Raw genomic sequence first — 1,153,433 nt, forward strand, 5'->3', positions numbered from 1 at the left:
ATTCCTTTAAAAGTTCTTATTTATTTTAAGAGACCTTTGTTTCTTTATTGTACAAGGTGGGCAAGAATCACCCTTCTGTGCAGTTTTTCCTCTATACATTAAAAGCAACTTAACACATCAGTCAGTCTTGAAATCACTTGGAAAGTAGCGATTGTCTCAGTATCTCCATCAGCAATTTGGAGCATCTGATTTGGAGCATCCATATTTCCTACTGACAGAGCTGAAAGGGACATTACAAATAGCATCCCCTGCTTCCAGCCTCTAGCAAAGGCTCACCTCCCAAAACACTGAATATATTCAGAGAACTCCTGGGGAGGAGGAGGTTTTCATCGCCTCTTCTAGGTTCTTCTGGCTGGTCTAGGAATTAAATGAGACAGATTAACAGAAGAAAAATCACACAAAAGTTTAATAACATGCATACATAGAAGAGACCCAGGAGAACTGGGTAATTCTCCAAAGTGGCTGAAACTCTCACCTTAAATACCAACTTCAGATAAAGACAAAAGAAGATGTTGAGGAGAGTGGTTTGGGACTTCAAAGGGGAGGAAGGCTATTCATACGGAGATGAAAAAGCACATTTGGTAAACAAATATTTACTGTGTCATGAAGCGACAATGTGACATAGGAATTTTAACAAACTTTGCTGGGTTCCTCTCTGTCTACATACCTTGTTCTTACTGTAGTGATCTAGGGTGATAGCTCCCTTCCTGAAATAGTCATCTATCTATACCCTTTAGAAGTGACCAGAGCAGTAAGCTTTTATACCTTTTAGACAAAGAAATAATGCATTTGTGAAGAATTGACAAGACAAAGGGGTTTGGGCTCAGAGTAGTAAATGGTGAAGTAACTAGGTTTGTTTATACAATCTTCTAGGCCCTAAATTCCCCATCTCCAGTGATAAGAATGTCAATCTTCCTGGTACAGGGAGGATGCCTTTCACGTAGGAGATTTAGCTCCTGCTTTCAGGAGGACAAAAAAGGACCAGAGTATCCTTCTTGCACCAGCTGTTTCCTGAGTATGTTTAATTCAAAATAATCAGTACGCTAAAGAGACATATTTGGGGGTGACGTATTCCTCATCCCTTCACCAAAATACAGGGAATGGTGTCCAGTCACATATGCTGGAGCTTGTGTTTTGCAACTACATGAGGAAAGAAAAAGTTTTGCTTGGCAGAGGGGGGCCGAGGGAGACGGGGTGAAGGCTCAAGGGTCTGGAATGAGCTCTGTCTCCGCTGGATCTTTGGACTAGGTTGGGTGCTTTTCCATAGAGAGCAGATCAGAGGGAGAAGCTGAAGAACAGAATGCAATCCTGCTGCCCAGAGGCAACATCCTTGACATAGAAATGGCCTTATCTTTATAGAGGAGGAAAAAGAATTTTTTATGTTTTTCCATAAACGTGGCATATTTAAAATTTCCTGGGGGTGGTATATTCTGCTACCCTTCATCATTATGGTCTATAACAGCAGTGAGGTCACGCTAGGATACTTTAAGGGCAGTAGAAACAAACAAATGGGAGTGGGAGAGGAAGAATACCGAAGACCTCAATCATGAAAGGAATTGGCAAGCTGGTTTTTCGGCTCAGGTGACACATTCCTCTGGGGACTCTCAGAAATAACTGGGGAACATTTGCAGCTTTTGAAGCTGAGACCCTGCTTCTACGCTGTTGGAAGTTAGCAAGTCAATGAACATCTGGGTTACAACTGGCAACCCTCTCCCATTCTAGCATACAAAGCACAAGGTATAGAGAGCTACAACTCAACATTGTCATGTTCTGACCTGAAAAAGAATTTAGGCTACTCCAGAAATGGAAAACTCTCCAGCCCCTCCGACCCCACTCCCACACTCACCTCCACACACAGGCACACACATCTAATCTTGTATAATTTAGAAGCAGCATCCAAGGCTGCATGGTCAGTTTGCACCACCCCACTCCACAATCACACAATCACCCCCAATCTGTACTCCCACCAGAGCACAAAGCACACTTGCTCTTTTGAAATATTTGGTTTCTGCTACAAAGTTCAACCTGTTCTTCATGGTCTCCTATTTCCTGCAGGGAGGAAAATCTTTCACCACCCAAAATCTCAGTTTGTTTTTAGCACCCTCCAAAGCCCAGATTTTATCCCTTACCATTGCCACCTCTTCTTCTCTTTGTGTCCTTCCATCATCTTTCTTTTTTCTTAATAAAAAAAATTTTTTTATTGAAGTATAGCTGATTTATGTTTCAGGTGTACAGCAAACAGCAAAGTAATTCAGTTATATACATGTGTGTGTATATATACACATTTTCAGATTCTTTTCTATTATAAGTTATTTCAAGATATTGAATATAGTTCCCTGTGCTATTCTTGTGTCCATCATGTTTGCTATTCTTGTTATTTTTGTAGGTTCTTGTTTATCTATTTTATACATAGTAGTTTGTATCTGTTAATCCCATATTCTTAATTTATACCTCCCCTTCTTCCCCTTACTTTGTTTTCTATACCTGTGAGTCTGTTTCTCTTTTGTGAATAAGTTCATTTGTATCATTTTTTTAAGATTCCATATAAGCGATATCATATGATATTTGTATTTCTTTGCCTGACTTACCCATCTTCTTTCTACACCGCACCCACCTCCCTGCTGGAAAGTGACTAGCAACCTACTTTCTCTAAGAACAAAAGGCTTCTTTGCATTTAATCCCCCAGAGGATTGACATTTGAATAAGGGACAATCCTCCAACCAAAGGAAATTAATTACACCTGAGGAAGTTGGGGACTTCAATAAAAGGTCCTGAAAAGTTTTTATGGAGAGTGGGGACTTGCTGTAAATCCTAATGAGACAGGAGGGAAGGGGGCAGGGCACAGCCATTCAAGAAATTACACAGCAATTAACACCAAAATGGTGGAAGATTCAACTCCCATTTAGCCTTGAGGATTAAGATGGCAGGAGGTCTGACTTCTAGTAGACCTTGAGCTTCATTATATGCTAATTGTAACATATTAGCGTGATCAATAACATGCCCACAGGCACCATGACAGTCCCAAGGCTAACTGCAAAAGGCCAAAGAGTGGGCAGAGGCCAATTCCTGGGAATCCCAGCCCCTTCCCCAGAGTAGTTGAAATGGTCCCACCTGTAGGTGTGTGAAGCTACCCAGCCCATAAAAACTGGTACCACCACGACTTGTGGCCGCCTCTCTCAATCCATCCTCTTCAGAGAAGGCCTGCACTCTGTCTATGGAGTGTGCACCTACTTCTCCTTTAGCCTGAGCACCCAACCCCCACACCTTGTGGCCTTTCTCTTGCTTTGTGAAACAGCCTTCACTCTATGCAGCATGTATCTCTCTAAATAAATCTACCTTTACTCAACTGTGGCTCGCTCTTGAATTCTTTCCTGTGCAAAGCCAAGGACCCATATCTGGTGGGGCACGTCCCTCCTCATGCCCTACATCTGTTTTTCCTGCATCACTACCACTTAAAAATTGCATGCTTTAGGGTAGAGTAGGGTCCTTCATTGAGGCAAAGCCTTGAGACTTCCAATCCACACACCCTACTCTCTTTCCCTGCATCTTTTTCTTGAATTTCATTTCCTTATAAATCTTTCTCAAGTTTTTCAGGAAGGGAAGCATTTTCCAATGACAACAATAAAATCTAGATTCTGCTGATCCTAGTTGTTTTCTAGGCAAAGGGAGTAAAAAACATACCTCATGTAAGATGGAGAGACAACTGATCTTGGCTAGGGAAGTTTCCTTGTCACTTTCATCTAGTGATTAATTTATATCTTCAGTAGCAATACATTCTAGGGTTCCTTTCCTCTGAAGAATTTGATATGCTCTTATTGGTCTAAAATTTGAAATAACATAAAGGTTCTTTTGATAATCAGTGAAAAACTGTCTTAATATGGTCTTGAAACAAGACCAAAATGGCCAGGAAAAGGCCATCCGTGGAAAAGGGATTGTTCTTGGTCTAGTTTGCAGTAATGAGGACAGGACCTTGGTGGGTGAGCCTAAATTATGCTGTTTTGTTATTCAGAAGCAGTGGGATGGAGATGGATCCACAGGAATTGTACGTTCGTAAATAGAAGTAGGTTAAAGTAATTAATCCTATGTCTTGCAGCTCCAACATTTTCTCCCTTAAGAGAAATTACCCAGGGTCCAAGGCAGCTAACAGCAAGGTACAGTGATAAAGCGGTCGAGTTGTCTCTGACTTGGGACCTGTTATTTGTTTCAATGCATGTTAGTCTGTCATGTGCAAAGCACATGCTTTAAGCCAAAGAGCAAGTGTAAATTTGCTGTAACCTCATCTCCTTGCCAGTCACAGATATGGAAAATGCTTTCAGAAACATAAAGTCACATTTTTAAAAGCAACTCACTGGAACTATTCAAGAAGCAATTAGATGCCATCCTGGGGGGAAGAAAGCTTCAATAAAATGAGTGGGTGATTTCTCTTAGCATTTCTGATATTTCTAGTTTCATGCTTAATGAAACGGAAGCATGAGAAAGCAGCTCTGCCTGCTACTGTTTTTTTTCTGGGGTAACTTTGAAGTCATTTTTTAAAAATTTCAATGTTATTTAGGCTCCTGGAAAAATAACTGCATTTAGGAGTCTTACCCTTATCATGTTCATCCTGGAACTAAGGTCTTCATCCATTCATACAACAGAAAACCCCAACATTCATAAAACCATCTTCATAAATTCATTCACAGAATAACAATAAAAAAGATGAATCTGCGGTCTTAAAGCTTCACCAGCCTGAGAATATGTGTATTCCTTTAAAACAAGCATAGAGGACTTACTACGTGCTAGGCATGGTGCGAAGCATCACACCTAAATTAACTCACTAAATACCCAAAACCTTCAGCCAGAGGAGCTTAGATATTCCCACTGTAAGTCTGAGGCAACTAAGGCTCACAGAGGTTAAGTAGTTTGCCCCATTAAGTGGTGAAGCTGCTCCAAAGTGGTTCCAAAGCCCAGGAAGTCCCGTGTATTCATCCCGGTACGCAGCTTCCCCTGTACATGGCATGCTTCTAAGGCACATCAGTAAAGGCATCTGCCAGTCTGTGAGCATCAGCATTAAAACTCCTGGTCTGACACTGATTAGAAAGCGCCCCAGGCATGTGTGGAAGAGCAGAGTTGAAATATACTGTGCCTGGAAGACACCGAGTCCCTTGCTGGTTCAGCAACAGATTGGAAACCCAGGGGCTGTTAGTTCTCAAAGCTTTGTGTGAGCACAGATGTGACCTTGATCTCACTAATGAACCATGCAGACCTCAGTCTTCTCATCCATGACTTGGAAATGGAGACTCTGAATACTTCCAAACATACCCAGGTGACAGGAAATTTCAAGAACCTTAGGCTCTTATACTTGATGTACAACACACGGTTCTATATGGAGTTAAGGCTATGCTCTATGCAGAAACATGGACAAAAGACCTATTCTCCTTTAGGGGAAAAAAAAAAAGCTATTTACGAAATATTTCCTCTGCTAATAAATGTCACGTTGATGGATATGGCTAAATAGAGCACTGAAGGAATGGAAAGGCCTGCCATTTCCAGGAATAAACTTTTTGAATTTTGTTTCTCGACTTAGTCAAGGTAAGACAGTTTTAATAAATATGGAGCTAATAACATAGTATTATTTTGAGCTTATGACTTGTTAAGCTTATTTTTTATAATGATTAATGATGTATCATTTTAAAAAGCTTGGGTGATTCATCAACAGAGCAGCATGCCTTTAAAACAGGTGTTCTGGGAATTTAGAACCTCTGTAATGCAAAGCTTTTTGAGTCTCTAATTTGGGAATTTCCAAATTACCCTCAAATAGGAATAGAAACCAGGAAAGTTGGGGATATCTACTCTTTGTTCTCCACATTACTTCCATCTTCACAGGATCTTAATCAATTCAGCTATAACAAAATGTAAACTACAAGTAGAGTCCAATTTCAAAGGAGATCGGGCAACATTTTCTAAAAAAGGTTGTGTAGCTTTCATACCAGTATTTTTCTTTCAAGTATTTTGTCCCTGCTGTCATCTTAAAGGATTAAAAAGAAGAAGAAGAAGAAGGAGAGTAGCAAAGCTGTGCCCGCTCCAGAGCTCAGATGTTTTTAAAAATGTGGACTGCTTCCCTGGAATTATTTTTCAGAAGGAAGGGTATAAACTTTACTTTAGATAGAAAACATAAGGTGATGTGACAAAGACCAAGGAGGAAAAAAAGAAGCTGGTAATTACCCACTGAATTCCACTCCTCTGAACTCATGAAATCATCATTTGATGGAAAGATAATGATCATGACTGTACTTTTGTTTCATGGTATTTTTAGCTTATCTGAAAAGAAAGTCAACATGAGCGACCAACAAGAAGTGCTTAAATTATGATATACCTATATGATAGAAGATGCTACAGCCATTATAACAAAGCTTTTAGTAGAATATTTAATAACAGAGATTGTTTATAACATAAATGAGTAAAAATAGCAGAATACAAAGTATATGAAGAGTGTGAACTCAATTTAAAATATATAGCTAGAAAAAAAGAAACAGTAATGTTAACAAGGGTGTCTGGCAGTGGTTTTATTTGATCCCTTATACTTTTCTGTATTTCTCAAATATCCTACAATGAACATATATTTGCTTCCCTACTAGAAAACAAATAAGCATTTTTAAAGTCTTAAAATTCAAAATTTCCACTTACTTTCAGATAAGTAACATATGTTGACTTATTTTTATCATTTATTTCTATTTTTCTAGAGCCAAAACAAGTTACTGTGACATAAGGCCAAGAGAGACAGAATTTTACTTTTTATACTCCTTCTATCTCTCTCTCTCTCTGTCAAGGTATATGCCCATATTCTTCCAAGTTCTGTAAGCCCAAGCTGGAGAGCTCTCATTTTACACTATGTTTAGCTTTCCTCTGTAAAGAAACTCGTCATGTTTGTAATTACCAAATGTTAATGTTTTATAATGATTCGTTTATTCATCTATTCACGCAACATTGTCTTATTGAGGAGCACAGCCATAACCTTGGTGTAGGTGTAGGGGTTAGTTAGAAGGAGGAAAAACTAAAGACGGGAGACCAGTTAGACATGGAAAGACACATGCCTAAAACAGGTTGGTTAGCATTAGAATGTGAAGGAAGAAAGTCAGAAGATATCCTGAGAGTATAAAAAATGGAATTTGATGACCTTCCGAGGGTACTTATGCCTAATATGTATGAGATAGTGTGCTAATAAAGGCCGTACCACGGTAAACAAGACACCTTCTCCTCGTTCCTCAAACCTCCAACCGAACCTCACTCTCTCCACCTCACTGTCAACTGATGTCCTGGGAAAACAGAAGTAATGAAAAGAAAACTTAATCAAAATTCCACCTCCAAATCTATACTTCTCTACTCTCTATGCCATATATTCTGTCTTTCTTCCTGTTAAAATGGAAGACCTACTCACCCCTTCATGTATGGCCTGAATCTCATCCCCTGTTATCTCCTCAAGGACCTCACTCTTATAGTTGCCCAGCTATTCTGCATCCTCCAAATCTCCCTCTCTAATGGATCATTCTAATCAAAACACAAATGTTCTGTTATTCTTTCATCTTAAATAAACATTCCCTTGAGCGCAACTATCTCTTGAGCCATCACCCTGTTTCTGCTGAAATTAAGATTCTAAGAGCAGGTATATTGTCACATAGTTATATGATTTTGTAAAATTTATTAAGAAACAAATTATTCTCATGTGGAGAAACAAAACTGAGAAGAAGCTTTGGAAACTTTCTGTAAAACAAGCAAAAATTTACAGACTCCTGATTTGGCTGAATATGAAAGGTACCCCTTTTGTCATCTTTAAACTTATTTATTAAAGCACAGAGAGAAAATTCAGATAAAAATTAATGAAACATGTAGCAAAAGTGATAAAGATGAGTGGTGAAATCAATAGAAATTATTCTGACATTGAGAAGTGAATTGAAACATTTTTTCCAGATTATGCGAAAAGCAGTAAGTCATTAAGAGGAAGAGAGAAATTTTGAATAGATGTAATGAATAGGCTCTTGGATTGTTTAAGAGTTCAAATAGTGAAGAGAAGTGAATCATATGAATATATCGGGAAAAGATTAAATTTCTTGCTGATTTGATACAAAATACTGACATTGATGAAGATAACATAAAATGCATAACAATGCTACTTACAATGAGCACATTGATGCAAAACTGGTTAATGAGTGTCATCAATTCAAATAGTATTTAATATTAGTCACTGCACCAAAAAAAATTGAAATACTCTGAAATCTTCCAGCTCATAAATTAAAGAAACTTGATAGAAGTTTCTCAAATTCGACAAAAATCCTAAAACTCTATATGATATTACTGATAATATGTTGGGAAGGTGAAATTACAAGAGTTATCAATTAAAAAAAATTGATCAACCATGATAAAGATGATTGACTTCTTCTCAAAGAGTTTGCCGACAAAAACTATAGGGGAAAAAAGATAGTATAACAGTGTACCAGACAGTTAATTAGTAAGAGTATGATGTTATTTGCCTGGATTTGTGTCATGTTTGTGGAAATAGATGATTCATTGTGATACCTTTTCTCATTCTGTAATAACTGTTACTGTCAATTGCTGCAATAACAAATTAGCCCAAAACTTCAACAATAACACATGTATTATTCCACATCTGTAAGTCAAGAACTCAAAGTGTCTTACCTTGGTAGTTGTCATTCAGGGTCTTTTATGAGGCTGCAGTTAAGATGTCAGCTGGGACTGCACTTAGGTGAGGGTTTGACTGGTGACAGTGTTGCTAAACCTCCCATTCCTGTATAATGAGGATCCCCTTTCCTCCAGTTTCCAACATTTTCCACTTTCCTTTAAGCCCTAGCCCTCATCTGAAGTCTCCTTAAAGCTCATCAGGATGCTATGAACGGTCTCATCAATATTCCTTAGGTTTAACATAACACCTCATCAAAATCCTTCTACTTCCTACTTACTGCCTAGTTTCAAAGATTCTCTATATTTTAAGTTTTTATTATGGCAGCACTCCACTCTTGGCACCAAAATCTGTATTAAGTATCTTTTCTTGCATAACCAATTAGCCCCAAACTTAGCGTCTTCAAATATTAAGCATTTATTACCCTATGGGTCAGGAATTCAGGAATGGCTTAGCTGGGTGGTCCTGGCTCAGAGTCTTTTGTGACATTGCAGTTAAGCTGTTAAGGAGGCGGTTGAGATCACGGGGGACCATCTTGGAAGCAGAACACAACACGTGCAAAAAAAATATTTGCCTTCACATCTTATTTTTATTTGTAATTTTATTTTCATTACATGCACAATTTGCTTTTTCCACCACAACTGGATCTCCAATAACTCAGACCAAAACTCTTGGCTTCTCTCATTGTCTCTGTTAGGACATTCTGTTAGGTCTACCTTCAAAAAAAAATCCCCAGTTCAGTCACATATCACAACCTCCACTGTTACCATGCTTCTTCAAATGAGAATCATTGCTCACTGAGATTTACTGCAAGAGTCTTTTCATTGGCCTTTCTGCTTGTATCTTTGTCTCCTTATTGTCTATTGGTAAAAGGCAAAGTGATAATATAAAATAATAGCCATGTCATGTTACTACTTTTCTCAAATCCTCCAATGACTTCCTGTCTTACCCTCAAACAAAAGCCACCATCCTTACATGTTCTATAAGGCCCTACCGGGTCTGGACCCTGTCTGCTCTGACTTCCTGCTCACTGTGCTCCAGCTACAATGGTTTCCATGCTGTTCCTACGTCGAAAACTTTGTCTTTTCTGTTCTTCTGCCTGAATACTCTTTTCCCAAATACACCTCTTTTTAAATAAATAAACACATTACATTACATTACATTTTACTCTCTAAAATATAATTTTGATTGCCTCTTACCCTCCACTATAATGTAAGCTCTCTGAGGGCAGGAGCTTTGTTTTGTACATGGTAATATTCCTAGCACGTAGAACAAGGCCTAACACATGCTAGATGTTCAATCAACCTTTACTGAATGAATGAATAGATAAAGGAATGAATTGAGTAATTGAATTTTTGGACAGGTCACACTAGAGCTAGGATTGTGCCATGTCAATATGGTCAAAAGGAAAAAGGATACAAGAAAACAATGATATGATTGTCTGCGTTAAATGCTGTAGAAAGAAGAAAATGAGGCTGGGAAAAAGAAAGGCCAAATTTGGTGCTTAGAAGATTATTGATAGAAGAGTTGTCATGCAGTTGTGGAAGCAGAAATCATTGCCAGAAGTTAATGAGGGAGGTAGGGAAGCATAGATGCTGTGAATATCCTTTTGAGGAAGAGGATAATGAAAAAAGAAAGGGAAGCAGAGGAAGGGAGATAAGAAAGGAAGGAGGGAGGAAGGAGAGAGAAAGGGAGGGATAAAGAGAGAGGGAGAGAGAAAGAGAGAGAACCCATTGAAGTGGTTAAGATCTTAGGCTTTGGAGTCAGTTATTCATTCAAATCCCAGCTCCACCACTAAATACTTGCACAATTTGGGGCAAGCTGCTTAAACTCAAGTGCCTCAGTTTTCTGTCGATTGAGGCTAATATTACCTACCTCATAAGGCAGATGTGAGGATTAAATGAAATAACTCATGTAAAGGGTTGGGCTTGATTCACCTTCTTGAACACAGTGGGAGCTTAGTAAGTGCTACCTTAAGAATAAGTAATTTTATAAAGTCACAGGGTTGAGAAAGGGAGTTTGGGTGGGTTTTTTTCGAATATGGGAAGTCTTGATCATGCTTAAAAGCCAAGAGGAATAAGTTAGCAGAGGGAAGAGACTGAACATTTCAGGTGAAACAAAAGCAGGCAAGCATCGGTAGTCCTGAAAAGAATGGGATTGAATGAGAAGAGCTTCTTTCTGACATTGAAAAAGGTAAGGACAATTGAATGGATGACATGGGGAAATTTAAGAGAAGAGAGAGAGCTGACTTGTATTTAATAAAATGGAAGAAATCAAGGCATCTGTTGAAAGGATGAAAATGTGGGGTTTAAAGCTGTCCAATGTACTGCCTCATTCTTCCAAGTGTGCCTTCCCTTTTTAAAGGCTCAAGCACCATTTTGACACGAATCTATTCACTTTTCCACTTTCTCCAGTACAATCAGACATTGTCTTATGCCTGTCTTTGTCAGAGAGGGAACATTGGAAGTTTCTTTTAAAAAGACGATGTTCATGACTCAGTAGATTAGATATATATACAAAGTGTAAATTGCTCAGACTGCATCTCAAAAATAATTTAAAGAGGTTTCTGTATCTTTCATACTAGGTTGTTGATAAATATATAAAAAATGGATGGGTAAATCATTGGGCATTGTACTGCATCAACATGGTGATTGCATGGCAAACGTTTTCTATTTTTCTGTTTGCTAAAGCTAGCTGATCTAGTGTTTAGTTGGTGTTGTTTGTTCGCTGTTAAGGAACGGGGTTTCTTCTGGATTGAGACTGGGAGATGATCAAGAGCAGACGGTACCTGGTGGGCTGCTCAAATCTACAGTAGGGTAGTCACACTGAAATAATCACATTGAATAGAGCTGCCGCTCTACCACAGTAGCAGTGAAGGTGGGTTAAAAAAAGAAACAACAACAGCTTTCAGATCTTAGTGCTTGTTGGTGACATTACTCCAAGGTTGTCAAGCTCTACTTGTAGCTTTGAATAAATTGAGGGAAATAGGAGAGGATGAAGGGGAGAAATGGTGGGTCAGCCCTCAGATTTGAAAATGTTTTTTTTGGTCCGAAAATATCATCATCATCAAGAACAACAAACATTTGTTGAGTACTTAGTACTTGAGAGTGGTTCTAAGGTCAGAGGAATGATTTTTTTTAAATGTCACTGCTTAGTGTTAGGAGATTTATCGAAAGAAAAAGAACACATCAGTTGGAAATTACTTGCACGGCTTTTAAAAAGACAAATGGGTTATCTAAATCATCCCCTCGTGTGTCTTCTAAATTCTAAGAAGCCCAGAAAATGTTATTAATTTAATGTGGAATATGTATTGTATTTTTTCACACCTTCGATTTAGATAGGATCACGATAGCTGCACTGTTTCCATGATAATACATGCTTTTGAAAATATGTAGAGGACAGAAACATTTACATCATTGCTTAAAGCTATCCCTTTTTTGCTATTGATTCCTTAATGAAATTACTGAACCTCAATAATAATCCCTGTGGAAATTTTAATTCATTTTATGATAGTTTTTAGAAACACACAGTGTAACAAGTGCTAAGGATTGGGTATTTTTTTTCAGTTTCAGAATTTGTCTCTCCCTTGAATCCATACCTTCAAGTTACTTAGCAGCCTGAGTGTCTTGATTGGAATCAGCTGAAGAATCATGCCCTTCCCCCTGCCCCTGCCCCTGCCCCTGCCCCCGCCTTAGGCAGAGAAGGGTCAAGTCCTAAAGAAGTACACACTTGTTAAAAGCTCAGGTACTTAGAGACTTGCTTTGGAAACTTGTTGCAGAGAGAATCTCAGAGAGAGAGGCGTGATGCAGGAAAGAAAAAGGGCTAGGAGGGAGGTTATGTTCCAAAGAAATGGCTTTTTAAAAGGAAGGGGACTCCAGGATGTTCCAGGAAGAGACTATTCTGAAACTTTGAAGAAGCTGTTCATCCTTCTGAATTTCAACAGACTGCTGAGAAAGTAAGTACCAATATTAAACTGGAGTCTCAAGACAACCTTGAGTGGCCTCACAAGCACCCCTGAACGTGCTCTGTATGGTGAAGTGGCCCCAAGTATATATGTTACAAGATAACGTGAAAATAGAGTATCTGACTTGTATTTCAGTTTTGCTTCCTTTTTCTCGGCTCTGTATTTTAGTGTAGTTTTATTTATTTACTTGGGGTTTATAAAGTGAATTAAAGAGAACTAGCATAACCAAGTCACCAAAAGCTTCAGCAAAGAGAAATAAATATTAGGTAGGAGTAGAAATTGGTACAACCTTCCTAAAGGGAATTCACATTGAATTTCATGGCCCCTAAAAACATTTGTAGCCTTTGACTCAGTAATTGAATTTCATGGCCCCTAAAAACATTTGTAGCCTTTGACTCAGTAATTCCACTTCAGGAAATCTTAAGGAAATAATCAAATGTGCATAAGATTTTTGTTTTGTCTGTTTTTTCAAATTTAAGTAATTATTTATTTGAATTAAGTTAGTCTTTTTGTCGTAAGGTTTTATGCAGAAGATTAATCTAGAAGACTAACAATCTTCTCTCTCCCCTCCTGCTTTCCATGATAGATGATTCAGAAATGACAGAAAAACATCATAGTAGAAATCACCTGGGATTCCACTGCCCAGAGACAATCACTCTAATTACACTCTTTATTGTTATTTTCTTCCAAACTGTGTTGTTAGGTTTCTATCCGAGGCCACCATTACAAATTATTACAAACTTAGTGGCTTGAAACAACACAAATGTATTATTTTACCATTCTCTAGTCAGATGCAGGTCTTACTGGGCTAAAAAAACAAACAAACAAAAAAATCAAGGTGTCTGCAGCACAGCATTCCTTTCCTTTTCAAGCTTCCGGAAGCCACCCACATTCCTTGGCTAATGGACTTCAAAGCCAGCAGTGTTATCTCTCTCTGCCTTTCCTCCATAGATACAGTGCCCTCTGACCACAGCTGGGAAAGATTCTGGGCTCTGAAACACCAACATGATTAGGTTGAGCCCATTCAAATCATCCAGGATACTCTCCCCATTGCAAGGCCCTTAAACATAATCACACGTGCAGAGTTCTTTTTGCCATGCGAGGGAACATACTCACAGGTTTTAGGAATTCAGGCATGGGCCTCTTTGGTGGGGAGGAGGGTATTATTCTGCCTACTACACAAACGTTTTCATGTATATTCAAAACTGTATATTTTCTAAAATTGGAAACATAAAGAATTTTGTATCATGAATTCCTTCTACTTATGTTTTGAGGTTTTCTCCATGTCACTAAATATTTTTTTTTAAATATGACTTTTTAAACACTAAATGCTAATTGACTGTAATGTATTTAGCCATTTCTTTGCTGTTGAACCTGTAGGTTATTTTCAACATTTCTGAAAACCTAATTCAGCACTGTTTATGAACATCTTCTACATAAATCTTTGTGGATAATTCTAATTACACTTAGGATAAATTCTTAGCAGTGGAATTCTTTAATGAAATATTTTAGGAGGACATGTCTTGAGAGAGTCATATTCATCTTTCAATAAATGTCTGAACACCTGACAGTTTTACTTGTGCCTGCTGTCTTCATCTTCACTAATTCTGCCTGGGTTCATCTCACCATTTCTGGAAAGAATAATTACAATATCTTCATGACAAATTTCTTTCTCTCTAGTTTTGTCATATTTCAGCCTGTTCTCAAGATAGCTATAAGAGGGGTCCTTCTGAAATTCGTAGATATGAACTATGAAATCATTCTGTATTGCCTACAGGATAAAATCCAAGGGTCTCAGACTGGCATCAAACTATGATTTGTTTCCTACTATTCCTCTGGTTTTATTTCCTACTCTTACTTCACCCCCTACAATTCACACTCTTACCACATTTGCTGTTTCTTGCATTTGTGCCTTCGTTCATGCTATCATCTTTCCTTGGTATGTCCTTTTTTGTCTAACTCGTTCGTAATCCTTTGAGATTTAGCTCAAATATAATTTCCTCCAGAAAGGCTGACCAGCAGTGGTTCCTTACCCACTCCCATATCCTGAACCTCTCAAGGCTCCATAATATCCTCTGCATATCACTATCACTGCACTGAGTATATTTTCTCTGTCAATATTTCATTTCATAATGATAAATGGTTTAATCCACAAGGAAAATATAATCATTCTAAAAGTGCATGGTCTAGCAACATGGACTCAAAATATATAAAGCAAAAATTTGTCATTTACTATTATAAAATGACTCTATGTTAAGAACGCTTTTTATGGCAGAGGGGGCTTAAGATCTATTCTGTCTATACTAGATTGCTTATTTACTAGTTAAACAGAATAAGTTTTTCCATCATCATACTTTCCAACTTTCTGTATCCTTATGTATTCAGTGTATATCTTAAGTCAATATGTAGTTGGATTTTGTTTTTCTCTCTAGCCTAACAATCTTTTCTTTTAATTGGATCATTTAGTCCATTTATATTTGTCATACTTACTGATATGGTTTATATCTACCACCATATTTTGCACTTTCTGTTCCAACTATTCTGTGTCCCCTTTTCCATTCTTTCTTGCTATTTTATTATTTTAAAGTATTATTCTTTTTTCCTTTAAATATTTTGGTAGTTATAAGACAATTTTTAGGGGTTAACTAGACATTAAAACACACATCCTTATATTACCCACCTCCCAGACAATAAAAAGACCTTAAAGCACTTTAACTCCACTGACCTACTCCTGCTTTATATGCTATTTTGTCATGTATTTTAATTCTATATATTATTAAATCCTTGACATTTAAATTATTTATTTATTTATTTAATACTGCCTATGTTTGTTTATATTTATCCAGATGTTTACTAATACCTTTGCTCCTTTTGCTCTTCATTTCTTCTTTCAACTCTGACCTGCCATCTAGGACCATTTTCCTTCTTCACTGAAATAATTGAAATACACTCCAGTATTACCTTTATCGTGGGTCCGTTTGTGACAAACCAACTCAGACTTTTTGTCTGAAATTTTGTTTTGCCTTCATTATTAAAGGATTTTTCTAAACCAAGTATAGAAATGATTGACAGTTAAGTTTTCATCACAAGAAAGACTTCATTCTGGTCTCCTGATTCCCATTACTGCCTTTGAGTAGTCAAATAACCATCTATTGTTCCTTAAAAATAATCTCTTTTTTTTCTGACGGACTAATGACTAGTTTGCATTTTCTACAATTTTATTATTTTGTGTCTAGGCATAGATTTATTTTCACTCATTTCTTTTGAGATTTGTTTGGACTCGAATCTGTGGATTGACTTCTTTTATTATTTCTAGAACATTCTCAGTCAAGGTCTTTTCTAATATTCCCTCTGCCCTCTTATTTCTCCCTATACTTTGGGGATTTCAGTTAAACATATGATAGAGCTTCCTACTGTACCGTCTAGGTTTTTAACTTCTCCCTCTTTTTATTTTGGGAATCTCTAGGAGCATAATGTATAGTTTTATCAGCTATAACTAATCTGTTCATCAAGTTCCAAAATTCAGGTATTTTATTTTTTATTTGCATAATTTCTATTTATTTCTTAGACCTGTCTCAAGTAAACTTGAAAGTATATTCACTACTCAAGTTTTTTTATTAACTTTGTGTTGAAATATAATATATAAACAGAAAGTAGAGAGATTATAAGTATACAAGTGGATGAACTTTCAGACTCAGCACACATGTAATCAGGTTCCAGATGAAGAAATAGAGCATTATCAGAATTCCAGAAGCTCCCTCACGCACACCCATGACACTTTCTAGACACTATTACCAAGGGAACCACTCTCCTGATTTATCACAGCATAGATGGTTTTGAATGTTTTTGTAGTTATACAGAATGTATGCATTTGTATCTAGTTTCTTTCATGCAACATTTTATGTATAAGATTCATCTATATTGTTTCATATAGTTGTAGATTGTTCTTTCTCCTACTCTACAATATTCAATTATGTGAGCATACTGAAATTCCTTTACCTATTCTACATTTTGGTATTTAGGAAGCTTCTGTTTGGGGGCTGGTGAGCATATGAACACAGTTTGTTGGTTATTAACCTAGGAGAGGAATTGCTATGTCATAGGGCGTGTATGTAAGTTAGCATAAAGAGATACTGCCAAACCATTTTCTGAGGTGATTGTACCCATTTCACTCCCATCAGCAATGAATGAGAACTCCATTTGCTCTACACTTTGTCAACACTTGTTATTTTCTATCTTTCTCATTTTAGACATTTTGGTCGGTGGACTTGCACATTTTTATATTTATTATCCTCAGTGTAATTCTATAGTTGCAGCTATAGGTTTTCTTAGTTGATTAAATACAGATCTGCCTCAACTTACCATAGGGTTACATCCTAATAAACCCATCATAGGCTGAAAATACTAAGTCGAAAGTGCATTCAAGACACCTAACTTACTGAACATCACAGTTTAGCGTAGCCTGCCTTAAATGAGCTTAGAACACTTATGTTAGCCTCCAGTTGGGCAAAATCATCTAACACAAAGTTGGTTTTATAATAGAATGTTGAATATCTCATGTAGTTTATTCAACACTCTACTGAAAGTGAAAAACAGAATGGCTGTATGGGTACAGAGTGGTTGTAAGTGTATCTGTTGTTTACCCCGTGATCACATGGCTGACTGGGAGCTGAAGCTCCCTGCTGCTGCCCCGCTTCATGAGAGTGTATCATACCATATATTGCTAGCCTGGGGAAAGATTAAAATATAAAATTTGAAGTACAGTTTCTACTGAATGTGTATTGCTTTTGCACAATTGTAAAGGCAAAAAATCATAAGTCCAACCACCGTAAGTTAGGGACCATCTGTGGTTATTAAGGAAAGTGGGTTTTTGGGGTTTTTTGGTTTGTTTCAATTATAACTGTATCCTTTTCTTTAAACTGTTGTTATATTTTAGTTTTAGCACATTGTGATCAAATGATATGGTCTTTATTATCTCTGCTTTTTGGAATTTGTTTTCTTTTCGAATCTAATGTGCGATCAGTTTTATAAATGTAAAAAGGATAGTTGAAAGTAATATATATTCTCTGTAGTGTTTTAAGTCTGTTATGACAGCCTGATTAATATTTAAATCATTTATTGTTCTTTCTACTTAATCTGTCTAAGACAGAAAGGGCGGATTAAAGATTTCCACTTCAATTGTGTTTCTCTCATTTTCTTGGAAGCAGCACATGTAGTGCAGCGGCTCTCAAATTTTAGCATGCATGAGAATCAACTGGAGGACTTGTTAAGATGCAAATTTCAGAGCTGGAGAATATATCTGAGGTGATGCCTGGAGTTTGCATTTTTAGTCAGCATTCTGATGCGGGTAACGCAAGGACTCACCTTTCAGATACAGTAAGGTAGTGTCTTAGCGAGTAATAAGGACCTGGGTCCAAATCCCTGTTGTGCCCTTAACAGTGCGAACCTTGAACAAGTCATTGAATCTTTCTGTGCTCAGTTTTTTCATCTGTAAAATGAGAATAATAACCATTGCTACCACATGTTGTTCTGAGCGTTAAATTAGCTCAGGCACATGAAAATGGTAGTATAGCACCTGGCCACATTGTTCATTACTATATAAGGCCATTCATTGACCATGTTCTATTTTGTCAGTGCAAAATGACCCCACCTCATTTATTGAATTCTACTTTGATTATTATTAATCACCACTTATACATTTTATTACATTTTTCTATTATATTTTTGCTCATTTAAAAAATATTTTTAACTTCTAAGGCACTTTAGATATCTTTCATAAGTTGCAGATAGTCTTGTTTTTCTTTTGTTAATTCAATCTGAATCTATTAATGGACTTAACTCATTTATATTTACTTTATCTTCTATAAGCTCCTTTTGCTTTAATATTTTTGTATTTTTATGCTGTTTTGTTTTATATACTATATTTTTCTTTGCTTTTTTGTTTCAATATTTGGAAGAAATTAACCATCTTTTTAATTTACCTTTGTGTTTAAAGAGTTGTACCTATATTTCTCTTACAAATGTTAGGGATGAAATGATATTTTTCGATTTCTTCCCTTCTGACACTATCACTATTGTAAATAGAGTAGTGTTTTACATAGCTGGATGTTCATAAGACTTATTTTTAAACTTCGACTTTTAAAAGTTTCAATCAGGAAATGTCTGGTCTTGCTTGCCTCATTTATTTTGTATTATATTGATCTTCTTCCACTCAAAGTTTCCTTCTAAACTTTGGATTTTCATTTTATTTGATCTGGTCTTCGTGTGATTGGACAGTTTTGATCTCCTCGATCAGTTCTTCCTATCTTCTTACCTTTTTTTTTTTTTTTTTTTTCTCATTCTGGAATAAAAAAAAGTCTTTTAGGGCTTGACTCTGAACACTAAACAGCATCGTCTCCTCCAATATTATTTCCATATGCCCTACTGGACTCAAAAGACATTTTTCAACCCTCACAAAATACATCATTTATCTCTGATTGAAATAAAAATAAAATAAAGTGGAGCTAATTAAACCACAATAAACACTGACTCCAACAAATAAGTCCTAAATAGACTGAGCTATGGTGTTTATAAGAATGAAGTTCTAAATGTCATAAGCTTGCCTTGTCTTTCTATCCCTCGTCTGCCTGTTTGGTGGAAGAATTCTTTTTATATGGATGCTCTGAGCTTAGTGTGTGTTGCCAGAAGAAATCAGACCCACAAGACTTTGCTTCTGCCTACCTCTCCAGCTTTAGCTTGTTCTACTCCATAGCCTTGTCATACTGAATTTCTTTCACCCTATCAAATACTCTCAGTCAGGATACTTCTGACTTTAGGTAACAGAAACACTGACTCAAAGTAGCTCAGGTAATGAGACTATTAACTCAACACTAGAGGTCCAAAAGTGTGGTAGGCTCTAGATAGAAATCAATAGTTAGTTATTATTATGAAACACTTCAATTTATTTTAGTTTTGTGCTAAGCTCTCCACAGTTTGGCTTCATGTTAAGGCTGGTTGACCTCTGTGTAGCAAGGGGATTGCCAGTGGAATTAAGGGCTACAAGCTTTTCTCGATCACATCCAGTAGGAAAGAGAGTGGAAAATCTCTCCTTGAAGCACAGGCCAGGTCTTTCCCTTTAAGTTTTATTGGTCTAAACAAATAAGAGTCGCCAAGGAAATGCCACACACTAGTTTAAACTAATAAAACTCTCCTGAATAGCCAGAGATGGATTTGGATACCTGAACAACACTGAAATCACATTCAGAGTAAGAAAAGGGCAAATGGGTGTTGAAGAGTCAGTGAAGAGTGTCTACCATGGATGTTACCTTCTTTCTCAGATCCTGATCTTTGCCCACAGTGTTTCCTCTGCCTACAATACTTTTTGCCTCTCTCTTTACTTAGCTTCCTTTTACTTATCTTTCAGCTCTCATTTTTCCCCATTTTTATTGAGATATAATTGAGATACAGCACTGTATAAGTTTAAGTTATACAGTATATTAATTTAACTTCCATATAGTGTAAAATGATTACTATAAGTTTAGTTAACATCCATCATCTCATATAGATATAAAATTTTAAAAAAAGAAAAAATGGTTTTTCTTCTTGTGATGAGAACTCTTAGGATTTACTCTCTTTAACAACTTTCATATATACCATATAGCAGTGTTAACTATAGTCATCATAGTATATACTACACTGCCAGGACTTCTTTCTCTTATAACTGGAAGTTTGTACTTTTTGACTGCCTTCATCCAGTTCCCCTACCATCCCACCACCCCTACTTCTGGTAACCCACAAGCCTGATCTCTTTTTCTATGAGTTTGCTTTTTACTTCTTCCTCTTTTTTTTTTTTTTCTTTTTTAGATTCCACATATGAGATCATGCAGCATTTGTCATTCTCTGACTGTTTCACTTAGCATAATGCCTTCAAGTTCCATCCATGTTGTCACAAATGACAGGATTTCTTCATTTTTAATGGCTGAACAATATTCCATTGAATATATATACTACAACTTCTTTAGCCATTCATCCATTGATGGACACTTTGGTTGTTTCTATGTCTTGGATATTGTAAATAATGCTGTGAACATGGTGGGGCAGATATCTTTTGATATCTTCCCAGAAGTGGAATTGCTAGACCATATGATAGCCCTATTTTTAATTTTATTTTTGAGGAACCCTCATACTGTTTTCTATAGTAGCCACACCAATTCACATCCCCACCAACAGTGCATAAGAGTTCTTTTTTCTCCACATCTTTGCCAACATTTGTTATTTCTTGTCTTTTTGATAATAGCCATTTAACAGATGTGAGGTAATATCTCACTGTGGTTTTCATTTTCATTTCCCTGATGAGTAGTGATGTTGAACATCTTTTCCTGTGCCTATTGGCCATGTGTATGTCTTTGGGAAAATGTTTATTCCAGTCCTCTGCCCACTTTTTAATCAGGTTATTTGTTTTCTTGAAATTGAGTTGCGTGAGTTCTTTATATATTTTGGATATCAACTCCTTATTGGATATCTTCTCCCCATTCAGTTGGTTGCCTTTTTGTTTTGATCATTTCGTTTGCTGTGCAGAAGCTTTTCAGTTTGATGTAGTCTGACTTGTTTATTTTTCATTTTGGTGCTTGTGCTTGTAGGTATCATATCCCAAAAAATCATTGCCAAGACTCATGTCAAGGAGCTTTTTTCCTATCTTTTTTTCTAGGAGTTTTATATTTTTCAGTCTTAGATTTCAGTCTTTAATCTATTTTGAGTTAATTTTTGTGAGTGGTGTAAGATAGAGATTTCATTCTTTTACATGTAAATATCCAGTTTTCTCAGCACCGTTTATTAAAGGGACTGTTTTTTTCTCCATTAAGTATTCTTGACTCGCTTGTCAAATATTAGTGACTCAGCTCTCATCTTAAATGTAATTTCCATGCGAACTGCATTATAGAATTTGAGGCGTATGTAGATTTTGTAGCTTAAGTGCGATTTTGTGGATAGGGTAAAGATAACTGAACAAGTTTAGAAATATTTGTTCCTAGAACATATCTCAGGGTAGAGGAGGACTGTACCATATGGCCTTATAGGCTGTGTGCTGCAATTGAATGACACCCCCCTGACTAGAGCCAGGGGATCAGCAAACTATGGCCAGTGGACCAAATCCAGCCACCGCCTCCTTTGGTAAACAAAGTTTTATTCAAGCACAACCACATTTATTGATGTATGGCCTACAACCAAAAATATTTACTATGTGTCCCTTTATAGAAAGAAAAAATACCATTCTCTGACTTGGACAACATAGAGGCCCTGTCTTTAGGCTTTGTCTTGCCAAGAGTTGCTATATGTGGGGAACGGACTTGAGACGGACTACCCTCACTGTAAACAATAGGAATGTGACAGGGTTCTTTTACCCCTTTCACTTGTACTTTGTGAGCACGTAGACCAGTGACCATCATCTCTATAACAATTGGGAAAAGAGGGTGTGGCTGGGACAGGAGTCTGGAGAAACACCCATGAGATTGACAAAGATGAGTGGCTCACACTTGTTAGATTCCTCATACCATGCTGTCATCGGCAGTTGTAAGTCACTGTAGGAAACTGGGATAAATGGGAAGTCTATACATCCGTCAAGGTTCATGCTGCTTTATCTTCTGTGTTATGCTGTAGTCTCTGAATAGATGGGTTTCTATATCTGTTGTCCTTAAACAAACTTAGCATCCTTTTATACACATGTATCCATCAATCACATTACTGGGCTATAGTGTAAGCTCAGATGTGTCAATCTGTACTGCTGGCTGAGGGTCTTATGGGGATGTAAGGTATGAAGGTATTTACTTAAAAATTTGCACCTGATTTCTAAATGGTGAACTTGTAAGACAAGGACCATATCTTACACTACTTTCACCTAGAAGAAGATTAAATGCTGGGCTGCTCAATAAATGCTTGTGAATGTAGAATAAAAATAACATGGTCTAGCTGGGCAGTCTAGCAAGATTGAATGTTTTGGTTAATTCATTGTTTTAAGAAGGAAAAACTTCAGAACACTTCCTACTACCTGCAATTTTATGTGTTCTCTTATATAGAGATGTAAGTGAAATAGTAATAAACCCAAAATAAGTGCAACTACAATGGTGTATTTGCTGTTAAAAGCACACATAAGGACTATTATGGTAGACTATATCCTTGATCTGTAGTCATAGCCATATTCATAAAAGGCTCGGGACGTAAGCATGCTTGAGCTGCCCCAAACTAACAAGGCAGCTCTGCACTCTATTTCTTGGAAATGGCTTGTGGAAAAAAAAAAAAAAAAAGTCAGAGCCTGTCAATTTCAGAAAGCCCAAAGTCCAATTACTCAGAAAGATGAGGCCTTTTTATAAAGTCAGAAATGCTTAGAACCAAAGGTGAATTGTGATTCCAGCCTACAAGACGGGTTCATGAAAGGTAGTAAAGCTAGCATAATGCCAACCATGTCCTGAATATGGAGCCCTAGCTCTACCTTGGTTCCTAGCTCATTTGCAAAAGGCATGAGGCCAAAAGATGAATCCAATAATTCTTCCTAGCATGTGCTAGACACTGTTTAAAGCACTATAAGTATGCCATTGAATAATATGAGCAAGGTCTACTCCCTCAGGGAGTTTGTATTCTATTGGGGAAAGACATGTAAGTAATCAGATTCAGTGCAGTATAATGATCATATAATAAATGATAAAGTACTGGGTGCTGTGAGAGCACAGATGAAGAATGCTGAAACAACAATGAAGGAACAAGCAAGACCTGCCTGAGAAATTATACTAATACCTCATATATGGGTTGCAGTTGACTCAGCAGGGAGGGAAGTAGAGAGTTGGTGAGAGTAGTGATGAAGAACATCCCAAGGAAAGGGAACAACAAATGCAAAGATACTGAGGTGGAAACCACTGGGGAGGGGGGAAGAATTGGAATTTTAGATGGAATAAATGATTTTCTAGAAAAATGTATATTTACCAAAAATAATTCAAGAAGTATCCTGACTGACATAAGATTAGGCTTAAGGGGTAGGTAGAGGTGACATCAGGAACAGTTTTGTTGATTGTGCTAAAAATTTTGAACCATGTTAATGATTTTAGAGCAATGAGAAGTCACAGAAGGATTTTGAACAGGATAATAGCATGATCAGATTTATGGTTTCTTAAAGAATATCACCAATTTTTGTATAGAAGCCCAGGAATAGAGATAGAGCAAAGGTAGTTTGTCCAAGTGGGATACAGTCCACTTCTTTCCTTCCCCATGCTTCCATCTGCAGGGAGCAGCGGGTAGTGTAATAACTGCTACCTCTGATAAGTCAGTTCATGATGTATTTGATCCTTTGGATTAGTCAGGCAAGGCTGTTAGGCTTCAGTTACAAACAACCCCCAAAGCTCCATGACTTAAGTTTGTTTTTTGGCTTATGATAGATTTTCATCTTGAGTCAATTGGTAGACTCTGCTCCATGTCATCCTCATTCTAGGATTCAAGCTGACAGAGAAGTCATGATCTAGAGTGTTACTCACTGCTGGGGCCTTCACTTGGGGTTACATAAGTCAGAGCAGACTAGCTCCTAGAGCTTCCACCTAGAAGTGATGCATATCACTTCTCACAGTGAGGAGTTACGAAGTAGGCCTACAATATGATTCAAAAGAGGAGAATAAAATCAGTACAATCAGAAGACAACCTATAGAATGAGAAAAAATATTTTCAGATCACATGTCTGATGAGTCTAGTATCCAGAATACATAAAGAACTCTTAAATCTCAACAACAAAAAAGAACCCAACTAAGAAATAGCCAAAGGACTTCAGTAGACACATTTCCAAGGAAGACGTAGATATGGCCAACAAAAACATGAAAAGATGCTCAATATCGTTAGTCATTAGGGAATGCAAATCAAACCACAATGAGTTACTACTTCACACCCACTAAGATGGCTTAAACTTAAAAACAAAAACAAAAATGGAAAATTACTAGTATTGGTGAGGATGTGGAGAAATTGGAACCCTCATAACATTGCTGGTGGGGATGTAAAATTGTTCTGCTACTGTGTTTCCTCAAAAAGTTAAACATAAAATTACCTCATCACCCAGAAATTCCACTCTGAGGTTTATACTCCAAAGAATTGAAAACAGGTACTCAAATACATGCAAACATGTTTTCACAGGAACACTGTTCATAGTAGCCAAAAGGTAGAAACAACCAAGTATCCAACAAATGATGAATATAAAAATAAATTCTGGTGTATATATATATATATATATATATATATATATATAATGAAATATTATTTAGCCATAAAAAGGAATGAAGTAGTAATACAGGCTGCAATGTGGATGAACCTTGAAAACATGCTAAGTGAAAGAAGCCAGACACAAAAGAGGTCACACATTGTATGTTTCCATTTATATGTATTATTCCATTTATATGCAATATCCAGGACAAGTAAATCCTTAAGAGACAGAAAGCCGATTGGTTGTTGCCAGGAGCTAGGGGATGGGGGAAGGAGGGATAATGGCTTAATGGATATGGGGCTTCCTTTCAACGTGATGAAAATGTTTTCGAACTAGATAGAGGTCATGGTTGCACAACACTGGAATGTACTAAATGCCGCTGAATTATTCACTTTAAAATGATTAATTTTGTGTTACATAAATTTCCCCTCAATAAAAATAAAATTATGACAAGAACTGATGACTACCACAGCTCTCTTTAAAAGTCTGTCATGAAGGAGCTTACAGGATATTCTAAAATATTTAAGGTACCAAAATGCATTTTAGAATATAATGTGATTCTTTGGGAACTGTTTTCTTATAACTGAAGTCCCCATCTTCCTTTGTAGTTCTTTTCCCTCCTATGACAACATCAGATATTTTCCTCCATATTTACGTATTTTCACTTTCTCTCCACAAAGGTCATAATCAGCAAGAAACTTTGACCAAATATCTACTCCCTGAAGATCATTAGGTTTTCCCTTGTCCCTTTGTACACAGAGGATCTGGCATGGTGGGCATCTGCATATTTAAGAGCCAAAGCTGTCAGAGTGTTATAATTGTTCATGAAGAACCGGCTTTAAGCAGGGGTCAAAATGATCCAAATCCTCAGATCTGGCTCAGAGTGCTTGTTCTGTGTTTTTTTAATGACATGTTGGCCAGCCCTGAAAAGAATCCATCAGAGGAGCTAAGAAATAAAGGTTAGGTATGCCTGCTAAAGAAAGGAGGACCGGCACCATTATCGTCTCAGGCTTCAGAGTTCTTGCTGTTCAGACCTTAATATGCTTGCTGATCAAGAGCATATTGATAAAAGTCTGATCACTCAAGGTCACTTTCTGCCCAGAGGTGGTTTGGTGGTGTGGTCAAGTCATGAAATTCAAATTTTTTTATTTGCAAAATAAAATGAAAGATATTTAAATTGTTAGAGCTGGTCAAAATAATTTGTCTAATGGTTCCGCAACCAGTCACTGTCCTTTGTAATCTAAGTTGACACTGCCGACAATGGTCTTTCCTCTATCAGATTTTTCTACCTCAGCAAGTGATACTCGGAGAATCACTCCAGGGGTATGGCTGGCGCGATACCAGCCCTTTCATCTTTGACAAGCCTCATGTAAAGCGTGATGGGTTTCTGAGAGCAACTGGGTCCAAATGGGTGTAGATAAAGCAATGGGTGATGATTTCTTTTCATTGCAGGACACTAACAGCATGGGGACAGATGGGAACAGGCTATGATATCAAAAAAGGGGAGGAAGTGAAGAGATAGAAAAAAGGCTAGTCTGAAGAAATTTTTGAAATTTTGAAAATTCTGAAATGGGATTAAAAATCATGTTTCCAGTTCTTACTGGCTGTATGATCTTGCACACTTTACCTTTCAGTGCCTCAGTTTCTTCATCTATAAAATAGAGTTAATAACCATACCTACCTCATTGGGTTGTCATGAGGAATAAATGAAATCAATTCACGTGAAATGTTTAGAACAGTGATTCTCAAACTTCTGTGGGCATGAGAATCACCTGAAGAGGCTTGTTAAAACACCATGCTGGCTCCCACCCTCTGACTTTGATTCAGTAGTTCTGGGATGGAGCTCGAGATGGTGCCTTTCTAACAAGTTCGCAGATGATTCTGACGCCAGCGGTCTGGGGGACCACACTTTGCAAACCATTGCGTTAGAATGATGCTTGGCGTGTGGTAAGTTAGGAATTACTGTTTTATAAAATTACAACTCCTATTTATTAAGCATTTACTATTTGCCAGGCACTGTGGAGATTATTTTATGTGTTATTGCCTCACTTAAGCATCGCCACAACTCTCTTAGGAGGTGCTGTGACCAGTAAATGATCACAGAAGAAGAATGAACACTTGAAGTGGCTGGGGAAATTGACCGAGGCCCCACAGCTTATAAGTGGCAGAGACGCAAATTAACTCAGCCTGTCTGACTCCAGAGATGATGCGGGTGACCGCTGGAATCTGGTACTGCTTTCCATTTCAGTAGTGCCTTGACCCTGCCCCAGGTCCTTTTGTACTGTTCTCTTTGGCACCAAGGGACCACTCTCTTTGCCAGGCTCTGCTAAACTACAGGTTCAAAATGTCTCTGTTAATTCTTCCCCATTATCTCCACTCTTCTCCACCTGTTAGCCCCAGTCAAGCAGCATTTGCCCAGTAATCACAACCTAGGTCTGGAATGTGCCCCAACACAAATATTTCCTCTTTTCTATTTTTCATCAATACCTAGCTTAGGTGTCATCTTTAGAAACCCCTTCCTGATCAGCTCTCTCTCCCTCCCCTTCTCTTTACCCCTTTCTCACTCCCTCTTCCCCCAAACTCTCTCTCCCTTGATGTCTCTCCCCCTCCCCTTTGCTCCTTCTCTCTTTCTCTCCCCATCTCTCTCTCTCAACCCAAAAAAAAGCTGATTGCCCTCTTTCCTGAGAATGTAGTATTGGGTAAGAGCAGAGGACTGGATTTGAATTCTTAATTTACTTCTGCTCCTTACAAGCTGTATGACCTTGAGCAAGTTACTTAACCTCTCTGGGCTTCGGTCACATCATCTGGAAAATGGTGATCATGATAGTGCCTACCTCAGGATTGTTGTGAGGATCGAATGATTTATCTATATAAAATGCTTAACATAGCTTAGAGGATATATACTGCAATATACAAAAAAATACTCAATAGCCTTTCTTAATTTTTTTTTTGTATTTTTATTACTTCCAAAAGGACTCCAGATCTGGTAGACTGGAGAGGTCAGTATCATTGTTCTTTCAGGGGATTTCTCTTGTTCTTTTAATTGGGAATAGTTCCTCTGCTTCTTTTTACTTCTATTTCTCTGACTCTGTGAATTCAGGAATAATAGTTATCTACTCTGGTCTTGAAGGGCTGTTTTTATGTGGCAGCGTCCCTGTGTAGCCTGCAGGGAAAAAAAAAAAAGACCCTCAAAACATTAGCTATGATTTTTTCATAGTGTCTTCATAATATAGTCCATACCTAAAGTCTAGACCCAACGTTATCACCTTATCACACTGTATTATAACCATCTGTTTCCTTACTCATGCCCTTTGCTGGGCTAGGAGCTCCCTGCTGTAACCCATTGCTTGAGTTTGTGGTCTAGGTCATCAGTCTGGGTTCACTGCTCGCTGGACCCCGTTCCTTTCACTCCAGGCCACGTACTTCTAACAGCTCTCTTGGCACAGTACGATTCTCTGGAGACTGTAAAGGGGCGGTTTGGGGTTTTTTTTTTTCCTTTTAGTTATCTAATGATTCTCACAGTGTGGTCTTCGGATGAGCAGCATTGGCATCACCTGGGAACTTGTTAGATCAGGAACTCTGGGAGAGGGGCCCAGCAATCTGTGTGTTCACAAGCCCTGGGCTGAAGTTGGAGAACTGTTCTCCCACACCTGGCTTAAGAAATGTCTGATTTCCTAGGGGTCTAGCTGCTTTCTTTTTTTTTTTTTTTTCCCCGCAAGGCATATTGTTTTTGAGATTTTTTTCCAGGGACAAACTCCAGCAATATCACAGTGAAATAGGCATTACTGGACTTGGAATTCATATCAGGGTTATAAGGAGAAAAAACCATGGGTCTCAATATTGTATGTAATATTCTTAAACTCACTGAGGGTCGGGCAAGCTGAAAGTTTCTAAATCTATGCAATTCCTAGGAGGAAAATATTTTTAACCATCCTTATCGCAATTAATAAAGCATCAAAAGACTTAAGGAAAACAAGGCTCTCTCGACAACAACAAAAAACCCTTTATGCTAAGCTAAGACAATTTCCCATTGATTTCAAGATATCTCTTAATCACATATTTAACTCCTCTATTGAATTGCACTGCCTATTTATGTGTACAGGCAATTACTGACAACTGTAGAGAATTTTAACTCCTTGAGAGGGTTCCAGAGGCAAATCCTTAGTGAAAAAACAAAAGTGGCAACTTTATCAAAATACTGTCGACTTCATTTCCACACTGCTATGTATTCAGTTGTCTCTCGAGCTCCTCAAAACCACTGCAGCAGGCTTTGTTTGCCAAGATCTGAGCAAGAGTCTGGGCTGGTGAGGCTACAAAGCCTCACTTTGGGGGCTACTTCAGAGAATACTGGGTGGGGAGTTAGGGCACCTGGATTCTAGCCCAGGCCCTTCTGTGCACTAGCGATGCGACCTTGAGCAAATCACATCCCGTCTCTGCTGCATTTCCTCGTCTATAAAATACAGAGCTTTAGACTGGGTGATATTTAAAACATACTGCTTCTCTGGAGTTTCCAGATGGCCGGAAGGTCAAGATTTAGAGTTAAAGTGATAGTAAAAACTGAGCTCACCTTCCTGTAAATGGAACTGTGGGAACATGACTCTAAATGGGTCTTGCCAAGGGCTGCGTGGAAGCCACTGGAGATCAGCATAGATGTTATGAGACTGATGGGAAGACGGATGCTTCCCAAGCTCTGCCTCCTTCCCAAGTGCAGGCTGAATAAATACCAGACCCAGGGCCTCTGAGAGTCACCCTTTCTGTTAAGAACCATCCAAGCTCATGCTGTTTAATTTTTAACCCCCTTCCAATAAACTCTGATCATCTCTAGATGCTTCACACTCTTGAACATCTGTTTTCAGTGTTCGTGACTGGGTAGCCAGGGGTTCTGAAAGCAGCATGACACCCGGGGGTCCATCTGGAGTTACATAGGACTTCCTGAGGAGATTCTCTCTTCACTCTTCAGGCCATTCTTCCTTGGAGACTCCTTCCATCTCAAAGGCTTAGGCAGTGTGGGGATTCACTGGTGTGTGTCATTGAAGCAGGTGGCAGAATGACGCGCTTTTTTTTTTTTTGTTTTTCCCCCATATATTTTGGTGAACTGCAAAACATTCCTCAGAGCCTCTTAGGTATCTAAGAGTCACCCAGAAAATATCTTTAAATGTGGAGAACTTTTTTTGAGGGGGGAGTAATTAGGTTATTTTTTTAATGGAGGTACTGGGGGTTGAACCCCAAACCTCGTGCATGCTAAGCACCTCCTCTACCACTAAGCTATACCCTCCCCGCTGAAGGTGGAGAACTTTTAAATCATTGAGTGTTTAAAGTGAAGCCTTATATTTTTCAAGTATTAACCTACATGTCGTCCTTATAACATCCATTCTTAACAAGATTTTCAGAAACAATGACCAAAGTAGAAGAGAGCCCCTGATTTACTCCCAAGAAAAGAACTAGTGATAATTAACCCCTTCTCTGCAAAGCTGCAGATTCAAAAGCTTTGTGGTGATAAAGCTAGGCTAGAGACAGGTCAAAAATTGCAATTTGCTGCCCACGGCAACACTAATTGACTCATTCTGTAGAATTTTCTCATGCTACTGTTAACCTCTAAATGTTTGGGTCCACCACTATAAGTCTGATGCCTTCTGATTTTGCCTGCCTGATTTTGGATCATTACCCTTGCTTTACCGTTAGCTTTCATGTTTAAATTCCAAGGATTTTTTTTTTTAAGCTAGTAAATACTAAAACAGCTTCAAGATGAACATAAGCATCTGAGTGCCCCGGGATCTGGCAGTTAGACAAACAAATGCAGCCTAAGCAGATGTTTGAACAGCCAGGGGAGGCCTTAGGCAGAACAGAGCACTCTGACTGCAGGAGATGCTGGCGGAGCCCAGAGACCGTCATTCCCTAGCTTGTAAGGAGCCTAATCCCCCAACATCATGCCTCCAGCTCGGGAAGTTTTACTTCAGGCCTCAAAGTACGTTCCAGGAGCTACGCCTCTCTTCTCCCAAACCTCCGCCCGAAATGCCCCATCCCCCGGGAGACTTACGGCAAGAAAACCAAATGGGGAAGCACAGCATCAAAGCAACAGAAATGAAATCTCCAACGTTCTAAAAACACTTTTAACATAAGAGTTAACATTTGTAGAGCACTTGCAATTTGCCGGCCCCCGCGCCCAGGGCTTTACCGGGATGATCTGATTTAATCCCCGCAGCAGTGGAGGAGGGGAGGCGCTCTTATTACCTCCTGTCTGAGCAACAAGGAAAATCGGGCTGAGGGAAGTGAGGGGTCTTGCCCGTGGTCCCAGAGGTAATAAAGGACCGAACTAGAATTCGGAGTCAGGCTGACACCAGAGCCCATGTTCCTAACCCCTACACTACGCTGGGTATAGCGTGTGGGGGATGTCGTTGCGAGGACCATTTGTAGGATGGTTCCTGCTGACGACTGTCCCAGGCGTGCCACGCAGCGGGTCAGCTGCCGGCACACAGCGACTGCGCGTGGCACTCCAGCCCGGGGCCCAAATGTCTGTCACTATCTCTAGAATAGAGCTTTGCTGGGAGAGGTCACTCTGCCAGGCACCACTCTGCAGATTAAAAACCATCACAGTCAAAAATTGGCCTGACAGGACCACCAGGTAGAAGAAATAAGGAAGGGGAACAGCAAAGGCCTGGAAGATTTGAGGGGAGCCTGAGGGTCCTTGGAGGTAGAGAAGAAATAGCTTCTACAGCTTGTTCAACAAAGGCACCTCGTGAAAGTCTCATTTGAAAAAAATCCAGCCAACTCACCAACGAGCAGGTGAATAAGAGGTTGCTAGCAAGTATACAAAACCATAAAAAACAAAAAACAAAACAAAACCAAAAAACCCTGCTTTTCCTGCATAGTCGCATCCTCAGTGGCTGTTCTCGCTGATTCTATCCTGGCATGCCAAGATTGCTTCAGCGCCTGCCCTTTGAAACACAATTATCCTCCACAGAGGAGTCCAGAGACTCTGGGTCAGGGAGAGGTCCACAGGTCACCAAGCTATTCTCCTGGCCAAGAGAGCGGTGTAAACAGAAGAGCCTTCCAGGAGCTTGAAGAAAATGCATCAGGAGGGAGGAGTGGGTCAAATGGGAAAAAGCTGCGGAGAACCCAAGGTGACAGTGGCTCCCCAAGAAGGCCCCATGTCTTTTCCTTGCATTCCGTATAACACACTGAACTTTGTCCCATGAGCGTTAAAATCCAGGTTATTTTAGTTATAAGCACACGCATTAGCAGTCAGTGGCGTGATGCAACTGCATTTTTATCTGTTGCACCTGTTTTGGGCCTCCTGGAGTGTTTCCCCGCCACCACTCCACCCCACCCCACGTCCCTCAGTTGTTATGTCTGGAGAATGCAGGCAACAAAGCCCATGTCTCTGGGATCATCCTGGCTCCCTGCCTTGGATGCTACGCTCCGTTCATCCAGTTGGTGAGGTCCTGCTCTGAGCCAGGCTCTAGAATAAGGCACCACCAAGGCTACAGAAGATCCTTAGACACAGACTTCAGCCTCAAAGAGGAAAGAGAGCTGTAAAGAAATGTTTCCCAAATTTGAATTTTCCCCAGCCGCAGGAACTACAAATACAGATGAAGCCACTTAATGGCAATGACCTGGTTCTCTGCATCTTACTCCCACCTGCTGATGGAGGAACTGCAGGCTCTGTGCCAGTAATGTTAGCGTGTTAGCAAAAAGGCACTTGTGAGTTTGTACTTAGAGTCCAGTCCCTGCTCTCCGTGGGGCCTGGACAGGAGCTAAATGGGGACTTGAACTAGGCGCTTGCTCCAGAAGGCACACAGTAGATGAAGGACGCAAACTTGGTTCTGTTTGATTTCAGGACCTGAAATCGTAATAACTATCCAGTTACTATCCTCCCGCACTTTGAGTTTTGCTTGTTTGGGAATGGGAGCTTTCCAGTGGAAATTATTTTGTCCCTGCATTTACACATTCCAAACTTGAGTTAGGAGTGTGGGTATAGGGGACACTGGAGAAGGCAATAAGAAAAGATTAAAGCCCCATGCCCCTACAAAGCCAAGTTTACAATATCTCTCAGCTGTAGAAACTGAGAACTGGGCTTTTTACAAAGCGCTTCCCCATTCTGGGGGTAGAGAGTTTCCAGCATTTGCTGGCAGGGAACACTGGGCTGGTAAGCGGAGCTACAAGCTACTGAGTACACAGCACACTGCAGCCTGCTCTCCACCTTTATTTTTAGATTCTTTTCTGTGTAATAGTGGGAGCTGAGGCTGCCCTGCTTGGAATATGTTCTGCCCTATTTTTCACTCCTAAGACTATGGTTTCAAATTCACCTAATTACTTCCCTATGCAGCACTAAATCACAGTGGCTTCAAAATGGAGATGACCCAGTGAGTTTAATTATTCCCTAATGTGCCTCGCTGTGGCAAAGGTGTGTTTACGACATAAATAACCATTCTCTAGGACAGCAAGGGTTTTTGTTTGTTTTTACTTTGTTTTGTTTTATAAAGACTATAAGATTTATCTGGGTTTTAAACCTTGAGTGGCATCTTTTCCAAGTAATGGTACACTACAACAAAACTGTTCACAGTAACTCATTCACAATCTTTCTCCCTGTCTATTTTAAAGAAAGAGACCAAGTCCGATTTTTAGGGAATTTGCATCAGCTATCACCCCAATGATTCTTTTTTTCATGGAAATCATTGATATGCTGATAAGCATTTGGTGCTATTTATTGAGTGGTTAAGTTAAAACATAGCAACACATGTGTTAAAGTAAGAGCAAGACAAATGAAAGTATAAGAAAGGAAAGTTTGTTGGCCTTTTATCCTTTGACTCATGTCTATTGGAAAATCACAATTTTATTTCTCTTTGAGTCTTCAATTTCCCTTTGATTTTTTTCCTCCTAAAGCAGAAAGCAGTATGGCTCGAAAGAGAAGATTCTCAATTCTTTCTAAAACAGGGTGGCCTTCTCTCAATTATCAGGTATTATTTCTACCCCACATTTGGAAATGAATCCAGAGATAAAAAGATTTTTTGCTTTGTGTTTTTGTTAACAACAGACAGACTTCCTGGAAGGGCTTTATGTACCTGTTTCACGGGGAAATGGAACCGGTTGCTCTGAGATTGCTCTGAGTTCTGATGCAGGATTAGACTTTAGTACACGTTTTAGTTAGACCCCACTTAACTCTACACTGCCAAGAGCATGACGAAGAGACTCTAGGGGTCTGGTCCCTGGAAGGAGGATATCGACATTCAAGAGGAATTTGTTCATTTCAGTTTTCATTTGTCTAACCTTTCATCCTTGAGAAAATCTGTAATCTACTCATACCAAAATATAGCAGAGCAAAAGTTATGTTGAATTGAATCCATTTAAGATCCTGGAGTCCACTGAAACCAAAGATAGAACTGGAGTCAGGAGAAGGAAGGGGCAGCTTACAGTAGATGACATTCATTTGTGCTGCCCTCTCTGAGCCACACATCACAGGGCTTGGCTACCTCTGCCACATTATACCTCTTCCACTAAGATGCCAGAATTCCCCATCCCTGACAAAGGCGATGAAGGGGATGCTATGAGACTGTGGGTTCCTACATAGATTAAGAATTTTTACCAGATCAGTTAGAGCCATGGAATAGCATGGTCCTGCAAATGGAGACCTGAGTTCTACGTCAAGATTTGTTCATCTCCAACCTGGGGACTTCTGAGCCTCGGCTTCCTCATCCTTAAAATGAGAAAGCTGGATAAAAGACTGTCTCTGTGGTAGCCTTCAGCTCTAGCATTCTATAATATTTCCCTGCCTCTCCTCTTCCTCCTTTGATTTAAAGCAAACCACTGAGCCCAGGGGACTGTCTCATTCAATGCCTTTGCCAAAACATCTGGGATACATGAGGCATTGGGGCCAGACCCATCTTTATTTCCTAGGCAATGAACCACTATCCTCTCCCAAACTCTATGTAAATGTATCTATCATCTAGGGTCCAGGACTGTCAGCCATGTTAGGTCATTCTTCCATTCTGCTTTATCTTCTTTTCTGCTTTTTTCTTTTTTTAGCTAGGTAATGGTTGTTATGCTTTCTTTTCTCGTATACCTTCAATTCAAGGGTTTTTTAAAAAAATTTCGGGGGGTGGTAATTAGGTTTATTTATTGATTTTTGAATGGAAGTGCCAGGACCTCATCCATGCTAAACACATGCTCTACCCCTGAGCTATACCCTTGCCCTCTAATTCAACAAGTATTAAATACTTGCCAAGTTCCCATTACTGGACTAGAGATCATGGTGGGTTGAAGATATATATATACACACACACACACGCATATGGGAGAGATGAGATTTACACAGGAAATAGTTGTATATAGGCCACCATTTGTAAGTAGACTACATACAAGATAATCAAATGTCATATTATGTAATGGAAGCTGTATGAGCCGTGGGCCATCAACAAGCAGAGAGGGGGTTGTAATGATTTAAGGAAGACTTCATCAAGGAAATAGGGTTATAATTGGCTCTTAAATGATGGGTAGGATCTGAATAGGTGGAAAAGTGGGAAGGCCTTACAGGATGGCATTGCAATCTGAGAAAAGGTAATGTATTAAATTAAGGTTCTTTTGGTTTCAGGCAATAGAAACCACCCAGAGCTCTGCTATTCAAATGTCACCCTGAAACCAATGACATTGACATCATCTGGAAAACTGTTGGCAACAAAGCATCTTGGCCTGCACCATAGGACTACTAAATGAGAATATGCAATTTAACAAGATCGTCAGGTGAGTCATGTGTGCATTAAACTTTGCCTAACATGAGAGTAGGGTAACTGGTCTCAGTTTTGAATGTATTGTTAGTGTCAAAAACCCAGAAATAGCTAAATTAAAACCACTAAATCAATAAGGTGTATCTAGTAAGAATTTATGATACATGTAAGAATAGTTTGTGAACTGGGAGCTTTCAAAGACTGGTATGAAGCTCAGGGGCATGAAATTACAGGATGGCTCATAAAGTGAAAAAGAGGAAGTTGTTTATTCTTTATGATGATTGATTATTACATTGGCAGTTTCCAGATAGCAGGGGATTGGTTAAAAGTGATTCTCTCATACCATTTTTAGGAAGATGACTTAAGTTTCTTTTATGATTGTCAGAGGCATTTACAAGAAATAACCTAGGTTTCACTTATGTTTGTGAAATAAGATAGACTTAGTTTTGCTCATGGGGCTTAGATGGTTTGTCAGCTCAGGGAATTCTCAAGTCTGGTCTCTATTTTGCATTTAATTTTAACATTGGGATCACCTGGGGAACTTTGGGGAAAGAAATACTGAGTCTCATGCCCATTGATCTGAAGCTGGCTTAAAGACTGAGCAGTGAAGGGGTGAGTTTATTAAAGTGTCGCTAGAATGCTTCTTGGAATTAGTAAGAACCAACTCAAGGAGACCAGGAACTAAGGTAGCTACAGAGAAATATGAGGTGTATTTCATGATTCTTCCTTCCAGAGCAGTGCTTCTCAATTTTAATATCTATCACTAAACCAATCAACTTTGGACAGCAGAAGATTGAGGGAAAAATCTGAATGAGGCAGTTTCCCTACAAATTCTCTACTACAACCACCAGGGCACAAATGAGCATGGAACATGCAATTAGATGCGAACACACAGGAGTTGGTGCCTCCTTTCAGTTGAAAGCTTCTTGGCTTAGATAACTATGATCATGTTCATATGTAATCTGTAGGGTTCAGGGACAACAAGTAAGAGGCCCAATAGAGAGCCAAAGGGTACTCCAGTCACAAGACGTCTGCCTGTGCCCTAATCACTCATGAAGACATTAACCAGAAAACACAAAGAACATTCCTCTCCCAACATGTAAAGTCATAGCATAGGAACTAGCTTCGGGGGGAGAGGGGGCACAGATCTGGCAGATTCCTGCCCCAAGGCCCCTCAGACACCTGGCTATTGCCCTTTAAAGATAACAACAACAACAAATTCCTTTTCTAATACATACCTGCCTTAGTTGAGAGAATGATCATCTATACAATGCCTGGAAGCCTGGCCACCAGGATCAGTCACAACCCCCTACCAAGATCCCTGGTCCTACCCTTTCACGACCCCCTCCCTTCTCTGTTACCTTGACACCAACCAATCACAGAACTGTGCACAACTGATCATGCTCTCTGCAACCCTCTTTGTGTCTGATGCCACATAAGCACAAGGAGTTAAAGGTTACCATCCCTCATAAAAGACGTCAGCAACCGACCATCAGTGCACACACAGGCACCTCTCACCTGTGTGGCCCGCTGTTGCCTGTAGCAGCGTATCTAATAAACTTTTCTTTCACATATCTTTACTTCTAGTAAATTCTTTTACTGCCCACTGTACCCGCCTGCCTTGGCCGACGGCATAATCTTGTTGCTTTTTTGTTTTGAAGGTGTGGAAATAATTTCCCTTCTCCTCTAGGTTCTTTGGTTGGTCTAATAATTAAATTGATATAAGAGAAATTAGCAGGAGAAAAACAAGCAACTTTGGTATGTGCAGGAGCCCCATAAAAATATGAGCCCCAAGGAGCAGCCTGGCAATTGAGGCTTATATAACATCCTGAGCTAAGGAAAGGCGTAAGGTCCTGGGGATACAAAGGGGAGGAAAGCCATTCACAGGAAGGCAGGGAAGATGTTCAGAAAACAAAGCTTACCCTGTTATGCAGATAAGTTTCTTGGCTCTCTTCCCTATACTGGCCCCCTTTTTAATGTAAATTTAGGCAATTGAGGGAGAGGTAAAGAGCTTTTCTTGAATTAGCTGGATTTTGTTCGCCTTTAGCTCCAAGTAACCCTCAAGCCAAAGAGACATATTTTAGGGTAGCAAAATTTGCTCCTCTTCAGTTTCACTTGTTTCCTTATAGATATTTTGTAAATGGTTAATTTTTTTAGAATGTCTAGCAGTACAAAACAATGTACAATAAAAAGCCAGTCTGCTTTCCACCCTAGCCTGCAGCCTTTCAGGTTTCCTACACAGGGACCACCACAGGTAAGTCTCTCACACTTGTACCTTTGCAGAGACCATAGTTTCTAGCACTGAGTTTGATGCAACAAGCCCATGCCATTTGGAGAGTTTTCATAATCACATTATTATGGAGAGACTTTCCAGGACATTAATTGTTTGTTAGCCATTTGAAATGGCAACAAGTAGATCAAATTAACATCATATTACCACCTTACCCTTGTATCGCAGGACTTCAAATTTTACAAAGCACTTTTGTATGCATTATCTCATTTGATCTTCGTATTGATTCCGTGAACTTCTGCAAGGCAGGTATTTTCCCCTAATTAAGCAGTTTCTAAGGTTCAGAGAGGTTATGATTTCTCCCATAAATTACCTTTTTCACAAAAAAAAAAAAAAAGAAATGAAAAAACTTCTCAAGATGCTTTGCACATTTCATGGGTAAAATTGAAGTACAGTCAAATGTTTCTTTTTTAACACTTCTCTTAGGAGCCCTCTTGCCCCTGAGTGTAAAATTCTACTTGGGTTACCCACTAGGGTAGGGTATCTGACCCCCTTCACCAATTAAAACATTCTCTAGGTTTTCCCAGGCCCAGCTATTCAATTAACTAACCAAGCACAGATAATGATGGCAATACCTTGTCGTTAACTAAGAATTTCCAGTTAATCATATGGCTTCCTGTTCAGGCAAGCATTCGTTCATCCCACAAATATTCCATCCTTCTCTTTGTCAGACACTGCTCTGGACACTGGGGACACAGTGGTACCCAAGACAGGCAAACCCCCTACTCTCCTGGAGCTTACATTCTACTGAGGGAAGAGAGACAAAGAAGAAAACAAATAAATACAAATTTTAGCGGATCATGAGTGCTATAAAGAAAGAAAACAAATCGAGGGGTGATAATACAGGGAATTGTTACCAAACGCAAGTTCATGGGCCTGATGCACAGTGAGGCCAAATAAACTGAAACATTGGAGTCTGGAGTACAGAAAGGTTTATTTCAGGGCCGAGCAAGAAGGACGGGTGACTCAAGCTCAAAATCCCTGAAGTCCCCAGTGGATTTCGGGGAGAAGGTTTTATAGACAAAATTTGATATGAGGGCTGCAAGACTTTCTTCTGATTGGTTGGGGGTGAGGTAACAGGGTGCTGCTCTAGGAATCTTGTGCTCAGCCCATCCTCCACCTGGGTAGGGGCCTTAGTTCCTGCAGAAGAACTCAAGGATGTTATGTATATTCCCTGAGGAGGAACCAGAACCCTGCTTTAATCACTGCACTATGGTTTCTTGGCTGTTCCTCCCTTGTTTCTGCATTCCCCTACCTCCCTGGCTAGCAACTGTTTGAATCTGCCCTTTGGAATCACAGAATGTCAAGGATGCTGAAGCCTTTATCTTAGACTTGTTGTTTATTTTATATGTAGTAGTATCTGCAAATCTCAAACTCCCAATTTATCCCTTCCCACCTCCTTTTCCCCTGGTAACCATAAGTTTGTTTTCTATGTCTGTGAGTCTGTTTCTGTTTTGTAGAGGAGTTCATTAGTGTTGTCTTTTTTCATTTTTTAGATTCCGCATATAAGTGATATTATGTGATATTTTTCTTTCTCTTTCTGGCTTACTTCACTTAGAATGACAGTCTCCAAGTCCATCCATGCTGCTGCAAATGGCATTATTTTATTCTTTTTTATGGCTGAGTGGTATTCCATCGTAGAAATATACCACAACTTCTTTATCCAGTCATATGTTGATGGACATTTAGGTTGCTTCCGTGTCTTGGCTACTGTATATAGTGCTGCTATGAACATTGGGGTGCATGTATGTTTTCAAATTAGAGTTTCCTCCAGATATATGCCCAGGATTGGGATTGCTGGATCATAGGGTAAGTCTATTTTCTGTTTTTTAAGTAATCTCCATATTGTTTTCCATAATGGTTTCACCAAACTACATTCCCACTCCCGCCAGTAGTGTAAGAGGGTTCCCTTTTCTCCATACCCTCTCCAACATTGTTTATGAACTTTTTAATGATGGCCGTTAAGACTGATGTGAGATGATACCTCATTGTAGTTTTGATCTGCATTTCTGTGATAATTAGTGATGTTGGGTGCTCACTAGTTTAGATTAGCGGAATCAGGAAGACTCTCTGATAAGGTAACCTTTGAGCTTAGAATTGAATTCTAGTCCTGGAGCTGTGCGATTTACTGGCTGTGTGAACCTCAGGTGAGTTAGTTAACTTCTTTAAGTATTACAGCTGATCTTTGAACAACACAAAGGGTTAAACTGCCCATAACTTATAGTTGGCCATCGGTATCTGCCCACTTCTTCACATCTGCAGATTCAACCAGCGACAGATGTTGTAGAACTGTAGTATTTCCTCTTGAAAAATATCTGAGTATGAGTGGACCTACACAGTTCAAACCTGACTTACACAAAGATCAACTGTAGTATATTCCTCTGTAGAACATGGGTTATATATCGTAGTATAATAATGATATATACATCATGGTGTCATTTTGAGGATTTAGATGAGTTAATATACGGAGCAAATTACTCACAAAGTTTACTACGTAAGTAAGCGCCCAACGAAGATTAGTGTGGTTATCCATGATTTCACTTTGTCCTTGCAAATAACCTATTACATTGTGTTCAGGAAATTGAGACTTAGAGAGGTGAAATGATAATGGGTCCCTCCACGTGATGGTAACTTGCCCAGATTGTCCATTTGCAGTTAAATAGAGAGTTATACCAGCAATGCTGTCTTTGAGATACCTTGGCAGGCTGAGGACCAGGGAGAGTTGGGGACAGCCAACCATTTTACGCTGTTCAAATCAGAACAGGGCTAGCTCTACCATTCTCAGACTTCTAGAGGAGTGTGAAGCAATCATTTAAATAGTCTCTAGAAAGAAAGCGTTATAGGGGATCAGTGATACTAAATCAGTAGGTATAAAGCATCTTTGTTAGGTTAGTTGAACGTGTGCACCATCACTTGCTCCTGAATAATAAGCAATACTCATTCATTAAAATGAATACTCTCCTGTAAGACTCTAACCTATTTTTTGCTTAGCCCAGTGCATTTTTAATCTAATAGAGTTAGAAAAATTAATTCGCAAGTGCTCAAATCATTACATTTTTATGTTCAATGGTGTCTGATATATAGAATCTATAAAACTTGTGTTATTACAAACTGATAGGTTGTGATGGTGCATAATAAAGTTAAACCAACATTCACAGGAACGATTCACAACCCTAGGATGAAAAGAGCAAACTTTTTAGTGAAATGATCTGCTTTAAAGGGAATGTTAAACGTGTCTTCCTGTGCCCACCAAAGAGTCAATCACAACATTCCTACCAGGATTCTTAGAATGTAGAATCCCCTTCAGGGCAGAATCTGGGGTCCTACTTTCACCCAAGTCTTTAGCAAAATGAACAGGAAGAGGCCTGACTCCCCATCACAAGTAAGATCAGAGGCCAGTGGACAGATGGCTTTGAATTAGACTCAACAACAAAGATAGTTTCTTTTTGTTGTTCCAGTCAGTAGCTAACACACAGTTGTGCTGAGAAGCCAGAGCTGGTGTCATGAATGCAGAATGTGCAAATGATGGCCTGCTGAACGAGGAGGCACAAGCCACCACACGGGGGCGGCAGGGAGCTCCCTCAGCATCCTACCTCCCACTTTGGGGAAGTGAAACCCATGGGTCCTTTTGCTTGAAGGTGCAGTTCCCATCAAGACACCCACAGAAAGGAAGTCGAATCACAAGATTTATTATTACTTACAGATCTGGGGTTGGGGGGAGGGGCGCTGGCGGTGCAGTGAGCCGAGGGAAGGGCAGTCCTCCGTCCCAGGTCACAGGCCAGCAGGAGACAGAGAACAGGGCAGTCAGCAGCTGCTACAAGGCGGCTGGGGCAGAGCTCACTAACTTGGCTGGCTTGGCTTTAAGTGTGGTTATTTTGAACGGTGTCCAGGGGAAAGCAAAGTGGAAACTTATGGCGGGCTTCCTAAACTCAAGTCCTTATCTAAATATCGAGACTCTGGGTATGAGTACAGTTATCATACTGTAAAACGCTTGGTTGGCAACTCAGAAAAGCAAAGGTGTTTTTTTCTCAAAAGTGCTCTTTCTCATCACAATAGTGTTAACTATGTGCCAGCCTTCATTGGGGGCATTCTAACATGGATTAACTAATTTAATTCTCACCATTATGTGCAATATCCTTATCTTACAAGGGTACATACTATGTTTCAGTTTTGTTAGGGCTGCCATAACAAAATACCACAGAATGGGGGGCTTAAACAACAGAAATTAATTTTCCTGAAGTTCCGGAGACTGGAAGTCCAAGTTCAGGGTGCTGGCTGAGTTGGTTTCCTCTTGCTGCCTCTCCTCTGTGCATGTGCACACCTGGTGTTTCTTCCTCTTCTTACAAGGACACCAGTCATATTGGATTCGAGCCCCACCCTAATGGCTTCATTTTAACTCAGTCACCTCTTTAAAGATCTTATCTCCAAATAAGGTTACATTCTGAGGTACTAGGGGCTAGGACCTCAACATAGGAATTTTGGGAGAAGGGGGAGGCAATTCAGCCCATAACATACTATTATGATCTTTGCTCTAAAAATGAGGAAACTGAGGCACTAGGGGATTCTTGTCCCAGGCAACACACTAGTATGTGGCAACGCTGAAAACTGAACCCAAGCAATTTGGCTCCTGAGCTAGCAAGCTTTTACTCACTACCGAAGAGTGAGTACCTTGTGTGACAGGGAGGTGCGGTTCCCTGCCCTCTCCTTGAAGGTACCCCTTAATAGACTGGTTTCTCTGCACAATTTCTCATTATACGGAGGCAAACCTATGGCAGTTATTACTAACTGAATTTTATTGCTTTTTTGAATTGGGGAGAAGGGGAGGGCAGGAGAATATTTGTTTACCCAAAAAAAACGCCTGCATTGACTGAGCATTCCCTAGAAAAGGGTATCTCTGAGGGACAGCCCCGTATTTCTTCCATCATTATGTTTCTGTCTGGGATGCAACAAGTTCTGCGAAGAACAGAGCCAGGGAACTTTGGCTTCTCTCCCAGGTTTCCAATGTCAGGTCTCCTAACAGCTCTCAGTGGCTGGGTATGCCCTGCATTGGTCTCACTTTCTGTTCTCAGTGAATGAGATGAAGGGAAAAGGTGAGGACCAGCCTTATCAGAGCAGACGGTAAAGGTGGCCTGCACCTGCAAAATTCTCTCCAGATCACACGGTGGAGGTCGGACTTTTGAATAGGTCACATCCCGCCTTGCATGTTCACAGTTCCTTAAGCTGATTGTTATTGACTCTGTCTGCCTCCCTCCTTTCTGAACTGTTTTTAACAGAATCTTTTTCTTTGTGGAAGCAGAAAGTTGAAGAGCAGTGTAGCTCCCAGGAGGAAATTTGCATGTGCTGTAACTGCAGAAGTCTGCTTTATGCAGGTGCTATTCCAGCCCTGATGAGGTGGTTTTGAGAAATATTATCCAGTGGCTTCCAAGGGCCACAGTATTCCAGGTTTGTGGGATAAATCCATGATCGTTAAGTGCTTTGGAAAACAGTCTTTCAGCTTTCTAAATGTCACACCTGAAAAGATTTTAAAATAGCAAAGTTTCCAAATGTTGACTTTTGGGGACAAAGACGTCAAGAAATTAAGTAATTACACTTAATAAAATCTACCTATAGGTTAACTTCAGAACTGACTCTTTTCTGGGTTATGCTTCTCCCCCTGCCATTGACAAGAAATGACCTTGCCAATCTATTCTTGAATTTTCAAGCTGAAAAAATACCAGAGATTACTTACCAGCCCCTTCATTAAGCATGGTGGAACCATTTAACCAGCTTCAGGGTCCCAGAGATGGCTTTTCTTGTTCACTGCTCTAGAGCCTAGCACCATGTTTGGCCTATGATAGGTATTCAATAAGTAGTTTTAAATGGGGAAATGATTAGGGACTCCCATGGCTGAAAAAGACCTTAAAAAAAAGGCCATATGATTAATTTCCCTGACTTTATAAAAGCCATGTTAAATCCTCTACAAAATACACATTTATTCTGTTGCTGACGGCTATCAAAGGAAGAAATTTCACAACCTCAGTAGTAAAATACTCGAAACACTAATGACATTCTCTGATCAGAAATCTCTCTCTGATAGTCTCTATTCCTCCTTTGCACTGTTCCCAAGTTGATTCTTTGAAAGCCGACGTTCAGTTGCCCCTCATCTCTTACTGTAGCCTGAATAATCTTTACCATTTGGGCTTTTTAGTCATCTCCTTAGTTCTCATTAGGACCTCTAAGTTTTTCTTGTCCCTCTTCAGAACTAAAAAGTACTCTGAATAGACAGAGGCCAAATATTTAAATGATTCCAAAAATGTGAATAGGATTTAGATCAAATCTATTTCAAAAGCAAATACACACAAACACAATAAGGAAAAGCTTTTCCCCTTTATTTTAACAGTGCTGTCCTATAGCAAGCTGGGTTTGGCAAGTAGAGGAGAGTCGAGAAGAGAGGGGTTTTTTTGTTTTTTTTTTTTTAATGTTTTCCTTCATTTTCCCACATGAATTTTTTTTTCAGTCTCCCTTACGGTCTGTGCAATTCTCTAGGGGACTGCTATTTCAAATGCATTGTCGTGCCTGTTAGCTGAACTGCAAATTGTCACCTCTCTCTCTCTCTCTCTCAGGATTACTACTGCCTAGTAAGACTGAAAAAAATATCAAGAAAATCATTTCTAATTACTGGAGTCCTAAAGCTGACCAGACACAAGGCAAATCCAACCTTATGTCTCACCGCAGTGGCAGAGCCTCAAAGTGACCAGCTGCTTTCTTGATTAGCAACAGTAGCTGATTTTTAAGAATAGGATATGGTTTCCCAGAACAGGATTGCAGATTGTAGGTGTTGTAGAGGAGATGATAAAGGAAGTTTTAGATCTTAATGATAAATCATCATAGGGTTTTGGTTATTTATATGGCTTGAATGCATCAGAAAATTGAATTTTTATTATGTTTTTTAATACCTTTAATTTCTAAGCCTCAATCCATTTCTATGGGGGAAAATGTTGCATACAGCACAGCTTGCTAGCTGCTGCCCACACTGAGAAGGCAGTGGACACACAGCCTGTTAGTCCTGGGTAGTTTCTTGGCACCCTTGTTCTTTTGAAAACATTATTTCTGCTGTTTCCCTAGCTCCAGAGAATAACGTCAAGTGCAAATGAAAATAGGTGTAGTCCTGTGAAGCTACAAAAATGTTAAGAAACTGGTTTTCCACTCTTGTTTTCTTGTCCATATTATACATGCACAAAGATTAAAGAGTCACATAATGCAACACGGTTCTGTAATAATCAAATAATAATTCTATAATGTAATTCTATAATATATGAAAACCACTGGTCCCTCGACCTTCCCTTTATCCTATATCTTGCTCCTTGCAGATAACTTTCATTTAATTTGTGGAGGGGTGGTTGCAGTTTAATGCCATTAATCTAATCCAGTAGAAATATTAGAGCCACATATCCACCTATGTCCATTATAAATGTTCTAGTAGCAACATTTAAAAACTATGAAAAGTTAAAATATTTCACTTAACCCAATATGTCCAAAATATTATCTTTGAAGAGGTTATTCAATCTGAAAAAACTAATTAGATATTTTCCATTCTTTTTTCTTCCATACTAAGCTTTTGAAATCCGGATTATGATTTACAGTTACAGCACATCTCTATTTGGATCTCTATTTAAATTTTCATTGGAAATATTCAATCTGTGTTTAGATTCCCTATAGTTTGAAGAAGGAAATTCACATACCAAGTTGTTCCAGACACACTTAAAAGCTTTCCAATAACCGAAGTGAGTATAAGAGCTTTAAATTTTAATTGGTTAAAATTAAATCAGTTTAAAAATCCCGTTCCTCAGTTGGCATAGCCATACCTCAGGTCCTCCATAGTCACACGTGGGTAGTGCCTATTGTATTGGACATTACAGGTCTAAATAGTATGATTATGTTGTTTCTTTGTTTTTAGTTTTTGATATAATCTACTAACATCTCACTGTTGAAAATAAGATTTAACACTTCTATCATCCCCAACTTCACACAGACATATAAGTATATTCTATTCCTATCCTCCCTTCTTTCCCTAATCATCACATCATTCGATTAAATTTTTAAAAATTTATAGTTGTTAATTGTCTTTCTTTTTTTTCCGTAGCTTTCTATATATGTATTCTTTCCCACATAAAACTTCCTTTAATACATTCGGATACAACAATTATTCTATCAATTTCATGTTCTTGACAGAAGCATCTCCTATAGCTTTTAGAGTGGAGGTGCCAAGTCTGCCTGTCATCATCGTGCTGGGAATTCCCTTTGCCTCTCTTCTAAGTTGAAGCCCATGTGACTTTTATTACCAGCCTTCCTCCTGCTTGGTTTACTCCTCCATTTGGTAGAAGATATGCCCTAGTTACTTTTCTGGAAGTGTGTGTATGGGAAAGAGAATTTATTTTTAGCTTGGTTGTATATGGCATTCTAGGTTGAAAATACTTTCCTTGTCACATTTTGAAGGGTTTTTTTCCTACTGCCTTCTAGTTTCCAATTTTGTAATTGAGAAATTTTTTGCCATTCTGAATCCAGTTCATTCTCTCTGAAAGCATGTAAGATCTTCTCTTTGTCCTAAGTATCCTGAAATTTCATAGTGATGTGCTTTGGCAGTGGGCTCCTTCAATCTGTAGATTGATGTCTTTTGGGAGTAGGAATTTTTATTGAATTATTTCTTTGATTTTCTTCACTGTATTTTCTCTGTTCTTTTTCTGAAACTTCTTAATATTATAATGTTGGACTTCCTATCATGACCGTCTAATTCCATTTCTTTTCTCGCCCTTTTTTACCACTTTGCCTTTTCACTCTATATCCTAAAAGATTTCCAATGACTTTGTCTTTAAAGCATTCTATGCTTTGAGTGTTTTTATTTCTGCTATATTTTTAAATTTCTGAGGTATCTTTCTTATTCTCTGAATGGTGTATGTTTAAGTGTGTGTCTAAAGCTTATTATTGTTTCATGGATTTTTTTAATATCATATATCTCACTGCATAGTCTGTTTCTCCCCAGTTCCTTATGTTCAAGTTTTTTATATGTGTTTTTTTGTTGTTTTGGTCTCTGTCATTCATATGAGACGTTCTTCAAATGTCTGGTCATCCTTTGCTATCTGCTCGTATTGACGAATGAAAAAACAGAAAAGCCAATTATCAACTCTGAGCCTGCGTGTATCACTGTAGGGTATTCTGGTCAAGTCACTTCTTTGGGGAACCCTTCATTTCAGTATTTATGGGTCTTTCCTTTTATGCTGTTTATATTCACCAAAAAGCACTTCAGTTTTGCTGCCTGGATGATGACATTATGAGAGCTGAGTGGGGAGAGAGCCCTGAGGGTGTGAATATTCATTTACTGCTTCTGTTTTCAGTACAGTCCCCAATCCTCAGCTATGACTGGTGACTCCTGCCCAGACTCTCTGTTTCACCCCCTACAGAGAATAAATTCCTCATCTTCTGTCCAAGGTATAGGAAAACTGGCTCTCCAGTGCATGGAGAGGAAAAGGGGATTTAATTAGATCTAATTGTTTCTTAATGTAAAGTTTGAGAATGTGAATTGAATTGTTTCTCTTTCCCCCATTGGCAGTTTAATATTAGGCTTTCTTGGGGTTTCTGGATCACGTATTGCTTATCCATTAGTTTTCCAGCTTCCAAAAACTTTCTGCTATGGTCACCTTCCATGTTTACTTTTGATTGTCAGTTTAGGCCTTTTAAAATACCCCTTTAGTTTTTAGGAGAAATCAGACACTAATAAATATATTTTTAATCTGCCATCTTTAATTTGAAATCCTACTTGCCATTCTTTTGTGTTTTTTGGAAACATTGTTGACCTTTCTGGCACAAATAGTGTATGAAACCCTCCCTTCTCTGAATCACTAACCTATTTTTCTCTTTTGTGAAAAATTTCTGCAAATCCCAAGCTGCCATGGTAACATCTACCATCCCATCCTTGGAGTGGTGATGCAGAGTGAGGCAGTAATTCCTGGATAAGAAAAGGTGGCCAAACCCTCGGTGTAACAAGTGACACTAGACAGAATGAAGTGGTTCTCAAATTGCATTGAGTTGTGATAGTTTAAAAGAAAAAAAAAACGTTTTAGGTTGGGGAACGCAACAACAAATACTAATGTTGCTCTAATTGCATTCTTTGAAGTAAGCTCTTTTAATTTACTTGTATCTTACATAATTTTCAAAATGTCATCAACAAGCTCTACCTTAATAACTCTCAAGTCCTGCGCCAGCACTTAGGGACTATGATGGTAGAGCCGATCTTTTTTCTTTTGCTTACCTGCTTTAGACTGAGGAAGGAATGAATCTGTTAAGAGCCCGACATGTCTTTGCATCTTCCCCCATTTGTCTCCTATAATTCCAAATCGGTTTGTTTCTAAAGCTGTAGAATTTTCATTTTCTCATTTTACACTGCTCTATTTGATGCCTTACCCATAAACTCTACTTTTAGGTCGCCAGTGCAGACTATAACACATTAAAATGAGTCCAGTGTGTTATTTGCCGCTCTACCTTGATATTATGGATGCTAGGCTGATTGCTTCAGTAAAGAGTATAATTAAACACCAGGCTGAGCCCCACCTTCTTACATACTACCTAAAATTCCAGGTGAAAAAGATGAACTAGTACTGCCACTGTTTGCCTGAAATTATTGGAGGTGTCAAAAATTATCTAGGGGAGAGTGTGGTGCTGTCTAAGAGCTCCAGAAATCAACCATATGATGCCCAATATGTCTTACAAGAGGAGGGAAAGCTTTAACCTCAGGTGTAAGTAAACTATTTTCTCTGGAATGTCTAGAAAGCATCTGCAGTCATAGTGGTCGATTTTGAAAGAAATCATGAAAGCTACCCTAACCCTAGATGTACAATACTGTGCTCATTTCCAGAATTGTTAGTCCATGTAAGACTCGGAGAATTCACAACAATAATATTTCCAACACAATTCATTGTGCATTTGGTACCCATTGGCTATTCTATTTTGCTGTCTATTTCAGGGTCAGCAACAGGTGTGACTTGGGTGTTATGTTAATGGACCTACAAAAGGCATTGGTTCCTATAAGTGAGCTGATATGTAGGTAAACTTTCAAAAGTTTAATCACGTGTCCAATTTTATTCCCACTTCTAGGTAGTCATATCAAGTGATGGAGGTTGGAAGTTGGTAGTGGTGGGGATGCTGAGGTGTACATTTGCTGAAACTATTCTGACTAGATTCTTGAATTCTGTTATCTTCTTTTCAGCAATAGCCTAAGTTGACATTCAAGATTTCAATTCAGGAGATTGAGACAGATAGGAATATGTTCTATCTGTGATAATTTTTTTAAAAATACTTTGAAAAACTTGAATATAACACCCCACACTGTAATACTTTTTGGTAATAAAAACAAAAGAACTGAGATTTCCAAAGGCTGATGACTGAAAAACTGTGGTTCAGGCAGGAAGTTCTGTAGCAGTTGCTTAGTTGGATTTCCCAAGTTTCACTTTGCTTTGGTCTGACCTCCAGAACCCCAAAGGCAAAGAACTCCAGTAACAAGGCCTAGGTAACACCTGTCACGCTGCTAAATGACTCACTCTGAAAGTCATGGGTACACTTTCTTTATCACCATAGTATCATCTCTTGCAGAACTACCTGTGAAAAACAGGTAAATTGTCTGTGTGGCTTCTCATACCAGCATTATTCATAATAGCCAAGGGGTGAAAACAACCTATTATCCATTAATGAATTAATGGGTAAAAAATGTGGTATATCCATACAATGGAATATTATTCATCCTTGAAAAGGAAGGGAGTTCTGACACATCCTATAACATGGATGAAAAAGACAAATCTAGTATTATTCCACTTAGATTAGGGACCTAGAGCAGAAAATTCATAGAGACAGAAAGTAAATGGTAGTTGCCAAGGGCTGGGGAGAGAGGAGGGTGGGGAGTTGTTGTTTAATGGGTACAGAATTTCAGTGTGGGATGATGAAAAAGTTCTGGAGATGGATGGTGGTGATGGTTGCACAACAATATAAATATAATGTCACTCAACTTGTATACTTAAAAATGGTTAATGTGGTAAATTTTACATATATTTTACCACGAAAATAATTTAAAATTCCATTACAATTTTAAAAAATGAAAAAAAAATATCTGAGTGGTAAAAGCCATGGCTTTGGGATAAACTCTCTGAAATTTCCATGTGTTCAGATCAGTACAAAAAGAGATGCACATCACACCATCATGCTGGTCACTGTGTTACACCACACTGAAAAATGGTCTTTGTAACAAATGCCACATCAGGAAAGAGGGTCATTTTACATAAATTGCCTATACAAGATACACCCAAAAATGCCCCCCCCAAAATGTGCCAATAAGCTAAGGCTCCAGAAACCTTTGATTTACCCCAAACAAAACTTTCCACGGCCAAATCTAGAGTCTTGAATGCGCTACTATACATTAAAGGTTCTGATTCTTCTGATTCACCTTTGGGGAATCTTTATAATAATATCTGCTCTCTGTCATGGAAAACTGTAGGGGAAGTACACTGCATGAGGTTTGTGACATGAAGAAGGCTGTGCCCGAGAAAGCATTGTAAATAACCAACAGGATGTGTTTGGGTGAGTTCTGTTGTAACAAAAAGTAGGCAGCACTTAGCACAGAGCCTGGTGGGTGCTAATTGCTCAAGAAATAACAGAATGATGCTTTGTGATGATGATAATGATATTGATGATGGTTATATTTCATATAATCCAACCATATGATTTGGACATATTATGATGTAATCAATATTTTTCATACTAATCTATTTTTTAATTAATTTATTTTTATTTAAAATTTTTGTTGGCAGGGAGGTAATTAGGTTTATCTATCTTTTTTTTTTTTTGGAGGTACTGCAGATTGAACCTAGGACCTCATGCATGCTAAGTATGTGCTCTACCACTAAGCTATACCCTCCTCCATCAATCTATTTTTTTTAATGCAGGAATGCTCTGTTTTATGTATGAAATACTGGCCTTTTCAAAATTCAGTTTTGGAAACATTATTCTGGCCACTCTCTCAACTAAACTGCTAAAAGCAGTATGCTGAATAGCTAAAAGCAAAATCAGGGACCTTTTGTATAAATCAGGGGCTCTGTAGTTTGTTTTGGTCTTTTTTTATTGTAGTATAGCTGATTTACAAAGTTGTGTTAGTTTCAAGGGACCTGTAGTTTTAATCAAAGCAGTTAAATAGTCTATTAAAGAGATGGAAATATTACCATATCTTATAAATTCTAACACATATATATTTGCATTTTTAAAAGCATCTCCAGTTGGAATGTATCATATAATACATGGTACATTTCTCCCTTCTTTTCCCATCCGAAGAGAGAGAGAGAATAAATGTTACTGAGGAAGTATGGCAAATAACATTGTGGAGAAGACACGCTGTGGCTCCAAATAACAAGACGCCTTTCTCTTCTTATTCTTTGGGTAGGTTTAGGGGAAAGAAGCAGGGCATTTATAAGGCAGAAAGACAGAAGGAACTTATTTCAAACTAACCAGGCAAGGTGAATTGGCTGCCTAATAAAGACAGAGTGCCTGAGAGAGAAGTACCTTGGTCATTTTGACCTCCATTTTGGCCTCCTGGTGGTTGAGGTCAAACCCATAGAATAGCTTTTTGTCTATAACCTATAATTCAGAATGATATCATAAAATTCAAGATTAGTAAAACTGACACCAAATTGTACGTAGGCATATATTCCTTTAAAAAGACAAAACTGAAACAGAAGAAAATCTTAAAAGCCAAATGATCTCCCTATAGGTTTAAATAAAGTTTTTTTTGTTATTAAAAAAAAAGCTTTTTTTTTTTTTTTTTTTTTTCTCCAGTGGATGACGGGAGTCGTGTGCTAATCTCTGCCCTAAATAACACACGTTTAGAGTTTGTGCCTTATTGCTTGGACTATATGGCTGTGCCATACTACCGCCACCTGGTGGCAGCATACCTAAATTGACACTTTGCAAGGTTTTTTTGGGGGTTTTTTTTTCCGTTTTAACGCTGTGAATATTCCCTTGAAGGGCAAGACTGCTAAACTAGAAATATGAAGGACAGAAAATAGCACGCATATTCATCCAGGCACTTAGAGCCCATTTGTGGGCACTTACTAGTCCACCTCCCTATAGAACTACTCTATTGTGACTCCCTTTCTGCCATTTTACTGGTACATGTATTTTCTTGGTTGCTAATTTGAGATACTTTGGCCTTGGCACGTGTATTGAATCCTATTTTTTTTTCAAGTGCTATATAGATTGCCAAGTGTTGGAGATGAGTTTGTGGGCTTTGTGACTGTGGCTCATGAATGCTTTGATTAACTTGTTAATGAGACAGGTGGAATCTCATTACATGAAAGTTTGTCCTGATGAAAAAAATCTTGAGTATATGATAATGAGGTTGCACAAACAGGGCTTGTCGGGGGCAATATGATGAGATCTGTGAAACTTCTCTTTGGTACCCTGCCTTCTTCCCCCTTTGTCAGTACCTCCGATCTTTTGTAGCAGCCTGCTCTCTCCAGGGACCTGTTCTGGTTCTCTTCTCCCTGTCCAGCATAGAGCTGCTCACCCACACCTCCCCTAGAGCCTGCCCAGGGCTTCTCTTGCCGCCTTTCCCTAAGCCCCACAATCAAATTGAAATTGATCTGTCCCGTATCTTCTCTCAAGCTTTTCAGGATCCTTAATGCAGGGGTTTCCAACCTTCTCTCCCCTGCGATGCGTGTGTCTGATGACATTCACATACATGCCACGGCTTCCACAACATGCCAGGATTTCTACAATTCCTTCGGTACAGTCTGCACTCTTGCCCACTCAATAAAGCACGTCCGAGTGGGAAGAAGTAGAAGTGGTGATATTATGGGACTATCCTAGAATGTGCTCTATTTTTTATTTTACTTTTGAAATCTTTTACATTTCAGAATTTTTTAATCCACTGTATTATGACATTTCACAACTGACTGTGGCCCACCAGTATGTCAGGACACTTCAATGCACTCTGCTGCTCATGGTCTGACGTGATATGTCAACCATTTTATCTGAGGATCAAACATTTGCTAAAACATGTTGAGCTAGCTTCCCTTTATTCTCCAAAATAAGTATGGTAACGTGAGAAGGAAGAGAGTAACATTTTCATAGATTATTAGGAGAGATGTTTGGACCTGAGAAGGTCTTTTCCTAACTTTTAAATAGTATCAGGTAGTCAGCGTTTCACTCTTCCTATGCACAGCATCATCATCCATTTGTACTTTCCTCAGTCTTGGCTTAGTAGACACCTAGTAGATTAATTACCCAGCATACCTTTTGACTGAACCCTGTTTGATCTCTATGATTGTAGCAGAAGCTGTCAGAGTTAGAAATTGCAGCCCCAGCCCCTAGAGGAATTCTATTTATCCATCTCGCCAATAAGATAGTGAGATAGGGAAAGCACAATTAATAGATTACAGATGGAAAGCTCAGTAGCACATCCATCCTAACTAGCAGTGGTACTCACTGCCTCCTACAGTCATGTCAGGGTCATTGACAAACAAGCAAGCAGACACCAAAAACATCGGAAGATCAAAACCTCAAAGCAGAGAGGGTGAGAACCTGCATTATTCTTACCAGCTGTATTTTTTTTTCCTTAAAATAAATCTAGCCTTTCTTTAAAATAAATAAATCTGGCCTTTCTTTAGAGCAGCATCATTTTATTTAGTGCTCTCTGTATCCACTGCTCCCATATGTGAAACCGGGTGGTAATGAGCCAGATAATGGATTTGGTGGTGAAATTGTTTTGGTTACTCAATGGTTGTCAGACTGCAGTGATGTATAATTGCAAAGAATACGCTTAGAGACGATTGAAGGGAAGGAAAAGGAAGAAGAGAAAAATCAATTTAGATATAATGGCTTATCCTGCTAATTTACTAACTGACTTAATATTTACCGTAAGTTCCTCTGATACTCATGCCCCTTACAAAACAATTGACTCAGATAGCAAATTGCCTACGCAGTTCATTGCCATCCCTCTTTGCAGGATACCACGTAACATGCACTATAGAACCTGAGGAAGGTGTCGGGCTGGAGAAATATTGACGATGGACTCTGTGGGTGAAACTGTGGCTTTGCTATAGGCGATGTTGAGGGATTCTTAAAAGAACATCTATGCAATCTTCTAACTTTAGGAAGAAAAAAAAAAAAAGCATTTCTTCCTGATACTTTAGCAACTAAATTGCAGTTACCTACTCTAACCTTAGCACTCAGAGAAAGGTACTTCATCCACTAATTTCCAGGACAGCAATCTAATGTTACCTGTTTGACTCGGCATATTCGAGTAGTATATGTAAGCTATACTCAGTATTTTAATTACTTTTCCCAACTACATGTGAGAAGAACTTCTACAGTCTAGGAGAATATATTGATTTTCTCTAGGGTCCCAGAATGTGGAAGCTGTAATTTGCCAAATGGCACCCTTGTGGTCTGTAAGTTGATGCAGCTTCTCCAATTGTCTAACTCCCCCCCACGCCCCACCCCCCGAGGAGGAGTGGAAGCCCTTGGAGAATCTGGCTCATTAACAGTAAGATATGTGAGGTTCACTCAATGTGGAGCAGAAGTAAAATATGGCTCTTTTGGAGGCCATTTGAGATTTTGTCTCCAACAATCCCTTTTCACGACTCTGAGAGACTGTTGAGTCCAGGAAGAAAGCACCTTGGGAGTGAAAGCGTGTACAGCAAATACTAAGGAACACTAAGTTAGTCCTGCATGACGTGGAGATTTCAAGTGCAATGGTTCTAGTTAAAATTGATTTCTTCCAGAAAATAAGGATTGGTTCCACCCAAAATAGTATGTAATGGAAAAATGCCCTGACTTAACAACTGTATGTTTAAGTGACAAATATACTCATCCACAAAGTCTGATGTTTGTGGCCATTTCATTATAATTGTCATTACTTTACTGAATTAGCATAGTTTGAAGGAAAATCTGGCTAGAAAACACATGCCCTGGCTCTGATATCATACAGTTACCATATTCCAAAGCTAGCATGATTTTCAGCTTCATTTATTTCTTTAGAACATCTTTGGAAACAAGTAATTAGCCTTGAATGACAGAAATAGGGGAAACCCTCTGTTTGCCATCCCCACCATCGTCTCAACTGCCAGAGAGCTCCAGGTAATTGTGTTTATCGAGGTGACATTCACGTAGCATAAAATTGACCATTTTAAAGTGTAAAATTAAGTTGCCTTTAGTACATTCACACTGTTATATGACTATCACGTCTATTTAGTTCCAAAACTTGTTCATCCCTCTAAAAGGAGACTCAATACACATTAAGCAGTAATTCTCCATTCCCCTCTCCCTCCAGCCCATGGCAACCAAATCTGTGTTCTGACTCCGTGGATTTATCTATTCTGGGTATGTCACATAAATGGAATTATACCATATGTGGTCTTTTGTAACTGGCTTCTTGCACTCAGCATAATGTTTTCAAGGTTCATCCACAGTGTAGCCTGTGTCAGTACTTCAGTCCTTTTGATGGCTGTACAATTCTTTTTTTATTATTATTATTGTATAGTCAGTTTACAATGTTGTGTCAATTTCTGGTGTACAGCGTAATGTTTCAGTCATACGTATATATACATATATTCCTTTTCATATTCTTTTCATTATAGGTTACTATAAGATATTGAATATAGTTCCCTGTGCTATACAGAAAAAACTTGTTGTTTATGTATTTTATATATAGTGGCTAGTATCTGCAAATCTCAAACTCCCAATTTATCTCTCCCCACCCCCTTCCCCCTGGTAACCATAAGTTTGTTTTCTCTGTCTGTGAGTCTGTTTCTGTTTTGTAAATAAGTTTATTTATGTCATTTTTTAAGATTCTACATTTAAGTGATATCATACGGTATTTTTCTTTCTCTTTCTGGCTTACTTAGTATGATGCTCCCCAGATCCATCCATGTTGTTGTAAAAGGCATTATTTTATTCTTTTTTATGGCTGAGTGGTATTTCATTGTAGAAATATACAATAGCTTCTTTATTCAGTCATCTGTTGATGGACATTTAGGTTGTTTCCATGTCTTGGCTATTGTAAATAGTGCTGCTATGAACTGCATGTGTCTTTTTAAATTAGTTTCCTCCAGATATGTGCCCAGGAGTGGGATAGTTGGATCATACAGTTTTAACTTTTTAAGGAGCTTCCGTATTGTTCTCCATAGTGGCTGCACCAAACTGCATTCCCACCAACAGGGCAGGAGAGTTCCCTTTTCTTATGGCTGTACAATTCTCCATTGTATCTTTCTTTATCCATTCAGCTATTGGGCATTTGGATTCTTTCCACCTTTTGACTATTGACAACATAACTGCTATGAACATGGGTGTACAAGCATTTGTTTTCAATTCCTTTGGGTATATAGGAGTGTAATTGCTGGGTCATATGGTATTTCCATGTTTAATGTTTTGAGCAACCACCAAATGTTTTCCATAGTGGCAGAACCATTTTACATTCCTACCACCAATGTATAAGGGTTCCAGTTTCTCCACATCCTCATCAGCACTTTTTAAATTTTTTTTTAATTCTAGCCATCCTGGTCAGTGTGAAATGGTATCTCATTGTGGTCTGCATTTCTTTAACCACTAATGATACACTGAGTGCTTATGAGCCACTTCCATATCTTCTTTGGAGAAATATCTTTTCAAGTCCTTTGTTCATTTTTTTTAATGAGTTCTTGTCTCTTTGTTGTTGAGTTGTAAGAACTCTTTATATCTTCTGAATACTAGACCTCTATCAGATGTATGAGCTTCAAGTAATTTGGAAATGTACTGAGCCAGCTGTAATATTACACATTCCTAGTGACAGCTAGTAGTAATCTTCCATGGAAATTCCTGGACCTTCCTCAAAAAAAGAATGAAGTCTAGACCCATGACTTGGCCTTATGTACAGAAAGAGCTAAGTGAAAAAAATAATTTAGCACTCATGTCTCAAAATCTAATAAACATCTGCAGTGGGAGGCAGGTGGAATTCCATGTTTGCCATTTCAATTAAAAAGCAAATGTCTGACTCTCCTTTTGCCCTGGATACAATGGAACATGTTTGGGGCATGAATTGAATTTTTCTTACCTTAGAAGATTAGTGCAGTGTAACAAGCTAGAGGAAAGGCATTTTCTCATTCATAAGAGAAATGGTTGAAGGAACTAGAAATGTCTAGCCTAAAGAGCAAAAAACTCAGGGGATATGATAGCTGTCTACAAATATTTTAAGGGCTGTCATGTGGAAGAGCAATTAGAATTGTTTTACACATCCCCAAAGGGCGAAACTAAGACCAATGGGTGGAAAAACTTCAGGAAGACAGATTTTCAATTCTATTAAAAGATGAAACATTTTAATAGCCAAGGTGATCCAAGGCTGGGATGGGCTACCGTGGCAGGAATTGGGCTTCACATCCCTGGATGCAGGAATGCAGAGCTCTTGAGTCCGACAGACTGGTTAGAGCCTCAGCTCTGCTGTACACACTAGCTGCATGACCTGGGGCATGACTCAGTTTCTTCAGGCCTCAATTTTCTCATATATAAAATGGGGCTAATAGTGGCTACCTTATAGGAATGCTATGATGACTAAATGTTCATGTACTCATGGAGTGCCAAGGTAAGTAAAATCAATAGCTCTGTTTTCACGGTGCTTTTCTTTCTTTCTTCTCCTCTTTCTTTTCTTCCTTCTTTCCCTCCCTCTTCCTCTCCCTCCCCACCCCCATTCTTTCCTCTCTTCCCTTCTGATCTACATGCTCAGAGTTAATTTTTTCTGTGTCAAATATACATATAGGGTAGCTCTTTTCTAGTGTGATAGTTGTGAGGTGTTCAAGCAGTAGGTAGATAACTCCTCGTCAGAGATGCTGTTAAGGAACTCAGTATCGGGTAGTAAATGGGACTAAATTGTCCCATCCCCACTTTCCATGTACACTGTGTCAGTTAGAGTCAGATGGATAAGCCAGAGCATCTTAATTGTTCATTCCCCTTCCACTTCCCTTTCCTTCCTAAACTATTTGGTCCTAAAATCATTTGAAGGGTCCAGGCAAGGGAGTCCATACTTTGAGGGACAAAGACAGCTAAGGGGGCCTAGAAATGGGTGTTGAAGGCAAAATGGGGGGAGAGAATCCACACATATCGGTGACCAAGTGAGAGGTGCCAGACCAAAAGTAGAGTGAAGAGGGTACCCTGTAGATGGACAGCCCAGGAAGAGGTAGACCAGGGAAGAGTGTCAGAACCTTAGCCAGCATGGCAGATGACCTGGTAAGGTCTATGGGAACATAAGCAGGATTAGAAAGAATCCACAATGGGAAGAGTGACAGCTGTGTAGCATGGAGTTCAGAGCCCAAGTGGGACAAGAATATTTACTCAGGGGAGGATGCAACACCAACAATGGGAAATTAGAACATGTAGGAGGATTTATCAAGTCATAAAATACATTAAGAATAACAGGAGTACGGTTTCTCACTATCTGAGAAAAGTTAAAGTACATAAGAGGAAAAAACTAGAATAAACCCTGTGGTGTTGGATTGGAATTAGAGTTATTGATACTTATTGATACTCATAGTTATCAATATACATAATTAGGTAAAATTAAATATAGATGTTAACTTGTGTGTATATGTATGTATAGTATAGACTACCTATGTCCCCTAGTTCTGTTCATGGAGAGGATCTTGGAACAGTGACAACAAGTACATCTATCACTCAGTTCTTGATTCATCAATACCCTTCTCCACTAAAAGGAACAATGACTCTTTGGAGGAATGGATGATTTGGAGGCTAGAACATGGAAAATACAAAGTGATCATAGAATACCATGTGCTATAAAGTAGGAGGGTGCTCAAAGAATAATGAGGAGATGCTAAAGGACAGAGGAGCCAAATTGAATGAATCTCCCACTGGACAAATCTGGGACAATGTAAGCATGAAAGTAAATACTGAATTTATGGATGACATGATCCTATATGTAGAAAATGCCAATGAACCCATGAAAAAACTTCTAGGACTAATAACAAATTCAACAATATTGCAGAATACAAGATCAACACACCAAAAATAATTGTTTTTCTATACAATAGCAGTGAATGATCCAAAAAGGAATTTTAAAGAACAATTCTATTTACAATAATGTCCAAAAGAATAAACTACCTAGGAATAAATTTAGCCAAATAAGGGCAAGACTTGCACACTGAAAACTATATGACATAGTTGAAAGTAATTAAAGAAGGTATGAATAAATGGAAATGTATTTTATGTCCATAGATTGGAAAATTTAATATTGTTAAGATGGCAGTATTCCTCAAAGCAAACTATAGATTGACTGTGTTCCCTATCAAATATCCAAAGGGCTTTCTTTTTTTTTTTTTTTTTTTTTTTTTGCAGAAATGGAAAAGCCTATCTTAAAATTTATATGGAATTACAATAGCCAAAACACACAAAAATGTAAAAGGAGAACAAAGTGAGAGGACTCATACCTCCCAATTTCAAAACTTACTGCAAACCTACAGTAATCAAAATACTGTGGTGCTGGCACTGTGATAGATATATAGACCAATAGAATAGAGCTGAGAGTCCAGCAATAAAACAAAACCTTTCTGGCCAATTGATTTTCAACAAGGGTACCAAGACCATTCTGTGGAGGAAATGATACTCTTTTCAAGAAATGATGCTGGGACAACTTGATATCTACACATAAAGGAATGAAGTTGAACCCCTACCTCATACCACATAAAACCCAAAATGGATCAACCACCTAAATAAGGAACCAAAACTATAAAACTCTTAGAAGTAAACATAAGGGTAAATCTTCATGATTTTGTTTTTGATAATGGAATCTTAGATATAAAACCAAAGGCATGAACAACAAAATGGAAAACAGATAAGATGGAATTCATCAAAGTTAAGAACATTTTGTATTAAAGAACATTATCAAGAAAGTGAAAGGACAGTCTACAGAAGGGGGAAAATATTTGCAAATCATATATCTGATAAAGGTCTATTATTCAGAATATATAAAGAATTCTCACAGAGTTCTCTTACAGAATATGTAAAGAATTAAATCCTCAAAGAGACAACCCAATTTGAAAATAGGTAAAGGACTTTAATAGACATTTCTGTAAAGAAGTTATTCAGATAGTCAACAAGGATATGAAAAGATGCTCAATATCATTAGTCATTAGGGAAATGCAAATCAAAACATCAAAACCTCAATGAGATATCACTTTATACCCACTAGGATGGCTAGAATCAAAACAATAGAAAATAACCAGTGTTGGTGAGGATATGGAGAAATTTGGAACCCTTATACATTGCTAGTGAGAATGGAAAATGGTTCAGCCACTGTGAAAAACAAAACAGGACTTTGGGGATCATGGAAATGTTTTGGAACTAGATAGAAGTAGTGGTAACACAACGTTATGAAGGTACTAAATTCCACTGAATTGTTGACTTTAAAATAGTCAAATTTATGTTATGTGAATTTCACGTCAATAAAAATTATTGATAATAATGGATTATTATCCACTCAGTAAAATAGGAAGTCCTGAGCCTGTGATGACAGAAATTTAAAAACTGAATAAATTGAAAGTTTGATAAGAAATAGATTTCTACATGGCTTCAATGTACCTTCTCATAAAATAATAATATGGTCATTCAAGGTGCTTACATTAGGGGAAAGTGGGTGATGGATACATAAGGCTTGCCATATTATGTATTTGCTATAAATCTAAAATAACTTTAAAATAAAGTTTCCAAATATGCTAAAGGGGAAAAGATTAAATTTACAGCAGGGAAGCCTGGCAGATATTAACTTAATCAAGTTATCAAAGTGAACACCACCAATAATGGAAGAATTAGAAATTACATGACATGTGATAGGACACAGTGAGAGGAATGCAGCATCACTTCTGGGATATTCCTGCCAAAGGTCTATAGCCTGATCCTCGTTAGGACAAAACATTGGGCAACCCAGGTTGAGGGAGCAATTACAAAATAACCAGCTGTAATCTTTGATAGTGTCAAGGTCAAGAAAGTCAAAGTCAAACTAAGAAAACTTCCAGGCTCAAGGCAGGGAAAGAGTCAGGACAACTAAATGCGATGCTATATTTGAAAACTGGACCCTCTTGCTCTAGAAGACATTATTGGGACAACTGGCAAAACTCAAATGGGCTCTTAGGAAGCTGTTGGGGAGGAAGAAATTTTCTTCTACCCTTCTAGGTTCTACTGGCTGGTCTAAGAATTAAATTGCGTCGACTGGATGAACAGGAGAAAATCAAAGTTTAATAGCATGCATACATAGGAGAGACCCCGAAAAACTGAGTAACTCACCAAAATGGCCAAAACCCGCACCTTAAATACTATCCTCAGCTTAAGACAAAAGAGGATGGAGAGAGTCAGTTGTGGGAGGTGACCAGGGAAAGCCCAGTGAACAGAAGGTGATTGTGATTCAGATTTAAGTCATTGCCTCTTCCTTTGAGATTTGGTTGGCCACCTCTTCCTGGTACTGGGAGGGGAGACATCTTTACAAATGGAGATTTCCCTTAGAAATGTAAATGTTTCTAACAAAAGGGCAAATCCTACTTGGTTTTCAAAGCCCTTCCCATGTCTGCTGTTTCTTAGGAAATAACCAACTTAAAACAATCAATATACCAAAGAGGCATATTTTAGGGTGGCAAATTCTGCTCCCCTACAAAGTGACAGTAGTAATGAACATCCAGATTTGTGTGGTAATACTGTGGTTACGTAGGAGAATGTCCTTATTTGTAGGAAATATGCACTAAACTATTATTATGGGGTGATGAGGCATCAACCTACTCTTAAATGGTTCAAGGCAAAAACATTATTTATACTGTCATTATAATTTTTCTGTAAGTTTGAGGATACTAAAAACAAACAGCAAGAAACCTTAGGTCAGTTTACTGAGGGTGCCATTCTTTGAGTGCATGCAATGTCCTTCTGTACCATCTAACATGTGAGAGTGACAGTCCTGGCTGTGGCTTGAAAAGACCAGTTGTATCTTTTATCCTACTCTTTGTTTTCTTGGGATAAGTTACCCATGACAAAGCTCATACCAGGGGAGGGGGAGTGGTTGAAGGGAGAAGCTGGGGAAGCATGGAAATGTTTTGGAACTTGATAGAAGTAGTGGTTACATAACGCTCTGCCAAGGGAATTGTTACTGGATCAATCTTGGGTCCACTCGCCCATGCACAGTAAAGCCAATCACTGACACCGGGTTGTAGGTGCAGTGTTTATTGTAAGATGCCACACAAGGAGTCTGGGACAGGTAGCACTCAAAAAGCCCAGTCTCCCCATGGGTTTCAGCAAAGCATTTTTAAAGGCCGGGTGAGGCAAGGAGTCCCAGGGTATGTGATCAGCTGGTGCACAGTCCTCTGATTGGTTGATGGTGGGGTAACTGGTGGTGTCACAGGGGTTGACATTATCAATCTTCAGGCTCTAGTCGGCCTGGGGGCTATGCGCTCATGGTCATCAAGTAATTAAGTCTGCCACTTGGTGGATGTTTGGCACCTGTAAAACAACTCAGGAAATGTGCGTCAGATACTGTAAACTAGGTACTTCAGAGAGGCGCTAAAGCAGAGAACACAGGAGAGTGGTCTGTCCCGGGAAGGCCCCATAGGGTCCTGCTAGGGTCCTGCTAGGATCCTGCTGGGTTACAGAAGGAGCTACATGGAAAAGTGTGGCATAGCTCTCCGACCCTGGCTTTGAAGAGGGAGATGATTGGGAGCTAGTGCTGACCACAGCAGCTACCCTTCTTGCCTTCTCCAGCCACTGGCTGGATGAGTGCCCCTTTGAGGACAGGTGATTGCCCCTTCGATGACTGTCCACTTTGAGGACAGCTCTGTTTAACAGCACTTAATTAATGTGTTGGCTCAACTAGTACCTGGCCATCTTACTAGCAAATCCATCCATATTCAGGGCCCTCAGCCTGTTCAGAGTAGACTCACTCTCTTTTTAGTTGAGAAAGAGGGAGCTTAGCTTTATAGTCAACACTGTCAGAATCTTTTATTAGGACATGGGGTAAGAGCAGGGGACTTTTCACTCTGAAAGGTAACAGAGCCTCATTTCTTAGCATAATGACCAGGGAGCATAAAACAGTCCAGGAGCCACAACATAAAAGTAATGTCTATCAAGTGTGCAGTTAGGCATTACCTAAATATAATAAACTGCAGGCAACAGCATCCACCCAGCCACACACGGTCAGATTACTCCCTTATCCTTTTATATTACAGTATGACAAAACCACTTTCAGAGAGAAATTGGGGCTTCTTCACAGTACTTGTGAAGTTATTACAAGCTTAGCCCCAGCCACATGGGCTGAATCTACAAATACAGACTCTTTAAAATAAAACCACATTTTAAACTCTGCCTTTTGGCTTGAGAAACAATCCATGCAGTTGCTGGTGGCACACATTGGTTCCAGTTCCCATCAGTTTTTGGAGCCGTATTTTGTTTCTCATACTATATTAAGAAGCTTTGGGAAAGGTATCCTGTAGAGGGAGAACATGGCACCCACTAAAATCTTTCCCGGTTAAAATGCTGGTCCAGGGTTGGCCAGGAGAGAGGAGGAGGACACAAATTGTTTCTATGAAAATGACCCTTTGGGTGTGGGTCATTACACCACCCTAGCACAATCACTCACATGTACGCTGCTCAGATGAGTATGGCTTGGTCCTTAAAGCACCCTTCTTGTAGTAGAACTGAGCACTCACATTCCCTGTTTAAGAGGAAGTTCTGCATCTTAACAACTAGGGCATTGCAAATCACTGATTGCTTAAAAAGAGAGAGAGAGAGAGAGAAATAAGGCATCAGTAAAAACAAGAGCATGTCATTGGTCTGGAGAACCAGAAGCCAGGTTGATGGGAATGTGGGCAATTGACATATTTCCTGGTGAAGCCTTGGTCCAAGAAGGAGAGTCTTCAAACTACAGTCTCCAGGCCAAAGCCAGCTTGCTGTGGGTTTTTGTATTTTATATTGTATTGGAACACCACCAGGCCATTCTTTTACTTACTGTCTATGGCTTCTTTTGCACTTTAATCACAGAGTGAAGTAGTTGCCTGTGCAGACAATCTGGTCCTCAAAGACCGAAATATTTACCATCTGGCCCTTGACAGAGAAAGTGAGCTGACCTCTGCCCTAGACACCTCTGGCACATAGCACAGCTCTTCAAATGCCACTCTGGGTCTCTGTCAGTCATCTCCTCCTTGCCTGTATAACTTCTTTAGGGAACCTGACTCAGACACTGGTGGGAAGTGTAGCTCACATGGCTCTACCTGTGTGATCACAGCTAATAGGGCCCAGGCTAGAAACCGGGCCCAATGGCCCATGAAAATTGGCAAGAGAAGCAGTTCTACCTGGTTTCTGTGAAGTTGAAGCCAGAGTTACTATTATGGCCAATCAAATGTATGTGCAAGTTTATGAGAAGAGCGAAAGGAGCTGTAAACTTTGCAGTGAAGTTTCTGTCTGCAGAAAGGAAATTGGGAACTGACAGGCAGCGCATGTGATGGACTCAAGGCTGCAAAGAGACAGACAGAAACAGGCCATCTGTCTCAGTACTTTCTAGGACCCAAGTGATCTGGCTGTATTTCCTGTCATTTGGGGCCTGTGAGATTTCCTGTAGTTTTTAACTTAAATCCCTTTTGCCTAAACTAGTCTGAGTGTGTTTATTGTTTTAATAAATAATTGACCCTAGACAAAAATACAGGGAGGTATAATATTTACTGAGTGACCATTATGTCACAAACATTGTTCTAGATGCTCTAAATTCAGTTGTGAAAGATATAAACGAAAACTTCTTCCCTCATAGAGTTTATATTTTAGTGGTGTGTGTATTTTGCTCAGGTTTCTTGCCTTTCTTTTTCATCATTCCCATTTGAAAGGAGGAGACAAAATAGTACCCATCTCACTCAGGTTATCAAATGAAAAAACGAAAATAATTTAGTAACTAGTTTGATGTCCTTTAATTCAAGAGAAAACAATCCATGGATTGGAGGAATACAGTGCCTCAGAAGCAGTGGGGCACTCTTCCCAAGGAATCTGGGGCAAGAATGAGTTTTACAGAGCATTAGAAGAGGCCTCCCTGAAATAGGACATGATTGACTAGGAGGTAAGAATTTCCTTACAAGGCTAGCAAGTCCTATTGTTACAGGAAAATGGGCATGAGAGGATGGTCATGTCCTAGATCTCGAGCAAGTTCCTGGGACGTGCCCCAAGTGAGCATCCTTGGCTTTGCACAAGAAAGAATTTGAGAGTGAGCCATAGTAAAGTGAAAGTAGATTTATGCAAGGAGGTACACACTCCATAGACAGAGTGCCGACAGTCTCAGAAGGCAAGAGGCTCCAAGGTGTGGGGGTGGTTAGTTTTTATGGGCTGGGTAATTTCATATGCTAACAAGTGGGAGGATTATTCCAGCTATTTGAGGGAAGGAGATTTCCAGGAACTGGGCCACCACCCACTTTTGGGCCTTTTATGGTCAGCCTCAGAACTGTCATGGCACCTGTGAGTATGTCACTTACCATGGTAATGTATTACAATGAGCCTATAATACGGCCCAAGGTCTACTGGAAGTCAAATCTTCCACCATCTTGGGTCAAGTTGGTTCTAACCAGTATTTGTCCTATCGTCAATGGCTGTGTGAGTCTTTTAATGGTTGTGCCCTGCCTCCTTCCCTCCTGTCTCACTATTTTCTAGGGTAAGTCAGCTAAAGCTGAGTTGAAGGATTGTGATCAGTATTATATTTCCTTGATTGTGAGGGGTTTCCTGTAAGTGGAATCTGACTTCGGTTTGGTTTGTGACATGGGCCAGGCTACTGGGGTGGCCTCCATTTTGTGGGTCCCGATATACAAATTAACTTTACCAGGGTCCATTTGATGATTAAATGGAATATATATGTGTATAAGTAAGGCATATTAGAGTCCCTGACACTAAGTATGTATGTGCAATAAATGGTGGTGGTGATGGAAAAGAAACAAAGGCTAGAACCAAAAGAAGGCTTGTGAAGGAGGGCAAACATAGACAGATATTGGGACCAGGACTGCAGAAGTATAGAATCCTTTGTATCTTTGACTTTTGTAATCCAGAAAGTAATTGTCATTCATCACTATCCATGTCCCCAGCAATAATCTGCCTTCCTACCCTTGTTAGGATTCCTTTATGAGTTTTCTTACCCTCCCCAAGGCATGAGGAGAGGAAGAGGGAGCTAGTTTAAGTAACTTAGTTACTTTCTGACTTTGACAGTGGGTAGTTGTGTTTTGGGCCCCAAATATCCCCTGATGATTTCTACCTGCCCAACAGTACAAGCCTTATTATAGGCAACCTCATAACTATTTACAGAAAGAAATGCCAAACAGATGGACCAGAACTGGTTCTAAATAAAATAAGCTTATTTTGAAAAAAAAAAAAAAATACAACCCTATAAACAGTCTTCATTTTAAGAATTATCTTTAATATATTAGTAGTTTGCAGAATTGATAGAAGTTGTAGGCAACCACCTAGACCAAAGTGGTCTGCATCAGAATCCTGCAGGAAATGAGGGTCCATTTCAAAAGTAGATTTCTGGGCTCCCCATACCCGTATCCATTGAATCAGATTCTCTGTTGATGGGACCTAGGAATCTGCAATTACAGCAAGCTTCCCTGATGACTGTTAAGCTTGCTGGGCTTGAGCATCATCCAGCTGAAATGCCACTGTCAAAGATTCTTTGGTTTGGGGCTTTGGCCCTAAATTGTGACTATTTCTAGAAAACCTAAGACATTGAGATGTGCATGTAAGGAGTTAATTTGTATCCAGCTGTCCAACATCACAATTCACAGAAAGCATGACTGAAATGGGGAGAGAAGGAGGTATCACAAGGGGGAGGAGGGGGGGAGAGCACTACTTTACAGTTTTCCCACAAGTCTTCTCTTCCTCCACATAATAGAGAGGCTGTATGTGGAGGCTCTTGGATATGAGAAGTCATTCCAGCAGAAGTTGCTCTTGAGCTTGGGTTGTGCCTACCTGATAGGCACGCCTGCTACGGAGGGAAGATGATGCTAATCTTTGCCATTTATATTCATTGGAGAGGAAGAAAACTACTCTACACTTCTAAGTTCTTCTGGCTAGTTGAAAATTAAATTGATGTGAGACAGATTAACAGGAGAAAATTGAATTTATTTTCGTATGTATGGGAACCCCACATACATGAGGGGGTCAGAGACCACACAGACAGGAGAGGGTCAAAGACAGAATGGGAAAATGAGATATATAGGCCATCCTGAGCCAAGGAGCAGGATGGGGGCCTGGGGCTTCCAAGGATAGGAGGGCCATTCACAGGACAGTAAAAAGAAGAGCAGATGTTTGGTGATTAGATGTTTGCTCTGCCATACAGATGGGGACACTTAGGTCAACTTGATCTCTGGGAATAACTTTCTCTGGGAAAAATCCTCAACTGAAATTCTTCTAGGTCGCTGAGGGGCAGCAGTTTCTCTTGAGCCCACAAGGTCTCTATTGCCTTTAGCTCAAAATAATCCATGTGCCAAATTGGCACATCTTGGGGAGGCCTGTTGTGAACCCCTACAGTAAGTGAAAAGGGGACCTTTCTAGATAGGGCTGGTCCATCTTGCTCTCAGTTATGTGCACGGGGAGGGGGCGTGGGGACCTGCCTGCTCTCCTCTGCAGGCATTTCTCGGGATGGAAGCAGGGTTCCACCATGGACAGCTCAAAGCTGTTTCTTCCTGAGACTGAATGGTGATCATTACTGAAAAATCCTGACCCAATTATTGTCCCTCTCTTTCCTATTGCTGAATTAAAAGAAAAAAAAATCATTAGGTTTGTGGGGAGCAAGCTTCCTTTCTTGTTAAATGCTATAAAGCCAAGCCTTGTGGGCAGCTCTGGCTGATTATCAGGATTTTCAAATTGACTCTTCTACTCCCTAGAAGGAACTTAATTCCGTATCTAATTTTAATCTGCATCCCATGGTCAGGCGTGTTGTGTTAAATCATTTGTTAACATTTAAAGAGGGGGCGCTGATTTTATTGATCCTTCTTGTGTAAATTGGCCAAAGTGATCAATTTTGGGTTGTAAACTTTTGATGTCTAAATGCATTACCTTAATACCATTTAAACACAGTCAATCGTCAACCCCATTAACCCATAGTGTACAGTCTGAACTGGGAATTCAACAGTTCCACAATGGTGACACGAGGAGGGGAGTTTAGCAATTTGCACACAGAGTAGATCGGCTGTTCTTTCGCAGGCGATGTCCCGTGTGTGCCGCTGAAATAGGCAGCCGTGGGGTCTTTGGCATGGCCAGATTGTGGTGCTGAGAATCCACTCTTCCTCCCTCTTCCCATCCTGATTGCAATCATGGGAGAATGAGCAGAGTTGTATTGTCAGCATTCGAGCCATCAGTATACAGGTAAGGAAGAATTAATAGTGGCGTCTGCTGTTGCAAACCAACAAGAGATAAACACAAAGACAAGATGTTGTCAGTGTGAAGCTGCTGACTGACACACAGAGGCTAAGGGCACAATGATTTCCATGGCCCAGGAGATGGTTCATGGACACAGGGCTGCTTTGACCTACTGGCAACAAAATCACCGACAAATAATCCCCTTCCAAAGGGCTTCCTCTGCCCTTTGATCATGCGATAGATTCCTCCTATCAGGAAGGAACTTGTTTAAATACTGTATCAGTTAGGACTAGGTACAGCTGTGAATGGCAGAAACCCCAAATTAACAGCAGTTTAGACACACAAGATTTAATCTTCCCATATGAGAAATCTAAAGGTCGACAATCCATGGTGCAGTTGGTAGTTCCCTGAAGTTAACAAGACATGGGCTTCTCCCAGCTTTTAGCTCCATCATCCCTAGGATATGTCTCTCAGGCTTCTAACCCAAGATGATTGCTTAAACTCTGGCTCTCGTGTCACCTTTCCAGGGAGCAGAAGGGAAAGAGAGGGCAGAGGGAAATGTACCATTTTCCCTTAAGGACCCTTTCTGGAAGCCGCACATGAAATTTTCATTGACACACCAATGGCCAGATCTTAGCCATGTGACTGTACTGAGGCACAAGGGAGGTTGGGGGATGTAGTGTTAAGCATGTGTCCTGCTAAAACTAAAAATTCTCTTACAAATAGAGAGAATAGATATTGAAGGTCAACTAGCAATCTCTATCTGAGTGCTGTGTATGTTGCAGATGGGGAGAGAATAATTAAATCAAGCTTTTAAAAAATTTCCCCCTGCTATCATATATCAACAACTCTCCATTTCCTCTCATCTTGACCAATATGAAATGTTCATGGCAACCTAAACAAAATGGAAAAGCATCCAGAAAGATCCAAGAGACGGGGAAGGGGCATATGTAATGTCAGCATTTCTGCCCCCAGTGATTTCGAAGCATTTTGTTTCACTTGATCATATTATGTGACACAGTCTACGTATCAGCTCTGTCCTCATTTTTACTCTGCTAAGCTAAGAATGTGATAGGGCAGGGGGCAGTGCATTTGCAACTCTCATTAAAACACACTAGTTGAACCGTTAGTCTTTTTGAATAAAGATGACTCACATGTGATTTTGGATACTCCAGAAGGTACCTTCCTACCTATCTACCTACCTACTCACCTATTTATCATACCTGCCACTTCAGGTGTCCCAGTGGTCCCTGAGAAGTCTTGTGGAAGCTTGAAGCCTCAAGGTGTCCCTAAACCATGTGCCCTGGGGTTAAACATAGTCCTTTTCCTAGGAATCCTTTCTTAGGAACTGAGAATTCCTATTTGTTTGGAGAACTTTGTCACACACACCTTCAAAAATGAAAAAGTCTTGAGTAAGGATGATTCTCAGCCTGTAGATGAACCACACCTAATGATTCATCCGGGGCAGGCTTTGCACAACTCTCTCCTATACGCTTCTTGACTGTCTCTATGACTGTCCATTCATGTGTGCTGAGGGAATGCAAATTTAAGTTTCACAGGAGCCTAAGCAAAATATAATTGAGAAGGTAACTTTCCCTAAAATAATATACAAGGTAAAATAGAAATGATTTCAAAATTATCAGTGTCACATCCATTGATGTGGATAATCAAGAAATGACGATAGTAAAGCAGCATTATTTGGGGCCCTGGTAATTCAGAATTTGTGATTAAGTTTCTACCCACTTCCTGTTCAAAAGACCATTGCACTGCCTCTGAATGAATGGTTAGTTAAGCAACGTAATAGTGTAAACAAGACTGCAAAGGGGCATGTTTCACCGAGGACGGATCGATCTCTTTTTAAGGGCTTTAGACACGTTCATTATTTGCATGCAAATGAGTGCTAGTCATTCCAAATGAGTCTTATCTTGTCATTAAAACTCTTAGCACATGACTTCATTTGGAAACACTTTGTTACCAGTTAGTTTGTTATTAGGTGTTATTGCAAATTATAAAACTTCGTCTAATTTTTAAATATGTAATTTAGACCCTTCACAAATTGAGATTAAGCTTCCCTGTATTTGGCCTGTATCACTGAAGTCTCCCTGTATGCATGAAGATGTATTTAGCTATCCGTAGGCTGAAACTGACCCATTTACAGATTAGCAACTATTTCTGCAAATGGGCCAACTAGCCCTGCCCCCATGCAGAAAAACATTCAGGATAATTGAAAACTACCTGAAATATTTACAAGCTTTGAACAAGCTCAGTGGAGGCACTGGTCAGACATTCAGACTTTAATTCTAGTCCAATTACACCAAGTCACAGCCAACGATCTCAAATGATTACAATGACACTGAATGTTTTTCTTTGTTTTTATAGATCTGATCAGCCCAGGCCCAAATCTGAGTAATTAGATTTGTTTAATACACCTAAAACCAACAAAATATCATTTATCATACATTTAATATCAATGGCTTTTTGATAAAGTAGATCATGTAATCCAGCTAGTTGCTTTATTATTAATTAAGTCCCAAGACTTAGTCCCTGGGCTTAGCAAATATGCTCACTGGGGAAGCAGTATTTCATTTAATTAAAAGCATAAGACAACATAGCTCAGACTCCAGTTTTTCTACCTTAAGGGTTCTATTAGTCAGCGTCCTCTCTCATAAAATGGGAACTACATTTCCTACCTCTAAAGTAAGGGCTTAGAACAGTGCCTGGGAAATATCATTATTATAGCTGTCATTGTGATTAGTGATAATATTCACTGAATTGATGTAGCAAGGTAGCAGAACTGAACAACTTTATAGGGGACAACCAAAGTCCCCATTGGCTGTTAGTTACAACAAGCTTAGCCAGTGAGGTTCCCAGTCATCGGCCATTGGCCATTCATTGCACAGAGTTTAAACCTCTGTTAATCTTTCTATGCACTGACGCTACTTGAAAACCCATTATGAACTGTGTGTGAGTGTAACTGAAAAGGTCACTGTGGGATCAATAGTACCTTGCAAACTAAGCACATGTGAAGTCTGCCCTCTGATTAGTGAGTGTGGCCACTCTCCAAATTGCCTGCCACCTAGATTCTCCAACATATTGCATACAGGTCAGAAATTCTTAGGCTCATGGCATTTCACTGATTTTGAAGACAGACTCATAGATCACAGTTGCCCAACAGAAAAGCTATAGAGAGCATCAGTTGAGTAGAACGAAATAATAAAATGGGTCTGTCTCCTCGGTCAGCTAAGCTTGTTCTTTGTGGTCTCTAACTGAATGGCAAGCCTTTCAAAAAGCAGATTTTTTTCCTCCTCAGCATCTTAATCTAACTGCATGAACTCTTCGCCAATCTCTATCCCTTCAAAAGTATTCATCAGTACATTACCCACAGGACCAGACCCAGGTGCATTCTTTGAGGATTTCAAAGAATGAGATCAGTCCTGGCTCAGACTCTAGCCATACAAATGAAGAGGTACAATTTGTCAGGTGAGAAAGAGTAGAAGAACCGGAAGCTTCACTAGCTGTTGTCAATGTCTGTGAGTTGTTAGGTGTGTCTTGAGGGATTGGATGAAAATCAGAGTTAAAGTACTGATATTGGATATGATTTCATTTTTCCAAAGAGAGTGAAATCAAAGTGATCCTTCTAGTGACATCACTTTCATTTACTTACATTCCATTCATGATTTCCTGAGTAGCAGCTAAAAGGGTAGAGTTACATGTAGAAAACAGGGTATTGCGTTTAACTCTAGGCACAAAGGTTTGTCACTGGACAGCAACAGTATCTTGTATGTTGCAACTGGAAAACAAAGGTGGGTAACCATTGGCTCAGAGTCGAGTCTAAGGCATCTGCTGTAACCAGGATTTGTCTTGCTCAGAGCTCCCTTATTTTATTGTATTTTCTCCCTCCCCACCCCCCCACCCTCAAAGCCATCCCAGCCCCTTCAGGTCTAGAAACCCAGCATCTGGACTCTACTTTTAGGGTTTATTTGTTACTAATCAGAGCATAAAAAATATCATTTTTTAATTCTTCTTTTCTGTGTAGAGCCCTGCATTTTTGGAATCCACAATGAGATGCGGAGATGAATTCACATTTGCACCACAGCTTACATCATGTTGCGGTAAGGAGAACTGGGGACTGAAAATATAAAAGTTTATCCTCTGTAAATGGTGAAGCCCAGTCACAGACATGTAGACTGACCTATCCCCTAAGGTCATGTTAGCACTGTGTAAAAACAGGGAAGTCAAGCTACAGGGGTCTTAGTTTTTCCTCTTTTGAGATGGGTTAGATAACAGTGACTTCCCTTTTTATTGATGGATTGGGAGGGCCATTAAATTAGCACTTCTTCGAGGGGGTTAAATAAATACTAAGCAGTAGTGTAAACAAATTTCACTTAAAACTATGAATAATGGAATCTGTGCTTCATTTATCATGTCTGGCAATGCAAATATATCAGAGGAAGCCAGTCACTTTCTCCGCTTTCATGGAAAATTTGCAATTCAGAAATCATTCTCTGGGTTCTTTGTGCCTTCCTGCTCAATCTATCATTGAATGCTGAAATTGGTACTGGCTTGGTGGTTCTGTGTCTGTTCCCCCAGCAATCTGCTAGGAACTAATGGTAAAGAAAAAGGTACTCTATGAAAGAGTGTGGATCTGAGGTTGAGAAATAGAAGTTAGGCTGGAAAAGGTAAAGGGATGTATGCTGTGAGTTCAGTCTGGTAATGCAACTAAGGAAGCCTACAGTGGCAACTTCTAGGTCTAAATAAACCCCAAGGTAATGTTTGTTCTGCTTTTCAAACTACACACTTAATCTTCCATCTTTGTATGCCTCGTCTAAGGCTCTGGTACCCATGCACTAATCACAAACCCAGCTTACAGCTTTTCCCTTTGGGGGATGCTCTGTTCCTCATGCTTGAATATCATGGTCGGATGGTTGCATTGCAGGATGAGAAAGCACTCTTAAATGAAGGGGTAGATCAGCATCACAAATTCCTTTGCAAAACACTTGGGCCCACACAGTTTTGGTTGGATCTGCCCATCTTATCAATGTTATGCCCACATGGCCTCTCCAGGTGGCTGGTTTGGGCTTCTTCACAGAGTGAGTCTCAGAGTAGGCAAACTTCTTACGTGTGGGCTAGCTTCCCCTAGGGCAAGGGTTCCAGGAGACAGGAAGTGGAGATTGCCATTTTTTAAAAGCCCAAGCCTAGAAAGCGGTACGTATTCTATTGTTATATTCTATTATTCAGAAAAGTCATCCAGGCCACTCAGTTTCAACAGAAGGAGAAATAGATCCCACCTCTTGATGAAAGGAGTTTCAAAGAATCTGAGACCATTTTTATTAGCCACAAGATCCAAATTCATTTTTTTCACATGTGGATAACCAGTTGACCTACTAAAACCCATGGGGGGGTCACTACCAACAAATGACCACTTTAAACTTAACTTTCAGGGAAGATTTTTTTCGCCTTACCATCTAACACCAAGTTTGGAGATAGGTGATTTTCTTTAAAATCCCTTAGTGTGTGAGGAAGAGTATCTTTATTTCCAGTTCACCTCTGTACTGAGAACAGAGCTTTTCAGAATTCTAGTTTCATATGCGAGCAGGGTTCTTATAGTAGATTTCCCATCTGGTTGATTCTGGTCTTTATCTCTAGTCGCCCACACCCCACAAGGTCATAAAAAGCTGAAAGCTCAAATGCACGGCTTTGTTAATGTCCTCCAGGCAAGAGCAAGCTTACTTCTCTGAGTTCCTATTTTTGTTTTTGTTTTGCCTCCTCTGCATATCCCTTACTTTCTTGAAAACTCATTTAGGCATTAAATACACACACACACACACACACACACACACATATATATATAGCATTGTTGAGCAAAATCAGAAATTAATGAACGCTAGCTTTATGGAAATCAAAAGGAGTAGAGGAAATGAGAGAACAGCCTTGGAAACTCTGCTCCAGGAGTGTGGAAATCAGCGGATGCTGTCATTGCTTCCTTAATCACTGCAATACATTGATTTGTTTTGTTTTGCTTTGCATTGAAAGTGAGATTTCTATAGCTCACCCCAGGGGAACTAAGCGATGGAAAGATAGAACGGACTCACACTTTCTAGGTCAATAGTGAGCCATAAGTAAATCAGTACTATTTTGTTGACTTTATAAATAGTATTCTCCTAACAAGGAAATCCTTAAATTGAGTAACGTTTCTTGAACCGCATTTGTTTTACAATCATCATTATGAGGTAGATGTGAAGATTTGAACCTCGAGAAAGAAATAGATGAGAAATCATGGCAATTCAAAATGGTGGTGTTCTGTATTATATTTGTTGTTGTTGTTCTGTGTGTTTGTTTTTCTTGGGGACATTTTTATGTGTCCTAAAAAGAAAATCATTATATTCTATGCTTTAAGCAAGTAAAGTTTTAAAACAAAACTCTGGGTCTTCTCCCTTGCCTAAACCTGGGATTAGATAATATAGTATAGCAGTTGCTATGATCTGAATGTGTCCCCTCAAAATTCATATATTGAAATCCTAACCGCCCCACCAAGGTGATAGTATTGGATGTGAAGCCTTTGGGAGATGACTAAGTCATGAGGGCTCTCATGACTTTCTATAAGCGCATAAGATTGATGTCCCAGAGGCCCCAGAGAACTCTCTTGCCCCTTCCACCATGTGAGGACACAGAGAGAAGGTACCATCTGTGAACCAGGAAGCGGGCCCACACCAGGCACCAAATCTGCCAGCACCTTGACCTCGGACTTCCCAGCTTCTAGAACTGTGAGAAATAAATTTCTCATGTTTATAAGCTACCCAGTCTCTGGTATTTGGTAATAGAAGGCCCGAACAGACTAAGTAGTAAAGAAGAAGCTCTCTGATGTTACTTGCTCACTCTCCCATTTCCTAGAGAGAGAATCTAGGTCAAGTCACTTCATCCTTCAACTTCAGTTACCTCATCTGCAAATGTGGATACATGAAGGTTAAATGAGATAACACGTGTCAGATACAGGCTTAGCCTTGACACTTACTTGCCTGGCTCATAAGCATATAAATGTTAGTTATAGTTTTTGTTGCTCTTATAATAGTTGTTAACATGAAATGAGTCCCAGGAATGATGGTTTAAGATCAACGTGTTTGTTATATGTACTACTTGATGGCTAATAGGAAGAAAATCAATATTTTTTTACATATTGGGATGACTATTTGACATTAGTTAGTGTAAAACAATTGCACCAAAATGGCTGTGGCAAATTTCCTGCATCTTTCATTAAGGACTGTAAGAAGTCCTTTACGTCTGAAAAGGAAGTAGTCTTGTTCTATGAATAGTGTTTGTGAACAGGAAAAGTTTCAATTAACCAAGCTTTCCTTACTGTACTTCATCTAAGATTGAACAGCAATGTCCCCTATTGCAGGGCAAGGCAATAGGAATTAAAGGATATGTTTAAGATATGTTTAACATTGTTTGGTGTATTTTTTTCCTTGATCAAGAGAGTGCTGACTGAGCTGGCATCTTCAGAATGCAGTTGGACTCACAGTTTTATTTATTAAGGATATACTGATGGCCCCCATAATTTAGATGTAATGGTTAAACAATTACCTTTTGCATTTGAACTGAAAAAAGAAGAAAGTCATTTAATTGCTAGTAATTTTTCCTCATTATACAAAAGCTCTTAACTTCTTGGTAACATAATAATAATAGCCAGATAAAAGAGTGGTTTGGCAAACAATAGCTCATTTTGCTCCTTAAAAGCTAAACTATAAACCCCAAATGGCCTCATATAGCATATAAGCCATAGGGCTAAAAAATGTATATTTTCCAAAAGGGATCTTGGTATGAGTTGAGGATTGGGGAGCTCGCTCTCCTATTCCATTGTGTCTTTGTAATACTGTGGTCGACTACAGCAGCACAAATCTATGCACTGATTTAGTCCTCCTTGTCTTGTATGCGTCCCCCTTTTCAGACTTGTACGTTCACCCCCATCCATGATCTCCTTACCATATTCTTGGAAGTGACTTGTTGTGATGACAGATTTGGGTGAATCATCCCGTCTTTCTGCATGAAAGAGAAAGAAGGACATACGATATGCCTTAGTCTTTTTCTGTGGTTTGATTCCCAACTGCTCCCAAGCAGCTCACAGAGGACTAACGTGGGTTTGATTAGAGAAATCTGGAATATCAGGAAGGTCACAGAATTTCTGGCAGCTTCCTTGTAAATTAAATCCAAGTAATTTATTCATGTTGGTATCTATGTCAATTGTGGAGAGACAGAGTGAAAGAAAACATAGTCTGAACGGTGATTTGGAAAACAGAAATGCTTGGGCATTGCTCCCAGCCTTCGTGTCAACTACCTCTGTAGCCTGGGTGTGCATCCCAGAAGGGCACTCTGAGGATTAATTAGTTTCTTAAATGCTTTTGAACGTGAAAATGTGCTAAGTAAACATATGACAGATTGAACTCACCAGAGGGAGAGACCTGAATTGGGGAGAGGGGGAGTGGAACATAGTTATAGAATGATAGATTATTGAATGTTCATTTTGACTTTAGAACAATGGAAAGAAAATATCCTTAAGGAGTACACAGCTTTATATAAGCTGAAGGAGGGGGAGAAGAGGGCCAAAAAATCATCAGAAGCGAATAGAGTGACTCGGCCTCCAATCTCTAGTTACTGGTTATTGGTTACAGTATTCTATTCGCTTCTGATGATTTTTTGGCCCTCTTCTCCCCCTCCTTCAGCTTATATAAAGCTGTGTACTCCTTAAGGATATTTTCTTTCCATTGTTCTAAAGTCAAAATGAACATTCAATAATCTTTCAAGAAAGGAAATAGGACACTGATCTTAGGAGACAGAGAAACATTGTGGTACGGAAAGCAAGAGACAAGACTGGATAATTAGATGGGCTTGTCCCAGAGGAAATAAGTCCAGGGAAAGAGGAGGTGGGTAATATTCATGTTGTAGGTAGACGGACAGTATAATACCAAATCAGGGTTGTTGATCCAAAACATAGGAGCAAAGACATGATATAGTTAAAACTGCAGGGAATGATTGAAAGTGAGATCGAAAATGTACAGCTGTAAGATGCTAAGCTAGCCATAAAATGCTGCTTATCGAGTTGAAAAAAAAAAAAAAGGACACGGTGAAATGCTGAGGAGGTAGACAGTGAGACAACATAATGTGGTCCAAAATGCAGTTTTAGTCAGGTATTAGAATATGAAAGAAGAGAGCAATGGAACAATAACAGAAAGAAAGAAAGAGGTCCTGAAAATTAGACTGTACTGAGGGTGAGGGGCAGGACATTACAGGAAGAGATTTACAGTGTAGTAAGACTGAGTGTGTGTCTGAGACATGCGTGCTATCCAGGATTTCCGTAAAGAAGGAGTTCAGAAGCAGGAATAGAACTATTCATATATATGGTTGGCTCACTGAACCCAGTATCTCGTCCCCATCATTACCTGAGATGTTCAGTTTGCATTTGCTTCTGCAGAATGAATGTGTACACTCTGCTATCCTATGAGCCTGTCCTCCAAGAAAATAACAGTCATTCCTTGCATTCCCAATTAAGATGTTTGAATGCCATCATTCCCAGTATTTTCTTTCAAGGCAGTAATTCCTTCTAGCAAATTTTACTAGTACTGTCACCAGTCCAGACATTTGGGAAATCTACTTCTTTGACAGCAATCACTGAACTCTAGCTTGACATTTTTTGCCTGCAATTTTACAGTTAAATCCTTGTTCTGAGCTTTTTCTTTGCTTATCTTGATTTCATACAAAGTTGGACCCTAAAACGCTTACAGAGCATTTCTTGAAACCCAGATTACAAAATTATTGGTGATTTAGCTAGTTACCCCTTCTGAATTGGCTAGATAAAAGCCATAAACCTTAATTACATAATAAAGTTCCCTTCTAAATATCAAAATCCCTAAGAGAGCAATCATTTGCAGTATCCAGACCAAGATTTTGTATGCAAGATCACCAAGTATCCCCTGTGGGTTTGGGGCACAGACTGTTACTGCTTCATGGCTGCGTTGCCAGCTCAGTTTGGCGTGCTTAATCCTCCGCCTGCCCTGTTTTATGTCACCCGAGCTGATTGAGCCACAAAAGATAGAGGAGCCTTGGTTTGGAATAAAGTTGCCTCTTTAAGTCCTTCAAGTGTTTAATCCTAGACAAGGGCAGTTGCCCAATCCATGGGTTACCTCAAGCAGCCACTCAAGACTGGCCCATCACTTCTTGCAACAACTTGCTTGATACGTGGGGTTTTTTCTATTATTACTATTATTACTGTCCCCACTAACTTTTTCAATATAAAAGTTAATAAATACTCACTGCAAAAAATTAAATGTATGGAAAACCACAAAGAGAAAAACAGAGGCAAAGGCCTTGAAGAGAGATTTCTCCAAAGAAGGTAGACAGATGAGCAACAAGTATATGAAAAGATGCTCCACGTCACTGATCATCTGGAAGATGTGAATCCAAACTATAATGAGGCCTCACCTCATACCCATTAGGATAACCACTATTAAAAAAAAAAGAGGAAATAATAAGTGTTGGTGAGGATGTTGAAAAATTGGAACCCCTGTATACTGTTGGTGGGAATGTAAACAGCACAGTGCTATGGAAAATAGTATGGCATTTCCTCAAAAATTAAAAACAGAATTACCATATGGCAATCCCATTTCTTGGTATTTATCCAGAAGAATTGAAAGCAGGATCTTGAAGAGATATTTGCACACACATGTTCATTGAGCCTCAATTACAATGGTCAAGAGATAGAAGCAACCCAAATGTCTATCAGTGTATGAATTAATAAAGAAAATGTGGTATATCCACACAACAGACTACTATTCAGTCTTAAAAAGGGATATCCTATCCCATGCTACAGCATGGATGAACCTTGAGAACATTATACTAAGTGAAATACTTCAGTGACAAAAAGACAAATACTATATGGTTTCACTTATATGAGATACCTAAAGGAGTCAAACTCATACAAACAGAAAATAAAATGGTGGTGACCAGGGGCTGGGAGGACGGGGGAAATGTGGAGTTGCTATTCTGTGAATATAGAGCTTTGGTTTTGCAAAATGAAAAAGTTCTAGAGGGCTGTGAATGTAGTTGACACTACTGAACTGTACACTTAAAAATGGTTATGAGCATAAATTTTATGTTGTTTTTAAAGTGACAGTTAAAAATGTTTAAAGGAAAAACAAAAAGGCAGCAGCAGCAATAGCTTGAAAAGCACTTGTGCACTGGGACTCATGAACATGCTGAGCCTGGAACAGCACCATAATGTGAAGGATATTCGACCACATCTCAGCAGACACTTAACCAGCCGCCAGCCAGCCAACCAGTCACCAGCCAAGCCCGCAGCCAATCACAGACACATGCACGGGCCACAGCAAAGACCTGTGGAGCCTGACCCAGATCTGCGGACCATCCAGATAAAAACAGCCCAAATTGTTGGCCTGCACATTTTGGAGCTAAATAAATCATTGTTATTTTGGGGGGAAATTTTTAAATAAAATAGAAATCATTCAACATTCTTCCATTTAGAGGGAACCACTTATGAATTTATATAAATTGTGTGTATGTATTTATGCACATAATAGTATTCTATCAGGTGCTTACATTTTTATTTCTTTAATCTCAATGCCTTGTTTTAGGGCATTTAGTTTATTTTCAATACTGTGATATTGAGAATAGCACTGAGATGAACACTTTGTGGATATATTTTGTGCACAGCCAGGATTATTGTCTTTAGGAAAATAATCTTAGACATTGGATATCTGGGCGAATGCTATATAAATTAAATTACTCAGGTGTCTGAAAAGCATTCATTAAATCCTTTTAAAATGTGAGAGGTGGAGTTTCTTTTTATATCTGGTCATGAAGTCACACTTTTTAAAAAATCTAGCATTGTTTAACTGTAAAAATCATTTGATTAGCTACTTTGGGTGAGCAGACAAAGCAAGAAATCTATAGGCAATGAAAACATATTAGCGGGTAAATTCTTATGACAGTTGAGAGGCGCACAAATGCAACCCAAATAGAAAAGAAAAAAACAAATTATTGCTGCGGTTATGTTGTCTGCCTGGTCTATAAAATGTAGCAGTTTTTCAGTGCCTACGGTGAAATGCAGCACACATTTGAGTGAGAAACCAGGCACGAAGAGCTTTGTGTGTTAATAATGCTGTGAGAGCCACTAAATTGTTTCTTTATAAATGTCCCCCAAACACTGAGTTCTAGCCACACCCTTGAAGACATAATATTAAGATGTATGTATTGTTCATCTTCATCTATTTTAAATGCCAGCCAATCTGTGAATGGTTCATATCAGAAGGCTGTTCAGCTGAAGACTGTCATTAAAATGGCATGAATCAACATTCTTTTTATTAAGTAGAACTTCATTCTAGCTAAATATTTTAGACCTCAAGCAAAGGAAAGCCTTGTCCTTTTCAACTAGAAAGTAAATAGATGTGTAGTCCCTCCTATTCCCTGCAATGTATGTATGACCTGGTTCTTAGATATGCACGTGGATGGGGAAAAAGAGCAATATTTCCTTAGGCAGACTATTTAGCTTATGCCCAACAGGAGTATAAACTAGGACATTCGGGTAATGTTCAACAACTGGTGACTTTCTGGGTGATGTGGGTGAAGAATGTTGCAAATGCCTCCCAAACACTGGTCAAATTTGTGACCAAGAGGAGGCCATGTGAACAGAGGATGTCACCTGCCAGATCAGTCAACAAAGGATATTGTGGCCATCAAGCCAGCAGCCACGGCAGCTGTGCCCCTTGAGCAGATTCACGATGGAGAAAAACAGGATACTGGCCCCAGATTGTTCACATGCATATCCAAGGAATGATTTCAGTGAGCCCAGACTCTTGCATCCTCCCAGACATAGAAAAGCTCTAAATTCCTTAACTTGAGATGTCTGGTTTTCAACAGTAATCTTTTGATGCTCCGACTACCTGGTCTTTGTTGCAAAGACTCCTCTATATCCTCATTGGAGCAGTCCCTCAGAGTGATCTGAGAGGCTGCCTTCAGGACTTAAGTCCTCAGAAAGTCCACTGAATAAAACATAATTCTCAATTTTTAAGTTATGCATTTTTTTCTAGTCAACAGTGACTAATATTTGGGGGGCATTCTTATAAGTACAGAAGGCTGAGTTGCCATTAATAATGTATTTAATGGAGTTTTGACATTTCTTGGCAATGCTCTGCACATATTCCTTGGAGAATTAGCAGAACCTTGGATCAGTGTGTAGGCCATCGATGACTAGCCCTCTAGCTCCATCTCTGGGCCTCCGATCTTACATGGGCTGCTTAGGAAGAAGCTATTTCTACAAAGTTAGGGAGGCTTGGTCGTAAATGACACCATTCTCACACACTAATGCTTCTCTTTCTAACTCCTGGAGTCTGTATGTGTGTTGTGGAAGGTCAGTGTGTGCAACTGAAGAGAATCCCCAGTATCATAACAATTGGGGTCAACAGTCACACTGAACCCCAAGGTAACTGTGTCCACTGCTGCTCCATGAACCTCATTCACAAAGCAAATAGTGAGAATAAATCTTACAAAGTTCTAACAATGGAGCCAAGTCAGTGTGAAATTGAGCATTGAGAACAAGTTTAAGAAGATGCTGGCGTTGTATTTTGGTAATTGTTAAAATAACTTTATTTCTTTTGGCGGTGGCCACGGGGATCGGCAACCTGCTCCTTTCCCCCACCTCCCATCTTGAAATGCAAACAAAGGCTTGTTAATGTAGTGCTTTTAGGAGGGGTTTGATTCTTGGAAGAATAGGAGTTTACTTGTTCTCTTTCATTTGCAAAGCATCACATGACTTTTGCAGACAGCACAGATGAGAGAAATGATTTGAATGCCCATTTGGCCTGGCCCTGACACACACACTTACATACACATACACACGGCTTCTTACCGGCAATAGATTCTAATAAACATGGCTTCCTCCCACTTTAGAAAAAAAATTTATGCGATATTTATAGTTTTAGCATTTATACCTAAAATATGGTATTTAGCAAGACACAAAAACCCCTCTTCCTCTCTCATGCTGTCTCTCTCTTTCTCTCTCACACACACACACGCACACACACCACTTTTGGAAATAAGAGAACCATAAGAAACATGAAAGTTTCCCTGGTGTATAAGGTACAAATTGTATACTTAGGGTATTTTAAATCTAAGATCTATGATTGAATTCTATCTCCCCCACCCCAAAAATGTGGATTACGTGTTTTCTCTTTAACCAAAGACTTATCTTTGAATTTCTCACTTGAGGAATATAGGGCCTGAATATCCCTGAGATAGCTTATTTGTAGATACAGAAAATAGAGTGAGATTATGGGCAAGGAAATCTTTCAAGTACATAAATGGAAAATGAAAGTAAGATAGCATGGTAATTAACACAGATGAAAATAGTTCATATTCTTCCCTAGATTTCTTGTGGGTGATAAATTGCCTTAGCTGGAAACTATATTTTCAAGTTGTAAATCTTCATATGACTAACGACTTCACTATATCTTGCAATGAAATTAGAGAACAAATATTAAGATGTAGTTTTTATTTATCTGTAAGATTATAATACCAGAGCAACAGCGTGAGCCTGTACATGAAATTATGGCCACAAGTTATTACTTGATGGCCATTTTCCCCAATTAAATGATATGGGTAACAGTAGGAAGATAGAAATGCAAGATAAATAAAGTTCATAGACTCCATCTTGTCAAGAGGTTAAAAGATTTCTATTGAAGAGACCAGTTTATGTTGGGAATATTTATCATAATTTGAATCTCTTTTGTGTATTATAAATTCAGTTGACTGAAAAGGAAGATCAGAGCTATCTCACAAACATCTTTCAAGAGTGCATTTGCCATACCTTAATTGGTATGTTTATTGTAGAATATTTTTATAAGTGGATATCTCTGGCTTCCAACATGTGCTTCAGCTGACTATTAAACTGGCAAACAGGACAACAGAAAAATCACGATTCTGTTACCTTCCCTGGGCATCCAGTGTGAGTTGCTTCCTCAGTCTAAAGATTGCTGGGAGGGATTTAGCTAAGAACTTAGAACGGCCCTCAAACATGTCCATGAATTTCCGGGTACTATTCACATATTTTCTTAAAGCTGCCTCCATAGGTGAGAATCAACCCAATTCCAGGAGAGGTGAGAAAAGACTGGCTTTGATCTATAGCTCAGCAGTTGTTAAATCTTGAGTCTAATGGCATAAGCCACATCATGATGTGAAAGAAGTACTTGGAATCGAAGAGCACTGATAATTTATAGAAAATACAAAAAGTGTGACTCTTTAAATTCTTGGAATTTAACCAGAGTCTGAATGCCCACCCATCCAGGATGCTGTGAGGGAGATTTCTATGTTGGGTGTATGCAGCTTCTTCTATTATTTTTTTAATTGAAGCATTGTCCATTTACAATGTTGTGTTAGTTTCTGGTGTACAGCATAGTGATTCAATTATACATATTCCTTTTTATGTTCTTTTTCATTATAGGCTATTACAAGGTATTGATGAGAGTTCCCTGTGCTTTACAGTAGGGCCTAGTTGTTTATTTTACATACAGTAGTTAGTAGCTGTAAATCCCGAACTCCTCCCCTTTTCCCCCAATAATCATAAGCTTGTTTGTTTTCTATGTCTATGAGTCTGTTTCTGTTTTGTAAATAAGTTCATTTGTATCATTTCTTTATATTCCCCATATACGTGATACCATATGGTATTTTTCTTGCTCTTTCTGGCTTACTTCACTTAGTATAACAATCTCCAGGTCCATCCATGTTGCTGCAAATGGCATTATTCCATTCTTTTTCGTTTTTATTTTCTTTTTTATTTTCATTCTTTTTATTCCATTGTGTGTGTGTGTGTGTGTGTGTGTGTGTGTGTCTGTGTGTATGTATATACATATGTATACTACATCTTCATTATCCAGTCATCTGTCAATGGACATTTAATTTGTTTCCATGTCTTGGCTATTGTAAATTGTGCTGCTATGAACATTGGGATGCATATATCTTCTCAAATTAGAGTTTTCTCTGGATATATGTCCAGGAGTGGGATTGCTGGATCATATGGTAAGTCTATTTTTGTTTTTTGAAGAACATCCATGCTGTTCTCCATAGTGGCTGCATGAACTTACATTCCCAACAGTATAGGAGGGTTCCCTTTTCTCCACACTCTCTCCAGCATTTACCATTTGTGGACTTTTTAATGATGGCCATTCTGACCAGTGTGAGGTGATACCTCATTGTAGTTTTGATTTGCATTTCTCTGATAATTAGCGATATTGACATTCCAACTTTCTGATTCTATGACTTGGAGGTAGAATTATTAAATACAAATATTTGGGGCATAGTCTCATCCTGGTGATTTTAGTAGTGTTCTCACATAGATACCTGTGCAAAGTAGAAGATGCTCCTTTTGGTATGGTGACAAAGTGTAGCCCAGAGCTCTATAATAAAACACCCGGGTAAACAACCTGAGAGTAAATGTCCATCAATTGCCCATTTGTTCATCACTTTAATTCATATTCTATTAAAAATGAGCCTGGCAAGTTCCGGTGATGAAAGAGTGGCTTATATCAACTAAAACTCCCATAGTGAACAATTAAAACTCTGGAAAAAAACATAAAAATTACTGTTATTTGAAGGAACTGGAGAGTAAACAAAGCCTTCAGAAACTAGGGTTCTTTGACGCTTGAAGAAAAGAAATTACACTGTTTGAGGACCACCTTCATACATCTTTTCCCCTGAGACTAGTTCCTATCCTGAGCATCATGGAGGTAGAGGGGAGTTTATCAGCAGATATGCAAGCTCTACCCATGTCTGGTTCCTTCCTTTCCAGAATTTCCTCCCTCAAGTTCCAATCACTATAGCAGCCACAAACTCTGTTCTAACACAGGAGACAGAAATGTTTTGAGGTCAAGGGCCAGATAGTAAATAATTAAGACTTTACAGCACAACCTCTGTTGCATATTCTTCTTTGTTTTCCATAAGCTTTTATAAATGTAAAAACCATTCTTAGTTCCCATTTTTACATAGAGGGCCCAAAAAAACAGGCCAGATTTGGCCAAGAGGCAGTAGTTTGCCTATCCTTGATATAATACCTCGAGCAAATAATACTGCAGCATCTAATATACATGTACTTGGGTTTCCAGAAGGAGAGGCAAGAATAGAGCAAAACAGCATTTGAAGACATAATCCTGAAAATTTTCCAAATTTGGTGAAAAGCATCAATGAACCAGTCTAAGAAGCTTAGTGAACCCCTAAGAAGTATAAATACGAAAGACAAAAAAAAAGACTCTTCACAATCAAATTTCCCCAAAACAAAGATACATAGAACATCTTGAAAATAACTCCTTTTACACTATTAATTCTAAGTAGACTGTGAAATATTATGGGTGCATATCATAATTAATGGAACACACACTAAACAATAATGCAAAGAGTCAAATTTTAAAAGCTGTAAGAGGAATTTAAATGGAAAACTTAAAAAAAAAAACTAACTTGAAAGAAGACAGGAATGGATGAAGAGAGAAACAAAGAATAAATGGGACAAGTAGAAAGCAAACTGAAAAGCAAAATAGTAGACTTGAACCCAACCATATCAATAAACTATTTTACATATAAGTAGGCTAATCGCTCCAGCTGAAAAACAGAGATTTAAAGACTGTTTTTTTTTATGTTACCTCATCTATGCTATGACAGGAATTGTATTTTGATATTATGACACAGATAGGTTGAAAATAAAAGTGTAGAAAAATGTATATGGTACAAACAATAACCCTAAGAAAGCTTGTATGTCTGTGTTATTATTAGACTAAGGAGACTTCAAGACAGGGAGTATAACCTGAGATAAAGAGGGGAGTTTCATACTATAAAAGGGTTAATGTATGAGGAAGACATGACAATCAGATTTGTTTGTGTAGCTAATAATATTGCTTCAGCAAAAACTGACAAAATTGAAGACAGAAATAAATTCACAAAGGACTGTGCATATGCTCATAAAAGACCTAAGAAAATCCTCAGCTTTCACCTCTGTCTGACTTTCAGCCTCTGCACAAACAGGAAGTGAAGGATAAGACAGAGTTGTAAAATTGCCTGGCTGTATTGAGGGTATATTCCAACAAACACACACACAAACAGTGCCTATCTGCAAAGATTGGGAAATTTTTTTAGTTCCAGCCTTTAAAGAAATTTCTGTACAATCACTGGCTGACTATTAAGCTGAAAGACCAGAGACATCGGTGGCCATATACAACAAAAAATACAGACTTTACAAAATTAGTTCAGAAAAGTTTCTAACAAACAAGCAACTACTACTACAATAAGCAGCACCAACAATCCCTGAGGAGGGAGGATCTAATTTTCAGAATTGCCACATTATAATTTTCAAATTGTCCAGTTTTCAACAGCAAAAAATTATGAGATAAACAAAAAAACAAGAAAGTATAGCCAATACATAGGGGGAAAAGCAATCAATAGAAACTGTCCTTGAGGAGCCTAGATATAGGACTTACTAGACAAAGACTTTAACTATTTTAGATATGTTTATAGAACTAAAGGAAACAACACACAAAAAAATCTGAAAGAAACTGTGAGAACAATATCTCATGAAATAGATAATCTCAGTGAAGAGATAGAAATTATAAAGAGAAACAAATAGAACTTTGGGGGTTAAAAAGTATAACAACTGAAATGAAAAATTCACTAGAGGCACTCACTAGCAGATATAAGCTGACACATGAATTCAATTGAGATTATTTAGTCTGAGGAACAAAGAGGGAAAAAATGAAGAAAAATGAAATAAAAAGAGCCTAAGACAATTGTAGGAGAGAAAGAAAGGGGCAAAAAGAATCTTTGAAGAAATAATGGCTGAAAACTTCCCCAATTTGATGAAAAACATTAATCTACACATCCAAAAAGGTCAATGAACTCCAAGTAAGATAAACTCAATGATATCCACAGCAAAACACATTATAATAAAACTGTCAAAAGGCAAAGCCTGAGAGAGAATTTTGAAAGCAACATGAGGAAAACAACTTATCACATACAAGGGTTCCTGAATAAGATTAACAGCTGAATTCTCATGAGAAGCTATGGAGGCCAGAAACAGTGGATGGCATATTCAAAGTGCTGAAAGAGATAAACAATTGTCAACTAAGCATTCTCTTCAGTTAAACTATCTTTGTAAAGATAAACCAGAAAAACTGAGAGAGTTTGTTGCTAGTAGACATGCCCTCAAAGAAGTGCTAAAGGAAATCATTCAGTCTAAAATAAGAGAATAATAAGAGTAACTTGAATCTACATGAAGAAATAAAGAACACTGGTAAAGGTAACTACATAAGTTAGTATAAGTCAATCTTAATGGTGTTTTTAATTTTTTATTCCTCTTTTTTGTTATTTAAAAGACAACTGTGTAAAACAATCATTGTAAATCTACGTTGATGGGAGCAGAAGTAAAAGATGTGAATTGTAACAATAACAACATAAAGGGGAGGACTGAGCTATATAGGAGCAAAGTTTTTGTATCTTATTGAAATCAAGTTGGTAGTAATCCTAACTAAATTGTTATAAATTGTTCATTGCAATTCTCAGAGATTACTAGGAAAACAATATTCATAATAGCCTAATGTGGAATCAACCCAAATGTCCATCAGTTGATGAACAGATGAACAAATTGTTGTATTCATACAGTGGAATACTACCCAGCAATTAAAAAAGAACAGTGAATGCATGGAACAACGAACGCGGTGAAACTTATGAACATCACGTTGACCCAAAGAAGCCAGACATAAAAGAATACCCACCATATGACTCACTTTACATGAAGTTCTTGAACTGACAAAACTCATCTATGATGATAGAAATCAAAACAGCTGTTTTCAAAGTGGCATAGAAATAGGACTAGAAGGAGGCACAAGAGCACTTTCTGAGATGATGGAAATGTTCTTGCTCTTGATTGAGGGGGTGGTTACATGAGTGTATAAGTTTATCAAGCATCATTGGCTTGTCCACTTAAGGTCTGTGCATTTTACTGAATATAAATTTTCCCCCAATTAAAATAAAAATATAGTATATCTTGTGGTTTATGAAATCAGTATTTTTAGCCAACTTCATCTAAATATAACACCAAAATCTGTAATGTAGTACTAGGGAGAATACTTTTCATCACTTTATCAGTGAAGAAACAAATTTTTTAAAAATACTTTAATCATGGATTTTAAAAAATGGGTCAGGTCATTTATTCGAGGAGCAAATAATGTTTCTCCTTGCAAAGACCACTTCCCTCAAAAAACAAAATTTGCTATGTGTATAAACTTCTTTGTAAAGATATGTAGCCTCCTTGCAAAGTCCACCATTCCTCCTCCCCAAATAAAACCATGTATTTTGTGTTTGTAAAATTTTAGGTAATACTTATATGGGGGTGTTCAACTATGTCTCTGCTAGGTTTCCAAAGGGTTCGTGCTCTTTGTGGAAGTACTGCTACTTAGTAGATGGTTTCTTTTAAGGGAGAAATACCAATCAAGATAGCTTTGCATCAGTAGCTGCTAAGAGTTCATTTCAGAATCCTCCCACATTATGAAATTCTGTCCAAAGGACAAGGAAGGGATTTTGGCTGGTGCATTTGCTTCCTTGTCTTTAGTTTATACAGAGTTGGGTCATTTGTATGGTAAAACCATGCCATTTGCTCAGCAGGGAACATCACTTTGCTTTCTCCAGGAGGGTCTTCATTCTATTACCTAAAAGTGGTAGGTGCATATTTTTGTTGATGTTTTTTATAAAATCTTTTAAAAAATATTTTTTAAGTAGAGGGATTCCCAAAAGGTTTAAGTGTTGTCAAACACCCATTACTCAAATTCCATTCACCAACATCTCTTTAAGTGAAAAGTCTTATTTTGAGACATCTTAATAAGTAGGCATCATTCATTCCATAAATTCTGAGCACCAACTGTATGCAGAGTCTGAGATGGGGAGAGGAACTGCCATGCCTCCAGCCCTCAGAGTCTCACACTCTGGTAATGAGATTTTTTTTTTTAACTCATGAGTATTGGGTTGGACCATATGATAGTGCCCTTTAAAAACAAATTTTTTTAATTGAAGTATAGTTGATACACAATATTGTTTTGGTTTCTGGTGTACAACATAGTGATTCACATATACTTTTTTTTCATATTCTTTTTCATTATAGGTTATTACAAGATACTGAATATAGTTCCCTGTGCTATACAGTAGGCCCTTGTTGTTTATCTCTTTTATGTATAGTAGTTTGTACCTGCTAACCCCAAACTCCAATTTATCGTTCCCCACTTTTCCCCTTTGGGAACCATAAGTTTGTTTTCTATATCTGTGAGTCTCCTTCTGTTTTGTAAATAAGTTCATTTGTGTCATTTTTTTAGATTCCACACATAAGTGGTATCATATGATATTTGTCCTTTCCCTGTCTGACTTACTTCACTTAGTATGATAATCTTTAGGTTCATCCATGTTGCAGATATTGCCATTTTTTTGTAGGTCAAAAATAGTAGATTAACGGTGATTTCATAGGATCAACTTAACGCAATCTGAAGGGGAAGTGTTCTGTCCAATGCAGTCCAGATGAAAGGAGAGATTGCTTTCAATTGGGGTTGTAAAGGGATAGGAAAGAGAAGAGAGGGAAGTTGCTGCCTTTCTGTGACTCATTTCTTTGTTCTCTTTGTGGTCATCACAAAAATTTATCACCTACCAATCGAGATTAAACAGTTCATTTGTGCTTCAAAGGGGAAATGTAAAAATAAGAGGAATGATATATAAAGAAAACATTGGTGTAGAGCCACTCACCATCTGAGCCTGTGAGTAAGGCATTGTGTGATACTGATATGTCTCTAGTTAGAGTGCTTACTACACAGGGTGGGATGTGAGATGCTCTGCATCTGAAAACTGGGGGTGTTTGTCAGGCAGGATGCATAGAGCTCTTGGAATTGTAAACAAGAGTGTTTGTGTGTTTGGACTGGGATATGACATGCATTTTTCATGGGTGGTGATGCAGGTGACATGGGGAAAGGGTTTACAGTATTCATCAGATTCTCAAAAGGTCTAGAACTGAAAATAACTTAAGTACCATAAAGGTATATACACACAGACTTTGAACGTGAATTAGTATACTTGGAGGGAGACTGTGATCAGCGCCATGCAGTCCAGAGAAGGAAAAAGGTGACTTTCAGTGAAACGTATCAGTGGAAGATTGGGGAGGGAAGTTTGGCACCCAAGGTTAGGAGATTTTATACAATGGGTTTGGTGAGATATAATGAAGTCTAGAACCATCGCAGCATCAGAGAGGATGGAGGGGTGGGGGCAGTGCAAGAGCTGCAAAGATGAAATTAGCAAGATTTGTCAGTTGATTAACTAAGGGGCCAAGAGAGATGGAGGATTTGAAGTTGATGTTAACTTTTAAGCCTGGGTGAATGGGAGGATCAATTTCATGCTTAAAGAAATCTTAAAGTGTCAAATGTTTCTTTGTAAAAAGCATGCTCTGTTTTCTTCTCCTTTTTAAAAAATACTGGATTGACACTTTACCTTTTTAACTCTTTATAGTGGAAAATTTCAAACCTACAAAAGTAGAGATCATGGTATACTGAACTCCTTTGTCCCCATCACCCAACTTCAACAATTATCAATATCAAAAGGCAGATTTCTGGTTTAGCAACAACATAGCCTAAAATTAAATTCTCTAATAGCTTAATTCTCCATGGATAGAGTTTCTTCTATGATTCCCTAAAAGTGTATATAAAATTGTGTGTGTGTGTGTGCACTCTCCTTTGGAGATCCACATGGAGAAAGGGTCCATAGCTTCTGAGAGGTTCTATGACACAACCCCATCCCATGCCTTTGCCCCACTCTCCAACTTCATAGGAAGTCCTGATCATTTAAAAAGAGAATTTGTGTAAGACGTGATCTCTGGAAGCTCGGATACAGGTTAAGCATTACTCTTGAAGAATTATCCTGATTCTTTAAGTCTAGAGTATTAAGGAGCTAGGACAGCAAGTAAGTACATTCTCATTTGGGGCCAGGGAGGTCTGGAACATAGAATTATGGCCACAGAAGATCTGTCTAGGTGGGTGTGGCCTAGAGACCTCCCTGTGAGCATTGGTTGCTTAGGTATGTACTGAAGTTGTAAGAAGTTAGAGGAGGAAGCTTAACAAAGAAATGGGTGTTAATTATAGACAGAGTCTTCATTTATTCATTTAGCAAGTATTTATGGACTGTCTACTATGTACCAGGCACTGTGCTAGGCCCCAGAGGTACAGAAACAATTTCTATTTTTGTGAAACTTACATTCTAGTTGGAAATAGAGATCTCATCCAAATTATCATAAAGACAAGCATGTAATTAGAAAATATGGTAAATGGTAAAAATGAAAAGCACAAGGAATAGCACAAATACCCAGTGCTGGAGATGAGTATGAAACTGTATCTACACCCTAAATCATGGCCACAGCAGGAACTACAATTTTAAAATTAGCTGATGCTCAGATCATGAGGAAAATCAGAGTGCAGGAGGAAATTTGAGGGGAGGTAGGCAGAGGAGACCCCGTGGAGGTATTGAAAGCCATAGTAAGAAGTTTTATCTTTGAAAACTATGGGAAACTTTTAAAGTTTTTAGCACAGATTCTGGAAGGAGGGAAAGTGAATTGACATGATGAGATCTGCGTTTAGAAAAGATGACTCTACCTGGTATGTGAATATCAGATTTCGAGAGGGGGCACAAGTGCATAGTGAGTGACCAGTAGTCACTCACTACCAATAGTAGGCTATTGTAGTTGAGGTGAGAGATGGTGAGAGATGATGACTTCTGTTGGGGCGGTGGTGATGAAGATGGAGTGAATTGGATAGTGTGGGGTACTTTAGTCCACTAAGCCTTTTTGACACAACCCAGTGCAATGGAAGGGAAGAGCCTCACTCTGCATGTATGTTAGGTAAAATAGAGTTTCCTAGTTGTTCAGGTGTTCAATGAGGGTTAAAACTCTGGGACATGCCAAGAGCTACATAGTAAGTAGCTAAGTCAGGCTTTGAGCACAGATACAGGCTCAGGTTATATATCGTACAAGATAATAACCACTGATTAATTCTTTAAAAACAGTTGATCAAGTGAAGTCTTAGCCTCAGTCAGTCAACATAAGATATTGACTGTGCACTATGTCGAAAACAGAACTAGCCCACATAAGTAGCCTCTAGCGTACAAAGAAATAAGCACCACCTCGATATGTACAATCCACTCAATGAATACATTTTAAATATCGAACAGACTCTATTGAACCTAGAATTTGGCTCTGCAAAATTGCCAAGGGCAATTCTCAGAGTGGATACGTGAAGTCTGCTTGATAGGGCAATTTTTAACTATCAGATTGGAGATGTGGGGGGAAGTCAATTGTCTTAGGTGTAAGTAACATAAGCTTAATGATTCTTTCTCCTAAGCTAAGAAAGTAGCAAGTCTGTTGATTTGTCTTTTGGTTCATCTTCTGCAATGGTGGGGTTGTTCCTCCCCTCTCTTTTAGGACATATATATGACTGCCATTAATAAAGGGGTAGAGACCCTTTAAGACTAGGCTAGCTGAATAAGAGAATCCAAAAAATGCCATCCTCTGAAGGCTTTTAGTTTCTGGAGGAAGTTTGTGTACAATTTGTCTCATAAGCCTCAGTTTACAGTAGCCTTCTGACTGGCCTGGCTCTTCCTGCTCTGCCTGCTCTCCAGAATCTCTGGCACCTTGAATGGGCTAGCTGACAGCCATCTCGCTTACCTCTCAGGTCACCACCCAACTGCCTGTCTTCCATCTCCATCCTTTCCTGAATCTTGCCAGCCTTCGATTCATGGCCTGCCATCTTTCCCCCTGCCCATTTCTGGGTTGACGTCAAGCTTCTTAATGGCCTATTGGCCTTCAGGTGACATTGTTGGAAATCCTTGGAAGAACACTCTCAAGCAGTGGTTCTCCATCATTGGCTGTGTCAGAATCACTTAGCAAATGGAGACTCCAGGGTCTGATTTTGTATTAGACGCTCTGGATAGTGATTCCCAGTTGTGTGCATTTTTTAGAAAGCCTCCCAGGTGTTTTGGAAGCAGTGGACCACTGTTTTGCGATCCCTCAAGTTTTTGACTTCTACTCAGAAGTTTCAGATTCTCAGTGGAGGATGGGTCAGCATGTTGCCCTTTATGCTCCTTTTAAGAAAGAATTTATAATTTCCTCAGCGTGATACTGAATTTGCATAATACTAGCAACTCCAGTTGATACAGAAAACACATTATTTTCATTCACGATAATAACTACCATTCATTGAGTTCCTAAGAGTGTTCATCACTATGCTGAGTGTTTTTCACAGTTTTTAAAACCTAATCTTTTCTTTAAAATCTCAAGAGGATTTACATTAATCACATAAGAAAAATGGCACTCAGAGGAGTGAGGCAACTTGTCCAGGAGGAAGTAGCCAAGTTAGGATTTGAACCCAGGACTCTGTGATGGCAACATTCATGCTCGTAGCCACATGGCCATCATCTCATACTAAACAGGTGACAGAACTGAGAACAAAATGAAGTTCTCCCTCCTCTTCTGGGTTCTTGGGAGCTTACTGTAAGGTGCTCCAGAGTGTGGGCCAGACATCCCGGCTGTGGTTGTTGGGGGAGTTAGAGCAGATAAGACCTATACTAGCTGGCTGTAAAAAAGGATTTGATCTCACTGGCGAGTCTTATGAAATTGTCGTGATCATAAACCTGAGGCAAAATCATAAGTGGTTTGTACATCCTGGTTCTGTTTATTTCCGCCAAACAATTCCAGTTAAAGTCTCAGCCACTTCCTCTGTTTTGCTGCGATGCTGTTTACTCACTGTGAAACCCCCAGATGACCGGAGATGTCCAACGCTGCAGGTGAGTCTGCTGGTGGTCCCTTGCTGCCAGTATCTTCCTGACCACTCTAACTCTTGATGTCTCCTCCCCCTTGGTGAGCAGGACTCTGTGTTCACTAGCACAGCCAGATGCTTTTGTTCAGAGCCAGGAGTGGAATAAACACAAAAAGGACCCTCTCCTTTATCACTGGTAAGCTCCTGTAATCAAGGCAAAGAGCTCTGCTGGTCACAAGAAGTTGATAGATCTGTGGCAGGGTTCTAAGGACTGGACAAGAAACAAAAGGATTTTGGAACAAATGGGACTCCTGTTGAGTTATTAACATTTGTATCCCAGGTTCTATTTCTGCTACATTCACCAGGGACAAGTAACACGCTAGCTTTGATCCTGCTATTCAAAAGGAAGCTCTAAGGTGATGTAGCACAAAGATTGCCCGGTACAAAAATCCTGTTGGAACGCAGGACATTCTTAATTGTTCCAAGATGCCTCATAATTACAATGCACTTCTTTTTTAAATGCAAAACTGTATTTTAAAAATAACTTGTATATAACATTTGCACCAAATACTTGTAAAATTTGGATTTTTGTATTTCCTTTCTCATTGTGCATATACTACATTTCATCTTAAACTGTGCTACACAGTATTATAATCCTGATAAAGCACGTAATGAACACTTTGCAGTCAGTAGAAAGGATTTACCCCTTTCTGATTATTTACGGAACTCAGATTATAGTATGATGCTTCCTGAACCATCACATCTGACTGTCAGGGGTAAAAGCTACAACACACACAGCTAATGGAGATGCTGCGGTCAGATGGACCGTTCAGCCATATAACAGCCCCGTGCAAAGATTAGAGGCCCCTTCTTCGCCACCTTCTGAAACGTCTCCTTGGTCCAGTTTGCACAAGTAGAGAGATACTGAAATAATTTGACACTGGTAAAATGTTTGTCAACTAACGAAGTGACAAGTGAGGCATAAGTGAGTTTTCTTCATCACATCTAGAGACACAAAAGTGGGAGGGGCAATTCTGAGTTAATCTTTCAGGAGAGCCCAGATACAGAGGCTGGTAAGTTCCAAGCTGCCTCTTTTCACAGTGCGGCTGCTGGGAAAGATGGGACTTGTTATATCTAGTTGCCCCTCTCAAGAAACAGATCTCTGGTTGTCCTCTTCCTGCCATCTGAGTGTATAGATGGACATTACTTTGCAAACTGAGTCAGTCTTTAAAAAAAACAAAAAACAAAAAAAGTCCTATAAAGGCAGTACCCTGCAACCTTGCCTTTTATTTGGTCTGTATTTAAAACGGAGTCCTCCTGAAGCGAGTCAGGGCTTTCTAGAATCATTTGCCTAATTAGCTCTTTTAAACTTACTCTTAACTGAAGAGAAGACAGGATACAAGTACCAAAACTCATGTTTTGTCGAGTGTCGGCCTAGGTACCATAAGCAGAATTCTATGACAATTAGTTTCTAGTGTTGATTGCCCGACTGTCCAGTCAAACACCAATTCTTCCACCGTTTGTAAATTTCTGACAGGAGAAATTGAAGCTGGCAAGGCAAACATTTCCAGCCTGTCTTTGGACAAAAGCATGCCTCTTGTGAGGTGGTTTCCTCCTTTTCTCCTCAGGTTTGCGCACAGCACAATGTTGGTTTTGAGGGTGGAATCCACCAGAAAAATCAGCAGCTGGGCTAAAGAAGCAGTATTTAGAACACCACACCCATTCCGCAAGACAGAGCTGTAATCGAAGCAAAACAGTACATTATCACTGGCAATGAAATTTGCTCACAAACCTGGCTTCCTCAGTGTTTCCACTCCCAGCTATCTTTTTCCTCCCATCTCCCTTCCTTTGTTCTCTTCTGTTGACTCCTTCGAGCTGCAGTAAATCATGTTGTGAAATAAGAGGAGTTTGAATAGCGAAAGCATGAAGATTTCAGATTCTGCAGCATAACAATGAACTGCCTTATGTTCAAATTCAAGCTTGTTAGTAAGGCTCACAAATATTATCATCTCCTGCGGTGGCAATTTCCTATCCATCCAGGAAAGTGGTTTTTGCTACCAGAGTCAACATCAGCCATGCCTTGTGAGCTGCAGGTGGGGTCTCTTTGCCACAGTTCCCCATTTTGCACTGCTCAACGCCCAGTTCATACTGGTATGCAAGGTTGTCAGCATCTGTGATGGATTGCACAGTGGTGTCATGTTGATCGCATGATGAAAAAGGTAGCTCAAAAGTGCTTTTTGTTCCCCACTTTGGAGAGGCAAGGCTGTTTAAAGGAAGAGGGCCAATGCCCAGGCACAAGCCTGCCGGGCCCATCAGCTGTGTGCAATGCAGCAATGCAATGGCTGCTCTGAAAGGGAGGCAAGGAGGCAGGTGGGAGGCCTTTCCAGCTAATCGTAACTTTTCAACAGCCTGCCTTATTCAGTAGCCTGATAGCTGCCACTTATTTCCAGTAGCTATGCTCCGGTTCAACCCTGGGAGTTTAGGATGAGTAGAGTTAGAGCTTGCATGGTCCATTTAGTGGGGATGAAACACTTGGAAGATGATGGGAAATTTATTTGGAAGTTACCAAACAAAGGAACTGCTGTCTTTGCGTACCATCAGTCTCCTCCCTGGCGCATCTCCCCTCCTCTCTACCTAGAGTGGCTTAGAGTCTTGGAAAAAGCCAGAGAAGAAATACATTATCCCCGTTCCTAACAAAGAGGGAGGAGCAGACCAGATGAGGAATCTTTTAGGGGGTAAACTGTCCATGCTTGGAATGAAATGGGAAACAATTTTTGTTTCTTTTTTTTTTTTTTTTACTATGAAAGTTCCTAAGAGAAAAATGGTTGAGCAATTTGAGTATATGGAAAAGGTTAACATGAAGCAAGTAGATTTTTTTTTCAGTTGATTATCAGAATTGAACTCTAAACCTCTGAAAGCCCAGAATTTGGCACATTTCAAATCTTTATTGAGGGCTAATTGCTATGCTGAGTTAGGATAGAGATGAAGAAAAATGTCTTAAAATTGACAGAGATCAGAGAAGAAATAATATGCTGATGAGAAACATGTTGGCATTCTCCTAACTCAAAAATAGTTTTCTAACTGGAGTTTTGACAGGGAAAGCTAACCTCTGCCGGGCTCTGGAATGGAAGTAGATACTTTGATTTCTAATCACTGACTCTGACCTTGAATGTAGGTTGACTGTGAATTCCTACTCTTGGGAGGAATGAAACCGAAGGTAATATAGGAATAAAAGCAAAAATGTGTTTTCATTTTTCCGAAAAAACTTGATTACTAACCACAGGAATAAGGCATTTGAATGGTTTACCCTCCCAGAAGGAGAAAGGAGATGGCTAGGCATAGCTCTAAAACAATTGTGCAGCAAGCGTCCCATGGGAGAGATGAGGAAGGCGTTTCAGGACTGACTTGCTTCTGGGAAATTAAGGACAAAGACTCTTGAATTTTAAAATGTGCCCAAGTCCCTTTCCTTCCTGTGTTGCCCTAAGATTCATTTCCCCAGGAGAAAGACTTTGCAGTCACTATGAATTCCATGTCATAGTCAATGAGTGAAAATCCAAATATTTACTTTGACTCCAGAGGCACTCAGCAGCAGTAACAGCAAAATTTTTCTCTGGAGTCTATTTCCTCCTCTTGATACCATTTGACTGTTCTCCCTTCTCAGCCAAAGTCCTCAGAAGAGTGGTCTACTGGAGATTTACCATCTCCATGGGCCTGCCTCCCAGTTACTTCCCAACACATTACATTCTGGTTTTCCTTCCAACTCCTACAACCCTACCTCCAACACTACCACCCAACCACCATGATTCCTTTGAGGATGTCCTAAGCATGGTAGCCGGTGGCCTGTAATGGAATAAAATCCCAAGTGTTCCTTTTAGTCTTGTTCTGTCTTGTTTGTCCTCCCATCCACATTTGACATTTGACCTTCCTGCTTCAAATTCCCTCTTCTGTTGGTTTCTGTGACACAGCCCTCTGCTTTATTTCTCCTTATCTGACCCCTCCCTCTCAGACATTTTGGACACTTCTCTTCTGCCCAGGTCTTAAAGGCAGGTCTTCCTAAATGCTATCTTCTAGGCCTTATGCTTTTTTAAAATTTCTTTTTAATTGAAATATAGTCAGTTACAATGTGTCAATTTCTAGTGTATAGCATAAAGTCCCAGTCATACATACATATATACATATATTCGTTTTCGTATTCTTTTTCATTAAATGTTATTACAAGATATTGAATATAGCTCCCTGTGCTATACAGATGAAATTTGCTTTTTTACATATTTTTATATAATAGTTAATATTTGCAAATCTCGAATTCCCAAATTTATCTATTCCCACCCCTTTCCCCAAAGTAACCATAAGATTGTTTACTATATCTTTAAGTCTGTTTCTGTTTTGTAGATGAGTTCATTAGTATCTTCTCTTTTCTTATTTTAGATTCCACATATGAGTAATATCACATGGTATTTTGCTTTCTTTTTCTGGCTTACTTCACTTAGAATGACGATCTCCAAGTTCATCCATGTTGCTGCAAATGACATTCTTTCATTCTTTTCTATGGCTGAGTAGTATTAAAACACACAGACACACACACACACTATGTCTTCTTTATCCACTCATCTGTTGATGGACATTTAGGTTGTTTCCATGTCTTGGCTATCATATATAGTACCACTATGAACATTGGGGTACATGTGTCTTTTCAAATTAGAGTTTCCTCTGGATATGTGCCCAGGAATGGGACTGCTAGATCATATGCTGAGTCTATTCTTAGTCTTTTGAGGAATCTCCATACTGTTTTCCATAATGGCTGCACCAAACTACATTCCCACCAACAGTGTAGGAGGGTTCCCTTTTCTCCACAGCCTCTCCAACATTTATCGTTTGTGGACTTTTGAATGACAGCCATTCTGACTGGTGTGAGGTGATACCTCATTGTAGTTTTGATTTGCATTTCTCTGATAATTAGTGATATTGAGCATTTTTCATGTGCTTGTTGACCATTTGTATGTCTTCACTGAAGAATTGCTTATTTAGGTCTTCTGCCTATTTTTCGACTGGGTTGTTTGTTTTAGGCCTTATACTTTTTTACTCTACATGCTCCTCATGGCCTACGTCATATACTCACCTGCCCTCACAAATATAACTTCACCCCGACCCCTCTTTTGTGCTGTGACTCCCTATATCTGACTATCTAATTGGCATCTCCACTTGGATATCTAGTCAAGAATTGTAAACCTGCAGGAGGAAGTCTGCTTTGGATCAGAGATACAAATTAATTGTAATGATCATTCGGGCTACCCAAGGGCATTTGAAAATGCTACGGCCACATGGTCGCAAGACTCTGCTTCAGAATCAAGGACAGCAGAGCAAGGAGGCAGGCGATAGAAGTAGATCATGAGTCAGAGAATAAGGGCGCTGGGGAGGGCCTCTGTAACGGGGTGAGGACAGCAGCTGTAGCAGTGGCAGAGAAATCAATGATAAGCTCAATAATCATCAAAAACAAGAATCGCAGATGCTAATGTCATTGCAGTAGGAACTATAAGCCACTAGGAGCCTTTGGAAAAGGGCTACTAATTTGGGGGACTGCTTGCATTTGCCTAGAATGAAAATTTTGTTTTTGTGACAGGGAGACCGTAGGAGACTCTTTGCAGTTAAAATTCTTTTTTTTTTTTTTTATTGAAGTATAGTTGATTTACAATGTTGTGTTAGTTTCTGGTGTACAGCATAGTGATTCAGGTATACATAGCTATTCTGTTTCATATTCTTTTTCATTATAGTTTATTCTAAGCTATTGAATATAATTCCCTGTGCTATACAGTAGGTCCTTGTTTATCTATTCTGTATACAGTAGTTTGTATCTGTTAAACCCAAACTCCCAATTTATCTCCCCTCCTTTCCCCTTTGGTAACCGTAAGTTTGTTTTCTATGTCTGTGAGTGCCTTTCTGTTTTGTAAGTAAGTTCATTTGTGTCATCTTTTTAGATTCTACATATAAGTGATATATGATATTTGTCTTTGTCTGACTTACTTCACTTAGTATGATAATCTCTAGGTCCATCCATGTTGCTGCAAATGGCATTCTTTCATTCTTTTATGTGGCTGAGTAGTATTCCATTGTGCATGTATGTGTGTGTGTGTGTGTGTGTGTGTGTGTATACCACAACTTCTTTATCTAATCATCTATTGATGGACATTTAGGTTGCTTCCATGTTTTGCTATTGTAAATAGTGGGTGATAGCTGGCATATACATGAGAGGTCAAAGAAAATATCTGAAAAGATGCAGTTAAAGTTCTTAATTCCATTCCCCATGCACAAAAAGAGTGATGATTTCCTCTGAGGAAAATGGGAAAGCCCTCCTTGCTTGCCTATTCTTTTTTTTTTTCATTGAGCTCTCACGTATATGCCAGCTATCACCCATTCCTTTCCCATCCTAGGTTTATGTCTATTGTTAATACAAGCTTTTCAAAGAGAAATCACCTAGTACCTTTCCCCAGACACAGTGATTCCTCAACTGCTTACTTTCTAAACTCTAAATGAAAAAAAAAAAAAAAACGGAAAAAAAAAACCCTCCAGGTTGCAAAATAGATGCTGAAAATGGTAAAGATACAAAAGAGAAGTCAAACTTGGCACCTACACATTTCTGACTGAGCAGCATACTTTCCCTCTATCTGAAGATATTTGATTTTGGAGCAACAAAGTTCTAGAGAATTCAAAACAGCATATTGAGCATGTGTAATGCCATATTGTCTTCTGTACCTTTACAAAGACATGCTGAGATGTGTTCCTTTGAATGTTCACACATGTGGTTATTTGAATGTATGATTCAAAAGAAAGAGGAAAAAGAAACAGAAGGGAAAAGACCTTGAGGTGATATTAAGCCCCGTGAAACAAAATTGATCTCCCTGTACCGCATTTCTTCCAGGAAGCCAGTGTGCTCGACAGCATCGCCCAGAGCAGAAGCCAAATCACCTACACTTAATGGCTGGGCTCTTCAGGTGCAGAGGGCCTTCCAAGAGTTCCATAAAAAGAAGGAAATGAATTCAAATGATAACAAAAGCTTGGGAGGGGGACACACTGTAGTCCTGGAGAATTGCGGTGCCTGCCATTTAAGATTCTACTTTTAGATCCAGTTCAAGAAAATAGGCTGCCTTATTTTTCAATGCTGTATTATGAGTCTACCCTTAACTCTTAAATATATTAACGATGTATCTGCCTACTTTTAGCACGATAATCAATATCTCCTCTGAAAGCAGCCATTCATATGTAGCACGTGTCATCAAGAATGAGCAAATGTGGTGGTGTTCATTTCCTCCTCATTCAGATCCCCCACAGCCATGAGCTAGGCTTCTGAGAAAGTGTATGCATATTGGCTGTTTTCTTTCACTGCGCTGCCATGTGAGAGCAGCACTGAAAATCCTGCAGTATGGGTGACTGTAACTATTTCTGTAATCTGGATCTGCAGCTCTTTCTCCGTGCCTTCTCTGCTTTCTCTGTCTTCTCAGGACCTCTCTTCATCACTGAAAGGATGTGCGTGTGAGTGTGTGTGTGTGTGTTTTCTTTCTCCTCCTAACAGCTATCTATTTCTGATTTATTCTGAAACTTTCCCTTAGACTGTGTAGCTGCTGCAGCCTTACTCTGGCTCTCTTAGTCTCTTGTCTACTAGCCTCTATGCATTTATCTTTTTTCTGTCTCTCTCCTTTGAGGACTCAAGGATAACTCACCTTCCTCTGCAAAGCCTTCATGACTCATCCGCCCTACTCCTTTCTGAACCCCTCCTCCCTCTGCTCATCTCCCTTATAGCCCTTTCACGTTGGACTGTAACCTGCAGTGAGAAGGGACAGTATGGTTAACCAGGTCTGCCCTTGGAGCCAGTCATATGTAATATCTAATGTGGTTGAAGAGTACTGGAAGGGGACTCCTGATTGAAATGACTTCCACTCCAATACTTCAATACTCATAATTTTACTGTTGGAGCCTAGACCTATTGTTACTAAAATGAGAAGGAAGGCATGCTTCTCTCTGTCCGTGGTCTCAATCAATGGATCTAAACCAATGGTCCATGCAACGGCATAATAGTTTCTCAGGTAACTTGTTGGGTAGAGGCATATACCTTTCCCTGAGTAGACCCATCCCCTGCTCCCTGACACTGCACTTGTATGTTAGAATGATGTGCCTTAAACTTTGCTATGTATCAAAATTCCCTGGGGAAGCTTGTTAAAAATACAAATGCCTAGATTCTACCCCAGAATCAAACTTGGGGTGGGGGATGCTGGGTATTTGTATTTTTAACAAGCTCTCCAGGGCATTCTGATGCACAGTCAAGGTTGAAAATCAATCATTAGAGAAGAATTTCTGTAGGTTAAACATTGATCTCCTCCTGGACCTCATTTAAAGTAAAAATACTTCTGGAAGAGCAGCACAGTGAGAAACCCGTGCTTTGGTTTGAGTGAGTTTACCATGGGGGTCTTCGAGGCATGAAGGAAAGCCAGAATGTGTTTCGTACACACTGTGTTCCATATGGTATGGCTGCTCGGAGAACCCTCCTTTCGTATGGCCTTGTGGGTAATGCTCCTTCTGCTAGAGCAAGAGCAACACTCCTCAATGTTCTTCCCATGCTTACTTTCATCCCATGGGTAGGGCTGCCAGATAAATACAGGATGCCCTATTAAATCTGAATTTGAGATAAACAAATTTGAATTTCAGATAATGTTGGGGGCATTAGTATGCCCTAAACACTGCATGGGACATACTTACACTAAAACTGGTTCATTGTGTATCTGAAATTCAACTGTAACTGTGTGTTCTGTATTTTCATATGCTAAGTCTGACAATCCTACCCATGAAAGGAGGACTGAATTATCTGAATAGATCCATTGGCTGTGTTTTGCAATCAGGGGTAAGAGGGCATTCTGGGTAAGTTTGTCTGTTCTGCAGACCTGTACTCTTCTTCAGGTAAACCATCTCAAAGGTTAAAGGTAGAGAGGAGAGAACCACTAAGACCATTTGGCTGCATGTCAAAATTATATTCTTGAGTTCAGCATTGTCAGTAATAAAGCCAATATTTTTAATCTTCATTTTCCCTAAGCCTATGTCTTATTTCTCAGTTGGCTTTGAAATCAGATATTAATTATTTCCTCCCCTGACAACCACAACCGTTATCTTATTTACTTTGATCTTAACATTCCCTCTGTGAGGTAGGTGCTGTAATCCACATTTTACAGTTAGAAAATGATGGGGCACTGAACTAGGCAGTGGAAGGAACAAAATTCAGATTTCCCAACACATGATTTGGCCTCAGGCATTTGACCGGGGTAGATATTTTCATCCCGTTAAAGTGAAACTGACATCTGAGTCTGTGTTTGATTTGGCTATTTATAATATACTAGCCTTGAATCATGAGAAAAGCAAAAACCCTTCAGTGCTAATGGTGCCTTTATCCAGTTTGACAAAAAAAAAAGTGAAGTATTGTCCTTTAACTCTCATCCTACGCTTTATGAATGCACAAGTAACTTTTTATAAACAACAAGGCCATTGACCAAGATAAAAAGCAGCATGCCTAAGGGAAAACAATTCTCTCTCTTCAGGTATCAATTAGAAACGTTTATTAGTGATATTCGATTGACAGTTCACATTTGTTTCCAAGAAAAGAGGATGAATCCTCTTTAGACTAGAATGCTTAAAAGGCTGCAGGTAGGATGTAGCGCTTCACAGTAATTGCTCAAGACAAGTGACCTTTGGATCTAGTATTAGTCAGTTTCGGGAAGTGAAAGAGAACATAGGCAGAAGACCTGTTCAAAACCCATCTTTAGATTTAGTCAATGGCCCTTTATTTTAAGCCATGAATATATGCATAAGTATTAGCTTTCTAAATAAATTAAGGGAAGATAGGAATAAGCAGTCACTTGAAAAATGATTGCGTGTTGTCTCTTGAATGTGGATCTGAATATGAGTCTATAGATCTATGTCTGGGTCTTTGAGTGAGAATACTGTTGTGTGTGTTTGGATGTTTCTGTACATACGTGCTATGTTTGCAGCTTGTGAGCTCTCTCTCTCCCCTTATCTATTATGTCACAAATAAAACAGAGAGTCGGGTAGAGCACATAGTAGAGTGCATGCTCAGCATACTTGAGGTCCTGTGTTCAATCTGCAGTACCTCCATCAAAAAAAAAAAAAATCTGCTACCAGGCCTCCCCAGCTGGAGTCACTAATGCAAGGGATCTGCAGGTTCAGTCCAGCTAAGTTATTAAGCTAGCCCTGAGCAGGGCAGAAAGTGTCGGATATTAGAAGGTTTTAGCCATACTCATTGGTAAGGGCTAAACTTAGCACTGTTGCCCTAGAACCATTATCTCTCGTCCCAGCCATGACCCTTGGATGTCTGTGTGCTGCTTCCCTACCCCCACCTTTCAGATCAGACCCCTCTATTCTCAATTCCTCCTGAACCAAACCCAAGGTCATCATTCCTCCCTGGATTTTCAATTATTGTCTTCAGAAGCAAGCCCTGTACCCTGCTCTTCCATTATTCTTTCTTTCTTTATCATCTTCTTCATTTTCTGTGTATTGAATTCTCTTTTAGTTCTTACCAGATGATCATTTCGCAATACCAGGCCTGTTGATGCTCATAGCAGAAAATTCTCACTTTCTCTGCCCACAGTTGGGCAAATGTTAGCCCTTACAGTACATGAGCTTTTTGCCTCAACTACAGAAAGCTCACTCGTTACAGCTCTGTTGCTCGAGCTATCATACAAATCCATGTGATGCAAACGTTCTGGCTTGCATAGTCCCTGATGTAGCGTTTGCTACTGTAAGAGGGCTTCTATTTGTCTGCTGTTGTTTTAAGCAGGAATAAGAATATCTTCTTGGCTAGGGAAAATTTTTCTCTGTTCTTCAAATGACCTTTTGTGGGTTGCTTCTAGCCTTTCCATAGGCTTAGGGGACCCAAGCCATAGTTTTTCTTCACCACTACATATACAGTATGAGTCTTGGGCAAATTGTGGAATATCTTTCTGTAGTGCCTTCCACCCTCCTTCCTGGATAATAATAGTCATGAAGGTAATTAATGTCTATAATGTTCCTCCGACTCAGCCACCCTGCTAAGTTCTCCATTCACATCATCTCATTTAAGCCTCAGCCCAATCTTAAAATATAGAATTGAAGTTCAGGGGCACAGAGACCCTGTCTGGCTCATTATCTGTGATATCCCTACAGCCCCTACAGATCCTAGCACATAGAAGTTCTACAAATTTGTTGAATGAACAAATGAAATAGGTTTTATTATTACCCCCTGTTTTACAAATGAACAAAATGAGGCTCATGGAAGTTAAGTGACTATCCCAATCTCACATAACGAGTAAATGGTAGAGCCAGGACTCTGGTAGATTTATCTCACTCCAAAACCTGTGTTCTTAGCCACTATGCCATATTCTGTCCCTTTGCAGTAAACCCGTTTGCACCCATTGGGTTCTCACCAGCCCCATGACCTCCACTAGAGACTCCCCGTTGGGTTATCTACCTGAAGCAATGCCCATGCATCCTTTGTGGCATTAAAGGGATCTGCATACAGTGGGATAATATTCAGCCATAAAAAATGAAATAATGCCAAATTTGCAGCAGCATGGATGGACCTAGAGATTATCATATTAAGTAAAGTAAGTCAGACAGAGAAAGACATAAATGCTATCACTTATATGTGGAATCTAAAAAAAATTTTTAATGATACAAATGAACCTATTTACAAACCAGAAATAGACTCACAAATTATGGTTACCAAAGGGGAAAGGGGTCTGGGGAGAGGGATAAATTAAGAATTTGAGATTAACAAATACACACTATTATATATAAAATAAACAATAAGGACTCACTGTATAGCACAGGGAACTATATTCAATATCTTGTAATAACCTATAATGGAAAAGAATCTGAAAAAGTGTGTGTGTCTGTGTATGTATATGTGTGTGTGTGTGTGTGTGTGTGTGTATTTGACTGAATCACTTTGCTGTACACCTGAAACTAATACAACATTGTAAACCAACTATACTTCGATTAAAAAAAAAAAAATGGGATCTGCATCATGAATGCCATCATCCCTGTCAACTCACTTATGCTAAGGAGCTCTTAGATTAGTGTTCCCATTTGAACCTTCAGGTTTCAGTCCAGTCACTTAAAGAGGTAAATAGGAGTAGTGGTCCCAGTCAATATGGCAAACCACTGAGAAATATTTCTAGTCCAGGACATTCCAATAGGACATTTTGAATCACAACACACAGGTGTCCTGGTGTTTAGGGACATTGTGAGGCACAATCACTCTTTGACTACATTTAGCACGTTGGTATAAAAATGTGGTGAATGAACCCCTTAGTGGTGTGAGTAAGGTAAGAGGTAATTTACTTACATTTAATTTCACATTTTTAAAAAATTATCACACGTGACAGGACACCACGCAGGATTCTGTCCGGGGTTGAGGAGGATCGTGGTACAGAGTCAGATCAGGCAAGTCCCCTACCCTTCATAAACTTACAGTGTAGTTTTAGTTAAGGCAATTTAAGAGTGAAATCAATTCCATAATACATGAGCTGTCACAAGGCTGTCTGTGATTAACTTCCAAATGAGTAGTCCAGTCAATGAAGGCTGAGCTCAAAGGCATGAGACTTCAGTGTGGACTGGGAAGGCTTCATTGCTTAGTTGACGTCTCAGAAAGTTGCTCTCTTGCCCCCTGATATCTGGCCTGTTATTTGCAAAGCACTTACCATTCAAATATTATCCTTTCCAAGTGGTCTTCAGACTATTTCTTGATTCAAGAGGGAAAAAAAAAGAATATTTCTTTATTCAAAGCATTGCTGTGTCTCTGTGACAGAGCAATGGAGTCACCATCTGCTAATGACATCTCTCGAGATTCTATTTCTCTATTGAAAGGAGAATCAAATGCATCTGTTGCCATCTTTGTGGCTCAGGATCACCTGTTACAAATACAGATTCCTGGGCCCAGTTTCAAACCCACTGAATCAGAGTCCCAGTAATTAGTATTTGAAAAAAAATATCTACTTGCATTTTGAAATATTTATGGATGAAATGTGCTTCAAAACAATCCAAGGATTGGTTGGATGAGATATAAATGAAACAAGATTGACTATGGGTGGTTAAATGTGGAAGCTTGGTGATGAGCATCTGGGAGTTCTTTTTGATATTCTCTCTTTTTTTAATGTTCTTCAAGTTTTTGTAACAAAAAGTTTAATAAAACTAAAAGCAAAACAGTCTATATTTGTCAAAGGCCTCCCAGGTAACTCAGATGCAGCTGGTTTACAGACTGGTATTGGGAGTCTTTAGACAAGATTGTCTCTCAAAGCTTTTCCAGATAAGACATACTGTTTTTGTACAAAGAGGAGGACCTGGAATAGGGCAAATCAGGAAGTTCCTTCTTGATTAGGGATATATGTAAGTTTTTCTGGGGATAAATTTAGATGTAACCATCAAAGGTGGAGGCAGACACATGAAAAAAAAAATACTGGCTATTATTTTGCATAGAATTAAAGCCCAGGACAGAAAGGATTTTTTTTTTTTTTTGCGGGAGGGATTGAAAAATAGAAGTCTTTCCAATCAAAGTAATCAGTAAGTAAATAGCCCAAGGGCTCCTTTAGGACAGTCATCATGATTCCAATAAGAAACGAAGAATGATGATGCTAATAGGTTGAAACATCTTTCTGAATACATCTACATCGGCCATTTGAAGCCCATACCTCACTCATAAGGCAAAGGAGGAGGCTGGATGAGATGATTTAGGGGAGGTATTTCTAACGTTCATATTCTAGGACCCAGGGGGTTATGCTAGGATGGCAGTTTTTCTCATTCTCATTTTACAAGTGTGGCCATAGAGGTTCCAAGAACTTGAATCACAGTTTCTTTTAAGCTGCTTTGATACCTTAGATTAGTTGAACTAACTGGCATTTAGAAAGCCTTAGAACAGGTTTCACCAGTCTGGACACTTCATAATATACAGAAATTTTGCTGGGATAGAGGATGTACAGTTTGAAAAATTGGCATCAGACTTTAGACTTTGATTAATAAAGGTACAGCTTCTTTGTCTTAGAATAATAACTGCTAGAAGTTTGAGTATTGGGTTCTATCCCAAGATGTAAGGGGAATGTTGGCACTGTCCCCAAACTTTGGACAGATCTAACAGAGGCATATAAATGAAACAAGATTGACTATGGGTGGTACATTTAATAAGATATGAACATACAAAGGATGGTTAAAGACTTCTTTTGAGAAAAAGTGTTTCCTATTTGAAGGGTTAAGAGTTAAGTGTAGTCTTGGGTGTGGGTTTCCTTCAACAGGGCTTTAAATGACGACAGGGAGCTATTCTTCAACTAATTCCTAGGAGTGTCATTTTGTCAATCAAATACTTTACACATATCAACCAGGAAATTTACCCATCATCTCACAGAATCATTACCAGCCTTTTCTACACATAAGTCAACATCATCATGTTGATGCAGTTGATAGCAGCAAGTCTGAAGAAGTACATTATCGCACCTATGAATTAACGTTTCGATTAATTGAGGACTAAAGCTTTTCTGATATGATATAAAGTTGATCTTGCAAATATCATTACATTGGGAATGAGGAGACCTGTGTTCTTATCTCAGTTCAGCCTGTTTGATCTATATTGACAACTGGACTTCAAAAAATGTTCAAAGTTGATCTATGTGTTAGACAAAGTCAAGTTACGAAGAATAGTGATGTCCTCGGTGTATCTTAGTTAATGAATGTTTATTATAAATAAATGAGCCACACATGCCTTCTAAAGAATTTGACCATAATTTGTCATACAATAGTAAGCTCTCCTCTCACAAGGATTATTCTGTTACTCCATCTTCTACTGCTCTGCTGTGAGGTTAGCTCAGCTGTTCTCTCTCTGCTTCTACTTCTCCCACTACTGACCAATGGACTGAGAAACTGAAAATCCCCATGAATAAGGATCTGGTTAGGGTTCTTATGCCAGTGCCCCCCAGGGGCCACTGGTAAGCCCATAAATACTGCCTTTGGGTCTACCGTTGATTCACAGTCTAGTTATCTGTAGTAAAGTAGCTAGGTCATGTTATAACTCATCATCTGATCTCACTTACTACCTCATTTTTGGAAAATTTTCATGCATGCTTTCAGTGGAGATTGGGGGAAAAAGAATAGGCAAGGAATAATTACATCTAGTGGACACTTTCCAAACATTTCACAAATGAATTTTTAGCAAACAGGGAGATTATTTTCTACAGCAGATGGTTTTATTGAGAAACTTAAAGTTATATATTGAACAATAACTTTGAGTATCATGAAGGAAGGAAATTTTCTAATAGGCTTCCCAGAAATAAGTGTAGAGGATGAGCTGAGATTACCTGGAAACAACAGCACTTTGAGAGAATATTTCCTTCTTAATTTTTCAAATTAGCCCTACTTTTCAGTTGGCTTTTATTTCATGTGCGCCATTTGCCTGTTTGAACTGAAAAGGAAAAGACATAATACACACACATAGCACACTCATTTGAAAAAAAAAATCATTATATTTAAAATGGCTTTGCAAATCCTGCAGAAATCTACCCAAGTTACTCAGGATCCACAGATCCCACCAATAGCATCTCAGATATTAAAGAATATCCCTTATTGCATCAGTTGAAAGGACAGTTAAAATAGTCATAATTGCAAAAAAAAAAAATCCAAATAGAATATTCAAGTAGATAAGAGTAATTGTGAGGCCAATCACTTTTATGCTCTTCCTGTGTCATGCCTCTTCTCAGGTGGACTACAGGGACAGCACGTGACATTAGAATGTTTGGAGAGTTATGACCAATTAGAACATCATTCAAATTGTCCAGTTGCTCTGTAGTTAAGATTTTCACTGACAGAAACATTCACATGTTATGCCTCCAGCCAGAGTCACAGGATTCTATGTACAGTTTGCCTACACTGGGAGGTAAGGCAATCTACTGACTCAATCTGAGTTTTAAACAATCTAGGTCTTTAATTTCCCTCTAGCCCAAATGTCCTGAATTTTTTTGGTTCTATGATTTTGCTGGTTGATTCATAAGCTTAGAGACAAGGAATTAATTTATTTCAATTCTTGGACCTGGATTTAAGCTGAAACTTTCCAAGTTGTTAAGGTAGCTCTTCTGTCCAACACTGGCTCCACTCTTGTGTGAAATTCTGAACGGCATCTGGTGCTAAGAAATGACACATAACACACTACACTAGCCATCCATTCGCCATCACCATCATCAGCAATTTCTTGTTACTGCTCCTCCTTCATTTCACTTCAAGAACTATAATCAGATGCAGAAAGAGTGGGATGGATAACTTAATTGAAGTACCATTTTTAAGTGTTTAGCGTAGAGAGGATTTGCTGGTTCAGGTGACAATAGCTAACAAGATTTGACTATGCTGAACTGCGACTTAACAACTTGACCAGGGATTCCATCGTCACCTTCCGATGCCTGGGGCAGCTTCTAGGACCAACCTATTTAGTGCAGAAGCCAATAGGCAGGAGTGTTCAGTGTCGTGCCTGTCTGGTCCCCTTGGCTGAGGGAGCTGGCCTAAAGCTTAAGGATTAAGTGGGTAGGTTTTGAATCCTATTACCTTGATTGAGATCTTCCCTCTAAGAGAGTCTGAACTCACCACTCATGCACTCCTACACACAGAGTCAGGCTAGTGTTAGATTTGGGAGGAAAGTAGAAAAGTCTGGAGTGTCGTGGTCTGCTCTGGAAGAAACAGAAAGGATTCATCCTGTCCATTGACTTAAGTATTAAGTGCTTATTCTGTATGCTAGTCACTATGCCAGATACTGGGGATGCAGTGATATGCTTTGGGCCCTCAGGGAGCTTACCATCTAAAAGACGAGACTGGCTGGAATCAAACAATTACACAAATGGTATTGATTGTATAATCACAAACTGAGACAAGTATTCTTAGGGAAAGAAACGTGAGTCTCTGAAAGGATCTAGCAAAGGAAACTGCCCTACAGCCTGGAGCTCAGGAGGTTTCCCTGTGGTAGAGACATTCGAGCCAAGGTCCAAAAGATGAGGAGGGGTTAACTAAGCTTGTGTCTGTGTCTGAGGTGGGGAGGGGATGTGGGGAAGAACATTCCATTCCATGGAAGGGCATATGCACAGACTCTGTAGCAGGAGGAAATGGGGTCTGCTCCCGGAACTGAAAGAATGAAGGAAAGCTGGCATGTCTGAAGCATACAGAGCAAGGGGAGAGGCAAACAAGATGAGGCTGCAGAATTAGGCAGGGCCAGACTATGCAGAGCCTTGGAGACCCTGAGAAAGAGTTTGGTCTCTATCCTAAGATCAACGGGAAACCATCAAAAGATTTTATTTAGGGAAGTGGTACAACCCGAATTTGATTTTGTAAAGATGATGTGGGTGTCTAGGTGGGGAATGGACTGTTGAGCAGGAAGCGTGGAAGTGGGGAGACCAGGTAGGAGACTAATCAAGGGATGTGCAGTCAATGAATAAATCAGCAAGGAATTACCCAGTACATCTCTAAATATGCATGGCTAGCTCTACTCATCATCTTGAAGGGAGATTCATCTTCAGCCTCCCACCTCTCTTTTTGGCAGCCCGGCTTCTGTCCAATTATCAAAAATTCCAATTTAATGGAGCTGAGTTATTAAGGTGTTACTTTATTAAAGGTATTAGCATTGAAGGAAATCTGGAGAAAGAATCGATTCAAGTGCTGTTAACTAGTGTTTTTGTATAGAACACCATTTCTCAATCTGTGATCCAGAAGAAAAAAAAAAAAGTTAATGCCACAGAGTCTCCTGGGGGTTGGAGGAGTGGGGAAGGGGAGGCTTTATGAAAAATCAAATTCCTGGGCCCTACCCCAGACCACAAAATCAGAATTTTGTTGTGGATCTCAAGAAAGGACAGCCTTAATGGGGTCCCCAGGTATTTCTAAAAACATTAAAGTTTGAGAACTACTACATACGGAGGCTAATTTGGAGACAGAGTTTGAACAAGGCAGATGCCTGTGATAGAAGAAAGGAGGAGGCATTCCAGGTTCAGGGCAGTCCTGAGAAAATGTCAAGAGGTAGAATCAGCCAGTTGAGTGCAAGGAAAGAGAAGAGTAAGTAGGCAGCCTTTGCCAGGGTGCGGAAGCTTTGTTGGGAGGCGTGAGAAATCACCTTTAGTGGAAAAGGGGAAGAGTGGGGACAACATGCCTAAGAGAGCAGTCTGGTCAAGCCTGAAATACACTCCATGAATCAATTTCTGTAATCCCAGAATCACCAGATGAGGGGCCTGTGGGACCGCAAACTTGCAATTTCCCTCTCCCATGAAATGGAGGGAACGTTAATACCACCTATGGGTCACATAGCAACAATTGGCAGCCTTACTGAGTTTGTACTATGTGCCAGGCATTCTGCGAAGTCTTTTAAAGGCATTGCATCATTTCATCCTCACAGCATCCCTATGAGGTAGATACTATAATTGTCCCCATTCTATAGATGAAGAAACCAAAGCACAGAGAGGTAAAATAACTTGTTTAAGGTCACATAACTGGTAAGTGGCTAAACCAGAATTCTAATCCAATTCTGCCTCTTGAGAGTGCACCTTTAGTTACAGTGCTGGGTTACTCACCTCAGTTCTAGCTTAGCCCACAAGGGTTCATAGTCCTCTAAATAAGGGTGCATTCGTTGTTTTGGACATGATAATCATTACGCACAATGGAGGCTTGGCCCTAGGGGTCCAAAGATAATGCAGGCCATAAGAAGGCTTGGCTAAGTCCTGGATAAGCCCCCAATCTCATGCAGTGCTCCCCACATCTCACTGCATAGATTGATGATGATCCACAATGAGGTAAGTGTAGCTGTGTTGAAAGTTAGCATCTGGAAACCTTGGACACCTTACAGCCATTTTACAGAGTAGTTTTACATCTGTTTATGCTAGCCAGAAAAATGGAGACTTTTATTTTGTATACCTTTTTTCCGTTATATTTTTTCAAGTCATTTTTACTATGTTTTATGAAAGTATCTGTAGACTGAAAATTAAAAACCAATCAAAACAAAAAGCCTGGTTCTTCACTCCAGATGGTTTGGGACACACAGGTCTGGTGGATTTGAAAGAAATGTAAACAACTAATAATATTAAGGTATTTTCACGTTCAGGTGTGGGTGGTAGGCTGACCAGTGGAGCTGATCTGAACCTTTATTTTGACGTGGCAGCCTCTTCCACGTTACAGAATCAGCCCCCTTGAGGATTATTATGACAGATTATAATGTGAAACTGGCCCTTTTTTAGTAGACATGAATTCTTAGAGGTCATGCATTCAATTCTGGGCAATTACTGTCAGTTTAAACATTCAAGATGAAAGAAGAAAGTGTATAATTAATCAAGCAGAGGCACACAGAACCCAAGCAGTAAAGATTCGACGGGATAATAGACAGAACAGGGGGACTAGGGAAAGGAACCCTTGTCATTTTCATCAATGCTATTCCCAGAGTCGTATGTTAAAGAATCTTAAACACTTCCAATTTGTACTTTCGCTAAAAACAGAGCAAGACACAGGGGGAAATGATGCAGTAGCATTGAATAAGTTCTCTTCTGGCACTGTTGATTCGTTCATTCACTCAACAAACATTTAATATGTGCCTATTATGAACCTGTCACTCTGCTTGGCACTTACAGACACAAGGATCAACCAGATTTACATCCCTATCCTCAAGGAGGTCACAGTCTAGTAGGACAAACATGGGAACAGTTATAATAAAATTTGATAAGTAATACTAGAGCACTGATTCTCAGGGGCCTATATCTTTCAGAATCACAGTGGGGAGAGAGAGTTTGAAAGATCATATCAATAGTCTATCACCTTACATGTAGCAGAGGGAAAAATATTGGTTTCTTAAAACAGAAAATAAAGATCAGTAAAAGTTTGGTTGCTGGGATGGGTAAGATGATGGTTATCCAAATGAGGAGTCTGGCCTTTCACCTGGGTGTGAATGTGCAGATCAGTGTCTTTGTCCAGGAGCAGGAAAGAGGGGAGGGGCGGTAGAGCATTCAAGATGGTTCTCGAAAAGGAGCATAGATTTCAAAAGTCAAGAAATGTTTTTGAATTTAGGTATAAAGAAAGACTATGGGGACTTTGGGGGCTAAAATACTACCTGGGGTTGGAGGGAAGGAGACATACAGAAATGAAGCCTTTGGGGTAGAAACATTCAGTAAGGAGTCAAGGTGTAAGAAACAAGAAGCGAACGAGGCAGGGGAAGGAGCCCTGATGGCCCCCTTCTGAAGCACACGGCTCTTCCCCTACCTCCTCGGCAGTTACCGACAGCAACAGTGGTGCTGAGAGCCACTTCCTTTGAGGCATTTGAGATACAGCGCCCTCAGAGCTCTCAGAGCTAGAAGCCCTGGCTTTCAAACTCTCCTCTTTCATAGACAGGGCACGATCACCTCCATAGATCTCACAGAACTGTTGTAAGGCTCAAAGAAGATGCTCAACGTAAAAGCATTTTGTGAACTCTTAGAGAGTATGTGCTTGGATGTTGACTCCCCCAGTCCCCCCAAGTCCCCGCGAGGTTATCAGAAGGCCCTAAAAGTAAGTGACATCATCGATGTAGAAGGCACTAAAGCCCCTCAGAAGGAAGTTAGCATATGGAAATATTAATAATCATGCTCTGCGTCTGCTTCTTTCTGATAATTCCTTTGTTTCCAGGCTTGACACCAAGCCCACGCACCATGCCTTCTACTGTTAAGAGTGGGCCACGATGCCATTTTGTTAGCTGCCAAGCGCTGTTTCAATTCAAAAGCAATGGTTTTGTTCCATTTTACTTACTTCATTGCTTCTTGCCTAAATCTGGAGACACTTACACAAGTGTCACGTGCATCCAATGATCATCATTTATTGTTTGAGGCCATATATCTGATATCAGATCATGATGAGCTATTGATCATGTGTGGCAAAGCCCTTCAGGAAACATTGAGATTCGAATCACTGGTGGAGCAGAAGGCGACTGAGGGCAAAATATGAAGACTATAGTTTTTCCAAAAGTGGAATGACGGGAGGATAGCTCTCAGCCCAATGTCTCAGAATGCTTGTAGTCCCTTACAGCACAATTCCACTCTTCTGACTTGAAGAGCACCTGTCACTGGGGTCTCCTCCTCTTGATCAGGGGCTCAGACCTGAGCCAGACAAAAAGCAAAACCAGGCCTAGCCCAGCCACTCCCATCAAGGAGGGAAGTGGGCAACCCCAAGGCAGGCAAGGGTGGGCAGTGGGGTGCAGTGGATACTAGGAGCAAAAGGAATTATTTCACATCACCTTAAATACCACTGCTCTTTCTACTCTGGGTGAATCCATAGCAGCCAGCAGGATTGTTCTGAACCATAACCAGGAAGTCAGCAAAGTGACCTCTGTGGAACCCTCTCCCCACCCTGAGCCCTCTCCTGGCCATCCCCACTGCCCAGGCTCCAACCAGTTCCCTCCTCTCCTTCCTATTCCCTTGTCCTGTGTCCTGTTCTTGAGTGTTTTCCCCAATTAAGTTCTGGTCTGCTCAATTTATTAGAGCTAAGAAATTAATAGCTGCTAATGACTTTGCTTCTGAACACGGGCTTTCTGTCTTCAAGCAAAGAAGTAAGTGGAGCAGCAATTAGGTGCTTGGAGGTAGAGGGACGATCTGCTTCCAGATCTCTCCTCGTCTGTCGTTGGGTAATGCGGGTGATAGGCTGGCTCTATAGGGCAGAATGTCCACTGTGATTCCGAGGGACAGTACAGAGCATGTTGATGTATTTTGCCTTAACCTCAGACCGAGAGAACTGAGTTAGAGACTACAATTCAATATACCAAGATTAAAGCAATTATTGTAAATTAGCTTAATCATTCCTCCATATGCCTTCAGAGGCAGGGTTTCTTTCTTTCTTTTCCTTTTATCCTACTGTCACTACCAAATAAATGGAGGCTTGTAAATACAGATAAACTTAATTTTTAAAGGATTATCTGTACTCAGGGGTTCCAATGCTTTTAATTAAAAATGTCCTCATTATATAGGAAAGTGTGTGTGTTGTGGCGGCGCGAGGCACCAGGAGAGCACGAATGAAATACGGAAAGGAGATGATGGCAAACACATAGCTGTCTTCTCATTTCACCCACGCATATTTTAATCTAAAGATAGCAAGATCTACTCTTAGCATGGCCTCAGACCGACTCTGGAGTTCCCCAAGCCCACAGAACAGGGAGCAGCTGAAATGATTCCCTCCCTTTCATGCCATAGATTTGAGGCTTGTGTTTCTGGAACATTCCAGCAAGAAATCGCTAAGGGAGTACTCCAGAAGATGGAGAGCAGTGCTTATCAAGCTTTAATGTGCGCACAGACCACCTGAGAATGGGTTAAAATGCAGACTGTGATTCAGTAGTCTAGGGTGATGCCCAGGAGGCTGCGCTTCTAACGAGCATGGAGCTGGATGCTACTTGCCCAAGAAGCCCATTTTGAGTAGTGAGGAACATTCTAGATACACAGTCCAGATCCCGACCCCTCTTTGGCTAGTCACAGTGCAAGTGTGAAGAGGTTCAGTGGACAAGTAGCTCAGTTCAGTCTGGACCAGATGAAGGGCAGAGGAAATGAAAGGGAGGCGGATATGAGGCTGACCACACTCATGCTCCCCAGAGGTTCATAAAGAGGGGTTTCAAGCAATCCATGCCAGAAAGGCGGTTGCTTTCTCAAGGGAGGAAACAGGCCTAGTGGTAAAGAACATGTGTTCTGGAGTCGTATTCCCTGGGTTCAAGTTCCACTTGTGTCACTTTCTGCTAGACATCTTGATCACGCCGCCTTACCTCCCTGAACTGGAGTTTTACTCTTCCATAAAATTTGCATAATAGAACCCATTTCAGGCTGGGCATGAGGATTCAGTGAAATAGAGAACATAAAGCCTTAGAACAGCCTGCTAGAGAGTGCTGAATAAAGGGTAACTATTGTCACCCTTTCCATCTTTGAGCTGATCGCATTTAAGTACCACTGGGCTTTATTGAAGTGTCAGCCAGCCACGGCAGTGCCACAGCTACTTTTGATGTGCCTCTCAGAGCAGCTTCAATTGTTGGAGACTTAAGGAAAGGTGGTGATTTCGGATTTAAATAAATGGGATTCTAGACAAAAGCATGAAAATAGGAAGAAAAACTTCCTGGCAGGAACTATGCTTGTTTTGTGCTTTGACCCTTGTCACTGCTTCTGCCGACAACTTCTCTGGCTTGAGAATCACTTGAATAAAGAGAGAATGATTTAAAAATAAAATGGATTAGTGGAACAAACTGTCTTCTGTTTTTGAAAAACAAAGAAAAGAAAAGAAAAGAAAGAAAGGAAATGTAGAATCTGGGCAATTATCATCCAGCCTGCGGCAGGACAGGCCCAAGGGAGGGGAAGGGAAGGGAAGGGAGAAAGAAGGCCTGAAGAGAGACATTTCCAAGTCCATCGACAACAGACAGAGCATCACTGAGTTGTACGTATTGTCCTGGGATAAATGAGGGCATTAGACATAACCCCTGGGCTATGGTCTAGTTGGGAAGGTACTGGGATAAGATACACGCACGTAGGCATGGGTGGAGAGCCATGCACACCAACCTGTGGCAGAGCTCCAGTGAGGACACCTGTTGGTTAATGCAAAGGGTGTCCCTGGGGAATCAAGATTAGTCTGAAAGGGAAGTTGGGGTCTGACTGAACGTCCTTGAATGTGAAATGTAGTCTGTGGGCAGTTGGAAGTTAATGATGTTTTGAGATGGGTGGGGTACCATATGCAAAAGATCATTTTAGGAAGCTTAATCTGGTAACAGTTTGAGCAATTCATTTTAACACACTCTTACTGAGTATTATGTACAGAGTCCAAGCAGAGCTGTGCAAGCATACAGAAAAAAAAAAGACAAAATCTCTATCCTCTGAGAACTAAAAGCCTTGTCAGGGAGACAGATATAATTTATGTATGAATATGGAATTATTTTCAAGAAATAGTATAAGGTACAAAAAGGTAAGATACAGAACAGTACATTTAAAACATACTCCCATTTGTAAAGAAAGAGTAGGAAGAAGCCACATATGTTTACAAGTGTACTTGTATACATATAAGATTTATCTGCAAGGGTACACAAAAGTCTAATAACACCGGTTGCTTCCAGGGGAGGGAATTAGGATGGCTAGTTGGTGGCGGGGGGAGTGTCATTGTATGCATACTCTTTGGCACCCTCTGAGTTTTGAAACAAATAAATTATGTTACCTACTTACATTTAATTTCACATTTTTAAAAAATTTTATTCATTTTTTGGGAGGGAGGTAATTAGATTTTTATTCACTTATTTTTAATGGAGGTACTGGGGATTGAACCCAGGACCCTGTGCATGCTAGGCATGCACTCTACCACTGAGCTATACCCTCACCCCCTAAAAATATATAATAAGATAATGTGTACGGTAGTATGGGAGGGAAAAGATGGATTCCAGTTGAGAAAATCTGGGAAGATTTCTGAGAGCCCGTGGGCTATGAAACTGGATCTTTTGGAAAGGTTGCATTTCCAGAGGTAATGGTTTGAGTGGGAGGTATTTCAAGCAGAGGAAAGAGCTTGCCTTGGGTGGGGGCTAGATCTGTGCTGTTCAATACCGTAGCCACCAGCCGCATGTGACTCTTGAGCACTTGAAATGTGCTCTTGGGTTTTTGAAGACGTAATATGAAAAAAGAATGTAAAGTTTTTCATTGATAATTTTTATATTGATGACATATTAAAAGGTTAATATTTTGGATAGAGTGGGTGAAATTAGATATATGAAAATTAATGTCACTTGTGTCTATCTACTTTTTAAAACCGTAGCTGCTAGATCATTTGAAATGACATCTGGGGCACGCATTAGATGTCCTACTGAACAATGCTGATTTAGATAGTGCAGATTTTCAGTGTTGAATGAGGTCAGTAAGGTTGCCGCAGGGCGTATACGGATAAGAGTGGGAGGGAAGTTTTTTTTAAAAAAAGTGGGCCAGGCCAGTTTGTGCAGGGCACTGTCTACTCAGCTAAAAATTTGGACTTTAATTTTATATTCAGGGCTTGGAGTGTGGGAATCAGACAATCAAACGGCTGCTTTGGACAGAGCTGAAAGTATAAGTGGGAAAAGCGGCTATGACAGCAACCGAGGAGTCAGGTGCTAGGGTCTGGGCTTGGGTGGTAGCTTTGAAATCCGAAAGAGATCGATGTACACTCTCTTATGAAGGGAGAATTGATAGAACTGAACAGAGGTGTGATGTCAGGGACAACATGAAATTTTGCATCCCTGGTGATTAGAAGCCTGTCAGTGCCAGTGATAAACAGAATGAAACCTAGAGAGGGAGCTGGTTGGGAATTGGGAGAGAAGATGATTTTGACTTTGGACATGGTGAGCTGGAAGTGGCTGGCTAAAATGTAGGAGTGAGGGTATGAGAGAACAGATTTGGGGGGTCTTAGCTGAGGCGATTGAGGCAGTCAGATAATTATAATAATGATTACTTTTTGTATGGCATTATAATACACACTGCTCTCACGTGGATTATTTTACATAATCCTTACAGTAGTCTGGGGCTCAAAATGTTTAAGTTACTTTTACAAGCTCACAAGGCTAGTTAGTGGTCAAGGTGGCATGCTCAAACTAGCTTTCTATCACTTTTCTATCACTGGGCTTGAAATGAAATGCTGGGGAAAATGTAGAGCAAATCTAAGGCTGTAGATGATACAATTTCAGTTCCCCCAAGCTGCTACTTAAATTCAGGGTCAGACTCAACCCTGGGAAAACTATGTTAGGTTCTCTTCAGTTGTTTTTAACATCCTTTTTAGAGATAAGGAATCCGGGACCCTGGGAAGTTAAGTAAAATGTCAAAAATGTCTGTTAGGAAGAGGGATAGGTGGACCTCAGACAAGGGCTCTGGTAGATTGTATAACTGTTTCCAGGTATCACTGTTTCCTTCCTGGTACAGAGTGCATCTCTGCCTCCTGCCCAGAGCCCTGCCAGACTGATGAGGGCTAGGTCATAGGACTTGCTTTGGCCCATGGTGTGTGGGCAAAAGTAACTTCCACCTGCTACGATCAGAAGCTTTAACAGCTATGACATGGTTCGGCCTTTTTTGCTTTCTTCCCTCTGCCATAAGAATGGCATGTCCCAAAGAAAGGCTGCTGCTTCAGCTGAGATCCTGGAATAAAGGAGGCATACGAAACAGAGCTGCAGATGACCTGTAGCCACTGCAGGACCCTTTGCTGTGGTAACTGAGTTTGAGGGATCGTTTGTAACCATAGTACAACCTTGCCTAAGCTGACTGATGCACTACCCCATTTCGTGTGCTTTATTGCCATTACATTAACTCTACACACATGCTCGCTTTTCACCTGGTTAACTTCTTATCCTTTTGGTCTCCAATTAAATGTCCCTTCTTCAGAGAGGCTTTTCTTAACCACAGTCTAATTTAGGCCCCCCTCCCCACCAGACACACATACACCATTATTTTCTTCTAGAGCATCTGGATTCTTTCCTTCTTAGGCACTTAATGCAATTGTTGTCATATATAGATTTGTTTCCCATTGGCCTGTTCCACTTGACTGTAAGCTCCTGAAGACCTAGATCACATCTATTTTTGCTCACTATTATTTAGTGCCTGTCACACAGTAGTTGCTCAGTGGCTATTTGTGGAATAAGTGATAAAAACATGAAAAGCTTGTTACCATGGTTGTTGGATCATAAACCAAAAAGGTAGGGGAATGCTGTGACTAGGGCAGACAAGGCTCATAAAGAAATTCCTGGGTGCAAGGAGCAACTATCCTTTTTACTTTTCTATCCTTCTCTTTCAAGGAAACTTTGAAAGCAGTGGCACTTCAAAACCCTTCAAAACAGTTTCCCTTGCCAACAGACTTCTGTGGCCTGGTGGCTTCCTGCCTAATGCCAAGGAAGCCTGCAGAAGCCCACAGACAGACTAGAAGGGCTCCTTTGAAAGAAAAGAGGACCATTGCCATAGAATGCTTAGTTCTGTGGAGTAAAAGAGTCAGCTGACCTTCCCCTTCTGAGGGGTTGATGCAATTTAGTGAGAAGTGGAAAGGACAGGAAGAGAAAGAGACAATTGGGAAATAAAAATCATGGGCTGGGGTAGTGGAAGCTTCTTTGGTCCAAACCAAAGAAAAAAATCAGGCCCACTTCTGCTCAGTTTCATCTGCCAAAAGACCACTTAAGAGGTGGCTCTGGACTGTGTCACACCAAGCTGGCAATCAAGAGGATGAGGGCTTTGTGCAAAATTGCCAGCCTCTTCATAACAGGGACATATACCCATGCTCAGGTGGTAGAGGGGAGGAGGGGAAGGAGCAACAGTTCTGTATTTTAGATTATGAAGTCTCTTATATAGAGAAACCCACAGGGTCCCACAGCTTGAGACGTTGAAACATGCAGTGAAGCCTGAGGTCGAGGCTACAGTGTCAGTGGGTACAGTCAATGACCCTTTCCTCGGGGGATGCCCATTCAGCCAGTGACCCTAAATTCCCTGCCTTCAGTGACTCCAGAACACACAGCCAGGGTAGATTCCTTAGACAGGGCAGGAGAGGTGAAGCTTATGCGGATATACTGCACTTTTAAAAAGTAAAATAAATGTAATAAAAAGCAGGCAGCATAATTGCCATGACTTATACCCCATGACATTTGATAATAACAAGGTTGGTACATTACAAATAAGTTCCACATTTACAACTCTGCCTTGATATTTACACTTATTAAATTGTTTAGGGAGGTGGTTCCTGGATGCTGGAGGCCCATATATAAAACATATTAGCATAATTGGAGTACAGCCAAATCCCTCAGTGTACATTGCAGATACTTGTTAAAAGCTTGACCTTGGAGGAAAAACCTTCCTCCCCATCTTCAATCAGTCATCAGCTCCTGAAAGTACTCCTCTGAAATCAACTTCCAGTGATGCACAGTTCGGGGAGCTTGTCCTCAATGCTGACCTTAGGCAGGCCCTCCACTCCCAGGACAGTGATGAAAGCTGTGTTCTCACCTGGATGAGGAAATTAGCTATGATTTTCCATTACCTGTACCAAACATTCCTTTTCATTTGTTTAATTCACTGAGAGTTGACACTACACATTAATTCATTGAGCAATTGCTTTGTGTAAAGGCCCAGAGATGAATGAGACAGGCATTGCCATCAAGAAACTTACACTTTAGTCAAGGACACAGACAACTAACTCTAGAAGAAGGCAGAATGAAATAAGGGCCTTAATAGGAGAATGAACAAATTGCGGCAGGAGCATAGATAGCACAATTTATTTTAATGAGGAAAGGAAAATTTAGGAAGGCTTCAGAAAGGCGGCATTGGTCCTTGAAGGATTAATCGGAGAAAAAGGGTGAAGTTGGGCGGTGAGGTCATACGAGTTAGAGTAAACTGCATGTATGTAAAATGACATGGAGGTATATACATGTTTGGGGATGTAATCATATGTTTGCTGGTTTATCACTGACAAGCCCCAATGATCAGTCCAGCACTCTGCATGGCTGGAGTGACGGCAGAGGGGCTTGAAAGTTACATTTGAGTCTGCTCCTGGAAACTCTGGCGCCATACTAGTTTTGGTAATTAAGGGGAACAATCAAAATTTTTAAGCGGATCAAGAAAGGCATTTTAGGAAGCAGTCTCTAGCGTTGTGAAGGGTGGGTTGAAGAGATAAGAGACCGTAAATAGGGATACCACCTTCTGTGCCTGATATTAGGGGAGAGGGAATAATACAAAGATGCTTCTGGTATTTCTAGCCTTGGAGACTGGGAAAAGCGTAGTGCCCGTAATGAGATGGGTAACCTGCAGAGAAGGATCAGCTTGCTGGAGAAGAACATATTTGGTAGGGAATATTACTGAGTTTAGTGTGTGAGCTATCCTTCACAGAGGGAAGGTGGTCCTGGGGTTCCAGTAAGATCTTGATCATCTGCTCTTCGGAAATTGTCAAAGCCATGGATACGGCTAAGATGACCCTGATGGTGGGGAGAATATGAATGAACGCTGGCGACACTACCTATATTCAGGGGTCATGCAAAGACAACCACTAATAAACAGGAATGAAGAACTTTCCAAATGGTGGGAGAAAGGTGTACTTTGTGCAAGACTGGGAGAAAGTAAGCAGGATGAGGATGAAGAGGAGTTCATAGGATTTGGCAATGAAGTGATCAGCGATAGCCTGGAAGGGGAGAGAGTCACAGGAAGGTTGCTGTTGCTTAATCAGATAGAGGAGACTTGAGGATGCTTAGAGACTGAGAGGAAATGAGATGATGGAATAATGGATGTGAAAAGTGAAAAGTCCTTTCAAAAGTACAAAGCACCACACAATACAAGGTCACCGCAAGTCAGCTTTTCATCCCAGATGCTCTGGAGTCAGAAGGTCATTGACATCTAACAGATGCTTTGATTTTTATCATTATACTGAGTTCTGCTAAAGGGGGCTTTATTCCTGACCCCTTTCACCCCCCCACCGAGCACCACGGTAAATGCTACCAGTTGTTTAGCCAGGTGAAATACTCATTATTTGATTTTTGTCAGCAAGTCTAGGCCACTCTGCTATTATATGTCATAGGTTTCCAAGAACTGTTCAAGGAGAACATTCATATAGTATTTGGTTATTTTCAATGCAATTCTCATTGTGATATTCAGGTTTTTGTAGAAAAACAAAGGGCCAATAACACAAGGTATCTGTGGGGTGGAGGTAAAATGGAGCAGATTCACAAACCAGGTCCCCTGCTGAAACAAAAGAATAGTAGCTAAAATAAAGCCATACGGTGTCGCATGTGCCCAGCAGTTGAATGTATTGAGAAGGGAAACCTTATGGTTCTTTGATTAGAAAGGTATTCAGTATAAAGGCAATAGGCCTGGGTAGACTTTAAAAATCTGAGAAATCCCTGAGAAGATAGAAAAACAGGAGAATTTGCTGTTCTTTTAGAGAAAAATAATTGTTCAAACACCTCTTAAATGTACGGCTTCAAATATTAACCAGACACTTAAGAAGTCTTAGCTATGAACTGATTAAAGCTTGTCCCATAAATTAGACTTCATCCAAATGCCTTTCTTTCCTGTCCTTACGAGACCAAAACTAAATCAGTACTTTTTAACGTCCACTCAATCTTTGTCAGTTTTTCATTTTTTTGAACAGCCATTCAGTGTTTTGACTTTCAGTCTTATTGAAAAGAAAAGAGAAGGGTTGGGAAAAAGGAAGAGAAAGGTAAAAAGAAGGAAAGAAAAAGAACACAGCCTAAAGAGCTTACCCTTTCCCTTAGTACCATAGTCGCTATAATGTCACTAAATAAGTCCTTGTGCAGAATCACGTTCTCCTGCCTACTCTGTGTCTCCATGACTTGATGCTTCTTGAATATAAGGCTTGTACGAGCCATTCAACAATACAGATGAATAACAGGATCACAATCGAGTGTTGGAGCTGCTGCTGTGCTTATCCAGGGTATCACTGCAAAGATGAGCTCTTCTTTTTATGTTGTTTATTTTTATTTTTTAACGGAGGTACCGGGGATTGAACCCAGGACCTCAGCATGCTAAGCACGCACTCTACCTCTGAGAGCTCTACTGAGCTCTACCTAACCACCTGCCGCCGGCTCTTCTCGTGTTCAGTTTTTCTGTTGAACATAGCTCATCAGTCACTCAGGCCTGCAAGCTTGGTGTCAGATTTGAACCCCTCCTCCTCATACCATCCACATCTAATTGATTGCCAGTTCTTTAGATGCTACTTGGATCTGTCCCACTGATGCTACCTACTATTGGCCCTCATTAATTATCAAAGGCATTATTGCAGGAAAAAAATTATTATTGCAGTGGCCTCCAATAAAGTCAGCCTCCTGTGACCTCTCCCCTCTGTCCTACACACAGCTTCCTGCATCTTCTTCCTGAAGTGCTGCATGTCGTTTCTTTCCTCAGAATCTCTCAGTATTTCCCAGCGTTTATAAAATCAAGCCCAAACCACACAACCAATGCTGCCTTTCATGGACCTTACATTCTAGTCCAACTGAATTGTTCCATATTCCTTGCATATGCATATCAAAGTTTGTGCTTGTGCTCATGCCTTCCCTCCGTCCTCAGAAAGACGTTAAGTTCCTGAGAAGTTATGAGAATGACGGACCACAGCTGTCTGGTTCACTTTGTATTCTCAGGCCCTAGCGTTGGGTTGGCACACACAGTAGGTGCTCATTAAATTCTGACTGAATAAAAGCTTTACGTGTCTAAATCTACTTACGCTTTAAATTGCATTTCAAATGCACTGGTGCCAAAAAGTCTATCCTGATTCTTGCTTTCTATCTCAGTACCTACCTCACCTCACCTCTTTAAAACTAAGTGAATTTTTTTCTGAATTCCCTGCGGCCTTCTCTGTACCACTGTTATGACATTGATCACTCTTTCCACCTTGAATTGCGATTCTTTTTGTACATGTCCCACTTCCCAGTGGACTGTTAGATCCTTGAAGGCAGGAGCTAGGTTGAATTCATAATTGTGTCCTGAAAAGTATGTCCATTGAATGGGCACTCAATGATTAGAATGGCCATACTGGGGCCTTTAGCAAAGTGGAGAAGTTGAAGGCTGCTGCTGCTTCTTTCTAATAATATGGTAAGAGCTCTTGTGCTTTGCTCATACACATCAAAAGGTGAACATACTGTCCGGACCTCAGCCAAAATATAGGTAAAAATACTGGCTGAACCTCAGTTAGTCAAGATATAAGGTCATCATGGCTAAAGTCTGAACTCTGGCTAATCTCCAAGAACTAGGAACAAAGTCATGATTCGTACAATTCATAAATTTGCAAGTTGTTTTTCCCTGCAATGGATACTAACTGTAATAATATTTTATTTGTGGACTGGGAGTCTAGACATCTAAATAAATTCAGTCTGTAAATGGGATCTTTGGCTATAGCTTTCTTATTACTATAAATCAAAACTGTGCACCATATTATATGCATTGCATATATATCAATTTCCAGATTTCCACTTTCCTTTGAGCTCTTGGCATCAAGCTCGAATTCCCCTAGTTGCAGAGACTAAGGTTTTCAGACTCTCTACTAAAGAGTTTGCTTACTTGGGTATCTGGGGGAGAAAAAGCCAATGTAATTGATTTTTGGAGCGAACTATTCCAAGGGAAACAGTAGTGTTGTGGGGTACTTGGGACCATGTTATTTACAGACCTGGTTATTACTTTTTCCATCTTCAGGTCAGCCCACCTCTGATGAGACTTCTTTTGAAAGCCCTCCAGAGAATAATTATCTACAGTCCTTTATTATTAATTCTAGACTTTTACCCCTCTGAGCATTTGAAGCATATTTTTGTTCATTCTATAATCAAGGTTAAAAAAAACAAAAACAAAAAAAACCCCAAAAAACCTTTTCTGTAGAAAGTTTCTCTGGAGAATGTAAATCACCTTTCTGACATTTCTAGACTCTTAAGTGGTGCAAACATCTCTCCACTACTCTGGCAAGAAGTGCTAAAGAATACTTAAAGAAAATCTTATGATTCCCACAGGTATGTGTGTCTTTGAATATATCCCATGATTTCCACCCAGCCACGTCCTTATAGAAATACTTTTGTACTTCTGTTAAGTTGAAGCGTCTCCTTCTAGAATGTTCTTACATCCCGTCTTTATACTTCAGTTTGTGCCCTTTCACTCATCCTTAATATTAATTGTCATAGGCAGCACAACATTTAATTTAATCTCAACTTTATTGAATAAGTAAGTATGCATGACAGATAAATTGCAAGTCATTCTTGGTCCTGCAAAGAGACAGGTGTTTATTCCGAGGCAAAATGAGAACATGAGTCCACAGTTCTGCTGCTACTGAAATACTTCTTCTGAGTGTCTTGGTATGGGCACAGCCTCCCTCAGTATCCATTCAAACAAGCTCTGCTGTCATCTCTCCTTTCAGCTGAGGGATTTACAATATCTAAAATAAACTTGTGAAGAAACTTTCTGTATCAGAGGTAGTTCTATACCTACATTATTAATCAGAGAAGACGTTTGGTCAAAGACTCCATAAAAGGGGCAGAAGAGATACACCAGAGCTCAGAACTGGAACCAATTATTTTTTCAAGCTAATTGGCCATAGTAACAAAAGTATCAACTGAATTTTAGAATAGCCTGTTCAGCCATTTAACATCAAAGCATGCAGTAGCCTGTGCATACAATAGCTTTTAGAGACAACCTTGAATTTGGCTTGAGCACCAAGGATGCATTTTAAAAAGTGAAAAGTACATTTATGTGCAATGACTAGTGTAGTGAGCTGACTGGTGGCTCCCCAAAGATACGTCCATGTCCTAATTCTCAGAACCTGTGACGTTACCTTATTCGGAAAAAGGGTCTTCACAGATGTAATTAAAGTTAAGGATCTTGAGATGAGGAAATTATCATGGATAAACTGGTGGGCCTTAAATGCCTTCACAAGTGTTTTTTAAGAGGGGGGAGAGGTAGATTAGATATACAGAGGGAAAAGTGACGTGAAGACAGAGCAGAGAGAGATTTGGCCACAAGCCAAGGAATGATGACAGTCACAAGAAACTGGGAGAGGCAAGGAACAGGTTTTCTCTGATAGCCTTCAGAGGGAGTGCAGCCCTGCCAAGACCTCAGTTTAGGACTTCTGGCCTCCTAAACAGTAGGAGAATAAATTTCTGTTGTTTTAAGCCACCATATTTGGAGTAATCTGTTCCAGCCACCACAGGAACAAAATACAGATTTTGGTATCAGGCAGTCAGGTACTGCTATTAAAAAGACCTAAAAATGTGGAAGTGGCTTTGGAATTAGATAATGTGTAGAGGTTGGAAGAATTCTGATGACTATGATAGAAAAAGTATAGAGCCTTTAACAGACCGTTGGTAAGAATATGAATGCTAAGGGCGTTTCTTGTGAGTGCTCAAAAGGAACTGAGGTAAAGTTTATTGGAAACTAGAGGAAAGGTGATCCTCGTTATAAAGCGGCGTAAAGCTTATTCAAATTGTTTCCAACAGTTGTGTGGAAAGTAGAATCTGTAAGCAATGAATTTGGATATTTAGTGGTGGAAATTTGAGAGCAAAGCATTGGAGGGATGGCCTAGTTTTTTTTTTTTTTTTTTCTTGACCTCATAGTAAAATAGAAGAGGAAAGAGATAAATTAAAGAAAGAACTATTAAGCAGAAAGGAAGCAGCACTTGATGATTCAGGAAATTCTGAGACTATTCAGATTGGAAAAAAAAAAAAGCTAAAATGAGGAGAGTCACTGTTAGGATAGTGTGCTCTAGAGATAAAGTCAAGTCTGGACAACCTTTGGCCAGTGTGGAAGCGACTAGGCATTTACTCAGTGATCCATTCAACCATCACAACAGACACCAGGAATAGAAATAGGGTTATCTGGCAAAGATCTGTGAGGACTCTCTTGTCTCACTATTGAATCAATGTGATATATACATGGGGAGCCCACAAAGTTTTTGAGAAGGTTATACCCAGCAGAAACAGTTCCAGCTTGGCCTGAAAGGGGCAGAGACAGGACAAAATGAGAGAAGGTTGTCAGACTACCAAAATTTTTCAGGCAGGAAACAGGATGATAAAGCTACAGACAGGCGCTACCCTTCAATAGAAAGGATCAACCCAAGGGCAGAGCTGCAGGTTCAGAGGCAGAGACTCCATCCATGGGCCAAGAGGCCAGAGCTGCAGGCCTAAAGGGTGCAGCCCTGAGACAAGGAGGATTATTGTCAGGCCTTGAAACCTAAGGGGGTTCTGCTGGGCTGAATTCTGAAAATCGGCAGGACAGGTGAATCCTTTGCTCCATTTTCTCCTTTTTGTAATCGGAATGTCTGTAACTGTTATCATATGCCTGTCCCACCATTGTATTTTGCAAGCAAATAATTTGTTGTCTTGTTTCATTGATTCACAGATGGAAAGGAATTTTGCCCCAGGGTTTTCACTTATCCTTGACTTAGATGATTAAGATGATGAAATTCAGGACTTTTGAACTGAGGAGATTTGGATGAGATTTTAAACTTAGGGATGAGACTGTTGGAAATGTTGGGATAGGGTGAATATATTTTGCATGTGGGACAGACATACATTTGGCGGGGTCCAGTGGGCTAAAGGTCACCTCCAAAAAGATACATCCACATCCTAATCGCAAGAACCTGTGAATGATACTTTACTTTATTTGAAAAAATGGTCTTACAGATGTCATTAAGCTTAGGGTCTTGACATGAAAGGATCCTGGATTATCTAGGTGGGCCCTAAATTCCAACAGAAGCGTCCTTATGAGAGAGGCATAGGGAAATTAGACACACAGAAGGGAAGGGGATGAGAAGACGGAGCAGAGACAGATGTGGTTATAACCCAAAGAATGCCAACAGCCACCAGCAGCTGGAAGAGGCAAGGGAAGATTTTCTCTAGAGCCTCTGGAGGGAGCATGACCCTTGATTTTGGACATCTGATCACCACAATCACAAGGGAATGACTTTCTAATGTGTTTAAGTCCCCAAGTGTGTGGTAATTTGTTACAGCAGCCAAAGGAAACTCATACAACTTGTAAACAGTTTTTAAAAACATTCTGAAGAAAATCTGCATTAAATTGGTGCTTCTCACATGTGGCAGTGATAAACCCAACAAAAGACTTTAGTAGCATTTGGTTCTATAATAAAAATGTCACCATGTACCTTTTTTTTTTTTTTTGATGATAATTTTCAATCTAAAACAAAACTGCCAACGGCTGGAGCAGGACCATTATAAATCTGGGAATCAAACCCTTTAATTCAGTTATCAGAACTTTGTAAAAGACCCTGAAAGGTCTCATAATGTTTGTGAAAAGCATGTGGGATTACTGTAAATACAAATATATAATTTATCCATAATAGTACTTCTTTATTTTTCCACAAACTAAAAAATAAGGCAAGTTCACATCTGGAAAAGGTGATACGCATCAGTATTTCTACCCTGACCAGCTTGATAATATGGTGTGGCAAATGCCCCTAAATGTAAGTCAGGGTTAGTATTTCAAAATATCATTTTCTAGCACAAGACTCAAAGAAGCCATACCATGAAGATTTCAGAAAAGACTTTGTGAAGATAAAAATCCATAAAGAATTTACATAAATTAGTAGAACCTAAAGCTTTGTTGCTGTTATTGTTAAAAAACAGTGTGTGAAATTGATACATCCCTTGAACTTGTTTGTGTGTTTGTGTGTGTGTGTGCGCGCTAAATGTGTGTGTCTTAAGATAGGATAAAAGTGTAAAATCTCAGATCCTGTTACTCTTTTTGATTTCTCTATTGTAGTAGCTTCAGAGCTTTGTGAAGGATTGAGAGCCAAGTGAGAATGCACTGGAGGAAAAGGCGGCAGTTCGAGTCACTATACATGTATATAAAGGAAACTGTGAGCTATCGGTCACTTGTTTACATTATCTCAGGTGGTGACTTGCCAAGCTAGTCGTTTGTTCCTTCTGAATGTCTATAATGTGCTCTGGAGGAGTAGAAATGGGATTTTCTATATAAGAACTATACATATAAGAAATTGTTTACAATCATCACAGTCACCTGCATGGATTAGTCTTAAAATTGCACTCCAGAGAAGTTATACGACATTATTTCAATGCATATTGAAAAATCACAGACCAGTTAAGTACAACTTTTCCTCCCTCATCTATTTAAGAAAAATGGAGAGCCTGTGTTTTCCTCCCAGAGTTGTTTTGGCAGCATCATTTTAATTTGTTAATATAAAGTAAGTATGATGATGATTGAGAAGTTCACTTAGTCACTGGGAATGTGGAATCACTGTAGCAGGAGATATAAATATATACACATATATACAGATACATACATGTAATTTCTTTTTCTTCTTCAGACCATCATGGCAGAATTGGAAAGGGGAGTAGGAAGGCAGATAAAACAATTGACCTTTCAGACAGTTTTCTGCTGCCTCCTGCAGAGAGAAATCTTTTTCCTCTCAGGTCTCCTAGAACTCTATTCCTTTCCTTCAAGGGGGTCGTGTGAGAAAGAAGCAATAGAGAGAAGAAATAAACCATGGAGGATACGAATCAATATTGACCTTTAAAAATCTAAATAAAGGGAATAGAATTTGCAGGTTCATCCCTATCAGAAACATTAAGATGTCAGGTTTTTCTCAAAAATAGCCATATAAAGTATTTGTAGAAAGTAGATCTATGTGCATAATTAGAAAATACCTCTTTAAATAAAGTTTCAATCACTTTCTCTAACTGCCTCTGTTAAACTTTGGTTTATTTTTAGCAGTGATAAGTGCCTGCAATATCACGCTGAAACTCTAGATTAATGATAAGTTTAATTTCAGCCAAAGCAGATGAATCCATCAACTTTCACTTGAGATAAGATTCTAAAGAACGTGATGGGGGTGAAGCAGTACTTTTTCTGAGTTTCCAAAATGGCTTCTCTTACAGAGTGTGCAGGATCAGCGTCTCTCCAGACTGTTAACACACACATTTTCACTGGCCTTTTCCTTTTCTATGTAACAGGAATAAGAAGCAGACATGGACTAATTTCTTTCTGTCCTTTACGTTCTCTTTTCTTCCTTTTTTTGGTGGGGGGTGGGAGAAGGTGACTTCAAATTTGAGTAACACTATACATTTCTGACAGGCTGAATGGTTTTGAAAGCCTGAGACCTCTTCTATTTCTTACACTTTCCATCATCACCGTCAGGCCACACACAATAACTAATAACGCACATCTTTACACTAAAATGGAACACACGTTTTAGAATCCTGATAATTGTGTTCATGTTAGTATAGCTGTGGGAGGAGTCTTGCAATAGCTTTACAAATGCATGCTATTTCACCCAGCCTAGCTTGATATTTGCAGAAATGCACTTATTTCCTCTCCATCCCTTGAGCACATGTTTTGTTCTTTGTTCTTCTCAAAGTGTATGATTTTGTTTACTTAAATATCTTCATGTTCTTTGGCATCAGGCATCACTTAGATGAGATAGCTCCATTGTGGCGAGAGCGTGACCTTTCCAAAGGTACTCGTCTGTTATCTGTAAGACAAAGAGAAAAAGAACCAAAAACATGGTGAGCTTCAGATCCCAGCTATTACACAATGTCAGGTTTTCAAACAGTCCTGAAAACTCATTTCAAATGAATATGTAAATAAGTAACAAGGAGCCAAGATCTGAGGAGTTCACGCTGCAGCTCCCAGGCTGAGTTCAAGAGTTTGCAATCAGCATTAAATGACTTTTCTTGGTAAGTGAAGTCAGAGTGATAAAAGAAATGGAAGAATTCTCTCAAGCACAGTCCCCTTGGAAATAGCAGGCGACAACAGAACTCCTTGGTAAAGATGTTAAATTGAAAGGATCTGTGTGCAGTGCCTTTTGTTGGAAAGCACTTCAATTCCCCATGAGTTTTCAATCTGTATATTGGCTACCTCTAGAGGACACCAGTGTGGGCAGAGCAAAACAGAGTTTTTATTTTTTACAATGATTGCAGTATGTGGCAATCAAACCAGCTACCAAGTCTTTGCCTGAGTGTATGATGTAAACAAATTCAATACATTATATAGTCATTATGGGAATGAATAATGAATAGATCCCATTCCCCTCGCCCGTCACAGGAAAAATAATCACTGTAGAGAGAACTGTTGGCACAAAGCTTGGAAAGCAAAGTTTAAAAGCTTTGAAAGTTGCTGAAAATAGTTTTAGCTTTAATAGGAAAAAGGTTTACGGCTCTACATTGTGATGATCACTACTATGTTATTATCACCTCTGTTTTATGCTCAGCTTAAATGCAGTTGATGTGGGTGAAAATCCCTTTCTGTCAAAGGCATAATATACTTAGAGTCTCTATTTAGAATGAGACCAGGTCCCTAGAAATAATGACAACCACCAGCACTTACATAAATGCTAACACTTTACACTCGTTAATTTGCTAATTCACACAACATCCCCGGGAGGTAAGCCCATTTCATTCTATCCTATTATCTCTGCTTTAGTGATGAAGGTTACACAGCAAATCAGTGGTATGATGGGGGCTTATAATGCAAAGTTAATGCCTAAATGTCAGGCCTGCTTTATTCAAAGGTAGATGTTGGGGCCTCCCAAGCTCCTACTCATTTCCTCCCTAAGATGGTGATACCCAAGGAACACATCCTGCCTGTCCCACTGGGAGGATGGACTGTGACAAATGCTGAGGTTTTGCCATGGGACCTTACTCATCTGTGCTAGTGTTTCTAGACTGATTCCCGGTAGTCTGGTCAGTACACAGAGCAAAGGTAACTGGCCTCTGTGATCTTGGCCTCATTTAACACCACAGTATGCATGCACTGAGCCAACCAGCTTACAGTGCTTATAATAAGCTTTAAGGCTTAAAGTGCCTTATAATGTAATAATATCACTGAGAGGTGAGAAAGAGACATTTTCTTTATTCAGAGATATATCCGAGTGATTGATTATTTGGGCATCTTTTTAAAGATACCATTTTAAAAAATCCATTACTTAGTTTGTGATATGCATCAAAATTCGGCTAAAAATGTGAAGATGACATTCCTAGATAAAGGACATATTACTTAGATGTCACTGGGTTGCATACAGGTTGGTTTGGGACTTTTTAGAAAACATTTATAAATGAGATTATGATAGTTACCATTGCATTGCTAGCATTTAAGTATTCAGTGTTAAAGCTTTCAGATGTGAGAATGATGGTACCATTCACAGAGGGCTATCCCAGCTGAAAAAAAGGCTTGTGCCTTGATGGTCCTACACGCTAAGGTCAGCTTGCATCCACACTCACTCCAGGAATGCTATTGGTACCTCCTACCATCACTCATTGCCCACTGGATTCAAGGGAAGTATCACACACAGAAACAGGGCCCAAATCCAGCTCTTGGCATACACAAGAGAATTTTTCTACATTTCCTCCCTTTTCTCCTTCTCTCCCTCCCCTCTTTCTCTTAAAAAATGTTTATTACTTAATTAGTTCCTATGTTCATGAGATAGTTATACGAATAAGCAATTCTGTAAAGGTCACGACTTGTATTTTTGAAATGTCAACCTACAACCTCGTTTATGAGAAAAATGCCATTAGAAACAATGGCAGCAATGACTGATCTGGATTTTTTGTGATTCATTTACTATTCTCTGCATTTGTGTCAAAACTATTTTAGGTACAAAATACAAAATACATATTTATACTTCAGACTTGTATGGATCAGGCCAGAAGTGCAATTGAAAAGATAATATATGTATATATTATATGACTATATATGAAAATAAATATTCATCTCTCATCACATTCTAATAGCTTGCAATCTAATGATAGCAACTTTTCATCCTTGAATTCATGCCTTCTTTGAGGCAGAAACTGAGAATCATTGAATGTTTAAAAATACAATTTCTGTATTTGTATTAAATGCGGATGGGTAAAAATCAGTGGTCTGATCCTTGTAAGGTCAGGACACAGTTGGCATCAAATTTATAAGAAAAGAGCAAATACTAGATATTGCTGCTGTCAGAGGTGATGGAGTAATTTTTTAAAAATTTTTATTGAAGTATAGTTGATTTACAATGTTAGTTTCAGGTGTACAGCAAAGTGATTCAGTTATCCATATCCATACATATATATTTTCTCTTTTCAGATTCTTTTCCATTATGTTATTATAAGAAATTGAATATAGTCCCCTGTGCTATACAGTAGGTCCTTGTTTTTTTATCTAGTTTATAGATAGTAATGTGTGTCTGTTAATCCCCACCCCCCTAATTTATCCCTCCTTGCCCTTTCCCCTTTGGTGACCATTGTTTGTTTTCTATGCCTGTGCATCTTTTTCTGTTTTGTAAATAAGTTCATTTGTATCATTTTTTTTTTCAGATTCCACATATACGTGATATCATATGATATTTGTCTTTCTCTGTCTGACTTACTTCACTGAATATGATAATCTCTAGGTGGTGATGGAGTAATTTGGGTGATTGTGAGACTGACTGCATTTCCTATTTGGAAACATAGGTGGAGGAGGCAGGTGCCCAGGTGATATGATTTGAGAGCTCCAGGAGACCCGACTGAAGCAGATGCACTTTTCTAAACAGTCTTATTCTCCCAACACTACTGATACTAGAATAGTTTAGCTGGAAAAAAAAAAAATCTGAGTCTCTCCTCCAAAAAGTCAATAGTTTAAAATATATGTTTCCCTGAGATAATGTGGAGGGCTTTGTTAACAAGTAGTAGCTTCCCTTTCCAATCTGCCTTGTTGTGTTTTTGGAAATTAAAGAGAAGAAGATGGGGGGAGGCATCCATCTTTGTGTGTCTACTTGTTGGAGATATTGTGCAATGAGATACAGGAAAATATATTTCATTAGAGGTTGAGGGAACATGATTTGTCATAATCTTCCTCTTTTTCCATTTTCTGAATGCATGAGGTAACACGGTGAATAAGAAAGCCCAGAGAGTCTAATATATCCTCATGGTCTAAGAAAGTCTGAGATGTCACTCCCAAGTTGTAACCTCCAAATCCACTACAGTTGGGCATACATACCCTAACAGGCTCTTTTTGGTCACTGAAGGCTTGTCTTAGAAATGTACCCCATGTGAAGGTGAAATGATTCTGGTATTAAAGACAGTGACCTGGTCATAGTGTGAAATTGAAGACAGGGACATAGTTACATGAAAATGTGCAGTTTTTGGAGGAAGGCGGGGGGGGGGGGGAGGTCCAAACCTAAAACAACATGCCAATCTGTCACAAAAAAAGAGAATAGAAATACATGGTCCAGCTTTAACATGCTTCTGCACATTCTGACTATCAGGTTAACCAGCTCAAGCCACTGCAAGGCTTTCCCCACTGTCATAAGAGCAAGAAGATTTATGCTTTTTCCTAGCATAAATTGATTTGGCATTCATCTCAAAACCTTCCCAACTGAGTCCTGCAGTGAATAGATTAAACCTGTTATTGTATTGCTCTAAAATTCATTCATGCAATCATTTATTCAGCAACTACGTACAAAGCACATCATCCATGAAATACCTGAATGTCACAAAATTTCAGATCCAGAGCTAAATCTACATCGCTAATTTCCTTCCAACTGAAAACTTTGTCAAGTGAAGTAACTGAGGAATAAGCATATCATAGATAAAGCTTACAGAATATGTGATGTGAGCTAGACTGAAGGACTCAAGCCTGTTGTATGTAGCCTGGGAATGTTCAATTCCTCCTCTAACAAAGTAAGTGTACGCCAAGAACACGGGGCTGTATGTTGTATATTGCATGAGTAGGCCAAGTTGTCATTGCAAAACTGTGATAAAAAGACCATGTCCATTATTCATTTCCCCCCAGGTTAGGTATCCATCTGTTGTCTATGGAAGAACGGCTTCCTTCCTGGTGCTTCACAGGCACGTTAGATGTAGCAACGTTGACCTAACACACAGCAGCTATACCCTCCCAGCAGGGTAACATAAAATAAGTGTGCCTGGCATATACAGCACATTGTGCTACAAAATATCCCATTTTGATGCAAATGAGCTGGCTAGAAAACAAAGTAAAAGAAACCTTCTGTAATTTACTCTGAGCTTTCTTTTCTCCAAAGCTCTTCAAAAATGATGGTGTGGAAGATTGACCTTCAATGGATAGACATTGTTTCCAGCAAAAAGAGGAAGACAGAGGACTAGGTTTGTGCAGCTCAGGCTAAGAAAACCAAGGAAACTTTAGATTGCTTTTGGAAATGTCTATTGCGTAGCTATTTGCATTCCAAACACTGATGAAAGAAAGATAATTTTAGACTGTTATACTGAAATCATCTCATATGAACTTACAACTTTTTTCCCTTCTGTCCCATGATTCCAAATTGTTTTGTTTTTCTGTGCTTTTGGGGACCTTGAGTTGATAGTTTCTCACTCACTAGAAGTGACTGGAAGGAAGGTGGCAACTGAATTAGACCTGGGCTTAATCTCTTGGTGGAGGACAGTGTATTGCTCAGTTAGTTGACCAGATTCATTCTCTTCACTTACCAGAATAGTATCTTCAAAAAAAAAAAAAAAAAAAGAAAAGTGAGCTATAGGTGCAATTTGGTGTTCTACTTTTTCATTTAACATTTTATTGTAGAAATTTTCCATGTCATTAAACTTCTGAAACATGATATTGAAAACATGCTTTTTAATGGCTATGCACTCTTCTTTTTATATTATATAAATAGACCACAATTTGGTTAACCATTTCTCTACAGCTGGACATTTAGGTTGCTCATTGTTTTTTCTATTGTAAAAAGCCTTGCAGTGAACATCCATATAGTTTATATCTTATTATATACATCATATGTAGAAGTGGCATTGTTAAGTATGCAAAATTAAGTCCAAATTGTATTCCAGAATAGTGGTATTAATTTATATCCAATTGGCAGTAAGTGTATGAATTTGTCTTATCTCACTGTCGGGTATTAATCTTTTAAAAAATGCTAATATGAAAAGTGACTAATGGCATCTGATTCGCTTTTTGCCTTTTTCCAAACCCTAGTGAAGTGGAAATGTTCATGTTATTATCCATTTATATTTCTTCCTTTAAATGCTGGTCGTGTCCCTTGTGCATTAATCTATTAGGGTTTTAGGTTTTGGTTTTTGCTTTTATTTTCAACTCTACATATTAAAGATAGTAACTAATTGAAATATTTATTAGAAATATTTTCCTTAGTTTGTTGATTGCCTGTTCATTTGGTTTGTGTTGTGGGCTTTTAGGAACATATGGTTTCATTTTTATTATTTTTATGTAGCTACATTGATCAGTCTTTTCACTGTGATCTGTTTCTTTTTTTTTTTTATTGTAGTTAATTTACAATGTTGTGTTAGTTTCTGGTGTACAGCAAAGTGATTCAGATACATATATATATCCTTTTTTTAAAGCTTAGGACGTCTTTAGCCAGAGACATTTGATAAACAGCTTCTTGTTCTTTAAGGTTTGACTTTTTCTAACATTTATTTAAATGATGTAGAATTAATTTTGTTGTACAACATCAGGTAAGTTTCCACAGTGCTTTTTTTTTTTCCTTGCAAAGAGGAAATGGGTTGTTATGGAACCATTTGTTGAATAATCATGAATTTCTACCCTGATTTATGATACCTCTTTATCTTATATTAAATTATCTGTACTAGGGTACATTTCTGTTCCATTGACTTAAGTATTTTTCCAACTATTCTTTTTACCAATGATTTCTGATTTCATTATTTTAGTCTCATAATATATTTTAATTCCCGGTGGAGATAATCCTCCATAAATTATATTTTCATTTTCAACATGTATTTTTAGGGCACATTTTAGAAGGCAACATCATGCTATAACCACAAAACATCTTGAAAACAATACAACTTGACAAACAAACTCAATGGGTACTGACTAGGCTACACTAGTAAGGCTAGGCAGATGTCTGTGTGTTGATTATCAATGAGTCAAGTGAACCTAAAGTCTGTTTTTAGGAGTTCTCAGGTTCCTCGTTTTCTTAAAGATATAACAAGCCTCTTTCCCTGTCTTCCGATCACTTTTTTCCTGCTGGTTGACCACTTTTGTTTTGGAAATACAGCAGAGGCCAGCACTAAGGAAAAGAGAGCATCACCCATTGTACTTTGAGATTTTAGAATACACTTACTATTTTTGCCTTGTCAAAGTTTTGAATAATTGGACCTAAATATATAGTTCTGTTGTTGATAAAGTCTAGTGCCTCTGGTTTGTAAACCTTATTTTCTCATGTTTTACAATGTTTTACAAATTTAGTTTCCACTAGATACCACAGGTTTTAAAGTATATCACATGATTTTATTCCAACAGAATTGTATACATAAGGTGCTGTGCAAAAATGCATGCCTAGAAGCCAGTCAATTACCTCTACTTAATTAAACACTTCTAACCCTATTCTAATCTCAATGACGTTGTAATGTTCTTACAACTAGAAACAGGCCATGTTATGTAATCTATAGCCTTCATTACAGGCAAATAAATCAATGCAAAGAAAACAGAAACCCAGATCACCATGGTAGTTCAGAAGAGATGAAAGTTATTTTAACGAGGATGGTAATGGAAAGCAATAATGTTCAAGTAGTTCAGAGGCTACTGTGACTATAGACACACAACTTCCATTAACCGTAATTGGAGTTAAGCACATGTAATGATAACAAAATAGACCCCTAAGTATCTTTCCAATTGGAAAATAAGCAAACGTGTTCCAGGAAACAGCGTGCTTTTGTGTGGAAAGTACAGTATCCTAATTGAGATGCACAAATTATTTTCACATGGATATTGCTGAGGGTATGATGGTGTTTTTCCTATGCTTAGGGATGTGGATCTGTTAGAGGTAACATCTGTACAAAGAATGCCTTTCCTTTTCTCTTAATGCTCAGCATTTGTTATGTTATTAAAGGAAAAGTCTCAATAGTTGCAATGGATTTATTAATTCAGTAGCTTGTTATCAGCATGAAACTCTGCTGTGCTAGGAGAAAAACAAATTATATTTTACAAAACTGCAGTAGTGAGATTAAATCACTTTTCTATATTTCACTTTCTTCTTATCCTCCCTGCCAGGTACTAACTCTACTCTCTATCTCTATTATGAGCCTCATATTTTGTAAACTATCAAGTCTCATAGTAATATAAAGGTACATTATCAAACAAACTCAATTATAGCAACTTTAGGAAGATTGAAATATGTGATAAAAAGAAAACTGCACAGTACAATAATATTATTACTTCAAGGCATTAAAAACTTAATCCATAGTCAGCTACAAATGTAGAAAATATGCAATACTTACCTTTATCATAAACATTTTCATAAAATGTACAACCTCTTGGGATTTTTAAATGACTGACTAGTATTTGCCTAATTGATAACTTGAGTGTTTCAAGGGGTTTTAGAAAGTATGGTACAGAAAAAATAAAATCAGTATATTCAGTATTTCAACTGCCACAGGCCTTGCTATTGATTATCTTTGGACTCAATGTCAAAGCTAGTGAATAGATTTTTTTTTTTTCAAATGTCCTTGGTTTTGTTTATTAGCCAAGCATTATGTGTACTTCTTTACTGGGAAATGCACTTGTTACCTAAGACAAATTTTCTCTGGGGCTGAAAGTCTAATGATGATGCCTGCATATCTGGAAAACATGGGGACGGACGACAAAGAAAAATGTGAATAATGTTAGAAAATAATAGTCAGAAAAGCTCCCAAGTATATCGTATATGAGAAACTTACATGGAAGAGCAAATGCTACCTGCTACTGAGCAACCACACAAACTGTAACAGTGCCGCTCGGCTGTCCATCACAGGGTATTACACACGGTGGTTTCTCAAAAACTGTCTTTTGATTAAGCAATCATCCAATCATTAGCAGTGAATCAGGAACTGGGTCTGCAGTTCCCCTTCCACTACACTGCGTACACACAGGGAATATAATTTGCCATTAATGTAGGGAAAGGAAAGAAAACACTTCCCTCCCTTCCTTTCATCCACCCACAAATTTTTAAATAAATAAACTGAATAAACTATCTGCAGAGTAACATAATAGGCACCCTGATAAGTTATTAGGGAGGAAAGGATACATGTATAAACTATAACGAAACTAACTATATGTCTCTTATAGCGTCTCTTAAAGTCAAAGTGCATTGGAGGTTCAGTGAAGAAAAAAATCATATCCCTTGAGTGCAGGAGTTGGGGGTCAGGGAAAAATTCATCCCAATTAGTCCTTAAAAGATAAGTGGGATTTCAAGAAGAATAAATAGAAATACAGTAGTTAAGTTTTGATTAGAAAAAGTGAGTTCCAGTTCCTTACATGGCTGACTGTTTAATTACCACATTTTTCCTATGTGGGGGGCATGAAAAGCAACGGATGTATAAAAGGAGAAGCAGAATCTCTATACATGTTTAACCTTTTTTTCTAGGAAAAGGAGAAAAATAATAATGAAAGGAAATGCATGGAACTGGTCAGACTCGAAGTGATAGCTGTTTCCATAAACCTGTGATGTTTATTTTACTGACATTAAAAAAAACAATCCTGAATGATTTGCAGAGAAGACAGCAGTCCTGTTTCAAAACAAGCAAACAAAAAAATCTGGGCTGGGAGAGGAGGGAGGAAACCAAAACGCCCGGAGGAAACGAGGTGCTCTAGAATCGTCTGGTTAGGTTCTGTTGTTGATCAAGGCAAACATAGATTGCTGCGACCTGGGCCAAGAGTAGTTGGCAAGATGAGAGCCTGAGCAACCATTTGGGTTGATGCAGATACACTAGCTGTTAAATGACAAGGCAGATACAGGGTCAATTCATTCCTACCACCTGTCATCTCTGTGCCTTTCTACTCCACGTGCGACATAGAGCCCTATGACTAAGAATGTTCGGCTTCAGCCATTTTCTCTGACTTTGATCACATGATGGAAATCCTCTGTCATTTCCTGTGGCAGTTGTTTGCGATCTGCCTGAGCTTTGTTGCCGATATTCTGACCTAGAATATGTTTACCCGTCATCTGCTTTTGTGTCTAAATCACTCTAAGACTATATAGCTATTCTTTTTGTTTTTTTTTAACATGTGCAACCTCTCTCTCTGGTCTGGGCTACCTACTTCCTGCTGATGAGGGCAGTTTGAGAATAGTCAGCCCGGCTCCCTGGCTCCTGCAGCCCTGGGTCCTCTGGGGTTATGTAAACTCGCTGGCTTCTCAGCAAGGCAGAAATGGTAGGCTCTTCCCCTGCATGATGCTGCCGTTTCCCAAAGGACAGGCTCACAGAAATATCCCACCGGCTATGATTCTGAGGAGGGATGCTATTAAGCTACAACTTACAACATGCAAGACTATAAACAGGTGATTTCCATTAGCAGCGTTCCCCACGCTAGCCTGTGCTTAATTACTTAACCAGTTGTATGGACAAAAGCAACCTGTATGGTTAATATCCCAGACACTTTAGCAGCTGCCAGTGCCATTGTTTGAAAATATAAACGGTCCCTTAAGGTAGAAGCCAGTCAGCAGTTGTTTTAAATACGAGCAATTAGGACTGAGTTAAAACACAGCCTCTCAATGTCATATTCATAACTGACAGAAGCGCCTTTGTAATTTTAGTTTCTAAGGCAATCTATGCCCAACCCGAGTGCTGGCTGGGCCTTTAGATGATAAAAAATGACTACTAACTAGCAATTCAGCCCTCATACAAGAAGTCTCAAAGAACCTCTCCTGATACTTAAGTCTATTGGAATAAAGCCAGTCCTCACATTATCAGGCAAATGTATAAATATGGATGGCTGTACATCGATGTTCTTTGCTACATTGTTTATTCTAGTGCAAATGGTAAAAAGTCTGTCCATCATGGGATTAGGAAAAGAGGATGGGACTCACATGCATGAGGATATAATGCAGCAATTCTAAATTCTCATATGGATCTGTATGTGCTTGACAGAAAGAGGTCCACATTACAAAGTGAAAAGGCAAGTTACAAAAGAGTATATATCATATTCTTATTTTGAAAAAATATATAGCATTTTTAGAAGTTTGGAAGGCTATCCACCAATAAAAACAGTGCTTATCTCTGAATGGTGGGATCATGGTATTTTTCTTTTATATTTTTTCATGTTTTAATTTTTGGCATTGAGCATGATTAACTTGGTAAACTAGGAAAACAACCTAGGCAGGCTGTAAAAGTTTCAGCCTTCAGATAAAAAGGACACACTGTTCTCAATTTAAAGAGCAGTTTAGGATTCAATCATCTGCATTAATTCACTGTTGATTATACCATCACTAAGTACATGATGATGAAAGGGAAAAAAGGTACCATTCTCTACCCTGTTTAAAAAAGGGCCACAGAACGTTCCCTGGTCAGAAAGTAATGGCTTTCAAGTAGACTAGTTTTAGAGCACAAGTAAATTTGTCTTCCTATACTGTTGTCGTTTATAAAAGTATTTCATGAATCTTAGATTCTAAATTCTAAAAGTTCTAGTCTTGAGAAGGAAAGGTAGACATTGCCTCTCCCAAAAGATGGGTAAAAATTCAGTGATAAGGAGGTATGTCATGACGTCATCCGGAGAGTTTGACTTCAATGGTAAAAACCAAATGAGACTCAAAAGTTGCTTTGTAGCAACGTTACTTACAAATGACAAATTGAAAATAAAGTCTGTCCTTTGATGGTGGAAAATACTGACCCATTTTCAACAAGACTTGCATACTGGGTTATTCTTCCTGATGAACGCAGGTGCTGTGGGATTGGAGAGGAGAGTCTTGGCACAAAGCATTACTATTCTTTTTCTCACCACCATTTGTACCAGTGCAACAAATGATGATGGAATAAAGTAAAGCTAACTGGTATATGTAGTCTTTCAACTTATTAACGTAGATGACTAGACAGTTTTTCTAATAAAATGGGCCACCCTCATATATATGTATTTCTAAAATGATTCTTCTTAAACATGTTTCCTCATCTGCAAAATAAGGATAATAACAGTACTTACATTGTAGGGTGTTAACAGAATTAAATGAGATAATTTAGCACCTGGCCCGTATTAATCTTTTGATAGAAACACACACACACACACAGAATCAGTCCACAGTCCTCCAGCAAAAAGTGGTTTCTACCTCTAATGGTTCTTCACAATTTTGTATTACAAAGGTCTCAGTGTATGACCATATGGGTTCAAATCTTTGTTCTATTACTTAATAACAATGTTTTCCTTAACTTATTTTGCCCTTGTGAACGTGAAAATAATATTTAAAGACTTACCTAATATGATAGTTACAAGAACCAAACAGGGCAATAACATTAAAGGACCAGAATGGTACCTGACAGAGTAAAAGCTTAACATTGTTTATATTTGATATTATAAGGCTCATATTCCAAAGACTTCAGCATCAAGATCTTATTATACTTTTTAAAGTCTATAGACAGCCTCATTATGGAGACTTTGGGGACAATGTGAAAGATGCAAACAGATGTTTATAAAAGTCTTTTTCAGATGAGCTTATAAAAACAAAGCCTAAGAAAGATCAGTTAGGAAATGAGAATTTATCAAGGTTCTGACTTTTTATTTATTTCACAAGTCGTCATGAGTGAGGGTATTTTTTATGCCCTTGGGATGCAATGAAAATCTTTTATAGCGATTTATTTATTTTTCTTATTGTCATCCAGTGAGTATAGAAATGTTGCCAGGCTGCTTTCTATTACTTCTCTGCTTTAGGATTCCAGTTGTCTGGACAGATTTGTCCCCTAGGGTAGGAAGAGATTATTTCTAGAGATTCTAGCCTGGCTTGAATGATGCCTCTAGTAAAGCCAGTCACTCACTTTTTTTTTCCCTAAGACAGAAGATTTACCAGGCAACCTGCTGACCTTTAATTTGGTTTCCTGAGTTGACCTATTCACTGGAAAGAGAACGCCTTGCCATCATGATCGGGGTCTCTTCCCATGTCCAGTATATTTTCCTTCTGTCCCCAAACCAGCCTGCAATTTATTTCAGGTATCCTTTCTCCAAACTGACCATGTTCCTCTCATAGTGCCAGAGAGAAATAAGCCAGTCTCTTCTTTCAAGGCAGGTACTGTATATTGATTGTGGCCTTTTGGTTTAAAACAGCCTGATGAGATGTGTTAGGACTTCTTCTGTAGTCTGCTACACAGTACTCAGTGAGTCAGTTTTAGAGCCTAAATTATATTACATCCCCTGACACAAAACAAAGTCTCAGACCTTTCCCTCAAATATTCTCACTTAAATGAAGGTAGCATATAAAGATAATTAGGGACAAGGGCTTAATTTCCAGACTATACACACAGCTCATACAGCTAAATGTAAGAAAATAACTAACTACCAAATCAAAAAATGGGCAGAAGATCTAAAGAGACATTTCTCTGAAGAAGACACACAGAGGCCAACAGGCACATCACATGAAAAGGTGTTTAATGTTGCTAATAGAGAAATGTAGCTCAAAACTACAATGAGTTATCACCTCACACTGGTCAAAATGGCTACCACCAAAAAGTCTATAAATAAATGCTGGAAAGAGCGTGGGAAAAAGAGAACCCTCCTATACTGTTGATGGGAACGTAAACTGGTGCAGCCACTATGGAGAACAGTATAGAGGTACCTTAAAAGCCTAAAAATAGACTTACCATATGATCCAGCAATCCCACTCCTGGCATATATCCAGAGAAAACTATAATTTGAGAAGATATATGCACCCCAATGTTTATAGCAGTACTATTTATAATAGCCAGACATGGAAACAACCTAAATGCCCATCGACAGATGACTGAATAAAGAAGACATGCTGTGTGTGTGTGTATATATGTACACACACACACACACACACCCACAGAATGGAATAGTATTCAGCCATAAAAGGAATGAAATAGAATTGAATCAATATGGTGGAGTAGTAGGACCATGAACTCGCCTCTCCTGGCAACAACAACAAAACCACAGCTGACTTCTGAACAGCCATCAAGAAAAAAAACTGGTGCCTAGCAAAAAAGATCTGCTTCAACTGGAAACACTGAGACAGAACCACAGCAGGAAAGTAGGAGGGGTGCACTCAAGATATAGTCGGGCCCCATACCCCCTGAGTGGGCAATCCACAAGCTGAAGAGCAATGAAGTCACAGAGGCGCTCCCACAGAGTGAGAGTTCTGAGCCCCACGTCAAGCTCCCCAGACCAGGGTTCCAGCAGTGGGGGGAGGAGACCCCAGGACATCTGGTTTTGAAGGCCAGTGGGGCTTAACTTCAGGAGCCCCACACGACTGGGAGAGACAGAGACTTAACTCTCTTGGGAGGTGTGTGTGGGATCTCGTGTGCACCAGGACCAGGGGCAGAGACAGTGATTGCATAGGAACCTGGGCCAGACTTGCTTACTGGTTTTGGAAGGTCTCCTGGGGACACAGGGGACTGCTGCAGCTCACCCAGGGGACATAGAAGCTGGTGGCAGACATTCCGGCAGTGTGCATCTATATGAGCTTCCCCAGAGGCTGACATCTTAATTGGATCAATAACTCCAAGACCTAGCCCCACTCTACAGCCTGAAAGGAAGCCTCAGGCCAAACAGCATACTGGGTGGGAACACAGCCCCACCCATCAGCAGACTTCCTAAGCCACAAGTGTCTCTAGACACAGCCCTACCCACCAGAGGTCCAGGCCAAGCTTCACCCAGCAGTGGGCAGGCACAACCCCTCCTGCCAGGAAACCTACATAAGCCTCTAGCCCAGCCTCATCCACCAGGGGGCAGATACCAGAAATAAGAAAACAGTAGCCCCAAGCCTGTGGAAAGAATCCACAGAGGCCAGACTCTACACTGGGACCAGCTCAATCCTGGCCCTGGGTGACAAGAGAGGAGTGTACTGCTAGGATGCATAGGACGTCTCCCACAGAGGGCCACTTCTCCAAGGTCGAGAATCATAACTAGCCCATCTAAAAACACAAAGAAAAAGACAGACAAAATGAGGTGGCAGAGGAATATCCTCCAGGACAAGGCACAAGATAAAATCACAGAAGAAGAAATAAGTGATGAGGAAATAGGCAATTTATCTGAGAAAGAGTTTAGAATGATGATGGTGAAGATGTTCAGAGAACTCAAGAGAAGTATAAATGCACAGAGTGAAGTTTTTAGCAAAGAGCTGGAAAATACAAAGAATACCCAAACAGAGTTGAAGAATAAAATCACTGAAATGAATAACACACTAGAAGCAACGAAGAATAGACTAAACAAGGCAGAAGAATGGATTAGTGAGCTAGAGGACAGAATAGTGGAAATCACCATTGCAGAACAGAAAAAAGAAAAAAAGAATGAAAACAAATGAGGATAGTTTAAGAGAACTCTGGGACAACATGAAGTGCACTAATATTCATATTATAGGGGTCCCAGAAAATGAAGAACGGGAGGAAGGACCTGAGAAAATTTTTGAAGAGATACTAACTGAAAACTTCCCTAACTTGGGAAAGGACACACTCACCCAAGTCCAGGAAGCTCAGAGAGTCCCACACAGGATCAACCCAAACAGCAATATGCCAACACACACACTAATCAAATTCACTAAAATTAAGGATAAAGAAAAAATATTAAAATCAGCAAGACAAAAGCAACAAATAACACACGAGGGAACTCCCATAAGGTTATCAGCTGATTTTCAGCAGAAACTCTTCAGGCCAGAAGGGAGTGGCATGATATATTTAAAGTGCTGAAAGGGAAAAACCTACAGCCAAGAATACTCTATCCAGCAAGGCTCTCATTTAGACTTGATGGAGAAATCTGAAGTTTCACAGATAAACAAAAGCTAAAGGAATTCAGCACTTCCAAACCAGCTTTACAAGAAATATTTATTAAAGAAACTTCTCTAGTCATCAAAGTACAAGAAAAGAGAACAAAAGAAGAGGAAAAAAAAAAAGACCTACAAAAACAAACTCAAAACAATTAACAAAATGGCAGTAAGAACACACCTATCTATAATTACCTTAAATGTAAATGGATTAAATGCTCCAACCAAAAGACATAGACTGGCTGAATGGATACAAAAACAAGACTCATATATATGCTGTCTACAAGAGACTCACTTCAGAGCTAGAAACACATGCAGGTTGAAAGTAAGGGGATGGAAAAAGATATTCCATGAAAACGGAAACCAGAAGAAAGTTGGAGTAGCAATGCTTACATCAGACAAAATAGATTTTAAAATAAAGACTGTTAAAAGAGACAAAGAAGGGCACTACATAATGCTTAAGGGATCAATCCAAGAGAGGATATAACAATTGTAAATACATATGCACCCAATGTAGGAGCACCTCAGTATATGAGGCAACTTTTAACAGACATAATAGGGGAAATTGACAATAACACAATAATAGTGGGAGACCTTAACACCCCACTTACACCAATGGACAGATCACCCCAACAGAAAATCAATAAGGAAATACAGGCCCTAAATAACACATTAGACTAGATGGACCTAATTGATATCTATTGAGCATTCTACCCCAAAACAACAGAATACACATTCTTGTCAGGTGCACATGGAACTTTCTCCAGAATCGACCACATGCTAGCCCACAAAGCTAGCCTCAGCAAATTTAAGAAAACTGAAATCGTACCAAGCATCTTTTCAGACCACAATGCTATTAGATTAGAAATCAACTACAAGAAAAAAACTGCCAAAACCGGAAACACTTGGAGACTGAACAATATGCTACTACACAATCAGTTGATCACGGAAGAAATCAAAAAATACTTTGAGACAAATGAAAACGAAAACACAACAATCCAAAACCTCTGGAACACAGCAAAAGCAGTTCTCAGAGGGAAGTTTATAGTGACACAAGCATACCTTAGGAAACAAGAAAAATCTCAAGTAAACAACCTAACTTTACACCTAAAGCAGCTGGAGAAAGAAGAACAAACAAACCCCAAAGTTAGGAGAATAAAAGAAATCATAAAGATTAGAACAGAAATAAATGAAATAGAGACTGAAAAAACAACAGAAAAGATCAATGAAATAAAAGCTGATTCTTTGAAAAGATAAAATTGATAAGCCTTTAGTCAGACTCTTCAAGAAAAAAAAAGGGAGCAGGCCCAAATTAACAAAATCAGAAATGAAAAAGGAGATGTTACAACTGACACCACAGAAATACAAGGGATCATAAGAGGATACTATGAGCAGCTATATGCCAACAAAAATAACAACGCAGAAGAAATGGACAATTTCTTAGAAAGGTACAATTTGCCAAGACTAAACCAGGAAGAAATAGACAATATGACCAATTACCAGTACTGAAATTGAATCAGTAATTAAAAACCTGCCAACAAACAAAAGTCCAGGACCAGATGGCTTCACAGGTGAATTCTACCAAACATTTAGAGAAGAGTTAACACCTATCCTTTTGAAACTATTTCAAAAAAATTGCAGAGGAAGGAACACTTTCAAACTCATTCTATGAGGTCATAATCACCCTGATACCAAAACCAGACAAGGATAACAACAACAACAATAAATTATAGGCCAATATCACTTATGAATATAGATGCAAAAATCCTCAATAAGATACTAGCAAATTGACCCCAACAATGCATTAAAAGGATCATACACCATGATCGAGTCGGATTTATCCCAGGGATGCAGGGATTTTTCAATATACACAAATCAATCAACGTGTTACACCACATTAACAAACTGAAGAATAAAAACCAGATGATACTCTCAGTAGACGCAGAAAAAACTTTTTATAACATTCCACACCCATTTATGATCAAAACTCTCCAGAAAGTGGGCATAGATGGAATATACCTCAACATAATAAAGGCCATATATGACAAACCTATAGCTAACATCATACTTAATGGGGAAAAGCTGAAAGCATTCCCTCTAAGATCAGGAACAAGACAAGGATGCCCACTCTCGCCACTTTTATCCAACATAGTATTGGAAGTCTTAGCCATAGCAATCAGAGGAGAAAAAGAAATAAAAGGAATCCAAATTGGAAATGAAGAAGTAAAACTGTCACTGTTTGCCGATGACATGATACTACATATAGAAAACCCTAAAGAAGTAACCAGAAAACTACTAGAACTTATCAATGAATATGGTAAAGTTGTAGGATACAAAATTAACATACAGAAATCAGTTGCATTTCTATACACTAACAATGAAATAGCAGAAAGGGAAATTAAGGAAATGATACCATTTACCATCATGCCAAAAAAGAATAAAATATCTAGGAATAAACTTACCCAAGGGGGCAAAAGACCTGTAGGCCGAAAACTATACCACACTGATGAAGGAAATTGAAGACAACATAAACAAATGGAAAGATATACTGTGTTTGTGGATTGGAAAAATCAATACTGTTAAATTGGCCATACTGCCCAAGGCAATTTACAGATTCAATGCAATCCCTATCAAGTTACCAACGACATTCTTCACAGGGCTGGAACAAAAAAAGTTAAAATTTGTATGGAAACACAAAAGACCTCAAATAGCCAAAACAATCTGGAAAAAGAGGAATGGAGCTAGGGGAATCATGCTTCCTGACTTCAGACTATACTACAAAGCTACAGTAATCAAAACAGTATGGTACCGGCACAAAAACAGGCACAGAGATCAACGGAACAGGATAGAAAGTCCAGAAATAAACCCACACACGTATGGTCAATTTATGACAAAGGAGGCAAGAATATACAATGGAGAAAAGCAAGTCTCTTCAATAAATGGTGCTGGGAAAACTGGACAGCTACCTGTAAAAGACTGAAATTAGAACATTCTCTAACACCATGTACAAAAATAAACTCAAAATGGATTAAGACCTACATGTAAGACCAGATACTATAAAACTCCTAGAGGAAAACATAGGCAGAACACTCACGGACATATATTACAGCAATATATTTTTTGAACCAGCTCCTGGAGTATTGGAAATAAAAGCAAAAGCAGAAATAAACAAATGGGATCTAATTAAACTTAAAAGCTTCTGCACAGCTAAGGATACCATCAACAAAACAAAAAGACAACTTACAGAATGGGAGAAAATATTTGCAAATGATGTGACTGACAAGGGACTAATTTCCAAGATATACAAACAGCTCATATACCTTAACATCAAAGAAACAATCAACCCAATCCAAAAATGGGCACAAGACCTAAACAATCAATTCTCCAATGAAGACATGCAAATGGACAACAGGCACATGAAAAAATGCTCAGCACTGCTAATTGTCAGAGAAATGCAGATCAAAACTACAATGAGATATCACCTCACACCAGCCAGAATGGCCATCATTGCAAGTCTACAAATAATAGAGGCTGGAGAGGGTGTGGAGAAAAGGGAACCCTCCTACACTGTTGGTGGGAGTGTAGATTGGTGCAGCCACTATGGAGGACAGTATGGAGGTTCCTTAAAAAACTGAAAATAGACTTACCACATGATCCAGCAATCCTACTCCTGGGCATATATCCAGAGAAAAATAAAATTCAGAAAGACACACAGGCACCCCAATGTTCATAGCAGCACTATTTATGATAGCCATGACATGGAAACAATCCAAATGTCCATCAGCAGATGACTGGATAAAGAAGATGTGGTACATATATAAAATGGAACACTACTCAGCCACAAAAAAGAATAAAATAATGCCATTTGCAGCAATATGGATGGACCTGAAGATTGTCATTCTAAGTGAAGTAGGCCAGAAAGAGAAGGAAAAATGCCATATGACATCATTTATATGAAGAATCTAAAAAATAACAATAATGACATAAATGAACTATTATTTTGATTTCTTGAATATGTGTAAGCACAATTAACTGTCCTTTATGATTGGATTACCACATTCTGTTGATTCTTATTGTGTAGTTGGCTTTATTCCTTTGATAACTATGTAAATTTAAAAAGTTAAAGATCTAATCTGTTCTTAGAAACAATAATTAGTACATACATGTAAACTAAAAAAAAGTACAGTATACTGTATATATGTATTTACATGCAATATAATGTGTATATGCAAAAAAAATAAAAGGAATGAAATAATGCCATTTGCAGCAACATGGGTGGACCTGGAGATTATCATACTAAGTGAAATAAGCCAGAAAGCAAAAGAAAAATACCATATGATATCATATGAAACAAATGAACTTATTTACAAACAGAAACAGACATAGAAACAAACTTATGGTTACCAAAGGGGGAAAAGGATAAATTAGAAGTTTGGGATTAACATATAAAATAGATAAACAACAAGGGCCTACTGTATAGCACAGGGAACTATATTTAATATTTTGTAATAACCTATAATGAAAAAGAATCTGAAAAAGAATATGTGTATATATATATATATATATATATATATATATATATACACACACACACATATGTATAACTGAATCACTTTGCTGTACACCTGAAACTGACACAGCACTGTAAGTCAACTATACTTCCATTAAAAAAAAAAGATAATTAGAATACAGCTATACTGAGTATTATGATTAGAGGTATACTCTTCAGGAGCACAGAAAAGGAATATTTAGCCAAGCTTTAGGGGAAGCATCTCTGGGAACGCTTTCTAGAGAAGGCAATGTTCTAGTTGATTTTTAAAAGATGAGGCTGAATTAGCCAAGAGGAAAAGTATATTTCAGATAAAGGAGACACTGTAAGGAAAAGGAGAAAAGACATGAGGAAAAAATGTGTGGCAGGAGGTACTACAAGTAAATCTGTGTTGATTAAAAGCAAGGGACTAGATTCTGAGGCTAGAGAAGTAACATCTAGATTAAAGGCTTTTGGACTTTAGATGTGCAGTGGGGAGTGAAATTGTTAAGATCAATCAATTTAGTGATCATATAGTAAAGAGGCTTAAAGGAGACCAGACAAGAATTAGGGAAGAACTGGATATGGAGGATAGAGAAACAGTTCAAGATAACTCTAAAATTTCTAGCTTATACATTTGGAAGAATGGTGGTTTTGTCAACTAAGATAGGGTATATAAGAGGAGGAGTTGCCTTCAAGGAGAAGATGAGGAGTTCAGCTGAGGATTTTTCAAGTTGGCAAAGCCTTTGAGACATCCAGGTGGAGCTGTCCAGTAGGAAGTTAAATATTACAAGACTGAGGTTCAAGCAGAGAGGTCTGGAAAGAGTATGAGAGACTTGGGAGACTTCTCCTATAGATGATAAATGAAGCCATCACTCAGGAAAGTATGTAGAGTAAGAAATGCAGTTGGCTGATGATCAGTTCCTGGGAAACCCTGATATTGAAGAGATGAACATAGGAAGAAGAGTCCTTGAAGGAAGCGGACAGCAAGCGATCAGAGAGCTACAGGATGAAACATTAGGGCACATATTATGGAATCCAAGGGAGTGGTCTTCCCAAAGACACCTTCCTCCCCAGCTCAAAAGGCTGCAATGGATTTAAAACAAGACTAAGTTGACTCAACGCTAATTTGAAGTGGTGGGGAAAAAAAAAGATAAAACAGCAATAAAAGTGGTAACAAGTTAACTTCCAAAAGGACTTGGGAGAGCTGGTAGAGTCAAATTCACTGCAAGATAAGGCATCTGAAGATAAAGGTGAACCGTAGCTCGGGGAGATTAGACTGTATGTGTAATAAATGTGGCTCTAAAATTTGTGGCAGCTAAAATAGTAAAGGAGAAATTTATGGATTACATACTTTGTTTTGTTTTTTTTATACAGACCCCACTCTATCCAATCAGATTTCCCTCTATTCTCTGTTACGCACCCTTGAATCTAGTTAGGTTGGTTCCGTGAACACACCTATACAGATTCCAGATTTATCTTCTGTGCCCACCTTTGCCTTCTCCCTCCGTTCTTTTAAAGTCTACCCATCCTTCAGTGCCTGCTTCAAATCCCACCTCCTTGACCTCTCTGGCCTTCCTTGATCTTTCTCTCCTCTGGACTCCAAGAGCCCAAACTTTATACCACACAATTCAACAATTCAGCTTTTACTTTTCACCAGTTTCACAGTTTTCACTATCAATTAATATATTGCCTTTCCAAGGTAATTCCACGATAGCCGAGCATGCATCTCTTCCATCTCTTCATTAGCCTTCTCAATACTAAATCGCCATTTACTGTACATCTGTTGGTTCTTTCTCTGAACAAACTTCTCTGAGGCTTTATAGACATAAATTTGCCATTGGTTCCCATAGACACATATTTGTAAGGGCTGGGAAATAGTTTACAAACTCTACCTTATCTTTTCAATCCTTTCTTTTGCTATGGATCTAATTGGGAATGTTTGAAGTTGGTTCTGGACAGAGCTCTGTGTTTCCAGGAGAACTGAGGGAAGAGGCTAATATGTATGGTTAGATTGTGCACTCATACAGAAAAAGGCATTAACAGCTCTGACAGCTCCAACGCTGACCACATACAAACAGACGACTTGAAGGGAAAGCTGCTTCCTTCGAAGACTTTCTTCTAACCACCCACATTACAGTCTCATTCTGAAGCTCTATTTTATCCTATTCTGAGCACTAGTCACAAAATACAACAACCATAAATATCAGAATTTCAAGACCAAGGCAAAGCTGAATGTACTGCTTCTAAAAGAGTCAGATCTGTCACGATTATTTAACAACCTTTTGAAAGATTGTCCAGTAGCGAATACTTTCTTATAGATTAAGTAGATCAGGTAGAAAAATATAATTTCTATAAGTATAAAATGTTACACTGTATAAATAAATTCATTCTTTTCTTTTCTCTAGTCATAGAAATAGAGTGAGATTCTATTAAACATACAGGGCATGTTATGAATAGGCCTATTCTGAATCAATATCACATTCCTGCCTCAGGGATGAAAATTTTTTTCCTTCAATTTTTATTTCCCTTGACCTCTCTGTAATACTTGGTGCTGTTGACAAGTGTTTGTTCCATGAAAACCTCTCCTTTCTTGGCTTTCCTATTACCACTCTTTCTTAATTTTCAAATCACCTCTTTGCCTGATGCTTCTCTGTTTCTTTCATAAGCTACCATTCTTTCCCTTGTCCCTTATACGTTAGTAATTTCAGGGTTTTATCCTTGCCTTTCCACGTATTACTCTATATATGGTCCATGAGCTACCCACCATGGGTATATTCACCCACTTGCAAAACTCTACTCTCCTCTACCTCCTCTATGCTAATAGATTTCAATTCTACATTTCCTAGGCTCCAGCTTCAATCACCTTCTAAACTTTTCTCCTGATTGTTCCAAAGCTACCTCACACTCAGTATCCAAACTGATTTCTTTTCTTCGATACGATCTTCTCTCCTTTCACGTTTCTTTATTTTGATGAACGGGGCCATGATATGGGTTGAATTGGGTCCCCTCCCCTCCGAAATTCTTATCTTGAAGTCCTAACCCCCATTACTGCAGAATGTGGCCTTCTTTGGAGAGAGGGTCAATACAGAGGCAATCAAGTTAAAATGAAGCCATTGGGATGGGCTCTAATCCAATATGACTGGTGTTCTTATTAAAGAGGAGACATTTCGAGACAGACACAGATGGAGAACGCCATGTGAAGATGAGGATAGAGATCAGAGTGATGTGTCTAACAAGCCAAAGGCCACAGATGGCCAGCAAACCCCCAGGAGCTAAGAGAGCAGCCAGGAACATATCGTTCCCTAGCACTGGCAGGGGGAGCACGGCCTCGCTGACACCTTGACTTTGGACTTCCAGCCTCCGGAACCACAAGACAATACATTTGGTTGTTTAAGCCACTCACTCTGGGGCACTGTGTTACATACACCAAATCATAGAAATAAAACCAAAGCCCAAAGCCTTGCCCTAGGCTCTTCCCCTTTTTTCACCCTCATATCCCACTGCTTAACAAGTTCAGTCACTTCTAACTCCTGAATCATTCTTGGACCTATTTCTTCTTCCTCATCATCTCCACAGCCACTGTTCTAGTGCAGGCCTTCTTCCATTGCCGACAGGCTCTTAGAATAGATCCTCATTGAATCTCTGCTGCCTCGAGCCTCACCCCTAGTCAATCAACCTTCCATGTTGCCTGGAGATTGTAGAAAAGCTGGAATGGCTTCTCATCACCCATGCAATAAAAAGTCAAACTCCTTAGTATCCAAGGCCCTCTCTTGAAAAGGCATTTCCCCAGCTTCTTGTACCTCTGCTTTAGCAATGTGGAACTGCTTGCTAATCCCTGAATACATGGTGCTCTCCTGTTGCCTCTGTAAACGCTGTTCTTTTTCTTGAAACGTGCTTCTCTTGCTTTTTCTCTTCCTGCCTGAGAAAATCCTACTCATTTGTTAAGATTCAGCTCAAGTTCATACTGTGACTGTCCCTGTGTCATCTGTCTCCCCCACTTTACTAGGAGCTCGGGAAAGGCAGGAACAGCCATTTGCATCTGTCTCCTTGGTGCCTAGAATATAACAGGAACCCCAGAAATGATTTTTTGAATAATTACACACATAAATATGTTCTTTTGTTTATCCACAGAGAAAGTGAAACTATTTTAGAGCATAACATTCAGGAGTAAGTGTGTGTGTGTGTGTGTGTGTGTGTGTGTGTGTGTGTGTGTGTGTGAATACTATTCTTTTGGTAAGTTAATTCAGCTTTGATTGCCTTTTTTTGGTAAAGAGCCCTGGCCATATCTCTTTTTCATAGTTGTTCAGGATATACTGCACATCTTTTAATTTTCCTGTGTGCTCTGAAGTCTCCAGTGAGAGAATTCTCTTGAAGATCTGTAAGTTCAGCGGTCATTAGAGGACAGAATTAAATTCATCTTTCTGCTCTTTAGATCTTAAAAAAAAATCTTTTTTAGGTCTGTCAACTCTCCTTAGATATCTTGTAGGAGAATCAAAAGCAGTCAATTTGCTGCTACAGTCACATAGTGACATAGAAGAAATGAAAGACTGCATTACTACAAAATGCCTAATTGCTCCTTTCTAGTTTAATAACCAAACTCATGCTTGATATTATTTTCTCTTATGAAGGGAAAGGGTTAAGCGATCCTCATCTCTACTAGGTTGCATGGGTTATTTAACAAAACTGCCCCCACCCCCACCCCATCCAGTGAGTTCGGTCATCTCATATTATTGTTCGCACATGGCAAATCCTTGAGCGTCCTGCTGTTGTCCTGAGATGGCAAGAAAACCATTCCCAGTTACACACATCTCCCTTCTCCTCCTCCGTGGGTAGGGATCGGGCACCAACATACACACACAGAGCTGAGTTAACACATAACAAAAAACATATTGCCCCATAATATTCAGTGCTTTCTTGTGAAAAAAAAATAGCAAGTCCCTTTGGACCACAGCATTGAAAGCGTTCCACTAAACCTTTAATGGAATTTGCTCAATGGGACTGTGCATACAGGTGTAGAACAATTATTAGATTTGATATCTGAATGAGCTCAGGTTCCCATTAGAGCCTGACTGCTTCAATGACCCCATTATTTTGCTTCCACTGCTCCCAGAACTGATCAACTTAATTATTCTGACTAACGAAACATTTAGGACATGAATTTCTGATTTGTTTTAAACCATAGGGGACGTCTAAAAGTGCTTCACTTAAAAAAAAAAAATCACAATACAGAAGAAATGACTCTGAGGCTATGGTAGATGCTTGGAAGTAGGGCAGAGCCAAGATCCATGCTGGGCACACAGATACTGCCTTTCCTGGACCAGTTATGGCTGAGCAATTTTGCTCTTGCCTGGAATTTCACTCAAACCAGAAAGCATGACTTTGGTGATGGGCTTAGGGGCATGGAAGCGGCAGAAGGTAAATCTTGCACTTCCTGCCAGAATACATTCAGTTCCTTCAAACAGTTAACGTTCAGAAGGGTAAATCACACACTTTGCAGAGCAAGCCAATTACAGAGATTCTCTGGCAAGGAGAAGAAGGAACGAGAAAAGTCAGAAAAGAGAAGTAAACTTTCAAGTTGATGTGTAAGGAATATGGCCTTTTATATGTGGAAAGTTAAGGTCAAATTATATTTCTTAATAAAAAGTGTATCACCTTTGAAGTATCAGATTTTGACATTAACTTTAGCCACAGTGGTATATTAGCAATAGTATGTACCTAGGAAAGAAAAAGATACACTACTTTGATACAGAAATTTAGTGATTCTGATAAGTCCAAGTTGCTTCGTAAGTGCCATCCTTAAGAGAAACTCTAGCACGACCCATTCTTTCATTTTATGTTAATGACTATTAAAAAGTTACATGTTTACCTACGGGAAACTGGGGTGGGCATAAAAGTATTACCGGTCTCTAAAATTTTACAGATGCCAGTTTATTTCCCATCAGCGAATGCATTTATCCTTAAAAAGAATGAAAGTGACATCAAAATGCTTCCCTTTGCCCCTTGCCTCCTTTCACTAATGATATGTAACGGCTGCTGAGCCTGCACTAAACGTGTTTGTGTCTGGTCATATTCCCATCATCTTACAATCCAATCGGATTCCTTTGAAAAAAAAAAAAGAAAGAAAGAAAGAAAGAAAAGACAAGAAGAAAAAAGTCACAGGAGATGAGCCCAAGTGCCTGCTTCAAGGCATTCCCTGACATGAGCCTTCACTTCGTCCTTCTGCCGCAAGTGCCTGATTTGACAAAGCACACAGCAAGTCAGCAGACAAGGCTCGTCACCTCATCTCCAAAACTGGCTGACAGGAGTCAATAATGATTCTTTCACACGCTACAATCTAACAATCTGAGATGAAAGTCTGAGGGGAAACTTCCTAGCTATTCCTTACAATATTTTATTAAAGAGGGGTATATAAATGCATTTGCCTCCATGGGGCTCGTCTCCTCTGGATCAACTCAATCCGTTTTAACAGTTGGCAGTTTCAATAACAGAAGTTACGGGCTGCCATGCACAGACGCTTTGCATACCACATGAAAGCAAAGGATTCAGAGACGGAAGCAAAAATGGAGAGGAGAGAAAAAAAAAAAGCAGCCTCTCTTCTATAAAAGAATTTCTTTAATAACAGCAGCTGGGAAAATTTTCTCTGAGCTCGTGTCCTTCTCCTACTGTTTTATATAAAGCGGCTACCATACTTTTCTTCCCAGGCTACCTCTCCTGACAGACTGTCAAAAGCAAACAACTTTCCCCCTTATATTGCAATAATCATCTTCTGTATTTTTAATGCACTCAAAACAAATTTTCTGATGATAATATCCCAGTGACAGTATTCCCAATGTAAAATGATATATTTTAAATATGATAATCATAAAGGCAGCCTATCCATAATTACTATTTTTAGGTTAAATAAAATATCAACATTGTTTATTCATGTTTAGGTTAACGTTTGCAATTCAGCTCTTTGCAATATTTAAGTGTAATTGAATAAGTTACGGGAAAAAATGTTTTTAAAAGCACAAACTTTCAGACTGGTTCTTTCTTGAGTGGGTTTGTCATCCTTCCTGCCCACCCATGACCTTCTTCATATAACATTAAAGAAGAACTTGACGTTCACTGGAAAAGCCCATTATTAACTGTTAGCTATGCCTCTGTGCCCACCAACAGTGACTCAATTTTGAACTTGTACTTAATGATTATTTAGAAAGAATGTCTATTTTTATACAACGTGATTTATACAAAGGATTAATAGCTACAACATAATACAGGAGCTTCTGACACATTCAGACTGTAAATTGGTTAGCGGGGAAGAAGGGGGGGGATCAGATTCTGTCACTGCACCTTGATACATATAAATTAACTACATCTAAACTTGTGCGTATAAACTTTGGGAGCAGCGATGATGTCTGTATTTTTAAATGCCAGCTTTCTATAGGCTAGGTCTCAGGGTTTCCCCTTAGGAGAAACAGCTCAGAAAAATAAGTAGTTAACAAATACCTAAGTACATACATAAAGTGTCTTCATGAGAAATAGCTCCAGTCTTATTTTGTAGTAAGCTCCCCCTTTTAAAACTCCCCGGCTTTAAGTTGCTCTAGAGGGGAGGTTAGCTGATATTTTGTCAGAAATGGTTACCTCCCCTAAGCACCTCCAGCTCCTGTAGCATTTTCTGATGCACCATTATATTATCCACTCTGGGGTTTGGTACAGTTTACTCCCTCTTAGTCTATCCTTTACCAGGAGAGTGAAAACCAGTCACTGTTTACCCATGAGGACTAATTGTCCCTGTACCTTCTCTTTTCTTAGGCTAAACATTTCCAAACACATGTATGTATCTACCTTTCATCACAGAATCAAGGAAAAAGGAGTTTTTGATACGTCAGTTCTCAATTCATGCAGGTCAATGAAGTAATTTTTTTTTTAAGATAATCAATTTTTAAAAGCGCTTCATGAACTTGTATAGTAGTTTGCACATAATCAACAGAACACAGAATTTTAGAACTGGAAGGGAATTTATGGATTAAGTGAAGTCTAACCCTTCTTTTTACAGGTGATGAAACTGGCTTCCAGAGAAGAGAATCAACTTGTCATAAATACTCTGCACAATGAAGATATGAAACCAAGAGGCTTAAAGCGAGGAATGGGATGTAAGGTAATGAACCATGTAATCATAGTTGTTCTTTCATTTATTGGATAATAGATGATTATGCTTTTACAAAATATATATTCATGAAGAAAGATAGCAATAAAATGACAGACCACTGTCTTCTGATGATCCTGTACTACAAGTAAGTAGGGAGTAACAATACGCTTAAAATTCTAATATTAAAACACAACATTCAGTCACTAAGCTCTTTGGTAAGGAGAAGTTCACTGGATCATATATATATTAATCCTATAATCCTATCAATAGATTAAAGATTATAGGATCCTATCTATAGATAGGATTATAGGATTTATATATATATGATTTTATATATATATATATATATATACACACACACATACATATATACATATATATTTTTTCTCTAATCTGATTTAATGGGCCTAAAACATTTTTATATCATGCACTGTCCACAAAGTCCTTAAATTACATATTTATACGAAGACCTTAAAAAACACAGTTTTCTGGGCTAGCGCCTTGGTGAGATGCATTTTGGGATGGTCGGATGGCTATGATATACATACATACACACACAAACCTATGTCAGTGTAGCTATAAATATGTATATATTTGATGTTTGGCCCCACACCTTTATTAAAGAGGCATTAGACTTCGACACTTCAGGCATTAAGACTGAAAAATTCAAAGCTCTTCTAGTTGCAAATGTAAGTTAGAAAAGTCACCGCACTGCCCTCTCTGGTGATTTCATCACGTTCCCCATTGTTGATGGAAGGGGCTGACAGCTGCTGGTATCACGTCAATGGTCAGTGCCTAATTCAAAGCCAACTGTCAGGTGAACAACTTAAATGAGCACTCAGTTTCATAAAGTCTCCGTTTCCAATGTTCTCTGGAATTGGAATGAACTGTACATTGTCAATAGAGGTATTTAGACCTGGCCTACAAAGCAATACTTTTTTGCGTGCATCCTTTATGCCACTTACTACTGGGTATCTGTTCTAAAATGCTAGAAAATGCTGTTCCTTGTACTGACTTCAACTCACATTCTTTTTCTGAACAATGACCTCCTCCATGAAGGTTTCTGACTCCTGTGAGTCACAAACACAGTGTGACTAGAGCCAAAGGAGATGAATGTTTGTGTATACATGGTTCATGGGTGTGAATCTCATTAAATTAAAGCCACATTGCTTATTTTGGAACATATTTACCTCCGAAACTCTTCCTTTTCTTCTGCTAAACGAGACAGTTTTTCAGTTCTTCTTTCTAAATGATAATGATTCATACCACCAGCCCCTCCTGCCCCCACCTTAAAATAATAGTTATCATCTGGTACATATTTCCGATCTCAATAATATTCCATCAGTCACATAGGAGCTAGCACTGTAATCATCCCAGTGCAGTCTTTATGTTATATGATGAGTCAGAAAACATTCTCATAGTTAATATACTTTATTGTACCAGTCAGCCTTTGATATTTCTATTTAGTCCTTGTAGTTTGTTATTTATGATTCTCCACAGCTTACTTTAAGATCTTCCTTGTTTGCATTATGTGTTGTATTATGCCATGCTGCATTAATTTCCTGTTGTAATTGGTCAGCATGCCAACATCATGAACCCCTTTAAATAAAGCTTCAAAATCTTTTATCAGCTCCTAAGTTTTACTTAATTGAAGTCATTAAAGTAGTAGAGAAATTCTGCGGTATATGTTTGGATTCCACTTAAAGTACTGGTAGAATTTTGAATTGCTTTGTATCAAGTTTCCCAAATGTCCTTATAAAGAAATTTTATAGCAACAGTATACATTTTTTATAAGCGAGGAAAAGCAGCATACTTCTTTCTTTCTTTGTTTTTTGGAAGATTTTTCTTAAAAATATGCTGCTTTCTAAAAATTTATGTTATATGTTTAAAACTATACTATGGGCCCATAACACACAGTGTACCTTTTTTTTGTTGTTGGAAACCAGCCACTTAAAAGGTTCCACAGCAAAAAAGAAAGAGCACTGTCCTAGGCTCTGAAGAGAAATGCCTACTGAACTGGTGTCTAGCTTTGGTTATGCAAGAAGAGGGTTAATACTTCAGACGTCACACGGTTACCAACAAGATCAAGTCAGCTCTTATGTGTAGAGTTCCAGGCAGTGATGACACATTGTAGGCATTCAATTCACCCTGTGCGTCAGCTACATATAAACCTGAATCTTAGCTATGTGTGCTTAAAAAGCACATCTCAATGTATCGACCTTGGGCAGGGTTAAAAAAAAATATCAACTAACAGGTAGAGTTCAAGAATGAGCTACTGAGTATTGAGAGGAAGGTCGTGGGAATAAGCGGTAACAAGCTTACACTTTCTGTATTTATTTTGGGGGCAAGGAATTCATATCGAGGAAGAACTTAAAATGCAGATTGTCAGGATTTACAAGGAGAAGATTTCCTCTTTTCCCGTTACTATAATAGACAGTGATCAAAAAATGTCTCATCAGACTTATGACAGATAACGAAGGGAACTACAACTTTAATTACGTCCTCGATTTATAGATAATGTTGTAACATCTCAAACAATGAACATCAAATTTTACCACAATCTATTGGCAAAGATGTATGTATGTGTTATGGGTTTCAGGGGTGTGATGGGAAATCACTTTTCATTTCATTCTTTTCAAATTAGAATGCACTTAAATAGCTGTTCCAGAAAGAAAATGCACATGAACATTAAACTACTTATGTTCCTTTAAATTCTTTTCCAATATGTGTCAACATGCACGCATTATTATAGATATAATCAGTGTTTATATATACTCTCTTGTGATCTAATGCTTTCATTTAGCATTGTTTCATGTACACATTTCCGGGAGTTGTCACACAATGGCACTGCCCTCAGGCTGTACCCATTTCTCTACAGCTCCTCCAACACCTCGCTTTGTGCACAGACATCCCAGTAGATATATGTTGCTACCTTACTGTTATTTTAATTTGAATTTCTTTACTTGCTGATGAAAATTGTGTTTTTCCAGGCGATAATTTATTGTGTATTTTTTTTTTTACATGTCAACTTTCTCTCCACCTTTTCTTTTCTATGTGAGCTCCCTCGTGAACCATGTCTATGGGACCCTCCCACAGTTATTCCAGTATCAACATTACCAAATTGGTTATTACTTCACTAAACCTGTACAACTGAATGGTATCATTATATACCTAATTGTCATCCATCTTCCTACACTTTGAAACACGATACCCAAATGGTCTCCAAATCCTCTAATAAATCTCTATGTTGTTTCCCGGTCTAATCTCTCTCTCAGACTACTTCGGTCTCCTCACAGTTATTTTTAGACATCAACCTAGAAAAATAACAAATACAAACCCGATCGCAGAACTCAGTCTCCAGTTAATAAATCTTTCATTGCTTACAGGAGAAAAACAAACTTTTTGAGCATAGCCTGGACGGCTTTTGCAATCTAGCCTAATCTCATTTATAGCCCAACCTCATTTCCCCACTGTTTGCATAAAGTCTACATTACGCCTAAATGTTATATCTAAACAGACTACTCATTGTTCCTGAATACCCTTCTTGCTTTTCTTCAACCATCCATCCCTTTGCTCATGTCATTTTGACCCCCTATCAGGCTCAGGCCCCCTTTCTCCCTTTTCTACTCCAAATGCGTAGGACTATCTGACACGTCCTTGAAGTTTCATCTCAAATACGCCTGACCTCCTAAAGCCTTTTCTGATATTCCTCAACTGGATATGGCTTCTCCTGTCTGTGACTCCCCAGAGCAGTTTATATATAGTTTTTTTTTATTTTCCTGGGTAAGAATTATTTGTATATTTGTTTTATCCCCTTGTAATAGCTGGTAAGCTGCTGAGAACAGGGGCTGCAACTCACATCTTTCTCTCTGCAAATGCTTTGTACATAGTAGGAGTTCAGTACAGTTTTTCTTGAACTGAACGTTTTTCAATGTCTGTAAATTCCTATAACAGCAAGAACTTTGTCTCCTACATGGTTGGATCATCCACGCACACAACATAAATATGGAATGACTGAAAATAAGAATTATGAATGCTTTCAAAGTCATATAATTGGGTAAAAATTAAGAAAATGGGGCTGGGTGGGTATAGGTCAATGGTAAAATGCAGGCTTAGCATGCACAAGGTCCTAGGTTCAATCCCCAAAACCTCCATTAAAAAAAAGTTAAAAAAAATAATGAAAAGGAATATGGAGATTGTCATTCTAAGTGAAGTAAGCCAGAAAGAGAAAGAAAAATACCATATGCTATCACTTATATGTGGAATCTAAAAGAAAAAAAAATGATAAATGAACTTATTTACAAAACAGAAACAGATTCACAGACATAGAAAATAAACTTATGGTTACCAGGGGGGAGGAGGATGGGAAAGGATAAACTGGGAGTTTGAGATTGGCAGATACTAACTACTATATATAAAATAGACAAACAAGTTATACTCTATAGCACAGGGAATTATATTCAATATCTTGTAGTAACTTATGGTGAAAAAGAATGTGAAAATGAATATACGTATGTTCACGTATGACTGGGGCATTGTGCTGTACACCAGAAATTGACACAACATTGTAAACTGACTATACTTCAATTAAAAATAAATTTAAAAAATACAAAAAAGTATACTCCTATCCTCCTAAATTTAAGGCACGCCTCTGCCCTCCCAGTTATGTCTCAGAAGAAAAGGAAGCTGTCTTATATTGAAGTCCTTACAAATTCTTTAATTATAAGGAGTCTTATCTAAATTATTTTTTAATGTTAAAGTACTCTTTGGAGAACACACATTAGTCTGAGACAACCACAATTAATTTGAGTTTTAGGTGATTATAGAGGTAAATTTACAGAATGGGGGGGGTGGAGACAACAAAATGTAACACAGATCTAAGAATTATTTACAGGGTATGTCCTCACAGTATTAAGTGTTGGATACCCCGGTTTAAAAAAAAAGGCTTTGAAAGATCATCTAAAATTGCAATGCAGTAAATACCTAGAGAAGATAAAAAATATACATATTTTGAATGAATGGAAGAATCAACTGACCTATTGTTATGCAAATGGATATTTGTGACTTGGGATAAAAATGACTGGAATGCTATCAGACACCGATTAAAATGCAGCATCTCTAACTAACAACTTGGACATAAATGGGACGTGTTCCAGAAAACTGTTAGGTGACCCAAACAGTGTTTCTCGTGCTTAAACACTGATGTCAGAGATACGTGTCAAGAATTTGAACAAAATTGGTTTACAAAATGAGACAGTGGGGGGAAAAGCAATTTTCCTACATGAAGATATTATTTTACACCATATGCAATTTGAATACATCTGTACAATTAAATACATTTCGTCTCATAATGAGACACTAGTATTTAATCTACACTTTTTAGAGGCTGTCTATATTCAAAATGGTCAAAAACTTAAAAAAAAATCCTATTGGGAAAATGGGGGCGCACACCTTATCTATCATATTTGTTACGAGCTTTTGACTCCAGGGTGGTACACATGGCTCATTTGGGCCACAATAATAGTAAAGAGCTGCCACTTAGCATTTACTGGGTGTCGTATTTTGTTAAGTGACTTGCATATATTATATGTCAATGATTCTTCAAACACTCGTATAGGATAGGCATTAGGGAGCCGTTTTACAAATGAGGAGCGTGTGCTTCCAAGAAATTAAAAAGCTTGCTCAAGATCATGCAGTTAAAGCACAGGGAACTATATTCAATTTCTTGCAATAACATATAATGGAAAAGAAAAAATATATATGTATGCATATGTATAACTGAATTACTTTGCTGTACACCTGAAACTAACATTATAAATTGACTACACTTTAATAAAAAAATTTTTAAAAAAAGGTCACTCAGTTAATAAGTAGTGGACATTCGTGGAGTTTCAAAGTCCGTATCCTGAGCCACCACGTTGTATGGCCTCCTCAGGTACTGACCCTGAATTTCTAGGTCCGTGACTTTGACAGAATGGGGCTTTATATAAACAAAGGTGAAGTGAAATGTAGGACCAGAACAAGAATTTTTGTAATCCATAAATGCATTACCACCTTCAACACTAACCCTTTTAATCCATTTTTTAATCTTTATTATATTTTTAAACTACAAACCTGAAGAATACCATACTCACGATCTGTTTAACCTCACAATTCTATTTCTGGTGAGATTTGCCAAGGGATGCTCTGGAGAAAGGAATGGTTTGTGCCCCTTTGCTTCTCTAACCTTCTCTTGGCTAACCATGAGTCCACAGTGCAAGAATTGACCTGAATTCCTTGACATTTTTAATATGCTAGTTCGCTACAGCTTCTGGGGTAACTTGTTCCACCAGTCACGTACAGTACTTCTTCCCCATCGTTTGCCTCTGTCATGTTTCAAGGCTGTTCCTTAGTTCCAATATTCCTGGCTATGGTAAACAGGGCTGCACATATCCTCTCCAATCATGATTCCATTTGATGGACTCTGAGCAGAGCCTCACTCAACTATTATATTTTCCAACAGACAAGCCCTAATTATTTTAGCCTTTCCTAACAGGGAATCCTCACCATTTGCCAGTTCATTACAAATGCCTTCTCTGGCCTGATGCAGCAGCAGACGGTTTTAAAAAAGGAGCAGCCCCCGGAATGACTTGCAGTCTTTCATCAAGTCTGGAGGACCCTCATCTCCTAAGGAAGGAGACCGTCTTTTGTTTGGATGCCAATCTCTTTCCAGATGCTGACCAGCAGATGTTGACCTTGGTGGCTAGAGCACCTTTCTGAGCTAATTCTCTTCAGGGGACAGCTACCAGTCACTCTTGGATCTCTTTTTCAAGATTGGAATGGAGAACCCGGAGCCTGCCAGTCTGTGAATGCAGCCTGTCTTATTTCACCTTCATCGTCCCCCACCCCCCCCAAATACATTTTACCCACACGGAAGTTCATCTGCCACTTCTCTGCCCACTCAGGAGCCTCAGGAGAGCTTCCTGTAGCTTCCCCCAGGCAGCCTGGCATTTCACTCTCCGTGAACTCAGAACAGCTGAGTGTCAACTGCAAACTCTCCTCCTTCAGTTTCCTTCAGTTTTTGCTGGAATAAACGACTTCCTCGAAGTAATTAAAGTGATCATGTTTGAAACTGAAGGAGAAATAGTAAGCGTAAAATTATCCTCCAATTAAACAAAAGTGCTCCACACAGGGATAGTTGGGTGTGTGTGTTTTTTTTTTTTTCTCTTCATTTCACCCTTCTTCCCAGTGATGATGAAAAGTAGATAGTAATAGAAGCCTAGATTTAGACATGCTACTGTCCTCACATCTCTGAAGGCATAAAAGCGAAAGATTATTCTGCCAAATATCCTAAAATGCATTTACTTTCATTGTCATTAATCCTTCCAATTGGTCCCCCCCAGGATGGTTTGTAATTCTATATGCCTCTTACATATTTAAAAAGCTTAATGTTTATCATTACTTCATTTTGAAAACTTTTATTTCCTACTCTACGAAGCTTTATTAATTTTTATAATACTCCCTCTTCAGATTGTAAAATAAATAAAACAGATTTCTAGTCTTCTCAGCTATGCCTCAACGGTATGAGGGTTTGTTATGAATTAAAAAAAAAATCAAGTAGCAGAGCTCTAATTTTCCTGTAGACATTTCAACAGAAAATAATGAAGACAAGATTTTAAAATTCTGTTGTAGTTAATTTAGTATGTGAAGAAATAGAATTCTAAGACTTGGTTTGGTTTTGTTTTGTTTTGTATTGTTTTTGATCAATACAAAATTAACTTGCACAATCCAAATATACTTACATCTATGTGAACATATACCACAGAGCAGTGGTGGTGGAGGAGGGAATCATAATCTAGGTGTTTCTCTTGACTACGAAATAGACAAGCATGAATTGAACAATTACAGAGTTGCTTTCATATCTACCTTAGTCTTAAATTTTGTCCTGAACACAGGCTGCTTTGTCAATTAAAGTTCCTGAATGATCTACCGAAATCTTATGTTAGAAGTGGACATAGCATGATATAGTGAAAGGAGCACAGAATTTGCACTCAGAGGTCCTCAGCTTAAATTTTGCTCAGCCTCATTCAAGCCACGAAACTAGTCATAAGTCACTAAATCTTTCTAATCCTCAGTCCCCTCACCTACAAAGTGAGGAGGTTAGCCTTATCTTACTATGATCACATGTTTCTTGTGAGGATCAAATAACATACTGCAAAATGTTTAGGAGTTGTTAATAAGCAATAACTTATCAGGTAATCATAAAGTTTTTTATTAAAATTGGCTTTGTTAACTGCAAGGCCTATCTAAAAATAGACCCTCTTGCAAATGGGCCACTTTGTAGCTTCTCTACTGTTGGCTCTCTATTTAATACAATGATCCCTTGAAAAATACTCATGGCTTTATGGCTGTGTTCATAAAAAAGGAAAAAAAAATCTACGTATTTTTCCATGCCTTCTTAATAAGCACAGAAGAAAGAGCCTTGTTGTTTTTATTTTATCATTTTCTTTTTAGTTCAGATTCTTCAGCAGAAGCCACTCTGATTATGTGTAAAACCAAGATATCAAATGACACTGTCATGATGTGGAAATGTCTGCAAAGTCCAATGGGAAGACTTAGCAAATGTCAGCATACCTCTAAGGCAAGGCAGATCCTCAGGATGGATAATGATTCAAGACTTTAGTACAAGTACAAGATACAGCAGGGTGCTGGGGAAAGGCCTGCTGGAGGCTCAAAGGTCAAGCAGCCCAAGTTTAATGCCGAGGAAAGTAAAAGGTCACTTAGCATTGTGATTAGCGATGCTGAATGGGTGGAGGGTGATGTAACAGACATAGTCAACTAACACTTCCATTTCAGGAGGTGTCAGAACGGATATTTTCATCCATTCCCCTTCCTTTCTGACAAATAATTACTTAGAAAAGCCAACAACTGAAAACACATCCGAGGTGGCAGTCGACTGTTCAGTAGTTAGTTATCTACTGTGGTTGAGTTGCATTTAAAAGGCATTATGGGGCGGGGGAGGGTATAGCTCAAGTGGTAGAGCACACGCTTAGCATGCACAAGGTCCTGGGTTCAATCCCCAGTACCTCCTCTAGAAAACAAATAAATAAATAAACCTAATTACCCACACCCAAATAAAATAAAAGGCATTATAGCAAAGGATAACTTACAGACTTTAAGGGAAGAGAAATTATCTCTACACATCTGTTTAGAATGGTCCAACTGGTATGTCTTATCACTGGCAATTCAATTCTCTGTTTTTCTTTTCAAGCAAAACAAATACCTGCCTCAAGACAATACCGAAACCTGGAAGAGGAACTGATCCAAGTAGATGATACTAAATCAAAGCACACACATCATTAGATATGGCAGTCGTATAGCGATAAGCACTAATAGGAGGTGGCAAGAGTTCCCCCAGTAACACTACCCCAATACTACCACCACCACCACAAAATTCCCGGAAGTAAAAAAATCAAAGGTTTCTCCCTCCTCATCGGCATTAAACAAGTTTAAAGAATGCTGAGATATATTGTAATGTGTCAAAGTTGGCCCTACACATTTGTAATACAAAGGACTCGTTGCAGTGGTTAACAGCATAAAATCCTTGTTAGGGAGGATAATGGTCCAGTCTAGGGTATCAAGTATAATTGGAGTTGGACCTAAGGGTTTTTCATATGGCATCCACCCACAGGGTCTCAAGAAGAAAGTGAGACCAAAATAAGATATTTGAAAAAGAGAATATAATATTTTCATCTCATTTTTAATCTAGGCAGAGCATTAAAGGATTTACCCTCAGAGCTAGCTGGCTATTTGTGTGTATACTGTAGGAGCCTCCTAGGGTTCATACAGGTTAGGACTGTAAGCTATTCAAGGATTTTTGTTTTCCTATACCTTTGTTATCTTTAACACCGAACAAGGGACCTGCCACAAAACTTGCGGCAAATAAAAGTATGTTGAATTAAACTTATAGAAACATTGCTCTCGTGGGCCTTAGAGTCTTGTATGTATAAGATGGAAAAAAATAAGTAACAAGCGAGTGAAAATAGATGCTAGCAATATAGATGAGAGACACTCATTTTCGTGTCTGTATTTCTGGCATCTAGTGTTGTCCCTGGCATGTGGGGGACCCTCAGGAAATACTGAGCTATCAGTATGTCACATAGAAAAGGTGAAATGTGTTGTGGATCTCAAGAGGCCGGTAGAACTTGAAGAGGTTTGCCCCAACCCTTTTTAGCAGCAGTTTCTAATGGAACTGGAGAGGGCCGTCCCTCCTCTAGCCCCAGGCAAATTTATAGTAGTCTCTTCTTTCTTAAAGAATGACCTCTTCTTGATCTTTTTGGGATAGACATGACATGAGATCTATCCCAATTTCCTGATAGGCCAGGATTGTATAAATCAGAGTTGGAAGCTGGACCAGAGGACAAATCCCAGTGAGTACCTATCTTGCAGGAGAAGAGCGCTGCTTTTTACTTTAAACCTTCATGGTTTCATATCATTTAAGTATGTATTTTGTTGGTTAAATTTTGACTTTGTTCTTGATGATTTTAATTTAGTAGATATTTACTGCATCTACCATGCACATGGAAACAAAAAGTGAGTCCCTAAAACAGAGATGTAGTACCACAGTTTGGATTATTTTAGCATATTTTCAAAAGTTTTGAATGCCTCGATTTAAGGTAAATCATGTGAGCTGTTATGACTATTTTTAGGGATTTCCCCCCAGTATCTGTCCTTTCTTATATTTCTAGATCAGTTCAACTCAAGAACACCCTGAAGTGGCAAAGAGAGTTATTTAAAACGTATTATTCACAACAACTTATTGCTGCAAATCAGAATCATCTCAATATGGCACAGGGAAAAATCAGATGTAATTTTGATGCTGAATTGGACATAACACAGGAGCTGTATCATCCCCAATTTTATACTTTTTAGTTTGAAGCAGTCAGTCTTCCTGACCTCACAGTAAATAAATGTTCTACCTTTGAACATACACATTTATTCAACTAAAATACCATTCTTACCGCTTAGCTATCTGGGTTAGATGTAAGATTTTATTTGGAAAAGTTTTCTCTGCATAACAGAAAAAGTGTTTGAAAACCACTGCGCTAGTCTCTTCCTCCAAATTGCTCCCAGAGGTGGCTTTCTAAAACCCAAATTTGATCATGGCACTCTTCTGTTTAAAACCTGTCAGTGGATGCTACGCCATATAAAAGTTCAAACTCCTTTTAGCAGAACCCTTCTTGGCTGCTGTCCAACTCCCAGCCTCATCTCTCACCTTGCCTCTTCACATCTGTACCACAAGCCATAGGCTTTTTTTTTTTTTTTTTTTTGGAGCCATATACTTTTTGTTTTTTTCGTTTTCATATTCTTTTTTTTTTGCTCAAGTTTTTTGGTTTTATTTTATTCTTTTGAACTTTTAAAAATTGAAGTAGAGTCAGTTTACAATGATGTTTCAATTTCTGGTGTACAGCATAATGTTTCAGTCCTCCATATACATACATATATTCCTTTTCGTATTCTTTTTTTTATTATAGGTTACTACAAGTTATTGAATATAGATCCCTGTGCTATACAGTATGTCCTGTTGTTTATCTATTTTATATATAGTAGTGAGTATCTGCAAATCTCGAACTCCCAATTCATCCCTTCTCACCCCCTGCCCCCGGTAACGAGCCATATACTTTTAATTTCTTGCAGCATAGCCTTCATGTCTCCCAGCTTTTTAAAGAGCTATGCTCTAAACCTAGGATACTGACTACCCAGACTGGCCTCCTTGTCTACTAGGAAAACCACTTTTTTATCCTTCAAAGTTCAACCTAAACATCAAACCTTCCCAGATTGCCTGCTTCCCTTCTCCCACTAAGAGTCGGGTCTTTCTTCCATTGCCTTCACCCAGCAACCTGGACACACCATTATCCAACTCAACAAATTTTAATGTGATTGTTTCCACCTTCTCCTTCCCAACTAGACTGTCAATTATATAAGGAGAGGGATATGTCCTGCCATATCATTGAATCCTTGCTACTTAGGACAAAATCTGGCTCAAATGTTAAGCAATATGATACTTAAATAAATAAAAAGTGACTAACTCAGAATTCATCAGTTGCCCAGGGACTAGGGTTGATGTTTACTTTTGTTTAGCAAACTCCTTCCCCATAGATAATCTAAAATTAATAGTATAAATAAGATTATAAGGAGAATATTTAAAATGCTTAAGAGAACAAACTTTTCAAATCCCCTCAAGTACTTTATAAGCATTAATTTGCATACAATTGATATGCTAATTACAATTTAGCCATATTTGTTCATTAAAACTGGGTCCTTAAGGACCTCTACTACTAGGCAGTGGTTTGAATGACTGAATCTTGTTAACTTAGTTGAAGCTCCTGCACGTACTAGAGATAAATAAACATGCATTTCTTTAAAATTATTCCATAATTCAAATAATTTCCACTAAATCAAAATAGCCTTTCCGATTTTGCAAGATGCTTTATTAACTACTGCTTCACATCATTTTGTGATACTACTTAAATCCATTCACTGTTACTTAAAGGATTAAAAAATAGCCACAATGGCACAGCACGAGACAAAGCCATGTGTGCAGGTAGTTTGTTTGGGAGGTGATCCCAAAGGGCAGGAGACAGTGAAAGGAGGAGTGAAACAGGAGCGAGAGCCAATACAAGGACAGGCTGGGTTGGCCAGTGCTGCAGGCAACTGGGCTCATTCTTTCGGGACGCATAAGGAGTATCTTAGAAGTGTCTAGCCAGGAAATAAAGGGGGAGAGGGGAATACCCACAATGGTATTGGTAGAGGCTTCCTACTATGTATTACGAAACCCAAATTCTTTGGCATGAGATGGACCTTACCATCTACGACCTGTTCCTTCTTTCCTATGTAGTCCCCCTGTGTATCCCACCACTCCCTACAACGAATCCTACAGTCCAGTTGTACAAACTTCTTGCCTTTCTTGAAGGATGCTGGGTCTTTTCATGACATCAAATTTTTATACATATTGTTGCTTTTTTCTGGAACGCCCTTTGCATACTCATAACTGTGAATCCACCCATAAACTCCAATATCCTATGCCTCGAAAGATAGTTCCATAATAAAGCTTTTTTGGTCATCTAAGACAATGTTAGTCACCCATTTCTCTGTCCCAACAGCATTTTGTTGAGACATCTGTTATTTATGACAGTATATTATAGTTACATATTTATGTCTACCCTCATCTAAATGAGGTCTTAGAGTGCAGAGACTGCATGCTATTCATCCCCAGCATCTAGCATGGTATCTGGTACAAAGAAGGCACCTGTTGTGGGCTGAACTGTATCCTCCCAAAAGATAAGATGCAGTCCTAACCTGTGGTAGCTGTGAATGTGACCTTATTTGGAAATAAGTTATTTGCAGATGTAATCAAATTAAGATGAAGTCATGCTGGATTAGGGTGTGCTTTAAAGTCAATGACTGGTGTCCTTATTAGGAGAGAGAGGTTTGGCCACACAGAGACACAGAGGACATGCAGAGGGAAGACGTCATGTGACAACAAAGGCAGAAACTGGAGCGATGCAACTGCCAGCCAAGGAATGACAAGGCTTGCTGGCAATGACCAGAATGCTAGCAGTGGGATACAAGACAGATTATCCCCTCAGAGCCCCCTAAAGGAACCAGCCCTGCTGACACCTTGATTTTGAACTTGGAGCCTCTAGAACTGTGAAGGAATAAACTGGAGCTGTAAGTCACCCAGTTTGTGGTACTATATTATGGCAGCCCTACGAAACTAATACAGCACTCAATACATGTTTATTGAATAAATAAATAAATGGATGATCAGTGACTTAGAGGAGATCCTTTTGCTCAGTAGAGGATCTATGTCCAATGAATTCTCCAAAGCATTTATCCTTCTCTGCCAGCTATGAATCTCAGGAAGCATATGGAGATCCCCTTTACAACTTCCACACATGTTTAATTCCGAGATGATTGTGGCTGGAGGGAAGGGAACAGACATAAAACCTAAGGAAAATTGACTGTTCCTCTCTACTCTTATGTCCCCTGGGAATAGAGCAGAGATCTCAAAGCCACAGCTGAGATATTCAGGATTGTGATTCACCCAATGTCATTACTTCTCTGTTGTGGGATATTCCCTTTGAAGGTTTAGCTGATGCTTTAAAATGGGCCATAGAGTGCTGGAATCCTCAGGTGAATATTCTCGAGTCTGTGGTAGAATGGTAGAGAAATGAGGATTGTTGTTACTACTGCTATTGCTTACAAAACCTATTGTAGGGTGAGTTGACAACAAAAATTACAGTAATGCACACAGTGGAGCCACATATAAAACCAGGTGAGATGTTACTTCTCTAACCATTTCATTAACATGGCCTTTGCTGTACAAACATAACCATTCTCTACAGTCATATAAAACTTTATTGTTAATGAAACACTCTGACTTATTTACAATAAAAATAAAATCAGCTCTTATTCATTTTTTTCATTAAAAAATTCCCTTTCTACCTTCTTATCTTTTTCATATTCTGACACTGATTTCCAAATTTTTTATCTGAAGTCCTTTTCTTCATTTCTGTTTCTAATTTTAATAAAGCTTTCTCCCATTCACCCTATGTACTACTACAGACCATCAGATTCCTTATAATGATGTCTTTGTAAAATTATTTCAACTCTCACCTTTGTAGCTAGCTCTTCTCTCCCTCACGTAAAAACTGTAGAGTGAAGTAAAACACAAAATTTAAGGTAAGGGAAGACTGCATCTCATAAAGGTGGCCATATAACTGCTTTTCTGAAGAATGGAGATCTGGTTTGCAGCCAATGGGCAAGCAACTATTTCTTTGTTGGCACTAGAGCTATCATCATCAAGAAGTATTAGAATTCTAGCCATAGCAATCAGGCAAGAAAAAGAAATAAAAGGGATCCAAATTGGAAAAGAAGAGGTAAAATTGTCACTATATGCAGATGACATGATGCTATATATAGAAAACCCTACAAGCTCCACACAAAAACTGCTAGAGCTGATAAAAGAATTTGGCAAGGTAGTAGGCTACAAGATTAACATACAGAAATCAGTTGCATTTCTTTATACTAACAATGAAATATCAGAAAAAGAGAGTAAAGAAATAATTTCTTTTAAATTTGCATCCAAAACAATAAAATACTTAGGAGTAAATCTGCCAAAAAGGTGAAAAACTTATACATAGAGAACTACAAAACACTGATTAAGGAAATTAAAGATGACTTAAAGAAATGGAAAGATATCCCATGCTCCTGGGTTGGAAGAATCAATACTGTTAAAACGGCCATACTGCCCAAGGCAATCTACAGATTTAATGTGATCCCTATCAAATTACCCAGACATTTTTTCACAGAACTAGAACAAATGATCCTAAAATTTACATAGAATCAGAAAAGACTCAGAATTGTCAAAGCAATATTGAAGAAAAAGAATGAAGCTGGAGGAATAACCCTGTCAGACTTCAGACAATACTACAGAGCTACAGTAATCAAAACAGCATGGTATTGACATTAAAAACAGCAATATGAATCAATGGAACAGAATATAGAGCTCAGAAATAAACGCACAGACCTACAGTCAATTAATCTTTCACACAGGAGGCAAGAATATACAATGGAGAAAAGACAATCTCTTCAGCATGTGGTGTTGGGAAAACTGGAGAGCAACATGTAAATCAATGAAGTTAGAATACTCCCTCACACCATATACAAAGATAAACTCAAAATGACTTAAAGTCTTAAATAAAAAACAAGACACTATAACCCTCCTAGAAGAAAACATAGGCAAAACATTCTCTGACAGAAATCTCAGCAATCTTCTCCTAGGGCAGTCTACCCAGGCAATAGAAATAAAAGCAAAAATGAACAAATGAGACCAAATTAAACTTAATAAGCTTTTGCACAGCAAAAGAAACCATAAGCAAAACAAAAAGACAACCTAAAGGATGGGAGAAAATATTTGCAAAAGACATGACTGATAAAGGTTTAATTTCCAGAATATATAAACAACTCATACAACTTAACAACAACAATAACAACAAAAACCCCACAAACAACCCAATCCAAAAATGGGCAGAAGACTTAAACAAGCAATTCTCCAATGAAGACATACAAATGGCCAAGAGGCACATGAAAAAATGCCCAATATTGCTAATCATCAGAGAAATGCAAATCAAAACTACAATGAGATATTACCGCATACCAGTCAGAATGGCCATCATTAAAAAGTCCACAAACAATTAAAGCTGGAGAGGGTGTGGAGAAAGGGGAACTCTCATACGTTGCTGGTGGGAAGGTAGTTTGGTGCAGCCATTATGGAAAACAGTATGGAGGTTCCTCAAAAAACTAAAAATAGACTTACTAAATGATCCAGCAATCCCACTCCTGAGGATATATCCAGAAGGAACTCTAATTTGAAAAGATATATGCATCCCAGTGCTCATAGCAGCACTGTATACAATAGCCAAGACATGGAAGCAACCTAAATGTCCATCGACAGATGACTGGATAAAGAAGTTGTAGTATATTTACACAATGGAATACTACTCAGAGATAAAAAATAATTAAATAATGCCATTTGCAGCTACATGGATGGACCTGGAGATCATCGTTCTAAGTGAAGTAAGACAGAAAGAGAAAGAAAAATACCATATGCTATCACTCATGTGGAATCTAAAAAAAACAAAAAACTAAAAAGAGGACACTAATGAACTCCTCCAGAAAACAGAAAGAGACTCTCAGATATAGTAAACAATCTTATGGTTACTGGGGGAAAGAAGGTGGGAAGGGATAAATTTGGGAGTTTGAGATTTGCAAATGTTAGCCACTATATATAAAAATAGATTAAAAAAAATTTCTTCTGTATAGCACAGGGAACTATATTCAATATCTTGTGGTAACCTTTAATGAAAAAGAATATGAAAATGAATATATGTATATATATGCATGACTGGGATATTATGCTGTACACCAGAAATAGACACATGGTAACCGACTATACTTCAATTAAAAAAAAAAGAAGTATTAGAACTCAATGAGACCCATATTCTCCCTCTCTTCCAGGGACCGGTTTAAGCCAAAACAGACAGAGATGAGTAATGACAGAGTGTAAGCCCAGAAAAGAGACATATACTAATGATGCAGACACTAGAAACACAGATTGTAAAACAGCAAAGAAACACATGCCAAATGTCCCACCAGTCTGTTTTTTTTTTTTAAACCTCTTCAGAAAGGGCTTGGCTGAAACCAATTTCTAATATGCTGTCTGCTGACAACCCCAGCACAAATCCTGAGGATATACAGCTGCCTTGCTGGGAGATCTCTACTAGGTTTATTGTGGCTCTTGGTCTGGAAGACTTGTGTGGAACAAACTAATCTTGGGGCCACTGTTTTAAATAGCTAGGAGATGCTAGATATTATTTGATTTATGTCGCATGTACTTAGCGTAAGTACTCCCACTTACTTTGTGCCAGGAACTATCTTAAGCATGTTACAAATACACATTTACTTAACTTCAGAACGCTATAAAGTAGATCATCTGATTATCTCCAGATTAGAGATGAGGAAAATGTGGCACAGAGAAGTCAAACACCTTGCCCAAGTCAGACAACTATTTAGGTATAGAGCTAGGATTCCACTCCGGGTATAGCCTCTTCTCCATAGTCTGTGCACTAACCATTGTTCCTCCTGCCTTTTGGCAATTTCTTGAACTTTCTGGACTAATGTGGTTCTTTAGCCTTTCTCAGTTCCTTGGATTATGAATTCCTTTCAGGATCCCATCACATTTCATGATTTCCTCAGTGTTTAAGGTGTGAGGAAGCTTCTAGCAGGTCCTGTAGGACTGTCTGAGAGAGGGATATAGTCTTCATCTTCTGAGAGCTTAAAAATGAGTCTATCAGCAAGGCCACATGTAGACCGAAGAAAACCTTAAGGACATTTACAAAGCTTTATCTGTATCAAGAGACTGCTCAAGTACAGAGAGGAGCGGAAGGACAGGGTCTGGATTCTGGGCCACAATGCCTCTATAGGTGAGAAGTAGTGTCTGAGGCAGCCCCTAGACATGCTGCTACGGACCCTATATGTCTGCTGATAGAAAGGTGTACCATTTGAGACCGATCTCGCCAGCTGACTATGTCTCTGCTAGTTTTCACCATCAGAGGAGGACTAGCCGTTAACTGAGCTACGTACACTCTAGTAGTATACCATAGGGAGGCTGGACAATATGAAGATGAATGATAACATTTATACATATTGTGTATGTGGATACATTATATATATACCAGTAGAAATATACATAGGCACATATATATACACATCCACTAGTATACAACTAGAAATTGTTGAGAATTTACTCTATGCCAGGCTCTCTGCTGAATGCTTTATGTCAATTATTCTGTTCATCATCACATAAAGCCTGTAATATAGGTATCATTATTTGCCCCCTTTGACAGATGAGAAAACTGAGGCACAAAGAAGTACAGTCAGTTACTAAGTGGGAATTGTCAGGACACAAACCCAGGCTGCTGGCACCACAGCCATATAATCTACTGTATATCATTTGAGTTAAGCCTTATGCTTTATCATACTTTCCTAAAACTCTCTTACCTTTACATTTTCCCAGCCATTTTTTTTGACCTCCTCATTACATAAAGTCTTTTTTTTTTAATTGAAGTACAGTCAGTTACCATGTCAGTTTCTGGTGTACAGCACAATGTCCTAGTTATGCATACACATACATATATTTGTTTTCATATTCTTTTTCATTAAAGGTTATTATAAGATATTGAATATAGCTCCTTGTCCTATAACAGAAGACATTTTTAAAATCTATTTTTACATAAAGTCTTTTAAAGTTAACCAGAGAATAGACTCGAGGATTCCTTGAAATGTCAAAAGTTGAAATTCGGAGTTTCAGCACTGGCCACCCTAGACTTGAATATTTTATCCTTTTAGGATTTCTATTTCAGGTTTAAACAACTGCTGTATATATAATATCCCCTGTAAAAAGTCCACTGTATTTGGAATTAAGGGACCCTTAGAAGTTGAAGGCAATAAAATTTATCATTACCATGCCAAAAAAAAAAAATTCTTTATAAACACAGAGTATGGTAAAAATGCCTGGTTTATTGGCTGATCTGTGATATGTGAACAACATCCAATTCTCTATTATGTTTAACAAGGAAAAAAATCAAATGCTATGAAACTGCTGTGAATATTTAATTATCTTAATTGGGATGTATTTCGAAGCAATACATTTTACATCCTTGGCACATGGTGCTAAGCTGATACATGTGCAAGGAAATCGTACAATCAAAATTAAAATATATTCAGTGCACAAAACAGTAGTAAGAATACCACAAATCCAGGTTCGTTATTTTAGAAATAAACGTAGTGTTATGAGCTGAATTGTGTCCTTCCAAATTCCTGTGTTGAAGCCCTAACCTCTAGTACCACAGAATGTGACTGTATGTGGAGAGAGGGTCTTTAATGAAGTAACTATATTAAAATGGGGCTGTTAGCGTGGACCCTAATCCAGTGTGACTGGTGTCCTCATAAGAATAGAAAATCAAGACACAGACAACACAGACAAAGGAACAACCACTTGAGGACACAGCAAGATGGCAGCCATCTATGAGCCAAAGAGACAGGCCACAGAAGAAACCAAACCTGCCAATACCTTGACCTTGGACTTCTAACTCCACAACTGTGAGGAAATAAATTTCTGTTGCTTAAGCTACCCAGTCTGTGGTATTTGTTATGGAAACCGTAGTAAATTAATATACTTAGTAATGATAAAGAAGTCAACAACTATTACTAGTTCTTCAAAATTCTATGATTCAGAAGTTCTTTTGGGGCAGTTGTTCAGATAGGAGCACATATATTGCTTTTCCATATTGAGTTGTATTATCACTAAAACAAATGGACTCTAGTCATCCTGAGAGTTTCTTTTCTCTTTACTTTATCTTATGGGAAAGAAATTTATACTTTCCAAAAGAAAATCATCAAGAGTAAAATTGATTAGATGCTATATTTTGAGGTGATGGTTCCAGAGCATAATAACCTATTCCTTAGAGTAGGTATTCTCAAATATCATGTAGCGCTGAACATTATAATTCTATCCATTTGGAAGTCCACTATTTAACTGAGGCTGTATTAATTGCTGATTCAACTTATTATCTGTCTTTCCAGTGCTGACTTCCTGATTTTTCATGTACACTTTTCACATTCTTTTCTCTAGAAATGTACAAACAAAATAACTTAGTAGGGTTAAGATATCTATCTTTTTCATTTCTATGGAATTCGGCATATAGTAGAAGCTCAATACATTCACATCAATAAATGAATGAAAATTTTTCCCCCTTAAGTGATTTAGTAAATTCCTATCCTCAGAATTACTGAGTTTATAGCTTGGGAGAAAATGCAAAGATCATCTAGTCCAACAACCTCGTTTCACGCAAGGGGAGACTGCTGATGCCTAGAAAGCCTTGGGCCATATCAAGGTCACACAACTGTGGACTAAAATCAGATTTCTGTAAGTGTTAGTAAGTCTAAGTCTATGTTCCTACCATGATCATTAGCTGAGTCAGTGCTACTTTCACAAATCATGAGTCAGAAATGTTTCATACACAACTATGAACCATTTGATTCATTTTGCAGACTTCATGCTATAATTTGTTGGCTTTTACCTTCACAATGCCATTTCTAGAGAATGGGGAGAAGGATAATAGGGCTTTAAAAAAAAGTTTTAGGAAGAAAGTTATATGTAGAATAACCAGGATGGCAGACTCTATGCCTTGGGAATAAATAACCAGAGTGAGAAGTCTACCTAGGACATTTTAAAAATAGCCATTGGATTAAACAAATCATGGAGAGAAAAATTAAAAAAAAGAAAATAACCTGCCATGACATGTATGTTTTACTGAATCATAACAATGCAAATACTAGTTTCAAAATTTATACAATCAGACAATAACCAGGAAGTGTCACTGATATCGCCACAACCTCAAAACCAACCTTGGGCTGCCTAGATTGGTGTTACCAGGCAAAATCGAAAAGTACGTGGCCTTCTCCCTATTTTGTGGCCTTCCCTGACACTTAGTGGGTGTACAGGGCCCTCTTGCTGCTCATAATTCCCTAGTATAGGGGACAAAAAAGAGGCCCTCTCACCAAATACCCCTTGCTCTGTATTACTTCTCCCATTCTCCCTGTTCCTCAATAAAATATTCTCTTCACTCACAATCCAGAAAGTAGTCAGAGTGGGATAATTAATATGAGGTGTGAAATACTGAAAGCAACAGATACTCTCATTTATATTTTACAGGAAGATCTTGTTTAACTAAATGCAGTCTGAACTGGCAGAGAATATGTAGAAAATCTTTTTGGGGAGATAAATCTTCCCAACGCCCCTTATCTCTCTCTCTTTAGAAGAAACATTCGTAGAATTTTACATGCCACTTATTTTTCTTTTCTAGACTTTTGGCTCAGAGTTAGGTGGTGGTGTCATATGCATGCTAGTGGGAGACGGTTGTGAAGTAGAATGTAAGAAACAAAAGTACACAACAAGCAGCAAACCAGGACATGGAAACAACCTAAATGTCCATTGCCAGATGAGTGGATAAAGAAGGTGTGGTGTATATAAACACAATGGAATACTACTCAGCCATAAAAAAGAATAATGCCATTTGCAGCAACATGGATGGACCTGGAGACTGTCATTCTAAGTGAAGTAAACCAGAAAGAGAAGGAAAAATACCATATGGTATCAGTTATATGTGGACTTTAAAAAAAAAATGAGACAAATGAACTTTTTTTTACAAAACAGAAACATACTCACAGACATAGAAAAGAAACTTATGGTTACCTGGGGGGAAAGGGGTTGGGGAGGGATACATTGGGAGTTTAGGATTCATAGATACAAACTACTATATATAAAATAGGTAAACAACAAGGCCCTACTGTAAAGCACAGGGAGCTACATTCAATATCTTGTAATGGCCCATAATGAAAAAGAATATAAAAAAATACATATGTATAAATGAATCACTACACTACAAACTAGAAATTAATAAAAAAGATATGAAAAGAATGTATATATATGAATAAATGAATTACTACACTATAAATCAGAAATTAATATAACATTATAAATTGACTATAATTCCATTTTAAAAAATAAAAATAAATAAATAAAAGCCTATGGGAGAAATATTGCTCAACCCAGAATAAACAAGCAACTGTCTGAAATCTGTATATGGGAGATAGATTTTTCCTTAGCTTATTATATAATACTCACATAATACTGCTTTTTGAAATGGCCATTCTATGTTTAAATTAAAATTTAGTTTGAGTGTTTTTCTTTGACTTTCAAAAATAAGCCTTTATTTGAAAACATACTTAAGCATTATTTTGAGTTTTTCTTCTTAGAGGAAATTAAAAAGGAAAATATGGATATGTACTTCAGAGAGATATCCCATAACTTAAAATAACCATAATATTTCTGAAAAGTACAGGTAAATTCGTTTACAGAATGTAGATTTGATGTTTCCTCATGATTAGATTCAGGTTACGCATTTTGGGCATGGGAACTGTTCTAGATTAAAATGGGTTAAGAAGACATTATAACTAAATGCAACATGTGATCCTGGATTTTCTTCTTTTGCTATAAAGGATATTAGTGAGAGAACTGATGAACTTTGAAGAAAGTCTACCCTTGAGATAGGATTTTATCAGTGTTAACTTACTGATGTTGATACATTTATTGTTACAAAAAAGGATGTTTTAATTTTAGGAAAATATATATTTAAGTATTTAGGCTGGTAAAGGAGCCTCATACTGCAATTTATTCTCAAACATTCAGAAAAAAAATAATGCATGTGTGCAAGTGTGTGTATAAAAAGAGAAAAAATGATAGAGCAAATGTGATAAAATATTAATATTGGGGAATCTTGGGAAAGGCTATATCAAAATCCTTGGGCTATTTTTGTATTCTTTGTGACTTTTCTGTAAGCCTAAAATTATTTCAAAATTAAATTAAGAAGCTATAGGGTATTTTGAATGTGTTTATGCACATTTTAGATTATTTCCACATTTACATATATACTTAGGCAAGAAGACCTGAAAAACAAATTTTAACCTGAAACTAATTTCTAAGATCCACTTTACAGGAAATTAAACCCAAATACTAAAGACATTTAGCAAGCCAGCTTATCTACAAACTGAATCATAGTAAAGTGAATAAAAGCAAACAAATTGAATAAAAAGCAAGTTAAAAATCACAAAATATGGTAAAAATATTTTTAAATTAGTTTCTTTTTCTTTTAAAATTTAGATAAAATATTTTCCCAGCACTTGGGAAAATCTCTACCTGTCATTTTATAAATGGGCAGGTTTCTCAATAAGGGCTTTAATGTACAAATTAACTCAGCAAAATTCTAAAATAGAGTCTTTTTAAAAGTAACAAACATATGAATTCACTTTATTTCAGTGGCAGGTATGTTAGTGCCTTGCTTGGACATGTTTCAAGTTCTTACTGTGACAAGAAAAAACTTTGAAAGCAACATAAAAGTTTAGAGTCATCTTGGTCAATTAATTAAATCAAACCATGGGCCAGAAAACCAAGTTACACGAGTCTTTTCACAGATTTTTTTTTTCTTTTCACAGTGTCATCTTGCACAGAGCATACAAGCAAAATTATATATGACATATATAAAAGCATTCACAAAAAATAAGCAAAATATTACACTTTGCTTTAAAGGCATTGTCAACTTTGGATAGAAGTGAGCTTGTATTTAATCCCTAATACCCACATCATTGTACATTCAATTAAATTAGGTTAGAAAACTGGGCCATATCATTGAATAGTGGTGCCTTTTCATGATTAAGAAAAGCAACATGGCTTAGAGAGCCCTTCTGTCATGTCATTCATTCTAGCCAAAGGCCATCCCTGTTCTTTAGAGCATACTCAAAAAGGAGGCACAAAAAATGAGAACTCATAACAAAGTACCTCAAAGAGAGTCATGGATAGGGAGTTATAATGTGGTGGGCAGGTTGTATGTCCAAGTAATCAGGAAAGAAGACTGCAAGAAATTCTCCAGATTAAAAATGACCTTAAAATCAGGTATTCATCACAAATTGTGTGTTGGGGGAGATGGTAGGGGGGCTGGGAGCGACAGAGAGAATATGAATAAATGAATGACCAGGGAGTTTGGCTTTGGACCGTACAAAGCATTCTGGCATCCTCAGGTCTGGTCTTTTCCCTAGAAGAGAGTGGTTTCAGTTGTCAGGTATTAGAGAGAGCTTAGACCTATCACAGGGGTCACTGGAGAATTTCCATCACCACGGTTGAGCCCAGACCAGCTCCCAAGAACTGATGCTAAAGTCACTGCAACTAAGGTCTAGTCAACCTAACCAGAGAAAGCTTCCATGGTCTAAGTGGAGTTTGAGCTAGGAAAGTAATGGATCTGCACTAGACAGAAGACAAGTTCTTGTCAAGTCTTACCATCGTTCTGAGAGGTGATACCACCGATCCCTAGCAAGAGTAGGGGAAGCAGGGAGCAAGGATGAAGCATCCACGGGCATTCAGCTTTTTCTGACTGGTGTCCTCACAGTCTGACTTCATTGCTTCATGTGAGGTATCATGACAGTCATGAACTTAATCCATGCCTGTATTCAAATGCTTTAGCACAGCAAGGAGTTGCAAACAGAATTTACTTGGAGTTGCGTCTGCTACTATTTCCTCTTGACTTACATGAAAAAAGTTAACTTCCAGCAGACTGCTGCCTGGTTGAAAAAAAGTGAAAGTGAGTGGCACACACGAGGTCATACCATACAGATAGAAATACACTCTCTACCTTATTGCTTCACCGAGAACGTGATTGTAATTTTTGCGCTGCCCAGTGGATGGACACTTCTATCGGCAGCCTTATGACAGCTAAATGTACTGCTAGATGGGATATGATGCAACTTGGGTTAGAAAAAAAGAGTGATTGGAAGGGGGAAAAAACCCACAAGGTTTCAAGCCTATTTATCAATGTCTCTCAACCTTTTGTAATTTTAATGAACTTTCAATCCGAGGTCATTTACAGACGTGTAGCTGAAACTAAAAATTAAGAGCTATATTTTATTAGTTTAGTGTAAGTTAACATCTCTATGGCAGTGATAGGGCAGTTTGCTTTTAGAAACTGAGGTGTGATTCCAATAAGTGTTAATATCAGGATTTAACAATAAAATTCATTGGGGGGGGGAGGGAGAAGAGAGGGCCTTTGTTTGTATAATAAACACTATTTAAATCTCATGAAAATCAATTTCTGTGTTATTGTACTGAATTTTCCTTTGATTTCCAGAAGATCACTTTTTACACTCAGCTCTACGGATTGTCCATTTATTAAGTCTCATTCAAATTTGAGAAACCTCTCAAAGTGAATGAAAATAGATTCCTCCCTCCCCTCACTGAGAAAGAACTATACCCTTCCATTTTAACTCAGTTTAAAAGGGGAGAAAATATTAAAAAGGAAAGAACAGCTTCTGAATTCAATTGATTCTCTTTCTCCTATTAAGACTTAGTTGAAAATTGGATATCCAATTTACCACCGAGAGGGTATTCAAATATTTCTGTTCAATCCCTCATTGCTTCTAAATTCACTCAAAGGCAAGATTATTAATTCCTCCTGACAGAAAATCAAGATTTAATGAGCAGCTGACAGCCCTTAGGAATTACTGGGGAAATTTAATGCAATAGTTTTGACTAAATAATGTGCTTTTACATATATAAGAAACACATTACGCAGAGTAACGAACATACAGTAAATGTTCGTTTAGCAGTTAAATTTTGGACAAGTGATTCATTTTACGGGAATATATATTTTTATCAAACTTCCAAGGGAAAAAAATAAAAAGCTACCTCACCTCCTACATTGTTACCCAGACTATATATTTCGGCAGCTGGCCACAAAATTTTCTCGCATTCATTTTTAATTCAACTAAACAGCTCTTCTGCCTCTTGCTAAGTGCTAGGTACTGGAGGAGATAGGGTAAAACAGTGTGCCTACTTTCAGGACTTCAAATCTAGGCTGTGGTGGAGACCAGACACAGAGACAACTGTAACACAAAGGAGAATTAAATGCAATGGCAGAGGGGGAAGGGAAATAGCACTGGATTTGGGGGTGAGCAGGTGGGGGTGGTGTGTGTGTTCAGGTGGCAAGTCTCCACGAAGGAATTTGTATTTTTTGTTTGTTTTTGGGGGGGAGCTGTTTATTTGTTGGGGAAGATGATTAGGTTTACTTATTTATTTATTTTTTAATGGAGGTACTGGGGACTGAACCCAGGACCTCGTGCATGCTAAGCATGTGCTCTACCACTGAGCTATACCCTCCCCACCAGGAATTTGTATTTGAATGGGCCTTGAAGAATGGATATGGTGACAATGAGGGGGGAAGCCATAGAGGTAGGAAAGGTCAGGTATAGTCAGAGAAAAGGGAATCATTCAGTTAGGCTGGAGTAAAAGGTAGATGATGAGAGAATAGTGGGAAACACAGGCAGAAGTCTACTGAAGCCACACCATGGAAGGCCTTGAATACCAAGTTGAGTCCCTAATTAAGTGTTCAGTTCAGCATGCCAACTGGATTCTAAGTACCTCAGGCACAAAGACTGTTCCAGTGTGTCTCTTCTGTTTCCATAGCAGCCAGGGGCAGCAAGCTGGGATACAGAGTAGGTCTGCAATACACACTCAAGAAAGCGAATGGGTTGTAAAATTGTTTTTTAATGGACTTTTTCCCTTTTCCTTTTCTTCAGCCTTCTTTTTAAACTTCCTTTTAAAGTAGACTTTAAATTGCCTTCCTCAGATGAAAACATGAATAGAATGTTAGCCCAATGATTCAGACAAGCATTAGAGTCGCACCTAAAAGAATCGGCCCCTGCTGGAGCTCAGGTAGTCTGCAGAGTCTGGTGCCCCTTGAACCCAAACTGTTAAAGTAATATCTTGTGGTACATTTTATAGGAAAGCTGACTTCCAGTCAGTAAAAATGACATGCCCTAAGTGATTTTTATATAGGATTTTAGCTTTCAGAAAGCTTCCGTAGGGAAATAACATCAAAACTAAAATTGGTGTGGAAAAATGGAGATGCAGAAACACTGCATCCTGTGCATTGATTTTATTTCTGGTCCCCTCTCTCCTCAGAGGGACACTCTACAGCAAACTGAAAAGAAGCTAGTAACAACCCATTTGTAAATTTCATTTTGTTTACTGTAATGACAATTGAATCGCTTTGGTTTTAGATACTCTACATAATGGCTAACTATTGCATTAAATAATATTCATTTAAGTATATATATATTATTGATTTAATATTCTACTAGCTTTCATTTCATGGGAAGAGGATGTTTTATAGGCTTGGAGTGCAATTTAAATAAGCCTTACTAGTGTTCCCATTCACTTCCAACTATAATTTCATGTGATACAATACTATTTGAATCTCTGGGACAGTAGAGGGGTGATAATTGAAGGAGTTTGATATGAAGGGTACTTCTTGTGTTTCTGATGAATAAATGTACCATGAATTAATCTTTTTTTCTATCAAGGGTCAACAATTATTATAAAGAATCAATTTACATCTAAGGTTGCTGATAGATCTGAGAGTGATAGAAAAACCCTAGTGCCTGACACCAACTGGTGCTCAATGTTTATTGCAGAAGTAAAATATAAATATTCCCATTACTACTATCTTTCAATAGATTCAAGAATAATACATGTAGAGACATTTAAAACATGCTAAACAGAGGCTCTACAAGGAGTAATTTAAAATGGTAGCCATAAAACATGATACATCGCTTTGCTGTACACGAAACTAACACTGTAAATCGACTACACTTCAATAAAATTAAGAATTAAAAAACAAATCAAAAAATGATTCCACTTAAGAACACCCTAAACTTGGCCATGATTTCTTTCCTAGTCCTTCAAATTCTGTGATAGATTAAATACGAACACATATCACATACAGCTTCTCGCATTTAGAGGTAGAATGTCTTCCCCACCCCTTTCATCTTGGCTGGCTTTGTGACCTGCTGTGACGAACAGAATGCAGTGTAAGCAACATTGTGCGACTTCTGACCCAGGCCTCACGAGACTGTGTAGCGCCATTCTTGACCTCTTGAAACACTGCACTGGCCACGTAAAAAGTCTGCACTTCTTCCTGGAGAGGCCACGAGGTTGGAAATGCTGGGCTGACAGTCCCAATTAACAACGGGGCATGTGAGCGAGTTCACCCTGGACCATCTGGACCCAGCAGAGTGTCCACAATACTAGAGTCGCATGAGTGACCTTAGGCGAGACTAGCAGGGGAACTGCCCAGCTGAGACCTGTTCAAATTACAGCATCATGAATAACTGTTTTCAGCTCTCAATTTGAGATGGTTTGTTACACAGCAATTTACAATAGCTACCTTCCAATAATAATACACATCATTTCTTGAGCCCTTTATTCTTTCTACTCTATCTTGCTTGCTTGCTCTTGTCATTTTTCATCTTGATCTCAGCCTACTTATTCAGTATTTCTTGGCTTTTAAAAATGTCTCCTCCTGGTCATTTTCTCCACTATATACTGGTTATGTTTTTGCTACTGAGTTTAGCATATATGTTTATAGGACCAATAAGCAGAATCTTGTGTTCCAGAATATAGAAGGATGCAACCACCACTCACAGCCCTGTCACGTAAGGGGATTATGTCTCCCTTGGACGTGCTGTCACAGCTCTGCAAAACTGTGTGAAAAGGTAACAGGTTAAACTGTCAATTTGGAATCTAAAACACCATTAGGAAAGATCCACTGAGAAGTCCTATTGCTTCACATTTAGCAGATAATAGTGAATCACCTTTTTCTGAGCTGATACCCAGAGAATTGCCTTTGATAGACCCAAATCAGAATGTGAGATTAAATGACCAAACCCATGCCTGTATTTACTTACATTTAATACAAGCCACATCTCCCGAATATATCTGAATTCTCTAAACCAACAACTTAGCCTGAAAATCTGGGCCTGTAGCATCCGATACTAGTTGAATTCTCATATAAACCTCAGCTAACGTCTTGCCCTACCCTTACCTATCCCTCTGCCTGAAGCCTGAAAAACTTACTGAGGGCCTTCTGTCTGGGAGGCTGGCATAACTGGTTACCATATGATGATGTTAAAAATTAATAATGCCGTGGCAGCAGCACCAAGACACCTAGCAATCTGCTTAATCTCCTGCCTTTCTGAAAAAAAGAGCATATTCTGAATCAGCTCTCATCTGATTCTGCTGAAGCATTTGGACCCACACTGTGCTTCCAAGCAGGCTGACATGCCAAAACCATCAGAAAAACTGACCATCCCCTCTTTCTTCATCACATTCTAGGAGATTTCACCATCCCCCTTTGCAATATTCTTTCATATTCCTTCTAGAGTAAAACAATGCTTTCAAGTCCATGATCCTACTTGGTAATTTAAACAAGATATCTTTAATTTCTCCTAAGACGAGATAGAAAAACAGCCTCTCTTTAGAATTCCAGAACCACATCAATCTTTGTTTTTGTGATTATGTTGCTCTTCTGCCCTCCTGGCCAGGGCATATAATGGAAAGAAAATTCTTGAAAGCAAACAGTGAAGCCAAATTTGTCCTGGCACGTGCACCCATGCACGCACACACACACACACGTATGAACACCAGAAATATGAACAATCACTCTGGATTTTTCCTCCCCTTACCAGCTCAAGTGTATCATGTCACAGCAATGTAGAAATATTTGCATCCCCTTGGGATATGGCAGGAATGGATCAAGTCCCCCAAACCTTTTTTAGACCATTATATCTTCCTGTTGAGTAGTCTGTTCCACTTTTCATTGCATGTGATAGACAGACCATGTTGACCAGAAAGATGACTTGAGAGAATGAAAGTTTGCTTTCCTCTGTGAGATGAATTTACCCACCCTTCCACCAGCCTCGGTTACAATATCACAGTACTTCTTTGCGACCTCATAATGATTCCTGTAGTATCTATAAAAATCATTTCATCCCAATTTTAAAAATGCTAAATGCAAATGCTGCAGTGAAAAAAGTGTTGAGTACCCTAGTAAGTATCTAAGTGGATTGGGACCCTCATGAAATGTAATTAACTCTCTTCTCTTCTCCTTATCCTCTTCACTTGAATTTTCTTTAATTTCCTTCACTTCAGAAACAGAATTCTAGTTTGGCATTTAATATGTGGGAGGAAATATCGTGGTCAATTGGGGAGTCAGGTGACCCATGAGGAATGGGCAATTTTTACTATGCCCATAAGTCGTAAGTGGTGGGTAGTTTTTCTTACGTCCCTCTCTTTCACTTTCCTTCTCTCTCTGTCTCCTGAGAGCTCAAGAGAATTCTATGAACATATCCTCTGTAGAACATTCAACGTAATTGCATGAACAATTACTAGAAAAGCTACAGAATTATTACAAATAAAAAAATTTAAGTATCTGCAACTGATGATTAGCAAAGGCACTGCTAAACACTGTTTGGCTTCTCGACTATCTTCACAGCTAATTGTTATTTGTTAAGCACTTGCCTTCACAGCTTTAAAATTCTGTAGTACCTACTGTTTTACACATGATGGATTTGTATCTTCTAATCAGTTGCATAATGATGATCAATTCCCTATTAATAACTTGGTGATATTAAGTTATTTAAGATTTTCCTTGTATTCTTAATTTACAACCTTGTTTTTAAAAGCAGGCAAAACAATTACATAGGATTTTAAGTCCTTTAAACCGTTCTAAAGTTACGTATGACTTCACTTAACCCTGGCAAGATGCTAATTACCAGAAAATTCTACTGTCGATTTTGCAAATCAATGAGAAACCGTTAACAGCTGGTTTGCATTTGTGCAGAGGGGTAAATTATACAATATTTTCTCTAAACTCCTGTGACAGTGTCCATTTCTACTTGACATTTCCCACCTGTAGAACTCTTCTTTTTTTAATTAAACGCACACACAACCTTGGGGTGGGAGTGGGAAACAGGACAAAGATAAATGAAACAATAGAAAACTGTGTCCATTCATCTAAGCCTTTAAAAAATGTACAGATTTTTCACTCAGAGCTTATCAATGACTCATTGCAGTTCATATGTTTGTCTCCTCTGGATCCTAAATTGAGCAATTTGGGGCAAACAGTTGCTAACGCCAGTAGCGTACTGAGTATGACAAAGGTAAAAGACACTGCTTGTCATTTACGGATCTTTCACTGCTAGAGCAGATGGATAATCATAGGCCAATCGCTTCAATTAATGCCTCTGGAAAGCAAAATACTTTGTATCCAGTGGCATTTCTTTGCTCATTTTTCTCATCAGTAAATTCAGCATAAACCTAAATAATCTATAATGAAGTAAACATGTAACCCACTTCTTAATGAATGGGTACTATATGCTTATAGTATGATGGGGACAGTGTATGAGGGATAAATTTGTGTATATTTTTCTCTATTTTGTTTTCTCATTCTCCAAGGTGCTACCCAGTAGAACAGGGTCTCAAGATTGAATTAAGTGAAGTTACAAAAAATAAAGTTACATTTCTTATGCACCTAAATTTGTGGATTTCAGACTCAACCCTATTTTATATATATTTATATACATATTTACACACATGCATATATATGTATATGAAGTCTAATATTTCTGAGCTCTTTTAAAATTGAATGCCAAAATTAAAGGAAAAAAAAAGATGATATGTCAAAAGAAGTTTATATACATCTGTCCATACCAAAGGAGTCTTAAATGCAATTGCCAGGTCCTCTGTCTCTTCTTTGCAGGCTACTGCTTTAAATCTAAATTATTCTGCTTTCAGAAAATGACATATGCCGATGTCTGGCTCAGACCTAATGAAACTCAAGTGAATTCCAACTATGAACCTGTAAATTCTTCCAGGATTTGGCTTTTAAAAAACCCAATACATTTGAAGGTCAATATCAAGAAAGGAGAGGAAGGACTACATTGTTTTAAGTCAGAATTTAGTCACCCCTTTTACCCTTTAGAGAACCTTGGACCTTGTGCAGAGACCTCTCTGGAAGATCTACTCTAATCATAATTGAAAATCTGCCTACATTTTTTCAGGCTACACTGCCTCACTGCCATGATTACAGCTAAGGCACCACAGAGAGTGGGACGGATCAGACTCATTCCGACTGCTGACAAGTATTTTTGTCCATGGGTAGATTTGGGGGGTAACCTTTTAATATTCAGCTATTTAATCCTTTTGATTAGGTTACAAAACCAGTTGCTGTAATACAGTGAGCAAGATGTTATCTGCTTTTCTCTCTTCTAAGTACATTTAACATTCAGAAAATGAAAATGGTCAGTCGATTATGAATGCAAACAAAACAAAAAGCAAAAACTAAAGACAGACTGATTAAATACAGTTTAAAGTAATCTTGTAGAACCAAGGCACTGTAAGTGCAGTCTTAGTGGAGGCTTGAATCTATGCATAGGTGCAACTGTCTTTATTCCGGGTTTTAGAGATAGATCTACTTAGACAGAAATCAACCACAAAGGAAAAGTCAATTTAGTTTATCTTCACTTTTGATTTTATTTGAGAGAGAGTTTTTGGCTAGCGCAGCACCCTTTTCAATTTGTTTCTGTATAATGTGCAGCAGATACACTTGATTAATGAACTGATTAGTAACTTCTTTAATTATTTTCCAGTAGGTTTTTTTCCCCGCATTATCAAAGCTGCAACAAACCCTTTAAGTTACTGTTCTCTAACTATGGTATTCCAAAAACTTTAAAAACAAATTTGTTTTCCTAGAGAGGATAAACAGAAAATATGAGCGATGTCTAATTTCAAAATAGGATCCTAAGACGTCTCTTACATGGAAATCCTGTATCTTTCATTTCTCTAAGAGCTTTAAATGTCAAGGGATCCTAAAGATATTCGTGAATGAGCACTTTACACACAGCCCAAACAACTAGAATTATTAGCAGGGGGAAATACTTTTACAATAAATATAATAGGTAAGTTATACAAAGAAATATGGAGAATATTCTGGATGTTATTAATAAGCCAGTCATCTTTAAGCCATATTATGTCCAGAAATGAAATATTTGATAATTTAGCACAAAGAAAGGGCAGGCTAGATACTGGATGTGACCTACTACATTAGTTACCTAATGCCACCTAACAAATTACCCCAAAATTCAGTGGCTTAAAAATAAACAGTTCTTATCTCACAGTTTGTATATGTTGAGAATCTAGGCTTAGTTTAGGTGGTGCCTCTGGCACAAGGTCTTTTCTGTGGTTGCAGTCAAGCCATTGGCCAGGGTTTTGATTTTATCTGAAGGCCCAACCAAGGTGAAAGATTGAGGCAGGATAGTCTTCCAAGTTCCCTCACAAAGTTGCTAGTAGCCATGGACTCCCGAACATGTGAGCCTCTCCTTAGAACGCCTGAGTGTCCTCCCAACATGGCAGCTGGTAACCCATGAGAGGGCCAGAGAGAGCGCACACAAGATGGAAGCCAGGTCTTTTTGTAACCTAATCTCAAAAGTGACATCCCATCAGTTTTTCCATATTCTATTGTTAGAAGCAAGTCACTAGGCCCAGCTCACACTCAAACGGTATGAATACCTAAAGGCGGGGATCATGAGGGACCATCTAAGAGGCTATTCACCAGACATTCTAAACTGTTGAAATTAATCAAACAAATCTACTTACATAAACTTGAACCTTATTATTGCTTCACCTAAGTGGTCTCTCTCCCTTCCATCTAGCCTTCATGTAATTGCCCAATAGATCATTCAAATATCGGATGTGATTCTGAAATTCTATTGCTCAAGAACCTTTAATGGTTCCCCACTGCATGCAAAATGCTGTTCAAACTCCCCAGTCATCTATTCGGTCTCCTATGATATGACTTCTTACTCTAGTCGTCCTAGACTACTTGTAAACACTGAACACTTTCCCACCTCAGTCTCTCTGTCTGAAATGCCTCCACCCCACACTTACTTCCTCTCCTCCTATTCTACTTTTCCCTGTCAAAGTTTAACCCATTCATTTAGGACCCAATTCCAATACTTTTTCTGCCATGGATGCTTCCAAGAGGTCCCTAGTAAAATTCAATCCTTCCTTCCTCCATATTTCCATACAACTTAGTTTTTACCTGTATTATAGAATTATCCACATGTACCATATTAAAATTATTTGCCTCTATATTTGTCTGCTCTGATAAACTGTATGCCCCTTGAAGACAGGGATTATGGTTTATTAAGCTTTATTTTTCAAACTTTACATAACCTAGCACTGTGCCTTGCTTACAATTCAGCAGTAAATAAATATATTTCAGACTCAATCACTTGTGTATAAATTTGTGTAGTTTTTGTGTAATGCAGGTCTCTATTGGATCTCACTCAATCTGATGAGATATTCTTTGGCAACAGTATTTTATGAGGTTTCACGGTCTATGATTCCCAATCCAATATTTAAACATACTTGAAAAGAGTGCAACTGGGCTGCTGGATTTACAGAGGCAGAGGGTGTGAAGCCAAAATGCCTTTGAAGGAAGAGGTAAATGAGCCAGTGCAGAAATTCTACAGATAGGTATTTCGAGTGTGGGATATTTGAAGGCCTTGGTAATTTAATACACTCTAGTACAAATACGAAATGGCGATTTGTCTTTTAGGATATTTGTCATACCTCCAATATTCTATTTGAAAAATAGCTGATCCAAATGTTGGGGATAATTTCCATGCAGTTATAATGTGTTAAGATCAGACCAATAGCAATTTCTTAAAAATTAAAAAGCTGACTCATAATATTTTCATTCTAAAGAGCCAGAAGCGCTCATGTAGCTTCATATGGTCAATAATACATCTGAATAATTTGCTAACTGGGGTTCTTATTCATGGCAAAATTTATATTGAGTATTCAAGGTAAAAACTGGTATTAAGTTTTTAATAGAGATTGATTTTGTCTTTGTCCATAAAATGCCACATATTATAATAGTTGAGCCTGAATTTCCACTGATACATTTTAATACTTATACTCTTTACAATTCACTTATATGCATTTTCCTCTCGACATAATTCCTCATTTACTAAAGTCCTTGAAATTCTTAGAATTCCTTGGTATTACAAGTGGTTTATTTGTATGGCAGCTCCATGAAGTGTAAAGCAATCATCTCATTTAGACAGTGCCTTCCCTAAGGATGCATAAAAGATTAGAATGAACACTCTATTCTCTGTTGTTTGTATACGTTATGTTCACCTATATTACCATGTATGGGAACCACAGTCTTTTAATCATTTTCTACTGTTTTCATGTTTTCTGTAACATATAGTACTTGAAATATTGATTAATATTAATATATCAATAAATCTCAAATTATATTTGGATACTTTCTTATTTTAAAAAATAGATGACAGATAGTGACCTTGAGCATTTATTCTTTATCAAATATAAAAAATGTTATGGTATTTTATATTTTCAGGAACATTCTGATTTTAGAATTTCTAACTTTACATCTCATATGAAACATAATATTCCCAAGGCATCTCATTTTTAAGATAAATTATTTAAAAATAATTTTAGATTTGCAGAAAAACTGCAAAGATACTACAGAGTTCCCATATACCTTATGCCCACTTCCCCTATTATGATTATCTTCATTAGTGTGCAACTTTGCCACAACTAAGGAATCAACATTGATACATTATCATTAGGTCAAATTCATACTTTATTCTGACTTCCTTACTTTTTACTTAATGTCCTTCTTCTGTCACAGAGTCTCCTCCAGGATATCACATCACATTTAGTTATGATATCTCTTTGGGCTCCTCTAGACTGTGACAGTTTCTCAGACTTTCCTTATTTTTGACAACCTTAGTTTTCAGGAGTAATGGTCAACTATTTTGTAGGGTTGTCCCTCATTTTGGGTTTGTCTGGTATTTTCCTCATGATTAGACTGACGCTGTATGTTTATGGGAAGAGGACCACAGTGGTAAAAGGCCATTTTTATCACATGAAGGGAACATATCATCTACATGTCTTATCACTAATGACACTGACCTTGATCACCTGGCTGAGGTAGCCAATGAACCTAATTTCTGTAATTTTTATTTATCCAAAACATATCAGAGACTTAAGTAGGTAACTAGAAAGTTGTTAGGTAAACAATTCTTTTCACCTCTTTTAATTTATTTATGTATATACTAAGTAGTTAGGGTTCATGAGGATGTTGAATTATTTTTTTTCATTAAAATATTTAAATTATTCGCTATTTATGGGGAATGCTAAATAGAAAAGATTACATTTTTAAATTAAAAATGTTTAAAAATTAAAATTAGGGTTGTTACACTGACCAGAAATTGCCTTTTATAAATTCACTATATATAAAAACACCAGTTAGTAACTATGATACAAACATTTTATAATATAATATTGATATAGTACAACTTTCATCTCTTTTATCATGATGCCTGAAAAACCTCATCTCTAATTCTAGAAAATGGCCAATATACTTTTAAAATAAATGATATACATAATTTATAAGAATAGGTATGAATGAAAACCAAATTTAAAATTTAAGTACTCCCAACCACAAAGGATTTAGGTAATGTGGAAGGGCAGAAGGAAGAACAGAAATACATAAATTAGACAAAACATGAATAAATGGATGAGGTGACAATATGTTATAGACATAGGAAAGCAAAGGCCGAAAAGTTCAAAAGTAGATTAAAAAATTCAAGAAAAATCAAGGTATTTGGAAACTATAGAATTCTGCCATTAAATCAATTAAAATACTCTCATTTTTTCAAGAAGCACTGAAATCATGTTTATATTTACCTGGTGTATTGTTTTAGGAGAGTTTATTGTATAACTTGTTAGAGAGCATTTATATATTTATCTTGATTCTAGAGCAAAAATCATTTGATTTTAATTTCTGCTCATTTTTATTGAATTAGATTGAATAGACTACTCTGTAATTCCATAGAGAATAATTTCCTTTATTAGAACATTGTTGAAGGAAATCAATTGGATTCTTTTGAAAATTACCAAAAAATATTATTGTGGGTTTTTTTTTTTTTCTATTCCAAAAGAAATTAACACAAGATGACTTGCAACCATTGTGGTAAAGATTGGTTCAGGCAAGAATCATCAATAGTTGTTAAATCTACAGAGGAAGTTTGATGTAGAGCAATATATTTACATGGTTTTAAAGTGTCTCCCACAGATTGCTTATTAGTTCGAACAAGGAAAATAGTACCTATTAAGTGGAGACACCAGCCAACACATCGACTAGGTGATCAAAATGACAATCACCAACGAGGGCCAGAAAGACACTGTGCGCCTCCAGATGTGAAACCCTAAGGAGGAGATACTTGGCTTATGTAATATTCTGAATGGAAGTGCCTAACCTGAATCTAATCATCAGAGAAATCCAAACTGAGGAATGGTCCATAAAACAACTGACCAGTGTTCTTCATATTAAAAAAAATGATGCAATGTCATGAGGAACTGGTCCACAGTAAAGGAGACTAAAAAGACAAGACAACTAAATGCAAGGTAGGGTCCTGAAATGGAGGGGAAAATGCTATAAAAGAAATCATTGGGACAATCGACACAATTGGAATACAGACTATGGACTGTTAATTAGATGAAAGTATTATAGTAATGATTAATCTCCTGAATTTGATAATTATACTGTGGTTACCTAAGAGAATAATCTTGTTAGGAAACTGTCACTGAACTCTTAAGGAGTAAAGGGGCATGACAAAAGAAAGGTGGCCAAATGTTTGAAATCGTGAATCTGTTAAAGGGTATACAGGCGTTTTCAATACTGCTCTTGCAACTCTTCTGTCCATTTGAAATTACTGCAAATAAAAATTAGAATAAAAGGATGTTTGGAGAACCCAATCCAGACGGCTTGTCTGCTAAGATAAAAACTGACTGATTACATATTAAATACAGCAGACAAAAACCCACTTGGCCATGTCACTCGCAAGTCGCTGGGCTAGCTCACTCTGCAGTTAGTCAGCTGCCTTGTCTTCAGGACAGTCACACAGTCTATGGAAAGGGTCTTCCTCCTGACGAGGAGGAATTCATGTCTTAAGATAGATTTTAATTTTATGCTAAGGGAGGGGAAGGAATATTTATCAGTTTGTTTCTACAGTATGTTAGTGATTTTTACTTTACTTATGATAAATTGATACCTTTCTTCAAACGGGAGCACAAGAGAAAAACAGTGCAGAGTTAAAGCTGACAGTACTTTTGGATTTGGGTTGACTTTAGGGATTACGTTAACCTATTTCTCTCGGCTGTTCTTCATATTCGCCCGCTGGCAGAACCACTTCCTTTGTTTCGAACTGCCCCCTTGCCCAGTGTGGGGGGAAAGTCCTCTTTCTGGGAATGGTACTGGGCCACAATTTAAGATGGAATCAGATTTACTGACACCTAAGATTTGGCTTAGACTAGAACGCAGAATGAAATGCGGAAGTTTTACAGCTCACCAAACTGCCTCTGCATTCACCCAAGAAAAAAACGTTCCAAAGTGTTCAAGCGAGCTTTTCAGAAATATTACAGTTGTAAAATCTGTGACACCAGTAATAGTTGTGCCAAGAATGAGTTTTATTTTTGTAAGTTGTTTACCTGTGCCAATGTTTAAGTGTACTTCTGTGCAAAAAGATGCGGATAATAGTCCTCTTTATAGAAAAATCAATGCGCCCAAATAGTCATAAAATATAACACTGTGTACATGTACATGCATTATGCAAGTACAAATAGATCTACATGGGCCAGATGTGAGCTAATCATTCTGGAAGTTCTGTTTAGGTATATAATATTAACAAATGCTGAAAGGGCTTTTTTCCTCCGAGTGAAGCCATACATTTCACGTTACTCCTAGCAAATTATATCTGACATGTAATTTTAAAATGAAGTTACTCTAATCTAAAGTAATAGTGCGACAACACGGATAAGCACTGAAGCCTTTCCTGAGACAAAATGGATTTTAAAATTCCAGAAACTTTTAGTTACAAGTAATTAGAAATGCAATTTAGAACACTTAAAATGTATTTCTTTCAATGGTTAATTACATTAGAACAGCTATTGTTCCAAATGGTGATGGACTAATAAATGGTAATAATCTCCTCTCTACAAATTGGACTGCAATGTTTTAATAAACACTCTGTATGACCAGAGAAGCCTATTCTTCCAACTCTGAAAATTTGCTTCAGTAAAGTACTCTGTTGGCGTATATGTGGATACATATAGATACATGCACAAAACAGACAAATATTATGTGTATATATGAACATACACATTTAATTATAGTCTTGTAAAACAGATGGACTCTAAGAGGCATTTTCATTGTAGTGCATGCTATGTCTGGACAAATTCAGGGAGTAGAAAGGATTGTACTAAAATACACATCACTTCTAAAAATCATCTCAGATTTATGATGGCATGGCTTGGGTCCAGGTAGGTCTCTTTGAACAGAGGCTCCCTCCGCTTAATCTACAAAAGTTATCACTATTTCCTCTATTAGAAACAAAGAAACGAAGGAAAGGAAACAGAAAGAAAGAAATGGGAAGGAGGAGAAAGGAGACAATGGAGAAAGGATCTGAAACAGAAGTGGAAAAGGAAAGACATGGAAACGTGCAGGAGTAGAAGAGGGGAAGGGAGAGCAATCACCCTGCTCTTGAAAGTGTGAAAACTCACTTCCACAGGTACACTGACCACAGGAAAAAGGACCATCAGTAGGAAAATGAACAACCTAAGGTCGTGGTCACAACCAATTCTGCCACCCTACAGATAATGTGAATTATTTCATTTTTAAAATCAAGGTCAAAAGCAAATAGGTAGTATTGTAAATCAACTATAGTTCAATTTTTTTTAAAAAAAAAGATGCTAAAATAAAGCAAATAGATGGTGATGAGAACATGATCATGAATTTGGGATGATTTTTAATGAAATCTTAATGAACATTTATTTTATATTTCTGGAGATTATTTTTCTACTCATACAGTTAGTACCCAACACCCCCTCCATAAGCACTCCTTACTTCCTGCCCCCCCCACCCTGTTTCAGTCATTGACCCCACATATCTCATTTAGGATAAAACCAATTCAAATAATGCCACCTCAGAAATGATAAATAATAGTGTCATGCATCCTTTTCTCTGGCCACAACCTCCTATGTTTCCAGCTTTTTCACACAGTGACTCCTGCTGTACCCATTCTTCAGTTTAAAAGGCATTTCTTATCTCTGGACCCCTCTACTTTGTTTTTAGCTTTATGTCCCTTCATGTCCTAACTTCTTTCCATCTTTAACCTAGAGCCCAGAGATATCCATTGTTTTGTTGCATTTATCAGCGACTGGCTAACCCAACAACCATTGCCAATTACACTGTCCCTCACCTTTAGAAGTGAAAAAACTAAATATCCACTTCACCAGCATCTTTTGCAGCGAGACACGTAACACAGTCATTGCCAATGAAATGACAGTGAAAGTTTTCCTGATAAAAGCAAACGATAGAGCTGGCATTTGCCCCTTCCCCCACTCTATCCTGCCCTAACTGCAGACAGAACTCCTGAAGCTGTGAGATCTATCTTGTGTCCATGGAGGAAAGGTGAAAAGAATGGGATTCTAGCCCTAACACGCTCGAGCCACTGAACCAAGGGGAAAAGCCACCTCCTTCCAGTCTTGTTATATGAAACTAATAAATGCTTATTTGTTTAAACCACTCTAAGTTGGGTGAGATGTTACTTCCAACCAAAAGGACTCTTATCTTCTCTCTGATTCCTCAATTCCCTGATTCGCTCTACTTCTCTTAAACTTTACTGACAAAACTCCAACTCTGAATCAACCTAACAGTCTTATGATTCCTATATTTCTACCTAAATTGATAAATATCACTAGAGAAAATTACAGAGACACATAGATTGATGTCAGTATAATCTCATGGACCATAACTTTAAGCCCATAATGCCTTCTATGTTTGCAGTCACCTTCCCTACTCACTTCAAATCTATGACCTTATCACCACCAGGACTTCTATACCCGTCACTCCCACCAAAACTGTTTGCATCCAAGGTCACCCTCAAACTACTTATAAAATCCGAAGGATGCCTCAATACTTATCCTCTTTGTTACTACATCCAAAGGACCTCTCTGCAGCATCAGTGAGTATCAACTACTCCCTCCTTCCTGAAACAGTCTTCACTAATGTTAATGACACTCTCCTATCTCCCTGACTATTCTTTAATTATTTAAAATGGATTCCAGTTCCCTGGTGAAAGTCTCCAGGTTGGCATCTATTTTCTTGAACATATTAATCACAGTAACCTTTTAATCATAGTAATTTTAAAGTCTATGAGAATGTCACTATCTATATCATCTGTAGTTCTATATCTATTGTCTGATTTTCCCCTTGGTCCAGTTTCATCATATGCCTGTTCATCTTTGATTGAATACAGGTATTTTGTTTGAAAAAATTCTTCAGAGAGGATTCACTCTATCATTTGTAGGCAGCTAGAGTAGAGGCAGATCACCTTAATCTAATCAAGGAGCGACATGACTAGACGTCGAGGTGCAGGTTCAGCCTACCTCTAGTTCACCCCCATTCCTAGAGGATGGGTTCTTTGGGAGTTCCAACTGAAATCCTGAGGTGTTTCCTGGGGTCGCTCCTCCTTGGAAGGTCATCAACATGAATTGTTGTTTCCTCAGGAACTGTGAGATGGGGAAAAACTCCAACCTGTTTTACAGCCATTTTTTTTGCTCGACATCATTAGGCTTTCTCAAGCCATGCACAGCTTACACATTTGACAAATGGCTAGAAGGAAAAACTAATGAGTGCCAAGCTCACTTCTTTGCCCATCTCTTCTCTTCAAGATTTTGACCCCTCAAGAGCTGACTGCATTGACAGGAAATACACATGGCTAACTTCTCCGTGGTTTTCCTCACTCAGTATTTTAATGTAAGCCCTAGCTGCCTTGGCAGCTCTCCCATGCCTTCAAATAGAATTCTTGTCTTTCACATGGCTTCTATAGATGTTCTTAGTAGAGCCCTGTTCAGGCTCAAGTTACTCCATCATTGTCAGAAGTGGACATCCTTCTTTGGCAATTTTTGTTTTCAGTCTCCTCTCTAGGTCCTTGCCATGGCATTGAGTCTTAAATATGATTTCTTCTGCTAGCAACATTTGCCTCTCATCTTTTCTTTCTACTGTTTTACTCCTATCCATCTTTTAGGTATCAGCTTAGAATGCTCTGGGAAGTATTTGCTAATGGCCAAAGTCTGAGTCAGATGACATTTCCATACATGCCCTTAATACTCTAATACCTTCCATGTTAGCACTTAACACAATTCATTATCATTTCCTATTTACTTCTGTCTACCTGACCCCCGCGTGAAGGCAGAGACAATATCATGCTTACCACTGTATTTCCAGTACATTTTCAACTGGAACTCCATGCACTCAGCACATAGCCCAATAAATATTTGTTGAATGAATATCTGGCAATCACCAGGTGAGTGGCACAGAGAATCTATGGCTCAATGTCCTTCTTCCATCACCTTTCTTCCCTCTCTTCAGGGTAATCATGCTGTGAGGAGTTCCTCACCTCCTTGCCCTTACTGACAGCTCAATTAATGCAATTCTGGGAAATCTATCACACCTGTATTCCTTGAACAAAGGCACGCTACCCCATGGTTCCCTACTGGTATGGAGCCGCATGCCAGGAAAAATCAATGTGAATAAAAAACATGATGGAAAAACAATGTACATAGTTATTGAATTCTCTCCAAAGACACCAAAGGAGGATTCTCTTTATAACGTGAAACAAAACTGAAAAAAAATTTTCCGTATCTTTCTCTGACTCAACCTTTCACAGGTCAAAGCAGCACATTCCCAGCATTTCTGTGTCCATTCTAAGATCTATCCTATATAACGGGGGAAAAAAAAGCCAATAAATAGTTTTCTCCCAACCTTAGCTTGTGCAAGCTCTGTAGATAACTCTTCCCTCCCTGTTTTACCTCTTTATAGTGTGCCTCAGCTTAGCCGAACATATTTCAACTCTTCTGTTTCTTTACATATATATGAAAGATGGCCCGAGAACTGACTAAAGAAGCAGGAACTCCTTTTCCTTTGGATGGTGGTGCTTATGGATTGCTAAAGCATGTAAGTTATTTTTTTTACTCCTTTATATTTTATATCTGTATATGTCTCCTTTTTCCAAGAATTTCCTCTGGCACCATATTTCCACCCTCCCCCCCTTACTTTGTTTTGACCTCTAGCCATTAACTGACCTTAATCATAGTATAGTAGTCCCACTATAAAAACCCTATAACTGCAAAAAAAAAAAAAAAAAAAAAAAAAAAAAGAAGCAGAAGTTCACAAATTTTAAAATTCATTTAGGCTTCATAAAGAACACGTGTCACTTAAAGTCTTTAAAAATGCTCGGGACTCCTATTCTGAGACTTTATACCATTCCAATCTATGTTTTCATCCTCTTATAATTAAACTTGTTTTTCCTCAAGTAACACCATTTAGGCCAAAAATAGAAAATTCTCTGATTCAATGGTAGTCCTTTTAAGACTATATCACAAAAATGTGTGCTACTGTTCACTGCAAATGTATAGGATTTTGTTGACATGATTGGTATCCTGGGGGAGCCCAACCACCATTTATAATATTGCTTCTGTGGGAATATGCTTTCTGGGTTCCAAACAACTGACATCCAAACAAAGTTTTCCCACTTGAGTAATCAGCATTCAAACAATAATATGCCCTACATCTGTCTACAAGCCATTTGTAAGAAGGGTACTGCCTGTATTTGAAAAACACATGCTGGTACGTTGTTCTTAATCAGGGGGAAAAGAATTAGGATGATGAGGTTTCACGCCTGAGTTTTTCTTCCAAGTTTTCAATTATATTTTTCCCTTCTATCAGATGAGACTCACGTAAATCCTAAAGAAAATTCTGTCAGTACAACAGATGCTCTATTTTTAATCCTTGTAGAATAATTTTATACATGTAAAACACCAGCTAAGCATTCAGGTTACAGAAACCTCTCAGTAATTACAGAAATCAGTTTTTCAGAACCAAGTAGACATACTGGGACAGATGCTTCGTTTTCAAAATTTTGTCTACTGAATTAAAATTTTTCTTTCACTAGCAATAGACCCAATCAACATACTACTTTTGAATGGCATTGCCTACTGTCAGGAATTAGCCTTGGAACAACAGAGGAGGAAATGGTCAATGGCTATTTCCAGGATTAGAAGTTATAAAGCCAGGAGCAACTGAAGAATTGGGTAATGAGTGAATTAGGAGTGCTCTTGAGTACAGTACTAAAATGGCCGATGGCAGAGTCATGGTTGGGTGGGGAGCGAAATGAGACCAAGAGGGAATGAGACAAAGGCTTCTAGAACACCACAAAGTTGACTCCCAGGATTTGAACCTAGGTGGCTGGGCTCATTATTGTTAGAAATGGAGAAGGTAGAACGAGTGACATGCTTTCGGGGGGAAACAGACTCAGCACTGGGCTGCGATGGATACGAAAGATGGGACAAAATTCAATGCCTGTTCTTAGCTTTTTGTTAACAAGATGACAAATGGAAATGACGGCACTGGTCTTTGTTTTGCATTCCTTCTTCTCAAGTGGCCTGATTACAAAACTTTCCATTCCCATGGATTCAATAAGAGGAGATTCTATTTTAAGACCTCAAGAGCAGTGGCATTTTACCCTTCCGTTTGATGGGTCACTTTAGGACAGCCATTCAAATCCCTCATGTTCAGTGTCACAATCATCTGTAGAAAGCAACCTCTGCATGACTGCTTCAAAGACATTTGTGGAGGCTACGATCTGCTCAGGGGAAGAAAAGCTTTCTCAGAGAAAACCACACACTCCTGCTTGAGGTCATTTTTGTTAGGAAGCAGGTCTGACAAGGCTCCACTGATACTAACTCAACCTGCCATGCTAGGGCACGGTCATCTAAAGATGACGAGAAATTTCTTTGGACAGTCAAAATTGTAAAGTGATGGCCAGAGGCCTGGTTTGCTGACATTGATCAAGGTCAGATTTATGTATCTGAAGTAGGAATGAAGAAGCATTTTTCATTTATAGCAGTCATGCAAATTAGGTCTACAGTCAAGGGGGCTTACACGGAATCAAGCCAGGGGCAAAAGAGCTTCTGTCAAACCATTCCAGAGCTCTAGCGATTTATCTAGGCCCAGATACCGTCTGTAACATCAGTGTCAAAAAGGCCAAGGCAGATGAAACTGCAGTGAAAAACAAGATGGTATGTGAGCTGGGAGATTAGAGCCCTTCCATGTTTTTATTTTTCCTCATCAATTAATAAGACTGACCTTTAAAGTAAAAAGAATATAATTTCATATTCTTTGATATCTTAATATTTCACCTCAAAGCCACCCTCTGCTGGCCTGTTTGTTCTTTTGTTCATTCATCGATTCATTTATTCAAATATTTCTGAAGGGCCCATTAAGTTCCGAGTGACATGCTTAATGCTGGATCTACACACATGAACTAGACATTGTTCCCCCAGAGAGCTCATGGTCTAACAGGAAAGACAGGCAGGTAAAGAAATCAGCATGGAGTGGTGTGGGAGTTTGGTGAGGGCAATGTGCTAAAAGCATCAGGAGAGAGCTGAGGAGATATATGCAGCCCCCTCTGGTTGGAGGACCAAACTGAGTTTTAAAGGATAAGCATGTGTAAAACAAGTGAAAAGAATAAGGAAGCTGGATGGACCTAGAGATGATCATACTAAGTGAAGTAATTCAGACAAAGGCAAATATGATACCACTTACATGTGGAATCTAAAAAAATGAGACAAATGAACTTATTTACAAAACAGAAACAGACTCACAGACACAGAAAACAAACTATGGTTACCAGAGGGGAAAAGAGGTTGGGAGGGATACATTGGGAGTTTGAGATTTGCAGATCCTAACTACTATATATAAAATAAACAACAAGGTCCTACTGTATAGCACAGGGAACTATATTCAATAGCCTGTAATAACCTATAACGAATAAGAATATACATATATATGTATAACTGAATCACTATGCTGTACACCAGAAACTAACACTATCTTGTAAATCAACTATATACTTCAATTAAAAAAAAAAAGAAGGAAGGCGGGTCGAGGCAGAGGGACACAGAGAGCAAACTTACAAAAGGATGGGTGGGTGAGAGCGTGGATAAGACAGGAAGCTGGGATACCATTTCGAAGATTGTTGCATCAGCTTGGCAAAGGGTGGTGAGAGATGGAAACAGGGCAGCGGAAGTTAAGATGGCGCAGGTGACTCATTCAAGAGATATTTAGGAAGGAAAAGAGGCAGGATATAGAGATCACGAGATGTGGAGACTTAGAGAAAAGGAGGAGTCAAGGGTCACGTCCCGTTCCTAGCCAGAGTGACTGGCTGGATGGTGGGGCTGCCTACAAAGAATCAAAAAAGGAAAAGATTTTAGAGGAAAAAGTGAAGAGTCTGATGTGTTGAACTGAAGGTGCCTGTGGAACATCTGGGTAGAACTGTCCAGTAGGCATTTGGTGACATAAGTCTGAAGTTCCAGGATGGACTGTGGGAACCATCTGTATGACAGATAGATCAAAACACGAGAGTGAGTACAGTCACACCGAGAAGGTCTCACGTAGAGTGAGAAGGAACAGGGGTTGAGTGTGGAACCTTGGTCAACAAGAGCATTTAATGTGTAAGGAGAAAAAGAAACACCAATGGAAGGAGGAGAAACAAAGTATCGGAACACTCAGGGGAACGGTGGTGTCACAGAGATAACACTGAAGTACAGTTCTGTGAAGAAATCCACAAACAACCATGAAAATGGTGAAGATGCTGAAGTTTCTTCCTGGAGTTGGGTTCTAACACAGTTACAGCAAGGGTACGGTATCCTCATTGTCTTCGTGTCCTTCTGGGCTAGTGCCTTGCTTACTGTTCTCAGTGAGTATTTATTGAATGACCTAATGAATGAATGTCTGTTAAGGTGAAGACTGTATATTGTTAAGTACAATAGAAAGGCACATGGACATGGAAAAGCACTTAAGCCATTTTTATTATGGCACCTGGGGTATTCTCTCGTTGATAATCAAATGGCAAATGAAGATAATGGTAACTCTCCAGTCTGGGGCAGACTGTTCAGGGAGAGGAGAATATTCATCACAGCACTTAAAATGGGCACGCTGTATAGTCCCGGTATACGAATTGATTCAACAAACATCGAGCAACTACTATAAATATTTACCAGACACTATTCTAGGCACTGGGGAGTCTTTGCATAACTAGAGAAGTCCAAACTTTCTTCTCCTATGGAGTTTACATGTCGGTGGGGGAAGAAGAGACAGACAATAAACAAATAAGTAGATGGCACATACAGATGCTAAGAAGAAAAAGGAAGCAGTAGGGTAAGGGGGAACTAGGAGGCAGGTATGAGTTTACACTTAAATCTAGTTATTTCTTATTTCTAATATGTGATTAGAAACTTTATGGAAAACAATATGGAAAATAAAAGATCAACAATATGGAACCAAATTATTGGGGGGGGGGAGTCTAACACTAGCAATAGTTCAAAATATTTTTAAGTAACTTAGAAAATAGAAATGAAATAGGTCCTAAAAAGTTGCCCAAAGGAAGTAATAGCTTCTATCTATTTCAAAGAATATTTTTAAGGGGCAGGTCTGGTTTTGAAACTGCTCCGAATTTTCTGGAATGAGTTCTTCCCTCAGATCTTCTTCTTTTTTTCCAAATATTGCCCCAAAAGGAGGGGGGCGTGTGGGTAACTAAAATTATGTCAAGACACAGCTTCTACAAAGTGAACCCGGGGAGTTGTGGAAGCAAAGGGAATACTTTCCCTTGGCAGGCTGTATTATTATCAGGACTGGCATCCTTTGGCTAATTGGAATTCCAAAGGACAAAGATAACCACTTAAATAAAATAGGATTATGAACTGGAATTGATATGAATGAGATGTCCAGTTCGTTTAATCTTGGTCATTATCTCAGGCTGGTATTTGAGGTTACTTAGGATTCTTTCAAATGCATTTCTATACATGTTAGGAAGGGAGTGCATTCTAGGTAGGAAATCAGGGGCAAAGGAATCTCCCATCAATCTTTTCGCCAATATTTGGTCTCAAAAATAGGATGGGGGTCAGGGGTAGTATGGAGGTGCACAGGAACTTAAAGAGGAAAACATTCACATTTTCCACTAATTTGATTTCAAAGTTTATAGGCAATGAAAAAACCAAAGTCTGATAACATGACATCCTCTTGGCCTCTAGGCTAAAATGAATTGCCACTGTTTGTGAAAGCACCCGGAGGGGGAGGTTTTACTCAACTAGCTGCCCTTTTTCTGGGATCTCCAGAGGCATGAAAGGCCACCATCTTAAGTAATAAAGCAAACAAGCCCTGCCTGAATCTGTTATGTAAAGAGAGCAAACGCCTTCCATTCTTGGCTGGTGCTCACCCCCTTCACTTTCCTGCATGGAATGTTCTGTTCAGGACTGGTGCTGGGGAACAGGCAGGCCCCTAGGGAGGCCCTCAAGTGAAGTCAAATGGTGAGCAATCAGAATCTTCATCCAGTCCCTTAAATAGAGAAAGGAGCAGTCACGGGCAGGAAGGAAACAGATTTACTGTTTGTGGTTAACATGGTGATGCTCCTTCTTCCAGTAGAAACGAGAGCACACAGAATATTAATCATGAACGTAAGGGCCAAAAAGCCAGGGTTCCATTTGCCTAAAAGGCATATTGTGCCTCAATTATCAGTTAAACCCAGTTCCTGGTTTCACGTCTCTGCAACACAGAATTAGGCTAATTAAAGTGCTAATGAGAGCAGTCATGATTTTTAACCAAATGGACCTCAAATTATGAACTATATAGTTCAGAAGTATTTGTTGACTCAAATGGATGGATCAAAGGCTCATTAATCTGTTCAATAAACAATTTCATCATGAAACTTAAAAACTGAGAGTCGACAGGATAATCAGGGATGTAAGTTCCCTATGGAGAGGGAAAAGATTGTAGGAGGCTTGGGTTTGTCACATGTGGGGATGCAATGGCCATGTGACTGCATACGTAATCCTGTGACTCTATGTTGAATAGTCACCAGAGTGCATGAGTTGTAGTGTCAACTGTGAACCTGCACAAGTCCTTAACTTTTATGTCAAAGGAACAAGTTGGTAAACATACTTTAAGATCATGCCCATCTTCCACTTTCTATGATTCTAGGACTTCTATGCAAATAACTTCTTTTTTTAAATTTTTTTTTCTTTTTGGTTGGGAGAGGTAATCAGGTCTATTTATTTATTACTTTATTTTAATGGCAGTACTGGGGATGGAACCCAGGACCTCATGCATGCTAGGCACGCACTCCACCACTGAGCTACACCCTCCTTCCCTGCAAATAACTTCTATTGCCAGATATGTAAATAGTTATAAATCACAAACTCCCGCTGTGAAGTCTGTTAGGTTAAATAGTTCTAGGGTTAACATTTCCTGTACATTTGAAATTGTTCATAATTTGAAAAGAGGGAGAGGAACAAAGTTGCTACTTGATAAATGCTTGCAAGTAAAATTAAGATTTTATAACTTCTTAGAAATAAATGAATTTTTTCCTGCCCCAGAACTCTCACTAGTCACATACCTTTGAAGGTGAGGAAAGGCAAGGGATGTGTATAAGGGGAAAGGGGAGTGAGGAGTGGGAAGAGGACTTATTCCAAAAGAAATATTGTTTTCTGCAACATCTTGCAAAGGTATTCCACAAATGCAATGATATCTAATTGTGCTTCGTTAAGTGAACACAGTCAAAGGGAAAAAGGAAGTGGTCTGCTGATGAAGCTAATGACGATGGAGAACGTTTTGGTACCATCTTTAGAGATGATTTCTTTCTAGTTTGTATCTCAAACTGCTATCGAAGACAGTGGTGTTCTTTGTCTACCATTTTAAAATGTCTTTGCTTTGTCATAATGAGAGCTATGAAATACATCATGTTATTCTTTCTGGCTTGGCTTCTGAGAAGCTTGCAGCTAAATTTAATGCTCAATAACAGTAACTATCCTTAATTTAGGTATTTGGAATTACTGTCTAAAATGTTCCTTTTAAGTTTTAATCTTATTTTAATGACCATTTGTTGTGAACTACGTGAAATCCTTCTGGGAAGCAGGTGAGGGATAAATGTATTAATGCATATAGAAAAGAAAAGAAAGAAGAAAGAAGGAAGAAAGGAAGGCTTGCCAGCCAATTTAGATGGGAGGAGGAAGGCTGAATAACTAGCCCTTCTAGTAAGTAAATCTGGGATAATAACTCGACAAAATGGACCAAATATAGTTAGTTATCCAGTTAGGATGCAATCAACATGTATCCACATTCTATCTGGAGGGGGAAAACATTTCTATATGTGGAAATTAGAGTATATTTTTAAATCATGGCCTGAAAAAAATTCATTAGAAATAAATCAGCTTTGAGTAATTAATTCCATAAAAGCACTGTTATTTGTGGGGAGAGGCAGAACTGTGAACTAGATGTGGAACCCTGAGACCAACCTAGAATGCAAAATTCAATGCCTTCAGCCATCACTGGGAATTACACAGAGCAACAGGAAGTTTAAAGGAAAACAAGATAAAACATTTTTGAAAATGCAACATTTGGAAACTCTTTGAAGTCGTACAATTTTAACAGTTCCCCTAAAAACACAGAGTTTCTACATACATCAAAAATCCTTTTTATTTCAATTGGAAAAGACTACAAAAAAAAAAAAAGAAGCTCTAAGGATACCAAGATTAAAGTAAAAAAATAATATTCTTGTTACTCAGATTGAGTAGGTGAATTTCTTCATTCACTTTTAGAATGGAACACTGGGGATAAGGGAAGGACGATTGTGTAGAAAGAGGAAAAACAATCTACGGGCTGCAGAAAAATGAATAACAAATAAGCCATTTGACAGAGATTGACAGATGGATATCGGGGTCACCATCTAAACAGTAACCTCTGCTGAAAATTAGTCATTCTTATCAATCATATTCATAAGTATACTTCATCTTCTTAGGTTCACAGAGGGCTATGCACAGACTACACTCCTTTAAACATTTAAAAAACATTTTAAAGGCATCTAAGCATTTTAAAAGAAAAAACAGAACATCTATCTGGTGAATGATATGTGGCAATAACTGTCTTCTAACCTGTTCCTGCAGGTGACTTATGATATATTTGTTGCAGAAAAGTTATCCATAAATTTGATTTTTTTTCTTATAGTTTCATAGTTTTCAAAGTACAGGTCTTTTGCCTCTCTAGGTAGGTTTATTCCTAGGTATTTTATTCTTTTTGATGTGATGGTAAATGAGATTGTTTCTTTGATTTCTTTTTCTGGCATTTTGTTTCTAGTGTATAGAAACGCAACAGATTTCTGTATATCAATTTTGTATCCTGCAACTTTACTGTGTTCATTGGTGAGTTCTAGTAGTTTTCTGGTAGCCTCTTTAGGGTTTTCTGTATATAGTATCATGTCAGCTGCAGTGACAGCTTTATTTCTTCTTTTCCAATTCGGATTCCTTTTATTTCTTTTTCTTCTCTGATTGCTGTGGCTAGGACTTCCAAAACTATGTTGAATAAAAGTGGTGAGAGTGGGCATCCTTGTCTTGTTCCTGATCTTAGAGGAAATACTTTCAGCTTTTCACCACTGAGTATGATGTTAGCTGTGGGTTTGTCATATATGGCCTTTATTATGTTGAGGTATGTTTCCTCTGTGTCCACTCATAAAACAGAGATGTTTTAAATGCAATCAGGGAAATAACTAACTAAAGTTAACCCTACAGTGAGTCTCTTTTTAAGGTAAGAGATCCCTGAAGGGGGGGGGGGGGAGAATCACCTTCTTACCTTACGACTTTTGCAAAATAATATTTTCATTTATTGAGTTGGCTTAAATAGAGGCACATCTGTATACTACTGTGGGCTAAAAATGAAGTAGCCTGGCCTGGCTTTGTGCATCAGGAATTGCAGCCATTAAAATGCACTGTTCAGAATGTTCAATTCTTTTTATAGGTATCAGGTAATATATAGCCAACTCTCAATTATCTAGTCTAATGGAGAGGAACAGAGGCATGGGTAATTTAAAATAGCAAATAATCTAGAAATTATTTATGTAGATTTGGAAAGCCATTTTAAATCCAAAATTACCTTTGAGGTATGAGTCACTACTCAGGAAGATTAGAAACTGAGGTGGCATTGGGAATCCTGAGGGCTGAAGAAACTTCCTGGATTCTCAAGGCTTTATTATTCTTAGTTCTAGAAGTGGAGGCAATAGAAGGCCTTCAGTTACTGTGCTCAGCTAGAGAGAAAAGCTTAAGAATAGGAAGGGCAGGAAGGATCCTTGAGGCTGAAGCCAGAAATTCCTTCGAAAATCCTGCATTTTCTCATTTGGGAGTGTCCTAGTTCATTCAAGGACTGAAGCTGCACTCAATGATGCTCTAATACATAGACTCTAATCCATTGTGAAATTCATGGCTGGAGAAACCAGCCAGATGAAGTGGACACTATTGAGAGAAAACTAGAAGGAAATAATTAACAAGGACTTAAAAACGATTGGAAGGAATTTGTTTTAAAACATTTGCCAGCAGGGACTAATAAATTGTCCAGCTGTTCTGGGGATTCTTCCCCATTCTGATTTTTCATGCACAGTCCTAAGCTATTCTGTTATCTCCTCCAGTTTTAGAACTGCATGTAAAGAAGCTACTGACTTTAGATCTACAGGAGAAATAAATATCAAAATCAAGAATTCACAGTTAGCATAGGTTTAGCTCATACTGCCAGTTCTGCTTACCTGAAATAAAATAGAGGAGAATAAAAAATAAAAAAATAAATAAATATTAAAATAAATTTTAAAATTGCCTCCTGGGCACTCAGAATCCATGCCAGGGGGGAGGGTATAGCTCAAGTGGTAGAGTGCATGCTTAGCATACACAACGTCCTGGGTTCAATCCCCAGTACCTCCTCTACAAATAAAATAAATAAGTAAACCTAATTACCTCTTCCCTCCCTCCAAAAAAAAAAAAAAAAAAAAAAAAAAGGAATCCATGCCAGGTTATACGGTGGTGAGCAGGTCTTCACATCCACTGAAAGTTTAGGAAGAACTTCACAGCTTTCTGGCTCTAAGACTTCTACTCATTTGATTGGCCATAAAAGATAGCATTTCTGGTGCCAGAGCCAGCAGGAACTGGCCCACCATTGGAGTGCCATTCATTTTCAGAGCTACTTGATTTTGCAGGTGAGCAGTTCTAGCTCCAGAGAGTTCCACTGCTATGGCTAACATCTTGCTTACCCTGTAACAGACCTCTATTCTGGGGTCTGCAGAATATCAGCATTGGGCATCTTAACTCAGCTTTTGGCTCTATATAACATTATTATTCTGGTTCTGACATCTGCCGTATGTCCAACCTTGGAAAAATTACATTTTTGCCTGTAGGGTTTCCTTTAATAAAAACAGGGCTAGAAGAGGAATATAAGAATGGTGTTTGTAAATAGATTTTTAAAAATTATAAATGCTATTGGTCCCTGAAAAACTAAGAATATGTCTGACCAGAGCTTCAGCTGCTCACATTTTTACTAGCAATATATTTTAATAACAACTTGTAAAAATGCTACGGTTCCCCCCTCCAACGAAAAGAATCCTTACATATATATATATTTTAAATCTGGGGAAAACTATCATCACTTTATCCAGAAAGATGTCCTTTTCTCCCCCCTCCCTTTTTGTCCTGTCAACGAATCTCAACCTTACAGATGAAAGATACATAAATTATACATCATTGCCCTGCTTCATGAAAATTGTGAGAGAGATGGTTTGAATTGCTCATTTTTATTATTTTATTGATAAGAAAAAACCAAGAATCAAGATTCAAGACTGTTGGGGTTTTTAAGTAATTTTTTTCTACAAACCATGGAACAAATGTTTATAAAATGAGAACAGAATTAGACTTCCTACCTGACCACAATGAATGGGCTCAAATGTGGAGTTTACTGAGTTCAAATGCTCTGCAAGAATTTTTTCCATGTTACTGTAAACTAGCACAGTGAAATGTGTTTGGGGACTCGGGTAGAAGCAGGGTTGAAACAACATAAAAAATTAATCCAAAAGATGTGGAATTGCTTCTAATTCTGGGTTATTATGAATGAGCGAAAAGGAAGACAAAAGAAAAAAAAAATCAAGGAGTGAGAAATTCAAAGGGAAATAGCAAAAATTTAATCAGAAAATTAGCTGAGAAGAGATAACGTAATATTTCTAAGATTAACGAACCACCCTGCCTCTTCTGTGAAACCTTCTTGGAATATTTCAAACTGCAGTAATCTTGTCCTTCTCTGAGGTCCTATTACCATAGAGGTTTTTTGGTTTTTTTTTTTCCCCACTAACAATGTGAACACATAATATGATAATGAATTGAGATAGTTTTAGAAAATTTAGGATATACAAGTACCTATAGAGCAACAATTTAGTACACTTTTTAAAGGAATTTTTTTACTTTAATTTTTAATTTTTATTTTGAGGGGGGGTAATTAGGTATTTACTTACTTATTTATTTATTTATTCATTCATTCTTTTGGAGGTACTGGGCATTGAACCCAGGACCTCACACATGCTAAGCATGCACTCTACCACTGAGCTATACCCTCCCCCCTTGTATACGTTTATTGTTGCATTTAATTGTTTTATTTTTGTAAGTTTGATTCCCCAAGGAAAGGGACAATGCTTTCTACTTTTATAGGTCCTGTAATACAAAGCTAATAATATTTCCTCAAATACTATTGCTTGAATACCTTCATGGACTGAGAGGTTATTTTATATGCACGAGTCTGATCCCTCAGAAGTAGGGTTCAATGATCTAGAACCTTTCCAGAATGGGAAGTCCCTTCTGTTTTGCTGCATCAGGAAAACAGATTCTAACTGGTATTATCGAAGACTGCTTTGCACAGAGACAAGTCCTGTGCCAAAAGTGAATTTAACAAATGTGGCCCTTCTATCATTACCCAGCATTCTAGCCCCTCTCAAAGGGGCGTTTAAGCTCTGTAAATTATCAACTCTGCCAGGTAGGAGATATCTGCATTTAGAGAACAAACCCATGGTTTCCTATGTTTGCTACTTCATAATGTATTGACTTCATATGCATTAAGCATAGATATGAAGAGGGTGGGCGTGGGCTGGAGGTGGGTTGCTGTAGGTGCAATTAAAGAGATGGAACATGAAGGTTTGCTGGCATAACTGTCTGCTTTACAGTATTCCTAACAATGCAAATTAGGCAGGTCTATTGAAAATTTTATCCATTCTCTATGCTAGATATGTAATCTCATTAGTCTTGACAAAGGTCAAGAAACTGAAAGTAAATCAGTACATACAGTAGTATGCTTCAATTTCCTTCATTTATAATTAAGAGTCTCCATTACTGCATTTTAAAGTCTCATTTTGTCAACTCTAAATCTATGCAAGGAATGAGGAATGAGCAATTCCTTAATAAAGCAAAGTATTTAGATGAACAGTAGCACAGCATCTAAGAGGAAGTGTGTAGGATGCTAGGATTAAGTACCATACAGATTAAAGGGCTGAGGGAAATAAAGATTGAAAGAAAAGGTCATGTGATTTTTCTTTTTAGATCTGGTACCTCATCTACTTCTAATTTTGAAGGTAGAAAAGGCAAAGGAGGAGAGTACAGGAAATTACTTGGTGGTAGTGATGGTTTGAGGTGGGGATCGGTGGGTGTTACATCAGGTAACTGATTAGGTGGGGGTGCTGGGATGGAGAAGTGGCGCTAAATGGAACACTGGCCACTTAGGGGCTGGAATAGGCAATTACATAATCCTCTTCACCACCACTGTAACCTGTCGGCTCTACCAATCCCACCCTTTCCATTGCTGGTCTCCTTTCACTGGCCCCTTCATCCCTTCCACCCTCCCCTCAGCATTCTTCAACTCATCCCCAGTATCCAACCATCAGTTTCTAAGGGCTGTACGCTCTGCTGGAGAATTAGTGGCATCCATGGCCTGACTTTATAAAAAGTTGCCCTAATATTAGTCAACTCTGAGTCTCAAGCAAAAGACTATCTTTTCTAATGTGGAGTAAAATGCTTTCATCTGAATTCCCATTCCCCAACATCACAAACTTAGAGAATTCAAAAATGGAGACTCCCCAGAAGACAGACTCATTGTTTTAACTGTCACGTATACAGAATGATCTCTTATGAAACATCGACCATTTTAGAAAACTTTCAGAATCAAATATAATTATGATTACCTCTCATAAGGAGGCTAGATAATCAGGACCTCATCAGGAATAAAAGATACAGTAAGATAGGAGACCATTGTCTTAAGTATCAGAATAAAATGTCTTTGACAAGTAAGTAATGTTTCAATATTTTTATCTAGAAACTCTAGGAAAAGATTCGTAATATAAAGATTTTAAAATATATATTTAATCACATTCTATAGAACGTTTGTCTCTATTATGTGATATTGGAGGACAGAGTCCATGTATGCCTCATTCATTCATTTCACAAATATTCCTTGAGTACATACTATTTGTAAGTAGTGTGGCAGTAACAAAGATAGGTTCCTATTCTGTGTAAAATAGAAGTATAAATAGAATTTAGTCTCCCTGAAAGTGGAGATTTTTGGTCTGCTTTGTTCATCATTGTAACCCCAACATCTAGAACAAGGGCCAGCCACCTTTTCCTTCTAAAGAGCCAGAAAGGAAATATGTAAGGTTTTGCTGGCCACACATGTCCTCTATCCCATATTTTTCTTTGTTTTTATGACACTTTGAAAATGGGTCATAAAATGTAAGAGTGTAAAAAACATTCTTAACTCACGCCAGTCCTGTGGGCTGGATCTGTCCCACTAACTATAGCTTGCCAACCCTGGTCTAGATCATTGCTCTGCACTGGGAAGAACACATTGAGTAGCTGTTAAAAAAACGAATGAATATATTCAGTGGGAGACAAGCAATGGAGAAGAAACAAAATAGCATGGTTAATGCCCTCTAAGAGTGAATGGCTAAGGAAAGAAGATAACTGGACAGAAGTATATCCAGAACTAATGACAGTCAGGGAGGGAAGACTCAGAGGAGGAAAGCTGGAATGACCAAAGACGATGACATCTGAGCTGATCGTGGACAGGACTTTTAACGAAAAAGAGTTCTAACGGGTTCTAGGTGGAAATCGGTTCCTATAACTTGAATTAGGGAAGCAATTTTGGAACTCATGGATGAATATATGCAGTTATTTCTGCACCTCTGAGAATGCATAAACCAAGAATTACACCACACACGGAGGTTACAACTGTATTTCCTTCTAGTTCGCCATATGCAAAAAAAAAAAATGCCATTGGATATCCAGAAACATTATGGTGAAAAATTTCTTTTTTGGATGAGGGTGATGAATTCCATGATCTACTTTTGGTAACAGACAAATGCCACCGCTATGAAGTGAACAAAGCATCACAGCTAAAATAAATCTTGCCAGGCTGGCCGCTAACCATAATCAAAGCAGGACATTCCATAACGTGAGAGACAGTTAGCAAATATAGAGAGCCACACCAACTCAACAATCCACTTAGAGTCTGATTAACTAGGAAGGACAGTGACAAACCAGAGACCTTGTTAGTGAAACTGCACATTAGTGTTTATATACAAATTATTTGACATTTTCAATTTGTGAGTACAGGTGTGGAGTTGGCTTTAAACTGTTGTTCATTTAGGTTATAACAGGTGTGGGAGATTTTTTTTAAAGCCCACAGGTTCCTGAAAAGAGAAGTTTGAATGTTCTAGGATTGATGAGTTAAGAAAAAAACAAAACAAAAAAAGCCCTAGCTCATTTGCTGCATTCTGCTTCAGTGATCACTATGGCAGAATTGACCTTTCTTTATTAAGCACTGCATATGTTCATTCTTTACAGGGCATCCGAATGCTTCCAAAGGCAGTGAGGCTACTGGCTCCATTACTGCACACCCCAGGATGCTCATTTACACAGAGGAGGTCGTTCAGTTCTTGTTTTCCCTCAATCCAAGGCTAATCTGCACGATCTAGGGCATTTGTAGTCCTCCTCAGCTGGTTCCTTGCATCCAGTTGTCTTTGCTAATGTTGCTTCTGAGTCTCAGGTTTTTCTCCCTAAATTACATGATGATGGATGCCCTTTGCCTGGTCACTTCTCCCTGTTGAAAGTCACCGTTGTCAGCAGCATAGCCTAACATGACTAGTGTCATACCCCATAACTATGATGATTCCAAAGCAGACATGACACAGACAAGAAAAAGCGTCATCAGCCACAGAAGGGGAGGCCTGCCCTGCAATGCAGGCATCACAGCCTCTTTAACTGCAACACATAACTAGGACTTTCAAAGACATCATTGTCCATCAATGTTTGTGCTGATAATGGTGACCATTTTGTACTTGATCCTCTAGAGTTCCAATTAGGAAAGACAATATATGAAAAGAGTTTCCTGGCATTTGACTAAGTGAATCACAACTCTGACCTAAGTTTTATTACAGCCATGTGATACATTTTATACTATGTCAATGTGTCTATTAGCAATTCACCCTTAGAGACCCACTTAACAATCTGGTTTACGTTGTGAGAAAGACTGTGGCAGTCTCAAACTCATCCTTGGGGAACACTAATCCTTGAAAAACTTCAAATTAGTGTATTTCTTTCTATTACTAAATCTTCCTGGATTTTAACAGAAATGCAATGATTTCTCCTCTGTTACTTGACATCACTTCTGACATGGAAACCGACCAAGTAATAGTCAATTACATTGACTGCTGTCACTGTGCATGTGCAAGAAATAGGAAGTGCAGGACATGCTTCACAACGGCAGCTCCAGTGAGCAATGACTTATTTATCACGGACATTCGTATGGATGCTAGAAAACGGATCCAGGATGCTTGCCTGGCAGCTGACTTACATGAAAAGGACATTTGAGAGCCAATGAAAACATTATAATCTTCCTTTACTACCACATCAAAAGACTTGTAAAGAAGCAGAAGGTAAAATAATCTAGTTAAATGATGTGTAGTTTCAAAACATCATTGGAATGAGATGGGCGACAGTTGGGTAGGGCAGGCTTACACTGTGACAGGATATGTCTTCCACATTTCATCAAAAAAGTAAGAAATTGGAAACAAAAAAAAAATCTAAGAAAGAAAAGATCTGGAAAGACAAGGAGGACAACACAGGATCTTTCTCATTCCAGTAAAATCTCTACTATGTGGCTTAGCTATGTTATGAAATGCTGTGATGAACTTAAGATGATTTCCTGGATAATTACCAGAGATATTATCATAAACATATTCCCCATTTTCTAAGAATTTGAATATAAAATACAGTTAACAATGAAAGTAGGCTGAACATAATAGAAATGGTTTTTTGATGATTCAAAAGGTACTTTGGGGCATTATAATGCCTCAGGGTCATCATTACATACATCAGTCATCACCACTCAGCAGCTGTACAAAGTGTGCTGGGTAACAGAGTTCTGCAGTTTAATATGTGGGTACCTAACATAGCTGACTCTATTTATTTTGAGAAAGAAAAATGTTGAAGCAAATTCAATGCATAAAATTAGACCCATGGCATTTTAGCCTGTTTTTCCATGAAAATAAGGGCTAATGGATAATTATTTCAATCTTCTTTGTGATTTTTTTTTTTCATTCTTGCCATTGGCTTTCTCTGAATTTTCTCTCTGGGCTGTGCTGGCTCCCTCCTTCCTTTTAACCTTTTTTTTTTTTTTTTTTTTTTGCCCTGTCTTCCAATTTCTTTATTGATCTCATGAGCATTCTGTCCAGGGCTTCTTTTCCTCATTCAGGGGATTTCATTAAAGTCAGGGGAGGATGGGGAAAGAGCTTAACGAAAGGCTTGTCAGTGTGGAGGTTCCTAACAAAACTAAAAATAGAGTTACCATATGATTCAGCAATCCCACTCCTGGACATATATCCAGAGGGAACTCTAATTCAAAAAAGATACATGAACCCCAATGTTCATAGCAGCACTATTTACAATAGACAAGACATGGAAACAGCCTAAATGTCCATCAGTAGATGACTGGATAAAGAAGGTGGGGTATACATATATATACAATGGAATACTACTCAGTCATAAAAAGAATAAAATAATGCCATTTGCAGCAACATGGATGGACCTGGAGATCGTTCCTCTAAGTGAAGTAAGCCAGAAAGAGAAAGAAAAATACCATATGATATCACTTATACATGGAATCTAAAAAACTGACACAAATGAACTTATTTACAAAACAGAAATAGACTCACAGACACGGGAAATAAACTTATGGTTACCGAAGGGGGAAGGAGGGGAGGGATAAATTAGGAGTTTGGGATTAGCAGATAAACATTACTATGTATAAAACAGATAAACAACAAGGTACTACCATATAGCACAGGGAACTATACTCAATATCTTGTAATAACCTATAATAAAAAAGAATCTGAAAAAGAATATATATATGGGTGTGTTTGTGTGTTTGTGTGTGTGTATAACTAAATCATTTTGCTGTACACCTGAAATACTGGAAATCAACTACATTTCAACTTAAAAAAAAAAGAAAGAAAAAGGTTTGTGTTTGCCTCTTCTGGAAAGACTGGACTGAGAATCAATAGAGCTAAGTTCTAGTCTCCATGGTCATGAATTCACTGTGTGACCTGGAATAGATGACTTCGCCCTCTCTGGACCTAGTTTTCCTCTTCTGGAAAATTAGAGACTTGGACAGATGATCTCTCAGAGCACTTCTGTCACTATAAATCCCCATCTATAATTATTGTATCCGCAGGCACAGAGAATGACGCTTCTGCAGGGCAGTTCAAATACACGGAGACTTTGAGTGTATGCCTCAGTCCGTGAGTAGATCTGTTTAGTCCATACGATGTCAACCCATTGTGAATTCCTTCGCTGTTGGCCCTCTGGAATTTCTACTCAGTGTGCAGTTTCTCAAGGAAAGGAATCATTTCTTATTCCTCTCAGTGTCCCCGTGTACTTAGCAGCAGTTATTAAAATGTTCCTTCTACTTTGTGTTTCCTCATTGCACAGCATTTTCTGTCCATAAATGTTTATACTATAAAAGTTTATCATATTTAACTTAAACTATTCAATGTCTGTGGTTTCTGCCTACTTAGTTACTGATGATATCCCGTTCTTTGGAATGTAACATTTTCCTATAAAATGGTAGGAGTAATGCGAACAACACTATTTGCAGAAAGAGACTGGGTGGACTCATAAGGGAATCAGTGTTCACCTCCTAAATGATTCACTGAAACTTACTGTAAGGGCTCCATACTGCTGTACACTGCTTGTGTTACCAGAATTTCAGTTCCTACCTGAAATTGTGACTTTCAGAGTAAAAGGCTTAAATTGAAAAGCCATGACTTTTGGAAACACATTTGAAAAGGCAGCTCCAGAATGAGAAGAAAAGAAAAAAAAATATATATGTATAACTGAATCACAGTGCTGTACATCAGAAATCAACACAACATGGTAAATCGACTATACTTCAATTAAAAAAAAAAAAGAACTCATGTCCAAGAAAGAAAAAAAGAAAAGGCAGCTACAGAAAAAAAAAAAAAAAGGTTTAAATAACATGTTTATGTTGCTCAGAATCCAGAAGGAAGCCTAAAGTGGAATAATAAAAATTACTGTCACAACTTACACTTATCATCAATACACTTATCATCAATAATGGATTCTAGTAAGGGAACTCTATTAAAAGAAGTTCTCAGATTCATACACTGATCTTGCCAAAATAGGAAAAGAACATCTGTCAACTCATCAGAGATCTCAAATTAAAATACTGGTATTTGTTTGGACCACTCTGTATAGGAAGTATGCTTTCTTTGCATCTTAAATTTTACATTTATAACATTTAATGATGATTAATCGTAAAGGACACATGTAAGACTATAATGCAGCTAAATGATGCATTTGTAATTCATGTGAAACATCATAATTAGTTCTCCAAGGGTTCATCAATATATTATTCCACTAAACAGAATACTTGAAAGTCCCTCTTGAGTTTTAAATGCAACATGAAGCCTTTATTTTAAGCATGGCTTCCTCTGTGTAATATTCTCATAATTATTTTCCAGCAACAAGAAATATTAGGTTGATTATTTTTATTCTAGCTGTTAGCCCCTCATGCTGCGAAGCAAGTAACTTCATGAATTCATTTATTTCAACACAAAACTGACATATTTTGGGAGCTATGTTTAAAACAAGAAAAAGAAGAAAAAATCTAAGTTCAAAAATCTTAACAAGAGGTGAAAAGTTGAACTAAAATAATTCTTTTGAAAGCCCACATTTATTAAAAGCCAGAAGATATTTCTACCACCACCCCCCAAAAAAATTTTCTATCACAACCATGTATAAACAAGTAGAAGTTAGTTTTAAGTAAAAAATTTGATTCATGAAAATCAATTACCACCTTTCAATATTCAGCAACATTTTAGTATATACTAAGAAGAAAAACAAAAGGCCATCTTCTTCATTTTGATACATGTCTCTATGTACCAGACAAACTCCTTAACATAAACTTTTCTTTTAAGAACAGTATCAGTGTATGTTGGTCACACTTTTAGGTATGAGTTAATGCTAGTCCTACAACTGACACATCTCATGAAAGTTCCGCTTTTTCTTACAACTACTGTGGGCTAATTATCTCTAGAAACTCTAAAACTTGGAAAAATACACAGTACTTTTGAAAAGAAGCTGGATGAGGTCACTTAATGCCTTTTCCTTCTAATCTTCCAGGTAATCAGATTTTCAGCCACTGTTCTCAGTTTATTTAGAAAATCCACGACCCCAAAGACAAAATTCGTCTTTGCCCACTGGCGTGTCAATATGCCTTGCTCTCTAGGAGAACCCAAATTAGCAGGCATGAAGCCATGGGGAAGCAGTCACTTAAGTACTGCCTAAAGGACAGATGGGACCTTTATTCCTGATGCTGGATTTGGGGAGGGGACTCTGTAGGGGAGTGTCTGCTAGATCAGTTTCAGACAACAGCAGCCTGCCGCATTTCCTGCACATTAGCTGTTTTCTCTATTGAGGAGTAGAAAATAGAAGACTGGAATAAAAACCAAAGGAAAGGAAGGAATGGAAGACTGGATGCAAGAGGACCTGGCATATGTGCAGGAATGGAAGGGGAAGGCTGAAGAGGACATGTCCCAGGATCCCAAGAGGGTGCCTACAAAGACTAAGACTTAACTTCTGTCACCAAAGGACCAACACAGGTCATTTAACTCACCTGGAGGGTATTATGCTAAGTGACATAAGCCAGACAGAGAGAGACAAATAGTATAAGATATCACTTACATGTGGAATCTAAAAAATACAACAAACCAGTGGATATAACGAAAAAGAAGCAGACTCACAGATGTAGACAGCAAACTAGTAGTTACCAGTGGGGAGAGGCAAGGAGGGAGGGGCAAGAAAGGAGCAGGGGATTAAGAGGGACAAATATTGGGTATGAAATAAGCTACAAGGATATATTGTACAACACAGGGAATATAGCCAACACTGTATACTAACTATAAATGGAGTATGACCTTTACAAATTGTGAATCACTATATTGTACACCTGTAACTTATAATATTGTACAGCAACTATACTTCAATTAAAAAAAAAAAACCCAGCATTTATCTGTTTAGAAGGTGGGTTGGAAATTGGGCAGAGATGAAAACAGGTATGAGAGGGAGACTTTTCACTTTATACATTTTTTTACTTAATTTTTGCAACATGTGAGTAATTATTTTCAAAGATGTTGAATAAAGAATTCTGTGATTCATACTAACTACTATATATAAAGTAGACAAGTAACAAGGTCCTACTGTATAGCACAGGGAACTCTATTCAATATCTTGTAGTCACCTATAATGAAAAAGATTATGAAAAGGAATATATGTATGTACATGTATGACTGAAGCATTATGCTGTACATCAGAAACGGACACAACATTGGAAACTGACTCTACTTCAATAAAAAGGAATATAGACAAGAAAAAAAAAGCCAACTCACTGAGTAAAAAAAAGAATAAAATTTTGCCATTTGCAACAATAAGAACAAAAAAAGAATTCTGTGATTGGTTAAAAAAAAAAGTCACTTGGAAATTGTTTAACACGTTAACCCTTGAACAACATAGGAGTGAATCTGAATATAAATTATTGTCAGCCCACAGATTCAACCAACCACGGACCATGTAATAATACCATAGTATTTACTATTGAAAAATATCTGCTTATAAGTGGACCCATCCTGTTCAAGGGTCAACTGTACTTCATCCTATTCTGCCCCCCAAAATATCAACTGAATATTCGCTGTGGAATCCAAGTGTATTATAGACACTGTTACCCTAGTCTTGAATATGTACAACAAATGGTATTAAAATAATGAAAAGAAAGGTACTATGTAAAAGAAAGAGGTTTTTTGGTTTTTTACCATTAAAGCTAGCTCATTCTTAGGATGTACAAAATTCAGGTTCAGCAGGCTGGCCCTTCAAGTGTGCTCAATATTGGAGACTTGAATTCCTTCCCCCAGAGTATAACAGAGTCTAGTTTAGTCTCAAAAACCAAAGTGCCCCCCCTTATGAAATTCCCCTTAGGAAGTGTCTAGGGCAGTGACACATACAACTAGGCACTTCGCTACCCTCCTGAGCCAACTTGTTCTGGTTCACAGTTTCAAAGGCGCCCCGTTGGGGTTGGACTGGGACCACAGGAGTCTTGAAGCGTATAGGACAAGATGAGTTATCTAAGGCGCTGAGGTCTTCAAAGGTGAAAGGGCCCCAAGAAACCAACCTGAAAATCACAGTAACTGTGAAAACAATACTGTAATGGCTGTGGAACCTCTGAGCAGTACCCAGAGATTCAGCAAGAGACAGTTCTCAGAGCCCTTTATTTTATCCAGCATTTTTACCCAACCCTCTTTTTCGCACAAGGCATATAGCAACCTCCAGTCAAACGAATGTTCAGTGGAAACCCGCTGGGGAATGTGATCCTAACCCAGTAGCTGTCTCCCATCATCTCGTATCTACAGACCTGGAGCAAAGCTGTCTCTGAAAGCTGGGGTGATCACCTGGGAGTAGTCTCCTCTGGAAATGGCCCAGTTGGCAGGAGAGCAAGGGGAGTTTGGAAAGAACTTTCTTCCATGTCAATCACAGTAATGGGGGACTTTGCTCTACTAACACAGTAGAGAATCAAAGATAGCGAGGTTGATTCAAAATTATGATTCAAGCTATATTACCCTACTAATCCAACAGCTAGAGATTATTCATTAATGTATCACAATTGTAAGTTTAACTCTCCCTGGCCATGCTGTTTCAGTCGTATTTTAGTCACCATTTGTTTTATTAAATGACCCTATTTCCAGAGATGTAGTTAACCTACATGTAATAAAGAAAGAGGTGTTTGGGAGACAAAAGAAACAGCTGAACTGAGTACAGGCAGGGATTTAACACCCAGACCTCCTGATCTATCCAAGTCATTTAAGCCAATATGGGAACGTGCTCCTCTCTCCGCTCAGATCTACCTTCTGATGTTTGTCAGATTCCTGACCCAAATCACACTCTGGACCAGTGACTGGCCTTCTTCTCACTTGCAGACAGATACCCGGCTGTTTGTCCTCCCGACACTGCCTTCTGGTTGCCCAGATTTGTGATCCGACCCCTAGCCTTCAGGATTTACCCCACTCTATGTATGGATCAATCCTTAGGGACTTTCTCTGGGGGCTCACATGACCCATTTCATTCCTATGACGATTTCAGATACACGACAGATACCATCTTTCACCTTTTCTAAAGTGTACATTTTTTTCAAGTAACACCTTTGAGACCAGGGTGTGTCTAATAACCAATGGTGTGCTGTGGTTGAATTGGCAGCATTTTTCTTTCTTTCTTAACGGTACATAAAGTAATGTGTATCTTACAGTTGATATCATCTTAGATTCAATGATAAGAGTAAACATGTAGCACCTCAAGTCCCTTGATGGGATGGCTCAATATACAGAATATTCTAGCCACGATGCTTCTAGGTTGCACTGCCCTCTTCTGAGATAACTTTAGAGTCCCCTTCTAAAGAGGTACCTTATATATGGGCCACCATGCATTGTATCCTATGACCCTAATCACAGTAGATTAGATAGCAGGTAAGTGCCAAAGAAAAATGTCCATCGACTACCAGGAAAGCTCTTTTCCAGCAAGAACCCTCTGTTCAGAACCAAACCAACCGAATCTTTCTTGGGGGAGTTTAATGAGACACATGCAGAAAGGGATATAGATGGCAGGCAGCAGCAGAAGCTAAGAGCGAGATGTTCAGCAAAAGCGACAAGGCAGTAGAAGCCATGAATAAGCAGACCCCTCGATGTCAAAGGAGACCAGAGAGTCCCTTCCTTGTGTGGGAGTACAAAGAAGAATCAGAATGGAGTACTGAGTCACTCTCACAGCAAAGCGTGAGAGCAGACAGATTAGTAAGCACAAGTGGAGTTAGGCACAACAGACATCTGCTCCAAAAGGAAGACTACCAGCAGAGTGGTCACTGTGTCACCAGAGCTGCTGTCAACCTGCCAGAGCCACTGTTGTCACTGTGACATTCTCGTTTTGACAAGGCAGGGCTGGGCGACTGCAGTGTTATTTTTTCCCCAGGTTTTCTGAACACTCTGCCACGCCCCTGTTCCCTGCAACTGAAAAAGCTCTTTATACAATATTAAACAACTGCAAGAAAGCAACAGACAAAATGCAGAGAGAATGTGGTAAGGAATGTGGTTAAGAGTTACAAAGTGGTTGAGCCAGAGAAAGGAAGGGAGGTAGGTTAGCTCGGAGGAGCTCAAAAAAATTGCAGGGGGTGGGGAGGGGCAGGACAGAGGTAGAGGGCCACCTCCATTCTGCCTCTTCTTTTTAGCTTCCCAAGGAACATCATTATACATCCCAGTATCTTCTCAGTGATAGTATCTTATTGGGTCTTGGCCAAATCCTAAAATTTGGCTTTCATTCTGCACCCCCAGCCCCCACCCCAAGCAGTAACACTCAGCTCGCCTCCCTTCCTCAAATTACCTTGGACTAATCAAACTCGGGCTTCTTTCTGGCCAACAGATCTAACAATATTCCCGCCATTATCTGTTTGTTTGCTTTTTGGCAGCAAAGAAATTTTAATTTGCTTTGTTTGGAAAAGTGGAGGTACTGGGGATTGAACCCAGGACCTCACACATGCTATGCATGTGCACTACCACTGAGCTATACCTCCCACCTCTCAAAACTGTTTGAATGAATTGGTTAAGCCAGCATTCATCAGGGCATTGTCTTCCTGTCCTACATACCTTAAATGGGCCCAAGCTCTTCAGATTGAGGGCTGAAAGAAACTACAGCTCAAAGTTGTATTCTTCTCTTTAGTTTGGAATTTTTTAATATGAAAAAGTATCAGTTTTAAAATTTCATGTATGGAATATGAAATTATGAGAATTATTTTCTTTCTAAGAGAAAACTATCAATCAAAAACTTCTCCTAATTCAGGGTCACAAGGAACTGCCTCCCCATGGAATGTACCAATTTGTATAAGGGTGTTTTAACAGAACTACTTTCATTCACTGTATTACCTCCTGTGAAGATTGCAAACTAAAACATGGTTATGTTTGCTTTTCTTTTCTTTTTAACATTTGAACAAATTTAAGACTTGAAATGGTAGTAATTCAAATCCAATTTGTTATTCTTAATCTTTGTAAAGGTGCAATTTTATTTCTGTCTTTAGTATCTGAATTCTAGCAATAACCTTCTGGGATAGTTTCTGCCCCTGAAATTCAATGCTTTTCTTGCACTTCTTTGGTTTTGAAAAGACCAGAGCTTGTTTCATTTGGGCATCTTTGTTGCTTTTTCTATGGTTTGACAAAATGGAGTGAGCTTTAATTCTCTTACATTTTGGCTACCTAATAGGCAATGATTTCCTATCGTAACAGAATGACATTGTCCAGGATTGGTCATCACCATGCAGAGTACTGTGTAAAGGAAGGGATAAAAATCAATCACAACAGTCATCTGGCTCAGATATACATTTATCACCAGGACAAGAAAGGGCTCAAACTGTATATTTAACATGTGACAGCATTCCTCTGAAAACATGCCTTCAAAGACTTTTATCACCTCCCTCTTTCATCATCTTGAATACATGTTTAGTCACCTTCTAAGATCACACTTTCCATCAAATTCATTAATAAAAGTGAACTGTGGGAATTCCTGTCTCTTATCCTTTAGACTGGTGGCCTATGAGGAATATTTGGTTTTAAATTAGGTCTCAAACAGCCTGCAGGGATCCCATCGGGTACACGGGTACCACGCTTAAACACTTTTTTGCTTTAACAGATGCCAGAGTGGACGGGGAATTCCAGATGGCCTTTTGTAATCTACTCATTCAAGGGGAAATATGTAGATCAACCTGCATTAAACTGCATTACTCAACTGAGTAAAGGAAACTGCCCATTTAAATAAGAGTCTGTTGTTTCTGGGGGGTGGGGAGGTAAGTGACCGCCTACTGACACCGGGCTAGGCACAGATGTACTATCTGAATGGGCTGGGCTAACTAGTATGTGGATATATGTCACCAGAAGTATAAACTCAAGTCCTGTAAATAATTTGCAGGCAATGCTTAGAATGGCCACAAGCAATGTACCACAGAATGGTTAGGTTTTCCCTCAGCTTGGATAATTTTATAAGCCAGTTGCAACATATATACTGGTTAGGTAACAGATAAGCTATAGGTTGAATTTGGCTTCATTTTGTTCTAGCTTTCTCATTTTTTCTAGCTTTAGAGTCCAAAAAGGACCCAGGGAACCCTGGTGCAAAGAAGGGCATATTCCAACCAAGCGTTACTCTCTTGCTCTAGAGTTTCTTCGGAGGATATAGTTTTAGGCAACTAAAACTATAGCTGTACTGTAAGTTCCATGCTATTTTTCAACAGTCAAAAGGATTCACTTGCTTTAGTCAAAGGGTATATAACATTGCAGCAAAGTAATTGTCAAAGACGTCGCCGCTTCCATCAACTTTTTGCTTTCAATTACTCAGAGTACCTCATGTGTTATCTTTTTTAAGAAAAGAGGCACAAATTAGATGCAGTTTATTTTTCTTGAAAAGAATGCTGACCTCTATTCAGAGTCTGCTAATGGCATTATTTCTCCTCTTTCTGCACATGCAGAGGAAGGGAGGGGAGGGGTACTGGGGGAAGGGAGTGTTATAAAGACCTTTTTGTAGAAGTGTTTTTTGCACCTTCAATTACCTCATGGCAGGTGCAATGACCACTCTGTGCTCTCCTGAGGACAAAAGTGGCAATTTGTACTTACAAATACATAACCATATCAGTAAAAATGAGGCCGTGCTGAAAATCTGCCCCGAGATGTTTAAAGGACACTGAGTTTTGACTCAAATTTACACATAAGTCAATGCCAAATGACAAATTTCAAGCTTCACAAGTTCAGACATTGATCAGGGAATTGGAGCTTCAAAGCCATAAAGCTGAAAGCTTTTGGACCAAGGAATATTCAACAAGAGCTGTGTAAAAATGCATCAATGAAATTTGGTCACCTCGAGCAAAATCAGCAAGGCACAACAAGGATTTGATAAATGAAGAATTCTCATTTCCTCTATTCTTCGAACTTCCCTGGAAAATGAGAATGCAATCACCGTCAAAACTGATAAATACATTTTACAAATGGGCATTTAGTCCATTTGAAAAGGTATGAAGTAATTCCTTACTTCTGTATAGACCTTAACAGTTTACAAATGGTTCGTACATACATTACCACATCTCTTTCTCACTTCAAGGCTCTGAGGAAGGACAGATATGATTTATCCTCATCTTATACGTGGCGGCGCTGGGGGTAAGAGGTTTGTCCAAAGTAGCAGAGTTTTATGGACTGCATGTTTGTGTCCCCACTTCCATAAATTCATATGCTGAAGACTAATCCCCAATGTGATGGTTTTTAGAGGTGGGGCCTTTGGGATGTAATGAGGTCATAAGGGTGGAGCCCTCATGAAAGGGATTAGTGTCCTTCCAGGAAGAAACATGACAGAGATCATTTCTCCTTCTGTCTCTCTGTCAGTCATGTGTGAACACAGCAAGAAGGCTGGCAGTCTACAAGGCAGGAAGTGAGGCCTCACCAGCACAGGATCTGTGACACTTTGATCTTCTTGGACTTCCCAGCCCCCGGAACTGTGAGAAATCAATGATTGCTGAAGCTACCAAGTTTACTTTTTTTTTTTTTTTTTTTTGCTATAGCAGCTGGAACTAAGATGCAGAGCCTGGAAGCACTGCATTAGATATGGAAAAAAAATCCAGTGATCTTTTCTTTATTCCAGGCTACGAGGACAAAGATTCTCCCTATTTAGACCTGATCATATTTGACTGTCTGTGGGTTGTGAGATGGGTGGTGCTGCTGGTCACACTGTGAACTGCTTTTGGTGTTTATGGTATCACACTGATGTTCTAGGCATTTCCCCCCTCAATAAGTTCAGTACCTCAATGCTCTTTAATTACACATTCATATATGAATAATGTATATAACTAGTTGCCTACATACAGTTAATATTATTAAGGATATTCTACTTTGTGAGAATAAGCATGTGCCATTATTTTAGTCTAAGATAGTTTTGTCTCCCTATTCAGTAACATCAACTGATGCGTATGATTAATCTTATAAACTCCTTAAGGCATGAAAAAGTATCGTATAGGTTAATATAATATTGAAGTAAAACCTAACATTTACTTTAAACGGAGGCAGTATGAACAAGCCATAGGAAAGAATTTATTTCTAAATCATAAAAGATAAACAATGTCAACAATATGGACTATATTTTGTTATTAGAATAACCAGCTACTGTGCTAAGTGTTTTATAGTAATGATCACATTTGATCCTTAGAACTCTATCAGGTAAGCATTGTTAAGTACATTTGATGGGTGAGAAAACTGGGTTTCCGAGAGCCTAGGCAATTTACCAAGCTTGACCCAACTAGTAAGGGTGAAAATTGGATCAGAATCCAGTTTATCTGATTAAACTCTGCTCTTTAACCATTACATCCCTAGTGTTCAAACTTCAGTAGTACGCAGAATGACCGGGGGCACTTGTTAAAATGTGACTCCCTTGTTAAAATATACTGTGATTCAGTAGATCTGAGGTGGGGTCAGCGAATCTAAATTGTAATAAGCTCCCAGGTAAGTCTCCTGCCAGTTTTGTTTTTTTTTTAACAGACTTTGAGAAACACTATCATCCATTATTCTGACATAGCTAACATTGCTTTCTCCGTATTAATTTCACATGTGTCTTTTTTTAAAACAAGTCATATATTTGAGGTTGTTTTTCTTTTTCTAGAACTCATAATGCTCACTGTCTTACTGTCATTGAGAAACTCACTAGGAGAACAGAAATTGTGATGTGATGTGAAGTGAGGGTATTGATATTTGCATAACGGCTGCATATGTATGAAACAGGGTTAGTCTGATTCAATGAGGCCAGACAACGACAGGCTTTCTCTGTAGGTTTAAGTAAAGGCAGGTAGATCAGTAAGTAGAAGAGAGAAAGGAAAAATGAAGAGTGGGCAGAAAAGAGAACAGGAACACAGGGAAGGATTGAGCGACTTTTGAACATAAATAACTCCATTTCTCTCAAAAGACAAACAGGTTCTGATTAAAATTTGTGTTTTGACAGCCGTGTCTTTTATCTGCTTTTGTTTAGGTCCTTAAATTGATGACAGGGCACACAATCCAACTGGCAGTTGTGATTAAGAGGTCAGGCAGTGAATTCAGTACTTTAAGAAAAAAAAAAATCTCTCTCCCTCTCTTTCTTGTCCCCTCTTCAGCTGGGGCTTTCGTCTCCTAACTTATTCATATCAGCAGGAAGCAATGGCTGAACACCACCCTCCACACACAGATCTACAGACCAGCTTCATTATTACCTTTTGCTTCATGGAAATAAATGCAATGACGTTTAGATAATCCAGGCACATATATAGCTTTTCAGTCTCAATGATTGTTGTCTTTTTCTCCTTCTCAACTATTAATCTAGTATGAAAAGCTTAAAAAATTAAAAGGCTTTTTAGAAAAGGAATCACTTTTGTCCCTGTACAAAAGAACAGCAAAAAAGGTACTCCCAAGGACAGAGTCTGTTAAAAATCAGATTATTTCCACCACGCTCTCCTATTATTCACCTGTCAGTAAAATATGTCCTCTCATTGTCTCGGTTTGAATGCCTATTTTTATCTGACTGGAGCTATATGGTCATTTTTGTATTTATTACTAAGTTCTTTAGGTTTCCTCCCCATTCTCCTCTCCCCCACCCAGAGCATGTTTTTCTGTTCTTAAAAACTGGGCCACATGCCTCTAAGGAGAAAGTAGTGCATTATTTCATTCCCACCTTTTCTTCTTTTTTGGCATCTCTGAGGCCTGCTATGCCCAGAAGTGCTTCCACTCAAGCTGGACCATCAAATCAATTATCACAGCAGTCTGCTTTCTAAATATGAATGGCAATGAATGACAACAGGCAAGGCAAACTTTCAGCTTTGATTTGTCATTGGTAATGTAAAGCTTCTTTTTTTCCCCCTTGTCCCCTCCCTTCCTCCTTTTCTATCTCTCTCAGTTTCTCTTGGTCATTCTGTCCCTCTCCATCTCTCCCTGTCTCATCGAGGTTTGAGAGGGTCCAGCCTTTTGGCCAAATTCTACCCCCCTGCGGTCTGCAGCTGCATTGTCTCAAATCTTCCAATACAAGCTTCATCTTTGTGAGTCAAAGTCACAAGAGAAAAATGGTACTGGGAGCCATTATTGCTCAAAAATCTCTTCCTGCTAACCTCTGAGCCTGATTGTTACTGCATCGGAAGAAGCACAACAATGCTGCATCCTTATTCATTCGGGCTGTTTAAAATTCTCGCCTGCTCCAGTGTTTGAAGCTTCAATTGTTTTGTGCTTAATGTTGCTCATTTCATATCAAGTTTTCAGTTATGTGAAATACTTTAATTTTTAAAATGTTATTATATCCTAGCTGTTTAAAAAGATTGAAGATGCCATAAAGAGAGACTGGTTTAAGCAAACTATAACTAGCTTCCCTTATGCTTTATGTGATCATTAATCCATCATTTTGGTGGAGAGGTCTGCAATTCCAAGTATACTACAGTGCTTTACTTTCTTTTCTGAAACTGGAAGCAATTCTTTTCATTGGCCAACGATGCCACACTTTTACCAATTATACTGTAAATATTGCTTTTAAAAATAAGTTCAAAGCAATGACACAAGTTGAAAAAAAAAAAGGCAAGAGAATTAATTATGCCCTCTACTGTTAATCAGAAATTCTGTTGCCAGAGTCTTAGAATAGAGAGTGCCTTGATTTGGTTAAATAATGATGAGTTGCGTAAGGCTATTCCTAGAACAGTTCGTTGTTGAATTAAGTTGTAGATTCTGTCATAATAAGTCCACCATAATTGAAAAACACTCATCACAATCTATTTTATGACGCACATACACTGCTCTTTGTATACTGAAAAATAGGGTAGTTGATGGTGCCTTCAGATGAACTCTGAGCTATACATAGTGGGAGCATGGATGAGGTTTTCACAGGTAGAGTACAGGAAACAGGTTATTACAAATTGGACCAGTAAAGAGCTTAAATTGATTTACTCATGTTCATTCTTTGAAAAATTATTTTTGAGCTCAAAGATCTTTAGTATCTAACTGTTTAAACGGTTAACTAAAAGTGGACCAAGAAAACTCCATAAAGTAGAAAAAGGTATATCAATAAATGGATGAGAACTCTAAGGCACAGTCTTTCTGCTGCTTTCCCTTAGGCTTGGGGATATGAAATCCTGGGTCAAAGGTGGCTCTGAAGGGACCAGGAATCACTTATAACACATAGGATTTTAGTTCAGGCTGAAGAGAGTTTTTATATCATAGTTCCTAATCTTTTGAGGCATTCTGAGTTCCTCCAAAAGACATCTTCATGGTCAATTTCCACCAGCTTTATAATGACATCCTAGGCCGAGGGTAAATGTCTTACAGTGGTTGCAATCTATGACTGGTCCAGTCTGGAACTGTAGCCCTTGCAAACTCTTCCTAGACTAGTGTCCAGACCTTCTGTATTAGTTCCTAGGGCTGCTGGAATGAATTACCACAAACGGAATAGCTTCAAACAACAGACATGCATTCTCTCATTGCTCTGGAGGGTAGAAGTATGAAATAAGGTGCTGGCAGGGTGGGGTCTCTCTAGGAGCTCTGAGGGAGGACCTATTTCAGAGCTCTCTCTCCTAGTTTCTGCAGGTTGTCATCAATCTTTGGCATTCCTTAATTTGTAGCTGCATCCTTCCCATCTCTGCTTTCATCATCACCTGGCATCCTCCCTGTGGCTCTCCGTGTCCCTGTGTCTCCACACGGCCTTCCTATAAGGACACCAGGCATTGGATTTAGGGCTCACACTAATTTAGTACAACCTCACCTTAACTTCATTACATATGCAAAGACCCTATTTTCAAATAAGATCCTGTTCACAGGTACCAGAGGGTTAGGACATCAACATATCTTTTTTTGGGAGGACCCAATTCAACCTACAACCCTTTCAAAGCCAATTATTAAAGTATTATTCCTCTAAATGGGATTACCTAATCCCATCCCAATGATTCATTTACTATAATTTCTTTTTCTTTTGCAACATGCAAGTTCATATGACATCTACACCTAACAAATAACCTGACTTTCAATTAAAATGGAATGTCTAATTTCTAAACCAGTTTAGTACATATTAGAGCTGTCTTCAAAATCTATTTCTCCACTTCACGTAGTGGGAACAAGGTAGTGAACTCAAAGTTACATTAGGCCCTGTGGGGAGATAAAAAATGATAAAAAAAAAAAAATTGGCTCCTACTCTCATATAGTTTACAGCCTTGAGGTTTCACTGCATAGAATGTTCGCAATGTAAGGGTTCATAAAGATCATCTCTTCTAAACCACTCATTTTATAGATGAGGCCTTGGAGGCCCAGAGAGGTTAACTAACTTGCCCAGGGCTCGCAAAGTTAATTGGGGAAATAGAACATGCAAAGGAAACAAATGAAGGGCACACTTTTAAAGAAACCTCGCCACGGCTTGTATTTTGCCTCCACATATGAGGTAGACACTGAATGTTGATGACGTGCCATAGAGAGAGAGATCGAAGCTTAGCAGTTGAACATAATTCTGAAGTTGATGCCAAGGCTCTCCCTCCTTTCCTCTGCCCTGAGCTCTCTGCCCTTCGAGAAAGCAAAATGACTTTCTGACCTTTCTTTTCCTGGGGTACAGGTGTCCCTCAAGGTTCAGTTGTCTGGGGAAGCAATACTTTTCCAGTAGGGAGGGGAGACATGCTTTCGTGGCTGTGGGGTTCTGCCTGGTGTAATTCTCTGATGACCACAAACTTAATCAGTGAGAAGTGGCCCCCCAGGAGGTTGCAGGCTGTAGGGAAGAACTGAGGAATGATAGATCTGCCACAGAGCAGAGAACTCTGATATATGGTTCACTCTTTCCTGCTTCAAACAGGAAATATGCAGTATTACTCATTTTGAAGGGAAAAAAAAGGTGTGGCCTACTTCAAATATGACTGCTGGGATGTTTGCAAGTCACTGTACAAGTGAAGGCTCTTCTTTCTTTTCTCCTTTTACAGAAACAGTTTGATATTTAAAAAAAAAAAAAAAAGACCACCCGGAATGGAATTAAAAATAAACCAATCCCTAGAGTTAAAGAACAGGGAGGTCCCATGGCATTCTTATCACAACCTAACTGAAGATTTAACAAATCAAGAAAAAACTGGGGGAAAAGATCAGAGAAAATTATAGGAAGGAAGCAAGAATTTGCTTATCTTGTTATTTTTTAACCTGCATTAAATCATCATCAAATGAGCCTAGTTTCTCTGAATGGAACTAGCATTTCATCTAACTTGCCTAATACAGGGACAAGCTTGCTTCCTGCCCATAAAACGTATAGGATTTAAAATTAAAGGCGAAAAGCATCACTTTCCAAGCCTACTATTTTCGGATGTATTGAAAAATTAACTATGTTTCCACTAATTTATTCAATATTTCATTCCAAATATTCTTTACATAATTACGTTTCTTAGAGCTAACTCTAAGAACTGCAATTTCAAATTAGGTGATTTCAAGTACACCTATATGCCTGGATGTGAATTAACTCAAATTTTAGCATCATCAGCTTGAAAACAGAGCTGCAGAAAAACTAAATAATGTGTTCTAGATTGCCATAAACAAATTTACATAACCAGAGATTCAAAGACATAGGAGAATGTCATGTTTTCTTTGGCATTATGAAAAAAGAATAAAATTTGACAAATGCATTATAATTACCATCTCCATGAGCATGTAACCATGGAACAGAATTTTTGGCTTTACTAGCAACAAGCATTACGAATCAAATGCTGTAAGTGTATGCACATCATGCTTCTTGGGGGACAGTTACACAATTGTGATGATACCAAAAGATTAATTCTCATGAAATGTTTCTCCTCATAAGGAAGTTCTGATGCATATGCTAACTTTGGAAAACTCCACAAATGAGTGACTAACTCGAAGAGTCACTCTGCCACGTTATCACTGACTTACCCCTAGAGAGCTGAGTTTTTGTCGTTTATGATGTAAATGAGATGAGGAGCCTTTTAGTATTCTTTCATTAGAAATCTCATGAAGATTTGTAATTGGAAAAGTACCCATTACCTAGGCATTAAATCTAAATTCTGTAATAGTCCCTACACCTTACTTCAGTGGTCAAACACACACACACAAATCAATGTGAGATTTCAATCAGGCATTTCTAGGAAAATATCATTTCACATGATAGTTGAAGTCAAAATGTCCTTCAATTTGTAATTATTTAATTCACCTTCTGAACACTATAGAGATGATTCACAAAGCATAACTTTTTCTTTCTAACACAATGGATTATTTAATCTAAAAAGGATATGTGTTTTTAAAAGTACTACTCATTCAATTAAAAATAATTATTTCTACAGCCCAGGGTGTTTTTTTGAAGTCATATCTCATAGTGCAAGTTCTGTACAAAAGCACTCTTTAAGCTCGCAAATATTGGTGGAATTTTAGAATTTCAGTCCTCAGATCCAGGAGCCATACAATTTAATTAAGATTAGGCAAGAGGCAGGCATGGGCTGTCCAGGATGGTGACAAAAAGGAACTTGAGCTCAGAGTGTTTACACTCTGTTATTTCATTTCTATCACAAGCCCAAGCTGAACTTTGCCAGTTTATGCAAATCTCTGGCTGAAGGGAGTGGGTGATGTGTAAACATACACTTTTACAATACTAATGTGTTACACCACTATTTCTCTTGACTCCATGGGAAAAGTACAGCTACTCTTTTTTAACCAAATCAAAACACTATAGTAAGTTACAGGTATATACTTCATGACTTAAACCAAACTTTCAACATGGCTTTCTTAATCTTTATGTTCATGTGATATGGCTTATCTCTAAATGGACTGAAATCGATGAGAAACTGTGGACATTTCATTTCGAATGAAAACCTTAGATGACAGGAAATTTCTCTGAAGTACACAAAGAAACGCAGCCATTGAGCTGAATTTTACATGTAATATGGCGCACGTAGGTGGATTTCTAACGTCTTCCTGATGACTCATGTAGAGTGCTTTATTGTTTTTAATGGGTCATGTTGTTCACTTTGAAATACGAATGCTATTTTGTGATCACTTCAGGAAGCCCCACCACCTTTCCCTAAATTACTGAGAGTTGCAGCTTGACAACTGTATTTATTTAGCTAGCATGATAATTCGAATCTAAAACTTTCATTTCAAGATTCCACATCACCAATATAGGTCTAACAATAAGCCATTTTCTTGGTAAATAACTGACTGATGGTTCATTCTTAACATGCTTGGAGAAACACATTAATAAGATAACCCAGGCCTTTTTTCCTTCTTTACTATCTACAGATGATCTCTATTTTAGATGACTCTAAGTGGCTAAACACGAATAAAAAGGAACACCTTTCTGGCTCATTAAGGCAATTGCTCAAGCTGTCATTAGCATTACCTCTCTGAAAATGCAGTACAGGATGCAGTAGGCCTTGTCTGCTGCAGAAACTAATGGCACAGAGCTACCTTCTGACAGCAGGACGAAATTTACATACTTTACATATTCAGTGAGTAAAGAATAATTTACATTAATCAACCAGGCTATGTTTGGGGGGTTCCCCCCTCCTCCATTTGAAATATACCTATTCACAGTGTAGGCCTAGTCACCCATAACTGCATACTAAATGAATTAATTGTGCCAAAGCAAAAAAGGGCCTTTTCTACTTATTTAACCCTACCCGGTTTCTATAGGGCAATTGTAAATTATGCCTCAGAAGGTAAATAGCAAGTCAGGCCCGAAAAGAGGAGATGCTCTGGTTTTCATCCTCAGACCTGCTAGGCTGACCACCCGGAAGATAAAGCTGAAGCCAGGATTATGCCACAAAAGCTGAGAAACCACAGATTTTTATCACTAAATCAAGCCTGCTGGGTTTCAACTCTGTATACTTTAATGATTTCATATTTAATTAAAAGAACTAGATGAAAACAAAGGTGGAAGGGTGGGGGCTCTGGCAAAGGAGAATCAGAATCAGGGAGTGGTTGGGGACGAGGAGACTTCATTTTCACAAAGCAGATTTCTCATTTCTAATAAAGCAAGGTTTACATATAGAGGTGAGTCCAGGAATCACTGGGCTGCACGATACTAGAGGTTATCTGGTCCACCCCAGGAAGATAATTGTCTACCCTGTTCCTAAGAATCTCCACACAAAGAGGTTCTGCATGTGTTGAGAAGGTTTCAAACTGCTAAGGGCACAATGTCAATTGATCAGAGATAGAGAAAATAAGAATTGTTGTACTTTATCAAGGAAAAGACGAGAATGATCTGTGCTCCAGAAGCTGCTTTTATTATTATTATTTTGAAATTTAAGGTAAGATAACATAATTACTAGTCCTTTCAGAGTATCTTGGTTCATAATGGAAAAGTCATAAGATATTGAAATATCTAATAATTGCAATAAGTACTCAAAGATAGCCAGTTCCAGCGCTTGGCAAACTTTCTCCATAAAGGACCAGGTAGGAGGTATTTTAGGCTGTGTGAGCCATAGGGTCGCTGTCAGAGCGGCTCAGCTCTGCTGTTGTAGCCCCACGGCAGCCACAGATAATACACAAATGAATGAACGTGGCTGTGTTTCAGAAAACTTTATCATGGAAAGTTGAATTTCACACAATTTTCATGTCACAAAATATACTCCTTCTTGTGGGGTTTTAAACCATTCTAAAATGTAAAAATCATTCTTAGATTTGGCCTGTAGGTCAAAGTTTGTCATCTCCTGGTCTAGTCTATATTTAAATCATTCTGGAGGAGAGAGAAAAGAGTGTAAAACATGGCCACATTTCATCATGGTTGGAGAAGCAAGGATAAAAACATTATAAGACTGGCAAATAACATAATATAGGGCTAAAGTGTCTGGAACAGCCCATGGGAGCTACAAAAATGGGGTTGTGGGAGACAGGACTCTGTGATAGTCAGAATAGGACTCGTGTATCTGTTAGAGCATGCAGACAGCTAGATATGAGCAGAGAAAGGGGGACACAGGCCAAATGGCAGGAACTGGGCAAAAAGGAGGGGCATGAGCCAAATGCAGGAAATCCTACATCATGTAAATAACTGGGGTCCCTGGTCAGAGAAAGAAAAGCAGGAAACTCTGGGCTGATAAGCAGCCACACATTTTGGGGTAACAAGTGGTCTGGAAGCTGACAGAGAAAGGTGGGAAAAGGCAGGAATCTCCAGCGTCCAAATATAACCTTTTGCTCATTATACCCTCATTTCAAAAACATTAACCTTGCAGATTAGAAGTACCCATCACGCATGGATGCCATGACACTTCTGATCCAGACTAAATAAGGACAAAAATCCCTCCTCCCTTTGGGAAGGTGGAGTTGGGATGAAAATCAGGGAATATGACCCCAAACCCTTCCCTCCCCAATGAATATTCAGCCCATTCATTTTTACACCTTATGTAACCAACTTGCCAAAGAAACTCAGGACAGCTGCTCACCTGAGCCTACCTGCTCTCCCCTTGAGAGTGCACTGTCTATCCCTTAATGATTCCCTACTTTACTTTCTTAACCTCTGCATCCATTCTCTGAATTCCTTCCGTGATGAGACAAGAACCTAATCACTGACAACGTATCTACTAAATTGTACCAGGAAGAACTGTTTGGATCAATATAGATGGAAAAGAGAAGGAAAGATAACTCTAGGTGAGAGAAATAATATGATCCAAAATAGAGAAAGGTGAATTATCAGGATACATTTGTGGAAAAGTAGGAGAAAGCCCTATCTAAGCAGTATCAGTTGGAGAAATTCATTCATTCATTCAGTGGATATTTACTGATCACATCTGTGTCAAGCATTATGCTAAATATTAGAGATACTGTGATGATCAAGACACAACTCCTACCCCTCCAATTGCTTGTGGTCTTGTTAGATGGACACAGAAGAAATTACAATACAAGGTGGGGATACGGGATAGGACTCTTAAACTGAAGAGTCAAGCTGTCTGAAAACAACTCTGACACTTTAAAAAATTATATCAATTCTCAAAACTTCATTCATTTACATTTAAGGTAGAGATCTGTGATTTAAACCATAAAGGGAATCCAAACGCAAAATAAAAATCTCTTTGTGACCAAACCAAGGCCTGATCATTTAAATGTTCACATGTAACTGCCTCTCCTAGAGAAATGGCAAGATCACAGAAACTTCCTATGACTAATTTCTAGGGACACTTTGAAGATTATAATTTTAAGAGGGATTATTATTTTATTGGCTCAATTCACTGGAACCGGACATTGCGTTGGCTCTGACGACGTAAGCCTTTTCAGCAGTGCGGTCAATTACTGTGGAAAAGCCTGAAGTCGTTTTCACCAGAGATCTTTAAGAAAAGGATTTATAGCTACCTGCCTGAGATGGCTCAGGATCAATAATGCCCAGAGCACAGCATGAGTTTTCAACTCTATGATTTGAAAACTCTTAAAAGTATTCCAATGAATATTTCCACAAATTAATCACTCATTCTCTAAAAAATGTAGTGGTGTTACTAGTCTTATTCGAGGCCAGAACTAAAACTTCAGCTACAAGTGTTCCTAGGAGTATGACCGAAGAAAATCTGAGCGATCTCATAAATCTTTTGCATGAGTCCCCAAGTGAAAGGCAACATTGCAAGGAAATAGCAGAGAGTGTGGTTTGGGATTAGACAAACTGGTGTTCAGATTCTGATTCAACTGCTCACTAGCTGTAACCTTGGCCAAGCTACTTAACTTCTCTAATCCTCCATCCCTTCTCCTGTAAACTTGGGAAAATAAAATCTAACATTCAGAAATGTTGTGAAGATGTAGGGTTACACATAGCACCTAACCCAGAGCTTGTTTTGCCATTTGCTTATCTTTAAAAGTCATGTTGCACAATCACCCAATCTTGTTTAAAACAGCACTCAGGCCGTTTATGTAACTGACCTTAGATTAGCCCTTGTCATGCAAGAATGATTTACCATCGCAGAAAAGACTTAAAAAAAAAAAAAAAAACCAAAAAAAAACCTCTTTGAAACAGGCCAAAAAAATTTTTTTAAAAAGTGCTATACTGCCCCCAGAACACTGAATAAGGTAAAACTGTGAACAGTACATTTATAAGATTGGCCCAGGATAAAAATTAGATTATAGATTATATACAAACCACATTTTATTTCATTGGTTATTATGCGGTTCATGATGAATGTGTTACACAATAAAGGAATGAACTGGTTATTGCCAGCATTCCGTCCTGAGCTGCATTCTTGCTTCTTTCTTTGGAAAGAAAAGTAGTAAGTTAATGGATAGATGCTGCTTTCTATGATACGGATGTCCTTCACTATGAGAATCTATTGAATTCGGCAATGAATACGTATTCATGAATGTGCACGCTTCTCAAAACAGGGATTTAGACAGTCTACTCCATTAAACATAAGTTTATTTTTCTTCCAGGTGTCAGCCAGGGAATCAACACTGTGGTCAGTGGCCTTTTCATGATGTTTGTCCTAATGGATGCCACCTGGAAATAAAATCAACTTATGTTTAATGGAACAGATTTTCTAATCTCCATTCCGAGGAGGGTATTGTTTCAGGAAGATGTAATTAATTCTAAATATTAGAATGAAAACATAGATTCAGAAATATCACCCTAGCTTAATTTGGTGCTGATTAAAATGAGAGTTAAGCAAAAACTATACAGTTTGCATTTTATGATATATTCACATTATATTGATGATGCTAATAAGCAGAGCCTGCATGCCATCATCCACTTGTCATTTTCTTAGTTGAACTGTTTATTCTGCTAATCCTTCCAGGGTTTCTTGCATATCTGATGAGGTCAACTGTGTCACCCATCAGTCTGTTTGAGTTAGAATAGGTATACACGACGGATTACCTTTGTGTTGATTTAGTGATCAAAAGTCTCAGTATTCCGATCATCTAAACGGTTAATAAATTTTCACTGATGTGTTCATGTTAAATAAAATGTGCACAAAAAACCTAATAAACTGCATATCAAACTGCATATTCTTGGTTTCCTTTACAAGTAAAGATTCATTAAAAAAAAAAAAGTCCTTTGAAGGATTCCACTCATGCTCAACCAAGAGATATACAAAAGTCAAACTTAAATGACACAGGCTCACTAAATATACAACAATACACATTTGACAATATGGAAGAAATACAAGAAATAATTTTGCCAAATTTTGTTAGACTAAAAAGGGATGGAGAATCAGGTGGTAAGGGCCATATATATGCTAGATTCACACAGTAGTTTCTCTCTTGGGTATTCAGTTAAGACCAACTGACATCTGAGCACCTTCTACGTGTCTGTCCCTGTGCTAAGATACAGCAGCTAATGGATATAACACAAGTCCCTATCTCCTTCCAGTCCTGTGTACTTTGGGAACCATTCTATTCTGTTTGCTCCAGGTGACAATGATCATTACAAAGAGGACAGTAGTCGTCATGCTCATAAGTGACCGTGGCCAGAGGCTGACATTTGGAACATCATAATGGTCTACTAGTCTACTCCCTGGCGTGGATAATGTGACGGCAGTGGGATACAATGTGGAAAACTCCTGAGTGGGAAAGTTTTGCTTCTATCTATTACTTTAAAAAAAAAAAAAAAAGTATTCTCCTGCCAGCTTGGTCTGATTGACAGCTCTTACAGACTAACCTAATGAACCTTCAGCTTGGGAGCCTTCACACATTCCCTGATAAGCAATGAACTCAAGTTTTCCTGTAGGCATCATCTCTTAAGCCCCAGCGATCTAACTAGAGTGGCGTGGCCTCCAAATACCACCATCAACAATTATTGAAGGCCAACCCCAGCAGGAATGTAGTCAAGCTAATTTTTCGGCTTTTATAGTCCCTCTGCAAATCAGCCCAAATCACACTGTTCCAGGTTTAGATTAAGCATCTAATTATGTATCCCTATAGAAAATACATGGTCTCTGCTAGAATTTTCCAAAGGGGTAAATTATGTTATATGAAATCACCAGGCAGATACAAGGAATATGCAAATTATCTGCTTATTCCCCTACAGACTATAAAGTATATTTTAGTTATTTTAAAGTTTTAAGAAATCCACCAGTTATCTTACAATTATTTTATTTTTCTGTATCTTCCTTGGCCATTAGAGGCAACTTATAAATGGGAAGATGAGACGCAAGCCAGGACAGGAATGAGTCAGGACTGCGATGAACACCAAAAATACGTCCTGTACAAAGGGAGTCCCTGGGTCACGTTTAGGATTTTTCTATGCTGTATATCCTACGTCTTAAAGTATAATTCCACAGGAAAAGTGTGCAAACCAACCAGTCTATCAGACAGAAGGAAAACAGTGCATTGGTTTCAAATCTTTGTGTAACAACAACAAAAAGGAATTAGTCTACTATTAGTTTTCTAGAAATAACAAGTGACTTACTGTGGAATGGAGTGAGGATCACGGAACTTTAGAGTATGGGAGAGGTGATTAACCTTTCAAACTTCTGAAACCACTTTTGTGTGGAACTTTTCATATCAATTATTCTTAAATTAAGTAAATTTATTGCTCTTAATCTTAGATAAAGGGTGTGTTCATGAGAGTATACTGCTTAGACAGAATTCTAATTTTAGCTTTAAAATTATCTTTCATTCCTCTCAGAAATTAGAATGACTCATCTAGACAGACTCATTTTGAAAAAAGAGAGAAATGAAGACATTTTAAACTACAGGAAAAGAGAAAGAAATATATACAACACTTTTCTCAAATCACTTTTTTACATAAAGCATATTTAACCCAATGATTTTGAACCTGTCAGCAGAAATACAAACATACCTGCACACACACAGACAGACACACACACACATTCAAGCTATCATGATAAGACAGTGTCTAAACACCAACATGAAACTAGGTGAGCACCAACACACTGGATAAGTCTATTTTGCTGAACTTCAGCTATCCCCTCTGGGGCTTCTGCTTGTACTTACAGCATTTACTTTGCATAACTATGGAAAAATACACAACAACAATAAACAAGGATTAATTAAATTGGCTGTTTCAGGAGGAGATCCCTGGCAAGGTGATCTTTTCCTTTTTCGAAAAGTTCTAAATTCATCTAGCTAGTTTCCTGTGTGTACGAAGCACTTCAATCTATATTTTTTCTATGTGGGCAGATGGAAAGCATACTGATCATGGTCAGGGTAGTTGAAGTAAATGGGAGATAGAATTCTTTTTTTTTTTTTAACACTTCAGTAAGGAGTCCAAATTCTTTTGCAAGTCTCATAACTGGCTAACCACAGATTGAAATGGGCATCTGTATTTGGTATACTTCCTGATAATTTTGATACTGTAAGTCATGTGAATAATTTTTCAAATAACATACATGTGTTGATAAATTAGATCTATCCTCATCAATGCACTGCTTTGAGAATTACAGAATCAAGCAATGATTGTGTGAGACGTTTGTGAAGTGCCTCTTTAGGATATATTTAGAGTCAGCCTTACAGTCTTGAATAGTCTCGATGACAGCAAATCTTTGATCTTTTATAGTAGGTTTGAGTTTTAGAAAACAGATGAGTATTTCAGAGCCAAATAGAATAAGATGGGTAATTAAGCTGAGTAATACTAATGTTTGGTTAAAAACTAGGTGCAACTCTAAAGAAATGATACTGAATTTCTTCTTTAGCTCAAATCATGGCATTCGAAGAACATTTATTGAGATAAATAAATTCTTGTTGGTCTGGTAATAAAATCAATATATTCATTAAAATATATAAATATACGTGTGTGTGAGCGCACGTGTGCGGAAGAATTCTAAAGCTAGACAGGATCGTTCATTTTACAGGTAGGCAAATGGAGACCCAGCACCTCATATTCTCCTAGTAAAGTACCCAGTATATAGAAAAGTGCTTATTAAATGGTAAAATATTATCTATGTAGCCAAAACAATGATCTGCGGAGAAATACACAGTATGTTTGAAAACAGTGTTAAGAGTGCTAGGATTCTGGGTACAGCAAGCACCAGCCCATTTACCTGCCTTTCCTACAATTCCTTCTCGAAGAATCTGCTCTTCCATACAGTCCCTGCAAGAAGCAGCAATCCTACGCAGCCTGTGCAACCCTTATCCCTGCCCTGGTTGATTGTACACAGGTTGGACACCTGACCCAAGGGGAACAACTCCATAGCCTAGGTTGGGCCAGTTAGATTCTGTCATAAGAATTTGCACTCAAAGAGACCAGTGTCACACAAAGACAGGCACTTTCAGAAAGGGTCATGCTGTATCACAGCCGTGGTGGTCATGTTCAAATGAAGGAAACCAATGAAGAAAAAGAGGAGATAGAGATGAGAGAGACCATGGAAGGACAGAGAAAGCGACTTAGATTTCTAACTTGCCAGTTTTGGTTCCAGTCCGAGGCACATTATGGTTTCACTGTCCTCTCCTGCCTGTCAAGAAGGTCACCTATAATATCCTTGAATAAATCCCCCTTCACTCAAGCTAGCTTGAGTAGATTTCTCTTCCTGATCACTAAGCAAGCCCAAAGACGATGTGTTATTGGGCTGCTATTCCCCCTTTTAGCTTTTTAATTAAAAAAAAAATTAGAAAAATAATTGGTAAACCATTCAAGGCATGGCCAAATGCCCAAAAAGATTAAGTGATCCCCTCCAAGTCACTAACACAGTGGCACGTCAAGGACTAGAAACCAGATCTCCTAACTCAGCACATGGCCCCTACCAGTAGAGTATGTCAGTTCAGAGCATAGATCCTGGAGCTACATGACCGTGGGAATGTTACTTAACTTCTCCTTGCCTCAGTCCCCCTCTATAAAAGGGGGTATAATAACAGTACTTAACCTATCCAATAGGGCTGTTGTAAGAATTAAATTAGGTGTCATATGACACAAGTAGTCATCACTGATTGAACCTGGGTAGGAACCATCCCAGGCTCCAGTACAGAAAACATAGGAGGGGCTGGGCATGCCAAATGACATTCCTCACACAGAAATGTTGAATTGGGACCCATGAATCTTTGTCAGGGGGTAGAAGGGGCAGTTAGACCAGGGTAAGCCAAATCTCCCTATAAGCATAGGATAAGCAAAGAACATCCCCTCCCCCCCCAAAAGAGGCCCAAGAACTCGTGCTGTGCAGGACCCGAGCACCACCTTGAATGTAGACCAAAAATCCCATTTCCTAGTTTCTAGGTCTAGATATACAATATTTCCTGTCCTCCGTTCCCTTGAACCTCTCTCTATTTCTTCAATAAATACTCAGTTTAAATAGCTTTTCGTTTCTTATAATCAAAAGAGACATGATTAAGTCAAATACTCATTAATATTACCTTACCTTTCTAGTAGGAACATTAAAAGTAATTACACATACAGGGCGGAGGCGGTCGGGGATGGCCCATATGCTCCCCATCTCAAACATGTTTTTCTAGCATTCTCATACTGTTTTCCAGCATCGTCAACACAATGGTCTCATTTCTCTCTTTCTGGGTAAAAGTGCTTTATCACCATCTTATCACCAAGAACTAAATGGCACAGGTCTTAAGAATGAGTAATTAATTATCCCCTATCCATTTAGAGTCATTGGATTCATTTTGTTTAACATGATAGATAATAGTTTAAGCCTACATTTTTCCAATTAAAATGTAACAATGTTCCTTACGGAGGTCCTTTACCCTTAGAAGGCTAACCAAACTCTAGAGCATGTTCCATAATTAGCACCCGGAAAATAATTTTGAAAACAGCAAAACAGCAACCTGAGCACAAACCAGAAGAAAAACAAGACGACTGCAAATTATAAACAACTTCAGATGATTTATAGGGAGAGAATTCTAAAAAGCTTCCTTAATGTCAGGATATAAACAGTTTTTAGTGCTATTTAGTTAAATGATAATTATAAAATTCATTGAACTGAATGAGAATTAGGATTGTCAGACAAATGCTCGTAAGGGGTTAATTAATTCCTATGAACCGCACAGCTCAGCTGAAAATGGGCTCATTATTCTAAACCACCAACTTTGTTTCTTAGTCGTGTCCTCCTCTCTCCATCAGATTAACCCTGTTACACCCCTACTCCCAGTAGCAAATGTCAGGAGACAGACATATTTAAAAGGAAATGTGAGCTGAAGGCATTTTACAAGGGTACATTTGGGGGTACAAAGATGTCTGCTGGAACACTGAAAATGGAAGGATCATTTATTAGTACACTATGGTTCATAACATCCCAAAGGGTTCAATATTTTCATTACGCACACAAACATATACCCCTCCTCCTGCTTTTCAAATGCCTCATTACAGCTAAGCCTGGAGCTTTTTTCTTAAAAAGCTTTCCTCTGAAATTATTAATAATTTGAAGTTCCCTACAGGCCAAGAGTATTATTACAGCCCAAATGCATCAATATGTATATGTACTTATACACTCTCTCTTATGCTATTTTAAATAACAAAGTATTTAGTGGGAACAGTGAAGAATTTATAAGCTATATACAGAAAAGCCTAGAGGAAGATGGCAATATCCCAGGCTCTAAGGAAACGGCTTGTGAAGCTTATTAGGTGGGTGTAGGAGACTGTAATAGGATTATGAGTTTTGGTTTAGCCTGTCCATCATTTCAAAATCCCCATAACTAAAGGGAATATCTTCATAGGGGTCTGAGTTTAATATTGAAGCTGCTTTATTTAATTCTTCCTATTTTATAATGCTGACTGCTAATTAGTTCCATCCACTTTCTTCAGGCTTGTCAATAAGGCAACTTGGAAGCCAAGAACCTGCTGAATTATGGATTAACCAGTTCTGTAACAGCATGTTCAAGCAACCTAGTTAGCTACCCTAAAGCATCATGTTATTATGGGCACAGGAAAGCATAAAATACTCTTTTGTTATCTTCTGCTTAAAAGCAGAAAACTACCTCCCTGTAAGTAAACTGTTTATTTGGGATGTGTTAATGAACCTCTTGGACGTGTAAACTAAAATAAATAACATTTACTTTCATGTGTGTGAAACATAGCCTACTAAATTCACAACATCCACAATATCTGCTCCAGAAAATGACAGACTCATCTTAAAAAAAATTTTTGGAACATACAAGCAAATTTTAAAGGCAGAAAAGATTGAGAGATTGAACCTGACTGGAATAAGTTCCCTCATCTACCTCTCACTTTTATTGAACCTGCATCCTAACCTCCCTGAGCCTTCACATCACTTTCCCACTTTTGGCATTTCGATCGCCTCCTGTCCTCGGCAGCTGGACTTCAGAATCAGTCCCTCAAGGTCATAAATTCTGGAGTTAGAAAGGATGTTAGCGTTAAACTGATGTAGCTCTCTCATTTCAGGAGGAAATTAACTGAAATCCAAAGGTTAAGGGACTTATTCGAGGGTCATACAAGCTAGGGGATCGTAGTGCTACAAAAGGAACCCAAGTCTCCTGATTCCCCATTCAATGCTCCTTCATGTCTACTTACCATCATAGCTGTCCCACTCTACTGTGTTCGAACTTGCTGGCCTCGCCAGACCAGACTGCTGAACTCCCTGCCAATGACCTGTGATCCCCCTCCCCAGATACTCATTTCCTTAGCCTCAAGGAATTGAGCTATGATCCAATACAGACAAAATTCGACTTGGCTGTGTCTCCTGTGTGCTCCCTGGCTTACTCCTCAAATGTCTCCAAACTCACCTTGGGTCCACAGGCTTCCAATTCTACCTTCCTCTCCTCATTCCTATAGGATGACCTTGATTTCTACCTTGTTGTCAGAAAGAGTCTGTCTCCAAAGACTTTCATCATATGCCTTCGCATAGACATCAGTTACATTCTATCTTGTCCATCTTTGTGATAGAAACAGCTCTACTTTCCCATGCCTCTGAAAGGTTAACGCCCTGATGTTTATTCCCTTCCTCCTGAGCACCTTCCATCTCTCCCTCTCCCTTAACTGCTTCCATTTCTTCCAACCCAAAGTACTAAAAATAATTGATAATAATGAATAATGCAGTAATAACAACTAGCTAATATATACAAAGTGCTTATTGTAAGTACTAATTCACTTAATCTTTGTAATAACCTATAAGGTAGGTATTACTATTATGCTCGTTTTACAGATAAGGAAACTGAAATACAGAGATAACCTGTAACTTGCCCAAGATACACAACTAGGAAGTAGCAGTGCCAAGACTTGAATCCAGATGGCTTAGCTCCAGACTCTGGGCTCCGAACCATCACACTGCCTCTGTAAGATACATCTTATCTATACCATCACTTATTACCTCTATTAAGTTGGGCAACTTATAGAAAATCTCGGACACTCAGCTTCCTTATAAGTAAAATGAGAATACTATTGCTGATCTTATAGGATTGATATGAGGATTAAGTGAACTGGAGGATATATGTAATCCACCATGTCTGGCATACATGAGGCATTCAGTAGCTAACAGTTAATTTGATAATGATGATAACAATCATGATAATAACCAAGCCTAGCTTTTATCAATTAAAACATTCAGGGACAACTCTCACAGAGGGAGACAAGCTTTATTATGTGTTTAAGAAACGGGGAGTGAGGGTGTAGCTCAGTGGTAGAGCACGTGCTTAGTAGGAATGAGGAATGAAAGAAAGAAAAGAAAGAAAAGAAGGAAGGAAGGAAGGAAGGAAGGAAGGAAGAAAGGAAGGAAGGAAGGAAGGAAGGAAGGAAGGAAGGAAGGAAGGAAGGAAAGAAAGAAAGAAAGAAAGAAAGAAAGAAAGAAAGAAAGAAAGAAAGAAAGAAAGAAAGAGAAAGAAAGAAAGAAAGAAAGAAAGAAAGAAAGAAAGAAAGAAAGAAAGAAAGAAAGGAAGAAAGAAATGCTTACCAAAGACTGTTCTAAGCACTTGACCAGTATTAACTTATTCAGTCCTCAAAACAACCACAAGGTGAATCATACTATCATTTCCATTTTATATAAAGAGAAAACTAAGACAAAGAGGCAATTAAGTTCTCCAAGATCACAAAGCTAGTAAGGAGCAGAACCAAGATTTGGACCCAAGCAGTCTAACTCCAGAGTCTATGTGAGGCAGGCTCTCAACATAATGGTTTGTTGTAGAAGAGTAAACTTGAGATACCCATGTCATGGGAGAATAACATAGACGTATACAGTCACAGTAAGTATATAAAGGTATCATCTAGTGTAGCTCCCCAAACTTGTTAACTCAAGAGAATTATCTGGAGATTACAAAAACAAAAACAGAATCCTGGACCCCATTCCAAACCTACTAAGTCAGACTCTGGAACAGAGACCAGTAGAAGTTAATAGTGGAGCACAGAAGAATCATGGAGGAAGCTTTTTCAAAATCCCCATGCCTAGGACCCATCCCTGGAGATTCTGCTTCAGCATATCCATAGTGGTTCCCAGACCTCACTTGTTACCTTTAGGGGATGCCAGGGAGCCAACAAATCATTTTGAAAACTGGTTTAAAAAAAAGGGAAAGAATCAAGCATTTATCCTGCCTTTTCTGTACAAAATACATTTCAATGTAACCAAATAGCTGATGAGGGGACATTTCTCTTTACAGAAGTATTCCAAACAGTAAAAAACAGGGAATGATAGAATATCACTCTTGTGAATTAATGGATCTAGACAATGATTATCAATGGCTGCCAACATAGTAAGAGCCAACAGCCATCATATGCTCCATTATAAATTGACACACCAAAGACTATAAGGATATCTTGCCAAAAATAAGGAACCTGAGTCTGATCAAGCTTTTATATCTAAGTTTATAGGAAATGTATGGAGTGGGTGGCAGGTCACAGGCAAAGATATATGTAAATGACACTACTGGGATGCAATAAGCAAAATATAAACTCTATCAGACAAATGACCTGGTTGCTTCAACAATAACAACAAAAAATTATAATTAAAAAAAAAAAGAGGGATGGAGAGGAGTAGTAGCTAGCCTCCAAGATGCTCCCCCAATCATCCCCACCTTTTGGTGTTCATGCTCTGGTGCATTTCTCTCCCACATTGTTTCTAGGTTGGTCGGTGTGACTAACAGAATATTATGGAAGTGCTATTAGGTCATTTCCAAGACTAGGACATAGAAATAGCATGGCTTCCTCTTTTCTCTTTCCCTTTCACTCATTCTTGGAGAAGCCAGCTGACATGTTGTGAAGAGACTCAAGAGGCCCGACAGAGAGGCCCACATCATGAAGACGTGAGCTTGAAAGTAGATTCTCTGGCCTCAGTCAAGCCCACAGACTGTTGCAGCCCTGGCCAACATCCTGACTGCCACTTCATGAGAAACAGTGAGACAGAATCACTCAGCTAAGCAGCTCTCAAATTCCTGACACACAGACACTTTGAGATAATAAATATTTGTTATTTTAAACCATTAAGTTTTGAGGGTAGTTTGTTATATAGTAACTGATAATTAATTGATAGCTAATACAAGAGGGATCTCATAGTTTTAAAGAGACTTAAGAGAACAAGAATAATAAATAGACCTTATTTAGATCCTGGTTCAAACTGAGGGAGGGAGAAAAAGTCGCAATCAAGGAAACATGAAAACTGGGTATTTGTTATTAAGAAAACTTTTTTGGATAAGGAATGATAATATTATTTGGTTATGTTAAAAAATAATCCTTTTATTTGGTGGATACATATAGAAATGTTTACAGATAAAAATTTTAAAAAGTAATGTCTAGCATTTGCTTGAAAATATCCGAGGGTGGGAGTATCGATAGGACAAGACTGACTGGGAATTGATCACTGTTGAAGCTGGGTACGGAGCTTATTATATTATCCTAGTTTGTACATATTTGACAATTTTAAAGTAAAGAGTAAAACGGAAAAAAAGCACTGACTGACCATCAAGACCCCACATCACATGAAACAATTCCAACTAAACCACCCAATTAGGAAACGCAAGTTCCCAATAATTATATAAAGTTCACTGCTGGGTGCCAGTGCCTGCAAATCCATACCTTGTACATACATACACATGAGGGAGGTAAGAGGAATGAGATGAAAAGCACAATGTGGGTTCTGAGGAAAGGGATCTATGGGAAATTGAGGGAACTTGGAAGAGAAGATCATTTACTATGATTGGTGTGTGTGAGCTTCAGTTTGTCACATTGGGTACAGTACAGCAAATCTGGAACCACCACCAAGGCATATGATTCAGTGAAAAATGAATAAGGAGAATGGTAGGCAGTAATGAAGACTCCATTAATGCTACAAGCATAGTGCATACATAAAAGGTGAAGTTAATATTTGAGATTCTTCCACAAGGGCAATGAATTCCTTTCTAGTATGTATGTATGTATGTATGTATGTATGTATGTATGTATGTATGTATGTATGTATTTTTGGTTATTGTTTGATTTTTATCTTTAAGGGGAGAGGATTGAATAACAACTGTGCTTCAATGGTAACACGAGTACCAGGGAGATATGATTCTAAATACTATATTCTTTACGTTGTGTATGTTTTTCTCAGGAAATTTTCCAAATACCTTGAATAATTTATAATTTGATTTTAATACTTTGCAATAGTTTGGAAATAATGTAAATACTTCTTCTCTTACTTTGTGAAAGTCTGAAAATGCAAGGGTCAACCAGCAAAGGCAACATCAAACAGTAAAATCCTCACATTTGAGAAAAGATGATATATTTTAACATCTAACTGGGCCATTTACAAAAGAATAAAGACAATCACTTAAACATTTGTTTCTGTGGTCATCTGAGAATAATGCCTCAATAAATAGTTATGGACACTTAGGAGAAGAAGCTTAGATATAAATACTACTGCATAATTGAATAGGACAACTAGCTGTAAAGGAATTTCATTTTAAAAGAGAAAAACCTAAAATGAGATCTCAGCTATCCAGAAACTTTAGAGCATGAGTTGGTCTGGATAGCTGAGGGTTTATAAATTTTAAATAGTAGCATTTTTTATCTTAGCTATTTTGTACAGAAATGTTTTGAAGATGTATTATACACTTTGCTGCCTTCATAAAGGGAATCTACTAAAAATACGTCCTTGCTTATTCACATAATTATCACGAACATCAAATACTGTGTTGTGCTCTAAATCCACCAAGGTCCCCAGGGTATAACTTGAGATGTGTCTATTTGTTTCTTTAAATATACCAGAATTACTCCCATGTTTAAACTTCTTTTTCATCCTAAAAATTCCTGTTTAAATTATTATTTGATTGATTCTAATGATATAATGAGCACATGGTCAGCAAAGAATATTCTGAAAAACAGAAAATAAAAATCACCCATAATACCATGACATAGCCACAAAGACTGATAATATTTTGATGTGTTTCATTCTGATGCTTTTTAGAAAGTATATACATATATTTTACTTGGCCGATATAAATTATAACATGTTGTATCCTGTGCTTTTGCTTTGTAAGATGTTACCTGCTTTGATAATTAGTTCATCTCCTTTACTGAAGTCAGCATATTAGCTATCGTTTCTTATTGTTGCCAGTGGGTCTGAACATATCCGGCTCTCTCCCAATACTACTATGCTGTTTCCCAATTGCTTTGTAGGGGAGGTATGAAAAAACCAGAAAATCAAATTTGGTAGGACTGTGTCTAATAGAGGAATAAATAGATTTGAGCAAGGCACTGGGAAGACTCTTCAGATGAAAGTCCCTGTGCTATTGTTTAGGGACTTGATCATATTCCTCTTGCCTATTCAGAGATATTTTTGTTTTTGCTTACTTCCGGGCTTATGGCCATATTTCGAAGAGATAGATGGCATTTCTAGGTAGGCATGATTGCTAGAACAGCTGAATTTCAGAGAAGCGATGTGTTACTGTACTGCGATGCCAATGCATACCATAAATCGAATGCATGAATCTGACCTAGCAGCTCTCTGGTACACAACTACACAGACAAGAAAGGACCCCACTTAAATTCATTCTTGCTGAATAAGCAGCAGCAATCAACATTCTCTCTCTTTAGAAGAATGAACTGCTTACACATCTGTGTTCCTACGTCACCAGGTATTCACTTCTATATTAAATGATATTGTATTACACTAGGTGGAAGCAAATAAAATTAACACTTTTGTAGGTCAAAAATTGACAGTTTCATATGGCTCAACCTAATGGTTAATTTCATGTGTCTCTCCTTCCCACACTAGATAGTAAATGTCCTTGGGGGAAAGTTCACTTCTGTGCCCTAAAGTTCTGGCGATAATAAATACTGAAAAAAATTTTTTAAAGACTGTTCAAACATAGGTCTAGATTTAGATTCTCTCTCTCTCTCTCTCTCTCTCTCTGTCTCTCTCTCTGTCTCTCACTCTCTCTCTCTCTCTCTTTACTTATCTATCTAGAATCAGCAGTTAAAGATTTTATACTGACTTGACCCAGGTAAATGATGCTTTGTACCTGGTAAGTAATAAAGAATTCTCATTTCACTTCACTTACTTCCTTTTTTGGTTAAAGATAATGTGGTAGATCTTCTATTAGCTCATTTTTATGTCTACTGCCTGGAGCTGTTCTTCTCATAAGCCGTATTTGCCCACAGCTTTACTGAGATATAACTGACCTATAACCTGATGTAAGCTTGAGGTGTACAATATGATGATTTGATATATGTTGTGAAATAATCCATCACCTCGCATAGCTATCTTTTTGTTGTTCTTGTTAACACTTAGGATTTACTCCCTTACCGACTTTCAATTATACAATACAGTATTGTTAACTATAGTCTCCATGCTGTACATCAGATCCCCAGAACTTATTTCATCTTCTAACTGAAAGTTTATACTCTTCGACTAACAACTCCTCACTTCCCATACTCCCCAGTTCCTGGCAATCACCAATCTACACTTTATTTCTATGAGTTTGCCTTTTTATATTCCACATATAAGTGAGATCATACAGTATTTGTCTTTCTCTGTCTGACTTATTTCACTTAGCATAATGCTCTCCATTTGGTCTGCAGTGTTATTCAAGTCCACTATTTCCTTAGTGATTTTCTGTCTGGATGATCTATCAATGTTTAAAGTGGGGTACTGAAGCCCCCTACTAATACTGTATTACTGTGTATTTCTCCCTTTAGTTCTGTTAATATTTGCTTTAAATTTTTAGGTGCTCCAATGTTAGGTGCATATATATTCATAACTGTTATATCCCCTTGATGAATTGACCCTTTTGTCACTATATAGTGATCTTCTTTGTCTCTTGTGACTGATTTTGACTATAAATCTATTTTATCAGATATAACTATAGCCAGTCCAGCAATCTTTTGGTTAGCTCTTATTTGCATGGAGTATCTTTTTGCATTCCTTCACCTTCAGGCTGTGTGTGTCCTTAAAGCTAAAGTGAGTCTCATAGGTAGCATATTATTGGAGATATACATATATACATATTTCTATCCATGCAGCCACTCTGTGTCTTTGGACTGAAGAATTTAACCTATTTATGTTTAAAGTAATTATTAATAGGTAAGGAGTTACTATTGCCATTTTATTATTATGTTCTGACTGCTTTCCTTTCTCCTTCTCTTGCTGTCTTCCTTTGTGATTTATTTTTAGAGTGGTATGATTAATTCTTTTCTCTTTACCTTTTGTGTATCTACTATAGGTAGCTACCATAAGGCTTATACAAAAAAATCTTATAGATATAACAGCACATTTAAAACTGGTAACAACTTACCTTTAAATGCGTACAAAAACTCTACAATTTTACTTCTACTCCCCCCATATTCTATGCTATTGATGGCACCCGTTACATCTTTTTATACCGTGTACCCACTAACAAATTATTATAGCTATAGTTATTTTTAATATTAAGTCTCACTTCGTTTATGCATTGTTTTACTGATTTGTTTAGTTATTTATCTGTATTCCTTGAATCTCATCAAGTTTCTTTAGAATAATTATTTTGAACCCTTTGTCAGGCAATACTAGATCTCCATTTCTTTGAGGTCAGTTACTGGAGCTTTAATTTGTTTCCTTTGGTGATGTCATATTTGCCTGATTCTTCATGATCCATGTAGCCTTGTATTGGTGTCTGTACATCTGAAGGAGCAAACACTCCTTCCAGTCTTTACAGACTGGTTTCAGCAGGTAAATACCTCCTCCTGTTGGTTTTCCAGGCTAATGAGATTAGCTCCAGAATTACAGTCAAAATATGTTGGAGCTGGGTCACAAGGCGGGTGCTGGTGGCAGTAGGACCCAGGCCATATGGGGCTGTAGCTGAGTCCTCTAGGGTCTAGAGCTATTTCTGGGTTTGTAGCTGGGACCACAGTTAGAGTGAGTGAGGTACCTAGATGAAAGTCTGCCTTCTTAAAATAGCTGTCCTTGGTCTCATACTCAACCGGCCTTTCACAATCTGCTACCTGGATTCCAAGCTCCTACAAAGGCACTTTTATCTGTGGATGGCTGCCAAATTCTTGTTGCTGAGGGAATTCATGTGCAGGGGACCTCCTATTCCACCATCTTGCTGACATCACTCCCCCACATTTACTTTCTGAACCTTTTTTAGCATAGAGGTGTGCTTATTTATAAGTACATGTACTATATGTAGAAAAATGTGTGCTACAGCATTATGAATAGGAGCAAGAGATAGAAACAAATTCAATGTTCAATTTAAGGGATTCAGGGCGTGAATTATCATATATCCATATACTATTATAATATGCAACCATTAAAAAAGGTGCATTATAAAGAGATTCATTAATATATGAAAATGCTTACAAATTTCAGTGAAGAAGTAGGAGACACAACTGTGTATAAAGTATAATATGAATAATGTAAAATATGCATAGAAATACAAGATAGAAAGAAACCAAAATGTTACTGGTAGTTGCTTCTGAATATTGAGACTATAGATGATATTTTTCTTTATCTTTATATACTATATGTTTCCCAATTTTCTTAAAAGAACATATATTATCTTTCACAATATAAAACATTTTAATAGAGAAAAAATATGTGATGATAACCTATTTAAAATTATTTGGTCAAGGAAAGAGGAAAGGCAAGAGAGAAATATAACAGATAAATTAAAATAGATCATACATGTATTTAGATAATTTTCTCATTCATTCAACAAATCTTTATTAAGGACATACTATGCCTCAGGAACATAAATAATCTTAGCCATTCTTTTTTACATCGGTGACAGAATACTTCAGAAGTCTAATTCCATTGTATTTTGTGTTTTATCTTTTTGAAAAAGGAACCAAACCATATTATTTTAGTCAGAAGGTTCCAGAATACTAGCAAAGGGGCACTGAGCAATTTGTAACTCTATAAATGACCTTCATGTGGCATAGTTCCTTTTCACAGTCATATTATTTACCATCAAAATCAAATATAAAAGAGCACGACCTCTAGAGAATAAGCGTTTTAAATAAGAATAATATTTGAGTATGAGAATGTACCCACAGTCATTTCTCACGATGGCCAAATTCTGGATGACTGTAGCAGGAAACCCTAGTATCACTTTTTACAGCCTGCTGAATTTGGCATCTGAAGCCAACCCCTGGACACTGATAGCTTCTATTCATAGGTGTCGTGAAAGCAAGCGGAAAGCAAAAATACGAATATTATGTTTCTGCTTCTGACAGAGCTGTAATGGTGATGGCCCCTCTGGTCATGAGACTTAGATATACATTTGTCTCCAGAATTAACAACATGAAAATCTTTATGGCGATATTATTATAAGTTTCAACAAGTTGTATCACTTAGATACATATTTGACTCTATTGGTTTCTTCTTTTAAGAAAGGGATATTACTTTCACAGTCCATTTATACCTAAAATGTTTGAAGCTTCAATCTATCAAAGCAAAATATCAGTGCCATGTATTTAAATTTTTTCCGTAGATTGAAAACTAATTGGAGAAAAAAAAATGACTATCTTAACTCCTGGAGTTGCTTATACTTGATCCAGAATAATTTTTCTTTCAAAAATTTTATTGCACTAGAATAGCTTAGCCAGGAAAAGAAAACTTTTTCTATATAATAGATGTAGCCACAAAAAAATAAGTCTAAGGTTGAACTATGAAGGCCGGGGTGCAGGCAATATTTCCATTGCTTTATAAGTTCTAATAGTAGAAACATTAGATTTCATTATACTTATTTAGAATCTAGACTATGGAGAGATGGATTCTTTAAAATAAGATTTGTTCTAATTGTTCCATGTAGAAACTATCAGACTTACCCTATATTGAAAGGGTCTGAGAAGCAACACAACTGGAAGTTCAATATAGAATATTTACTGCTATTAATTAAAAACCTCAGAAATTCTGGTTTACATTTTCATTGTTCATTACCTTAATCAATTATAGATATAAATGAAACCAGTAACATTTCACCTATTTTCATAGTAATGGCCGAACAATCATAATAAAACTTATCTGGCATCACACTTTCTTAACCATCAAATTACTACTCAAACTGTACCAAAAAGCCCCAGTTTCTGAGATGAATACTTAAGATCTCGTCACACCAAATAACGCTTCTCTTTTTAAATATGGTAACAGCTTTGTAGCTGAGCACTACATTTCCTCACAGCCTTGAACTATTCAAGAAGAGGCAGGCAAAATAAAGGTACAAGTTGGATCACACAGCTACTGTAAAAATCTTGGATTTCCCTAACACTAATGGGAAGCTGCTGATGGAAATGGTATTGACTGAATCTAGTAATGATAATCATCGTTAAACACTTTAAAGGTTTGTTCCAGTTTGAAAGAAATACACTTTAAGAGTTTCCCAAATTTTTCACATCTACCATCTCATCCTATCTTCAGTCACTGTAGGAAATAAGCAAAGTATCCTTATTAGTGATAAATTTATGGATTTATCTATTAAAGTATGGAAATTGTGCTTTCAGTAGGAAGAGTCCCCCAATTTCAGTGTCAAAACTTCCTGTTTTAAGCAAACTCACAGATACAGAGAATAAACTAGTGGTTACCAGTGGTGGAGGAGGGTGGGCAATATACAGCTGGGGGTAGGAAGAGGTACAAACTACTGGGTGTAAGACAGGCTCACGGATGTATTGTACAACAAGGGGAATATAGCCAATATTTTGTAATAACGGTCAATGGAAAGGAATCTTTAAAATTGTATAAAAATTTAAAAAACTAAGGAAACCTCTTCTTTATTGTGGGAGGAAGTGAGTAGATTAGCAATGGCAGATTTTTCTGAGAGGCTTTAACTTTCTGTTTTTAAATTACAAAATTTCCCTTCCTTCAAAAAAAAAAAAAAAAGAAAGAAAAGGTAGACCATTTTAAAGGAGGCTTATCCTGTGACTTAAATGGCTGTCACTCGAATGGGCGGCACGACTTAATGAATGGTCCTAATCACATTAATATTCTATACCACCACAGAAAAGCATAGCATGGAGATATGTTAATAAAAGATACAGGCTGCAGTTGTAGCATTTCAGTAAATCGCGGGACATAAGAGCTCCCAGATGGAAAGAGATGAAAAAAGACAGTGCAGGTGAGGGACCAGGGCAGAAGTTGTGGGGGGTGGGGTGGGGGCTGCAGAATGAGAAAGTCTCAGACATAAAACAGCCCAAGGAGAGAGTGGAAAAAATGCTAGAGCGGTACCTAGTTCTTACCAGACACCAGAGAAGCGACATACGTATATGTATACATACAACACAGTTCGTTTTATCAAGTCTGACTTTCAAAGAGGCTTTTAGAATTAAAATCCATCTTCCCCAGCCACACATATTTTAAAAGAAACTAACCAAGCTTAGAACTAAGCCATTTTGTCAAGGGTGTTGGAGGCTAAAAATTGCATACATACTAATTAATGATATGCACAGATGCCCCTTAGGTTTGATCCATTGTAAAAACTGAGCTATATAATATGATTTTATAATATCTTGGAGGAGTTTTACTTCTTGATATCTATGTGCAAATTTCATCAACATTAAGGTGCAGATTTATATTTGCTCAAAAATGGATGTATATATCTAAGGTTTATCAACGTAAATGGGTCCTCTAGCCACTATTTCTTTCCAGGCAATGTAGGATTTGAAGAATAGCATAAAGGTCTTTTTTTTTTAAAAAGCCTAATGTTTATTTACTACCCTTCATCTAGATGCCACAGCACTCGAGAAACTTGAACTGATATTCGCACAATACATAATAATCACTTGATCCACTAAAAAAAAAAAAAAAAAGCAGCTGCTTTGTAGGCTTAACCATGCAACATAATGCTGAGAACAGAACGTGATAAATACCATAGCCAATTGAAATTGTATAAGCAATTTTAGTAAGTAGAATGTAAGACATACAGCATCATTCAGCGCTGAGTATTTTCATAAGCAGTGGTGAGAGAGTCTAACCCAGGGCATAATGGGTCCCTCTAAAGGGCACCATGGGGCGGTGGGGGACTCATTCAGATATTGGTCCCCTCATCCTTTGTTCCTTTGATGACAGCTCTCACTCCTTGCTTGTCATTTGAGTGGGGATTTAGTCAGATGAGATTCTCTGGGATTATAATAGGAATTGTTTTGTTAAAAGCCTGGTAACCAATTGAAAATCCTACCTTCCCCCACACTCCCCAACAATCCTCGTTTTCAACGATCATCAGTTGTTTTACAAGACAAAATACATTTCTATTGTGTAAAGTTGCTTACATGCTAGTTAGCCAGGACCTATTATTTAGTTTTATTATTTTAATTACAAAAATCATAAAATAAAATGTATATGCAATAAAAAGAGATTAGGCAACAAATACCTGGTTTTCAAAGTGCCTGGGGACTGTTTACGGAGTGGTTTGGCCTGACATGATGACTAAAACCAGATTTGAATGCTCTTATAAATAGGCAGAGGCTTTCCTTACATAACCCATATTTATATTTATCAATAAAAGCTGAGACTTAAGGCTTGCTGTAATAACTTTGTGGAGAAAGCAGGGCAAATTTATTATCTGTGATCCCTTCTTTCTCTCTCCCTATTACATCTGGGACAACTCTGGAGTACTTAGGTGATATGACTAAATCTTATTAGTGCAGGGCTTTTCTATTTTAAGCATAAATCTGGCATTTAAAAATCCCAAAGTAAAAACTTAACAGAGAAAATGTCAGGAAATTAAGCAAATTAAAAGATACTGTCAATAGCACGCAGTACTGTCAAAGGACTAATAACCCCAGTTAAATAGTATCACGAATGGGTAGTACGTTTTTGAAAAGCAGATACCAAGGCAAGAGAGACATTTAATGTCGAAGCATAAAAGCTATTTAGAGCACAATAGCTATCACACGAAGCCATCAGTCCTTTGATTATTATTTTATCATTTGTACAGTTGACACATACGGGTACAAATAGCAGTAAAAAAAATCTATGAGGTTTTTAAAGTACCAGCTTGCACCAGTGCTAACCATGAATCATAACCAGTGCAAGCGTAAGACTCATTTCCCACTTAACGCATTTGTATGTTTCAAAACTCGCTTATTTAGGAAAACATAAACTACCAAAATTGTTAATGATACATAGCCTTTTCAAAGCAGGCTTATTTCTTTTTAGTTCAAAACTTTATTTCCCCTTCCATGAATGTGGAAGAGGCAGGTAGTCAGGAATATAAATTACTCATGTGAATTCTGTTTCAATTAGCCTAAGAAGAATCATAAATGCGAGAAAAAAAGAATTTTTAAGTTTGTTAGTATAGAAAGAAAAACATTTTTACCATAACAAAATATTAATTCCCGTGTTCTTCTGATGCAGAAGCTTGACATTATTAAAGGAGTTAGAAGAGTAGAACACTTTGCAGTACATATTGAATTTCTCACTTTAATAATGAAGATGTGATACTGTGTAATCTAAAATTAATTGAAAGCCAGTGAAAAAGAAGTAATATTCTGCTACCTCTGTTTTGTTCTCTCCTATCCAAATTTAACAAGTGGTAGCAGCTTTCAGGACAACATGCACAAAAGCCTCAAATTAGATGCCAAAGTTGAATAAGTCAAGTCTGCCTCCCCCTTCTATTATTTGAATGGGCTTTCACTAATTTGTTTGATAACCTTTTTTTATTATTATTTTTAGAAAATTCTTATCTTCCCAATAAGACTGAGAACTCTGTAAATTGAACTTCACAAGCAGTGACCATTTCGTAAATCGTATGATAATTCAAATTGAAAACAAAATGACAAGTGGATGGGAAAGGAAAGTGGAGGAATCATGTAAAAGAAATGCTTTGGAGGAAGGAGGGTAAACAAGGCCACCCTTAGCAAAGTCCTTGCATTCTCGGCCCAAATGCAAGTCAAGTAAGAGCTTCGCATTTGGCAGCAATGTTGTCCTATGAACAAAGCACATGAAAAATGTCCTAGTGGCTTGCTTTCATCTTACCTGCATATCTGACGTTTCACGGCCTGTGGAGATGTTCCCTGTATTATATACATAGGTAACGCACTATGTGTCACCTCTAAAGATCGCGTTATGAAGACTATTCAGAGAGCTCTCGCTCTGTGTTATTTGTCTACCAGGAAAGATGGGTATGTAAGTATTCATTTATACTCTTATCCAGTCCCCATTTATTCCTACAAGCTGCATGATCAACTGATGGGAAATAAACAATGTGCTTTAAAAACATGACTGAAGCCTTCACATCATTCAGAAGAGGGAAATTCCAGGAATAAAAGAGCTGGGATCTACCTTAAAGCAGGAACTTCCCTGCAGAGAGAAACAGAAAGAAATGAAGGCACGTAATACCACTGCAGCTGCAATATTTCTGAAGTAGGACGCTCAGAAAAGGGCACAAGCTCTTCATGTTTCCAGAAACATTATGTTTAATTCCTCTGCGAAAGATTTAGCAGCTTAGTGGAAAGCAGCAACACACGGGGGCAGGGACGGGGGACCACCGTGAAAGAAGAGTCAGCCCTGCAAGGAAATTTGCTTAAACGAATATCAGAATGAAAATATTTCAGAAATGGTTGCCTCTGATAATCTCATCCTAAGGCTGGAATAAAAGGTCATAGCTAATTGGTACAAAAGCAGCTTTGGATGCAGTTAGGAAGTGAAATTCTGTGATGAATTCTACCCAAACACTACCAATTTTTTTTTAATTGACATCTAATTTTTTAAAAAAAATTTAAAATTGTATTATTTTTTGTAGGGGGAGGTGATTAGGTTTACTTACTTACTTATTTTTAGAGGAGGTACTGGGGATTGAACCCATGATCTTGTGTATGCTAAGCATGCGCTCTACCACTTGAGCTATGCCCTCCCCCCAAGTCACTACCATTTTTACCTTCAATTATGACAGAACAGGTACCACATGTTATAGAGCCCAAAAAAGAAGCCACAAGAAGGCATACTTCAAAATTGAGTTTCTTTTCCATTTTTCAAAAAATGTTTGCCTGATTTAACATTTACAGCCAAATCAACTAGGGTAACAAACCTTATTTGATGGTCAAGAATGGAAGTTCAGTAGTAGTTTGGTAAATTACACATAATGCGTAAGAAACATGTTTTTGCATGATTTGGCAAAACAATCACGATTGATAAAAAGTGCTACTTTCCAAGGGCCACACTCGGGTTTAGGTAAACAGATTAAGCACACACACTGCAGTCTCACTTTTATTGTAGTTAGTTTCCAAGTTTAAAAAAAAAAAAAAGTCACGGTGAATACAGCTCAGTGGCAGAGTGCCTGCTTAGCATGCATGAGGTCCTGGGTTCAATCCCCAGTACCACCAAAAAAAAAAAAAAAAAAAAAAAAAAAAAAAAAAAAAAAAGTGAATGAACAGAGGTGTATGTTTTCAAAATATTAGAGAAAAAATTAACATATCAATTAGCTTATAAGAAAAGTACCTTTTAAGAAAGTTTTGTTTAACATCTCTTAATAATAAAGGACTCCTTACAGTAGAGCTTAATTATGACCTGTTCCAGTAAAATACAGTATTTTATTTGAATAAATTTAGAGACAAAAAGCAAAAAAATAACTAAACTTGCCAACTACTTATTAAAATCCTAAACTTCTTCCTTTACACTGAACACATTCAAAGCTGTTAAGCTGTAAATAACTGTGCCTTGTGGTTTGAGGAATTTTTTTTTTTTCATTACAGGTTACTACAAGCCACTGAACATAGTTCCCTGTGCTATTAGTAGGACCTTGTTGTTTATCTATTCTGTACATAGTAGTTTGTATCTGCCTTTCAAACTCCCAATTTATCCTTCCTCACTCCCCTTCCCCCAGTAACCATGTTTGTTTTCTGTGTCTATGAGTCTCTTTCTGTTTTGTAAATAAGTTCGTTTGTGTCATTTTTTTAGATTCCACATGTAAGTGAGATCATGTGATATGTGTCTTTCTCTGACTTATTTCACTTAGTATGATAATCTCTAGGTCTATTCATGCAAATGGCATTATTTCATTCCTTTCTATGACTGAGTAGTATTTCATTATATATACATATACCACATTTTCTTTATCCAGTCATCTGTTGATGGACATTTAGGTTGCTTCCATGTTTGGCTGCTGTAAATAATGCTGCTATGAACACTGGGGTGAATGTTATCTTTTCAAATTAGAGTTTTCTCTGGATATATGTCCAAGAGAGGGATTGCTGGATCATATGGTAAGTCTATTTTTAGTTTTTTAAGGAGCCTCTGTATATACTGTTCTCCATAGTGGCTGCACCAATTTACATTCCCACCAACAGTGTTGGTCTGAGAAATTTTTATGAGATGGTATTTTCGTTTTTTTTTTTTTTAAGAATGTATACTTTTTGAGAGCAAAAATATCATGTAGTCATTTCACAACTGTCTGTACTAATTGATGAAATAATTAATGTAGCAATCCAAAAGGTTTATCAGCTCCTTGCTACTTTACTAGCAGGAGCACTTATCAGTTTCAGCAGTGATGACATTGTAATTCCACAAAGTCTGAGAGCCAAGAGTCCATCCAGGAACTTTTCCCTGCCCCTCTGAAACGGCCTTCATTGCCCCCGTCCCTGTCACCAAGATTGGGAACAATTTTTCATAAAGTAAGAGAGGGTTTATTTGGAGCAGTAAGTCTTGTCAGTGGTATTTGGTTTGGGATAGAATGCTAAGATTTAAGAGAAGTAACATAGACTTCAAACGATGCTGACACAATTATATTTCCCCATTCCCTATCCCCTAGGTTTTCTTTTCCACAGTGGAGTATCAGACTGGGACAATGGAGGTGGGAAACAGTATCGTGAGGGAGAGAAATTGATAAAACTGGATTCTTCTGAAGCAGCAGAATGGGAAGGGAGGAAAGTAGTGTACAAGGGCCCCAGGACCACAGAGCGTGGTAAGTAGGAAACAAGTTAAGAAACTGGAAGCAGAAGGATAATCCATAATGCAAAGAATCTGTGCGGACAGCATTTAACTCGACCATAATCCTTTTTCAGTGCTTTGCATCTTCCTCTGCCAGGAAGTTTCAGTTCTAAATGAGCCATGCAAACTGATCGATACTATTTATGGCAACTCCAAGAAAAAAAAATTTAAACTGCTAGATGTGAGACTTTTCTTCCCATGTGTCCTTCCCAATCTGATACCACCTGAATTTGACGTTTAAAATATTCCGTAACAATTTCCTAGAACGTTCATTATGTTGGAACTTCATTTCTGAATTTATTTTCTATCCCGGGACCATTACCCCTGTCAATGAGGATGGTCATTCCTCCTGGTGCCTTTGTGTTGTGGGTTTTTAGGACTATTGACTGAACTTGTTTTAATGCTCTCTACATGTGCATGAGAGTTCATTTAAGTCTGGACCTGAAAATGAAATCGACATATAAGAAAAGGTTTTGAAAAAGTCCTTTTTCTTTTCAGTTCAAGAATGTTTATGTTTGATTGCAATTCTCTGTAGATACCACAATTAAGTGAATATTATACACAATATTATATTATTATACAATTATTATACAATTATACAATATTATACACAAAGCACAGTCATTTCTCACGATCTCTGTCACGTAAAAGAGTACTGATAAAGACGACTGAGATGACATCACTAATGTAACTAAAATAAACACTGGGTTATCCACACAAAGACATACTGCTTACTCCTCTTGGTACAAATTTCCCTTCGTAGGTTAACTCCAGATATTTGAAGATAATCTGTCAGTTTATTAGGAAACAAAATAAACATGTGTACCTTTGATTAACAGCTATAAAGCTGCTAAAAGTCTAACAGGAATTATAACCATGCAATAAAGATGAAATCCAGGCATAACAGTATTAACTTTCCAAACAACAATATGAAAATCAAATCCTTGTTTGTGTGTTTCTTCATTTCTTTGTGTCCAGGATACACACTGACTTTCTGAAACCACTGCAGAGTTGTGAATAATGTATGAAATAAAAAAAAAAATCCCTGTTCATTGTCCAGAGAGTACTGTATTGCTTGCTGTATACTGTATCTATGCAAGACAAACAATAGAACAGACCAGCAAACCCAGAAATCTTGAGCTAAAGCCTCCCCAAATGGAAAGGGAAAATACCACCCTGGATTCTAGAAGTCCCTGAAACAAACAGCTCAAATCCTTAGGATACTCTGACACATTAGATAAAAACCTTTAAACTTCAGAAAGATCTGTCCTCCCGAGTAAATCTGTGAGAAAACTGGAAAAACAATTAAGTAGTTAATGTTGTTCTAAAGAGATTCACTGACTCCTGTCCATTTCCCCTGTCTTAGAGAATGTATTTGCAAAGACTGATGAGCAGATCTGTAAAACTTAAAACAAAAGGCTGTTGTCACTTTACTTCTCCTGTATTTTCTCTAGGACAATTTAGGAATTTTTCCCTCTAAGTAGTAGGAATAGAACAAACTGATCTGAGTTGAGAATGACAAAGAGGCAGCAGTCAAATGCAAGTACAGTGGACGGAAGAATAAGAGTAATGGCATATAGTTATATATTTTGTTTTTTATAAAAACTCGGCATTTTTCTTCACTTGTCAAGCCTAAACCTTACTGAGTAGAAAGGTCATATGAAGGTAACATACACAGGACATTTGAGTTTGCCCATAAAATAAACTCAGCTTTAATGGAATTCCATTTACAGTGATGTAGAATGGAATTTCTATTTCTTTCCTCCTCCAAATTTTCAACTTGAGAGATAGCTTTAGGTACAATCTATTGAAAAGGATTTCATGTAGATTCAGTATTTTTTTTTTGATAATTGTGTAGTATTCAACAGGCAGTTGTCAAGAGCATATACCATACTTAGTTACGTGCTAGGTGCTAAAAATAAATCACAACCTTTTAATAGCAAAATACAGTTATAAACTGGAACCTTGTAGTATTTTAACACTCTGTGTCATCGATATCCTTTAGAGTTGACCTTGAGTATAACCTTTGCTTCCTGGAATATGTGAAGCACAGTACTAGGTTCAAGGTATCTGGGCTCATATTTTTGCAAATGCAACAAATAAAAATGAATAATAGGAGAACCTGAATCTCAAAAGGGTATTACAGAGCATTAGATACTCACTGCCCTCTTCCTTCCTTCTCCTCTACTCCTCTCATTTTAATGCACACAAGGAAAGAAATTACCAGGAGTAAGGTTCAAATGGTAATACACCAGAGAGGTGTGTCCAAAGGTTTCATAAAAATTGGGAGATGGGTAGTGAGTACATTCATTTCTAGGTGAATCTAGCTGCCTTTGGCCCCTGGGGCAGCAGATGGAATTCAGCTGGACAGGAAGCAGCGTTTATAAATTCTTATCCCCGTTTAGGCAAATTCTCAATAATATACTCCCGAGCCCATAGGAGGGAAATACGTCTATCATCACAATCACCAATTAGAACAATTATTTCCCTGTAGTTTTGAAAGCAAGTCGTTCTCTAGAAAATTTAAGATACTTCTGACAGTCTGATAAATACCTTGTCATTTAATATAGTTACAAATGCACAGAGTGTCTGCTCAAATTAGAGCAGTGTCATGCACCTGATATATAGGGTCCCAACCATTTATTCCTGAACTGAAGGTTTGTAAATAAGCAGGTGCTTGTGTGAGCTTAGCTATCAACATTAGCATGTCTGTGAATTTTTGACATGGAATTAAAACTACCGAGAGAAATTTACCGCTGCATGATAATTGCTTGTCCTACCTTATCCCATATTCCGGTATCTAAAGGAAGCCTGCTAAATTCATATTCTCATTAAAAAAAAGCAACCAAAATTGACCTTGTCTCCTACTGGCTTGCAGAGATCACCAATGCAGAAATCTGCAGCAGAGCTGATGATATTGTGTAGAACAGACAAGCAAAAGTGATTGAAATTTCTATAGAGAACATATCAGGGCTTGCCTAGAACAATTTTGCATATAAATAGGGCATAAATGGTCTGTGTTCAATTTGTTCTCCAGTTGTCAAAGAATCAAGGATAGACTACATAGCAATCTTCTGTTTCTAGCCTCCCTCATGCAAACCTAGATCTTATTAATCAATACATGTATATGTCTGCGTGAAAGTAAAATTAAATTTCCATAAGTGAAAAAAAAACAAACACAAATTACGTGACGAATGCAAGTACACACTTCATCATAAGAGTCACATGAAGTGATGACAAAGAAAGACACTCAATTAAGTGGCCTTAAAAATTAATAGCACTTTAGAACTCAAAGCATCAGCCTCATTCTCACCTCCCTCCACACACACTCTCCTCAAAGTGTTTTTGCTAAGGTCACCAATGAATTCTTAATAGCTAAATCCACTGGATCCTTTCCAATCCTTATTTTATTGGTCCTCCTGGCTACATCTGATACTATTTAGCACTTTCTCCTTGAAAAGCTCTATTCCATCGGTCTCTGTGATACCACACTAACTTTTTTTCTCCACTCCTCCATCACCCACCCCTTCATGTGCTCTTTTATGCACTTTGGCTTTTAAGCTCGTCCCAGAAATTGGTGGCTTTCCACTTTTGTGGCATATGAAAATTGCCTGAATAACTTAAAATACACTATTTGGATCTGATTGCTTCAGGGAGGAACTGGATGTGGGTATTTCTTAGAAATCCCTCACCGTGATTCCATGTGTAGCCAGGGCTGAGAACCAGGACCACAAATGTTTGCTTTCTCCAGGGTTCTCCCTGCACCCGCTGCTCTTCTCCTCTCCCAGATGATCTTACCCTCTCTCGTATTCTGAACTGTCACCTGAACATTGATCAATTCACCAAAATTCCTACTGTGTCCCCTCAAGTTAATTGCCAGCAGTAATTGAGCTAACACTGCCGAGCACACTAAGTGGCTGGCCTCAGGATTATTTGATCCTTTATGTCCCCTTCCTCGCCTCCACCTCCGCTTCTACCCAGTGAAGGATGAATAGTAGTTTGTCTGGAGAACAAAGATAATCTGGAGATATCTGGAGAAAGCTATCCTTCTCCCCATTTGAAGGATGAATAGCAGTTTGTCTGGAGAACAGGGCGGGGGATGATGGAAAATACATGCCATGCAGTTGTGGAAGGGGACAGTGGCAATGATGAAAAGTTTCTTTCAGCCAAGACATCTCAAAAATATCTTTCCTTCACCCCCAATCTGTTTCATTACTGAATAGCTATAGGTAACTGAGACCGTGTCAGAGAATGCTCTCTCTCTATGAGCGACAAATGTCCTTCATTTAATTTATGCAAATGGAACTCTGCATTGGATGGCTATGAACCCCATACACACAACAGACGAGAAAGTACTTTGTTAACTGTAAGGCACCAAACTTGCTAAAGCATTTTAACTACATCACATAGTATATGCTCAATAATTACAATTGAATTAAGAGGGGACAATGTCATGTGTTGGGAAGTAAAACCAAGCATAGTAATTCATGATTGGCAACTCCAGTCAAGACCGAGGAATGTATCTAGAGTTTCCTGTCAGAATCTCTAGAAGAGACACAACTTACCTTTCATTCTCTAACTACCTTTCTTTCTTCAAGCCCCAGCACTCAAGGTACAAAAGATAGTCTTCATTCTTTAATCCATCAACTCCTCACTCCTGGCCCTCACTGTTCTCCCGAAACTGCTCGGGAAGATGACAGCTGTTACCGGCTGGTTGACAAACCCACTGGTTTATTTTCAGTCGTCACTTTACTTACTTAACTTTCTGCAGGACGTGACCTTGCTGACTTTCTCCAATCGGACATTCTCTCTACCCTCAGTCTTCTAGGCATCGCTTTTGGCTGCTTCCTTTCCTCCCTTTCTATTTTCTTTTCCCTCAGTGTCCTTTGTTGATTCCTCTATTTGTCTCTTCAATACTGTAATGCACTATTCTTGGCCTTTACCTCTCATGGGGCATAGTCTTCCTGGGTGAGCCCAAGGTTTCTATAGCCATATATACGCAGCTGTCCCCCAAATCGGTTATCTCCAGCCTCAACCCCTCTTGCTTTTGTGTGTGTGTGTGTAATGATGTACTCCTCTACTTTAGGGAGGAACTGGATGTGGGTATTTCCCCTTGTACTTAAGAGTTTGATTTTTTGCCTCCATTAAATGTCATGGTTTCTCGTCTCCTATCTGTTCTCAAATGGTAAATTATACCTTCTCATTTATACTGTTATCTTGCTGGTCCATAAAACTAGGATCATGTGTCCTCTGAGTTCCTTCTGTTTTTCCACATTTAGTTTTCTTGGTTGCCCTGTGTGGTTCTAAAACCAAATTATATTTATTCTGTTTCCCAGTTTCATTTCTTCATAACGCTTCTCGTGTGTGTGTGTGATTAATGTTTAGAACTATATATCAAAATCTAGTCATACCCAAAATGGCTAAGTTAGATTTCTATCTATTGCTGAGAAGCCAGTTTATATTTACTTATGTTGGGCAAAAAATGAAGACATAGAGTTGGTCAAAGGAGGAGAAACATGGTCTCAGTTATCTATAGCTATTCAGTAATGAAACAGATGTGGCGTGGGGGTATTTATGTGTTAAGTGTGGTTGTCACTCCTATAAGGTTTTTTCTTTCTGTGTTTCTTTTTCTTCTAAAGCTTACCTTTGCTCTTATAATGACAAAGTCAGGAATACTGATGGGCAATGCTTTACAAAGTTGATTTTAAACATATGGAACTTATTACCGTAAGTGCTAACAAAGGCTGCAACAGAGAGGGTCCAGGAAGATTTAGCAAAATTCACAGAAGATAGATCCATACTAGGTTATTAAGGAAAACTGAGATGCTCCTTTCACCCACTGAACTTCTAGAAAGCACAGTCCACATTCTAGGGAACGCAACGGCCAGAGGCGAGGGGGTGGGGGGAGTTACTCTATGTCCGGAGCTGCACAAGCACACAGCTCCTATCTCATGACAGCACATATAAGGCTGCATTACATTCTTATCACGTGGATTATATTCATATTCATGTCTTCCCAAATGGTCTGTGAGCTCCTTGAGGCAAGTGTCCTGTTTGGGGTTGCATCCTCAGTACCTAACCTAGCAAAGGACACTCAGGGGGCATTCAATAGAACTGTTTAATTGTTGAATGGATATTATCCATCCCTATAGCCTCGTCAGCTACTTGCTGCTTAGTTTCTGCATTCTGGCTCTCAGTTCCATTCCACTACTGGAAAGATGCTCTTAAGAGTTACCAGGATGCTCCCAAATGGCAAATCATGGGTCTTGATCCTTTTGGATTTCACGGTACCATATGTGACTGGCGAAAATGCCCACCTTTTCTGCCTACCTTTGCTTTTAGAACGATAATGTCTTGATTCTTCCCACTCCTACACAACTAACTGTTCCTTGTCTATCTTCTCTGCTAGTTCTACTTTTAGCCCCTAAGGGGAGGCATTTTCAAGGTTCTGGTTTTAGATCTCTTTTCTCTTAATAATCCCTCTAATAATCTCTTCCATTTCCAAACTGTAACCAGAAATCTCACAGACTCAACCATCTTCCAATGCAATCTATACTTGTATTTCCAAGAAACTTCTAGACATCCTGACTGCAATGCTCTGCAACCACTTTTAGTTTCACTTGCCCCAAACTGAATTTGTCTTCTATCACCATTCCTTTTCCTGATCTTAATAGTTTTTTTTCTCATAACCCAACTGTCCTCCCAGCTAATCAAAGTCAAAACCCTAGGATTCTCTTTGAATCTTGGTTACTCCTCTTCCCCTAAATGATCTCCTTTGATTAAGAATATGACAGTTGACATTCTAAGTGAAGTAAGCCAGAAAGAGAAAGAAAAATACCATATGAAATCACTCATATGAGGAATCTTAAAAAAAAAAAAAAAGAAATATAAAACAGAAACAGACTCATAGACATAGAATACAAACTTGTGGTTGCCAAGGGGGTGGGGGGTGGGAAGGGACAGATTGGGATTTCAAAATGCAGAATAGATAAACAAGATTATACTGTGTAGCACAGGGAAATATATACAAGATTTTGTGGTAGCTCTTAGAGGAAAAAAAAGTGACAATGAATATATATATACATGTTCATGTATAACTGAAAAATTGTGCTCTACACTGGAATTTGACACAACATTGTAAAATGACTATTATTCAATAAAAAATGTAAAATAGAAAAAAAGAATATGATGGTTGAATCCTAATTCATCATCCACACACCTAGAGATTAAATGTCTTAATATATAGCTTTGATCATGTTCCTCCACTGCTTAAAAACCTTCACTATATCCCCATTGCCTAAAGAAACATATGCTAACACCTCAGTCTCTTATTCAAGCACTCTATGCTGTGGCACCAACCTACTTTTCCAGCACTATCTCCATAATTTTATACTTTATACAATCTGTTTTCTTACTAGCTATACTACGGGCCATTCTCCCAAAATGCTTTGGACTTTCGAAACTCCAAATGATGTTTCATTTGACTAAAATGTCCACTATCCCCACCTCCAATTACTACTGTTGAAACCCATACTCATCCTTCAAAGCCTTTTTCTCCATGACTTTTCTCTGACACACGAATAAGGCATGAGATTTCCCTCCTCAGAACTCACATAGTATGTTATTAATACCTCTTGTATATTATCTCTTATCGTCTGCCTTATCCTGTAGTCTTTCTCTATTTTTTATCTTTCCTGTAAGACACAAGTGTCTTATAACTAAGGAAATCTTACCTTTATTATTTCTGCATCTTTCATTATGTCTAGCATAGTACTTTTCACAGAAAAGATGTCCAATAAACAAATGAATGATTAGGGGCGCATTTCCTAATTTCTGAGTTTGACAGTAGCAAAGCCGTAACCTGGGTTCATACCCAGCCCGTCGGCACCTGCACAGCCAACAGTGGCTACTTACTACCCGTGCACATTCTGACTGGCTGGAGCCCGCATGATACCAGGTACTACTGTTTCCAATATAACTGCTGATAAGATAGCCTCCCTTAGAATAGCTTTTGGTGCCCTTAACTGAAACAATGTACTCAGCTTGAATGGGCTGGAGGCAATCTTTGGGAGCTCCTTCTGAATTAACTAATGTGGGTTCTTTGTGGGGAGGGAACATCGATTCACAGGGGAAGATTCGCAATTCAGGCAACTAATCATCGCATTTATTAACATTTTGATTTTCTAATGAAGAATTTAGACTCTTATCTCACTGTGTTTAACTATGGAGTGGAAAACACTGCAACTAGAAGCACAATTGGAGTGAAGACGGAGAAGATGGCGGAGTAGAAGGACGCTCGCAGGTCACCCTCTCCCACAAATACACCAAGACCCACATCTACAGACCCACTCAGCCAACCAGAGCACCTGTGGAACTCCGGCAGAACATCGCCCTCTTCAAAAGATAAAGACGCCAAAAATCTGGTAGGAGAAAAGGAAAAAAGAAAGAACAAAAGGCAAAGCAGCGCTGGACAGGTCCCACGGGGAGGGAGCGGCAAAAGAGGACTGGCGCTCACTCACTGGGTCTCCCCTCTCCAACTGAGAGGCCAGAGGGACGGAGGGGGAGCCTCCGAGGCTCGGATCTGTACCGAGCAGCCCTTGACTAACAGAACTAAGTTAAACGGGCACAGAGCGTCCCCACGACACCCAGCCTGAGACGCCGGCCGGCAGCGGCGGGCAGGGCCAGGCTGCCCAAGCCGGGCGGAGGACGGAAGTGGCTGCACGGAGGCAGCCCCGGGGGAACGCAAGGGGCTGCGCGCGTGGCTGTGGGTGCACAGGGCAGAACATCCTGGGCCCTCCATAAAACAGCAAGGTTGATGTGCTCTTGGGGGAAGGGTGCACACCCCCATCTCTGAAAACCCGCGGAAAGTTTTCGGGGGAAGAGAGGCGGGGCTCAGGCACAGCCGCCATATCCTCCGCTCTGAGCACACAGGCGGGGGCGGGGGCGAAACCTGCATCCTCACCGAAGGGCTTAGCAGCCACAAAGGCCAGACTGAGACTGGCCTGCAGCCCGGGGCACATAGGATCCTTCCATCCTGGTCCCTCAGAGAACTTGCTCCACAAAGACAAACAAGGAGCTGGGTTTTGGCTCGGAGCAGGGACAGGGCTGTCCCTCGGTCTTCCCGGAGCCCACCCGCGGAGCGCCGACCAGGGCGGCGCGCGCAGCCGCACAGAGCAGCGGAGCTACCGGCGGCGCAGGTAGAGGGAGAGCGCCCCCCCCCCCCCGCCTTTCGGGCAGGAACACAGCCCCTGACCGAGGTGCTGGGAGGGGGCATGACCCGCCCTCCTACCCGGCCAGTCTGCAACATCTGACTGCGGCATCCGGAGGGGCAGGGACCCGCCCGCCCACAGCAAAGAGCTGCATCTGACCCAGTGTTGGGAGGAGGCGCGATCAGCTTGCCGACAGGTGCTGGGAGCAAAACAGAAGAGGGCGCCAACGGAGGGCCTCTGAAAACAGCAAGCTGAGCTTCCAAAACAGGACGAAGACAGAAAGACTTCACATTAAAAGCACACAGACTCCAGGAGAGCACCGACAACCCCCCCCCCTTTTTTTTTAAATCTGTTTTTACCTTTTCTATTTTCTATTACTCTCTTAATTTTTACTTCTTAATTCATTTCTATTTCTCTTGGGTTTTGATGTCCTGCTATTGATTAGACACAGGTTTCAAATACATCTATTCATCTCCCCCCCCCCTTTTTTTGTAAAGGTTTTAAAAGGACGTCTCAACCCGATTAATACTCTGCTTCAACTCACTCTTCTATTATTCATTATACACTGTTTTCAAACCCTCTTTCTCCCTTCTTTTAAAATTCTTTCTCTCTTATTTTTTTTTTCCTAAGTTCTATTCCTAAATAGGCATCAGATAGATAAAATCCTTAAGGACCAAAATAAACAACTGATACTCCATAAACCACAGTGCCAAAGAGGTATGAGCAAGATGAAGAAGCAGAAAAACCTTTCCCAATTAAAAGAACAAAAGAAATCCCCTGAAAGAAAGATCAACGAAATAGACATCGATAGCCTACTAGATGAAGATTTCAAAAAAGGAGTGATCAAATTGCTGAAGGAATTAAAAGAGAGAGTGTTTAGAGATATAAAATATGTCAAAAATGAAATTGAAGCTATAAAGAAGAGCCAAGTAGAATGGGTAAACTCATTGACAGAGATGAGGAATGATCTAATAGCTGTGCAAAGCCGACTAGATAATGCAGAGGAACGAATTAGTGATCTAGAAGACAGGGCAATAGAAAGCACCCATTCAGAAGAACTACAAGAGAAGCAAATAAAAAATAATGAAAATAGCATAAGGGACCTATGGGATAATATAAAGCGTCCCAATCTTCGCATAATAGGGGTCCCAGAAGGAGAAGAAAGATCAAAGGGGACTGAAAAGGTTTTTTGAAGAAATCATGACTGAAAACTTCCCAAACTTAAAGAAGGCATCAGATATCCAAGTACAGGAAGCTCAGAGGGTCCCAAACAGGAAGAACCCAAATAGACCCACACCAAGACATATCATAATCAAGATGGCCAGAGTCAAGGATAAAGAAATGATTCTAAAGGCAGCAAGAGAAAAGCAAAGAGTAAGTTACAAGGGAACCCCCATAAGGCTCTCAGCTGATTTCTCTACACAAGCACTACAGGCCAGAAGGGAGTGGCAAGATATATTCAAAGCCCTGAATGAAAAAAAGATGCAGCCTAGGATCCTTTATCCAGCAAGGCTATCCTTGAGGATAGAAGGAGAAATAAAGAGTTTCACAGACAAAAAAAAGCTGCAGGAGTTTAGCAACACTAAACCCATGCTAAAAGAAATATTGAAAGGGCTATTCTAAATAGAAAAGCAGCAGGATGCTACAGAAATGAGAAACACACAACTGGAAAGGTGATAACTCATGAATTACAAATAAAGTAAACATGAAATTATAGAAGAAGACATACAAATCACTGAGAGTGGGAGAGGGAGGCAGGGAAATATAGAATATTTCTTTCTTTCTTTTTTAAATTTTTTTAACAGTAGGATGGGTTTGAGATCATGTTACTATCAGTTTAATAAAAACAGTTATAGTAATGGGTTGACAGATTTACAAAAAAGGGTAACCACAAGCCAGAAATTTACAAAGGAGTCACAAAAATTAAATAAAATCCATGATAATACAAAGGAAAATTACCAAACCACAAAAGGAAGAAGAAAGGAACAAAGAGGATATACCAATTCAACTGCAAAGATAAGTTCAAAATGGCAATAAACACACATCTATCATTAATTACTGTAAATGTTAATGGACTAAATGCTCCAGTCAAAAGACACAGAGTGGCAGACTGGATAATAAAGCAAGAACCTTCAATATGCTGCATACAAGAGACCCACTTTAGGGAGAAGGACACATATAGATTGAGAGTGAAAGGATGGAAAAGGATATTCCATGCAAATGGAAAAGCCAAAAAAGCAGGTGTTGCAGTACTGATTTCAGACAAAATAGACTTTAAAACAAAGGCCATAAAGAAACATAAAGAAGGACATTTTATAATGATTAAAGGAGTGATACAAGATGAGGATATTACACTCGTTAATATATATGCACCCAATATAGGAGCACCTAAGTACATACAAGAATTACTAACAGAGATAAAGGGGGATATTGATGGGAATACAATCATAGTTGGAGATTTTAACACTGCATTAACATCACTAGACAGATCTTCCAGACAGAAAATAAACAAGGCAACAGAGAAATTAAATACTACAACTGAAAAACTAGATCTGGTGGATATTTTCAGAGCATTACACCCCCAAAAAATAGGATATACATTCTTTTCAAGTGCACATGGAACATTTTCCAGGATCGATCATGTACTTGGGCACAAAAGAAACCTCAACAATTTTAAGAAGATAGAAATTATCTCAAGCATCTTTACTGACCACAATGCCATGAAACTGGAAATCAACAACAGAGAAACAAAGGAGAAAAAAAGGAAAGCATGGAGATTAAACAATATGTTATTGAAAAAGCAATGGATCAATGAGGAAATCAAAGCTGAAATTAAAAAATACCTTGAGACAAATGATAATGAAAGCACAACCACTCAAAACCTATGGGACACAGCAAAGGCAGTGCTAAGAGGGAAGTTTATAGCGATACAGGCCTTCCTCAAAAAAGAAGAACAATCCCAAATAAACAATTTAACCCACCACCTGAATGAATTAGAAAAAGAAGAACAAAAAGCCCCAAAAAGCAGCAGAAGGAAGGAAATAATAAAGATCAGAGAGGAATTAAATACAATAGAGATTAACAAGACCATAGAAAAAATCAACCAAACAAAAAGCTGGTTTTTTGAAAAAGTAAATAAAATCGACAAACCTCTGGCCAAACTCACAAAGAAGAAAAAAGAGAGAGCACAAATTAGCAAAATAAGAAAGGAAAATGGAGAAATTACAACAAACAAAATAGAAATACAGAATATCATATGAGAATATTATGAAAAACTATATGGAACCAAACTGGATAACCTAGAGGAGATGGACAAGTTTCTGGAAACATACTGTCCACCAAAACTGAATCAAGAAGAATCTGAACACTTGAACAATCCGATCACTAGAAAGGAAATAGAAATAGCAATTAAAAACCTCCCTACAAATAAAAGTCCAGGACCGGACGGCTTCACCAGGGAATTCTACCAAAGATACAAAGAAGAACTCATACCAGTCCTCTCAAACTCTTCCAGACGATTGAAAAGGAGGGAATACTCCCAAACTCATTCTATGAAGCCACCATCACCCTGATACCAAAACCAGGCAAAGACACTATAAAAAAAGAGAATTATAGGCCAATATCACTGATGAACATAGATGCCAAAATCCTCACCAAAATTTTAGCAAATAGAATCCAACAACACATAAAAAAGATTATACATCATGACCAAGTGGGGTTCATCCCAGGGACACAAGGCTGGTTCAACATACGCAAATCAATCAGTGTAATACATCACATCAACAAGAGAAAGGACAAAAACCACATGATCATCTCAATCGATGCAGAAAAAGCATTTGATAAAATTCAACACCCATTTATGATAAAAACTCTCACCAAAGTGGGTATAGAGGGAACATATCTCAACATAATAAAAGCTATATATGACAAACCTACAGCCAGCATAGTATTCAACGGTGAAAAACTCAAAAGCTTCCCACTAAAATCTGGGACAAGACAAGGATGCCCACTATCACCACTCCTATTCAACATAGTCCTGGAAGTCCTAGCCACAGCAGTCAGGCAAGAGAAAGAAATCAAAGGGATCCAAATTGGAAAAGAAGAGGTAAAAGTGTCATTATATGCTGACGACATGTTACTATATATAGAAAACCTTAAAAGGTCCACACAAAAGCTACTAGAGCTGATTGAAGAATTCAGCAAGGTAGCAGGTTACAAAATTAACGTTCAAAAATCAGTTGCATTTCTTTACACTAACGATAAATCAACAGAAGAAGAAAGTAAAGAAACAATCCCCTTTAAAATAGCACCCAAAAGTAATAAATATCTGGGAATAAATCTAACCAAGGAGGTGAAAGAATTATACACAGAAAACTATAAACCATTGATGAAGGAAATTAAAGAAGACTTTAAAAAATGGAAAGATATTCCATGCTCTTGGATTGGAAGAATCAATATTGTTAAAATGGTCACACTGCCCAAGGCAATGTACAGATTTAATGCAATCCCTATCCAATTACCCAGGACATATTTCACAGAACTTGAACAAATCATAATAAAATTCATATGGAACCATCAAAGACCTAGAATGGCCAAAGCATTACTGAAGAGAAAGACAGAGGCTGGAGGAATAACTCTCCCAGACTTCAGACAATACTATAGAGCTACAGTCATCAAGACAGCATGGTATTGGTACCAAAACAGACATATAGACCAATGGAACAGAATAGAGAGCCCAGAAATGAACCCACAAACTTTTGGTCAACTCATCTTTGACAAAGGAGGCAAGAATATACATTGGAATAAAGACAGTCTCTTCAGCAAATGGTGTTGGGAAAACTGGACAGCAGCATGTAAAACAATGAAGCTAGAACACTCCCTTACACCATATACAAAAATCAACTCAAAATGGATTAAAGACTTAAACATAAGACAAGATACAATAAACCTCCTAGAGGAAAACTGGCAAAACATTATCTGGCATGCATTTAAAAAATTTTCTCCTAGAAGAAGTAAAAGCAAGAATAAACAAATGGGACCTAATGAAACTTACAAGCTTCTGCACAGCAAAGGAAACCAGAAATAAAACAAGAAGAAAACCTACGGAATGGGAGAAAATTTTTGCAAGTGAAACCGACAAAGGCTTGATCTCCAGAATATATAAGCAGCTCATACGACTCAATAAGAAAAAAATAAACAACCCAATCCAAAAATGGGCAGAAGACCTAAACAAGCAATTCTCCAAGGAAGACATACAAGTGACCATAAAGCACATGAAAAAATGCTCCATATCACTAATTATCAGAGAAATGCAAATCAAAACTACAATGAGGTATCACCTCACACCAGTCAGAATGGCCGTCATTCAAAAATCCACAAATGACAAATGTTGGAGAGGCTGTGGAGAAAGGGGAACCCTCCTACACTGCTGGTGGGAATGCAGTTTGGTGCAGCCACTATGGTAAACAGTGTGGAGATTCCTCAAAAGACTAGGAATAGACTTACCATATGACCCAGGAATCCCACTCCTGGGCTTGTATCCAGAAGGAAATCTACTTCAGGATGACACCTGCACCCCAATGTTCATAGCAGCACTATGTACAATAGCCAAGACATGGAAACAGCCTAAATGTCCATCAACAGGTGACTGGATAAAGAAGAGGTGGTATATTTATACAATGGAATACTACTCAGCCATAAAAACCGACAACATAATGCCATTTGCAGCAACATGGATGCTCCTGGAGAATGTCATTCTAAGTGAAGTAAGCCAGAAAGAGAAAGAAAAATACCATATGAGATCGCTCATATGTGGAATCTAAAAAACAAAAACAAAAACAAACAAACAAACAAAAACAAAGCGTAAATAAAGGACAGAAATAGACTCACAGACAGAGAATACAGACTTGTGGTTACCAGTGGGGTGGAGGGTGGGAAGGGAAAGACTGGGATTTCAAAATTGTAGAATAGACTACACTGTATAGCACAGGGAAATATACACAAAATGTTATGATAACTCACAGAGAAAAAAACGTGACAATGAGTGTGTATACGTCCATGAATAACTGAAAAATTGTGCTGAACACTGGAATTTGACACAACATTGTAAAATGATTATAAATCAATAAAAAATGTTAAGAAAAAAAAGAAGCACAATCGTAGAGCTACGTATTCTACATGCCATAGTTGCCACCTGTAAGCAATGATAATGGGGTTGGCGAGTGGCGCAGTACATCTTTGCTGTTTGCGGTTGACTCTGATTTCAGATTGTTTGGCTATTTCCTCTAATTTTACTTTTCTTGGGAAAAAAAGCTTTCTTTATAATTTGTTTTTTCTGCTTTTATCTCATCATGGTGAAGTAGAGGTTTGGGAACAGGAACAAGGATGCTGAGGTTGAAGAGGGAAAGTGTGGCAAGAGAAAGTCAATGGGATCTTGGAAAGGGACCAAATAAGGTGCCTGAGAAAGTGAAAACAAAAGGGGACCGGCAATAAAAGATGATTCAGCTAAGAAAGGCAGAAACAGGAAGGAAATCAGGAAAAGCCCTGGCTTCTGCTGCTTTTAGAAAGAGGGAAGCAGACGGGAGAGCTTCTGTGCCTGCCTTCCCCTCACCCCCCCTTTCAAGCTCTTCTACTGATGTTCGAGATGCTTTACCAATCCTTGCCACAGTCTGTCTTCTAGTTTTTTCTTACCGCTGGACATTTGCATTGGCTGCTGTCACCTGGAATGACTGCCAGGGCTAAATGAGCTGATATTTTTGCCCTTATGTGTTCATGGAGGCCCTCCAACTACAAATCAAAAGAGATCCCAATTTAGAGCATTTGGAATCAGCACTGGAAAATGATGCCATTTATGAATATATTGTTGGTTTCACAGTTGACAACACTATATTCCCTTGAGTACCAAACTTACAGAAACCCCATGGAATGATCTCTCTCTTGGTACAGTCTTTCGAGAGTCAGTGTGAGGTGTGAGACTAATCAGACAGGGGCCTTACCAAATGTCTTTTTAAAATAAACAGCCTAGAAAGATGATGGCAGTTCTTTTATGGTACAGAATAACATGCTTTTACTTATCAGCTGCTGAACAGAGAACTGAATTGATAGAATAATTATTTCAGTTTGCTTTTCACTGACTATCAATGCTCTGATGGTTCAAGAAAGAGCAGGGAAGGTTTCTATTTTCCTTAAAAGGTGGAAGGGGCCTCTGATAACATGGTTGAACATTCTCATTTTACAGATCAAGACTGAGATTAGACGGATTGGCTGCCTCATAGTTACAGATGAGTAGTGCTCCTAACATTCTGCAATACAGCATCACCTTAAAAAGTTAATGTGAACATATAAATATAGGTTTTAATTTTCTTTCCCCTAGTCTACTCTTTCTGGAGGCCATCTCCAATGTCTTCGTACATATAATGCAGTCCAGAACACTTTTCTCCTCTCCACCAAATCTAACCTTCAGACGAATCTACCCAACAAGATTCACTCAAATGTGAAAAAGATGAAGATTATTTACATTATCTTTCGCCATGAACTGCACCACTGCCAAAAGCTTTCCTGGACAATTCTGTACTGGTCTTCCATTTCTTTCACTGGTTTATTGGAGTACAATGGTTTTGAGAAGTACCAATTTCCATTTTAATGAAATGTGATCGCTTCTATTCCAAACACAGAATATTTCTGAATTATAGGCTATTCAAGGCAAATCTTATTAATCTAAATTAAGTAGAGTACTCATATTTACTCTTAATTTTCATTTTTTTCATTTACTTCTCCACATAGCTCTACAGCCCATGATGAGAACTTTTATAATCAACACACCTTATTTCTCCCTCTACTTCAAGAAGGATAGGAACTAAAAAGATAAGAATTTCCTTAAAGGAGGTGGATAGCTCAGCTTACTTGGATGATTCTGGGAGGGGCCACTATTCACTTCAGCCATAGGGCATGGACAGAAAAGATGGACGACTTTCTGGTTCCACTTGAGTGAGGGGTTTGTTTTGCTTCTTTTACGTTTTTTCTCTCCCTGAGATCAATTTTCATACTGTGGTTTTGTTACTAATCAATGACACACAAAAAAGGGGTTCCAATGCTTTAGGACTTTTGGGGACCTTGGATTATCTGTGCCTCTCCTCTCTTTAGTAACCTGGAGAATGGAGAACAGATGGTACTGCAATGCCAAAATGGCCTCTGGAAAGGAGCATCACCTTAGTTTCCTTACCTGTAAGCAGCTCACACACCATCCTGAGGGCCAATTACTTGTAATGATTTAATTACACATATGGTTTTAAACCACCTTCTACCCAAACCACATGCTCATAAAGTAACAATTAAAAATATTTAATATTAAACACAGCAGGAATCCTTGTTTCTAATTTTTTTTTTGCAAAGTCTACAGTTATTTGAAGCTACTTTTACCAAGTTGAAACTTGTGATCACGTAGATATAGAAGCCTTCTGAGACTTCACACATGAACTGAGATCAACTGTTAAAAAAAAATCATTGCGAGGAAGGTTTGGGGTTTTGTTTTGCTGTTGTTGTTGTTTTTGGTACTTGACGCTGAACATTTACATTTTATAATACCATGTGAGCTGGAGTGGGTTTTACCTGGATTCCTCGGAATCCGCTTTCTGCGATCTCGGAACGCTGCACCTGATTGCAGGGCTTCTAGAAGATTATCCATCACGCCAGTCTCATCACCCTCTGGAGGAAGGGAGAAATCGGAATTAATCTTGGAGCAATTAAAGTTAAACTACGGGAAAATAAAGGGAAAAACTCCTGTCAGATTTACATAATACCCCTAAATTAAAGACATATATCTGTTTTAACAAAATGGATCCTGTCAGTTTCTGGCACCGCAGACTACTTTGCTTATTACGCACCATTAAGCAAAATTCATGCCAATCCCACTGTTCTTTCAACTTAAAGACCTTGTCTTTTGTATTATTGATGACACGCTCAGTATGCAAATAAACAGTAGCTGATCAGCTACTGCTGCCTTCCTGTTAAGATTCTTCTAAGATATTCCTCAGCAAGAAACCACTGACCCGGCTTAATGCAATCAATGCACAGGGCGTGATTTGATGAAGCGGAGTTACACAAGGTTAAATACTGATTGTATTAATACCTTCAGCATTCAACCATCATCTGCGATTATCTTAAAAGACACTATTTGCAAAACACATTTGCATTCAATTCGTACCTAATCCATATCCTTTACCCATTTTGAAATGCTGACATTGTAGAAGGAAAAGGTGACCACATCATCTGAAAGGCCACATTTTACATCTGAGAGACATTCACCAGAGTCTCATCACCCCTTTTAGAATGCGGTTGTGTTTCTAAGCTGTTCCTATGGGAAGGAACCATTAAGAATCCAGGAATGGAGTATTCAAAAAATGTTCATGGAAATTCCTAATGGAAATGGAATGAAAACATTTCATCCTACTCTTACCTTTGACAATTCTGGCCATCAAAAACACTTTTAAGATCTGTTAGAGCAAGGGGTCCATTGCCAGAAACTCTCTACTATGCTGTGAACAACCCACTGTGAGCTGAGGGCCCTCTTCTCAACTGGCCTCACTGATGAAAAGGACGCTCACCAGGTGGTGAATAGAGTGGTAGCTAAGTGTGCGGGTCTGCAATAGAGACCATTTGTAGGCAGGAGGATTAAGAGAAGAAAAAGGGATGAACGAGAGAGAGAAATTGTTTCTGATGTTATTCCAAAGCAAAATTAAAATCCTACTTTGTGTAAAGAATTGACTGTGGGGTATCAGATGACAGGAAAAAATATTCTCTTATGGGGCAAGAATAAGCTATAATCTTTGATTATGCTCTTCATTTGACATGAGATTTCTTCAATGTTACAATCATTTATTCTCTTGAAATGAATTCTTTAGGAAAGGATTTTGAATTAAAAATAAAAAGGAAACACAGAGGTTCTCAGGTAGACAATTTGGTGAAAACAGGAAGTAGAACCGCCAGTGACTAAACAGGGAAAGAGGATTGTGCACTTTTAGGAACATTAAGGCTGCAGACTCATGTGAACTATCATCACCTGCCCTTTACAATAGAAAGAAAAGAGGAACTGAAAGAAGTTTGGCATGGCTAGAATGTATCTGGGAGAATTAAATTTTACGCAGTAGGCACTTTACATTGGTTGTATCTTTTAATCCTCCCAGTGACATATTGAAGCAGGCATTATCTTATTTTTTCAGCTGGGGATACTGAAACTTTAAGCATCTTGCTCCAGATCACACAGCTGGCATGTGGAGGGGCCCAGGCAGAAACCCAGATCAATCTTTGCAAGACAGCTAGAAGAAGCTGAAATGGACTAGGCATGTGGTGGCCAGATGATGAAACATCATAATGGTATTGTTAAAAAAGAGATGATGGGCCCAAAAGGGAGTCACCTGTGCTATGACTCACATCACCAAATGGAGACTTAATACCTAACCTAACCGCAGTTTCAGCCTCTCCCAGGAATGTCATTTTAACCACTTGGTCTAGAATTTTCTGGTCAATACTAGTAAGGAAATCTGCCGGATAGACTCCCCGCTGTCCCACAAAAGAAGGTGATCTTGATTGAACAATCCACTCTTTGCTAGAATAACTTCCTTGTCTACCTCCTTCTGCCTATAAAAATCTTCCATTTTGTATAGCTCTTTGGAGCTCCTATTTGCTAGATGAGATGTTCCCTCATTCATGATTCACTGAATAAAGTCAATTAGGTTTTTAAAGTGTACTCAGTTGAATTTTGTTTTTTAACACTATGATATGGGCTTGAGCACTATCTTATAAGACAACACTCTCCAATAGATATATAATGCAGGCCACAAATGGAGCCACAGAAATAATTTTAAGTTTTCTAGTAGCCATAGTCAAAAACTAAAAAAAGAAACAGGTGAAATTAATTTGAATATGCAATAAATAACTCAACAGATACAAAAAATTATGTATCTTGCATTCTTTTTAACAGATCAAGTCTTAGAAATCTAACATGTTTTTATTTCGGCATATTTCACTTCAGATTAGCTACATTTCAAGCGCTCAATAGCTATATGTGGCTCGTGGCTATTGTATTGGGCAGCACAGCTGTAAGCAATATAGGAAGTGACTTGATGAGGTTTATACTTAGAAAGACTTGTTAGACAGCACTATGGAGGATTACATGACAGAAGGCAGGGAGATGTTTAGGAGTGTAGGATAACCATCTAAGAGACAAAAGACTGAACTAAAGGGTTAGCAGAGTGAATAGAGAAGATGGGTATTTTAAAGGTATTAATAGTAAACCTGGCTAGAAGGGTGAGATCAGGGGGCAGGGAAGGGGTCTAGATGACAGGGGATAACCAGGCTTGAAATTTTTTATTTTTATTTTTTGAGGAATATGTAAGTAGAGAAATCCAGTAAGAAGTTGGAAATATGAATCTGGAACCAAGAAGTGAAGTCTGGGTTGGAGCTAAGGATTAGAGTTCTGTTGGAAGATGGGTGAGGTTAGCCTGAGATAATCATGTATGAGAAGGAAGGGGACAGGATACAATTCCTGAGGATCCCAGTTTTTAATAGGCAGTCAGGAGAAGCAGAAGTGCAAAGAAGACACAGAAGGAATTTTTAGAGCTATAGAAGTATAACCAGAAGAGAACTACAATACAACTGAATTTCATGTATCCTTATAAAAAGTTATTACAAAGACAATGTAAGAAAGATGAATATATGTATAGAAGTGAAGAGAACAGAATACCAAACAGTATGTATTTATGATTTTACATAAATAATATGCAAACATGAAAAAATTTTATAGCATAACGACATTATGGATGCCATGTCATTAAAATTCTTTAATGCTATCATTGTTTATAGACTAAAAAGATGGAAAGAACAAATATGACATAAAGTAGAGAGGAATGAAAAAATAAATCTCTGCTTAATTTAATGGTTGCCATCTGACAACACTTATCAAAATATTATGCTAGATCACTCATAGGAATAGAAAACATACCATAGTTACCAAAGGGGAAAGCAGGGGGAGGAATAAATTAGTAGTTTGGGATTAGCAAGATATACAATTACTATATATAAAATAGATAAACAACAAGGACCTACTGTATAGCATAGGAACTATATTCACTATCTTATAATAATATATAATGGAAAAGAATTTGAAAAAGAATATATATATATGCATGTGTATGTGTGCATGTGTGTGTGTATGTATATATATATATATATATATACATACACACACACATATATACATATACACATATTTATATTTATATTTGGTCAGTGATTGAATCATGTGAGGTTGATAGTTCACATAGAATCTCCCAGTTCACAGAACCATTAATTCTTACTTACATGTGATTAGCAGTGAGTAGTTGTTTTGATTTTTAAAAATTTTTTGGTCTATGAGATGAAACTCAGGGGAAAAACATCTTTTATGTGTTTTTTTTCATTGAAAAGGAAAATAGCTTTATTGAATTACATAGAAAAATGTGTTTTCTTACAACTTACAATTACCTATTTTCCTGAGTGAAAGAATATCAAGGAGAAATTTGGTAATGCTTTTTAGCCACTAAAGTGGTAATATACAGGCATGTCTGAGAAATAACAATTCAGAGGCAACTTTCTAATCTTTCATCCTGAAATTAGATCACAGGTAGTATTAAGGAGCTAGAAGGGCTGCATGCAGTCCAGTGGGCTCTGTGGAAGCTACTTATCTTTGTGTAGAATGAAAGGCATAGAGTGTACTTTCTATTTCACGTTTCCAACAGAGTTGGTCATTCAGTGGATGGTGAATGCTCACTGATTTCAATTTTCAGCATCAGTGCTTACCTGTGTTGTTGTGTTGACTTAATTTACCCAGAAGTGTCTGGAGATGCAACAGATTAAAATGAGCACTAAGTAAATTAATTATCTCTACTACACCTTTATGCAAGACTATTCCTCGATGGCTAGCGTAAACTTATTGAGAGGGAATTCTCTATGGTTTATCATATCTGTGCATATTTTGTGGGCACAGGCATTGATGACCTTTGTTCTGGATTATCTTTTCCAGGATGTTTCTTCTAGTGAACAGCCTTGAAGATACAGTGTCTCCCTCCAGAGCAGATAGTAGGTTTGTTTCCATTGAAGACAAATTTTATCTCCCTCTAGGGCAGATGTCAGATAGGTTTGCTTTTAGTCCATTATAAAAGATTTGGGTTCTCTAAGCCTGGGTTTCCCAGCTGTGACACAAACCCACTGTGTGTGTAGCAACTGCCTGGGCCCACCCTGGTGTCACCCTGTGGGAGTTGGAGGGCAAGGGAAAGCAATTCGAGCATAAAGCTCACACTGCTTGCTGTGCTGTGAATAACAGTTCTTTGTCTCTGATCCAGGAATCTTGTGTCTTCTGCCAGCATCCCTGAAATTGTGGCAGACTGACTTGTTAGCATGCAAGTAGAGTAAAATCTGTGACCCGTCACGGTTTTTTAAAATACTCTGCAGTCTCCTCCCTTTTTATCAAACATTATTAATGAGGAGACTCCTTATTCCTCTAGGAACCTAAACACCTAGTGCTTTGGACTATCACCTTAACTAAGACCCAATTCTAGTTCATTATTCCTCAAAAATGACTATAGAAAAGCCAATACTATAAAAATCATTTCCTAAGATCCTAACAGCCTGGGCATAATGGCTTCTATATTCACTACTAGAGTCTCCTTAAATTCTCAATTGTATAATTAAGGCTTTCTGGAAAAGTTGAGCTGCTTGAAGTTGAAGAAGTCATCATCAATCAACCAATAAAAATGACCCAAAAGTCAATAAAGTGACCCAAAAGAAGCAAAAGGCTTCCTAATGAGGGTAGGACTCTACCATGTGAAATATTACTTATGTAGATTTAATAATTAAAAAAGTAAAACCATGTCCTCAAAGAGTTGGGGAAGACTCACGGAAGAATTAGGGCTTAAGTCAAGCCTGCGAAAAAAAATCACGTTAAAAGGTGAATAATGACCAGTTTAAAGGGACTAAAGTCTAGGTTTATTAACTCCTTGTGTAAATGCATATGCTTACTTGCTCACGTTCTCTCTGTATATGTATGTGCATGTGTGTGTATAAATTGACAAATACTGTAATGCACAGAACTTGTGTACAGGTTGATAAAATGTGACAAGTGCCTATACCCACGTAACCACCACCACGATGAAGATATTGAATGTTTCTATCACCCCCAGAAAGTTCCCTCTTGCTCCCACCACTCAGAGGCAACCTCTGCTCTGATTTCTATCACCATATATTAGTTTTGCCTGTTTATACGTTAAGAGGGTAAAACGTGTTGAGGTGGTTTTGAATCAGTGTAGCTACCTGAAATCAAACATGCATGGTGTACATGATAAACCATGAGGAAAGCAACATCCGTGCAATATTCTAAATGGCTTGGGATATCAAAGGAAGAAGGCTGAATATGATTAAAGGGCTTCTAAAGAGCCATTGGTAGATCTTCAGCAAGATATGACGTGATAGAGATGACACTGAAGATCAGCCTCTCGGTATTATGCAAAATGGACCAGAGTGGAAGAGAAATTATACAAAGACTACAATTGAATTTGCAGTGACAAATATTATTCTGCATATAATGCTGGGCAAAGTAGAATGGTCAATTTTGGCATTATTGGTAAAAGACTGAATAGAACAGTAAAATTGGTTTTGTGAGCAAGGTCATACGCAGTAGTAAATGGTAGCTGACAGCATAAGAAGGCAGTGAGAAGTGGAGTGCAAGAAAAACCAGTGTTAGATTCGATCTTTTTCACACTATCTATTTTGGCCAGATTAAGACCATGCTGCAAGACGTATGGATATATAGATGACACAAAATTAGAAGACTGCTCACTTATCAAAAAAGAAGGAAACAAAATTCCTTCTCTGGGATCTTAAAAAAAAATAAAGGTCTGGGGCTGACAAATCGCTCTCATAATTCAACACGGTAAGAGGTAAGACATGACAAAAATCTGAGCAACTTGGATTGCAGTCCACAAGCATCTAGAAAGCCTCTACCTGATGGGAGGTTTTTGTTAGTTTGCAGTTTAATTGGAAGTGAGTGAAGAATGGAGATAATGGTGACTTGGAAAACCAACAGATGGTAACTAAGATAACAGTCTATGAAGTTATTTATGGCCCGGAAAAGTGTTTAAGAGAATCCAGATATTATTCCATAGAGATTAAAAGAGAGCATAAATAGAATGCATAAAGTTCTAAGGGAAATAATGAAGGCAGATGCTCCTGTTCAAAAGAAGGAAACTTTCAAGAAAGAAAAGAGGACACAGGAGCTTCGAAGAAATTACCAGAAACCACAGGATGAGCTAGGAGCAGAGTAGTAATTACATTATGCAGCAGCTAAAGATTTGTAAAACAAAACAGAAAAACACTACACTCCCAGGTTGAGGCCTTGCACACAGTGGTATGCACCAAAACGCAAAATTAATTTCAGAGCAATTACAGTGAAAACGATAGGGGAAAATGTTGGTTAGAGACTTCATTCATTCCGTTAGCTCATCCCCTTGCCCGAATAGATAACAGTTTCCTATAGCGAAGGAAAACATCAGATTCAAATAAACTTCATAGTGAATACTACTCTTCCTTACTGATTTTAATTTAAGCTTCATGTGGTAGGTACATTTTGTCATGGAATAAATATTGGATTCTGGTTCACAAGCTAAATGGATATTCCACTCCAAAGTGATGAGGTGATTTCTCTGCGCATATCTCCATGGTAGGTGCTACCTAAAAGTTTGTCGGGATAACTAAATTGGCAAGTTAACTTTCCCTGACATATGTGCACTTTAAAGAGCTGCTTGTGAACACACTTACACACTTGAATGGATTTCTACTAGTAATTTCAGTGAAGGAACTTTTTTCCGGCCAGAGGCACCTTTTGTCTTGCCTACGGTAAGACAGCTTGACAGTAAATGGTAGTTAAAAAGTAATGTTTATACGTATTCATTTTTTCCCAGTTACCTCGATGCTAGAAGATTGGGAGAAGAAAATTACACATTCTATAAATAAGCAAATACCCAATAAACCTGAATGTTAACGCTTACCAGAAAACCACTGTTGATGCCTCTGGTAAAATATCTCACATTTGATATTTTAAATAATTAATATTTCAAAGAGACCTTTGAAATACTCTGTCTTATCAGAATTAATCATCTACTCAGGGCAGGGAACACCTGGGAAGGGAGAACTAAGCAAAAACAAACTTGGAAAAAGAAGAAGAGATTTAACTCGATTCAAAACCATCCACCAGAGTAAATCTCAGTTACTTTCTGAAAAGATAAAACAAAGATGTTTTTGGAGGTAGGAATATTTGTAATATCTGCCATTTATTGAGCGCTTACTATATGTCAGGCCCTGTTCTGAGGGATTTTCATTGGATCCCCACACCAACGTATTTTTCAGATAACAAAACTAAGGCATATTTAGGTGAAGGAACGTGCTCAAGGTCCCATAGTTGGGAGCTAACGGAACCAGTATTAGAACCTGGGGAGCATGTCTCTAGAGCAAACAATAGCCCCAGCGGTCAAATCTAGCCTACCACCTGTTTTTGTACAACCCACATAATTAGAATGGTTTTCATATATTAATTTCTTTTTAAATCAAAAGAAGAAGAATCTTTTGTGTTACACAGAAATTTCCTCACATTCAAATTTCAGTCCATAACTTTTATTGGGAAACACAGCCATGCTCACTCATGATGTATTGGTCCATGGCTGCTTTCAAGTTACAACAGCAGAGTTGATTAGTTGAGACCACGACCTTTTCATCCTTGAGGCCTAAGATACTATCTGGCCCTTTACAGAACAAAGTTTGCTGACCCCTGCTCCAGAGCACACCCGGTCAACATCGACATCATGCTATTGGACCTCACAATCTGCCTCTGAGGTGCTGGTGGATCTTGGCAACCTCTGAGTCAGTAAAACAAGGGCTCACCATGGGTGGAAGGTGGGAAAGAAGACGAGCAGTCAATGTCAACCTACTTGAAATCAAGATCCTTCCATTTAGAGGGCCAAAGCCAAGAAAGAGGAGTGTTCATGACGGGCTATTTCTTAGGAAACAGACTAGCCTACAGATGGCTGTCCTTGGGTCAAGACTCAACCTCTGGCCCAGTCTGAAGGTAGGGGAGGACTGCATGGCACAAATCATGGTCAGCATTGCTTATGATGCTGCCTATTGTCACTTGCCTCAGAAAAGGAGCTGAAGGCATGCACTTCTGATATGCATTATCATAACTCAATAGTGTAATTTACATTGATGTTTCAAAATGGGAGAGCGAAGGATTTACCTTTAAGCTTTGAGCTAAATCCCTCAATAATTCCTTAAGAGGAGTTCAATAATCTGCTCCAGGAGAGAGCCAGTCTGACTGAGCATGGCTGGATTCTTTCTCAGTCAACTAGAATGGGATTTGTACTTCTAGCAATCTCGCTCCTGCCTCCTGATGGAATTGAAACAAGTTGCTGAAAAATAATTATTTAGAAAGCAGAACAAAGTGTCACTGGCCAGTCCGTGGCCTTTCTTTCTTGGACTCTGGGAAGTGATCTCAGTTTCAAGGTTTCTAGTTCTCTTCTATGATGGAGATGCATTAATTCACCATCCCACTATTTACTCTCATTCCCATTTCCAAGCCCAAATCATCAGCTACCCCCGAACAATGTTATTTCTAAAATTTCCTATCATCTCAGACTCAGTGGGTCTCAGACTGATTTAATCACCCACAGATTTCCCCACGTAATCAAACCCCTAATGACGTCTTACCCCAATCTTCTCATTTTTGATTATCCCTCAGGCTGAGAACCTTTGAATGGTCTCTAGTATTTTTTCCTCATCTCCAAAGCCAAGCAGTGGCTAAGCTGCACCACTTCTTCACAGGTAATACAGAGGTTCCTCCCTAAGTCTAACTAACATTTATCCCTTAACCTGAATTACTGCTACATGAACCAACTTGGTGAATTCTGTTTCTAGTCTCTCCTATTACTGATACTAAACTGTAACTTTCATCACGTTATCCTCTTTTCCAAGTTTCATGTTCATCACGTCCAATCTAAACTCCAGTGGCCCCATTAATTATTTCCAGATTTTTCTTTGGCTCCTCCAACCACCCCAACCAGGCTACCTTTCCTTATCACTCTGTACATATCCTAAGTGTCCACACCTATATGTCTTCCCTCATGTACCTAATTTTAGAAATAAAAGATTGATGTAAATTCTAAAGAAAAAAGCCAGAAACAAGAGAGATACTTTATACTTTCAAGTTTAAATAGATACGGCTTTTAAAAGATTATTAAATGATATACAGCTGAATCATCCTGCTGTACACCTGAAACTAACACAACACTGCAAATCAACTATACTTCACTTGAAAAAAAAAAAAAAAGACTATTAAATGAATATACTGCAGCTTACCAGATGTAGTCAAGAGGTCAAACTCCTAGAGTGAGTGCTTTGGAAACATAAATGGCCTAAATTCAGGTAATTTACACAATTTATACAAACACATATTAACAAAATTCTGCTCTATTAAATAATTAAAATTTAGATAGACCTTAATTATATGCTTTACTAAATAAGAGGAAGTTGGTCTCCAGTGGAAAAAATTTAATTTCTAAATAAATAAATAAATAAATAACTCACTCACTCACTTACTCACTCACTCCCTAAGGCAGATACTCATAGTAAATTTAACATACTGCTAGTACCATTTAATTGAATTCAACCTTTAAATTAAAAAAGAATAGATATTAAAAATAATATAGTAACTGTATATTAGGTGGTATTGCCTTTTGGTGTTTCAAACAATCAAGGCAACAGTGACTAACCTCTTCATTACTTTATAATGTTCATCTGGGAAAAAAATAGCTCTTCCAAGTTCAAATTTTCTACAATTGAAACCCACAGAGCTCCTAAGAACACAGGGCAATAAAGCATAGGGTGCTTCATTAGAGGAAGTCTATAATTACAGATTACTGAGTAAATAATACGAACGCCATTGTATTACATGGGAGTCAATTAGTTAGTAGAAAATGGCATAAAATTACAAAATTAGGTACCAATACCTCAGAGATATAATTATGTCAATTTCTGAACATTATGTAGTTCTTTTATAATAAAGTCATGGATGATAATTATGCTTAAAGAACTTGCTAAAAGCTGGTAAAAACCAGAGAAATGTCAGCATTTAAAGACTGTCATTCCTTGGAGCTTAACTTCATAAATGCTTTACTTTGATGTGTCTACTTGACCACTGCATTTCTTTTTTATTTTATTTTAATTTAATTTTATTTATTTATAACATTTTTCATTGAGTTATAGTTATTTTACAGTGTTGTGTCAAATTCTAGTGTAGAGCACAATTTTTCAGTTATACATGAACATGTATATATTCATTGTCACATGTTTTTTCACTGTGAGCTACCATAAGATCTTGTATATATTTCCCTGTGCTATACAGTATAATCTTGTTTATCTATTCTGCATATGCCTGTCAGTATCTACAAATTTTGAAATCCCAGACCCCTGCATTTCTTTGCTCTTTTCTTTTAAATTCAAAAACTTCCATGGTTTCTATCATATACTATTTTATTAAGTAACTATGTTGCTGTCCAGTGACTATTGTGTAACTACTGTTTGTAAATACTGTTATATTTTCATTAAAACGGATAGAGCTCTGTTCAGACTTGCAAGTAGGCACTTAATTTTTTACTTGGGATTAAGTAGAAAAGATTTACAATTTCAAATTTGCTTCACCCATGTCTCTTCTTGGGACAGTAGGCTCTGGAGAGGAGAACCGGGAGGACTTAGACACAGTTAATCAGCACTGCCTCAATCATACCCTCAGCCCATTCCTTACGTAGCTTTTAATTCACTCTCACAGGCTATCAGCACATGGCCACTGGACACTTACACGGTGGAGAGCACTGTACGAAACGGAATGGTAAGGCATCTTTCTAAGACCCTTTGACGCAAAGAGGACAATTATGCATTTCTTTCACTGTGCAGTCAAATTTGGAACTTAAGAGAATTTTTGGCTAATAAAGAGCCTTGCCAATCAAGCTGAATAAAAATGAAATATCCTTTAATATGCAATATATCTGAAGAACAGAAAGAAAAATACCATAGGTTTGGGGCTCCTAGAACAATAATTTAATAGAACACTCTCATTTTTACATTACAATTTGGGCATGGCTCAAGTGTTTGCAGAAGCCAACGTTCTACCATCTAGAAAAGGCAGTTATTTTTGTATAGTCCATGGACTGCTAAATTACCTCAGAGAAATGTGGTATCAAGGGAGGAACTCATGATTTTCTTAAATAAAGAACATTAAAAAGATTTTATTTTGCTTGTCCACTGAACAGTAATCATCTTTAACATTCTTGATTATTTTCTGTCTTGTAGATCAGTTAAAAAAAACTTCAAACACAAATATCTGATACTCTTCAAAAATTGAGTGAAAAGTGGTAGCTGCCAAAAGGTTGGAGAGGGAGGAAGTTACTAAACAGTCTTTGGCAAAGATTTAGGACCAGGCGATATTTTGGGATTTTTTATGATTTGTTCACCTAAACTCATCAGTGAAATCTTTGCATACAATCTGATTTCATTTGACTGTTTATTTCCTATTTATAGCCTATATCAACAGGGGGAAATTGCAGTCCACAAAGAAATGATAAGGACAATTTTTCACTCAGCACCTCCATGGCAGCTGGTGATTCTGAGTATAAGGGAAATTTATCCCCATCCTTTAGAAGGAATACGCTACTTATGGTCTTATGATGTATGGAATCCTGGGTCTTCAAGAGGACTAGGATTTTATACTTCAGGAAAAAGAATAAAAAAAAAAGGTACCACGATTTCTTTAAAGCAATTACCTGCCTTGTGAGGCTTTAAAAATGCCATCATATTTGTTTTAGTAACTAAGCACTCACATTAGCATTGTCTTGAACAAAGAAGAAGTATATTTAGAGAATCTATTCACTGCTGAAATCTTCTTTATATCCAGTCTAGAGGAAACCATTTTAAGGTGCATCCTGAATTTGGGAGTAAAGTGAGGAAGAGGTCACTTCCTCAGAGTCTTCCTCACTGAGACTCAAATCTGGAGAAGTCAACATGTGCTGGATGGATTAATCATCCTCATGTAAGAGGTGACTTGCAAACAGGTGGCCAAGGAAACCTTGTCAACATCCAGCTCCATCCAAGAAATGACAATGTCTCTTAATCTCATTAGAATGACCAGGGCATATTCATTTGGGACAATAATAAAGAAAATGACAAATTAACCAGCCACAGTGTATTTCCTCTGAAGAAATACTATGCAAACAGGAGAACTGTATCCACAGGAGACCAGACTACTGATCAGGTGACTTCCTAAGGTCTATTTCTCAGGGTGGCCCGGCAAGAACAGGGAGTGGGTTTTCCTACTTGAAATCTCACTTTTGACACCAAAAAATCTGCTAGAAACTTCTCTGAAATGTCAAGCTTAGATAGTATTGTCAACTAAGATAGAGTTTGAGTTTCATACACAATCACAAGTGGTTAAGTAATAGCAGAACGTTACCTTTCTGTTTTGGGAATTAATGTGTTTTTTTAAATTATATTGAACCATGTGAGGTTGCCATTTTAATAGGCCAAAAAGTAGACAAACAGTAACAATTTCCTATGGTTCAAACGAGTCTTTAGGGATATAATGAAGCCATCTGAACCATTACCAACCCTCTGAAAAAATATTTTGAAACAGAAGAGGGAAGACTATACAATGCAGGAGGCTACGACAAGAGGCATTTTAAAACGTTTTCTAAAATGCAGGACTTGAAAAGCACAGTCTTCCTAATAGTCCCGATTTTCCACAACTCTACCCTCCACGTTCTAACACTATGTGAGTCATCAATACAAAATCAAGACAGGCCAGTGCTCGGCACACAGTTGGCAGGTCCTCTGGGCTATTATGTTCATGATGGCAAGGTTGCCGATTTTTCACTGAGGTCAATAATTTGCTCTTCTTTCCCTAAAGCTTAGGAATGGTTTTGCAAGATCTCCCAGAACTCTGTCCCTTGCCCCTACTCCAGCAGAGGGATGAGAGGCAGCTTATCTTGTCATTTTAATGAAACATCTTTGAGGTATGATTTCACTGGGGAGAGATTTAGAAATCAAAGCTTAAGTCGGGCTGTGAAAGTAAGTTATGCAGTACTGAGCAAAACACAATCTCTAGAACTCATTTTTTCCCTCAGCAAGCATTAATGAATGTCAAGCCTTTATAGATTAGTTAATATACTTAAGAGATAGAGAATGCATGTTTGTTTTCCCAAAACCTTGATGCAGCCAGTACCTTGGTGAGAACTGAATAAATAAATCCACTCATTGCAGTAATCTTCAGAGAAAAATTCAACAATTTTGCCCCCAAAAGTCATATTTATTTTTTTCTATTGTAAGCACATGAAATAATGACAATTGCTTCAGTATTACCTAGAATATCAATATATCTGCCACATTTGCACTTTTTCATTAATTGTAATTTTATTTTTCTGTATTAGAATTTATCAGATAGAAAACCAACCAACCAACCCGGTTCAATCAAACATCTAATTACATTTTTCATGTGCTCTGTCATTTTAGTGAGTATCTTGTAAGAGAATGCCAGAATGACTTTTATTAATGTCAGAGAATGCATTTTTTCCTTTTGACAAAAGAAGAAAAGACCTTTCACATTCAAAATTCAATTTTTTCTCCTAACATTTCCAATATGACACAAACATATGGTAAATAAAATTATTCTAATAAATATTAGAGCCAGTGGACCAGTAAGGAAGACTCTGAGCATGCTGTGAATCTACTGAATACTAAAGAGCATCTGAAATATAAAAATCATTGAACTTTTAAGAAAAACTAAATAATTCAATAGTTTTTTTTATTTAAAAAAAAGAGAAACATATGCAACAATAATGATTAACCAGGATATGTCGACATCTCAGAAAGGGCTGACAAATGGACAAATGTGATAAAGTTTTCAAGAATTTTGCATGGCGAAATATACTGGTTAGAAGAGTCTGCTTTTTATTTCCTCCACAAGAATATAATTAAGGTTAGGTTTGGAAATAAAGCACTTTGCCTGAAGTAAAGGAATAAGACACATCAAATAATTTAAATAAGAAGAAAAGAATAATGATTGTACTCAAGAGCAATGGAATTTGAGAGGAATACGAGTACACTGGTCTCTCCCGGGACATTAGGATTATGAATGTTACTATACTTTCCTTCTCCTGGGACATTTAGAAACATGTTGTCTAACCATTTGCCTTACAGAGTTACATACAGGCATACCTTGAGGCAGGGAACTGACCTGCATAATCTAGAGAGCATCTTCCTGTTTTATGAAAACCAAATCACAGAAAACAAACTCAAAGGATTGATATGACTCCAAGTGAACTCAGCATTAAGTACATACAGACTCAAAGACAATGTTGTAGAATGAAATATTATAGGTCTTACGACATTACTTACATAGAATGTGGTGTAAACTATCTGTAGATATGATATCTTAAGCCACTGGGGATTAAAAAAAAAAAAAGAAATAGGAATCTCTTCAGAAAAATACATGAGAAATTCGAAGCTGTTTGCTCAGAGTATGTAAAGTATTCATCAGAGAAAAATGTTCAAACCTACTTTAGGAGAAATGAGAACTATTTCTTAATATATCCGAAGCAGGCCAAAGAAGATTGTTTCTTGACAGAAGTTCCCATGGGAAAACCTCCCTTTTTTATTTGCTACAGAGATCATGCTGGAATTGATGGGAAGAGAATAGACATTTTAAAATAAATAAAAGAGGTCACTTGCACGAAGAGTTTTTTTTTTTTTTTTAGAAGTGGATTCTTGTTAAAAGATTCTCACTTTTATTCAAGTTAAAATGATCATTTTGTTCCATGAACAAAGGTGTGGGGATTTTACTTTTCTCGTTCACTGTACACCAAGGCAAAACACAGGGGCTTCCTGGGCATGTGACACTGTGCAGTCACACAGGGCCCTGTGCTCAGAAAGGCCTCATACTTGGTTTAATGTTCTGCTGCTGCTGTCTCAAAATTCTCAATTATCTTTGAACAAGAGGCCCGCATTTTCATTTTGCAGTGAGCCCTACAAATTATGTATCTGATGCTGGTAAATTAAACCCATCTGTAACATAATAAACTACCTTGATAGTCCATTTTTCATAAATTTCTTATTAATATTTGAAAAAGATTACAAGGTCTTCAAAATGATGTAGTACTGACTACTCCTGATAGTTTCTTCCTGCTATTTTCTTTAACATTCATAGAAGAATTTCCCAGTGGTTAAGGCACTTCCTTTAGAGGGTACACTAACTTTTCCAGTCCAGTCAAGCGTGGTGTACTAAGAAAATAGTCTCAGTTCTCCAATTATCATTGCAAAGAAATGCTTGGCTGTTGAAAATAAAATTGAAAGCAGAAAAGACTGAAATAGTGGCTTTGGATTTCCTTTCCTCTAAGTTCACATCCGTGTTTACTTGCTGTCTAAATCCATCCATCAAGAGCAAACAAAAGACCTTAAAGGATGTACAAATAAGAATAATTGTAGAATAAGTATACTTATACTTAACTAATATTTAATACAGAGTAAACTTGCACTTCACTTGATGTGTTCCTAAACAGGTAATTCATTATCCACCTCCTCCCCAAGATCAAGGAATTCTATTTTAACATATCAGGGATACTGCTACTTAAGGAATTCTTTGGTAACTCATTTTACAAATCAAGTATACACACACAGAACGGAAACGATCATTCCTTAGTAAATCAGTTGCTTGAGTTCATTTTGGTATGCTACAGTTGGAAAAACATAGCAATATCTATCCATCAAAGTCATATTGGACAACACAAATACTCTGCTGAGTTCCCTGTACACTTCCGAGGCCAAGGATATCCTTCCACCTTGTCACTTAAAACTACTTGATTCTGATTGGATCCTGTCACTGGAAGAAGGTTCAAAAATTATAGGAATGTAGATAAGTTCATGAATGTCTTCTTTTTTCTTTTGTTAGATTCCACATATGAGTGATATCATACGGTGAAAAAAGAAGACACTAATGAATATATCTACAAAACAGAAAGAGACTCACAGACATAGAAAACAAACTTATGGTTACCAGGGGGGAAAGGGGGTGGGAAAAGATACATTGGTAGTTCCAGATTTGCAGATACTAACTGCTATATATAAAACAGACCAACAACAAGGTCCTACTGTATAGCACAGGGAACTATATTCAATATCTTGTAGTAATCTATAATGAAAAAGAATATGAAAATGAATATATGTGTGTATACGTATGACTGAAACATGATGCTGTACACCAGAAATTGACACAACATTGTAAACCGACTCTACTTCTATTAAAAAGAAAATTATAGGAATGTAAAGCTTGGAGGATAAATCTCTCATTTTCACAGGTACAAGAATCTGACTAAATTAAATAACTAACAACAATGTTACACACTAGCACTGTGGCGTAGTAGAGCAGAATAAGTGGGGGGCTGAGGCAGGCTCTCCTCCCTGCTCCCCTATTTAGCACTAAAGTAGCTTTATGACCTTGAGCAAGGACTGTTCATGTCTCAGCTATTACACTTGTAAAATAAGAAGTTGAGTTGAGTCATTGGAATCTAGGGTTTGTAAATTTTAGTGTGCATTAGAATCACCTACCCCCAAAAAAACCCCCAAAAAACCCTGATTACTGTCTCCCGACTCCTACCTGACTTCTCATTCAGTAGGTGTGGGCTGAGGCCCGAAATTTGGCATTTCTAACAAATCTCAGCTTCCGTTGAAGTTGCTGGTCCGGGGACCACACTTTGAGAACCACTGACCTAGGAGAATGCCAAGAATCTGAAGGTCAGGCAAGACTCTGAACCTACGCACTGGGGGGAGAGCTCCTGAGGCATCTGCCAAAGAGTCACAGGTCTCAACAGGGAAGAGCAGTGTTCTTTCCAATGAAGAAACTCCAACTGAAGGGCAGCACTGCATTCACCTGCCAATTAGCAACAGGAGCAGGGGCAGGGGGGACGGGGTGGGTAAGCCAGGAGGAAATCAGGAAGTTGCGACCTGAAACTGAGACTAACCAGACCACACAAAGCCCTAAATCAGGAAATAAAGCCAGGCTGAGCACAAAGCTGGATGAACCCTTTTGGCTTGTTGTAAACTAAGGGATTGGAATGACTTAAACCCATGAGTTGGGACACTGGATGAACACCTTTGGGGAGACAGGACTATAGGAATGAGAACTCCAATGAGGAGACATAGAAAACAAACTTATGGTGACCCGGGGGGAAAAGGGGTGGGAAGGGATAAATTGGGAGTTCGAGATTTGCAGATTCTAACTATAGATGTATAAAATAGATAAACAACAAGTTCATACTGTACAGCACAGGGAACTATACGAATACCTTGTAGTAACCTATAATGAAAAACAATATATGAAAGCAATATATGTATATATATGTCTAATTAAAGCATTGTGCTCTACACCAGAAATTGACGCAACGTTGTAAACTGACTATACATCAATTAAATAAAGAAAGAAAGAAAACATAAATTAAAAAAGAAAAAAGAAAACTCCTATGAGGTTAATGAGAAGGCCAAGGTTCCCAAGTCTTGGGGACGATGTGGGACAAGGCCTGGGTCTCTCTTGGCCCAGAAAGTTCCTAAAGAGGCTTGGCCCAAAGACTTTGCCATCTTCACCCAAAGGAAATTCTAAAAGATGTATTGCAGGCAAAACAAGTAATTCTAGATGTATGGTCTGAAGTACAAAAATGAATGAACAGCAATATGTGGGTAGTATACATGAACACTAACTGTTAGAAAATAATTATCATATTGTCTTGCTCTAAGGTGGGTAATGCAAGACTCTGACATCAGTACTGTATGCCTTTCTAGCTAGCTTTAAATAATTCAGAGGAACTTGAAAAACTGGGTTATGATAGTCAATTCTGTTATTACACAGACACATACAAATAGATATTTATTTGTGGGAGTCTAATAACGTGTATGTAGATAAATATATATGTGTATATATGAACAGTGTAACAATTATGTATACTGTAACCTTTTTTATACTTCAAAGGTATCTTTGCTAATGAGTTCATCCAGTAAAACCATATCCATATTCACTTGTGAACACACTGAAGTAAAGTTTTATTGATCTCACACATATTTCCACACCCACCAAAGCACATGAAACACCTATGAATATATAATATCTATGTAGCCAAGAATTAAGGTCGAAGTTTGATACATTCTCTCTTATCACTCTTTCTAGATAAGCACTCCTTTAACCTCAGCAAAAATAAAAACATACTGATCAAAGCGTCCGTAATTCCTGAGATGTTCCTAGAAAATTAGAAATGATTAGATATTGCTAAATTTCACATTCTAGCTTGATAAAAGCACATACAGTAGGACAGGTCTATTATAACACTCGGGGTATTACATTTCCAAGATTCTGAATCAACCAAATGTTGCTTCGAAATGGAGTGAAACTGAAAAGAGGCCCTCCTAAGATGCCGAATATAATTGTGAAAAGACAATGTGGGGGGAAACATAAGAAAGCAGAAAGTGACTACTTAATTCCTTTCAAATAGAAACTGAATTGCTGAGGCAGTTCTCACCACCTTATTTATATATGGACTCGCTCGCAAATCATGCCATCACCCACCAGGAAGCAATGCATCAGGAAGGGTGCGACAGTGCCACAGTCCCGAAGAGGGGGAGAGAGGTCCAGCTGGATGATAAAAAGGCTTTATCAACACCAAAAATCCCAACGGTTTTATGGATAAATATTATATGAAAGCATTACACGGGAAACAGAAACTAGTTTCAGAAACTGCCTATAAAAAAAAAAAGATGCTTATAACAAAGGACTCACATTTTGTGAACTGATACTTGGTATTTCTTGAACACCAGAGATTTAAAGATGGCCAACTACCTTATTTATGAGACAAGCAACCAGCTTCTTAACCCCCTCAACTCCCTGCCTCAACAAACAGAACGAAACAAAAACCTGGCATAGGACTCCCATTTTCCATTTAAAGAATACATTTTTTTCTGTAAGATATGCTACTGTCTGTGTAAATGTGAGAGCACCTTGAGAATACAGACTTCCGGTTTCACTCTGGAATGTAAGTTCCCATCAGCCCTTAGTTACTTTGGACTTTAAAAAGACACACCCTTCAGAAGAAGCATGAACTGCTGAAATCCAGCACATACAACAGCTTTCCCTAAGGTTATAATGAGCTATGATTTTAAAAGGAAGAACTTACATTTTTTTTTAAATAAAAATACTTACTCTGTTCCTTTGGAGTCTTAAAATGAGAGAGGGGATGAGGGAGGAGGGGCTGGGAAGCACACTGCCAACCCCCTCACCACCACCCCCTTTTCCACCCACGAAGGGGTACTTTAGGGGTTTCATTTTTGGTCATGGTTACTCAAGTGAAAAGGGCTAGTTTTCTACACACTTGGACCACAGGAGATTACTGAAAAGTCCAGGCTTTACATACTGTGGGGATGGAGCGAGGGGACACTTAAAGCTAATGTAGTCAGAGTTCATCTCCATAGCTCAATCTCCATTTCCCCTCAACATATGATCAGCTAGCCCTTCGAACAAAGCTGCATTGAGTCTTTGAGTGAAGAAAAAGAGATGCAAAGAACAGTATAACAAGACCTAACAACATAATGGATTCCGGTTATGCCAGATAGAGCGCTGACTCAGAACCAGTTGCCTCAAACGAGTAAAGCATCTTTTTAAAACACTGGGGAAGACACAGGGGAGGCAGTTTCATAAACCATACTGAAGTTCAGTAGAACGAGGTCAGTTAAGCACTCTATCCTGAGACATACACCTTTCATTTTCAATTGTTTTCAAATAAAAAGAGAGAAATCCCCTTTTCAAGTTGGATTGTTTAAATGCACCTACAGCTACTCCTGTCTAGCAAAGGCTAGGCGAGCTCTCCCTACTGATGCATTTCAAAAAAGGTTCAATTGACAAAAGAAAGCAAGTGCAAAGGGTTTTTGACAAAAGAGGACTAGAGGGAACACATTTTCCTTGCACAGAAATACTGTTCTAGAAAATCAGACGAGGTAGCAACTCAAACCAGGGGTGTGCACATACTGGTGAGACAAACAGGGAATTTGGAAAACTTCAACGTCAGACACTCAACTACATAAAATTATTAGCTTAAAAACTGGGGTTACTCAGACACACATTAATATATATAAAATAGATAAACAATAAGGACCTACTGTACAGCACAAGGAACTATATTCAGTATCTTGTAATAATATATATTGGAAAAGAATCTAGAAAGAAAATACATATGAATGTATATGTATAACTAAATCACTTTGCTATATACCTGAAACTAATATTGTACATCAACTACAGTTCAATCAAAAAAAAATTGGGGTTACCTTATAAAAATGAGAGACTAAATGCTTAAATAAAACAAGGTATTATGGTGGTCAGATGACAGCACAGCCTAACCCAGTGTACGCTGAGAATGAGGTTCTTCGACCACAGAACCAGACAGGTCTGTAAAGAACCCCTGGGACCCTGTCCCACCCTCAGCAAGACTGTGCCTGCCGCTCCCTAGATCTATACACATCCATCCTGTTTATTGATGCTCCAGGTAATTCCTAGGCAGCCCTGTCCAGGGCTCAGCAAACAGAAAAGACTAAATCAAAATCAGGAACTCTGAAATACCTCCTATGATAAAGAGATTATTATTATTATTTTTTACACAATGTACATTTAGAGCCAATTCCAATACTGGTTCCAACAAATAAAAGTATTATGGCATCCATAGTTAATTGCACACTTAAAAGGATAATTATTTTTTGTTTCCCAGATGAATCATACCATCATCCTCTGAGCTATTATGAAATAACATATAAAACCCAGTGTTCATTTAGATGACGATGAGGTATTCTAAGCTGTTATAATGTCTTTGTAACACCATTATAACAAAGGCATAACTGCTTTCTTAAACTAAGATTTTTTTTCTCATTTTTTCTCCCACTAACTAGTCAAGATATCATATACTTTACAGATTGTTCATGTGTGAAGGGAGCAACTGAGGACTGAGGATTGATTAGACATAAACAAGAAAAATAGACGTTTTCATACATTAAAAATGCATGAAAAAGTGAAATATACATGTTACATGCTGCACACGGTCCTGTGTGAGTGGATGCATACATATACAAACAGATGCAGAAGAGCCATCATTTCTTACAGAAGAGACACACAGAGGGAGAAAGGCTGACAATTAGTAACCCCTTAAGTAGGTTAATGGTGCTGAGTTATCAGACAACACCACTGTGATTAGGGTGTGTCACCCTGCTCAGCACGCTGGGAGCACTCAATAGCTACTTGCAGAATTAAATTAAAAATCACTGAAAGGTTTTCACCCATAATAATCCTCTCGCACATTTAGTGTAACAATAGATTTTGTCCTGATTCTGAAGCAGCCCAGGGGCTCAGGGGTTCAATGTGGGTGGAGCAAATTTAATTTTCAAAGAAGAAAAAAAAAAAAAGTCATTAGAGACTCAGTTGGGTCCAGGACAGTTTGTTGGTTCTATGAATCTGTTAGGTGTAATTAAGGACGTGAATCTAAACGCATTTGACGGAGAGCCGAGCCAAACTAATTGCAATGTTGGTATATAACAGCTGTTATTCATTTGACACTTTGCTGTAAGAAGAATTAGAATATTGAAATATGGAACCAAAACATGTTTCTAATAAATGATTAGGCCACCTACAGTGTGTTTTGGTCATTTCTTATGTAGTCAATTTGATTGTTTTCACCCACCTGCTCCAATATTTTCATGGTTTCCTGGCTAGTGAAGTTACATAAGGCATACACAGCAACAAGCACATAGCGGAGAGAAAAGCCAAATTTGTAACTGCCAGCATTACTCATCTTCTACAGAAGAATTGATGAAATCTTGTTAAATGCTCAACACACTGAAGACAGCTCTTACCGTTTTTGCAAATCTGAGTTTCTGCATTTAGAATCTAAGGACCCTTAATGAGATCTAAAGTATATTACCTATCTTGTTTCGCATATTTATTTTTGTCTCCTATTTAAAAGAATATTTTTAGTTGATATAGAAATTTGTTTTACTGCTAAGGCAGACAGAATGAGAGTTGAGCACTTATTTCCAGTGAACTGATGCCAGAAATGTAAATATTCTAGTATGAGTTCAGAAAAAAAAAAAACTACTAGTGATTAAGTGGCTCAAATAGACTCCCAGAAAAAAAAGAACTAGAACCTTCAATTAATCTAGAGTGTATGCTGCAGTTAGTCCAGATGAAGCCCACTCTCCCACACTTGTGTGCAATGATCACTCATGCTCTGAATAATGGCCCAGAGACAATAACAAAGTCCTAATGAGTTATCAATGATCTACATATTGTGTGGTGGCTGTATGTACAAAACTATGTTTAAGCACTATATGCCACACAGTTCTACCTGTGAAAATGTAAAGCTCAAACCACTGGGGGCTGGGGAGAGGTAGCTGGGCAATTAAGACAAGGGTTGTGGATTAACAGAGTTCAGAAAGATTATGAATGATAAAGACTGATGCACAAATGGCTTTTTCTATAATTACAAAGTCAGATTAATCAAAACACCTCTTCCCCAAGGCATTCTATTCAACCAAGATCTTATTGTAGTGATTACTGCTATTAATAGTTTTCCATACTATGTTCACTGAAATAACTATTATTATTAAGGGGATAACAACATTAACACGTATTTAAGTGCTAACCGTGTGCCAAACAAGTGCTAAGACATTTGCACATATTCTCTCATTTAATTCTTATGAAATACCTAACAGCTAGATGTTGTTCTTTCCCCTGTTTTATAGACAAGGAAGCTGAGGATCAGAGGCGTTGGGTGAATTGCCCAAAATAATACTGTTTAGCATGGAGTCAGGATTTGAACTTGGGTTTGTCTGGCTCCAAAGGAAAGGAAATTGAACTCATTTCAATGGCAGGCTAAACATTGAAAGGTTTGTCTGAGATGACATGTCACTAGGGGGTGGCAGAGTTCCCCAGCTGGGTGTGATTTATCATTTGATGGTTGCTACTGCGGGGGCATCTCTTGTACCTCAATGCCTTAACCCAGTGCTTGAACTTAGAAATTCAAGAAGTATTTATTGAGTGAATGGCAACAGTAACACAAGATGTTGCCTAAAATGAACCTAAAGATGTTTTACTAAAATAACAGTCTCAAATGTATACTAAATACCTTAGTTTGCTAAAATCTCTCAAACACCTGGGCAAATCTTTACTGGATAATTTTATTTGGGGGAACCCTCGCATGCCCCCCCACTCACACACTTACAAACCACATATTTCCATTGAAAAAAAACCGTAGAGAACAAAGAGAAAAAGTTGTGATTTTGAATAAACAGTTTTCTTGAAATGTTTCCTAAATGTAGGGAGCAAGGCAATTTAAATAAATGGAATATCACCCAGATATTCTTTTTTTTTCTTCATAAATAAGGCTTATTAGATCAATTATTCTCTCCCAGGTCTACCAAGCACATATACACTTGTTTAGCTTTGCATTAGTGTCTATGAGCTGCTCATTATCATTTATAAAATATGCCAGAATGGTGGTACCCACAATGTCTCAGGGATTTATATTACCGGGATTTTTTTTTTTAATACACTGGGGTCAATTCTGTTATTTATTGGTATTCTAATCTATAATATTGGTTACTATAATTTAATGTCTGGGGTATGACATGGGGAAACAATTTCGACCTATTCAGATTAAAATGATATAATGTGAAATGAATTAATTCACTTCTAAGACGTAATTATTTTAAAACTTGGAAAACAGAAAACTAAAATTGCTACCCACCACTAATGACAGAGTTTAAACATCAAGGTTTATTGGTTAAAATTTGCTTATTCACTCTCAAAATCAAATCTGACTCAGGAAGCGTTCTCTGTCATCATACTAGAAGTAAATAGGCAATTCTAATTTCCATATAATCTTATATAAGGAGGAGCAAAACTGTTTCTGATTAAATAATATTTGCATAAGAATCACACTTGGAGTTTCCAATTTCAAAACACCCTTTTTAAAATGCATTTCTTTTTATTGCTTCCTCTAAGCCCTTGCAATTAAATTGCTGACTTCCAGAAACATGAAAAGAGCTGCATTCACAAATATTACAAAATATTTGGTAAGCTTTTTCACTCTACCTACAGAATTAATTTATTTATTTTTAGTGGTCCCTAAGTTAATTATCATCTATATTAATATAATCAAAGGTTGGAGAACATGGATTATGCCAAGCACTTTACATAGTTTACATAGTATTAGACACATTTTAGAGTACATTTATTGATTTAGCATATTTTTTGCTGCATTTAAATTTGCTTTCTCAATTTTACATTTAAATAAATGGTGTATTACTGTGCATGCTTTAATTATAATTATTTGGGAAATGGTGCAATAAATGTTGGCTGGATGAGTGAAATAGCCTAATATGTCAAAAAATATCAATACATAGTTATATATTAATGAAACTGTGCTGCTCTTAAAAAACGTCTCGGCTGTCAGTGAATCCATTGCTTCCAACTCCCACTGCCTTTTTTTCATCTCTTTTATGAAGTTTTCCCTTCCTGATACCACCTTCTGAAACTGCCATAGGTTGAAACTCCTTTGAAGAGAGCATCAGATAGGAGCTAACTTTTTTTTTTTTTACCTTTCACTGTTCTTTTCCAGTTACATCCACCTTGCATTCACCTCTCCTTTTCTTGTGTTTCTGGCTCACTGCCTCAGTGATCCTTGAACAAATTCCTATAATCACCTCGGCTCTCCTATCTTATCACATCACAAACCCCTGCCTGACTTGGAAAGCTCTTCACAGTCTTTCCAACCATCTTCCTCTCTTTCCAACAGTTTTCCAATTCAAACCCTCCTCCACCAATGACGACAATGAAGACAATGACTACCTGAGAAAATGAATATTGCATATTGAACAGTTTAGCAGAGACTAAAGACATTAACATGTAATTGATAGATCAAAGACATTAACATGTAATTGACAGACTAGAGTATAAGTAACCAGTCTCTGTGGGTTGCCTCATTTAACTCTCACAATAACAAGGAAAGTACTATTATTTCATTTTATAGAGGAGGAAATTAAGGCACAGAGAGATGAAATACCTTGTGAGAGATTATATGGCTAGTCAGTTGTGGATCTGAGACTTGAACTTAGAATCTACCCTCTTAATCATTTTGATGTACTTTCTTGTGAGCTACTGAACAGATCCTCCGTTGCTGCCTTCCATGCTGATGTGCACTACTGCTGATGTTAGTCCCTTTTGCTTGCATAGTTTCACCCCTGCTTAGCCAGATATTACCCACCCTTCAGGATCTAGTTCAACTGATACATTCAGAGACCATATTTAGCCTTCTCTGAGAAACTATGTCATTTTACCAGCCTTCAGCGATCTCCCCTTTTGGATAGTTCTAAATAATCTCTATTATGTATCAGCACACTGTTTGCTGGTTCAGCTTTATTACATCTGAAGAGTAGCAGAATATGTCACCCCAAAATATGTCACTTTGGCATAAGGATTATTTTGAGCTGAAGGCAACTGAGAAGAAGCAGATACAAGAAAAGCTCTCAGAGGTCTTGCTATTTGCCTAAAAGCAGGACATAAATTTACAAAGGTGTCCCTCTTCCACTCTTTGCCAGGAATAACAGAAGTTACTTGCCAGAGACTATTCTAGAGAGACCCTTATCAGCCCAGAAATGGCACCAGAGGAACCTACAAAACAACTGACTGACTAGCCCTTAACTTCCATTAGTTCCCCCATACATTTGCCTTCCCCCAATTTGCCACGCTAGAAACTCAAAGTCCTTTTCCTTTGTCTTATCTAAAAATTTCTAAAAATGTATTATTTTTTGCTAAGATGCTATACAAGCCCAAGTTCTAACCACTCCTTTGAGTTACTCATCACCGAATGCTCCCACGTGTACACATGATGTATGCATTAATAAGTCTGTTCGTTTTTCTCCTGTTAAGATGTATTTTGTCTAATTTATAGAGCCCCAGCCAATGAATAGTTTTTCCTCTCCTACTCATCTCTTTGGCAAAGTTGTCAACTTCTAAAGGATGGTGACTATGTCTTGAACTGTTTTCAGATTCTTCAATGAGCACAAAATGACTTTCAGCAGCAGCAGCAAGAATATTCTAGGTCCTGTGTTATGTACTGTACTTAATTATCTCATTTAATCTTCACTAAAACGATAGGAGGTAAATGTCATTATCCTGCATTACAGATGGGGTAACTGAGGCATGAAGAGATGAAGGAACAGAAAAAGGTCATAAAGTGAGTAGGTGGAAGAGCTAGGACCGATCTCCACTTTTTTCATGTACAGACTTTAATAACTTTTTAGTCATGTCACTTAATGTTTACAAATGACTGTCTCTTTAATATATAACCATGTCTTTTTTCTCCTTTACAATGAAAAAAATACTATTTCTTGTCATGGCCTTTTGCCTTCTGATCTCCACTTCTTTCAAAATGGAGCTTGGAAACATAGCATTTTGAAATGGATTTAACTGAAAGGATATGATTCTCTGGCTGCTAGGTTTCCATGATGTCTTTACTTAATTCTGAGCTCAGCTGATCACATCCAGATTACAGAAATACTCTTCTCTGTTTGTTTTATCCTATTATTTTTCTGAATAATTAGATTCAAAAATATTTCTCCTTGATGAGTGAATGTCTATAATTTTGCATGCCAGAGAAATATATCTTGTTGTTGTTACTTATTAGCTATATGGGATCATGGGAGATTTTTTAAAAGGGAGGGATTTGCAATTTGGCTAAGTTGATATGAAATAGAAACTTTACAGGAAGAGTATTTGTGTTTTTAAAGTTGTGTGTAATTTAAAAGTGATTTTCTTTACCCAAGGGACTCTTTACATGATGACCTTTGTTACAGGTGAGACCCCTGCATCCAATAGTCTGTATCTCTAGTCACATGTGCATGAGCTACCTCTACACTCTGTACTATATATATCTCACACTGGCAATCAAATGTTCTAGATCATCTCTCTTTCAGTGGGAAGTGGATAACACTGTTCTAATTGGACACATTTAAAAGCTCTTTAAATCACTTTCTGATGGCACTTCATTGTCACGTCTCTCAAGGATTCACAGTTTATGTAGCTGCACCGCACCTCCTCCCAGACTCTCAGAATGTCTGCAACTGACTTCCACTTAGCTAACAATACCATCTTTTATAAGACACAGAGAAACTGACACTGAGCTCCGTCTTGACACCCAATTACCCAACTCTGTTCTTATTCTTTCTTTTCTGCATCTTTCTCATCTGCATAAGACTACACTATTTTGATGGAAGGACCTCTTTTAAAAACATATTTATAAGTACTAACACACATATACTCTTAAGTGTAAAATAATATTACAATAAACAATAACAGTAATAATAATAAGTATTTGTGGGGCCACAAACAAGAACCTAATGGTGAAGCTGACTATTTGATTGATCTATAAACAGAGATATGGTAACAATACACAAAAGATTAATCTTACAGTATATCTTTCATGTTCAGATTACTTAGCTAAGCGTTTGCACAAAAACTTATTCGGATCTTTATACCATGGCTTCAATGATATTTAAAGAGGTAATCAACCAAATCTTGGCAAATGAAAATATATACATACTATAGACATGATCAAAAATAGTTTCTTTTTTTTTCTTCTTTCTATTGTAGGTGTGGTTTTAAGGAAACAGTGAAAGGTTGATAAGTACTTAGGGTGGAGGGACAAGGGAGATGGTGTGGTGTGGGAACACGATTACGTTTTTGGCTCAAAACTGGACAGACTCTGTCTTGACTCCTAGCTCTTTTCACCACTCACCCTGGAGATTCTCAAAGTCTAATCTGGGAACTTGTGAAGGCCTCTGAAATCATTTCAAATCTGCAAGGTCAAAACTATCTTTTTAAGAATACTGACACTTTTTTGCCTTTTTCTCTCTCATTCTTTCATGAGTGTATAGTGTTTTCTAGAAGCTACATGATGAACGATAGTGCGTTAGACTGAATGTAGAAACAGGTATAAGAATCAAGCAGTCTTTTATTAAGCCAGACTTTGAAGGGATTTACAACACTAATTTTTTCTCTTCTTACTAAATATTTTTTGGGGGGGAATAAGGAAGATAAAACTGCTTTTCATAAAAAAAAGTTACTTAACATGTAATAGGTTTATTATCATTATTTTAATAGGATTAATCAATAAATAATTTAAACATATTCCTTAAATAACTTCATCACGTCTCTGTTTAAATTATAATATGAAAAATGTCAATATCTAAAAACACAGATAAGCAAAAGGTATTTGAGGTCCTCAATAATTTTTAAGAGAGTAAATAGAGTCTGAGACCAAATACTTTCAGAACCTCTGATTTCTACTTTACCCTGTGATCTCATTCAAACTCATATAAGTTGTGTAATTAATTAAGGTGAGATCATACTGGAGTAGGCTGGACCCCTAACCCAATATGACTGGTGTCCTAATAAAAAGGACAGCACGTGAAGACAGCCACGCCAACAGGGAGAATGCCCTGGGAAGACTGACGCTGCGCTGCCACAGGCCAAGGAGCTAACAGAAGCAAGGGTACAGGCCTGGAACTATCCTCCCTAGTGTCTTCAGAAAGAGCTACACCTTGATTTCAGACTTCCCTAACAGGGAGACAACAAATTTCTGTTGTTCTAAACCACCAGTTTGTGGTACTTTATTCCAGAAGCCCTAGCAAACTAATAGGCCCTAACTTTAATCATCAAAAACCAATGATTCCCAAGTCTATCCGTCTAGTCCAACCCTCTTTCCTGAGTTTCATATGCACGCACACCATGGCTTCTAGGACATTTCCCATTTTGACAAGGCTTGTGAAAATCAAACACATTTAAAAGTCACTAATCATTATAACCCTCCTGATGAAGTCTGTTCTATTCCTGAATTGTTTTTTTCTTTATGAAGGGTACCACCTTCTTTAATGCCTCTTTCCCTTAATTCCCACATCTAAAATCATAAGGGTCAGTCAGTTCTACCTTTTAACAACCCTCTGGTGATGGTTAATTTCATGTGTCAACTTGGCTGGGCCCCAGTGCTCAGATATTTGTTCCAACCTTACTCTGGATGTTTCTCTGGGGGTGATTTTGAATGAGATGAACATTTAACATTTAAATCAGTGGATTTTGAGTAAAGCAGATCACTCTCCATAATGGAGGTGGGCTTCATCTAATCAGCTGAAAGCCTAAAGAAATCTGATCTCCCCTGAGCAAGAGAGAATTCTACCAGCAGACTGCCTTTGACCTTGAACTGCAACACTGGCTCTTCCCTGGGCCTCCAGCCTGCCATCCTACCTTGCAGATTTTAAACTTGCCAGCTTCTATAATCACAAAAGCCAATTCCTTAAAATAAATCTGTCTCTATATATCCACAACCTGTAGAATTCCAGTATACCTCTGCCTGGTGACTTCTGTAACCTCACTACCACTGCATTAGTTCAGGCCACCATCATCTCTTGTCAGGATTGTGATACTAACTTCATAACCTCTGTTGTTTCAGGCCCTTCCCTTTTCAATCCATCCTCTATGCTTCTGTCAAAATGACCTTTCTAAGAAACCTATCAAAGCGTATCACTTTCCCATTTATAAATGCTCACAGGTTTCCCATAGCTTTCAGGGTAAGACCTTAGCATAAAACATAATTATTCACTTTGTAATTCAAAATTAATGAAGTACAATTATTTTGAAAAATGGAAGTACTTCATACCTTTGTTTATATCGATGAGTTGTTTCTTCTTCTTCTGGCGTTCCAACTTTTCTTGTTCTGCTTTCTCTTTTGCAAGTTTTGCCCTCCTAGTCTTTTCTTCCATTTCTTTTCTCTTGTTGTTTTCTTTCACTGCTTCCTGTACATGTAAACAAAGTGAAACAATTAATTCTTCCATTATGTACATATTGGAGTTGTGCAATTTTAAAATTTATATATACCCACGTGCATGTGCTCAGAGGTGGAGAAGTATGACAGCAGCTGCAAGGTGTGTGCATAATCCTAATTTTTGAGAGAAACTAATAAATCTAAGATACTTCTTCTTGAAAAAAATTATATATAGCTCAGGCTTTAATTGCCATTACGTAGGGTGCCAGAAAATTAGAAACATGACTGTTTGCAGATTTCACAATAAACATACTTTCTCTGTTGTTGAAATAGGAAATAGTTTTAATCCACAAGAAATGGTTTAATATGGAAATATAGCTTAGAAAGTATTTTACCACTTTATGTTACATTTTCCCCTCGTCTGAAAAATGTTTTTTGAAAACTATCTGATAAGATTTTTGTGAAGAAAAATGAGATGCACTTATAAAGTGCTTAGAACACTTAGTCTATGACGATGGTGGTGGAGGTGGTGGCTGTGGTGGCGGCGGTCACGATTACATCTAATGGCATGAGACAATCAGCCATGTTACTGTAGGAAAGAAACACTTGCAAGTTTCATCGCTTTTTATATGCCCAGATCTTTAGAAATGCTGAAACATATTTCAAGCTACTGTCTGTTTTATTTTGGCTAGATTACCCGTGCAACTCAAGGAAATGAGGCCATTCCAGTAGACAGTATGGGAGAAAGTTGAAGTAAACTGATCAGCTGAACTAGCAGTATTTTTGACTTCAGAGAAATCATTAATACAGAGACATACCAACTGCAAGTTCCTTCCATCAAGCTGTTCTGGGTTTTTTTCCTATTATGATTTATTAGACATACTTCATAGCAGGTACCAACTATTTCATAGAAACTATTTTGTTCCAGAAATCCTAAAGACAAGGACTCAATAATAAGAATATATTCAATATATTTTTTCTTCCTGTTAAAAGATATACTAGTTTTAAAAAGCCCTGAAAGCACTTTCAAAAAATCTCCTGGCTTGCAAGAATTATTGGTGCCTCCCCCTTCTCCTGCCACTGTCACGCTGGTACCTCTAGCATCAGGCTTAGAGCACAAGACGATCTGGCTCCTGCAGACAAACTCAGACTATCACTTAAAATAAACTGGAATAATGGAATCATCATTTTAGATCAGGGTTTCTCAACTTCAGCACTATTGTCATTTTGCACGAGCCTACTCTTTGCTGTGGGAGCACCCTGTGCACTGTAAGATGTTTAGCAGCATCCCAGACCTCTAGTCACTAGATGCCAGTACAAGCATCCCTCCCCGGTTATGACAACCAAAAATGTCTCCAGGGATTGCCAAATGTTATCCAGGTTGAGAACCACTAATCTAGGGGGTTGCATAGAGATTAATTTATTCACCAAAAATTACAAAGTGCCTGCTCTGCTGAATCCAACTTCTTTTCAAGGATGTAGAAACCAAATTCTGAACAAGGTTACAGACTTGCCTAAGGTCACACATTAATGTAATTGCGAAGCTGGGAACAGAACTCTGTCTCTCCTCTCACAGTTCGGCGTATGTTTTATTCTTCAAGGAAGAAAAGACAATGTGGATATGACACCAAAAGCACAAGCAGCCAAAGAAAAAACTGATAAATAAGACTTCATCAAAACTAAAACCTTTGATCCATCAAAGGACATTGTCAAGAAAGTGATGTGATAAGGCACAGAATGGGAGAAAATATTTGGAAATCTTACATCTGATGAGAATAGATAAAAACTCTCACAACTCAACATTGAAAAGACAAATAATCCAATTAAAAATAAACAAAGGATTTGAATAGCTATTTCTGCAAAGAAGATAGACAGCCAGTAAGTACATGAAAAGATGTTTGATATTATTAATCACTAGGGAACTGCAAATCAAAACCACAGTGAGGTACCACTTCATACACACTAGGATGGTTATAATAAGAAAGCAATGAAACCGATCATAATAAGTGAAGATGTGAAGAAATTGGAATGCTTTGCATTGCTGGTGTGAATGTAAAAGAGTGAGTCATTTTGGAAAGCTGGCTGGCAGTTCATCAAAATGCTAAACAGAATTACAATATGATCCAGCAATTCCACTCCTAGATATATGTCCTAGAGAAAAGAAAACACATGTTCATACAAAAACTTGCACAAGAATGTTCATTCGCAGCATTATTCTTAATAGCCAATAAGTGGAAAAGACCCAAATGTCCATCAATTGATAAAACAATAAACAAAATGTGGTATGTATCCATACAATGGAATATTATTCAACCATAAAAAGAATAAAGTTCTGATATATGCTGCAACATGGATGAACCTTAAAATATGATGCTAAGTAAAAGAAGTCAGACACAAAAGGTCACATATGGTATCATACGTAATGTGTGGAATAGGCAAATCCATAGAGACAGAAAGTAGATTAGTGGTTGCCAGGGGAAGGAAGCAGGGGGAATGGGGAGTAACTGTTCATGAGAAAGGGGTGTCTTTTTGGGCATGATGAAAATGTTCTGGGATTATATAGTGGTGATGGTTGAACAACCTTGTGAATATACAAAAAACACTGACTTGCATACTTCAAAACGGTCAATTTTATGATATATAAATTATATCTCAATAAAAATTAATAAAAATTTTAAAAATAGATGTTTGGAAAAGGCGGGATTGAAATAAAATTGTAACTTAGGAAAAAAAGACAACAAGAAAAAGCAACATATATTCAGGTTCTGATACTAACAAGTTGTATGATCTCTGGTAAGTAACACAAGAGGAAGTGAGAAGCAGAGACAGAATGGAGATTAATGCTTGTGTAAATTTTATGACAGGGTCAAATCGCTGATCTGGGAAACAGTTACCAACATCCGGGTGGACTCTTCCATTAGCAATCTGTTGGACTATTTAGTTGTTGAGTGCTGTCATTTATTATGAAGATGGGAAAAACTGGTAACTTCATTTGTATTTCTTCTTTATTCTTATAACAGCTACTCTTTAATGGAAATTTATTATGTCCCAGGTGTTTTAAGTACATAACTTCAAATCTTTATCAAAGACTCAAAATTTATAGAAAATCTGCAAAGTAACTATTATTTGTTCTTACTTTACAGATGCTAAAATTTAGGTTCAGGTAGGTTAATTAAGTGAGATGCCCAAGGTTACACAGCTACTTAAGTACCAGAACCTCGTATGTTTACTTAGATTACCATGATTCCTTCTAAGTAGAGTTGCCGGATAAAAAATAGGACACTCAGTTAAATCTGAATTTTACATAAACCATGAATAAGTTTTTTTAGTATAAGTATATCCCAAACCATAGTTGGCATATACTTAAACTAAAAAATTTGATGTAATATTTGGGACACATGGAAATAAAAATTATTGATTATCTATAAAATACTTGGGATATACATATGCTAAATATCATGTAATATTTGGGACACATTGATAATAAAAACATTATTCATGATTTATCTGAAATTCAAATTTAACTGGGCATCCAATATTTTTACTTGATAAATCTGGCAATTCTATTCCCAAGAGACTCTTGATTTTTTTATATGCATCCTTTCATAGACCAAGCTTATCTAATGAAGACAGTAGAATAATTATAAAAACACCCAAAAAAGCCCAAATCCAAACTATAATTTGAGAACAGAAATGTTGATATTATCACCAATAGGCATTTATGCGGTTCATGGACTTGAATCATACTATTTCTGTAGCATTCTCCACATTTCATTCCATTTTAATTTTTGGAAATAGAGTAAAACTCAAAACAATGTGTATATAAAAATCTAAACTAACACAATTTGGGTAGAAGGAAAGAAGTCAATAACTAATATCACAGAATCACTAGTGGAGAGATCTGGCATCTGTGAGTAGGTTAACTTTCTATATGAAAGGGAGGCTTGCAACCAGCACTACTAAAACACCATGAATGTAGATCTGTAAACGATGAAACAGATCAGATCATAGGTCCATCAGTTTACATCTTAAACGTTTCAGGAATAAATTTAATGTCAAAACAATCTCACAATTTGAAATGGCATGTGTAATCCTAAAGAGATCAAAAGAGAAGAGGAAAATGATTTCTGGAGTTTGGCATTAATTAAAATGAGTGAAAGCATCTACTCTACAAAGTTAAATATTGTTCAAGCAACACAGCCTGCGGAGTAAGGTTCTCGTTCTTACATCATTGCTCCCGTCTTCATGAAGCGGCCTCATGCTAAAAAGAAGACCTGATTGCTCTTGGTGTTTTGACTCTTCGGCTCTGGCTTTAGGAAATTTGCGATGGGAAACGTGTGCCTCTTTAATTCTCTCTACTTAAGAAATCAATTTAAAGAGAGAAGAGGAAATCTTAACTATGGTTTCATGTCAACATTCTTTAGTTTTACACGAGCAAAAGATAAGAAATTTCAAGACTTTGCTTAACTCTCCTAAAAATGTGACAGTTGATGGGGAGAGAACTCTTTTGCGGGGTGGGATACATTCTTTCCACCCTAATTCCAATGAAACAAAACCCAAATAATTAAAAGAAGAAAAGCAACAGGAGAAAATTTAAGCTAAGAATTAAAAAAAAAAAAAACCCTTAAATAATTGACTGTGATTAACAACGCTGTATATTTGCTGAGTCTCACTAAATATTTGCTGACTCATGTGTACTTCAACACGATTCTGAAGTAAGCATCAATCATTATTTCTTAGGGTTGGGGATGCCAACTGATTAGATTCTGTCAATGTACAGAACTGTGTTCTGTTAAAAGGCTGCTAACTGAGAAAGTATTTTGGTAGTAACCTCATATAAGATAAGAAATGTTTACAGAAAAAAAGTCTCAGTTTTAACTGGCATATCTGTTTTTCAAGAGTCAGTAAAAAGCATGAAAGGAGAAAAATAAAACAAAAAATGTCTCTAGGATTTAGTGCAAAATATATTCACCAACCTAATTTTAAATCTCTCACTAATTTTAAGTCTCTATTGCCTGGCTGAAAAATATGAATAAATTAGAAATCTCATTTCCCCTGTTGTGCATAATTAACAAATGAGACCTATGGACTAAAAATGTCATATGCAAAAAAGAAAAAAAAAGAAAGAAAAAAGAAAAAGCTCATGTAAATGCTCAGACCTCTCAAATATTCCAATTAAGCTTTAAGAAAGAGATAAAACTGGTTTAGAAAATTCCAACAGGCTCAGATGCCAGCCTCCTTCATGTCCGGTCTACACGAATCCAGTATCTTCCAACCCCGTGATATTTGAAAACAAAAACCACCACCCACCAAAAACCATTCCTTACATCCATTGCCTTCAGTGGCTTTTTATCCCAGTGCTGACTACAGAAGCACCCTGCATGCACTGTGATCTCACTGAAAGCTGTAGTATATTTTGCGGGATGAAGAAGTGGAGCAATTAGGAAGAAAAATGCATCTTGGAGTCACATTAACCCGGTTTCAAATCCAAGCTCCCATTTCTCATCTAAAAGCTGTGTGACCTTGAACAAGTTAGTTATTTCATTTCTTCGAGCTTTAGTTTCCACATCTGTAGGATGGAAATACCACCACTCAAATCACTTGGCTGTTAAATAGATCTAGGGAAATAATGTTTCTATGAAACACTGACGACAGGGCCTGGTACAGAAGAAACGTTCAGTATACATGGGGGCACTGATTATTATGGGTAAAAGAAACATTTACAAGTTTGAACAGTAAGAACTTGGTCATTAAGGCACAGATGACCTCATGTGGTTTCAACAGTTTATTCTGCACAACCCCCTCCTTCTTTTTTGGAAGTTTTGAGGATGTGACCTATGACTAGAAATCTGACATCTTGATAATGTCTACTCTCATAAGCATACTGAACATGATTTTTAACTGTACCATATTATTGGCATCTAAGATAATTTAAAAAATCCACACATATCACTCTCACTTGGCACTCATAAAAAAAAAAAAAAAACATTAGAAATGTATTCTTTTCCCTTTTGAGTTCTGGGTCATCCTGGGTACTTGTATGAAAATACTTGGCAAGACTGTGATTTCTTTCAGTTTCAGAAGCTGTATTAGAAAAGAGTCACATAACCTTAAAAGAATGTGTTGGAAATGTCCTGGTGAACAAACTGGCAACTCTGGTGCCAGAGGCGGACTGTGATCACGCTGCTTAGTGTTTCTTCCTTCATCAGGGATGTCAGAAGGATTCACAAACGATCCTGAGTCAAATCATTTGGCAACAATATAAAGAAACCTGGTATGCATTATACTGAGAATCCTTTTGTACACTAAAACATGTCACCGAGGTTTTTTTTTTAATGAAAACACAACAAAAGAGGTGAAATTCTCTCCACATTTTTTAATCTTGCACTGTCCTAGCACCAGATGCTCTTTCAGCTTTAATTCAAAGTGTCCTTTTGGAGCTTTTTTCCTTTTACCTTCTTTCTGTTTCACGCTCACCAATTCAGAATTTGAAACTGTTTTATTTTAATCACCTCTTTTAAAATAACATAAAACACTTAAAATTTCAATAAAAAAAACTGCTGACATGGATACTGTAAATTTCGATCTTTCCTAGGTAGGTTTGAGGATTCTAAGGCTTCGTTTTTTTAATGCACCTTGTTGACAAGACTTCTAAAAATTCCTGACCCGTAATTTTACACCCAGAGTAAAAATAATTGGAAAGAGGCCTAATTATTTTGTTCCTCTGAAATCAAGACTCATAACCCGTACATTCTGAGTAGAGAGCAGCATACCCTTGTGAGCAGAAGATGGCCTTTAGGAGCTAAGAGATCCAGTTTAAATCCTTGCTGTCTAGCGACCATTATGCTTTATCTCCTTGGGCCACTTATCTGTGCTAAGCCTGCTTTCCAGATCTACAGAATACCTGTCCTTCACAGTGTTGGTTTCTGATTTAATGAGAATTTGCATATAAAGCCAGTAAGCACAGTGCCTGGCACTTGGAAAAGTAGGCAACGAATGAAGTGGTTATTATGATGATATAATTCCACAGTTGGGCAATACCAATGTCCCATGCAATTCAGGGTTGGTGTTCCATTTCCCCCAACCCAGGAGCATGTGCACATATGTGCATGTGCAGTGGGGAGAAGGAAGAATCCTTTCTGATCTGGAAATCTTCCAATATCAGATAAAAATATGAAGATATGAAACACACACTCTCAGACCCCAAAACTTTCAACAGATGACAGGACTTGCCTTCTTGAGCCAGGAGAAAAAAAAAATATAGAGAGATAGGAAAAAAAGTAAGTTTGGGGGAAAAATTCTTTGACAAATCTAAGAAACAAAAACATCATAGACTATTTTGCTATGTGGACTAATAATGAAATTTACACAGTGTCTTACTCAAGGTTCAACACAACTTATGAGACTGTGGCATAAACAGGGATGGAGCTTCCTGGTGGGAGGCAGTGGATTTTGGTGGTGGTGGTGGGGGGTGGTTACTGTTTGTTTTTTAACATCCAGAGTTAGTTCTATCATCTCCCTGAGAAAATGAAGCACATAATCTAAGGCCACTTGAGTTGGAAAACAGACGTTTGCTTTTATGTCTTTTGTGAGTATTTCTCTCCAAATCTAACATTCACTTGGTCTGCTTAAAGGAGAATTAGTCTACACTCAGTCCTCTATCCCAGGCCTGGCTAAACTTTCTTAAACTCTCCCCATCTTATCCATAGGAGGGTGCCAGTCCTGCTGGAAAACCATCTACTGAAGGATTTCAACTAGAAGATAAGACAAATGGTATAATGTTTTTGCTTGTTGGTGGGATTCTCATTTAATTCCAGGCATAACAGGAGGCAAAATTGGTAGAGATGGAAAGTTGTCCAGACCAGTGAACTAGGGTTATAGCGAGAATGTCCTTTCCCTGTCCCCCAGACGTGCTGTGCATGACAATAAAAAGCCAATTCTACATATGATGCCTTTTCATCATCCTCCCCACCCTCCACCCCCCACAAATTTTCTTCCTTCCCTTCTGCTCTGCTTCATATAGCTAGATACCTAACACACTCCTTGCTCGAATTATTCCAGCTGTTAGACATTTCTGCAATTTGCTGCACTTGCCTGTAACCAGGGATAAGAGTTGCTAGGAAACACAGATCTCAATATATGTCATCACGACTGACGTGTTAAGTTGGGCCAAGGTCCCTATTTGTTAGTACGAGTGGGTGAAAATCTTAAAGTATACCAAAGTTCATAGTAAATCAGGACTCATCTACTCTTTAAGATCTTGCTCACTCCCATTTGAGAATGATCATGCCAAGTTACAAATGGGAAGACACAGCGTGAACCGAGATGAGTTTTTCAGCATTTTGAACAAAGAATTGAACAACCAGATGCTTGGAGAAAAAAAAACCTACATAAGATGATGGCAATGATTCATTAGATTTTTTCAGTTGTAACTGGGACAAATTAAGCCTTCCCATTAGAGAAAGGAAAAAATCTTACACTTTAATTAACATCAAACAAGTTTAGATATTCCTTTTCTCTAGTTTCCCTGTGTTTAAAGGGCATATTGGATTGAAGGAGTCATGACAAATGCTCAGGGCAAAGAATTTTCAGCTGCAGCAACTATACTCTGAGAATCAGTACCTCCGAAGGCTCTAGCCATGCTATAATACTGCTAAACTTTTTCTTTCCTAGAGATTTCCACTTATTATGGTACAAGTGACCTATAAAATTCCTCTTATGCAAGATCTCATGAATACTTCATCAACCAATCAACTGTGATTGTAACCAAGAGGTATAACTTTCTTTCTCACTGGGGTAATTGAATCCTTGATTAGCTTGCTTGAGTAGTTAGAGTAACAGACACTGAACAAATGTATTGATACTGTAGTTAGATGGAGACTGAAGTCGTGTTATTAACCTATGTAAATATGGTATAAATCCAAGATGTATCGTCTAAATAACCAAATAAAACAAAATAGATATTTGCTGTCCTCTTAGATTCCTGAGATGCTACATTCTTTCCTTCCTTCTGATAGAACAGATTGTTTTCTCTCTCTTTCTTTCCTTGATGCCACTACCCTCTCCCACCCTTAATTTTCACTTTCCCCTAAAGCTCTGTCCTCATCTCTTTCCCCCTCCCTCCTTCTTCCTTCTTTCTGTCTGCCAGAGAATCCATATTCCTACTCAGGGTTGAAGGAAAAAAAAGCCCTTCCAACAGCCTACAAAGCCTTTTGTGACCTGGCCTCCTCCTAACTTCTCCTGGGTCATTTTGTTCCATCCCCAACTTCCGAGAGCCTTTGTCTTTTCTCTGCTCTCAGCACCGCCAAGTCTCTGATTAAATGTCTCCCCCTCATACCCTCATCAGTGAGGACCTTCCCTGACCATCTTACATAAAATCACCCCCTGATGAACTTCCTAGCTCCATCTTCCCTATTGTAGTCTTCCTAACATAAAAGGTCAAAAACTAGTTGAACTTTAGATCCGCTTCATGTGTGTCTAAGCATTAGCAGCTGGAGCTAGTTGATTTACATAATAATAGTTCTCAGTCTGGGAATTCTCCAAACATTAAATTACCAACAACAGCTCTACACGTAGTTCCCTACACATCTCATATTTCTTTATTGTAGAAAATCTTAGTGGCATTGAAATAAGCACCATCCACCTTCAAATGGTGGATTTCTTTCCTCATCATCTATGGCTTATGGTCCACTGACCTCTACATTTATTTTCTTAAAAATGCCAATGCTTGGTGTTTCTAAGGCCTAATATCCATGACATTGGTCATACTGACAGCTCAACACTCTCCAGAGAAATTCACCTGTGTAGCGATGAGTATTTACACAGAACCTCCAAGGTTAAAAGAAAAGATGCTTTCTAATTTGGAAAAGGAGATCTTCGTTTTGAATGAGATATTTGCATGATCCATAAACATCAGTAACACGTAGCTTTTCCAGTGATCTTTTGGTTTAAGGCAAAACTGTCTCAGGTTCGGGTGGAAGGCTCAGACTTGAAAAGTTCCCAGAGTTTATTTGTGTAAATGACTCCCTTTTGGCAGAGGGGAGATATAGAAGAAACTGATCTGCTGCAGGAGAGGGAGCCAGTTAAGTGAATTTCAGTACCTGTTCACTAAAGTAGCCTTCTGGTATTCAGCACAACCAGCTTACTGTTCAGCCTCCTTAGGAAACAAATAAAAAATTAATGCATCTTTCGCATGCTGTACATATCAGGAGGTTTGACAGACAAACATCTTTGCACACCAGCCTGGTCGTGAAGAGAATCTCAAAGGTAAATTATTAAAAACGAAATAAAGAAAAAAAAAAAGACTGTTATGTGCAAATCTCCTTGGATATTAAACTTGCAGTTGGTTACAAAGCGGTCATGCACCGATAATGAAGGCTGACTGTAATCCCCAAGGCCTTCTTTTAAAATTTGTCTTATAGGAGGGTGGGTATAACTCAGTGGTAGAGCACGTGCTTGGCATGCACAAGGTCCTAGGTTCAATCCCCAGTATCTGCATTAAAAAAAAAATTAATAGAAAAAATAAATAAAATTTGCCTTAGAACTGCAAAGATGTGATGTGAAGTTGGAGGGAAAATTTTCTCTCCCATCACAGTCCATTAGAACGCTGAACTCTGATTAGCTAGAAGTTAATCTACAATCTGTAGCATGGAAAAGGTTTTCAAATGCTGCAGGTTTCTGCAGACCTATTTTTCTTCAAAGGTGTTGGAGTATCCCTCTTTCCATCTGGGAAAGAAAAACAATTGAGTTCGACATGCCTCCATGGACCTCGGCTTGATTAAAATCTACGAAGCGCTTTGAGCGCCCATAGGAAGTTAATCTATAACTTAAAAAAAAAAATTCTATTTTGAACTAAAGGAACAGAATGAAATTCGAAAGTGACTGATAAGATATTTTAATGGGAAAACATCTTGGGGAGGGGGACGGCGGGAAGGTAAAACAAATGGTACGTTACAGCTCTGAGAGCTAAGTCTACTGCCTTATTACTGTCACCATCTTACAATAAGGTTTTGATGAGACCAATTTGGGTGGGCTGAAAAGCACCTTGGAGATTTGGATAAGAATATCAAATTACCTTGACAAGTAGAAACAGACTCAGAACAGGAAGGGCCCTCAAGGAGTGCGCGCTCTACTCATGTGCTGGTGAATAGGTTTCCATGACCACCCCCAGAACTGGAGCTGATACTTAATCACTTCTAAAAGGAAGTACTTCCTTATGTCTAACCAAATGCTGTTAGCTTCTTAAGCCCAGATCTTGTCTACTGGCTGCTGAGAAATAGAAACCTGGTCAGTATCTTCCTTACAAAAATTATTCATGGAGGTACAATGCATCTCCATGAACCACTGCAGTGCTTGAGTTCCACAAAAGTGAAGCTGACCTTCAAATGCAATGTAGGGGAACGTCTTAGTTTGTAGGGTGAATGCTGGGAGAATGGATGGGGTCAGAGAGGCCCTTAGGAGATTCATTTGTCGGGGAGGGTACAGCTCAGTGGTAGAGCACGTGCTAAGCATGTATGAGGTCCTGGGTTCAATCCCCAGTATCGCCATTAAAATAAAATGTAAAAAAAAAAAAAAAAAAAAAAGATTCATTTGGATTACCAATGTAGCCACTCAATATCATTTTCTAAAATAATAACTCTCATAGAGAGTTCTTTTTATAAATTTAATATGTTTAGGTTTTCCTCTGGGACTTCTCTACTTGTTGGACATTATTTTTTAAATTATAGGTTTCTCCAGCCTCAAATGTATGTCTCCCCACAGAAAAAGAACAAAGCTGGGGGAAAATACCCTAAAAGACTGGTTAACCGACATCTAAAGTAAGGATATTCCCAGTTTTCCATGCTCTAAGTCTCTTTAACATACCACAGCATTTGTTTTGTAACATTTTAAGGTACAACTGTAAACTTGTAAGATTGGTTCCAATATACCTGTTGAAACCGTGAATCCCACCCTTCAAATGGCCCCCTTGGGAAGCCATAAACTTATTTTGGTGAGGGCCGTTACTCTGTCATTGAAACTTTTCTTTCAGAATTGACCTCTGAATCAAATAAAATCAGTCTCATTATTCCAGATTCACACTTTTTTTGACCAGAGATTTTGTTACCCAGTTCAATCATATATCTTATTCATAAAACTAGGCTTCATATCACTTTGGGTTTTTTTTTCAAAAATCAAATCCATCCTCCAATTGCAAAGATGTAGTATCCCTGAAAAGATCTCAAGCACATGCTACATAGCCCTTAGGGAAAACTGAAAACAGGCATTTGCAAAATATTTAGGGAAATGTCATTATCTTTCAATCAAGATAACAATGGGGGTAAAATTCCTTTGACTCTACATATTTCTGATTTCTCTTCAGAAAATGCATACTGCTGATTAATGATTAGTACTCTTACACTAAGAATCAAAAATCTTTTTCTAGTGAATTTGTGCATGTTCTTGTCTCTAGGACACCTGCTTGATGCCCTTAATTATTTTACATTTTACCAATTCGTTACTGAACTTGATCCTATTTCTGAGGGAACATATACACCAAGGAAATTTTCATATATGTGTATATATATGAAAATTTCATATATATACATATAAAAATATACATCTTAATGAAGTATTAGAAATTCCTCTGGACATACTGCCATTGGTAATTGGTAATTTTTCTGTCCTTTGGGTGATGGGAAAGACAGGGAAAGGAAGAGGCCAAGGAAGACAACTGGAGCCTTATTTGCACCTAGTGACATGTACCTTCTCTGAGAAGCAGGAAACGTTCACTTAGTAAGTACCATATACTGTCACATCCCTGGGGGATCAGCGATAAGCATTATTGACAAGGCTCTTGCCCTCCTGGCACTGAAGGGTCATGCAAAGAGGCACTAGAGTGTCAGTCCTCTTTTACTCAATCTCCTAGACTGTCAGTTGAAATAGTATTCTAGACTCTAGAGTCTAGATCCTTTTTTTTTTTTTTTTTCCGATCATCACTGAGAATAAATGTCACATGGGAGGGAATCCAATTCTTAGTGAATAAAGAGAGATTTCTGACTCTTGGACTAACAAGGCACCAATTCTTTCAGAGAATTAAATTAAAATGGTTTTGCTCAATTTGTTTTACACAAAGCCATCTTGATTGCCAGTCAGAGCTCTGTGCTCTTCTAAGTAGAAAGTGATTGTTTGATGTGTTGTCATCTTACCTTCCAGGATACTGATGGCAAGATGTCCTTCTGGTAATTATGGGGTAGCACCTTTCCCTTTATTGATGTCTAAACAATCAGGGTAATTTTCATATGCAGAGAAACATATATAACACTCCACAATGAGTGGAAGCCAGGCAACACAAACAACAAAAGGAAAGCCGATGAGGCGTGGAAGAGTGGCAAGACAGCCCCTAGAGGTCACAGCGGTCCTGACATGAACCTGACACTTCGGCTACATTGATGGTAAGGGAAATGTCCTTTTCATTAAGGAGAAGAGAGAGAGCACATCTCTAAACCTCTCTTCCCTCAGATTAAATTGGAGACCACAAGGACTGCTTCCTTAACCATCATTACAAGAGACACTCATCCTTTTTCACATATAATGTTAATATATCTGTTGAATATTTAACATGCACTCAGATACCCATGTATTTCCTTTGAGCCCATTTGCTTCTATCTTGGCTTAGTTGAACAGTCTCTGAAAGGGCACGTGCTGTGTTGGTTTAGTTTGCTTCAGGTATAGATATTATATCAGATAAATACTCTTAAGTGTAAGCCGCACAGAGCATCTAATATAAAGGTGTCATGTAATTAGTATTCTTTAATTAATGAAGACCATGATGATTAATTTAATATAAATACTAGCTTAGCTCGTGTGATAACAACATTCTTCTTTGGGTTTATCCCGTTTGATGGTTTGGCTTTCTTAAAGAGCTGTGCTCAATCCGTGGGCTGAATAACTCTAAGGGCAGAGGAAGATGCACCATGAGGTGAAATGAAGCAAGAGCATCAGGACCCCTTACTTGCACGGGGTAGGGGAGGGGTGCGGGCAACGTGTTCACTTGCCCACGTTTCTGTAAAATTTACAAAAGAAAAATATTTGTATACCTTTTTTCTTAAATGCTGCTTCCCGAATTATACAAACCAAGATCTCACAAATCTGGATCCCCTTTGGTTTACGGGATATATAAAGACCTGAGAAGACATCTGATGGAGAGTAAGGGAAGTGCTGGAAGTTTGGGAAATGCCAACCCTTGAACAAAGGATGGATAAATAAGCTCAGGGAAGACCGGAGTAAGGAATATAACTCTACCCATGGACACGAAGTGGATATGTATGTAAAGGACAAAGCTTATCAGATATTGTCCCGCTTTCCAGAACAGAATGCTAGGGCCTGCATTTGAATTCTAAGAAGGGAAACTCTGCTTGAGAATTAAAAAAGAATTTTACAGGAAGAATGGCAAAGCAGTGGAACCAAGTCAAGTTATGAACCTGCTTTCTCTAAAAACCGATTGGAGAGAATAGCTAAATTAGCTGCTAAAAGGGTCTGGAAGACATGACAGGGGCCGGAGTGATGAGATAAGCCCGTAAGGAATTCCTCAGTTTCCATTCTAAGGTTATTTTGGCTCTAGAGGTATGTATGTCTGAGTCATTCGTTTATAAACCATAAAAATAACGTGAAGAGCTTGTTATTCAACATCTTGAATCTGGGGTTGCTAGAGCCAGAAAGAGGTGATCTGTGAAAATATCTGGAAACAGTATTATAGCGTGTGCATCACTTCAAAATTGGGTTTGGATAGGAGAGAGGTTGGAACCAGGGTATTCGGCTTTAGGAGCCTCTTTTCAAAACTAGAAATAATAAGGACACTGTTATATGGTGGTGGCTGCATTCTGGGAAGCCAGCCATTCCATCTGTATACGAGCACCGCAGCTACATTCCACGATGTAAAACCCATCTCACTTGTGATTATATCTTTGATCATGACCTAGATTTGGCCAAATGTCACTGCTTACTTACTGATGGGAATATCCTTGTCTTACTATGCTAATGATCTACTGCCCTCTCCTTTACCTCCTTCCTCCCTGGATACAATGCCATTATTTATAGAGGAGTTTTCCGGCTTCATCATGAATCTTCTGCTCAAGTTGCCTTATTTATTGGTATAGAGGGATTTTTGCCATTAGGCTTGACATGTTGGACAAATAACTTACTAAGGGATTTAGGGAGTTTACAGACACACTGGACTTTATTTCCTGTACAAAACTTTGCAATAACAAACCTTACATTCTAGATTTGACTTCTTCCAATGTGAATTTCTGTATAACGCCTCTTAGACTCACAGATCCTCTACTACAGTGAAATCTCAGTGTTACTTTCTGCATGTTGTGTTTATGCTTGAGTACTTATAAAGGTAAAATATAACACTATGATCTACTTAAGAAATTTAACATGACAAAATTTTATCCTATAAACCTTAGGACCATTTTTTTCTTCTTTTAAAGTGCAGCAACTCCCCAAAAGAGAGAAGTTGAAAGTTTTTATTCCCTTCAAAAGGTTTTTGAAGACGGCAAGACTTAGAAAAGGTAGAAAGATCAGGTATATGTTTGAAGGATAGTCCTTCTCTAATGATTTTCACCGTAAAGAGAAAACCATCCTAGAGATATAAGCAGGGAGTAGCTGGCTAGGGATAAATAATTAAGATTTACGGGGTCATAGTCAATCATACCAGAATAGTAAATCACCAAGTAATGCTGACAAATGAGAGGCTGGATACTAAATTGTACGAATAAACTGGAGTAAATATGAGGTCCTTCCTGTGCCTTTGGATAGCTCTACTTAAGAGTCACGCACCTGTGGCACATACAGCTCACTTTGAGATTTCACCACGTCAAGTGATGGGGTGAATGTAGACAAGTCTAAGTGCTTTAGTCAAATATTTACTGAGTCAATGTTGATGATGAGTCAAAGGAATCATGAAAATAATGAAACGGTTTTGAAAAACTGGCTGAGAGAGCACAGCGAGAGGAGGAGGAAGAGAGAGACCAGCTAGAGGGCGGTGAAGCATTTACTACAAAGACCACTTATTAGATTTCGAGTCCAGGAGGAGCGTGATTACCAGTTACCAAAATGGTTACCAATTAATAAATATTTGCTGGTGACTATGTGCCACACAGCTCTGCTGTGTGATAAACATTCAAAGACAGTGTGCTATATTCATTCTGGAGGAACTCATAGTATAAGGAGAAGGCAAGTCTGCATAGCATCAATTGTGACAGCACCACATTAACAAGGTGATGCAAGCATACCAAGGCGGGAGCAATCAATTCTCCCTGGAGTGGATGAGGAGGGATTAGAAAAGATGTAATGGAGAAAGTAGCCATTGAATAGCGTCTTGAAGGATCAAAATGATCTTCTTTCTTTCAAGGTAGAAAGAAGACTGTGAACATGACTGCATTCCAAGCAGAGAAAAAGAATAGTAGTTGGGGTTGCTTAGACTGCCAAAGGTTTCCAAATGCTGGTTTAGACTTTATTGTCACCTATGGGAGGGCATGAGAAGGTGGGTGTCCCAGGGAGACCTCGGTGTTGGAAAGAAATATCTGGCAGTGGTATAAAGATAGTTTGGAGGGTACTAAGACTGAAGTCAGGATGACTGAACAGATTACTGCAGGGGAGAGACAACAAATGCCAAAACTAGGGCAGTTAAAAGCGAACGTGATTAGGCAGAATCAGCATGAACTTGGGATTGAATAGATGTGAATGGTGAGGGAGGAGAAGATACCAAGTTGTATCATTAACCAAAGCAGAGAATATGAGAGGAAACTGGGAAAAGATACAATGAATTCCATTCTGAATATGCTGAGTTTGAGATAGTTGTGGGAAATCTAGTTAAAGACATCCTACTGACAATTAACTTGAGTCTAGAGCTGAAGAGTAAGATCACAACTGAGAATATGAACTGCTCAGGGAAAATTATGTAGGACAAAGGGTGGACACTTGGTAATGCTCACATTTAAGATTGAAGGATGGAGATCCAAAGAAATAGACTAAGGAGATATTTCTACTGAAAGTCAAAACCAAGAAATGTATAGCACAGGGAACCACATTTAATATCTTGTAATAACCTACAATGAAAACGAATATGAGAAAGAATATATATAAATGTATAACTGAATCACTATGCTGTACACCAGAAAGTAACACAACAGTGTAAATCAACTAGACTTCGATTAAAAAAAAAGAAATCCTGTCCCCATGATGACAAAGGGCTGTTCTGCGGGTTAGGATATAGGTATATCATACTTTAAGGTAGAATGGGGGGGACATCAGGGGTACAAAGCGTATATTGTGTACTATATATTTAGTGCTACAGGCACTAAAAAGACACAAAAGTGTCTTCTGTCTCCAGGGATAAGTGAGAGAGATGAGGACTACTGGCTGAAGAAGACTTGGATGTCACACACTAAGCCTGGGGTCCTGCCTAGTACGGAAGGTGAGGGCGGTACTTCTGCTCGGGGGCAATGCATAAAGAAGTGAATGTCACCTGGAAAGGAAAGGGGAAATCAACACCCAAGTTGACCCCACATCTCTTCCAATGAAACTACTCATTCCCATCTTCTCTAAAAGCCATCCCCTCTTAAGGAGGGACTGCATTTAAAATTTAAAATGCAAGAGATTGAATCTGTTTTCTCTGATTCCCCTATGAGAATCTCACCTCCACACCCCTGTTGACACATACTATATTAAGGATCAGAAAACCTTTTCTGTAAAGGGCCAGACAGTAAATATCTTCAGTCTTCTGGGTCATAATGGACCCTGTCTCAACTACTCAGCACTGGCATTGCCACTGTAGAGCGAAAGCAGCCACAGACAATACATAAACAAAGGAGCTTGGCTGGGTGCCAGCACAACTCTATTTACAAAAGTGGGGGGCAGGCAGAACGTGGCCCCTGGGTCATAGACTGCTGGTCCCTGATCTGTATCATGGGGTAGGCCATGATCAGAGGATGCCAATCTGAAAAACACAGATCATAATGCTGGATTACGAGATCACAACAGACAGGTTCAATTGTGGAACGTCCTGGATGGGAAGAAGAAAAAAAATCCTAGACCCAGGAAGATTAAGCAGCCACATACACGATGGTCTTTCAGAGGTACAAGAAAGGCTGCCTTTCTCCCAAATATTTCCTCTATCGGCTAGCCAGGCTGCAAGAAGTTCTTGACAGCAGAATTGCTCTGCCAGATTAAGGCACTGTCGTGAATTTAAAGGGCACGCGTGTAGTACAGAATGAGTGACACATTAGTAGTGCATTAGTTTATCAGATCAATTAGCTGACAGCTGGCAGAGAACAAGGACCAGGGCGAAGAGAATCCAAGAGGAACTAAATGTCTGTGCAAGTTCCTCAGAATTTTTCATAGTTTTGGCACTGAAAATATGCTCTTACTCCATTACATGCTCTGCTCTACATCCCGTCTTTTGTCAGAGCTGCCTGGCTGCTTCTAGGTAAAGGTCTCTGTTTGCATTTCCTCCATATTCCAGAATATAATGTTACAGTCATTTCACTGAAATGATAAAGCCCTTGGCAAGACACTTTCTCTCAAAGTGGGGCAGAATCTACCTTTACTTTTCTTATACCACATAAGGATACACAACTTAGGAAATAGGGTTTGTCTAGAAAGCATCTAATTGTCACTAGTGAAGTCTTCTAAACAGGAAAACTCAGTGATTCCTATACTTACGGGAGAAGTTATAATGCTAAAATCTAAGTCTTAAAATATTGATTATACAAGGAACTTTATAACTAATGCTAAAACCTGTCAGCCATGGCTGTGTGGCTTTTCCATTTGGTACAACTTTTTCTTTCCATAGGATTTATTATGTTCTAACACGTAATATAATTGTCCTAATAATTATGTTTATAGTTTATTATCTCACTTTCCCCATTACATAGCAATCTCCATAACGGCAGATTTTAGTAAACTAAACAGTGCCAGTAGCTAGAACGGTGTCTCCCAAATTTAGCGGGTACTCACTAAATATTTGCCGAATGAATGACTGGATGAGAAAAAGCAAGCAAGTGAGCTGGAAAAGCAGAGCTGTCTTATAAAGTATATCCAGCTAAAGACAGAAAACAAACAAGGAAGGATAACTTGGAAATAAACAGATAATCTTTTCTATTGAAATTTCTATTCCCCAAGATTCTTTCCAAAACTATTTAAATGAACACAAGTGCGCATTTCACAAATACATCTCCTTCATTTATATTTTGTGAATTTAGAACTTTTGACAACTCAAAAAATACTGAGCAGCAATGTACTTTTGTGTTGTCTATTTTATAGCTACCGTTAGTTGCCTGCCTTAATCCATCCAATATGAACCTGCTTACTTGCTGGCAGAAGCCTGGATTGGCTTAGCTCCTCACTCTCTGAACAGTCATATGTTCAGGGAAGGGGCCTGTCCAAAGGGTGAATTATGATTAATCTAAGATTCTTCCTGATGGTGATTAGTTTAGAGATGGTCATGTGATCCAATCCTGGACAACAGAATTTGAAGGAAAAAAAAAATCTGCCCAGAGGCCTCTGGAAAAGTTTTTCTCCTTAGCAAAAACAAAACAAAACAAAACTTCATGGAAAGCAACAACCTCTTCTTTGATAGATATCACAGTATCTGTATATGATGCCTGGAACCACTGCAGCCACTTTGCAACCATGAGCCAACAAGCCAAGGATGGAAGGAGAAAAATATTTGGAAAACCCCAGGTACCTAGGCGATATTACTGAGGTACTGATTTAATCAGTGTTTTACCTCTACACTTCCTGTGATATGTGAAAGTAAAACCATATTCCTAAGGCAAATTTAGTTACATTTTCTGATTCTTGGCAGCCAAAAGCATCCTGACAGACTATGAAAAAGGGCAAACACCAAAACATGCTAGTCTGTTTAAAAGTAAAGTTACAGCAATTATTTTCAGACACTTACAAAAACACTTAAGCAATGATAGCTACACACACAAACAGCCATAGTTATAAATTAATTTGGCCTATGCATTAAAACCTGTTACTTAACAGGTTACCTCTAACATATTTGGCCTAGATAATACTCAAATGTAATAGAAATGTATTTCTGTCAAAATATTATATGCTTTAGACTTCTAATATAGTATGAAGGAAAAACCAGATGATTATGATGTATTAAAGAGACTTAATCTTAAATTGATTTTTTATTTATAAATCTTGTATTTTAAACAAATGAGCAAGTACTTGGGCAAATACTTTCTTACAGATATCATCTGATGAAGGAGGATGGCTTATAACATTAAAAATAATCTTCAAAATAAAGTTTCCAGGTTGTTAGGGACATCAACCTATTCTCCCATAGAGATTATAATTGGTCACTACAGTTATATTTATTATTTCATCCACATTTTAGTTGATCATCTGTCTTATTCTTCTGAATCACTGTTGCATTTGTCTCCAATGTACATGAAACTTTAGTTTCTTTTACCCCTAGACCAAAGACAATTGAGCAAAAACAAATTATACACTATTCCAAACTACACTGTTTATAGCAGAAACAAGTTTGGCTCTTTTGTGCTCTATTAATGAAATCTGAAAAAAATAAAATGACTTTAACCAAACCATCATACTGAGTAATCCACTAATTTGGACACAGAATTTATAAGATCTTGAAGAATAATAGACTTTGAACATCTTCCAATTCAAAATGCCAAGATCTGAATGAATGACTGGTCTGCTCCCCAGCTTTTCAGGAATACAATACACTGTCTTGCCTAAAAGTTCCATCAGGAATCTCAGGAAATTCTGATTATTTCGAGAGCAAACACTTGCAGAAAATGAAATCAAAATGATATATGAGCAAAAATAGGAAAACCATTTCATCATCTGGATTATAACGTGTCTCAGATCTTAAATACAAACAAACAAACAAAAAACCCAGACTTCAGAGACTGTATTCTATGACTTTGAAATTTGGTTCAAGGAAAGAATGAGCAGAAACAAAAGGAAAACATATATGTGTGTGTATGTATGTGTATATATATATATATGGGGAGGGGGGAGGACATAACTCAGTGGTAGAGTGCATGCTTAGCATGCACGAGGTTCTGGGTTCAATCCCCAGTACCTCCATTTAAAAAAAAAAAGTAAATAAAATAAAATAAAACCCAATTACCTCCCCCCACCAAAAAAAAAAAAAAAAGGATACTTGTTCTGGCTTCAAATCATACTAGTATTTTTGTTAAAGATTTCTGATTAAATTACAAACCTTTATAAAACTGACAATATGTTTGTTAACTAAAAGGCAGCCTAGCTGAGGTCAATAATGGTTTGTAAATCAAAATATACAGCAGAGGTAAGTAGCAGAAGTCTTCTGAAGCACTAGTATGAATGGGCCTAACTAGCAATTCACCAATGACCAGTTTAAGGCCCCTTGCCACACGAAAGTTTGATGAGGATACTACATAGAAAACAAAAAGAGAAAGCAAGATTCCACTGCTCTATTTACAGGTAACTTCCAGTAGTCAGTGATGGTTAGCATGGCACCAAAGACCAGGTACTTTGAAAAAGGCATCATGAAACGAGCTAATTACCATTTTTCATCACAACTGAAGCCATAACCGACAATACTATACACTAAACGCTGATGGTCATATACATATAGACATAAGCTGCTAGGATTTTTATAAGTAAATATAAATTTTAGGGCTTAAATTTTCACAAGACTTTTTGTTGTTATTATTTTAAGCAAAATATAGTCACAATCTAAATACAAATGTACATGCACAGAGAAATGTCTGGAAGAATATATGGCAGGCTCTTAATAGTAATTGTCTCTGGGTAGTAGGATTTTGGCTGATTTTTTTTTTTTTCTTTTTTGCCTGTGGTTTCCAATTTGACTACAATTTATGTGAGTGATTTAAAACCTTTACAAGTCCTATGAACCAGAACATCTTTCAATGATACAGAAAATATCAGTAATTAGAACAATACCTTACAGTGATCAAGTCAATAACTGAAATTATCGTTAAAATATTAAACTGATGTGACAACTACATGCATTATTAATTTATCAAGTACAAATTTTGCTTATTAATTTCAGTCATCTCACAGTTTTCCAAATGAACATTTAAAAAATCTCCAGCAGACAACTCTAAAGCCGAGTTTCTCAGTCTTAACAAGGATGTTACTTTGTTGTGAGGGACTGTCCTGTACGTTGTAGGATGTTTGGTGGCACTCCAGACCTCACCCACTACATGCTACCAGCACCTCCTTCTTGTTTGTGACAAGCAAAAATGTCTCTAGACCTTGCCAGTGTCTCCTGGGAGACAAGATCACCCCTGGGTGAGAATCATTGCCCTAAAGTAACAACAGACAGGTCAGTCTTTAAGCAATTGATTTTGCTCTAGATAATCTGCATCGATTGGCCTATTGCTCAGGATAGCTTGTCAGTCATAGGAAGTAATTGAAGCTTGGTTACTGCTTGTCCAAGCCTATGACGGATAACCTTTAGATCATAATAATTACCTGATAGCTGCTTCCCCGGAAATGAAATAGCTGTCCTTCTACATTGAACTCAGCATAGAAAACTAGGGAATAATATATATTTACCACTAAACATAAAATACCAAATAAGGTAGAGAACAAGAAAGGACTTCTTTAAATGTGAAAGGCCACGCATTAGCAAAACAATAAGCAGACCCAGTTTGCACGTGACTTCTTTGATGCCTTCTTTAAATCAAAAAGAATAAATGCCGTTCTCCTCTGTGCTCAAAAGTCCTTTATATATACACGTATAGTATTTTATTAGTAGTATTTGTTCCTTTGGCAGCCTTTCTCACTGGAATGTGAGCTCTAGAGGGCCAACATTTTGATTTTCTTCATCTTTGCTGATTTGGTTCATGCATTGTTACAGTAATTCATTAAGTGATTCATACAGGTCCTTAGTGATTAGCACCACAGTAGGTTAATTATAGTGCTGGTCACTGAGGATATGAAGATGATCACAGGATAAAATGTGCTAGGATGGAGGTAGGAAAGCACACACAAGGGGTTATCTAGGCCGAAGTTGGAGAGCAGGGAGGGCTTAGATGAAGTGACTTGGAACAAGTTGGGAAAGCAACTGGCAAGGAAATGGGGGGAGGAGAGAGAGAGGGGGTGGACCTATCAGGCAAAAGGAGCTCTATGGGCAGGGTTTCAGGGAGAGTCCCACCTCCTACTGCCTGGTACAGGAGCTAGGACATCTTCACTGATAAACAAATAAGGATGAAGCAGAAAGAAGAAAAACTCAGCAGGCTGAGAAGGTGGTACCAGTAGCATCAGCCTCTGGGATCTTCCCACTCAGGTTGTATCTGGGAGGCTTTGATAACAATCAGTAGCTCTGGCCAATTTCAAGGCCAAGGGAAAAGGTCAGCTTGTATACCTTGCTGCTTATCTTATAACTTCTCTACTTCCTGGTGTTCAGAGGTAATTCAATAATAACTTATTTATGGGAATGCTTCCTTGAGAAATTCTACGAGAGGTGTTATTGCTAGAACTAAAGATATTGCATTTTGTTTCCTGGTTCTAGTTATTACTAGACTTTAATAAGAAAAGTAGGCATTGAACTGATTTTGTTAATATTTTCAGTGTTAGCTATTACATTGTCTTAGATCTCTAAAGGGCAAAATCCTGCTTGCCATAAACAATTCTGACAACTTTTAGACATATTTTTAGAAACGCTTATGAGATCTTACAATTTTATATTATTAGTCTAAAATGCGTACACATTTAAAAACCATTTATACCAGTAGGCATTTGTATCATGTTGGGAAATGTGAGTTTTCTTTAAATCATGTATGCCATTATTACATATTCCTTTAGTAACCTATAATATTTAGCTTTTTTATACAGGGAGCAATCGTATCAGAAAAATAGGACATCTACTTCTGGCCCAAAGTAAATAGTCAAATAGAATACAACAGTAGACAGGTGACATTTTTTTCTAAAGAAGAATTCAATGATGTCGGTATAACACGGTCAAGTCTGTTCTCTGGCACAGCTGGGGAATGCAGTATTCCGGTCAAATATTCTGCTTAATAGAGTTACCGTATATTTTACATGGATTGCCTATTTTCAAAGAGTTGCAATAGCTCAAAATAAACCTAAGGCTAGGCAGCCAGGGTGGTCCCAGCTGAGCTCAAAGGGAATTATCTGGGTGTGTGTGATTAAATAGAGGGAGCTGGTGGCCCCTTAGGGCTCTATCTGCATGAAAGGATTTATGCTGGTACTTTATTTATCCCTGATTTCTAGGAAAAGGAAGAAACCTGCCTAGGTGCCTGAGCATAAGGGAGAAAGGAGGGCAGTGGAGGGGGTTATGGTCTTAGCATCCCCTTTAGGTCTCTAGGACTTGGGAAAAAAAAAAAATTAAGCCTCCAAGGAGAAAGGGATCAGAAGAGAAAGAAACTGTTTCTAAGAAGGGTCCGGTGAAACATGGCTACCTCTGCACTGAGCATAACCCCCGTATACTACTGCAAGGAATGGTGGGAAAATTGGAGCAGTAGGAGACTGCAACCTCAGCCCGGATGTGGGCATTACCATCGAGGACAAATCAAGCAGCTTTGCCAGCAAAAGGCATTTAGCAGAGGGGGAACGGGAGCTGCAGGGGACAGGGAAGGCAGGACTTTTTCTATTCTATTCAATGCTATATTCTCATCAGCCTCGAATAGCAGGCACTCAAATATTTGCGGGCAAATGGCAAGTAATGACTATAGAGGACACGTTTTTGAGCCCATATGAGATGACTTCAGCTATACTTGTGGGAGTGGAGACTACAGGGAGCTTCAATCCTGCCAATGGGGGTAAAGAAGAGACAATGGGATATCTGGATTATTGTTACTAGGGTAAACCTGATGTGAATTCCCAGGTATTGAGACTTGGAGACAGCTTACAAATGAAACTATACCATTCAAGAGGCACATCAGGGTCTTCCCCGTTTCTCGAGGGCATCTTCATAAAATTAATTACCATTTTACCAGCAAAGCAAAGATGCATCAACTTTTGAGGCATCTAATGGAGATTTTGGATGATGGAATTCTAGATAAGGGAGTTTATATCACTGATTAAGATTTTTTTTTGTTAAAGAATGTATTTGGTTTCTTCCATAAGTCCATCATTTTTATAATATCGCACTGAAGTTTCCTTTAAATGTCAAGTGCTTTGTGAATTGAAGGCTTAAAAATGTGTCAAAATAGCTTAGTCTTCTTGGATCAGGAATTATATACACAATCTTTTTATGCAAAAACTCATCCTCGTTGCTTTAAAGGCAAATTGCCTTTAATGAATGAATAAAATGTTCTATATATTATCAATTTAGTCTTTTGAGTCTAACTAAATGCAGATGCTCACCTTGGTTTCCAATTAGACTTAGACATGACTGAGGCTTTGTAAAGAAGGAAGATGGCTTGACGAAAATGAGAGCTTCTCAAAATTAAGTATCTCCATGAGCCAAAATAGCTACAAGGAGCTGTCAAACAAGAGTAGATTTTTATTTTAAATAGAAGTGTAGATTTTAAAGGAACAATTACTTAAGATAGAAGGAAGAAACTCCTTAACTGAGAATTAAGACAAGAGTGACCTTGGTTGTCGTAACTCCCATACTAGGTAGGGGTGCAATTAACATAAGATGATAGTCACATATCTGCCTCCAAGCTTTCCATTTAGTTTCGATACTGTGCTCCTGAAGTTTCTCTCTGTTCTAAGAGGCTCAGGTCCTCTCTTTCTGTGGCTTCCACTGTCCATACTTGACTTTTCCCAGTCTGGGAGGAGAGCTCACACTGAGTGATTTTGGCTCATTCAGCCAACCTTAGGATGGCCTGGGCTTTAAGTCATTTTAGTTCTTTTGATTTTGTAAACCATTTTAATTGTAAATAGTTTAGATTTTATCCTGAGGACACAAGTCATTAAAGAATCTTAAGTGAGGAAAGTAACCATTATCCTGTTTGTTTAAGTTTCACTATAACGTGGTGAATGGATTAGAAGTTAGAAATGGTAAGAGAAGCAGACACAGACACCAGTCAGGACATCATTGTAGCAGTCCAGCTGACAGATGGTGGAAATCCAGAACTAAAGCAGCGTCAGTGGGCTTGGAGAGAAATAGGTGGATTCAAAAATATTTAGGAAGTAGAAGCAACAAGACTGAGCCATGGCATAAAACACCATGATGTACAGACATCACTTAGCTTCCTGACACTTAGCCATTTTCATTCTCATCTAAGAGCTGTTCAAAAATGGTTAAGGTCCTGATTTTTAAAACAAATTGTCGAAGTTTATTTATCAGATGAGCAGTAGCAAATACTTATTTTGTTGAGGGGAAATCTGCTAGCATGATTAATAGTAATGGTAACATTTTCTTCTTGAGTTATATCAATGAATCTAATACTCCTATAAAGCCTTGTTCCTCTACTTCTAGTATATGAGATACAGAGTGAGGACGCTCACACACAAATATTTATTGAGTGCCTGGGTGACAGATTGTTCTTTAAAAAACAAAACCAAACAAAAACACACAGAAGCAGCAGGAAACTGACAGATTTGAAAGAGAAAAAAAAATTTTCTATAATTTATTTGGAGCTATGAAAGTTATTGAAGTATAATACTTGCCATGGACACTTTTCCAACCGCTGAAATTAATTTGTATGCCTAAGCAAGACACCGCATGGTGGTGAAACATAGAAGGTTCACTGATTTCGAATATTCTATTCAAAATAGAATATTCTATTCAAAATATCTTGAAAGAAAAAAGACTGTGTAGTCAACGATTTGAACTATGAGAATGACGGAAGCATGAAGAAGAATAAGCAAAAGAGATGTTTTGATATTACATAAATATGGAATTTAATTTTCTTCTGCAAAATATTCAACTTAAATTTAGGGATTACTAATTAATCTTGCTTATATTATAAGCAGTTTTTAAAACTCTGTTGCTCTCAGAGAAGCTCACTAGAAAGAGAGTCCCAACTCTGAATTTAGAAATGTTTCCAATTACATGTATCATCACGCCAATATATAGGACATTCAACTTGAATATTTTAAATATCCTTATTAGTTGAGTAATATATAATATGGATGGCATGAATAATTTATAGAGCAGCATCTCATAGAGATTACCCAGTTCTGCTTTCATTAATTTGACTGTGATTATTTTGAAAAGGGGCTTAATCCATACTGTCAACCCTTTTTGTTTATTTCCATTTGTACCATCCTTTAGAGGATATCTCTCTGAGGAAGATTTTCTTGGTATCTGCATTTTGTTTATGTTACACATGCCAAATAGATCTCCCAAGATGAAACTCCTAGCTCATTTGGAAGTAATTTTTGGTAGCACATGAATCAGAACTCTTATTTTCTTCTCAGCACTACTGGTATTTTATTGCTTCCATCTATAGTCCAATATGCTTTTAAGTGCCAAGAACCCTGAGGCCAAACACACAAAGCGCTAAGAAAATGGGAACTTCTGGCGATTACAACTTTAGTCTCTCTTTCAGGGTTCTTCCTTCCCCTGGGAGACTGAAATCACTTCAAGCTCACTATGAAACCAGGACATGGTGAGCACAGATGATTGACTGAAGTTGGCGATGTTGATTTAGGAGTCTTCGGCTTATAGGTCAGGTGTAAAACCCTTAAACCTGCTTGTCAAAGTCAGTCTGTCAAACTCCTATGGATTATTTCCAGACTCTGCCCAAATGTCACTTTCTGTATGCAGGCTTCTCTGGCCAGCTCAGGCAGGGTGAGGCAGTTCCTCCTTTGTATTATTACAGCACCCTGACATATTCCAACAGCAGCACTTAGCAAACTATATTGCATTTGTCCATCTCCCTCCACTCACGGAGAGAAACTATTCTCTTCCTTTTGTCTCTGGACTAGAGCATTACTAAAATCAAGTTGGTTCTCAGTAAGTAATAACTGAATGGACAGGCAGAGAACGGCTAATAATACTCTCCACCTGCTTAGCTTAGGTTATGAGGTGTTTTCACATCGTGGTGAGGAAGACATGGCAGAAATTATCACCTATGTTTTGTAAAGGAGGGAACTGATGCTCAGAGAGGTTATATGACCGACCCAAGTTCAAAGCAGCTAACAAGTTGCACATCTACTTCTCATGCCAGCGAGTGGATAAAGATTTGTAAAGAGAAGAGGTAGCAGTCATATTCTGCAGGGCAGATGGAAACTATTAGCCAAGACACAGCGTAGGAGCCAGTTAGTTGCTTTGAAAGCTCCAAAACTCTTAGCGGGTTCTTGAGAAGTTAACTTAAATGCACACAAAACCGAACTTCAGAATGTCAACTTATTTACAATGAGAATGCTTTGTGACAAATAATTTCCCTGTACTTGAGCTACACCCACAGTGAATCCAGTAGATAAAAAATACATCTTTTGTATCTCTGTAATACAAATGGCTCTCTCTGAAATTCCTGCCGTGACTCAGACTCTAAAGAGGAATAAGTTCTTAGAGGTCTTAGTGTAATCCCTTCATTTTACTAACTAACTAGCTGGTTAATTAACTGGAAAGATAAATGACTTACCCAATCACATAGCTTGTTCGGGACAGCACCAGGACACAGAATCACTTCTTAATGATACTATCCTTACATTTTTTTAAGCAAGTTATAATTGAAAAGTAATGTAAGTATAGTTCTTAGCAAGCCTTCTAAGTATCTGGCTAATATAACTAAACATAGGCTGTCACACAGGAATTGTCCTTAAATGCTACTGTGTCCATGTGTAATTGGGGAGATAGTGGGGCAGGGGGGAGCACATAATATGACAGACAGTGTTTTAGGATCTCATCCATGTTAAAACAAGATACTTTTTAATAGAGGTTAACAATATTAATTATACTGATTTATCTCTATCCACCCATAAACATTGATGCTACCAAAAAAAAATTCTTGGATTTTATCTTTTCCCTTTGTCAATCGAAGTGTATTTTCTAGTCCCCATCTGTTTTCAACAAACTTCTTTTTTACTTTTGAAAGTAATCAAAGTAATTATAACCTGGGTGTGTTCCTATGTTCATGTCATATTTGTAACTTCTAAGTTTTGAAAAAATCACTCATTGCCAGTAGAACACTTTTACTACTTATTGACCATGTAAAAAAGTTAAATATATGTGTCCGTTAAGGAGCAAAGACAAACATAATCTAATATTCTCAGCAAAAAAAAATAAGATAAACGATCATATTTAGGAAAGTTTTTGGTTTAGCTTCTATTACCAAAGCTGGGGTGTGCTCTGGGTCATATGTCCTACCTGAGTAGATGAAAGCAAATGTTTTCCACAAGTGTATTTGTATCTCACAGACTGCAAGTCACACCAAAATCAAATGATCTCATGGGGCAACACCATCAATTAAGAGAAAGAGCCTTGGAGGGGAGGATATAGCTCAGTGGTAGAGCGCGTGCTTAGCATGCATGAAGTCCTGGGTTCAATCCCCAGTACCTTCATTAAATAAATAAATAAATAAATAAACCTAATTACCTCCCCCTTTTAAAAAAAAGACAGAGAGAGCGTGCCTTATTTAGCAAATAACGGCTTTGGGGGATAGAAACAGGCCTCAAACTACAATGAATTAGCTTGCTAATTGATCTTCCTGCTGGGGATGATTGTTAGAATTCCTTCTTTAAAACACAGGAACCTTTACCCGTTCGATATCAACCTTTGTGCATATGCTTCTGCTACTTTCATAATCAGAGCCGGTCCTCTTCTATGCCTCCACTGAATGCAGGGAAGCACTTGCACAGCACTGAGACAACACAGCTTTTGCTTTCCTCTGGCATCGTAACTGGCACCCTGATGGTCAACCTCCAATTAAATGCTAATGTTTACTGTTATCCCCACCACTTACAGATTGTGAAACAAGAACCCACATTCTGAAAGAAACTTGAGGTAGTCAAGGTCATTTACATAGTCCAACTGAGAATCACTTTCTCATCTAGACTATGAGAGACACTTGTTCATAAATCACAGCATTTATAACGTACTGAGTAGAAGACGATTTTAGATGCTAATTTTTAAGCTAGGTCAAATTATAATATCATGCTGTATAAGAAAAAAACAGGGTCGTTTAAGTACCAATTCATTCATTTGCTATAAAATTTCAGCAGAAAAATTCCCATGTATACCCAAAGTTGAAGATAATTCACTCCATTATGCATTAAGCCAGCCAACAATTTTTATCCATGTCACAGGCGTAAAATATCTGTCAATTCCTGTTAAGGGACTATAACATGAAATCAATATGGTCAGTAGATACATAAAATAAAATGCCAATAGAAATTATTTAAAAACAAAAGTAATAGGCCTTGCGATGCTTTAAGATGTATTACTCACCAGAAACAAAGTTCGGAAGTTGCTGAGATCACCGAAAAATTCTTCTATGCTCACTGTCTTAGAGTCAAAAACAAAGTATTCTCCAAGATTCTCATAGAGCTTTACCATGTTGTTGTGCATGGTGAACAGTTTTTCATACTGGTCTCTGGCGCTCTTTGTAAAGCTGTAGCTTTCTGTTAAGGAACATGACCCAATAGTACTTCAAAGGCAATCAATCACTAGATGTCAACACTGAATTACACCATCATTTCTGTAAACAGTTATGTATTAGTTTGCTAAGGTTGCCGTGATGGGATACCACAGACTGGGTAATATAAACCACAGAAATTATTTTTTTCACAGTTTAGGAGGCTAGCAATCCAATACCAGGGTGTTGGCAAATTTGCTTTCTTCTGTGGCCTCTCTCCTTGGCTTGCAGATGGCCACCTTCTTGCTGCGTCCTTACAGAGCGGTCCCTCTGTCTCTGTTGTCTGTGTCCTAATCTCCTCTTTTATGAGGACACATGCATACTGGATTAGGGCCTAACCCAAGGACCTCGTTTGAACTTAATTACCTCTCTAAAGGTCCTATCTCCAAATACAGCCACATTCAGAAGTTCTGGGGATTAGGGCTTCAACATACGAATTGCAGGGTGGGAGGGGTGCACACTTCAGCCCATAACAACTGGCTAGAGTCATTATATTGGCTAGTGAGTTTTGAAAATCTATAAATTAGGCAGAACGATTTAATGTATAACCAAGAACATGTTTGCTAAAACATGTGTGTTAAATGAAAGCACAGAAGTATAAATACCAGAAAACTGCCTCCTATCTTTTTATAAACAAGATAGGGTAGAAACCAACAGCAACAAAAAACTTCAGGAAAAAAGTATACATTTTTTTAATACACATATTCTATATAGATGGAGCAGTTACAGTGTATTCTATACCTAGGTTGTGCATATATGTGTGTTTATATACATACACACATACACATATATACATACACACATACACACATATATATACATATACACATATATCCCATATGAGGAGAGAAAGGGAGAAGATGGGAAGGGAGGGAGAGGCATGGAGAGGGAACAGGAAGGAGAGGAAGAGGGAAGAAGGGAGAGGTGAGAGAGAGGGAGAGATTCTCCCGTAGCTCGGGAACCTTAATGACTCAAAGGGCTTGTTAAAACCCAGAATGCTTTTGCTGAGCCTGAGGATTCGAATTTCTTTTTACTTTCTTTCATTTCATTGAAGTTTAGTTGATTTACAATGTTGTGTTAGCTTCTGATGTACAACAAAGTGATTCAGTTATACATATATGTTTATTCTTTTTCAGATTCCTTTCCCTTTTACGTCATTACAAGATCTTGACTATAGTTCCCTGTGCTATACAGTAGGACCTTGTTGTTTATCTATTTTATATATAGTAGTTTGCATCTGCAAATCCCGAACTCCTAACTTATCTCTCCCCCGCCTTTCCCCTTTGACAACCATAAATTTGTTTTCTTTGTCCGAGTCTGTTTCTGTTTTGTAAATGAGTTCATTTGTGTCAATTTTTTAGATTCCACATATAAGTGATATCATATGATATTTGTATTTGACTAACTTACTTCACTTAGTATGATAATCCCAAGGTCCATCCATGTTGCTGAAAATGACATTATTACATTCTTTTTTATGGCTGAGTAATATTCCACTATGTATATATACCAATTTTTTTTATCAGTTCATCTGTTTATGGACATTTAGGTTGCTTCCATGTCTTAGCTACTGTAAATAGTGCTGCTGTTGAACATTGGGGTGCGTGTATCTTTTCAAATTAGAGTTTTCTCCAGATATATGCCCTGGAATGGGATTGCTGGGTCATATAGTAAATATTTTTACTTTTCTTAGGGAACTGAGGATTATAATTTCTAACAAGTTCCTGGCTGATGCTGAGGCTGCCAGGCCAGGACTACATTTTCAGTAGTATGCTCTAGGAAAGTATTTAGCCCAAAGTTAATTACATCAATGTTTAAAAATTTTTATCGAAAAAGGTGATAACATCAACAACCACTACCAAAGCATTAAATGAACCAGATATACATATAAATGTGTCTGACTAAATGTATCTCAGTATATGTAAATTTACACTTACACAAAGAAATTATCAACTTTATTCCTAATTATAGAAGATGTAGATAAAGAAAATTCTCTCTTTAGGTGACACAGAAATATAAAAACATAAGTAAACTACTATTTCCAACAACTCAGTATGATGACCATTTGGGACCACCTCCTTCTGGTCTTTCTTCTATGGCTAGTAACTTTTGAATGTTAATTAGTAAGATTGCTTCAGAGAAAGGTAAGTGGGCTAACCATGTAGAATAGAAAAGGAACCAAATCTACCTTTTAAGAGAAGAGTTAAATCTATTAAAAATCAATAATGATCACAGAAGTAAAATATCTTTCAATGCAAAGGTACTAGACTTGGAATTGTAAAGAAGAATAATAGCACAGTTTGGGGCATGATATTTTAAGATCCACTACAGTGTATTGATATTTTGTGACAGTTTTATTTTATCAGGCACTGATAACTGTGTCTTGAAATGCTTGATTTTATAAAATTTTCTGAATTCTTCAAGTGTGTTTCATCATAACCTGGGGCCAAATTTATTTTCCATGGGAACTTAGCTCTGGTTTCACAATGGAAGTCAGTGGGGAAATCAGACCATTTCTGGAAAATTACTTTGCAGCTGACACTCATGGGGTACAGCAGGATTTTAAAAGTGAGATGCCCCCCTTCCTACATGCTTTCTTATGCTACTTAATATTAGCATTCACATTGGCAACACAACAACCTCTTCCCTGCTAACCAGTGACATTAAATCTTTCAACCCTCCAGTCCATTTTGATGTCAATAGACCTGAAAGAATTAATGCATTTCTGACTTGACTTTCTTTTTACCAAGAAAAGGGTTGTATGTAATGCTGCATATATATTCTGATTTTACCTCTGAGAATAACATAGTTTTGATTTGTAAGAAAGTGTTAAACATCCTGTTTAAGAGTTGCAGAAATAAGACAATACTCTTCATTTCTTAGCACAAAATGAAAGTGAGATTTTTGTTTTCTAGTCTCTCTTCCCTAAATAAAACAGGCTCATGCCAGAGACTTGCTAAGCAGAAACATTTTGCAAAGGTCACTTACTTGTACTCTATTTGCAGCAAGGTGCTAAACTGTTTGTGTATTTCAGAAGGTGCAACAGCTGTACAACACAGAGAAAAAGCCAAAGATAAAAAAAGGCAAAACACTGTACATTTCCCATTTATCACAACACAATTTTTCACCAACTAAAATATGCCCATGTGGTGCTACACAATTTCATAAATTTGCTCTCCTAGAAGAAAAACTGATTTCAGAAATTCTGTCTGTGTACCGAAGTGAGAAAATGTTTTAAAATTCTGGGAAAGGTTTATCTTAGAAATAACAAATGGAAAGCAGCCCGATCTGCAAGTCCCTCACTTATCTTCACAACGATTACTCTGTAAAAGGCATGGACGGCATGAGTCAGCACTGAAATCTTTCACAATTGCAACCATGTCACCAAATCCTACTTGGGACTGCAGGTGACAAAGAGCTAGATGCCATCATTCTTTTCTACTTCTGTATTTCATTTAAGACTTTTTTTTTTTCAGCACAGCCATCACTAAATACAAGATACTGGTTAGTATTATGCTAAGCATTGTGCTTGATACAATGATCATTAAACCCTAATCCAGACTCTGAAGCAGTTTATAATCTAACATTACAAATAATTCTACTATTGTTATCAGTTGTTGCCCCAGAATCATCCCCCTGCCTCTCCGTAGAATAGAAGCCAATTACTCTTATCTGAGTTTTCTAAGTTTCAGGAGGAAGCTGCAAAGAAAATAAAGAAAAAAAATATAAAAGGTTAGAATCAACTAGGCCCAAGATGGAGGAAGATTTGACTTCCAGCAGAACTTGAACCTAATTATATGCCCACTGGCTCACTGTAATGTATTAGTATGCAAAATGGCACACCTATCAGTGACATGACAGTTGACGATTGCTATGACAACAACCGGAAAAGGACTGAAAAGGAGAGTTGCATTAGGTCTGGGTCTAAACCACACCCCTGTTCTTGGATAACTCATGAATACTCCTCCCATGCTTTCCAATTCCCTCCCTTTTATCTCAACCCTCTTATATATTTGATGACTCCACCCGAATTTGGTTGAGAAGTTGATTTGTGAACTGCATTGCTGCTTCTCCATTCTTTGGCCATTGAATAAAGCCTGTGTTCTTCTAGTCTCAGCACTGGTTTCGTGACTGGCTGCATGAATGTGATCAGAAAAAGCACCTCTCTGGCCCGGACAGGGGGTCTCGGCCTAGGCTAGGACCTGACTAATTTGGTAACACTACCATCAATTTGCATTTGTACAAGATTTTACCATTTACGCTATATTTTTCCTTCCACTATGTCCCACGTTCTTCATAACAACCTTAACAAAAAGGCAGAGAAATCCCACTACTCCAATCTTTAGAGTTGTGCAAATTAGATAGAAGGCACTTATCCTCTAAGGTTAGAATGTGGCAAAGGGGACCAGATGTGCCACCCCAAAATATATCTCTATGGCACAGATTATTTTGAGCTGATTGAGAAATAGCAGACACTGGGAAAGCTCTGAAAAGAGTAAGTTACCCTTTGGAAAGGGAAATTTCCATTTGTAAAGGAAACCTCTATCCGTAAGGGTATCTTCCTCTCTGTACCAAGAAGAGAAGGATGACTAAGTCACAAGAAGATCAAGGGTATCAAGACTATGACTGGTGAAGCTGCAGATTTAAATCTGCATAACAAAACTTACCCTTGTCTATGGTGTTTTCCTGGTAACCCCCACTCCCCCATAATGGGTGTCCTCACACCATTCTTTTGTCTTTAGCTGGAGATGGTATTTAAACCGGTGGCTTATGTACTTTGGGGAGTTACTCATTTTTCCCTGGATATCTTCCATGTACACATGAGATGTACATGTTAGTTAACTTCTGTCTGATTTTCTCTTGTTAGTCCGTCTTTTATTATGGGGTGGGGGGATAGAGCCTCAGCCAAGAACTCAGAAGAGTAGAGAAAAAATGACTTTTCCTCTCCTACATCATGATAGTCTCTTGCATAATACTAGTCTAATGTTCTTTCCATATGGTAGAAGTGTATTATTTATAATGACAATGACAACTCATATTCTTAATGCAACATTCACCCCTCTGTCCTCCTTTTGCTGTCTTGGCCACATCTGAAACATTTAGCCACTTAGTTTCTCTGACACACACCCTCATGTTTAAAATGTTTTTTCTCTTACTTCCCCTCTACTTCTCTGGCAACTTCTGTAAAATGTTAGAGCACCCTAAGGGCTTGGTCCTGAGTCCTCCATCGATGTAGTCTATTTAATTGACCTCAGCAATTCACATGACTTTAAATATTATCTATACTGATGACTCCCAAATTATATTTGTAGCTCCAATCTCTCCCCTGAGATACTATGATTTATGATCAACTGTCTATTTGTCATCTCTACTTAAATGTTTTTTTCTTTTACTTTTTTTTTTTTTTTTTTTTTGGTTTCTTTGGTGGCATCTATTGGTATCTCAAAGGCAAATCCTCTCCTGAAAATCCTCTAATAGTTTCCCACAATATATGGAATAAAATCCAATTTCCTTCTCAGGGTTTATGAGGCTCTACATGATCTGGCCTCTACCCACCTCTGCAACCTAATCTCATCCCATTTTCCCTCTTAAGCACTTTGCCTAGCCTCGTTAGCCTTTTTTTTCTCTTCCTTGCACATCTCAAGCTCTCATACCCAACTCAGGACCTTTGCACTTGCTCTTCATTCTGCCTAAAGTGTTTCTTTTCCACCAAGTCATTCAGTCTCAACTCAACTGTCACCTCTTCAGAGAGGCTTTCCCCAACCATCCAATCTAAAATATCCACTCCCATCACTATTACTCTGGCCTATTTTATTTCATTCTGAGAACCTATCACAATTGGACATTATCTCTTTTATCTACCTGTTCATTGTCTATCTTTCCCCACTTAAAAATACAGCTCAGGAGAGTAGACCTTGCCCATCTTGTTGACCACTGACCCGTCAGCACTTAGAACGGTCCCTGATACGTAGCAGAAATACCAGCAGTGACAAAATAACTAAAATCAGCAATAATAATGATCATTAAACCTAATCTTCCTTTTTTTTTTTTTCTTTAACTTACTCTGTGGGAGGCACTGTGGAATGTTTTCCATTAATCAATGCAATTAATCTTCACAACAGCTTTCTGAGGTACAAATTTACCCAAGATCACACAGCTGGTAAGTCCCAGTAATGGGAACAGAGAATGGGTCCGAACTCATATTCTTAACCACTCTGCTATAGTTTCTCAAGAAATATTTGGTGAAGGAGTAAAGTCATTATAACACCACACTGGAAGACGAGTCATGGGGTTGATTTGGGTACTTGGGAAACTAAAACCCCTCTTATAAATCTTAAGAGAAACCAATTTCACAACAAACCTTATTTATAGAGTATTTTATAGTACTATTTCTCTGTATTTGAGAAAAAAATTTAATCCCCTATTTTCATCAATCTTGACATTTTAAATACATTTTTAAAAAGTAGGCTTCAATCATATTAATTTTATTTTAAAGCTGTGCATGCAATAGAGAATATATATTTATCACTAGAAGGATGGGCTGCTTAAGTTTGTATATTTAGACCCAAATGCTGCCCTAGTAGATACTTAGTAGATAAAATTTCAAACTGGGTATTTTATTTATCTCTTATATTAGAGAACAGAAATTAAGAATATGCTTTAAAGGAATTAAGTCTTAAAGTTATCTTCTGGGATGCCTGGTCAAGAACTCATTTATTCTAAAATATATTTTATGAAAGTGTAATTGGTGGCTCATGTGCAGTTTTCATCCGAGAAACCGAATGCCACTTTCTTGTTATATAGACACAAGGCATCCTTAGAGCTACCTACAGATTTCTGGTCTACTCACCATATAAAGTGGGTAGAATGGGACTGTGCCTATGGACAAAGGGGAGAAAGCAGAGATACGAACTGGGCTGCTGCTCCTCACTTGGCAAGATTTCAGATTGACTCTAGCAGGGACTTTAGAAAATGTGTTGTAGACTCTTGTGCTAGACTTCTCTGGGCCAGGCAGCCTGCCCTTAGCTGGGTTTTGAGAGCACTGAAGGAGAAGCCGGTGGCCATGTTCAGGGTGAACTAGGAAGGCCGGTTCTGGGCACCCTGTGTAACTATTGCCAGGAGCTCTTCTGACGCTGTTCCCTGAGGAATCATTGAACAGAATGCCAAGGGCAGCAGGAAAAGGCCATTTGCTCCTGAGTGCTCGGATTTCTTGGCCTTTGGTGCCACAGGGGAGATGGTGACCATGACTGTAATGGCACCACAGAATAAAGCACTTTGGGGAAGATGATTAGATTATTCTGGGACCAAAATGTAAAGTGACCTTTTCCCAGTGGCTTACGCAACCCTTGGGAGTCCTTGAAATATTTTGAGAGCAGAACCCTGGGAAAACAATGGACTTTCCAACATGAGGCTCAAAGATAGGGGTAATCTACAGTAATTTATATCCTAAGAGATATATAACCTTAAAGTGGTAAAGTGGGCATTATCTAATACATATAAACTTATCAAATATAAGGGGAAAAAACAATTTAGAGCAATTTTCCTCGTACTAGTTGATTTTCAAATTCCTGGTTCTACAAAGACACATATTTCTGAATTTTCCAACTTAGAGGTTATTCAAAATAACTGTGAACTAAAGTTACATCATCTTCTAAGAGAAGTGTTCACTGCAGGCTTTATAAACTAAAATGTCGTCAGCATTTTAAAAAGCTAGGAGGTAAAATGTTAACCTTTTAAAAGTATTATTAATTTTAAACCATGTGATCCCAGTCAGAAATCTGGAAACTTCATTTATAAAACATATATTGTAAGTCCTACAGAGCCTTTTTACATTAACTCATTTGAAAATCTGACATAGGGAAGCAGTCTTCACAATTACTTGGGTATTTGCATGCTACATAGAATTGTCTAAAGCTTTCCTCATCTATGCTTTTGTGTGACTATATACAGATTTATAGATAATATTCTTTACTAATATAATAATAGCATGGACTTAAAATTCAACCTGAAATAGCTGTAATTCACCTATAGGCATGTATTCAAATAGGAAACATTCTTTTCTTTATACTTTCATGTATATTATATATAGTTTTAAACTTTTTCCAGGAGTTATAACTACCTGCCTATAAATTGATTGAAGGTAGCTGTTGTAACCCTTGCCCTCTAACTGGTACACAGCTGATGGGGTTCAGGGCACACTATCCCAAAATACGGCACTGTGGCATATTAAAAACTTCAAGCTGAAGGAATTTGAGAAATTGGAAGACGTAGGAAGGTCACTGACCTTCCCCCTGCTCTTCTCCCCTGAAGCGGGTCAGAAAAGCCCCATGTGAGAGATAGCTTCCCTATACCCGAAAGGAAGGAAAAACCTCATCTCCAAGACAGAGGGGCAGCAAGAAGAAACTGAACGAACAGCCCTTTCTCAATTCCTCCCAGTTTGCTACACTTCATACTTTTCGCCCTACCATATCTTTCCGTGACTTTCCACTCTTTATCAAACCTAGCATACACACCAGTCAGAATGGCCATCGCCAAAAAGTCAACAAATAAATGCTGGAGAAGGTGTAGAGAAAAGGGAACCCTCCTGCACTGTTGGTGAGAATGTAAATTGGTGCAGCCACTATGGAGAACAGTATGGAGGCTCCTTAAAAAACTAAAACCGAATGATCCAGCAATCCCACTCCTGAGCATATTTCCGGAGGAAACTCTAATTCAAAATGACACCTGCACCCCAATGTTCATAGCAGCACTATTTACAATAGCCAAGACATGGAAGCAACCTAAATGTCCACTGACAGATGACTGGATAAAGAAAATGTGGTACACACACACACACACACACTGGAATACTACTCAGCCACAAGAATGAAATAATGTCATTGTCAGCAACATGGATGGACCTAGAGATCAGCATACTAAGTGAAACCAGTCAAAGATAAATATCATATTAATTAATTATATGTGAAATCTTAAAAAATGATACACATGAATTGATTTACAAAACAGAAATAGACTCACAGACATAGAAAACAAACTTATGGTTTCCAAAGGGGAAAGGTGGGAGAGGGATAAATCAGGAATCTGGGATTAGCAGATACAGATATACACTATTATATATAAAGTAGATAAATAATGAGGACCTACTGTGTAGAAAAGGAAACTATATTCAGTATCATGTAATAACATACAGTGGAAAAGAATCTGAAAAAGAATATATTTAATATGATATATATATAATGTATATGTGCATAACTGAATCACTTTGCTGTACACCCGAAACTAACACAATTTTGTAAATCAGCTATACTTCAATTAAAAAAACAAAAACTAACAAACAAAAACCTGGCATAAAAACACTCAAGTTTAACCATTTCTTTGGGTCTCTCTTTCCTAGTGAAGGCTTCCGTGCCATGTAAAACTTATACTGAATATATTTGTATGCTTTTCTCCCTTTAATCTTTGTCAAGTTAGTTTTCAGACCCACCCAGGGACCTTATGAGGGCTGGGGAAAACTTTTTCCTGCCCTGTATAGCATTGGTTCATCAGACACTAGGCAGAGAAAACTATTTGTCATTTTACTTAATTTAGATGTAGAGATTAACTGTTATCAGAGAAAACTTACTAGAAGTGGAATAAGCAGTAGCAGAGCACTGGGGATGAAGGAGTTTATGCACCTCACAGCTAATGGAGTCAAGTCAGTTCTTACCATTTCTTATCTTCGTAGGTAGTACATTAGCTACGATTTTAACACAAAACTTGAAATTTGAAATATCACTGCTGCTGAATTGCTGAGAACATGGAAAAATCAACTTGAGATCCACTTAACCTTCACACAAGCTTTAGTTAGCAACATGGCATAATTATCCATTTCAATAAAAGGAAGTCACAAATATAAAATCTATTAAGGAATAGAGATAGCATTCCCTCTTTCCATAACCTGTCGGAAAAGATGCCTCTAAAAGCTAAAAACAAAATATGAATTTGTCCCATCAGTTTGAATATAATATTTTGTCAAAATTACTAATATTTCAAAGAAATATATCTTTTAAAAAATAATAAGGCCTATTAGAGTAGCTGGAATTCACTAAGAGACTACATATTATGTGATAAATATTCACTGATGAATATTTCAAAATGTGAAACATTAATAAGAACCATACAGAATGTGTACATTAATTTGCAATTGGGTTCAATATAAGAGCTTAAAATAGTTCAGGATCTAGACTACAAAATTCTTTTAAAAATCAGACTACAAAACTGAGGCAAAGGACATTTAAATAATATGACAAAGATAGCATAGTCAATGATAAGGATTTTGAACCCAAGTTCCCAGTTTTTACCATATAGGAGGCAATTACATTACCAGAGAGATGAACCTATTTTGTAATAAGCCCACTTTTCCGCAGATGGCCCAAGTAGATTGGGTATAAAGAAAATGCTTTTAAATCAGATTCCAGATAAAGGCACAAATGTGACGATCATTACAGAGGTAAGAGGTACCTCAACGCTCCTATTTTTTTCTACCCCCTTTCATTAGTCACTCACTGTGTCTCTTGTGTATATATATTTTTTTCAGTTCAAGTATAGTCAGTTTACGTGTTGTGTCCGTTTCTGGTGTACAGCATGTTTCAGTCATACATGTACATACATGTATTCCTTTTCATATTCTTTGTCATTATAGGTTACTGCAAGATATTGAATATAGTTCCCAGTCTCTTGTGTACATTCTTTACTCTTCCTTTGAAGACAGACTCTATCTTTGCATTCTTAGACACCTAGCAGGGGTCTTTTTTCATTCATTTATTCAGACATATTTAATAAGTGCCTACTGAGTTCCAGGTCATCTTCTAGGTGCTGAGGATATAGGTCATCTTCTAGGTGCTGAGGATATAGTACTTAATATTGACAAAAGGCCACAGGTCCCTGCTTTCATGGAGATTACAGTTTAGCGGGAAAGCACACATTAAACAAATAAAAAACATTCTTAAACTGCAAACTGAAAATCATGATTGCATAGCACAGGCTGTTAAAGGGGGTATATTTGGGAGACAACTTAGATTTGTGAGGGTACGGGTGGGACATGAGTCTGATAATGTCACTTGAAGGAGGAACTATTAAAATTCAGATCTGAAGGGGAAGGGCCGGGAGGAGCACTGGTGTAGGGGGAGTGACAGCTCTGAAGGATATTAAATATTGTAGGAACATAAAGGAGAGAAAAAAGGCCTGGAAGACTAGAGCCACTGGAGTAAGTGGGAGATAGGAGGGAGACGGCTCTTGAGGTAGGCAGGAGATAGATTCTACAGGTCTCTTAAGCATTTTGAAATTTTTCCTGAGAAAGATGTAAGTCATTGAAGAGTTTTAAACAGGGAAGTGACAGGAGATTTCTTTTGCTAAAGGCACAAAAAAATGCTAGCTAAATTCAAACACACACAGCCACTAACAACAGTAAGAAAAAAATCTAGGCCTAATAGAACATAGAATATTGTCCAAATGACAGTGAGTCTACTTGCTACTTCCAAACTACTGATAAGAAGAGTATATATTATATAAATATCCAATTAAGGTGTATTGGATAAATCACTGAGAATTTTCATAGTATTAAAGGCAGTTAAAAGAGAGCAGGTGGTAGGCCATGCATAACTATTGAGATTGGCATGTAAACAGCTGTGTTTAGAGTATCGTAAGAGTTATGATTATAAAATTTTGAAATTGATGTGTATATTTTAGAATGTATTATTATTAAACATTCCTCGTATTAAATAACATCGTAACACCCAGATGTTAATTAGATTCAGTGCCACCTCCAGCCCTACCTCACATTTGGCTCTCAGCATCATTTATCATGGGGCGACGATGTATAAGGAACTGTGACATTAAGTAGAGAAAAAGAAAAAGAAAAAGAAAAAAAGATAAGACATGGCTCCTAACCCTCAGTGAGCTTATAAACTTGGGTTGGGAGGCAAATAAATAACAGCAGAGCAACTGTAGCAGGAAATAATGTTTAGTGAACTCATACAATGAGCCAGGCACTGAGCTAAATGCTTTACAATCATCCTCTTATTTAACCCTCCCAGTGGCCCTATGATGCATATATGCTATCAGTAACTCCATTTTGTACAGGATGAAATTCACCTCGGGGAGCTCAGTGGACTTTCTCAGTGCCATCTCCCCAGTAAGTGGTGGATTCAGGATTTGAACCTGGGTACCCTTGCCACTCCCTCACAATAGAAAACTAAGAATTTAACCAGCGTACCCTACTGCTGCCCTTATTGGAAGAAAAAAAAAGTGCATGGTGTGAAATAAAATTCCTATTTTAAAGGCAAGATAAGAAAAATTTAAACTGAAAATATTCTTCTCTGCCCTTTGGCCTCCTCTCCCCCAGCTGTGCATTGTGTACCTGCATTATGTGTCAACCAAACCTCCCCTCCCTGCCCGACCATAAAGAGTAACGTTCACCTAGCATCAAAAAGACAACTCCTTAAAAGGTAACAGTCCTTCATCTTGTAAGGGGTCACATGACCCACCAGGATTGACGCTTAGGTCTGGATCATGTAAACTGTCAATCAAAGGTCATTTGATGGACAGCCCTCTGCCTCAAAACGTACATCAATGTGCCTTGATTTCTAATCCAGTGGAACAGTTCTCAGAGCTTTCTGAGTTGCTCTTCCCGGGTTATAATCCTCAAATTGGGCTCAAATAAAATTTCCCATTTCTTTCTTGGACTGATTAATTTTTTGTTGTTGTTGGCAATGGTAAAATAAACTAAGTTTCACAAAGGAATTTCAGGAAAATGTGGCGATGCAGAAAAAGAAGTGATTCTGAGACTATCAAGAAAGGTTTCAGAAGGAAGTAACTGTCTGGTCCCATCTAGAGGTGTGGAAATGATTTTTCTATCCAAAGAGAAGACACCACAGGCAAGGAGAATAGCATGAACAAAGGTATAACTATCTGCTGTTATCAAGAAATGGACTATTTGGGGATAACACAGTCTTGGACTGCCGGGAGGCGTAGAGGAGGATGGCCCGTGATGTATGGCAGAATAGGGGGCCCTAAAATATGCCTCTTTGGCATAAGGATTCTTTCTAGTGGAAGGTACTTGGGAAAATAGCAAATGCAGGCAGAGGCTCTCTCTGAACTCCCCTGCCTAAAGACAGAGCCTCCAAAAGGAAGTCGGCTGTCATGAATCTCCTCCCTGAGAGTCACAGAGAAGACTGACCCAGACAAGCTTTGCCTCACACATCACATCTTCCATCTGTTCTCCTGAGGGCCCATTCAACTTTCCTGCAAATCCTTTACTCTCCTCTAAGTGGCCTATGTCCCCTTTCCCTTCTCCTGTTAAGATGGCCTATAAGCTCTCAAATCTCACTGCTTGTTTGGGTGTTCACTTTTTTTTTTCCTGTGATGTCATAATATTAAATCTTAATAAATTTGTATACCTTATCCTCAGGCTAATCTGCCTAGTGTCAGTTTGTTTCATAAACTCAGCTGTCTAACCCAGGAACATGAAGGACAATCTTTCTCACACCTGGAAAGGTGGTGAATGCAAAATGGAACAGGACCCTGTGGGCCCTCCCTGATACAGGTCCTTTCTGTGCCCCTGTTTCTTCTTTGTAAGAAGTAAGCTTCATTCAGCCTCCCGGACCTTCCCTGAGTTCCAAATGGCAGATTCAAATAGTTGCTAATCAGGGAAGGGAGGGAGTGCAGAAACAAGGGAGGAACAGGCAAGAAACAATAGTGCAGCCTTGGGGCAGGGTCCTGGTTCCTCCACAAGGGATATACAGAACTACATCTTTGAGTTCTTCTGTAGGAACAGAGGCCCCCCACCCAGGTGGAGGGTGGGAACTTCAGGCTGAGCACAGGGTTCCTGGAGCACTGTCCTGTTACCTCACCCCCAACCAAGCAGAAGAAAGTCATACACCCTGCAGCCCTCATACCAAGTTTTGCCTATAAACACTTTTGCCTTTAAACCATTGAGGGGTTCGGGTTTTTTGAGCACAGGCTACCTGTTATCCCTGCTTGGCCCTGCAATAAACCTTTCTCCACTGCCAGACTCCAATGTTTCAATTTGTTTGGCCTCACTGTGCAAAGAGCCCTTGAACCTGCTCTCATTAACACTTGGGATCAATTAAAAAAAGAAAAGAACACTTGGAATTGATTATTTACTATAATTCTCTGACTTCTTTGGGCATTTAATTTTTCTATTTTTCCTACATTTGTTTTCAAGTGCCCCATTTCAAGTTTGGGGATTAGCGTACTGAATTGTAGATCATTTTCAATCATGCAGTTTCAATTCAAGTAGTAGTTTCAAATTCAGCTGATAATGCTTTATCATTTCTTCCTTATCTTTCCCTAACTACAATCACCAATGAGGTAAAGAAATGGTAACAAAAGGGAAAATCTTCCCAACCAAGTTTACTCATAAAGATAAAAGCCAACTCTGCATTTGAAAGACCTATGAATTGAGGCATGAGATTTAATCCCCACTCCACCCTCCTCCCTTTTTTATTTTGCATGGAAGGGGTGATGTTTAGGATTCACCTCCCTCAGTTGCAAAATAGAGGAACTAGAGTAGAAACTCTGTAAGGTTTCTTCCTGCTGTAAAATACCAGATGCTGCAAGTACTCAGGTAAAATAAAAGAACAAACATCTTGAGAAAAAGTGAATACTCTGATTTCTTTAATGGAAATACCTGAATATATTATTTAAGCTAGTTGCTTAATTTTAAATTAAGTCTTCCTATTCTAGATTAAAGTAAGCTGATGGTAAAAATATATTTTGCACATCTTTTGTATGTCCTGTGGTCTCTGAAACAGGGTTAAGAACCTAGCACAGCAACTTGATCTTGAATTTAACCTACAATAACTATCTCAAAGATAGACATCTTACTCTAAAATAAAATACTGGCATTTAAACACAGCTTTGTATTTCTAACCCAATTGCTTATTGAGGACTCATTTCTTTTCAGTCTGGGCTGTTTGCCATCCCTGACACTAACTGTTCAACTCCTAGTTCTCTAAGCTTTGACGATCTATGTTCACTTATCAGAATCTATTCACGCCATCACCTTATATAAATTTTCATTAGATGTTAACTCTAATCTCTTCCTCACTTACTACACTTTTTTGCAAGGTTGGAAACAAGTGCATTTCAGGATATAAAGAGCACTAATCTAATACCTCAGTCATGGCAGCCAAACATTTCAAAATGTTTCCCTTCATTTATTAAATATGGTCAGTTATTCTCGACCAACCCTGGGCCAGAAATTCCACTAGGAAAATTTTAACCTTGCTACAATAGAATTTTCTCAGACAAAGCTTTATCTATTTCTTAGGGTTCCCTAAATATGTATGTGCATGTATGTACTTATGTATGTATGCATGTATACACACACACACACACACACACACGTAAGAATTGATTAATTTTATTGTATCGCTAAAGGATGCTGTGTTTTCTCTAGTATCAATTTATTTTCTGTCTTAAATATGAAATTGCATTATTTAATTCTGAAAGATATTTTCAGATGCTTTATGTGGAAGAAGCTATTCAAATGAATTGGCATCACTGCCAAACAACATATTCTTTTTCTTTCGTTTCCTTTGTTGGAAAGATAAAAATGTGCCCTGTGAAAGTTTTCTGCTTTAGGAAAACAAACAATAACAAAATAGCTTCAGCAGCGCTGAGTTTGTGACATGGTTATAAACTAGGACTATGAATCTCTCTTTGCTGTGTTTGCTGTGTCTAGGTGTTTCTGACATCTCAAAAAATTACATGATCTTAGGGATCATATATGTTTCAATGTCAATGTGTTATTCTAAGCCAGCAGTACTTGGACTGAAAAAAAGAAAAAAAGCAGGGTTTCAAAGAGATATTTGCATTCCCATGTTCGTTACAGCATCATTCACGATAGCCAAGACGTGAAACAATCTAAATGTCTGTGGACAGATGAATGGATAAAGAAAGTATGGCATATGCATACAATGGAATATTATTTAATTTTAAAAAAAGAAGGAAGAGGGGGAGGGTATAACTCAGTCGTAGAGTGCATGCTTAGCATGCATTAGGTCCTGGGTTCAACCCTCAGTACTTTCATTTAAAAAAAATAAATAAATAAATGTTTTAAAAAGGAAGGAAATCCTGGGGGCGGGGGGAATTAGTACAGCAGTGGGAGAGTGCACAGGCTTAGTATGCACGAAGTCCAGGGGTCAATCCCCAGTACCTTCATTAAAAAAAAAAAAAACCAAAAAACCAAAACCCGCCCCCCGAATCCTGACGTATACAAGATGGATGGACCTGGAGGACATTATGTTATGTGAAATAAGCCAGACACAGAAGAGTAAACGCTGCAAAATATAATTCATATGAGGTATCTAAAGTAGTCAAACTTATAGAAGCAGAAAGTGTAATGGCGGTTGTCAGGGGCTGGGGGGAGGGGAAAACAAGGAGTTGCCTTCCAACGGGCACAGAAATTCAGTTGTGCAAGATGAAAACATTCTAGAAAGCTGCCATACAACATTGTGCTTAGAGCTAAGAGTACTGTATTGTCTCCTTAAAATGTTGTTAAGAGGGTAGATGTCATTTTGTGTTTTTTACCACAGTTTTAAAAAGGGCAAACTTTTATTTAGGTCACTAACTCTACACACATACACACACACAAACACACGTATATAATGAATTTAAAATTTTACTTGTATGTCTGAGTAGACTTACAGTTCAGTCCAAGTTCAAGGCAGAGAAGCCAGTGGGTATACAGACTTTGCTTAGGAGCCCAGAAGAAGTGTGTATGTATATGTGTATGTGTGTGTGTGTGTGAGTGTCCAAGAATGAAGGGAGGGCAGAAAAAAAATGGCAGTGGATGTGCCTAGATAAACTGTGAGACTTAGATTTTAGAGCTACTCTGCCATAATGCCAAGAGAAGGCTTCTAGGTGTGAGGGAGAGTCACCCAGGGGACAGCAACGGACAACAGAAACATTCTGAGAGTTTAGGATTAAGCTGACTCTAGGCAGAGAAGCTGGGTGGCTCCCCCTTGAGTAACACCTGGGTGCCCTGGAAGACATGGTGCTGCCTGAGAAGACTGAAAGTAGCCATTGGGTGTTCTAAGGAAATTCAGCCGTTCCTACAAAAGCTCTACGTAAGTTCCAAACAGCTGATAGGTTATGTACACCAGTGCCCAGTTCAGTGAAACAGTCTCCAAAACAAAACAAAAACACTGTTAATGTATCCTTCTTTTGTATATTAACATTTAAATTACTCTGATATGTAAGATTTAGTGTTTGTTTGAAAGCGGGTACTTTCCTTTTAGCATCTCACTCTAGTCTCATTTTAGTGGCAGGAGTAGTTGTGAGTGATTTTCACTCATTTTTATGTACAAACAAAAATGTATCTCTTTTATCCATAATGCCCAGGCGTTGTCAAGACACAAGAGCAAAGCGCACGAAAATGTTAGGCTGTTAGTTATTTTGCAAAAACTACATATCCAAACACGTATTAGCCTAACAGCAGATGGCAGAGAAAAGAAAATCAGTTAGATTGCAGTGTGGGTGAAACATACCCAGTAAATTCTGTAAAGATGGAAACCTGGGCATAAGAGACACCATATTGAGTAAGCAAATGGAATGTCTAATCTGATTCTTTCATCTTTACTGCTTTTGATTTATCCTGTCTCTATAAATACATTATCGTTTTTATCATGACGCCTTAAAACTATTTTTTGATAGAAAATGAGGGGTGGAAAGAATATGTTTATGTAGTAGTCCATCTTGGGAAATACTTAATCTAGGAATAAAGGGTTCTAATGATGTACAGTGCTTCCTAATATTCATTAGTGGATGAAAATTAATTTAGATATAATTATTCATCTACTAGCAAAAAGGGGGGAGGGATATGACTCAGTGCTAGAGGGCAGGCATAGCATGCACGAGGTCCTGGGTTCAACCCCCAGTACCTCCATTAAAAAAAAAAAAAAGATACTAGCAAAAAAAAAATGATGAATATGGCTATGTAATCTAACATACATGAGAAGTGTCCTGAGCTCACTTTACAAATCAAATAGAATATTTACATATTTTAATATTATTCAGCTTATAAATTATTTTTTCCTAGTCAAAAAAAGTAGAAAGTAAGGATAAGTATCTAAATAGAACATGTGGAAAAGAATTAAAATATTTGCACATTTACAACTGATTCAGAACTTTCAGCTAATAAAGATGACATTTTATTTAAATTGAATTGAAACTGAGATGCATAAACAAAACAAACAATGACAGATAATAGATCTAGAGAAAACAATAAGATAACCTAATACTTAAGGAGCTAATAATACATATATTAGAGCAAAATAATTATATGTTGAAACAAGACTCCCCGGTACTTTATAACTATCTGTTCTGATATCATTACAAAACAAAAAAACCCACATGCCCCAAGCTAACAACAGGGAAGAAAAGTGATTGCTTCTGGAGGGGCATCTTTGCTTTTAGAGTAATTAAGAAGGAATTAATTAAATGGATAACATATGAAAAATGCTACTTAAAAAGGCAATGTAAGTATGAAGGAAAATGTCAACTTTGAAAAGGGTAAACACATAACAAAGAAATTTCCTAAGCCTGCAGATACTTATCCATAAAAATAAAACCTGGTGAACATTCTTTTGTTTCAGAATGCATAGAAATTATAGTATAATTGTTCCATTTGTAAGTAGTAGGGATTCTTTCCCAACCAGATTTTTAAACTGTCCAATTAAACATCCTCCTTCTCCTGTATCCTTTAATTCGCTCCTGTTTCCCTCTTCTAGAAATGACCAAGTGAAAACGGCACAGAGACCCTTCTAAGAAAATTCAAAGGCACTACATACATTGCTCCCCAGGACAGGTGGGCATCAATTACCACGGCAGGCCTTGAGTGGTGAGTGAGTGTTTGCTATTGTCATGCTGAGCTTAATACATGCACATTTGCCAAGCAGGAGGATATTAATCAATCACAGAGTCATTGAGTGCAGCTCAGCACAAGTGAGGACCCCTATCCTGCTATCCTTTGATGCCACTTGGCTGCAACCTTAACTGAAGCAGTAATGTTGTCCTTCTGAGACTAGGTTTTGTGCCGTTCTGGACAAGCTGAAAATGGTATTGTCACAGCCCATTGTAATTTTCATAGCAGCCAATCTCGCAGCCCTAGGAAGCAAGTCTGTTTTGTATGCATAAAACAAAGTCCCGAGTCTCAGACAGGTGGGTAGGTGGTTATTTCTGGCTGCAATTTTGCTAAGTTTCTAAATCAGTTCTGCTTTAATTAGGAGCTTTTCTTCTGAGTTATTTTGATGTTAATAATATATGGCTGTCGCCTTCCCTGTACATGTTCCCAAACAGTGATACAAACATTATTAAATCTAATCAGTGTTTATGGAGTATTCCATATGCTACCCACTGTGAATCTTTTATAATGTCATTTTATTGGATAATGCATAAAGAAAGGTTGGTATATACAATGACATGCTTTTGTTCCTTCAGTCAGTGATTTTTATGAAAAATTTTCTACAGATGGTAGCGACTTTCAATTTGTATTTGACCATCTTTAAAAAGAAATATTTTATTTATTAGACTTCTATCTAATGTATACCTAAAATCACAAAGACTTTCAACTCCAGAGAGTATAATAATTAACTTTTCCTTCACTAAAGAACAAAAACAATGCTGCAAATTATTTAGATCGAATAAAGAAGATCACGTTAAAATGAGGCACCTTTGAAGTAGGCATTAAGAAATACTTAGCAAGAACTGAAAACCAGGCACCATGCCTAAAATACCTAGTCACATTAAGAAAAAAAACCTAAGCCAGGCAAAACTTACTTTTGCCTACGACATCTAAGTGACTGCCCAGACTGGACCACTGCTGGGCATTTTAATATAACGTCCTTCCTGCTCCCTGTATTAACGATCAACTACTAATATTCAATGTGGCCACTAAAAGTAATTCTAACCCGGTGGCCCTGTATTTCTGAAGATGTGTATCTGTATTTTCTCTCCTTGAGCAATGCTCTCAAGTACATTATGTCTCTAAGAAGCAGAGCTGCAGGTGCAGACTCTGTACAAGAAGGCACAGGAGAGCCAGCTGACCACTCACGGGCCTGAAGTGGACACTGTAGCTTGTCCATTTCCCTCTTCATCTATAGCCAGGTGCACAAGTGGCCATCATCACTGGGGTCACTATCTTTAAACTCAAAGATGAGCAATATATGTTTAAGAAAACCAACTGACTTCTATAGCTTTCCAGCAGTCTTATATAGATTTTTTTTCTTTGTTTTGCTGCAGAGGGGAGGTGATTAGGTATATTTATTTACTTTTTTTTGATGGAGGTACTGGGGATTGAACTCAGGATATCATGCCTGCTAGGCATGCACTCTACCACTGAGCTACACCCTCCCCACTCATACAGATGGTTTAAGTTATCACTGCCTGAAGAGAGAGGACAGAAAGCTGATCAGTGGTGTTTTCCTCAATACATTCTTAAGTCTGAAAGTGCACAAGCCTTTTATACGGCACTATTTGTAGGTTCTTCCAGATCTCTCAACCCTTTGTGTTTGAGTACAGACTGTCAAAATATGTCAGATTAGACAGAAAAAACAACAGGAGCAAAAATTGAGATGCCATCATTAGAAAACACAAGAAATGAAAATTTTAAAAAAATTGTAAAACACAGATTTTAAAAAGTTCTTATTTGACTGGTTGATTATATCTACCGTGACTGTGGGGTTGACTGTTTTGTCATTTAACTGATCTTATGATGTTTTTCTATCACCACGGCATTCTTCTCTAAGATGTTATTTAATGCTAGTAAACTATAAAGGAGTTCCTCCTTTTTTTCCCCTTTTTACAAATCTATCCTGAAAAGCACTCGAAGTGTGTGATTTCTCTACTGTTTACTTTTATAGTTAAAAGAAGGACATTCAAAGCCTGTCAGGCAGGTACCGTTTTTTATAGTTAATGAAAGGAATTTTATATGAAATGACAGTGCAGTTGCCATCTGAAACTATTAAGTGGTACATCTGACTTCTAGCTCCATGAGGTATTTCTTTGCTCCTTTAATATAGCTTTCTCAACAGAAGTAAACAATGCACTCCTTTTCATAAGTCCCCATCAACCCCTGCTGAAGACTTGTCAGGACCATTAGAGAAAGCAGCTCCTCAAATGCGCATATCATGGGAGTCTTTGAATTACTAGCAAAACATTTGTTCTCTTTAAATATATTTTATTAAAAACAGTGTCACCTTTAGGCACCAAAGAGTAATTGTTTCCCTTAGAGTTGGTTATTAGTAGAGTCAACTTACAGCATTAAAATATTAAATACACAAATGAGGGCCAAATTGTAGGATTAGGTCCAATAAGTTATTCGATTTGGCCTGTAAAGAGCCTCTCTTTTCTGTGCTTGCTTTTTAAGGACTGGGAAAAAAAATTAAGAGCGAATGTTACAAGATTTCTCTGTGCAAAGATATTTCAGAGTTTCCAGCAAATACCAGAGTTGCAAATGACCTTTTGCTATTAACAAGCTATTTTTGAGTCAGGAAGAAAATCTCTAAAGCACCGTCTCTAATCTAACAAATTTTGAGTGGTAGGTTTTTGATTGAAAAAAAATTTTTTTTCCCCTTCTTCTTGAAAAACTAATCAAAATCAGTAGATTCAGCTGGACCTCCAAACCTCTCCCAAACTGTACATATTAAACCAGTGGCTAAGAGTTTCTGGTGTGTTTTCTTTCCATATGCCTTCAGGCACACACATGTAATTTTGTGCTTCAAGGAGTTAGCACTTCATAAAAACAGAGATGAACAGTTATAAAACATACACCAGTACCCTTTGGAAGTAATTAAAAATATGGCCTTTCCCTGTACTCATTTCCTTTCCTTTCAGCATTGCCCCTTCTGTATCCTACGTGCAAGCCTTCCTTCTAACGCACAAAATACATTTTCTTTCTTTTGTACTCTCCCCCAAAGAATCATATGCTTAAACTCACAGAAATATGCCATGAATAATATTCTCAGGCTTCTAAACACATTTTTAAATTGCATTAAAACTAATAAGAATAAACTCAGGAGAACATTGGCTCCAATCCACAAACTACACAGACTATTTTGTGTCCTGAAAGTATGCTTTTACTGTCTTCAAAGGGGTCTCCAAAGGGAGAGATATAAACAATGTATTTTTATTAAATACAGAGGGACATATATCTGATGAATACATTAAATTTTACTTACAATTAAACGTTCAACTCTACGGCTGTGGGTTTTTGCATTTGACACTACCATTTGTTAATCCAAATACTTTAATAAAATTGTGTCTTTCTAAATTATACCACATGCAAATATATTTTGGGAGGTATAAATTAGCATGTCATTTGTTTGAATATACATAAAACAAAAACAATTTCCAGTCTGATTTTCAACCAAGATTCTAAGGGCAACTTTAAAGATCTGGCATGTGGCCATTTAAAACACATATGTCAACGTATGTGAATATATGAGCATGTGTATATGTATGTGAATAGGGCTATAATTATACGTAATTTCATTTAACTTATATTACTTATTCTGCAATGACAATATTCTAAGGAGAAACAAAACTTAGGAGAAAAAAAACCTCATACTAATGACAGTCAAACACGTTTTGTTGTGCAATAGGGGCTATGAAATTGTCAAGATATCACATGCTACTTGCATTATTTCAGATTTTAACTGCATAGTAATGCTATCTTTCACATGACATACTTTGATCTCTGACATTCATAAAATGAGCTAGGTTATGAAGTTCTACTAGACACTTTATCTTTAAATTTGTTTCCGTACCACTGCAAATGCAACCCTTAATTTCCTAGTATATAACAAGATTCAAAGGTTAATTCTCCATCTAGCACTCTCTCTTCTAATCTCCAGCTATTAAAGAATTGCTTAATGGTATTCTAAATAGTTCAGCTTAGAAAATGTGCTCCTATTCAGTCATCTTATAAATGATGTGATAAAGGATAACTGACAATCATAGTGGACTCATAAATATGAAAATGAATTAATAATAAAATCTCTATTAATACCATTTGAAATTAAAGACATAGCCTTTAATGAAAATAATTTTTATACTCTTTTTACTCCTATGATGAATATAATACTAGATATTACAAGTAAAAGGAAGGATCCCTTGTTTGACTCTCAAGTTTTAATGTAAGAAATTATCCAAAAGCTCAGATTTACCTGCATACAATGCAACCTCAACTTAAATAATTTTGAGGATGACCAATCTGTTTCAATTTGCCTGGGATTTTCTCAGTTTTAGCACTAAGAGTCCTACGTCTGTGGCAAAAATCTGCAAGATCAGTTGCTCCAGACGTTAACATTCAAATATACGGTCCCTTAGGCTGTTTAAACATGTATGGTCTGAATATCGCACAAAAACAAACAGGCTTTGCTGTTGATGTTGTTAGAAAGTAATGTGTCTCTTCTCAGAAAGAATAACTTTTAAATAATATATTTAAATGTGCATTATCAGTAGCACTGATAATGCCTTGAATGCCTACTAGGGACCAAGTGCTATATTGGGCACTAATTCTTTTTTGCAACCATATTATGAGAACTTTATATTAGAGATACCTTAAGGTTCTGATGACCTATAAAAGTGTTAAGTCTTTCTAATTGGTGCAGGGAAAATGATCTTTTTCCAACCTTGATTTATTACTGTCTTTTGTGTGAATATATCCTCAAATTTCTACATTACCATGGAGGGGACAAGGAACAAAGGCTAAAACTTATTTATTGAGGAAGTGGGATAGGAAGCGTAAGGATTGTTGGAGAGACTAGCAAATTCCTTATTAAGTTCTGTATATTTTTTTTTTCTTCTTGTATAACATGTTTACTTGTCAATTTTAGAAAATTCTCAAGATTATGAATGGAAAATAATCATGCTCAACATTCTAGATTGAAAGAATTAAGAAAAAAAAAGAGTGTTTTGAGGAATGTATCAACATACAATATTTTTAATCTGACCTTTTCCTCAGAAGGGACAAAATCCAGTTCTTGTTGTTTCTTGAAGATTCTTGTGTTTGAGTCCTTACGAGAAAGTATTCTATATTTCTCACTCTAATAATAAAACAACTGAGAAGCTTTATCTAAGTTTAATGTTTCTACAGTTTTACCACTATCCTTTCTCCAATTATGGGTGATGTTTAAGACACTGGTGATGACTTGACATGTTAAAAACTGTAATCAAGTTACAGTGGAATGATTACAATCACTGACAAGGTCAGGATACATTGGTTCTTAAAGTGGGAAGGGATGCAGGTAATTACCATTCCTTGCAGTCACATTTGTGCATATGAACAGTAGTACCAGTATCACCTTCTTTTGCAAGTGCACAGTGTAATATGCCACAATTCTATTAATCTCCTTCTGATATTATTAGTCAAAAATATATGTTCACAAAAGGCTTCTATCTCTAAGATCAAGTTCAACGTGGTTTGGTGTTAAGACCGATATTTCTTCCATCAAATCAATGTATGAGTTTTAACATCTGGCTCATTTAACTTGAATTATCATCAGGTCATAGTAAGTACAAGAGCCACATCAGTTTATAAATAACTAAAAAACAATGATTCCTAAGAAAGGAAAATGATATTTGAGTCTGAATTTTGCCTTGCATTCCCTAGGCAAGAGCAGGGGAGGACTTTAAAAAATGCCCTTGAACCTCTTATTTTAAAAGTATTCTTTGAAAGTTTTTTTGAGTTTAAAGAAGTTAATCGTAAGAACTACTAACAAACAATGGACAGGACTGAAGAATTCACTTTGCAATAAAAAAAAGTTGGGGTTAGGCTGTAAAACAAATGATGACATTTTAACATTTTTCAGTATTCACCTGTTTTAGTTCATTTCTTACAGACTGCACGGTAATCCTTCTGGTTCAAGCTCAATGTAAAGCCATCCTGAATTTTCAGAAAATAATAGGAACATTATAAGAGTCATCATGCAATTCATATTGCAGGCAATTTGCTTTGTCATCTTGCCTAGACACCCTGCACTGGTTTCTATTACCTTCTGTTTCAATTCGTGCTGTTCCTATTATGGAAGCTACTGCACGTCTAACTTTTTCATTTGGTGTGGACTCCATCATGTAAACGCATTTGCCCCAACGACACACTACTGTTACAGATTTTGCTAAAGGCAAACAGAAACCCAGAGGGAAACTAGTCAACTTGTCAAAACATATTTTTTTTCCCTTTAATATGTAAATAAAGTTGGTCTAAGTCGGCCTCAAGGTACAGAAAAAAGAACTGGACTGTCTTGCCTTCATGAAATTGCCCATACTCCCTACCCTTAGTCTACTTGTTTCTTGGGTCTTCAGAAATCCTACGGTTTGAAGATAAGAAAGTGAGAAAAGAAGGAACAGATGGGAAGGGGAAAAAGAGAAGAGGAAAGAGGAGAAGGACCATCTGCTTCTCTACGCATCTGTATACAATGTATACACTATGGTATATTTAAGAAATTGTAATATTTGTTGGGCACCCCTGGGTACACAGATGAGGATGCTCATGTACTAAGACAACAGGCTTGAGGGCACTGGCTACCCCGCAGGCTAAGAAGTCTGATATCTCAACACACTGAGGCTAAAATTTGAGGATTCTCTGCTCCAGAGCTCCAGTTTGGGCCAGGGGAGGGTATAGCTCAAGTGGCAGAGCACGTGCTTAGTATGCACGAGGTCCTGGGTTCAATTCCTAGTACATCCTCTAAAAGTAAATAAATAAGTAAACCTAATCACCTCCCCCTACAAAAAATTAAACAAAATAAGAACTAAAGCTCCAAATTCTATACAATTTAGAAAGCTAAAAGATCAACAAAACAGAATCAAATGTAACTGAAATGCCTATCTGTCATGTCGGAATCAGAAACAGATACAAATATACATAGATAGTTTAATGGATACCAGATATGGTTATTTAGGCAAAAACTGCATGCAGAAGTTTAGAACAGACATGAAACTATGAAGCAAAATTCCTATTTTACGGCAAGACAAGAAAAATTTAAACGTAAAAAAATTCTTCTCTGCCCTTTGGTCTCCTTTTCCCCCCTCACTGTGCACTGTGTGTCTGCATCATGCATCGACCAAACCTCGCCCATTGGCATGACCACTTGCTCAACCATGAAGAGCAACATTCTCCTAGCATCAACACGGCAACTCCTTAAAATAAAACATTCCTTCTTGAGCTTGTAAGGGGTCACATGACCTACCAGGATTGACGCTTAGATCTGGATCATATAAACTGTTAATCAGAAGTCATTTGCTGGATAGCCCTCTGTCTCAAAAAACATATACAACTGTGCCTTGATTTCTAACTGGTGGGACAGTTCTCAGAGCTTTCTGAGATGCTCTTCCTGGGTTATAATCCTCAAATTTGGCTCAAAAATTTTTTTCCATTTCTTTCTTAGATCGGCTGATTAATTTTTCATCAACAAAACCAATAACCATCAGTTGAGGAAATGTATGAAGTTGCTCTTTCCAAGTTTTTAAAATAATACCCATGATATAAAAATAGTTGAATAGACCACATTCTTCTAATTTAATGGGAATGTTTAATCAGCAATAGGTTCTCTACGTAAGTTGCTCATTTGATTGTCACAATCGAGAGACTTACGTAGAGGGGTTACGGTCATGGATGACAAAAGCATCATCTAAGGGCAGAACTGAAATTTCAACCCCGATTTCTCTTACATCATACCAAATATCATGCTCTTTCTGCTAAAGCTGTGATCTAAAAAGAAATTTTTTAATCAAAAGAATGATTTCATTTCACAAAGCTTTACTTACACACAAACTCAATTTATGAAATTGATAAAAATGGAGCTGCTCTGTGAGAGCATGCGTGTAGGGGGAGGAGGTGGAGGGTGGTCAGGTTGCCATCCCATCAACAACCTCTGACGCATCTTGATGGAAATCCCTTGGACACCTCAGAGCACACTTTGAGAAACAATGGCAACTGAATCGTGAAACTGTATAATCCACACCTACTCACGTGCTAATTTCCAGTAAAAACAGGACTTAAAATATAAAAGCATCTGTTACACCACATCACCCCACGTTGCTTGTTTTGTGTGCTAGTTTTATCTTCCCTACTGGGTCTTTAAGGGCAGAGGAAAGAAGGATAAGAGTTTAATAAAAAGACGGAGAACGATAAATAAAACTAAGTAGAGAGTCAACAGCCATATATTAAAGGTAGGTTTCTACACTAAGAACAGAATATTGCTTCTCATCATACCTTTCTAAGGGAGGGAAACATTAAAGATGTGGGCAATTTGCTGCTAAGGATTCTTTAACTGAAACATTTCCCAGCGACAAAACCAAGCCTGCCTTCCAACGACTTGGGACCCACTTCTGTTCACACACATGTTATCTTGAAAATAGTAGCGTGAACAAACAGCTTTTATGGTTTCTAAATTTGGACACACTGAATGATATGTTTAAGTCTTCCTTTAAATTCTCTAACGCTTTTTCAGTCCAATTCTATTTTTTCCCTTATAAATTCAAATGCAGAAGAAGAAATTGGCCCCTATAATAGACAAAGATATGTAACACAGAGACTGCTAGTCAGGCAAAAAGATAATGTCAGGCCACCTGATAGACCTTTATCTTTAAGTCATCCTAGACAAATACTGTGACCCCTTTAAAAAGCATATTATCAGCAGTCTTGACAAACAGCTATCAATGTTTGCCAATTTCTGACTTAAATGTAACCCAGCGGTCCAGATTTTCCACAAAATTGTATTTTGCTGGGATGCATTTGCCTCATATCTTTAAGGTACCTAAAGAAAATACATGGTCAAAGTTCTGCTCTCACATTTACAGATGTACACACTCCTCCCGGCAAGGCCATTCAAGTAAGTGACGATGTCAAGTTTGTTCATCTTGGGCGTGTGCGGATTGACTTTCACTGCTTCCTGAAAGTAGTCTGGCAGCATGGTAAAACCTTACTCTTTCCTGACTCCTATTTTCCACACTTGATCACAGAACATAAAGACAATCTTTCAAAATTGTATGTCCCAACATATGGCTAGTCTAGCTGAATCTTCACTGATTTAGAGTGACGGGAAGTCATGAGAGAATATAATACAACAGGAAGAAAATGAGCTGAGACAATAAACGTTGAAAGAAGTGGTATGAAGATAAACAAATATTGAAATCACATATTTTAAACCACATTCTATAAAAGATGTAAGTCACGTACCATCCTTCTAACATAAAGATGACCATATTGATCCCGTATCAATCAGTATAAGAGGAAAGCTTGATCATTTTTGCCAGCATTGAGGACAGATCTATGATTATTATTATCTAGTGTTCCCTTGTGACCAGCGGTATACAGCAACAAAACAGCTGGCGGAAATTAAAGTTCAGTGTCTGGGAACAGAAAACTAACCAGCTCAAGCAGGTATCAAACTAACAGCCTTGGGCTTCGCCATTAATTCAATGAATGGCAGCTCTATTTTAACAATTACTTAGGTCAAAAGCCTTGGGACTTTTCCTGGACTCCTCTCCTCTCCTATCTCACACATCCATGCTAGCACTGTATTAAAATTCTATCCATATGACCGTCAAAAGATTAGAAAGAACTATTAGAAGTTCTGGTTTTTACTGATCAAAACTGGTAACATATTGGCCATATCATATGGTTCAAACTGATATATCCAGGTATCTGGCCACTTTTCAAGACCTCTACTAACACTACCCTGGTCTAAGCCACCATTATCTCCAGCCCGGGTTACTGCAATAAGTTCCCATCTGGTTTCCCTGCTGCAAGCCCACGATGCTTGTCAGTCTGTTCTTAGCACGGTAATCAGAGTGATTTCGTCAATACCGAAGTCAGAGCATGCCTTTTTGTCTACTCAAAACATTTCAAGGGCTTCTCATCTTTCTCTAAACAAAAGCTCAGGTCCTTATTATGACTCATAAGACCCTATATCACTGGGGGGTCCAACTCCCTCCCCTCCGCAGGACTTTTCTGAACTTATCTTCTATTTCTCCCTCTGCTGAATTTGCTGTAGGGCACGCTGAACTCACTACTTTCCCTGGAATACAGCAGACATACTTTTGCCTCAGGGCCTTTGCACTTGCTCTTCCTTGGGCCTGGAATGCTCTTTCCCCATAGGTCTGCATGACTTACTTCCTTTAGATCCTTATTTAGAAGTCACTGTGTCAATGAAGCTTTTCCTGGCTACCCTATCTCAAACACCAACATATGCTCAACTCCTTTCTTGCTGCCTTTTCCCCATAGCATTTATCATCTTCTGACATATTCTGTAATTAAAAAAAAATTTTTTTTGTCTGTTTCTTACTAGTATGTTAAGTTCTAGAAAGGCAGATACTTTGATCTGTTCTGGGGACTGTAGTGTCCCCAGAACATAAAATAATGGCTAGCACACCAGCAGACACTCAATAACTTCTTGCTGAATGAATGAATGAACGGGTCTTAAAAATTAAGCTCATCAGTCAGGTAATTCACCCTTTATTCTCTTCTATTCTTCAAAATCCATTCATGCTGATTCCTTGTGGCCAATTTTGTTCCTCTGCAAATTCAGAGTGAGGAAATCTCATTTGACTCATGAATCATTAAGCATTAATCTAGGAGGGGACCAGGTAAAGCAGTACACGGAGGATTTCTCTAAATGTTCCCCCTGGCATTCTTTAGGAATAGAATACCAGTCTAGCCTTTTCCTTTCCTTTCCTTTCCCTTTTTTCACTCTAGGAAGGTCAGGATTGCTTGTCCAGCAACCTTCTTGTTGTGTCAAGATTAGAACTGGCAGAAAAGAAAGAGGCTCGCGACTTCACCATGACTTGGGCACTAAAACTGCTTCCTGGGTTTCCTCGCTCAAATGGCTCTATCTCTCAAGGACTCAAAGAGATCCTTCACAAGAGGAGATGAAATCTTTGACACAGTTTTGTTCATTGATACTTAATGCTGTTACTATGAAAACAGTTGAGAACTGACCAGTATCTACACATAGGACTTTCTTGACAGACATAAGAAAAGTTGCCAGGAAACATTCTGGCAGCTATAAGGAGATTCAGAGAAATACTGTGCTTGAAATGTTATTTATAAAGCATTCTCTATAGCAACACTAGCAAAACCAGCCATTTAAAATGTGTAACTACCTTTCCTTCAGGTTCTTCTATGACGAAGTTAACTTACTGCTAAAGCCCATACAGAATTAGAAAATGTTACATTTGGCAGATGCTCATTATTATTTAAGCCTTGAGACTGCATCAATGAAAATTGAGTCTGAAAAAAGTAAAACTGAGTGAGCCACTGATAAAATGTTGAATAAAAATCTGCCAGCAGAGGCTTTTAACATAGAAGCCCTGGAGGTGGTACAGAAGTGAGGGCAAAGTGGAGAATAGCAAGCAAACCAAAGGGGCAGGATGTGAAGATCAGGGCAGCCCTGCCACTTCAAATACGAGGGACCTTAATAAGCACAGTGTGTGACGACCTCTGACCCAGAAGTGATTCAAGGTCTGTCTGTAAGACCAGAGTAGGCGAAGCAGTAATGAAGTAATGTTTCATTTAATTAGGAAGATATGTAATTTAGGCCTAAGTCATTCTATTTCTTTCCAAACTTGCCTCAGTTTTTTTTTTTTTTTTTTAATCATTGCTAATATGCCTGTCTAACTAATTAAGTGTTTGGACAGTAGTGACACTGTTTGAAAATGAGTCCTTTTAATATCAAAAACTTATTAAAAAGTAGATGACAATATTATCTGAGACTCACTAGGCTACGTTGGGAGACTCTATATGATCTGCCTTTCAAGCCACCTGGGTCCCAAATGCTACCTGAATGGCAGGTGTAAAAATACTTGGAAGAAAGAACCAATCTCTAAATGAGATCTAGTCTCACCAATTAGTAACCTAGTAATCCTTTCCTGCAGCTGACAGTCCTATGTGCTAGTGAAATTTACCCAACTAATGCTTGTGCTACTTTTTATTCAGACCGAATCTGAAATCTCTAAAAACTTAGTAAATATTAAGGAAAAAAAGAAAAAAGAAAACCTTTACACAGCTTCACAATCTTTTCAGGCAAAATCGACTGCTTATAAATCACATTTAATTATAGTCTTCTTCCAATCAACTGATCATTCAATTCTCATAAAAGATTACTATCATTCTTTCCCAAAAGGGATTCCCTTCATGCCAAAGGGCAAGACTGATTCAGACTAGGGCCAAAGCTGGTTTGCCAAATAAGACAGAAGGATTAAACCTGAAAGGCAGGCCAATACTCCTAGCTTTTGAACAAATGGGCTTTTCAAATTTTTTTTTTTTCTCTGTATAGTCAGCTATGACTATTTCTATCTTAGAGGAATAAACTTCTAGCTTCCCATGGCAAGAGGTCTGTAATTGGCAAGATCATTTTGATGATTCAATACTGGCTTTTTCTTCATGTCTGCCCCCTCACAGTAAGGCCCTACTCAAAAACCTGACTTAGACATTTAATAAAAGCTGCTTCTTAAGGCCGTCAAGACTCGGAGGGAGCTAGTCTATGGGCATTTCCAATCTGATTTTGTACTGTAACTCCTTCACAATTCATTATCTATCCAATGGTCCCATTAAATATAACACTCCTTAACTTTTAGATCTTCCCATTTCTCGGCCATTGTTAACTGCCCCTTTGGTAAGGAAAGTCTTTCTTATCTTCATTCCTACTTCAGATACCTGGCTGAAAGTCAATTTCTTTGTGGCAGAGGATAAAGTTCCAAAGCAAGTATCCAGGAAGCTATGTCGATAAGCACTAAAGTACCCAGAGGGGAACAGATCTGTGACTGTGGCCCTCCAAAAAACAAGGCAGGACCGTAACGCTCCAGATGAAAGGAAATGAGAGAGTGTACGAGCATGTGGAGGAGGGTGGGAATGGTAAAATGCAGGAAAGTGGAGAAAGATGTTGTTCCAGGGTCCCTAGCCCTGACTTTTTTTTTTTTTTAACCTTTTTTTCTTTTTCTAGTTGAAGTATAGTTGATTTACAATGTTGTGTTAGTTTCTGGTGTACAGCAGAATATATATATATATATATATTCTTTTTCATAATAGGCTATTACAAGCTACTGAATGTAGAGTTCCCTGTGCTACACAGCAAGAGTTGAACTTTCTAGATCTAGTGCCAGCTTACAGCAAAGGGACCGCAAGCCCATCACTCCCTACCACCATGTCCCCTCACCGCCAATGGCCCCATCCCCTTATACAACTCGGAGCCAAAAGAGCAATACTAAATTCTGCTGTCTGTACTTCTACCCTCACTTCCTACAGCATGGCACATCCTTGGCTAACTAAATTGAAAACGTTTTCTAACCTGAGAAAGAAAGAGAGAGGGAGTAAAAGAGGGAAGGAGGGGGGAGTAGTGGGGTTGAGTGTACTGCCAGTCTGTGCCTGATTCGAGATGCCTTCGATGGCACTTGGCTAAAACACTGTAAATTAACTACACCATGTTTCTAGAAGCTTCTTTCTTATATACTTTCTATTCAAGCTAGTTCAGCCAAGTTCAATTTATTTTACAGACAAACCTTTCCGGGGCCAGACAGCAACTTGAAAATGCTACTGGGCATGAGGTTGTTAAAAGCAGCTCCAGGTGAGAATTCTTCCCAGCACCATAGGCTGACCGGCCCTAGCGACAACTCCCTGCCTCCTTGCCTCCCATTCTTTGGCTATTTTCTCAGCCTGGGATCGCTCAGCTCCAACTCTTGGCTCTGGCATTAGACACTGCCTTGGCTTAGCTTAGGAGAGACGATGCTTATTGACTGTGGATGGCCTGTCTGCCAGGACACTTGCGCGGTGGTGAATCTGATGCACTGTCCCTTACTGCGCACCCATCCTCCGCTCGGCCCGGGCTTCCGGTTGTTCTTCTATCAAGGTATATTCAGCCACAGAGCACTGCCTACTTTGCTATTTCTCCTTGAAAGTGTGCACTACTTAAAAACAAATAGAAAATGAAAATAATGCTAGGTCCTTTCTTGTAATGAAACAACAAAACTCACTAATCGCTCTGTGGAAAAATATAATCCTACTCCGTTAGTAGCAAAATACTCACTTTACAAGGGCGCAAAGACTACCTCAGCTTACAGAAGGCAATTTCTGAAAAGACAGCTTCCTGTCAATGTTTATATGCAACAGCATCCTTTATTAAAAAGGAAACAGCTATAATAAACACAAATCATAGTGACAGCAGGAATCATGCTAGCAACAAACCCATCAAAATGGAATCAAACATCACGAGATGAACACCATCAGAGAGAGATGTACAAGTGGTTTTCCCATATGGGAGGCTCTGCGACTTCAATTTGAAACTACAGAACTAGGGCAACTGTTTCTGGCAATATATCTATGCGGGCTTTGCTCGGTGTTAGTCTGTTCTCAGTAATGCTTCACAGAGGGTTTTCTGCTGTAACATGAGAGTTTTTCATGATCACAGCTTCACTGCAGTCCCCTGTTTTTAATATTGCTGCTGTAAGTATTCAAGTTCAGCCACGGTGATTTATTTTCAGATCAATTAATTCTATTGTTAAGCACCTTTAGAATGCATTAAGGAACTCGCACAGCAAATAATATGTTTACAGACTGATAAACCTTGTACAGCGGTTATGGCATGTTGGTGTAAATGGATCACATGTTCTGAAAGCAACATCTTTCTTACTAATTAACAATCATCAGGCTTGCATTCATGCGTAGCTTTATAACGTTCTGAAGTCTTAGGGATAATATAATCCACACTTCTTATTTATATAGTAGCTAAAAGTATCCTATTCTTTCTTATATTCAACAACAGGGGTATTGCCAATGCACTTTTTAAAGCAATCTTATTTTTTTTTCCCTCCTCATGAACATTTCAGTGGGAATTTCCTATAATCAGGAAGCTTTGCTAATAAGGTCTGCAGGCATCTAAGGTACGGTGTGTAACAAAATTTTAAATTTTGTCCTGTGCCCATTTCACCTACATCTTATGCATTCAAGAATAAATAGCTTGACCACCTTTTCCCAAACCGTGCACCATGTTTGAGATGTTAAAAGGTATTAAACACACAGGCATACACACATACAAACACACACATGGCTAAGTATGCATAACAACAACAAAAGTAGCATATTAAGTCATGAGAAATCCTGCAATAAGTAGACTTGCTGATCTCTGTTTAACTCAGCATACCTATAAATTATTTGCCACAGACAATTCCCCTGACTACCCCAACCAATCTTCTCATTCCTTTTTCTTTTTAAATTTTATTTTAACATCCTATGGAACAATATTCTGTAGAACACAGTTTGGGAGCACTAAGTTCAATAAATAAATAATATCCCCCATGTATAATTTAACATAATTTCAGTATCTCCAAATGACAACGTATCACAACCTTCTGTCTTGAGAATGCCAGTTTATCAAGCCTGGTATGCAACATTTTCTGAATAGTATGGGACTAAGATACAGAGGACGACACTGGGGATTTGCAAAGCTCTCTGTATGTCTTACAATGTATGCAAGCAACAGCTGGGTGTCTCCCGTTGGTAACAAAACCCAGATGATCTAGCATTCCAGTGTCTAGATGGAATTGAAAGGCAAAAGCAATTGGAAAACAGACCATAATCCACTGGAGGCTAAACCAAATGACTTCTCTTTACTGATCAAAGACACCAGGTAACCGAAATTCAAATCAATAAGGGCATAAACCTATTATACCGAGTGAAAACAAATAGAAATGGCACGCAAATCTGAAAACCAAAAAGGTAAGTCAAATACTAAGAATGTCAAGAGCAGAAAAACAAAACAGAACCGAGATCTTAATGAAGCACGTCTTCCTCACATCATTTGGATACGCAAGGCATAGCGGATGGCTAGCTGTATGAGCCAACGTGCAACTCCTTGGAATCATTTTAATAGTGGGTTACAAGGTGAGCACATGCATCGGAAATCAGAGCTGCGCGTAAGGGATCTATAAGAAAGAGAGATTTGTCTTTTTCTCATCAAGTTTCACTGACTCCACAGACGATGAATAAACTGAGTTTCTAGTACTTTTATGAAAGGTTGAATAAGTATTAATATTAACATATTGACTGGGGCATACAGCTCTCTCTACGGTCCTTTGCTGAGCTCTATTGATGTCAACAAATGAGATGAGTGAATGCTACTCAAAGGGTCCATTCACTATGAGATAAGGGATTGCACAAGACTGTCGATCAGCTGTCCCTACATGGGGGATAGGTAATTCACGACTGGTAAACTCAGCTCTTGGTAATGAAGATTTTCTCAGAAATGCACTCTCTCTCTTTTATTTCATCATTCTGTTCCTACAAACCTCTGGGTTTGAAATTTAAGACTGAAAAACATTTCAGCAGAAACTTTACTCTCAATTTTGCTAGCACATTTTGTGCTTATTCCCTGTAAGTTAACCACTTAAGACTGAGTCAGAGGTGGGAAGGAAATGATAAAAAAAAACAATCTGGTAGCTCTTTACAGGTCTCCAAACCCTGCTCCGAGTCGTTTTGAATACTTTGCTTTTTTTTTGGTTGTGATAAAATTATTTCATTTCATAAAAAGCTTAGCATATGATGTACTTAAGGACAGCCTATGTAACAAATATTTCTTTAAATGTTTAAGCTCTTCATAGAGGGCGTGACTCATGTCTTAGTGTATAAATATCTTAGCCCTCTGAGGACAAGTATATGCATTAAATTCATATAAAAGCTACTCCCCAATCATTTAAATTTTCATAACTGTAATGTTATCAATAAATATGGAGTAATTCCTCTTGCTTGTCTCCAAAATAAGCTAATTACCAGCTACTAGTATAGTCAGTCAGTTTGGACTTGGTAGGATATAAGAGTTAGGTCTGAATCGTTCTCTCTACATATATAATTATATATAGTTGTTAGAGGTATGTATTTCACTACTAATAGTATAAATTCTATTTTCAAAAAAGACAATGTTATTTGTTTTTGGTAGTGACAACAAAAGATCTGAGGCTTGACAATTTTAATTTCTCCTCAGAAGAGGTCCAGGGACAGTCTAACTTTCTAAGACTTGTAGGATAAGGTGTCTGATTCATGTCCCCTAAGTATCAATCTCCATTAATCACTTGACAGCTTTTTCCTTCAGAATTCCAAATGACAAGATGTCTGCCTACCATAAATTTTAGTCTGCTGTTCTGGAATGTGACTATCTGCCAATCAGAAAATGAATCGAGATGCCATTCATGTCTTTTCATGGTTGGTCATTATCAATCACAAATCTGTTACCAAATTCGAATGGGTACTTCACTGGTGAACACATCTATTATTCTACATTTTATGAGTCATTAACCACCCTAAAGAAGCTATATCACCATATACACAATAAAGACAGTTAAATACTCTAAGAAGAACAATCTACAATTTATTCCATTAATTACTACAGGGAAATTCTGTCATTTTTTTTTAAGTCTCTTGGGTATCAGAAAACCTCCAAAACAAACTCATATTCAAGTTCCTAATAATAGCAAAATATGATATCTTTGCAAACAGCATAGAATTGCAAATTGTCTATTCAATATTAACCCAATGTTTGTCAGTCTTACAACACACAATTGGGAATAGAACTCTTGTTACATCACTTATGTCTTTAATTATGCTTTCCTGTTATATTACCAAGCATAGTTCTCAAGCTTCTATTGTTCTAAAAGAAAGAGGTGCAATATACAAATCACAACTAGTATGTCAGCGAAAAGAGAATCAACATGGCGTTTTCAGTTAGAGTACAATTTAGTCTTGATATTTGATTCTGAATGCATTTGAAATGTATGACATAGAGAATAAATTAACTATAAATGGCATTTATTATGCAGCTTCGATGAAAGTGTCTTAATTGAAATTTTAGAAGTCTGTTTCTCTGGTCACTATGGTTACATCATCTCTATAGTCTATGTATAACTCTTTATTCTCTAATTGAAATAAAAATATTTTGCTTAAGTGACAACCGGCACCCCCTTTATAATATCCATTCTGAACATTGTTGCCAAGTTGTTTAAATGAAAAGGATACTGGACTGACTTCATGTCAGGTGTCTGAGCTTCAAGACCCTGTTTTGCCACCAAAAAATGGTGTGACCTTGGGCAAATCACCCTAACCTCACAACACTTCAAACACGCAGAGAGGGGGCTGCACTCAGAGATGTTTAAAGCCCCTGAAATGCAAATCTATGATACAGATCTTCCTGAAGGATTTTCCTAATCAGCACATTTTTATAAGGTAAAGTTCACGCTATGTAGTCTGTAGCTCAGGAGCCTCTGACTTTTCCTTCTAGCATTTTCTATCAGTGCTCTCCAAAATGTAACACTTTGTCCAGATGGGTTGATGGTAATCCTTTCATGTGTATTTCTGGTCACCTCAAAATAGAATAGGATTGGTAATACTAATATCAATATTACTATTATTAATGCTAATGATAATTCAAGGTCCCCAGTCTTATTTAGTTCAAGGCCTTATCAATAATAGTAATTATTATTAGTACTATTTCCGGGATACTATGTGCCACATCTATGCTAGGCGCTTTACATCTCTGTCTCATTTAGTCCTCATGGCCAGCTCCTGTTACCTTCCTCTTTTTATAGCTCCTTTTCTGTTCTACCTCAAAAATGTGGTCAGTCTCTCCAGGGAAGAAGGCCAGCAAATCAGCATTCTTTTTAAGTTTGTGTGACAGGTTACAGACCCAGAAAGAGGGAAGAACAGAAATGAGAGTTCCTTCACAGTAAATGTGAAAATAACATACATCAGTTCTACAATTTCATAGTGTGTCCTAACAAATTCTGTATTCTGGGCTGCCTAATGATGAATTTCTACTTTTCTGACTTATTCAAATGAGTACAGCAAACATGATTTCATAAATCTTATCATTTCATTTTCATTTTCTTTTAAACGTAACTGAAGTTAAACTATGTTGTCTTTAGCATATAACAGATCCATTTCCATGTTAAAAAAATCAGGAAACCATAATAAAACACTGCCGACTATTCCTTGTTACCAACAATGTTAGGTATCACGTTTCATCAGTATGTCTATTTTACCAATTAAATAAAATGCATGTATATCATGTTGACTGTTTATTCAAATTTCAACTAAATTCCAAATGCCTAGCAGCAGGGAATGAGGAAGTAAAAATGAATTTAGTTAACAAGCAGAAAGAGTCAAGAAATACAGCATTAGTTATAATTGGAGCAACGTGTCTAAAGTTCTCAAAGTCATAAGTAGAATTCTGTACAAGATTTAACACTTGCTCTTGACCCCTGAGACAACTATGACTGTGAAAATGTGTTCTATTTTTGTTTGTCCAGAAGATTCACTGATAAACTTGTTAATTCTCACATCAAATGCAATACCTTGGTATCCCTATATTAAGGGGCAGGGGCAAACTGTGGTGTACAAATAAAGAATTTTCTCAAGGTCATGAAATTCACAAGAGAATCAGAAACAGGCCTTAGTTTTCACAATAAAAACTTTATCAAATCCCACCCCAAATTTTATAAGGTGGCAACACAATAGGAGTAATTGTAATAGCAATGTTTATCTTAGGGAGAAAAAGTCCCTCCAGTGGTAATATTTGGCACCTGTCCATTTATCAAAACCACTAGAACCACAGCAATTTTCACTTATACTCTGCTTTAGTCCAACAATATGGAAAAAAAAAATCTGCACTCCAGATGAAATAAACTGACAGAGTAGTTTAGGGAATTGTGTAGGATACTTTCACTAGCTCATGTTTGCCACTAGGGCTATTTTCATGAATAAAAATCTACAGGAAAATTGACAAAAACGTATTATTGACAGGTGGTTAGAGCCCCTGTTTCTATATAAATCTACATTATACAAGAAAGAAAAGAGTATGTCAGGACAACTTTCTTGGTCTCAACCTCTACTGCTATTGTTACATTGTTTTTCACTCTTAAAACAAGCAACTCTGCGGGATCAAGAATTTGATATAAGCTGCTAAATGCAGGTCTCAATTTGGATATGCTCTTCAAGTAAGTTATTTCCCAAAAGGCCATCTTTTAGTTCTGTTTTCTCTTATGATTTGTCACTTGTGTAATTTCTACATGTCAGAGTTGGTTAGCTCATGGTGCTAATGAGGCCAAGGTCATGAATCTGCTTCCTGTATGAGCTGGTTAGCTTTGTATGAAAAAAAAAAAAAAAAAAAAAAAAAAGAGGTTCTATAGCCAGTACCTATAACTACAGACAGCCAGGGTGCAAATTCATGTCTTTGGTAAAAAGAAGAACCAGAGAAGGTATTGATGGGGCTGTAAAGACACCCCCAAGCACCTGCCCTAATGGCAGTGAGTAAAGAGTTTCTTCTTCATATACAAATCCCATAATGTTCACATAAATATCGGGGAATTATGTTGTAAAACCACAATCACGCAATTCCACGTTGGAAACATTTTCAAAATAAAGTGACAATACGTGCTTACATGCGAGAGAATTTTAGAAGTCTCAGAGGGAAAACAAATAGTACATATGATGGTTATTGTATGGTCCGGAGATATATGTACATAGGATGATACATAATATGAAGAATTACAAAATCTCAAATATAAATAAGAACATAAAGCTGACAACCTCAAGCCTAGATAAGTCAATACTTAGAGATAATGGTGTCTCAGCAAGTGATTAATCCTATGCTATAAGCAAACCTAATGAAAAAGATGAGGAAACATTCCTACAAAAGCTAGTGAGTTGGGAGCCACTCCATTTTGCTCTGAGCAAGGAACAGTTCAGTGCCCCTGGCCATGCTTTGCAACAATTTATCTGAGGTCAGCATATGAAATGGACTGGAGGGAGGGAGAGCCTGGGGAAATTGGTTCGACGACTACTGCAAAGTCCTGGCAAGAGGTAATGAGAACTTCTCCTAAGGGAATAAGAGGTGACCAGATGGATATGGATCTATTGTAGAAGGAGAAATTATAACACATATCAACTAGGTAAGCAGTTTAATGCAGTGAATAAGAACCTGAATTAGAGAGTCAGATTGCACAGGTTTGAATCCCCGGCTCTTCCATTTATGAGTCTTCTGACCTAAGGAAGTGACCTGATTTCTCTGTACATGGTAGTTCCAACTGTAAAATGGGAATTGTAACAATCCGACTCATAGAATTATTCTGAGGTTGAAATGTTAAGTACTTGGCACACAGTAGTGCTAAATATGTCAAAAATGATGATGATGATGATGATGATTATTATTATTATTATCATTATTATATTAAATGGATGTGGGACAGAAGGGAGAGAGAAGAGTCAAGGACACTACTAATGATTGAACCTATATAACTAAGGAGAGTGTTGGTAACATTAAGAGAAAAGTTCCAGAGTGGGGTGAAGAAGTTTAGTATTCGTTATCCTGAGTTTGGGGGTGTGGGAACATATATCAAGGTAAAACTATGCAGCTAATCATTAGATTAGGTCTGGCGTGTGGAAGAGTAAACGAGAGATATAAACCGAATAGCTCTGTATAGTGAAGAACTGATTAAAGTTCTGGATTGGAGAAGACTGCCGAGGGAGGGTGTGGAAAGAAGGAAAGAGGGAAATCATAAAAGCAGATGAAGGTTTTCATATCCAAAGGCAAGATCTACTGTGTTAAATGGCATAAAATAAAATATAAATGTAATGTCATGCACTTGGAACTCCATAAAGATTAGCTGAAATGTTCCCAAATTATAAAAAACTACTCTCAATTTTGTAATCTAGTTCTATGACCTGTACACTTTCTAGAGAAAATATAATGATGACAGTGTAGAAGAAATAGTTTCAAGGTTCAATAGAGTGTGATATATCTAAATTGTTATGTTAATTACTATTGATTTTTTCTTGTGGTTGCTTTACTTTCCGATAATTATCTACGTGAAATAAAATAAGAAAAACGTGTCTCCTTTCTGTAACTAATATACACATATACAACTTGAATAACTCAAAGGAAAATACAATTTCTTTAAAAACTCTACAGAAATCATCTCTACCTTCAGATTCCAATCAAAAGGTTACAAAATGTTACTCAATGCAGACATTAAGTCACCTCGTCTTTCTAAGTCTCAGGTTTCCTCATCCATAAATTAAGACCAATAGACAATAATATTTCTAAATGACTTGCAATTCCACATAAAGACAGATATAATCTTTATAAAAGTCTTGCTTGGGTAGTCTGGCACTGGGTAGTGAAAGTAAACAAGAGGTAGGCCAGGTCAAGATCAGATAATCAATGAGTCAATGTCAGGGGCTCTCTGGGACTTGAGAGGTGAACTTCAGGGTACACAGCAAGGGCTGGTATGTTATGGTGAGCCTACTGTGGATAAGGAGGCCAAGAATCCATTCAGGAATAAGGGTGACTAGTGGACTACAGATTGGATCCAGCCAATGAATTCTGCTAAATAGCTTCCTTCCAGCTGTTTTTATAGAGTGTCTTCTTACACAGAAGCTTGTCTTCCACTTGGTCTCAGATGCTAAAATTTTACCTTAGATCCTTTGAACATACTATTATAAAAAGAATAAGGTAGTGTTTGAAATTCCCATATTATCTCCTGCAGGAGCCCCTCTGAACTGTAATCATTATTTGTGGATAAATTAAGAACCAAAAAAGACAAGAGAATCAAGAAAATGTGAATCTAAAACTATTAAAAGAATATTGTTTTTCCCTGGAGTGTAATTAAATCCAACCGCTTCAATTACAACAAAGAAACAAATACTTAAAACAATCCAAACATAGTGATTCTATAAAAATAATCAAATACGTATAAAACATACATTTCCAAAATTTTAGTTGTTATCTCCTGCGAGAGACTAGGTCTTCCAACATCTAAATCTCTAGCCACGATACACACAAATAAGGATAAAGAAATGGCCACAAAAGAAAGAGCAAAAATAAAAATTTCTAAGGCCCAAGCATGAGAGACTACAAAAAAATTGAGAGAGGATGGGTAGGATACGGAAGTATTGGAATTTATAGCGATATTATATCATCTCTAAGAGTAAAAGACTGGTTTGGCCTAAGTCATTTGCAGGTTCATGTATGCTTTTTGACTCACCTGTTTATCACTCAATCTTATCTTGTATTAATTAGGGAATGCTTGCTTATCTGACTTGTCAGCTACTTTCTGCTTTAACAAACTTGAACGGGTAAGTCCCCTATACTCATCCACTTAAACATTCCTTTGTGTGTCTTCTTTTCCTTTGCATGAATTTCCAAATGGTTATTATTTAGTTTATTAAGGGACGATTTATATCCTGAATGCTTCCAAATACATCTGAAGTAACTTATAAAACGTAATATAAGAAAATTAAATATGATGCGAAAACGGAATTGTCAAGGATAGAAACAGTAGATACCATCTAGAGGAAGTTGAGGGATTGGATGAGCTAATTTTGAAAATTGGGTGCTGCGTTTGAATATGTTTTCTGACAGCCAGGCTAAAGAGTGGTGCGTGTAACATTCACCCCTCCCCTCAACCCCCAATATCTCAGTAAAAGAAAACAGACATCTTTGTACAAAAGAATCTTGCTGGCATTAAACTAAAAAAAACTCATCATGTGAACATTTGTATGAGGAGCTTTGAAAGCACTGTAGACAATAGCTTCAACTACACTTTAGTGCAATACACCAAAAAGTGCAAATGGACGCTTTAAAAACTGCTTTCATTAGATAGTTCTTAATAACAAAACTAGCAATATTAGTAGGGTAGAAATATCAGTGATGCAATGGCAAAGGGGCTGATTCAAATCCCCTATACACTAGTCATGATTTACGGCAAGTCAATTAACTCTTTATCTACAAACCAAAGATAGCACTATGTGCCAATCAGATGGTTGAAGGATCATATGACAATACTGCATATGAAAGTGTTTAAGGGCTACACTAATGGAAGCCATTACCAGCACCATCACTACTATTATCATTATAAGAGTTAAAAGTCGCAGAAAAAATATGCAGATAGACACCTCAGTTTTCATAAAAGCCACAGGTACTACCTTGTCTCTCAGCTCAACAATTCATTTTTCCACCTAGTGGTCAGAATAATCTTTATAATGGACCTTAAGTCACTCCCTTGCCTAAAGTTTTCCTGTCTCCTATTACCGTCAGAATATAATTAAAGTCAGGGACGGGACCTGGACGGAAACACAGAGGTCCATGCTTAAAAGGGTTCTGTGCTTGGTTTAATGTTCTTCAGCCGCCATCTTAAAATTCTTAATGGTTTATGAGCAGGGGCTCCACACTGTCACTTTGCACTGGCCCCACAAATTATGTCTTTGGTCCTGATCAAACCCTTCGAAATGAGAGCCAAAGTCCTTTAGAATACGGTTCATACTTACATCTCCAGCCACTCTGAAGCTCCGTTACACTAAACAACCATTAGCTCCCCAAGTGTCCCCTCTTCTTTCCATCTCCTTTGCCTTTGCTCACAGTCTCCTTGTCCTTCGCCCTTTGTATCACAATAACATGAAGTGTAAAGCAAATGCATCTCCTTCAAAATCTTCAAATGCAATCTTACTTCCAGAATCCTGTTGCACTTTTCAATGGCTTATGAGGCAGGTGGAGAAATACAAAGCTCTGATAATCAAGGAAGGTGATGGTATTTAATCATATTAAAAAAAAAAAAAAAAAAACTACTGCCAAATGAAGAAAAGTAAAAGGGGAAGGGATGAGGTAAAGAATTAGACTGTTGCTGTTTCTACTGCCTCGACCTCCCACTGAGCAGAGTATTCTGAGTGGCACTGGTCAAAGAACAGGAATTATCACCATGGTTCTCACGAATCCAACTTGCAGAGATTCTAATTTAATTGGTCTGGGATGGTGCCCAGGCATCAGTATTTTTTAAAACTTCCCCGGATGATTCTAATGTGTATCCAGGGCTGAGAACCACTGAGTTACAAGAACTTGAAAGAGCAATAAGTTAAATGAGATGTAGCAGCTCCAGGTGTTGAGGTATAAATAAGCCAACTAATTAGCAGAGCAGGACTGCTGGGGAAGTGCCTATTAAATGGACAATGTAAATGAAGACTTAACAGACCACTGTCTAAAGCAAATCAAATCAAAAAGATTCAAGACATGACAGCATATGTTGTATTTTTGATTTAACCTGAGTATTTCTGAGTTCCTGAACATATTAGACAATATCCATAGATTTTGAGAGGTGAGCTGTGAGAAACTACCATTTCAACACCTTAGAAGATTATAGATAAACATCACATAATTATGGACATATCACATTCTCACATCAACTTACAAAGCAAGATTTTACATCTGTGCTAAATGCTCATATTTTTCTCTCAACAATCCTGTATTTGGTTGATAGAGCCCACAGTTCATTTCAGCAAAAAGTAGTATGTTTACCTACAAAACAACCCTGAGAGCAGCAGTACCCTGGACAAAATAATTGGTGTGCTCAGAAAATATCTGGGAAGAATTCCTCAATATAAAACAATTCGTTAATGAAGAAGATGAAATCACAAAGTTGTTACAAGAGAAGGAACGCTGCTACCAACTGACCTAGAGCAAACGACATGTTCAGTCCATGGGGGTGCCAAGTAATCAATAAGGAGAGAAGAGAAGATGAACCAGTTTCAACCGGTTGGCTTTCCAACGCCCCAGCGAAATGAAAGATGTTCTTAAAAAGAGAAAATAATGTTTCAGGGTAAAGAGCATGGTGTCAATGGAAGGAACATCGGCTTTGAAGTCAGATCTGTCTGGATTCAAGTTCTGGCTTAGTCTCTTATAAACTAGCTATGCAATGTTGGGCAGGGTGCTTGAACTCGATGAATCTCAGTTTTTCTCATCTGATAAATGGAGTACTTGGTAAAATATTAATAATTGTTGAAGCTGATTGACAGGTACACCAAGATTCATCGTGTCATTTTTTTGTATGCTTAATCTGTTCCATAATAAACAAGTTAAAAATAGTATGTATCTTGATGTGTTAGGGTACAAATTAGAAATAAATGTGAAGAGCCCAATCCATTGTAGACACAGAATAAAGAAATTGGTCTTCTTTTCCTAATACAGCTTTTATTTTCTTGCCTTTCTACTCTCAGCCTTGTTTCTTATACGCATGTTGTTCAAGTATAACACCACCCCACTACCATTCCATTGATACGATCTACTGAAAATTCAACCGTGCTCTGGAGGTCTTTGGCACCTGGCTCACACACTCATCTCCTACAGTAGATCCTACCTAGTCTCTGTGCCTGACTTCAGTAGCTCTTATCTCTCTCACTGCCACACACTGGTTGTTTGTCAACGCCTGGATGACAAATAAATCCTTACTCCACCTCTGAAACCTTAAACTCAAAACCCCCCTCTATGACAAGAGTCTCAAGGTCTTCCACTCACTTCACAGAGATGTTTCCTTATTAACTTCATGTCTGTGATCTGACTACCCGGAACTTCACTGCTCTGGAAATCTCCAAGTACAACATCCCAGTTTGTAATCCATTGTGATCACAGCCTTCAAATCCTCTCCTTCCAAATAAACTTACTCTTCCCCTGCAGAAATCCTTACATGTAAGCCATTTATTACTTGACTTCCAGCCTCCCTTCCTTCACTACCCAGCATGGCCCCATGGCTTATCACTTAAACTGTCATCACTAGCCCTGTCAATTTCCTTCTACATTTTTGCTTCTTCATCTGCCAAGGAAAGCTCCAACTCTGGACCAACACAAGTACCATCTCTGCTCTTATACTAGAGTGACTGCATGATACTGAAGAAAACCACATAACTCCAAAGTAGCAACAAGAAAAATTCAAAAATCCCACTTCAGCCAAGCCCTCAGCACCATCTATGAGAACTTTCTGTTTGAATGTGGTTAGTGTTTCTGCTAATTCTGCACAGCTAATATCCCAAACCCACCATCTTTCTTCTAAAGTCCTATGATTAGACTCTCCCAGTCAAACAGAAAATTTAGATCTGCTTTTAAGTCTTCCTCTACAAAGACAATTAGATGTTCATTTTTTTCTGAAGGTATCATTGCCTTTTTATTTATTTATTTTATGGAGGTACTAGGGATTGAACCCAGGACCTCATGCATGCTAAGCATGTACTCCACCACTGAGTTATTACCACCCCTCCTTAATTGACTTTTTTAAATGTCTTTTAATAGAAGTCAGACATGAACTTCAAAAGAGAAGCTCTCAATTGTGCACTATAAATATGGTGCCATCTACACTCGGATGGTGGTAATCTCCATGTTTGTGGTAGCAAATGGAATCACCAGACATCACAAAGCACAGAAATGCCTTTCACAGTCTCATATAGCCTATTGACATAGGAAGCGTTCCAAGTGTGAAATAAGACAACAAAAATATACTTCACGTGTAACTAGATATTAAAATTGGACACTTCTCGTATAGACAGATTTCCATATACAGACTTTTTAGATCTCTAAAAGGGTTAGTAGAGTGGAGGAGGGCAGGATTTATAAAGAGATTCTTTGGAGAAAGCTGTTGTTAGGATGTGAGACACCAGCCAAGGGGGTGTATGCATGGAGGTGCTACATCCTTCAATTCAAGCTTAGGGAAGGGGGCTTCCATCAGACTATTCAGAGCATGGATGTGTTCTATGAAGTTGGGGGACATAGAAGAGGGGTCCCTGTCTCATTCCTGAAGAAGCTAAAGTGGCCTGGGCCAGTGAAAGACACAGCTGGGCTTATATCCCTGCGCTCACAGAATTTTTCAGGATGAAGACTTACAGGAGTGTTTTCCGCGGGCTAGAAGTGAGCTCACTAGGGGAGAGATCTGGAGCCTGAATTGAAGTCCCATATACAAGAGGAACATCTTAAAGGGGGCGGGTTCACTGACAGAGAATCCTTGTTATAATGCGTGTAGCATAGAGATCTGAGAACAGTGGGACAAGGGGGACGTGGCAAGCTGTAGGTAACATATCAGCCCACAGCAAAGGAGTTACAGGGGAGGCACCTTGCATCCTGGAGCGTTGCAACAGCCTAGCTTGGGAAGCAGAAAAGATTTTACTTTCAACTTTAAATCTGTGAGTTTAGATTGTTAATATTACTAGCATGCTAGAGGCCAGTATTCCAATTTCTGGACTGAGACTGTGTTTGCAATTTATAGATTTTGGAGATCTGAAAGCCATGGGGGCTGCCTATGTTTTCCTCCAGGTGCAGGGCAAAAGATTCCCCACAGAACAAATGGTAAAGAGGTAGCGGGAGATGCACAACTGCATTCTGATTATTTTCTAGGGGTTTGGCTGGCTCATCATAGAGGTTACAACTCTAAGTTGTAAGATTATAATAGTAACCAAGTTTGTAGTATCTACCCTGACATCTTGATGTCATACTAAAAAATGGTGCAATACAGCCTTTGAAGCAATCATATAGATGGTCAGCCTGACCAGGAGGCAATCTTACAAGCCTTCTAGATAGCTGAATTTGAAAGGTTCGTGTCATGATGCATGAAATACGAAAAAGGTGGAAGGGGAATAATTAATTCAAATAACTGGGTTTGCTTCTAGATTCCTTTCACTCTCAATCTGACTGTTACAAACACTTGCCAGTTTTTTTCACATTTTGTGCAATGAGGACACTGTACGTTTTCTTTTTGTTTTATAGATGAAGAAGTGATCTTAGAGCTAGGTTAATGACTCTGGCAAGATTCGGGAGCTTATTTCTTTAACTTATGCCTCTTGATTACCCACAGAATGGCATTTTATTAGTGGGGTTCAATGCTTTTATTTGTTCAGTAATATTGAACACCTGCTCTGTGCCAAGTACTATCCTAGGCAACAGAGACAGAGATGAGTAAGATACCACTCTTGCCCTCAATGCATTCATTGTCTAGACACGAGAAAGATACCCAAGGAAGATGTGGCTCACTGAGCATTCTCTCTCTCTCACTTGCTGTAACTCCAAAGAGTCACAGTTTGAGAATTTCCTAGGGGCTGGTGAGAGGAAGAATGAGGCTGATGCAGGTAGCTGGCCTGACTAGAAAAGGCTCAGAGCGTGTTCATTCACCCATCAAGCATTTTGTCACTCTTATGTATGGGACACAGAACACTGATAAGAGATATCCTTATGAATGTGACAACTGCCACTGTCAATTCTTTTTCTGGCTGAGTAGTATTCCATTGTGTATATACACCACATCTTCTTTATCCATTCATCCGCTGATGGACACTTAGGTTGCTTCCATACCTTGGCAATTGTAAATAATCTTTCTATGAACATTGGGGTGCAGGTATCTTTTTGAATTAGTGATTTTTTTTTCCAGACATATTCCCAGGAGTGTAACTGTCTACCAAGTGGCTCTGTGACCACAAGCAAATTCTGTAACTGGTTTTGGGGTACTCGGTACCCTTAAGTTGGATCTGGAAGGTATTTGTCATCTACCATCTACCACTACCCTTCATTTTGAAACCTATGTCTGAACATCTCATTATGCTATGACATCCTAGTATTTCAGTAGGAAGAAAGTGCCAGAAATGTGATACAACATAAAACATGCGAGCAAACAAAATTTGCTATGTAAATCATGACAGTAGTCATGATTTTTTTGTTATATAACAGTGAAAAGAACTTTTTTTTGTAAGGTAGGAAAAAACAAACAAAACCACAAGCATAAATTAATTTAGACAGCTACTACTATCATGCTAAAATTGTTTCTCACCTCAGTTTAGTGATACCATGCCTGTGGTTGAAACTGTCAAAAAGCAAAACTATAAAGTACATCTATCGAGAGGACAATAAAAGGAAAGGATTAAGGATGAATTCAGCCAAAGAATGTGCTTTTCTTAATTCAATTGGTTTGTTATTTGGATATATTCTTTTAAAAATGCACTGAAAGGGGCTACTGGGAATTGCAATTTAGCACTTCTGGGTATGATTCAGTTGCAGCTGTGAAGGCAAAGGCACATTAAGACAAAATACAGGTGTCTTTTTCTATATAAAAGCCCACAAGACTTCATCTAGTTTATTGTTGAACTCCAAGGGCATAATTTGACAAATTAGTTTTCCCAGTCCCCAAACTTCACAACTGACACGACTGAGTTCTTAATCAGTAAGTAAAAATTTCATTTCCCCATCACTGGGCTTTTTTTCCTCTTAAAAGCGACATACTAACTTGGGTTTTCAATTAAAAAAAGACTCCTTTTCTCAGCATTAACATTAGAAAAGGCCAGCCTTTTCAATAAGTGCATATCCGGTGCCAATATTGTTGAGTATAGTTAATATTAATGCAAGCTTTACATTTTATGGTCTTGTCAAACTAAGGACCTTTCCATTATACATTTTTCCTAAAGACTTCAGTGAACTTTATTGCAAATGTATATACAATGAATTCTGTTTTCCCTTAACCTTTCTCATAGGTCTTCTAAAATATCCCTCTACTTCTAGGTAATGTAGTAAAGGTATCGGGAGCTTTAAATGATCTACCCATACATTTCGGTAAGCTTCACAAAATCTCTGAAAAAGGACTGGAGAGATCTGTTCAATCATAAATAGCTACAAATACAGTAAACAGTAAGGGTGCTAATCTATTAAAATCAAATTCTGAAGAACTTGTGCGAGATGGATTATGTTATTCCAATGATGTGTTTATACATAAATATATATGACTTTTCAAAGAAACACTTTATCTGCATGTTTTGCCCTGTCTGAGTCTCAATAGCACTATTAAATATAAAACAATCCTCAAGGAGCTTAGAGAGTTTCACTCTCGTCGTGCTTGGGTTTAAAGAAAATGTATCATGACACAGAAAGTGGAAAATCTTTCCATTTAAGAGCAACTTACACACATTTTTACATTTCACTTCCTTTACTTTTGAAACTACTGCAGGTATACCTGTGAAATAGTCATTACTCGGTTTAAATTAGTGATAGCTGAAAGCTATACAAAAAGATCTGGTGGTTTTAATTTTATTCATCACATCTCTACCTCAGGGACCTGGGGAAATGCAGAGAAGTGTACTGCATATTTATAAGGCCTCTGGGACCCTAACAGGCTTCCAAATGCCTTGTTTGTTGCAATCTGCTTGTCAAACTACTAAAGAAGTAAAATCCACATTCTATCCCCTATTGTATATGCAGACTTTTTCTGCTAATTAAATCAAAACTCTGATTGCAAGAATAAAAGCTGATGTAACATCTAGCATATCAACACCTTTTCTCGGCAACCTGAAGACACACAGTTTTAACAACCAGACTTTCATTTAGAAAAGAATTTTCATTGACTATCACGTCAAACAAATATTTAAACCCTGACTGATTACTCAAAATGTTCACTTCAGATTTAACAAATCTGTTATTAAAAAGGTCTCCGTTCTAGTTCTTAATGACAGCTCCTGTAATATAATTTTCATCTGGTGTAAACCTATTTAACTCTCAGATCTAAGAGGCTAAAACACTGAAAAAAAGGACTGAGAAAGCTTGTGATGATGAAGGAAAAAGAAAACTCCAGGATTTTAAAAGATTAGAAAAGGAGGGAGAACAACAAGTTTCTTCTGTAGAGCACAGGGAACTGTATTTGATATCTTGTAGTAACTTATGGTGAAAAAGAATGTGGAAACGAATATATGTATGTTCATGTATGACTGAAGCATCGTGCTGTACACCAGAAATTGACACAACATTGTAAACTGACTATACTTCAATAAATATATATATATATATATATATATGTAAAAAAGAAAAGGAGGGAGAAAAAAATCCATATTTGTATATCTACATCTACAGCTCTCTCAATATATTTATGATGTAGAAAATGGGTGATTTCAGTACCCACTTGGACAGCAACTGAGTCAATGGAAAGGCTGAGTCACTCACCTGTCTTCTTTTTTTTTTTTTAATTATTTAAAAAAATTTTTTGCAGGGAGGGGACGTGATTAGGTTTTCTTTCTTTCATTCTTTGTTTTAATGGAGGTACTGGGGATTGAACCCGGGACCTCATGCATGCTAAGCATGCGTTCTACCACTGAGATACACCCTCCCCCCCTTTACCTGTCTTCTTGATAGTGAACTTGGTCCCACGTGCTTACAGTGTTACAAGATTACAAGTTTGTGGCCTGACCGAGTACAGTGAAGAGACACCCCAGGAAGCATATTCTTTTACTTATTTTCACCAGTTACATGTGCAATGTTATTACGGATATAGACAAATATTCACTATCCCTTTAAATCTGGCAGAAGGGGGAACAAGCCATCTATGGTGAAAATGTTATAAAAAGCACTCACCTCCGGAACATTATAGCATTACATGTTTTAGAAACAGAAGCCTGGATGGACATTTTCAATGCAGTTAAAGTGCAGATAAAGAAAAAAGATTCAGTTCCTTTCAATGGCTATTTCTTATTTTTTCCACCAATTTACGTAATCAGTGGCTTTTAAAAAAGAAAGACAGGCTCTTATATGAAAAATCAGGAAGCACAGGGTGAAAGGAGAGAAAAAAAAAATACTAGACCAAATGTAGCGGCTAAATTTCTAGTCCAAGCAGTGCCAGTAATTTGCTGCAGTATCTCATTCAGAGTAGTTAATTTCCTTACGCTTTCTTTTCTTACCATTCAAAGTAGAGGATGAGACCAGATAATCACATTTCAGAATTTAAAGGACGCTTAGAGGTCATCTTGCACCTGCCTCGTTTGCCAGGTCAGGAAACCGAAGTCCAGAGAGGTGAGCTGCTCTGTTTAAGGCATTCAATACACTGCAGAACACAGCCATGAGCTTCAGATGCCTGAAAGCCCATCTTGCATCCTTCTCCTACACACTGGGAGCAGCAAGCCAGTGCTGCTGCAGATCCCTTCCTCAACTCAGTGGCTGGGGTTCTAAGGTTGTGACACGAGATTGTGCTACATTGATAAACCGCCCGGGGCAAAGCCAAACAAGGACATGCCTTGGAACTATTTTCCAAAACCGTGGCTATTTTTAGGCATCCAGACAATGGAATATTATTCAGCAATAAAAAGAAAGGAGCCATAGGAGCTATCAAGCCTTGAAAAGACATGGACAAAGCGTAAATGTGTATTACTAAGTGAGAAAAGCCAATCTGAAAAGGCGACATACTGCGTAATTCCAACTTACGACATCTGGAAAACACAAAACTGTGGAGACAATACAAAGATCAGTGGTTGCCAGAGGTTCTGGGGGAGAGAGGGAAGGAAGGAGGGAGGGAGGAGTAGGGGGAGCACAGGGGATGTTTAGGGCAGTGAAACCATTCTCTAGGATACTCTAGTGGTGGATACAATACATATCATTATGCATTTGTCAGAACCCACAGACTATACAACACAAAGAATGACCCCTAACGTAAACTACGGACTTTAGTTAATAATAAGTCAATATCTGTTCATCAGTCACAACAAAAATACAACACTAATGCAAGATATTAATTATAGGGGAAACTGTAAAGGGTGGAGGGGGCATATGAGAACTCTCTGTACGATCTGCTCCGTTTTCCTGTAAACCTAAAACTGCTCTAAAATATAAAACCTATTAGTTTAAAAAAAAAAAAAGCACGTTTTAAAAAGTTCTTCTTTTCAAGAAGTTAGAATGAGAGATGATAACATTGCAGCAGCATGGCCCTAAATCCGTATTTTTCGGGAAGGACTTGCTCAACCTGCTATTATCATTTCTACAAATCCTTCTCAACAGGGGTAACAGCACCCATTTGATCAAGGTTCCCTAACAAGGAGCCTTCAAACAGAGGAGGGTTGGGAGTAGAGCCGGGAGTGATACAGACAGCTCCAAAATCTAGTGGGAGGGGTCCTGGGAGAGTGGTGGACTTACCAGGTGCTCGTAACTCAGTTAGGGGTTCGGGGGCGATCACAGCAAGTTTCCTTATCCTAGCTAAAGCTGCTCTATCCAAGCAAGCCTTTCCCGGCATTCCCTTCCAGAGGTGATCTTTCTCTCCTCTGGTAGATTCTTCCAGCATTTCACCTAATATTTGAAACATACCCATTCGGCCCTGTAGTGTCATCTTTTCATATAAAGGACTTAGCTTTTCGTCTGGGCTATAGGCTGCTTCAGGCTTGGATTTTATAGAAGGTGATATATAAGACAGGTGCTCAATGGGTATTTCTTGGCTGAATGGGTTTTCTTCACTCTGTTGAATTTGACTGTTTGACAAACAAGGTTCTCAATGAAGACACTACCCTTATGTTTTCCTGCATACTTCATTCATTTCTGTTAAGGGTTTTGTTTTACCTTTCAAGTTTCCTTTAATGGCCTTTATTTCATGGAAGATTCCTGGGAGTTTCCAAATTGAAAGAGGAAACAATAGATCCTCTGTGCAACTGTGGGAGTGGACTCAGCATTCAGAGCTACAAAGAACTAGAAAGATTATCCAGTTCTCTTCATTTTAAGAGATGAGAATGCTGATAACTACAGGGACCAAATGGTTTTCAAACAAATGTACAACTAGGTTTTTTTTGTTTGTTTGCAGGATCAGGATTTGAATCCATGTCTGCTAATTCAGTACTCTCATGTCCCACATGCCTTTTTAGTTGCAGCATTTTTTTTCCTAGAATATTTTAATTAATCATACGAGAAGACATCTGACATTGACCAGTAGAAATGGTCAATGGTCAGTTATAAGTTATGCTATTTAGACATTTTAATTTCATTTCAATTTCTTTTACCTTCTATGTCTTAAACATTTAGCCACCTAAATTGCCCTTCTTCTATGGAGTGAACAGGGGGGAGGGTATAGCTCAGGGGTAGAGTGTGTGCTTAGCATGCGCGAGGTCCTGGGTTCAATCCCAAGTACCTCCAAGGCAAAAAAAAAAAAAAAAAAAAAAGAAATAAAAAAAGAATGGAGTGAACAGAGTACAACTGTATATATTTCAGGCACAATTCTCATATAAATGCTATTTATCATATCCCAGTTAATGTATTTATATCCAAATGACTTATGTCACACTAACTCGTGCCTACAGACATGCAAACTCTGTAAGGGATAACATGTTTGTTTCAGCCTGCATGACAACTCAAAGCAACTGGTAGAGACTGCCGAGGATGCTGCGCTGAGATGGATTCTGAGGTCATTTCTGATAGTGGAAAGAATGCTGATCTAGAAAGTCTGGAAATCTGGATTGTTTTCCTGGTGCTGCTTGGTGAAGGAACCTCATTTGGGATCCTGCAGCTCTCAAAAATTAAAAAAAACTAGATGAGGTTGGAATTTTGTGGCCAATGAACAGGTGCCTGGCTTAGTTATGGAAGGAACTCACTGTAGTGGATTAGCAAGGTGAGGCTTGACTTTGCTTCCAATTTTCCCATCATATATAGTTTTAGGACTAAGGACCAACAAAAAAAAAAACACCCCGAAAACAAAAACACAAAAATTTTAAAAAACTTGTGCTGAAAACATGATGGAAGAAAAATATTACCCTTTATACACTGACTACTCATCCACTGCCAACAAGATACACAACTTTCAGTTATGTTTCTTGTAGCCAAAATGGATTCTAATTATCCAGAGTCTTCCTGGTTCTTGGAAATGTGTTCCTGATGAGCTAATGAACTCGAAGATGTATGTTTAACACTTGTTTAGTTCATATAGTTTAGATACAGAGAAAATCAAAATTGTTTCCAGGATCTCCCTCTAAGCACACACACACACACACACACACACCACTAATCATTAGTTTTTATTTGCTGTGAAAAGTTTCAAGTCATTAGACGGAAACTGATGATGACCACTTCTACTTCTTGCTGGTAATGATGTCAAGGCCAAGAGTAAATATGTGGAATTATTGGCATAACGGCAAAGTTTCCTAAGGCCCAAGTATTCATTAAAATGACCAATGTCAAGTTACAGGTGAAACAGGGTAGTGACTCAGTGGAAACCTAAAATAACTATTATCCTGGCCCCCAGGTGGCCTAATTAGTCAAATAGACTTCTGGGGCCATTTAAAAAATTCCCCCTTGAACATAAGCTTAAAGGAAAATACCTGAGCATCACTGAATAGTATGTCATTTAGCTGATGGCAAAGGTTTCCAAACCTATTTTCCACCCACATACACACACACACACACTCTCATACACTGATGCAATCTTTCATATCATTATTGGAAGCAGCATATAAAGATCTGAGCTCAAACCCAGCTCTATCATTAAACGGGTGTGAAACCTTGGGAATTTTCATAATGCCTCTTAGCCCATAAAATGTGACAAGCTGAAGAAAACAACGTATTTAAAGTGCCTTAATACAGTGACTGGCAAGTAGTTTACACTCAATAGATGTTAGCTTCTGCCATTAAGATGAGATAATTATTTTGATTGTTTCTAAGATGCACAAAGCTAAACTACTTATACGGAGAAATATGTTCAGAGCCCCTTGACAAACAAAAACTGTTGCTTCTTGTAGTCATTATACGTTGTTGACAACCTATTTCTTTATTTTATTCATTTACTTATTTTGTATACTCCATGAATGCAGTGAATATTGTCTTTTATTTCCTGGAGTAAGGGATTACACGTGGCCAGTGAAATTCTCGTTACATTCCAGTATCTTATAAATTCTCTGCTCTATTTGAATTATTTTCCTGTCTTCATTGGTATTTTCTGCACCTATTAATTTATTACCCACGAACTTAATTAAAGTGTTGTTTACTGGTACTCCTTACAGATCATTAATGAAAATGTTAATTAATTACAGGCCGAGCACTATTAGAATCTCTAACATAATGAAAGAACCTCTCCCATCCCACTTTATTTCAGGTCTTATCTTAGACTCATTCCACAGAGGTCTTGGCCAATAAAATATTGACTTATTCTTAAAATGATTTTTAAAACTTATGCTACATTAAAGTTCTCTATTATAGTTAATTATCAGTAAAGTAACACAAATAAAAGCATGATGTTGAGGTTACGTGAAGTGAGACAGCAGAAAGGATAATAATTTGTTCACAAATAGGCACTTGAAAAAAAATAGGCACTTGAAGTTTTTAACATGGGCATGCATCATTTTATTATTTGTAGTACCCTGCCACTCATACAACTTTTCACAGACCACAGAATGGCAAAAAAAAAAAAAAAAATCTATCTATCTATCTATCTATCTATCTATCTATCTATCTATCTATCTATCTTCATCCAGAGACAGCCCATCCTCCTCAAAAAGCAGAGCAAACAATAATGTATTGGTGTTAAAATCTGATCTGAACTTGACTGTGTGACTCTATACAAATGCCAATTGAATGGCCAGAGTACAGATTCCATGTTTTTTGCGGAATTTTCCACCATGGTAACAGTATCAGCCAGAATAGTAAGGCACCAAAGGAATACTCCACGGTGGGAACCTAGAAAATCCCTCTACTGGGCTTACTTGGTGGCAGAGAGCACCTCAGATGATGACAGTGAATCTTTTCAGAGAGAGCTGAGCACTGATCAATACAATTAAAAGCCCTAGACTTCTGGCTGCTGAATCACCTCGCCGTCTTTCAAACATTTTAGTCAAACATTTCTCCTGGGGGAATTTGCTTCTTTGGTGCTATTATTTAACTTGGCAAAATGAAATTTTTTAAAGACATTCAAACAGCAAAGTCAAACTGTCTTCCTTATTGTCATTACCACGTGTGAATTTCCTTAAGAGCAATTATCTGAAGCACAGCATTAATGAATACCGTATTTCTCTCACTCATTCATTCAAAAATATTTATTGCTCGTTTACTTTACACAAGGCCTGGTGCTCCGTGCTGTGGGAAATACAAGGCTGGATGAGCAGTGTCTGCCCACAGGTTTGTAATCCTGCGGGGTGGTTAAGGCAGGCATATAGATGGACCTAGCAAGCCATCGCTTATTGAAAGCCTTACTTCATTAAGTGCAGACAACAGGTCTGTTCCTCAGTTTGGATCTTAAATGATAATTACAACATCTTGGGTAGGAACTGAATAGCGGGTGCAGAGAACATACTTTGCTATTCATTCTCTCTCCAATTGGGAGCACCTGGTACAACATTTTGCACACAGTAGGAACTCCATAAATAAGTGCTCAATTAAATAATGAAATCTGCTAAATTACTCCCGAATTACTACTTTCTTTTTAGATCTTGGTGCAACAAATGGGAAAAGACCATGCAAAAGTTGAGCAGGAGGCATGGGAAACGTTTTTTGATACTTTGACAGTCATCGTGTGGAAGGAGGTGTCGAATTAGTCTATGTGGTGTCAGAAAGTAGACAGAGGATCAATGAGTGGAAGTTACAGGAAAAGCAGAGTTGGGCTCAAATTCAGAACTCTCTAGTAATCACAGCTGTCTAAAAATGTAGCTTGCTGTTTCAAGAGGTCATTAGCACCTTGTCATTTCTCCAGGCCCTCAGACAGAGATCAAAATGGCCACGTGTCAGGATGTCATAGAAGGGATTCAACCACTAGATACAAGCAAAGGTGTCAACTTCTGTGCCAATGGGTGATGGGCAAGCAGTCTTGCAAACCTAGTTAAGGGAGCCACCTCTAGAGCCTGACTCTCAGGTTCAAAATCAGCTCTGCCACTTAGTGGCTATGTAACCTTGGCAACTTAGCCCCTCTGTACCAATTTTCTCATCATGTAAAATGAAGCGAAGAGCATCTACTTCACTGTGAGTGTTAACGGGATTAAATGAGGTACCACTGTAAAACAGTGAGAACAGTGTCTGGCATACAGTGAATACTACACAAATGTCTGTTAAAACAAATAAGTGACATTGATGATAAGGTTGTGTCTCAGTGGATGCAAAGAGTTTTTGAAGGAATTTTTCACGCCTGTTTTATTTTATCCTCGTTTTACACCTATTCCCCTGTCCCTCTGGTCAGAGCTCATTGCTTCCACTTCCTGCCAGCTATGATGCTTTTGTGTATGTGACTTGTGCCAATGATTCCATCAGGAATTTATTGCACTCATCGTGTGTTCCGCGTTTCTTTCACCATACTGTGGACTCCCTAATATAGGGACTCTGTCTTGCTGTCTCTCTCCCCTATTTGTCTAACAATGCCTGAATACATGGGAGGTGCTTGATAATTTCAATGTAACCGACAATTACTCTATTTGGTGTTGACAATGGGAGAAACATGGGACTTAAACACTTTATCTGCAATTGATATTTACTGCATTGATTATTATAACTTTTTAAGGTTTGGGGAGATAAGGAAAAACCACTACTTTTAAAATTTAGTAACTTGGAGCAAGAAATGGCAAGTGACTTTCCCAAGGTCACATAATTGGTAGAACCAGGCACATAACTCTAACCTAAGTTTCACATTCTTTCCTAATAGACCACATCACCTCAAAAGAAGTGATGTTAAACCCTAGGCAAGACATTTTGTTAATACAGCCACTTTCAGGTGACCGGAGAAATGCTATAATAATCAGCGTATCCCAACAGGGCAGTAACTGTAAAATAATGTAGGATGATGGAAGTCGTCTTCAGGATAGGACTTGGAAAAATACTCAGCTGATTGGAGTTAGAAAGCTTTAAAAATAAGCCAGTACACATTGTTCTGGAAGGAGGTAGAGTGTAAATAATAAATAAATGAAATGAAGTTCTTTGAAAATGAAATGAAATTACTCAAGCATGTATAATAGCACAATTCCAGGGTCAGTAATTTGTTTCATTTTACAAATTAATAACAAGGGGAGGACCAGAAGACTAGGCTACTCAAAATAACCCAGGGAGCTGCCAAGAGCAACACTGCACAAAAACAAATTGGCTAAAAATCAGAACTTGCTAATTTTCTGCTGGAACTCTTTGATTATGGGAAATTGCCAGACTTAACAGTGCTTAACTTTCTCAGGCCACAGTGGTTCATTTGGCAAATGGCTCTAAATGACATGCCAGTTCCTTTCACTCAGTAGGGCTTGAGAGCAGGAAGGCAACGGGGTGCAAAGAGCTGTCTTTCTCATTAGGGGGAGGAGACCCTTGTGAACCAGACCCTCCCAGGTGAGTAAACTCTTTTGGGGGTTAAAGTTGGACACTCTGGCTGTTCATTAAGTCTTTTAAGTCACATGGGTACCATTTTGCACACTGAGGTCACAAGGAAATCAATGGGGTCCAGGTGTCCTCAAAGAGTTATGTATGTAAAGTGTCTAATTTATACCCCAGGGAATATCTTATTCACGAAGCAAGAACTGACACGCTGTGACATGAGTTTTCCATTCCACTTAGTGAAAGCAAGTCCGAAGTTCATTCAATCACAGCTCCTGAGAACAAGCACTTTCAGAAACAATATCTCATGGCCAAATTTAGTTTTCATCTCAGGAGTTAAGAAGTTGATGGGACTTACTACTTGTTAGCAGTACAACTGGGAGCTTGGCATGTTCTATTTCTAGGGATTGTCATTCTTCATCTTAATGAGGGCACAAAGACCAAAAAAAACAAAAAACAAAAAACAAAAAAAACCCCACACAGGACACTGGAAAGGTCAGCAGTCAGAAACTACTTCTTAAAGGTTTTTTGCTATAACTTAAGTAGGTTAATTTAAAAAAAAAAAAAAGACATGTTTTAATGGATTAAAATATTATGCAAAAAGAATATGTGACAGATGGTAAAGCTGAGCAACATTTACTGCAATATCTCACTCCGAGCCAGCTGACACACCCCATTACATTTCATACCCAGCATTCTTATTATTGATAACGCGGAAACTCTTTGCAGATACTTAATGTGTACAAGTCAGATGGAACAATCGATAATTGGAGAGTTAATTTATATTAGAACTCAACTCTATGTACAATCCAAGTGGCAGCATCCTGTGTAAGAAAATGATTTCTTTTATACGTGCACGTTTCCGGTGCAACACATCATTTCTCGGTTTGATAGCAGATATTAGAAAGCTTATGCTTGTAGATTAGCTATACTTTGCAACCTCGAAATAAGCAATTTGTTCTATGCCATGGGAATCTTAACTACAGCAAAGGATGTTGTAAAAAACAAGTTGGGCTATACTTCAGAAAATCAACAAAAATCACATTTCCTGTACACTGTTTTGACTCAAAGAATTAGCCTGTCATTTTTGACAAATATAGCAAAGTGCAGTGATGTGTCTTTAAAGGTAAACCCAAAATAGATTCAGCAATTAAAAGCTTGTGTGGACCCAAAAACTTCCTGCTAAGAATAAAAAAATAAAAACTATATATTTATAGTTATATTTTTCATTTAATACTTTGCTGAAACAACACAGATTAAGATGGGAGATGCCTTACCGAGATTCAAGGGTTGATGTGCTATGTTTTTTTCTAAATTTTTTCTTTTTCTCCCACTCAATTTTATAAATTAGATTACAGCAGAGAATTACATAAGTGGAGAAGTTACAAGATATCCAACCACCAATGAATCATTCGTTTGGAGGTAGACGGCATAGCTGCTTTATATTAAACATCATGCCAGATGTCCTGGTGGTGTTCCAAAAAGAATGATGACAGTCACTGCACTAATTTTCAGACACTGCACTGAAAGATAATACTGTCCAAACTCAGACTGAATGAAACTCACACTTTTGAGTCCACCCTCAAAATAAATGCTCATGAGACAAAATAATCTGTATAAAACAAAAAAACAAATAGCCAATATTGGTTCTTCCAAAGTTGTGGGTCCAACTCAAAAGAATCTTACTTTTTTTAAACAAAAGAATATATTATTTATACTGTCAACTCCTTTGGGGGCAAGTACTGTGACTCATTCTCCATGAACTCTCTAGCACTGAGCTAGGGTTAATCTTCAACTCAAACTCACCTGGAGAACTGGCTAGTTAAAACCCAACTCAACAGCAATAAGAATATGACTCAACATCTACTGGTAAAGTTTTGTTCAGACTCCTTATCCTGGCCAACAAGGACCGACATGACCTACTTACGATCTGTTTCTCAGTTTCTATCTTATGTTAATTTCCCCTTTATTAATCACACACCAGCCAAATTGACCTTCTTTCTGTTCCTTCAACACTTAAGCTTATTTCCATTTTCACAGTTTTGAATAGGCTCTTCTCCCTGCCCAAAATGCTTTTACCTAGATTTTTGTCTTGCTTCTAGTGTCACCTTGACCAAAAGGCCTTTTCTGCCCTCCCAACCTAAAGCAGCACCCCAGCCATTGTCACGTAACTGTTTCATTTCCTCCAGGAGCACTGAGCACTAAACAGGACTGAATCTCTAACCCTCCAAAATGTGAGCTCCATGCGAACAGGAACCTTGTCTGTCTCATTAATCTTCTGAAGGGCCCAGAAGAGTGCCTGGCACACAGGAAATAGCTGACTTTCTTAACTGATATTTCTGTTTTCAGTCTCTCCTATTTCTGAGTCATTCCACATGCCACTGGCAGACGGATCTTATTGAAGTACCACTCCTCTTGAGCATGCGATGCCCCAGCTTTCTATCAAGAGAGAAGAGCATGTTATCTCTACTACTGTCGGAGGCCTCCAGCTTGGGTAACCTTATTCTGTACTGACGGGATTGCTGAGGAAATAGAACCAAAATAAGGGGAGAATAACTCTTACAGAAATGAAGAGCGGAACCACAAACAGTATACCCTGACGACAGAGGAAAGTCATTTCTAAAGAGACAGAAGACTGCCCATCTCTGAATTTCTGGAGGGCAGAAGGTGAGGAGGACCAACAGAGATGTCGCCCTGGAAGCCATGGAACTTCTTGAAAATGTGTGCCACGGCTGATTAACCACCTGACTGGGTTGCCCTGATGGCATCAAGGGAATGGGCACAGGTGTGCGCAGGTGGGTGCACGCACGGGCAGGAAGTGGACAGCCACTTTCGCTTATAACTTAGAGCCCTTGAATAATACACGGCATGTTCTGTGTGTGTCTCTGTCTCTGTGTATTTCTGTGAGAAACACACGCACACAGAGAGACTTGAAAAAGAGAAAGATGAGAAAGACAGACATATATTTATACATTCATGCATGTATCCACGTGCCAGGAGAAAATCATTGGCGCCTCAAGAACACCAATGCAATATTCTTAAAGCAAAAAATGAAATCGAGTTTCAGACCTAGGGTAGGATGGACAAATGTAATACTGCATCACCAGGACAAAGATTTTGAAAGCAATTCACGAGAACTGATAATCCAAGATCATATGGGTGACGTTAAATTATGGAGGGAACGCTATTTAGGAAGGCGGATAAGAGCATGGTTACTGTGATGAGTGAAAGGCGTAGCACAAGGCTGGTGCTCAATATAATAATGGACTTCAGAAGGCTAGTCCTTAAAAAAAGGGGGGTAGGCATAAAATTCTGGCATTTGACAAAGGGATATATGCTATTGGAATTCCAGACAGTTGAGATGTCACTGAATACTTGTTCAGAGCACTTCATAGCCTTTAATGCAGAGGATTCTAAAAACATGAAATGAAGGGCTCATGGCAATTATTTGTGACTTAACTGACAACTTAATGGGGACATTTGGATTGATCTGGAAATATAGAGTCAGCTACAATAGAAGAAAAAAACATCTAACATAACTCTCCGTGGGTGCTATCCAAACAAATCACAAAGTAAAAGAAGAAATGCGTGACACAAGCCTACATTTTGTCAATAAAATACTTAGAGGGCTCTGAAGTCACTAGCTCCTCTCTGCTGGGTGAGCTCAGTGCCTTACACGTAATGTCGGTTGAGAGTGAAGCTAAACTACTCCATGACATTGTTACCGCAACATCCATTTAGAATTGAAAGCAAGTAGGATCCAAGGGACTCTCCGAGTTAAAAAGCCCCTCTGTGTCCCTGGTTTTTTGTTTGGAGAAAGACTTTGGTCTCCTAGGCCTTCCCTGAGTTCCAGAAAGCAGGCACGGGCAGTTACTAATTAGGGAAGTCAGGAAATGCAGAAACAGAGGAAAAGCAGTCAAGAAAAACAGTTCAGTTGTAAAAACAAGAGTCCGAGTTCCTCCTCAAAGGATATACGTAACAATCTGACACATATCTTTGAGTTGTTCTGTAGGAACTAAGACCCCCGCCCAGGTGGAGGATGGGGAGGACACACTGACCACAAGCACACAGACCCCAGACTGGCTGGAACCAGAAGGCTGATGATTAAGATTCCTGAAATATCACCTGGTTACCTCACCACTGACCAATCAGAAGAAAGTTGTCCCCTTGCAACCCTCACCCCAAATGTTGCTTTTAAGAGCCCTTCCCTGAAAACCATCTGGGGATTTGGGTCTTCCGAGCAGGAGCCACCCGGGCTTCTTGCTTGGTGCTTGCAATAAATGCTGTACCTTCCTTCACCACAACCCAGTGTCAGGAAACTGCCTTTGTGGCACAGCAGATGAGCAGACCCAAGTATGGCTTGGTGACACTAGTCCATCCTGAGTAGCAGCTTGCAGAGTCACAAGCAAATAAAAGTCCCTGGTATGATGTCCCCAGAACCCTATGTGAGCTACAGTCTGCCCTGCCTCTCAGGGCGCCCCCACCAGTAGATAAGACCCTTGCAGAACTTAACAACCGAGCCTCCATTCCCATCTCGCACTTCTTTTCATTAGAATTGGCCAATCTGGCCTTACCCCAGGAACCTCAAAATATTCCACCCATGGACCCTACAAAGGCACGTGCCCCACATTCTGCCTCCCCTCTCTGCCTACACACTGCCTTCACCCCCGACCCACGGGCCCTTTGAGGCCTGCTGTATACTTCCTCCAGATCCCCTGAGTAATAAACTTCCCCTGTAGTCTTGCTCAACTGGCCTGGGGCTCTACTTAACAAATGTTAATTTAACAAAGTCACAATAATACCTTTTAAATCAATACATAGAATAAATAGGCCTAGTCCAAAGGATCTTTCTTTAAACATTTTGGTTACTTCGCTTTCAGGCCAAGAGAATTTTCTGATTTCCTCCTACCACACTAGCTGTATCATTTTTGTTTCCCTAGTTCTTGTGTTAAAATGCTTTCTTATCTTTCTACTTTCTTAGTGGTGGAGTACCCCAGACCTCTCTTCTCTGTCTATACCCTTTACATAATCTGATGTAGTCTAATGGCTTCAAATATCATCTATAGGCTGATGGTCCCTAAATTCTTATCTCATGTCTGAATCTTTCCCTATAGTCTAGTCTCAGATATTCATTCTAGGCTCTGCATCTCTACTTGGATACCTAATAGTATCTCAAACTTAATAGATCTGAAACCAGACTCTTGCTTCCCTACTGCCACAGCCTCCCTTCTTCCTGACTCAGTCTTCATCTCTGTAACTGTCATTCTTCCTTTTCAATCCTCAAATGGCTTTCCATCATATACCAAGGTCTTCCATAATTCTACCTTCATTACCCTTATTCCTTCTTACTTTCTCCCTCCCTCACTGCAAAGCAGCTAAGCTGGTCTTCTTACTATACCTTGTGTAAGGGAGAAAAATCTGTCACCCCAAAATATCTCTTTGGCACCCGAATTATTTTGAGCTGAAAATAATCAAGGCCCAAAAGACTCAGGAAGCACCTTTGACCTTCCCCTTAACTGCCTTTAGAATGTAGATAGAGGACCTGTTGCTGGCAGGGAGCTATCACCATAGATAATTTTACTATGAACTAGGTGTGTAGATGTGGAGGAATCTAGCAAAGTTAAAATTCCTCTCTGCGTACCATCCTCTCTGCACAGCCTAGTGAACATTTGTTTACCAATCATCTGCTTTTCCATCTCCATGTCAATTGCCTTCCTCCCCTTTGACATCCCAAACCACAGTCCCCAATGACCTCTTTTGTCTTTAGCTGAAGATGGTATTTAAGGTGAGGGCCTCAGCCACTCTGGAGACTTACTCAGTTCTCCTGGGTCTCTCCCAGGTATACATGTTATTAGATTTTTGTTTGATTTTCTCCTGTTAATCTGTCTCATGTCAATTGCATTCTTAGACCAGCCAGAAGAACCCAGAAGGGTCAAGGAAAACGTCCTCCTCCCCAGCACTTGCATGCTTCACACACACTCACGTTCACACCTTAGAGCCTTAGAATGCTAGCTGTTCCCTCTGCATGGAAAGTTCTTCCCTCAGTTATTCATACAAATCATCTCCTCAATTGATTCAAATCTCTGCTTAAATGTCACTCCCTCAGAGGGGACCCTTCCCTGACCAATTTACCTTAAAAAAAAAAAAAAAGCAACTCTATCATTCTTAATCCTTTTGCCCATCTTTATTTTTCTTATCACTTATCACTGTCTGGTATTATACCACAAATTTGTGGTTTGACTGACTACTGCATGGGAATATATGCTCCAGGACTGATGTAAGTTTCTCATCACTGAAAGAAAAAAAAAAAAAAAAAAACAGGGTTTGGCATATAGCACATATTTGATAAATATTGGCTGCATGAACAGAAGAATTTGTTAACAGTAAAAAATAATGTTACAGTATTATCAATACTGAAAAAATGAATCAGGGAAGAAATTAACTCAACATTTCTGTATTTAATGTTTGAGTGGGACAAGAATGGATGTACTACATTGGATTAGGAATATAAGAACGTTTTAGAGCTGAAAGAGACATTCAAGATGACTTAATACAATCCCTTTGTACTTGAAATGTATTTATTTGTAGGCTGTGGAATTATCATTTAATTTCCCTGATTATATGAGTTCAGGGTAATTTATTGAAAGCTGATACTTTTATTTCCTCTAAAGGAAATGAGTATTAAAACATTTTATTTTTAATAACATTAAGATTTAAATGCAAAGCAATGACTTACAGAAGAGGAAAATAGGTAACAATCACTCATAACTCCAAAGAGGTTTGGATCAATATTAGGATCATTAACCTAAGCACAGCTTGGCCTTTTATGCTATGAAAAAGATAAATAACAACATATAAACTATGTGCAGAAAAAAAACGGTGAGGCAATATGTCTCATTTGTAGTGTGACTGAGTTAATAAAGGTAAAGAAATATTTTAATTAACGTATCGATGTTAATCCCATTACTCTTGGTATTTCACACACATGTACACGCATGCACACACACACACACGACACAAATCAAAAGAACTGCCAGTATACATAAAATAGATAAACAAGTTTATACTGTATAGCACAGGGAACTATGTTCAATATCTTGTAGTAACTTATGGTGAAAAAGAATATGAAAATGAATATATGTATGAATATATATGACTGAAGCATTATGCTGTACACCAGAAATTGACACAACAGTGTAAACTGACTACTTCAATAATATATACATATGTGTATATGAATGTGTATATATATGTGTGTATATATACACACATGGGTATTTATATATATGTGTGTGTGTGTGTGTATATATATATGTGTGTGTATGTATGTGTATATTATATATATATAATTAAACTGCCAGGATTTTATAAACTTGCTATTGAAAGATATGACCTTACAATCCAAACTAGATCTTTGGTATTTAAAAAAACACCACTTTGACACCTAAACTTCCTGTAGGCAGCAGGGTTTCTTCAGTAAGACTAACCCATGGCAGCTGCGTTTCATTATTTGAAAAGACTGAACCAGTGTTTTTATAGCTCTCGATTAAGCTGTTTAAATAAAAAAAAAGTAAATGTTGAAAGTGGAAACCACTGTAGTTAAGCGTTATGTAAACGACTAATGGACAAATAAATCTCTGATGGTTTGAAAGTTCGGTTTGGATAAATATCTAAATCTATTCGAACCTCTAAAGCTGAAAACTTCTAGCTCCCACAATGTTAGTAAGGTTTTAGGTTTTCCACTGAATCTGACATAGCTTTTCAAAATTACCCACACTCAATCCCTAGCCAATAGTAAAAGCAACTTTGGGGAAAAAAAGTTAAAACTTTTTGAAACATAAAATGTCTTCAGCATTTGGTTCCATTTGAGGGATTTCTAACTCTCCAACTTCAAAACTCCACTAGAAGTGCAAATCCAGTAAGACCATGGACAGGAAACTAGATGCCTTAGAATTGCAATGAACCAAATCATCATCAAGGTACCAAACTGTCAAATACTTTTAACACCTGTAGGTAAACAGGCAGAAGTAAAGATTCATCCTCACCTCTTCTCTTGACGTCTTATCCATCCTTCACATCTCAGCTCAAGCATTACCTTCTCAAGAGAGAGCTCCCTAACTAGGTTGAAGATTGATATGGCATTATAAATTTCTTCTGTGTCACCTGCCACTGTTGTTTGTAGAGTTGTTTAATGTGTATCTCTTCCACCAAATTAAAACTTCCCTTAGGTTACATCATATCTTTTTTGCTCACTAGTATATTCCAAGTACCTAGGCACAATGCCTGGCACATAGCAAGAATCACTAAATCAACATTTGTGGAATGAATAAATCCTCAAAAACATCAACAAGCTGCAAGACTTAATAGCTTTTGTTATGGAACATTTCAAAGGAGACATGAAACAATAAAAGAACTTTTTAAATTGTAAAATACTATACAAGTATGTTGTTACTGCTGTATTATAAATCCAAGCTATAGGGCAGTTAAACTGAATGTAAAAAACAAAAAAAAAAATTCATCTGCCCCATCAGACACACATGTCCACAACCTTTCTAATGCTGGAAACAATTCTGACTTTAGTCCATACTTGGATCAGTAGTCGGCAGGTGGCAGGGATCACCCCATTTAAGCAAATACCACTTGGTGGTTGGAAATAGGGAGAGAAAGGAGAAATAAGTTATTTGCCTTTCAGCTCTTTACTACCCACCAAACACTATTCAAACTCTTCAGACCAGTATTTCTGATCTTTTGAGATTTGATTTGTTACTCCTTTTACTAGTTGTAACTCTCGCTACTCTGAGCCGCACACGTGTACTTGATCTTCTTTCAACACAGTTTTGATCTTTACAGACTGAGTCTTTGCTTATGTCTAGTCTGCAAATTTCCATCAAACCTACCCCCCCCCCCGCAAGTTTTCAGTCTGAAGTGATCTCCCGCTGCTCTGAATTACTAAGATGAAGTATGTGAACACTCTATGCAGAATGGAAACTTCTATGGATGTACTCGGATTTATTATCTTATAGAATGAATTCCCCATTTTACATTGCATTGATCATACCCATATCGTCGTATAATCATTCAGGTATTGTTGATTCTGTTTACAAACTTACATGTTCTGAAATGAAAGGTCCATGTGTTACTCATTTTTATATACCTCACAGACCTAAGACTTCATTCACAAGGCATATCCAGGCATTTAAAAATGACAATATACATGTGGCCAAAAGGGAGATACAACTCAGAGCACACAGCAAACTGTGTCAATTATGTAGTGATATCAGAAGTTTTAGACAGATACGTTACATAATGTAATATGCCCATCATAAGGCATCTCAGTGTCTGTCACCAATTAATGCTTTTTAACATGAATTTAAGCTATTTAATTCTATAATATGGGAATCATTAAATAAAATTAAGTTTAGTAATAAAGCATCCTGTTTGTAAATACAATAAGCCCTATAATGTTTAGTTGGTCACTTCAAATCAAATCCTGACTCTCCTTCAACCCAGTCCTATGATATCTGCATCCAGTCCAGTTTGGGTGAGTTCTTGGAATGCAAAATCATGTTCACATTTATCTAATCAGACATAATTAGTGAGGGGCTTTGGGGGGGGGTTGTTTCAATAGACATTAAATAAATTTCAAAGTCAAACAGAATCACATTTTGGATGACCTATAAGAGCATGCAGCAAAATCTTTTTAACGACTACCTCTCTAAAATATGCCAACATTTTTGAAATAAAATGTCAGCAGAGAGCAAATCATGCATTCATTCATTCACCAGACACGTACAGAGCCCTACTATGTGCCAGGCACTGGGATTACAAAAGATGATCACCACCAAACCAACACAGGAAACTTCCTGCACGTAGAGAGCTTATACTGCAGCAGGAGTTGAATCTTTCTTCTCCATGAAGCTGCTCCAAACCACAACCTTCCCTACCTGGTTAATTCTTAATGCTTTTAAAACCAGTGTTGTAACCCAGCAGGACCCTATGGGGCCTGCCCGGGACAGACTCCTCCCCCCATGTCCTCTGCCTGCCTCTTGTTTGTAAAAAAGCTGTAGTCCCAGGCCTCCCCTAAGTCACAAAAGTCTGGCTCATGAATCAATGGTTGAAAGGCTGTGAACAAGTAGCAACAGAAACAGCAGTTGGGCCAGGAGAACTGGTAAGAATTTAAATAGTAAATTAGCCCTATGGCAGTCACAGAATCTTTAGTTCCTCCCTGAAGTACCTTGGTTACAGTATCTAATGTACATTCCTGGGTTGTTTTACAGATGCTAAAACCCCCACCAAATGGGAAGAAGTTAACTACGTGACTACCATGAGCCCCTAGCCTCCAGACCTACTGGAGCCTGAGCACTGATATCATTAACCCCTGTGACATCACCCTGTTACCTCACCATCACCAATCAGAAAATTGTGCATGAGCTGATCACATACCCTGCGACCCCCTCCCTCATCTTGGCTTTAAAAATGCTTTCCTGAAACCCATCTTTTGGGGAATTCAGGTTTTTTGGGCACTAGCCCCGGACTCCTTGTCTGCTGCCTTACAATAAATGCTGCACTTTCCTTCACTACAACCCGGTGTCAGCAGATTGGCTTTACCTAAGCACGCAGGTGAGTGGACACAAGTTTGGTTTGGTAACAATGTCACACAATTAAACTTTAGGAAACACCATCCTTTGAGTGATTTTTTTTCAGAGGTGTGCTCATAACTAAATTCAAGCTTCTTTTACAATGGGGGAAAATGTTTGTAAATGATGTGACCGGCAAGGGACTAATCTCCAAAATATACAAACAGCTCGTACAGCTTTATTTCAGAAAAACAAGCAACCCAATTAAAAAATGGGCAGAAGACCTAAATACACATTTCTCCAAAGAAGACATCCAGACAGCCAACAGGCACATGAAAACATGCTCAATATCACTAATTATGAGAGAAACACAAATCAAAACTACAATGAGGTATCATCTTACACCAATCAGAATGGCCATCATTAAAAAGTCTACAAATAATACATGCTGGAGAGGGTGCGGCGACAAAGGAACCCTCCTACACTGTTGGTGGGAATGTAGTTTGGTGCAGCCATTATGGTAAACAGTATGGAGATTCCTCAAAAAACTATAAATAGACTTAACATATGATTCAGGAATACCACTCCTGGGCATATATCTGGAGAAAACTCTAATTCAAAAAGACACCTGCACCCCAATGTTCATAGCAGCACTATTTACAATAGCCAAGACATGGAACCAATCTAAATGTCCATTGACAGATGATTGGATAGAGAAGATGCAGCATGCATGTGCGCGCGCGCACACACACACACACACACATATACACACAATGGAATATTACTCAGCCATAAAAAAGGATAAAATAATGCCATTTGCAGCAACATAGATGGACCTAGAGATTATCATGTTAAGTGAAGTAGGTCAGACAGGGAAAGACAAATATCATTTGATATTAATTATATGTGGAATCTAAAATGATATAAATTTTATTTACAAACCAGAAACACACTCACAGACATAGAAAGCAAACTATGGTTACCAAAGGGGAAAGAGCAAGGGAGGGATAAATTAGTAGGAGTTTGGGATTAATAGATACAAATTACTATATATAAAATAGGTAAACAACAAGGACCTACTGTATAGCACAGGGAATTACATTCAGTTTTTTGTAATAAGCTATAATGGAAAAGAATCTGAAAAAGAATATATATGTATATGTATGACTGAATTGCTTTGCTGTACACCTGAAACTAACATCATAAATCAACTATACATCAATAAAAAATAAAACTAAAAAAAGTTAACCTTCTTTAGAGCAGAGAGAATAGTATGTGGCTAGGTTCTGTAGGAGCTGCTTTATAAATATAAGGAAAGAAACTTGGTTTTGAACCTAGAGAAATTGTTGGTACAGTTCTTAATTATCTGTGCTGAGGGAGATAGTTAATGCAAAACAAAGAATGACATACAAGTTATTTCCATTTGGCTCTGGAATACATTTCCATATTTAACTTTTCATTTGGGTCTCTTCCTTGGTTTGAGAGTACATTTCCAACAAAATAATAAAGTTGCAATGTTAATTCTCGACGGTGGTCAAAGCTGGAATGCTGTCTCACGACAAAAGAGGGGAAGAAAGAGTTAAAGTGCCTATTGCGTTTTCAGCCTGCACTACTCTCATTTACAGTGAAATTACCTTGCACTGTTGGTTGCTCTCTTCTGTCAGTTTTACCTCCCGGACTACATGCCTTCTTGAAAGCAGGAAACATACCTGCATCTTCATAGGTGTTCTAACATTTAGAATATCACCTCTTATGGAGTATGCAAGTATCTTCAAATTCCATTGGTTGCTTCTCTCTCTCATACCTAAGTGGAAAAGGTAGGGATTTGTTTAATCCCAAACACCTGGATACACCTCGAATAATGAGGTGTAGGCATCCTGTTTCTTCCATAGGCATTTACAACATTTTAAAGAGATTAGCCTTTCTCTGTGTCTTTAAATAGAAAGAAAAAAAATTTTAAAAAGCAAACTTAGATAAAATGAAGTGGGACAAAAGCAGACCATGTTTGTTTATAAAGAACATTTTCCTTGGGGGAAATAACTTATTTCCCACTTGTGAGGTTTAGGGGAGAAGGATAAATGACACCTTGTATGTGGTTTTTTCATTTTACAAAGCATGTTCAAAGTCATTATACCTTGTCCTAATAACAACTTATGTGAGCTGGGCAAGGCAAGTATTCTTGTTTCAGTTTTACAAATGGGGAAACAGTGCCTTTCCTAGGTTTGCAAAGACCAAACCTAGAACTTAGGTCTATTGATACTCATCCAATTCTCTTCATTCAAACAGATTAATAAAAATGCTTTGTATTTATAAAGAATATTAAAATTCAAAAGTGTATATATATATATATATGGGACAAATGAATTTGACAGAGTTTTTCTCAACAGTGTGCAAAATTAAATGGGATCTCTTTAGGTTTTCAGTCAGGACCATAATAAAGAAATCTAGAGATCAGTAATTGAGCAGAGATGCTGTGCACAAATTTGATAATGCCTTAGCAGATATGAAAAAGCCATTTACTAAACATCTGCTTTTGACAAGGTAAAGAGGGGTTGACACCTTCACCCTTTGGAACCATTATGAACTCAGTTACTCATCACTTTTCAACATCAATTTGTGACTAATCATATTCTTCTCACTGATGATCCTGGGAGAGCTTTTCTATAGTTCCTTGTTAAATTTTTAATTTATTTGCCATTCTCACCATTAGTGAGTGCCTTAGCTTCAAGTGAGTAGCTGAGATGTAATCCTCTCAAGCTGATTATAATTTTAAATGCTTGTCTTATGAGGTACGTGTGTATGTGTATGGATATGGATATATATATCCATCATCAAGATTCAGTTTAAAAATTTCAGTGATGTTTGTTATGTATTTCTTTCCATTTCTAACTTCAGTAATGAACTGGGACAATTTAATAGGTTATTATCCTATTTTGCCTTTGCAACCCACAGGAGAGTAGCTTTACATGATTATTAAACATATTGACTTGCTGTCTTTTTTTGCATTTTTTTTTGTTTTCATCTTATAAAGCTAATTCATTTCCTATATCTCAAATTTTAAAACCAGAAGAAAGGAACAGGGAAAGTTCAAATGAAAAAGCTAAGTTTACTCGCTATAATTTTCCTACGCTATATCAGATCCTAACAAGAAATAACTAAACAAACTTCTAATACAGAAGAAGACATTGATATATTTTTCTACATTATAAAAATAGTACCTGATTGAGATTTTGCTGCAAGAGTGTATGACTTGACTAGTTACACTAGCATCATTATCATTGCCTATCAACTGTGTATTTAACACAGCATGCATGCCCTTCATAATGGAAAATAAAGAGTTTTCATAAATTTCAAATCAAAGCAAAAGGAAAAAAACCTCAGTGTCATCACTACGATATCCAATCTAAGCTCTTGTGAATATTAAATGGCTTTAAAGCACATCTCTACATATAGATGTGTGTATATGCTACGTGTTCCCTAGGACACATGCATACACACAAACATATTCATATTGGGTCATTTATTTTTTCAAGCTTCTTTTTATTTTATATCATTTCTACTCAGTATGAATAAATCCCACAGACAGGCTTTTAATCTCTTAAAACTTAGCTTCTGGTAGGAATGAGAATTTGTCAGGTTGGGGGTACATTAACTCTTTCAGACGAATTATGTCCCGTTTTATGTTCTGAAAAAGATGATTTCCCAGATGAGTCGCTAGTGGCCTGAAAGGGTTTATGCACCCTTCAACCAAGCAGTATGTTCTTTTCTCACCATTAGCATCGTGCATCAAATGTCTATCAATTCCCTCTAGGCAAAGTCCGAAAAATGTAGCTCATGGTAATTTCTGGCTGAAGTTCAAACAAGCAAGAGTCTTCAAATAGAAAAGTTTTGAGCTGACTGATCCTAAAAAACATGTGTTCCATTCAGATAGTTTCTTAGAATGTGATTTCTAAGAGTTAAAGAGATAACTCTAAATACCTGCATTTGAAATCAAAACATATAAAGGAATAACACTGGAAACATGTTATACCCCTTTCTTTTGTCAAACTGAAGTTATGTCAGGATAACAAGCTCATATTTTCTATTTGCTCGCTAGAATGTTGTTTAACATGAATCATTATAATATGAACTCTATTTAAACAAATATTTATTAAGACAACTTTCTACTAAGCATTGTGCTAAGTCTGTTGTACTCAAAGACAAGTAAGCAACTATCTCAAAAGATTTTAGAACCCAGTGAACACAACAGACATGCACATAAGCAGAGTATAAGCAAGCCAGCAAGTACAATAATCAAAACATTAAAATGTTATGAGAACACAGGGGACAAGGAAATTTTGATTGCTATGATTAAGGAAGACTTTGAGGAGGATACGGTGTAAGTGAGCAGCACATTTTTAAATGAGTTTATAAACCTTTCAAAAAGAGTATTTTTTTTTTCCATTTGAAGGAGACTGAAAATGAAGCAGTATATAGTTTCACAGTGAACAACGTGAAATTCATCTCAAATTCACGAAGCTTTCTGACCCCAGAGGCAGCACAATACCATGGTTACAAGCACAAGGTTTGGAGTCTGAAGGACCAACACTTGAATCTTGGCTCTCATTAGCCAGACTTAGAACGTACGTGATCTCATACACGTGTCTGAACCTTTGAACTTCTACAGCCTCAATCTTCACATATTTGAAATGGGGTTAACAAGAGTACCTACCCCGTGGGATTGCTCTGGAGATCACTAGAGATTTTATATATATACGCCTATATATTCTTAGCACTGTGACCAGCACATGACTAAACAGTTGCTATTATTACTATTCTATTATCATTTTTATTTACTTTATTACAAATGATAATACCTTTCTATTTCAAATCAATGCCTACTCTACCACTGACCTATACCCTCCCCCAATTTGATTTTCAATATAAGCATTTTCTCTATGACTGACCATGCTCCCATGCTCACTGTCTTTTCCTTCCTTCCTCCCTCCCTCCCCCACATCTCTCTCCTCCTTCCTTGTCTTTCTCACTCTTTCTAAGTCCCGGACCCTCTCGCCCTGAGCAGTCTCATAAAAAAAAGTTTTGATTTGAACTTCCTAATTTTCTGAGTTTGAAACCAACAGGCAATTGAAGGTAATGAGAGAGTCCGAGCCAGTGAATTTCCCTCCAGTCTCATCTAAAGTTCTTGATTTTTCTTCAGAAACTAGAGAACAGGCTGGATTACTACATTCCTATGGCCCCATGCCCCCGCCCCAAAAAAGGCTTTGCTCTTGAGGCTTCTAGCTTTTTGTTTTGTTTTGTCTATTTCATATGGCATTTACTTTCTAAAGTGTGAATCATCCTCTCACTAAAACCTGTCACCGGCATGTTCTCAAAGGTAATTAATGTTACTGTCATCGAGCACAAACTCCCTTTGAGTTTATCATCGTTTAAAAAATTATTCTCTTAATAAAGAATAGTGGAAGAAAAACCAACATAATTGCAGTGCAGTGGAGACCCCAAATCTGTTTTGAACTGTCTGGTAAGGACAAAATGCTTCCTCGGTAACTTGATTTTTAACCACTTCAAATGACTCTCCCTCCTACTAGGAGGAAATCCCAGGTGTTGATAGTTAGCTGACAGGGTGTTAATGTCATTAACATTCTGTCAGCTCTTCTTGTCAATGTGTTAATGGTGTCCCGCTGCTCAGTCCTCCCTGTCCTCCAGTTGGTAAAATGATTTAGCCAGCAGTCAATCAAAAAGCTAAGCTGATTTTGCGCAATAGACAGCTCTGCCATTGACAAAATCTATGTGAGTAAATGTGGGAAGAAATTTGTCAACAAGATATAAGCAGTAAGGTCAACACTGTGGTTAATGTGCTTTTTAGACAGTTTAAGATGTTAAGAATGGACCACAAAGCATATTTTAAAGTCTAAGAAGCCCTCTTTTAAGAATGGTCTTCCCCGTCAGAAAAAGCAAGGAGCGGTAAATAAAAGTGAAGCCTGGATTTAAAAGAATGAAAGAAAAACCCTTTCCTAGTCATATGGCTGATCCAAAGACAAAAGCTGCAAAAATCGGAATCCACAAAGAGTGTCAAGTCCAAGAGAACAAGCCTCAGGACTGGCAAGCAGTCCATTCATAATGCTCCCTCTCACCTCTCCTAAGCACAAGTTATTTTTCAAAACTTTGAAACCAGACGTGATTCAGAACCTCACTGCGCCAATTTTTATAATAGGTCCCAAACACTGACAGACCACAGAAATTCTGGTAACCTTAAAATATAAAAAAAGATGACCCTGCAAAATTAATGAATTGAAAATAATGGAGCTATGATACATAACTTGATGAGTTGTTGAAGTTATCCTGACACACGTTGAGCTAACTGCAATGACACAAGGACAACTGTGATCAATTTCATCACCAGAGATGGAAAATACTCCTCATTTAACAAATGGGGACAGTTTTTAAAAGCTCAAGCATGTAAAATTAGGCAGTGTCTGATACACAGTAAACATTCAATCAATGAATGAATATTATCATTTTTATAACTTACTAAAAAAAGGTTCTATTTGAATTTACTGTACAAACAACTGAACTTAAAACTTTCAATTATGATGAGCATATTGGTATGAAGACTACAAAGGACTCTGCTTTTTTAAAAAAAATTAGAATCATAGTAATAATTTCCCCATATGGTTATCTAAATTTTTGAACAATATTTGTGTATATATATATATGGCACTCTTATATCCGTTACAGACCATCCCCTTTGATCCTAGACCCTCTCTGCAATGATTTATGAGAGAATTTTCTCCATTTCTCCCTTTTGGTAGTTTCATAAAATTAGTCTTGCTTATTATACTCTTTACATCTTTTTTTTTTTGAGTTGAAACAAGCAACAGATTTTGGGTAGAGAAAAGGAGACAGAGGTGATGAGCTCCCCTCTAATGCCACTGACTATTCCGTAGGAGGCATGAAATAGCCTGGGCCATTCCATTCATAGGGGAGGTTTCGTTCTTTTATTTTTTTTTATCTTTTGACATTTCCTTTTAAAAGGTGTGAATTATCCCTTCTAAAACTGATTACACTTTACACGTGTGCTCTAAAAATGTGACTCAGTATTACTCAAGTTTCTGAGAAGACTTACATGAAGAAAAGTTTTATAACTATAAGCACAGCTTACCACTCTTCTGAAGTGCTCAGTAAAAGTAGAGTCTTGTCAGAGAGGGTTTAGCTCAGTGGTAGCGTGCATACCTAGAATGCATGAGATCCTGAGTTCAATCCCCAGTACCTCCATTAAAAATATAAATAAATAGCGGCTGACAAGGGACTAATTTCTAAAATATACAAACAGATCATATACCTTAATATCAAAAAACCAAGCAACCTAATGAAAAAATAGGCAGAAGACCTAAATAAACATTTCTCCAAAGAAGACATCCAGATGGCCAACAGACACATGAGAACATGCTCAATATCGCTAATTATCAGAGAAATGCAAATCAAAACTACAATGAGGTATCACCACACACCAGTTAGAATGGCCATCATTAAAAAGTCCACAAATGATAAATGCTGGAGAGGGTGTGGAGAAAAGGGAACCCTCCTACACTGCTAGTGGGAATGTAAATTGGTGCAGCCACTATGGAGGACAGTATGAAGAGTCCTTAAAAAAATAAAAATAGACTTACTGTATTATCCAGCAATTCCACTCCTGGGCATGTATCTGGAGAAAAGCTCTAATTCAATAAGACACATGTATCCCAATGTTCATAGCAGCACTATTTACAATAGCCAAGACATAGAAACAACCCAAATGTCTATCAACAGATGATTGGATAAAGAAGATGTGGCATATATACATGTGTGTATATATGTGTATATATACATGTGTGTATATGTGTGTGTGTGTGTGTGTGTGTGTGTGTGTGTGTGTGTGTGGTGGAATACTACTCAGCCATAAAAAAGAATGAAATAATGCCATGTGCAGCAACATGGATGGACCTGGAGATCATCATTCTAAGTGAAGTAAGCCAGAAAAAGAAAGAAAAATGACACATGATATTGCTTATATACAGAATCTAAAAAGAGGACACAAATGAACTTATCTGCAAAGCAGAAACAGACTCATAGACATAGAGAACAAACTTATGGTTATCAGGGGGTAAAGTGGGTAAGAAGGGATAAATTGGGAATTTGAAATTTGTACCTCTTGGGGAGTAATGGAAATGTTAGCTATCTTGATAGTGGTGGTGGTTTCATGGGTGTGTACATCTATCAAAATTCATCAAATTGTACATCTGAAATATGTGTAGTTTACTGGAACCATACCACAATAAAGGTGTTAAAAAAACTAAAATGAAAGAAATATATACATATATATATATATATATGTGTGAATAAACCTAATTACCTCCTCCTCCTCAAAAAAAAAAATAGGATCTTGGACTGGATGATCTTCACTGTCTCTGGCTATAATATTCTGTAATTCAACACATACTTATTGCTAGGTGCTGTGCACTGGATGAGCATGGAGAAATTAACACACCGGACATGATCTTGGCCATAGGGACAGCAAGACAGACAAGAGTGTAAATATCAGACTGTCAGCAGCTTGAGGTCAAGCATTCTATCCTGTACACTGTTGTATTTTCATGGCCTGGCGAGGCCTACCATAAGAAAAGTGTTCAATCAATAGTGTGAAATAGTAATGGTGAACACAGGGTGCTATGGGACTTAGCCCAACCTGGAGATCTGGTGAAGATTCAACCAGCACACTCAGTTGCCCTCTGGCCATCACGCCATTGCTGCTAACTATAGCACTGAAAGTCCAGGAATAGCAGGGCTATTCAGTTTTTGAACTCACAGTCCTTTACTGTTTAAATAGGTAAGGTTACTTTCAAGGGAAGCTACCCCTATACTTGTTCCTGTAGTTATTCAATTTAAAGGGCCAGTGACCTGAGGCAAAACAATTTATTGGCAGGAGACAGAAACACATGTAAGATCATCCAGTACAAAGAATCCTACACTAGAAACAGAATCATGGTTCTAATTTTAAACCAGAATCAAGTATTCCACAATACAATATCCTTCTCTTTTGGAATTCCCAGAAGAGTAGAAAAAATACTAAGTAGGCACCCAAATTTATATGACATATATACATATGATGGTTACACATTTTCTTTGTCATTTTCTAGGAGATCCAAACTCTCAAAGGATGCTCAAGGAGCTTTCCGAAGCAGGAATAATTGGAGCAAGAGTTCTATCATTTTCATTTATTAATTTGGAATTTTTCACCAACTCAATATTCTAATAGTTTCTCTAAAATAAATTGCTGTAAACTTTATTTTGTGCTTTTAAAAAATATGATATGCAAAGTAACAGCTCCATACATTTTAATATAGTTTTCAATCCCCTTGTGGACAAACAGTCACACTTTAGTGCCACTTAAATGAAGAATAACCACTCATCTGTAACATACAGATACAGAAGGCTCTGGATTTTCATTTTAAAGTGCTTAATTACCTGCATAAAGAGAGAAATAAAATAAAGAGTCCAGGCCAAGTTCATGAGGGTTTGAAATTACTTTTCTTTTGCTAAATGAGCAACAAAGACGCCTCAATGTTGCATGCTGCTGTGTGGCCAGAAGCCAACTGTGGAATAAAATGTTAAAAAGAACAAGGAGATCAGGAATTAAATTCAAATATGTGAAGCAAGAACCAAAAATCACAAGTTGAAAAATGTAGGTGGTGTTTCCAGCCATAGGACAACATAACAAAATTGAAAAAAAATCTAATCAGCAACAAAGTAAAATCCCCACATTATATATTTCAGTGTGGGCAGTTATGTAATCCAAGGTTATTTTTTGAGGATTTCCTGCCTCCAGTCACCCACAAACTTATGTTTCCAGTATTCCTATTTATATCAGTACTTGGCCTCACTAAAGGACCACACAAAATACAGTGTAAACTCATGAACCAAAAAACTGAAAATGAAAAAATTGTTTTCACATAAATCTAAATGGCCATTCTCAAGTAATTCAAGTTCAGTACCATAACTCCCAAGTTAGGCAGGAAAGAAAGCATATCAAAGTAAAAGGCAGGAGATTTAACCTTGCAACAAGGTGACGGCCATATAGTTGAAGGAATTTACTTATTATCAGATAAAGAATTTGCAGTATTTATTCCTTCTAGAGATATAAAATGGTGAATCAATCTGCAGTTCAAGATATTTACTTAAACCCAGAGGAGAAGGATATGGCTTTAACTTTTGAAAACCAAAATAGAATAGAAAAAAATCAGCTCTAATGTAGTTTATCTTTAGACACCAGCTTTAACATTAAACAACTCAAGCTAAATTTTGCTTCTCAAGCTTTCCTTTCATGTATTTCTGTAATTTACATGAATATACTGTATGTAAAACAGGGATGTAAAAACATTTATGTAGCAGGAAATGCTTAATGTTACACAGATAGCTACTAAAATTTATTTATTTGTTTGTTTGATGAAGGGGAGGTAATTAGGTTTATTTATTTATATTTGGAGGAGGTACCGGAGATTGAACCCAGGACCTCGTGCGTCCTAAGCATGGATTCTACCACTTGAACTATACCCTCACTTTTTGTTGTTGTTGTTGTTGTTGAGGGGGGAGGTAATTAGGTTTATTGACTGATAGATTTAAATGGAGGTACCGGGGATTGAACCCAAGACCTCAGGCATGCTAAGCATGCGCTCTACCACTTGAGCTATACTCCCCCCACTACAATTTATTAAAATAGATCATCTCATCTACTGATCAATTGATCTATCCATCCATCGATGCATCCATTTCATTCTTCATAACCTTTCAGTTCACTGATATTATCCTCTGATTGCCCTGATTGCCCTTGAAAATGCATGTATCCCTTTGGAAAATATCACCCTCCATACACAAAGAGGAAAATAAAAATTTTGACCAGAAAAAATCTTCTGTTGATTATTTCCTTTAAACAGCTAGTTAGATAAGAAGATTCTTTGTTTTGTTTTATATCTAATCAAGCCTTATAAGACTTACCTTGCCTGAGAAACGCCATTTTTTTCCTGATAGAATTGTTCTCTTGCCTACTCTATCTGGTTCAAAACATCATGAACTAAAATGTACACTGCTCATATAAAAACAGCCTAAATACAAATTCATCCAAACCATGTAAACAGACTGGCAGGTTGACAACTAACCACATAGTAAACTGATAGATGGACAGACAGACAGACAGACAGACACACACACACACACACACAGAGAAACTAATAACTAAACAAAATACTTAAATAAATAAAGGATATCGTCATCTTTTCCACAAACTTATCATGTTGATTTTCTGTTTGGGGGAATCGCTTGATGTCACGTTCCAGATTAACAATCTGTTGTTCCATTGTGGCAAGGTTGCTCTTGAGAATTTGAGCTGAAACTAAAGAACAACATGCAAAGTGTTTAGAACATTTTACCAGGTATTCTCCAATACAACTAAAAGAAAACAGTATCCATTAAAGCTTTTTTTTTTTTTTTAACGTGGAGAATAGTTCCATGAAGTCAACTCATTTTTCTGAATTACTGCTCATAAAAATTCTACTCCTCATGAAATAAGTGAAAATGTGTAATATAATATACCAAATCATCATGTTTAATATGGGAATGTCACCATTTTATTCGGCCATTAGCTCAAATGAATCCATTTCTATTTAAATTTATTGATGGAATTCCTAATATTTCATTCTTTAAAATCTAATTTGAAGATTAAAGATAAACTAAGGTTCAAAGAGATCTTATCTTATTAATGTGTGTTCTTGGCTATATAAATGATTTAAGGTTAAATTAAATAAAAGGATCAAATATTTTTCTTTTGTTGAAAGATCCTGATTTTTATAAACCAGTATCTACGGTAAAAGTTCCTGTCTTTAGTACTTTTTATACTCATAGAGACATGAAAAGTAACTGTTGATACAGAGAATTTAAAGTAAACCGCAGCGAACACATAGGCGCATACACACCCACAAAGCTTCAGTCAGCCCTCAAACACTACCATTAATTGCTTTAATTACCCCTAGCATTCTCTGCACTTCTCTTTTTCTCTCCTCATTGACAACCAATAATTTTAAGTATTGTATTCAAACTGATCCTAAATACATGCACACTTTCCAGATCTCTTATGATGCCTTCTTTTCACAGAGATACCTTTTTTTTTAAACTTACGCTGTTTTATAGATGCTTTATTACTGAATGACTGCCAATTATGTATGAAGAGCCTTTTATCAATATCAACAGCATTTGGCAGGGATCTAGTTGAAAAGACAAGGTAAGTATCAGAATTTCAGTAGCCTGTGACATTGATTTTTTTTTTAACTCCAGGCCTCTGAAACACAGTCCTTTTCATTAAAGGGCAGTGAAACAGAAATAGAATAATATTACAATTCTTTTTTTTTTTTTTAAGTAAATTTCAGTCTCATTCAGAGGAATATCAGAATTACAGTGAAAAATTCAAGAGACTGATAAAATCAACCCCTGGCAAATTTCAGCCAGTCTTCTGATACAAATTTATCACACTGACACGCACACACCTTTATAACTCAATGAGGAGAAATTGCCTTAAATATACATGGAAGTTCAAGAGACTAAAAATCAAACACCAACACTAAAGACAAATTATTTTTTTCCCTATTAATCTGTCAGTTCAAATGGCTATGTCCAATTTAGTTCCATTTGTTTAGATCTGACAAGTATGGAAATTATTCTTTATTGGAAAAGTCTAAGAGAGTTTTGTCTTGCCAAAAATTTGTTAATGGCTCAGAAATCATGGCTTGCTTTACTTAAAGGATGAGTTTGCTGTGGAGCACATCATTCTCTCTGACTTTAAAATTGAATTTTTCTCACTTGGGTTTTTCCAGTAGATTCTTGCTAATTATTCAAAAGGTTTCTCCTTTCCCATTTGCTTGATTGAAAAACCGAAGATAGGAAGTTGCCAAGAGGTTTACGTCATTTACGCTACACGGAAGAAATAAACTCACCATAACTTTCTGCAATAAACAAAATGTGCCCAGAGGCCAGGTTTAAGTCACAATAGTAATTCTCCTACTAAAAGCAACAGTAATTCCAGTAATAAAAAGGGGATGACGAGGAGGATTCTTTCGATTGTTCAATACAGAAACAGCCTAATCAAGTTGCTATGCATACAAACGTCTAGATAACTCAGATAACAAGAGACATTATTTTTAATCCAGTGAAATGGCTTTTACCCTAAAGTTGAATTCTGAATAAAACAATATTTTCTAGATATCTGTTCTCATCAATTTCACATCTCAAATCCTTAGTCCGCTATAAATCCCTCTAGAGCTGTAGTCCAAATTCTCTCTCATTTATAGCCACTTCTGTTTGTTTAAGTCATCTTCCACATATCATCTTCTGCTTTAAGTGAGGATTATTTTTATTTCGTGTACATAAAAAGAGACTCCACTCTAAAACCTCAAGCTTACCTTGTTGGTAAGATCCCTACCTGACACCTTGCTTTTCCCTCAGTACTTACCACACAATAAATGTTTGTTGAATGAATATGCATACTTCAAGAAGTTTCTATTCAAATTTAAATTTATGCCCACTTTTGCAACTAAATGTCGATGTAGAAGTTAGATACAACCATGATGACTGAAAGCTAGTATATCAATTATTATGTCAATATGAAAAGGAAGCAGGAAGTTGAAGTCTGTCTAATAATATCAAGAGGAAGCAGGGTTGCAAGAGATGCTTAGACAAAGGGGAAGGTGAGAAGCTGAGATAAGAGAAGTAAGGGACATCTTTTCATCCTAGGCTTCTCTATTCTCCGTCTCTAATAAATTATTAATATTATGCCTGAACAAAAGAAAACAAAATACTGGAGATGTAATAATCCAAGAATTTTTGCCCACATGCAAATTTATGGCTATATTATATAAAAAATACCATTATATCAAATATGTCTCCTTAAATTGGTGAAATTATGGTATCTTAGAGTTAGAAGTGACATTACAGGGGATCTGGATCAGCCTCTCAAGTTCGCAAAACTCAGGTTAATCAGTGTCATAGTCTATGTTCCTGGAAAACATTCTAAGACAAAGCCTGCATGTTACAGCTTCACTAGGGTCTAATCCCAGGGCAATGGGCATGAGGGAAAAGAGAAGAAAGCAAATACAGGAGAGGAAGTTACTGAACTGGGAACAGCTTTCCAAAAACTACAGCTGGTCGCTTAGTGTCTCAGGTTGTCTCTGTCAAGGCCAAGTCCCTAGGCAGGTGACCTGTGCAGTCACACAGGGCTCCATGCTTGAAGGGGTCTGCACTTTGTTTAATGCTTTGTTGTCACCATTTTGAAATCCTTAGTAATTTTTAAAATGGGGCTCCGCAATTTCATTTTGTATTGGGCCCCTCCCTGAATCACATGGTCAGTCCTGGTCTCCCCATAAGACAAATGAGGCAACTGCAACCCGGAAGAGTTGGTTACAGGGAGTGAGCAGTTCACCTGCTGGCTCCTTCTTATCTCCTGTTCTCTCACTGGTGATGTTCTGTTTCATGGAGTGTTAACTTCCAGGTCTGGCTGGGGAGCAAGACAAGTGGCCCAGGCTTGGATGTGGGACAGAAGGGGTACCCAGGGAATCGATGGTGATGCAAACACTAGATCCAGAAGAAAGGGTTCACTCTCTCCCTAAGTGGTTTATTTCCTTTTTGACGGTTGATATAATTAAAACAACTTTATTTACTTAAAATCAAAATCAGCCTTCTTGAACTCTTCTTACCCGTGACTCCTCATTTTGCCTCACAGCAACACTGATCGAGCCCACTCCCTATTTTACAGGAAAGGTGCCACTCGCATCTTCTTAATCTGTCCAGGCACCAAACACCCTATTCCTTCAACTAGTCCCCGTAAGGTTCGTCTTTACTTAGTCTCTTAAGTAATAAGTACATTTACTGAGTACTTACTATGGGCTAGACATTATTTTAAGTAGTTTTATGTATTAACTCATTTCACTCTCATAAAAACTCTATGAGGTATGTACTACTCTCAGAAAGCAGTGTGGTCTGAGCCAAATGATGTCTTCTAAGGAAATTATAAATATAAAGCAGTGTCTCTAGTTCCAGAAGGCCAACAAATTGAAGTAATTTCTGTACACACTGGCGCAAGGGTATGTCACTTATATTTGGGGACAGGCATGGTCTCAGGAGTCAGATGGACCTAGGTTGTAATCTCTACCACATCAACAACTAGTTGGGTTACATTAAGCCAATCACGTAGCCTCTCTGGGTCCTTAAATCCCAATTGGCAAAGTAAAGAGAATAACATCTTCCTTAAAGGGTAGTCATTCAACTGAAATGATTCGATAAAGTGTCTATCATTATAACAGGTACGTAATAGGTAATCTATAAATATTCATTTCATATTCCACTATCCTTCCCACTATACCTTATCTTCCAGAGGACCAATTCCTACTGTAACGGTGCCATCAAAAATTAAACAACAATTTAGATGTAATCTGAAACAAAAAAGGGACTCATTCCCTACCTGCTACCTCATTATGGCCTGATTTAATATGGGTCTTCTTTCTAATCAAGAGAACTAAGCTTAGATTGTGTTCTCTGTTTGTAGGTTTTACAAGGTACATAGAATTTTAGGTCTGGGAGGCAGTGACAATTATACTAATGAACAGCCAATTTGTTAGAGAGAGCCAAATCTGAAGAATATTTCTGGAAATAAAAACCCGTGCAGTAGTCTGTATTTCTCTGGAGACATTTAAAAGTTAGTTACTTTGCTTTTGAAGACATGTCTGAAAGATAACACATTTCTTTTTAAAGTGTTATAAAGAATTAACACATGTGTTTACCGGCCTGACTGTTTGCCTTGAATACATTTGCTTCAATCTACAGAACTGGGAGACAATGTTCATTATGCAACGAATTAACTAATTAGGTCTTAGCCTACATTACTTCTAATATATCTTCAGGGTGTATGTGTATGTGTGTATGTGTGTATGTTTGTAAGTGTGTGTGAGAGGGAGGGGAGGAGGAGGGGAGATAAGGAGAGGAGGGAGAGAGAGAGAGAAAGAGAGAGAAACTACATGTATTTTTTTTTTACTGGAGGTGGTGGGGAGATGTGGGGTGCCTGGAGTTCCAAGAACATTTAAATACCAGAGTGGATTAGAAATGCTTGTCTCCTGCATAGCGTCAGCCTCAGGGTATATTTCTGTGGCTGTCATTATATTAGTTCACTAATATAAATTAAGGAGTCTTTAATGACAGTGCAAACATTTTCTATCTGAGTAAATTCCCACTATAGGCATTTCAATGACTGATTAGTCAGTCTGGTGGCACTTTAATTTTTTTTCTCTCATTTCATTTTTTACATCTGCTACTGAATTACTGACTCTGAATTATAACACTAAAAAAATTAAATTATCGCTATCGGGTCCTTTATTATAGCTTTCTTCCTTGTACTCCATAAATAACCTTTTAAGCTCACTAGACTCTCTTGAGTTGTATGTAGGGAGAAACTTTCCCCACAAATCTTATTTACCTATTTACTTCTGTTGAAAAATATACATACAGTACTTGTTTCCTGGCTTCCAGTAAATATATGAGAGTGGCCTGATCTTCATTCGAAACATTTTAAATGACAGACTTGCTCCAATTCATAATTTTAAGAAAACTAAGATATAAGATAAATATTTTAAGTGAGATTTTATATGGAGAGACTTTTCAATTACATAGCATATAAGAGAACTGATATGTATTTATTAAGGGGAAAAAAAAAAAACCACGGTACTCCGGTGACATTCTCTAGACCATGTGCAGAATGTGTAATTTTATGTAAATTTAAAAGCTTTTCCAGGAACTTGAGGAACTGTTTCTCTGAATTAAATATTTCTATTAATTTTACCCATTGACAAAGTAACCGAGCACTTCTTAACATCAGCTCTCAGAAAGGCCAAGTAAAAATTTCCTTTTGCAAGTCTATGTGAATAGGGCCCAAACATGATTCTGAGCACCCTGTAATTTTCTTTAACTGAATATATTTAGTTGAAGAATTACTATCAGCTGAGCGGCACAGCATTAAAGTGACTCATCCAGAAAGCACATGTGAAAAAGAAAAGGGCATTACAAGCAGTCTGAACAATAGGCCTAGTTGTATTCTTCCTCAAGTACATTTATAAGTTAATAGTTTCATTTTATATGAATGCTATACATGGAAATGAAGCAAAGGTGTTTATATAATAGCAGCAAAGGCTCAGCACTGTGGGCTTCTTAGGCCTTTAAAGAAAACAAGTGGTAAGTGGCACCCAAATAAGAATAAAAAAAAAAAAACAAACTATTAGAGAATGACTCATTCTTAGGAAGACAAAAATTGCTAAAAAGGCACTTTAACAGAAAACACAATTTAACTAGAATCCTGATGAAATGAAATGTAAAAACATATGTCCTCAATGTGTGTTCACAAGAGCCATCACTTGCCCCTTGGACATGTGCCTTTGGGGACAGAGTACAGTGTTTCTCAACTGGATCCAAAATACAGCCTGAACTGATGCTGAGAGCAGAGAACACCAATAACAAAACATGAAAACTGCATAAATGTTTAACTCTAAAAACTTCACTAGGCATATTTCGATGTCTGCTAACCATTTGTTTTCTATGTCTGTGGGTCTATCTCCATTTTGTAAATAAGTTCATTCGTGTCTTTTTTAGATTCCACATATGAGTGATATCATATGATATTTTTCTTTCTCTTTCTAGCTTAACTTCACTTAGAATGATGATCTCCAGGTCCATCCATCTTCCTGTAAATGGCATTATTTGATTCCTTTTTATGGCTGAGCAGTATTCCATTGTATAAATACACCAAAACTTCTTTATCCAGTCATCTGTCGATGGACATTTAGGTTGTTTCTATGTCTTGGCTATTGTACATAGTGCTGCTACAAACATTGGGGTACATGTGTCTTTTTGAATCAGAGTTTCTTCTGGCTATACACCCAGGAGTGGGATTGCTAGATCATAGAGTAAGTCTCTTTGTAGTTTTTTAAGGAATCTCCATACTGTTTTCCATAATGGCTGCACCAAACTACATTCCCATCAACAGTATAGGAGGGTTCCCTTTTCTGCACACCCTCTCCAGCATTTATTGTTCATAGCCTTTTTAATGATGGCCATTCTGACTGGTGTGAGATAATACCTCCTTGTACTTTCGATCTGCATTTCTTTGATAATCAGCGTCTGTGTTCATACATTTGTACAAGTTCTCAGCCTGCAAGCCTCAGTCTGAATGCATCTTATTTAAGAAAGAAGTGGGATCTTCTAACAAAAAGAAGAGATCCAAAAAAACATTTACAAATAACTATGGAAGGTATGGTTAAAGGCTAGCTGCGGTAAAGGACGAGGGAGGAAAATTTTAAACGCCACTAAATAATGATTTGCAACCCCAAATTCCATAGCCTGACCACCGAAGCACCAGCAGTGGACAGCCAAGCTGCTGGTGAAGAATCGAGTTCTTTCAACTGCTGTCTCTCTGCAACTGTTATTCTGCCTGCAGCAAATAGTATGTGACGATTTTTAAATCAAAGACTGAAAAACAAACTGAAATCTCCTGCTCTTGTTGACAGTCGTGGCTCAAGGCCAGGACTGGGAAGTACACCTGCAAGCAGAAGCTTCTATAACACGAGGCTGGATGTCATCGCGTTAGAAAAGTTTGTTCTTCTCACGAAGAATCTTTTTTAAAGTCCATTTGTTTTTCTTGCACTGAAAGATCTGTCCCTCACCCACACCTCAAACTGGAATAATTTTCACGGGTCAAGTCATGTCTTTGTTGAGCTGAGGCTGGGTTACACTGAATTGTCCTCCCCTGGAGATTTTATGTAAATGGCTGGAACGGTATTCTCCTTAACAAAAAAGCTTGCCAGAACCTTCAGATACTGATAAATCCTTTCTGACAATCCTATATTAATGTCTTCACTTGTCAAATCTCCGTAATGCATTCTTCTTTTGCATTGGAATTAGAACATGAAGGGTAAAAGGGACCCTTGTGAAAGGAGGCTACTTAACATTACTTATAATAGGAGGCCTTAAAGATAAGTTAGTAAAATTATGGGAAAACATGTAAAATGTAGACTTGTTGACTAAAGACTAGAAAGGAAAAGAACCTCAATTTAAGAAATCTGACATTACATGGTTGTAAGATGTGGAATTTTGAGGATATAGTTGTGTATGTGTTTAGTTTAGAGCTATAATAAATAGTACTGAAAAAAATTACAAAGTAAAACACAACTGTATTCAATATCAGGAAAGTTCTGATAAACGAGGTGTGAAACATGAGCACTTTTTTCTTCACACCGAAACCACCACCTGCTTCTTGAATAAACGTTCACAAATGCTTTTTATCTAAGCAATCACTTAATGGCAACTTTATTAACACCCTTCCTCCTGGTATAATATATCCTTTAGAAGGTATGAAAAGGTGATATGGATTGATAAAACGTGAACACTTTCTTCCACACATTATTTGGAAAGAATTAAATACATGTAGACAGGGTCATCATAAAGTGATAATGCTATATTAAAAGAATGTTAGCCTTCTTGAGTGTAATTTTTGTGCCACGGCCAGATTATCCACCAACTATATTCCTGAACTCATCAGGGAAATTAAAGGGACTATATGATTTGGCAAAGTTATCCTTGCACTTGACTGGATTTTCCCGGAACAAGTCTAGTGTGTGAAGTCCACAGGTATGACCCTATACAAAGCCACCAGCTTTATCCAAACTGAATGCAGGTTGTCATGAGGTCAGTGTCAGTGCTGAGGTCATAATGCTGGAGTCATTAGAGTCCCTTTCACATTAGTGATGCTCGGATTGGCAGTTCTGCTTGGTAGTAGGGTTATAGGTCAGATAAAAGAGGCTTGGAAGGGTAAACTTAGGGTTATGTTTTCCTTATTCATTAATTGACTATGGATACTAATAGGATTACCATATGCCCACAGAAAAGAGATTGACAATGCGAACTGAACACATTAGAGGATATAACTGTAATAATTGTCTAAGTTTCCTCAGCATTGAAATCAGTCCATAAATAAAGCAAGGCTTTATCTGGGTATCATCTCATAAATCTATTATACCTAAGTTCTTTTGCCTAATAACCTAACAATGGATTAAAAGAGCAAATGAGGTTTGAGAGGTAGGTGGGACCTTCTAGGCTATGATAAAGAGTTTGGGTTTCATCCTAAGAGCAATGGGAATTCGCTGAAAGGCTTTAAGCAGGAGAGGTTGATTCAAGTTACACTTTAAAAAAGATGAACTCTGGGAGCTATGTGGAAAATGGAGGGAGGGGGTCGAGAATAGAAAAGGGGAGAAAAGGTAAGAAACAGTTATTATTGTCTAGACAGATGATAGTGGCTTCAATTAGGGTGACCAAAGATGGCTGCAGTCTGTATTTCAGAGGTAGAGTGGACAGGGCTTGGGTGGGGGTGGTGAAATGGGAGAGGTAAGGAACATGGAATTGTTCAGAATGATTCTTGGGTTTCTGTCATGAACAATGGAAACGGAGACATCTTGAAGGGAGATCTGTGGGCAATGTTCAAGGGTTTAGCTTGAACTGTATGAACCATCCAAGGTGAGACTGCAAATAGGCGGTTGGAAATATGGACCTGGAGCTCAGAAGAAAGGTCTGAGCTGGACACAGGAAACAGGGAGGTATCTGTATACAGATTCCAACTTCAGTTACACTGTTTCATTATACTGCTATAATATAATTTAGTCTCCAGTTAGTTTTCTGGCTGTATAAATCTGGGTAATAATTCCTGCATCCTTGACTCACTCCAAGTACAAACATTTCTAGATGTTGGGGAAGGTCATTTTCCTCTGGCCTATGTTTGTAATTTATTCCTATTTTTCCCCTTTACTTTTCTGTGAGTTATTCTAAACTTTGACAGGTTCCATGGATATTCCTATTAAGCCTTTTTTCCCCTCCAAAATCTTGCTGTTATACTTCGTTTGAAACAAATGTTACCGATAACAACTACGCTACTAATTGCATTGTAGGGAGGGCGGGGGGGCTAGTATACTAAATCAAAAAGCCGCAGGTCTTTAAAAGCATGCAGTCATAAAAATATCTGCCTGAATTTCCTTAAAAGAAAGTGGAGAAATTTGAAAGACTCTTTTTTTCTTTCATGGTGCACATAATTTGTACATTAACACTCGTACAAGTAGAAAGGTGAAGGGTGGCTTAGCCGAAACAAGACGATGTAGCTTTCATCTTTCTGTGGTCCCTCTCTCCCACCGGCTCCAGCCGAGGTATTCAGAGTAAGCATGTCTTCCTGGCTGTAGCTCTACAATCTTTTAAGGTACATACATTTCCAGCTTTCACTGTTGGTTGCTTTTCTTCGAAAGGTCATTGCAATGAATTGCTGAGTTTCTTATCAGTAAACTGTTCTTTTAAGGCCAATAGCAATGCTTACCCGTATTTTAATCAGAGTGAAACAATATAATTACCACTGCTGAGTGGACTGAGTCGATGCAGATGCTGCAGATATCTGCTTTCGTTCCCAAGTCAGTGACTGTACTGCTGCCCCGGATGTGATAAAAATCCTTCTAGAAGCTTTCTAAGTTCTGTATTTTTATTTTTTAATTTATTTATTACAAATTTCACCTTCCATCAATTTCAAAAGGTCCAAATTTGTCCCTCCAGTTAATCAGAAAGTTAATTTGCCACTGTAATCTCCAGCCTTTAAGGTTTAAAACTATGGTTCTTTTCCTCAAATTATTTTGCCAACTTGGAGAGGATTTGGAGATCTTTTATGGGGCCAGTAATGGATAAGAAAACTCAAATAAGAAATCTACCCAAACGGTCATTACTTTTAACCTCAGACAACTAGAAATTAACATTCATTATGTAGGTCTATCAACTTCCCAGCAAAATCAAAAGCACTTACTATTTCAATATCAAATATGGTTGGCTGCTGAAGAGTTGCAGAATAACATTTTTTTAAAGCTGTGATCACAGGAAATTCTAACCATGACACACAACCAGATGTCACGCTGGTAATACTCACTGACAAAATAGATTTAGCCCCGCACATCACATATGTTCTCCCAAAACAGTTTTTCTAGTAGCTCAAACTAGCCAAACATTATAAAACATGTTTTGATATTAAAAAATTGTATTCAACCCCAACTAACTTTAATTTCCAGAATGTGGTAAAACACATGTAGCAGGGTATCCAGCAAAGAGAAGGTGTTGACTGATGTTAGGTGAATCGGAATTAGAATCCTAATGAACAAGATGTTCTACTAAATAGCCCTCCTAGAAACATATCCAAATCAGTTAATAATGGCATCATAAAATCTGGTTCCACACTCTGCCAGACTTATCCTTTAAAAACAAAAACCTAATTTTAGCACCACAATGCTTAAAATCTTCCCATAATCCAGTGGCACACTATGTTACGGTAGAGAAAAAAACATGGCCTTTGGGGTTGGACACACCTATTTTGAATTCTTTATCCACTACTTACTGTGTGATCCTGGGCAAGTTACTTAACCTTTATGAACCTTAATTTCTTCATCTGTGAAATGGGGAACACAATTCTAACCTCATATGGTTGTCATGGTGATTATGTGAACTAATGTAGACAAAGGTCTTATCATATAAACTAGCACCTTAGAGAATTAGAAACATGTTAGTTCTTTCTGTGCTCCTGTCATGTACAGGATTGATATGTATAAGAGCCTTAAATATGTGACTTCCATCTCCTGATCTCTCATTTTCACCGAAGGCCGTTCTCCCACACTTACGTGATGCTGCAGAATTGCCATCCTCAGCTCCTCTTTCATGTCTCCCTCCCTTGGTTCACATTTCTCTGCCTGGAATATCTTTCTGTTCCCCTGGACTAATGAACTCCCATTCTCCTTCTTCTTCTTTTTAAAGCATATAAGCAACATCTAATTATTTCTTTGTCAAAGTTTCAACATCGTTTTTGTTTTTATGAAAGTTATACATGTACATAGTTTAAAGAGTCAAATCATTCTATTAATCTGATTATGAAAACAGCACTTGCTGACCCCCGCCACCCCCTATTTCCCACACTACCAAGGCACTTACTTTCTCTCAGCTGATTAAAAAAATATATTTGCCCTCCATATTGGAGGGGGGGGAAGGCTAATATCACTACCTCTTATTTTATTGTTTGTTTTTGTTTTTCCTTCCTAGCTTTATTGAGATGTAATTGATCCATAACACATGTATCTGGAGAAAACTCTAATTCAAAAAGATATATGCACTCCAATGTTTACAGCAGCACTATTTACAATAGCCAAGACATGGAAGTAACCTAAATGTCCATCAACAGATGAATGGATAAAGATGTGGTATATATACATGATGGAATACTACTCAGCCATGAAAAAGAATGCAATAATTCCATTTGCAGCAACATGGATGGACCTAGAGATTATTATACTAAGTGAAGTAAGTCAGACAGAGAAAGACAAATATCATATGATATCACTTATATGTGGAATCTAAAAAAATGATATAAATGATCTTATTTACAGGCCAGAAATAAACTCACATACATAGAAAACAAACTATGGTTACCAAAGGGGAGGGATAAATTAAGAGTTTAGGATTAGCAGATGAAAAATATATATAAAATAGATAAACAACAAGGTCTTACTATAAAGCACAGGGAACTAAACTCAGTACCTTGCAATAATCTATAATCAAAAAGAATCTGAAAAAGAATATATACATATATAAATGACTGAATCACTTTGCTGTATACCTGAAACTAGCATAACATTGTAAATCAACTATACTTTAATAAAAAAAAAAACTGACCCATAACATTGTGTAAGTTTAAGTATACTGAGGTATTAATTTGACACATTTATATATTGCAAAATTATTACCACCATAGCTTTAGTTAACACCTCCATCCTGTTACATAATTATTTCTTTTTTTGTGTGTGGTGAGAACATTTAAGATCTACTCTCTTAGCAACATTGAAGTATATGATACAGTATTATTAGTTATAGTCACTACGCTATACATTAGATCCCCAGAACTTACTAATCTAATAACTAGAAGTTTGTACCCTTTGACTAGTATCTCCCTGTTCATCCCACCCCTCAACCCTGGTAACTATCACTCTACTCTCTGTCTGGAATTTCCATTCTTCTCAAGGTCAGCTCATCTATGGAGTTTTGGGTGACATCTCAGTGCTCCCACAGTACTTTTGATTTTTGTAGGGTTTTTTCATTGCATTCTATTAGTTTATATGGCTACTTCTCTCAAAGAGAATTTTGCTTCCCCGAAAGCAAGGTGAGACTATCCAAAATAGTTTCCTATTCACAACCTGCCATAAAGTGAGTGCTTAATAAATTTTGCCTGAACTGAAACACCATGTTTCTCATTTATCTAATTAACATGATTATTTTAAAGTGTAGACTACTTTGTTCTGCTGAGGGTGCAGTTACAGAAACTCCTGTACAATGTAAACAGAAAAAAAAGCATAACTTTCCAAGAAAGGAGAAAGTTAAGTGGCTTGCAAATATTCATAACCTTAGACACAGTAATATTAGTTGTTGTTAACTGTCTTCAAGAAAAAGCCTAAAAGTGAAGCAAGGATTCTCAGCTAAAGAAAATCATATTTTTTTTAAGATTTCTATTTTATTTATTTATTTATAAATGGAGGTACTGGGGATTGAACCGAGGACCTCTTGCATGCCAAGCATGTGCTCTACCACTGAGCTATCCTATTGCTCCCCATATAGCCTTATTTAAATTGGCACCAAAATGACAATCTAGATGACCAGAGATAAGGAACTAAGTAAAAATATTAGTGCAATGATATGAATGAGAATTATATAGACAATAATGTGAAATTCACAAAAACTTTGTATTAACAGAAAAATACTTGTGATTTATTTCACATCAATTGCAAAAATCATCATATGAAAGTTTATGTACAGTATGATCTTTTATATATATATATTTATTAAGGTATATTCAGTTTACAATGTTGTGTCATATGTACAGTTTGATCTTAACTGAATAACGCATTTTGTTTTAATAACCTCTTTGTAAATGAAAAGAAACTCCCTAACTTTGAATGGTACCCTTATATCATTCACATGTTCATTCTGCATTTTATAGTGGACAGAATACTGGGGCATAGGGTGAATCTGATAGTTAGCCAAAAAGGGAATGAACCTTTTTAAGTGTATAGGGAGATTCTATAAAGCAACACCTACCCTACTCCCCTCAAATCACTGGATATGTCTTGGATTCTGAATAAATAAACTACCTTAGAGGCACAAAGGATGTTTTAAATCTGTCATTTACCATAAGGCATCACCCCCCAAAAAAGATATATATATCTGAACTTTGTTATTCAGAATTCTCAACCTATTCAGATATGTTCCTGAAAACTCCCTCCACGGCTGCAAAAAGGGAGTCATCAAATATACCTGGGAAGGGCTACAGACACTCTTGTGTAATTTAAATAGCAACTAGTCTCCAAAGTCACACAAAGCAAAGCTGTTGAAAATTTTCACTCATCTACACAGGTGGGAAAACATTAGGCACAGTAAAAATGAATAAAAAGCCCAGAGACTTTGAAGTATTCTGGCAAAAATATCTACAGTTGCACACACACACACAACCTGGTCAAAGGCCCTGTGAATTTTTCACATGCCTCATGATCATTTACGATATCAGGGAAAGGAAAGTGAAAATGATCACGAATACAAGCACCACAAGATAATACCTTGCATATTGTATGTCCTCAAATATATACATATATATACACACATACATAGACGTATAAATTGTTATTCTAGATCAGGAGTCAGCAAATTCATTGCTCACAGGCCAAATGTGGCTCACTGCCTGTCTTCATATGGCCTGCCAGCTAAGAATGCTTTCTACATTTATAAGTGGTTGCAAAAAAATGAAAGAATAATATTCACGGCACACAAAACCTGTAGGAAATTCCAATTTAGGTGTGCAAAGGTAAAGTTTTATTGCAACATGGCCATTTACATAGTGCCTGTGGCTGCTTTTGCCCTAAAGCAGCAGAGCTGAGTTCTCGGGCCGGGAACTCTGTGTGGTTGGCAAAGCCTGGAATAGTTAATGTCTGGCTCTTGATGGGAAAAGTTTGCTGATCTGTGTTCTGTTTGTTTTTAATTGAGATATAACTGTCATGTAACATTGCGCTCGTTTTAAGTGTACAACACAATGATTTGATGTAAGTATATACTGTAAAATGGTCACAACAATAAGTTTCGTCTACATCTATCACCTCACACAGTTAGAAAATTTGTGTGTGATTGAGAAATTTTAAGATCTACTCTCTTAGGAACTCTCAAATATACAACACAGTATTGTTTACTAGTCACCATGCTGCCCATCATATCCACAGAACTTATTTATCTTATACCTGGAAGTTTGTATCTTTTAACCACCTTCACCCATTTCACTCCCCGACCTCACCCCTCACCTCTGGCGACCACCCCGAGTTCTAGGTTAATAATAATACACTCTTGAGAGGGGCATCAGCCATTTCCTAGTCCAGATCTCTCATGAGGATATGGAGATAGAGAGAAATCAAAAGTGAGTGTCCACGTACATATAGCTGGGCCTCTGGATTTCTGGTTCCTCTCCAATTACAATGCAACTGAGTCTCTTTCCATCCCTCTGGAGATCTAATGCATACTGAGAATTCCACAAGGTGAAGTTGATTTTACAAGTTTATTCCACCAAATGTATCAAGAGAATGGTGATCTATTTGTAATTAACTTGAGCTTTAAAATGATAATCCAATACATTTTAGGAAGTTGCCAAGGTATGTATCCCAGTGTTTTACACACATACACACACACACTCATTTTATTTTCATAACCACCCTATGAGATAGAACCTGTTATTAGCCCTATTTACATATGAGAAATCTGAGGCAAAGAGAGATAAAAGTAATTTCCTCAAGGTCATATATGTAGTAAGTAGCGGAGTTAGGTATTGGAAATTATGTATTGGAAGTCTGGTCTGTGCTTTTAACCAACGTGCTCTAGTAGCTCTCATGGATAAGTTTTAGTTAAGCAACATTTCCAAGAATGAGAAGTACAAGCTGTACCTGGTATGAGAAGTTCTTGTACGTCCCTAATTTAACACATGGTTATTTAGTGGCTGCTAATGGTACAATGTTGCAAAAGCAAAGGACAAGGACCAGAGAGAGGAGCTAAAGCACAGTCCCTGCTACACACAGAGCTTGTAATTTTGTCAGGAGGCTAAAACAAGTACACACAAGGATGGATTAAACTGATGAGAGTTACCAGTCAGATTATAATGCACCAAAGAGTGTGTAGGAAGTAAGATAGTTTGGAAAGAAGAGGGGTGGTGATGTATTCCTTGAGACGTATGACTGTAAATGAAAGGGGGAGTTTCCAACTTCCCAGTCAAGGAGGAGGAAAGATGATCTGGGCATACAGAGGATGGACCTAGGGGATTGAGGAGAACAGTTTGGAATTGCTGTTGTGGGGGTAAAAAGAGAGAATATGAGTTCACTGGGAAGTGGTCGCAATTCCATTAGGAGATAAAGGTTAGAAATTATGGGAGAGCAGATCCCATCAGGTGCCTGTGTGACTCTTGTCATCTCTGTGGGACTTGGAAGACAGCAACAGGAATAGGCAGATGCGAATGACAGAAGGAGGGGGGCTTGAGGAGAAGTGTGGGCATTCTACAGTGTTAATAGCACGTGCTAGAGATGTATACGTCAGGTTATGCAGTGAGGGCAGCTAGAAGAGAGCTAATAGGTTGCAAGAAAAGGGAGAGGATAAGGAAGGGTCAAGGTGAATTCATAATGAGGCCAAAATACAGGTTTGAGAGGCCAGGGCCGTGTAAGGATGGCTGTGGGTAGAAAGACGCACTTCCAAGTGTGGGACCCTGGAGGTAGCCATATTCTATGTGATGACAAAGTCTATTGTCTCCGTGCTTACAGGGGACCTGAAATGGAGAGAAAAATTCATGCTGGTGGAATCGAGGCCAGGGAACTTTGAGAACAAGTGATAGAATGGGACTCGTTTTCAGTGGCAGAGTCATTAACATTCATCTCTTATTTTCTGTAAAGAAACCTATTTATTTCTTGGTTTTTCTATTGCTTTTGTAGTTTTGCAATTTTCTCTCCTGGAGGATGTTTTTGTTTTGTTCCTTGTTTTGATGGAGTGTTATATTTAGAAGGGAGTAGGAGAAGAAGTCTGAGGAAGAGGGTATGATTAGCATAAGGTGAAAATCAGATTTTAGCAGAGCAATATTTTATTATCTCTCTAGGGGAATGCAGATTAACAAAAACTGCATTTTGGTTCATAGAATGACATGCACACAAACATCGTGAACAATTTTGTTTCCCATATTTTCAAAGTAGATAATATAAAAATAATTGGTAATTCTTTCAAAATGAGAATGGAGTGTTACTGTAAAAATGTTTTTTTAGTTATTTAAATTACATCAAAGTTGTAAGTTACACAGATACACTGGGATATTTTTAACGTGGCGTTATAAGTTTGAAGGCTTTTCTTTTTCTAAACATTTTCATAAAGTGTCATAGAGCTACAGTGAATTATTCTTAATTATATACATACTGTTTACTTGCCATATTTATTTTTAAATGGCCACAGTTTTCAGACATGAATACATAACAGTAAAAAAAACAAAGAAAGAAAGAAAAAAAAAAAAACCCAGTATATCCAGATGTTAAGAGATGAATGAACTATTCCCTGAGTGCAATCCACATATGTTTCATAAGCCAATTAACTCTTCTGGGCCTCTGGAGGGAACCAATAAGAACCCTTTCAAGAGTAATTTACTCAAAAAGACTGAAAGAATTAATATGCCTCAAAATGTGTTCCCAGAAGCCCAGTAAACAGTCCCTTTTGACCTCTGACCTAATGTATGGAATATTGCCTAAATGGATTTTTACTCAGTAAAATAGAGAGCAAATTCATAAAGTACCTTTAGGATTTACTTTGATGAAATTCTAGTTTCACTTACAGGAGTCTTCCGGGAAAGTATTGGTAGACACCACCAACTCTGTTTGGGTGATCCGCCTCTATTTTGGGACAAGCCAAGCGGGCTGAAAGCCACAACTTCCGCCTTCTGCCTGTAAGACCCTCCCCGGACCTCAGTGAGAATGACTGGTGGGAAAATTCACTTAACTCGCCCCTCTCTCTTTCAGACACGCCCCTCTCTTTTCAGACATGTCCCTCTCACTTTTAGCATCCCTCATTTGTTGCTTTCAGCATCCTTCATTTGCATAAGAACCCGCCTATCAGCTCTTACCCCCAGGCATAAAATAACCAAGCCTGTACACAGAGAAGCGGGCTCCAGTCTAAATGGAGACCCCCTCTGCAGGTTTCTCGCAATAAACGTGACTCTGCCGTTGAGCTGTCTGTGATCCTTTCTCTCTGATTCTAACCGGTATAATGAATGCGGGACAGCAGGATAACAAAAAGAAAGCTGGTCTTAAAATCAGAAGACCTAAGTCCCACTTACTTTCCATATGACTTTGCACAACACTTACTTAAAACATCTCTGAGCCTCTGTTTTCCCACCTGTAAAACACAAATAATACTGCCTGCCTTGCTGTCCTCATCAGATGGTTATAAAGATACAAGTGAGTTGTGAAAACTCTTTGTGAACTGTCTTTGTGACTTAAAAACTTGAGTTGATGCTACTGGAGATGTGGCTAGAGGGAAACAGTACTTGGCAGCAAGTAGGATGGGGCCAAAACAGCTTCTTAACTCTTTCTTATCAGTTTCTATATATAAAGATAATATTTAGAGAACAAGGCACAGTACAGGGGATATATTTTTCATAGGGAACACGTCAGAAATGCCTCTATTCTACAACATAGATGCTTGTGTTTACTAGAACTCTATCAACTCATCAAAATGGTGACTTTTAGGCCCAAAGTATATGATAATGAAATTTCTAGGTACCTGGAAAAATTATTTAAGGCCAATATTATAAAGCTGTTTCAATTCCAAATACAAATCCCTTTCTTTCTGTAGAGCAATATGACTTTTCTTTCTAAACTGTTTCATTTGCTGCCTTCTGTGTTTCTTCCCACCTTCTAGATGACAGCATTCTCAAGATCCTCTGCTTTTTTCTCTGTAAACTTCATCTTAATGCATTATTTTTACATCAGGGCTTTTGTTATTATATCTAAGCTGAGGATTCCCAAATCTCAATATCCAAGACTGTACTTCTTATTTGAGGAACAGTCTTCTCATCTACCAACTAAACACAACCAATTAGCTGTTCTGTGCCCTCACAAGCAACGCATCCAAACCTGAGCAATCACTTTCCCCCTGACACCAAAATCTATTCCTGATTATCCTGTTGGCCCCAGTGGTACCACCATTCTTTTAACTGTCATTGCTTAAAACTACAGAGTTAGCTTTTACTCTTTATCCTTTCTATTAACCACATCCAGCTGCTCACCAATTCTCATCAATCATTATTTTTCACAGTGCCTTTTAGCATCCATCTTTGCCTTTCCATGGCAACTGCCACTTTCCTGAGGCTCATATCATCTACAGGTTAGACTACTGCAACTGGTCTCCCTGCTTTCAATCCATCTCACAAATGCCTCCGGGGGAAAACATGTTCTTAGAACACTGATGTCACCATAGCACTTCTTGATTCTATGAGTTAAAATTAAAACCTTCAATTACATTTGAAGTCCCAAAAGCTACCAGAGGTTACAAAATGCAATTAGAAACTAATGAATATGACTAATATCCTGAACACAAATCAAGAGGTTTTTAGGATAGAATGTATTAAAGTAATACAAATTAACAGAAGGCTACTGTGCTCTCCCAGAGATTAAAAAAAAAAAAAAAAAAGTCACAATCCCCTTTGGTAGAAAGAAAATAAAATAGCATTTGCAAACTTCATGCACCAGCCTTACTGTCTCTGAGAATTAAAAATGTACTAGTTCCCTTTTGGTAAACACATGGACTCTGCTACACACAGATGGACAATGGTGCATCCTTGTGACTTTTCTGTGAGGTGGCTTATAACTAAGATTTAAATCAACTCTTAGCAGGGAGGGTATAGCTCAGTGGTAGAGCGCATGCCTAGCATGTACAAGGCCCTGGGTTCAATCCCCAGTACTGCCACCAAAAAAATAAATAAACCTAATTACTATCCCTCCCCCCAAAATCAACTCTTTAAATATGCAAATCATACTGCATGCAGAGATCCCTCATCCATCTTGCAAAGACCAGCTCTCAGCTGCATTTTTGGCAAGACATACAGAGAGAAATCTCAATTTTGCCAAGATAATCTTGTTTTATTGCATTTCTGCAGTTTCCTCTTTGCAAATTGTTACCAGTGTCACCCTTTAATGAGTAGCGAGGTACAGGGATTCTAATTTTATTTGAGATTTTGTTCATTTAGGAAGAAAAAGTTCTCTCTATTACTTTTCAGAAGTAGAAAAACTACGTCTTATTTACATAATTGTAAACTGCTCATTTTCCTTTCTCCATTAGCAGAATATTTCTGCCTAATAAAGGGTATGATCTTAGAAAGAAAAAAGTGATCGTACGCTAATGAGTAGTACTAGAGCAACAAGCAAAGTTGGAAAACACTTTTTTTTATTCGCTTGTCTTGCCATTCATCAACAGACATCATTTTCTACATGGATTCTTTCCTCAGAAAAATAGTATTTTCAAAATTCCCACCATAAACACAAAATCTAGCATATGACCCCAATCATTTTAGGGTTCATCACCTCATATTATTTGCAGTCAAAAGTTTAAATATTAGGCAAGAAAACTATCATTTTCCCCCTAAGATATGCTCCAGCACTGGCTGAATTTTCTAATACAAATTTGAGGGAGGGCAAGATTTAATAATATAAAAAGTTTAAGGTTCTAAGTATTTGTCTAAGAATAACTAGGACTTTAAACAACTGGATCTCAATTTTGCAGTCAGTTCTATTTAACTAGGCTTTATATATCCACTAATTTGAATGTAGCAAAAGGGTTTTGACTTTTTGCTTACTGCCTCTTCTTATGTGATCAAAAGAATCTCCTTGTTTTGCTTTAGTATTCACCATCATATGTAACTTTGACTTTGCAAGAGTTGGAATAAACTAAGATCTGTTTGAAATGTCTTTAAAACCTTTCTCTTTGTTACCGTCAAGCTGATTAGGTCCTCTGCAATCATTTTATCAGGGAAATTATATTCCTGTCACCTTCTTAAGGGTCAGGGGTACTTTCTGTTTTTCTCACTGGGCCTAACATAGTGCACTGCACAAAGTATGACTCAGTAAATACCGAATGAAATGAAAAAAAATGTCATTATCCAATAGTCTAATTAGTCAATGAAGAATAAACTACATCAAGTCCTAAAATAACAAATGGACAGAATGGGAAAATATTCTTATGTTTTCATGTATCTTTTTTTTTTAACACAGGTACTGGGGATTGAACCCAGGACCTCACACATGTTAAGCATGTGCTCTACCACTGAGCTATACCCCCACCCCATTTGTGTATCATGTTGACCCACACTGCTTCGCCGATTTTGTCAGTCTTATACTGTGCTCAGAACACTTCAGTGCCGTGAATAGCTCAGGTATTTTGTTGATGCTGAATCATATTTGGTGAATGAATAAAAGTGATATGAATTTTAAGATTTACATATTTTCTCTATCGTTATGGCATACTTTTACATATTAAATGTGACTATTGGAATATATATACACACATACACATATATGAATATATATACATATATATATATATATATATATATATATATATGTGCATGCCTACTGATTAATGTTCCTAAGGGAATTTTGAATGTAATGGTTGAACCATATGAAACTGCCATTTATAGGCCAATACATCCATGTCAAGGTTTAGAAGATGGAACAAGTTCTAATTCCATCCTAAAAAGTAGAATTCTTTTGACTTCACTGACCACCTGAATATTTACATTACATGCTTTGAAACATATGCTTATTCTTCACCCCTCAGAAACAAGTCTTGGCATGTTTTTAATTATATTATGTAAATAAATACATAGTATTTATTTTGTTGTTTTACATTTTATCAATTATTCTCCAATCCATTGATAACACTTAGACTTCCAAGTCTTCCTGAGCCATTCTTCCATTCAATCATCAGACATGGATAAACATTGTGGGGTTGGTACCATAATTACACTTTTTAGCTCCTCTTTCTTTCTCTTAGTTCTGAGAAAATGTATAATTTTCTGCCCTGCACCATCTAGGCATTTGAGTATCTTATATGGCCCCCTAAGGGTTTCTCATCTGTCAATCCTATCTCTTCAGTAAGAATGTAAGTTCCTCTAGAACAGAGGCATCATGTCTTTCCCACAAGATGTACTACAGTTAGTCCCACAAGAAGCCCTCTCTATTCACCTCTGATGTTAGCATTAAGACTGTCAACAAAATTGTGCTCAGGCTGTCATGAGACTCTCCCCAGCAGGTGGACTGTATGCTATTGGTAACATATTCGCACTGGTAATAATATTCACAATAGAGAGAAAAAAGACAAATGCCTTTGGTTTGTTTGTTTTTTAATACCTTAACTGGGCAAAATGACAATAGCCTATAGAAACTGAGTTTGTCCTGAGGGAAAAAAAGACTCTTCAAGGTATAAACACACATGGCCCATTTTTAAACTGCAGAAAGGAGAGAAACTGATGGACTTCGAATATGAAGTTAACATTGCTAGTGAATATGAGTGAGCAGCAATAAAGTTTTTAATACACTAAGACATGACTAGAAAGACAATTAGAAAATCAGGAAAGGTCAGTTAATCAAAGAGTTCAGATAAAGTAGGTGTTCATAAAACATGATACATCCATCTTAAATATTTTAACCGAAGAAAGCATAAATAATATTCATTTGCCAATCTTTTTGATGTAGAGCTAAGGTATTTTATTTCAGTTAGGATCTTCTGATTGGCTGTGTGCAGAGGCTTGCTTGCATATAAACCACACATAAAGTATTTCCTCTAAGCCAGTTTCTAGACTGGCTTCTAGATTTAAGTTTCTAGAATGTAAACACGTTCATGAAGTAATCCGAATAGAGAAGGCATTTGGAGTTGGTTCCTATCTTTTAAGTGTGCTTACCCACCCTGATTACACAGCGACTTTAAAATGACTTTATCAAGCATTCTCCACACATCCAACATAGCTTTCATAAACATGGCATACTTTTTAAGCACTTCTTCTTGGTTCACATAGTATTTAACTGAAGGAACTAACAGGTACAACTGACATATCCAGGAGGTTTGGAGAACAAGCACAATAGACTCATGGTAAGCCAAGACCTCAAATGGTAAGAGTAGAAGTTCCAGGATGGACTTGAGAACAGCCTACTAGCTGCAAGGACTCAGTGCCTTGGGCATCAGTCAACACCGTACGTCCAGCGAAGCACGAGCATTGATTTCTCAAGCAACTTGGTTACGAGTTGGTAGGTTAGGAGAATTTCTACCATAAAGGTGAGAGAATGACAGTGAGTTCAACAAGAGATACATCCTTTATGAACCCCTCACTAAGATCATTTTCAATTCTTAGATCATTCAAGTATTTTGAATTGGAAATTTTATAAGACAGGTATCTTTCTAAAATGAATGACTCGTGCAAGGATTAAGATGCCACTGATCTTGGAGCTTATCTAATCTTAGAAAATCTATTATTCTGTCAAATCTAAGTTGAAAAACTGGGAGAAAACACAGCACATTTCCCTTAAAAGAATATGATTATTGAATTCATGAACACGTACAAAAAATCAAGGGAGTATAGAAGCAACACACAGGCAAAGCATTTCTGTTTAATAATCTTCCCCTCAAGAATGAAAGAAGAAAATGAGTTTGTTGTTAGATTTGCACACAATTAGAAGTAGGATCATTAGAGGCAGAAAGTGGTTTATTGATGGGACTCATTGTTCTCAGTCCATAAATGAAACCATTTTGCTCCTAATGACCATAATCCCCTCCTTAATCGTGACAGTGCTAAATTACAGCTGGATATCTAATGATCTCAATCTTTCCCTTAGTTTATTAAAGCGTAAAAAGATTAAGCAGATACTAAGTGACCTGACGATAGTTAAAGAAAGACCATATCATAATTTTACTGACTAAACTCCACAGTGATTAACAAGACTGGCATTTGTCACTATAGCCTAATTGAAAACCTCAAAGTGTTGAAAACTGCTCTTTTCAGAAATTGACAGCTAACTACTGAGGTAATACTACAACCCAAATAAATTAAATATCATCATGTTTTTATAGTTAATAAGAGTCTAATTTGGCCAGGAAATGGTGGCTTTTCATGAATACACGCTCGTCCACTTGATACTCGAGATTAATTTAGCCTTGTGGTTTTTACTTAATTTTAAACTAAAAGAGGATAACAGTTATAGTTACAAATAATTTTTTTTTTACTTTGAGCTAGAACTACCAACTATTTTTTGAACCAAAAAACCCCCCAAAGCCCCAAACTTCAGAAATACGTAACTGTTGATTCCTGAACAGCAAATGCTGAAATTCTTACATCCATGCATCTCTGCCCCTACAGATCAAACTCGTAAACTACAAGGAGTTGAGTATTGGCTGAAAGGTGTTGTTCATAAGTACTAGGACACTCCTCATTTAATTCAGTCAAAATATTGGTTTTACTACATCTTAAGAAAAGCTTATTAAATAGCAGTTACCCTATATGTTTTAGCAATTAGAAAATACACAGTAAAAAAATGGAGAAAGGCAGTATAAAAAATACCAAAAATGGGATTTCTAAATGACCTATATTAAATAATACTTGTGGAAATGTACAATCAAATAAATGAAAATATATCAGAAAATAAATGAGAAATTAAGTGTTTGAACTTAAAATAATCAAGCCACAGTAATTATAATGATATGGAATAATCTACCATTTTCTACTCCAAAAGGTAGTGGAGGCTAAAACATTCAAAAAAAGAAAAAAAAAAAAAAAAAAGAAGAAGAAGAAGAACAAAAAACCCCCACACCTACTTTAACTGAACTCTTTGATTAACTGACCTTGCCTGATTTTCTAATTGTCTTTCTAGTCATGTCTTAGTGTATTAAAAACTTTATTGCTGCTCACTCATATTCATGTAGACCTGAATTACTCCTATTTGAGAAAATAAGAAAAACACTATTAGTGGGCAAATATTTAGGGAAAGAGAATTGGAAATTAATCTATAACCAACAAGAGAACACTGAAATAAACTATCTAGAAATCTGAGTAAGAAACCGAAACATATGTATACTAACAAAATTTCTTCATTTAAAATAGTAAATATTATATAAGAAGAAAAATTCCCTTTGGACTCAGAAACATGGAAAACTCAAGGACAAGAGCAAAACTAAGGTCCTTTTTGCACTTAACAAAGCAAAATCCACAAAACAAAGTATAATCTCCATGCAATTCTCTCTCAGAATTCAAGAGTTACATTATACTATCAGTGTGCTTTATTTTAAGCTTGTAAATGAATGACGACCGGTATTATGACCTTTAGACTTTCCTTTAAAATTTGTCCCCAATATCATATATATGGACTTTAAGAGAACTCCAAGAGATGATTCACATTTAATATGTATTCTTATCATTAAAAATCTATTTTAATTTCTAGGTTAACCTATGTGGCTGGAAACATTCTGTTATTCATGAACACTTGTTTTTCTATTTGATGAACTAGACTTCCCTTTTTTCTTCAAATATCAAAATAAACAACAAAATGAAGGAACAAACCTGGATGTGATTGAGATACTTCTCAAAAATGATATTTGCTACAGTGCAACTAATACTATGAGGTTTGCTACGGACATGTAATTAACACTTCAATCCTGTAATAACTTCATCCAAATACAAAGCCCAGTTCAATTTTCATCTCAGTTAAAAAAAACTAAGCACTTTCAGACTAAAGAGACAGACATTTACTACCAATCATCTGTGCACTTTATAGAGTCAGTTCATTTCGATCTCAAAAAGAAAAAAAGGGGTGGGGAGCAAAATCATTTTTTAAACAGTGGGAGAAGTTTAATGCTATTACTTTGGACAAAATTTTAAGCCAGAATTTCCAGTGACCACCATAAGAATTAATTCATTTATTTTAAAACAAAAAGCACATTATTTAGCTGCTGCTCTATTGCAGCAAATATGTTTATGTACGGCAGTTATCTCTGAGTAGCTGTATTAGTAAAAGAAGGTTTGGTTAACAAAATACATATCGACCAACCTTCTCAGAGCACTTTCACAAAGACAAATCTCAGCCTCTGTGCAAACAATATTTTTAATTGAGCTAGGCACTCTGAAGGTTGGGAAAATTCTATTTTATCTTTATTTAGCTGCAAGCAGAAACAGACATGTACATGGTTTATATTTATTTTAGAAACTCAACGTAAAGGAGAAAAAAAATATATAAATCAAGTTGAACCATACCAAATTACTATTTTATCATTCAAAAATGGTTAAATCTCAGCAATTACATGTGGTTTGACCTAATACAATACGTTTTTAATTCATCCAGGCCATATGGCTGAAAACTTCAAATCAATGCACTATGCATATCCTCTAAGGGATTTTAGGCATTGGAAATGGTACTAACGTTTGCAATAGATGCATTTTTACAGAAATATAAGACTTTAGTCAAGGACCTATTTCAATTTAAATTAGGTGATTTCCTTTTTTTTTTTTTTAATGGAAACCAGAATTTCAGCTAAAGATGAGACAAGCAAATGCTCACATGTCCTACAACTGAACGTAAAAAGACAAAAATAATCCACTAAACAGCTTGTTTTTTTCTACAACTTTTTTTTTTTTTTTAATGGAGGTACTAGGGATTGAACCGAGGACCTCATGCATGCTAAGCATGTGCTCTACCACTGAGCTATACTCTCCTCCCTTACTGATTGGCTTTTAACAGTATTTGCTCCTGCTATATAAATAGAGTGTACAGCAAACCTATTTATAATGATTATGTATATACACACACACACACACAACATATATGTGTGCTAATATTAGGGTTGTTACATGTACTTATTATTCACCAGGAGACCAAGCGCAGTGAACACTTTTTTTTTTACCTAACAGCAGATTCATTATAACACACATAATAATATTTTTCAAACAGTATGCAGACAATGTATGGGAAAAAAGGCTTTCACAGGAACTGTCTGCAAAAGGGGAAACTCTCTGGTGACAGCAAAGGAGTAAGGTTTGAGACCACAAGCCACAAAAAGTGGAATTGTCGAAACATTCAGGAATTGGTGCAGCTGGTCAGCACGTTTACCTCTCTGTAAGCGGCTGACAGGGCCACAGAGGGCCTCTCTTCCTAGCCACCATCTGCTCTAACCCGTCTTCCCTGTTCTCCCCTCGCCCCCACTGTACTGGACCCCTTCCGGCCCCTCTGGGTTCCGTCACTGCACGGCCACCCTGCTACTGCCGCGGTGGGGCAGCAGATGGAGGAACAGAGAAATTTATCAGTGAACCTCCATCTTCAGGCTGTTGCTGTTTGCTCTCAAGACCCAAGTGAAATAATGACATTAAAGGTCAGCTCAGATTTTTTTTCCCTCCCATCTAAAATTTCTAATCGCTGATAAGGTCATCCTGAAAAAGAGGGCTTCTCAGAATGAAACTTAGGTGCATTCAGTGTTTAAAAACAGAACTTTCACTCCTCTGGCTGGGAAGTACAAGAGTGGCAGAATCCAGGGAGTAAGGCCTGAAATAAATGACTTTCAACAAAAGTTGGCAAAAGAAAGAATGTTTTAACAGAAGGTGAGGTCCATCTGGGAAGGAAGAAAAGGCATTATGTAACAAATGTGGCTTGACAATAAATACCTGTGTAATTTTCTACTCCCAGTGTTTATTCTGCAAACAATCTCGAAATATAAACTGTCCTCCCTTTCTACCACGAAAGGAAAATATCTCTGAGAATTTACGAAATCATTGCTATGATTCTGCACGCCTGTTGAGAGACCTATTTTCAGTTTTAACTTGTCCTTGCCAATCTTCTAAGTGGTCTATAATTCTCAACGATGAGTATTTTGCAGACGGTAAATCTAATCATTCTGACATCTATAAAAGATATTCAGTGGGGGACTAAGATGAAAAATGATGGTGCAGAAATATGAAAAGTCTATCTCAGGATAACAATAAGGCTACAACTACGGGTAAGCAGGTACCGAGGTTACTTTCTCTTCATAGCTCGACTCTGTGTATCATTGATATTCCTGGAAAAAAATCACATATAAAGCCTACATACGTATATTTGGTCATATTTATTCAGTGAGTTTCATTTTCATTTTAGCTGTGAATCCCTAAGAATAAAAACCGTGGCTTTAAATGTGATTTTAACACAATTATGACAACAGCAGCGCTTAGAAGACCTATGGGATTATGGGTATATTTTTCCTTTTTTAATCTTTACATTTCAAACTTTGTGAAGTCTCATGGAAGAAAATCTGTTTCCCTGCTTTTATTCTGTTTTTCCCCAAACCTAACAACAAAAGAAGTTGAAAATTTATTTCAAAAAATCAACAAGCATATACCAGAAATTGATACAACATTGTAAACTGGTTATATTTCCATTTAAAAAAAGTCAACAAGCAAACTATTTACACTTAATGTTCCCATATAGTATCCTTTAAGAGACAGTTAAATAGTGTAATATAGTTTTGTATGCTTATTCTCTTATCACAGAAAACCCTAAAATATTAAAATACAGCAGTTTTAAATTTTAGTACTGAAATAATTATATTCCTTTCTCCATGACCTGCTTTCAGAAGAACCAGCTAAACATGGGAAACATTTTTCATGTACAACCTAGCCTACATCAGACTGCTAATTCCATATATGTAAAAGGTAGTCACTGTATACTCATATTATATGCAGGTTTCATCATTTCTCTGAATACTGTCTACCAGAAGTCTATTTGGAGGAGGCCTAAAATATCCTATTCTGACTTTAATAAATAATATTGTTTTAAGTATGAGTTACAGTATCCCATAGATAAGAAATTTTATTAGAATATATATTGGGTGTGATTTTTGTTTTTCTTGTATTGGCAGGCAGTATTTGATTTTTCCTGCTTGGTCACGAGGCTAAAGTTGATAAAGCCAGTGGAATAAGATACATACACATAACTGAGCCAGCTCAGTCATAACTGAGATCAGTAGTCTAATTTATTATATGTGCAATTCATATTGTTACCTTCAAAAATTAGCTCAAATGTCAACTCACCTGAAAAGCTTGTGCTAACTTCTCAAAACTTAAATTAAGAGTCCTAGCCTTTGGACTCCTAGAGTATGCCTCAGTTCTAATTTTTCGGAAATCCTAAATTTCTTTTTTGAAAAAGTGTGCACTCTTGTTGAATTAACAACACAAAAGTAGAATTAACATCCATGTCAAACGGTGAGCAAATACTTGATTAGTTAGGGAAAGCAGGAAAGAACGGGAAAATATCTCCTTCACTCTGGGTGGGGAGAGATGGGTGGCTTTCAGGAAAGTGGGGTGAGTGCGGTGACAGTGGTGGATGAGTCAGCAGACACAGAGCAGAACATGGCAACCGCAAACAGAACAGCTTTGGAGTGTGACCATGAGGGTGACAGGGTAAGGGCCCATGAGAAACCCGGGAACAGAGGGCTATTTTCTTTTTGCTAATTGCAGCAGGTGAGCTTCCCAAGCAGGGGGCCAAAGAGATTAAGTAGGAGCTAGAGTTTGTACGAAAGTGACTTAAACTATGCATCTGTCCCATGTGGTCTGAGGAAACAAGATGAATGTGAAATGAGATGACACACACCATACTTTTTAATCTGGTCTTGATCCTCTGTGCTGAGTGTAAGGTGATGGGCATGGCTCAGGTTCTTTTTAGGGCAGCTTGGAAGGCCTGCATCAAATACATTTCTCTTTCAGGGAAAGAGTATAGCTCAGTGGTAGAGCACGTGCTTAGCATGCATGAGTCCTGGGTTCAATCCCCAGTATCTCCATTAAATAAGTAAACAAATACACCTAATTACCTCCCTCCTCCACTCCCCCCCAAATTATATATTTCTCTTCCGATTTGATTTTTGTCCTCAACCTCTTAGACTTTAACCCATGCTACAGGATAAATTTTCTTGTGTTAAACTGATTAATGTGATCAAAGCCAATTTTACATATCCCCATTCAGTGTTTACTATGTGAGAGAAATCTGTTAGGTACAGCAGAAGTCTGTCTTACCTTTCCCTGCTGCCCCCTTTCCGATTTTAGATTCTAATAGTTGAGAGAAGGTAATCAAACATACACTTCAAAGCAGAGGATCAGGAGAGCCATAAAGGAATTACGAGAAAAGTGCTTGACTGTTCAAAGGAAGACACTGTTGCCTCCAGAACCAGTATCGCCACTGAAGAGAAAGCATTTTGAGATGAGGCTCAAAGGATGCTATATTTTATTTATAACATGGAACTCTTCTCTCAGGGGCATATAAATGCCACAACCTGATTCTTCTTTCTTACCTACCCCTCTTATTCTCCTCACCAACACTCACCTCTTTCTTAACAAATCTATAGCATGCGCTAACAATGTTATCTGTAACCCACAGGATGGGCCTCTGTAAAATTATGAAATATCTTTAACATAGTCAACATCATTTTAAAAGGCATTTGCTAGAGAGTAGAAAGGTGGTTACCAGGGGCAAGGAGGTGGAGAAACTGGGGAGATGTTGAACAAAGGGTGCAAATTCCCACTTAGAGAAGATGAATACGTTCTGGGGGTCTAATGCACAGCACTGTGATTACAGTTAACCAAGACTGCATTGTATACTTGAAAATTGCTAACAGGGTGGATCTTAAATGTTCTTACCACAAAAAAGAAATGGTGATTATGTGATCTGATGGAGGTGTTAGCTAACACTATGGTGGTAATCATACTACAGTATATAAGTGGATCAAATCAACGTATTGTACACCTTAAACTAATGCAACTGTCTATGTTAATTATATCTCAGTAAAGCTAGAAAATATAAAAAAGTAAAAAAAAAAAAGTTTCCCACAGAAGTTATTAATTGAGGCCTTATAGTTTCTGCATTGGTATAATGACAATACTTACTAAGAAACATTAAATATAACATCTCTTAAGTAAATCCACCAGTTCTTGGGCTGATCCAAATGTTAGTTAAACATTCTTTCAACAGATGAGTCCAGTGAATAAGTTTCTGATGTTATGAGAAAGCAGTTAATCACTACATGAATAACAGAAAATTGTGTAGCTCTAGTCTGAAGATTTGATTGTTGAAACTATTGGATCAATTTCATACTTGTATCTTCAGGACCAAAACATTTTAAAGTATGTGAGCTATAAATGAAAATAAACTATAATTTGTCCTCACTGTCCATAGGATATGTGTTCTATGTAAGTTTATGAACCATAGGTACATGTGTATGAGTGTCCATGTAGGTAAATAAATTTTTCCCATTATGGAAATGGAATCAACTTAGGCAGCAGAAGGTAGCAGCTCTTTAATAGCACAAACAAGCAGCTAAATGCCCATTATTTATCTAACAGACTTTAATATAAAATCTGGGGTTTCACACATCACCTTGCAGTCTTTTACTGTACAATCTTACAGCTAAAAGAGTATACAGAGGCCTATGGGATGCATGACCGAAGACCCAGCAGAGGATTCTCTCCTTTGCCTTCATCTTCAGTGATTATCTGGCTGATGGTGAGCTGAGAACTTGATTCCCATTTCTCTTTCACACAGGCAGTGATATGATTCACTTCACAGAGCTACTCACGGTTAGAACTAGAAATTAACGTGTTTTTTCTTTTTTTAAACAACTGGAATCTATTTCCCTCTTAGTGTACATGAATGATTCATATGGCTGTTAATAACAGCTGAATTCTTGCATGACTAGGGAAGAAAAATCTCAATGCGAAATGTTGACCCAACTCAGTAAAAGGCTTTTAAAGCAATCAACTGCTGAGACGCAATGAAACAAAACCACCTAATACCCAAGAAAACTGTATTACAGGAATCCTGAGAGGAAGACCAGCAGTCCCCTGTCGCTCAGAAGGAGACAGATTTCATGAGATCATTATACTTCTTTTATGCAAGTTATTATTAAAAACAAAACCTAAATCTATTCATCTAGATAGCATGCTATATAAAAACCGAATTTCAGAGATTTGCTTTTAAGCAAGATTATAAGAGGCTAAACCAACTCCATCATTTTCATTACTGGAATCTCTAAAATTTGACAAAGTGAAGCATGTCTTATCTAAAGTGTCCTTAACATTACAGAAAGAAACTTGAATAACTCAAGAAAAGTAGAAATGCAATATCCAAGTTTATAATAGGCATAAAGATTTAGGATTTTTTTTTTAAGGAAGAAATTTATAGGAAACTCATAAATAAGAAGAGATTACAATTTTTAACACCACACCCAATAAATAAAGACTTCTTGTTCTCACTTTTCAACAAAAACATGTTATATTCAAATTCTACAATTAATAGAGTTTGGCCTATGGAATATCAGAATAGAAGACTGGCCTTTTAGTTATCAAGTAGCATACATTTCGTTCTTTCCCCCTACAGTTAGCTATCCCTTAGTTTATGGATATTAGATCCTTTAATGACTCCTGTTCTCTGCACGTGCAATTCTATGCCCTTATAAGCCTTCCGTTTTACTGAATAATCTCTTACTGGTCCTCCAAGATCAAGATCAAAAGCTGATCGCTCAGTAAAGCTTTCCTGGACTTCGACAGGCAGAGGTGCTTCTGATGGTCACTATACTCCACAGCACTGAGGTTGACATTGGTACAATAGGAGTTAACATGCTGTACTGTAATTTACTTGCTTAGATATCTATTTCTTTTTCTACACTGTGGGATTCTGGATGGCAGATGCTACATTGTATTTATGTTTGTATCTTCAAGGTGTCTGATATATAGATATTTAATAACTGTTCACTGAATGAATCAGTGAAAATGAAAATAAAACCACTTTAACAAAATGATTCTCTACAGTAAATCAAGAGTACATTTGCATATTGCCTAAGTAGTACATTCAGCCTTTCACAAATATTTAATATAGCTAAGAGTTATTGGAAATATTTTTAAAGATAGAAACCAATATTTGTTGCCTCTCAGCATCAGATAAAGCAAAGCAGAATTCTCAAACATACCATATAATACTATTTAGATGGCTTTGGTAACCAACAGCAATTTGATAGAGAATGAAAGAACTGACTTGGCAGTTAGTCTTGATGATATTAACACCATAATGCCAGACAGTGTGCATATTTTAACATTTCAACGGAAATGGATTTCTTAATCTTGAGAACAAGTGAAAACAGAAGCATTCTTAAGAGAATATGATGAATAGCAAGAAAGGGGAGAAAAAAAAGAAACGAAGAAGGAAACAACACTTCCTCCTCTTCTCTGGAGAAATCACAATGTGATCCATGTTTTCAACTGAAGTTAGAGACTGAAATGTGTCTATTATTTCATTATTTTAATGCATTTTCATCTCATATCCTAGCAATTAGTCTCAGTTTGCCTTGTTAAAGTTCATAGGCTCCCAAAAGAAAAACATGTACAATTCCTTTCTCTATAGTGAAGGTGCTTTCTAAAGAGGAAAGAATCTATTAAGGAAATTTCATGTGAATTCCAAATATTTATAATTTCTAAACACTAACAACTCAAACTGCATTTGCTACACATTTCAAACATTCCTTTATAGCATATACACAAAATTAACCGTAATAATGGCTGTATAATGGTGAAAATACGCAAACCTAACTTACGATTATTTCACTAATGACCTCTTACTTACAAATTTGAAGTTACATAATGTGCTAAATCACAGATGTTCCTGTGCATGCAGTGAACAAAGCACTTTTTAGGTAAATTATCTCACTTAATTTTAGCAACACCCTCAAAGAAGCAAATATGACAATTACACACAGTTTACTGAAGTTGGGAGAAATAAGCACACCCAATACCACACAACTAGTCATTTGCAAAACCAAGGACTCAAAGTCAGATCCTATGACTTTAAATCCTGTGGATTCACCCACCTACCAAATACTGCTTTCATCTTTAATAATCCAAATTAAAAACAAAAAACAGAGTTCCTATTATTTAATACCAGTTTATTTTATTTTGAGAAAGGGAAAAATAGGATCTTGATTAAGACCACCTTAAAATTAATACAATTTTTAAAACCTAGGCTATTTAAATAAGACTAAAATCAGGCCTCCTTAGCCATGCAGCTGATGAGTTTATCAAAATCCCAAACCAAAGGTTCTACCATACTTTTTCTTGAATAACCTACAAAATAGAGAATCAAGATCATTATTTTTAAATGTCCTAAAATGCAGACTATTAACTTTCATTAAACATCTGTCATATTGTCCATTTATCTCCTAACAATTTTACCTACTCCTATCTAGAGTCCACAATGTTAATTCAAGTGGCATTTCTGATGTAAAAAGGGATTTTTTTTAAATCTACTGATTAAAGACGGGTATATCATGTTATTTCAAGTCACATTAATAATGCTATTAATTCAATGGAAAGGTAGAATCCCAAGATACTACTAAAATATGTATTGAAATGGTCCCAGATTTTCTTTTCCTTCCCTTTTACCAAACATGGAGGGTGACTGAAAATCCTTTAGGCTAATTGTTCTATGTATGCATGGGTCTCTGGTTTGCTATTTTTTTAAGTCAAATTAATTTTTTTTATACTAAAAGAGTGCTGCTATCCCTGTACACAAGGGCAAGTTTACAAAATGTCAAATTTGATTAGGTAGCAAAATACCTAATTAGGTAGGTTCATAAAGCGAAAAGCTTCAAACCCAAGACACGTTAGGTAGCAGCGCACAGTACACAAGATGACACTGCTTACAAAGTGTTAGATGGCAGAGCAGCTCTCTAATATGCTGTGGAAAGACTCAGAGGCAAGCTAGAAGAGCAGAGTTCTACAAATTCTGGTGTTGAGTCAGGGAAACGGTACCCCGGGGTGGAATTCCTGTGTCAGGAGTGTGTAGTATGGCGGTGGCTGGGTGGCGGGATGCAGCAATCAGGAAAGAAAAATCTGCTGCTAGATGATGATCCCAACCCTAAGGAAGCATCCAAAACTTGTTCTCCAACAGCCAGCATGCTCCAGGGCTGGCCGACATCTTCATTCCTTGTTCCCTATGTGTTTTTAGTTTAGTCTACCAAAGGATTCACCTGCTCTCTCCACCTCGCACTCATACTAACCTATGATGGTGCCCCTGATTCTACAATGCTTCTACCAAAATAATAGGGAGGGGGCGGATACAGTTGTTACAAGGTTGCTTTGCTTTGTATTGTCTTTGCAGACATCTGTTCCTAAGATAAGAAAAACAACCATGGAGATAACCCTTTTACTGAAAATGGATAGAATATAACCCTTACCCTCAACTCATCTTGTGTAACTCAAGAAGTGAGAACGTTACTTTTTCAATGGGGCTGGAGAGGGGGAGGAGTGTCAGCACCATGGTTAATTAAGTAGATATGTCCTGTTTGTCCAAATAAGGCAAGATGGATTAGAAACAAAATAAAATAATGCCCAACAACGCATAAACTTGTAGACACTCCGCATGCTGATCTACTTTACATGTGAGTTTAATCTCTCGATCCCATGGGCCTATTTTAGCAAAACAATATTTCAGTTTGTCAAAGGTAAAGTGCACTGTTCATTGATTTCACTGTCTTGCCCATTTCCATTGCCAACAGGGACAGAACAAAATTTTAAGATAAGAGTGCTTCACAACAAGTCCACCCCCAGGTAGCTCCTGGCCACATCAGAGTTTAATGAGACATTCAATCTAAGAAATAAATTAAATGACATTTTGGGATCACACTTAATGAAGCGGGTATCCACAGAAGCTCTCGATTGCAAAAGTGTTCTTATAATCTGTGGAGAATAGGGCAGGAAAATGTCATCAATCATTTGGGACAAAATGGCACACAGTAGAATAGAAACTGGTGAACCTCAGTAGCTCCTGGTCTCATTCATGGCCCAGAACTGGTTTTTTGTTATGTCAGTACCATGAAATAGTCTGCATGCATCTATGTTAATTCCATAAGTCAGTGTCTCATCCTTCTCATAACCACATAGAAACAGACAGCGTCTGTGAAACTCAGAATGAACAAAACCAGGACAAATACAATGTTGGAGAAGTAAAACAGAAAAACAGTAAAATTTTCTTGTAACAGAAATGAAAGTAAGCTAAGTGTAGCATGTCTAAATGAAACCCTACGAGTTCTACATCTTAAGAAGATTTCTGTCTGAATTATATCAAAAGGAGAATAATAAGTGGTCCCAACAAAAGGATGCACATTCGCCTATAATAACAGCTGTGATAGACCTACAAACTCATTTGGCATCTATGATTCCAAATCAACAAATTATTTCACTTAAAAATTGAGAATAAGTTCAAAATACCTTAATATTTGCAAATACAAATATACGAAGTCAAAGTTACAGTTCTTGGTAAGATTTTTAAAAATTATAATCATATACCTATAATTAAACAGAGAACAGGGAAACATTTACAGCAAATGATGTTACATAAAGAATCACAGAAAAGAGCAAAACAACTTCAATCAATAAATGGAAAAAGCAGAAAAGAAGTTATACGGTTAATTTTAAAAATGGGAAAAATACTCTCTTTGATTCATAGCCATAGGAATTTAAATTACAACAAAAGAGATTATGACTGTATATTTATTAGCACACTTCTTTAAAAGTTTCACTTTTATTTCTATATTTTGATTGAATTTGTGTGTTTATTTCTTTTCACAGCTGTCTCACTCTCTCTTTGAAAGTAGGAGTAATATAAACAAAATAGATAAAAAATACTGTTTTTGAGGCTGTGGTGAAACTCATATATTTATTCCTGATGAGTGACACAACCTTCCTGGAAGATAATTTTTCCAGAAAATTCAAGAGCAGAAAAATGTTCACAGATTTTGGTCCATTTAAAGGAAATAATCAAATCAAGGAAAAGTATATATAAAGAGAGAAATTATATAGTTATTTTTAATAGTGAAAAGTCTTTGTGTCTTATGATACTAATTTGAAGAAGTGTGACATATCAATTTGAGTCAAGATTACATAATAAATAAAAATAATTGTAAAGAAAATGTAGCAACACAGAAAGAATATTGTGGTTTAAAAATATTAAGCATAATGAATGCAAATAAAGACCATATAATTCTATAAACATTGCCTAGGAACAAAGTTGGGGGGAAAAAAACCTAGAGATGGAGACAAAAAGAATTGATCAATGTCTTATATTCTTGAGAGAGGGGTTATTGAAAATATCCTTTTGTTTCCTTAATGTTGTTTAAAAAATAAATATGATAGAAATTAAAATAAGGCAAAGGCTTACATAATAGTCCACTTAATTCTGGGCCAAAAGAATGAGAATCCTACTCAAAGATATTTTCTGTAAGAACATTTGTTAGAATATTTTATTATCTTTAAACACTCAGTGATGCTACACATTCCTCCCTAAATATATACTGTCACAGAAAACAGACTATTCTGCACATTAAATTTATACAGAATTGTGTTAAACACTCCCTTTTGGCTAAAGTAGCTAACAGAGAAAAGCAACTCTTATCTAATAGTAACTAATGCATTAATTAGATCCAAACTAATCTAAAAACAGACTGAAACAAATTAAGCAAATTAAATTCTATTTTGAAGCAAAATTTATTCTTACAATCTGAATCACAGAACTGGTTGCTCCTTGAGAGTTAATCTGCCTTCAGGCAGGTGAATATATAATCAACAAAGATAAATGGGTTTCTATTCTCTTCTTGAGAGTTCGATTAAGTTTCTTGAAAACAGGGACCATGTGTTATTTACTATTACATTCTTATCACCTATGACAGCGTTGGTGGCACAATAATTTCTGGATGGATGGATATAAAGAATAGTTCTAGGGAAAGACACCAGAATTCTTTTCATTATGATGATTCACCCTGGTGGCAGAGTTCTCCCTTTTACAAATTAAAACAAGAAATTACAGTAGGAAAAACAAAATCACAGCTGCACATGGCTTTGTCAACTACATATATGGGTAATGACTGGTAAGCAACACTTACTAAAGGTATTATCTTTGGGGACCTCCTTGAAGTTTATTAATCAGGTACTAAGCAGAAGGTAAGACAACTCTTACTATGTCAATTTCATGCATAAAAAAATAGGGGTCAAATTCTGCCTCTTATATTTCCTAGCTTTATAACTTTGGGCCTGCTACTTCTCAGTTTTCTGATCTATAAAATGGGATGATAATGGTTCTTACCTCATAAGGTTGGTGTAAGGATTAAGTAAATTCATGTAAAAGATTTAGAACAGCTCTGACAGATGGTAAAAATGCAATCAATGTGAGCTGTTACCATCATCATCATCATTCTTGATATTATTAATGTTGTTACAAACTTCCCCTTAGACAATCTTAAAAGATGTCCATAAGTGCTTGCGGAAAGAGTAGTTTTCAACCTAACTTGGGTTTATATTATGTTTATAACATAATGAACTCTGTAGACATTGTTATCTGGCATCTACACTATATGATTGAGAACTTTTTTTTTTTGACTGTGTGGCTATTTTTCTTTAAGTGGTTAAATTAAACATGCAAATATCCGGTTCAGCTATTAATCTGATCAGAAACACCAATACTGCTTGCATGATAAAGGACTGGTTAGGAGCAGTGCCAAAATTCAATCAAATGACAGTAGGTTTGATTCATGGTCCAAGAGACGGGCGATGGCAAATAGCAGGAGGCAATGGGGAGATAACTGGAGGTCGCTATGAGATACTGAAATTAGAATGATGGAGATGCCAAAATCCAAAATCCAGAGCAAGTTTAGAAAACACAGTCAAAGTAATTGGTAACAAAGACATAGAAACAGGGTCACAGGCCATTATTTTAAAATACTCTGCCAAATGATATGATTCCTGCCAAGGATGCTTTTGATGTGTCACGAGTATACATTACACTGAGTGTGTCTGACCTACAGCATCTTAAAAGCACTGCCTGACCCTTGATAGGTATGACTATCTTGACTTTTTTGGTCAAATGTAACTACTTGAAAGTCACTGTTTTCTAAACATTTGTTTTAGCATAATCTCAGCAGAGCTTCAGATGAGTCAAACACGAAGTGAGTAAGTTTAGTTATTGCTTAGCATCACAGGCAATATGACAAAGACATGTGGATATAATAAACTGACCATTAGAATATATGCATTCCACATGCCTCTATATGTTTTTCAATGTATGATCCAAATCTTTTAATGTTCCCATTTGGGAACGATTTTACGACACAAGTATCCGTTTTCTCGATTAAATTCCACAGTGAAGATTAAACAGTATTTTCGGACCCCATGATAAGTATATTCATAATCATTCGACCATTTAAATAGGCTGGTCTTTTTATAACAAGTCATTGCCAGAAGAAGTCCAGAAGAGGCAGAGTTGAAGAAAGCCGATAAAAAGGTATATATTTTATTATACTTGGTCTAGCTCTTTTAAAAGTAGGTAACCTTTAAAAAGTACTTAAGTCAAGAAAAGAAATATAGGAGACCATATATTCAGATCTCTTCATGGCCGAAAAAGTTTCAAATAATTCAATTCCATAGAAATCAGAGTAAAAGCCTAAGCATTAAGTTGCTATTAATATCAACATGGTGGAAGGAAGCCTCCTTTCTTCACTCCCACTCCCCCCAGCCCTGGTTCAAATCAGACCTGAAAACAGCAGTTGGTATGCAAAGGTCCCAGCTTCAATGCTGAGAAGACTAACATTTCACAAAAACTAGAACACTCTGGGAAATAAAAAAAAAAAAGAAGAAGGAAAAATAGGCATTGCTTCAATAAAGGGCCAAGGAGCATGATGTGGAGGAAAAAATGTCCCTAGAGCAGGTTTTCCATAAATGTTTTGCTCGGGAGATGGGAATGCAGAATTGTGTCATTCTATATATGAGTATATATTATAAATAGACATCTACATACATAGACACATGAGTATGGACATATACACACATTCCATGTGAATATATATGGAATAAACACAATTTTTTATGTATATATATATATATATATATCATGATATATATATATCATGATAAAGCAAGTTATTTGTATATGCTCCATATCATCAGTTTTTGTGCTGTGATTTTATATATATATAATATCTATCTATCTATCTATCTATCTATCTATCTATCTATCTAATCATTATCATCATCAAAAAACAATGCTGTGGGGTGACTGTTTAGGTCTAAGGTGGCAAATAATTGTAAGGGGCAATTGTAAAAATGGGATAAGGAAAAAACTTAGTGAGCACCCCCTTCCCACTGAAACGTGCTGACAGCTAGGCTCCCTTCCTCCCACCTGCTACCTACCCCGACTCCACCCTCCCAAGTCATCTTATTCTCTGCTTGTTAATTCTTCTTTCTACATTTACGTCCCCTCATCTTTAATAAAGTTTGACAACAGCTCACATGCCAACCTGATATATTTGAAACATAATATCTCCTGCTTTCTTGACAGAATATAATGCTGTCAAAGTGTGAGGGGGGATTTGTGAGCTGTCAGGAATGGGACTATCAAATGAATGTGTTGGGAAATCACTGTAACTTTATGATGCAGGAGGGCCACAGTGCTTCAACTATGTAGGTAAAGTTAAATATATGTGGTTAAACCTATCAAGTGCTTACTTGTCTATACTCAGCATTGTACTAACAGATAAAAATGTGATAGCTGGTATGGACTGTTTGCCTGAAGCACTTGTAAATTTCATGGAATAAAAGATCAAAAGGAACAATATACTTAGGGCATCGTTGATGGTTCCGTAAACTTGCAATGACATGTTACATAAGGGTATTATATAATTATGCAATGACATCAGGATATTGATGATAAATGCCAATATATTAAATACAAATTCAAATACATTGGTGTCTGTATTTATATATGCATAATATACATATTCAAATTAAATAAGTTCTAGTTTCATACCTTTTGTAACTTTTTATGGGAAAGACTTCTGTGACCTTATACAATATTGGACAATTTTAGCTTAAAAGAGATATTAAAATATTATTTCATATATACAAATTACATTTCTTTATATATATTCCTTATATTATATTCCATTTATATACTCTCTATATATACATGTGTGAGTGTGTGTATAACACATTTTTTTTTCTTTTCTTTTCTCCCCTCACTGATTTAAACCAGCAAGTTTTAGGTAAAACATAGCATCTTTAAGTTTCTTATATATCTCTCTAGAGTTACCCAATGATTTTTTTTTTTCTTTTAACATGAGATGAGCTTCTCAACATTCATGACACATGTGCCGGAATCATTCATTCCCACTGTCTTTTGAAAAAAACAAATGGTGTTCAGCTATCATGAATCTGCCCGTCTCTGCCTGAATCCCACAAAGCTCTCAAAGTGATGCAGACATAACCCCCTTGCTTCCCAATACTAAGTAGTCATTTCTTTCCTATTTATTTTTATTCAACCAGAAATACACAAGGCTTGGGAAATACAGAAAAGGGTTAAAATAACTGGTTTTGAAAGAACCACTTGGTCAAATGACATTAGCAAATATCTTAGGCCTTGACTGTCAACTTGGTTGTGGTCAAGATCATATAATGACCTGAACACCTCAAACTGAACCTAGGGAAAAGGCCAAAGAGTATATAACATTATCACTCTCCTCCACCCTGGTAAACAAAAGAAGGGAAACAAATGTCAGCAATATAAGCGAGGTACCTTAAATGTATTTTAAAATGCACATATAGCTCATTTTCTACTATAGAATTCTCTTCCCCAAAGTAAGCTGATTAAATTTCTTATGTATTGAATCAACTGTTAGGTACCTGAAGGAAGTTGATGAGTATATCTTACGCTGTAACCTTAAAAAGATGGATAATCGCCCAAATGTTAAGGACCTAGATTGTTCTAATTATAAGTATTCTTAACATTAGGCATATATACAAATTGAAACACATAATGTTTGATGGGTATTAGCGAGTTTTCAGGAAATAGATTAAAAAAAAAACAATAATGAGTAATCAGAGAATGAAAATGAAATAGAAGTAAAATAAGGTGACTTTCTGTGCTGCGGCTGCTTAGCTGTTTTACTTACTATACCCACCTGCTCCCTCTATTCCCTCTCATGTGCCAGAAGAAAGGTGGTTTTCTACCTATCTCATAAGTGTGCAGTGAGGAGAAATGATATTCCCCATATGATGTGTTCTGAGTTACAAAGAGTCATCTGTACATCCATATACATAAGCCTATACACGTACAGACTCAAATCACGAATTAAAGAGTTTACTTTATGACCATTATATATGATGTATACCCTAAAAAGTTTCAAAGGTCCTGATGGATTTATCAATCTGCCTCATAATCAAATAATGGAAATAATGGAGTTAAGTCACTATATTCTGTGGAATGGGTCAAATCGTTTATTACAAACTTTCTTCATTTGCATTTTCTGAGCTCCAGAAACATATTCTCAACATAGAGATCTCTTTTTAAATAACTATATGGTGGTATCTGGCCTATTTTCTATCCTTCTATCTTGAAAGAAGTTGGTAAAGGGGATAGTGAACATTTTTCCTTTTTCTGTAAGAAACTTTCGGTACTAGCTCAAAATGGAAGCATTTCATGTTATTTCTTTCTCGGTATCTCTACCACTTCTCTGTTTATTAACATTTGATGACAAATCCTTCGTTATTAGTTTTGTGAATTTCACACCAATAGAATCATATTTTCCTTCAACAAATTTCTGTTAGCATTTGATGATATCCTAATGCCTACAATCTTCTGTTATATCCTGCTTAGCTTCAAAACAGATAAAAAGGCAGTAACACGGAGCTGAATGAAAGAAGGTAAAATATAATACTGAAAATCCCCTTTTTATTGTTCTTTCTCCATGCCCTGCAATCTAACAAAACTATATATACCCACATACACGTGTGTATGTGCAGATTTTTCTATGTGTGTGATTATAAGTCCAAATCTGAGTTCCAGATCCAGGGATGAGCTACCAAGCCTTGCTATCCTGTGCTAATGTCACTATGTGTTCAGGTGACTGAGAGTTTCCTAAGACACCAGTGGTATATTCTTTCATACGTTGTATCCCATAGTTTTTAATTACATATAATCAAATTCTGCCAGAATTGCTTTATTTTATGTTGAAAACCAATGATATATCATTATGCTTTATTTACATATGCATTTTTATATGCCTATTAACTATCAAGCTACAGCTATAAGCTTATATCATTGCCCCATGGATGCCTAGTACTTTTTTTTTTTTAAATAACATAATATACTAGCTTCTCTTTTATTTAATTAACATGTACAACATAATGTTTCAGCACCATGAATTTGCAAGATGGTAGACTGGTGTGAGCTATCTTAGGGTTTATGCTACTTTCTATTTATCAGCAACCTATATGCTTTTAATCATCTCCCATTTTGCCAATGAGACTAGTCAATGGCAATTTCTAAAACACCGCAAGAAACTTTGCTGCACTTATGTTACATTTTAATAGTAAAGTAGAAATTTATCCTGATCCTCATAATTGCTAAACTATTAGACAATATATCTGGGTGTTACATATGTTTTAACTACTTCTCAGAGTATATCATTTGCCGTTTAATTTTGTTTATACCTTTCTTTTTGGATTACAGTATTTACTCTTTGCTATATATCTAGTAAACTTTACCTGTGTTTCACTCCCACTCCAAGCTTTCATGCTCAGCAAGCCCTACTTTATCCTAAGATCAGACAGTAGTCATCTATATTTTGTTTTCTTTCTTTTATTGATTTTGTTAACTTTTACTTTTTTGATCTAGATGGAAGGAATTTCTTTTAGGATGTGGTGTGAGGTTGGGACCTACACTCCCCCACCTCACCCAAATAATTTATCCAATTATCAGAGAATTAGTGTGGTTAAGTAATTCCTTGAGGAAGGTAGTTTTAGAATTTGGGATATGGTTTTTATGGATCTAAAATAAAAACAGACTTTTAAAAGCTGAATGTGGATTCGCTCACTTGCTAACATAATTAATATGCTTCTGTATAGTGTTAAGCTATAAAATGGTTCATTGAATTGAGTTTATGATTTTATACTTAATTCAGGTTTAAACTCTAGAACAATACTATTTATTCTCTTCCCTCCCCTCTCATCATGGTGTTTGAAGTAAGTTAGCCCAGAAGGTGAAATCACTAAAACAACTTCAACAATTTGAAAACATTTCCAGGATATTAAAAAGAGAATGAGATGTTTGATTAAGAAGGGAATCACTGTCAGAGAGGGAAGGGAGGAAATATATTTTAAGAATAATAAGCAAAGAGAAGCACTAGCATGGAGCTGAGATATGGAACAAAGGCAAGACTTGCAGTCATATGACCTGAGGTTCCGGTCTTGACTCTTGTCATTTACTAGCTAGTTGTGTAGTTTGGAGCAAATTAGATATTTGAGCTTCAGCTTCACCATCTATAAAATGGGAATAACAGCACCTATGTCCTCACAGCATTATCGAGAAAAAGTCTGACAATGTATGTAAAAATGCACTGAAAACCAAAAAGAAATAAACTTGCTTTTGTTATATAAAGCATTATAGAAATGTAAATTATTATGATCATAAAAAACTTTTTAAAGATCAAGAGTTAGAACCCATCATACATGGATTTAAATTTTCCACCTGGCTTCCTATCCTAATTCCAGCAGAGAAAACAAACTGACTAGGCATTTTCTTGGGTCAGATAATAATTTGTAAGGATGCTAAAATCCTGCTTGGTAAACAGCAAAATAAAATAAATGAATGTAACATATAATTAAATGCATCATACCAGCACCCATTCTATTCAACTCATCAGCATAAACTTCACCACGAAATGAAATAGCTTTTCCAGCACCAGGAGGCAGCCAAATAGAATGCAATCAATGTCTTTCTTGAATGATACTAACGGGGAGATAGCTTAGTCCTAGTACAAGGATGATGAAAGGCCTTAAATTGTTGACAAATGTACCTTCAATTCACTTTAAGAAAACAAGAGACAAGTTCAATAATTAAAAAGTGCTTTTGCTGTTTATCAAGCAGGACTTTAGCATTTTATTTTACTGTGGTAAGAACACTTAACAAGATCTACCCTCTTAACAAAGTTTTTTAAGTGTATCATACGTTATTGTTGACTTCAGTGACAATGTTGCACAGTGTATCTCTAGAGCTTATTCATCCTGCTTAATCAAAAAACTGTATGCTCATTTATTAGGAACTCCTTATATCCCCCCCACCCCAGCAACCATTCCACATTTTGATTCTATGACTTTGACTATTTTAGGTACCTCAGATAAGTGGAATCATGCAGTATTCGTCTTTCCATGACTGCATGATCTAGCAATCCAACTTCTGGGTATTTATTCAAAGTAATTGCAGTCAGGATCTCAAAGACGTAACTGCACTCCCATGTTCACCGAAGTTCTACTTACAATAGCCAAGCTATGGAAACAACCTAAATGTCTGCTGACAGATGAATGGATTAAAAAATGTTGTATGTATATACAACAGAATCCTATTCACCCTTAAAAAAAGAAGAAAATTTTGCAATAGGCAGTAACATGCATGAATCTTGAGGACATTGTGCTAAGTGAAATAAACCAGTGTAGAGTTTATTTTGTAGTGCTGAGAACAGGGTGGGGCCCTAGTTTGTACTCCTAAACCCTGCTTCCCTGTGAAGTGCTTCCCCAAGACCTATCCTGCCAGGGATTTTCAAAGTAAGAACTTTCCTTCAATTGCTTGAAAGAACAAATCCAACAAATGTGTAACTGTCTATTTCTATGGATGGGATCCAAGTCTGCTTAGCATCAGAAAGAGGGGACTACCCCAGAGAGAATTAGAGGGAAAAAAGAAGAGGATTTTGTAGGATTAGAACCGAGAACATCATCTTTTGACTTCAGGTAATGGAGTGGGTGGGGACTGGCCGTGATTCATACTCTAAGGTCCAGCTCCCACACCTCATTCAGCTCCCCTTTGTCTGCCACTCTTGCTAAGGAGCAACCTGGGGCAGCATTCCCAGGAAGGCTCTCCCCCACCCCGTGACATTCATCTGAAGCTGCTTAGATGTGTACTTTGAAAAGTTTCTAAAAGTGACACAATGTGAAGTTTAGACACTATTGGTAGTATTAAGGGTGCTTGTTTTTGAATTCCCACCACTGTACTGAAAAAAAAAGGAAGGCCCAAATACTATGACTGCACAGGGAATTTGGTTGAAAAACAGAGTACATCACTGGTAGCTACGCAAGCGACTAGAAACTGAGATTACACTCTCAGTCTGTTGCTGCTACTTCTTTGTTATTTAAGATTGGTAAAGCCATCTTTTACACTGTCGATGTGACACTGGAGTTTTTTCCTGAGCCAAAATACCCATGCACATAGCACACAACTAAAGAAGCCAAGGAACAGCGCCCGGAGTCTGAGTAGGCAGCCCTTCCTGCCCACGTGTTGACAGGTGCCACCTCTGCTCTTACCAGCAGAACTCCGCAATCATCACACCTGCCTAGTTAAGCTGCTCTCAAGGGCCTTGCCCTACGGAGGCAGGTAACATACCCCGCATGCTAGCTTTAAAGGTTACATTTTCTAACAATAAATCCCACTGACTTTTTGTTTACTTTTTCTTTTTGGCTAGGCAAAGGGCAAGATATGGGGGGAGGGGAGGAGTGGCTTTCTCTTTATTTTTTTTTTCCTTTTTTAAGTTGAGACTTTAATTTTATGCTTTGGGCCATTTGGGGTTGACAATTTTTAATGAACCAAATGATTTCATTTGGTTAACAAGTCGTTTTAAATCTCATTTATAATTCTCTAGCCATCTTCCTGAGATAAATCTGGGGATATACGGTTCTTCTGCAGCATCTAGCCATTACTTCGGAAGGAAGGAAGAGAAAGAGGGTGGGAGGAAGGGAGGAAGGAATCCTGAGGAAAGTAAAGCAAGGTTTCAGAGATCGATCTCTTTTGCATCTTATTTCTTAGAACCTTCTCTCTGGTTGACATGACCCATGGGGCCACATCTTCCTTCTATTCTTTCAAAGCCTACTGCTACTAGACTTCTGGTCAACCCTACTTATTGATTACTCTGGGTTCACACCTGGCTTTTTGTTAGTTAACCTTTCTCCTGACTTTCCTTCCTCAACAGCCAGAATAATGTTCTTGTTCATCTTTTGAAATTGCTTATATACCTGAATTATTTGCCCAGCTTGTCTCTTTCTCTCGCTACCTAATTGTAAGTGACTGCGCATCCCTTCCCTCTTATTTTCAGCTAAATTAGCTGTCTCAGCACAGTGAAGAAAAGGCAGTCTTGCCAATTCCTCTGGCTGTTCTTGATCTTTCTCATTTTGTAGCTTTCTCCTGACACCCTGTCCAGCACATGCTCACCTATATCTATGGATTCAAAATTGGATTACTGGGGAATGTGAATGATGGTGGTGGTTTCAAAGCCAGAAACACGAAAACGCCAACATTACAATCATTTTACCCTACTCTGCAGACAGAATGCTTTCTATGTTGCATGATAGGGCATAAATGTGCTTCTACTGCCATAACAAAATGTTTTCAAATTATTTTTTTAAAGTAGGCACATATGAATGTAATTAAAATGCTCTGTAGCATTGTAAATCCAAAGTAATTCAGAGAACAACCTTTGTTGCTTTTACTGAAAAACTAACATCTGTCTGTTATTGCAGTTATGCAAAGAACTCAATTAATTTCATTCCTGTGGTGGTTAAACTATATACTCATTATTGAACAGTCTGAAGTCAAAATCAATTAAAACAGTAGAGCAAATTTCCAGTAATTTTTCAACAAATAAGTTTAACTTCCCTTTCTATTTCATCTACAGAACTATTGGTTAAACAGGAAGAAGCAACAACAGTAAAGCAATTTTCTTATCTTCAGAGCCACTTATATTAGATAGAGTAGTCTCTTTTTATCGTTTTTTTTAATGGAGGTACTGGGGATTGAACCTAGGACCTCATGCATGCTAACCATATACTCTACCACTTGAGCTATCCCCCAGCCCCCTGGACAGAGTGGTCTATTGTTTGTGTTTCCTCCACTCCTGGTCATATTATGCAAGGCCTTCCAATCTGCCCTTAACATTTTCCTGAACCTATTTTGTGGAAGGTCTCCAATAACTATGTCATTACCCAACATGAAGGTCTGACATTAGTTTATTCTTTTCAACTTCTTTGGGGAACTTGATGTTAACTGTTTTATTCCCTACTGTTCTTTAAAACAAACACATCTTCTCTCTTTGGCTCCTGAGATACAGCATCAGTTTTGTTCATCCTCCCTCTTTCTTAACACTCTCTTGGTAAATTCTTTCCAACCCCTATCCTAAACGTAAGCATTATTCTCCAAGATTATGCCTAAAAGCTCTTCCTTTTATGCTCCAAAGACTCTTCTTTGAATTCACCTGTTATCTTTTTGGCAACAATTCCCAAATGTCCCTGTAGGTAGGAACTTCCAACTGTATGCTGAAAAGTCCCCAGCGCTTGTTAGCACCATTACAGACCCATCATGATTTTCATCCTGCCCTCTTCCTCCAGTAGATATCATTCCTAACTTTCTTGTTCCCCAAGAGCATCCCTTTTATTCAACCATCCTGGCTCAAAGCTTTTACTTATTATCAGATGCTTTTTCTCCCTTGCCTCATGTTTTGTCAATTTTCCAATTCTACCACTGGACCGTCTTCTTCATTCCCATTGCTACACACTAGTTAAGGCACCCATGATGTCTCACATGGAAGACAATAACAGCTACTTAACTGGTCGTCAATCCCAATTCCTTCCTCATTTCCCACATTTCTACCAGATTCAGTGGCAGTTTATGACCATACTCCCTGGTACTGCAGAATGGTTATCTCTACTGTATGAATGCCAAGGTTGTCATGATGTATAAAGTTACTATCCTATTGAATCTATATGGGGAAACAGTCACAAAAGTGTAGGTAGAGTGGAATCTCACAGCTAGGATGAGGTCATTCCTGGTAAAAATCATGTTGAGATAAAGCATGCCTTTCATTCTAGAAATAGGAATTGAGAGAGTGGTCCTCAGGTAGACAGGCAAGAGGATATAGCTTCTCTTGGTCTATAAGCAAGGGACATAAAGTCCAGGATGATTACCCCAGATAAGTATGAAATGACACTCAAAATGTGGATGCAGACCGAAAGAGTGGAAATAAGGAGTCAAAGTAAAGCTTCTCATTTTCCATAGGTCTCCATGTAGAATGGGTCAGACCCTGTGGGCTAGAGGGAGATTCAAATTCTATACTTTACAAACTAGTTTATTTAGATTTCTTTTACCTTCCCTGCTTCTCCCTTAGCAAAAGTCCTGATTAAAATATCACTGTTTCTCAGCTGGGTTAAAGAAAATGAAGCATCCCCAAACCTGTCCCATGTGGGTGTATCAAACAAAAGGTTTTCATGAGCTTAGAAAACATCATGCTGAACATCAAGCAGTAGCACAGATTATGTAAAATGACTGATACCAAATGACTGACAGCTCTTTCGTAGAGAAAAATCAGTTGAAAGGTAAACACAGAGAATATTTTTATTTCATGATGGCTTTGGGCAAATTCTCTCCAGACCATGGTGAGAAAGGAAAAGGCACATGAGTGGGATAACAGTACAGCTGGGTAGATTTTAATTTGATTGAAAAATTAAATTCCAAATCTATTAATTACTAGGATGATATCAACCCAGTAGGAGGTTTCTGATAGTTAGGTTCCAGGCATTTCTTCTTGTTCCTTTTTTTTTTTTCAGGGTATCAATGATATAGAAGACATTTGAAGGGATACTTGCTAAATTTGCAAATGACACAAAACACCTGAAGAGATTCTAATAAGGTAGATTGACAGAATCAGGATTCAAAGTTTTTGTAACAGGTAGCAGTGCTGATCTGAAACCCAACAAAGTTAAATTTAATAGGCATAAACACAAATCTTACAGGTAGTTAAATAATATATCAATGGCGTAGGTCCAGGATTTGGGGTAATCTAACTTGACTGTGGTTTGTATTTTTTTTTTTTTCTTAATGAGGATTTCAGTTGGCCACAGAGTCAACATGTGTCCACTGTAGGATACAATTACTATAAAAACTGAAAATCTTAGTTTGGCATTGATAATGTAAGAATGGAACCTATACTCTAAAGACTTAACATTGAAATCTATAACATATATAAGACAGTGTTCAGTTGTGTTCTGCTCAGATCAGATTCTATTTGGAGTGTTCGATTGAATAATGTCTAACATTTTAGGAGGGACACTGACAAGTTATAATAAATGAGAAAGGGTGCATCCAACATCCTAGAGAGCTCAATGACCAAGGGATGGCTGATTAAACTAAGTATGCAGACCACAGAAAAGTATCTTGGAAAAGTGAACAAAATGGAAAAAACTTCAAATATCTGAATAGCTATTATGAGGAAGAGGTGTAAGTACTGGATTCTAGATTGTCCCTCAGGGCAGAACTGAGTGAGAGCTTACAGGAAGACAGGTCACAATTCAGTATGAAGAATATATTTTTAATGAAACTGGAGCCCCGAAAAAGTAAGGAATTCCACGTCATTGGACATTTCTCTCTCAGGTGTGTTAAGAGAAAATACTGCTGCATTAGAAAAAGAGATCAAATTCGATGATCCTCTAGAGTCCCTTCCAACAAACAAGATTTCATTATTCTATGAAACCAGTGTTGCCCCAAATCATTTGAGAATCACAACTTCAAAGTTTTCTGCCACTTTTCAATCTGCTCCTCATTCAGGGTATTACAGTTTGGATGCCATGCGAACCAAATTCCCACCCGCCCTAACGTTACTGAGATAGTGCTTTGAGTTCATTTGCCAATCATAATGATTGGTCTCACTGAGCCATGTGTTCTTTAACTCGATCTCCCAGGTTCCACAGGCATATTTGCAAAATAGCTAGCTGGATTTCGAATTTCACTTTAGGATTGTGGCATAGAGATTTTCTCACGTGAAGCTAAGGAACAAAACCTGCCTCATTAAACATGAGCTAAACAGCTCAACTTTCCACGTTTGTGCTTTGCAGCCTTTCTCCCACTACTCTGTGATGTGAATTTATGCATGTATACACGCATGCACGCGTCTGTATGTATGCATGGGTAGATGTATGTGTGTATATAATTATGCACCGGTGAATGTACATGTGCATGCAATGTATGTGTGTGTCTATATGTGTGCATGGGTGCGTGTGCATGTGCGTGCATGTATGTGCATGTATATATAATATACATGTGTATAAATAACATCACACAGTAATAACAGAATAACGGGGAAGGAAAAGAAGAGACAAGTGACAAGAAAGCCATATGAGAGATAAAATACTGTTTGCAACTAAGACGAGCTACCAGCAGGTTTCCAAATTGAAAACTAGAGGGAAGCCTTTGTTTGCCAATGGTGGGGAAAAGGCAAGAAGAGCAGAAGGGGAAAGAGGAAACTAAAAGCTCATGGCCCTGGTGGCAGACAATTCAATAGAGAAATGATAATTGGAGCTCCATGAAAGTATGATTTACTCCAACATAACACTTTTTTCATGATAATCATCTCATTGTTTGGGCACAGTAAGAAATATTGGTTAAATAAAAGTCTCTAAAAATGGGAAGTTTCACCTGGCATGGGGTTCTAGCGCTACAAATCAACAGAAACTAGTCAGAAGTGAATTGTGCATCAGCAAATTACATTTTGCTGCTCGTTAGCATTTAAAGATTAGTGCATTCAGTTCCCTATCAGAGAACATACCAAATACAAATAACGTCCATTTTCTTTCTTTTTTGTGTGGTTCATGCTGCACATATTTATCTTAATGAGTACATGGCTTTTTAAATGATAGCTGTAAAACAAAATAGCACTATTTGCATTGCATTTCAGAGTAATCAGTAATATCCAGCTTGAATTTTGTCCAGGACTAAAATGGTGCTAAAGAGAATCTGTCTCATGCTGATCAGTTCAAAATCTGAAATTATAGCTTCAAAAATCTGCTGCAAAACGATAAAAAAAAAATGCTTCTTGTATGTAATATTAAAATTGATAATAGACCCAGTTTAATATTATGGAAGCAAAAATCAGCAATGTTCCCCTTTCAAAAAGATCGCAATCTACACAAATCTGACTTCAGGTCATTATCGCCCAGGACCTGCTGAACCCCATCTAATCTGACCCCTGTCTTTTCCACTCTCCTGAAATCGTCCTGGTGGCATAAGCAGTCGGACCAAAGTCAACAAATCCAACAACTTACTTTTTCATCCTCCACCCATTTCTTTTCTCTTTATAATTTTAGATTGTTGATTAACCCCTTCTTCCTGAAACTGTCTCCTCAACAGGCTTTCTGAACACTGCTTTCATGTGATCCCCCCACCCACCTCCTCTAACTTCTTCTCTCGCCACTCTCATTTCTGAACTCAAATGAGGTGTTTATCCAAGTTCTTTCCTTGGTCCTCTTCCTTTCTTATACTCTCTTCCCTAATTTCCTCATTTAATTTCAGAATTGGAATCATTTACTTTGTAGGGTTACCTGCAAAAACAGGTAATTATTTACACCCACGTAAATATCATATGTACATTTCCCTATTAGGCAACTCTAGCTATATACTCAATCTATACTTCAAATCAGAAGTTCAAAAACCATTTCTCCCCAAACAGGATCCTTCCTCTGAACTCATAACTCTCTGACATTAAAAAAAAAAAAAAAAGGCAGCCCTTTTCAGCCAGTTATCTAGGGTCTGAATTGTCTTTGATTTTTTTCCAGTCCACATAAAAAAATCAAGTACTGTTGAGTTACTCTTCCAAACGTCAGTGGCATCTATTCTGGTTTGGGTTATTCCGGCTCAGGCTATAGCAATAATCTAAGAAGTAGTTCCTCCCTCTTCAGTTTTTCCTCCTCCATTTTATTCATATCTGTCAGATCAATCTTCTCAAAACCACCTCTGATGATATTCCTCAGCTACCTAAAATTCTGCAGTGGTTCTCCTACTGCCTTATAAATAAAATCTAAACTCCATAAAATGGCATTCAAGGCTGTTCTTGATAGGGCCTCAAATTTCCTTTTCAGTGGAATTTCTCTCAATACCATCAACATGACTTATGCTTCACCAAGATGGACTACTCACTGCTTCTCAAATTTACTCTGTACTTTCTTCCCCTTGTATCTTGGTATACTTTGTTCTTTCTACCTTAAATTCCAACCTCTTCTCTTCTTCCTTACTTGCCTGGCCCCCACGGGCTATATCAAGATCTCAACCTACTGGAATCCTAACAAGAAATTCCACCATTTCTATGACGCTTTCCCAAGCCCTTAGCCAGAAGTTGCCTCTACCTTCTCTGAACTCCCTAAGTATTTTAACTACTGTATTTTGGGGGTCCATTTTTGATTATTAAGGATATTGAAAAATGACAGCCAATAGTAAGAGGCGAAGCAAATGGTTTAAGGGATGATGCAGGCCCTTAAAAGAGTGTTTTAAAACTTTTCACAACTATCTTACAGATTATTACATATTAACATACCATGATCTTTCTATAAAAATGAAATGTATAGGACATTATTGGCAGCAGTCTGTGTATTGCATAAAATGTTAAAATAGTTACCTACTTACATACTGAATCTTGTAAAAGACTACCACTGGTACATTAATTAAAACCAGGACTGGAATGAGGATAGGGCAGGAAAGGCCTTTGTGAAAAGCACAAACAGAGCTTGGGATCACCACAAAGTTATAGCTTCCCATTCACTAAACATTTAACATATACACATAAGTTACCCCACCTCCACCCCTAACACCACTTTACTAGGTGTTTGGTAGATGCTAGGTTAATTGAAAGCATAGGGTAGTCAAATAAGTGCAAAGAGAAATATAATCCTGTCTCAGGGCTGCTAAATCATTGTCCTGAAAAGCTATGAACATACTAGTCTTTAAAAATTAATAATAATAACCACCAATACCAAAACAATCACCTTTCCTTCCCATATCTTAAAACATAGTAATACCATCATATATTCCCTGTGCACCACTCTCTGAGAAAGCCCTAAACATATCCAGACCTTTAAATTAAATTTGGTTGATAACTCTGCAGCACAGAGAAAAACCACTTTATGAGTAGAAAACTGAAGCACAGAGTGTTTATGTCATTGGTCAAGGTAAGAAAAAGCATCAAAGCTTTCTTATTCCCAATCTAGTGCTTTATTCAGTAGACCAGGAAGAAAAGCCAATTAGCAGGGTGATGTTTTTTTCTTTTATTAAGTAGGCTTTTCAGAGGTTTAACAAAAAAAACGATGCAGGAAAAATATATAAACAGGAAATTCCAAAGGAAAATGATAGATAGTATTATGGTTTCAGAAATGCATAATGAAGGAGGATATTAGGGGATGGGGGAATGGAAGGCGGAGGAAAACAGGAAAAGGGAAATTGGACATAACAAAAGACTTTCCTATCAGTGCTGTTCTGAATATGAATTTCGAAGTCAGGTAAATCAGTAAGTTTGGAGGAAACCGAAGCCAGCACAGTACAAAGACAATCAAATGTACAAAATCAAGCCATCTGGGAGGGACCATTACCAAGTGAATAGAACACCGGAATGCAATGAGATCAAGGTTCTAATCCTACCCACACCACTTAGTTGCTAGGTGATCTTTGACAAGTTGTTGAAATCCTAAGGCCTCTGGTTCCTCATTTGTAAAATAAGGTTGGACAGCACAGCATCTCAAGCCGGTTTCAGAACTAACAGCATAAGACACAGGACTCCAAAAGGCAGCGTCACAGGCAGCTTTGAGAAGGAGCATAAGGAAACTGCTCAAAGCCTTAGGTACCTGCATTTGGCAGTGCTCTCAGATATCAAGGACTAGATAGAATCTAGAATCTAAATTCCCTTGTATTGAACTAATCAAATTCAGTATAATAATCACTAGTCTGACACATTTCTAGAGTATAACGTAGGATAAGAAAAAGGAAGGTGGAAGAGAAAGACTGAAGATAAAGGAGGGGAAGGAATGAGAGAGGACACTAAGAAAAGGAATGGTTAAAAAAAAAAAAGACAATAAAGTCGTTATCATGGCTTAATGTTATCTGGAGCTAAGGTGCTTGACAGCCATTCTTGAGAACAATTTATTCAGAGTAAGAAAAGAGCTTCTTTGTTGTTGTGGAATGGGGGAAGTAGCCAGAGAAAGAACTTCTCATTTTCATGGTCACTTTCTAACCCAGGTCTTCCCCATTTTACCCTGCAACTCCCTAAATCTTGGGGCACAGGAAATTCATATGTAATTCATATGAAATTCATATGTAATTCTTATGAAATTCATAATAACATATGGAGACTTATAAGAACTCCATTTGGTGACATCTTTGAAAAAAAGCGTGAACGGTTACTCCACCAATTGTTTTATAAAGTAGACAAATGAGTCACAAATAAACACCAAAGACATTGTCAGTTCATTTGCACAGTCATCATATACCTGGTGTGAATGAAAAATACTGCAAACCATATCAGTAAACAAAGAACGCTTAAGCCATCAGCCGCTGCCACCACCCCCCCCCACCCCCCCAGCGAAGACAAGCCTGCAGCCCGGCCTCTGCAGCTGCTCACAAGGGTGCACCCTGAGGGGACTCAGAATAAGAAAGGACAGGATACTGGCCCTAGATGGCTAGGTGCTTGTCAAAGGAATGAATTCAATGAGCACAAATGTTTGCTTCCTCCCATACAGAGAAAAGCGCTAAATTCTTTAACTTGAGATGCCTGTTCTTCTTTGGATAACAAGTAAACTTTTATTGTTCCAACTACCTGGTCTTTGTTGTAAAACTCCTATATATCCTAGCTCCTCCCCTACCTCTTTGGAGCAGTCCCTTAGGGCGATGTGAGAGGCTGTCATCCCGGCTCAAGTCTTTCCGCCAAATAAAACATAACTCTCAACTTTTAGGCTGTGCGTTTATTTCAGTCGACACTGGAAAGTAACTGACTTTTTACACATCTTTTGTCTGTAAAAATATTTTTGTTATACTGGCATTAATCTTTGCAGTCTTGTCAATGCTTAAAATGAAGCCACCAGAGCAAGGAGCATCTGGCTAAACTAATCATAGGCAGTTGTCAGTTATGTTACTAAAAATCATCAGTAGAAATGACCCAAGTGTAGGGGGCGTGGGGGGGGAGGAGTTTAAAAAGACCGTGATTCCAACCCAACCGGTAATTTAATGCAAATATTGTAATTAATTTCCACACAGGCTGATGTCAGTGTTACAAATAATTCCCTTCAGGCCCCAGCATACTGTCTACGCGGCTGGCAGCAGAACCAAGAAGGCAGTCAAAGTATTTTACTAACTGAGAATAGAAGAACGTGGTCCGTTGAAAAATTTGGAGTTGTTCGCGAATTTCCTAAAAGCAGGGCTCAGAAACCCTTTTCATGTTTTTTCTCCCCTTTTGATTTCACTGGTCACATAACACTTTACATTTTCCTATAATGCTGATCAGTATAGAGCTATGGCACCACCTATTGTGACGTTACTTAAATGCTGATATCGAATGACAGCCTGTTAAACACTGGTGGACCAGAATAAGACATTTATTGTTCAAGGAAATGTACACGATTATTTTCTCCAGTAGTTTCCTTCTGAGATCCTAACGATATAAAAGGTGGCTGAAAAACAGAAGCCTCAAACCTGTTATAACTTGTTTTTAATCTAGTGGAAATAGGCTCATAATTGCAGTTTGTGCACGTGACTTTGAGTAGCAGTAGGACTGTGGATATTAACAACATTTCTTCATCCAAGTGGCCAAAAGCTGTGATAATGATTACTATAATTTCCTGGCTAGTTATCTCCTTCAGAGTATTCAAAATAAATTCCTTCCCTCCCTTGCCGTCTTCCTCCTTCCCTCCTTCCAGAAATGCAGGCTAGAATAACAGATAATGTAACCTCACTGACAGAGTCCTCTCAAAGTCACTATTCTTTAAGTGGGGATGAGGGTGGCAGCCCTAAGATGGTGTCTGTACATGTCAGGTCAAACTGGCTCAGGTAACTCTCCCTGACAAATGTTTTAAGACACTATTCTAATTTGGAACTTAGAAGGCAGGATCCATCAAAAATAATTAAAAGAACACAATGAAATTAAGTATGTGTAATTTTACTAATAACTCTTTGAAACAGACACAAACTCTTAGAACTGGAACTTCAGGAATTAGGTTTCTAAAGAATCCCACTTTGCGGTGCTTCATTATTTACAATTTTAATGTCTCGTGGGAAAACAGCTTTAGAGGCATAAAGGAATCAAATCATTTTATGAGTGCTTTTTATAAATACTTTTCCCCTGTTAGTATTTAAGACAACTAGAGGTACATTAATCTAATCTCTTTCCATTGGTTAGGAGCACTTTTCCATCACAAAATCATAAAGCGTACAAACTCATCATCATTTCTGAATAATAGTAGTGACCTCCTACCTAAACACACATGGGAAAACAATCCTAAAGCCCAGGTATAATTTCCCTCATTTTCCTTTCTGGGTCCTAAGACATCATCTCAAAACTTTATACTCTGTCTTTGACTATTTGTGGGAACTTAGGCAAGTCTCCCCAAGTTCCACTTTCTTCATTTGTAAAATGGGGAAAATAATAGTATCTTACCCTACGGAGCGTGTGTGAGGTATAAAGGACATAATGCATATGAATGACTGATAATGTGCCGTATAACAAATACTTAATAAATGCTACTCTCGCTCTACTCCTCAACACTGCTATTTTATTTTTTTTAATTTTTAAATTATTCTTATTTTTTATTGAAGTGTGGTTGATTTACAATGTCAGTTTCAGGTGTACAGCAAAGCGATTCAGTTATACATATGCATACATACATATATATTTTTTCAGTTTCTTTTCCACTACAGCTCATTACAAGAAATTGAACATACAGTTCCTACCGTGCTATGCAGTAGGTCCTTGTTGCTTATCCACTTCACATATGTATCCATCAATCTCAAACTCCCAATTTATCCCTCCCCCCGCCTTTCCTCCCTGGTAACTACAGTTTGTCTTCTATGTCTGTCAACACTGCTATTTTAGCTACGATTCTATTAAACTTCTTTTCTCACTTTTTAAAAATACTCCTAAGAGGAATACTTAGGATTTGTGAATACTCAATCCAAAATTCTTATGGTTGCCAAAAAGGGATACATATAAATCTACATATGCTAGAGATTTTCCTAAGGAAAACTTATACTCATGGATTATCTACTGTATACATCATGCATTATAACAGTGTAACAGAGTAAATCAAGATCCCACACAGTCACAACCATGTTCCAGCATGGGGGTGGTCTCTGGGGATACAGAAATAAAGTTCAGTGGAAGAGACTGTACTTTTAGTTGTAGTATTCAGGGAAGCCTACTTGGAGGGGGTGGCAACTTAACTGAACCTAAAATGATGGGTGAGATTTAGCTTCTCAAAATTTTGGATACAGGAAATCCAGGTGGAGAGAATATTGTACCGACAGGAGTAAAATAATGTAATTGTGACTGGTGAACAGAAAGTAATTCAGTTCACAGGGAGTACACACTCCTGAGTGGGAAGTTTTGGGAGACAATTTGAAGCTAAGAGATTTGATCTTCAACCCACAGTGGTTGGATTTTGATTGTTAAATAGCATTATGCTAAGTTCTATGCATATGTAATAAAAAAAAAAAGGGTCCCCATCAAGTACATCTGTTAAACTCTTCATTTGAACCCTCTTTTCATCATCTAAAATAAAAATGTTTTAAAAGCATTATTTTCCCCTCATTTTTCAAACAATGTATTCCTACTGAGAAATAGTCAGAGGCCACATAAATACGAAAAGAATATTTTATCTTAATTACTAATGCTTTAGCAAATACAGTGTTTGAAAAGGAAGATGAGAGATGTAGATGTTCCTGCAAGCTGTAATAATATCCAAGTTATCTAGCATTTTGAAAAATCTAAATTGAAAAGTCTACTCCTGATTTTCAACTGAGTTCCTGAGCAACATCAACATCAGGTAAAACGCCATCCGACACTTTTCCTTCTGCTGGAAACCATAACAGAAACTTCAAGAACAACATTTCTTGATTGACTTATCACATTCTCCAAGACACTAAACAAACTAGGAAACTACAGTTCAAGTAGTTCAAGGTCACCAAACCTTGTATTCCATCAACTATCAGTATAACATAGAAATGCAAGTTCCTCACCTGCAATACAGACATACATATACATATCCAAATGGGGCTCTGGTGGATTTTAGAATGCATAGAGTTCATATTTGCATCAATAAGATATATGGTATAACAAATATCATGTGACTTGTAATTCAGGGAAACATGGAAAATTTCTGATTTAAAAATTGCTACAAATACAAACAACTGATGTGGATGCCATCCAAATCTTTTCTATGGATCGGACTGCTTCCTGCCTCTTTACTACCTCCTGCTGCTGGACACATCTCCTCCTCCTCCACTGAACCCTTCCAACCTCTCTTTGTATGACATGGTTTCCAGACCTACAACCATCAGAGTATTTTGCTTTTGGACATGTTCCAGTGGATTCCCAGTCTAAACTTCTAAGAATCTGTCCATGAAAGCCTATTTTTACATATTCATAAGTTTGTTGCAGTGTTTTTCTAAAAATTAATGTTGAAAACTAGAAATAACCTAAAGGTCTAATAATAGGGTATTGGCTATAAACCACACTACACAATAAAATGCTGCACTACCATTATAAATCATGAAGACTATTTAGTGAAAAGGAAAGATAAACACAGTACACCATTATGCAAGAAAATCATAGTCAACATACATACACTATATTTCATTTTGGGCTTAGAAAATCAATTTATAAAATTGCACAGGAAAAAAAATCTAAATGCTATCAACCAAACTATGAACAGTGGTTATGGATAGATCATAGAAAATATTTGGTTTCTTCTTTATAAGGCTTTCCTAAATTCTCTACAATGAACACTATTAATTTTGTAATTAGAATACTATTGCATTTAAAGAATATGATAAAAATGTAAATGTTTTAGAAGAAAATGCTTATTACTACCAGTTCCTTCCTTCTTCTCTCGTCCACCCACTACCATCTGGCACTTCCCCCCAACTACACTCTACCCAAACAGCAGTTGTCAAAGGCAGGTTGTCAGATCCCATGTTTAATTCTCAGTCTTCATTTTACTTGACCTCATTTTATTTCACAAATTAAATCACTCTTGCCACAAAAGTCTTCCTTCAGGTAGCTTCCAGGACAGCACCTATATATCACTTTATGTCACTGGTCCCAGCTCAGTCTCCTTTGTTGGTTTCTCTTCATTTTCCAGACTTCTAAACATTGCAGTGTCACACAGATCAGAATCCAAGCCTCTTCCATTTTCTATCTGTAATCATTTCCTTGGTAATCTCACCCGATCTCATGACTTCAAAGACTATTTATATGCATCAATGCCTCCCAAATTTATATAGCCAGGTTGGACCTCTCTCAGTAAGTCCAGACTCATACATTTAACTGAGGGGCGTTATGACACTGTTATCTGAAAAACTGATGGGCACAGGAACATTAATACATCCAAAAGGAAGTCCTTACACCTGAACCTGAACTTGTTCCACCTTCAGTCTTCCTCACTCTTTAAAGGACAACTTCCTCTTTCCAGTAACTTGTTGCCAAAAAAAAAAAAAAAAAAAAAAAAGCCCACCTCCGTCAAATGAGGACTTATTCATTTTTGAGTCCTTTATTTTTCTCACAAACTATGTCTAATCAATTGATAAAACTTTAACTTCAAAATATATCAAAATATATCAAGAATCTGATTTTTTTTTTCCAACACTGCCACCACCTGGCACCAGCCACCATCATTTCTGCCTGGATGATGAAAAAGACTCCCAACTGTTCTCCTGGCTCCCTCCCTTTCTCGCCTACAGATTATTTTCAAAACAGTAGCTAGAGTGATCTTTTGAAATCTAAGATATCAAAACATGCTATTTCTCTGCTCAAAACTTCCTTGGGCCTTCCCATCTCAAAGTAAAAGCTCAAGTCTTTACAATGGCCGAGGAGGTCCTACCGGCTCTGGCCTTCACTTATCAACCTGACCTCATCTCCGAATGCTACTCTTCCTCTGGTTTCCTCCATTCTAACCACCTGGTCTTCTTAGTTTTTCTCAAACTCCCCAAGCACACAATGCCTTGGAAACTTTGAGCTTTGCTGTTCTGTGCTAGAGAACCTCACCTCTGACCACCCGCACTTTCGTCATATTTAGGATTCTCTATAATGTTTATCACCATCCTTCACATGAAATCGTTACTTGCTCATATTGTTTACTGTTTTCCTCTCCACCTCCAGAATGTAAACTCCAGGAGTCTAGAGTTTTTTATATATTTTTTTTTCACTGCCATATCCACAGCACCTGGAGGAGTGTCTGACAGTAGTGGTAGGTAACCAATAAATGCCATTTAAATAAATAAAAGAAAATATAAAGGAATATCTTTATGTCACTAGGATGAAAAGTTTCTTAAAACACAAAGAGTTTAAGCCATAAAAAATGATAAAAATGATTATATTAATTTTTTCCCCAAAATTCTGCTCATTAAAAGGCATGGTTTTAAAAAGTAAAAATAGAAGCCTTAAGTCTGATATTTGCATCACATATAACTGACAATGGATTACTATCTCCAATATTTACAGAACTCATTAATGGAATTAAGAAAAACATAATCCAAAAGAAAATGGGAAAAAGACTTAACAGTTTTTGGAATGGCCAATAAAAATCTTGAGCCTCATTAGTGATCACAGAAATGCAATTTAAAACCACAGCAAGACATCATTTTACACCCACTAGATTGACTAAAATTAAAAGGTTTGACAATACTTAAAGTTGGCCAGAATGTGCAGCAAAAAATACTTATATCCTGCTACTGAAGTATAAATTGGTACAGCTATTTTGGAAAAAAATACTTGGTATTACCTAGTAAATTTGAAAAGACATGCCATGACCTGATAAGTCAAAGCCTAGATTTACTCTGGAGAGGTAGTTCTCACTGTGTGGTCTAGGGAACACCAAGGGTCTCTGAGGCCTCGCCAGCAAGTCTGTGAGGTGCGAATTTCTTTCATACCAGTACTGAGACATTATTTGCCTTTTTCACTCTCATTTCACAAGAATGTACAGTGGAGTTTTCTAGAATCTACATGATGTGTAATAACATCATTGCTTTGATGGCTAAGGCAATGTGTGCTTGTGAATTCTTCTGTTTTAAAAACATCTCAGTTTTAATTTCTAATATACTAATATTGATATATTCAATCCACATAGAGCAAAAGCTCTTAGAGTCCTCAATTCTTACAACTGTAATGGGGTCCTGGGATTACAAAGTTTGAGAATACTTGCTGTAGAGGAAAAATCTCTGCACACTTGCATCATCGTTCACATCAGCTTTATTTGTATTAACAAAAGACCGGGATGGGGGACAACCTCATGTACACTGACACCAGAATAGATAAGTAAATTGTGATGCATTCATCCAATGGAAAGCTATAAGACAGGGGAACTGAAATTCATGTAGATATATCAACATTTCTAAATGTCAGAAACATAACATTCAGTGAAAAAAACTAACTGTAGAATAATGCATATTTTATGATTCCATTTACATAATGGTTTAAAATTGAGCAAAAGCAGATGATACATTGTTTAGGGATATCTCCTGGTAAAACTAAGGAAAAACAAAGGGCTGACAGACACATAGCTGAGACAGTGGTTACCTATGGAGTAGAAGAAAGAGGGTGGGATCCAAGAGTAGCACACAGGAGGCACGGCAAAGGCATCAATAAAGTTTCCATTGGTAAATTGGGTGGTAAGTTCATGAAATTTTAAATTGTTCTTTATGCTTTTCATGGTATGTGAATGTGTGTCTGTCTGTGTCCTATGACCATGAAATATTCTGTAGTGGGTTTTAAAATGTCTTTACTGACATTTAAAAAATATGAAAGACAACTGTTCACCTAGATGTTGTTTTCTAGTCTTTCTAGAAGGAAGGGAGTGGGTCAGACACTATTCAGTAGCCCATGGAGCCCTATGCTTTATTTTCACTTGTCCATTTCTCTATTACAATCTAACCTAATGTCAAAAAGTAGGTATCCTCATCTCTCAGTCTTTCTGAAACATTTATTTACTCCATCACCTTTAATTCATCAGAAGGCTGTCAAGTATAATTGACCATTTTATTGACATTATTGTATATCACAGAATGATATTCAAGGTATTAATAAGCAGTAGTATACATTACATTATGCCAAAGGCTCTTTTTTTTTCCATAAGACAGCATTTGGCAATGATCTCTTGCCTTTTTTCTGTATTACATAATTACTTAGTATATGATACCTAAGGCAATAGCCAATTTAAAAATTTTAAGAGGAATTTTTGATAAATGTATAGGTGGGTAAGAAAAGATCAAATGAAATATTTAGAATTCAATGAAGAATAATGTTAATATCTATTTGTTTATCCTCAAATAACTCATAGTATTAACATATCTCTTGAAATGTAGGGAGGGACAGTCAAGCAATACGCAAGCAGATTTAACACTTCCTAAGGACAAGACAGAGAGAGAGGGAAGGGGAAAGAGGCAAGATGGGAGGGAAGGGGAGTGGGAGGAGGAGGGAGGAGGGAGGAGGAAAGCGGAGGGAGGTTTTATAAGGAGCTGAAGTTTTAATCATGCAGAACACCTTGTGTTTACCGCCTATACATGTTTGTTCTGAAATTGTATCAGTGTGTGAATAATGGATATAAAATGAAATACCCACAAACAAAAAAAGCACAATTCACAGGTTAAAATGTAAAGAATCTTACTCTGATAATGCTTCTTTGGAGCCAATTTTATGCTTCCCGTGAAACACTTTAGGTCCCCACCTAAGTGGCCACCCTTCAGAGGAGCCATCGCTGAGCAAACTATCAGAAGTAGCCCTCCTGCTGTACCCTCCTCCCCACGGTATCACCGTTCATTTTTGCACCCAGTAAGTTTCCTTCCTAGCATATATCAAAGTCTATAGTTAGATAATTGTTATTAATTGCCTGTCTCTCCTATGAGACTGTAAAAGCCAAGAGGGCAGAGACCACATCTGCCTTGACCACCAATGTATCACCAGTGTGTAGAATAATCCATGCCACATATTCAGCATTCAATAAATGTTGAAAGGACGAAATACAATGCATGTAATGTGTCCTCCTCCTGCTTTATTATTTACCTAGAATATTTCTCTCTTGGTTCTCTGTTGCAGTTCCCATTTTGTTTTTATGATGCCTTGGGGTATCATGAGAACTGATATATGACTGAGGACCGTATAACAAACCCCATGATGTACACATGCACTATCTTTTATATCAATCACTGTATAAAATTCTAACTCATCATTCATGTTCAGAGAACTTGTAAAACACTATTACATGAAAGGATAAAGAAGAGGATTTAAATTTATTCTTAAATACCAAGAAAAAGTAACAAAGACTTCTAAGAACTAATGGTTAAGAATACAGAAAAATTATTTAGCACAAGAACGCTGATAATAGGTACACATTATCTGAGAAGTCAAAAGGCACTCACGTAAAACTAGTAAAGCCAATGTGTACGCAGGCAACATACATTTCTAAATTTGATGCACTGTTTTGGCTCAGAGTTGATCATTTCAGTTTTACCTAAGGCAACTCAGTCTCTCCTTTTTCATTAAAAAAAAAAAATCAGTAGTGTTCACTCAGAACTATAAGTCTGTCTCACTTTTGCTGAGAGACAATAAAGATTGAGGGGAGGGGCATTTTATATGATTTCTTTTTGGAAAGTAGGTAAGATAGTGATGCCTTAGGCATGTATAGGTATATAGGTACAACCGGCCAGTTGAAGGTACTCCAGCCCAGATGACTCTGACCTATAGGAATATGGAATGGTTGTTTTGCATTATTGGTGCTTCTCATTATACTTTATCTATTTTTTCCCTTGCCTCCAACTAGACTGTAAGTACCTTAAAGACTCAGAGCATATTTACAATGGAACCAACATAGTAATAACCTTAGAAATGTAGTAATGTAGCTTCTCAGTAAACTCTTGATTTTAGTGAATCTTGTTTATGTCTATGAAATCAGAGATCTTAGGTATCACGACACACATAAAAAGGTAATTATGTGAGTGGATGGAGGTGTTACCTATCTCTATTGTAGTAATTATTTTGCAATATATGTGTATCAAATCATCACATTGTATATCTTAAATTTACATACATATCTCAATAAAACTGGAAAAGGGGGCTTATTAATCAATTAATATGCATATATTGAGCCAGTTTACTCATTAAAGAAATATACTTCTGGTAAATTTCCATTGTCATTTGGACAATATTCCACCAAACAAAATGGTATCACAAGCTAATGTGAAAAGCTGCTACTGCTGTTCAAATTATTCTATATAACATTTAAGAGAAAAAGCCAGGTTCAAAATTAAGATTGGCTAATTCCCAAGCACCAGAGACTAAAAAGGACATCAAAGCCAAAGCTCCGATATGGAGCTAAAGGGTAGGCCAAGAGGACTATGGAACTAAATACGAGCATAAAGACTAGGGATTTAATATCTGCCTAGAGAAGAAAATGTTATGTCACAAGCTTCTGGTATATCAGTAGCTGGAACTGAGCTCCTGGAGTAAGAAGAGGAGCTGAAAGAGTGGTCCCATCTGGAAAACCAGGTCTAGAAAAACTTCAGCCACTTGCTGAGGAGTGTGATGGGGAAAGAGGCTAACCATATTAAGCCCTAGAGAGAAAAGTGGGAGCCTTGTATTGAAAAATTAATATAAAAACTGACAAAACTTTGTAGAGGCAGAAAAACAGAAACTGTTCCATCTGGTACCCACTTCCATGACCCAGAGTATCTAGAACTTTTGAAGAAAGTTTCTGCTGAAAGTGAGCTCTCAAGTAATTACAAATTCTACAAACAAACCAATCACTAGGAGATGGTCAGTAGAAATAACAAAGGGGTAATCATACATTAGAGACTACAGATTTCAAAATAATCAGAGGAAATTTTTAAATAAATATGGTCAATAATCCAAGAAATGAAGAAAAGAATGGACACCATCAAACAATGGGGAAAAAGGATGGGTAAATTCGAAAAAAGAAACAAGCTGTATATGTAGCTAACTCCCATACTAAACTGAGCCTTTGGAGGGCAGAGATCCAATCTCATTCATCTTTATGTCACCTTGCAGTATCTAGCACAGAGTATTATGCACAGTAGACAATGTTGTTTTAACTGAATTATATCCTATGCCTACATTTTAATGCTACCAATCTTAAAAAGAAATGTTTGCCAGGAAACCTTTTTTTTTTTAACCTGCAACCAGAATGAAAAGTAAACACAAATTACAGTATCAAGAATGAGAGAAGAGACCTCACTACAGATTCTATAAATATTAAAAAGTATAAAAATGAATAACTTTATGTCAGTAAATTCCATAACTTAGAAGAGATGGACAATTTTCCTTAAAAATTCAAACTACTAAAGCTCACTCAAGAAGACATAGATAACTTGAATAGCCCTATATTTACTAAAGAAACTGAATTTGTGACTTAAACTTCTCACAAAGAAAACTCCAGGAAACCAGTCATAATGGTGGTTTTTAAATTCTATATCGTCATATTTGTATGAAAACATGATCAATGATGTTAAAGACATGGGAAATTCAGTCAAAATAAAACAATGATAGAATTTGTGCACATTGTAAGAATGAATGCTTTCTTACCTACTTCCATAATATTGGGCAAGAGATCACAAGAGAGTGAAAGATAGCAGAATAAGTCACCCCAGAATATGCCACTTTGACATAAGAATTATCTTGAGCGGAAAGAAATTAAAAAGGAGAGGGGGGAGGGTATAGAGCACATGCTTGGCATGCATGAAGTCCTGGGTTCAATCCTCAGTACCTCCATTTAAAAAAAAAAAAGGAGATAAGAGAAAAACTCTCCCCTATCTCCCTTCTCCCCCAACCCACTGTCCCCACAAACACAAGGAAAGGCAGGACGATTCTTGATCACTGGAGACAACTCTAGACACCCAGCAGCCTGGAGATAACTGAAGAATCTACATATCAAAGCTCTCTAAGTAGCTTTTATCTTCCACTAATTTTCCCCATGTATTTATTTATCTTTTCACAATTTGCTGTGCCTAGAAGCTCAAAGTCCTTTTCCTCTGTCTTGTCAAAATATATTGTTCCTTTTCTGGGATGCTATATAAGCCGAAGTTCTAACCACCCTTTTGAGTTACTCATCACTGAATACTCCCCTGTGGGTGCCAGATGCACGTTAATAAACTTCTGTTTGGTTTTCTCTTGTTAATCTGTCTTTTGTCAGTCCAATTTATAGAGTCCCAGTAGGAGAACTTAGGAGGGCAGAGAAAATAAAGCTGTTCCTCCCCTACCACAGGTACATTTAATGAAAAGAATTTGGCAAGGAGACTTTGAAATGCCAAATGTTAACTAATTTTTAAAAGATCCCTCATACTAGAAAAAAATGAATCCATTAGAAAAGTATTTAAAGAAAATGTTAATTATTAGAAAAATACGGACTCATATTTTCTTTCTAAACATAATTATTGTGTATTAAACATAACTTACTGATAATAAGACAAGTCAAACAAAGTTGGTACTTTAAGATTAGTTATAGCCAGTAGTAAAATGCATATCAATACACACAGAACATATGCCTAAATTATGTACTCGCATTATAGGCACATGAACCTGCTGTCTATGCTGTATACTGTTTCCCCTTCACTATGTTACGTTTTTTGTTACAAGAAAGAGTAAGTTGTTAGCCTGTGACTTAACTTTTACTAATGCCTGTGCTATTTGTGTTACAATCTTGTTAAATTTTTGCTCTTTGCTCTTTTAATACCAAGATACCTGAGGCATGAATTCTGCTGGTTACTTTGGTAGTCCTATTTTCACTGGCCTAAGTCTGTAAAAGGTTTATTTATTAGTACCATGGAGAATAGATAACCTTTCTGGTAGAAGGATTTAGTCTTAAAGATTCACTGTCTTGAGAAATTTTTACCTGTGAGTCTTGGTGTTTTACTGACCTCTCACTGATTTGCAGTATTCCTATCACAAATTCTAATCATAAGCTACTAAAGAATCAGAAAGAGACGATGAATCCTGGTAGAGGAAAATACCCATAATGGGCTGGTGAGAGGGAAATATGGCAGAACGAAAAAGCCAAGAGAAACTGAGCAGTGCAAACTGGTAGATTATCTATATGTTCATGGGTAAATGAGATGGTAAGGAGGGGAGAGGTAAGAAGAAGAGGGGCTAAAAAGAAAACAAGGCATCTACACAAAAATCAGAAGTGAGGCTGACCTCATTTTGTTACCAGAGAGCAAGTTCTGATCTCCTCACAGAAAGATTTCAGAGACGGGACATGGAGTCAAGACAGTGAAGTGAGGACTTATCAAGTGACAGGACGCTCTCACGGGGAAAGCCTGGCAGACTCAGGTGAACAGCTGTGCTGAGCTTCTTTGGCAAGCTGGTTATATGGGGTATAAAAATGGGCGGAATATCCACTGGGGAGGGACAGGTTTGGGGTCATATTCACTGATTTCCATCCCAACTCCACCTTCCTGAGGGAAAGAACGATTTTTGTCCTTATTTACTCTTGATTGGAAGTGTCATGGTATCAGTGCATGATGGGTACTTCTTCTCTGCAAGGCTAACTGTATCGTAATGAGAGTATAATGAGGATCAATGTCTACTGGAAGTCAAATCTTTAACCATCTTGGGCCTAGTTGGTTCTAATCAGTTTACATCCTATCCTCAATGACTGTGTCATTCTTTTAATGCTTGTGCCCTGCCCCCTTCCCTCCTGTGTCAAATTTAAGACCATCATGATGATAATCTAAGTTGGAGAGGAAACACATACATAACCTGAAAAAGCCAATATAACTTGACCTCAAAACCCCCTTGGCTGAGACTGCTTCATCTCTAAAGTCAAAAGGAAGGAAATATACATACTCACTGAGCATTTCCTCTTTGCCAGACACGTTGCTGGGCACCGAGCCCTGCTCTGACCTAGCTCTGGTGCACCTTTCCAGTCTCATTTTATACCGCTCTCCCCTTTCTCCACTATTTTCTATCAGGTCCTAGAACATGTTAAACTCTTTCTGCCTTGGGTCCACTGTCTTTGTTATTTCCTTCATCTGGAAATCCTAAATGCCACATCCTCGGAGAATATTCATCAAGCAATCTGACCTAAAACAGGAGCACTTGTCATTTCTTTCCATAGCACTTATAATTCATAAATATGTATTTATATATCTGTTTGTTTGTCCTCTGTATCTCCCACTAGACTATAAGTTCCATGAGGGCAGGGACTATATATTTTCCTAGCTCACCACCACATCCCCAAGCACACTACATGAAGTATAGCAAATGCTCAATAAATATTTGTTGAACAAATAAAATAAATTTTTGCAATAATAACTCATTCAATGTTTGTAACAACATTGTGAAGTATTACCTACATCTTAAGGAAGAGAAAAGTAAGGCTCATAAAGGTGGCATATCTTGCCTAAAATCACTATATAATTAGAAAGCAGACTTCTGATTCAAACTCAGGTTTTTCTGATCACAGAACTCTTTATATTAAATAATATCATATTCCTATGGTGAATGCTTACCCACTCAAAAAATAAAAAACCTTAAAAGGAGAAATGCTGTTTGTAACAAAATTTCCTCCTTACCACATTCCTCAAGTTAATAAGAATTCAAAGGAAATGATCATTCCACTGGGTGCAAGTGTATTAATTTTTAAAATTCTTTTCCATTTATATGACAATCATCAATAGCAACCATACCAACAGAATTTGAGTATTTGCTAAGCATCTCTATGTAATCAAATATATAATAAATTCTATATTTTAAATATTTTTTTCAATCAACTAGGAATTGTTAACATTTGGAGATGCAGTAACCAGGGTATCGTGAAAATGTCTAAAAGCATACAAGACCAGGATTCTGACCAAACTCTAGCTGTTAACAGGTTTCATCAGATTTTAATTCTAAAGTAAGGTTAAATCATGAAACAGATTTCAAAATCTGCAAATACAGGTGATAAGTTAAATGTCACTAGACCCATATAGTGGAATACTGTGCAGCTAGGAAAATTATGCATTAGAAAAATATTTGATGATAAGTTTTGGAAAAAAAAACATATAGTGATTCAGCTTATGATACCAATTTTACAATATATGTATCTGTGTGTATGCAGGATAAAATAATTTGAAGGATACACACCAACATCTAACCAGTGGTTATCCCTCATTTGAGGGATTAAGCGTGGTTATTCTTTATTATTTTTATGTCTTTTTCTATTTGTACTAATTCTATATTTTAGCTTTCCTAACCAGTGAATTTTATAGCCAGAAAAATGAGATTAATTCAAAAGAAATACATTTTTATTTTTGAAACATCTGTGAGGTATCCATGTATGTGGCTATGCATATACATAAAATCTCAAACTGTCAGTTTAACCTTTCAGTCCCCGTGGCTTTCACTGATCTTTGAACAGAATTAACCAGTTGTTTGGCTGTCATGGTAATACATCCTGGAGTACTTTTAGAAGCCATTACTCAGTTGGTAACAAGAAGCGTTTTGGCTCATGGCTCCAAGACAAGTTCAGGGTTTCTTGGCTACAAGGACCAATTAGATTGAGAAAAGTTTTCTTTAACTCTGTTAATCAGTTATACTGACAGGACCAACATTTGTCAGATAGTTTCTGTAATTAAGGGACCGTAATACACAATTCCATTAAAATATTTCATGGCATAAAAAGTATTATATGTTAATTTGAATGTTTACTACATATTTCATCACACTTGCACTCACCACCACCACAAGTTAAAAATGCATACGCCAACCTTCAGCCCAGGGTGACTTCTAAGGTAGAGTTATGAACCCCAACTGAAATAGTGGGGTTGTAATGGAAATGCTGACAACCTTAACTATAGCGGCATGAACAACACTGACTATAATAAAATCCTTGTTCAGATATAACTCACATAAAAAGTAAAAGCCAAGGGCTGTGAGCAGCTCAGTACATTTAAGCCATTTTTCAACACATTCGAAATCCATATACTTCTGTATTCCTTTCAAAGCAATACCTGATGCCTTCTCAGACTTCTGGGTTTTGTTTCTAAAAATCTGTATACACTAATATCTCATATGACTCCCTGTGAAACATTTTTCCCCTTTATCTTCAGCTGGTGAGAGCACTAAGGAAACTTTTAGGAAATAAATGTTATTTTTGTCTTGCCTTGCTTTTGCATTTTCAATATCCCAGGGAATGGACTTGTGCGGTGAATTCAGGGAGATAAAAAGCGCCCAACAAATTCTGATTTGCAAAGTCTGTTAAAGTGACTCTGCTTTAAAATCGTCCGTGTAAAACCAAAGAGGAGAATATGGTTGCACAAGAGTTTAATTAGCACTTCACTGCCCCTCCACCCCTGCCCCCGGAATGTCAAAGGAGTGGTTTCTCTTTTCTTTCATGCTAATAATGATGATGATAATAATAATAATTTTAAAAAGCAGAAGAAATCAATTACATGAGTCAAAAAGCTCTGGCAAAAGCAGCAGTGACAGTCACTGTTTATTTTTTAATTAAGGTGTTACAGTACTCTGAGCACTCACAGCTGCAAGCAGACCACACACTGGGATAGCTGGCCAGAAGCACTGTCAAAGGGAACACTGACAAGCGACAGCGTTGCTGCTCTTGTCTGTAGACAATCCCTCAAGTCTAGCTGGCACGAACGTTGAGTTTAAGAATCTGGAGAACGACCGAGGATTGATTTAGCTCATATTAACAATTTCTAGCAGAATTCAGAAACTACTTAACGGCAAATCTCTTTGATTTCTCCAATCTCGTATAGTTGCTTATAATTTAAACATTGTAACATTGCAATGCGAGTATGGTCCTAAACATTATCCTGCAAGTAGCCTCATTAATCACAATCATTTCCCATTGTTTTAACACTGTGGAAGACCACAGTAAGGCACAGAATGAAGATGATTAAATGATTCTGGTTGTTAGAGAGACAAGAAAAAAAAAAGGCTGTTTATAGATATGTGTTTCTTTTCTTATATAAGAAATTGAGAATGTGATTTACTTCATCTAAGACTGTGTTTAGAGAGAGAGGCGATTCTGCCATGATTGAAACCCATAGCAAATTAAATTATATTTTGCAAAATATCTGAACTTCGAAAGCTTTTAACATCACAGTAAGGCTCAGCATATACTTTTACTACTTTAAATGGCAGTAAATCTTAATGAAAGAATTAGTTTTAAGACTAGAAATACAGCTAAAACACAAAATGCAAATATGCTAATTGTTTGACCCTGCTATACACTTGTTCTGAAATGTGATCAGACAGAATAAATACTTCTTTTCTTTATAAGTCCTTCCAAACTTAATTGATGACACTGAATCTGAAATTACAGCTAACACGAGAACTTTTTTTTTAGTTTGGTTTTTTTTTTGGCGGGGGCGTAGTAATTAGGTTTTATTTATTTACTTTCTTAATGGAGGGACTGGGGATTGAACCCACGACCCAGTATATGCTAAGCACACACTCTAACACTGAGCTCTACCCTCCCCTCTTCTTTGGAGTGTTAGTGGTATGACGCTGCTGATGCTAGAAGTGAAATCCATTCAGGGGATCATGTATGTTTAAAAAAAAAACTGATGTGGGTAATTTCAAATTCTTACATATGTTGTTTGGATAGTATCTTCGTAGAAATATTATTTTAACTGTTTCTGCAATCTGTCTCCCCATTATTCGATTCTTCGTCTACTGCTCATGTCGCATTCCAAATCCAATAGATTTTTAAGTCCTGCATTTTTTCTAAAATCTTTCCTTTCTAGGCTCACTACTATGGCTCCTTTGCTACTGAAAAGGGAGATTCCAGATCATGGAGGACGTGATATTATTATAAGATTTGACTGCAGAATGAAAGAGCTGAAATTATGTTTGTAAATCATTTTTTAAAAATCCTCAAGGCTAAGAACTATGTTTCTTTCTGGGTATTAATTCCATGTCTATTAGTTTACTTCTTAAAGATATGACCACCTGGAGACTGCAGTAACCTACACTGCTGTTTTGGCAAAACATTCACTAAGAGAGAAAAATTAAAATGTCACTGATCACATTTGTATAATCCTCTCTAGGAGAAGACAATATAAACCAGATAACACTTCTAGTGCCAGATCGAATGTAACTCAAGATTAGTTAGTTGGTTTTCTACATGCAGATAGAGTTTACTAGGCACATACTTGAATTTCACTTTCCTGGGCTTTCTTTTGGTAAACAGTATTTCTCAAGTAAAGCAGTTAGCTGGGCTGCCGTTTGGCTTACAGTTTTCAAGAAGAACAAATGGCTATCTTCCCTGTTAGCAATGCACACTTTTGCATATTGCAATGCACATAGTTTGCACCCCACCACATGGCAATGGTGTCAGGTCTTGGAAGATGTTACTCTCATCTTTACCACAAACCCTTGCTTACTATCTGCTTGATCTGTACCTGGGTTTAAACTGCATCCATTTCCTGAAATTACCTGCCTGCTTTAATTCCCAGAATGATTATATTTCAGTGAATGCAAATATAATAAAAACACAGACACACACATCAGTCTTCCCTTTTAAAAAAGCTGCTGGTTACAAGTAGGTATTTTGAGTAAGTGTTGAAGGGATTTTTAATGTTTAAAAATATGGTGAGGAGTTGAAACCATACAACTCTTAGAAGAAAAGACGAGAAAAGCTCCTTGACATTGGTCTTGGTGGTAATTTTTTGGATTTGATACCAAAAGCACAGGCAACAATAACAAAAAAATAAACAAGCAGTGCTCGCTGCAGTAGCACATAGACTAAAATTGGAAGGATACAGAGAAGACTAGCATGGCCCCTGTGCAAGGATGACAAGCAAATTCGTGAAGCGTTCTGTATTTTCGGTTGGGTGGGAGTGGGAGGGGCGGGATAAAATAGGAGTTTGGGATCTGCAGATACTAATTACTATATATAAAACAGATAAACAACAAGAACCTACTGTACAGCACAGGGAACTATATTCAATATCTTAATCTCCGAATAACTTAACAATAGCCAATAACAGAAAGGAATAGGAAAAAGAATATATATGTATAACTGAATCACTATGTTGGACACCATAAACTAATACAACATTGTAAACCAACTACAATTAAAAAACTAAAAATAAATAAGTAAATAAACAAGCAGAATTACATTAAAACTAAAAAGCTTCTGCACAGGAAACAATCAACAAAATGAAAAGGCAACTCACAAAATAGGAAAAAGTGTAAGCGATGTGTCTGATAAGAGGTTCACATCTAAAATATATAAGAAACTCATATAATAGCAAAAAAAACAAACAACCCAATTAAAAAATGGGCAAAGGACATGAAAAGACATTTTTCCAAAAAAGACACGCCAATAGCCAATAGGTATGTAAAAAGGTGATCAACATCAGTAATCATCAGGGAAATACAAAGCAAAACCACGATGAGATTATCACCTTATACCTGCTAGGATGAGTATTATAAAGAAGTCAAAAGATAGCAGGTGTTGGCAAGGATGTGAAGAAAGGGGAACTCTTGTACACTGTTGGTGGGAATGTAAAATGGTACAGCTACTGTGGAAAAACAGTATGGAGGTTCCTCAAAAAATTTTAAAAATAACTACTATAGGATCCACTAATCCCACTTCTGGGTATATATCCAAAGGACATGAAATCAGTATCTTATAGAGATATCTGCACCCCTGTGTTCACTGCAGCATTATTCACAGCAGGCAAGACATGGAAACAACCTAAGTGTCCACTGACAGCTGAATGTATAAATTGTGTACGTATACACACACACGCACACACACATGCTCTCTCTTTAGTGCTATGACCTCAATTATTTTTCATTTCACATATATGTGATATCTGTCTGTCTGGCTGGCTTTTTAACTCCCAGGTTCACCCATGTTGTTGCAAATGGCAGGACTTCCTTCTCTTGTAAGGCTGAATAATATTCCATTTTTAGTTATATGTGAAATGAAAGAAAAATTGAACTCATAGTATCAGAGAATAGATTGACGGTTATCAGAGGCTAGGGGGTGAGAAAAGGTTGGGGAAAAGGGGAGATTTTGATCAAAGGGTACAAACTTCCGGTCGTAAGATGAATAAGCTCTGGAGACCTACTACACAGTATGGTGACTATAGTTAACAATAATGTATACTCAAAATTTGCTAAAAGAGTGGATCTCAAGTGTTCTCACCACACACACACAAACAGTAACTACGTGAGATTATGGATTGTTAATTAGTGTTAATTATGGTATTCACTTCACAATACATCAAATTATCAAAACATCACATTGTACAACATAAATATACACAATTTTTATTTGTTCATCAGACCTTAATAAAAAAATATGGTGAAGAGCACATGGTGGTGAAGTCTTGAAACCACAAAAATGGTCTCCATTTTCCTCAAGCATTTTTGCTAAGAATTTCAATATGCTCAGAGCTCTGATTAGAAGACACAGGAATCAACGATTTACAAAATAAATAAAACTAATCATACATGTTGAAAAACACTAGACTTTCTAGGTGATAAATCTTATTGCATTTGCAGATCCTCTAAACCCCAGAACACTGCATACTATTTCATGTGTGTTAATCTCCAAATAACTACCTACAATCGTCCCCTGGTATACATGTCATGATTCCAGGATCCCCCACGGATACCAAAATCCATGGATGCTCAAGTCCCTTATATAAAATGGCATAGTACAGTCAGCCTTCATACCCATGGGCTCTACATCTGCAGATTCAACCAGCCGCAGACTGAAAATCATTGATTATGCAGATGTAGAACCCATGGATTCTGAGGGCCAATTGTACAGAGTTTTGTGATGAACAAGAGTTTATCAGGGCTCATACATATCTACGTGTGCATGCATGTGTGTGTGTGTGTGTGTGTGATTTTCTGCATGTGTGTATGTGACATTAGTAATTTTTTTCTTTAAAACAAAGGCTCCTTCATAGATAATACAAATGATACATTATGTGCAGAACAGAACAACATCTGGTGCACTGGTTTAATAGAGCATATCTAAAAGTTGTACTTATCATTATTCTTTTACAGTTTCAATCAAATTAAATTATTTTACATGCTGGAAATTCCTAAGGCACTTTTATGCCACTTAAACGGGTGTCCTTCTAATTCAATCAAAAATACCCTATCGTTACGTGGGATCCCTAGTCTCAGGGTTCAATATTTCAGCCTCTTCTCTCTACTCTCACTCTCCTGGTGATCTTACCCATTCACATGGATTTAAATATTATCTATGTGCTGATCGCTTTCAAATGTCAATCTCTAGTCCCAATATCTCCCTGAAGTCCAGGCTCTCATATCCAACTGCCTACCGGACGCTTCTATTTTGATATCTAATAGGTATCTAAAACTTATTACGACCCAAACTGAACTCCGGATATTTGCAACTTCCAAACCCAGTCCTTCTACAGTCAGTCTTCCCCATTTCAACTGATGGCAAATCCATCTTTTTTCATTTGCTCTGGTTGCAATGTTTGGAGTCACTGCTGAAGATTCATACTGTCCTACTCCTCATCCTATTTATAAACAAATTCAGATGGCTTAATCTTTAGAAAAATAGTAAGTCTACACTTCTCATAAGGTCCACCACTGACACTCTAATTGATGCCTAACATCCTTCCTCACTTGATCAACTTCAATGATCTGATCGCTCACTCCTCTTGCCATATTGCGATCCAGTTCTCCACTTGGCAGCCGGAATGATTCCTTTAAACGTAAGTCAGATCTCATTACTCCCACAGTCTCAACCTGCTAATCGTTTTTCATCCAACTCTAAATAAAAGCCCAAGTCCATTCCAGGGACTACAAGGTCATATATACACTTGCCTGTGGCCACACCTCCAATCTCTTTCCCTATCACTCTCCCCTCACTCACTGCCTCCCCTACTCTCCCTCAAATACATTATGCACTTAGAAGACTCATGGACTTCTGTACTTGCTCTTTCCATTGTGTGCACGGTCCTTGACTGAGTTATAAATATGGCTTGCTGCTTCAGTTTAATCAAATTGCTGGCCAAAGGTCACCTCCACAAGGACGCCTCCCTGACCACTATATGTAATACTATAGCACCCTCTGTCACTCTCTATTCTCTTACCTTGCTTTATTTTTCTTCATAACACTCATTGACTGAATGGAATTATACTGCATATTTCTCCGTTTCTCCCATGAAAATGAGACTATTCACTACTAGTGCCCAAAGGTTCAGAATGGGGCTAGGCACGTGATCAGTGCTCAATAATTATTTGTTCAGGAAATGAGTGAATAAATGAATGAACTGTATGACAAGTTATATCTGAAAATTATTTCATGATTATAAATAGAAATATATAGTCAATGCTCTTTATTCATGGATTCCATATTTGTGAATTTGCCTACTTGCAGAAATTTATCTGTAACTCCAATCAATACTTGCAGTGACTGTGCGGTCATTCACAGACATGCACACGTAGAGAATGGTGAAAAATCTGAGTTGTCTAAAGTGAACATTTCCAGCCGAGGTTCAACAAGGTGACATTCTGCCTTCTTGTTTCAGCTCACATAGTGAAAACAAGTGTCCTTCTGCAACCTATTCAGTGCCACGTTTTTCTATTTTTGTGCTTTTTGGGGGGTTTGGTTTTTAAAATGACCCCCAAACACAGTGTTGAAGTGCTGTCTAATGTTCCCAAGTGCAAGAAGGCTGCAATGTGCCTTACAGAGAAAATACATGTGTTAAATAGGTTTCATTCAGGCATGATAACGTTATAGTGCTGTTGCCTGTGAGTTTAATGTTCATGAATCAACTATATACATTAAATAAGGTATCTTTAAACATAAACACATTAACAAGGTTATGTATTGACCACTTGATGAAAATGGTATGACCAGAGGCTCGAAGAAATCTATCTCTGTATTTCCCGTAGGAGCAATGATTCAGTGTTCACTAATTCAGTGTTTATGATGACTTTACAGAACATAACAAATGCAAATAATAAAAATCAACTATATATACCGAAGAGAAAATACAGAAAAGACAAAAATATTACTGACAGCAAATATTGCCATTAAGTCTGTTAAGTATATTATGATTAATAATATTTGGATCTTATTACATATTATTTTATTTAAATTTACTATATTATTTGTATTCACCATGTCATTAAAGTTCATTGAATGCTTGATTTTATTCACAATATATCACATTACGTGTATATTCTATGATTCATTTTATTACTTCTCTTAATTCTTAGCTCTTTGGGATATTTCCAGTTATTCACTGTTATAAATAATGTTACAAATGAAATTCTTGTGCATAAATATTGGTACCCATTTCCGATCATCTTCTTAGGACAAATTAAATATTTGCAATTAGTTTAAGGCTCTTGATACATTTTGCTTTCTGAAAAGTTGAAGTCATCTTGATCTTGGACCATTTACTCAAAACTATCTCCCCTACACCACCTATGTCAGCACTGAGTATATGACTGTTTTTAATCTTTGTCAGTTCAATAGCTGAAAACTTGTAAATTATTATTTTATGTGCATTTCTTCCATTACTTATGAGGTCGAACATTGTTGGTATGTTTGTCTTCTGAGATGGATGGCACATGTATTAGAATCGTTTCCAATGAGTTTCTAAGTTGGACTACCAACTGAGGTCATTAATAGACGTGTATGAGATAATTCATTTTCTTTGGAAGAACTCCTATTCAATGTGGTTTCTAATCATAAAAGATACATGAATAAACTGCCAAGTTAATTTAAAGTATGCCCAAACTTCCATGGAATAGATAACTGAAGAAAAGTGACATATTTAAAACAAGGGATACGAATGTGCAACTCAGGGTCTGCAAGTCATTATTAGAGTTAAATAAACAAATGTTTAGGTGGTGATCCGTATTGCTCAAGAAGGGTGGGCCATGGAGATAGTTATTCTTTGTTCATCACCACAGGGAATGTTACCATTTTCTGTGAACATGTAGAAGGAAAAATTAATTGAATGAAATTCTAAATCCTGACACTATCATTTTATATATTTAACAGTTCAGTGCAGTTTAAAGGAAACCAATATGTGTTTGTAGTTGTACGATTTCATTAGGTGTTTCAAATTATAATAATTAATATTCCCATTAAAATACAGAATTTATCAAGGTTTATACTGCCTTCTCACTTCATCTTAAATTTATGAATAAACTTTTCATATTTTATATTTCTTTCAACTATGTTTTTGCTATTACTCTCAGTGTTGTTATAGTGAAAAGAACAAGGGATACAGACGTAGCCAAAATTTGAGCTCTTATTGTGTGACCTTGAGGACTTTACTTAATGTTTCCGAGACTCAGTCTCTTCTCTAAAAGCAGGCTTAATGCAGTGCCAGGCACTAAGTAAGCTCTTTGTAAATGGTAGTGGTTAATATTATCACTATTAGGTATTAGAAAAAAATGCATAATTAAGTGGAGAAGCAATAGCTCGCATAAACATTAGCCCTGGGTTTTGTGCTACAAATGCAAACAGAATCCATTTCTTAAAAATGCACATAAAATATATGTTTTATTATCATTTTCATTAGTTATTATAATAATATTTTAAATTCATACCTTTTTTATTTCCCCTAAACATTTACTATTAATTATTTAGCATATTCAATTAAAACTATATGCTTTTTTTTTCCTCTTCCATGTTTATATACCCTAAGAACAGAGATATCTTATCAAAATAGGATATTGGAAATTTTAAGATTAACTCTTGAATGTGGAATAATGATTCTTCATCCAAATTTGGAGATGTCATTCAAAATAAGATGAGCCTATATGATCATGTTTTTAGAGTCTGATTTCTAGAAGACTATAAGATAGAAAAAAGTAAAAAGAACATATAAAGAAAATAAAATTAATGACATCATATATTATTTCAGAGAGCTTTATGATTTAACAAGTGAATTTTGTCCTTCATTTTTAAAATGGGAACAAAGAAACATAAAAAAAACCTGATCAAAACCATCTGGAATTAACATCTCTATGCTAGCTTGAATAATATGCCATTATTTACATATGATACCTTCCTCTTAAGGCATATACACACTGTATATCTCATTTTATTATCATAATGCACTGAGGGATAAGTAGGATAAATATGACCATCTCTATTTTTCCAATTGAGAAATACTGGACAAATGAGGAAACAGGCAGTGAGAGGTTAAATGGCAAAACTATGATCCAACAAGCAGGTAGTAACAAAGTTGAAACTCGAATGTTTACGTTATGATTCTCATCCTTGGCCATACGATTTCTAGCATGTGTTTCCTTCAGATACGACTACACCAGAATCCTTTCCCACAGAGCTGTTAGCTTCCAATAGGAGTCACGGTTTTTTCCCTTACTATTTCAATGAATCTTCTAATTAACGTGCCAACTCCATTCTGACTGTTTTATGTGGAAATACTTTAAAGGAGTTTGGGTCATATAAGATTAGCATAAGTAAATATTACATTTTCTACTGACTAATTTTTCCTCATCAACTTACAGAATCCAAATTCCAGAAAAAGACCCCAGTTATATGTAAGAGATCATACCAGCAGTGTAGTCCCTCATGACTTGGTCTCTGTGCTCAAGCCACGTTTGAAACGTGTAAAAAGTGGAGAATGGAGGCAACTGACTGGGTAGATCTGATACTCTTTACTCTCTTGAAGTCCCCAACTCTTATATTCCAAAACCAGGTTCATCCTTATTGATGAATCCATCAGAAGAATTGGCAGTGGTAAAAATTGCAATGACAGTAACCATGTTGATTACCAGATTCTACCCATTTTTCCCTAGTGGTACAAGGGACTCTACATTCAGAGCAGGAGTTGCCTCTTGCTATGACTCTGTTCTGGCAGTAGAGAGCTTGTTCTTTCTTCATTTCTTTCATACTACCCTCTTCCCTCACTCTCTACTTAACATTCTCACTATAACCTCTTGCATCAAATATGCCTCCGTATTGTAATTCAGAAGTCAATCACATTATAACATTTGATGTACGAATATTCACTTTTCAACTAACAAGCTTGAATCCACAATGAAATTAAACACAGCAATAGTCCCATATATCCTATTTCCTGACACTGAAGCAAAGGCAATGATAACAATGACAGCAGTGACAGGTTCTTGGTGAAAATTTCAACTCAAGATGTGCTCAGGACATATTAGGATTCAATGATATACAAGACGGCATCATATTGACAACAGCCTCGGAAAGATCACCCTGAATGTTTACATGATCTATAATGGGCTTAGTGGGGTATTTTTTTTCCTTCCTTTTAAAATTTTTAATTCTAGAGGGCACCCATCCACTCTCAGACTAAAAGACACTTTGATAAAATCCTTAAGTGACATACAACTTGCTGAAAAAAATAGTAATTATTTACAGTAACATCAGATCAAGTCTGACTGCAGGTATTTATACAATGCATGTGATCATTATATCTAAGCACCGGTAAACATATGAGGACCTTTTGAATTAAAACATAACACCATTCTCCCTTTTCATCAGTCATTACACACTTTAAAAATTTTAATGACCGGCTTTTTAATGCTTTGTTGAAGCCTATATACATTGTATACACAGGCAGCCAGTTTTACTCAGCCTGCTAACATCTAGGGAAGGTCAATTCTATTGGCATTCTGTAACACTGGTTTATTATCATTCTGTGCTTCTAAAAATTTAGACCAAAACTCAAAGTTTAAATCTGCTAGGAAATCTGATGGTTTAATACATTCTCACATCTTGGGTCTTATGAGTTACTGTACACTGAATGCTCTTAAACCAGTAGGATTGTGTTCCATAATTCAAAGAGTTTTCAAAGAAACAGTAGACAATATGAAAGTACTTTTTTTTCAGGCATTAGAATAAAAGAAGTTTCGGCAGTTAGTTAGATCTTACATTACATCTTACATTAAAACAACTGGATGCTCCTTAAAAGAAATAAGACACGGACCAGGAAACTCTGTTAAGTCCTACTGTCCTCTTTCTTTTAATGGATCTTGTTTCTCCTCTTATACTTACAGTAAAAATTCATTTTCAGGTTGCTACTCTCCACTTGTCAACTTCCCACAATGGCTGATTTTGAAAGATGTCTGCTGTACTAAAATGATATGCAATGATTCAATGTAACAAACATTTATGGAGCACTGACTTCGCTCTGAGTTGCTGTGCTAGCCCCAAGTAAGGTGGACAAATGCGGCATATTCCTTGTCACTGAGGAACTCAACCTAGGAGGTCCAGAGAGAAGCAAAGAATGAAATGAAAAATGCAAATGTGGCGTGTGCTGTGTTACTAATAAGGCTGGACTGCTGCTGCAACACAAAGAAAGGAAAGGGGAATTCTGTCAAAATGGGGCTGGAAAGACTGAACCACTACACTATGTAGAGGAAGGAGCATTTGCACTCTAGGAAATCTTTTATTTGGTCAGTGTTGACTTTCTATATGTTTTCCAATATGTGAGCAGGAATCTCTGTTGGATATTTTAGACCACAAAGGAAACAAAAATGGAGGTGAAATATGTGTAATAAAATAACTCGAGACAAAGGGCTGCAAACCCTCACTGATTCTCCCACCGAGTTGTGTGATTGTGGGCAGTTCTTTCAGCATTTTGGGCCTCAGTTTCTTCAACTTTAAAATGATGAATTTGGACTAAATGCCATCTTGGGTCCCTTTTACCAGGGACAAGATGATCTCTGAAGCTTCTGACAGCTTTGGAATTTCAGAAAATGTTTTGGGTTTTTTGTTTTTTTTTTTTTTTGTGGTACCGACAACTTTTTTTTTTTTTTAACTCTGCTATGATTTTACTTTTTTTCTTTTTCTTTATTTCATAGCTTTTTCCCTACACTATTTCCTCTGATCTAAATTTTCATCATCATTAATCCTGTGAAGAAGTCAAGAGTGGATAAACAGCCAATCAGAGTTACTAATATGACATGGAAAGATGGCAGATGTCAAAAGGTACAATTGGTCATTAAAGTGTATAATAATTGACTGAATTCATAAGAAAGTAACACTGTTTATAGAAAACTTAACCAGCTTTTATTTTGTAGGATGGCAGTAATTTAACTGAAGGGAAATCCATTTCAGATTTCTGTAAAACCTTAGGATTAATAGCTCCTTCAAATACATTAATATAATTTTTCCCTGTTGAATGGAATAGTTTTAATTAAACTTTACTAACTCTTTTGGTTTAATCCCTCGAGCTGACCTATAAAACACTAGAGGTTTTAAATCAAACTGGAAAAAATCCTCAAAGCTGAAAGTTAAAGCGATAGCCACAGTGAGGGAGAAACAATAAAGGATTTATAAACTATGTCTAGTAAACCAGCAGTGCTTTAAACAATACAGATCTACAGATCTATGATATATAATTATATATATACATATTTAATCTTTAAAATCAGTCATTGGGGAAAAGGTAATGGTGGTTTATCAAATGTATTTTCAATATTTCAAAGGCATAAAAGTCTCTATAGCAACCACTTTTTTCCTCTCTAAAGACTCATTGGTATGTCAAACATGAATGAGAGGACCTGCAGATTTATAATTTAACCTAGAAGAAAATGACCAGAGAAATATTATTTTATTAATTCCACTAGCAATAAAATTACATGGTACGGTTTGATTCTGAACTTCATCAGGGTGACGAGATCTGTTTAGAAGAAAGGAACTCTCCTCCCTCCCCTCCCTGCTTCCCTCCCCCTCCCCGCAATAATAACTCAGTAGATAAATAAGTGACACCAAACCAAAACAAAACTGCTCTACAATTCTTTAGGCAATGCTTCGTAAACTTTTCCCACCCAAGCGCCCCTAATGGAAGAGAAGATTGAACACGCTCCCCTAGGGATGTGCTGCAAGTGTGAAATTTCTTTGAAGTCATCTGTTTTCTTTTAAAAATTCATGTGAATCTTGGATTCTACTCCATAATATAGATCTATTTTAATGTAAAAATGATGTGTGTTCCCCCAATATCTTTGAGTTACAGAGTTCTAGGAAAATATGCTAAGTTTACACCATAGCTTTGCATCTTCCAAGATGCACACAGTTTTAGAAGCTTAGCTTTACAAGGAATAAAGGCAATTATCAAATACATTTTTCCATAGATCCTACCTATTTCCTACTTTCAGTTTTCCTTTCACTTCAAGGTAATTTTTTTCTCTGCCAGTTAATTCGAGCTCTATAACTTTAGTACTGAACTAAAATACATTTATTTGCTATACCAGACAGAAAAGATCCTTACTCTATCAAAATAGGTACTCGGGTTTTTATAATCAAAAAACATAGAAGTGGGAAGGGATAAGTTAGGGGTATGGGATTAACAGATACACAGTACTATATATAAGATAGACAAACAACAAGGATGTACTGTATAGCGCAGGGAACTATATTCAATATCTTGTAATAACCTCTAATGGAAAATAATCTGAAAAATATCTATGTATATATAACTGAATCGCCTTGCTGGACACCTGAAACTAACACAATTATTGTTAATCAACTATACTTCAATAAAAAATTAAAATAAAAAATAGAGATTTTTCAAAGGTGCAAGAAAGAAAAAAAGAAAAACAACCAAATAGAAGAAAAATATTAGTAGTCATACAATTGTTCTTTAACCATGAGTTACATAACTTAATTGCTAACTGAGTTAGTTTCATCTTAATCTGTATCATTCCAGTTTAAAAGAAAGGTACTTTTCTGTTTTTGTAGGCAATTATTTCAAAGGAGATAGCCCATCATCAAATAAAATGAATCACTATATAGTGCTGATCTATTTTTATTTTTGCAGGTTGACTTTGAATATATATCTACTTGCAATATACACCCTCCTAGAGGTGACAGAATGTGATTCAAACAGGACAGGAATGTATATTAAGCAAACAAGACAAGTTAGACTCAAACATCAAGGAGAAGTGTTTAACTATAAATAAGAAGGGTGACCTTTCACTCTGCTTTTTTTTTTCCTGCAGACAAAATTCAAAAGTATCTTCTCCTAAGGCTTTAGTAGCAAAACATAAAAAAAAAAAAAAAAAGAAGAAGAAATGGAATCTGAACAGTGATTTGACAAATAATAGTCAGTTGTTTTAGAGGACAGGGCAAGTAGATTTCCAGGCATGGGCTATAGCATGAAATCATACACAGAGATAGGATTATCAGAAAGGAATAAAAATGGCTCAAGAGAAAATATGTCTGGGCACAACGAAATGAGAACTAGAAGGAAACGAAAGAGGATGTAAGCAGGCGGAATGGGCTTAAGAACTTTTTGAGTTGAGAACTCTGAGTCTGAATTTCATAGGGAAAGAAAAAGAACTAGTCAAAATAATGTGAATGTGGGGATTGTCACAGCCCCAACAGTGAGCTAGGAAGAGGATTTCTGGCCACAGTCTTTTGAATAAAATGGCAGGAAGAATACACAAAAGCAGAAAGAAGCAAACTACAACACAGAGGTTTTGCTCTTGAAATAGATAGGAAGAAAGAAGTTGGTGATATTGTAAAAGAAAAATATGAAAGGATTTACCAGAAGCCCAGACATAGGAAACCAACAGAACTGAATATAAAACATACTTAGCTGAGACTAGAGGAACTACACATACCCTTACAATTATTTCCTTCGAACAAGACAACAAAAACAACTATAATATTCATTAAAGAAATTAAAGATATTTCATTAATTTCATTACAGAAATATGTTGAGGGTGTAATTGACATTACCAGACCAGTAGAGAGGACCACTGAACAATATTACACAAACAATATTCTGGGTTTTATAGACACACTTCTTTTCTCCTTCAAAGGACACTAACAGTTTATATGGTTTGTAATAAACTTGGAAAACACATACTCTTTTGAGTCTTTACTGAAAGCCCTCCAAGTTATAAAGAAACGGTATATACTATAGTATAATTTCAAATATAAGATTTATGGCATACTTTCCTTACTCAAGAGGAACAACGCACTTCGCCACATATATAACCTCACCTTCAAGAAATGTTTCCTTGATCCATCCACCTTTCTTTCACTTTTCAGTTTCTTGCAAGAGGAAGACAAATAGTCACTAACCAACAAAGCTAATCAGTTCGAACTGAAACCCTGGAGACATTTTTGTTCCTCCTCTCCCTTTCTTCACTGATGCCAAGACTGCCTATTCTTATCCTTCGATGATGCCCTGCCACCTACCACATCAAGACCAGACTGCTTAGCATGACACCGAGGTCTCAGATGGCCACTTTACTGCTCCAGCCTGATAATCAATGACTCACCCATCCTCACACACACTGCCTCTGTGCCTTGCTCATACTATTTGCTCTCTGGAAAGCATGCCCCTTTTCCAGGCCTGGAAAAATCCTATTCTTGTGCTTCACCATTTTGGACTCTTCCACAAATTCTTCCCCCATCTATCCATTCAAAAGTACTTTCTGTCTCATCTAAAACTACAGTCCATTATCTTTTCCTGTACCACTTCTCCTATTCATCTTTGTTTTATAAAATATTTGTATATATGTCTTTTCTTACCTTTCAGACTTTAAACATATTCAAGCAAGAACTATCTCACAATCATTTTGATATCACTGAAAGCCCCATCGTATGGCTCCTTTGCAAACAACATACATTTAAATGTTTATGAAATGAATGAACAAGCATTCTATCTGATCAGAGATATGAAAGCTTCAATAACCCAGAAGTGCTAAAAAATGAAGTCAGTCAAAAGCAGGTCATTAAAACACACTGTACTGTCAAATATCAGCTAATGGAAACTATCTTCCTGTTTTTTTATACCAGTAAACAAACAAAAAATACGATTAATGCTTATAGATTATTTAATCCTACCATTTAAAATAAAACACTTAGGCAAGGCGTAGTCTCAAAGCAGTTACAAATCAATTACCTTTGCTTGCACTTTCTACATGCTCCAGTTCTTCAGGAAATTTCAGGATATCCCGGTATTTTTCTTCACAAATTTCAGCGATAAAATGCAAGAGGGTTGTTTTTTGATCTGCTGATTTAGTATCTCTGATCTGGAATGAAATAACAACACATTTTTTAGTACTTTTTAATAATGTAAATAAAGACTTTTTCATAAACAAGTGAAATAAATGAATAAACTTAATTCATTATAACTAATTTAATTCTTTTTTTAAGTTTGGGGTAGTTCCTAATGGGGTCTAGTAACAATGACCTTGATTGTAAAACGAACTCCGTATTTTAAAAGTGAGAAACATGACCCCAAAAGGTAAAAAATTAAAACTTTAATCTGTATTTCTCAAAATGTCTAAACTATTACGGCAAAATGAACTATTCTTTTCATGAGAAAGGAGCATTCGAGTATTGATAATAACAGTTCAAGTTAATGTGTGCTTTTGTTATCAGCATTCTGCTCTTCGCTTTACCACAGAAATATATTCTTGAAAGCTGGATTCGTTTGTGAGGTTGTATTTATTTCTAGCCATCAATGATGCAAATTAATGCAAAAGAGTAAGCACATTTTACCCTCCTTTACTTGCATGGGCCATCAAAAAGGAATAACTGAAGACTTTTTATGCTGATTTATAAACAGAATCTGACCACACAATCATGATAATATAATAAATTTTATTTGCTACACATTGTATTTTTTCCAGAGACATTAGAAAAAAAGATGCTATAGTCAAAACAATAAAAAAAATCTTCAAACTATAGGACAAAAAAAAAATCTATGATGAGAATCTGAGTGTTTTCTTTAATATAACTCTCATACTAGACTAAGCTACAAATGAAATCAAGGATTTACTTTAAAAACAGAGGATAAAGACAGCATAAACTATCAAGTTTTCTCATTCTATTGAATGTTTTTAATTCTATAATCCTTAGATGATGGGTTTGTCCACTGATGTTCATACTGATTTGGGATTTTTAGCTTTAAGGATTACAGATTAGAATAAATGAGTATTCTTTACAAACAGGTTTATGAAAAGGCTGTGGAGGATACTTAGGTAATTACAGAGTAATTTAATCCTTATTGTTTTGGTGGCGAAGGAAAAACAATCGCATTTAACCATTGAGGCCCATACTTTTTGGTGCTACAGCTTTTTAACAACTGTTACGTCCCAACGATAGGAACGGATTTACAAGAAATGTTCATCTCAAGGCTCAAAACAGCCACAGGAGGCATGATGTTGATAGTTCAAGTAGTCACAATGATTTCTTTTTAGAATTTCTGGGATTACTTTATCCCACATAGGTAAAATATTTTAAATTTTGATTATCACGCTGAACCACCAAACACTTTTCAGCCGTACAAGGTTGAAAAGACACAATTCCAAGGACAAGCTATAAGAACAAAAAGCAACAAAAACCTCAAGGGTAGTTTGTCTTAAGTAAGGCTTGGAGCTGGAGAATCACTGGGTGGTTCCCTTTCCTAAACAGAGGCCTTCACCTGAGATGACAGTGCTATGTATGTGCACCAAATGCATTGCTTTCAGAGTACGCTGGATACTCCAAGTGATAAGGAAATAAACATTTTCTGTTTTTCTTACAAATTACTTGAATTCCTAAATCCTAAAATACTAAAAACATTGGGTGCTTAGGGAAAACTGCAGGGACATCTTCCTAAAGGAAAGGAAATTGATTTATATTTTATGAACTCTGTGGAGACAATTTACACACACACACACACACACACACACACACACACACACACCAAAAACCCACCCAACTATTTTTCAGGACACTAAATTGTACAAGTATATTATAATTTTTTAAAAGAAATACACATGGCCAACACTGGAAAGGAAAACACAGAGATAGAAAACTAGCACTGTGCTCATACGACAATCTTCTGGCTGATTTAAAAATTCGGTTTTTGGCACGCATGCTTGTAAGCGCTTAATTTTCAGAAACTGTATTTCATTGATAAATATTTATCCAGAATGAAGTTCATCAATACACTTTGTTAAAAAATGTAGTAGAGTTAATGGTTACATTTTAAAAAGATAAACAAAGCATAACATTTCAATTACGTATCTTTGTTGAAATCAGAAAGAGTTGTAAACAGAGTGTGCATGCACTTTTTAAAACTGTATGTAACACTCTCTTTAAAGCATGGACAAACATGGCCAAGGGCCTGTCTTGTCAAGGTGAGAAATATCTTAGTTGGTATGGGAGAGAAATTGCTAAATCTGTACTGCAGTATTTATTTTTAAAATGACCTCACACAGGGAGTCCATTTTAAGGTTTCAAACTGGCAGGCAACGATCACGACAAATATGTGGTCATTCTTATTTTTCTCCATGTGCATGACACTTCAACCAATCATTTTTAAATGAATATATAATGTTAAAATATAAGGGCAAAGAATTTTCATTTATTAAAGTATATTTACTTTGTATAATCACATCTTCAGTCTCTCTTACGGCATCTACACCATTCACATGTGAGGCATCATGTGGTTCACAATGTCAGCACAGAAGGCAACTAAGACCGTTCACCTTCATCAATTCTAATGGCTAATGGCATGCATCCAATAATTTGCTCTTCCAAGTGTACTAGCTGGACATCCCTTGGGGTAGTACAAAAGTAATCTAATCTGAGTATGTGCAAAATCACTTCTAAAGGGTTTAGGTTAGTTTATTAAGAAATCAAATTGACTTCCATCTGATATCAGGTTAACTCAAAATTATGTTAATTTTACATTAACATCAAATATTCCAGTGACACTTGTCCAAATGCCTAAGTCTCAGTGGTGGCTATACTGTAAGCATTTCAGGGTTCTCTCCAGCCAGGAGCCAAGTGCCTTTTTTTTTTTTGCATTCTGGCCTGTGACTTCTCTCTTTCCGTCTCACAACCTGCACTCAAAGCAGGGGTATGAGACAGAGGACTTTTCTTTATAACATACAAAAGGATAAACAAAATGATCATCCTGTAATCCTGTCTTGCATATATCTTCAAATACTAAAAACACAAACAGCAGTTCCAGAAACTGGAATTATTTGAAAAAGCTAAAAATGTTTTATAATATCTTAATAAGCTGAGTCATCACTGCACAATAACAATAAAAATAAGACAGAGTAATTCGCTATATTCACTGATACAGTGCCATCAGTTAATAAACCAAATAGCGATTTTAATTGTAATCATCTGACCAATAAATGTTACACATAAAGATTAATAACTGAATTTATACTAACTGTATCTCCCTAATCTTTAATAACTTTCTGAAATGGTACATGAATACAAAATACCTTTCACAGAACAACACCTATTTCACTAGCAAATTCTGATCACTTCTCTTTCTTTCCAATAAATAGGAGTGTTATGCTACAAAAGATAGTATTTACATGTGATGTGTTCAAATACATTTCCAAAACTTCAGTTAGGGAGACAGCAAAATATCTGAATAACTAATTGCCTTGTTAAAGGTGGCTTATTTTGAACACTCTCATTCAAGCCTGAAAATCTGCCACCTTCGCTGTGCTTCTGGATTCAGGTGGTTTGAGCACACAGAAGCCAGCACACAGCCAGAAAGCCTGAGCCAACAACATTTTAATCATCTACGTCAGTCACACTCAATCTTCCTGTGAAGGACTCCTTCTGTAGGTAATTTTCCCTTCTGCTGAGATTTAAGCCTATTTCTTCTTGCTCCGTCCACAGTGGGAACTGAAAATAACTAGTCACTCTCCACTGTACAACCGCCTCTCACAGAGTGCAAGCTCCCTTCTTGTGTGTCCTGCTCTCGTAAACCAAACAATTTCGCTTCACTTAACCTCACCACACAGATGTTAGTTTTCAAGTGTTTAATTTGGTCTGGATGATTAGCATCCAGTCAAAGTTCCTATTGCAAAGTCTCCCTTCAGCTCCTAGAAAAGCATACAAACGTCTTGGTTTTGCATTTCAGGCCCTTTTTGAGCTGGCCCTTGCCTACCTTTCTACCGAGCCTCCTGCTGCTTTCTGATGCATCACCTTCTCTTCAGTCTGATTACAACTGCTGGATCATACCACGCAGGGTCGGACCCCTTGCTTCTGTACATCTTGTCCTCTCGCTCCTTTTTTGTTTGTTTCTATTTGCCAAGTGAAGAGCTACTCAAAGTCCAAGCCTACTCAGCTACCACCTACTTTCTGAAGACTTCTCATAGGAGGAATTAATACCTTCTTCTGTCATGTTCTTTCACTATAAACATTTCAACACAGTAGTTTCTTCCAGTTGGTATGTGCTCTTTCTAGGGAAGAGATACCATTTTAATAATATTTATTATCCATGGTACCTAGGAGCATGCTAGGTCATACTGGGTTGGCAATAAATGTTTCTGAAGATCTTTCTTCACATAAGCTCCCATTTGTATGGGCTATAGAGTGATACTTCTAAATTAATCTGTACTCTTGTTTAAAGGTGTGCGTGTGTACGTACATATATATAGAGAGAGATTCACTACAAAGCCCAGACTTTTCCAGGACACCATATTTGTTGAGAGTTAGGTGGGAGCAAATGCCAGAATAAAGCTATCACATGCACCTCAGGAGATGGAGCACTAGACATTTGCAAGAGGAGACAGGTTAGGAGCAAAGCAAGGAAACTGTGCTGGACACTAGGGATCAGAGGCATATAGTGCCCGGTACTTTCAAAGCCTCAGGGAGCCCAGACTTTAGGAGAAAACACAACATCAGACAGAAAGGAAACGATGTAGAAGAGTAATTTGGTGGCAAATGTCAAGGACTGACATAATTAAAATGATAACCAGGGTATATGTAAAAAAAGGAAAAAAAGGCAAAGAAAGGACCCATTCAAGATGCATTGTGAACATAAACAGGATTAAGTCACTGAAATGAAATACTTGGGACGAGGGAAAGGAAAAAAATCAAAGACTCCAACAAAAGTTTTAAGTTCTGGTGATTAAAGGAATGGTTGTATTGTGTTGGTAACAAGGAAAGCGATAACACTACGGTAAGATGGCTTTAGGAAGGAGGTGGCAGCTCATATTTTAAATATAACTGGTGGCTCTGTGGAAGTAATCAATGAGAAGGTGGTCATGGCTACATCCTTCTCTCTGCTTCATTTTATCCTGTATGATTTCACCTAATAATGCTTCCTAAACATCCATATAACCATGACACTCTGTTCCTTCAAAAATGTCAATGGTTCTCTACAAGTCATAGCGTAAAGTTCACTTTTCTAATCACAACAGTTACTAAGCGTAGACCTTCGATTCAGATAGAACTGGGTTTGAATCACGACTCTACCATTTACTAGTTGTGTGACTTTGGACAAGTTATTTAAATACTCTATGCCTCAGCTTTCTCATCCACAAAATGGGCATTAGATAAGACTTACAGAATTGAATAAGATAATGTATTAACATGACCATGATCATCACCCAGATTAGAAGTGCTGAGAGCTGGGGTAGGGTATAGCTCAGTGATAGAGTGTGTGCTTAGCATGCACAAGGTCCTAGGTTCAATCCCCAGTATCTCCATTAAAAAAAAGAAGAAGAAGTGATAGAGCCTACTTTAGGCTTCCTATCTTCACACAAAGTAAGTCATTACCATAATCCAAAAGACCCCCTCTGTGATCTGGTCCCCATCACCACCATGATCTTATTATCTCTAGCTATTATCCTCACCACCCACTTCAGTCATGTGGGCCTCCAAGCTGCTGCTCCTTAAACCCACCAGGCATGCCTCTCACCCAGAGCCGTGCCAGCCCTTTCTCTCCGCCTGGCAGGTTTCACTTATCCTCACCTGCCTGGCTAGTTCCTTCCCTTCTTTCAAGATCTCTACTCAGAAATCACTTTCTCATTATGGTCTTTCCTAGCTACTCTATCTAAAATTGCAATCTATTCTCCAAATGCCTCTTACCTCCTTCCCTCTTTTACTTTTCTCCATAGCAATTATTGCAAATATACTATATATCCTATTTAATTATTTATTTATTCTCTGTCTCTCTCTCTGCTACAATGACAGCTACACAAGTATAGGGCTGATTTTTTTTTTTTTTTTTTTGGTCTGTTTTGTTGACTTTTATATACCCAGCATCTGGAACAATGACTGCCACATAGTAAGCACTTAAAACATATTTATTGAATGCACAAGTGGATGAAGGTTCCCACCCATTGGTTTATGTTCTTCCTGATCTTAGATGCCCTCTTCCTTCATCAGGTGGGTACTATCCTAACCCTCTTTTAAGGGGGAGGAGAACCAACATTTATTACCCATTTATCAAGTGTCTATGGGCCAGGCACTTTGATAAGTGCTTTATATGTGTCACCTTTTTTCTTTAATCCTCAGAAGAATTCACTTAGTTATTAACAGGCTTATTTTATAGGTACAGAGCTAGGTTTAGAGTGCTTAAGTAGCTTGACACAGATAACAAGAGCTGGTGCCGGAACACAGCATGGTAGCTTATGCACACTGGGTGTCTGATACAGACTGGACTGAATTAAGTGTCACGGGTGATGAAGGTGACGAGAGTGGGGGGCAGGGTCATTCAGGGAGAACGATGCTAATGAGCCTCTCTTAGCTTCCCTCAACAGAGTCAATAAATTGTTTTTGTTTTCCCATAGTGATTTATATATACACTACTTAGAGCATTTATTCCACAATATCTAACTTTATTTACACAAGCAGTCTCACCTACCAAACTGTGAACTCCTTAAGAAAGAGGACTGTATCAATTTTGTTCAGTAAATGTTTGTTGAATGAATACATAATACAGAGAAGCCAAAGATAATTAGGACTGACTTGATGATTAGAGGAATCATCAGTGACTTTTAAGAACAGTTTCAATATAGTGTCAGAGGTGCAAAATTAAAAAGAATGGACAGCCAGAAAGAGGAGGTAACATAATTTACTCAAAATATTGACTATGGATAATAAATAACTAAATAATAGACGGGGCAGCAGAGCTGGCAGCTGGAAAACAGTGAGGCTAGTCTCAAAGGTTATTTTTTTTCCTTTTCTTTTTTCTTTTTAGTTTTTTTTGGGGGGTGGTAATTAGGTTTGTTTGTTTATTTATTTATTTAATGGAGGTACTGGGGATTGAACCCAGGACCTTGTGCATGTTAAGCACTGTAATCTACCACTTGAGCTATACCCTCACCCCCCTACCAAGGTTATTATAATTATTTGTCCTGAATAAGTTCAGCATAATTAGGCCTGATGGGATCAGGCTATGGAAGAAATAAGAATTCAAAATCATGAGAAAGGAGAGTGGATGGGCATTGACTATTTCACTGGTTCTCAAACCACAGTCGCTGAATCGGTAGCATCAGTATCACCTGTGAACTCATTAGAAATACGAATTTCTGGGCCACACACAAAACCAAACGAATCAGAAACTAAGGGTGGAGTACACTGATAAGTGTTTTAAATACCGGCAAAAAAATTCTGATGCCACCTCCAGGCGATTCTGATGCATGCCGAAGTTTGAGAACAACTCAATTTCTCTGAAGGAAGTTTCCAGGCAAGAAGACGCCTGGTAACTGTCCACAGCCTGCCTGGGCCTTCTCATAATTACTTTCACATATAACAAGCTGAAGTGCCAACATGATTTCAAAGCTTAGTGTCAATTTAAAACTAGAGAGGAACTATCTCGCAATCTGTGGCATCTGAAGGACAGATTCACTCGGAATGTTCTTGATTAATTTACATTAAAAATGAGACCGATTTTGTATCATAATTTACCATCTATTTATACAAGAGTAGATGACTTAAACAGGATGTTCTATGCTGTGAAGATTCTAAATACATCATTCATAAGTCTTCTAAACTGTCCCTCATTCTTAACCTAAAATTGTATTGAAAATACATTTACTGGATGGACCTAGAGATGATCATACTAAATGAAGTAAGTCAGACAAAGACAAATATCATATGATATCACTTATATATGGAATCTAAAAAATGACACAAATGAACATATTTACAAAATAGAAACATACTCACAGACATAGAAAACAAGCTTATGGTTACCAAAGGGGAAAGGCAGGGGGATAAATAAGGAGTTTCAGATTAGCAGATACTAACTATTATATATAAAATAGATAAACAACAAGGTCCTACAGTAAAGCAAAGGGAACTATATTCAATACCTTGTAATAGCCTATAATTGAAAAGAATATGTGTATGTATATACAACCAAATCACTATACTACACACAAGAAACTAATACAACATTGTAAATCCATTATACTTCAATAAAAACAAAAACAGACTTAAATGACGCTGTAATGTGTCTCATCTACTCTGTATTATCAGAGGGATGGACTAGTAACCCAGAAGACCATTCAAGCTTTCCAACTCTAACTCAAGCTGCTAGCTCACCTCTTACTGGCAAATCTGAATTACTGTTTAACTATTTAGTCAAGAGTTTTTGAATCAGAATAACAAATTTCAGTTGTGGACATCAGGTTTCAATGCTTTCCATAAAAAGCCTCACACTGCAAATGTTTTTCACCAGTCCTAATTTCAGAGCTAACGGGTACTGGCTCTAAGGAAACAAATGCCGTGAGTCATACGCGAAACAGAGTTCCCTCATACGAACATGCAAAGATCAGACCACAGTGGGTGCAGGGAAAGAGAGAGGGTGAAAGGGGGAAGCATCATCCCTGCCCAGGACACAGGCACATTAGGATACTGCATTTCCTACGTGGGCAACCCCGTTTGGGCCAGAAGGCCAAGAGTAAGAGGCGTTCAGGAATTACTGTACATTATATAGGAGTACTGCTGTGCACCGTATGTCCTGACCTAAAGAAATCTTACACCCGACTTGCAGAGTGGCACAGAGTATTCAGAATGACTGAATAAGCAGATAACCAGCCAGCTGCCAGAGAACATTCTCTTCCTGAAAGAAGCAAGAACGTGCAGGAGGAACACCAGGCTTTCTTCCATGAATTGCCATAGAATGAATATTTATCAGAAATGAAACTGATTTTCACATAAAGGATGTAAGAAATGCAGTGGTAAGGCAGAGTGGCTATTACTTAGGGAAACACTGCAGGACACATTTAAGCAGGTCTAAGAGTATTAAAACTTCAGTGTGATGGAATCTAAAAAATACAACAAACTTGTGAATATGACAAAAGAACAGCAGACTCACAGATACAGAGAACAAACTAGTGGTTACCAGTGGGGAGTGGGAAGGGGTGCTGGGCAAGCTAGGGCTAGAGGATTAAGAGGAACAAGCTATTATGTGTAAAATAAATAACCTACAAGGAGATATTGTACAACAGTGGGAACATAGCCAATGCTTTATAATAAGTATAAACGGAGTAGAACCTTTAAAAATTGTGAATTACTATATTGTACACTTGTAATTTATATAATACTGTACATCAACTGTACTTCACTGAAAAAAGAAAAAACTTCATTGTTAGATAAAAGTCCATGTTTCTAGATGGCATCTGAAGGAAGGCCTTTCTAGACACACCCCCTCCTTTTTCCCCCTGGTGTTTATACAAATGGTCCCATGAAGTCAGCAAACCCATCAACAGGTCCTTTACTCAGGAAAGCTCAGAACTGCCTAATCCCTGTGTGTCACAGAGAGCGGCCTGACAGCAACGCTACGCGATACTCATTTATATTGGATTGTCCTTGCAGAGAAAGGAGGTAGTGAAACGCAGTGAAGGAACCTGGTTGAATCATTGACATTAACCCAACTAAACTACCAGTACGATCAGATCATTCAACTTCATGTCTTTTGGCAAAACTATTTTCCCTAATCATGGCTTCTTTTTTCCCTATTATATTTGTATATTCATGGAACAGTTACTATTTAAGCAATCATGAATGCTCCAGTGCATATATCAAAACAGCTACCACTGCACGCCAGTCCTGGTACAGCACGTGAATTCTAATGTCAGTCTCCTTCATTTAAACAAAATTAAGTTCTGTGCTTTTTGCCAAGGGTTGTTTACAAATTATTGCGTTCTTCGCCACCACCACACACTGCAGCAACACTGAGAAAGATAATGTATTTTTAAGGATTGCAATTACCATAAAGACAGTAGCTCTGTAGCTACGACCAGACAGGTTTAATCCATGCTTTCCTGGCTTTCTTTTCCGGGTGCTACGCAACCAGGGCTGACGCTAATTTGGCTAAATGTAATTTCACAGTGGAAAGATGTCTTCATTCTTTACATACTCCTGGTGGTCCCTTTTGTACATTCTCAATTTTGGCATCCTAATGGCGTTGCCAACAATAAGGGAACAGATGATATCAGTTGGGTAAAAGTCAAGCAATTTAAGAGTTTCACACTTGTTAGTGTAATGGATGGCAGCACTCTGTGGAAGGAGACCTTAAACTTGAAAGCATGACAACATTCAATGACATAAGGATTCATCTCAATGGCCACCTTCAGGCCCCGCCGGGCAATGGTGATGTTAGTTTCCCAGAGAAGATAAATTTTGCTTTCTTGCCAACCCTGTCCCACCTCTCAGCACTTTTCCCTCCTAGCCCTACTTGTTCAAGAACACCCTGCATATACACTAGCCCCAAGTAGCCAGGACCAGTGGCAAATCAACAACCAGTTGTCCTAATTTTAGGAAAGGCCAGAAGGAATGAATGAATTTTGCCTATACTTCAGAAAGAAAAGCTGGTCGGGCACTTTCAAGTGCTCTTAGTTAATCAACCTGCCTAGAGCAGGCTTACTGAATAGAAATTCTTCTGAGAATAGTTTTAACAAAAAATCAAATTCTTTTAAATTGGTACAGAAATAGTTTACAAGCATGTATAGATCCCTAAGGTTTTAAGTAGCTTCCTCTTAGAAATGGTTTAAGCATTTAACTAAAACTTGTCACTTTTATTGTCATGACTATTTTACTTAACAAAACTGTACTATATGTATGAGGCTTTGAGAGTGGGAGGAAGAGTTTTGGTTTTATTTGTTTTTTTTTTTTTTCCTTCTGTATGTGGCTTTAAAGATGATCACTACCACCAAAATGGTGTATAGAACTGATCTTGCTATGTATATACAGTGGAAACCAATGACTTTTGGCAGTGCAACATTAGTTGTTTTAGCAATATAAGAACAACTATTTTGAAGGCCCAAGATACGTAATACTGCTAAAGCATAATTCAAATCTGGCACTGAGGAGCAACTGTTGAAGAGGTGAGTTACATGACTCTACTGATGTTTGTAGCTGTATCAATGCATTCATTTCTACTACTGTATACTATTCCACCATATGAATATAGCTAATTTTAGTTATATTCTCATGTTGAACATTTCCATTATTTAGTTTCCATTTTGGGGAGGTGGGGGAATCCTTATTACTGATGTTATTATAGATAATGCTGCTGTGGACATTCTTTTATTATAGTAAAATATATATATATATATATAAAACAAAGTTTTACCATTTTAACCATTTTTAAGTGTATAGTTAAATGGCATTAAGTATATTCAACACTGTTGTGCAACCATCACCACCGTCTACCTCCAGAACATTTTCACCTTCCCATACTGAAACTGTGGACCCATTAAACAGTAACTCCCCATCCCCCTCACCCCCTTAGCCCCTAGCCACCACTACTTTACTTTCTGTCCCTATGAATTTGTCTATCCTAGCTACTTCAATTAAGTGGAACTATCAATATTGGTCCTAATGTGTCTGACTTATTTCACTCAGCATAATGTCTTCAAGGTTCATCCATGCTGCAGGAAGTACCAGAACTTCCTTCTTTTTAAAGGCTGAATAATATTCCATTGTATCTATAGACCACATTTTGTTTATCCATTCATCTGTCAGTGGACACTTAGGTTACTCCCACCTTTGGCTATTGTGAATAATGCTGCTATGAAGACTGGTGTACAAATATGTGTTCAAGTCCCTGCTTTCAATTCTCTATGTGCACACCCAGAAGTGGAATGCTGCCTCATCTGATAATTTCATGTTTAAGTTTTTTAGCAACTACCATACTGTTTCCCTACCATTTTACATTCACACAAGCAATGCTCAACGGTTCTGATTTCTCCATTTTCTCACTAACACTTTTCATTTTCTGTTTCTTAGGTAGTAGCCATCCTAATGGATATGAAGTGGTACCCCATTCTGGTTTTGATTCCTATTTCTCAATGACTAGTGATGCTGAGTGTCTTTTCATCAGCTTATTTCTTTAAAGAAATGTCTTTTGCCCATTTTTAGTTAGGTTGCTTGTTTTTGATGTTCTTGTTGTTCAGTTGTAGAAGTCCTTTATACATTTTGGATATCAACCCTTTATCAGATACATGATTTAGAAGCATTTTCTCCCATTCTGTGGGTTGTTCTTTTATTCTATTGACAGTGTCCTTTGATGCTGTCATTATCCTTGTACATGTCTCCAGAGTCCTTATGTAAGAGCTTATCTACAGAATATACTAGGAGTGGTATTTCTGGGTATTGTATCTTCAGCATTTCTAGATAGTATCAAATGGTTTTCCAAAATAGAGGTACCAAGTTATATTCTCACCAGCAGCTCCCTTTGACACATATTCTTACTCATACTTGACACTGTCAGAATTTTAAAATGTTGCCAATCTCACAGGTATGAAATGATATCTCATTATGGTTTAAGTTAATTATAGGTGTGAATATACAATGGCACAAGCACTTTAGAAAACAGTATCTTTTAAAAATTAAACCTATACATTCCATAATACATAGCATTCCCACTCCTAGGTATTTACCCCAGATAAATGAAATTTATGTCTTGTACATGAATATTAATAGCAGCATTATTTGTAATAGATAAAAAGTAGAAACAACCTAAATGTCTGTCAACTGATGAATGGAAATGTGGGATATTCATAAAATGGAATATTATCCAGTAATAAAAATGAACTACTGATATGCACCATAACATTGTGCTACATGGAAGCCACAGCAAATATAAAGTAATACACAAGACTGCATTACTGGATGATTCCCTTCATATGAAATTCTAGAAAAAGGCAAAATGATAGTGACAGAAAACAAACCAGCAGTTGCCTGGAGCTGGGAGTGAGGACTGATTGCAAAGGGGCATGAAAAACCTACAGGTTGATGGAACTATGTTCTGTCTTGATTATAGGTTACATAACTGTCTACGAATAACAAAATTCATCAGACTGTACACTTAAAAATGAGTGAATTTGATTGTATGTCAATTATATTTTGGTAAAGTCACTTTAAAAAAATTATAGGTGAAGTTAAAATCTCTCTTGGTTGTGAACACATTTTACTTCTGAAATAATTAACACAGCAAACCAAGTCTTAGTAGATGCTTTCAGAAATTGATGAGTACCCTGGCCTTTCTAGTGTATTTCATGAAGGCTGAAGCTTGTAAACAAAGGGATCTGAATGGACTGGGCTGTGATTGATGAAAAATCCTTGGAATCGTGCATCCGCATCTCTTCCCAAATCTTTGACTAGTTTACAATGCTTTTCAATCTCCTTCAACACAGGCTTCCAAGTAAAATATTCTGTTTTAATATATAAGTGTCTAGCTATTTGCTTGAACTTTAAGATTGAGTTCCTTTTTCTAAACAGACAGCTTCTGAATAGCTTTTCTTTTCTCATACTAAGTTGTCTGGATCCTAGAGTGACCTCTTATACAGAGCATTAAACAGTGAGTTTCTTCATTCTTATTTAATTTATCTGAAAAATCTTATGACATTCTCTTGTTAAAAGAAATATTATTTGACTTTTTTGTCCAATTAGCAAATAACAGAGGGTACAGATATGTAATAGTCATAGAGTAGTACCATTATGTTACTGTTTATGAACAAGTACTAATTTTATCCAAAATTTTTAAAATAATAACATTTAACTATAGAAAGCAGGTAGAAATTTATGAGAAGCAGTTTTAAAGATACTCTTACTGGAGCATAAAAGGGAAGAGACTATTCTGAGAATACAGATTAAAAAAGAAGATGACGGAAATAAGAAAGAAAAAATGAATGGCAAGTCTTTGTGCCTGTCACCATGACAGACGCCAGGAAAAGCAAAATCGAAGCTTTTGTTTGGGGGAGAGAAGTTAAGCACATGTTGTAAATAAGGCTCGTACTGTGCTTGTCCTTTCTAAAGAAAGGGGCAGCTTTACAGTATGGGCTGTCAGCTAACAGAGTACTTGGCTATCTTATAGTTAGTTAACCAGTATTTACAGCAACCTAGATTATTCTTCCTGTGTGCTGTTATATACGAGCCATATCCTCCTGCACCTCACCCCATTTCTCCCTATTCCCCTCCCTGTCTCTCATCTTAGTGTTACAATGTTCTATATTTGGCAACTAGCTCATCAGGCCCTCAAGGACTAGAAGATGTAGGTCTTACTTCTCTTTATCCCTGCAAATCATGTAGCATAGGGTTAACAGAAAATAATCAACAAATGGGCCAACTTGCTGCCCAATACTAGCTACAAAGTATTTATATGTATATATAAATTGCTCATAGATTGCCTACAATCATCACAGGGATAACTGGATGTTCAGAGTTTGGTTTGAATTATTAACTGCTTATTAACCCCTTCCATGGTCATCAGCCCTCTTTCTTAAAGTTATGCCATGCCTTCATTAGTATGGTTTCACTGGACAAGAAAATCAGTTTGTAAGATGATCAGTCGCATTCAGTCACAGTTGTCACATTTTTTGAACAACAGTCTCATCCAGGGTCAAAATCCCCTTCGAACAGAGCTTTGATAGACTAAAAAAGCATTTGTTTTCAAACTCACTAATTATATTCACTAAATGCGGTTTGTGTTGTCAACTTTCCCCCACTGTGAGAATTACAAAATCAGTCATAAGATTAAACTCAGAAAATGACTACAGCAATTCACAGAATACTAAGCCAGCTGGGTTCATTTAAATCCTCTATGGAAACAGTCTTTGTGGTGAACCTAGTAAGACCTACAGCTAGTCCCATAAATCATCATTTTTGGTTTTTTTTTTTTTTTGGTCTGCTCCAATGCTGAAATTGTTTATTGCCACCCCTGATATATGGGAGACTTATCAAGAACAAAAAAAAAAAAAAAAAAAGAAAAGAAAAGGTTTTTGTAAACTAGAGAATTATCTCTGCCAGCCATACTACCCAATAGAACAGTTAACTGTATCCATTACTGTTTAGTTACAATGACTTCAACGAATACAGTTATGGTAAAGTATTAAGTTGATCATCTTTTTCATATCAGTGTTAAGAGGATAAAATTTTTTTAAATGAAAGAAAATACAGATGTATTCATTTTTTTGTTTCCTTAAAATGCGTCTGAGTGGGGAGGATGTAGCTCAGTGGTAGAGTGACTGCTTAGCACTCACAAGGTCTTGGCTTCAATCCCCAGTACCTCCATTAACAAACCAACCAACCAATCAACCAACCAACAAACCTAATTACCTCCTCCCACAAAAAAATGCATCTGTATTTAATAACTCATAAACCAAGCCATATGCGAGTCCTCTCATGGAAACAAATTACACTCCTCACTATAGTTCTGTATACAAATATATATTGTTGGTTTTTTAATAATTATTATTGGCAGAAGATAAAGAAGAAAACCTGACAACTCTTACTTTGCATTTTAAAAGCTCTTTACAAGTTTGTCAAGTTATGTATAAGAAGAAATATATATTATCCAATTCTGAAAATCATTGCTGACATCTTCTCACTTCTTCATTCTCTTTCTTATTTTGTCTCTCAATCTCTCTCTTACTCTTGCTGTACACAAACACACACACACACATATACACACACACAGACACACACACACGCCCACCCCCACACTTTTTGGCTTGGTCTGGCTTTTAATTCCTTTTTTCTTGGTTCTTTCCCTAATATAAAAGTTGCAAAAATTGGAAACTCTTCCTTATCAAAAAGACCATGTGTTTGCAGAGGGGAGTACGATAACTGGGCATAGCTAGTCCACAACACAAGTGTGTATGTAGGTACGATATATATTCATGTTACCCTCAGAGCAGGTTATCTGGACATATGGGAGAAGGATTTAATTGTAACATAGACATTAAAACCCAGGACTGTAACATAAGCTTCACAATATTAAGAATTACAGTTAAGGACCTTGGTGTGTATGTGTGTGTATGTGTTTAGAGAACAGAACATCGTCACATATATAAGTAAAATAGAAAAAAAAATCGAAAGGACAAAAAAAAAATCAATGTCTCCAAAGCAGCTGATATTGACAAGGAATACTAATCAAGTCTGCACGAGACAAATTACATTTACAAGCTACTGTTCTCCAGAGAATTTAATAAACTGAAAATTGGGGGGTATAATGAAGTTTTCACACAGCCGAAACTATGGTGTTGTAAATGTGATGATATCTAAACAGATGTAATCAAATTCTGAGAAAACAAACAAGTGTTACATTTAAAGTATTAGCTGACTAATTTGCAGCAATGAATGTAAATTAATGAATATTTCAACTTAGAGAAAAATCCTTAAATAAGCTCATGGGACCTCTGTATTTTTAGAGGCAAGTAGGAGGATAAAGGTGTAAGTTTGTTTCTTTCCATCAGAGCTCAAGATTTCAAAAAACGTATTCGGATGGACATACTCTTTCATAACTATATCCATTTGAAGAAGCACATCTACAAAACTGGTTAATTCCCGTGCCTCACATGATCATGTAGTTTCACCTCTGCTGACATAGCAGGTAGTCTTTTCTCCCATCTCAATCCTGTAATGTAGGCTGCAGAGAAGAAGAAAGATATCATGCCTCTCCACATTAACATCAATCTGGAAAATGTTGGGACCATTTGGAAAAACCAAAGAAAATTTTCTTAGACAAAAGCACCTCTGAAGACAGAAACACACACCACCTCCACCAAGTTTTCTTTCCACTTAAGGAGTCAGTCTGTATGTGCAGACCACTGTAGTACAGTACATAGAGAGACGAGGTACCCTACATCTTAGTGGTGGGAAAAGAGCTGATGTTCAAACTGAAGCACAATCTTGAAACCACATCGTAGCGTATTTACGGGATTACAAAATCAGGGAGACGTGCTCATATGTTTCCAACTTTTAGAGGGCTACATTTTTGAAGAGAAACTCAGAAGTAGCCTGTGTTTTGTTTAGATTTTAATGGCATGAAGGGCACTGAAGGTGGGTATTTTTGGATTGGATTTCTGAACTGGTATCCAGGAACCTGATGACTGGAGAAATCAGATGACTGAAGTTATCTTTTAGTATTACCTTTAGTATTTGCTGATGTGCACAAGTTCACATGCACTGATTAACAGAATGCGCTTTAGGACATGTATTGAGTAACATGGGAATTAAAAGAGCTCATAGAGAATTGTTACTTTAAAAAATAAATTTTGAGTTCTGTAAGTATGGACACTTCTGCACTTACTGACTCAAATAATGTTAATGCTTGCTCTTTGAAAATCACAAATTTGGGTATATTGATTTTCATGAAGAACTACGGGAAACAAAAACCCTTGACACAATTATAGAAACTGAATCTAAAATGTCACCACCGACACAGTAACACAATGGTACAACATTCATCTTTAAGCTTAAGAAACTATGCAGTGGTTCTCCATGATGAAAGCCCATTAAGTACAATACAATAAACCACAATGGATTTAAATAAAAGGTCAACCATCAAATAAGCTGAACAAAGGAAACCATTTAAAATTAAGAATGATATCCTGTCCTTATGTCATTCTATGGTGCTTAGTTATTTCAGAAGTCTACAATGGTGAATGCTCTTGCTTCAATAATGAGGCACAGACAAATCCTTAACTTGAGAAGTTTGTGTCTATTGGCCATGAATTATGAACGAATGGTACAGAGCATCACTATACTATGCAATGACATTTAAAAATGCAAAGTAACATGAATGAGCTCCTCTATATTTTGCTGTATGTTGGGTCTTATATCACCAATTACAACCAGTGACTGAGGGAGATCAACTGAAAGCTCTTTGCTGCAAAGAGCCCCACAGGAAGAGAGCTTAAAGGACCCACAGGGAAAAAAAAAAAAAGAAAGCCTGGAAAGAGAACCTAACATTCCATCCAACCCTGTTCTTGATAGAGAATCTAACCTTCCCCTACACGGATTTTTTTCCAAGACAAATTATATCCCTCAAAGCAATTTTCTTCTCAGTAAATTATCAATCACATTTTCCCCCAAAATCCAAATAATGCCAAACACTGTCTTACAGGAAAAAACATATTTGAGTGAAGCAATGGAGATCATCAAATTCTAAAAGTACCTTGAGCCGCTGAAATAATTTGAGTCCCAGGAAAAGATTCTAACTCTGCCTCTGAGTTATCTGCCTACTCAGTGATCCTGGGTAAGCCATCTCTCTGAAGAACAAATCCTCATTTATAAAATTTGCACTGAGAAGAGCAGCCAACCTTGCCTACACAAAACTGTTAGGGTCTGAAAGCCTATACATGCAAAGTAAGTGACTGCTTTACAATTATTCAGATTATTAGATGCTATTTTATTACAAGTATATAGGCTCTACTGCCTGGATACGTTAAAATCTATTTGGGGAAGAGAAACTTTCTATTAAGAGTTCTACAATTACTTCTGATTGAATTTGCATTAAAAAAAAAAAAGACAGATCTTCATTTTACAAGTTACTGGAGTCAAGAAAATCCACATGTGGTTTTCCCCATTTTCAGAAGTCTGTAAGTGGCAGAATTGATTCTGAAATGCTTCCTTGAAATGAGCCACATATAACCACACATTCTGTTATAATGCAGTGGGAGGTAGTGTGTCACAAGGTTTCGGACACAGAAAACCGAGATTTAAGCCCAAACTTGAACATTTACTAGCCTTCTGATCTTGGAAAAATTGCATAACTTCACTGTGTTAGAGCAGGCAGATGGCTAGATATGAACAGAGAAAGGAGGGCACAGGCCAAATGGCAGGAAATCATACAACTTGTGAACAATGGGGGGGTCCTTGGGCAGATAGAGAAAAGGAATTTCTGGACTAAGAGGAAACCACAAGTTTTGGGGTGACAAGGGTCCTAGAGGCAGACAAAGAAAGGTGGGATAAAGCAGGAACTTCCAGTGCCCACATGTAAGCTTTTGCTCATTATGCCCTCATTTTAATAAAATTTGCCTTGCAGATAATAAGTACCCATCATACACTGATTCCATGACACTTCCTATCAAGAATAAATAAGGACAAAAATCCCTCCTCCTCTCAGGAGGGTGGAGCTGGGATGGAAATCAGGGAATACAATCTCAAACCACTCCTTCTCCAATGAATATTCCACTTACTCATTTTTATACTCTATGTAACCAGCTTCCCAAAGAAACTTAGGGCAGCTACTCACCTGAGTCTGCCCACTTTCCCGTTGAGAGTGTCCTATCACTTAATAAATCCTCACTTTACTTTCTTGACTTCTGTATTTTGTCTCTGAATTCTTTCTGTGATGAGACAAGAACCTACTCATCTTGGATTTAATTCTCTAATTTGCAAAATGAGGTGAATAATAATAAACTCTGAATCACAAGGAAAGCATTTTATAAACTGTAAAATCACAGGCAACCACATGTGTAGTCCTGGCTGTGCTGTCAATCAAAGTTCTTTGCCCTCTCTTGGACAAGGGGTAGTCTTATAATCTACACCAGGCCTATCAGTCTCTCTTCCTAATTAGAATTTGAATCAAACACAGGGAAAGGAGGAGGAAAATGGCTAGAGCTAATATATCCCAAAGGCAATTTCCTGGAAAGACTTTCCATTCATACCTGCTCTCTGCATTCTCAAAGCTGCCAGAGTTGCTGCCCTTTTAAAGGCCAAGTTCTTCAGCCTTTCCTCAGTTTCTGGCTGAGTTTCTCCCAATAAACTCCATTTTTTGCTGAAATCAGGCAGTCACTTTCTGTTGCTTGCAAACAAAGATCCTTAGCTGATATACCCACAAAGCTAGGGAATGCTAAGTATTTTTAAATGTTTTGTTCTTATGTAGATTGTATATGTTATTATTGACTGAAAACATATACAACACATGACCCTAATATAAGATTGCTATTGGCTAGAATTTTAATAACCAATGGGCAAGCAAGAGCCAAGCTAACACTGGAAACTCATCTGCATGGAAATAATTTTCATTACAGTTCAGCACCATGGTTTGGTGACTCACAAAGTGATAATACACTTCTGCAAATAAACAAATCATTTTGTGGTGAGAGCGGTACTTACAATAATGATACCCTTTAGTGATATTTGACATTTAGGTTAACCTGCCTGTTTTCCTTTTCTCCTCAAATATTATAGGAGCCAATTGTGATCATCTAAATTTTTTAATATTACTTTACTACAGGATACATTTAAGTTTAACTGCTTATGTCATGGTTCCTTTTTAACTAGGTAAATATTTTAACATGATCTATAGCTTCTTGTGAAAAGTGGTGAATTACAGTTTTAAATTCGCTGAGAAAGGAAATTATCATTAGAATAATTTAGTTAGGTAAATGGTATCATTTAAAAAGCATAATCAGTACTCTACAAAGAAAGTTCCCTCTGCTATTTATTTAAGTGAAAAAAAAACACTAAGAAAAATCAACGAAGTAATCTTTTATAATATTACTGGAATTTAATATCAATTCTAGCTAATCGTGTATCAGTAGCTAGTTGATTCAGTTCCAAACAGATTACAAACCTAAGCTAACTACTTCTATGTACTTCAGTAAATTTCTATCATTTTAGACATTTATATCTACTCAGAACTCTTTGTATTCCCAGCAACATCCTTTTAACCCTAGACAGTGTGGGAATACCATGCATGTATATGATATTTTTCTATCTTAATGACAAGTATTTCCCTGAAGATAAAAATCCTCCTGAAAAGTGGGGGAAAGGAGGGGACTTTAAAACATTGACCTCTTTCTCTTTTAGAACATCTATTACTACATGATAGTATTTCCCACAAGATTATTTTTTATTTTATTTGAAGTCGGCAAAAGTCTTTGTGCTGAATCCTTTGAGCATACCTCTAGTGATAGATGTCAGAGCAGCGTTGTGTGGAAGAACTTTTATTTGACAGGGAGATGACAGGAAGAAGCCTCTCTCCAAAATATAAGATACAACTGTAAAATCCTTCTGTGAGATTAATATAATCTTTTGTTCCTATGTATAAATGACTTTTTCATTCTTGCTTCAAAAAACACAGTTCATGGAATTCACTTGAATAGTGTGAAACTAAGACACTTAAAAAAGGTACATATTTATTCAAATTAGGGTAACATGTTCTAAATGTCTTTTTTATATGAATTAAATGTGAAAGAGGTAGTAATACAAACTTCCAAGGACCTTTTCTTTTAATTTATAATATTTGCATAATGATCAACCAAGAACACTTTAAGATTCACTCACTGTGCACACAACATACACTCTAAACAAGGAGCATCTTGATAAGAGATGCTTTTATTAGTATTGAGTATATGACATGCAATGCAGTGAGAAAGTCTTAAATATTTAGTTTTATCCTACAAGTCTGGCTGTGAGTTATTCTAATTTATTATAATTATCAAATAAATTTATTAAATTATCAAATAATATCACATGTTCCCTAATAAGAGGGACTAAAAATGGTTTTTTTTTTTACAAAATCTAACATGCCAGATGATCTTTCCTAACTTCATTACTTTCTTTCCTTACACCCCTCAAAAATAAATCAGGGGTAAACAGATACAATTCCATTATGCATCCTATTATCTACAAATGTTATTCTTAATGTCTATCTGGGTTAGAACTACCAGGAGCAAATCATTTTTGATACATATTAAAATGTTAGTCCATGTATATGCAATGCACACCTATTTAATGCATGAATACAAAAGAAATTTATATCTATTCCTATATTGGGGATTTTTGTAATAACATACTTCAAGAACTAGCCAAAGTTCTGTAATGTTTTCAGATGTGAGAGGGTGGAAAAAGTAAAGCACGGTGAGATGTCAAAGACAGATTGCCTGTTTTCAGATTTATTTTTGTCTCAAGCTTTCTTACAGGCCTTCACCTCAGAGTCTGTTCAGTTTACTTCCTGAAACACAGATCTTTTCCTTGAATAAGGTGGTTTGCTCTAACCTAGAAATGGACATGTACAATCACATTTGCATTTCTCTTTTTCTGTTTGCCTTTCACAAGAACTAAAACCTCAAAAATAATCCTATGAAATGGCCCAGTCAAAATAAGATGGTTATCACTTGATTTTTAAAAACTTTTAGTTAATGCTCAAGGTACATAGTATAAGCTTAACAACACAACACTCTTCAACAATAAAGTATATTATTTCCTTAAAGGAGAATAAACAAAGCATATTTAAAAGGAAATTTCTGGCTATTTACCTCATTGAATTTAGTTCCCCAAATACTTTCTGGAGAGACAAAATAAGTACAAAGGGATTAAAATATAAGATTGCATCTACTTTATAAAAGCTAGTATTTTTGATCTAAAACTAGCAAGAGTCAAGTACTACAATACAAAAGAACTTGTAGTCTTGGAGATTTCACTGCAGTAAGATTTTAAAAAATTATCTGCCTGTTTTAATTGAGATATAATTCACATGCCATAAAATTCATCCTTTTAAAGCATCCTTTTTTCAGCTGATGTACTACTGCTGTTTAGAGTGACCCCTCTCACAGATGAGAGTACTGTTGTAAATTGGTATGATAAAATATTACCTTACCTTACAAAGAAAGTTGATCTTAAAACCCAAGGACTGGGCATTTCTTGAGCCTGAGTTCATGTAGTTTCCAACCAAAAGAACTAACTCTAAGAGTCTGTTAAAGCTTTCACTTTTCTTCAGTTCTTCACAGGCAAGAGTTACAGCTATGATACTCGGTTTGATGTTGTTTACGTGTTCTTCAAATGTAAGCTTGAAAAGAATGCTATTGAGACGAGGCCGTAACATTTTCACTGAGCTCATCTGTAAGATAAGGAATGCTGTATAAGAATATATATTTAAAATCTGTTATTTTTTTTCTCTAGCAGAAATCATTTTATAGACAATACTATAAAATTTCTGCAGAAAATAAATTCTCTGCAGCTTTTAGTGAAGATTATTCTTGTTTGTTTTATACATCCCTAAGGAACATTTTTATCAAAGTTTAGAAAACAGTTAGCTATTCAGTTAAAAAAAATGAACTCACCCTTATGGCGTTAAGAAAATATTATTGAAGCTAAACAGTTGCTATATGTTAATTGCATAATCATTAGTCATCAACAGCATTTAAACTGCCAAAAATCTGACCGTGAGGCAAACTATGTAAATTTACAAACATGACATTGAGTTGAATGAATAGCTGGGCCACATATAAAAAATGTACATGATGACAGAAAAATGTAAGTGGAACCACATTTCCTAAAAGAAGTACCTATTACTATGCTGTTTGAAATCAGAGGACGAGCTCTGATTGAGCATTTAATGATTTTAAACCTATGATTTCTACTCATAAAATATATTAAATATTTATGTACACTCTAAAGAATTTCACCTACTCAACAAACTGTTGATGTTAAATAATTAAGTCATGGTAAAATCACACGAGCTTACTTTTAAGGACCTTATTCAAGAATTCTATATTGGTTTTCTTCAAAACAGCTCAACTTGGGTTTTAATTACTTGTTTCATAGTATTGGTGTACATTCTCTATTCCTTGTGGTATAGCTCCTATGGTAATAATTTCTTTTAGTCTTTAATTTCCTGTAACTCTAAGTCATTTAACTAGTTTTCACTTGCCAAATGAATTTTGGGAGAGAGGTAGAGGGAGGGTAAACACCTAGGAACATACACAAGCATACACATACACACCATGAACAGAAATTATTAACAACTCTATTTATTTGTTTTTACTCTTATAGCTTAGTTTCTTGAATACAAATGCCAGGCACAGATTAGGCACTGAGATATCTGTAGATAACATGAAAACAGTGACAATATGAACAAAAGTCCTTAAACCACAAAGTACCCTTCAAAAGCAGCAAACGAGCTGTTGAATAGACCATATCTGCTCTAATATAGAAGCAAAGCCTAGTCCATTATTTTTCCTCTTTGAAATGAATCTGCCCATTAACCATGGGTGTCTGCCTCTCCAAAAATTAACCTTTGCCTTCTGCTAATCCCCTTATATGCTTTCATGCTTTTTATAGGCAGATGTATAAAAGTGTGCTGGGACTATCCACCTGTTAATATCTTTATGTAGGTCTTATCACTTATTACTAGCTGTTTTGGATGTGATCGGGGTAATACACAAACCATCCTACTGTTTTTTTCAGCACTTGCGTGGTAAGGATAAGACACACCATCTAGTCACAAAAATTTTCCAATACAGCCTAAAACTCATAACATAGTCACTTGAAAACTATATCTGGTGATAAAACCAGTATATGACTCTAAATGGGTAACAGAAATTAAGTGCTGGAGACGTTCACTGAAGGAAGAGAAAACTTCAAACTCTATGATATGACTACAATGTTTTAACAACGGCTTCACACAGAGGGGATACAAATGGATAAATGGATAAAAAGTAAACAAGAAAAGAGAGGTGGGGAAAGAGGGATTGAAAGAGACAGAGAAAAAACAAACACAAACAGGAACCAAAAGGAAGTTGTAGAGAGGAGTGATGTGAGAAAAGGTTTATATGTTAGGAATATATGAGGTATACACCCAGGGGCAGAATTTGGATCAAAATACCTCAAAAGTCCATGTAAAGGCCACAAAATTGGAAGCTAGAGGGGAGGGTATAGCTCAGTGGTAGAGCACATGCTTAGCATGCATGAGGTCCTGGGTTCAATCTCCAGTACCTCCAGTAAAAATAAATAAACCTAATTACATCCTCCCTGCCAAAAAATACTAAAATAATGCAATAATAAATAAATAAATATAATAAATAAATATATTTTTAAAAAAGAAACTAAAAAAAAAATCTACTCTAAAAAAATTGGAAGCTAACCACATCAAGGTCTACGTCTCCATGAATGTGCAAATCTCCTTATGTGAGTTTCTGTGGGAATCTGAGTTTCTATATGTGTTTTTCTGCCTTTATTTTTGCCTCTACCACTGTCTCCAAATCCCCTCCCAATTTTTTTTTTTCCTTTCCTTTCACTGTTAACTGGTTATCATTAGCACAGAAGCATGTTCTCTATCATTTTATATGTTTAAGGGGTAGTTTTTCAGTCTCCCAGGTGGTTAAAAAAGCCACAGAACTACTGTGACCAGGCCCTAGACACCACGCACCTGTCCTTCTGGCCATGCTCTGTGGGGCTTGTGGAAATACAGCTCATCAGGGTGACCTTGGTCTGGGATCGACAAGGAATTTAAACCCTAGGCTTACACAGATACATAGTCTTGCTTCAGTTCTAATTGTTTTCATTCATATTTTTATCCTTTCTGGGCTTTGCATTTCAATCCTTGGCTTACAAACCCAGAGAGAATGGATTTGATCTTTTTTTTTTTTTTTTCAAATACCAGTTCCAAATGAAATAACGTGACCAAAGTTTACTTTAATAATTATAGTAACAATAATAATAACAAATTAACATTTATTAATTTGTGCCAGACATCTTTCTACAGATGTCTTTATACATATATATATATTTATATATATATATCTATAATATGTTATATATAAATTCATCTGATTCTCAAAACAATCCTAGGAAATGGTTATTAGCATTAGTCTCATTCTAAAGATAAGGAAAGTGAGGCACAGGAATACTAAGTAACTTGCACAAAGTCAAATTGTACGTTGAAGACATGGAGATGTGAACTCAGGCATTCTGGTTACAAAACCCAGACTCTCAATCACCACCCCATGCTGCTGCTGGAGTCACACTGACAGCCGTATGTACAATTGGTTGAAGGAGAGGTTAGTGGCAGGGATACCATTACTAAGTTTTCAAATGGTCTTAGAAACAGATAATGACTTAGGATGCTGACAGTAGGACCAGAATGGAAGCAAGGGATATAAGAGGCAGAATTAAGGGAGAATCTATTGGACTTAGTAAGTGACCAGTTATGGAAGGAGAAAGTCGAAGATGGCTCCAAGGTTTTAGGGCTGTTGTGAGGTAGGGCAATGTCAGCAATAGTGAAGGCAGAGGAGGTGTTGATTTTGTGTGGTTTACTGTTTCCTTGTTTTTTGTTTGTTTCCCGCAGTGAGGATAAGTGGCTTTACTTCTCCTGATCTCCTGCTGCCTACACTCCAGTCAGCTGATCAAGGACTAAGGCAGTGGGGGCAGGTAGGGTGTGGCTCAGTAGCAAATTCAATCAAATGACTGAATCTAGAACTTATGCACAGCCTGACTGTGTGAAACTAATCTACCTTAATTTCTCTGCTTCAGTTTCCTCATTTGTAAAGTAGAGGAAGTTCCTGTCAGGCAGTCTTGTCTTGATAATTAGGTAGGAGCCAAATAAATGATCCATATATATTCCTTCCTTCTTTTTAAGTCTCTGCCTCTAGAGCTGTGGAAAGGTGGGTCAAGAGTGCTAGATCTACAAATGAAAACTATTACTTGGCTGTGACCAAAACATCTTTATTAGCATTTAAATGAACTTGGTTCACCATCCTGTCAGACATCAGTGTATTTTACTACTAACAAAGACACTATTAGATTCCCATGATTCAGGCTCCAAATCTTGGAGTCATATTCAAACCAAAGGAAACACAATGTAATTTAATACCATTCCTTGCCTATATTGTCTATATTCCTTGCCTATGAATAACTTCTTAGAATTGTCTCTCATTTTCAATTCTTGTTATTCAAGCTTCAATGTTATGTACCTCAAGGTTGGATTGCTAAAATAGACTATTTAAATGTGTTCCCTAATCCCTCTAGCCTTTCCCCCTCCAAATCTTCACATAAATAATAACATTACCCTTCTGTCATAGGGAGGTAATATTGCTTTTTAGACATTTTGAGATTTACATATTGTTAGGATATCTGGTAGCACTGGGAAATTCAATCCTTTTGTTTAGGAGAAAGGAAGTATTGGAGTTGGCCGATTTGGGAGTTATCTGCATGGATGCTGAGGGAGGCAGGTTGCTGATGAGAAGAGTGTGTAGAGAGAAGAGGCAGAGACTGCCCTGTGCAGCACCTAGCAGGGGCTCTTGCATATAGCAGACATTCCAATATTGGCTGATTGATTTTAAAAGCACTCCTTAGCCAACTAACCATTTTCCAGACCTTCTCCCAAGGAAGACAGACAGATTGTCTATCGAACAAATTAGTAGTGAAGGGTAATGTTTTACTGTCCCCCAGATAACGTCTTCAGCTAAGCTGTCAAACCAGAAATGCTAGGGAATTAACTCTGTTGAACTGCTGTTACTGGATATAATCTATCATCAGTCAGCCTGATCTGGGGAAGAGATTGTGCATTCTAAGGGGATCAGTTGCCCTTTGACCTGGCAAAATTTCTTCATTCATTTACCCACAAGAATAAAGTTTAGGGCATGGCAGGTTGATATATATAATAGGTGATTTGAAAAAAAAAGAATTATAAAACAAATGAATGAATGGACGTATTCATTCATACAAACAGAAAATCCAGTATCCGCGAAGGGCTGGGTTGAGAAGCGGATGCATGGTGTGAAGAGCTATCATAGTAGGCTAATATTGGGATGGAGGAGGGCATCCCACCTCCCATGTAAAGTTATTAGCTATCATGTCGGTCGTCCCAACGATACAGCCTGGACTCAATCTTAGCGCTAATTCAAAGCCCCATGTAACTATTTTGAAAGGTAGGTTCAAAAAAAATTGGTCCCTAATCCTCAGAAAGGAAGAGAAACCATTCTCTGCATTCTCCATAAAGAAAGTTGGAGTGGAAGAAACAGGGACTGCTGAGTTATACAGACCTGGGCTTGAACTACAGTTCTATTACTTTATAGCTTATGACCTAATGCAAGTTACCTAATGTTTCTGAGACTTTATTTCCCCATTAGTAAAATGTATTCCTTAAGTCATTCATGCAAGTTGCAGTTAGACTTGTTAGGTAGTTAGATATGCGGGGAGCACTAGGCAGATAAGGTGGAGGAGAGGGAGGATGGTCCGGAAGACAATGGTATGTCTACCTTCAGCATAAAGGGGCTTTACTTCTAAATAAGTGCCAGCAAGAAACTAGTTAAAACCCAACGGTCGCAACTGCAGGGTAGCGACCTAACCGGACATGACCCAATGCTCACTGGAATATAATTACTATTGCAGTTTAGGCACCCCCCCATGGTTTTTTCTGTGTGCATCATCGGTAAGGACATGCACAAAAGGGGATGAGCATGACTAAGCACTCCAGGGATAAGAGCTGTCAATCAATCAAGAGACCACACCTGTAGGCAAGGGTAAAAGAGAAAGGACAAAGACCACCGCTATCCAGCCTTGGATCAGCCCACCTCTTGTGCTTGGAGGTGCACTTTTGCTTTGCTAATAAAACCTTTAAAATCTTTCGCTTCACAATGCTTTCATCTCTCATCTGAATTCTCGTTGGGGCAAGGCAAGAACCGAGGTTTTTCCCTTACCCTCTCGGGGTAACAGATAAATGAGATCCTGTGTGTAACACTCCCGTCACAGTAGCTCACACAATGTAAGCACGCTAAAACAATAACTAATGTTGTTATTATACCCTTAACTCATCCTCAGAAATTCCCAAGAAGAAGGAACCATGGTCTCTGACTATTCTCCCAAACCGGAGATAAAGTTTCTCTCATCCACAATTAGGGGATGTGTGTTTCTAGGGCATGGTGAAGAACAGCACTCATTATCTATTGAACACGTTGTAAACAGCCGTGCAGTGCTCCCTTCAGCCAGTTTGAATGCTTAATATCCACTTGCTATAAGAAATGTTATCATTGAAAATGGGTTCCTGTAAAACCCAGAGACTATGGAGGAGGTGAAGCTATAAGGGTGCACCTCTTAACAGGAGCCACAAAACAGTATGCATTGATCATACTAACAGGATTTGCTGCAATCATAAGTGTGAATTTTTATGATCAGACCAGGGTACACTGACAGACAGCAGCTGAATCTCCATTAGAGGATTTGGGTGGGTGGGGGATGTTTTGGATAACTAAGCTTAGAAATAAGAGGAAGCACTGAGCAACATCCCTAGCCACAGATACAATTATTAAAAGGCTCATGTCTCATAAAGGCACTTGAGTGCACTTAAGAGATATAAGTAGATATAACAAAAACTCAGCTGAAATGTATGTTTGTTTTTACTTGTGGTCCCTCATAGCATTTTAGTTGACTGGCATCCTTTATTTTATAATTCATTCTTGAAGTGCTGTTGGGTGCTGACCACGGTGTTGTACTATGTAGGGGATTTATTTGTGTTACAAGATACTTGTCTATCAAATCACATCAAGCAGCTATTATTTCTTTAGCTGGTCTGCACTATATTTGAAAAAACAAAAAAAGTACGCTGACAGCTTTAGTGAGAGTAGCTACAAGTCGGTTATTTCCCCAAAGAGTTAGACACAGTTTTGTTTATATAATTTGAATTTTCTACACTTCACTACTTCCGCAGCTGGTGAATATTGATGGACTGCCAAACTACCATAAGAATCCAGAGAGAAAGAAAAAGGGGCCCAAGTGTAACAGTCATGTGTGAAGGACGAGGAGGTGGCCACATGCCACTCCTGCAGTCACGTGTCATCCACCTTTAAGGATTTCTAGTATCTTTCTTTTTGCACCGCAAAGAAACACATTTTCAACTGCCATCACATGTGAGCATAATTGATCCTCTAGTCTCTTCAAAACATGTTAAAAATTCACTAGAATTAAGAGATATATTTTTTACAAATACACCATTTTCTATAAGGTGTCTTCCCCCAATAACTAAACACTATTAGGACACAATGTACATTGAATATACAGAATAATTTTGTATCAGTGACTATATAATAAAGGTGATGATAATGAAGTGACCATAAAGAAGGCTGGATTCAAGTTAGACAGCAGGCAGAACTGCCTATAAAAGTTGTGAGATCCAGGCTCAATGACTGAGCAAAATTCCACCTGGGAAATATGGGAGTAAAGCAGTGACACCTGTGATTCTCTCTTAAATAATTATTTTCTTCTCCTCTTTTAGGTCTCTCCAGCTCATTGCTGTAGTTTCTGCAGTACACCTAGTACCTGGACTGGACAAAATCATCAATACAGGTGCACCTGCTATGTGGAGCAAATGTTTGTATGTTAGATGTGGGGAGAGAGAACAGCAGCCAGAGTTAATCTGCAAAATGAGGCTTGGGAAAAACAGTGTTGAAAACTGACTCCATCCCAGAAAAACAATGATGTGCTGATAGAGACTATTTTCCACAAAGCTAGTGATATGTGGAAATTATGCATCAATAAACATTTACTCATCTTCGGTCTGGAACAGAACATGGTAACAATGTCTGCCCCAAGAGACGCTGTAAACTCAGAAGACTCACACTAAGAATTGGAGCAAGAATTTAAAAATATCCTTCGGAAAACAAATGTCTAAGGCCAAGAACAGCCATTACAGCATCTGCGGTGCTATCCTGTTGCAGTAGGGATTACTGATACATGGAGAGGGAAAAGGGGTTAATTTTTTATTTTTTAAATTTAATGAAAAGCAATCAATAGCAAAATTGATTGACATCCATAGACTTAATCTGAATATTCAGTTTTCAGGTGGCTTTATTTTACTTCATTTTATTGCAAAACCTGATGGAAATAAGCAATCTTGTCACAAAGTGGATTTTATGAGAAGTTAATGAAATGAACAAGAATACGAATCCATGGATTGGAGAACGAGTCGTGGTGAGTTTACTTGATCTCACAATTATTAAACTAGCTTTGTTTCAGATAAAATGAATGCACATCTAGAAGTAAGAGCTAGCATTCATATTTACAGAAGGCATGCAAATAGAAACAATCAAGGCATTACATATCAAAACACTGAGCACTTTGAATGAAAGCAGATAAAGAAAAATGCAATTTTCCCAATGAATATGCAAACCTGAATAATGATTTAATATTAATGGAACAGAAGAGCTACAATTTTCCTTCCAAACTAATTGCCTTTGATAATATGTAGGAGAAAAAAAAAAAGCTTTTAAGAATTTCCTTTTCACCTGGTTAAGCTATCTTGAATAGAGCTCATAAGCTCTTAGGGGGCTTTAAAAAAAGTAAAAAGCACACTGACTTTATAGTTGTACTTCCAACTATGGGCATAAATCTACCCCTCCCGCCTTCATATATTTATGTAGAGAAAGAAAAAATTAAATGTGCTGTCAGCAATATCATATAATCTTTGCTTTTCATTATAAATGTTTTTTATGCACAAGGCTATCTCAACATCTTTGTCATAGATTATAGCTTTAGAATGTCTTTAATTGAAAAATATGGGTAATTTTGAAGTCAGAAAAACAAAGTACCGATTACTAAGAGAACTAATTATTGCCTTCTTTTTCTCAGAAGATGTGTTAGTTTAATAGATACACACAGTATGGGTCTCCATCCTCAGTGCAAGACAAGTGGGAATTTCCATAGCTCTGAGGTTTGAGAGCAGCTGAGCTGCAAACACACCCGGAAGAGTCTAAAAGCTCCTGCTGGGGGTTCTGACTGGCAGAGCTTTCAAAGATCTGGGCTTTTTTTCCAGTAAAGGTACAGCACATAATTACAACAATGTACCAAATTCAATTCTGTGGGAGGCAGGTTGGAGGACAAGTGAGTGGGAAGCTCTGCAGCCAATCAACCCCCCTAAAGAAAAGGATTATTGATCATAGAAGGTGTGGAATTAGCATACCCCTCTTCCCAGGAGGTCTGCCTCTAGACAGAGGAAAGGTCCCTGGGGTTTTTTTTTATTTGTTTCTTTTTTCTTTTCTCACTTGCTCTGGCGCTCTCTCTCTCTCACTTTTTTTTTTTTTTTTTTTTTTTTTTGGTTTCTTTTCTATTACATGTGAATATAAGCAAACCCAATGATGTGGCTGCTTAAAAAAAAAAAAAAATCAAAAAGTTTAGAGAAAGCTCAGCAGCCCAGTCACTGTCTCAGGCAAAGTTTACTTCTTTCAAAAAGTCAAAGGTCAGATATTTCCCCAGTTTGGCCAATTTTATTGTTTTTTGTTTGATGATGGTTTTAATGAATCATGCAGGAGTAATCTCACTTCTGGCATATGTCTATCTCTAATGGATGAGGTTTTTGTTTTTTATCATTTAGGAAGTTGTATGATAATGGAAACTCTACAGGACATTGGCAAGGGTGAAGGGAATAAAATTAGCAGAGTGTTTATGGTTACAGAAGGCAAGGAAAGAAAAGATTTCAATAAGGAAACTAAATTCTGCAATGTTACCAAATGTCATATGGAAACACAATTAGGACTGAACAGAGCCCACTTGATTTTGCATTCAAGCTAATACTTTCAACAAACATTTGTTAAGTACATATCATGTGAATGAAATCAACATGATACATACATTGAAAGAAGTTGCAATCTAGCAAGGGTTATATAGCAGGGGTTATTCAATAAATAATGTTGCAATTAAAAATGGTCATTTTCAGAAAGGGAAAGAAAAAAGGTGCTCTGAGAGAGTTTGATAAAGAGACAATTTTGATTGATAGGTGAGTGAAGGCATCACGGGGAGAATGAAATTTAAGCTGAGACTCAAAGAATAAGCAGGAGGGAGGCAGACATGAAGAGGTTGTAAGAGGGAGCAGCTGGTATAATGGTTCAGAGGCAGGAAAAAGCACAGTAAATTCAAAAAACAACACACTGATGCTTTAAGCAGATAAATAATGATGAAACACAAATGTACTCTAGAAATGTCACATCGAAGGCTGTGCCGAGACTGATTTGGAAAAGGGCAAAAGTGTAAGTGGAGAAAACAGGCTAAAAGTATATTGTAATAGTTAAAAGGAAAGATGATGCTGGCTTGGGCTAAAGTGGTGATGGCACAGAAAAAGAGAAGTGAGTAGATCTGATGTATATTTTAGATGCAATTAGGACGTAATTAATGATCTCTCCTAGATCAGTTTCAATGAATTATTTAAGGCAGAATTCTGATCATTGTTGAATAGTAACTAGATGTAAGGAAGTAGAGAGCAAAAGAAGACTGATCTTTGAAAAAAAAAAACTGGTGGTAGGTAATGGAGAGAGGGCAGTAACTCTCGTGGACTTCAGGGCCAGTGAAGGATTTTTATTCATCCATTTATCCAGCTATCCATTCATGCATTTTTAGGTAGTGAATGACTTAAGATTTTTTTTCTGAAGAGATGGGCATGGTGGAGACTAACAAACTGAAGAGGCAATAGAATAACAGAACTAATGTAGGCAGCGGATACCAGCAGATCATGATGCCCTAAACACAGGTAAGTCAATTAGCATGAAGTAGAGTGTCTCTCTCTCTCTCACACACACACACACACGCACACGCACACACCAGTTCAGTACAGTGGTTAAAAATCACTATCCAAGAAATTAGACTGCCTGCGTTTGAATTCTGCACCTACTACTTATTATGTAAGCTTGGACAAGGTCCCTAGCCTTCCTTAGCCTCAGTTTCTTCACCTATAACACGAAGCTTATCATGAGGAACACATGAGATGGTGCCTGTAAAAACTCTTGGCATAGCATCGGGACACAGTGACACCACAATACGTTTTTGTTTCTATCACTAATAATGACAACAATATTATTAGTCATAATAAATAAGGCATCCCTTTTTCAGAGGTCTGACAGAGAGTAAGTTAATAAAAGATACGGGTAGAGATAACTTTGTAGGTAGAAAGATATTGGAGGTTCTGAAGCCTACAAAAGCCTACGTGCTTTTGTTTTTCTCTGTTGAGTAAGCCATTAGGTTGTCTGTAGCAAGTGAAAAGAATGGGGAGGGGGAGGGGAGGGATAAAAGATGTCAGGAGAGTAGGTAAGATATGGTATAGCCGCTATGGAAAAACAAAAGACCACTGAGTAGGAACAAGTAAAATTACTGCTGACATGGCAATGAGAGTCCCGCTGAGGTAAAAGCTAAAATGTCATAAAGACACCAGTTCACTCAGTTCACCAAAGAGAACATGGAGCTATAAAGCTGGAGAGTTAGGGGCAGAATGAGAATGCTAAGGAATGCTCGGGTTTTTCGTTTGTTTTTTGTTTTGTTTTCTGCAAACTCTGGGAGACAGTGAAGGTTTTAACATAGAAATCATATGATGAATATAGATTTTAAGAAGACTACACTCATAGGTATGATGGAGGAAGAAAGCAGAAGCAAGACAACTAGTTTGGAGCCTCTCTTATTAGAGGAGATGATTCTATACATTTCCAAAGTTGTCCTAAGTGTAGGCTGTTAATACATTTTGAAGGTTAAAAAATATTTAGGTGTTTCTACACAGAAGTGAATTTAATTTCAGCATAGATCTAGAGAAATATATTTTAACATAATTTTTATTTTCAGAGACCTAATTATGCTATTATTAACCACAGATTCATACTTGGGCTTAATAATTGTCTATAATTCAATTCAATAAACACCTACTGTCTATTATATACAAGATATACATGCTTACATACATGCTTAAAAGACTAACTCATATCATTATGTCAAGAATCTTTTTGCTAGATATGAGATTATCTAAACTTTATGTGGCAAATCCTGATTGATACTGCTTTCGGTAAATTTACATAGTACAAACTACTTTGCAATGTCCTTGACGTTTTCCCTAGAGTCACAGAGCTAAGGATGGGGAGAGTAAATAAGAGGACCAGGTGACTTCATGTACACAGCCTCAGAATTATTTATGGTTATGTGCATAAACAAGAAATCTCTTCCATTTTCTATTTTGCTTTGAGTTCAGAAGGTATATTGCTTTTTATGTCCCCAAACTTCATTTCCTCAGTGTGGTACTGAGGATATTCCTCCTGAAGGACTTGCTTGGCAAACTAATACATTTTCCAAGATAAACTGCATTCAGAAAAACAAATGGCTTCAGAGAAACTGTGTAGTGTACCTACTGTAAAACTCATAACCATCATGACACAGCTGAGTTCTCAGGTGGTATACAGCCTTGCTTCAATTATAAGATGAATTTGAGCAGCTTAAGTTTCAAGTGTGGACTCTGGTCTAGAAAATTTTATTATTGATTATTGTGTTAAAATGCTGCTACTTAATAAATAATATCTAGGCAGTTTAGTTGATTAATTTGCCTAATTCAAAAATGAGAGAACTCTCTTCCTCAGGTAACTTTATGTGCTCTATCTTACCCCGAATATACATTCCTGATTTGCTTTTCAAGGACTTGACAGAATGCTCCTACATCAGTATATGCAGTGCCGTATCTGAGAATCAATAAACTATAAGTATGGGCAAGGAGTTATTGCACATGTTTAAAAGGAACATTCTCTGTTCCCTCTATCACATTTTGACTTTAAACAGGATTTTTAAGTTGCAAAGTACCAAATCAGATCAATTCAAATACATTACCATTAGAAAGGCTATAAAACATTTTGGATGAAGCAGACAGTGTTTGACTATTAGGTCCGATGGTAACTTTTAAAAAGTCTTAGTACGCAGATAGAAAATGGTCAGGGAGCCAGTAATAGAACTGTTTATCCACATGCTGAACAAACTTGTATTGAAAACCTAGGTCAAAATAGCTTTTTCTCCAAGAAATTAAATATATCATCATGCCTTCTTTCCCACCATTTTTCTTGGGGGGCCAATTATTTGAATACCAGGTTTAGGGAATGCTTAAAATATATATATATACATATATATATATATATACACACACACATACACATATACATATATATAAAACAATATTCTTTAACACATAATTTATACCTAGTCATCTTTTGTACCCCTTAAAATGAAGAGGAGATAAGGAAACATAATTCATTCTAACAATTATTTAACCATGCTAAAGCCAGATGCATATTTATGTAATTTTCTTTCCAGCTCAAACAGTGTATTTAAAGCTTTCAATCAATTAATGGCACTCTATGGGAAATCCGCAAATTCTTGTGCTTTTTCTGATATAATATATAAACATAGAAAAGAATCTCTAAAACACTGCTAATTATCTAGTAGCCATCCTTATTCTTAGCCTAAAACTTTTTCAGGGCCAAATTCTAACATCAAGATCCAAGTAGAAGAAAAAGTAGTCAATAGAATAACATGTATTATTTTTCATATATTAATATTAATATGAGCACTGATACAGAGGAAGGCCCACAAGGTGTCTTGAGGTATTTTGCAAGGTAAATCTTAATTTTTTTATAATTCATTATAAATAATAAATAAGGATTTTTTTCTGACACAGCCAATATTATATTAAATTATGTAATTCTACAGTAGGAAAAAAAAATCATCAATTGAAATGTCTCTTTTTTTTTTCCCATTGTTTCTCTTAAGTGTTACCTCCAAGCTGAGTTTGTGGGCCCTTAGGCTAGATACATACCACAACCCCAAATTGTTCAGGCTCACAAAGGTCATCATATTCATTCTTCAGCTGTGCTAATTCACTGAGTACCTTCTGCTCAGGAAGATGTTTTATAAGGTTCTAAAAAGAAATAAAAGCATAAAAATTTAGCATTTCATTATTAGGATTATTAAACATGCATTAGCAACTCAAAAAGTGATTAACTAGGATAGCGGATAAATTTCTGACTGTAGTTGTTATAGCACCAGTTTATCCTCTTTCTCCTCCAAAACTTAGCAAAAAACAAACTACAATTTATGTGAATAAATATATAAATATGTTTAGTTTCTATGCACTCCAGTACATAAATGTTAAATTAAAAAAAAATGACAACAAATAACATTCCAAAACTGACTAACTTTCTGGGCTTTAAACACATAGTATAATTTTTTAGTTTTATTTCCTATCATGATAATTAGTCAATTTATATAAAAAATAGAAAATACTAGGTAGAATTAACTCATGTACAATAATAATAATAATAATAATAATAATAATAATAATAATAATAATATCAACTCTACCCTTTATAATTGGCAAAATTTGGAATCATCTTCAATCTTATAAACCACACCAAGCCTTAAAAAGAATCTCCATTTATAATATCTGTATTCAAATATAGTAATACATTCCTACTTTAATGGAGAACCAAGCAAAAGTGATGAAGTCTTTATTATTGTCAAATTAAATAGACTTTAAATCACAAGAGGGTAACAAGAGACAAGGATATTATATATAAAAAGTTTCAATTTATCAAGATATAATTATTATAAACACATGCCCATCTAAGAACAGAGCTCCAAAATATATGAAGTAAAAACTGACAGAATCGAAGGAGGAAATAGACAGTTCTACAATAACAGTTGGACTATTCAATAACCAACTTTCAATAATGGACAGAACAAGTAGACAGAATAATAACAAGGAAATGGAGAATAATACTATAAACTAATTAGACCGAACAGATATATACAAAACACTCCACCCAACAACAGCAGAATATACATTCTTCGCAAGTGCACATGGAACATTCTCAAAGATGAAGCACGTGTAAGGCCACAAAACAAGGCCTAATAAATTTTAACAGATTGAAATCATACAAAGTATCTTTTGTGATCATTATGGAATATAACTAAAAAGAAATAACAGAAGGAAAAGCGGAAAATCCACACAAGTATAAAGAAATACACAACATACTCTTAAACAGCCAGTGGGTCACAGAAGAAATCACAAAGGAAATTAGAAAATACCTTGAGATGAAAGAAAATGAAAACACAAAATGCCAACACTTATGGAATTCAGCAAAAGTAGTGCTAAGAAGGAAAATTACAGCAACAAACACGCTAAAAAAGAAGAAAGATCTCAAATCAATAACCTAACTGTATACCTTAAAGAATGAGAAGAGCAAACTAAAGCAAAGCTAGCAGCAGGAAGGAAATAATAAAGATTAAAGCAGAGATTAAAAAATAGAGAACTGAAAACCAATAGAGAAAAATCAATAAAACTAAAAGCTGATTTCAAAATTGACAAATCCTTAGCTAGATCAACTAAGAAAAAAAGAGAGAAAATTCTAATAACTAAAAATCCGAAATAAAAGCTGGGACATTACTACTGATTTTATAGAAATAAAAAGGATTACAAAAGGATACTACAAATAACTGTATACTAACAAATCCTAACCTAGAAGAAATGGACAAATTCCTAGAAACACATGTGAACGAAAAATACTGCAAACCATATCAGTAAACAGAGAATGCTGAAGCCATCAAGCGGCTGCCGCTGTCCCCCAGTGAAGACAAGCCTGAATCAGTGCACTCTGCAGCCACTCACAATGGTGCACCCTGAGGGGACTCAGAATAAGAAAGGACAGGATACTGGTCCTAGATAGCTAGGTGCCTGTCAAAGGAATGAATTCAATGAGCCCAAATGCTTGATCCCTCCCGTACACAGAAAAGCACTAAATTCTTTAACTTGAGATGCCTGGTATATTTTAGCTAACAAGTAATCTTTTATTGTTCCAACTACCTGGTCTTTGTTATAAAGCTCCTATATATCCTAGCTCCTACCCTACCTCTTCGGAGCAGTCCCTCAGAGCGATCTGAGAGGCTGTCATCCTGGCTCGAGTCCTCCCGCCAAATAAAACATTAACTCTCAACTTTTAGGCTGTGCATTTATTTCAGTTGACACACACAAACTACCAAAACTGATTCAAAAAATGTTTTTGAAAATTGGAGACCGACAAGTAAGTAGATTGAACCAGTTATCAAAAAACTCCAAAGAAGAGCCCAGGGCCTGATGAATTCACTGGTGAATTACACACAATATTTAAAGAAGATTTAACATCAATCCTTTTCAAATTCCCCCACCAAGAAAAATTAGAGGAGAAAACACTTCCTAACTTACACTATGAAGCCGTCACTCATTACCTTACTCATTACCCTTTGACTTAAAACTACAGGCCAATATCCCTTAATGAACATAGATTGAAAATTTCTGGGAAAAAAAAAAAAAAAACTAAGAAAACCACACATATGCACTAGTAAACTGAATTCAGCAACATATTAAAAGGATTATATGCCATAACTAAGTGGGATTTATCCCTGGAATGCAGGGGTGATTCAATATATAAGAACCATTCAATGTAATACACCACATTAACAGAATAAAGGGGGGGAAAAACCACATGATCATTTCAACTAATGCATAAAAAGCATTTGACTAAATCCAACACATGTTTGTGAGAAAAAAATACTCTTTAAATCAGGAATAAAAGGAAGCTTTCTCAATTAAAAGTCATCTATGAAAAAGTCACAGTTAACATCAAACTCAATGGTGAAAGACTGAAAGCATATCTGCTAAGAACAGGAACAAGGCAAGGATGCCTGTTTTCACCACTTCTATCCATCATAGTCCTGAAAGTTCTAATCGGAGCAATTAGGCAAGAAAAAGAAGTAAAAGGCATCCAAAATGGAAAAGAAGAAAAAAATAATGTCTCTGTTTGCCAAAAACATGAAAGAATCCACCAAAAAACTGTTAGAGCTAATAAACGAATTCAACAAAGTTTCAGGATACATAATGAACACACAAAAATCAGTTCTATTTTTATGCACTAGCAATGAACAGTCTGAAAGGAAGTTAAGAAAACAATTCTGTTTACAATGGAATTTTTTAAAGCACCCATAATGAGATACCATTTCATACCCACTAGAATGGGTAGCATCCAAAAAATAGGAAATAACGAGTGTTGGTGAGGATGTGGAAAAACACAAAGCCTCATGCATTGCTGGTTGGAATGTAAAATGACAGAGGCACTGTGGAAAACAGTTTGATGACATCTTAGAAATTAAACATGGAATTACTGTATGACCCCACAATTCCACTCCTAGGTATGTACCAAAAAGAACTGAAACAGTGTCTCAGACACCCGTACGCAAATGTTCATAGCATCATTATTCAGTAGCCAGAAGGCAGAACAACCTACTTGTCCATCAACAGATGCATTGATAAAATGTGGTATATACATACAACAGAATATTATTTGGCTGAAAAAGGAAGTTTTGATACATGCTAAAACATGGATGAACCTTGAGACTATTTTGCTTAGTGAAATAAGATAGACACAAAAGGACAAATATAGTATGAACCCACTTATGTGGTATCCAGAATTGACAAATTCTTAGAGACAGTAGAATAGAGGTTAGCAGGCGCTAGTGGGGCAGAGGGGAATGGGGAGTTACTGCTTAACAGGTATGGTGTTTCTGTTTGGGATGATGAAAAAGTTCTGGAAATAGTGGTGATGATCAAACATCAGTGTAAATATACTTAATGCAACTTAAACTGTACACTTAAAAATGGGTAGAACGGTACATATTATGTCATAGATTTTTCCACATCAAAAAAAAAAAACACCATAAATCGACACAACATTGTAAACTGACTATACTTCAATATATATATATATATAAAAAGAGTAGGCAACACCTTATAAGTCCCATGGAAAACAACCGTATCTTGGTCTACTATGAGACTTCTTTGGTTCTCTCCATTTACCTTTCCTCTCACTTAATTTTGCATTTCCATTAAGCTCTACACCTGCAATGGCACTCATTCTGTAAGTGATGAGACCAAAGATTTAAAGTATCATGTCCTTTGACTTAAAAGAAATATCAATATTGCTATACCAACATATACATATAATCAAATCAAGTTAAGAACAGCTACTATTTTGCTTCATTAATATCATTTTCTCTTATAAAAACATAAGTAAACACCAAGGTATTATGTCTATTTTTCTAGAATATTTTGATGTATATAAAGTAATTGGGTTTTTTAAAGCTTTTTCTCTGTTAATGGGACTTCTTGTGAAGTATGTTATTAAGAAAAACAAAGGATCAGACTGGTAACTTGTATAACTTTCACTACAGGGAAACTCAATTAGAATGATTAAGAACATTATTAAAATTATTAAAAATATCAATTCTGCGTATTTCAAACGCTCCATCTCAATTTTAAGTTTTAACTGTGAAAACAAGCGTTAGAGAGTAAATCAAGCCTAAAATAGAATTTTAGCTCAGAATGTAAAATTTGTCGTTATTTTGCTTCTGTTTCCTCTATAGGCAACCTGTTAACTCATCTTTACAATGCAGGCTCCGCAGTAGGTGACATCTCTTTTCTCTCTCTGTTCAACTCACTGAAATATTTAACACGTTCAGTGGGCTTAGATGTATTCTGATTCTGGATAGCATTTTATGACTGAGTTACAAGCTTATATAGCTGCAGTGCTTAGTAGGCTCTGTTTGCGAATAAGGTTTAGAATAAACCTCTCAGTGTGTGACAGGTGCAGACTCCTATTACAGTACTTATTGCTTAACGAGCACACTCTAGAACCCAATGTTGCAAGTGGCCATCATAGCCACCACTTAAAGATACCTGATTTTTTTTTTACATACATACTTAACTGTATAGACAAAAATGTAGTATAAAATTGGGCATTAATCATGTTTTCATGCACATAGATTCCCGAATAGCCAGGAGAGAGACATAACAATACTCATTTGCATCCACTCTGTCACCTACTCTTCAAAAGCATGTCAAGAGAGAAAAAAGACAAATCTTCAAGGCACAGTTTGAGACTAATGTGGACACTCCTTGGAATCATCTGGAAGTCTGTCTGTAACGCCTCCTGGGAGAGAAATGTCCCACCTAATGGAAGGGAAGCATGTATCACGCAATCAGGATGGACCCAGTCAGAAAGCCTAGCTTTTGGAAAGCATCAGAGCGATTCTGAGTGCAGTGTATTTGTTTCTTGGATGCGTCTCTAGGCCTGGCCTACCCACCCGTCACACAGTCATATGTTTGAGTGCTGTGGCAAGGGAGCTGTGGGATCAACACAGCTTTGGTATCTCTCAAATCAAGTACGTTAAATAAGGAGAGAAGGGAAGAAACCTATGTTTCTGTACTTGGCCATAGAACACCCCACCACCTTGGCATCAAGTGGGCTTCAGTATCCATCAGCGGTGCTCCATGGGAAACTCCTCCTCTCCCCCCACATACAGTCATCCCTAGGAAAGGGTCCCAAACAGGAAGTGAGAAAGTCACCCACAGCCACTACACAGAAGCTGCCAAAATTAGCTCTTGAGATGTATAAAATAGTCCCTGAGAGCCCCAGAAACATCTAATGTAGGTGATTTAGAAAAGAGTTAGGGTCTTGCAATGCCAGCTAGAAGCAAGAGGAAGAAAAATATAAGTGAAACTGATATTGACTAGGCTAGTGGTTAAAAGTCCCATTGCTCAAGGACGCTGTATGTAGAAAATTTTAAATAGCTTTTGACTTAAGCTGCCGTACTGATATGACTGCTACTTACATTCTCTAAATAAATTGCAAAGATGAGTTCAGACACCCTCTACACTGTAAGGGGGGGTGCTCATAATAGCAGAGGCTAGAAGTTATAAATTATTAAATACAACTTAGATTCTGACAAACCATGAGTTAATAGGCAAATATCCTATGAAGTTTCGATTCTTCACCCCACCCCACCCCCACTGTTCCTGCTTACTACTGAGCATCTTTTTTCAAATATTGTAAGATTTGTGTTTAAAAGATCAATTCTGGGTCAGTATGAAAGCCTCATCCCAGAAAATGTCAATGAGCTGAAGTTCACAGAGAAAACAACAAAGGGGAAAGCAGTAACTCTGTCCCCAAATGAGCAGATTTTTCTTCATCTTCTACACATCACAAATTCTCTTTCTGATGACTGTCACAGTTATCTGAAGGGATTTCTCCTAACAGATCATAGGCTTTTAACCACTTTTTACATTTCTGCAATTACTCTATAATACTTCCAAAACTTTACTTCCTTTAAATGTTAATTGCACACTTAAAGGTTAGTTAAGTGAAGGTATTGAACCATAATGCCCTTTCCTTTTTGCCAAAACATAACCTTTCGTTTTTGTCTTCTATCTCATTAAGTCATTTGAATAGTAGGAAAGCTAAGTTAGGTGAGTTCGGTTCACTGTGATTAAGTCTATAGTTCCCCAGGTAAATGGATTGGGGCCAATATTTCTTTACAAAAATTTATTATCTATTTCTTTTAAAAATATATTATTACAGCCTATATATAAATCCATATTTACTTTTATATATATATATATATATATACACACACACAGGATTTTATTTTTATATATAGGAGATATATATTTATATATATATTTATATATTTTATATATATATATATCTCAATATATCAGTATTATTTTAACTTATGGTGTCAATTTTTTTTAAATCCAGGTAAGAAACATTTCCCCCAAAGTCTTGTATAAATCTCTGTGATCTTAATACAACCCCCCCTTCCCCTAATTTTGCCTGCTCAAAAAACTCAATCCCCTAACTATTATAATCTATTATATGTTTTCCAACACTTTCTGATGGCATATGCCTTAAATTGTGTATGTGTGTATTTAATCTTTTTAAATCACATTCATGTGTTCTTGTTCTTTGAATTAAAGGGCACACACTTTGATAGCAGGCCTGGTTCTAGACTTATTTTGTGTTTCACCCATCCGTTCAGCTAATATATACTGGCTGCCAACTATGTGACTGCCATCATGTTAACCATTAAAGATTCTGCCCTCATGAAGAGTACAGGTTCAGAAAGGCTGTGTATACTCCTGCTTGCACAGTGGAACCAAAAATCAACATTTGACTGAAGGTAATTTGTGCTGCATTTGCTCCAAAATACATTTCTTGCCTGGTGGTCATGCTACAATTCTCTCCTTTTGGTTTGGAATTCCTAACATTTCTGTAACTCCTAAAATGGACCCTAAGAGTCCACTAAGATATGTTAAAACGCTGATAAAATGGCCTAAAGCTTTCAAAGGGAGCTTTTCTAGCCCTCTTCATGCAGCCACTCCTTTTAAAAAATGTTAGTTGATTAAAGGACATACAAGCATTGAAAACCTGATGAGAAAATTGGTGACCTGGGAGTGTAACAATTCTATCTTACAAAAAGGCAGCCTTTTCCAGGGGTCCTACCTATTTAATCTTCAACTTGGCCCAGGAACTTCTCAGTATCACTTCAGCACTAATAACATCCAATGAACAGCTCCAGCCCTCACCACTCTTGACCATCTCCAAGTTCCATGTTTCTAATTGACAGTCCATCCTACCTAGATGTCTCATCACTAACTCAGACAGCACAAATCTAAAGGAGACTTCATCATGACTTTGATCCCTCATCCCTACTTCTTATAAGCTTCTCCTAAAGGCCCCATTCTGCCAACAGAACTGGCATCCTCTCCAACTTCTAAGCTTTCTAATGGGCACTTGTCACTCAGTCACAAGTTCTGATGATTCTTTCTGTCAAAAATCACTTTTGGGTTCAACCCTTCTTTTACATTCTACAGCCAAAAATCTGGGCCAGAGAAATCACTTGTATCTAAACTTTCCTAATTTAAATTCAGTTAAATTCCTCAAAGTGTTCTAGCTTTGTATTAGACTAGCGGAGATATATTTACAATGTCTATAATTATAAAAGGAAAAATTGTGACTACTTTGTACATAAAAATTTCAACTCCCACTAATGTCATGACCCATTTGCAGAAGAAATGTATTGCTTTCTAAAATAATTTATATGATTTACAATTAATCTGAAAAGTATTCATTCCTTTGATGCTAATAATCTTTTATTTTGTTTATGTCCCACCTTATATTCAAAAATAAAACTAGGAAATCACATTAAACATAAAAAGTGAGTTTAAGGATTAAAAAAATATACAGAACATACAGAATGAATGACTCACTATGAATACTGAATAGCATATGAGGTGGGTATGGCCCTGTCTAAATGCAATATATTCCTCCTAAGTATAATACAACTGGTATCCATGTTATTAATATTCCTTTACAAATTACGTAGCTTTCATGTATTTTAAATTAACATATTTCAAATTAAACATAAAATATCTTCTCATTATAAGGGGACAAACTGATATTCTCAGATATATAATAGAAGAGGTTCGTATTAGCTAAAATAGGTGACAGGTGTACAAAAAACAAAATCCTATTTTGCCACACTCTGCTTTCATTACATTACACCTTATCATGGCCATGACAAACAGGCACAAACAAATGCAAGGATGCATTACTATAAAATACAATATATAAATGTTTCCAAAGCTGAATCCTACCCCAAGAGTCAAGACATCTATCTAGGATAACCGTAGAGTCTGAAGGGTGCTACTATCTACAGTATACAGTATACAGGGGTGTATACTAATGCCTTAGCCAATCATTTCACTTTAAGAAGTCAGTGTTTCTCCTCCATGATTTTTGTCTGGGCATATGAAACGATGCAAATCTACACAGAGTATGAAAACCAGCACACTAACAGAATGTCCATGTAGTCAAATGAAACGTGCCACATCAGAATGCCACCTATGCAAATCCAAAGGTAGAAACACTTCACCGTCTAGGAAGACAATCCACACACAAACACGAGGTTGCTTCTACTTCCAAGATCATCATAGTACCAGTATATCACTGCAATTAGCACAAAAGAGTGGTAATAGGAACATTTATGACTGGCGATTGGTAAGTATTTACTTCCCTGTTTTTATAAGTGTATGTGTAAGTATAAGTATTCCATATAAGTACTGGTCATAGATGTCTGCATCCAAAACAAATGTAGTATACAGTCATGCCTTAAAGAAACAGAAAGTCAGTGTGAAGCATCTCTAATACCCTGAACATTTTTTGACACATCAAGTTATCCACGTCAAGCTGACAACATGTTTTCTAACTAAGCAGTAACAACATTTGGCATCTGTGGAACTTAAAACACAAGGATCCAAACATGGAGGCAGATTAGCATTATCTAATATATTTCTCCTGACTTCCCACTAAAAGAGTCATCAAGATACTTTAGAAAAGACTTCTGTTGCTAGCTGATTAGTTACCCTACTCAACTGGGTAGTCACATTGACTAGGGACTGTCAATTTACAGAACACATAAAATTCTTTAAAAATACCTTTAGATGAAAAGCTAAGCTGTCAAGAAATTAAGGAATATTCCCCTCCCCTCAAGGAAAGAAAACTAAAGGAAAGCATTAATCCAGAGACATAACCAAATACTGAAGGCCAAGACCGCCCTAGGAACATCCACCAATCTCCACTGGTCTAAACTTTTTGGTTTTAATGGGCCTCAAACATAGGATGGTACACAAAGCATAGACTTTTAACAAGATATGGGCAAGTTCAGTTCCTTATGTAAATCTAAAACCCCAAGAGATAACATCCCCAGTGAAGGACTTACTTTGAAGAAAAAAAAAAACAACAACAAAAACAAAGCCCACCCACAGAGAAAAATAATATGAAATCTTGTCTGTTTTGTCTTTACTCTGGGTTTAGGCGTAAGGGATTTCTCCCCTGTATACTTCTAACCACAAGACAGCCCCCATGCAGATTTTTTGGTCAGAAATTAAAATACCTAGTGGCCAAAAAAAAAAAAATGCTGAGAATTTAGACTTCAAGTGGTTACTCTTTAATAGTGTTCTCATATAACCAGCAGTAATTCACGCAAATTTCCAAGAAGAAAAGTACCTTGAAACTTCGTTTTCAAAATATTTCCACAGATAAAGATTCAGCAATCATTAGTTCACAACAAAAACACAGATTATACAGAAAGAGGCAAACAAACATTAGTAAGAGTCAGAAAAAACAAACAGAATTAGACCTATTAAGATGTAAGACATAATATTCAATAAACAAAGAATCCCTGGATAGAAGAGATATAATAAGTGACATTAGAAACTCTTTGGATAGGTAAAACAGAAGATTAGGCACAGATCACAAAAGAATCAGTAAACTAGAAGATAAGCCTTAGAAAAATATGCTGGAGTACAGTACATAAAGACAAAATACAAAAGAGATGTTAAGCAAACAAACAAACAAACAAACTAAAACACAGTGAGAATGTTTAAAACATGCTCAAATGAGGGGAGGGTAATAGCTCAGTGGCAGAGTGCACACTTAGCATGCACAAGGTCCTGGGTTCAATCCCCAGTATCTCTATTAAAAAAATAAATAAGTAAAAAATAATAAATGAAATATGCTCAAATGGAGTTACAGAAAGCAAGAATAGAGAACATGGGAGAGGGATAATATCCCACATGAAAATGGAATAATTTTCCAGAATTGATGGAACAGAACAATCTTTAAATTCAGGAAGACCAATGAATCAAGATAAACAGGATGAATAAAAGAAATTCACACAAGGACGCATTCAGTAAAACTACAGAACAACAAAGACAAAAAGAAGATCAAAAAATAGAATAGATAGGTCAGCTCCAGGGAATGTTAATTTCGACTACAGCTTGCTTAACAACAATTGAAGTCAGAATATGGTGAAATAATTTGTTCATACTGCTGAGAAAAAAATGATTTGCAAGCTAGAATTATATACCCATTGAACATATATATCTTTTAATATAAGGTGAAATAAGTACATTATCAAACAAATAAAAATAGTGTTTACTGTGTCCAGAATCTCACTAAAGTTACTTTAAAAAGATGTATTTCAGTAAGAAGTAAAGTGATCTTAGAAAGAAGTCCTGTCACATAAGAAGGAAGGTATTCATGTAAGTGAAATACATGAGTAAATACAAGAAAACATCCACGGAACAGCCAAAATAATGTCTAATGTGTTAATTTTTTTTAAAAATTCAAAATATGGAACAAGAGATAAATTAGGAGGGTGTCAAAAATGTTTTTAAGTCATGAAAAAGGATTTAAATAGTACTTAAATGCCATGTTCACAGACAGGAAGAATTAAATATCATACAGATCTCAATGTACCCAACTGTATCCAGAGAGTTTATGTAATTCCAAAAAAAAAAAAAAAAAAAAAAAAAAAAAAAAACCCTAACAGAATTTGTGTTGTTGCTGGAACTTGACAAGCTGACTATAAATTATTTACAAGGCTGAATGAAGAGAGTAATCAACACACTCCTGGAAAACAACAAGAATGTAGGCTGACTTCCCCTGGCACATATCAAATCTTATTACAGTTAGATAATTAAATAGTGTGTGAGATTAGTACAAGGACAGACACATGGGTCAATGGATCAGACCTGAAACTCCAGAAACAGAGCCATACATACTTGGAAACTTCATATATAACAGAAGCAACATTACAAAAATTAGGGAAAAGATGGATTATTTAATAATGCGGGCACAATAGTTACTCATATGTAAGAACATGAAATTAAATCTGTTTCTTACAGTATACACAAAAATCAATTCCAACCCAAGGTAAATGACAATCTCCTTAAAACCTTAAGAGGAAAATATAAGAACACTTCTATGACCTTAGATGAGAAAAGAATTTCTTAAATCAGACACAAAAAACCCAAAGACTCAAAGAATATCAACAGCTATTCATGAAAAGATGCTATGAAGAAAATGGAAAGCCAAGAAAATGGGAAAATATCTGCAACACACAAGCAAGAAAGAAATTACTACTCCAAATATATTAAGAACTTATACAAAACAAAGATAAGCAATACAATAGGATTTTAAAAATGGACAGGAGACTCAATCAAGCATTTTACAAAACACGAAACACAAATGGCCCATAAGTGGTCCACAAACAGCCCCAAAGAGGCTCAGCTTCATTTGTACTCAAGGGAAAAAAATCAAGTGAACACAAAAATGAGATGCTTCTTTCACATCTGCCAAAGAGGCAAAAATACAAAATTTCTACAATATCAAGTACAGTCCAGGGTGTAGAACACTGGTTTTCAATACCACATTCAAATAAAAAACAACCTTGGAAGCTTAAAAAAATGGTGCACTCAGAATGGCCAAAGAAACCTTGAAAAAAATGAACAAAGGTGGAATCATCCCACTTCTTGATTTCAAAATATACTACAAAACTACAGTAACCAAAGCAGCATGGTACTGACATAAAGACAGACATATAGTACAATGGAAAATGACTGAGAGCCCACAAATACATCCACGCATATATAATCAACTGATCTTTGACAAGGATTCAAGAATGCATGATGGTGAAATTATAGTCTATTCAATAACTGGTGCTGGGAAAACTGGACATCCACATAACAAAAGAGAAGGAAAAAGAAGGAAAGAAGGAAGGAAGGAAAGGAAGGATGGAAGCAAGGAAAGAAGGAAAGAAAGAAGGAAGGAAGGAAGGAAAGAAAGAAAGAAAGGAGTTGGACTTCCATTTTACACTTTACAAAGAATCAATTCAAAGTGGATTAAACACTTAAGCATAAGACCTGTAAACACAGAGGAATAGTTGCATAATATTGGTCTTGGCAATGATTTCATGAATATGATACCAAAAGCAGAGGAAATCAAAGCAAAAATAGACAAGTGGGACTACATCAAACTAGAGAGCTTCTCTGCACAGCAAAGGAAATGATCAACAGAAAAGGAAATCTAGGAATGGGAGAAATATTTGCAACCCATAAATCTGATAAAGAGTTAATTTCCAAAATACGTAAGGAATTCCTACAACACAATAGCAAGAAACCAAATAACCCTGTCAAAAAATGGACAAAAGACTTGAATAGATATTTCTCCAAAGACATACGAATAGCCAACTTGTAAATGAAAAGGTGTCTAATATCACTAATCATTAGGGAAATGCAAATCAAAAGTATAATTAGGTATCACCTCACACTTGTAAGAATGGCTATTATAAAACACACATAACAGGTGTTGGTAAGAATTGGGGAAAACTGGAAACTGTACCCTGTTGGTAGAAGTATAAAACAGTGCAGCCACTATGGGAAACAGTATGGCAGTTCCTCAAAATATTAAAAATAAAACTATCATATGATTCAGCAATCACACTTCTGGGTATATATCCAAAAGAATTGAAATAAGGATCTGGAGGAGATATCTGCACTCCCATGTTAACTGCAGCATTATTCACAATAGCCAAGATATGGAAACAAGTCAATTGTCTACTGACAGATAAATGGATAAAAAAGTGACATATATGTATAAATACACACACACACACAGACACACACAGAGAGGAATATTATGCAGCCTTTAAAAAGAAGGGAACCTTACCATTTGCAACAACATGGATGGAGCTAGAAGACATTATGCTAAGGGAAATACATTAGTCACAGAAGGAAAAACACCACATCACTCCATTTATACAAAGTATGTAGAATAGGTAAACTTATAGACACACAAAACAGAATGGTGATTGTCAGGGATGAGAGGAGGAGGAAATGTGGAGTTGTTAAATGGTTATAAAGTGACAGTTACACAAGGTGAATAAGTTCTGGAGATCTACTGTACAACACTGTGGCTATCGTTAACAACACGGTATTGTGCGCTCAAAAATCTGTTAAGAGGGTAGATCTCATATTAAGTGTTCTTATCGCAAAAACAAAAAGCAAGTAAATGGACACAAAGAAACTCTTGAAGGTGATGGCTATGTTTATTATTTTGATGTGGTGATGGTATCATAGGTATATGCATATGTCCCAACTCACTAAATTGTATACACTAAATAAGTACAGTTTTTGGCATATTGATTATATCTCAATAAAGCTAAGGGGAAAATGGTACCTGGGTCCCATTCCCCCTAATTATGATTTAATTGGTCTGGGGGGGGGTCAAGGCAATGGTATTTTCCTAAGTTTCCCTAAATGATACTAATACACAGCTGAGTTTGAGAATTACTCATTTAAAGCAAGGAGAATTCTCATACGGGGTTGGGAGGAGGATAAGTTGGTGTTAAGCACTCCAGAAAATAATTTGATAATTATTTGGTAAAGCTTAAGAAGCATGCACTCCACGACCCAGGAATTATAAGACTCTAGAACCAGTCTCAAATTATGGTGGACTCTGGAATCACAAGGAGAGCAAGTTAAACAAACATTTCTGGGCGCTGCTGCAAAGTTTGATTCAGCAGGTCTGGGTTAGGGGGTGGCGATTCTGCTTTTCTAACATGTACCCCGATGCTGCTGAAGCTGCCCGTACAGCAATCACACTCTGAGAACTACCGATCTAAAGGAGTTTTTCAAGATTTGCACCGAGAGACGTGTATAAGAATATTCACAGCAACATTGTTTGTACTAGCCATCTTAATGATAATAACAATACCAACAACAATAATAAAACAAAAACTTAGGAGCAATCCAACTGCTCACTGGCAGGATAACGGGGAAATGAGTGATGGAATATTCATACTATGGAACACTATACCATGGCAAAATGAAAAAAAAATGGTTACATGTATCAAAATATATGACTCTCAAAAAGATTGTGAAAAAACTAATAATAGAACAGGTATGCAGAATGATTCCACTCATCCAAAGTTTAAAAAAGGGCAAAAACTAAACATATTTGAGGGATCTATCCATATGTAGTAAAATTATACAGAAAAGCATGAGATGATGAGGCCAAGATTCAGAATGGTGGTTTCTTCCAGAGGGAAGGGATAAACAATGGGCTTCACTGATACCAGTGACGTGGGCACATAGGGTTACGTGCGATTAACGCTATACTTTGAAGTACATACATACAGCCAAATATTAGAGAAGTAGCCCATGTGATTTTTTATAAAAGTCAATTCAATCTTCTGTCCTCAGATATTCTTGATCATTCTTGGAGCATTTACATTGTCTCCTGAAAACTTTACAATTTAGGGGGGTTGAGGGGATAAATTGGGAGTTAGAGATTTGCAGATACTAACTGATATATATAATAGATAAACAACAAGTTCATACTGTATAACACAGGGAACTATATTCGATATCTTGTAGTAACTTATGGTGAAAAAGAATATGAGAACGAACATATGTGTGTTCATGTATGACTGAAGCATTGTGCTGTACACCTGAAACTGACACATTTAAACTGACTATGCTTCAAGAAAAAAATATATACAAAAACTTTACAGTTTGGGACTTAGGCTTCTCTTCATCCGATTCAAGTCAATATTGATTTCTTCTATTGAGCCAGTCAGGGACATTCTTCAGCTGGTCACCATTATCTAGATAATGACTCTTCAGACTTGCCAAGTCTAGACTTACTCATACAGGCTTAGTAATAATCCCCAAGGCTTTAACTCATCTAGTTCAAACTTTCTCGTTTTTCTAAGGAAAAATAATTGTTGGCTTTGGGCTGACTCTTTCCAAATATCTCATACATTTCCACACGGAGAAGTGTCAACTGAGTTTAAGAAGAACGAGATAAGAGACAGTGAGATGACCGTGAACAACTCTTCTGCTTAGGCATTCATTTGTACCATAGACTGAGGGGAGCTAGTCAAACAAAAATTGAAGAAATCCTACAATAAATCAGAAACCTGGTTTTATCTGAAATATTTCCTCCTCGAAGCATTATTCAAATTATCTATGAAAATAACCCATAAATATATTTGGCCTGGGGCACTGAGTTTTTAAACCAAGAACAGTCTCCACTGCAATCCTCAAAAATTGATTGTTTTTCCCAAGTAGTGACATGTGTTAATGTTTATTTATAGACACGCATTGAGCAAACTTCACCACCACTCTACCATCAAATACGAAGCATTTTGATTAGATTATATGCAGAGAGGATCTGGAATATATGCCAATGTTAAATTCCACAAAAATAACATGATTATTAATTTTCACAGATAAGACCATATATTAATATAGGGTGACTGAATATATTTGTTACCCCATGCCTGGTTTCTCTGTTGGTTAGGCACAGTTTATCACTTTGGGGAATCCTGGCTTCACTCAGACACAGTACCAACTCCAAGCACCCACTCCTATGTGGCTGCTCACTCCATCATCAACTAATTATCCATTCTCTGAAGGTCTGCCATCTTTATGACACATGACCTGTTGACCATTCTGAGGAGACCTGGGCATAAGATCAGATAAGGGAAGTCTAGATGTTCAGGATCTAAAGACAAAAACAGGTAAACATTTCCAAACTCCTGTTTAGGTAAGCTCAACTCTTCTCTATACTGGTGACATGTCCCCTTGTCCAGTGGGGAAGCATGTGTTCACATTGTATGCATCCTGTGCAGAATCTGGTCTTTATATTAGTTTGGATGTTCTACGTGGATTTACAGCAACTGATAACAAAAGGTTCATTATGTGTGATGTTGCTCTTCACCAACAGAAAAGCTCTTCATCTGAAAGTAGCCATGATTTTGTTTTTTAAATTACATACATCATGGAACTTACATAAATTGGACCTTGTGGCTGCTCCCTTTGTATGTAGTATGCCAAAAACACTGTTTGCATAAATTTATGCTAATGGAGACCACCAGTATCCCTTTGGCTGAACCACACTCCCTCCAAATAGGCAGTCAAGGACCTGGGAAATTGCATAGACTAGGACAATTTTCACTTCTCAGTGCAAAAGGACTTGCAGAGGACAGTCAACGATGACAGAAATGTTTAGGACTGACAGAAACATCTAGTACAATCATGACTTTATATAAGTACTACTTGACACTCTGTGCAATCTCATAAGGACCTTTGACTCAACAAAGGAGGTTGGTATGGTTCTTATAATTCTCAGAAATCCATGAGAGACAGCACAGACTTACACAGTCAAGGGGAAATCCATAACTCTGACACCAATCTTAGCATGGACTACTCACCCACTCAATATGGCCCTGCCCAGACAGTCAGTCTAACAATCTGACAATCTCTAACTTAAAGTGCCACCAAGTGACATGATATAATAATATTTATCATATAAACAGAACACTATATCATGTATCAGACTGGATCTACAAGAACTTTTAAAATGACTAAAATCAGAGAATGTTTATGATACAGTTCAGAATGTCAGCATCACATGAAAAGATCATTTTCAAAGACCATTACAAATAGCTATGAATACCATAGTACAAATGAGCAGATGAAGAATGAAGGCAACATTCAGTTTGGTGTAGAAGTAGGGTATTTCTAGGAGAAGGTGAGCTTAACTCATGTTTTGAAAGATAGCTAAAAGATGTAAGGACATGGGCAAAGGCATGGAGAAAAGCAAAGGCAAGTCCTGTACAGATTATTCAAAATCAAGACTTTTGAGGAATTCAACAAATTTTTGAAATTAACTAGAGATTCCCTACAGTCTTTAAAACAAACAACAAACAACCAAAAACAGATGGCAATCACTGCTATTGCTTCTTAAGGAAAAAAATGAATTGATGGAGGAAAAAACAAACCTAGTTGAATCAAGTAAGATGCATTGCATTGGAGGCAGCCTAGAGACAAAAGGATCAGCTAGGAAACAAAAGTAATAAAATGACTGAAGTTATGACAGATAAGTTTGCTCCTGAAGGTATAGAAGGTAACAATGAATCTAAACAAGTGCATACTGTATAGCACAGGGAACTATATTCAATATCTTGTAGTAACTTATGGTGAAAAAGAATATATGTATGTTCATGTATGACTGGGGCATTATGCTGTATACCAGAAATTGACACAACATTGTTAACAGACTATACTTCCATAATATATATACATATATGTGTGTGTGTGTGTGTGTGTGTGTGTGTGTGTACCTATATATAGTGGAAAAAAAGAATTAATCCAATAAATCTTCAAAGGATCAGTCAGAATGCATGGCGAACTGAGCTGAGTTTCAGGCAGAGTCAAAGAAGAGAGAAGGGATGAAAAGAATTCCAGGAGAGAAGGGAGGGAGGTCTTTATTTGAGGAATGGAATGAGAAGATGAGTTCTTTTGGGGATGCTCTTTCAAGTGATGGTTGAACACTCAAGTGGAGAGTTAATTGTCTTTACTAAATGGCTAGAAAAGGTGAGACGTTAGGGCTAAGTAGATACCTAAGGGACTTGTCCATATTTGTGTTCTATTTGTTTAGTGTTTCACAGTTGACACATATGCCCATATTTGTTATACTAACCCAGTCCTTTAAGTACATATCTCTCCCCTTGTATAGGCAAGAAACTTAAGGTTAAAAGAAGATAAGTGACTTGCCCAAGTTGCACACAGTTTAAGTGACTAAAACCCAAATGCAATGCTTTTTTTTCCCACTACACCGAGAATGGCATTTTAAGAATAAACCACTGAAAGAATATGAAAACAAATATACGTATCTATATGCATCACTGGGACATTGTGCTGTACACCAGAAATTGACACACTGTAACTGACAGTACTTCAGTTAAAAAAAGAATAAACCACTGAAGAGTAAAAAGTCCAAGGAGATGATATACAATTAGTCATAGCACTCAAGGAAGAAAAGTAGACCGCTTATTTCCTTTTCCTGAGAAATAACTAATTTTTCAAGTCTATTTAACTATACACATTGAAGAAAAATTATATAATGAAGGCCAAAATATTTACTCTTATTTTTCTCAGAAAGCTGAAAGATTTCATTTCATTAAAATGTTACATCACTTTGAATCTTTCATGTTGGATAAAATAAATAATGGTCTTATTTGTATTTGAACTACACTTTCATTTTACTAAAACGCTGCTTATTAATGCAGAAATGGAATCCCAGGTCCTTTATATTGCATTAAGTAAAATTAAGTCTTTCTTTCTTGGCACCTAATTATATATTTCACAACACAAACAATAATGAATGTCAATGAAGACATTTATAATGTCTTCTAAAACTGGAAGAAAATATTTTAAAGGATAATTTAATTTCTACTCTGACATCTGATGATAGATACTATATTAGCTGTTTAATTAGTCAACTTTTTGTGGCTACTTTTTATTCCTGTCCAACAGTAAACTCCCTACCTACTCATCCGTCTGCATACCACAGTAAGGAAATATGCTGGCCAAAAAACAGGGGTAAAAAAAGAAATAAATGAACTGGGCATCCCATGGGCTGAGCTGTGATCCCAGATTGTGTGATGTAAACCTCTTTGGGCCCCAGTTTCTCTTCCATGAAATAAGGAAAATAAATGGCGGGGAGGGTATAGCTCAAGTGGTAGAGCACATACTTAGCATATACAAGGTCCTGGGTTCAATCCCCAGTAGCTCCTCTAAAAATAAATAAATAGGTAAACCTAATTACCCCTCCCCCAAAAATAAATTAAAAATTTTTTAAAAAAGAAAATGAATGAGAGAATTTATAGTTTATTTTAGCACTAACATTTGATGGTCTCTAATTCCAAGATTGAGATACAAAGGCAAAATTAAATTTGAGTACAATGTGTCCAGTCTGGAAGACAATGATCACACCTTAGTACACATCTCATAGAAGTCTGGTTCCACAACCAGGAGAGAAGGAAAAATAAGATCTTTAAAACATTGCATCACATACAATTCTCCAGGTCACATCTGCTCTCATCCTATGCTTTCCTACCATTCCTAAGAAGTTATCTTGCTTGCAAACTTTCATGTAAAGCCATACCTCAACAAGTGTCCCCTTTCCTCGCTGTCATAGCGCAATCTCATCTTATTTCTGGCCAACTGAAAACACTCCTGAAGCCACGTTTTAGCCTTGTCATCTAAGCGGGTTAGCCCCTAAATTTTTATTCTCCTTTGTGATTCTTTATTAGAACAAATACTCAAAGTAGCTATTAAATCACAACTAGTTATTTGGAATACATCACAACATTTCTGAGTAACTCTTTACCATGACAAATTCTTCTATCACCAAACATTAAGAAGAAGGTCATATTCTCAATTGCAGTTACTTTGAGTTTTATAAAATACCGTGTACTAACACTCGAATACACAATTTCACTCATAGTAGATATTAGTAATTTCATAAAGCCATGACTTCATGTATGTTGTCATATAGTCTAAATATAAGATATAAAATTCTAATACTGTCCAACATACTAAAATAGTCCTAAACAAATAAAACACAAGTGTAAAAATACCAAACACTTATCTAAAACATTTCAGATCATTTCCCTAAGGACCTCAAATTATGATAACCTTATCTCATGCTTAATAGGAGTACAAACATTGAAAGCTAAATTTTACAACATAAAAAGGAGACATGAATAACTTAAAATAATATAAATTCAACAGCACGGTAAAAATTGTGGGAAACAACTGGTGGAGAAAATTTTGTTTCATTTACAAGCGGAATATTAAAAATTTACAAACACTTCAAAAATATTAAAAGGTTTTGAGAACAGTGGAGAGTCTTCATTCTCACCTCTCAGAGTTGCCCACAGTCAGCTCCGCTGACCAGTTCTGTGGTAATTCAAGTCTATTTGTCTACTTGGAAGACTACATTTACCTTTCCAGCAAGCAAATGAACAGAAATACAAAATAAGAAATGCAACAGAAAGGATCAAAGAGGTTGCAGTCAGGCTTCTGAATTAGCCTCTCAAAAATAGTAGACTGTTCCTAGAGATTTCCTTTGTCCCTATTTGATGTCTCTATTTCTGAGATTCCAGACAGTGCACAGAAAGGAAGAAGCCTCAGGAGAATTATTACCCTGCTGAGAATTCTTTCTATTAACATAGAAAACTGAGGGCTGACTATTCAACTGAACTTTCGGAAGGAAAATGTTTGAAAAAGGGCACACCTAACTGAACTGATTCCACTCACTTCAAAAGATTTGTTGTGCGCCTGCCATGTGACCAGCACTATGCTACAGGGACTTTTACATTTGTTATTGAACTTAATCCTCAGAACAAACCTACGAGCTACTTAGAGGATGAAGAGAATGCACTAGGTTAGGTAACTTTCTCAGGTTCACATGGCTGATAAGTGGTAGAGTTAGGATTCACACCCAGCTGTCTGACTCCAAACTGAAAGTTGTTACCACATTATTATTTGCCTTACCTAAATGGCATATTAAAAAAAATAAACAAGGTTTTAAAAACTGTATATATGTATGTATGTACGCATGTATGTATTTATTTGCTTGGCTCATGCTTGATTTTACTTATTTTTTATGATGATCATGCTGATGCTAAACTTTATTTTATCGAAGTATAGTCAGTTTACAAGTATGGTCAATTTCTGGTGTACAGCATAATGTTTCAGTCACACATACATATATTCATTTTCATTTTCTTTTTCATTATAGGTTACTACAAGATATTAAATATAGTTCCCTGTGCTATACAGAAGAAACTTGTTGTATATCTATTTTATATATAGTAGTGTGTATCTGAAAATCCCAAACTCCCCATTTATCCCTTCCCATCTCCTTTCCGCCTTGGTAACTATAAGTTTGTTTTCTATAGCTGTGAGTCTGTTTCTGTTTTGTAACATAAGGTTTTTTAAATGGTGTAAAGTGAACTGTTCAACACTATTAAGTTGTTGATGTAAAGCAAAAAACCACCTAGTATCTGATAAAGGGAAAAAAGTCAACTCACACTAATATAATGGCCTGCATTTCATGACTGAAAGATAAAGCTTATATTTTAAACAATGCTTGATTAGGGGTATTTGCAATTTAATGAGAATGAATTCTATCAGAATCGAAACTTAAGAATACTTTATATTCCTGGGAAAGAGATTTTTTTAAACACATGGAATCAAGTTTTGTTTTTTAATAATCAAATGTCCAAACCTCTGTCATGAGGTTTCTAATGAACATAGAAAATAAAAGCAAACGATTGAAAGCTTAATTTCTGAAACTTTACTAACTATATTTCAGAAATAAAAACAATTCTTAACACAGTGGTTCTCAACCAGGGATAATATTGCCCAACAGGGAACATGGGTCAATGTCTGAGGCATTTTTGGTTGTCACAACTGGCATTGGGGGGCCTGCAATTGGTGGACAGAGGTTAAGGATAGTGCTAAACATCCTACAACTCAGATGACAGCACTCACAAAAAAGAATTACTGAGCCCAAAATGTCAGTAGTGCCAAAATCAAGGAATCCTGCCTTAAGCATATGCTTTCAGCACTTGTCAAAGACTTTAAAATTTATTTATTGTGTAATATTTAAGACATATATGTATGTTCATGTATGACTAAAGCATTGTACTATACACCAGAAACTGACACAACATTGTAAACTGACAATACTTCAATAAATATATATATATATGGTGAAAAAAAAAGACATAAAATATATACTTAAGTAATGACTCTATGTGCCTATCACTGAGCTTAATAAAGAACATTCAATCTCCCTTGTGTATTCCTTCCTGACTGCCTCTCTAAAATATTTTTAAAGAGATGAAAATATCCATCATGTTATATCTATAGTATACTGTGTTAAAGCACGCCATAGCATGTTAACTGTACTATATTATGTTAAATTGTACTATACCTATCATATGACTTTAACAGATTTGACTAGGTACATTTCTACCTTACATAGGAGATCTACCATCATAATAGAACACTGAAAAAAATATAAGTAAATATTTATTCCTTGTATATAGAAAGGAATGTTTTGATTACTCACTGAATACATAAAAGAAGTGGATTTACAGATATAATCAATTACAAAGGTGTTATACTTCATTAAATATACGACTAGCCAACAATCTTCAGATTCAAAGCAAATCTATACAGTAAAAAAAAAAAAAAAAAAAGAGTAGGAAGCTAGTAGGAAAAAAGTGTGACTGTTCTGCATCTCTGTTAGTTTCATTGAGGGAACTAGAGACTGGACACTCGGCCCTCCATTTCTCTTGGACTGAGATTTCAGCTTTTTGCCCAGAAGTAGCCTCATAACTACAAGTTAGAGTTGGGGGACGGGGGCTTGGGTCTAACCTTGCTTCTCATTTCCCAGTCCACGGTTCTGGCAGTCTGAGGAAAATGAGGGCATTTTCCTAGTTCTACAGTTGCAAGGCAATTCCTGGTCTAGCCCAAACATCACCTCACTTCAACAGACCCAGTGGATCTACAGTATGAAAGAGTCAGAATTTTAAGGAAGTTCTACCATGGCTTAAAGTCTACAAGGCAGCAGAAAATATGATTTTTGAGGCCACATCCTGCTCAACCACTAATGAGACCTATGCTTTGTTTAGAGTATAAATAAGCTAAATTGTTTGCACTTTTAAAATGTGTTTTACAATCCAATCTGTACAAGAAAAATTAATGGATTGTTTCAAGCTACCTTTTCTTTCTTTGTAAAACAGTCTAGCATCACTTGTGGACAGCAGCACAACTCATGATGATGACAAATGAAATAATGGTATTCATCAACAAAGGACTTGGAGGAGATGAAAATATGGTCATCACATTTGCTTGAAATGTGTGATTTTTACCAACAGACTGAAGGCAGCAAATAAGGGCCAGAGATGTAGTCTACCTGCAGTGTACTTCAGGGCTTCATTGTACCTTACACTTGAAATTATAATTATCTTCATCTTCAGTGAAGGGACAAGAAAAAAATTACTTAACTAACCAGTTAGAAGCAAAAGATGAAAAAGAACAGCAGCTCATGGATAAAAGCATTTTTAGATTGCAACAGCATGCCATAAAATAACTATTTATTCCACCACGATGAGAAACAGGAAAGAAATGTTTTATGATTGTTGCTGTCATTGCTAATGTTTCATTTTCCCTGAAGAATTATGAAAATGAACGTGGTGAATAGAAGTTGTTATTTCAGAGAAAAACGTTTTCAAATTCTACAATACTAATGCCATTATAGCCTTAATTGATATACTTGTAATCTTCTAAAGTCATCAACCCTTGTAAAGTGCACGAACACATGCAGACTCACAAGCCTGCATAAAATACAGATGGTCGATAGCCGAGTAAATAGATCAACGATTACAAAGATGGATTGACGAGACAAAAACGAGTTCTACTATTACACATGCATGAACTTCCTGACTATAAGAATAATTACACTCTAGAACTGGTTAATTGAGGGAAGTTGAAGAATCTTTTTTCCCTGCAGAATCGATAGATACCCATCTATCTTTGATGACTTAGGAGTAGCATCGCCTGGAATCAGGGGAAAGGACTGGATGACCTTTGCTTCACTCTAATCATTTTGTCAGGACCCAAGAATAAGTTCTATAAATCATAAAATCTGTTTTGAGACATAAAATAACATTTGAAAACATAATCATGTGGCTACCTGTAGACCCTTCACATCGGGTTCAGAGTTGGCTACTTGAATGGGTTTCAGAAAAGTAATACAGCCAGCATAAGTGGAAATTATTTGAGGGGAAAAAAGCCAGCTGGAGTAGTCCCATGCATGCATCCCAGAAAGATAGCGATGGAGGTGGTTTTGTAATTTCCAGGTATGAAAGAGGTGCCCTAGAGCTGTATTTCACCAAGGGACTATTATTAAGAAAGATTAGGGCCCTTTATATATTAAAAAAAAAAAAAAGTTTATTTAAATGAAAGAAAGGAAGAAGAGAGGTGGAAGGAAGAAGGAAAGAAAGGAAAATTCAGAGAAAACAAACAGGTGGAGGGGGAGCCCAAAATAATACCCTGGACAGTTGCATGCCCAACAGAAATGCATCTGTCCCTTAAAATTAAGGGAGACAGAGACCAAAAGACAATAAACGGAACATCATTTGCTTAAGGAATACAAGCGGTACGTAGCGTGGATTATTTTAAGAAAGAACTGCAAGAAAACAACTACTTTAAGTAAGTCACTGCAATTCAGGATAGCAAAAGAGGCGTCTTCCCCCACCCCCCCACCCCCCGATATTGTTCTCTTATTCCTTACTCCTTAAAACTCTCTCCTGTGCTGGCTTTTGTGACACATCCAAGTACCTGGCACTCACTCGGATAGGATATGCTGGCTCCCTTTGTTTTGATTTCGCTAACACCATCCATCCCCTCAACCTGTGTGATCTCCAGGAATGTGGTCCTTCCAGTGGTCACGTTTTTCACTATCAACCTCAAGAGTTTCTCTGGTCTTTAAACTCCAACAATCATTTCTTTGCAAATGACTCCCCAAGCCCTTATTTTCAGTCCTAATCTCTATTCTGATTTCTAACACATATGCTAATGCAATATATATGGAGAAATTTTCTCCTATACCCTGGAAGTATTTTCTCTCCCATCGGATTTGCCTCTTTTTATTAGTAGTACAACCATTCTGGAATGTTCCTTCCTCTTGAATTTTTTTGGAGTGTTTCAAAAGGATCAGTGTTATTTATTTATTTTTTTTAATGTTTGGTAGAATTCACCAGTGAAATCATCTGATCCTAGACTTTTCTTTGAGAGGATTTTGAATCCTCTTTAAATTTCCTTAGTCATTACTGGTCTGTTCATAATTTGTATTTCTTCATGATTGAATCTTGGTAGGCTGTATGTCACTAGGAATTTATCCATTTCAACAATTAATTGGCATCTAACTGTGTATAGTGGTCTCTTACATTTTGGTATGTTGTGCTTCCATTTTCATTTGTCTCAAGGTTGTTTTTTTTTTTATGTCTTTTTTCTTCCTTCTTTGATCTATTAGTTGTTCAGGAGTGTGCTGTTTCATTTCCATGGATTTATGCATTTTCCAGCTTCCCTCCTGTTATTTATTTCTAGCTCCACACTACTGTGGTCAGAAAAGACATTTGGTATCATTTCAACCCTCTTAAATTTGCTAAGCCTTTTGTTACCTATCCTAGAGAACGTTCTATATGTACTTGAGAAGAATGTGTGTTCTACTGCTGTTGGATTAAATGTTTTGTATTTGTCTGTTAGGTCCATGAGGTCATAGTGTTATTCAAATTCACTGTTTTTATTGACTCTTGGTTTGTATGATCTGTCCATTGTTGAAAGTGGAGTATCAAAGTCCCCAACTATTACTTTATTGTTACTTATTTCTCCTTTTAACCCTCTTTTTGGTTCTGTTATTATTTACTTTATATATTTTGGTGATCCAATGTTGGGTGCATAAATATTTACAATTGTTATATTTTCTTGATGAATTGGCCACTTTATATAATGACCTTCTTTGTATGTTTTGACAATTCCTTTGCTTAAAGTCTATGCACTGTTTTCCCAATTTTGTTTAGTTGTCTGTATATTCTTGTAGTTCACTGAACTTGTTTAAGAGAATTATTCTTAAATTTTTCAGAAAATTAATAGATCTCCATTTCTTTAGGGTCAGTTACCACAGTTTTATTAGTTTCCTATGGTGGTGTCATTTTTATCTGATTCTTTGTGATTCTTAATTCCTTTCATTAGTACCTGTGCATCTGAATAAGTGGTCTTCTCTTTCACATTCTATGTTTGCTATCACAGGGTAAGACCTTCACTCATCAGCTCAACTTGGGGTACTGGATGAGTCAGCTGGTAGCATTATGAGGCAGGTGGGGCTTGCTCTTGGGGGCTTTAGTTGGGAGAGGCTATTGCCAATTACCTGAGGTCAGAGGCAGTGCCACTGGTTGAGCTCCATGATTGCATGGGCCTGTTGGTTGAGCTCCGCATTCAAGCAGTGCCTCTGGGTGGACTCCCTGATTGGCCGGGGCTGCTGACTGTGCTCCGCAGTCAGGTGAGGCCACGAGCTGGGTTCTGTAATCACCTCCGGTCAGGCAACATCACAGGCTGCGTTCCCTGACAGGGTGGTGCCACTGGCTGGATTCTGCAGTTGGGCAAGGCTATGAGATGGGCTCTGCCATTGCTCCTGGTCAGCGGGTGTCTCAGGACTGTGCTCCTTGACTGGATGCTGCTGCCAGCTGCACTGTGTTCAGCTGGAGCTGCAGGCTGTACTCTGCCACTGCGGGGCCACAGAGTATGCTTAGCAGCTGGCCAAGGCTGCTTGCTTAGCTCCCTGAGGAAGCAGGGCTGCAGGACAGGTGACACAGGTGGATATGCTCAGCAGTTATACAGGGATACACATTTGCTCTCCTGCCCACGCAGGACAGCAGAACGAGCTTCATGGCTGGTACAGCCCACTGACTGGGGACCCAAATCAGGCAGAACTGTCCACCAAACTCCCTGGACAGATGGGGCCACCAGTTTGGCTCAGAAGATGGGTAGAGACACTAGCTGTGATCTGTGCTTGGGCACTGCTACAAGCAGAAATGCAGTCGGCCAGGATCCGAGTGCTGGTTGCTGTAAGCCCCACCCCATCTTCTCCACCTTTATCTGATCTCCAGTGGTTGAGCCCCCAGTTGCCTCTGTGAAGTGTGGCCCAACCTGGCTTTCTGGGAAGCATCCCACAAGGCTGGGGGAGCTGGGTGTCCACCTAGGGTTTTCCTTTCCCACCGGGGAAACTATATGCCCGGGGGCCCTCTCGGTGCAGAGCTGTGCCAGTCTGGGGATGGATACTGTGGGCACAACATAGCCGATCCTCTCACCCCTCTAATGTGGTATTTCTTAGTCTCTGTGGTCCAAGAGGGTGCTTTGGCCTCACCCCTGGGGCTGTTGCCTACGTTGTTAATCAAATGAAATACTACATATCAGTTAGAAGTTAAAGAAAATAAAGATGAAGTATTTTTCACATCTAAGTTCAGGAGCCCCAGAATTCTCTAAATGGGACCCCAGGTTTCGATCTATCTTTGTAAATTCTTCCTCAGCAATTTTCTAACTGCCTTCTATGTTAACAGCTTTTTTTTTGCATAGGTTTTGTGAATTTGACCATAAACTCCTTACCAACATGAATTTCCTCAGCATTTAAGAACCATTTGCATGCACTAATGTTCTAAAATAGGATACATTTTTATTTTTCCGTTAACACTTGAATCACTTTTTTTAAACTGCTAATTTCATTTCTTTGTCAATGTCCTATATGTAAGTATGCCTACAAATATTTCATTTTTACCACTGATATCTGAAAAACACTTACTGGTCTTAGATTTTTTTCTCAATAGATCAAATTAAATTACACTCTGGCAGATTTTCAAAGCTGAAATAATGACTCCAAGAATCACCTAAATTTAGTACACATTATCTGGCACCAACTCATAACTGCATATATTAAAAGCTCCTCAACAATTTCAGGATACGGTATACTTTTTAAGCATTTCTATGTGTTCTTGTATGTATCTTAGGACTTTTCAACTTCTTCCATCTAGTGAACTTGGTTCCTAGCTTAAATTTAGGTCTTTTCAAACAAATAAGACATTAGTATTTTTATTAATTACCTTATATTTGGGGCTTGAACTTGCTGATTAAATAAAAGGGGAGGTTTATATGTGTGGGTTTGTTTTGTTTTGTTTTTGGTGGGACATTTATCCTGCCAAATAATTAAAATCTATTAATGTCTGGCAGGAAAGAGCCTATTGACCCATACTAGGAGAGATAATACTGGTATTAATTCAAGTCTCTGGGAAGCAATGTGTCCTTAATTGTTTTTTGTTGTTTTTGTTGTTAGGAAAAAACAACTCTGCCACATGAGCAACAAACTATGATTATGCATGGATGGAGTTTAGCACTGTAATCAAATAGAACTTACAACAAAGTTAATCTGATGATACATATTTAATGCCATGCATTATCAATGTGCTACATGGTAATTAGACATAAATGGTAAACAGCTCCTTTGAATGGCAAATTGATGTTACTTTTGCATCACTGAAGCAAACCCTTTCCAGGATGGCACGGAGAAAGGCACTGGTGAGTCCAGTCTTTTCTCTTGCCTGAGGGAAGCAGTCTCCTTTGGGTACTTGAAAATCAAAACAAATGTTTCCACCCAGGACCCCTTCCTCCTTACCAAAAGATACTCAGACATTTGATTTGTAGGGATAAACACCATACTAACTTTAATAAATCCGATGAGTTATTCACCATTAGTGCCTAGGACCTGAGCAGCACAACTCCAGTCATGCATACTATGAAATTACATGGTAAATTGTTTTCTCCTACAAGCAGAATAAAGAACCTGAGTTTTGATTGAGCAGGGTAAAGAACGAGAGGAAATTTCTGAGTATCTGGCATCAAGGAGGAAAGCAAGCCAGCTTGGCAAAAAGGCCTCAGTGGCGTGCCTTCAACAAAAAGCAAGCACAGAATTGGTGGGACAAAGGATGTGAGGGACAAAACACAGAGATGTGAAAAAGAGAAAGTGATAAAGGCTTGAACAAGAGGGTGAAGGTCTAGAAAAGAGGAGATGAGACAGACCCAGGTTAAGCCATCCACAGCAAACAGGAAACGCATGGAAGCATCAGTACCACAGGCACAAAAGGAGCCTGGCAGAAACTACACTTTGTGATCCTTCTTCACTCACCTTCCCAGAGTACAGTCCGAGATTTAGCATAAGAGAGTGATTTCACAAGCAGTCTTTTTGACTGCACAGTGGATAAGATTAAACCATCTGAATTCAAAAATTTAGACATAATTGACTGCCATCTCCAAATTGTAAGCAATTCATTCTTCCCAACTGGACCAGGCAATTTAAAGAGAAATAAATAGGTATCATTTATGCTACACAATGCAGTGCAATAGAAAAAAAAATCCCAGGTAATACATTTTTATATATACGTTTCTAAAGCTTGTTGCATATCAGAGGGACATTCATAAATGAGACTCTGTTCCTTACATTCCCTAAAAGAGCTGAAAACGTGACTTAAAAAATAAATGTTTTTAATGTTACGAGTAAATAAATACCACAGTAGCATTCTGCATTTATATATTTTTTTCATTTATCAAGGCATGTGTACGAAAAAGCTACAGTTTTCATGGGTAAAATAAATGCCTACATCGATTAATTCATCAAAACATGGTTCTCTTTTACTACAACTTGACTGTACAGAAGACTAGAAAGCTTCAACTACTGAATAGGAGTCAGAAGTTTGTTTGCCTTATTGTACTTGAAAACTAAACTGTCCGCTTAGAAAAAAAGAGAGAGAACTAAGTCACGTTTAGGCTTCCTGCCTTGCTCATTCTGACTCTTGCACAAAGAATCATGGGACTAAAACAGGACAAAGGTGAGCAGCTCTCTACTTCAACTCAGAGAACTCTGGACTTGCCAGCTGGACAAGGAGAAAACATTTTTCAAGTAACTTTTCCACAAGGGGATTTCTTATCCAAGTGTAACTATTGTTGAGGTTAATACAGGTGTGCCATGCTAATAAAGAACCTCCATAAATTCATTAAACCTTAGTCCTACAGAGAATAAATATATCTATCTTTAAAACATATACATAACGTAAAGTGTAACACAAGCCAACATGCCAGTGGAAGAACTTCAAGACAGACACAGCCTGCCCAAATGACAGACACTGGTTCTCTGAGATTTAGAGATAGTCTGAGGGGAATATGACACAATTATTACAGCATAAACTACTCATCTTAAAATCAAAGCAGGGGAGGGTATAGCTCAGTGGTAGAGTGCATGCCTAGCATGTACAAGGTGCTGGGTTCAATCCCCAGTACATCCATTAAATAAATAAATGAATAAACCTAATTATTTCCCCCTTAACAACAACAAAAAATTAAAACAATCATCACATTCTGGAGGGAGACAGAGAAGATGGCGGAGTAGAAGGACGCTCGCAGGTCACCCTCTCCCACAAATACACCAAGACCCACATCTACAGACCCACTTAGCCAACCAGAGCACCTGCGGAACTCCGACAGAACATCGCCCTCTTCAAAAGATAAAGGCGCAAAAATCTGGTAGGAGAAAAGGAAAAAAGAAAGAATAAAAGGCAAAGCAGCGCGGGACGGCTCCCGCGGGGAGGGAGCGGCAAAGGAGGACTGGCGCTCGCTCGCTGGGTCTCCCCTCTCCAACTGAGAGGCCAGCGGGACGGAGGGGGAGCCTCCGAGGCTCGGATCTGTACCGAGCAGCCCTTGACTAACAGAACTAAGTTGAACGGACACAGAGGGTCCCCCCGACACCCAGCCTGAGACGCGGGCCGGCAGCGGCGGGCAGGGCCAGGCTGCTCAAGCCAGGCGGAGGACGGAAGTGGCTGCACGGAGGCAGCCCCGGGGGAACGCAAGGCGCCGCCGCGGTGGCTGTGTGTGCACAGGGCAGAACAACCTGGGCCCTCCATAAAACAGCAAGGCTGATGTGCTCTCAGGGGAAGGGTGCACACCCCCATCTCTGAAAACCCGAGGAAAGTTTTCGGGTGAAGAGAGGCGGGGCTCAGGCACAGCCGACATATCCTCTGCACTGAGCACTCAGGCGGGGGCGGGGGCGAAACCTGCATCCTCACCTAAGGGCTTAGTAGCCACAAAGACCAGACTGAGACTGGCCTGCAGCCTGGGGCAGATAGGATCCTTCCATCCTGGTCCCTCAGAGAACTTGCTCCACAAAGACAAACAAGAGCTGGGTTTTGGCTCGGAGCAGGGACAGGGCTGTCCCTCGGTCTTCCCCGAGCCCACCGGCGGAGCGCCGACCAGGGCGGAGCGCCAACCAGGGCACAGAGCAGAGCCTCACAGAGCAGCGGAGCTACGGGTGGCACAGGTAGAGGGAGAGCGGCCCCCCGCCTTTCGGGCAGGAACACAGCCCCTGACTGAGGTGCTGGGAGGGGGCACGACCCGCCCTCCTACCCGGCCAGTCTGCAACATCTGACTGCGGCATCCGGAGGGGCAGTGACCCGCCCGCCCACAGCAGAGGAGAGCTGCACCTGACCCAGTGTTAGGAGGAGGCGCGATCAGCTTGCCAACAGGTGCTGGGAGCAGCACAGAAGAGGGCGCCAACGGAGGGCCTCTGAAAACAGCAAGCTGAGCTTCCAAAACAGGACGAAGACAGAAAGACTTCACATTAAAAGCACACAGACTCCAGGAGAACACCGACAAACCCACCCCCCCTTTATTTTTTCTAAATCTGTTTTTACCTTTTCTATTTTCTATTACTCTCTTAATTTTTACTTAATTCATTTCTATTTCTCTTGGGTTTTGATGTCCTGTTATTGATTAGACACAGGTTTCAAATACATCTATTCATCTCCCCCCCCCCTTTTTTTGTAAAGGTATTAAAAGGACGTCTCAACCCGATTAATACTCTGCTTTAACTCGCTCTTCTATTATTCATTATACACTGTTTTCAAACCCTCTTTCTCCCTTCTTTTAAAATTCTTTCTCTCTCTCTCTTACTTTTTTTCTTCTTTTTTTCCTAAGTTCTATTCCTAAATAGGCATTAGATAGATAAAATCCTTAAGGACCAAAATAAACAACTGATACTCCATAAACCACAGTGCCAGAGAGGTATGAGCAAGATGAAGAAGCAGAAAAACCTTTCCCAATTAAAAGAACAAGAGAAATCCCCTGAAAGAAAGATCAACGAAAGAGACATCGATAGCCTACTAGATGAAGATTTCAAAAAAGGAGTGATCGAATTGCTGAAGGAATTAAAAGAGATAGTGTTTACAGATATAAAATATGTCCAAAATGAAATTGAAGCTATAAAGAAGAGCCAAGTAGAATGGGTAAACTCATTGACAGAGATGAGGAATGATCTAATAGCTGTGCAAAGCCGACTAGATAATGCAGAGGAACGAATTAGTGATCTAGAAGACAGGGCAATAGAAAGCACCCATTCAGAAGAACTACAAGAGAAGCAAATAAAAAATAATGAAAATAGCATAAGGGACCTATGGGATAATATAGAGCGTCCCAATCTTCGCATAATAGGGGTCCCAGAAGGAGAAGAAAGATCAAAGGGGATTGAAAAGATGTTTGAAGAAATCATGACTGAAAACTTCCCAAACTTAAAGAAGGAATCAGATATCCAAGTACAGGAAGCTCAGAGGGTCCCAAACAGGAAGAACCCAAATAGACCCACACCAAGACATATCATAATCAAGATGGCCAGAGTCAAGGATAAAGAAATGATTCTAAAGGCAGCAAGAGAAAAGCAAAGAGTAAGTTACAAGGGAACCCCCATAAGGCTCTCAGCTGATTTCTCTACACAAACACTACAGGCCAGAAGGGAGTGGCAAGATATATTCAAAGCCCTGAATGAAAAAAAGATGCAGCCTAGGATCCTTTATCCAGCAAGGCTATCCTTGAGGATAGAAGGAGAAATAAAGAGTTTCACAGACAAAAAAAAGCTGCAGGAGTTTAGCAACACTAAACCCATGCTAAAAGAAATATTGAAAGGGCTATTCTAAATAGAAAAGCAGCAGGATGCTACAGAAATGAGAAACACACAACTGGAAAGGTGATAACTCATGAATTACAAATAAAGTAAACATGAAATTATAGAAGAAGACATACAAATCACTGAGAGTGGGAGAGGGAGGCAGGGAAATATAGAATATTTCTTTCTTTCTTTTTTAAATTTTTTTAACAGTAGGATGGGTTTGAGATCATGTTACTATCAGTTTAATAAAAACAGTTATAGTAATGGGTTGACAGATTTACAAAAAAGGGTAACCACAAGCCAGAAATTTACAAAGGAGTCACAAAAATTAAATAAAATCCATGATAATACAAAGGAAAATTACCAAACCACAAAAGGAAGAAGAAAGGAACAAAGAGGATATACCAATTCAACTGCAAAGATAAGTTCAAAATGGCAATAAACACACATCTATCATTAATTACTGTAAATGTTAATGGACTAAATGCTCCAGTCAAAAGACATAGAGTGGCAGACTGGATAATAAAGCAAGAACCTTCAATATGCTGCATACAAGAGACCCACTTTAGGGAGAAGGACACATATAGATTGAGAGTGAAAGGATGGAAAAGGATATTCCATGCAAATGGAAAAGCCAAAAAAGCAGGTGTTGCAGTACTGATTTCAGACAAAATAGACTTTAAAACAAAGGCCATAAAGAAACATAAAGAAGGACATTTTATAATGATTAAAGGAGTGATACAAGATGAGGATATTACACTCGTTAATATATATGCACCCAATATAGGAGCACCTAAGTACATACAAGAATTACTAACAGAGATAAAGGGGTATATGGATGGGAATACAATCATAGTTGGAGATTTTAACACTGCATTAACATCACTAGACAGATCTTCCAGACAGAAAATAAACAAGGCAACAGAGAAGTTAAATTCTACAATAGAAAAACTAGATTTGGTGGATATTTTCAGAGCATTACACCCCCCAAAAATAGGATATACATTCTTTTCAAGTGCACGTGGAACATTTTCCAGGATCGATCATGTACTTGGGCACAAAAGAAACCTCAACAATTTTAAGAAGATAGAAATTATCTCAAGCATCTTTACTGACCACAATGCCATGAAACTGGAAATCAACAACAGAGAAACAAAGGAGAAAAAAAGGAAAGCATGGAGATTAAACAATATGTTATTGAAAAAGCAATGGATCAATGAGGAAATCAAAGCTGAAATTAAAAAATACCTTGAGACAAATGATAATGAAAGCACAACCACTCAAAACCTATGGGACACAGCAAAGGCAGTGCTAAGAGGGAAGTTTATAGTGATACAGGCCTTCCTCAAAAAAGAAGAACAATCTCAAATAAACAATTTAACCCACCACCTGAATGAATTAGAAAAAGAAGAACAAAAAGCCCCAAAAAGCAGCAGAAGGAAGGAAATAATAAAGATCAGAGAGGAATTAAATACAATAGAGATTAACAAGACCATAGAAAAGATCAACCAAACCAAAAGCTGGTTTTTTGAAAAAGTACATAAAATCGACAAACCTCTGGCCAAACTCACAAAGAAGAAAAAAGAGAGAGCACAAATTAGCAAAATAAGAAAGGAAAATGGAGAAATTACAACAAACAAAATAGAAATACAGAATATCATACGAGAATATTATGAAAAACTATATGGAACCAAACTGGATAACCTAGAGGAGATGGACAAGTTTCTGGAAACATACTGTCCACCAAAACTGAATCAAGAAGAATCTGAACACTTGAACAATCCGATCACTAGAAAGGAAATAGAAATAGCAATTAAAAACCTCCCTACAAATAAAAGTCCAGGACCGGACGGCTTCACTGGGGAATTCTACCAAAGATACAAAGAAGAACTCATACCAGTCCTTCTCAAACTCTTCCAGACGATTGAAAAGGAGGGAATACTCCCAAACTCATTCTATGAAGCCACCATTACCCTGATATCAAAACCAGGCAAAGACACTACCAAAAAAGAGAATTATAGGCCAATATCACTGATGAACATAGACGCCAAAACCCTCACCAAAATTTTAGCAAATAGAATCCAACAACACATAAAAAAGATTATATATCATGACCAAGTGGGGTTCATCCCAGGGACACAAGGCTGGTTCAACATACGCAAATCAATCAATGTAATACATCACATCAACAAGAGAAAGGACAAAAACCACATGATCATCTCAATCGATGCAGAAAAAGCATTTGATAAAATTCAACACCCATTTATGATAAAAACTCTCGCCAAAGTGGGTATAGAGGGAACATATCTCAACATAATAAAAGCTATATATGACAAACCTACAGCCAGCATAGTACTCAATGGTGAAAAACTCAAAAGCTTCCCACTAAAATCTGGGACAAGACAAGGATGCCCACTATCACCACTCCTATTCAACATAGTCCTGGAAGTCCTAGCCACAGCAGTCAGGCAAGAGAAAGAAATCAAAGGGATCCAAATTGGAAAAGAAGAGGTAAAAGTGTCATTATATGCTGACGACATGTTACTATATATAGAAAACCCTAAAAGGTCCACACAAAAGCTACTAGAGCTGATTGAAGAATTCAGCAAGGTAGCAGGTTACAAAATTAACGTTCAAAAATCAGTTGCATTTCTTTACACTAACGATAAATCAACAGAAGAAGAAAGTAAAGAAACAATCCCCTTTAAAATAGCACCCAAAGTAATAAAATATCTGGGAATAAATCTAACCAAGGAGGTGAAAGAATTATACACAGAAAACTATAAACCATTGATGAAGGAAATTAAAGAAGACTTTAAAAAATGGAAAGATATTCCATGCTCTTGGATTGGAAGAATCAATATTGTTAAAATGGTCACACTGCCCAAGGCAATGTACAGATTTAATGCAATCCCTATCCAATTACCCAGGACAGATTTCACAGAACTAGAACAAATCATAATAAAATTCATATGGAACCATCAAAGACCTAGAATTGCCAAAGCATTACTGAAGAGAAAGACAGAGGCTGGAGGAATAACTCTCCCAGACTTCAGACAATACTATAGAGCTACAGTCATCAAGACAGCATGGTATTGGTACCAAAACAGACATATAGACCAATGGAACAGAATAGAGAGCCCAGAAATGAACCCACAAACTTTTGGTCAACTCATCTTTGACAAAGGAGGCAAGAATATACATTGGAATAAAGACAGTCTCTTCAGCAAATGGTGTTGGGAAAACTGGACAGCAGCATGTAAAACAATGAAGCTAGAACACTCCCTTACACCATATACAAAAATCAACTGAAAATGGATTAAAGACTTAAACATAAGACAAGATACAATAAACCTCCTAGAGGAAAACATAGGGAAAACATTATCTGACATGCATTTAAAAATTTTTCTCCTAGAAGAAGTAAAAGTAAGAATTAACAAATGGGACCTAATGAAACTTACAAGCTTCCGCACAGCAAAGGAAACCAGAAATAAAACAAGAAGAAAACCTACGGAATGGGAGAAAATTTTTGCAAGTGAAACCGACAAAGGCTTGATCTCCAGAATATATAAGCAGCTCATATGACTCAATAAGAAAAAAATAAACAACCCAATTCAAAAATGGGCAGAAGACCTAAACAAGCAATTCTCCAAGGAAGACATACAAATGATCAAAAAGCACATGAAAAAATGCTCAATATCACTAATTATCAGAGAAACGCAAATCAAAACTACAATGAGGTATCACCTCACACCAGTCAGAATGGCTTTCATTCAAAAATCCACAAATGACAAATGTTGGAGAGGCTGTGGAGAAAGGGGAACCCTCCTACACTGCTGGTGGGAATGCAGTTTGGTGCAGCCACTATGGAAAACAGTGTGGAGATTCCTCAAAAGACTAGGAATAGACTTACCATATGACCCAGGAATCCCACTCCTGGGCTTGTATCCAGAAGGAAATCTACTTCAGGATGACACCTGCACCCCAATGTTCATAGCAGCACTATGTACAATAGCCAAGACATGGAAACAGCCTAAATGTCCATCAACAGGTGACTGGATAAAGAAGAGGTGGTATATTTATACAATGGAATACTACTCAGCCATAAAAACCGACAACATAATGCCATTTGCAGCAACATGGATGCTCCTGGAGAATGTCATTCTAAGTGAAGTAAGCCAGAAAGAGAAAGAAAAATACCATATGAGATCGCTCATATGTGGAATCTAAAAAACAAAAACAAAAACAAACAAACAAACAAAAACAAAGCGTAAATAAAGGACAGAAATAGACTCACAGACAGAGAATACAGACTTGTGGTTACCAGGGGGTGGAGGGTGGGAAGGGATAGACTGGGATTTCAAAATTGTAGAATAGACTACACTGTATAGCACAGGGAAATATACACAAAATGTTATGATAACTCACAGAGAAAAAAATGTGACAATGAGTGTGTATATGTCCATGAATGACTGAAAAATTGTGCTGAACACTGGAATTTGACACAACATTGTAAAATGATTATAAATCAATAAAAAATGTTAAAAAAAAAAAGTCAAAGCAAACTGCACGGCTCAAAACCAAACAACAGCAACCCTGCAACGACTATGCCCATCCATGAGACATCTTTGCAGTTCTTCCTTCCAAAAATTAAACCGGACAGGGCCAAACATGCCAAGAATTCTAATAGGCAGATCTTATATAGCGCTTTATTCTACAAAGCAGTTTATTCGGTTTAATCCTCACAGTGAGCTAGTCATCTCAGCTGAGGAGACAGGGCTTTTGCAAACTGAACCAGCTTGCCTGCAGGAGGCAGAATAATAGGATAGAAAGAGCAATGGTTTTAGAATCATGATAGATTTCGTTCTGAGTGTCGGCTCTACTACTCTGCCACTGCCAGCCGGATGACATTGGGCAATCTCTCTAAGCCTCAGTTTCCTTATCTGTCAAATGAAGATAATCATACTTATTTCATAGGATTGTTGTAGGATTCAGTGAGATAACATATATAAAGTACTTGGTACAATCCCCAGCACATGTTAAGTGCCAAACAAAGGATAACTTCACCATTTCCCCACTGATCCTGAGCAAACCATTTAACCTCTTGGCCACTACATTTTTACATCCATACAATGGTAATGACAATATCTACTTAACAGAGTCACTGTGGTGATGAAATATATACAATTTTATGCACAGGGAATGAGGTGTCTACATATGCATACACTTCAATTTGAAAGGAAATAGCAGAAACACACCTAGAGCCTAGATCTTCTCTGTTGAGTCCCCTTACTATCCGCAGGGCTAATACTCTTAATTCTATTATCCTAATACAGAAGAAAATTCTCACATAACTGCATTGAGAAGATAGAAATCTAGAAGTATCTGTAAAAATTAAATTTAAAAAGAAAGTTTGCCAGTTACCTGAATTAGGGCCTCACTCAACATGTCTTCATTAACTTCCAGAATAATGTTTTTTATGTCTTCATATGGCATACGATATGATCCTAGGAAGATAGCTAAAATAAAAATTGATTTTATTAAAAATAGAATAGTATCACAATTTTAAAGTCCTAATAAATACCTGACTCCCACTTTATAGACTCAAAATGTGAAATTCCTGTCATTTACGTTAATTCACAGATTTATGAACAAACAAAAGTAGTTTCCATTTGATGGACTACGCCACTCATCAAGGCAAAATGGTCTATTATCTCAGGTTCTAATGTGTACAGCTCATGCGTATTTATAGTCAAGATAAAAACTACTAACAGCACCGATGACTACATGCTTCTGCGTTTTAGATTGAGCTAATACAAAATAACCCATGAAAAGTTAGAAATTTTATTTCAAGTTGGCCTTTAAATTCAATGGAGAATTTACTGTGGAGATTGTCAGATACATCCAACATGGTACTTTTGGGGAATGACAATAAAGTAACCCAATGCAGAAAAAAAATCGTATCAATCTACTTTGCAGTTCTCCCACACGAGAAAAAATTAAAGTGTCTGAATCATCAGTGTTCCCTGCATCCCTGCTGACATTCAAGAGGTATGCCATTAGCTGCTTTTATGTTGAATCATGATGTCCCTAGACAACCTTTTCTTAATTGGGTATATATTATGTCATATTGGAATAATTCAACAAATTATTTCTAGAAAAAATTATACTTACTTAGAAAGCATTGTTCAACAATACGTTCCACTTTAACCTCCACTAAACATACTTGTGAAAGAACATTCGTGTGTTCTTATCACCAGAACATGAATATGTTCCTAAGAATTTTTCTGCATGGAAAAGTCTATATGACTTCACTGGTACCTAAAGAAAACAACACCCTCCTTGTCTAGGCAAATTATTATCTAGACATAAACACCAAATGAGATCACCATAAAACCAAGTAAATAATGTTGATGGATATCAACTAGCAATTAATTACTGTTTTGTTTTTTTTTTTAAGTACTGAACATCCATGTTATAAAGAAAATGGACTGTCAGGTAAGCGATGCACACATGTAAAACAGCTATCAGGAGACTGCTTTTCTGACAACAACATTCCTACTGACAGGAAAATGACGAGTTATTTATTTTCATCTGATCTCTATATAGCCCATTCCTTCACAAAATGAACTCCCATGGTATTTCTTTGCATAATTAGAAATGCTTGATGTGTTGAAATTTCTCATGCATGGTGTTTTAGTATCCTCAGAATATAAACACAGTGTATCGTGGTGACAAAAAAAAAAAAATACTGAATTCAATACAGAGGGAAGACTGCGTTAGAAAACGTGAGGCCTGAGCAAATGAAGATGAGTTGAACTGCCCAGCTGCGTTAGCAAGAGCACACTGAATGGCTGACTGGTTTGTTAAAGGCTTTAAGGTTCACTAACTGGTTTTCAAGTGCAGTGGTTAACAATTTAACTAACTCACATCACAATTTCTTCAGTTATAAAGGAACAGGAGTACAAGGATTTACCCAATGTGACTAGTGAGTACTCCAAAATTATCACTCCCGGGCCTAGGCAGATGGAAAAAAAAGTAACACTTTTCACCGTGTTCCCTCTCACCGTGTCCTCTAACAATGCTTAATTATCAGTACTGTCCAAAACTTTCTTATTTATAAGTTTCACCTGGCCTGGCCAAGGCTAAATTATGGTGGCCTCCATTCTGGCTGAATGACAAAAAGGCAGCCCAAATCAGGTTTACACAGAATTTTGTTTGTAGGAGATGCTAAATATACCCATTCAAAGAAGTTACAACTTTGTTTAAATACATCCAACAGCCCCTCTCGCCACCACCATCAGCACCACTCCCCACGCAGAAAACATCACATACACAGATTCTGGGCTGTTTTGGGATCCAAAATTCTCAACTCTTTCACTTTCTTCTTTGCAGGTAGGGTCTTCTTCTCTTCTAAAGCTTCTGCATTCTTTGAAACTGAAAGAAAAATGTTGATTCATAAACAATTAACAGTGTTAATCCAAATACACGGGATAACATTTGTAAGGCATAGTAACTACATGAATAAAGCTCATGCTAAAATCAATAAATGGGTTTCTTTCATTAGTTCAAGGAAGAGGATAAACATAAAAATATAGACCTGTTTAGAGGTTTCCCTACAAATTAAATATCAGCACTTAAGCAGAAAAGATAAGCCAAATAGGACCAAAAATCGATCGCTGCTTCTTACCTAATGCGCAGCATTAATTACTCCTTTCCATGGTTCCTACTAGTAGGCAGCACTGGAATTAAATTTGGACTAATTGAGGAAAAAGGCAGACATGCGTTTATCTTAAAATATGCTAAAATGTAGGCAGGTCTTTAATTAAGTGAAATTGCTTTAAAGATATCTAAGGTAACTTGAAGTGCTAAACAGGTTACTATAAAAACCCCACTGAGACAGCTCTGAAGAACAGAGATGAACCATTTGCAAGTTATACAACAGTAGCACCTATTTGGATACCAATAATTAACAAACCTCAAAGACATGGTGTCTTTTGAGTCAGTTCCCTTTGTCTGCTCACCATTTCTTAATGCCCCGTGCTTTCTTCGAACAAAAGATTTATTTACGCTGTATTTAGAAGGGAACCTTCTAGTTCGCAACAGTTAAAATGTCCTGAAAGTGTGAGGAGTGGCAGTGCCAAGGAGTGGCTTTAGGCGCCCCCCATCACCTCCATCAGCCCTCCCCCAAACCGAAGTGAAAAACAATGTGCTAGCTGTTATGAAAACGAAGCTTTATGTCAAATCCCTAAACAACTCCTACATAGAAATTCTACAGCTACCATCGTATTTACGTGTTGGCAGTTCAGCTCTTCTAATATTAAAAACTGGGTTGTAGGTAATGAGACCATGAAAGAATATAAGAAAAGTAAAGCCAACTTTTTTTTTTTTTTTAAGTCAAGTAGAGTGATATGCTCTTGTCCCCAGACTCTAGCTGCTAAACTTCATTACCACATCCTATGGCTATAATCCTGTTTCTTTATGACTTTTAAAAATATAACTTCATTCTGAGGCAATCATTATTTTTATCCATTTAATTTATCTGTTCCTTGTTAAGGAGATCACAAATGAGTTACTGATTTTCTTTAGGGGAAAAGTAACCCACGACCACAGTACTCTTTTTTTGCTAAGGTATATGTTCACAGTTGTGAGCATCTGGAAAACTTTCTAGAATTGAGTAATGGCTATTACTGCCTTTGGCTTTCTTGTCTTTCAAATCATTCCCTAGCAATCATAACCACAGACTTAGATAAACAGAGAATTTGAAGAGAGGCAATGATATATGAAACTTATCTAGATAGTATTGAAGCTTTCATATATTAAAAAATCTATTGTTTTCATGACTACAAAATGCCACTTGTCCTAAAATGTTTTTATTCCATGTTTCTAATGCTTACAAAATGTAAATATTCCATAACTTAATTCCATAATTCGATTCAAACTTGAATAGATATTTCTCCAAAAAAGACGTACAGATAGCCAGCAGGTTTATGAAAAGATGCTCAGCATCACTAATCATCAGGGAAATGCAAATCAAAACCACAATGAGTTATCATCTCACATCTGTTAAAATGGTTATTATCAAAAACACAAAACATAAGTGTTGGTGAGGATGTAGAGAAATTGGAGTCTTTGTATACTGTTGATAGGAATGTAAAATGGTATAGCCACCATGGAAAACAGTATGGAGATTTCTCAAATAATTAAAATAGAACTACCATTCCATCCAGCAATCCCAGTTCTGGGTATATATCCAAAAGAATTGAAATTCAAATCTTGAAGAGATATCTGCATTCTCATGTTTATTGCAGCACTATTCACAATAGCCAAGATATGGAAACAATCTAAATGTCCATCAAAGTATGAATGAATAAAGGAAGTGTGGTATATACATACAATGGAATATTATTTAGCTTCAAAAAAGAAGGAAATCCTGCTATATGCAACAACATGGATGAACCTGGAGGACACTATGCTAAGTGAAATAAGTGAATCACAAAAAGACAAACACTGCATGACTACACTTATGCGAGGCATCTAAAATGTCACACTCATACAAAGTGTAGAACGGTGGTTGCCAGCAGCTGGAGGGAGGTGGAAATGGGGAGTTGCTGTTCAAGGGGTTATACAAGTTGAATTAGTTCTAGAGATCTATGGTACAACATTGTGCTAACAGTTAACAATACTGTATTGGGCACTTAGAAATTTGTTAAGAAGGCAGATCTCATGTTAAATGTGCTTATAACAATAAAAATATAAAACTAAATTAATTTTAAAACTTAAATTATAGTGATTCTATCATTATTTGAAATTACTTGAATGGGACTAAAGAGTTGTGTTTTTTTTTTAAGTCTCAGTCCAAAAACTTCAAAAATTGATTTTATCATCAATGGCTGTATGATCCTCCGGTTCATAATGAGGCCTCCAGTCACACGTGATCTCTCTCTGTGCAAATGAAAACCCATATAGCCACTGGATTTGAATCTGATGGATTCAATTAATTTGAGTGCTTAAATTGGCACTGCTAATTGACCAAATAATAATGAAACATTATAAAATACTGACTGTAGGAAGATAATGATGTAATAGTAAAGTCATTTGTATTATTATTAAAGATATGTTAATGTCCAGATACTAATTATCTAAGATAAAATGCCCGCTGAGTATACTTATATTTCTTTTAATACATGGATTTTTACATACAAGTGTACTGTAAATGTATTCCTTTACAACTGAGGGACGTTCATCAGCACAAGTAGAGTAAACATGGTTATATTCTTTCCCCAATCTAATTTAGGCAATGTTCAGGAATCCCCTATTAATTTCTGCTATCCCAGTGGATACATAGAACATGTGACAAGGTGTTTGTACTTTGTAGCAAATATTAAGATATTATAAATGGGTAACAATGAATAATTTACACAGTGATAAGTGACAATAAATCATAACAACATTTTTATAACTAATTTATCTCAAGATTCCTGTAAGAAAGACTGATTCCTAGAATCGGCATCGATACTATTCATTCATTTATTCACTCATTCATCCAGCAAATACTTGTTCAACTTGTTACATATTACAGAACACTGTTGTCTTTAAATCAGCCTCAACTGATGTATTACGTATTAAAAGGAATATATGGACAAGTAAAATGTGACACTTTCTATTAAGTGCACTATATACAAAGCCAGGGTAAATAAGGCTATTAATAGTAGTGTTAAAAAGCATGTTGAAAATTCATGTAGCTACATGCATACATATATATATATATATATGTATGTATATATGTATATTCAACAAGTAATGCCCAACCGTTATTTTAGATATATCATAGAAATAAAAGAATTGTGATCTCTGTACATGCATACACATTTTACCCATATGCATACCAATTCCAGAAGTGATTCTAACTATGTGGAAATAATTTTCTTATATCAGTTGAAATAGATATTATTTTAAGTTTAATCAATGATTTGATGTTAAAAGGAATGCAAGTGAGATAATGGCAGGCAGGCAAAATCTACTATGATTTTGGTGTGATAGCTGCAATGATTTTTCTGTTTAATTATTACCATCTACGCTTTCTTTAAATCATCTTTATCCTTGCATTTCTGGAAATGTTATACAAACATAGCTGAAAAATGGACAAAGGATTATTATATATGTATATACATATATAAACACACATATATACATATATATGCATATGCATGCACACAAATGAGGAAAGTGTAATAATGATCCTAACTGCAATAACAATAATACTGGTAGTAGTACTAGAAGCTACTAGTACTTACTAGTACTAGTTACTACTACAACCACAATCATCACAACCCCCACACCAAAATCAACTTTTATTAAATATCTGCTCTGTGACTGGAAGTAATTTAGTTTTTATATCACCTTCTATGATAGATATTACCACTGTCATTTTATGAGAGAGGAAACTAAGGAACAGGGAAACTGAGTCATTTGCCCAAGGTCATATAGCAAGTCATAAAAAGGTGTGCAACTCCACAAGGAAATCAGGGAAATGCAAGTAAAAACAACCAATAAAATACCACTTCACATTCATCAAGTTGGAAACACCGAAAATGTCTCACTATACCAAGTATGGATGAGGGGGTGGAGAAACAAGGATTTGTGCCAACAGTGGCAATAAAACTCAGGACAACCACCTTAAAACAAACATTTAACAGTGCCAAGTATATTTAAGGTGGGCTCACCATAAGTATAACCCAATCCTTCCACTTACAGGTCAAATGGTCAAGGAGACATCGTTCACAGGAGCCATGCTTGTAACAGTACACAAACTGGAAACAACTCACATACCAGGGATTACGGGACGGGTAAATAAATTGTGGTATATTAATATAATGAAATACAACCCAGCATTTATAGTGACTATACTACAGCTAAACATTTCAACAAGAATAGATCCCAAATATTAGTGCTAAATGGAAAAATAAAAGTGGTGAAGAATGGTGCAGTTTAATAGTGCTCATCTAAATTAAAAATAAAATACAGACGAATCTTATGTATTGTTGACAAATGAGTGTGTATATATATAGCGAAATTATAAAAACACAGGATAGATACTCAGCAGATTAATGATGATGCTTCTCTTGGGGGAGGAAAGTAATACTGGAATAAGTAGAACCCTGGAAACCTCAACTTTATCTCTCATATTTTATTTCTTTGAAAGCAAAGATCTGTAGTAAATATGACTAAATGTTAGCATTTGTTCCTTCTGGGAGGCTGCTCCATGTTTGCCATATCAGCCTGTGCAAAGTTCCATTTTTTTTTCCCAGCATAAAAATAAAAATGTGATTAGATCGCTACTTATATAGATATACCCATTCCTTTTTACAGTTGATAAAACTGTTAGCCATGGTAATCCCAACGACCAAGTGTAAACAGGAAGCAGAAACAATAAGGAAGAAGATTAAAAAAAATAAAAATACAGGTACAGATGAGTCAGTCTGGGAAGCAATCACGATTTTTGCTTTCAATTGTTTTTGCATCCATTTCCAGAGGAATAACACATTTGTTCACCGAACCTTGGGAGGAAAGGCTGATGCAATATGCAGTAAGAGATTGTATTTCCGTCTCCTCTCACAAGGCGCGTGCTGCAGCTGTGAAGCGGCCCCTCTCTGTGTTGTCTACAGCTGTGCACTAACTAAGACATCCCACAGAAAGGTAGATTTCATTCCGACACCTGCATAGTACCTGAAGCCATAGGAATGGCATTACCAGGAGTGTTCCTGAAGTTTAGAGCACATTAAACAAGACTAATGGTTCTAATGGTGGGAATCACACACACATACTTTGTAATGATTTCCTAATTAAAGAACAAATCTTACTGGTTGTAGTTTCGACAAGAACCCCCCAAATCAGGCAGCACATGTTACTGCAAATTAACATCTGCATAACTAATATACTTGTACACCTGTTCATTAAGCCAATTACCGAACACTGCTAAATGTCACCAGAACACTATGTTTAACAACGTGCATAGCTAATGTTGTATATCTTCAATCGGGCCTCGATAGCTAAACAGGTAATGTATATTTTAGAAAGGACAAATAAAGTTGGCCTAGAGGTTTTAAGGAGAGTTTCCCTCATTTGAAGTGACCATTTAAATGCCAAAACAGAAGTATGGTTCTTACCTAGTACTTGACAAATGAGTGGTGGGAGTTCTTCCTGTTAACCTTTAACCTACGTGTAGTACCTTCCTCAAGTTATAGTTAATCCCTTTACGTACAGGTTGGCTCTGGCTTTGTAAGTATGGATTGATCTTTTTCTGGCCATCCCATATACTCAGAGGTCCTCCTGTTATGTTAGATTTCCTAATTTATGTCACAAATCAGTAAGTTCAGCAGTAAACCCCAAGAGCTAAGAGTGTCACACAAAGAAGTGTGTTGAGACAACATAACAGTAAGAATTAGGATGCTAAAACCCAGTACCACTAGGCTAACAGGCATTTCTTGTTGAGAATACAGCTTGGGCATTCATGATATCCAGGCTTTTCTTTTTTAGTGTGCTCCATCTCAGACTGGTACAAGTTCTGCACACAATTCAGTTTAATGCAGAAGGCAGTTCACCTCGTTGAGCACAACAGAGCAAAGTAACACCCCAAAATATTTGAAGCTGGGGTCTTGACAATCCAAGATTTTTCAGTCTGGGTTTCAGGTATAACTGAGCATGTCTAGCAGAAGGTCAGGGTCCTAGATCCCACCAGGGATTTACTCCAATGATAGAAACTTGGAAACTATGTATCCTGAAAAGAAACTTCTCAATCTCCTGGATATTTCCACCAGTTTAGCACAGCCCACACTCAACTCCTTGTCTTATTCCCAAACCCACTTTAGTCTTTTTTCTTGACAAATGGCAACTCAAACCCAATTGTTCAAGCGAAAAAAAAAGGTGGAGTCATCATTGACTTTTCTCTTTCACAGGCCACATCTTGGCAAGTCCAGTATTTTATCACTTCTTCTCACCTCCACTGGTACCAAAGGGTTTCAAGTCATCATTACTTCTAGCCAAGGTAACTGCAATAGCCAAAAAAGCAGTCCCCATTCTTTGCCTTTTTTCACTTTACTCTGTCAATTAATTTTACTCCACTGTTCAGAACCCTCCAATGGTTTTCTGTCTCATTCAGAGTGAAACCCAAAATCCATATGAAAGAATCTAGAATGCTCTGGTTTATATTCCATATCCTTTCCTTAGCTACTCTGACCTCAGCTCTTACGACTTTCCTCTCATTCATTCTCCTGCAGACACACTAGCTTCCTTGGTGTTCTTTAAGAATACCAGACCGACTCCCATGGCAGAGCCTTTGCACTTGAGGTTCTATCATTCCCAGATCTTCCCTCACTTCTTTCAGATCTTTGGTCTGGGTCACCTTCTCATAGAGACCTTCCCTGATGATGCACTTCAAAATCGCCACTCCCTACTCTTGGCACTCCTTTTCCCCTTTGCCTGCTTCATTTTTCTCCATAGCAGTTATCACCATCTGTCATGATACATGTCATCTTTCTTTCTTTATTGTCTATGCCTTCCACTGTGATGTCAGCTTCATTAAAAAAAGTTATTTGTGACTACCTTGTTCACTGTTATATACTAGCACCCAGATCTGTGCCTGAAAAAGAACGGGCACTTCAGTTATTTTGGAATTTAGTTTACATATATATTCTCATTTGTGCACAAAGATTTATGTATAAGGCTATGTTTTCCAGTATTGTTAATAGCAAAAGATTATAAATGTTCATCAACTGGAGACAGATTCAATAAACTATGGCATACCGGGCATTGGGTAAAGTAGCAAAAGATTAGAAATGCCCCAAAAGCTCATCAATAGAAGACTGCCTGATTAAACTATGGTGTGTCCACTCAATGTACTACTCTGCTGCTATATCCATGACCAAGGAAGCTCTTTATGGGATGAGCGTCATAAATATCATTAAATGAAGCAAACACAGTACTCAAGACTGTAAAGTACAAGCTACTATTTATGGGGAAAACAGAGGACAGAATACTTATATGTATCTGCTGGTATATGCTTAAATGTTTCTGGGAAGATTTACAGGACACTTATATGAGTCCCTTCTAGGGAAGGAGCTGAGCAGGTGCCGGACAGAGGCGAGAGGAAGAAATTTCACTCTGTACTACTTCTGTACTCTTAAATTTTGAACCATGTCAATATATCATCAATTCAAAAATGAATAGAAGTTTTGAGAATAAGGCCACCCCTACAGGGCCCCTCGTGGGTAAGGGTCACCCCCCAGGGAGTGAAGATAGTAATTAACTACTGCTGCTGGGACCAACCTTGCCTGGGAGATGGCCCTCCTTTAACAATAAAGCAGGAGTCACAAATCAGGGCAAACCAAATGTTGGCCATACACGTGCTTTGTTCACAGGTGGTTTTACTAGGAAGATCTTTCTAGATTTTTCTGGCTTCTGTTTGTTTGGTTGGTTGTTTTTTAAGAAAATGGGAGATGTAGCAGCACTGGCTTAACCAGAAGAGGTTGGTCTTTAGTTTGCAGTTGCCTCCCTGAAGCAGAACAGGCTCCCCTGGTCCCTACCACCCACACTTGTCTCACATCTGCAATTGCTTTTCTAATTTACATCACTTGCTTGAACTATGTGAATTTGCTGCCCCCGGTCTAGAAAATTTCAGAGTAAGGGAGAACAGCCAGGATCCCCATGGTAGACACCCTCAGGATACCCTCAGAAATGGTAGGAGCGACTTCTCCTGGGTGCTGCTCTGGGGATAAGGATGCCCCTGTCTGGTGCACAAGTGCCTTATATAGAACTATGCAGTATTTGCATATAACCTACACACATCCTCCTGTATAATTTAAATCATCTTTAGATCACTTATAATACCCAATACAATGTAAATGCTATATAAGTAGTTGTAAATACAATGTAAAATGCTATGTAAATAGTTGCCAACATGCCACAATTTCTAGTTTTATTTTTTGGAACTTTCTAGAATTTTACCCCCAAATATTTTCAACCTGTGATTGGTTCAATCTGCAGATGAAGGACCTGTGGATACAGAGGGGCAACTGTACAACCACTCATACAAGAGCTTCTGTAATTTTATTTCTATCCTCAGATTCATATGACCTGGGAAAATACTGGCTCTACATAATGATTAAGAAATACAGCTACCACCAGGCACTGCACTGGATGAATTTGACTAGCAAGGTAGGAATTTGCATTAGTCAGCTCAGGCTACCATAACAAAATACCACAGACTGGGTGGCTTAAACAGCAGAAGTTTCTTACAAGTCTGGAGCCTGGGAAGTTCAAGATCAAGGTGCTGTCAAGGTAGGTTTCATTTTGAGGCTATTCTCTTAGCCTGTAGGTGGCCACCATCTTGCTGTGTGCTCACATGGCCTTTCCTTGGTGTGTGCGCAGGGAGAGAGAGAGTGAACAAGCCTTCTGGTGTGTCTTCCAAGGACACTAATCCTATTGGATTAGGGCCCCACACTTATGATCTCATTTAACTTGAATTACTTCCTGAGAGGCACCATCTCCAAATATAGCCACCCTGGGGGCTAGGACTTCAATATATAAATTTTAGGGAGATACACTCAGTTCATAACAATATTATTATTAATATTTTACAACTGAGGTCACCAGAAAATGTCAAAGATCTCAGAGAAAAGTTTGCTGGCAGAGCTGGGATTCAACCCCAGGCTGTCTAGCCCCAGAGTCCATGCTCTTGCCACAAGGCTCTACCATTCTCTGCAGATACAGAAAGAGATTCACAGTTGCCTCTCAAGTATTTATTACTATATAATTCCAGATAAGAAGGTTGAGTAGAGATGTTGAACATACTCCACAGTTCAAAATCCCTCACAGAGTTCTTTTTTGTGACCTAACCAAAATGTTTTGCTGTTACTTCTTGAGTACTAAATCATAGCTATGGTTTATTTTATTTTATTTTATTTTTTGGACTTGGCTTCCGTGTTTGCCCAAACTGGAATTCTGAGACTGGGGGTCAATGATCCTTCTAGGAGGTTCTGGCTATTATTTATTTTATTTTAGTGGCCAACCGTCAAAGATGGAGAGGACTAGAGATGAAGCCCTGGCTTGGGGTACATGTTCCCACCTAGTCCAGCCTTGTGAATGGATTTATCTGTAACTTATGAATCAGGAACTTGAGTGAGAGGCTTAGAGATTATGTCAGGGACCCAAGGACTCAGGGAAGTCACCAGATTAAAAAAAAAAAAAAAAGATGGCTGTGCAGAGTGGAGCAATACGCTCATAGTTCCTACTCTGTTGTTAAATGAGCCATTACACACATAAGTGCTTAGATCATCGCTTGGTACAGAGAAAGTGCTACATATGTACACCATCTACCAAATGCAGGCTTGGCTCTCAACACAGCTGATAGCTTACCCCAAATATGTCTCCCTTGGCTAGAGTCCAAGTACATAGCCTTCCCCTTTGCTTTGGCAAGATAGGTAGGAGACAGGAAGCTTGATGAGGAAGCCCAAGGCAAAGGACCAGAGCTGACAAGCTGTGATCACCTCCACCCCGCCTCCCGGACTCCTGGAATGACCCCCGAGAGCCTTTGAAAAGCAGCTGGGGCAAATTCTAAGAATTGTGGAACTGCGAGTCCTGGATAGGGTCTCAGAGAGTCAATACTTAAGGATCTGCAGGTCATACAGTTTCTGATGAAGCTCTATTCAACTCTCCCACTGTCTCGTGAAGGCAGCCAAAGGTAATAACTAAAAAATGAGCATGGCAGTGCTCTAATGACACCTTCCGTATTTACAAAACTCAGTGGCAGGTTGAATTTACCTCCAGTAGTTTACCAACCCTTGACATATTAAGTGTTCCATAAATACCTAGTCCCTTACCCCCTTCCTTTTGCAACGAGGTCAACTTATTCTTGCTTCAACCTTTGAAAATGTGAGTTAATGCTCAACCTTTTCCGTGCAAAATAGCACTGAGAAGTGCCTCACGATAACTGTTGATTGATAATTGTTTTTTAAACAGCATTTACGAAATCAGACACATTTATATTCCTCAAGCTTTTTCAAATGTGTCAATCCTACAGGGATCAACGGTTTAATCCCAGACCATAACTCTCTCTTATTTATTCTCCATATATTCTCATATGATTCTATCATATGTCTACAGGTTAAAAGACCATAAAAACAAATCAGCCTTAATAAAATTATAAAATTAGCTTCTACCATCCCAACAATATTTGCACAGAACGAGAGCGCGTAAAAAGCTACAATGTTTGGTAATGTTTTACTTGGTATACACTGGTTTATGACAAGATGAAAATCTGAGTTCTGTTAAAAAAAAAACCCACATAAATCAGAACTTTGAATTTCATATAATACTGTTCTCTTACTTTATGTACATAAAAATATTACTGAGTATCTCAATTTGGTTTGTTGCTGGCTGAGCTCAATGGGAAACCACCATAGTTACATTGTCTCTGTTTTCCCCTTTCGGATTCCAACTGCTTTCAATTTTATCTTTCGGCAGTAATTTTCTTTAGTTCAGAAACCACATCAGTGGATTTCGTTGAAGGCAAACGAAGCATTAGAAAAAGTCTGAGAAGGGTAGGAGAGGTAGCACCTGAACTTTTCATGTCTTTCTTTTTTTTTTAAGTCAAGTTTACTTTGTCGGTGACTTTGCAAGTGGTAAGCAAGATGTTCTGGAGATGTTGGAAAGACGAGAGGAACAAAATCTGAATAAGCTTAGAGTGACCCTGTTTTTAGGACAAAGAGATTCAAAACCCTCCTCCTTCCCCACCTATTATCCTGTTATATTACCAAGAACATAACATGCCTGCCACCATCTTCCTGCCCTTCCGTCCTCTCTCATCAACTTACAAATTGGATTCGAACACACCCACAAGCTACGGAATCAAAATGTCAAGATCTCTATAGGTAGGGCCTCCGGACCTGAATCTCTTTAAGACTCACCAGGTAATTCTGGATATTAACAAGGCTTGGAACAACTGCTCTCTGGCATATAATACAACAGTTTGTAATAGCTCGATAAATAATCCCCAAACTGAAAAGTCCAAGTATCATCACCAGTAACCCATGGAAGTCCTATCTGTAATTTCTTCTGCAGTTCAGAATCTAACACTGAAGGCGACACTTGGTCAACAGCTGGGCACGTAGCAGTGACAAGTGACGAGGTTTTAAAAGAAAGCAAACGAACCTCACGGCACACACTTTACTTTCACATCAATTATCAACTAGATATATTCCTTGAGGGCAAGGATCTTGCCATATGCTTCTATAATCTATCGCTCTGCTAAGTAGCTAGTAGTTTTAAGAGTAAATAAGGATGCATTTTATGCATTAATTAAAATCATGTATGTATATAATACAAACTAAAATTAATGTTAGATATTAATGCCTCTCTTTTATAGATGCAGTTATCACAATGCTAGCAGAGAAGAGAGAAAAAAACAATGATTTGCTGTTGAAAAGGAAAGTGAAAGGTAGCTGAAGACAGATTCATCCTTGTTTGATGTAAACATGCTCCTATTTTATCAAGTCTCTGGAAACAACCAGGGCAGGTAAGGACCTGGGACATGCAGAATAGGGAGAGAGAAAATACTCTATTCCGTGAAAATGAAAGTTTCCAAAAAGGGAAAATTCAATCTAACCAAAATCCACAGTTGAGCTCAACAAAATGCTAACTAAGCAAGCACACGGTAGCTTGGATTCATGGCTTTAGCATACCGGGTAGCCGTTTTAAAGCTGGTATGCCTTAGACGAACAGACCTCAAGAACCAAATTCGAGTGAAAGTACATAAGACCTAAAGAAAATACTCTGTTTTATGCCAAGGTCAACTTCAGTTTCTAGCTAGCAGCATGCTGATACCACCTATGAACAATGAGAATAATGAAAATCTGAGTTGAACATGTAAACTAATCATCAGAGTAAATTAAGTCAACTTCTATGAAACCTATTCCACAGGTGCACTTGGGTTAACACTGAGTCACTGGTAACCATAACTGGCGTGTGTGTGTGTGTGTCACGAAATACATCATAGTTAGATGGCTCTGGTTTAACAAGAAGCTTCCATGAGGTACTTTATTCTATTAAATGCCAGAAACAGTTTGGACTGTAAGCTTTTAAGAATGTTAAAAAAAAAAAAAAAAAAAAAGTTCTTGGATGACGGCCCAGTGAAAAACTCTTGTCTCTTGTGAGAACTATCTCTTAATAGTACTATATTCAGTGCTGGAGAGCATGTTTTAACATAACTGCAGAAGGTACAGTATAAAACAAGAACATAAGCCTAATCATTTATTGTAGAATAATTGGTAATTGCCTATTGTGTATCTTTCGTTAATTTTTGTGTGTAAGAGGTAGATAATAGAGGGTCCTATATTGTTTACAAAGGCATCTATATGATGAAAGCAATGTTTAAGATTAAATACTAAATCTCATAGCATAGCAAAACTCAAATGTATATTGCATCCTCAATGCATGGCTCCCCAAATTCTCTGAAATCCATAGAATTCAGACAGATCTATCGCCAGATAAACTAAAACACATCCCATAAAGATTAGAATGCAACCTGCATTATGTGTTAAAAAAAAAAAAGTCAGAAATCCCTCGAATTGAAGGTTTTTACCAGAAACGTAAGAAAGGAGGTAATAACCCAGGTAAGAAGCAGCTGCTAATAGTCACAGACAGCAAATAAATTTGACTGGATCAGGACAGCAACCTGCTGACTCTTTTTCCTAGCAAACTATTTCAAACCTGCTGTGCTCGCCATTCGGCTGGCCTTTCATTCACCCCAGGCACGTCAGTCCCCTCGCTGTGGGGACTCATTGTTGCCTTCCTCGTGGCTGCCACCAAGGTGTGCCTCTGCTTTCAGCCTAGAATCCTCTGCATCTGACCGTAAGCACTGGTCATAACCACAGAGATGGAGCAGGACATAAAACAACACATAAAATTTGAAACGGAGGTGTCATAAGGAAATATAATCAAACTAAAAGCTTCAAATCGGCTAATAAGAAATGACAGACTCCTATTTCTTACTGGAAAACGGTGCTAAAATATCAGGGGGGAAAAACATGAACTCCAAAGTTGGGTGTGACAATCCACGAAGAGGAATGAAAGAAGTGCTAATCTATCCAGTTTTCCACTTTGAGCTCATGGAAATAAAACCGAAAAGACCGACTTAAAAAGGCAGAGATTACATCTGATGTCGGTACAGTGTTTTTAAAAACCAAGGCACGCAAGATACAAAAGAGTAAGTAAATATAGAAAGCTAAATGGTTATATTTATTTAAAATCACTCTTGAAGTTCTGCCCCCCAAATACATGCATTTTTAATACACTATGGGGATGACACAAGTTATTGTGTATCACTGCTACTCTCGGTACCTAATATAGACGAAAAGATTACAGGTTGTAATTTTAAGCAATTTTTGCCTATTGTCTACCTAGGACAAGCCTACCTAAAGATAGAAAAAGTATGACATGACTCCTGAATGATGACGAAATTCTTGGAGCTCACCTCCCTTCACATCTTTGCTGTCACACCTGTACCAATCAATTAAGATCCAAATAAAGGATCACTTTCTCTATGAAACCTCCTCCAACTACCACTCCATTCTTTGCCTCCTACATCACTGATAAGGTGTTTGCCACATGTTGTCCGACTTAACTAAGGCTCATGTATGCATTTTCTTGCCTTTCCTAAGTTACAAACTCACAGGGAAGACAATATGTTTGGTATCACTTTGTCTCCCACATCCATCCCACCTCCCATAGTATCTAGAAAATGATGCTCAATAAGTACCATGTGACTAAAATATGTGACCTATTCGAGTGGACAATGTTGAGGATGCAGGAAGAGACATGCAAGGTTGATGATCTTCTGTCTTCAAGATGTAACTGAAGCCTAACCGGTGACTGAACAGTCTAGTGAGAAAGCATCCAAGACAGATTAGACCCTGGAGGATGCCCGAGGTCATGGACACAGAGAAGAAAAGACAGCCAGCTAAGATGACAAAAAGAACAACCCAAAAGGTATGAGAAACAGGGGAGCATGCGGTCCGCATGGTGAAAAAGGAAAATGTTTCAATAAGAGAAAGTAATCAACAGTGTCCAACAGAGCAGCAAGGTCAAGAATAGTCTAAGTCCCGAAAAAACGACCAGGAGAAAATAGGCCATTTCAGACCATACAGAGCAATTTCCAGAGAGTGAAGACAACAGAAGCCATGATGCAGCATGAGAGGAAGGAGTGAGTGGAAACAGTGAGTCAAGACCACTCACTTGAGAGGTTAGTAGGGAAAATGACTCTCCAGGGTATGAAGGAGAGAGAAACAAAGTGATTAAACCCCAACTTTGCCTAAGTTTCCCTATTACAAGCAGGTACCTGACTGTCAAATTCAAGAACAGCTTTGATGCCCAAAATGATTTCAGAATAAAGCCAGCATACAATGATTTACTGGACAAGATCAATAGAAACTGTGCAAAAGAGATTATACCGTTCAGCGATCCATGTTGCATCAATATCTATAATGGAATGAGACAAGGTGATACAATGGCCCAAAGCTTCCTGGAACGGCTCATTAACGGAATCAAGCAGGAAAAGAAAGTCCACATAGATCATCAGCAAGTACCCCACCCTCTTTGTACTGATAACAAAAGAGCATGTCCCAGCGTCATAGGAAGAGAAAAGTAGTACTTAGCAGTACCAATGAGACAGGAGGGAAAGGGAAAGCGGCTGGAAACCGATTCTCCACCAACACCAACGGAGCTAGGCTAGAAAGTAGTGCTTGGAGAACTAAATGTTTATACAACAAGCCAGGCCCATAAGGTCCTGTCAACACCGAAGGCAAAGAAACACAACCGCCCCATCTATCTGAGTCAACAAACGGACAAAATTGGTATGTTGAATGGCAAATGCTCCCGAAGCAGCAGCCTGTGACATTTTGATTGAAATACAAGTTTCTGGCTCACAAAGTGCTGATGAAGATGAGAACACTATTTAATTCTGTCATATCAGGGCTAAATGAAAATATGAAGTGTTTATCTACAACATTAGCTGAAGGAAATAAACTGGCTGTCACCCAATTATCCACGGGGTCCTGAAGGTGTGAAATCTGACAACATGCGGACCTAACGGCAGTTATTAAAGCTTCCCTCTGCACTGAGTCCAGACAGGCCAGCTAGCTGGCCTACCAACAACACAGCAGGTGGCTTTCTCAACTTACTGATTGCATTTATAGTCTTACTAAGAGAAAATAGTCCAGTGAAAGGATGAAGTTTGCTGGGTCAATTTAGTTACCGAATCATGCAACCTCAAATGACTGCAGTGCAATATAATTAAAGAAAAAGTTAAGTTCCTAGTAGGGGGCCAAGGTGTTACCCTAGGAAGTGAAAGAGTTTCAGGAAACAGTCTCTGACCTTAAGAAACCTATGATATCCAAACCTGATTGCTAAATTAACATTTTAATTACGTTTTGGTTTTAAGGTTTATTTAAAAGGTGATTGCCTATACCCTCCCATATCTCTGTATGCCACACAGGAATTATCATTTAGTAATAGTATCCAATGAAAATCAAACATTTAATTCCCTTTCTAATATCAGCTATTATTAATGATGTTGATTATGATATTATTTCCTACTGAATGAGTGCCTTATACCTCCATCTCTTAAATCATAATAACTCCTCAAGGTCAATATTCTCATTTTACTATACAAAAAACATAGGCTCAGAGCAGTGAAGTAACTTTGTCCACCTAATGAGTAATAAATCTGGGATTCAAACCCCGATCAGTAGAGCTTTCCAGTGTACATTCCTTCCACCAATGCAAGCTGCTTCCCATAGCATGTTTTCCTGTCATTTCATTAAGTGAAATAATATATGCAAGACATGAAGCAGAGTGACCAGCACTTAATAGGAACTTCCGTGAATGCCAATTCCCATTCAATGACCCCCTCCAACCATTCTCAAATCCTGTACTACATGCTATCTAACCCAGTGAGCTATACAAAGAAAAGAGGTTCTGTAAAGTTACAGGTAGGCATATCAGACATCCCAAATTCCATCACTGAAAATGATAAAGGAAAAACCTGGTTTAACAAAAACAAGAGAAATGAATCAATGCATATATCCACTGATATATTTAATGGTAATTGAAGTATGATGCAATGACCTGTTTCCGAAAGGCAAGGATGATATTTGCTGGCAGTTTGCTGGGCTAGCCTTCTAATGCATATGGTCATTATCAGTTTGAAAATACAGAATCTCGGTATGAATTCTGCTTAAGTAATTCTAGTAATTTATAATCCATGGTAAAAAAAAATGCACACTCAAAAAATAATATAAAACCTAGGCTGCTGTACAAAGTGGAATGAAACTTCCCTGGCATAAAATATCTTTGGGAATGAGTTACCTCTTGGCAAAATAGAGTATCAAAATAATAACAAAAAACCTGTCAAATACAATAAGAGAGAAGACACTGCATTTTCAGCAGTTATTAAATGCTGGAGTTTACCACCACATAAAGACTCTTACAGCTACAGCCTCAATACTTAGCCACATTAAAACCTTTTAAAGTATGTAATCAATGAAAGTGAAATGCATAAACATACATAACAAAAAAAAAACTACTTCAAGCTGATCACTTGAAAAATGAGAGAACCATTCTATTAAATGAGACATAAAGAAATGGTAGCTCTTTGTCCTCTTCACTCCTTCCTAGAAACTGTCCTATTGCTTTAAGATCTGAAATTACATAACACCAGATATGAGTGATCTCACTACCTTCCAAATTTATATTAATATATGTGTTATATATATCCATAATATCATACACATACAGGAAACTACTGAATTTATTAGATTACTAAAATAGATTTCTCTGGAAACTTTCTCTTCAAAGACTTTGAAGACCAGAGACTTTCCTGATAATCAAATTTATGCTTCTGACTAGCCTTTGGTTTTCCACATTGTAGTCTTCCCTTCTATCTACTCCTTAAATATTAGTGACCCCAGCATCCCCATGCTCCCATGTTTTTACTTTATATTCTCATCCTGTGTGACCCGCTTCACTGACTTTGATCATTAATCTCTGTGCTTACATTTCTTAAATCTGTATCTCCAGTCCAAGCCTTTCTCCGGGTTGCAGACTCATAAATCCAAGGTCTTACTTCTTCCACAGGACTTTCAAATAAAGATGCTCCAACAGGAATTCACATCCAGTAATGTGAAAAGTGATCTGTCTGTTTCCTACATAGGTTAAAGGCATCATAACCCAATCACTATCATATAAGTAAGGAATCATCAAGTCATCTTTCACCTTTCGCTCCCTAAGCCTGTTCCACCCCCTGCAAAATTCTGCCTCTAGTTCTACTGCCCTGTTTAGACCAATTTTGCTTAGACCATTCATTCATTAATCCATGTATTCTACAGCTGTGCGCTATGGTAGACAATACAAATGCCAAAATGATTAAAGCACAACCTCTGTCTTCGGAGGGAACAAATGAATAACTACAACAATGTCTTAAGGTGTATGAAAGAGCCATGAATTTACAGTAGTCTCCTGGATTTTTGCTTGGAATTCTTTTCCTCTCTACTCCAATGTCTTCTACACATTCATTACCTGGGTTGCCTTTTTAAAATATTACGATGTTACTACTTACACTTAATTTTTTCACTACCTTATAGGCTAAAGCTTAAGTAATACACATGGCATTTAGGGTCTTTCAAAACCTGGCTGGAAATTAAAGTAATTGCCCCCAGATATCCCAATGCTCCAGGCATACCAGAGTACTCAACATTCCTGGAAAAAGTCAGGAAGTTCCCAGCTTAAATGTTTTAGCTGAAAGCTCTTTATATCCCACTCCTTCTCAGCCTGAAAACATTTGGCTGGACTAAAATACCATCTCCACTGGGAAGCCTTCCTGAACTCTTCCAAGCAGAATTAATTACTCCCTCCCCTGGGCCTCGACAGTTTTTTCTTCCTAGCATGGATGTAGCACTTAATATATACTGTATTATCATTAGTTTCCATATCCAGCCCTCTGATTAAATGTGAGTTTCTTAAAGCCATCAGCCATATCTTGACCATATCTGTATCAGTGGAAACTCGCACCAATTTGGTAACATAACAGGCATTTTTAAAACACGCTTGCTGAATTGGATGAAAGTACTACATTGGCGACCCATAAAAATTCTTAAAAATTCAATGCATTAGAAATTAAAATGTATTCTAATTTAACAAATTAAAAGCCAGCCTTTCCATAGCTATTGGACGTCAACCTTTATATCCATAATTAAATTGCATTTAAGATCCACAGCTATTCACTGCTGCAAATTGCATTTAATAATCGTCATGCTACAATTGATTTGTTTTGTTTCCATCACTAGCATGAAACTTAGCAGCTGGCATTTGTGTTTCCCTGGTAAAAATCCATTATTGGTGGCAGGTAACAACTAAGATAGATTTTCCTATGGCAAAATCCTAGTGTCAAGTCACTCTACATAAGTGGAACCTCTGTGAGTGCTTCTAGGGCCTGAAATAACTGCTGCAGGCAGCCTGCACTCAATGTCCTCTAGTCCTGAACTGAAAATTCAGAAACCACACACATACACACAGAAGCACACATGCATTCATTTTTAAGGACCCGTTAGTAAGATACCATTCTACGTAGACTGAATTGATTTTTTCTTGGTATTCCCTTCACCTTTTAAAAAAATTTCTTTTGTGAAATGGGAAGTGGGTAACTCTGTGAAAGAAGGACTAGAAACTATACTTGTGATGGAACATAGTTCTTGCCCATGAAATCACCTCTTAAAACACTGTGATTCTTCAATAGGTTGTTATAATATTTTTGCATGTTCTAAAAATGAGTATTAATGTGTAAGGAAGCTGAATCAGAAAAAGACTGGGCACCATGATTTCTACATTCAAAGACCAATGTCTCATGTCTAGGAAACTGCATAAGAATAAAGTCACTTTAAGATGTCACGTGTCCACAAAAAAATTGGTCACCTGAACTTCTGTTTCTGAAAGTATGGCAGTATATCTACCCTGACTTACCCTCCACTTAAAAAATTAAACATGGTGAATATTTTTTAAATAATTTGAAATAATAGATAATCTGGCAAGAAAGTAAGGAATACCTGGAGGCCAAAAACTAAGTGCAAGAACTCACAGACGTAAACATCAGCAGAGCCAGCTTTGACCTTGAGTGAATTTGCTAAACCCAGAAGAACTTGAGCTTCAGTTTCCAAGGCAGCAAGTATGGGGGAATGGAAACCAAGCCCACAGCTTGATCAAAGTGGAAAGAGTAATAGAAAATGGCCCTATAAACCCCAGAGGACTACAACTCAGTTTAACAGTAAATTAGAAATAAACTTGCTTATCTCCCAAGTGGCCTAAGAAGAAAACTGTCCATATCAAACCTGGTGCTAAATGGAGAAGGTAAAAATCTCTGAGAATTCCTAGTTGAAAGCCAGTCCTCACACAGCCTGAATTCACACTTCTTCGAGTCTAAAAAAATTAAGCCAAAATTTTAACATGACCCTAGGTTGGTAGCAACCTAGCAAAAGCAAACATGAATTTCCTCTGAAGGTGATTAGCCCTCCCATGAAGCCTTAAAATATTCCCACAGATAAATGTACCAGAAATATTATGTTTAATATGGTTCAGGAAATAAAAGAGATTGAAACTATTAATAAAGAGCAAGATACTATTAAAATACTAAGACTAAGCAGATCTGTAAAAGAATCAAATGAAATTTCTTAAAATTAAAAAAGGTAATGATTAAAATTTAAAAACTGGGGGAGTTAGTTTACCAGCAGATGAAATAGAGCTTAAGAGAGATTCATGAAGTAGAAGATATAGCTGAAGGAATGTTCTAGAATGTACCACAAGAGATGAATGGAAAATACGGAAGAGAGGTTAAGAGAAATGTAGCATAGAATGACAAGGTATAATTTCTATAATTCAATTTCCAGAGGGTCAGAAAAGGGAGAATGGGGCAGGGGCAATATTTGAAGAGATAATGGCAGATAATTTTCCAATATCCAGAAAAACACATATACACAGATTCAGGAAGCTTAAAAAAATGCCAAGTAGGATAAATAAAAAGAAATCTACACCTAAACATAGTGATGTAAACTCTAATGCTAACGATAAACAGATGACCTTCAGATCAGATATCCAGAAAAGACATGATCTTAAATGGAACAAACAGCGAGAGCTAGCTTACCAAAAAACAACAGAAGCCAAACTTGGGGGACTGACCTCTTCAATGTGTGGAGAGAAAATAGTAACCCCGAATATCTAGAGAAAATATTTTCAAAGAAAGATAACATAAAAGCATTTTCAAAAAAGCAAAACCTGGAACTTTGCCACCAATAGACCCTCACTGAAAGAAATTATAAAGGATACACTTTCATGAAGGAAAATAATTCTAGAAGGAAGGTGGAAAATATATGAAGCCATGTTGAGCAAAGAAAGGGGGTAAATACGTGGGCAAATCTGAACAAATAATGATGTCATAAAGCAAATGCAACAACAATGCCAGTTTTGTAGATGATGATGTGTGTATCGTATGACCCAGCAATTTCACTCCCAGAAATACACTTTAAAAGAATTTTCACCCAAGACTAGACTGGCATTATTTCTAAGTCTACTAGACAGTTCCTCCTGGATGCTGAGAACTAGCAACCTAATCTCATGGTTTCCAAAACCCATTCATCATCTTCCCCTGAGTCTGTTCTTCCTCACTCTTTCCCTTCCCTAGTTATGTTAAAAGAATCACCATTTTCCAAGTCACAGTCTTAAAATTCCAGACTCACCTATAACTCTCCCCTATACCGTATTACACAACAATAATAAGTTCCCTAGTCCTAGAGATTCTAACCTAAAGGCACCATTCTTATTCAGGCCCTCAGGCCCCTTCACCTTAACAGCTCCGCTAACCTACCTTAAAAATAGCTTTGCTCACGTCAGTCTTCTAAGATATCTCAATGATTCCAAATTTCTGATCAGTTAAAATTTGCACTGCTTGGTCTAGCAGTTAAAGGCTCTCATAATCCAGTTCAAATGTGTCTTTCTAATGCCATTTCCTCTAAACTTCTCCCCTTCCATCTCTGACATGAACTCTGCAGTCCAGCCACATGTTAACACACCTGCTGGTGTGTGGGGGGGGGGGGGGGCGGGAAATGACATTACAAGTTCCAGGTTCTTCAACATACAATCTGTTCTGCTGAAAAAATCTTTTTCCCTCTAAGCCACATTATTTAAATACCTGGATCTCACCTATCCTTAAAGCCCCAACTAAAGTATCTTTACCTTCATGACATTTTCCACTATCTCTCCTTCCTTCATCCCCTTAAAACCAGCACCACTTCTCAATCTCACCTACAGGACTTTGGTATGTTTGGTATATTCTTATTAGCTGTGTGCATGTCTTATTCTTGAACATTAAGTTCCCAGATGTAAGGGTCCAAGTCTAACTTAGTCATTTTTGTAGATCTCACAATACTTAGCAAAGTAGCTTTTCTGTAGCTCAAGAAATATTGTTTGAATTAATCAATAAATTGGCCTTAAAAGTACATATTCAGTAATCACTATATTGATGGCCTATAAATTGAATCACGAGTATCCCAAATCCCCATTGTGTGTCAGTGTTTATTTTTAACCAAAGCAGCTAATGACGTAAATGATAAAAAATAAGGTTGGCCCCAGTTCTTCACAGGCTATCTCATCTCAGATTAAATGGAGGAAATGGTTCTTCTTTAGCCTAGATAGGTGATTTTAGTCTAGAAATGAGCCGTGGAAATTAGGCTGGCTACAGTTTTCATTTTTTTTCTGGTAGGCAAACTCTAATTATAAAGCTATAAGCTAATTATAAAAATCCCACATTATCCTTAAAAATATATTCAGCTACTTAATAGAAATGTCCGTCTACTTCAAATGTTATGGCAGATATATCCCCTAAGCCATTAAAATTCCTTTGGAGGGCAGGGAACAACATCAACAAAATCAGGGAACGGAGCAAGATGGCTTTATACCACCAAGATAGCAAAGACACAGACGTTATGAAATGTTAAATTAGAGAAGAGATATCTGTGTCTCTCTATATATATTTGAGAATACTTTGAACTCCAGATTTTGCGAACATCTGCTAAACATACTCCCCAAACCCACCAAGCCAGCAGCTGTGCGATCTCGTCACATATTCCCAGTACCACCTGGAAAAATGCACACTGTACCGCCGTGTTCGTAAAAGAAAATAAATAAATGTCTCTGCTGAATTTCTACCGTCCCTGGATCATAAAAGTTAACAGCCTTGCCAAGGGAGATTATACAATTAAGAATTACAATCCTAATGACTTAAATATTCTAATCAGTCTTTGATATCACCTTAATTATAGGATAGATGGCCAGAAATGTAGTTTGCTGTAGAAATTTAAAGTCTCTTTAAATCAATAATAAAAATGAGAGTGAAAGTATACTTAATATTCATATTGTTCTAGATATTACATAGGACCAAAAGCTAAATACAGTGTTTTAAGATTTTATGCAAATATATATGTTCCTATATGACTGAAGCATTGTGCTGCACACCAGAAATTGATACAACATTGTAAACTGACTATACTTCAATAAAAATATATTTTTAAAAAATTTATGAAAACTGATACTTAAAATCATTCTGTTAAGCTACAAACCATGTTACCTCCTTCATGCCACATGACTATAAACTCAAAACACAATCTTCCACATAATTTGCTTTAAATGTAGCAAGTAACATTACTGAGATAATAAATGCATAGATAATCATTGAGACAGCATAAAAAATAAAATGGAAATAAATGCCAAGTTTTCCAAAGATGAGACAAATCAAAGGAAAAAGGACTACAAAAAAATCATAATTCAGATGGACATATTAAATAGGATCCTGAGGCAATGATCTAGTTTAATGTAACACTCAAAGAGCATAACAAAGTTCTTCTGTTCCCTTAAGCTAAGTGAATGTCTTTGTATGGTTTCACAAAACTGACACATTTGAATAAAGTCCAAAGATGACTCCAGTTTCGATGTTAATAAGAGTATTTACTTTCCAGAGAGGAAAAGCAAACAAACCAGGCCCGATTATTGTAAGTTATTGACATCTTACATAGCTTGGGTCAATCAAAAAGAAATTCTTTGAATGTACTCTCATAATTATGCTCCTACTACTTAATGAACCAAGTGAGAATACATGATTATTCATAAAGCAAGAGGCAATAAAAGGAAAAGACGAATCAAAAAGAGGCACTGGTTTAAAAAAAAATACCCAGTTTGGACATGTCAAGCAAACGTTTCCAAAAGCAAGCACTTGATTGTCACTGTCATGGTAAAAGGGGAAACAGTACACCATCAATTCCAGTTATATTTTAGAGAAAATATAATAGCTAAAAATATGAGATTTTAGAAAAAAAATATTTGGAGAGAAGAGAGATTAAAAGTATATCTGTTTTCACTACTAGATATAGCACTGATAATGAATAGAGAAGGATACCTCAAATGTCATTATGTTATCAACTTCAAGCTCTGACCTGATGCCTTAGCAATCTAATGAGTCATGTCTCTGATAAGCTGGTCTAATGCAGATTGGTAGGGAGAAAGCTGACTCTGTCACTGGCTTCTTGAAAACACCAGTAATTCAAACAACTTTTAAAGAAATGGAGCTCCCTGCACAATGCCTAGAATACAGTAGGTGCTCGATTAATGTCTGAAGCATCAAAGAAAGTATCTAAGTGTTAACTAGGTTTCCATTGCTGTACTTACATGCATGCTGATTTCTAGAAAGGTCAATTATTGAGTAATGCAAACGTGAAAAGAAAAATGTAGATGTTTAGGAGGAGGAAAGGAATTCAAATAAACAGAGTGATTTCTGAAAACAAAGTAGAACACTGAATGTACGAGTTTTGGACTGAATTTTGAATTGAATTATTCAGTTCATTGAATATGTAGGAGTTTGTTTCATCAACTGTTATTTCCCAACAACAATAAAGATACGTTCAGAAAAATCAAAGAACTGTTTATATGTACAGCAAACTCTATGAAACCCCATAACCTAAGAGAATTTTTAAGTTGAAAACATAAATTCAAGAAGAATTTTGTCCACCAATACTCCAGTAATCCGTAGTGGATTATTAAAGTTATTGTTTAACTGAAACTTTTTGAGGTAGAAACAAAATCTGTTTTCTCACAAAAATGCCTTGTCTAATTCTATTTGATAGTTCAATTTCTTATTAACTGAGTTAATGAAGCAACAAAAATAGAGGATTAATACATGGCCATTACAGAAGTTAGCAGTATTTTCTTTATGTTAGAGCAGGTAAGTACTTGCTACATCCTCACCTTACACACTAATCACTATTTTTTTTTAATTAAACTTACTAATTATCATTAGGCTACCACATATGTGTTTGAGATCATTTCATACGTCCATCATTCCAATGGGACATACGTAAAAGTGAAACCCAATGATTTGGCTAAAACTGTCACATCCTAACTACATTTTTAATGCTTTGCACTGTGTTAAATTTTTTTTTTCTCTCATTCCAGAAGCTATGAACACACACGTAGCATCTAGGAATTGCTCTGTCATACAATTCCCCACAAAAAGGAATCAGGTTCCTTAGAGAAATAGTTGATCCCAGGGCTATGGAAGGGTAGGTACAAGGTGAAACTAAAATATATTTATACAGAAAGTAAGGTAGTGCTGAAAGAAGGGTGGGGTGGGGGGATATGTATGTCACAAGAATAGCTGACGGGGGTGCCCTCTACCAAATCTGGGAAAATTGAGCACCAAAATAATTCAGTACAGTAATGAATTATAAGTCACTACAAAATAGGAATTTAGAAGTCCATAGTGGTAACAAATCACTCATTAAGGACACAGATCAACAGACTGATTGACAGATGAGAAAGGAGAGGTCTTGCTTACAGTAGAATGCTGATTACCAACTGTGTGGAGGGAGTACTGGAGTTGGTAAATCATCATTTTACTAGCATTATGGCAAACATCAGATAACCTAAGGGAACATTTAGATGAGGAGCAGGATATTTGTATGGTCTTAAAATGTCTCTCTACAGACTGCTTATTAATTTCAAAGGAAACAGAGTAATTACACACTGGAGAAATCCGGTAATACATTGACCAACTGATCAAAATTAACACCACCTAGGAAGGGCAGACAGATGTTGTGTGCCTCTAGATGTGATACTTGATATAGATGACCACTGTATAATTCTGGCCAAGAATGTATATCGTAAATCTAATCAGGAGGAAATATTAGATACAGACGAGATGAGAAACATCCTATGAAAGAAAAGGAGATTTATACTGTTTAAAAATATCAATGTTAGAAAAAGACAAAGAATGGTTGTGGAAACGTGCCAAGTTCAAGAAGGCTGAAGAAGAAATGGACCCGGAGATGGAGATGGGGTTGGGAGGAGGGAAGGAGACAGAAAGAGACAAAGTGGAGGTGCGGGGAAGGGGGAGCAGGAATGATGTCAATGGTAGGTGAACCTGGGTGAAAGATATATATAAGCGCTCTTTGTAATACTTTTACACTTGCAATTTCTGTACGTTTGAAATGATTTCCCAATAAAAACTTACACTGTAACTCATTTTTTCTTAGTGTCTTTTAGTTTACTGTGTTATGCTATTTTCCTGTTCTTATTTTAAAGAAAACTATCTGAATCCCTGTTTCAACAATATTGCAGAATAAGAGGAAAAACAGAAGCATTAAATCGCACTACCACTAATAGCTTGGAATCCTGTATCAAGGGGGTACAAATATACATAGCATATATTTGGGGTTTTTTTGTTGTTGTATTTGTCTATGCTAAAAGCTAAGATACAATTTTCATAGAAATGTCTCAAATTTATTTCCTTAGAATCATAGAACAGCATCAGAGGATCCTTTACAAATATTTTAATACAACCTTGTGTTTCTGTGTATGGAACTGAGGTCACACAGTCACAGAGAACCAAGACTAAAACACTAGGACTCCTCTTTTGCCTTGTTACCTTCCAAGATATATTCTTGGCTAACCTGAACAATCTGAAATGTTTCAAGTAAATCCTTTATACACCATTCCTATGAAACAGAGTAGAAAGCATATCTTATCTCTGAAACTGCTATGACTGCCATACTACTTTAAAATAATTTGTAATTACGTATTTCTTTTCCTTACAACATGCTTTTATAAAGGGTAGCATGTAAAGCTAACTGATCAATCAAAGCTTGACAAATTCATTATAATCGGAGCGAGCCATCATTAATGTCACTCCACTTAAACTATCCTCATTAAATGTACCATCCGAACTAGATAAACACAATGGAATCCATTTTCATTGGGCTACCTCTAACAATGCATGAAGTGATTTTCATTCAGTCATCCGTTTATAAGGTAATTGGTTTGCCAATATTTAATTTTCATACTATCCTTGTGAGATAAATAGGTAGTAGCTAGCATAATCCAGCTACACCATTTTTTCCATTATCTTCAGATCTCTAACTCCCTTCATTTACTGAGGACGTCAGCAACTAACTTCGTCTTTTTGTCTACTCTAACTTCTGTTGTTTTCACTGACTTTACCAGCCACATCCGAAACCTATCTAGTCTCTCTCCTGTGCTTCATCTTTATCTTCTACTGAATTCAACCAAAGCCATTCAATCCCATGATCACACCCTGGTCACCAAAAATAACTCAACCTCCCAAATCCCAATTCAGTCACAGTATCTGATAACCTTTTCTCCTATAGCTCCAGCTTAAGTGATCAAGTAACCCTGCTGAATCCATCTTTTAGTGTCATGGAGACCACTAGACCTTTGACCCACCATCCATCATTCCTCTCCTGTCCTTACTTTTCTCACCATCTAGTTTAAATTCCAAGGCCAAATAAGTATTACTGGGAATTAGTAATCATTGTCTAACATACCATATTCAACACACTTTCCTCTTACTGCTTCTGCTGCATTCTTAGGACTGTATTTGCACACGCTGAGTACTTCTGAAAAAATGACATAACTGGGAAGACTCCTATCACTCTAAAGGAATAGTCATCAATTTCAAATGAACATTTAATATTCCCTAGCAATGATGGCAACCTTTTACCAAGAATTATTTCAAGTTTTTTCAAATGATCTGTGCCTCACCAAATCAACCCAGTTTCTAAACTGTTAGGTGATGACCCTGATGACTAACTCATGAGAAAACAGAAACCCCTAATCAAATGGAAACACCCTAATCATGGCACCAACAAAAAGACCCATATTTACAGTATCTTCTCTCCTGTTGCAAAGGAGTAAAGGATCCTCCTTTTAAAGGTCAGTTCTTCCACATATGGAGCAGTACTCCTCCCTGTTCAGTGTTTGCACTTTTATTTTCTCTTTCCTATATCTTCAACCTTTCCTTCTCAACTCCATTACTTCCATCAGCATTCAAAGATGCATTAGCATTGCCCATCTTAACAAAAAAATTAAATCCCCTAATACCATACCCACTGCAGATGTCATCTTCTCTGTGCTCTTCCAGAACCAAGCTTCTCAAGAGTCATCTAGCCACAGTGTGTACACCCCCTCACCTGCTATTTCACTATTCGACTCACTCCAACATGGTACCTAGGTCAAACTCTATTCTGAAACTTTCTAAGGGCATTAATGATCTCAATGTTGCCAACTCAATGGATATTTCATGGTCCTTCTACCTCATCTGTCAGATCATATCTTCCTTCTTAGAACATTTTATTTTCTTGATTCTCTGATACCACATCATTCCACTTTTTTTTCTGACCACACTTTAATCAGTTTGCTTTGCTGAATCTTCATCCTTTCTCCAATCTCTAACTTTCTCCAATACACCAGGGCTTGGTCCCATATTTCCTTCTCTGCTGAATGTACACACTTTCACAAAGTGATTTCAGGCAGACTCATTATTTTGGTACCATCTATGTGACAATGATCTCAAACTGGTATCTTTAGCTGTAATTAAGCTCTGGAATTCCAGACTCAAATCCAACTACTTACCTAACATCTTCACTACAATCTCTGTCTAGAAGGTATCTCAAATATAACACAGCTAAAGCAAAATTCTTTATTCCTAACCTTGACCATCCCACTACCCAAGTCTTCCCCTTCTCAATAAATGGCACCATCATCAAATTGCTTGGGCCAAACAATTAGGAGTCTTTCTTGATTCCTTTTTGTCTTTTATCTTACACATCCAATTAATCAGCAAGTCTTGTTGACTCCAGCTCCAAAACATATCTCAAAAGCAACTAAAGCAGTGAACAAAACAAACTAAGAAAGACTGGGCTGGTAAAGAAGGAGGAAACTCAGAGAGTATGGAGTCCTGTTTAAATGTCCTCTAAGGTAAATGGAGTATAGATGTATGATAGATGGATCAGCTGTATCAAACCATGCTGAGAGGTTAAAACAACAATTAAGAAGCAAATACCAAAGGTCATTGATGATCTTGACAAGAGCAGACTCTGTGGAGTGATGCGGATGAAAGTTTAGGTGGCGGAGGCTGAAGAACGAGAGTAAGGTGAGAATGTGAAGTCGGCAACAAACAGAGAACTCTTTCAAGGGTTGCTCCCAGAAAGATGGGCAATAGTTATGAAAGGGCTACGAAGTCAAAAGTGGTTCTTTTTTTTTTTTTTTTTTTCAACTGAGGAGATACTAGAGCATGTTAGTATACTGTTGAAAATGATTCATCTATGATGAAAAAAAGTAGCATGGGGAAATAAGGTAAATCTCTGAGGGGTGGGAACCACTGCCTAAGTGGACAGGTTATTCTTCTATAGGTGCAGGGACTCTTTTTATCCACAGTCATAGGAAATGGTACACATATGGACGCAGGGCAACTGGTAGATTTCGTGGGGGAAGATGAAGGGACTCTTGATTGAGTGCTTCCAGATCTGTCAATGAATTATGATGCAGGTTATCAGAGTATGCGTAAATCCGTGTGTCTGTGTCTGTGTGCTTTGGGGATTTAGAAGTTGGGCATGAAAGAGGTTGAAGAAGAGAAAAGGTATAAATTAACTGTGTTAAAGAGAAGATACTAGGAACTTTACAAGACAGAACTGAGTGTCTATTTGGTCATGTGTAAGATTTAACCAAAAACATTTATATTTTTATACTTTTATTTATATATATATATATATATGTATACACACACACACACACACACATATATATACATATATATCTCCAGCATAGTGGATTTTCTTTTACTGTAAAAGTCGAATTTCTTATTATACAGCAAAGTATTTTTGGAAGATAAAACAACATTACATATTTCCTTTGTTCTATGCCCAGATAAAAACTCTGTTACAATGGTTCACAAGTGAAATGACATTCTTGTAGACAAACAAGTTATTCATTTTTCTTTATACAAGTCTATTTCTGTATAGAGATGTCACTAATTTGAAGATATAGAAGCATACAATTAATATTGCACTGTGGTAAAACTATGCCCATTTCAAACATGTTTCTATTATTCTGTGGTTTATCATTCCATGATCAGAAAGCATTATGTCTTAATGTTGAGAGTATTTATTTAAAATTATATCAAGTAAGCAAGTTGTATTTACAATACTAGCAGTGCTGGCTGAAATTGTTTGCCTTCCTTTTAGCATTTTAATTTAGAGCTTTCTAAATGCAAATTAGGGAAAGAAAGTCTGTGCTCACTAGATGGTAACTAGGTGTTTTTTTTTAAATATCTCAATTGTATCACTGGTGTTACTTTATTGGTAGTATATTTACATACAGCCTTCATGCATGGCCCTCAAAATACTTTATAAATATTAAAAGCATGCCCACAATTCCCTCCTACCAAATCTCTGCAACGTACCATTAAAATTATCCTCCAGAAAAGGCAAAATCTCACTATTTTTATATAAAAAAGTAAAGATATTCTGGACAACTGACTTCCCCAACAGAAAAAAAAAAAAAGGATCTCAGAATCTATTACCTCCTCCAGCACACACACCCAGTATTTAAATACAAAATCAATCCGTGAAACTTGAAACATCCCAAGCTATAAAATTCCCTCTGCTTTGGCCTTTCAATTCTCTGCTCCATTTTTATTAGAGGGAACTAAAACACTATGGGGCTAAGTAGCAGAGGGAGTTTTCAAAAAGTCATCAAATCCTCTCTGTCAAGCAAAGATAGCAAAAGAGTTCAAGAGATAAAGCCTTTTGTGAAAAATGACTCATCTTAGGTTCTCTAAAACTGAAATGCTAAAATTGGTGAAGCTTGCCCACATTCAGAAAAAGGGATTCGCTCATTTGCAAAAAGACCAACAGGGAAAACAGTCTAATCCCAGTAACATTTGCAGCTATAAATTTGTGAACTTTGTTATTAAAAAACCATGTCCACTTGATTTTGCCAGTTTTTAGTCTGGGTAAAACAAATCTCATTTTAAACATCTAAATAAGTAAATGTGAACTATCAGAATTAATATCCATGTATTTTAATCCATAGATATTGCCAGACAAGTATGCTGTAAAAATCCAAACTTTAAGGTTGTTTAAAAAAATAAAAGCAACTTCAATAGATTTTATACCTACTTAAAAATAGCTGGTTGAAAAATTGATTTATTTTGACATATTTTGACCAACTGCAGTGAGTTCCAAATTTTAGCAGTGTTTTTCAACATAAACTCACTGAAATTTTGCCTCAGTGTCAACTTAAATAGCAAACAAAACAAACAAGAAGATAATAAACAAGTTTCTCCAGTGTAGTGATAATAATTGTTTCATTTCTTTTATTCTTATGGGACTATCAAAGTTGAATTGACCGCACAAAACCGAAAATGAGCACAAATTAAATTTCAGTCATTTAGGTTAAAACACACATACACACAGACAAAAAAAGCTGATATTATGATAGTAAAACTCAAAGGCCCAGTATTCTTGTTTTAAAATGTAATGTAGTTAAAACAATTTGGCCTAGACTTTATTTTCAATGACTAATTCATCTATTTTCTGGATTTTATCTTATGATATTAGCAATGGTCTGATATTCACTCAGTGAAAGCATAAATCAGAAGCATGAGAGGGAGAAAATAAAGTACTAACTTCCTGATTTACATAGAAAGAGGACTGTAGTCCTACGTTTAATAGGAAATTTTTCCATAGCACAGCCACTAGCTACGAAAAGAAAGCTTTCCCATGTTCAATAAAGTCATGTAAGAAACATTAAAAATGTATTGATGGATCAAGAAGTCCAACCTGGTCTATTATAACATAATAGTCATTATTGTAACAACAAATTACTAGTGATTAATGGCAATGTTTCCCATGTACGTTATTCTATTTAATCATACTAACAATCATACGAGAAAGGTATTATTATCATGACTCAGAAGAAAACAAGATTTAGAGAAGTTAAGATATTTGCTCTCGGTTGCACAGCAGCTAAGATTTAAACCCAGATTTCTGACTTCAAATCATATGTTCTCAGTTAAACTCTTACTAGAACAGTAACAGCTAGCCTCTGCAAGAGCAATAGTCAGTAGATTATGTAAGAATTTACCAAGAAATTATGCCGACACCTAGCCTGGAGGCATCATGGTCAGAGAATCAATATATAATCCTACAACTAAAGAGAAAAAGAATGATAGAACTAGAAAAGAAGATAAATTAACTCAAATAAGTCTACATTTATATTCTTCATTTCTGCTGATATTTCTTTATTTGGAATGTTCTGTTTCACTAATAAAAATGATCTACTCTTTCTTTGTTGATCCACTCAGGGAATGTAAATATTTAAAAATTTTCTCACTAATTGACTTATTACAGAAAATATATAAGAGGAAATTCATTAAGTGAAGTCAAAATTTCCCATTAACTTACACTTCCCTAAAAGCAAGGAATAATTAGTTCCAAACAAAAATATTGCTTTTTCTAATGCCTCCAATAACTTCTAATAAGAAAGACAAAGAGATGTCCATCACCAACAGGAAAATGCCCAGCCAATGATTAAAATAGCCCCCATATGCCATTTCCTTGCAAATAAATGTCTGAAACTTAACTGGAACATGCTACCCCTGTTTGAACTTAGGGAAACCTTTCACAAGCAGAAATCTGAAATCAGTTAGTGGTGACACCATTTGGTCAGCAAAGGGTTTTCCCTTTTAAAGCCTCCTCTGACACATCACCTCATTTCATCACTGGGTTGCATAGGTTGGTGACTTCCTGCAGAATCGGTCAGTATCTTAACATAGAAAGCACTCAATAAGTAGTTACTGGAGAAAGGTATGATCAAAATGAGTGAATGAATGAATGAGCAAACCAAAACAGAGATGACTACACCATCATCAAAAGATGAGTCAAATATCAATATATGGTATATTGGACATTATGAGTTTGTCAGAATCCAGAGAAAGTACAAAGAGTGAACCCTCATGTAAACTATGGACTTTTTGTTAATAATAATGTATCTGTATTGAATCACCAATACCAATGTACCACATTAATGCAAGGTGTGAGTGATAAAGGAAATTCTGTGGAGTGAGGAGGGAAGGGGTATATGAGAACTCTGAACTTTCTGCTCAAATTTTCTGTAAGCCCAAAACTGCTCCAAGAAAGAAAGTCTACTAAAAAAAAAATAGTACATTTTCAAATTAGGAAATGCCAGATCTGTCTGAAAAGCTAACCTCTTACTATTTTTTTTAAAAAAACAGGAAAAAGGAAAAAAGAGAAAAAGAAAGATGTGTTAGTAACACTTCCTGTGAAAGGTTTCAGTCATCAAAAGAAAGATGACCAAGAGAAAAACAATGAACACCATATGTATTATTTATTAGTTTGATTTCTAAACTGTAGCACTGCAAAAGTGCCTCCAGCAACATGTATAAAAACGTGTCAATCTACATATTAAAATGAAAACCCTTCAAAACAACCCAAACACAGACTAATAAAACTGAGATATACATGAAATTCAACATACATTCAATGCAAGCACCAGGCTCAAATCGCTGGAAAAGATAAACCACCCAGACACTGGCTTGCTCAAAGCCCTGACATCTGATGATGTGAGCTACAGTCCTGTCAGGTCAGGAGGGAATAATATATTTCATCTGAGAGGCCCGACATATTTCTAGCCTACAACATCCACAACATCCCAAGCTGGGGAATGATAGCTAGCCCAAAATGCTGTGAGACCTCTAAGTTAAGTAGCACTCAAACTGACTGAGAGCTGTTTGTTAAGTTATGTAAACTGTGAAAAACAGTTTCTTTTAGCTCACTATGTTAACAAGCACATGAATGTGTTTAATGAAAGCTTTTCATAATAGCACCATGGACAGAACACCACCACAGACACCACGGTCTGGGAAAACCCTCAAATGGCTAGATTATTTGCCAGGTCTTATCCTACAAAGTTTGTGACAAGAAAGAATCATGCACTACGGCAGCCTTGTTTATATTAGATCAAGAAAATATGATCCTCCCCGATGTAGAGGACAAAATAAACATGTAATGAGATTAATACCAGCAAAGTATCTACAACACAGTGTGGCCGTTGGGGACCCAACCAAGTTCATCATTTTTTCAAAAAAGTCTGTGTGCCTGAGAAAGAAAGCAAAAATCGTGTCTCTGGATTTGACTCAGCTGCATGGTGAGATTTTTAGAGCATGATCTTTAAGGTCACCTTCAGATTCAATGCGCTCTGGTTTAATGACATAGATACAACCCACTTGAGCCTTACGAATCGTGAATGTTCCACGCGTATGCACGTATCGCTCCGCCATGACAAGAACTCCAAGCCAATATGTGTACACTGACAGGGAACTCCTCCCAGAGAGCAGAAGAAGCTGGCTTAGGCCCAAGCACACACAGAAAAGATAGAAGTGGACTGAAATCCTGCCAAGAGACTGTCACACGTGAAGACTCGGGAAGGGGAATATGAAAATAACAAAGTTAGCTCTATTTGAGTGGAAGCCAAGGGTAATGAATAGCACTACTTGTATAATTTCTTTGGAGTCTATATTACAATTATTATACTCTCCTCTGTTTCCCTGGAGTAACTAAAGAAAAGTTTTTTCTAAGGGAAAATTCTCTAAGGGAAGATTCTAGTTTAAATGGTTCCACCAACTTTCCACAAAAACAAATAAAAAACTTTACTTTTTCCTAAAAAAACTTCAAAATACAAGTACAATGCAAATGAAAACTTGGGGGGGGGCAAAGGGCAACAAAGGTGACAAAGGGTTAAACATATAGCAAGACATAAACATATAACAAGATCTTTAAGGAAATAAGAAAAAGACTATCCTTGTTACATAAAATAGAGTAAAATCTATGAACAAATAATGGACAAAGAAACACAAGTGGTCAATATGAATTAAAACTTTAACATAATTAGTAAGCAAATAAAACAAATACAAACAATGAGATATACTTTTTCACTCATCAATCTGGCAAATTAGTTTTTAATTATGATACTCAGTGTTGATGATGGTTCTAAATGATTGCCACTTATTTACGGGTGGTAGGAATGTAAATTTGAGCAGCCTTTTTAAAAGCAATTTAGCAATACATAATAAGAGTTTAAAATAACTCATGCCCTTTCATTAGTAATTTAAATGAGAAATTTACAAAAAGATTGATATATATAAGACTATTCTACGTGGCATAATAAGCTCAAATAATTGGAAATGATCTAAATTTTGAACAACAGGAGAATTGTTACGTAACCCATGGTATATGCTTACAAAAGAGTTTTATACAGCTATTAACATCATGTATTTGCAAAATATTACTGTTTCTATAACAAGAATATATTAGGTTCAAAAAGTAGGATTTGGGATATACCATATATACAGTAAGATACTATTTTATAAAAAATAAAGATACAAAGACAGATTGAAAAGGCTTTTAAAAGAACAGAGAAATTATCACTGAAAGAACATGTAACAAAATGGTAAGAGTGGCTATCACAATTAGGTGATACAAATTCAAGAGATGTTTTTTAAAAAGTCCCTTCGATACTTTCTAAATGGTATAAAATGAACATACACATCAGACATGGACATGAAAGGGAAAGAGATACTACCTTGTAGCCAATGACACTGTCAAGACAAATTGGCCAGATGAGAGACCATTTACCATTTGCAAGAGCAAAAGGTACATGGAGCAGTAGAAGGGAACACATGCATGCCTGAGATCGAAGCAGCAGAAAGCCTCATATGATTTTCTGACAGCAGTATTTCAGCCCAGTACACAAAAGATGGAATGAGGTCATCTATTGCCCAGCTAAATCAAAAAGCCAGTTCAACAGAAATTTTCATTCATCTCAATGTTTAATTATATAATTAAATTGTATTGAATTGAATTCAACAACTGAATTCTGGATCTACACTTAAAAGTTGTGTGACTTCAAGCAAAATGCTTAGCTCTATAAATTCGTTTCTTCAACTGCAACTGAGATTAAAAAATAGTTCCTTTAACTCACAAGGCATCTGCTAACAATAAATGAGGAGTCAGGTAAACTCATCTAGCACATTATGTAGCACCATCTAAATGCTCATCACTCAGCAAGTATCTCTGCTATAGATATAAAATCAAATAAAATATTAACATTAATTACATATTTTACATAAAATCAAGCCACGGATTTAAAATAAATTTTAAGCAATCTAATGAACTTTGTCAAAGGGAGTGGGAGTGGTGAAAATAATTCCCCCAATTTAGAGTCTTTTACCAGTAATCAAAAGTAGTTGCAACTTCTAGGTGTACCTATGCTAAATTTCAAACCTTAAATTAAGAATAAAAATATTATTTAAATTGAATGAATGTCTAATTTTCAAATGGATAGTATATGCCTGGGTTTTGTTTTTTTGTTTTTTTTCAAATGGAGTTAAATCTGTTTTTGAAAATTTTTTTTCCTCCAACCACTTCTTTGGTTCCCTTTCCCATGCGCCTTCAACAAACTTAAATTCCATTCTCTCTCCAAATCCTTCCTCAAAATGGATGATTTCTTTGGTAAAGACATCTTAGAGTCTCCAAAGAACTAAATCCAAGGTTTTCAACTCTCTGGCTAGACGTATGTATGTATCCTAGAATATAATGCGCCCAGACCACCTTATTTAAAATATGAAAGCAAAACTCAATGTCCAATGCATCTCTGTCACTCTGCTCGTTAATAAACGTAATTGGTTATAGGAAGGACAGCTATGGTTTCCTACCTTGTGTATTTGAGACTTTGAAGAAAATAGGTCCACTTCATTTGATGATATGCAATTTCTTTTTTAGCTCCAGAAACTGACTATGCAGAATCAAAAAGCTAAAATATTATTTTAAAATTCTTCATACAGCATAACTCCTGAATTTCTCTTCATTAACTTCGGGCAAAAATCATTCCCAATAATGAAGGAGTCCCATAGATCAAGACTACTTATATGAATGTATTCATATTTCATGCTAATTAGTCCCTGTACACGTAATCTCTTTCCCTGGTGTGGCCAGTACATGTGTCTCTGTCCTAGATTGCTCATTAAATCTGCTATAGTTCATTTGAGCACTGCATCACTGTGACTGAGTTAGACATTGCAGAATCCAAGACCTATGATTCCTTCCTCTTGTGTATTTCTTACAAAATCTTACAAGCAATGCTCTCCTAGTGTTGTAGAAATAATGCATACAGTAGTCGATATGTTCTGTAAGTGTATAAACAAGGTTATCACAAAGGCAGACTGCTACCCTCAATGCCTCCATTGTGCATGCAGGTAATATGCCCAGTATCTGACAAGGTTTGAGAAGTAGCAATCCTTATTCTTTTTAATGGGGACCTCTGAGACCAACAATGTCTAGAAAAATACCAGGCTCACTGTTACACAGAGACTTTTCCTAGATTACTAGATATCCAGGCCACACACACACACACTTTTTAAAAAATTAGCTATCACAGACTGTTCGGTAGTTATAATGGTAATATATTCCTGCCTGAACTATAATGTTCTGAATCTAGTTCTTTATAAGTGACAGAAGGAGGTTACGTTAAAATAACACAGTGGTGCAGGGGTCTCAAGTATGGATTAATTTTTAAATCGTTACATGGAGGTAGTTTGATTTCTATCTTTTTTCTAGTCCTACATTATGAAAGAACATTGCTGGAGGATAAAGGTTTTGACTTTTCTTTCAGAACCAGTTCTGTACAATCCCAAGGTAAGATATTTTGCAGACTTGACAATTTCACATTGATTTTCACTTTCCTATTTTTTGGAACCTTAGGCTAACACCATCAAAAAAAATTCTGTCCTGTATATATCACATAGTTTTAAAGATCAATCTATATCATGCATGTGTTTCAACTCAGAACATATTTGAAACTGTTAATTATCTACATGTCAATAATAAAAGTAGACTGTAATACTTATTGGAATAAAATAACTATATTTTTCATTAACTTTTTAAGATTTAATTTCTATATATAAACAGTTCTGACTGAATGCTACCTGGCAATACCTGTACCACTTTATTTTTCATTTCTAATGGTAATAAAAGTATTTGCCATGAAGTTTCATTCATAAAACAGTATCACAGTCTAAGAAATGCACACACTAAAAATGCCTATTCTACAAAAATTAACAAAATTGATTAACTTCAGAATTTGTATAATTTAAATTAGAAATCCCTGCTACATTATCCATAACCTTCAATAGAAAGTTGTAAGAAGCTGACTTAAGACATGCCCAGCTGAAAGCTCCAGCTGGTAATAGCAGTCATCTTCATGCTGATTACAACTTCAATATAAATATAAGGAATTGTCATCAAAAGAGCAGATTAAATTGCTTTGGCCCTTTAAATCTACATACATTTTCTTTGGGAGGGGGGCTCTTGTGCTTAATACTTACACGTAACTTCACAGTCATCAAGATCTGGATTTATGCAGTATTTATATTTTTTAAACGTTTGCAAAGTTACCTTGATCCACCAACTCTTAAAAATAATTACTCATATGTATCACAAAGTATCTGACCCTGAGGAAATTTGCTTTAATCCTTGTGATAACAACTTTTGTTTTCCAGATCTTCTCTTTCAAATATCTTTGAAGAAAGTATGTGTTTACTTATGGTGCTAGACTACTTAGACATTCTCTATCACTTTATTTTGCTTAAATACAGAGGCTTTAAATAATTCATAAAGTTCTCTATTTAGTTAAAAGTAAGTTATGGTACACCAGTGATCATTTTAAAAAATAAGAGAGAGGGAGAGGGAGGGAGGGAGGGAGAGAGAGAGAGAGAGAGAGAGAGAGAGAGAGAGAGAGAGAGAAGGACAGCAACAGAGGAACTAACGGAGATGACCTTTCAAAAAGACATTTACTAGCACTCTAATGCAACTGACTCGCTTTTTTAGATCTGGAATCGTTCTGCTCTCCAATGCTATTATCTTACTTGGGAAAATAAGCACGTTTTGAATGTGAGGATTCTACATATTTAAAGTTTCTAACTGGTTTTAACTGTTTGCTGATCTTACTCCTAAAAATCTCACATTTTCATTTCTTGAAACAGAATGCATAGCTATTCTAAAGGCATCTATGCAAACCTAACTATACCTGAAGATCCAATATTCTCAAAAGAATTTGTTAATAGCCTACTAGGAATTGTTTTTATAGTATAAAAAGAAGGAAAGTCTTTGTGGACGAGCAAAAAAGGATTTGAGACTTTCAAAATACACAATCTAGAACCTTTGGGGCGGATGCCATACAATGGTTTACACGTGTTCCTTAAGAGAACCATGATGTCTTATACAGTATTATAGCCATTCAAATAGAGTCAGTCTTCAGTAAATGGTTGTATGAGATAAACAATCATCCCAACAGAGATGCTAACAAGGTAAATTAAATTATTTTGACCAAAAATAGGTTTACTGAATTATTTGAGAAGAACTTAAAACCACCAAAGTAGTTAGTCATACAAGCCAGACTCTTTTAATTTTAATTATTTTAAACTTCTTAAAATTGAAGTATAGTTGATGAGACTCCCTTAAATAAAGGAGTTTCATCCCTTTAGAGAAAATTTAAAGGGTGCAAATAAAGTTTTTATAATACATCCTTTATAAAATGTTCTAGGAAACATTATACAAGTCTTTGTGTAATTGAGATAATCTCTTCCAAATTCTTTTTCTTTTATACTGAAATTTCTGGACTTGAGTGCTTCTTAAAGTGGGATATGCCAGTATTGGGAGATGTAAAAAGGGACAAGAGTGAGATGCTACATGAGCCCCCAAGAGCTAAAAATTAGAGGAATAAGACTAGTAAAACTCCTACACATAATAGCTATTATTAGCTATCTAATGGCATAAAACTGAGATTCGTTCAAAGATTTGGGCACTAAATTGCCTGACCAACACTCAAAATTCCAATCAAGATGACAGGGAGAATCTCAGGAAATAGAACTATAATTTAGCAAATTAAGTAATATAATATAATAGCCCTTATCAAGTTCTAGAAATTGAATTTTATACTTCCTACATCTACAGAATTTGGACCAGCTTTTATTCCCACTACTTTCATTTGGACATGTGCAATGTCTTGCTTTCAATTTCTATTGCAATCAGCTCCAGACAGGTCTCTCTTCCTCAAGTTCAAATGTCCCCTCCATACCCCCAACCAGGTTGCAATCACCTCTCATACCATAATCAGAGTGATCTTTCTAACGTTTTAGTTTGAAAATGTCACTCCGCTGCTTAAAATTTATATTCTATGTTGTCTTTCGAGAAAAAAAAAATCCAAACTCCTAAATACTTCAGAGTAGGCCATTAATGAGTCAATCCCTTCTTGCCTCTGTACACTTACTTCTTACCACTTGCCCTAGAATGACACCACCCACTCGCTGTACCAAACAGCTTAGTTTCATGAATACATCATGATTTCTCATATCTTAACACATGCCTCAATTTGTACTTCGACTATCTCAAATTCCTTGCTACTGCAGTCTCCTTTGTCCACTGACTAATCCTTATTAAGACTTTGAAACTTACACCAGGCATCGACGTCCACTGCAAATTCTCGCTTCTTTCCTTTCATTGGAATTCAGAGGTCCTCCAGCACCCTACTCATCTCTATTCTGGTATTTATCACATGTTATGATAATAATCTATTTGCTGGTCGATCTTCCCCACTATACTTGAATTCCCTGAGGACACAGACTCTTATTTCTGTATCTCCAGCATTCAGCACTGTGCCTCGAAAAAAGTCGGCACTTAACAAACGTGTATTGACTGAAGAAAACAGAAAGGCGCAAACAGCATTTGAGCATTTGCAGTTAAAATCCTATTAACAAGATTGGATACAGATAGGCAACTGCCAAATGGAATGATGCTGGGACAAAAAGATGGGTTATGTAGAATATCTTTTTCTACAGAGGAAGCTGTAAGGTTTGTAGGATTATGGGGTCTCTTCCCATTATTTTTCTACCTTTCTGTATAGTGTTATCATAGTTTTGCTTTTCTTGTCTTCTGTAGGCTCTGATGAAAATATCAGAAGGTCATCCCTCAAAATTTCATCATTTTGGAGGGAGAAGCAAGATGGCAGAGTAGAAGGACGCTTGTAGCTCACCCTCTCCCACAAATACACCACAACTCACATACAGACCTACTCAGCCAACCAGAGCACCTGCTGAACTCCGACAGAAGATTGCCCTCTTCAAAAGACAAAGATGCCAGAAATCTGAGAACTCGTGCTGCCAAGACAAACAAGGAGCTGAGATTTGGCACAGAGCAGGGGTGGGGCTGTTCCACGGTCTTCCCCAAGCCCGCCTTCGGAGTGCCAACCGGAGGCAGAGCGGGCAGCTGCACAGAGCAGCAAAGCGACCGGCGCCGGGAGAGGGCGGGCAGCCCCCGCCTTCCTGGCAGGAACGCAGCACCTGACCACGGTGCTGGGAGGGGGCGCAATCAGCCCACCTGCCTCACCCAAGCGCAGCATCTGACTGCGGCATCGGGAGGGGGAGTGACCCGCCCGCCTACCGGGTAAGAGCTCAGCACCTGACCCAGTGTTGGGAGGGGGCGCGATCTGCTAGCCGACAGCCACTGGGAGCAGCACAGACGAGGGCGCCAACAGAGGGCCTCTGCAAACAGCAAGCTGAGTTTGCAAAACAGGGCGAAGACACAAAGACCTCTCAATAAAATCATTAAGAGCACACCATCTGCAGGAGAACTAGATAACTGATACTCCTTAAGCCACAGTGCCAGAGAGATATGAGCAATGTGAAGAAGCAGAGGAACCACTCCCAATTAAAAGATTAAGAGAAATCCCCTGAAAGCACGATCAAGGAAATAGACATTGATGGCCTACTAGATCAAGATTTCAAAAAAGGAGTGATCAAAGTACTGAAAGAGATAGTGTTTAGAGATATAAAATACATCAAAAATGAAATAGAAGCTATAAAGAAGAACCAAGTAGAATTAGTAAACTCATTTGCTGAGATGAGAGCCGACCTAAAGGCTGTACAAAGCAGGCTAGATAATGCAGAGGAACGAATAAGTGACCTAGAAGACAGGACAACAGAAAGCACCCAATCAGAACAGCTGAGAGAAAAACAAATAAAAAACAATGAAAACAATATAAGGGACCTATGGGATAGTATAAAGCATGCCAATCTATGCATAATAGGGGTTCCAGAAGGGGAAGAAAGAACAAAGGGGATTGAAAAGATATTTGAAGAAATCATGACTGAAAACTTCCCTAACCTAAAGGAATCAGATATCCAAGTACAGGAGGCTCAGAGGGTCCCAAACAGGAAGAACCCAAACAGACCCACACCAAGACATATCATAATCAAGATGGCCAGAGTCAAGGATAAAGAAATGATTCTAAAGGCAGCAAGAGAAAAGCAAAGAGTAAGTTACAAGGGAACCCCCATAAGGCTCTCAGCTGATTTCTCTACACAAACACTACAGGCCAGAAGGGAGTGGCAAGATATATTCAAAGTCCTGAATGAAAAAAAAGATGCAGCCTAAAATACTGTATCCAGCAAGGCTATCCTTTAGAATAGAAGGAGAGATAAAGAACTTCACAGACAAGCAAAAACTACAAGAGTTTAGCAACACTAAACCCATGCTAAAAGAAATATTCACAGGTCTACTGTAAATAGAAAAGAAGCAGGATGCTACAAAAATGAGAAACTCATAACTGGAAAGGAGATAACTGCCATGAATTACAAAAAGAATAAACACAAAATTGTCAAAGAAGACATCTAAATCATTAAGAGTGGGAGAGGGAAGCAAGGAAAGCCATTGTGGAAAACAGTATGGAGATTCCTCAAAAGACTAGGAATAGACTTACCATGTGACCCAGAAATCCCGCTCCTGGACATATATCCAGAAGGAACCCTACTTCAAAATGACACCTGCACCCCAATGTTCATAGCAGCACTATTTACAATAGCCAAGACATGGAAACAGCCTAAATGTCCATGAACAGATGACTGGATAAAGAAGAGGTGGTATATTTATACGATGGAATACTATTCAGCCACAAAAACTGACAACAGAACGCCATTTACAGCAACATGGATGTTCCTGAAAAATGTCATTCTAAGTGAAGTAAGCAAGAAGGAGAAAGAAAAAGACCATATGAGATCACTCATATGAGGAATCTAAAAAACAAAACAAAACAAAACAGAAATACAAAACAGAAACAGACTCATAGACATAGAATACAAACTGTGGTTACCAAGGGGGTGGGGGGTGGGAAGGGACAGACTGGGATTTTAAAATGCAGAATAGATAAACAAGATTATACTGTATAGCACAGGGAAATATATACAAGATCTTGTCGTGGCTCATAGTGAAAAAAAATGTGACAATGAATATATATGTTCATGTATAACTGAAAAATTGTGCTCTACACTAGAATTTGACACAACATTGTAAAATGACTATTACTCAATAAAAAATGTAAAGTAAAAAAAAAATCCATCATTTTGCATTTTGGTGAGAACTAGCTCTCAAGACATTTTGTGGGGCTCCAGAAGCCAGTAGCTTCCAGACATAAACGGCTCCCCTGGGGTAACCTGTAGACATCAGCAACAGCAAACACCTAATGTCCCCTTAAGTAGTATGATTCCACCTCACACGCCAGAGCTGAGAAATACTGCAAAGGCTGGTTAATCAATGGGCCTTGGGAAGCCAGAACAAGTCAAGATGGAGGTATAAAGAGGGTAGAAAAAGTAACACCTCTGACCTGAACAAGTATCTTAAAGTCCTGAATAAAGCAATTAGCTAAACTAAACAGGAAATAAAATCAATGCTCAAAAATACAGTAAAAATGGCAAGAGGTCTCTAAAAGACTTACCAGTGTTTAAATTATTCTCAGCCTGTGTCTCTACTCACTAAAATTCAAGCCATGAGTTCATTTAGAATCATTAGCTCTACCATCATGGTACAATTGACACTACTATGGTTTCATAGCGTCATGAACAAATACTTCACTAAAAGTCTAAAGAAGTTAATGTAATTTTTTGCCGTAAAAATGAAATTAGTGATATTATTTATATAGTACATTATATTTGAATCAGGTATAGCAAAATTGAATAAGGTGATTGCAAACACATATGGAAAACTTGAGGGGAAACACTAAAGTCATTCTGAAAATAAAACTGAATGTGAAAATATGTGCTCTTTATTCCTGCAATTTGTATATTTCCCCTTGCAGCCAGATATAGTTTATATCTTATGAGTATGCAAGGTTCATATAGGCATAACATTGTACTATTAAATTATTAGTAAGTATAGCAAACCAACAAAAATATTTGCATCATGCTTCAGCACCTTCAACTAAAATGACATTATATCATCCTGCTCTCAGACATAACTCTGATTAGTAGAAGAAAATGGGGAAATGGTGGTGATTATGATTTTTGCTACTATAAAGCAAAACTTGACTTGTTTTTCTATTCTCTTTCAAGTAGTCAATTATTTCTCTATCGATAATAATCTGGTTCACTCTACCAACTAAAGAGTTCTCAAAAACTTCTCTCCACCCCTGCAACCCCCTCTGTGATTCACTTCAGGTCTGAGTTACATGAATTCAAAGGTGTTTAAACACTGTCTTGAATTATTTGTCTTACTTCTCCATCTTCTACTCTGCAGCCCATAGAGCATAATTAAGTAGGCAGAATTTGTGAATATTTTTCTAAGTGAAGAAAATGGGAGTATATAAGACCATTAGAGGATGTGATAATGGTAAGTGTTTGATACAATGGGGGCCAGTGAAGAACGTTAAAGGGGAGCCTGAGAAAACTGGGGTCACATGCTGTGGGAAGAAAAGCTGATCATTGTGAGAAAGCAGAAGAAGACAGTATGTATTAAAAGAAAGAAAAAAGGAGGACTCACACTTGCCAATTACAAACTTACTACAAAGCTATAGTGATTAAGACAATGTGGTACTGACATAAAGGTCCAGATCAATGGAATAGAACTGGGAGTCCAGAAATAATTCCTTGTATTTATGATCAATGGACTCAAGACAAGGGTGCCAAGAAAACAGGGGGAAAAGGAGACTCTTGACGAATTGTGTTGGGACAACTGGATGTCTAAGGGCAAAATAATGAAGTTAGCTAAAACAATAAAACTCTTCAATGGAAACCTAAGTGTGTATCTTTGTGATCTTGGATTATGCAATGGTTTCTTAAATATGACATCAAAAGCACAGGCAACAAAAGAAAAAATATGTAAATCAGGCTTTATCGAAGTTAAAAACTTTTGTTTCAAAAGACATCACCATGAAAATTAAAAGACAATCCACAGAAGATATCTATGAAAATCAATAATAAAAAGATAAATAACCCAATTAAAAATGGGCAAAGGATCAGGATAAATATCTGCAAAGAAGATATACAAGTAACCAAGAAACACATGAAAAACCGCCCAACAACATTAGCCATTGGGGAAATGCAAATCAAAACCACAACAGTACACCACCTCAAAACCTTTAGTATGTCCAAAATCAAAAGACAGACAATAGCAAATGTTGGAGAGGATATGGAGAAATTGGAACTCTTCTACACTACTGGTGGGAATGTGAAATGGTATAGCCACTTGGAAAACATTTTGGCAGTTCTTTCAAATTTTAAACACAGATTCATCATATGGCCCAGTGATTCCCATTCTGAAGTACAGACCACCCCCTCAAATTGAAATCAGGCATTCAAACAAATACTTGTACAGGAATGTCAATATCATCAGCACTATTCACAACAGCCAAAAGGTGTAAACAGCCTTGTTTATCTAATATTCATCACCTGCTGAGTAAATAAACAATCTGTGGTCTATCATACTAATGGAGTATTATTCAGCCACGAAAAGGAACGAAGTACTGATATATACTAGACTACAACATGGATGGACCCTGTTACCTGCTAAGTGAAATGAAGTCAGACACAACAGGCTGCAAATCGTAGAATTCCACTTTTCATGAAATGTCCAGAATAGGAAAATCCATAGAAACAGAACATAGATTAGTGCTTGTTAGGGGCATAGGATTAAGGAGAGGAAATGAGGAGAGACTGCTAATGGGCTGGGGTTTCTTTTTGGATGATGAAAATGTTCTAAGATCAGATTGCGGTGATGGCTGCCCAACTCTGGGAAAATACTGAAACCACTGAATTATTTAGAACAACAAAAGCAAGAGAGAGTGTATGTATCAAGAAGATCTCGTGAAGCACAATATAAAGATGAAGAATGATAAGAAATAGCAAATAGAAAAGGTGGGGACGTGGTAGGTAGAAGCCAGAGAGAGGGTAGTGTTAATATAGTGGCAAACATGGGCATCACACTGCCAGGAGTTGATGAAATTGCAGGGAAGGAGAAGAAGTAGTAGATGTAGACATCACACTGAAGATGATTAGCCACAAAAGGAATACAAAATTTTCATTTAGATGCTAGGACAGTAAGCACACTGAAAACAATTCCATGAACATTTTTCAAAGATATTCTATGGAATATTTTGGCTTCTATAACGCAATTAATTTTCTAATACCTTAAGAAGATTAAAGTAATATTTATGCAAATGACCAAGCTTATATATGACATTGCCACAGCTTTCTACCTAATACAGCTTTTGAAATTAAAAATTGCAGTTAAGACGTTTTCCATCATTGTTCTGCATCAACTTTTTTTTTTTTTTTCCTAAAATCAAGACCTGGATGTAATTGCATGAAAAGTGAAAAAGAGACATAGGCAGGCTCAGTGTTTACAAGCGCCCCTGCTTGTTGGAAGCACTGGGGTCTTTTGGCGTCATTGGAATGCTACCCTTTATGTAGGTCCATTGTGCGGTGATGAATGAAATGGCTACTGATGCTCTGTAAATAAAAGACTCACTCTCCCTCAACAGAAGCAGGTGCTATCGAACGGCTACTGTTGGCGCAATGACTTTCCAGACAAAAACTTTACACAAAAGGAACATACAAATAATTCCTGGGAGGCCTCTTCTGTGACTCTCCTAGACAATAGCCCAGCTGCAGTAATGCCACATGTGTCATTCTTAAGGTCACTTTGGTATGGGTGTCTTTTTTTATTGCACTACTGCAGGCATATTTATAAGGCACACATCACACAGAATTCGACATTTGGGGTTATATTTCACTACTTGATGAATATCTTAGTGTAAGACCTTTATTGCAAACAATCTTTTGGCCATCGATGTGTACAGCTTTAAAAATACAATTAAGTATTGGCAAGAAATAACTTTATAACACTTTATCACCCATCATATTTTACACTCATCTATTCTCTTAAAAAGTAGTAGTTGCACATACTTAACTTATTTTACAAAAGGAAAAAATTAGATTTGCTGCTTATAAAAATGTAAAGTGATACCATTTTTCATAATAATTCAACAATCCACACTAAGGGCTATGCTATTTCTAATTTACTTCCGCACATAATTTGCATAAATGGATCTCCACACCTTCATGGTTACAGGAAATTTTGTTAATATTGACATTAACACTAGAATGAATACAGGTACAGATGAGGCTAAGGGTTCCACCTGGAGTTGTATCAACAGGTTTTTCTATCCATTTATTTGGGTTTTTCTAAAAACCTTTAGTGTTAGGTGTGTCCAAAATAAATTACGGGATAAAACAGCAATGCTACTCTCAAAGTGAGAAGAAACATGAATAGAACCATCTTTTTAAATGCTAGCATACTGGTATACTTTTTTAGAAGCATTATCAACACTATAATTGGTATTTAGCAAATCTTCATGCAAGATACACAAAGGAAAATCAGAAGCATTCTAAAGAAAGGCTAAGCAGTATATGTTTTTAAAAACCAGCCTTCCACATGTGAGAAAACGTCATGTTGCTTACGATCCAATAAGACAATTCGCAGAAGTTTCAAGAGGAGGTCTGACGATGTGAGTAAAAATGATTTTCCCAGCAGTGACAGGACAGGAAGAAGGTAGAGGCACAGTTCTTAACCTCAACTTGGAACTAAAAGGTCAAGGGAGCCACCTGCAGTTTAAAGTCCTGCAACATGAACACTTTCCCGATCTGCTATTTAAAAGCACTGTTTCTGGGGATGATGTGAAGAGTTCCTGATTAGGTTAGACTTGCTCAGGAAAGTACATCGTGAGAATACTCCAAAAGGAAATTCATGTTTTAAGTTCTATGATGCTTTCAATATGAATCCTTTTCCTCTCTTTACAATTTTATATTAATGCATTCAGCAGGTACTTAAAACCTATTTATTAAGCATCTACTACACATTGGTTACTTTCTATTTCAAAACCAAACGGCAGAGGATGGATATAGCTTAGTGGTAGAGCTCATGCTTAGCATGCACGAGGTCCTGGGTTCAATCCCCAGTGCCTCCATTTAAGAAAAACCCCAAAACAAACAAACAAACAAACAACAAACCAAATGGCAGCTGGACTTGTATTATAAATGATACTTTCCTATCTACGTTATCATATTAGTCCTCACAAGAAGAATCTTCAACTTTTGGGGACACTATCAAACTATGTTATCATGTTTTTTAAAGTGAAGTTTACATTTTCCAGTTTGGATTACAATGATCCGCAAAGGCTTTTATTCCGTCTATCCCTAGCTAGGTTTCATTAGGTCCTCATGGATATCAAATACACGTTCACATAAATATACCCCAGTTAAAATATAAAGTTGTCAGGCAAGAGCACGGTCTCTTAGGAACCATGCATCTGTTCGGAGGCCTGAGAGCAAATGCCGTACTTAATGCTGGAATTAAGTCTCTGCTGGATCCTATCAGCATTCAGGCAGGAGAAGAGGCTATTTCCTGTCTCCAGTTTTCACACTGCAGGAGAATCTCCTTCACCTGAGATTTAGGAGACAGTTGACTAAAATGGTTCATAAGTCTGTTTACCAGTTATAAAAATTACGACATGATTTCTAGACTGTTGAAGATGGAACACTGGTTTAGAGATTACTGCATTTTCAATTGACCTCTGGGTAGGTAACTCCAAAGTCTGGATCTGGTTAGGGGAGGGCATAGCTCAGTGGTAGAGTGCATGCCTAGCATACATGAGGTCCTGGGTTCAATTCCCAATCTCCAGTACTGCCATTGAAAATAAACAAATTAAATAAATAAATAAACCTAATTACCCCCTCGCCTCTCCCCACAAAAAACAAAATCTGGATCTGAATCTAACAATAGCACATCAAATCTAACATGATGGAACATCACAACTGCTGCCTCCACAAGCAAACATTCCCCATGTAGCCATGTGCCAGCTTTCTCAGGAGTAGCAACTACACTCCCAATCCAAGATATTACAAAAATACAGGGAATGGGGTCTAATCAACAGGAGCCCACTGGCTTTTTTCTTTCTCCCACTGGCTTTGTAAAGAAGGAGCAGAGTTGATGAGCTGGCCCATCCTGCATGGGTTAGGTCATTTCCAACTTGAGAAATAAATCAGTTGTTTTGAGCAAGATATATACCCAGGAGTAGAATTACTGGATCATATGGTAGTTCTATTTTTAGTTTTTTGAGAAACCTTCATACTCTTTTCCACAGTGGCTGCACCAATTTCTATTCCCACCAACAGTGTATGAGGGTTCCCTCTTCTCCATGTTCTCTCCAACATTTCTTATTTGTGTTCTTTTTGATGGTAGCCATTCTGACAGGTGTGAGGTGATATCTCATTGTGGTTTTGATGGTTTTGATTTGCATTTCCCTGATGATTAACAATGTTGAGCATCTTTTCATGTGCCTGTTGGCCACCTGAATTTCCTCTTTGGAAAACTGTCTATTTAGTTCTTCTGCCCATTTTTTAATGAGCTTTTTTTTTTTTTTTTTTTGGAGGTTGATTTGTATGGGCTGTTTATATATGTTGGATATTAATCCTTTATCAATCATATAATTTGCAAATATTTTCTCTCATTCAGTAGGCTATCTTTTCATTTTGTCAACGGTTTCCTTTCCTGTGCAAAAGCTTTTAGTTTAATTAGGTTCTCTTTATTTTTGCTTTTATTTCATTTACAAGGAAAATTTACTTTGCAAGGGTTTGTTTAAAGTATGCTTCAGGTTGATTCTCACTAGACAGTTTCGCACAGTAACATTAACCAGCCCTTGTTAAAATGTACTGATAGTGAAGCTTGTGTTAACTCGATTACCTGAACTGAGAGGTGAATGGATCAACCACAGCACCACAGAACCAAGAGCTTACACTTTCTCATTCTTTAGGGTTTCTTTTAATTCAGCTGACGCTTCAGTTGAACTGGCATTATTCCCATTAGCTTTAGGGTGCAGGTAGATTTAAAATATAGGAATCTTGGCATTAACAATTTGACATATTTCCCCAAGGATCTGTTTCACATAATGATGTGACAATTCTAGTCTTTCCTGATTTTTATAATTTCACTAACAAGCCTTAGTTTTTTAGCAGAAGACTCTTTCTTTTTATGTTGCCAATCGAAAGTATATCATTAATACTTAGAACAGCACCAAAATGGATAAAGTTAATATACTGTTCAAGTAAAAACATATTAAGGCCTATTACTTATTCGGAGGGAGAAAGCTGTTCCAAATCATTTGGATGATTGATCATTCCTGAGAAGCATGGTGTAAATAACTGATTAACTTTAAAACAATAAAAATACACAGTGAACCATTCTTAAATCTAAAGTTTAAACAGCACTAGCCTTGGTCTGGGGCAGGCCCACGGGATGGATTGGTAAAGGGATGCGCAGAGTTAAGCAAAAGGTTATTGATGAGGTCAGAGGCACTGACTATATTATCAAAAATATAGCTAATTAAGCAACTTAACAGTGAGTCATCCACAAATCAATGATATAACAGTGGGTTACAAATTAAGGGGTTGTGATTAGTCCAATTCTGTGAACCTGAGGTTAAAAAAAAGAGTGGGGTCGGGGGGGATAAAATAGAACCAGCTATACAAAACTAAATATATGACCTAGAAATCAGGCTCCTTGGTATTTACCCAAATGAGATGAAACCTTCCATCTACAATAAAATCTCCACACAAATGTTTGTAGCAATTTTACCCATAATTGCTAAAACATGGAAGCAGCCAAGATGTCCTTCAATAGGTAAATAGATAAACTCTGATATATCCACACAAGGGAATATCATTCAGTGATAAAAAGAAATGAGGTATCAGGCCATGAAGACATGGAACTACTTTAAGTACATATTGCTTAGTGAAAGAAGTCAATTTGAAAAGGATAGGCAAAACTATGGAACTGTGCAGCACAGGGAACCATATTCAATATCTGGTAACTTATGGTGAAGGAGAATATGAGAATGAATGTATGTTCCTACGTGACTGAAGCACTGTGCTGTACACCAGAAATTGACACATTGTAAACTGACTGTACTTCAATAAAAATATATTTTAAAAAAAACTATGGAGATAGTAAAATTACAGTGGTTGCCAGGGGTTTGGACATGGATCAGGGAGGGAAGGATGTACAGACAGAGAACAGGATTTTTAGGGAAGTGAACCCATTCTGTGTGACACTATGACGGCACGTATTCCATTAAACATTCATCAAAACCCATAGACTATACAACACAGGGTGAACCTTAATGCAAAGTAAGGATTTCGCTAATAGTAATGTATCAATATTGGTTCATCAATGGTAACAAAGGTACCGCAATAATGCAATATGTTAACAGGAGAACGTGGGAGCAGGGCGAGGACATACCTGTAAACTCTGTCCTTTCCACTCAATTTTTTGTGAACCTAGAACTGCTCTAAAAATAGTCTGTTCATTAAAACAATACACAATTAAAAGAACATCAGCCATTTATGAATGTGTAATTGATCACACGGGTTTACAGTATGTTATAAACTAATTTCTGTCTATTAAAGCCAATGTATGGTAAGCATGATGCAAAAGTCTAATATAAAATGTGTTGGTATTTTGGTCATGTTGTCACAATAGCAGCTAAGTAAATTTAGTACTTCTCATAAAAATAAAAACTAAAACCAATAATAATAGAATCTTGTTTTACCACCTTACTTTGTAATGACTGAAGGATACTTTTTGTAAAAAATCACCCCAAAGTTTCATACACTAAACATATGTACATACAAACTTCCCTACTAAATGTCTAAGATGCTAGCCTCTCCTGTTTCACCTATGAATAGGCAAAAAAAAAAAATTAGAGGCTTGTTAACATAAGATAGCTATACTTTATCTTAAATGATTCACCAATCAACTGAAAATATATGAGCATATGATTTGGTGTTAAGGAAAACTTGGGACATTTAGCCTCCTCTAGATCTGGTCTTGTGTTTAAAATACTGAAATATATCACAAAGGCATTCAGTCAGATTAATAAACGCAAATGCTAAAACATTTTATGCTAATAATTTCCAACAGGCTTTGCACACAGTCATTTCCTTGCTCATCTAGGCAACTAAGATTTTGCTAGATTTACAGGCTTCTCCCAGGTCCTGGCTCTCCACTATGCCATCTTGGCACAATATGCTAAGATACAATTAATTTATAGCAGGACAGTTCCACTCACACAGCTTTTCCTCCTTCTATGATTTGGGTTTCATGAAGAATGTACCAGTAATCTAGAGAAGAGACATTCAGGTAATCTCTTTTTTTAAGTCACATCACTGTAACTTTGTTTTATCTTACCATCATTGAAACATTTGAAAAGGGCTAAAGAAACTCATTACTAGGAACTACCTGCACGTCAAGCTACCATTAGGTTGCACCATAAGATCACAGGTGGGGTTAAAAAAATTAACTTACACAAAATTGGAAGGTCGTGTTATCAAATTAATTTAAAACCAAAACACTAATCTGAAAAGATACATGCACCCCAATGTTCATAGCAGCATTATTTACAATTGCCAAGATATGGAAGCAACCTAAGTGTCCACCAATAAATAGATGAATGGATAAAGAAGTTGTAGAGTGAGTGTGTGTGTGTGTGTGTGTGTGTGTGTGAGTGTGTGTGTGTAAAATGGAATACTACTCGGCCATAAAAAAAGAATGAAATTTTGCCATTTGCAGCAACATGGATGAACTTGGGAAGCATTATGCTACATGAAATAAGACAGACAGATAAGGACAAATACCACTTATGTATGGAATCTGAAAAATACAACACACTAGCAGATATAACAAAAAAGAAGCAAACTCACAGATACAGAGAACAAACTAGTAGTTACGAGTGGGAGGGGGAGAAGGCAACTTAGGGGCAGGGGAGTGGGTGATACAAAGTATTCAGTGGAAGACAGGCTCAAGGATGTATTGTACAATATGGGGAATATAGCCAATATGTTGTAATAAATATAATTGGAAAGTAACCTTTAAGGATTTTATTAAAATTTTTTGAACAAGTAAAAAAAACTATTTCAGTCTATCTGTACTGTCCTAAATTACTCTGACGGAGACACTTTCTAAGCCTTCCTACCCCATTTGAATTATACCTGAATTTACGTTATTATTCAGTGCTTTATCAAAGCTTTACTGTATTTATGACCTTTGACTTAATATACAATACATAATCTTTGAAAAATTAGTTTTCTTCCCTCACCACCATCAACCAATGGGGGAAAAAAGGTAAAAACTCTAAAATGCTGACGTCCAGTAAGCAAAATTCATAAAGGGAAATGAAAAGACTGGTGGTAACTATTTATAATCCTTTCCTCAAAGGGCCATATTAGAAAGATTTAGTGATTATCAGGTTTGTATTAGGAGATACAACTTAAGGTTAAAATTTTCCGGTAATTATGTTTGACAAATATTAAGTAAGTATGTTCTAACAGACGTACCTAAAAAGTTCCTACAATTGACCTCAGGCAGCTCCAGAAAAAATGTTCAAAGCAGAAGTGGAGCTCAACTCCACACCCAGCTGCACACTGGGAACCAGTGACTTCCAGTTGTGCCAAGGACAAAAATCAGTCATATTTAACATTAACCAGTAAAACTCGATCTCCAAGTTTCTGCTAGAAACTGATATACTATCTCCTGCTCACTACACAACCCCAAAGAGCTGTCATGTGAGCTGAGGCCACTACAAAGTAGATGGATGATTGCTACACTTTCAGAGATTAAAACAAATTACATTGCGGCGAACAGCTTGGAAACTTCAGGAGCAGTAACAACAGGGAAATAACGCAGCAGCTAAGAAGTGGCTCCTTTCGAACAATAGTCTGTGGGAAGAGACGGAAGCCACTTGTCAAAGGTATTCATAGCACCCTATTCTATAAATAGTGGTGATAGCCTCAAACTATTAAGGAAAAAAGGACTTCTATATCCTGATCTTTAAGAATAAACCAGCTTACAGAGAGCATAAACTCTATCAATATGACCAATTCCTTAGACAAAAAAGTAACCCACAATATCCAGCACATCTCTGGTTATAAAGAAAGCTGATTATCTTTCTCCTCATTTTATCTGATTTTTTTTTTCCTAGAGACATTTTGATGGCATTAAAACTACCATTCCAAAATAAAAGGTCAAGAATGAGTTAATTTTAATACTTCAAAATACGTTTTCACTTTCTGCCAAATTGGATAACTCACAGGCTAAGTGAGATGTTCTCTAAGACAAACGAGAACAACTTAACCTTAAGAAAAACCGAGCATCAATTTTTCATGAATTAGCCACTGGTGGGTTTGCATTTCATGAAAAGAAAGACTAAATGTCAATTTCACACTTGGTAAACTGCCCCACCTACTGATTCAAATGAAAACAGAAGAAATTCATCACAACATATTGATGGCTTGTAATTTGTTTCAAGACACAATTTTTCACTACTATTCTAGTTGGAGGATAATATATTTCTACAAAACGAAGTTAATAGGAGCTCCTGACATAATCATTTTACTTACTTTTAACAAAAAGGTTGAGTAGATTTTTATGACATTCCCAGCAACAGAACTATTTAAACATTATTTGCTCAGATCTAAAGAAAGGATAAAGGAATTGATCAATATATAGTTTCAGAGTATAAATTTGAAGTTAGAGCACTCTAGCTACAGCTGTTAATTTTCTCTTACACAGATCATCTGCAGTAAAATTCTAGATGAAGAGGCTTTTTTAAAAGAGATCTTGAGGTAGTGTTTGCTTTCACTGAGGAAGGTGTGTTACAAAGCCACCTTGCATACGAAATGCCATGTGACAGTGTACATAGATACATATTTGCATGTGAGTCATGAAGCACAGAGTAAAACATTTTTAAATAGAAAGAAAAAAGTAAATTGGACATAAGGTCAGCATATTGGATATTTGTTACTATATGAAGCTTGGAAGGATGGCCAGAAGCTGGGTCATTTAAAGAACAAAGAGTGACTGCAGATAGGAAAGACAGTATGGGAATTAGAGAATTCAGTCATTTTCTTTTATTGTGGATTCATGAAAATCTAAATGAGACCTTCCCTAAAATGAAACACTAGAGGATTTATGAAGGGCAGAGCATTTACACGATAAAAAATGGCTTTATCTTCAAAGTGCCATTTACAAAATAATGTTCATTAAAAATGCTTATTGGTTCACATATAAAAGTTGGTATTAAAGACTGTTTGAAGCTAAATATGATAAATGTTGATGTCTCAGAGACACTGTGCATTGCCTAATTTCTTTTCTGTGGTGCTTTCATGTTTTTAGATAAATAAAAGTGCCACTTCTCCCCCTTTTTCCTGAAAGACATCGGTGAACACTATCCCATCGTTCAAGAGACTGAACTAAACATCTTATTCCAAAAATAAAATCAATTACTTTGTGGATAAATTTCTCCATGATACAAAAAAATAAAACAAAATCAAGTAAAAAAGTGGGAGACACTAATAACTCATATCTATGCTTCAAGTCTATAAAATAATAAATCAAAATAACAAGAAGAAAACAGTACCATCTGACACTCATAACATTTACCATGGATCAGGCCACTAGGCTATACATTTTAATCCTTTTAACCCTCATGAAAACCTATGACGTGATATTATCATCTCCCATATTTTACAGATGAGGAAGTCAAGATGTAAGAGGTCAGGTAACCTGTCGTAGGTTACTCCGGTAATAAGTGGCCAGCACTTTGACTCCCAAGTCCATTCCCTGTAAGCACCACACTGGAGCTTCAGAATCTCCACCCACTACCCATTGTGAGGAAGCTGATGGTATCTCTCAGGTTGTTTTTAACTGACAAATGTCTCTAACTAGTTCTCGGAGGAGCAGAAACTGTAGGATTGATCTGGTTCATGTTGTTGAAAAGGTGGATGCTCAGGATTTATGACAAGATTAGGGAAAAAAAAAACATAAAAAGATGTTTCATGAGGGACAGCAGGAAATAAGCATGCAGAAATCAAGGCAAAGAAAAGTACACAACAAAAGTACTAAGTCTGGAAATCTGAAACAAAAATAGAAGTAAATTTTATCCAAAGAAAATAAAATTATTTTAAGAAGCAAAGCCAAGAAACAAACCTCTCTCCATCTTTAAACTCCAAAAACCTGGTTTTCAGATACACCATTTGACTGAAACTGCTAGTTTTGCCCATAAATTTCCCCTGAATTCTTCTCCATGTTTTTTCTTCTTGAACTAGTATCTAACCTTAACCACTATTGCCTTCCCTACTTGGTTTATGTCTTTTTCTTCCTTTGCCATTAACCATGGCTACTTCCCCTGGGTCCAATGCTGAGTTTCTGGTTCCTCTCCTCAATGACAATCTTAAAAAGCCCACCTTTCAACATTTAGATTTTTAGTTGCCTAAAACTCATCTCTAATTATGCATCCCACTGTGTCATGAAAGGAAACACAGTAAAAAATGTGAAGAGCACACTGCATCACAAGATGGCTCTTTCCTATTTCTCCATCATCAGGACCATTCTCCATTTCCTTAGGCTTATCAGCCAAATCGATCCTTTGCCTCTTTGGCTCCATGGTCAACGCTCACAGATCCTTTATGATATGCCTCTTTCTTGTTCTATCCACTGCCATTAACACAGTTTCTCAGTTTTCACTATCTTCCCCTCTTGGTTGCTAAAATGATCATATATCTCATGCCCCTGCCCAAACCTTCCCCTTCTCCAGGGTCCACGTCTCACTGCCAGACGTGGACCCTGTTTGCCTCAAACATCACCCTACAAGATCCACCAAGGCTTACCTAGTGCCTGTTCGATACAGCCTAACTTCCAAACTTTCTTTTCAAAGAATGATCTGAACAGATCTCCCATCCTCATTTCACTCACCACCTCCTGAAATGCATTTCTCACTATCCCTTGACGTGCCCTCCCTAGTCCAGTCAAACCGACTAAATTGTACACTCCCATCCAATATAGTTTTTGCAAACTCCTCACTCAGTGCCTTCAAAGGTAAACATCTTAAAATATCAAGACCTTGGGTATCTGGAACTGCCAACTGCACACATTTCTTTATTGAGCTGTGGGACTGGAGAAAATTTCACTTTGATGGAATGTCTTCCCTAACGAAGGAACAGTGCTGGGTTACTCTTCATCACAAGAGAGCAAAGGTAGATATTATGAAACACTTTTCTACCTAAGAACAAGCAGTGATGTTAAACCCTTGGTCCAAGTTCACACAGCAGTATCAAAGTCCAAAGTTTACACTGACTACCTTCCCGACTCTTTGCCTTTGCACCTTTCATCTTGGAACCCAACTGGAAGTCACAGGTACTCTGAACTCAGCCGAGTCTCTTGCTCACTGGTGCTCCTGTTTGCCTGCTGATGCTGGAAGCTTCCAACTGCCAGGCTAATTTGGTAACTTGGGGGGGGAGGGAAATAGGTGTTGCAGCCTTTAATTTCTTTAATGCCAGCACTTGGGCCCTGACTACTGAGGTACAGCAGGTACACTGACAAGTGTGCAAAGTGACAGCTGACAGCGAGGGAGTAAACAAAATACCTATAAAAAGCAGACATGAAAACTATTAAATGACAGCAGACGGGGACCATGAGCCTCTCCCGGTATTCTCTCTGCGCATCCTCTCCAACTGAAAACTGACAAGCACGAACAGAGCAGCTGTCCACCCCCTTTTCTCCATGACTATTTTCTGCTCAATGAACGCATGAAGAAAAGGGAGGGTATCTCTCCAGTCCCTTCAGTTTTGCTGTGTTTAGTCCATGACTGCCTCCCTTTTCCTTGTAAAGATGCCCATGTAACAGACCAAGGCAATGCTCTGCTCTCAGCAACTCTGTTAACACATTTCAGGTGTTTTCCTAAGGAGGCTTCTTAAGGCATTACCCTGCTCTTTCAAACTACTTCTCTGCAGTGAACTCTTATTCATTCTCCAAGGTCCAGGGTTGCTGCTTCTCTGATGCTTCCCTCAACACCCTGGGCGTGTGTATAAGGAAATGCACAGCCATGCCGTGAGGCTGGTGACATTACCCCTGCTTTATAGCTGAGGCAACTAGGACACCAGGTTTCCAAGGTCATGGACTTAGTAAGTTTTGTCTAATTTCCGAGGCCATGTGCTTCCCAACTGTAATGTAAGTGCCCAACAATTAGCTTTTGGGATTGTAACTTACGTGCCTGACTTTAAGCTTTTTTAAAAAAAAAAGTATTTATTTATTTTCAAAATGGAGGTACTGGGGATTGAACCCAGGACCCCATGCATGCTGAGCATGCACCCTACCACTGAGCTATTTGTTACCCATTCCCACCCCAGGCCTTTTAGAGGTTTTGGGGGGGGGGGCATTAAGCTTTTGATGGGTGAGGCATCCACTTCAAAAACGTCCATCTCCAATCAACACATTGCCAGCTACGAGACTAGATAAAGGGCCAGGCTGCCCCTCTCATGAATTTCCCTTTTGAAGAGAGATCTAGTTGACTGAGATAGCTGACCATTTGACCTCTTGCTTTTCCCTTCCAGAGCTGTAATTCCTACTCTTGTGTTTTCAATTCACCGATAATGAACCTGTGAAACCCTAGGTACCCTACCCTCGACGCCAATAAAGGCAGAACTTCAGGTCCACACTCTCTTTCTCCATCTCTCTATCCCTGACCTCCCTGTGTGGCCCCAGGCATCCAATGTACCCTCCAGGGCCTTTGAGTAATAAACCTTGTTTTTTACAAAGTTCCCTGATAGTTGTTGGTTGCTAAAATGATGACATACCTCATGCCCCTGCCCAAACCTTTCCCCTCTCCAGGGTCCACATCCCACTGCCAGATCAGTTCACCTCAAATATCACCCTACAAGATCCACCAAGGCTTCCTAGTGCCTGTTTGATACAACCTAACTTCCAAACTTTTGATTGGTGAGGTGCATCTTGCAATCATAAGAACCACAAGTACGGGTCCTGCCACAACACTGGCTCCATAAGGGAAATGTCTCCGGGGGACTGACCTCGGGCCCAGGTGAGTGTCCCCAGGCATTTCCAGCCAACAGCATCACTATTGATAGGCTAAGACCCGCACAAAACACCAATAGAAAGTTTTCTCAAAGGAATTCTATTTGTCATTAATTGAAGAGAGCAGATTCAAAAGTCACTCAGTGCTTTCCACAGCCTGTTTGGTTTATCTTATTAACTATTCATAACAGTAAGGCAGTTATTATTAAACTCAACAGAGTCCTGAGCATCAAGGAAGCTACACAATTTGTCGTCAGTTACACAGGTATTAAGTAACAAAAACGGACTGAACCCATATCTTTTGCACTAAATCTGAGGTTTCTGCACAATTATAAAGCTGCCTCCAGAACCTTAAAAAGTATCTCCAGCATAGCATACATCATTTTACTCTATAATTATTTATGAGTTGAAATGCACAAGTCCTAGAGTGTGAAATCCTCAAGGAGAGAGATGTGTCGTATTTAATATTTATATTTTTCATTTCCACTGTAATATATGAGATGGCTCATTTCATGGAAAGTATATGTGAACAAAGGATCTAGTCAGATTGACTGGGCTTAAACCCCAGCTCTGCCATTTCCAGGAGAGTTTAGCGGAATTATTTACCCACCTAGAGCTTCACTTTTTTTTTTTTTCTTTTTCAAATTAGGCTTCAATAATAGTATCTCCTTCACAGGGTTGTGAGGATTAAAGGAGAGAATGCATGTGACGTACTTGGCACAGTGGCTAACACACAGTAGCCTTTCGGTAGATGTTAGTGCCTATTATCCTTGTTATGGTTGAGGTCATTCACCTCAAGAACTACTCCTTTCGGCACTAAGCTCTCCCGCTCTCCCAGATGAGGCACAGTCAGGAATATCTTCCCAAGCTCCTGCTGCACTTTAACCCACGCTATTACCAAACAAAATGGCTGGCGGTTATCTGGTTTAACGGCTATCTTCCACTCCGAAAGAAGCATCCCTTCTGGGCAGGAACCATCTTATTCAATCTTACAACATCGCCTAACAGTGTCCCGCATGCCTGCATAAATCTCTCTGCCTGGGATATCCTTTACTATCTTCTCTACCTGGAAAATCTCTATTAATTCTTTAGAAACAACTTTTACTTTCACCGTGAGCCCTTCTCAACTGTCTCAGGACAAGTTACAATTCCCAGGTCAGTTTTTTTTTCACACCTTGACTATAGTACTTACCACGCTATAGTATAATTTATTCATTCATCTACTCGCCTGTCTAACTAGACTGAATTCTTCCATGTCAAGAATCGCACTTCAGAGGGGAAGGGTATAGCTCAAGTGGTAGAGTGCATATTTAGCATACACAAGGTCCTGGGTTCAATCCCCAGTACCTCCTCTAAAACTAAGTAAGTAAACCTAGTTACCTACCCCCTCCAAAAAAAAAAAGAATCCCATTTCATACACCAGAAATGGATACAACATTGTAAACTGACTATACTTCAATAATAATAATAAAAAGAACGTCATTTCATTCCTTGGTTAGTCCCAGCCCAAGCAGAACATGTCAGATATTCAAGAATCAGTTATTTTGATGAATGACTGAAGAACAAATGAAGCAAGCAGGGATTAAACAATATCTAATATACTTGTTAAATGGAATTTGCAGTATTATGAGGTAACTAAGCTAGAGATCACCACTTATGAACTGTTGTGACCACTGTAATTATTACAGAGAAGGGTATTTGAGAGGGATTCCTATCTTCGTGGGTTATTTCAATTTGAAGGGATTATAGGAAAGTATACGTGTAGGTGGAGACTTGGAGTTAGGGCAACTAAGATTTTGCTTCCTGTCTTGAGTTGTTTAGAAAGCAGAATCATTTGGGGAGGGTATAGCTCAGTGGTAGAGCACCTGCTTAGCATGCATGATGTCCTGGGTTCAATCTCCAGTACCTTCATTAAGAAATAGATAAGTAAACCAAATCCTCCCCCAATATAAATAAATAAAATAAAAATTAAAAATAGAAAAACATCACTCAAAAAATGTAGCATAATCATTGTATAGGAAGAATTGACTGAAATGTTAAAAAAAAAAGCAGAATCATTTGACAACTTCAGCATAATCATAAATAATATTCCATGGGGTCGATTTTAAGAAGAAAGAAAGATTTAGATCATTTCCTCCTTGAGTACAGGCTGTAGTCTTCCTCTTAGCACACGTCTGTTTAGGGAAGAGCAGAGGAAAGAGAGAAGATAGGGAGAAGGCTGGAGATGGGGAAAGTAAAATGCAGAAACAGAGGCAAAGACAGGAAAGGGGTGTGGTTTGCATCCGAAAATGAGAATACGAAAGATCTACTGGGTCATCTTAAATGTAGACTGCAAAGTTGCCTTGCTCTAAGACTGTTCAGCCTGACAATTTTGACAAGGACTAAATTTATTTTATAACAATGAAAAATACTATCTTATAATATTTTCCTTTGAGAAAAACCACTCTCCACTATCTCCTTATTCCATTTCTTGGTGATTTGGGAGCAAATAAAATGAGAATCAGAAATGTTGAGAAAACTTAGAACATAATTTGTTTTTGTTCCATCTCAGAATTAATTATGTATTGAAAAGTGATCAGTCTGATACAGTGAGTTAAAACAATAAGGAAAAGGGGAGGGTGTTTAGATCTTGAACTAACAATTAACAGTTTAAATCTTCTATGGAATCAACACAGTCATGCTTCAGGAAAATGTCAATGTTATCTGTTGGCTTTATTCACATTAGGGGTTGCGGCAAGTATAAATGAAATTGCAGCTAGCACTCACACTTTTTGATCGTCCTTTGCTACAGTCTGCACAGGGGTGGGTCGCATGACCCTGAAGCAAATATACATGCATTCAGTACAAGTTATCACTTTTTTTTTCATTGGAAAGTAAAGATAATGGATAAAACTTTTAATAATGTACTCGAGCTTAGACATATAAAAACATGTAATGCTTAAATACACAGAGTTAAGCCAATGTGTAAATGAGCAGTTAAGACTATAGATACATGGATTAGATCTGACCTACTGAGTGACAACAGACTCTCAGCCAGTGAGACTAATATGCATTCATGGATTAATGACTTGAATTATCAAGACAGTATTTGTTCATCAGCCTTTCTTTTTAGAGAAAAGCTCATTATGTCTATGATTTTATTTCTCGCTCTGATCTTGGAATGTTCATGCTGATTTCAAGAGAAAAAAAACTAACGTTGCATAAAACATTGTACCAAATTGAGAAAATCAACATTCCAAATGTGGCACAACTTAAATACACAGCCAAATGGGATTACCTTTGCAAGCAAGTTGGAAAAAAAAAAAAAATCAAGGCTACACGTACAATCTTCATTGTGTAACATTTCTAGGACCCGTTCCCATCGTCAGGGTTAAAAATAAGGAATAGGCACAAGAAGACAGCTAGCTCCACATTGATACGATCCATACTAATAAGGAACACGTTTGGCTTGGGCTTTTAAAGAGATCATAAGCTCCCCCCTCCCCGACTCCTGCATTTGCCTCCTTTTGTATTATGTAAGCTAATTTCAAATAAATCTGTACACCCTGAGCATTTCCCCGCTGAGGAAGTCGAAAACAATGAGGGTTTGACAATGAACTGGTAGATAATACTGGCAGCTCACAATAGGAACACAGGAGGAATTATTAATTTTTATTGTACTAACAGTGTATTGTACTAATTGTATTAACAGTGTATAGGTATTTTTTTCATTTAAAATAGATATTGTACTTTGCAAAAAAGTACTTTTATTGTACTTTTATTAAAATAGGCATATATTTTAAATGTTTTATAAACACCCCTGTTTCTGGAAACCTGAACCTATAAAGTGAGAGATGAGAGAGAAGAATCAATACTACTCAGCTAAAAGGTGCAAGACTGAATGAATCTTGAAACTTTCAGCAAGCTCTGTTTATTGAAGATGCAGGAATTTTCCATCCCTCGGTTGTCAGATCTTTACTTTAAAAGTGGACAATTTGAAAATATAACATTCTACCTTTATTTTGAAAGTGGGCAATTTGGAAATATTATATTCCTATCATTAATTTTTTTTTTTAGCCTATGTCTTCTACTCACAATGGTCAAAGCCATTCCATGAGTCTTTATCTTCTTTTATTTGTCACAAACCATATTCCCCTCTATTCTCAAAGTCTAACCTTTATCACCTGTTAGGTGCACATATATGTAGTTTTGTAATAGACATTGGCAGAAAGATAATTCTGTAAACCACATTTCGGAGTTCAGCGTTTTTTCACTGGAAAAACCAAAACAACCATACTTATACAAACAGTTCATACATTTCATTCATGGTGCTTCATCTGAAGGAACTCATTATTCAAAACTGAAGAAAAACACACGGCCAAACTTAAGCCATAAAAAACTACCACCAAAGAAGCCATCGGAAGAGCTATATTCAAAAATCAGACTCTGAATTACTAGCTTTATAACCTAAAGTAGATACACTTTTGACCCGTGGTTTCTTTTTCTACAAAGTAAGATTGCTGTCTGTACTAAGTGTTAGCCAGATCATAGACTCTACAGGGACGTTGAACAGGTAGTGATAGTGTCGAAGGTCTTGACCATATTCTCTGCAAACAGATGACAAAGAATTGATTACACCCCTGGACCAAAAAATACCTGTTGCTATAATAAGCGAACATTATTGGTAGAGATAAAAATCATCACAAGAACTATCCGGTCTAGTATGCAGCGAGCACTATTTCAAACACTTTACGTACATTGACTCAATTGTCACAATAAGCCTAAGGGGTAGATACTACTATTATCTCCATTTTATAGATGAAGAGATTGAGATATTAAGTATCTTACCCAAGATCACACCAGGTACGAAGTGGTAGAAGTAAGTTTTTGAGCCCAAACAATCTGGCTCCAGAGCCTGCTTTCCTAATTCTGCTTTTTTAACCAACCCAGCCCTATTATTTGTCTCTCTTTTTCACCATGACCCCATGCTGATGAAATAAAGTACATATAAAGCCAGTGAAGTTCACCAATTTTTATTCTATCATAAAGTGCTACTGCTATGGAGAAATGCATGTTAATCAATGTTTCAATTTTATCTTTAGAAAATTAATACATTGAGTTTGGCATCACTCAACAACAATAAAAAACTATTACTAATATTAAAGGAATCCAGTTTTTCAAACCAAGAGTGATAAACATATCCTCCATAAACTAAGCATTTGTTGTATTCCTTTCCTGGGGCAGAGGTGGGTACCATTAAAATGAGATGGTTCTTCCTAACACAACTGCCACTTTTACCCCTAATCAAAAATCTACTCAGTAAACTATGGAGGAAAACATGTGGGTAAAATAGATTTTAGGGTTTTTTTTCTCTTTCGTTTGTGATAAATAACAGAGAATATTCACATATTCTAAACAGAAATGTCACAAAAGTTAAAGGCTGATATACATTAATTACTATCTTAACTGAGGTAAAGTATAAAAATTCCTTCAGAGTGTAACTGTCTTTATTGACTGGCAAAATACCCAACTTATATCACAGGAATTAAAAGCTAAGGACATCCTTTAAGGAAAACGTGCATTTGCTTCCTCTGTAAAATGCTGTCATTTAACTATGAATACAGCCTCCCATAATGTAATCTGATAAAACCTAAACCAGCCTTATTGGACAATGACATTTATAATAAAAGCATGAATTACACAAATGATAGTTGGTTGCATACCTTAGACATTTTAGCACTAAATTCACCATTTTACCTTTAATGTTTACGCTATCTATTGAAATATCTTTTCAAAGCAGGGATATTAAAAGCATGACATTTAATATAATCAAAATGATCTACCTCATCAGATTAAATGAGAAAATCCTACAAAGTACATAAGGCAGTGAAGATTGTTAAGAAAATGGAGACAATATCGAGGTGAGGGTAGGAATACAGCTTTGCCTAGAGAAAGGGCAAGGACAGCTCAAGGTCTTCTGAAGATGCATGAAATTCACAAACTCTCAGAAAATGAAGATTAGCTGTGTTTAGAGCTTTGAGATTCTGAAACACATCTATAATTATTAGTAACCAAAAGAGTCTCACAATTCCTATACACTAAACAAAGTTTAATAGGATTGAATACTTCAATGAAAATCTTGAAAAAATTAAAAAACCTAAGGTACTGGAGAGCCACAGGGTGTATATCCATTTGCTAAATGTGACTCAAAAACTCAAGCTAAAAGGTCATTTATACCATGGAGCAGTGGATATGGGAGAATATAATGTCATATATACCATCCAAGCCTCTCTTACACACTGAAGCCAAAGAATTCTGAGGGATAATTTCATAATACTTATATAACTCTTAGCTACCACAAGTACTGCATCTCCAAGGATGCATGAGTTTAAAATATTTCTCCACATTCAGATGGTCCCCAAGTTACCATGGTTCAACTTACAATTTTTTTACTTTATGATGAAAAAGCAGTATGCATTCAGAAAAAATGTACTTCAAAGTTTGAATTTTGATCTTTCCCTGAGCTAGCAATATACAGTACAATACTCTCGTGATGCTGGACAGCTCCCAGTCAGCCACGTCACGAGGGGACATCACCAACAGACACTTAGAACACTTCTGTGTCCATACAACCATTCTGTTTCCCTTTCAGTACAATATTCAATAAATTATATGACTTTATTATAAAATAGGCTTTTGTTAGATGATTCTGCCCAACTGTGGACTAATGTCAGTGTTCTGAGCAAGTTTAAGGTAGGCGAAGCTAAGCTATCATGTTCTATAGGTTAGGTACATTAAACGCATTTTTGGCTTATGATAATTTCAATTTATGATGGGTTTAGAGGATGTAACCCCATGAAATGGAAGAAGAGCTGTACTATCACAATAGGACATATATGTGCATACATTTAAGTATGGATAAACAAACATCCACAGAGAAAGAGAAAGTGATTTCTGTACAGATTAACCTAAGAATTTTCTCTCCAAGTACTTAGTGACACCATTAAAAGAGGTAATCCTGAGATTTGTCAACACTATGCTTATATATATCCATTGAAGGGTAGCAGAATATGCCACCCCAGAATATATCTCTTTGGCATAAAGATTATTTTAAACTTATTATTTTTGAGAAACAGCAGGCACAGGAGAAGCTCTGAAAACAGAGTGGGTTAACCTTCTGTAAGAGAAATTTACATGTACAAAGGAAATCTCTATTTATAAGGGCACCTCCTTCTCTGTACCAGGAAGAGAAGGATGACTAAATTATAGGAAAATCTTGTTGATGGAGAAGGCACTGACTTAAATCTGCATGAAAAGCCTTACCCTGGCTTATTGTGCTTTTTCTGGTAACCTCCCATAACTAACCTCTCCCATACTCCAACATCTTCTTTTATCTTTAGCTTAAGATGGTATTTAAGGTGGTGGTTTGGACCATGTTTTGGGGGCAGGGGAGGTAATCTCCCCAGGTAAATATGAGGTATACATGTTAATAAACTTCTGTTTTTCTCTTGTTAACCTGTCTTTTATTACAGGAGATCTCAACCAAGAACCCAGAAATGGTAAAGGGAAAATTATTTTTCCTCTCTTATACCATATACTCATTGTATTTCAGTATTAGGCCTTCAGAACTATTATGTTTATTATCTCCTTAAAGAGGGTCAGGGTGAAAAAATATATATACATAGCCATGGAAAAATAGAAACCCTTATTTAGGTGGTAGGTAACAAATCTGAATGTTCACAAAACACACTGCATTGACTAGGTGATAGGCAATTTTTGAGTAAGAAAATAAGGCAATATTCCATCTTTTCCTTATTGTTCTTATTTTGTAATTTTACTAGTTTGGAGTGTGACTTTATAGATCAAATTGTGTTCATTCATTACTGATATCAAAAATACATTAAGGTCAACAAACTTACCAATGCTCTTGGATTATACACACAATTATATCTCATCCAAATGCACAGTATATATAGTCACTGAGGATGATACAACTGTAGCAATTTACACTAAATATCTATTAAACAAGAATTGAGGCTGTGACCACTAAGTTTTGACACTTAACACACACTCTAATTAAGGCAATATTTAATGAACTAGTGGTTATTACTAAGAAAAATAATGAGCAAAATCTGGCCTTATCATTAGACAATTTATTTAAAAATGTGACAGTATTGTCAGTGAGAATTCAACCACCTAGTTAATTTCTGTCAACATTTTACTGACAAAAATGCCCTAATAGAATCCTTGACCTTCAATAAAGAGTTTAAATGTATCAAGCACAAATCATTAAGTATTTTTCAAAAGCATACAATAGCAATTTTGACATTTTACAAGGTCATTTTTCAGAAGCATAAATGGATAAAGGTTTCATTCTGTAAAATCACTAACATAACTTTTATTAAATTGTATAAAATTAAAATTAATAAGGTCAATCACATTCCATGTTTTCTTTACTAGCATCAAAAACCATGTGACAAAAATAATTTAAATCAAGAATCGTCATTTCCACATTTCTGACCATTATACTCCATTGTGAATGAAGTAGTCTGAGGAGGGAACTTTTATGAGAGAATTAACTTTCCAAAAAACTATTTCCAATTTCAGAGATTCTCGGCTATTTGTCTGATGGTATTTTTATCTCGAGGTGAACAGTAGAGAAAAAGCATCTAACTTAAGATGGCATGTAATAAAAATCTAGACTATAAGTACAGTAGAAACAATTAATGATTTACATTTTAAAATCTTTTTTCAAGGCTAGTTATTTAAACAGGATTATCTGCTTTGATTAGGTTTGGGGTTTATAGGGATACCTGATTTCAACAAATTTTTTTCATTAACTAAGATCCTAGACCCTGAAAATAAACTCTTTAGGTAGTAACTGCCTTAACCATTATAAGAGCATATTCAAATAATTAGTCTTTAGGGAAGACTAACACATTTCACTCATTTGTCAATTGTCTCCTTTGCAAACTGTGATGTACGTATGTATAGCTATAATGTTTTATATGTTACTAAAAACTGCCAATTTGCCATAATGAATTGGTCCCAATTTGACTTCAAATATGGCTGAGAATATCCAGTGAGGCTTCAACTACTGAATAACTTCCTAAGTCCTTATCTCCAGACTGCTCTTCCAGCTTACATGCTTTTCTAACTACTGAACATCTACAGCTGAGTATCATACTCAATAGGATCCACAGTTGTTTCTTTCTTTTTCCTACCAAAGCTTGTATTCCTTCTGTACTCTCTTAATGACTGGCACCCCAGATACCTCCAATGGTTGTAAATTCCAAAGCATTCCAGCCTGGCTTCCATGCACACCAACCCTTAGAAAATGCTAATGTTAAGACCACTAACGTTCTCCATGCTGCCATATCTAAAAGTTTTTGCTGTCCTCATCTGACTTAATTTCTCAGCAATACTCTACCTGATTAAACCAGCCCCTTCTGTCTTCCAAAAATATTTTCCTCTCTTGGCTTTTGTGATGACACATTTTCTTCATTTTGCTACGCCTTTTGTTAGCATTTCATTGGCTGGCTCCTCACTTACACTGGCCGCCCATGAAATGTGGGTATTCCTCAGGGACTAATCTTGGGCCCTCTCTTTTCTGTCTCTAAGATTCTTCTCTAGGTAATCCATCCATTCTCATGGTATTATATTCCATATACAAGTAGATAAACTCCCAGTCTCCCTCTCAAACCCAAATATTCTTCTGAGCTCAAATTTTCTGCATACAACTGCCTATAGGCCCTGGCCACTAAACTATCTTATATCTCAAACTTAGTAAGTCTGAAACCTAACTTTTTTTTCCCCACTCTTCCTCATCTCACTAAGGAGCACCGTCATCTACCACATGGGAATCATATTAGACTTCTCTTTCTTCCTTCTTCCCTGTCTCTCAGCTTCCCAAGTTCAATGCTATTAATAACTGCTAATTTCACTTTCTAAATATTTAGGTCCCTCTTTTACATCCCCACTGCCACTGCCTTAGTTCAAGTCATTAAAATCTCTCAATTAGATCATTAAAAAGCCTGCTAAATGCCCTCCTATCAATCTTTCATTTTCTTACTGAAAGCGATCATTCGAAAATGCAATCTGATCATTCATCACAAACCCCTAATTAAAAATCCATTAAAGGTTAACCATGGGTCACAGTAAAAAGGTCCTTTACTAGTTGACTTCAACCTGTAATCTCCTTCCTGTCCTTCATACCACATTCTCCAACCAAACATTTTATGTCTCACTCCTTGATGTGTGGTGCTTTATCACACCTGCCCTTGTTCATGTAATTTCATCTGCCCTGAATGCCCTTCTATTTTTTGGGAAGCAAACAAACAAAACTACAGAAACTTCAAGTCTCAATTCAAATGTTTTTTTTTTCCCCTCTGAAAACTTCTGGATTCATCTTTAATTACTCTTCAGTAATAAGGATGTTATTCTTTCATGGCTCTGTATAGCAGTCACCATTTTGGAGAACAGCAGTTACTTTATGTATAGCAGATACTATATGTATCTACCTCTCTTGTGAAAAAAATGAGCTCCTTGAGGATGCAAACCCTTTTTTATTCATCTTGGTATACCTACTGCCAAGAATATGGTGTCCTGAGATGGAATACTCTCTCCCAAAGAGCTAAGATACTGGCCCAAGACCATTCTTCACCAATAAACCCATTAGAAAAGGTGCTTCGCCCTGTGGATTAGCACAGAATGCCCTCTAGTGGACCACAATCACAGTGTCTTGTCACACTGGTGTGGTATCATCAATTCCAAGGTAAAATGCAATCAGTTTTTTTTTTCTATAAATACTGTATTGAAATTTGTGAATCACTTTTTCAAAAAAAAAAATAGATGCCATGTTTCCTCTGTAATGAAGTCAGTTGAACTTGCTTGCTTTCCAACATATCTTTTGAGAGAGAAAGAACACTGCAAAGTTGCTGCTAGCCCCAGAATAACTGCGCAACACCTCACATAGGCCCATGGGAGCAGTCAGGATAGTAGTATCACTCATTAACTGCATTTTGTCAGGCAACGTCCTGCTCTAGATCTTCTTCCCAACAGCTTTTCAACTAGGAGTAAATTTCGAGACCTCTTTTCTGATTTCCCACTTAGAGACAATCCCAGTGTTCTGCCTTTGTAGTACCTTCCACATAAGTCACCCTCATGAATTCTGCTTGTAGGCATTGGTCCTATCACTACCCAATCCCATACCCTGACCTGTCATCCGATGTGACCAGCACACCTGGATGACTATGGCTATACAAAATTCAAAGCAAAATTAGATCGCTTAATAACACAAAAACATTAGTAAAACCTTACTATTATTCGGGGGAGATGGCAGGGAGAAGATGGGGAAGTCATTTTTTACTATGCCTGGAGCCTAAAAGAGAAAGTAAGGTGATGGCCTGAGATATAGTATGCTTACTATTATAAAATGACATCCATTACTCAGATTTTGTCAGGAAACTTCTGCTCTAGATCTCCTTCCCAAAATACTTTTCATTTGGAGCAAGTACCAAAGTATCAAAAGGAATACGGAAGGTAACACAAAGCTTGTGTTAAAAAGAGAAAGTATAGATTCTTGTCTATGTGCTTTTATTATCTTGGTTATCACTGTTCTTTATCCAATCACCTTTTGAAAGTTCGATCAAGGTTTAATGCCAACTAGCCAGTCAAAATACCATCAGCAGTAATCTTCCTTGTTTACTTGGACCAAATGGATCCAATCTCCATATACTCATCATATTAACATTTCAGGCTAAACAGGGGTCTAGCAGTATGTATATAAAGGATATTCCCTTATACCTGTCAAACATGTATCAATGAACTTTCAATTACTATTGTAAACCTCAGCTATTACAAAAATTTAATTAGGGTGTAGGTCTTCATATGCACGACCACTATATTCTAGGTATTTTGGAGTGTCTCTTCTTTCTAAATAAACACTGATAAATTGAGGTACAGCAACTGCATTTATGGTACACTGAAGTTTATACCACCCTACTAGCTTAGAGACAGAGAAAACAAACTTGGTTATATATGTGTTCACATATATACAATCAGCTGGTTCTTCCAGTCATCCATTATGGAAATGGAGCTTTTATAATGTACTGACTTCTAAAAGCACTACATTGATTAAACAGAAAACCTCTTATAGCTACTGATATGATGCTACTTTATCCCCAGTGAATAGCAAGAAAAAATAAGTGATGATTTATTGCAGAGCTTGATGTAATGTTAAAGGGAAAATGATATCGAGGCAATTAGCAAATTCATAAATTATAGCATAGGGAAGAAAAGGCCAAGAAACAATGCCTAGGTTCAAATCATCATGCCCTCATTTATTATCTCTGTTATCTTGGGCAAGTTATGTGACTTCTCTATGCCTTATTTTCCTCATATATAAAATGGGACTAATAATAGTAACCTCAAAGAGTTATTGAGAAGATATAATGGGTTAATGCATGTAAGATAATTATAACCATGCTCGGCACAGAGGAAATGCTATGTAAACATGAGCCACTATTATTATCATTTCTTTTCCAGCCTCCATTTGTGAGTTTATTTAAATTGGATTTTCTTTCTAATGTACAAGTCTGCAATCATTCACCCAGAGGTCAGGAAGTATGCAAATTGCAATTAAAGATGCTCCATTTTGAAGTAAGGGGTTGCTGAGAAAAGAGAGAAAATGCTGAGATATAGTTCAGATTTCAATGTTATTGACATAATAATTATAGCAAATATAACTCTCCAGGTTACCATTTGCCTTATTCCCAACAAAGACAAATAATTAAGCATCCTTAGTGGAATTAGCTTCCTGCTAGCAAAGGAAAGACAAAGAAGAGGAGAGAATGAAGCAGCACAGAGCAGGAAGCACTGCAGAAAACACCTGGAGTGTGAGGAGTGAAGGCCAGTAGTCATGTGCAGTGCTGCCTAGCCTATGGTCTGCCCGGGCTGCCTCAAAGAGGCTACAACGCTATTGCGCAAATTAAAGAAGCTGGATGTAGACCCCCAAGTACAGAGCCTGGGCCAAACTGTAGCCCCTCAGCAGGACATCCTTGTGCAATGAACAACCATAATGGAAGTCCTGGCCCTACAGTCCCATGCCCCTAGAAGGAGCTGCTTTAGAATACTGAAATGGCAAGGCTGGGGTCTTCCAAGCCTGGCACGAATCACTTTCTTTACTGCTTAGCTTTCTACTTTCTCTGGGTTGAACTTGGCCTTTTCCCTTTGTTAAAGTCCCAGCAGGAGAGAAGAATTACTGAGCAGACCAGAATCCACTTTAATCTAGAACCTGCACAAATGACTGAGACTTTATGTACATATGTAGACAAATTATATAAATTTGAAGATGGGCTTATGTGTGCAACTTACAGAAGACACTAAAATATGTCAGTTACCCTTCCACATACATATGCACATTCGTGACTATACATGTTTTAAAATCCTCATTATGATACCATTTCTAGAAGACAAAAAAACCAACGACTAGAATTGTGTGATCCCTTTTATACATTACTAATTAAAAATGCCAAGTGATAAACACTGGAAACAGAAGAGAGACCAGTAATCTAAAAGAGTTGCGTTGAAACTTTCTTATATCCTTTCCAGACGCCCTCCTAAATAATTTCTTTGGAGTTCACTAATGAAGTAAACTAAACTATCTTAGATGCAGGTTAGCATATCTCAATTGCAATATACTGTCCACATGTACTAGAATATTGTTTGAAAAGATTATCATACAGAGAATTTACAGTATCCTCTTGAAGACAATTCTCCAATGCTTTCACAAATGCAGTTGTTACAATCTGCTAAACTGAGATGAAGTAAAATGTTCCAAATGAATATATATTAACAGTCATGAATAAAGCTGGAGAGCTCAACCAACCCACTGAAGATTCAGATTTGGTGCTAAGTTTTCTGGGTTGTAAAAGACAAGAAAATAATCAACAATCATAGTTGCTTTACTAATTCCAGCCATTCTGTAGGACTAAGCTATCAGAGAAATAGCTGCTTAAATATAAAGCACCAAGAAATGAGTGAGAAGGTCCTTTAGTATCTATCATAAATACTAATACAGCCACAGTAAGAATACTTAAAATTTACATGAACATCTTTGTCACAGATGAATAATCCATTTTGACAATTTCCTAACAGTGAAGAGATGCAAAATTTACTCTCAACAACTAGAACAAGATGATGCATAACCTTTCAAAATTTCCTGGATAGAGGGTACTCTCCCTATCTGGAAAGTGGACTTTGGAATATGGCGCTTCAAGCCATTTAATTTAGTAGAAGATCCGAAAGAAATGACCTACATTTTTTTCTGAACTCGATGGGGTTTTTATCAGTACACTTTCGGTGCCCCCGGCACACAGAGAAAGTAAAGATCTTTCTTAGGTCACAAATTTAGTTAGATGGAGAAGAAAACTCTCTGTTCACCAGAGCAAAATTGTTCATTTCATAATTAATTCACAACTAGCACACAGTATGACATCAGTTGAGAGTAAATCAAAAGAAACACTTAAAAGTGCAATGTTCATTTGACCAAGTAGTTAAGCACAGAGAAAAAAGTAAAGGTTGTCTTTACAGATAAATTAGAAGAGGCATTGAAGCAACGGTTAATACCAAAAAATACATTTGATTTCCATGCATCAACATTGGTCTAATTCAAGCTGCAATGTACTTCCTACCTTTGGAAATATTAGCATAGTGTATGCAAAGATGGTTTTAGCTTATTACATTGTTTTAATCTTCTGACCAGTTTTTTTGTCAACACTATGCTCCTCAGCCTTTTCTGATTCAGTGGCTACAATACAATCTATCGTACAAGACTTTATTTGGTTTAAGCCCCAAACCCACAAGTGATCAATGATTCCTTGCATTTTCCTTATCTCCCTGTACCTAACCCATCAACAAGTCCCCTCGGCTTCTGCTTCTCAAGATACGTGGCTTAAATGCTCCAATTTATATGCTTTTAAAATTATTTCCCTTAACTGTCACACTTAATCCTCCACCTAAGGAATTCAGTATCATATTACTGTATTTTTTCATCTTTAGAATACTTAACACTATCTGAAATTCATATTAATTTAATTACATGTTTATTAGCATATCGTTTCTGTTAGACTCTAAGTTCTAAGAGAGTCAAGATCACATCTCCCTTGGGGAGGGTATAGCTCAAGTGGTAGGGCACATGCTTAGCATACACAAGGTCCTGGGTTCAATCCCCAGTACTTCCTCTAAAAATAAATAAACCTAATTACGTTCCCCTCCAAAAAAAAGAACACAAAAAAAAAAAAAAAAAGAAGAAAGAAAGAAAAGAAAATGTGAAGATCACATCTACCTTAATTACAGCTATTTCCCCCTCCCTCCAACTCCTGCCAAGGTGGAGACTAGCATCTGGCTCAGAGAAGGTGCTTAATATTTTTATTTGTGAATATAAGAATGCATAGAAAAGTAAAATTATTCATTGCTATTAAGGGACTCATAATTTCTAGAAAGACTGTTTACTAGATACTTCTTGAAAAAAAATACATTTCTGAGAAAATATAAGCAGTTCCCTCAAAAAAAATTACTCCAATTACTGTACGAATTCTGTACACCAGATGCCATGGTGAGGTGGCAAACATATTACACCACCCCTGACAGTTTTGAGCACAAACTTAGTTTCCTTTTATTTGCTACTCTAACTGCTGTCACTTTCACTCCCACTCTCAAACCTCAAAATATAGGTCAACCCCAAAGTCCATTGGAACTTTTTGGTCATACTGAATTTTAGGAAGGAATGAGAAGACTCAGATAATCATCGAGTAGAAATATGAGAATAACTGAGCAGAAAGTTTCTGGAAAATACTGTCCATCATTGAATACAGTGGTTCCATTAACACCCAACACTTTAAGCACATCTAACCAACAACAAAATAATTTGGATCCTAGGAAATACTTGAAGGTAGTAGAAGAAATAATTATCCTGACTTTAAGTAACTGGGCTGGGCCTATGGTGCAGAAATATAGGGATGTTGTCATGGAAAAACAAGATAAACAAAATCCTTTTCCAGCACTGAGAATTCACAGTTACTCATTCTGAGGCCTAATGGAGTAATAAGCATTCTGAGAAAACTAGTAGTGTAGCACGTACGATAGAAATTCAATACATATTTGGTGAATGAGCAAATGAGACAAGGAAGATGCAGCCTCAGTGGCAGCTTAGAAGAACTGCTAGAATAATGCTGTTATCTCATTTCTACAGTAAACTCGCCTCTATGAAGGCTACCATTACTTAGTAATGTCTATACTATATACACAGAAATGGAGCTCCCAGTACCCAAGCAGCAGCTGATCCAAGATTTGTGAAGCGGAAATCTGTCACTATGTTGATTATGCAGGTATCTGGGTCCACTGGGAGAGGGGAGATGGGCGAGTCCGAGGGAAAGAGATGAAAAGAGGAATATTCACAAAGTTAGTTACATTGAATTTAGACTTTATTATCCAGGAGATTTAAAAAAGTTCTCTCATTTTTCACTAAAATTTAGTCTCAAAAAAATCTTCAATCACTGCTTACTAATGGACACTGGCAGAGAGTAACTCTTGGGAAATGTACTGTCCACAACTAACAAATTCTGTATAGCGGTTAGCATATTAATATGTAAGTCTAATATATTAGATGGTTTATTCAACTCAAAGCTGGTGCCTTCACTAAAAGTTATTAGTGCATCAAAACATTGTCCATTTTGACTAGCAAGGAGCTAATATTACATGTGCCCCAGATGCTCACCTCTATATGGTAAAGGAAATAGGTTGCTTTAATTGTATTGATTTCAGGGCACACATCCTAAAGAGGGAAGGCATTATTAAAAGAGCCATGGCTTAAGTTTTATATTTCTATTATTCAGATATACATCATATAAATAATAAAGCAGGGAATATTGTCATTTCCTCTCCAAAGATCACAATGATGAATTTTAATATGATAAGTAAAATACTGATGTTCTATATATAAGCGGCCATTCCATGAACTTCAATGTCCTAGCAACTCTTGTTAGTTTCTGCATGGGAAGCAGCTTGGCTCCAAGACAAATTTCTTTAATGGCAGTGTTCAAGCTAAAGTTTGTTCAGAAATACTCAAAGCAACCTAATTCTATGTAATTACTGATAGGTTTTATTATTCATAATGGGCAGCAATTAATATGTTACAAATGCACATGTTATTAATCTCACTATGTTCCAACCCCATTTATAGACTATTTTGATAATTCAAATTTAACATATTTTATGTAAACCCTCTAATCTGACCTTAATTCAAAATGGAAATTGCAAAACGTCTGAAGGGAATGTCTATGGACACCAAACATTTTAGCGAGCCATTACTGGTGGGCATTTAAAATAAAAGGATTCTTATAAATGATCAAGTGCTTTTCATACAAAAAATAAAAATGACATAGCATGATTTCAATGTAATAACTAATTTGACAACAACTGTTATAAAATTAAGCTTTCCACAATCTTTCAAACGCTTTACACATTTTCAGTAGCTTTGTTAAAGCAATCTATTTGAAACAGTATAAAAAAATGTTGATAAATTGACATACTGATTCCTTTCAATCAAAGAAACATGTCGTGCCCGCAACTGCTACGCGCAGTCACCTCCTAGCAGACACCTGGAAATGACCTTGAAACTCAAAACTCCACACTTCAAAAGACTATTAGGAAAGCATTAATAATTACATTATAGGTGTGAAATGTAATTTAGGTACCTAAATTACAGTATTTCTAGTCGTCAGATGAACTGGAGGCCTCCAGGAAGACAGAAGAACACTACCAACAAAATCTAACTCCCTCCTTATAGTCAGGGTAGAACGGTAGGAGTTAATGATCTATCTATCTATATGTATGTATGTATACACACACACTGTATCATCGTAATATCTGTTAAGAATCCTCAGTTTTTAACAGAACAGTGAAATAAACTTGCAAAACATCTTACAGTAATTCCTAAGACAGGAATCCTGAAACCCTTCCTACAGAGAGATTTTAGTAGGAAAGACTTTTGGTAAGAATTAATACACAATTGGAGGGTGTTTTAAAACAGCAGCAACTTCTGTTAGAGTTTCTTATGTCCTTCCCAAATTGCCTATGTCACCTTCAAGATTTGATTCTAAAACCAGTACACTTGGATGCTAAGACTGAAAAATATTGTTCAGACTCAGAGGCAATTCAGACAGAAAGGTGGATGGTCTACAAATTCTCCCAAAGTCAGTGTGTTATCACTGAACCAGATTAACTCTCTTCCCTGCTGTCACACCCATTCTGGCTTCCAGATAAACGCCAGACCTGCCTGGGCATGCACTGGGCCAGCCAGTGGAATGGGACTGCTGTTTCTATGATATATACTTCATAAATGTATAAAAAGAACCTAGATTACCAGTTATATAACTGAATGTACTAGTTATATAAAAAAACTGGCAGTTTGTATAGCAATTAAGAGCACTGGGTTCAAACTCAACTTTGCTATCTACTACCCCTGTTACCTTTGGGCAAGTCACTTAATTTTCCTGTGACTCAGGAAAATTAGATGTCTACGGAATTGGAGATAAGAACATTATCTCATAGGTTTCCTTTCATGAGGATTAATGAAATGATTTAATATATGTAAAAAGCACAGAAGAATCAATGGTATGTAACAAATGCTTTATGAATCTATATCCATTCTCCTATTAGATTAACACTACAGCTCTGGTTCATATATAAGTTCCTGGTTGTCAACTGCTGAGTGGCTAAGAAATGCAGAGTACCCTCAGCAAGCAGCCAACAGAATGCTCACAGACTAAACTGAATCTAGCACAGTTCATGAATGAATTTGTTTTACATATATTTATTGTAATGCTAAGCATATCAAACCTGAGGTGTTTGTTGGACCCTTACCAACTATATCACTGTTGCTACAAAAGACAAAAAAACGGAGATGGGGGAATTAAGACAATCTACCACAAGAGTCTTACAATTTAAAATAACAATCCCAACAGAGCGAATCCATTGTAACTCTTATGACCATGAAGAAATTCAATACAGAATTTCCTGTAGAGTCCAAAAGAAACTTAAGGCATGAGAGAGGACCAATACAGTATGTTTCCCAAAGGCCAAGAGCCCATTTTCTCTCTGCTAACAAAGGTTTAAAATTATTTTTGAAAAATCTTTAAACAAGCCCTAGTATATGTGGCCAAAGAAAGGTTGTTCTCATAGCTTCTTTTGTCTCTTACACCTAATCCAAAAAAAACAAAACAAAACAAAAAAAACACATAGAGGCCTGAGCTAGAGACCCTGAAATACAAGAAAAAGACAACTAAAAACACACTTAATTGCCTTTACCTTCCACATATTCCCTCCAAAAGTTCTATACATTTATTCCACTTTATTAAAGCAGGTAACTGAGAGCTGTCACATACATCACATAAATACTAAATTATATATAAAAAAAGATTACCCATTTATAGCCACTAGTAATATTCATAAAAATTAGAGCAAACTCTTAAGAGCACTACTTTATTAGATCCTAACTAAGATCTACTCTAATTTAATAAACCTGTTTATTGGAAATAACTCTCAAGCAAATATTATGCAATACATAAATGCTGAGGCACAAATATAATCTGTCCACCAAGGAAAGTAATAATGGTATTTTGAAAAACATTATTAAATCTAAGAGAGCTGATAACAGTAAGCAATTGCCTCGATGTCTCTGAAGGTATGAAGAAATATAGACCATCACTAAAACAAAGTGAAAATGATACCATAATATTGGGATAATGTTGAAAAGTCTTTGTGCCAGCAACTCTCTCTCTCTCAAGAAAGGCTTAGTTAAAATATATTCAGTTATGTCCCTGCAATTAGCAAAATTAAGAATTTATTGACTTGCCTTTTTTTCTATAAGATTAATGATATTTTGTTATATCTTGATCTGGTAAGGTACTAAATTTAAAAAGGACTTTTGTAAGTCTTCAACATTAAACAATTTAAGAACCCTGTAATATGAAGCTGTTCTCAGGTACTGTTATTGCAGAAAGCAAATGCTATCAAGTTCATTTCTACTATAGAAAAGTTGTTTAAAACAGTTGACAGTTATCTTTGTCATCTTATATATCTACCTGTGGCCAATTGTTTAAATTGGCTGTAACACCATACCAAGATCATGAGTTCAACATTTACTGGGTCAGTTACCTTGGTTCAGCACAATGGACACAAAATCTACCCCTAACCCACTGTCATCATAAATGAGCATCATTGGTCATAAGCAGCATTAGGCAAAGAGATGAAATGATCAGTTTTAAAACATTCTTACCACTGCAGATCAAAATAGTATCATACCCTATTAATTATGGTGGGAAGTATATCATTTTTTAAAAGGATGACAGACAGTATTAATAGACCAAATAACTTTCAAGCAGGAAAAAATACAAAAAAATCTCACTACTTTCATAGGTTATATATAAGTGAACCTGCAAAGGAATATGGCTGATAAGAAGTCATCTCAGAAAAGGATAAATTCTAAATTTTTAAGAAATTTTAAATTCTAAAGGAATCCCTTAGCTAAATTATATCTCAGTCTGAAATATTAAAAAAGGGCCAGACTTGTGTTCCCAAATCCTATTTCAAATCTAAGAAATTAATTTCCTATGATTTTATCTTTATATGTGTTCAGTTCATGTCATAAAATGAATTCAGAAGCTCTGTAATGCCAAATGATAACATTATTAATAAAATGAATGTCTATAAACTATGATACAAGGATTTTAGAACCATATTCTGATCCATCATACAGCTATATTAATATTTGATAATACAATAAAATTATTAAAATACTTAAATTGTCAGCATTGAGAAAACAAATGCCATGGAATAGAATGAAAATGCCAATAATTAAGAAGAATGTGATCTGATTGGTACTAACAGAGCAAATAGTAAGTAAAAAACCTAGGAGAGGAGTGATAGCATCTTTATCATTGCTGTTAATGGAACAAAAGGTACCAAAAGCTTCTCTTTTCAAAGAAAATTACAAATATCCTAATAGCATCATATGTCACAGAGTAGTTACCTTTGCTGCCTTCTATTAAAAGCAGTTACATGCGAGGAAACAACACATCTCTCACCCATTGCCAGGAGCATGTTATCACTCTATTCTTATCACATGAAGCCAGGCACAGTCAAGTCTCAGTAAGCCATTCGGACGGAGGGAACATTGATAATCCACAATAGCTATGTTTGCCATCTGAATGCATCACATCGTTTATTTAGGCTCCTATAAAACTAATTTAAATTAAAAATATGATCCTTAAGTCAGTATCACCAGATGACAAAGAGCATGTGGAAATGGTGCTGGGGAGGCAGGGAGACATCAGACTAGTATGAATATTTGGCCATGGAGAAGCTAAAGGCAGAACACACAGATATGGAGAACTTAGCCTAGAATGGTTAAGAACTTCAGTATGTCTTCAGCCTTCTTAGACATGTTTTCCAAGACTGTAAATTTTTTCGTAGTGGGCAAGTTGGTTCATTCAGTTCTGTCACTTTATGAGTATATTTTTACTGGGTCCAATTAATAGAAATACATTAATACCCTACACAAGCTAGGTGGGATGGAGTACACAAGAACAAAGTATCTCAAAGGGTAAGCTCACGTAAATAGCCTATCTTTGCCCTGTGCAACAGATAAGTGGATCTTGAATGGAGGTTTCTGATAATAGATCTTTAATCAGCACATCACACTATAGAGAGATGCACTAGTGTTGAAAAGCACGGGCTGCGGACTCAGGCTTGTCCTAAGGCCCCCTATTTCCATGACTTTGCCCATACAGGAAGCACAGCAGAGTGCTGACGTACATGCGCTGTGGAATCATCCTGCCTGACCTGGATTCCCAGCTCCACTTTGCTCATCTGCAAAACGGCTCCAATAATGGTACCTACAGCATAGGCTAGATTAAAACATTAAATGAAATAATCCATGGAAAACACTTAAAGTATGTGGCATATAGGAAGTGCACAACAAATACTAACATTTGCAATTGTTAAAACTGTCAGATCTGCCGGGTCTGTGATACATACTTATCTTTATTCTCACAAAGCTCCTACTGATGGTTTGTCTATTTTACTGACCGTTACTCTATTTTATAGTTCTTTAAATAGAGACAATAAGAAATTAAGTAGTTTCCTTAGGGTCAAACAACAAAGCAGGAAATAGATATTCACTTTAGCGCACTAAACTTCTCTTTATTTAAGTGGGCCAACCATAAATTTTAAAATTTTACTGATTCAATTAACCACAGGCCACTACTGAAAAAAATCTGGTTTTCACATTTGAAAAGTTTAACAAAAATCTGCAGTTGTATGTGTGTGTACACATATGCACATGTACATGCATACATACACACACACCAAAATGAACAGAATTACTACAGCATAGGCACTTAAATGGCAAATTAATTTCAACAAACTACCACCACCAGATTCAATTAGGTAGATTTCTGGTATTTAATCAGTTATAAGGACTTTCAAAAAATAGATTCTATTATATATATACATCACTGAATGAATTATTAAATACACATACACTTCCTACTAAGTGCATGAACTTGGGGTTAGCACCCACACTTTATTTGCATTGGTACTATAAAACTAAGTACACATACCTGTAATTCATTTGTGTGTTCGCTAAACACACTTACACTTGCCAGAAGCTGTAGTACATGCTGGGAAACAACAGTAAACAAAATGGAAATACTTCTTCCGGCCTGCAAGAAGTTCAGTGTCCGATGGGGACACAGATGAATGAACACAATTATAATGTCTTGTGACAAGTATGTTCTGACAGAAATGTGATCTAAATAGAGGCCAAATGGAGAACTGGTGAAGGTTCAGGGAGAAGTTGCAAAGTCTTGTAAGTGTCTGTTCCAGGAACAAAAGAGTTTAGTCTAAGGACATTTTAGGGGGAGTGAAGAGGCAAGTGACCATGAACTGCATGAGCTTAGATGTCCCCTTAAAGACAACAAGTAGTCAGTGAAATGTTCCAAGTATAGGAGTGCCCTAATAATTTATACTTTTAAATAATTTATACAATTCTGACTAGGTTGTAGAAAACGGGTCACAAGGAAATAGGACTGAAAATACAGAGACCAGTTAGGATTCTGTTGAAGTCATCAAGGAGAGAGCTGTCACAGCACTTGTAATTACTGAGAAATCAAATTGTATGCATCCATATGGTAAGCAACTTCTGAAATGGCTCCCAAATGCTCCCTGCCTCCTGGTATCCATGCCCTTGAGTAATTCCCTCCCCATGTGTGTGAGGGTTGGACCTAGTTAATTGCTTCCAAAGATGAAAAAAGACTACAAAACATTTGTCACTTCCTTTTCACCTTCATTCTCTCTTCACTTCTTCTGGGCATGTACAGTTTGATGAAGCAAACCATCTCCTGTGAGCTGCACTATTGAGAAGCCCATGAGGCAAGGAATTGAGGGTGGCCTCTGGACAATAGCCAGCAAAAAAGAATGGAGGCCCTCAGGCCAATAGTCCTGGAGAAACTGAATGTTGTCAAAAATCATATATGTGAGCTTAAAAACAGATCATCCCCCAATCAAGCCTTCAGATAAGACCACAACCCTGACAACACCTCACATGCAGCCTTGTGATGGACCTTGAGGCAGAGGACTCAGCTGAGCTCTGCCAAGATTCCTGAAACTGTGAGAAAATAAATGTGTGTTCCTTTAAGCTGCTAAATTTAGCAATAATCTGTTACTTAGTAAGAGGCAACTAACATTATCCACAGTGATAAAAAAAAAAGTTAAAATTCTTTCAACATGATGGCCATGCACAAATATATTAACCTGTTTTCAAGTGTAACTGTATTCCTAGAAACTTGTGGTAAAATGGAACTGATATTTTTAAGTTATAATTTTGAATTTCTCAGGTCATCTCCCATATATTGTCTGAAGGGCACTTAATAACAAGATTTAGCTCACTCATTCAGCACACCTACCTTACAAGATGCTAAACATTGTCTTAAAATAGCGATATGCTCATAGAGAAATGAGATTTGTGGTTTCAAGAGGTGGAAGGTGTCGGGGGGGGAGGAATTGGGTGAAGCTGAACAAAAGGTACAAATTTCCAGTTATAACATAAATAATTTCTAGTGATATAATGTACAGCATGATAACTAAAGTACACAATACTATACTATATATTTGAGAGTTACTAAGAGAGTAAATTTTAAAAGTTCCCATCACAAGGAAAAAATTTATAACTATGTGAGGTGATGAATGTTAACTAAACCCACTGCAATATATACATATACCAAATCATTATGTTGTACACCCTAAACTTATACAACATTACATGTCAATTATATTGCAACAAAATGGGGAAAATAAAAACAAAAGCAAAACAAAAACCAAAAGATAATGATGAATGAAAATTAAATAATGATGTTAATAGTAATACCAAAAATCTTAGTTTAAAATTAAGGAAAACAAGGTAACACCCAGATACTATCAAATAATCTATTAAAAAGAAAGAATTAAATTTACTCTCATCAACAAGGACTAACTGACCAAAGGGATTACTTATATATAATGTCTCAGAAAAAGCTACCAGATTTGCACTTCCCTAAAATAAATACGTTTTCTCTTAAACAAATCAGAGAAAACTCTTGCTCTTACTTCCTATATCATACAAAATATATAGTCTGGAACTGGTTTTACTGCCATCAATACACCATGGGAACAACAAATACCCCTTTATGGTTTTATAAAGTTGTGTCAAAAAATTCCACTGGATTTCAATGTAAATAATTTCTATTTGCCGAAATAAAACTAAATTAGCTAGAATAATTCTGAACGTGAATGAGTATCTATGTGACTTGTAAATGTTATCAACTGAACCCCTGTTATTGTGCCTAATCCATACAATGTTTATAAGCAAAAATTACTGAAATGGGGAGAGACAGTCTCACTAACTCATTGCTAAAAAGTGTCATATTAAAATAATACAAGGTATCTATAACGTTATAAAGCTAACCTCAAAGGAACCCTGTGAAAAATTGATTTTATTACTTTATGTATCCCATGTATATTAATATATCCTTACCAATTGCCTAATGAGATGAAGACCACAATCCTTCATTCACTATTAGAAGAGACAAACCCCAAGACATAGTAGTGCTTTACAGTTGAATAAATTCAATGCAGAAAATGCTTGAAAAAATCTTAGTCATAGAAAAAATGACCTTATTCCCTTCCAAACATACAACTTCCTAGCTTTGATTTATTTAAGTTCTAAAGAACTGTCTTCAGCGCCAGAATAATAGGATTACACATTTCACAAGATAATATGTGAAACTATAGCTTTAAAAAAGGATTTGTTAATTATGCAACAAAATGCACAAATAACTGAGGGTGTAAAAACCACTGTCACAACATAGGGAAGTGGCTAAGAACAAACCTGGGGTCAGATCTCAGCTTTGCTACTTCCTAGCTGTATAAATAAGACATACTCCTTAATCTCCCATAGCCTCAGTTTCTTCACCTATAAAACAATAATACAGGTATCTAGGGTTGGTATGAGGACTAAATAAGATATGAATTTTAAGTGCTCATCACAACTCTTGGGACACAGTAAATGCTTAATAAAAATATTGTTGTTATTATTATAACTGCTATGATTACTGTTATTACTAGTGATGGTGTAGTTAATAGAAGCAGTACAATCACCACACCATCACTGATATGTACAGAAAGAGCTACTGGAAGCCTACTCGTTCAGAAGGCCAAGGATACACTGTCTCAACATCTCTCTACAATTAGTGACTCTTACGATTAAACAAGGGAATGTATCTCTGGCTCATGAATTCCATTTCCTCTTCTACATAAAGGAGGTAATTGTTCGATGCCAGAACATGCCAAATGGAAATAAAAGCATGTGTCACCGTAAGTTAAAACCATTAAAAGTTCCATTAAAAAAAAAAAAAAACTTTGATCAGGTGATAGACAAAAATAATTGGTTTATATAAGAAACTCAAAGAATTTAGATATAATAAAAATGATGAAATTACATACAGGTATGTATGGTGTTTAGCTGGCTGCCTGAAAAAATTAAAGCTTTCTCGACTTGTTCCCTTAAGTATTAAAGCCTACACTACAGAGCCTGCATATTATGTCATTAAGATGACAAATTATTTGTTAGGACACCAGGTCTCTCAGGACACTTTAGCATCATTTATAGGGGGTGTGCGCTCTGAGACTGACATCTCATTATTTTCAAGTCAGCTCTAAGAATTTCTATATTACGAAGACAGAGATGAATTAGATTTTAACACTTTTTTGGTTTTTTTATTGCTTCACTAAATATGTAAGACTGTATTAAGCAACCAAACACGGGTGTGTATCTTTAAAAGCAGCCAGCAGATTCTAAGACTAAGAAACACAATTTAAAATACTATCCTAGAGGAAAAGTGCTTTTACATAAATACATCTTCAAACACAGTTCCTCCATAATTTTTGAAGCTAGCCCAGTATTTCAAGCATTGCAAAATGATATTTATATACATTTGCAATATTTATAACATCTCAATTTTCTGTTATTATTAAAGCTAAATTATGCTACAGAAATATATTATTGAAGAAGCTAAATTTTATTAACCTGTTAGGCTTATTTCTTACATTTTCTCCAAGCTACATTAAAACCAAAGAAATTGCTTACAATTTCCACACACACTATCTCTGTTCTTCCTGAAGCCTCTAGAGAACCCTAAAAATTCTAATTAGAATTAGCAGTTATAACCTACATATTTTATTATTATTTCAAGTTTAGTTAATACTAACCATCATTACTTTAATTCTTATACAATATCACTATTATCTAGAATTACGATACATTTTTAAGGAAAATGACATTATTATTATCGTCTTGTTATTTGTATGTCCCCAAATATCACCAGATTGAATAATAAATAAAACTAGAACACATATACAAATTCCAACAGTTGCATGTATGATGTATATTCAAAAGCACTAATAGGGTCTTCTCCAACTGCCTCTAATATACTTTTTTTTTTCATTAATCCAGAGAGCATTTTGAGATCTACAGCATCATTATGGCTTGTAAGAAGATCCTAAATATTATAAGCACAAGGACACAGGGTTTGGGAACTAGAAGAAACCTTAAAGATTAGGAATCCGTACTGATCAGTATATCATCATATCTTGTCTAGTCTACTGGTATTTATTTACAATCAGTGGTCCATTTACCTACCTATGAAATCCCATCACCCATCTGTCCACCGAAAGCCTGCTCAATTGTTAATTATCAAATCACTGGGCCCCTTGGGCTTAATGAACAAAACCCCATTTCCTCAGTGTAAGGTTCACCTTACCACCTTCCCTCCCATGTCCCAACCCAAAAGGACGTGCTTCCAACACAGCATGTGCATCAGCCTCCCCCTATTTTGTTAATGGTGTTATCTGCCTAGAATGCCTTCTTTCTTTCTCCCCCTATTGAAATTTTGCCTAAATTTCAAAGCCCAGCTCAAATTACACCACTTCTGGGATTTCTATTTGCCCTACTCAAAATTGATTTCCATCTTGTGCTCCTATGGCTTCTTAAAAACATCTGTGCTAACATTTAAAACAACTTGACTAAATGGAGTGTACCTCTTCTTTCTCTTTCACTAGATGGATGATGAGTTCCCTGGCACAGAGACAAGACCTTATTCGTTTCTCTCCATCCTATTTAGTATAGTACCTTGCACATAGTGGGTACCCTACAAATATTAAATTACATGAAGTAAGAGATCCATTCTCTCCTAAAATAGAAATAATTCAGTTTATAATAGGAAATTTTAAATAATTTTCTCTACAACTCTAAAAACAAGGAATTCAAAAAGAAAGTATAATCTGATAGTACTTTCCCATATTAAATATTTACACATTTAAATATTATAGGTAACAGAACTAAGCTACTTTAAGACTTTTTTCTACTTAGCCATCTGAAGCAACTTTACACTCCTAAGTATTAAACATTTTCCTAAAATGTAAGAGGGGAGAGGGTATAGCTCATTGGTAGACTGAGTGCTTAGCATGCATGAGATCCTGGGTTCAATCCCCAGTACCTTCATTAAAATAATAAATAAACCTAATTACCCCAACATAAAAAATTAAATTAAATTAAATTAAATTAAATTAAATTAAATTAAATTAAATTAAATTAAAAATAGACCAGTGATGCTTTACAATGCATTGAGGGAGAGCAGAGACAGGAGCTCTCCAACTTTCTTGCAGTAGGACGAAATTCTCAGAGGTTTCGGACCACTGGGTCTAAAAGCTTTGGAAATAGGTCTTAGAAATAATGAGTGTGTTGCTCCTTCCAGAACACAGCTGAATGAGTGGCCAACAGCAGCAGAACTGATGGGGAAGAAACTGGTGCCCTGGAGCTAGGAAAGCCAGAGCACAATTTGGTTTGAATTTCCTGGAGCCAGAGTCTCCCGCAGATTTCTTACTGATCCTGCCACCTATTGACCAAATTATGAGTCAAGGCACTGCAAGTGACAAGGGACTTCAGCTGTGACAACAGGATCAATCAATAGTTATTAAGTGTTATTAAAATAAATGGCAATTTTGTATCATTAACATTTGTTACACATGCCTGGACTATGCTGTGATGCTTAATTGTTCCTTCAAATGTCCCTTCAGAAATAAATCTTAGTAAAAGTAATGGTCCTGAAAGATGCTCCTGACCTGATTTGTACTCAAGTCTTCAAAATTAGGAAAGCAGAAATAGTAGTAGTATCATATAGAACATTCAGAGAATCGGAGTTAAGAGTAATGGAAATGCCCATTTCTCAGCAGGGAGTACATGAGAGCCCTTCTATGACTTTTGTTTAGTTTTACTTCGGTTTGATTAGGTTTTAGCAGCCACAGGAAGAATGGCTTCTACTGTAACTGACTGGCTTTACCAAGCACTGCTCCGAAGAGCAGGAAATTCTCTTGCTGTATTAACAGTCATACTAAGTGTCAATAAGCAAAACAAAACACACACAAAGCCTCACGTCAAATGAAAGGGAAAGTGGAATTAATATTTATTAAGTGCCTGCTATATAAAGCACTACGTTGGGTGCTTTAAATATATAACCTTGTTTAATTTTCACGACACTATTAGATAAATATTAGCCTTACTCATTTTATGGATAAGAAAATTCAGTGTCAGAGGTTACTACCCCATCTCTTCGGGGCTTTTCCCACTACCCCACACTAGTAACCTCTACATCGCAAACTTCACTTTCTTCATTGGCAAAATAGAGTCAGGCTTAATCACTCCTAAGGTCCACACTAACCCTAAAATTTTATGAAACCTGTCATTCTTATGGGACTCAATATAAATACATCTGTAAGTAAAAAAAGCAAGTGCTCAGTATAAAATGTGCGAAGAACTAGAGGAAGGAGTTCACAGAGAAGGGATTAAAATTGCCTATGAATAGAAGAAAAGCTGCTCAACTTCACTCCTAATTGAAGAAGTAAAAATTATAACATGGATGATTTATCATTTCACCCCTGAGGTGGGAAAAGGCTGTGGGGAAACAGATACTCATACATTTTGGGTATAACACTATAAATGGACACAAACTCTGAAAGGAATTTTGGTAATATCTATGAAAATTATAAACATAGACAGTATTATAGCCGGGAATTTCACTTCTAGAATTTATCCTGCAGATACATTCTATGTGTACAAAGGTTTATGTAGATACACGTTTGCTGGAGCATTGACTAAAACAGCAAAAGACTGGAACTAATCTAAATATCCATGAATAGGGGACTGGTTAAATAAACTCAGGCTCATACCACAGGATTCTATGCAGTATGTAAAGAGAACACAGGAGATAAACATAAACTATTAGGGAATAATATCCAAGTATATAAGTGAAAGCAAAAAGAAGTAAAAAACAAAAAATGATCAATACATATATGCTTCTAAGGCATAGACTTTTTCTATAGTAAGAGTGGTTTTCTCTGGGAAAGAAGCTTTAAGTCTGTAATTGAAGGGGTATGTTTACCAGACATCTTTTTATATTTTATTAATACCTTAATATAAGCATGTTTCCCTTTTTCGATCAAAAAAAGTGATTATAATAAACAGTAATCTCTGGAGTCATTGACAAACCCCTTAAATGTGAAGTCTACTATAGAAAATAAGAATGAAAAATAAAAGACTTTAATGGCAGGAATTTGTTTAAATGTCAAAATTCTTCAGAATACACTAACCACCCCAGATTTCTATGTGCGAGTGAACTCCTAGTTCCAAGAAACAAGAAATATAGCACAATCATTCCCACCGCACAAGATAAGATAGAAGGACTGAAAAGGAATAATTGTCACCTCTCCTCTCCGAATCTTCCGAAATTCACATTCTCGCATTCTAGGGCATGTTGTGACAAATCAGGCAAATGAACTGTAAAGGTGCTAATTCCCGGGGCATGGGCGTGTGGAATGTATCAATTTCTTAGTGGTGAAGACTTACTCAGGCTGCAAAAAGTCCTAGGCTTAACTAAAATATCAATTCCACAATAACTAGTAAAATAGCAATGTGAAAATAAGATAGCAAAAATTCACAAACCACAAGGATCAATTATGAAATTGAGAAGTTACCTATAAAGCACCAAAATTATCTGTGAAATTCATAAGAGGTTAAGGGTCTAATCCTAAACAAGGCACTCAATTATCAAATCAGTAAAATATTCTTATTAGGTACCAGACTGCGATATTATTCCAGAAAAATCTGCTTATAGCAAAAAAAAAAAAAAAAAAAAAACCTATAAATTTTCCTAATAAACCAAATGGATTATAACAAATGTAAGGCTATATAAGATTGGTGTGACAGTGTTGTTAATATTCTGTTGTGTTATTTCCTCTTAAATGGTCAATCAACAAACTCAGCTCCTCTGCTTCTCAGTAAAAATGATAACTTTATAATAGAGGAGTATAAGTCACATACTAAACAATAAAATAAAACCCTTATTTTCAGTTGAATAACAACATTTGTGCAAATTAAATTAAAAAGAAAAAGGAGCTATCCTTTAGTTGCTGGGTAAAATATAGTTAATACATCAATCTATTTATGTTTGACTCTGTCCAGTGTGGAAACATTATACATGTATACATTACTAGAAATTTTTAGCAAAGCACTGAATTCAATATGTCAGAACAAGAACTTAATACTGAAAAAATAAAACATACCTTTCATGTGAGTAGCAAAATTCAGTGCCAATTTTGCAAAGAGATCTGGATTTTCAAACTTGTCTTCCTTAACTTTTAACCAGAAACAGTTCTCAGATAATTCTTTGGGTTCAATCTGAAACAAACAAAAAAACAAACAAACAAAAAACAAAGAGAAGTTTCTAAATTATTACTTCATATTTAATTTTTCAAAAAATTCACTTTCACCAAGGTTGAATGACAGTATCTTTATTCATTTACCTACTAAATCAATTTTAGAATCTATCAAAAATAACACTTTTTAAGTAAATATTCATTTGGAAAGTCACAGGATTCTACTGGTGCACAGAAAAATACATGAGAGCAATAGCCCATGTAGCAAATTACATCTTAAAAAATCTTCTACTAGAAGGAATCTGACAAATAATTTAGTCAATCCCTCCCCCAACTTACATATATTCTTCTTGCTCCTGGATTTATGGGGAAACTGGGAGTCAGAAAAGTAAATTCCCCATGTTTACTGACTAGGTTATAGATAATAAACATAATAGCTGACAATTACATACCTCCTAGTATGTGTCAGGTAGTGTTTGAAGAGATTTCACATATTAACTCATCTAATCAAACCCTCACAATAATCCTCTGAAGCTATTATTATCTCCATGTTAAAGATGAGGAAACTGAGCCCCAGAAAGTTTCAGGGGCTGCCCAAGCTAGTAAATGGCAAAGGTGGGATTTAAACCTAGGTGGTACAGCTCCGCAGAACTGTGCCTTAGTCACCACACTGAAACCCCCTATTAGAAGAGTATGTGATATGTAAGTGCCATTACACTGTATGCTTCACTGCTAAATTAACCTATCATTACAATTACACACACAGATAACCGAGCCAGCAGCTTCTGGATCCTACAGTTTGGTAGATTGTGCCTAAGAGAAAATAACTGTATTCCAAACACACTTACACCTCATTTACTCTTATGAGTAAAGCGTAAGTATATGCTTAACTTTAAAACAGATTGAACCATTATTCTGGTCAAACAATTAATATGTAGATACTGTCAGATATCACTGTAAGTAGGTTCTTGGAAAAACTATTTCCTTAAACGGTGGCCTGGGTAATCGTATTTTCACTAGATTAGTTTCTAGTGAATGAGGACTGTGTCAATCTTGATAATCAGGTTTTTATAAGACATGTTATTTGATAATAATAAAGCAAAATAATGTTCAAAAACACTTTCATACATCATATGAAAAAAAAGTTAGTTTATGTCTCTACTGAATACCGTCACTGATTCCACACTCTGAAAGTTTAAAACTAAAAAAAAAAAAAACAAAAACAAAACCCAACGTTTTCTAAGAACAAAAATAACTAAGATAAAAAGGCTCACTAATAAAAAGATTATATTTAAGAATGTCATAGCACTTAAAGTTAACAACGGAAAAAAGAAAATTATTTTTCATTTGGTTCTGCCTTTCGTATATTACTCTTTAAAACCACTTTCACTTTGATTTTCCTTTTGACTTCTACATTAATTGCAAGTTATCTGTGGAATTTCCAATTCTTTAGCTCCTAGAACTGAAAAATGGACAAAAAGCTGGTGAACTCACAAACGAAAGCAAAAGAATCAGCAATCATGTTCGCAAACATTATATAATACTTATATGCAGCAATACAGTCATTCACACGTTAATGACCAACTAGGGCTACACAAAGCCAAGTAACTCTAGTCATAGTAGTACCTTTGACCAGTTGATTCTCTTCATGGACACTTCAGGCTTATATATTTTTTTCTGCTTCATTCCATACGGCAGATCAAGTGCTGTTCCCAGCAAAGGAGGAGCTCCAAAGGGAGGCGGTGGAATAGGCCCCCCAATCAAAGGTGGTGGTGGTGGTACCCGAGATGAAGGAGGTGGAGGAGGAGGTGGGGGACCTACTCCGGGTAGAGGTGGCGGTGGTGGAGGTGAGGGTGACGGTGACCCACCACCTGGCAATGGAGGCGGTGGAGGAGGGCCTGGAATTCCCGATGAACCTGAGATTCCATGTCCCTGAAATATCAATAACCCAGTGTTTATTTCAATGCTTACTGTTAAGTATGGTAGCAAAGAAAACTTATCACTAGACATTTGTGGTTTAAGATTTATTTAATTGAGCAATACCTAAGGGCTTAACAGTACATGAAAAAGATGTGCACAGATTTTTGATAAGCATTATAAATCCTGGACAATGAGTAACTCTGCCAATATACAAAGGCTAGAACATTTGGCATTCTCGAAGATTTTGTGAAACACTTCTCCAAAATAATGAAAAATTACCTTTCATTATAAATATATGCAAAGATGAAGTACTATATATAGCTTGGGCCTGTTAGACTAATTGGTTTGAATATAGAATAATTAATACAAGGTCACAGATTTGATTCTCTTGGGGACAATAAGCTTTTCACAGAGTCTGTCTCACAGCACAAGTAATTTAGCTGTCATGTAATATCAAGAATTAACACTAAGTAACACCTATTTGCATAATAATACAGGTTTATCAATGCTTTTACATCTCTTATTTCCTTTCAACCTTACTATAACCCTATAATGTAGGTTGGACATTTTTACCTCATCTTTATCTCACTGCTAAATTAGTAAATTACGCTACAAGTTTAGTGTATAAATGGATTTGTTGAATAATTTGAAAGGTAAAATATGTATCCCATTTTTAAATGAGATTAAATACTTGTTTGTAAATACCAAATTTTGCCTCTATGAAATCATGTTTACGACATGAAACTTGTGCAATCACAAAAATGCTATTACTTTAAAAAAGGATTTCTTTACTCAAGTTAAATATATGTTTTACAAATACAATAAAAATCTCAAATGTTTTTAAATGCCACCAGCCTTTAAGAATCAAATCATTGTCAGCCCTTTTCTTCTCTCCTATGAACATTTAGGAATGGAGCAATTAAATCAGACTATAATAGAGTATTGAGAATTGAATATGGCAAATGAATAATTTACAATTTGACACAATTTTGGGTGTGCTGGAAAGTATTGTGTGACTCTGCACTTTTACAGATCCGTTAATTTAATAATAAATAAACAACTACTCACTAAATGGTAAGGCCCTGTGACAGGTGCAGTAGGGCCTTGAATAATAGGAATAAGAAATAAAGACATTGGCTTCACGGTGCTAATGCTGCGGTGGAATAACTAAAGCAGGCACACAAACAAACATATGACTGGTCGACAAAAGTGATAGAGAAGTTCAAAGAAATTCTCTGACAGATTTTAGTGATGCTTTCTTTCCCAAGGATGTGTTACTGAGCTTATCCCTAAAGGGTGGGTTTCACTGGCACAGATGAACAGGGGCAGGCGTTTCTGAGAGAGAGTAACAAAAGTCAGCATTTCTCTACTAAGTTCCATGGAAAGACTCTTCTCCAGATGTTAAGAGGTGGTCCGCGGTCAAGGGTACTGTGGCTATATGAGTTTAGGACAGCTGCAGGGAAAAGAAGAGTTAGCCAGGCTTCTTCAATGTAGGCCATCTCAGACCCTTTAATATGCTGATGAGTATTATGAGTCTCCAAGGGGAGAATTTCAAGTGTACCAAATTTATTGGACTATGGAATGCTTTCGTCCTGAAAACCTATTAGCATCTCTGTAACTAATGTCTGGGAAATGCTGGCAGCAGGGAGAGTGTGGAGCCAGGAAATTCTAAGTGTGAAGGGAGGAAAGGTGACTTAGCTGCAGCAGAGGCTGGAGTTAGGGGAGCAGGGACTAGGCTGCAGAGGGGAGATAAGGGAGCCCAGGATAGAAGGCCTTCAAATTCCCGGTAAGGAGATTTTTCTTTAATCCCAAATGCAACAGGCAACCACTGGACATATTAAAGCCTGGAGTGACAATAATCAGGGCAGTGTTTTAAGAAGATTAATTTGCCACTGACATAAAGGATCTATCTGAAGAGGAAGCAACTATAGGCAGGGAGGAAAGTTAGGAAACAATTGTAACATTCCAGGCAGGATGTAATGAGAGAGTGGCCCTGAGGGCTTCCGGGTTTTGATGTAAGGGGGAAAAAAAGAGAAAGAACTGACATGAAACGGTGACCAGCTTCATTTGTCAGGTGGCAGGGCGGGGAAAGGGCAAAGAAAACTCCAGCTTCAGGATCACAAAAACTGGTGGTAAAATTTAAACAAGTAAGAATGGAAACCAAACTGCTTGAAGGAAAGAGAAGTGACCACAAAGAGTGGGTCTGATTTCAACATGCCGCAGAACCTTCCAAGAGCTGGAAATACAACGTCAAACCCAGGAGACGTGACACCTACCAAAAGGTGATGTTTGAATGTATGCTATTGAGTGAGATAATTGTTCAAGGACAGACAGAGAAAAAAGAGCAGAGGACAGGAAACTGGGGAAGGTCATCATTTGGGGCATGAAAACAAAGAGAAACCGACTTCTGAGAGATGTAAAAAAGGAAGTCAGACGACAGAAAAACAAGAAAGATTTAGTGAAAAGAAATTATCAAATATTACAGATGTGAAAGAGACTAAGGGTAGGAAAAGGCCACTGCTTTGGGTAATTTGGAGTTCACTGGTGACTTCTGAAGTCACTTTTCAGTAGACTGACAGAAATAGACCTAGTCAATGAAGAAACATCTACTGAGCTCTGCGAGGCTAAGAAGTAATCTTACGTTTCTTAAATAGTCACCTAAAAAGATGCATTGTGTAGAGAGTACTCAATCAGCTCTAAAATTTAGACACCATAATTAAGATTTTAAGTGTACACTGGAGCTTTTCATCATAGGAAATGTAGGTAGAAATGTAAAGTTTATAGATTATGAAATTATGGTAGTCAAGATTTACAGAGATCTCAAAGAGCTTTGGGAATAATTATAATTAATGTGCATTTCCACATTCCCTTTGAAAGAAAATACTATGCATCCAACTTTTCAAATCATCATGAATATTTCATCTCAGAATTTTGCTTGTGTGATATACTCTATTAAAAATATTCCGGGCAGTTTATCCAACTAATGCCTTATTTTTTATCCCAACATTAAAATGATTTATTGTCCTAGAAAATCAAATCTGTAGTTATTTCAACAACAATGTGATACTGCCAAAAAGTCTGCTTCTGGTCACATTTTTTCTTTCCATCTAACAAGATAATTTCCTCCCATCGAACTCACTGTGACATGACACAAAGTCTATATCTTGTTTCATTACCTGGGTTCGAAGTTGCTGGATTTCTGTTTCAAGCTCTTTGATTTTTTCTTCTCTTTTCTGAAGCTCAGCTTGAGCTTCCTGTCGAGCTGTGAATTCTTCATCGAACTGCAATGATCGCCACCATAAATGTACACTTAGTTAATACCGTTTTGAGAAAGCTTTAAACAACATTATGTATTAAATAAGTGGAGTGTCTTTTGCCTCTTAAATTCCCAGCTCACTCAGAAAATCCAAGCTCCTGATAATTTTTATGACAATTAAGCACCTCTGTGGGGATGGGGTGCTGCCTGTGATGGTGGTAAGGAAGAAATACGCCCCCAACCCAAGGTAAACAAACCACTTCTTAAAAAAAAAAATACAAAACAACATTTTTAAAGGGTGGACTGAGAAGTCTCTCTTCACATATAGTGGACATTTTTAGTTATTGAAAGTTGGGTTTTAGAATTAATCTTTTTTTTTATTGTTTCACCTCATACTTCTATGTTTATTTAATTAAAAAAAAATTAAGCATCAAGCAATTCAACTCCTTAAAACTGTATTTAATCTTTGTTTGTTTGGTTTTTTTTTGGGGGGGCGGTGGATTAGGTTTTTATTTTATTTATTTATTTATTCATTTCTATGGCAGTACTGGGGATTGAACCAGGACTTCATGCGTGCTAATAAGCACGTGCTCTGCCACTGAGCTATACCCTCTCCCTCAAACTGTATTTAATCTTGAAAAGAGACTGCACTTCTTAGAATGTTCAAATGGATGGACATTAACACAGTAATACAAATTAGAATATTTTTATTACAATCTTAACTGTATAGCATCGAAAAAGTGATGCCCCACAAAATCTGACCATAGAATGATATGTCATAATGGCATTCTCATTCAGATGATTAACCAGAACACTTGAATAAAATGGTGTAAGAAGGTGAGTATAGCTCAGTGGTAGAGTGTAGGCTTAGCATGCATGAGGTCCTAGGTTCAATCCCCAGTACCTCCATTAAAACAAAAAGTCATAATCAATCTTTGTAACTTTGTAACAAAAAAAAGTTCTAAGAGTTAAAATGGGAGGTTAAATTTCAGTGTGCTCAGCCCAAAAGACCATCGGACTGGTGACTATCCATTGACTGCATCCTGCCCAGCCCTTACCTCACTCAGGGCTCTAATCAGACCCAAATAAGCCTGCATACTTAGAGTGAATATTGTTTATGTCCAGCTGTAGAACATTTGCCCTTTATTGTCACTGTCACTTCAAGTCCTTTTAGACATCTATGCATGATTCCAACAATGTTATTTCTGTTTTGAAAAGTGCTATATCTTACTGCCTAAAATTATCTTTCGAGTTTGTGGAGCAATAAAAAAGTATGTTCACTGTCAATAAATATTCATCCTCACAGTGGATTTGACCTTTGGAAATTCTAAAATGCCATTCAGATTCAAGTCTGAATAAAGAGTTGGTGAACAAATTGGATAAGAGTGTTTGGGTCAAATCTGAAATACTTACTTAATTAACTCTTTTATTCATCTCTACTTGAGTCCCGGGAAAATACCCCACAGAGGCTGGTCCAAATCGTTTCTAATCTCTTTAAATGTCAAGCCCACCCCACATCCTTCAGTGTCAGCAAATGACCTTGTTTCCTAGTTCACTGGGAAGATGGAGCTTTTTCAACTTCATCGGTATCCCTGTTAAGATTGATCTGATTCTATACTCCCAGGCTCCCTCCCAAAAGCTTCTCCTGTGTGCTGCTCAAGCATGCTGTCCACACAAGCACGCTGTATAAGATTTTCCTCTATTAACGGTTTTATTAGTACATTTGAGGGAAGGAACACAATGTTTCTGCTTGCAATTGGAGACGATCTTAATCTATAAACCCACAGAGCAGGAATCAGAGAAGTCTGAGATATGTGAGCTGGAAGACTTCTTACGAGTCCACTAACCTCATTCTCGCCTTTTAATGATGAAAATATCTCCAAGGAGAGTAAGTGGCTACTTACAGTCACAGCTAATTAGCAGAAAAGCTTAGATAAAATCTTACAACTACTGCTTCTCATTCTAGCTGCTCCCCCTCTTTTTGTTTTTTTTGGGGTTTTTTTTTTTTTTTTTTAAAGTACTTTTGACTGCCTCTTAAAACCAGAAAAAGAGAAGGCATGCAGATAACCACTGGGAGACTGGACATGTTTTCATTCTAAATGTTGATGAGGAGAATAAAGTATCAGACACTGAAATTTCTTTTTTTATTATTTCAAGACTCCTTTTCTAATAATATATGCTTACAGAAATTTTGACCAGATAGATCATCACAATTTGCTCCCATCCCGTAGTATCTAATCACAGTGCCAGAGAAAAAGTAAAGCGATTCTAAGATTTTCAAAGGGAATTTTCAATGTGCTACTTAAAACAAGAACATTAGAAATATAAAGGTCTATTAATCAAAAAGCATGCATTTTCTTTCACCAATAAAAATGACAGCTTCACACAAACATTTTATGCTCGAGCTCTTAAAAGCTATTTTAAGAGCAAAGACATTTCTTTAGATGCCCTGAAGTAACTTCAGTAATACTCTATAATTTCTACACTGATAGCAAAAGTGATTATCTAATCTCCAAGGTAAGTCATAACTTTGAAGAGACAGTAATATGTAAGCCCTTTATCTTGCTGTCAGAAGGCTGAAAACTGGAGAGCTTTTAGACTTGGGCTTCAATTCTTCTCCTGCCACCAACAGGAGAGAAATACTCTACTAATGCTTTCTAGGCTCTGGTACCAAACAGCGCAACTTTTGGTAGAAGCTACTAAAATTGTAGCTACGCTGTGATGAAACAAGGAAGAGACTTTCTGAGATTGAAATAAAACTCAGATATTTGTAAAGCTGGCATTTACGTAGGCATGACACAAAGAAAGGGGAACCTCAAAATTCCACCAAGCCTACATCCAGGAAGGAGCACTCATTGAAAAAAAAAGGGTGATTATAAAATTTAAAGAAGACAAGTCGAAGCACAGAGAGATAAAAAGGAAGAAAAAAATATTGCATCATTCTGGTGTGATCAATAGCACTGATTTAAAGAACAGAGTAGATAAGACTAGCTAAGGATCTCACAGTTCTCCAAGGAGCTACCTTCTGTTAAGGGAACGTATTTTGGTTGACCGTTTCTAACTATATGCTACTGGCAACCCAGTTTTATCACTTTAGTAGAATGTGGTTAGTATTTTCCTTCCATAATGGATTAAAAGTGATGAGAAGGGAACAGTAGCAACCTTAACTCATCAGGAAAGAAATCAATATTCCAAGGTAGTGTCTGAATCCAGAAACCTAAAATACTACATAACTGAAACATTTATAAGGCCTCACATAAAGAAACAAGGGTAGAATATGGACTGATTAAATTAGGAATTTCAGTGAATATTTTCTAAACCTTACCTTCTTCGAAAATTCCACTGCTTTTTGCTCACTTTCTTCTACTTTTGCCTTGTTCACACAAGAATCTATTCAAATTGACCAAAAATGATTAGAAATTATTGCATTGGATCACTACACAAATGATGGCTGCCAGTCTATAATTCAATACATAGACTATCATTTTTATGTCAATTGCTATTAGAAGGAAAATGATGGATACTACACATAAAACATACACTATCAGGTTTTCTTTCTTTTGTATACTAGTTGAATTAAATGATAGCATTGTTGAGGTAAAAAGCCAAGAATTCAAGAATATATTTGACTAAATCATCATCATTTTTAGAGGTATTCAATTATTTACCAACTTTAACAATTACAGAATTCTTTAAAAAATTTTTGTAGTTTATTATGGGTGGAGAAGTGCCACAGAATCTATGCTTAAAAGTATTAAGACTCAAAATGACCCTTAAAATGACACTAGAGGGGGAGATACAGTAGCATTCATTAATTCAGGCTTCTTAAAGAAAAATTTCACTTAACTTCCAATCAGGGGTAGAATTTATCACATAAATATAAAAACAAGCATAAATCTCTCAGATATAATCAAGCATTCCAGAATATAAATAACTGAAGAACTCTTTTGGGTAATATTCTCCTTATTATATATAGTATATTCTGTATACCTATACTTAGCCATTCTATACTTATTTTTCTTCGCAAAAAAAATGAAAGCATATGTCTAGACTCAGATTTGTACATGAATGTTCTTAGTAGCTTTATTTTTAATAGCCCAAAACTGGAAGGAACCCAAATGTCCATCGACAAGTAAATGTATAAACAGATTGTGGTATATCCGTGTAATGGAATACTACGCAGTCATAAAAAGGAATAAACTATTGATACATGCAATACCACAACATGAATGAATCTCAAAATAATTATGCCGAGTGAAAAAAGCCAAGAAAGAGTACATGCTATATGTTTCCATTTACGTAAAATTTTAGAAAATGCAACTAATCTACAGTAGGAGAAAGCAGATCAGTGATTGTCTCAGGATGGGGACAGGTGGAGAGGCACGGAAAAGGGAGACTATAAGGAAGAACACAGCAACTTTAGAGGCTGACAGAGAGGTTTATCATTTTGACTGTGATGATGGTTTTAAGAGTACATATAAATACCAAATTTTATACTTTAAATATACGTAGTTTTTCTTATGTCAAGTGTACTTCAATAAAGTTCTTTCCTCTTTTGAAAGAACTGTGTGGCTGCAGCAAGGCAACTAAGGAAGACATTGGGAAATGATGAAATCAAAGAGAAGCCAGATCTGAGCTAGGCTGGCAATGGTTGGTAATGATTTGGATTTAAATTTCAATGGGAAGGTCTTGAAGAAATGTAGGCAAGGATATGATCTGATGTATTAAAAATACTAGACTTACGAAACTGTGAAACCAGAAGAGACTCTACGCTTCTCAAGTCCAGGTGACCTTAAGATAGAAATCCATAGATTTCCTAGAAGTTCTTGAAGGCCTTGCTAATTTTTGTATGTACAAATGACTGTGAGTGAGTGTGTGTGTGTGTGTGTGTGTGTGTGTGTGTGTGTGTGTGTGTGTGTGTGCATGCGTGCGCAGGTGCACTAATGAAAGTTTCACAGCCTTCATCAGCTACTCAGGACTTCTGACCATAAAATATTAAGAACCACACACATATTTGGCTTATTTGAATTTAGAGGTGAGGAAACTGAAGCCTAGAGAAGTTAAACGATTTGTTCACAATCACAGAGATGACACGTGGATGAGGTCATAATGGGTTTTTGATACTGACTGTCCTGTCTCACCTGGACCCTACATGTCTTCCTGCCCCAGTGCTCTTGATTAACAGTACACAGTCCTAAGTACCTGGCACACAGTACCCAAAACAAATGTCTGCTGAACACTAAATGAGTTAGCCAAAATCCTCAGTAGAGTATGTGGGTCAACTATGGTCCATAACAGATTACAAGACAGTACAAATATTTGGAAATAGTCCCTTATAACTCTCTCAACAAAATATGAAATAAACTTCTGCGTTTATCAAGCTCAGGGGAAAATATGCAGTGAGGCCAGGGTTCACATTAATGGCAGAGGTGAGGCAAACTGGCACAAGCTTTCTCAAAAGCATTTGGCCTTTCAAAATTCATACCCTCACCTAGAGGAATCAATCCTAAGGAAATATTTAGAGAAGCCAAACATTTATATAAAGAATGTTCACACCAAGTTGATTTATAATTGTGAAAACCTGAAAATGATCTGTATGTACAAAAGAAAGGACTGGCCAAGATGATTATGATATTCTATAAAATGGAATATTATACAGACACTCAAAGTCACATTTGGAAGGCCAACATGGAAAAATTGCCATAACATAATGCTTCCTGAAAAATCAGCATATAGATAGATAGAAGAGGGATGGAGGGAGGGAGGCTGAAAAATGAGATTTGTGGTTGATTTTGTCACTTAAATATGTCTCTAGATTGTCTACAATATGTAAGCATTAGTTTTAAAATCAGAAAAGAATAATACATGATAAATAATAAGGAATTCATCTTTGAATACTACTGTGAGTCCTCCCTGTGCTATGGGGTGAAGAAAAACATATAATCGACATTCAACAGCTGTTGTTTTCTACCTTTAAAGACAAGACAAATGAGTTCATGCTAGAATCTTAGCAATAGTGATTTCAATTAGGTATAAATAAAACTGCTTAACTATAAGGTCATATGGCATACTATATTTCGCAAGAGAGGTTTTCACATCATCTTTGAGAGATTATGCCAGCAAGTGTAGCTAGCTACCAGTCTCAGATGATAAAAGGTCATTTCCACAGCAATCTAAGTAGATGAACATGATCATCTCAAATTCCTTCCTAGCTCTAAGGTCTATGAAAATAGAAACTGATCTGCTTTGATAGAATTAAAAGGTCGTTAAGTTACTGAAATAAGCCTGCATTTCTTTTCTCAGACCTGAACACTAATAACACGGCATTACTAATTAGATCCTACTGTACATGTGATTTCTACAAAACCACTAAGGTACCAGCATAAACTGAATCAAAGGATTTCAGAGTCATGCTTCTAAAAAAGCAAGGAATTCACCTATAATTGGGGGGGGGGGGAGGCACTGATTTAAACTGAATTCAAGAGTGTTGAGACTTAACAGATTAGTATTTCCAGTCACGGAGGCAGAATTCTCATGATCATCATAATTAATAAATATAGCAAATGAGTATCCACAGACACAATGATTTACCAGATATTAACAGAGGAAGTTTAGTGAAAGAGCTACATTTAAAAAGTGTCTACTATACAAAAGAGAGTAAAACACAATCAAAGGACACTGAGGATGATATTACATACCTATCAGATGAGTGAAATCAATGTCTAATCTTTGTCTATACTTGAAATCTGGATCCATCCCACTGCAGTGGAGCACTATCTGTGAAACACACTCCTCTATTATTTTGTAATACTGTGGCCTGAAAAAGAAAAGGAGTATTCTTGAATACCTTTTCTACGCATACAAATCAGTTTTCTTAAGAAGTGATTCAGCATGATAAAGAAAAATAAGTCATTTCCTAACAGCTCAAAAAACTCTTTTCTAGTCATTCCATTCCTTCAGGAGAAATATGCCTAAGCTTAAAGATGGTCTGGACGTTATAGTGCAAAATCCATTGTGATATAATCAACTACGAACACTTCGTGACTTAATACTCTAGTTTGCAGGGATTCATGCTTGTGTTCAAAGATACTTATCAGCCTTATCTACTTACTTAAGCTATTGTTCCTAAAGTTAATAAAAACAAATGACTTTTAGTCCTACATCTATGGATAGAGAAATGGTTCTAGGCCTCTCCAAGTTCTCAATTTCAATAAGGGATGAGTACCTTGGCATTACATGGCAAACAATGTCTTGAATTTACTGCTACGCTTTTACTCAAGATAGCTATAATAGCTTTTACAAAACTGGACTGAGTCACTTATGTTACAGACTACAGCAAAGATCTATTCATGCACGTATTTTAAAAGATTCATTCTGTAGAAGCATACACACTAAATATGCATGGCTATAGCTTCAATTTGTTTAAAGTGTCAAAGGTTTTAAAACATATCCTAATTCTGTAATCTATCAAGGTAATTCTGGCCTTAAAAATGACCACTTGCATACTTCAGAAATTTTTAAAAGGCATTTTTTGCATTAAAATTCAGGGAAAATTTAGTATTTATCAGCGGCTGATAAATTCAACAGCGAAAAATCAGAAAGAAATACTACGATGGACAAATTATGACACAAACATCCCCAAAATTGGTATGCTGATAACTAGCCAACCCACTGAAAGTTTGCAAATGAAGCCAAGCATATTCTAATTGCTCTTATATGTCTTTTGTCATGGGGCTGGTCTTGAGGATAAGAATAAATAGTACAATATTCACATCGGAGGCTTTTTGAAGTCATCATCAGATCTAGGGTAAATAATATTGGGTTATAATCCGTCTAGTCAATGACTCTTTGGGTAAACCAGGAGAACACAATAGTTCTCTTTCAGAACAGTTTAATTATTCATAAGTAGAATAAAAGTGCTTGTCAAACTTCTACCTCACATGGATGTTCTCAGGATGAAAAGGATGTCGTATTAGAACAACTTCTCGTTTATTCAAAGTGACTGAGAAATGGATGATTTCACACAAATTATCTCCCCAGGTAACTGCGTACCCATGGGCACAGTTCCCCTTTAGCTGCCAGAACTTATTTTAAAAAATAACAGTCATTTTAAGTGCACTACCATCTTCTCTGCTTAAAAAAAAAAAAAAAACAAAAAAACCCAGCATGTAATACTTCAAACATTTTTTCTATGTCTCTGAAACATCATGATGTCTATCAGTTACCATACTGGCCAGAACTGTGGGCTTCAGAGCTGCCATTTTTGTTGGGACCGTACCTGACCCCATGGTAGCCTTCCTTTGCCCTTTAATCAAGCAGGTTTGGGGAAATCAGAGAACCTAGGTTGCTAGAATTTCCTGCATATTAAAGTACAAAGAACAACTAAGAGTCTCTTGAACAGTTAAATGTAAGATCATGGTCACCAGCTTATGGATAATTTCAGTCACTCAGAAACCTTTCTCTAACTTTCTGGTTTTCAGATATATTCCCAGTTACTAGCCTCTGAAATTTTTGACTTTATGGATTATCATTTATTTTTAAGAATTATACTACTGGATATAAAGCTGAAATATTAGTAATATTATTTTCTTAGATAACATCACATCTTTTACTAGAGAAACACTACACAAGAGGAAAACAATGAAGTCTTACTTATTAAAATGTACAAGAACTTAAAAGTTCTATCACAGACTTTTCAGAGCTTACTCTGTGCTACAAAGAAAATTAACCAGGGCGTCAGTAAAATCTGTTGGGTTTACTGCTACTTAAAGTTCTGTCACTGGGGTACCCCATTTATACAAGTAGATTCTTCTGGCCCAATTAAAAATAAATTAACATCTTCTAAAAAATGTTACCAAAAGTCATCAAACTCTTATGTTCTATGTATGTATACATTATGCATATAGTGCCTCGGCTCTACTATACTGTTAATTTTCATTTAATATCCAATTCAAATTATACAAATTTTACTCTTGGAATGGCCTCTTACCTGATATAATAATCATTTCTGATGAGCAAAAAGTGTTGTAGAATGGATAATAAGTAATTTTCAGCAGGAGTGTCCTTCAACATATTATACAGAAGATGGTACACTTCATTCATATCAGTGCAAAGTAAGTAAAGGAAAACAATCAAAGATTCTTGATAAAAGTTTCACTTATAACAAAAGCAGCTTCATTTTTAGAAACACATATATCATTTTGTTCCCATTACTGTTTCTCAACCTTCAATTCCATGATCCAGTATTTAAACATTTCTATGAAGAAATGCAATCTGTGGAATCACTTTAATCTTTTAACAAGAGAAACAGACTTATAGTATTTCCAAGACCATTTAAACATTAAAACCTTAAATGATCAGTTATTCATTATATTTTAAATTCCAAATTATAGTTGGTACCATTGGAACAGTAATGCCGTTAATGAAAATGGTTTTCTCTGGTCCTTCCTGCGGTTGTGACAGAGCACCTGTATTATTCATGCAAGCCACCACTCTTCTCTTTTCACTGCCACATAAAATAGTAAGGCAAACCAACTTTCTGTGGACTGCTAAAAGTTTATAAAAGCAGTTTTATTTAATACAGATGAAATACAAATAAAAGCAAACTGTAATGATTTCATATGCAGTATTTCATTATTTGATAAAAGAGGGAAACTAAAGACAAAGGAGCTGGAAACATATTTTTCTTAGCATATAAAAAGAGAGGTAGAAGTTCAAATGCTTTTAGTACACTAGAAAACAGATTCCAAAAATAGATTCACGCTTATGATGAAAGTGAAGACCTGGAAAATCGATGTAAAAGAAAACTAGAAGAGGAGATGTAATCCAGCATTTAAAAAAAAACCTGAAATGTCAACATTTTCTCCGAAGTAGAACTGAGTATATGATGGATTACTTCTTAGACCCTACGTAAGAGTGTTCTGTTAGTCTCATAAGGTGCTTTAAATGGCTACAGAAAGGATCCAAAAATAGCTTTACAGTGAAGTTTGATGGTAAGAGAAATTTATATAAAGCAAGAAAGCAAGATACTTATTAATTGATACAAAAAGCATTTAATATTATGGGGACCACTGTAGACTACAGTCTCCAATGAAGGATAAGAAATTTTCTCTTATAATAATGAAATTGTTATTCATTACAGATTTATCCAGTACTTGTGTGTAAGACACTTTGATAGTAACATTGGAGGAAACAGCTGAAACACTTCTGCCCTCCATCTCATAGGGCCATAGAGTGTACATAAACAAGACAGATGTAAACAAAGTACTATAGGAATTTTGAACAGGGGACTATTACTTCCAGTTTTCCTTGGTCACGGGACGGGGAGGGGGTGAGATGGGAGAAGACATCACAGAGAAAAAGTCCAGCTCAAAGGACATTTTGGTTCTAAAGTATTTCCTAATTTCCCTAGAATCCATAAGTAAGGAATTTAATGGATATAAAACAAATGACCAGCAATGCTAGGACAACCATCTTTTAGATCTAAAATCATCTTGTATAAAATAGTTGCCAGAGGACTATATGCTACTAGTATTTGAGTCAGTCAGACACTATCATATCTAAACTCTTTTTTCACTAGGGAACCAAAATATTTGGATTGAGAATAAGACATTTATTTGAACTGAATTAGATCTCTAAATCACTGGAGTACCATTTAATAAACTGAAAAAGTATATTACCTACAGTCACATATGAACTCAGTGAACTTTTCCCCAAAAATCCTTATCTGTGAGGAATATTGCCTTAGGCTCTCGTCTATTCAAGACCACTGAGCAGAGTATACTTATAATACAGCAAGCCATGGTGTGAATTTCAATACAGTCTGTGTAAATCATCAGGACAGGGTGACAATTCCTCAGCGTGAATCTCAAGGACAGCATCATAGTGAGTTTCTAATATAAATAAATGGATATAAATTGGGCTGGCCGACAAGAATTCTAATAATGGTCCACAAAATCACCCACAAATCCCCTTTTCACAGTACATGCAAAAATGACTTCTGTGGTTTGTCAAAAGGATATTCCATTTCTGCTCGAATGTCATTGAGACGGTGCGATAATTCGGTTAGGTCGTCCTCTTTGTTCTCATCAAATACTTTCAACTGAATATCAAGCTCATCATTCTCTTTTTCTTTTAGATCCTAATATATAAACATAAAACTTAACAGACAAATAACAGTTTGACAAAAGCACATTTTGCTAATAAAGGCCTGATGCTATTATTCATTTACATACACAGAAGCCACTTCAAATACTGACCGCGGCACTTGGTTTCCTGAAAGAGAGTATGCTGTTTTTCTTTTTTGAAATAAAAGAACCTCATTGCATTCACTGCATTTCCTTTTCATGCCCCAGATTTTGATGATTCACATTAAAAAATTAACGATCACTTTTACAACAGAAAAAAACTAATTGCTAACAACCCAAATTAAATGCTGTCGTTTTGACTAAACACACTAATCAAAGATCGCAAAAGAACTCATGCAGTTAGAACATTCACATATGCCTCTGGCAAAAAATGCAAATATAGATCAATTGTATTAATGAAGAACAAATGCAAGGATATATTCAAGCACAACAGTCCCAAGTATGGCGTGAAAAGTCGTATAAACAGATTTATTTTAAATGATATTTTGTGATTTTAAAGCAAAAAGGCGTCAGGACTTTTTAATCAAGATGCATGGCTAGCCTCCTCCCCCACCTTTCATCTTTGCTTAGCCGAATCACAAAATACCAACTTGGGCATCAAAGATTTGTTTTTGTAATACATTATAAGCACGTGCATTACAAACCTCTGGGAATTTTCAAAATAATAGTATCAACAAAATCTTTGGAAGCATGCCACACTAGAGATTGTTGGGCTTAATATATATCACCTGGAATATCTCTTAATATGTGTCCATTAAGTTGCAGCTTTCAAACCCCAAATCGATAATCACAACTGTGGATGCTCAAGGGTGATATCAAGAGTGGGACTAGGATGTTCAGAGCTGAGCTTGAACTCTAAAAGGAAATGCAAGCACGGTGTACTTCAAATTAGGTCGATAAAACAAAATAGGTTGAGTTTCTTCTATTTTTATGCAATAGAACAATTAAAACTGGAGATGTAATGGCTATAACTGAAGCCAAACACAAATTTATGCAATTTCTAGATGTTCACTTTCTGATATTCACATACATAATAATTTACTGAAAATTTACCTATAGAGCATATGAAAATACTAATGTTTCTATATAACTGCACATAAAATATATAAGAACTAAATGTATTTAACTTAGTTTCCTCTTGAGTAATAACTTGCTTTAGGTTTAGTTTTCCACTTTGAAGGGAAATAAAGAAATTGATTGGAATATAAAATTATCTAACATTGGTGAGTTATATTATCAGCTGATTTCTGAACTTTATTCAGAAAAAAGAAGACACACCCAGTACGCTGGTCATCGTGGAAACAACCTTTAACACATTTTAGAATATGGAACTTTTCCTTATTCTTCTATCACAATATATTCCTTCTTAGATCCTCACTAAAAAACTTTAACATATTCAAATATGTTTGAAAAATAGAAAAATCAAGCTAAATACTATCATGTCATCAGAATCAGAATTTTATAAAACATGGGATCAATCTGCATGATTACAATATTTTCAGTGAAAATAACTGGTCAAATGTTTCAGTTTTTAATTAGGATAACACATTATTTATATAATATATAGTATGTGAACATATACACCACAATATAAAGATATAGATATGTATAAATGAAATATCTTAGAAATACAGTTTATTAATAATGCTCCATTAAACATACATGCAATCTCTATATACACACACATAAAAAACTTCTTTTCAAATGTGAAATCTTGAAAGAGATATTCATAAACTCTTGATGTAATAAACATTTAGTGAATTAACAAAGTTTTTATATAGCACAAATGTGACAGATACCTTATTAAAAAGGGGACATGCATCTCTAAAGTTTTGTGTTTTAAAATGAAGAATGTCATACAATTACTGAATTAGACTATTAATAATTATATGAAATACTATAAATATGTTTCAGTTGGTTTTCCAACAGATTTGCTGTACAGATATGTAACATTTTCGGCAGATTCTCTGAAATGTATAATTAAGTCTCTACAATATAGTGTACTTCAAAGGAAATCAAAGTCTATTACCCGCATATGACTGATTACCAGGCAAGCAATCAAAATTGAGTCTTCAAAAGAATACGAAAGGGTTTGTCAGTCTTTTATAAGAGATTAAGAATGTCTGCTGCCTACAGACATAATTTCTTACTATCTTGTTCCTTCACATATCTGATTCATCTAATATTTTCTTAATTCATTTAACTAAATAAAAGGCAGATGGAGAAAACTTCACAAGGAATCAATGTAAGTGAACTACAGAGCAAATACCATTTTTAAAAAAAATCACTATATCGCATTTAAGAACTCATTTATCCCAAATTACTAAAGCAAATTTATGAAAAGTGAATTTTCCATATAAGTGAAATATAAACTCTCTTTAAACATCTTAATTTATCCATAGAGACAGGGCAAATTTTGAAAATAATTTTTTATGGAATGTAATTAAAATAATTGTCCTTGTCTTGAGGATTCTAATAATTACATGGAAAAAAGTTTCACTGTACTATAATGATGGTCTCAGGGGTTATTGAAATACTAAGAACTACTCTTCCCTAACACTTAATGATTCCAGATAGGTATAAATTTTGATCCATGTGCCAACAATTTGTATTATCCCTAACCACATCTAATTTGCTGCCTTGAATATGATATATTCTAGAAAATTAGGAAGCTCCTTCTGTTAGAACAGTATACTAGAATAAGAGTAAACAGGAAAAAAGTAAGGATAGCAAAAACTCATCTATGAATTTATTATTAAGCTTCCATGTATGTGTAAAAGATGTTTAATGCTACTCTAAATTCTAGTGATTTAAATGTAAATACTTAGTAAATTAGATAGTTAGACAGTAGTTAACATGTTAGGAACATCTAGTAGCATGATCATTCTGACCTTTGCTCCAAATTGTGATAATAAAACTAGAAGCACAAGAGCAACTGCAGGGAAATGTACGGTATTTAAGAATGGACCTCTAATCCTCTCTGGGTCTATCTGCCTGGGTTCTGATTCTCATCTTGTATATCAGAAATACCTGAGGAGGACTTTTCTTTTTTTTCCCCAAACCAAACATCTCTGCCCCACCCCCAATAAGATTTTGACAGAATCTCTTTAAAGGGACATGCTCAGCTCATTGGTTGAGAACCAGAGCCAAATTTAGCCATATTTTGCTCCGTTGTCATAGGAAGAAAAAAAAAACTGAGAATCCTTGTAGGTTCTACTCCAAAACTTTAGGAGGCAGAAACATGACGCTTCTCACTTTCCTCTTGCTGAGGAAACACTGAGATCTAAGAATCAGGGCATATTGAAGAGATGTGATAGTCAAAGAAAAATCTAACTGAAAGTGTAGGTTAAGAAGTCCAGGGTCCCACAAGAGGCTTCATCTGAAGCTTTAGGGCCAATGGGAAAATGAGCTTAGAAAACAATGATGCAAAACTTTAGCCATCAATATAATCAAATGAAAAATATCATGAGAGCATGGAACCCAGCAGAGATGAATACACCCTGACAAAAGTGCAAAAGGTAAGGACAAGAGCTACTGTGCATACTCCTTCTGAAAAGATGAGGACTTAAATAAATTAAAAGGAGAGTCACAGTTTTCTTGACCAGCCATTCAGCAGTAGAAAGTAGAAAATGAATGTTCAATTATAAATAGACACTGGAAATGAAAGATAGAAGAGTAACAGCAACAACTAAGGCAGAAAACCAGGGTATATTAATAAATGAGTAGAGGATGCTCGGAAGTCCCTGAAGCCAGGAAGTGTCCAAAGACACAATGACTCTCCTGGAAACAGAGCCAGCCCAGTGAGGACAAGCATGGGTGGGAATCAATGAGTAGGCAACTCAAAAGCACTCTAGAATCAAGCCTAGAATATTACTTCTAGCTACATAAGGGCACAGACTTTACATGAGGAGAGATTTGTGGCAAAACAAGAATAAGTGTGTTCCATACACTATAACTAGTGAATGGGCCTAAGTTAACTGCATACTGAACCTCTAGACAGTCACTTACAAAGATGCATTGGTTGATTCAATACAACCAATTCCTTGGATTTTAAAGTCATGGGTGAAAGAACCATTCAGAGTGAAACTGACCTAGAAATTTCTAAAACCACATCTAATCATATATCTTAATAAAATGGGTTTCCATAGATCCAATTGTACATTTTATGATGACGAGTTTCAACCACTTTCAGTGAAGACTATCAGAAGACAAGTTATAGATGCATGCTACACACTTGTTCTTCACCAGAACATTCTCCTGATTTTACTATTTCTAGTACCCTAGGAATGTCTTATACATATGCTCACTGACATTTGGTTTTTGTTTTTTTCTTTCCTTGGTCCTTGTATTTTTCCCCTCCATCTTTTTTTTTTTTTTAATGGACGTACTGGGGATTGAACCCAAGCATGTTAAAACACACGCTCTACCCCTGAGCTGTATCCCCACCCACTCCTCTCTTACTTTTACTTCTTGTATCTCAGGTGTGGTCTGAGTAGCTTAAGTAAAGAGACTACTGAGCTTTTGTCTTCTTTAACAATGCCATGATCTTGAACAAAATCCTTCAGGTAACATACTGAATAAAGGATAAAGTCATGGGAGTTGTATTTCTATTTATAGAATAACTGTGCTCATTTATCTCAGATCAAGCGTATAAAGTTAGTTCAGAAATGTTTTTAACAGTATCATAATTAGAGCAAATATCCACACTCAATGTAAGAAATAAAATTGTTTTTCCTTAGAAAAGTTGCCATGGTGTTTTTAACAAGAATACCATTCTTAAGTAACGTGTCTAGAAGATATGAATCAAAATTATATGCATACTTATGCTGAATATAAAGGATATCAATCTAAGTTATCAAAGAGGAAAGCAAAAAAATTTTAAATGAAAATTGAAACTGCAAAAAAAACAGCCGTCTTTTATGTTCTCAGTGTTCAATTCAAAGAAAAGAAGTTCCCTTTTGACTTCAAGAAGACCAAAAATCCCATTACTTCTGGACACATCATTAGCTGAATTCTGAATCGTCAGTTGTATATCGAGACTAATACTCCTGCAATATAAAAAAGCTTACAAAAATGTCTAATGCTTTACAAAAGGAAACGGCAAGGCACATTGATTTATTCTGTTGCAAAATTTCTATATACTTCTGTCTACAGAGAGAAAAACGTTAAAGTTCACAAACATAATAAATGCACACGTTCAACTTACTGGTAACATTGTTTTTAGTCCTGAACGAAGGAATTCATTCCTTAAATGTATTCGAAAATCAAGCTCATAAGGAGATGTGACAAGGGCATTTATAAACTGCATGCAGGCCACCTGCAAATAGAAAGCAAAATTTGTTTTAAAAAAAAAGGTTTTTTAATTAAAGAAGTATTTACTTAATGCATTCAGATCATTTTTCCCATTTACTAAAGGCATGTATATATATAATGAAATATAGAAAGAAATATGCATATTTATATAAGTATAGTGATTATGACTTCACAGTATAAACCAAAAAATTAGCAATAAAGTTTCTAATGTCCAGAATAATTCTACTGATGATATGATGGATGGACAAGTACTGCTTTGCTTTGCTAAATCATATGAAGGAATATTAAACTCTCTCTGACAAACTCAAAAGTGTGGGTATAGAGCACTTTAAAAAGATCGTGAAATGTGTCTTTCACATCCAGCTGTCCTCAGAGTACACTTGGCCTCAATTCTACATGGTTATAAACACTTTTCTAAAATAAATCAAATAAAGCTATAAAAGTGCCCTGATATTAAACAGGGAACACTGATAACTTAGAGATATTATTACATTGATTTATACTCTCTCTATTCTATTACTGGATGGATTTGCACAAAATAGAGAGTATTAAAATATATGATTAAGAGGAATTGATTTACTATGTATAAAAGATGAATGCATGTGAATTAAGATCAATGAGAAGGCACTTTGACACCAATAATTGCACGATAAAGTAAAGAGAAGGGTTTGTTTTCAAGTGAAGGTGATTTATTAATTAGATTGATGTTGGAAAATGGGTTTCTCTTTTCTTCTGATATTGAGGTTTTCTCCTATAAAAAGGGAGGAATTTGTTTTCCAGTAATTGCAAGCTAGGAGAGTATCAACTAAATGCTAATTGCCAGGTGTTCCATACATTATTCCTCATTCTCGGAAAATGCTGCTCAAGTCTGAGGCAATTGGCTAATAGTATAAGTGAAAAGCTGCACATTGAAATTGATTATTTGAAAAGTAAGTAATGAGTAGTAGAACGTTCAAAGAGCTGATTCCAAGGGGATGCCTGGAAAATACCAGATTTAGTAAAGATGTTAAGTATATATCTAAGGGGACACAAATAAATAACACATAGTTAGTATGGAGAAAACACATCAGCAAAAGAAAAATACTTCAAATGTATTTTGACTTTATCAAGTCAAACCCATTGTTATGATAGTAATATTTTTTTAAGTATAGAGAAAATATTTAAAGGTATATTGCTTTTATTTTTATATCCATATCTTATGCACTTACACTGTTTTTTGGGAGATTAGCCCATCCACCTCTCATCCAGGTTCAAAAATCAAAGGTTGCATGCATTAAAGGGGATGATCAAGATTGTCTCTAACATTATTAGATATCTAAATGATAACTGAACAATGTAGTCCAATTCCCATGACTGCTCCAATGTCAAGCTAAATCACTTAGACATTTGACTAAGTATTTGCCACTGAGTTGGCATTACCTTAAAAGTCATATCAAAACAAAAAGTCATATCAGATAAGTTATCATGACGCTTATGCCTTAATGGGCTACTTAACCTTCCTATTGACAGTAAGAAAATGTTTCGGTCTTTATAGTTTTAATAGGCTGGGATATAAGTTTGCATACTGTACATGTCCACAGCTATATTATCATTGTGTTTGCTCGAACGATTCTTGTTATGTTACAACTATGACCTGACCGAACAAGCCAAAGTATATGTCCAATCCAAAATTAATAGAGAGAAAAGTTGCCATCTGCTTGGATTGTTCTGGCCAGAAGAAATTCTAGCTTAATGGCTTGTATTAACACCCTACAAGAAGAGAGAACATTTCCATAAGAAACAAGTTAATGAGTCTTGGAATTGTACCTTTATACAAATAAAAGTATTTGGGTCAGGAAATAATAAAAATACTAAAAGTCAATAAAATTAATGAATGTAACAACATCAAAATAATTTACCTTTAAGAAGATAAATGTTGTAATGCTGTTAAATACTTAACATATAACATTTGAATATATAACTAAATACTTAAAAAAGAAGTTACATCCATTGTTTATAGTATAAAATAATTAGCAGACACTCTTAAGTCAGTAGTTTAAAGAGGTAATAAGACTGGCTTATCAATGTAGTATTTTTAAATCAAATTCTAATAGATATTTAATTAATTACAAATAACATAAGATGAATATTCATACTACTATGTCATTTTCCAACATAATCTGCTAAAGCAATGCTCTTTAATAGGAATATTTATATTTTATGAATGTGGTGAACAAAAAAGTCATCTTAATTATCTCCATTCCTTTATACCACTAGACAATTACTGCCCTTTTCAGAGGACAGGAACAAAATCAATCCAACTGCCACTATTTACAAAGTCAGATTTTAAAAATGCAATTAGTTTAAAGGGCAGAATATATTATTAATTATAAACATGAAATACCCATTGTGTGGATTCTGAATTCATAGCTAAATACAACCCTCAAACTATTATCATTATTATTTTTTTGTTACCAGACGATATTAGGTGCTTTATATAATTCATCATCTAATCTCATCCTCGCACAAACCATGTGAGGTAAGTGTTACTACCATCCTTATTTCATAGACGATGATGCTGAGACTGAAAGCAGATAAATAATGTACACAAGGTCACAGAGCAAGGAGGAAACTCATGATTCTAAACCATATCTCTTTACTCCAAATACAGTATAATTTCCAGCACATTCCATATGCCTCATAAACTCCATTCCTAGATTAATACAATAAAAGATTTTAAGGACGGAGAAAATAAAATTTAACTAGTACATCATGTTTAATATATTGGGAACACTTAAAAACATACAATTATTTTAACAATATATTATCTAGTATATTAAGCGGTTCTCTTATATGTCAATTATACATCAATTATACCCCAATAAAAATAAAGTGGTTATCATAATATATAATGAAATGGGAAGAAAGAATGAAAAGGGAAGAAGGAAGGGAGGGAGAAAGGGAAGGAGGGAGGTAGAAAAATGGTTCCTGGAGTGTGTTACGTTCACTTTCTATATACCCCAAACAAGGACCTATGGGCAGCATCCCATCATCCAAAAGAATGGCCTCTCACTCTCCTTCTCGCTCCCTTTACACCCGAATCCCTCCACACTCCCTATTCAGCACAGATGTGCGTGCAGATACATCACATACACACACACACACACACTCTCACACACACACTCACAAGAGCTTGCTGTTCAATAGGAAGCCACTAAACACAATTTAAATTTAGGTTAATTACAATTAAATAAAATTTAAAATCCAGTTTCTCAGTCTCACTAGCCACAGTTCAAATGTGCAACAGCCACGTGTGGCTAGTGGCTACCGTATCAGACAGCACGGATAGAGGACACTGCAGAAAGTTGGACTGGACAGCACTGCAGTGGACACATTAAATACTCTAGACCAATATCCTCATTTAAAGGTAAAGAAATCTCAGAAGATTAGATGATCTGCCCACGATTATACAGCTAATGATAAGCCACAAAGATTGGACTAGAACTCAGGCCTTGTAACTTTTGGTTCTGGATTCCTGCGACCACACTACGATGTGCACAAATCTGGCATTGCTGAATAGCATTTTACCTCATACTGGAAAGAAAACAAGTGCCTTTGAAGTGAAATCACAGAGTCCACTACCCAGATTCCATCTGTTGCTTAGTTGCTGTATAATGGCTCTAAGGTTCAAAATGGCCAGCCAGATCTATTTGCTTTAAATACAACTTCCATGAAAAGTCAAATTTAAAAATCATAGGAAGTCGGTGAATTTTCTCCATTACTGATAAATATGCTAAGGCTAGGACCACGATTCTGATTTTTAACCAGTAAAACTAGTTTCTGTATTTGGATTTTTATTAAATGATCTCCTTATATCATGAGATTTCTACATATGATATCCATATAATCTACTGAATGAGTGCATAAACATACAGATAAAAATCACCAACTTTGTGCAAGTGACAAAGCATCCAATCATTTGTGCCATGCATAATTATACTAAACTGAATTACTGTCAGTTTTTCCATCACATTATGATCCGTCCTTTACCATCATAGTATATGTTCTTTCTACAATAATCACCTACATTCTCTAGCCAAAAGATGTTATTGTTTTCATTCTGGGGTGTGGGGTGTGGTATAGAGAGTGAAATATCACAAAACAGATTTTTACACTTCCTAAAGATAAGGTTCTGCATTTGTTTAGGGTTTTCTTTATCACCCCTAACTGCCTCCAATAAAATGTTTAAAATATAATGAGTGAATAGTCATTAAATATTTCAAATCTTATTGACGTGAGATCCATCACTACAAAAAGAAATTGCGTTCAGCTTCTTACCTAAGTGATAGAGAGGGGAAATATTTAAACATAAAATATCTTCACAAAATTACTGAGAAAGTGCTAGAACCTTTTATTTCCTTTAACTCACCAGCTTTGAAAACTACAAACATCTATCTGTCTGATCACAATTCATAGAGCTACAGAGTACAGTAATTGCCAACTCCAGAACATTCTCAGACAGATTATCCATATTGCCATTAGCTGTGACAAATTGTGCTTTTAAAATGTTATTGACACTGTCACACAGTGACCTTATTAAGTACTCTGTTGACATTAACAAGGTCTTTCTTTATCCCAGCCCAGAAGGAGTTAGGAAAAAAGACAGTTTAAGTCAAAATGAGTACCAACCAAGAAAGATACAAATGTACAGAGCACATTAATTAAGTCAAAAAATGGAGATGGATTCCAGGTACAGCAAAACCATATACAAAGGATTGGAGGTGGAGGGATGAAAAAGTATAAAATGTTCAAGAGACTGAGTACAGCATGACGGGACCAAAAACTGTATGTAGAAGAGTGGTGGAATACGAGGCTAGAGGCAAAGCAACAGCAGATGATGAAGCGTTTTGTGTGGACTTCACCCCTAGAGGCTACGGGAAGATGTCATAGAGCTTTAAGCAGTGATATAACAAGAAATGCACTTCAGAAGTATAATGGTGAAGAATGATTTAAACAGGGCTAATATGAAGGGTAGAAGATATTTAAGAGTCTAGGGAAATGATAAAACATTGAGATGTAACAATGCCTTGAAACAAAGAAATGGTGGCAGAGGGGGCAGGGTAGGGACATTATAAGAAAAGGAAGCACAACACGAAGGAAGTAGAATTGGTAGGATTGGTGACTGAAGGAATGATGGATGGAGGAAGAGTAGATGTGAAGATGACAATTATGTTTCTGGTTTATGCTACTTGGTATAACACTAAGGTTAACCAGGATTAGGAAAACAAGAGAAAGACAGGTCAGGGTTGGAGAGAGGATTGGAGTAGGAAGGAGAGGACAAAGAAAAGGAAGGTAAGTACAGTTAAGGACAGTACTGAATCTGAAATCCAGTCTGCAGGCAGGTGACATGTGGGATCTGTGAGTCAGGATATATTTGGAATAGAGGGGTTCAGAGAGATTCATCATACAGAAATGCTAGTTGGAAGTCAAAAGGATGGATGAGGCTGCCCAAGGACAATGTTCAGAATGAGCAAAGCAAAGGATCAGCACAAAGGATCAAAGGACTAAGGACCAAGCTCAAGGAATAAGTATATATTAGGGCCAAGCAGAGTGATAGGAGATGTAACACAGAGGTGAAAGAAAACGAGGAGAGCTTAGTATCATAGAAGTTGAGGGAAGAGAGACTGATAAAGCGGTGATCAATCGTGTCAAATGGTGCTGGAGAAACCAATACAGTGACTTCAAAAGTGTCTGTTGCTCTTTCTATTACAGAGGTCACTAGTGATCCCCCATTTTACCAGAAATGATGGATTGGACAATTATTCAACTTTGAAATAGATTTCAAATAAAAGACATCCTTCTGTAAGTCAGAAGTTATTTTTGTTAAGTACTTGAAAACTGACTACGTTGCATAAATATCTCTCATTGTACTAAATCCACTTTTAAAATGGTAGGAATATAAAACTGTCCATATATAGAACAAGTTTCCTAAATAATATCAAGCATTCCTTCAACACTTAACATTTCACACACTCATTTACTTTTCCACAAAATTGTTCTTTATTCATAGCGGTAGTGCCTTGTTTTGTTATAAACGTACCTCTATGAGAAAATGATGATTTATCCAAAGGTACTTCCTGTGTGGTGGTGTGAGCACACAAAGAGGCAAATCTCAACATTTGGGAACCATGGTGCAAAAATCAAGCTACAAAGAATCAGTCCATATACTTGAGAGCCTATCTATGTAAGCATGAGCTTCTTATTTTGCATGGAACTCCTTCTGAAGTGAATTATACCATTCCACATTCTTAAAAGAGCCTAGATATAATTTATTATTTTTTGCCAACACAGGGGCATGATTAGCGAGCTATGAAGCAACACAGAGAGGCCCTCAGGAGCGATAGATGTGTATAGGGCCCTGACACTAAGTGCAACCAAATGTTACAACTTTTGAATTCCAGCTCCAGGTTTTATTATGTTTCTATCTCCTCCTCCCTTGCTTTCGTTTTGTCAGTTGTCACTTCTTGACCATCGCAGTACACAAGCCTGGAAAAATCACTTTCCAACCTCCCAACTTGTGCTTCTAGTCTGCTGTGGATGGAAAACGGGTAATCGGGCCCATGAAGACACCACAGTAAGAAAGTTAAAAGGCTCTGATTAAAGGCCAAAAGGTCTTTGTCGTCATGAGGCTTAACTTGACGGACTGGGTGACATTTTGTTGGCTGCTCAGATTGTTTTCTTTTATTTTGATTTTCTTTCTTTTTTGGTTCTGAGTTACATCCCAAAATGATAAATCTATCAAATAGGTGTGGTCAGGATAAGTGAATCAAGTATATATTTACTTCCATGGTTTTTTACACCATATCTAACTATAGATATGCACAATTTTTAAATTATTTCCAGCATGTTAGAAAATATTTTTAAAAGTATTAAATCATGCTAAGTACACTCCTGCACACAGCTCCTGAAATACATTAAGACAATGGTGTCTTTCAGACTAATAGCAGCCTGTAAAGACTGGGGCTCTTTTTTACAATACATCATTGGAGGTAAACTATACAACTTTCTCTTTCCGTAAGCAACTCTTATTAATGCTCAGTGTAACCTAGCTTTTTCTGCTGGGCTACACAGAAATCAGTTTCAACCATATGTTGGTATCACCTTGCTCTGCCTTCTTTTGTGAAGTGACTCGCAAACTACTTCTGGCCTCTAGTTTTACCTACTGGAAGCCCTTCTGACTCCCACCCTACCATATATTACTGGTTTTCTATCAGGAAAGATAATTTTCTGGAAATTTCCTACTGATCCTTCAAGACCTAGTTAAAGCAACACCCCATCACTGAAGCCTTTCCAGACTTACACAGGACATACCTAAATTTGCCTTCCTTTGTGTTCTTATTAAACCTTACCAAGAGGAAAGGAATATGGGTGGGGAAACGCTGCTATTCCAAGCAAAGTGTTCTGTATGATAAAATCACTGAGGGCATTTAAAAGTCTCCAGCATATTTGGGAAACACCAGGTTTAGCATGACTAAAACGTATGGTACATTTGGGAGAGTGACAGTCTCTAAGGCCAGAATGTTAGGTTGGGACCACACTGAAAAAGGTCATTCATCATGATTAGGCTGTTCACTTTTATCAAGCAATGCATCGTGAGTATAGGTCTCTAGGAATGTTAGAATCAGATTCATTTTTTAAGGATAATTGACAACAGTATAAAACATCTGTCTGGAGGGGAAGAATATAGCAGTTTGGGGTACTAAATAGAAACCGTTGGAATAATATTGCTGGAAGAAGATAAAGGCAGTGGGGATAGAGAGACTGGGATTCATTCAGTCTCCTGTAAGACTTATTAACTGGATGCAGGGCATAAAGAAGAATAAAGTGTTGAGGGAAACTAAAGATTAGGCAGAAGATGATAACTCTATAACTAAACTGAGAAAGACAGAAAGAAGAGTAGACGGACTTCTTTTGGGGGGGAGTCATGTTAAGGGAAAGAGAAAATAAGCTCATTTTACTAAGAGGAGGTACTCTGGAGCCAGATACCCTGGGACCTAATCTGGGCTTCACCTCCTATTGACTATGTGACCCTGGAAAAGTTATCTAACCTCTGAATCTCAGTTTACTCTTCTATAAAATGGGGATACTACTATCTCTCTCAAAAAAATTGCTGTGAGGTTTAAAATGAGGTAACATATGTAAAATTATTAGAACATTGGCACATGGCTTATAAATGCTATTTTTAATTTTGTGTTTTATGATGTCTACAAAATATCCAGTTCACTATTTGGTCAGGTAGGTTTGAATAGAGAGAGATGTGAGCTGGACTTATAAATCTAGGGAATCACTGGAACAGAGTTGGGTGTTAAAGCTGGAGAAGCAGTTGAGAGTATTCATGTGGAGAATAAAATATGTATGTGTGCATATATACATGTGTATGAGTGCTTATGTGTGTATGTGTATGTACATATAAAAATGATGACAGAATAGAACTAAGACTGGAATACAGAGAATAAAATATCCAAGAAGTAAGAAGAAACACAGGAAGAAGACAGAAAAAGAACAGTCAGAAGTGGTCAGAGAGCAAGAAGTGAATGGTGTCTGAAAAGACAAAGGCAGAAAATTTTCAAGGAGGAAGCAATCAATAGAGCCAAGTGATCAGGATTGAAAGAGGCCATTGGATTTTGAAATTCGAGGATCACTGTCAACCTGTTTAAGAACTGTGAAAAAATTGAGTTGTGAGAGGTAATTTAGGAAACAGAGAAAACAAGTATGGATGATTCTTTTAGAGACAGATAGAAAATGAAAAAGGAAGATGAAAGGCTACTTGGAAGGAGAAGTAGGATCAGAAGAAGGTGCTTTAGTGGGGGGGAGACTTGAGAATGCTGCTCGGCTGAACGGAAGTCAATGAAGAGAACAATGAAGATATAGGATTTATTGTCTATTTCTTGAACTACTGAAGATAATGTAACTCCTATCACAGGTACAAACTTCACTGTACAGATAAGCTAGAAAATCTCTGTGAGAAGTTAATAACCTGTTTTTAAATCAAAAACAAAAAACGAAGAAGAAGGTATATAGTTGTTATTTTAAAATGTAATTAGTCCTGTATTTTAACAGAATTACTTCCTGAGACTGTAATAACATTTTGAGAAGTCTCAGGATACTGCAGAAATAGGAAAGTAATTTTGGTAAAATACAGCACTAATTATATTTTTAAACAACAGATTTAAACTGGTGTTTTTCACTCGGTACTCTGGATATATTTTTGAACTTTTAGGTATTTTTTTCATTCACATGAAAGAATCCAAATAAACAAACCCACTTCACAATTCTTGGGAGAGTAATAGGCTCTGTATGTAACAAATTACTAATTTTTGTACCTCATTAAAATAGGAAATTTCAAATTGTGATTTGCATATGTTTGCATCTATAATCAGTATTCAACAGTTTCTTGAATACCTAGCAAGATTCCTATGATTCTTCCATATGTTACTTGTTAACAACTTGCCACTTTATCATTGCATTCAGTCCAGCCTCCTGAAGGCTAGCAAATGTCATTCCCATCTCATTGTTTGGGCTGAACTACTCGTCATAGAGGAAGTGTCACTTTAAAGGTCAGACAATGCAATATACAAATGCTGGCATCACAGAGACCTGGTTTCAAATCATAGTCTGCCTCTCAACAGCTGTGTGACTTTGAGTGAGTGATTTGAGTGAGTACTGAAAACCCTCAATATAGATAAAACATTTAATTTCTCCTAAACAAACTTTTGCAAGACAAGTACGAACTCCCACATATGGCTGAAGCTCAAAGAAATTTAGTTAGGTAAGCCCAACCACAGGAGCAAGAGCAAAGATTTCAAGAAGTCATCTAAAAAAGCTTTCAAACCTTTCAGTAAAAGTATTAAATTTTATTGAGGTAAATTGTATAAGAAGTGTATTATAAAAAGGAAAACACTGAAAGGAAATACCCGAAGTATTAAAAAATGTGATACACTGGAAAGGCTCACCATAAAAGTTTATCCAAAATGTTCATCATAGTTGGAGTAGAAGTAACAATTAACAAATCCTCAAATATTTGGAAACACACTATAGTTTTATAACACCATTGTATTCTCTTTGAACAAGCCAATTTATCTATCTGCTATAGTTTGAAACTGGCAAAAACAGTTATCAACACTTCCTAATACAATTAAAAAGGAGAAAAGAAACTTTTATATCAGATAATAAATTTTAATCTTTCTTATCTATGCTAAAAATTTGATAAAATTAAATGTGGAACCATCTTCTCTTTGTTGAATGACACTAGAGGTTTTTAAAAGGTATTTCAGAAAGCATTTTCCATGGTATATAAAATGGTAAACACTGCCTATAAGAAAGAGATGGGCATCATAGACCAACAAACCTGGCGTCAAAGTTGACTGTGTTACTTACAAGCTATTGTACCTTAGACATATTATTTAATCTCACTTACCCTAGTTGTCTCAAAAGCAAAATGGAGACAATAAGAGTACTTCATAGCTAGGTTGTTGTGAGAAATAAATCATATAACATATGGAAATTAAAATGTTTCGTCTAGGATCTCACACCATAAGCACGGTCAATAAGTAAGAGTTCTCATCACCAAAGAACAAAGTTACCTTTCATAAAATGGGTCATTTCCTGAAACCATCTAAGAAAAGATAGTGAATTTTGTAATTTTCTAAAGAAGACATGTAGGCCGGGTCTACAGAGGGCTAGCAGATAGACCCGAACTTAGAGCTGCAATTCAACCCCCTCTATGCTGGTGAGTCAAACGTCTGAATGTTGTGCGAATGGCACAAAAATATATGTTTCGTTTTCTTAAATTTCTACAACAAACCCACGCAGCCTTCATTGACACTTGTTAGGATAATGGCATTGGCTGAACTGCTTGTCCTCTTGCTCTACCGCTAAAGCTTTAACTTCCATGGCTTATTACACTAATTACTAAATTTCTACCCAAATATTAATGACAATCATGATCATCAGATTTATAATATAAAGTTCTTTTCCTAATTTTAAGCAAACTGTCCTCTCCACAGACAAAACTTCTAGCTTTTATCAATGACCGAGCAACAGGAAGAATTGCATTTTTACGTTCCATTCTATTTAAATGTTAGTTAAGATGAAGTTGGTGTCATACAAAATGAGCACCTTAAATATAACCCTGGAAGCAATTTAAGACAAAACTAACTCACCTGTAATTGCAAAGCTTCATGGTTTTCTAATCCTTCCACAATTGGTGAAAATCGTTCTCTGTTGTTTCGTTCTGCTGCTGTAGTGATAGCCCCTAAAAGCTTTTCTAGACTATAGGGGAAAAAAAAATAGAAACGAGAAATACATCTTAACACACAGTATGTGAAAATGAGTTCTCTCTTTCAGTCTTCCCTGTTTTCTTTCTGGTGCTTGATGTTTATAGAGACCATTACAATTTAAGAATTGTGTTCTTGTCCACATATTTCTACAAGTCAAATATTGAGAGCGTTAAATAATTTTAGGGCATCAAAATGAAAATTCAATTTGAAAATCTTGAGGAAAATAATTTTTCTGGGTGACATTTTTAAAAAGATACTTGATTGAGAAACATTAATAATTTTAAACTCAGGTTTTGATATTTCATGTGTTACCATAGATATTAATGTCACTTAAACCTGATGTGGCATCTATAATCATTAAAAGTTTATTCAAGTGTAAACAGACTGTAATTTTATAATAAAATGCTGAAGAGGAAATATTTCTTAAAGAACTTCAAAAAAAATCAAGATTCTTTGAAAATGGAACAAGAATAAAAACCTAAAAGAACAAGTCCAGTAAATTAGAGAAACATCTATAATTACCTAGCACAAGAAACTTATTTACCTGGACAGAAATATTGGAAACTATCTCTGTACAGTATCTGAATCAAATTAACCTCTATGTAGTATACTACTCATAGCACGCCATATCTGAAATTATAATTAACTCATAAAATATACCAGGGTAGGTTGCACTATATGAATTAAGTATTGAAAACCTAATTGACTAGGAAAATATTTCTTATTCATGTATCAACTGATCTTTCTATAAAACCGAACGAAGCCTTACGTTTGCATGCTACCTCATTCTCAGTTTATGTTCACTGAGATATGACTTAATGCTATGTGATAATATTTTTGTTTAGTGTTTGTCTTTTGGTTTCAAAGGACTAACCAGCATGAAGCAACATCTCATTTTATCCCAAGAGGTATGAGAAAATCAACATATTAGAATATTCTTAAATCTTTGGCTCTGTTCTGATTCAAACAGAAATGATTACTGTCATACAGAGTGTTCAGAAAAAATATTTAAGTTAGTGTCCTTAGCCAATATTTCATTCTTTATCACGATGGTTTCTAACCAACTAGACAGCAAATCTGAAATTTTGCTTCTGATTCAAAACTATTTCTATAAGAAGAAATTATCTAATGCATGGTCAGCAACAACTTGCTGAAATTAGCATGTAAGTGCACTCTGAATAATTACCAACAGTCTTTTTGTTCTGTTTAACAAGTTAATTTCATTCTATGAATAATTGCTTCATCTTTTCACTTACCATAGGCAGATAAAATAAAATACTACCTTAAAATAATAGTACAAAATAAAAGAACCCAGTTAATTCAGTTAAAGAAGTCAAATTTTGTGACATGCATGTGTGCAGGGGGTGTTGTACTGGGGGGGTGTGCGTGTGTGTGTGTGTGTTTAGCTAAAATTACTAACTGATCTTTTCACACTTTTCTAATGACTGCTTTCCCTTAAGCTATACAAAATTCTATTCATTCACTTTGAATATCCAACTTTGAAGAATTTTCAATTAGGATTCTATCTTTTTCAATCTATTTTTCAAAGAGTCAAAAAAAATGCTAAAATGTAAATAGGTAAGATAAAAATACCAATTTTTTCTAAAATTTAATACTATTTTTACGCAGGTTTTCAAAAGAAACAGCACAAAAGTAGGACTTGTTAATTTCTCAACTGTTACTCTCTATGCAGTTAATATAGTAATATAGCAATACTTACATGTTCTCTTCTCCAACGATGCAAATAGCAGAAAGTATTTTTACTATTTCAGTCATCATGTTGGGCTGTTTGGGGTCAATTGCTCTTGCCAGTAGTAAAAGACTTCTTTCGTCTCCCAGAATCCTTTGCAATCCAAACTGAAAAAAGCAAACTTTCATTCAAAATGTCTTCGGAATACATCTTCAATTTTAACAAGCAACTTAACAATGATTTTTTAAAAACCCATGCCTCTGCAATGAGGTTCTACTTGATTATATGGCTGTTCTTCAAATGCAGTTATTTGTCTTTGTTTTTTATTTGAAATGACTGCATCTTGAAGTTTTTGCCCCTTGATCAGACATGATCTCCATTAGACTGCCTAAAAATTCCATTAAAATGTGGGAGAAATATGGGAACAATCAGTATTTCTTCAACAAAGAACACATAAAGCACTAATATGATTTTCTGAAGTAGTTCTACATATATCATTGGGTCTCTCTAGAGATACCTGGAACTCATGGTCAAATTTTCCAATATGTATGGAAAATTAAGCTGAACAAAAGGGGTAAAATGTTTAAAAGCTCTTTTGTATACTGCATGCCAATTAAAGAAGCAGTAAACCTCCATATGGATTTTCCCATACTGTCTCTCTCTTATCCTCCCCCTTTCAAGCAGCTATGCTGCATAACAGAAGCCATGAACCCAAAGAGATGGCACCTGGGTTTTAGTAAGTGCCACAGTCAGCTAGGCAGAGAAGATAGACACCATTTTCATTTATTTACTAGGCTTGAATATACGCATGCCAGTGTACATCATAAGAAAGAATGGGTAAAGAAATGTGAAAGAAAGCCCAAAACTTGGGTTTTCACTACATTAAGAAGGTAATATTTTCTTTGAACATTGTCCTGCAAAGTATTTCTCAGATTTCTTATGAAGTATGTTTGCTTCTTTTTACAGTCTAATGGTGAAATCTGACAATATTTCATCAGAGCAAAATTGCCATTACAAGCTAACCTTTAGTTAAGTACCAAACGTTTGAATATTTTCATGGTTCCTAATTTATCTTTTAAAAGAATTCAGGAGAAAAAAAAAAAAACATAACCAAAGCTCTTAAATATGACTTTACCAGAGATCATAATAAAGAAAAATAGAGACAAGGCCCCCCCCCCAAAAAAAAAAAAGGAAATGGAAGAGGTGAGATTAAAAAGAAGCAAACAAAACAGAAGAAATACGTATGTATAAAGGTGGCTAGTAGATAATAATAGTAAGGAAAATAAATGAAAAAGACATGAGGAAAACTGAGAGATATGTGGTTACCATTCAGCTACCAAGCTTAACAGCTTTAAAAGTTTTTAAACTTTTAAAACAGTTAGACTGAGAGGAAAATCATTTAATTTTTCAAATTTCCACTTTATTGTTTAAAAGTAGTTTCTAATATGAAGGGACATACTGAAAAAAAAATGAACATATGAGAAATGATGGAAAACCATCAATCTAAACAACAGAGCAATATTACAGCAACAAAAGTGAGGGAGCAACGAGTTACTTTTTATGATCCTATTATTAGATGCATTGTATGAGTGATAACAGTTTTTGAATTAGGTAATCAAAACTCCTACGGGCCAGCAAAGTTGATGTATATACCATTTCAGGTGAAAGTTTCATTCTTTGATTATGATAATTTATTCCAACATGAAATGGATATATCATGGTATATTTTTTTTATTTTCAATGTGTACTTTCTGCCAATTGTTTCACATGTCTATAATTTAAGAGACTCACCATTTATTCATATTCAGAGCACCTGTGTGCAAGACATTAACATTCTCTAAAGCTTAACCTTAGTTTAGAATAATCTAAGTCAAACCATCATGGCTCTATAGGAAATCTCACTAATATGACTTTCTCTACTAATTATACTGATTACAGTTATTTCCTGGAAAGCTTTAAGAGTTGACAACACGCACCCGTAAGAATTTTGATCAGAGTCCTACAGCTAATTTTACAGATGAGGAGACTGATTGCCAGAGAGGTCAAATGATTTTCTAAAGACCACATAACTTAGTGGCAAAGTATGGACCATCTATCTCCTGGTATCTAATACTGTGGTGTCTTTCCATTATTTGTTTCCCTCAACTGAAGAAAGAGATCCATCTCAAACTGTGGAGAAGCAATGTTAATTAACTGCTTTCTTGTTACATATCAGACTCTGTGTAACTTCGTCACCACAGACTAAGAGTGCAGAAGTTGAGAAATTCTGTACTAGTACTGATGGAAATCTTTCCGGAAGAAACTTTCAGGAACAGCACAATTAGCACATTCTATACAGGAGTCTCATGTCAACTGGCAAGCAACTATCTATTCCACATGCCAAAAATCTCTTTGCTGATAGATGTGTGCAATATATATATATATACACACATACATACATACATATACACACTTATATACAGTCCTATACACTTAAAGACTGTTGGCAGATTACTTAAGTAGACAGTCTTATTGCATTGGTTATTAATAGCTTTATTTCACATCTGGCAAGTTTTTGGTTATTGTTTTAGTTATTTATTTTTATTAAATATTTTGAGATTATTGAAACACCATCTACAGGGAATTATGTAATTAGTGAATTAGTCACTAGTATTTTACCTATAGAAATATAAGGCAAATCATGTATAAGAATGTAACAAAATAGTTTATAGAAAAAATGACTATAATTTCATAACCTGAGCCAAGACTACTTTTAGAAGAAAAACCCGGGGGAAGGGTATAGTTCAGTGGTAGAGTGCGTGCTTACCCCAGTACCTCCATTAAATAAAATACATACATACATACATACATACATACATACATACATACATACATACATAAATATCTAATTACCTTCCCGCATAAAAAAAAAAAAAAAAAGGAAGAAGAAAAACCCTTGTCTGGAATTCACAGAATCCCTCATAACACAACTGGTAACAAACATACACAAAAAACCCCTGCTATCTTCCAGAAATGTCTTTTATGTATGTTAACTCACTGACATTCACTGAACGTAAAAGAAAGAAAAAGCTTAAGCTTATCGTGCTCTTAGCCAAAAAAAAAAAAAAAAAAAAAATCAAACTATAGCTTTGAATTTTCCTTTTCAATGGAATAAAAACTCTCCGTAAGAAAATGGTATTTTACTTATCACATTTAAATTTTCCTACTACCATGAAAGGAAAATAGTATTATATGATTTGGAAACAAGACTTAACATGTTTGCAATGATTGCAAAAACCTGCCAGTAAATATTTTGTGAAGCAAAGTCTATTTTAAATAATATGTAAATGAAACTCATGATGATTTGCATTAGAAAGACCCTTTGGTAAACTGAATAAGCACCCACTATTTGGCCTGTTTCATACTTTCATATTGTCTGTCGGGCAAGTTCTCATCTTTTGTGACAGACGCAGAAATAAATACTACTTACCTTATTATTCATAAATGCTTTGAGGCACTGAATAAGTTTATACTGATTCTTCTTATCGATATTCTCTTGCCTGAATAAAAGAAAAAAACGTATTATGTTGTGCTTAAAATTTTCCCCTGTGGTGATTTTTTATTTTCCTGTTTATTCTTACTGTTTCTTGTCCAGAAGCTTTTCCAGCATATCCAACAACAGTCCAAGACCTTCATGGCCAAAGTTGTTAACCCAGCTAGTTAAAAAAAAAAAAAAATTATAAATCAGTTTGTATACTTAAAACATTCAATATCCAAAATTGAATTTTGATTTTCAAATCTGATAATCCTGTCTTTTTTATTGCTTGTCATTCTTTTTTCTACTCCCATTGCTGGTACTGACTGAATGAGGATGACTCAGAGATCTTTACCTCAGTTCCAGACTTCTCACAGTTTAGACTGCCCATTCCACAGCACTGCCTTGGTTGTTTCACCAGCATCAAATATCTTAGCCTCAACTTATAAGCCAAATTTGTCTTCTCCTGTGTCTCTGTTCCCTGAAATCAACTCCTCTTCTACTCTTCCATGTTGTTAATAACACCACTATCTTTTGAATCCTTCAGACTTGAAATATTGGCATAATTTCTTGATCCCACATCTCTTTCAACTTTCCATTTATTCTGCTCATCCATTCAACAAATATTTATTGAGTGCCCACTACCTATCAGGCATGGTCTAGGTGGTAGAAATAGAATAGGCAATAAACGAAGCGCCTACCCTCACATAGCTTACCATCTAGAAAAAGGGAGATGAATGATAAACAAGTAACTCTATCATAAAATGTCAGTGTTTTAGTACTAGGAAGAAAAATGAACCAAGGTAAAGAGAATAAGGAGAGCCAGGATGTTATTTTTTAATGTGCAGTCAGGGAAAGAGTCTTTGATAGGGTGATATCGGAGTAGAGCCTTGAAGAAGTGAGGACTTTCCCAGTAGAGAGGATAAAGGCAAATAGGGTACTGAGGGGGTAGCTATTATGCTTGGAATATTTCAGGAACTGTGAGGAGACCTGTGTGGTTAGAGGTAAATAAGCAGGCCTGGAAGAAGACAGGAGATGAAGTCCCATGTGTGACAGAAGACTCGAAGGCTGATCACAGAGAGCTTGATTTGACTTACTGTCATCCAGTCATGACTACTCTGCTTCTAGAATGACTACAATGACTCTCTTTCATTGTCCCTTCTACCATTCCAGTTAAGCCCTAGTTACCTTTCCTTTAATATGCCTGAAGTCTACCAACTAGGGTCCTGCAGCTTCATTTGTTTCTTTTCTTCATTTTACAAAATGCCAGTTTAGATTGCACTTAACCCAGTCTTCTGTCCAAAAATTTCCTCTGGACTACCTAACACAGTTCAAGTCCTGATTCCGATCTAGCCTCAACCTACCTTTCCAGCCTCAGCCCTTATACCACTGGTTCCAATAAAAATCAGACATATTCTCTTTCCTGGAGTCTTCCCTGCATTTCCTTGCTTTACCTCATTATTTATTCTTTCTTTCCAGAAGGTAAACTCCAACTCCATCTCTCTAAACCCATCAAGGCTCAGATTTATTGTCCATTCCTCCATTACTGTTTTCTCCCCATAAGCCCTCCATCCAAATGAGTTACTTTCCCTTCGAATGCCCATTGGATCTTTCTCTTCCTGCCTGACATTACGATTCTTACTGCGAGTATCTTACCCACTTTCTGGATTACACATTGTCTGAAGACTGTTGTATCTCATTCACTTTTCTGTCTCCTACAGTATTTAGCAGAGTTGATTACATGTAGTCAGGACTAAATATTTGCTAATTAAAATTTAATTAAATTTACTGATTTGTGTGGTTAAGAGAATCAGCAGTCTCCTACTGCCCAAAAACTTCACAAGTGTAAATTAATATATAGCAGGACTCCTGCAAAGCAATCATTAATATCTATATGCTACATATTTGAACCATGACTATAGTTCAATTGCATGGTCTTTAAATCACATTTCATACCTATCTAAGGTAAAGCCTATCAACAAAGTAGACATCTAAATCTCTAAGAGACTATTAGTAATAAGAACTATCAGATCATTGAAGAAAATATGTTTTAAAAAAATAGCTCAAATATTCAGAACCAATCACATCCACAATATACATGGAAGCTCATTTTAAACAAATTCTGTTTTAATTGCCATAGTGGCAATAAGTAAAAAATCAATATGGCACTATTATGATAATTGGCAGCAAGCTACTATTCAATCAAGGCATGTAATCAACCAGTACAATGAGCTATTTTCTCTACAGACTCTTGATAATCAGTGGGGTGGTGGCACAAGGATAAAAGGACATCAGCTCTCTAAGCATAAAACACTGTATTTGATCTATCACAGAGAGAAATCAGCAGGCATCATTACAGCCAAAAATATCCTACAGCAGCCTTAAAATAACAGGAATTCTGAACAAATGTATATATACAGCCCTCAGTATGTGCTTTGGCATTTGGGAAGATGAAATAATCTATGATTTCCTTAAGTTTAACAAATTGTTTTAAGATTCTAAATTGTACTCGTTTCTTTTTACGCCTGGTGCTATTAAAATTATTAGGATTATTTCTTTCTTGGTCTAGAGAAGCGTCTGATACAAGACCGTGATTTATTTGTTCACTTGAAATCAGCCACCCATACATCCCAGACTGTTTCAAATTGTGCAGTTTATGGGACTTTGGTTTCATTCAGTGAAAATTACTCTTAGTCTGGAAAAAAAAAAAAAACAGGATACAATCATGAAACTTAAGTATGAGGAGGCAGGGCCTATTTATTACAGAGTAGCCAGGGGAAAGTCTTAACTGAGAACATATTAAGCCAATGAACAGAGGAGGCCTGGCTAAGAGTCCTCAGAGCTTTTAAAGTAAAGAGAATGGGAGTCCAAAAGGAGCTTGTGGCTAGAGGGAGAAAATAATTATGGTATTATAAGACGACATTCAAGAAGTTAAGAGGAAGGGACGCAGCAAGACATCTCTTTTTCCTTTTTTCTCTTGCCAAAACCGTTTCTCTTGTGTTTCAAGCATCAAACACTTTGTAGCCTCTAGCCAAATGCTTATTATTCTTCCTGTTTGTCTGTGTCTCGATAGAGAGATAGATAGACAGACAGACAGACAGACAGACAGATGATTTTAGCCAATACAAAAGTGGCCATGACATGATGAAGCACTTTAAAAACAAAATGTTGGCTACTATGCATAGGCAGGGATTTTGATGCTGTAACACCCAAATAAGTATAAGCTGGTGGGTTTCAAGGTGTGTGCCTCCAATTTGCAGCATCAACATCATCTGGGGACTTGTTAGAAATACAGATTCCTGGGCCTCACCCCCGACCTACTGACTCAGTAGCTGTGGGTGGAGCCTAGAAATTGGTGCATTAACTTCTCCTCCAGGTGATTCCAATGGTCGCCCAAGTTTGAGAGCCACTGGCCCAGAACAACGGTTTGCTGAGAAGTGGAGGAAGCCTTCCTAAAGCAAGACTCAGGCCCAGAACTCAAGATTGCTTTATAAACCCTCCCAACCATATGGTGCATTCCCACTGCCAAAGGACAAAGACAAGGAATCTAGTCAAAGCAAGTATATTTGGTGTATTTTAGAGTATGCAAATTCCAGCTTGGAGTTATTCAGTACTAACTGGAATATCTAGAAGTATAAACACACAGTTGATAACTCAATTTCAAACCTCACTCAGATTGGAGATAAAGACGTAACTTTTCTGTAGTATCTCAGCCCTGAAATAAGAAATTGCAATTTATCAAGGACCCCAAATTTAAGAGATGGAACAACAGAAGGTAATGAAGAACCAAACTGGAGAAAAAATGGGGGAGGAGAAAGATCTCTTATCATTCCCACACCCACTCTGAAACACAAGGTTTTCTTTGTTTTTACTGAGATACAGTTTACATACAGTAAATTCATCATTTTGACAAACATACAGTCATGCAACCTCTAACACAAACAAGATAGAGAACATTTCCACCACACCAAAAAATTCCTTCATTCCCCTTTGCAATCGATTCCTCTTCCCTACTCCCAGCCCCCTGGCAACCACTTATCTGATTTTTGTCTCTATAGTTTTGCTTTTTCCAAAATGTCATTAGAAATGGAATCATACTGTATACAGGTTTTTGTGTCTGGCTTCTTTGACTTAGCATAAATATTATGATATTCAACCATTTTGTTGCATGTATCAGTAGTCCATTCCTTTTTATTATATGGATATACTACAATTTGTTTACCCATTCGTCAGTTGATGAACATCTCGGTTGTTTCCAGATTTTGATGATTATGAATAGAGCTGCTATAAACATTCACAAGTAAGTATCCATATATTTTCATTTCTCTTGGAAAAATAAGTAGGGGTAGAGTCGCTGGGTTTTATGATAAATATATGTTTAACTTTTCAAAGAACTTTGCTTTCCCAAGTGGCTATACCATTTGGCATTCCTTCAGCAAAGTCTAACGGTTCTAATTGCTCAAATCCTTCAGATACTTCAGATTGTCGATCTCCTTCACTTTGGCTATTCCAAAAGCTGTTTTCAGATAAAGAAACTGAGAAGCAAAGTAGTTAAGTGCCTTGCGAAACATCACTCAACAAGTAGGACACACCTGTTCTAGGACACACCCAGGTCTGACTCCAAAGCCCATGTTTATTTCAATCATATCATTAGAAATTACTAACAGGATCAGTACATGATTTTCTATAACAACATCTGGCTGATGGTTCCAGCAATAACTCACTGAGAGAAAAATGAGTGGTTGTTCCAGAACTGCATTGAGCTTATGTCTGTCTATATATTTACGTCTAGACACACAAATACATACTTTGTATTATTTAACAGCTTCATTCATTTAGGTGTGAGAAGTACTTTTCAACCCATGTTTTTAAAATTGTCTTTCAAAGTCTGAATCTGCATAAGAAACCTACCAAATACGGTTAAAGGAAGATACCTGGAGGCTCCAATTAAAACTTCTAATCAAGATTCAGTTAAAAGCAACATACCGGAAAGAACAGAGCCAGAATAGAGCTTATACTTTTGCCTTGGATGGGCTATAGTCCATAAGCTCATTTCTAGGTATTAACATATTGGTTATTTTATGTTATCAAGTTAAAGAATTATCTTGACATGCTACACATCCATGGTGATGTTTGCAACCATCATGTGACAGGGGTCCAGGTGGAACAAATGAACCACCCAAACAAAAACAATAGAAAGATCAGTCAGAACAGTTAGCATGTACGTGAGCAAGAGGCCAAGATTTGATCTGAATACTGAAAAAGAAGCCAGGAAGATTTTTTTCTAGGGAAGAAGAGGACTGACCCACAATGAGACAGTTATTTTCTGACCTTGGGTATAAAAGGTTTGACCATATCTATCAGGCAGTCCAAAATCTGGTCCATTGCTCAAGAAGTTAAAAATTAAGTATCTTTTCTCAAGTTTACTCACAGGTCAAGAAAATAACCCACCATCCATCAATGGATTGTCTCTGTGAGACCACAGAGTGGCATGTTAAGTGCTCAAGCTTTAGAAGACAGATCAAGGTTCCAGTCCCATTTCTATCGTATTCTAGCTCTGTTCTTTCTGATCGTTACTTAAACCCTCTAAGCTTCTTTTCTCATCTTCAAATTAGGGATGAGAAGAGTACTTATAAGGCCTTTGTGACTATTAAATGAAATAATGCACAGTGAAGCTTGTATGAAGGTATTTTTGAAACTGTTAAAAATTAAAACCTTGAATGCTCTCTGAATCTTCTAGTCCAAATTACAGGAAGAATTTTAGGCATAAATTAAAGACCCCTTTTCAACAATATTAACACCTAATAACATTTCATCCTTCATTTATTGAGAAGTATTTTAATGACAAGAAATATGTTGAAGAATCTAAATAGATACTAGACCTCAGCTATTGATTTGATTTTTTAAAAGACTTCATAATTTAAATATCCAGGACTCATATTATCTCACATGCTTTCTTTAACTTGTTATTATTCAGCTTTGTGTATTTTATTACTATATTTAGTGCTGGCCAATTCACATTGAAATAGAAATTACAATGGTGGGGGAAAGGTTTGTGGTGGGGGAGAGAGTCTATTTATAGTTCATGCATCATTCTGACAGAGAGATATCAAAATATATTACGATTTTAAAACAGAAATCTATCCCAAGCTTTTAGAACTTGTGAGGTAATTTTTTTTTAAAGGGCCCACTTATACTGATCTGAATGATCAAAAGAAAGAAAATTATATATTTAATAAAAGTATCAGAAGATTCACTGAACCCTAAGTCCATGAGAAAGCAAGACTCTCCCCTCTCTAGCTCTCTGGGCAAAACAAAGTAAGGACAAATCTATAAGTGTGCCTATTGCACGAGGGAATGTGATTCTGCTCCCTCACACATACGTGTAAAGGAAAACCCTTCACAGTTAACCATTCATCTGTAAGTTGGAAATTCAGATTCGGAATTACTTAATTACAGTTCACAGCAATACAACTTAAAATCAAAGATTTAGTGGACGGATGAGTTCAGTATGCTATTCACAATGTAGACATAACAGGAAATACTGACTGCATGTACATTTATGATTAGACTATCTGGATCCACGTCTTTCTTTCAAAAGGGTGAAAGCTAAAATTAGAAAGTTCTATCCTGAGTCCCATAAGCTGTAAAGGCAATTGGTCTCATGTGCAGGAGTCCAATATTCGTCATGTCATCCCTTTATCACTGTTTGTGCAGTGCGAAAGGCTAGTAGAGAAGGTTATGTGTTCTGTACAAAGGATTTTATTTCTCTCTAATGGTGTTCTGTTCCCATGTGTAATCTCATACTACAACCCAAATCACTGGAACATCAAATAAAATGAATGATAGTTCAGAGTTTCTTGGGGGAATCCAGAAACTTGGTAAAAATTTTAAGACGTGAAACAACTAATTCAACAGGTTGAAGAGACTTTAAAGATGACTGTAAATGGTGTTTACATATTTTAGTACCAGGGAAACACCTCATTTTAATACCAGTATTGCCAGGGTAATTTTTCTGAATGAAATTAAAACCGAACCTTACTTACATGCACTTATGGAAAGAAAAAAACGGCCTGGGGTGATTAAAATCAATGTGCAACCCAACACAAACAGTACCATACCTTCAGTCCATGGATCAATATTTCCAAACAGTAGCCAAGAAAAACAGTGCTTTCAGCTTTTTTAAAGGATAATTTGCTCAGCCAAATCAACTTCACAGATAATTCTACTATCAATATATACATCCATGAAAAAGGACAACATTAACAACAAAAACAACAGGGATCTGTAAATGCTATGATGGCCTTGGTGCTAGACAAATAGAAACATATATATCTACTCAGGTTAGTCTACATGAAAGTAAATACAATAGCCTTGGGCATTTCAATGTCCTTTGAAACTATTCATCTTGGTAGATTAGTGCATGAACTACTTCTGACCAATTTAAAGTATCTACCATTTGTAAACCTGCTATTTCCAGATATTTGTGCATATTCCTTTGAAGCATGACATTCATTGACCACTTATTTCACCTGATTCATAAAAAGGTTCACGTCAGTTTTCCAGCTCTTCCTCTCAGGGGTTTCTGACTTCAATATTTAGACAGATTTCAGTTTCCTTGGAAAAATACCAAACATGACACTCCATCTTTCTCTATATCCTTTGCTTTTTGCTTAAAAGGGTTTATCTGCCTGCATTTTTCCTCCCCATCAGGTCTCATCGGAAAAATCCTGTTTTGTTTCATGCTACTCACACGTTTTTTAAGAGTTCCTCACAAAGTGAAATGTGTGTTCTTTCTAGTTGCTTCTGCTAAATAAAAACAAGTGTCTCTTACATATTTACAACAAATTGTAAATACCTGAGTTACATATAAAACTCTCCTGAGGGCAATGGTTTAAGTAAAATTCTCCCTCAAAGGATAAAAGTTCCTTACTCATTAAAATCAATTTTGTAAGCTCTACAAAAATTACTTTGGAGACAGTCGCAACGGCTTAAGTCCAAATCTGTCAAAACGCCCCATAGCCTACAGAACAAAAAATATTTTCCTCCTTACCCTCCTTTAAAAATTATGAGATGGTCTCATCACCCAGTAAGGATGAAAACAAAATGTACAAAAATGTGAATGAAATTAAAAAATAGAATTTTTAATCTATAGTAAATAGAAAGGAATTTAGTCTACTTACTATAGATTATCAGGGAGAGCATTCCAGATATTCAAGCAAAAGCTAGTCATATTTTAAATTTTCTTCATATGTTTGAATTGTGAATATCGTTATGTTAGGACACTGAACTAAAGTCACCTTCTTAGTGATATAACCAGTCAAACTTACAATGAAATATTAACTTCCACAATAAAAATGTATTGGTCTATTTTTCTAAGCTAAGTAACACGGTTTAAAATTCTATAACCCACACCATAGGGCATCCAATTTCTTTTGGTAGTAGAATTCTGTTAAAATGAACTTACTCCAAGAAACCACATTTCTAATCTATAAACCTTGGAAATGAAACAGAGCTGACATCAAGTTAATCTGGTGTAAATAAGGCAGGAATTTCTTTGAATGCAAGGTGGAAAACAGACAGGTATCAGCACATACTACCACACACTTACTTTTTTCCTACACCAATTTGCGTGTTATGGTGACTGGTTCTGGTAGGCAGCAGAGAAGGTAAATGAATGTTCTTTCATGGTAACAGGGATAAGGAGAGTTGAAAGATAATTGCAATTCGGTGACTGAACAACAGAAATGCAACAGTCCTTCTCACCTACCAGGTGCAGTTCCAAAAACATAATTAAAGACTCATTATGGAGTATGATCACTATGTAGACAAAAATCAAAGAAACTTAAGGTTCACGAATAGTTTTAGCACACGGTAACTACAACCAAACCCAAAAAGGAACAAAAAAAAAAACCCATTTCTATGAGTCCTCATGGTGGATGTCAAAAAAATCTCAGCAAGTTCAAATGTTTTACTGTCTCAGAATGTGATCCATAATGGTAATTTTCTGGTCTTTTTTGGTTTATCTTTATATAATAATTTAATATCCCTTCCCTTGGGGAAACTTACAACCAAGAATACTCTATCCAGCAAGACTCTCATTCAGACTTGATGGAGAAATCAAAAGCTTCACAGATAAGCCAAAGGTAAAAGATTTCAGCACCACCAAACCAGCTTTACAACAAATGTTAAAGGACCTCCTCTAGTCATCAAATCATAACAGAGAACAAAAAGAAGAGAGAAAAAAAAGAAAGACCTACAAAAGATTGCTTAGGCTGTTTAGGGTCTTTTGTGGTTCCTTATAAATTCTGGAATTGTTTGTTCTAGTTCTGTGAGGAATGTCACGAGTATTTTGATGGGGATGGCGTTGGATCTGTGGGTTGCCTTGGATCTGGGTAGTGCAGCCATTTTGATAGTGTTGATTCTTCCAATCCAAGAGCACAAGAAATCTTTCCATTTCTTTGTGTCATTTTGGTTTTCAGAGTATAGGCAACCTCCTTAGTTAAGTTCATTTCTAGGTATTTTGTTGTTTTTGATGTAATGGAAATGTCTCTGCCAGTTATAAAATTCTGGTTTTTGAAGTGGAAAAAAAAAGTGAATAAAGGGCTGCAAATGGCAAAATAGCCTTCTTTTTTATGGGTGAGTTGTATTCCATTACATATATTTTTATATGCTGCATCTCCATTATCTATTCAACTATTGATGTGCACTTAGGATGCTTCCATACCTTGGCAATTGTAAATAATGTTGCTGTTAATAGCAGGGTGTATGTATCTTTTTGAGTTAATTCTTATTTTGTGGTTGGCTTTATTCCTTTGATAACTATGTAAGTTTAAAAAGCTAAAGCTCTAAATGTTCTTAGAAACAATGAACAGTACACATATGTAATTTTTTTAAAATGTGTGCAGTTTATTGTGTATATGTGTTTACACGCACTATATTGTACATGTGCAGTAAAACTGTAACAATTCTACCTAATAAAATTGAAAAATGAAAAAAACTTAAAAAATACAATCCCTTCCCTCTGAAACTGAGAAAGATACTATGAAAACTATGTATATCTGCGTGCACATACATGCACTCTTAACTAAAGTTAAATATCTTAACACATCTAATTTTAATAATTTTTTTCAAAACATAATCATTGTACAATGAACAGTCAAAATCTTTTATAAGCCCACATTAAGAAACTTGGGAATTGTCACGTCTTCTCTAACACAAATTAAACCAAAAAAGCTCACTATTTTTCTCTTTCACAGTTATATAAACCATCTAAAGCAATGACAACAAAATAATAATAATAATCTGTATATGACATATAGATAAAAGCTTTATAGGATTATAATGCAGTATACAGTTCCTAAGAAATAGTAGCCTTCTAGTATATTCAACTTGGCTTGCCCTCAGTTTCTGAAAAATCTAGAAACATACCTACTCTTAAAAGTTACACATTTAATAAGTCTTTCGGAACATACGAATGCTTTCTAAAGAAAGCATAATGTTTTCATTGCTGAGGTAACTTCGACCTCCTTCAAAATTGCAAGGACTTTCTTTTCAATTGGAACAGTTAAAAACCAAAACAAACACTAACAACTTAACAACATGGTTTTATCTTCATTTACAAACAAACCTCTGTGAAAGAACATGTCCTCATAAGAGTAGCTTTACTGGTTGTGAAATTAAACTGAGTTACCCCATATCGACACCTTCATGTTACAAGTGAAGAAAATAAAGAACTTTATTGACTTGTCTTAGATCATAGAGCCTATTAATAGCAAAACCATGACTGGAATCCAGCAATCAAGCCTCAGTCCCCACAGACCTCCTACATCATCAACAACTGACATAAATATCACCAATTAGTGGTTATAAGTTTTTTGATTATTCTCCTTTCATGCAGGAATATTGGATGAAAGTTAAATTTAATTAACGTATCATCAATGTGTATATACAGAAGTGAAAGCTATATCAGTGCAGATATTTTAAGAAATTATTTATTATGGATTTCATCAGGAAGGGCAACTTCAGATAATAAAAACATTGGAGATGTCGAAAAATATACTACCTTTCTGCTTCCCATATACCAATAAATTAAAAAGTCACTTGTTCAGATGCAGAGCCCCGTCATACTGCAATTCATGACTATGGATTAGACCCAGCAGTGAAGCACAGATCTGTAAACATCCACTTCAAAGCACGGAGCAACTGTCAGCAGATATTTGGCCTGACACAAAATACAAGTATTAGGAAGCACCTGGAAAAAAATGGAGCCATTCAACTTTCATTTGGGAATCACAGTTCTTGGTTAGCCTCACTTGCTTCCTCGCCTAACATGAATGAAGTGATCAGCCATTTTAAGACTGCTTCTCATGGGGTCCAGAATATGTTACCCCAAAATATGGCACCCTCACATATTGAATATTTTAAGCTGAAGGAATCTGAGAAAAAGGCAGAAGCAAAAAGGTCACTCTGACCTCCTTCCTCCCTGCCCCCCCCCCCCCGCTTCCTCCTGAAAGCAGGTGATAAATCTCCCACGTGAAAAGTCTCTATCCTGCCTGTACCAGGAGGAGGGAAGGCATTCTTACTATGGGAGACAGGGAATTGAGGGTGCAGACGGCTCCCTAATTAAACCTCGTTAAACTAACCCTTATCTCTCTGGTTACTTCTTCACCATTTACTACCCCTAGCCCAAAACCCTTTGTCTTGTCAATTCCTCACAAATGTGTTCTTTGTCTAAAAGGTATAAAAGCTTGCAACAAGTACGTACTGTCTAGCACAGGGAGCTATATTCAATTTCTTGTAATAACATATAATGGAAAAGAATCTGAAAAGAAAACATACTTATGTATGTATATGGATAACTGAATCACTTTGCTGTACACCTGAAACTAGCATTGTAAATCAACTACACTTCAGTAAAAAAATTTTTTTAAAAAGGTTGCAGCTTTGGTCACTTCTTTGGGTCTTCATTCTCTTGTGAAGGCTCCTATACATAACTGTAAAAATTCAGTAAAACGCATAGGCTTCTCTCCTGTTAATCTATCTTCATCAGTTTTATTTTCAGACCCAGTCACAGACCAAAAGAGGGTCGAGTTAAACTTTTTCAACCCCTACACTGCCTGCTAACTTCCTTAACTTCTCTATCCCTCTGTGCTCTGCCTTACTTTGGCTATACTGAATTTTTAAGAAACCCAGTGAATGCTTTTTCCTAGGTCAATCAGTTCCTCTGTCAATTCATGTCTCCAAATGGAGTGAGACCTGAACTACATAGGATATTGACAATGGAAATGTAAAAACTACGCAAGAGATACTGCAAATAAGAAAATGGGCAAATGTGATGAACAAAGAGTGTCCAAAATGACTCCAAATCATACCCACAGGGTTTAGAGCTACAACCTTGAATGGACAAGTGCTCTAATTAGATCATGCTTATCTACAGCTGCATGGTATATGTCTAGCCTGGTGCTTGTATCTCCACAGTACTATTTACGTATTCATATTTTTCTAGCACCCCTCCTATCAATATGTTTCAGAAATTTCCAGCCACACATTTGAAAAATCAATATGCACGTACGATTTGTTCTTATCCCCCCCAAATTAACTCCTCTATTGCTATCTGTTCTCAACTTTTATTACCCCAATTTTCTTAGATCACTTGAAAAAGCTGAGAAATGCATTAAGGTGAATGTTTGCATCAAACTATTGTCATCAGCAAACTAAAACATGTGACTTCAACATGTAAAATCATTATTCTAATTTATAAACAATACAAAATAGCAGCAGAAACCAAAATTAATGAAAAGCTCACATAATAACAACTCAGCACAGTGGATTCTGCATTCTGTTCCAGGGAGAAGGTGATGATGAGGAAAGAAACTGACAGAGAAGTTTTTTTCAAGGTACAAAATACATCATAAAGTCAAAGACTACCCCCAAGGAAACGTCCCATACCACTCACAATTAAAATATTTTGGCATTTTAATTAATGCTTATAATGCTGACCTCACCAACACTACGAAATTCTTAAGCATTTTCTATATCAAAGAAAAATGCTTAATGTAGTTTCAGTGCTGGATTCATTTCAGGGAATTCTTATTCTTTGACAAATGCTAATTCACATATGGAAATCTATGATAACCCAGTTTTTTAAAAAACCCATTTAACACTCCAGTTTAGCACTTGTTTTTCAATACTTTTTGATGAATGAATTCTGAAGCTACTCATTTAAGAAATGATCTCCAGGAAACTCTTGGAAGCTGGCATCAAGGGTGGTATGGTACCACAGCCTTGCCCCATAAAAACCTAGAGCAATACTCAGCACTCGGCAGTATCCTCCAAAATAGGCAGGATTAGATCCAATCTGCATATTTTCAGTAACAAAGGATGCTGCATAACAGACCTAAGAAACAGGAGTGGTTTGATTCTGGGCATATGAAGGCTTAAGATTCATATTGACAGGGCAGACTACTAAACTATCTCACCTGAAGCTGACTGCGTTTTTCAAAGTACACTACAATGTGACACTGCCTCCTATGTTCTCCCTTCATGGATTCCATCTCAGCAGAAGATTTTCAGGTTTCAACTGCCTGATGTGAGAGGCTATACACCTAGAGCTTTGCTAACCAGGTGGGAAATCTCCCCAAATTAGCTGTCCATTATCTGACACCAGTCGAACAGCTGGGGTCATAGAGCAAACACTGTTATCTAGTGCACACGGATCTTCTTGCAATCGACCACACAGGATACCTGTGCTCCGGGTGCTAGCTGGCATCTTAATTGTGAACTGTCAGCTATCCAACTCCCATCAAAAGTCCAGCTGAGATGATAGATATTCCAGAGGGGAGAGCCTCAGGGATATTTCTCAAGTACACCTAGGTAGCAGCTTAGATTAGGAGGATGCTGTATTCCAGTACTATTACCCCGGGTCTTCGTAGAAACATCATGGCCTTGATTTTTTTTTTTTTTTTTAACTCAAGGCCCCATGTAGGAAATGGACATTCACAGAAATCCTCTGTACTTTATGGAAAACTATCAAAGACTCACTCTACTGTGTTGCTCAATATCCTTCATTTAAAGAACCCCAAAGTAAAATTCTTTGAGTTTAGAATTAGAAGGGATGTCCTTCCCTGAGACATAAATGTGCTGTCATTCATCAGAAAACAGCTGTATCTGTCAATACTCTCCTTTTTCCCCCCCTTGGCTACAGGGAAAATTGAAACTATTTTATACTCAAATCATGACCTGGCATTGTCCTAGGCTTTCTGAAAAGTACCATTTTCCCTCGGTGTTTACTTGGAGCTTGTCTTTTTACCCTCATCTGAATGGTAGTGGAATATCTCCCTGCATCTCTTATTGAAAGCTGCAACTGCTCCAGCAATAATCCCACAATAGTAAGAATATAAAACTCTAGTATGTGTCCAACATGTTTAAATTGATTCCTATAAGTAGAAATAAAAATATTTCAAATAATGCATATTTATAAGGATTTTCTTCCCAAGGCTAATTTTGAATATCCAGAAAATGCAACAAAGAGCATATAAAATGTTTTAATACAGAAGGAAGTTAGCCTTCTATTAAGAAATCCGTGTTATTATTGTGCCTAGATTCTGCTAAGAGATTTTATATACCTTTATAACTACAGGTCCAGTTACAAGTTTCTAATTATTTTAAACAATTATTATATATACACATGGGTTTTCAAATTTACAATACATAATTTAAATGAGAAAATACACTGCCTTGGTGGACCTTCATATGTCATGTAGCAAGAAAATAAATGCTATTTTATTGTTTACATTTTCTGTCTTTACATTTTCTTACTGTCTAACATTTTCCCCTATTGAAACAAGACTTCAGAAACTTGAACCAGAAACTTGAACTCGTTGTTCCTGTTTTTCTTTTTAGAAGTAATACAGGACACACAGATCTACTTTGTGTCTATTATGAGATATAATACTGGATCTGCCTTAAGTTAATATTGTGTTTTGAAGCTAATATTATACAATTGAAACTTCAATGTCACTGAATATTAATGGTACCAACTTAGCTAAATGAGCTAATATGGTTGCCGTTAATGCAAACTGTTGACCAAGATTTTAACAGAAAGCAGAAAATTTGACATAACTGCTCTGAATTTACTGTATTCTCTTCTATGTAAAAATGTATGAGGGTCTTCTAAAATGACCTATGCATTTGAAAGGCAAAGCAAACAAATTAAATACACAACCCTGCTTTCGTAATACTGCACATAATGCTGCCTTCTGAGATGTGCTCACAATTTTAAGTCCTGTTCACATTTCTGCCTCATAAAAAATTGTCCTCATTATTCTGTTTTTCATAGGTAGCCCAATGCAAAATGTTCGAAGAGTATTGATCTGCACCTACAGTTATATTAACTTTCTAAGCAGTGTCGGCTGCTCTGCCAAGCTTTTAATAAGTTTAATACAGGCTGTTCAAATAGTTACTAACACCAATAACTCAGAAAGTACTTTCCATTCCTAATTTGTATTACTGTCAAGAGTTAGCTATTCTCATTACGATGATTATATTACAATGCATTATTTGTTAATATGCTAGAAAAATATGTTTCAATCTAAAGGGAAGTTAGAAAATATCAAGTAAAGACAAGTATGCCAAAGGAAATGCAAATAACTACAAATACAGAAACTCTAAGAGACGTTTTATCTGTTTTCACCTGCTTGGAAACACTGGCAGAGGAAGCTATCACCACAGAAAGAGTACACGCGCTACGCCACGAGTTTGGCTGATAACAATGATTCCAAGCAAAACAGGAAAAAAAAAGTTTCCTAGTGGGGTGATACACCCTTCGAGCTGTAAGGCAATTTCAGCAACAACTCTGAAAGAACTCTACACAGTCCTAACTCTCACACTATTCTTCAGACCAGTATTTGTTGTTTTTGTCATGTTTTGAGAAAGCTTAGTGACAATGATTTATTGCTACACATTTCTTTGGGTTCTTCATGAAATGTACTGCCAAACACCTACACATCCTGTAATGGGTTGGCTGGGAATAAAATTGTCCAAACTCATTGGTCATTTCTCAGCAGGCACTGCTTTCTTTCATAAACTTTAGTAAAGGAATATGAACAAAAAACTGTAAATAACAGTTCTCATTCTGAAACACACAGACCACAGTATGTGCAAAGCCTAACACAAATTGTGACGGCAGATTGGGATGTATTTTATAGTCAAAACTCATGGACGTTTAGGGTGTTAAATAGAGTTGTAAACATTCAATTTCATTAACTCACCATACAACCATAAAAAGACCATTGTGGAAAGCATGCTACATTTGCTGTAGTTGATGAAAATGGTTCATATCAAACCAATAGGTTTCATTCCTGTGTGGAGTAAGTTAGCTTCATTCTTTCTCTCTGATTACATCTAAAAATGCACGGCCACAAAATAGAGCCAGATTAATGCAAATTCATTCTCACTGCTGGAGAAGAATAGCTTGTTATTGATGGTGGGTCAATACCCACATCAAATCACACATTATTGTATATAAATTACACTGGACCTGCCATCATGAAACAAACAAGAGGGCAAGAGGGTCCCTTCCCCAGAGTCTAAAATCTAAATGAGAAAAGCAGGCGTACATGCATGAAACTATTATAGAGCATAAACAGGTGCGGGTGAATGTATACAGTACAAAATAAATGTTGATGATGTATAGTAAGGGAGTGATTTGGGATATGGCCAGTTAATGATGGTTTATAGAAGGGATTTTTAAATATTTGTCATTAGCAGAATATCATATAATCAAATGACTTTCTGATTGCCTTTATCTTCTGAGTGATTAAATACTACATGAATTTGAAATCCATGACTTTGTTTAACATTCTGAAGTGACTGTGCTTTGAGAATGTTTAGTAAAGCTATTAGTGTGTGTATGTGTGTTTATATATTTATTTATTATTTTACTAGGGGCGGAACAAAAAGAAACCAGTTAAAACTGTGGTATGGAAGGAAATCAGCCACGGGAGGGCAAATGACAGGATTCTAATGAATATCAGCTTTCAAAAAGAGTTATGTAATATAGGCATAGAAACTGCTTCCTTCAATATTTTGAAGGAAACTATAAATACCTGTCTGGAGGTAGTTAAATATATTTACAAATGCAAGAAAATAATGGAATGCTAGGAAATCTTTTGGTCTTATGGAGGAACATTTTTCTCACTCTTCACAATCATCTCTAAGCACTAATCTAATTACACTAGCAAAAGTTGTAGGACTGGAAATAAGCAAAATAAAACATAGATTCTTAGAGCCAGAAGGCTCCAGCCTCATTTAGATGTGGAAAAACTGAGGCCCAAAGAGCTCACGAAGGTCACAGACAGTGAGAAATCGAGGACTGGAAAACAGATCTCATGACTGGCATTCTAGTGGTACTCTATCATATACCCTGCTCTCTCTCATAATTTAATAGCCAGAAAAAATTCTTTATAAGGAGAACAAGGATAATATTTAATTTCATTAAGAGTAGTTCTACATAAGGAAAGTTCTAGAAGTAGTACATAGTTCTACTATTTTTGAATATTCTGAACTAGTTAATGCTTTTACCTAGACAGAATTTAGCTTAATTTTGTTATTTCAACGGTTTGAAGGGTAATTTTCCTTTGCATGATTGTGGTGGGTTGAAGAGAATCCATCCAGAAGCTTAGAATACGAGAATACGATCTTACTTGGAAATAGGGTCTTTGTAGATGTAGTTAAGGTAAAGATGGATAGAACATCATACTGGATTAGGGTGGGTCTTAAATCCAATTAGAGTTTCTTTTTTGTTAATTTTTAAATACATTTAGAAAGTTGATTAGTAAATTAGCTAGTTTCATCACATTAACTTTAGCCATAGTAATTTACCTCCAGGCATAAATCATTATTATTTTTATTTACTTTTTTTTATTAGGTAGATACCTCCTACTGAAATTAATTTTCATTAATTTTAGTGAATAATTCAGTTTTACCTTTTACCACCCAGTCTTTTTTATCATAATTTTTTTGCATTTAAATTTTTTATACAATTTTTAAAGGTTACTTTCCATTTACAGTTATTACAAAATATTGGTTATATTCCCCATGTTGTACGATACATCCTTGAATCTATCTTGTACCCAACATTTTATACCTCCCTCTCCCCCACCCCTATGTTGCCCACCTTCCACCCCCCAGTAATCACTAGTTTGTTTTCTACATCTGTGAGTCTGGAAGGCATTGTGCGAAATAAGTTGGACAGAGAAAGACAAACACTGTATGATATCACTTATATGTGGAATCTAAAAAAAATACAACAAACTAGTGAATACAGAGTATTCTAAGAAAGAGAAGGTCACATGACAAGGAGGCAGACATTGGAGTTATGCTGCCATGAGCCAAGGAATGTGAGAAGATGAGGAAGTGAAGATCCCCACCCTAGAGTCTTAGGAGGGACCTCCCTGCCCACACCTTGATCTCCGACTTCTAGCCACCTGACTGTGAGACAATACATTTCTATTGATTAAAGTCACCCAGCTTTTGATCACTGTTATGGAATCCCTAGGGAACTAAACCAATGATATTAAATGATTGCTGTTGAATTTCAAGGGCTCTTTTATACAAGAAATCAGATACTATGCATTCAAGGTGACTTTTTTCCTCTAAATGCAATTTTTTCTTTGTTTTCTATGTAATTTCCTTATTACTCTCATTCTGGGGTTTGTTCTTATATTGGTTTCCTCCTTTTCTCAATTGCTGTTGTTGTTTCATTGATCTTGTTTATTTGTTTCTTTCCAAACGAGAAATAAATTAGTTGTTTGCTGTGTTCGTTTGATTACTTATTTGTCGGTTAATGGGAGGGAGATTTTAAAGTAGCGGATGGTTATTCCTCCAGCTTCATTCTTTTTTGTCAGTAATGCTTTGGCAATTACAGATCTTTTGTGAGATCCATATAAATTTTAGGATTATTTGTTCTAATTCTGTGAAAAATGTCCTGGGTAATTTGATAGGGATCACCTTAAATCTGTGGATTGCTTTAGGTAGTATGGCCATGTTAACAATATTAATTCTTCCAATTCAAGAATATGGGATATCTTTCCATTTCTTTAAGACATCTTTAATTTCCTTGGTCAATGTTTTGAAGTTCTCCGAATATAAAACTCTCACTACCTTGGTCAGATTTATTTTGAAATTTTTGGTTTTTTTTTTTGGATGCAATTTTAAAAGGGATTGTTTATTTTGCTTTTCTGATATTTCACTGTTAGTGCAAAGAAATGCCACTGATTTCTGTACGTTAATCTTGTATCCTGCTACCTTGCTGAATTCTTGATCCAGTAATCCCATACCTGGGCATACATCCAGAGGGAACCTTAATTCAAAAAGACACATGTACCCCAGTATTCACAGTACCACTATTTACAATAGCAAAGACATGGAAACAACCTAAATGTCCATCGACAAATGACTGGATAAAGAAGCTGTGGTATGTTTATACAATAGACTACTACTCAGCTATAACAAATAATAAAATAATGCCATTTGCAGCAACATGGATGAACCTGGAGATTATCATTCTAAGTGAAGTAAACCAGAAAGAGAAAGAAAAATACCATGTGATATCACTTATATGTGGAATCTAAAAAAAAAAAAAAAAAAAAAGACAGACTTATTTACAAAACAGAAACAGACTTACAGACATAGAAAACAAATTTACGGTTACCAGGAGGGGAAGTGGATGAGAAGGGATAAATTGGAAGTTCAAGATTTACGGATACTAACTGATACATAAAAAATAGATAAACAACAAATTTATACTGCATAGCACTGGGAACTATATTCAATATCTTGTAGTAACATGATGAAAGAGAATTTGAAAATGAATACATGTATGTTCCTATATAACTGAAGTATTGTGCTGTACACCAGAAATTGATACAACATTGTAAACTGACTATACTTCAATGAAAATATATATATGAAAAAAAATAAAGTAAGGGATGGTTAGATAAAATCTTATGGGTGTCGATAGGTTTAAATCTGATGGAAATAGAAAGTGTGGTTTACACTATAGAATGGTTCTTCACATGTCTAAGGAATAAAATACTTTTTTTCATTTGGAAACTCTGTATTAGTAAAGTTAAAACATGATTCTTTCTTATAGGATTTCTAAAATCCTTTTTAAAAAAACAATACTAACATTCACTGTGAGTTCCCAAGAAGGGAAAACACTACACTGCGTTTGAGAATTTTTTTAACCATGTGATGTAAACACATATCCCACCACTACTATTTGATTTTTTGTGGGGGGCAGGTTGAGGAGAGTATCCCTTTATCAGGAAGAAGAAAGACTTTCGGTCTAGAGTCAAATGGTAGAAAAAAGTCCAAGAAGAAACCATTGCTTGGAGGTGGCTTACTAGACTTTGGTAAGAATCCTCAGGACACTCAGAGGAAAAGAAAGGACACTGGTGCTCCTTGATCTTCTCCCCGCTCTCCAAACCCACACATACACACGGGAATACTAGAGGTACTTTGTGGTAGCAGTCTGTTACTTTTTTTCATTCACTCAACTTTTAATTCCACAAGGAATAATGCTATGTGCTGAATACAGAGAATAAATAAAACATAATTCTTGACCTTCAGGAGATAACCACACAATAACTTTCTTTCTACAAACTTATGGTTACCAAAGGGGAAAGGGAAGGAGGGATAAATTAGGAGTTTGGGGTTTGCAGATACAAACTACTGTATATAAATAACAGATAAACAAGGTGCTACTGTTCACTGAAAACTATTCAGTACCTTATAATAGCCTGTAATGAAAAAGAATATGAAAAGGAATATATATATATACATATGTATAACTGAATCACTATGCTGCACAGAAACTAACACAACATTGTAAATCAACTATACTTCAATTTAAAAAATAATGATAACTCTCTTTCTCACCTTATTAAAGTTCCTACACTGGTTGGTGCCAGAGAAGCTCACGTCCCCTTCTTAGGGGAGCACTCTCCAGGAACACCTTCTGAGGTGGACAAATTCCGGACCACATCATCTTGCCTCCCTCTCCTTACCAAGGGCAAAACTGACTGGATTAGGGATGGTCACCTGACCAGCGGTGTGGCAAGCACTTAAGCGGGCCAGAAGGCTCAGGTGGCCTGTCATGAAAAGCTTTGCCCGAGCAGAAACAAATGGGGACCAGAGTCTCTCCATAAAGAATTCAAAATGGGTAATGTAGAGAAAGCCAGGCAGTTAATATCAGAAGCAGCAGCAGACTCATGTAGAGGCCACGTTAACAATGGAACAAATCAGGGAGACAAGCCATGCATTTCTTCTGCTGAGGTGAAGACTCATAACAAAAATAATCAGGTTCTAGGACTACCCTGGGATGTCAAGGGACCTTCCGTGTCAGCCTCCATGAGGCACAGCTATATGGCTGCCCCTAGAATCCTTATGAGATTTCTAGCTCCTTTACTGCGATATGTAACATGGTCTTCCTGCTTGTACCAAGTTATTCTTTAAAAATCTACGTCAGGTCTGGCCATTACTCTCCTCAAAACCCTCTAACAGCTTGCCAGCTCACTCAAGAGTAAAAGCTGACGTCCTTCCAATGGCTCACAATTCTCTGCCTCCACACCCCTGGCCTCTGACATTCCTGGAACAGGCCCAGCATTTGCTCTTGCTGGCTCCTGTTTCTAACACTCTTCTTCCTCCAGTGGACAACATAGCTCACTCCCACACTTCCTTGAGATCTCTGCTCACATATCATTAAAGACAGGGAGGCCTTCACTGACCATAGGATATAAAATAGCAACATTCCCTCCCCAGGACAGATCACAACCTGACATTTTATATATATATATAAAATTTTAATTGTCTGACTTTTCTTACTAGAATGTAGGCTCCATACGGACAGGCCCCATATGGACAAGGGGAATTTGTTATTCCTTTATGGGATATCCATGTGCTGTATAAAAACAAACTACATAATATTAAGTGCTAGTCATTGAACCGCTCCAACTTCAGGTATTACCGAAAAGAAAAAAATTTATCTCTCAATAGTAAAATAAAGTTTTCTTAATTTATCATATAATGGTAAATTGGAATAAATACCATACATTTGAATTACTAGCAGTACCATCCATCATGTACAGAGCAAAGAAGTCCCAAATTTCACTACACAGAGCCATGAGGTCATAGGAAAAAGACTTTTCAACACAATGATATATATTCTTCACATATTACACTTCAAAAAATAAATGCATTGGTTTATAGAAGATGGAGCCTTTCAGATGATTTTTTAATCAGTGAAAAATGTAGGCTCAAAGGGTGGTAGAGTGTCATTAAAAATTAATGAGTTATATGGCTAAGTTCTCTACAACTATAATAAAGTTTTGGTTCTTAAACTAGTAGATGAGTACGCAGGTGCTTTTATATTCTCCTTTATATTTTTTGCGGGAATATTTCAGTGTTTTTTTTTTAATTCAAGTCAGGCAAATTTTAATGAAAGACATAAAGTTAAAATATTTAGTATGTGACAAGAATGAAAGGAGGATATTTTTAAAGACTTTCCTTATTGTGTACAAAGAAGTAGTTAAGGACCCAGGCTCTGGGTTGGAACCTTAGCTCTGATACTAACCATGTAACACTAAAATGGAGCAAATTACTTAAGCTTTCTGAGCCTCAAGTGCCTCATCTATAAAATGAGAACAATATTAATAGTAATGATAATGATTGCCTGGTTGTATGTGTGTATTTCAAGTTCTTAGAACATTTCCTAGGGGAGAGTAAAATGGTATATATGTAAGTGTTTCTTGCTATTATTTCTTTAATGTTTTTAAAGATGCCTGTAGGGCATCCAGGAAGACATTTGGAGACAGAATCTAAATTTCAAGAGAAATGTCTGAGCTGGAAATATAAATCTAGGCATCACAGAGACACATACACACACTCTCTCTTAGAACAGTGCTTAGCAGATAATAAGTACTATATAAATGTTAAAACATTAACTATTTTTATTTTAATAAATATTTCAGAAGTCAATTGAATTTAAGCTTATTAAAATGAAAGTTAAAACTTAAATGCACATAGTAGGTACTCACTAAAGTTTTAATGACTGAAAATAATTCTCAGTGTTTACCATTTTTGATGTGTCATTATAAAAAGTTAATGAAAATTGTAAAAATACAATTTGTATTTCTCATATTACAATTAAAATCTAAATCAATTTTTTTTTAATGGAGGTACTGGGGATTGAACTCAGGACCTCGCGCATGCTAAGCCCGCACTCTACCACTGAGCTTTACCTTCCCCCCTAAATCTAAATTTAGTCGGTAAAATAAAACAGTTACTAACAATTATGACAATAATACTAGCTTTGACTTGAAAACATTTTCAAATTTATTTATTCAGCTCATTTAGAATCAACTTCAACATAAATGCACACATTTCTTACGCCCATGAGCCATAGGAAAACAACCCCTAGTGGATTATAACCATCAATTATGTTCTTCAGATTCTTCAGACTTAAATGTTCCTGCCCAAAACAGTCGACTGTATTTCCCCAAGATTTCTAACTTATCCTCAAAGGTTTGGCTCAGATACAAGGCAAGACTGAAGAGGAAGGGGAGCACTGGCCAAGTTTATTCACCAGCTAAACAAAATTGAAAAAGTATGCGTGCCAGGTGGATGGCTTAAACTGAATTTTAATAATCTGCTACCCCTAACATGCACTAAATGTGCATGTACGAGACAATCTTAGCAATTCTTTTCTGCCTAAAAATGTTTGTTGATTTCCATTCACATTGTAGCTAGGCATGCTTACTATTCTTCCATTGCAGTCCCTTACCTGCAGCAGAATCCCACTAAAGCGAAAGAATGAGGGGGAGGGGTGCTGGGTAATTAACAAACCTAAAAAGAACCCCAAAATACTAAGACAGAGGACAGTTCCCCTCAAAGGATGGTGAAAGGAGCGAGGGTAGTCCCTGGCCTTAAATTCAGGTGTATGTACTGCAAAATACCAGTTTCCGGGCACAGAGGCAGCCAAAAAGGGCTTTTTTTTTTTCTTTTTCTTTTTCTTTTTTTTTTTTTCTCTTTTTGTCCTTTTCTTTTTGGTTGCTATTTTCCTAGTCCTGAAGGAATATTCCTAGAACGAGGGGAAAAGTGGCTACCCATCCAAAGGCCAGGTGAATCAACTCTGACAACTAGGAGAACGATCTACAAGTCATAATATCAGATGTTAATCTCCGGGTTTGTGCATTTGTGTAAGTGATACCACTAAAGAACATTATGTCTCTTAGATTATTTCTTTCCGTTCTGAGATTCTGAGGAAGAAATATGCCCCTGGTCTCTCCCTCAGTATGATTTTCCCCAGAGCAGGCAACCTTTTCAACAAAGAGTGGTTCAGAATTTCCTATGTTTATGAAGACTAGAAAGTGGAAAGATGTCTGATAATTTAAACAACAGGTTTATAGTATGTTAAAACCATTTGTGGTTTTCAAAAGAGTTTCGTGATTTCTTGGCTTTTGAAGGGAAGAAAATTTAAGTTTATGCCTCAGAATCTTAAGAAGAATTGGTGGTAAGTTTTTGTAACAAGTGGCATAAGAGAGGCCGTGTTCTGACAGTATGGATGGCTATGGTGCACTTAAGAGATTTTCTGTTTTTGCACCTTTTTTGTGATTAAGACAATTAATGCTTTTCTCTTCTACCTGTCTGAATGAATATATATATATTCTTTCCAGTAATGTAACAAAAGTAGTAATTTGAAAGATACCATCTTTAGTGTATGGACAACTAAATGCTTACTTTACTCAATTATTTAAAGAGCCTCACATAATTAATATAACCTATACTAAAATGTATTATTACAACTCAGATATAACCTATGTTACTGATAATCATATAGAGAAGAGAAAAAAATTATTCCAGATAATTAACATTAATATTCAAAAAAAAAAAAACAAAAGGCTTTTCAAATGAATTTAGAAAAAAATCACACAGGGAAGTCAAAATTTTGCAAGTGTTTTAATAAAAGGTTTGAATAGATTTAGTTAAACTTGCTAAGTTTAATAATACTCCTATAATTACTTTTTATTTGTCTAACCTATAAGAATAAAATCTTCTTATACATAAAACAGAGCACTTAGTACTGCAGATAATACATTAGAAATAAAACAAAGTCTGGTATCTGTGTACCATGCAAGTACAAGAGATTGTAATTTAATCCAAATACCACATTGTATTTGACACAATAATTAAACTAATGATATTTTAAGAAAAAAGTAGTCAAAGGTGACCCTGCCATTTAAACACAGTGTAATTGTATCTTTTAAAAAACATAAAACTAAGGCAATAAGAGCAAATCCTTCAGTGAACACTTCAACTGAGTACCTGACTTCATAAATTGCTATCTTTAGCACATCTGAATTAATCAATTACTATATTTAGCAAGAGATAACAATATGACTAGAATAAGCTAAATCCAAACAGAAAATAAGTCTAATGTAAAAACAATATGTTTTTTTTTTGTATCTTAACTGGCTCCTTGACTGAATCTGTTTTCTCCTAGTATGCAGTTATTTCAGAAAAAGAAGCTCCCACACACCTAAGTAATAATTTTTCAATTTTTTTCTGTACCTTTTCTCCCCCAAATTCGTCCGTCAAGGAGTGTTTTCGTTTGCTTGCAGGTAAATCCTACAAAAAGGCCAGTGAATTTATCCATTGCCAATTCCCTCTGAGTTTCAAATATAGACAGTTAGAAAAAGAGGAAAGTCCAATGCAACTGTAAAAGCAGTGAGGTTCCAAAGGATGCCAGTTCCGATCTTTTGCTTAAAAAAACTACTTGCTAAAAGTCAAACAGTCAAACTCAGTCACAACAGAAGGCAAGGGTCTTCGAAAAATGAAAAAACGTTTTGCTGCTTCAATTAGCAGATTTAAAATGCTCCCCATCCACGGTGGGGTAGATGTGGCCCTCGGTGGTCAGGTAATTAATGGTTTGCTTGATGGTCCCAATACTCAGGTTGCGAAGCTCCTCCAGGAGCTCACCAATGCTCTTGCCTTCCTGTCGAGGACACTCTTGAATCAAACGCAGCACCTCCTTCCAGAGGAAGTCAGGGTGGCACTCACTGTGCTTCTGGGCTTCATCCATGTCGAACGGAGCAACAGGGGTGCTCTGCCCAGAGGCCGCTTGGAGAGCTTTATCAAGCACCATGTGTGCGTTGACCGTTTCTAGAATGTGTGTGGTGAATTCGTTCATATCCTCCAGGACGCGGATTTTCAACACCTCAAGGCTCTTCACCTCCGCAGAACATCTGAGGATACCGAACACTTTGGCATAGACCCCCACTGGAAGCAGAGTCACCCCCTGCTTTGCTTTATCTCTGCCGATCCTCTGACGAACCTCAATAGGCTTGGCGGTCATATCATCAATCTTGTAAAGAACGCAGTTTGCAGCTTTCTCTGCCTGTCGGATTATTCCCACGATAGAGACCTGGGAAATCTCGATTCCTCTAATCTTGAAGACATTATCAAATAGAGTAGAGGTGAGCAGCTGGCTTACACAACAAGGTACAATATCCTGGATTCGTACCCTGGATCGTGTGGACTTAGTAGCAAGAGCTACCCTGCCCAGAGGCGGTGGGTCACTGCCTCCACTGGCTCCACCCACGGCAGAGATGCTGCCACAGCTCCCAGACCCATCCTTACTCATTTTGAGGATAGCTCAAGCAGGTGAGATGGTGACGTTCAGCTCCAGTCAGCGAGTTCGGCCGGCGAGCTCCGACCTCCAGCGTGGGCTACCACGTAATGCCGGGCTTGTGACGCAACAAGTAGCCCCTGGCAACCGTGGAGCCAATCAGTTGCCAGGATGCAGCTGCCTCTACCCAATCAGGACCTGCCAGCTTCTCGCCTGGTCCCAGAATTCTTCGGAGACATCTGGTAGCTACTCGGCTACATTTTAAAAGACCCGCATGTAATTTCAAAACTTTCCCGCTATCTTTATAAAAACCTTTTTACTAGGTTTGCCCATACTTCATTCCTAAATGTCACGACTTCTATAGTCACTTCTTAAAGACTCATGTATTCATTTATTTCCCTTCAACAGAAATTTTCGGAGCAATAAATTTACTATAACTTGTGGGCAGCGGCGGCGGCAGCACTGTGTGGCGGGGGTGGCGGGTGACGCGGGGGGGGGGGCGGGGAGCGGGGAACGAACCACCATGGTTACTGTTCCCAGAAAACTCACATCCTTGTTCAAATCATTAAAACCAGAATAATTCTGGAAAAAATAGCAAGACAGCCACCTCTGAATAATTATCATATTCAAATGCAAGTCATATATCTTGCAGCTAACTTTTTAAATTTTATTGTAGAATTACACTTTCCCAGTTACTCTGCCAAATGCATTATAGGTAAAAATAAGTAGCATATTTCAATTTATACATAAATCCAAATGAAACAACTGAGCTCTAAAATTATTTTCAAGGCTCTGTGGATAGATCAGGGAAGTACAAGACGTGGGCCCTATCACATATTAGGAAAACCAAGAATAAAATCAAAATACGGTTTCTATATATTCTTATCCAGTAATTTCCAAACTTAAGAGTTCGGTAATTGTGTAACTGGATCCCAGAATAGTTTCATATTACTGAAAATCTCCTTTTCATTATAAAAACATTTCATTTGGGGTGTAATTAATTTAAAGGCTTTTTATGGTTAATAAAATATCAGTCATTGGAATCCACTATTGGCAAGAACTTCTTCCCTAAAAATCCTTTGTCCCTAGGTAATAGCTAAGTGTGTAAAATTTTGAGGAGTTTAATACTTTCTTACTTCCTTTATTGGTTAAGACAAACTAATTTTTGCTATCCGAAATTACAGAAATGTGTGAAGAGTATATCTAAAACTTGTAGAATATATATTTACTTCAAGTTAAAAAGGAATAATACCATAAAGCCATTATACTTAATTCATTTTACAAATAAATATAGAACGGTCGCTGAGTACAGATTTTCATGTAAATGTGGATATTTAACTTCTGGATCCATATTTTATAATAATCAAAGAGGATTTAACCATCCAGGGAATATCTGTATTCTTAAAATTGTACATTATTAGAGATCAGATTAACTCTATATTTTTAAAAGTATACAACCTCATAATTAGACATTGTTTTATTAGCTAACATCAGACTTCTGTCAGGAAATCTTGAGGTTAAAATGACATAGCTGATTATATTTCCAACAATTATATACAGTACAGATTATATGAATCATATACCGAAACAACAAGAACCACCTACCTGACAGGATTGCTGGTTAAAGAAACCCTGAGAGATTCTAGGCAGTTAAGAAGTTTCTCATCTGAAATACCAGATCGTAATTCATGCACATATTCTTGTGAAGACAGGGTGCATTCATGTTTGCTGTTTTTCAGCCCTCCCTGTTAAAAAAAAAAGATACTATTTTAGACAAACAACAAGGCTTTTTTTAATATAAAATCACACATAGAATATGTAAAATTTTATTGTATAAAAATGTGTACAGAGTGCTAGTCGCTTAAAAATTCTTGGTCATAGAAATGATGTGCTAAAATCATGTAGTATATATCTCAACACTCTCCTCAGTCTCATTTAAAAGAAAATTACACAGATGATGCACATGACCGGAATAGAATATGGACTTGAGTGGCATAAAGTATCACTGATGGGGATGCTTAAATTTACAATCCCAGACATTAGGATTAACATTAGCAGGTCCTCCTTAACCCACAGGCTGAACATTTAGAAATCGTCTTATTAATTTTCCCACTTAAAATATTTATATTCTGTTCTGCAAAATACAGTGAACAGAATTTAATGCAAAACATTATACATAACTCGAATCTTTTGAAATATGTCAGTATCAGCCTATCTGAAAAACAAGGGAAGATGGTTAAAATATACAACACTATAGTCTCCAATTAGCATATTAGTTAACAAATTACTCTAAAGCATTCACCAATTCCCAGCTACTCCATCCTGTTACTCCCAGGCTGTAGATTGATCTTTAAAAGTCCTTAAATGCATTTATCTGAGAGTGACTAGTTTTTAGCTTAATTTCCAACATATACGGGGTTATTTCTAGAACTCATTATCTCATCACAGCTCCTTAACTTCATCACCTTGCCATAACTATGTAAGCAGTTTGGGGAGAAGGCTGGGAGAAAAACATCATCAACACAGTCATTGTACTAATAACTCAAAGTTTCACGTTCTAGAAATACATACTTATAACTGTCCCTTTTCTATATTACAAACATATCCTCCTGAATTAAAACTCTAGCCTGAGTCCCATTTTGTAAATGCGTATGAATTACACTCAGTTTCTGCTAATTTGGTAAAAGTCATATCATTAGAGGCTATAGAGTTTAAAAAAAAACAATATGTTAATAATGAGAAATAGACTCCCTAGGGTTTCACACTATTTGGCTTTTTATTGAGAATGCCTTCTGAATATGGAAATTGTCAACCATTCTTAATGTATAAATTTTTAAAAATTCCATTAAATAGTAAATGTTTAAAGTCTGATAACGTCTTATGTACGAGAACTCTATTCCCTTACACCACTGTGGCACCATCACTATTACAGCACTTAAGACATTGGTGCAGAGGTCATTATTTGTGTCTCTCTCTTCTAGACTTGGAACTCCATGCATGCCAAGTATCTACCAAGGTGACTGAGTGTAGTGAGCCTCAACTGAAGTGTGATGTGCCTGAATCTGTCTATAACAATTACAGAACAAGGAATACAATTTCATACTTTTTGTTCCCATATTTTGTGTAATGGCCACTGACTTGATTTTTCTTGCTTTATTAGGATATGGAGTAGATGTTCAAGAAGTCTACTCAATGAATCACCACACAGATGGTGCAGTGAGTAAAGCCATCGCCGTGAAATCAGTTCCACATTTCTATAACTTATTTACCTATCTCTTAAGGCTACAGAACCACAAGGAATAATAGCAAGTAAACATTAAAGTATAAAATTTTGCAGGTCTCCTGTCACATATCACTTTCACATGATCCTCAAACTTGTTTTCTAAATTAACAGATGACAAGGCCCTACTGATCCGCCCTCAGAGGTTTGTAAACAGAGCTCGTTTCTGCAGAATGACCTTTGTATTCGCTGTTCTCTCTACCTGAAAGACTCTTAGCCCTGACATCTCCATTGCTGGCTCTCATCATTTATGTCTCAGCCCAAGAGTCTGCCCTTCACACTGCAGTTATCATCACAACACCATTTCAAATCTCACTGATACTATTAGCTTTATATAAGTTCATCTGCTTTAGCACTTAACTCATTTACTGTGTCTTCCTCATTAAAACATAAGGCCCAGGATGTGGGAACCTCACCTAGCTTGTTTACTGCTGTACCTCCAGATCTTAACACAGTGCTTGGCATATGCTAAGTACTCAATACATATTTCTTGAATGAAAGACGGATATATGAATGGCGAATAAGAAATGGGTGAATGACTGATGAGTTTCAACATGTTGAACCTTCCAAATTCAGTTTAGCTTTGCTTTTGAATATTATACTTCTGAGAGGTTCCATTACAATTTATTCAGAGATGCTAGTACACAACAGGTAAATTGAGGCAGTATATAGTATGTTGGGGATGGCTCAAACTGCCCCTGGGTATGAATCATGGCCCCCTTACCTTCTAGGTAGTCTTTGAGCAGCTGACTGAACTTCTCTCTATAAACATGTTTGCTCATTCATGATATAAGGGTGAAAAACACCTACCCCTCGTATTTATTAGGAGGATTAAGACAATGCATATCAAGTGCCTAAAACAGACGTTTGATACATGTTGTCTCATAGACAGAGTAAGGTGCTCAGAAAATGTTACTTCCCTTCTTCTACATGGTTGTGGGTGAGATACTCTATGGAAAAATTACGCCAGCCAATCACCTTGGGACTCACCCCTCCTCCAAGTCTTAGAAACAGTTTTATAATTGAGGATACTCTATGGTTATAAGGAATGGGAGCAAACAACCTAATGGAGTAAGACAGAAAATATGTAACTTTATAGAACAAATGTGTGTTATAACTTAGAAGGACTTTGGGGTTTTCACATAAGTTCGTATTTGGAAATTATGAATTATTATACCATGAGAAGGCTGCACTGGTCCTTAAAGATCAGCTCTCCTAATATCCGCATTACAGAAGTAGAGAATCAAGCTGATTTCCCAAGTTCACATAATTAGTGAAGTTGCGAGAATAAAACACTAACATTCTGGGCCTTGGGTTACTTCTTTTTCTACTTTATGTCACTTTGTCTCCATATTGATTAAAAAATTAAAGCAACAAGTATTTGATTCTGAAATCTCTATTACAATATGTCAAAGTATCTTCAGCATAATCAATATGATGCAGCATAATATTAAAGAAGTCATCTAAAACCAAAACAACGCAATAGATTACACTAATTCTCACTATATTTAACAGGGTTGTAATACAAGAATGGCTTATTATTAATATCCTGTTCTGATACTGAACAAAGGAAACAACTAGATAATGGATGGATAATAATGGAAATTTTAATTAGCTGCTCTGTATGAGATTAATGAAAATTACCACTGTGCCCATTTGATCTTTAAAAAATAATGCAGACGAAGTTAGCAATTAGCATACATCATGCTATTCCAAAGCTAGGTGAACAAAAAGCTTTCCTAATTTGAAACCATTCCTTAATTTGAAAATCATTAGGATGGAGATACTTGTCAGTGTGACTATGTTTGTATTATTCTAACACACTACACAAAGAACCAAAAGAAACTTTAGGTCAGTTTAATAATCACAATCCCCCTACTCTGATATGAAATGTTAGTATCAAAACCAGATGCGCAATATTCTAAAAAGAACATTTAAAATTTGCAGTGGAGATACCACTTCTGATTTTAAATTGAGTTGGTCTTAGCATGACCTGTCATTCTTTAATGTAAATACAGATTTACTTATAAAGTGAAGAAAGGATATAAAGGTATCTTGCTGCAGACACTGGGAAAAACTATTGATTTTACACAGGTCTTTTCAACTACAGTGTGCACACAAATAGTAATTACTATCAGTGGTGTCATTTTCAAGTAGGAAGGACAATATTATTGTGATGAAAACAGTAATATCATTACTGCTATTGATTATGATTTATAAACCCTAACACAGTCAGGTTTCTTTGGCTACTTTAATCATGTGAGTTTCTTATCTTTCATTGCAGTTCTCTGAGAAAGCAATGTTACAGATTAACAAATTTGGAATTATATCTATAAAGGTTCACAGTGTTGTTCTTGAGAGACTCCCATAAGTTTAAAAGCATAAGAAATCAAAAAGCCATTTTCCTCATCATCAGTTCCTTGAGTTCCAGTAGAAAAAGGAGATTAAAAAAAGGACCTAATCCAAGTCGATCTACCTATTTACTCTAAGAGTGATGTATTTGGTGGGCTATCTGAAGCTGAATATATTGCTAAACCTTTAGATGACTTCTCTCAGCTATATAAGAAAAATATCTCATAAAGGGAGATTAGCATTAAATAATTAATTCATCCCCCAAGTATAAAAGGTACTTTAAAACATATTACATTAAAGCAACATTTTGAATAATTTTTTATGCTATTTGCACTGAAAGGTGTTTTAATTGCATGAGAAATATAGTGTGAAAGATACTACATATTATCAACTCAGGGTCTATAAGATAAAAACTATACAGAACATTAGTATCATGAGATGAATTCACATAGTGTCATTTCCCACCACAGGACATATAGTTTATAATTAAGACCTTTTCAGAGGCCGAAAAAGTAATGTGAAAAATAAGAGAACATATCCTAACTTCAAGTGGAATAACTTTGCATTTTAGGGGTCCCAGAAGGAGAAGAGAGAAAGGCCCAGAATAATTATTTGAAGAAATAATAGCTAAAAATTTCCTGAATCTGAAGAAGGAAACAGATACCCAGGTCCAAGAAGCCCAAAGGGTTCCAAATAATATGAACCCAAAGAGAAACAAATTGAGAAACATTATAATTCAAATGGTAAAAGTAAAGGAAAAAGAGCAAATCTTAAAAAGCATAAAGAGAAAAGCAACTTATTATGTACAAAGGAAACCCTATAAGGCTAACAGCAGATTTTTTTTACAGAAATTTTACAGGCCAGAAGGGAGTGGTATGTCATATTCATAATGGTGAAAGAAGAAAACTGCCAACCAAGAATTCTCTGCACAACAAGGTAATTATTCATAATGGAAGGTGAAATTAAGAGGTTTCCAAATAAGCAAAAGCAAAAAGAATTCATCACCACTAAACTGGCCTTAAAAGAAATGTTAAAGGAACTTCTGTAAGCTAAAAAGGAAAGGCACTAAAATTAATAATAAGAAAACATACATAGGTAAAAATCTCACTGGAAAACATAAATAAAGAGTAGTGGAGCAATCACTTACAAAGCAAAAATACAAGGATGGTTTAACATTCATAGACCAATTAACATGACATATCACATTAACAAAGGATAAAAATCATATGATTATCTCAATAGATGCAGAAAAAGCATTGAACAAAATTCAACACCCATTTATGATAAAAAAAAAACTCTTAACAAACTGGGTATAGAGGGAACGTAGCTCAACATAATAAAGGCCATGTATGAGAAACCCACAGCTAACATCCTGCTCAATGTGAACAGCTAAAAGTTTCTCATCTAACATGAGGAATAAGATAAGGATGTCCACTCTCACCACTTTTTTTCAACACTACTGGAACTCCTAACCATAGAAATTTGGCAAAAAAAAAAAAAGAAGAAGAAGAAAAAAGAAAGAAAGAAAGAAAAGGCATCCAAAATGGAAAAGAAGTAAAACTATCACTATTTGCAGATGAAATGATACTATATGGAGAAACTCCATAGACTCCATCAAAAAAAAATTACAACTAATAAAGAAATTCAGTAAAGTGGCAGGATACAAAATTAATATAAAGAAATCTGTGGCATTTTTATACACTAGTAACAAACTATCAGAGAGAGAAATGAAGAAAGCAATCCCATTTATCATCACATCAAAAAGAATAAAATACATCAGGATAAATTTAACCAAGGAGGTGAAAGACTTGTACTCTGAAAACTACAAGACATTGATGAAATAAATTGAGGACAACAAAAATAAATGGAAAGATATACCATACTCCATGGATTAGAAGAATTATATTGTTAAAATGTCCATATTACCCAAAGCAGTCTGCACATTCAGTACAATCTCTATCAAAATACAAATGGCGTATTTCACAGAACTGGAACAAATAATCCTAAAACTTGTAAAGAACCACAAAAGACCCCCAAATAGCCAAAACAATCTTGAGAACAAAAGAATAAAATTGTAGGTATCATACTATCTGACTTAAGACTATACTACAAAGCTACAGTAATCAAAACAGTATGGTACTGGCACAACAAGAAATACAGCTCAACAGAGCAGAACAGAGAGTCCAGAAATAAATCCATGCACTCATGGTCAAGTAATCTATGACAGATGAGGCAAGAATATGCAATGAGGAAAATAAAGTCTCCCCAATAAGTGGTACTGAGAAAACCAGACAACTAGGTTTAAAAGTATAAAATTATCCCCCTGATTTCTTTTTTAAAAAAAAGAAAAAAAAAGTATGAAATTAGAACATTTTCTCACACCATATACAAAAATAAACTCAAAATGGAATAAAGACCTAAATGTAAGACCGAAAACTATAAAACTCCTAGAGGAAAACATAGGCGGTACACTCTCTGACATAAGTCTTAGTAATATTTTGGAGGAATCTGTCTCCTCAAGCAAGGGAAACAAGAGCAAAACTAAACAAATGGGACTTAATCAAATTTAAAACCTTTTGCACAGCAAAGAAAACCATCACCAAAATGAAAAGGCAACCTACTGAATGTTAGAAGATAATTCCAAATGATATGTCTCATAACAGGTTAATATCCAAAATGTAAAAAGAACTCATACAACTCAATATCAAAAATAACCAACCCAATTGAAAAATGGGGAGAGGATTTGAATAGACATTTTCTGAGACATACAGACAGCCAACAGGTATATGGAAAAATGATCAACATCAGTAAAAAATCATGAAAATGCAAATCAAAGCCACAATGAGATACCACCTTACACCTGTTGGAGTGGCTACTATCAAAAAGACAAAATAACAATGTGTTGGTGAAGACTTGGAAATAAGGAAACTCTCAGTATTGGTGGGAAATAAGGAAACCCTCAGTATTGGTGGAGTATTGGTGGGAATGTAAATTGGTGCAGCCACTATGGAAAAAAGTATGGAGCTTCCTCAAAAAATTAAAAGTAGAATTGAAGACAACACAAACAGATGGAAAGACACACTGTTCTAAAAACAGAACTACCCTAAATCCAGCATTTCTACTCCTGAGTATATATATCCAAAGAAAATGAAAACATTAATTCAGAAGCATATACGTACCCCTATGTTCACTGTAGCATTATCTATAATAGCCAAGATACACAAGCAACCTAAGTGTGTACTGATAGATGAATGAATAAAGATGATATGGTATATATATACAGTGGACTATTACTCAGCCATAAAAAAGAATGAACTCTTGTCATTGCCAACAACATAGATGGTTCTAGAAGGTATTGTGCAAAGTGAAATAAGCCAGACAGAAAGACAAATACTGTATGATTTCACTTGTATGTGGAATCTAAAAAACAAAACAAACATACAAAAGAGAAACAGACTCATAGATACAGAGAGCAAAATGGTGGTTGTCAGGTAGGGGTGGGTGGGGGACGGGTTAAATAGTTGAAGGAGATTAAGAGGTACCATGTAAAAGCATCATTATCCTTTAGATGCTACATACCATTTGTCTCAAGAAGATCTGACTAACTAAACTAATTTAAATATAATTAACTAAAATGTTTAAAGTGTAAGGTTTTCTACAAGAAATCATTTACTGTTTGCTTACTGAAGCTTTTATATATTAAATACCAGATTAAGCATTTCACCCTCATATTATAGAATCTAAGAGCATCACAGAATGAACACTTAAATCATTCTTTCAGTACATGTACTATTAGAAATGTCAAGTACACAAGGAAACCCTGAACATATATTTAAATTCTGTGGCCCTATTGTTATTTCTTCTATTATGAAACATATGCTTAATTTATAGAGCCAGGAAGAAAATACTTCATAATAACACCAAATAATTACTCAATACTCAATTAAATTCACAATAATTTTTAATTTTTATCATTAACTGAGACAAAAGGGTGATTTTTTTTAATAAGTAGAATGTTGATCCTGAAATACTAAACTTCATTTCTTAAAAAGCAACAGCCTTATCTGATCTAGACAGTCTCAGAGACATTAACAATGAAAAGTTAAACCACCATTAAAGGATTTGTCAGAGAAAGCTAATTAAAATATTTACAATTAGTCGATCTGTATAATAAGCAATCAGTCTGACATGTTTCTTTTTCATATCCAATACAATAAACTTGTAGTGTATTCCATCCTTAAAATCTATCCATGCTTGCCTTTTAAAACTAGCATTTAGCAATTATAGTGAACAATGTGCATATGAGTGAATGGACACCAAGTAAATCTTTAAAACTGTAAAGTGTGGCTACTAGCATTTTTATGAGCCTTTATCACCACCCACCATGCTTGATAAAAGAAAGCTTAAGCATTATATTTATCTTTTATGTGACAGAGGCCCTGGAGATATATCAGATAATGAAATGTAAACAGATAGAAAGTAACCCAGGAAGTTCTTAACCCTGGGTCCCAATTCAGGGAGTATGTAAACTTGGAAGGGGAAAAATGACATATTTATTTTCAGTAACTGCTGACTTAAATTTAGCATCTCTTTCAATTGTGAATGTAGGCAACAGACCACAGTAGTATAAGCAGCACCTACAACCTGATCACTGTGACTGCCAGAAGTCACAGATGTTTTCCTATCACATCACACACATTTGTGGCCATATATTAAATATCACTTAGACTCATCATTTCTCAAAATTACCCTAGTTCTACAAGCTGCCACTTTGTCTTGTTATTTAACAAATCTTATAGAGAAACCCCTTATTGTCTCAAATTTTTAATTAAACTTTCTACTTTGAGATAACTGTAAATACACATCCAGTCATAAGAAAAATGGAGAGAAACCTTTTGTTTTCCCCTAGTGGTAACGTATTGTGAAACTGTATTACAATGTCAACTGGGATATTGACATTGAGAAAACCCACCTATCATACCGAGAGTTCCTTAGTTTTACTTGCACTTATTTGTGTGTGTGTGCACACATGTGCGTGCACGTATTTGAGTTCTTTGCAATTTGATCACCTATGGATTCATGTATTCAAAGACCAAAATCAAGGTAACAGAACAGTTCCACTGCCACAAGGATCTCTCACATTGCCCTTTCATAACCACACTCAAATCCCTCCCACAGTCCTCCACCCCTGGCAACCACTAATCTATTTTCCATTTCTATAATTTTGTCTTTCCAAGAACGTCATTTAAACAAAATCATACAGCAGTAACCTTCTAGCATGAGCTTTTTTCACACAGCATAAGGCCCTGGATATTCATGCAAATACCTACACATATCAACAGTTTGTTCCTGTTTATTGCTGAGTAGCTGTCCATGGTATGGATATACTACAGTAATTTAACCATTCACCCAGTGAGGACATTTGGGTTGTTTCCAGTTTTTATCTATTATGTACAAAACGACTGTGAACATCCGTGTTCAGGTTCTTGTACGAACCTAAGTTTCTCTGTCTGGAATGTGTCATAAGTTAAAAACATTATTTGATTAGTGTATTTTAATATGATTAGTTTCCTTTTTAATCCTAGGTAGTTTATGTTTTACACTTAAAAACATGATTCTGAGAAGGTGCCCATAGGTTGACCCAGCTGCCAAAGGCACCCATGGTACCCTTACAGGCACCTGTTTCCTCTATTTTGTAATGGCAACACATTTACTCTTTCTGCTGCCCTATGAAGGGAGAAAAGGCCTGCTTCTGTTTCAAACAGAGAAAGCTCATCTATGCAAAAAGCAACAAGAAAATGGGCAGAATTTGACCCATGATAATGTGCCACAGGATAACCAGTATATTTGGCACAGTCAGCTTCTTCATTGTATCATTTAAAGATGAGAACAGGGAAAGCTTTATCAGCATCTGTTATGTTGGGCAATGACTATAAAGTTTTTGAGTTTAGTATTTGCCCTCCCTGCTTTACCCTTTCAAGATCCAATTCTAGGAGTGACTTTAGACATTGTAACAAAGCCAGTTTAATAATACTTTTGCAGATTATAAATGTTTCCTACACCCTAGATAGAAACTACATTTTTTAGTAGGTAATGAAGCTATAAACTGTAAAGGAAATAAAGAAAAAAAAGAAAATTTCCTTGCACACAAAAAAATTACCCTATAGTTTTGAAACCCTTAGCCTTCTAAGCATTTTACTAAGTGCTGTCAGCCAAAATGAACACCTTGAATTTTATTCAATTCCCTGCCTACCTGTATTAATAGTGCATCAATAATACAATACCCAAAGGACAGAAAAACAAAGAAAAGTAAAAGATCTATGACTAATTGTCATGTAAATAAATGGATCGATGTCTTCGGCACTGAATGAGATTCACAGATTGAGATTTCAAAAAGGCGTTTCATTTCTATAGCACAAATAGCTTTTAGAACTTTTCCTATATACTCTTTCATCTGAATCTAACAACAGGGGAAGATATTGTTAAAACCATTTTTCTTTTCCGCAGTTGTGAAAATTGACCCATGGAGAAGTCATGACTTGTCTGAGACAATATAACCAGCAAGTAATTGTCAGAAACGGGCTAGAACCTAAAATAGAGAGTTCCTTTCTGAAGACAGGGCAGAACTATTTTCAAAGGGGCACAATATGCTCCCGATGTTGGATTATAACAAAAAAGAGGAAAAATGGGCAAAAGTTTCAGAAATACTCCTTACCCTCAAAAGCTGTGTCAATTTAGTCAAGTTATTACTTGACCTCCTTGGGCCTCAGGTTCCTTATCTACGAAATAGGTTGTTGTAAAGATGAAATAAGAATCCAGGTAAAATAACAATGCCTGGTATATAATAAGCACTCAATTAATGTTTGCTGCCACTATATATTATTTTGCTATTAATTTAAGGAGGACTTTCCTTAAAAATTGCCTAATGAAAGCAATAGTGGCATTATGAAATTAGTAGTTTCTGTTCACCTTATTCAGGTGATGCTGAGTTGGGCTGCTTATTTTTCTGAGATGCTCAGGAAAGGATTTCTACCTGAGATAGATTAGAGTGTGAGGTGATACCTCATTGCAGTTTTGATTTGCATTTCCCTGATAATTAGCGATATTGAGCATTTTTCATGTGCCAACTGGCCATTTGTATGTCTTCATTGAAGAATTGCTTATTTAGGTCTTCTGCCCATTTTTGGATTAGGTTGTTTGTTTCTTTGTTATTAAGTTGTATGAGCTGTTTATATATTCTGGAAACCTTTGTCAGTAGCATCATTTGCAAATATTTTCTCCCATTCCTTTACAATGGAATACTACTCAGTGATAAAAAAATAAAATAAAATAATGCCATTTACAGCAACATGAATGGACCTGGGGATTGTCATTCTAAGTGAAGTAAGCCAGAAAGAGAATGAAAGATACCATAGATATCCCAATATGTGGAATCTAAAAAAAGAAAAAAAAGAAAAAGTAAAAAGAGGACACTAATGAACTCTACAAAACAGAAACAGACTCGCAGACATAGTAAACAATCTTATGGTTACCAGGGGAAGGGGGTGGGAAGGGATAAATTTGGGATTTTGAGATTTGTAAATATTAACCACTCGATATAAAAATAGATAAAAAACAAATTTCTTCTGTATAGCACAGGGAACTGTATTCAATATCTTATAATAACCTTTAATGAAAAAGAATATTAAAACAAATATGTGTGTGTGTGTGTGTGTATAAATATATGTATGACTGAGACATTATGCTGTATACCAGAAATTGACACATTGTAACTGACTATACTTCAATTAAATAAATAATATAATATAACAACATCAAAAAAAAAAAAAAGATGTATCCTAGATTTAGGTAGCCTCTCTGAGCTAAGTGATAATATTACTTGCACTTTTACAGATCAAGAAACTGAGATTTCAAAAACCTGGGCAAGGTCACATTACTAGTAAAAACCTGAATTTGATCCTAAGTCTGAGGCCTGTGTGTTTCACCACTGAACAACAGTGCCACCATATTAGTATTGAGAAAGTGGTGTTCAAGATTCCCACAGAAAATAAACAAAGTGAGAAGACAAGGCCAAGTAAGAAAATCTGATCAGTGTTTGCATTTAGAAGCAGAGAGCAAGAAGCACAGAAGAGAGTATTTCATAGCTCGACAAGAATGAGTGAAAGAGAGACACCATTTGAATTTGCACATATGTAATTGAATACTCCCTTTTCCCTTGTTGTGATCGGCCTCTAAAAAATTATTGCAACATTAAAAATGACAATTTATTTACAATAAAACCAGCCAGTCCATAAAAATTCAGTTTAATTAAAGAAACTGACATCTTTGGGATCAAAATAGTATTTCAATAGGACAGTCTTCTGGTTAAAAGAGAAATGATTTGTTTAGGTTTGTTTATGTAAATTCTAAGGATACCTGGAAGTTGATCTTTTTTGCTTTCATTTCAAAAACCTGATTTTACCTAACAAAGTCAAACATTTGTTTGCATTTTCTACAGTAGTGATGGATTTACAGGTTATTCAAGATATTTTGTGATAAATAATTCATCTATGCTGCCTGAGAATCAATTCTTCTTCTCAAATAGTATACAACAAATGTCACAAAACATTGCTTGCTCAACGCCCTAAACTAACTTGAAAGAACAGCCTGATAAGAATACTGAGCTAGTGCTTGAGCATGTAGTCTTCATAGGGATTTTTTAAAATAAAAGTGCAATGTTCTGGCTCAGAAGGTCTATACATCATGTTAACAGAGGTTTCGCCAATAGAAGCAGCAGTATCATACTACTCAATATGACGGCATCGTTTGCTGGTATTACCAACCATCTGTTTCACCTGGTAGCATCCTTACCTCTCAAGACCTAAGTTGAGAATTTGATCATAAGGACCCACATTCCTGTTTCATCAAAATAATTTTTCTAAAAACAACCTTTTTTCATGGTCCACATTCAATAGTTTATTATTTTAGCATGTCATTTACTTCTTAAGTAACTCAACATGCATACATACACACACACCTCTCTAAAAGCTTTCATTTCCTTCTTCTACTACCCAAAGTAAAACATCAACATTAAATCTCTTCCACAGTTAAGATAATCAGGAATTTCTTTCTGAACATCTTCACAAAGTGAATGATGCTTTCAACTTATCAAATATAGTCAGTGAGGGTTTTGTACAGCAGAGAATAAAAAGTGCAACACGTGATTTTTTTTAAAAGTGTGTGTTGACTCTACAAACACAACAATTTACACTACCCAAATCTGACACCAGTCAGAGGGCTCTGCTGCCAGTTCTACATTCCTTTAAACAAAACGAGACAAAGCAAAACACCCCCAAAAAGTCAGCCATCGGGAGCTCAACAGGTTAACGCACTATTCTGACATTTCCAACTAGTACAATTAAGGGCAAAGAAGAGGCTGCTATATGATGTCTGTCTTTGGGAAAACATAAGAAATCTTGCAAAAACAAAAAACCTGAAGATTCCTTAGGTTTCTTCAAAAGTTGTGGCAAATTGTTGGCAAGTATTCATAGTTAGGCAGATCCACTTAGTTAAAGAAGACAGTAAGAGTTTCTAGGCGGAACAAGACTCCTAAGAATTCCTAAGCATTGAAAGGATTCTGAACAGGCATTAAAGTTCCTGCCTGGCAAGAGACATTCATGTAATATCAAATGCTGATCTCATTTCTAAAAGCATGTATCATCACAAATTCCATTTCCATACAAAACCAACCAATGCATTATAATTGGTTTACTCCCTTAATACAGTGGGAGGAAACGGACTTTGGAGCCATGGAGATTTGATTTTGAATCTAGTGTCTGCTGCTTAGGACTGTTTAACTGTACAAGTAACAATTTTTCTGACTTTCATTATATCTTACAGAATTGTTTTGAGGATTTAGATATAAATACATGTAAAGTGTCCAGTACTGTGCCTGACATAGTTAGGTATGCAATGGATGTTTATTGCTTGTCTTATCATCATCATCATCAACATCCAAAGTCTTGAGCTTACTGCATTGCCAGCCACTGTACTAACACACTTAACACTTACCCTCCTCCTTGTAAACAACCCTGAAGAGGCAGGATTATCCACAATTTACAAATGAGAAAACTGAAGGTCACAGAAGGTAAGAAACATATCTGAGGTCACACAGCTAGGAAGTAGCAGAGATCCCAGCTTTGGTCCATTTGAACTCCTTGCTGGGGTCTACAAAGCTCTGTGTGATTTTGCCCCTACCTACCTTGACGACTTCATCTGACTCCATCCCCATCCCTATCGACTACTTCCCAGCTATGCTGGGTTTTTATCTGGCACTCAAACACCCCAAGCCCATTCCCACATAGAGCCTTTGCATGTGTTATTCCCTCTGCTTGGAAAGCCCTTTTGCTGAATATGTATGTATGTGTGTGATTATCTCCTTCCTATTATTCAGATACCACCTCCTCACATAGGCTTTCTCTAGCCATCCTATACAACACAGCACAGCATCCTAAAAGCTCACATCACTCTGCCTTTTGAGGGCTCTTATTACTATTTGGTATATTCTTTGTTTATTCACCTGTGGATTACCTGTCCCCCTTCACTAAAATAAATCTTATGACAGCAAGGGCTTTGTCTCTCTTCTTATGGGCTGTATCCCCAGACCACAGCATAGTGCCTAGAGCACAGGAGATACTCTTTAATATTTGTTGGATAAACGAATGGATGGATGGATACACAGTAAGAGCTTTCAACTCTGTTGTTTAAATACACAAAAAATACACATACACAGAAACACAGATGCACGCCAGATTTGGAAAGTAGATGAGTTACGTGTGATTTTTCATGAGATGCAAATTTCATAAAAGAATTTGTCATACATTTCCCTGAAATACTGCATGGTATATATATATCGAATACGCTCACTAACCGGCAATGCGAACAAACTTCTCACCTTCAGTCAGATTCCCTTACTTTTAGAAAGCTTTACGCTCTATGACTCCTGGAAACAAATCTCTAGATTCCTGATCTTACACAGACCTGTAGGTGAACCCTCCTTTTTCATCACTCTAGGATCCATAAATCGGTCCATTTGATCTGACCTGTGGGCATCCCACATGTGTCATTTTAGATACACAGAATATGGTGTGAGAGATTTTGTTAGACTAAGTTGTCAATTAAAACACAATACCAACTCCCCCAAAAACAAACAAACAAAAAAACAAAAAACAGCCCTTCAAGACCACAGTAGATAACTGAACAAAAAAACAAACAACCCAATCCAAAAATGGGCAGACCTAAACAAGTAATTCTCCAATGAAGACATACATGGCCAAAAGGCACATGAAAAAATGCTCAATATCGCCCTCTTTAAAATAAATAAATAAAAATTAAAAAAAATAAATAAATAAACACAGCACCAGAAGGGAGGGTATAGCTCGCTGATAGTGTGCTTAGCATGTACGAGGTCCTGGGTTCAATCCCCAGTACCTCCATTTAACAAAAATAGTGATTAAACACACAAACACACACACGCACAAAACCAGTAATAATACTAAAGAGGCAGCATGCTAAAGAGGGACACTAACTGGAGAAGTTACGGCCTTGCTCCGTCACAGAATGCTTTCTGCCATGAGACATCTACAGGTTCTTTGGGTGAATCTGTTTCCTCCTCTTATGAAAATGAGGATGTGGGGCTAGAAGACAGTCTCTAAGGGCACTTGTAACTTGAACATTCCACAGTTCTGGGACAAAATAAGGAATAAAGATATTGCCTGGGGCCCATGAGAAAGAGTGGTCACTAGCAAGACAAAAAATGAGGTAGAAGAACACACATCCCTGAGAGCATAAGTCTCTCCCCAAAAGCAATATTCCACTGAGATCCTGAGTCCCACATGACTTGGCAAATTTTCAGTTTATTCGCTGTCCTTGCATAGATTCCCGAGGTAAACATACTACTTACTCTAGAGTTTACTTACTGCTCCATTATTATTCTCAGTAATCCTTCCCTTCATCCACCAGCCACTGTAAGTTTTACTCATTCAGTAGACTTCCCCAAGGGCAGTGACTTTCTTGTAATAGTTTATTTACTTCTTCAGAAATATATCTGTCATTCAATGTGTGATATACTTTCTATTCCCAGAAATTTACAAAATCCTGGGATGGGGGAGGGGGCTCCTTTCCTCCACTGTGCTACTTCATTTACTGACGCACACACATCTGCATGGGGGAGGAAGCATTTTTATGAGAAATATTATATACACTGGGAAATTTGCTGATGTACATCTCACAACCAATTTGAGACAATTCAAACAAAATGATAGATGCAATTACCACTAAATATGGCACCCCAAATTAAAACTATTTGGAACATTACTGACATTCTGAAGTATTCAAAAAGAGAATTTCTCCTGGAATACTAAAAATTGCTACAGATCCACTATCAAACTGGCTAAGGCCATGAAAGCAAAAATTAAACAAATATTAAAGAGCAAAAGTGCTCCTCTTCTCCCAGAAAATAATTACTTGAATGGCTTTATGCAAAGTATGATTTCTTGGTGGTCAAAAGAGAACCAATCTGAAATATTCGCATCCAGCATAGCCTCTACATCAGAAATGTGAATTCTGAAGAGTGGTTTAATGCTTTGAATTCTTAGAAAATTGCGGTATTTGTGTGAAATATTCTTTTCACCTAAGATATTAATTATTTCAAAGAATGTTTTAGCTCTTAAAGTATATTATTTTTCTTGGAAGCAGATGACCTTTATGCATTGCTGTTATTTTTTATGTCAACCAGCAGATTAATTTCTTCACTAAGCATTTACTAAGAATCTACTATGTGTTAGACACTGGGTATGCAAAGATGTCTAAGACACAGCCCCTGTCTGCCAGGAGCTCAAAGTCAGGTTACATAGCATTTATTTTCCCAGGGCAATTTTTCATGAAAATTTCTAAATGAGGCTTAGGGATTATTTAAATGTGTCACCTAATTCTTCCAACTCATCTCAAAATTTCCACTATTTTAAGAAAATATTCATTCTAGATTAGTAAAGAGAAGAACAATTTATAGACAGAACTGCTAAATTTAGGAGAAAAGACAGATTCAAGCAATGAGGATATAGAAATTCTTTCTCATGCCACTGTTTCATAGCCCAGTTCTTAAATAGTAAAACAAAATACTTTTATACTATTTTTAGACTCACCATATTAACTTGTGGTGGGGTTTTTTTTTTTTAAAGAACTGATTCTCCTACTTTCATTTTAATGTAATATATGATAAATACAGAAGAACATGTGTAAAATGCTGTAAGTTATAAAGTAGAAACTAATCGTTCATAAACCCAATATCACTTTTTACCACTTTTGGAGAAATACTATACTTTGTATAAGTAACCAGTAAAGGCTTGAAGTTAATAAACTAAACTGGGAATATGAAAGTTTGAAAGTATAAAAATTAACTTCTACTTTCAAATTTTACATTGATTTTAGTTTTTGATCTCTAGTGTTGGAACTCTTGGAAGAACACAAAATGTATTAGGGAAAAAAATACTGCATTAATCCCTCTAGCATGCCTGCAAGGTGAGACATATTATCCCCGTTTTACAGATTGGTCAAGTTCTTTAATCAAATTTGGCCATGATACACAATGACAAATGGAACTGGGAAGAGAACCTAGGGCATCTGATTTCTAGTCCAGTGTTCTATCCATTAGTCTTTCTCTCTCATGCCTTTGGCACTTCTCGTTGTCCTAAAATACAGTCCAGGATCACTTATCCTCCAAGGTACAGGCTCAGTTGTCAAGGCCACAAAGATACAGAACTTGGAAAAAAATTAATTGCTTTAGTTTGGGGATTTAACAGAGTAGTGCAATATCACAGAGTAATGACCCAGCACAGAAAAAGATTCCAAGTGTAGAAAAAAATATATCATGGAACTACTGCCTGTGTTAAACTGTGTAAGATTAAAGTGTGTACATAAAATAACGTACTTTGTTTAATGGATTAATTTGATAATGCAGTACACACAGCTATACAGAAATTACGCACTTATTAACACAGAATACAATTAAAGCAACTAAAAAGCCCTGCCCGTGTGATAAGATGGAAGTTCTTTAAAAATGCTGGGAGCAACATGGAGGCTTGGCATAATCTTCCTGGAAAGCCATCTGGTAAGAAGAACCAAGAGTCTCAAAAAACAGTATACATTCTCTTTGACGTAGTAATGCTGCTTCTAGGAATCTATCACAGGAAATAATCTGAATTGCAGATCAAGCTTTATGCTCTAAGATATTCAAGACATCATTTTTTAAAAAGGGAAATGTGTAAACACTTTAAGAGATCAAATGTAGGGAAATTAAGGAGTACACTATGGCATCTACTTAAAATGGAATATTATGCAGCCATTAAGATATTTTCATGATGTGGAAAGATAATTTTGAGTCAATGTTATGTGAAATGAGATATAAAACTCTTTGTAAGTATGATTTCAATTATGTAAAAATGCTTCTATCATCTAAATGGTAATCTATGGTAATGGTAATTATCCTGGAGTAATAGAATTTTAGATTTACATTTTCCTCTTTAAAACTTGCTGTGTTTCCACATTTTCTAAATTTAAGATTATTACTTTTGTAATTAAAATACATTAAATATTATTTTAAAAAGAAAGCTCTACCATCTGTTTTGGTTGAATTTTCTCATATATATAGGTATAGGGTTGGAATAAACAAAAGGTGAGAATAAAAGAGATAAGGGAAGAAAGAATACAATAAATAATAATAAAGGAGAGACATAAAACAGTACAGGAAAAAAATTTAGAAAGGAATGAAGAAAATTGAGAGCACAAAAGAAAACCCTTCCCTCCTAACAAAGCAGGTACAATCTCTCTTGCTTCAAACCAAAAAAATTTGTACCTTTTCAATCTTGATCACTAAGATGATGTTTATTCAAATATGTGTCACCTTCTGTTTGTTAAAATAGGCCTCAAGACACATCTTTCTAGGCAGATATTTATAAGTAAAACATATTGATTAGGGGAGGAGGAAGTGAAGGAATACAGATTACATATCACCTGAAGTTTTATGCCCAAGCAGAAAAGAAAGAAAAAAAAATTGACCTTCCCCATAAACAGCTTCCCATACATATTTCCTTCAGGTAAAAACTCTTTCTCAAATCCTAATACACTCTCACTGATTACACAGTGATGATTAGGACAAGCCCTGGAGTTTGCCTTAAAAGTTACAGAGCAACCCAGGGTTCTTTGCAAGATCAACACAAAAACAGCCACAATAAAAGAAATCAACAACCTAACAAAGAGAAGAGAATTCTGGCGGTTTGTAGGGTGGTGGCATCATTTTCATGGTCACTAATTACTATAAATGAATATGAAATCAGTATTCTACCTTTAAATAATGAATGTTGACATGACCAAGCATATATGCACTCATACATAAATATACAGAGAAATCAAGCTAAAATTCAAACTCCAGACCTGGTCAAAATCAACTAATTAACACTAGTATTAGTTGGAACTTTCTAGCTAATGTTCAATCTTGGGAACTCAAGGTAATTATTCCCTGAGTGTCTACTATATATAAGTCACTACGTTACATACTGTAGGTAAAATAGAGACAAACGAGACAGTCTTTGCCTTCATGGAACTTAAAGAGAGGAAGAATGCTTATTAACCTCACTGAGATGTCACTATTACAATGATTCATTCATTCAACTGCTGAGTTAGTCATTCCTTTCAAACCGTTACTGAAGATGTTCTATGTGTGGCATTTCTGCTTAGTGTTAATGAACTCATGATTAAGAAGACAGTGCTCAAATTGGAAGTTAAAAATATAAATCATAAGGAGTTTACAAGATAATCTATAAGCCAAAACTGTAGAGTTTCATTCAATGAATACATACTGAGCAGCTCCTATGGGCCCAGTCTAGTGAAACTGAGGATCTGGGGGGTAAACCAAGTAGACAATGGGCTCTACTTGGGTGGTCCTTACTTTCTAGTAATGTGAGTAGAAAGAGAATAGCATAGGGTTGTGTGGGAACCCAGAAGGACCCAACCAGATATCCACATAGGCTTCATGGAAGAAGAATGTCCAAATCTTCATGAAGGCTAAGCAGGAACTGGAGAACATAGGACAAAGGTTGTGTGAGTTTTGACAGGTGAGGGAAAGACTGTGAAGACTCAGTGATGGGGAAAAATAAAATGTTTTTGACAGAGAGAGAAAGAAAGGGAGCATGAGAGAAAGACAGGGAGAGAGAATGAATTTACTTGCTGGGGCGTAGGCACTGATAAAGTAAATACAGGCTAAGGCCTGAAGTCTCTTGAAAGCCTCAGTAAAGGGTTAGGACTTTATTTTGCAAAGTGAAATCACGGAGGATTTTTAAACTGGGAAGTGACATGTTTACATTTGTGTAGAGAGTGAAAGAAGAAGACACAAGGCTGGAAGAAAAGAGATGAGATAGGAGGCTGGTGGTATAATCTAAGTGAAGAGGGTAATGACCTGGGAAAGTGACACTGGGAATGGGAAGGCAAGAATGAGCTCAGGAAATATTTGAGCAGTCCAAATCAAAAGAATGTATTAACGGATTGGAAGTTGAGAATGAAGAAGGGCAAGGAGTCAAGAATGAAGGCCAATAAATGTTCATCCACAGATGACTGGATAAAAAAGTTGTGGTATATATGCACAGTGGAATACTACTCAACCATAAAAAGAATAAAATAATGCCATTTGCAGCAACATGGATGGACCTCAGGATCATCATTCTAAGTGAAGTAAGCCAGAAAGAGAAAGAAAAATACCATCTGATATCACTCATACGTGGACTCTAAAAGAGAAAGAGAAAGAGAGAAAGAAAGAAGAGGACACTAATGAACCCCTCTACAAAACAAACAGACTTGCAGACATAGTAAATAGTCTTATGGTTCCTGGGGGAAAGAGGGTGGGAAGAGATAAATTTGGGAGTTTGAGATTTGCAAATGATAACCACCATATATAAAAATAGATTTAAATTTTTCTTCTGTATAGCACAGGGAACTATATTCAGTATCGTGTAATAACTTTTAATGAAAAAGAATATGAAAACGAATATATGTATGTGTATGTATGACTGGAACAGTATGCTATACACCAGAAATTGACACATTGTAACTGACTATACTTCAATTAAAAAAAAAAAAAAAGAATGAATGCCAAGTTTCTGGCTTAGGCATCTGGATGGATGGCGGAGCCCATTTCCCAAGGTGGAGAATACAAAAGGAGGAACACACGGATGTTTGTTTCTGTTTTGTTTTGTTACCCATTAAGTCAAGATGTTTTCCTATAATTTCGACAGTGTTGATAATAGTTGTTTTTGTTTTTTATTACCTCGTTGGAATAAAAGAAGACTGTTCTAATTGTGCTTTCCTATGACAGCGCTTCAGTGATTCAGAGACAAGTACGTCTTGCCTAAACCTTCTCTCTTTTCAGCTTTCAAACATTCAGAATGAGAGAATACATGCAAAACACTGCAAGTGGCTCCTGGTCTGCAGAACAAGATCAGTACAAGTTGTTGAGCAGCACACTATAGCTTTTCTAACATTACCCTTAGAAGTCTGTGCCATTCTCCTAGAAAGGCAAATACCAAATGACATCACTTATATGTGGAATCTAAAAAAATGAGACAAATGAACTCATTTACAAAATAGAAACAGATTCAGAAATAGAAAACAAACTTATGGTTACCAAAAGGGAAGACGGGGAGGGATAAATTAGAGTTTGGGATTAGCAGATACAAACTACCATGTATAAAATAGATAAACAACAAGGTCCCACTGCATAGCACAGGGAACTATATTCAATACCTTGTAATAACCTATAATGAGAAAGAATCTGAAATAAGAATATGTATATATATGAATGACTGAATCACTATGCTGTACACCAGAAATTAACACAACATTGTAAATCAGCTATACTTCAAGAAAAAAAAAATTTTAAAAAGAAGTTTGTGCCATCCCCATTTTTCTCAGTATCTTCTTAAAAACAAGCTTGGCAATGAGAATGTTAAAAAAAAAAAAATGTCCTTAAAAATCTCATCGTAACAAACACTAGTTTTTACATTGTCATCTACTCTTTGATTATATGCTCACATCTTACACAGCTGAAAGCATACATCATGCCACTCACATAACTTCTTTTAACCATTGTATCAGAAGAATGTTTTCACTTTTCTACACATCCTCTACAAGTCATTTTACTGCCTAAACAATATTCTCCTAAGAATTAGGCCCATAACTTAGGCATTCCCTTCTTCTTGGAATTAAGGTTTCGATCCACCTCGATTTTCCATTCATACGAACAATCCTGCAAGGAATCACTTTTTCCTTCTTTTGGATAACTTCCTCAGGAGAAATTCTCTGAAGCACTATATAACAGGGGTCAAAGGGTATAAGCATTTTGTATATTCTGTCAGATTGCTTTTCAAACAGACTTAAAGCTACCAGCACAATAAAGCGATGTTACAAATTTCACTGTATTAGGTAATGTCACTTTTATTGTTCCAATTGAATAGATGGAAAATGATACCTCACTTTTCAAAATTTGCATTTCTCAGTTGGTAGGTTCGATTTTTTCCCCAATTTACTGATTCTATTTCCATTTATGTGAATTGTTTATTTCTTTTATAGATTTATCTATCCAAACGCAAATGCCTTCATTACGCTCTATGCAGTGCTTAGATTCTAGCAATATTAATCCCTTGTGTGATAAACTTGTAAATATTTTCCCAGTGCTTTATTTTTTATATTCTCCATACAGTTTAGCTTTTATTTATACAAAGGAGTAAAGCTTTTCTTTTGTAACTTTAATTACTTCAAAGCTTACAAAGTTTTCACTTTGTTATTTACTTTTAATCACTCTTTCAGTTTAGTATACAATATGAGTTATGGACCTATTCTTTCCTCCGAGATTTATAGGCAGATTAATGAATGGTGTTGGGACGCTTATCTCCTCTCCTTATGTTACATCCTTACAAAATACTATTTCTTTCTTTCCTTTCTTTCTTCCTTCCTTTCTTTTCTGTCTTCCTTCTTCCTTTCCTTCCTCTCTCTATTTACCAATCTATCATATTATGCACTTTCTTTTTACTCCTACTTACCTACATGAACGTGTGTAGTAATACAGTATGTTTCTTTTTAAAATTTCCATGCTATAACTTCTTACGAGATAGTTCCCCACCACTAAAATATTACCCCTGGTTCTCAAAATGGTATTTTATTTTCTTGCCAGTTTCCTTGTCCATATGTATCATAATTTTGTTATATTCAATAGATTCAGTTAAAATGCCTATTTTTATTTCATTATAATTCTGTTAAATGTATAAATAAAAAAGAGAAACTTCTATCTTTATGGTCTTTTTTCATCCCATCTAGAATTGTATTGTCTTTACATTTATTATAGTCTTTTTTCTATAGCTCTTAAAGTGATGTAAATTTATCTATGTAGATTATATACATCTCCTGTTAAGTTCATTCAAGTCATCTTGTACTTTATTACTATTTGGAATGTGATCTTTTTCATTGTGTCTTTTTTTTACTTGGGTAAAATACGCATAACAAAAATTTTACCATCTTAACCACTGCATTGTGTTCTATAACTGGTTACTATTGTCATAAAGAATTTCCATTGAAAGCAAATCACTTTACTAAATGTTAAATTAAAATTTTAATATTCAATTTAGGTACACAGTCAGCAAATGACCCCCTTGCTCATCCTGACTCTCAAAATTCCAGCCTTCAACTAGAAGATGAGACAAAACAACACATGTGATTCCAGCCTCTCTGACTTCTAGTCTAGGGTTCTTTTGTCTTTAGAGGTATTTTTCAAGTTTTTCTTAGTGTATTAATCAATCTTCATATCAGTCAACAAAAGCAGAGAGAAGTGAAAGTAAACTATTGTGCTGCAGATGCAAGTTTCATGTTGCTAGCATGTTCTATCAGGTTAATATTGGCTACTTCCAGGAACTGACACCTTCAATCTGCAGGCCCAGTTATGACCAGAGAACTCGAAATATTTCAGATCCTCATCACTGCCTATAAGTGGTGTCCAGATTTAGCTGTGCTGTCCTAAGTCTAGAGCCCAGTGTATTTAGGGTGAGCATCCCCTGCTGGGATAGGAACTTGCCCTGAACTCTAGCTAACTTGGCATCATGCTAACCTTTTCCCCTAGGAACTGAATACAGCATACTACATTATAAATCCCAAAATTTGGCAACTGTTTTTGCTCCAAACCACTGAAAACCTGGAACTACAATGCTGCCAAAGGTCTGCCTAGAGGATCAAGTAGCTGCGTCCTAATTACCAGGTCAGAAGACTCCTTGGATATTGGCAATACAGTAGATAAAATGTGACTTCCCCACATCTCTTTGAACCTTGATTTCATCCATCGCCACCCTACGTGGACTTCAACCAAGTTCCACAACCCTGACTCAGGGTTGTCAATTTACTCCCTTTTCACCACTGGCCACCACGTAGGTGGTCACAGTGACCTCAAGGCTGAAATTGCCCAATCTATACCAGAAATAACCAGTATCCACTGTGAATCATTTGCTCTATGAACCTGGAATACAAAATTAAAGCTATCTACAGATGTACTTCTAAACAATCAAATGAGCACTGTCATTTTACTTCATATACTATTAAATACCTTCATATTCATCAAAGATTTCATCCTTGGTACATCAACAAAAAAGAATTCTTATGTGTATACACTTCATACATTTCCTGTGACATAAGAAATCATTTTAAGAGGAGGAGAAATTGAGATGTTTTTTGTAACATGCATATGGTTAACTCCCTCTACTGGGTAAAAATACTTTTAGCTTAGCTTTCATATAAGAGGCCTACTTGACTATATATGTACATATATATATGTATGTATATATATAGCAAGTTATAACTTATAAACATTTTCACATATATTATGCTACTTAATTCTCAGAACACCCATGTGTGATATTCAGGGCAAATAAGATCAGAACAAAGAAAGCAAGGTCTAAGCAAGCTGAGTGTGCTTCTGAATGCACGCAGCTTAACACTGGAAGCAACATAATTCAGGTGTTTTGGCTACTCTTGGTCAGTGTTTCTTTCTATACCATGCCACAGCCTTTTTAAAAAGACATTTGGTTGCTGGAATGAGAAGAAATGTCTCACTACATAATAGTATCAGCCTAATTTTTAATAAACATGAAATTTATTCAATAAATCAGTCTTACACTTAAGATTACGTGCTGTGGTACCTTTAAGAGACAGATTTTTCTATGGACATTTAACATACATTACAGGAAAAATTTTAGAAATCTGTAATTTAAATGGGTTTTTCAGTGTTTCTTTGAAAATAGACAGTAGCTCTAGAAATAGTACTTGGGAACTTGCACCACTATGATAAACGTTTGGGTTAAAGTAATAATTGGTAATTTCTGAACAGTTTTTTTTAAATGAGGTAACTATTATTCTTGAGTGTATTTTTCACCCTTTCCTATAAAAATGGAAAGAATACACACCTGCAGATAATGTAAATAAACCTGCAGAAGTTCCAACAAGTGCCATAATGTGTATACTCAAAGAGCACTCACATTATATTCATGGATAATACATCAGAAATGAAATACCAAGGCAAGTATTTTCAATCTCTCCCTAATTTCAAAACAAAACAAAACCCACCCTGAATTCAGAAGGATACTTGCTATTTCCATCTCATGGTCTGGTGAGAATGTGCATACCTTTCGTTTCACTGGTTATATTGAAACCTCCTCAAGTGCAAAGACCATGTTTCTTGTTTCTTAAGGCTAACTTTTCAACACCACACACGAGAGACACTCAATAAATACTTGCTAAAAGAGTGGAGGAGGTACAGCAGCTTTGAATTTTTGGAACATTTCTTGGGTTTTCCCCTCTCTGCCTCTGAACAAGCTTTTTTTCCTCCTTTTTAAAAAAAAAATCTTAGAATAAATATTCAACTCTTCTGAAGTATACAAATCTAACTAATTAGGACCTGTGCTACTGAAAAACAACACAAACTTAAAGACAGTACCACTACAGTAAGAGAGCCCCACAGAAAGAAAAGGTGATTAAAAACAAACAAAAAAAAAACACCTGAATTCTATTTTTAAATCTTCTGCTAACTTATTTCGCAGCCATACAACTGATTTAACTTCGTGAGAACTGGGGCATCTGAACGCAGCTAATAGGATACCTCTGATTCCCCAGAGGGCCCAAGCATATAGTTACCTAGAATAGACACGCTGAAATTTGTTTTTGGATGAAAAGTATCCAAAGTTACTTTTGGATGAAGTAAACACTTCGATTCTGAGTCACTTGGGTCAAAAGGTCACACACCCAGCCGTGGCTAGTCTGCTTATTAAATGACATGGAGAGTTCAATATCCCAGTGGCTTCTTAGAAACATCTCTCATGTTTTGATCTCTCCTCCCCCTCCATTCCATACACACATAGGTTAATGGAGCATTTTTCATTAAGTATTTGTTTTTCCACAATCTGTTCTTAGTCAAACTAGCCACTGATATTTGGCTGGCTACCACATGTCCTTCCCAATATTCCAGTTACAGGCACTTGAACCTCAGTGTGTCCCAGAGCTTCATTTGAAATCAAATCTACACCCAGTAAGATTCATCTTTAACAAGGTTCTAAAATTGGCATATTTTGTTATTGCCATGCTGTTCTGGAGCTCACAGTGTTTAAACAACTTGAATTCTTAGCTTTGATTATCCTCCATCTCAGATTCTGTTTATATATTTTTTTAAATATTAGACTCTAATTTGCCCACATTGAAAAATATTCTTCCCACTTTCTTTGATTATCTAATCCTTACTCATCATTAAAGATTCAGCTTAAATATCAGTTCCTCAGGGATGCTTTCCCAGAGCTCCCAAACTAGGTTCCTCTAATCTCCTGGATGTCTAGTTGAAGCACTTAGGATAATTAAAATGAATATTGGCTTTACATCTGTCTCCCCTGTCTTCATGAGGATAGGGACCATGCTATACTTGTCTACTGCTGCGTCTGCTTGCACAATATGCAATGGAAAAATGTATATTCAATAAGTGAATACACAACAAAACATATTCCTGTTTCAATATGGATCATATTTATTTAGAAACCAGAAAGCTATATAAACCTTGCTCTCATAATCTACATACATAATAAACCCAACCTAATTTGAGGAGTATTAATGTTTGGGGTTTTAATGTCAAAGCTAGAACCTCAGCTCTCGGTTCTAATTTGGATAAAATAAGTTCCATCATGAATTTAATCATACTACTATCTTCTCCAATTGATTAAATGAAGAAAAAAACATCCGACTGTACCAGCATTTCAGAGAAAACCTGAGAAGACATAAATTTCTAATTACCTTAGAAAGATATTCTAAACAACAGAAAGAGGGACTACTCATAAAATATAAAATTTAAGAAATTAAAAATGTAGAAAGTAGCACACATTATATTAAAAATTTTAAGAGTTCAGAAGGATGCCTAGGCTTAAAAAAAAAGATAACTGCTATAAAATAAAATATTCACTCAATACCTCAATTTTTGACTCAAATGCATCTGAGACATACCTAAAATACAAAGATGAGGTTTGGAGCTGGCCACTTGGTTAGGATTTTTGATTTTTTTTTTTTGTTTTTTAACTAATGGCATTTCATTTCAAAGTATGTTCATAGAAAACCCATAACAGAACAAGCTATGCTAGGCAAGGAAAATAAGGTTTGCATGTCACTACTTTGCACATTTTCATTTCCTTTAACTGAAAAGATAAATGAGGCCATTTGTATTTTTGCTGCTTTCGATATAAATTTTCGTACAAGATTATTAGACTCTCTCATTGTGATGTAAAGGAAATATCTAGTACCAGTAGAAAGACTTAGCTTTGGATTAAATTGAATAAGAATACAGGGAGAAATAAAATTTCACCAATACTGTAGTACCTAATATTTTCATAGATCATATAAGGTGACACAGTAATGTATTAGTGCTGGTGTACTATGATACAAACCAAAGCTACCCACAATAATTTTAAAAGCACGATTTTTCAATTTCAAAAATAAATCTAGAGCTAGTATATAGATCTTCTTTACTTAGTTGTCAAAAGCAAGCACCAAACACTTAAATCTAGTATATGCACAATATCACATGTGACTGACTTATCTTCCATTAAACTATAAAACATAAAGCAGCTTTCAAAAAATAAAACCAATAAAATGCTATAGTCCTGAAGTGCAATTAACCCATTTTTGAAGCTATAATAACAGATATAGAAAATAGCAACTGTTTTAAGATGGGTTCAAGAAATACTACATTCATAATGCTTAAGAAAGTTTTACAGCTATTTCTGAAAAGTAAAGTCCTAAAGTAGGGAATAGTAAGACATAGTAGTGAATCTATTTAGCAGTATAGGTATTTTTGAAGTGAATGTATTTGAATGTTTTAATGGGAATTTCGCTTTAATGTGAGAACCTACAGAACCTAGGGTGATCTTTTTGTCTTAAGATAACCAGGAGGAAAACTCTGTGATTCTGCTAAGGTCTGAAAACTTGAAAAGGGCTTCTAGAATTAGGGCTGTAAGCTAGAAAAATCAAAGGATTAGAACTTAGTATTATCTAATGCTGTCATATACAATAACATGATCCAATAATACTGTTTAAACTGATTGCATCCAAGTTAATTTGTGTCCATAAAAATAAATGTTTAAAACTTCTCAGAATAATTCCTTATAAAACTGATTTACACAAGAGAAGTATACATAAATGTGTCATCAATTAAGCAAACTTTAGTATATTCTTTCATCCCCTGCCCTCCATCTCCACCCCAGCCCTCAGAAATCTAAAAATAAAATTATTTATACAAAGCGTGTGTCTTCAGAATGGCTTAATGGAAAAACACTAACTGGCCTTATAGCCAGAACACTGGAGTCAAGTCCCGCGCCTCGATTTTCATTGCCTTTTGAGCACAAGCCATTTAGCCTCTCGGAACCTTCAAGTATCAAAAAGAGGCATTAAGTAGGGATAATAATCCCTGTTCTCCTCAATGGGCTATTTTGAGAATCAGATTTAATTAAGACAGGTTTTGACCTGAAACTTGCTATAGGTAATATCGTACCTCCTATTTGCATTGGGATCCCTTTGGCAGCAGGGGCTCTAGAACAAGCCACAGAAAAGCCTATTTGCCAAAGAGCAATTCACGGAAGGCATCAAATAGCAGAATTTACCAGGTGTATGGGAAATGTTTTTGTCAATTATTTTTAAAGTTTCAAATGAGTCTCGGTAGATGGATTGGCAGAACAAAAGGAAACTGAGGCTTTTGGAGACCTCACACAATGTCTTCCACTCAGTCTCCTCCCTCACTCTGCAATTCAGACCCCATGTTCTTAAGGATTAGCAACCCAGGCCAATTTGGAGCAAGGAGCTGGGGTAGAACAAATATTGCTCAAAATACTGTTATGAAGACAAAATGGAAATGAGTCAAGTAAAACCTCAGACAACTGAACACCTACCAAAAAGTGCTGCATTCACTTTAAGTGCAGTTATCTGACATGAATGCATTCAAAATAAGAATATGGTCACTTAATAATTTTAAGAATGTTTCTTTAAGTTTTGGTAAATTGGTCAATTTGGTCAATTTGGTCAATTTGACCAATTTGATCATTTTGACCAGTGAGACACTTGAAAAAGCTTGAAAGCACAGGAACCATTTCCTAATGGTGTTTGAATTGTTCAGTGCCTAGCACATTCAAAAGACGTTAGGTTGAATTGGAATGAAATAACAGAGAAATCTGATGTCTCTTTTATTTCAATCTGTTAACTTTTAATTAAAATCAATTAACATTTCAGGTTTAAAATACGAAGTGGGCTGAAATAGCTGACACTCTAAAATTTTGGACTCACTAAATACTAAATAGGAATCTGAGTTTTAAAGTCTTCCCTACCATTGCAAACAAAATATCATCATCAACCTGCTTTGTGACTCATCTAGTGGCATTCTTACAGCACATGTACAATTACTTCTCTTGCAAAATCCAAATACTGATTTAACTGGAATGACTGATATGAATTATGGTCTGTTGTAGTAAATTTAACTTTCACTTTAAACTTTGCATGACTGCACTACTTTTTTTTTTTTTTTGGTGACTATTATTTAAATCCATGCTGAGAAAAATACTTCTGAAAAAAAAGCATCTGCATTCCTGCTTCAATAAGTACATTCCAGGGAATAAAGATCTGGATACCTCCTCAGGGTTATCGTTAGGAATAACAATTATCACTGTACCTCACTGCAGAATGGGGAAAACAAAGAAAGAAAGATAAAATCTTTGCTCATCTCATTACCCAATCTCCGAATCGAGATACCATGCAAACGAAACATTATTTACTTTATTAGTTTCTATTTCAATTGCTATTTAAACAAGCATTTATAAATATAGAAAAATCAATATGTTTGAAAATAACTTCAAGTGTTGCATGCCTCAGAGAATGAAGCAGAAACTATGATTAAAATCGTAAGACATAATAAGAGTTCTTACTGACCTCAGACAGTTCATACAGAGACAGATACTGCGGGATGAGAATCTATAATAAACAGGTGAAAATGAAAAGCTTCTACTTCTCCCCTCTCTAGGCTTCCTTTGTAACGAAGGGCTAACTGGAAATGAAATAGGGAAAAAGCAGGAAGCAGGGTATCATCTTAAAGTATCTACCAACCATGTAACATAACAGTTAAAAGAATAGGTCCTTGAGTCAAATTACCAGGGTGGATCCACTTAAATAGCTTTGTGATCCTGGGAAAGTTACTTAACCTCTCTGTGCCCTGGGTTAGGCCTCTATAAAATGTAATAAAAATATTACTTACTTCATTGGGATGTGGTGCTGAAACCAAGCAGGACCCTGTGGGGCCCTCCTGGATACAGATCCTTTCAATTTGTCTCCCATTTTAGGTTTGTTAGGAAATGGGCTTCATTCAGCCTCCTAGACCTTCCTGAAGACCAAAGGGGGAATTCAAACAGTTGCTATTCAGGGAAGGGAGGGAATGCAGAACAAAGGAGAAGCAGCCAAGAAACAATAGTGCAGCCTTGGGGCAGAGTCCTGGTTCCTCCTCAAGGGATATACACAACTACATCTTTGAGGTCTTCTGGAGGAACAGAGGCCCCCATCTAGGTGGAGGATGGGAACTTCAGGCTGAGCACAAGGTTCCTGGAGCACCGCCATGTTACTTCACCCCCAACCAAGAAGAAGAATGTCACAAGCCCGGCACCTCTCACGCCAAATTTTGCCTATAAAACCTTCTCACTGAAAACCATCAGGGAGTTGGGGTTCTTCAAGAATGAGCCGCCAGTCCCCCTTGCTCCACCCTGCAATAAACCTTTCTCTGCTCTAAACTCTAAAGTTTTGGTTTGTTTGGCCTCACTGTGCATCACATAAATTAAGACATATAAAACTCTCAGAACAATGTTTGGCACATAGTAAGTATTCAGTAAAGATTATATATTGTTATTATTATTATCTCATCAGGTAATCTATCACTGGATTGTATCCATACTTAGTAAGAAGAAAAATGCTTTTTTTAGATATGAGATCAGTTTGATGCAAATACACCATGTTATACTAAGACAGTTAACACTATAAGGATGTGGTCCAATGGGGTTTGCTATTTACTATACCGGGAGGACCTTGTTGAAATAACTGAACTTTAAGGACAGAAATATCACAAGGTATCAAGGAATAATTTTTCCCTGGTTCTTTACTAGAAGAACAGAAGTAGAAATAATGGGAAAGTATCATATATGAGTCCCATTAGTGCTACACTGAAAAAACCACAGAAGCTTTTCTGATTATTCTGCCACACTTTCTTAAGGAAGTAGTCTGCATTTGTAGAGGCACTAAAAGGTTATTGAGTTATTAAGCAATATAAAGGTTATTGGATTCTTCTGAAAACTCTTTTATGTATGTTCTAAGTGAATGGAAATAGCATTGGGTCATTACTCACTCACAGATAATTTTTGCAGTGTTTTACCATGTCACTGTTTTCAATCCAAAAGTATTCCATGCACAAGGTCCTATGTTCAAACACCAGGACCTCTGTTTAAAAATGAGTAAGTAAATAAACCTAAAATTACCACCCCATCTTAAAAAAAATTTTTTTTAAGAAAATAAGAAAACTTTTAAAGGAAACAAAAAAATTAATAAAAACAAAAAAACAAAAATATTCCAAATTTCTGGTAATTGCATCATTCATGAGGAAAGCTTTCTATCAGGTATGTCCTCCTGACAAATGACAGTTGAGTAAAAGGAGTCTATGTTTAGAGTAGGTTACAAAAAGAAGAGTATCTTTCATAGCAATCATGAAAAAACAGGATCAGGTCTTGGCCCTACACCAACAATGGGCATCTGGGAAGAAGCACCTCAAAGTGAGGCCAACCTTGAAAATGGTCATTCTTTACAGACCAGATTCAAAGAAATCAAAATAAAACAATGCCTGAAAAGTGTATGACAAAAAAACCAGAAACCCATTATCTCAACATTATTGACATAAATGAATAGTGTTCTCGATAAAAGTTCTGATGCCCAAAGAAAAGACAAGTGACAGCTTTGTTGGCATTTATTCTCTCTTACATACCTTGATCCCCAAAACTCTTATGGCAAAAATCATTACTATCATTTATCACTTACGAATCTCTCAGTCAAGTGGCTTATGCCCCCTAAGATTCATCTCAAAAAGATAGAATAAAAGTAAATGCATTTTGCCATGATCCTCCTCAATTTCCTACTCCCCCCCCCAAATTATCAGCAATGCAGACATGAAAATTACATTAATAACTTAATGTTGACTGATTTTTCAGCCAATGGTCATTTTACTTCCAACAGGCTGAAAAATGCATCAAATTGTCAAAAAGCTCAACCCCTGTATCCACGTATTCAACAAAAACATTTATCGTTGCTTGCTGTGGGACATGCACATTGAGAGGCCTTGCAGAAATAAAGATTTGGAATATCCTCTAAAAATCTACATGAGCTATAGCTCTGGATTAGATTAGTGGGGGAAGAAAAAAAAAAAAAGCAGTGGTTGACATAGCCATAAAAAAATCATCATAATAATAAAATGTTTCTGTATGACAACTTACATTTTCACTTAAAATGCCTGGCGGGGGCCAAGGGGTCTGGAGAACAAGGCATAATCCTGTTTTCTCTCCATTAACTACTAACCTAGTTACTGTACCTTAGAGAAGGGTAATGTTCATCACCAGGCAACCACATATCTTTAAAAGTGATAGAGGATCATATCAGCCAGGTAGATGGGACAACACAAGTTACCAAATTTATTTCACTACCATGTGCCATTCTTCAACATCATTCTTAAAGAGTAGCCTTTGATTACTCATAAAATGAATAAAACAATTAACAGCCACAACTACTACTCACTGAGTGCCTATTACAGGCCAGGCCTGGTCCTAAGGAGCTTTATACACATCATCTCTTAACCTTTTTATCAGCCTGCCAGGTAAGCACCCACACTGGAGATAAAGAAACAGAGCTTCTGTCACTCAGTGACTTGCTTATGGCCACGCAAGCTGTTCAGATGCAGAGCCAAACTCGGAACACAGATCTGCCTGGTTCCAAAGCTCACACATTCTCTCCATTGCCTGGTCAACAACATTCCATTCAGTATCCCTTAAGGCAGGCGATCCATATCTGGGCATCTTGAGTTATCCATCACTTCGTTCTTTTATTGATGTGAAATAGGCCTCACAGTAACATGTTCCTGGTTCTACTTATTCCTTTTAGGCCTACAGAGAATAAGTCAGCTGCTGCTTCTACACCACTCTTCTTGACATGCTGGAAATAGCTCTAAGGCCCTGCTACAATACCTTCTTATATTTTGTCTTTTCACTCACCGAGGCAGCAGCATAGGATGAGGGCCACAGCGATGAGGAAGGGGCAAAGGAGTGGTAGCAACTAAAATGACAATAAGGCAATAAAAGGCAATGCATATATAAGGGATGGGTCTAAGTCAGGATCCTCTCTCAAGGAAACACTTATTAACATAGTTATTGATTCCACTAGACCTGAATGTTCCAGCAGTCACAGTGACTATACCATTAAAATAGGTACCGATGCAGAACTCAAGTTAGGCATACCAGAAGCAACTGAGATTTCAGACAGAACTCCTACTGTACAACAGGGGACCAAAAGCTTAAAAAACAAAAACAGAAACAAAAACAAAAAAACTATCTTTTATATAATACTTTAGACTTTACAAAATACTATTAAAAAACACTAAATATACAATTAGAAAAATCCTTGCACTATTGATTCATTCAGCCAGAAGATTCTGCAGACTTTAAAATGCAAATTATAATACTCAAGATACGCATATTTTAGCATTGCTTGCTTTGTTAAATGTGTGAAATGAGAAAGTGGATTAAATGAATATGAATATAATTGGATACACTTACACGTTTGCTTGAGTTCAAAGTTTAACTCGGGTTGACACGGCAGGTTTCATAATTGAGGGAACTCAAATAAACATATCTAAAATATAGTGCTATCGTGGAGATCCAAAGAAATCCACTGCTTGAAATAAATCCTTTTTCTTTCTACCACTGGCAGGATTTTTCACACTCAACTATAAATGGTGCTTTTGCTTTAATTTATACTTTCCAAAAGGTGAAATCAGAAAGACTCAAAGTTAAATACAAAACTATCCCTGCCATACTCAGATCTGTATCAAGAGCTTCACTGACCATAATTCACCCCACATAATAACTGTAAATGCACATTTTCCCTGCTTCCCTATGTGGAAGAATTATTTGTTAATCGGGCTAAACAGAGATAGAAACGGGGAAAATTATCAATCATCTCATTCAAGAAAAGGGTAACAGATCCCTGTCTTTTGCACTTGGAAATGGTACCTCATCAATAAATCGACTTTCTATATACTTAAAGGGAAAGCCCACCAAGATAGTAATGTTCTTGAATTTATTGATGGCTTGTTCATTTTGCTAGGAGTTAATTACTCTTGGTTTTGGCTGATAGGATTAAAGTCATTTTCATCAGGTAGTCACTCTAGTGTCTGTGTGAAAAGTAATCAGTTGAAGGGGAGCGGAATTTACCACCCCAAAATCCATCACTTGGGCATGAGGATCATTTTGAGATAAAGTCAATCAAAACCCAGCAGATTCAGGAAAAGTTCTCTACCTCCCCCTCAACTGCCTCAGTTTTTATTGGAAAGGGGGCCTGTACCAAGAAGAGAGCTATTACCAGGGGTAATAGCTTTTTACCTAAGAAACTCATCTGCACTGCAAGACAACCTTTCGTTTTCCAAACATCTCCCTTCCTCTCTTTTTCCTGTGAACGGCCTTCCTCCTCCTCTTTGTATCCCCAGACCCCAACCCCTTCACTTAGCTCAGGCTGTTTTATAGGCCTCAACTGCCTGGCTGCCTTTGGTCTCATACTTTTATGGGGTCTCGTACATCCATCATTAAATTTGGTTTTCTCTTGCTCATCTGTCTTATGTCCACTTATTAGACCAACCAAAGAACCTAGGAGGGCAGAGGGAAATTTTTCCCTCCCCTACGCAGCATATATTTCCAAAGGGTTGAATACCTATCTCCAAATAACTGTCTTCTCTGAAGAGACCAGTCATCAACTAGTAAACAATATGCCACTTATAAGAAAGGGCAGGAGACATCAGACGGCTATCATTTTAATTTGGCAGAAAAACTGCAGTGCTACCTTAAGATATTTACAGCATTTTATAACTTAAAAATCTGGGAAGAAAAATGAAAAATTTATGACAAGAAGGCAAAAATCTTTTTATAAGGAGAGGTTTTGCCACTAAAAATGTTTAATGATTAAGTGCCTCCAGGATGAGGGGACCAGCCCATATGTAAAACCAGATTAATGATGGGGTAAGAAGAAATGTGTTTTCCTTACCAAAGTGTTTTTAAATAAATCTTAAAATATTATTTTTCATATTTCATAACAACTGAATTATAAGGAGACTGTTAAAGCTTGCTAGCTTTTCAGAGTCCTGGCTTGTGTAATGAATGATGTGATCAGTGTTTTCAATGAATGGGGGTTCAGAGAGGGTTAGTATATTGATGTGAAATAGCACTTCCTCTGCAATATGCTAAATATCCCTGAAAGATCTACAGATCAACATAAATTTCCTCAACTCATTCGCGTTTACTGTTATCCATAAAACCATATGAAACAGAGCTATCGCCATGTACTACTGGTGGGTTAGGAAATTTGATTGCCAAAAACAATTTAGCATTTTGACCTTCAGAGTTTATATATAAATCAATGACGATTTTACTATTGACATTAAAAAGATGGGATTTATTTTATGTTCTTTTGGCTGAAGCTGAATCAAAAATCTGACTTTCCTAAAAGTCAAGGAAGAGTGAAATAAATAACTTAGTGAAAAATATTAACATCATTTAAAAGGTATGACAGAGTGACTATTGCCTTTAAACTGTGCATTTAAGAAAGTCTGTGTAATAAAAAATAAGCCACTTTACCTATGTAAACCCTATGCATAAGTGAAAAGGAACTGATTGATGGCAGTTTAAGTGGTTACAATATGTTTTCATTTAGCATGTGTAGTCAAGAATTATGAATGTGGATTTTGGATGCCTATTGATAGAGCAGTTTTGAAATTCATCTTTGTACTACTTATGAAATATGTTTGCTAATAAAATTAATGGAGTAACAAAGAGTACAGAAAGAATATTCAAATTAGTTATTGGCATATCTGAAAGGGCGTGTGCTTTGGGGGAGCTGGAGAAATAACTATTTGAATGCTAATTCACCACGTATTTACTCCGCAATTTCAGCAAGTGATTTAACCTCTTCAAGCTTCAAATTATAAATCTTTGGTTACCCACCTATAGGGCAATGTGAGGACTGCATACATTATGCCACTCAACTAATGCTGGTTTTCTACCTCTTTCCAAAATACTTCTATCTAAACCTCATACTTATTGACAAATAACTGATCTACTAATTACTAAAAGCTTTGATACATTCAGTAAATCAGGTTTCCTAAAGTCCTCTACTGGGCAATGCTGCTAACTTATTCCCAATCGTTATATTTCTTTCAAAGAAAAACTCTGTAATTCAGACTTTTACTAATTTACAAGGGTCTTTCCTTCTACAATCATGTTTTACTAACTTACTTTTTACATAAGTACACCACCAATAACAACCTTTCGAAAGTTTACACCAAACACCGGGAAATGGGAACTAAGCAACGTGACTCACCTAGTGCCTCGGGGAAGTAAGGGTTATCAGGTGGAAATGACTGCACCACAACGCTCATCATGCTGGACTCAGATGACCCAGGTAGCCAAGACTGTACTCTCCTACCACCACCAAAGTTTCTTTCTTTCCTCTGAGTCTCTACTTTCAATTCTAAGGAGGCATCCTTCAGTCACACCTGGATTCAGATCCCAGCTCTGCCATTTACTGCAGAGTGAGTGATTTGGGTAGTTAGTTGACTTCGCTTAGCTTCAATTTCCTCATCTTTAAAATGGGGAAACTCTCCCAACTGCACAGGGTTATTGCCAATACTAAATGAAATTACGTGTATAAAGCATCTCGAAGGCACTTACTACATGTCAGTTTCCTCCCCCACGTGGAACTGCTAAGTTAGGATTCCAAAAGGAGATCCAATGGATTTTCAAAGCTGTAAACGACATATAACTACAGATATTTACAGCATCACTCCTATATTCTCCTCCAGTGCTGAGATTGCAGATATAAATTAAACACACCTAGCATAGGGCCTGGCACCTAGATGCTCAATAAATGCCAGTTGTGTTTCTTTCCAGCCCAAGGAGTTTACTATCAAACAAGCAAGAGACATAAAACTACCATACAATATGAGAAGCAAGAAACCTGTGAATAAAAATATGTTCTGAGAATACCAAGAAAAGAATAATTGCCATGGATGAGGGGGCGGGGGAGAATGTTATGAAAAAACAAGCAGTGACCTTTACAGTGGCTGGAGGGAGGAGGGCATTCTGTGTGTGAGGAACATCATGAACAGAGGCAAGAAAGTTTGTAATGCGCTGGGGAATTATGAACCACTGAGCCAGGCTAGAGTGCGGGGTGCTCAGGTTGGCGGGGATGGTAGGGCAGCGGTGGGGAATGACAGGCAGCGTGGGTGAGGAGCCCAGCTGCTAAGGAGCCTCATGTCACACTGCCCCGCACTGTTGCTAGACAATAGGGAACAACAGGATTCCATATATTTGTGGAATAATAGCTCTGGAGGCAGTCTCCATGGGTGAGGAGTACAATCTGGGAGGCTCTCCTCAAAGTTCTGGCCTAAAAACATGGAAGTGGGAAGGGAATAAAAAGAAGGCAGTTATTCGGAGAGAGTTCATTGGAGAGAGTGTGAGATGTGGATGAATGGAACACAGTGAGCTGGCTTCATTCACTTCCTGAGCTCCTGCCTTGTTTGCCCTCCCTTCCTCAGTTCTCAATTTCTCAATTCCCAATAAACCCTCATATGATGGGCTTTGCATAACCTTATTCAGTGAGAGGGTACCACTAGCATGAAGATGAAGGGAAGAAGAGACCCGACAAATGCTTAGAAAAGACCAAAGAACCATGCAAAGAGGTAACTGGTTTCCCCCTGATAAGGAAGAAAGCGTGGAAGAGTACCGGCCCATCTACACACATTGGTCAGTCCCGACCAGATGGCACACAAAGCAGGTGGAAGAATAAAGAACACAGGGTTGTGCAAAGAACAATGGCTCTTAAGGATGGCTCTGGAGTCTGACTCCCTGAATGTGACCCCCAGCCTCACCACTCAGTAGCCATATGAATTTGAGCAAGTCATTTAAACACTCTGAGCTTCCATTTCTTCTTTTTAAACAGAGAGAGAACAAGAGAAGCCACCTTCTTCGCTTGTTATAAAGATTGTGTGAGATGATTCAGGCAAAGGGCTTACTAGAACACTGGGCCCATAATCAGTAACTGTTATCTTGATGGTCATAATGTAGTAGAAATACACTGTCAAAAAAATCAAGAAGACATTGCCAACTAATAAGAGGGAGGAGAGATGTTTTTCAATGCAGAGATTAGATTGGCAGTTTATTACCAAAATGCAAAGCAATGAGTTCTGATTTGTTGAGCCTCCACCAGGGTGTGATTTAAATGACAAGTACAGATTCAAAGGGAATAGAGGCAACAGACTTTTAAAAAGAAAAAACAGCATCCACAGAACCATCATTAATGATACACGATGTCTCTACTCCATTAGATACCCAGATTAGAGCAGAAGGAAAACTGATTTCTACTAAAAAGTTGAATAAACAAATATAGGGAAAGGCAATTGCAGGACAGAAAGCAATCTGAGAATGCCAACTTTACTGCAGGACATCGGCTCTGGAATGAATCGGGACCTCATTTCCTCATGGGTAAGATAAGGAGATCAAATAAGTTCCATGATTCTCCATGGAGAAAGTAAGCTCCCCTGCGTCAGGTGGGAGACTCATTCAATCACAGAATATGCACTGTCCCCAACCAAAAAAAAAAAAACTACTGAAGACAGCTCCTCTCACCTGGATTTTCTTACAATGCTTACCAGGGAGGTATGTCCTATTTCCTGAACCATTAGCACCATTCTCATGTGCCATAGCATCAGGGACATTTAAGTGGAAAAAAAAATTGAGACTAGATCTGCACACTGTCTAATATGGTAGCCACAAGTTACATGTGGCAACCGATCACTTGAAATGTGGTTACAGCGAATTGAAATGTGCTATACATATAAAATGCACACCAGATTTTGAAGAGTATTCCCAAAAAAGTAACACATGTCATCAATAACTTTTTATTGATTACATATTAAAATGATAATGTACTGCACATGCTGGATTAAATAAAATATATTAAGATGAATTTCACCTGTTTCTTTTACTTTTTAAATGTGGCTACTAGAATATTTAAAATTACATGTGTGTCTCACATTATATTTCTTCTTGACAGCTCTGCTCTAGTCAAAATTTTTACATTCCTTCTGGTACAATAACTCTCTGCTATCTTAACTCCAATGTTAAAAGGGTAAAATGAAGTATAACTAGTTCTTGCATCTTTGTGGGGAAAATACAAAAATGTTTTAAAAGTTCCAAACATAGAAGACTGACACTAAATATCAAACCGACATATAAATGTCACCAAATACAAAAGAACATCATTAAGCGCCAGCTTTAATTTTAAGAGAATGAAACTTAAGTTTATTACTTAAACGCATTCACACGCTGACGGCAGCAAAGAAAAGTTCGTGCCCAAGGTAAAATATTCTTTTGTTTCAATTAAACTCTTAAATTAATGTTTAACATAATTTGACAAAAATTAGATATTTAATTGTTTTAGTAATGTAATTGTTTTAGAAGCCGCTCATTGGCATAGGAAAGAAATTAAGTCTCTTGAAATTAAAAATGACAATGTATCTTTTTTCTAAGAAGTAATTAAGCCATGGTTGGCAATTTAACATAGTCAGAGATATTCTCTATAACATTTTATTTCCTGAATACAGGCAGGACTGTTGAGTTGTAGAAGGTAAGAGCATTAAACCTTATTACATGTGATGACTGGAAGATAAGCACTATGTTAAAAAAAGCTATGGGCAAAAAAGGACATATGCAATGCAGGGCAGCAGTGGAAGCATTTAGAGGAACGACGCTTTTAAACTTCTCTGACCATGAATAAAAGCTTCAGTTTGGCACTCAGACAGACTTGGTTTAAATCTACTCTGCCTAACTCCAAATCCCACGTTCTTAAGCATTTCATGTATCTTCATATATGTGTATGATTATGATCATGAATTTGTATACAAACACAGACACCCGCTCTTTACCCCTTAGCCAAACTTGAATGAATCATTTACAACTGCTTCTTTACTCCTGAGTACATATTTGTCAAGATGTATTTACTGACATTTTGCCCTGCTAACATTTTTTTCCTTATAAATCCTTTCCTTACAATTTCTCTAAAATACTTCTCCTATATGAGTATCTCTTGGAAACCCGACGCCCTGTGTGATGTAGATGTGGTATGGGATTCAGGGGGTTTTCCCCTGTAATTAACAGACGAGAAATATATGCAGCTACAAAGGTTCAAATATATAGCTGAAAATGTGATGATAAACATTAGAATCCCAATTTTCTGGCAGGAGAACTCCCTCCTCTGATAGCACATTTAAATACTGACTTAGAGAAATTCATTACAATTCTGCATAGGCTTAGCTCCAATATTAGAAACATTCCTCTAGGCTCATTTGTACAAGAATTTCTTATTCAGCATCTCAGCTGCACAGGTTTGCACACAGAAATGAGCAGGTAAAAATGGTTGGAGCTTCGTAATGAGTCAACATTAACATAATTACTTTCCATTTCATCTATTACGGTACACTGTTTGACTCTCTCATTTCTTTTCATTTCAATCATTCCTTTAGAACACCCACAAGGCCCTGTTAAAGAAATGGGACTTTAGAGGCTGCACTATAGAAATGGAGGTGAGCTAAACACTTTTGAAATTTCCCCTCAGAAATGATCAAATGTTCCACACTAACACAAATGGTGTGTTTGTGTTCTAATATAATATTTCCTAACATCTCTTAAAATAATGTATACAATTAGATAATGGCATGAAAGTGATTTACTTTGGCATCACAAAGCGTGACCATAAAATAACTATCCTGCTTTGTTTTTTAACAAACAGAATTTAATCTTCCAAATGTGAATTGTCTATCACAGTTATCTCAGGGGCTAGATATGCACTATAATTATGCTGCAGCTGCTGAAAACATTTCTGAACATCCTTTTTGGATGAAGGAATTACCTTCAGGAACGGTTTACCACCCAAACAGTAAAACATGTCTCATTGCTTTATATTTTCAGGATAGGATTTGATTAATTTAGTCACCCATCTTATTCATCAGCTTTAAGACAGAAAATTTTGGCTATTTCTAAAGATTATTCCCACTTCCAGAAGATGAAGATTTACTACCAGCAAGGACATTCAAGAGAAACAGCACTTGAGTTCAAATAAAAGCCCCAGAGCTTCCTCCCAAGGAACTTATTGCTCAGCTTTGCTTAAATTCTGAGTCAGAGTCTCCCAACCTAAAAAATGGAGATTATAGTGTCTGTTCTCAGGCATATGATGAGAGTATCTAGTAAATAAGATGACATCTGTAAAAGTACCAGCATGGTGCCTAATAAGAAGTAAGGGATCAATAAATATATGAACACGCTGTATTTACACTGTAGGAAATAAATTCTAAAAGCCACACATGAAAAATCTTAGTAAAATAGTTCCGATGTGTTGACAGTGCTACAAAAAGTCCTGCTCCATTTTAATTATAGAATTAGCCTATTTGATACCATACCTACATTCCTGACATAGCATAAACATTTTTATAACCAAAATCCAAGTCTCCTTTTTACTTCCAAAAATACAATCAAAATCTTTGAGCACCTACTATTTCTAGGCATTATTCTAGGCACTGAAGCAGAAAAAGAAAATAGTGTCTGCCCTTAATAGGCAGAATTGAGTAAACAGTTGCTCTCTTTGACTTGATCAACCAAGAGGCTATGCTACCTCACCCTGAAGTTCAACGGCTGCTCCCACAGCTACACACACACACACTCTCTCTCTCTCTCTCATTCTTACATGGTACGCTGCTAATAAGATGTAAACATGTTCATTGAAGCTATTTATACAGTTCCTTTGGGAACTGGTCATAACCTAATGTGACATATAGTTCAGATTTTTATAGCCACACTTCACCAAACACCCTTACCTAATATTAAAAGATAAAATAACTAATATGTAAAATATCAGTACTTGTCTTCCAAGTGACATGAATTTTCTTTGAAGCACACAAGAAAAAAAAATTATGAATTCCTTGTGAATTTTACTTTACCACTATTTTGGCTAGAATGTCTCTATTCTTTATATTAAGTATACCTGTACTGCTTTAAAAGGAAAAGAATCAAGTGCCTAAGATTGGAAGTTGAGAAAAATAGAGCCATTGTGCAAAATAATATTTTGCAGCTATTTTTTTCCTATTCTGTAACAAGTATAAATAATTGGTTTAAGTCAACCTGATTACTTAGCCTATCAGAGGAAAAGAAGAATAGTTAGTCATTAATTATATCACTAAATTATGCAAAATCCAAGACTGTTTTGCTAATAAACTAGAGTATAACTAGCTATATAATTATCATTTATCATGAGAAAAATTCATTCTGTAACCAAACAGTATTTTATGAGTACCTTAAACTCTAGATAACAAAAGTTCTCTAAATCATTTAGATTATATAATCCTATAAGGCAAGGACTATGGGTACAAATTCCTGTTTAGCTTTCAAGGCTCTTAATACCACAGCAGTTAAGACTCCGCGCTTAACCACAGTGGTGCAACTGCAAAAACCAGGCTGACGTCCAACGTGATATTGACACGTTACCCTTCCAGTACTACAGAAAGAACTTACTGTATTACAGTTAAGTAGATAACCATATTCATAACTAAATAATAATCTTTTGGATATTGATAAAGCAAGTATCTACTAAGCTCTAAAAATCTTTTAAACATAAAACGTAAAACAAAACCTAATATGACAATATACTTCCAAGGCAATGAATATTTAAAATGTGTAAGATATAGAAATATCTTCCTTCTATGCCTGTGAATTTGTTTGTTTTGTGTCAAGTTCATTTGTGTCATTTTTACAGAAACAGACTCACAGACATAGAAAACAAACCTATGGTTACCAAAAGAGAAAGGAGGAGGTATAAATTAGGAGTTTGGGATTAGTAGATACATACTACTATATATAAAATAGATGAACAAAAAGGCCCTACTGTACAGCACAGGGAACTATATTCAACATCTTGTAATAACCTATAATGGAAAAGAATCTGAAATAGAATATATATATATAACTGAATCACTATGCTGTCCACCAGAAACTAACAACTAAATTTCAACTATATTTCAATTAAAGTCAACTATATTTCAATTAAAAAAAAGAAAGAAAGAAAGAAAAAAGGAATCTCTTCCTTCTGCTTTGCCATTAGGCCTAATGGGGTAGGGGAGGGTGGAAGGTGAGTAGAAAAGTCTTCAGCCCCTTCTCTCTTGGAACAGTCTTTAAAATCACCAAACATGGATTTTCCATCCAACCCAAGAATCTCCAGGCGGTTTTACTGCCCCCACCCCCAACCAGGGTCAGCCCGGGCGGCCATGGGGAAGGGAGGGATCTCTTTCACCTCTCTTTGGACGGGGGCAGGGAGAGGACAGAAGGTAGGGCCCGTGCTCTGGCTACATAGTAACTGAGACCAGAAACTGAGGGACCTTGCTAGAGCTTGCCCTTGTCCTCTGTCTCAGTTCTGAGGCTTTGAACATTCAATGGATTCAGAACACTGACTGGCTACACTGGCTTGGTTTTACCACTCCTTACTAAAAAAGTGCAGAGGCAGCACAGGATAAACATGAGATAGGATATGATCTCCAAAGCGAGACTACGTAAGACTTTGATTCAACCACTGGCTCCCCCACTTACTACATGCAGAAGTCTGAGCAAGCAAGTTACTTGACCCCTCTGGACCTCAGTTTCCACATCTGTACAATGGGAATAATAATTATTGTGATGGTGAAATTAGTTCATGGTGTAAAAGCACTCAGAACAATGCTCGACACATAATATGTGTCCAATTAATATTAGCTATTATTATAGTTGCTGCTGTCATTATTGTTACATCATTTCCTTGCTTCCTAGCACATGCCTTCTCTTTGGATTGGACCAGTTCCCTCTTCACCATTTTTTAAATTCCATTTTCGCTCTTCCTCCCCCAGTAACATCCTCTAAAGTCCTATTCAACTGCCATCTACTCCATGAAGTCTTTCCTGCTGTGGAAGAGGCAATTTAACATAGTAATAAAAAAGCCTCTGGAGTCAGAAGGCTCTCTCTCAGCTCTGCCATGGACCAGCTACAATTCCTTGAACAAACTATTTAACTTCTTTCAGAAGATCAAACAGAAAAATTTTTAACTTCTTTGAAATCAAGATATTTGATATTTTCTGTATTCTCCACACCTGGTTGTAGTGTTGAATAAATAACAGGAGCTCAAAAAATAACAGTTGACAGAACAGTAGGCTTGTCTGTTTCTTCCCAGCATGCTCTACGATACAGTATGCAAGAAAAGTTGCCTATTTATGGCCTAACAGGTTTTAGTTTCCGTCAAGGATTATTTTTTTGGAAATATGATCAAAAGATAAAAGTAATATTTACCAAATATGCCTTGTTTTCTTAATGTGGCACACTACTAAAATTTAAACAAGGGCTTCCCTCTGTGTCAGATACATAGGGACTCTGCAAGCTTGTACAATGGATGTTCCTATTTTCCACTATCTTGCTTTTGATATCCACTCTGAATACCATATCTGGTCATTTTCCTAAACATACTAATTAGGCATGAGTCATTATTAAAAGGAAAAGCTTAGAGTTATAAGAAATTTAAGCAAAGAAGAAGTATGACACCTATTTCAAAACACTTCGTCAAGATATATCTCCAATTGTTGAGCAGGAATACTATCTCACTAGTCCACACAGACCACAAGCCAGCAAGTAGCACAATGTAAATACAGCTGACTTAAAGAAACAAGATGCAAATTAAAAAACCTCTTGACCTACTATGTGATCAGCAATGTTGAGAAAATCCTGATGTCTTCACTATGATCACACAAGCGTATAAAGCACATTAAAGTAGTGCTTTCAGGTATATCACTGCATGGTAATAAACCCCTTTGAAAAGTCAGCAGATTGAGTAAGTGAAAGATCTATGGACCTATCTGATTTTTCTGGACTCATTCTTATCTAGTGATATATTGTTTCTTTCTTGTTTTTTTTTTTTTTTTTACTATTTGAATCTAATCCTTTAAAACTTTTGACTAGTCTTGGAGAGGACTGTGCTTGCCTTCCTATGTAAAGTGTAAGTATTACACTACTCATTTTAAGCTATGAAAAGAGAACCAAAATACATATTTAAAATATACTACATCATAATTTTCTACATTACCTATAGCTCCAAATACTAATTAAAATAAATATATAATACCAATTTTTAAAATATATTAAACAGAGCAATTAGGTATAATTAGAAACATTTCCCTCAAATTCTCTCAGTGTTTTCTATATAGAAATCTCTTCTACTACTTTGCAAGTTATTCAGTAATTTTTTAATTTCTAACATCCTTCAATTTACCATTCTACTATATACTTTATAAGCTAAATCCATGCCTCCATATAGAACTTCCAATATTTGTGTCTCCTCCCCCCCAAAAAGTATGCATTCCAAAAAATGCCCAAGAAAGGTTAATAACAAAGGAAAAAATTAGGCATATATACTTCCCAAGTCATTACAAATAATAAAATCTACACAGAAGTGATTTTTACCTGAAGTCACTTCTGCCATTGTTTGTCAATCCCAAATATATCCTCTCATGTTTTACTTTTTAAGAAGTATGAAAATGAGGAATTTTCAAGCTGGGAAAAGCCCTGGAATGATTGTCTATAGCAATTTTAAGAGATCAGAAATATACTACCTCCCTATGTCATGTTTCTATCCAAGTGCAAAGTGACAATAAGAATCTTTTTCTGGTCTTCTCCTACTTTCTTAGCACTTACCTACCCAGAAGATGTAGTAAGCTTGGAAATTTTACCATGCAAACTCCCTGCACCAGATAGCTTTTAGAACTTCAGTATTGCCGATGGTCCTTGAAGAATCCATTCTATACTTCTCCATCCAGAAAATAATCTATTTATTCCCTGCCTTTTTTTTTTTTCCCTCATTGCCAAATCAGTTTCCTTCTCCATGAGATATACAGGATGGCATCCCATACTGACTCAGCTTTAATAGTACTTGCCATGGCACACTGTCAAAGTATTCATATGAGGGGAAGGTGGGAGAAAATTTTTTTAGTCGTGAAAGTAGTACATGTGCACATTGAAAAATGTATCAAGCAGTACATAAAAGTATGATGTAAAAAGTAAATATCCCACTTCCCAGAGAAGACCATTGTTCAGTGTTTGTTGTGGATTGCTTCATACACTGTTATATAACATATAATATAAATTCAAGAACTTTATACACACAAACACATCTTTGAAAAGATAGACTCTTTGCATACTTGCTCTTTTGTCCCTTTTTTCTCTATTTTATTCCCATCAGTGATGGCTGCTCACAGATATTTCAGGCTCTCCTCCTTAGAGTAAAATGATAGGATTGTGCCTTCCTACCCTTCCAAGTTAGGTGTGGCTATCTGACTTCTTTCGGCTGATGCAATGTGAGCAGAGCGAAGTGATGGTACATCTTCCACTTCCTTTTGCCATATGGCACCACCCAGACCCCTGGGTGAGAACAACATGGGGTGGAGCCCCTCACTGACTCAAGATGGATGTGGAGCATGAGCAAGAAATAAGCCTTTCCTATTTAAAGACTGAGGTTAAATTCTGAAGTTAACATCTCAGTGTATACTAGCCTATCCTCACTAACATCACATCTTGAAGTCCATTCATAGCTAAACACACAGACCTACCTCATCCACTGAAATGGTTTCATAATGTTCTTTTGCATGAATGAATTGTACTTTAATTCACTTGATCAGCAAGTATTTTGTGAGGCTCTGCCATGTCTTCAATACTGCTTGAAGTACTTTAGATGTTAAAGTTCGTTTAATTCTCCCAGCAGGTCCACGAGGTAGATTCTATCCTCACCCACAGTTTGACACGTGAGGAAAGTGAACTATATGAAGACTAACTTAAAACTGACCCCAAGTGCCCACAGACAGTAAGTGCTAGAGCCAGAATTTGAACCCAGCTCTGGTTCCAGAGTCAATGCTTTTAATCAACAAGCTATACTGACTTTTCATATAGTGGGGAAACACATAATGTGAACATATGCAAGAAAATATCAAATACTAATAGCTACTATGATGAAAATAAACCAGAGTACTATGACAAGGAAAAGGAAAGACTTTATAGTAGGTAGCTAGGAAAGGCTGAAACCTGAATGACAAGAAAGAATAGGTTATGTAAAAAATCTGGGGAAGAAGCTTTTAAAGTGGAGGGAAGAATAGCTAAGGTAAAGGCCCTGAAGTAGAAATGACTGGGTATATGCAAAGGAATCTAAAAAAAAAAAAAAAAAAGAACATAAATACAAAACAGAAACAGACTCATAGACATAGAATACAAACTGTTGGTTGCCAAGGGGGAGAGGGTGGGAAGGGACAGACTGGGAGTTCGAAATTTGTAGATACTGACAGGTACATGCAGAATAGATAAACAAGATTACATTGTATAGCACAGGGTAATAAATACAAGACCTTGTGGTAGCTCACAGTGAAAAAGAATGTGACAATGAATATATGTATGTTCATGTGTAACTGAAAAATTGTGCTCTACATGGGAAATTGACACAACATTGTAAACTGACTATAACTCAATAAAAAATGTTTAAAATAAATAAATAAGTAAAATTAATTTTAAAAATGCCTCTACTATCATACAGTACAGTCCCATATGTATTAGAAGTCTATTGCTGGACTCCATGTACTGTTCCAGTTATCCATCTGTCTATTTCTAAACCAGAATCAAACTATTTTAATTACTGTAGCTTTAACATTTTTTTTATTTGGTAGGATTAGTTCCCCTTCACTGCATGTCTACTCTAGGTTTTTCCCAGCTATTCACAGATATTTACTCCTCTAAATAAAATTTAACACTACATTGTCAATCTCTAAAAAAGAAAAAACCTTTTAAAATTTTTATTGGTAAGTCATTGAATGTTTCTTATTGCTATAAAAAATAGGACTTTTTTTCCCATCAATAGCCATTTAACTCATTTGTATACAGAAGTGCTATTAAATTTGATTATATTTGTTATCAGATATTCATATACTGTGCAAATAATTTTACATATTCCTTTTAATCTTTATATTCTTACCTCACTGCATTGGTTAACACACACTGCTACCTTACCTGCCTCCCCAGACTAATAAAAAAGAATAAAGTGCTAAAAATTACTGGTGAATGGGAACATCCTCACCTTGTCCCTGACTTTAATAGGAATTCAAGTATTTTAAACATAACATTACAGTTTAAACATAACACTGTGTAAACGTAACAGTGATATTTGGTTTGAGATATATACTTTTATCATGTTAAGCAAATAAGTAACTTTTCCTACTGTATTAAACTTTTTCCAAATCATAAAGCATGCTGAATTTTATCAAAGACCTTTTGATAATACATTTGTGATAATAATAAGTATTTCCCCTCTCTCTGTAGCATTTTCAAAATCTAAGTAGAATGCGTTCACCAGATTTCATTTATCTATTTATGCTCCCCCACCAAATCTAAACATACGATTTAGGCACAATTTTCCCCAGCAACAATGTACTGCCTTTCCACAAAATGACGCATATCTATATAAATTTCTATAGTTTGCTTATTAATATAAACCACACCAACTTCCCTGGTATGGAAATGGGAGTAGAAATTCCACAATGTAAAAATGGAATCACTATTTTATATCACACAAATCAAGATCTCCCAAACTCTTTTGTGGGGAACTAGTATTCCATGAGATGATGATAAACGCCCTGGAATTACCTAAGATTTAGAGACAATGAGTTAACTCAAGTTAATTAATTTTTCTCCTATAGGACATTTCAGATTATTTACTATGTTAATGTGCACCGTGATCCTTCAGTGGAAGGGGGAACGTGTACAGCATGCAAAATTCCCCAAAGTTATTTGGCCAAAACATCGCCCTCATCCATGTATAACAAATACCATGTCAGTGGGCACTGGCATTGAAACCTACATGTTGGGGAGAGCTGTCCAGTCAATCTCACTGCTCTTATTGCTGCTGGTAACCAAGATGTCTGCCAAACCAAGAAGCCTCTGTCCAGCAGGTGACAATGAGGCTGACCCACTCAGAGAAGAAGAGACAAAATTCTAGTGCCATTCTCATCTCTAACTGTCTCAAGCTTCCCTCCAGTTCGTACTGGCCCCATGCACACAGACTACTGTGAGAAAACAGCAGTTCTCATACACCATCTAAAGGACTCATGGCTTTCACGGAGACCCTTTCCAGGGTGTATGCAAGATCAAAACTGTTCTCATAATAGTACTATTAGACATTATTTTACTTTTTCCCTTATATTCTCTCATGGTGGAGCTTTCCAGAGGCTACGTGACCTGCGATGAATCACACACTGATGGCAAATGGAGCGTGTGCCTGTGTACCTTCTATTTTTTAATTTTCCCAGTTTTAAATCTAACCAGAAAATAGCAATAGATATAACTCCCATTTTAAAAGTTCTTTGGGGTCCTCAATAATTTTACCAGTATAAAGGGGCCTTAAGACCAAAAAGTCTGGAAGACATTATAACTTATTGGTCTAAGTGGGCCTTGTCCCTCTAACACAATCAGTCTTCCTATCTCTTGAAAAGCAGCCCTCCAGATCTTTGGGGGTGTTAATTCTGTTTTAACCTAACATGCTCCCTTCACTTGGACTATGGTTTAATAGATACATAATAATTTTTTCTTCGCACTAGCCACCTTAACCCTGCCAATTTGCCATTTAGGGAATCCTCTTCAAGCCCCTGAAGAGGTTTACTTTTTCTCTTTAAATATGTAGCTAATACTTTCCCCTTCCTTTACAATAAAAACTCAGACCCTTTAAACAGTGTTACATAGATAACAAATAGAGCTTGGAATATTAGAGGAATTAATTAAAATTATGATCTAACCTAGTCTTCAATTATTGACATAGATCAACTATTACCTACTTAGTTTTATTTTCTTAGAATGTTTTACGTATTTTACTTCAATGGATCATTCTAGGCTTTATACCAATATTTAACCAAGAAAACATGACCAATGAAAGGAATGTGTTTTACAAAGTACTTTAAACATGTCATATACCTAGTTGTCACTTCTTTAAAAAAATTCTATTTCAAATGTTTAAGTACTAATTTTTCCCCCCAAATTTAAACATTAACTCTTTTACTTAGTTCAACCACTCTGCAACTAAGTAGGTAGTTCTATAACTAACTATGTAAAACCTTGGGTAAGTCACTTCCCTTTCCCTCTTTCAAAGAGGGGCACTGGACTAAAAGATCTCTTCCAGCTCCAACCATTTCCAACTTTGCAAATCAGTCATTCTTACCACTTGGCTAGGCCAGCACCAGAATGCGTGCCCAAGGCCAAGTGCACACATATTCAACCTAATGGCACTATCTGACTCTCCCAGATAATGTAAAAATGGTGGTAATCCACACATAAGTAACTGATAGTAAAGTGCATCTTTCTGTGTTATCTTAATTCTAATTACTATTTACTTTTCATCATTAAGGGTTTTTTTCATGGCCTTTAACCACTAAAGCCACGATATTTTACATGCACTTTCAGTTTTAGGTGAACGTGAATACAAGACTGCAATGAAAAGAAAAGTTAAGCAGGAACATATGGAAAAAAAGGACTCTGGGGAAGCAATATACTTTTCAGGAGTACTTTATTTGAACATTGGACAAAATTTAAAGAATTACATATCTAAAATAAGTGGTAGAGAGGAGACTGAGCTTTATACAAGTTACTGTGAAGGCTGTTTAGATAATGAATTCAGAGATGAAATGTGGAGAAGGCAAAAATACAAGAATGAGCCAGGAACAGATAGATTCTGGGGAACAGTTTGCCGGAAAATAGGGAAAGGAATGAGTGAGCGACAGCTCAGGTGTGGCTGACAGGGTGAACGGTGATGTCACTAACAGTGACAAGGAGCACAGAGAAAAAGCAGAGGAGGGACGTCTAGAGTGGGTAATATGGAAAACTGATAGAGTCTATGTTGGTTAAACTAAGCACAAGGCACCAGCGGAACACTGAAGTATGGCATAAAGTAATCTTCATTATGGGATAGCTCATACAACATGTCCTTTTATAAAAAGAAAACTGATAAAAGAAATTTGATCTAAGAGAAGAGTATAGCTATCTAGAATTCTAGCAGACCTGCTTATATAGCAAGAAATAGCTCGTTTCTAGTTTTGTGATTTAGCGTACTTTTTTACCTATATCAACAGAGCCAATAAAAAAAAATCCCACTCAAAAATCTCCACGAAGATATACCTAGTACCAATTGATACCTTTAGCAAAATAGTAAAAAGTACATATAAACATATGTACATATAAACACCTGCTTACCAAAGCACTGAATGTCTCACTTTAAGAGACATACCTAAGCAAAGCAACTGTCTTTGCTCATATGCATTTGCTAATATGCAGCACAGGTTTGTAGTATGTGGTATATGTTCAATTTAAACCTTTACATAAATAATCGGGGGATAAAGATCATATGGTCCATGGACCCAATTGTTTACATATGCAAATTAACTGACATTTTCTTAAACAGCTCATGAGATTAGTCTTTTGAGAAAATCAAGAACACTTTGAGGGAAAAGCATCCTGATGAACATCTGTAGGTAAATTAAACTAGTATGTCTGCCCCTTACAACTACGCATGATGTTATCATCTCTTTCTGAATCGATTATCTAAAACTGAAATCGTGAAGCATTTATTTGTTTGGTTTTTAAGAGCTTATTGCCATGAGTGTGGACAGTGGTACTTTTACTTGGAACACAGAGAGCAGATGGGAAGATATTACCAACTATCAGACTTGTTTTTATTTTACTCTTCACATCTGTACCACAGCATTTCAATCCCAATAAGTTGATAATTTAAGGACATACAATTTCCACCATGTGTGCTCTTCAACTCTGGATGTCTGGCGCTCAGTTAAATTTCATCTGTTTGCAATTTTTGCCTTACAAGGCATTATTTTTAGCTTCCCAGTTTATTAACAAAACAAAAAACCTGGCTACAAATCTATTTCTAAATGTTAACTCCCATTAAATCCATTATCATTATAGTCTTACCAAATATAAAGCCGCATAAATGTGGTCAAAATAAATTACAATATGATGCCCTGTCTAAAGGTGAAATCCACATGTGACCAGAAGATCAGAGTTTGGAAGGAAAGGTAGAGGTATTTATATATTTATTGTGTTGTTTTCCCTTAGTCAGATAAACAGGATATAGAACATATTTGTCTTTTTTAATATTTAAAAGAAATGAGAGGTAAAAGAATTGCTGTGGGTTCCTTCACCCTCTGCCCTCATATCACAAAAAAAAAAAAACCAGAAAATACATTTTCATCCTTTATAAACAAAATGGAATTTAAATAATACTCATTCTTGCTAACCTCTGAACTGATAAACAAAGCAGATACAGAGGGCTTATTAATTCTATCAATGAATGCTACAATCTGAACACTAAGAGAAAATAAAGTATTCCAACTCCTTCTTGATCATTTTTACCTTTTATCTCATTCCAAAACTAAGACAAACTCATTGCTAGAAATTTGGAAAATACAGTTAACATAAAAGAAGAAAATTAAAATCACCATAATTTCTCATTTAGCGAGAACTGCTAATAATCTTGTCTTTTTTCCTATGTATAATATATTCTTAAACAAAACTGAGGTCATACTATATGTCATATATACATTTCATATCCTGCTTTTACCATTTAATATATCATGAATATATTTGTGTAATTAAATATAAAGATCCGTTTTAATTTTCATAACCTTAACAGGCCCTTATTATTAGGCATCTGTGCTCTAAGTTTTCACTATTAGAAATAATGCTGAAGTGAACATCCACGCACAGATATCTTTTTTCTACATCTGCTTCATTAGGAAATTTTTCTAGAATTAGAATTGCTGAGTGTCAGTATAAACATTTTCATTGCTTCAGTTTCATTCTGCTAAATTGCCTTCCAGAAAGGCTGTACTATTTTATAAACCAACTATCAAGAAAAGAGTACATGCTTCTCAGCATCCTCACTGATCAGATAATTATTTTGTAGCTTTTTTGTCTATAAAACTGCACCATTCTTTTGATAGGCATTTCTTTTATTACTATTGAGGCTGAACATATACACACCCATGCACATCCATACATGCTGACATAAGCCTACCCATACATACCATATACACCACATACATCATATATAGAACTTACACTATGTGAATATTACATTTGTTATCTTTGCTCATATTTCCATTAAGATACTTATTTTTTCTTGTTGCTGAAATAGAACACTTACATATACAAGTATTAATCTATTGTCAAAACTTTGTAAGTTGTTCCAAATTTATTATTTTCATTGTAATAATGCGTTATTCTGCTCTTGATTTACAAAAGTTTCTAATTTGTGAATAGTCAAAAATATCTTTTCTTTTATGTTTTCTGTATCATTATACCTAACTCTTTCATTGTTTTGAAATTTATTTTGATGTATGGTGTGGGGTAGGGAATCAACTTCTATTTTCCCTTCAATAATTTGTCAATTGCTCCAGCAACACTTTCCCTACTGATATGAGGTCTCTAACATAACTTTTAAAATTAGAAAAACCTTGCCATAACTCTTCCTCTATCTGATATATTTCATTCTTAGAAATATACCAGTAGCAACAATTGTGAATACTAGCCACCTACCTACCTGATTAAAAATTGTACAATATGTGCTCAAGGCATCAAAACCACCCTTATTTAACACTATCCCTTTCACTCCAACAATACAAGGGCACCAATCACATATTCAAGCTCCCGTTAATTTCGTGCACAATCCAACAGCAAGCCAATGGGTACATGAAGGCAGGAAAGAGAGGAACACAGTATTCAGGAAACCAAACACAATATTCCTTTGTTTTAAAATGTTGTATCATTACATAATAATTATTTTGATATTCGTGAAATAAATAGACAATACAAGGAAGTAGAGTGTAAAATGAATTTGATGGTTTCTTATCCTGGGAAGATCTAAAAGATCATTGTCCATGAAATTTAACTGCACTTTACAATCTACATGTAACCTAAGAAAGACTAGCACAGAAACTGTCAAAAAGTCAAGACAAAAACCCACAACCTAGCAAGTATGTCTTTGATGTTTTAAAAGCAGCCAAAATAATGTATTCTACAGAAAAATGTAAAGCAGACATATAGAATTTTGCCTGTTGTGAGCCTTGTATGTGGGAGACTTACATTACTATGTCTTATGTATATAAATGGATTATACAGCTTTAGCAAAAAAAAAAGTTCAATGCATCTTTAAAGTGTTTCCAAAGTGAAAATAATTTTAAGAGCTAAAAGTCAGACTCAATACCAGTATTAGTGACAGCAAACCATCAGTTAAATTCAGTCTCTTACATTCAAAGGCAATAAAAGCCATATAATAGAACCAAATAAATACCCTAGTCTTAAAGTTCTGGAAGGGTAATTGATGCTAGATTTCAGATTGAAAGCTTGCACTTTGGCCAAAAGGTAACTGAAAAGAACCAAAAACACTATTTTTAAAGCTATCAGTATATTATTTAGAGAATTTAATTCCATTTTTTTTCATAATTTCAAAATTGTTAAATGCTTGATGCAATCACCTAGGAGCCATAGATGTGATCATCACCCATCCAGCAAATTCAAAACCTCTATAGTTCTGCCCCCCATTGCTCTGGCTCCAGGACTGTCACAGCTTCCTCTGTGTGTGCATACGCAAGGAAGTCAGTGATTGAAATCTAGAGTAAAGCGAAAGTCAATGGGTTCTGCTGTTTAGCCAAAAGGGGAAGGAAAAAAAAAAAAAAGAGAGAGCGAGCGAGCAAAGGAGAAGATAAAACAAGTAACTTAAAATGAAACACTGGAACATGAGTTTGCCTGTGTTCACTAAGTGAAGCCTCAATGATGATGACTTCCCTCTGGCTTATAAGCAGCTGGAAAGTTCTTAGGGTTACTCAGGAAGTGGTTTTATTTTAAAGATGGATAGCAGTTTCGATCAGTTGGTATACAGAAAACAGCTGTCCCTGATCTGATGCCTGCCTCACTGTGTGCTCTCTCCCGCTTCCCCCTGGCCCTCACACCACTTCACATCCAGACTGACTTCCTTCCTATTTTCCACCACACCAAATTCTTTCCTACACTAAGGCTCTTGTATTGGCTGCTCCCTTAGCCTGTTTGATCACCCCATGACTGGTTTCTTCCTATTGCTCCAGATTCAGATTACAAATCACTACTTTTCTGAAGTGTCAGATTACAAATCACTACTTTTCTGAAGTGTCAGATTACAAATCACTACTTTTCTGAAGTGATTATCTTTGATAATCTTCTTTGATTACCAAGTTAAAAGAGCCCCTCTGTCACTACCACATCTGTCTGCATATCATTTATGATTGTCTTGTTTTCTTAATCAATTATTTGTTCACTTGGTCGCTACTCGTCCCTGCAAACTCCATGAGGGCAGGGATTTTTGTTTGTTTTATTCAATGCTCTATTCCCAGCACCTAGAACAGGGCCGCATGCTACATGTCCAATAGTCATTTTTTTCAGCAAATATATTTAACTGGTTTGCATTTCTGTTTTTAAAACTGATCATGTATGAATGACCCTGATTATTCCTAAGAACACACTAGATCTCAAAGAGTATATCTTCGACTATGTCTTATTTGAAACATAAACCTGCTCCCAGAGTACTTCAGAATCAACTAGTTATATATCTAATCTCTCACCCATATTCCTCAATACAATGGGTTGGACAAGAGTCCATGCCTTTGCCACCCGTTAGATCTGGACTATCTGGCCCTCTTCTTGCCACAGGAAATAAGGTCATGGTTCTCAACCAGAAAATGAAGCAACTTTGGTGTATGGAAGGAGGAGGCACTAGGAGAAAAATCTTTCCCATTAATCATCTCAACAGTTGAGAGTTCACTGAACTGGCACTGAAGTTTAGTCTCACTAAAATGTACGTTCTTTGAGGGAAGGAACTTTTTGTCTCTTTGGTTCACTGCTGTATCTCCAGCACCTAGAATAGAGCTCAGTGCATAGCAGGCATCCAATAAATATTTCTTGAATGAGTCAGTGAATGAAAGAGTAAATGAATGACTATACAGAAAGCTCCAAATACTAATTTAGAAACAAACATACTTAACTGCACAGGTCTGGTTGGCTTCTGAAGCCATATTGAGAAACAGACTATGATTAGATTTTTCATTACTACTTCTAAGGGATTCCATACCATTTGCTCTTGAGCATAATGTAATTGAACAAGCAAGAGACAGTTCAGAAAACTTATCACTGATAGTAGAAATGCCCCAATGGTAAAATGACTCAAATATCAAATGCCACAGAAAAATGGATAGCCTAGGATATTGATCACTAACACAGATTTTGTAAAAAATTTGAAAGGCTGTAAATCACTAATATTCACTTAATGCCTTCTTTTGTTCTTATGGAATCTGAAATGTCTTGCAAGACTATGAAAACAACTAAAATTAGAAACCAGGAAAAGAAAAAAATGTAAATCAGAACAAGTCAAGATTAAGAAAAATGTTACAACAAAGGTTTAACTGTATTTTCTGATGGTCAAAACAAAAAAAAAATATATAATCAGTTACTTTTCAAGGAAGCAAAGGTTTTTCTAGCATTTAGACTTGTAAAAAAAAAAAAAAAAAGTTCATGCCGGCTTTCATAAAATGGACCCAGTGATAAAGTGTACCATGTCCACTACACCATTGTTATATTAAGAGTGGTAACAGATTTTTAGAAGAGTAGTTCTTGTAACATTCTTCACTGTAATCTAAAAACAAACAACAAATCAGTAAAAACAAAATAATTCTTCTGGGACATGGGGGATAGACAAGAAAATGGATTCAAATACATAACTCTCCTATGGGTCTGGATTGATCCAGGGTTATATATAGGATTTAGAAAATTGATTTCATCTTGCATACCAAATTGGATTGATTTGTAGTCAATGTCTTTCATGGTAAATTGCCTGTAGTACTGTGTTAAGATTAATTAATATTCAGAACCATACATATTTTAGGCTTTACAAGGCATACAGTCTCCCTAGCAACTACTCAACTCTGTCACTGTCGCATGAAAACAGCCATAGAAGATATATAAAGAAATGGACATAGTTAGGGTCCAAAAAAATCTTATTTAGAAAAGCAGGTGGCAGGCCAGATTTGGCCTATAGGCCACAGTTTGCTGACCCTTGATTCAGAATGATGGACGGACTACTATTCTTTCAAATAGGCCCTCAGATATGTAATTTTTCTTGATAGGGGTTTTGATAATATTTAGATACCTGGTAGATTGAGACTACATCCTCTTTCCAGAGCCCATAGTTCATATTTTCTAAGCTGTTGATTAAGGAAAAATCAGTTTTTGAAAAGACAAATAAGCAAACTGCAAGGCAGACATTTTAAATTACTAATAGGTATCAAAATTGAGTAAGTTTAACATACACTAGCATTATGCAGTAGAAATTTCTGTGATGATAAAAAAGTTTTCTTCTACATTTTTTCCTGTCTGATAACAGTCATCTCTAACCATTTGTGGTTACTGATACTTGAAATGTGGCTGATGTGACTGAGGAACTAAATATCTCACTTCATTTGATTTAAATTAATTTAAATTTAAATAGACATATGTGAATCAGGGCTATTTTATACTTAAACACATCATTCAGCATTTACCTAGCTGTAGACAAGAAAAAAGGAATACCTTGACTCAAAACGTTAGTGGGTGTAGCATTCCCTTGACCCTAAAAGGGGTTCCTCGGTAACGCAGGTTTGAGAAATACTGGGCTTAAAAAAAAATTAAATGGACTTTTTATAGTTTTTAATACACTAGCACACTTCAGTAAATTTCAAGAAGAGAATACAATGTTCAAGTTTCCTTTGTTACAAAAGCAGCCCCCAAGATGTCAAAAGTTAATGTCTTCGTTTGCATTTAAAAATGATATATTTATCTGATGATTTGGAAATTCATAATAATAAATCTTAAAATCACCATTATTCACCTTCTTCAATTTTCTACCACTTAATTTTCTATCACTTCACATACTGATGAAAAAGACAGCCGTATAAGGGAATAGTGTCAGCAAGATGGCAGAATATGAAACCTCAGACTCCCCTTCTTCCCCCAGAGACACTGATTCAACAACAATAAATAGACCAATTTTCTTTGTTACAAATCCAGAAACCAGTTAAGAGGCTTCTACACTCCAGGTGAGGGCAAAATGAGCTGCATCAAACCCAACAGGAAATTATGTGGCACTCTCTTGCCATTGTCCCTTCCCCCCAGCACAGAGCCATGCAGCTTAAATGAAATGCCCAGCTCCTGGCTTCTCTCTGGGGAGGGTAAGAGAAGACTGGACCATATATCCAATGTTCTAACTTTTTGAGTGAGGCTGCCCAAGGGAGTGGGGCCTGATGTGGAGAACTGATGAGACGGGCAAACTCTAGGTAGCTGAGGGCCACTAAGAACAAAAAGGAGCAGGGAGACATGCCACTGCTTCAGAGGACCCATGGAACAGCAGACAGATATCAGAGGGAGCAAGAAATTACAAGCTCTCAAATAAAAAACAAAGATACCAGAAAAGTCCCTCAGTTAAAAATCTAAACACACAAGCCAGAAAAGACATATCTAGAAAAACGTTTGAGAGGCCTCAGAATCTCTAGCAAGGCAATTAGTGAAGGCCTTTCCTTGTAGGAAGCCAGTTTCTACAGACTTGGCGAGTTGGCTATTTTTTGAAATGCACAGATAACAATACAAAGTTACAATGAACATACACAGACATACACACAAACCAAGGGAAAGTGGCCCAAAGGAACAAAAATCTAAAAAAAAAAAAAAGAGGTATATAAATTACCTGACAAAGAATTCAAAATAGATATCATAAATATATTCAACGAGCTCAGGATAATGATGCATGACCAACTTGAGAATTTCAACAGCAAAAAATAGAAAATATAAAAAAAGAACCAAACAGAAATTTTGGACCCAAAGAATCCAATAATTGAACTGGAAAAGTCATTAGAGGTGTTCAACAACAGAGTTGATCAAGCAAAAGAAATAATAGCATATTTGAAGACAAGTCATTTGAAATTACCCAGTAAAAGGAGCAAAAAAAAAAAAAAAAGAATGAAAAAGAGTGAAGAAAGCCTAAGGGACTTGAAGGATATAAACAAGAAGACTGATACATATATTACAGTAGTCCCAAGGGGTAAGAGAAAGAGAAAGGAGTAGAAACATTTAAAGAAATAACGGCCCATTTCCATCAGCACACTTCCCTCCGGTCACCCAAGTATTTGCAAATGACAATGACAGATAAGGGGTTAATATCCAACATATATAAACAACTTATACAACCCAATATCAAAAAAAAAAAAACAACTTAATTAAAAAATGGGCAGAAGAACTGAATAGACATTTTTTGAAAGGAAATGCAGATGGCCAACAGGTATATGAAAAGATGCTCAACATCACTAATCATCAGGGAACTGCAGATCAAAACCACAATAAGATATCACCTCACACCTGTCAGAATGGCTATCATCAAAAAGTCTACAAATAACAAACGTTGGCAAGGATGTGGAGAAAAGGGAACCCTCGTACACTATTGGTGGCCATGTAAATTGGTGCAACCACTGTGGAAAACAGTATAGAGATTTTTCAGAAAACTAAAAATAGAACTACTATATGACCCAGCAATTCCACTCTTGGGTATATAACCAAAAGAAACAAACACACTAATCCAAAAAGATACATGCACCCCAATGTTCACAGCACTATTATTAACAATGTTCAAAATATGAAAGCAACCTAAGTGTCCATCAATAGACGAATGACTGGAGAAGATGTGGGGTGTATATATACACAATGAAATACTACTCAGCCATAAAAAAATAAAATAATGCCATTGCAGCAACATAGATGGACCTGGAGATTGTCATTCTAAGAAAAATAAGTCAGAAAGAAAAAGGAAAGAAAAAGAAAAACACCATATGGTGTTTCTTATATGTGGAACCTAAAAAAAAAAGAGACAAAAGAACTTATTTACAAAACAGAAACAGACTCACAAATATAGAGAACAAACTTACGGTTACCAGGGGGTAAAGGGGGTCAGAAGGGATAAATTGGGAGTTCGAGATTTGCAGATACACACTACTATATATAAAATAGATAAACAACAAGGTCCTACTGTATAGCACAGGGACCTATATTCAATATTTTGTAACCTATGATGAAAAAGAATACGACAGTGAATATATATATGTATATGGATGATTGAAGCATTCTGCTGTACACCAGAAATTGACACAACATTGTAAACTGATTATATTTTAATAGTTATATTAAAATAAAATAAAATGCAAAAAAAAAAAAACCAGTATGGTACTGGAATAATGACAGACATATAGATCAGTAAAACAGAATAGAGAGCCCATTAATAATATCCACACATGAACACTCAACTGATTTTTGACAAGGATGACAAAAATACACAATGGAGAAAGAACAGACTCTTCAACAAATGGTGCTGGGGAAACTGGATATCCACATGGAAAAGAATGAAATTAGACCTACTTACCTTACACAATACACAAAAACCAATTCAAAATGGTTTAAAGACTTGTAATGTAAGACCTGAAATTGTAAAACATCCAGAAGAAAACATAGGGGAAAAGCTTCATAACATTAGTTTTGGCAATGATTTCTTAGGTATGACACCAAAGATAGAGTAACAGAAGCAAAAATAAACAAATGAGACCAGATCAAGCTAAAAACCTTCTGCACAACACAGGAAATAATCAACAGAGTGAAAAGGCAACCTAGAGTATCAGAGAAGATGTTTGCAAACCATGTATCTGATAAGGAGTTAGTATCCAAAATATGTAAGAAACTCCTACAATAGCAAAAAAATTAATAAAATAACAAAACCAATACCCTAATTAAAAATGGGAAAAGGATTTGGATAGATAGTTCTCCAAAGAAGACATACAAATGGCCTATAGGTACCTGAAAAGATGCCCAACATCACTGAATCAGGGAAATTTAAATCAAAATCACAGTGAGATATCACCTTATACTTGTTAAGATGGCTATTATAAAAACAAACCAAAACAAAAAAGAAAATAACAAGTGTTGACAAGGATGTGAAGAAACTGGAACCCTTGAACACTTTTTTTCCTATTGAAATATAGTTGATTTACAATGTTGTGTTAGTTTCAGGTGTACAGCAAAGTGATTCAGTTATACATATGTAAACATATTCTTTTTCTTACTCATTTCCATTATGGTTTATTGCAGGGTATTGAATATAGTTCCCTGTGCTATACCATAGGACCTTGTTGTTTATCTATTTTATCTATAATAGTTTGTATCTGCTAATCCCAAACTCCCAATTTGTCCCTCCCTCCCCCACCCCCTTTCTCCTTTGGTGACCGTAAGTTTGTTTTCTATGTCTGTGAGTCTGTTTCTGTATCGTTAAATAAGTTCATTTGTGTCATATTTCAGATTCCACATACAAGTGATATGTGATATTTGTCTTCCTCTTTCTGACTTACTTCACTTAGTATGTAATCTCTAGGTCCATCCATGTTGCTGCAAATGGCATTATTTCATTCTTTTTTATGGCTGAGTAGTGTTCCATTGTTTATATATACCACATTTTCTTTATCCATTCATCTCCCTTGAATACTTCTGATGGGAATTTTAAATAGTGCATTCACTATGGAAAACAGTATAGAAATTCCTCAAGTAATTAAAAATAGAACTATCATAGGATCTAGCAATCCCACTACTGGTCATATATACATAAAAATTGAATTCAGGATCTTGAAGAGATATCTGTACTTTCCTGTTCATTGCAGTATTATTCACAATAGTCAAGAGGTGGAAACAATCTAAATGTCCATCAACAATTGAGAGGATAAAGAAAATGAAATATGTACATACAGTGAAATATTATTCAGCCATAAAAAGAAGGAAACTATGCCATATGCTACAACATAAATGAACCTTGAGGACATTGTGCTAAGTGAAATAAGTCAGCACCAGAAGGACAAATAGTGTATGCTTCCACTTACATAAGATATTCAAATAATCAAACTCATCAAAGCATAAAGTAGTTTGGTGGTTGCGAGGGGCTAAGGATAGTTGCTTTTCAATGAATATAAAATTTCTTTCATGAAGATAAAAAGTTCTAGGGATCTGTTTATACATTATGCTTATAGTTAACAATGCTGTACTATCTTTTTAAAAATTTGTCAAGAGGGTAAATCTCATGTTATGTGTTTTTCTACCACAATAATAATTTTTGTAAAGACAACCATATAAGACAGAGCTGGTCTCTGCAAACCTATTGATTCCTTGCTGCTTTGATATAGAGAGATTAATTTTTTTCATAAGAAGTATTCTCTTCCAGCTACTAATGGACTGGAGAGAAGAGAGATCATATTTAAATGTCCAAAAAGGTGGAATGGGGAGAGGGAGAGACAGAGACACAGAGAGATCGAGATCTTGTTTATATCAAATACCTAATGGAGCAGCAGGTAAAATCACCACAGAATATCAAGAAACGACATTTGTGGCTGGGTGTCCAGAAAGTTAATAACTTACTATTTTATTTTATACGACAATCAATGAAATATGTACAAGCAATGAGTAACATCTTTACCAAGCATGTCTTTAAATATTTTAAAACACATACATACATGACACTGTTCAAGGTAGTATAAGAAGCCACTTTCAAATGACAAAAGAGGATGAAGTGAAGATCCCTGGCATCATGTAATTTAAAACAATCATCAGTAGAAGAAAAAATAAGACAAAATGGTGGGACATCTTTAAATGGTGATATCCTTAAAAAGTCATAAAATCAAATTCCAGACTAATTGTAAAGTCCAATGGTAAGGATCATTTTTGGGGGTTATCTGGATTTCTATTAAAGGATTTTTTCCCTCAATGTGGTATTTCAAATATATTTCTCGGAACGTTCCTGACAGAGAAGTAGTTGAAAGACATCTACACTATTGCTTGCTGTGCCGGCCTTCCTTTGTTGAATAAATGGCTTAATAAAAATGTTTAGAGTAGGAAACCATTCATGTTGAAAATGTGAAATGTCTTCTTTAATGGACAATTAAACATTACCACATCTATGTGAAGTGCAGACATTTTTTTGATGTAAACTTTTAAGCAAGATTTAAACCTGCCTTGCAGATATATTCAAAATAGGAGGTGGGCTAGGGGAAAGAATGTACAATTTTTTTTTTCTTTTGCCTACGAGAAAATCTTTTGTCACTGTAACTGTAGAACAATGATTATTAGTCTTTAGAGTGATACAGATACTGGTGCAATTGATGGCATTTTGTAAATGTTATCATTATGTTCTTTATTCCACATTTATGCCTCTTTGGAGTTACCAATCAATGCTGGGTGGGATTTTTGTCTATCTGCTGAGTATCTGTTAAACCAGCCCCACCATGAAGATAAGAGAGAGTGAGAAGGATGGCACCTTTATTAAAGTATCTAGGAACTAGAGCGATATGTGATACAAAAGGTCTAGAAATTAAATCTTCCCAGTTAAGAGTGGGCCAAAAAGAGGAGAGGATATATAGCTCAAGTGGTAGAGTGCATGCTTAGCATGCATGAGGTCCTGGGTTCACTCCCCGGTATCTCCTCGAAAAATAAATAACTATACCTAATTACCTCCTCCTACAAAGGAAAAAAAAAAAAAAAAGGACAGGGATTCTTAAAATTGACACACATTGTAAACTGACTATACTTCAATAAAAAAAAATTTTTTAAGTAGGCCAAAAACATATAAACAATTTTTAAACCACTTGTGCTTTGAGATGTTATTTTTAATTTACATGAAAAATGGACATCAAAAAGGGCTCCCATATATATATATATATATATATATATATATATATATATATTTTTTTTTTTTTTTTTTTACCACAAGGAGTTTTTTGTTACTGTTTTTCTACAACGTCACATCTCATTGGTGGCGGACAAGTAGATGTAAGAGTGCCCTCCTTCCCAACCTGAGTTTCATGGGACAGAGTCCCTCTATGTGTCCTTTCTGCTCTAACACACGCCTCAGCAGGAAAGCTCATGGTGTAGAAAACATTTAGCTCTATATCAGTTTTATGAATCTTTGCTATTCTTTTTCCTTTGCCTAGCATCTCTGATCTCTATTGAGGACTCTTTTCTTAGCCCAGATGCCATTCCTCGATCCCAGACTCTGTTTCTCCATTTCCTAGACTATTAATGATTCCTCTTCAACACTGAAAGCTATGTGTCTGAACCAGTGACATTTACCTACATTCCCTGACTTATTTAAGGTTGTCCACTGGCCCAGCTGGATTACTATTGACCTGGTTCCATCACTAACGAGTCCAGAATGTCTACACCTCTCCCTCCTTGTTGCAGGAGTAAAATATATACAATCAGCTAACAAAACATAAGACATTTAACATTTAATGTTAAAGTGGCAATTCCAGTTTAACAGAAACCAGGCGCCAGGAAACCGAGCAGAAGTATACTGGATCATGTATAGTTAGAAGCAATAAATGTAATATCTAATCTTTAATTTTTCAAATTACGAGCCCTCTGTGTTCTCACCTGAGTATGAGTGATACGTTGTCATATTGGAAAACTGATGATTTGTCTGTAAAATTACATAAACGTAGATGGAAAATTCCCCAAATAGATTATAGAATTCTGAATATTGAGCTGGAAATTCATGATACAACTATTAGGTTTCTGTGTACAATAATCACCAAACATCCTATAAAACGACACCTGTTATTTATTCCAATGATACTTAGCAGTAACATTACAAACTAAGAGCTCTCTATTCAAATTTCACTTCCTAGATAGTCCAGGTTTTGCAATTACTGTGATGGTGAATAATGGGGAAAGTCAGCAACCAGAGCAGATGCTACATAATTACAGTAGGTAATTTCCTATACTGTGATTTGAGGACTACTTTAAGGTCTTATCTGCCTTCACCTTTACCTATCAGAAAATACAGCATTATTCTACGGAAGAGATAATAACATCAGAATTATTTCCCAAGAATCACTATTACAATGGCTTCACGTCACCTAGGTGTTTCCAGTAAACTTTCTCACATTCTCATTTGGTTTTTTAGATAAGAAAACCTGCACTCAAAAAGAATCAGGCTTAGGGTCTGAAGTGATGGGGTATTTCCAATCTAAGTCAATGTCATCAGACGTGGAAACATTAGTGACATACTCCACCCGAGCGACCATGGGCAGCATGGAATCCCAGTGAGAACACTGACAGTAAAACAAGTCCAGGCAGAACATTTCCCCAGAGTAAACTCCGCTTCCCCTAGCATGCTTCCCTCATGTTATCAAAGGCAGAAAATGTCACGGCATCATGTCCTACTTTAGTTTTGATCCAGTAAATAATTTAGGCACCGAATCCTTTCCGGAATGAAGTAAGAAATAAAGAAAAAACCTACTAAATCAACCATACCAGGTGCCTAGCTGGCTCATTCCCTCACCTTGTTCCAATCTTTGCTTAAATATCACTACAAGGCCTATCCTGACCATCAAATTGTCAGCCGCACCCCTGGTACTCTCTACCCTGCTCTATTTCAGTTCTTTCTACCACGGTATTTACACCTGGGATTTTATCTATGTGTGTACATGTATGTATGCATATGTATATGAACATATACATATGTGTGTATTTTTTTTCTCTTTGTCCTCAGTATAATGCACTCACAAGCTGCTACAATGCCTGAATCATAATAGGCACTCAAATATATGTTATTTTTCCTATATTAGACTTTAATAGGTTGCCAGGGAATTCACCTAAGTACGCTACATCTTGGCAGTATGTCAGGGATATTAAAGAAGAATTTCAGTGACTCTCCCCGTTCCCTACGAGATTAAGGGCTTCCACATTTGGAAATGACACCCTGATGAATTATATGCTTTTCTCAAAAGTTTTTAACTCCATTTAGATTCAGAGAATATTAGTGCCTCACTAGAGAGACATGCTTTTTCTCACCACCCAGAAGCAATTCCTTTTTCAAGATGATAGTTATCACTTATTTATGCTGAATAAATTATTTTTAAATTTTAGCATATATTTATAACTTTATTTTTGGAACACTAGAAAGAACTGCACTATGATCAGTATTCAGTTAGAATGATCTGGCACTACTTTTGTACTATTTTCCAAAGTTATCTTGCTTAACTACCCCAAACCATGGCTGTAAAATGAATTATATTTGGTGAACTAATATTAAAATTGACAATACTTCATGCTATTTTGTATACAGTTATAAATTTCTTTCCTAATAAAGTTTTATAAAATGTGCCAGTCTTTCCCTTTCCTTTCATTTAACCAACAAGAGAAATTATTCTACTCCTTGCTACTTATTAAAGCTTAAGAAAATGCTTCTATCTACTCCGTGTTTGCTAAACGAGGTGAGGGGGAGCTTGGGACTTTGGAGGGGATGGAGAGAAGAGAGAATACATGTGAATATTATGAGTTTCACTTTAGATATTTAAATTTGAGAAGATGAGCTGAAATAAGCATACCTTCTAGGTGTCTGCAAATACAAGACCAGAAGGCAGGTGAGGAGTCTGCATCAAAGATGTGAATTTCAGAGCACACGCATAGGGATGGTAATATGAACTCATCATGGCAGGCTAATTTTAGTGGGAGAATAAAGGCCTTGAACAAAAACTCAGGAACTAGGCAAAATTATTGGGCGAGGAAGATGGGAAGTTAGGAAATAGAAACAGGGTACAGGTAGGTAGAAAGCAATGGAGGTTCAAGAATGAATGGGTAGTAGTTGTGACCAAATGCCAGAAAGAACTTGAAGAAGATGACATTTAAGAAACGGACTCTGGATTTGGACTATAAGATAAAGGTCATAGATAGCCTTGGAAAAGGCTATTAATAGAGTACAGGTGCAGAAATTACATTCTCTAGGATGTTCGTGTTCTCCTCTGTTCTGCCTGGCTACACTAATGCTACCATCAGACATTTGTTGAGACTAAAAGTCCATTCAATACAGAATTCACATGCTGTGGAGCTCCTCTGGCACATGAGGATTAAGGAAAATAACTAATTGGTTAAATGAGAGGCTACCATCTCAAATCAAATTTTCTATATGGAGTTTTGTGATTATGTAATATAAATTAATATATGGAGTCTAATATTTTAATTTTTTAATGAAAATATCATCATGTATTATGTGTAACTGAATTGAATAAAGAAAATATCTTTTAAGAAGATTCACAATAACAACTGATGATGAATGTAATTACTGGTGGGGTGTAAATCAATCCATCCTGTTGGAAAACCATTTGGCATTACTATTGAACTGGAGCCTGGGAATGTCACCTTTGATGAGGCAATTCTATGTTTCAAACAGAAATGCACGCACATGTATACAAAAACACACGTACAACAGTATTCATAGCCAAAACCCAAAGGTCTGTCAATGTTTGAATGAATAACTTAATTGTGATATACTTAAATAATGGAATACTATACAGCAAGGGCTGGCAAACTATGGCCCATGGGCCAAGTCAAGCCTGCAGCCTGTTTTTATAAATCAAGTTTTATTGGAAAACACCACATTCATTTACATGTTGTGTAGGGCTAGCTTTGTATCACAACAGTCAAATGAGCAGTTGTGACAGGGACTGTATGATGCATAAAATAGAAAATATTTACTGTCTGGCCCTTTACAGAAAATGTTTGCTGGCCCAGGCTATAGAACAACAAAATGACAAACCATGGTTACCGTCAAGACTGTGAATGACTCACAAACATGGGGTTGAGTAGAAAAAGCCAGATATAGAAAAGGAGATGTTCTATGATCTAATTCACATAAAGTTCAAAAACAGGCAGTACTATAGCGCTTCCAGTCAAATCAGTAGTTATCTTTGGGAAGGAGGGAGGCAACAGGAATTGGGAAGAACTGGTAATGTTCTAGTTCTTGAATTGGGTGTTGGTTATGCGGGTGAATGGACTTTGAGATAATTCAGTGAACTATGTGCTTAGGATTTGTGCACTTTTATGTGTATTCCTTCAATAAGTGAGTTTTTAAAAGATATGTAGAAGGATTATACACCAAATTATTAATAGTAGTTACCCCTGGAGTACAGGATAGGAAGAATGAGAGAAGATTTTATTTTTAATGGATATACTCCCATATTTTTTAACTTTTGAAATAAGCCTCTTAATTTGGAAACACGAAAACTAAGTAATAAAATAATACATATTATTCCATATCTTCATCACGACATGGTATTATATTTTTATTGACAGGACTTAATACATTGTGGGCCCTCAAGTGGCAACAGGAGGTCAGAAACTAAACGCTTAAATCACTCAACGTCTCTAAGTGTTGTGAACCAACAACAGAAAATACATTTTATAACAAGCTACTCTTTAGGTTTTATCTAAAAGTTTCATAATCTTATGAAACCTCCTCACATGTTTTTAAAACACGATCTTAATTATCTTTGTCAGATTATAGCTGTTCTGTATCCCCTATCTTTAGTACTACTGTGCATTAACATCATGGTCTTAACCGTCCCCTTAAGCTAATTCTCCTCCTTTTCAAAGAGATAAAAGACTTCAGGAATTGAAAGTGACATTAAAAAAAATGGTGCTGGCATCTACCAATTGTTGCTTAAAGTAAAGATTGAAGAAAGAAATATTTCTGCATGATTTAATGATTGCTTGCTGTAGCAAAGTTCTTTTGTCTGGTCTCTAATACAGCTCCCTAGAGTGTCTTGTTCAATATGCAACAAAACAATGATGTAGAGGTTTTGACAAAGAGCCCATCTCCCTATTGAGGTGGCATTACAGGATAATAGCGGCCTACGCTATATAATTCAATGGGATATATTTTAGTATTAAAATATCTGTTAATCAGTTTTTAAAGCTGCGATGTTCAAAACTCAGAACAATATGTAAAACATCCCTTTACCAAAGGGAATGACTAATCTTCTGTACAGCTTTGATAAGTTACAAGAAATAGGTTTATCTCAGAAGACTGGTTGTGATTAATATGCAGTTCGTAAAGCTCCTTAGCTCTGTATGGTCTCTCTCTAACTGAATCTAATAAAGATAGGTCACGCATTTTTCATATTCCTTTTTCACCCATGACAGATCTCTAATAGGATTTATATGCATTTGATATTAATTGTATCGGAGACTGCACCAACTGCAATAATCCTTCATTTCTTTGCCTTTTTAAAGCTATACATAAATTACAAAGTTTCCATTTTTGTTTGACTGCAGCTCTCAGTGACGATCAACCATGTTAATGATAGAGAGGTTGAGAAAGATTAAGAACCAACTCACCTAGTTCACTGAAATACCAAATGATACCGAAGGCTATAAACCCAGGTTTGAGAGCTGTTTTCGCTCTCCTCTCCCTCGTGTCAGAAGAGCTCAACTATATAACATCACTGAAAACCTTGCACTCTGAATCAGAGAGGAAAGGACATGCTTTTAATAACCATCTCACAGAGGGGTGCTGCCAGTAACCCATCGTTTTGATGAAGTATTGCTTTTCTAACCATCTACAGAGACAACACAGGAAATGTAAAAATGAGATAGTGCTACCTCGAGTGAAAAACCGAGAGTCGTGGGGACTCAATCTAAAATAGTCCTTAATTTTAGCTCTGAACTCAAAAGAGGCTTCACTTATGTCTGGGGAAAAAGAAATGTATCTTGTGAGACTATTCAAATTGTAACTGCAGTTAAGAGAAGTGGACAATTATATTTTCATATTCTATATTCTGCACTATGACATAAAGAGTGAAAAATTTCATTCCGCAAAAGAACATAGCAAGGGATTTGAGAAACTAATAAAACGTTGCTTTACACTCTATCAAAACACTTGGCTATTAGTGAATAAAGTCCAATGGAAAAAAGTAGGTCACAATTGTAATGATTTTCTTTAGTTGAAACAGACTACATACAAATTCAGCATGTAAATGTCTCTCATACATATAGGAATTTTAAAAACAACCCACAAGCAAGTCTGTATAACTAATTAAACTTATAGAATTACCTCATGGTTTTATATATAATTTTTGCCCTTGAATTAAGAAAGGTTACTTTTTAAATGCGACACCCAAGAGGAAAAATGAACACAAACTCAAAAGTCTATTAACTAAAGGCAGGCAACCAAGCACACCCCATCCATCTCTAAAAGACATATTAGGGACTTCTGCTTCTGGCGATAAAGGATTAACTGGTACTAGACTAGCCCTCCATCTGTAAACAACTAGCAAACTAGACAAAACAAATGAAACAACTGTTTTCAGACACTGGACAACAGGCAGCACAGGGCTGTGGTCCCTAAGAGAAAGGAGACAGACAAGTCAGCGCTATCGTCACCCCGGCTTTGTGTGTGTGGAGGCACCTTCCACGTTACAGTTCAGGAAGGGGGAAATCACGCAGTTCTGCAGTCCCACAGAGCTGGAGAGAGATGCACGATCAGGGAGGCTGAGGCAGTTTGGATTTATGGGGTACAGTATCAGAGAAGAGAAACCCCCACAGGAAAATAGTTCCAGGCATCCTCGATGGAGTCTCCTTCCGTTTTTGGCTGAATACCCATCTGCACAAACATCGGGGAAACTTGATGAGGATGGGCACAGAGCAGTACTAGAGAAAGAACGACTACCAGAAAAGGATAAACTTAACAACTTAACATCTACTGGAGCTCACACAGGGCTGGGAGACGTTCTGATTAGCCACAGTGAAGAGACTTCATTGAGCATTCAGAGACCAGAAAAAGGCCATACTACAGGAGTAGGGCTAAACGAGCCCTATAGTAAATGCTGCTTTAGATTCATACAAAGTTTAAAAACAAGTCTTGAAATGATCAAGCTGATCTCCACATAAAGTAATGGCCAGAACAAAGTCTAACATCCTTTTCGACAATCAAATTACAATATTCAACAATGTCACATTCTAATATCTAGAATCCAGTCAAAAATTATCAGATAATCAAAGATGCAGGGACACACAATGCATAAACATGAGGAAAATCACTCAACAGAAACAAATACAGAAGTGACAGAGATTATGGGAAAATGTTAAAACAGATATTATTAGTATATGCAAAATTTAAAGAAAACATAAACACAATGAGAAAAGAAATGGAACTATTTTAAAAAAGAAAACCCAAATGGAACTCTAGAGCTAAAAACTACAGTATCTGAAATGAAAATTTCACTGTATGGGCTGACAGCAGGTTAGACACTGCAATAAAAAAAAGATGAGTGAAGTAGAAATAATGGCAATAAGAACTACCAATTTGAAGCACAGAAAGGAAAAAAATGGGTAAGAAAAAAATCATCAGAGAACTTCAATAACATATGGGACAATATAAAGTAGTACAATATAGAAGAAACTTCCAAAATGGTAAAGGGGTAAATCAAAAGAAACATTTGAATAAATGATGGCCCACAATTTTCCAAATTTGATGAAAAATATCAATTTACAAATGTAAGAATCTCAATGAACCACAAACATGATAAACATAAAATTACCCTGAAATACATCATAATTATATTGTTGAAAACCGAAGATAAAGGAAAAAATCTTAATAGTAACCAGAGAGAAAAACATGTTACATAGAGGGGATTAGAGTTTAAAATGACTACTGACTTCTCGTCAGAAACAGTACAAGCATAACATACATACGAGTACACAAGAGAATAGATGTAGATGACAAATTGAAAGTTCTAAGAAAACAAACCAGGGAGGGCAGAACTTATCATCATAGAATTCTGTATCCTATGAAAATATCCTTCAAAAATGAAGGTAAAATAAAGATATTAATAGACAAACACAATCTGAAAGAATTCAACTGAGGAGAACTTGCACTATTGGAAATGTTTAAAGGAAGTTCTTCAGACTAAAGGGAATCTATATGAGTCAGAAACTCAGATCTACATAAAGGAATGAAGAGTGCCAGAATTATGTGTGAAATAGAGTACAAGAATAGACAGGACATTGTTTCTAGTTTATTTTCCTTAAAATATAATTGATCATTTAAAGAAAAAATAATACAATTTATGGTCATACCTATAACATATGTAGAAGTAAAATATATGATGATAATAACACAAAAGATGAGAAGGAGGAATATAAGTATGCTACTGTAAGGTTCTTATATTATACAGGAATATATATAATATTATTTAAAGCTAGAATGTCATAAGTTAAAGATGCATACTGTAAACCCTACAGCAACCACTGAAAAATAAAATAAAGAGGTGTATCTACTAAGCCAATAGATAGATAAACTGGAATAGCAAAAAAAAAAAAAAAAATCCAAAAAAAAGGCAGGAAAAGAGATTAAAGGAATAAAGGATAGATGAGACAGATAGAAAGTAAGATTATAGGCATAAACACAGCCATATTGATAATTATATTAAATATAAATGGATTAACCATACCAATTAATAGGCAGAGATTTTCAGCCAGCATTAAAGATACATACACCCAAATATATGCTTTCTACCAGAAATTCACTTTAAATATAAAGATACAGATAGGTTAATGTAAAAGGATAGAAAATGACATATCATGAAAACAGTTATCATAACAAAGCTGGAGTAGCTAAATAAATATCATACAAAATAGACTTTAGGACAAGGAATATTACCAAAGATAAAGGAGGAAGATCTATTATGATGAAATGGTCAAATAATAGAGAAGACAACCTTATGTAATTAATAACAGAGTTTCAAAATATATGAAGCAAAAACTGAGAGAACTGAAGAATAGACAAATCCATAATTAGAGGTGGTGATTTCAACATGCCTTTTTCAATGACCGATAAAATAAGTAGACAGAAAATCATTAAGAATATAGAAGACTTGAACAACACTATTAACTGACTTGATGTAAATGATGTTTATAGAACACTTTAACCAACCGCAGAATATATCCTCTTTTTTAAGTGCACCGGGAACATTCAATAAAATAGACTATATGCCAGACCATAAAACTAGCCTTAATAAATTTAAAAGTAATGCAATAAAGCCATAATCACTCTTCCCTCAAATTTTCAATTATTGAGGTGGTAATGAATTAACCTGCCACCTATCAGGAACTACTAGAAGACCAGAACCAACAGCACGGAAGTCAGGGTTAGTGTCAGTACAAGTACTACTGCTCTAAATCTTTATTGAAATGGTAGGTTGAATAGTGGCTCCACAAAAGATATGTCTACATTCTAACCCTGAGAACCTGTGAATGTGACCTTATTTGGAAAAAGGGTTCCCACAAATATAATAAAGGTAAGGATCTTGAGATGAGATCATTCTGGATTATCCAGGTGGATACTCAATCCAATGAAAAGTGTCCTTATAAAAGACACACAGAGGAGAGTCACACTGGGAAAAGGAGAAGACTATGTGAAGCCAGAAGAGATTGGAGTAATGCAGCCACAAGCCAAAGAATATCTGGAGCTACCAGAAGCAGAAGATGCAAGGAAGAATTCTTCCCTAGAGCTTTCCTAGGAAGTATAATCCTGCCAACACCTTGATTTCAGATTTCTGGCCTCCAGAACTGTGAGACAGTAAGTTTCTGTTGTTTTAAGCCACCAAAGTTGTGGTAATTCGTTTTGGCAGCCATCGGAAACAAATAATAAAATCACACAAGTGGGAACTTCTCCAGCATCTATATATTAAAGATTTGTTATATCATAGGATATACTTATCTTCAACTCAAATGGATGCTGCCAATCTACTCTCCAACATGATGGTACCTATTTATATTCCTATGAGCAGAAAATGAGAGTTTCCAGTACCTGGTATTATCAGACTATTTGGGGTGGGGAGGCAATTTAATGAGTGTGAAATGGCATCCAATTATTTTAATGTTCCTGATGGGGTTGAACTGGTTTGGGAAATTGGCCTACCTGACTTCTAAGGTCCCTGCCAACTCGAAAGGTCTATTTCCATGATTTTTCATTTATCCACTCAATGCACATTTATTGTCACCCAGGCACCGTATTCAGCACTAAGGACACATATGAACAACAATCTGCCTCTGTCTTTCTACCTCACCAGGTGTCTTATCTCATCATCTTTCCTTTACTCTATAGCCCCATGACACATAAATATTTACTGTGCACTATACTATTCTTGATGTATTGTCTCACATTATGTAAGTTCTTATGAAAATACTATATACACACATGTAAGCATATCTACACATGTATATTTTATCTCTGAACTAGATTGCAAGTTTGACCTGAATGAGATACCACTTCTATCATACTACTTTTACAGTGTACATTGGCTAATCCTGTGTTTTGCACATGACAGTTCAATAAATCCTTTCTGAAATTAGTCAAACTCACAGAATGACTCAGTCACAGATTTTTCTTTCCCTCAAGCCATACTCCCCTAGTCAGGTGATATGTGTGTGTGGTTTTGGGGGGGGGGTTGTTTTTTTTTTGCTCTGAATTATCTACTTTCTTATATTTATTTTTCTGACAAAGATAACTCATGACATGACTGGTAAAGACTGATGTTTCTGGTCAAAGAACAGTGATGATCTCAATAAAATATTAAATGGTTCATGTCAGGAACACAGTGGAGGTAGAGAAAAATAAAATTCAGGGACATTACTTTCAATTACTATCATGTCCTCTGTCCCAATAACCTATCCTTTAGCGAAGCACAACTTGATGATTACAGGAATGTAGCAGATGAATAAAAGAGATGCATCTGACACCGTGGAAAGACCAGGGATGTTGGTATCAGACCTGGATTTGACTCCTGATTCTATTCCACAAATTCTGTGACTTTAGGCGAGTTACTTTATCACTGTAAGCTTCAGTTTCTTCATCTCTAAGAGAGCAAGAATTCCATCAACTCACAGAACTGTGAGGATTAAATGAGATAAAGGCAAATGCCTAGTGCACAATACGTACTCAAACATTAAAGTTCTTTTCTAATTTTCTTCATAAATATGGAACATAGAAGATATGAGTGAGAATTGGCGATTTAGTAATAATTATCAAAAGTCTTCGAACAGGCATGTACTCTGACCCAGAAATTCTACCTTATGCATCTAAAGAAAAAAAAAGTAAACGAGTCTTCAAGGTTGTATAAATAAGGATGCTCTTTTTAGAATTATAATGGTTAAAAACTGAAAACAATCCAAATGCCTTTCAATATTGAAATGGCTAAGTAAATGACTGTATCTTCATATAATGCATGAGCCATGTTGCCAAAGAGGGGAGGTGACTTTCTCTGTGCTCCCTGGAAGGGAACAGCATTAGGAAGAAGACTTATAATCCTCCTGTCCAAGCCCTTACTTTCTTCTTCCCCTGAAAAGACAGATTTATCTAATTAATGCAATTGCTGGGACTGTCACTCATTAAGCTTCCATTCTCCATGGGCAGAGTTATTCTGTTAACTTTCACGGCTCACGCACTGATCCATGCCTTGTTTCTTTCTCCTCTTTACTTGGACTTACATGCCGTCTGTAACTCTATGTTTCCACCTCTGCTTTATTTCCCCCAGGTAAGCCCAACAGGATCTCCCTTCACCCCAAATGGTCTGCTGTTTTTGGAGGATGGGGTATCTACCAAATTGCCAACATAAAAAAGAATACTACGGAGCCATTAAAAATTATGTAGCTTAATGTATTTTGACATGGAAAAACAATCATACTATTTTGTTGAGTAAAACTAATTAACTAAAATAAATACAACACTAACACTGCTTTCTCAAGATAGTGAAGCTAAGATGCATTTTTTGGGGGGAGGGGAGTCTGTTTTCTTAACTAACCTTTCTATAAGACAGTTGTACTATTTGTACAAAATTATTATTTTTTAAAGTGTAGAAATAGAATACAAAGAAAACAGTGAGATAAGGAAGATCAGTAATAAAGTGCACAAATAGGGAGCCAAACCAAAACAGATAATAAACTAGAGTGACCTCTTGAATCATTCTCCAACAGTTATTTAAGATTTTAGAATAAGGTTCCAAGTGTGCTTTCCTCCAACAAAAGTTCTAATATGGTAGAATCTATATTCCAAAATAACAGAGCTTTTAATACCTTACAGTCCTACTGCTCGTGAAACTATCACTCTATGTAGAAAAATCACGATATACCAAAATTAGTCCTCAGAACAGGTAGTGTACCCTGTAACAGCACCATTACAAAGAGATTCTACTGCAGTTTCATTATGTTTGTTCATTGACAAGTATACTTTCTTTCAAAGCATCCAAATTCATTACTAATAATTTAACTAACACCTCCTTGGAGCCTATTTTCAAGCAACTTTCATTTCCAAATGTAATGATATTGAAAGAAAAAAACATTACCAGGCCTACACAAACAAATCTATTTTAAAATATCTAAAATTTAAATAAATTAACATTGAAATGAACAAACCAACTCTTAAGTCTCCAAAGTTACATTAAATTTACATACTGTGGAAATTATGCTTTTGTAGCAACTGAAGTGTTAAACTAACCGCAGCATGCACAATTTTGGATATATCACAGGATTCAAATTGACAAGAATATTCAATCCAATCTGATAGAAAAAGTATCCCCCACCCTATCTGTGTCATACAAGCCGTCCCCATTTGCAAGTGGGTTGTATTCTAAAGACTGTTTGCAAATCACTTGGCAAAAAATGTGGTGACATATTTAATGAGAAAAACAAGTTTAAATAAAATGCTCAAGTGCCAAGGCTATCATGAAAAACACAGTTAACCCATAAAATAACGTGCTATTGAAGTTCTAAGCCTTGAGCTCCCTTGCAACAGGTGACAGAGAGATGGGGGCAAGAGGAAACCCTGCTCGTTGGGGAGGAAAGGAGGACTGCCCGGCTTTGGTAGCAGGGCCAGCCCAAAAGCAACAAAGGAGAGTTCCAGGAAGATAAATGAATTGTCTGTAAAACAAGCGCTTAAGGACTGCCTGTAAGAAAGTAACAAAACAATATAGGAAGAGTAACTGCATAAAACTACACAGAGGCTACGAAATATCATGAAACAAAGCATTCTTTCAGAGTTTCGAACTTAAAAGCAAGGGCTGATAGGTCTGCATTTCATTTACCCTAAACAGATTCCTCTCTGAGAAACTCCTAGAAGACAGGGAGTCATTTCCCATTTGTTGCATATTCTTAACATCCATCATTCTCCCTGCTGCTCCGTAATAACTGAGGAAAACCTACTGGATATCGCATCATGGGGCCCAGGGAGTGCACTTGGGTAGGAAGCAACACAGCACAGCAGTTAAGAGCTCGGAGTTTAGCATCAGGCATAACTAACTTTGGGCAGGTTAGTTAACGTTTCTGAATTTCAGCCTCTTGCTACACTGGAGATAAAAATAATGACCACCTCTTAGGGGTAGAGAGGATTCAATGAGGCCATCTGTGAAAAACATTCATCACAGTGCCTGGTACACAGTGTAAGTGGTCAGGAAATGTGACTGGAGAGTTACCTAGTAGAGGTGCTGGGACTGGGGTGGACCTTTATATATAACAAACTGGCTTAAGTCCTTGCCCAGTTGGTAAGTAAAACTGTCAGCTCGCCAAAGAATCGCATTCCTCAAGTCTGAAAAGTAGGAGTTTTTTCCCCTCCCCATGAGATGGCACCAGGGTTCAAAGATATCTTATCCTATTTATATGCTTAATTGCCTTCCGTCTCCCCTCAAAGTGTTAAGACTTCTTTGCCTTATGGAGACAGGAAACATCTTTTAAAAACAGTATCTCATATTTGTGACCGATTGTTTTCTTTGGAAATCAATCTCAGAAACATTAATCTGAGGAAAGGAGGAAAACATGCCAAATGCGTCCCAAATTTTACCAGCTATTTCTCGAAACTTCCCTCTTGCACTTGGTCCAGTGCTTCTGCAGTTAACACTTAGTAACCTTTCTAATTAGAATAAGTCATAGATATGTATTTTTCCCATGAGCTTTTCTTAAGAAGAGCTAAATATCAGTCCTTCATCCAGCATAATCAGTCATCTATGAATGTGTGCTATATGCATACTTGAAATAGATGTCTTTAATAACAACTAAAGGGGGGGTGCTAACCAGGACTGATGAAAACTTTTTGAAAATGTATTATGCCTAGACTGCACTGATGAAGAGTACATTGAATCTCCCCTTGATGACTCATCAGGATCAATTTCTATTCTGTGCAATAATACAGAGATGCCCTCCGAAACCACTGAAGAGCATCGGGCTGTTTTTCTCTCTGTGAAATAACCTAAGACTACTATATTTTTATGGTTCCTCTTTCTGCTGTTAGCTGTCACATTTCACTGTCAATAGCACCTTTCTTTTTTTTTTTTTCTTTTCAAAACACAAGATTAACTGGGTGAGAGCCTGAGTTGACACCCACGATTCTCCAAGACACATAAGCCTTTTTTCCCCCACTTAATTTGCAGAAATGCGGGCAATACTGCAAATAGTTGAGATCAGCCAGAATACTGAGTTTCTGATAAGGCAACCTCTACTGAATACAAAACAGCCATAATTGTATTCCGAAAAGCAGGAAGGTAAAGCCCAATTGATGGAAACCTTTAAAATCAGAAAACATGTTATCACAGAAAACTACAGAAAGCAGTAATCAAAGGTGATTTTCTATCAATCACCATGGAGATGCCATCTATCAGGGATTCATCTAAATAGCTCAGAAATTAAGCTTTGAACATTTCAGGACATGTGATACTACAACAATATACCCAGATTTTCTGGAATCCTCACTTTTTCCTTTGGTTTATTGCTTTCTTAGCTCCTGGTCCATGAATACCCCAACCTACCAGCCAAAATAAAGAAAATTAAACACTCGGAATAGAAGCTGTTATAATATCATGCAGGTTTATAACAACTATCTGTAACCAGGAATCAACAGAATATGGCCCTAGCTGACTGTATTTCCAAGAGGACATAGAGTATAAGCAACTGTACTTGTAGCAAGCTTTCCGGCTCTGTTGTGAGGGTGGGGAGGGCAGCTATGTCTGGTACATTCATAAAGCTCCAAAAGGAAATTTATCAGCAACGTAAGGTGCTGAACAGGCATTTAAACCAGCAAGGTACTGAAGGCCCCTCTCATGAAGAACAGAAATCTTCATCTCCCCAACGAATTAAGCATAAGACTCGTTTGAAGTACTAAAAGAAATGCCACCCGGTTTCCGTTTCCTACCCAGAGTGGTAGTCACACAAATCCACGCCATGCAGAGAAGCGTTAACATAGCAGGTCTAAGATTAAGGCTTGCTAGCAAGGTTTACCCTTGGCTGGTATCTGGGAACTTGGTTTCAGGGAGTGTTTCCATTGCTCCTGAACTGATAAGGATGGTTTATTGTGCCTGCTTGTACAAATAATGGGGATTATACTGAGTGCTTGCTCTACTTTGGGGCATCTGAATTTTGGTACATGCTAAACATAGTGCCCACGTGACCAGCCCCCAGTAAAAACCCTGGGCAGGAATGTTGCAGATGTATTGCTTCATTTTCACTGCTGAGGGAAGAGAATACTGCATGTGAGCCCTCATGGGGTGGGGGACTGGGGTAACATAAGGAAAATCTGCCCATGGATTCCTCCAGAACCCTCCTGTACTCTCCATTTATGATCTGGTTGTGTCTCCTCACTATGTCACTCTAAGAAATCCTAGCTGTTAGGAGAACTATACTCTGAGTCCTCTGGGTCCTTCTAGCATAACTTGGAATGTGGGCGTGGCCTTGAGAATGTCCAACTATATGTGTGGAACTGTTTCTTTTTTTAAGTGGGGGAAAAAGACTCATTAGACATAAAATTATTCTGTCAAATTGCCATAAAAGTTTCTAGACATTTGCTGTCGTGACTGCCCTACCTCCCGGAGGACTGGCAACAGGCCATTGAGGAATTGGCCCGAGCCACGGCTGGCACTTTGAGAAGCACTGCTCTGAAGGACTCCAAACACAGAGGGTGTTTGCAGACAAAACAAAAACAAACTTCACGAAATTTCCACCAACCAAGATGGCACAAAAGCAGAATACCAGTGCTCCCAAGTGACCCAGCTTTCTTAAACACTGCCATGACTCTGGGGGCTAATTCACTTCCAAAATAAAAGCAAAAATAATAATAATAGTAATTAATGCTGTTGCCTGTTAAGAGGACTTGGCACTTATGACCCTAAGTCACCTGAGAAAACACAGTAGAAATGTCTTTGCTGTTATAACACACCCGAGTGTCATTTCCATGTGGAACTGTTTTGAATGTGGGAGACAGGAGAATTTTTCAATGACTAATACCTGGGTCCCACCTTCACACTGCTTATCATGCAGTGGGAGAGTTGGCAGGGCATGCTGGTAATAAACCAGTAAACACTGATCATTCATGCAAGATTTTAATGAGCATCTACTGTATTCCTGGCAATGTTAGGTCATAGGCATAATAGGAATACAAAAGTTAAGCACAGCCTTCATCTAAAGGGGCTTACTGAGCTCAGAGAACTAGTACACAGTAACAACCATCTGATTTGTATAATTTATATGCCTCCTAGGGTAATACTAGGTGCGTTAGTTAATTTTCCTCAAAATATCTTGAAAAGGCAGGGTTGTGGGCCCCTAAGTCTTGCCAGACTCTTTAAACATATGTTGTCGGTGTCTTCCTAGAGTTGATCAGCTATCAACTAAGTATCAAGCACTATGCAAGATTTGCTAGGAATAGAAATATAAATACTGTCCCAACCTTCAAGGATCCTACAAGTCTTTTGAGACCAAGAAGTAAACAAATCTTTAGACTTCCAGGTTACAGGTGTGAGAAGGCTGCCAGCAGTGACGTGGCAGTGATGATGAAAAGCCAACTGATGACCTCTACCGTTACACACCGTTGTTGTCAGAAAACAAACGTGTGATGAGGAGCTAAATTTTAACACCTGAATGGTAGTCTTAAGGTTAACTATGAGAGCCTTACTACTAACTATACTTTAAAATAGTTCTAAATTTTCCTTCAAGTTCTAAAATTAGAAAAACACTCTCTCAACATATAATTTTACCTGATACAAAATTTAGTGCAGAAGAGCCCTTAAGAGAGATGCCACCCTCAGCAACAATGCTACTGGTGAATAAATTCCATCAGGCCCTGTGTAGGTCCTCCCCAAGCAACAATTTTGCCTTCCTCCCATGACAAAAAGTTCCCAACATTAAAAGGTATGTTTAGTTCTTTTTGGCATTATGTTGAAAAGGAACCTAATTTTTTAACCAATTTCCTTCAAGCCTCTAAAAACAATTTTTATAAAAGGGGAAATAAATCTTGAAATTACTTTTAATCACTTCATTAAATTTAAACCTCTTTACCTTAAAAAAAATCACTAAGGTTTTTTTTCTTTACACAGAATATTACAATCTCCTATCTTTGAAGACTTCAAAAATATATTAGTTCAAAATCCATTTCTTGGTTCCCACTGAGATTTAAATTACCTGAAACTAATAGTCTCACTGCAAGAGTTCTATTCCATGGCTTGTAAGTTGAATTCACCAGCATGACATCTATGTTTTATATATGTAAATTCCACAGGTTTACTGTAAATTCATGACATCGACAACACTGGTTGCCGAAAAGATCGGTACTGCTACTGAAACAAATATGCAAAATGAGACAGGAAGTAGCCATAATTTTTCCTGCTTGCCTATTTTATTATGGTAATCACAGAAAAAATGGAGATAGTCTAGAGCACAAAAACTCAGATAGCAGCTGAAAGCAGTGTAAACTCTAACAATAAGAAATATTTGCATATAAATCAAAACAGGCAATAAGGGTTACATCACGAAACATAATATAAAATTATTTTATTACAGAAGCTACGGCTTGCATACAAGCTTCAATTATTACCTTTTCTAAAATTTGGCACAGGCTATATTAAAAGAAAATTTACTAGCAATAACATATACAGTATTGACCAGGGCCATCCTTTACCTTTTGAATTCTTCCTAAGGCTGTAATGAGTCTAGTCGGCAAAACAAAACATTAAATTATTACTGGAGTCAAGTAAAAGGATGAGTGTTGTCATCACTGGAAGTCAAGCACAATGAGGTGCTTCAGTTTGAGAACCTCTCCCTTATTTTCTTTCCCTTGTTAAACAGCTATGCAAGTAACATTGTCAGTGCTCATCAAACTGAAATCCATAGTTTGTGCTTTTTAAAAAAAAAAACACAAGCAGAAGCTAATCTAAATACATCTGTTATCTTTTCTGTAGTAGAAATTACATTTAGAATAACCATATTGTAGAGTTGGTCCTCTGTATCTGCGGGTTCCACATCCACAGATTGAACCAACAGCAGATCCAAAATATTCAAGAAACAAAGAATTCCAGAAAGTTCCAAAAAGCAAAACTTCAATTTGCCACACACTGGCAACTATTTACATAGCATCTACACTGGATTAGGTATTATAGGTAATCTAGAGATGATTTAAAGTGTACAGGAGGATGAGAGTAGGTTATATGCAAATGTCACACCAATTTGTATAAGGGACTTGAGCACCCTCTGAGCTTTGGTATCTTGGTATCCACGGGAGGTGGGGGGAGGGAGGTTGTCCGGAACAAATCCCAAGTGGACACAAAGGGATGACAGTATTTTTTACCATCTTGATACTCTCCCAAAACCTGCTTACATTCACAGCAATTCACATCAGACCAGACTAATTCCAAGCTCTAATTACCTGAAGCCTCATTCTCCACAGCACCTTAATTACTCCCTGGTAATCCAGTGAGCGCTTACAGCAGGAAACTAACTTCTTCAGAAGTTACCAAGGGGCCATTTCATTCATTTCAGCTGCCACATCCTTGACTACTTCTACTCTAAATAACTTTTATACTACGCAACAGCGTGAAGTTTCACCGATGGTGCTGGGGGACTTTAGTACCTTTCTGTGGAAAAGGGCCTGCGTGTACCATCATATTTTGGATTAACTCCTTTGGTTTCTTCAAACATAAACAGGTTTCCTCAACCTTGCGAAAGTCTTGACTTTGCTCACCTCCCTGCTAACCTCTGTTCCTCAAGGGCGTTCTCCTCTGCTCATCTATCCGTGCCATTAGCTCCAGGCCATCCTTGTGCTCGCTACACATGAGCCTTTCCCCATGTACCCGCTTTGTCTCTCTCTTTTCTGTCCACTCTCTGCTGCTCTCAGAGCCAAAATTTTCTCAGGTTTGGACTGTGGCTCCTCTATGAGCACAAAGTAATAACTCTTACTCCCCCTCTATCTAATTTCTATTCAGCCTCTCCAACAGCTTATCAGAGATTTCCGCTTATATTTGATTATTTCTACAAGCCAAATTCCTTTTTTGTGTCCAAAACTACATCTATTTCGCTCCCCTCATAATGACAATGATCTCAGTGGCTAACATTTAATCCTTACAACATACCTTGGAAGTAGCTGCTATTTTTGGTCAGCACCATTTTACAGATGAGAAAACCGGTAACACACAGCTTGCCAGGATTCAAACCCACTGGGCAGACTGACTCCAGAGGCCATCTTCTTCCCCACTGCTGTTCACCATAATTGAGATTATCTGACTATGACTTAGCCAACCTTACAGAAACGGCTACTTTCCAAACTGCAGGCAAGGTCCCGCCAACATTTCACTCTGCACTGATGATTTCCTCTGCAACAATCCAATAGCCAGACAGTTCAAATAGCCTCCAATGAAGTCCAGCTTTATCAGCCAGGCCCTGATGCTACTCACTGCTCTCTAAACTCCTGGACCACATACCATCACAACTTCCTTTTTCTAATTTAGTAAGTCCTATACATAGTACAGGGGTATTAAGAAGAAGAGAGCTGTTTGACTATGTGACCACCTCCACATTAATTTTTTCAAACTGCACACCTTTTATCAACCTTGACAGTCAAACGGATGAGTTTAATTACACTCATTTCATTGTGGATACTTCAATTTACACTACTGTTTTTACATATATTTGAGATTTTGTATTTTATATTGAGATGAGATTGTACACTTTATAATACGAGCTTTTATATTTCATATGTAACATGAGCTTTTATATTTTATATTTTACATATATTTTAACTTTGGTATAGTAGGTGGAGCCTCCTCCTAATACACCAAAGTTAAAAGGACAGGATTATAGTTCAATCAATATCGTCAATTCCATACATCTATAACTACAAGAAATCAAAGGCCAGAATGTTTCTTGATTCAAACCAATGGACAAGGAAAAAAGATCAATTAAATGAAGTTCAAATATGGATTTAATATTTTAATAAAAATAAACGGCTTATTCACTAAGATGATACCCACACTCCTCCTGCTCCAGCATTATTTTTGGCAACATGAGAGAATTCTATATCTGTAATTATGTAATCTGGCTGTGTTGTTATTCACAAAGAAAACTGGTATGCCTGTGTGGAATATTAAAATCCCAAATGGCTGGAAAGCAGATCAATAAAGCAAAATACCTCCTGACCCACAATCAGTAGAGAATGAGACAGTCTAGGAAAAAATATTCCAGGGAGATGAAAGTTTCCATTCCAACACATCTATATTAAGTTTTTTGGTTAAAATACGTCTCTGTCGACAATGACTATTAGACTTCCCAGTGATTTGAGCATGTTTCAATATGTTGCAGATAAAACCAGGATATTCAGATGCAGCTGGATGGTACCTACGGCTCAAAGGTTGACCAGTGTGTGTCATAGGTTCCACACTCACACAATACCTTTAGGAGTTATTAAGGTACCAGCAGGGTTTTTTGTATGGACATAAAACACACAGAATAGAGGAGTGATTCCCACAGGGGGATGGGAGGGAACTATGTCCAGGTGCAAGTGTCCTCAAAATCAAGGGTGGGAGGAGAGGGAGCAGACTTCTCCAACTGCTGACATTCATCTATAGTTAGGAACTACCACAGAGGCGATGCCTTGTGACTGTCTAAAAGCCTTTTGCTCCTTGACCCGCTGCTATACAGAGCTCTTCTATACATTTCTTTGTTACATTTCTCACCAGCCAGGTACCTCAATCACTACTTCCAAAGTCCACCGGAAAACTGTTACCACCATCTCTAGTTTGCATGTTACTGATGATTTTAACATCCACAAGCCGCGGCTGCTGATGCTACCCGCGATCACCTCCACTCATTCTCTCCCTTTTTGGTTTTTCTTTTTAGCTTATGTCTAAGAACGCTAGGTCTTTCAAGTCAGTTACCAGGCAGAACGTGCCATTTTCTCTTGTCATCAAACCAATGACTTAATGTGTCAAATGTAATCCCTAAGTCTCTTTGGCTGTAGCACTCGCTCAGGCCGGCACACTCTTGTGTGCTCCCCCTCCCTCACTTCCCTCCCATTTTAGTCGTAACTCAGATATTCAGGGCTTTTCTGGCCACCACAGTAGATCCCCACTCCATCCTACCCCACCCCTTATCTGCAGAGTAGTATCTGTTCTAGAAGTATCAAACGATCTATCCTTGGCTCACTACTAAGACTTCACTGTGGTCTGATTTTACACATTGGATGCTGAAGACCAAATAAGACCTTGTGTGGAAACAAAATACTTTATGAGAGGCTAATACAACTGCAATTTTATAAAAATAAGATGCAATTTACACACTAGAAAATGTGACCTCTGCTCCCCTCATAGCGAAGGAATTGAGACTTACCAAGTAAATGCATGTATCAGTGGTCTACTCTAAATTGCCCAACTAGACTTCAAGTTCCAGGGGCTATTTTTCCCCTATTGCTTTTTCTTCCCCCCCTCAGTACCTAGAAAAATACCCAGCACATTCAATAAATACTTCTAAGTAAATAAATAAGAAATATTAAGGATAAAAAGTGGGGCTTACATAGCATTTAATAGCAGTATAAAAATTGTAATAGATTTCACACCTTTGAATCTGGTGGAATTTGAGTACATTTGAAAGCAGTATAGGATCATTTGCACACCTCTATTTTCCATAGTATTAATTTTATTTCTTAAAATTGACATCTGTAAGTAAGATGTTTAAATGTATAAATATATGTGTTTTAACATATTGTATTATTAGTTCAGTCTCTCTCACTATCCTCACATAACAGTTACCTGGGTATATTGTTTTACCTAAGCTATTCTCCACACATAAGAAAGCTATATATACAGGATTTTAAAGCATTAATTAATAGTTGTTCCTTACATAAGGAAATTATCCCATGTTCTACCTTCATCCTTAAAATGCTTAGCTCTATTTTTGTGGTCTCTTAATTATATAATATTTCTAGGAAAATCATTTGGAGTGTAGAACCAAACGATAATTTTGGCAATTAGGAAAATGCTTTTTTCCCTAACCAGACAGCAAGTAATACTTATATAATGGAACTTCAGAAATTGCTTATCCTGTTACCAAAGGGAAAAGGGAGTGGGAGAGGGACAAATTAGGAGCTTGGGATTAGCAGATACACACTATTATATATAAAACAGATAAACAACAAGGTCTACTGTATAGCACAAGGAAGTATATTCAATATCCTATAATAAACCATAATGGAAAACAATATGAAAAAAATATATATGTATAACTGAATCACTGTGCTGTGCACCAGAAACAAACATTATAAATCAACTGTAGTTCAATTTAAAAAAATTAATTCAAAAAAGAAATAACTTATCCTAATTACTAAAAGAGACTGATCAGAAGGGCAGAAATCAAGATACAGGTATCAAGTAGAGAGCAGAATATGGAAGAGGTAATAAGGAGTATCTGGAAATAGATTATGAAGGGCCACAGAACTTTTGGCTAAACTTAACCTTGATCTTATAGATAATACAACTCCAGCATCAGCTTTGCAACACAGTAATGCCACAAGACTGCTGTCCCTGTCAAAGCTCCTGAACCATTCTGCCACGACCTATATTTCAGCCACACAGATTTCCAGCTAAGTGGCACTGCTGCTTTTCACAGCCCCTCAATCCAGACTGCTAAAAGTATTCTTGCTTTTACTAAGAGTTGCATGAATTCCTAATTTCCACTCTTTATCTTATTTTATTAGGATCAAGGAAAGCGAATTTTAAAGTCCAGATTCGATGTTCCATGAAAGGAAATACGTTTAAAATTCATACAAACACACATACTTGAAATAATGGGTCTCCTAAATTTACATATTGAAATGGGTATTTTTGTCTAAGGCTGGTAGTTGAAAAACTTTTTTGCAAAGACTAACCATTTTTTCAAGTATATTAAAGTAGTAATTCATTAGTGGGAATTGATTTTATAAGTCAGTCGAGAAGAACAATGAGACTATTTGGATAAACAGAAACATCTAACATCAGGCATTTTATAAAAGAGCTACAGTCCTATTAAACAAAGCATATAGATGATATACACATTTTTTTTTAGTTGTGTTATATGAAGAAAACCCACATTTTCACAAATAAATATCTATACCTGTTAAGAGTTTAATTTTAAAACAGCATCTCTTGCAACCTTAGGATACTTTATCATTAAAGATGCCCAGAGAAGCTACATTCTGAGGTGTACATAGAAATGAATTTATCTGGTCTTATAAATTACTCATCCGGATGTCTCTGAACATGGGAGTTATTTTTGTAACCTTTTAAAATAAGTACAGCTCTCTTTTTAAACAGATTTTGGGGGAAAATTTGCAGAACTCATGAAAGTACCTCTACCAAAGCTTTGGGTGAAAAGTGTGCATGGAAGACAGTTTGAAAAGCGTTCCTCTGGATGATCAAACACTATGGCAACCCACGTTCCTGTATGCAAATATCATACTTTTTTTTCAGAAAACACATTTGTGAGTATTTATAGATTCATGCTTGATAACAGCTAAAGGTAAACTGTCATGACTTTGTAAAGAACAGTGGAACTCTGAAAATCAAGATGTCTAAAGGCATTCTAATTCAAAGAGCAATCTGATAGGTTTCTTATGTCTGATAAGATACAAAAATAGGTTTTAATGTTTAGAATATTCAGAAGGAAAATGCAGCAATGAAACTAAGTAAGGCCTAAATATAACAACTGCCGTGAATAAATGTATCATGTCCGACATTTCATTACTTCAAATTTCTGGGATGCTGGGGTGGGGGGAGGAGATGAAGTTAATAAATTAGTGCGGGTATAATTACCTCACAAAGGTCAAACCAAGCAGGTATTAACTGTTTAATTTCTTTGTTATTTTCAGCAAGTAATTGAAAGATTTTTAACAGAGTTTCTACCAGTAAGCTATAGCAGTGAAAAGAATTTAAATAAAGTATCCATTCATCCATACTAATATTTTTCTTAATTAAAAGGGGAAGGGGAAATAAGGGAAAGTTCTTCCTTTATTTATTTAATTATTACTTTATTTATTTTAATGGAGGTACTGGGGGTCAAACCCAGGACCTCATGCATGCTAAGCATGCACTCTACAACTGAGCTATACCCACCATTCTGGAAAGTTCTTCTGTAAATAAGAACACCAAATGATAAATGTGGAAGGAATGATGTCATTAGAAATCACCGTTTTGTAAAAACCCCAGTTATAATTTGATTCAGGCAAGAATCATCAACTGATGTTTAAACTATGTGAAATGATGCTGGGGAACAGTTCATTTACGTGATCTCAAAGCATAACCCCATGTATCATTTATTAAATACAAAGAAAAATATGGAAGACACTTTCTTGATCAAATGATCACACTTAACATCACCAATAACAGGGCAAACTGATATCCCTGTGCCTCGTGACATGATGCACTGAGGACAAATATCACCTACGCAGTACCCTTGACAAAAATGATTACCCTGAATCTAATTATGGGGAAACAATCAGACAAATGAAAACTGAGAAACATTCTGTAAAATAAATAACTGGTTTGCTCCCATCAAAATGTTAATGAAATGAAAAAAATTTTAAGTCTAGGAGCTGTTCTATATTGAAGAATTAAAAATACAATATAACACATGATCTTTGATTAGATCCTAGAGAAAAGAAGTTACGAAGCACATTCTCAGAGGGACAGTTGGGGAAATTTGCATATGGGCTGCATATTAGATAATAGTATTGTATTAGTGATAAATTCTCTGAGTGTTAAAATTATACTATGCTTGTTCAGGAGAAGGTCCTTGTTCTTAAGAGATACATGCTGAAGTATTGAGGGGTAAAGTGTTACAAATCACCAGCTAACACTGAGAAAAGAGAAAAAAGGAGAAATAAAAAAAAAAGAAAAGAACATAAGAAATACAACAATGTGAAAAAATTAGAGAATCTAGGTGAGGGTTGTGAGTATTCACTGTAATAGTCCTGTAACGATTCTGCATATTTGAAACTTTTCAAAATAAGAAATGAGAGCAAATAGTAAAATGTGGCAGCAAGATCCTTACTAAGAAAGATGAAATGGGTAACTACAAAATAACTGATCCATTCCTTTAATAAAGGTTTATTGACTGCCAAACTTCCAATCTTGCTCTAACTCAGTTCAAATGGTTAATTTATTACACACAAAAAGCTTATAAAATATTTTGGGTGATCTTAATCAACTTCTTAAAATGTGATAACTCAGAAATAAAATTAAAATTATGCATTTGTATACTCACAATCTGATGTGACATTTTATAATTGGACTACATTAAAAACAAAAGCATGAAATTGTTCTAGCAGCTTTTTCAGCCCAGTCATCTGTTTAATACAAGTAATTTTTCCAAATGAAGAGCTTGCTCCATTTGCAACCGTAGTTCAACAGCGCCCCCCAAAAGTTATGAATATAGAGGTTTATACAACTGCATAAAGACTTATTGATAGTTTCCTGCTACTTTGTATCCATTCAACACCTCTAGATTTTTCTCTGAATTATTCATAGCTCATAAATAAGAAAAACACATTATCAATAGTTACCTATTCGAAACAATTGAGATTTGGTGGTGTTTCATATCTTCATAGAAATTTGTATATTATGTTCATCCAATAATGGAATAGATCGTGGACATTTTTCATTAGATTTGTTTAAACTATCCAGGAAAACATTTAAAAATGGCTTATGACTGTTCACATAATCAAACATTACCAAAGATAAAATCATGCCATAACTATTCAAGACATCAAATGCTTCTAGATAATGGGTTTACAGTACCCAGGCTATAATTAAATAAAGTGAGGGTACCAGGATTGGTTAAAATACTACTTTGCAATTGGAAGATATAATCTACCAAAACTCATCTGTATCAGTTTACCTCATCATAAAATAGAGATGCATCTCTGAAGGGGAAATATAGCTACAAGGAGTGGTAGAAACCATGCTAAAAATCTATTACACAGCAGAGAAATGACTAGATATCAGTACCAAATTACTAAGAGTAGTTTGTGTTAGGGTTATGAGGGTATGTTTTTTGTTTAATTCCCTCTCCTTAGCGTCATTATCCAATTTTCTGAAACATATTATATTACTTTTAGAATGAGAATAATAAACTTGAAAAGCATTTACTTTCAATTATATACTTGGTTTAAAACATATTTAAAAGAAACACAGCCTTTTACATGTAAACATTTAGTACTACTTAAAAAAAAAGCCAATTTTTTTTCTTTAATTTTTTTTTGTTTTAAAGGTACTGGGGATTGAACCCAGGACCTCGTGCATGCTAAGCAGGCACTCTACCACTGAGCTATATCCACCAATTCTTAACTACTATCAATATCAAAATACTACTCCAGAAACTCTGCCACCTCTGAGGTCTCATGACCTTAGTTAGGAAGTAGCTGAACCCCTAATTTGTAGAGTATGTATAATATTCAGCTGAAGAAAAGAGTTCAAATGAAATAAGAAAAGGAGACCATGGCTATGCAGTTTACAACATTTAGATGGAAGACTGGGGATAATTCTAATGGTTGCTTGTGCCTTTTCATAAAAAGGGTGACTTTTAAATGCAGTCTGTGGTCCAGGTCCTTCTTAGAAGACCTGAGCTTTTACAATGATTATAAGTATAGCTGGCTTTGAAAGTGACCCCGAGGAATGAAAGAATGAACGTGTGCATGCAGGGATCACTGAAGGGTTGGCAGTAGTTGTGGTTTATCACTGTCTTCCAAAAAAATGTGTCTTGGAGGGCAAGGTGGTATAGCTCAGTGGTAGAGCACCTGCTTAGCATGCACGAGGTCCTGGGTTCAATCCCCCATATCTCTATTTAGAAAACAATTAAACAAAAAAAAAAAAAAACACCTCAAAAATTGTGTATTAGGAACTACCATGAGAATCATTTATTTGATCATTACTATAACAACGATTTCAATGTGTAGTGTGTTTTACCATTTACAAAGCACTTCATAATTCTGTTAGGATGGCAGGATGGCTACAGATAACTTGGGCTCAGGAAAGGTTGAATGTTTCACCCCAAATCACTTGGCCATCAAGAGACAGACCTATGAGCCAAACCTGAGGTCTTCCAAGTCCAAATGCTGTAATTTTCACTGTGTTATAATTTATGCCCTGAGCATCCATTTTGTGTAGTGGCTTACCGATGGGTATGATTTCCTTTGTACACCAAGCTGTGAGCAAAAACAAGTGGAGAAAAACTCTAGATGAAACATGCAGGATGTTTCTATTTGGTGTGATGAAGAGCTAGCTATGTGCGGAGTTTCCTACATAATGAGAAAAGGATGGAAGGGAGGCAGGGTTCTTGGTATTCTTTAGTCACATCTGTATATAAAAATCACAATCACTATTAAAAAGGTGACACCACTAAAACTAAGAAACTACACACACACACACACGCTGAGTAAAATGAGATTGAGAGCATTTAGAATGAGTGCATTATTAAGTGGCACTTGCAGTTCTGAGGTCTCAAACTGCACAGTTCAAAAGCAACTAAAAAGGAGGCAGCACTATATGGAAAAGTGAAAGCAGGCGCAAGAAGAGGAAGCCGAGGGGCCACTTAAATCTCCAAGTACCTAAGACAGATTGCATGGGTGAGGGTGAACAATTCTCCTCAGTGGGAAACAAATCAAGGGGAAAGGGGTCTGAACTGCAAGAGGAGAAATTGAGTTTATTCTTGACAAAAACAAGATTGTAAGATGCTGGACTGCATTTCCAATGGAAGAGGACTTCTGATCTTGAAAAGCACTATGAAAGCAGCTTTCTGGTTTCAGTTTACATACAGTTCGGTGTCAGAGGAGTTGTGAATATGCGTAGATGCAACAAAAGGATGTTTAATTATTTTATTGCTGGTACGGCCTAGTGTATTTTAAAATGTCTAAGGTGTATTAAGACATAGTCCTTGCCCTTTGAGAGCTTATATGCATTTTAATTACACAATATTAAGCAAAACTCATGTTTAATTGAAATTAATTATAAAAGGCAAGAGTGCATAAGAAAGGTGAACACTGATGATATAAAACTCAAAGAGGCACAATGTCTAATCTATTTTAGACATGGGGAAAATGGCTTTAAAAAACTAAATGCAACTGCTAAAACTGGGATTATTTCTAATATTTATGTTTGGTTCATGGAGCAGCACTCTTTCCTCATATTAGGTCACACAGTACATTCTGTTTATCTGAGTTGATGTTACCTTTTTTCAAATATCTGCTCTGAAAGCACAAAAACCATGTCTGCTCAATCATTTTTGGCCTAGAGAGCAACATTTGCCTAGAAGGATTCAATTCTCTGACAGAGCAGCTTTCCCACAGGCAGGGCTCTCTCTATGTTGTTAGTGTGACTAGAAGCATTCTCCAGCTGGTGAAGGACTAAATGATAATGTTAGAGAAGGTAAGGTAAGTACCCATGGTGATGATCGTATCCATACCTGCCTGGAATCTACCGAATTTTTTTTTTAATCTAAGTATAGTTGACTTACAATGTTGCGTTAATTTCTGGTGTACAGCATGATTCATTCACACACACACACACACACACATATACACATTCCTTTTCCTATTTGCAGTTAGTATCTGCAAATCCTGAACTCCCAATTTATCTCTCCCCACTCCCTTTCCCCTCTGGTAACTGTAAGTTTGTTTTCGTTGTCTGTGAATCTGTTTCTGTTTTGTAAATAAGTTCATCTGTATCATTTTTTTTTTAGATTCCACATATGAGTGATAGCATATGGTATTTTTCTTTCCCTTTCTGGCTTCACTTAGTATGATAATATCTAGGTCCACCCATGTTGCTGCAAATAGCATTATTTTATTCTTTTTTATGGCTGAATAGTATTCCATCATATATATATATATATATATATATATACACCACAACTTCTTTATCCAGTCATGTCGATGGACATTTAGGTTGCTTCCATGTCTTGGCTATTGTAAATAGTGCTGCTATGAACATTGGGGTGCATGTATCTTTTGAACTTAGAGTTTTCTCTGGATATATGCCCAAGAGTGGGATTCCTGGATCATGTGGTAAGTCTATTTCTACCAAATTCTTACTTAGGTATTGGTTAAGAGGCCAAGCTCTGGAGTCAGTCCTGGCTCTCCCACGTACTTACTGTGCAATGTAATGTACTTACTTTCTCAAGCCTCACTTTCGTCATCTATTAAATGAGAGTGATAACTGTTACGAGGATTAAGTTAGCTTGACATGGAACTTGCTTAGCATAGTTCCCGGCAGTTCGTGCCCGCTAAAGGTTACCTATTATTAACAGAATGAACATTATATATGGTATTAGTTTGCTGGGGCTGTCATAACAACAACAACACAACCACAGAGTAGGTGGCTTAAAAAACCAAAATGTATTTCCTCACAGTCTGTAAGCTAGAAGTCCAAAATCAATGCGGCAGCAGAAGCTATTTCTCCTGAGGCCTTTCTCTTTGGCTTGCACATGGCCACCTTCTCTCTATGTGCTCACCTGGTGTTTCCTCTGTGCACACCCCTGTGTTTCCTCATCCAAATTTCCTCTTGTAAGGACACCAGTTAGACTGGATTAGGGTATATACCCTAACAGCCTTATTTCAGTCTAATAACCTCTTTAGAGGCTCTAATTTCCAGTTGAAGAAGGCCTTTTTTTTTTTTTACTAGGTTCCAGTCTCTCTTTGTCAATAGTTGCTTAGCAGTCAGTTGCGATTTTGTTGTGATTGAGAGAGGAGGCAAGCTCGTGGTCCTACTACTCTGCCATCTTGACAGGAAAATCAAGGCCCTAATCTCCAAATAGTCACATTCTGAGGTACTGGGGGTTAGAACTCCAACATGTGACTTTTGGGAGACACAATTCAGCCTATAACATTTATCTTATCTCATTCTAAGCAAAAACATTCCACACAATAAGAAAACTGAAAATGATTTTGAGGAAATGTCTCAGTTCTCTTATAACTTCTCAGCTTTCAAACATAGAGGGAACCTATGTAACCTCATTTGAATGAGAGGATAAACAGATAGATGGATATGCAGATACACACACACACTACAGCTGCCAATCATACTTTGTAAAACAACTCTCTGGATACAAACCCCTCTGCCAAAAAAGCATCATCATCAATGAAAATAAGTGATTCATCTAAAGTATACAAAGTAGTTACTGTACTCAAAGCACAAGAATTACATTGCATGAGCAATTATTTCCTCCTTAGATCACAAGTTCATTGAAGAAAGGAACCGTGACAGGTTAGTAAAAATTTACAAACAGATCAGCATAAAAAATGAACTCAGAAAGCTTTTTCTATCTTTGATTGATGCTCTTAAAATTCATTTTTGTTTTCTATATTGTTTTGATAGGTAACTGTGGTTGCAACTATAATAGCCCATGCAATTAATGCAGTAATCCTGGTATCTGAATTATGGTGACCACAGTTTAAAAAAAATTACCTTAAAAGTTACTAGTCACATGACCATTATTTAGAGATGCAGGCCCACAAGGCATTAGGCTCAAAGAGCATTTCATACAAGCATATAAACTGGATACTAATCCATATTATGAATATCTGTTGACCACAGATGGGAAATGCCTTGGACAGTATATACTACTCAAAAAAAAAAAAAAAAAACTCCATGGAAAATGGCCAGACCCCAGCAATCTGAGGATAGAGGCCATGTCCTCCTTAAAAAAAAAAAAAAAAAAAAAAAAAAAAAAAAAAAAATGATGCACAAACCTACAGAAATACACATAATATGCACCTCGAATGAGAAAATACATGAAAGGGCTTTAAAAACTCTAAAGCACTTTTATAAATCTAAGGTGGCATTTTTAAGATGATCCTATTCTGCCCTTACCCCATTCACAGGAGCTGATTTTGGTTCAACCACACAGTCCTTTCCTAACAGATAAGCGAGCAAGTAAAAGAAACTTGATTAACTGAAATGGGAAATGGAATCATACTTTATTTTTTTTTTAATGGAGGTACTGGGGATGGAACCCAGGACCTCGTGCATGCTAAGCCTGCTCCCTACTACTGAGCTGTACCCTACCCCTACCTTGATCATAATTTTATCGTGTCCAGTTTTTCTCCTGAGGACAATGCTACCTAGATCAAGAAAGCATTGTCTCCTAAGAAATATCCCTGTGCCACGCCACTTAAAGTTTGATAACAGTAACAGCAAATTTTACACATAGCTTTTAAAGGATATACAGTACAGAGACCTTATTACCTAACAAAAACAAATATACACACAAAAAAACACTTATATAATTATCTCATGCTATATGGCTGATCAAAATTTTTGCCATTAAGTAAAAAAAAAAAAATCAATGCAATATGAAATAATGACAACACTAGTTTCAAAAGTCTTACACCAAGCATCAGATTTTAAGTGTGTTCTTTTTACCTGATAATATACACAGGGAAATATCCTCAACTGAAATTTGTAACATGATCACAATCAAAATACACAGAAAATAAACTGGCAGTGCAGAATCCTACATGAAAAGGATATCTTTTTGTTGGCAATATCAGGATATACTATAAGACATAACTACCCCATACTCATAAATATTAATGTAATCAATTTACAAATCATATGTCTAAACTAAAGTCAATATCCATACTTTTAGACGTTTCCAAATGCCCAAGGTAAGATGACTTGCTAGTATTTTATAATCGACATTATCTTAGCATTCCTTAAACAATGAATTTAATCTGGCAGGATGAAATAATGCAATTTACGACAGTGCACTGGAAGGGAAGGGACTGATAAGAAACTGTTCTAAAAATGAATGGAGGTTTAAATAATAAAACCTTTCAAAACATATGCAGATATTCCTATCTAAAACAAGTATAATTCACAAGCTGGCTTGCAGTATTAAAACATAAGGAAATAGGAAAGGAGCTACTCATTGCACACGATGAATATGAAATTAGAAAAGACTGAAATTGGAACTGTAATGGTGCTGGTGCTATTTTTTAAAGATCACTTATAAAATATACCATCATTAAACGGTCTCAGGTCTTATTTTCATCAGATTACCAAGTGAGTTTTTCTACTTTATATATACTAGCTAAAAATAATTGCATTGATTATTTTTATTCTGATTGAATTTAATTTTTAAGAAAATTGTCATCACCATACAACTAAATTTTTAAAATACTGTACAATTTCTAAACCTGTAAGGAAAAACAAGCAAATTGGAGTGCAAGAAAGCCATGTTTTAGCAGGAAGCAGCTACTTCAAACTTCAATAATCAATGTTTTGTCTCCCCCTTCTGGACTATATAATTTTTTTTTTTTTTAAAGCCAGCAAAGTAAGATTTGGTCTTTTTTCACGGGACATACTCAAATAATTGTTCTGACGCAAGTGTAACATTACATGAAGTAATCATTACAATACTATTCAATCAGTAAACTAATAAAACTTCAATTTAATAATACAATAGCATCTTAACAGTCCACAAATACATCCTGCCATGCTGAGTGGTATTTTATGGATATTATAATTACTAGGTGGCTTGTAGTAAGAAACATATCAATAACATTTTCAATTTATTACTTTGAGCCTGGCCATACCATTATATTTTTAACAGGAACTTTCTTTCAGTATGAACTTTTTCACTAGACTGGGGGAATGAATTCATTTGGCTCTATTTTGAGGAAAAGGTCTTACAATACTCACTTAATCAGCGCCCTGGATTCCGATGCCCCAATTAGATCAAACAAACATACATTGTACCTGCCCCTCACCTATGATGGGACTGTCCTTTTGACTCAGATTATTTAGAAACACTGCAAAAGGTACAACTGTGACATTCTAATAATATAAAATGGCTTATCTAGTGAGCAATATTCCAAATATGCCAAAATGATTAGCTCTTTTCTATCTGGGTCCACTGAGTCAGAGAAGTACACATGACCTTCATTGCCTAGTACAGATAATGAGGCTGCAGTTTATAAACAGATAAATGCTATTAGAATGATAAACAGCATATGTTCAGCAGCGATGTACAGAGACTATATCTAAAATAGTAAAAGTAGGAGTCTGAAACAGAAAACCAAATTATAAAATTCTACTCAATGCAACAAGTGCTAAAGAAATGGTCTCGCATGGTGATCACCTTATTTCTGTTTCTGTGATTTTACTAATTTCTCCTTGATTAACAGGTCTAAACTGGACTCATCCTGTTTTACTCCAAACAGGGTCTTGCTCCTGACTTCTCCACGAATGCTCAAGTCACCATCACTTCAGTCGCCCACGCTTGCAATTTCCATCATTACTGATTCACACGGCTCCTCCGCCCTCTTTAGTCCTTTGCTGAGGCTGATATGGTCTACTTCCACAATCTCTCTCTCTCATCCAGAAACTCCACCTAGTTTTTACCAACCACTCTCCAGTTCACGGTCTTATCACTTAAACTACTGCAACAACTCCCAGCTTCAACTCGCTGCCCCAGACTCTAACCTCTCTGATTTCCACTGCTCCATTAAGCTTCCCCAAATACAGCTGGGATTCTGTCATCCGGGTGCTCAAAACCTTCCAGGATTCCTCACTATTCAAGTACCAACTCCTCGGCACAGCCCTCCTAAAATGACCTTAACCTACCTTTCCACATTTACAACCACTGATATGTTTAACCTGTTTTTAGTTACCTTAACAAAAATACCCCCATACTTCCCCTTGTTCACTCCCCGCCAACTACAGGGACCTCTTTGCTATTCTTCCAATACTCATGGCACACTCCTGCCTCAAAGCCTTTGCACTTGATGCCCTGTGCCTTTTATGTAAAGCTCTTTCTTCCCCAGTAGCGGTATTGGCTCCCCCAATTTCATTCATGTCTTTGTTCAAATGTCACTTGCTCAGAGGGCTCACCTATCTAAAACAGCGCATCCCTCATCCCACTCAGCTTTCACATCTTGCTTTTCTTCCTTCATAGCACTGACCAAGACCTGCCATTATATTTGATGTGTCTTGTTGTCTGTCTCCCCAACTGGAATGTCAGCTCCATGAGGAATTTATCTGTATGGTTCACCATCCGAGCACCTCGGATAGTGCCTGGTATGTAATAGGTGTCCAGTAACTTTCTGTCCAAGAAAGGAATGACACTGTGGCTACAGAGGTTAACAAGGTCACGGCAATGACTGAGTGCTGAATCAGGAATTCAAATTCAGGGCTTCAGGACGCCAAAACAAGCACTATCCCAAAAGACTCCCTACTGCTTGCCCTAGGCGCTCATCTATTTCTGTCATGAAATTACCTTATATTTAACATTGTTAGATCTGGTCACTATAATGCAATTTTCCAATTATCATATGTAATCATGTCAATGCTTACTCTTTTTTCCCCCCTACAGAAGAATGGTTCTTTTTCCACCTGTGGGGAAATTACTCCTGTCTTGCAGTGAAATCAAATCAATCATCTTAGCTGATTTCTAAATCTGTTTTATGTAATGTGTTACTAAATAATAAAAACAATTTATTTTCTTTCAAAAAGTTTACAGCACTTATAACTAGAAGACACTGAGAAAGCCATTCAGTTCTTTCTATCTCTAGCCTATTCAATTCTTTTTTGCTATTTTAAGATATTGACAAGATATTTTATCATTTCCTTTCGTAGATGGCATCTATAACAAATCTTCAACTATTTTATTAAACCTTTAAAATGACTTCGTCAATATTATCTTGAGACCACATACGGTTTTAATTTTTTTCTCAAAAAAGCCCAGCAATAATCTATACTACATTTACACACAGCTTCCTATAGAAGCAAAACATTCTTTTTTCCATCCAGCTGAATCCTTCCCACCATTCTTGACCAAGAGTAAATCATCCTATCAAACTGCACACATTGTGCGTACTTAGCCAAAAAAAGGCAGCTCATAGTATTATCTTATTTTACCATGTAATCTTCATGTTCTTTCAGACCAAGCATTTTATAGAATTTAATATCTTTAACCAAAAAAATGTAATTTAGACCTATTTTTTACAAGGCTTTTTATATGTTAAGTATATTAAATATCAACAGTAAACTTCAAACCCATCCTGAATTGAGTATTATCCTCATTTTATCGATGGAGAGACTGAGGTTCAGAGATGTTAAGTAAATTATTTAAGGTCACACAGTTAGTATGCAGCAGAATTGGAAGCTGACCTCAGGTCGATTTGCCTCTAAACGCATGGACCTCTACTAAAATTTGCATCCCTTCTTAGGGTCTACAATGTGGATATAAAAAGACAGACCCACTGGGTAATAGAGAATATTATTCAAGGGTGTACATTATTAGTACCTAAAGTAATATAGGAGTGTTAGAAAAGAAGCCATTAAAGAACATATAATGTAATAGAAACTATAAGATAAAGTAGAAAGTGATTCTATATAAGAGTTAAAAATAAAATGCTACAGAAGTTCAGATAAATTACTAGGAGGAAATCAGGGGGTAGGGGGATGGGAATCAAGGCAGATTTCATGGAAGAGCTGAAAATGGGCAGAAGGCTGACACAGGAAGGAAAATATTCTAAGCACAAAACAAACAAAAAGATCCAATGAGCCAAGTCAGAAGCAAGACTGCATGAAGCTGAGCAAATGGTTATGTTCAGGTAACAGCCTCATTTTTTTTTAAATTGAAGTACAGTTGATATACATTATCTAAGCTATAGGTATACAACATAGTGATTCATAATATTTAAAGGTTATACTCCATTTATAGTTATTATAAAGTATTGGCTATACTCCCTATGTTCTACACTATATCCTTGTAGTTTATTTTATACATAATAGTTTGTACTTCTTAATCCCCTGCCCCTGTATTACCCCTTCCCCTATATTACCCCTCCCCTTGTCCCTCTCCCTACTGGTAACCACTAATTTGTTCCCTATATCTGTGAGACTGTTTCTTTTTTGTATAGTCACTAGTTTGTTGTATTTTTTAGATTCCACATATAAGTGATGTCATACAGTATTTGTCTTTCTCTGTCTGACTTATTTCACTTAGCATAATATCCTCCAAGTTCATCCATGTTGTTGCAGATGGCAAAACTTCATTCTTTCTTATGGCTGAGTAGTATTCCATTGTGTATATATATCACATTTTCTTTATCCATTCATCTGTGGGTGGACACTTAGGCTGCTTCCATATCTTGGCAATTATAAATAATGCTGCTTTGAACAATGGAGTACATGTTTATCTTTTCAAATTAGTGTTTTCATTTTTTTCAGATATATACACCAGGGTGGAATTGCTGGGTCATATGGTAGTTCTATTTTTAGTTTTTGGAGAAACCTCCATACTGTTTTCCACAGTGGTTTCACTAATTTAGATTCCTACCAACAGTGTACGAGGGTTCCCTTTTCTCCATGTCTTCACCAACATTTGTTATTTGCATTATTTTTGATGATGGCCATTCTGACAGGTGTGAGGTGGTATCTCAGCGTGGTTCTGATTTGCATTTCCCTGATGATTAGCAACACGGAATATCTTTCATGTGCCTGTTGGCCATCTGTATATCTTCTCTGAAAAAATGTCTATTCAGTTCTTCCGCCCATTTTTTAATCGGGTTCTTTGTTTTTTGCAACAGCCTGATTTTTAAAGTAAATTTATAAAAGAGAATAGTGAAAACTAAGGCTGATGGTAGTTTGAGAACAGGAAGGCCTCAAATGCCACCATTTCTGCTTCTCATCAACACTGGATAGATAAAACAAAGACAAGGTCATGTAGACCTGGTGCATGGCATACTCTATCTTTCCATTTTCAATCTGGCTTCTACATCACTCAATTTCTGACCAACACATGTAGTCTTTAGGCACCCATAATACTTGTTATTTCTTCTCTCCGGAACACATCTTATGAAATTCTTATCTGTCCATTTTATCAACAAACATTTCCCATCTTTTGTAGATTAATGAGACCACATAAAATGAACCGTTTTGTATCTGACTTTCACCAGTGTGATTTTAAATATTGCTTTTTCACTCCTATCTCTAGTCTCAACAACGACAAAAAGGTTGCTTGCCCTTTGCTCCTGAAGGCACCATTCCCACCTAAAACTAGAACTAATCCTTTACCACTTCCTCTAGAAGTTGATTTTCTAGTTTCCTCCCTTTATTGCAAGACTTGCAGACTCCAATGTAAGCAGCAGCTCACAGACAAAGCAATGGGTATGAAACTGTTTCTACTGCAGATCAATCATAATATCTACTTCATTATACTGTCTTTCAAAACACTCTTGGACAAGATGAAACTGATCACTGAATCATATGCAGCCACTCTGCCACCTTTCCTATACTATATCTTCAGATCTTATCTTTATTGTGTTTACCTATCTTCCCCATTAGACCTGGTATTTTGAGGGCAGGAGCTATGTTCATTGGGGAAGACAGACATATAATTTATAATAATAAAATATGATAAACATTATAATAGAGCTATATACATGGTGCTACGGGAAGGAAGGAGTTATCTAAGACTGCTTCTTCTTCTAAGACTGACATGAAGCTTAATCCTGATGGCTATTTAGGACCTTGCTGGGCACAGTCAAGAAGAAAAGGGCATTCCGGCTCAAAGAAATAGGATATGCTTGATTTACAGGTATTAAAGAGCAGAATGTTAAGGAATTGCCAACCGTTCCTGGACAGATAGAGAACAGGCGCATGTAAGAATGCAGCTGGAGATGAAATCAGAAAAGGACGCAGGGGTAAGACCACAAAGAGCAATAGGGGACCCTTTGAAAGTCCTGAGGGGGAAGCAGCACCATCTCCTGTGACACTGTACAGCGCGCAGGGGCGGGGTGAAAGAGCAAAGACCAGGAGATGATTGAGGAGGCGATGGCAATGACAGGTGTCTTACATGATGAGCCTGGACTAAGGCAGCAACAGCGAGGGTAAGTAGGGGAGAGAGTTGAGAGTTATTAGGAGAAATAATAATCAACAGAACTTGCTGACTGGATGTGGAGAAATCAGTAATATTTTAGTGACTTCTGGCACAGGCCATTGGATTGCTGATGGTGCCAAGGCCCGATAGAGAGGCTGGCTCTGGCCCACATTAACATAAGCTCCAGATTCCTTTATTGCCCAAAACTCTGTTATTTAACCCCACCTTTCCACACCCAAGCCTCCAGTTCAATGCAGGTCCTCACTGACTCACACATGTCTCCTAGGTAGCTCCCCCAACAAATGTCTACCATAATCCAGTCTTTCTCAAAGTGAGCTCTACAGCCTACCTGAAGAATCTCCAGTGGTGCTTGATAAAAAGGCAGTGTTCTTGGCCCTATCACAGACCCCATGAGGGAGAAAATTTGCATTTCGGTATAGCTTCAACTTTGAGAACCATTAGCTTAATCCAGCCTGCCTACTACTATCAAATTTATTTTTCTTAAACCCTGCTCTTCCTCCTGTCACTTGCTTGCTAAACTAATTTCTCATCGTCTACCTGGACTTCAAGATTCTCTTCCAACTTAATTTTTGAATCTTTCAAATATACGTTTTTGTTCTTTATTCTAACAAAGGCAACCTCATCTCTCACTTCCCTCTTCTCCTCCACCCCCTCTATCCAACAAAATTTGGTTCTTTCTCCAAGCCTTTGCATTGAATGTCACTTCCATAATCTGAGAGCTTCTCCACCTTCTCTCCTCCCCAGTCAAATCCCAGCTACCATTACTAACTATTCCTGAAAGTCCAGAACTTTGCATGGAGTTTTCTCCAATTACTCTAACTCTACTTCTCTCTCCTGCTTATGTATTCCTATTACTCTTAAACTCAGCAGGCACAATTTAAGGTTTGATTATTTCAACATATATTATTGAAACTATAAATTCTCTCATTCTTATTTTCTAATCATCAGGGCACCTAAAACATATGTTGGCACATAATAAGCGCTAAAGAAATATTTGTTCATTTTTGGAATTATCCCAAAAGATCGACAGCTTTTTCCCCCTAAATGTCGCATGAATTAAAAAAGAAAAAAAGAGGACTTCAATTTTTAAAAGCAAAACAAATGTAAATATATTCACTATTCCAGATATCACGGTACTTGGTGATGCTGTAGATAATGTTTCCTACCCTGTTTTTGAAATACAGACTGCTGAATCATGAAGGGCAGATAATTACAAATAGCTCTTAATCACAATACAGGCCACTTTTGCTGTATTATGTATAACAGTGTATCATGTCACTCTGACACTGAAATACGGTGTCTCAAGTACAGAACCTTTAGAAGACGGGAACAGAGAGAACCTTACAAGATAATTCAAGCCAATCACTTCAATTTATCCACTTAATAACTGAACCTCAGAGAAATCACATGATTTGCCCAAAGTCACAGAGCTGTGGAGTAGCACCCAACCAAGACAAGCACTCAGGCCTCCTAACTGAACACCAAAGGTTGCTTTCATTACACTCTGAGCTTCAGTGATACTAAAGCAAAGTGAGATACTTTGATAAGAATTCCTGTTAGCATCAACCAGCCTTTTAGGAGTCTCTCCCTGTCATCCTGCAAAACTGAGGTCAAACACACAATTTCCTCAGAATCGTAAGGACTGAATGAAACAGGCACAATTCCAAAAAAAATTTGTAAAAGGAAGGAAAACTTTCTAAGACAAAATATACAAGCATACTCTAGTTCTAAAGCATTCCCCAAAGCCACAGGAAAAATACTTACCATAGCTAAATTCTAATCACCTGATCTTAATATTCTTCTCACTGCTTTGGTTAAAATATACAACAAAAGAGGAACCAAACATATAAAACACTATAAGCAAAAATCACTCAATCCCCAAAAGCACACGTTCACATCTAAGGGTAAAACATCTTTTTGTACTCACCGTAACTTTACTTCCAACTATCTGCATGCAGGGGTCAACGGAGAGTGATTATGGTGTGAAAAAAAAAAAACAAACAAACAGCAACAGCATTAGTAATCAGAAGCTTTTCACAGAAGTTAAGTGTTTAGTAAATTAGTAACTAGCTAACCATATGTGTATTTTTAATATGTTAGATCTAGAGGCTAACACAAATACACTGGTATTGATTTCTACCATATTTCAAAAATGTTTAAAGTCTGCAAAATAGAGATTCCCAAATAAAAGATGATTACTATTTGAGAATTTTTTTTAATATTCTGTAATCGGCTACTCAGCCAGTGCAGTCTAAATATCAAGTAATGCAAGATTAAATGTAATCAGGAATCAGATATTTCATCAGCCCACAACCCCTCAAAAATTATCAATAGAAAATTGAATTTTTTCCAAATACTGCTTTTTTTCTCTTTCCTTGTTGTAATCAGTATACTGTTTAGGTTGAAATCAGGTGTTTTAGAATATAAATATTGCATATAAAGTCATGTATTAAGTTAAGAAATAAACTTTAGACTGAAAACTGGAAAACTTTATATTGTTATGAATTTAAGGTTTGAAACATTGTTTTATATTAGACTTGAAAATTACAAAGATAGATTGCTTATGATTCTAGTTTTCTAGGTCATCCTAGCATTTCTATTACAAGAGCAGAGTTTTCTATATAATGTGAAGACAAAGAAGCAGTTTATATTTAAACATACAGTTACTCATAAGGAGGAAACAGCTCAAAAACTGCAACTTCAGTCAAGCTTTCCTAATGGTTAAGAGATAAAAGAATTTCTGAGAGGCAGAACTGTGTTTAAGAAAGCAAGAGGCAAAAATCAGAGTTCCAAATGTAATTTGATGCCAAAATCCAAATATAAATCATTCTTATCAGATTTCCACACTTGAATATCATGTTCAAAAAAGAACTAATCTATAATCTAAAACCAACGAACTGAATCCCTATAGAGTACACCTGAAACTAACACATTATAAACTGACTATACCTCAATAAAAAATTAAACCATTAATCTGATAGCAGTTATTATCAATATGTGTTCTATTTTTCAATTAGTACTTTAAAAATAAAAAATGTAATTGAAATCCCAATAAGAATCCTAAATTGAACGGGATACCTCAAGATACAAAAAGATAATGACAGTTTCCCACTAGGTTATTTCAGAGGAATCCATGAATCTCCAACTGGAGAAGCTGCTTCCTTAAATATTCATTCGACAGACTATTTACAGGCAGTGATTATTTGGTTGAATAAAAGCCTCTTTGGTGCCATTAACAGTCTTCTGAATTCAAAGATATGCTATTGACCTAAATTATTTCCTCCCACCAAAAAGACAGAGGTCTTATTTGTCCCTTATTTATTTAGCACAGACATGAAACTAAAAAAAGAATGCAAGCCTGTCTTAACAATTAAGGCAGGTCTATATTCAGTGAAACGACCAGAATATGGCCCATTTAATGATTCATTCAACTGGCAAAATGATTACATTTAGCTAAAGCACATCCAGCAAACAGATGACATGGGCCAAGGAAGCCAAAAGAAATTGATTTGGTCATGTTTGGGTTCAATTGTTTCACCATATCCAGGTAATGCCTGGAAAAGACCTGAGAAAGAAAATATCTGATAATGGCCAAGGCAAAACCACAATATATGTCTACACACATACTAATAGACATACTGCAACTCTCAACTGCTTATTATGTGAGTCAATCTAAAAAAAACTTATCGATGTATTTGGTTATCACTATTTTAAATTATTTCCTATCACATTTTTTAAATCAGTGATAACTTCATAAAAATATCATTTTACATATTTTTAAATCTCAACTTTAAAGACTGCAATTTAAGTTAGAAATAAACTAGTTTCTTAGTATTATCCTAATGGCATTGACATCTGGCAAACTGATGTTAGGATTTCAATGACTAAATGTTTCCTCATAGCTATCTATATAGCCTGTTAAAATATAACATGTAAGATTCCCAATAAATCACTGATGCATTTATTGTGCCTCTTTCAGGATTATGAATCAGTATGACGATGTTGCAATATTTAAAAAAGCCTGGTTTTCCATTTCTGAAAACAAGTCGGTGTTTTGAAAATCTACTCTTCCGCATTATCTGTGGCCAAATTATCCGTGTACCAACTGCCCTGGGTCAGGGCCATAACTGCGCTTGTTGCAATGAGCGTGCGAGTCCAGCTCGAGCAGAGAAGAGGCTGTTCTCTGCTCCCTTATCTAAAGTCCATTCATCACTGACAGCAACTCAAGCTACTTTTTTCCTTTCACATTATGGGACTTGAAGGGGAAAAAAACTAAGCAATGGTTTTCAATCAGTATCTTTTAATTTCCTTTATATTCTCTTATTTCAGGCTAATTTGGACACAATTACACAACAAAAGACTCTCCTTTGCTTTAGAAACAGGTTTTGAGCACAAGCCTGTGTATTAGTTTTATCTTGCTTTACTGTCCTTACCCCGGAACCCAGGAGAATGACAGGCGTTTCTTATTAATAGTGCTCATATTTCATTGGTTTCTTTTCCAGTTCCATAGAAAATGACTAATGCAGGTGTTAAAGAGGTATATGTACAATTTATGTTTAAATTTAACTATAATTCTCACATGTTTCACATATGACTATAAAACATTTTTCCACCAGGGACTCTAGCCCTTAACTTTGTTTTCACTTCAAGTTTGAAAGTTTTGACTATCTGTAAAGTATTTTCATAAAGAAGTGCTTACAATCATATCTACTTTAAATGTTGGAAACATTCTGACCCAGTGTATCAAGCTGATGAAAAAGTAAGCATAAAAAAGCATAGCATGCAAAGCATATCTAGAGCCTACAAAAAAGACAGCAGGATGGAAACCTTGCTTACACACAGGTAAACAGCCATAGGTGAGGTTATAATTTATGCAAATTTTATTGTCATGATCATGCAGCAGTCAAAGGATGAGAAGATGGTTTGTCACTGTGTGGCATCCCTCTCACCTTCAAAAGGAAAATCATATATGCAATTTTCTTTGTTTTAGCCACAGAAAACTCAGCACTAATTAATGTCTCACCAAGGTGAGAAAGCTTTAAAACATGCTTATCAACAGGCTTTCTTGCATCCTAATATTGGGTCCATGAAAAATATTGGCAAATAAAATGTATAACCTTAGAACTCTAATGAAAGTTCTGTACACACGTCAGGTGCTCATGTGTGTGCTAAATGAAACAAATTTAAGTCATCTACTAGTTATAGTACTGATTTTGAAGCTAATGCCTTAAACACAGAATTTTCATGTATTTCGAGAAACATTTCATTTCCATCTTTCAAATAAAGCAATTCAAGAGAGCTCATCTAACATTCACCCAAATTTTAGAATTTTAATCTAAAAAATGATTCTATAACTTAAAATGTGCATTTTTCTGGTCGGTTGAAGAGGAAACAGTGTAAGAACAAGTGAAAGTAAGTTCTACACAGAGATAGAGTCAAAATCAAAAGGTTAAGGAATATGACCTTCATACAGTCTGCATCATATTCAGTCCCACTTACACAAACAGAAACAACAACAAATGAGCCAGAGACACTAACAAAATCTTGTCATTAAAAACACCACATAATTACTCATATAATACTATCTGTACTTTGCACTCAGATTCAGCCGTATGGATTTACTAGTGTATTTGCCTTTAGGAATTTGAAAAAATAACACTGAAGGTACACCCTGCATTTCCTGAAGCATTTTACTGTGAACAATAACTTGAGTGCAAAAATGAGAGGAGATTCATCAGAATTTCAAAGTAAAACCCTATGCCTCACCTAATTCTATTGAAAACGACGCTCATGGCAAATTTCACTTATCACTTGAAACATATTTCTGCCCTTGGATACCAGAAGCAAATTAAAAAACATGCTGTTGCTCTGCTCTGGCAGAGCTGCAATGCGTTATGTTTAAATAGTTCAGCGTTCAGATTTAGCTTGCTTAAAGTACAATACGGAATCAATACAATAGTAGAATTCAGGGCAAAATGCATCAGTAATTGCCACTGCAATTACTGTACTGAAATAGCATTAACAGGACAGCCAAATAATTTTAGAACGTATTTTCCCAATGAAGAACTATTTTATTCACTGGTCAACATTTTAAATTTAAATTATGTATGTTTTAAATATGACTGTGTATGTGTAATATACATACCACACAAACATAAAATCACTGGGTCTGTGTTTTGTGTGTGTGTGTATATATATACATACACATGCATATATAATATATACACACATAGTGATTTTCTGAACTCTAAATGTGAAAAGCTTCTTCACAGAAATTTAAGAGAGACAATTCACCTTTTCAAAAGATACTTTTTTTCTTACAAAAATAAATCAAACCTGAAAACTATTTTTGGAAGCACCTTAGGAAATGAATAAAGCAACACATTGCATTAAAACACTAAGTTTTTCCTGCTGAAAACAAGTCTTTTCAAAGAGCCCTACTTTCAAGTCTTGAGACTCACACACACACATTCAATTAAAGTTCCTCTTAAGCACCCTCCTTTACGTTAAATGAAGCTGTACAATAACAATTATGAGGTAGCTTACATAGGTAGCATCAAAAAAATAATGGAAAAAAATAACAAAACTGCTTATTAAAAATACCGCTAAAAATTTCATGCAAGCAGATACCAGATACATAGCTTTAATGTAAACTTAGTCAAACCTTGTGACTAGGTTATGCTTGTGTCTTCTCCCTCAAAATCTGAAATTTTCATGTAACAAACTGCAGACTAAGTGGAACACCTGCAAATTGCTGTCACTGGTTAGTGAGCGCATGAAACCTCCACCCCAAAACTTCCTAGATTAACTTAGAGCCTTCTCTTCTTTGCCTGGTTTATTAGAATGGAAGTCTAAGAACAGTTTTGAAATATATACTAAGTGTACCAAAGTACATGTATATGCTTTTTTACGAATAGTCTATATGAGTACATTGAGGCAAGAACTGAGAAATCTGAGGTTTGGTTATTTTTAAGCAGATAAAGCTAAGCTCATTACGTGCTTGCCAGGAAAGTCTCACTACTTACAGATTTGGCAGTAGCGGAAATATACTGGCCGACCATCTCACGCTTGGTGGTAAAATCTTTGTTTCGTAAAGGAGCTTTCCGTTCTTCGTTAAGGTTCATGTCCTCCTGTTAAAAAGAACATTTATTGTGAGCAGTAGCAAACTTCTGCTTGAAAGTTTCCAAAGTGATTAATAAATATTAATCTTCTCTGTCTTAAAATAGTAAGTCATGCTGTGACCAACAACACTCATCATTTTTGTGGCTCCTTCACTATTATTATTCAATCTAGGTACCATAATCTTCTATAAATTTTACCACATATTCATGGTTCATAGCTCTACCTACTCAACTAATGAGCAGAAAGAAAAACATATTTTTAAACTATTTCACAGAATAAACCGGCAGTTTACAGCATAGATATACATCATACAGCCTTAGCAAAGCTATTTATTTACCCCGATAGCAAAAATAAACAAATAAACGAACACTTTACTATTTGGCATATGCTCCTTTAGGATCATTACCATCAAGAAGAGTAAATATGATTTGTAAATTAACAGGAAATATGTATCTGTAATATGTCACTGAAGAAAAATTCATGAGAAGTTGCAGAATTTAGAAAAGCAAAAAAAAAATCAGAAACATAGTTATCTGTATTGGGGTAACAAAAACTACTCACTGAGGGGAAAAACAGTCAGTTACAAGAACACACTGTTTTGAGGTTCAATGAACTTTGGCTGGGAATGTTCCTTTATCTCGTGATACGCACACTTGTGCAACTTTCACTACACATATTATTTTTCTTCATTTTGAAACTCATGTTAATCCCTGCATCATATTAAGACACTCTTGAAGGGTCACAAAACCAAGTTGGAAATGACCATGCTTCAAAAAGCAACACAACATTGTAAACTGACTATACTTCAATAAAAAATATATATATACACCCAAAAAAAAAGCAATATCAAATGAAGAGACAACGTACAGAATGGAAGAAAATGTTTACAAACCTTACCTCTGATAAGGGATCTGTATCCAAATTACAAAAAGGATTTTTATAAATCAACAGTAAAAAGACAAATAACCCAATTAAGTGGGCAAAGGATTTGAATAAATATTTCTCTAAAGAAGATATACAAATGGCCAATAAGCATGTGACGTTCAACATCATTAGTCACTGGGGAAATGCAAATCAAGAGATACCACTTCACTCCCATGAGGATGGCTAGGATGAAAAGGTAATAATAACAAATGCTGGTGACGATGTGGAGAAATTGGAACCCTCACATGCTGCTGGTGAGAATGTGAAATGATGCACTCTGGAAAATAGTCTGGCAGCTCCACAAGAAGTTACAGAGTTATGACATGGCCCAGCTTATATCCAAGAGAAATGAAAACATGTTTCCACACAAAAACTTGTATGTGATTGTTCATAGCAGTAGCATCGAAGAGTGGAAACAATCCAAATATCCATCAAGTGATGAATGGATAAACAAATGTCATATGTCCACACAATGGAATAATGATCAGCCATAAAGAGGAATGAAGTACTGATACATGCTATAGCACAGATGAACCTTGAAATCACATTATGCTAAATGAAAGAAGCCTGTCAAAAAAGATGATACATGATTCCATTTATATCAAATGACCAGAATAGGCAAATCTATAGAGACAGAAAGTGGATTCATGGTTGTCAGGGGCACGGTAAGGGGGGATGGGAGAATTGGGGAGTGACAACTGACAGATATGTTTGTTTCAGGTGTGATAAAAATGTTCCAAAATTGATGTGATGGTTGCACAACTCTTTGAATATATAGAAAAACACATTGAACTATATCCTTTAAGAGGATGAATTTTACAGCATCTGAATTGTACCTCAATTTTTTTAAAAAGGAAATCAGTATTTTTATCCCTTTACTTGCTGAGCAATTCTTACATTATTTTTTTAATCAAGTAAACTAATGGGCAAACCAAAAAAATTAAAATTAAAGATTCATATGTGAGAATTGGGGGGGGGAACAAAGGAGCCATAAAAAAATATTCAAACCACATCTATCTATTGAATAGTAACTTTAATGACCGCAAGAATCTCATGATCGATATTTGCACCCACTGCAGTGACTCTTATGATGATTCACTCAAAATCAATACCTATAAATTTCGTGTATATATACCTGACCCCCCTTCCTAATCACCTCTACTTCTACTTTTCCTATCTTATCTCATTTCTCATTTGTATATCCTACTTTTTAATGACTTAAAGGCAGGAGACATCTTTTTCCTCTCTTTCTCTCATAGGCTAGATCTAGCATTGTTGGATCAAAGCAGAATCACAGAAATGAGGCTAGATAGCACTCTTATAAAAAGTCAGAGATGCTCATCTATGTTCTGTGTCGATTTCAACTAACAGGTAACTCACAATCTCCACAGTCTGCCTGTCCCATTATAAGGCAATTTAATTTTTGCGAAGTTTTTCTTTGGAGGACTGGAGCTAAAATATGTACAACAAAATACTAATATGTTAAGGTGGCAGGACTGTGTCATTATTTTTTCTTCCCTACTTTCTAGAATTTGAATCCCTTATTGACTGAACATGGACCACACACCAGGGGATCATACTATGTATGCTAGGCTGGCTAAGGAGTGCAAATTTGAAAGACTGCTTGTACCCACAAATGAAATGAGTTATTATTTGTGAAACACTTAGAACAATGCCTGAGACTAGTAAATGCTCTATTTGTTAGTTAGATAGGTAAAAATAAACAATTCATGGTCTAGGAGGGAAAAGAGATATGCAAACAAATCATTATAACAGAGGCATGTAGAGGATGTCTAGCCATGGTGGACACTGTTACGTTTAAAAATTTGGGCTACAGAAGTAATTCAAAAACCTGGTGCTGAGCATCCGAACTAAGAGAGATCTGAGATAGCCAGACTGGACAGAGGGAATAAACTCAAGGAACATGTAAATGTTATATGAAAGCCACATTCTCTCCTTCAGGATAAAGTATACCTACCAGCTTCAACCTATCTTCAGTGTCTCTCTCAAATACTCTGTGTTTGATGAATCCAAGGAAGGAAAGGACTTTCCACCTCCTTCATCTTGTAATACTATACCTCTATTAATTCAGCCTTTGATTTTATGACCTTATTGGCAAGAACATCATTCTGCAGACTCACATTGTGTTTGTTTCCATCAAAACCCCTAAATACTGCTCACATATGCTAGACTATGTCTCTCCTATCTCAAAACATTCTAATTAAATTACAGTCTCCTGCAAACATGGTTAGCATGAACCTGCATCCCCCAAGTAGAATCAACTAAGGAACATGACAAGACTGAGTGTCTGTATTTGCACTTCACAGCCAGGCCTAAGAGTGTGGTAACACCACATTTGGCATCTCTAGGTAGAGAGCTGGCTCTTCCTTCTGGTGACATTTCTACGGTACCCTGGACCTCCAATTCAATTTTTAATGGGAAACACTGCTAAGATCATGCTATCAGAAGAGAATCATGAAGGCAGGGAGGACAATAAGGGGAATACAGAGATTATAGACCTCAGAGGAATGTTGTCAAGATTAAGTGCGATCATGTACCCAAGCCTGGTGTATATTACCAGTTGTCAAAGAATGCTAGCTAGTAGTGTTACTATCACCTCCCTAGTCTCAGGGGTTTTTGGTTGTTGCTGTTTTAACACTTTTTATCTTACCCTTTTTGTATGTTCGAATAATAAAAGGTCGTCTGTAGTTTTTCTACATACACTATGCGGTTACACACTTTCATTACTTTGCTCATGATGCTGTTGTCTCTGCCTAGAATGCTGTCATCTTCACCACCCTCTCCCTCTATTAACTCCCATCTCATTCCACCTCACCCCAACCCACTCAAATCCCTATCTGGCTAACTCAGATACTTCTGCTAATTCTTCAGATTTTCCCCCAAAGCACCTCATCTAGAAATGACTATCTTCATTCTATTCTTCCATAATAATTTCCTATATTATAGCACTTAAAACAAAACTCTGATAAATCCGTCTCCCCCAAACTATAAGCTAACTGAGGGCAGAAACTGGGTTCTTTCTGATCTTTATATTCCCAAGCAAAGAGCATAGTTCCTGGAATGCACAAAGCATTTAATAGATATTTGTTGAAGCAATGTGGCATTTAGGAGCTTTTTCTCTAAATATCTTAATTTGCTTTACAGCCACAAACATTTTTTTATACCTCTAAATTTGCTGCACGGGTTGATTGCACATAGGTACCATTCATATGAACAGAAGAGATCATAATGACTCATCTTATTCTTATAGAAAGCAGCAGCATACTACTAATTAGGCAGCTAATACTTCCAAATCATTAACTCCAGCTTTATAATATAATCATAAAACTAAACAGAGCAATACTCATAATTCAATATTAATTCTAAACAACATAATTGAACATGAAACTACTTCCAAACACACTGAGTTCTTATAGTACTCAAAACACAAAAGTTTTTAGGATATTTAACATTTAGTTTGTACTTTCACAGGACATGAGAAGAATGTAGTGCTTTGTGGTTTTTAAAAAAAATGCTGAAGTCTAAATAACTGACCACTTATAATATTTGTATTGTATTTGCATGAAGCCGTATTTGTAAACTGAACCACTTTTTCTCCTTCCACTTATGCTATGATGCAATTCTCCCATTATAGACAAAATCCTTCACTTCTTCAGCCGATAAACATTGTATTCTTAAAGTTATTACTGAGGAGCTATATAAGAATAGAGTTAAATTAGAAGTCAAAAGGTGGACCAGCTGCCTATTCATTCATTTGTACTTTTTCATTCATTCATTTTCATTCTCTCTCTTTCCTCTCTCCCCCATACATCTTTAAACAGGTGACAATATAATTTCTTAAAGTTTCTTGTGTTCTAACATCATTTTCTATTTTCCTAACCCTTCCACTTGTTTTCACATTTGCTTTATGAGAGGTAAATGTCAACACTTTATGTTTTTACATCACTTTCTTCCCTACAGGAAGTGATACTTGCTCCTTCTTTCTATAAAATTTCTATAAATTTCTATGTATTTTCTATAAAGTAACTGTTTGTTTCTGCAACATGTATTGATTCCAGCTTTTAAGGCTGGATTTTCCACTTGCTGTTTTTAAATCTGAGTTTGACTTCACCATCAAATGTTTGCCCTCTTCCTTTTGTTTCTTAATAGTAATTATTCAACTATTCTTTAATTTCTATCCTGAGGGGACTTGTACCTCTGAAGAGAATGAACCAATGATACTCTAGTACCTAAAACTATATCCTAGCATGAACAGCAATTATAGTGATCTTTGATTATTTCAAGGCTATAAATTAATGGATTTTTACAACATTCGTTTATCTATTCTTTTCTAAAGATATGTTCATATAAAGATATGGTTTATAGAAACTTCCTCTAGCTTCTGTGGACTAGAAAGGACAGAACATTTCTTTTCAAAATTCTAATAAATGTATCAGGGATTTTTCACATAAGTAAATAATTGGCCAATTGTACCTGGTACTACTTAACTACCAAGCGTCTTCAAAAGAACCAGTGAATTTTACCTATATAGACTGTAGCCACATAACATGTAGAAGCTCACACGGAAAACAAAGCTAAAGGAAAAAAATTGCCCAAATACATTAACTCTACAAATAGTATGGAGGAGCCAAAAGCAGGAAAAAAGCATGAAATTAAGTGAATGTTACTGAGTATTGTAGAAAACGTCTTCATCTATTTCTGCTTTCAGGTCCTGTTGGAGAGAACCAACTATGAACACCAACATATACCTCTTTACCATCAAGAAGGTAAATTTAGGATGTATATTTAGATATTAGGAAACACAAACATTATTTTCACTTTCCCATAATCCTTAATCCTGAGCTCAATACTCAATGGGTGATTTTCAGAGGTCAAAGATTACTTCAAGGATCCACTGTGGTTTGTGAAATATTTATTTTTGTTCAAAAACTTTGAAAAAAAATGAGCTGTAATATTTAACACAAGAATAACACTGGATCCACAGGTCCAAAAAGTACACGAGGTATCTTAAGGGGAGAGGGGAGTATTCACAACACATACTTGTTAACCATCAGTGTACTGCAATGCACTGCAGTTTATAAGTACTTGGTTAAGTAGACTGATAGATAAAACTAGGCAAAAAAGCCTAAGTCAACCCTCAAAACAACAACAGCAGCAAAATAGAAAAGCACCTTTAAAAGATTCCTGCAAAGACAACAGATTGAGGGCAATAATGACAATAATGCAAGCACAAGGGAACAAGAAAACGTAAGTCTGAGCCTTTCATCAGCCATATCCTATGATAAAAATAACGAAAATTTAAGGCTAATCGGAAGCTGATCCTACAAGATCAAAAAGTATTACCGTAACTATCTGAAATATGCATGTATATCAATTATCAGTGATGACTCTCACTTTATATGCATATTGTACCTTAAAATATTAGCTAATGATAGTATAAAGCTACCTCAAACTAGCAGACCATTTAAAATCCAAACATCTAGAGCGTGAGGGAAGCTTTTTCCATTTTCTCAGCAATAATTAGAATCATGCGACACGCAACTCAGTACTCAGTGAAATTTTATAAACTTAATGACACATGTTTAGAAGCCTCTTTTGAATTTCTTCTTTAATAGCAAAAGACAAAAGGTCCCATGACACTGAGGGAAACACTTGGTAGAAGCAGCTGAAATACTACTAATAATAATAATACATCCCGAACAACATGGCAGTAAACTAAAACACATTCCTTTGTTGGCAAGTAACTGTCAGAAGACACATAGAAATCATTGCTGAAAATTTGCTAAAACAAGTATTAGAAAAATTACTCAGTGTGGGAGGTTTATCATAGAGTTGAATGAAAATACAGCTGTTTTTTCTTTTAAACAACTCAGCTTGTATTATTTCCTAGATTGTTTCAATAATGAAATATAAAAACCACTTTTCTTTGAGTCACCAATGGAACAATCTAACAGAGAAAATGTATTGCTAAAATAAATGATTTATTTAATAAAAGGACGTATTATGAAAAAAACTTCAAGTGGGAATGTTAACCCACATGTTAAATTCAAACCATTGCAAGAAACCAAAATACACAAAGTGTTGTAGAGAGTCAAGGATGTCTTCTTTTTTTAATAAAAAGATATTTCAAATACAGTAGAATATTTACAATTTTTTTAAATGAGATGGGAAGTGAGCATGAAAATGTGCTGTACCTTACAGAGATATCTCTGGCTATCTTAAGACAAAACATTTTAAAACCTCTGAAATTTAAAATGACTTGGGCATTTGTCATCCACAAAACGATGAGTAATCCCTTAACAGTTTAACAACTAGTGAGAAAGTAACTGGCTTTCAAATGAACTTCATTGAAAACGACACACATTGGCAGACCCAACTTTCAGGTCGGCCTCCTTCCCCTTGCATGACTCACCTCTTCCTTCTTCGGGCATTAGAGGCAGTGTCTGCAGCGGACGTGAGTAGACAAACGTCGGGGTGAGGGTCTACATATCAAGAATGTGGAAGAAAAATCGCATAGAGCCCTGCATGTCCCTGATGACAGCTAGTGAAGCCCATTTCTAAAGCCCATTTTGAACCCATTTATTCACAAATAAACAGATGCAACACTTCAGATTAGTTCCAAGAACAACTGACTGTCATCAGGGAAGATGGAAATGTACTAGCCATGGTCCAGCAGGAAACCTTTGCTTGATTAATGGATTGGAATGAGAACATTAATACTATGATTTAATAAGTGTTGCTAACGATGTTCTTGTTCCACTTGGACCTATGTATCTTTGCCAGATTTATGTTTCAGCTGTAACAGACATTAAACCAAATATCAAAATAAAATAGACTTGGAACTAAACCTTCTAATTAGTCTCTTTTTTTAACCAAGACATAAAAAATAATGACATAGTGACACTGCTCTCACTAAAAAGTCATTAATCACAACAGCAAAGGCTTTGAACCCTTAATAAATAAGATAAACTCACTTTAAATCATTTTCAAATCTTGTTTCATGTTTTTCTCATTCTTTACTATGTCTGTATTTTATAACATACATAGTATCAGTACATATTTTAAATAAAATATATTGGGGTTACTTGCTCAAATATATATATATTTTTTTTTTCTAACAGGGTAGGAAATCAAAAAGTTTAGAGACTACTACACTAGTTCAAAGGTGGACACTTTTTCTGTAAAAGGCCAAACAGTAAATGTTTTAGGCTTTGTGGGTCACAGGGTCTATATGACAACTACCTAACCTCTGCAATTATAGCCAAAAGGAGCCATCAACAATATGTAAACAAAGGGCTGTGACTACGGTCAACAAAATTCTGTTTATGAACACTGAATTTCATATAACTTTCATGTGCCCTGAAACAGTCTTCTTTTGATTTTGTGCAACCATTGAAAAATATAAAGACTATTCTTACCTTGGGAGTCATACAAAATAAAGTCGTAGACACGGGGATAGTGTCTGTCGTCTTTCTGTTCCCCTGCACTAACAAAGTATCTGACATTCAGCAGAGAACTGTCAAATAAATTTCTCCATGACAGAGAAATTTGTCTTTGAGGTTTTTTTCCCCCGCATTTACACCTTACATTCTGCTATATCACCTCCACCCGAACATATGCTACTTGATGGTAGAGATTTTCGTTGAGTTGTTCTCTGCTCTCTCCCCCCCTCTTCTGAGCTCGGAAAGGTACTTGTATGTAGAAGACACTGGAACTTGATGAACTAAACCATGCAAACTCTGAGAACACTTTAATGCGAAAAAATAAAAGCTAAAAATTCAGAAGTGACACTGGGTTCCATAGTATATTCGGATCTTTGTTTCCTCCCTGAGCCCCTGTTCTGGGTGAGGTACCCACAGTAGTGGGTTCACAGCTGTCCTACTATCATGGAAATCCCATGTTCAGTTGCTTGTCTCCATAACTAAACTCGGAGCTCTGGGGGGGGATGGCAGGAACTGCATTAACGTCTGCACCCCCAGCACGTAGCACACGACCTGGCACACTGCACGTATCCGTACCTCACTGTGGAAATCCATTCATGGTCCCCCAGCCCAAAAATCACTAGCAGACTTTTCAAACAGAAAAAAATATCTTGGAAAGCATTTCTATGTATAAATCAAGAACAGAGGCAATGAATTGCGAAGGTTATCAGCTACAGTCAAAGAAGATTTGCAAACCTAGTTCCTTTAATTCCTCTTCCTGGGACTCCTATCCTACCAGTCCCTCAGTTGTGGACCTTTGGTGAGAATTATATCTTGGAAGGAAATTTAAAAGTGACCCAGATTTAGTTACCTTTGAGACCTCTCTACGGAGTAAGCTTTGCTCCTCTTTCATATGCTTTTCTTAGGAGTCTGTGTAAGAAAATAAAATGACTAGAAATGATGCTGGTAATCTCAGTCTAATGATATGGAGTAAGGATACTGGAAATATAAGAAATGGAAAGTATGCTATCTAGATAATTTTGAAGGATCTAGTCACTTCCGCAAACTATTTCCATGCCTTATTATAGATTTTAGGACTTATTTTACCATTAACTTATTTTATGGTAACTTAACCATTAATTAAAATTACTTAGGCTGAGAACACTAAAAGGTTCTCATCCAAGCTAACCAACACCTCAAAGACAGGTGTTGGGTGAGAAAGCAAGTCACGGTAGCGGTCACGGGAAAATGACCACAGCACCTGGAGCGCAGACTCAAACAGGCTCTCGAAACTGATGAAAGGCAAAGGTGAGCGAACAAAATGAAAAGCTTTGTAATTATTTATAAGAGTTCTACCAGATGGAATATGGGATAGAAAATTTAGCATTTATTGCATATGACTGTACTATCATTAAATTATGCCAAAAATGCAAAATATATTAATTGCTGAAGAGAAACAAAGTTTAAAACATCACATTTGCATGTGGAATCATATACTAAACATTGCCTTTGTTTATTGTTTTTGTTCTTGCTTTTTAAATTTTTCTTCTTTTTTGTTTTGTTTGCTTGCTTTTGGGGGGGTAGATAATTTGGTTTATTTATTTATTTTTAATGGAGGTACTGGGGATAGAATCCAGGACCTTGTGCACGCTAAGCACGCGCTCTACCACTGAGCTATACCCTCCCCGCTTATACACTGCCTTTAATAACTGAAGTTGAAGTGCGCCTAGAAATCAATCATAAATCACCACTAGCCTCATCTTTTTATACAAACTATTCAATTACCTATATTAGAACACAGTCCTTATTGACATATCTATGTGACTCTACTTTGACCAATGTAAGAGGGACCTCCACTCAAAAGACCCCTGTGCTAGCTAAAAGAAAATAAGTTCCAATTTGAACTTCCAAGACTTCTCTATGTTTACTTTTTAAGCTTAAAATGGAAATCCCCTATCCCCTCCCCTCCAAAAAAAGAACAGCTGCATACAAAAAAACAGTAATATTCAAAAGGAAATGCCAGTGTCCAGACACATCTTTCTCCTTGCTCTAATCGCATTAATTCAGTTTAGATAAAAACGAGTTATCACTATTAAACATTTAATAGGCCTTAAGCAGTATGGTCCATGTACAAAAACCAGTTCAGTTATTCTCAGTAAGCTATGATACCTAAAATGTTGAACAGTTATTCAATTACAGCATTATTAATTTCCTTATATTTGAAGTAGAAGAGAAGCAATAGTTCACCAGTCCTGATTAGAGACAATACAAAATGTCTCTAATTTACATAAGAAAAGCTACAAATATGAACCTCATTCAAATTTGGATTTGGGGTTCAAGGTCATATGCAATATTGTGATAGTTCAGTCATCTTTTAAAGCTACCTCCCCCAAAAGTGTGGCATCAGTATTGTTGTTTTGGTCCTACTAGTTTTCCCCACTTGTGGAAGATTTGAAAACATGACTCTGGGCAGAGGAGGGGACAGGAATCGTAACGAGCAAGTATAATTTACCCCATGCAGGTCATTATAAAAATCATATAAAAACAAGTGGGTTTTTTTTTTTTTTCCTTCTTGAAAGTTTTAATGAAAGAACCACTTTCTAATTTTCAGTTAATAGGCAGTGACCATACTCCAGTACAACATTCAGTTTTATAAACTACCAAAGACACACTGCTAATAGTGTGTGCTTCATAAAATCAGCAATCATCGAAAAGTTTCAAATTGGGAGTTTCATATCTGTCAGCAATAGCCATTGATACTATTACTCAGCAGAACTGTCTATACTTGTTTCATTGAGTATCCACTACATGAAAAGTGACATATCAATGCACAGAGCAGATGTCAGCATCCGTGGAATGTCAGTAATCTACTAGCCCACTAGGAAAGGAAAAACCTAACTGCTTGATCTTTCAGGTAACTGGACTCATTCTAGGATTTTACTTTGCTATCAAGAGTCAAGTCATTGTTTACATGAGCTGTTAAGAGTCAAATAAAGGTTATAGTAATCAAATAAAGGAATTAATACTTTTTAAAAACTGTTCTGTAGTAATTTCAGACTGAGTCCAATAATCCCCCATGATTTACATCTACAAGCCTGTACAATGGAAACTGCCATTGACAGATGTGATCCTCAGGTGTAACAAGAGTTTCAACAATCAGAGTGACAGAGGATTATACTTGACTATTGCCTTTCATCATTTAAGCTTTTCACTAAGAGTTTCACCAAAATATATCATTTATTACCCAGAAAGTCCAAATAATAAATTGTATTAGCTATTTTATGGTAATTTATTTCTTGCCAAGCATCTCGTATACTACTACTGTGTATAATGTTGTGCTATTTTATGCAATTATTTAAAATGTTTTACCTTTCAGGGTATGTTATCCTAAAACACACGTATGGTATTTAGGCCCAATGGCCTAAACATTTGTAGTTCTGTGAAGTCTAAAAAGCCTGGTAACAGGAATAGCACAAAAAAGGATGAAAGACAAGAGAAACAAGACTGTCATAACAGCTATCAAGAAGGACAAGAACATCTATTACATTACTTGTAGAATGAAGATCACCTACAAAGAATGAAATAAAAAAGGGAAATTTTGTATCGGGAAATCAACTTCTGAGTTGTACAAACAGAATGACTTAAGTGTCTTCTCTCAATCAACTTTGAAAATGGCATTTTAACAGCTTTCCATTACTAAACTGTGGGCCTCTTTCTTTTCAGCGGATGCTCTGCAAAAAAGCAATAACTTCTAAAAAGACAACTTTCCATCATCAATAGGAAACATCCATCCCAAGCTGGCTTTACCTGCTAGGCAAAGTATCTCAGAGTTACCTTCTATTTCCACTGAGTACATGTACAGGGAAAATGTATTAATTTTATATTTATAACTTAAATGAAACATTATTAAAGATAGAGTTTACCAAAACGCCATTATTTTAGATTTTTATGTACCTAAATTTAAGTTCCAGGTCAGCCCCTTACTAGCTTAGGCAAGTTACAGAACCAATTTCGCTAGCCTCTCTCTAAGCCTTAATTTTCTTATCTGCAAAACGGAGTATAACTATGTTGCCTACTTTGCGGCACGGTGGCAAGCATCAACTGAAATAATACGTGTAAACTGTTTAGTTACATGCTGGGGCCCATAAGTGTACAGTAAATGAAAGCTATGACAATTCATAAAATAACTTGCTCACTTACACTGATTACAGTCAAACTAAAGATAATAAAGAAAAGATATAACGTTCAATGCACAAGTAGAGTTCTCTCAAAGAAGAGATACAACTTTTAATAAGTTTGTTATTGATCTTCTGTTGTTACTTTTAAGCAAACCATATTTCTCTGATTTCCTCTTCTAACATTCCCATGGAAGGAAAAATTCTCAGTAGGCAAAATGTATGAATCCACAAGCAAATCTCTTTAAAAACATAACACACTGAAAGAGGAAAGTGGCAATTTTATGATGAAACATTAGAATTAATATCAAACCAAAAAAAAATTGTCAAAGGTTTGAAAACATTGTAAATGCTGTACACAAACTGAAAAAACTTCAAACTGCCAGGAATCATTTTTGCTATAATCGCATAAAAGACATGTGTGACTGAAGTAGAGGAAGATAACCAAGAGGTCAAGTGGGGATCAGACCATACAGGGCCTCACAGGCTTTTGTACAAGGATACTGGCTTCTGTATCCTGAGTGAAATGGGGAGCCATGGTAGAGATTTGAGAGGCCACATGACATGACACTGTTCAGGTTTTTAATGGGTCATATTTCTGTGTTGGGAATATACTGTAGTGGGTCATGGTGGAAGCAGGGAGACCAATGAGGAACTGTATTTGTCCTGATAGTTCTACCACTACTGTAGCAGCCCAGGTGAGACTTCAACCAAGGTGGACCAGTGAAGGTGGTGAGAAATGGTCACCTGTTGCAAGTACCTTACTCTGAAGGGAGAGTTTATGGGTTTCCTAATGAATTGAATGCACATTGTGAGAGAAAGGTCAAGCACAATTCCTAAGTTAGGAGCCTGACTACCTGGACAGATATACCATCAACTGAGAAGACACCGGGAGGAGCAGGGGTAGGGGAGATCAGCAGTTCAGTTCTGGATATGTTACTTTTGAGAAGTCTATTGACCATCAAAGGGAGAGATGTTGATTCTGAAGTTTGATTATGAGAGTCTGGCGTTCAGACACAAGGAAGTAGCCGGAGATAAATTTGAGAACTTTGAGCATACAAGTGGAATTTAAAGCCATAGTACTGGTTGCAATCACCAAAGAAGATGGTGCAGACAGAGAAGAGATGTCCGAGGGCTGATCCCTGGGTCTCTCCAATAATCAAAGATTGAGGACATAAAAAGGAATCAGAAAATAAGATTGAAAAGAAGCAGCCTAAAAGGTAGGGGGAAAACCCTATCGATGTCAGGCTCGGGAGGGGAAGAGGGGGAAGGATTAAGGATTTCAAATTGGAAAGAATAACCAACTGCATCAAATGCTAATAGGTGAGTTAAGATGAGCACTGAGAACTGGACATGGGACTCGGCAGCATGGAAATCTTTAGCAACCCTGATGAGAGCCATTTTTATGGAATGGTGGGATCGAAGCCTGGCTACGGTGAGTTCAAGAGAGAAAATTAGAAGAGAGAAATCAGAAGCAGTGAATATAAACGAAATTATTAGGAGGTGTTCTGCTTCAATGGAGAGTAAAAATAGAGCGGGAGCTGGTAAGAGAGATAAGGTCGTGACAAGGTTTTGTAAAATGAGACAGCATGTTTGTACGCTGCTGGGAATGGCAGAAGAGAGGAAAAAATTATTGGAGCAAGGTCCTCGAGTAGGGGCAAAGGAATGGAACCTTGTACACAAATGGAAGGATTGGAAGATGAAGACTTCATCTATGGTGACAGGTAGCAAGACAAACTGTGTGACTGCACATACTCAAACTTAGGTAGACGTGGTGGTGGGGGTCTGTGGAAGTTACTTCTGATCGCTTCCATTTACTCAGTAAATTAAGCAGCAAAGTCAGGCAGAGCATAAAGATGGGGAAGAGTTCTGAGGATTGAGCAGCAAAGTAAAGGTGTGAAACAGTCATCTGGAAGTATGGTGGCGACAATGGAGTGGGGACATAGAAAATGACTGTCTGAAAACAGAAGGGCCTCCTTGGGGCTTTGGAGAGGGAAGTAAAAAACTAGAGAGGGATGTGGTCTAAAGCAGGGCATGAGCAGCTGGAGGACAACTGAGGAAACAGATGTACGAGTCCTTGCAAACGCACAACCGGTGGGATTTGGAAAGCAATTGGAAGTGACTGAGAAAACGACTAGAATGGAAGATGGCCTGCCCACGGCGAGCTCAGTGAACTGGAGGATGGCAATGCCACCAATGAACTCAAAGACCTACTTTAATACTGCAAAAATCAGTAACCAGTTGGTCAGCAGATTCAAGGAGTCAGTATAATTTGAGTGAAGTGTGAGTGAAGAGAAGAGTTGAAAAGATAAAAAGTCAGATTAGTGTCAAAGAATATTTCTGTTTCTGTTGTTGATTTTGGGTGATTAAGATCAAACAACCAAGTGGCAAACTGAGGGGCAGTCTAGGTGATCAGGAAATACTGGCAACTGAAGACAGAATAGAGCTTTATTTGATAAAGGAAGGGAACACAACAAGCATTTATGAAAGTAGTTTTACAGAAAGCTTTATGCTAGGCTCTATTCTAGGAATAACATCTCCTTTAATCTTAAAAATAACCATATGAGGTAGACCCTCTTATACCTTGGTTACAGTCACAGAAAATAAAGTTTACAGAGGATCTACAACCTTCACAGGGTCATGTGAGTAATGCCAGAACCAGAACTCAAACCCAACACTGAATGACCCCAGAGTCCAAGCTCTTAATCACTACATAAACATGCCCTGTGAAATTAAGGGCCTGCAAAAGGTAACATAGGTTGTTTAGCTTCCGAGAGGAATTTCAGAGCTAAAGATCTCAGAGGTGGAATCATTCCAAAGAATGACACAGTCCAAGGTGTAGTCATGCCTATAATTAGCTAAATACATAGATGCAAAGGTCAGAGTTGAGAAAACCAAGGAACTAAGGGCAAAAATGTGATGACACTGTTATCAACCTAATAGTTGAAGTCACCAAAATGAATGGCAAGAGAAAAATCCAAAGGACAGCCAGATGCTATTGTCACCAAGGTCTGTCATCAGATAATAGACTTTATAAGAGAAAAAGTTGCTGAAAAGTTGTTTCAAAGAACACAGCATAGAAGGAGCAACAGGAAAAAGGGACTCGGAGGAAGGGCTGAAGAGAGTGGGCATCTCAGGACTTGTGTCAAGAGAAAAGCTAGATGCCAGCTCTGGCTAAACAGAAGGAATATTAAAGGAAAAGTTTAAAGTTAAAGGGAATTTGTTTGTATTCATTCAACAACTTTCAACAAACAGTGGGAGTCAGGAAGGAGTGGTAACAAGATCCTCCATAATGGGCAGAGTAGAAGGGTCTACATTTTCAGTATTCTTATCCTTTTATTTTGGTATGGGGAAAATCTTTGAAATTCTTAGGGACCTTAACTCAAAATAAATAGATATTCACCAAAAAAAAAAATCTACCATGATAAGTAGAAGAGAATTAGAAATTAATGAATCATGAATCAGTACCTCCACTTCTGTCAAGCAAACCAACGCAATATGGCCCGATGCCTGATCTTTCCCCTCTCTTACCACAAACTGCAGAATAATCAAAGTATTATATTTAGTAGCTAATAAAAGAAATAATCTAGACCACAAGCTATAAAATATAAGAATGCTAGAAAATATAGGTTGCATGCCTGCTGATAATAGAACAAATTTGGAGGAATTATTAATTCTTCTGTCCTCTCTACTGTTTTTTTTTTTTTTTTAAACACTCTGCCCTCCCAACTTTATTTCCTATTCCCAGTAAGATACATTGTGGTGTTTACAGAAAAGTGGACTTGGGCCCATTTTGCTTTCCAGAAACAAGAACACAAATTAGGTAGTTAAAAAACTGATTCAAAGAGAGGGTAGCTCAGTGTAGAGTGCATGCTTAGCATGCACGAGGTCCTAGGTTCTACCCCCAGTACCTCTATTAAAAAATAATAAAATTGTTAAAAAAAAAAAAAAACCCAAGACAAAAGAAAAACCAGATTCAGTGTGCCAGAGAAGAGACTACTGAATACTAGAGAACAAAAATAAGTAAGACAGCCCCTGCTTTTAGGAGGTCATAGTGGAAGAGATAGACAGGTTTTAGCTCAAAAAACCAGATCCTCTTGAAAATCGTTATGTTGTACCAACAAGTTTCTGGTCTCTCCTTTATGTGATATAAATACACTCACTTAGAACCCACTGCTAATCTGGGCACATGCATTTTAAAACAACAAAATTAGAGGGTCTAACTTACCATCATTTTTTCAAAGAGATCCAGGACTTCCTTTTCTGTTAAATTCAAAGATCGTTCATCATACAATGGCTGAGCCGCTGGTAACTCACTCATTGCAACTTGAGAATCAATAGGATGTTGAATAAGAGGTTTTTCTTTTTTGACGGTAGATTTTCTAAAACTTGTAATTCGGTCACGCTGCAAACAGAAAAAAATAAGAAGCCTTAAGGAAGTGATCAAGAATCATGGACATGAAGAACTGAAACATCAAAATGGCACTTAGTATGATACAGATCTTTACTGTCTTTTGACAAAATGTTATTTTAAACAGCAAGCTCCAGTTAGAGATTGTACTATTTCAAAGCCTTGAGGTAGTTTTTCAGCCTCAGAAGCTGGGGAGTCGGGGGTTGCAAAGTATCCCTCAGAAGGAAAACTTAGCCCCTTGTCATTTGTTTTGCACAGTAAGTAGGTGAGGAAAGCCTGGCCTCAAAGTCATGTGGTCAATTGAGGGAGAATGTGTGTTTGGCAGCAACTTTCGAACTATGGAGAAAAAAGAAAGGAAAAGACAGAATATCCAGTTCTAAGGGGGAAATTATAGTAAGGTTTCTCTTCTTCAAAGTGCCAAAAGACTTGTGACAAGTATCTGTGAATACTATGTCAGCGCAGTGGCAGAGTATAATGTTTAAGAGCACGGACTCTGCAGCCAGACCACCTGGGTCTGAATGTGCCATTTACTAGGTGAGTAACCCTGTGCGAATCACGTGGTCGCTCGATGTCTAAAATAGTGGTAATGAGTTAATGTACGAGGACGGAAGGGAGGCAAGAGAGAGAAAGAGAAAGCAAGCAAGAACGTTATTAAGAGATTTAAATAAGTTATATGTTGAGTGTACTTAGCTGCTATTTATTACTATTGCTGTTGTCATTATTATTATTATTACGCCACCTTTTTCTTCCCTAAAAAGTGGGATCAAAAAGGAAGCACAACAAAATTTAAAACATTACCTTTTCCATTTACTGGAAATATAACAGAAACAGAAATGTTTTATTCCTACAAACACTATTATGAATAACTTATTATTTTATGGATATTGACTTGGAACCATTGATTCCATGTACAATCTCTAATAATTAGCTTGCGATTTCACATCAAGTGAGTTAATGACTCCAGCTGCATAGAGTCAGGCCATTCTGTTTTAAACTACAGGAACATTGGACATCAAAAATTAGTAATGACCATAAAACTGAATACAGCTCAGTTTTATTCTGGTTTCTGTTAGGAAGCACATGCATACTGTCAGCTCACGTTAAACAAGCGGACGTGTTAGATATGAGGACAGTGCATCGTCACTGTTATGTTACCAAGTCCTTATAAATCACCTCAACAATACAAAAAAATCACAGAAGTTCTTACCACAATTATGTACATTTCTGTTGCCCCCATTAAAAGGACATACCTTTTATTTTGATTCAAAGTACACTTTTTTTCCCTAAAAGGTGTACTTTGAAAGAACTATGAGCAGTTTTAAGCAGCTTATTTAGGATTACAAAAATGATCTTAGTACATGGTTGCTTACAAAGAGATTATATAAATCATAGTATTTTAGAGCTGGGAAGAAACTTGAAAATCATCTGTACCAACTCATTTTGCAGAAAAAGTGACCCGCTAAATTCACGAGTCCCTGGTTCCTAGCCCAGTGTTCACGTGAAGATTCGTTTCCTCAAATCATCCTCTATATTTTCAAATTTTCTTTTGAATTTGAATTTCTTTGAGGAAAATTAAGTTAGATTAGATATGTAGTATATTTTCAAACAACTCAAGAAAAAATATAAAGCAATCCCAAATAAGCTGAGTACATAACCAAGAGTCAAATTTCACTAATAGATATGGTGGACATAAAAGCATTTAAATATGCAATCGGCCATTAAATGAACATATCTCTGTTCCTTTCCTTTCATATCACTTAATATTTACTTTTGCACTGCTAGCTTTTTTACTGAGTAGCATTATTTACATATATATTTGATTTTCCACTACGCCCTTCACTTCAACCTAGAAAACTGACTTTTGCTTTCAGCTCTATCTTGATAAGAAAAAGTTAAGCCATACACTTTCACTTCCTTAAATACAAACAATACTCTACATTATTTGTAGATTGGTAATGTCGCAAAGAAAAAAAAAAAAAGACACTGCTTAAAATACCATTTTTTAAAAGTTTAGCTATAAAAGGGCACATTTAAATTTTAAGCCCATAACTTTTAATCAGTTTTACGATGATAGACTCACCTCAAAAATACTTGAGGAATTTAAATTTAATAGCACATTTCTAACATAATGAACTTAACTTCCTTTCTATTTGAAATTAATTTCATTCACTATTAATATTAATGTGTAACAGATTCAGAGTCAATTTACATGGCTATTGAGAAAGGAAACATTTGTGTTTTCCAGAGCTAGATTTTACATAGATTTTTTGAAATTGGTTGAGGTATATATCAGGGCAATAATATCAAAATTTTGTTGAGATCTCGTACAACTGTTTATGTTAATATTCAAAACACGAGAAGTCACTCTATTGGCAATTCTTCAATCTACTGTACTTTGTAAACATCCAGACATTTTACATCTTACATATATCAATGCTTTAATGTCCACCCACTTTAATAAAAAGGCAACATGCATAAGTAATGTAATAACATGCTAATAATCCACCTTACCACGTCATCTGCCAAAGTTTTTATTTGAATGTTCTATTAAAACCAAAAGAAAAAAAATACCTGTCAGATAAGAGAAATTCACCGATCCAACAAGAAAATAATTGAATGATTCTTGTTTATTTTATCAACTAAAAGTAGTCAAAAAGAATTCGAAAGTTAAATATACAAAGACATACATTCTTTACAAAAGAAAAAAACAATTTTAAGGATTAAAAATGAAGGTTTGGTGGAGAGGGGTGTCTGTTTTTGAAGATGGCTCCCAAGGTCCCAAAGTCAGATTTGGATCAGACATCACTACCAGTGTTCAAACGTGAGAAAAGATACAGCAAAGTCATAAGCCCTATCAAGATTTTTCAAAGTTACAGCATGAATAATCATATTTTTAAGACATATAATTTTTTTAAAAACATGAACATAGGGAAAATGTCATATTTAATAGTAATGAAATATAATGAAAGAGCTCAGTCTAGAACTCAGTTGCATCTGATAGATACTTAAGGAACACCTTTATAAATATTCTAGATAAAATGGAACTTACTAATTCTGTTAATATATGCCCATTTCTCAAAAAACGCCAAAACTTTTTTTTTTTTGCATGTGGTTTTTCTACTTCTAATGCTGAGAATCTTTGGAAATGGTATATCCCAGTTAATAGACTACAGTAGTTAATAAAACAACCACATAGCATATAGGGGCACCAATATTTGCAGGATTGAGTACTGCAATATTGAAGTAAGCAAAACAAACAGCTAACAACTTAGTCATCTTCCAAGATTCAGAAGATACTTCAAGATCTGACAATAACATACGCTCAGCATGAAAGCAGTTATTATTATGTTATAAGTATGTTGAACTATGTTCAAGTGCTAGTTAAGAGATGTGATTAGGAAAAAAATCAGATTTTTTTAAACTGCCTGTTAGGAACTGAAATTAACCCTTCTGCCACATCCTATACATTTATTTCCTACAACAGAAGCTGAATGACGTACATCATGCATGCTCAAATCCCTTTTTACTAAGAAAAATATGGTCTTCTCACTGGTGGGGAGAATTCCATGAAGAGTTTTAAGTGAGAATTATTTGGTCTCAGGGTCTTATAAAATTGTCTTCAAATACCACCAACCAAATGCCATTAAAGATCATCCTCCCCTCAGTCAGTGGGGACAAATATACTATTATATGTAGAGTTCTTGTCCTACTTTCAATCCATCAGTTCCCTCAGGGATCTACACTTCTATATCTTTGTACTATGTCTTCATCTCATCCTGCTAACACAAACCCCAATCAATCTTTATTGCCTAGAAAAAAGAAAAGGAGGGGATTATTTATATCAGAACTGAAGCCATTTTAATAGAGATCAATTTACCCTAGGACTATCTCTACCTGATAATTTCTCTTTAATTTTCCCAGTGGGGTACAGAAACCCGTTCCATGCACAATGCAAGCTTTGACATTTCCTATAATGTAAAACCAGAGTGAGAAATGTCAAAGTCTCAAAACTGCCTCAACTACCCTGCTACCATCCAGATATGTACCTGTCCCCTGTGTTATTATCAGACAGATTATACAGTTCTTCAAGCAACCCCTGCTTTTCTTTCCTTCCCATCCTTTGGGATTATAAACTCAGGATTGGAAACACACCTTCAAAGTGAGAATGTAAATGTAGGGAAAATAGGATTCGATTTAGTCAAATTCTCTAAGTTAAGGTACTCATATGTCTAGCTAGAATGCTTTAAATCTGTATCTCAATTGAATATATGCTGAGAGTTTAACCATGGGGGACAGAAACCAAAAAAAAAGTACTGCTAGCAATATTTCCACCTTGTCTTATATGAAGAGATGAGTTTTCTTCTCTTCTCCCATCCTTACTCTTTTTTTTTAAAATAAACATATTTTTGGTCCATATTAAATCCCACAGTATAGGGTTAGACACTATTGAAGTCACATGAAATTTGAAATTATCTGGTGAAAACCTCTCAGTTTATGAATGATGAAACTGAAGCTTGAAGAGGCTTGGTGACCTGCCCAAAGATCACAGAACTGGTTGTCAGTAGATACTAACTCTTAGTCAAAATACAGCATCTTTAGTTGGTGTAATCAAGCTGTAGCCTGTTAGTGTTGAATTACTGAATTGAACCAGTTCAAGGTAATCTCAAATTCATAGATACCCCAATCACCATCAGTTTCGCTTTCCTTTGGGTAACTGCCTTTTGCCATCATTACCGGGGTGGGGGGGAGGTCAAGCATCACCCGAAAGAGCATTCCCCTGGCAACCACAGTCCTTCCCTAATGCATCTTCCATATCATCTACTGAACTCACTTTGACCAATATACACTAATGTTCTTCAAGTAGCTATTCTTCATATATAAACTATATATAAATTTAGATTCCATGCTCTTTCATAATTCTTAAATTTTACCTTCCTCATTTTACCTTAATACCACCACAAATATAAGAATCAGAGCTCTTCTCTCAGCTTTCTAGGTGGGGAATAGGAGGGAAAATGTAGTAGGAAAAAGTGGGTACATAATTAATAACCCAGTGGAAACACTACATGAGCACAAAAGAGGCAAACTGTTGTCAGAGAGGGACAAGACAGACTTTCAAAAAGGAGGGTGACATTTATGTTAATGATGCCATCTGCATTCCACTTATCCGGTTTCACGACTTCCATGTCACCTTGGTCTCCTCCCTCTCCTTAATTCCTGACAGCCAAGAAGCTGTCAAGTTCCATGGTGATCTTTCTGCAGTTTCTTATTTGTTCCCACACAAACCATCTCAGTTTAGATTCTAATCACTGTCAAGAGCCTCCGAATAATTACCTCTACTATGATTCTCTCCTCATTGCCGAAGTCATCTTTTTAAAGCAAAGATCTGGTTCAAGCCACCATCACATCATCTCTTACCTCGAAAAAAACCTCCTAACCTCTCTCCCTGCTTCCACCTCTACCCTGCTAGAGTTCATTCTGAACACGCCGACAAAGTGACACTGTTAAAACTAAAGTCAGATGGTGTCACTACGTTGCTCAAAACTTTTCAATGGCGCTCTATCCTCACTCTGAGTGAAAGCCAAAAATCCTGACAATGGCCAGCAAGGCCCTATGTTGCTGCACGCTCTCCCTGTCCCTCTGACCTCATCTCCTGCTACAGTCTCTTTCAGTCACTCAACTCCAGGAACACCAACCACCTCACTGTTCCCCACCAATGCAATAAGCCATCTCCCCTCTGCCTGGAATGCTCTCTTCCATTAGCCAGATGGCTTTCTCCATCACTGACTGCCTCCCCTTGCAAGTTTCTGCTCAGCGGGACCTACCCTGTCCACCCTATGTAAGTGCAAACACCCACCTCCTCCACACACTCCTGACCTGCTTTTCCATGCTCTACTTTTCCTTTTTTCCATAGCACATAGCACTTACCACATTCTAGCATAATCTGTAATTTTTTTTGGTCTGTTTCGCCCATTGAAAATGTGAGCTCCATGAGAATAGAGATTTTCATCTGTTTGGTTCATGCATGTACCCCTAATGACTAGAGTAGTGCTTGGCACACAGAACTCAGTAACAATCATGACTATCACATGCCCATTTGGATTCACTGGCTCCTGGGTACCTACTGAATAAAGATTAGCATCCTTAATATGGCATTCAAAGCCCTGCATTACTCAGCCCTAGGCTATCTTCTACTTCTTCCCTCATGATCAACATGCTATGGGAAAAATGGAAATCCTTTCCCATTGCATTCCTCATTACGTCCAGTTTGTGCACCCGCTGGAAATGCCCACCCAGCTAGACATGCTTCTATTTCCAGAGCTTCCCTTGAGTTTAAAGTTTGGTTATTAATAAACCAAATGTGGAACCCTGGTCAAAAACGGAGAATTATGCTTTGTTTAGTGTCTTCTTACTTTTTTCCCCCTCAAAAGGCATCTTCAAGAATGATAGAGCACTTTAAGACATAGGAAATTATTTTCATATAAGAAATGATCTGAATGATTTGTGATAGAGAACCATAAAGAAAAACACTCTCTTTATGATTTCTTGATGTATAAGTTTCACTCAACTCCAGAGAGTATATCCTGGATAACTATGCACATTTGACTGATACAGATATTTTCTTGTAGATTTCCCTCATGAAAAAAATCTACTTTCATAAATTTTTTTTTGATACTATTACTTAGAACTCTTCTTTATCACTGTTCAGGAAAAAAAAAAAGAGACAAATGTAGTCTACTGGAAAGGAAAATCTTTAAGGACATTTGAAGAGTTTGAGTTGGAGAAGGGGCAATTTGGGGCCACTGCACAGTAAAAATATGTTGAAATTATTGTGTAAATTACACTTAAATTCTCTGCAATAGAAAATAAATGATTTCTGCCATACAACTATGTTTATACATTATTCAAACAAAAAGGTACAAGAGGAGAATAATGACAAAACCACCACGAACAAGGAAAAAGTTCAGAGAGCTGTAAAGAGCTTTCTTTGACAAGATTAAAACACAGTCATTTTTATGTGAACTGACCTTTAAAACATATTTTCAAATGGCTGTATTAAGATACATTCTCATTTATAATGATGTTCTACAGGGACAAGCTCTCCAGTTTTGTCTGGATGTAATTTGTCTAGGTGCACGCAGCTGTCCCTCACACCACTTGCAAGCCAACGTTATGGATTTTACTCCTGTGTACAAATTATAGAGCTACTTATGGAGCTAAAACAGAAAAAAAAAAACAAAAAAGCAAAATGACCCCCAAAATGTTTATTAGAGTCACACCCTTGAATTAAAAGCACTAATTAAAGTCATTTTAGTACATTTTTATTGTGCAAATATAACGATAATGGTCATTAGGGTGAGGGCATATTACGCCAATAAGTATAGTGACCGTATATTTTCATTAAAATCAACTCTGGAAAAGCAATACGCTTTTGAATTAGTTCAAGCAATTAGAGTTTATTAAACTTCACTTATGATCAGTTATATTAAATATAACTTACTACAGTACTATATGAGTACTGCATAATTATAAAAGTTTCACTCCAGTCTCAGTCCCTTAAGAATAAGAAAAATGGCTGATTTACTTATAAACTCTAAATGCTGAAGTTCTGATTGAAATGCAGGAGTCATTATTGCAAGAAAATTAAGTTTTAATTCTCTCAATCAGGCAGAAATTAACAAAAACAGCAAGATGTAAAGATTCAGCTCTCTTCTGGCTAATGTTACATGGCAATACAATGTTTTATAAATATCTTGCAATTACTCTAGTACCACAGAAATTGGACAACTAAATTGCATATAATTCAAAAGTCTTACCATCAACTCAAGAACTTTGCCACACTATTTGACTATTTTCTTCTCTTTTAGAGAAAGCAAGTAAGTTGACCATCACAATGAAGATGAAGGCCCAGTTATTTACCCAGCTTAAGTTTCTTGCTCTCTAAGAAGGACCAGGGCAGTATGTTCCAGATAAGCATGTTCAATTCCATTGAACAAATATTTGAGCATCTACTATGCACCTGTTCAGTGCTGGGCACTAGGAATACAATGATAAGCAAGATAAGTATGTGCTCTTCCTTTATGGGGGTTTTAGTCTAATTGAAGACCCAATGAAGGAAAGAACAATCACAACAGAGAAATTCCGAGAGCGCTGATCGGGTGGTACTCTATCATCACCTCCACATACTTTCTAAGTAAGAAGGGCCTTTAAGAAAGGCCATCCATCTCAACCACTGATCCAGGGTTTGAAATCTCTGGGTGGCATCCCTGACCAATACTTTCTCAGATCAGCAGCGGTCACAGAAGGAAGTAGTTATTCTTCAAAGGGGTGTCTTCCAACTTTTCAGATCCTGGATTCACTCTGAACTTTACAAATCAGTAAGACCAATCAAGACAATTCAAGACTATTTCACCACCTGGCAACCAAGCTGAACATTCTGTTCAAGCATTCAAATACTTTACTATAAAGACTGCTTTAGTTGAGCACCTCTCCACTGTGTTTGTTTCACCAAGAAAGCTATATGTAATCTGATTTTATAACTGAGATCAATGTAGACAGAGGTTTGATTCTAAGAAGATAGGAAGAAAACAAATTTGGGCTTTCAAAATCACTGAACTATTACTGCCTGCATTTAAAATTACTCCAAAACGTGCTTTCATTTCCTTTCTAACAGTAAAGGTCATTTCCTGACACTCACATGTCACTGTACTCTTCCACCACCATGAGCACTTACAAATAGATGATAGATTAACTGGCACTGTGCTAGGCACTGGGATTTAAAGAGACGTGGGCCTGCCCTCAAAGGGCAAAATCCTAGCAGTTGAGAAGATGAAGTTACAGGCATTAAGTTCCAATTCTCCACCTTACTTTGCTATTGTAAGCATGTCAAATTGTCCATCTCATCATTTTAACAGAACAATACTTTTCTATTTTTGTAACCAAACGGACACCATCTCAGAAGTACTGTCAAATCAAAAGCCTCGAATTTTAACACACACCACCTCCACCCCCTTGCAGAGTACTTGGCTATTACAAATCAAATTTCCACAATTTTTGCGACAAGAAAAAACTTCCTTCTGGGATTTGCTTCTCAAGATGCTCTTTCAATATAAAGAACAAAATGTGTATCTACCAGAAATCAGAAATGACATCACAGCATTGGGCTTCCTTTTTCTTCATGAAGCAGAAGACCATGTTAGTTCACTGGATAAGTTTCAGAAATCTGTCACAACAAGTTCTGCTCAAGCTTAAATTAATTGTCTTGCCATGAACTTCAATCTTTAACTGCCAAGAGCTACAGGAATCCAGCTGTCTCTTCTGTGTAACAAAAACGTTCAGTGTTAAGGACTGGGGTGAAGCCTTCAAGAAACGTATGTTTGCCGCTTAGGTCTTAAAAAACATTCACACTAATGAGTTCGAGGAAGTACCTGAATTAATCAGAAACGATTGCAGGAATCATCCAGGTTTTTCTGAGTAGTAATCGTAACTGAGCAGGACCCTTATGGAGCTTTCCTGGGACAGACCTCTCCCCCATCTCCTCTGCTGCAGCTCCTCTCTGAAGTAGCCAGATAATAGTATCTCATGTATATTTCCTGAGTTTTTCAGATGCTAAAAACCACCACCAAAGGGAATAAATTAACTACTTGATGATGGAGAGCACCTGGCCCCCAGACCTTCTGGCGCCTAGGGGTTGATAGTGTTGACCGCCCTGTTACCTCACCGTCAACCAACCAGAGGACTGTGCAGGAGCTGATCACATATCCTGGGACGCCCCTCCCTCAGCTGGCTTTTAAAAATGCTCATCTGAAACCCTTATGGGGCACGAGCCACCCTGTCCTCCTTGCTCGGCCCTGCGGCCCTGCAGTAAACCTTTCTCTGCTCCAGACTCTGACATTTCGGTTTGTTTGGCCCCACTTAGCATCAGGCACGTGAACTTGCATTCAGTAACATAACTTCTTCTGCCAGTACTAAACCATTTCCAATGGGAACACTGTTGGGACATGAAAGTTCTTTCTTATCCTATGACTAAAAAGCAACAGAAATGAAAAGAAAGCTAGCTTTACCCAGCACAGTACTTTGTACATAAAAGATACTCTTAGATCAATGAGTTAGCCAAGTGGGGCTCAATATTTAATAACTAAATTTTTACCTTCTGCTTTTTTTAAAAAAATAAAATAAAATAAAAAAAGATGTCCCAACCAAACATTAATGTTTGGAAACCCATCGTATGCTCAACACTTTGTGGCACAGAGAAGTTTAAGATATGATTCTGCCCTTAAGGCACTGATGATCTAACCAGGGAGTGAAAAGTAACCACGCAGGAGACGCTGAGGTATGCTGCTCTTCCTCCACCACAGGCACCATCACATGTCCTGTCTTCTTGTCTTCCCAGCACGAACCACTGCCTGAAGTTGTCTGGTTCACTAGCTATTTACTTATCTGTGCTCTAGTTTCCAGAACACAAGTTCCCTTAACAGCACAGCCCTTCATTTACCTGTCAATCACTTGTGGATCTCTAACATTTAGAACAGTAGCTGGCACACAGTATCTGCTCAAAAATTTGGTGAATAAATGAATTTAAGTACAACAGGAATTCAGAGAAGAAATAAATACAGCTTCAGTAAGAAACTATAAAGAACTGTGCCCTAATTGCTGGGTAGGATGTCAATAGCCAGAAAGAGGGGAAGAAAAGGAAGTGAGACAGGGAGCAGTGTTAACACTTCACTTTACTTTAAGGAAGCAGCCTTATGAAACAAAGGGTTCAAGTTGGAGGGGATGAAATTTTGACTATGTAGGGTGGTATGGATGAGAAATATCGCCTGCCGGATCACTAGACACAGGATGTTAAGCCAGCAGCCACAGCAGCCACCCCCCACAGTGCACCCTGAGGGGATTCAGGATGGAGAAAAGCAGGACACTGACCCTAGATAGTTCAGGTGCTTATCAAAAGAGAGATTTCAATGAGCCCAAACTCTTGCATCTTCCCATACACAGAAAAGCACTAGATGCATTAACTTGAGATGTCTGGTGGTCTTTAACTAACAGTCATCTTTTGATGTTCTGACTACCTGGTTTTTACTGCAAAACTCCTTTATATCCTGGCTTCTCCCTCACCTCTTCAGAGCAGTTGCTCAGAGGAGTCTGAGAGGCTGTGTTCTGGGCTTAAGTCCTCAGAAAATCCACCAAATAAAACATAATTATCAACTTTTAAGTTGTGTATTTTTTTCAGATGATAGTGGGGACAGATTAAAGACAGTCTTGAAAACCACAAGGCACAGTCCAGACTAAGTCTGACAATCACTGAGGGTCCTTATGATTTCCTGATTTGGAGAGAGACATGAAGATGGTATTTTACAAAGATGACTTGGGGTAGTACAGGTCCACAATCACTTATCTGAAACCCTTGAAGCCAGATGTGTTTTGGAATTCAGAGTGATTCATAATTTAGAAAGGAATATGGCATGTGTACCATATATTACAAAACACACCCAGCAGGATCTGGGGTAGCACCCTAAATCAAATGCATTCAAGGTTAGCAGGGAAACATAGATGATACTCCACAAAACAGGGTAAGTAAAGATTATATACCACCTCAAGGCAAGTTGGGTTTCGTGGCCTAATGACAAAATTCTGTTTTCAGAGCTTTCAGATTTTAGAATTTCAGAGAAGGGTTGTAAACTGTAATATTCTGGATAGATTGAGGAAGGAATCAAAGGCTAAAAAGGTGGCTTGCAGAGATCAGCAAGTTTGATCTATTCTACCTAAAGACTAGCGACCATTTACTGAGCACTTATTACATGCCATACACTATGCAAAGAGCTTCACGTGCAGTGCCTCGTTTGAATCCTCACAGCAATCCTATGATACAGGAATTCACTGTCCTATTTCGCAGGTCAGGAAATCAAGGTTTGCAGTCATTAAGTCATTTGCCTAAATGCACAAAGATAATAAATCACATAGTTAGGATTAACATTTAGGTCTGAGTAGAATCCAAACTCTAAAACCTCCCTCTACAGTCTGAAATCTGTCTGCAAGTGTCTTCATCAGATGTAATAATACTGGTTAGAGTTCAAGTTCTTTTTCACACTTGGTCTTGCCATGTATATACTCTGGTCAGCTTCGAGCGCTCAACCCCATGCCCCCACCTTCTTCATCTGACCTTCTCCTGCTCATCCTTCCTGGTCTCAGTTGAGCTTGAGTTGGTCCTTTTGTAACACATTCCAATGATTAAATTATAATTCCCTATGAGTGCCAGTCTTCCTTGCTATACTGTGAACTCACTGCAGTAAGGACTAGGCCTCTCTTGGTCCCTACTGTAGCCTCAGTTTTTTGCACTGTTTCTAACACAAAGTTGCACTCAAACCTGTCATAATTTACTGCATTGGACATGCAAACAGAGGGGAGGGAGAGAGAGAGACACAGATCTAGTTGTGAGGTGATCAGAGCTTAGACTAGGATGGTAGCCACAGGAATAGAGAAAAAGCAGTTACTATATATAATTTTTGTTTAAAATTATGCTTATTACTGAAGCAACGGTACCCAGACATATAATTGTTGTCTGTATTCACTAGAGTAATTTAATATCTGTTGTTGTGATTACTATCTTTATAACACACAAATAACCTCTAAATGGCTATCATTATCACTCTGGAGATATTTCACCTCACAATGACTTGCTGGGTATCGACCTCAAGTAGCCTTTATAAATAACCACATCATTTAGTTTTCTGATGTAGCTGTAAAATTAATCCAACAAAACAAAATAATTCACTCCTCTAAAGATTCCAGAGTAGGGCTCACCCAAAACTGAAAATTACAACTGAGTTGCAAATAAGGTATTATTACAACATACTTTTTGTAGGAAAAGATACATAAGAGTCAACCAACAATTTAAGTTAATTTCACTGTTAGTACTTTTAACTAATATTCTTGAAATTGCAAACAATTCTCAATTTAGGAGCAGGTTGTCGTCTAAAAGTTCGTTTGTTCGGCAGTTGTTTAGCTCCTGGAACACAGGTTTCCAAAGGTGCAACTAGTAAAAATGGTTTCCAAAGTGAAAGTGGACAACCTTCCCCCCAAAGAAAAACTAGTTTACGTGGACTCATACAGGAAGGACATTCAAAATAACTAATTGTAGCAAATATATAACATTTTTAAACATAAGCAAAGCGTGATTATTATTTGGTAGACAAAAAAAAAAAAAAGATTTAAAATTTCAGAAAACTTCAAAAGGCTCTTTCAAAGAATTTTGGATTAACAAAAAATTATTAAATTTGGTAACCTTCAATTTTTTCCCCATTAACTTCAGGCTCTGTGCTGAGTAGTAATCACCCCTTTAAAGCTTCTGTCCTATAGTGTTCCTTAAATCGTTTTTAACTTGGTTTCAATTTAGGTAAGGAATCCCATCTGAAGATAGTGACAGAAATTCTGCCAAAATTAAGATAACACATTGCAGAAAATTTTCATTTATGTCACCATGTTTTAAAAATACTATCATAACAATTTATCAAGTAGTTTGAAATTCTTGACTTTTTTATGATTTTACGGAAAGCAACAATTGTATTAGTGTTTATTCTGATAGACTTCAAATTTTTTCCACTCTAACAGTGTTTTTCACAATGGAGTCTTCACATATTCGAATTAACTGAGGTGCAGTTAAGAACTACAAATATACCAGCAAGTATACTTAGCCCTGAAGCCTTGTATGCAACAATTTTATCAACTACAATATAAAAAATTATCTGTATGTCCCTTTGCCTGAAAAATTATGGGCAACCCAAGAACTAACATAATGGCCCTTAGACACGTACAGGTCAAACAGATAATTCAAACTTTCTTCTTTTTTTTTAATATTGCAACATCACATTTTTCAGTCAAAAGATTTTGATGTGAAAAACATTTTTTTTTCCTTTTCACCTAGACTTTAAGACAACGGTCGTGTCTCCTGTCCATCAATATATATAGATCAGACGCTGTGTAAAGCTGGAAAATGATGGGCTATTAACATCTTATACAATTTTTTGACTTTGCTGATACCAACAAAGGCTCCTGAGCAGCAAAATCAAGTTCTTTCCTGGGGGGGTCCTAAAATCAGTAAGAGACACATATACATCTCTGCATGTAATACTCCAGCCATCTTAAACTTGCTAGTAACACTCAGAGTGTGAAAGGTACTCTTTGATAAAACAGAGAAAGTCCAAGTTATACAGGCTAAATTTGAGAAGTTCTGAACTCATTTTAATAGCATTTGTTCAAATTTCTATTTTCCTCACTGCTGAGTAATTTGGTTTCATAACAGGTTAGCCAATTAGGGATTGGGAAGGTTGAGAAACGTTACTATGCAACTGACAGAAAGATTTATAATCAGTAGATCACTGATTATAAATGAAGATGTGCTTCAACATTTATAGAATTTCACTTACTGTACTGTCATGAGTTCTAGCCCCAAATTAATGTGCCAGCATCAGAATCTTCCCTGAGTTCTCTTTAAGTACCATTCTATTTGCTAACAATGTACTACTTATTTTAAACAAAAGTACTTATTGAATGGCCATAATCAATACTATTGAAGTTTTGGACACACCTGGGCCCTTTAGAGCCCTGTTGCAACACAGGGACTCAGTTCTGCTACTACATTTTGTTAACAAAGTTCTCAATGATGGTTGAATTCCCAATTCAGTTTACAGATTTATTTAATCTGTAATACACTCCCAAGGTTAGCAGTAGCAGTATCATTCCAACTGCATCCTCCTTGGAAACACTTTCTGTAGAAAATACACATTTTAACTCAGGATGTGAAAAACTTGGTTTTCCCTTTCTGCAGGCAGGGCTGGCTACCCTAGCTATGGGTCATAAGGGGGCAGGAGAGAGACAATTGACCACTTATTTCAGTATAAGGGTTTAGAGAGTAACACAGGAGGGGATCAAGCTCCTGGGGTGTCTTAACCAAGAAACAGAGAGCAATATACACCCCTTCCATTAGAAAAAAATTGTCCTGGGATCTAAATCGCTTCATAAAGACTGCCTCTAGAGTACTTACAGTGAATCTGTGCAAGCGTTTAAGTACAAAAAATAGCTAAGCAACAAGGATTTACTGTACAGCACAGGGAACTACATTCAGTATCTTGTAATAACCCATAATGGAAGACGATCTGAAAAAATAAATATATATATACATATATATATATATATACACACACACACGTGTATGAATTACTTTGCTATATACCTGAAAATAACACAATATTGTAAATCAACTATATATCAATTTTAAAAAATAAAAATAAAATTTTAAAAATTTTAAAAAGAGTTTAAGTACAAACTTGATCTACCAAGTTGAAAGTCTCCCCATTTTCAGGTATCCATTGAGCTCTGACCATCTCAAACTTCACAAACTATACACAAGTGCCTTCCTAGCTGAGTTTTTACATAGTGATCATTTCTTTTAGGAAGGTACTAGCATGACCTCCTCCCTCTCTAGTAATACCACAGTATAATGTGTTAAGAGAGGCATTTTCTTTCACGTGAAATGCAGAAATGAAACTTTATGTAGGCCCAAGGCTACCGACAGTGACTAAATATGAACATGGAACCCACAGATATGGAAACGGTGGCAAAGTTTTAAAACTCAAAAGGCAATGAAGCATGGTGTCTGTTAACGGTCACCAGCAATGTTGAGTGCTTTCCTCAGCTAGAGTATGCTTTAAAGAACCTGGAAACATCACAAAAGTGATACATTTATTGCTTAATTCCTGGCAAGTATCTTTCTTGATGTCATGCCCAACGTCTTAGTTCAAACCTTGATTATAGCACTTATCACAGGACATAATTTCCCATTAGAGAGTATGAATTTCCTAAGGTAGGGATTGGTTCTTAGACAGGTTGTGGGTGTGTTATATAAATGGGTAAAAGATGGCCTCTGTATATTGTCCCTATGTTGCCTACTTCTTTACAGCAGCTAAGACCCATTAAAAGCCCACAGGTGCCAAACTCAAATTTCTACACATCCAATTGTTTTAAATATAAACCCAATAAGCAGATTTTCAGCCCTTACAGCTTGACTGGTTTGCATGCAGTGTCAAACTGCACCCAGTTTCTGCCAAAGATAAAATGACCCCTGTAGCTATAAAAGACCTCCATCGCTGTTGTCCTCTGGAGCTCTCTGACCCAAAAACTCCCCATCGTGCTGCTGAATGACGCCATCTATAGGCACATATGCTCCGTCTCCAATCCTCCTCACCTCCAGGTGCTCCCTTGCCCTCCTCCCCTTCTGGACAGTGACCTCCTGCTGTTGTCTCTGGAAGGTCTCAAGTTATGATGGGCTTCCCCCACATGCAAATCTGTCAAAGCATCACCCAAAGAAAGCTCAGGGTGTACTACAGTCATCTCATGGTCCTACCGTCTTTTCCTTGATCAGCCCCCAAATCCCTCAAACTCACTATGTGATACTTAGCTAATGGGCCTTGGAGCAACTTCACATTTATCGAGTAAACTACTGGAAGCTGGTAATTTCTCAATTTAAATAGGATCTCCCTCAGGTTGAATAATAGCCCTTCCCACCAGTGGAACAGCCCATCACATAAAGAACCTCTGAGACAGAACATTGGCAGACACAAAGCTGAAATGGTAGGAGAGGAGAAGGGATAGGTAGCCATAATATGAATGCCAACAACTAAAGTGTAATTATAATTATCATTTATCGAGGGTTAACTATGTTCCAGGTACCACACTAACTAAGCATTTTTACATATACTTTAAGATTCAGTTTATGTAACAGGCCTTAGGGTGTATTCCATTATTTATTCCCATTTGACAGATGGGGAATCTGAGGCTCATAGATATAATGTAACTGAATCCTGGTTTATAAATGTTAAAGGATGGAAGATAATCCAGATTTGTTAAGCTCCGAAGTCAATGCTCTTAAACAATATCCCATATCAAAGAAATAAGAGCACCTAAGAACTCAACAACAGCTAAAGAAATACCAGTAGCCAAAGAAAAAACAGGACTGATCTTTCAAAAAGAGAGCATATAACAGGTATTTTTATATATATATATATATATATATATATATTTTTATATGTTTACAGCCAATTCAGCCAGAGGGTGAGAGGGTGGGGGGTTAGGAAGTTAGTAAGAAAAGAGAATATAGAAGAATTTTTAAACCAAGAAGATAAATCTACAGAGAAAAATTCAGATTAGGAGAGAATTAACATCACCCCCCTCAAAAAAGTGAAATTAACAGTCAACCTTCAAAATATAGTCATGACACTTACCTAAACATATTCTAAGAAATATCTGTAATCTCTATGGATTCCACAGACCATCCAGACTAGCTGGTTAAGTTTACCCACATCCCTGAGGCCAACAAAAAATGTGTATGTGCTAAGGGGTGAGGGGATCATTCAGGAAGGAACTGTTATATATACACGCCCCTGGAACCTAAATATTCAGAGGCCATGGGGGTTTGTTGGAAAGTGACCTCTCCCTCGCCCCAGTTAACTGGTTGCTTGTTAGGTGGAGGAATAAAATAATAACAAATAGGAAGTTGATTTTAAAAATCAATGTTTAAATATATTTGAACTACAAAATTTAATCTGAATTTTTATAAAAACACAAAGCAGAAACCAAACAAAGGGACATATGGGTCTCTTTTCCTCTTCTGGGATATATGGCTTCAAATTCTATCTCCTAATTAAACTACTACAGTTCATAGAGCAATATTTACATACTGAGTCTATTACTGCTCTAGCTAGACAGCAATGAGTCCAAGAAATGCAATGGATGGAAGAAGAGAGGGGGAGGCATTGTGAGGGAGAGGGAGGGACAGGGAGGAAGGATTGGAAATAAATGAGATTCTCTTTTAATTGTCAAATTGTAGAGGCGACTATCTAACAAGGAATGGCATGAATCAATCATTTGTATACTAAAAAGAAAAAACAAAACAAAAAGAAAGTTAGGCTTAAAGAGAGAACATCTCTACTATTAGTACTACTAATTAAGATTCACTGAGCACCTACTATGTGCCAGGCACTATTCTTAGTGCTTTGCTTTAATTAATTAATCCCCACAACAAACCTGTAAAGTAGGTATTACTCTTACCCCTGCTGTACTAATTAGAAACTCGAGGGACACAGAAGTTGAACAAAACCATTTCATAACATTCTCTGACCTATAAGCAGCACTGCCATGCCAGCTCACAAAATACCTTCACAGAGTAATTAGCAAGCACGGGACTGCGGTATGGTGTGATTTATCATCGTACAGATGGCGGCATCTTACCATATTCGACAGTTCCCTTGGGTGAAAACCAAGGGATGTTTTTAAACTGACATCTTAGGTCATTTACATAGTTTACCTTCAGAATTTGAGCAAGAGCTGTGGAGCACAAAGGTCACACGCCTCCCTGATCACTCACATGAACTCAGCTTGTATGACTTCGCTTGTACACAAAAGCTATTGAATTTATTTTCTGACTCCAATCAGACACAGACCTTTTCAGGTGTTCATTAGTCAGCACTTGACTAACCAACTGTAAAACACAAATAGTCAGTAAGCGACAAAATGCACACTCTAGTGAGCACATACGAGAAGATTTTTCCCATGGTGTTTGCGTTTAAAAAATATAGAAGGAAAATTTCATGAAATATATGTTAATGATCTCTGTAAGAGGAATTCTCAGCTTGGATTTATATTAAAAATGTTTATTCTCTTTATTTAAATTACTTGAAAAAAAATTAGGTACTCCCATCTTACATAATAAGCCCTACAACAGAGATTAAAACTCTTCCCAGTTTCTGCTTTCATCCACCTAAATTCAGTTTCAGCAACATACAAAATGAGCACTTAACTTAATCCCTCAAGGACTTGACAATTGGAACGTAAGCTTTGGAGACAGTCAACAATAAAGAATTCATTCTTTCACCTAGCTTTGTTAAACAGACGCTTCCCTTGAATTTCAGAAAGAAGGTAGAACCACAAACTTAACAGTCTTACTAAGTGGAATCAGGAGGAGGGAAACTGGTATAAAATGAGATCATGTGTCTAATATGCTACTAATCCCTACATCCATCACATTTGAACTAAATCATAATAGGGTACAGTTTCAAGGGAGGGGGAAAAACCTGGAACTGAAAACAAATCAGAAAGGAGTGGTTTGTTGCAAGCCCTCCAGAAGTACATTTATCACAAGTAAAATCTGTCAAACTGATGGGAAATTTTCTACCAAAATCCACGTTGATGTGACCATAGAGCACAAATGTAACATTTGCTCTCAGTGAACAGAGACTTGGATTTTTTTCCTCCTTCTCTTCTCCCTGTCAACATGACCAATGAGAATGTTCCCGCTTAAGGAATATGCGACGTTACACTAACAAAATAATCCCTAAATTATATTATGTATTTAAAACATTCTAAAAAGGTTTTATCTGAATGTTTACAATAATCAAGGATGAAAATAAATATTGTGTGAGAGGCAAAACTTAAATGGCTACCTAGTGGACAGACTGAGAAATATGCTCTCAATCTCTCTGAGTATAAGTGATAAACTGTAAGGTTCTCATTAGCACTAAAATTCTGTTTCTGTTTTAAGTTTCTAGTAAGAATACGATACATGCTTGAGCTGGAGACTTTGATACATGAACTTGGAAGGACAAAATTTTGACCACATCTGGTATAAACAACCAGAAGGGAACAGATGTATCACATGAGCAGGAAGAGAAGAGTTAGGAGGGAAAAAGTTTGGAAACTGGGAGAAGCTCTGTGTAGGCAGTTTTTCTGAACTAACCAAGTTCAGTAAAGGAAGGCATCGCCAAACAACTTCTGACCATAATAAAAGGAGACTGCCAGACTGAGGTTAAGATAATTGTTGGGTAGGCAGTTTTGACCTAAATTCGAGAGACTATACCTGGAGACTAAGTAAAAAAAATTGCAAGGGGTTCGTTATCATTCAGCCAGGATTGATTGGGTGCTGGGGTGGGGCAAGAAGTAGCAAAAGAGAATCATAAAAATCTCAATCACTATCACTTTAATTATCTATGTCAAACCAGTTTGGGTTTTGTTTTTTTTTTCAATGTGTGTAGGACTTCCAGTCCTGCCCAGATTTACCATCCTGCCTGAAACGACCATAAGAAACAGACACAAATATTTCAATGATTTTCAAGACACTAGTCATCAGACAAGAAAGTCCCATGATCCCCGAAAGACAGTAAACAAATGAGACGAACCCTACAATTGCCCCCACATACTGCCTTGAGACAGCAGGCAGGTTGTGTATCAGGGAGTGGACCCAGGCAAAGTTCTGCAGACCGTCTGAGTTGAGGAATTCAGCATCCAGGGAAACCAGACTGCTGGAGTTCACAAGGCAAAGTGTCAGAAAGGAGAAAGCTACATTGACAGAACTCAGGAGGCGTGTGGAGGTCCACCCTGAAGAGTGCTGACTGGTGCACATATGTAAGAACACGACGTGAGGATGAGGGAAAAAAAAGAGCCATTCAAGAGGCTTACAGAGAGGACACTGCCTGGCACTCACACAGAGCTGGGAGTAAAACCTGTTTCTACCAGCCAGACTGGAAAACCTCTAATTAATGAGGCATTGCATAGAGCTCTTAGAAGGCTCTTGCTTCAGTAGTAAGGGAATAATTAGCCCTAGAGTAAACTTGCTCTGATCTTGCCAAACAAATCTGAAAAGCGAAAAGACTCAAAAGGATCAGCCTGTTTCCAAGTAACTTAACTGCATCCCAGAACAACGCTCCGGAATACTTACAGCAATACAAAAATATACGTGACCTAATAAGGTAAAATTCACAAAAGCCAGCATCCAATAAAATATTGCCAGGCATGCAAAAAATTAGGAATATATAACCTATAACAAAGAAAAAAAAAACTGACCCAGAACTGACACGTTAAAATTAACAGAAAAGGGCACTAAAAGTTATTTTTTAACTTGTATTCCATGTTTTAAAAGTAGAGATATGGCAGATATAAAAAAAAGACTGAAACTGAATTTCGAGATGAAAATTACAATGTCTGAGTAGAAAAATTCACTGGACAGGATTAATGGCAAATTAGACATTGCAGTAGGAAAGATTAGTGCACTTGAAGACATGCTGTAGAAACTATCCAAAATGAAACACAAGGGGAAAAGAAAACAAATAAAAATTAAAAAAGCATCAGTAAACTACATTCAATATCCTATAGTAACCTATAGTGAAAAGAATATGAAAAGGAATATATATGTGTATGTATAACTGAATCACTGTGCTGCACACCAGAAACTAACATTGTAAATCAACTGAACTTCAATAAAATTTAAAAATTTTTTAAGAGTATCAGTAATAAGAAGGAAAATTTCAAGTAACCAAATATATGTTCCATGTGTGGTTTAAAAAAAAAAAAAAACTATAAACCCACTGAGCCAAAAAGTCCAATGAACATGAAGAAAACCGCACCAAAGCACATCTTAATCAAATTACTGAAAACTAGTTATTAAAAGCAGCAGGGGGTGGGGGAGAGAAGAGACATGTAAAATAAAAGGATGGAAGGAGATAAACAATGCTAACACAAGTCAAAAGAAGGCTAGAGTAGCTATATTTTAATATCAGACAAAGTGGATTTCACAGCAAAAAAAAAAATTACCTGGGATAAAAAGGTTATTTCATAATGATAGAGGGGTGAATTAATCAAAAGGATATAATAATTCAAACGTTTATACCTATAAAAGCAGAGCTTCAAAACACATGAACTGACAGAACTGCAAGGAGAAACAGACAAATCCACAATTAACAGGCAGAAATTTCAATGCCCCTCTCTTAATAATTGATAGAACAAAAGTTGACAGAAAATCAGCAATATGGAGGAGTTGAACAATACTATCAATCAACATGATCAGACTGACATTTTTAGAACATTCCACCCAACATTCTTCTCAAGAACACATGGTACAGCTACTGTAAACAAAGTCTCAATAAATTTAAAAGTATTCAAGTCATATAAAATATAGTATCTGACCACAGAACTACATTGGAAGTCAAAACCAAAAGATTTCTGGAAATTCTCCAAATATTTAGAAAGAAATACACTTCTAAATAACAGATGAGTCAAAGAAGAAAACAAAAGAGAAATAAGAAAGTATTTTGAACTAAATGAAAAGCAAATCACAACAAATCATAATCTGTGGGGTGCCACAAAAGCAGTAACGATGGGGGAATGTATCACAAAAAATTTTATATTAGACAATGAGAGAGTTCTCAAATCAATGACCTTAGTTGCCACCTTCAGCAAACAGAAAAAAGAAGAGCAAATGAAATCCAAAGCAAGCAGAAGAGAATCATAACAGTCAAAATGGAAATCAATGAAACAGAAAACCAATATAGAAAAATCAATTAAACTAAAAGTTGTTTCTTTAAAAAGATCCACAAAACTGATTTTAAAAGGTGGGAGAGAGAAGACCCACCACCATGGCTTCACTGGTGTAATCCACCAAAATCAACTGTATAGAAATGCTTTCAGAAAACAGAAGAAAATACAAATTGATTCTTGGTTTGGGGTTGGGGATGAATGGCGAAGGGAAAGGTTCTCAAAGGGCATATAACCCCTTCAGGGGAGGGGGTGGACATGTTCACTGACTTGATTGTAGTGATTGTGGTGTCACGGTGCACACATATGCAAAACTTGGCAAGCTGTACACTCTAAATATGTGTGGTTTGCTGTATGTCAATTATACTTCAATAAAGCCATTTGAATAGATTGACAGAATAGACAGATATTTATCTATAAGCCAGTAACTAACTTATCTCCATTTATAGGGCATGAAAAATAGTAACAGAACTAAACTTCTTCTTTAATATACTAGGATGTACATATTCAAATCACTTGCTCCCTTTCAAGTATAGTAAACTCAGGGTAGCACCATGGGCACTCACATATATGCCAGACTCAAAGCAAAATGTGACCATGAACGTGGCTTCCTATGTCTCTTATGAACTGGTTCTAAATACAGTTTCCAAACATTCCAAAAAGGCATTTTGAGAAAATGGTATCAGCATCACTGCATAATAAAGACAAAACCCCTATCACCCAGGGTGTCCATACTGAGGGCCAACAATTGAAAACATTTACAAGGGTTTGTGGGCTTGCTATTTTAGTCTTAGTTTACCATCTGTAATCTGAGATATTTTAACACTGGGGCAAAGTAAGTTTTGCACCCTAACCAGATGACTGAAAGAGTTTTATGGATGAACCCAGTTCAGAGGAAAGGTACCCAAAAAATATAAAAGGGTTTAGGCTGTGCCTTTTGTTTTGGAGCCATGTCACAAGACATTTAAAAAAAAAAAAAAAAAAAGATTAACCCAAAAGTAAAAAAGACAGTGGAGGCATCTTATTCTCATGTTGTTATGCTTGTGAAGTAATTTCTGGGGTAAGACCCCTACTTTGAGCTATGTTTAAATACACACTGAATAGCAGTCACTCCTTCCAACCCTACTCTTTCCTCATCAATAATCAAACATGAAGTCACTCATTGTTAATTATGTATAAAACTTCTTGAAAAATACTCTAGGTCACTGAAGCTTAAAATAGAAATAAACATGAGGCAAAGCATCACATTCCATTCTTGTATGTGCCCCACTTCCTCTTAGCTATGACTGCTTAACTCCAACGATGACAGAGAATAAATCTTCACTGTTCAATGAATATTGCCATGTGAAAGCATATATAATCCGGCTGGAACAAGTGAAGTATTACAATCAGAGTCCCTAGAGTGTAACTTTCAACGAGATTTGGCTCCATTAATAGCTTGCGTCATTATTCAATAATTACTGCCCTGAGTTGAAAATCTTTGTTCTGAAATTTACTTTCTACTGCAAGGATACTGTGTTGCACGAAAACGAATGATCTGAATGAATGCTTTGCTCCACAGATTCTTTTTCGGGTTAAAATAATCATCAAATGATTATCAAAAATAAACTACATGCCAGACTTAAGATTTAAATTATATGCATTTCTTACTGTGTGGTATACCTTTAGCCTATAAGAATGTAAGCAAAGTTTTAGTGTAGTGATTTAAAAAAACAACAGAACTTTCCACTTCATTATTTAACCATTCACAGCACTTAAGGGAAGTCAGGAATTCTCTCTTGTTTAATCACAACACACTTCTCCAAAAGAATTACCTAATAATTCCCTTTGCTTGGTCAACAGCCATCACAAATTGATTAGTTCACTTGAAAACATGCTATTTTTAATGCTTAAACATAAACATACATAAGCAGATGTACACATGTGTAGATATACACAGAGATACAGGGTTTGGGGTTTAGAAAACTTTTGTGGCTCATCTCCTCTGACACGGAGTTTCAAATGGTTTTGCCAATTCTTTCTTCTAGGTAGAATTCTTCAAGAAAAATAAACTTGCCAAATCAAAACGTAATTATAAATGATCACGGAAAAAGAACGTTGATGCAATTTATTTCTTTATTCATGTATGCTTCATGTATGCATTCATTCATGCAATACATACGTAATAAATACTTGCTAAAATGCCAGATACTGTGCCAAGTGCTAGGGATAAAATGGTGAGCAAACAATGAAACACGATCCATGCTTTCATACAGCTTACAAACTAGTGGGAAAGACAGACACTAAAGAATCACACACACTTATAATGTGATAATAATATACGTGCATATAATATGGTAAGTGCTATGAAGGAGAGATACATGTGCTATGAAGGCATGCAAAGGGAAGAAATTACTGAGTCAATGAGGTAATGAGAGAGAACTGAGCTGAGGTCTTAAGGAAGAGTAGAGGTTAACTAGAAAAAAAGTGGGGGCCGTTGGAACAGCCCATGCAAAATTCTTGATAGAGCCACTTTAGAAGATAGTTTGGCAGTTTCTCACAAAACTAAACATAACTAAACATACTCACTCTTACCACTCCTTAGTATTTACCCAAAGGAGTTGACACTAATGTCCACACGAAAACGTGCACACAAATGTTTAGAGTAGCTTGATTCATAACTGCCAAAACTTGGAAGCAACCACAATGTCTTTTAGAAAGTGAATGGATAAATAAACCCTGGTACGTCCACCAGACAATGGAATATTATTTAGCATTAAAAAGAAATGAGCCATCAAGCCATGAAAAGGCATGGAGGAAACGTAAGTGCATATTACCTTGCAAAAGAAGCCAATCCAAAAAGGTTATATGCTGTCTAATGCCAACTCTATGACATTCCGGAAAAGGCAAAACTATGGAGACAGTAAGAGATCAGCGGTTGCCAGGGACTGGAGAGGGGAAAGGGGTAAAGAGGTGGAGCACAGAGGATTCTTAGGGAAGTGAAACTACTCTGTATGACACTATAATGGTGGACACATGTCATTATACATTTGCTCAAACCCAACGTATGTACACCACCACCAAGACTGAACTCTAATGTAAACTCTGGACTTTGGGTGATAATGATATGTCAATGTAGGTTCCCCGTTTGTAATAAATATACCACCCTGGTGCAGGGTGTTGATAAAAGGGGAGGCTTGTGTGGGGGTGGGTGGCGGGTATATGGGAACTCTCCATACTTTCTGCTCAATTTGGCTGTGAACCTAAAACTGCTTTTAAAAAATAAAGCTTATTTTAAAATAAAATAAACATACACACACACACACACACACACACACACACACACACACACACACACAATCCTTGAGGCAGGAGTGAGCTTGACACTGCTGCAAAGACCACTGATTGCAAAAACTAAGGAGGACACTCTCTCAGAGTAAAGGAAATAAAAACAAAATTAGGAGAGAACATGTGCATTGAAACCAACTCCAATTCAGCTCGCCTTTATCATCTCCTCCCACATGAAGGAGCTTTGAAATATGTACTAGGGTGTGCACACGCACACACACAAGCATGTGAATAGGAACTAACATACACACACACCCACACCACTCTTCGTGGTCAGTAGCTGAACCAATTCAAAGACAAATGATCAGAAAGGGACCAACAGAGAATATAAGCATAAAATTTGAAAAAAAAAATCTAGACTGACTTCAGATGTTGTTCTTCATAATCTTAAAAACAAGTAACATGTGATCATGTAAAAAGAGATCAAAGAAAGTATATCCTTCAACTGGAAAAACTACAAACAGTGATAGCAGTATGGTGATGATAAGGACCGGGTGGTGAGGGGCGGCATGAGCTTAATCCTCTTCTCCCATAGCAGGAAGTCAATAGATAATATCTAAAACAGATAAGGTAAGACATAGCAGTATAAGCATATTATTTGGAGATAAGGAGAAAACTATCAGACACAACAGTTAAAAGGAGTTAAAAGGGGTTGCCACTGGTGAACAACACGAGGGATAGAAAGAGACGGGGCATGAGATGCTTATTGTTTATTACAAACCTTTCTCTACCACTGACCTTAATTATTTACCTATACTATTTTGTTTTTTTTTTAAAAAGATCCTTTTTAAGTAAATAAATGATGAATGAAAAGGAGGAAGTAAAAAGCATGCTGGCAGAGTTCTAGAAAGGAAAGACGAGAAATATCATAAATAAAATCTACAGAGGAAGCAACAACAATAAAGGGAATAAAACATTTGAAAAACAAAGTTAGGAACAAGGCTGATAGGCTTGAGGAAGTCAAATGAAACAAAACTGCAAAAAAAAATCTATTATGATTATAGAGAAGATGGCAGATATGGAAAACAAAGGAGAGCCAGAGTAGTGAAGTGATGTGGCCAAAGTCACAGAGAAGTCAAGAACGGTACCCAGCTCTACACTTTTACAACCGCTTTGTAATAAAGTCACTTACTTAGCAGAGTTCAAAATTCTAAGAATTCAATATCTAGCCAGATAATCACTTCAGTTCTTCAGGGATGCTACCCATTTAGAAGTGTGGGTTTTTAATTTTGATTTTACTGTAGACTTGTTTTCTATAGAAAAGTCCACCTTGACTATGTGCAAGAACAGAAAATGCTAGCAAACATCAGGATATTTGCATAGACTATTGCATCTAAAACTGATCTAGATAAACACAGTAGCAGTGGACTAAAAGAAAAAGTCAGTTATTTCTGAAAGGGAAAAAAAAGCGAATTTTTTTTAAAATGAGACACACATTCTTTTCTACCTCACAGAATTTCTGATATTTCACCCATTTAAGTATCCAGCTAGCACAATAACACCTTAGCATTCAGTCATTTCGAATCAAAGTATTTACAGTATACACAAATTATAAAACTATTTTCCTAACCAGTTGCTAATTTCCCTCTTTTCCTACAGTGGGGGTGTTGAGGAGAGGGGTCATGGCAGTGTCATACATGTCATCCGAAGATTCACTAGCACTAGCCCTTCCAATCCAGGGCACTAATGCACAGGAAGGAATGAGAGGAAAATGGAAATTTCTTTTTTTGCCCATCAAAAGTAATCAACTCAAATTTTAAAACACCAGGAAGGACAGGGCAGGCAGGACAGTGAAGCAGCAATCTGCAATAAACACTGTGATGTGGTAGACCCCTCTGCAAACGAATGCTAACTGCCTATCATACATTCGATCATTAAAAAGGTATTAAGGGTCTGTGGTTATTTTTTCAATACAGTAGGGACAAAAAGTCAACCCAGCAAATTCCTTGGGGACAAATTGCTTTATTCATCCTACCCTGAAGGCTGAGCCAGATCAGAGTAAGCCTAGGTAGTTGAATGACAGTTCATCTGCATTTGAAAAGAACTGTTAGGCTATGGGACAGGTTCCAGAGTCCCCAGATCAGACCTCACTTGTAAATGACTCTTAGCAACCTCCCTACTAAAAATCCTACTAAAAATGCAGAATACTGAGACAAATGTCAAGGTAAAAATATATAGACTCCCTTAAGACTACCTGAGACAACTACAGATGTTCCAGGAAGTCTATCCATGGACAAATTCTTAAAAAAAAAAAAATTTATAATTACAAGGACTCAGTCCCTATATATTGAAAACATTCCCTACTTTTTCATTTCCACAAAATAAAATTCAATATATGCCTTCATCTGCCACGGAAAGGAAGTCACAATAAATTAATTTGCAATTAGTGAATTTTGAAGAATGAGAATACAATCTGCTTGAGTACCACAGTCATTCAATAAAGGTACGTCAGTCCCTCGCTATGCCTAGAAATGGCAAAGGGGTGGGCTAAGTAGAATTTCATTCCAGAGCATGGAAAATGAGCCTGTACTGTATCCTATTGTACAGACATAAGGTCCAGTAGGTGGTTAGTTTTTAAAACCTGATTAAAGTGAGGGATCATAAAAAGTACCTTCAACATTTTATGGTAACTTACAACATGAAATATACTTCATTCATCAACCTTTTGATGGGGAGGCAAAGGCCTTTTAAGATATTCTCCTTAGCAAGAGTTGAGAGCAGTCTTCCTTTCATAAACCACACCCTCAGCGCATTCCCCACTATTTGCATTTTCTTTAGAAGAGAGAACTTAAAGATACCTTAGGAATCCTTCTAGATTTTTGTTAGTTTTCCCTAGGCTTTCAGTTGCCTCGCTGGTGCTTCACGTAATGGGCAATCTTTTCAGCTGCTTTATCAACTCATACAAAAGACTTCTACTTCATTTTCATTGAAGTATCTCTTTTTTTCCACTCACAATTTCATCAATTTCATGATGTCTAATTAAATCATATAATTACACTAGCAATGACAGCTGGCAGTATAGGTTTGGGAACAAACAAACCAACTCTTTGGTAACCATACAACTGAACAGATAGGAACAGAAGGTAGTTTATACATTACTAGAAACCAATGTTTTTAATGATATTCATCACTTGCCTCAATAATCAAATTCTCTAAGCTTAGAAATTACATGTCACCATCTGTGGGTAAGAAATATGAAATAATTTTTCATTAGCTAATCACTGCTTATATTAAGCAATCTGGGAATATATTCTTCACTCAAAAGGTCAGATAAGCAGTCTCAAACTTAGAAGAGCCACTCTTCTTGCCCCATTTGTCTACCCTCAACTCCAGAAGCCTCTCTGTTGCTCTCATAGAAGCAGTCATGAAAAGAGAGGCTCTGAGAGAAATGGGCTCAGAATTCGAGAGGCGAGACTTGAAAAGTAGAAACAGCTTAGCGCCGATTTTCCCCAAGGGAGAAACTTAAATCACGGCTGCTTATAAAAATGACCTGCTTCCCCCATTTTCCTTTCATTATCTGACTTCATTCACTTTCCTGGTCTACCTGCTGGATATTTTACCGGGCAATTAATTTTGTTAACAACAATATTTTGAAATTAACAATAACGCAGGACCTCTGGAAATGACTTTAGTGTAACTTTCATTCTGATACTCAGGAAACAGAAATTGTATGACAGAAATGAGGAGTTTAGGAAGAAGAGGTAAGGAATTGTGGAACACTGAGATCATGGAAGACCTGGGAGGGGATCACAGAAGGAAAGGTGTCTTCTGAAGAAAGGGGCACCACTATATGGAAAACGGGTACAGAAAGGGATCCAGGAAATCCCAAAGATAAAATTTACCAACTTCAAAATATCGCCTAGGGTCAGCCCTGTACCTAGAAGAGAGGCAGGAAGGAGTGTTCTCTCCATTGTTCCTATACCACATGGCACACGCTTGCTCCCAGAGCCCAGATTCATACTATTAATAAAACAGCTCATGTGCAATGTACATTAAGTAGGGTTTGAAAAAGGGGAGCTACCCTGGGAACCTAACCTTCCTGCATTAACATGTTCCCAAAGGAAAAAAAAAATGTTCTCAGAGATATAAAAAGAAAGAAAGTAAGAAAGATGCCTCACAAACACTTTTTGGAATACAGCGTGTTCCTAGTGTCCACACCATTAAGGAATACTCGCAGAGCAAAATTTTTAATGTAGAAGAGATCAAGGAAGAAAGAAACCAAAGTTACCATTTGCAAGAAAGCAGTGGTTGTCATTAAATCACTGTGTCATCGTGATATGCTACAGCAATACGTCAACCTTTGCTAACCTTTGCCCCTCTGGATAGAAAGCTCACACGCTCCAAGTATTCTGACACACCTCCGCCCGGGGATTCTTTGTGCAACGCCTCCACCCGGGTTAGCTTAAGGTGAGATGTGCTATTTTCTGTCTATTCCTGCTCGTCACAATTTTGTAGATTTTTTTTCCAGCTTGCATTAGGAAAGCAGGCAGGTTTTTGAATCTGCTTTTTCAGTCAAAACAGAAAGACCCAGGAGATGTTTCTATGCTCCTCTAGGAGTCACCCTATCCCCCCAACCCAGCAGGGAGGGTCTCTGCTCCCTAACAAGCTATACCTCAGTAACTAGCAGGGATGCCCAGCATCACCTAAAGTTACTGTGTCCAAAACCGGACTCATTTCCCACCTACCTCCCTCTCTCCCTACTCCCCCATGCCTGCTCTTCCTTCTCCCTTCCAGATCCTACCCCAATTCAATCAATCACCAAGGCTGGTGGCTTCTAAATCCTCATCTTCCTCCCCTTCTCCACCCTGATTACCACTGTCTTAGTTCAGTAGTTCATTTCTTATCTCTACTACTGTAACCAACTTCCTGGTCTCGTAGCCTCCAATCTCACCTCTTTCCAATTATTTCTCCTCAAAATTTTTTAAATTTTAGATCCTGAGCCAAAAAGTCAAATGTGTATGGATTCTAAGCAGGTGACAGAATTGAGTGATGCAGTTCAACTGTAGGAAAGTAAATGTCACCTAACACTAGACCCCAGGATGAAACGCAGTAACGGGCGGGCTGTGGCCCATCCAGGAGCTCTTCGCCCATTCCAAAGGGACAGATCTTATTCAGGGACAGTGGACTGCTGACAGTCACATGGACTCAGTATTACAAAATTACTCTGATGTTTCCAGAGAAGCCAACAATTTGTATTTATATGTGTAAACTCCTAATTTTTAAGAGCTGGCAAGCAAATCAAGTTTTAAAAACCATACTGTCAACGTTGCAAGCCAAACCAAACAAATCTGCAGGCCGGATATGACTTGCAGGGCTGCCATTTTGCAAACTGCTCATGAGATTATTGCTTCTCCAACGTCAAAGCACAGAAGCATCTGGGCAGCTTATCAGCGCGGATTCCCAGAGCCCACACCAAAAGGATTCTCATTCAGTTGGTTGACTGGGCCTCCAGAATTTACAGTTTTTGTTTTTGTTTTTGATTTTTTGTTTTGTTTTGTTTTAGCAAACTTTCCTGGTGGCCTTCAGGCAAGTGGTCCTAAAACCACTTTTTAATAAATCTGTATGAAAGGGAATCTGGAGGATTAAAGGGAATGAGAAAAACTGAAAAGTGGAAACTCTATTTCTAATGCATTTGAAAGATGTTAAATATTCTCATTTGCTGTCTCAGGGAAATACAATTTAGTATCATACTTGTTTCAACTTTGAATAATAGTGCTCATTCATGAACACATTTTCAAGTAATACACAAAACCAGTTAGACTTATCAAACAATTACTTTTTTCAAAAACAAGGACCTACTATATAGCCCAAGGAACTATATTCAATATCTTGTAATAACCTATAATGGAAAAGAATCAGCAAAAGAATATATATGTATATGTTTGACTGAATCACTTTGCTGTACACTTGAAACTAACACAACATTGTAAATCAGCTATACTTCAATAAATTTTTAAAAACAAATTAGTTTTTTCAATGTACTGGACATCTCATTAATAGTGTGGCAATGGTTATCACTAGCATTAAACTATCAGGTGGTCTTCCAAAAAATTACAATCATTTTATTTTTTTTTTTTTACTAAGAAATCTACTTTAAAAGTACTATTTTTAAATAACATTTTAATTGATCCAGTCTAGATGAGAATGCTGAAACTGAGTATACAATTGTCCATGAATTCATAGTTAAGTCTTCTGTTTTGAAATCTGAATGCATTTTTCCCGTGGGGAATGTTGGGGGGAGGAAGAAATGCCTAGTGAGTCAGTTCCTAACCTATTTTAACCCAAATTATTAGTCTTCCTGTCTCTGAATCCCAGGCATTCATACAGCACTAATCAAATACTGATGTGTATACAAGTCATATTCTCTTTATAATAGTATAAATCCGTTGATAACAAGCACCTATATTTCACACCTCTATATCCTTCAGCACTAAGCAGAATATTAGGAACTGGAATGACACTACTATATTCATCAAATAAAGGAATAACATCCATGGGAAAATGTGTCCCACACTAACCAAAAAGCGGGGGAGGGGCGAGTGGAAGAGGAAAAAGTTCACGCCTCAACATTTGGGCCATAAAGTCAGATGGGAGGGCAAGTGGGAGAGAGACTTGGGAAGTAAATTGTTTCCAGCACCACCACATCTATGGAGGTCACTGAGAAAGAAACAAAACAGAGGCTTCCTCCTCCTCCCGACTGGGCCGCCAAGTCCCAAGGCAACATCAGTGGGAAGGAAAGGAAAAACGCCAGGCAATCTTTTTGGCTCTCACATACCAGGGCAGCCCCTGCCCAAGGGCCTTTCATATGGCCACGTATTTATAACTCAGAGAATTCCTGTCCTCAGCTTTGGTAGTAATACTCTTCGTATTTCCAGGGCTCAAAAGGGATTTTGCAAGAATCATGAATCTCTCATGAGAAAGTTGTCTAGCGAAGGATGATTCATGTCCCACGGACCTATGTCTTTTTAGAATAATTTTGTAATCTAACAAGGAGCTTGAAAAATTTCCCGGCCTATACCTTGCAAAATAATGTCCTGTTTCTATAGTTACAAACCACTGCACAAAGAACAATCATTCACTTTCAGTAAAACATGATAGGTAATGTCTCTAAAGTCAAGAAATAGAAAATAACCACAAAAGATTCCATTCTGACCTAAGTATCTCTGCCTTCAATGAAACTAAAACACCGAATCCGTTATGTAGATGACAGAAAGGAAGTTCACTTTTACTTTTAAGGGAGCAGCTAAACCTTTAAACCTTAAATATATATATTTGTAAGTTTTATGTTCAAATCAACATACTAATTAGTAACAACAGTGGTAACGGATGCTACTTCATCCACATGTTACAAAACCGGTTTTGTGCAAGAACTAGATTTGAACGCAGATTAACACAGACTTTGATATCCTGGGTATGTGAAACCCTTTGTATATAAACAAATTTTCATTCCTCTGGCTCTTATCTCAAACTCATTTGGGCCTCTGTAGTAATAAAAGCTTTAAAAGCTGTAGTAATAAAACTAAGTGGACAGTGTCTCTTAATACAAAGCTCACTTACTGAAGTGAAGCATCCTAAGTAGAGGACTTAAGCTCAAATCCTAGCCCTAAAATGACTCTGCCATAGTTGTGAGCAATGTATTGCTTCTTACACTGTCACAGGAGATTCATATGTGAACATGGAAATAAACAACCAAACCATGACAACACTTCAGGGAGGGTAATTTTACCTACTTTTGTGTATCATAAATCTTGCGGCTTCTCTCGGGTTATTCTGGGGACTGTAATTCAGCCAGGGGCACAACACATTGTCTGACAGCAGTATGCTAAGCTACCTGACCTCTAGAGCAGTATCTATTTGCAAACAAAAACAAAAACAAAAATTCAAAAACACAAAAACCTTAAGACTTAGAGGCACCGACCTACAGAAGAGGAAGTTGGGAGCAGGGGCCAGTTAAGCCGCAACCAAACTTTATCAAAGTACACACTATTTACAGTACATGTTTAATTTCACAAGTTCAAAGCTGTCAAATTAAAGCATGCCAAAGGTATCAGAATTAATAGATGTCTTCCTATTTACACTACAAACAGGCCAATTACCACGGAATTTTGACAAAAGATTTTAGACTTCCGGTATTTCCAACTAGAAAAAGTCTACAGTCAGGTCTGATCATAAGGCCCCTCATATCACTCCCCTGCGCAGATGCTCTACTTGGGTCACGGAATGAAGTCCAGACCTTTCAGAGGAGCATTCAGTGCTCACTCTGATGGAGCTGCTATATCCCTCTTACACATACAACTAGCCCTACTAGCCTCTTTTTTTCCCCTTTAAAAATTTTTTTAATTGAAGTATAGTCGATTTACAACGCTGTGTTAGTTTCTGGTGTACAGCATAGTGATTCAGTTTTACATATATATATTCCTTTTCCTACTCTTTTTCATTATAGGTTACTTCAAGATACTGAATATAGTTCCCTGTGCTATACAGTAAGACCTTGTTGTTTATTTTATATATAGTAGTTAGTAGCTGCTAATCCCAAGCTAATTTATCCCTGCCCCTGCCTTTTCCCTTTGGTAACCATAATTTTTTTTCTATGTCTGTGAGTCTATTTTGTAAATAAGTTCAATTGTGTCATTTTTTTTTAGATTCCCCATATAAGTGTTATCATATGACATTTGTCTTTCTCTGTCTGACTGACTTCACATAGTTTGATAATCTCTAGGTCCATCCATGTTGCTGCAAATGGCATTACTTTATTCCTTTTTATGGCTGGGTAGTATACCATTGTATACATATACCCCCTCTCCTTTATCCAGTCATCTGTCAGTGAACATTTAGGTTGTTTCCATGTCTTGGCAATTGCAATTGGTGCTGCTATGAACACTGGGGGTGCATGTACCTTTTCAAGTTAGAGTTTTCTCCAGATATATACCCAGGAGTGAGACTGCTAGATCATATGGGAAGTCTATTTTTAGTTTTTTTAAGGAATCTCCATACTGTTCTCCATAGTGGCTGCACCAATTTACATTCCTACCAACAGTGTAGGAGGGTTCCCTTTTCTCAACACCCTCCCCAGCATTTACCATTTGTAGACTTTTTAATGATGGCCATTCTGACTGACTAGCCTAAGTCTTAATTCCTCAAACTTGCCCCAGCTTCCAAGCCCCCTCACAGTGGTGCGTACTGTTCTCCCTGCAGGGGATGCCCCCTCTCAAGTCTCTCTCATTGTTTAAGAACTCTGGTACTTTAAGATTCTCTTCTGTTGCCAATTTTCCACCAAGTCGGCCCTATCCTCCCAGCACTTGTACCTCTGCAGTAGCACCTGCCACCTTCTACCTCCCACTACAGGTCTACACACAGCAGACTCTCCAGCACTATGCTCCCAGCGAGCAGGGACTATTTATTTTAGCACCCTCATAATGCTTAGCACAGTCCTGGGGTGGGTTTTTCCAAAACGTTTATTCAATTAGATTAAGTAGTGAGCAAGAAGAATTTCAGAGCTAGAGCTTTTCCAACTGAGTAGCCTGCCCAAACCCTCACTAGTAAAACGAATCGGATTCAGCTCTAAATTAGATGTTTGCGGACAACTCACAGCCAGCACTTCAAGCTCGATTATTTCTCAACTGATGTAATCTAACAATAATGCAGTGTTAAGATGCATTTATCTGACTCTTAATGAGGTCTGTGATAGGAAAAATAAAATATAAAAATAAAAAATACGAAGTTGATTTTAACAAAGTAGAAAATTATAGTTCATTTCTAAATTTTAAATATAGTCTGTTACTTCTAAGATGGCAGCATGCTATCACAAAAGGACATGTATTCTGGAATCAGAATCAATTAACCTCTGAGACTCATTTCCCTTCTTTGTAAAATGTGGGATAACTATACTCATCATATATATTAGGATAAAAATTAAGTAAGATGGCAATGTAAAGCTCCCAAAACAATGCCTGGAACATTGTAGGCGCTCAGTAAATGATAGCTCCAGCTCTCCCCCGCCCCCGGAGTTGGTGAAAAATGCTTCATATGATGACCCCTATTGGGTTACAAAGCAAGTTCAGTCACAGCCTGCCTTCCCTCCAAGTTCTTAACATTTTAAAATCAATGACCCTTAAAAAAATACCTGCTTGGCGGGGGGGGGGGGGATAAAATGGGAGTCTGGGATTTGCAGATACTAACTACTATACATAAAATAGATAAACAAGGTCCTACTGTAGCACAGGGAACTATATTCAATACCTTGTAATAGCCTATAATGAGAAAGAATAGGAAAAGGAATATATACATATATATATATATATGCATAACTGAATGACTACACTGTACACCAGAAATTAACACAACACTGTAAATCAACTAGACTTCAATTTAAAAATTTTTTTAAATACCTGCTTTTACAGCACTCAACTTGTGTACCTGATGATCCCTCTGTTGAGAATCTCCTCCCTTTTAAACTTAGCAAACTCTTCTTCCTTCTCCAAGACTCAGATTCAAATGTGGCCTCTGTGAAGGCTCTCCTCTCCCTGCCAGGGACAGTATGTGACATTCGCAAGAGCACTGTGCTCACACTTGTTTATTCTAGGACTTACTACTTTAGACTCATCTGTCCCTCTTTTCACACTGGGCCATGAGCTCCTCAAGAGTAAGACCTACGTGTTGTGCTTACACCCTCAGTATGTTGCGTCACACATGAGGAGGGTTTTATGTGTGTGGAATGATTATACACCACAATGTCCATTTATAATAAAGCCAAATGTGACTATGGCCATGCACACTGCAGAATAAACCGGCTCTGTATGGAAAATGGAAAGTTGAAGGGGAATGAGTTGATCACGTCACTTTCAATCAGGCAGTCAAGATTTTAAGGAATTATATGAAACAATGCAAGGAAAGTACAAAGAATTCACTGAGGAGAGGAAAAAAAAAGGGTAAGAGGTTATTTTCAGGCAAGATGGACCAACACAGCTAATGGCTTCACTTAAATAAGGGGCCAAATAGAAAAAGGAAGATAAGAAGATAAAATTAGGTAACTTAACAGTAACCCTGAATATGAAAATAAACTTGGTCCTGACGAGTTGTGTGAGAAGTAGTCACTGACTTTTACTGGTCAAACAGGGACGTTAACCTTGATTCCAACTGGAACAGAAACCATAAAGGTCAGTCAGTGACTAATATTATAGTAATACACTCTGGGGATCAGTGAGGCAAGGGCAACCTCATCTTGAATAAGTTTGAGAAATACCATGTGTGTGCTAAGGGGAAGGGGTATCATATTAATTGTATTTTCCCTGCAAAGAGGAAAAATATTAAAACCACCATTGCCATAAAGTGTTTCAGGTTTTAGATGGGTCTCAGATAAATGAATCAGCAACTTTACGCTGTTTTTAGTAGCACTGCAACATACTTAGGAGATGTCTTTCAGCAATGATATAGTATTGAACTTAGGTGTCAGGGTAGGTAGAAAGGTTTGGCATCAACTGCGTTCAGGTAGCATGTGAAGAGGCATATGGTTGCCTGCAATTGGACGTGGAGAAGAGTAGGTGGAGTGAGAAATTTTTGAGATGGGAGGCAAGGAAAGCTGTTACTTTTGGCAGTCAACAAATTCAGTGGCAGAAGCTGCCAGAGAAGACCGTACTACAGAATTAGATTCCGTATAGATGATGAGTTAAAAGTGACCAACATCAAAATTGCTGGGGTATCAAGGAATCAGCAGATGGAAAAACAGTCTTTTAAACTCATTCGGATGAGAATGAGTATTTTTCTTAGAAGTCAGAAATGAGATAAACAATAAAAGGTATCATTTACAACTATAAGGTTATAAACAGTCCAGTCCAGGAGATATCCAATAATGGAAAGGAAAGAAATGAAACTAAAATTGGTGGGTGTCAATGAAATTAATGATGCTTCCTTGACGACAGGGATGATCTGGTCCTGTCAATACAGAGGAAAGGATAGAATGGAGAAGGAAAAATGGCTAAGGAGCCACAAGAACTTTTCACATTAAATAAACAAAAAGTCAGATTCTACAGCAGGGTTTCTCAACCTCAGCACTACTGACATTTTGAGCAGATAATTCTTTGTCATGGGGGGCTGTCTTGCACACGGTACAATGTTCAGCAGCATCCCTGGCCTCTACTCACCAGATACCAGTAGCACCCTCCCCTATTTGTGACAATCCAAAATGTCTCTAGGTATTACCAAGTGTCCCCTGGGAGGACAAACTGTACCCCACTAAGAACCACCACTGTAAAGAAAAAGAACCTACTTTGGGGGACAGAAGAATGCTACATCCTTCCTTATATATTTGTCTAAAACACAAAGCTCTTTGGGTTCGATGAGGTCAAAAACAAAAGGAGGACATTAGCAAGCAGGATCACATTTGGAGGAAATACGAATTTGTAAAAATAGATAAGAGGGATACTTGAAAAACAGAAATTTTTTAAAATACTCAGTCTGCTTAATTATCAGCTGTCCCAGTTATGTTTACATCATTATGTGAGCTTAGGACGGCCTTTACCTCCCAGTTTCACATTTATTGTACATAGTTCTATAAAAAGAACAGACCTAGAAATTTTAACTCATTAGGATAAGTGATCGTGAGTTTGAAATAGCCCGATTCCAGGCATATACTGGTACATTCGTGATCTATTTAACTGATCACTTTTTTTTTTTTAAAGGTTCCCTTTTCCTTTTGGGAGGGAGGGAGGATGGTTAAGGCTGGGGGACTAGCACTCCAGTCACATTATGCACTTCCGTATTATCTGGCACTTAAGCCGTAGTTTAGGGCTCTATTTCTCGTCACTCGTCACCACAAAAATAGTTTGTCACAACACTTTCAGCAGCCTAATTAAAACACATAGCACTTGGCTGAATACGCCACACATCTTTAGCAGCCAATCTTTAGGCAAAGCAGACACAGGAAGCAGCAGGGGAAGGTAGGTGGTTCTTGGCACTCCCCTAAACAAGAAACAATGTGTATCGTGTACTTGAGTATCGTGTACTTGTCTAATAGGAGACGGCATTCGTTTTTCCAAAGCAGTTTTACTTCATACAAAATTCCACAACAAACAGAAGGAGAGTGGGGAGAGGAGGAGAGATAGAAAACGAAGAGACCAAGTGGGCAGGTTGGCTTACAAAGTAACTGTCTGGCAGCTACTCTCTTCACGGTTAACATACAAAGGACCAAAAAACAAAGAGTCAAATCAATACACATGCAATACACAACAATACTCAACTACAGAAGGCTTTGTGTGGACCATGAAATTTGATAGAAGCCAGACAGGTATCTTTAAGAATTATGTTCACATCCTTAATATCCACAGCCACGTCACTCTCACCTCATGGATCTTTTCTAGTAAGCGGTCACATATCTGACCTACTACTTCACGGCAGTAATTCAAAGAAGCCTATCTTCTGATCATCAGTGACACTAAATGAACAGACCCTGAACTCTGCCTTCTAAATGAGACAATAAGCAGAGTACGAATCTAGGCCAGATTCAACCATCACCAGACCAGAGAACCAGTAGGTTGTTGGGTCAATTTAGAGCTACTCTGAAGTTTAGGGTCTTTGGCAGTCCAGAAAATCATGGTTAAAAACATGGATTTTATAGTCCCACTGATCTTGAATTCCAAATTCACCACAGCCTATCGTAGGGCAAGTAACTTATAGGATCTGTGACTTCTCCACACCTACAAAATAACTGTTGTGAGGGTCAAATGAGCTACTACTTTTTTATGTTTTATTCATTTTATATTTTTTTTACTGAAGTATCATTGATTTACAATGTTGTAGATAAACCACAAGGTCCTACTGTATAGCACAGGGAACCATATCCAATAGCTTGTAATAACCCATAATCAAATGAGTTGCTACTGATGGCGGAGGATACCTGCCATCAATCCCAAACATCCCTGCACGTTCTTACTGGGTTGGCCAAGACTGAAAGATCTCCAACTTCCCTTTAGCCAGGCCATTTCCCAAGGCTGTGTTTGTAGCAAGTGGTCATGATGATGAGGTAATAATATCACCCCTCCCCAAAGAGCAGGCTTGTTTCTGCTTACCAGAGAAGGGTAAGTCCCCCAAGCTCAGTGTTCCTCTCCTGTAATGCAACTGACTGCCTGTGTAGGCGACCATCCTGGTCTGCCTCGTGGGACTTAGGACATCCGTGAACCAGCGTGTCATGCTGGCATTCCAGCTATTGCTTTTCTAATAAGTAATAAACCATCTTTTGCCACTGACCCAGGAGTCTTGAGGCTTCTACAGTCATCCAGGGAACAGCGACAGGTGGGTAAGCAGGATAAAATCCCCGACCCTGCACAGTTCTTGACAAATACATGCAAGGCACTTAAGAGTAGCAACTGGCATGTATGATCTTGCTGGTTATTGAGAATCACCCCTGGGCAGGCTTGAGTACTGTACTTGGTCAGTGAACCAAGGCTACCACCCAAGGATTAGATGACCCAGAGCAGAGCCAGCAGGGCCCTGCACACAATGCACGGTTAAAACAACACTGACGGCACCATCACTGAACTAGACGAACTCAGACTCCAGAAACAGAACAATGAGGTGAACTTGTATTTTCACCCGTTAGCGTTCAGCCTTAAACAAACAGCCATCTTTCATGACTGCCAACTTTTCTAACTAGAACCCAGATGTAATGTGTTTCTGTTAGGGCAGATTCATTACAGCTCTCAATAGCCTTTGACTCCCAGAACATCAGAGCTGAACGGAACCTTGAAGACTGTGTATTTCAACTCCCTTATTTTATAGAATAAACTGACACCCAAAGAGAAAATAGAGAAATGACTTGCCCAGAATTACATTCTAAAAAGTAGTTAGCTTACTCTCCATATAACCTCTTTAAATTGCTAGAAACTAACTTTTAAAAAAAAAAACAGTGGAATCAGATATCCTAGTTAGCTTATTTCAACACTGTATAGCATATAAAATATTCTTAGATTCTATAAAATAAAAAGCACCTTGAAAACACGAAGGGACGGTGCTAAGACCAAAACGCAGTTCCTGCTAGTTTAACGGCAACATGGTCGGTGATGGATGTAGATAGGAAATGCTTTGAAATAAATCTCTGTCACATTCAGTAATTGATTTTGCATCCAGTGGCCACCTTTCTGCATGTTATGTCTGTGGCCAGACAATAGGATACACCATTAATAATATTCGCAGAAACCAGCGAAAACGACAAGGAATAAGATGACCTTCAGGGTTAGAAACAATTGCAAGTGATAACAGATTAAAGGGAAGGGATCACAAAGCAGAGATCTGTAACATTACATTTTGATCCACAATTAGCTACCACAAAGCTGGTAGGAAGAGCGTGGCAAATTGGGCCCAGAGCCCTGCACAATTCCCACTTTAAAGTATAACTAATGCCTCAGTTCTATTTCATACAGAGATATGGCCACTTGAAGTTTAGTGTTTGGTCTCAGACCTACTCGGCTTATATAAAAATGGAGGATTTGGATTTCTCCGAAATTCACAAGACCATCTGAAAGCGGTTTGATGAAGCAAGCCTAGGATATACTGAGCAAGTCTGAGAATTTCGAGATCAGAGAACATGAGTTAGCCCCTGCTTTAGCAGAACAAATACACGAAAAGCCAAACCACCAGCCTGGATAAAATCCAGGCCATTTTTATTTTTTTGCACTGCAAAATTATTCTTCCCTTTAATAGCTTGTTTAAAGACCATTAGCTACTCAACCAAAGGGGAGGAAAAATGTAAGCTAATGCACTGCCAATGAAAAACAAGCTGTGAGGTCAGCCTAAGAAAAGATTATTTCTACTCACAAATGTTTTATGTACACACTGACTCTTCTGGAACACAATGATTTTGTAACGTGAGGTACTAGACTACTGAGCATATTAATAGAGGAAAGGCTTCTGCCAAATTTATTTTAACCCATCCCAACTTGCTATAGGTTCTTGCCTTCCATCATGGACAATGTAAATGAAAAGAAAGTGAAGTTAAGACACAAACTTCAAAAACAAATGCAGTCTTCCCCAGACGATCTGTAACCATGTGAAGGACTGTGGGACAGTAAGGTCAAGAAAATTACCGAGGAGTGAAGAAAGGGAGGAGCCTGAGGTTAGAGAAAGTAATCAAGTGTTGAACCTGTAGCCCTAGGTCCCCAAGGATACAGCCCTCTACATTTAGAACTGTAATCATTTAGAAGTAAATGTATGTACTCTGGTTTAAGTAATTAGGTTTATTTATTTATTTACTTTAATTTTTTTTTTAATGGAGAGACTGTGGATTGAATCCAGGACCTCCTGCATGCTAAACACACGCTCTACCACTGAGCTATACCCTCCCCCCAAATGCAGTCAGGTTTAGGACAACCTAGCTCAGATATCCACACCTGATATTCTTTTTTTCAGAATCAATGACAAATGGGAAATACCTATTCTAAACTAGACATTAAACTAAGTCCTGTGACCTGCTGAATTTCCTCTCAGGTCTGAGAATAAAATCCACCTGGTTTGAAATGCAGTCGCTAGCCCATGTGGCACCTCTGTGCAAACTAGAAAAAGTCATCCCCGGAAGTCACAGTCCTGTGACTAGGCACATGATTTGGTAAGTGACATGACCTCTGTGGTCTCATAGCCTTGAGCAGGGCCCAACCATACAGTGGCCCTGGTCCCGATTACACAGAAAAGCTCAAAATGTCAGTGTTCAGTCTATACACGGTCTTGTCTTCTACATATAGAATCTTCCTCAACAGCTTCAGCCAGCGTACCATGTTATTAAGCATCTGAGATCTTATCGGTGATTGATTTCAAAGCACACAAAACACCACCTCCAGAGTTGTCTCTCCCCCAAGCAAAACAAAAGGAGAAAACCGCCACCAGTTCAGCCCCAACAATGATCACTCATCCCCGGTTTTGAGGGAAATCACCCACCTGACTAGGTCAGTAAATGGTCAGCCTAGAAGTTGCAGAGTGGAGATGGATGACTAGTGGAAGTCTACTTGAGTCCACAAAGTTCGAGAAATTACATGCCTATTGCCTCCCAGCACAATGACAGCACTAAATTGCTGTCTGGAAAGTAATGGTTACACAATTTCTTTAGTAAATCTGTGTGGAGTCTAGGCCTTTTGCCCAAGTCGATTTCTCATACTTACCCACTCCACCCATTCTCAGCTCCACCTCATTAGTGTAGCCGGTTTTCAATTTTAACCCCACAGATGTCTAAAGAAGGAAACTTAATAGTTCAGAGTTCTTTGTAAAGGTTCATTCATCCAATTATCCACATTCAGCAGCCTTGAGCGTATTCAAAAGTCTAAAAACACAGACAGACACTTCAAGTGCCAAATTGGCCTTTGTATTGAAATTAAAACTAGAGCTAGTAACATAAAATCAGCTGTATGCATGTGTGTAACAATTATATGAACCCTTTATCTGGAAAACTCAAGAACATGTTTTCTTCACCCAACTATCTACAACATTTCCCTGGAAGGTAAATTCTTACACACAAACCCACATAAGCCCACCCCACTTCACAAATCACAAAATGAAGAATGAGTACCCAATTAGTGAGTAGAGTCAAAAGTTTTAATTTGGTTTCTTTCCTACAGCACATAGTAGCTGTTCTAAGGAGTCTCTCCACACTTGGACAGTCAACTTTTCCAGATACTTCTACAGAATTAAAAACAGAAGTGAACTTAATTGGAGCTGATACTTTATGATAGCACTTTATATGGAGTAACTCTCAACGACATTTCACCATTAAAGCTGTATGTTCTTAAAAAGCTCAGTGACATGGACATTAATTAGGCACATATTAGATTAAAAATCTGGTTTTGGGGGCAATTGGGGATATTTGATTATGAACTGAGTGTTAGAAGATACCAAGGAATGTGTTAGTTTTTAAAGATGTGACAGTGGCATAGTGGTTACATTTTTTAAAAAATCAGTAAATTTTAGAGATGCACTCCGAAGTACGTAGGAGTAAAATGACATGATATCTGAATCTGCATTAAAATACTTTATTAGCAAGGAAAAAAATCAAGGACGAATGAAGCAAATGTTGAAAATCAAGATAATTACTCTAACGTAGGGAATGGATCTATTACCCCATAGTGGGTCATTCTGCTACCCACTCTACTTTTTAGTATGTATGAAAATTTTCATCTTTCATTAAAAGAAAAAGTCCTAACCAGCTTCTATTACAAATAAAGTGAAAACTCCATTTTATCTCTTTTGCTTTTAGCTAGGTGAAAGACCAAAACATTAAGGATAGATAAAAAATTCCTCATAATTTTGAGATCTTCACCAAAGCATGTAGATATCTAGCACAGAACAGCAAACAAGTTTTGTTTTTTTTTTAAGACTGTACCCAACATCTTTTCTCTCTTGGATGAGCACCAGAATTGCCAGGTGATTGAATCAATAGCCTTTGAGGAGTAATTCATTCCTAATGAAGTCATGGATTCCTACCTAGTCCTGCCTATGAATAGCCACTGAGAAGCTTCTCACTTGAAGTGGGCATCGCTACACAGAGCCCTAGCACAAGGAGAGACTGGGGGCCAATTTGCAGTTCCGTATTTGATAGCAACGCAGCTGCCTCTTGCAAAAGCAATACAGAAAAAACCTTTCTCAGACCAAAGCCTGTGTAAATGGTGATTCGTAATATTTTGCTTTCCACAGCCTTTCATGAGAAAGGCACCCAATAAGTACCCTTTCCCCGGGCCACCTCACATAGAGCCAGCAAGTATCAGGATTCAGTCGAATGTCTGTTCAAGCTACAGCCAGAGGAAATCACTTAGACTGAAAGCGATTCAGCCTGATCAGGTAAATAAGTTTTAAATTAGGACAAACTGATTTCTTTCTATTACTTATATCCATAATAAATAGCTGTGGGAAACTGTATCTCAACCTTCCTTTCCATGCACCATTTTTGAGCCATCTTCCACACGATGTCCACTGGGATATCAAGTTTATTATTATATTTCAAGTCACCTGGCCATCTTCTTAGTTTTCTCTGTCATGAGACAAAATCAAGTATCAAACAGCCAAAATCTGATGGAAGGAATGGTCTCTTCTGCATGGCAGACTGAATATAGGAACAGGAGAAAGCTGGCTCTTCAATAATAATCCCTATGGAGCTACTGATACCCAGTGATATTTAGTCAAACGTGCCGATTCATGTAAATTAGCATACATTATGTGCGGACCATTTTCAAAGCACCCTGTTAGTTAACAGTGTTCTTTGAGACTGGGTTGGAAAAAAAATATGATTTCACTTCAATGACATGTTGCTACTGCCAAAGCTCTTGGTACTCAGAATGACATCTAGGTGGATTACAATTATAATTGTTCCAAAAAGGAACAAAAAGATTGAATAATTTTTCACTTTCAGAGTCCCTGAAGCATAATGACTCAATGCTATAGCTAACTTTGACAACAGAACTGAGAACTTTTAAACGTATCTCTAGGTCAGACCCCTAAACACAGCAGTGACTCAGTTTCCTTATTTGTACAACAGCAGAAAACTGCCTGACAAGACAATATTATAAGTATCTACCGATATCTATTTTAACAGAAATTTGAAATACCTCAAATTGATAAATTGAAAGAAAAGGATAACCTGATTCTTTTTAAAACAATTACAGTGAAAAAAAAGTTAAACTCCCATGTTACACTCATTAAATAGAAAGAATTATTAGCAGAAGGACAGAATGTATGATCTTTCAAACGAACTAATCGAACTGGGGAGAGAATAAGGAATCAATCAACATGCAACCATATTATGGCACTTTGTGCAGGAATAATGTTAGAACTACCAAATGGCAAAAAGGCCATTAAACCAACCACAATACATCTGATCCAGGTAATATAAGGGGTTAACAATAATGCTCTATATTTGCATAGCAGTATAGAATTTCCTGTATGATTTCTCATTCATTACTTTGTTTTATCTAAACCACCTTATGAAGCAAATCAGGCAGGTATTACCTCTGACCGGCAGACATTAATCAAGGGTTCAAACCCCTGGTATTAAATGGCTCATCAGAGATCACAGGCAAATAAAAGACAGAATGAAAACCAGAACCCAGATCCTTTGGTCCTCCATTCACTATTCTTTTGCCAATAATCTAATGTCTCCTACTAATAGCAATGTTACTTGGGTCAGCATCAGCTTTCATGCTGGTTCTCCAAATGCAAGTTCAGACTCTGACATCACAAGAATCCAAAACCTAAATGTCCATTGACAGATGAATGGATAAAGACGATGTGGTATATATACAATGGAATATTACTCAGCTATAAAAAAGAATAAAATAATGCCATTTGCAGCAACATGGATGGACCTGAAGATTATCATATTGAGTGAAGTAAGTCAAACAGAGAAACACAAATATCATGATGTTGCTTATATATGGAATCTAGAAAAAATGACACAAATGAACTTATTTACAAAACAGAATCACAGACATAGAAAACAAATTTACAGTCACCAAAGGGGAAAGGCAGGGCCAGGGATAAATTAGAAGCTTGGGATTAACAGATAGGCATTGCTATACATAAAATAGATACCAAGGACCTACTGTATAGCGCAGGGAACTATATTCAATATCTTGTAATAACCTATAATGGAAAAGAATCTGAAAAAGAATACACGTGTATGTATAATTGAATCACTTAGCTGTACACCTGAAACTAACACAACACTGTAAATCAGCTATACTTCAATTAAAAAGAAAAGGAACCCAAACAAGAGGGTAAGGGGTGAGATCTTCCAGCCAAGAAGTTTCTCGACTTTCAAAATTAGAGAAAGGACACAGAATTGTACAGATAGAATATATACTCCATCAAATGAACCTAAGAGAAAAATGGCACATTTCTTTTTTTTTTAAAAGCCTCTTCTCAACAATTGACACTCTCAAAATGTCTAGCCTATAGGGGAAGAATTCCCAGCTAATAATCATTTGCTGAGTAGTTTTGCACCTAGCACTGGTCTGCAGGGTTTTCAAGAATAGACCCAGAGCAGGACCCTTGCCCAGAAGCACTTTACAAGTCCTCTGGCGATACCAGATCAGTATATAATGTTCAGACTCATGATAGGAGTTCAGGATAAGGAAGAGCCTTCAGTAAGCTGAAGGTTTGACAGAGTGGGAGAACTATGAGGCAGCAGCTGGACTGTGAGAGGCAGGTTAGATTTATAAAGGAGAAACAGGGTGGACATGTCAGATTTGGTGAAAATGTTCAAGGTGTGTAGCAGAAGGAGAGGCAAGAGAGTGACAGGAAGAAACTGAGATGCAGAGAAATAAGCCGAGTAACTGGATGAGCTAGAATATGCATGAGTGGATGCGCTGCAATTGGAATCCAGGTCTCTAGGCACTGAACTCTTATGCCACTCTGCTCCTCCTAACTGGTCTTCCTGCCTCTCTTCTGCCACCCCCCGTCCAAGAAATTCTCCACTGTATTAACTTGCTTTCTGAAACACAATCCTCATCGGGGCAGTCTCCTGCCTGAATCTCTTCAATGACTTCCTATGGCTTTCAGAAAGAAGTTGAAACTCTTAACATGGCATACAAATATCCATCGTGATCCAGACTCTTGTCTCTTTCCTTGCAGGTCCACCACTATGTTTCAGCCACTAACATCCACCCACGCCTCCTTTACTGGGCATGCTACCATGGCTCTCTACCTTTGTATATGTTGTTCTTTCAACCTTAAATGCCTTTCTCTCCACTTCTTCAATTAATGTCTTTCTTCAAGCCTTGGCACAAATGTCGCCTACAATGGTAAGCCTTTCCTTCCCACACTCAAGCATCCAATCAGATTCACGTGCCTCTCCATGGTGTTTCTAGATCACCCTCCTGTGCATATTCCCATAGTTAACGATTAAAGAGCTGTGTGATAAGAAACTAACTTCCCTGTCTCCCTCACTAGACAATGGCATCTTTATAAGACTAGCCTTCAGAATAATGCCTAGCAGGTAGTAAGTGCTCAGTAAACGTCTGCTGCAGAAATGAACCCACTGTGCTCAGCCTTTGTCAATTAAAATCAAAACATGATTTATCCAACTAAAAACAAATAACCACTCAGGAAGTTACATAATAATCAGACAATGAACTCCTGTTTCTTCAAGTTACTCATTTGACTCTACTATCTAAATAAGCGAAGGCTTCTGGAATGATGCAGACACACAAAGTCAAAATGCAAAAACATCGAAGAATGTTAAGCCACTCTACACCATCATGTATGTGTGTGCATGTGAGGGGTGCTGATTCTACCTAAACACTAGCCTCACTTAATGGTTAAGTCACTGTCTTAAATATGCGGGATTCAGGATGTATCCTTCATGACACTTCTAGAGCTCTCTGTACCACTTGAGTTGACAAAATACATTCCATGGTTGACATCAAATTACTAATTAATTAAGATTCACGCTGTTTGATAACATGCTACAATCTGGGCCTAACCAGATAGCTACAGAAAATACAAAGCTCGCCTACTAAGGCATTAATCAAAATGTGATGAGGCCAAAATAAGGTTGCCTTCATTAAAAAGAGCCAAAATAGAAGGGGCATTATGAGGATGCATAGATGAAGAAAATGGAAGTAAGTTTTGTAAAATTTTCATTTAATTAATTTCAAACAGAAATCATCAAATTCCTGAAATGGCACTCTGAAATAATTCTAATACCCATCAAAAAGTTGCGGATATAAATCAAAGTAGTTCCTCTCTGTAGAAAGCACACCTTCCTTCTCCAGTTTTCCAGAACAATGAGAAACTAAAAGAAAACAACTGAATCACAAGCCATAAGCCATTCATATACCATATGAATCCACTATACCATAGCTATTGAGTTTAATTTTCTATGTGGTAGAAACGTTCATTTTAGCTAATACGATACAGGTGTATGTGATTAACTATTTCCACCCAAATAAGCTACCTTCACTATCAACCACTCCTGTGGTCGGTGCTCATTCCCTTCTCCCTTGCCGGTGACTACCTCCTCTCCCCAAGTTTCTTCAAGTGCAATCAGCTGGCATTTTCTTTTCTCTCCAGTAACCCAATAGTTCTTATTCCTCTAAAGGTGACAGATGGCCTTTGAGAAACTGATGAAAATTACGGGGCCCAGAAAAATGAATGTCTCTACATATACTCAATTTTTTCATAGAATTTCATAGAGCTTAAGAACCCCCCATAATCACCTACATAAATAATATCTATTACCATATGGCTCTCTTTTATAATCCCTCACCACCGCTCCTTTATACACACACACACACACACACACAAAATTAAGGACTACTACAGTATTTAATAACAATACTGAAAATAACAAAATTTAGTCTAGGTAAAATATTGCTAGTAAAATACAGCTTTAAGAATCCCAGATAAACTCCTCTCTAAAAGGCCTCAGAAGAACATGTTGAGCACGTTAATAAAACAACTCACAATAAAGAGGAAGGCATTTAAAAAGTTGACCAAAAAAAAAAAAAAGCTTACCAAGTCTTCGTATTTGGTCAACTTTCTTGCTTTAAAATATGTTCAAATGTCTCCCTCAATTTGTTTTTAAAAATTCTGATATATCTCTTTGTAAAATCATGGAAGGCTCAAAAGGATATTTTGAGCAGAAAAGAAAGTTCCCATCAATATTAACAAACTCTTGGATTCAAATACTTGTTCTACTATATCAAGCTATGTTCAACACCGAACAGTGTTAGCTAGGAAGGGAAACTGATACCATCTCATAACTATCTAGTTACCTTGTCAAAGCAAGCAAGACATAAAAGATGAAACAGGACAAATGACCAAAGGGAAAGGAAGAACATAATCAAGGTGTTATTACAAACAGACAGAGGTAAGTGCTCTGTCTTGAGTGCACACGTCCCAAATGTGGAAGGCTCTTGCTAGATGTACTGAACTATTTGCCAGAACTTTAGGTTCACTTTTATTTTTGCTACAACTTTTAATCACTGTTTAAACCACAGTTGTGTACTGGGTCCAAAAAAAAAAAGAAAGAAAGAAAGAAACATGATCACTCTTTTACCACAAACAGAACTCTCAAAATCGCAACATCAGAATTTTTTAAAGTACATCAAACTTTGGTTGAAAGCCTCACAAAACTTTTCTAAGTTTCATAATGGGGCACCCAGTAAACCCATTAACCCTCTGCCAGCAGAGACAATTCACAAAGAGCTTGTGACTCAGTTTCTTCACCTGTAAATACTGGGGAGGGTGGGGTAACAGGAAACATCAAGTTGTTCTCAATTTGCCTCAAATTCGGGTGGAACTGATGAGACTTTAAACTGGTTATTTCACTCTATGCCACTAGCTCCCTTTCAACTAATGGAAGGCTACATATCTCCTGAAACAACAACACTTCCATCACTGTTTTCCAATACGGACAGTCCATAATTGATAGGCAAACAGGAGGCCAGAGACCAAGCACAACAGGTACATACCAAATGGCCAGATGCCATAAGAAACAGCTTTGGTTATACGTCACTGCCTCCTTCCATTATAATCAAGTTGCTGGTTAAAACTGAAAACGAGATAGGCAACATGTGGCTTGTGCTTCAGACCTAGACCAAAAGAACCTTCGCACGGCAGTAATTGCTGAATTTGTGCAGGAAAACCATTTCCCTTCATGCCACCCGAATGAGAAAGTTTATTGATAAATATCTGCCTAACCTTTGCCACGGTTGGAAAAAGTCTTTTCTCAACGTACTTTGTTAATTTACCCAGTTTTTAAGTTTCGCTATTAGACCGTTTTCATAAAACTGAAGGAAAATGAAAAAGAGGAACCGTTTTAACTGATGAGTTGAAGAAACTTCAGTATTTCCCAATCTAATGCCAGGCCCCACAGATTTCATTCCTCTGCACATAAAGTCAGTGGCAGGAAATGGACTGCTACCACTGGTTGACACACTCTCAGGATGGGGAGACGTGTGCAGTCCACCAAATGCTTTTGACGGTTCTTAATCAACCTAGTGGAAGTTCTGTATGACTCTTGCCTATTACACACACGACAGTTGGCGGTACCTCACCCAGCCTCCAACTCCCACGCTCCCCCCACTCTTCCAAAGAAATGTTTCTTTGGGAGAGCACATGGAGAGGCGAGGGGAAAAAAACGCACGTAGGCGCCTCTTACTTGGATTTCTGGTCAAGCAGAAAGACTGGGAGCCTACGTTGTGTGTGTTTTTTTGTTTGTTTGGGGGCTTTTGTTTGTTTGTTTGTTTGTTTTTTGTAAGTCTGTGGGTGGGCTCCCAAGTACTGCGACTGAAAAAGAGAGGTTCCCCTACCCGGACCCTAAGCGTTAAGAGGCAAACCCCAGCAACTGACAGAGGTGGGAGGGGAATGGAATCCCACAAAGAAGGCTGGTGCCCACAAGTTAGACAAACAACAGCCCCGACCCGGTACTCATGGGCTCCCCGAGTTGGGGTGGGGCCTTTCTCCTTCCCGCGCCGCCTCCCAGGCTGCCAAGAGGGAGAAAGGGGTTAAGTGGAGAAGGGGGTGCTCTTCCGCCCCCACGCCGTCTCCGCGCCTCGGCGTGGCCGCCGCTTCAGCGGCTCCCCGAGTTGCACAGCGAGGTCGCGGTCACCCTTGGGAAGGGGGCCCCGGGGCCCCCCCGTGTTTAACGGCAGGAGGATCCCGGGGCTCTCGCTGTCCCCAAGGCCGGCGGGGGCGGCGAGAGCACTCACCAATTTAGGTTTGTTTTTCGTTTCCTCTTCGTTGGCGGCCCGGCTCCCCGCGCTCCGCTTGTTGCTTCGGCCCCCACCGGGCTCCTCGCCGCCGCCTCCCGCGCCCGACGCCGCCGCCGCCGCCCCGGGCTGCTCCATATTTCTCCGGCCCTGTCACCTGTGCCCTGGAGCCCCCACTTCTCCTCACTGAGGAAGCCCCTCGGGGTGGTCACGCTGCCCCGTGCGGATTCGGTGGCACCGCTTCCCGGGGTTGAGAGTGGGTCAGCCTAGGGGAGCTGCCTATTTCACGTCCCCGGGGCTCCCGGCGCCCAGGCACCCCCGACGCGGCACGCCGTTGCCACTACTCTGCGCTGGGGCAAGCCCTGCCCCCGAGCAGCTGCAATTACCGCGGTCGCCGCCGCCCTCAGGGCGGTGTTTAGGGTGGAGGGAAAGTAGGTGCCTATCTCTTTAAGAGGGCCTCCACACACGTGATTCATCAAAGTGCCCGCAGTCCGCTGCCCGGGCGCGGAAAGCTGCTGCCTACTCCCGCTGCCGAGCCGGCCGGGCTACTGAGCATGCCCGGCGCGGCGACGGCAGCCAAACGAGAGGACTTGAAGCTGCGGTTAAGCTCTGATTTCGCTTCCTAGGGGCCTATCGTGGTATGGGAGGGAACGAGCCAGGAAAGAGGAGGTGTAGCCATTTTAGAGATGGGGAAACTGAGGCCCGGGAAGATTCACGTGTGAGTTTCACGGGCGGGTCCACCTGAGTCTCCGCTGCCACTTAGTGTAGGCCAGAGCACCTTCCCCAGGCGGGCCCAGGCCTGGCGGGGGGTGTGGTTCTGCTCCACGCCCTGGGAGGGGTGAATCGGCTAGGCAACCGGCATCGCGGAGGAACACCTCGCGGGGAGCGCTGATTAATAGCCTAGACAGACTGTACGGGTCAAAAGGGAAAGAGTGGGTGCTTTCTGTTGCCAGGATTGCGTTGCCTCCAAAGAAATACAGCCGTTCCTTTATTCCCAGGCTGCCGGGTAGTAGAAGCAGCAGACGCCCACTGCTTAATCCCGAGGGGGTGTAAGGCTCTTTAGCCAAAGCACCTAGGGAGAGCTAACAATTGGATTGAGTGCTATTTTCAGTTTCCCGAACTAGTTGAGGTTTAGAGTTGTTGTGGGGAGCGAATAAGATCACGTGTGTCAAAGCCCTCTTGAAAATGAAAATTTCTAGACAAATGCTACGTGTTCTGTGCAGCAGCAACCACAGAGCACCGCGGGTATTCTTAGTCTTTAGTTCTGGAGTTGTCAGGAAGAGGCCCACGCCTCTTTAAAAATAATGCTCGCACTGAGAACATGAGAGGCCCCAGGCAGGATTCAATGAACCACCATCACGCAATCAGAGCACCTGTGCTGGAGAAGCTACCTGGAATGTTAATTGAGATCCCCAGTCTAGAAACCTGTCCATGTGCTTCTTATTCAGATATCTTTAGGCTGTGACCCTTTTGCCCTTCTCCTCTTCAACCTAAATTAAGTTCTGCTGAAGCTAATTTGTTTACGAACATATTTATTGAGAGTGTATTAGGATAAATTTGACCATGCTGGAGGTGTGATGAGGCAATTAGCTTGGAAAGTAGAGTAAGAAGAATGTTAAATACCTGTAGCAGTCTTGGCATTGCCCATTGTCATTAACTTTCTTTGTAATCACGAAGGTGGTAAACTACCCAAGGACAGCAGAGAAGAGGGAATACAGGCTCCCAGACAGGGTGGGCAAGAAGCCCTAAGGTAAATTTGCTTTGTTGAAGTTTCTGTTTGACTTAAAATGTGATGTATATTTTGAATTCGACTCACTACATACACACCCACACACCTGATTTAAATGTCTTAAACGTCTTCCCTCCTGGAAAATGGCGTAGAAATGGATGGTGCAGTAAGATGTTCCCTGGTTATCCAGTGCTTTCACGCAGTTCCTGTTTGAGAGATGTGGGTGTTGTCCGTAGCTGAGGGTCCTCCAAACTCAAATGTTGTTTAATAATCTGTTCAGTAGACATTTGTTGAGCTCCTCAGAGTATACCAGGTGGTATCCAGAGTGCTGTGAATTAAGAGGATGAAACTGACAGTTTCTACCCTTTAGAATCTCCTGCTCTACTGGGAGACACCGATTTTTTATTAGTGACCTGCACTTTCATACAACAGATAGGAGAAAGGAGCCCACGAGGGCAGTCACCACCAGAGTGTCAGAAGCTCTGGGACAGCTTCCCAAAGAGGATGATTTTTGAACTGAGTCTGAAGGGTCGAATTAAAGTCACTAAGTATTTGTTGACAGCCTACTAAGTGTTAGATACTGTGTTAGGCGTTGCAGGTCCAATGATGAACAAGATGGATGTGGTCTGCTCTTATGGAACTTTCTGGCTATTGAGAAAGATATTAAACAAAAAAGTATTGAGTAATTACAAGGCAAAAAAAGAGTGAAGAACATCCCTGGCAAAGGAAATGACCACAGCATGTGCAAAGATGCTATGGTTAAGAAATTGGAGGTGACAGATGAAGGCTGCTGTTGGCAAGAGGAAAAAGCAGAACAGATTAAGCAGTTTGCAGTCATGAAGGTCCCCACTTGTAGATTTCATTGGTGCAGTTCTGTTAGGCAGTTTAGATAGAAATGAGCACTGGGCAGGGGGAGAGGAAGTGAAAAGGAACTATCCAGAACACAAGAAACCTGAGCTGTCAATCAGCCAGAGTGCAGGGAACCTGAGTTGTCAATATCAATCAATAAATTCAATCAATCAATCATGAAACCGGGATATAAAAGCAGGAAAAACGAGGGAACGGCACCAATTTTCCTCTCTTGGATCGGCCCACTCCCAATTCTCGGGAGTGTACTATCTTTCACTCTTTTTTTTTTTTTTTACTTCACTAATAAAAATCTTGTTTATATCACGCTTTTTGTCTCTTGTCAAAAATCTTTTCTTCGGGTGACTAAGAACCGAGGTAATTCTTATTTTCCTTTTCCTGGTAACAGTTCTAAAAGGGGTGAAGGCATTGTAATACAAGTGACTTCTCTCTGGAGTGTATAAATAGACTTGAAAATGGATCGATATAATTTTGAATGCAAGGCTGGGTTTCACCATCCTCAGGCCAGGCAGCGCCACATTTGAAATCAAATTAGAGCTACATGTAAAAGATGCATAATCTATACTGCAAAAAGTGAGAAAGTCTGTCCGTGGTGTGGTTTAAAGTTGGACTTTATTGTGGTTATCTCAGCCCCGTCTTAATTCTGGGTGTTTGTTTTTCAGCATTTTCCTCCAGTTAACGTTAACAGTCATTAGAAATAAACCCCCTTCCTTCAAACATCAGGGTCTCTCTTGGAAGCTAATACACGAAAGGAGGGACTGGTCCCCTGCCAGGAGACTTTGTCCACTGATTATTAACCAGGCACATCACCAAGTGCAGTCCTAGGGCTGATGCCCCTGGATCTACATTCCTTTATTTTTAACCTTCCTGGGGCACACAGATAGGATGGTGGATGGAGAGACATCTTTTCTCTGATGCTGAAGAAAGAAGGAGGCTACTACCATCAGTTGGGATTTCAACAGGGTGTGTTACACCCGCTGACCTTGCGGTCTCTCCCTCTGGCCTCTCCCGAGTTAGCTCCCGGTTAACATTAAAAGCCAGCCCCGGGAGAAAAGAAGGATAAAAGGGTGCTTGATCTATCTTTCTTCAAACTGATCTTAGAGCCTTCCATTACCCCAGAGGTTTCTAGTATCACTCTGGCTTTCTGTGTCCTCCCTTCTGCTGCGTGTTCTCATCTAAACAATCTGGGCCATTAGTAGAGAAATTAATGGCAACATGGATTAAACAAAAATGAGAAAAACCACTTCCAGGGTCATGGAAAAATATTTATGAATTAAAGATTGCCTAAGAATAAATGAGTTTTTATTAAGCTTATACTATACCGCCAACACCAAACTAGATGTCGTGCGAATAAAAAAGTACCAGATGTTCTGCTCTAAAGGCATGTATATCTTCCTGAAGAATCTCCTGTTCTACAAAATTGCACACTCAAAATAACAGGGCTTCTGGGGAAAACGTGTTTAGAGAAGATCACTTCAGTGCAGCTTGGTAATCAGAGCACTAATGAAAACAATAACCATCCTAATAAAAACACTCACGAGGTAGAACCTCAACTGGTATTTGCACCCAGCATCACAGCCATCCGTGCTGGTAGCCTTCATGCCTCCTCTTTTTTGATGTGAATCCTCCAGGGCATTTGCTTTTAATAGATGCCATTTTCATCAGAATTAAAAATCGAATTGAGAAGTATTCAACTTTTTAGAAACACATGGTGAAAGGTCTTCACAGCTTCATTCTCAGCCCTCACAGCTTCACCAGATACTTTAATGTCGGAAATTTAGAGGTTGTTGAAACCACTAAACCAGTCACACAAAAGGGGCAGAGTTTTCTGCAGGATTCTTCCTTTTTTTTCTCTCTCTCCTGAAAGTCTTCATGTATTGCAAAGGCTCCTCCCTAATTATGAGAAAGCTGGTTCCCGATCACTTCAAAACTTAAAGTGCTAAGAAACTTCACACGTGAACAAACTAGACTTCTGCCTTATTTTAATACCATCATTCTCCTATTTACCAATCGCTAATGTGCTATTTGTGGTACACAAACACTAGGCACGGGACAGACTATAAAATATAAATTCTCCGCCATCAATAGGTATAAAATCTACTTGAAAAAACAAATAAGCAAACAAATGTGTGGAACAGGAAGAGAAAATTGGCGGCCTAATTCGGAGGTACTGACTCAGTTCAATAGAACATGGTGAAGGTATGAGATGAGTCGGGCCTAGAATAGATGAAGACGTTTTCCAGGAGAACTTGAGCTGCTAAGGTATGAAGCAGAAATCAGACTTGAATAGGCAAAGCAAAGAAAGGAAGTAAGGAAAAGACAACATATGGAATGGCCTGGAAACAATACTGACCAATGATGTTGAGGGGGCCAGGAGGGCTGGAGTAGAATGGTGAGAACGTAGAGGTAAAATAATAGTAGGAAGCATGGTTATCCCCATAGCGTTTTCCCGGTATGTAAACAGATTTGAATATAAGACATAATAGTAGTAACTGATAAGGATCTTTAGCAGGAATGTTATGGAAATAAAGGGGTATTTTAAGGAGCTGGTCTGGCAGTGGCATGCCAAATAACTGAACACTGATTTTCAAACTTCTTTTTCTCTCAGTACAGATTTCCCCCCCCACCCCCCAAACAAAACTTTTACAGAAGCTCAATGTGTCCAGCAGATAGGAATCTAGCTGACCTGTTTGAAGTTACTGTGGGAGTGGAGATTACAGCCCTCATGAGCACTTGGCTTCTCATCCTCTGAGGTGACCCTTTGAGGCACCAGTGCTGAATTGCAGCAAAAACTAGATAAAGTCCTGCTGGATCAAGTCGTGAGGATGGGAGCTAGTACTCCCCAGAGGAAATGAAGAGAAAGGCATGAATCCAAGAGATATTTAAAGGAACAAACTGTTCCTCTCCACAGATTACATACAGGAAACAAAGGAAAAGAAAGAGTAAACAAGAACTACTAAAATGTTGGCCCAAGGAAATAAAAACCTAGTAGTTAACTGGGAGATAGTATCTCAACAGGTACTTGTTATTGGCAGGCAGAGCCAGACCAAGCAGCCTGATAGCAAGACACTAAAGAGACTAATAAGGGCAGGACAAGAAAGCTAACAAGATTCCTGTAGTCACCAACAGAAAGAATCTGGAAAGGCTGGTAAAGCAAAGCAGAAGGATTGTGTGACAGTAGGCAATAGACAGGCAGACAGTTAAACTCCGGAAGTCTAGTGACGGCCGTCCTGGCAGGCAGGCAGAGGAGGGACTCCCCAAAGTCTGGTGACAGGCAATAGGCAGAGGTCGAAGCAAGCAGTACGTAGCAGGAATCTGGTCACGGGGATTGGGATTAAGAAACAGATGAGCAGTCCCTTAAGAGGTCTGGCAAAACAGTGCTAAACAAGGCAGTGCACCAGGCCTATAGGAATCGGCATGTCAGCCAAAGTCCACGAAAAGAGGCAGACGCAGGCGAATAAAAATGGCACCCAGGACACCCACTTACTTCAGCGGGTCTGTGAGATCAGAGTAGGACCAGAAGCAATAGGTCCGCCTGATGCTAAACCACCAAACTACTGAAATTTGGCTCCTGAAATCCTCTCTGACTAGGGGCAGGATTGGTCCCAGTAGAAGAAAAGTGGGCAACAAGAAAAGGCCTAGAATATGAAAAGGATTATATGTATATATATGTATGACTGAAACATTATGCTATATACCAGAAATTGACACAACACTGTAAACTGACTCTACTTCAACTACAAATAATAATAATAATAATAATAATAATAATAATAATAATAATAATAATTTTAAAAAGAGAAAAGGCCTAGAAACAGTAATGACCAATAATAGTCACTTACCTAGAGGTAAAGGTTAATGTGTTCAGTTGTGTTTGATTACAGGGTTTGGTACGGCTAAAACATAGCCCCACAAATGTTAGCCTAAGAGATAATAGTGCCAGTTTCTTCTTTGGGGGAAAGTGTTGAGACTGATAGGGACTTTGAGAATTCCCAGATTCTTGCCATCCCTGGTTTTATACAGCATACTGAAAATCAACCCTTTGAATTTTATCTGGAAAATACGTTTCTAACGAAGAGCAGACTTCCTGTTCTACATTAACCAAAGCCCCAAAGTGATTTTCAGGAGTAGCTTAACAGATCATGAATGGCAATTGTCCAATCTATAAGTTACTGAGAGAAAAACTTTCAATCTCCTTGCTAAATTATGTGGATCAGAGGAGCACACATTGGTGGTCATAGGGTTGCTATTTATTTTATGAAGTTGAGTTAGTTTTTTTTTAAATCAGTATAAACAGTCTCTTGAAGATGAATGTAGTTCAAAAGTGAGACTAAAATTATAGAATTATAATCAATTGTCTCTTTTACTTTCTGGTTTGTATTTATTTTCTGACCTTTTCAAAATATAAGTAATTACATGAAAATTAAGGAATACCTGTTTGTTTGTTATCTGTAAACAATAAAAAACATGTTTTCATATCTGGGCATCGGTAGTTAGCCAAGTCTTAGAAATAGGTTTATTTTTGTTTTATTCTTCCACATACATTTTAAAAGCTTTATTGAGATACAATTCACATGTCATAAATTCACCTTTTTAAATGTACAATTCAGTGCTTTTTAGTATTTTCACAGAATTGTATAATTACTGCAATCAATTTAAGAATCATTTCATCACACCAAAAAGGATCCCTTCCTTAGCCATAGCCCCTCCCCAGTCCTCCCAAACCACTCCCCACACTATCACCTTCCCCTCGACGCCGCCCCCTACCCAAGGCAACCACTAGTTCACTTTATGTCTCTCTAGATTTGCCTGTTCTGGACATTTCACATAAATAGAATCACAATATATGGTGTTTGGTGACTGACTTCTCTCTCTGAGAAAAATATTTTCAAGGTTCAACCATTCCACATCAATTTTTATTTGTTCATTATTACCTATTTTTTCTTGGACACAAATACAAATCAATTGTTTAAGCCACTTTCCCTGCTTTACACAGAGTGACGCATACCTACTTAAAATTCCAAAGAGTTGATACTCTCACGTGAACACCAACCCTGCCCCTCCTTTCCCAGCAAAAGCAGGAGATTTGGGGGTTGATTTTCCTATACAATGATATAATAGAAGGATTTCTTTCTGACCCAGGGCCTGATGTCTGATGGGTTATGGAAATAACCACAAACACCATATTTAATCAAGTCTATATTATGTACCAGAACAACTCTTAGAAGTTTATATAAATGAATTAGACAGGGAAACTCAGAAACCAAGTGCATTAAATTGTATTTTATCTAATACAGCAGCAGAGAATATGTAGGTCTTACCTTCACTTTTAAGTCTTCCATTTCAACATACTAGCAGCCAAAATGTACACCCAATTCGTTCAGAAGGCCTTTTTTTGGATGGGCCCGTGAATTTTTAAGAAAAGTTTTGGGAAAGACTTTTGCTCACTGAATGATTTCTTGAGAACGAGATGCAAGGATATCTATTTTGCTGCTGCTTTTATTTTACTTTTTTTTTCAAATAGCCCACTATAATTGGCTTTCTGCTGCCTTCAAAACAGAAAGGCTAACGTGTGCTGCCATCTCACCAGTACTAGCAGCTTCACCTCCCACCCTGACATTATACAAGGGCAGACTTGCCTCTGAACCCTATGAACTAACCCTGATTTGCACCAAAATTTCCCTCCTTTAATCCCTCACCGTGTTGTAGCTTTACACCATCAAATGCCCCAGAGCCTTGGCTTTGACAGTGGCTCAATTCAAAGACACACAGGGCTGAGCCTGATCCCAAATAAAGCTTTTCCATCATAGGCACAGCCCTGTAGCTGACCCTATGATAATATATAACTGTTATTCAAAGATTCCTTTCTTCTTTTAACACTATTGTTGATGATTCAAGCTATAAAGTAATTAGATAATATTTTAGCTAGCATATTAGAACTTACATGTATATAATTTTAATTAAATAGCACTAACAAATATTAAGTAGTAACTGTCTAGGGTATGGTGCTAAGGATACACTAGTCATGAGCTCAACAGGCTTAGAATGTACTCAAGGCAACTGCCAAGTATACATTTAACTGCAAAAGAATGTTACAGAAGCATATAGGAAGAAGAGAACAGGGAAGCTTTCATGGAAAAGCTGGGCCTTTAAGTACAAGTAGGATCCCAAAAGTTGCCAATTAGAGGAAAGGGCACTTGAGGGAGAAGGACCAGCATGACCAGAAGCATAGAGAAAGGAAAATGTGGCCTGAGTTTGGAAACTGACTAGTCGTCTAATGGGGCTGGAGAGTAGGTCTTGTATAGTGGGACACAAAACTGGGAAAGCAGAGTGGGGCCAAGTCAAGAAGACTTTGAATGCCATCCTGAATTCTGAATTTCTCCTGTAAGCTGTAGAGAGTCACCAGAGATGTATGAACAGGAAAAACACATGATTAGGCCTAAAATACTCTGTGTTGGTACGTAAGATGGTTTGGAAGATGAAAAACTGGAGGCAGGGAGATAAATTAGGAGACCACTTTCAAAAGCCATTCTCTTACTGGGGAATGAGTGTGTTAGCTCAACCTGAGTACCAGCTATCAGAACCTGCCATAGTGTTGGGATCCAAGATAGTCCAGAGAAGGAGGAGCTGAAAGGGTGAGTCAAGGCAAAATCTGCTAAGGATAACCAAGAGTCAAAAATAAATAAAGATAATTCAAAGGATCAAAGTCTCCATTAGCCTTGGTTCGTAGACCCAAGAGTTTGTACGATAGAGTCAGGATCAGAGTGAGAAGGTGTCTTAAGGAACAAAGGAGAATCAATGGTAAACATCCTGGAGGCATCTATAGCTTAACTTGATTGGTTGCTGGATATAAGGTGCATGTATGTGTTAAGTTGGTTCAAGGGACGAGAGGCAGTTAGTTAGATAATTTGATGATAGACTTGCAGCAATAATAACATGAACTGGGGCAGTAGAAAAGAGAATGGAAAGATGGGAACAGATTTCACAGGTAATAGTCCCAGGATTTGATGACCTGATGACCTGAAAGGCAATGAGGGAATGGGGAAAGCAGAAGATAATTCTGAGGTTTCAATAGTGAATAACAATGAGAGTGACGCAGATTAGGAATTTAGGAACAGAAATCTATTTGGAAAAATATAATGCTGAGTTATGAGTATGGAAGAAGCCACATTTCAGGGGCCTGCAGATGGAAGTGGCATTAGACATTAGATCTGGTGTTTCTGAGAAAGTTTGGAGACAGAGATGAAAATTTAGTCATTTACATAGCAATATTGGGTGACGATGTGGGAGTAGGTGACATAACCAAGGAAGAGAGTGTAGAGGGTTATTAGAACCAAAGAAAGAAGTTTGTTGAAAGCTCATTTTTAAGTGTGGGCAGCAGGGAAAAAGTCATCCAATGACATAGCCTAAAAGAGTATTACTCATGGTATATTCTTTGATTTCAGTACTGAGTAACAGGGAGGGTTGTGATACCATGATACTAGAATGCAGATTGGGAATCTAGGAAAAGAAAAATTTTTGATATTGGATGGTGGAATCTAAAAGAAAAAATTCAGACAGGTAAAGTCAGAAAGGATGAAGTCTTTCGTGATATTAAATGTAGAAATCAGGAAACGGATACACAGATTTCTTCTTGGAAACAATACACACTTGGGAGACTCTACACACATTAAACTAAAGCTAATGTTGCTCAGAACTCCACATTTGAGATTGCTTTCAGAGCCAGCTCATCAGCCAAACAAGAAATACAATCTAGTTTCCTCATAGAGTACTCACTCTTGACATACCCATGCCTCTGTCGGCTTCTTTTTCTCTTTGGTTCCTCTCTCTTCTCTCTTCCCTCCTTTCTCTCCTTTATTCGGCTTGGTTCATTATCCTCCCCCTCCTGCCAGAGGTCATAGTGTCAACCCCCTCACGGCGCCATGAAAGTCTCTGCTGGTGTTGGCTCACGACCAGACACAGGGTAGAGGGGCTATATAAGCTGGGGAGGCTAGGTCCAAGGACTCACGTTGAAGCTAAGAGCCAGGGGGAGCAGTACTCAGAATGTATCAGAAAGTAGACTGCCTGCCGTATTTTATTTGTGTGCAGGAAGCCTGCTCGAAGTGCTAGGGGTTTACAACATGTAAATTACATTAAGGATTGCCTTAGATGTATCCTTATATATTTTAAAACATACACAAAGCACACAAATAGACACATAGGTAATCCTTAATTTGTCATGTTCATGTATACGCATACAAAAACACGTCCAAATTGATGACAGAGAGAGAATGAATATGAGAGCCAACGTTCATTTTGGTTATTCGGGAGTAGGTTGCATCTCATTTTCTAAATTTATTCTTCCTCTCTGTTAACTTCTAGAAAGCTGAACTAGCTAAATTTGGATAGTGAACTACACTTTAGAAATATGTTTCAGAAGCTTTAGCACAGAAATCCTGCATCTTGATACTAAGTTCTTACCTCTAGGGAGCACACTGAATTTCTACCTTCAGGGTAACCCAAGATCATGGGCTCTAATTTAAAGACTTACCTCTGGGTGATGGTGGCATCTCCAGAGGGTTTGCCATGTGGGCCGCAGAGGTCAGGATTCTTAGCCACACCTGCCAGCTTTGTACATCAAGGCAATTCACAAGAAAGGGCCTTATGGACGAGGTAGAAGGGTGGTCTATATGAACCAGGTTGAGCTAGAACAATGGTTCTCAACGTAGTTGAGACAAACAGCATCAGCATCACCTGGAAGCTTATTAGAACTAAAAATGCTCAAGCACCAACCCAGCCCCTACTGGGGCAGAAACCCTATGGTGCAATCCAGCAGTCTGTGTTTTAACGAGCCCTCCAGGTGATTCTGATGTGTGTTCAAGTTTGAGAACCACTGTGGTAGAAGAAAACAAATCATGAGCAAGAGGGTTGTAGGACAGAGGAGAGAAAAACAAGGTACTAGCAGGGGAGAAGGAGTTGAATGAAGGAAGGGAATCCTGAATTGTGTTACTCCGACTGTCATCCCTTCTCTTCAGTTGTTTTAAAAGCACTAAATTGCATGTTTAAGATATAGCAATAAACAGAATGGGATGTGAGACCAAATGTTGAACCGAGGGCGAGAACAGTGTCAGGAGCAAATGGTAGAAGAAAAGGATTAACTCCAAACCAGTAGGAGCTGTCAGGAACGCAGCAAAGCACAGCAGTGGTAGATGAGCCAAAGAGGTAAATGGGTTGCTTCTGATAGTGTAGGAAAACTCTGATGCCGCTGACACTCAGTCCTGTACTATCATAAAAGAACAAGCAGCTCCAAGAATGGGAATAGGGTCAAGAGATGGGATATATTTATATTCCAAAGTTATCTGAGTGGGTGCTTGAAAGAAACAAGACATTACAGTAATCCAGGCCCTTGATATTTCAGCAGGAAGCACAGCTTACGAAATCACCTTCTTCCACATCCACAGCTCTCAACTATGTTTGGAATTTCTAATGCCAACATAAACCAATGGACCTATGAGTAAGTAGATACATCTAAATCTGAATAAAATGGTTTGCACGCTAGTTCTTGTCATAACTTGGACATACTGTGCTAGGAGACTTTATGATTATCAGTAACACAAAGTCTGTAAGGAGAGGAAACTAACTAGGACTGGTGGAGACCCATGTATTTGAGGTCAAGGATCTGGGGGAAGCCAATTTATCTGGATAGTGTGGCTTGGGGTGGTGGCGAAGGGTGAGGGGGTGGTCAGTCAGGTAGGAAGGCTTAGCAAGGCTCCACTGTAATGCAGGCCATTGCCTGAGTATCTAGTCGGACATGTGGACCAAAGCAGTGAGAAATTCACACAACAAATACCTGTGTTCAGCATCAGGCAAAGAGTGACCTGTCTGATCAGGCAAGTATCAGATCCATCTGCCTGCACCACAGGCCCAACTTCTTAACAGAGTAGTTCTCAACCTATTGTTTATGGAGACTTGCCTGATAGATGAAGACACTTGGTTCAAAGTCCCTGCTCCTCCCCTACTTGCTCTGTGATTTGGGGCACATCGCATCATTCCACTGTGCCTTTTTCTTCATCTGTAAACTAGTACCTACTTTACAGTGCTAATGAGGCTGAAATGAGATTTGCGTTTCAAATTATCGACTCAGAGTCTGCAACGTAAAATGCTGGATACATTTCAGCTATCATTGTGAGAGGAAGTACACATTATGGTTTATTCCACCTTTTATGAGACTTTATGACCTTGGACAAGTCATTTAACTTACTATGCCTTAGTTTCCTCATAAATAAAATGAGATTAAGAATCGTACCTCCAACATATGTTGCTTTGAGAATGAGATTAATTAATGCATATAAAATGCTTAGTGCAGTACCTGGCACATAGTAAGTACTCATTAAATACAATTATAATTTCTCAAGGTTATGTGTAGTTCCCTGAACTCTTTATTGAGGTGTAATTGACATACAACAAACTACACATATTAAAGTTTATGAATTGATAGCATACGTATCCAAAATAGTCAAATTCATAAATGCAAAGAACAGAATGGTGGTTGCCAGGGAGTAGGGCAAGGTGGAAAAGAGAAATTGCTAATCAACAGGTATAAAATTTCAGTTATGCAAGATGACTAGGTTGTAGAGATCTGCTGTACATCATGTACTGCATGCCTACAGATAATACTATATTGTACACTTAAAAATCTGTTAAGACAGTAATCTCCAGCCTATTCTCCAGGCAAACACTGATCTGCTTTCTGTTACTATAGATTAGTTTGCATTTTATACAGTTTTGTATGAATGGAGTCATTATAGTATGTACTCTTTTTTTCCTCTGGCTTATTTCACTCAGCATCTTTGAGATTCATCCATGCTGTTGCATTCTTATTGCTCAGTAGTATTCCATTGCATGGATATACCACCGTTTGTGTATTCAAGTGTAAGTCTTTGTTATACATAGGCTTTCATTTCTTTTGAGAAAATACCTAAGAATGGAATTGACTGGGTCATATGATAGATGTATATTTAACTTGTTAAGAAACTGCCAAAACTATGGCACATCCATACAGTAGAACCACTCAGCAGTAAGATGATGAACAGTTGATATGCAAAAAAATAGATAAATCTCAAAATAATTATGCTGAGGGAAAAAGACTGACAGAAAATAGTGCATAGTATATGATTCTATTTTTATAATATAATATTCTTGGGAATGCAAAATAATTTACAGTGACAGAAGGGAATCAATAGTTGCCTGGGCATCAGGGGAGGGAGTCTGTAGGGACAAGAGGAAGAGACTAGGACTAAAGAATCTTCTGGGGCTGAAGTATACGTTAATTATCTTGATCATGGTGATGATTTCATGACTATATGAATATGTCAGGGGTATCAAATTGTACTTTTTGATACATACAATTTAGTTTTTATATCAATGATGCCTCAGTAGAGCTGTTAAAAATGTCATGAATAAGAATATTTTTTAGATACCCCCCAAAAATGTACAACATGATTAATATAATTAACACTGCAGTATGTTACATATGAATGTTGTTAAGAGAGTAAATCCTGAGTGTTCTTGTTGCAAGGAAAAGATTTTTTCCTTGTATTCTATATCTGTATGAGATGATAGATGATCATTAAACTTATTGTGGTAATCATTTCATGATGTACATAAGTCAAGCTATTATGCTGTGTATCTTAAACTTATATAGTGCGGTATGGCAATTATAGTTCAATAAAACTGGATGAAAAAAAAAAGGAAAAAAACTGCCAAACTGTTTTCCAAGGAAACTGTATCATTTTTACATTCCTAGCAGCAATGAATAAGAGTTTCAGCTGTCTTGCATCCTTGGCAATATTCCTAACCACTGAATTGTACACTTTGAAGGGTTATGTTATGTAAATTATATCTCAATTTTTTAAAAAATAATTTTTGTATAGCAAATAGCCATGGAAAACAGAGATCGTGCTTTCCTCCTGCGATGAGTGCCCATTATCAGTGATAAATTCAGGATTCCTCTCTTGTGATGTACCTACCCCATTGCATGGGCAGGTATCTTCTTAGCCCTCTTTGCATCCCCTTGTGGGAAATGGGGCTCAGGGAACTGGTACAAATGCAGATCCTCCAGTAGATGCTCTTGGTGGTGGTTAATAAACTGTCTTTGTCTCTGACCCTGGAGTCTTTTGCCGGCATCTCTGAAACTGTGACTGATTAACTTGTTAACTTGTCCATAGGGTAAAATCTCAGACTCTTCAAAGTTCTTGACAAGGACCATAAAATTAATTTAGTTCAACTTTCTCATTTTACATATTTCAAAGCTAAATCACATAGCTCTGTATTTTATTTCAAGAAAGACAAGCAAGAAGAAATCAATAGGAAGGAAAAAAATTGGTTTCTTTATGGAATGGGTTTATCAGCCCTTGACAACTTGGTCCTTAATTTGTTAGCATTTGTCATGCCATATTTCTTTTTATTTGTTAGACTCATATTAAAGTACTATTTTAAATACACGACTCCAAAGAGGATTCTCTGACCTTTTCTTGGTGGTATTTGCTGACCTAAAACCTTCTTCTTCTACTTTTAATAGCATCTTTGAAGGACTAAAGAGAGAAGAGATCTATAATGAAGATTCACGGGTGCATGTAGAGATTTGTGATCAATTTATCCTTGGTTATCAGGAAAATGGTGGTACTATGAAAAATAATTAGAATGCATTGAATGTTTCTTGAAATGTGTCATAGCTTCAGGATAACTTTTATAAGTATCTGCTAAGTGATAAAGTATTTGGTAATGAGTTGGGTTATTTCACTATTTCTGTATCCTGGTTTTTATATTTCACTAGGGATTGTTCTAGTTCTTGGCAAACAATTCATGTATAGTTTGGTTTTTGAAAAACTGCCCTTGGATTTCAGAGTTTTTAGGTATAGCCTTGTGTTCATTGATGGCTTAGCTTATAATATCTTATCAAGACTTACTTTGAATTTGTATAACACACTCAGCAAGGTCATGACCATCATATTAAGACAAAAAATTAACACAGTTCTGCTGAATTTTTTTCTGCAAATATAAATAGCGTTTTATAAAGTTTTTTTAATATCTACATGGAATGAATTTTAAGACTCTAGGCAAAAAAACTAAATAGATGAATAAATTGTTTTTAAAATAATAAGCTCTAATACTTTATGCCATAGTACTAATTAGGCACTATTCTGGAGCTTAATATATTCCTTTATCTTAGTTGGGTCACCATGGGTCTAGCTGAATTTGCTCCCTCAAAACTGCATTTCCTCTGTAATAGTATTTAGCACATCTTATTGTATTTGCTTGTTTATATTGCTTCCCCTCCTCCAGACTGCAAACTCCTCAAGGACAAGAAATGTATTTGTCTTTCCAGCTCTAAGACCCACGCTCACGCCTGGAACAGAGTAGGTGTCCAGAAATGAATATTGATTCCGCAGACAGATCAGAGCTTTAGAAAGGTAATGCACAGTCAAGTAGATTTTGCCAAAAATTCATTTTTTTAATGGAACGTTTCATAAATTTGCGTGTTATCCTTGCACGGGGGCCTTGCTAATCTTCTCCGTATCCTTCCAATTTTAATATATATGCTGCTGAAGCAAGCACAAAAATCCAATCTTAAAATTTAAATTAGATGATATATATTTAGAGGGACCTTTCTTTGTATTCATATACATAGAAACCTGAAATAATAACTGTTAATGGGCTGAATTGTATCCTCCCCAAATTCATATATTGAAGTCTTAACCCCTGGTATCTCAGACTATAACTGTCTTTGAAGATAAGGTCTTTAAGGAGGTAGGTAAGATGAAATGAGGTCATTAGGATGGGCCCTAATCCAATATGACCCATGTTTTTATAAGAAGAGATTAGGACAGAGAAATACAGAGGGAAGACCATGTGAAGACACAGGGAGAAAAAGGCTCTCTTCCAGCAGAGGAGAGAGGCCAGAGAGGAAACCAACCCTACCAACACTTTGATCTCAGATTTCTCGCCTCCAGAATTGTGAGAAAATGCATTTCCATTTAAACCACCCGTCTGTGGCACTTTGTTATGGCAGCCCTAGCAACTAACATAAAAGCTAGCAAACTGATACAATCAAAGGTTGTTTTGGTAAATATGGAATTTAAAAAAAATAAAGACATCTCATAGGCCTGTGGGAATATTTATATCCATTACATTAGAGCTTCTCCTCTACAGAAAATATAACTTTATGTAACTCAATATTTATTCTAGAATCTTTCTTTATGCAAACTTACACACACACTGACAATTCCTTATTCTCTGGCTCTCCGCTGTCTAGGTTTCATGGTTCTTTTTTTTTTTTTTTTAACAGCATAATCCCTCAGTCCCTGAGTAGACTCACAGTAGAAGTAGCAATTTATTTCCCCATCACATGTCTTTTATTCTGTAAAGCATCTTCTAACTTCTGTGTAACCAGGGGCTGTCATCTGCTTCTCCTGCGCGAACTAACTTACTAGCACAATCAGTGAGCCAGGAAATGTATCTTAGAAAACTATGAATGATGAAAGGAATTGGTAGATTCACAAAGAGAAAAGTTAGTTCTCTCATGAAATCTTATTATTCCTTGGGTTGAATTTTGGAATCAGAATTGACTTAATTTTATCACAGGAAAGGCCCTTGTCCAGTCTTTTCAAAGGAGGTAGTTGTTTTATGATGTGATTTTTTTTTGAGAAAAATTACAAGGAATGAATAGAAATAGTCACAACTTTCCTCAAAACAAGATAATGTGTTACAATCTTTCAAAGTTAGTGTATTTCCAGCAAGATATACCCAACTCTGGAGACCCATGTAGATAGCTGCTTTGACAAAATAACAAAACCCATTAGCTGATTTCTCAGAAGAATAATATTTCTAGCCATAGCAGAATATTCATAGGCCATCAAATTTAGTTTGAGAGTACATCCCTGGGATTCCATAAGGACACAAATTAATTCTCAAGAGTAATCTATTTCACGATGAACTTCAAATTATGTACTTCCAAACATACAGTTATCTTTTTTATGAAGACATAGATAGAAATATTTTCTGACTAAACAGTAGACAATGGCTCAACTTGAGATTTCCTCTTTTTAGGATAAAAATTATGGGAAACATGGACATTTTTATCGCTGGAATTATCGACCAAATGAAAGACTAAACATTCAGTGACTTCAAGTAAGATCAATTCACTTGGAAGAGCTGAGTATAAAGTGCCAGATAACCAGCTGAAATGTGAAAACAAAATCAGGGGAATTCATGAGTGTGTTGTTTTTGTTGGCTGTTGTTATTGTGTTAATGACCACATTCAATCGATCAAATCAATTGTTGATTTCTTTTTCATCAAGGTGCCAGTAGGTGCTTCTTGGTTGACTGAGGACCAGGTCAGAGGAAAACTGCTCTGCTCTTAGTCTTATCTAGTTCATTTTTCCTTTCTAATGGGGGAAAACAGATGGAGTCAATTATTTTTTTTGCAAAATCTCCCTAGTCCCCATTTTCCCACTAGGCTTTCCTGCTAAAACTGACAAGAAGAGAGTAGTGACTTGAAGAGCACAATTATTTGACTTCATCAACCCCAAAGCCTTTTATCTCCATGCCATGTTAGCTGAATCTTCCCATGGTCATACCCTAGTTTGTACAAAATTTAGCACACAAACCATCTACTTCAGAATCACTTGTGGAGAACTTGTTTATAATGCAGATTCCTCATGCCCCCCACCCCAGTGTTTCTGATTCAGTACGTCTAAAGTGGAATTCAATAATATTCAATTCCATAAAGCCCCTACGTGATTCTTATGCAAGTGAAATGTTGACCACACTTTTAGGGACACAGCTCTAGACAGGAGTGTATCAGAGTAGGGGAGAGTTGAGAGAGTTCTCATTTGAAATCTTCTGTTTTCCTTCTGAAATAAGTGAGTTTGTCTTTTTTCCCAACCCTAATCCCATTGGCACACTTCTATACATCTTTCATATCCAGACCAAAGAAAAGCCTTTTATGGTAACTTGTCCCCACCCAGTTGATCAATCTTATTTTGAGTCACTAGGGTATCTCATGCATGTCCTTATCATGGTACCTATCACACACTGTAACAATTATGGCTCTCTCCTTCAATCTTGGTGTTCCTCAGGATTTTGTTGTTTATCTTCCTCTTTCCTTATTTTTTACACATTCCCTGGGCAATATCATCCATGCTTATGGCTTCAACTATCATCCATAAAACTGATGACTTTGAAATTAGTAGCTCTAGCCCATGTAACTCTCCTAACCTCCAGATCCATACTTCCATTGGTCTACTGGGCATCTCTACTTGACTGTTTATAGTTATCCCAGTCTCAGTGTCAAACACTGAATTTATTTTCTTCCTGTGTTCCCAACCTCTCCTTCAAACCTGCTCCTCCCTTCTATTCTTCTGAATGGCACCACCATTCAGTTGTGTACTCACGTATTCAATTGTTGAAGGCAGAAATTAAGCAGTCATTCTATATTCCTTCCCTCGCCTACCCTCATTCAGTACTGTCAGATCTTCTAAGATAGTTCTCAAATCTCTATTCTCCACTCCCCTGCTATTACCACATTGGATAAAAGCCAGTTTATTATAATATATGGTACAGCCAAGAGTAAATAAAGATATTACTTGGTAAAAAGCAAATAAGTATACACATTGATTCTTCAAAAGTCTTCCACATGTATTCCATTTCTAAAGATGCTGAAAAGATAATTAGAAAGAGGGAAGTATAGAGTAATATGTTTAGCCAAATGCTCATCTTTCACAGCACAGAGTACATAAATAAATGTCTAAGAACAATACACTAAGAAATGGAAGAGCAATATGCTAAAAATACCACAGGGATACAATTAGCCAAATCCAGAATGTGGGAAATTCCTTGGTGAAAGTGACCTGGATTATTAAGAAAAAATAAATGGCGTGTGAAAATGGGATAAGGAAATTATTATAGATTATTAGAGATTGAAGAAACAGGTCAACACAATGCAATATGTAGATGTCATTTGGATACTAATTCAAATAAACAAGATATTTTGGGGGCAATTGGGAAAATTTGAACACAGATTGGGTATTGAATGGTATTAAGTAATTATAATAAAAGTATTGGGGTTACGTTCTTAGAATTTGCCTCAGCTTTTAGAGATACATACTAAAGTATTTATGGATAAAGAGATATGATTTGAAATATTGTTTTAAAATACTCTGGGTCAAACCATATACAAAAATTAACTCAAAATGGATCATGAACCTAAATGTGAAAACCTAAAACTATAAAAATGCTAGAAGGAAGAAAACATAGGAAAAATATTTTAAATCTTGGGTTTGGCAAAGATTTCTTAGCTATGATACCCAAAACACAATACATAAAACAACAAACTGATAAATTGGACTTCATCAAAATCAAAAATTTTTGCTATTCAAATGATACTGCCAGGAGAATAAAGGGACAAACCAAAAACTGAGAGAAAATCGTTGCAAAGCATATATTTGATAAACGATTGTATACAGAGTATATAAAGAACTCCTAAAATTCAATAAGTAGGCAACCTGCTAATAAAATGGGTGTGAGAAAAGAGCACAACAGATCTTGTTGTTCACTCCTCATACATCTCAAAGATAACTTGGAACCATTACAGATCACTGGACAACCTCTGGGAATGTAGTATTTGGATGGTTCTTTATGTTAAGGATTGAGGATTTTATTATGTATACCTGGAGCAATGGACAATATTATACTATCTTGTCATGATTGCTTTGCACAAAAATCGAGTTGATCGTGTGCACCTGACTTCATTGTTGGCGTCCTGAGTTCTGGTTGGCATAGCTGGTTGCATCATATGGCTGGACACATGCCATAACAGGCTGTGTCCATGTGCCCAGTTCTCCATAAAAGCCTTGGACTCGAAGACTTGAATGGGCTTCCCTGCACAGAGTCTTCATATATGACCCTGTAGCTCACAGCCAGAGAAAAAGTATGTCCTGTGTGATTCCAGATGGGAAAGATGGAAGCCTGTGCCCAACCACTCTAGACTCCACCCAGTAGATATCTTGTTCCGGTTGTTCGTGCTTTCTTTACTTGTTCTGAACAACTGTTAGTGAAGAGCAAAACCTGTTGCTGAGTACTGTGAGCCCTTCTAGTAAATTAGCAAACATGAGGGTGGTCTTGAGACCCTTGAGATGATAGGAAAATAATTTGAACCGAAACTTCACCAAAGAAAATATGAATGGTTGATCAGGATATTAAGAGCTGCTTAATAACATTAGTCATCTGGTGAATGCAAAATAAACCACAGTGAGATATTGTTTTGTACCTCTTGGAATGACCAAAACTAAAAAGACCGATCAGTACAAGCACAAGGAGGTAGAGGAATTGAAACTCCCATACACTGTATAAATACGAAATGGTACAAGCATCTTGGGAAAACAGTTTGACAGTTTCTTAAAGTTATATACGTGCCTACCATACATGTCAACCATCCCACTCCTACATATTTACCCAAGGGAAATAAAGCATGTTTTCATACAAAGACTTACACATGAATGTTCATAACAGCTTTATTTGTCATAGGTCAAAACCGGGAACAATCCAAATGTCCATCAAGAAGTGAATGGATACACTAATTGTGTATTCATCTATTCCATGGATAACTACTTGGCAACCAAAATAAAAGAACTGTGGCTCCACACAATATGGATAAATCTCAAAATAATTATACTGAGTGAAAGAAGTCAGACAAAAAGAATACATATTTTATGATCCCATTTATTTAGAACAATAGAAAATGTCAACTAGAGTGTCAAAAGCAGATCAGTGGTTTCCAGATTGGGGGAGGGGTTTGGGGAGAGGCAGAGAGTAGGAGAAAACATTTTGGGGTCAGGATGTGTTCATTACTTTGACTGTGGTGATGGTTTTACAGTCAAAGTTTTGAAACTTGCCTAATTGCAAACTTGAAATATGTGCAATTCATTGTTTGTCAACTACATAAAAAATATAAAACTAACAAATGCCATTTAGGAAAAGGTTACCCAGTGTTACAGATTCCACCTTATCTCCCATGTTTCCAGCAACCTTAGTTGTTTCATTTGCAAACAGCAGAGCAAAAGCACATTTTTCCAGGCATTGAAAAAGGTACAGAGAAGCTAAAAGTTACACTTGGCCTCTGCCCCATGGACTGGTTAGCTAGGGAGCTAAAACCTAAAACAATGAGAAACTCTAGGAAAAAAAGAGAAGAAAGGGTTTTAGATGAAGCAATATTGGCAAAATGTTCACAATTTCTGTAGCTGAATGATGGGTACACGGGATTTTTAAAAATAGAAAACATGTTATTAGCCTAGCATGTAGGCTAATAACAGAAGAATTAAAACCCCAAATATTAAAAAATGGTTGCCTACTGGGAATGGAACTGTGGGGAAAAGGGGCAGTCATTCTTCACTGACTGAATTTGCACCTAGTTTATATATTGCTTTGTTAAAAATAAAAACAACTTTGCAAAAAGTCAACATCAGATCTATGTAAAAAAAAAAAAAAAAGTGTTCTTCCCCTATGTGAAGTCACTAAGTTGTTTAAATCAGTTAATGATTCATGCAGTAAATTTAGCCATTTTGATGATCACTTGAGTTTTGAAAGCTGAAGTTTTTGAAAAGTTCTGATTTATTCTTATTTGTACAGTTTTGGTAGAAGAAAAGGATTCTAAATTTGGAGATTATAAGTACTCAGATATTTGAAAGCTGTTAGGTTTTATTTAAGAATATATAATTTTGGTAAGGCTTTATGAGATGAAAAGAATTGTTGACACGCTGCTTATACATATCAAATGTCTTGTACTTCCAGTTGAGAGGTAGGTATTTTTATTATATTCTACATCACTATTATCCTTCTTTGTATAATGGGGAGAAAAATTTCAGGAATAGGGGAGAATTCAAGAAAGGAAAAAGAGTATCTCCATGCCTCCTTCCCTCATCACTTGACTTTGGGAGAATCTTGGACCACCATAAGGGAAAATTTTTTTAAATATGTATTTTTTACATATTTTAAGATATGTTTTTTTAAAAGTCTATAAATCAGGGAAATTTGGGGTTCTGAGGATTCAGAAAAAGGGTTCTGAATTCATAGTGAATTTGAAACAATTGCTCCAAATGTACCCCGAGTAAAGGAATTCGTTGCTGATAAACCTAAGAAGGTAAGAACACAGGAAATGCCATATTGGATCAAATCAGCGACTCTCTCCAAGATACCAAGGGATCTTTTGGTGGAGGAGCCCTGTGCTTTCCTTCCAAAGCAATAACCTCAAAATATTTATGAAAACACCCCAAATATCCTAAAACATCTTTTCATATCTCATTAGGGATCTACAATTGGTGAATTTCTTAATTCTTCCTTTGACTGATTGATAGTAGAATCTGTGCAGGAGAGTTAAGGGTACAAACTGAAGTCAAACAAACTTGGGTTAGAATCTTAGATCCTGGACAAGTAATTTCTCTGAGCCTTGTTCTCATCATCTGTAAAATGCAAATAACTAAAGTAGCTCCTTCACAAGTTCGCTGTGAGTATTCAATGAAAAAAATTCATGTAAATCATTTAGCATAGGGCCAATCAATCTGTAGTAAGTCATTGTTATTTTGGATTTTCAGCCTGTACATTTTCTTAATGTTAGTTATCAGGTCCATTCTATTAATTAAAAGAAAACTCCTTTTTCACAATAAAGGCTGAGCTTTAAAAAGGTGAAATAGTCAGTCACCTCCATGGGTTGATTTTAAGAGGATCAGGAAGATTCCAACCCCCTCATTTCCCCTCCTCCCACATAAATACAGCATACTCTACTACACACTTTCATTCCACCAATAGAGCTCCATTTCTTTGTTGACTTTGATCCAAAGTCAAATCAAAATTCAGATATCACCAGGGTGGGTACTTGTGTACATTCAAACAACAGATTGAAGACAGATGAAATTAAAAAAAAATGTTTTAAAAGATGTCCACTGGAAAAAAAGATTGAATGAAGAATTTGAGATTAATTTTGATTCTCTAGGGGAGATTAGAAAAGTCACTGAATGATGGAGAGTGGGACAAGGGGTACTAGGAACTACCAGGGAAACGGAACTCTCCTGTCCTCTACATGTGGCTAGGGGAAGTATTTAGTGGAGAGCACTTTTCCCCAAGATAAGAATCACCTGCCTCATTCATTAAACAAACAGACTCACAAGGCCTTGCCCTGGAATTTGGTAAATTTTGGGTGGGGTTAAGGAATCTGAAGGGTTAATAAGCACTCAGGGGATTCTTAAGATCTCACAAGTTTGAAAAAAGCTGGAGAGTTTAGGAGTCCTGGTTTTGGAATCAGACAATAACCTGAGTTCAAATCTTAGCTCCCCTCCTTAAGGATGACTGACCATGAAGTTAATTAACCACCCTTAACCTCGGTTTCCATCTCCATAAAATGTTTGGGGATTAAATAATGTGTATAAGGCATTTGTCTCATGGTAGACACTGAAAAAAAATAACTAGCACTATTATTATGAACTGTCTTTCGTTTCAATTCATTTTTGCTTATATATGAATCCTTGGAATCTCATGGGCAAGGTGCCAAAGTGGCCAATGATTTCCTGGAACTTTTTGTTTGCTTTCTAACTTGTCCTTATCTTTGAAGCCAGCATTAGAGAAATTAGCATTGTTATTGTCATTAGCTGTTGTGGGTCACCTTTTATATCTTTGTGCCTTATCATGTAAATTAGGCATTCAGAGGATTTCTATTCAAACCCTTTACCATAGACACTGATGTGACCTGTCCCTGGAAAGTTGATTTGCCTCAGAGTTACAGGGTTTTCAGACTTTAGCCTTCTCTCTGAGTTCCAACAACACTCGACTTTGAGTTACAATTTAAGCAAGGCGTTCAAAGAGCTTTAGAGATTGACTTCCAGGTTAGAAGAGGGGAGGGTGTCAGAGAAACAGAAATGGACAGACAGAGGAAGACAATGCAGGGAAAACATCAAAGACACACAGACAGTAAAAAGGAAAAGACCGTGAAAAAAGAGACAGAAAGGCAGGTTGACAGTGCCAGATAGAGGACGGGGAAGGATAAGGAGACACAGAGAAAGACAAAGATAGAGAAAGTAGCAGAGAGAGGGAGCTAGACCTGGGGACAGAGACAGACAAGGGCAGATAGAAAGAAAAAGAGGTCGAGACATGGGCTGGGAGGAAAGCTTCTCTGCTGTTGATAAAAGTAGGTTTCTATGGAAATTCCCCAGAAGTTGAAGAAGGGGAAATTCACTTAACACAGTTTTTAAGTAATTACTATGGGAAAGGCACTGCTCAACATGGTGTGGAATACAAGCTTTTCAGCCCCTAGGTGGGGGAAGAGTGTGATAAGGGGCAAAAGGTGACAAGCAACACTAAGAAGTTAAGTGCTTCTTAGTTCAGTGAAGGAAAGAATGCATTAAATTGGAGGACGGAGATGGTAGCATTGGAGCTGGACCCTGAAGGGTGAATAAGGATTTAACAGATGGAGGAGGAAGAAGTTTTCAAACAATGGGAAGGACATTAGTAAAAACTTTGAGCAAGGGAAACCAGAGACGTGCTCAGGAGAAAAGGAATGGCATGATTTGGCTAAAGTTTAAGTTACAAGTAGTGGAATAGTGGAGGAAAGCTTAAAAATCATTTCTTGTCCAGGAAGAGGGGATGTTCCGGGGACAGTAGATAGGACTCACCTCTTGCAATACACAGTAGTAACAGTATCCTTCACAGCTTCACTTCCTGGCCTCCTGATGTCAGGGAACTGGAAGCTGGAGGCCAGGAAGTCCTAGTCATTACTGCTTAATCAGTAAAGGTCTAAAGCCTTGACTGAAGGTAAAGGATAAAGTCAAGGCAGACACTGAAGACCACCCGTAGGTTTCTAATTGGAAGGATGGTAATGCCATTACCAGGAATTGATTTGGAGGAGATAGGTTTCGTTTTTGATATGTAGTGATAGATATGTTAGTGCAACATCTAGGTGATGTCCAGGAGGTGACTGGATTGTGGAGCTGCAGATTTGGAAAGTTTGGTGCTGTAAAGCCTAGAGGTAGATTATGATGTGTTCCAGGAGAGAGACTGAAATAGGGTCTGTGGGAAGAGTTCTTAAGTACCTCTGTCTACTGAAAAAAAATGTGCAACCTAAAAGTTGAGAATTATGTTTTATTCGGCGAACTTTCTGAAGACTTCAAGCTTGGGAGGCACCTCTCAGATCACTATGAGGGACTGCTCCGAAGAGGTAAGGGAGGATCCAGAATATATAGGAGTTTTGCAGCAAAGATCAGGTAGTTGGAACATCAAAAGTTTACTGTTAATTAAAGAAAACCAGGTATCTCAAGTTAATGAATTTAGCGCTTTTCTATGTATGGGAAGTTGCAAGAGTCTGGGCTCATTGAATTAATTCCTTTGACATGCACCTTAGCTGTCTAGGGCCAGTATCCTGTTCTTTCCCATCCTAAGTCCCCTCTGGGTGCACCATTGAGGGTGGCTGCAGTGGCTGAGGGCTTGCCAGTGGGCAGTCCCTTTGTCTCCATCCTGAGATCCCTCAGGGCTCACCATAGCTGTAGTGGCTTGATGGCTGCAGTATCCTTTGTTTACTGACACGACAGGCAACATTGTTCATTCACACTTCCTTTTAGCCCTGAGTTCCTTTTTAGTTAGACTCTGGAACCCAGTGTCAAGGTATCGTGGCTCTCAGTGGTAGATTTAAGTTAGTTTCACCCTTCTGTTTGATTGTCACCTCCACCCCTAAGACACGCTCCAGACCCAGAGGAAGAAGAGAAAGAATGAATAGACAGTCATAAGTTATAGGCAGTGGGATGGGATGAAATGTTCTCTTTTTCCGGGTGAGGATGGCACCTGCCTACCTAGATGGGTTACTCCAGCTGATGCGCACAAAGTAATAGCAGATAGTGTGAGAATACATGTGGCAAAGTGAGATGGCTCTGTGTCTATTCAGGCTGTCCTACTTTGCTCCTTGATCTAGGGACAGGGTATTCGGCTGATTTTCACAGAACTGAGAGGACCAGCTGAAATGTGTGAGGACAGAACCCTCCTGTCTCCATGTGGGTCCTTGCTTCTTCTTTAAGGACTCCTTAGCCCTCAGCCCTTCATGCTGCAGGGTAGGAGGGTGATTTGCTATGAATAAAAAGGGGGTGGCCAGATGTAGAGACACTTGGCTATCTCAGGACCTGTAATCATCTACCTCTCGCTGTGGCATCTTTGAATTCCCTCCTCTCTCCCATAGCATTGCAAATATTTGCTTTCCTCCATCCCCAAATCCTGTACGGCTTAACGCCAACTACATTCAGTGTAAAGTATCCCTTAAGCACTTAAAGAACTATGTGTAGCTTTGTCCTTTAAAACACGTAATAAAATATAATTCTCAAAACAAAGTAAAATAAAACAAAAAAGCCCACACAGACTCCAACAATGAGGAACAGGTGCCTAGGTCTTCTCTAAGTAATCTCTTTCACTCTGCCAGCTACTGGGTATGCCTTGAAGTGATTAATCTAGTGCAGCAGAGCTCAACTATTAAAATACATCTGAATGACCTAGGAGAGCCCTTTAAACATACAGATGCTCAGGCCCATCTTATGATTATAATTTCTTTGGTTTTGGAGGTAGGACCCAGAAATATGTATGTTTAACAAGCTTCCTGAGTGATCCTCATTCACATAAAATGTGTTAACAGCAAATTAAGCTATTTCCGTCTTGGCCTTTGACTACGCTAGTTGGGTCCTACAGGCCTTAGGTCCTATTCCCTAACTGTATTAGCATCAAAGATCAATTTGGTGAGCATGAGATTCACAAAGGGGAACAGGTGAAAATGCATATTCTCATTCCCCATCCCATGGCTACTTGATCTGCATCTCTGAGAACAGGGCCTTGGAATTGGCATTTTACAAATGCCACAGTTACTTGTAAACCACACTTTGAGAAATACTGGTGTAAGTCTGGGAAGTTCAAGTTGGCTCCTGTTGGCTGGAGCGATGTGGTTTGGGGGACAGTGGAAAAAAGAGGTGGATCTGATCAGCTGTTGAGTCACTGCAGTTCAATGGACCAAAAAGTCATGGTTGGAGTCTCAGCTTCGGTAATGTACTGAGCTGTGGCTACAGTCTAGGCAAGTGAGGCCAAATGACAGCTGTAGAAGACCGCTAATTAATTAAACTTGGTCTAAGGTCAGGCCACCAACTGGCAGACACAAGTTCTTTTTTAAGTTGGAGATTGTGGAGGAGAGGAATAGGAGAGATCTGAAATATAAGAAGTTTTCCTTTGACTTCTCAAACCCCTTTTCTTGTTTATTTCTCTCAGGGCTTAAGTAGTTTTCTCTGAAACAGTATCAGAATTGACTCATGAATTATTATTCATTGTTAAATTACGTTAGGAATGCATTTGAAATGCAGGAACAAGGTGTACCATGTAAACGCTGTTTGAAAAGTCACTTGGATTTTTTTTTTTAAGTGAGGGAGGAATATTTTTTCAGTGATATTTGAAAAATGAAGGAAATGTTTGTATTTCTCATATTGTGTATTTTGCAAAACCATCTCCTGATTTTCTGTTAAGTGTCCTTCAACTGTGAAAAGCCACGTAAGGTAGGGCTGGTTGCTTTTCTGTTAATGCCGGAGCCAGAGGGTATAGCTCCTACTGGCAGTTAAACCGGGTTTGAGATTTTACATGTACTGTGATTTTCTGTTGTGATTTAAGCCTTTGACTGTTACATATTACTCAGAGTACTGTCTCCTCTTCCAGTCAACTAAATGGTAGGCTTCCTGAGGGTAGGCATCTTGTCTCAGACTTCTTTATAGCCTCTATCTAGCACAGGATCATGCTCATAGCAGGCTCTCAACAAAGACTGAACTTTTCATTCTTTTCTATGACTGAGTAGTATTCCATTGTATCTGTCTACCACATTTTCTTTATTGATCTGTCAATGGATGCTTAGGTTGCTGCCATTTTCAGCAACATGGATGGACTTGGAGGGTATTATGCTAAGTGAAATTAGACAGAGAAAGACAAATACTGTATGATATCACTTATATGTGGAATCTAAGAAATACAACAAACCAGTAAATATAACAAAAAAAGAAGCAGACTCACAGATATAGAGCACAAACTAGTGTTTACCAGTGGGGAGAGGGAAGCAGAGAGGGGCAATAAAGGGGTTGAGGAGTAGGAGATACAGACTATTAGGTATAAAATAAACTACAAAGATATATTGTATAACATGGGGGCTATAGCCAAAACTTTACAATAACTATAAATGGAATATAACCTTTAAAAATTGTGAATCACTATTTTGCACACTTGTAACTTATATAATATTGTGCATCAATTATACTTCAATTAAAAAAAAAAACTGAACTCACATGAGAACACTGAGATGGGGATGACAGGATTGTACATGTCCACTCCTCCCATGCCAAGCTGTAGTTCCAAGACACAGAGCAGCGTGGGATGAGTGATGGGACAGCTTTGGCAAATCTGTTCCACCACTTACTATTTATATGATATGCACCTTAAGCTGTGATATTTAGAGTTAATGATAGATGAACCATTATTAGTAAAATGGGTAGAGGACTAAGAAAATTAGCTGGTCCCATTCCCAAGAGTTGAAGAGAAGGAATCGTCCTTATGCTTTGTAATAATGAAACTTGTGACTCTAAGTCCCAGTGTATGAGTCATAGAAGCTTGAATGAATCTGCTCACTGCCACAATATCTGTGCAGACATGAAGTATCTGCTACTCACCTCTATACATTTTATTTCAGGTGAATCTGTGCAGAAGCATACCAGGAGTAAGGAGGAGTTGTCCCCTGTGGAGACAACTGGGCACAGAGGTAGAGCCATTCTTTGTAAAGGAGAGGATTTGACTTTACAAATAGTGAAATTTCATAAAAAGCAGACATGTTAGCCTTTTTTGCCTTCTCGCTGACACTTCCACTTAACTAAAGCTGCCACGAGAGGAAACAAGATAACTCTGTTGTGAAAAACACATTTTCCTGTAGCTACAATCATAAATCTGAAATACAAATGGTGATGGTAGCCACCACTTGTATGAAAAAGAAAAATGCAGTGGTTGCCTTCCTAAGACTTTTAAAAAACAGAAAGCATTATGCAAATTAGTTGAGACAATTAGGTATTTAATAAAGAGTTTGGTTTCATTCAACTCTCTGAATATTTCTCAGAAATCTTATCAAATATCTACTTCCCTCTTGGATTCTAGGTCTTCTCTGCTAAAATGCTCCTTAGGTGAACCCAGCTCCACTCACAGATGTCAGAACCAGGCTTTGGTTGAACTGACAGGAGGGGTTAGAGAGGGAGAGAATGGGGCTGCGGACCTAGATAGATTCGCAGGGAGGCAGGCAGTCTGAAAAGTTCCTGGCAGCAGGCATTAGGAAAAGGTCTAGACAGTTAAACAGAGCCCAGATGGTATGTTGAGATCCAGACAGGCCAATAATTGGCATAAGAGGGGTCTTGTAGCAGATGGCAAGGAACAAGTCGTGAAGATAAGGTTTAATGCAGACAGAACCTAATCACAAACAAAGACCAATTCTAGACGTGAATTCTAGGTTAGGTACGAAGCTAAGATGGGTTACAATAAAGCAGGAGGTAGGAATGAGATCTAAAACAGACAGCAGTACTGATAATTGAGGTTATGGTTCCAGAACTGAAGCTGAAGTTGAACCCATGGGCAGAAACAAAATGGCTTCAGCTCCTGGGACTGGTTAGCAGTTGGTGCTCTGAGCTAGATACTAAGATCAGTATATTTTTGTGATAACACTATTTAGATAGATGCCAGCTGCCATTCCTCAAAACAAAGGAAAATTGAATCTTTATATCCTTCTGAATATTACAACTTGCTTATACAAGCTCATCTTAAAATGTCTTCTGTTCCATAGTCAGTCCACAAACATGTATTAAATTACTATATTTCAGATGCTGTGGAATACTGAAATGAATAAAACACCACCATTGGCTTTAGAAAACGTATAGGTTCATGAAGGAGCAAGCACCTATGATGATTAAATATGGCATGCTAAAAGCACAAGGAATAGAGATAACTTTCATTAAGTCATTCAGTCAACCAGATGTATTGAGTGCCTTCTATTTTGCAGTCACTAGTCTAGGAACACAGGATTGCCCTGAGCCTAGACTTGTGGTGTCATGAAAACCTTCCAAGAGAAGGTGACGCTTGATCTGAATTTTGTAAGAGGTAGCCAAGGTAAAAGGATGTGGCATTCTCCCCTTCCTGATACAAATAGAACCCTGAATTTTTTGAGGCAGTCTTGTGTCTAGTTAAAAACTGCTTACCCATTCATACACTGTTCTAGGTATGAGTGCCCATGTAAATGAAAACCTCTTGGACAAGCTTTGTTGAAAATCATTTTTTTCCCCAATGAAAACAAACTTAACTCAAGGTTCTTTACCCTTCCTTTCCTTCATGCTTGGAATGCAGATATGAAACCTAGAGATGGAATCATCATCTTGCAGCCATGAATGCAAGAGCCTCCTTTTAATAATGGTAAAATAAAAAGATAGGAGGAGTCTTGGTCCCTGATGATATCAGGCAACTTCTATCTCCTTTGGACTTTTGTTGAAGCCATCATAGTCGCTTTTCGATTATGTACTGTTAAACACAATTATAAGTAATAAAAAGAGTCCTAGAGTTTGATCGTAGAGAGTTCGAGAGAGACTTCCCAAGTATAGGAAGCAATGGCATGTACAAAGGCATAGCGTGAATAGCATTCAAGATGAAGAAATTGTAAGGAGACCAAACTGGTTGGAGTTATGAAGGGAAAGTGGCCAGAGATGAAGTAGGAGAGATAAGGAAATACCAGTTCCTTGTAACCCATGATGAGGAGTGTGGGCTTTTGTTGTAAAGGCAGTGGAGAGTGTCTTGTGGATTTTTAAATGACTTAACATTTGCATTTTAGAGAGCACATTTTTTTAGAAGATTCAGGAACATTTAGGAGAGGACAGGCTGATGGTAGGCAAACTAGAAAGGAGATTTACAATCATCCAGGTGATTAAAAACTTAAACTAAGGTAGTAGAAATGGGAATTGATAGACCAGATTGGAGTTACTAACCATAGGTCTCTAGAAGAGATTCAAAATATATCAAGGAGGTAGAATAAACATAGATTAGATGTGTGAATTTGAAGAGGAGAATATGTCAAGGATGAAACTTGGGTTCCTGTCTTGGGTGACCAGATGGTTCACTAAGGCAGGCACTATATGAGGAGGTGATGGTTAAGTAGCGATCTAAACTCTGAGACCTCTGACAACTAGAGAAAATGTAAGTATGTTTTGCCAGTTGTAGAAGTATCTCTCAGAAGCAGTGATAATCCAGCCTCCACTCTTAAAGATGACATTTATATAAACTTAGGATTTTCAGAAATTTCCTAAGGTTGAGATAGAGATGACAGTATTTTATCTTCATACAGCACTATGTTTATGCTGTTCTTTATTATCTCTTAAAACACTTAGAAACAAAAACAAAATATAAAAACAGAACTCACAACACCAAAACAGCCCTACTATAGGAACCATAGTCATGTTTTTTTGTTTGTTTCTTTGTTTCCTATTTCAGCCCAGTTCAACTAGGTAAGGAGAAAATGATGAATGGAAAAGAATAAAAGGGAAAGAAATGTGGCATAAGAGACATTTAGCAGATGTTATTTTAATGTGTCTGACATAGCTCTGCATAGTTTTACACCTTTATGAGTTTACTGTGATAATGGTGGCAGGAAGATGCAGGCTCCAGGCACCGCTAAGTAATGAGACAATTTTGAGTTTTCCTTGATACTTCCCTTAAAATCTTTTCACAATGTCTGTGCTCTTTCAATCCAACCTAAAGAGTACTCACGTGAAAAACCCTAGTAGGGGCAAAAGGAATCAAAACTGCCCACATTCTTTTCCATCTAGATGTCCTCTCTTTAGTTTGGCCAAGTCGAGATGAAGGGCAGAGCAGGCTGGCACTTGGTGTCAACCCTGTACCCATTTGACAGGGAAAACAGTGATGTGCAAAGTCTAGGAAGCATGACTGGAAAAGGTTGTCTGTGCCTGGCCTTCCGAACTTGGTTGCATAAACCAGAAGCCCATATCTGAACAAAGTATTGCGATAACAGTAATCACTCATTCCATCTTGGTAGGATTTGGCTGATGGCTACTGTCTTCTGAATTAAACGGATTTAAAGGGGGCACTTAAAAGACTTGGAAAAGCTGCTCTTGTACAAATACGCTGCTGCTATTCTTAAACAGTGGAAGATTGCTTCTAATACACAGGAGGATGTTCGTGTGGGATGGGAGAAAAATAGATATGGTGGAATAACTAGGTTCTTATGAGCTAGAAATATGGATTAGGGAGCTGTTGGCTGTGGTCACTTGAGCTTTATTGGCATTTCAAAGAAACAACTGCAAAAGAAAGGATTACCTGATAAAATGTATTTTTGGGGATGCCACACTCATAAGTAAGTTTGGACCACACTTCTTGGAGTAAAAGTCAGACACTAAGAGAGTATTTGCTAAGTTATCATTTCCAAGCCTAGATACCTAGGCATCAAATGTATTTTCAGCTCTCTGTTTAGTCCCCATCTTTTTGACACAGCACTCAAGAGTGAGGGGACCGTGTAAATCCCACACTCTGGGATTGGATAATGAAACATTCCAAGGGGAATTTTGTTTCCTGATCCCACATTACATTCATCTCACACCTAGAAGGACAAGGCCTCATTTCGCTTTTAATTTTCCTTTTTTCCCTATCACAACCTCATCACAGATGGTTTTCATACAAATGTGTGATCTTTTTTTGATTTACCTCAATGATTGTTTCTACCTTTCCTTTCCCGGAGTACGTTGCAGAATCCCAAACTCTTTTAATTCCAAAGCAGGTTAGTTATATATCAGTACAAAATCAAAGGCTCACCAATCAGAAAGCCAGGAATGAAATGGGTATATGTCTATGAGGGCATTCTAGTGATTTGGGGCCAGACCAGGTGGTAAGGTAATAGCCATAATGACAAAAGATCTGCATTGTTGCCACTTTGCATGGAAGCAGGAAGATACAGGAAGAAGCAATAATGCCTTAAGAGGACTATAATAGCAAGGAAAAGAATAAGAAATAAAGCTGAACTCATAGAAATAGCTTCTAATTTACTTTTCATTACATTTAAAGGCTCTAGAATGCCATATGACATTTCTACCAGGAGAAGCAGTAAGTAAAAGGTATGACAGATTTTCATTTACATATACACTTTATACCCCCGATATGGAGATCAGCCCACTTGTGAGTGAGCATCCCTAACTGCCGCATCAATGAATTCAAAATCAACTGGACTGTCAACGCCCCTTGAAAGAGTCTGTTCGTTTCAAAGTCATGTTGTTTGCCCTTGGAAGAAGCAAAAAACCAGAGTAGTTTAAACAAAAGTTGTGAGATATTTGGGCTCTAAGAATTTGACCTTGACAAGTTTGAGAAGTAAAAAAAAAGTACTCAACTTAAAAAATATATATTATCCTATTAAAAAAAAAAACAGAATCAATAACCAATCTATTCAACAAACAATTATTGAACACCTTGCATGTGTCATTTGGTGAGGGGCTATATACTAGATGTGTTAAAAATGAGAAGCAGGCGGAGATATTTCAATCCAGGAGAGGAAAAAGGTGATGCCAAGACAGAATCGTAGGTGAGATTTTAGGTCAAATGTAGCCTTTAAGCACCACCTTCTACCTGCTAGGTGACTACCTACATTAAGACCAACACTATGCCACACAGTGGGAAATAAATAGAAGCCCAGAAATGTATTACCATTTTTTGCCTCCCATTCCCAGATAATGAAGGACAAGAAATTTCACAATAGCAGCATATGAGAGCCAGAAAACAAATGTTTCTCAACAGGAGAATGGATACATAAATTAAGATATATTCAGACAATTCAATGCTTCGCAGCAATGAAAATGAACAAGCAGCAACGTGGAGGAATCTCACAAACACAATGTTGAGTGACAGCTGTCAGACACAGAAGACTCCATACTGTCTGATTACAATTCTATAAAGTTCAAAAACACAAACTTAATCTATGAGAAATAAATAGCGACTAGCTTTGGATAGGAGGGGGATAATGAGTGCGCAGGGGAATGAAGGAGACTTTTTAAGTTTGATAATATTCTGTTTGAGTTGGGTGATCTTTTCCTTCTGTGAAAATTTATTTAGCTATATGCTCTTGATTTGTATACTTTTCAGAATGCATATTGTTCTATTTCAGTACAAACATTTATTAAAGAAACGTATAAGCAATTCAGTTGGACCTACTGAAATTTATAAAAAGCTACCAGAATATCTATGACAGGAAGTCTACATTTTTTTCAGACTCTCACTTATTGGGAATTAGTGAACTACACAATGGCTTAATCTCGTGAGCTAGGGTTTGCCATTTTGTAGATGAGGTGGGATTGGAACATTGGTGTGTCTGATTTCTTTCTTTATTTAATTTTACTTCTTTTGGGGGGAAGTAATTAGGTTTATTTATTTAATTTTAGAGAAGGTACTGGGGATTGAACCCAGGACCCCATGCATGCTAAGCATGCACTCTGTCACTTGAGCTATACCTTCCCCCTTGCTATGTCTGATTTCAAAGCCTATACTCACGGCCACTCCTGTACCACCTTCTATTACGATTACATACTCTTCCTGACCTACTTATTCTAAACATCTGTGGTTCTGTATCGTTTCTTTTCCTATTTTATTTTATGACACCAAGGGTTAGTGAAATGCTAAGTATATCCTTAACTATGTTTCATGATAACCAAAATAAAGTTGAAAGACATCTGTTTGCTCTAAACAAGGCCAAATAACTATTGTGTATATGTATATATTATTTTGTGTGTGCATTGTGGTCACAAAGCTCAGGTATAGGTATGTGCTGTATCATTATCTCTTTTGAATAATTCTTCACTTGTTTCAAAACACTTTTCATATTTTGCTCAGCATTTGACCCCAGCTGAACACTCAGGAGACAGTCTCACTGAATTGTCTGTGTTGGACATTTAAGGGTTTTTTTCCCCCTACTCTCAGAATGTACTAACTAATTCAGAATATTATGGGGTATGCAAGCAGTTTAATTTTTTCTGATGTGCATTGACTTGAATATAGAGATATTAAATTGTATCTGTCACTGATCATCTGTTGCCCAATGATAACATTTGCTTCATTCCCCAGGAGTGTTTTATAATTCCCCCCTCATCTTGACTAACGCTAATATTCACCCTTCTTCTGGTTCTTAATGCATTGGTGAAACTGCAACCCCACATGTTATACATAGGCCTGAGCACCTCCCCATTAACTTTTTATACACACTGAAATTTGATCATTCATTCTTACTATTAGATTTCCACCTGTTAAACACTTTATAATCAACAGTGGAAGTAGCGCATGCTCACCCTTTAGTTGCTGAATTTGCTATGTAAGCCTGAGACGATGTGAGAACAGTACTTGTTTTCATAGAAGCAAACACTTTTTTTTCCCTAGCGGTTAGCCATTTAGTTTATCTATTGAATATCACAGATGATAATTCTCTGACTTTTTTCCATTAGGAATAAATTGTCCAGTATTCTAACTCTGCTCATGTATTCATTATTTTTACTTTTCCTGACTAAATGCAACTGATATTGTTGAAGACGTATCTTCATAAGATACTTTAAGGTATAAATGTTCAATTCATTTTTAAAATTTAAAAAATTTTTTAGAATTTTTTATTGAAGTATAGTCAGTTTACAATGTTGTGTCAATTTCTGGTGCACAGCATAATATTTCAGTCATACATATACTTTTCATATTCTTTTTCTTTATAGGTTACTGTAAGATATTGAATATAGTTTCCCTGTGCTATACCGTAGAAACTTGTTATTTATCTATTTTATATATAGTAGTGTGTATCTACAAATCTCGAACTCCCAATTTATCAACTCATTCTTTTAATGTAGCAATAATTTAGAAAACAGACATCAGAATTTAATATACACATCTTTGTGATATAATATATCAATTTTCTCCACTAAATTTTTCAAAGGCTATACTACAGAATTCCTAAAAGGACAAAAACAAAGAAAGCATTATTTCCTAAAGTAAGATTTGCAAAACTAATGAAGTAATATGACAAGGTAGTTAAATTTTTGACGTCCTTAATGTTGTAATGCATAGAGCTAGCCCAGAAGACCATTAAGTAATCATTATCTATATTATGGAGAACAGTAGATCCTCATTCCATCAGGTAGATGTAGCAGACTAACAACTCTGCCTTTATTATGGAGTCTAGGTACTAATTATAGAACAGCTACCAAAGTTTGAACTTGTTCAAAGTTAAAAACAATGATACACCCACATGCTCTTTCAGCCACCTTTCAGTAACCTGCCTGTTTCAAAACTTGATAGCTTCAGCTCATATTATTAGCTTTTACCTTTTTTTTTTCTTCTTTTTTGCATGATACTTGGAAAGGTGAAATAGGATAGAAAGTCATTACAATTCAATGGTATTTCTGCATTGCCTGTAGGCTTAATAGTTTGACTTGTCTTCCTCATAGACACTTGATTATAAATCCAAATGAATATTTTTTAACCAGTCTTGGAAGAGAAATATCTCATTGCAACCTGTTCGGCTTTATTTGTTAAATTGTAATGAAAAGTTTCAGGAAGGAGGAAGACCTAACAATACCACAATTTTCATGAAAATTAATCTAATCTATTGCTAAACGCAAATTCTGAGGCTGAGTTTTGAAACAAACTTTCCATGGCATTCTAGCTAATCTGCGATAACTTTTACATAAAACAGCTTTTTTTTTTTTTTGCTCTACGCCAAATACAAAATGCTCTCATTTCCAAATCCCTGAAAAACTATTTGTGATGACACTGAATAAACAAGAATCCTTTTCAAAGTACAGGCCATTGCTACAATCAAGTCAATTTCAGCATTCCTCTCCCAGAGCTGTTTTGCATATTGGGTCATAACAACAGTTTTCGTCCTAGTAACTGTCTATTTTGGGAGCTCACCTACGATCTGGTGACATTATGGAAAAAGTATGAAATTAGAACTGCAATCTGAATAAAAAAGGCAAACATGCAGAGTTTAAAAGATTATATTAGTACTTAGCTACTTTTCATTTATAAAGGTGCTTTTCAAGCACTAATTAATCCGCTTAAAACCCCTGTGAGCATGGCTGGACTAGGAGAGAATCAGAGTTTTGAAGAGAGAAAAGTGAAAAGTTTCTAGTGGAGTTATATTTTTTCCATAACTCATCTCCAGGCAGACTTTCTTAAATAGGTGTCAATTAAATTCCTCTTATCTGAACAGTCAGGCTGTTCAGTAGATTAAGAAATTCAATTTTGCCTGAAACTCTTAGGGATAACCCAAAGCACTGTCCCATAGTCAAACAAAATCTCAGAATTGAGAAATCAAGGAAGCCCAGAATGATCCTGGATATTCATACATATTCAATGTCAGTGATGGACTAATATCAACTTAAATACACTGGTTCTGGTGAGAATTGGACATATTGCTAAGAAAATAACCAGTTGACTCACCATGTCTAGTTCCTTGCATGTCAATAATTCATTTCTGACTCTGGTAGTTTTGATCAAACTTTTGGGGTTAAGGAATGCATGTGGGTGTCCCTGACTGCCACTGGCTGACCTGAGGCATAAACAAGAGAGAAGACCAAAAAAGAAGGGAAGAAGTGGTTGTGGTAGAAGATCACCAACAAAATCTTAAGGTGTCAGCCATAATTTCTACCAATGGCCCAGAGGGCAGGGAGATAAATGCATTATCTGTTAAAGCAATGGAATGACTCAGAGTAAATTTAAGGAACAGGTCCTGCTGGAAAGTTCAGGAAGATCACCACATATAATAGCTAATTCATGTGGGAACTATGTCAGAAACCAGGAAATTGCATTTAGATAGAATCTGTGACCTACACAAAACACAACCCAAGGAATATGTCAAGTTCAAGTACAATATCGTGGCAAGGAGCAACAGTACAACTACACACACACACACACAGCACTTAGACACACATTCACACACTCTAGCGCCACACCCTTGTTTTATATTTTTCCATTGCATTATCACTTTCTAACATACTTTGCAATTGCCTTACCAGGTACTCTCTCTGTCCCCCAGTAGAATGGAAACTACTGAGGTAGAAAGTGTCGTATGTTTTGTTTACTGATGTATGCCTAGCATACACAGCAGTGTCTGGAATATAGTAGGTTCTCAATAACTATTTGCTGACTAATGAATGAGGTGAGTGAAGTTGAAGACATGAGTATGGGATGTTCCAGAGTGGATGAGTGAAGGGTCCGAAGCACAGGGAGCTCATGACAGTGGATTGCTGATTGACTACCATTTCTCTAGCCCATGTAGAGTCTGTCTTACAGTACAAGTTCTCCATGGCTGCTGCTCTTTAGACAAATAGAATGGAGACCAGTGAAGTGAACTGAGAAAAGAGGAGTGCAACAGGAGAGGGATTCAAAGAGAATGGTGAAGGATGAGGGGGTGATATGTTCTGTAGGGTCCTGTTGTCCCTTGTAAGGGTTTTGACTTTGATTCAAAGCAAGGAGGGATGCCATTGGAAAGTCTTGAGGAAAGGAGTGCCTTGATCTGACAAATATTTTAAAAGATTCTCTTAGGATGTTGTGTGAAGAATAAACTGTAGGAGTAAAAAGGCCAAAGCAGGGAGACCAGTTAAGAGACTGCGACAATAACCCAAAACATAGATGATGGTGGCTTGAAACTGGGTGATAGCAGTGGAGGTTTTGAGAACTGGTCAGACTGAGGATTTAAGAAATTTTTTTTTCCCTGGGGGAGGTAATTAGGCTTCTTTATTTTAATTGTTTTTTTAATGGAGGCACTGGGGATTGAACCCCGGACCTCAAGCATGCTAAGCATGCACTCTACCACTGAGCTATAACCTCCCACCTTGATGATATGTTTTGAAGATATAGCCAATGGGATTTCCTGATGGATTGGCTATGGCCTGTGAGAGGAGAATCAGTCAAGGATGATGACAATATTTTTGCCCTGAGCAAATGGAGGAATAGAGGTATCATTTATAGAAATGGAAAAGACTTAGTAAGTTGGAAGATTGGGGATGTTAAAAAATAGATTGGAGATTTCAGTACATTTTCAGATAATAACGGTTCTTCCTTAGGTGGAGCAAGGTGGTAATGGGTACTAGTCATTTCACTGTTGATTGTTTAGCAAAGTAAACAAAACTGTGAGTAGGGATTTCGGGGGTTGTTTTTGGTTTTTCCCTCTGAAATTGAATATGATGCCATACAAAGAATATTCTGAATATCTATCCAGGAAGAAATAGATTTGATTATAGTAAATTAATGAGCACATTAAGATAAGTTTAGTGCTTTCCTGTGATAATTCACCAATAGAAATTAGGTATTTTTGGTGCCTATCTGTCCTCTTAAATGGATTGATACCAGTCAATTGTAAAGATTAAATACACATATATGCCCAAGGTGGAAACTACTAGCAAAACCAAGATCAAGAGTGACAACCAGCCACACCATATTAAACTAAAGTGTCTACACACACAGACAACTCAGAAGTTACCCTACTTTATGAAAGTTTAATCTTAAGGAGTGTATTACTGATTTCACTGATTTCGTGAAAAATCTGTACAATCTCAGGATGGCTAATATTATGGCATTTGTTAAGCAAAAAAATATTTGGAGGCACACCAGATCCTTTGATTCAGAATTCCACGTCTGCCAATTTCTGTTGAGGTAATATTAAGAATGTGCACAAAGATTTACATCCCAGAATGTTTCTCATGGCTTTTGTTATAATAACAAAAATTAGAGACCATTTAAATAACCAAATCCAGAGTATTTAAATAAACTATGTACATTCATTCAATGGGATACTATGCAGCCAATTCCAAGAATATTATTAAATTAGTATAGGAAAAACCTGCCTGACATACTGAGTGAGAAAAGCAAGTTAGAAAATGATATTACATATGACCCCACTGGAAGGGTAGTGGGTTAATCTATTTTTGAACAGAAAAATTCTGCAAGTGTCTACTGCAAAATGGTAACTGGTTATCACTGGTGGGATTATGAACAATTTCTATGTTGATCTCTATTTTCTAAAATAAACCTGCACTGCTTTTATAATAAAAATGTTCAAATGCATGGAACAGCAAAGATTACAACAGACTTAAGTATTTCATGATTTAGAAAGATACACAAATCTTGTTTTCCCTGGAGACACACCCTTGTTCATGCATCATAGGATAAACCTTTAACACCACATTATTACTGGCACTCCCTGGCTACAATTTTTCTGGTTGAGATTAGTATAAGTAATGAGTTGCCAAATTAAGTCTTTAAAAATGCTCACAGAAAGCCCTTCAAATGTGAGAAATGTGGCTAAATACCCACATGTCCATGAGATTACTTTCAGGGTTTTACCAATTATAGTAATCATTTCAACAAATAACAATTAATATGAGTTCTCAGAGAACCTTGTGTGCTTTTTCATTAGCTATACAAAAAAGGGACTGGGGAGAAAATTCTCAATAGAAACGAGAAAACACATAGCCAGTATCTTTAGTTTTCTCAATGAAGATCCATTTCTTTTTCTCCATATGGCAAGGCAAATAATGTAGAGATGGCCAACTCTAGATTATGCAGGGTCATGAGGGGCAGAAGCAACGTGGATAATTGAAATCCACTGATAATCCGGAAACCTAATTTTACCTAATAGTTGCAACCCCCTCCTGGACAGAACCCTTCAGTAGAGCTGCTAATGAGAAGCATAATTGAGTGGCTTGAGTTCATCTGCTTTCAGTTATCCTTTGCAGGTGCTAATGAACAGTGAAGCGGTCAAAAGGCTGTCAGCCAAAGGAAGTGGTAGGAGAAAAAGCAAGACATGGATAAACCCCAGAAACTGGATCGTCAGCCTCGAAATGATTGAGTTGACTGCAGTGAGGATCAGCTATTAATTATCTGCTTAACTAAATTCCATGAGGATCTACGTCATGAAACCAGATCTTCCTTTTGAGGGTTTTCATGTAGGCAGAATCTGCCTTGGTTAACATGAATTATGGTATAGTCTTGGAAATTCTCTATACTGTGGTGATTTTTCTTGGCGGCAGTGATAGGGTATTTATTGTCAGAACCCAGCTAATCAACAACAGGCTCCTCGGCTAAATATGGCCAACAGGCTGCTGATGAGTCAGGACTCGGGCAGACAACCCTTCTTTTAGACCAGTGGAAATGTGATTGACTCACTCCCACGCCTTTCCAGGACAGAATATAAGCATTGCTGATATCCAAATCATATTTTTTCAATTATTGCTCCAAATTCATGTTTTCATAAACAGCCTTTTGAAAGTATTGTTATGGTGAAAACATTTTGTGGTTTATGTTAAGCATTTGGTTTTCAAGAATTGTTGAGAATAAATGTTTTTAGAGTGCAATTATTTTCAAATATTACACAGTAAACTCTAATATTTATAACTAAAACTGTATCTATGTTTGATTAGTAATTAAGCTCTCAGATGGTTATGAAAGTAATTTCCTTTTATAAGGCTGTACTTTAGGACAAATTACTTGATGCATTCACTAATATTCAGAGCTTCAGCTGTATCTACATATAATTATTAATGTAGCTCTATAGTGGGAGTGAAACTGATTTCCATTTATGGCAGTAGTTTAAAACAAAGTACACTGTAAACTATCTGATATTTGTAAATAAAACTGTATCTGTACATGAATATTAATTATGTTTTCTATAGCAATTGTGAGAGTAATCTCCATTTATAGTACTCATTTTGAGTAAATGAGATTTTTAATCATTTTAATATCAACTGTTATTTCCTGATCTTGTCTTATGATAGTGTGTCCCTTTTGGGCAAAATGGCAAATGAACTGGCTTTATATAATGTGAATTGTTTAAGCCACTTGAATATTCCAGCCTACTCTTTAACTTTTGCTTAAAACTAAATAATTTTCAATTCAGTTACAGGTAACAGTCACCAAATTCCACCCAACCAAAAAAACAAGTCCCCAGATTTCTACTTTAGTGAATGAACTCTAGCCCAATTTACTTTCATGAAATACAATGGCATGAGTAGATGAATTGTAAAATTTATTCATATTGAGTACTTGCTATGTGCCTGATTTGATAGTAAGTGCTTTATACATGTTTGACTCATGTACTGCTTGCAAAAACCCATGAGGGAGATGGTACTATTACATCTCCAATTTATTGCGGATGAGAAACTAAGATAAAGTAATTTGTCAAAATTCACCTAGAGCTCGTTAAGTGGCAGGGCTCAGATTTAAACCCCAGTAGCTGACCTCTGGATTTCAGCTTTGTAATTCTCCGTGCTGTGAGCTTCATTTAGATTTCTGTTGCCTAACGTATGCCGGCTGAGTACGACTACTTTTAGTTACTCCAGAAGCATCTTTCAACTTTCATCTCTGTTCATTTAGCAAGTATCTACTGCATTCAAATAGACCCACAGAAATTCTAATCAGTACATAGATTTTGAATTAATCTCCATGTGTTTATCAATTTGATTTCTCCTTCAGTTAAGCATTCCTGGCTTTTATTTTCTCTTTTCACCTTTCCTATTTGATGCCTTCAGTTCCCGCACAGACATGGATTTCTCTCTCTCTCTCTTTTTTTTTAATTCAAGTGTAGTTGATTTTACAATGTTGTGGGGACGTGGATTTCTATTGAACAAACAAACAATAAAGACCTAATTATAATACATTGCTTTTGCAAAGCACTTTGACATGCTTGCCCTCATTTTGTTTTCACAAGTTCATTTTTTAATTATAAAAGCCACCCAAGTGTGTTAGGAGTCTTAGAGTGAGAAGCTAAATTGTGGAAGTACCCATTATGGATTGAAACATGTCCAGGTGTATCAAGATCCCCAGAAGGGCAGATCCATTGGCGGTTTACTTATAAGAGGGTTTAGGGACTCTGATGTGAGGTTTTTTTTTTTTTTTAACATTTTTTTATTGAGTAACAGTCATTTTACAATGTTGTGTCAAATTCCAGTGTAGAGCACAATTTTGCAGTTATACGTGATCATACATATATTCATTGTCACACATAATTTTTTTTTTGCTATGAGCTACCACAAGATCTTGTATATATTTCCCTGTGCTATACAGTATAATCTTGTTTATCTATTCTACATTTTGAAATCCCAGTCTGTCCCTTCCCACCCTCCACCCCCTTGGCAACTACAATTTTGTATTCTATGTCTATGACTCTGTTTCTGTTTTGTATTTATGGTTTTTTTAGATTCCACATATGAGTGATCTCATATGGTATTTTTCTTTCTCTTTCTGGCTTACTTCACTTAGAATGACATTCTCCAGGAGCATCCATGTTGCTGCAAATGGCATTATGTTGTCGGTTTTTATGGCTGAATAGTATTCCATTGTATAAATATACCACTTCTTCTTCATCCAGTCATCTGTTGATGGACATCTAGGTTATTTCCATGTCTTGGCTATTGTAAATAGTGCTGCTAGGAACATTGGGGGTGCAGGTGTCATCCTGAAGTAGGTTTCCTTCTGGATATATGCCCAGGAGTGGGATTCCTGGGTCATATGGTAAGTCTATTCCTAGTCTTTTGAGGAATCTCCATACTGTTTTCCACAGTGGCTGCACCAAACTGCATTCCCACCAGCAGTGTGGGAGGGTTCCCTTTTCTCCACTGATATGAGTTATAATAACTGGGTAAGATGAATTTAACATTTGCCCCAAGCACTGATACCCCTCCTTGAGTTTTGGGGAAATAAGAGCCCTCCTTTGTTGTTGTTGTTGTTGTTTTATTTTTTTAATTGAATATAGTTGTTTTACAATGTTGTGTTAACTTCTGGGGTACAGCATAGTAATTCAGTTGTGTATATATATATATATAATTTTCATATTCTTTTTCATTATAAGCTATTACAAGCTATTGAATATCATTCCCTGTGCTATACAGTAGGACCTTGCTGATTATCTATTTTATATATAGTAGTTAGTATCTGCAAATCTTGAACTCCCAAAGAGCCCTCCTTTGAATAAGAATTCAGTTTAACAGGTGGGAAGGAACCAACTATGAGGGGTGTTATTACTGAAGTAAATTGTTTTGATCAGGAAAAAAAAAAGGTCTGTGTTAGAGAGGAAGAGGTGATTGTGCAGAACGTATGTGAGTCTGTGCTGTGCTGGAAGCTCAGGGGGCTGGTGCTGGCTCTGATACATAACAGATCATATAAAAGGTCTCTAGGCATTAGAGTCATCCCGAGGACTTGAAAGCACAAGACAGTGCTATTTGTGACTTCGTAATACACTGATGTACAAGTAAGGGCAGAAATGACTGTCGGAATGGAATGGAAAAACAACCAAGGCTACAACATCGTGGCTGCCATCCAGAGGTCTGACAGAAGCACTAGTTTCTGCCAGGGCCCAGGTCTGGAGCAGCAGAGGCAGAAATGACTAGTGCCACAAGGAGGAGGAAAATCATCACTGGCCACTCATAAGCCATGTGAGCCACATTCCTTGATTCTGCTCCACCCCCTTGAATTGGAAAGGGGAATGGATTCTGGAGACATGGCTATTGGAGGGTGAGAGATTGGTTGGATTTTACAGTTATTGGATCCTCCTCTCCCCAGCTTCGTTAGTAGAGTCTAAAGAAACTATTAAGGTTACAAACATAGATATTTACACTTATTTTTTTCTATCACTACCAAAACCCAACCAATCTAGACAAATCCTCACTCAGCTGATCACATCCCAAAGTTATGTAAACACAATTCTTACTAGTCATCTTTTTGCCCTTTTTTGATTCTCTTCTCTTTTCTCCCCATTGTTTTATTATTTCCTCCTTTATTTTACGTTGTTGAGTGCCTGTACGTTTTAAGTACTCTACTTGGTGGGGAATACAAAGGCTGATAAGCTATAGGTGGTTTCAACCTAGTGAAGGAGCCAGACATGTCCACAAATTATAAAATAGCATCCAAAAGATGCAGAAGTTCAGGACTGGTACTGAGTAATGGCTGAACCTGAAACCTCTCATATTCTAGGTCCCAAGTTGGTGGAGGTGCCATTTTTGTATTCTAATCTACTGACATAGTCGGTATTAGTCCTGCGTGGATTGGAGAGCAGGAGAGAGAAATGGTTATTTCCTTTTTGAAATCTCTTGCATACTTATAAACTTCGGAATCTTTGCTGTCTCAGGTAATCTTTATGCTGACGATCATATATCCAAAGAGCCTCCTTTAAGCTGTAGGTGCACATGGGGGAAGGTTAGATCTGGCTTACAGCCTGCAGAGCATGGAGCCATGGGAGCAAAGCTGGTTTAAAGAACCAAATAATTTATATAGAGAGCCAAGTCAAAGGAGCAGGGAAGAGAGGAAAGGAGCAAGAGTCTCAATGTGGCTGCAATCAGAAGGCTGCCAAGGTAGAGGAAGCATGCTGAGAGGCAGGACAGGGAAAGGGTTCTAGGAAATATTACTTCTATGTGTTAGAATATAGAAGCAGCAACCTTTGTAAAGCATCTCTGGCCTTGCCTGTGGGCGGGAAAGGAGTTACTAAAGCACCAAGCCTGATCAGATTCAATCTATGTTACTGCTATTTCCTGCAATTTGGCCGACTGATTTTAAAACTCTTTTATGTTGGCTTCTTTAAATAACAAGAGGTGATGTGTCTATTCCTTACAGACTTCTTTTGAGAATGGGACTGTTTTACTGATGTAATCCTCCCTTCCAACTTCAGAGATACAGGCTCATGAAGGATGAGAATTCTGATACTGAATAAAGGGGCAGCCCACTCAACCATGTGTTGTTTATGAGATACTCCCCAAACTCAGCCACCTAGAAATGCTGAAAAGAGATTGCTGAGTGAATATATGTATGACAGTCACATCCAAAAGGAAAACTGCTGTCAATATTGGTATCAGGTAAAATATAATTTAAGAGAAAACATTTAGTGGGGCAAAAATAAGTTTATATGCATTAAAAAAATCCAAAATGAAGGTATTTTAGTCACGAATTTTATGCACTAAGAAGTAATATCAAAATTCATTAAGCATATGATGATGATGTTAAAAATAAGAAGAGAAATGAACAGAAACAGAATTACAAAAGCTTAATATACCATCATTAGCCTCTAACTATCAAGTAGATTAAAAATATGGAAATATGGGGTACAAGAATAGTCACTGCATTATAATATGTAATATCAAGAAATTGAAAACCTAAATATCCATCAAGAGACTACTGGGTAAGTATATTATGTGATGGACCATCATAAAGGCCTTTAAAAATGTGGTGTCTCTCTAGATAATGGTACAGAAGGATGATCTTGTTATGTTATTAAATAAAAAGAAATCAAGTAATATGTTTAGGATAACACTATTTTTGTAAAGACAAAACTGCATGTAATCTATGTATATACACGTTCTCTATGTGAATAAATAGAGAAATGGCTGCCAAAAGTCGTTATCTCAAGGAGAGGAAAAGAGAAACTCACTTTTTAATTCTCTGTATTATCTAAGTGGTTTGCATTTTACATGTATGTGCTTGTGTTTTATTTTTGTACACTTAGAAAATAATTTTTAAAAATTATAGACAACTTGAGAACAGCAATAACCATAGATAAAATGAAAACATAACTGCAGGCATACCTTGTTTTATTGTGCTTTTCTTTACTGCTCTTTGCAAATACAGCACTTTTTTACAAGTTGAAGGTTTGTGGCAAACCCTGCGTTGAACAAGTCTGTTGGCACCATTTTTCCAATAGCAGTTGCTCATTTCATGTCTCTGTGTGAGAATTTTGGAAATTCTTACAATATTTCCAACTTTTTCATCACTATTATATTTGTTATGATGATCTGTGATCTTTAATGTCACTGTTGTAATTGTTTTGGGACACCACTAACTGTGTGAACTTAGCCAATAAATGTTGTGTGTGTGTGTTCTGACTGCTCTATCAATTGGCTGGTCCCCTGTCTCCCTCCATCTCCTTGGAACTCCCTATTCTCTAAGACACAACAATATTGAAATTAGGCCAATTAACAACCCTATAATGGCCTCTAAGTGTTCAAGTGAAAGGAAGAGTCGAAAGTCTCTGACTTTAAATCAAAAGCTTAAGTGATTAAGCTTAGTGAGGAAGGCATGTCGAAAATCAAGACAGACCAAAGGCTAGGCTTCCTGCATCAAAAAGTTAACCAGGAAAAGTTCTTGAAGGAAATAAATTAAAGCTATTTGTGCTTATCACACAAATGATAAGAAAGTAAAAGAGCCTTATTACTGGTATGGAGAAAATTTTAGTGGTCAGGATGCAAGATCAAACCAGCCACAACATTCCCTTAAGCCAAAGCCTAACCCAGAGCAAGGCTCACTCTCTTTAATTCCAGGAAGGCTGAGAGAGGTGAAGAAGCTGCAGAAGAAAAGTTTGAAGCTAGCAGACGTTGGTTCATGAGGTTTAAGGAAGGAAGCTGTCTCCATAACATAAAAGTGCAAGGTGAAGCAGCAAGTGCTGATGTGGAAGCTGCAGCAAGTTCTCCAGAAGATCTAGCTAAGATAATGAATGAAGGTGGGTATACTAAACATCAGATTTTTAGTGTAGATAAAACATCCTTACATTGGAAGAAGATTTCATATAGGACTTTCATAGTTAGAGAGGAGAAGTCAATGCCTGATTTCAAAGCTTCAAAGGGCAGGCTGACTCTCTTGTTAGGGGCTGATGCTGTTGGTGACTTTAAGTTGAAGCTAACACTCATTTACCATCCTGAAAAACCTAGGCCCTTAAGAATTCTGCTAAATCTATTCTTCCTGTTCTCTATAAATGGAACAGCAATGCCTTGATGACAGCACATCTATTTACAATGTTGTTTACTGAATATTTTAAGCCCACTGTTGAGACCTACTGCTCAGAAAAAAAGATTCAAAATATTACTGCTCATTGACAGTGCACCTGATCACCCAAGAGCTCTGATGGGGATGGACAATGAGATCAATGTTGTTTTCATGCTGTGAACACAACATCCATTCTGCAGACCGTGGATCAAGATGTAATTTCAACTTTGAAGTCTTATTATTTAAGAAATACATTTTATTGGGCTATACCTACCATACATAGTGATTCCTCAGGTGGATCTGGGCAAAGTAAGTTGAAAACTTTCTGGAACGGATTCATCATCCTAGATGCTACGAAGAACATTTGTGATTCATGGAAGACGTCAAAATATCAACATTCACAGGAGTTTGGAAGATATTGATTCCAGCCCTCATGGGTGACTTTGAGGGGTTCAAGACTTCAGTGGAGGAAGTCACTGCAGATGTGGGGGAAACAGCAAGAGAACTAGAATAGAAGTGGAGCCTGAAGATATGACTAAATTGCTTTAATCTCATAATAGAACTTCAACGGATACGAATTGCTTCTTATGGATGAGCAAAGAAAAGAGTTCCTTGAGATGAAACCTACTCCTAGTGAAGGTGCTGTGAAGATCGTTGAAATGGCATTAAAGGGCTTAGAATATGACATAAACTTAGTTGATAAAGCGGTGGGAGAGTTTGAGAAGATTGACTAATTTTTAAAGAGGTTCTACTGTGGATAAAATGCTATCAGACATCACTGCATGCTACAGAAAAATCATTCTTGAAAGGAGGAGTCCATGGATGTGGAAAATTTGTTGTCTTATTTTCAGAAATTGTCCTAGGCACCCCAACCTTCAGCAGCCACCACCCTAATCAGTCAGCAGCCATCAACATCAAGGCAAGACCCTCCACCAGCAAAAAAATTATGACTCACTGAAGGCTCAGATGATGGTTAGTATTTTTTAGCAAAAGGTATTTTTTAAACTAAGGTGTGTATATATTTTTTAGACATAATCCTATTACACATTTAATAGACTACTATATCATGTAAACATAACTTTTACGTACACTGAGAAACCAAAAAATTCGTGTGACCCACTTTATTGTCATATTTGCTTTATTGCAGTGGTCTGGAACCAAACTGGCAATCTCTCTATGGTATGCTTGTATCCAAGAGTCTCTCCCAGGAAATTCTCTGAGCCTTTGCAGGTTCACAGGCAATTTCTCATACAGTGCAGTCTTTTAAAGATCATCAAAGATGATTAAAGTCATCTGGAGTGGACTTAAGCTTTTGTTTTGCTTTCGTAGGGGAGGGTTTCTTGCATATGTTTTGTGACTGTCTTGCCTGAATCTTTGTTTTATGTTTGAGGAATTCCCCTCAGAGATTTGGGAGAAGGCAGAACTTACTTGCCTTCCACTAAAGAAACTAAAAAGGCCAGATACTATTTCAACCTCCAAACCCAATTTATAGACATGTGACCTAGGCTAAGCCTATCAGATTTTCCTACCAGGGGGTAGGAATCTAAACCAAAGAAGCAGAAACAGGGAAGACATCTAACAGTGGCTGTTGGCTGCAATATCCAGTGTCCAATGGTATCAATCCCAGCAGTGTGGTCACCAGACTGTTCCAGTGGCATGATGGGAACTGTCCTGCTGACCCCCAACCACCTGTGTTTCCTGCCTACCTCCTCATCCTAGGTTTTTTGATCTTTCTCTGAATTCTGTGAAATATCCAGCATTCTTCCAACAAGTTCCATGCTTGTTTATATTAACCAGTGTCATTTTCTGCTGTTTGAAATTAAGACACTTAAGTGTGTCCTTACTCAGTATATTTTATAGTCAGCAAAACCCTGGTCTCAAAATGTGAGCAAGATATACCAAATTCAAAATATAGATGAAAATAACTGTAAAATGTTAGTATATCAAATTTGGAATTATGTGGAAATAATCTATCATAACCATATAGGGCTTATTTCAAGGCTACAGAGGTGTTTTTTTTTTTTCCTTCAAGAAAAGCTATTTATATATAACATCAATAGATTAAAATAAATTGGTATTTCCATACATGCCTTAGGTAAAATTTAATATCTACTCCATCGATTCAAATATAATTAATAATTAAGTGCCTACTATGTACCAGATAATGACACAGGTGCTCTGTTATATAGATGAATAAGACATCATTGAATGTATGGTCTAATTAAAAGAAAGATGAATGAATATAATTAAAATATAATGTTAAGTGCTTTGGTAGAGGTTTGCACACATTAGCGGCTCTTAGCATGGTCAAAGGTTCAAGGAAACTTCTTAAATATTTTTTGCTGTATCTTGAGAGGTTGGTTTTACGAAAGAGATGAGGTACCTTATTCCCGGACAGTAGAAAGATGAGAGGAGACTAGACGAAGATGAAGATATGTGTGGGGACAGGGGCTAAAAGAGCACAGTGGATTGCCTGAGAATTGCCCGTCCCACTTTATTTCCTCTCCATGGTGATCAACGGAATCTAAGCCACTATTGTCTCTGGTTTAGACTAGTGCGAGAGCTGCGTAACCCTTCTTTCTGTTTGTACATTTTTCTCCTTCCCGATTTATCCTCTGCATAGCTAAAACAAATGAGCTTTAAGAACACAAATCAAATCCTGCTGCTCTATACCTGAAACTCTTCAGCGGCTCTCCCTTGCTCTTGGAATAAAGGAAGATCTTGTCTCATCTGACCCCACCCCTCCTCCACAACCTCGTTCATAGCATTTTCCTTGTTCCTCACTAGGCGCAGTGATCGTGGTTTTCTTTTTGTCCATGAACACACAATACCCTTTCCAGCCTTTGGTCCTTTGGATTGCTGCTCCTCACCCACCGCAACTTTCCCCTAACTCCAAAGCCCCCCTCCACTGTCTATATGCTTTACCTGTTTGTCTCATTTCCATCTTTCAGGTCTTACCTCAACATCACATCCTCAGAAAGATCTTAACAGCCCATTCTCTCCTATTTACTCTTTGTCACCCAGTTTACATTCACTATCACACAACTACAGTCTGTACGTCTCTTGTTTACTTGCTTTCCTGCTTCTCCATTAGAATGTAAGCCCCCTGAGCACAGGGACCATTTGTAGACGTCTTGATTAGCACTGTGTCCCTATAATTCAGATTAGTGGTTAGCACATAGTAGGGACTCAATAAATATTTGTTGAATAGATTGATCTCTGCGTAACAAAAAGCAAAAACCAAACCCCCTCAACTTTATAACTAACACTAAAATACCAATGTTAAACTAGAAAAAAAAATGTGCAATATATAAGCTATGTATAACATCTCAAAGGCTAACATCTGTACACATATAGAGCTGCTGCATATCATTAAGTAAAAGAATAACCAATCAAATATGCACAAAGCCTATGAACAGACAATTCATGGAAGAAGTGCAAATAACTACTACATGTATGAAAATATCTTCAACATGTTAATCATAAAAATAGAATTTTTAAAAATTAGGTATTTTTATCTAATTTAGACTGATTAGATTGGCGAGTATTGATATGATTGTGAATAGCTAGAGTGGACAATCTCATAGTTTTATAAAAGTATAGATTGGTACAAATATAGATTGGAAAGGTGTTTTGGTATTTTCTAAATTTAAATAGTAAATAACCTTTGATCCAGCATTTCTACTTTCAAGGATTTTTCTACAGAAATAAATGAGTGCTGTTCAAAGCTTAAGCAGATACAAGGTGTTTCTCTTTAATTGTGTGCATCAATAAAAGACTGGCTCACTATATTATGGTAATTTACACAGTATAATCATATGTTAATATTATGAAGCATTTCTATATGTAGTTCAATATGACCTTGAACTTCATCCTTGTACTTTTTCTTCCTCTCTTTCACTTCCTAAACTTCCTGACCCTTTCCCTCATCAGGCATAGTCACCTGAACGGTTTGGAGGCAAATTAGCATGGTTATAGCAAGAATTAAAAGAAAAGGAGTTAATATATACTCTTTGAGGTTTTATTTCATTTTATTTTTACTTGCAAACTGTCTGTGGAGAAGCAAAAGGAAAGGCCTTCTGAAAAGCAGAACATAGAGTGACGGTACAAAGCTTACAAAGAAAATAGAAGAAGAAAGAACCCTGTCTACCCACTCCTCCCCAGTCCTGGATTAGATTAGATTAGAGTAGGAGGGAGTGTGTTTATGGGAGTAAAGAAAAAGTCCTTGAAAGTGATAATAATCTAGAGACAAAAAACGGGACCTCAGGGGATATGGATGATAGCAGGGAATCAGCATTGAGGGACACCAAGTATTTTATTGGTAGTCACTGTCATGGAGACAAATGAAAGCTGAATCAGTATCAGCAAACATCCATCACTGGTGAACAGAGTATATAACTGCCCAGGAATCATGTAACCTCTTAGCTGTGGGCCAAAACTTTCACTTAAATCTGCATGTGGTCCTCACTGCTGCTCATGCGGCAGAAGTAGACCCTGAGTTTTTCTGGGTCCCATCCAAACTGCAGCTTTTGGATACTTCTTTATGGCAATAGCTTAAAACTCTGGTCAGTCTTCCCAAATAGAGGGGTGATGTTGGTTATAGTAGGGAAAGTCTTGTCACTGGTTCTTCAGTGGGACTGGATGGTAGTAGAAAAATCTAATTCTGTGATATGGAAGCAGAGATATATATGGCAAACTGTTAGCAATGAATGACGTAGAGTGGATAGATTTTATTTTTACTGTTTTATACATTTCTAATTGTTTAAAAATTTTACAATAAAGCATACATTACTCATATAATAAAAAGGCTACTCTCAAAAAGAACAGAAAGCTCTACTAAATAATGCAAATGCTGCATTTTATCTGACATGTTGACAAAGAGAATAAATTAGGCATCCCTTCAGGAGCACTTAGTGTCTACAACAATTATTTATTACTCTCAGTGTATATGCAATGCCCAGTCACTTGGGGTCAAGACACCTTTAAAACCAACCAGGGTTCAGTGGGAAACAATCTATCTACTCCAAAAGATGTTTACCAAATATATATCAGCACAACTCTCTCATCTCTCCATTCTTAAGACCCTTTTGTCTGTGGCTATATTTTTCTTACATGTTTTTACAGTGGACATTTTGTGGACTTCTGCTTCCACCCATGAACAATATCTCCTGTGAGACTTGCCTTCCTGACATAAACAACTAGAAAGATGCACAAAATATATGAAAAAAAAAACTGTTTTCACAACTTAGACAATAGGGTGTGCAGTATTTTAAGTCCTGAGAGGGGGGAACTAAATGAGGTGAGCCATACAACCATCTTGACTTTCTGGTGGAGACACTTTTCAGACAGTAGCACAAGGAGACAGAATTTCACTGAGTGGAGATCAGAATTTAGGGAGGCCGATGCAACTAAAATTTATGAGGCAGAGTACTTACTGGATGGTGCACTATGCAGCAAAATGGCTCCACAAATCCACATAAGAGTCTCCTTAAATCTCTGGCCAAAGCACTCTGTGCATATGTAGGATGAAACTCCATCAGGATGGGCAAAGAAAAATTGTTAGGAAAAGAATTACCAAGAAGCTGTAAATCAAACAGTTTCAAGAGATCACACAGGGCTGGAAATAATTTTGGTTCCAACTGGCCAGAAAAGAAGGCATTGTTGAATATCCAGGGCATTTAGTAGTGACCTCAGAAGATCATACCTTAGCAGTGGAGCTAAAAGAAGTTTAAAAACAAGCCTCAAAAGCATTAAAATAGTCTTCATGTTACTTAACTGCCTGCCAGAATAAAATCCTATGCTTTTTAAAGGGATACTATAAAATCTAGTACTCAACAACATAAAATTCACAATGTCTGGCATTCAATAAAATAATTACTAGACATAGGAAGAGGCATCTGACTCATAAGGAGGAGGGAAAGAGATGCTGAAATGTGAGATAATGGAATTTGCAAACAAGGACACTAAAACATGTTTAATATATAGGTTCCATACACTTAAGGAGGCAAGAGAAAACATAAATATAATGAGAAGAGAAATGGAAGATATAAAAATGACCAAATGGAACTTCTAGAGATAAAACATATAGTATCTGAAATGAAAATTTCATTGGATGGAATTAACAGCATTAGTATTGCAGAAGAAAAGATCAGTAAACTTGAAGACATAGCAATAGAAACTATGCAAACTGAAGCGTAGAGACAGAGAAAAAGACTGAAAACAGCAAAAAGGATCTCAGCAACCATATCAAGCAGTGACAATATCAAGCAGTCTAGCATACTTGCAATTGGAGTCCTAAGAAGGTGATAGGGGAGAAAAAAATGTTTGAAGATATAATGGCCAAATGTTTTCCAAAATTGATGAAATCTATAAATTTACACATCCAAGAAGCTCAAAAAAAAAAAAAAAAAAAACCTCAAAACAGGATATATAAAGTGGCCAGTTGTGTTTATTTATTTTATTGTTTCCTGACTTCTGGTTTATGACCTGGATTGTATTCTGATTTTTAGCACTATTTTTTCTCATTTCTGGCTCCTTGATATAGTATCTTTCCTGATTTCTCAAAACTGATTGCCACCTGGACCAAGGAAATTATAATGTCCATGTTAACAATGGGGAAGAGATGTTTATCAGTACAGTCCTCCTTTGTATATATTGAAACTCTCCACTTGGGTAGAGGGTCTCTGTAATCTCTACCTGTCACTGTGAGTCCGTTGGGCCCTATCAATGACTTTGTGTTGTGAGGTTTCTTTTATAGTTGCCTGTTAAGATGACTATTCTAATTCTATTGGAATGTTTTAAATAATAAGAACTGCATCTTACAATTACTTCTGTTCCCCAAGTGTCTATTCAGCACCTTGTACATAAGCCAATCAACAAACATAGGCTTATTGATTGCTTAGTCCAGTGGTCTTCAAACTCTAGCATGCATCAGAATCACGTGGAGGGGTGATAAATCACAGACTGCTGGGCCCTATTGCTCGAGTTTACAATTCATTACATCTGGAGTGGGGCTTGATAATTTTTATTTCTAACAATTTCCCAGGTATTGTTGACATTGCTGGTCCTCAAACCACACATTGATAATTACTGGATTAGACTATATTTGTGAAATTCAACCATTGAGAGATTACATATATTTTAAGTCTCTCTTTAAATCCTATCTCTTCCATACAGCAATTCCTTCTCCTTCAGAATAGTAGCTCCTCTTTCTAACCTGTATTTCCTATCCTCTCTACATCTGTTAAAAAATTTATTATAGCCTCTGTTATTTATAAGTTGTTTATGTAATATGTTTATCTAGAATACTAAATTGGTTGCAGAACTAGGTCTTCAAAAGATGGACAGAATAATGAACAAATTGACATTTTTCCAAATATGTATCACTATGTGTATATATTTTCATACTAAAAAACAGTTACTGATTTTATAGAAACAACTAGGTGATGAAAATGGAGATAGAACTTAAACATTTCAGTTCCTGTTACTTTATATGCACCAGCTCAATGATGTCTTAGATAGGATTTCTGTTCCTGAAATTAAGAAGAGTAACTCCAACAAAAAATGTCTAATTATTCTTCACTTTTAGTCCTAATTATTGTTAGTGGCACATTCTAGCTGCTGGGATAGGTTAAATATTCCCTACAACAACTCCATCTTCTAGAAGGAACAACTCTAACAAGGGTAAAGAACCCATAATTTGAGTTTTGGGTGCTGGAAACAATGAAGTAAAAGTTCAAGCTTCAGGTGTGCTCACGTGTGAAAGCTGTGGTACAATGAGCCATCTCCATGTCAGAACTCCTCCCACCCCACCCTGCCACCATGTTCCTTTTTATGTAAAGCATAGGATTAGTGTCCGAAGCACAGGAGACAGTTTAAGGAAGATCTACTCTAAGTTTTTTCAGGAAGATTTTCTCTTTATCAGTCTCCTTACTATCAGAGTATAAGACCTAAGGGTAGAGAAAAGGGAAGGGTCAAGACCAGAGAGTGGCCCCTGCAAAAGGGGCTAAGAAATCACCCTTTTTTTAAATTGAAGTATACTTGATTTACAATGTTGTGTTAGTTTCTGGTGTACAGCATAGTGATTCAGCTATACACATATGTATATATATTCTTTTTCATTATAGGTTATTACAAGCTACCAAATATAGTTCCCTGTGCTATACAGTAGGACCTTGTTGCTTATCTATTTTATATATAGTTGTGAATGTCTGCTAATCCCCAACTCCCAATTTATCCTTCCACCTTCCCCTTTCTCCCCTGGTAACCATAAGTTTGTTTTCTGTGTCTGTGAGTCTGTTTCTGTTTTGTAAATAAGTTCATTTGTGTCTTTTTTTTTTTTTAAGATTTCACATATAAGAGATATCATACGGTATTTTTCTTTCTCTTTCTGGTTTGTTTTTCTTAGAATGATGATCTCCAGGTCCATCCATGTTGCTGCAAATGGCATTATTTTATTCTTTTTTATGGCTGAGCTATATATATATATATATATATATATATATATATATATATATATATATATATATATATATATATATATATATATACCACAACTTCTTTATCCATCATCTGTCGATGGACATTTAGGTTGCTACCATGTTTTGGCTATTGTAAATAGTGCTGCTATGAATATTTTGGTGTATGCACTCTTTTCAAATTCGAGTTTTCTCTGGATATATGCCCAGGAGTGGGATTCCTGGATCATAGGGTAAGCCTATTTTTAGTTTTTTAAGGAAGCTCCATACTGTTTTCCACAGTGCCTGCAGCAAACTGCATTCCCACCAGCAGTGTAGGAGGGTTCCCTTTTCTCCACACCCTCTTCAGCATTTATCATTTGTGGACTTTTTAATCATAACCATTCTGACCAGTGTGAGGTGATACCTCATTGTAGTTTTGATTTGCATTTCTCTAATAATTAGTGATATTGAGCATTTTTTCATATGCCTATTGGCCATCTGTATGTCTTCATTGGAGAATTGTCTATTTAGGACTTCTGCCTGTTTTTTTGATTACGTTGTTTGTTTTTTTGTTACTGAGCTATAGGAGTCACTCTTCTTAATTTTAGTCTGGGCCTTAGGCTAGGATGGGGGTCAAGTAGATAACAAGTCATCTTCATTCACATATGGTTCAGCCCAGTTTAACCTGAGACAATATAAAGATTTGAGATCATAGCTCTAGGTAGAATGAAGTGTGTATCTGTCCAGTGTCTCCTATGTGCTCCTCAGGAACCTCACAGAGGAGCAGGCAGCACAATGGAATTTGAAGTTTTTTTTAATTTAAAAAAATTTTATAGTTATCACAAAATATTGGCTGTATTCTTCATGTTATACAATACATCCGTGAGCCTATCTTACACCCAATAGTTTTTACCTCCCACTTCCCACCCCTATACTGCTCCTTCCCATACCCTCCGCCCCTGAACTGGTAAGAACTAGTTTATTCTCTGTATCTGTGAGTCTGCATATTTTCTGTTATATTCACTAGTTTGTTGTACTTTTTAGATTCCACATATGTGTGACATCATACAGTATTTGTCTTTGTCTGACATATTTCACTTAGCATGATTTTGGACCCCAGCCATCTCTCTTTCAATCAGTGCTAATGACTAACATATGTCATCTATTATGTATTCAGTAGTTATGTAGGGATGAAGTCTGTTTCATGCAGAGTATCTGATTATAACATCTCAAAAGATGAATCCTTTGTGAAAATGAAATAGTATCATTTTAATTGAACAGGTAAGTAGTTGTAGGATTCTTTTTATCTTTTAAAAGAAAATTTGACTGCCGTGCTATTTCTGTTACAAAGCCTGATTTTTGCAATACATATAGATATCATCAGAAAAAGCTGGGTTTTTTTTTTTTACCAGGATATGTTCCTCATTATTTTCTTCTCCTGGAGGACACAGTTCTTGAGTCTTCCCTTCATTTCCATAAGTTCTGTACCAGTCAACCCATTGGTATTATGAAGAGTTAATTTATCATTAGCACCAGCCTATCAATAAAACCATTTTCATGGGCAAGCCTAAACGATCCTATGTTATTGTAAAAGAGCACAGTTGGAATAAATTATAATTACATTTCTTTTATGCTGAAATGAAAGGTTATTTCTTCAGATCTTTACTCACATTGAACTATTAAACGTGGATTCTAATAAGCCACATTCAACTTTTTTAATACACTATCTTTATTGGTTTCTTTCTATTCTCCATTTCATTTACTGATCTGCATTTCTGTTTATGCCAGCATCCTCTAATAATGCCATGACTTGCTCAGCAAAATCCTTTTGGCGACTGACCAAGCTTATACAATGTGCTTTCACATAAAAGCTTCCTCGTTGCAGACTGCTATGTGAACTATTTTGGTAGGGATTTTATAATGCTGCTTTGTAATTAAATGAATGAAAATTAAGGATCCAATTTCAAATTAGCTTGTACAAAGTCATTATCTATCATTCTGACCAGAAAAGCACTAGGCCCTACATCATTTGAATAATATGCTAGTGGGAAAGGCATGTCACTTATTCTAAGTCTTAATATCATATTAATATTTGGACACAGTCTAATGATATTTAATAAAATCTAGGCATATATAAAAAGCACAAATCACTTATCAAGATTTATTTCTTCAAGTATGATAGCATGTACAAGCTGCCATGTAATTTACTAAATAAAAATACCACTGTAATTTAACCTAAAGCATTTGGAATTCGCTCATCATCGTGTATTTTGAGGGAGAAATGTTCCTAAAGACTTAAATATATTTCGTGATGAATTTGGAGCTTTTAAGTTGCAAAAAATTCAAGTGTACTTGTGTTTTATCACTCTTTCCGATAAAAAGACTGAAAAGCAATTAATCTCTCATGGATATAAATATAAAAGTGAATCATTTTCCTAAAATAGACAAGTACTGTGCACAGAGATCCATAACCCATCTTCCCTGATAACTTCCATGAAATATTATAGTACCTTCTTTTGTATAGTGTTTGCTAAGCATAAATTAAAAGTAGCTGAGTGACAATCCCAGTGTTCGACAATTTTCCCCAGTGTTGATTTTTAAAATTCGTGAATATATGCAATAAATATTATATAGTGTTTATTTTTCCCTGCCCAAATAAGCGGGACCTACATTAGCACTGGGTCATAAATCCAGCAATGCATTATTTTGCAGTTGGTGCATGGGCATGCATGCACACACACACAAAAAGAGACAACTTCTTGACAACTAAAAGGAACTCACCAGTGATCAGTCACTGGTGTCAGAAGTAAGAAGTTGTTAAGGGAGTGTTGGTAAATCCCACCTCCCACACACACTCTGCTGACAGCTGGAACGTGATCCCAGCAGAATTAAAAGGAAGCAAATATGTCAACCATAATGATAGTAAAATTAATGCTTGAAGGAGCAGCTCTGCCTTTCTGTCACCTGGCCCTGCTGATTATATAGGTGTTCCATTTCTTTCTTTCTTTCTTTTTTTTTAATGGAAGTACTGGGTATTGAACCCAGGATGCTGTGCATGCATGCACTCTACCACTGAGCTATTCCCTCCCCCAACCCCATTTCTGTTGACAAGTAGTATATACATCTGCATTTTATATCTCAGAGATTGATTAAGATTTCAAAAATGGAGCAATTCTGGATGATGATCAGCTCCAAGATGTAACCATGGAATGAGTGGTTAAAGGTCAACATTAAAGTCCCCTGAATTTCCTGTGGGTTAGTCTACTTTTATAATAAGTATTATTGCGCTATGTGGTAGGCAGAATTCCAAGAAGACTCCAATGACTCCTTAAAAAAAATTTTTTTTCACGTATAGTTGATTTACAATGTTGTGTTAGTTTCTGGTGTATAGCGTAGTGATTCAGTTATACATATATGTATTCCTTTTCATATTCTTTTTTCATTATAGGTTTTTACAAGACATTGAATATAGTTCCCTGTGCTATACGGTAGGTCCTTATTGTTTATCTATTTTATATATAGTAGTTTATAGCCAATGACTCTTTTACAATCTCCTCCCCTTGAGTCTGTGTGGAATCTGTGAAAGTATGAAAATTCGCTCCTTTGATTATGTCATATTTTATAGCAATAGGGATATTGTGGATGTAATTGAGTCATCACAGGCATCCTTAAAAGAAACTGGACTCCTCCTAGAGAAAGTGATTTGAAGCATGACAGGGATTTGATGCAAGAGACATTCATCCATTGCTGGATTTCAAGATGGAGGGATCCATGCCTCAAATGACATGAGCTCTACATTAGAGTGTCCCCTGGTTTACATCAGGCAAGGTAACTGGGACATTGGTCATACAGTTACAAGGAACTGAATCATGTGAACTTGGAAAAAGATCTTGAGACCCAGAGGAGAACAGAGCCTGACTGACGCCTTGATTTTATCCTGGGGAGAACCTGTGCAGAGAATTCAGCTACATGCTACCCAGATTTCTGATGTACAGAATTGTGAGCTAATAAATGAGTGTTGTTTTAAGCTACTAGATTTGGGATAATTTGTTATGCAGCATTCAAGGACTAATATAAGCTATACATACAATAAAATGTACTCATTTCACATTTATAGTTTGATGAATGTGAAAAATGAATACACCACCACAGTTAAGATATAGGACATTAATGTCATGCCCCAAATTCCCTTAGGCTCCTTTGCCCTCAATCCATCCCCCAGCAGCAGGCACCCACCTGTCTGATTCCTGTCACTGTCTGATTTCTGTGACTCTGTGTTAAATCTTGACTCCTTCTCTCTCTCTTTCTCCCTAGTAATATGAGGACAATTATTTTTATAGTCTTCTATACAAACAGAAAAAAAGTTTTAAATCACCATTCTGAGTACATAAAATAATCTCCCAAAATACTTGTTAATTTATTAATTCAAAAAATATTTGCTGCATACTGGTTCTGTGCCAGGATCTGTTTCAGGAACTGAGATAATACTAATAAGCGAAATTGTTAAAGTCTAGCCCTTAGGTAGCATATACTTCAAAGACTGTGGTAGGTTGATGTTTTTTTCTCATGGTGTGATTGGCTCCCTGGTTGGGAGTCCTCTAACCGGCACTGTTGGGACCGTATAACCCCTACTAGCCTCATCTCAGGCATTAGGATAAAGCTAAGTAGACCAAGGCTCAAGTTTTCAAAATTAAGAATCAAGTTTGGATTCATATGTGGAATCTAAAAAAAAAAAAAGAAGACAAATAAACTTAAATATAAAACAGAAACAGACTCATAGACATAGAATACAAACTTGTGGTTGCCAGTGGGGATGGGGTTGGGAAGGGACAGACTGGGAGTTCGAAATTTGTAAATACTGACAGGTATATATAGAATAGATAAACAAGATTATACTGTATAGCACAGGGAAATATATACAAGATCTGTGGTACCTCACAGTGAAAAAGAACGTGACAATGAATATAAGTATGTTCATGTATAACTGAAAAATTGTGCTCTGGAAATTGACACAACATTGTAAACTGACTATAACTCAGTAAAATAAATTTAAAAAAAAAGAATCAAGTTTATTTTCCTGCATAGTTCCATGAATTTGTATATAGGATGAATTAACTCTATCTTTGATCTTTGTGCAGCATTTCATTTCGTTTGTCCTAGGTCTGAGGTCCAGCTGTATCCTTCAAGGAACATGGTTCTCAACTCTGGTCGAACACTAGAATCACTGGGGAAGACATTAAAACGTACTGATGTGCATTCCTCCTCCATTTGGCTTAGGCCTGGGCATTGATATTTATTAAAAGCTCCATTGTGTCTAATCATTCTAATTTGCAGCCAAGCTATGAAGACACTCCTCTAGTTTTTTAATGAAATAGTGTCCTGCTGTTTGAACATGTATCTGTGGTGGGGTTCCTACTTTCTGTTGTTCAGCAGGTATGCAATCTTTACTATATCTTTCCCATCTATGGCAATCACTGAAGCCATGGGTTGAAAATAGTTTGTAGGATGGAAGGAGCCTGGGGTCTTGAATCACTGAAGGTGAGGTCATCCACTGAATATCGCATTAGACTGTTGTAAAGACTGCTGGTTGCGGCTCAGTGTCTATTCTCTCCTTCATCCCTACAAACAGAATTTCTACATACTTGAGGATGTCAATATGTCAAGATAAAAAAGTATATGTCTTGGTCTCCTTTAAAGTTAGGATTACTTTAAGCAGACATATAAGCAGAAGTATTCAGGATTTCTTGAAAGTTTCTTTTAAAGAGTTTGCTGCATCTGACCTTACTGCCTTTTCTTCCTATATGAAGGTAGATGTAATGGCTGGAGTTTCAGCAGCCATGATGTAACCATGAGGATAAGGATCACACATCCTAAGGATGACAAATGAAGACAATAATGGAGACTTGTTCTCTGATGACATTGAAAGGTGCTGTACAGTCCTGGTGTAAAAATCTATAGATTTTTAATTACATGAAAGGAAAAAATCTCATGTAAACCAGTATTTTTAGGTGTCTAGTACTAATAGAATAATATAATTCCTTTTTAAAAGAGTGTTTACTTTCGGTTTCATTCATTTTCATTTCTTCCTTTTTTTTTTAATGGAGGTACTGGGGATCGAACCAAGTACCTCATGAATGCACAGTATGCGCTCTACCAACTGAACTATAACCCCCCCCCCCTAGAATATAATTCCTAATTCATACATTCCTGATGTCATACTTCCCATGCTTTCAAGGATCTTATCTATTACCACCCACTGGCTCTTCCTGACACCATTTGTCCATCTATCTGCACTACTTTCTGTGGCTTGGTGTTTAGATCTTTGTTATTTCCTCATGAATCGGTCTTGTCTCTTGATCCTTGGTCATCCTCTTTTTTGCCTTTAGTGGAAAGCTGTCACATTTGATCAAGGTTAGTGAATATATACATTTGATCAAGGTTAGAGTGAATATATAACAATCGCTTCAAGGCAATTCTAAAATGCTTCCTAGCTAATGTGAATACAAGAACTTGATTCTCTCAGTGTGTTTTCTCTATTCACTTTCCTCAATACCAAATTTAGACGGTCTTCCCAGCTCCATTTTCAGGTGAAAGTGAAAAGAAATAGTAGTATATAGATTATATGATGGACAACACCCTGTGAAATCCATCATTCAAGCACTAGAGGAGATTGGATAGTGTGACCTATGATTTATAGGTGGGAAGACACCACTTATCATCTCTAGGAAGACCTGTTATAGCTACTGGCTTTGCTCATGCTGTGTAGTATATTGTTTTCCAGGTCAGGTAAATCTCACATTCTTATTAAAGTTGTTTATTTCCTTTGTATAGCCTTGAAAGTAGGAAAATAATAAAAGGTGCACACACGGTAACTCATGAACTAGTAACTTTTGTTCTCAGTCTGAGAGGTTGAAAGTGAAAATTGTGAACTTGTGGTACCCAGCATGTTCTGGTTGTTTGAAGAACATCACCTGATGAAAGCAGTGATGAAGGGAGAAGATCCACAACAGTAGGAAAGCCACAACTGTGGGTGGCTCTGTGGCTTCCAATTTGCCCATTATCACCTTGAGAGAGAAAACCAAGTGAAATGGGTAGCTTTGTGTGTTTGTTAATTCAAACCAGAAAAAGAAAATGTGTAGCATCACCTACGGAAAGTCACATCAAGAAAAGTCAATATGTTTTTCTAAAGTAGACATATTTCCTCCAGAGTCCTGATGTTCCTGTGCCTAGAAGATCTTGCATTTTTGGTGCAACTTCATAAACTCTAGTTCTTAAGGTTGAGTTGATGAAAATGAACGAGTCTGTGCGGTGAGGTCCATATGTTGAAAATCCAATTAATAATTAAATATTTTCACTTGACTGGTCTTTTTATTTTCTTTCAGTAGTATTTTATGCTAACATGACTGTTAGTTCCTTGAAAGTCTTCAGTTAGAGTTCCTCAACCTCTGTTAGAAAACAAAGTTTATTTAGAGATAATTTGTAATCATTTGTGTTTATAAAAGAAAGTAAACTCATGGACAAATGAAAAACACAAACTTTGCCCTCAAACCATTTTAATCATTAGCTTGACCTCCTTAATCATCAAATTGTTAGGTTCTTAAAAAAAAAACCACCAGTAAATAGCTAAACTGAATATTATATTCTTTAATCTGCACACCATTTCCCAGCCATTTCTTTGGGCTTTGGGGGCAAACTTAGCATATTGAGATGGTCTGAATCCCCTACAGCAATTCTGCACAATTTTGACCAATCAGGAGGAGGTGGTAGTGAGTCAAGAGAAAAGGGGAATGCTGTGTTATCCTATTCTAGGTTCCAACACCAAGGCCAGGCTCATACTCATCGATACTTAGAAAGTACCTAGGTTAATCACTTGTTAATGGTAGATTAAAAAAAGAAATCATGGTCAGGGTATAGCTTAGGGACCAGAGCTAGGAAGTCAACCAGGAGACTAGAGATGAGGAAGGTTGAGGTCCGGTAGAAATGAGGTGAAAGGGATGTCATACATTCTGGGAGGTGAAGGTCAAGGAACAGGTTCAAAACCTCAATTTGTTCTGCATGAAGCTAAAGCTGGAGCTGAAGTAAAGCTGGAGACTTTTACAGTCAGCTTTAAGGTTGACACCTGCCATACCTGCTGTGGAAATTTTAGGACTTAAGGCAAAAATACCTTTCAGTTTTGACAAAGGCTCCTGACATTCTGGGGAATTTCATCTGGTAGTATCATAACCTTTATGGCCTCCACCATTAAGTTTGTTGATCATTTTTTTTTTTTTTTTTGTGGGTCACTGGGAACAAAAAAGAAAAGTGAATGAGTGGGTCTGGGATCAGGGGGAGTAGCCAAGCTCTGGCACTGACTCCTACAGAAAAATGACGCCAATGCCAGTGTCCAAAGGACTGGAGATGACCCAGACTTTCTCGGTGTGGCAACAGCTAGGTAATAACCCTTCCATTTCCAGGAACTTATCTTATGGAAATAATCAAGGTTGTGCCCCAAAGTATGACTTTTATGTTCTTCTCAATATTTTTTACGATAGAGGAAAGCTAAATGCCCAACAATAAGAGAGTAGTTATGTAGGTATGTGACATACACTCATATGAGGAAATGTATGTGCAAACATAAAATTGGTGTTTTAGAAGAATATTAACAAAGGGAAAGGTAACTTCACCTCCTTATTTATTTTAATGGAGGTACTAGGGATTGAACTCAGGACCCTGTGCATGCTAAGTACTCACTTTACCACTGAGCTATACCCACACCCCAGTAAAGCTAACTTTAAAAAAAAAGATTACGTAGAAGTACAGTACATAACAGTAGCATTTTCCCCACACCCTATCCCTGTTGTCCTGCACTGTTCTCGATAACAGTACTTAACACTATGACATATTTTTTTATTTACTTGTTCATTTTTATTGCCTGTATCCTTTCCCCTCTTTAGAATATAAGCACTATGAGGGCCGGGACTGTTCTGTTCACTGTTGAATCCCCTACTCCTAATACAACGCTTGGTGTATGGTGGGTGCTTAATAAATATCCCTTGCATGAATGGCTGAATAATTCTAGTGTGTGCTGTAGGGCAGCACAAAGTATAGAAGCACAGAAGACTGGCTCAAACACAGTCTGGATGATGATTAAGGAAGACTTCCTGGAGGAGGTGATCCCTGAATCGATGTTAAAGCATGGGGAAGAGAAAGACTCCTGGAGGTGTCCTATTATTTACAGACTGTCCAGAACCAGAACAGGACCACATTCTTAACCTGAAATATCACTTGTGACCTAGACTCTTGTTGATGTGACCTCTTCACTAGGTGGACTTCCTCAGAGTTGTCTGCCTGTGGGATACTACAGTAGATTGCCTGGTTCTTGTGAAGGGGCCAACCTCTTGGTTGAGTTCTTTTCCTGTTCGGTCCTTAATTAGTTTCGTCTCTTCCTCCACCAGCAACTGATACTGAAATCTTTGCTTGGTTTTCCTCCTTCTCTCTCCATATTATGATTTACCCTCTTCTAGTTTACCTCATGCTCCAAAAATCTTATAACTAATATGATATCATATAGGAAGCTCAGAATCATTAGATAATATTATATGGTGAAATATTTCACTATGACTTGTGAGCAAAACTAGACAGAATTATTTTCTAGTAAAGTTACTTTCCTTTCCTGTATCAGACACCTTAATAATTGAATAATAATATCAACAACAGTAATGACTATAAAAATAACAGCCCATAAATTTGCACAGCATTCTAACGATATATGTTCAAGGCCCTTGTGTATGTTATATCATTAGAACCTCAAAAAAGCTCTGGGAAGTAGGCAAGGCAAGGCTAATTATCACCATTTTATGGAGAAGAAAAACAGATAAAAATATGGATTGTGACTTTTCCAGTTTCACAAAACATCTTAAAGTCCTGAGACACACGAGAAATTAGATTTTAAAAAATTCTGAAGTAGCAACTTACTTCTAAAAGAGAGAAAAAAAACTACATACATTATGTTAATACTCTATAAAGGGGAGGGGAGAGAGGACACAAGGAATTTGTGCCAAAACACAGAAAGTGATTTTTTTTTTTTTGGTCTTTATTTTCTGTTATGATGAAGAAAGATAGATTTCATTTAGTTTAAAAATTACATAAACCAAAAAATGGATTGCGTTCATGTAGTTTCAAGTAATTTGAATTGGAGTAAGTGTTCTAATAAACTAAATTTGTCCAATCAAAGGATTATTTTTAAATATGACAAAAATATTTGAGTGCTGCTAAAACAAACAGGGAATATAAGATAAACACATTAAGAAAGGAAAATAAAATTCCATTTCAAGAAGGTCACTGTTTATCGTATTAGGCAGCAAAGAAAACAAAATGAAAATGTTTAATTTTGGTTATCCAATTAAGATAAAATAAGTTCTGTAGTAATAGAACGGATTTCTTCATGAATTAAAATATAAAAATTTAATCTTCAGTTTTAAATATTATATCTCAAAAATTAAACTCTACTAATAAACTAATCAATATATGGCCCCATCTTCATTAAGGAACTAGATTTATAAATGCTGTATTATGTTAAACATTTTATTATTCAATATAAGTGTCACGAAATGAAACACTTAGAATGTGGGCTAAATGTATTTACATTCCAAGTAGCACTTTGCTAATATTAAAGCTGCAGGATCAAGTTAAAATTTTGTTATCAGTATTAAAATTAGTCATAGCCCATTTAATTATTTAAGAGAATTATAATATCATCCAAGGTAATTAGATAGGTTGAAAAATCAATTATATAGGAGCCATGTAAATTGTGAACATAAAAAGAACATTTGATATAGATCCAGTACAAATGTACCTGGTCCTTAGCCAAGACAAAAGCACTGAGGTAATTCCTGCCAAAATTTATGTAAAATAAAATTACATGGCATCTAGTTGTATTGTAGTAATGTTGATATAACGAAGAAAGTTTAATCTTTTGGAATAATTGACAAAAATATTTAAAAGCGTGTCAAATATGAAAACAAATATATGTATGTATATGCAAGACTGGGACATTGTGCTGTACACCAGAAATTGACACATTGTAATTCACTGTACTTCAATAAAAAAAAAAGGGTGTAGAATTTTATGTGAGGGGAACTTAATGAAGTACAAAATGAAAATAATCAGAGTAAAAATCTAATGGAAGAGACTCTCCAAAGTGCATAGTTTCTATTCCCACACTCCGCACCCAGCAAAACAAAAAGTTTTGCTTTCTGTTGACATACTTTACATTTGAGTGAAAATATTGTACTAGAGATACAATAATTATATATAACAAAATGATAGACCCTCTGAATTGAAGGAGACCTTGCATATCATCTGATTGAACCCTTTTAGTTTGCTGAGGCAGAGCAAGAACTCTGTGTGACTCTCCTAAAGCCACAGGACAGAGCTGGAACTAGAATCTAGATTTTTCTCTCTCCTGGTCCAAAACTCATTCCTCCGTAACATACTGCTTTACATTTGAGACAAGAGTGCAATTGTACAAAGCATTCCAGGCTTTGAGAAGTCAAGTTAAACATAAAGATGACAATTTCCAGAATACTAAACACAGAAATGCTCCCCTTACACCAATGGGCAATGAGGCATTGTTATAAAAAAAAAATCTATACTTCATAAGACCATTGCATCAATTCACCTTTCTTCCCCTGAATTGCAAAGCACTTTCCTTCTTTGGATCTGGATGATCTGATGGGAAACAGGACACATATTCAATGAAACCCTTTCAATGGCAGTCAATGAAATTCTTTGCCAGCATTAAAGAAGCAATTACTTTAACTATTTTAAAGATCGATATTTGGATCAATTCACCTGCATCCAAATCCATGGCAAAGATGACTGAGAATGATTGGAATCACTGTGCTTTGATTTATTTTAGTGAAAATATATAATCATGACTGAGGCTTAATCTTGTCCTGTGTCCAGAAGTTCCTTGATATGCTTCTGAAATTCACCTGCTGCCAAATTCATGAACATGTTTGCATATTTCTACAGTCCCCTGTCTCTTGAAACATATTTTCATTTCTTTGACATATCCTCATAGACAGCCTTTTCAAAATTCACTAAAATATTATCCTCGTTTATAGCCAGCCCTTCTGTCCTCCTCCAACACACAAGGCACTCTCAAGAGTAGAAAACAACAAAGCCAATTGAGAGACAGATGTTTATAGATAGCTAGATAAGCTCACAAGTTCAGTAACTCACTCTACTCTATGCATTTTAAAGCTATTTGAGAATAGTCAGAACATCCTCAAATGTTAATTCAATGTCAAATGTTTTCTTCTATATGCAGTAATAAGAAAGCAGGCCAGGGATAGGCTATGCCCAGAAGCCTTAAAGAAAATCACTCAGAAGTTGCTGTTATGGATTGAATTATGTCCCTGCAAGAATTCATGTGTTCAAGTCTCAACCCCCAGGACCTCAGAAAATGACCTTAATTGGAAATAGGGTCATTACAATTGGAATTAATTAAGATGAGGTTATTAGGGTGAGCCCTGATCCAATATGACTGGTGTTCTCACAAGTAGGGAACATTTGGATGCAGAGACAGACACACAGAAAGAAGATGATGTGAAGAGATGCAGAAGACAGTCATATACGAGCCAAGGAGAGAGGCCTGAAACTGATCCTTAACACATAGCCCTTAGAAGAAATCAAAACTGCTGACGTATTGATCTTGAATTTCTAGCCTCTAGAATTGTGACACAAAAAATTTCTGTTGTTCAAGCCACTCAGTTTGTGGTACTTTGTTACGTCAGCCTTACTAAATTAATACAATTGCCTATCTGCAATTTCAGACAAAAACAATACTTTAAAAAGTCACTTAAATAGACTTTACATTGATTAATCAAATATAAAATAGGGTCGATGGAAGTGACACCTGATAAGGACTTTAGTGTATATGGTAGACTTTTTTTTTTAGTTTAATTAAGAGAGATCTCTAGACAGACTGGAAAATTCAGTTAAAGAAAACCTCACCTTCTTAACAAATCTGGTTTTATAATTCAAAATATATTTGATGATCCCCTAAAAGCCATACACTACGGATAGAGTGGTAAACATGAATCAGCTGTTATTTGCTCTCATGAAGCTTATAGCCATGTGGAATATAATTGTGTGTGTGGGTTGATTTTTTTAACAACAACTTTTTAAACTGATGTATAGTCAATTTATAATGTTGTGCTAGTTTCTGGTGTACAGCAGAGTGATTCAGTTACACATATATATTCCTCTTCATGTTTTTTCCATTATAAACTATTATAAGGCATTGAATATAGTTGCCTGTGGTATGCAGTAGGTCCTTGTTGTTTATCTCTGTGTTGGTTTTTAACACAGATTGAAGAGGCCAAGGCAGGGAAAAGAACAGGCATAGAATCCAAATTTAAGTAACTCCACACATTATTTCATTTCATTTTCACCACAATTCTATGAGATACTATTATTGTCTACATTTTAGAGATGAAAAAGCTCAGGGTACAGAGGAAATAAACTGAGAAGCAGTGAAACTGAGGTTCGAATCCAGATCTGTAAAACTCAAAGCTGTGTTGGTTCCATTCATCAACTTTTCAGAAAGAGAGGGAGAGGGGAGGGTATAGCTCAGTGGTAGAGTGCATACTTAGCATGTACAAGGTCCTGGGTTCAATCCCCAGTACCTCCATTAAAAAATAAATAAACCTAATTATCTCCCTCCAAAAAAATGTAAATGAAAAGAAAGGGAGAAAGAGACAAGGACAGTGTATGCACCTGCATAATCCATATAGCATTACACATGGTGATTTGGGATTGCACTATTAGCACATGTGTATCCGAGGTAGATCAGATACGAGGTAAAGTACTACACCTGGGAATTAGATTCATCTCAAAGACACATTAATATCTAAACACTGATTTTTTTTTAACTTAGCATCTAAAAACATTCCTGTTTCTTAGCACCACATTTCTGTCAACGGCCCACATGGACTCTATTACTTACCCAGATTTCCATGGAAATCATATACTCACTACTAAGGTATTGATTACGTATATCTCTTCTCCTTCAAATGGGAATAGAAAGCACTTGCCAAGGTTGGTCTTGGTCAATTAACAAGATAGCCTCAGAAACTTGATTTATCTACACCTGGAGATGAGCCCTATGGGCCAGAGATGAACTCACATTGACTAAGTACGCAAGCAACAATCCAGAATGCCCCCAAATTGATGGACCACCAAAAAATACAAGTCTCACAGTGGAGGGAAAGCTCACATTGACATGACCAAAGCATCCTCTTCTCGTAGCAGCCCTACCGAACAGAAGGAGAGTTTGAGGAATGAGCAAGGAGTAGTAGTGAGATGAAATGAATATGAAATGACAGCTAGCTCTGAGAGAACCATTGGTCCATTTCTGCGAGAGGGCCTAAAGAACCCTACGGCCCTGACACTGTTCCCTGGGCACTGCCAGGATGAGTATGGCCAAGGCCTTGGCCGTACTCTTCCTATGCTCCCATCTGACAGCCCGCTTCCTCATGGACCCACTCTTTCCTTAGACGTGTTCATGTATTTTGTTAGTGTTGCTGTAGCCTGGGAGCCATTTTCTTTCTTTAGTTCGTCTTTGCCTGTCTATGACCTGGTCCATGAGGCCTTGATTTCATAGTTTCGTTTTGTTTTGTTTTTCTAATTGAAGTATAAAAATATGGACCACTTCACGACTTTGTGTGTTATCTTTGCACAGGGGCCACGCTAATCTTCTCTGTATCCTTCCAGTTTCAGTATATGTGCTGCTGAAGCCAGCACCGATTTTATAGTTTTTACTCTTAGAGGGGAAAACAATTTTCCATGTACTTTCGACAGCATGCAAAAACCTTACCTCCTTAGTTTTCAGATACAATTCTCTCTTTTGTAGTTTTCGCCTTTTGGGTTTTTGTGAAAACTCCCTGGCTATTTTTAGAGTTATACTATGTCACTTTCATAGAAATTTTAAACTCCTTTAATGGTTGGAGATTCACCATATTTTCCTAATGTGCATTCTTATTTATGTGAGAGAGGAAGAGAAAAAGATTTTCACATGGGAACCGATTTCAAGTTTAGAGTGATACTTGACTGGTAAAAAGGGAAAATAAATATTAGTCATGTGATGTTTACATTTTCCACCTTTTTCTCATGTGTATATAAATAATACATTTTATAGCTATACATATATATTCAAATTTCATATCGCTTGGAGTCTTCGCTTACCTTTGTGCCATAGATGGATTTCTGGAAAGTTCATCATAAAATGTAGTGCCAAGAGCCCTAGAGATGAAGTCAGCAGTCTTGAGGTCTTCACTTCCTTCCTGTGCTGGTTGGCTGGGTGGCCTCTGGCAAACACTGGAACACTTAGTGCCCTGGCCCTTTCACTTATAAAAAAAGTGTCATGCGAGGGTGTGGGTGACAGCAGGACAAAGGTCTTTAGGTTTGACCAGGATCAGGAATCCTGGGGGAAGTGACAGGGTGCTAGGATCACCAGGAAGTTCTTATAAAAGGGATAATAGTTGAACCATCTAACTCAAAGAGCACTTGTGAAGAGGGCCACATGAAACTAGGTAAGAGGAAGTAACTTGAAAAGAATTCGTTGAAACATTTGTTTAGAAAGGAAAGGGGAGGATAGTGACTTTGCTTCTGACACTGTCCATGATGTATACCAATGATGCTAAACCTACAGAAAACTCTAGCCTTATCTAGAATTTCATTTTTCCTTTGGAAACCATTCCAGATTTTCTTTAGATACACAGTCCTATGCGCTATCACTTCTCTGTTAACAACCCCCAAATCTGTCTTAACCATAACTTTCATCTTGAGCTACAGAATGGCATATCTCCACTTGGACGCTTACATGCACGACACATTCAGCGTCGTTAAAGAAGTCATCGTCTCATCATCTTCTACATCAAACTTTCAAATGCAAACAATTTCTTCTCTTAATACCTCAAGTATGTAACTGCAGGGTTAATTGAGACTTTTTTTTTTAATACTGTGCTCAGTGATTTGTCAAGTTCTGTGTCATCAAATACTCTTATCTCCTACTCTTACTTTCATCCCCCCCTTTCCTTTCCTCTTCAACCATCTTATTTCGGTCCCTCATAGCTTATTATCTGGATTATAGTAAGTCTCCTCCCTGTTAACCCTCTTTCACTTGTCTCTAATACTTCTTCCACAACCCTGAAGATAACCCTGAAACATACATCTGATCACAGTACTCCTCTGGTTAATCCCCTGCAGTTGGTGCCTATTGCCTTCTAGATAAGAATATAGCACAACAAGGCTTTTCAGGATCTGGCTCCAAGCAGTACCATATTTCACCACAAATATATTTTAGCCATATTAACCTACTTAGAGTTCCTCTACTCTGCCATGCTGTCTCTTCCTTATATATGTTGTTTCCTCTGTCTGGACTACTCTTTTTGCCTTCTCACTTATTCATATTCTCTACCTTGCTAATTCCCATCTGGCCTTCAAGATTCAGCTGAAGTATCACCTCCTCCAGGAAGCCTTCCTTTATACCCCCTATTGTGTTTGCATGGTTCCCTTGACATAATACTTTTATAACACGTTCTCTTACAATTGTTGATTAGCTTCTCTGTATCCTCCCTAGATTGTGAACTCCTTGAAGACACTGATTTTGTCTCACGTATCTTAAAAAAAATTAATTTATCTTTATATCGCCAAAGCTAAGAGGCTGCTTTGTACAGGTAAAACATGTTTGTTAAATGAATATAAACCTTATCATTAAGATTCTGACCAGCCTACCACGGGGCAGAAATTGAAGCATATGTCACCCACAGATTGAGGTTTAGGTTAGGGAAGCAAAATAATTCACTGGAATCAAAGTATCAGGCAAGACAAGGGCAGAAAAAAACACTGTGTGGTCATACTTAAGGCCCAGGAGTTAGCATGAATATGCTAGAGACATAGAACAAAAGCCAAGATCATAAGCCAGAGGGAAAATGTGGTCTGAGCAAGGTTAAGATTGTGAGTACCAAACACAATGCAAAGGGGCTGTTGTTGATGAATTAGTCAAGGGCCTTAGGCATTGGTGAGAAGCTTTAGACCAACTTTTTAAAAAAATTTTTTTTGGGGAGAGAAGAGGTAATTAGGTTTTTTGTTTTTTTTTTTAAATGGCAGTACTGAGGATTGAACCCATGACCTCGTGCATGTTAAGCACACACTCTACTGCTGAGCTATATCCACCACCCTCTTAGACCAACTCTTGAGCGGGAAAGTCCAAAAGATGTATTATGCCTGGCTTCTGGGCCTCACGTATGACAAGTACTGGGTCAGACAGAAAATCTGAGTGACTCTGAATTAGATCAAGGATCCGGCAGATGCAAATGTATGCTACCCCGGGTTAACCGTATTTGCATTTGGCGTTACTGTATAAGGATCAGGTCGAAGTGCTCCTATTTGTGACAGCTGAGCAGAATGCAACATGTGGTTACAAAAATCAGAGTTGTCATATTAAATTGGCCTTCAAAAGGTTCTTTTTAACGGTGATTTTCACGGTTAATAAAGCCATTAAGCACCCAAGGAGTGACCTTATCATATACCTTACATTTCAGCTTGAATGTGTAAATCAATGTCCAAGTGATTTAATTAAAGCAGCTGCAGCTAGTTCTTTCACGACACAACTCACTTTACGTTTGTAAATATTTCAACTGCCAAGAATTTTGCTATAAGAAGTGTGACTTTCAGGAATTTTAAATGATTTTTTAAATGACTCTGGACTGATTCTATATTAAGCATAGAGCAGAACATTTTGGAATGAGTTTCTTAGGTCTGGAAATTTTTCATTTTACTCTCCATTACATTTCTTCCACTGCACATGCTTTTTAGGTAATCACGTTAGCCTAATTAACTCTCTGTGCCTCCAAAAAGACTGTTTTTCTCTTTGGTAAAGACTACAGCTCTTCTACTCGGGGGAGATGTAGTAACAATAAAATGTCTCATTACTTGAGGAATTTTTGAAAGACATATTTGATAGCTCTTGGTAAACACCAATATAGTTTGTGAAATTGCAATAACATTGGACACATCCGTTGTACTATTTCATTCATCACGTTTTACACTCTACCTAGAGTGTACACTCTTTGAAGGCAGGGGTTATGTTTGATTCATCCTGTGGGTCACAATTCTTGGTACATAGTTGGTACTCAATAAATATTGACTCAGTGACTGTGGCTTTCCATGACAATTTTGCTGCCGTAATGAAGGCTGGCAATTCATTTATTTAACACTCTTCATACTCCACCTCTGCAATATTTATAACCTATTCTCTTTCCTCTAACTCTTTAATCACTAATGGCCAAATGGAACTTTATATGACCTAAGGCTAAAGCCATCAAATTTGGATTAAATCTTAGTTACCCATTACAGTGAATCATTTTCTTAAAATCTTTATTTTAGACAGTATGCTTTTACTTAGCATGAACACATATAATTAGTATATATGATATAATTTGAAGTATCAATTATTTTGGAACAAAATATTGTGCTTCCTTTTTAGAACTTCTTTATTAGAGACATGGAGTTTACACCTGGAGAAAAACGGGTCATCTGGTGAATTCAGAGGCTTGAAAAGAAAGCAACTTTGAGGAATTATCCAGGCCATTTCTTGCATGCGCATCACAATCTCTTCAAACAGTTCAGACTAATTTGTATTGATATTATTTTGAGAGATTTCCCTGGCTGAGCAAGTTCCTTTGGTAACCCAGTCTAAAGTTTACCAGAAGTTCTACTTTACGTGTCACCTAAATTCTTCCTTGGGAAAATGCCAACTTGTTTCCTCTTTTTTATATTCAGCAAAGATAGCAAAGGAATTGACCAGGAACCTTTCTTAAAAACACTCTATATCATTGATGGAAGTGTTGAAATGATCCTCAGTCTTCTTGGCTTTGGTTGATTTATCTTCACTCATGTTCCTAACTCTCTGCCTCTAAATTTTTTTCTCTCCCCACTCCCTGGAATACTGTCTTCCATCTTTCCAGTTTATTAGTCACCTTTTTCATTCATTCCAAAGGTGGTTATTGGAAGTTGCAGTCACTGCTTGAAATGAAAGAAAAAAAAAAAAAGGTGAGCTTCAGGTCTCTTAATGAAGTGTTTGCAATCCAATATGACAAAATTAAATGATAATATAAGGCAGAGATTGGCAAACTAAAGTCCATGGACCAAATCCAGCCTGCTTCCGTTGTAATAAAGTTTTATTGGAACGTAGCCAAGCTCATTCATTTGCATATCATCTATGGCTACTTTTGCCCAAGTAGCAGAGTTGTGACTGCAGCTGCATGCCCTACAAAGTCAAAAATATAGGATCTGACCCTTGATTTAAGGCAGTAAATGATTAAGGGCTGAGTGGTCAACATTTAGTAGATCCAAGTAGGAAGTGGTAGAGGCATGCACTAGAGCAGTGCTTTTCAATCTGCGTAAGAAAGGACCTTTTTTTCCTTCCAATTTATCGTGGACCAGTACTTTAAAAAAATGCAATAAAAATAAATCATTAGAAATATGAAACAGAGACATAGAAAATACAAGGCCAGAGTTTTTAGTATTAGATTCAACCAACATAAAATCACTTTGTCAAGTTGCTAGAAGTTTCTAATTGCTCACTCTTAGTTTAGGTACTTATCTCGTCATGGACCCATGACAAACAGTTCACATACAGGCACCAGCTCAAGGATCATACTTTGGGTAGCATTTGTCTAAAAAAAAGTCTGACTGAACCAACCTCCCTTGCTTGATACACCAGGTTAATACAAAATCGGCAATCAGGTTATGATCAACAAGACTTGCGGGCCTGTGAAATATTCTGTCTCTTTAAGGTAACTTTTTGTAATTCTAATCTAATACACTGTGTTGATATAATTTACATCTGAGAGGACCTTTTTCTTTCTTTTACTTTTCAGGAGTTAGTCAGTACAGTACAAATAGATTCATTCTAGCCAAGCTAACACGACAGTATTTTTTTTTTAAAGAACAATAATTATTACGGGCATGTCTTCATGAACAGTGCATTTTCCTCCTTGTCGACAAACTTACATAAGAAGTGAAGTCATATATTCTATATCTTGATTGTGGCAGTGGTTCTACACCCATGGGTATTTGTCAAAACTCATAGAACTATACCCCTAAAAGGAGTGATTTTCACAGTATGTATATCATCCTGGAATAAAGTTGACTTAAAATATGCAGATTGTAGGGCAACTTCCACTGAAGTTTCTCTTTCAGTGGGTAGGAAATGCTGGCACCAGTGGGGTTAGAACTATGTGGAGTCTATTGACTCGAAGGACCTGCACTCTCTCCCCAGGAAGGTGCTGTTTGGACAAAGCTAGCTGGCTCTAGCTTTTGAGATTTTTTTTTATCCCTTTTGCGATCAACCCTTGCTTTCCTTGGAGACATAAACTAATTCAACTGGGATGCAGTCAAGTGTTAGGGGCCTGTGAGTCATTCTGGCCATAATAGGTGACTTTGTGTGTTTCTGTTCTAATCTATTTTGTAAATTTTCCTCACTCATGACCAAGTTCTTGTGGTAGAGGTGGAGGTGAGCAAGAGATAGCAGACTGCAGACTGCAGATAAGTAGTAAGAGTATTCAATGGAGAAAGACGGTGTAGTGCTGTAGCTGTGAAGGTTTCCTGGAAAAGACAGGATTAACATGGCTACCCATGGTTAGGATTTGCACAGCAAAGTATCCCAGATGGGAAACTTGCAGCATATTACTTAAGCTATTCTAGCTGGACTAGAGGATTACCATTGGGTTATAGTGTGTAGGATAAGGTGAGAAAAACAGATTTCTCCTGTTGGCAATGAGAAGCCATTACAAGTTTTTCTTAAGGGATGTGTAATTCTTGTTAACAATCTAGCTAAAATTCCACTTGCTCAAGCCTATACTTAAAGTACATATTGTAAAAGACTTCACTGCATCCTATTTTCTGTGCTTGCACTTTGTTTTTCTGACTACACCATGAGCTCTTATGGGCAGGAAATCTCTTACTTTTGCTTGTCCTGGGTGCGCAGTTCTTACTTATTGAATTAGCTTCAAAGCATTCTTTATTCCTTAAGGGAATTAGGACTCCTAGGATTCCTAACCCATTGCAGTCTTATGTGTTGGTATCAGATTTTCAATCTCTCTCTTGAATACTCAGTCTGAATCTTGTAAGATTGTGACCTCTGGTTGGAAACTTACCTAATAGTTCCTAAATAAACACTCTAGTTAATACAAGCCCCCCTCTTTTTTAATAGCGATGCATTTTAACAATGATCATGCCCCGCCCCCCTCTTTTTTAATAGTGATGCAACGCTGACTTGTTTTTATCTTGAGTTTATACAATCTTAAAACCTTGGCAGGGGAGTTAGATATTTGTTGTGCAACACAATCTTTGGAAATTTACCATAAAATGCTCTCTGAGTGTGGAAACTATGTTATGAAGGGCTGGCACCCTGCAGAATAAAGTAGATTCCCTGCGAGGCTTACAGCAAGATTTAGAGTTGTTTCCCAAGCTGTCCTGCGGAACAACCCTGTCGTGTCTCATAATGGTTACTATTGGTTGCCAAGCTTGAGTTGTAATCAGAAAATCTTGTGGTAACATAAATTTTGGTGGGTCGCTTTTAAGTTTGGAGAGGAAGAAATAATATACCAGGGACTTTCTCTCCTTTAATGGGGAGAAAGTTGTCATTAGAGTTTTCCATATCAAAAGTGCCCCACTCTTCTACCCTTCCCACCCCAATCCTGTGTTAAGTAAGCCTCCTCTATATGCTCAGAGCACCTTGCAATTATTCTTTCAAAAGGCTTACCACATTGTATTGACATGGTGGGCGTCTCTATTTGTTCCATGTGTGTAAGCTTTTTCAATGATGGGAACTGATTCATTGCCATCTCTGTGTCACCAGTGGCTAATGGAGTGTCTGACATATGGTGGCTAGTTAAGGAATATTTGTTGAATTTAGCTAATAATAATAATAATAATAATAATAATAATAATAATAATAATAGCTAGCACTGAGTGCAATTACTTTGTACCAGCCACTGCTTTAAGGACTTTCCAAGTCTGAATCAATTTAACCTTCTCTACAATCCTATTCAAATCACACAAATCAGAAAAATAACAACAGAGTTAAATAAATATCAGGTAAATTCAAGATCATAAAGCTGAGGAGTGGTAGAAATATGTGTGTTTTGTGTATATGCATGTGCGCTTTCCATAAGCACGTATGTGTTCCATAATATGTTTTGTTTGTTTAACAGTGGATGGAAATGTGTTCTTTATCCATTCCCCTATTGATGGACATTTAGGTTATTCCATTCTTTTTTTCCTGCTATAGAGAATGGTGTAGGACATCTTTGAGTATGAATATTTCTCCAAAGCTGATGAGAAGGAATTGTTGGGTCATAGGACTCTTTTTGTTCTGGGTGCACTTTTACTGTAATAGACATGGCCAAATTGTCATCCTAAATGTCTGTGCCAGTGACGCTAGTGGTTTCTCCACACAAAAGATAATTAGAATAAATGGAGAGCTATGCTATGTTCCTAGATGGAAAGGTTCAATTTTCTAAAGATGGCAGTCCTCATCAAATTAATTTGTAAATCCTATAGAGTTCCAATTAAAGCCCAACAAATTTTTTTGTGAAGTTTGACAGGCTGATTCTAACTTTTAAGGGGTAGAGGAAACAAGCAAGAGGAGTTGAGACATTTTGAAAAAAAATCACAAAAATAGGAGTGGTAATGTTACCACAAATAAGGGAGGAAGGGAATGAGGGGGAAGAAGAGTCAGGGGAAGATAAGAAATATAGAAAGTCTACCAACTAGAATAGTTCTCATGATATATTATAAAGTAAGCCTATAGAATATCATTTCTACTTTTAATACTATTGCACATATTTGAAATTTGAAAATGCAGATAAACAAGGACTAGAAGAAAACCTGGCTAGAGGAAAACATTGACCTCGCTAAATGATGGGATTGTGGACTATTTTTGTTTTGGAATCCAGATATTTTAATCTATTTTTTCAATAATGTACATAAACATGATCCAAAACTTTAAAGAAAATCTTATTTTCTTATTTTTAATATTGTCCCATCTGCTTCCTTCACAATGTTAGCTATGACAATTCAGATGTCACAGATGTCACTGACTCAGATTTCATTGATTATTGCTCCTTTAAGGGCAATGTTTTACTCTCTGGAAGCTAAGAGAGTTTTTTTGTTTGTTTTTCTTTTTATTCTAGAATTTCACCACAGTGTGTCTAGGTGTGGGTCTTTATCTATACGTCCTACATCCTGTTTGACAACTGCTAGGCCTCTTAAACTTGAGAACTCATGCCTTTCTTTAGTTCTGGAAAATTTTCTTCTGTTATTGCTTTGTCTATTCTCCTTCCTGCCCATTTAAAAAATCTCTTCTTTTTCTCTTGGCACTGATTATCGGATGCATGCTGGAACTTCTGGATATATACTTTGTGTCTCTTAGCTTTTCTTTCTTGTTCTTCTGCATTGCATTCTGAGAGACACATTTGTTTCATTGAAGGGGAGCTAGTAACTAGAAGGGGGCAGTCTAAGAAAGGCTTCCAGGGTATTGTTCAAGTTCTGTTTCTTGCTCTCCAGTTGGTTACACGCATTTGCTCAATTTGTGAAAATTCTTCAACATTAGATGTCTGATATATATACACTTATTTCAATAAGTAATTTTTTTTAATAATAACTTCAAGGCTTTTATTGGCCTGAACAACTGAAAAGATGAAATTGCCACTCATTAAGATGCAGAAGGCTGCAGGTAGAGTAGGTTTGGGAAGCAGACCAAGAATTCAGGTTTGAACATGCTGAGTTTGAACTGCCTTTTAGATATGTGGGAAGAGATGTCAATTATTGTGTTGTTTTCCTGATAAATTGTCCTAATCTATTTGGGCTTCCATAACAAAATACCACAGATTAGCGGTCTCATAAGCAACAGAAATTTATTTCTCAAAGTTCTGGAGGCTGGAAGTCTATGATCAGTGTATCAGCATGGTCAGGTTGAGGGCGCTCATCCAGGTCTCACACTGTCGACTTTTTGCTGCATCCTCACACGCTGGAAGGGGCTAAGGAGCCCTGTGGAGCCTCTTTTACGAGGACACTAATCCTATCATGAGGATTTCACCCTTATAACCTAATCACTTCCCAAAGGTCCCACCTCTTAATATCATCACATTGGGCATTAGGATTTCAACATATGGGGGACACAAACATTCAGACCATAGCACATAGCACATCAAGTAAGATGCGGACTGAGAATTAACTACTGGATTTAGCAATTTGGAGTCTATTAGTCACCTCAATGAGAGCGCTGTTGGTGGAGCGGAAGCTAATCAGCAAATCAGAGTGATCAAATGACATGAAGGAGAGGAAATGGAGACAGGAAGTATAGGCCTTTGTTGTTTGCTGTCTGGTCCAAGATCATGATAGAGGCATTACAGTGGGGTCAAAATTCCTGACTGCTTCTGCTGCAGGACTCAAACCTATTATCATTTTGGTTGCCCATGGTCTCAGCCATCTCTGTACTAGTAACACTCTGGAAGCCCTCCTCACTTTCAGGAGCCCTTCCTGTGTTCCTGTGGACTGTGGCTTCCCTCTGTCTTTCTTTCTTTCCCTCTCCCTCTCCTTCCCTCCCTTTTTTCTTTAATTTGATCCCACCTGATTTCTATCTTTGGGCTGTTTCTCTTTCCAGTCCTCAGGGGCACCTGTTCTTATTTCCTAGCATGTCATACCGAGTCAATTTCTTCACTTCCCTTTTTAAAATCTCAGTTTCCTTACCTATTAAAGGTGCCAAAGAATGGCTACTTAACTCATGGATTTGTGAGGGTTGAAGGAGATTATAGATAGGAAAGTGCTTTTTAAATTATATACTCTATAAAAATGTTAATTTTATGTTAGCTCTTACTTTTTAAAGAGTGATTGATTTCATGATTTGGGTATATGGACTCTATTCTGTTCTCTAATTGTGATTATTTTCAGTGAGTTTAGAAGGCCTGCTTTTTAGTGGTGACCTGCTTGACATCTCCAGTTATGGTTAACAGGACTATGGGAAGTGGGACTAAGGATATATACTTACTAATTTATTTATTTTAAATTGAAATGCTTGCTGTGCATTGTGATTTTTTTTAAATTGAAGTGTACTTAGTAGACCCACTTCTGATGCCAAGCTTTCTTTTTTTTTCCTAAATGACTTGTTGAGTTGAAAACAATGGATCTCCTCATCACCCTTTTATAAATGTTTACAAGAGTCTTCTCCCGTTGAACTATAAGTTGCTTAAAGGCAAGGATTAAGCCTTATTCACTGTAATATCCTCAGTGCCAGGCAAAGCATTTGGCACTTAGTAGGGACTCATTTCATGTTTATTTTTGAACAACTAATTGGACTTTAGCAATGATTTTTGTCTGTATTGACTCAAGGGATATTATTAGCGTGACAAAAATTTGCTTAAAATATTTCAACAAGGTTTTTACAAGCATCGTCTATGTGTCTATGGTGTGGGTATTTGTTTTAGGCAGAAAAATTGCCTTATTGAGACTAAATTCAGCCTGGTTGTCTACAAGCTAAATACTAACTTGAGAAACTGAAAAAGCTGCACTTATTGATAGTCTTTAATGTCACAGTAACCCTGAAAGTCTCATATTTGTTAAGATGCAGAACTGCGATGTATATCCAGGTCTGACTCCAAACCCAGTGTAACTGAGCAGGACCTTTTGGGGACAGGGGGCCTTCTGGGACAGACTCATCACCCCCCCACCGGGCCCATCCTCTGCTTTAGCTCCTCTCTAAAGTACCTAGTTTACAGTATCTGATGCATATTTCCTGAGCTGTTTTACAGATGCCAAAACCCCCACCAAGTGGAAGACATTAACTACTTGATGATCATGAGTCCATAGCCCCCAGGCTGACAGGAGCCTGAGGCTTGATAATATTAACCCCTGTGACACTGCCCTGTTAACCTCACCATCAACCAATCGGAGAATTGTGAATGAGCTGATCACTTATCCTGCAACCCCCTCCCTCACCTGGTCTTTACAAATACTTTTCTGAAACCCACAGTGTGTTCAGGAGTTTTGAGCACTAAGTACCTGAACTCCCTCCTTGGTGCCCTGCAATAAACGCTGCACTTTCCTTCATCACTACACAGTGTCAGCAGATTGGCTTTACTGCGCATGGGTGAGCAGGCCCAAGTTTGCATCAGTAACACCAGCCCATTTAACTCAACTCTTCTGCCTCTAATTTGTCTCAAGCCAAGTAGGTAAGGACCATCAGCTGGCAGCAACCTCATACAATTTCAGTTTTCTATTATAGGGGTTCAGTATTAACCCTATTTTTGCTGTTTATTGACTTTTTTTTCTGGGAGTTAGTGATAAAAGTAGTTCTGGATCCTCTTCTTCTTTTCTTGTTGACTTGGTTTTTCTTCTTTCCTTTTTCTTTCCTTTTTTTTGCTTATTTGAACTCACACTGAGGCTCTAAAAGATCTCACCAGTTTTAATCCCTAATTTTTCCACTAGAGGAAGAGAAATGACCTTTTTTTCCACAGAACTATATCTAATTTTAGCATTGTTTATACAATAACTTTCAAAGTATGTTTTCAAATTGCTGTTAGTCTTTTTGTGTAGCCCTTGCAGCCTACGCAATGATGGAGGTTAAATGTTCATACATCTAGAAAGAGAAAAAGGCCTGATCTAGAAAAATGCAACAAATATCTATTGATCGCCTATGCCTCAGTGTAGTTACAGGCCCTGGAGAAACCCAGCGGTGAAAAAAAATTACAGAAAAAGTAGAGACCAAAACAAAGTGCATATTTATACTAAAAACAGATTTAATGGCAATGAAAAATGTGTTTTAAAATTCCTCTACAGATGATGTAATTTATCCTTGAAATAGGTTATATACATTTATAGGTTTAATGTCTACAGTATAATAATTTAATTTTAAGTGGGTAAAACCAAAGAGTAATATTACTTGCCCATTTTTTCTTTGTTTCTTTCGCTTGCCTCAAACCACTTGCTAAGTATACATTTGTATCTTAGCCTTTTGATAATACCATTAATTTAAAGCAATTTGGGGCACTGAATGCTCCCACTTCAATGAGGACCTCTGCTCAAAGTTTACTCTACATTTTTCTGGAGTTACGTGCTGTTTGCCCTAAAAAGGAGACTCTAATATTTATTATATGTTAGTGAGATTTAAGGTCGTAAAGTTGAGGAAACTGTTTTTTGATGCTTTGGCAGGAATTTTAATAATTTCACAGTAAGAGTGAATACAGCTTATTTTGGGGGCAGGGGTTTAAAATTCTTTAGGAAACTTCAACTCTTATCAACTTTTCTATCTGTATCCTGTGATGAAGATGACTGCAGGCTGCCTTTTTACTCCTGGTATATTGGTGGTGACACATACCTTGTTAAAATATGACTCAGAGTTCTGTCTAGTGGCTTTGGAGCAGAATAGATGCTTCCCTACTCATTCTCTACCCAATTCCAATTTCTCTTCCCTGATCATCATCCTGCGGCCATTGAACAGTTGATTATAGATTAGTTCTGATGCTACCTGCTAACTGCTTCTTGTATGCTGACCTCATGCACATTTCAATGCTCCTGGCAACAAGGTCAGCGTCTTGAAATTTAAAACCCTTCTCTTTTAAATTTTAGCTTCCCCTTCAACACATACCACATTGGTAAGCACAGAGTAAGAACTCAAGAGTTACTTTAAAAAAATTTTTTTTATTGAAGTATACTTGTTTATAATATGCTAGTTTCAGATGTACACCAAAGTGATTCAGTTACACATATACATATATATTCTTTTTAACAGATTCTTTTCCATTATAGGTTATTACAAGAAATTGACTACAGTTCCTTGTACTATACAGTAGGACCTTGTTGTTTATCTGTTTCATATATGGTAGTGTGTATCTGCTAATCCCAAACTGCTAATTTATCCTTCCCCCTGTCTTTCCCATTTGGTAACCATAAGATTGTCTTCTACGTTTGTGAGTCTCCTTCTGTTCTGTAAATGTTCATTTGTCTCTTTTTTTTAGACTGTACATATGATATCATATGATATTTGTCTTTCTCTGTCAAGAGTTACTTTTGGATTCATTCATTTAGTCAAGATGTCGGGATCAGTATAAACAGTGTGGTGCTTTGGAATGAGCATGGACCTGAAAGTCGGGAGATCTTGATTCAGGACTGAGCTCTGCCATTTACCAGCTATATGACCCTAAGCTTTTCACAGTCTCTCTGAATGGTAGTTTCTTCTTTAAAACAAAAGTACCTGAACTAAATATTTTTTTCCTGAAACTCCTTTCAATTCCATGATCCAGTGCTCCAAAGGAGTGAATAAGAGTCCTCTATGTTTCTAATTTCCCACCCGTGCCTTATAGTTAGTGAATGTTCTCCCATCCTCTTGGATTTATATTCATGGCTCCACTTGATGGTCTATAACAAAATGATTTAAAACATAGAAAAGAGCTTGAATCCGGTGTAGTATGTTCAGTAGAAAATTAGTAAATAGAGACTAAAAAGGCATATATTTTTTTTCACAGTCTATTGTTTTTCCAGGCACAGTTACCAACGGTTTCAAAATATATTCCTCAAAGAATAACAAGCCTTTTTCCCTTTAATGCTTTCCCTTACATATTTGCTTTATTTTTAGCTGACTAGAGGATCTGTGTGTTATAGACCAGACTTCCTCAAGCTGGCCTTCTTTTTAACATATGCAATTTTTCTAATCACAGTTATTTGTGAGAGCAAGACTGCACATGACAATAAGAAAGACAGCAGAGTCAGCTAATTTTAGGAATAATTAGACCAGTCATGATAATGAAGGATTGGTCTATATATAGGGCATTCAAAAAAAATCAGTCTGGGATAAATATGTGTATAAATCTGAATATGAATAAAATTCTTAATCAAATAAAAATTCCAATGAGAAATTGCATATAATCTGTCTCACTTTCCTACCTCATTGAGTTGTTGCAAGGCCTTAATAAGACTCAACACGTTAATATTAGTTGACCTTGGATAACACTTTAGACCAGTCTCCTCACCACTGATGCCCACTCTGGGATAAGGAGAAAGGCATACTCTTCAGTGCCTCTGGGAGACCTTAAATTGCCATTGGTGAAGAATCCCAAATCTGCATTCCAACCTTGTTTCCGATCTTAATTTCCAATTTAATATTTCCAACTGCCTATCAGGAATCATGCATGAGATAGTGAATCCCACTATCAATACAAAGTCAATAGAATCACACTCAAATTGATCAGCTGTCTCCTACCCCAATTGTTTTTCTTCCCAAACTTCCTAATTTTTCCCCAAGCCAGTTTTTCCTAATGCAAATCAGAAAAGGATAGATGTCTTAGGCTAAACCTCCAAGATGGAGCAACATCTAGGAAAAAGTAACTAGATGAGGCCTGGGAAGTAGGAGAGGTGAGGCAGGAAAGGAGCTGGAGACAGAAAGGTTCGGAAATAGAAGGATTCAAAGGCAAGGAGAAGTACAACGGTATTGAAGGGCAGTTCTGGAACTAATTGCACATATTTGGTTCATCTGTTTCACCATCCTTCTTAGGTGGCTAAAGCATCTTTTGGAGGACTAGAATCTTATTTTTAATGGAGCAGAGAGTATAGTAAAATTTCTGTGAATATAAACACCTCCTTTTGAAATCTCAATGACTTGAGGCCATCTTGGAAACCACTCCCCCAAATAGTCTACCCACTAAACTAAATGGTACTGAACAAATGCTTGCTAGAATGAATGGATGAAAGTCTTATTTTGGGGAAGGGGGGACATGTAATTGGGTTTATTTATTTTTTAATGGACGTACTGGGGATTGGACCCAGGACCTCATGCATGCTAATCACATGCTCTACCGCTGAGCTACATCCTTCTCCCGGATGAAAGCCTTATTGATGCTTCTTCCTCCCCTAGACCTCTTGCCCTCATCATTTCTACCCCATTATTACTGTTGGCCTTGTCCAAACACTTCCCTTTAGTATTTGAGTGCCTCCAAAATTTATTTCCAACTTGATCTTTCCCTACTGCTCATCAAGATCTTTCTGCTATGTAAAGCAGTCTCCATTCACTGTCTCCTGGTCATGCTCCTTCTTTTGTTTCTTTCCTCCTCCTTCTGCATTCCCTCTCTCCTCATTTCAACTTACTCTAGTATCCCTAAAGACCCAGTTCAAGTCCTATCATCTCTGTGAAATCTTTTGCATACATTTAAGTGAAGATGAATTTCGTCTTTAAAAAAATTTCTATGGTAACTCCTGCTTTTGCATACATGTTCGCACTTAATCATTTTTCCTCCTAAGTGGTGTTTTCTCCTAAGTGGTGTATGTATCTGACTGCCTAGAGAGTGTGCATGTCCTTGAGGGCGAAGACTATACATTGTACTTCTTTTGTGTTACACACAATGTTTAGCAAAAATGGTTATTGAATGAATGATTCATGTTGAGTACAGAAATAGAAAAAAAAAAAAGGAATGATTATGAAACAATTTAAACCTCTTTTACTTTATTATTCAGGAGATCAACAAAACACATTAAAGCCTGGCAATATCCTTGACATCCCAAGTTTAAAATAATACATATATACAAAGATGACTATATATATCATCTTTGTAATACGGAATTGTATATAAAGGACAGAGGAGAACATTTTCTAAAGTAGGGATTTAGTAGTTGAAACCAATTCGACATAATAAACGTTTTTGTTCTTAAAAACATTTGAGAATTTGGAAAGGGATTTATGCTTTTTGGGTTTTAGAATAAATCTATCAGGCTCCTAATAAAAGATAACATGACCCCTGAAACAAGTCTTTTTTTTTTGATAAAATTCTATCCAATGAATTTCTAATAAGATAACTGCTGTTTTACCTCTTTCAAAACTTGAAATAAAATCACTGCCATTGAATGCAGATTTTGAGGGCAGTGATCTAATTATCCCCACATGTTCCAGGGAACAATGTAAAACTTTGATAACTAAAGCCTTGGAAGAAACAATCAAACCATTGAAGGCAAAAAATCTTTTGAGGCTATTACTGGTAAGTGAGGTAAAAATAGATAAAACTTGTGGTTGTTACAAATGCTTTTCAGCTAGGTAAACTTGAAGCAGAGAGACCTTCAGTTAGAAAAATGTTATCTGAACATTTCTGATGTGGAGACTCGTCTATTGGTCTGAGGATTATAAAATAACAATAAAATTAGCTCATTCTGAATAAAATGCTAATCTTGAACCACTTCATGAAATTGACATGCGTGCCTTTAATAGTTCATTTTCCTTTTTTTTGTTCTCATTTTTTCCTCCTTAACATTTTATAAATGTCATAATAACACATTAAGAATCACGATGCCTCCCCTGTATTTCTGAAATCATTATCCTGGATATTACTGAACAATTTCAAACATTTGGAATGCTGACACTGATTGATAAAGTTATTCATAATACATGCCTATTGCTGATTTAATTACTTTGGGGTTAAATGAAGAGGCATTTTAAATGGTGTGCTTTTGATATAGTTAAATTATTGAAAACAAATCAAATAAGAAATAGGTTTCAAAAAAGAAAGATGATAAAAGGACATCATTTCTGTGAAAAAGTTTATTTTTAGATGCAGAATATTTATAAATTAATGGCACAGAGAAAAGATGAATTCTTTGTCCTTTCTCTTTAAATATCAGCATCATCAAATATTAAATGCCTGTAAATATCTACTCTAATTGATCTCATGCTTTTCCTTGACCTTGATACGTAGTTGGAGGTTTCCCTAAAGAGCTAAATACCTGTTCAGTCCTGCTGCCTTGCTGGCTAACTGATTTCTTCCTGTTGCTAAAGCACTTGTTCCCCAAACCCTCTTCCCTCTAGGATTTAACCTCTCTTCTCGAAAGTGCCTGAATGTGCCGCAGCCTATGATACTAATGCTGTCTGCAAGGCTTGTCAGTAAAACAAGCCGGCAGTCCTGGTAGTGCTGCAGCCTTCAATGCAGCTCCAAGCATAATACAGTCAGCTCGCGCCGGGAGATGATGTAAGATGAAGTTTCAGGGCTGTGATGAAAAGGTCTTCCAATCTAAATAGCGTCTGCAAGGCAAATGGTTCTGTGTTTTTCAGGTAATTGTAATCCCTGAAATCAAAACACCTCTCAAGGTGTGCGACGACACAGCTATCAAATGTTTTAAATGATTTCTTGAGCATCCAAGCTGAGAAGAATGGCAGGTTTAGATTCGTTCGAAATTCATAATATTTGTCATTCAGCCTCTGAACCAGCTTGTTTCCATGATTTGGAATAGGGGCTGTACAGATGGCAACCCACTTGAATGCCTTTTTTTCCCCAGAGAGAGACTGCTGTCCTAGAATTATCGCAGCATATTAAAGAAAAAAATTACACTCTTTAAAAATAAATTCCCTAACTCCCATGGGATGTTATCTTGGGAAAACTAGATACTTTATTAAAAAAACAAAAAAAGCTCATGCACAACAATATCTCATGCCAGTTAAATGCTTAGGGAAGTTTCCTTTGGTACATCTTATGTTCTAGTTAGAATTTTAAATTTATTTTGCTTAAATATTTCAAGTAAGATTAAATTATGTAATTCATAAGAGCAATTCTACTCTAAGATGTTTTTCCAACAATAAACTGGTATTTTGCTCTTAAGGACTACCATGCAAAAAGAGATGGATCTGCCCTAAATAATGCTTGTTAATTATTAGTGAGAAAAGCAACAACTTGTACTTAGGAGTTAATGTCTTTTTAAAAACTTGCCTTGGATGACTTTCTGCGTCCTTCTTTAATGTTGGTGTTTAACCTATTTTAATAAAAATTTCTGTTTTTTTATTCATAAATTGGAGAGTGGAGTATAAAGCAGGCTAATTTCTCTCTCAGTTGCCCACACATATGGGGAACACGACTGCTCAAGTCAAAAGAGCTTTCCAGGTCAGTACTGATGACATGGTGGCAGCATCTCCTAATCTCAGGCAGAGAACAGGGATGTGTGCGAGCCTTTCCTCTTTTGTGTTCTTCTGTATCATGGCATTAATTGTGCTATTTTGTAGTTGTTGGTTTTGGGGCATGCCTCTTGCGTAGACTGTGTGCTTCTTGAGAGTAAGGACCCTGCTTTTTTTTCTTCTTTTTTTTTAACTGAAGTATAATTGATATACAATGTTATGTTTAAGGACCCTGTTTTTCATCTTCATTAACCCCCTCACTTAGCACAGTGACCACCATAATATCAGGTGCTGAAATAGGTCTGCCCGAGTGAATACCTTGTGTCAGAAAGACCCGAGAGAACAGTGACTCTGTTGATTTCATTTTTATCTCTTGAGCACCTAGTATGCTTCCTGGCTAAATTAATGTGGAGCAGGTGGAAAAAGAAGCTTTATATTTTGTGAATACATACATCATCTTATTTCAGCCTTTCATAAGCTTCATGGACTAGTAGATAGGGTAGTTTGTTTTTGTTGTTGTTTTTTTATTGAAGTATAGTCAGTTTACAATGTTGTGTTAGTTTCTGGTGTACAGCATAATGTTTCAGTCATACATATACATACATATATTCCTTTTCATTACAGGTCACTACAAGATATTGAATATAGTTCCCTGTGCTATACAGTAGGACCTTTTTATCTATTTATTTTATATATAGTTGTGTGTATCTGCAAATCTTGAAATCGCAATTTATCCCTTCCCACCCCTTCCCCCTACCCTGTAACCATAAGATTGTTTACTATGTCTGTGAGTCTGTTTTGTAAATAAGTTCATTTATGTCTTCTTTTTTTCTTTTTTTAGATTCCACATATTAGTGATATCATATAGTATTTTTCTTTCTCCTTCTGGCTTACTTCACTTAGAATGATGATCTCGAGGTCCATCCATGTTGCTGCAAATGGCATTATTTTATTCTTTTTATGACTGAGTAGTATTCCATTGTATATATATACCCCACCTTCTTTATCCAGTCATCTATTGATGGACCTTTAGGCTGTTTCCATGTCTTGTCTATTGTAACTAGTGCTGCTATGAACACTGGGGTGCATGTATCTTTTTGAATTAGAGTTTTCTCTGGATATATGCCTGGGAGTGGGATTGCTGGATCGTATGGTAAGTCTATTTTTAGTTTTTTTAAGGAATCTCCATACTGTTTTTCATAGTGGCTGCACCACTTCACATTCCCACTGACAGTGTAGAAGGTTTAGGGTAGTTTATTGTTCTCCTCATTTTATAGGTTGGGGGACAAAGATCCAGAGTGATGAATTAAGTTACTAAAATTAACCTTGTAGAACTTATGTAACTATTTCCTGAAGACGGGACAAGGGAGCACATCTGTGAGTCAGTAAGTGCCCTTAAGAATAGGTCTTGAGGAGGTCTGCTCCCACTCTGAAAAAGAGAAAAGAATGTTACTGTGATTGCATATGGGTATTGGCAAGGACCAGTTCCTCAAAGATACTTGAGTGAGTATGTGCATGTGTGTGTGTTTGGTGACATTCTTTCAGCTCCTTCAAAGATGTGAGGACAGATTATTTCTACATCATCTAATGGTTAATAATTTTTTTACACAATCTTTATAATATGCCAACTAATATGAATAATATACTTGGTTCAGTGCCCCGAAGTCAGGGCCTCTTTTCCCTTAAGGTGGTGGACTACTTTCCCACCACTTGTCCAATCCTAACTTTGGGGGCAATGCTCAACAGCAGACCATCTAAATGGCACTGTGATCATAGAACTGATACTCTGGGGTTGAAAAACTGTCCCAATATATTTGACTAAAAAAGTTAGTGTCAGAATGTTCTGGAAAATACATTTTAGTTCATGTTCAAGTTGACTGAAACTCAGAGAACTTTCAGAGAAGCACAGCTTTGGGAAGATCAATATGAAGTAACTTTTCCCACTTATTGCTAAAGGATTCTAAAGTATACTCTAGTCCATGGTCGGCTTCATCTGCACTTGTAATGGTTTTCCAATAATACGGTAGCTTGATGTTGTCATTTTAAGTGGAAATCCACTCTAATCAAATCTTAAGTTGCTGCTCCAGTGTTTGATGAACTCCAGACATTTGTGCCTGCTGCTCTTTTTCATTGATTAAAAATCTCCTAGCAGGTCACACGATCTTATCCTATTCAGCAATCAAAAAGCATTTGGTTCCTTGCCAACGTGAGGGAGGAAATAGAAACGGGTGTGATGACCTGTTAAAATCAGTGAGCTTTATATCTAGAGGACCTAATGCGTGGAAATATTTTGCTACTTTCTGAGTTCTTTCCTTTGAATAGATTTTAAATGTGTTAAAATGGGATTATTAAAGATGCTCTTTATTTCAGAGACTTCCTAAGATCTTCCTCAAATTCAGTACAGCTTCTGGAGTCTTAAACCTATCTTGCTTGGCTCAAAGCCAACTCACTTCTAAGAGTCAGTCTCTTTCTTGGGGATGGGAAGTGGGAGGGTAAGTAAAGTTAACAGCTATTTCCTTCTTCCTTCCCTTCATTTTTCCATCTATTTATCTTTTCTTCCTTTCTCCCTTCATTACTTCCTCCTTTTCTTTCCTTATTAGGAGCAGCCCTGGCGGGAAAACACACAAACCAAAACCACTCCAAAAAAACCCAAACAATAACACCTGTCTATATCTTTGTTGGTCAAGTCTGGAGTTGCCCTAGAGGTGGGTAGGCATTTATACTTGCTGTCAATTTGGTGACTGATTATTGCTGGAGAGGAAGAGGTTCCTTGGTCAGGGACGTGGCACTACTACTGCTAGAGGGAGGTATATGCTGGGGACTGATCAAAAACATCCACGGTCTTGTCTTGAGAGGACCAGTGAGGATCCCCTGGGGTAAATCCTAGAGGCACGGAGAAAACATCATTGAAAGGTGGGTCTGTCATACACACTACAGATCACTGGCACCTGGCAGTGGCAGAGAAGCAGAATTCAACTGGTGTCATTGGGTAGCAGAATCATCAGTTGTGACGGTGACCACGAGATATTAAGGGCTAGCCTTTCTCTCTCACTTTCCTGTGACTTCGTAAGCTCTGAGATTCCTATAGAATCTGATAGGGGAGGGACCTCCAAGAATGACTCTTAGTGAGTGCTCTATCAGCTAGGAATGTGAGGGCTCAGAACTAAGTTGAATTTAATTTAAAAAAGCCAAACAAAAATGTGCTGTTTCTTCTACCAAAGCAATCAGGAACAAATTCATGCCTACTGCAAATACATTAAAAAAAAAAAAGGGGGCGGGGGAGATACATCCAATCTCTGGGAATTGGGATGGGGTTCAGAGGAGAGTTCACTTTATACTTAAAATGTATGTGTACGTGTGTGTATCTGGGTGAAGGGAGAATAATCCTTTCTTTTCAAAATAAAAACAAAAGTCAATTTGGGTTGAGAAGAGGATCTGGAGATGTGTAGATACCTTCAAAGGCATCAGGACCAGCCCGAAGCCTGATGTGTATTCTTAGGATGACTTTGAGAGCCTGGAAGCCCTAGATTCAGACAGAGCTTTGAAGGGGATAAACTAGGAGAAATGCAAAAGTGTATGATCTCCTCTACTCATTATCCAATTCCACAAAGAATGTTTGCAAGTATGAATATTTTATACTCTGTGATAAACTGCAATTATGTGACCAATTAAATATCATTTATTTATTTATTCAACATTTAATGAATATTTATTGGTTGCCTGTTATGTGCCAGGCACTTTTCTAGGCACTTAGGGTACATAGCACAATAAAAACAAACTAATTCTGCTCCTTCTGCCTATTTTAATTGAGTTTTTTTGTGCCTCCACACTGTTGGTATGGGATATACCATTCTATACTGTTTATCACACTGTATTAAAATAATCAGTTTATGCAATTTCAGTTGAAAACAGCTTTTATAATAGAAAAGCAGAAAATGTGAAAAGATGAGAATAATGGATTTGAGTACATAAAAGTTAGAAACTGCACAGAAATGAAAATAAAACATCAAAGAAAATGATAAAGGAGAAATATTTGCAACATAAATGACACATTGGTTTTCTATCTGTAATATATAAAGAGTTCTTCCAGGACACTAAGCAACAAATCAATAACCAGTTGAGAAATCTCCAAAGGGCACAGACAGAAAATGTACTAAAGAAGAAATACATAGTAATAAATATATTTAAACTTTTTAAACATTTATGCTCACTAGTAACCAAGGAAAAATGTAAATCTAAGCAACAAGGTGCCATCTCTGGCTATCGAGAATTGGCAAAGACTAAAATTCTAAAATTCTCCAGTTCTAAGTCTTTTTTTCCCCCTTCTTTCTTTGTTTTTAATGGGGGTAATAGGGATTGAACCCCATTATACTAAGCATCCTAAGCATGTACTCTTCTACCACTCATCTATGCCTTCCCTGCAAGTCTCTAACAGTTTCTCAACTTCCATACTGTTGACATTTTGGGCAGAATCATTCTTTGTGGTGGCCGGCTGTCATGTGCATTGTAGGATATTTAGCAGCATCCCTGGCCTCTCCTCGTGAGATGCCAGTAGCATCCCTTTCCTGTTGTGAAAACCAAAAATGTTTTCAGGCATTACCAAATGTCCTCTGCGAGGCATAATCACCCTGAGTTGAAAACCACTGCTCTAAACATATGGAGGTATTTGGCATTCTTCCAACTCATCATCACCTCTCTTACACTTTGAGATCTGTGCACATTTTCTTTCTTTCTTTTTTTTTCTGCAAGAAGCTTTATTGTTTCCATTTGGTCCCAGGCTTGGGCGAGGGCTCCAGGGTGGTTAAAAAGCTGCCTGGTGACTGCAGAGAGACGCTTCAGGCAGAAGCCCTGACACCAGAGCAGCTGGGTTGCAGAGGCTCCTAGTTGTGCTTGAGGGTGAGCCTTTCGAATAGACACTCACCCAGCCCAGCCTGGGGACCAGCCAGCCTGCGGAGGTTAGTCAGGAGGTCGCCCATCTTGATGAGTTTCACCTGCTCATCCCGGAAGTGGCTCTCCCGGAAGTGCCAGGGCTGAGGGTCTGCGCGGGCAGAGCCCAGGGCACGCAGGTCCCAAAGGGCCTGGTTCAGGTTCTTCTCCACGAGAATGGCAGCTTCCATAGCGTCCTGGGTTTTCCCCTACTCATCTTGAGATGGCTTCGGACGTCCTGGAAGACGGCGCGGCTGTGGTGCTGGTTTTGCGTTTTCAAAAGACGCTGGGCGCCCTCGAGCTTTTCCTCAGCCAGTTCGCGGGAAAAGTGGCCCATACCCTCCAGAGCCATGTCAAAATAGAAGCCCAAAGAGAGGTAGGTGTAGGGGGCCCGCAGATGCATGTTGGCCAGGCAGTTGCTGGCGGCCTCCACCTCAGTAGAATAATTCTGACGAATCTGGGAGCGCATGGTTGATGGTAATAAGGAGTTAGGCTCACAAAATGATGCTGGCTGGTCCTGGAAACGGAGGATAGCAGGGTGGCTGGTTCTGAATGCTGCCACTGGAAAAAAGGTTGGAGGGTGGTTGGAGGCTGGAGCAAGGGGCGTCCCTGGGTCTGTTCCATCCCAACACAGTTGAAGGAAGAGACAGTTTCATGGGACCACCCAGTGCACTGCCCAGGTCTGCGCACATTTTTCCTCCAGTGCATTTCCTTTCCTACTCTTATCATCCTTCATGTTTCTGCTGAGGTTTTTGTGGATAAGTTGGCCCTGGTTTCAAAAAGATGTACAGTGCCTGTCTTGGTCACTACTGTACACAGAATGCATACTATTAAGTAGGTGTTTAATAAATAGTTCTCAAATGGATAAATGGATTACAATTTTAATATTCTGGAAGCATTTCTAAAGATTTGAACCACAAAAGACTTCAAAATAATTTTAACTAAGTCAAGATAGACTCATTTCATTAGATTTTTTCCCCTAAATTCATTTGTGCTTTAGTTTTGACCTACTTGAAAAATATTCTGCATTCTCTCATAGTATTTATTATTAAAATATTTGTGGTAGGATTTAAAAAAAATTTTAAATAGATCCTTGGTCATCTAGCCTTCCATTTCATTCTGATATTAAATACTTGTGGTCAAACTGAAAATACAGGCCCATGGTATATATCAGATGACCTTATGTGGATTCTTTCATAATTTTCTACCCGCTTTCTTTTATTTTGCAAAATAAGGCTATAATAGGTCAATTTGCAAGTCTGGTAGGATGTGTAAGCATTAACTGACAATTAAGAGTTCATTTTGCTGTGCTGATACTTAGAATTGTGATTTTGACAGTTTTGTGAATTTGTAATGTTGTCAATTTACCTATCAAGCACCACCATATTGATCTACGCTAACCAGCATATATTCCCTGCCCTCAAGGAGTTTGAAGATTAGTGGTGCTAGTCTTAAAACAGTTTCCTTCCTGGGATTAAAATGCATGCTTATAGTCAGCTCTCTGTATTCACAGGTTCCAAAAAGAATTCCAGAAAGTTCCAAAAAGTAAAACTTGAATTTAACGCATACTGCCAACTATTTTTACATTGCAATTACAACTGTTTATATAGCATTTACATTATGTCAGGTATTATAAGTAATCTAGAGATGATTTAAAGTATATGGGAGGATGTGCATAGGTTATATGCAAATAATAATACATCATTTTATGTAAGGGACTTGAGCATCCTCGGATTTTGGTATCTGCAAGTGGATCCTAATCCCTTATGGATACCGAGGGATGACTGTACATTAGTAATCAAAGGCCTACTAGGTATTTATGGAATAAGAGCAAAATAATTGGCAATCTTGGGAGAAGAGTGCATCACAATTGTGTTTAAGCCAGGCAAACTACTGTTCTACTCTATAGTACATCTTTCTAGGGGACAAAATATTTATGTCCTCCTGCTCCTTTAAGTGCCATTCAAAATGTTATTTTTCTGCAACTGAGAGTCATGTCATTGTCCTTCTTGAATTAAATATTTTATACTTTTGTAACATGTTGCAATTCCCCTGAAGACAGATATTATTCACTGATAGCATTTTAGGCTGTGTGATTCGTGATGACATGGCCAAAAGCTCTTTCATTTCATTAATAACATTTCTCCCTTGGTAGGAGGGATAATCTTTAAACAGGTTTCCCATCCTGTATTAAATCTTGTTTGATTCCACAAAAAGTGTGGCTTAATTTGGTTTCTATGAGTCAGTTCTCACCTCAATTAAGCCTCCCCTAATCCTTGTTGGTCAGAATCAATTGCTTCTTTCCCGGAGCTCTCCCAATAGGGTATTTGTGTCTCTATTTAGTACTTACTTACTCTGCTTTAGTTCTTTGCCTAATTGTCTTATCTGTTACTAAAAGGAAGAAGGGATTCTTATTCATCTCTGTGCTCCCCTAAGCCCCTAGCATATGCCTTGCACATAGTAGGTTTCAAAACATTTTTGCTGGATTAAAAATAATTTCTAAGATGAAATAGAATTTGTAATACCCATGATATCCTCAGACCTTAATGCATATTTTAAGAAAGTATACATTTTAACAGTGTGGGTGTGTGAGAGTATCTGGTAGAACTCTGGTGTAAAATCTGTCTAGTTTTTTTTTTTTTTTCAAGCAGGATTTTCATCAGCCAAGCAGCTTTTAGTGTTCGCAACCTTATCACTACCGGCAGTAAATTTCTTTGAAAATGCCAAGTGAGGGTCATCAGGCTAATGGATTTATCCACTATGATATTCTAGGAAATTATGCCATCCAACTTGCCAGAAGTTGCTTCAAGGTCAAATACTGAAATATCTAAGTAGATTACAAGAGTGCCTGGAAGATTCTTTTTTGACAGTCTTGTCTATTTCTACAACTCTATTCCTGACTCTGGTTACATATTTCTACTATCCAGGGTGAAGATGTACTTTCTTTACCACTCTTTCTAAGTACAGTTAGGATCCAGCAGTTATGTGAATTTTCAGCTCACTGGATATTTCAGAAAATTTTACCCTTTTGGCAAGCACTTCTTTGACTCTAAGGAACAAGGAATAAAATCAGGAAGATGAAAGAGTAACATTTCATTTGGAATGGCTTCCCACAGAAGAGTGAACTCTGATCAGGAATTAGAATATGATCACATAGGTGCACTGAACAGGCTGAACAACCTCTCTTCTTACTGATTCATGTGTAATGATTAGCAGGTATCGGACATCTTGCAAGACAGTGGAAACATCCAGCTCCCCCTCCATCAGAGCCTCTGAAAACATGATCCTTGCCTGCCCACTTCCTGGCCAGTTATTCACTCAAGACAAGTCTTCAATCACCTGGCCAATTAGAAAACACAGCACTAGCTACCTGGTTTACCTCTTTGGCTTCCTATTTACTATGAGAGATCTCTGATCATTAGTTTCATTAAAAGGAAAAAAGGAAAAAAACATCGTGGAAAGACATTAAGTATATAACAAAGGCCCCAGCTTGAGCCTAAGTTGTGCTCAAGTATGTTTAAAAATGCCCCCAGTAGACTGTATATATATATTCCTTAAAGGCAGAGACCATTTCTCTTATATTTTCTGAGCTACACCTGTGTCTTCAGTGTCACTTTTGGACTTACTGGATTGACATTTCTCCTGTTTGATTTTTTTTCTTCTTGATGTAAAACTTTACTTATTTAAATTTCATCTTTTTTAATTTCAAAATTTCTTAAAATTGAAGCAGGGTTGATTTACAGTATCGGTTTCAGTTATACAACATGGTGATTCAGAATTTTTAAAGGTTATACTCAATTTAAAGTAATCATAAAATACTGGCTATATTCCCTGTGCTGTACCAATATATCCTTGTAGCTTATTTATTTTCTACAAGGTAGTTTGCATCTCTCAGTCCCCGCCCCTCACCCCTCCCCCACTTCCCTCTCCCTACTGATAACCACTAGCGAGCTTTCTATATCTGAGTCTGTTTCTGTTTTGCTCTATACATTTGTTTGTTTCTCCAGTTTGATTTTTAAATTCCACATCTCATCTTGGCTTTGTTTGATTCTACATGACTTCCTTGAACTCCACACTACATGTGTTACTGGCGCTTTGGGGACTGAAGGAGGAAGAGTGCTAGATGGGGAGGGGCTGGGGTACCAAGGGCCACAAAATGGGGAGATAAGAGGTCAAACGTTTTCAGACCTATGATGATAAGGAGATTGAGAAATCAGTGAGGGGTGTATTTGGGGATGAGATTTCACCTCTTCAGCTACCAACCCCCACCCCAGGAATCCTTGGATCTTAGGGAGGATACTGGACTTTTCATTATATAAGAAATGGTGATTTATATCGGTTACTACTTGACTGTTATAGGAAAGAGTGGCTTCAGAAGACTAGAGAACTTGGCAGCATTTGGGTATTTGAGTAATTTTTTTTTTTTACATTACTCTTCAAATCTGTTAAGAATTCTGTTGTCTTCTAGCAGTTGTTTTTGTTTGTTTGTTTGTTTATTTGTTTTTATAGACATATGTGTTTGTTAAGAATCCCAGGTTGGATTTTAACCTGGTTGAAGAGGGAAATCAGCGAGAAAGGCAGAGAAGGTTTTTCTTTACCTCTGTGCCAAGGGAGTATATGAGAATTTTAACTCAAGATGTAGCCCCAGATTTGATTCAGGAAATTACCAGAGAAGACCATAATTGGGTTCCCATAAAGAAATAAGTTCTCTAATTCAGTGTCATCTTTTACTTACCAAGAAGAGCATGCCATGGCAGTATGCCAGTAAAGTAGAATTCTATTATGTTTACCTTGAAGTGCTGGGTGTAATGAAGTCATCAGCAAGCTCTATTTATTTTTTAAAAGCAAGCAAGAGAAAAATAATAAAACTCCAACCTCTACATTTCTATTGATCACAGGATGCAGATCTTATTTATTGTCTCTTTATCTGTCAAGAAATGGGAACGTATAGTTTTTTTTTAAATGTTAGAACTTTGATCTAGTTTTCTTCTCTTCCTCACCAGTAAATTCTCTGAGTATTTTAAAAGGTGGAAAGATTAGAGAAAACTTTTCTTTTGATGTCTAGACACTGGTTAGAATCATAGCAAACATGTGTTGTTTTTGAAGAAGGAGCGCAGAATACTGTGTCAATGCTAGGAGAAAGTACACGATAGTAATATGAAAGTGTTAAATAGAGTCTTCAGACACTAAGACTTTGAATTTGTAGTAAATTTTGGAACAACACATTTATTGAAATAAGTGATAAATTATAAGAATTAGACCTAACTGTAATCTGTCACATGTTCAACCAAGGAATAAACACGCTTGGCAAATGAAGTGGTTTCATTCTGTATAATTTCTCAGTTTGTTACAGTTATCTGTATTTCTGGGCAGGAAGAAGTACTAAACCAAAATATCGTCTGTTAGAAACCTAAATATGAGAAATCATAAAGTTTTTCTATCTATTGGTTCTTTATTTTAAAAATCGGAGGGATATTGTGTCTGCTATTGGGTAGTTCGGTCCTTGCTTCTTGTTTTACGGGTAGGGGATTGGTTATCACAAAGGCTTTCTGTGGGATCTGGAGGAAACAGAGATGCCCGAGTTTATACTCCTCAGCTATTATGTTTCACAGTGGCTTCAGGGAGGACATAATAATTACTGTGATGACTTGGTAGTTTCTTGTCTATGTAAGTGTAAGTAATTTGGGCAGAGAGTACTACATGTCAGCCACTGTTCTGTGTTTAGGAGATTCAGCGATGAGCCAGCACCAGTACGTTCAAGGGAGAAAAGCAGAGGCATGAACTCAGCTCGTTATTGAAGCCCAGTGCTCCATATGCTGAAAATCAAAGGCCTACAGAGAATTTGAGATCTAATTTTTCCTCTTTTCATAGGAAAGGGGAATGTGAGGCAATTTATGAAAATAAACTGTAAAATGTCCTCCAGCAATTGAGGGTGGTCCTTAGCTTTTTTTTTTTAATAGGAAAATTATTTTTCTGTCTGTATTATGGTGTCAAGGTTATCTTTCATCTGGAAGATTTTGTGATTTTGCATTGATCAAGAGACTGCTGCTTATTTTCAAAACTAGTGTATGCAAATTATGATTAAATTCCTGAGTATCTAATCTTTTCAATATCACTTTAAAACTAGGAATGATGGTACACTGAGATGATAATTAACTCATTATGAATAATTTATTTTGTACCTTGAAACTGCACAAAGCAAAGTTGATGTTGCCTAAATTTTCAAGCAGATTCTAGTTGAGATAGCAGTCAGTTCAAGTCACATGTGAAGTGTTGTATATTAAGTGAAAAATCTCATTACAAAAGTCATGCATTTAATGTTTCTTCATTTATAATATTCATGCTAAAAATTCCCAGCTTGGGACCCTGAAGGAATTATAATGGGCAAATAATATTTTTATAGTAAACATATTTAAAATTTTTTAGCTTTCCTGAAAAAAAGGTAACTAAATCTACTTTGACTATAGGTCGCTTTTATATTTTAAACATTTACAGCAATTATAATTAATAATCTTTTTTAAGCTGGGAGTGAATATACCCATCTTCTGACTACAGATTTCAAATAATGGAGGCCATTAGCCATCATAGAGTTTGTCAGGATCAAACAGCATGCCCTTTGTAGATTATATTAAATTCTGAGGTCAAGGGGAAATGCCTTGATCCACTGTTTGTCTATTTATTTATTTTATCCCTTTGCATTTTGATTAACTATTTAGCACTTACTATGTGCCTAACAATATTCTGAGTATTTACAATAATCCTGTGAGTCAAGCACTATTACAACCATCATTTTATTGAGGAGTGTAGTTTAGTAAAAATAGTGTACATTTTACCATTAAACAGACTTGGATAAAATCCTGAATCCACCACTTACTAACAATGTGTCCATGGGCATTGAATGTGTACTTAGGTCTCAGAGCCTCAATTTTCTTTACACAAAATGAGGGAAGATGCTAGGTACCTTTCAGGGTTATTGTGAACATTAAATTAGAGTATTGGAAGGCGCCTAGCACAGTTTCTGGCATATCAGAACTTCTCAATACAGTTTAATTTTCTTCCCATTCACTTTAGCCTTGTGTTAGTCAGGATGCTTAGTCACAAGTGATGGAAACCCACATGATACAGGCTTTTTTTTTTTTTTTTTTTTAAAGGAATATATTCATTCATTTAACTGGGAAATTCAGGGGGTTCCACCAGTGCCATTAGAACATCTTTCTTTCTCTTGGCACTGCTCTCCACCATTTTGGCTTGTTTTCAGGCAGACTATCAATCCAATCCTTTAAAAATCTTAATTGGTTTTTTGCTAGTTTGCATCTGGTCAGTTTCATGGGCTGGTAACCAAAGGCACAGATCTCTTAGAGTCATAGTTCTTGAATCTGAGCCTCGGAGTGTCTGCCTTTAAGCAACAAACCAGGTGGTCTGCCCGTTGGCACAATCCTTAGATAAGTGGCATCTTGCTCTTTTTTGGGATAATACAAGTCATAGTAGGTTAGGGTATGGTGAGGATACAGTAAATGTGTCCCTTACCCAAGGGAGAGTCCTAATAGGCTATTCTTTAAAGTGCAAGTGATTGTGCCCTCTGTCACATGGGGGATGCACAGGATAAGGTCTTTGGTAGGGAACTAGGGGAACAGTAGTGGCCTTATCTCCTGTTATATCTGCTGTCCCCTAATTTTTTTTCACACTAAATTTACCTTGGAGCAGAGTATACATACAGTACTTCCAACTTGGTAAGAGTCATGATTATCTGTCTGTCATTTTGTGTTTCTGGCCATAAGCAGAAAGTATCTTTATTTTCTTCTCTGTCCACTTTCAGACGTACCAACTTGGACCATACCTTTTATCCCCCGGCATAGGTACTCATTCAAGGACAAAAGCAGTTGTCACTGGAATCCAATATCCTGAAGTATTTATATTGTCCCTAAGGTTCAGTAAGCCCAAAGTCTGAGTCCTAAGATGCAGTAGGGGCAAAATAGAGTTTGCCCATTTTGTGGCTGGAGGCAGGAGGATCTGGTGTCCCACATTTCAACTGCAATCAACCACTTCCATGTTTGGGATCTGTTACTTTCCAATATCAATTTTATGAAATATCCTTTTGGACCATGCCAGAGGTTTGGCTGCTATTGGTTCCCTTAGCAGTCCTTATAGAAATATCAGCAAGGTGATTTCCCTTAGCTTCCAAAGAGTCAAGTTTAGAATGCCCCCAAATATTAAAAATAGCTAAAGCAGCAGATAAAAGTATTGATTCAAGAATTCCCAAGCATAGAGGCCATTTTTAATTTTATTTCCACTGGAAGTAAGGAAGCCATGTTGTTTCCACAACATTCCAAAATCATGAGCTACTCCAAAAGCATATCTACTATCAGTATAAATAATGGCAATTTTGTCTTCGGCTAAAACACAAGTCCATGTAAGAGCTTGTAATTCAGCCTGCTGTGCAGAAGTAGCCATAGATAAAGATACTGCCTCAACAACTTCAAAAGGAGTTACCATGTGATACCATACTTAGCACAATATTTGCCATTGTCACCATTTAAATAATAACCATGATAAGCCAGCATTACCCAGTGGAATTTCCTGTAGATCATTATAAGGAGTCAGGAGGTGGTGCATCAGTGTTAAGCAGTCCTGAGGTACTTCATTGGTGACAGAGAGAAAAAGAGCCGCTGGGTTAAGGTCATTACAACATAAAAGAGTTATGTGAGGAGCAGTTAACAAAAGGACTATAGGAGGCCAGGTGGCTGGCTGAGAAATGAGAATTCAGGAAAGCTCCTACTACAGGAGGTACAGAAATGGTTCAAGGGAATCCTACAATGATTTTTCTCGGTGGCCTTAACTGAAAGGGCAGTGGCCGTAATGACAAATGCAAGGGAAGTATCCCTGTGCCACAGGGTCTAGTTTTTGGCTATAGTACCCTATGGATTGATGGTGGTCCCCGTGTTTTTGGGTGAGTAGTCCCAGGGCATTCCCTTCCCTGTCATATACAAAAAGGAAAAAGGGAATCTGGTCATTGGGATGCCCAAGGGCAGGTGGGTGGGTTCCTCAAACTCTCCTTTAAGGCCCTGTCATCTGGTTTTCCCCATAAAATTGGGGGTACAGTTGTAACTATTTAGTAAAACATATACAGGTTGGGCCATAAGAGAGAAATTTGAAATCTAATGTCAGCAATAACCAACTAGACCGAGTTGGAGATTTTGCCCATAAGGAAAGTGGTAGCTGAATCAATCGGGACAAATGATCAGTGTTTCCAGAATCAGCTGTAGAGACATCAGAGAGGAACAAATAAAAGATGCCAAAGGGTCATATAATTCACTTGGTGAGTTACTTTGATGACTATGGTCAATTTCTAAAATGATTTCCCCCTTCTGGGAGAAATAAATTCTGGCATGATATTTTCTAAGACATTTTGGCCTAATAAATGGGCAAGGGCGGAGGAACTAAGGAGAAAATGGTGTGTATTTCTCAAAGGGCCTAAACAAAAGACAGGAACAGAGACAGGAACCTCTGGAGATTTATTAGAGATTCCCTCTGTTTGAATTGTTTCAGTACTCTGAGGCAGGGGCCGCTTTATAGTAGAGGGTTTGAACTGAGAGTGTGGCTCTGGTGTCATTTGGGACTGGAAGAGATTCATTCCCAGTCTAGAAAAATGTTTTCCCAAGCAGATTAACAGGGAGAATTGGGAAGAGTCCTTGTATTTCCCTGAAGAATTGGGAGGATGTTGCAAAGGCTGGTTAGAGGGCCAAAGGTGCCTACAGCCCTTAAAGTTGTAATAATCTCTTTTCCAATGTCCTGGCTCTTTGCAATAATAGCAGAAACTAGGAGGGTTTTGGTTTCTTTTCGGAGCCTTCATTTGCTCAAGTTGAATTTTGGTAGGAGGGAAGGAGGTGAAATCTGAGACAAAGACGCCAAGAAAGGAGAGCCTAAGGCTTTGGGCACCATTTTATCTTTAATTATTTGTTTGCCTCAGTTAACCTCAATATCTTATTTTGCAGAGAGGCGATTTTAGCCTCAAAATACCAATCAAAATAAGCATTCCACTCAGTTCTGGGAATTTCTGAGCTATTGTAGTACACTTTGGTTTTAGGGAAATTAAGTTTGGGGATTTCAGAAGTTCCACATAATGACCATTGATGTTCTAAATTGCTTTTGCACATGTCAGTCCGTTTAGTTAGAAATGTGCATGACGAAGGACCAATGCATTTAAACATAAAATAGGTTGAGGTTCCTTGTAGGGAGGTGCCTTCAAAATACTCAGATAACTGTGATCCCATTTTCTAGAAGTTCTTCCTCTGAAGTAAAGAACAATTTTCAAACAGCTTAAATGGCTTACAGCACTAAGGGCTCAATTGAAATAGCTTGCAAACCAATCCCAGCCTGTCTTAAGGAGACAGCTTGGTCCCAAAGCCAGGCCAAACGAAAGCCAGTCTACAAAGGAGTAGGCCAAAGGCTGAAAAACCCAGCCTGTTTCAGAGAAACAAACCCTATTCCTGAGAGGGTCAAAAACGAGCCAACCTGAGTCAAACAACCTGATCCCAAATCACCTTACTTTCTTTCTTTTTTTTTTTTTTTTTTAACATTTGAAGCTCCCCAGCCTTTGCTCAGGAGCCATTCAAAGGTTTTGTCTTTCTGGTTAAGTCCTAGAACTTAGGCAAAGAAAGTGTTAAGCGCAGATCCAGGAGAATGATGTACCTTCAAACTGCAGGATTGGTAAGAAAAGCAGTGAGCGACAAGGGGCTCAACTGTGGGTACCACACCTGTTTGCTCATCAGCCCTGGAGCCATTGGGAGTCTTCCCTGGTCCCCATAAAGGCCACCAAAATGTTGACCTGAAACATACAGACCCCCATATATTTATTTCTCCAGCAAAGATAGGTTCATTCAGGATCAGCAGAGAATTGCCGTTCAGGGTCTGCAACCATGGCAAACCACGTGCAACCCCCTGCCAGCAAGGGAAGGAGAACGCTTTCATAGAGAGGACAAGGAAGTCAGAGGGGCTACAGTAAACAAAGAGTCCATGGCTTTTCATTGGCTGAGTCCTTGCCAGGAAAGAGGAGGAGTCTTTCCTCTTCCTGTTGGTCTGGGATATCTCCCAGAGCATGAGAGCTCCCCCTTCTGGTCCACCAACTGTATTTAATTGAGGTTTCTGCTTATTAATTCTTGATGGTTCATATATAATTCAATTGTACAGACATACTCCATCAGTGTATATTCATTTTCAGAGAGATACAGATTTATACACGTGTTTGAGGCAAAAGTATCATTCAGTGAATCCTCAGAACACTAAAATCTGATGTCCTTAATTCATTGAGTCATCCAGTAGATTGATTGCCTGTGTTGTTCTGGGTGTATGTTCTTTGAAGCCCCACCGAGTCTTTGAAATACAGCTTTTCACAGAAGTTGGCGTTTTTTATAATAGGGAGGACTTTAAAAATACAATCTTTAATCTACTAATATGAGATGCCTCCTAAACTGAAATGCTGAATTTTGTTTTGATGATTTTTTGCTGCAATCTTCCCAGCTTTCATTTAAACATATTTCCTTTAATCATAAAGATGATGTCAAAACTCATTTGGAAGTGCCTTCAGAATTCTCATTAGCAACAGGAGGAAAATTTTCATTGACGTGATTGAAGGAAAAGATGAACACTTCTGTATCTATTCTTGTAAGGGAAGATAAAAGCCTGCTCTCCAGCTGAAGAAGGCAGATTATTGAGTTTCACCAATCTTTTTTTCTCTCTTCTCTAAAAGGATTGCTTCACTTTTCCTCAGTTTGCTTTCCTCTACCAAATAGTGACAATGACTCACTCTGTGGTTGAGAACTAAACAGCCAGGCCTTGACCCGAGCGTAAGGGAAGAAGGACTTCAGATGCAATGTCTAGCTGTTACTTACAGCGGGGCTTTGTGCTTGCATTTCCCTGTGGCAGATAAATAAATGATACAATCGTGAGGAAGCTTTCAGAATGTCCCTGAGGGCTGCCTTAGAAAAAGCCAAATCTCTGTTGAATTCAAGAAAGAAAGAGATTTCTGTCCATGTGAAAGACAGAGAAGGTAGAACAGTGGGTTGACCACTGTGGGGATTTTACGAGTGTCTAGGGAAAAACCATTTCCCTGGGGTGTGATCGGAGTTTTATTTTATGGATGATATCTATCGACGCAGTTCTGTCTTCTGCGAAGAAGCAAGCCAACTTACTATTGACTTATGAATCTGAAGAAAAAAGGCAGGGAAAATTTAAAGCAGCAGTCTTCTTTCTACCTGTCAGGTCTACATGGATTTGATGTCAAAATGAAGATAACATTTGTCTTGGGAATCACTTTGAATAATTTAGAAATAATATTAAATGATTAACACCGCATGTGTTCTGTCATTCTTGTTCCTCCCCGTTCTCATATGATATAGCATTATTATACATTGTGCTTCATGCCCAAGGATCTCAAAGTGGTTTACAGTCATAGCATACTTTTAAATCTGTCCAGGTCTCCTGGTTGAACAATGTATTTGGAGTGACAGAATTATAACTTTCTTGGCAGACCCATGCATAATTCACCAGGAATATCTACAGTACCAAAAAAAAAAAATCAGTTTATATATAATTCTTAATAATGAAAAAAATCACTCTCTCAGTTGTATGCATATCTCAAGTCAAACTGAGGGAGAGGGTGAAACAGCAATGCTGAGAAAGAGCACCAAACTTGTGTAAAAACTAAAGGACAAAGGTCACCATTCTGCTCCCATCATGGGTGGGGTTGTAAAGCATTGTGTAAAGGGGACTGATGCATGTAATAAATTATATAGTTTATGTATCTGGATATGTCAATAAGTTATAATGCATTGCCATCTGTTCCAGAACTCTAGCTGGATGAAAGGACTTCCTGGAGTTACAATAAATGCTCTTCTTTTATTTTTAATTTGAATTTTATTAAAAAAAATTGAAGTCTAGATGAGTTACAATGTGTTAGTTTCAGGTGTACAGCAAAGTGATATATATTCTGAAAAAGAACATGCATATATATTTCAGATTCTTTTCTGTTATAGGTTATTACAAGATATTGAATATAGTTCCCTGTGCTATACAGTAGGACCTTGTGGTTTATCTACTTTATATACAGTAGGGTGTATCTGTTAATCCCAAATTCCTGATTCATCCCTCCTCTCCCTTTCCCCTTTGGTAACAGTAAATTTGTTTTCTATGTCTGTGAGTCCAATAACCACTCTCCTCAAGTGAGCTGTACCAAGCACACCAATCCTGTACTATGTACCGTGCCTGCTCATTTGCTGCTCCCCAGATTTAAATTCTGTATTAATTTAGGTGCTAACACCCATTTTCCTCTGTTTTATAGATGGACAGGTATTAAGGGAAAAAGGAAAGTAGATGAAACTAAATACTATCAGCTTGTGGGTGAGAGTTTTTAGAGCATATGTGCCAATAAAATGTCACTTATAATTTAAATTTTCTAATAATTGGGGTTCAGCATAATTTTTTTCTTTAATTTTTAAAAAATTGCCTGCGTTACTGTTTGACAGGTGCACCACCCCAGTCAAACTCCCCACCTGGCACTGTCCCCAGAGTGAGTTGGCCCTGCCGGCGTGTAGCCGGCCAGGGCGCTTGGCACCAGGAGAGACCCTTGGGGCTGGCCGCTCCTCTCTTCACTGCGTCAGTGAAAAAAAAAAAAAAAAAAATCAGAGTAGTGGTATTTCACCATTGGCCTGCAAGGCAGACCCCACCCTGCCCTTTCACAGGAAATGGGGGGTGGCGCTGGGGCCCTCTCACTTAGTCTACACCTCTCATTCAACATAATTTTTAATTGAGGGAAAAGTTCCAGATTTCTTCCACTTACAACTTTAAGGTTTAACTAAAGATTAAGGGGAATTAGAATTCAGTAGTTCATATAACCATAGTATCAAAAACTTAAGGCGTGTGAGAGAAATCATTTCTTGGTCTGAAACTAAATGCCAATATTTATGATGTGGTGGTATGTCATGAAGTTGAGTATGGTCAATTCTTTATGAGTATTTTATATGATATACACTATCATTTGTATCTTCATTTCTTATTGATGTGCCTGAAGGTAGAAAACATGTTTTTGTTTTTGTTTGTTTGTTTGTTTGTTGCTGCAAAAAGCTTTATTGTTTCCATTTGGTCCCAGGCTTGGGCGAGGGCTCCAGGGTGGTTAAAAAGCTGCCTGGTGACTGCAGAGAGACGCTTCAGGCAGAAGCCCTGACACCAGAGCAGCTGGGTTGCAGAGGCTCCTAGTTGTGCTTGAGGGTGAGCCTTTCGAATAAACACTCACCCAGCCCAGCCTGGGGACCAGCCAGCCTGCGGAGGTTAGTCAGGAGGTCGCCCATCTTGATGAGTTTCACCTGCTCATCCCGGAAGTGGCTCTCCCGGAAGTGCCAGGGCTGAGGGTCTGCGCGGGCAGAGCCCAGGGCACGCAGGTCCCAAAGGGCCTGGTTCAGGTTCTTCTCCACGAGAATGGCAGCTTCCATAGCGTCCTGGGTTTTCCCCTACTCATCTTGAGATGGCTTCGGACGTCCTGGAAGACGGCGCGGCTGTGGTGCTGGTTTTGCGTTTTCAAAAGACGCTGGGCGCCCTCGAGCTTTTCCTCAGCCAGTTCGCGGGAAAAGTGGCCCATACCCTCCAGAGCCATGTCAAAATAGAAGCCCAAAGAGAGGTAGGTGTAGGGGGCCCGCAGATGCATGTTGGCCAGGCAGTTGCTGGCGGCCTCCACCTCAGTAGAATAATTCTGACGAATCTGGGAGCGCATGGTTGATGGTAATAAGGAGTTAGGCTCACAAAATGATGCTGGCTGGTCCTGGAAACGGAGGATAGCAGGGTGGCTGGTTCTGAATGTTGCGACTGGTAATAAGGTTGAAGGGTGGTTGGAGGCTGAAGCAAGAGGTGTCCCTGGGTCTGTTCTGTCCAAACACTGTTGAAGGAAAAGACAGATTCGTGGGATTGCTGAGCACACTGCTGAAAACATGTATTTTGAACAATACTTTAAAATTTTGTCTTTTTCACCATACCAGATGGCTTTATTTAGTGAAATTTTTAGTGAACTTTTACATACACATAGGTTCACACACCCTTTTATGGAAGGGTAGGGTTTGTGTACACAGTGTTCAAAAGTGCTTAACTCTGAACACGTTATCCAACATTACATAAATGGCTTTATACAGTATAAAGAATGAAAAATGAAGAAAGTTGTTGTAATAAGAGTAAAAAAAACGCTGCAGCTCAGCTCTGTACTACCTCTGTTGAAAGGGATGGAAACTAGAATAGTAATGCCAATATTTTCCAGAGCATTCCCTGGAATGTGACTGGCTAGCCCTGGAAAATGTGAGGAAATGAAAATTATCATTGGGTAAGGTAGTATTGGGTATTTTAATCATCAGTCCATAAGGAGCTCATCATGGGCTGGTGACCATGCCCCAGACTGGAAGAGAAGAAAAAGTACTGAGTCAAAACTGCTCTCTCTCTTTCGATTTCTGAAGAATTTACAGTTGTTCAGAAAGTAACAATACAGTCCCCAAATCCTTAATAAGATAGTTCTTTATCTCTCTCTTCCTTTACAATGACTCAACTTTAAAAGTAAGGGATCTTAATGGTTTATTTTGTAGCTAATTGGGTGGGAGGTGTTAATTATTTTACATGCATATCAGTTATCTATTACTGCTTTACAAATTACCTCAAACCTCAGAGCCTTATAATGACAAACACGTATCATCTGTTTCTGTCAGTCAGGAGTCTGTGCGTAGCTCATTTGGGTGTCTCTGGCTCGGTGTCTCTCATAAAGCTGCCATCAAAGTGTCTACTTGGGCTGTATCATCTCAAGGCTCCAGTGGGAGTCTTGTTTCCAAGCTCACTCGCATGGCTGTGGGCAGGCCTCGGGTCCTCACCCTGTGGGCCTCTCCACAGCACAACTCACAACATGGCCGCTGGCTTCCCTTGGAGCAAAAGAGGGAAAGCGGGTGCCCGAGATGGAAGCCACAGTCTTTTTGTCACTTATCTCAGAAGTGGCAACCTGTCACTTCTGACATAGTTTATTTGGTAAAAGAAACTGAATCCAGCTCACATTCAACGGGAGGGAACTATAGGAGGTGTGACTAGCAAGAGGTGATCACTGGGGGCCATTTTAGAAGCTGCCTAGCACACCTGCACTTTTCCTAACTCCTCAAGCATAGTCCAAAGTGACCAGTCCAGGGGATTTCTCTGCAGCCTACTGTTGTATCTTTAAAATTGCTTTGTACATGTCTACCTTTGGAACTGGTGTAAGGATTGAAGGAGCCTCGTTGTGCTAATATATTTTTGCCACAAAGAAAGGCAAAGCTAGGTGCCTTGTTTTCCTCTAGCCCATTGGCCCTTTAAAAAAAAATAAAGAGAATTTTCTTTGTCCTTAGAGTCAGTTACTTGCCAAAGAATTGGTAGGGGTGTCAGAGATTATTTCAGCTGGGAGATAGGCAGTAATATGTAAAAAAAATCCAAGGCATCTAATCTGATATAGTGTATGGTCAGGTTAGTGACCATGACATAGAAAGCTGGAAAGAACCTGGTTTAAATTTATGCTCTCTTAAGGGCCTCTTAAGTGGGGTGTGCAAAAGCGACTTTTCTCTCTTCTCTTTTCTTTCTTTTCTTTCTTTCTTTCTTTTTTTCTTTTTTCTTTTCTTTTCTTTTCTTTTCTTTCTTTCATCTAGGTATCTAGCTAGCTATTTATTTATGGGAGCCAAGATTTCTATACCTTTATCAAAAGAAAGTGGAAAATGATATGAAGAAACATATTTTTGGGTGGGACAGCTTTATTGAGATATGATTTAGCTGTCATACAACTCATCTACTTTTAGTGTACAAAATTCTGCAACCATCGCTACAATCAATTTTAGAACATTTTCATCACCCCAAAAAGAAACCACTCCCTTTGTCACAGCCAACTTCTAATTAAGTCTCACTGACCAGATCTGGGTCATCTTCCCAGAGACTGGAAAAGCAAGCATTGAGTTTCTCTGGCATCTCTAGTATTCATGGGTAAGAGGCAAGGGAGAACAAAGCTGGAGGTGGCTGTGAATTAGGGTTAATTTTACGTGTCATTTTTTCTGGGCCACAGTGCCCAGATATGTGGTCAAACATTGTGAATGCTTCTGTGAGGGTGTTTTTGGATGAGATAAACATTTAAATCAATAGACTTAAGGGTAAGGCAAATTAACCTCCATAATATGGGTGGGCCTTATCCAATCAGTTGAAGGCCTGAATAGAACAAACATTAATCTCCCCTGAGCTAGAGGGAACTCTGCAGCAGATGACCATTAGACTTGAACTGTAACATTGGCTTTTCCCTGGGTCTTCAGCTTGTTGGCCTTCAGACTTGAACTGTAGCATTAGTTCTTCACTGAGTCTCCAGTCTACCTGCCCACTTGGGAGATTTTGGGCTCGCCAATCTTCATAATCACATGAGCCAATCTCATAATTCCTTTAAATTAGATCAAAAAAGTGATGTAAATTTAAACCACAAACTCATTGTTTAAAGGCAGGCCTGTGGTTAGGAATTCTTAGAGGAGTCTCCCTCCCCACAAAGCAGGCAATACAGACAGTTGTTTGCGTTTTTCTACTTCTTCTTTTTATTACAATTGTAGCCATTGGAGACCCGTTTCTCAGTTTCAACTCCACGCTTCCTGTACATGCTAAGTATCTTGTCCTATCCCCACTTGGACTTTCAAACCCAAACTTCTAAATTGTTGTGACTTGCAACATTCCTCAACACCCCTGCACTATCAACTCAGAAGCTTATTTCTCTAGCTTTCAGTTTTCTCTTCATTCTTTGCCACAGGTGGTTTCCTTTCCTTTCATTGGAGCACAGCTACGCTTTTAAAAGGAGGTCAGTTATAGCTTATTCCAGCATTTCTAACTACTTTATGGTTGCGGATTTTTCAGATTATCTCGTCTGCCATGTTTGTAGAAATGGAAGTTGAATTAAAAATTTTTCAATGTATATACTTTTTCTAACAAGTTATTGAGGTTTTCTCTTCCTTTTGATAACAATAAGGACTCTAATGTGCATTTTTGCTATTGTTGTAGCAAGTTTTTTCCTAAAACTTAAAAATACTAAATATTTTATTTTATAATAAAACAATTAATTTGTTTTACTGACAACCTCTTTGTTTATCTTTGTGTTTTTCTATCTGATGCTTTCCTTCTAGGTTCTTTCTTCCTTCTTTCCTTCCTTCCATTCTTTTCTTCCTCCCTCCTTCCCTCCCTCTCTTCTTTCCTTCCTTCCTCCTTTTCTTCACTCCTTTCCTATCACTCTTAAATGGTAGTTTAAGTGGGAATAAACTTGATTCTGAGCACATTGAAAATATTACTTTACTGTTTCCTGGTACTTATTAGTGCTTAAAAAAACATGCTGCTTAGTCTAATTTTTGTTCCTTTAAGGTAATCTACCTTTTTCACTGGTAACTTTTATGATTTTATTTTTGTATTTGGTGCTATGCTTTTTTAATTACTATGTGTCTAGATGTAGATTTATTTATACTTGTCTTACTCAGTACTCAGAATATGTTTTAGATCTAAAGATTTGTGTCTTTAGGTTTTGGGGAACCCTCAATCATAAATTCTACAAATATTGATTCTACACCATTCTCTCCTTTTTTTTTTCCTTCTGGAATTTCTATTAGAAAGATGCTGTGGTCTTTCAATCTATTCTCCATATCTTGGTTACATTTTTCTTCTCTTTGTGTCTTTGTGTCTCATTTCAGGTAAAATTTTCAGTATCACTTTCCAATTCACTAATTATCCAACTCTTTATCCTATTGAGTTTCTTTTGTTTTTAAAGTTTAGATGTTTCATTTCCAGAATTTTGGGTTGATTCTTTTCCACATCTACCTATTCATGTTTCAGTTCTGCTTGTTTATTCCCCATAATTTACTATTTTTTAAATCAATATGGAATCTTCATTATTTTTTTTTTTAGTATTCTAAACATACTCAAAATATTTATCAAACTAGTCTCCAAAATTACTTGGCCAAAAAAAAAAAAAAAAAAAAGTCTCATGGATAGACAAACAAAAAGAGTCAGCCATATTTGCTCTTCATCTAACTAGACTTGTAGATTCTTTTGAGCTCTCTCTGCAGGGAGTTTATTTTTTCCAGCCTCCTTTCTAGAGCATAACTCCACCCCAGATCCCAGCTTTAAACAATTAAAGCTTCTTATTTCTATAGCACTTACTTTTTTAAAACATTTTTTATTGATTTATAATCATTTTACAATGTTGTATCAAATTCCAGTGTAGAGCACAATTTTTCAGTTATACATGAACATATATATATTCATTGTCACATTTTTTCTCTGTGAGCTACCATTAGATCTTGTATATATTTCCCTATATAGCACTTATTTTTTTAATTGAAGTATAGTCACTTACAATACATCAATTTCTAGAGTACAGCATAATATCCCAGTCATACATATATACACATATATCTGTTTTCATATTCTTTTTCATTAAAGGTTATTACAAGATACTGAATATAGTTCCCTGTGCTATACAGAAGAAATTCGTTTTTTTTTTTTTAATCTATTTTTATATATAGTGGTTAACATTTGTAAATCTCAGACTCCCGAATTTATCCCATGTTACCCCACTGGGGGTAAACTCTTGGCCATCCCTACTTTGCTTCTAAGACCTAGAACCAGCAGGCCAATGGCTCCAGGACTCCCTGTCGCTTTGCATTTCTGTTTAATTTCTGGTCCACAGAGATGGGTTTGTTTTTTTTTTTTCTCCTTATTTGGTTGTTTTTGCTTTCTTTTTTAAAATGTTTTTTAAATTTAATTGAAAAGTTTTTTGTTTTGGGCGGCTTAGGTAATTAGGTTTGTTTGTTTGTTTTATTGGAGGTACTGGGGATTGAACCTAGGACCTCATGCATGCTTAGCATGCACTCTACCACTGAGCTATACCCTCCCCCTGTTTTTGCTTTTGCACTTAGCTGTGTCTTATTTTTATCTTTATGTATTTTATCTAGAATTGCAGTGTGTTTGGAGCAGTGGAGATACATCAAATTGTGAGCTATGCCATTTCACCTGAGGTCTTTTTAAAAATTTTTGACACTTTATAATTATGCTTTTACTTATATTTTTCAAAATAAATTATTACAATTATTTATGGTATGAAAGAAGACTTCTTGGACTTTGGATGACCACTGTAAAACTGTTTACTATGGAAATACTCTAAAATACATTTTTATTAAGTGAGCTCTTTGAACTGTGTTGCATTTTCCAACAATAAACATTAAAATATCATATTTATATTCTCATATTACTTTTAAATAAAGTATAAGGTGCTCAATATTTAAAAAATTTTATTACGGAAATTTTCAGATAGAAAAGTTAGAGGTATTAGTATAATGAATCCTCAGGTATCCGTCACCTCACTTCAACTATTATCACTATTCTGCTACACTTGATTCCACCAATATTTTGTTCTGTTTGTTTTGGAGCATGTCAGAACAAATTTCGGGGGGGGGGAAGGGAAATAGCTCAGTGGTAGAGCACATGCTTAGCATGCAGAAGGTCCTGGGTTGAATCCCCTGTACCTCCACTGAAAAAAAAAAAAATAAAACAAATTTCAGCTATGAAATCATTTCAACCATATACACTTCATTATATATCTTTAACAGATAAGACTTTAAAAACTATAACCACAATATCATTATTATCCCAAGAAGAATAACAACAATTTGTTAATATCATCCACTATGTCAGTGTTTACTTTCCCCTCACCGATGGCCTCAAACATTTCTTCTTACAGTTGGCTTGAATCAGGATCCAATCAAGGTCACATACTGAAGTTGTCGATATGTCTCTTCAAGAGTCAGTAATAGTTTCCCCACACCCTTTTATCCCCCATGCCATTTTTTTTGTTGAAAAATCTGAGTCGATTATAGAACATAGTAATTTTATTTGTAAAATTAGTTAGAAACAAACACATTTTTGAGAATAGGCTTAATGGCTTTCTATGTATATAGGCAGGTTGTGACAGGCCTGGGAAGGAACACTCTGAAAAATCACTTTTAACCTATTGTTTAATATTAAAGTAGACTTTTCTGTATTAGTTATCTACTGCTGTTCATCAAATTATTCAAAAACTTATCAGGTGAAAACAACAAGCATATTATTTCATACAGCTTTGGAGGGTCAGGAATTTGGACGCAGCTCATCAGCTGGGTAGCTGCCAGGATCTCTCAGGGGGCTGTGATTGGATTGTTGGCTAGGGATGCAGCTTCTAAAGACTCAACTAGGACTGTAGGATTCTCTTCCAAGATGGCTCACTCACATGGCTGTTGGCAGAAGGCTTCAGTTCCTTGTCACCTGCACCTTTCCATGGCTTCCCCAGCATGACTACTCTGAGGAGGAAGGGCCAAAGACCAAAGTCATAGTCCTTTGTTACCTGATCTTGAAAGTTACATACCATTACTTCTGCCATGTACTATTGGTCACACAGACCAACTGTAGTACAGTCTGGGAGGGGAGTGTGAGTACAAGAAGGTGGGCGACATTAGGGATCACCTTGGTGACTGGCTGACTAAATGGGCAGTAAACCAGAGGTAAATTGACTTATCATTCTATCATTGATCTTACAAATAATGTAATTTCTTTCCTTGTGATAGGCCCCAAGATAGGGTACTGATATGATGGTGTTAATGGAAAACCTTTGTTTTCAAATTCAGTTCACATTTTATATATAGTAGGATGGTAGGAAAGTACTTCTTGTCACAAGAACATTTCTGACACTGTACTTAGTGAAAGGATGCTTCTGTTTTCAATGTAAGAAATAATATCCTCTAAGGACTCTTCAAACTCTACAAGCCTGCTTTTGTATGAGATGTTCCCAGGAACGATCCTCTTGTACATAGGAGTCACACCATTAGGATCCCGTGGCATTTTAGGCATGATCTCAGCAACAACAGTGAATGAACTACTCAGAAAACACATCATAAGTTCTTTGTTAGCCTTTTTTTTAGGCTATTAAACTTCCCATTAGCACAATGTAGTTAATATTCCAGGAATGTATTATTAATGTTATTTTGTCATTATGGAAACAGAAAAAAAAGTACTTGTAGTAACACCATGGATTTCAAAAATGTCATCAGAATAAGAATTATGCATGCATGAATGAGATGTTCATTATTTTATTGCTTCTTATTTTAACTATATTAATATGCACACTTAGTCATATAAATTTAAGGCATGGCCAAAGGTGGAATACTGTACATACGATAAAGGGATAATAAACATATTTTATCAGTAAGTATTCACTAGCTATTTTTTCATAATTCAAATAATAAGACATTAGAACTGGATGAGACCTTAAAGTCCATATCATTTTTTCCCCTTAATTTTAAGACTCAGTCAGGTAAAGCAATATACCACAAATCAAAAGGCAAATTTGTAGCTGAACCTTAACTAGAACTGGAAATAAGACTCCTAACTTTTGCTCCAGAGATCATTCTAATACACTGTATCACTACTCAAATCATTAAAAACCAGACTTACCCTCAGTACTACCTATAATGTTTTTATTACATTCAGTGTAGTTTATGAGGCAAACTAGTATAACATCAGCATGAAAACAAAACCAAAATTTAAATTCCAATGTTATTCGAAGCAGTCAAAGAAACACATTACACAAGGGATGAAGAACCTATTTTATCTCTTGTCGACCACTGACCTACTGAAGAAATTATTTGAAGGACAAACACCTGAATACTAATAAACCAAAACAATTTGGGGGGGGGTAACTTTCAGACCTTGAAGAAATATAAATAGTATTAAATTCTATTTAATGATCAGGAACCACGACACAAAGTGATAGAGTTTCTATAGAGTTTCTATTCCTTTTTTTTTTTTTTTTTTACTCTCCTTCTTTGCAAAGGATGTAAAGCAACCTGTTGGGGGCACATATACTGAAATAATGAGAGTAAAATATAAATAGGAACCATCAGGACAAGCCAGATAAAATCATGAGCAGAAAGTCAACATCAGGGAAAATCAGGGCATGAGAGTTTGCATCACCCCTGAGGTTCAGCTTCAGATTTGGCTTTGAGATTCCTGAAAATCAAAGGGAAAAAGAAACAGTCATTCTTATGATCCTCAAAGAAGTTTTTAAAGTATCCGTTGGATTCTAAGGGAAATTCCACACACATGGAGCTTTCTGTTAGAAATACTGAGAGATACAGTGGACAACCATTTTAATCTACAGTAACATCTGTAGTGAAATTCTTGTTGTTTTTTGGGTTCTTTGAAAATTACCGTGACTTGACTTGGTGAAGTTCTGAAGGTCTCAGGTAGCATAGGCCATAGATAGTCTAGCTTAATCCAAGAGCAGAATTTAAAATGTCCAGAAAGGTGGGGGAACTGAATATCATTTTAATTATTCCCCATGAGTATCACAAAATGTGAGTGCTTCAATTAGAAAATCATACAGGTAATATATAAATAATTATTGTTGGGGTGGTTATAAAATGTGACAGTAATTTCAAATAATTACTAAAGGATAAATTATATAGTAAAAAGGACTTTGTAATCTCAATTCAAGGAATCAGATTATTTTAATAAAACATAAGGGTTGGTGGGGATTGGTGGTGACAGAGAATAAATGCATATTAAGACTCATCCTATGCAGAGGAAATCAATGGATAGATATTTTTGATGTTTGTGGAGATGTAGAGGTCCACTTTTAAATGTAAACATAAGCTTTTGTAGAATAAATACAGCAGTGGGCTGGAGCTATCGCTGTATTCAGTTACATTGTGTTAGTAACTTGAAATTGACCATGGTGGGAATACTTATACCATCAAAATCAGCGGTTGGCAAATACTACAAAAACACTGCAAATCACAGCTTTTTGGGGGGACCAATTTACAAGAACATCACATAATAATACTACGATATACAACTTCCTTATCACTAGATTAAAAGAGAAAGACAGAAAATGAGCACCAGGAAAATTAAGAGAAATGAGGAACAAATTTTAAAAGGAATGACCATGTTAAATCTGGACATGCTAAACTGAAAGCATCAAATAGCATGCCAAAATTAAGACCAAATGCACCACTTATCATGAGAAATGTGAATGGATTAAGCCCTCTTAATATAAGACTAATATTCTAAGACTAGATCAGAGAGAGGTTAAAAATAAAGTGAAGAACAAAGCTATATCAGGCAAATGAAAACAAGAGAAGAGAAAGATTCACAACTTCAATACCAGGCAAGGTAGAATTAAACACAAAGAGGATAAAACTACATTGAGAAGACCAATTTTTATGGATAAAGCAATGATTAGCTATTAAATGAGACAACATCAAAATATATAATGCAAAAGTTGTTGGCTATAAGGGAAAGTTGACAAAAGCACAACCATCAGGAGAGATTTTAACATGTCTTTCATAATCTTTGACAAATTAAATAGCAATAGAAGAAAGTAAAGAAAGATTTATAATGCTACCAACTTGACACACACATTTATACTACAGAAAATATACTTCTTTTTTTTAAATGTCTACGGAACACTTATCAAAATTAGTCACAGAGGATCTTACTACTTTCCCCCAATTGGAAATTTTGTAAATCACATTCTTTGACAAAAATGCATAAAACCATATTTTAATAGCAGAGTTATAAATAGAAAAAAATCAAGCCAGTAAGCAACTAAAAATCACTCTCCCATAACTATTGGATCTAAGAGAAAATCAAGCTTAGCTTAAGTCACTATTTAGAAAGTATTGCCAATGAAAATAATACTATCAAAATGTATGAAGCCAAATCCATACTGAGAGGAACCTTACTAGTTTTAAGTGCATTTCTTATTAAAGAATGAAAATAGCATTCATCTCAAGAGGTTGGAAAAAAGAGCAATCTCCCTTACCCTCAAAAAGAACAGAAAGAAAAGGAAAACCAAGAAAAATTGGATAAATGAATTAAAAATAAAGATCTATTAAATAAAAAAATACAGTTTTATTGATGAACAATTATAAGAGCTATTTCTTCAAAGACAGCAATAAAACAGACAAACTTAGCAAAGCCAAACAGGAAAAAAAAAAAAGAAAGCATAAATACACCGGGGTAGAAAGTAAACACGTGGTATAACAGATAGAAATATGCTTTTAATAAAACTATTAAAAATTGAAAATAATGCATGAGTATTTGGGCAATATTAATTATTAAAATCAACCCAAGTAGAGGTAGAAAACTTGATTATGATCAAGGCTTGTCTCAGAAAGCATCTTGTAGAAAACCATCTGCCAAGACAATTTTGTACTTCCAAATAACAGATCATAGAGAAAGAAAGAAAGCTTCCAAAAATTATTTTACAAAGCTAGTATAAATCTGTTGCCAAAGTTTGATGGCACAAAAATAGAAAACAACAACTATTCAACACCAATGGTAAATACTGGTGCAAAAGTCCTAAATGACAAAGCAAATTGAATCCAGTGATATAGTCAAAGACCAATATTTGCTGATCAAGCAAATGTTATACCATTAATGCATAGATGGCTCAATATTAAGAAACCAATAATAATTCAAAATAAATCAAAGGAAAAATGTTTCAATAGATGCTTAAATACTTTTGGGGAGAGGAATTCATCAGACATTCCTAAAGAAAATTTCTGGTAAAATGGAAATAGAAAGATAGCTTCTTCACATGATTAGAAACTAATGCAAGTTGAAATTAACATCACACTTAATGAGGAAATACCAGAAGCATTCTCATTAGCATTCAAAACAAATAGGGTTGATAAACAAGAAGTTTATACTGTATAGCACAGGGAACTATATTCAATATCTTGTAGTAACCTGTAGTGAAAAAGAATATGAAATGAATATATGCATCTATATGTATGACTGAAATATTATGTTGTACACTGGAAATTGACATGACACAATATTGTACGCTGACTATACTTCAATAAAAAAAGAAAAAATTTGAAAAACAAATATAGGATTGTACACCACTATCTCTATTATTTAACATAATATGGAAATATTTGTCAATGAGTTCATAAACTATAAATATACAAATCAAATATAAATGAAAAATAGGAAAAAATTACTATTTGTAGGGTGGTATAATTCTCTATCTGGAAACCTCCAGGGAATAAAGTACAAATCTATGACATTATTATGCTAAAATCAATACATTTCTTATATTTCAACAATAATCCACTTGATAATGAAATGAAAAAAACTTCACAATGCTAACAAAAAATACAAAAAAATTGAGGTAACAAAAATATGTGCACCACCAAATTAAGGTAACTGCAAAACTTTACTAAAGACGTAAAAGAATACCTTAGTAAATGGAGGAACATATTATAGAAAATACATCTTTATGGAGCGATCCATCTCTTTATGCAACATAGTCTCAATCAAAATCACATCACACTATTTGTTCATTATTTATTTAGTATCTATGTGTTTTAGAGAGAGATGTAACCAGAGCATCTTAGAGTTCATCCGAAAGAACATGAGAAGATATCCAGTTAAATTCTGATAAAGAAGAATAAAAGAATGGGAGGAAATGACTTGTCTACTAGATATGAACACATATTATAGAGCTTCAGAAATTGAAATGGGGTAATGCTGGTGCCAGAACTGAATGATGAATGAAACAGACACACAGAGCCTTTCAATCCAATGGAGAAGTTGCGATTATTCAATAAATAACTCTAAACACCTTGATAATTATTTGCACAAGAATAAATGCAAGATCAATTGAAGAATAAAATCTACCATTGTGTCATATTTAACTGGTAGCACTTTTTCTTTCTTAGTGGTACATAAAATAACATTGCATTTTTCAATCCAAGGCATTTTAAGACTTAATGAAATACATTAATTGTTATAGCTCGCCTATCAGGGAAACAAGAGATCCTCCTTTCAAAAAGATTTGTGTATTATAATACCATTTTTGTAAAACAAATGGTGATGCTAAACTCTCATATATAAAGATAGTTAACATCTATATAAAATATGAAATGTGCCAGAACTTCTAAGGGATTTACATGTATGTACTCAGGTATGTATAATTATGATGCCTACTTTACAAATGAGGAAACTGAGGTATAGAGAGGTAAAGTCACCTGTCCAAGTTCACACAGCTAGTAAGTGCCAGAAATGCACTTTCAACATGGACATTTTGGCTCCAGAGCGTTCATGGTCCCAACCATCCTTCTGCAGCTCCCCTTCCTCTCTCCTCTCTTCTCCTTTTTTCTCTCTCTTACACACACACACACACACACACACTTTGCCTTTTTCTGTCTCTTGTGATGCTTGATTATGTGAGCATGGAGAAAACTCTGGAAGGATACACACTAAGTTATTAACCTAGGTTATGGGGGTGAAGGTAATATAAGAGTATGTGTAAGCCAAATAAGGAAGAATTAAAAAAGAGGAAAACTTCACTAAAACTACAGCTGTGTATGATATGGTTATGTTTATAATGTATATAAACTTGAACATGTGTGTATATGTATAAAACATAACAAATAAATTAAAAGTAATCTAAAGTTATTAAGAGTCTATAAAATAAAAAAGTTATTAAAAGATAGTTCATAGTTATTTTATTAAATGTTAATAAATTTTATTTATTATTAATTATTATGTTTCTTATTGTTTATAATATTTATCTATTATTTTATTATTTATTACTATTTACTTATCTTTTTTAAAACATTTTTATTGAGTTATAGTCATTTTACAATGTTGTATCAAATTCCAGTGTAGAGCACAATTTTTCAATTATACATGAACATACATATATTCATTGTCACTTTTTTTTTTTTTTGCTGTGAGCTACCACAAGATCTTGTATATATTTCCCTGTGCTATATAGTATAATCTTGTTTATCTAGTCTGCATATGCCTGTCAGTATCTACAAATTTTGAACTCCCAGTCTGTCCCTTCCCACCCCCTACCCCCTTGACAACCACAAGTTTGTATTCTATGTCTATGAGTCTGTTTCTGTTTTGTTGTTTTTTTTTTAGATTCCACATATGAGTGATCGCATATGATATTTTTCTTTCTCTTTCTGGCTTACTTCACTTAGAATGACATTCTCCAGGGACATCCATGTTACTGCAAATGGCATTATGTTGTCATTTTTATGGCTGAATAGTATTCCATTGTATAAATATACCACCACTTCTTTATCCAGTCACCTGTCGATGGACATTTAGGCTGTTTCCATGTCTTGGCTATTGTAAATAGTGCTGCTATGAACATTGGGGGGCAGGTGTCTTTTTGAAGTAGGCTTCCTTCTGGATATATGCCCGGGAGTGGGGTTCCTGGGTCATATGGTAAGTCTATTCCTAGTGTTTTGAGGAATCTCCATACTGTTTTCCACAGTGGCTGCACCAAACTGCATTCCCACCAGCAGTGTAGGAGGGTTCCCCTTTCTCCACAGCCTCTCCAGCATTTGTCATTTGTGGACTTTTGAATGACGGCCATTCTGACTGGTGTGAGGTGATACCTCGTTGTAGTTTTGATTTGCATTTCTCTGATAATTAGTGATATTGAGCATTTTTCATGTGCTTATTGATCATTTGTATTTCTTCCTTGGAGAATTGCTTGTTTAGGTTTTTGACCATTTTTTGGATTGGGTTGTTTGTTTTTTTCTTATTAAGTCGTATGAGCTGCTTATATATTTTGGAGATCAAGCCTTTGTCGGTTTCATCATTTGCAAAAATTTTCTCCCATTCCATAGGTTGTCATTTTGTTTTGCTTATGGTTTCCTTTGCTGTGCAGAAGCTTGTAAGTTTAATTAGGTCCCATTTGTTTATTCTTGCTTTTATTTCTATTGCTTGGGTAGACTGCCCTAGGAGAACATTTTTGAGATGTATATCAGATAATGTTTTGCCTATATTTTCTTCTAGGAGGTTTATTGTATCTTGTCTTATGTTTAAGTCTTTGATCCATTTTGAGTTTATGTTTGTGTATGATGTAAGGGAGTGTTCTAGCTTCACTGATTTACATGCTGCTGTCCAGTTTTCCCAAAACCATTTGCTGAAGAGACTGCCTTTATTCCATTGTATATTCTTGCCTCCTTTGTTGAAGATGAGTTGACCAAAAGCTTGTGGGTTCATTTCTGGGCTCTCTATTCTGTTCCATTGGTCCATATGTCTGTTTTTGTACCAATACCATGTTGTCTTGATTACTGTAGCTCTATAGTATTGTCTAAAGTCTGAGAGAGTTATTCCTCCAGCCTCTTTCTTTTTCTTCAGTAATGCTTTGGGAATTCTAGGTCTTTTGTGGTTCCATGCAAATTTTATTATGATTTGTTCTAGTTCTGTGAAATATGTCCTGGGTCATTTGATAGGGATTGCATTAAATCTGTAGATTGCCTTGGGCCGTGTGACCATTTTAACAATATTGATCCTTCCAATCCAGGAGCATGGGATATCTTTCCATTTTTTCATATCTTCTTTAATTTCCTTCATCAGTGTTTTATAGTTCTCTGTGTATAAGTCTTTCACCTCCTTGGTTAGATTTATTCCTAGGTATTTTATTACTTTGGGTGCTATTTTAAAGGCGATTGTTTCTTTACCTTCTTTTCCTGTTGATTCATCGTTAGTGTAAAGAAATGCAACTGATTTTTGAACATTAAGCTTGTACCCTGCTACCTTGCTGAATTCTTCGATAAGTTCTAGTAGTTTTTGTGTGGACCTTTTAAGGTTTTCTATATATAGTATCATGTCATCTGCATATAGTGACACTTTTACCTCTTCTTTTCCAATTTGGATCCCTTTTATTTCTCTCTCTTGCCTGATTGCTGTGGCCAGGACTTCCAAGACTATGTTGAGTAGGAGTGGTGATAGTGGGCAGCCTTGTCTTGTCCCAGATTTTAGTGGGAAGCTTTTGAGTTTTTCACCGTTGAGTACTATGCTGGCTGTAGGTTTGTCATATATAGCTTTTATTATGTTGAGATGTGTTCCCTCTGTACCAACTTTGATGAGAGTTTTTATCATAAATGGATGTTGAATTTTATCAAATGCTTTTTCTGCATCTATTGAGATGATCATGTGGTTTTTGTCCTTTCTCTTGTTGATGTGATGTATTACATTGATTGATTTGTGTATGTTGAACCAGCCTTGTGTCCCTGGGATGAACCCCACTTGGTCATGATGTATAATCTTTTTAATGTGTTGTTGGATTCTATTTGCTAATATTTTGGTGAGGATTTTGGCGTCTATGTTCATCAGTGATATTGGCCTATAATTCTCTTTTTTGGTAGTGTCTTTGCCTGGTTTTGATATCAGGGTGATGGTGGCTTCATAGAATGAGTTTGGGAGTATTCCCTCCTTTTCAATCTTCTGGAAGAGTTTGAGAAGGACTGGTATGAGTTATTATTTGTATGTTTGGTAGAATTCCCCGGTGAAGCTGTCTGGTCCTGGACTTTTATTTGTAGGGAGGTTTTTTATTGCTAATTCAATTTCATTTCTAGTGATCAGTTTGTTCAAGTGGTCAGTTTCTTCTTGATTCAGTCTTAGTGGATATTATTGTTTATTATTTATATTTATTTATTAGTTGTTAATTTATTCATAAATAAATGTAGGGATAGGGGTATTGCTCAGTAGTAGAGCACATGCTTGGCAAGCCTGAGGTCTTTGGTTCAATCCCCATTGCCTTGGTTAAGGGACAAAAAAAAAAAACTATTAAAAATGTATCTATTAATTAGATTTTATTTTAATAAAAAGTTACTAAAAGATAGTTCATAAAATGCAAAGAGTCAATGCATATATTTGAATTTTACTAGTCATCAAAAAATCAAATTAAAAACAATGGCGTATGATTTTTGCCCATCAAATTTGCAAAGATGAAGAAGCAAAACAAAATATGCATTGTTACTAGTAAAGCAGGGAAATAGGAGCCCTTTTATGCTGTGGGTGAATATTTATTTAGTCCAACCTATTTGGAGGAAAATGGCAATATAATATTGAAATTTTTGATCCTGTAATTCTATTTCTAGGAATTCTTCTTAAGGTACTAATCAGAGATAATGACAAATATTTGTATTACAGATGTTCAAAGCAGCTTTATCTATCATCTACCTATCCATTCTTTCGTTTATCCAGATATTTATTTCTACTTTGGTACCAGGATGCATATCTAAGTGTTAATTACAGTAGCAAAGAAGGAGAAGAAGGAAGAGGAGGAGGAGGAGGAGGAAGCAGCTTAAATGTCTAAAAATACGAATGGCTAAATAGTGCTACATTTATTTAATAGAATGTTATACAATCATTAAAATTACATTCACAGATGATATTTGATGACAGGAAAAACTTCCTACTACATTTCAAGGTAAAAAAATCATATCTATTTTATGATTTTAAATTTGTACAACTTTAAGAATTCATAGAAAATTTTAAAACTTACAGTGGTCATTTTGAGTATAGTAGCTAATTATTGTTTTAATTTGTTAATCCTTTATAGTGTTTCAACATATTCTATAACTTTATATTAACTATTTATAGTTGTATTACTATGTATTATATTTTTGTTTCTATACTTTTTATACCTTATTATTAGGATGCAATATTTATTATATTATTTTATTTTATTTTGTTGAGGTATAGTCAGTTTACAATGTTGTGTCAATTTCCAGTGTAGAGCACAATTTTTCAGTTACACATGAACCTACATATATTCATTGTCACATTCTTTTTCACTGTGAGCTACCACAAGATCTTGTATATATTTCCCTGTGCTATGCAGTGTAATCTTGTTTATCTATTCTGTATATACCTGTCAGTATCTACAAATTTCAAACTCCCAGTATTTATTATATTATTAAAAATGAAAAAACAAACACTAGATTATGCTTTAATCACTGAAAAAAAATAAAGCATTCTAGTAAAAATAGAATGTGGTTCAGAAAGGGCAGTCTTCCTTTGATAAACTCAGTTTCATAGTTTCATGTCAAAATTAACAGTCATAAGAGCCAACAATTATAGAGTATTAACATCTTCCTGGCAAGAATCTAAGTGTTTTATATGTATTAACTCATTCAAACCTCACAACAACCTTTTCTCAGAAACTGAAGCAGAGAGTTTAAGTATCTTGTCCAAGGTCACACAGCTAATAAGAGATAGAGCCTGAATCTGAATCTAGGTAGTTTGGTTCCGGAACCTGGGCTTTTAATCCCTATACTTATGGCCTTATCACAAAGGAAAAAACAGTAAATAGAAAAATCAAGACCAATGATGTAACCATATAGTATAACTGAAGATGAGTCTGCGATGCAGAGGAAATTTAGTTGGAGGAATATGCAGTTATGTAAGAGTCATCTGAGATGTCTGTGGCAGCTTGAGGCAGGATGTGAAGAAATGAGTAACAATTCTTAGTTTTTCTCCACATTTCAGTGGACAGCTAATAATTATGGGTAGATAATTCAAATATGTTATCACAATAATGCATCCTTCCTTCCCTCCCTCCTTTCTTCCCTTCTTCCATGCTTCCTTCCTCCCTTCCTTTCCTTCCTCCCTCAGAGAGCAATTCTCTTGCTTTTGTACAGATATTTTTTAAGCCTTCTTCCAGCCCGCAAGCTCAGTAGCTGATTCTTTATAAAATGTCCCCTGTGTAGGTTGTTGCTTCATGTAATCTCACCAAACTCTACTTTCCCAACCTACTCCCTCCATCTTGTGCCTCCTATATGGAACTCAGATCCGATTCTTGCCAATGACCATCCGTCCATCCCCCTGTCAACTGAAATGAAATGTACAACCTGTAAATTAAGAGTTCTGTTTTATTTGGAGGACTTTCTGAGGACGTGAGCCTGGGAGACAGCCTCTAAAATCTCTCTAAGAGACTATTCCACTAAGGCAGGGGAAGAGCCAGGATACATAGGAGTTTTGCCACAAAGACCAGGTATTTGGAACATCAAAAGATGACTGTTAATTAAAGAAAACTAGATATCTGAAGTTAAGTAATGTAGTACTTTTCTTTGTCTGGAAAGGTGCAAATGTCTGGGCTCATTGAAATCATTCCTTTCATATGCACCTGGGTATCTAGGGCCAGTATTCTATTCTTTCCCATCCTGAGTTCCCTCAGGGGGCACCAGGCTGCCTGCTTGTCTGCATCCTGAGTTCCCTTCACTCACTGTCAGGGGTGGTGGTAATAGCTGATGACTTGGTGGCCACAGCATCATTTGTTTACTGATATGACTGGCAATATTTTTCATTCACACCCCAGCCTGTTGCCAGCCAGGATCTCCTGATCCCTCGCTTTACTATGCTGTCTTGGACAGAGGTTTGGTTCCCTTTGCTCCCTCACCTGCACCTGCAGTGGGATCACACTCTGCTGAAGCTTAGGGCAGAGTATCTGCCCTCGTCTCACTAGAAAATACAAAACCCAAAGCAAACAAATATGGAAAACATTACCCAAAACCAAGACAGTTTCTTTTTTCTTTTGGCTGAGAACAGGTTGGTCAGTATGATGACTTGGTTGAAAATAAATAGCTGTATTAGTCTGCTAGGCCGTGTATTGTCAGGCCGCACAAGATGGCTGCTGTCTTGCTCTCTGTACGTCCCCTGCCCTACCTGGCCCTGCCACACCCTTACCTAATGTACATGATTGCCTCCCCTTCCTAAGGTGAAAGTTGAATCAGTAAATACCTGTGTGATTGGCCCCACCCCGAGCTAACAATTGTTCTGGCCCCTAGACCAGAATGGCTCCAGTATATTCAGTCATCAACAGGAAAACAGCAGCCCTCAACCCAGTTTCCCTGGCACCGAAGGAGCCCTTCTGACATCATACTCCCTATAACTGATAGCCTCCTTCTCCCCCTGTGTCGTGAACATGGCTGCTGTGTCCTGCCTACCCATAGCTGTACACCCATACACGGTGGGGTGTCACTCTAGGACCTTTGATTCTATCTTGTAAGATTCCCTGTCCAAGAAATCATTGATGTCTCCATCACTGACTCTGGGTTCTTCCTTCTGCCTCACAACTGGGCAGTTGAAAGGATGCACAACTGTGAGTTGCAGCCCAACAGGCTGCCATAACAAAATACCATAGACTTGGTGTCCTAAGCAACAGAAATTTATTTCTCACCGTGCTGGAGGCTAGCAGTCCAAGATCAAGATGTCAGCATGTTTGGTTTCTCCTGAGGTCATCTTCTCACTGTGTCTTCACATGGCCTTTTCTCTGTGCATGCACATCCCTGGTGTCTCTTCCTCTTCTTTGAAGGACACCAGTGAGACTGGATTAGGGACCCACCCTTAAGACCTCATTTTACCTTAATTACCTCCTTAAAGGCCCTATCTCTAAATACAGTCCCACTGGGAGTGCTTCAGCACATGAATTTGGGGGAGACACAATTTAGTCCATAACAATCACCCTCATTACTTTTGAGAATTGGCCATTGGCATGATTCTTTCTCTTTCATTTTGTATAAAATGGGATATTGTCAGGCTTGCTGTATAGTGACCTGTTATACAGTGGTTAAGTAATTATCAACTATTTAGACATTTAGGTCAAACATTACCATTACTACTGCTACTGGTAATAATCATAATTACATGAATACCAATATCGATACCACTAGTAACTAACTCCTTGATGTGAGCATTAAATGAGATATAGATTGCAGAAATACATTCACCACAATTCCTGGCCCCTCCATTAAGTGGTTAAGGAATGCAAGTATAATCAGAAATTTTTGTTTTCTATCTACGATCCATGTTCCCAGAATTTCTTCTCTTTTTCTCCACTGCTCCTACAACCATCACAATAAAATACAAACCACTGAGCATACCTTGCAATGAAGTTTCTGATTTTGTGCCTGCCAAATATATCTTCTTCCAAAGATACTTTTCTGACTCCTCTCAGATGAAGTTAGGTTGCCCTTTTCTGAGCTTCTGTAACATCTTTGCTATCATGGTACTCACCACACAGCTCATTCTTAATTCATGTTTAATGGTCATCTCTGGTAGAGCAGCAGCTCCCTGATTTTGCAGCTTGTTCATTATATCCTCAGCATCTAGTACTGTACCTAGCATAGAGTTGGCATTTCCTCTGTTGGGCTTCTAAACATGGACATGTCTTCTTGTAACAGAGCAGGACCCTATGGGGCCTTCCCAGGACAAGCCCCTCCCCCTCTGTTTTAGCTCCTCTCTGAAGTACCTAGATGATAGTATCTGATGCACATTTCCTGAGCTGTTTTACAGATGCTAAACCCCCACCAAATGGAAGAAATTAACAACTTGATGATCATGAGCAGAGTAGCCCCCAGACCTACAGGTACCTAAGGATTGATATTGTTAACCACTTTGACATCGACCTGGTACCTCACCATCAACCAATCAGAGAACTGTGCAGGAGCTGATCCCATACCCTGGGATGCCCCTCCCTCACCTGGCCTTTAGAAATGCTTTGCCAAAGGAGAGGGGAGGGTATAACTCAGTGGAAGAGCACATGCTTAGCAAGCCTGAGGTCCTGGGATCAATCCCTAGTACCTCCATTAATTAAAAATAAAAAAAAAAAACTTTGCTGAAACCCATCAGGGATTTCGGGTATTTTGAGCACTAGCTGTCCTGAACTCCTTGCTTGGCACCCTGCAGTAAATGCTGCACTTTCCTTCACCACAACCCCGATGTCAGTAGATTGGCTTTACTGTACGTGGGCAAGTGGGTGTTGAGTTTGCTTCAGTAACATTCTCTTAATAGTGGGCTTACTAACTGCTCCACCAATCTCCCAGGATCGTTGGGAGGACCAGATGAGACAATGCATGTGAAATACGTAATGTGTATAAAGTACTTCACAAATAAAAAGCATTTGAATAATTTGTATATAACCTTGCACAAGGTTAATAAATCTTAATAGTTCAGAAAATTGTAATTGACTTTTAATGGGCAAATGCCAAAATACATTCTCCACCGATATTTAGTAATGATATATAAAAAAAGGTAAGAGACATTTCTAGCAGTCAAGATCTATATAGTGTATTTCAACACATGATAAATTCATGAACATTTCTTATTTCCTAGAACAGTTGTATATCTTGAAAACTCATCATCATAAGCATTCTCTGGATTTTCACAGAATTAATCCTGAATAATTAATGAATATAAAAGAGTTAGACAAGTACTGTAGCATGCTAATCATTTGTTTCAATGTCAATTAGAGAAAAATAGTCCTTTTGGCCTGTTAACTTGGAATATGTATTGTAAAGTTAACTCTTAATTTACAAATATGAAATGCCTCAAATTTTTAAATGAATACATTGAGATAGAGTTCAGTATGATTGGTGAAAGTCATAGTTTATAGGAAAAAAAAGAAGAATTTTTAACTGTATTTAAACAGTTCTTGAAAATATGTTTAGTTTATAGATCAATATTTACAAAATGTTTACATATTTCTTCAAAAATGGTATGGTATCTTAATCACTGATGACTTAGGAATTTTATCAAATACAAGTCTTAAATAATTTTAGGCAGAATGAATATAAATTGAATACAAACAGAATGGAAGGGGCAGGTAACATTCACTCATACTTTCCAGGTCTCTCAGATGCATGTAAGTCTTGATTATTCTGCTTCTAAGGATCTTTCTCAATTTCATCTCAGTCATGATTTATCGGCTCTTGTTCAAAATTTCAGCCATAAAGTAAAGGTGAAAGTCAATGTAACACTAAATGAAAATTCTTAAAATATGTAGACTACTTCTGTGAATTTAGCTAAGAAAAGCAACTTCTAGGTTGAAGGATGAGAAAAATAATTTAACTATTTATTTGGCCTTGAGTTAGGATTTAACTTCACTTGTAAGGAGGGAAAATACTTTTTGTTAGAAGGTGAAATTCCTTATTAAACAATTGAAAGATTGGTCATTTAGAGTTGGAGAATTCTTTCTAGTCATTGCTATGAGTTCATCATGGGGGGAGTGCCTCTGTCTGTAGTTATAGAATTTTTTTTTTCCAGGAAGGACATATTTTTGCTTTTATTTATTTATTTTTAAAAAATATATATTTTTATTGAATTATATTCAGTTTGCTGTGTTGTGTCAATTCCTGGTGCACAGCACAATGCTTCAGTCATACATGAACATATATATATTTGTTTTCATACTCCTTTTCACCATAATTCACTACAAGATAGTGAATATAGTTCCCTGTGCTGTAGAATATAAACTTGCTGTATATCTATTTTATATATAATAGTTAGCATCTGCAAATCTCAAACTCCCAGTTTATTCCTTCCCACCCACTTCCCCTCTGGCAACCACAAGTCTGTTTTCTATGTCTGTGAGACTGTTTCTATTTTGTAAATAAGTTCGTTTGTCTTTTTGCTTTTGATTGCACATATGAGTGATATCATATGGTATTTATCCTTCTCTTTCTGGCTTACTTCACTTAGAATGACATTCTCCAGTTCCATCCATGTTGCTGCAAATGGCATTATTTTATTCTTTGTTATGGCTGAGTAGTACTCCATTGTATAAATATACCACAGCTTCCTTATCCAGTCATTGTAGTTATAGAATCTTTTGATTGACAAACCTGAACTGATAGTTCATGGAATTTGTCCTTTTTCATTGTTCATCTGCATACATGGCCTAGAGTCATAAGGAATGTTCTTTTTCCTAGGATGGCACTAGTGTGCCATGATGAGAACAATGTAAATTGTGAACTTAGTGGATAAAGCATTGTATTGTAAGTCAGATGATTGAATTTAAGACTTATTTGCCACTGATTGGCTCTGTGAACTTAGGAAGACCTGTATTCTAAGTGAGTCTTGAGTTTGTTTTTTAGTCTATAAAATGGTGGCAATGCTTACCTCACAGGGCTGTTGAGATGATTAAATAAGATGTTGGATGTGTAAGTACTTTATAAACCATGGGATATTATACAAATAATTTTTAATAGAAGATTGACAATTTTGTTTCACTAATGAATAAATTAAAATCTTGGGTCAATTTCTTCTTGGATAAATAGATATTGCTTTGTACTTCAGCCTAGTCATTTATAAAGGCACTGAACTAATTTTAATGGACTAATTATTTTCATAAAAAGTCCAGTGTCTTCAGTAAAATGTGCTACTTATGTACATGCAAGAACAATGAATTAACACTCCATGAATTTCAGATGACCTCTATTTTAGTATGCTAAAAGAAGAATAGCATGATCTTGTGATTTTAAGTTTAGTGTTTTTTTGATATTTACTCTGCATTTCTATACTTCTTTTGGTTAATCTTGGCTCATTTAGACATGTTTTATGTGTATATTAGGAAGTTTCTTAACACCTAAATTGTGCCTTTAGTAAATGTGGATTTGTTATTCCTTTATAAGAGCTAAAATACCACTTTCACCATAATCCTGTCCTCAAAGCTGTGGGGTCCAGTGTTACTGATTTGTCCTGTCAGGAATCAAATCTGTCGTTCTGGCTAGTTAAGCACAGAGCCATGAATGGAACTGTTATTAGAAGGTTATGAAGTCACAAACCTGGCCCAAGCTTATCCACTTATCCATAGCCAGAGTCAGGAATCCACCTTCATTATCACAGACATACGCTGACGTGCTACGGCATCGGGGCACATGAGAAGAGGGTGCTGACCAATGCTGTCTCGACAGTCTGAATCAAAAGCAGCTGCCCCCAAACCCACCCTTCACAAGGCTGGACCTTGGCCACTCCAGGGCAGCTCAGGACCAGGTGGAGGTGACTGGGAAACCAGCTAATTGTGGTTTTCCTTTGGTGGTTATTTTTTCAAGTCAGGGATGCAATTTATTGACTAACCAGTTGAAGTCACCCCTTGAGGAAAGAACAAATGTCTTCAAGCAAGATGGGCTCTTCAATTTCATAATGTGAATGGGACAATCCATCAAAAGTCTCACTCCTTGTCCCACCCAAAGTCTACACCAGATCAGTCTTCCATATTGTTACTAATCTCTCAAAAGAAATGAAAACTTGTGGGCCTACATTTCCTTGATCTTTTTGCTCTGGGAAGTTCCTAGAAGCCAATATCATAGTTGTTCAAGACAAATGAATAATTTTATACAATAAAAGTGTAATAGCTATTTCCCATAAGGGCAGGTGAGGTAGTGGGTTATTTGCATCGGCCCCTCTGGCTGAAAACAACTCAATAAATCATCTTAAAAGCACTTAGGAGTTGAAAAGATAGTGTAGCCCTAGCAGGCCAATTTTGAGGGAAAGCTTGAACCCAAAGAGGCCTAGAGGATTATTTGAACACCGAAGTTGCTTTTACCTTGAAAACATTGGAGGGGTAAGAGTGACGGAAGTCAAGGCCCAGAGCACATTCAAGGTAAAGACCCTTACGGGATACTTTTTCCTATATGAAGCTGAATCCCAAAGGGCTACAGTCTCAGGATTGGGATGAACCAGAACTAATCGGCCACCTCTTGATCCTCCCAACCCCAAAGACCCAGAGGGAAGGCTTCTCTGGATCTAAGTAGAGCAGGAAGAGGAAAAGGAAGGGGGGTAAAATGCTCCTGAGAAGGTGTGGCCACAGACCTGCCCTCATCCAGAGTTGTACCCCGGGAACACATAGCACAGAAGGTCAATGAATTTGGTTTGAAGCAATCCCCAACCTGTAGAGCCCCCAAATGTCAGCCAGAAAGGGGAAAGCACACTTATTACAAGCCTTGGGGAATCTCCACAAACACTTTTTTTTTGATTGAATAAAGTTTTCTTTTTCAAAATGTACAGTTGATGAGTTGATGGGACCTGTTCATGCATCTTCACCCTTGGTGTTTCTGGTGTAAATTACGTAGCTCTATAGTTTGAAACCAGTTTAGTAAGTCCTTTACTAAGGAGCTCCTGAAGGGCTGCCCTGGCCAAGAAACCACAAGTCTTGTCTCTGAGAGATGACAGCTAGGATTATAAGCTTATAGTTGAGAACATCCTTACAGAGTTTGTCATATGTTGCTTTGTCAAACAAACCTACATTACTGAGTTTGTCCTGAACTTTGCCTTTGGCCCAGTTCTTTTTGGCCTTGCCTCCAGATTTGTTCCCTGGGTCTTTGTCTTTCCTGGCCAACTTTCCGCCATCTTTCTTCTTCTTGTCGTCCTTGAGAGGTATAGTGATGCTCAGAGAGCAGCTGCTACTACTGCCGCCTCACTAAGATGTTGGACAAAAAGGCCACAAAGTTTTTTAAGGGCAATAACTAGTGAAGTTAGTTGAAGATAATTAGATGCATAGGAAATAAAAAGAAATCAGACATGGACAACTTCAGTTACATTAAGTGGTAATTTTGATGAATATTATGACAAAATCAGACTAACCCATTATGGGGTCCTCTCTCCTAATGCACAAATTGTGTTATGATATAAGTGTCATGACCACTATTTTTATATTTCTCAATTTAAGCCAAAAATCAATGTTCTTTAATAATTATCACAGAAGTAGTTGCATGTTGTATGCTTTTTAGTGGAGTGTTGAAAATTATTTACTAGCATTCACATTTAATTATGCAGAACAATGGTCTGCTTTAGTACAACAACAGATATTTCTAAAACAGACATCAATGATTGGTATATAAACAGATATTTCCAATAATAGTTACACAGAATCATTGTCTGAATTGTCTTTGTGTTCCATAATATTTAGAGAATAGTAAAAGATAAATCCATTTTCCATTTTTTTAAACTCCAATGTAGCTAGAGTAGAAAACAAAACCAAACAATTAAAGTGACAGTAATGAAGCTTTCACTCAAATCCAAAGTGGTTACTATAGTAACTTAAAATTGGAGCATTATAATAAAAGTAGAATGAAAAGATAATTTCAAATGCTATATTAATCTTTTGAAGTATGGAGAGGGGAGTTGCTGTTTGATATTTGAAAGAGGCTAGATTGCTGTTGAAGCCTCTAAGAAGACTGATTTTGTCTTGTCTCCTTTCTCTTTCATATTAATGTAGAAAACCTCTGACTGCAGGCATTAACTAGGAGAGAAGGGAACTGTTAGTTTTGTTTGTATGAATCTCTCTGAGATGGATGACAATAACTTTATACAAGCAACTCCTAATTACCTGTGGGAATGGAGGACAGATTGAGTGGAAAAGTGCATTTACAAATGACCTAAGGGATCTAATTTTGATGTTTCTTTTCTACGTTCTCCATCACCAAGGTAGAGGTACAGGCATAGATGCAGATACAATAAAAATGGTTTCACTAGAGAGTGAGGGAGTTTGGGATGAATATGGAACTGCATTCAGGAGGCCCCATATTAAAACCAGTGGGGTTGTATGGTATTAAGTTCACTTTATTTTCATTATTTTTTAAACGGAGGTATTGGGAATTGAACCCAGGACCTTGTGCATGCTAAGTATGTGCTTTACCACTGAGCTATACCCCCACCCCCTTGAGGTCACTTTAAAACTTCATGTTAGTGTTATAGTCATTGTCTGAAAGTGGTTGGTGCTAGTACAGCTTCCTGGGTCTGGAAACCAGAGATACACGTTATTAGTTAGAAAGGGAGTGATGAAGAAAGTAACAGTAATTCTGATGAAGAGAGAAACCTCAGAAATTAGTGCCTCTGACTCCCATAAACAGGGAGAAGCCACTCTCTTCTTAAACCACATACAATCTTCTTGCCTTCCCTCCCTCCCTCCCTTCCTCCTTCCTTCCTTCCTTCCTTTCTTCCTCCTTCCCTTCCTCTTCCCTCCTCCTTTCTCCTTTTCCTCTTTCTTTTAAAATGGTCATTGGGCAACTTCTATGTTCCAGGCCCCATGCTGGCCATGGGGAATATGCTACTGAACAACACTGATGTAGTCCTGCCTTCATCAAGCTTATTATCTAGTCTAGTGGAGTTACAGACAGTAAACAATTACATGGATAATTATTTAATTACAATGAGATGAGTATGTTGACTGAAAAAAAAAAAAAAAACCCCACAATGTGAAAGCTGTGAGTTCAATTTTATTTGGGGACTTACTGAGAACCGTAGCCTGGGAGACAGCCCTTCAGAGACCTCTGAGGAACTGCTCCAAAGGGTTAGTGGGGGAAAGTCAGTATGTGTATGATTTTGGTGGAGGTGATCGTGCAATCAAGTAGGCATCTTAGTAGAAGGTTGCTGCTAGTCATGAGGAACAGATGTCTCCATTAATGATTTTAGTGCTTTCCTAGGTGTGAGAAGATGCAAGAAATTGGGCTCAAAATTTTCTCCTAAAAATATCTTTCTGAAGGCCTGTTCTGCCGGTTTTTCCCAGAGATCAGAGTGCCTCATTCCCGATCTCTGCCCCGAAATCCTTTCAGGGTTTGTTGAAGGTCAGCGACTGCAGTGGCTCGTGACTTCATTCTTGTGGAACCAGATGGGGAGGGACATTCTTTAGTGTGCAAGAGCTGAAGTTTAAAAGTCCAGGGGGCACTGAGAGTCTATGACAGGAAGAAAACCTAATCTGAGGGGAGAGTTAAGGTTTCTACGAGGAAATGACACTCACATTGATTACCGTTATATCCTTAATATCTAGTATAGTGCTGGATGTATATTGTAAGTGCTCAATAAATGCTTGTTGAATTAGTGAAGAAAAAGAAAAATGACTTCCTTATGACTGGAAGAGCACAGTCACTACAGAAAGCAGGGGTAAGATTGCATATGGTTATCTGTCTTATTGTTATCTGTCAAGCCATGTTTAAATAACAGACAGTTTTTTTGTTTTTGTTTTTTTTTTTTTTTTTTTACAAGCAAAAAGAGTGAAAGGGAATGAAAGGCACTTGTTGACTGAAACTAAGAGAAAACCAGGTTTTCAAGGGAAATACTGTGGGGAAGGAAAAACAATTTTTCCTCTACCCTTCTAAGTTCTTGGCCAAGATACCCTTATAATAAAAAGACAGATTAACAAGAGAAAGTCAAACAGAAGTTTAATAGCATGTATAAACGGGAGAGACCCAGAACTGAGTTAACTCTCCAAAATGGTGAGAATTCTCACTTTAAACGCTGTCTTCAGCTAAACACAAAAGAAGATGTTGGGGGTGGGGAGAGTCAGTTTTGGGAGGCGACCCAGAAAACCACAGTAAACAAGCATAAAGTTGTTATGCAGATTTAAGTCCTTGCCATTAATAAGTTTCTAGAGGTTTAGTCATACTTCTCTTCCTGGTACAGAGAGGGAAATACCCTTACAAATAGAGATTTCCTTTGTAAATGTCTCTTGCAAAAGGATAACTTCTGCTCAGTTTTCAGAGTTTTCCCATGTCAGCTATTTCTTAAAAATAACCAGCTCAAGATAATTCTTATGCCAAAGACAGTAGAGAGAAAGAGAGATGTACAGCTGCTAAGAAATTAAGACCATACGATATTTAGGTATTTTAATTTCTTTAAACTTTGTTCCAAATGTATTTTTTGAAAATACTATCATTGAAAATATATATGATTACAGCTTTCAGTAAAGTATGAAACAATCGCAAGTGATATAATTAACCATCCCCAAGTTAGGAGGCAATAACCAATTCACTATCATCTAACAAAGAATATTTCAGCTCTAATTGCAGCTAAACTGCCCAGTATAAAGAAAATGCTTGACTAGAGATTTTCATATTAAGTGAACTAAGTCAGAGAAAGACAACTATTGTATGACATCACTTATATGTGGAATCTAAAAAAAAGAAAAAAACCCCACACGAATGTATTTACAAACCAGAAATAGACACAGACATAGAAAACAAACTTACGATTACCAAAGGGAGAAGGGGGGGATAAATTAGGAGTTTGGGATTAGGAGATACAAATTATTACATATAAAATAGATAAACAACAAAGTTCTAATGTATAGCACAGGCAACTATATTCAATATCTTGTAATAACTTATAATGGAAAATAATTTGAAAAAGAATATATATGTGTATATACGTATAACTGAATCACTTAGCTGTACACCAGAAGTTAACACAACATTGTAAATCAACTATACCTCAATAACAAAAAATGAGAACACTTTTTAGAAATTCTAGCCTTGCAAAGCCATATGTACAGAGAAATCTCAGACCCTCCTCTGAGTTCTTATAGCCCTTACTGGCTGTCACACTCATTTGACACAGGGGTACTGTCATATGTTGGACATTTTGTGTGTATCTTATCTCTTCAACTAGATCATAAATCCTTTAAAAGGGACGGCCTTACACTGTACATCCTCCAACACTTCTTTGTATAGGTGGTGCTAATTAAGAGTTTTACTGCAGTGTGCATAACACACAGATTTTATTTTAAGTAATTTTACTGCTTGCAGTGCATGACAATCATGAAAGAGTATCTGGGTATTATGACTCTATGAACCTAAGACTTGTTTAGATATGAAAAATGAAATATTAGTAACTATTTTAGCTTTCAGAGAAATTTTTTTGGTGTTTTAGTTTTGATAACAATGTGGTTTTGCTCATCTCACGATGGAAAGCCTAAATATAATGCACAAACCTTCATATATAAGTACAGTTGACCCTTCAACAACATGAATTTGAACTGTGTGGGTCCACTTACATGCAATTTTTTTCCACTAAATATGTACTACAGTACTACACAATCCACCCCTTGCTGAATCCCCAGAGGTCGCAACCTGGGATAAGAGATGGCCCAGTATAAAGTTACACATGAATTTTCAACTGCGTGGAGGGTCAGCACTGCTGACCTCTATGTTGTTCAAAGGTCAACTGTATTAAAGTTTTTGTATATGTTACCAATGTTTTCATTTATAACCTTTGAAAAACTGCCATAGTTGAAGTCTACTGGAAAGCAAAAACAAAAATGTTATGTTTTTATTTTAATCTGTTTACTGAATTTTAAAGTTGCCCCCCTTTTTTTTTTTTCCCGACCTGAGTTTTCAAAGAAATCACACTTGGTACCATATGCAGTGCTTGCTCCAGGTTATTTGACCACACTAACACAAGGTCATCTTACTTTTCTGTATAAAAGTGAATTCTACTTTGTATAATTTTCTGATGAATAAATTCAGCCACTTATTTGAGACAATGTGAAAGAAGCAAATGTTTTAAAGTGACACAAAATAATTTAACTTAGAATCACAGTGTTCAATTTATAGGCACTATCGTGACACTTAGATGCTAGAGTTAAACAATGTGATACATGAACAATTAAGCATTCACACCCTCATTGCCATTTTCTTTTGTCTCATAAGTATAAATGCTAGCTGAACTTCAAAGAATTAGAGGTAATTTTCTGTCCTCCATTGTGTGTTGAATTACTAGACCATTGGATTAACAAAAGAAACACTTATGACCCGCTGACCAGATTTTTTAGCATCCCTTCAGCCTTCTAAATCTTGCAGGGATTTTTAGCTCCTCTAAATTTACATGACAAAGCAAATGCTGTATATGTGGTATATAAGCCTTGGAATTTGCTAATCAGTTTGCAATTATCCCTTGCACTTGAGAGGGAGGGAGAGTGGGAGTGGATGGCATCTGTGGTTCCTTTTCATTCTAATATATTAATAATTCCAACAGTTCTAAGAAAGAGTTGAGCTGCTCTCAGTGGTTTCCATGGTCAAATGGCAGGATGCCCATCAAGTATGTAGTCGTGTGGCCACAAAATGGAAAGCCTTTGGTCTGTGCAAACAATTCCTCATGAATAGGCATAATGAACATCTGTGTATTTGGACATCCCCTCTGCTCTAATCTGAAATGCCCTTCAGACCCTCTCTCAGTATGGTAAACACTTTACTCTTTCAAAGCATGGGTCAAAGGTCACTTCCTCCTTAAGCTCATGTTCAGCTGTTCCAGAAGGATTAGGAGCTGTGTCCATGTTTCCTGTTTCTTCAGTCTTCACCAGCCTGTGGGTTGGACATAAATAGTTAATACCTCAATTTGTTCATGCCCCCATCTGCACGACACATGGCTTCAGGTTTCTTCAAAGGTCCTCCCCTAAGTATTTCTGGAAGGTTGCCAGGTATCCCTCATGTAGATTCCCAGTCAAGTCGGCTTCCACTGAATGCAGCAGGACTTCCACCAGACTACCTACCGCTATTCTTTGCTCTTATTTGTCTCTACTATTACTCTCTGTTAATAGGGGAACCCATGCAATGATACCTATACCCCCAATGCCTTAAGAGTTTAGGACTTAACCCTGAGTCATACTAGGTCTGAGATCAGTAGATCAACACAAATGACAGCCACTATCCTCTGCTCAGTATCACTGCACCCATTAGAGGATTAAGACTGTACTCCCAAATCCTTCTTCCCTCAGGAAGAGTGTTTGCAAAAGGCTCCTCAGAACTCATAGACTTTTATCAGGCTTATTCAGCCACTGTGCTAGATACGTCTATTCTTTGTGAGCCACACACAGACGCAAACTGGGACTCCCATAATTTTATTTTCAAATAACAAGCAGCATCTTTAATATGCTGCTGAGACAGGAGGGAAGGGGGCACGGCACAACCATTAAAAGAATAACACAGCAATTGAGGTTAGGACGTGAACTGATTAGAACCAATTCGGCCAAAGGTGGCAGAAGGTTTGACTTCCAGTAGACCTTGAGCCTCATTATAGGCTCATTGTAATACATTAGCATGCTAAATGATGCACCTACAGGTGCCATGACAGTTCCCAGGCTGACTATAAAAAGCCAAAAAGTGGGTGGGGCCCAATTTCTGGAAATCCCCACCCCTTCCCCAACATAGTTGGAATAATCTTCCCACTTGCCACCATATGAAATTACCCAGCCCATAAAAACTAACCACCCCCACACCTTGGGGCCACCTCTCTTGCCTTCTAAGATGGCCCACACTCTGTGGAGTGTGTATCCCTCTGCATAAATCTACTTTCACTTTACTGTTGCTCACTCTTGAATTCTTTCCTGCATGAGACAAGAACCTATAATCTCCAGCAACACTGGCAAGTGTAAGATTCACTGAAAGAGAGAAAATCATTTCCTGCAATTAGATCACCTAGTGATTCCTGTTTTATACCTAAGAATGGGATTTCAGGGCCATATGGTAATTCTGTGTTTAAGTTTTTTAGGAAAAAAACTTTTCTGCAGCAGATAAAGCATGATACATTCCCAGGAGCAATGTCCAATTTCTCTACATCCTCACCAACACTTGCTACTTTCTGTTTTTTCAGTTATAGCCATCCTACTGGTTGTGAACTAGCACTTTATTGTGGCTTTGATTTGAATTTTCCTAATGATTAATGATGAGGATTTTTCATGTACTTGTTGTCCATTTGTGCACCTTATTTGGAGAAATGTTTACTTTAAGTCCTTTGTCCATTTTCCATTGGGTTATTTGTCTTTTCCTTGTTGAGTTGTAAGAGTTCTTTATATATTTTGGATACTAGACTCTTATCAGATGTATGATTTGCAAATATTTTCTCCCCTTCTATAGGCTGCCTTTTCACTTTCTAGGTAATGTCCTTTGATGCAGAAGTCTTTAATTTTGTTGAAGTATAATTTATCTATGTTTTCTTTTCTTGCTTGTGCTTTACATTTCATATCAAAGAATCCATTGCCAAATCCAAGGATATCATGATATACCCCTATGTTTTCTTCCAGGAGCTCTATGGTTTTAGCTCTTATATTTAGGTTGCTGATCCATGTTGAATTAATTTTTGTATATGGTATAAACTAGGGGTCAGACTAGTTGTCGCACCACCATTTGTTGAAAACACCTTTTTTTTCCCGATTGAATGGTCTTGGCTCCCTTATTGAAATAAGTTGACCATAGACACGTGGATTTATTTCTGGACTCTCAATTTCATTCCACTGATCTATGTCTATCCTTATACCAGTACCGCCATGTTTTGATTACTGTTGTTTTGTAGCAAGTTTTGATATTGGGAAGTATGAGTCCTACAACTCTCATTTTTCTTTTTCAAGATTATTTTGGCTATTCTGAGTCCCTTGCAATTTCATATGAATTTTAGAATCAGTTTATGAATTTCTACAAAGAAGCCAGCTGGGAGTCTGATAGGAATTGCATAGAATATGTAGATCAATTGGGGGAGTATACCAGCTTCACAATATTAAGTCTTTCAATCCAAACTCAAGACATGTTTTTCCATTTATTTACATATGTAGTTTCTTTCAACAGTGCTTTGTAGTTTTCAGAGTTTAAATTTTGATTTTATTTTGTTAAATTTATTCCTAAGTAGTTTATTGTTTTTGATGCTATTGTAAATTCAATCATTTCTTTATTTCATTTCAGATTTTTCACTGCAGGTATATAGAAATACAATTGATTTTTTAAAATATTAATCTTGTTTCTTGCAATCTTGCTGATCTAATAATTCTGATAGTTTTCGGTAATAGATTCCTTAGGATTTTTTACATATAAGATCAGGTCATATATGAATAAAGATAGTTTTTCTTCTTCTTTTCCAATATGAATGCTTTTTATTTCTTTTTCTTATTCTATTGCCCTGGATACAATCTCCAGTACAATGTTGAGTACAAGAGTAGACATACTTGTCTTTTTCCTGATCTTGGAACAAAAGCATCCAGTCTTTCACTGTTAAATATGAAATTAGCTGTGAGTTTTCCATAGATACCAGTTATTAGTTCAGGAAGTCCCCTTATATTCCTAGTAAGAAATTGTATCTTTTATTTTATGTATTTATTTATTTAAAAATCTTAATTTCTTGTGGTAAGAACACAACATAAGATCTATACTCATCAATTCTTTTTTGGTGGTGCAGGGGTAATTAGGATTTATTTATTTTATTATTTGTTTTTTAAATAAAGGTACTGGGGATTTAACTCAGGACCTCATGCACGCTAAGTATGTGCTCTATCCCTGAGTTATATGCTCCCCGGCTTACACTCAAATTTTTAAGTGCACAATACATTATTGTGACTATAGGTGCAATGTTGTACAGAAGGTCTCTTGACCTTATTTATGTTGCTTGACTGAAACTTTAAACCCATGGATTAGTAATTCTCCATTTCCCCCTCCCACCAGTCCCTGGAAACCACCATTCCACTCTTTGATTCTATGAATTTGACTATTTTAGATACTTCATATAAATGGAATGACACAGTATTTGTCTTTCTGTGACTGACTTAAGAAATTACATCTTTTAAATCAAAATCTATGCAATTCAGTTTAGGTATTTGAAACATGATTTCTCCATTACCAAAGGGTTTCATTTTGCTGGCTAATATATCAGAGCATGGGAATCTCCCAGTTTTTTTAATAAAACAAAGATTTTTCCTAACCTTTAGCTTGTGGCTAACCTCTGATCAAATTTATTTTTCTATTTCCAAATCTCTCAAACCCCTCCCTGTGTTACTGGTTTTATCGCATAGAACATATTCAGATGTGAAGTGTTATAATTACAGACTGCAGTGAAGTCTGTAAGTCACTTTCCTCCCCACTACCAAACTATAAAAGAAATTAGAATGGAACCAACATTCTTGCTGCAATATGTCCCCAGAATAGAAACAGAGAGAAGCTCACTAATCTTGATTCCTGGGTCTTTTCTCTTTCTCCTTCACCTTGAATTGTGTCACGTACCTGTGGCCAAGTTCTCCAGTGCCACATCTTTGGCAATGGCTTGTCCCTGTTTCTGACTCAACTCTCTTGGGACAAGTAGCTTCTCTAGCCTGAGGCAGCAATAATGCCAAGGAAGACTTTCTAAATATAGCTATGGAAATGAGTAGAATTACTGCTCTGCAATTTAATCATTTAGGATTCCTATTGCAGAAATTAGGTCATGGGAAATATTTCAAAGCCGTTTGACTGCATGCAGTGTGAGAGCTGCCTAGCCTTGTTTCAGGACTTTAGTGAAGTAGAGCCCTCATGGGCCAGTCAAGAAAAAGCCAAAAGGTTTTTGACAAGTGAACTATCTCTGGCTCCACACAAGAAGAGACTCAGCTGAAAAAGGTAATCTTTTTGCCTCAAGAAGAAGTGAAAGCATGGATGTTTTGAATACTAAGGAATAGCCAAGAATATATTACGCTGAATGTATCAGGAATGATTTATTTGCAGACAACAGAAAGCCTAATTAAGAGTGGTTAAAGTAAATAAGGGTCTATTTTTCTCACATTAGTCTAACTGTAGTTCTCAAAGTGTGGTCCATGGACCACTGTGCGTTCCTGGGACCTTTCAGGTTCCTGAAAGATCAAAACTATTTTAATAATAATTCTAAGATATTATTTGCCTTTTTCATGCTGTTGACATTGCATCTTTGGTGCTAAAGCAACAGAAGCTAAAAGTGCTGGCTTCTTAGCAAAAATCAAGGGAGCGGTGCCAAACTGTCCTAGTAGTAGTCATTGTATTCTTCACTGCCATGCAATTGAAGAAGAAAAAAAGCCACTTCTACTTTAGAATGCCCTTGAAGAAGCAGTAAAAAGGTGAATTATTGAATCTCAACCCTTGAGTATTCATCTTCTTAATATTCTAAGGAATGAAATGGGAAGTTACCTAAAGTACTTCTGCTATGTACTGGAGTTGAATGGTTGTCTCCAGAAAAAGAGTTTGTGCAACTGAATAATGAGCTTTTTTAAAGAAGCATCATTTTTACTTGACATGACCGGGACACTGCTGTACACCAGAAACTGACATATTGTAACTCACTGTACTTCAATTAAAAAAAAAAAGCATCATTTTTACTTGAAAGAATGACTGACAGGTAAACTACAGTTACACAGACTTGGGTATTTGGCAGACATTTTCTTGAAAATGAACAAAGGGAGCCTGTCATTTTAAGGAAAACAACTCAAAGTATTTGTTACCAATAATAACATTTGTGCTTTCAAGTGAAAATTAGAGTTTTGAAAAACTTATATCTGCCATCATGAGCTTGTCAGCTTCCCAACTTACAGACTTTTCTGATGAGATCAATGGAGGTATTAGCCCCCAAAATGTGAATTTTTTTTCACATTCTATAATGAAATGTGTCACCAATTGGAAGTCGTTGATAGAACTCAGTGAACCAGTATTTCCCAAATGACAAATGAATACATCATGTTACAAAAGCATGAGTGGGTAAAGGGTCCATTAAAATGCAAGATGGAAAAATAGATTTTAATGTGCAGGAGTGTGAAAAGCTCGTTGATATAGTTTCTGATTCCATGTTGCAACTAACTTTTTTTTGAACTACTACTTCTGGAATTTCAGTGAAGTCTCAAAGAGAAATGTCTACAATTACCTGGAAAGGCCATTGAAAGACTTTTTTTATTTCAAACTAAATACCTGTGCGAGGGTAGATTTTCTTCATAGAATTGAACCAGAACTACATATCACAACAGACTGAATGCAGAAGACAAGATTCCAGCTGTCTTTTATTATGCCAGACATTAAAGAAATCTGCAGAAATGTAAAACATCACTAGTCTTCTAACTAAATTTACTTTTGTTTTGGAAAATATAATGTCTATGAAAATATGTGACTTATGTCAATATGTAATAGGTATTATTTTTAGTGTTTAAATGAATTAATTAAAATTCATTTTACATCACTCCCTTTTTATTTATAATATGATAAATATCAATAGATGTATTTCACGTAAGTGAAAGCCTTTGGGGGGTCTTCAATAAATTTTTTAAATTTTTTACTTTGAAATAATTTTAGATTTAGAGAAGAGTAGCAGAGATAAAAGAGTTCCTGTCTACCCTTCATCCAGCTTCCCTAATATGAACATCTTACATAGCCATAACACATTTATCAAAACTAAGAAATTAACATCCCTCAACAATGAGTATAACTGTAAAGAGTTCCAAGACCAATAAATTTGAGATCTGCTGGTCTACAGCTAAGCAGTTGCTAATGTTGGTTCAGACTCTGTTTTTGTTATTGTTGAGACATAATTGACGTATAACATTGTATATGTGTAAGGTGTACAACATATTGATGTGATACATTTATATTGCAGTATGATTGCCAGTCTGTTGTGTCACATACTTACCATTTCTTCTAGTGGTGGGAAAAATTAAGATCTTCTCTCTTAGTCAGTTTAATGTTGATAATACAGTTTTGTTGTCTGTAATCCATATGCTGTGTGTTAGATCCCCAGGACTTATTTATCTACTGCCTGAACATGTACACCCTTAAACAACATCTCTTCCATTCTCCCACCTCCTGGCCCCTGGTAACCACCATTCCACTCTCTGTTTTTGTGAGTTCAGCTTTTTTTTTAAGATTCCACATAGAATAGAGAAGATACAATATTTGTCTTTCCCTGCCAAACTCTGTCTTTTTGTTCCTGTTCTACTGGCTTTTTTATCCTCATGATTGTCATCTCATGGTTTTAAGATGGCTGACAGAGCTACAGGGTTCTCTTTTTAGTTTAAGGCTGCAAGAAGGGGAAGGGACAGTGTCAGCAAGCCCTGCCCCTATGCCCTGTCCCCTTTACCAGCAAGCAAAGACTTCCCAGAAACGGCCTACCAAACTCCCATTTATATCTCAGTGGTCAGAACTCGCTCAGGTCTGGGCCCAATCCTAGACAAATCACTTATGGAAGAAAACAGAATTCAAGCGACTGGAGCAATTAGTTTATCCCCTGGGGCTGGGTTAGGGGTCCATCTATCCTGAGACAAAGAGATCTCTTCCTGCTTCCTGAAAGAATCAAGTTCTGTTATTCAGGAAGAAGAGTGAAGAGAATGGCTTTTAGGTAGCTAACTTGTATCTTGACTCTCAGGTTGGAATTTCTATAATCTGTTGTAGAAATGAAAGAAGTCAACTGGCTACTGGAATGGTCCTGATTTGACAGGTGTGCAGGAAGTGTGTGGCATTATTCAGGACTATCTCTTGCTACTTTTAACACATGGCACAGGAATATCAGCAGTCAGCTGTGAATTGCTATTTACCAGCACTCCTTACACACACTTCGTAAAAATTTATAAGAAGAGATGAGCAAATCAGAAAGTAACTCCTACTTCCAATGTATTCCCCAACAATCATTCTAGGAAATACCAAGACATAAATCAAAATGACTTTCATTTGGGAGACCTTCTGGGATTTTGGGTAGGAGAGGTTGAAGAGGAAATTCCAGGTGAGAACCAACCCGGGTGTTTCTCTATTTGCCCAGGATGTGGAGTGAGCACAAGAGGAGCAGCACATCATAAAGCTGAGTGACTCAAGGCCATTCTGAGAATCATAATCAAAGAATGCTTGGACAATAGGCTCATGACTGAATCCCACTGTGATATGCCTGTAACCATCGCAGTAAGAAATCTAGAAATATTCCAACACATGTGGATTAATATGTCCTTCATCTGCACATTAAGACTACACAGAGCCCCAATATAAAGTTCCTTTGGACTGTGTGGTAGGAAGCGAGGGTTTGATCATCCTAAATTTATGGAAGGGATAGCATCATCTCTGACTCATGAGAGGCACAAAGAATGTAGACACAGAAGAAACTCAAGGGAAATGAACTCTATTTGGAGATAGAACTATGATCTAGGCCTTCTCCTATGTGGTGACCTGGACACATGTGAGACTGAATTTCTTTCACCTCAGTCTCAACATAAGCAGCTTGATCTATATCTTCTATTCCTCGGAATCTTCTTACAAAGTAGGAGAAGTCATATGGGCCTCCCTTTTAGCTTAATAGATGTAAAAGTGCTAAATCCCCATGTGAGTTTTGTGATTGCTGCCTATTATAACAAAGGACAGTTCTGCCGACTTCATCATCCCGTAACAGAAAACACTCACAGCCATCCTTCCCACCCCACCCAAAGGCAGAATGCAGCGACTTGCCTTTGTGGTTTTGACGACCTAATCCACTATTGACCAGGCTTATCCTAAAAGATCAGAATGCATTTTTTTTAAAAATCTTATTGGAAATCACTTCCATGTATAGATTACTCCCACAAAAGAGGAGAGTGGCCCATCATAGTAACAGACCACTTTCAAAGCAGTCTATTGCTTTGTTTGGTACCAATCTCCTGTCCTTCTTTATGTATCCCTAGCAAGGCCCCAAGGTATTTTTAGGTATTTTGGGCCACAGGAGCTCTTGGTTCCTGTTCTGGAATTCTGTGCTAACACCTGATTTATTTACAATGACTGACAGTTCCAAAACTGGGGAAATGTAAGCATGTAGCCTTGGTTCATCCAATTTTACAATAAAACACCACCCCTCCTTTTAAAAATTGTCCTCATTACCCAATACTCTGCACAGGATTTCCTTGGCATTGTCCCACAATGCTATCTATCCAAAATCACAGTAGGTCTGTGTTTCAGGGTTCTAGAAAGGACCCTCCTGAGCCTGGGAATCAGAATCTTCCTTGGGTAACAGACAAGAGACAAGGAAGTGCCTGCACTTCTCCTATGCTTAGGGGGAGGACTGCACTTAATGGTGGAATTTTGCCTTACTTTACATAGGACTTTTAAATCACAGCTTCTGAAAATCCTAAAGCTGAAGATAAGAAATGTGAAGTTTCACTCTACCCCATTCTAAAGAAAGTAACAAATAGCTGCAAGGGCACTGTAAGGCTTTCTAACAAATATTTAAACTGATTCTGTTAACCACACCCCCACCTGCTCCCCAGCCAAGCCCTATGGGAGAAGTATGCAGAATTAGATGAATTCTTAAGAGTAAGTGAGTGGTGAGGAGAAAGAGGCATTCCCCACTGTCTTGATTTTCCCCTTCACTTGCAGAGGGAAGAAATGAAAAAGTATCAGATCATAAGAACAAAGAAGACGGGGGCCCTCCACCCTGATGCTTCGCAATGTGGATGGTGATATCTCATGATTCCAGAGAGGAAATGGCTGTGGTATGTGTTGTCTAACACAGGACCATAAGCTACCTCACAAATTATACTCAAGCCCCAAATGTGGCATAGAAGCAATAGAATGATTACCGTGGCCTCAGTAGGCACTGAACAGCAGCTCTCTTCCAGACCCCATGGGCTACCATGGGCCACCAGACAGGGACAGTAGCAACTAAGAGTGGCAACCAGATGATTCCATCTCTTCCTTTTCCTCATGCCTTGGTATTGAATAAGAATTACCTGAAGAAGCATCAATTTCTCCATCTTTTGAAGAAGGGCTCATTGTTGAGTAGAGGTAGACTCTTGAAAGAGACAACACAAGTTGTATTCACAGGTAACAGAGATGGGAAGAATATAGCAGGAATGTCGGGCACATTTTGAACATTTTCACAGTTGTTGGGACTGCAAAGCAAGGGATCCATTTATATTACACTAGGGTCTAAGGATTCTTCTGGGAAAGAATTACATGGGAAGAATCATGGTGAACAAGTTCAACTCTAGAAATACAGCAGTGTTTGAGAACAGAGTGGAAAGAGGCTCTAAGTATCACATGATGTAGATCAGATTGTATTCTAGGCTGGGCCCAAGAGTCTTAAGTCTGAATCCTTTAGCAAGGAGGCAACAGTTAGAAGAGTAAATCTCCTTGAGACATTCAAAGTCAAAGAATCAGCAGCACTGGTGCCAAGAGTCTTGGCAGTAATATGATATGGTATCTTTGATGCAGAATCAGTGTCTTTGTTTCCTAGGGCTACCGTAACAGATTACCACAAACTTGGTGGCTCTTCCAGCTTCTGGTGGCCCCTAGTGCTTCCTGGTTTGTGACAGTTTGACTCTGATCTCTGCCTCCATCTTCACATGGCCTTCTCCTCTGTGTGTTCTTTTCTACCTCTTATAAAGACACTTTCACTGGGTTTTTTAAATTTTTATTTATTTTTATTTTTTATTATTTTTTTAGGGGGGAGGTAATTAGGTTTATTTATTTTTAACATAGGTACTGAAGATTGAACCTAGGACCTTGTGCATGCTAAGCACACACTCTACCACTGAGCTGTATCCTCCACCATAGACACTTTCATTGGATTTAGAACCCACCTCACCCCACTATGATATCATTTCAATCCATAATTTAATCACATCCTCAAGTACCCTATTTCAAAATAAGATCCCATTCTGAAGTTCTGGATGGACAAAACTTGGGAAGAATATTATTCAACTCATTGTAATCAGTAATCTCAGTGCAGGCACCTGCAGCACTGTCATAAGGAGGGACCCAGCACCTGTAACATTGTCTGGGTCCAGCAAAGACTTTAGACATTGGTGTTCTTGGTGAAAGTATTAGCAGCCTGAAACCATCTGTGAAGAGCAGCAGCAGATGTCTTAAACATAGCTGAGGACAGGAAATGGCTGAGGCCTTACAAAAGGAGGTTGTTATAAGGACTGCAAGCTGTGTAAATGGTCAAGCAGCTCGCATTAAGATCCCGACTAGCTGATTGATCCCAGTGCATCCCAACTACATTTCATCATATTAGCTAGGGCCAGCAGGAGTGGGACAAAAATGATTAAATGGCTGTTGACTGGACAATTGCAATGGAGGGCATCAGGAAAAAAAGGATAGGCTTTCTAGTGACAGGAAGAGCAAAGAAGGGTTAGCTAGAGGTAGTAAAACCTCATATGAGATTCTAAAGTTGACTACAGAATTTATAAATGGGATTTGATGTGTATCTTGTTTTGCTAGCAGTGAGACCACCACCATGTGGAGATAAACATTCAGTCCATTCATTGCCCCTTAACAATTAACAGGAAGATACAGGGAAGTGATCAAGAAAGCCTAACAATCAATAAGCATAAATGATAATCAAATATGACAGGATCACAGTTAAAGAGCAGGAAACACCGAGAAACTTAAAGGAGACTAAGAAGGGATGTGGCCAAGGGGCATTTTTACCACTCCTATGATGAAAACAAGACCAAGAAACAATATCCCCTTCATCATGACCATCATTACAGTGTTGTCTAGTATTACCTTAAGCTGGGTGTCAGTGAGGAAAATACTCAGAAATGTTGATGGATTTCCATTTCAGAAAGAGAGTCTATGGACAGTTACCAACTTCGCTCATTTTCTAGGTGAGTGGTACCTTCAGCTCCACAAGCCTAGGATTTAGCAGAAATAGTATTAGTAAGAATCTGAAACTCACTGACACTGCTTTGCATGATGGATAAAAAAAGTTTTCAAATTAAAGGGCCTTCTTTCTCAAGCACTATTTTCATTGACATTATTGATGCACAATGCAATCCATGTGTATTTTTTATGGCCTGGCCAAAGACATATATATGTGGAATATTTCTATCCAAATAAAAATTGGAGACAAATGGTCTATCAGCATTATTTTTTTTTTCTGATTTGTCAAGTAAACATTCTTACAAAAGAGTAAGAATTAAATTATCTTTAGTCATACATTTAAATTCTCTTTATTGAAAAAAGAAGCATATACTTGGAGCTGTCCTAGAAATTCTAGGGTGTATTACTGTATGATTTGTACAGTTGACATTTTGGTAATTATTTCAACTACATTTCAACCAGTACCTCATTCCCTTGACCTTACACTGTATCTGCCTTGCCAGTATACAGCACTGGAAAACCCAAACATCCGTTTTGTTTGCTTGTTCTAAGTTCTTCTACAGGAAGTTGGAGAACAGTGCCAACTGGCTCCACTATAAGTTTATGCCACTTTATCTTAACTGGGCCTTCAATACTATTTGGCAATTCTTTATTCATCCAAGTGATGATGCCCCCCAGCAGCTGTTCAAAATCTTTTTACTTTCCACAGGTTCTTCATCCCCAGAGAAGAAACTTCCAGTAACAAAACTAAACAATTTCAAAAAAGTGTAATGCAAGAAAACTTTCCTGTAATAATACTTTAAAGTGCATATTCAAAGAGCACAACCATGTACCTGAGAAAATTGACCCAGATCAACCAACAGGCAGACATATTCTAGTAAACATCCTGGACTTTAGGGGGAAAGAAAAAAAAAAAAAACCCTTCCAGCGAAAAGGATCAAAATCACTCATAAAGGAAAGGGAATCAGATTATAGCCCGATTTTGAGAGCAAAGTATACGCCAGCAGAAAAAACGGTAGTATACTTAATATCGCTAATGAAAGATATGCCAGTAAAGGTTGGATATCCAGACTGAATTTCAAATTGAAAAAAAAATACAGACAAATTTATCAGCATGCAAGAAATCAGGGCATATTGTTCCTATGAGACGTTTTACGTTTTCAATGGACTTCTGACAGTTAAAATGTCTAGAGAGTTACACTCAACCTAAAACTGAAAGTGATCCACATCATAAACAAAGGAGGCAACCAAACGTTTCATACGTCCAGAGAGGGGAGCACACCTCCACCTAGGGAGCCAGCCGAAAGGGAAAACAGTCAACTAAAATCTGATCCAGTCTATAGAAACAGCTACCAATTTACAGGAAATGCAGGACAGAGCAAAATCAACTCTGCTCTGTGGGAACTCTAGAGGACAAAAGATGTGGTTTCTTCAACAAATAAATCACAAGGAAAAAAGGATGAAGGAGAAACTCTAAATTAAAAGAGACTTAGAAGTTATCAAGGGGAAGCATAACTAAACCAGTGTTTCTGAATGAACATTTGGGTGATCAACTAAAAAAGAAAATAAAGAATTGATTACCGGAGAGGTCAGGATAGAGGTTACTTTTGAGGAGGCCCAGACATTTGTGATTAGGAGGGTTCTCCTGGCAAAATTCTAATTTTTTAAACCTCGTTTGTAGCCTAGGTGGTTCATTCCAATGGTGTTTGCCTCATAATAATTCCTTAAGTTATACATTTATTTTATGTAGCTTTCTGTATCTGTTATATTTTACAATAACAAGCACAGGATGTTATCTTGCATTGGTTATCTTTTTCTTTTATGGCAGTAAGGTAGTAAACCCTGAATCCACACAGTTTTACAGCAGGAACAATAGAGGGCAAGGCCAGAATGGCCTAATTGCTTGGGAAATAAATGACAACTTGCGAATTATTCAGTATTCTGCACTCCTCCCCAACAAAAAGTCATAAAAAATACATTCTTCTGTTTTTGCTCACTACAAGTCTCATCACTTCCATTGTTTCTCTTATAAATGTGGTTTCCCCCTAGTAATCAAAATTATGAGTAAAACATAATAGAAAATTTTATACTCAGAGAACAATCAACCCTTGGTGAAATCAGCATTTTTACATAAAATCTGTAATTCCCTCTCACTTTAACTCAGATCAGAAAAGTGCCTTTTATATTTATTGCTATTTCTTCAATCTCATATAAAATTAGGTCACCAAAAATAAGTTCAGTTGTATCCACATATACTAAGATAGAAGAAAGATGATGTAGAAGAAAGATGATGTAGAAGAAAGTAAAATCTACCAGATGGACCACTTACACTTAGCTTCATTACTTTATTACTAGCTAGCTCCTAATACCCATTAGGCTTGCCTTTTATAATGCAAATAATAGTAATTTTTCCCATCAATTTGTCCCTTTATTTCTGTTAGTATTTGCTTTATGTATTTAGGTGCTCCTATAGCGGGTGCATATATGTTACTGAGTGTAATATACTACTCCTTTAATCATTATTAAATGTCCTTCTTTATCTTTCTTTATGGCCTTTGTTTTAAAGTCTATTTTGTCTGAAATCAATATTGCTACTCCTGCTTTCTTGTCATTTCCATTTGCAAGGAATATCCTTTTCCATCCTCTCACTCTCAATCTATGTGTGATAATAATTTTTTAAACTTTCAGTAATGGAAAATTTCAGGTATATATAGAAGTAGACACAGTAGTATAATGGACCTCCATGTACTCCTCATGTAGCCTCAACAATTACCAACACATGGCCAATCTTGTTTTATTTATACACATATCCAATCCCCCTTCTCACTAGACTATTTTGAAGAAAAATTTACACACTATACTGTTTTCATTCCAAAAATATTTTCAGCAAAGTCAACAGCAGAGAATCCTTGAAGAAAGCAGCACACACAAAAACTTAGCCAAATACTGCCAGTACCCCAGTGCCTACAGAAGAACAAAGCCAGCAAAATCCTGCACCTCTATCCGGAAGATGTCTAATATCTTGCTAAAGTTTATTTGAACTTTGTCGTTAAACTTATACTACCAGTTGTCATCCATGCCTGTGGGATACCAAAGCTAACAAAAGCAATGATGCTAATCCAGAAATTTCTTAGTATCTTGCACAAGTTTAACTTTGTAACAGCGTAGTTATGCTTTAAAGCTCAATCCATATGGATAATGGAAAGAGAATTGACCTGAAAGGGAGATTTGGGTTAGTCCCAGCTCTGCTAATTTTCTTTACTGCATCCTTAAGCACATTACTTAAAGCTCTGAGCCTGTTTCCTCAGAGGGTGAGAGTGATAGCTCAGTTTTCTTCAAGCTCTATGTCGCTGAGTCTTTAGTGAATTAACTTTGAGTAGCGCTCTCTCCTGTTGGAGTTAGAAGATAAAGCTTAAAATGCTCCTCACAAAGAGTTAACTGTAGTTGAAAAATGCTCTAAGATTAAGGTTAAGGTAAAGTAGCACTTTAAGAAATTCTTTAAAATATAAGTTTTAACTAGATATACTATCACTGCTATTCCAAGAATCTGCTGTTTGTGAGATATTTTTCTAGCACATGTATGTAGACACAACCAGAAATTGTTCTCTAAAGAGCTGGAAAATCATTGACTTGCTATATAATGAAATGCTCAGCTACGAAGTGTGTTAAACCAGAATTCACTTTCAGATAAATTTCAAGGCCAGATTTTCAGCCTGGTCTTAACAAGGCACCTTAGGAATAACAATATTTACACTCAATATATGCTTAGCAATGTCATTTCTAGAAAATTATTGAGTACAAAAATGCTACCAGTAGGAAAAACAATCTTCTGGATTGAAAATGCTTACTGTTAGTTTGCATTATTAATGTTCAAACCCCACCCCCACCTACCACCATGAGAAAAGTCTAGAGCATGGCATGACAGCACACTCTGATTTCCCTTCTTTAGTGCGTTGCAGCCACCATCTCATGGAAGCATACTGTTCAGAACAATGAAACGCAATTCCTAATTCCCTCCAAATACTCACTAAGATCATTGTAACAAATTCTACTTACATTTTGGTATCTTGCCCGTCTACAGAAAGTCTTCAGCTTCCAATCCAGCTTCCAGTCCTTCTGTTGCTGCTTTCACCTGGGCTTGAGGGCAGACAGTAGAGTTCTGGAACTCACTGGAACTTCTCTGGAAAGGCCAGTAGTCCAATTTTCAAGATCTCTACCTCTATACTGCAGACCTTGCAGATCATGGTTGGCTGGCCAGTTTCTGCCCATATTCCTATCCACTTCAGGACCTGTTCAATAATTTCAGACTATCTGGAATTCCCTTGCCTCTCCTAGCTGTTGTTCCTTTCCACTGTGAAGTTTCTAGTTGCTTGTCCATGATACAGATTCTCTGGCTATACAGTTGTCCACTTGCCTTTCCACTAAGCTAGTGGATTTGCTCTCTGTTATAGTTGAAGTGTCCTGTCTCCTGACAGATTTCTTGGTTGCTAACCACCATATTTGGAGTTTCCTGCCCGTTCGAGTAGCCCACTTGATTTTTCACTGTAACCCAGAATAACTGGTTTGTTGGCCACAATTCTGGAGCTTCTTGCCCACTTGGAGACAAGACTTACACCACATGTGCCTGTCATCACTTGCTTCTATCATGCCCTTGTGTTTTCTTCATGGTAGGAAACTCTTACACGCCTATGTATTTTTCTTCACCACAATTGCACTTCAGGACAAAAACCAGGACCAGTCCTGGCTACATAGTCTTTTCAATAAACGTCTGGTTTCCCCCATACTCTTTCAGAAATGCACCCACTTACATGGATCAAACAACACAACTACCTGGTCTAGAAACAGACATCTTTGGATTTAATTTTGGGGGATGACTTGCCCCCTCCCCTTCAGATGTGATGACTTACAGAGACTACAATCCATGACTGACTAGACTCCATGAGTAACTTGTCTGGAATCTGATAGCACTGGAATTAATTTGGTAGCAGTTTGCTCCTCCTTCTTCAGACTAGCATTTACTTATATTGATCAGATCCCATGTCTAACTTGTTCAGGATTCGATATCACTGGAATTAATCTTGGTGGTAGTAGTTTGCCCTTCCTTGTTCAGATAGGCATTTAGTCATATGGCTCAAAACCCATGACTAATTTGTCCATGATTCAGTATCACTGAAATTACTTTTAATTGTGGCTCTTGTTACAGGGAAGCCTTTCCTTACATAGATTGGACAACACAAACAACTAGTCATGAAACCAACATCTTTGGATATAATTTTGGAGGTGAATTTTTTTCTTCTTCTCCTTTACAGAGGTGTTCATTTATTTAGATTATAACCCCAAGATTAGCTTATCCAGACTGCAATATTACAGGAGTTAATTTTGATGGTTTCAGTTTTCCCTGTCTGGTAAGACTTTCCTTTTATGGTTCAGACCACTGTCTAATTCTTCCAGGATCCAATATTACAGGAATTAATTTTAGTAGTGACACTTTTTCTTGTCATACTTCAGATAAACATTTATTTGTGTGGATCCCATCTCATAATTCTCTTGCCCGGGATCAAGTATCAGTGGAATTAACCTTGATGTTCGTCTGGAGACTGCATTTTCCTCTGAGCTTTGGGTGTTGTTGTTGTTGTTGTTTGGGAGGGAGATAATTAGGTTTGTTTGTTTGTTTATTTATAATGGAAGTACTGGGAATTGAACCCAGGGCCTCTTGCATGCTAAGCCTATGCTCTACCACTGAGCTTTACCCTCCTCCCAGAGTTTGTTTTTTGATAGTTTCTCTGTCCAAACTCAAACTCAGTCCTTCCCCTAAACCTGGTTCCACTCCCATTTTTCCCTTTACTCCCCTGTCTCCCCATTTCTTTCCCTTGAACACCTTCTTGGACATGGCCTCGATAAATCACTTGACTGTCTAGTTTAAGGAGGGTCTGACCCCTACATACTTTATCCTGGAGACTTGATGTACATAATCCATATTTTAAAACTATAGAGACAGAAAAGAGAAGCTGATGGAGAGCAAGTAAGTACATTGAAACTGGTCCCATAATGCAGTTTAAAATCAGAAATCAACAAAGAGAGCCAACTCTGAAATAATAGACAAAAAAAATCCAGGTAATAAAAGAAATTAGCCCTCCAATCTATTTAATTTTGAAGATCATTATTGTATATAATAATACGTATGTCCCCTTGTAGTAACAGTCTCTGATTGGTTCTGTCTTCTATTACATAGTTCTTTTCAAGAAACATCTGTTCTTATCCCCCAACCCTCACAGAAAACTTCTAAAAGAATGGACTTTGTTCTTCCTTATCCAGTCAGGTACTAAGCCCACCCCTGACTTTACTTCTTCAAGAGAGTCCTGTCATTACATCCCTTCCTCCCAGCTACACACATAGACATACAAGAACCCTAACAGAGCCCCCAGGGGAAGGAACTTAGTTCAGTTTTCCTTCAACTAATCACATTCTGGCCCACCTCCTGGCATTTCCTTCTTCTAGAAAGTTCTGTGCTCATAATGGTACTATAGCTGGAACCTCTAGAGGAAGGTTCTTAGTTCCATTTTTCTTCAACCCCAAGACAATCACTTTCCCCAGAATATTCTGTTCTCAAACCTACCTTCATAGAAATACCCAGGGGTGTGGGTTTATTCAGTTCTTTCTCATCAAATCACATTCTAAGCCAGTGTTTCTTCCAGAAAGTTCTGTCCTTAGTCTTCACCACAATAAAGAACCTAACATAAATCTCAAGGGAGGAAACATAGTTCAGTACTTCTTCCATCACTCACATTCTGACACCATAAAGTTTCATCCTCGTACCATCACTATGTCAGTAACACCCTGGCTAGAAATCTTAGTTCAGTTTTCCCTCAACCAGTCATGCTCTCATCGGCTCCCCAGATCTGTCCTTGTCCTAGAATGTGCAATCCTTATATATCCAATCTAGAAGAAACCCCAGGGGTGGGGACTTTTTCAGTTCTCCTTCATCCAGTTATGTTCTGAGACTTCCTCCTGACCTTTACTCCTACTAGAAAGTTCCGTTCCGATCCCTGCCTGCCCCAGACATATTCAAAGAAACCCAAAGAGGTGGGAACTTATTGCAGTTTTCCTTTGAGCAATCGTGTTCATATACCATCCCAGACTTATAAATTTCCTAGACTGTTATATCTTCATCCACCCATCCTCACAGAAATGTCTAGGGTGGAGAGAATGAGGATGGAACATTCTAGGGAAAATGAAAGTACAGGAGAGGGTCAAAGCATGATTAGCTGAAGGAGAACTGAACTAAGGTGACTTCCCCTGGGGGTTGCTGATATGGTGAAGTTATGAGAATAGAACTTTCAGGAAGAAACTGAGGTCAGGAGGTATAGTCAGGTGATTGGTTGAAGGAAAAATGAACTAAAATCCCTCCTCTGGGGTGTTTTTAAAGGTGAGTTTGTGAAGAGGGAGGTAAAACAGATCTTTCTGGAAGAAGTAAAAGTCTGGGAGCAGATCCAAATATGATTATTTGAAGGAAAACTAAACTAAGCTCGCTATACTGGATGTTTCTGTTAGAGTAAGGGTATGAGGACAGAAGTTTCCTGAAAATGTTAAGGTCAGGAGATGGAGACAGAATGTGGTTGATTGAACCAACTAAGTTCCCTCCACTGAGATTTCTGTGGATGAGGGGATAAAGACGAAGTTATCTGGAAGAAGTAAAGGTCATTGGGTCAGCTCAGAACTTGATTAGATAACAATGAATTAAACAGCTCACTTCACAGAGAGTTTCTGTATTGGGGCTGGGAAGAGCACAGAACATTCTGGGAAAAGTAAATGTCTGGAAGCAGTTTGTAACATTGTTGGTTGAAAGCCATCTGAGCTAAGCTTGCTCCCCCCTGGGGTATTTCTGATAAAGTGAGAGTATGAGCACAGAACCTGCTAGAAGAAATAATCTGTCTCCACTTTGGGTTTCTGTGAGGGTGGAGGCAAGGGGAATGAGGACAGAAACTCTGAGCAAAGGAACAATCTGGAGACAGATCCAAACATGACTGGTTGAAGGAGAACTGATCTAAGCTGGGTATGCTTGATATAGAGAGGTTGCAAGACAGAACTTTCCAGAGGAAGTAAAGGCCAGGAGGTGAGGTCTGCTCAGTTATCCTCCTGACATCTCTATCTGAGCTCTTCTTCTTCCAGAATGTTCTTTTTTCATTCCCTCACTCTTGCAGGATCATCCAGGGGTGGGGGATATTTTATTTCTCCCTCGACCAGCATTAATTGAGACCAATTACCCTTACTCTGGTTTCCCCTTGGTTCACAGACTCTAAGTGGGTCCAGCTCTGACTATCTAAGCAATATTTGTATGAAAAGAGTAAGTTGAATAATTTTATTTCAAAGAATTAAAGCCAAGTAACTTTCTTTTTCCCAATATCTCTAAAGAAAATAAAAAATAAAAACAAGGCTGGCTTTATGCTTGTCATTAAAAATATTTTTTTCTCCACTTTCAAATATTCTTTGAGATTCAAAGAATGAATATAATTATTTATCCAGAATGTAATGGTGACTTCTACTCCCCAAAATGCTTCTTTAAAGCTAATTGCTGAGATAATAAATGACACTTTTTTTTCAGTTGTGGAAAAAAGTTTGTTGTAAATACTCAGTTGTGAATATTTTGAGATAATTGTAGGTTCACACGTGGTTGTAAGAAGTAATACAGAGAGAGCTCATGTATACTTTACTCAGTTTCCTTGAATAGTAACATCTTACAAAACTATAGTGTAATACCACAGTCAGGATTTTGGCATGATCCCATCCACTGATGTTAATTATTCAGATATCCTCAGTTTCACTTGTACTCTTTCTCGTGTCTGTGTTTGCACACAGTTGTGTCCCATGGATAGGTTCCTGTATCCACTATCACAGACAAGATACAAAACAGTTCCATTACCACATGGATCTCTCCTGTTTGTAACAATTTCTGCTTTTCCCATACCTTGAGCTGGCCCTAAATCCTGTCAACCACTAATCTGCTTTCCATCTCTATGATTTTTGTCATTTCAAGAACATTGTATAAAAGGAATCATATAGCCCATAATCTTTTAGAATTGACTATTTTCACTCAGTATAATTCTTTGGAGATTTATCCAGGTTGTTCTGTGTATCAATAGTTTGTTCCATGTTATGGCTGGTAATATTCCAGTATATGGAGGAACCAAAGTTTGTTTATGCAGTCACCCACTGGAGTACATCTGGGTGGTCTCCTCTTTTTTGACAATTATGAATTAAGCTATGGATATTTGTGTACAGGCTTTGTGTGTGACAGTAAGTTTTCGGTTTTGTAGGATAAATGCCCAGGTGTGTGATTGTTGGGTTGTATGATAGGTTTATTTTTAGTTTTATAAGAAATTGCCAGACTCTTCCAGTAAATAACACTTTAAGCTGACTGCATGTTAGTTTTATCTTTGGGGATAACTCTAGTTTGAGAAAGATTTTGAGACCATATTTCCAGAATTTTAAAGAATGTTATGCAGGATAAGAGTTTTTAGTTTTCTTCACATCATGCTCAAATCTCAAACACAAAAGGACACGGACCCTGTACAGATGGATGGATTTATTAATTTTATAAATGTTATGTGCATGTACTTTATATTTAGAAAGAGGATTCATTCAGAAAATCATCATGGTAAGTCTATCATTAATTGTTTTTTTTGTTTGTTTGTTTTCTGTTTTTGCTTGTTTTTTTGCAGGAGGAGGTAGTTAGGTTTTTTGGGGTTTTTTTAATTAAAACTTTTTTCTTTCCTCAAAGTATTTTTAATAATAGCTATATTAAAGTATATGCTGGCTCAAACATAATGGAGGTACTGGGGACTGAACCCAGGACCTCGTGCATGCTAAGCATGCACTCTACCACTGAGTTATACCCTCCCTCCCATCATTAATTGTTTTTAAGGAAAATATATATTGAAGTTTAAAGGATAATGACAAAAAAGAGTTGTTGAATATAAGTGTTTTATATTTTCGATCAATTCTAGGGTCTTTGTCATTTTATCACATAACCCTATGTTGTCACTAAGAGTAACAGAAATAAGATTCATTTCTGAAAAAGCTTAATAAAATGCTACAGAATATGAGCAGTTTTATATAGTAAAAAGAGAGAAAGCAATTTAAAAAATCAGTTTCAGATGAGTAATGACCACACTAATAAAAGCTCAGCCAAAATGAATTGTCCCAAGATATTGTGTATTTTTTTAACAGTTCCAATGATCTAAAGCTTTTCTTATAATTAAATGAGTTTTCTCTCATTTTTATATTTGAAGATCTTATAATTTTAATATTTCTTCTACAATTTTATTCAAGAAATCACTGGTGAATTTATACTGAACAGAGTTTAAATCATGTTCAGATAAATGCAATCACAAGAAATATTTTCAGATAAGAGTGATTTCACAGTTGGAATTTTTTTTTTTTTTTTTTTTTTACTGAAGTAGAGTCAGTTTACAATGTTGCATCAACTTCTGGTGCACAGCATAATGTTTCAGTCATACATGTACATACATATATTCTGTTTCATATTCTTTTTCATTATAGGTTCTTACAAGATATTGAATATAATTCCCTGTGCTGTACAGTAGGACTTTGTTTATCTATTTTACATATAGTAGTTTATATCTCCTAATCCTAAACTCCTAATTTATCCCTCCCCTCCTTTCCCTTTGGTAACCATGTTTGTTTTCTATGTCTGTGAGTCTGTTTCTGTTTTATAAATGAGTTCATTTGTGTCTTTTGATTTTTTTTTTTAGATTCCACATATGAGTGATAGCATATGTTATTTTTCTTTCTCTTTCTGGCTTATTTTACTTAGAATGACGATCTCCAGGTCCATCCATGTAGCTGCAAATGGCATTATTTTATTCTTTTTTATGGCTGAGTAATATATATATATATATATCTGACACCTTCTTTATCCATTCATCTGTCAATGGATATTTAGCTTGTTTCCATGTCTTGGCTATTGTATGGAAATATTTTTAAGATAGAATAATATGATTAAAGAAGTTTGTTTTACTATTACTTTAAAAGTGATTTTTCAGCATTTTTTCCTGGAATGGATACTGTTCTTGACAAACTGACTAGAAATGCCATTTTTCTTTCATTTGGAGGGAATTTCAATGTAGTTTGGGTATTAGGTGAAATGGAAAGATGAAGATCATTGACTCAAGAAAAGCAGTTGCTAAACAATATAATGTTAGTTTGGTCAAAAACATGTAAGCCCATATAGTGTATATATACATGCTTAAAGGAAGTTAAGCATATGCACTAGAGTTGACACAGGGGATCTCTGGAGGTGGCAGTGTGAAAATACAGTTTTTAAGTTTTGCTTATTTGCCTTTTCTAATTTTCAAGAATGCATATACTACTTCTGTAATAATAAATGGTATTTTTTAACTGATTACAAACTGAAATATATGGAACATATTATGCCTCTTAGCTGCTAGGTTTTTGTTTTTGTTTTTAATCAGGCTTTGATTTTTTTATTGCAATTTTAGGTTCATAGCAAAATCGAGAGGAAAGTACAGACATTTCTCATATATCCCCTGTCCCTACACATGCATAACTTCCCCTGTTATCCACATTCCCTACCAGAGTGGTATATTTGTTACAAATGATGAACCTACATTGACGTGTCACCAACACCCCAAGTCCATTGTTTACATTAGGGTTCACTCTTGGTGTTGTATGTTCTATGGACTTGGATAAATGTATAATAACATGTATCTACCATTTTACCACACAGGGTATTTTCATCACCCTAAAAATCCTCTGTACTTCTCCTATTCACTTCCCCCTAACCACTGATCTTTTTACTGTCTCCATAGTTTTTTGCCTTTTCCAGAATGTCATAGAGTTGGAGTCATACAGTATGTAGCCTTTTCGGATTGGCTTCTTTCACTTAACAACATGCATTTACGTTTCTCCATGTCTTTTCATGGTTCGATAGCTCATTTTTTTTTTAATTCTGAAAAATATTCCATTGTCTGGACGTACCAGTTTATTTATCCTTTCACTTACTGAAGGATATGATTTAGTTTTTTACCAACAGTGAAAAAATAAACACAGGATATCAAATTAAAAGAATGTTTTTACGAGTTTAGCCAACGTGTTGGTTTTTGTAAATGTATCAGTTTTCCTGTTAACATTTGGAACAGGAAATGTTCCATTTTCATTTGCTCCTTTGCAGAGAAGACTTTTAGAAGTGCTTTTTTATTTTGGCTTTTTTGGTCTTCTGGCTTACATTTTGTTTTCAATGGTGAGTCTGCTTTGTGCTTATTGAATATAAATAGAATATACCAGTACAGTTAGACTATACCTACACTAGCTTAGAACAAACAAGGTGGGGCTTGGGGGGTGGGTTTTACCTGCTTAAACAGCTTAGCATTGACTTGAATTATCTTGAAATATTGCTTTAAGTGCAACCACATAGATTTTCTTTAACTTGAAGCCTGTTCATCAATATCCCACAAGAGAATCCCTTATTTAATTCAATAAATATATATTAATTGACTGCTAACTCTGTGCCTGGATCTTTCTAGGTGCTTTGGACGCATCAGTGTATAAACCAGATCAAAATACTTGCCCTTACAGAGTTAACATTCTAGTGGAGGGAGACAGACAGTAAACAGAATGCCTCAGTACATTTTATTATATGTCCTAAAGCTAAGGGCTTTAGGAAACAACAAAGCAGGGTGAGGGGATCTGAAGCACAGGGATGAGGGTGATATTTTATTTTATTTTATTTTATTTTATTTATTTTTTACTTTAATTTTTAAAATTTGCATATAATTTTTAAAGGTTACTTTCCTTTTAGATTTATTACAAAATATTGGCTATATTCCCTGTGCTGTACAATACATCCTTGAGCCTGTCTTAACCCAGTAGTCTGTGCCTTCCATTCCCCCATCACTATATTGTCCCTCTACCCTCCCCACTGGTGACCACCAGTTTGTTCTCTATATTTGTGGATCCGCTTCTTTTATGTTATATTCACTAGTTTGTTGTATCTTTTAGATTCCACATATAAGCAATCTCATATAGTATTTATCTTTCTCTGTCTGACTTATTTCACTTAGCATAATGCCCTCCAAGTCTATCCTTGTTGCTGCAAATGACAACACTTCATGCTTTTTTCTGGATGAGTAATACTCCATTGTATAAATATATCACATCTTCTGTATCCTTTCATCTGTCAATGGAGACTGAGGTTGCTTCCATGTCTTGGCTATTGTAAATAATATTTCTATGAACATTGGGGTGCATGTATCTTTTTGAATTAGTGTTTTTGTTTTTTCTAGATACACAGAGGGTGAAATTTTAAATAGAGTGGTCAGGATACACCAAACTGAGCTGACATGCAAGAAAAGCCCCAGAGAAGGTGAGGAGTGAGCCATACAAGTATGGGGGAAGGAAAATTTCAGACAGAGAAGCAGGTCTTATGTGGGGAGCATTCCTCATGAGTTAGAGGAGCGTGGCAGAGTCCAGTGTGGCTGGAGTGGAGCGAGCATGGGAGGGATAGAGATTTAGAGGATGTGGTCACAGAGATAGTCCTGTAGATCCTTGGAGGCCATTTTGTAGGGTCCTTGTCTTTTACTCATAGTGAGATGGGAGCCATTGACGTGAACAGGGCAATGGCATGATCTGACTTAGATTATCGATGGGATAACAGTGGCTGCTGAAAAGAGGCCAAGGCAGAAGCAGGGTGACCAGTCATGGCAGTGACCCAGGAGGTCACTGGCGGCAGCAGGGAGAGTAGTCAGAAGAGGTCAGATCTTGAAATATTTTGAAGATAAAGTCAACACGATTAACTGAGATAAGAAAGACTGAAGGTAGAGCTGGTTAGAGGGATAAAATAGAGTGCTGCTGTGGGCATGGTAAGTGTAATTGTTAGACATCAAATTTTTGGGGTGTTTTGGGGGGCTTGTTTGTTTGTTTTGAAGGGAAGGTGATTAGGTTTATTTATTTATTTTTCAGGGAGGTACTGGGGATTGAACCTAGGACCTTGTGCATGCTAGGCATGCACTCTACCACTGAGTTCTACCCTCCCCACTTAGACATCAAATCTTATTTCCATCATCAGTACCAATGAGCTCCAAGCACTGACTGTGGGGGAGGAAGTGGTAGGTACAAGAACTATAGAAAACATTTTCTTAATAGCCAGTGTACTTGAAAAGTAAGAGGATCAGGGTGTACACATACAGTTACAACCTTTTATAACACTCAACATTTATTTATTCTTCAACTGGAGAAACACTGATTGAAGCACTACTAGATGCTCAATATTGGTGCTAGGGAAATTGGGGGTGAACTGCCTAGTTATTTCTTGGACTCACTACTCACTAGTCGCTTAGTCCCACTGTACCCCAGGTTACCATCCAGCAAATAAGGATAATAAATAATACATACCTCCCAGGGATGTTGAGAGGATTAAATGAGATAATCATTTGTAAAGCATTTAGAACAACACATGATCAACACTCTACCTGTTATTCATTGTTTTCATCAAAGCCTCTCTTCTCCTTTCCAGTGTATCCTCTCCCCTAGCCAATCCAAACACAAACAGAAAAGAATACCTGTAACAGGCATGATGGGTACAGTCAGCATACACACACCATACACCAAGATCAAAACTCATGCAGTCTAGAACCTCAGGCTAGTTCCTATTGCTATGCCTGATCATCACACTGCCTAGATACCTGCAAGATAATTTTTCAGACTCATGTACATATGCAAAAAAGGGCTAAGGGGACTTGTAGAACTTTTCAGACTCCCTGTTGATCAAGAACCTCTTCTGTAGTCACCAGTACCTAGAGATCACTGCCTCATTCACTGAGACTGAGTACTCCTGCTGGTGCTCTCTGAATCAGCACAGAGAGCAGGCTATCAGACAGGTGCCCTTTGTGTCCTACCCCAGCTAGGCTATTGTGTGACCCACCCCATCTGTTCTAGTCCCCATCTCCTGGCTTCAATTCTGCTGTTTCCTTATTTAAACCCAGTTTGAACCTGAACGCTTAAATGCTGACCTGTGACCATCTGATCAGATTCACTGCAATCTATGCCTGGCCACCTGGTCCCACGAATGCTGAATCCAAATTTGGGTTGTGACATTCAATGTGGCCTGATGCTATAAACTCAGAGTTTGGCTTCTCTTTCCAGAAAATGAAAACAACGTGTGTTTTATTTTTCCCTTTTGAACCAGCCTCCTGTCCATCATCACTTTCTAGGTTTTGCATTATTTTTCTGGTTATTCTGCAAGTCTCATCTGTGAGTGTTGAAGATGTTAAGATACAGTACAGTTGTGGTTTGAGAAAGTGTGAGAACACTTACCGTCTCCTGAAAAGTGTCAAGGCTTTTAGTAATGATAATAATATCAACAGTAATGATGACCAGCGTTTACTGAGTGCTTATCATATATTTTACCAATACTGTGTTACATCCTTTACATTCATTATTATCTCAATGACTGTGAGGTAAATATTACTTTCTCCCTTTTATAGATGAAGAAACTATAAACTTTTAAGATTTGCATTAGTCAGAGAAAAAGTGACAGAGCATAAACTCAAGTTTTTCTGGGTCAAAACTGGTACTTTTTCTTTTTAATTTTTTGAGGGGGAGGTGATTAGGTTTATTTATTTTTATTCATATATATTTTTTTTTTTTTAATGGAGGTACTGGGGATTGAACTCAGGACCTCATGCATGCTAAGCACACACTCTTATAACTGAGCTACACCCTCCTCCCTAAGGCTGGTACTTTTAAAGTTTATCAAGACTATGGACTTCTTCAATCTTTTCTCCCTTATAGTTTTTGTTGGATATACAGTGCATTCATTATCTTATAGTTATTCTTCCACATTTGGTGAATATGGTGGGCCAAAAAGCCTCTTTGTAAGTGTTCAGCAGTCCTTGCCCTTTAACTAAAACCAAGACCTTATATTTTCATAGAGCTTTGCAACTTCAAAATACTTTCGCATCCTATCACTTTTAATCCTCAGAACGCCTTTTGTGGTGATCAAGACATGGATGGCTTGTTACCCCCGTTATCTAAATAAATAAACCCAACTCTAGAGAGGTTAAATGACCTGTACAAGGTCTCATGACTGGTAAAGTGGCTAGACAGGTTAAAATCAGGTTTCCTGACCATTCATAAACTTCCTAGAAGTTCTAGCTGTTAACTAGTGGTTGAAAATTATTAGAATTTATCATTCTGAACACAAATTGTAGAGGTTCATGGCTTTCTTTCCAGGAAATCATCCACTATCAAGAACAAGATATTAACAAAGTGTCAAAGATCATCTTCTTTCCTCTTTGTTCTTGACTTGAGGGTTGTGAATTTAAAGGATGTGTGTTAGTGCGCTAGGGCTGTTATAGCAAAAGTCCACAGACTGGGTGACTTAAACAACAGATTTTTACTTTCTACCAGTTTTGCAGGCTATAAGTCCAAGTTCATGGCATCAGCAGGGTTCATTTTCCTGAGGCCTCTCTCCTTGGCTTGCAGGTAGCTGTCTTTTGCTGCATCCTCACATGGCCTTTTCTCTGTGAGTGCACATTCCTGGTGTCTCTTCCTCTGCTTAAAAGGACATCAATCCCATTGGATTTGGGCCCCATCCTTATGACCTCATTATCCTCTTTAGAGGCCCTATTTCTCAATATAGTCACATTCTGAGGTTCTGGAGGTCAGGACTTTAATATATGAAATTTGGAGGGAATTAATTCAGTCCACAACATGGGGTTTCTTATTAAGCAAATGCTCCTTCATCTGATGGATTTGAGAGCTATAATCACATTTAAGAAGTCCCAGCATCGTATGAAACCCTGTATAAAATCAGAGACATCTCACAAAGCCTTAAGTTTGAAACAGTTTTTTGAAATGAAGAATCCTGATAAACAGATAAACACAGGCTTGATCCTATACGTGTTGCTAGAAATAACAAGAAGGAAGGAGGAATTTAGAAACACCTAGATTACCTAGGGGAAAACAGAATTCTCAAACCTTTGAAATATACAACAAAAGTTATAGTAAACAACGTCAGAAGTTTGCCAGTTAATCTCTGAAGCAAGTTTATATGTTACTAGACTTATTACTTCTACAGGGGGCTTAATTCTCTTTTATTGAAGTCTAGTTGATTTACAATGTTGTGTTACTTTCTGGTGTACAGAACAGTGATTTAGTTATATATATATATATATATATATATATATATATATATATATATATATATATATATATATATATTCCTTTTCATATTCTTTTTCATTATAGGCTATTACAAGGTATTGAATATAGTTCCCTGTGCTATCCAGTAGGTCCTTATTGTTTATCTATTTTATATATAGTAGTGTGTATATCTACAGGGTGCTTATATTTTGACTGATTGCTTATTTGGAGTTATCACTTTTAACAAACTATTATCTTCGTTCATAACTGGAGTTTAGAATGGGTCAGACCAAGGTTGACTGGAAGCCAGATCTGACTGATTACTAGAAGGGCTAGACAGGAATTTGGGATATGAGAATATAAGGTGAGATCCTAGGAGGTCTGCCACTTAATTCTGACAAACAATACAGAAACAAACAGCAGCAAATTAGCCTCAAGTGGACCTTCAGTAGGCATTACTAAGCCAGCAATAGGACCTGGGTTTTCATATAGAGCCGAGGTTCTGCCAGGACTCAGGGATCAGTCGGAATTCTAGATTTGGAGGAGTGATGTAGAAACCCAGGCAGTGACTTATATACTCAGGCAGAGGATCGAGATCAAATTATAGGAACGAGGCCACCTATTAGAATCTGATACACAAAAAATTGGATGAGAACCAGAAGACAGGTCGGCATGGGGACACCAGCACAGTGGCCTGATTTTGAGCAGATAAGCTATTGGCTGGCCTAGGGCTCCCTTTCTTCCTCCTGCCCAGGAGCCTAATCACTGTCAAAGATTGAGGTAGCTTTAAACCTCGATTCGAGAGTTAAAAGGCTCAGAAAGCTGTAGGTGCAAGGGACATGGTACACCATTTCTCCGTATAGGATAACAAATGTCATTGCCACCTGCTTATTTTGTCTTTGCATTATGTTAATCTGGTCTAGCAGCAAAATGTTTTTAAAATGCTGTAAGACAAGTATTGTTCTGACAGTGTTGAATCGATTCATCATTTTCTTTTACGAGAGTATATCACTGGCCTATGATAGAGCTTGTCCTAGCAATTGTACTTCCTTAAGACAGCCCTATATAGTTCTGCTACCGTGACCAGTTGTCAGCCCACCGTAGGGGCAGCGATTTCATCCATCATCAGCATTCACATAAAGATTTAAGTCTCACTAAATAGCAGAAAGTCTGTGCTCCTCACTTTTCCCCAGGACAAATTTAAGAAGAAGGAACGCAATTAAGAACCACCTAGATCACCTAAGGCGGAAAATTTTAAAAATAATAGAAGTTGATTTCTGTGATAGATGTTACCCTGGGGCTAGATTGAAGCAATGTAGCCTCCCTGGGGCTTCGTTCGTCCACCACCTGGAAGTGTCAGTTGGTACAGATTGTAGCAGACTGTCTGCTTAAAGGCATTGGCCACATGGAGCCCGTGACATCTGTGAGTTTTGGTCTTTAATGACTGTGTACTTGATTCTAGTTCTGAGATGTGTATTTATCCAGCATGGGAGATAGTTAAAAAGTGATATTTTTAAAAAAGTAAATTACATCCCTGTGCTCGCATTTACTGTGTGTCACTTTTAGTCAGTGTTTTACAAATAATATATCAAAGTTAGTAATAGAGAATGTAATTGGACTTCTTATTCGACATTTGAGTAGAAGAGTTAAGATAGACCCCAAAGGGGGCATCCAGACATCATTTTGCCCAGTGTTATAGGTTGAATTGCGCACCCCCATTCCCCCTCAGATATGTTGAAGCCCAATCCCTGGTACCTGCAACGTGACGTTATTTGGAAATAAGGTCTTTGCACATGTCATCAAATTAAGATGAGGTCATAATGGATGACCAGGGTACTTATAAGAGGAACATTTGGACACACACAGACACGAGGAAGACGGCCATGTGAAGACAGAGGCAGAGATTGGAATTATGCTCCCACAAGCCAAGGAAAGCCTGGGGCCACCAGAAGTCGGAGGAGGCAAGGAAGGATGCACCTGTAGAGGCTGCAGAGGGAGAATGGCCCTGCCTACACCTTGATTTCAGACTTCTGGCCTCCAGGACTGTGAGGGAAAAAGATTCTTTAGTTTCAAGCCACCTTGTTAGGGGTGCTTTTTTTCAAGCAGCCCTTGGAAGTGTATACATTGTTTTGCATCTCTGGTCAGGATTGTATTTATTTATTTATTTTTCTTTTTTTTAAATCGAGGTATAGTGGGTTTACAATGCTAGTGGGTGTACAGCATAGTGATTCAGTTTTATATATATCTATATTCTATATAGATATATATTCTTTTTCACTATATGCTATTACAAAATATTGAATATAGTTCCCTGTGCAGGATTGTATTTAAACAAGGTCAGTTAGATTTTAGAGCGTGACAGGCAATTTTTTAAACTTTATTTTTTCTTTTTATTTATATTTTTAAATTATTATTTTTAATCCCCCCCCCCCTATTTTTAAATTGAAGTATAGCTGATTTATAATGTTGTATTAGTTTCTGGTATACAGCATAGTGATTCAGATATACATACATATATATACACATTTTCTTTTTCAGATTCTTTTTCATTACAGCCTACTACAAGGCATTGAATATAGTTCCCTGTGCTATACAGTAGGACCTTGTTTTTGTAATCCATTCTGTACATAGTAGTTTGTATCTGCCAAGCAGTTTTTAAGATTTTGGGCTACTGGTGAGTTTTGAGGTTTGGCTTCTTCGAGTGGGGATGCCACAGAGACTTCAGCTACCACATAAAATTAAATGCAGGAAAATTGTACTTGAATAACTCAGGGAACCTAACAGAGTTTCTTGGGTGAATGACTGGGTTTGGGGAACTGCTGTCTTTTTATTTTTGTATTTTTTTTTCATTTTTTGTTTATTTATTTTTCTTGAAGTATTTGCCATGTTGTGTTAGTTTTAGGGGTACAGCAAAGTGATTCAGTTATACTTATACATATATTGTTTTTGTTTTTAATTTCTTGTTTATGTATATCTCAGAAACATTTAAAGCATCAAAAGGGGAGAGTCAGCCTTTTCAACCACTCTGGTTATGTTTGTTATTAACTGATTCAAAATGTGGGAATAATGCTGTGTATGGAATTAGCTGGTTAGCTTTTGTGCAAGTTTCAAATCCATGAGTGGCAATCTGGGCTATATATTTCACCCAGTAAGGTTTTTAGCTACCAGCTATTATAGATTCTAGCACAGATTCTGCTAAAATCTTAGAAAATAAAAAATCATTATTGTTTTAATCCGTGATAGATTTATTAGCAGATTGATATCAGTGATCAGTCGATTCTCACCATTTCTTTAGAAAGGTCTGTTATGGGAGTGTTCATAGTAACATTAGAAATGAACAGTTGAGGTCCTTGTGTTACAGGAAAATGGGGCATGAAAGGATGGCCAGGTCCCAGTCTCAGCTGAGTCCCTGGGATGTGCCCCCATCAAGTGCAGGTCCTTCATTTCATGCAGGAAAGAATTCAAGAGTGAGCTATAGTAGAGTGAAGGTAGATTTACTCAGAGAGATGTACACTCCATAGACAGGGTGCAAGCCATCTCCAAAGGTGAGAGAGAGAGAAAAGAGAGAGAGGCTTAGGAGATACGCATTCCATAGACAGAATGTGGGCCATCTTGAGAGGCAGCCTCAGAGTACGGGGTCATCTAGGAAAGTGAGATCAGCCATGAGGTGTGGGGGTGGTTAGTTTTTATGGGCTGGGTAATTTCATATGCTAAAGAGTGGGAGGATTATCCCAACTATATTGCAGAAGGGGCATGGATTTCCACAAATTTGGCCACTGCCCACTTTTTGGCCTTTTATGGTCAGCCTGGGAACTGTCATGGCACCTGAAAGAGTGCTTTTTAGCCTACTAATGTATTACAGTGAGCCACTAATGAGGCTCAAGGTCTACTGGAAGTTGAATCTTTTGCCATCTTAGGCTGAGTTGGTTCTAACCAGTTTATGTTGTATCCTCAATTGCTATGTCATTCTTTTAATGGTTGTGTCCTGCCCTCTTCCCTCCTGTCTCACTTGTATTACCAATGTTAAGACCTCTTAAGATAGTAGTCAAGAACATGGTGGTTAATCCCATAATTTCATTTTTCATTTTTTTGGCAGACACAAAAAGACAGAAATGTAAAGCCTCATCCTACAGAAGTATTCTTTCTTTGTCATATTCTGACTTTCAGCACCTTATGCTTTGAAACAGTGGCAGTGTTTTGGTATAGGACACATATGGGCCTTTTTTTTTTTTTTTTTTTTTTTGCCATTTCCATTACTTTGCTTTTCTGGCCATCACTGCTCATAACACCAGGTGTTCCCACAGATCCACACAGGTGGGCATTTCACTCATTCAGAAATGACACGGAGTTAGAATTTTCAGAAAGTCAGGGGATAAGAATTTGCTAGAGATTTTCAGAAAGGCACCCTAATTAGTCTTAGAAATCATGCAAGTAGCACATTTACATTCACTTTTGTAGGGAATCAATTTATGCAATAAATACAACTAGGAATTAAACTAGATATTTATTAGGATTTTGCAGAAAGAAATTAGAACCTTTATATATTTCAGAAGCTTGCAAATCTGACACCCAGTGTTCCCAGATACAGATATTTTCCATTCAGCATTACTGATAATTGGATAACAAAACCTATATTTTCAAACTGCAATGACAGAATCATATTAGAAGAAGTTATTGCAATATGAACATTTCTGTATTTTTTTATTTTTACTTAGAATGTGACTATAATCACAGTCTTGTTAGAAAAGATATGAGCTGATGTGATTTATACCTAGAGAAAAGTGAAAGCCAAGTGAGTTGGGACAGTCAGAAGCCCAGGAATGGGTATGAGATTATTTAAACTCTCTGAAAGCAAGAGACAAGTAGTGGAAGAGGGGCAAGAAATTCAGTGCCCACGCTTTGACAGTATCTGTAAATAATGGTATACATGCTCTTTCTGTTGTTATTATTTAAAGCCAGCTAGTAGACAGGTGCTATAAAAACAGCTGGCCCGGACAACTGTTTTTTTCACTTCTAAAGCTTTCTGAACATTTTTAATGGCAAGATCCAGGATCTCGGCGACTATATATACAAATATTGATCATAGACATCACATACACCCACATACACTCTTAGTCTCCAGAGGTTTTTTTTTTTAATCTCATTTAATTGAGAATACTGTGCATATAATTTATCATTTAATCGATGGAAAAATTAGCCCCCAAGCAGGATTTAGTCTAAGTCCCATTTTGCCTATGTTAAAATCAACCAATGTAAACATAACCTATAATTACAGAGTTTTGGATTTATAAGGGACCAGAGAAACAATCAATCTTAACCCTTTCTTTTTATATTTTCATTCATCCTTTGGACAAATTATTAAATGCCTACTATGTGCTAGGCTCATTAATAGTTGTTAGGGGATAATTTAATGGATAGTCTTGGTCCTCAAAAATCTCATAATCCGGGGAAGTGCCTCTGAGACTTTAATATGTATACAGATCAGCTGGGAAATGCTGTTAAAATGCAGACCTTATTCCGTAATCCAGTCAGTCTAGAGTGGGTCCTGAGAGTCTGCATTTCTAACAAGGTTTTAGGTGAGGCCCACGCTGGTGGACCACACTTTGAGATACAAGAGTTTAGAGGGTGAATATGTGACAAATAGGACTAATATCACACAACAAACTAATGATAGAGCTGATACTCCTGACTCTTAACCCAGGGCCCCTTCTATTCCTCCACATTACTCTGAAGATCAGAGTTCACGTATTATTTGGCTTACAAGTCACCCACACATTTAAAGTGCTTATAATCACTGAACTTAGTTGCCAGTTTCAGTTTGCATTGGAAGATGTATTGAATAGAGTATGCTTGGAGAGGTGGCCCTTCCACAGAAATTCTAGAGCCCAGGAGAAAGATACCCAAATCCAAGAAAGATCCACAGTGTGAGTAGACACAGTCCATTACTGCATGCACTCATTTGTGCAAGAAACATTTATTCACAGGCTATTCTACGCATTGATGATAATCTTTCCCCACTTCTATACCCATAATGCATTGTACAGTGCTAAGAACACACAAAAAAATGCCCATGAGGTCCTTTTGGATGAATTCTAGCACTGAGTAGATATTATAGAAGATCCAATGCACTGTTTGAGCCCTCTCCAGAAGGAATCTGAGCTCTAGTTGTAAGAACAAGCCTAATTTTTTTACATCATTCCCAGAGAATCATTCCTACATCTGAGCAAGATTATGATCTTGTCATATAAACTATTAGTAAGTACCAGAGGAATCTGAAGTTATGGAAAGTTAAGTGTAGATTGGGACTCATCAGAAGTCTTTAGAAAGTACAGGAAAATTGAGCTAAAGTATAAAGAGATTGGAGGATTTGGGGATTGACTGGGGAGACACAGTGAGGATATTTAAAGCAGGGGAACCTCATGAATGAAGGTGCAGAGAAAGCACTGACTATGAGTTTAGTTGATGGTGTAGATTGACCCGGTATGGAGGAATTTGGAGTGTGGAGGTCCTAATGTTAAGGAAAACCATTATATCAATACAGGATGAACCTCCCTAAGAAATGTTCTCTAGAAACACACAATAGAAATGTATAACACAAAAGTTTTTACTTTGTTCTGACTTCTTGAATCATTATTCTAACATTAACATATTATCATCACCCTATTATCATTCAACTTAATTCTTTAGTTAGAAGTCTACTTAATCTATCATTAAGATGTAAAAAGTAATATGAACTATACTGCAACTTACAAATATTTCCCTTCAAAATGGGAGTGTAGCTTTAAGTAGGCTCTATAATATTCTATTATCCAGCTTTTTCTGATAGCAAAACAATCTTTTACATGCATAGCAGTCACCAACACTGTCTTATAATACATTAGAAGACCTTGACAGCTATCCGGTGCAATCTTAGATTTATAACTCTTCAGAGAATAAATGCATTGAACATTCTATACACTGTTTCTGCAGCATGTCTAAGGTTACTACTAAACCCTTAATGATGGAAAGATAATCAACAAAGATTTACGTTTTATTGTGAAAGTTTTAAACATAAATCTCTGCAAATTTCCATTTAACATATATTTGACCTATGAATGACTTAGAAGATTATGAGAAAGAGGAATGAGAGAGGGTAATTTACTTTCCCAGCATAAATTGAGGTGAAAATAACCCATTGATAATAGTCGGTGTCTTCTTAAATTCCTGAATGTGCTTTTCAGAATTTATTGTGAACTTGACTCAAATGCTTGTCAATCTTTAAGATTATTAATTACTTGGAATTCTCCAGGCCGCTTTCTCTGACTTTCCACTGACATATTCTATTTTCTTTCGTGAATGCATTTTTGCATCTTCCTGATCAAGCTTCTCCAATTTATTAGCACATGTGGAAATGCAGTTTTATCCCGTCTAAAGAAGCAGCTGAGAAGCTACTCTTTGGGAATGACTGTGATGAGTATTTTGCACATTACGAAATAGATCATCTTGTTTGTGTACAGACAGTGTTGATCATCCAAGGCTCAAGCCATCCTATTTCTTCATATATTCTTCCTCTACTTTGGAGGTTACATTTCCTCACTCTGAGCTTACAAGATAGAAATCTCTTGGGTCCCTCCACCCTTTGTTTGCTTCCTTAAACTCTTGGCAGCTTCAGTTCTGTCTTTGGCAGCGGCTGGGGAGGTCTCTTTTTTAACCTTCCCTGACAGGCCCTGAGATAATTCTGGGAAGCTTGACTAACTTGCCCTTCTAACCTCCTAGTGCTTGCTTTCCTTTTGCAGATGTTTCGCTGTGCTTTTCATAACCATCAATGTATTTCAGATGAACCACTGTGGTTTACAGTTGCTGCCGCTTTTCTCATGCTCAGGTTCCAAACAAGTTTTAACAGCTGCTTAAGGAGGCTGGCAAAAAGCCTTGATTGCTAATTCTGTGCTAAACTGCTTTTCACAATGGGACATTCTATAGTATTTGATACAGTCTTTAAAGGAAACGATTTCCACCTTATATTCTTACTGCTTGTATCATACTCATTCCCAGCTTTAAAAAGATTCCATGTCTGTACTTTCCTAAATGGGCTTGATTTTATTTAAAACTCTATAGATGAGATCAGGCACGTTCAGGGTGGTATGGCCGTAGAATTTGCAGATACTGACAGGCATATGCAGAACAGATAAACAAGATTATACTGTATAGCAAAGGGAAATATATACAAGATCTCGTGGTAGCTCACAGCGAAAAAAAAAATGTGACAATGAATATATGTATGTTCATGTATAACTGAAAAATTGTGCTCTACACTGAAATTTGACACAACATTGTAAAATGACTATAACTCAATAAAAAAATGAAAAAAAATTCTAGAGAGAGGCTAGAGGTTCCCAAGGGAATAAAGAAGTGAGGATGGAGAAACAGGGAGGAGCGATATCAGTAGGGTCAAGTAAATTGGTATATAAATACAGTAAACTTCATGCCTCTGCTCATGCTGTTCCCTGGAAACATTATAAAGACAAAAATTTGTTCTCTTGGCTCTTATTTTTAAATACGTAGAAGGAAGGCTGCTCGGGTAAATTTGAACAGAGAGATTCAGCTGTTCTTAGTGTGTTTCCAGTGTCCTGAGGTTAGGGGGCCGTGCGTAATCTGGTGTGAGGTGACAAAGATGTGCTCGGAATCTCACAAATAAATCCACTGCCAGATAACAGAGAGTGTATCATGTGTGTGACAAGAAGGAGGATGCCACTTTTAATGAGGCAATTATTGAAAACAATTTGAATTATAACTGTTAAAGGTCGCTCTTCAAGTTATATTCAATCTGCTTATGTCCCTCAATTATTTCTCACTTTGTTACCTAACAAAATTTTTCTAACATTCCAACAAGAGAACTGAGCTATATTTTCCTCTGTTTTATGACTCATCATCTGTCAAATAAGTTTTGTTGGTGGATTTCTTATTATAATTAGATCATAAATAACACAGTAATAAACTGAACAATATTCTTTTAAAAATCACATGGAATTTCAATGTATTTTTGTTTTCATCAGTGCATTTACCCTTCACCACAGTCAGTGAGATCCCTGATTTTTAATTCTGTCCAATAAAACCCTGATTTTTAAATATCTTAATAACCTGGAAATGGAAAATAATTCAATAATGTGATAAACACCAATACCAGATTTAACAGTGAAATATTAGAGCATTCTTTTATAAATATACTAATATTAGCATACTCATTGTATAGTATATTAAGTTTATGTTAATGAAAAGTTTCATAGTCAAATAAGTTTGGGAAACACTGGGTTAAAGTTTTTCTTTTAATGCAGGACTTCTCAGAACCTTTAAGATGTTAATATTTGCTGGGACTCTCTAATTAAAAGATATAATTTGCTGGTATCAGAAATGTATTCCAACACAGAAATTTTGTTCTTAGAGCATCTCCAGTGAGCCAGGCTCTGAGGAATATGCCTTGGCAAACAGTGACAACATGTTCAGCAGACAAAAGCCAGTATGTACCAACCTTCTGTTACCAATTACTCTTGACTAAGTCACCACAGATAGATGTCATGCTGTGACATGGTTAGATTTCATTGTGCATCCGAATCAGGTGGGGATGTTTGTCAAAATTCAGATTCCTAGGCTGTACTTTGATTCAGCCAATCTGGCCTGAGTTCTAGGAATCTACATGTTAACAAGCATCAAGTTAGGTTCCTGATTTAGGTGTCTAAAATTTATACTTTGACAGATACTCTATTAGAAAGCTGGGGTCAATTAATAAAAAAGAAAAGATAAATGTAATTAATTATATAATTTGGTGCTTTTAAAAAATTTTTTTAATATTTTTTATTGATTTATAATCATTTTACAATGTTGTGTCAAATTCCAGTGTAGAGCACAATTTTTCAGTTATACATGAACATATACATATTCATTGTCACATTTTTTTCTCTGTGAGCTACCACAAGATCTTGTGTATATTTCCCTGTGCTATACAGTATAATCTTGTTCATCTATTCTACAATTTTGAAATCCCGTCTATTCCTTCCCACCCTCTGCCCCGTTCGCAACCACAAGTTTGTATTCTATGTCTATGAGTCTGTTTCTGTTTCATATTTATGCTTTGTTTTTTTGTTTTTGTTTTTGTTTTTTAGATTCCACATATGAGCGATCTCATATGGTATTTTTCTCTTTCTCTTTCTGGCTTACTTCACTTAGAATGACATTCTCCAGGAGCATCCATGTTGCTGCAAATGGCGTTATGTTGTTGGTTTTTATGGCTGAGTAGTATTCCATTGTATAAATATACCACCACTTCTTTATCCAGTCATCTGTTGATGGACATTTAGGCTGTTTCCATGTCTTGGATATTGTAAATAATGCTCCTATGAACATTGAGGTGCAGGTGTCATCCTGAAGTAGGGTTCCTTCTGGATATATGCCCAGGAGTGGGATTCCTGGTTCATACGGTAAGTCTATTCCTAGTCTTTTGAGGAATCTCCATACTGTTTTCCACAGTGGCTGCATAATTTGGTGCTTTTTAATTGAAGTATAGTTGGTTTACAATGTTGTATTAATTTCTGGTGTACAGAATGGTGATTCATTATATGCATATATATATATATATATATATGCCTTTCCATATTCTTTTTCATTATAGGCTATTACAAGGTATTGAGTATAGTTCCCTGTGCTATACAGAACCTTGTTATTTAATTATATAATTTTGAAACTGAAAGTTCAATGACACTGATATCACATGTTGAGACTGGAACACTAGGACATTGTGAAAGTTTAGTGACAAAAGGGCAATGAAGTATGGGTAAAGACGCTACATCCACCTGACTTATATAGCGGTCAGTTTAATACTCATATGACAAGCATGGACTCACTGACTTACATTTGCCTTAAAACATTTGTGTAATCTGCACTTTGATCACATGGCACATAACTGAAAGCAGTGAAGAGTGCCCTTCCCTTGATAAATTTCAACTTGCACTTTCCCTTCCAGCAATGATTACAGTTCTCTGCACAGAGCATGGTATTTTGTGCTTTATGCCTCTACTCATGCTGTTCCCCTTGTCTGAAATGTCTTTTTCCATGTTTCTTCCCCTGCTAACTTGTTCTCTGTTGAGCATGAATTTGTATGGATCGTTTGGAATGGGCGTAACTTATTTATGTAGTTAAAGGGGTGATGATTGAGGCTAGTAAAATACACACGAATGTGTCATTGTCAGGACAGGAATAGTGTGTTAGTCTGAAACAGGTACTAAAGATAGCTTAAAATTCCAAGGCAGGTTCAGAAGGACTCAGGCGATCCAGGAAGCTACAAATGTATAGCAATTCAAGAAGGGATTAGTAGGAGAAAGAGAAGCAGTTGAAATTGTGCTGTTTCCAAGATACTCTTTTTTTCACCTCATTGAATTTTGCTGATCATTGAATCTGCTTTGCTTGTTTGTTGGTAATAACTTCATTCATTTTTGATTAATTTTCATACCTGCATGAGTCTGTCTCAGCAATGGTACTTTACTGTGCGTTAATATTGATTACTGGTTACTGACTGAATGGAGTGGCTCTTTCTACTGGGCAGGCACACATCTTCGGATTTTGGTCAAAGCACTTACTTTTAATCATTCTGAAAATAAAAATATGATGCTTCTCAATTACTTCAATCATCACTACTTTTTTATTGAAGTATAGTTGGTTTACAATGTTGTATTAATTTCTGGTGTGCAGCATAGTGATTCAGTTGTATGTATGTATATATTCCTTTTCATATTCTTTTTCATTATAAGCCATTACAGCCATTGCAAGGTATTGAATATAGTTCCCTGCAATCATCACTACTTCTTTTCAATCTTCAGCTAAAGGGAGCATCATATCTTGCCATCTCCCCTATTCACATTTGGTGCTACAATTTTTTGTCAAGATGCCAAATATCTGCCGTGATAGACAGATATCAGTAGGTGGATGGCGGTCATAATGTCTGATACTGGAGAAGACTTCTATTTCAGTTTTTCAGAGATGTTAGACTTCACTCCTTTCTAGCATGAGACCTGTTTCCGGAGAAAAGAAAAGAAAGGATATTGCATTTAGTTATGATTCATGAATGTCAGGGTTTAAGTGTTTTAGGGCTTTGTGGGAGCGGAAGAGGTAGTGGAAACAGGAAGCCAGGCTGCCATAAGCACACACATAACAAGTAATTAATTGACTACAGACATGAGGGAACCTACAGAGGACGTTAGGAAATACTATTGTACATGAAATGTCTCATCGTTAATATGGAGAACAGCTGGATGGCTGGATGTTTGATAACGAAGCCAGTCATTTTAATTTGATCTAAGCTCCAGCTTTTAATTGAATTTATAAGAACATGGGAAAAATTAACAGGCAGCTTCTGGCAATTCAAAAATCGTATTTTGGCTCAGAGTCTAAGCTTCTCTCTAAATTTGGGAAATCTGGCTCTGGATAAAGATGGAGCAAAGAAAAATCATGCTGTAATACCAAGGACAGCAGAGCGATGTCTCTGATTTTAAATAAATGCAGATTGTCACTGTTTGTCAGAGGTAATTATTCCTGTGGACATAATCATATCTTACAGTGACTAACAGGTCAGCTCTAATTATTAAACAGTTGAATCAGCTATGTGACTTTTTTCTCTCTGAAAAGTCAAAAATATCACGTAGAATCATTTGTCAAAGACCTTCAAAGTGGAGGAGTGTGCTGAGGCCAGAGATGTATCTTCTTTGTTAATAGGCCCCAGAAGACCTGGGCAAGAAACTTTTTTTTATAATGGGACGCTGTATCTTTTGACTAGGGCCAGCGAAGACGTATAGGTTCAAAATTGCTGCCTCCTGCAAGAAATACAAAAGATCATCAGTTTTCTTTTCTTGAAAAAGGTGCCCCGAGCAATCACATTTGTATCCCAATAACCTCAATGTATAATCTAACCTGTCACTGTTTTGCATCCTCAGATGAAATGCTTTATCATCTAACTCCATCATTTAGGAGAACAATGGAAGGCAAAACAGACTATTCCGTGGTGGACGACATGAATCATATTCCAGAGGAGAGGGGTCCTAAAGATGAAGCATAGTTTTTCTTCCCCCTGTAGAGGCGATGGAGCTCTTCTGCCCCCTCTTTTTTCTTATAAAAGAACAGATTCAGTTGTTTTCATCCAGTTCCCAAATCACATCAAGCTGAAATTTTACTTTTTCAAAAACAGTTGGCCAGATTTTCTCAAAAAAAGCAAAAGCCAGCCCAACAGTCATCTACTTCAAGGAGTTTTCCCTAATTATCATGATCCCAGTTGATTTCTCCCTTTGTTTGCATTCTGTAGCATCTTACATACAATTTGAATGCAGTATCAGACTTATATTTTTGATTTACAATGTTGTATTAGTTTCTGGTGTAGAGCAAAGTGATTCAATTATACATATATATCTTCTTTTTAATATTCTTTTTCATTATGGGTTATTACAGGATATTGAATATAGTTCCCTGTGCTGTACAGTAGGTCCTTGTTATTTATCTATTCTGTACATAGTAATTTGTATCTGCCAATCCCAAACTCCCAATTTATCCCTCTCCACCCCACTTCCCCCTCCCATAACGGTAAGTTTGTTTTCTATGCATTATCAGACTTATTTTTATTCCTTTCTTTAGCATGTGTCTATCTGAGATCTCATTCTAAATAACATGTTTATGAAGGGCAGGAATTGTCTCACTTTTGCATTTTCTCTAGTGTCTAGAAAATGACTGTGTGTACTATAGGTGCTTAATAGAAATGATCAATAGAACATGTTCATAAATGTCCTCGGGTAGCCTGTCTATTGGCAAAGGGCACTTGAAAAACTATTTAGCATCTAATAAAAAGTGTGGAAGTTATTTTTCCTGGGTAGAAACATTGTATAGGAGGTCTGTGACTTGTATACTTTGATATTATTTATTATGTAAATCATAGGTTGGAATTGGTAGGTTGATACACCAGAGACAGTAATTCCTTTTTAAATAACTTTGAAAATGCATCAATGAAGGCTTCAAACCTTAGGAATATCATATTATCTTAAAAGGATCATATCTAAAATGTGGAAAATAATCAATCTGTAACTGAAGAGGCTGTGTTCAAACTAGCACCAGATTTGGGGGATAATTAGTCTAATGGTATCTGTGGATGTAAATGAAAGGCTATAAAAATTACTTTGATTAATTGTGGTTGGTGGTACAGAGTAGAGGATACAGAAATATACAGCTGCTGAGGAAGCCCAGGGATGAAAGGGATTTGGGGAGACACAGTCAGTTTCTGATTATCTAAGTATAGGTAATTTACACCCCATGATGTGTTGTCAGTTTCATCACTGGCTAGCTTTCCCTTGTTACTCAGCCTTACCTTTTCCCTCTATCGGTTTTGTGGTCTTTAGAAACGTCCACTTAAGTAGGTGTCTAGATTCAACAAAATATAACCAGCAAGGTAAATTTCTGGAGGAAATAACTGCATGGAATGAAAAACAAGACACATAGCTATAGTAGATTCCAGGTCGTGGGTGAATGTGCTTCTGGGCTCATGTGGAATAGCTATGCTTTGTGAAAGCTCCTCTCACAATATAGCTTATTTAACAACCTTATTTGCATCAGTCTGTAGTACTCAACTGGGGGAACTAATTGGAATTCTTTGTGAAGCATATTGAATGCCATTTATTCTCACTATACATATTGGCTAGACATAATTTAGACCCCATGAGACATTATATGTATTTTAACCTATTTCTTCAGTTGCTGGACAACATGTAGAAAAAAAAAAAAAAAGGTCTTCAGAATGAACATAGCAATACTGACAGGTTGAAAATTCCTGAAACTGTGTGTTGGTGGCATCTCTGTTCTGGACTCTGTATTCCACTCAGATTAAAGAGAAAGATAACCTCATGAGGATTAGATGTGGAATAAGTGAGAGGAGTGATGCTGACTGTAACCCCCTGCCCAATACCTTTATTTATTTATTTAGGTAATTGGAATATAGTTGATTTATAAAGTGTTAGTTTCTGGTATACAGCATAGTGATTCAGTTATACATATATATTCTTTTTCAGATTCTTTTCATTATAGGTTATTACAAGCTATTGAATATATTTCCCTGTGCTATACAGTAGAACCTTGTTCTTTATCTATTTTGTATATAGTAGTTCCCAATACCTTTATTCATTTTTTTATGAAGTGCATCATTAATGGAATATCTTTAGATTATGGACCTTAGCTGACTAAAAATTTGTTAAGAGCTAGATGACTGAGAACAGTGCCTTCTTGGACTGATTTTTTTTCCCTACATCTGTATTTGTCTTGTCTCCTCACAAGCACTTTAAGGACTGAGAGCGTAGCTGCCACAGGCTGTGCAGAGTGGCTTATACTTACTACGTACTTGTTAAATGCTGTTTGCATGAATGAATAACCTGGTAAAGCTATACTTTCTTCCTGCACATCAGTATTTATTTCATTCATGATAGTTTCCTTTTATTAAGGAAACCAGGAGACCCAGGCTTCCATGGTCAACTCTAATATTTGTCACTCTCAATATGAAGGGGCTCTTCCAATATCTTAATTCCAATACCATTTTATCTTATTCTTTTTGTTCTGGAACTTCTTTTCCATCTCTTTTATTATGTTTGTACTTCATCATAAAATTAAAAATTGGAGGCCTCCAAAAGACGTCTACCAACTTCTTATCCTTTCCAAACTTGGTTACCAATATGCATAATTTGCTATCATAAGGTAGCAATTTTATTTTAAAATAGCATTAGGTATTTATTTATATTTTCTTTTTGGCAGCCATCTTTAAATTTTTTAGTAGCCTGTGAGTAGGTTGAATGTGTAAGTGAATGAATGAGTGGATCTTGAATTTGACTTCTGCACATTCAAACAAGGTGCATGGAAATATCTGGCTGACCTTTTACCTTACAGGAATCCAAATGTTACATTGTACTTTTTCCTCTTTTCTAAAGTAAGTAGAACAAGGGACTTTGTTACTGTTTCTGTTAGCTCCAGGAAGGCAGAGACTATGGCTTTCACTTCCAGTCTCCAGGACAGTGCTAACATAATAGATCATCAATGAGTATTTCTAGAAGGAATGAATGCAAATGAAGATGGTATGATCAAGGAGCCACATGGACCTTCTAGCTGTCCTCAAACTTGCTAATTTATTTCATACCCCAGGGCCTTTGCACTTGCTGTTTCCTCTGTTCTGAATGCTCTAGATAACCATAGATTAATTTCATCATTTTATTTAGATCTATGTTAAAATGTTATGTCTTAAGGAAAATTTTCCCTCTACAGTCTATTAAAACAGTCTGCCTCCAACTACACCACCCCATTTGCTTTTTCTTCATAGCACATATTGCTATGACATTTTATTATATCATTTTGTGTTTGATGTTTTGTCTCTTTCCTCCCCCTGATCCACTGCCACATAGTACAGAATGTGAGGTCCATAAGTCCGGGGAGTGTATCACTCCAGGATCTCATTGGGAAACAGAAATCCTTACAGATGGTTCAAATCAAGAGACTTTAAAGAAGGATTACTTCCCGGCAGTATGGACAGGTTTATGGGAATAAACAAGGTATACTGAAACTAGGCTTGAAAGGGCAAGTGGAAGAAAGATCTAGTAAAGCTCAGTGAGAGCTGGATCTGAGAAGGAGGTTTGCCTTGAAGAAGATGTAGTCTTGCAGGGAGGGTATAGCTTAGTGGTAGAGTGCATGCTTAGCATGCATGAGGTCCTGGGTTCAATCCCAAGCACTGCTATTAAAAATAAGTAAATAAATAAACCTAATTATCCCCCCAAAAAATTTAAAGAAAAAGCTGTAGTTTTGGAGGAACTCAACTACTAACACAGAGAGAGACAACTCTGGAAGTCAGAAAGAGCAAGAGAAGAAATTATCAAGTCTCCTCTCTTCCCATACTTCAGTCTCCTGCCAGTGTGCCTGTTGTTAAAACCTGAGCAGGAACCAGCTAGCGAGGAGCCCAAGTCCTTAGCGATCAGCCCCTTGGGGAACAGAGTGGGCCAGAGAAGGGTGGAGAAATGAATCCCACGAGGGCAACAGAATAAATAGCACAGGTGTATTGTTTGGCTCACTGCTGTGTCTTTTATGCCCAGAACAGCACACTGTAGGTACTCAATAAAGATTTGTTAAATAAAATGGTCAATGGTAGTGGCAGGCTGGGAGCAAAGGAACTGTGGCATTCATCCAGGATATTATCATATAGGCTCTCAGATCTTATTTGGGGGGAAGGGTAGCTGTCCAAGGCCTATGTTTGGAGAAATTCACAGATAGCCCCAGAAGGGATGACAGTCAGTGCCTTTCATCTCAATCTAGTAACCACTTAGGTTGTAATTTATGCATTAGATCTTAATATTCAATGATTCTGGGAGAAATTTTCCAATAAGAAATTTTGGTAACTTGTCAGTTGTGTTTCTCAGAGTAAAAGGCACTGGAAGATAGCTAGGAATTACTTTATTCTTACACAAGATAAGCAAAAAAGTTTTAATGATATTATGGATTACCTAGCTTTAACTTCCAGATTGATTCACAGGGATTCATGGGGGTGAACAGCGTAAATAAGGGACAAAGTGATGGCTACGATCTCAACTGTGTCAGGTGTGTCCCTTTACTTCTTTCATTCTGCTTTGTTACAAGACCACCCTGACACCAGTGTGGATGATGGGTTTGAAGAGGGTATCTATTATTCACTGAAGTAGGGAAATCAGGAGAAGGCTCAAGTATTAGAGGGAAGATGATGACTATAGTGTGGATACATGGAGTCTGAAGTAACTATTGGATACCCAAGTGGCAATATCTTTCTGCAGTTGGGATACCTAAGTCTGAATCTGAAGTAAGAAAACTGAAAATTATCAGCACACAGTAGTTGAAGGAGAGGATACTATCACCTAGAGAGTTCACCTAGGGATAACTTGCAGCATGAGAAGAAATACAGGCTCCTTGGATCTACTCCTGTCATCACCTCTGAACAAACCAGGAGCCAGCATGCCATGTCCCAAAATGCCCACCTCGAGTGTGTGGGTTTGGGGTGGAGTGTTCCACAGAGTGCAGAGCATGTGATCTGAGAAGCAGTGTCAAAGGATGAAACTGAAATAGCCAGAGACTCAGATAATCCCAACTAAAAGTTCAACTTGAAGGTGCAAGGCAGAGAGAATCCAGGCAATGATTACGACAAACCAAAGGCAGCAGATCAGAGCATAGTAATATAGATGACATTGCATGGGGAAGTTCCCTGAGTGCTGGGGCAGAGCCACCAGGGCCTTTCACTGGACACCTGCAGCTAAGGTGGAGGGGGAGAAGGAAGGTGCTAAGGGTACTGAGCCAACATAGAACAACTACAAAATGATGCAGAGAGAGAGAAGTCAGGTGAACATTGGTGGAGGATTTTGCCAGAGCATTTCTATTGCAGTGGTGGGAGCAAAAGGCAAACTATAGTAGATTGAGAAGTTGATAGAATAATAAAAAAAAGAATTCTAGGCTCTCCTTTCAAGAGGAAGATGTGTGCTCTAAGGAGGATTTTTGCTTTGTGTATTTTTAAGAAGAGAGATTCTTGAGTATGTGTGCAGCCTATGAGAAATATCTTGAAAATGAGCAAGAGAGAAGATAAAGGAGGGGAGAGAGAGAGAAAACACACATGAGAATAACAAATAGGCAAGGTCTTAAGAATTGTAGGGAATGGGGTCATGACTGTGGGTGGAAAGATTGTCTTGAAGCTGAGAAGTGAGACCTTTTCTTCAGAAGGTAGGACGGTAGAGTAATAAATAGGTTTTTGGGTGTTGAGATGGAAAGTTGAGGGAGTTGATATTTTATTCTCTTTAAAGAAAAAAGCAAGACTGAGAGAAAAGAGAGTTTTGGTGATGGTGGTGGTGATGGTGGTTTAGATCACTTTGTGAAAGTTGGCAAAGGTTTGGAATAGAAGGATCCATTAAAGCTGGAAGGGCCTTTACAAATGTCTTAGTTCTGTGGTCTTCAAACTTTTCTTTTTCACTCATCAGAACCATTGCTGCAAATGAACTCTTGGTAGAAATCTGCCATATGCAAATCAGATAGTTCAATGGCTCATATGGAAGAGGTGGAGAGAAGGTCCTGAGCTGCAAACACTAGGTGTCCTTGCTCCCTCCGCCTGCACATCCTCCTTATTGCCCAATGCAGTTCCAGAAGCATCTCTGAGGAATCCCTAGGGCCCCTTTGAGTATGGTTTCAAGACCATCAACTTCATCATTTTGTGATGAGGCATCAAACACAGAGGAATGAATTGACTTGTCTGGAATAGAATCAGGACTAGAATCTAATGCCTAGCCAGAACATTTTAAAACTGTATTATGCTGTCCCACTGCTTGCAGAACTAAAATCAATGGCCCTCAATAAACGTCTCCAAGAAAATGGAATTTTAAGCTTTATTTTCCTGACAACATTCACCCTTAAATTATTCCTTTCTGTACTTCACACTTATTTGTTAAAAGATGACAGGAGGAATCTAAAAAAATGATAGAAATGAACTTATTTACAAAACAGAAACAGAGTCACAGACATAGAAAGCAAACCTATGGTTACCAAAGGGGAAAGGTAGGAAGGGATAAATTAGGAGTTTGGGATTAGCAGATACACACCACTATATATAAGATAGATGAACAACAAGGACCTACTGTATAGCACAGGGAGCTGTCTTCAATACCTTGTAATACCCTATAATGAAAAAGAATCTGAAAAAGAATATGGGTGTATAACTGAATCACTATGCTGTACCCCACAACTAACACAACATTGTAAATCAACTGTACTTCAATCAAATAAAGGTGAAAGGAAATGTCTTTTTCTACCTACCTCACAACTTTTAGTTTAAATAAGAAAGTGTGACATGCTTAGAGATCCTTGGAAGGAAGTTGCATTGTACATTCAATATATCACTTGTGAAAAATATAAAGGCTTTTCTGGGGACATCATCAACCAGAACTGGGAATGAAAAGCACTGGAATATTTTAAAACACTAAATTACTACATGTAATCTTCAGTAGCTTGTTTTTTTCCTACCTGGAATTATATTTCTAAGATTCATCATGTTATTGTGTGTACTTGTTGTTCATTCCTTTCACTGCTGTGTAATATTCCATGGCCTGACCGTACCACTATTTATTTATTGTCATTTAGGGGTACATGTATATGTGACACAATTAGAGTATTTTTTAAAAAGTAAGGAAAATGATTTTTAAAAAAATCAGTGTAGTAATGACCTTTTAAGGAAAGACAGGGGTAGGGAACTAGAAGTCCCAGGACAGCTTTATCATTGTTAATAATATTTCGTTGCAATGGTTCTCTGAGTGTGATCTCAAGGCTGCCAGCATCAGCATCACCTGAGATCTTGTTAGAAATTCACATTTTCTACCCAGTCCTCTTGAATCAGAAACTTAGGGGTGCGCCCAGCAATTGGGCTGTACCAATCTCTCTAGGTGAGTCTGAGGTATGCTGGTGTTTGAGTGCCACTACCGTAGTGTTATGCTTTGTAACTAACACATACGCTTCTCTTTCTCATTCTCTGTCTCTTTGTCTCATATGATATAATACAAAAGAAAAAAAAAATCTCATCAGTGACCTGCCAGGCATAAAGAGCTGGGGAGATATTAGAGCTATTTGAGAGCAATTCTTTTTGCAGGCTAGTCAGGTGGGCAAATGGGGGGAAGAAAGAAAAGAGGAGGGTAGGGAGGGGATAGCTCAGTGGCGGTCCTGGGTTCAATCTTCAGAACCTCCCTTAAATACATAAATAAATACAAACCTAATTACCTCCCCCTTAAAATAATTGTTTTTTAATTAAAAAAAGAAAGGAAAGAAGAAGAGTGGAACCACGGAATGATTCAGAATGAAGGTGCAGGTGAGATAAGAGAAGATCCTTTTTGTAGTATATTACCGTAAGAGAGCAACTGAAAATACAGAGTATATTTTGAAGTGTACGTATATATTTGTGTGTGCATATACTTATGTGTGTGTGTGTGTGTGTGCACTTAGAATGACACCTTGCTTGGTAAGGTTAGCATGCCCCATTGGTAGAGATAATGACTCCCCCTCTCTACTTACCTCTGCTTCTGAATAATTTAGACCCAGCAGGGAATAACTTACTCTCACCACAGGACACAACTGCTGTTATTCAAATAGATCTTGCTGCCTCGGCCAGGCATTCTAAAATGAAATGAATCTGTATCATTACAACTTTGACTCCCCTTTTTTTTTTTTTTATTCTGGAACTGCAGTTGCCTTCACAAGCTCCCTCTTTTCCCTGCTGTTAGCATTGCGTGTCATCATATTGAAAGTGAACACTCACACAAAGGAGATAAAAGCATAGTCTTTATTTATTTTGAAAGAACTCCATTATTAACTGAACATTTACTCTTAAAGGGCTTACTAGTGTTCAGACTGCAAAAGGGAAGTCCACTCTGAAAGGTACCACTTAGTCTAACAGTTAAAGATACCACTGTAGCACACAGAAGACACGGAGGACTTTAGCCTGCCAAATGCCTGGGGACACTTAGGGAAGAATCTCTTGAAAAAAATGAATTGTACCACATACACACCCTAAGGTGAAAACCTCTAGTGAACAGCCAATAGCACCAAATTAGTTTTATACATCTTTGGGGTTTGTCATTTGCAATCTGTTTCGGGCCATAGAGATACCAGAGTTTATCCTCTTTACCAGACTGTATTCAAGAAAGCCAAATTCCATAAGAAAGTCTCTTTTTATCACCTTGTGGAGATCCTTGATATTGTAATAACTTCCTAGCCAGTCTACCATCCCCCAACATCATCCACATGCCAATCTATCGTTTGCGACACTGCTAGACTGACCTTTATGAAGCTTTGATCGTGTCCTTGGTCCACATGTTACCTTGCTGCCATTGCTCTAGCGAATTAGAAATTCAAGGCAGACTGTGAGCCCTATTCTTAGTAATTGTGAAGAATCTCCTTAACACATTTTTTGTGCACTAACCACTCCTGGTGTTATTTTACTATTTTAGTATTTTAGCCCTTCATCTTGGTCTCTTTACATATTTTTATCCTATTACATTGTTTTTCTTGTTGGTTGCCGCCAATTCTTTTTGGAATGTGAAAAGGTACAAATAGATGCATAAGTAGTTACCATAAGTCCTTCTCCTTAAAGGGTGGCATTGCCTCTCTTGTGCACTAAATAAACTGTGAACTTCTCAGTCTAGCAGACATACTCCTTGGTGTGGCCTCAACCTACTTTTTCAGTTTTATTGTCCACTTTCCAAGGACGTCCACTCTTAGGTTTCATCAGACTAGATCATTTCCCTTTCTCCAAACTTGCCCTATGTTTCCCTGCCTCCACGCCTTTGCACATGCTGTTACCTCTACCAGGATTATTTCCTCTCTTATCTCTGCTGGGTGAGATCCTCTCTAGTAAATTCCATACCTCCACTGCTACTTCTTCCTGAGTCCTTCTCTGATCCAGCAACCATTTATAATCTGCCCTTCTCTAGAACATTTCCTTTACTGCCCTTTTCATATTCTACCTTGTATTACAGTTATTTGTGCACTTAGCTTATACCACCCCTCCCTTCATGCCCTGAAAGACTAGAAGCTTCTTAAGGGCAAGGGGCTGTGGCCCATTTCTCATTGTATCCTGTCTACAGAATGTAGATCAGTCTGCTGTATACCGTGGTTGCTCAACAAATGTTTGTTGAACAAATTTGTATGAATAAAAGTAATAAACACATGGAAGCAACCTCAATGTCCATTGACAGATGATTGGATAAAGAAGTTGTGGTATATATATATATGTATGTGTATATATATATACACACACATACATACATACATACATACAATAGAATACTACTCAGCTATAAAAATGAAATAATACCATTTGCAGCAACATGGATGGACCTGGAGATCGTCATTCTAAATGGAGTAAGTCAGACAGAGAAAGACAAATATCATATTATATCACATATGTGGAATCTAAAAAAATGACATAAATGAACTTATTTATAAAACAAAAATAGACTCACAGACATAGAAAACAAACTTATGGTTACCAAAGAGGAAAGAGGAGTAGGGATAAATTAGGAGTTTGGGATTAGGAGATACAAACTACTATATATAAAATAGATAAACAACAAGGTCATACTGTATAGCACAGGGAATTATATTCAGTGGCTTGTAATAACCTATGATGAAAAAGAACCTGAAGAAGAATATATATTATATATGTATTATATATATATATATGACTGAATCACTATGCTGTACACCAGAAACTACACAACATTGTAAGTCAACCATAATTCAATTTAAAAAATAATAAATGCAACTGTATTTCTGTTTGGGTGGGAGAGCTCATGTTTTAGCATCTGGATATATGTGCAGAGACATATGGGGCCACCTAGTACAACTCATTCCCACTACTGGAAAACCCAACAAAAAGAGTAGGTCCTGCTGTCACAGGGTGAGAGTAGCACTAGCTCCTTTAAGGATATCTTGCCTCTTTTTCATTGAAAAGGAACGTTAGTCCCTGAGGATTGAATAATCAGGGATGAAAGGATCTAATGAATATTGAAAATACAGTTAAACATCCACAGGAGAAATATAGACACAATAACATGGTAATGCTAACCTCCAGGCAGACGATAAGGATACAATTTATTTGTTCTCCTATAGTATAATTCTTGGAATGGTTAAATGTCCCATTGAGTTGCCCAGACTATCTGTGGAGTCACCAGACACTCTGTCATTTTAAAGAATTTGATAACATGCCCTTAGAGATGGAGACAGGATACAGCTGCCAAAATTAGACCTGATGATTGAGTGCAGCAGAATTCCTAGTATGACAAAATCAGGAAGCAGGAATTTGTTGAGCTGAAAAGCATAACAGGAAAGCAAAAGACAATGATAATACTTGATTCTTAAAGTGGATGCTGTTAAATAAATATACAAAGATGCCAGGAGTTTAAAAACGATGCTTATTTTCCTCTTCTTCGTCTTCTTTTTTTTTTTTTTTTATATACTACGTGTAAAGAAAAGATTGCCCACCATTCCAGTTCTACAAAGATCAAGCCTTTAGCCACTGCAGTCACCCACCGACAGTGCACCCTGAGGGAAATTCAGGGTGGAGAAAACCAGGAAGCATTCTGTGCTTTGGATATACTGGCCCCTAGATAATTAAGATGCATATCTAAGGAATAATTTCCATGACCACCCAGATTCTGGCATCTTCCCATACATAGAAAAGCACTAAGATCATTAACTCAAGATATCTGGTCTTTGTGATTAGCAGTAATCTTTTGATATTCAACTACATATTTTTCTCCCCAGCAAAAAATTCATATATAGCCTGGCTCCTCCCTTACCTCTTTGGAGCAGTTCCTCAGAGCTCTCTGAGAGGCTGTCTCCCAGGCTGTAGTCCTCAGTAAGGTCCCCAAAGAAAACTGAGTTCACAACTTTTAACATTGTGCCTTTTTCTTTCAGTAGAAAGATGTGATCTTGTTCATTATTGCTTATAAGAACAACATTCTGAAAATGCTTTCTGTTGACTAGACTCATCATATACTTCATATTTACCTAATTGGTTTAAAAAAGGCAAAAAAAAAAAAAAAGCTGAGGAGCAAAAGGAAAAGGAACAAAGAAGACTTGAAAGTTATTTTGGAGATTTTTGTTTAGGCTTGAAAAAAATTGGCCTTCAGCAGGCTGCTCCTGACACACCATTCACTCTACGACCCTCAAAACCAAACAGTATGAATAATCCAGAGCTTGCCAGAATCCAAGACTTTTATATTAAAGTCATTCTTTTTTTTCCTTCAGCATTGTGTAGCTGCTTTGCTGCAAAGAACAGAAACACACTTCCTGCCTTTCTTTTTTCTTTTCTTTTTTGTTTCAAGAGCAAGCTTTAGAGTTTAACTAAAATTTCCCCATCAAATAAAGTGGGACAGCAGTACTTAGGACTATTTTACTGTTTTTATTCATGACCTGGGTCACAGAAAAATGCTAGCTTTGAAGCCTGAAAAAAAATAGACTTCTTTATTTTTTTTTAACATTTAGAAAATACCACATTCATCTTTAACATAATGTAGAAAAGGTGCTTGATTCCTTATATGCCCTCCATTATTAATGTTCCAAGCAGTAAAATTTAGGAAATAAAATGCTGCTTTTAATGCATGTGATTGATCACTTCTGAATTCTAAAGAATAACTATGCAAAGCATTATGTTTTTGCTTTAGGTCTTCATAAGTCATCTACATAGAGGTTGCTAAGCCAGAAGATGCAATCGTGACATGGTGCATGTAGGTATTCAGGTTATATTTTAATTGCTATGGGATTACATTTCAATTCTTTCCCTACAGTTTTCCCCACAATAACCACCGAGGTAGTCTTCCTGCTTTGGTGTTTCATTACACCTCGGTTCCCCTCCACATCACAACCAGATACATCTTCAGTTTCTTCAAATGGATAATAACACTTTCCTCCTAAAAAAAACCTTCATTGTTTGCTGAATCTCTTTGGTCTTGGCATTCAAGACCCTCCAGGAGTTGGCTCCAGTTCATCTTTCTAGCTTTTCCTATCACTAACGACTCCCTTGGGTGGATTCAGGTTTTAAGCAAACTCACACACTCTATACATCACACACACACACACACACACACACACACACACGCACCGTCCTATCTGTCCTTTCCCAAACCACTGCTTGTGCTCTTAGAATACTGTCTACCTAGACCATCCAATCCCTCCGTGGAGCAATAATCAGCATCGAGGTTGCAGAGAACAAAGAACTTTACTTGGAGGTCTTAAGAATTGCAAATCAGGAGACGTAGATACGGGTAAAACCAAAAGACTGTTCCAGGGAAGAGAGAGTCGGGGCTTATAAACACAAAATCACAAGGTTGTTCAAGAATTATGATGGACACTCATGCCAGAAAGGAACAATTTGTCCTTAAGGGACAGTCCATCCCCAGTTTTTTTATGTAAAGGGTCTGAGAAGTATCTTGGGTTTCTGGATGCCTATGTCAAGACAAGAAGTGGTGAAAGTTCAGATTCTATCTGGGCTGAGACATGCATATGTCACACTTCCTCCATGACCTCCCATCTTCATTTTAGAGAGCTCTTTTAGTAATACTGACTCCATTTTGATTTTCCTTTCACACTTCATTTCTACCAATATTTTGAGGCCCCATTTAAATGCTCCATGTTTCACAAGTCTTACATCCCCCGTTTATTATAGTTTTTATATCTTACTTCCCCTCACTATTATTTTCCCTCACAATAGCTCCTTAATTGCAGAAATCTACCTTATAATCCTGTAGCACTGTAGCAGCCTTCCTTGTACAGGCTGATTGCCAATAATACTTGTGGAATGATGAGAATGAACTCTAATATCCATCACTGGACCTCTGACTTTTCTTGTCTTAATTACATTTAGATATTCCTACTCTTCTGGTTAAGGGAGTTCATGTTGTAGCAACCTTTCTTTCCATAAACTAGAGGGACCAGGTGACTTATAGATGACAGCGCTGTTTATCATCAGAGATATAATGAGGGTTTTTTTGTTTTTGTTTTTGTTTATTGAAGTACAGTTGATCTACAATGTTTCAGTTATTCAGCATAGTGATTCAGTTATACATATACATATATATCTCTTCTTTTTTAGATTCTTTCCCATTATAGGTTATTACAAGGTATTGAATATAGTTCCCTCTGCTACACAGTAGGTTCTTATGGTCTACCTATTTTATATGTAGTAGTGTGTATCTATTAATCCCAAACTCCTAATTTATCCCACCCCCTCTTTCCCTTTTGGTAATAATAAGTTTGTTTTCTGTGTCTGTTTATTAAACATCAGGTTTATTAATGGAAAACAATAGTTCAGAACAAGGAGTGAAGTCTCTGAATCAATAAAATTGACATAACACAGCAGGATCTAGTCGTCTCAGACATTTGAAAGAATGACCAAACCATCAATATAGCCCATAGGATGTGGGAGTCTGCATGAAACAAAGTCTTAGATACATCAATATAACCATGCGGCAGACCCAAGATAACAGTTTCTTTAGCTTCAAGTAGAATTTGCATAAAGCCCAGAACTCAAGCCTCAGGGGCCAACAATACTCAAAATAATCTTCACAGCTATCTAAGGGTTTAGCTATCTCTCACTGATAAAAGGTGTTATTTCACATTTCTTGACTCATCATTTAAAAGCAAATGTCCTGGCCACTAGAATAAAGGCTTAAGAGTTCTCCTCCTTGTTTATTTGGTGAGTTAAGTTGGCAGGCCACCACCAGAGGGAAATTGATGTCTGTTAGTACCACAGGTGTGAGCTTCACAACCTCTCTTTCTGGAAAATGTCCAGGATGTCACTGTTTTGAAGGCTGACTTCCCCTTGCAAAAAAAAAAAAAAAAAAAAGTAAATGTATCCTGTACTATTGTCACACTGAGCTATAGACCAGCCAGGGCTTAAAAGCCTCTTGAGAAATAAACACAAGTGACAAAAGACTAATTCTTTTGGCATTCTTCACAGGAAAACCATGTTCCTCTCTACACAGAAAACTCCATGAGGTTAGTCATTTGTGGGTTCCTTACAAGTCCCTCTCTGGGTGGAGGGAGGGGGAGAGCTGCCAGTTATCTGTTTGTGTGGGTGGTCTGACAGCAATATCTGTCACCTCCTGACCTCAGGAGTGACATAGCTGATTAGGCTGACTGGTGGCCGGTTGCCTTCCTTTTTCTCTGCTCCATGTCTCTCTCCCCTAAAGCTCTGCCAAGTTCTCTGATATTTTGAAAACAACTTCTTGTCTCTGATGGCTTTGATGGAAGAGCTGCAAACTAGGTATGAAGGAATTCAACCACATTTAGGGACGAAAGAGCAGGAAGATTATTCTAGAAACCTGAATAATAAGTATCTTATAAAATGAAGCACCCGCTGTTCATTCAGTGAAGGTCCGGATCCTGGAACCATCTTAATGAGCTCATGTACTGTTTAGCTGTCCCACTAGGAGTCTGTCACTCAGCACAAACAAAACAAGCAAACACGTCAATACTGGGGACCACCAAGTTGCTTTTCCCCCAGTGTGTTCTGCACACATGAATCAGTCAAAATGTGGGAAACATGGATGAAACAGATTCAAAGGCTTTTGAAAGTAGGACTTCTCGAAACCTTTATTCTGTCCCCATGTGCTTTGTGACTAAGAGGAAGCCAGTGTATGCAGCGTTTCCCTACTGAGTCTGACCATGAGAGCCATTTCTCAGGCTCACCCAGTGGGACCAGGGCTCAGTCCTTTGATGAATGTAGATGTAAGACCAAATCCTTGGTAACAACAGCCTCTGTCAGCAGCAGCCCTATTGAAGAACAGTTCGCAGAGTGAACTCGTTTTTTGTTTTCTTTCGTGGATCAAACTCTCTGTGCTCATTGTAACATTCTGTTCTTGGCTTAAGTAACAGTGCAATTAGCATAGTCCTGCATATTTTTTGTTTTAGGTCACTCTTAGAAGCTAGTTTACTTATATTTAGAAAAACAGTACAGAACAACCTTGCCCTTCCAGAACATTCTTTTCTTGAGTTTCCTTTTTGAGTCTTCACACAACTAGGATTCAGGAGAACTGAAATGATATAATTTCTGGGAGGAACCCCAGGTCTCCACTAACTTGGTAGGCATTATAATTAACTTTTTACTCTGGTTGGAGTGGTAATATTGGGTCTGATGCAAATGACTTCTTCTTTCTGGTTTATTTATTCATTTGATAAGTATGTATTGACTGCTTACAAAAGTCCTAGCACCCTTTTAGGTGTTTGGGATAGAGTTGTTAACCAAAATCTCCAAACTCATGCAGCTTACATTTTATGGGAGGAGATTGGCAGGGAAATATGTTAGTGAATAAATGATCCACTTACAGATTGGATAATTGATATGAAGGAACTAAAATGAAGTGAGAAACTGGAGAATGACTCAGGGGAGTGAGGAATTCTTTATGTTAAAAAAATGCAATTTTGGGGGAGGGTATAGCACAAGTGGTAGAGCTCATGCTTAGCATGCATGAGGTCCTGGGTTCAATCCCCAGTTTTATCATTAAATAAGTAAATAAATAAACCTAGTTACTCCCCCCCCCCAAAAAAAACCAAAGTGCAATTTCTTTTTTTCCCCTCTTAATAAGCATTTATTTCAAAATTTTTCTTATCATGAAAGTTACATATGAAAAATAAATATGTAACAGTTAAAGTAAATTCATGTAAATTTTTTTTATTGAATTAGAGTCAGCTTACAATGTTGTATCAATTTCTGATGTACAGCATAATGTTTCAGTCATCCAGATACATCCATATATTCAAAAGTGCAATTTACAATTTAAGTTGCTAATCACAAATATGCTTGCCCGATAATGAAATTCTGTAGTAACAAAACGTTAGCCTCTCCTTTTCTTTAAAACTAGAGTGTGTAAAGAGGAGGTGATAACCGAACCAAGGAGGAGGCAGCTATATGAAGATCTAGACTTCCAAGGGCAGAAGTCTAGAAGGGTAAACTTCCAAGTGGAAACCCTAGGAATTACAAGAACCCTTTGGCTGTGTTAAGAGTAGAAAAAAAGGCCAGTGTGGCTGGACCGTAGGTGAACAAGGGGACAGACAATTCATGTGATTTCATAAACCAGCGCTTCTCAAAGTGTGAACAGGTAACTCAGTACTCACACACACACACACACATTGACTAGCAAGCTGTACAGTTAAGTTTGCTGGGTAAGAGATGGTGTCCTCAGGTGTTCAATTTATGCAGGTGTCCCGATGATTCTCAGATTATGAAAAATCAGGGAGATGTGATGTAGTGCAGTGATTCTCAAAATATCTTCCCTGGCCCAGTGACATCAGTATCACCTGGACATTTGTTAGAAATGCAGATTCTCAACCCCAGCCCAGACCTACAGAATCAGAAACTCTGGGTCTGGGGTTCCAACAGCCTGTGTTGGAATAAGCTGTCCATGCAATTCTGATGCCAGACAGAATTAGAGAATCACTGTGCTAGAAAATAACTGGTATTCAATACCTTGTAATACCCTACAATGAAAAAGAACATGAAAATGTGTGTATGTATATATATGGATCACTATGCTGTACACCAGAAATTAATACAACATTGTAAACCGACTATACTTCAATTTAAAAAAAAAGAAAATAACTGGGAGTGTGGGTGTCGGGTAAAAGAGTGTCCCTCTCGACTGGCAAAAAGTATCTTCTCTCATTTCAAATCCTCTTTCCTTCACGTGTGCCCTTGAACTCATCTTCTACTGGAAAGGACCTAGCTTAATTCATTTAGTAATTCTTCCTGACTGTTTTAGGAGTAAACAGGCAGTGCTCTCAGGACTGTACATGACTTATTTCAGCTAATCCTTATAATAACACTGCAGGATAGGTACTGGTATCATCCCCATTTTATAGATTAGGAACTAAGGGCACAGAAAAGAAACTTACCCAGGTCACACAGGGCATAAGAAGAAGGGTGTAAGTGTGAGCCATTCGGTTCCAGCACCGCATGAATAAATACTTTTTTAGATGGCCTCTCGGTATACTTGGGAACGGCTGGGGTGATTTGATCTAAGATAACATTGTTGAAAGAATTGCCTTCACTTTTGACTTTGACTTTAAGTCACTGAATGATGCCCAGAGGGGTCATCTGGTGACTATTCTTGTCCAAGGCTCAGAGAGGTGAAAACAGCTCACCTAAGATGATATAGCCGGTTAGTCTCAGAGCCAGGACAAAGCCCAGGTCACTAACTTTCAACTCAGTGTTAAGACGTGTCCAATGAAAACAAAACTGGCGACATACTGAAAACAACAAAGCTAGGCCAGGTATCCAGCAGCTCACGTGTGTACATTTCTTTATCTTGCTATTGTAAGCACAGTGAGTTCTTTTCCTGATTCTGGTGTCCTTGAAGGGCCATAGGACAAGGTCCCCCAGGGAGGATACTGCTCTGTCTAGCAATACTGCCCTCTCTGCACACAGGGTGCAAGATGGGAACATTAAGTTCTATTTGTAACACCTTTCATTGTCAAATACACAAAAACAACAACGCATCAAAAACCAAGTCGCTTTTCAGTCCGGGTTCGTTTCTATTTCCTATCTTGTCTGGTTGTTTGTTTGCTTGGTTTTGTTTTTAACTTGTCTTCTCATTATATCTGTGGTGAAATTTTGCCAGGGGATCTAGAGAAGTTGGTTTTCTGTGTACCCTTAAGAAAATTATTCATCAGCCCGGCTCTCTAAGCTTAAGGCCTTATCACAAATCCTCAACAATATTAAACATCGACTCTCCATTTTGAAATATTAAACGTGGAAGTTTTCTGTCTTTACCTTCTGCTCTGCATTTACAAAAGCGTGATGTATAATTTAAGTTTTTAATCTCAAATGTGTTTGCTCTATAGGAAAGTTCTGTAATGATAAAATGTACTGCATCAGCTTGAGTTTCTTTATAAATATACTAACTTCTCTTGTAATCTTACTTTTATTATAGTGAGTGGATAAATTATTAATTCCAATGTAAAATCCAGTTCTGATTGGCATGATTTTTATTTTCGTTGGACTCATTTAAGCTAGTTTGGGGGGGTCTCTTAGAGAATTAATAGGAGATTGTAATGATATATCATATTTTGTAAATTACATGTAATTTTAAAACACATTTCCCACTTATTATCAGGCCCACCAAACAACTTCTATTTGAAGAAAAGAGAAGTATCTTCAAAAAAAATTTTGGAGGTTTTTAACATAAAATTAATTCCATCCTTGGCTCTCTCACAAACACAGTGTCTATGAGAGTGAAGACTGTGCCCTCAATGTTTTCTGAAGGCAAACTCTGACTTGCAAACCCTTTCTCAAGTATTTTTGAGACTCGAGTGTGTGCTGAGAAGTAATACCCATGGTCTTAGTAAGGACCTGAGGAGAAGGTATTTTACTCAAATACCAGTCTCCTCTTTTTTTCCCTGCTTTGCTTTCAGTAAAATTATGACTTTTGCAACGCATACCTTAATAATCAATGTGAGTCATTTTGCTTTCATGCTAATACTGGGTTTTCTGCTGCAATAAAAGAAAACATTTCTAAACTGTTCTAGTTCCTGAAAACGGGTGCACAGGCCCGTGTACCACAATATAAAAATTCTGTGTTGTACAATTAGTTTCAATTAAGAGCTAGTTAAATTTTCAGGTAAATTAGTATCCGACTTCCCTGGCAGGGCGAGTTAGCAGCATTCCTGCAAGTTGAGATATTATTAGAAAGTGTTTTTACCTTTATTATAGCTGGTTAACCACAGATCACATCAGGTTTAGTGAAAAGGCTGACTTCTCTTCCGAGTGGCAGTTCCCATGCTAGGATTACGTGTTTCTCCAGAAGGCTGAGGGAGAGTTTCACTTTTGATTTTTATTTTATTTATTTTTTAATGGCAGTACTGGGGACTGAACCCAGGACCTTGTGCATGCTAAGCAGGGGCTCTACCACTGAGCTAACCCCTCCCCCCTTCACTTTTTAGTCTATTTGGTTTTTTTTCACCTGTATGCATTCATTTTCTTTCATCAAGCAATGCGTAAACTATAGTAAATAGTGACTAGGTAGGGTGACAAACTGTCCTGGTTTGCCTGGTACTGAGGGCTTTTCCTTGAATGCAGCACTTTTGGTGCCCAAACCAAGAGTCTCAGGCCAACAGAGATGGTTGGGGACCTGAGTTCAGGAAAGTTGTTCCTATGACAATGCAAAAGCTTTATACTCCACAAGAGTTAATTCCAGACTTAAAGAAGGGAGGTTTGGGAAGATAACTTAATACATCTCACGGATAATAAGGGAGTGAAAATCATCAATTCAGTCAACAGGTCTTAGAACTGGTCAGGTGTCAAGGTCAGAGTTAACAGGAAAAGTATGAGGAGAGGAGACTCAATAATCATAGTCTTAGATTCTATACCCTTATCCTGGGTCTCAGGATCTAGTCTAAATGTTAATTAAAGAGTGGAGTTTGTATATTGAGCTGAAGGATAGTGGAAAGGATTATTAAAGGTGTCTGCACTATTTATTTTTATCTGCTGAGTGTGCAATGAAATACAACAGGCTGTGAATGATTGTGTAAGAGTCACCGAACTGTGTCATTAGATGTGAGCCAGAAGGCTGGGATCCTGTTAAATGTCTTTCCGTTTTCAGCCTATGGAATTTGAGTTCTGAGAGCGGAAGTGTACATTTGGATGTGAAGTCTAGGATACAGACCAAGAGTGTTTGGACTTTTAGTTCTTTGATCCAACACAAAGTTACGTGCTTTCAGTCAAGTGGCTTAAACTTAATGCCACAGTTTTCTGATTCTTTGACTTGAGAGAGTCAAAGTTAGCTCTCAAGCTCTAGGCTGAACAATATTGGCAGTCCATAAAAGTAGTGGTTATTTGAAGTGAAGATGGGAGAAAGGTCAGCTTTCAGATCAGAAATGAGCTCTATGAATGCATGGTGCAGCCACCATTCCTTTCCCATGTTATTTGCCCGTCAGGAACCAACATGGCTAGCATCAAGTGGAAAGTCCTCTGTCTGACTTTCATTATCCACTCCCAAACTACCTAGCAAGTCCTATTTCCCACTGGGCAATTTGGCATGAGAGTCAGCGCATCATGCATCCTGAGACTAGTCTGGGTTCAAATTCTTGCTCCATCATCATATAAACTCTATGATCCTGGCCATATTACTTAATCTCTTTGTGCCTCATTTTCCTCATTTGCAAAATTGGCCTATTATTAATAATATATTACTCACAGGGGTAAACATATGTAAAATACTGAGAATAGTGCCTTGCACAGTGTCTGCTATTATTATTATTATTACTGTTGTCATCATTATTATTCCTTAAAGGTGTCCCTTGCTTTAGGTTTCATGTTCTCTTTAATATCTACATGCCATCCTGACTTTTTGTTTTATATTTTTGCTTGTGATGAATTCTCTTCATGTGACATGATACTTTTTCCCGCCTGCCCAAACTGGATCCATTTTAAAACCACCACTTCAATTCTGATCTCTTATGTGAGACTTTCACAAAACTTTCCTTTTGATAAATTCCTTTATTATGACTCCCCAGACCATGCATTTCGGCTTTCAACTATCTGCTGTTTGGTGTGTGCTAATGTTGTCTCCTCTGCTGATCTGAAAACTTTTTGACAGCTGGGGCTATGTCTTGTCTACTTTATTGTATGTTTTACAGCCTCTAGAATGTTTCTGGCTAAACGGCTGATTGATTCATATCAGGAAACCGATGCCTAAATTTGGTCCTTTGATTCTCCCACTACTTTTGAGACAGAAAGCCATCAGTTAAATCACTTCAGGAATCTGTCTCACAAAATCTTGCTGATTTTACACTATTTTTCAGCAGCTATGTATTTGTGATAGAATATCATTTACAGGTCAGTTTTCTTTCATGCTTGGATTCAGAAAAGAATAAAACATGGTGCTTTTACATGAAGTTCATATACATCACTAAACAACACTTACTAGAGTTCATCCCATTAAGAAAGGGTGAATTATAAGAACAATTTAAAAAAATTTATTACTGAAATTTCCACATACACATAAAAGAATAATATAATCAGTTCCACATAACTGTCACTCAATTTCCACAATCATTAACATTAACCTTTCCAATCTTGTTTTATCTATCCCACCCATTTTTGGGGGGCCTGGAATATTTTAAAGCAAAGTCATCATATTTCATCTGTAAAAAGTTCAGTATGCACCATTAACAGCTGAAGAGATAAAAAAGGCTAAAATCATCAAATCTTTTCTTACCATCTTATAACTTTAGTAATATTACTTTGCTCTCTTCTACCCCAAAGATATAAGTAAACCTATAAAAATAGATGTTCCTAGTAGATGACAGGAAATATATGTGAAACACGAAGGGTATTTTACTGTCTCAGCTGTAGTCTTTGAAGTATAGCAGGAACCATGCTTTTGATAAGAAACACTGCATTATGATTTCAATGTGATAGATTACTATAATAATCAAATGGAAAGTATATATTTATTTCATTTGAATGTCTTTTCAGCTCTATGATATTTTTGGATGTGTTAAGTAAATGTGGGATGGGGCTATCCAGGTTCATTATACAGTGTAGCTCATCAATCTATTTTTAAAAGGCTATGTTTCTAGAGATGTTAGAATCTAATGGCCTCAATGATCTGAAAACACTATTTCACAAACGATTGTGGTATCATTCCCTCCTAAGCTGATCATAAACTACACCACAGGTGTAAAAGTAGATGTTTAAATACCTATTTACCTTATTCAGTTTAGCAAGCACTGTCCATACAAATGGTAATCATTGGTTTATAAATGATGGTCAGTTATGTTTTGTTGTGTTTCTAAAGTTACAGTTTAATACTACACCAGTTTGAGCAATATAGAGTTTGTAAATCTTAAAGCCACAGTATTAAGTAAAGAGGCACATTATGAGAATTGTTAGGAACATGCATGTTTCTTACAACAAAAACTGAATAGTTCTGTTACGCCAATCTGAGCCAGACATATACAAGAAATAAAATTTAGGGGTTAAGGTTGTTAGTTATTTATACATTTTACCTGTAGATTGGAAGTCTGTATTGTTTATGCTGGTTTCCCTACAGCTGAGGTGAGCCTGGATATTCACATCCCTGCGAGCACCATAAATCCATGAAGACAACATCAGCTCTAACTGACTGGAGTGAAATGTACCTGACTCGCTGTCAGTTCTTTTTGTAAGTTAGGGTTCAGTGAACTCCTACTTTGGAATCTTCTAGGATGAACCAAATTCAAATAAAAACTTCCCTGTAGGCAGTCAAAGCTTAACTGTAAGTCTGTCATTCAGTGATCTTTGTTCTGCTGTTTCTCTTCATATTCATAGCTACTGCCTCTGTGTATATTTTAACTTTGCAGATACTCTGCCCAGTAAACTGTTCACGTTTGTGTCTTGATTCCATGTCATTCATTTGTATCAAAGCTTGCACATATTCCTCTACTTTTACAGAAATAACTTTAGGCTTTTATTTTCGCTTCATTGTGTGAGTTTGACTAAAGCAGAGCCATTCTTCAAAGTGAAAAGGTTTTATTTGGAAAATTCCTTTGAAATGACTTCTTTATTATAGATTCTAGAATGGCCAGACTACAGCCATATCTAGAATATAATTCCCAAGAAATTTCTTCTACTAAAGTGAATTATGGGTCACTGGCACATATGTTTTTTCCTTGCATGGCAAATAGGAAAAAAAATAAAGAAAAATTTAACTTCAATTTTGAAGAAAAATTGTTTGGTCTGGTGCCCTGAAATTCAATCTTCGATCATGGGTACTTTGAGTAAAAAAAAAATTGAGGACTGCTGTTTCTCCCTTGTCTCATTTTTCAGGTCCTGAATGTGGTTTTCTTTTGAAATATTATGAGAATATCCTTTCTGAGTAATGCTTACCATGAACATTTAAAACACAAATGGCATATCCAAGGTAAAAATAAAGGAAAGCAACTCAATAGCATTCTGTCAGAGAGTTGGATTTTATGGTCTCATGAGAGTAATTAGAAAAGTCAACCATGGAGCTATCTAAGTTACACACAAGACAGGGCTGAGAAATGTTTTCTAGTAGATCTTTTAATCTACAAACTTTAGGTCACATTTCTTCTGTGCTCATAGATGTTAGATATATTTGACAGATAGGCTAGAAAATGGAGAGTCATTATTAACATGGACAGCCAGGCCATGATAGGCAGTAGGCTTATCCTGTGACTAGTTCTGCAGCCTATGCCAGTCATCTGATTCCACTTAGCCTCTATTTTCTTATCAGGAGAATGGGAACAATATCTGTTAATGTGATGGCAAGATAAATGTAACACATGTGCAAATGTCACAAGATAGCAAAATCCCAGCTATTTTCATTGGTGAGATCAAGAAGAGGGAAATGGAATTATGGTACCATTATGCCAGAAATGATCATGGAATACATATCTATGATTTCTTTAAAAAAAAATCAGAGTCTTTAAGATGGCAATTTCCAAAGAAATGAGAATCTTTTTGGTCAAAACAGCAAGCACAATAACAAGAAAACTAGAGGACACAAAATGTTTGCTTTGTGGAGAAGATGGTAGCATTGGGTGGGAAAAATATTATAGTAAGAGAGGAAATCATCAATGATTTTAAGCTTCATAATAAAGGTATATTCCAGCAGAAAGCAGGCCAGAGGCTTTTATTTGCTTGACAGTAGCACTATCCATTACATTGAGTTGATTTTCAGGCGATCAGCCTTGCTCCCCCCCCCCCCCCCCCCCCCCCCGGCTCCCGTTTGCTGAAGACTTTCCCGGTTTTCACACTGGGAGTCCCACATCCTGGCCAACTTCTCAATCCGCATCAAAATGGACCTGGGCCTCCCTAGTTGGTCCTCAGGACAGTGGCTAGGAGTTTGTCAAGATGCACAGTGGGGAATAGAGGTTCACAAAGCTTCCCATCTTCGTAGTTAAAACTGTAATTGTATTCTTGGACATGCATATTCTCTGATCATTCAATAGCATTTTTATAATTTTGTATTAAGAGTGTTTGTTGGGTTACTGGGCACAGCACATCTTCTGCTCTATGGTGGATGTTTCCAGAAGTGCTGGGAGGGGATTATGCCATACAGAAGTGACCCAAAGTGATCTGGAGACGGTGGGGAAGAACGTTAATGATAAGATGGCTCTAGGAGATAAAAAGATGCCCAAGTACCGGGCCAGGAGGTTTTTGGGTTCCGCCCCAGCCAGCAGGCTCCGCCCTGCGGGCGGGGTTTGGGTGGGGGCGGGGCTAGCGTCCCGGAGGGCGGTGGGCGGAGCCGGTCTCGCTGCGCTGTGGCTCCATGCGGCCTGCAGTCCCGGGCCGAGTCCCTCTCATGCCCGCCCGCCTGCGGGCCACGGAGCTCGGCCCTGACAGCCCCGCCGCCATCCGCGAGGGCTGGTTCCGCGAGACGTGCAGCCTCTGGCTGAGCTAGTCCCTGTCGCTGCTGTTACACCATTAGTTCTCGCGATACCAAGATATCCTCGTCTTCCGCAGTAAGCTACGGCGATGTGCTGGTGTTGGATGGCGTCATCCAGTGCAGAGAGGGATTAGTTCTCCTATCAGGAGATGATAGCCAACTTGCCCCTCTGCAGCCACCCCAACCCACGCAAGATGCTGATCGCCTGGGGCGGGGCTGGGGGTGTCCTGCGGGAGGCAGTGAAGCATTCCTCCGTGGAGTCCGTGGTCCAGTGCGAGATCGACGAGAATGTCATTCAAGTCTCTAAGAAGTTCCTGCCCGTCACGGCTGTTGGCTACTCGAGCTCAAAGCTGACCCTCTATGTAGATGATGGTTCTGAGTTCATGAAACAGAACTGGAGTGCTTTCGATGTGGTTATCACTGACTCCAACCCCCTGGGCCCTGCTGGTTGCAACTGGACCTCATCAAGGAAATGCGGCAGTTCTGTAAATCGCTCTTCCCGGAGGTGGGCTACGCTTACTGCACCATCCCCACCTACCCTAGTGGCCAAATTGGCTTCGTGCTGTGCAGCAAAAATCCCAGCACCAAATTCCTGGAGCCCATGCAGCAGCTGATGCAGAAGCTGGTAGAACAGATGCAGCTGAAATACTACAACTCTGATGTACACTGGGCAGCCTTTGTCCTGCCGGAGTTCGCCCGCAAGGCCCTGAGTGACTTGTGCTGAGCCCAGGTGCGGCTGCCCACGCCGCCCGCCTGGGACCTCTGTCCAGGGAGCCTCCAGTATGTCTGGATCCTGCCAGCCCCGGACAAGACTCCTGCTGGCTCGCTCACCATCCCAGTGTTACAGGCCCCAGAATGCTGCCCGGCCTGCTCTGTTAGGTGGGCTGTCTTGCTGTGTGGCGTTCAGCTTCCAAGCCTATACCAGGTACGTACAGCACCATCTCCGCCTTCCGTCGCCCCCCTCCCCACCACTCACCAAACACGTGTATCTATAACAACAACAAAAAAAAGGACAAAGTACTCTGCAAATATTAGGAACCCAACACAAGATATTTGTATGCTGTTAATTTTTGAGTATGCAAGAGCCTATTTGGGCGGTGGGGTGGGGATGCAGCCTCTCCTCTAAACCACTGGTAGGTGAGAATATCAGAGTACAGTTGATGTCTTGGAGGAGGAGAGTATTTTGATGAGATACAAATTGGCTATTCACTAAGCTGTTAAAGCATAAATGAGTGCTAAAGTGTGGGTCATAGGGTAGTACATCTGAACCCAGAAGTTCAGAAATACTCTTCTCTCACTTTAAGTAAGTCTCTTGCCTGCTATAAAAAGAAAGGCAGGGGTCAAGGAATGGAAAGGAGAAACAGAGGAAAACCACAAAAAATGAAACAGGCAAGAGTTGTTCTGAATGCTTTACATTCACTCAAAGTTAGTAGAGTGAAATTAAGGCCCCATTTGCTAGATTCCAAATACCTGAAGCCTATTTGAGTAGGCGCTGTGTTATCTAGCACCCATTAAAGCCACTTGATGGAGGTGGATGTAATCCTGCTTGATTAAGAGAAAAGATCTTGAAAAGGACTTTCCAGCCATGAGGCCCATGATAGATCTTCAGTCGGCCTTAGGCTCCAGAAAGCTAAATGTAGAATGTGGTGGTAACATACTTGGCCATGAACAGCTGTGTTATATCAACACCCTGTATTAAATTCTGGCTCACTTTTTTTCTCCCAAACGTGTATAACAATGCCAGATGCATAAGTAATGTAACATATATGCCTGGATTCTGAGTGTCTGGTTGGCTTTACTCATGGCAAATGTTTTTTAAAAGGGAGGTGGAAGGTGCTGTGGCTTGGAAATATTTGCTACCTAAGAACAGGTTCTCTGACCCAAGCTAGGATTGAAAGTGCGTCTCCCAACACTGACTAGGTAATCTGCTCAATCTGACCTGGAAATTCTTTCATGGTCCAACTGTAAGTTTTCTGGGATACAATTTGCTGTCTGCCTCGTTGGATCTTGCCTTTCTTTTTATGGACACTATGGAAAGATCTATATTTCTTGCCTGAGATGTAGCTATAACCTTATATAGTCTTAGAAATTGATGTAACAGTAGAGAATATGAGCTCTAACCATTTTCCCCACTAAGTCCTGGCAATATTCCTTGGAATGTGGGAGAGGAAAACTCCTTGATTAATTCATCAAGTGAGTATTCAGAATATCATCATGATATGGGTTTACAACTCCAAAATGCATTTTAGAATGTTTTTTTGGTAATTACAGGTATAAGAAAACACTTTTAAAAGTTATAATGTTAGAAATATTAGAAAGCCAGAAACCAAAATCCTCTCAAAATTCAGTTAGTCAACTTTGTCAATAAAGGCAATTCTGTTTCATAATAACAGTATTAAAAAGAATGAAAATAGAAATTATATATAAATGACATGGATGCTTATGGGGTTATGTTTAGACTTTCTTCCTTATGTTTTTAGGACAGGTAAACAGTTTCATAAGTTTTCTATTTTGTAAAAATAGCTGAAACTAAATTGTAAGCTTCAAAATTGCCCTGATTTTGCTTGACTACAAGGACATAGTAAGAGTTTGTATGTAGAAGCCATAAACCAAGTGGTTAAATACATGATTAGGAAGACAAAGTTGTCTCATTTGTGTTCCTATTGATCAACAATATTTATTAATTCTCCACTGTGTGCTGAACTTTACTGGACATTGCTTTTGAAAAAAATCTTCAGTCAGAAAATGGCCAGAAATATTTAAATTCAGCTATGGATGTTAGATCATTGTGGGTTTAAAGATAAAAAACACAGTACTATCTATAAGTTCACTAAATGAAGTTTGTCCTACCTTTGGTTAGACAATCAGTGGAGAAGAAAATAAGTGAGAACTTAGATTTGGGACCGTTCCTGTGACCTGATTAATCTCTTACACAGCACTGATTTAAATAATTTGCTCACACTAATTTTAGGTCTCTAAATTGCTCATACCTTGTGTGTAGAAACTGATTATGATTGTCATATCCATGAAGCAATACAGAACTAAGAAACTTCAGCTCAAATCTCAAAATTAGTAGGCATAAATTAATTTGAATTCTGCTTACCTCAAAGCAGCTCCACTGTTCAAATATATGTGAATTTATAATATTGTATGATTAACAAAAGGAGCCACGGTGACCATTTCAGGGACTGAAATAACTGCAAAGAGAAGAAATGAATCCATCCTGTTTTATTACAGAAGTTTTGGGGTACCACTGGAGGCAGAGATTATTGAACTGACCATTTTAGAACATAAAGAAGATTTTTGAGCCCAAACCACCGAGTCAGTAGTGGTTCAGTGGTTCATCCACTCATACTGTCACCTTGGGAGTTCAGATTTCAACATATGAATCTCGGGGGACACAGACATTCAGACCATAGCAGTTGCCCTTGCAGGTCCTAAGAGTTGGTTGCTTCTGAAAGCAGGAAAACAGATGCATTATGATGCTGAACAGGGCCAAAATTTGTGCCTTAGTTTACTGTTTACACAATGTACTGATGAATCTGGACCTTTAGTTAATGTGAGGAAGTCCCACTCCCAACTGGGTGGAGTAATTCCTATCTAGTGATGAAACAGGCCCCCTGAACATTCCTTTTTTCATTTTTTCAAGGAAGGTCTTTATACCGTAAAGCCAGCTTGGAAAAAAGACTTTCTCAGTCAGTTTCACCACAGAAATGATTGCAATGCTAGTGCAGAAATAGACAAGGTGGAGTAAAGAATTAGGGCATTTAAATAGCCAATCTGGGCAAAAAACAAGGTTATGCGCAGGGGTGGAGATGAGGTGGTAATTTTTTTTCACAGCGAAAAGGAATTATTCAGATTAGATGCTGTACTGTCCAACTGTTACTTTGTATTGCATTAAATGTATTGAATCTTAGTCCTTTAAATCTGGGTCTGTCAGCAGAGGTGACAAAAGTTTGTGGTGGCGATGACCTGATCATTATGGACCAAATACTGGTGTCCCCCTCCCCCACACCAATTCCTATACTGAAGCCCTGAACTCCAATGTGGTAGTATTTGGAGATAGGGCTTTGGGGAGGTAATTAGGATTAGATGTGGTCATGAGGGTAGGACCCTTGTGATGGGATTGGTGCCCTTATAAGAGATATGAGAGAGCTTGCCTCTCTTTTCCTGTGCACACACAAAGAAGAGGTCATGTGACCTCACAGCGAGCTAGCGGCCATCTGCAAGCCAAGACAGGAGGCCTCGGAATGAAACCTCCCTCGCTAGTACATTGCTCTAGCACTTTGCAGCTTCCAGAACTGTGAGAAATAAATTTCTGTTGTTTAAGCCACTGAGCCTAGGGTATTTTGTTATAGCAGCCTGAGCTTACTAAGACTACGGTAATTCTAAGTACCTATTGTTTTTGAATGATGGTATAAAGGCTCTTACTGCTTTTGGTGAGTTCCTTCTCTTGTAATGATCCTGCCTTGTTGTTAGAGAAAAACTGTCGCTGGATGGGTTCCAAACAATTAAAAGTACCTTATCATCAATTTCGCTTCAGAAGAAACAGCTTTATAGTTTAGTGCCAGTGCGTTTGGGATATTTGCATTCCAATGGGAAGTACTTCCTCCAAGCCTGTATTTTCCTTCTAATCAAAGTGGCAACTAAGTAGTTCATGAATGGCCAGGGCAAAATCAAAAACTTATAGAAGGGATCATAAAGGTAAGATTGTTCAGTCCTTTCATGTTACTTCTCCAAGGAAGAAAGGATGAATGAAAGAATAACTACAGCTTTATTACCAAATGACATTTTTTAAAATGGTGATACAAGTGGATCTTTAAAAAATACAGGAGGTAGGGGACTGGGAGAAAAAAAATAAAGGAAACATAGAAAGACAAAAAGTGTATAGAGACTACTAGATAGCTTTAGGTTTTATATTTATCTTCTTAAAGAGAAATTTTATTCAACTTTGGACCCATCTATGATTAGAGTTCAGAAAACATGTCTGACCTCATCTTATCTTTGAAATGAAAGTAACTGTCTTCACTCTTGAACCAGCTAAGGGTACAATGATGCATTAGCAAATATGATCATTGGTGGAGCTGTTTTGTGGGTTTTTTTTTTTTTTTTGATATGGTCTTATTTCTTTAAACTAGTAAGGGGGTATATTTTGCAAAACTCACAGGAACTATGAGGTTGTTTTCCTCCTTTACTAAACAGCAGCCACCTGCCACATACATATGCCTTGGGAATTCTTTTGATATGAGTTATGGGAAATAGAAAGCAGAATCTTACACAGTAGAGGACATAACTTTGCAGTAAATCTACAGTTGTCTTAGAGCTGTTCATTATGCTTTCTGAGTCTCTCTTTAATTCAAGGAAGTCTTTAGCATCTAGTTTCTGAAAACAATCTCAAATTACCATCAAAATGTAATTGGGCCTTTGGAATATGCTACCCTATGTTTTCCCTGTCAAGGAAATGACACTCTGTGAACCCTGTTGAATTTCCCAGTTATCTTAATAGAATGTGTTGAGTAAGCATTACGGATAATAATAATAATAACTATTATTATTATTATTATTATCCCCACCATTGTCATCATCATTAATTGTGTTAAAAGGAAATCTTGAGAGTCATAAGTGACCTGCTGGCAAGGATTACCCACTCTGGGGTGTGCCATAGATCGGTTTTGCTCTCAGCAGTAGGTAGCATTATAATCAATAGAAATTGCCCATATGGGGTTTAAAAGACACTGTGATAATTAAGTTCACCAGAAAGACATGGAAAGTTTTAGAGTTTATTCTAAACCACTACTCTGTGAACTTTCTGCAGATTTCATTGACTGCAGTGTCTAAATCAGAAGATGTAGCAGTTTTTTTCACATGCTCAGCAAAAACTGTTAACTGGCTTTTGTGTGTATGTGGTATAAATAAACATTAACTGAGTGTTTCTCGTATTCCACTGAGTAAATATTAAACTGCACTTTTCTATTTTTGCTAATAGTCATCATCATCAAAAAGTTTGTTTGTCTTTTTAAAAACTTTCCCGTTTGTCCCTGGTTCAATTAAACCATCTCTGCCCTCTAGGGAATTATAGCTTAAAATAGTATCGGTACTTCACCACTTTTACCTGTCAACAAACTTTTTCGATTGAAGTTCCCCAAAGACCTTGACTTAACCTTTACATAAATAAATGTGGGCAATGGATATTGGGGTTTGCAAAGTACGAAAACCTAATATTTTTTAAATCCCATAAAGACCTTATTTGTTGCTATCATTTGAGACCAAGGCAACACCTCAATTTAGCATATTTAGTGACTTTTTCACACAGAGAGGTTAGAAAGACTTGTTTGAGCATCAGAGGGATAACTCAGAATAAGTATCTAGATCAGTGTTTCTCAGATGTTGATGATATTAATCTTTGTACTGAATTCTCTGGGTGATTCTGGTGCACACAGTCCACTTACTGACAGGCTCTAACTTCTACTTTCTTGGTCTGACAGCAAGCGAGTGCCTTTCCTTATTAGAATTCAGAAATTTTGAGAACCAAATGGGTTTCATGTACAACCTTCAGATCTCTAAATACATTATTTCTCACAGTTCTAAGGAAGCTTTTGATTCTGATGGATTTCAATCTTCTTATTAAATGTCATTTACTTTGTAACATACCAGTGTAACCCGTTCTTCCACAAAATCTCTCTGAGGGAGTGTTTGTGTCTCTTCTCTCTCCGAATGACCTTGACATCACTTTGTTCAAGTGGCTTATACCATTCCTGACTTCTTACAGTTAACTGGGCTTCATATTTTCTGATCAGCCACAATTTCAGTGTATTTGCTTTAAAGAGGACTTTGTGAGTTATATACAAAAAGGAACTTTTCTACCACGTGGAGGATATTCTATGTAAATAAGGCAGTATTTGTAGCATGACAAAGATACCTCAAGGAGTGGGGTATTGGATTGTGTATTTAGTTGCCAGTTACAGATTTTAGGAGTCTATTATGTTAAACTATTATATACCTAGAGTTGAAGTAAAATATGTCAGAAAAATGTTTAAAAGAAATCTCAATTTAGTCATTGTGTGAAAAAAGGAATAGATCGCAGCCCACTTGCATAAAGTAATTGCATCAGTAAGGGGAGTTTTATTTTTAAAACCAAAAGACAGACTTTGGAAAGCTGCTGTTATTTACTGTGCCTTAAACAGTTCTTCTATGAAGGTTTTTCTGGTGTATTAAAGATCTGCTCCAATCAAAAGTACTTTGTATGGTTGCTGGCTGATGGGATAATTATACCAAGTTATCAAGAGATGATTCTTGCCTCCCAGGCTGCAGTTCCTTTCTTTAGCTACCATGGAATTGACATGCTTCATTGTTTATTATTCATCACATGCTTGGACGTCTTGATGATGGCAATTTTTTTTGGCATTGTTTCATGTTCTTGTGTTTCTTACTTGCCAGAGCGTCATCTAAGTAGAACTTCATCAGTTTATGATTGTTCTAACTAGTCTTCAGCGGCTGAGTCACTTCTCCAGTTTTTGTTGTTGTTACTTTTGTTTGTTTGTTTTTGTCTATGGCTGGAGAGGTCTTTCTAAAACATACAACTCACCAAACACGAAAACCATCGATCAAACCTGCTGGTTTTTCTCAGAAGAGTCGATGTTTTCGTTTATTCATTAAGAAGCTTTGCATTGTGTTTCTCTCCCTCTTCCTCCATCTCTCCCTCGTCCTTATGTTTATAAGAAAAGCTCACCAGCTTTGTGCTTTAATAGGCAGGGCTGAAGGCAGAGTTCTGCCTCTGGGAAATGTTTATTCTGGAAAAACACAGGAGACATTTGTTTGGACTGACTCATCTAGAATATGTCATAAGCCATCTTGGGCAAAAAAGAGATGTGTTACATATTGATACCCGTCCAGATGAAATTTTACGTTTAAAAACCAAGTAAGTGTGGCCACTGCAGCCTCTTAATTGACCGATAAATGTTTATCAGTCCAGTAATATTTTGTTAGTCATTTTTCCTTCCAGGGATATGAATAAAGTTCTTAAACACAATTGTTTTTTGTTATTAGCCGAACAAATGGTTACTCTTGACAAGGAGCCATTTTCAAGCCTTCTGTAGTAACTTGAAAGAACAATGCTAAGGAAAAATCAAATTGTGCATTCACTCCTAGCAGAGCCGAGCATGTCTCTGTACTGGGGCACGTGGGGGTTATGGAGGGAAGAGAAGGCGAGCGAGTAGTAGCCTGACCCCGCTTTGTCTGTTTGGTCCTTTCTTTGCTCTTAAATGTCTGTGTATATCTGCCAGAAATGATCACCCAAGCGATTTGAATTCCCTGTTCCTGCCTCTGGCCAGCAGCCCAGGGCTACCACCATACCCGCTCCTCCCCAACAGGCCACTGTTCCACTTGAAACAGAGAAAGGGAAAGACTAGTTGGACTGCTTTTGTGCTATTTTACTTAACTTCTCAGACTAAATCTAGTGGAGGTCTTCTTATTCTTGTTTAGCTTTAACTCACTGTATAAACAGAGTATACCTGCTATATATTCAGCAAAGTGCTAGGTGTAAAGGGGTAGTCATGGTGGGAGGGGAGGTAGTGTTGATAAGAGAAAGGGCAAAGTATAAGGAATTTTAAAGAAACAGAAGCCTTCCCTTCCTTAAAGTCTACCTAGGGGAAAATTAATACCCTAGTCAAATAAGTTAAAGCAATTGAAATGCATCAGGCAAAAAAAATAATAATAATAATATAATATAATGTACACAGTACATATAAGTGCTAACAGGATAGGAGAACCCACAACTGGTTAATTCAGTTCACCATTTGAGTAGACATGTACTGGAACCTGTATCAAAAACGTGATGGAAAATAAGAGGTAACAACCTGGAGGCAGACACTGCTGTAGATAACTTTATTATGAGGTACACTGTGCTGAGTGTTTTAAGATCTACAAAGTACTACGGGGGAAACTGTGAAGGGAAAAATTTTGAGTGAGGGGTAAGGATTCTGCAGTCAATTCTAATGAGGGGGGTGGTCTCACACCAACAAGCAATTCTCTGACACAGGACAGGTGCCCTACAATTCAGTTCAGTTCTAACACTGTCTCCCCAGAGATAGCGTCAGATTCCCCAGGGTAAGGGTTTAGTCCTACAAGACTGTACTCTCCCCCGCCAACTCCCAAGCCTCCACCAGACGCCAATCACAATTCCAGGTTACCACCTGTGCTTTTGATGGTCGACTCTGGGTTGCCAACAACCCCCTCCTCAGCTTTGATTAATTTGCTAGAGCAGCTCACAGAGCTCAGAGAAACATTTTGCTTACTAGATTATTACCAGTTTCTTATCAAAGGCTATAACTCCGGAACAGCCAGATGGAAGAGCTGCATAGGGCTAGGCATGGGGAAAGGGTGTGGAGTTTCCAGGCTCTCTCTGAGAGGTGCCACACTCCCTCCCAGCACCTCCACAGCTTCACCAACCCAGAAGGTCTCTGAACCCTCCTCCCTTTGGGTGTTTATGGAGGGAGGCTTCATGACTTGGTCATGATTGACTCATTGGCGATTGACTCAACCTCCAACCCCTCTCTCCTCCCAGGAATTCAGGGGATGGGACTAAATTCTAAACCTCTATTCATGATTGGTTACCCTGGCAACCAGCCCCCATCTCCAGGTGCTTTCCAAAAGTCACCTCATTAATAACTCAGTTGCAGTGGAAAGGGGGCTGGTTATTAAAGAGAAGACACCCATTTCATCTTTATGGCTCTGAAGGGATTTCAGGAACTCAGGACAAGAGGCCAAACAGTATGACAAAAGATGTTCCCATTGCCTTTATCACTCAGGAAATTCCATGGATTTGGGAGCTGTGAGCCAGGAACCTTGGACAAAGACCAAATATACATGAGAAAGATATTTTGATCATCTGAATGATTAAATATGTATTTCTTATAAATCACAATATTGCAGGGCGGGGGTTAGGAAAGTTTTGTATAAAAGGTATGATTTGAGCTGGGCTGTGAAGGATGTATCTGATATTTTATAGGTAGAACTGGTGGGGGTGGAGGTGGCATTGGAGGGGAGTGCAGGGTATGGGGGAAGTGTAGGGTGTACTCCGATTCCCCTGTTGTATTTCAATCGTAACAGCGTAAGGTAGGCTGCAGGAGGGGGTCAGACAGAAAAACAAGCTGGATGGGAAGGTCCTCGAGAGCAAAACTGAACAGCTGGAGCTTAATTTTGTAGGCAATGGTAATACTGAGGATTTTAGAAGAAAGAAGTAAGGTGAAGAAATCTATCCTTTAAGAAGTGGTTTAGCGTACGGTTAAAAGCTGGTGTTCTGAAGTCAGACAGAACTGGATGCAATCAATGAATATCTATTGAACTCCTACATACCAGAGACCATTCTAGTAATTGGGGCCATCGTAGTGACAAATATTGGCAAGACCTCTGCTCCCATGGGACTTCCTTTTTAGCTCTGGACAGGAGAGGCAAATGACAATAACACAAAAAAGGACATTTTCCAGATAATTTTAGATAATGATAAGTGTGATGAAGAAAATAAAATAAGGCAATATGATAATGACTGGTCGGGGGCAGGGAAACTACGTTAGATTTGGTTGGTCAGAGAAGGCCTCACTGATGAGGTGAAATTTGAGTTGAGACTCGAATTAAATGCTGGGATGAGCTATGTAAATATTTGAGGCAGAGTCTTCTAATCAAAGCGAATAGCAGATGTAAAAGTCCTTATGGGAATGAGCTTGATGTGTTCCAGAAACAGACAAAAGGCCTGAGTGGCGGGACTGAAGTAAATAAAGGGGACACCAGCATGAGAGGAGGTTCTAGAAGGAGGCAGGGGTCTGATTACATTCATCTTGGCAGACCAGGGTAAGAATTTTGTCTTTTATTCCGATTATAATGGGAAGGCATGAGAGGAGGTTTTAAGCAGGGTTTGATATGACATGATTTATATTTTCAAAAAAAGGTTTTAGGGGGTGTAGATAGAATTGGACGACTCAGGATATGTTTTAAAGGGAGAGCAGGCAAAACTTGTTCAAGGTCTACTGTTTTCTACTTATTTGACCTTGAACAAATTATTTCACCTCACCTCACCTCAGCCTCAATGTCGTCATCTGTAAAAAGGGGATAAAAATGGTACTGACTTGATATAGTTGTTGTGAGGATGAAGTGAAAACTCCACAGTACATAGCTGGCCCATCATGTGTACTCATTCAAAGATAGCAGTTATTATTATTAATACTCTGATGGGGATAATAACGCTGAGTGGGACCTGTGAGTAATTAGAAGCATGGTGATCTGTTAGGAGGGGGCTGTGATTGTCCATAAGAGTTAAAGTGAGAGGCTGGAGTAGGGCAGTGGAAAGGAAAAGTAGGAAAGTATCATGTTAATAAATCTAATTAATATGTACCGAATATTTAATTTAAGTAGGAATATCTAATGACTTATATTCAGATGACTAATCAAGTTTTACATTAGTACGTGCAGAGTCAAAACTCACTTCCATGGTGAGACTGAAAATAAAATTGCTAATGGTTTACTTCCTCTCCTTTAATTCCTGGTTAACTAATTACTTTTCTATATTATCATTTCCTATCACATAAAACCATGAGTTGTTTAAATATGCTGTTGAGATGTAGTCAAAATACATCAATGGAGACTTCTAATGAAATGACTGAGCATGCGTTGCACTCTCAGCTCTGTACTGTTAACTAAAGTCTTCCTTTGCTATGTTTTAACTGAAGGCTATTCTCTTGCATTCATGAATAAAAGTAAAAGCAGACCTCCCATTTGTTGTTTTATGGTTTGGATGAACCTGGTTACCCTACCAATGGGAATGAATTGCTGACTGTATTGGTAATTTTCTTCCAACATTATATGAGTTATTAGATAAATCATCATTCTTGGAGTATGCAAGGGCAGTTTTTAATTACTCCTTTCTGTTTTCTGGTGTTGATCACTCATGATAGACCTAGAGTGGTCAACTTCAAAGGACTGATCTAATGTTTATGAAGTTTAAATGTACAGTTACCTAGGCGACAAGACATTAGGCAGAAAGGTTAAGGCTTATGAATATTAAAACCTTAAGGAGTTCTTTGACAGGTGTGAATTTTTATAAGTTATTTCCTTACAGATGAGTGAAAAACAGCCAGAATTTAAAATATACAAATCATCAGGAAAAGACAGCTAGGACTCAGAAAAATCCTGGCTAGCTCACTGCTGCAATTGTCATTTTTATTTGATTTTATTTTTCGAGTTTCAGGTTTTGGGAAAAACAATTAAAAAGTGTAATGAGAGGGAAAAAAAAGACCCAGTGGATTTGCTGTCTAGGTATTTTGTACAACATCCAAGAGACATTAATTGCTAAGGTAATAAGATGGACATATCAGTTCGGATTTGATTGCTATTAGAAAATGAAATGTTTTAATAAAAATCACGTAACTGTCATCAAATGAAACATGGCCTCTGAGCAACATTTTAAACAAATAGTGACATATGCCCCTTCAATGTGTTTCTATCACCTAAACGTGTATATTCACAATCGGAATCAAGCACTAATATATTCTCAGAAGTCACATTGTAACTTACAACCCCTCCTTATGTCACCACTTCTTGCTTAAATGAACTGAGGTATTATAGCCTTTTAATGTCCCAGCTACTGGTATTTAGGTTTTCTCTCTGTGGTTTTCCGCTTCACAATTTGGGGACAGAGGCTGTTAGGCTTTGCTGTATCCAGTACACCTTTCAAATGGAAAACTCACAGGAAGCAAATGGTGAATATCCTAACTTTGTATGCTGAGACCACTTTCTACAGGAAGGTAGGGCATTGAACATGAAAGACAATTTGGGGCTCCTTTTGTTCTTCTTTTATGTTTGCTTCTATCCATTTCATCCCAATTTGTGGAGCTCAAGGCTGCCTCAAGGGCACCGAATATTCAGTCAAGATGAATTGCCAATTCTTCACCTTCTGGGAAAGTTGTCAGGTAAGTAAACTGTCAACAGCAATGATTTTTCTTATCTTTAAGTAGATAATTAGCTGTGAACACCCCTTTCTTAACATTTTCCAAAGTATATTCCTCTCACATTCAAATCTGCCCTCAGATCTATCCAATTAAGGTGAACTGAGAAAAGAATTCCCATATCCTATTTTGAGAATGACTGTAAATGTCTTTAAATAGAACCATGTTGTAACATATGTGCTGTTTTAGCTTGCAAGATTTTGCAAAATGTATTTTAAAAATGTCACTGGTCAGGCATTTATGCTAGAAACTTCTTACATTATTCATTCTCACAAGCACCCTTTTGAGAGGAGAATTATTAATCTTACTTTACAGATGGGGAAACAAACTCAGAATGATAGAGTTCTTTGTCGAAATCACGGATCTCCTATGTGGTAAACCGTGGATTTGAATCCAGGTCTGCCTAATTTTAGCATCTTTCTCGCCACATAGGATAGACAGCTGATCTTCCAGCTGCTTACAATTGTATGATACAATTAGCTTGTTGATTTCTCTCTCTCCCCCGATCCCAGTATGTAAGTGTTGCTCTAAGAACAGGGACCTTGTCTTTGTTTACTGCTGTGACCTCAGGGCCCAGAAAAGTTCCTGATATATTCTGGCCACTCATTAAATATTATTGCATGAGAGTAATCATGAAAGGGGTTTTGTTAATTTCAAATTAGACAGTTGTACAGGAAGTTCTAAAAGTGCCAAATGGGTGCTGTAGGGGTTGATCAGTGGGAGAGATTACCATAGGTTGGAGGCTACTACAAGAGTGTAAACTACAGACGTCCAAAAAGGAGTGCATACACCTTTGGGGTGTGTTCAAAATCATACATTGGGAGGGGGAAACAACATGTTAGAACTTCTAATCACTTTTTTTGTTTTAGCTCATCCTTTTTCAATATTGGTTTTCATATTTTACAATGTATGTATTATTACAGTTATATGTGGTATAATACATAATACAGTAATATATAATAACATACAATAATGTGGACAGTAATCTAATATACACAGTAAAACAATCATATACATACATAAGTATATGTGTGTGTGGGTGGGTGGGTGCCTAGACATTTTTTCCTGCTAGTTGTGCTTGGAGGCCTGTGGTCCAGAGGGAGAAATAAACATAAGCAGATATCTATAATTCAGTGTTCTACCTGCTAATAGATGTCTATGCCAAATACTTCAGGAAGAAAGATAAGGGAATGGCTAATACTTCCTGATTTTGTTGAGGAGGTGGTGGTGGTGGTGGTGGTACTGATGTATATGTGTGTGGGAGAAGGAGGTCAGCAAGTTTCACAGAGAAGGTAAGGGAGAGGAGTTGCAGGGTATGTGATCAGCTCATGCACAATTCTCTGGTTGGTTGATGGTGAGGTCACAGGGCTGTTAACATTATCAAGCCTTAGGTGCCAGAAGGCTTAGGGGCTCCATGCTTATGATCATCAAGTGGTTAATTTCTTCCACTTGGTGAGGGTTTTTAGCATCTGAAAAACTCAGGAAATATGCATCAGATACTATTATCTGGGTTCTTGCAGCAGAGGATATGGGGGATGGGTCTGTCCCAGGAAGACCCCATAGGGTCCTGCTTGGCTACAAGGAATAGCATTATTATTACTGGATTACATGTACTAATATATAAATACATATATTGAAGATGAGTGCTCATGTATTAATAAGCTAGGTAGGATACAAGGTAAAAAAAAACTGGACATCACTTAGTGCACTAGACTACAGGTAATAACATTCTGAACCAGGGTGGTGACTATGGAATATGAAGAAGGGGGTATCTTCAAGTGATATCCCAGCAGAAGGATTAAAGGGCCAGTGGAGAAGAAAGAGTTAAAGATGACTTCTAGATTTCAAACCTGGGTGAAGTTATGATAACATTGACATATAAGGTCATCATGAGGAGAGGAGGGCAATTTTTTGAGATAAGGTAATTTTGAATATATAACAAATTAAGAGAAGGGACATCCACATATAAATGACCAATAGGGAACTGGAGATAAGAGATGGGAACTCTGGAAGAAATCAGGGTTGGAGTTGAAAATTGAGAACCATTCTCATTATTGGTTCATCAGACATTTATGGGCATCTGTTTTGTGCCTGGCAGCAAGCTATACACTGGGGCTGGAGTGGGAAAAAGAGATATGACACCACCCTCAAGATGCTTATCTTATAGTTAACAGGGAGAGACAGACAATAAACAAGGAAACTGCATACAATTATAAATCATGATAAGTGTGTAAGGGAGCAAAATTTACCACCCCAAAATGTCTCTTTGACATGTGGATTATTTCGAGTTGAAAACAATCAAGGCCCCAAAACAGATGAATTCTCAAAAGACGGTATCAACACAGAAAGTGAGGGCTGAGTCGTAGGGAATGCTGATTGACCACACAACCTAAAACTGGAGAGTTATGTTTTATTTGGTGGACTTAAGCCTGGGATGCAGCCTCTCAGATCACTCTCAAGGACTACTCTGAAGAGGTAGGGGAAGAGCCAGGATATAGAGGACTTTTTGCAACAAAGACCAGGTAGTCAGAACATCAAAATATATTTATGAAAGAAAATCAGACGTCTCAAGTTAAGGAATTTAGTGCTTTTCTATGTGTGGGAAGATGCAAGAGTCTGGGCTAATTGAACTCACTCCTTTGATATGCACCTGAACTATCTAGGGTCAGTATCCTGTACTTTCCCATCCTGAGTCTCCTCAGGGGGCACCACTGGGGGTGGCAGCAGTGGCTGAGGGCTTGGCAGCAGTCAGCCTGCTCGTCTCCATCTTGCGTTATCCTCCGGCTCACCAGGCAGCGGTAGTGGCTGATGATTGATGCCTGCAGCATCTTTTGTTTACTGATATGGCAGGCAGTGTTTTTCATTCACATCACCAGTAGGATATGATGGGAGAAAGAGGAGCCAGCCAAGAGAAACAGGAGTGCTCAGAGAAGTAGGAAAGGTGTCAGGGAAGTCCATGGAAAAGAATGTTTCACCCAAGAGAGTCTGGCCAACACTGTTAAAAGCTGAAAAGATTGTAGGGAGAAATGAAGTTGGAGAAAAAGGACTACATATTTGGGAGTAGGAAGCCACTTTGAAAATGTACCTTCCATTGAGAAAAATGAGTCTATAGGGAGTGAACAGAAACCACACTTCTGAAAATTTATTAGTCACTGGAAGGATAAAGTAGAATGATGGGTTTAAAAAATGGGCAGAAGACCTGAGTGGACTTTTTTTCAAAGAAGACATACAGATGGCTAACAGGCACTTGAAAAGATGCTCAACACTGCTAATTATTAGAGAAATGCAAATCAAAACAACCAGGAGATATCACCTCACACCTGTCTGAATGGCTATCATCAAAAAGTCTACAAATAACAAACGTTGGAGAGAACGTGGAGAAAAGGGAACTCTTGTACACTGTTGGTGGGAATGTAAATTGATGCAGCCACTATGGAAAACAGTATGAAGGTTCCTGAAAAACTAAAACTAGAACTACCGTAGCATCCAGCAATTCCACTCCAGAAAAAGTGAAAACACTAATTTGAGAAGATACATGCTTCCCAATGTTCATAGCAACTCTATTTACGATAGCCAAGATATGCAGTGGCCATCAACAGATAAATGGATAAAGAGGATGTGTATACATACACACACACAATGGAATATACTCAGCCATAAAAAAGAATGAAATTCTGCCATTTGCAGCAATGTGGATGGACCTAGAGAATATTATGCCTAGTGAAATAAGTCAGATAGAGAAAGACAAATATCACATGATATCACTTTAATGTGGGATCTAAAAAAATGATACAAATGAATGTATATAGCAAAACAGAAACAGACTCAACAGATACAGAAAACAAACTAGAGGTTACCAGTAGGGAGAGGGGAGAGGGGGAGGGACACGTTAAGGGTATGAGGTTAAGAGACATAAACTACTATGTATTAAATAGACAACCAACTAGGATCGATTGTACAGCACAGGGAGTTATAGCCATTATTTTATTATTAAAATAACATTATTATTTAAATAACTTTAAATGGAGTGTAATCTCTAAAAACACTGAATCACTGTGCTGTACCTGTAAAACTAATACAATATTGCAAATCAGCTCTACTTCAACAACAACAAAAAATCCTAAGAAAGTAGAATGGTGGGTGGAAGAAGTAGCAAGTTCAAGCAAAGTTCTTTTCAGACTAGTGGAGATCTGTGGAAGGTTGGATTTTGGTGTGAGCTAAGAGAAGTGGAGGGGTGGTGGGAGAGGTGAAAGGAGGCAACTGAAAATGTTTGAAAAAGGCTTGAAATATTAGGGGATAATTTAGAGGCCAAGAACCTGGAGCATATTTGAAAGAAATGTGGCCAAGATCACAAGTGCTAGTGATTTTAAAGGAAGAAGACTCTCTTTCCTCTGAGACTGGGGAGAAGGGTGGGAGCAGAGATACAGTGACAGAGCAACTGTGAAGTGAAGTGAAGTTGCAGAAATTTAGGGGGTTCATGGCAGTTGACATTGATTTTTCAGTCCGTCAAAATTAACAACACACACTAATGTAATATATAGTCTCAATAAAATAAAGCTTCTTTAAGGGAAGGAAGCTTGCACTATGTTGTTTGCTTTGTTCTGTTTTTGATAGTCCCCACAGTATCTAATGGCATCTTGTACATGGTCAGTGCCCATTTAACAGAGGCTGGTTATTCATATGATATCACTTACATGTGGAATCTAAAAAAAGTTATGCAAATGAACTTATCCACAAACCAGAAATAGACTCACAGACACAAAAACAAATTATGGTTACCAATGGAGAATGGGGTGGAGAAGAGGGATAAATTAGGAGTTTGGGATTAACAGATACACACAACTGTATATCAAATAGGTAAACAACAAGGACCTATAGTACAGCACAGGGAACTACATTCAATATCTTGTAATAACCTATAATGGAAAAGCATCTGAAAAAGAATACATATACATACATATATATGTATAACTGAACCACTCTGCTGTACACTTGAAACTAACACAACATTGTAAATCAGCAATACTTCAATTAAAAAAAAAATCCCCAAAACAGAAGCTCCTTGTCTGATATCTCTATTTTCAAGGAATTTACAACTGAGAACAACCAAATTACATATGCAGTATATGGTAATTTCCGAAAGAGAAATGCTGCTAATAAATGTTGCAGGATTTAAAAAGAAGTGTACCTGTAGATTGAGCTGATATGGGAATGCTTCATAGAGGAGCTGAGTCATTATCTGGACCTTAACAATTGCCTAGGATTTGCAATTTGTATTTTGCAGTCAACTAGAAGTGGACATTTTCTATATCAAGGCTTGGATAGTGACCTTACGGTGAGTTGGAAAATATCTGACCACTTTAGGAAATATGGTAGAAAATCAGCAGGAGGTTATTCAAGAAGTTGCTGAGATTCAGAAAAAGAAGGATCCAAGTGAGAAAACTGGAGCCTGTGTCAGGCGACTGGGGGTTTAGGAGTCTTTTATTTTGGACAACATCTTCCCAAATTAAATGTGAAACTGGGCATTTCAGTCTAATTTGGAATGAAAGCCAGGAAATACCACTCTGTAGTCATTTCCAGATTCATCTTTCTAAAGTCAAGATACAATTATGTTACTCCCCTGCTCAGAAATACTCAATGGTTCCCTAGTGCCTACAGAATTAATCTATAGACTCAGTGGCCTAGCACTGAAAGGAATTCACAATGTTTCCAAACATTTCCAGGCTTGTTTCCAAATATACCATACACATGCCACACACTCTTGCCAATTCCACTAGGAACTGTTTCCTGAACATGATATGTGCTTCTTTCTTTCTAAAAAATTTTTAAAAACATTTTTTTAAATGGAGGTCCTGGGAATTGAACTCAGGACCTTATGCATGCTAAGCATGCACTCTACCACTGAGCTATACCCTCCCCTCTCTATGTGTTTTCTAAGCTTTATTCCTCTGCTCATGACATTAACTCCATCTCTACTCTGATCTGTATCAAAAGCTTACCCCCTTTTTAAAGACCTATTTCCAATGCCAGCACCTCCTCCCTAAAGTCTTTCCTGCCCCTTCCCACAAGGGGGATTTTTCTCTCTTTTCTATTAATTTCTGTAACATTTGGAAACTCATATAAATTTTTTTTTAGAAGACTATTTTTTAGAGCGGTTTTAGGTTCACAACAAAATTGAGAGGGAGATACAGACATTTCCCATATCATCCTGCCCTCCCACATGCACAATTTCTCCCATTATTAGCATCATTCACCAGAATGGTACATTTGTTACCAGTGGTGACCCTGCATTGACACATCATAATCACCCAGAATCCACAGTTTACCTTAGGGTTCACTCTTGGTATTGTACATGTTATGGGTTTGGATAAATGTATAATGATGTGTATCCCTCATTGTAATACCATGCAGAATATCCTCAATGCCTCAAAAATGCTCTGTGCTCTGCCTATTTATTCTTTGCCCCTCCCCACGCACCCTTGGCAACCACGGATCTTTTTTTTTTTAATTGAGTTATAGTCAGTTTACAGTGTTGTGTCAATTTCTGGTGTACAGCACAATTTTTCAGTCATACATGAATATACATATATTCATTTTCATATTCTTTTTCACCGTGAGCTACTACAAGATTTGAATATATTTCCCTGTGCTATACAGTATAAACTTGTTTATCTATTCTATATATATACCTGTCAGTATCTGCCAATCTCAAATTCCCAGTCTGTCCCTTCCCACCCCCCTCCCCACTGGCAATGACCAGTTTGTATTCTATTTCTGTGAATCTGTTTTTGTTTTATATTTAAGTTCATTTGTCTTCTTTTTTTTTTTTTTTTTTGATTTCACGTATGAGTGATCTCATATGGTATTTTTCTCTCTTTCTGGCTTACTTCACTTAGAATGACATTCTCCAGGGACATCCATGTTGCTGCAAATGGCATTATGTTGTCATTTTTATGGCTGAATAGTATTCCATTGTATAAATATACCACATCTTCTTTATCCAGTCATCTGTTGATGGACATTTAGGCTGTTTCCATGTCTTGGCTATTGTAAACAGTGCTGCTATGAACATTGGGGTACAGGTGTCTTTTTGAGTTAGGGTTCCTTCTGGATATATGCCCAGGAGTGGGATTGCTGGGTCATATGGTAAGTCTGTTTTTATAATGTACCTCATATTGTGGGTATTTGTAAGGTTTCCTAACCCCCAATCTCATCTTCTAACCCCTACTGAATTTCAAATTACTTGGTGACAGGATCTGGATACTGATCATTATTTTAATCACCTTCAGAACGTAGCATAAACAGTTCTTGACATGGACTGATGCAGAATTAGAATGAGGTGAGGGGTTGATGTAGCTGAAGGGGCATCAATGAAAGTTGCTGCTAATAAGAGATATCTCAGCCTTCGTCTTGGCGGTCTCTATGAAATATGGAATCACCAAATCCTTAAGGTTAATTTTTTACACATGCTGGTACTTTTCATTATCACTATTTATATCCATCCAGTGTCGCAATTTCCTATTGTAGCACTAATAGATATTATGATCATTTTTGAGTTAGAAGTATATCGAACAGTGTGCTGAGTATATCTGCCACAGATGTGGAGGTAGCAAAATAGACTGTAAAGAGGAAACGCTTTGCATTTCAGTAGAACTAACTTTGGCTGCTTGCTGTCCTGCTTAATAGCTATGTGTAATTCTGTTGCCTGCCCAACATTTATTCCCTCTTCTTTTGGTAATTTCCTTTTAGAGAATTAATTCTTTCCTGTTATTCACCCAGGGGGCTTGAGGTGGGGCTACTCCCCCCATCCTCCCCTGCAGTTCCAAGGATCTGGCCAATCACTATATTCCATATCTCTGGCTAATGCCAGGCTGATGAGACTCAGCTGGGAAAAATGAAATCCCCTGTTGGTTGAGAGAATGGGATGTAAGAGTGAAACTGATGGCTGTCACCTCTCTTCAGCCAGGATCAAGCCTGTCTAAGAACATAGACAATGCAGAGAACAGAGCTGAGCGACCGAGATCCGATAAAGAGACATGAGATCATTCAGCCTCTGGATCTAGCCATAGGTGAAGGCAGTTCACCCCCTTACTTCCTCATCCTCGACTCCCTCAGACCTGAAATTATATGAGCCAGTGAACAACTTATTCATTCCTTAAGTCAACCTGAGTGGGGTTCATCTGGCTTATAATCAAATAACAGTACACAGAAATACCACATGACCTTGGGCAAGTCATTTGCAGTGTCTCTGAGGCTCAGAGCATCTATAAAAGGGGAA

The 1,153,433-nt window shown here is 37.2% G+C and overlaps 2 protein-coding genes, 1 long non-coding RNA gene, 3 other non-coding genes and 5 pseudogenes across 9 annotated transcripts; 2 read left to right on the top strand and 9 right to left on the bottom strand.

The window, feature by feature from the left end:
- Positions 1 to 126,809: 126,809 nt before the first annotated feature.
- Positions 126,810 to 925,780, bottom strand: DIAPH2 (diaphanous related formin 2). Of its 3 annotated transcripts, XM_064482985.1 has the most exons (28): positions 925,411 to 925,780; positions 876,560 to 876,592; positions 873,866 to 874,042; positions 857,000 to 857,104; positions 851,902 to 851,922; positions 746,730 to 746,869; positions 718,542 to 718,616; positions 718,391 to 718,460; positions 714,952 to 715,088; positions 713,115 to 713,223; positions 701,807 to 701,917; positions 696,475 to 696,593; positions 694,443 to 694,559; positions 692,152 to 692,270; positions 688,779 to 688,843; positions 685,374 to 685,478; positions 681,904 to 682,209; positions 680,185 to 680,299; positions 589,451 to 589,552; positions 587,540 to 587,634; positions 548,755 to 548,856; positions 535,036 to 535,275; positions 512,338 to 512,467; positions 425,376 to 425,501; positions 344,424 to 344,587; positions 313,970 to 314,105; positions 283,665 to 283,760; positions 126,810 to 132,116 (listed from the first exon to the last, which is right to left on the bottom strand). In XM_064482985.1, exons 1-28 carry the CDS (start codon positions 925,546 to 925,548, stop codon positions 132,052 to 132,054), a joined length of 3,318 nt encoding a protein of 1,105 aa, XP_064339055.1. In that variant the 5' UTR covers positions 925,549 to 925,780; the 3' UTR covers positions 126,810 to 132,051. The 3 variants fall into 3 exon arrangements, with proteins under 3 accessions (XP_064339055.1, XP_064339057.1, XP_064339056.1); XM_064482987.1 differs by lacking the exon at positions 876,560 to 876,592; XM_064482986.1 differs by lacking the exon at positions 851,902 to 851,922.
- LOC116151146 (U6 spliceosomal RNA) lies at positions 499,175 to 499,281 on the top strand. Its single transcript, XR_004134922.1, has one exon. It is a non-coding gene; the product is annotated as a U6 spliceosomal RNA (small nuclear RNA).
- Positions 617,518 to 619,261, bottom strand: LOC135320166 (uncharacterized; annotated as a pseudogene).
- On the bottom strand, positions 743,559 to 745,733 carry RPA4 (replication protein A4). The gene has a single exon (XM_010975781.3). It carries the CDS (start codon positions 745,137 to 745,139, stop codon positions 744,351 to 744,353), a length of 789 nt encoding a protein of 262 aa, XP_010974083.2. The 5' UTR covers positions 745,140 to 745,733; the 3' UTR covers positions 743,559 to 744,350.
- Positions 925,781 to 941,495: 15,715 nt separating the features above from the next.
- On the bottom strand, positions 941,496 to 941,602 carry LOC116151052 (U6 spliceosomal RNA). The gene has a single exon (XR_004134846.1). It is a non-coding gene; the product is annotated as a U6 spliceosomal RNA (small nuclear RNA).
- A 55,425-nt stretch (positions 941,603 to 997,027) lies between these two features.
- On the bottom strand, positions 997,028 to 997,134 carry LOC116151150 (U6 spliceosomal RNA). The gene has a single exon (XR_004134926.1). It is a non-coding gene; the product is annotated as a U6 spliceosomal RNA (small nuclear RNA).
- Positions 997,135 to 1,020,183: 23,049 nt separating this feature from the next.
- Positions 1,020,184 to 1,020,713, bottom strand: LOC116150996 (ferritin light chain-like; annotated as a pseudogene).
- A 13,762-nt stretch (positions 1,020,714 to 1,034,475) lies between these two features.
- LOC105085509 (ferritin light chain-like) lies at positions 1,034,476 to 1,035,005 on the bottom strand (annotated as a pseudogene).
- Positions 1,035,006 to 1,059,959: 24,954 nt separating this feature from the next.
- Positions 1,059,960 to 1,076,389, bottom strand: LOC135320257 (small ribosomal subunit protein eS25-like; annotated as a pseudogene).
- Positions 1,076,390 to 1,104,941: 28,552 nt separating this feature from the next.
- Positions 1,104,942 to 1,129,884, bottom strand: LOC135320125 (uncharacterized). Of its 2 annotated transcripts, XR_010379341.1 has the most exons (6): positions 1,129,777 to 1,129,884; positions 1,115,281 to 1,115,382; positions 1,108,556 to 1,108,608; positions 1,107,118 to 1,107,312; positions 1,106,870 to 1,107,020; positions 1,104,942 to 1,106,222 (listed from the first exon to the last, which is right to left on the bottom strand). It is a non-coding gene; the product is annotated as an uncharacterized LOC135320125 (long non-coding RNA). The 2 variants fall into 2 exon arrangements; XR_010379342.1 differs by lacking the exon at positions 1,108,556 to 1,108,608.
- Positions 1,129,885 to 1,132,043: 2,159 nt separating this feature from the next.
- Positions 1,132,044 to 1,132,884, top strand: LOC105085530 (spermidine synthase-like; annotated as a pseudogene).
- The last annotated feature ends 20,549 nt before the right edge of the window (positions 1,132,885 to 1,153,433 follow it).

This window comes from Camelus dromedarius, chromosome X (genome assembly GCF_036321535.1).
Source record: "Camelus dromedarius isolate mCamDro1 chromosome X, mCamDro1.pat, whole genome shotgun sequence".
Taxonomy (NCBI): Eukaryota; Metazoa; Chordata; class Mammalia; order Artiodactyla; family Camelidae; genus Camelus; species Camelus dromedarius.

Excerpts from the sequence above, each read along its gene's own strand:
- DIAPH2 (XM_064482985.1), bottom strand. The coding sequence starts at position 925,548 with ATGGAGCAGCCCGGGGCGGCGGCGGCGGCGTCGGGCGCGGGAGGCGGC. Across the intron at positions 680,300-681,903 it reads AGAGAATCAACTGGTCAAAG|ATTGAACCCAAAGAATTATC; the intron begins GTACTACTATGA and ends TGTTTGTTTCAG. Across the intron at positions 283,761-313,969 it reads ACTCATCGATATAAACAAAG|AGGGTGATGAGACTGGCGTG; the intron begins GTATGAAGTACT and ends CCCTTCCTCCAG.
- RPA4 (XM_010975781.3), bottom strand. The coding sequence starts at position 745,139 with ATGAGTAAGGATGGGTCTGGGAGCTGTGGCAGCATCTCTGCCGTGGGT.